The sequence below is a fragment of the Eublepharis macularius genome, chromosome 2 (assembly GCF_028583425.1).
Source record: "Eublepharis macularius isolate TG4126 chromosome 2, MPM_Emac_v1.0, whole genome shotgun sequence".
Taxonomy (NCBI): domain Eukaryota; kingdom Metazoa; phylum Chordata; class Lepidosauria; order Squamata; family Eublepharidae; genus Eublepharis; species Eublepharis macularius.
In genome coordinates, this window is record NC_072791.1 from 62,173,553 (window position 1) to 63,326,985 (window position 1,153,433).

At 42.6% G+C, this 1,153,433-nt stretch overlaps 6 protein-coding genes across 8 annotated transcripts; 2 read left to right on the forward strand and 4 right to left on the reverse strand.

The window, feature by feature from the left end:
* The first annotated feature begins 221,443 nt into the window (after positions 1-221,443).
* On the forward strand, positions 221,444-701,028 carry RYR3 (ryanodine receptor 3). Its single transcript, XM_054969918.1, has 105 exons — positions 221,444-221,488; positions 224,101-224,220; positions 248,707-248,814; positions 271,929-272,003; positions 274,008-274,086; positions 280,454-280,566; positions 281,673-281,772; positions 291,565-291,658; positions 293,713-293,787; positions 297,812-297,968; positions 301,984-301,992; positions 304,000-304,164; positions 304,871-304,992; positions 310,197-310,365; positions 313,419-313,554; positions 315,250-315,345; positions 317,529-317,647; positions 319,459-319,592; positions 328,786-329,027; positions 333,403-333,595; positions 360,510-360,726; positions 360,900-361,004; positions 361,527-361,630; positions 362,886-362,969; positions 372,313-372,472; positions 372,984-373,131; positions 374,544-374,749; positions 376,540-376,714; positions 387,441-387,649; positions 390,159-390,337; positions 392,217-392,253; positions 395,775-395,935; positions 397,702-397,867; positions 405,455-405,541; positions 406,099-406,325; positions 408,419-409,220; positions 410,133-410,333; positions 414,197-414,299; positions 414,795-414,932; positions 434,208-434,481; positions 435,578-435,692; positions 441,482-441,611; positions 444,365-444,468; positions 453,535-453,670; positions 454,261-454,441; positions 456,290-456,395; positions 458,169-458,289; positions 462,817-462,986; positions 466,132-466,352; positions 467,289-467,379; positions 477,491-477,631; positions 487,259-487,422; positions 487,943-488,021; positions 489,109-489,198; positions 490,920-491,063; positions 491,901-491,963; positions 495,191-495,266; positions 495,404-495,527; positions 500,994-501,109; positions 502,489-502,556; positions 516,962-517,083; positions 522,325-522,374; positions 522,914-522,974; positions 523,933-524,171; positions 525,315-525,396; positions 526,311-526,441; positions 527,294-527,614; positions 544,148-544,388; positions 550,646-550,733; positions 555,871-555,963; positions 581,935-581,949; positions 589,588-589,758; positions 602,276-602,335; positions 602,515-602,646; positions 604,120-604,232; positions 620,284-620,380; positions 623,224-623,330; positions 629,071-629,122; positions 631,619-631,678; positions 632,166-632,265; positions 634,235-634,314; positions 634,881-634,957; positions 640,002-640,075; positions 640,320-640,337; positions 640,805-640,885; positions 641,388-641,476; positions 648,306-648,434; positions 649,279-649,383; positions 657,749-657,830; positions 658,764-660,085; positions 660,823-660,881; positions 664,731-664,902; positions 666,298-666,384; positions 668,702-668,899; positions 669,448-669,578; positions 675,374-675,416; positions 684,303-684,430; positions 686,210-686,270; positions 689,018-689,164; positions 693,048-693,182; positions 693,957-694,113; positions 695,972-696,036; positions 696,154-696,254; positions 698,440-698,491; positions 700,059-701,028. The coding sequence occupies exons 1-105, from the start codon at positions 221,444-221,446 to the stop codon at positions 700,152-700,154; spliced, it is 14,598 nt and encodes a 4,865-aa protein (XP_054825893.1). The 3' UTR covers positions 700,155-701,028.
* An 82-nt stretch (positions 701,029-701,110) lies between these two features.
* Positions 701,111-908,915, reverse strand: AVEN (apoptosis and caspase activation inhibitor). The gene is made up of 6 exons (XM_054971874.1): positions 908,672-908,915; positions 867,051-867,222; positions 716,256-716,326; positions 711,919-712,014; positions 709,528-709,888; positions 701,111-701,651 (listed from the first exon to the last, which is right to left on the reverse strand). The coding sequence occupies exons 1-6, from the start codon at positions 908,891-908,893 to the stop codon at positions 701,542-701,544; spliced, it is 1,032 nt and encodes a 343-aa protein (XP_054827849.1). The 5' UTR covers positions 908,894-908,915; the 3' UTR covers positions 701,111-701,541.
* A 3,972-nt stretch (positions 908,916-912,887) lies between these two features.
* Positions 912,888-914,471, forward strand: CHRM5 (cholinergic receptor muscarinic 5). Its single transcript, XM_054971873.1, has one exon. The coding sequence runs from the start codon at positions 912,888-912,890 to the stop codon at positions 914,469-914,471; it is 1,584 nt and encodes a 527-aa protein (XP_054827848.1).
* A 9,943-nt stretch (positions 914,472-924,414) lies between these two features.
* Positions 924,415-931,311, reverse strand: LOC129324737 (fibrinogen-like protein 1-like protein). Of its 2 annotated transcripts, XM_054972120.1 has the most exons (4): positions 931,199-931,311; positions 930,348-930,386; positions 929,834-930,026; positions 924,415-925,260 (listed from the first exon to the last, which is right to left on the reverse strand). In XM_054972120.1, exons 3-4 carry the CDS (start codon positions 929,979-929,981, stop codon positions 924,557-924,559), a joined length of 852 nt encoding a protein of 283 aa, XP_054828095.1. In that variant the 5' UTR covers positions 929,982-930,026; positions 930,348-930,386; positions 931,199-931,311; the 3' UTR covers positions 924,415-924,556. The 2 variants fall into 2 exon arrangements, with proteins under 2 accessions (XP_054828095.1, XP_054828094.1); XM_054972119.1 differs by lacking the exon at positions 930,348-930,386 and having other exon boundaries at positions 931,199-931,289.
* Positions 931,312-946,679: 15,368 nt separating this feature from the next.
* EMC7 (ER membrane protein complex subunit 7) lies at positions 946,680-959,556 on the reverse strand. Its single transcript, XM_054969991.1, has 5 exons — positions 959,239-959,556; positions 952,906-953,025; positions 950,155-950,293; positions 949,234-949,314; positions 946,680-947,236 (listed from the first exon to the last, which is right to left on the reverse strand). The coding sequence occupies exons 1-5, from the start codon at positions 959,463-959,465 to the stop codon at positions 947,084-947,086; spliced, it is 720 nt and encodes a 239-aa protein (XP_054825966.1). The 5' UTR covers positions 959,466-959,556; the 3' UTR covers positions 946,680-947,083.
* An 8,295-nt stretch (positions 959,557-967,851) lies between these two features.
* On the reverse strand, positions 967,852-998,907 carry KATNBL1 (katanin regulatory subunit B1 like 1). 2 transcript variants are annotated; one of them, XM_054972086.1, is made up of 10 exons: positions 998,724-998,907; positions 988,282-988,412; positions 984,273-984,313; positions 983,537-983,816; positions 978,881-978,999; positions 978,270-978,320; positions 978,094-978,183; positions 972,571-972,660; positions 970,783-970,876; positions 967,852-969,304 (listed from the first exon to the last, which is right to left on the reverse strand). In XM_054972086.1, exons 2-10 carry the CDS (start codon positions 988,396-988,398, stop codon positions 969,272-969,274), a joined length of 915 nt encoding a protein of 304 aa, XP_054828061.1. In that variant the 5' UTR covers positions 988,399-988,412; positions 998,724-998,907; the 3' UTR covers positions 967,852-969,271. The 2 variants fall into 2 exon arrangements, with proteins under 2 accessions (XP_054828061.1, XP_054828062.1); XM_054972087.1 differs by lacking the exon at positions 998,724-998,907 and adding an exon at positions 998,305-998,326.
* Positions 998,908-1,153,433: the final 154,526 nt, after the last annotated feature.

The following is a 1,153,433-nucleotide window of genomic DNA, read 5'->3' on the forward strand; positions in this document are numbered from 1 at the left end:
GAAAAAACGGTGGGCAATACATTTTTTTAAAATAATTGAAATGTGTTGAACACTATACGATTTTTTAAAAAAAAACACTGTATTTTTTCTAGTTTATGCCTTTGTAGCTATTCCATTGTTTGTTTAATTAGTCATAGTAAAACCCCATTTTGAGTGTTGAGCCTTTAACTCCTCACAATTGTAACAATATAAAGGAGGTAGTCCAATCTGCCTGTCTTCCCCTCCCCTCATTCCTCTCCTCTCACTTTTTGGCTGCATTGTTAGTGATAACCATGGGCCCCCAGTATATATAAGAATAGACCCTAGTTTATATGTTAACCCTTTTGGTGCCAGTCTATTCTCTAGACGTGCTCTTAAGGGAGAAGGATAGATATGTTTGGCTAGTCGGGTAAAAATACATTTGGTTAGTTAAGCAAAACAGCAATTCTGTCCAGTGAGGGAACTTATAGCAACATGCTGTGGCTTAGTTTTTCTGACTAAACAAGGCAACTGCAGAAACATTGGTTTAATGGGACAAGCAGGGGCTGGATCGCAGTGGAACAGAGTTCCGGAACCTCTTGAAAATGGTCAAATGGCTGGTGGCCCCACCCCTGATATCCAGAGGGGAGTTTAGATTGCCCTCTGCACCGGATCCATTTTCTCCGAGGGCAACCCACTGAGTTCCACCACCTCCTTTCCCAGAAAAAAAGCCCTGGGGACAAGAGTCTCTGTAGACTGGTATGGCCAATCTAATTGCCAAAGGATGAAAGCAGCCCAATGGAAATACAACTCTAGGGTGGTTTGAAGGCCCTCAAAACTGTATTAAATTTATATTGTTAAAGGCGTTCATGGCCAGAGAACATTAGTTGTTGTAGATTTTCTGGGCTGTATGGCCATGGTCTTGGCATTGTAGTTCCTGACGTTTCGCCAGCAGCTGTGACTGGCATCTTCAGAGGTGTGGCACCGAAAGACAAAGATCTCTCAGTGTCAATGTGTGGAGAAGATGTTAGCAAGTAATTTACTATGGAACTGTACAGAATTACTATGATATTTAACAACAAGAATTAAACCCTTTAAAATACATTTTAACCACAATAATATTCGGCTACAATATCATGCTTTCTTCATATTCTGTGGTTGAAACCCTCTGGCCACTGCACTGCTGCAAGCCATTACAGAGCAACTCTATCCAGATCAGCCTGTCATTCAATGAGCACTTTTGAAAGCAGTTTGTCATTCAAAAGAACATCCTGTAAAATATCTACCATAGGGATGCCAGTTTCAGCTTAGGAAATTCCTGGAGATTTGGGGGGAGCTCAGCAAGAATGTAATTCCATAAAGACTGCCATCTGAAGCTGCCATTTTCCCTGGGAAACTGATATCTGTAGATCTGTAATTCACCAGAAGTGACATCATGTGCCAGCATGACATTGAGACACCTGTCCCCACCTCCCAAGTGGCCTGGCATCCCTTCCAGTGAGAGAAAACTCAGTTCCTGTGATGCAGAGCTCTCTCGTAACTACAACAGAAATGTAGGAGAAGTCAAGTGGAAACTGTTATACTGCATCCCTGTGGATGTCTTCCCAGACTTTCATTTTCTGAGCTAAAAGATTTTCCATTGCTTTTGGTTTTGCTATTTCAACAACAATAATAAACTCATAATAGTAAAAAGCAAAACAAGAGATCTTTTTATTACAAATATCTTTAAAAAATCTTATTCCATCTCTCTCTCTCTCTCTTTTGCTAAAGGTACCCAATGATTTTATTCTGGCTGACACTGAGGACTTGTTGCCTGCTTTCACACTTGGCAATCTGTTTCTACCTTCAACACTGCCAATTTGATCATTCTGTAAATAGAAACTAGGGTTCCCAACAGGGTTACCGGTTCCCCGGTGGGAAAACCACACTGGAGGTCCAAGAAACACAATTATAAATATTGATTTATAAAAATACTAAAGTGAAAAGTGACTAGTGCATTCTATATAAATATTAATAAATATTTAAGATCAATAAATTGATGGCAATAAATACACATATTTAGAATACAGTTCTCAATAGAAGGCTGAAATCAAGGTAACATTCATACAAACATAATAATCCAGACATAATATTTTTGTCCTTTCTTGGTTACAAATGTTAATTCCAGAAGAGAATGCTCAGCCGAAGGTAGAAGTGCAACAGGTAAGTCAATAAATAAATGAGGAAAAAAATTCACTTTTCTTTACTTTTAGCAGGTGGAAGTAAATGCTGATTCCAAAGGCAGAAATTCAAGGGCCTGGAGTTCCCCTGGAATTACAACTGATCTCCAGACTACAGAGATCATTTTACCTGAAGAAAATGGCAGCTTTGGAGGGTGGACTCTATGGCATCATATATGCTGAGGTCCCTCTCACTCTTACAGTGTATACAGATAATTTAACCCTTCCTGCCCCAGCTGGATGGGTCTCCCTTTGCCCATTTCTGAGTTTGGTGATGACACCCCACATGGATTACTCAGCACTCTTTTCTCCAATCAACTTAAGAGATCTTTATGGTCCAACTCAGGTCATCCAAAGAACCATGCACCTTGCCTGTGTTGCTAGGTGCCTTGTAGTGAAAGGAAAACTCCTGACAAGTTGCCTCTCTGCCTTCCAATTGTTGGCAATTAGCTTGAGGAGGCAGGCTGCTCAAAGATTGCCTGCCATTGGCCAGCAGCTGTTGATTAGCCAGGTAAACAGAAGAGGAGAGAGATGAATCTACAGTAGCTTTTTGTGTTGTTTATCATGTTTATTCCAGGAAACAGTCACATGGAAAGTGTAAATGGAAACTTTCCACTCTGCCAGGTCATAGGATCAGGTCATCAGGAAATGAACAGGGAGTGCCACAAGGCGGAATGATAAAACAAAGCATTTGAGCACCAAGGTTACCCAGAGATTAGAATGAACCATTTCATTGTTTCATAGTTGCAAGTTTCTTTTTTGCAACTATGTCCCAATAAGAATGTTGTGGGTGCTGGTCTTGTGAGTGGCTGTGTCCTGTGTGCCTGACAAACCTACATTTGAAGTATAACAAATGTCTGATGGAAGAGGAACTCAATACACGTTCACTTAAGAGTGGGGGAGTGAGCTGTCTCAGTCAGCCTGCTCTTCTGATGTTACACCGCTGACTACAACTGTTCATTTGAATAACTACTTATTTGTACAAGTGAGCTCATTCAGATTGGATTGTGGGAAGGGGGTGGTATGAAAATCACATATTAAAGTCAAAATGTGGTGATTTGTCTGTAACAAAAATGGTTACAAGAAGCAGGTTTGAGAATTAGCATATTTGTGTCTTTGTCTGTTTAAAACAACAAAATGGGATTGGAATAAAAGCACTTTTCAGAAACCTGTCCTTATAAAAGCTTGCCAAACCTGCTTTACTAGGTACCAGCTACAGAAGTTCCCTCAGATGTTCCTCACTAGAAACAAAGCTATTAATAAAGAGCCATTAAAACAAACGCGTTGGATGTAATTACTGTGCAAATATACAGGTTAAGTGAAGATACTGTTTAAACTGCACGTAGCCAACCATATATTCTGGCCTACAGTATATCTGCATGTGACCCAAAATCAACAGGATGGTTAGAGTACTCCTTCCTTTACTTTACAACAAAAATCTATCATTCATTTCCCCTAAATGAGGAGTGGTATCCTGTACACAAACAACTAGATCTTAATTATATTTTTATCCTGCTCTTCCTTCAAGAAACACAAGGTGGATTTGGAATGCATAGTTATCCCCTTTTCCATTTTATCCCAACAACCCTGTGATATTGCTTAGGCAGGGAGTGGGGGAGAGAAAAGCCACCCAATTTCAGGGAAGAATGAGGATTTAAACCTGGTCTCTCAAATTTCAGGCTGACACTGTAATCTGTCAACTATAACATGCAGATGAAATTTTCAGTCGATTCTATCACTAGGCTCCTTCCGATTAGTCCATACAATTTTTAAAAATCACACAAGCCATTCATCTTGTTCTAGAAAAAGATTTCACCTGTTCTTTAATGAGGTATTATGAATGTTTGACTAGCTTTATGTTGACTTATTTCAGTGTACAATGCATATTCTTTTATTCCATTTTACATGTTTGCTACTATGTGCTACTGGGCAGAACACTGAAATGGGATAAACAAGACAGAGATTAGCGGTGATATCCTAAGAAGAGTTACACCCTTCTTAGTCCATCAGAATCAGCTTGGATTCACACCAGCATTCCCATTGGCAAGGTATACTTCCCAAAGTAGTATTTTCCTGTCTCCTTCCTCCCAAGACAGTCTGATAAGCTCTCCTGGAGGAGGGGGTAGACATGCAAGAATAAGATTTGGGGAACATATCAGGCTGCTGCAAGACGAGGGGAAGTGGGCAAATCACACTCTGGAGGCACAATGACTTGCTCCAGTGGAAATGCTAGTGCGGATCCAAGCCAATAGACTTAGAAGGGTATAACTCTACTTAGGATCCCATTGCAAGATGCCAGAGTTTCACATACGACGACTGAATATCACACTTAGCAGTTACCTCTACTAGGATTATTTAGCTATAAACACTATCAAATAAGTTATTAGCTGGGTTGAAAAAAATCTAGGTACCTGTATTCCCATACATCTCAATATTTAATTATTTCTAAATGCAGTTTCTGATGCTTCATACCACTGGTATTCACTCTGTGACTCAGACAGAGCTACATTTTCTGTTACCATCACACATAAGAGCCATGTCACTATTGCACACTCTGTGCGCCACTGCACCAAATATACACACACAACAATATATGACAATATTAAATATCTAACAACAACCTTTTTATTAATTGTAAGCAGAGTACAGAGAACTTATCTTTCCCACCACTTCTGAATCATAGCCAGCCTTTGGAAAGGGCTTGCAAATCAGATTCATGATATAAAACAGTGCACAAGCTTTCAAGTTCTCTAGTACTCTTTATTAGGCTAGATGCTAAAAAAATAAATGCTTTACTATATGAAAAGTTCCCTTCAAGTTGAACGCCAACATTGCAAGAGACAGGGAAATTAGGAACTCTCTCTATGCGAAGTTTTCCTACTTGAAATGGCCTTACCTTGCTCACTTTCCTGAAACATGGGGAAGGTGTCATCCTGATGCTCTGAAGAACCACAGGTGGCATGTTAAAAAGCCGCATGTGGCTCCCATGTTATTGAGTACTGCTGTTTAGGCATCTTCTTTCCTACACAGGGTAGCACTGAAATATCTAATACTGGATTTAAAAAAAGTTCTAATGCAGAGAATTTGAACTATTTTAATGAATACTCTACATGTGCTGATCCCGAGGTTTAGGCAACAGGAATTCATTATACTTGGGTTTTAACTATATTCAAGTGATTGGGAGCAGATAGACATAGCAAAATATCACAGAGTTCAGGAGAAAGATTTCCCTTGTAATTAGATTATGAGCAAAAATTGAGAATCCAAGAAAAACATGTCACTCATGTTCATCACATCGTGCCATATGTCTAGTCATCTTCATAATATCCACAGACACGTTTGCATTAAATATTATGAACAGAAGGGGAAGTGAGGGAAGAGTCACTCTCTTTTTATACGGGAATCCAGGGAATCCCATATTGTGTGTGCTATTTAATGCAAAAAAAAGTGTATCTTCCCACTTCAGTGTTTCTCTGGGCACTGAAGAACCTGCACCAAGAAACAGAAAAAGCAAATGGCCTGGATACAAACTTGCCACTTGCACAAGGGGAGGCAATTTTCACTGATTCCTCCTTCCTCATACAAACCTCACCCACCACATCAGGAGTGACATTTGGGAGGGGAGGGTATAAAGGCCTTCAGTAGAGGGAAGCAGGGGAGCCACATTCCATAAGCAAGGTTCTGTTTGTAGATTATTAGATCCAAACCCATTGTTGTTCTCAATGGAACTGATGTTCTTTTACTGGAATGGAGAAGTGTTCTGTAGAAGGGAAAGATATAATCTCTCTCCTTGCAAGTATACAAAATGGAAAGGTTGACAGCTCAGTATTCTGAACAACTAATAATCTCATAGCAACAAGGATTAAAACATTTCAACATTAAAACAATATTTAAAATAAAGAATATATAAAATAATTTAATAAAAACACAAACACGCTTGACAGCAAAATGGCTAATGACACTATTGGTATGCAAAGCAAAAGTCTTCACTCATTGGTGGAAGTCAACAATAGTGGGCTAGCAGTGCAATCCTATGCAGAGTTACTCCAGTTTAAATTCTTTGACTTCAATTGGCTTGGACTGGAATAACTCTGACCTGTAAAAGTCTCAATCCTTATTAAGTTAAAAGGTTCACTAACTAGCTCCTTCAATTATGCTCAGCAAGGGCAGCTTACCTTTTAAAATAGGGTTATCTTTGGGAAATCCAGGATTCTTTATGACACCACAGAAACATATGCCATGTCTTCTCAGACTGGAACGGCTCTTTTTCCATTGCAAACATGTTTTCAGCTGTTCACCTTCCTTTGACAGGGAGCATCTTGGGAAAGAACTCATCTCTCCTCAAGAGCCTTGCATTAACTGGCTTGGTTAAAACTAAATATTATTCAGTCTATCCATACTGACACACTTCCCACTCCATACTCTTCTTGAACTCAATACTGAATCATCATTATGACATACAACCCTTAAATCCCAAACCAAGTCAACGCCCAGTCTTTATAGCTTCTGTTTCCTACACTTTCGTCTCAAATAGCTCTTTATTCCACTATGATGACCTAGGAAAGTTTTAGGAAAGCCAACTATGGTTATGGTGTGCCATTCAAAGACAATTTTAAGACATGCAATGACATTTTTGTATCTCTTACATTCTCAAACTTTGTGTGATTAATAGGTCATGGCATTTACTTCCACATAAAATATACTAGTATAGACTTTATATACCTAGGATCAGTTTTACAAATGTTTCCAACCACAAGGACAGAGCTTATATACAGATATATTGTACACATGTAGACAGCATGCTCACAATCTGGCAATCATGCATAAATTGGGATAAAACAAGGGCGCTCACACTTGCTACCCTTTATGCAAGTTGAAATTGACATACGTAATTTTGTCCGAAAAGGATTTTAAGTGTCTGTGTTGAAAAGCACTGCATTTGAGTGAGTTTTATGTGATATGGAAGTTCTGTCTGTGGTGATTAACCTGTGACATTTGTGGCCAAATTAGATAAGACATTTGGAATTAGATCTCCGATCATGAACTCTTAAACAGAATTACACCCTTCCAAACCCACTGAAGACAAGGCAGTACCTTTGTTTAGGATTCCACTGTAATTCTTTTAAAACTGGACAAGGATAAACTATTGAAAATAAAAAATATTTTAAAAAAGGAGGGTGGAATTGCTCCAGGAGCTCAACACTAGAGAAGGGAGGATTAATCCTTCCCCTGTTCCATTCTCCTAGTATAATTAGGGTTTCCAGCATGAGGCTGGCAACCACTGGGGGAATCACAGTTGTGGAGGGGTCCTGGCCTGTAATGTAACAATGTCACCAGTAATGTGCTGATGTCATTTCTGGCATGCCCAGAAGTGTAATAACATTGCTGGTGACTTGTGATGCTCTAGCATTTGGCCAAAACTCTAACCATCCAGTTTTGAATGGATGCTGGTGTGGTGTAGCACACTGGTGGCGCAATGATGTCACTTCCAGTCGCACCAGAAATGACATCAGCACATCAGCTCCCATTTTCCCCATTCATCTCCCACCATTCAGCTGAACAGCAGCAAGAAAGGCCCACTGGGAGTGAGAGATCTACTGCCAAAGCAGAAACATGGCAATCCGAAGTATGTCACTCCTCACACCTACCCTGAAGTTGCTATACGTTCCCGCACAGGGAAAGCTAACAGGTACCTGTGGGAAGGGTTATCAGGCCCTCTGCGATTAGTTCTAACTGACATGTGCAGTCACAGATCTCCCAATGCCTTATCTAGTTTGTGCCAGTTTCACGATGATGTGAACATTCCTAAAGAAATCATCCCTAATTTTTTTCAGTGTCAGTTGCATGAGTTTCCATTTAGCAACCACAGTTCCAAAACTCATGCATGAGTCCTTGACTGTACTCGAGGCCTATGCAAGGCCCCTTGCTGTGGATCTCAGAATAGTGTGATGAACAGGTAGGAGAAATGCCTATGATGCCTGTTTTGGCCTTCAGGAAACAAATGCACATTCACTCCTTCTAGGAAGCAATGACTGGAATTTTATGCCCTTTTAGGCTGCTTAAAACTCACTAACTAATGGATTTTAAGAATCCTCTGCAGGATTGCAACCAAGAGGACATTCACATTTCTAATCTGCTAGATTATGGCCACTGTGTTTAGGACTGTGTCCTTACCAGGGCTTTTTTTCTGGGAAAAGAGGTGGTGGAACTCAGTGGGTTGCCCTCAGAGAAAATGGTCAAATGGCTGGTGGCCCTGCCCCCTGATCTCCAGACAGAGGGGAGTTGAGATTGCCCTCCGCGCCGCCGAGCAGCACAGAGGGCAATATAAACTCCCCTCTGTCTAGAGATCAGGGGGCAGGGCCACCAGCCATGAGACCATTTTCAAGAGGTTCTGGAACTCCGTTCCCCCGTGTTCCCCCTGAAAAAAAGCCCTGGTCCTTACAATATTCCATGTTCACAGAACACAACTATTAGTTTGTCAACAAAGAAATAACTAACTGCACATGCAATTTATGATTAATAACCTAATATATAATTTTATTATATATATATATATATAATTTATCAAACAAAATAATCTGAATCCCCAATTCTTCTAAATTCACCTATTTGTGACTCCTTTTCAGGTTTGTTTGTTTTACAAAAGGAACATAGGTATTGGCGGGCGGGAGGGGGAATACAACAGACTTCGCTAATTATGAAATGTAAGACTGATCCAGCTTCTGAAAAAACCCATAGGCTAGCCATTACCAAATGGATTAACTGGCAAGGTAACAAGGGCTCCCTGCCAAGAAATCCTTCTCCATCCTCAAGGATGAAGTTCCTGTATACAGTATACATAAAACAATTTGGCTTTGATGTTACTCCCTCTGCAGGAATTACTTGGGAAAACCTTCTGCAAACCCAGTAGACAGTACTGTGGCATTTATGAAATCCAACTACTCCACTGCAAACCAAATCATCATCATAGGCTGAGACAGGAGAATGGAACATGACGTTAGCAACTTAAAACTCACATGATCACATAGTGAGCTCAATTGTCAAATGAAAGCCTGATCTCAAGAATGTGATCATAAGGCAGAACAAAATGCATTTCATGACGAGCACAGGAAACCTACAAAGCATGCTTCTCAGCACAGGGTCCAACTTCCTGATACTCCTGTTTTGCAAGGTAAACCACTCCATCAATATTTTACAAAGTTTTAATTTTTTAATAATGGCAGTATGAAGGGAAAGCATTATTTGTAGTGTAGTGTTGTTATATGTTGCTGTTTTTTTTTCTTTCCTTCCCCTGCCCCCCTTCTTTCCCTCTGTATTGTTAGTTAATGTAGGTAATAAAAAAAAAAGTTTCTTGCCCCTTTTTCAGATGTTCTGACAGAATACAATGAATATGGGGGTGGGGGATTGCACGTGCAAGCTCCAATCCCAACCTAAACACACACACACACACACAACACTTTTAGGTTGGGAGTGGGGTAGGGTCTGCTGCCACAGCTTTGTTTCCCTCCTTTAAGTGTCTTCATTTTCCTCCAGTCTGAATGAATGAAAAGGATGCCTCTCTCTATGAATAATTTGTTTCCTCTTCTCTGTGCAGCAGCGATTTTACTAAACATTTACTGATATTCCCGTATTCACTCATGTATGAAGTCAAAAGTTACTCAATCTTCTGAACCACGTGCTTTCCTTCCATCAAACATGTCTAATTAGTTGCACTTCATCACTTTTTCTGTGAGGATAAAGAGGAAATTGCCCCCAAAGAACAAGGACATTTAAAGTCATTTTCCAGAAAATCCTCACATGGTCTGTTGACTTCTTAAGTTCAAAGTTAACTAGATTAAGTGTCTCTAGCGTACTCATTTAAACTGCTTCTCAGTAACATTCTTGCTTCTTATCATACAAAAGAGACCCAGTTAAAGAAAGATTGCAGGCAATTCATTATGAAGTGCACATATTTTAATACAAACATTAAAAGTTACCAGTTAGGAGCATAATTATTCAGATAGTGCAATTTTTAAGAATTGGATACAATCCTGTACCAGTCACAAGAATGCACTGAATTTAATTAAAAGAACCAATCCATCAACTTTTCATACTAGTGTAGCCCCATTATTGTTCAGTATTGTCACAAAACACAGGGTGTTTTGTTGTGGGGATAATAATAGCATGCTTTGTAAACTGCATTAAGTTGTCCTGAAGGGCGGTATATAAATCTAATGTTGTTGTTGTTGTTGTTGTTGTTGTTGCTCACTACAGGCCCAAGGTCTCCATTGTGGCCAATCTGTAGCTCTGAATGAGGAAGAGACCAAGCAGATAAGGCTTAGGCTAAGGGGTATGTTGCTACTCTCCATCAGCAGCAGTGGTATCTGCTTCCAACAGAGCAGTGCTACTGTCACAGCTGAAAGGATTCATGCAAAACAATCTTTTACTTCCCTTAAAAAAGACTGCTGGAGAACAGTGTATGCTACCTGATGTTTGTGAGCATTCCAAGTCAATCCTATCAGTTTAGTCAGTAGGAGCCAGACTTCATTGCAGCTGCTGTCAAAAAAGTCCCTTAGCACATTACAATATTGAGGTGTTACACAATCATTGTTTAACAGCATTTATTTATTTATTTCCATATTTATACTGCTCTTCAGTTAAGATCTTGAAGCAGCTAACAATTACAACAGTTAAAATACAAACAATACAAAATATAGCATTCAATAAAATCACAATAAAACAGCCTAACGCAATAATTAAAAACCACTCTAGTGCCAACCCCAGCCTATAAAACTGTGCGAATAACATAAAAATTGCAAGTAGATAAAAATGCACAGCAATTTGCTCTGCCTCACAAAAGAATATTAGCAAAGGCACGCTGGAATAGTTCTGCCTTATGGAGTTTCCGAAATATCAACAGGCCTGCTGAGCACGAGTGCATTCTGACAGTGCATTCAAAGGGAGGGTGCTACAACTGTAAAGGCCCTCTTCCTGGCGGAAGAAAGCTGTGCCACTCCAGGGCCAGGAACCGCCAGCCAGCCCTGTGAAGATGAACGAAGCAATCAGGGGGTGGGGGGTTGTCATCATGGTAGAGTCAGACCTGAAGATATGAGGGTCTCAAACTGTGACGGCCTTTAAAGGTCCTTGAATTGGATCTGGAGGCTAAATGGTAACCAGTGCAGCTGTTCATGGTCCTGATGACTAACCATGGTGACTTGGTCAACAACTTAGCAGCTGCATTCTGCACCACCTGATGTCTTCGGAGCATCTTCAAAGGTAAATGTACATAGAGTGCATTGCATAGTCTAAACAAGAGGTGACCATCGAATGGTTCAATGTAGTGTTGGATTGAGATAGATATAAGGAAAGTTGTAGGGCCTGGTGAAGATGGGAAAATGCTGTTCTAGCCACCAGGGACAACTGTTTATTACATTATAAGGTACTGCATTGATTATTTTTATTAAACAAAACATTAATATTTGCTATTTGTAATTACATTTTATTCTTTACCAGTCCTGCATTTCTAGAATAACATGTTTAATTCTGATTCACAATTAATTAAAAGATGGTACAAAATTTTCCCACTTAAATTAGCAGATATATCCAAGTACCCAACATAGAGAATTTTTAAAAATCTATATTATTTACAATGTAAAGTTAGAATTTGTACTTGGTTTTATTATATTCATATCTATACTAGCAAATACATTCTGAATGTACAATGGTAATTTTAGTTTAATAAATCATTTTTTAAAATTTGATTTATATTATATACTTAGGTGCATGAGTGTAATTTTTATATTTTTCTTTTCTTTCTCATACTTCTCTTTTTGAAATTGATGTAGAAAACTGTCAAAGTAAGCTCTCTGAAAATATTTCATGGTACAGGAAACTGCTATGAATGCACACAGCTTTTTTGACCCAGAGAATACAAAGTTGTTAATCTGCAACCAGCATGAAACATTAAGCTGCTTCTATGTTTTCACTGAGCAATTTAACTCACTTTGTTACCCTTCAATTATTGGCTTTTACCAAGCAGACGCATTTGTGTAGCAAGAACAATACAAATTTTGCTTAAGAGCATTTTGTTGGAATAAAAATGGAGTTATCATCACCATATTTTATACAGATCACGTCAACTACTTGCATATCAGCTGTCTTCTTTTCAACAAGCCTGCAAAAAGGACCTTTTTGTTTTATAAAACTGATTTTCCCAAGGCATCACATAAAAGAACAGATCACAAGACTTTGGACTGCGTCCTACCAGCTTTTCTGCTCAATCTCTTCTGATTCCCCTCATCCCTGCAGCCACAATATCACATGGCTTTTGTCCACATGGGTCCCATGATGTCCAGAATAACCTTCCTGTTGAAAGGGAGGACCTCCTCTCTTTTTCACCCATGGAGAAACTGGTAGGGCACACCACTTAGATCAAAGGGGTTGTTTTAAAAGATAAGTTGTTGTCTATCTGATTAATAGTCATAACTAAGTTGATTCTCACAGAACTTGTGTAAGCTTGCGTGCCAAAACTCTAACTGTTGTTTGAAGCGCAGGAAAATGAAGTATAACAGATATTGCCTGATTTGAATGGCCACTTCTGTCAAACTATGTGATGGAGTGCAGACCTGAACTGTATGGATTCTAATAAAGCTACTTCTTATGGAACCAACGTGTGTTCACTACAGATGGGCTTGAGGGATCTACCTGCCAGGGACTGACACGTGCCCACTTCTTGTGTGACCAGAAGCAGTGTCATCACTATCTTTAAAGAGCACAATATCACATTGTCAATTTGATTGGTTCTCGTATGCTAAATTAACATTATAGTCCAATCCAGATTTAAAAATGGGGACTTGTCCGGAGTGGGCCTCACCCACCCCGGACTGGGCCCTTCCCCCCGGGCCGACGGACCCTCAGAGGGCCCGTTGCCAGCCTCCCGGCCCCCACCCAGCACCCCCACTTACCCAGAGGCCCGCGGCCGCGGGCCCGGAGAAGACGGACGCCTCGGGTTTCCCCGGCGCACCAACGCCGAGCCTGCCGCGGCCGCCGGAGCAGCAGGGCCTGCAGCCGCCATTACAGCCGGTGCGGCTGGGCCCGCCGCCGCCGCCGCCGCCGCCGCCGCCGCCGGGCCGGCTGCCACGGGCGCCGCCGCCGAGGCTCGCGGCGGGGAAGAGGCCGAAAGCAGGCCGGCCGGCCGGCGCAGCGACGACGGCGGCGTGGGAGGAGGGAGGCGGCCGCGGGGAGAGACCAGCACAGTCACCGCCACGGCCGCCCCGGGCCACAACCCAGGGACGGGCGCGGCCGAACGCCGGCAGGGGAAGGGCTCTGCCAGATCGGAGGAAGGGAGGAACGCCCAGCGAGCCGTCCCCGCGCTGGGTTGGCTGGACGGGTCCTGGGAGGGCTCCTCAGTATGAAAAGCCACTGGGGATTGGTGAAGGGTGGGAGAGGGGAGAAACGAGCACAGAGGCCACAGCAGGGGCGGAGAGGGTGATGGAAAGGTGTCTAGCCCAACTAGGTGAAGGCAGCCAGGTGTCGGTATCAGGGAGGGGCGATTTGGGGAAGGGGATTGGTGGAGAGGCAGGAGGCAGAACCAGGAGGGGCTATAAGAGGGAAGCTCCCGATGACGCCGAGGAGGAGAAGGCTGGTTGGAAGGTTGGTCAGAGAGAGTGCGAGAGATTTCCAAGGCAGCAGGTAGGAGGCAGAGACTGGTGCCCAAACCACTGCCCCTACCAAGTCTGAGGCAGAGGGAGCTCCCTCAACCACCCCCTGGTGGCAGCTCAGAGGACGGCAGGACGAGGGGAGGACGCGGCCGGCGGGGCGGGGCCTCACAGGACTAAATCTTTTTTATGGAGGGCTTGGACAGATAAGGGAACTTTTACCTTAGATCAACTGATAGGTTATGATGATGAGTTCTTGTCATTTTCTCAACTGAGGTCTAAATATGATTTGTCAACATTTGCTGAATGGCAATATTTACAACTGCAACATTTGCTGGTGTGCAAATATGGCCCAGCTGCTTTGAGCACTTCAGAATCTTCCCCACTTTTGGAAACTTATTGAATCAATACAGAAAACAAAACCTACAGTATCTGTATATAAATATTTGATGTCAGTCAATAAATACAATACACAGAATCTTAGAGATGAATGGAATAATGAACTCAAGCATCCAGGTCTGTCAAAGCAATGGGATAAGGCTTTAAGCCATATACCTGTTGCTCCTATGGATCTTAAATTGCAACTTGTTCAGCAAAAAAAAATGTTTAGGGCATACTGGACACAACAGGGCCTTTTTACTAAAGGATTATGCAACCTGCCTAATTGTTAGTGGTGTAATTCACAAGATGCATTTTATTTATTTTTATTTGGGAATAAGGAAATGCAAGAGGCCTCCTCAGCTCTTGCCCCTCAGCAACTAATGTTGAGAGGTATATTGCCTTTGAACATGCAGGCTCCATTTAGCCAACATGGTCAGATCAATTTCCATGCATTTGCCTACTTCCATTTAAAGCCAACTCAGCTAGCAGAGAATTCCATACATTAATTCTGCATTTGGTAAAGAAGTACTTGTTGATATCTAAGTGTCAAAAGCCAGTGTGCAGAGGCTTTAGATCAGAACGATCAGTATGACAGGTAGACACATCAGGTGACATAGAATCAGATGGTTAACTTAAGAGTCAGGAGACCATGAAGTGAATGACTCAGCTAAACTCATGCATGTATCTGATTGGGTGTCTACATGTATATATAGCTACTATGTACAGTATGGTAGGGGCTTCTTGCAAGTCCAGGTGTAGGCGAAGCACTTTGTCTCTCTGGACTGTAAACTTGTATATATTGCTCTATATCCACCTATAAATAAATTATATTATACACCTTTACTAAACAAACAAGGTGTGGACTCTTTGTAGATCCTCCTTAAGCTGGTGCAGTCACGCTGAATACACACTCTAAAACCATGTGCTAGAGTATCAGACATACTGATGGTCTCAATTCAGGCAACAGACCAGGGCTACAATCATGGTATTGTTGAAAGAGTGTCGAAATGAAGTTGCAACCATCCCAGGAACAGTTCATAATATAGTGATGTTCTTCCTATTCTCTTGTGTCCACCACCTTGTGTAGTTGATGGTTGTTCCCAGGCTGTGCGCCCCGGGCCAAGAGCCCTTCTGTTCTCACCCTTCGGCTTGTGCCAAGAAGCTTGCGCCTCCTGCACGGAGTCCCAGTTAAATAGCCAGAGAGAGAAGGCAGGGTGGGCAATAAGGCCTGCATCACCAAATGGCCCCCAGCTGCAGGTCAAAGGGAAGCGCCATGAGCTCCTTGCGAGCAAGCATCCCTCTAGCCCTCAAAAACAGACTCCTCGTAAGTAGGCACGCCTCCCTCCTGCACGGAGCCCCAGTTAAATAGCCAGTGGTACCTGTGAGAGAGAAGGCAGGGTGGGCAATAAGGCCTTCATCACCAAATGCCCCCCAGATGTCCTTTCCTGCTGTCTTCCCAGCTGTGCAGCATCTATTCTGACAGGGAGCAATGAGAACTGCACACAGTATTCCAAATGTGGATGTTCCATAGATTTATACAAAAATTACAATAGCAGCTGTTTTATTCTCAGTCCCTAAATAGCCTAAGCATGAATTGGCCTTTTTCGCTACTGCTGCACACTGAGTTGATGCTTTCATTTTTGCTATTCAACACAGTTCCATTCTTTTCAAATCACAGAATCCATCCAGCTAATTTAAGACAGCATAAAGGAAGTGATCTGTTTAACTTCATTCCTGGCTGCACCCCAGTAGGTAGTTGTTAGCACTGGACGGTATAAGCAGCCAAATACATGGGGAGTGAATGTAAAGGCTCCAGCAGGGTTTGGGATGTCAAGAGGCGCAAAGGCAGGTGGGGGTGGGGGTGGGGATACAGATAAGACAAGTAAACTCATAGGGAAGCTGGCACTCTGGGAGAGTAATAAGCATGCAAGGAAACTGGGGAACTGCCAGCCAAACAGATGACTCTGGGGCAAGGATAGAAAGCCAAAACAAGGGCAGCCTGGCCCAGGGGAGGACTCAAATCAGACCAGAAGTATTTATAGCCACACATAGCAAAACCAATGCGCTACGTAGGGTTCAGAGCCACGTTGCTTGTTTCTTCCACTTAGCTGTCTACAATAGCTCTACACTAGAGGGCTTTTCAGATGTTGTAAGTCAAACGACATGTAGCAGGAGCCCATCAACCACATGTACTAGAAGCATGCACTATGTGTAATCCTCCTGATATGTACAATCACTATTTTGTGTGAACATGGACAACATGCATATGTTCAATGCACAAGCAGCTTCAATATGCATGAACCGACAGCTGCAGTTAACAGTAAAATCGATTTGCTAACTCACTACTGTTAAAGGCTTCACTAAAAAGAATAGTCTGCAACTTAACAACACCCAAGTTACGAAAAGCCCATACTATAGAACTGCTACTTACATAGTTCCAGCAGGTAACCTCCTATCAATGATCCCCCTTCCCCACGCTTGCTCAGTGGAGAGGTGGAGAGGGAATATGGATGAGAACAGTATCGACTGATGCTGGGACATCCCTTCTGATCTCAGAACAGGAAATTATACCACAATGCTGTTGGAATTTTCAGATCTCCATGGTAAAAACCATAGAGATTTGGATTTTTTTAAAAAGATCTCAGATCTTTTTGCATAGCTGAGACTTTTCTCAGGTTTATAAAAAGATCCATGTTGTCTATTAATGGCTTCAATCTCTGGATTTAAGTATCTACAAATGGGTCCATATAGAAAACTAGATATTGACAAGTGGGAACCTGCAAGGATGTCCAGAGTCAGCCTCGTGGCCTGACCCAAACTTAGTCCAGCCACCTGCTACCCTGTGGCAACCCCTCGCCTGGCAGCCCACCTCCTACCTGGGCCCAGCAACGATAGGCATCCAGCACGCCAGGAGAGGAGGCGAAAGCGGTGGAGGCACCAGGAGCTGCAGTGGCAGGGGCGACATCAGGGACACCGCCTCGAGCGACGGAACCCACCCCAGCAACGATGCCCACAGCGGCCCGCATGCGGGAGTCAGGAGCGGGTGCAGGGTGGCCCAACTCACCAGCCAAGGGCTAGGGGGTGCCCGCTCCAGCCAAGCAACAGCAGCGCTCAAAACAGCCCTGGTGGCCCATGAGACTCACCAGAGGGAGGAAACCAGAAGCCTGAGGCAGGGTACCCCAGGCAGCCAGTTTGGTGTAGTGGCTAAGAGCGCAGGACTCTAATCTGGAGAACCTGGTTTGATTCCTCACTCCTCCACTTGAAGCCAGCTGGGTGACCTTGGGCTAGTCACAGCTCTCTGGAGCTCTCTCAGAGCCAAGCTACAAGTGATGAATTACACTTGCCTGGAAAGTGAACAAACACATGTATTCTTCCCTGTTCACTTGCCATTCACTTGCTCTCCACTTGATCAAGTGAATGGCAAGTGAACAGGGAGGAATACATGTGAGTCTGTTCACTTGCCAGGCAAGTGTAATTCGTCACTTCTAGCTTGGCTTTCAGCCTCACCCACCTCTCAGGGTGTTTTGTTGTGGGGATAATAGTAACATACTTTGTAAACCACTCTGAGTGGGTGTTAAGTCATCCTGAAGGGCGGTATATAAATCAAATGTTATTATTATTATTATTTATTTATTTATTTCATTTCTATACTGCCATTCTCCACAAACAGGACCCAAAGCAGCTTACATCATTCTTATTGCTTCCATATTATCCTCACAACAACTATGAGAGGTAGGTTAGGCTGAGAGTGTGTGACTGGATCAAAATCACCCAGGCAGTTTCCACAGCAGGGTGGTGATTCAACCAACTAGCCTTGCAACAGCATCAAGGGCATCAGATTCTTAAAGCTATAGGTGCCTCTTTTATCATTTGGGGTTTTTTAAATCCACAATGTATTTTTTTTAGATTTCAGATTTTTCTGCAAATCTGCAGCATTTTTCAGGAGTGTAGGCAAACCTGTCTTGCCCATTTATGACTCCAATCTTTGTATTTAAGTATCCATAGATCAGGGCCACTTGGCTATTAGCACGTAAGATTTCGGCATATTATGCATGAATAGGGTTCTGTGGGCTTACCTGGGAAAGTAACCAATATTTATTACACGTATCTCTAAGTGGAAATGTGTTCCGAGTTCCAACCACCCAACTTATAAACAAACTTCTGAAATGCAATTTATTCATAAATTGGGGAGGGGTGTTACTGTAGTAAGAGGTACAAACCTACTCAACCTCTTACAGCCAGACAATGAAATTATTGTCCATGCAACTGCTGTCATCTGATTTTCTAACCAATTCTGATCATAGTACCTAGGAACCACCGGAAATTTTATAGTTTTATTCTATGGTCTGATGGTACTTTTAAAAATTTATCTTCTCCCATCTGCTGCCAGAGTGACAGCAGGCAACTGGAGCCTGGAACAGGAGATTACTGTTATTAATAAAGATGTAAAATTATCCCCAATAAAACATCTCTAAAATAAGTTGCACAGGTCTAAGAATACATATCTTCAATGCAATGCAATCCTAAGTAGAGTTAGACCCATCTAACCCTACTGCTTTCAGTGGACTAAATTAGAGTGCAACTTTGCTTAGGACAGCACTGCCCCTCTCAAACTCATTGCAAATGTTTCATACTTCAGTTTCAAATAGCTACCCCACTGAATTTTTCTCAAGTCTGTAAAGTACTCATTCTTTTTTGTGATTTAGTAGCTATTTTATACGCTTGAATACTAAATCCAATTTATACCAATTTGTTCAAATTCAATTTGCCCTTGCTCTTAGAAGAAGAAACTGAAGAAACAGTTACTTTTTCTCTCACCTGGACATTAGGGATCAGCTTTGAGAAGCCTTGATGACTCATTACTTCATGCTTGTGCTTACCACTCCAGTGAAGCCTTGAATTGGCCATTTTCTTCTCTTTATTCCACAGGCATTTTAAATCGGAAAAGATATCATAAGGTATTCTTCCCATACAATCTACACAATGTCCTCAAATTAAGACATGATAACTAGATATGACCCCATACCATATCCATAAGAAAGGTCACAGGTAAAAATCTGGCTTAAGTGCCACTGGTACTTAGAAAGGTGCTGTGCAGCTTTAACAGAAAATTATAAAACAGTACAAAAGATATAACATAAGAATTGACATGCAATATGCAATAGATATCTCACAATTCAATATGGCACAACAATATTCAAACTCAATAGTGTTTAAAACAGCAATTTTACACAGATGGGGAGCATGCAGATTATATTCAAAATAGATCAACCAAGGCAAGTAAAAATACTTATGTTTCACAAAATCAGCATATATATTATTCAGAAACCAGCAAAATACGTTTAAAATCTCATTAAAAATATAAAACATCCTATCAATATAATATCATATTTGCAATAAATTTGCAATAAAATACTCTTTTAATACTCTAGGATAAAACTCAGGAATGGGGGGAGAATGGATAGATATGTAGCTTTAGAATTTCTCCTTTTAGGACACTGTCATCTAAACATTTGTAAACAATGCCTCCTAAATACAGCCCCTTACTGCTTACAGTTTTCTTTCTGTAAACAGAAAAGCACTTGGGACATAAAACAACTCCTTCAAATCTACTTATTTTGCAGTTCAGGCTCCTTCAATATCTCAGTCAGTGTAACATACTGGGAACTTATCTATGGAAGCACTGGAGTGAAGTACACTGGTGGAAACAATGGGGTTCACCAGAGAACATTTACCTCACCACAGAAAAATACATGCACCACAGAAAAATAGGAAAAATAAGCCCAAAATACCGAAATTATGATGGAGCTTTTACTTTACCATTTATGTTGGTTTTCTAACATTTGGTTTCAAAGTTTAGATATTGTACTGCACTCAGTTCTGGTGCCATGAACATGGATTTGTTGGTTGACAGCTGGGATTTGGAAGTGTGCTTGAGACAGCGAATACACCCCAAGAATGATTTCTGTATGATTTTTCATATGTTTGTCACAGACGGTTATAAGAAACCAAATGCTTTGCAGACTCACAAATCCTATGCCACGTTTGTACCTTCACTCGCATTTTTCTGTGGTCATTCTGGCCCAAAGCCTCCCCTAATACAAACCAGCTTAACGCCTAAGCATAATAATGACTGTTATTTTTTATTTAACCCTTTCATAAAATAATTCAACATATTTTCATTCCAAATATATTTTTCCAATTAAGCATAACTCCTAAGGCACATTTTTATGACTTTACAAGCTTTTCCTGTGCAGGTCCCATTCATTTCAAAGGGACTCAGGAAAACTTGTGCTTCATCCCACCGCTTTTAAATATTTCAGATCTTACTAACCTGAATGTAGTTGACTGCTAGTTTTTTCTGTAGAAAAGCTTTTTCCAAGATAGTCCTCTGCAGCACCTTGATGTAGGCTTGGTTGTCTCATAAATAGTCCGGAATGTTCAGTATCATAAAACTTCAGAGGATGTGCTTCCAAATCTTTATCTAAAAGATTTGTAATATAATATTTGGAACTATGAGGTTCGCCGAACAGAGATTCTTCTGCAGTGTCTGGGGTAGGCAATGGAAGTATTCTGTGGTGGAGCTGTGGGCTAGGCAGCCTCAAGGACAAAGGAGGAGACATCTGTTTGTGTATATTTGATGCTGGATATGAATTATTAAAAACATTACTAACTGCTACTAAAGGAGGAGATGGCTGCCTTTTATTTTCTTGTTTAACATTAGTCCTTGTCTGATAAATATCAGGATTCAAATTTACTGGCAAATGTAAAGACAAATGTTTAGCACTGTCCAGGGCAACTGTAGCTCTTTTTTCAAATCCCAAGCTTGGTGGGCTTCCCTCTGCTCTTGTAATATGCTGTAATCTCTTCCATTCTGCAGAATCATCTAACCTGTCATTCTGTATAACTTTCAGTAGGGTTTTATTGACTGCTCCTGCTAGCTTGCATGATTCATCGATAACATGCTCTTGTTCTCTTTTATATTGTTGTACAGAGCCTTCAAACTCCTTCTCTTTTATCTCAGAGGTAAATACCCTATTAATAGATTCTTTGCTCTTGTACAGTCTTTGGCCAGATTCTGTAGGGGTTTTTAAATTTCTCTGAAACTGTTCTGAATCTTGTACTTTTGGTAACTCTTTGAGATCAGGTTTAATGTTGCCAATCTCTGCAATACGATTATCATTGTACAGTCTTTCTGATGTAGCAGCCATATCAAAGCCCTCTCTTTTGTTGGGTGCTATTTCTTGGAAAGTATGCATTAAAATGCTGGTCGGCATCATTTTAAGGGTATCCTCTACATCATCTAACAGACTATGGCTGGAATGTGCAAAACAATGTCCCAACACATCATTGTCGTATTCAGAAAAAGAAACAGAGAGGTCTGTATCAGAGCCCAAAGCCTGACTGTCCTCAAGCAAATGCCAGTCTCTTCTTGATCTTTCTGATGGTTTATTCATATCTGATGATAAATCATATTTGACTTGTGTCTTTGTCTGATAAGAAATATCAGCTGAATGTCTGGCAGAACTCAGTTTGTCACATCCCAACAGAATGTCTTTGCTTTCCAATGCTGACTGATCCAAAACTGCAGGGACTTTTCTTTTTATTTTTTTGTTTATAAAATCCTCAATGCTCTCTCTCCGTTTGCTAAATTTCCTTGTCTTTTTGTTTTTCTCGGTGGACTTAATTTCCATGGATCCCCCAAAAGCTTTTTGTTGAACCTCAAAATCCAGGTTACCCTTATCTTTAAATGTGAGGCTTGGAGGTACTCCTTCTAGCTTTCCATCCTGATTTCCCATTTTTACTCCTATAATAAGGCTGGAACTAAGCAAAGTGGCTAATAGCTTCTCCTTTTCTGCATTTAGCTTATACAGCTCAGTGAGAATATCCTTAGTAGGAGTTTGCTTGAAGAAGATGTCTCCAATATTTTCATAGGCTTGCCTACTTGATCCTGCCGCCTGTGAGCCTTCCCTCACTTGATAGCAGTTATGAAAACGTCTATTGGATCTGTCTAGAGTAACACAACCCTTGTATGTGAATCCTCTGACTTTTCCCTTTGGGAGATAGAAACTGACGTAGCAAAGCTCCATAATGGGTCTGTGTAATTGGAGTACAGTATGAGTGCCTTCCATTGTGTTTTCCTAATTTTTCATGCATTTAAGTTATGTGGCCAGTATTTTGAGCCTTGCATGTCACACCATGTGATGTAAAGAAAATAGAGCAGACATCTGACTAATCTTCTGTGGTAACATTTCCTGTTAAAAAGGAAAAGAGGAGCTTGTCAAAATCAGTTATGATTGCCCACCACATACACAATAAAAAATAAAACTAATACCCCAATGTTTTTTTCACAATTGTGATGCTATTTTTATTTTACCAAGTATTATTTATTTACAAAAATTATACCCTGTCTTTCTGCCCTTGCTATGGCCACCAAGACAGCTAACAGATCAAGAACATACATATAAAAGTCTTTAAAATCATTAAAACCTAACAAAACCATGCCATTTAAAGAATTAAAACCAAAGCTAATACGCACAAATATTAAAACAACAATTAAAATATAGGGCAGAAAGGGGGGGTCAGAAAGGGGGGATCACTCAAAGAATACCAGACGGTACAAGAAAGTCTTTACACACTGGCAGAAGATGGCAACATACTGGGATAAAGAAATTTCCATAGGGAGAAAATTCAAGAATATTAGTGAAGTTATCACAGAAAACTCCGCTACTTCCCCAGTCTTACACCATTAGCACTGCTTTTGAACTATACAGACATGTCTGCTATTTTGTTGATCATTAACAATCCTGTAAGACTGAAAAAAAGTTCACCCATTTTTGTGGCATAGCTTTCCAACACCTGTTAACATTTCTTAACCTTTCCTAAAGTACGGATTACTACTGAGAATAGACACTACCATGCAAATTCTGAGGTAAATATCAGAATCTATGGTAAAGTACAAAGCCATACAAACAGAATAAGAGAAAGCAATTTGGATTTATATACGTACCAGCTGCCTGCTTTGATTGACTGTAATGAGACTATTATATCAGACGTCCAGCATTAGAGTTCAGCATATAATGAATGCTTAAGAAAATCAACCACACAAGTCACACTGGCTTGTGCCTAATAATCATTGGGGGCAGCTGAATGGCTTGCTAATGGAAATCCAGGGCTGATTGAGGGGGAAGGAAAATTTCCACTCCTATCAGAAATGGTGGGGAGGAGGCAGTGGAGGCAACATAAATCATAGCTCTGTGCCAGTACAAAATCGTTGACTAACTAGCTTCTCTTCCTGACATCAGCCAACCTGCGGGCTGCTAAATGGACAGCAACCATGGACTTAGATAGTGCTAACTGAGGTGCCTCTCATGCACCACTATCTTCCAGCCATTTCTGGCAAGGATGGAAATTCCCCTCCCCAGCCAACTGTCCTGAAGCAGAGACTGATAGGTCCTACCAGTGTTCGCATTCATTGGCCACCACTGAAAATAATAATTTATATAACACTTCCCCAATAAGATTTATGTTATTTTCCTATTAATAGTGCTGTTCCTAAGATCTCAAAATTCTTCACAGGCATTATCTCAGCAATCTTCACAACCCATGAGGTGCTCTGACATTCTTAGCTCCATTTAGAGTTGGGAATATGACGCTCAGAGGGCACTCAATGAATTCATGGCTGGGCTGCAAGGTGAACCATGAATTACTATGCTCTTGCATAGTATATGTTGCATTCATGTTTATAAAAACAGGAGTCTCTGAAGAGCTATGGTTAAAGTCTAGGGAGGTAAAGGATGAACATAGAACTACTATTTTAAAGAGTACAGCTTAAGTAAATCTTTGTCCACATTCATGAAGACCATTTAGACACAGCTAAGACATATAATCTACCTATGTAGTGACAGAGTCCAAAAGCTACCTATGGACTCATGCACCCTCCCCCTCACTCATGCCCTATAAAAGACCTGGATCTATGTGCATAGCCTTCCGTCCCCATTACAGACAGAGAAGCATATGTGAGAGGAGGTGTAGAAACTCACTCGCTCCACATGAATGAATGTAAAAGACTAAATCCACAATTTCAAGATTTTGCCTCTACTGATGTAGGATACATCAACCCAGCCATTTTCATATTCCCAGTTAACTTCTGTTCTGCAAAACTTGAAGTGTAGGAAGTGCCTATGGAAACTATCTTTTCCTGCTGAATCCTGTCTTCCCCCCACCCTCAACTCAACAACATGGTCTGCAATGAAGACTGCATAATCCATGCTGATCTATAGTCAACTTGTCACAAACCAGTGCTTGCTAAAAAAAACAGGTATACAAGGGTTCATGTGAAGACACAGCCTAAAAAAATCCTTCAGGATTGTTATTCCCATTTTTTACTTTTAATGGAAACAATGCTGCTCCCAGGAGTCTGTTTTCTTTGAAAAGTTTTCCATGGAACTATGAAACATGGAATCACCAATATTTTGAACTTAAAAAAAAGTTGTATTATGATATACATTTTTCAATACACCATGCAGAAGTACCACAGAAAAATTAAATAGATTTTTTAAAAGTTTGATTATAACAAATACATTGTTATTGGCACAAATGAAACAATTTTAAAATAGATTTTCTATCATTTGTAAGAAGTTACATTTGGAAATGGAAATTTAAGTTCAAATAAAATAATTGTTCTGTTTTTTCCTATCTGGTTAGACATTTTATTGATAAGGTATGATGTATGAGTGTGTGCTAACAGCACCGTGGAAGCTACAAGAGTAATTACATTATGCCTCTTTCTAATTTCATTTCTCCAAGTGACATGTTCCATTCCAGTTCTACTTTCGTTTAGAGTACACTGTGTTTTTGTTCAAAAAGTACACTGTGCTGCTACCTTTTCACCATTTCAAGTCATTGGAATGAGCTACAGACATTTAACATGGGCTTATGGAAGATGACAAAATAACAAGACTTCCTCAAGTATCATATAAAGATCATGGCTTGTAACTATTTGCCATTTCCTAGAAAACTTCCTCTAATCTGTTCTTGTTCTGAAATTCTCTCACCGTATTTCCTATATGCAAAAACTTCCAGATGCTAACCTAACCTAACAGCTGCACAAGGAATGAAGAGATTTCAGGAATACCTTTAAGCAGCAGCCATTGGTCAATGAATCAAGAAGAGGGCTTGCCTGCACTGATGCAAGAGGACATTTCCACATGCAGCACTACTGGGGCCTGATCACTATCGAAATCCTGTGCTGTACTACGGATTTGTACTATGCTGATGGCACAGAGGCAGCTCAGTGGTTCTTTGCAAGACCCCCTGAAAACTGAGAAGGCCTAAAGAGCAGTATTGTCCCTGTACATGAAGTATATAATAAAACACTTCATTTAGAAAATGGCAGTGCCAAATGGGGTAGACCTGAATGAATATTCTGAGAAAGAGGCCCTAGAGAAGGTAACCAAACAACCAGATAAATTTAATTGTTTTCCCCATTTTCTCTCAACTCCCCACAGCCAATACCTGTAACCTTACCCTAGGATCAACCTATGGAGCCTCAAGAGTTAAAGATTCTTTTGAAAAGAGATTCATTCTGTAGGCTGAAGGGCTAATTTATGTTTGATGAGATGAGTGAGCACGTAACAGTCACTGAAAAATGCCCATTGAAATGAGCACTTATTTTGTAAAAGACTTCAGACCTTCGTATAATATCTCATACGGAATGACATGCTTGGTATGGCATGCTGATAAGACAGCATTCAAATGAAGGGGATCTGTTATTTTAAAAGTGTGAAAATATTTAACTATATTTTCTATCCTGTATCTCAGTATTTAACCACCAAAGGATAATGGCTTGTCATACTTAAGAGGAAAAGCTCTTTAGGGCTATAAAGTATAGTAGGAAGCAAAGTAATATCCGCAATATGTTTTAAAGAGTTCAAGGACTAGTGTATTAACTTTTAAATATAGCTGGAAAAAATTCCTTGTACCTCTCAGAAACAGCCACATTTTGTTGTAACCATAAGTTTTGGCACTTACCAAGAAAAGTTAAAGTATATGAGCAATTTTTCTCACTCATTCTTCTCAAAGTGACTCTCCTTTACTTTTCATTCTGACTTCAAAAAGGATGTAAATTCAATCTATGAAATGTCATAGTGAGATAACACCTGTAATCTCTACCCCCCAACTCCTCTCAGCCCCAACTATACTGTGTGTGCGGGGGAGGGGTAATAATAACACTAACCTTGTTTACCACTCCGAATGGAGCACTGATCTGTCTAGAAAAGTGGTAAGTGCAATTATTATTATCTGTTGTTCTTAATGCAAGGGTCAGAAGAGAGCCTTCATAGATACATCTGCATTTGCATCTAGGCTCTGTTCCAGTCTTTTAATCAAGGCAGAGAGGAAGGGGGGGGGGCATCTCCTGCTATGGTGGGACACTTCCTGGCATTGCTATTACTCCCCCCTCCCCCATTGCTGGCCACTTCACAGGCTAAAAGGGAGAAAATGAAGGGAGTTTGCCAGAGTCACACCATAACATCATGATGTTACTTCCAGTTTTCCAGACAAAGAGACATTGCATGTTGGCAAGCCTGTCCCCAACTCCAAATTTCTCCCAGCAGCTGGCAATCCTACATGGGAAGCCAGAGCATGGACAACAGGAACAAGGCCTCTTCCGTCTCTATGTGTTGAGCCCACCTGCTTTTTTAAAGATGGGGCAGGATGCCCTTACTTCTTCGTACCATTTAGCTTGCTCCATGCTGCCCTTGCCATTTCTTACACAATGTAGTGTAATTCCAGTATAGTATTTTCCTGCCTGGAAGACTTTTGGGATTATTTCTAGAGAGAAATGAAAAATCCATGTTGGTTATTCATGGAAGACCTATGAATAAGTTCCTATGTTTCTACCAATTTATGGATCTTGCCTGAAAATCCAAAATCAATTAAATTATAATGGGCCATTTTCTACATTTATTCATCCATGAGATTAGAGTCAGTGCTAAATTTGTGGGACATAAATTAACTTTGACCCTAATATTATGTAGGGTTACTTAAAAATAAACAAAAGTAAAATGAAAATTCTAGATTGTGTTACATAACAAGAGTTTTAGCTGTCTGGTTGTTAATTTTCTTTAGTTTATCTAAAATAATTTAAAATAGCCCTTTAAATGGAGATATTATATTATATTATATTATATTATATTATATTATATTATATTATATTATATTATATTATATTATATTATATTATATTATATTATATTATATTATATTATATTATATTATATTATATTATATCATATTATATTATATTATATTATATTATATTATATTATATTATATTATATTATAGTTGCAAATTCCATACCACAATAATTAGCTCACAGAACAACTACATGAATATTAATTTTTTAGATCCAGAGGATCTAAACAGAGCCGTGTTAATCTGTAGTAGTAAAATAGTAAAGAGTCCAGTAGCACCTTTAAGACTAACCAACTTTATTGTAGCATAAGCTTTCACGAATGACAGCTCTCTCCTTGATGCATCTGATGAAGAGAGTTGTGGTTCTTGAAAGCTTATGCTACAATAAAGTTGCTTAGTCTTTAAAGGTGCTACTGGACTCTTTACTATACTCAGTTTCTATGCTCTGTGAATATAATCCTTCACAATCCAGACTAGCCCTTTCTTAGGTGCAAGAATTTCCACCTGCAGAGTACAAATATCTTACAGCGGGCAGGATTTTGGGAGGTATTTTGCGCTGCTGTGGGAAAGGTTAGACAAGAAAATCATATCCTCTGCCTTTCTCTTTTCCTAGACCTCCCCCCCCCCCGCCTTTGACACCAAAAAGTTCAAAATACTATACAGGGTCAAAATACTACATAGCACAAGGGGAAGGTGAAACTGACCAAAATTGTTCATCCTCTTCTTGCATGGGCAGCGAGAGCTCCACCAAGCTTCCTCCAATAGCAGAAAAGGGAAGAGAAATTTCAGACAATTCAACATCCTCAACTTCCTTCTCAGATGCCATTTTGTCCAAGATGGTTCCTCTAAATTCAGCATCAAATTCCAGGGTTTACAAGGGTTGCTGGAAAATGGTGGGGAAGATAAACCTTTGTGATTCAAGATGTGTAGATATATTCTCTCATGAATTGTAGATATAAGCCTTAGGGTTGCCAACCCCCAGGCGGGGCTTGGAGGTCTCCCAGAATTACAACTAATCTCCAGATGACAGTGATCAGTTCCACTGGAGAAAATGGCCATTTTGTAGGGTGAACTCTATGGCATCACACCTGACTGAGGTCTCTCCCTTCCCCAAACCTTGTCCTCCAGGTTAAGTAGTTGGGCTGCGAGTCAACACTGCTAGTTTGAATGCCACTACTTCCATGTGCTCAGCCTTGGGTAAGCTACTTCTCTCAATTCCAAGTGGGGATAATAATAACATTGACTTTGTTCACCACTCTGAGAGGGTATTAATCTGTTCAGAAGAGCAGTATATAAACACATTGATATTATTATAATCTTAAAGAATTTCCCAACCTGCAGCTGGCAACCTTAGAGGGGTATGCAATAGGCTTCAAAACTGTTGGGAAAGATGGATTAGTGGTGGGGATGGGGAACATGGATGTTAACTGTAATCTTTAATCACTTTGCCACTAAGACAAAGTAAACAGAAGTGCACAGTTACTGTGCAGTAGTGGAAAGTTACTCTACACATGTTCAGGAAGAATCTGTTCAACTATTTACAGCCTTGGCATTCAGAGCAGGGTTCTTGGCTAGCGTTGCCAGGCCCCCTCAATCTCCCAGCGGGAGACTGGGTCCTAGCTCTTACCTTGGAGGAGCTGGTGCGCGCGCACAAAGCGCGCGCTCGCACTCCTGCAAGTGTGATGACGTCACTTCTGGGAGTGACGTCATCACGCAGCCCCATTTGGGCACTGATCGGGCCCGTTGTGGGCCCCTGTGGAGCGCAGGAACGCTCCCACGCCCCACAGGGGCCCACAACGGGCCCAATCTGTGCCAAAACGGGCCCAATCCGCACCTGTTTTGGCACGGACTGGGTCCGTTTTGACGCGGATTGGGGCCATTTTGGACCCCTGTGGAGTGTGGGAGTGTTCCCGCGCTCCACAGGGGCCCACAGCAGGCCGAATCCGTGCCAAAACGGACCTGATCCGTGCCAAAACGGGCGCAGATTGGGCCCATTTTGTGGTGGATTGGGCCCGTTGTGGGCCCCTGTGGAGCGCAGGAACACTCCTGCGCTCCACAGGGGCCCCGATCCAGGCCAAAACAGGCCTGATCCTGGGGCTTCTGTGTGCGGGGGCGTGCAGCACCGCAGGGGGGTACGCATGGAAGGTGCGCGCCCCCCCGCTGGCCAGGTAAGTGGGGGCAGGGGTGGGAGGGTGGGGGTGGGGGATCCTCCGTCCCCTCTGGGGGTCTGGCAGCCCTACCCTTGGCTCAGATTTATGTAGACTTCCCATCCCCTGAATTTTTTCTGTGGTGAGAAGAAGTAAGGTTGCCTGGATATTATGCCTCATTTGGTCCTATATAAAACTTATTTTAGTTTTTGCTGCAGTGAGAGGTTCCAGGATTTATGCTTGCCTGAGCATTATGCCTTCTTCAGTCCTTTAGCCCCAAGTACTAGTTGTTGTGGGAAGTGAACTTATAAAATGTACTTTGATAAGTAAAAGGCATTCTGTACATGCTCTTGATCTTACTAAATATTATTACTAATATTATTAATATTATCTGTTACATGTTACTTCTAACTTTAAAGGAGATAAAAACATACAAGAAAGGAGAGGGGCAAATGAGCAAACATTAGTGAACAGACATAGAATTTGAGGGTTAACCGACTTAGAATAGGAACTCGTTTAGCAGCTTCTTCTCCCAATCTCCGTGAGGCAATCTGATGAAGAAATGTTTATACATTTCCCCTTATATCTCTACGAGAAAAAGGGTTAGAGACTTTTTTAAAAATGCTGGCAATTTAGAAAGCATACATGGAGCTGGCATCACCACAGGGTTGCCAGCTCCAGATTGGAAAATTCCTGGAGATTTGGGGGGCAGGGTTGACACTTACTTATAATGCATTTATAATTGCCTTTAAGGGTCAGTCAGGGACATCCTACAACAGTGGCTAAGAAGGGAGAAGACACCTGTCTCTTTGCTTGAAAGAAGAGGAAAGCTGAAGAGCTGGCTTAATCTGGCACTGCCAACTTCTGGCTGACTTCTTTCTTTTAATGAGTGGCACTGGAGGGGTGCTGTAGGAATTATAATTGCTCTCCAGATGACAGAGATCAGTTCCACTTGAGAAAATGGCTGCCTTAGAAGGTGGACTCTATAGCATTATACCCTGATGAGGTCCCTCCCCTCCCCAAATCACACCCTCCCCAGGCTCCATCCCCCCCCAAATCTCCAGGAGTTTCCCAGCCCAAAGCTGGCAACCCTAACCACCACCCATAATCGTCTTAATAATTCCAGATCTAAAGACAACTGAAAGATTTCCAAATTAAAATTCAAATGATGAATCTGAATTGGAGTAATAATTCAACAAAGCTAAATACGTGAATGGGACAGAATCATGTTTCCACTAAACATTCTACTGCAGTCACCTGAGTTGCTGAAAACCTAGCCACTTTTCACTCTAAATTTTAAAATTTTGACATTAAAATATGAGTTGTCTTTCCAACAATGAACAGAAACTTCAAAGAAATTTCACTAAGAAATGTGCTAGATTTTTAATCCCACAAAGTAGTCACCTATGCCACAATCTTGTTTGGCAAGAACAAAAAGAAATCAATCAAGTAAAAATACTGCCACATTTTATGATCCAGCATTTTTATAGCTTTCTAATTAACTATAATGAAAATGATGAACCAAAATTATGACTAAAATTAAAGGCTTCTGAAAATGGGCACGCTCAATTATTTGCAGTGTGAGAAATTACTGTGCTAATCTCTAATATTAGATGTTGAAAACTACAAGAATTAAATTTACAATGGCTTCAGTACAACAAAAATCTGCACTTAGGACTGTGCACACAGAATTCTAATTCTGAAAGGTCCTGACCAAGCACCCCTCCCCATTTCCAGACATGCACTGATTGTTAGTGGCAGACCAGCGATATTTCAGGGAAACACCTGCCATTACTGATATTCTCATTGACAGAACATAGACTGAGGGCCAAGTTACAAGTGATGAATGACACTTGGACGGTAAGTGAACAGACTCACGTGTATTCCTCCCTGTTCACTTGTGCTCCACTTGATCACATAGTGAACAGGGAGGAATACACATGAGTCTGTTCACTTGCCATTCAAGAGTCTTTTGTCACTTGTAGCTTGGCCCTGAGAAACAGCAGTGTAGAATAATGGCCATTTAACATGAAGACATATTTCTTTAGATTTGTTTAGATTTAAGTAAAATACCAATGTCATTAGTAGACTGTACATTAACACTACATTGTTCCAAATTTAGTGGCATCATTTTTTTATATGCTGGAATTTACCATGTTACTACTTTTTAACTTCTAGTACACTACTGAAAGCCTCTTAAGAAACTACAGCTGCTGTATCATAGTGGAAGCTCTTTTCATGAGCAGTGTGAATCACTGGGCACTGGAAACAATAGCTACCTCTTGCTTTCCAGGCACAATGTACAGTGCTAGTTACAGTCTCACAAACCTTGTATTTGCATACAGGTATTCTTTGCAGCTATTACATTTGAAATACTACTGCTTCTGTGGAAGGCACCAAGTATGCTAAAAATATGAGCATTCACTGACTGTCTCGTTGATCTAGACAAATCATAGTGACGTGCAAATATTATTAGGAAGAAGCCTAAAGCAGTAGCATCAGGGAATACAAACTGTAGCATCCTGAAGATAAGAACTAAGCAAATTTAACACAGAGATTTAAAATATAACTTCAATGCTGCTGCAGAAAGTATAGTTGCACACAACCTACTCCGCTAGACAGTGTATTTGATTGCAACCACACCTATACACCTGTTTCAAGTTCCTAAATAGGCATATGAAGTTAGTGTATACCTAGCCTTATTTTACACAATAGGCCTGAAATCCTTTTACCCATGAAGCTGAATACAACTCAGCAAACATGTAAGAGGCCAACCAAATGCTTGTTTTTCCTGCTTGCAAAAACTTGGCAGTTGGCCACCTGAAGGAGTCAGAAGGGTGGGGATATGGGGAGGCAGCATCAGCACAAAGGCATTACATCACTGGACACTGGGGAAAACTGGAAGTGATGTCATAGGAATGCTCTAGGAATCCTGGGAAACTTATGTGGTAAGACTATGGAGTTTCTGGCAATTCCTAGAATGACGCTACATCACTTCTGCATTTTCCCTGAAAGTGACATAACACCACCACATTGACAGGGATTTTCAAATTCATTTTTTCCTTCACCTGCTGATGAAGCAGCGGTTGGCACCGGGGTTGCTCATGGAAGGAGCATAGCAGGAGACCTGGCAACCCCAGTTGGCAACCACCTGCCAGGTCACAAAACACATTCGGTGGGCTAAGTTGGGCTTGGTGAATCACAAACTGTGCAGGCCAATTTTATAACATGACTTTAGGAAAATATTAGAAGGAGGTGAGGTTATGGCACAGTGGAAACTAGGCCATATTGCTCTGAAGACTGATGACTATTTGGACATCATAAAAGCATTAAGTGACTTTTATATTTTTTTTAGGTTAACCATAAACCTGTATTTGCATCATAACAAATTTACCATTAGTAATGTTTTTAAATTAAGACATTTTTATCCTGCCCTGTCTTTCAAGTAATTCAATATGGCTAAAAATGAGTCTTTAGCCAAGCCAATGCTGACCTTGATGGAACAGTGATCTGTTTCAGTGTATAGCAGATTCATGTTTATGGTATTGAATGTATCTGTGGAATGGGGAATATTTGTGCTAAATGGGTGTTACTTGGGACAATGGCACTAGAGTTCCTAGGAACCATTTGGATGAGTATGCGGTTGGTTAGAATGTGTAATGCAATTAGTTTGAATGTGTAACAAGACTGAAGGGAAGCAACATGACACAATATTGGCCAAACATCTACCACATTTATGTAGGCACATATATACAATTTATCAAACTAATATTTAGTGGCACAGAGATTCCAAAACTGCTTTAGGCAGACTCTTTGTCATTGCAATAATATAAGTAATGGGTTGTAGAAAGGACTGTAGTAAACAGTTGATTAGTCTACAGGAATCTTAGTCTACCCTACTTGTGTGCCCTATTTGAACATTCAGATATATTATGAAGCAGATAGCAACCTTTAACACACTTGAAAATATGTTCAGCTGAGAACTATTCTCACTACTAAAGAAGGTGTTTTTTGAGGATAAGCAAGAGTTAGATTCCCCTTCCCTTTCTACAAAGGCCAAAGAATGTGTGTGTGTGTGCGCGTGCGTGTGTGCACGTGCGTGTGTGTATACATGTGGGAGAGGACGTGGTAATATCACTTGTACATGCTCAATCTGAGCAACGTTGTACACATGCTCAGTGTGCATGTCAAGGACCACTCAATTCAAACAAGGGAGATAACAAAGCAAAGGAAGGTTCTTGGGCTCACCAAGACTGGAAACCCCTGCTCTATGTCTTTCATAACCAGTTAGATTTGTAAGGGGTGAACAGCATCCTTATGGGAAACATCCATGAACATTAGCAGTACTAGCAACTAATACTAAGACTGCAATGGTAGAAGTTGTGCTACTCCAGATTCAAAAGCAGACTAACTGCATGTTTTGAGAGCAAGGGCACTGAAAGAGTTGTGGGGGGGAGAGAGTTAGAAAGCCATGTTGGGTATTTGGAACTAAGAAACAGTAAGGGGCTACAGTGGAGGTGCCTGACTCTTTCCTTGCCTGCTGCTTCCACCCCGGAATGTTTCCCCACAAAGCACATTGGCCTGTGGTTTGAATCCTGCGAAGAGGAGCCAGCGGTAAGGGTGGTCTGGAATGAAGAAGACTATGCAAGAGGGGGGAAATTTAAGCACTTCCTCCTCCCCTCGTGTTATGTGCTGTCAAGTCTCCTCCAACCTATGGCGATCCTATGAATGAAAGATCTCCAAAATGTCCTATCATTAACAGACTTGCTCAGATCTCACAAACTGGAGGGCATGGCCTCCTTTATTGAGTCAATCATCTTGTTTTAGGACTTCCTCTTTTCCTACTGACTTCCGCTTTTCCCAGCATTACTGACTTCCCCCTAATAGTACTTTATTCCAAATTCCGACATACTTTCCCCATAAAGGTACTGGATTCTATATAATCTTTGCATGGAACATGAAGAAGGGCCCTTGCTTCCTCCAGTAAATGAACATCATACTTTTTAAAACTTCATTTATACCGTACTTTTCTCCCCAATACGAACTCATTCTCCCCTCTTCCACCTTAACCTCACAATAACCCTGTGAGGTAGGTTAGGCTAAGAATGCATGACTGGCTCAAGGCCACCCAGCAAGCTTCCATGGTGGAATGAGGGTTCGATCCTGGGTCTCCCAGATTCTAGGCTGGCATTCTAAATGCTACACCATTCTGGCTCTCACACTAAACTCATACAAACTCCCTAGTTCAATGTTGTTGACTCCTATGGGCAGCAGATTTCTGGCTAGCACTTAGTCCCTGAGATTCTTTGGATGGAGATGCTAGGGACTGAACCCTCTCCATGCAACACATGTGCCCTACCACTGAGCAGGAGCCCCTGCAAAGATGTTTCAGTATAAAGAGGTCCCTTTTGCTGTAGACACAGAATTATGCAATACCACCACCTTTTCACAAAGGATGAAGTGAATGCAGTACAAATGAACATGAGACATTGGCAGAGCAAGACTGCAGTGAGGCAGGATTACAGCTGCAAGCATTCCTGCCTCTGCTCTTTTCACTAGACTTCACTGTCTGCCAACGTCTTTCCTGTGTCTCTGCATTCTAAGCCACTGCTTTGGAGTTTGTGAGAATGCAAGAAAAAAAGAACAATCAAGGCCAATCCTTTAGCAGTTATATTGTATATACAGCACACTCCTAAATTCTTTCATTAGCTTTACAGCAATTCAAAATACTCTTGCATTATACTTAGGAGCGTGCAAAAGCGTTCTTATTCGCGGGAGGGCTAACCTGTTCCCTGCTTTCCAGGTCGGCTGCTCTAGCGCTTTGAGTGTTAATAGATTGCTTGAAGACCGTAAACATTAATCACGTGCTTTCCATTCTGCAACCCACCTATAGCATGAAAAGGTTATTCTGCGGTCTTTTAAAAGTGTTCACAAGGTGTAACTGTGGTCGCCTCCTACCCGAAATATGTTTGGCGCTGTCGCTAGACGACAGTGACAAATTAAGCAGCACCTTGTACGGTTTCAAACAGTGAAGAAAAAAGATGATCCTGACACGTTTTCCCTGCGGATGCGGCCAATAGGAGCTGCGAGACCAAACCGTGCAAGGGGAGGAGGGGGGCGATCCCAGATGTTTGAAAAGAAACAGGAGATGTCCATATAAATCTCTCGTCTCTTCCCTTCAAAGTGAAGTGGCCGGCGTGATTCAAGGGGGGGGGGGGGGGACGAAGGTTGCATCAAGAGGATGTTGGCAAGAGAGGACACTGCAGAGAAGTTGATGGGCAGATTGTCCCAATCAAAGCAATGGTTATTTACCTTGGGAGAAGTGCAGCTCGCTCTGGGCTCAGCTACCGTCGCAACTGCAGGTGCAGAGGAGAGAGGATGCCCAGTCCTGCGGCTGCTCACAGCTAATCGACAGCCCCATTCCCCCTCCCGACGGGAGACGACGATGATGCCGCCTTACGTTTAAACCCCCAGCCCCCGAACCCTCCGGCAGAGGCTCATTCACAAGGCAAGAGCCGGTGCGTGTGCGCGGCGGCGGAGACTTCGGAAAAGCAAACGGACAGGACCGCTGGCCAATCTGCACTCACAGCAGGCTCCAGGCTTGGTTAGGGGACCAATAGGACGGCAGGAGAGGACTCCAGACAAACCAATGAAGGCCGGGTGCGGGGGGCCAGCGACTCCCGAAGAGAGACAGGCGCCCATGAGCGCCCGGGAACTCCGAGGGACGTTTCATTATGCGGGCATGTTAGTGAAGCGCTGAGCCCATCCTCCACTATTCCTGTTTCTCCATCACCTTCCCGAACCCAAGAGTTATGTTTGTACATAAGGGAGTATCTATATATGTAAAAGCTTAAATCCTCTCATATTTCAGTTGTTAGTAAAGGTGAGCAGGAATGAAGATTCCGCTTCACAGCCTCATCTTCAGTTTGGATGATTTTTTTAAAAGTATCTTATTTGTTACGTAGCTCATAACTACTTTACTACGAGTAAAGCAAATGTATTAATATTCAAAGTAAATCCCACTGTCAAATGGACTCCTTTATTATTTTCCAAACCAACACATGGAAATTTGCCACACCAAAAACAGTTCTAAGAAATGTGAAACAACTATATAAATTACTACTTGTTATTCATAATAGCACAATAATTTTTAAAAATACAATTCCCATAGTTTATGCTTTATCATCCTTATTCAATAGTTGATATCTTTAGTATTCCCATTTTATTGCAGAAAATTGTGGTAGTGGTTTTTCCCAAAAAAATTTCCTCTGGTTGGATGTGTAACTGATCAGAAATGAGAACTGGCCACAGCCCAGAAAACTTTGCAATTAATGCCTCATGTTGAATGCCGCTTTGACCTTGCCATTCAATTATTTATTTATTTACTAACTTTATATAGTTATAGTCTACATTTCTTAAATGGTGTAATGTTTGAAATGGGTATGCGTGTGCATGTGTGTGTGTAGTTAGGCTGTGGCCATAGTTCTCAGGTGTAACCAGGGCTTTTTTTCTGGGAAAAGAGGTGGTGGAACTCAGTGGGTTGCCAGCACAGGAGGCAACTCTTGGCGGGAGGTGGTGCCCCTGGTACCTCATACTTACATGCTCCCAGGGCCAATGATGTCACTTTGGGTCAGCTGGAACAAGGGGGGAGTTTTAAAAAGTTTAAATCGCCCTCGGTGACAATGGTCACATGGCTGGTGGCCCCGTCCCCTGATCTCCAGACAGAGGGGAGTTTAGATTGCCCTCTGTGGCACTCGGCGCGGAGGGCAATCTAAACTCCCTTCTGTCTGGAGATCGGGGCGGGGCCACCAGCCATGTGACCATTTTCAAGAGGTTCCGGAACTCCGTTCCAGCACGTTCCAGCTGAAAAAAGCCCTGGGTGTAACTATGCCATACAATCTCAGGCTCTAATACCACTCCCTTTTAGCTATTCATTTATTTATTAAAACATTTTACTCCGTGTTTCCTCATAGTTCTTCATGGCCTGAGCTCAGGTTGATGTCAGATGGGCCACCTTAAGAAATGGGATCACCAGCAGATGGCTGCCTCAAGACTGTAGCTGGAACACAGGGACATAGGGAAGGAGATAGTAATTCAGATATGTGAATCCCAGGTCATGAAGGTCATAATTGTCCTGGTTTTTCAATCAATTCAGAATTGTGCCTACAATGTGGAGGTTAGATTCATCCCAGGAACTGTTCAATAAAACTTTTGAAAGGAAGGTGATGAGGGAAACTCTCTGTTAAAGTGAAATGTACTATACCTGCCTCTACTGCTCTGTACTTACATGGGAAAAGATCAGAGGACTTGAGTAAACAGGGAGCATCAGAGGACTTGAGTAAACAGGGAGCCACTGAAGCATCAGCAGCAACTGACAGGTGCAGCATCCACTGCATAAATAAAGAGTGAGTGAGTGAGTGAGTGAGTGAGTGAGTGAGTGAGTACATATAAGGTGAGATAAAAAACACAGAAATGTGAGTGGTAGGATAAGGGACAATGGATTCACATGAAACAATGAAGGAAGCTTCCTTAAGACAGAAGCCACCAGGATGAGTGAACTGAGGTATAAGGGGTTTACTCTGAACTCCAGGGGTTAGAGGAGGATTGGAGTACTTCTTTTACAGGTTTTGCTGAAGCACCAAAATGACAGACCCTGCTTCAAGATGAAAATAATTCAGTATATTAAACCAGATATATTAGTCAAAGCACTGACATATTATTGGGAAAAATTGATATTCCAGTACAACTTCTAATGATGACTATGAAATGAGTGGGGGTTGGGGGTTAATTCAAGTTTGGCCTTTACTTTAAAAGTGAAAAATATCCACTGGAAAAATACATAGCATTATTTCTGGACTATCAGACAGTATACATTAGTACTACATAAAAAGATGTTTTAATAGAATAATAAATAAATGTCCTGATGACCCTTTTATTTATTTTGTTTTAGATGACTCCAAGTAATTACATAGCTTGGTATTCTGAAATTAGCCCTGCCAGAGACTGGCAGAATATGGATTCTAATATTACAGTGGCATATTGTAACATTCCACCATCAAGTGAACTTTTAAAGCTTATTTTCCAAAGTAATGAACCACAGGCCTTTGCTCCTCAAGAGGAGGAAAAACTATATATAAAGTAGCCACCATGAAATGATTGTTTCAGTCAGCAATGTAGGGCATACTGAGAGCAAAACCTAATCTCTGAGAGGTTTCCCCTTCATCTGCACTCAGCTACATAATCAGCTTTTCATCTCAACATAGGATAAATGCAACCTGCCTGCTGCTTCTTTTACCCTATATAGACAGCTATGGTATATTTGTATGAATTGAACAGCCCCAACTTGAGTAAATCAAAATGTGCTCCAAGGTGCTCTGCTTTTAAAGTTCCACAACGTTAAAAATATGAAGAACATTAACTACGTTTCATATATTAACAGGAAGGCTATGGCTTAACAGCTAAATTCTGTATCTTTATTCAGAGACAAGTTCCACTACGTTCAATGAGGGCTTATTCCACAAAAAGAGCGCATAGGACTGTAGCCTAAATGAAGCCTTTCTTTTTGCTTCTCAGACAACATTGTTGTTCAGTCATATTACTTACTGCCCAGGTACATAGCAAACAGCATACAATTCATGGAGGACAGCAGTTGTTTTGATGAAGGGAGATTCAATGAACAATCTTTTACTCAGAACAGTATAACAGTTTTATTGAATTGGGTCAAATGAGTTCAGTTCCCTATGTGAAGTTCCATACAACTATGAAAACGAACTGTTGGAATAGTTCCACATCTTACAGAAATGTCAACATCCCTAAAAAAAGTAACAAAGCTCAAATTCATGTCTCATAAACATGTGATTTAGTGCAGAATATATTTACTTAGAAGTTAAAGCTCTCTTGAACAAAGTGGGACAATTCCTAAGTAAGCATGCATAGGATTGTAGCCTAAGACAGGATTCTTATTTTCCACAACACATACTCTTTCCCCGCCCAGCCCCCAATCTTTAAAACTGCTTGGTGGTGGTGGTGGTGGTGGTGAATATAGAGAATATAATTGAGACCACAGTACTCCTGAAAGTTTACACTGATAAGTTATGCCAAAGTGTTTGTGAGAGACAAAAAAGAAAGATCACTACATTTTCTAATTTATGGGATTTATAAATGCTAGCTGAATATTCTTCTAATTTTAGAATATATTTTCTACGCAGATAAGTCTCAGTGCTGTAGTCAGCCATGCTAGCGTAATTTTCATCTAATTCAATGAGACTAAGTGTTCATTACTCAGAGCAGGATTTCAACCATTTTTCAACCAAATGCCATTTTTAAACGCATAATATATGCATATACATATTCTATGCAATAATTACATCTAGCTGATACTTATTAAGATATTCCAAACTGGCATCTTGTCTACTCTCATACAGAGTTCCATGGGGGGGATCTACTGAGAAAAGGACTGTGAACACTGGACAAAATGCATCCAATTATATCCTGGGGCCTTTAAAGTTGCTTAATTGGCCCTCATATTTACAATCTCCATTATTAGAAAATCGGGGCAAAGAGCATAGAGTTGTTGTTTAGGGACAATGTCTAAGAAATTTGTTCCTTGATTAAAAAAAAAACATGATTCTGGAATGGCTGCCTGAGGTAATTTGTATTCCTTCTGGATACAAATACTTAGGATTACTAACAGTGGTAAGAAGAAGATACAGAACTGGGGGTAGGGAGGCTGCTTTCAAGGATTAGATTGAAGGAATGAAAAGACCGAATGCTGCTTCAGGATCTGGACTCCACAGTCCAACAGAGGTGGCTGATGATCAATGGCAGGTTGTCAGTATTGGCTTTGGAATGCTGTCTCTACAGCTGATCACCTGGCACTGTTTTAGACACTCGATGAAAAGTTGGCTGTTTACCAGGCATTCTGTGTAAATTCAACAGTCCTAGGATAAATGATTTGGAATTGGAGGTGAGCAGTGACGTGACCAACTTTGTGGATGATCAATTGTTTGGCATAGTGCAAACCAAAGCAGATTGTTAGGAGTAGACCTCCAAGAGGAGCTCTCCAAATTGGGTGTGTTGGCTTCAAACTGCAAATTAGGTTCAGCATAATAAAGTGAGAAATGATACACATTAGAGCTAATCCCATTATACAAAAATGGGGTCTCAGCTGACAGTGGCTGAGCAAAAAGAGGGTTTGGGATCGTGCTGGATAGCTCAATGAACACATCGACTCAGTGTATGGCAGTGGTGAAAAGATCTGTTCTATGCTAGGGACTGAGAACAAAACAGCTAGGATTGTAATATCTTTGTACGGATCCATGGTGCAGCTGCATTTGGATTGTTAGTTACAATTTTGGTCACCACCTCTTAGAAAGGGTATCATACTGTAGGAAAAGTTACAGGAAAGAGTGACCAAAAAATCAAAATGATCATGGTGATGGTGATGGTCAGCAGTAGTGGAAAAGGGGAAGGCAGAGTCAACTCTAGTTTACTTCCCCACATGCTCTTCTGTCCACCCACCCCTACCATGACAGCAGAAGTGAAGAGGTAAGCAGGCAGGAGGGTGCAGTGAGGGTGAATGGGGGAAGGAAAGAGTATTGAAGGAGAAAGTAAGCATGTGATGTATGTGAATCCAGTGTAGAGAAAGAGAGAGGGAAAGGAGGGCCAGCCACAAGGGGGATTTGGATTTTTCCTTTTGTATGTATCCTTGCAAATTCTCCTCCTCTTTAATAGTGAAAAATAAATTGGACCTCTCTGTTTTGGAAGCAGCACACCTCTGCGTGCCAATTGTTAGAGAGCAGCAACTGCGGGGGAGGCTCTGGCCTCTGTGCTGTGGGCATCAGATCATCCAATGTGGAAAACAGGATGCTAAACTCAATAGTCCATTGGTCTGATCCAGTGGGGCTCTTCTTATGTCCAGATCACTCAATGGGTTTTCAAGTGTTTAACTGCATGAAGAATTTCAGTATGGGCAAAAAAAAAAGTGCAAACCAAGCATCTTGTAGATGTACTAATCAGCTGTACTGAATGATAGTCATTCATAATAGCAGAATTACTTACTTTCTCCCTTAGTGTTAGAAGGAACAGACACTATGGTAAACAAGAATACTGCATAAGGAGAAGATATTCAAAAAGTTCTGATAATATAAATAATTCACAGATTTTGGTTTGGTTTTCTAGCCAAAGATTGTGGTCGCCATTTGATACTGCATCCCTTCCCCAAGTTCTCAGCACTTATCAGAAAACTTGGGGGAGGTTTCACATTGCTCTGGATTTTGGAAAAGTAGAACCAACGCGATCTGGGACAGGCTTTTAAGCTTGAACTGTGCACTTAACTATGCATTCAACAGCTGAAACATGATACAAACATTTAATCTTAATTTTGTAAAGCTGTCAACAATTACTTGCATGGCAGTGTTGCATTTAATATCCCCCTGCTTATTCACAAGCAATTTTAAACAGTAGTGCCCATTCAAATGATCTATGATACCATACCATCACTGAACATTGTAAATTATATATAAATTATATATGTACAAGTGGGCGACCCGCAAGGACTTGCAGGGGCATCTCATTTTCCCCTCACCCACCATGTCCTCCTTCCCTTCCTGCCCCCACAGCCTCTCTTCCTCTTCTTGCCTCTTTATCTTCCCTCCACCTTTGTCTGCTCCCCATCTTCACCTTTCCCCTTCCACCCCAGACAGACTCTTCCCTATGGCCCAGTTGCATGGTGCTGACTGAACCGGGCTCAGTTTCATGGTGGGGAACCTGCAAGGACTTCTGTGAGGTACTTCCCATTTCCCTAGATCCCTTTTCCTACACTATTCCTCTTTTCCTCTTCCTGGCAGCCTCCATATCCTCACATTTCCCTATCTCCTTCTCTCTTACCTTTTATCTGCCTCCCATGTTCATCATCTATATTTATTAATTTACTTCATTTATGTACTGCCTTTTCCCACAATTGAGACCCACAGCAGCTTACATCATTCTCCTTGTCTCTATATTCTCCTCACAACGTCCCTGAGAGATAGGTTAGGCTGAGAGTGTGTGACTGGATAAAAGTCACTCAGTGAGCTTACAAAGCCAAGTGGTGATTCATACCTGGGACTTCCACATCCTACTCTGAAACTGTAACTACTCCACTAGCTTTTGCTGGGGAGAGGCTGTTGATCAGTAGAAAGCAACCAGGCCTGTGTGAGTTATACGTGTCATGTTGTAACAAGCCATTTAGTGGTTGCTGGAGGACATGGCCCTTATGAGTCCCCCTCAAAGGCCAAAACAGCCCTGGAAACGGCCTGCCCCCCCCTGCCTTTTCCTGTCAGAAACCAAGCCTAGCAACAGCCACTGAGGGCATCTGGTTAAAGCTACAGGAGCACCTTTATTCATTTGGGGGGTTTTTTGTTGGGGAGGTGTGTAGGAAAATCTGTCTTGTTTGTTCATGGCTCCAGTGTCCAGATTTACGTATCTTCAGATCAGGGCCACTTCACTATTTGTATATAAGATTAGATACATTATATAATACATTATATTATAAACTGAAATAATTGTGCTTTATTTGTTTTATATATGCCATGGATATCAATTTTTGATCTTCAGCCGCAAATTTATCATTTTATGGACTGTGGTAAATCATCTATCAAAGGCATGAAATGGGCTACAAATGCAAAAGAATGCTCAAAAGTTAAACAAATGGACAACGGTGCCTTATTTGGGGCAGTATTCATTGTAGAGATAGTTCTAAGCTTGACTCACATTGCAAGGTTTTTTCTCTGCGTATTCCAAAGCCCAGTATAATATGGCAGCTCCTTTTTACCCTCTCCAGAGCCAGAGGAGAAGAAGAAATGAGTTTCTTGTTGCAGTGAGACGACTCCTGTCTTCTGGATGGGTGACACATGCTGTTGCCAGAGGGTTTGAAGATGTATTAAATGTTTACTTCAAATACATGATTGTGTTTAAATTTCATTATCAATTTTGCATTAGGTAACTTGAGTTTGTGCATTCAAGTATTCAGATTTATCTGGAATTACTAACTAGACAAATCCTTTTAAAGTCAATTGGATTAAATTAAAGGAGAAAATGTATCCTTATACATATATCCTAGCTGTAGCTTGAATTTTACCAAGTTTGAATGGATCTGTGTTTGCAATGGCTCACATAACAAAAAATGGCATATTTTTAAGTTGCAAAAAATCAAATCAAGTAACAAAAAAATCAAAAGTGCCAGACATTTTGTTCATCTTAACTAGGTAAAGGTAGTCCCCTGTGCAAGCACCAAGTCATTATTGACCCATGGGGGGGGGGTTTCTTGGCAGACTTTTTACAGGGTGGTTTGCCATTGCCTTCCCCAATCATCTACACTTTATCCCCAGGAAACTGGGTACTCATTTTACCGACCTCGGAAGAATGGAAGGCTAAGTCAACCTTGAGCCAGCTATCTGAACCCAGCTTCTGCCAGGATCAAACTCACTTCGTAAGAGCAGAGCTTGGGCTGCAGTACTGCTGCTTACCACTCCGCGCCATGGGCTCGGTGTGGTAACTAGTCATTCATTAACTCTTAAAAATGTCAGGAGGACTGTCTCTGAAATAAGTACCCTTAGGATTACAGCCCTAGTAATACACTGTGTTCTTTTCTAGGAAATATGATTACTGAAAATGACAGCTACATTTACAACACATTTTTTCTGTATCAGGTTTTGACCTTGTCAGCACCCAAACTGAATAGGTCCTTGGCCTAATCTACATATGCTTTACCTTTAGGAAAAGCCAAGGCTACTGCCTGGATTCAGGTAAAATCAGAACTTTGCTCCATCACTATGAAGTTCTAGTATTAAGAGATGGGGGGAAACTCTTCACACTATTCATATTTTCATAAATTTTTAATACTGTTTCTCCCTCAATCACTTAGGAGCCCCAAAGCAGATGTGTTTAGTTATGTAATAGTGAGATGGAAAAGTACAATCTACACATGCTTTTGGGGTGTGTGTGTAGAAATGCTCTCTTTTACATTACTACGTTATCCTGTCCTGGGACTGAAACCCTGGCAATGAGATGAGATTCTGGAAATGAGCATGGAACTGCTGTTATTTATTACATTTCTAACATGAAGTTCCTTATAAACCAGAGATCTATGGAATTTAGATATTTCTTCATGCTAGTCTCTAGGTTTTGGAAAGCCCTCTTGCTAGAATTTAAATCCTAGATTTGTATCAGGATATGCCTCAATGGTATACTGGAAAACAAAAACCAAATACAACTGCGAATGACTACAAATCTCATCACAGCATAGGTAGAGGAGTATTTAACCCTTTACTCATGACCCATTTTTCAGCCAAACTACCACCACCAGTTAAGCATCCCATTCACTGCTCTGATCCAATTCTAGAATTGCCAACTGCAGGTTGGAAAAGTCCTGAAGATTTAGGGGTGGACCCTGGGGAAGATGGGGTTTGGGAAGGGGAGGGATCTCAGCTGGGTATAATGCTATAGAGTCCACCTCCAAATCAGCTGTTTTCTCTAGGGGAACTGATCGCTATCATCTGGACATCAGTTGTAATTCCAGGAGATCTCCAGGCTCCACCTGGAGTCTGGCAACCCTAATTTGTAGCACCCCCTTCATCATAACTGCATTCAGTTTTTTTTAAAAAAAAACACTAATATGTTACCCATGTCATCATTAGTTTGGCCCTGAGTTTGAATGCCTTTCTCAACATATGGTGCATTCTGGGGAAGAAAGAAATGTTAAGCAAGAAAGCGTGAAAAAGTGGTTTATTGAGAAGACCAATAGCATGCCTCAGTAGGTTCACTGACCAAGCCAGCATCTTCTGTCCCTCTTTCTCCTAGCATCTTCTCTACTCCATCAAAGGGGATGCTTCATATCCTAGCAAAAACAACAGTACTTGCTTGCACAAATAAAGAAAGTCACAGCAGGATGTGGGACCAATTTGGGACGTGGTGGGTTGACAACAACAGTTGCTTGCTTGTCTGGTGCCTCTTTTCCTTTTCAGCCCATCTCTGTCTCTTCTCCTTCCTCTCAGGCTAACATATGTACTATTTGTGGCAATACTTCAGGGCCACATGTGCAATACAGAGGAAGATTGGAAGCATAAGTATTATGCATCTCCCTTATTCCATTGTTAGAATTATAGAACTTATTTTTCTTTATACAGCTCAACTTGTGTCTCTATTAACATCATCTTTCTTACACACTGTTTCAGACTTTCCTTTTTTAATTTTGGTCCCTGTATTAACAGAGTCATGCAAGCAAATAATCTTATTACTGATAATAATCCATGTGAAGGAAAGAATGCAGCTTGGCCACAGCATCAGAAGGCTGATTTTGCTGAACCAAAAGTTAAACCCATTAAGACAAACAATGATCATAAAGCAGAGTCCTTGAGGGATGGAATGGTGTTTAAAACTCTCTCTTCATGTTAGAAATGGGGGGAAATGGAGAACATAGGGTAAGTCGTTTGCTGTCACTAGCCAAGAAAGTGAACTTAGAATTACAGTTTAGAAGTCTTAAGTTCTGAATATGAAATAATAGCAATCAATTATATTAGCTAGCAAAACCTATAATGATAGACTAAACTGTAATTCACAAAACGAAGTCAACATACTATATTACAAGCCCTTGTATTTGCTAGCTTTTACTAAACAACTCTTACCTTGATGCATCTCACATTTTTCAGAAAAACGAAACGCCAAAAAATTCGAGGTGGCTGGAATGAAGAGCCCTGTGCAATCTAGGCGTATGACGCATCCATTATTGCCCCCCAGTGGAAGTGATCATATGAGTTTATCTTCAAAACTTGCCAAACAAAACACTTACACAATTTAAAAGAGAAGCGGTTTCATGTAGCTACTAAAAACCAGCTGTTTTCAAATCTTATGATACTTGCTTTGAAGCATTAATAAATAGGTCATGCCCTGAAATAAGAGAAGATAAAAACAGATACAAATATGTGTAAACACTCTGATGTTTTAACAGAAGAGTCAGTGACAAGACACTGTGTAATACAAAGTAGGAGAAAAGGAAGAACATGAGATAGTTGTATCTCATGAGAAAGCTTTTTGAAGCTTAATTGCTACTTAGGGGGAAGAATGACCTTGCTGTGGCCAGATTGCCATCCACTGCTTGAAAAAAGACACGCATGCTCCTTATACTTAATCGGAGCATCACTCCAGCAATGTCAGTATTGTGTACTCAGAGAGACAGCAGCTCTCCAGGCAGAAGTATTTCACATCACCTACTTCCTGGTCCTTTTAAATGGAGATGCCAGGAATTGAACATACAGAACTAAACAATAATTAAAAACACTGGGCAGGAAGGTGGGATCACTGAGGTGATGCCAAATAAAACAAAAAAGATTTCATCCTCTGGTAGAAGGAGACAGACAAATCTCCCTGGGAAAAGAGTTCCAGAATCTTGGTGCCTTTGTTGAGAAGGCCCACTCTTAGGTTGCCAGCCACCAAATCTCAGAGGGTGGGGGTGGCTGAAGCAGGGACCCCAAAGATGACCACAGTGGTCTGGTAGGTTCAGAAGGGAGTAGATGGTCCTTCAGGTATGTTGGTCACAAAACATATATGGCTTTAAAGGCCTTGAATTGTGCTCAGAAACAAATTGGATGCTAGTGCAGATGGGCCAAAAGTGGAGTGATGTGATCTTTATGAGCCACTCCAGTCAACATCCTGGCTGCAGCATTCTGCATCAATTCAAGTTTCCAAACACTTCTCAAGGACAGCCCCATGCAAAGTGCATTGCAGTAACCAAATCTAGATGTAACCGGGGTGTGCACCACAGTAAGATCTTTCCTGCCTGGGAAAGGACACAGCTGGTTAACCAGTCAAATCTGATAAAAGACACTCATGGCCCACAGCTTCCACCTCTAGTAGGTCTTGGTCAACAGCAATAGGCCTGGATCTCTGCTTCTACCAGCAGTAGGTCTTTGTCCAAGACCATTCTGAGATCCCATCCAGAACCAATTGTAGCCAGCTACCCCCTTTAAGAACTATGGACTCTGTTACCAGCAATCAGGGATTCTGCCATCTGTGCCAGCCTCCCCATTTTGGACTATGAACTCTGTTGTCAATGCCTGTCTCCTGAACCAGAGGCCCTGCCATTTGTGCCTGTTTCCTGACTGTATGACTTATGGACTCTGCCACCCCTGCCTGCCCTCTGCCTCCCTGGATTAGGGACTTTCTCTCTCTCGCCCTTTCTCTCTCTTGCTCTTTCTCTCTGTTGCTAGACATGAACTTTACCTTAGGCATGGACCTGGCAGCTAGCAATGACACACAAGCAAGGAGGATTCTCTGTGAAACAGACTAGGCACCCCCTGGCCTGCCCTCCACAGGGAAGCCACCGCAGAACAGTCCTGGGTCCGCCATAATGCCCAGAGCAGCCTGCCAGCGAGCCCATGAACACACAGAAGCAAACCAGGGGGCAGCCATGTTCTCAGGCAACAGGCAGTTACTACGGACAGTTCTCCTTGAGTCCACCATTTCCCCACCAGGCTCCTGTCACGTTCTGAGGTCCTGCCTCACCCTGATATGCAGATTGCTGGCCACAGCCCTGGGACGGAAGAGATGTGCTGGCTGAACAAAACAGACAATGGATTCATATTGATGCGCCCATCAAGCACTGACATTCCAAGCTGATCCCATCAGTACAACCCGGCTTTCTGTCAAACCTAATCAACCTGCCCTGCACTCCTTCCCTTCCTTTTGTCCCATCCCAAGGGTGTCACTGTCTCACAATCGGATCCTAAAGTGGCCCATCAGATTCCTGATATGAGCCCATCATATCTCTTGATAGCCCATTATATCTTTTGTTGAAAACATCCTGAGAACCAGTCCCAGGCCGGTCCCGCAGGGCTCTGCCTCAGAACACATTTTGGCTATTTAAGCAGGCTCTGCCTGACACTAGGGGCTTGATGCTCGGTGCTGGGCACCATGCCCAGCACTGTGCACGGCCGGGCGCTGTGCCCCATCTCCAGCCCAGATGGCACTGTACATCGCCCTCAAACCTCACTGCTGGAATGTCTGCTCCTCACCGTGATCCGGTAATGTATTGCCTCTATTCCATCGATCTCAAGTGGGTTCCTGCTAATGCAAATGTCTCTGTAACTCTTTCCAACCTTTATTTCTGGGTTCTTGTATGTCTGCTGTATGTAAGTGCTATGTCAGGCATATGCCACACTTTTAGTAAACATTATTTATTTGAATATTAGCCTCCTCTTTCTTGTATGAGTAATTTGATAGACTGACTCTGGTATAGTTGGTTAAAGATCCGCACTAGCTCAAGCCGAACTGTGTGCTAATTTCCCCATAAAATAGCAGTTCTGGTAACACAGAGACACCTCCAATCTCTGGTGAGACCTTCTTCTGGTCACCAGTAGCACTTCTTTATTGGGATTAAGCTTCAGTTTATTAGCCCATATCCCTTAGAAAAGTACCTCCAGTCACTGATTCAGGAGTAATAACCATATGGGTCAAAAGGCTCAGTACAAGAGGGGAAAGGGGATGAAATCACTGCCTCCTGCTTCTTGTGTGAACAGAGCCCCAGAGGCAAAAGAAAGCGATTTTTCCCTCTTTGCTTTTCCCTCTGCCACCTCCCAACCCACATAGCTATACTCCACATGTGTCCTGCACCCCTGGGGATAAACTCTCCAGTATCAGGAATAGGAATAGGAACAGGGAAGAGTTTGGAAGACTGGCAGATCATTGCACCAGATTCAGCCTACTTAAACAATCCCATAATGGTTATGCTGGCACTTATAACCTGTGGTAATCTAATATAGTAGCCTCTAATTTTGGTGGCATTACTTGACTATTCAACAGATGGCAGAGAAGTGCATGCTACCACACAACAATCAGTGCATTAGCATGGCATTTGTTGTTGGGTGGGAGGTGTAGCATTTTCTTAGGACTAAAATTTACAGTTCCTTTAATTAATTGGATTAAGGACCTTATACATTTATCAACATTTGAAAGTATCGCATATACCTATTGCATATTGCATATGGATTTATTTGTAGATATGTGGAAACCTTTTAAAGAAGCATATGTATAGATTTGTCAACAGCATTTTTGTTTTTGTTGCCAGTATTTTTTTAAAAAAATGTTTCTGTTTGTTTGTTTTGCACTAAAATGTTTTGTTTTCAAAAGGTCTAAAATTTTGTTGTTTGACTGTGCCTTCCACAGCAAATGAGTTACTACAGGTCATTTATTTTGAACACACAAACTATCAGGGAAACATCTGATCATCTAATAAATCATTTTATTGTTTATCATATTAACCCTGGCAGGGGAGGAAGTGGGGAAGGCCCCAGTAGCTGGCTAGTAGCAGATAAGATCTGGCTGAGTTTGCTTCTCCTCTGCTCACAGGTATTTAAGCCCTGCCTGTGCCCAGAGGTGTGAGCTTAATGACTGGGAGGAAGATCTGCTGGGGAGGGCGGAGGAGCTCTGCATTCAGAAGCCTCCCCCGTTATCCTATTCATTTCTGTTGCATTTTTTGATAAACTGTGTTGAATCCCTACTTGCGGGGGGGGGGGAGTTGGATATAATAACTAGCCAGCTGCAGCCCCACTTTGAAATTTTTATCATCAAATATTCTGGTGGCGTAATCTTAACAAATTTATGCCATTTCACATGATTTTTTTTGGTAGAAGTTCTGCATACATGATCTGAAGGAAGGAGACTACATGAAGAGGCTTCAGTTGGAATAGAAACTCACATCGTTTTACATTCTGCAAATATGCAACTACTTTCTTTGGATAAAACCACTAATTTCATGTTCACAAAGTACTTCTTTGAAAGAAAGGCAGGCCCTATCATTATCAATTAGAATTTAGAACCTTTCAATCACACAGGACTCAAGGCTAGAGGATAACAAAAGATGATGCATAATTTGTGATTGTTGGCTCCATCCCCTCAAGCACAGACAAACATAAACCACATAGAAACTTCTTTAGAAGAAATTATTCAACCAACACTCGTGTAAATATTTTTTTTAGCTCTTTAAGAGCTAAGAAAGGCAGGTTCTAGACACAAGTAGAAGAAAACTATAAATCTGATATTGACAGTTTCTTATGATGAACTTATACTATCATTATATGTGAGGGGTTTTCGCAGCTGATTACTTAGTTTGGGTTACAGAATTCTGTTTAAACATGCCAGATTTCATGTGTCCCATTTTCACCCCTGCATCTTTGTAACTGTATTTTAAACATACCGTGGTGTAACATTTGTAATTCTTCCAAATTGCCTTCAGGTGGCAATATAATTCTATATTCATAGCTGCAATATGGGGCCATAGAACGAAGATCTTTCTTGGAAAACAATCTGACATTGCCATATTCTATATTGTCCAGAAACCTCTCCGCTGCTCACAGTCAAAATGAAAGGGGCTAGGAAGGCTGAACAATTTATGTAGGAGAACCTTCAGGTGAAAATTATTGCTCATGTGGGACAGAATGTACTTCCAATCATAATGGAATGAATTTAAATTAGTCATACACATGAGATACAGGTAAAGGAAATATATAATGGTGATCTCAGCTTCTGTAAAGTCATCCTTAGTTACCTTTGAGAGCCAACTTAGTAGAGTGGTTTGAATGTTGGACTAGGCTCTGGGAAATCCAGGTTTGAATCTTCACTCTGCCATGTAAGATTGCTGGATGACCTTGAACCAGGTGTTCTCTCTCAGCCTAACCTACCTCATAGGGCTGTTGTTGTGAGGATAAAATGGAGGAGAGGAGAGCAACGTTGTTAGCAGATTGGGTCCCCATTGGGGAAAGAGGTGATTATAAATAAATAAATGGGCTAAAGTGGAAATATCAACTGATAGCAAAGCACTTCCACACAATGAGTGAAATTAAGCATTGAACAAGTAAAGAAAAACTGGAAAGGCAGCAATTTAATCTCTGGTTTCTTGGCATAGAAAGGTAGGGCAAGAGATGAAGAAATACAAAGCATAAGCAGATACTCATATTTCATTCCAGTCAATGTGACTTACGGACACTTAACAGAGTGAGGCTATATTCTGAATTCCTAAAAACTCTGCTCATAGAATGTTTAATATTAGTATCTCAGTTTGTCTTGTGCTCCTCAGTGAAAGGCTTGGATTAAATACATTTGTCACTTTTAAAAAAAACGTGGGTAGCTGTGCACAACATGGTCCTTCTGTAGGTGACATATTATCTTTTGGCACATGGCTGGAGGTGTGCATTTGAAAGAGGACTTTGTATGCTGGATGCCAAAAATCAATCATGAACATAGAAAAATACAGCATTGGCTTTATTAAGCCACATATGATATTTTATGATGAAAAGTCTTTGCTTCTGAAAGGCCCATCTAAGGAAGAGACCTAAATGGCAGAACACATATAGGTCTCGATTTGTACTTGTTGCTTTGTGCTTGTTGCTTGAACTTGCTGTATGGATTGTATTCCTGATGCATTATCCACCCTGTCAGCAGGCATGCTACCATATTCTGAAAAAAATATTCCTCTGAGGAGAGTACAAAAGCAGCTGCATGCGCAATATATTCAGGTTGTCCAGATCCTGAAAAATACATAGTTTTAAATATATTGGCGCAGTCCTTTGAACTTCTGTAAGCAATTCTTTGGCATAGAGAGGCACTATATTCACATGATACGACTGTCATTTCATGGCCTTTTCTAGCTACTTCCATGTAGTTGTTGCTTTGTATGGCAAGCAGTTTCATTCCTAATGGTTTGCTTAGTAGATTGTCTATCACTATGCGGTTTTGTATTTATAATGCTGGCAATTTTTTTATATTCGGATTGGAGGGTAGAGGCAGCAACACTCCTGGTGGAACTAATCAGTATGGTGAGCCAATACCCAATACATTGTGTGTAGCATCGCACTGAGCAGCTACCATGTGGTGGCAATTTCAAATGTCTTCCACATATTATCATACTTGTACCCATCATTCAATCCCTCACAACAGCCCTTTGATATAAGTTAGGCTGACATTGTGTGTGTATCACGTGCTGTCAAGTCACCTCTGACCTATGAATGAAAGACCTCCAAAACATCCTATCATTAAGACTTGCTCAGATCGTGCAAACTGGTAGGTGCAGCTTCCTTTATCGAGTCAAGCTATTTCGTTTTAGGTGTCACTCTTTTCCTACTGCCTTCCACTTTTCCTTGCATTGACTTTTCCAGCGAGTCTTCTCATGAAGTGACGAAAGTATGAGAGTCTCATTTTTGTCATTTTAGCTTCTAGAGGAGAATTCAGACTTGATTTGATCTAGAACCCACTTACCTGCTTTTTGCTGTCCATGGCATCGGCAAAACTTTCCTCCAGCACCACATTTCAAATGAAGGCTGGCATTACACTGACCTTTTTCTCTCCTTTAACTGTATGAAAGTATCTCTTTGCTACACTATGCAAGACCCTTTCTCTTCACAGTGCACTAGCACATTGCTTTGAAGATTGGCCCATTTGATTATTATACAGAATGAACACTGGTTGCTTAGACAAATGCACAATAAAATGATTGTGACTACTCAGATCTTTTTCCTTGCAGTTCCCCACCAATAGTGCTATCTTCTTGAATGCAGCCAGATCAAATCTCAAGACGACAGCTTTATTCCTCCTCCTCTTACTGTCTTAAATGTACTGATGAATAACCATCTAATTACTTAGGATATGTAGCCAAGAAAAAGACCCAGAAGTGGTGACAAAAGCTAACCACTGATCTCAGCTACAGTCCATATTTTAAAAGCCTTTTCTAAGGCTGAGCAAGGCATTATTAAAAGAAAATGGAATAAGATGAAATTTATCTGAATATATGTGATCTCATACAAATTTCTGGCAAAAATCGTGGATACATTTTAAACAAATTATTGTGCCTCACTCTCTGAAACAAAAAGAACTCTAGTACAAAATAAAACAACCCTAGTGGCAGTATTCTTGTATATTATGCACAAATTACTACTTTCTCCATCCTGCAAGCCTGCATTCTGAACTCTGGCATATCATTCCCATCCTGAATTATACAGAAGTTCCATGAAAGAAAAGAGAGTTGGCCCAAGAAATTGCTTCATCAGCATTCAACATCTCTGCCAAGAGTGGAAAGGAAAAAGCAAAACAGAAACAGGAGAAGAGAGGAGATAAAATGCTGTGAACGGGGGGGGGGGAGTTGCAACTGAAAAATGATTCTAAAGCTGTCTCCTCAGCCAGTTAATCTGTAGTAAACCAATACCATGCAGCAAGCAGGCAGCACCAGAAATCCATCAACTATATCTTTTACACAGAATTCTAATCCGTCTTCCTATTTGCCAAATTCTATTTTAATTAAAGTATTACCACCACTTCTTTCACAGTCAACTCAGCTTGATTTACATGATCTTGAAATGCCATTTAGATACACATTTTTCTGGGAACCTTTTCAACTTCTACCAGTGGAAGGGGAGTAAAGATCAAAACACTCTTACGAATTAAGCTAAGTTTGCATCAGAATAGAACTAACACTTGTCGCAACATTATCATCAGCTATCTACAAGGCTGCTATAGGAAAGGGCAGATTTAAGGATAATAATGAATGATGGTTAATTGAGGGGGAAGCTACTTCTATTTGTTTAGTTTTAAAATCGATCTGACTTCAACAGCTCCTAGAAAGCTACAGTTTTTCATGCACCTTTCATTACAGAAGTATTCTCAGAAGTAATTGAGCATCTACCCAGCAGTTTCCCCCCCCCCCACATTGTCCTTGCCACAGCACTCCATGGCTACCATTTCCGCATTTGCCACTAGAAAGGATTTTTTGGCTTTTAAAAAAAATGGCAATTGACCTATCACAATGATGTTATAACTAGACATGGGCACAGACCAAAAAAATTTAATGAACCAGTGGTTCATGGTTCAGTGCCACCAACGAACCCATACTAACAAAATGAAATGAACATTTCCCACTGATGAACCGGTTCGAGGTTCGTGGTTCATGGGTGTCAGAATGGCCCCCACTGGACTTAGAGAGCCCATATTCCCAGGGAGTGTTTAGCAGGCTCTCCTCCAGCCAGCACCCAAGTTTGGTCAAGATTGCAATAGGGATCATGGAGTTATACCCTCTCCAATCCAAGGCCCCCAGGAAACTCCCATTCGATACAATTAGAGCCACCAGTTGACGTTGGCCCAGTGTACAAGGGGTTGGCTGTCAGAACTGCCTATCAGGGTTTTCAGGGATGAGACTGGAGTGCCCATGGCTACAGAACACCCCCCTTCCCCCTCCCTCCCCCCAGGTGTCTTCTCCCATGTAACCAATTGTAACCAATTTGCAGCTCTATGGTTGGAAGGAAGACCTGACGATCAAGGTAAGCTGGGCTTCCATTCAGGTTTCCAGGGTGACAGAAGGAGTGCAGACAGAGTTCTGGCATTCCCCCAACTCCATTTCCAAGGGAATTGATTGATGGTGCCTGACTGTCTGGCTTCACGAAACGCAGCAAATGCAATGAACCAGGCTTTCCAACAAATGCTGGTTCTTTAGCTATGGACCTTCACGAACCACCAGTTCATGAACAGATGATCAGGCGGTTCGTGGGTTTTTTGGTTCGTAATGCGGTTCGTGCCCATGTCTAGTTATAACAATCTATTTGGTCTTCTGAATTCCCACTTTTCATTTTTGCAGAGATATAAGGGGGAAAGTATATTACCACAACAAAAATAGCCGGTATTACTGTTTTTAAAAAAATGAAACCTGGGAATTCAGAGGAATTAGTAAATAGATCATGACAATAACAATATAGTGCTATGTCACCTGGCCTCTTTTTAAAGTTTAAAAAGGTTCTGTGGTGGTAGTGGAGAGAGTGGCAGCTACACTGAGACAAGGAAAATTATGCCAACATGGGTGGTACCTGCAAAATTATGTGCTAAAACTGTGGCCTAGGAAACAGAAGTACGCATTTCAAATCTCCAGTGACAAACTACACACGCCACTATTAGGTAAGGTAAGGTAGAGGTAGTCCCCTGTGCAAGCACTGAGTCATTACTGACCCATGGGGGGACATCACATCATGACAGACTTTTTACGGGGTGGTTTGCCATTGCCTTCCCCAGTCATCTACACTTTACCCTCAGGAAACTGGGTACTCATTTTACTGACCTCGGAAGGATGGAAGGCTGAGTCAACCTTGAGCCGGCTACCTGAATCCAGCTTCTGCCAGGATCGAACTGAGGTTGTGCAGAGCTTGGGTTGCAGTACTACAGCTTACCACTTTGTGCCATGAGGCATTTTAAGCCACTATTATTTTAATACAAGTCCATCACCACCCATCTGCAGTATGATAAATACTATTAATTTTCCTTAAGGGACTGTTATAAGGATTACTAAGGTAATATATAGAAATGACAGTAGTATTTGTCATGTGCTGATAAATATGAAGTATTCGGGCCAAACTAGATGTTTATCATTTATTTTACTTAAAACATTTATTAGCCACCTTTCTATCTTACAGCACTCAAGGTGGCTTATGACGTACAAATATATTACAACTCAATTTAAAACCACATTCTAAAACTATCAGTCAAAGGCAGTTCTAAATAAAACTGTCTTCAGACATCTCTTTAAGACTGAAAGTGGCGGGGGAGGGGGAGTAGGTGCACCTGCTGAAACTGCCACAGAGGTGGGTGTACTGCGTGGCTCCCATCAACACACCAATAGCTGTAGCCCCAGTTGGATCCCACTCTCTCCCACATCTGGGCAATCTCTACTCAGTGCTCAGAGGAAGGTAAAAAAAAAACCCAGGGCTTGAAAAAATTCCTTCCTGATCCCGCAACAAGGGGCAACCATTTGTAACTTAGGCAAACAGGCATAGACCACCCAGATAACAAGTACGTGGGGAAGCACTTCCCAGTCAAAAAGTGACAGTCCTGGTCTCTGTCTGGCTACACCCACTCGCCTGGCTTCCAGGCCCCAGGTGCGGTGGCTGCAATTAAAATGGAGACGCATTAGAGCCCATCATGGCCCCAGATGCACCTCTTGTAGTCCCCAGGAATCCAGCAGATTGGATTGGATGTGGTCTGGGGGCAACATGTTCAATGCCACAGCAGAAGCAGTCCCAGTCTTTTTTTTTTTATAATATTTTTATTTTTTATTAACTACATTGACTAACAATACAAAGGGAAGAAAGGGAACAAGGGGAGGAAGGAAAAAAAAACACAACAACTACAACATGTAACCACTATGCTACACAAAATGTTTTCCCTTCATACTGCCTTTATTCAAAAGTTAAAACTTTATGTTATATTGATGGAGTGGTTGACCTTACTAAATGCAAATTACAATTTAAATTCAAATTAAATTTTCCTTCCCCTCCTGGGTCCCGGATGCAATTCTCTCTGAGCAACTGCAGCCGCAGTGCTCGTTTCCTCCCCCCCCCCCCAGACGTGCCGCGCACGTCTGCCGGCCTCCGTAGGGACAAACGGGCAATTAACCCCCCGCATTGATTCCAGGGGGCTCTTCCCGCAGCGTCCCGGACCCAGCCTCCCTCACTGGGAGTTTTGGGGGCTAATCTTCGCAGATCAGCCGCCCGGACAGGGTGCTCGGGCGCTTCCTCTCGGACCTGCGAAGAGGAGCGTCCGACATGGCTGAGAAAATGAAACCGAATCCAGAAGCAGTCCCAGTCTTAATGGAATGAGATCTGAAGTCTCTTGGGGAAAGTCCAGTGGTGGCCAGCCCAGCCTGTGTGGCAGCAATGAACTGGAACCTGTTGAGAATGGATCCATCAGCATGTACAAGTAGGAGACCAGGTCATGAGGCCTGGTGGACAGGAACTCCACAACTGCACAGACCAGGCAGGGTGCCCCAGACTGCCACAAAGGTATTGTAGCAGCCCGAAGGGTGTTCAAGGATTGAGACCAACAAGAAATCAGGAAGGAATGCAGATTTATTAGCCAGCTGGGAACTCAGCGTGACTTTGTCACAAAGAACTGAGCCCCCGCCCTTCAATTCAAACTTCCCTTTTATACATAAGTAAAGAAGCTGAAACAGCTTAATCACATGCATACATGCTATGCCTCTCATTGGTTACAAACAGTATTCGGTTACAACAGTATTCAGTTACTCGTTGATTACATACGTTACCTTACTGCAACTATGCCATATTTCTTAAAATCTGTCACAGTATTCCATCATTGCTTATCCTACTGGTCCACCTTGGACTGCTGGACCAAGTGCAGAGCACTGCCCTTTGATGGATATGTAATCTAATCCCCCCGATGCCCTACTGGAGTGGTCCCCAGCAAAAGCTCCCAACAGCTCCCCCCTGACCCCCCCAAAGACTAGGTGAATGCAGTCTGGGATAAGATGGACTCAAAGCAACACAAGCAGACACTGGGAAGCTGGTACAAGAGTTCTTGAAGGACTGGTAACATGATGGGCTGCCTCGTATCCCTACATACCAGAGCTGTGCAGAACCAGCTGGTGGCGGCCCTTCTCATTTCTTTTTGTGCTTTGCTTGTTTATTGTAACCCTAATCCCCTTTAACCTCATCTTGATATGCTGGAACTGGGAGGTGATCATGTTTATCCATACCACAAAATGCACCTCCTGCTAATTTCCATCAGCACAACATCAGGACAGGCGATTTTTATTACCTTGGTTTTGTAATACTTATCTCTATGAATGTGTGTGAGCTGATCAGTAAAATTCCAGTTCTTCACTGAGACAATGATTCAAATTTGAAATAATTTAACTTTTTGATTCTACTTCTGCAATACATAAGGCTGCTGACACTCCGTTCTACCATGCTTAGACTTTCCATACAGATCTCTAGTGCTTTTAGCAAGAGCTTGACATGCAAAGATTAAGCAGCTGGAGCTCTCTCCAACTTATCAATAAATTCTGGGAACAGTTTCATCTAAAAAATGTCTTTGGGATCCTTTGGGACATATATAGAAGCAGACCTAGTTTAAAGGAAAAAATGGATAACTCTAATCATAGAAGTAAAGCAGTAAACAGTTTTAAGAGGGTAAAATTTTCAGTTATTTAACAAGTTGTATACAACGTTTAAAGTTCTGGTACATTAGGAAGTGCCCTGACCTGGATAGCCATGTGAGCTTGATCTGATGAGCAGGGTCAGCCTTGGTTAGTAATTGGATGAGAGACCTCCAACAAAGACCAGGGTTGCAGAGACAGGCAATGGCAAACCACCTCTGTTAGTCTCTTGCCATGAACACCCCACCAGGGGTTGCCATAAGTCAGCTGTGACTTGAGGGCACTCTCCACCACCACATTAGGAAGGAATTCCTTTTCTATATAATTAAAATCACATACTGTACGTGATGGGCAGGTCACACAGTGTATTAAAGCGGATAGATGTTTGTACTTAGAATAGGGATCCTCAACCTTGTTTAATCTGTGGGGTCATTTGGAATTTTGAGAAGAGGTAATAGGCTCCACCACAAAATGTATGCCACAGGGATGGGGTGTGTGAAAAATGTTACAAGTTGTAGATGTTAAGAGGTTCCAAGCCAAACTTCCTCTTATAGAGGTAAGGAAAGAAATACTTCTTTAGTCAATGAGTGATTAAAATGGATAGTCATGGCCACAAGCTCTGACAGCTTTAAAAGGGAATAAGAGACGTTCACGGCAGATTGATCTGTCTGTAGGTACTAGCCGTGGTGACTAAAAGAAACATTCACATTCAGAGGAATTAAACCTCTGAATATCAATAGCTGGAAGCAAAACCAGGGAAAGGCCTCAGCCTCTGTGACCTGTTACTGACCATAGCAACAGGTTGGTCTCTGTGTGCCAGAGGATGCTGGACTAGATAGACCATACTCTGTCCCTTGCTCATTCAGGTACCATCAGCTAGCTATCATGTCTGCTGCCTATTTCTTTTGACTGCCCCTCCTCCTCACTCACAGCAAGGGGGATTCTGGGTGTGACATGCAGCAAGTGGGACTGTAGGGAGCAGTCAAAAAGAATAGAGTAAAAATGAGTGAGAGACACTGTGGCTGCTACATCTTCCACTTAATCAGTAGATTAAAGGGACAGATGTGACCTGGCAACCCAAAATTCTATTGAAACCACTAGGCTTTGCATTCACATAAATGGTGTCCCCTGCCCCCCCCCTCCAAATCACATAGTGCAACCAATAGCAGTTAAGATTTCCACCTTTTTTCCTGTTAGGGCCCATATGCCACCAACAACTACCTGATGTTAAAAATTAAGCAAGTAAAGCTTTCCTCATATTTACCATTTGGAGAAGAGGTTTTTTTGTTCCCATGAATATCTATCATGACTACAGGAAAATGTCCCCAAATAGTTAACTTCTCTAGGCTTCTAAATATTTAACCAAGTGTAATGTTTTGCTATGAACATATTTTTGTGTGTTTTACTTCTGTTAATTATGTGGGGGTTAGAATGTATGTTTACTGTGTTTTAAAATGCAGGCTTCTAAGCGAAGAAAGAGGGGAGTGAAGTATGTTATGATTGGATGGTAGCTGTACCCCAGGGGCAGAGTGAAATGCAGCTTAGTCAGAGTTGTTCTGATGGGAAGAGTTCAGTGTGTTGTTCTAGTGTTGGTCAGAGCTGTTCTAGGGAAAGAGGGAGAAGGAATGAAGTGTTGTAATCTGAGGGAAGTGTGTGTGATCTTTTCTTTGTGGATATTATTAGCCTAAGTGGCAACTGGGGAAAAATAAGTCTTTGTGACTGAATCTATTTAGAAATATTTGAAGATATATACTTATCTTGAAACCATTGCTCCTATGAACTACTCTGAAATCATTTCACATATGAACTTCTCTGAAACCAACACTCATATGAACTTATATATTATAAACTCTATCTCTGTTTAAGTAAAACATCTGTTTTATCTAGAATAAAGGATCCCCTTTTACCTCACAGCCCCCCACCCCCAAGTGCTGGATGTTCTGTTATTCTACCATCTATAACTAAGCCTTCCTATGGAATGTCAGACTAAGAGAGAACTAAGGTGAGAGCCTTTGATGACAATAAAAATCTAAGGGAATACTAAGGAAGTCCGGGAGGCAGTATAATACAAGTCTCATAAAGGGAGCAAAACATCACACCAGGATAAAGGTGGAAACAATGTATCTGGATATCATAAAATATTATTAACCTTCATTACTATGATTCCACAGAATTCTCTAGTCTCAATACCCTGTCTGACCAGAGACAGGATCCTTTGTAGAGGTGGAATTAATTAATTCAGCCTTAGAATTCATACAACATTTATACTGTTTAAAGTGATTGAAATACATTAAATTAAAATCCATATTGCCTGGTGTTCTAGTCTATAGAAGACCAATGGGCAATATTAGGTACATTTAAGTCTATTGATTTCTGTGGGTTAGCACTTGCTTAACTCTATGTGAGTTGTGGCTATTAAGCTAATTTAATTCCTAGTTATTATTGTATTCTGTTCTTTTTCACATCTATTCTGTCAATCCAGTGGACGGGGAGACCATTAGCAAGAGGCTGATTTAGACTCTGACTCTTGCTATCCATTTATTTTAATGGAAAAGATACAAGAAGTGATAAATTAGCTCAACTCTGTAAAGTTACTATGTAATTACCTAATTTGTCAGCAACAGAATGTGTGGTACTTAACCAAACCTTTTTAAAAACATACATTTACTCCTATGAGTTTATAATCTATATCTTAAATCTAATGCCGGATTCCATCTTCAGGCTTATCAAAGCAAGTTCATTTTCAAAGAATCCACAATTTCAAAGAAGTATTGCAACCAACCAAGGCAGTCATTCAGAGAAAATATAATAGAGTAGGGAGGGGAAAGGGCAGTGACAGGGAACAGTAAAAAAATTGGAGCAATAAATCTGAATTGGTTTGTAAGTAATTGGTGGTGGAAAGTTCTGTCAAGTCATAGCTGTCTTATGGCAAACCCTGGTGAAGTTTTCATGGCAAGAGACTAACAGAGGTAGTTTGCCATTGCCCACACCTACATCCTTGGTCTTCTTCACTGGAAATCTCCCATACAATTGCTAAGCAAGACTGGCCCTGCTTAGCTTCCAAGATCTGATGAGATTGGGCTTGCCTGGGCTACCCAGATCAGGGCAAGTAGTCCTTTATAAACCTATTCTATAAATTTATCTGATCTATAGACTCAGGACAGAAATTATGGGTTGAGATCAAGATAAGGATCACAGGAAAGGACAACCACAGTCCACTTAAGGAAAGATGGTGATGGTAATTCTGCTTTCTAGATAAACTGATGTCATAAGGCAATAACAAGGAGGACCTATTTTTGGAATACCAAACTACTTCAAGATTTACTATTTCTGCTGTCAACAAATCATACAAGCCACAAAGAGCCACATAAAAATCTGGAAATATGACAGAAAGGTAGGATCATACTTGAAACTACTGCTTTCTGGAAGAGCCACAGCAACAACCCATCAGCAAACCAAATATTCTGGTCTGGGCTCTGGAGCTCTTCTTGCTAGGAAGCAAATAAATTTGATTTGCTGGTGGTTGCTACCATTCTTAGTAACTCAGAAACAAAGGGTGGGTGGGTTGAAAGCACAGTGAAAATTCCAAATAACGCTGCTGGACTGCTGACTAGCATACAATAGTCAGCACATATCACTTTTATCTTGAAGCAGCTGCACTGGCATCCAGTTGGCATCAGAATCAAATACAAGGTGTTGGTTTTAACATTGAAAGCCTTTAATGGTCTGGGACCCTCATACCTACAAGACTGTTTTCTGGTATTAACCCCTCTGCATGCCATAAAGCCGTTTGACTCTCTTTGACCAGAAGAAGGGCTTTTACAGTTGTGGCTCCCTATCAGACCCTGGCAGTTGGGTCCCCAAGTTCTCCACTGTTAACACACAGGTGTTCCAGTTGAAGTAACTTTATTAGAGATCCATTCAGTACAAGGTGCATCGACAGGTGAAATTGGCAGAAGTGACGTATATGGGGCTAGCAATGTTAGTTATAGGGAATCTTCCCACCAAGGGAAAGCGGACTGTTAAAGAGGGGGGAGTTTGTAGTGAGACATTAATTTAGAGCAGACAGTGAGAAAGATGAACTTATCTTTGGTTCTCAGAAGGAGTGCCCTACGAGCCAGCTTCGGCTGGCTGTCAAGGACACTGGCTCCACAGAGCGAGAAAGAGAAAGTAAACTTTTGTAATGTTTGTAAGATAACCCACGGCCATGGTGCAATAAATGTGATGTCATCATGGGAGCGCACCGCCTGCGGCTCAATCACTGCGGCGGGCAGCCCCCAAGCTCTCCCGCTCGGTTGCCTGCGCCACCGCAGATGCCTGCCCGTGGTGGCTGCGCCCGGCCGGGGGCTTGTGCTGGCAGCGGTGGCAGGGCAGGAGGGATAGGCAGCTGCTGCTTTGTGGCGCGTGCTCCCGCCCACTGCGCCTCCTCCAGCGCTCCCTCTGGCACCCCACGCCTGAGGCCACTGCCTACCTGGCCTCAATGGGCGCGCCGGGCCTGTGCAGGAGGCATAAATGACACTCCCTTCCTCTGGAATGCATTAACACAGAAGCCATGCTCTCCCTGGATTTTGGTGAAATTGTTGATTTTTATGTTTGTATTTTAAATGTATGTTGTAAAGCATCTTGAGCACCAGACATGGTGGAGAGGTGGTATATAAGTTGAATAAATAACTATGACTAAAATCATCCTTAACTGGGCATTTCCCCACAATCTCAAGTATAAAACTGTTTTCTTTCCAAAAAGCAATTAGCAGTGTTTTAAATATTCATTAAAGGTTGCCAGCAAGGAAACATCTTAGATACAGAATCCTTTCCTTCTCAGCTATTAACACAAAGAGCCTTTGAAACAGATGTTCTTATTCTGCAGTTAATGAAACCCTGACTAAGCAAGAGCTGTGTCACAGGTGAAAAAATTAGGAAGGGTCTTGGAGGATATGTTTGCTGTTGGCAAAGCTTATCTGAGAGCATGCTTTCTTTTGGTGTAGATCTGAATCATAAAGTAGTAGTGTGAGTTTAGAAGTAGGATTGGCAGCACCAGGCTGGAAAATTCCTGGAGATTTGGAGGGGGTGGAGCTTGGAGAGGGCAGGGTTTGGGGAGGGAGGGACCTCAGCAGGCTATAATGCCATTGAGTCCACCCTCTAAAGCAGCCATTTTTCCCAGGACAATTGATCTCTATGACCAGGAGGTCAGTTGTAATTCTGGGATATCTCCAGCCACTATCTGGAGGCTAACCTAAACAGGCTCCTCTGGGGAAAATGAACTGCTACAACACCAAAGAATCACCTGGAGGTTAAAAAAAAAATCCTAAGTCTATAATTTTTCTTATTAAGATTTATAGTTTTCCTATTTTATTCTAAATATTTTAAAGTACAAAGTGCTACCAATGTGCAATAAATAATCTATACATACATAAATATATAAATAGGTAAATAACAATAAATTCATATCTCTAATAATCAAGTCAATCCATTATACACTTAACAGTAATAAGTAGTAGTAAGTATAAAGTCCCAAGTCCAACTGGTGAAAAGTCAGCAAACTGGTAATTATCCATTATTTCTCTCCAATATTTTGTAGGTTTTGTTGTCATTGTAAAGTGCAAGTGATTTCCATTGCTCACTGCAAAATAGAAGAGCACTGAAGCCAGATTTTACATCACAAAGCTGACGGGTTTTGCCGACGGGTTTTACCAGCATATTTTTTTGCCAGCATAGAGCATTCCTGTCAGAGGTGCAGTATATGAAAACAATTATAAAATAGTGAATAAACTACCAGACAATAATTATCAGAACTGAGGGGATTTTATTAGGTGCTTCAAAATAGATTTAATTGTGAACCAACATTCCAACAATGGCCCGTTACTTCTTTTTTAGAGATACAGGGAGCAAAAAATTATCTGTTAAAAAGAATGATTTGTTTCCTGCTTCTTGCAGGCACAGCTATTCATTAATTAAAATATTATGCCAAGATGACTCTCTACAGTATGTGAATTAAAATGGCTCATTATCATTTCTGCGGCTGTGCTGATAGTTCAACAGCAATAGCACAGCAGGGTCTCACTATGATAATTGTAAAAAAAATCTTTCAATCATTTTATGCATTCCTGAGCATCATCTCTCAGATATGTGTACCTGCACCTGAGGAGTATTTTGAAGAGTTAATTGCAATTGTTAATCTGTAAGAGTTGGCTTATACTTTCCTTAGAGTTAAAAACGCCAATTGCTATAGAATTTTATTTTTAAAATGCAACTAAATTTCCTGTATTCAACATTAATGGAGATCTGAAGAGGTGGGCTCTAGTCCATGGAAGCTCATGTCAGAATAAAAATATGTTAGTTTTTACAGTAATTCAAGAGTCCTACTTTTTTGTTATTTGTTTGTGCTTCAGATTAGCGAGGGGCTACCCTTTGGATTTAAAAACTGCTAGGGCAGCATACAGTTGCCTAGGATGTAACACAGAAACCTATGCCAGAACTTCCTCAGTTCTGCAGTTGCAATGCAATGCAGTTGCATTGCATCAGCAATGCAGGTATGCGTACCACTGCAAAAGTTTAAATTTGAGAGGGAAGAAGAGCAATAATAAATAAGTAGCCAAAGGTTAACTGTACATTGCACTTCACTAGTGGGTCAACTTTATTATGTGTTCTTGACTAGTCTGTGTGCATTGTGGTTATCACGCATCCCAATTCTGAATTAATTTGTAGAAAGAGATTTGCAATAAATTCAATGTTTTGAATAGCAGCAGCAGAAGGAAAGACCACCAAAGGCAATTTCTTAATAAGATTCACATTAGCCCCTTTTTATTTGTTATTCAGGGATGGAAACTGGAAGGAGCTTTCACTTTGTTTTAATCTTTTATTTTACTCAGTTTGGCTGTTGTATTTATGAATGTTTTTAAAGCTTTGGAGAGGTGTGAAAATGTTGGTAACTCAAGTTGTCCAGTGGCAATAGTACACTGATTTGATTCAAAGCATGTGCCAGGCTAAGTTAAAGCCGTCTCATTCTTTATGTGGCCACTGTATTTGCCACACCTATACCAATGTTTCCTGCAACAAGCATGTGACGTTAGAATGACACGCATATTCTGTTCAGTGCAGGTGTAACCCCTCTGAGGTAATTGGTTTGGCCCAGCAGGGCGGAGTGAGTAGTTAAAGCCAGGCAGCTGAGTAAGAAGCTGGTTGCTGGGGAGCTGAATAATAATTAATATGCTCTTATCACCTTGAATAAGGGCTGTAATTCCTCAAGAAGAGGACAGAAGCCTGGGTTACAGTTGCTTTGAATTGGAAGGATAGTGAAAAAAGGACTCTATCACTTCTCTGATTCCACTAAGTTGAACTGTTTACCTTTTCAAAGACTGTTGGTTTAAAATTTCTGTATGGTTGCAGTTATGAGTTTAGTAAAAGAAAAAATAGTTGTATTGTATTAATTGTTAAAAAGTTTTTTAAAAGACTTTTCTTAACTGTGTGAAAGTTTGATTCCTAAGCCCTGTAGAACCCATACAAAGAGACACAGGCCCTCAGATATGAGATGCTGAGGTCTACAAATTGGTAACTTATGTAGAGATTCCTCTTATATTTGTTACTCTAAAATATCTCATTTTCACTTTTTTTCTTCTGACACAGCCTTCAAATAAGCATCAGTGTAGTGGAATGGAGACTAGGGGTGTGCGATTCGGCATTTAGAATGCCGAATCGCACTTCTTCTTTCGGCTTCTTTCGGCTTCTTTCGGGGTACCCGAAACGTTTCAGGGGAAGCCGAAACGTTTCGGGTACCCGAAAGAAAGAAAGCTGAAACGTTTCGGCTTTTTCGGCTTTCTTTCGGCAATCGAGAGAATCGCCATTTTGATTTTGCTAGGCGTTTGCCTTAGCAAGCGTCTAGCAAAATCCTGCTGGAAGCAAAGGCTTCCTGCAGGCTCAAAGAAGAGGGGAGGGGGGGGAGAAGGAGTGAATCACTCACTCCTTCTGTCACCCCCCACCCCTCTTGCAAAGGAGGGAAGGGAATCTCAATCCTGTGCTTTGCAAATGCAAGGTGCATTGCATTTGCTAGCATTGCACTTTGCATTTGCAAAGCAGTGGAAGCAGAGATTCCCGCCAAAATTAACAGGTAGGGGAGGGGGAGCAGGAGGAGGGTGACTCTTGGAGTGTGGGTGGGGAAAGGCAGGGGAGGGGGGACCTTAGGAGTCACCAATCCTACTGCTGCATTCTCATGCCAGCCAATAGATTTAAATCTTTGGCTGAGGCTGCAGCAGGGGATTTAAATTTGGAGCAAGACTGTCTGGAACACTTCTGTTGCTGCTGCTGCTGCTGACCGAGAGAGGAGAAGAAGAGAGACTGCACCTGGAGCCTGGAGGACATCTACCTGGAGGATCAACTGTGCTGGACATCCTGAGAGGACACCTGGTAGGCCTTTTTTAAATTTTTGTAAGTGTTTTGATGCTGCACTGTGCGGCTGTGGCCTGCCTCTTGGCATGGCCTGGGGGACAGGTTGGGCAGACAATGTTTGGGGGTGGGGGTGGGGTTCAGCATTGGTTGTTGTGCTTGCCTTCTTTAATGTTTAATTTCTCATGCTTGAGTGTGGGGTGGGCTTGATCTACTGTTTCACAGGGATTTAAAAGGAGTGTGCCAGCTTTGGGCCTACACAGGCCAGAAGCTCTCTGCTGGGTGTCTTTTGGTGCCTGTCTTCTGGCTGGCTCTCACAGTTATGCTCCACAGATTGGGTTGGTGTGGGTTTTTTTTTTCTGCCTTTGGTCCCCTGCTTCCAAGGTTTCCCACCAGGCTCTCAAACAAGTGTGCCAGTCTCTGGCCTACACACAGGCCTGATGCTCTGGCTTTGGGCCCTCTCTCTGCTAGCCGGCCTGGCTCTCACAGTTATGCTCCACAGATTGGGTTGGTGTGGGGGATTTTTTCTGCCTTTGGTCCCCTGCTTCCAAGGCTTCCCACCAGGCTCTCAAACAAGTGTGCCAGTCTCTGGCCTACACACAGGCCTGATGCTCTGGCTTTGGGACCTCTCTCTGCTAGCTGGCCTGGCTCTCACAGTTATGCTCCACAAACAGGTTGCTGCTGACCATTCGTGGACCTCTTCTGGACTGGACTGCACTTGGAGGACATCTTCCTGGAGACCTCTGCGTGGGGGGGATCTACTGTGCTCAGCTGCTGGGCATCTGGAGAGGAGGACTGGTAGGGTTGTTAAAAAAATTGTTTTTTGAACTTATTGTTGCCGCTGTGGCAATCTGCTAGCATATGCTTTAGTTTGGTCTTTATGGCTTGGGCTAGGGGGGACATTTTATAGTTGGGCAAGAAGACATTGTTTGGGGGTTGGGAGGGGGGTCAGTATTGATTGCTGTGCTTGCTTTCTTTGATGTTTCCTTTGTTATGCTTGAGTGTGGGGTGGGCTTGATCTACTGTTTCACAGGAATTTAAAATAAGTGTGCCAGCTTTGGGCCTTCACACAGGCCCGCTCTGCAGGGTGGATGTGTTTTGTTTTACCACTGGTTGGCCCTAGCCTTTTGGGGGGGGAGGGGTGCCTTGACTTGACTTGTAGATTGGGGCCTTGACTTTTGGGGGTCGCGTGTGCAGCGTGTGTTATTGACTCTGTTAACATTCCAACTTTCTTGACAGCATCGTGGAGGAGAGGAGGACCAGCTGCAAGACCGCCTGAACATCGCTGGACTGCAGGACTGGTGGTGGTGTGTGAGTCCAGGTTTATATTAGGGTGGGCTTAGGGGTGGGTTCTTGCTAGCTTGGGAGGGGGGGAGGCTCATCTTCAGACCACCACATCCACACCCCACACTGACACACACCACAGAAACATTGTTCCCGCTAAATAGTGTCTTAGGTAGGTAGGCCAGTTGGTAGGTATTCAGTGGCTAATTGCCCTCAACTTAATCGTTAGGGAAACCAAGCCTAGTTTTTTTTTAAAAAACTAAATAGGGACTCAGCAGGAAAAACAGTAGTGAGTGAGTGTTAAGTTTGAATTATATATAATATATATATATATATATATAAATTTGGAATAGCTGTCAATAGGCTTCCCATTAGTGCCCCCATAACTAGGGTTCCACTGCCCACCTCTGGCACCCGTGGTGGTGCCAGGCCGGCCCGGGCATACTAGTGTGTGAGTGTCTAAGGCTGTCTGTCACCTACTGGGGTTTAGGGCCAGCTCAATTCTGGAGGAATTCAGCTGTTTGGCAGGTTCAGGTTCCCCGACATAAATAGGGTCGCTAAAAAGGGCACTTGATTGTTCATCTCCAAGTCACAGAGCCACTAGAAGCACAGATTTAGAGCAGGCAAGTTAGGTCTCGAAAACAAAGTTGACCTTTGTTTTCCCAAGGTTTTTGGATTAGTTAGGGTAGATTTCGGGAGGGGAAAGCATGGCGGAGAGGAAAGAAGAGAGGGGCCCTGGGGGAAAGGCTAAGGAGAAATCTAGATGGGAGGAGGGGAGGGGGACTGCTGCGGCAGCCCCCCCAACTGAGTGGAGTAGGCCCTCCCCTGCGCTGCTGCCATTCACCAGCCTGGCTTCTGGTGACAGGAAGAGGGTCCGCAAGACTCTCTTTCCTGAGGCAGCTGCTGGAGGGCCACCCCCAACCCAGGTGTCTCAGGAAAGGGGCTGGCACTGGGCAGGGGCCTGCTGCTGAGGCTCCTCCTTTTCCAGTGGTTGCGAGCCAGCTGCTGGAGGAGAGGCAGCATGTGGTGTCTCCTGGGATGGATGTGGGGCATGTGACTTTTCCATCCCTCACGATCACCCCAGGAACGCAGAGGATGTTGGAGGAACTGCCCGTGAGACCCCCCCTGGGGCAGTCCACCCCAGTTTCCTCTGAGGCCAGCAGCAGGCCTCTCGCGGCTGTGCAGGAGGGGAGGATGCAGGAGGAAGAGGCAGAGACTGTGGTGGAAGAGCCCACATCTCTGCCCCTTCAGCCTTGTCCATCCCTACCTGCCCGGCCGAGAGTGGGACACGGTGTGTCCGGCCAGAGCACCTCACAGGAGGTGCCTCAGGGTGGTCCTGAAAGCGCTTCTCCTGGGAAGCGTGGGATGCCATTTTCCTCCGAAATCTGGAAGCACTCCCAGAGAACGGAGTATCCCCGAGCAGCCCAGTGCCTGCATTGTAGGCAGCACGTCAGCCGTGGCAGAGATGTGCGGCATTTCTCCACGTCTGGGATGAGGTACCATATGAAGAGGCACCACCAGGTGGTGCTTCTTTGGGAGGAGGGTTCAAGTGGCGCCGCACAGCCGCCAGCTAGCCAGAAGGAGGCAGGCTCCTCTGGTGCTCTCCTCCCAAGGGTACCTGCAGGGAAGGGACGCCAAGCCTCTCTCCCGGAGATGCTTGGTATGCAGGGCACTAGTGTGCCCAGAGAGGGGATCCGGAGGGTGAGCCGGCGCCTCATGCGCCACATCGTCAACATGGTAGCGGTGGATGGGAGACCGTTCTCCATAGTTGAAGACTTCGGCTTCTCAGGACCTCTCGCTTACTGCTCACTGGTGGGAACCTGAGGCGGTTGTGGGTGGGGGCCGGGGGGAGGTGCCTAGCACAGCTAGCCAGGGAAGGATGGGAGACCGCTGGGCCGGCTACTGCAAGGCCTTGCTTCACGCTGAGGTGCTCGACGTGTCCCACACGGCGGAGAACATTGCTGCCACCTTAAGGAGACAGTTGGAAGAGTGGGTAGGCCAGGGACACGCCACCGTGGGATGCATGGTGACGGATGGTGGCAGCAACATGAGGGCGGCAGCGCGTCTAGTGAGCCGAGAGTGCATCTACTGTGCGGCTCACAAGCTTCACCTAGTGGTGAGAGACGCGCTGGGGTTGGGCTCCTCGAAGGAACCCTTTGATACCTGGACCTGTGAACTCCAGTTACTGATCCAGAAATGTCGGAGGCTCACGGGTCACTTCTCGCGCAGCGTGAAGTCCACGCACGAACTGCGCCAGACACAGGTCAGGACAGGTGTGCCAGAGCACGCTCTGATCACTGACGTTAGCACTCGCTGGAACTCCACCTGCGCCATGCTTGAGCGCTTGGTGGAGCAGCAGACCGCACTCCATGCGTGGCTCTCCGAGAACCGTGGTGCGAGTCAGGTGGGTGAGTTCAGCCGGGAGGATTGGCTCACTATCACCCAGACAGTGGAGGTCCTGAAGCAGACCGCGTCACGCCCCGTGCTGACCTTGTTCCAGTGGTGAGCGCATTAGTGAGAAGGCTGCAGCAGGGCATAGCTGCCAGGCTAACTCCTCTCACTAAGGAAGAGTCATACATGTTGGCGACCATGTGTGACTCGCGCATAAAGGGCACTTTCGCCGAGCGGGACGGGAACCTCACCAAAGCCAGAGACGGGCTCTGCTCTTGGGTGAGGCGCAGGCAGACCAAGAGGGGACGCCTGTCAACAGGGGGGACGCAAGAGGGGCCCTGCCGTGCAGGTCCCTCTGACGCCCCCTCTGCGCAGGCCCCCCCCCCCCCGCGGCCACCAACGGAGTACCGATGGAGATGGAGATGCTCCGGTGGGCCCTTGTCCCCTCTGGGGTCGTGAGGACCGTGAGAGAGGATCCGGTGGAGGCAATGGTCAGGGACTACCTCACGGAGCCCTACGAGTCACTCTCCACCAATACGCTCAGCTACTGGGTCAGGAAGGAGTCGGTCTTGCCGGACCTCTCCCTCGAGGTGCAGCGGCTGCTCTCATGCCCTCCGACGAGCGTGGAGAGCGAGCGCGTCTTTTCACATGCGGGCGACATTGTCGGCCCACATCGCACTCGCCTTCTCCCATGGAGAGTCGAGCAGTTGACCTTCCTGAAAGTCAACTCTCGTCTCTTCAATTTCTCAGGACTGGACTTCCAGAGTGACTGAGGTGAGCCCAACTTGTGGCCTGCATCCTCTGCGAGTCCAATCCTTTGAAATCGCGCTCTCCCCTGCATAAAACCCTGTAGACGCAGTTAAAACCGGCCAGTAGAGGGAGGGTGGTTAGGAACCAGTGGCAAAGGGAATCCCCCCCAACAATTTGGAACCCCCCCAAGGGAATTAAAAACCTCTCCCAGCACTGAGACAGACCCTGTGGGACCAAATCTATTCAGAAAAATAATGCCCCAGAAACATGGATTGCCACTGGAGGGAGAAATAGGTTAGATAGGGATTGCTTAGGTGGGGATTAGGGAATGGGAAAACTTCAGATGTTTATCACTGTTTTTCAATGTTGAAATATTTGTAAAAAAAAAAAACCAAAAAAAAAAGGTTGTGGTTATGTTTTTTCAAAGTTGATGAAATGTTTACGTTAAAAAAAAACAAAAAAGAGTTGTTATTATGTTTTTTCAAAGTTGTTCATGTTTTAAAAAAAAAAACCAAAAAAAATAATTGTTAATGTTAATGTTTGGTTTGCTGGGGCGGGGGATGCGGGAAGAGTTGTGGATGGGCACCAGCCAATGATGATCTCTCGCAGATGTTTCCAGGTAAATGCTGAGGCTGGTGTGGGGGTGGGGGGAAACCTCTGCAACACTGCTCCGGAAATACCAGTGTCCAGTGCCTTGGCAGTGCCCAGTCCAGCTTTTTGTGCCTGAACTGAAAGCATAGCCGCAGGAAATGATATAGGTTCTGCTGGAACCTGTTGCAGTGGTTTCCCCCCATCAAGTTGGGTTGTGGAGGGAGGGTTGTTTGAAGCTGGTAGATATGATAATCTTGTCTAGTGTGCGCTTCTTTTTCCATGCCCTGTTGTACCCTCCAACTATGTAACCTGAATATGTTCTAAAATTTAGAGTTTGTCCTATTCAAAAAAATATTTTATTTTTTTAAGATTCTCTGATGTGTAGTTAATTGTGCTGTCCTTTTGTGTGGGAGCAGTTATTGTGATATGTTGTGATTTGTTGACCTATATGGCACTTTGAAAGTGATAAAGTAAAGTTTTTTTAAACTTGAATCATTGTGTCTGTGTTCCCTTCTTTGATGTGAGGTTGGTTCCCATCATTGGGAACAATGGGGCAGGCTAGGCAGCCTTCTCTGTAGGTGGGGTGTGTGTGTGTCAGGGGGTGGTTGTGTGTCAGGTGCTCTTTCCCAGGGATAAGTTGGCACTCAGGAGTGTGCCCACCATTGTGGCACCCCTGGGCTGTGCGGAATTGCCCTGGGAAAGAGAGTTCCCAAAGGGGGAGGGCTGGCCAGCCTGTTCCTGGGGTTATGGTGGGTGTGGGGCAGCTGGGGGTGGATTTGGGTCTGTGAGGGGCTACTGGGGGGATTTGGGTCTTTGTTGGGCAGATGGGGGTGGAATTGGGTTTGTGTGGGGCTGTAAGGAGTGGACTTTGGGGGATGAGAGCACCTACGTGGGGACTTTATTCTCTGGTAGCCCTTTTTTCCCAATTAGGCCCTGGCTAATGTCTTGGTGAGGGATTCCATGCCTCTGTCAGTTACTGGCCCTCCTTTGCCATCATTATCAGAAATTGGCCTAGGGCTGCCAAACTCCAGATAGTGCCTGGAGTTCAGGTTACAGAGAGTGGTTCCCTGGAGAAAGTTGCAGCTTCAAAGGGCAAACTCTTTAGAGGGCAAAAGTTGCCCATGGAATCCAGGGGAAATCCCTACTCAGATTTCCCTTTCAACAAGTCCCACCCCCAAATTGCCAGGAACTTCCAAGGCCAGAGATTGCAACCCTACAGAGATCCCATTTCCACACTCATAGCCTTGGCACGGTAGGTGTAGCCCCCATGGAACATTTTCAGGTTCCTGATTCCAAGTTCATTGACGACAATGTAAGACAATCCAGACCATCATCAAAAATGGATTTTAAACAGCAGAGGCATTGGGCTGTGTTTAACTCATTCACTTGTCCAGTTGTACCCAAACATTTTGCTTGTGTTTTTAAAAGCAAAGAATTTTAAGTGTGGCACTAAAGACATTTTTAAATGGTTTTTTAAATATATTTTTATTTTGTGGTACTTAATGTGGCATTGCTCAAGGCCTTTTGTCCAGATGAGCAGTTTCATTAAAGTGAAAGTTGGACAAAGCTGACAGGAAGAAAATGCATTCAAACTGTGGTGTTGGAAGAAAGTTTTGGTTTACATATAACATGGACTCCCAACAAGACATGCAAGTGTCTTCTAGACCAAATCAAGCCTGAATTCTCCCTTGAAGATATAATGATTTTGCTTTGGACACATCATGAGAAGACAAGACTCACTAGAAAAGACAATAACGCTAGGAAAAATTCGAACGCAGTAGGGAAAAGAAGAAGACCCTAAAGGTGGTGGATTGACTTCAGTTTGCAATACATGAACAAGATTGTTGGAATATTTTGGAGCTCATCAATTCTTAAGTTCACCATAAGTGATTTGAATGCATAAAACATACACACATACACATAAAATATATATCTTAGTGCATATATAACCCCCCACCCATTTATTAGTTTATCTTATGCCCTGGTTTTCTCCCCCCTGGAAACCTATAGTGGTTTACACACTATTGTTCTCCCTTGCTTTGTTTTAACATCATCATAACAAACAGGATAACAATAGACAGCTGCTCCATGCCCCACATTGGGAGTGACTTCAGCCGCCGATGGCCTTCTTAGTAGTTGAAGGGGGTGGAGGGGAGGGGAGGGAGACAACACACTCCAGCCTACTCTATCTGGGGCCTAGGTAAAAAAAGGGAAAATGGTGGCAGCAGGAGCTCCTGCCCACTCCACATAGGGCAAGGGCCACCCATTGCTTGGCCTTGGCAAGGAGCCAGTGGTGGGGCAGCACTGATTCTGGGGCCCCGTCCTGCACATTTGTCCAGGTCCACAGGATCAATAAGACTGCCTCTGAAAAAAACAACCCTATGCGTTACATTGGCTGAGCCAAGAACATCCATCAAGCCTCCAAGGCACAGGATCAGAGTCTCCCAGATTCTAGTCCAACACTCTAGCCATTGCACTATACTGGGTATCTTAAAATTGGTTATACCCCCACACCACCCACTTAACCATTCTTCTCCAAAAGGCACACAACTTGGCTGTGGCTCAAAAATGAGTATGATGCATGGGCCAGTCACCGCAAACTGGTTCTAAGGCTCAGGGCCAGGGGCGGGCATTGTTCCAATGCTACCCTGGCTTTGGAAGGGTACAGCAAAATAGATGAAATAATCTAGGTTCAGTGCCTCCCTCCTTCTCTGTCTCTCTCTCTCTATAATGTGTGTGAAAACATTGTTAACATTACTACACCATCACTAAAGCCTAGAGGATACTTAGGGTCTGTTCACACATGCATGATCATTTCATGGCACTGCACTGGCATGATGATGTCTCTTCTTGGAAGTGATGTCATCATCACACAAGGCTGAGGAGCACACATACTTCACAGCAGGCTGATTTGGGCCACAAATGATCCTGCTTCGGCCTGTTTAGGGCCCAAATCAGCCCGCTACAAAGCACAGGAATACTCTCAGGGCAGCCAGATGACATCAGTGGCATTACTGCAGCAGCCCCAGGAGCGTACCCCAAAGGCTCATTCCCTGACATTCCCCCTTCCAGCCAGGTAAGCAGTGACAGGGGGTGAAAGGTGGGAGTGGGGGATCCCCGACCAGGGGAAATGGATCCCTAATTGTGTCTGAGGATCAGTAGAATTCAAAGTGTGAATGGTTCATTAATTCCATAGTGCTTCAGTCTTTGAGGGACTGACATGCACGTGACAGTGGACTCCAGATTTCTTGATTGTTAAGGAATGCATGAGGTGGGGGGTGGGAGTAGAGGGAGTAGAGGTGGGAGAAGGGCCCCAGAGGATAGGGGTGGCATTTTGCAAGACAAGCCTCCCCAGTAGTAGAGAAAAGAGCACCTACTTGGGGAGGCCATGAAACGCCCCCCCCAAGGGGGAGCAGGCTGTGCCTTGGTGGGGGGTGGGAGAAGGGCCCCAGAGGGTTGGGGGGCATTTTGTTGCAGTGGTTTCCCCCCATCAAGTTGGGTTGTGGAGGGAGGGTTGTTTGAAGCTGGTAGATATGATAATCATGTCTAGTGTGCGCTTCTTTTTCCATGCCCTGTTGTGCCCTTCCAATAATGTAACCTGAATATGTTCAAAAATCTAGAGTTTGTCCTTTTCAATTTTTTTTATTTTTTTAAAATTCTCTGATGTGTAGTTAATTGTGTTGTTCTTTTGTGTGGGTGACAGTTATTGTGATATGTTGTGATTTGTTGACCTATATTGCACTTTGAAAGTCACAAAATAAAGTTTTTTCTAACTTTAAAAAAAAATTTTTTTTAAGATTCTCTGATGTGTACTTAATTGTGTTGTCCTTTTGTGTGGGAGCAGTTATTGTGATATGTTGTGATTTGTTGACCTATATGGCACTTTGAAAGTGACAAAATAAAGTTTTTTCTAACCTGAATCACTGTGTGTCTGTATTCCCTTCTTTGATGTGAGGTTGGTTCCCATCATTGGGAACAATGGGGCAGGCTAGGCAGCCTTCTCTGTAGGTGGGGTGTGTGTGTGTCAGGGGGTGGTTGTGTGTCAGGTGCTCTTTCCCAGCGATAAGTTGGCACTCAGGAGTGTGCCCACTATTGTGGCACCCCTGGGCTGTGCAGAATTACCCTGGGAAAGAGAGTTTAGGAGTTCCCAAAGGGGGAGGGCTGGCCAGCCTGTTCCTGGGGTTATGGTGGGTGTGGGGCAGCTGGGGGTGGATTTGGGTCTGTGAGGGGCTAATGTGGGGATTTGGGTCTCTGTGTGGCAGCTGGGGGGGTGGAATTGGATTTGTATGGGGCTGTAAGGGGTGGACTTTGGGGGCTGAGAGCATCTACTTGGGGAGGCCATGAAATGCCCCCCCGAAGTGGGAGCTGGCTGAGCCTTGGTGGGGGTGGGAGTAGAGGTGGGAGAAAGGCCCCTGAGGGTTGGGGGGCATTTTGCATGCAAAATGCCACCCCTGGCAAGACAAGCCTCCCCCAGCTGTCAGTGGTAGAGGAGATAAGAGCACCACCTACTTGGGGAGGCCATGAAATGCCCCCCCTCAAGTGGGAGCAGGCTGAGCCTTGGTGGGGGGTGGGAGGAAGGGTGGGAGAAGGGCCCCAGAGGGTTGGGGGGCATTTTGCATGCAAAATGCCACCCCTGGCAAAGGAAGCCTGCCTCTTCATTTTTCCCCCATAGGAAATAATGAAGAAGATGAGAGGATAGGGGGACCTGGTTTGGGGGGCCATAACATAGCCCCCCCAAAGTCCAATCTGTCTGAAACTTGGAGGGTTGTTAGAGAGGGGTTAGAGGAAGGTCCCCACCAGTTTTGGCTTGATTCAGTGGGAAAATGCCTCCCCCAGGCGTCCGGAAAGACGCGGAGGCATTTTCCCATTGAAAAAAGCCGAATCCCGAATCCCGAAAGCCGAAACAAAGCCGAAAGCCGAAAGCCGAAATGGCTAGCCGTTTCGGCTTTCGGCTTAGCCGATAGAGATTCACAAGAATGCCGAAAATTTTTCCCTTGCACACCCCTAATGGAGACCTCTGTTCAAAACTAGACATGGGCACGAACAGCAATACGAACACAAAAACCCCACAAACAGCCCAATCTGCTGTTCACAAACAAAGTGTTCATGAGGTCCCATTCTAAATGAACAGGTGGTTGTTGCAAGCTTCGTTTGTTGCTGTTCGTCAAGCCAGACAGTCTGGCACCTGCAATCAATTCCCTTGGCAATTTAGGCATGGATTGTCTGAACTCTGTCTGAACTCCTGTTGTTGCCCTGGAAACCCCAATCTAAGCCCAATGTAGCTTGATAGGCAGGTCGTCCTTTCAAATGTGGATCTCCAAATTTCTTATAACAAAGGAGCAAAGACCAGGGTGGAGGGGGGCTCCCAGCTCTGACTTTGCAGACAGTGGAGAGACAGCTGCTGTGGGCATTTTGATAGAGAGTGCATTGGAGCTTGAATTTTCTTTGTGTGTGATGGGATAGGGATCTACCTCTTCAAGTTCCAGGGCTGCTGCCAGGCTATTATTTATTTTTGGTACCTTTCTTGCTGCCTGCTCAGGCCAGGCTTCTGGGAGTGGTGCGGTAGGGATCTACCCCGTCAAAGTTCTAGGGCTGCTGCCAGGCTCTGGGGCTAAGCTATTATTTTTTATTGGTACCTTTCCTGGGGCCTGCTCAGGTCAGGTTTCTGGGAGTGGTGCAGTAGGGATCTTGACTTGGATGATGGCTGGAGGAGAGCCTGCTGGCCCCCATGAACAGCCAACCACGAACATGTTCATGAACAGGTCCATGTTCGTGGTTGTTCGTGAGTCCCTGTTTGTGGATGGCAATGAACATCATGTTCATTTTTTTTTCTGTTTGTGCCCATCTCTATTCAAAACCCCCACTGTACCATGAAGCTTGCTAGGCATCTTTGCACCAGCCACACACTCTTATTCTCACCTACCTTTTAGGGTTGTTATTAAGATAAAAAAGGAAGGAGAAACCAGGAATCCTTCTCCTGGAAAAAGGGCAGGATTAAAATGAACTACATAGTTTAGGAAATGGCTTTGCACAACTAACATAGTTGTATATTAATGTGTATTTCTTTTGCAATTTCTTATACTGTACTCCCTCCACCCAATTGGATTTTTAGGTTTACCTTTACACATGTAAATTAATCATCTTCAAAAAGTCCATCCATGTCATTTTTTCCACATGTGACACTGTTCAGGGCTTGTCTCTACATTAGACAAAGTCACATTAGACAATTGTGACTCATCTACAGCTACCATAGGCACCTTTCTGTGTTAATGAATAGTTCTTTTGTTTTTCAGTATTGAGAGTGACTGAATGCTGAGTCATTACCCAATGAAGATATAGGCCAGCAGAGGCAAACTGAAAGGAGAAATGGCAGGAACAGTTAATCATGAATAGATGCAGGGCTTTTTTCTGGGAAAAGAGGTGGTGGAACTCAGTGGGTTGGAGAAAATGGTCATGTGGCTGGTGCCCCCGCCCCTTGATCTCCAGACAGAGGGCAATTTAGATTGCCAAGCAGTGTGGAGGGCAATCTAAACTCCCCTCTGTCTGGAGATCAGGGGGTGGGGCCACCAGCCATGTGACCATTTTCAAGAGGTTCCAGAACTCCGTTCCACCGCGTTCCAGCTGAAAAAAAGCTCTGAATAGATATAACTAGTAGCTTCCTTTGCTAGGGTCACAGGATCCTATTGAATTATTCTCTGTTACTACAAACGGGTCTAGCCTAACCTAACCTAGGGAATTGCCTAGGACACCAGAGTGGGAGGGATGCCAAATAGAGGGCTGCAGACAACTACAGGGGTCCCAGGCACAGGGAAGAGATGCAACCAGTGTTCCTCATGTGTTGGCTGTGCTAACTGGCCCATTTCCTGAGCCCCCTGCCATCAGTACCAAGTAATCCAGGCAGCAGTCAGTGCCTGTGAAACAGGCCTGCTTTCCCCCATTGCCAGGATCAGTGGTGGCAGGCCCCAATATCCGGTGCTTGCAGGGCCAGCCCAGCCCTCCTATTAACAGGCATAATTGGAGTCCCTTCTTCTTACTCTTGGAGGGATAGTAGAGATGCCTATCTGCATTACGGAAGATCCTCAGAACTGCCCCTACTTTTCAGGTCATCCTCTTGCTTTTCCTCACTGGAGCCTGATGGTGCCACATAGAACTGCCACTTGCTAGGGTTGCCAGGTGCCCTTACCCTTCCAGCAGGAGGGGGGACCCAGTACTTACCTTGCTGGTGTGATGATGTCACTTCCAGGATGTGACATCATCATGCAAGAATGGGGACCATGCATGCGCTTTGCTGAGGGCTAATTTGGGCCCCAAACAGGCCCAATTCTGCCTGTTTGGGGCCCAAATTGATCTGCTGTGAAGTGTGGGAGCACTCGCAGGGGAGTGCAAAGATGTCAGTGATATCGCACCAGCCCCTTGGAAAGCACCTGGGAGGCTCATTCCCCACCTTTCCCCCCATTGGCCTGGTAGGAGTGGCAGGGGGCAGAAGGTGAGCATGGAGGATTCCCAGCCCCACTGGGGTAATGGGATCCCTTCCGCTCACTGCAGCTGATCCTGATGTCATAGGAGGGCTGGCCTGGCCTTACAGATAGGTTCTAGGCATTAGGACCTGCTGCCACTGATCCTGGTGATGGAGAAAGGCAAACCAGGCAAGCAGGCTCCAGCCACTCCAAATTGCATTGTTGCTGATATGTTAGCTAGAATGCCTGACTCGCCTTGTGGGGACAGCATTTCAAAATCGGTGGTAGGGTTGCCAACCCTACATGCAGCTTCCCTCACTGACTATTATAAGGCTAATAAAATACACAGAGCCCTGTGGTGCAGAGTGGTAAGCTGCAGTACTGCAGTCCAAGCTCTGCTCATGACCTGAGCTCAATCCTGGTGAAAGCCAGGTGAAAGCCAGCTCGAGTTTGACTCAGCCTTCCATCCTTCTGAGGTCAGTAAAATGAGTACTCAGTTTCCTGTGGGTAAAGTGTAGATGACTGGGGAAGGCAATGGCAAACCACCCCATAACAAGAAGTGTGCCAAGAAAACGTTGTGATGTGACATCCCCTCACAGGTCAGTAATGACTCGGTGCTTGTGCAGGGGACTACCTTTACCTTTAATAAAATACCTAGAGGCTTAAGAATCAACAAACCACCAGGGATGTTCAGAGAGGGTGACAATTTTTAATCAAAATGGGTAGCAATACTTAATAACTATTCTATGGACCTAATATGGCTACTTATAGAAACGTCCAAGAGGGAGACAAAGAGAATAGGGGAGGAAATTAGCCATGTCAGCAATAATCTTAAAGAGACAGCAGCAGAAGATGAATATGAGGCTAAGATGAAGGAACTAGAGAAGGAATTGAAAGATTTTGAAAGTAAGCTTGGAAAATAAGATCAAAACATACCACCAAGATTGCTGTGATTACACTTCTGACACTGTATATCAATGGTGGGATAATCAGGGTACTGTAACTAGTAAACATAAGAGAGTCTCGTGGGCCAAGGATATAGAGAGACTATCAGATTTAGACACAACTGAGCCATCAGACTCTGAGCCAGTGGGAGATGAGGGAACTTCAGCTAGAGCCCTGAGAAACTGGACTGTAATGTATGAGAACAGGGATTATTTTTTAGGAAGAGGCTCCTGCCCTTTCAGGAGAGGAAATAGGTAAACTTGGTTTTCAATTTGTCATCTAAGAACTTGAATGAGATGGAGAAATCTGTCCTGAAGAAGGGCTTAGGATTTGTCATGGTATAGCACTCTAAATACACGCATTGATTTATTTAAATTGATTCGGATGTTGAAATTAATGAAATTTTTTGGTTGAGAGGAGCAGCACAGAAAATAACACCCGTCCACCCCTAAGGAGTAGGTCTTCATTTACTCCCAGTACATAAAGGAGGCTTTCCACCCAAAGGGAGACCTATTGTTTCAGGATCAAATTCAGTCTTAGAATCCCTAGCGCAGTTCCTGGATTAATTTATACAACCCCTGGTGAAGAAATCTCCATTTTATATACAAGATACTAGGAACTTCATCAAATTGGTCGAAAATGAAGATTTATCCCTGAATGCTGCTATGGTTACCATGGATGTGACCTCTTTATATACCTCTGTCCCGTACAAAGATGCCCATTGGATCGTGGAAGAGGCACTTATACTCAATAATATTGCCTCTGTCAGCTTGCTAAAGAACCTACTGGACATCATACTGGATAAAAATTATTTTCAGTTTGGAAGAGAATTTTTCTTGCAGAGAAAAGGGATTGCCATAGGCTACGCTGCAGCCCCAAGCATTGCAAACCTCTTTATGACCAGGTTAGCAGTTTGAATAAGGAGATCAAACCCTTTTTTCACAATATCTTTTTCTTTTCTTTTCTTTTTTTAAATAAACTTTTATTAGGAAAATGTTCTACTATCATAACAAGTAAGAAACAACTAGAATAAACAATAACAATAACAATAAATTCACAATATCCTTTTCTTTAAGAGGTATATTGATGATTGGTATTTAATTTATAGGGATGTTGAATCCATAGACTTATTGGGCAATTGGATCAGTTCTTTGGATTGTAATATTCTATACACATGGCAATACAGCCACAACTGTGTGAGTTTCCTTGATGTGGTCACTTACAGAAATAAGAAAAGCAAAATAGGTATAAGACCATTTAAGAAGTGTACAGATAGGAACTCATACCTACACTTCGCTTCTCATCACCCCCAACACCTGTGCAGAAATTTGCCATATGGGCAATATTTACGTTTGTGTTGCAATGTGACATTACAGCAAGATTATATGCAGAGAACTCCATGACAGGGGATATTCCACTCAAGTATTGGAAAATGCTGTAGCCAGAGCATCTAGGGTGCCTAGGGAAGAACTATTCCAGCCTAAGGAACAGGAGTAGAGTGCAAGCTTGTGGAGGGCTATTAACTGTACCAATCTGTCTAGGGGCATAAGCAAAATTATCAAAAGACACTGGCACCTGGTAGATCACATACCAGGGTGCAATACAGCCCCTTCCATAGGATTTAGATGAACTCAATCATTAAAGGACTCAGATGTGGAAGATGCAATGTTTGCAACCTGGCAGCTACGGGCAGGAGTTTAGGTTGAACTTAACTGGGCGCACTATCAAACTGTGTGATTTTTCGATGTGCAGCACTACTGGAGTTATTTATATAACAGAGTGCACATGTCCCCGAGTCTATATTGGTAGTACAACCAAGAGCAGTGAAGACACGTGTGCAGGAAGACATTTCAAAAATAGGAATTAAAACAGTGGAGGCACCTTTAGTTCAGCACTTCATGGACCACCATAGTGAAGCAAGGGAGTTTTGATATTCAGTACTTCAGGTAGTGAAATCCAACAGGTCTAGTGATTTGCAGAGGGATTTATTGAGGTGGGAGTGTTTTTGGATTTTTGAGTTAGATACTGTTGCCTCAAAGAGGTTGAACCTAACCATTGGTTATTCATGCTATCTGTGATATGAACATTGCATTTAAGATTGGTAGTTCTTGCCTGGGGTGATATCCCTTTATGGGTACCACTGTATTCTTGAAAGCATCTGAAGGTATTCATGGATATTATAGAGCTTACCACACCCTGACTGAATATATGCCGTTCACTATGTGAGACACTGCAAGATAAAATACAGACTACAGTGTTGTAAGTAACAGTTTACTATGGAGTTTGCTGATGTTATGTATTAGATACAGGACCAGAGGTTATTGTTTGTGTAATGCAGGATAATGCTTGTGCATCCATGATGTCTTTGAGAAAGATAACCCGAAACAGGACTGGAGCGAGCAGCCTGTGGGACATTATGGACATCTAATCATGGACTTATTCACACAATGATTGGGAACACTGGTTGTAGAGATATGCTTCTTGTGGATCAGTTGGTCAGTCTAGCCAGTGATGAAATACCAGTGAGGAATCTATAAAGCCAAGCATAAATAGAAGGGAAGTAAAGACATTATCACTTACCTCTGAATCTGGAGCAAGATAATATATCAGTATTGGAACAAGTTTCTTGCTGCTTGTTTCTCAGCACCCTGAAGCACTTTGATGTTGAGAGATCAAGAGCTTGAATGGTCCTTAGAAATAGTGAATTAAGAACATAAGAACATAAGCAAAGCCATGTTGGATCAGGCCAGTGGCCCATCCAGTCCAACATTCTGTCACACACAGTGGCTAGAAATCCAGTGCCATCTAAAGGACTGTCAGTGAGGCCAGGATACCAGAAGCCCTCCCACTGCCTTCCTTCCAGCACCAAGACAACAGAGCACCACCTCCCCACAAAGAGAATACCATCTATCTCCTGTGGCTAATAGCCACTGATGGACCTCTGCTCCATATATTTGTCCAGTCTCCTCTTGAAGCTGGCAATGCTTGTAGCTTGAATATTGGGACTTGAATAATCATAGGATTGAACATTTTAATCAATATTTATTACAAATATTTATTGTATGTATTTTGATATTGTTGTATATGTATATTTAATCACTTATGAGCACTGTGCACTTTCATTATTAAATCAGGGAATAGTACATAATTGTTTTCCACGGAAGATCTTGTATCTTATGGTAGGTGTTTAGATTCCGTGGTGTCCTTTAATGGTGCTTTAACCTCTAAGTGGATCCTGGAAATCTCCCAGAATTGCAATTGATCTCCAAGCCATAGAAATCAGTTCCCCTGGAGGAAATGGTAGCTTGGGAAGAGGGTAGACTCTATGGCATTATATTATACTCCACTGAGGTCAGTCCCCTCCCCAGCCTCTCCAGCAATTTCCCTACCCAGAGTTGGCAACCCTAGTTGGTGGCTTGCGCAAGTAGGGTTGATCTCTGCAATTCCCAAAACTACCCATTGTCCCTTACAGGTTGCAACGGGAAGTGATGGGGTGACATTGGTGACATCACATGCCCACCCATGTCTCTGCCCCCTAACTCTGCCAATGGTTGCCAGGCTTGGCCTGGCAGCATATCAAAGGTGTGCACTATGGGCAACTGGAGGTGCTGGATGAGGGGCCTGCAGTTGGAAATACTTACAGATATAAGTTAGCCAGGGAGAGAAACATTTTTCTCTCAAGTATACCAGATATCTCTGTTCAAGATAATATATGTATATTTCTGTGTACTGAGGTTAAACACTGATCAGAATCCCACATGAAAGTAAATAGTGTATACAGAAAGAGACTTCTTACTTTCTCTCTATTGAATTGGAGTGGTGGTGCAGAAATCATATTTTTTCAAGGTACCAAAGACTTGGGGTGATCCTGGCTACTATACTATAATGCTATTTAGGGAGAGTACCCAATAGAGTCACCAACCTCCAAATTGTGGCTGGATCAGCTGATCTCCAGACTACAGATATCAGTTCTTTTGTAGAAAATGGCAGGTTCAGAGGGGCGTCTCTAGGGCATCACATCCCCTCTGAACTCCTTCCCCGCCCCCCAAGCACTGTCTCCTCAGCACCACCAAATCTCTAGGAATTTCCTAACTTGGAGTTGGCAACCCTAGTGACAAAGTCATTACATGCTATTACATCATCGTGGTACAAGTCACTGACAAATCAGGACGACAGCTATGTAGATGTCAAATCCCAATCCCTCCAGAGCTACTACTTTGCAACATCCATTCCTTCAAACTAGTTTCTGACTCTGCTAAAAATGAATGAAGATTCATTTAATCGCAGATTACATCATGATTTTTTAAAGGCCCACATTATTATTCATTTCAAAATGATTTGTAAAAATGGTGCTTAGTATATCATCCTCAGCATAAACTGTTTACTCTCTGGTCATGGAGCTTATCGTAGTTAAATGAACCATTTAGCTGGATGAAAAGTTATAGACAACAGCCCTGTGAAATCCCATTTGGTAATTAATAAACATTTTTACTACTGACAAAGGCTATTATTTATATTCTTTTGTGATTATCCATCTAAACTTTATCTGTCAACAGTCATGGTTTTGAGTCATGCTTGTCAACATTTGTTCAGAATTCTATTACTCTGAATGAGAACATGTTCACTGAAGTACAACAGTCCAATCAGTTTTAATTGACAGCATTTCCCCCTTTCTCGAGCAACATCTAAGATGTTTTTCACTGTTTTAAAAAACCTGATACACTTTTATTATGTTGTCACATGATTTTTGCATCTTTTTCTATGTATCTAAAAACATTTTATAAAAGATAAACTATTGCGGTAATTTCAATCTGTTCAGTAAACAATTGTTACTGGTCATAACTAATCCTTATTATGTTAAAACATGTGAAGTGCTAAGGCCCGTACAGGCACACTTCTTAAAATTCTTGTACAGGAAAATACTTTCCTGCAAAGAAAACATACAGTAAAAATGAAATCTTTTGAAACAAAAGAATAGTCACAGGTGGGAAGATGGGACTGCTTGTGGTATTTTTAAATGATGTTACAGGTGCTATCCAGTTGGTGTCTTTTGAGAGCAATCGTAAGCAGGTCTACTCGAAATCCTATCCAGACCTATTCACTGAGGCTTACTCTGAGGAAAGTGTTCATGGGATTGCGATTTCTGCCACTTATTTATTTTTCAAATCTTTATACCACCTCTCCCTCAAAATGACACCCAAAGCATTTTACAAAGATGAAAACTGCAATAAATAGTGTACATTAAAATTGGGAAGATGCCACCAGAATACAACCAATAAAATAATGTAATCTCAATAACTGAAACAACTAAAAAATTAAGCAGCCAGGTGGTAAAATTTCCAAATCCTGTGTCACAGCTGGTTAAAATTATGCTGGAACAATTCCACCTTGTATGTCCTGAAGAACCTAAAGAGGTCCCACAGTGCATGTGTGTCATTGGAAAGAGCATTCCAGCATGACGGGGCCACCACAGAGAAAGTTCTCAACCTAGTGGAAGAGAGATGAGCCACTCAGGGGGCAGACACCACCAATAAGCCATAAGTCGAAGAATGCAGCTGTTGTGGGGGATCATATTGGGAGAAGTGGTCCTTCAGGTATGATGGTCCCAGACCATTAAAGCTTTAAAAGTTAATACATTCCATTTCAATTCCCCTGTGTATATTTCCCCCCTCCCCTCCCCTTTTTCAATAATGACTATGCAAGCTTCCATTGAGCTTTTATGCAAGCATAAAGCTCAATGTGTGAATAGATCAAATAACGACACAGGAAATGATTGTATTAGTGGTTACTGAAGAAATGATTGAAGAATTTGTACTGACTGTAGTCTTTGAAAAAGAGATTTTTGAAACGGGCATGATAAGGATCTAGACCACCCGTTAAAGGAGTTATTATCACAGAAGAATTGATTTACTGCACAAGGGATAAGCAAGGACTTTTCGTTCTGAATTCTACGGTCAACTGTCATGTTCCGTTGACTTTGTACTACCACATAGTTGGAACATCGGGCGTCTTGGAGATTGAATGGCATTATAAGGACTGGTGTTTGTATGGTGCTAAATGAGCATTTGCACTTTATCTATATGTGCAATTAGAATGATAAGAAGCACTTTGAGCATGCAGCACTTTATTGTTATTAATGTAGAAAAGATATTAGACGCCTGAACAAATGTAATTTCTGACTTGTTGATTTCTTACATGTGGTTTTCTTCCTATGATATTAATTGAATCATAAACGTGTGTAAAGTTAGGAATAAATTTGTAGACATAATTTACAATGTGGGTAATTAATTTCTTTGTATAGTTGGCACTCTTTACCACATTGCTCTCTGTGAATTGTCCATTTTCAGGGAGGCATCCAAGATCTCCCCCAGGCTCTTAACCCTCGGAAATGGCATTAATGGTGCCCCATTGAGGGCCGGGAGCCAGAGTCCCAAACCCAGTCCCCAGTGGCTCAAGTACAGGACCTACATCTTCGTCCGGTTCCATTTCAGCCAACTCTGTCTCAACCAACCAGTCATGGCTGCAAACGCATGTTCCAGGGCATCTGGGGCTGAGTTGGGCTGGCCTTCCATCATCAGATACAACTGGGTGTCATCTGCATATTGATGACACCCAAGTCCAAAACTTCTCACCAACTGGGCAAGAGGGCGCATATAGTTGTTAAACAACAATGGGGAGAGTATTGATCCCTATGGGACCTCGCACACCAAAGGGTGGCGGGATGACAATTTCTCCCCAAGCGCCACCCTCTGTCCCCGACCATGGAGAAAAGAGACAAGCCACTGTAAGGCAGTCCCTCGTATCCCCACATCGATGAGGTGGTGAGTCAGAAGATCATAATCAATTGTATCAAACACTGCCAACAAATCCAATAATATCAGCAGTGCCAAGCCACCTTGATCCAGTTGTCTATGAAGATTGTCTGTGAGGGCGACCAGCAACATCTCCGTCCCATGTCCCGGATGGAACCCAGACTGGAAGGGGTCTAGGGCTGAGACATCCTTCAGGAAGCCCTGCAGCTGTTCCACCACTGCCAGCTCAATCACCCTTCCCAGAAATGGGAGATTCAAAGCCGGGTGGTAATTGACCAGGTCAGTGGGGTCCAGCGATGGTTTCTTTAAAAGAGGCCTCACCACAGCTTTCTTTAATGGCCCAGGGAAAACCCTGGAGCCTAAGGATAGGTTAACAATGGTCTCCAGCAAGGACCACAGCCCCTCGGCTCTGGCCTTTACCAGCCATGATGGGCATGGGTCCAAGGGACATGTGGTGGGCCTAACTGATCACAGGTTCCTATCAATCTCCTCCCCAAAGAGTGGGCTGAAATGATCAAATATTGGTCCCGAAGGCAGCCAAGGGGTCTCTAGCTCATTCACTGAATCAACTGTGGCTGGCAAGTTGCGGTGGAGAGACAAGATTTTATCAGCAAAAAACTCCCAAAAGCCTCACAGCTAATATCCGAATTCGAAATTTGACAGCCTCCCTCTGGCAAGGAGACCAATGACCGAACCACATTAAACAATATTGCCAGGCGTGAGCTAGCTGATGCAATGGAGGCTGCATAAAACTCTTTCTTCACAGCCTTCACTGCCACCTCATAGGCTTTCATAAACATCCTATAAGATGATCTTGCCTCTTCGTCCTGAGATCATCGCCACACTCGCTCAAGCCATTTTAGCTCCCACTTCTTCCATCAGAGCTCCTCTGTATACCAGGAAGCCCATCTTGCATGGGGGCAAAGAGGGTGATGGGGGGCGATTTCGTCGATGGCTTTGAAGAGCTAGCACTGCCAGTCCTCCACCAGCTCATCTAAGAAACCACCGTAGAGCATTGGATCCCGCAAAGCATTCTGGAACCCAATCAGGTCTATAAGTCTCTGTGGGCAAACATAAATCAGCTCACCGCCCTTGCGAGAAGGGGTGGTATCCCCAGCCGAGCCTTCAGGACCAAGTGGTCTGACCATGGCACCAGTTCTACCACTTCCAGATCCACATTTAACCCCATCCCAAAGATCAAATCTACCGTGTGGCCTGCTTGATGTGTAGGGGTCAATACAAATTGGGAGAGTCCAAGTGCTGCCATGGAAGACACCAGGTCCGCAGCCTGCACAGAGGAGGCATCATCGACATGGATGTTGAAGTCCCCCAGCACCATTAGTCTGGAGTACTCCAAGGCCCACCCCGCTCCACCTCTAGCAGGTGCAACAGGGTATCTGCTGGTGCACTAGGTGGTTGGTACACCAGACAGATAGCCAAACTCTCCTTGGCCCCACACCAGGCCTACACATTCAATGCCAGAGATCTCAGGGGTGGGGAACGGCCTGAAGGAGAAAGACTTTGGGGCAAGGATTGCCACCCCTCCCCATTACCTCCTATTCAGGACTGGTGGAGGACCGGGGGGAGGGTTCAGTTCTCCCAGGGCAACTGTTTCACCCTCCCTCACCAAGGTTTCGGTCATGCATACCAGGTCCACATCACTCACTGCAAAGAGATCTTGCAGCATTGTGGTCTTATTGTTTATGGGCCTGGCATTGCATAACATCACTGTTGAAGGAAGTTTCTTTTTCCTAGCTCCATCACCAGCATTTCTCAGGATGGGACACAGGTTATTTTTTTAAATTTTTTATTGGAATTAGAAAGGATGGGACACAGGTTAGAAGTGCACCGAGCCATTCCATATCTCCGTGCCTTTCTCAACTGAGACTAGCTCCCACTGTCATACCTCCCACGCCCCCAGAGCACTAGGATCCCTGACCCCATGCTGGCCCTCCTCCCTATGTCCACCATCATCCAACTTACTCTCCATTCCCCAGAACAACAACAGGTGAGCACAACATTAATTCAAGCAACTGAGGGACTTCAAGATGTTCTTAAAGTACCTCAGGCACAGAGAAGGGTGGGGCTGAGAGGCTGGCTTCACTCTTACAGGCAGACAGCTGTTTGCTCTTCTCCCTCCCTCTCTGGCAGCTCAGGCTCCTGGAGGCAACATTGTTAAAGTACCTCAGGCACAGAGAAGCGTGGAACTGAGAGGCTACCATGTAATCTACCTTTATTGGCATAACAAAAATTTTCAGTAGTCTAACCTGGAGGTTACCGTGGCATGAATCACTGTGGCCAGATTCAACCAAAACAAATAGGTAGCCAACTGGCAAGCCCTTGTGAACACCTGCTTATCCCAGCAAAACACAGCATCCTATCAGATTCCCAGGCTCTTCATGGAGTCCATCAAAGATAACCGGACCCCATCAAGAGTCTGTAGCTGCACCCCCTCCAGAGGCCTGATCTTCCCCAACCATGTAACTTCTGTCTTCAGTAGATTCCTTTTCAGCCAGCTCTGTCTCAACCATCCAACCACGGCTTCCAGACAATGGGCCACATCCTCAGGCTGCTCATTCAGCAGAAGGAAGAGCTAACTTCTGTTGCTGTGCAACCACATAGGCCATCAGTAGCCAACCACAGTGCTAGACAAGAAGATAAATAAGGGCCAAAATGCATGTTATGTTTGATATGTGTTGGGATACAGGCACTTAACCTGACTCAGTCAAATGTTAGAGCATGTACTACCTTATAAAAACATTTTAAAATGTCTTTGTCACCCTGTGAGGCTCCAAATGCTGTGAAGAGGAAGGATGGATGGTTGTTGTGGGTTTTCCTGGCTGTATTGCCGTGGTCTTGGCATTGTAGTTCCTGACGTTTCGCCAGCAGCTGTGGCTGGCATCTTCAGAGGTGTAGCACCAAAAGACAGAGATCTCTCTGTCTCTCTCTGAGAGATCTCTGTCTTTTGGTGCTACACCTCTGAAGATGCCAGCCACAGCTGCTGGCGAAATGTCAGGAACTACAATGCCAAGACCACGGCAATACAGCCCGGAAAACCCACAACAACCATCGTTCTCCGGCCGTGAAAGCCTTCGACAATACAGGAAGGATGGACTTCATGATTCCCTCCTATGTTGTTATTGCCAGTGGAAGTGGCTGTGGGGAGGCCTGTTTGCCCTAGAAATGTACACACGGAGCCTGAGGAAGGGCCTCGCATAGTCATTTCTTCTGGTGAAAACGGCATGAGAGGGGAAGCCCTCCTTCCCCCTCTCAGTGTTTGGAGCCACACAGGGTGACCAAAACATTTTTAAGGTTTAGTCCCCACTCTAATGCTTCAGTACAAATTGGGCTGAGAATCCATATTCCATATTCCAACATGTGTCAAACATAAGGTGTACGTTGGCCCTAAGACACAGCCAATTGAGCCTTAATAGTGCTTTCCCTGTAGAGAGGGGCAACTTGTAGAGGATATTTGCCACAAGCCTACTATCTTTTCTGGAAAAAAATGAAATGTTTGTTTAAGCTCTTACGTAATTTACATGTTTACTATTAATGCAAAGGAAAACCACCCACCTTTAAAAAATTCTGTTTACAAAAATTGTCTTCTAAAAGAGCTTTTAAAACTCAAAACGCCTTGGCTATGACCCCATATGTTCAGTGAACGCCATTTCCATATATAATATTGGATAAACACAGCAATTCATCTGTATTCTTTTGAAAAAGCAACATATTTAAATAACAAATCTGAGGAGGCTGCAGTATGCTTGTAGATATTTAGCAAGCAGGAACAGGCAAAATTCCTCAGATAAATTATTCATTGTGAATTTATTCTGTCATCTCCAGATCTGTAGTTAATCTACTGCCATGCATTTAATGTGGTAATATTTTAAGCTACATAGAAGTGGATTCCTGTGAAAACAATTGTAATTACATGTTAACTCTTATAATACAGTTATGCTCTTTACTGATTATTGTGAACTTAATTTATGCCTCTGCTTAATGTGGAAAAGACAACTTATTTAGTATTGCTACTTTGGCTTTATTTTGGATTCAGCTAGCAGTTTAAATGATTAGACCTGCTTTTATCACCTCAAAAATGAATTAGTGTAATTCCCTATTGGCTAGTTGGATGAATTAAAATTTGCATAAATTACAGGTGGCCCAGCATAGAGTGTCATAGGTGCTAGATGTCTCAGTAATTTAAGCAGCAAATGACTAATTCTTGTAGAAAGAGTCCCTCTGCTTACTGGTACTGGTGCATATTCGTGAATATGATAACTTGTTTCCCCTTCTTTGTCTCCTTAGATAGCTGTCATTCTAATTCCTTCAGTCTACCCTTCTGTTTCCTCCCAATCACTGTGCTGCCTCCTCTCTTCTCTTTCTGTCCTTCTGAATACAGTTATGCTTAACAAATGTGCTCACAGACATTTCTTTAACAATGGAATTTGCAGGAAATCAGCATTTACATTCTGTCAGGAGGGGAGTGTTGTCTAGAGTTTTTTCTTCTTCACTCTATGTATATCAAGGAAGCAAGCAGAGATTGAGTCTTGGACTACATTTTTGGCAGCATTGTCTGCAGGCTGGGAACCGATTTCCACCAAACATCTTTTAAGAGGCAAGATGAAGGGGAGCTCTGCAGTAGAAGATCTCCTTTCTCCCTACAATACCCAGCCCTAGCAGTTTCCCCCCAAGCTATTGCAAGATGGCCAACATATATCCAGAGCCCAGTTTGGGGAAGTAGCAGGTGAGGGAAGAGGCGAGTAGCCCCTTTGTTGCCTACCATTTCCCCAGTACTTCATGGCTGCAGATTTTGGCATCAACCCAGAGTCCAATCCCAGGTTTACTGATCATTCTCATAAGCTTCCTGTCTCATTTTCAGACAAGACTAGACTAGGAACACAATTGGAGAGTAAGATGTCGAAAGCAGATATTTTATTTTGGATTAGCTTCAGTTGGGGTTGCCTATGACCACAGAGAGTGTATTTGGGAATCTGTGAATTGTCCCCTGTGAGTGAGACCTTTGAGCATCTTTCTTGACTGGTAAAAGCAGCTGGGAGAGGCTTGGTCTTTAGGTGATTAATACCTCACAAAGGAAGGCTGGATGCCTCAAATCTGTTGCTGCTTCTGGTATTTAGAAATGTCAAGTTTAGGAAGACTGCCATCTAGAAGGAGGACAAACAAAGATCTCTGGAAAGCCTCTGTGAGGTGTTGCCTAGCAACAGGAGAGAATCAGGCTAGTTCCTGATAACGGAGACTGCAAGTATGGTGGTTAAGCTGCTGACCTGACCTGAGCTTTAACACAGGCCCCCCACCACATCAACAGTTACTCTGCTAGGACATTTTCCACTTGGGTCTGGAAGCACCTTAGGTAGACGAAGCTGAAGTTGGTTCCCAGTTCCCAGTTCCTTATTCGCAGTTCCTTATTCCTTATTCGTTATTCGCAAAGGGGCAAAGCCAAAGAAAAATATTGTGGGAAACTGAAAAGCTACAACTCCAAAATGAAGTTTGCAGGGGCACATATTATACACCTCCATATTAATAAGACTCAGCACTCTAAGGGGACCTATACTGGGTCGTCCTACAAAACCCAGATCTTGAGTAAACAGCTTCAAAATAGGATGTCCCCAGAACAATTCAATAAGAAGAAAGGGGAGGCAGATGCAGCAGAAAAAAACTTTTGATCACCCCAAATCACACAGATCTGAACTCCAGACACTGTCCCCTACAAGAGGACATGTGCTGGTGCTGATCCAGTCTCTGGTTCTGGACCTAAACCCTACTATGTGGCCTGTCTCCAAGCACCCTGTATTAGACATGGCTTTGAATAAGCAAGTGGTGAAAATATGAGCCCTCTGAAACCCAAAACAATCTTTGGATCACCCCAAATCACACACTCCCGAACTCCAGAGACTGTCCCCTACAAGAGGACATGTGCTGGTGCTGATCCAGTCTCTGGTTCTGGACCTAAGTCCTTGAATGTGGCCTCCCTCCAAGCACCCTGTATTAGACAAGGCTTTGAATAAGGAAGTGGTGAAAATATAAGCCCTCTGAAACCCCAAAAAAACTTTGGATCACCCCAAATCACACACCCCTGAATTCCAGAGACTGTCCCCTACAAGAGGACATGTGCTGGTGCTGATCCAGTCTCTGGTTCTGGACCTAAGTCCTCGAATGAGGCCTCTCTCCAAGCACCCAGTATTAGACATGGCTTTGAATACGGAGGTGGTGAAAATATAAGCCTTCTGAAACCCAAAACAATCTTTGGATCACCCCGAATCACACACCCCTGAACTCCAGAGACTGTCCCCTACAAGAGGACATGTGCTGGTGCTGATCCAGTCTCTGGTTCTGGACCTAAGGCCGCGAATGTGGCCCCCCTCCAAGCACCCTGTATTAGATATGGCTTTGAATAAGGAAGTGGTGGTAATATAAGCTCTCTGAAACCCAAAAAAATCTTTGGATCACCCCAAATCACACACCCCTGAACTGCCAAGACTGTCCCCTACAAGAGGACATGTGCTGGTGCTGATCCAGTCTCTGGTTCTGGACCTAAGGCCGCGAATGTGGCCTCTCTCCAAGCACCCTGTATTAGACATGGCTTTGAATACGGAAGTGGTGAAAATATAAGCCTTCTGAAACCCAAAACAATCTTTGGATCACCCCGAATCACACACCCCTAAACTCCAGAGACTGTCCTCTACAAGAGGACATGTGCTGGTGCTGATCCAGTCTCTGGTTCTGGACCTAAGGCCGCGAATGTGGCCTCTCTCCAAGCACCCAATATTAGACATGGCTTTGAATAAGGAAGCGGTGAAAATATAAGCCCTCTGAAACCCCAAAAAATCTTTGGATCACCCCAAATCACACACCCCTGAACTCCAGAGACTGTCCCCTACAAGAGGACATGTGCTGGTGCTGATCCAGTCTCTGATTCTGGACCTAAGTCCTCGAATGTGGCCTCCCTCCAAGCACCCTGTATTAGACATGGCTTTGAATAAGGAAGTGGTGAAAATATAAGCACTCTGAAACCCAAAACAATCTTTGGATCACCCCAAATCATACACCGCTGTACTCCAGAGACTGTCCCCTACAAGAGGACATGTGCTGGTGCTGATCCAGTCTCTGGTTCTGGACCTAAGGCCTCAAATGTGGCCTCTTTCCAAGCACCCTATATTAGACATGGCTTTGAATATGGAAGTGGGGAAAATATAAGCCCTCTGAAACCCAAAACAATCTTTGGATCACTCCAAATCACACACCCCTGAACTCCAGAGACTGTCCCCTACAAGAGGACATGTGCTGATGCTCATCCAGTCTCTGATTCTGGACCTAAGTCCTCGAATGTGGCCTCCCTCCAAGCACCCTGTATTAGACATGGCTTTGAATAAGGAAGTGGTGAAAATATAAGCCCCCTGCAACCCCAAGTTTGCAACTACTGTAAGGAGGTGCTTCAGACACCCCAGTTGCCAATACCCAATACCACCATGTCTCCAATTTAGGTAAAATAGGACATATGAAGTTCAGCTGAAATGGAGGGAGATCTCCAGGTACGGCAATCATAATATGGAGGGTCCTCAGTGGGGTATAATTGCACAGGAGCCACACTCCAAAGCCACCATTCTGTTTGAGGTAATTTAAACTTGTCATTTGAAAGTCATTTGTAACTCTCAGAGTTCTCTAGGTTGGTTGACATCAATTGTCAGGTAGTACCTATGTGGGGTATAATTCCACATAGGCCAGCCTAAGAAGCCTCCATGTCTTGGAGAATGTTAAAATCTGTCATTTGGAGATCAGTTGTAATTTGTGGGGATCTCCAGGAGGGTTGGCAACCACAGTGTCATCAAGACAGGTGGCCTTAGCATGGACCTGCCTGCTGCCAGACCTGCCACTGTCTCCCAAAGAACCCCAGGAGCAGCGAAGGCTGAGGGTAAGGGCAGAGGCATGGACCAAGCACAGGAGCGCATGCCTGGCAGCCCACGGCCTTCCCCCTGCTGAGGAAATGTCAGGAGAGCCAGTACAGGATCTGATCTACTCCTCCTGAGTAGCAGAGATGAGCCAGCTTGGAGAAAGAAGCTTAATGAACCCAGCCTCACCTGTAGGAGAAACTCCCTTTATAAGGCCGCAGCTAGCATGGGATTAGCTAGTCACAAGTGTGGTATTCTGAACTTGGCTGTTGGTGAGCTCTTCGGTTCTGGCTGCCTGAGCCTTGGTGGGTCACAGTCTTTGATTTTGGAATCTGTTACTTGACCATGGAGTTTGACCTGAGAATCTTTGTTGTTGGCCCTGTTGTCGTCAGAACTTGCCTCCAACCTAGTGAGCAGGATATTTTTAATTCTTCTGTTTTATTTGTTGCTCTCCATTATACTCTTAGATTATGTTGCTGCTGTTTCTGTGGGTTTGTCATGAAAATATGGTTTAGAGCACATTATACTAAGTGATACATGTGTATTCTAATGAACTTTGTTTTAGAATTTCATTAGGCTGTCTTGGCTTGGGGCATAAATTTAGCCAAATGTGTAAGTTTGGTTTTCTGTAGTGCCTTTAATAAATATGAATCTGCATTTCGGATCTCTTAGTGTATCTTTACGTTGGAAGGGTAAATATTTTTATTTTGCCCTTCCAACATAAATCTTAAATTTCAGGCATGGGAGAGACGGAGCTCTTTCAATGTGCTATCATTCTCTTCAACACCGACACCACACCCTCCGCTTTTCTCCATTTCTCAGCTTCTTCTGGTGGTAGCTAGGATAATTCACCCCATGAAGTAGGTTCAGGTATTTCTGCTGTTCTTAGTGCAGAGGTAGTCAAGTCAAGTTTATTATTACAGTCTGTGACCAGTACATATAAAACCATTTGCAAATCAGTTTAAAAACAGTCGAGACTGGATACAGGGGAAGAATGATGAATAAATATAAGAGTAAAAAAATAAGATCATCATGTTTAAGATCATCATGTTTAAAAGGTTAAAATACATTCAGTCTGCCTTATGCGATTTATGTTGCTTGTAGACCTGGCCACAGAATCTTGCTACTTGATGTGTTGTCTGGTGATTCCGATCAGACAAAAGATAATTAAGTTTGATTTTATTTGAACTTCCAGGGCATCTTTCTACTAATGGACTGATGGTTTCTGCTCTAATTTTACTATGACTTGGGCAGTTAAAGAAGATGTGCTCCATTGAGTCAATTTCTCTTAGGGGATAGGAGCAAAGCCTAAGAGAGTAATGGACAGCTTTAAACTTTCCTTCCAGAACGGCAGAGGGTAGAGTTGAACTTCTAGCCCTTCTGAAGTTACTGGATTCAAGAAAGTAAAAGTAGGCTGTAGGAGCGGCAATATATTTAGTAGTATCTGAAGAAATAAAACCTGGTGCTCTAAGTAAATCTGTTTGTCTTTCAATGTCTGTCGCTCTCTGCTTAATGAGTGATTTTGCTCGGTCTAACCCCATGACTAGCAAACTTTGAGGGGAAAGACCCAATTTTCCCAGGGATTTCAGAGTCGCCTTTTGCCAATTAGATTGAAATTTGTCTTGGAATAACAGAGGGAGCAGGCCTTGCGGGTTTAGACATCCTGACAGCCATTTGAAAATTGAAAGGATGGTGATTCTGGCCTCTACCCTTAACATTCCTGTTTCCAGTCTAACCCATGAGTTAGGCATGCATTTGGGCACTTGTAATAGAGCTCTAAGGAATTTGGAGTGCACTCTCTCAAGTTGAGAGAAAGAGGAGGATGGCAGCCCCAAGAATGATCCGTATACTAATTGGGCCAATGGTTTGGCTTTAAACAAACTGAGTGCAGCTGGTACATACTGCCCCCCTTGTGATTGATAGAATTTCAGTATACCGTGTGCTGTTTTTCCTCCCACATCAGCAATGAAGCTGCTATGTGTTATTTTGGTACCTGAGGCTTGCAAAACTTACACCCAAATATTTGAAGCTGGTAACTTGTTCTAACTGATGCCTCTGAAGCGCCCATCGTCTGATCTTTGGATTTTTACCGAAAGCCAGGATCTTAGTTTTTTGGTAATTAGTTAGAAGGTGTTCAGTATCAGAGAATTGGGAAAAATTTGTTAGGGCTCGTTTCAGCCCTATGGGGGCCCTAGAAAGTAATACAGCATCATCTGCATAGAGCAGTATGTGAATGTGCCTATTTGATAATTTGGGAGGGTGCAATCCAGGGTCATTCAAAAGGTTTACCAAATTGTTGATGTAGAAGATAAACAGAAAGGGGGCTAGAAGGCACACCTGCCTGTAAGTTTGAATGGGGTCAGTCAAATGCCCAATTCGGCTGCACCTTACTCAGGGCAGTTTGCTTGTGCATAGCCCCAAAAAGGAACAGCAGTCGCCTATCAATAGAGGAGGCCTGCAGTTTCCTCCAAAGTCTATTTCTAGAGACTGTGTCAAAAGCTGCTTTTAAATCAACAAATGCCTGGTAAAGTGATGCTTGGTCTCCTGTAGCATATTTCTCTACAAGGTGTTGCATTACTAGGCAGTGATCTATTGTTGACCTGCCAGCTCTAAACCCAGCTTGCTCATCAGCAATTATATCCTCCTGTTCTAGCCAGTCTGAAAATTTCTTCAGCAGATGTTTTGTAGACAACTTGCTTACAATGCTTAGTAAGCTGATGGGCCTATAATTGGATGGATCCTCCTTCTTTCCCTTCTTATGGAAGGGGACTACTATAGCCATTCCCCAATCATTGGGGATGTAGCCGGTTTCATCAATATAAGTAAATAGGGAGGCTAGGAAAGTTGCCCACCAGTCCTTATTTGTTTTTAGTAATTCTGGAGATATTCCATCAAGCCCAGGGGCTTTTGCATTCTTTAACCAGCTAATATAAGCTTTTACCTCTTCGGCATGAACTGGGGGGCATTTGGCCAGATTTTCTATTGTTAGGGCAGGAGGGGGTTGAATAGGATCATCATACATTTTTTGGAAAAAAGAAGTCCATTTATCTGGGGGGATACAGGAAGCCAAGGAGGAGGTGGCTGTGGAGGCGCGGTTTGACACTAGTTTCCAGAACACCACTGAGTTTTTGCTCGTAGCTGCTTCAATTATATTGGCCCACAGTTTTCTGGTATGTTCTTTCTTACAGCGGGCAACCAGTGATTTATATTTCTTATTTAAAAATGAAAGAGAACGATATGCATCCTGTCTGGTCTTTTCATCAGCTCTCAGTGCTAGCTTATAGGCATAGATTAAAGCATTTTTAGCACAAATACAGCTTTGATCAAACCAAGGTTTAGATGACAAATTGGTCTTGACCAGTTTTCCCTCTCGAGCACCTACCGAAAGTGGCCTTAAGGATTGGACGAGGTCATCATAACTCTTTAAAGGATTTTCAGATTTTGAGGAAACCTTAAAAGCTTGGCTATATAGTTGTAGGTTCAAGAGCAGAGGTATTTTTCCCTGCACTTGTTCCTCTGCAGCAAGTATGCTCTGCGCATTGCTACAGTAGAATTTCCCTACTTTCCTCCCTTTTATTGCAGCCATGAAGCTGACTTTCTGCCCATTTCTTTCCAGACACAGCAGAATAGCTGTGAAGATTTAGTGTTTTCCACTCTGCCGCTTCTCTTGGTGTTGCTGGGATACAGTTTGCTCTATGAAGTGGGGTTTTTTCTTAGCTCTGGAGGCAGTTTCCCACCTTTCCCCTTTTGTTTTCCTTCTCACTTCTTGCTTGGCTTCCTCAAGTTGCTGAAAAGTTTCTTTTTGTAGCATTGGAAACTATTTCCCCACCTTTTTCCTGGCTGGCACAACAGAGTGTCTTCTACTCCCACCCCCTTCTCATGTTTGCTGTGAGACAATGAGAGAGAGAATTATGCTGTACTTGAAAAGGAGATACTTTTGTCTGCAGTTACTTTGTTTGTTTGCTTTCTTCTTTTTAGCTGGCTCTCTGGAGAGCTAAAAAGGAGTAGTTTCAGTAAGGATTGTTCCTCTCAAGTTGAGTGAGACTTCTGAGATAACTTTGAGTCTCCTAGACGATTTTGAGATGCAGCAATGACTGGCAGTATTATCTGAAAGCAGGATGATATAACTCATAAGGTTTGCCTTTTTTGAGAGTTAATGATCTCATATTGCCTATCCAAAGCCATACCATACTGCTGTTATTCAAAGAACAATATACACAAATCGCTAGCATCTTTTTCACCTTAATAATTACTTCAACTGGTCCACTTGGTTGGGGAAAAAGGTTAAAAAATAGCTTTTCTTCAGAGGTGCAATGGATCTTGAATCAATAGAGAGTCAGCACACGAGTTTAGCTTTTAAAATCATTTACTTCTAAAGGAAAAAGGTTAACAGGATTGCCTACAAAATAACAAATGCCTGGAGCTACATTCTCACTACTGGTTACAAACAAAGAGCTGGGATAACTGAATGGAGAATCTTCTTATTCCTCTGTCTTCTTGACCGTGAAAGAAAATCACCTGACCTGTTGACCAATAACAGTTTACAAACACTCTCAAGTTTTCCGGGCTTGCAGATTATTGGCTTTGAGCCAGGTTCCCCTTCCAGGTCAATCTAAACGATAGCATGGTAGGTAAACACATTAACCCCATAATGACTGAATCTCAGACCTTGCAACACACATATATTCCAACACATTTATGGTACAGGTTTCTCATATTTGTTTTACATATTGGGAAATGTCTTGTTGGGGTAGTGGTGCTCATTTGAGAGTCTTTCTCCATCAGGCTGCTCCCCTTGCCAAAGATTGCTGGCATTGATTGTGTGGGCCTGGTGTGGGATGCCGAGTAGAGTATAGCCATCTGTCTGGCGTACCGATCGCCCAGCACACCAGCAGATGCTGTGCCAGGCCTGTTAGAGGCGTTGGCTGGTTGGGCCTTGGAGTACCCCAGGCTTCTGGTCTTAGGGTGTCAGCTTGTGGCTAGATAAGGCTCTTCCTACAGGTTCCCTTTCAAAAGCAAACAAGAGTCCATTGATTGTATAAGGAAACTTTACTGCAGAAAAGGTCCATTATAGTCCACTGTCCTGAATAGGAGACTCAGGATGGTACACAGTCATTGTTACCAATGAAGGGCAAAGCATGAGGTACAGAGTACCAGTTCCCATCTGCATCAGCCTCCCCCCACAGTTCTCAAAACAACATCTTTCAGTCTTGGGAAGCTGCTCTCCGTCAAGGCCAATGCCTGGTGGAACGGTGTTAGACAAAACAGTCTCCTCCGGTGGGAAAGCTGCCTGGGAACTGGTGCACCTGCGGGGAAAGCACTTAGACACTAGAAACATTAGAAAATGGAGTCAGTACAGTTTAAATATACACTGGACCTGACATCCTGCCCCCCTTAAAATAGATCCCCCCCTGGTTTATATGGATAACGAGTATGAAAAGCTTTGGTTAATCTAGGAGCATGAACATGTACAGAGTTCACCCACTCATCGTATCCAGAATCAAAGTCTTTCCACCTAATGAGGTAAAAAAGCTGATTTCGTTTGATCTTAGAGTCCAAAATTTGTTGCACCTCGTAGTGTATTTGGTCGTCTATCAAAGTAGGAATGGGTGGAGCTTTGATGTGCCACTTGTCATCGGTGGGAGCTCTTTTAAGGAGACTGACATGAAATGTATCATGAACATGGCGCAAGTTCTTGGGTAGATTCACAGCACCAGTCACTTTATTAATTACTTTGCGGACAGGGAAAGGCCCAAGGAACTTTAATGCTAGTTTGCGGCTCGTCTGAGCTAATTTCAGGTTCTTGGTGGAAATATAAACATGATCTCCAGGTTGTAAATCCCATTCGGCCACACGATGGCGATCTGCGTACTTTTTGTAATCCAGTTTGGCTTTCTCGAGGTGTTTTTTAATGAGAGTCCATTGCTGCTTGGCCTCCCCCCACCAGGAAGAAACATCGGGCGAATTAGAGGAATGGCGGGGGGGAGTGTCCAACGGGAAGGGATTGAAGTGAGTTCCATATACAATTTTGAAAGGGGCTTCCCCAGTGGAAGCATGCACACTGTTGTTGTATGAGAACTCGGCTAAAGGAAGAAGGTCCACCCAATTATCTTGTTGGAAATTAATGTAGCAACGAAGGAACTGTTCTAAAATTTGATTAGTTTTTTCGGATTGTCCGTCGGTTTGTGGGTGGTGGCTTGAACTGATTCCCTGCTCAATATTCAACATTTGCAAAAGCTCCCGCCAGAAGTTGGCAACGAACTGTCCACCGCGATCCGAAATCACCTTGGACGGAAAAGAATGTAATTTTACGATGTGCTTTAAGAATAAATCTGCCAGTTTTCGAGCAGTGGGTATAGCAGTACATGGAATAAAATGAGCTTGTTTGGAGAACAGATCTACCACGACTAAAATGCAATTATGTCCTTTCGAAAGGGGTAAATCAGTGATAAAGTCCATAGATATTATTTCCCACGGTCTGTCAGGCGTCTCCAATGGTTGTAGGAGGCCTGGAGGTTTCCCTTTCCGGGATTTGGCGCTGAGGCAAATGGGGCAAGAGCTAACGTATTGGGAAATGTCTTTGCGCATGCCCGGCCACCAGAATTGCCGTTGTATTAGATGCAACGTTTTCAGATACCCATAATGACCCGCGGTGGGGGCATCGTGACATCGTTGTAATACCTCCCGTCGGAGGCTGTCTGGGACATAAAATTTGCTTCCAGCTAGCCAGTCCCCCTGTGGGGATTGAGCCAGTTTGCTTTTAGGCGCTTTGCCCCCCTCCTTTTCCACCTCAGCTTTAAGTTTCGACTTCCACTCCTGGTTATGCGGGAGGGGCTGTCTTGCGCGGCTGCGTGTAGTTACCACGCCTCCCAATTGCGTAGGGGAGAAGACCGTGTCTACAGTCTCCTCCCGTTTGCTCTTGTGTTGGGGCATGCGCGATAGGGCGTCTGCAAGAAAGTTAGTTTTGCCCGGGAGGTAATTTAAAGTGAAGTTGAATTTGGAAAAGAATTCTGCCCATCGCAATTGTTTGGCGTTCAGTCTGCGAGGGCTGCGAAGGGCCTCCAAATTTTTATGATCTGTCCAGACCTCAAAGGGATATCGCGCCCCCTCCAGCCAATGTCTCCAGTTAGTGAGGGCCGCTTTCACTGCAAAAGCTTCCTTCTCCCACACATTCCAATTCCTTTCTGCTTCTGAAAATTTCCTTGACAGGAATGCACAAGGCCGTAGTTTCCCATCCTCCCCCTTCTGCAATAATACCCCTCCTATCGCCGTATCGCTGGCGTCGACTTGCACTATGAAAGGGTAATTTTCGTTGGGGTGGCAGAGGATGGGTTCCGTTACAAATTGTTCTTTTAGGCATTCGAAAGCAGTTTGGCAATCGGATGTCCACTGTATTTTGGAGGAGGGTTTTTTAGCCTGGTCCCCTTTATTTTTTGTCCTTAACAATTCGGTTAAGGGGAGCGTGATTTGAGCAAAGTTTGCTATAAAGTCTCTATAGAAGTTGGCAAAGCCCAAGAAGGACTGCACTTCTTTGCGGGTGGTGGGAGTTTGCCATTCTTGGATCGCTTGTACTTTGGCTGGATCCATTTTTAACCCCTCTTGGGAGATACAGTACCCAAGGTAAGTGAGCTCAGTTTTGTGGAATTCACATTTGGACAGCTTAATGGGAAGTTTATTGTTCATCAAAGTGGACAGGACTTTTTGCACCATTTGAACGTGTTCCTCCTCCGAGTCTGAATAAATTAATACATCATCAAGGTACACCACTACACCTTTATAGAGGAATTCGTGTAGAACTTCATTTATCATGGACATGAATACAGACGGGGCTCCCGCCAATCCAAAGGGCATAACTAAATATTCATATTGTCCGAGGGGTGTATTAAATGCGGTTTTCCACTCATCCCCTGCCTTGATACGGACGTGGAAGTAAGCATCTTTTAAGTCTAATTTTGTAAAGATCTTACCTTGGGCCACGACGTTGAGAAGATCTCGGATGAGGGGGATGGGATAGGCGTTGTTGGTAGACACAGCATTAAGTCCTCTAAAGTCCGTGCACAGTCGAAGTCCCCCATCTTTTTTCTTCACGAAGAGTACCGGAGCGGCGTGGGGGCTATTGGCTGGACGGATGAACCCTCTCTGAAGATTGGTGTCGATGAATTTTCGGAGCTCCTCTCGCTCATGGAGACTTATGGGATAGAGTCGTCCTTTGGGCAATGAGGCTCCAGGTACAATTTCCACCGCGCAGTCAGTTCGTCGGTGCGGGGGTAGAGTATCAGCTTCTTCTTCGGAGAAGGCATTCAGAAAGGGCCAGTACGGTTCGGGAATTTGGTTTATTTCTTCTTGGGTGAGAAGAGCCTTCTCGGTGTGCGTTGGATCACTACCCCAGTTTTGGTTCCAGCGATGGTTTTTACAGTTGGAGTGAGTGAAGGTGATGCACCCTTCTGCCCAATTTATGTAGGGGTTGTGATCACATAGCCACTTGCTGCCTAAAATTAACGGGTATTTGGCAGTGGCGCTGATGACAAAAGACCTTTTCTCCCAGTGTTGGCCCATGCCGGTGATTATTGGGATGGTTTCAGTGGTAACAGGGTTCATATTGGTGCCATCCATTTGTTCAAAAATCACTGGGTTTTGCAATTCACGAGTTGGTAGAACTAGTCCGTTGACTAGGGCCGGGGCGATAATGTCTCTCGAGCAACCCGAGTCGATGAGGGCTTGCACTCTGATGTGCATCTTCCTCTCCGGGTTAAGTAAAGTCACTGGCATGAATAAGATGGACCCAGGTGGCCGGTTCCGTGCAGGGACGGGCTTGGGGCGGATCTGTCGTTTGGGCCCTTTTACGACAGATCCATCTCGTTTCCCGACTGGGGGCTTTCTGGATTGACTTCTGCGTTTGGGGAAGCGGGGTCATATTCCATAACTTCTTCCGCTTCCAGTCCTCTCTCTGAGGCGGGCCTTTGGGAAGCGCTGCGGCCTCTGTTCGCGCGTGGCGCGGGAATCGGGCGTTGGAGAGTAGGAAATGGAGCAAGGGTTGGACGCCGTAGTTGAAGCGGAGGTCTTTGCACAGGCCGGTAGGGGCATTGTGCTGCAAAGTGGCCGGCTTGTCCGCATTGCAAACACAGCCCTTGTTGCCATCTAGCATCTCTCGCTCCACGGGTGGCATATCCAGCTCCCCGTCCTCCCTTCTGTAAAGTCAAGGGTCTTCTTTGTCCCGTTTGTTGTTGTTGTTCAACCAAACGGACTTCCATAATGTGATTCTCAACTTCGCATGTAAGTTGGATCCAACCTAACAACGTAGGGGGATTGTCCTGCATAAGGGCTCTGTCCAGAAGTCTCGGGTTTAGCCCTTGCTTGAACAGAATGATTTTGGTGGACTCCTCACACCTAGGGCATTTGGCAGCCAATTGTCGGAATTTCGTGATATAGTCTCTCGCCGACATGCTGCCCTGTTTAATGGCTTGCAACTCTGTTCGGGCCCTGGTTTCCTCTAAGGGGTCTTCATATTGCGCTCGAATAGCATCCACCAACCCCTGGAGAGTATTGAGTTCCGGGGCCCCGATATTGTATAGCCCTACATACCAGTCCGCTGCTTTGCCTTGTAAGCGGGAGCCGAGATGTTCAATTTGACTGGCCTCGCTGCCGAAGAGGTGTCCCCACCGGTTGAAGAATTGCACGACTTGCACTAGGAAAAATCCCAGTTTGGAGGGATCCCCATCAAAAGTAGCTTCCAGTTTCACCCCGCCCATCGGGAGGTCTTGCCTCGGAGCCGGTGCTGGGTAGAAGTCCGTCGGAAGCATCAATGGCACTTGAGGTACGGGGAGACCCGGTTGTGGTAGCGGCGCTGGTTGCGCTGGCGGCGGCATCACCGGCTGGGCCGGGGGTGGCGGTCTCGGCTGGGCTGGCGGTGGCGCCCTCGGCTGAGCTGGCGGTGGTGCCCTCGGCTGGGCCGGTGGCTGCAGCCGTGGTCGGGCAGGCAGCTGCAATCTTGGTCGGGCTGGTGGTGGCAATACCGGAGGTGCTGGCAGTAGCGGTTGAGGTGGAGGTGGCCGGTGCGGCTGAGTAATGACCGGCCGCTGAGGGGCGGGTTGGTGGGGTCGTAGTGGTGTAGGCCCTACCGGTTGGTTCGGAGGTGGAATTACGGGCTGCTCAAGTGGCAAACGTATCGGTTGCTGCAAAGGGGTTAGTTGCGGTCGAAGCGGAAGGGGCCGCAGCGGCGAAGGCCTGATGGGTGGTGGGCCGCGCGGGCTTGCCCCTCCCGGCGTCGTGTCTCTGGGACGCAAAGGCTGGTCCTGTGGCGCCAGTAAACCGTCCCTCGGGGTTTGCTGAATGGGAACCACTTCTAGCGGTCGTTGCGGTAATTCCTCCCCAGAAGGGGCCGGAGGCTCTTCCGTCTGATCCGGCCGAACTGTTGTTGAAGAAGCGGGAGGAGGTATCACCGTTGTCTCGGTTGGACGGGTTGGCTCTTCTTCCCCTTCTCTAGGCTCCTCTGCTGGAGTCTCCTCGGGGGATGGATCCCCGTCCGATTTAGGAGGTTCCGTCGGAGTCTCTCCAGGTACCTCAGCTGGAGTATCCCCGCCCTCCCTTCTGTAGATGGCTGATGCAGATGGGAACTGGTACTCTGTACCTCATGCTTTGCCCTTCATTGGTAACAAAATGTCAGCTTGTGGCTAGATAAGGCTCTTCCTACAGGTTCCCTTTCAAAAGCAAACAAGAGTCCATTGATTGTATAAGGAAACTTTACTGCAGAAAAGGTCCATTATAGTCCACTGTCCTGAATAGGAGACTCAGGATGGTACACAGTCATTGTTACCAATGAAGGGCAAAGCATGAGGTACAGAGTACCAGTTCCCATCTGCATCAGCCTCCCCCCACAGTTCTCAAAACAACATCTTTCAGTCTTGGGAAGCTGCTCTCCGTCAAGGCCAATGCCTGGTGGAACGGTGTTAGACAAAACAGTCTCCTCCGGTGGGAAAGCTGCCTGGGAACTGGTGCACCTGCGGGGAAAGCACTTAGACACTAGAAACATTAGAAAATGGAGTCAGTACAGTTTAAATATACACTGGACCTGACATAGGGGACATCAGTGTCTATGCTGATAATGCTACCTTCTCACAGGCCATGGACATGATAGCCTCCATGGCAGCATTAGGACTCTCCCAGTTTGTATCAATGCCCACACATCGAGCAGGACACACACTGGATTTGATCTTTGGGTTCGGGATACAGGTGGATCTGGATGAAGCTATAGCAGTGCCATGGTCAGACCATCTCATCCTGAGGGCTTGTCTGGGCACCATGACCCCCTCCTGCTTGGGCAACGAGCTGATTTATGTTCGCCCGTGGAGTCAAATGGATCCAATTGAGGGGGCGTCGTGCGAAGATGGCAGACGTCTAAAACCTCGCTCCGCACCCTAACTGCCTACCGCGGCTTTTTGCAAGTGCCTATACAGCAGTAAACTTCTAAAAATTATGGGAAAAACAGGAGGAGGAAAAAACAAGCCCACAGATCAAAGCAGCCCTTCCCTAAAATCCTTTTTAGAGCAGATAGAAGCTAAACAAGCCCCGGTGGGAAATCGACAAGGGCCAGCTAAAATGGAGGCCGCCAAGCCAGCAAAAGACCCTGATGAAGCTCAGGCTCTAGAGGGAGAAATAACTACTGCCCTGGAACGGCTTGAAAATAAAATAGTCACAAGGCTTGAAAATGCAATTAAAAACCAGACTTGTGAACTTAAAGAGTCAATTGATCGGGTTGCACAGACTGCCGAAAATGCTAAGCAACTAGCTATAGACAACCAAAAAGAAATCCATGATCTACATGCAATAAATGAACAGCTTCATGAAAAAATCTTAGATCTTGATAATAAGCTAAGATCTAATAATATAAAAATCAGAGGTTTTGATGAACATGAAGAACGCAATACAGATCTCTCTATATTTATAGCAGAATGGCTTAGAAAAGAACTAAGACTGGAGGATGGTATAACCCCTCTAATATCTCATGCCTACAGAGTGGGGTCACTAATCAATACAAGATCAAGACAACAGCAAAGAGATATAATAATAAACCTCCCTGACCACAGATCAAAAGAAAAGATCATGAAGGAAGCTAGAGTGAGAGGATATTTCTCCTATCAAAATAAAAATATATATATATATTTCAAGATCTCTCTGCAGAAACACTAGCGAAAAGGAGGGAATTAAAGCCGATCATTAACAAACTGAATGAGGCTGAAATGAGATACCGCTGGGCTTCATCAACAAGAATTCTGGTACATTGGCAAGGGAAGACATACCAAGCTCACGACATGGAAACTGGCACCAAACTACTTAAAGATCTACAACTAGACTGGCAAACCACCTCTCCAAGCAAAACTGCTGTTTACAACGCAAGAGCTTCACTGAACAACTGGAGCAAAATACCAGTAAAAAAAGATGATAGAGGTCCACAAAAGGAGTCACCATGAACAAACCAAAGAAGAGTTGCAGAAGGTGGCAAGACTTTCTTTTTTCTGCCGGAATACTACTTTTTCCCACAAAAGAAAAAGAAGCGAGGTTTCCTTATAAACAATCAACCTTTCTTAAATGTCACTCAAAAAATTACTTACTTTCTCTCCTGTTTCGCTGTATGGTGTCTGATTTAGCTTAAAATGCAGCCGGGTAAGGTGGGAGGGGGTGGACGGAAGTGAGGCCTAGTTGGCTCTCTAATTTAGTTTAAACCCCGGTTACTGGGTTGAAAGACCAAAACCCAGTTTCAGTGCACACAATTCTGGATATATTGTTAGCAATCCCTTTCCTACTAGGGAAGGTTTCCGGTGGTTTCCTCCTTGAAAGTACTAAGGAGGTTAGGGTTCTTATACCTTGTTCTTTTTTCCCTTTCTTTTTTCTTTTTTCTTTTTCTTTTTTTTTAAAAAAACTCTCTTCTTTCTATTTCTTTTCTCTTCCTTCTCTCTAAGAATTTTCTCTTCTCAAATCTCTTCACATCTCCCAGCTACTCTCCATTGAGGTTTTCTCCTCATTTTATATTCTTGCAAATTGCAATTAATACGTAATAGTTGACCGGTTCTTGTTATAGTTGGGGTAAAACCTTGAAATTCAAAAGATTGTTTGCACCTTGCAGTCATATAAACCCTGTTTTATTGACTTCTTTTTATTTCGCAGGAAATGGAGTTTAAAGTTCTTTCTCTAAACTGTCGGGGTCTAAATAATGTTATTAAATGCAAAAGGGTCCAGGCTACACTGCTGAAACAGCATCCAGATTTTTTGTTACTCCAAGAAACACATCTTTCAGCAAAGGTGAAACAGGTATTCAAATCTAGCTGGTGGAACCACCAATACCTAGCTCATGGTAACTCCAAATCCAGAGGGGTGGCAATTCTTATTTTGAAGAATGTTAGATCTGAAGATATAGTAGTAGAAAAGGACCAGGAAGGTAGATACCTATTCCTTAAGGGTAATTTTGACACAAAGAAACTGACACTTGCGTCAATATATGCTCCCAATTCTAATCAGATTTCATTTTTAAAAGAGACCTTTTACAAACTTAAAGTGTTTCAGGAGGGGGACATTTTATTAGGGGGGACCTAAACTTAATAGCTGACCCTAAACTAGACCATTCAAAACAAAACAAAAAAAGAAAATCCAAATCTACTTCACTTGGGCTAAATTCATCTAAAAATAGTCATCTTGCTAATATCCTAAAACAATTAGATCAAGTTGATGTGTGGAGAAATCAACATCCTACTGAAAGGGACTATACTTATTTTCCCCCCAGATTTGAAACATATACTAGGATTGATTACCTGCTGGCATCTCCAAATCTACTACAATATATCTCAAATTCAAAGATAGGCCCAATGAGGTGGTCTGACCACTCATGGGTAGAATGCGCATTAAAGCCCTCAGAACAAAAAACCAAAACACTAAATTGGAGTCTTAACAAATTTCTTTTATTTGATGCTGCAGCTCAAAAAGACATATTAGAAGAAATACAAAACTACTTTAAACAAAACTTAAATTGTGGTGTTCCAATTGAAATCATCTGGGATGCAATGAAGGCTGTGGTTCGGGGCAAGTGTATTGCAATTGCTTGCCTACAAGAAAAAGAAAGAAAAAACTAAATTGGACTTAATGGAGAAAATATCTTACTTGGAAAAGGCCCATAAAAAACATGTAATAAGAAAATCTATAAAAAACTTTTAAATGAAAGGAAAAAATTGGAAGCCCTAGAAACCACAACTATTCAGAAAAATCTAATCTTTCTAAAACAAAAATATTGGCAAAATAATCCCAAAAATCTGAAATTACTCTCTTGGAAAGTGGGGAAAAAAGAGCCACAAGACTAATAAATCAAATAAGAGATGAGGATGGTCAAATTCAAGTAAAATCAGAATCTATTCTTGCAGTCTTCCAAAATTTTAATAAAAATCTATATAAGTCAGAAACTCCAAATTTAGAAACTGTCAATAACTACTTGGGAAAAGCAGGGCTGCTTAATAGGATTACAACAGCTCATAAACAAATGGTTGATCAGCAAATCTCAATTACAGAAACTCAAGAGGTGATTAAAAATTTGAAAAATAATAAGTCCCCTGGTAACGATGGATTTCCTGCTGAATATTATAAAAAATTTTCACAACAGTTGGCCCCTCATCTTACTAGTGTTTGTAATGCAATATTAGAATTTGGTGTAATGCCTCCCTCCTGGACTGAATCACAAATGGTGGTTCTCTTAAAACCAGGAAAGGATGCTACTAATCCTGCTTCGTATCGCCCTATAGCTCTATTGAATCAGGATATGAAAATATTCACAGCCATCCTAACAGCCAGATTAAACAAAATAATTTCTAACTATATTAAGGAAGACCAATCTGGCTTTATACCAAACCGCCAACTAACAGATAACATAAGAAAAACACTGAATATCATTAATTTTGGGAAGCAAAATAAACTTAACTCTCTTATTTTGGCATTAGATGTGGAAAAAGCTTTTGATCACGTGGAAATCCTTTACCTTATGGAACTATTACGGAAAATGAATTTTGGAGATAACTTTCTCAGAGCAATTCAGTCATTATATGCTAGCCCCACTACCTCCATCAAAATTAATGGTCATAAGTCGGGGAAAATTAATCTACTTCGAGGCACTAGACAGGGATGTCCGCTATCCCCACTTCTTTTTGCTCTGGCTATTGAACCATTTGCAAACCATATTAGATCATCTCCCAACATAAAAGGCGTTAATATTAATAACAAAGAGTACAAACTTTCTCTGTTTGCCGATGATATGGCACTTTACCTTTCAGACCCTGTGTTTTCAATGTCTGAATTAGAGACAATTATGAAAGAATTCTCAAAAGCCTCAGGCCTAACCATCAATAGCAACAAGAGTGAAATTTTCCCAATATATTTACAGTCAGACTTGCCCAATCTCATCAAAAGCAACTATCAATACAAATGGGTTAAAAAACATTGGAAGTACCTAGGAATTAAAATACCTATAAATTTAAATGATCTCCTGAGCATCAACTTTAGCGAAATCAATCAGTCAATCAACACTATATTAGAGGAATGGGGGAGAAATTACCTAACCTTGCTCGAGAGAATTAACCTAATCAAATCCCAAAATTTCTATTTATGTTCCGGGCAATCCCTATCATAATACCAGACAAAAATTTTGATCAATGGCAATTTAAAATTAGTAAATTCATTTGGAATAATAAAAAACCCAGAATATCATTGGAAACTTTAAAAAGAAAAACCAGCAGAGGTGGACTAAATCTTCCAGATCTGAAAACCTACTATGAGGCTAATCATTTGAAAAATCTGGTGGTAATAGCAAATGATTTAATTGGACTAGATTGGAAAGACATTGAACAGAGTTACCTGCAAGGAAGTCATTTAAGTGAATGCATTTGGAACACGAATTTAGAACGCCCCTCTACACTAAAAAGCAATCCCTTTTTATTAAGCGATATTAAAATCTGGGACAGAATGAAATCTAAATTAGTCCATCCATTCTCTGTAGTCTCATCGTTTGCTGGACAGCACTGGTTCCCACCAGCTCTCAGCACCCACTCATACAGATGGTGGAGGCTGAACAATAAAACTAGAATAATAGATATCCTTGATAAAAAACAATTACAAGAAAAAGCAAAAATAGAACAAGGCAACACGACAAGAGCCCAATGGTTTGAATATCTTCAGATCAAGCATCTCTTTGAGTCGCCAAAACTCAAAGAATCTATAGGCAAGCCACTAACAAGCTTTGAAAGAATCTTAAAAGAAAGACCAGTAAGACAGAAGGGTATCCTGTCTAAAATCAATTCAATTCTATTGGAAGAAAAACAAATATGCAAAATTTTGTCTTATCAAAATATTTGGTTCAAGGAATGCAAAATTGACCCTTCAAATGATACACGGAACATGATTTGGAACTCAAATAATTTCCGTACAAATATAATAAACATCAAGATGCAAACCATAAAACTGATTTCACATTGGTATATGACCCCAATCAAGCTCCATCATGTCAATCAATCTCAGTCAGCCACCTGTTGGAAGCAATGCGGTCAGCTGGGCACATATTTTCATTGCTGGTGGGAATGTAAATACATCAGTTCTTTTTGGGATAAAATAATTAAGGAAATTGAGGTCATAACAAGTTATGTGATACCTAAGTCTCCAGAAGTAATATTATTAAGCTATTGGGAAAATCCTGGGATTCCTACTTCTAGCCTTAATATTATATTCTCACTTCTGGCACTAGTGAAATTATCAATAGCTTCCTTCTGGAAACAAAAATCAATCCCATCCATAAATAACTGGAGAAGTCGCATATGGGATCATTTTGTCATGCAGAAGATTTCTGACCAGCTGGCACAGAGAGAAAACCCGAAACATAAGTCTTGTTTTCTTGAGCAATGGCTACCAGTACTTGATTATTTAACCAAAGATGAACAATGGTCTAACAACAAGGTGAAACAAGACATATACTATTCCTTGGCCTATCTTTAAATATTACACAGTTTTATTTACAAAAGCGTTATCTGACCCTTACACCACTAGGCAATTTATAACCTGGTCACTGCAAATCAGAGATGTGTTTTCAATAATTGTTACATCATTTTATTTGTTTTAATTAATGTTAATGTTCTTGTCTAGACTAGATAGTAGTTTAGACGTTGATAGTTGTTGGCTGTTACTGAAAAGTACACTATTAATTTGTTTAAAATTGAAGTTGAATATTTTCTGTTAATAATTTCCAGATGTTGTATTATAAAAAATTTGAAAAACTTAAATAAAATACAATTTGAAAAAAAAAATGGATCCAATTGAATTGCAGAACGCTCTGCAGGATCTGATGCCCCTTGGTGGCTCATTGGATGAGCTGATAGAGGACTGGAATGCTCGTTTCTCTGAAGCTATTGATGAGATCGCTCCCCGTCGCTCTCTCCGCCCCCGAACTAGAGTAGCTCCTTGGTATACTGATGAGGTACAACAAATCAAATGGGAGCTGAGACGGCTAGAGCGAGTGTGGCGGCGACTTCATGATGAAATGACAAGAACATTTTATAGGACGTTTATGAAGGCCTATGAGATGGCACTGAAAGCTGCAAAGAGAGACTACTATGCAGCTTCCACTGCGTCCACTAGTTCTCGCCTGGCACAACTCTTCAGAGTGATTTGGTCTTTAACGTCCCTCACGCATGGGACAAATAAAAATGTAAATTCGGTAATAAGCTGTGAGGCTTTTGGAGACTATTTTGCGGATAAGATCTTGTCACTCCGCCGGGATCTGTCCACCACAGTTGATGCAGTATATGTACTGGAGGCCCCTTGGTTGTCCTCAGGGTTGATATTAGATCAATTCAGGCCACTCTCCCAGGAGGAGGTGGGCAGGGTCCTGCATGCTGTGAAACCTACCATGTGCCCACTGGACCCATGCCCATCATGGCTGGTGAAAAGTGGTGGTGATGGGATTTGGGCACCATTAGCTGACATCATTAATCTTTCTCTGAGTCCTGGGTTTTTTCCAGACTCACTGAAAGAGGCAGTGGTGTAGTCCTTATTAAAGAACCCATCACTGGATCCTGCTGATCCAGCCAATTATCACCCAGTTTCGAATATTCCGTTCCTGGGTAAGGTAATTGAGAGGGCGGTAGTGGAACAGCTGCAGGTATACCTGGGTGATGCCTCTATCCTGGATCCATTCCAGTCCAGCTTCAGGCCTGGCCATGGTACAGAGACGGCTCTGGTTGCCCTCACAGATGATCTGCGGCGACACCTGGACCGGAGTGGGTCAGCACTGCTGATACTTTTAGATCTTACAGCAGCATTTGACATGGTCAATCATAATCTTCTGACCCACTGCCTTGCCGATGTGGGGATTCGTGGAACAGCCCTGCAATGGCTGAACTCCTTCCTTCACAATCTAGGACAAAGGGTGGCACTCGGGAAACAGATGTCTGCTTACCATTCTTTGGTATGTGGCATCCCTCAGGGGGCGATTCTTTCCCCGATGCTATTTAACATCTATATGTGCCCCCTTACCCGGTTAGCCCGCAGCTTTGGGCTAGGTTGTCACCGGTATGCTGATGACACTCAGCTCTATCTGCTGATGGATGGTGTTATGACTTTTACTTTCTTTAGGGTAGATTTTTCTTTTAATCTATCCCTTAACCCTCTGGGTAGTCTGCTGCCACCAGGAATATTTTATTCCAAGATATTTTATTTAAATTTTCCCTTTGGTAACGTTCCTAAGCGTCAGGCTCCTTCGTGGTTCTATGTGGCCCTGAAGATAGGAATGGGATATAGCAATAACAGCTACACTGGGATATAACAAAACAAAAATAAACTTTTATTTAGTCAAGAAGCGTATCGGTTTCATAAACGTAGTTCTTGGTTCTTAAAGTTACTTCATTTACTCTCATTCACACAGCTAGCCTCTCTTTCCCTGACTGAGTGTCCTTTCACAAACATGCTCAGTTCAGGTTCCACACAGGTTATATTTCTCTCATAAACACTTCAACATATTCAGGCAGCACACAGCTAGCCTGTTTTCTTCTGACTAAAAATTTTCTCTCTACTCTCAGTCTCAAACTGCATTCACTCCGCCCACCCTCTCAGTCCTCAACCAATCATATCATTCACTCATCCATCTCCTTCACCCCCCACTCTTCACCTGTCTCATCAAGCATTTAAAGATACATTTACTTGGAATCATTACAGATGGCCAGTCCGATCTTGCTTTGGATTCCTTGGTCAAGGGTCTTGAGGCTGTGACGGTATGGTTACATCAGAGTCACCTGAAATTGAATCCCCTGAAGACAGAGGTTCTGTGTCTGGATCATGGGGCAATCGAGCTGGGAACCGGCTCCCAGCCCTCGATGGGGTAGAATTGAAACCTTCACTGATGGTGAGGAGTCTGGGTGTGACCTTGGATGCCACACTTTCAATGGAGGACCAGGTCATGACTGTTGACAGGTCTGCCTTTTTTCATCTTTGACAGGGCAGGCAACTGGCGCCCTATGTTTCACCCCAGGACCTGGCCACAGTAATTCATGCAATGGTCACCTCCAGGCTAGACTACTGCAACTCACTCTATCCTGGACCGCCCTTGGGCCTGACCCAGAAGTTACAGCTGATCCAGAATGCAGCGGCACGCGTTCTTACCGGAACGCCCATCCAAGCGCACATTTATCATGTGCTGTGCCAGCTGCACTGGCTTCCAGTGGAGTTCCAGATCCAGTTCAAGGTGTTAACCTTGGTATTTAAAGCCCTTCATGGACTGGGACTTCCATAGCTGCGGGACTGCCTCCTCTATTACGTCCCCTGCAGGGTGTTGCGCTCTGCAGACAAGCAACTCCTGGTGGTCCCTGGCCCAAAGGACATCCATCTGGCCTCAACCAGAGCGAGGGCTTTTTCTGCCCTGGCCCTGGCGTGGTGGAATGCTCTCCCGCTGGAGATCTGGGCCCTGTGGGACCTGTTACAGTTTTGCAGGGCTTGTAAAACAGAGATGTTCTGCTGGGCCTTTGGCTGAGTGCCAGCGAGTGTCCTTCTTCTTCCATCTAAGACCACAATTTCTTCCGGAGGTGCCCTCAGCCATCTGCCATGCCTGTATAAGGACTCCCAATATTTGTTTAAATAGCCTGCTCCTGGACTATTTTAATCATTTTAAAAAAATATTATTGATTTTATGTTTCTGTGATTTTAATGTATTTTTTAATGTTAGTCACCCTTAGGCCATCTGTGGGGAGGGGAGGGTATAAAATAAATAAATAAATAAATAAATAAATAAATAAATAAATAAATAAATAAAAATGTTACCGTGAGCTTTTGAGCTGCTTGATGTCTGTGGACAGGACCATTTAGGGGGTGCTCAATAGGTTTTCTCAGTTGCATTTTTTTCAAGAAAGTAATTTGTATAAAACTATGCCCCTCTTGAGGTCTGTGCCCAAGGCGGCTGCCTAGTTGGTCTAATGGTAGCACCAGCCCTGTCTATAGTTATGGCAAAAAGAAATTGGGAAAGGGGACAGCGATGGTTGTTGTGGGTTTTCCGGGCTGTATTGCCGTGGTCTTGGCATTGTAGTTCCTGATGTTTCGCCAGCAGCTGTGGCTGGGAACTTCAGAGGTGTAGCACCAAAGGATAGAGATCAGTGCCAAGATAGAGATCAATGCCAAGACCACGGCAATACAGCCCGGAAAACCCACAACAACCATCATTCTCCGGCCGTGAAAGCCTTCGACAATACAAAGGGGACAGCCTTGTCTAGTTCCCCTTGCTATATGGATATCTATCAAATGTACATTGCTGGTCCTAACTGTAGCTTTTGTAGAAAGAGAAAGAGCATTAATGGCATTTTAGAATTGGTCGCCAAAACCCATTTTTGAAGTAAAAGTTTTAGATATGGTATTTCCACTTAATTGAATGCCTTCTCTATATCAAAGGCCGGAAGTAATGCAGGGATTTTGTATGCTTCACAGAAATTAATTATAGTTAAAGTGTTACGTGTATTGTCAATAAGATTCCTTATTGGCATAAAGCCAGTCTGGTCAAGGTGAATGTAGTTGGTTATTTAAATTTAGACAATCTTTTGGCAAATATGCTGGTAAAGATCTTTTGGTCTTGATTCAGTAAGGGTATTGGTTGCGAAGATTTAGTATTTGTAATATGGTTGTCCTTTTTTGGAGTAACTACTATTTCAGCCTCTGACCCAGATAGAGGGATGCTACCTCCTAACATAATAGAGTTGCATGTGGCAGTTAGTGGAGTTGAAAGTAGGTGAATGTATTTTTTTGTAAAAATTTGGCAGGGAATCCATCCCTGTCTGAAGCTTTGTTATTTTTTTCAAGGATTTGATAGTGACTGTTACATCTTCTGTTGTGATTGGTTGGTCAAGATATTATTTATGTTCTTGTGAGTTTTTTTGCAAATTTCCTGTGACAATAAATAATTTAAAATATGATTAGTGTCAGGATTGTCTGATGTACAAATGGTTTGGTAGTATTTACAGAATTAGTTTGAGTTTTTCCTGGGTGCCTTTAATAGCTTGTATAGAATGTGAAGAGGTTTTTTCCTTTAATTTTCAAGCAAGTAAGTTTATAGATTGGGTGGCCTTTTTTGTGTTCATCTTCTAGTTTTCTTATTCTAGATATCATTTCATTTCTAATGTTTTCTTTTTGCTCTTCGTGACAGGAGGCTATGGAGATGAATTTCCCTCTAAGTACCACTTCCATAGCATCCTACACGTGGATTTGAGGAATGCCACATAGTTTGTTTCTATTGTTTAATTTCTAAAGAGACTTCAGAAGAAATTTATTTGTTAAATAAAAGTGATTTATTTAGTTTTCAATTTGTTTGATGTCATTTATTCTCAGTGTACATTCTGTCCAAGCATAGTCTGTCCACAACTTGTCACCAATCCTTGATGTAAGAGTTTGACTAATTAATTTAGGAGATAAGAATATGTCATTTAAATATGTAATTTAGAAGATAAGAATATGTAATTAATCCTTGTGTATATATTGTGGATAGAAGAGAAGTATGTATAGTCTGTTACCAGTGGGTTTTGAAGATGTCACTAGATCAATAGATAAAGCCTAAGAGCCATTAATTGATCTTAGCAGCTTAGTAACTGTATTGTTAATTTTAATTGCTTTGACACAATAGGAAGTAAAATTTAAAAGTTCATTCAGAGAGGAGTGATACAAATGTTTACTGCTGCTGACACATTGATTTACCCGTGCTGAACGAAAGCAGAATTGAAAGCCAAGAGAATCGTGCACTCTGTATGAAGACAGCTCGCCAGGTTGTTTTGATCTACAAGCAGCTCTCCACACTGAAAGCAGTGAAAGCAGCTTTCTCAGTAATCATGCTTTGCGGTATTATCCAATAAAATTTTTAAAGTTTGTATATGTACACTCACACATTATGCAATGCATTTATATTTTGTATCACTTTCATATTTATCAAAATACTTAATTTCACAGGTCAAGGGATGGCGTCATGGAAATATAAATAATAATAATAACTGTACTTATATACAACTCTTCTTCACATATTAGTGCCTCACCCAGTGCAGTGAACAAGTTAGTGTTATTCTTATCCCCACAATGGAGCTGGGGCTGAGAGGAGTGGCTGACCCAAGGCCACCTACTGAGCTCATGTCAGTAGTGGGATTCAAACCAGTAGACTGCTGATTATGGTTTAGAACACATACTTAGTGAAACATATGCATTCTAAATAACGCTGTATGAACTTCACTGTAGTTCTTTTTCTAGTACGGTGTATAACTGGTGCTTCTTTATCTTTGACAGCCAATTAAAAATAGTGAACAGTATCAGATACATGTTCTGTAATTGTTAGCAGAGACCAAGGATGACCTGGTCATGTAACTTTTTCTGTCATTTTTACTATCCATATCTCTTACCTTGCAGCTGGGCATAGTGGTACTTTTGGCTAGGTAGAATGTCACATGATTGGAAATAGTAAAAAAGAATTAAATTATGATTGGTTTTATATTTATCTTTGTTATCATATGAAAAGATCTTAGATTTCCGCATAAGATAATATATAAAAATGGTAATCCAAATAGCAGATCAGGCTTTTGGCCAAAAGAAATCTCATGAAGATCTAGGCAGGAAACTTATCCTTGTAATATGTGCTACGGTAACTTGAATGCATTTCATCGTTAATCTGACTGAGTTAGATTTCATTAAAAAATGTTAGGAAACTTAATTCTTGTGTTCATCTGTTCTATTTTTCTATGTTTTATTTAAATAATCATTTGTATTTTGATACCTCACTTAATGAAAAAGACTAGCGTTTGTTAATGAAAGAAGCCATTAAACTCTTAGGAGAAGTCTGTCTCCTGGTTGGGAGAGTGCAACAAAAACATCCATCCTGTTTATTTTGTACTGACAAATAGTTTCTCTAAAACAGAGAAACGTGTTTTCAGTTCTCACTTGAAGGTTTCAAGCTGCTCAAGATTTAAGATAAAGCTACCGAGTATTTAATATGTTTTATTTAATGATTAAAAGTTATGTTTAACATTTATGCCTAATATGATTATAGAAGAAATACTTTTTGAATTATATATATACTTATTTGAGTTGGATTGTTAGTAAAATTACAATTTTATGAAATTTTTACCTTTTTACAACATTGTACCACAAAAGTTTTGCATGAAGAGGTTGCCAAAAATAAACATCCCCATCCCCATCCCCATCCCGGTGGGCGGGAAGACGAAGACGAAGACGAAGACGAAGACGAAGACGAAGACGAAGACGAAGACGAAGACGAAGACGAAGACGAAGACGAAGACGAAGACGAAGACGAAGACGAAGACAGCCGGGCCCCCGGGGGTCGCGGCTGCGCCGCTCCCCCCGACGCCCCCCGCCCCGCCTGCGGCGGGCCGGGGGCCCCCGGGGGTCGCGGCTGCCATGTGTAATAATGGGTGGAGTCTCTGTAGTTCAGATCTCTGTGATTTGGGGTGATCCAAAGATTGTTTTGGGTTTCAGAGGGCTTATATTTCCACCACTTCCTTATTCAAAGCCATGTCTAATACAGGGTGCTTGGAGAGAGGCCACATTCGAGGACTTAGGTCCAGAACCATAGACTCGATCAGCACCAGCACATGTCCTCTTGTGGGGGGCAGTCTCTGGAGTTCGGATCTGTGTGATTTGGGGTGATCCAAAGTTTTTTCCTGCTGCAGCTGCTGCCCCTTTCTTCTTATTGAATTGTTCTGGGGGGATCCTATTTTGAAGCTGTTTACTCAAGATCTGGGTTTTGTAGGATGACCCAGCATAGGTCCACTTAGAATGCTGAGTCTTGTGAATATGAAGGTGTATAATATGTGCCCCTGCAAACTTCATTTTGAAGTGTAGAGCTTTTCAGTTTTCCCACAATATTTTTCTTTGGCTTTGCGAATAACAAATAAGGAATAAGGAAGTGCGAATAAGGAACTGGGAATAAGTAACCAACTTCAGCTTCGTCTTAGGTAGGGCTAAAAGAATATAGAGGCCTATTTTTCATTCATGCTTTGATATTCTTAGGTTAACTTTTGACTATGTGAATCATTGTTAGCAACATCTCCGTTAAAACTCTCACTTATTATCCCCTTTCTCATCTTTAAATAATGTGTTTTAAAAGTTTAGTTTAGGTTTGAGTGAGGCAACAGTAGCTTTATGATTGCTAATAAAACAATATTCAAAACTTTTTTGCTGACATAGGTAAACAGAAGAATTATATTTGGCTTCATTTTTTAAAACATCAAATCTAGTTTCAATTCCCCAGTTTGTTATTGACCTTTCTCCAAACATCACTGCTGTGGCAAACTGAGGTGAAGACTGTTCGGTGCACCAAAGTGTTTTTGGCATTATTTGAAGCTGCTGCTTTTTTTGCCACATTGAAAGGGCTATGTACAGAGAGAATAACAAAAGAAGTAAAGAACAAATAGAAAGTGCTTCATCACTTAACAGTGGTAGAACATATATTTTGCATGCAGAAGGTCCCTGTTCTGCCCCAAGCATCTCCTCTTAAAGGATCTCAGATAGCAAAAGTTAGAAAGTATCATTTTCTTTCTGTATGCTGAAGAGTTGCACCTTGTTAGCATTGATCAAGCTGATCGAAATGGAACGTTTCAATGTGTAATTAATCTGCTGAATGTACTGCCACAAAGTATGGTGAAGGCCTTTTGGGTATATGGCTTTAAAAAGAGGATTAGACAAATTTATGGGAGGTCTGTCAACAATTAGTCCGTGATAGTTAAAGGGAACCTTTGTGTTCACAGGCTGTTTTGACTATAGAAGTTGGGGTGGGGGTGGGGGGTGCAATGGCAGGAAACAATTACTGGCTTCCTGCCTTGCTTCAGGGATTTTCTGAGGGCATCAGATTGACTATCATGGGAAAGGGGGTGGATGCTTGGTCCAATCCAAGAGAACTCTTCTTATGATACCTACATCTATTTTTTAATGCCACCAGATGGCAACCTCACACAAACTTTGAATAGTCTTTTTTTTAAAAAAAAGAAGGTAGGAAGAAAGGAGAAAACCGAGAGTATAACAACCCATATTTTTCACTGAACTGTAGTATCATTATATTTCTCAAGTTTATTTGCTGTATTCCTGTCTATAGTTATTGTGATGCTACTTTTGTGTTTTGGAGCACAAACACAATGTGCAGAAATAAGATATCTGAATTCTACCTTGTTCATCCTGTCTCTAGGAACATATTACAAATGGAATACTCATATCATACAGCTTCTCAGGACCCTCATCATTTTATCTTCATGGTCATGAAGTAAAAACTTAAAAATATATAGGGCTGCCTCCCCCCACCCCCACCTTACATATAATTTTTTTTTCTCAGCCTGAAAAAATCTTCACCATTGTTCTATGTCCTTCTGGATCCAGTTCCCCTCTGTTCCCAATATCTATGTGTTTCTTGCCTTCCCATTATAGGTTTGGTTTCCACTAGGGTAGCCAAGTCCATGTTGGGAAATTCCTGGAGATTTGGGAGTGAAGCCTAGGGAGGGACTTTAGTGAGATACAATACAATAGAATCCAGCCTCCAAAGCAGCCCATTTCTTGGTGGGAACGGATCTCTGTGTCTGGAGATCAGTTGTAATTCCTGGAGGTTTCCAGGCCCCACAAGAAAGTTGGCAGCCCTAGTTCCAGAAATCTGGCAGGGGAAGGCCGGATCTTCCTATAATCTATAAAACACAGGCTGATACTTGGATTTATATTCATCATATTCTTAGTACAATTTCCCAAATTTATATATGTTGCATTCTCTGTTCTCTTTTTCCCAGTGGTGCTTGTGATAGAAGGTACTTTGAAATGAATCTTGTTTCTTTGTATATTCTTGCTAGGGGCTTACAGGTTTTTGTTTTTTGGCCATCAGTTTAATCCAAATATCTTTCTTCACTGTTTCTGGATATACGTGGTCTCTCTGCCAGTTTTTTTGTAGTTCATTTAACTTAGTTTCTGTTAAATCTAGAGTTGCCAACTCTGGTTTGAGAAACTCTTGGAGCTAGGGGAGAAGAAATTGGGTAGGGTGGTAGAGTTGCCACCAGGACACCTCATGCCAGCAGCCCCCAAACTACCTCCCCTCATTTAATCAGCAGGGGGGGGGGAAATGCAGAAATTGCTATTGTGTTGATGGCATGAAGTCATATTTGAGACAAACCTAGAAATGGCAGCATACCACACAACAATTCAGAATTTCTGTTGAATTCTAGAACAGTGTGATGTAGGGGACAGGCCGTGGCTCAAAGGCAGACCATCTGCTTGGCAAGCAGAAGGTTCCAGTTTCAATCCCTAATATATCCAGTTAAAAGAATCAGTTAGTGGTTGATGTGAAAGACCTCTACTAGAGACTCTGTAGAGCTGCTGGCAGTCTGAGTAGACAGTACTAACCTTGATGGACTGACGGTATGATATAGTGTAAAGTAGCTTCAAGTGTTCACATGTGATTTCTGGGTTCATCCTGGAAATGATGTCGTATTGTTGATATGATAGTACCTTCTCATGTCCCTGTATCCAGGGGTAGCCTGGGAAGAAAAAAATTCTTTGGTCATGACTCCCCAGCTTGCCCAGCCTCTGCCCCCCACAAATGAGGGAAGAAAAGAGGGAGATCCAGCCTGCCTTAACATCTTGCATTGCTCAGCTGGGTATCTCCTACAGTTCTGCTGGGCCCAGCTGCAGTCATCTGTATGCTCTACCTGCCTCTGCTGGGCTGGATGCTTCTGCACTGGCTCACTTGGGTCAAGAGCCACCTCCCCAGGCTCCAGGTTCTTTTATTCTGGGCTAACCTGTCCCAAGTGGGGAGTCAGGCCATACGCCCACTGGAAAATTCCCCAGTAGCTATAATGACCAGTCTGACCCTGATTGCCTTCTAGTCTCCTAGATGATGAAAACTTACCCAGCCTTTGCCTGAGTCTCTTCCATTCCCAGCCTAACTTATCTAAAAAGGTTGCTGTGCTACTAGGAGAGGAGCTGGAGGATGATGTTGCCTTTTGTCAGACAGTACTACTCTTGGACTTTCCTCACATTATCCCTTAATTGTTGATGCTCCTCTTGGGATTCACTATAACTGTGCACCACAGTTGTAGTGAAACCCCACAGGTTTTGGTAGCTGAGCTCATGGTAGTAGTGGAATTTGAACCAACAGAGTGCTGATTTGTGGCCCAACCACTTAAACACCATGCTACAGCAGCTCCCATGTTAAAGGGGTTATACCTGTTTTGGGATGTATGACTTTTATTTATTTAGTTACTTATTGACTGCCTTTGTCACTGAGATTCAAAGCAGATTACAGTTTAGGATTAATACAAACAAAGGCTGGGACACTCAATAAACAATACAATAGGGTATCGGCAGTAGAAATCGGAATAGAAGCATGAATCCAAATACAGAGCCAGAAGAGTGCTGAAATAAAACATAAGAAATTTGACATGACATATTAAATGATTCCGAAACTAACCAGAAGGAGCATACCTGTACCAACAGGCAGTGTAGTATAGTCTATAGTCACTTTATCACAAGCATCTCTCTGAACCATTTTATCACAGCCCTGCACTACTACTTGAGTGAAAAAGCTGTCTTGAATAATTCACCTTTGCATAGTTTTGTTTGTGAAATGCCAGGAGAGTGGGAGCTTTCCTGACCTCCTCATGCAGGCCATTCCATAAGGTGGGAGGCTACTACAGAGAAAATGCACATATGAGTAACCATTGATTTCCCCATTTGCAGGGTAATACTTGCAGAAGAGCCTGTTCGAATGAGCAAAGCTGGAGGATTGGGAGAGAGGTGGTCCTGCAGACATGAGGGGCCAAGCCCATGAAGGGCTTTTTATGTGCTAGTCAAAACTTTCAATTGAGCCCAGTAACTGATGGGTAACCAATGGAGTGACTGTAGAATGGGGTAATATGCATACTCTGCCTAGCTCCTGATAATAATTGAGCTGTGGCATTCTGCAACAACTGGAGTCTTTGAAAACTTTGAAAGGAGGCTTATGTAAAGTCCATTATAGTAGTCTAGTCGACTAGACATTACCATGGCATGAATCCAGGTGGCCAGATTGGCTGTGTCAAAGTAGGACCATTTTCCAGGCTAGCCTGAGTTTGGAGAACGCCTTTTTTGCAGCTTCATTAACTTAATTCTCTAGCAGCAGTGCTGGATCTAGTATAACCCCAAGGCTCTTAACCAATTCTGCAAGGGTCAATGAGTCTGCAAGGGTCAACTGAACCCCATCAAAAGTGGGGAGCCTTCCAAAACAGCATCACTTCCATCATGTCTTGGTTCAGTTTCAGCTTGTTTGCTTTCAGCCATTTGACCACAGCTGTCAAGCCGTGTTAGGGTTGCCAGGCCCCCTCAACCTCCTAGTGGGGGATTGGGGCCTGGCACTTACCTGTGTGAGTGGGGGAGGTGCTCGCGTGCAAAGCACATACATGCTCCCGCAAGCGCAATGATGTCACTTCTGGGAAGTGACATCATCATGCAGCCCCTGGGAGAGCGCCCACACTCTGCAGGGGCCCGAATTGGGGACACTGTGGAGTGCGGAAGTGCTCCTGCCCTCCACAGTGGCCCCAAATGCACCCGTTTTGGCCCAGATTGGACCCGCTGCAGAGCACGGAAGCACTCCTGCACTCTGCAGCAGCCCAAAACAGGCCAGATCCAGGCAAAACTGGGCCCATTTCAGTCCGTTGTAGAGCACAGGAGCGCTCCCGCGCTCTGCAGCGGCTCAAAACGGGCCTGATCCGCGTGAAAATGGGCCCGAAACTAGCCTGGTCTAGGTTGAAATGGGAGCTTTTTGGGCTGCTGTGGAGGGCAGGAGCGCAGGAGCGTTTAGTGGTTCCCCAGGCCAGCTCTTCACACTGCTCTGAGTTCAAAATAAAGTTTGAGTGCGAGCTGCAGAAGGGAAAATCATTAAATAAACACAAGAATGTATAGTACTATGCACTATATGAGCTTACTGGAGTACAGGCAAAATATATATGAGCTTACCTGAGTATAAAATCTTCTGAGGGTAAGAGCTTCTGTTATTTTTAAAAAAGAATTTGCTTTACTATTTTCAGCACTGCAGCGATAGACAAAATGTATTATACCAAGCATAGGACACTGGCTTTTGAAAAACAGCATCTGTCAAGTGTCTTTTGATCCTTTTCCCCGAATACAGAAATTAAACCTTTTCAATGCTGACGTAAGCATACAACTTAGATATTTCCTAGCAGCAGCATAGATCTTTATTTCCTGTTGTCAAACTCATCATTCTGTTGTTTCTTCCTGCTATGCTGGTGCCACTGTGAAAATTCTGAATTATTGGCTGGCAGTAGGTGTTGTGAAATCTGCCAAAAGACAAGCTAGAAGCAAGCTCTAATGTGAAGTACCATCCCAGATTTCTTGATGCGATCACAGAGCATCTGTGGCATTTGACTCTGTATGTCTGCCCTTAAAAAAAAAAAATGACAAAAGTTTTTATTGGTTTTGTCAGGTAGCATTTATGGTGTTTTAAAAATAACAATAATTAACATACCTTTGAGATGGAACACTTGGCTTTAATGCCCATCAGTATTACAGAGTGGAGTTCAGCAGAATTGCTCATTGAGATATGATAGAAAAAAGTTCATTTTTTTAAAAAAAATGGCAATATAAAATCCAAATTACAATTTATTATTTGTTACTAAAATCACGTGCCTTTAATCAATGATGGTTCCCTGTTCACAGTTCTGCTTCCATTCAAATTATTTAAAAATGCAATGACTTGATGTGACTAATTTCCAGTTGTTAAGTCACTGTGCAATTCTATGAACAATTACACCAGTCTAAACTAATTGATCTCAGTGGGTTTTGATTGGAGTAAGTCTGCCTAGGATTGTACTGTAAATCTACATCACATGAGATGAATCAGAAATCAAATATCAGAATATGACAAGGGGATTTAGCAAACCTGTTGTAGGAGTTTCATAATTGGGTATGTAAGGGACTTGACTAAGAGCCAGACTTGGTATGCAAGTCTTTCTTTCTTTCTTTTTCTTTCTTTCTTTCTTTCTTTCTTTCTTTCTTTCTTTCTTTCTTTCTTTCTTTCTTTCTTTCTTTCTTTCTTTCTTTCTTTCTTTCTTATACAGCACAAAAGAGAGAACTAAACTTGTAAGACCTACATCCAGAGGGTATTTTGAGCAAGAGTTTGCATTATCTTAGGTGTAAGCTTCAGACACCCAGAGCTTTGAGAGTCCCATTGTTTCAGGGGTTTTCCACTAGAGAGAGAGAGAGAGAGAGAGAGAGAGAGAGAGAGAGAGAGAGAGAGAGAGAGAGAGAGAGAGAGACTCTTCTAGTCCTCTGTTTTTAATAAATGGCATCCTTTGTTGATATTGTGCTATTGATGCCCTGCTTCTACAGTGGCGCTTTGGATTTCAAAGAATCCAGTAGAAAACGCTTATGTAGGCAGTGGCACTCAGTGGGCTTATTCTGAAGGCGGTTGGTTCATCTGTATGAACTCAGGTGTCCTTTAAATATTCTCCCAGCAGTGTGGGCTCAGCAGCTCCTATGTGGTTAAAGAGCAGCTCAGACTTGGAAGACCCAGGGGAATGCCTGGGTGAAGGTCAGGGAATCCCTAAAAGTTCCACAGTGTGAAAAGAGGACATCCTACAGGAACTGAATATCTTTATCTCATTAAACATGAATACATGATATTTCACAGAACAAAGGGATAAAAGTATAGTAAACTGATACTGTAGTTTAATTGCTAGAAATATGAAACCAAATGAAAATACATTGTCTATAAGGGTAGGAAATTGTTTCCCAAAAAATCATGTACAGTACTGTGTAGAACAGAGTATTATGCATATTAAAATAATGAAGGCCTTAAAGAGCAAAAAAGGTTAAATATGCTTGCTGACTTTAAAAAAATATTTATTTTAGATACTTATATCCTGCTTTTCTTGTCAATGGGGACTCAAAGTGGCTTACAGCATCATTTTCCTCTTCTCCATTTTATGCTCATACAACCTGGTGAGGTAAATTAGGCTGAGAGAGACAATGGATGGCAAAAAGTCACCCAAATTTAAACTGGGATTAGTGAGCTTTTCTACCTTTTTAAATTCTTGTTTGTGTTGGACTAACTGAATTGCCAGGTATAGGATTATTATTTTATATTGTTTGCTTCATATAATAACATAATAACATTCATTTTATATACTGCCCTTCAGTTGTCCCTTCAGGACAACTTAATGCCCACCCAGAGCGGTTTACAAAATGTCATTATTATCCGCACAACAAAACACCCTTTGAAGTAGGTGAGGTTGAGAGAGCTCCAGAGAGCCGTGACTAGCCCAAGGTCACCTGGCTGGCTTCAAGTGGAGAAGTGAGGAATCAAACCCAGCTTTCCAGATTAGAGTCCCACGCTCTTAACCACTACACCAAACTGGCTCTGCTCTGTCCCTATTGGGATCCAAAATGACTTACATTGTTCTCTTCTCCATTTTAATCTCACAACAACCCTGTAAAGTAATTTAGGCTGAGTATGTGTGATTGACCCAAGGTCACCCAGCATTATAGGGCTGCCAGGTCCTTCTATCCTTCCAGTGGGAGGGTTGGGATCTAGCATTTACCTTTTGCAGTGCTGGTTTTAATCACCGCTCCAGTGGCACTGTGCTGATGTCACTTCTGTAAGAGATGTCACCACACTGGGTGCATGGCAAAATCACTTCTGTAAGTGATGTCATCACACTGGCCGCAGGAGCGGTCCTGCACTCCACACAGCTCTGAATCGGTGGGTTTGGGCCCTAAATTGGCCCCAAATGGAGTGCAGGGACACTCCCGTGGCCGGCATGACAACATCTCTTATAGAAGTGAAGTTACCGTGCCGGGTAGGAGCGGGCACATGGTGTGCACTCCTAAGGTGACTGCCAATAGCAAGCAAGCTCCAGGAGTTTGCCTCCCCCCCTGCCAATTGCTGGGTGATCAGGGACGAAGGGACAAATCCCCAGGAGTTTGCCTACCACTGGCAGGCAGAGTGGGGATTTGAACTTAGGTCTCACAGATCCAATTGGACTATACCATACTCGTTCTCAGATTGTATGTATGTTCTAAACACAGAGCAGCAAAGTACACATCAGACAAAATAGCAGCACAGGTGAGGAGTATCTTCAGGCACGCCCTCAATTTGTAAGTTTTGAAGACCTTTCACCTCACACTTGTTGTCCATTGCACAACTCTGCTGCATAATTTGCATGCATATTTTAGCCTGTCGCAAGATGATACATTTTTCTGCTAGGCTCTGTAAATCTGTATTTATTCATGGAATATATACATTTATCTTCTCTAATCTTATAGATAGTGATTCTACAAAGTTCAAGATGGACAAGTTTAGCGGATGAACATACAGGGTGGAATCCAGACTGTCTTGGAGGAGAGGTGACCCCCCCCCCCGAAAGATTTCAGGAAGCATTTCATGATGCCACAGGAAATGGGAAATTCTGCGCCCATCCTTGCACCCATGGAAACAGTCTGGATTCAACCTACAGTGTTAAATGGCTGCAATCACCCATGAGCTGAGTCTTGGATAAGTTGATATGTCTGCTATCTGCTTCAAACAGCTGCCAAAAAGCTTTATGACTGTACAATAGTTGAGGAGGTTGAGTTTCATTTCCTTCTGCCTTCTAAGCTGCTTTTGCAATAAGAAAAAATGATAGGGTCAAGTAATTACATGACTCAGAGGAGACTACACTCCCAAGAATGTGTTAAAAATGCATACCTGTAAGATAAGGTCCAAAGTGATTTGCTGCTGAGTAAGGACAATTCGGTGTGGAATGAGGAAATATGGGACACCTATTGAATTGTGTGAGAATGTGCATGTGTGAAATATTGCTGATTGCACTATACTGTTTCAACATGTGCAAAGTAACTCAATGAGCATGGCTGAATGGTACCCAAGTGGCCTTTAAAAAGAACATGTGCCAAATCAGGGGTGTCTGAGGATCCCTACCTGTACAAGCTTTTTAATTTTAAGAATAACTGAAATGTACTAACATCACAAAACTGAACTGTGCTCCAACAATGGGGATTGTTGGTGTTATAAATTTTCCCACAATCCTGTCACCACCCAACATTAACAAAAGAACAGCCATACAGGTCAGTGTCTCTAGCTTTACAGGTGAAGATTAATTGTTGGTATTATTAGTTTAAGTGCTAGGGTGAAGAAGAATAGTTAAGCAGACTGTGAAAAGTGCCCTCAAGGCGTAAATCTGGCCCTGATGGCTACAAAATACATCCCATTAATTCCCATAAAAATTTCAAGCACTGTGTTTTGGACTGGAATGCTAGACATCAAGTAAATTGAATAGTCATATCATGTTTAGAGAGAACTAGATTTTTCACAACATGTTATATGACATTCAATTATAAATTCGATTTATGAGAATGTTTCATAGATATCAATTGCCTGTGTGGACAATTGGGATCTTCATTTTCAGATTTTAAGGTTACATTTCTAACATTCTTGGGAAAAAATCAGTTGGAGATTCCTTTTGTGCTTGCACAGGGTTGAACTGCAGCTTGAAAATAAATTGTTATAGTTTGGTTATACCAAATTATGCTGTTCACAAAGTGCTTCAGAAATCTTGTAATGCGTATGAGTGAGTGCACACAGTTGTGAAGTTTTAACGTAAACATAGCACTTAATCTTTTTTAATAATCAAGTTTAGTTATTTATTAAATAGTTTATACCCTTCTAAATGAAATGGCATTACAGCACCCCACACAACAGCTCCTCACTTCCTCAGGGACTCCAGTACACAAGATGAGAGACACAGTGGAGAAGAACTGGTTTTAGCAGATGCTGAGTGGGTCATCTTAAGTAAGGGAATAAGTAGAAGGTGGCAACTAGAAGACTTTAGTTGCTGCATGGGGACATGAACCTTTGTCAGTTAAAATATGTTTTCCTTCCACTAATATTGGTTTGCTTTTTAAAATATAAAACACAAATAAAAAGAGTGTTGTTTCAGATCTTTTTCATTCTTTTCTTATTACTTAGATCATGATAGATAAAATAAATCTCAGCAAAGAAAAAAAAATCTAGCCTGGTGATAGAAATTGGAATGTGCCAAGCTCCATAATCAGTATAATACCACAGATGGGAGCATGCAATATACCAACCTCTCCACCTGCTGCTATATTTTTTCCTTGAGGAGAATGTATTGGTTTGTGTTCAGATATTTCCTTTGGGCAAAGTTCCTTATTTTTCCTTCAGGTTTTTGCTCACCCGTCTTTAATCCACATACACTTACTTGGTGAGAGCTGTGATGTATGAGATTTATCCTTCCTTCAATGATAGCATTTTCAGTGGTGCTTGGAAAAGAACAGAAGAGGAACAATGGATGAAGAACTTGAATATTTTAGTTGCTACAGGGCAACATCTTTGATGCTAACATTAGTGGATAGTGGGAAAGTGGGTTGGGACCAGCTTTGAAAACTTAGGTCTGTGACTTAGATATTTTTAAACTGCTTTTTAACAGGACGGAATCACTTTCTTAAAAAAAAATAGGGAAATGATAGAGAGAGTGAGTGTTTTGGTTAAGATGTGTTTGTTTCTATCTGCCACTATAATCCTAACAGCAAACTAAAAAGTGTGAATACAGGTGACCAGTTTACTATGTTGTAGACTTTTCTGCTATATGGTTGTTTGGTTGTCTTATTACTACAAATGCAGTGTGATTATTTATTTATTGAAAATATTAATAGGCCCTCGTTTCTCCCAAACAAATAGGGTCAAAGGCCAGTAGCAAAAATAACACAATTTCTTTTTAAAAGTAGGAAACTGATTTTTAAAAAATATTTAACAATTTTAAAAATTAAAGTACTTTTGGAAGTATTAAGGCTTTCCTACATGGTTGGAATGTTGTCTGTATTGTTAAGCTGTAGCTGTTGGCAGTGAATAATGAAAACATCTCCCTGATCCATGCCTAGAACCTTCTTTTAAGAAACAGTCCCCCGTGCTGCTTCTTTTTTCTGATTATATCAGATTTTCCTGTATTGTGAAAGAATAAAATTTCTGCAGTTTTCACCAGTTATTTTTTCCCAAATTTTTATTTATGTGATATTTTATCTCTGTTTTTACTGAGAAGCTATATACTATGATAGCTATTTATTTGTGTTTTGTGTGATAGAGGCTAGGGTGGTGTCAATACACTTAAGTCTTTGGGGGGGGGTCTTTGGCCTCAGTTGTGGGCTTCTTTTATGTGGGGGCTGTTGCTTATGTGTGCACAACATAGCAGCCATTAGGGAACAATTAAGCAAAATCTACTTCAGTAACAATACCTGAAGAGAATGTATGTGGATAATGTATGCACAACAAGGGCATGTTTGAACCTCCTATCTGTTTCCTTCCATAAATAAAGGACAGATAGTAGTAACTAAATGTTGCAAGAATGATTTGAAGAATAGGTAGAAGAAATGTTTTCGTTTCATAGCAACAGAACAAGTTGGTAACTAGGGGTGGAGCAAGAGCAATGATGGAATATTACAAAGGCAACCATGGTTGTCTATATTGCAGCACTTAAGCACACATTTAATAAGCAACCCAATTTTCCCCATGGTAAGATAATCATCTATATTCACCCAAACATTTTACCCTCCAAGAAGAAAGGGAAAGTATACCGGCATTACATGGGGCCAGTAGATCCCACATTCTCAGGTTTGCAATGAAACAAGCTGCTGGCAGCCATTTCTGTGGTGCTTGAACACACTGAAAGATACTAGAATTTACTTTCTGGCCATCAAAGAAAAATAACAAGATCTCTCAATGGATTTCCACTGATGAATTTGTGAATGAAGCTAAGATTCATTCATTCACTCCTTCATTTTATGTTCATACATTTCCTTGCTGATGTGAAATGTTATTTGCCAAGAATGCCTGAATTTATATCAAGAGAAATCCATACTGTGTTAAGTTATACTACTAGAAAAGTTAAAATTTTCTAGTGTTAAAGAACTATGAGAACCACTGAATTTATGGGTGGTAACACCATATACTACACATGCATCCTTTAATACAGGGGCTTTTTATCCCCATCTTTTCCAGCCACATCTTCCTGTATGTCTAGAAATGGTTGAGTACCCTCTAGAGTACTGCTGAATTTCCAGTGGAAGGAATATCTTTCCTGTGGGTGAGTGAAAGCTTTCCTTTCCTACTCTCGTGTGTATGCATTGTGTGTGTGTGAGAGAGAGGGAGAGGGAGTATGTATGTGGCTATGGTTTCCTTGACGCCATTATATCAGAGATTCTCATTGAATTTAATTAATCAGTTTCTGTCACTTTTCTAGGGAGCACATTTCTTGAACTCTCCATAACTCAGTTTTGCAGAAGGTAAAGTGATCTTTAAAGCAGCATGCTGAGAGTTATTTGTTTAGTTTTTTAACTTGTTTCAACCTTGAGGACTGAGACAAATAACAGTTGAAGCACATGTTAAAAAACCAACAATGAAATCAGATGATAGCATGAACATTGATTCTTTTAGCTAATGCTCCATAAATCCAAAAGGAAGCCCCAGTGTAAGTGCCTTGTGTTTCTGAAAGTGTCATATCCCGGAAATCTAGCTGGTCTTTAAGGTGCTACCAGACCTCAATCAGGTTTTTTTTTTGGCAGCTTCTTATTCATTCCATAGGTTTTTCTTCTTCTTCTTCTTTGGGGCACTTTGTGATTGTGCCCTTTTGGTGATTGTTGTAGGGAAGGCTGTATGGGAGCCCATCATGAATGCCTCTGGATGCACCCTTGCTTTACAAACTTGAAAAACTGTAAAAACATTTTTCTGTTAACTTCATAGATTGTGATGGGATCATGGAGTGGAAAGGGTCAAAAAAGTCTGATTCTAATCCTGGTTACTTTTTTATTATTAAATCCTATTGATTTCAATAGAAGTTTCTCCCAAAAAACATACTTGTAGGACTGTCAGATCTTTGCAGGGATTTGTGTAAAATAGCCATATTTGCTTCAATATTGTGGGAGCAAATGAATCTGAAATGGAGTGGTCATATATATTCTGTTTGTATTCTATCACGTTTCAAATCAAAACTTTCTCCAAAACTCAGTATGGCTGAAAAACAACAGCATGATTAGCAATTACACATCCTTCCTTTCCATGATTAAATGGTCTTGCCAGGGAATTATTTCTATTTCTAGAGAAACGCAACTATCAGTTTGTACATGCTTATATAGGCTGTTAAAATTATCATCCTAGAAAAGATATTGATAGTATCTCCCTTTGAAATACTCCTCAGAGTTGCTGATCGTGACACTTTTTACGTGAAAAAAACCCACAACAAATGGAAAGCACTAATTGGGTAAAATGGGAATGAGAGCTTTGCTTTCATTAACATTTCCCCACTATTGTGCTTTCAACAGACATTTAAAAGGGAAAAAACCCTTAGTGATGCTTCCTGCATTGCCTTCAGTGATAGGTTTCTCCCGAGAGAGGGAGGGAGTGGGGGACTAGAGGGGTTAGCTTGCTGTAGATTAGGGAAGGCAGCTCAGTTGGTTCTGGCAATGAGGGGGTTGACTGACAGTCTGCAGTGCAGTGGAGTTAGCTGGGCTCCCTATATGGCTATGGATTAGCTATATGCTAATACCGATAGGGAAAAAGAGCTGTGCTGAGCCCAGCGAGCTGCTACCAGCGGAGGCAATCAGAGCCTGAGCAGAGCTACCTTCTCCAGAGCCATGGCTGAAGGGGGTGAAGGAGGGGAAGATGAAATACAGTTCCTACGAACTGTAAGTATCTCTTTCTTTTATTCTAGGTTAGGAACCAATTTCTTTCTCCCTTTGTTTTCTTGACTGTTCCTCACGATTGCATAACAAAATAACGTTTTCTCCTGTCTCTCTCTTTGTGCTTGGTTACCCAGGAAGGATTGTTTGGGAAGAGGAAAATAATGCAAAGGATTCTGTCTGAAAGAAACAGGCTTTGAGTGTTCTCAGTGCCATCTCCCTTTAATTCTGCTCATTCGCTAGCTCAGTACCAGTTTGTTACTGAAAGAGAGCTGTTTGCTGTGTTCTGCTTCTGTTTTGAAGCATCCTTGTCAACTTTGTACTTGGGCTTCTAAATGCTGCATGCCAGATACCTGACCTCTGAAACTTCTGCTAAGGTTACATGCCACTGACAATTAAGAGTATCTTTGCAGGTGCAAGAAAGTTACAAAAAAATTTCAGTCACTCTGGACGAAGGAGGCTTCAAGACCCTGCAACCCTCCCCTTTAAAGCCAATATACAGGCATTATGAACGTGCTTGTTGTGAACAAGTGTGTTTCTGAAGTAAACTGCCTGTTTTAAATGGTTGCAGAGCTTTCTCTGACCAATTATGCTAATCAGTGTAATAACCTGCAGTTCCCATAATGTTCTATGAAGAGATTTCACGTGATTCTTCTGTAAGGTATAGACAAACCAGAATAATTAGCTCCAGTTTGAGAGAGAGTCTCATCCACACTAACTTTTCTGATGTGAAGTGGGAGACATCCATTCCTTCTGTGTCCCTTGAAAATCCTGTGTATTGAAGCATAAATGACATGAGCAACTGCCTTTCAAATATGCTGTTTACTTCTACTTCCCCCTTACCATTTCTCTTATTCTTGGTGTGAAACATTTGTTAAAAAACTGAGAGTCCCTAAAGTTTATAATGCAACTTTTTAAAAGATGAGTTTCCTAAATAGATATGATCACTTTCCAAAATCAGTATTTGGTATCCATCATTGCGGGTGGCCAAGAAAGGTGATGCAGGAGGAAGGATGTGACGGAATGGGTGGCTGGTGCAGTTTCTGAAAACTGCAAAGTATAAGTGTTTCTGGCACTTGATTTCCCCTGAGAACCTGGTGATGAGAAAAGTAATTTTAATGAAGTACAGTTTCATTCGGTTATGGTTTCCATGGCTCTATTTGACATAGGACCTCATTCATGCAGTGACAGCACAATCCTATGCAGAGTTATTGATGTCAATGGACTTAGACTGGAGTAACTCTGAATAGGATTGTACTCTTGAAACATTTAAGTCATGGGCAGTCCCTGATTCTCCCCAGAAGCATTAGCCTTGCATCTTCCAAAGCATGACTTTTGGCATTATGATGCTGTTCCTTAAAGCTACCAAAGTGCTTCATTTCATATGGTCACTGGATAATAAAGTGGAACGTTTTACCCCTTTCCCAAGGAGTAATTGTATCCCTTCTACGTAAGGTGATATTTGATTAGACTGCAACCTTGGAGTCAGAGAAATTCTTTCCATCTTTCACAGAACCAGTGTTTATCATATGGTGTAAAGGTGAACTTATTTTTGTAAAAGGGTTCTTTTCTCTTGGCATCACGGAATAGTGCTGCATACCAACACAAGTACTGTTCCATGTGCCAACTCTATACTATTTCTTCTTTTCATCCCCAGTTCTCATCATAAAGCAATAAATTAATAATTTTTAAACGCAGCTGTCCTCTCTTCTCTAGTCAACTTCTCAGTCCAAGAAAGGTATCTGCTACTAAATCCTTTCCTGAATTCTACAGACAAAGAGGACTGGTATTATTAGTCCTTTACATACTTCAGTGATAGTAGCCATAAATACTCAAGATTAATTACACTGTTTGGTTAGTTAAGGGTTTATTAAGGTATGTACACAGTATGGATGCATTTTTGCTTCTGGGATATTAGATTTTATGTTAGACTATGACTAACCTAAATCTTTTTCTAAACCATTCTACCTTAAAGCATATTTATCTGTAGCGGACTCTTTCCTGAAAGTACTTATGTGAGATGCAACTCTTATGTGAGATGCAACTCCAGTCTCAGATTGGCAGACATTATTGCTTATACTACAAATATGCTGAGGGCTAGATTTTACAGTGCCAGGCTTACAATATACTAGATGTAGCAGTAGAAAATCATCTGTGTGCATGTGTGCAATTAAGTTGCAACCGGTGACCCCAGCAAGCAAGGGGCTTTCAAGGCAAGTGAGAAGCAGAGATGGTTTGCTAGTGCCTTCCTCTGCAGAGTCTTCCTCAGTGTCCACCCATCCAAATACTGACTCTGCTTAGATTCTGCAGTCTGAAGAGACTGGGCTATACCATGCCGTCTTCCCTCCCAGAAAACCATCTACATGATAGGATTTCCCACAGAATGCACTTCTGTGTGTCAGAGATGTTCTATTTGGACCCATGCTTTTTCATTAATAAGTTTACATCCTCTTGTACTAGCAAAATCCATATAAATACAGAAAGAAAATCTGATTTTGACCCATTCTCACACCTAATTTTTAAATTCTTTTTAAAGCTACTGCCTTCTACTTCAGTTGCATTTTCTATCTGATAAGTTGTGCTTATGTCCAGGCCTTTTTTTTCTGGCAGTACACATCAGTGTACAGTGCCCTCACTTCCTTCTTTAAGAAAAAAAGCACCACTTATATCTAAAGCTTTCCAGTTCCTCATCTATATTAGGTTTGTAATTTCATGGATTTAGGAACTGTTGTAAACTGTTGTTACTGTGAGCGTACGAAACCAGAGCCTAGCTTGGGCTTATTCATGCAATTAAGATTGTTCATTCTGGTTTGCACATATCTTGATGATTACCTTAGACCATTCACTTGTAGTGGTTTATTTCTGAAATAAAAAGTGATAGTCTTCAAGCTAGCCTGGATATATCATTTTCCCTAACATCTTCCCCCAAGATCCAGAAATGCCCTTCAAGATTCCTTGCAATGTGGGTGAAGGGATGCCTCTGTTGAATTGCATATGACTGCATCCTCTATGAAAAATGTTCTGGGATTTGAATAGCATTTTATTACATTATGACAAATGAAATTATTATAACCACTTGTGTTGCTTGCATAGTCAAGTCAACTCTTCCACTGCCTTGGAAGCCTTTACCTAATTTCAGATGTCTGAGAAATGGATGTGGCTATTTGTGATGAAACAAAAACAGTTTATTCACCTGGCATTGTCAATGACAATAATAATCTATATAGCATTTTAGAATGTTCAAAGTGTGTTGTATATATTATGTAAGCAATCATTATAATGACCTTATAAGAAAGGTCACTATTATTTTCCTATTACAGATAGAAGCCAGCATGGTATAGTAGTTAGTGTTGGACTAGGATCTGGGAGAACTAGGTTCAATTCCGTTCTGCCATGGAAGTTTTCTAGGTGATCCTGGGCCAATTACACATTCTCAGCCTAACCTACCTCACAGGGTTGTTGTGAGGATAAAATGCAGGAGATAACAGTGGTGCAATCCACCATGTGTCCCTATTGTGAAGAAAGGTGGGGTATAAATGAAGTAAATAAGTAAATAAATAAAGGTCTTAGAGACAATGGCCTGCTTTGGCTGTCTAGTGAGTTTATGGCAGAGGCGGGGTTTGAATCCAGGACTTCCTTTCCAGACTAGTAACTACTTTAATTTATCAAAGCAGACTGTAGAGATAAAATTGTTTCCACAGTATCTTGCTCTGCCTTGGCTTCCACACTGCAGTGCAGGAGTATTCTCATGACTTTGTCCTCTATTTGTCCTGCTTCCATGTTTTTTCTCTTTGCTGCAATCTTTCCCAAATATGGCTTGCTATGATCTTTTTGGAACAACTGCAGTCAGAGCATGTCCACATGCTTTGTGGATGGGAAGGTTGTATTTTTGCAGATCAGCAGCATTATCCTTGACCGAACTCCTGCCCCACACCACCAGATAGCCGTGTTTGGGCATTTTTTAAAAAGGTAATTGATATGTCATCATTAGTAATGATTAAGTCCCTTTCCTCATCTACCGATCTTTTGAGCATTTTGGAAGGAACATCTGAGTTTGCCATTCAAGGCAAGGCTGAGATCCTATAATCTCTTTATGTTAGAACTAAGGTTCATTAAATTAGTGGGACTTTTTCACCTATTACATAGAATTGTTGTGAGAATATTGCCATTTTGCACTCTGGAGAAAGAAGTGGTACAAATGTAAAGATCCAAGAATAAATGGACCAGGTGCCTGTCTTTTAGCTGACTTCCAGTGTCAGCATTAATATTTCATGTCTTAAAATTTGTTCATGTTTTTCCTTAGGTTTTAAATGTTAAAAGCAAAATCACATCAGTGACATATATAAATAATATGGGCATTCTGTTACTCTTTCAACAATAAACAGCCATCAGTTCAACTATTTCATAACTGTGCTGAAAGACTGGCAAATTGCACAACTCAAAATCCAATTTCTGGCCAATTTGATATTAGTCAGGTATAAACTCTCACTCCTGGATCCTGAGTTTATCTTGTGGATGTTAAATTGATTTTAATAAAATTTGCTTGTATATAGGGGCTGCACAGGACTCCCACTGCTAAGAATGGGACACGCTAAGCATGCCAAAGTGATCTGTCATTGTTGATAATAGTAGAAGCTAGGATGGATTTGCAGAGCTACACCGCTGCATGGTGGCTGTATCTTTAGGATGAAGGTGATAGACAGTCTTGTGTACATTGCTTCTTTTGGCCACAGTGACTTAGGGAAACAATGGGAAATTGTAAAACTTTCATCACCAAGGATGAGAGGCTGCAGAAATAAGCCTGTGTATAATCATGTTATGCTTCCAGATAGTTGAGTTTGGGGTTGTTTATTTGTCAAACTCTTATTGCACTTTTTGTCTTTTTTCTGTTCAAAACCTTTTCTGCCATTTCTTCTAATACGAAATAATTACTTGGATGTTGCACTGCATGTTGCACTGCAATCCCCCCCCCCAAAAGCTTCAGCATAATTATATTGTAAGAAGCTTTGATTTGGGGAAAATAAAGTGAAATATATATATAAAATATATATATAATAATCTGGCAAAATAATTTTCCAATATTACAAATGGACAATGAACCAATTTTATGTAAGAAAAGGTTAAAAAGGTGTAGGGTTAAAATATATTGTTTTTCTGTTCATAGCTTCTGTGCCTGTAACCATCAGGAGAAATTCAGCAGGTGGTCCCCCCACTCGCCACATCACTACATTTGAATGCCAAGAAAAGTTTTATCTGCTTATGTTGGCATGCAGAAGTGGTGATTCTGATCATTATCCAGTTGTTAAAGATATAGGAGTTCTATCCCACTCTTCAGTGTTGGTAACCTTAATGGAAGAATATGATTAAGGTTTATAAGGACATGCATTGTGTGGGATTGATTATTAGTTGGAAAGAAATTATGTACTTCTTTTCAGAATAATCAGGGTTATTTTCTGAAATCAGTGGAAAGAAATTTTAAGATGAAACAGTGGGAAATGCCATTTCACACAATGCTTAAAATCTATGGAATTAATTGTCACTGTATGATGTGGAACCATGATGGACTCTACTGTGAATGTTTTATAAAGGATTAGATTGAAAGCTGATTTGTAAGAATAGTTAGAAGCCCAATTTCTATATTCAGTCAGAGATGGTATATCTTTGATTTTGCAAGGACAAAGAAAAGATATTGTCAGTTTGTCCTATTTATGATCTTCCCTGAGGCATCTCATTGGCCATTCTTGGAGAAAGAATGTACTTGTGGAATTCCAATAATCATTTTAGGAAAGAATAGTGACATTTGGTGCTGTGAAATGTGACTGCCTCAGACAATTGTGCTCATGAAAAGACTGCATGAGCAGAACATAATTTTAAATGATTATGAAACGCAGAATCTTTTTAAAAATTAGGGTCTTTGGGAACAGTCAGGATGCTGAAGAATGCACAGGAAATTTTGTTGCAATTTTGCCCAGAGTCCTCCTTTTAAATTTTAAATATATCTTGTGTTTTAATGGCTTGTTTTTTAATATTGCGATTTTAAATTGTAAGCCACATCAAGAAGGCTTATTCTAAATAGAAATATATTAATAAGTAAATTCAAGACAAGAGAAACATTCAAGTTTTCAGTTTTGCCATTCACAAAAATAGTAAGTTCTTAAACCCAACTCACCCTCCACCTATTACTCCACTCCAAGTTTAATACTCCAACAGTAAGAATTAAAGGAAGATATACAGAGAGAGGGAGGGGAGGGAGAGAAGGACCAATGAAGGCAAGTAAAGCAAATGACATAGCATCTTAGCTTACTGCTACAATGTAAGTTGGAATGATGATTCTAAACATAGTTGAACTATTTTTAAAAATATCCTGCCAAAAAAGTGTTATGATCAGAACATTACCAGAGCATATATAACAATGTTCCTCCTGTAGACCAGCATCTCTAACAAGTGTTTTGCCTTGTCACTTCCAATCTGAAGTATCTGTCTGAAAGCCGATGAATCTTCAGATATTCTCGAGTTGCAGTCTAATGTATAAGGATGATTACATTGTAGTTTCAGAATTTATTCCAATGAGAACTCTGCAACTGCATGTTTATGATTGCATTTAATGGGTAGCCCATCAAGTTCAAGTCTGGGGCTAAGAACAAGATAAAAGCATCAGTACTGATGTGTCTTTCTAAACAATTCTATAGGTCTAAAATAAGGCACTAACTTGGAGATTTGATGCTGCTAAAGAATACAGCCCAAATTTGCCCAAAAGACAAATGTCTGGATTGTCAGTACTGCCAAAAATTAGAAACAAGTAGATCAAATTCTTTTTTAAAATTGTCAAAGGACTTGGGACTCTCTGTATTGTCTGGTAGCTTTGATTAGGGATGCTGTACATTTTGCTGTGAACAAATTCAGTGTTTGAATTTATCATGTTCGAATGTAGCATTCAGATGTGAGTTGATCAATCTGTCTGTTCCATTCATGCTGGGCAGCTGCAAATGCCTGCTGAACTAGTTTGCATTAGGTTTCCCCAAAACTGTGCATGTACAAGGACACTGCTGAGTCAGACTGCTCAGTAGCCATTAGCCATTAGTGATTTAAGGACTACTTAAATGAATACCAAAGGGCAGGATTTTATTGAAGCACAGGATTTATTGATGATTTATTTATGATTTGTGTGTGATCTGGTTGTCTAATTAAACAATTGGCTGCTGAGCGAAGCAGTTATGCAGCAAGAAAAGTGAAATTGTAGCCCTCAGTTAGGTTGTGTGAGAATGTGCATGTGCAAAAAGCTAATTGTGCTGCACTGCATGGTTACTGAGGAATACCATGAAACAACCTGTTGAGTACCCACAAACAGATCAACTAACTATCAAACTGATCATCAAAAAAATCATGCCCATGTTTGCAACTGGTGAACAGGGCATGAGTCCAACTGGTAGGTGTTTGAGTATCCATACCTGAGATCAGCAAAAGCACCTTATTTGGTCCAGAATATAATAGGAGCCCTGTGACACCTTAAAAACTAACCAAGTTTATTCTAGCCTAAGGTTTCATGCATAAGAACTGTTTGGTCCAGTTTTCTAAAGTGACATCCCCCCCCCCCATTTTAATATTAGTTACCCCAAAGTATCAGTTCTCTGTGAGTATAAGAAGTAAAGGCCATGGACTACCCTCATTATTCCACGTCTTTCTGCTAACGGTTATATTGGATGTATAGATTTCTCTCTGAAATGTTGTGAACCTACAGCAGTGTCCCACCCTTGCAAAAGATGAAATTGCTGTCTTTCTAGAATAGCCCATTCAGGGCTGGATAGTGTGTCATGCCAAAAATTAGCTTGGGTTGTAAAGAATACCATATGATCTAATTTAAAACTGGAGGGATCTAAACTGCTTGGTAACAAGGATTTTTTAATTGCAGTGCATTGTCTTTGTATCTTCTTTGGTTTCCTTGCTGAATGAATGAACAAAACAGGTGATCTATGTGTTGAAATGTATTGTTTAGAATTTTTACAAGGAGTCCTCAAACATAGTATATTGATCTGGGTGCAATATTCCTTTTCAAAATCTTCATTTCCCCCCATAATCCTGTCACGACTTCTAGGTGGGATTAATGATACCCAATATTTGAAGTGTTGCAAGTGCGAAGGAAAGGGATTCGTTGAGGTTTAACAAATGGTGTGTTTATGAACTTGCATTAAGTAGAGCTGTGGCTAAGTGTCACATTACTTCCTTCTTTGAAAATACTGGAGCAATGTTAGTGCTGTGTAGCACAGGCTATTGGTACCTCTACATCTGATTTGAGCAGCAGATCCTGGACTGTATTCCAAAGGCTTTCAAATGTCAGTATCTACATGTGGAAGCAGCCTACACACATAGGTGCCATCTCTGTAATAAGGTTCTGCTGTGTGGAGGACTGCTGTGACAGGCAGTGGAGGAATCCCTAGCAACAGTTAATATGAATTAAAATGATTGGGAATCCATCAACCAATAGGAAGTATAGCCTAGGAAACAGAAGCTTGTCTGAGCTTTATATTCAAGCCAGAATTCTATCTCCAGGACATTATTTCTCCCGAGTTCCTTAGTGCAGTGGGAAGGTGACAACTCCTGGGGAGGTGAATGGTAAAGTGAGTTTTTAAAAAGAGAATTGCTCCAGGAAAACATTACAATATTATCATTTGGTGCCACCTTTGCTAATATTTAGAAATTTTGTCTGTGTTATTATTCACAGCACTAATTGCACAAGGTTCAAGGATGCAAAGTTAAGATTTCTATTAATGTGTATGTTACTTTGTTATGTCCATCTGGTTTGTGTATAATTTTATCATTAAGTGATAAAGAAATTGAAAAGAGCTTTCAGTTGAAAACCGGCAATTATTTTAAGATGTATTGTTATTGTTGGGTACTATCTGATTAAAACCCGGTGTGCAGACTTATAAGAAAGTACCTTCATTACTTCCAAGGCCATCAAGTTTTCTTACTCAGGAAAAATTATGCCTATGTAGTATTCCTAGTATTCATGCTGCTTTGATGAAGAGGTGCTGAACAACCTAGCTATCTATATCTGTTTAAAACTTCAGTTCTTCTGCCACATCCAGGGCTTTTTTTTTCAGCCGGAATGCGGTGGAACGGAGTTCCGGAACCTCTTGAAAATGGTCACACGGCTGGTGGCCCCGCCCCCTGATCTCCAGACAGAGGGGAGTTTAGATTGCCCTCCACGCCACTACAGCAGCGCGGAGGGCAATCTAAACTCCCCTCTGTCTGGAGATCAGGGGGCGGGGCCACCAGCCATGTGACTATTTTCTCTGAGAGCAACCCACTGAGTTCCACCACCTCTTTTCCCAGAAAAAAAGCCCTGGCCACATCTTTGATCCAAATACACAGATACTTTATTTAAAGCTATGGTACTCATTTTGTGGCTCATGGAGAACCACATTCAGTTATTGCCATCAGTTGAAAGAGCAACATGTCTACTGTGTGTTGATCCAATCATAAACATACAATAATGTAACATATAACTAGTAATATTAAATATATGACTATAACTTTAAATTTGCAGAGAATCCCAGCCACATAGGCTTGTCCATCCTCGTCACTGCTGAACCACTACTTTCTTCTCTCTCGTTTTGCTATCTCCTGTCAATTGTCTCACAGCTTGGGTAAGAACAAGATGGTCAAGGACTCTCTGCATCATATCAGGGAGGGACTGAGGGCCAAAATACATGATACTGCTAACATGAGTCAATGCTTGTTCGCTCAGTGCTGTGAGCGGGGAGAAGGAGCTGGACATATGGAGCCAGAGAAAGCAGCCTAAAAGCCTTTCCTGCCACCATTCCCATTGGATAAACAGTGTGGGAAGGAAACCACAGCCTCCTTCTGTCCCTTCATGGCTCCAAGCACATTGGTTAAGGTGAGTTCCCCTGATGTACAACTAACTGTGAGTCAGATTGTGCACCTGTGAGTCCTCTCATGTCAGACATATTGTGTATGATGAAAAGACAATGACCATTTTCACACGGTCAAATATAGCACAAATTTTGCAGAATGAATCCACCTCATTGCGCTTCATTGCACCTTGTCACCCTCCCAGCAGTTCACACTTGCTTCAGAAATCGTGCAACAGTGGGTGGTACTTGTTCATGTCACAGTTGACGTCAGGGCTGTACCGTCTGCTTTCTCCGTCTTTTTTTAAAAAAAGTAACCAAGATTTGCGCTATTTTGAAGATTCATTAGGCAAGTTCTGAGTACTTTCATCCTTCTGCACCACAGTGCTTCCTGGAGACCTCCGCCTGCTCCTTTCCCACTCTGATGGCTGCAGTGGGCAAGCTAGCCGGAGGCTGTCCCCTGCCTGGCAACCTTCCCCTTCCCCCACCAGCATAGCCCGCTCTGCTCCGGCTCCATGCTGTACTGTTCGGAGCTCTCTACCCCACAAGATATTTTTCTGGCTTGTAAGTGCTCCTAACCTCCCTCGTTTGCATGGCTAATGCAACTTTTAATAGAGGGTAATCATGGATACAGCTGCACTGCAGAACTTCCTGGAGACCTCCGCCTGCTCCCTTCCTGCCCCCAATGGCTGCAGTGGGCAGGCTGGCCGGAGGTTCTTTCCTGCCTGGCGACCTTCCCCTTCCCCTGTCAGCACAGGCTGCTCTGCTTCGGCTCCATGCTGTCCTGTTTGGAGCTCTTCCAGCAGCCGCCCGCCAGCCCCACAGCCCTGGCTCCCTTGAAACACCACAATAGCACAAATCACTTCTCTTAAAAAAAAAAACAACAACTGGTCAGCTTTGATCATTCAGAGAAACATTGCAATAGCACAATTGGGTTTTCTTTCTTTTTTTTAAAAAAGGGGACATCACTGTGAGCTCGCAAAGGCTCTGGACTTGTGCCAAAAAATCTCTCCCAACGGTTCTAGGCAAGAAAACAAGGGAGGGGCTAAGTGGGAAGTCTCTGATGAAGCATTTCAAATAGTTTTAATCATCTCCAGTCATTCCCACAAACAGCTAAAAAAGCATAACGAAGCAGAATAAATGGAATTCCGTGATTGCGGGACGATACAAGTATTCACGGGTTTTAGCGGAAGAATAGCGAAAGTATGCACGAGTTTTGTGCTACAATAAGGCCATGTGGAAACAGCCCCTGAGGGAAATAAAGGGTCATTAGGCTTTCAGAAGCCTGGTCTGAGCCAGCCATCAGCATTCTGAAACTAGGCAAGAAGCCTGTGTCCTCTCATAAGAAGCCTGTGTCCTCTCTGCCTTTTCTGTTTCTCTCCCCAGCATAAGGCACTGAAACCCAGGAGAGACTAAGGTTCCAGTTACTCAGTGGGATGAGATCTCCTGCTCCCAGCTCCTGCCATAAGAATAATAAAATAAAAATCACTGTTGGCATAACAGCATTAGGTTGCATCCAGGGAAAACCAGAAGTGACATCATGCCATTCCAGAAATCATTGGAAACGTTCTGTTTTTACCATAGAAAACTAGGAGAAACTAGGATTGCCAGTTACCCAAAGAGGAATGGGAGATCTCCTGCTCCCAGCTCATGCCTCCAGAATAATAAAGTTAAAAAAAAATCACAATCTGCACAACAACATTACATCACATCTGTGGAAAACTTGCACGTACCATCATATTGATTTAATTTATTTATTTGCATAATTTATAGTCCACCTTTCTTACTGAGACTCAAGGCGGATTATGCAGTATGAGTTAGTATAGTCCGTTTCAAGGACATTTCAATAAACAATGCAATAAGCTATATAGATGCCAATTTGCAATGATTTAAAATCAACAGAAATCCAATACAGAGTTGAAGAAATGCTAAAACAGAGCATTAGGAATTCTGACATATTAAACAACATAGAACTATGCAGTGGGATCATACTTAAAGCAACTAATAGTAGTAAAATCTATGGTCCCTGTATGTTTACTGATGCAACTCTTTGAGACCGCTACCTTACAGTACAGCCTTCCTATCTGAGTAAAAAGTCATCTTGAATAATTCAGTTTTGCATTGTTTGTGGAAAGCCGGAAGGGAAGGAGCTTTCCTGATCTCTTCAGGTAAGCTGTTTCACAAGGCTGGTGCCATTACAGAGAATGCGCATGTATGGGCAGCTGCTGATTGTGCCCATATGGAAGGCGGCACCTGCAGAAAGCCCTTTCAGATGAGCGAAGCTGCTGTGGTAGAACATAGGGAGAGATACGGTCCCGTAGATATGCCGGACCAAGGCCATGGAGAGTTTTGTATGTGATAGCTAGTACTTTGAATTGAGCCTGGTAACAGATATGTAGCCAATGGAGTGACTGCAGAATGGGAATAAAATTCATGTCTCTGTAGGAATTGCTGGAATCTCTATGGGATTTCCCATAGAGTTTCCTCTGATCCTTAGAGAGGTATGATATTCCTTCCAAGTTTCCCCTGGAAGTCACATAATTCATTCGTGCCAGTAATGCTCCCCATGTTCCCACCTTCCTATATTCCTACTGTTTCAACCTTAGGAGAGACTGAGAATACCAAAATGCACAGCGGAGAGCAAACTAGCCATGAGGAAAGAGAAATAAAACCACCATCAACTTGCTTTTTTCTTTGGTGGCTTCTACGGTGGTAGTTTTACTCTTTGTTCTCTGTGGCCAACTTGCTCTCCTCCTGGCAGCTGTCCTGGTTCTGAGATGTGAGTGCAGAGACCACAGAAAAAGCTGGAGGGTTGTTGGAGACAACAGGCCCTTTACTTCCATGCCTGGCATCACTGGGACCTGTATCATAGGGAGGCTTGCAGCTTATCCATTCTTCAGTCTCTCCAGCAGCTGCTGTTTCAAGGTGGGAACTATAAGCTCCACTGGGCAAATGATCTTGTCCACTTGCTGAAACATGGGATGGATGCCACACTGGGGACAGGTGATCAGAATAACCATAGGTGGTATGTCAGCCACATGTGAGTTTTACTGACTTAAAACATCAGAAGCCCTTTTGGTTGTCCTACTCTGCTGTGGCATCTCTAGTTCCTTATATTGTTTCATGCCTCCTATTAATGAAGTGCACATTGCTGAAGTCGCCTACTTTCTCTTTCTGCTAGTTGTATGCTTTTTGACCCAGCATCGATTGTGTATCCATGGTTAGAATGTATCTTCCTTGATAACAAGCCATAACTGTTTCATAAAAGACCAAGGCACCATTTCAATTTTAAAAGTGCAAAAGGCATTTGGAAACTTTAATTTTTCAGGTTCAGGCATTTATTTGGGGTGCTTTTTGCAAAGATAATATCAAAAGTTTTTTTTGCAGAGGAATTAATCACTTCTGAACAAATTTAAGAGCTAAAGGTCTCTTAGGAAAAGATGTCAAATCTTCATTAGTTTTCTGTTGGAAGATAGATTTTGGGTGAATTTAAATAAACATAATTCTCTAATGTTGAATTTCACAATCATGCTCAGCCACTTTAGCATTTGGTGAGCATGTCACAATTCTTAGCAATTTCTTCCATTCGCTAGAGATAAATAACTTCTAAAATTATGAGAACACATTTAATCATAGATCATCCTTACAAGAGGCAGTAGAACTGCTTGGTGCTAAATTAAGAGAAGTTTCTGTTAAGTGTTGCTATGAAATCATTTTACTGATTCTTTTTTTATCATACTTCATAAAAATAGACTGTGACATTTTATTTTGCAACAGTATCCTAGTTAAATATAATAGACTTGTGAATCATGCTGTGTGAAAAGCAACATTTTTTTCCAAATGCCCCTTTTATAAAACTTTACAGAATCCGCATTCATATATATTTAACACTACTGCATAATAAAATAGGAAGTGATTTTGTGAAGGTGTCAATAGCAATATATGTAGAGATCAGGATTTCAGCATTGGTTCTCACTCCCACAGGGCACCTATAGTGTAGAGGCTTTGTCTGGATATTGTGTTAAGAACTAGCTCCAGCAGTATAGGTAATGAAAAATGCAATGCAAATACTCATTGTCTGTAATACAGAATATCACGCCTTGAGCAATGGTATAACATTGCCTATGGCCAGATAACTTCAACCACCCCAGAAGGGAGCAACCATTTTGAAATTCATTCCGTAGTCCTTGGTCTGTGCTGCAGAATGCATGCAAAAACAAAAGGGCAATACATGGATGACACGTATTCAATTTGTTTCTCCTAGGCATGGAATTCTTAAACCACCTAAGTCTTTGTATTGTTCTTCCATAGATGTATAACCAGTGAATAGATCTGACAAATAAATGTTACATTACAGTAATTCTATCTGCCTCTTCTCCCAGTAACATTCTTAGTCCCAGTACCTTTATAACTACTAGTTAAATAAAAAAGAAGAGCTTTGTCTGGCTGCTAGATATTTTTCAGGTTGCCTCAAAGTTTCTATTAACTCTACTTGACTCCTGTAACTGATATACAATGCAGTGTCTGTTTCTCTTAACCTCTGTTTCCTTTGGTACTACCAGTGGCCGAAACAGTAAAACACTGTTGCTGAGAATGCTGGTACTGATCTCCTAACAAAACTTTTATAATATTTGTGCTAGATTATTGTCACTCATAGAATCATAGAGTTGGAAGGGGCTTTACAGACCATCTAGTCCAACCCCCTGCCCAGTGCAGGATCAGCCTAAAGCATCTCTGACAAGTATTCATCCAGCCTCTTCTTGAAAACTGCCAGTGAAGGGGAGCTCGCCACCACCCTAGGCAGCTGATTCCACTTTTGAACTACTCTGACCGTGAAAAAGTTTTTCCTAATATCCAGCCGGTACCTTTGTGCATGTAGTTTTAGCCCATTGCTTCGCGTCCTACCCTCTGCTGCCAACTGGAACAGCTCTTTGCCCTCCTCCAAATGACAGCCTTTCAAATATTTAAAGAGAGCAATCATGTCCCCCCTCAACCTCCTCTTCTCCAAACTAAACATTCCCAAGGCCCTCAGCCTTTCCTCGTAGGGCTCAGTCTCCAGACCCCTGATCATTCTTGTCGCTCTCCTCTGCACCCTCTTGATTTTGTCCACATCCTTTTTGAAGTGAGGCCTCCAGAACTGCACACAATACTCCAGGTGCGGCCTGACCAAGGCAGTATAGAGAGGGGCTATGACCTCCTACGATTTCGACGCTATGGCCCCTTTGATACAAGATTGAATTAGCCTTTTTTGCCACCGCATCACACTGACTGCTCATATTCAGTTTACAGTCCACTCTTACCCCAAGATCCCTTTCACATATACTACTGCCCAGAAGTGTATTCCCCCATCCAACATTTGTGCTTCTCATTTTTGTGGCCCAGATGTAATACTGTCTTTGTTGAATTGCATCCTATTCACAGCTGCCCACTTCTCCAGAGTATTCAGGTCTTGTTGAATTTTAATTCTATCTTCTTGGGTGTTTGCTACCGCTCCCAATTTGGTATCATCAGCAAATTTAATGAGCAGCCCTTCCACTCCTTCATCCATATCATTGATAAAAATATTGAAAAGTACCGGGCCCAAAACCAAGCCCTGCGGCACCCCACTGGACACCTCCCTCCAATCTGATGAAACGCCATTGACCACCACTCTTTGAGTGCGGTCCTCTAACCAGTTCCCTAACCACCGAACTGTCCTATAGTCTACTCCACAGTCTTCCAGTTTGCCCATCAGAATGTCATGGGGAACCTTATCAAAAGCTTTACTGAAATCCAGATAAATCACGTCAACAGAGTTCCCCCGATCCAGTAAGCTGGTCACTCATAATGGTTCCTTTGCTGTGTGATTATTTTCAATACAAATTAAAAGGATATATATCCTTTTATATACATTATATGATAAACAGATGAAAGCATATTGTCATTTGTGATAACTTTTAGATCTATGTCAATATACTTGAAACAAGGCCTTATATATAAACCTCTACAAAATCAACAAAAACTGAAATCCCACTCTCTGACAATGACTTGGAAAACAGTTTCTAACTTAATTATCTCATTGAGGTAAGAGGATTATATCAAATTCTCAAACTTCAGTGAGATGGACAGAATATAAAAAAGATAAACATCAATTTATACCAGTTTACTATCTAATCCTATTTTATCTAACTATAATTTTATCCAGAGCTTTTTTGGAGACCTGCAGCAAAGGTAGCAGGGCAGCTGATATTCTCTATCATGCCTGTTGATGACATCAGCATTGGGAGTGATGGAGTGTATTATCTACTACCAGCAGAGAAGGTGACAGGGCAGCCAATAAATTATCTCGAACCTTATCTGCAGCCCCTTCTGTCTTGTCTGCTGGCTTCTTCTCAAAGCAGCTGACAGAAAAGGCAGCAGGTGGGACTGCAGAGAAGGCAACAGGGCAGCCAATCTACTTTGTTGTGCTTGTTGATGACATCATAATTGGGAACAATAGAATATGTTGGTTTCCATGCCAATTCTCTGTAGTCTCACTTGCTGTTTTCTCTGCTGGTCTCTTTGCAGAGAAGTTGGCAAAAATGGTGACAAGGCAGACAATATGCTCTGTTGCGCCTGTTTTGCAATCCCACCACTGGAAGAGAAGGCAGCAGGTGTGACAACGGAGAAGGTAACAGATCACCTGATATACTCTGTCACACCCACTGATGATATAATCATTGGATGTGACATACTGCCTCTCCTGCTGCCTTTTGATAGTCTGTTTGTGAAGAGGTGAGCCTGAAAGAGGTGCTAGTATAGTGTACTGGAAGAAAAAGATTATACTGTTATCAATATACCATACTGTCAGTATCTCAAGTGAAAGAAGAGCTGTTATGATGTATCTAGGATAGGTCATAAACTGACCTATCCTAAATATACCACATCTCTTCTTTTACTTGAAATACTGACAATTCCAATATTTAATAAAAGATAACCAGACCTCTGCAAAGGTTTTACTTGACCAAGATTTACAGGACCACATGTATTTCAACATCATAATGTTAGTCATAATTAGACATGGGCACAAACGGAAAAAAATCCTGAACAAGCTGTTTGTTGTTCGTTGCCATCCATGAACAATGAACAATGAACAGTAAGTCAAGTCAAGTCAAGTTAGCCTTTATTGGCATATAGCAGCAATTCAAGTTATCCACTTACAAAAGGAGAGAACAAAGTTAAAAGATTGCTGTATTACAAATACAAAAATACATTTAGAGCTTAACTCCGTGATATCCTTTGACGCAACTTCAAGGCAGAATGGAGAAACTCAGCCACCTTCTCGGTTACATCATGAAGGGAATCGTTCAACAGTCTATAGACTTTGAGCGAGTCAGAACAATCCATCATACTAGTTAAGACAGCTTTTAAGTATGTTTGACGTATACCAGCGTACAAATGACAGTGCAAAAGGACATGAGTAACTGACTCAACACATTTTTGTTCACATAGACAGCATCTAGCTGAATAGTCTATCCTGTTAAATCTGCCATGTAGAATAGCCGAAGGCATAGCATTGCACCTGGCCAAAGAAAAAGCTCTACAAAGTTGGGGCACCTGCAGGGAGGATAAATATGGAGCCATCCTCCCTACAGTGAGGGGAACTTCAAAGCTCAGGGGAGAGCAGGTTTTAGTAGCCAAGCTATATAACTTCTGGCGCTCGATATCTAGCAACCTACTCTTAATTTGATGAAATGCCGCATTTGATGTTAACATAGACAGTGAGTCCACAGATATACCCATGCCTTCCATTTTTTCCATGATATACGCTGAGCAGTTTGACACATTGGACTCTGAAAGCATTTGATATGTAAAGCTCCCAGGGTCAGAATTATAATGTAACCGTAGCCAGTATTTAAATGTCATAAGCCATGCCCTCGTTTCCACTAAAATTAAGCCAGTTTCTAAGCAAATGACTGCATATGGAACACACTTCGGTAGGCCCAGGATTTTTCTCAGAAATTTAGATTGGACATGTTCAATGACCCGGTCAAAGGCCCTAATCCAAATCGGAATGCCATACAATAGTTGTGGAATCACTTTGGACTTAAAAATTTTGGAAGCAGCTGGTACAAATTGATTACCTCTGGTGAAAAAAAAACGTGCTATAGCTGAAGTACTAATGTCAGCTGTCTTCACTGCAGACTTGCGGTGGGTGGACCAAGTTGCATTATATTGAAAATAGATACCTAGGTATTTGTAATATTTAACTTGTGATGAACAGTAATGAACATGACCCTGTTTACAAACATGTTCGTTGTTCGTGGCCCCTTAAAGATCCCTTTAAACTATCAGCTGGCAGATGGCAGGGGGAATTCCCCCCTGCCAGCTGATAGTTTAAAGGGCCCTTTCCTGCCATGTGTAAGGGGAAGGGCCCTTTAAACACCCCACAAACTGACCTTCCCAATGTCTAATACCCACCAAATTTGCAGGGGACATAGTCCTCACTGTCCTCTGAAGACCACCCCAAGTTTCAGAGAGATTGCACCCCAGGAAAGGCATGATGCATGGGTCTCCCCCTTTGTTGTCATTTTCTCTTCACAGTGGCAAAAACGAGACTCTCTGCTGGAAGTACTTTGAAGGGTTAAAGCTAGAAGGAAAGCCAGAAGGAGTTCAGAGTTCAGTCCCTGCTGTTGCCAGCAGAAGGTCACTTCCGGGCCAACGGAAGGCCACTTCTGGGTCAGCAGAAGGTCTGCAGGAAGTCCCTCCCCTGTTGCCTAGGAAATTTATTGATCAGCGCCAGGCTGTCTGCAGTGATGAACCAAAAACAAACCAAATGAACTAGCCTAAAGTCCATGGCGGTTCATCAGAAATGGGCTCTGATGAACCGTCAGTTTGCGAACCATGAACCAGCCTGGTTCATCACAAACTTTGGTTTGTATTTTGGTTTGTGCCTATCTCTACTAACTACTACTTCTGCTCACATTGTGTGGTTCATATGTATCTGATTCCAGAAACCGTTACTATCTTAATATCAAGTCATAGAGTTTACTACGTTACCATGAAAATTAGTGTAGCTTCTTTGTCTGGTTCTCAGTTTCGTAGGCCTCTTCCACATAGGTGATTTACTTCTCTCTTTTTGAGTATTTGCTCCTTAAGAATTGAATTCTTTTGGCTACTTACTTTTCCTAATGCTTCTTTTAATCCTGGTGTACGTTCTTGTGTCATGCTGGCATTTTTTTGTCCTCACCACCATGAAATGTGGTGAGGAGTAGATGTCATCATTGATGTCACTTCACCTTTTTAATTTTTGTGCATGCCCAATTGTGTTATGATGTTATGATGACTAGTATTCGCTAAGGTATTAGCTGTGGCGGGGGGGAAGAGAGAGAGAAACAAAACCAAAAGTAAAACCAACATGGCACATGACATGTGTAGTATTGGTGCAAAGTAACCCCAAACTCGGAACTTTTTTACCCAAAAGGCATAGGTAGCTAATCTTTAAAAATCTAAAAGAGATTCATGTAACCACAACAAAAAGTAATTCTGCTGTTATATTGTTATCACAATTTTTTTAAAAAAAATACATGGCAGCCATGCTCTGAGTAGACATTTTTGTTTATAATTTATGTCCACCACCTCCTCCATGGTCCAAACTGGAGAGATCTGCCCGGGCTGACCAAGAGCTGAGGGACAAAGACAGGCATTGGCGGGCAAACAGACAAAATGCAACATTATAACTAAGTTTTCTTTTTAAAAGTTTTTATTTTTTTTAAAAAAGACTCATCTTGGAAAAGGAGGGGATGAACGGAAGGAGGATGGGAAGCTGAAAGCAGAATGGAGAGACCAATAAGTGAGAAGTGACCTATGAAGGGGCCTGTGAAGGGAGAGAGGAAGCCAGAGTAGAGGGCAGAGGGGGAAAAAGCAAAAGTAAAATTCTTCGCAATTGAAAAAGCCAAGTCAAAACCGCATTGAGAAAATCATCAGGGAGTAAGCACACACACAGAAAATTCAAAGAGAATGCTTGAAAATTCTGCTTAGAAATTTGAAGGGGCAGTGAATCATGTGGAATTCAGAAGAAAACCTTGAGAAGTTTTCTAAAGTAGGAAAAATATATGTTTTCAGACTTCCATCTAGGATTGTAATAATTCACAAGTAGATAATAAAGGCATGCACCAAATTTTGGACAGTCACTGTAATTTTTGATTTTTTTAAAATATTTCTGTTATCACACAATATTTGTGGGTTCCTTATAATAAATACAAAAAGCTGAAATACGAGATTTGGTGGGCATATATTTTTAGAAGTTCATTGCTCAATTTCTGCAAGTTCTACTACCAGAACAAATATCTGAACCGTTAAATGACTCTCTTTTGCAGAATTTGAAAGGGTTTTTGAAGACCTCACAACCTATGAGCAATTGATGCTTTGAATTAATCCTCTTGTTAACTACAAACCATATGTTATTCAGGTTTCTGCTAGTTTATATGGACTGGCTGGATTAACATAGCCAATTGCTTTGAACATTGCAGCATTATTTGAAAACTTTAGAAAGCCAAACACCATTCTAATATCATTTCAATACCATAATTACTTTTTTTTTTAAAGACTATTTAAATTTTATTATGGATATGTGTAGTCTATGGTTTATATCCTAAAGAATCATGTGGTACAGTTCTATCAATTTTAAAAAGAAAAATGTATTTTAAAAACAAAGTTATTTTATTGTGTTACACTATGATGAGTGCTGTCTCTTTTCTGCATAAGTTAAGGCTTATTAGTTCTGTGTCTCAATTTAATTCTGATTTACAGAATCCTCATTCCTGTTATAAAAATAATATTAAATAACAATAGATAGTAATGATAATAGTCTGCAGAATGTGGCGTTCAGTTGTCTTTATAGGGTGTCAGTTGGAGTTATATAGTGTATTGGGCCAATATTTGGAGTCTTGCAGTACAATCTTAAGCAAAGTTACACACTTCTAAACCCATTGACATCAATGGATTTAGAAGGATTAGTTCTACTTAGGATGGTAATATTATTGTGCGTACTTATGTGTAGTTACTTATAAGTAGGAATGCCAACTCTTGGTTGAGAAATTCCTGGAAATTTGGGGGGTGATGCCCAGGGAGGAGAGGAAGCTCAGCAACAGGGATAATCCAAAACAGCCATTCAGGACATTGGTATTGACCTTCAAAGCCCTATATGGCTCGAGACCAACATATCTTAAGGACCACCTTCTCTCTTATGAATAGAGGTGGGAACGAACAGCAATACGAATGAAAAAAAGCCACGAACAGCCCGATTTGCAAGGCTATTTGCAAGCAAGCCATTCGTGAGGCACAATTTTAAACGAACAAGTGGTCATCGCAAGCCTCGTTCATTGCGGTCATGTTATTCATGAAGCCAGACAGTCAGGCGCCTTCAATCAGTTCCCTTGGCAATGGAGGCAGGGACTGCCTGAAGTCTGCCTGCACTCCTTCTGTTGCCCTGGAAACCCTAATCTAAGACCAAATTAGCTTGATGGGCAGGTCTTCCTTCCAAGTGTGGAGCTCCAAATTGGTTACATAGGAGCAAAGACCAGGGTGGAGGGAGGGGGGTGTTCTGTAGCCATGGGCACTCCAATCTCATCTCTGCAAACCCTGTTAGGCAGTTCTGACTGCCAACCACAGAACTCCTGCTTTTCATCATGGGACCTCTGGTTGTAAAAGGAAGCATGCTCCAAGCTCTGGCTTTCAGTCCCAGCAAACAGTGGAGTGGGAGAGAGCTGTTGCTAGCATTTTGGGAGAGATACAGGGAGAGTGCATTGGCGCTTGAATTTTTGTGTGTGTGGTGGGCTCACATTGATTATTATTAGTGCCTGATCTGGTCAGGTTTCTGGGAGTGCTGGGCTAGGGCTCTTGCCCCTCCTTCTGGTTCCAGGGCTTCTGCCAGGCCCTGAGGCCAAGCTCAGTGGGCACCTCGGCTGAGGGCTCACACTGATTATTATCAGTACCTGATCTGGTCAGGTTTCTGGAAGTGCTGGGCTAGGGCTCTACTCCCTCCCTCTGGTTCCAGGGCTGCTGCCAGGCCCTGAGGCCAAGCTCAGTGGGCACCTCGGCTGAGGGCTCACAGTGTTCTCTCCTTTTCTTTCCTCCTTAATTCTTGTTTGCTGGCACAATGAGGCTTCGGGCAGGGGCCAACGGTGGTCATGGGGGGAAGTGCAAAGAGTGTCCTGGTTGTCACATGGGAAGCAGTGCTGGGTGGGGCTCGGGGGCAGCAGAAACTCCTGCTCCCCAAGGTTCACCTGTGGGGGCTGTGGAGGAGGCCCAAGAGCTCTTGCCACTGGGGGAAGAGGATCTCTTTAAATTTTTTCAGGAGGAGGAGGAGGGCCAGGGGTCCATGGAAGAATGGTTGGGGTTTGATTAAACATCCTTCCTCTCCCCATCGCAAACTCTCGGTGCTGTCCCTGCCTTTAGTCCACCCCTCACTCCTTCTTCCGGTGCCATCTCTGCAGTGCAGCCTGTAACCCTTCATCCTCCTTCCCTTAGAACAGTTAGTGGACCACGTTTCAAGCTGTCCATATGGAGGCACTTTGGGGCCCTTGATCTCCGTGTGGTGCAGTGCCATTCCTGCGATGGCCTGGTGTGCAGGGGCAATGACCCAAAGGTCCTGAAGATGCACCACCCAAGCCTGTGGTCTCTGTCCTCACCCAGTGAAACATCCGGCAGGGGAGAAAGAGGGTTACCAGCTCTTCTGACCAGGGATCAGTGGGAGGGTCACCAGAATCCACCCCAAGCAAGAAGTGTTGCCCCGAGGCTTCTGCTGCTGCTGGGAACGGAATGGTCAGGCAGGCCACCCTTGCGGAGGTTGTTCCCTCAGGATCAGAGATAGTGCCTCTGAGAAGGGTGAAGTTGAGGGCTCAGGAAGTGGGCATTTGCATCGTGGCAGAGATGATTGCCCTACAATGATTCCCCCTATGTGTCATAGAGGGCATGGGCTTCCGCAGGCTGCTTCAGCATTTCGCCCCATGGTTCTCCATACCGTCACAGTGCACCATTAGCTGTTGAGTCTTTTAGGGCTTTTAGGGCTTTCTCCCTAAAAGACAATTGAGAAATAATATTAGAGTTGCTTTTAACTTATTATTAACTTATTATTAGAATATTATGAGGCGCACCTGGAAAAACAGATGGTGATGATATTCTTAGACGCTGAAAAAGCATTTGATAATGTTAATTGGCAATTTTTTTATTGAACAGATGAAAGAAATGGACTTTGGAATGAAATTTATAAAAGCAATTGAAGCTATATACAGGAAACAGAAAGCAAAAATAATTTTGAATGATGACTTGACAGAATCAATCTCAATAGAAAAGGGGACAGGAGAAGGTTGTCCACTCTCACCATTAATATTTATTTTAATGCAAGAAATACTGGCAAGAGCTATAGGGAAAGATTCTATAATAAAGGGAACATAGATTAGAGGACATAGATATAAACTACAAGCATTTGCAGATGACCTGCTATTCATACTAGAAGAGCTGCTAGAATCAATAGAACAACTAATAAAACAAATAAAAGACTATGGATCTATGGCAGGAATGAAGACTAACTACAAAAAAACAAAAATGATAACGAAAAATATGACCACACAACAAAAAAATAGAATTGACTAGAATGACAGGATTTCAATTAGAAAAAAAAAGTAAAATAGCTTGGGATACACTTGACATCAAAATGTAGTTCACTAATGAAAGATAATTATGTGAAGATACTACAAGAAATAAAAGGATACCTGGAGAGATGGAAAAGATTACAACTTTCACTGTTGGGAAGGATTGCAACTATTAAAATGAATATACTACCACGTATAATATTTTTGTATCAAACCATCCCAATAAGTATCAGTAAATCTTATTTTGAAGAATTAAATAGAAGTCTAAGCAAGTTGATCTGGAAAGGGAAAAAACCAAGAATTAAACTGAAAACACTTCAAGGCTTGAAAGAGAATGCGGGCTTTGCGCTACCAGACTGGGAAACTTATTGCCAGTCTAGTTTATTGCTGTCTAGTTTGGATGAGAGATTGGATCTTATTGGAAAATCCAAGACTTACCAGGGAAAGGAATGGCTTACCCTCAAAGAGTTAACTATATTAGAAAAGGATGAGTTGAAACTTAAGCGGAATGAGGATTTGCCATTCAAATATGGTTGGTTACAATACAGGCAAATCAAAGACTTATTTGACTCAGAAAAAAGGAAGACAGGTTTTAGAATTAAAAATTTGGAGTTGGGATTCGGTTTCGTTTTCCCGGCCATGTCGGACGCTCCTCTCCGCAGGTCCGGGAGGAAGCGCCCGAGCAGCCTGACTGGGCGGTTGACCTGCGAGGGTTAACCCCCAGGACTCCTGAAGTTGATGCAGGGGGTAAATTGCCCATTTGCTCCTATGGAGGCTGGCAGACTTGCGCAGCACATCGCATGCTGCCAGGCCATGGAGAACGGCAAAAAGCAGATTTAAGGTGAAAACCTGTAAGTAGCGAATCCCTTCTGTCATTTCAAGCGTATGCGAAGGATTGGTGGGAGTTGAAGCTAAGAAGGGTCGGATATCTTCCCCTTCATTGACTCTCGGAACTTAGTTGGCAGATTCCCCCCCCCCCTAAGATGGTGACAAAAAAGCAGAGCCCTGCTATGGGCAAATCTGTTTCGGCTGCCTTGCAGGGGAAAGGAGAGTCTCTTGAAGAGCTGGTTAAGCGGTCGGTCGTCGAAGCTATAAAGCCCTTTGTTGATAAGCTGAATGAAATCGGTCAAAGGGTTGGCTCAATTGAGAGCGAAGTGAAAACCATTAAGGAAGCAGCCTCGGAAACAGAGCAGCCTGCTCGGGAAAATGCAGAACTCATGAAGGCAACAAACAAAGAAGTAAAGCTTTTGGAGAATCAACTGATAGGGCTACAAGTGGATCGTGCTCAGACCGTATTGCGTCTCCAAAATGTGAAGGAGGAGGAAAGTGAAAATTTAAAGGACTTGGTGTCGGAACTTTTGGCAACATCCGCGAAGGCAACTAAAGAAGAGTTAAAAAGCAACATTTTGGAAGTCCGTCGGACATCTTCAAAATATGCAGCGAAGCGTCACCTGCCTCGCGAGATTATTATCGACTTTTCATCTAAGAAGACTCGGGACACCATCTTATATAATTCGTACAATGTGGATTTGGACTTTCTGGGTAGCAAGGTTAAGATATTGAAGGACGTTCCATTTTTAGCTCGGAAAAGAAGATTCAAATACAAAAGGTTTGCAGCTCTTCTGAGGAAGCGTGAAATAAAATATAAATGGTTATTTCCGGAAGGTATCTGGTTTAGTTATAAAGACCAAGCCTACAAGATAATGTTGGAAGCACAGCTAAGGGACTTTGTGTCTAACTATCAAGAGTTCCAACAAGAAGAGGACTTAGAAGCTGAAGGGGGGGGGAGGAGGGAGCGAGCACAGCTACTGTAGCTGTTCAGAGAGAGCTGCGACCGAGACGCGGGGGGGGGGGAAGAAGACCTGATCCTGATTGTAGTTTGTATTTTATAAGATCTTCCGATCTAATAGCATATTATAAAGTTTTAACTTTAAACAACTGTAGTATGAAGGGAAAGCAACACCTGTAGATGTAGTGTGTGTGTTTTTATATGTTGTTTTTTCCCTTTCCCCCTGTTCCCATTTTTCCCTTTTTGTAGTGTTAGTAATTAAAAAATAAAAAAATTATTTAAAAAAAATCGGAGTTGGAAGAGTTATTATTGGGAGATAATACTAAAGCAATATCTAAAGTGTATAAGTTGTTACTGAAGTGGTTTACAGAAGATGAAACAGTAAAGGTTCAAATGGTAAAGTAGGCTATAAATTGTAATAAAGAAATAACCATGGAAGCATGGGAACAACTATGGAAAAATACCTTAAAAATATCAACTTGTATTAGTATTAGAGAGAATGGGTATAAAATGATGTATAGATGGTATTTAACACCGAAAAAATTAGCCATAGCTAACAAACAGTTAACGAACAAATGTTGGAAATGTAAGGAGCATGAAAGTTCTTTGTTTCATATGTGGTGAACTTGCCAAAAGGCTAGAGACTTCTGGTCTAAGATATGTGCGGAAATGTCTTTGATACTACAATACAATGTTGCTAAAAATCTAGAAATGTTATTATTATCTTTACATTTAGAAGAGGTTAATAGAAATGATAAGACATTGCTATATTATATGTTAGTAGCGGCAAGAACTCTATATGCTCAATATTGGAAAAAAGAAGAAATACCAAAAATTGAAGAATGGATAAGGAAGCGGTTGTATATGGCCGAAATGGACAAATTAACTAGAAACCTGAATGACCAAGATCCAGAAATGTTTTTGGAGGAATGGAAGAAGTTTAAGAAATATTTGGAAAAGAAATGCGATGTTAAAGGACAATTGTGGTCTTTGGAGGGATTTTAAATTTTAAATTTTATATAGAAAGAATTTATTGAAAAGAAAATATATTAAGATCTTTACCATGGGAAAAGTGATAGCAATATAAAGTAACAATAATATCTATGGATAAACGGGGTTTGAGTGTTGTTGGAAGTCAACAGAGAAAAGGGGAAGGGAGGGAGGTGGGGTTATATATTTACTCAGAGGGTCAATTTGAACAAGGTTTATGTATTAACCAATGATGTTATATTACCTCATCTAATAATTTTTTTTTTAAAAAAGAGGAAAATCCAAGACAGTTAGCCCTTGAAGGTCATGATCTACAGTTAAGATGGCATGCATTTATGTGGTATGGGAAGACAGCTGGACATAAATATTTTTAAAAACACCTGATAAAGAAATCCCTTATAACAATATGGGAAAGAATTTTAACACAAATATATGTGAAGACTCCTCAATGGGTTTCCCCATTAGAGGCATTCACACAACCAAATGTATGCTCTGCAAATAAGATTATTAGATATAAAAAATTGTTAGATGATAAAGGAATATTAAAAACAAAAGAGGAATTGCAAAAGCAAGATATTAATTTGGACTGGTGGTCAAGAGTACAGATTGAATCCAGATATAACAAAGATTAAAAAATGGGGGGTTTATATCTAGAACAAAAAGACTTTGAAAAACTGATATGTGATTCAGATGAAAAGTTGATTAAGAAAATATATATCTTCTTAATGCAAATGAAAGAAAATGAAAGGGTGGAGAAATGTAAAACTTTATGGGTACGGAATTTAGGTAATAATATTGACCTGGCACAGTGGAATAAGATATGGAAAGTAAATATTAAAATAACTAAATCTGCTACGTTTAACGAGAACTTATATAAGATGTTTCATAGATGGTATCTAACACCAGATAGATTGGCTAAAATGTCATGAGGGATGTTCTTGGGCTAGGGAGCAAGCCAAGGGACAGCTGGGACAAGGGAACTTTGTGGACGCGTAGTCTGCTGGATAGCTGCTGCCGCATCACTTCCCACTTCTCCCGTAGCATCAACTCTTTCTGTGAGCTGCTCTAGAGGCAGGGGGAAGGGGGACCCTGAACACCACCTCTATCAGGACCTGCCCACCTGCTGGAACTCCACCTAGGACATGATAAGTTGTCTGGTGGAGCAGAAGGGCCCATTGCAGGACATCCTGTCATCGCCGGACGTTCTGAGGAAGGGAGAGGAGCTCAGCCCCAGCTCCACGGAATGGAGTGTCCTTGCCCAGATGTCCCGGTTATTGAAACCCTTTAAGGAGGCCGCCGAGCTCTTGTGCTCGTATGAAGCCAGCCTGGGTCAGGTCATCCCCCTGATTCATGGGCTTGACCAATTCCTGGACAAGGAGTTCGAGCATGAGCAAGAGCTGCTCCCCAGGGTCAGAGACTCTGTGAGGAGGATACAGGCATGTGTGGCCAAGTGCTTGCATCCTCTGCACCACAAGGTGCTGTACCAAATGGCCTCCCTCTGTGACCCCCATATCAAGGGCAGCATCGCCATGTGGGGGAGGGAGATGCAGCGCTGGAAAAAGAAGCTCCGCAAATCGGTACTCCATTTCCAGGCAGAGAAGGCAGGATGGAGGGAACCAGGCAGGGGTGAGGTGCAGGCGGCGGAGAAGGAGGAGGAGGGGGAGGAGGTGGGAACAGAGCCACGGCAGGAGAGATCCACCCAAACAGGCCCACTCGATCTCTGGGCCTCATTGAGGGCTGTGTGGTTGGCCGCAGCACAGTCTCTTGTTGTGGAGGACTCGGCGGGGGTCATGATGCGAGAGTACCTTGTGGAGCCCATTGAGCCCCCCAGTCCAACCCATTAGAGTATTGGGCGAGTAAATCTGCTGTATGGCCGGACCTGTCCATTGTGGCAACCAACAACCTGTCCTGCCCTTCCACCAGCGTGCAGAGTGAGCAGGTGTTCTCCCACCTGGGAGACCTCCTCCATCCCTGCCGCACATGTCTGCACCCGGACCTGGTGAACATATTGACCTTCATTAAGGTCAACCTCCACCTGCTGGAATATCCCTCCCTGGACCTACCTGGGCTCTGAACCACCCCAGTCTACTGTGGTTCTAACCTAGGCAAAGCTCCTCTGCAGCGACCTCAAGACCTCTGGCCCGCTGACCAGCTCCGGGGCAAAGCTACTTACTGCTATTACCTGTCCCGTGGCTGCTCAGGTCAGGTTTTTGTGACTGGTGGTGTCATGCTCTAGCCCCCCTCAGTTCCCGGAGCTGCTTCCACGGTCGGGTGCCAAGCTCAGTGGGTATCTCGGATGAGGGCTCACACTGGCTATTATTGGTGCCTGTCCTGCCTGCACAGGAAAGGTGTCTCTGAGTGATGGTATCATGCTCTAGCCCTCCTCAGTTCTCGGGGCTGCTCCAAGGTCTGGATCCAAGCTCAGTGGATCTTTTGGAATATGGCTCACAAATGTTTAGGTCTTCCCAGTCCTGCTCCGCAACGTGGCTGGTAACCCTTTGTCCTCCTCTCCCTGGCAAGTTCTCAGTCCCTTTTTTGACCTCTTCCTCTCTGGATGGGACCACTATAACCCTTCCCAATGACTTGTCCTGCCCATCCCGTCCTTTCCGTGAAGACAGGAAGGTGGGTAATGTCTGCAGTCGCTGCTTTTAAGCATGAGGGACACCTCAGCTGCTGTTGCACATATGGTTGTACAGCACAGTGCACCTTACCCATGGCACTTGTTGTCTCCTCTGAGCAGGGGGGAATGGGTCCTGTGACTCCCGTCCTTTCTGCAAAGGCAGGAAGGTGGGTGCTGTCTGCTGTTGCTGCTTTTGGGCACAAGAGTCAGCTCAGGAGCTGTTGCACATATAGTTATACAGCATGGTGCCCCCTATCCATGACACCTGCTATCCCCTCTGAGCAGGTGGAATAGGTCCCGTGACTCCCGTCCTTTCCGCGAAGGCAGGAAGGTGCGTGATGTCAGCTGCCACTGCTTTTGGGCATGAGGGACAGCTCAGGAGCTGTTGCACATATGGTTATACAGCACAGTGCCCCCTATCCATGGCACCTGCTGTCCCCTCTGAGCAGGAGGGAATAGGTCCCGCGACTCCCATCCTTTCCACAAGGGCAGGAAGGGCTCACGCTGGTTATTATTGGTGCCTGTCCTGCCTGCTCATATAAGGTGGCTCTGAGTGTTGGGGAACCACTGTTGCCCCTTTCAATTCTTGGGGCTGCTTCCATGGCTGATAAACTTTTGTCCTCCCCTCCCTGACAAGTTCGTGGTCCCTCTTTCAACGACTCCCTCTCTGAATGGGACCACTTCAACCCTTGCCAATGATCTCTCCTGTCCTGTCCTGCCCATCCCTTCCTTTCCGTAAAGGCAGGAAGGTGGGTCATGTCACCTGCCACTGGTTTTGGGCATGAGGGACACCTCAGCTGCTGTGGCACATGTAATTGTACAGCACAGTGCCCCCTATCCATGGCACCTGCTGTCCCTTCTGAGCAGGGGGGAAATGGGTCCCACGACTTCCGTCCTTTTCGCTAAGGCAGGAAGGTGGGTGATGTCTGCAGCCACCGCTTTTGGGCATGAGGGACACCTAAGCTGCTGTTGCACATATGGTTGTAGAGCATGGTTCCCCCTATCAACAGCACCGGCTCTCCCCTCTGAGCAGGGGGAAATGGGTCCTGAGACTCCCATCCTTTCCGCTGAGGCAGGAAGGTGGGTGATGTTGGTGCAGCCTCCACTTCGACACAGGAGGGGTGGACACTTGTCTCCAGCAGCAGTCTGCGTATTCCTTCAAGGTGGATCCTGTCACCCAGGATTCTTAGTTTGGGCTGACTGTCCTCCTGACTCCACCGTGTCTGGCTGGAGGGACCCTCAACGGCATCAGCCTTCACTGCAATGCCATCCTCTGCAGGGTGCTGAATAGACTGCCATGTCCATGATGGCAGGCCAGTGGGTGATGCTGGGGGCAGCCCACAGCTCTCTAACCCTAACCCTAACCCCAAACTCACCACCCCCTAGAAGGGAGGCAGCCCACCACCACCTCCCCGAGCCCACCAGGCCTGGTGGCTGCCAACATGACTCATTTCCCTGGTGTCCGGGAAGTAGCCTCTCTGAGGCCTGGTGGGTGGGCATGGGGGGGGGGTTGCCGCCAGCGAGTGGCCAACCCCACCCCCACCCCCAGAGGAGAGGCGGCCCGCCATGAGGTTTCGAGTCCTCTACTTGTAAATGGGGCCAAAGTCCACTGATGGCTCCAGTTGTATCGAATTGGAGTTTCCTGGGGGCGTCAGATTTGGGAATGTATAACTCCAAGATCCGTATTGCAATCTTGACCAAACTTGGGTGATGGCTGGAGGAGAGTCTGCTAAACACTCCCTGTGAATATGGGCTCTCTAAGTCCCAATGGGGCCATTCTGGTCCCCACAAACAACGAACATGTTGGTTAACAAGTCATGTTCGTTACTGTTAGTTTGTCCTTGTTCGTGGATGGCAACAAACAACGAACAGTGTGTTTGTTTTTTCCCTGTTCATGCCCAGTTCTACTTATGAACCTGTCCATCAACTCTGATCATCTTGGCACCTGCCATCTGAGGCTAGGTGGGTGGCAAACCGAGAAAAAAGCCTTCTCAGTCTTGGCACCAAAACTTTTGAACTCTCTCCCCAGAAAGATGTTACCAGAGAGATATTATCTATCACCTTCTGTGATTGTCTTCTGCCTACAGGACAATGAAAATGAAAGAATAGGCTGCATTCAGATAACTTAATAAACTTTCATTTTTAAACCATGGCTGGAAATCACTTGTAATTCTGGAAAATCTCCTGCCCCGCCCCCCGCCCCCCTTGGCGATTACCAACCCTATAAACTGTTTTTTAGATGCAAGTAAATGTTTGACCCTAAAACCTCAATCCTAGTTTGCTGCCATGACTTTTAAAAAATCATTCTGTGTTTCGATATTACTGCAACTAATTAGGATGAGATTAAAACATCTTTTGTAAACTGTGGTTTATCATGATATCTGAATGAAGCCTTAGTCTGTAAAAACTGCAGCTTCAAGGTTTCTGTGAAAGATTAATGGTCTTCCACTACCAGTCCAGCAAAACTTCAGATATGATATTTGGAAGACATACTAAGTCTGTTGGAAAATATATTTGAAATTCAATAAGTATCTATAACATTTCCAATTTAGATGCCTAAACACCAAGTACTCAGAAGACCTGCTGAGAAAGCAGGACTAGTTCAAGCACTCATCACTAGAAATATTACAGAAGATTTTCATGGTAATTACCCAGGAAGATTGGTAATTAAATTGATTTAATTTTCAGTCTGACTCTGGAAGAGTAAATTGGTCCTGCATGGATTAATGGTCTCAACTCTTCTTCACATTGTCAGCCACCACCTCAAATGAAGCAAATAAAGTGAAGCTTGCTAAAGTGGGGAATTACTAGAAGCACAAAATCATCATAATTTCAAGGCAATGAGAGAGAGGACTCTAAGACCTTATAAAATAACTGACCATTCTAGTGAATTTGTAAGGAAGCAGAAACTTAGTACAATCAACTATTGTTACATTAATCATTTTTATTTACAAAAATAAATTATTTACATAAATAAGCCATAAACTCAGACACATTTTCAGCCAGACTCAACCACAATCCTCTAAACTGTACAGTCACTACCTATCTATAAGAACATAAGAACTTATTTTCTAACATCCTCTTCAGGAAGTTTTCTGTTCCAGTATCAAGTGAAGGGTAACCAACACTGTATAAGAGTGTTGGAGAGTCCAGTTAATTGAAATGTTTTTTAAAAAAGCCCACAGCCCCAGACTCAACTGAGGCCCCATTTGTGGTTGGTAGGAGTGTGTGGGCATGGCATGCAGCAGCTACCATCATCTCTGGGGCCTGACGGCTCCTAGGAACTTCTGTGAGGTTGCGAGAACAGCCTAGATTCAAAAATTGCCTGGCCAACCAATCAGCATTAGGTTGGCAGGGGTTATGGGGCAGGTCCCAGCTGGAAGACCTAGAGGGCAAAGTTTTTGTTCTGGTCTGCAGGCTGAGTATAAGTTTGCTAGCCAGGCATGAGCATTTGATTTTTGCTCTGACTTCCCATCCATCCCCTCTGTTTGTCTTATATGATTATTGGGTTGTTTGTCACAGCTCAACAAGTTGGGATTTTGTTTCTGCCTTCATGGTTGTTTTGTTTTTTTCTGGTTCCATAACACTTTGAAGTATTCTACTTCTTTGCTTCACTGTTCTATCTCTCTCACAACTTCGAGAGAGAGTGATTTTGGCATTGTAATTCTGAGAGACCTCCAGGACTTGCCTGAAAGCTAGCAATCCTAGACATATCTCATCTAGAGATGGGCACGAACAGCAATATGAACAAAAAAAACCCACAAACAGCCCAATCAGCTGTTCGCGAACAAGGTGTTCGTGAGGCCCCATTCTAAACGAACAGGTGGTCATTGCAAGCCTCATTCGTTGCTGTTCATTGCTGTTCATCAAGCCAAACAGTCCAGCACCTGCAATCAATTCCCTTGGCAACTGGAGGCAGGGACTGCCTGAACTCCTGCTGTTGCCCTGGAAACCCCAATCTAAGCCCAATTTAGCTTGATAGGCAGGTCTTCCTTTCAAGTGTGGAGCTCCAAATTTGTTACAAGGAAGCAAAGAGCAGGGGAGAGGGGGGCTCCCAGCTCTGGTTTTGCAGACAGCGAGGGAGAGACAGTTGCTGTTGGCATTTTGTGAGAGACAAGGAGAGTTCATTGGAGCTTGAATTTTCTTTGTGTGTGGTGGGATAAGGATCTACCTCTTCAAGTTCCAGTTCTGCTGGCAGGCTCTGGGACAAGCTATTATTTATTACTGGTACCTTTCCTGCTGCCTGCTCAGGTATGGTTTCTGGGAGTGGTGCGGTAGGGATCTACCCCTTCAGGTTCCAGGACTGCTGCCAAGCTCTGGGACAAGTTATTATTTATTACTGGTACCTTTCCTGCTGTCTGCTCAGGTAAGGTTTCTGGGAGTGGTGCAGTAGGGATCTACCCCTTCAGGTTCCAGGGCTGCTGCCAGGCTCTGGGGCCAAGCTATTATTTATTATTGGTACATTTCCTGCTGCCTGCTCAGGTAGGGTTTCTGGGAGTGGTGTGGTAGGGATCTTGATGGCTGGAGGAGAGCCTGCTGGCCCCAATGAACATGTTCATGAACAGATCATGTTCGTCAATGTTCGTTGTTCATTGTTTGTGGATGGCAATGAACAACGAACACCATGTTCATTTTTTTTCTGTTCGTGCCCATGTCTAATCTCATCCCAATGTTTAATTCTCCTATTTTTGTAGAAATCTTTATATCTCCTTCCACAAATGGAAGGCTGACTATGTTAGAACAACTGCTGTCATTCTCATCACTGCCAAAATTAAGGAAGGTAAGGATAAGCTTCCATTTAATGCTCCAGACTTATTTTCTTTGATGTCCACCTCTTCTGTCTTGCATCAGTGGTAATATACTACCTCTCATGCTCTCTTGATTTACAATACCACATTATTCATTCTTGCTCCATCCCACCATTTTTGACAAACATAAAATGTGACAGTACCTGCAGTAACATGGTGTGCCAGCCAGGCACACATGGATAAACCAATTAAACACAGGTATTTCACCTGCATTATGCCAAGATTTTGTCAGACAGAGCCAGTTTGTTGTAGTGGTTAAGAGCTGTGGGATTCTAATCTGGAGAACTGGATTTGAGTCCCTGCTCCTCCACTTGTAGCCAGCTGGGTAATCTTGGGTCAGTCACAGCTCTCCGGAGCTCTCTCAGCCCCACCCACCTCACAGGGTGATTGTTGTGGGGATAATAATAACATACTTTATAAACCACTCTGAGTGGGCATTAAGTTGTCCTGAAGGGTGTTATATAAATCAAATGTTGTTGTTGTTATTTTACATTAGAAAGGTCACAAAAAGGAGGTAAATTGTCTTGCATATGTATAGTTAGCAAAGCTTGCAATATTTCAAGTCTTTTTATTTTTCTGGCAAATAGTGATTTGCAGCTCTCAGTACAGTAGATTATTCTGGAACTCTGGAAATAAGTATTAGAAGAGCAATTCAGAAGGATAAAATGGTGCTAGGATTTGCTGCAAATTACATATTAGAAGAGATGATAAACCATTTTCACAGGTTTCATGACCTCACTTTTCTATCTTTGTCTGCTCAAAGCAAATATTCTTTTAGAAACAGAAGTGGCTCAAGTCAGAAAATATATACAGAGAAACAAGATGTTAACTGTGTTGCTCATGGCAGAAAAGAAAATGAATTCAAGCAGCAATTGATATTAATTTATATTAATAGACATTAAACAGATATTAATGGAGCCACCAATAATTTGGGAATGGGATTTCTCTCCATAGAGTGCAACGTCTTTGCCTTCTCCCCTCCTGAACCCCAAAATAGCCCCCTCTAAGGTATTCTTTAGGGACAAGTGGTCCCAGGAAGAGTATGAGGGGGGATTCAGAGGTCTTTCACAGGAGTTAGGAAATTGGTGGGAATCCTTCATGGGATTTAGCCCATTGTCTGAGCTGTAACATTTGAAATATACTTGATGTTCTATTTAATCCAAGTATCTAGTCAACAGCTTGCTTGAAGGATATTGTTTAAAAGAGAATGGGTTCTAATAGCAAACTTTAAGGTTTTTGTGGACTTCATGAACATACAGTTGATTAAAATATGTATTACAATGTTACAATATAGTTCAATGAACATGAAAATAGATAAAGGTACACAATGTAACTAATTGTAGAAAAAAAGTAGTAGCAAAAGGGACACAATTTTAGGTTATAGTTGTATATTAGCGTCTACAGTGGACTTGATCTTTAAGAATAAGAACTTTAAGTAAAAACAAACCAAAAACCCCAACCTTTATGTTCCTTATGACTTAAATAGAAGAATAAAATGAGGGAGAGGAGAACAATGTAAGCAACTTTTGAGTCTAGAGAGAAGGCAGGGTATAAGTGTAGAAAACAAATAAATGTTGGGTGCTTGGGGATGCTTCTTAGTTCTGTGCTTAACTCAACAAAAGTACTTGATTTTTCCAGTCTTTTCAACTTCGAGATTATTAAAAATCTAGAAAATGTTTCTATGGTAGATTATTTCCCACTGCAAAGATAAGTGGATTTGCTAACTGTAAAATGTAACTTGTATTTTTAACCCTTTCCCAAGTGGTCACTTATATGAATAAGTTAAAATTTACTGTTATTAGATCAGATTTAACTTCAATTTGAGGCACATGTAGCAAAAACAAACTTTTCTTGACAAGAGGCTGATTTGCACATGTGCATTAGGGGCTGGGAGTACACACTTTAGCTGGAATAGATGTGACTCAGCATGCCTGGACACTCGGGAGTGCTGTTTTTCCTTTTACACTAGAAGCAGACTGTGTATTTGTGTAATGCCTCTGTTTGACTAATCTGGAAGCCTCTATCTGGCTCTCTCTTTCTGTACTTTGTTCTCTCTCTCCTGCTGGTCTTGCAAGAAGCAAGACACTTTCAGCAGAACTCTCTTCTTCAAGAGTGCTAAGAGGCACACTCATACTTACACCCACGTGCAGCCTGGTTAGCTGGCTACCTGTAATAGGGAATACTATTATTTAGGTTAGGTTTCTGTTTTTCTTCTGCTACTACAAGAATGCAAGTGAATGTGAATCAGCTTCAATAGAAGTAAATTTAGTCTGTTGCAATATATGGGCTTAGAGAGTGATTCACCACATTCAATTTCACACTTTCCTGATTATGTAACTTTGCCAAAACAACTAACAAATATACCAATTAGTTGGCTGGCCAGCTACAGTACTGTGTGGCCTGTATTAGGGTACTCTGCATCCAGAAGTCAGCCTAAAGCAGATTGCATTGCTGTGCCCAAATATGTGAGAAGCCTCTGCCCCCATGGTGCAACAGTTCTTCTAATTTGCACTGTTTATTGACAAATGCTGTTCAGATAACATGTTGCTGAGAATCATTTGTGTCTTTCTGGTGAATCTTCCTGTACTTATCCACGATTCTCCATCTCCTACAACAACTTTCTAGGGGGGAAAAGTAGGAGTATTGTGCTACCTTGAAGACTAACACACATCCTAGCAGAAACTTCTGTGGACTAAAGCCCTTTTCATATGATGCAGATCTCAGCAAATCTTCTTTCTAGGTTTAATCTAGACACTTCACAGTAAACCCCATCAGTGTTCAATTATATGAAATTTAACTGTGGCTGGAGGGAGTCAGCTACACCCAAGTGGTATTAAAACTCCATCTCAAGAATAAATAAGCTCTTCTCTGTCCATCCATTCAGCTCCAAGTATAAATGTTATACTTTGGCACAGCAATAACAGTGTAAACAAACTGTGACCGTTAAACAAAATACTTTAAACTAATCTCGTTAGGAATATTAGCCCCATCAAAATAATAGCAGAGGCTGGTAGCAGGTGAAGATTCCATGGTAACTTCTGCTTCATGCTTTTTAAGAGCACCTACAGCTTGACATCTTTCTAAAAGTGACTTGTACTATTGCTAAAAAACCATATACAGACAAGGAATCAGTGTGTGTGTGGGGAGGGGTGAGATGAGATCATGCACACTGTCCTTGTCTCTGATCTCTGTATGCTGGTCTTCTGAACAGATCCTATATCCATATAGATATGTGGAATTCTCCCTCTGTGGCTTAGTATACCTGCTGATTGGGAGAGAATACGTTACAAGCTAGGCTTTTCAGCAGAATATATATCCACAGAAAATGCCAGTTCAGCCATCTAACTGCCCTCTCAGTACCAACTCTATTCTACACACTTGATTATAACTGCAGCACCTAGAAATCTGAAGGAGAAATTTTTATCAAAAGAATTCTTCAAGGTTATTCTGTACAAAAGTCATTACTGAAGGGTATGTGCCTCAGTGCAGTGAGTGTCACTCTATATGCCGTGCTAAACAAACCAATTTTAGGACTGTTTATGTGCTGTACCTGTTGCCAAGGACAGATGATAATCTTAGTATAGATAAGGCTTGAATTCCACAAGAAATTTCATTAAACATCAGTGAGCTTATCTTTCCAATCAATGATAAAACAGGGCTTTTGTCTTTGGTTGAACAACCTGCTAAGAGCCTGCAAAAAAAAAAAGCTTTCCTTGTACTACCACTTTGCAGGTAAAAATTTAAGTGACCTAATAAAGCCTGCAATTGGTGCAGTGTCATTTATTTGGCTGCCCAGGACATTCCAACAAGTGCTTGAAAATGCTATAATTTTTCCTGTGGGAGTCTTGCCTACATGGAAATATAATCCATCTTGACTTTAAGAAATTTCATCACTGCAAAAAACCCCTACCTACTTACCTGTTTTTAAATCATATGCTGCCTTTGAAACAAAGATTTTGTTGACTAATGCTTTACTTGGTGCAGAAAATTTGTTTTTATACATATTTCAAACAGAATATTTATCTTTGAAAATCCAGTACAGGACAGGAATATTTAGTGAAGATCAAACAATGAAACTAAATTCATTGCTTTTTAATTGTTATACTATATTGTTAAACAGGAATAATTATGGCATTGCATTTTACAAAGATAAGTGAGAATAACCTTTGTGAGCATGGAAATACAGTTGTAAATACATAAAAGTAGACAATTAAGAGCTGAAGATGTCAGTTGAGTTTTACACAGTAATTTGATCCTGTATAGATATTTTCTTCAAATAACTCACCTGAAAACAATGTGTTAAACTGAGTGCATAAGGGGTTTCTTTTTACAATAAATGTATGAAATGACCCCGAGCCATTTATATAATGTAAGCATGCATGGTAAAATCTGATGCTAGGGTTGCCAGGTCCCCTTACCCTCCTAGCAGGAGGGGAGGGTAAGTTCCTTCTGGGAGTGACATCATTGTGCAGGCCCCAGGAGTAATCCTGGGCTTCACACTGGGTTGATTTGGGCTCCCAAACAGGCCAAATTTGCCAGGTGCAAAACCCAGGAGCACTCCTGGGGGCTGCACAATGATGTCACTCCTGGGAGTGACATCGTCACACTGTGCTGGAAGCACACCCTGGGAAGCCCATTTCTGTACCTTTCCCCCTGCAGGCCAGGTAAATGGTGGCAGGGGAGGCTGGAAGCCAGATAGGGTTGCCAGTCCTCCAGTTGGTTCAGGGAACCCCCGCTTAAATCATATAATGAAACCCAGCCTGGGAGACCATGGCTATTTATAAGCATGGGTCCCATTCAGCAACACAGGAGGTCTGTGTTTGGCCGTCAGAGCTGCCTATCAGGGTTTGCAGGGATGAGATTGGAGTGCCCATGGCTACAGAACACCCCCTTTCCCCTCCCTCCCCTTGGTGTCTTCTCCCAACTTGTAACTGCTTTGCAGCTCCGTGGTTGGAAGGAAGCCCTGCTTATCAAGGAAAGCTGGGCTTCCATTTGGGTTTCCAGGGCGACAGAAGGAGGGCAGACATAGCTCAGGCATTCCCCTGGCTCCGTTGCCAGGGGAATAGATTGCGATGCCTGACTGTCTGGCTTCCCAAACCGTGCCTGAATGCAACGAACCAGGCCTCTCCCGAACGTTGGTTCATTGTCCGTGGACAATCACGAACCGCAGAGTCACGATCGCGCAATCGCCATTTTCGTGGGTTTTTGAGGTTCGTAATGCGGTTCGTGCCCATCTCTAGTTAATACTCCAGTGCAGTCAACAAAGATTATTATTGTTTTGGGAGAGTGAAAAACAGAACATTCAGTTAATACTTTGTGTGTGGATGATACTGCCATAAAAGAGCATTCACTTAATCTTGGAGACCTAGGTGGAAAATGGTGGTAATGTAGATCAATAAAGCATTACATAATTTTCATGAAAGCTGTTGAGAGCTAATGCCAATATGTGAGCTTGTATTCATCATATAATGAATGCCCAGTCAGTAAATACTATGCAATAGGCTACTTGCCAAAACTGTTGGCACCAAGCTGTAAGTTTGTAAGAATAGTATTCTTTAGATGCAATCTCTTCACTGCAACTACTGACTGAAAACAAGAGAGGAAAATCATTTGGGAGTTTCCAGAAGTCACGCATTGGCCTGTTGCCTAGGATCTTTTTGAAACTAACTCCCCCAATGGTTGGTTAAAACAGATCTCTAAAGAAGAAGGTGTTTTGTTTAATCAGATAACTAATTTCCATATAATCACAGATACAAGACAGTCATTACTCTCAGTCCCTTCCTTTCCCCAGAGTTCCTTCCTTTCCGCATACAGCTGTTTGGAAATAATCTGCTGGGGGATGCTTGGGAGGAGGGACAGTGCCCCCTGCACATGAGTAAACAATGAATCCAAAGTACCACTTATAGTTTATTTATTATAAAAAGAAAAGAACTGGAACATAAAATATCCCTATAAATCTACTGAATTTTCTACCCCAGCCAGCATAACATATGGTAAATTATGACCCATGAGTTTTTGCAAAGGATATAGTTAAATACTGAGATGAAGTGTTGGTAGGCCAACAAAATGGATTCAAAGTTTGTTGTGAATATTCTGTTCTACATGTATTTGGTTGATGATGGGCTTGGGGTGATGAATACAGTCCCAACACAATTAGCTGTTTATGTGGGAAGCAGACTTTATCATTTTTTACTGAAAATGATAATGAAATCTTGTTAAATTGGATTTTACTATTGAATCAGTATTTCTCTGACCTCACCTAGCATACATATTGGATCTAAGTCTGATCAATGGAAGTTCTAGTAAGCAGTCCAACTGACCGTGCTTTTGGGGGGGGGGCATTTTTCTTCCATTGTCTGCAAAGACTATGAACAGCAGGAGTCATTTAGGTTCTTTATACTTTTTAAATGATTCTCTAATATGATATATTTATTAAGATAATTTTAATTTGTATCATATTTGTGTAATTGTAATAAGATAATTTTACCTCTTGTAATGCTCTGGTGCTCTACTAACACCAAAGAAGTGTATCAGGAACATTTGTTTTAACATTTGATTTATATACCACCCTTCAGGACAACTTAATGCTCACTCAGAGCAGTTTACAAAGTATGTTATTATCCCCACAACAATCACTCTGTCAGGTGGGTGGGGCTGAGAGAGCTCTGGAGAGCTGTGATTGACCCAAGGTCACTCAGCTGGCTTCAAGTGTAGAAGTGAAGAATCAAACCCAGTTCTCCAGATTAGAGTCCTGCTGCTCTAAACCATTACCAAACTGACGCTCAGGAAAACTTAGGGAAGCATTTTTACTGTTTCCAACATTATATGTTGTGGAGCCAATGTTCCTAAGGTGAACATGTGCATGGATTAACGTAGGGTAATCAGCTCTGAGTAGAGATCATTCTCCCTGATTCTGACTGCTAAGGTAGGGACCTGAATGCCGAAACCTCCACCTCAACAATAAAGCCCCCCCAAGCAATCTTAGGAATGCAGATGGGATAAACTCACTATCTGTCCTTTGATCAAGGCAGATAGCTGGGTGGAAAGCTCTCCCACTATGGAGAGCTTCTTCAATGCCAGGGGTGGGCAAATTGCGGCCCATGGGCCACATGTGGCCTGCTAAAGAGTTTTTTGTGGCCCACCAAGACAGCCTGCTCTTGCACTTCACTCTGGCCTGAAGTCTGGCCTGCCGGCTCTCCCTGGGACACGCGGGCGGCGAGAGGCTTCCCCCGCGGAGCACGTGTGAACGCTGCCGGTGCTCGGACCCAGGCACACAGGCAGGCCAGGCGGGCCGGCGGAGCAGCCAATGGGCACGGGCGGTGAGCAGGGCGGGGCAAGGCGGGGCGGGGCGGGGCGGGATCATGGAGTGGCGTGGGCGGTGGCGGGCGCTGCTGCGGCACTGCTACATAGAGGTGCTGCCCCTGGGCGGCCTCATGCACCGCCTGCAAGGCGGAGTGTGGGGCCGGCAGGAGCCGCTGGTGCAGGACTGGGACCCTCCCCGTGCTACCGCCGCCTGGTCAGCCAGTGCGTGGTGGGGCTGCCGGCCGACTGCAAAGCTGCCCCCGGAGCAGCTCTCTTTCCAGCAGGTAGGGGGCTCGGCAGGGAAGGGCTCTCCGGGCAGTGCCGTGCAATGGTTAGGATGCGGGGCTGCGAAGGAGACGCTAGCTCGGGTGGCCACTCGCCACGAGGGTGAACTGGGCTATCCTAAGCAGAGTTACCCCAGTCTAAGCCCATTGAAATCTTCTTTGGGTTGCCAGCTCTAGGTTGTGAAATTCCTGGAGATTTGGAGTGTGGAGCGTGGAGAGGGCAGGATTTGGGGAGGGGAGGGACCTTAACAGGATGTAGTGCAAAGTGATCACACCCCAAATCAGCCATTTTCTCCAGGGGAACTGATTTCTTTTGCCTGGAGACCAGTTGTAATTCCGGGAGATCTCCAGCCATCACCTGGAGGCTGGCAACCCACCTTGGGCTGGCCAGGAATGAAGAGGAGCCTTGCAGCACCTTAAAGATGACCAAACTTCTTATTACAAGGGAGGAGAGCCCACTTCTTCCCATGCAGTTCTCTTTCAGCCTAGCCTACCTCTCTGGGCTGTTGTGACGACAACAATGAAGTAGGGAAGAGCTGCGTGAAGTGGGGTGGAATCAAAATGAAGTTAATCATTTTTAATGTAAGTTGGTTAACTAATGAATGCAATCATTTTAAAAGGTGCGGCCCTCCGCTAACCTCCACTCCCACAAAGTGCCCCCCGAGCCAAAACAATTGCCCACCCCTGTTCAACACTTCTTAGAGCCCATTAGGGACCATTGCTCATGAGCCACATAGCAACCATTTCCTGCCCAAATGGGCATATGACTTAATGGCGAGCAACAGCCCCTTCCCTCAGTTCTCTTCTTGCTGCTGCTTGGAGAAGGACTTTTGCTTCTGACATTTTTTCTAGTATATTTGGATTTGAACAGGCTTTTGACTTCGATTTTGTGCTCTGATTTTGTCTTCGGCTGTCTTTGGTGTGTTCTGACTTGGTTTGTTGACAATGTGTTTGAAGTATGGACTTATCTGTCCTCAGTATGGCCCCTAAGGTACATTTCAAGTGTTGCTCCAAATGTGGTACAAAGATGACTCACACAGATGAGCATGATCTCTGCCTCATGTGTTTGGGTGAGGGGCTTAATGTTACGGCATGTAAAATCTGTCAAAATTTCACCCCGAAGGCAAGGCATGAGAGGTCTCAGCAGCTGAAAGCAGCTCTGTGGGAGAAAGTGCTTGCTGTAAGATCTGTGGCAAAGGCTCCTTCTGATAAGGAGCACTCATTGGAGTTGACTCTGATAGCAGTTAAGACTTCGGCTACTGCTGAGCGACTTTCGAGAGCTGGATCCATAACAACTGTGAAGTCAACTCTGCATTCAGATCCAACTGGGAAAAAGCCACGCTCTCTGAAGCATTCTTCGGATCCAAGAGCTGCGCTGGAACTGCCAGTCGAAGAAGAAGCATTTGGCTTGGTCAACTTTGACTTTGTCTCATCACCATTGCGCCCCATAACCAGAGGCTTTCTATGACAGTGTTCTGATTACTCCTCGAACCCCATCTCCCCACTTGCATTCACTCAAATGCTCTGTTTTTGAGGGTGAACTACTGGAACCAAGCATGGTTCCATTGGTTGGGCAAGCTTGGGCCACCACACCTGAAACCAAGATGGAGTAGTCTCCATGTGGGGATCCAACTCCTTTGGCTGACCCTGTTCCTCTTCAGATCCAACACGAGTCTTTGAGGGCTTCATTGCAGTTCTATCCCATTGTAGTTGGCATGGATCTGAGTGGAGAAGACCTTCGGAGTCGAGGCAATAGTTGGCTGTACAGCACCATCGTGCTTGTTGTATCCTGGCACCGTATCATAGTCAGTGGCAGGGAATGCCACCAAGTTATGAGATGTCAGATCTGAGGCCTTCCAGTTTGATGGGCTGGGTTGGTTGCCCCCTCCATTTCCATCACAGCTGCAGTCTACCTACAATTCCGATGAGGAAGAGGAAGGGATGGGTCAGTCTGAAGTTGGATCTGAGACAGCTTCAGACCCATCACCTGATGATAATGTTGGCTCAAGTTCTGGGTCACCTTATGAAGATCTGTGCATGTTTTCTGAGCAGATGACACAGATGGCAAAGGCTTTAGACATTGACATGTCTCTTGCTGGTCCCCAAACAAAAGATAAATTGCTCAGTAGAATATATGGTGACTCTCCTGCTACAGTGGGTTTCCCTATTTTGGAAGGCCTGGAGGAGATTGTGCATAAAGTGTGGACGGTGCTTGCAGAGCTTCCAGCAACATCAAAAAGAATTGAGAAAATGTACAAGATTAAACAGGACCCTTGGCAATCTCTGAGTTAGCACCCTCCTCCTTCTTTACTGGTTGCAGAAGAAGTCCAATGGCATAGGTCTAGGTCGCATTTCACTCCACCAGACAAGGAGAGGAAGAAGATTGATAGTATGGGGCGGAGACAGTATTCTGTGTCTGCCTTGAAATTACATATTGCAAACTATCAAATAATTATGGCTGGATACCAGCTATACTTGTGGGAGAAATTGTCCTCATACATACCTGATGTCCCTGAAGACAAAAAAGCATTTGTTTCCGTACTTCAAATTAGGGCTATTGGCTTCTCTAAGCAACAAATAAATGCCCGGAGCCATGCAGTTGACAGGTCTGCTAAGGACACGGCTGGAGCTGTACTTATTAGAAGGCATTTCTGGCTGAGATCAATGGCTCCTCCTCCAGAAACCAGGACCAGGACTGAAGGCTTGCCTTTTGAAGGCAACAACAACAGATGAGGCCCTTAAGAAGAAAAAGTAAAATAGGCAAATGGCCAAGTCTTTAGGGATCACCTCTGCTGAAAGGGCTACTTATGAACCCAGATACTTTCCTTGGCATAGCCCTTACCGGTACTATGACAAGCAGCAACCATGCCAGTACTGCCAACAGCAAACTACACCACACCGTCAGTTTCCTACCTCACAGCAGTCTTGCCAGCGCAGACAGTATAAGCCTTGGCCTTCTCAGCTTTCTACTCATCAGAAGGATTCTCAAGGTGCTGCAAAACAGTTCTGATGGGATCCAATCTTTGACAGATTGACACCTTTTCTTCCTGACTGGGAGTCAATAACATCTGACTCTTGGGTCTTTACAACTGTAAAATTTGGTTATGGGTTAGAGTTTGTGGAGCTGCCTGATTGCATCTGGCCATCAGTGGCTGTCAATAATACTTTGAATTAGAAGCTGAGATTCAAAGTCTCTTGGCTAAGGGTGCTATTCAAGAGGGGGAAACCACAGAGGTGGTACCAGGTTTCTTGTCACGGTTCTGTCTGGTACCCAAGAAAGACTGGGGACTTCATCCTATTTTAGATTTGAGGGGATTGAATGCCTTTCTTAAGGTTTCAAAATTCAAGATGGTCACTTTATCATCTGTACTACCTTTGTTGAAGCATAGTGATTGGTTTGCAGTCCTTGATCTCAAAGATCCATACTTTCATATTGCTATTAGGAAAGAACATTGTAAATACCTGAGCTTTCTTTATCAAAACAGGGTTTTTCATTATAAGATGCTTCCTTTAGGGTTATCTACTGCACCATGGGTGTTCACCAAATGCATGGCACCTGTTGTGGCTTTTCTCAGGGAGCAGGGGTGTGTCGTCTTTCCATATTTGGATGACTGGCTTATAGTGGCAAGTACACGGGAATGATTGGTACAGGATGTGGATTTTGTTGGGTGCACTTGTGCGCGTCTGGGACTTTTGATAAATTTTGATAAGTCCAAACTTGAACCCAGTCAGATTGTTTCCTGTATTGGAGAGGTCTTAGATTCTAATATGGCAAAGGCCTTGTTGCTACAGGAAAGAGCAAGATCAATTAAATCTACGGTCGCTGATTTTTCTAAGAATCTATTTCAAACTGTTCACAAAATACAGTGCCTGTTGGGGCATATGGCAGCCATTACATCTGTGGTTCCATTTGCCAAACTCAACATGAGAACATTGCAGAACTGATTTGTTAGAGAGTTTAAACCTTCAGTACATTCTCCCTCTGTAAAGGTTTCCGTGCCAAGATGTATAGTTAGGTCTTTGGTATGGTGGGCACATTATGAGAATTTATTTAAGGGGGTGCCTTTGGTTATGTGCATAATGATGTTACTGTAACAACTGATGCATCATTGCAAGGTTGGGGCACCCCCTGTAATTCATTGTTTGTTCAGAATGTGTGGTCTGAAAGGGAACAGACGTTACATATCAACTTGTTGGAATTAAGAGCTATCCATTTTGCGGCTGGTTCATTTGCAGCTTTCCTCCACAACCGAAATGTATTGGTTCAAACAGACAACACCACGGTGATGTACTATGTCAGCTGGCAAGGTGGCACTGCATATGGTTATGTCAATTCTTAAATTATGTGATGCTCTTATAGAGTGTTAGTTGTTGAGCATGTTGCTCATTGATGTTCTTTGTATCTTTAATAGTTGATTATACATCTTGACTCTTTGGTGTCCGGAGCGGGACCTTCCCGCCCCGGACTGGGCCCACCCAGGGCCACCCCCGGACTGAGGCCAGGCCCCGCCAACGCCCCCCCCCCGCTCGCCAGACCCCCAGCACTCACCTCAAGACCCGGGGGAAGCCGGCTCGAAGGAGCGCCGACGGGCGTGGCGGCAGAGCAGCGCCCGGGCGCAGCGCAGGCTGGAAGAAGCGGCTGGGCCGGGGAATGCCGGGCCGCCGCCGCCACCGCCGCCACCCCCGCAGATGGGCACCAGACCGGCGCCCCCGACAACGCGGGCGGCGGCGGGCAGGGAAAACCTGGAGAGGCCTCCGCCGAGGAGGTGGCTGGGTGGAGACATGGCGGCCGGGCGGGCCAGGCCCGGGCCGGGAAGGGGGAGGGTGCAGGTGCGAGCAGCGGAAGGGAGCCAGGCACCCGGGGCAGTGCGGAGCCAGATTGGGGAGCAGAAGGTTGGGAGGGCTCCCCAGTATGAAGAGACTGGCATGAGAAGGGGGAAGGAGAGGGGGTCAGCGGAGCGCAGGGAAGGGAGGAAGACGGAGGAGGCAGGTGAGCTGAGAGGAAAGGGGTGGGAACAGACAAGGGAAGGCACCAGTGACAGAACGGACATCAGAGCACGGGGCGGGGAAAGGAGGGAGCACGGTGGCGGATTGGGGGAGAGGGGAGAAGCAGGTTGAGGCGGTGGCACAAAAGGGAAGAGCCCGAGGACGCCGAGGAGGAGAAGTTGGCGGGGAGAGCGCATACGGCCAGAGCGAGGAAGCGAGAGAGAGAGGGGAAATGGCCATAGGCTCTCCAGGCAGCTGGTAGGAGGCAGAAGCCAGTGGCTCAACTGCTGCCCCTGCCCAGTCTGAGGCCGAGGGAACTCCTTTGCCGCCACCCCAACCGGGGTCCAAGGGTACGGCAGAGCAGGGGGGGCCGGCGGTGGGTAGGGCGGGGCCTCACATTGGGTTTCTAACTTATTGAGTTTACTGTTAATGTTGTAGTTTTAAAGTTTGTTTGGTCATTTATGTTGCACTTGTGGTTACAGTGCACATTGTTTGTTACCATAATAAAATTGTGTTGGAGTTTCACCTCACCTCCTTATTGTGTGTAGCTTTGTACTCTCCCACATGGGATTGTACAGAAAAATGATGATGAATACAGGGTTGTACGTACCTGTAACTATTGTTCATTGAGTATTTCTGTGCAGGCCCACATACCATCCCTCCTACCCCTCTGTGAACTCTCTGGTTAAGTCCAGTTCTGATTCGCATCAGTTTAGGAGAACTGAGGGAAGGGGCGATTGCTTGCTGTTAAGTCACATGACCATTTGGCCAGGAAACGGTTGCTATGTAGTTCATGAGCAATGGCCCCTAACAGGCTTTAAGAAGGGTTGAAGAATTCTCCGGTGGCAGGCCTGTGCATATGCAGTCCCATGTGTGTTTGCACAGAAGAACTTGATGAACAATAGTTTACAGGTATGTACAACCTTGGAATCTGTATTGGTTTGGCTCTACTCCTTGAAGTTCATGATCATGAACATTGATGGGAGATTATTAGTTTGAAAACTAAATGAGACGGAGCTGGGGAAATCTGTACTTACCCTATTTGAAATCTGTATGTCTGCCTATAAATTTGTATAAACCAATTTCCCTAGGGAAGCCCACCATGCCTCATTTGCAGATAATGAAAAATACATATATTCTGTAAGCATTTAGTTAACCAATTGTATGTTATGCTGTTAGTTGGGATGTATCAATTATGTTTTGTTCCGAAGAGAAATGAAATCCGAAGAGCAATCAAACCCAGGATGAATCAAACAACCAAGGAAAAACAGTCTCTTACAGGAAAAGTGTTTTTGCCATATATCAAAGGAATTACTGATCAGATGGGAAAGCTTATGAAAATAGCATAACCTTCAAGCAGTATTCAGACCCACCCGAAAAATACAACAGATGCTACGATCAGCAAAAGACAGTAGAGACCCCCTCACCTCTGCAGGAGTATACCGTATACCCTGCAGCTGTGGACAAGTTTACATCGGGACCACAAAGCATAGCATCCAGACAAGAATAAAAGAACATGAAAGACACTGCAGACTTGGACAACCTGAAAAATCAGCAGTGGCTGAACATAGCCTAACTCAAACAGGGCACAGCGTCTTATTCCAGGACACCAAAATACTGGACAACACTTGCAACTACTTTGTCAGACTGCACAGGGAAGCCATTGAAATTCACAAGCATAAGCAAAACTTCAACAGGAAAGAAGAAACTTTAAGAATGAACAGAGCATGGTTTCCAGTTCTGAAAAACACCAGGCTAACAAAACACTCTATACTCGACAATAGCCCTGCAGAGAAGATTAGCACATCAAGCACCAATCCGTATGCAAAAGAACCTCCTCAGGATACAGTGAAGCCTCCCACCATTAGCATTCCACACCCTGGGAAACTCTTACAGGATGACTCAGCTCAACCCCACCCCTCCTGAGAGATATAAATGACCTGCCAACATCTTTTCCACACTGTGACACTGAGAGATCTCTGTCTTTTGGTGCTACACCTCTGAAGATGCCAGCCACAGCTGCTGGCGAAACGTCAGGAACTACAATGCCAAGACCATGGCAATACAGCCTGGAAAACCCACAACAACCATCGTTCTCCGGCCGTGAAAGCCTTCGACAATACATATATTTTGTTTCTTCATCTGTTTTGCTATTTTACTAGCATTACTCCGTTATTTTATTACTTAATAAGTAAAAGTACTGGGGAGGGGCTAAGTACTGCTTAGCACCCACTGCTTGTAATGAAAAATGTTGAGGCCTTGCAGACTTTGACTGTCAGTTAGAGTTGCCAGGCCTCCCCACCCCCCCCACCCCCGAGCAGGAGGCTTGATGCCTGGCACCTTCCTTGTCATTGCTTCTTTGCATGCGCTCATAGCACATGTGTGAGCGCTCCTGGCCTGTGCAATGACATCACTTCCAGGAAGTGACGTCATTGCACAGGACACATGCCACTCTGGGAGCACTCCCACGCTCCACAGGGAATAGAATTGGGCCCAATTTGAGTCCAATTCAGGCCCAATCCAGGCCAATTCAAACTGGATTAGGCCACTATGAAGTGAGGGAGCACTGCTGAGCTCTGCAGCAGCCCAATTTATGCCCAATATGGGCCAATTTGGCCCCAACCTTGGCCAATTCTGCCCCAATTCAGGCCACTATGAAGGATGGGAGCACTGCTGCACTCTGCAGTGGCCTAAATTAGGCTGATTTGGGCCCAATCTGGGTGATTCGTCCCTGATTTGGGCCATTTTGGTCTGGATCAGGCCACTGAGGAGCATGGGAATGCTGCTGTGCTCTGCAACAGCCCAATTTGGCCCTGATTCAGGCTGTTTTAGCCCGCATTGGGCCACTGTGGAATGTGCGAGTGCTGCTATGCTCTGCAGTGGCCCATTTTGGGCCCGATCCAGTCCAATCTGAGCAGTTGCGGTGCACGGGAGCATGCTGCACTCTGCAGTGGCCCAATTCGGGCTGATTCGGGCCTGATCTGGGTGATTCGTCCCTGATTTGGGCCATTTTTGTCTGGATCAGGCCACTACGGAGCGCGGGAATGCTGCTGTGCTCTGCAATAGCCCAATTTGGCCCCGATTCAGGATGTTTTGGCCTGCATTGGGCCACTGTGGAATGTGGGAATGCTGCTGTGCTCTGCAGTGGCCTAGTTTGGGCCCAATCCAGCCCAATCTGAGCAGTTGCAGTACACGGGAACATGCTGCGCCACCTGGGCACATGCCCGGAAGGCCCGTTTCCCAGCCTTCCCCTTGTAAGCCAAGTAAGTGGGGAGTGGAGGGTGGGAGGGGGGATCCCCCACCCCTCAACAGGAGACTAGCAACCCTACTGTCAGTGAATAAAAGAAATTATGATTTGGGGATATCCTTAATAATTCAGAAAACTATCATACAGTTGTTCAGACATAGCTTTTGATTCCTTGGGCAACATTTTGTTTATATTTTTGGAACAGTAGCTAAATATTTAGAACAAAAATAATCTTGGCTTCCATATGCTTTTTATATCCTAACCTATGACAGTACAAGCTCAGTAGAATATAATAATGTCTGTGCCTTCAAGAAGCTATTGCCTTTTCTTAGCTTTTGGTTTTGGTATTAGGCATATTTCTGTCCTGTTATATATTGCAGCTTTGGAATGTACTTGTCATATTCGGCTAGTGTATTTCTAATGCATATTATCTTAGTAATAGCCACTGTATTATTCTTTTTAATACAAACTTCTAATAATGAGAATCTCCTCTCTTCTTTAGAGGTTCATCTGAAAGAATTGTCAATGAAGGAGAGGTGAAATTATTTGGCATTCCAGTTTAATAAAACTTGCATCGAATAGTGTATATCTCAGCAATGCTTGCCATATAAATTTGTTTGTTAGTTTGGATAATTACGATTCATTTTTTTCTCCAATGGGAATCCAAAGTAGTTCATAGTATCATTTTCCTCTCTTCCATTTTATCTTCACAAATACCCTGTGAAGGTTGAACCCCTGTGGGGTAGGTTGGACTAAGAGAGAGTGACCCTGCAAGCTTCAATGGCAGACTAGGGGTTCGAACCCTATCTCCCAGATCTTAATCTGACACTCTAACCACTGCACCACTGAACTAACACCCCACATTTACATTATATGTGGGTGTAGACAATTAAAATATTTGACAAATATATAGTCAAGGATAAAAATCTTACCATTCACAGTGATCTGTTGTATATTAAATTATCAGAAAACTCTCCTTTAATGTTAAGGCATGATATGTTATGATAATCTATAAAGGCTTAATCTATAATCTGCCCAAATGCCAAGTTACAGAAACAGCATTCCTTCATTAAATAAATGGGTGCTGCTATTGCTGCAACTCCACACTTGTACAAAACCTGGTAATCAAATATATTTTAAAATATTTGCTGTAGGATATGTCACTTTTTCATAAATTTACTCTTGAATTCATACAGAATTTTTAATTTAAATGCAGTATCTTGGATTCAAATACGAGATGTGTAGTTTTAAAAAAACTTCAACAGTATTAAATCATTAAAGAATGACTAGAGTAATAGCTTAGCACCATCGGAGTGTCCAGGACCGAGTACAAAAATCTGTATAAGATACTTTATAAAACGTGTATCTGTTTTGCATAAGAATACCTGTTTTGTTGCCTATATATGCTGCATTTTGATTTGGTTGGAGCACTGGATTTGAAGATGCCCTTTCATGAAGGCACTTCTGCTTGGCGTGTGTGTCTGTGTGATTTCTGTGGATCTCATGCTCTTCCTATTGTCCCCTGACTGTCCCCTGAGATTTTTGAGTGATGCAGAGAGCTATAGAAGGTGGGGAAGGGGTGAGTGTATTCCACTTTAAATTAAGATAAAGAAGAAGGTGTCAGTCAGAAAACAAAGTGCCATTTAATGATAGTATGTCATCGAAAGACTTTATTTTCTGGGAAAGGGTAGTACTATGACTTAATGAAAATATAACTTATTAAGATCTTCCATTATATAGTATATGTATTTTGCTTCTCAGTGAAAGAGTTCCCCTTAAGGATTCTCATTCATGGAGATTGGTTCCCTTGTCTACCTAGTGATTGGTTGCAAGTCATCTTTTGTAATTTCTAACTTCTATATCCAAGGGGAGAGGATGATTCATGAAACCTAGAAAAGTCTCTTATATACTTCATATCAATTTTTAAAGGTAATAGTGAATCATCTCTGTGCTGACTGCAGATCCTTCAGTAGCCATCATTGGTTAACAAAAGGTTTCCAAGTTACATCCTGATACATTGCTGGAATCTACAGAACTAAAGGTTAATTTAGTATTTTGGAACTGGACACAAAGGTACATTTCGCACTCGGTTTTTAGAGCGCGTTTGTACCTGTTCCACATCCCATGTTTGCAAGGTTTTCACACTTAAAAGCAGTCATGGGATGCAGTCCCGCTTTTTGTCCGCTGTATCCCCGATTTTTCCCCCTGCGGACATACCCCGATGTTTTTTTAAGTTCGCTGCCAACTGGCAGCTGGCCCGCATTTTGCTAATGTGAACACTTTTGCCCCCTTTTTGCTTCTCTCCCCCCCTCTCCTTTTCCCTGGGAGCTGATTGGTTTGTGCAGAATTAACCACTCCCACCCTCCTCAGCAATCTGAACTCCTTGTCCACCATTTTTTTTAGTAAAGCGAGGTGAGAGTCATAAGGCTGCTTCTTCGTTGGTTTCCTTCCTCCCGGTATGCATGCTGTTTTATTTTTTTTCAAAAGCCAGGAATGATTCCTAAGCTTGCTGCTAATTCCCTGCTAGCTTTAAAATCAAGGAAAGTGTTAAATAGCTGCTTTCTCCTTCCTCCCTTAGGGTATGCACACACATTCTTTTTTTTTAAAGACAAGAATGGGTTGCAACGTTGTAATGTTCCTGCACTTTCTTCCTGGCTTTAAAAGCCAGGAAAGGATTAAATGGCTGCTTTTCCCTCCCTCCCAGGCATGTTTCAGACTTTGCCAAAGAGGGGGAAAAAACCCAAGCATTTTGCACAGCCCTTTGGAAACAAGCCTCTGCTTCCTGGGAGGAGATTAATCGGCAGCATTTTAACCCTTTCCTGGCTTGATTTAAAAAAATGAGAGTGGTACATGTTTTCCCCCAGAACTCTGCCACCAATTGCCTCTCCGGTGGGCAGGGGACAGCCCAATCAGCAAAAAGGGGGGAAGGGTTCCAACATTGCAACGTTACTATGCATGCTGAATTTTTTTTAAAAAAGTGTGACGTGAATTGCAAGGCCCCAAAAGCCCAAAATTGCACCGAGGTTTTGAAATGAAGCACAGACACCAAATCGAAATTGCAGTGGACAGTGTGAAATGAACAGGTGCAATGCCGAAGCCACTGCGATTGGGGCGAATGCTCATAAATGGCGGTTTAAACCGTAAGTGCGAAAAGGGTCAAAGTCACACCCTACTTATGGAGTTAAACTTATCTTCCTCTCCCTCCTGCTACAGCTCTGTTCTCCACCCCCCCAATGCTTCTCCCATGGCTTGGGAAATCATTTCCACTTGGTGCAGTGGTAGGAATACAGTGAGAGGGGGAAATGGCCCCCATTCCCCCTGGTGGAAAATGAATGCTCAGTTGTAAGCATATTTACTCAGACATGTTTCATCTGTTAAGTGTGCGTAAAACTGTAGCCTCAAATCCTCTGAATGATATTCTGTCAGAGTAGCTTATTCTATCAATCTTAAATGCCTCAGTGCTGACTATGAGGAAGTAACTGTCTGCGGTAGGTCCTGAGATAAGATGCTTGGGGAAAAGGTGGGCATATAAATATTTAAAATAAATAAACTGCTTTCCTGGCACTGATCCTCAGCGCTCTCATATTCCAATGTCATAAAGGGCTGACAGATCCATGCATATGGCAACCAGAAATGCCTCCGAGGTTTCATCATTATGTGCATGGTGTTCTTCACTTGTCAAATATAAGTTCTACATTAATATGTTTGTAATGTGATAGGTAGTCAGATACTACTTGTGTGTTTTGTTTGACCCATGTTTTGTGTCTGCTTTTTAAGGCAGCAGAGGACAGAAAAAATACATTGATCCATCAGACATACTACCTCTGTTTATTTTACCTTATCTTTTTACTTTGCTTGCTTCTTCACCCAGGTGATATATTATGAAAGCACATTCTGGAATAAATGTCGTTAGCCTTTAAAGTGCCAGTGGACTTCTGATTAATTATGTCTGTTCTAGAGCCAATGAGAACAGCTCAAAGCACAGTGCTCGTGTAGTATATATTTTGCATAAGCAGTATAAATTACTGAGAGAATAAATTGTATTGTGAATGAAAAACATGACACATTCATATCTGTTTCCTTTATTTTGTAAGTGCCAGATTTTGTTGACAAGACCATTATTTTTCTGTAGTGTTAGAGGCCGTACAATTATGTACTTTTTCACTGAGCTTTAACTGTAGAACATACATTTATTTTTAAATGCTAAAAGGGATAACAAAATCCAGTTCTGTTTTAGCAGTATAGTTTATCTTACCATAATCCTGGCACATTGTTTTTCCCACAACAGAGCTCAGCATAAACTTTAATAAAATTGATTGCTTAACTATCGTTGCATTTTAATATACAATTATCAGCATATTAATATTCCCCATTGTTATACAAAATTTCACATTTTTCACATATTGTTTGTTTGTTTACATATTGTTTGTTTTCAACATTTCATATTATAAAAACAAAGTCCAGAAATATATTAATTTTCTTCTAATATATGATAATGTAATATATGCCACTGCGATGTACGGGTTAGAGCTTCAGACTAGGATTTGAGAGAGCCAGGTTTGAATCTTCCCTCTGCCTGGGTGACCTAGTCACACACACACTCCACATAAGCTACCTCACAGGGTTGTTGTGGGGATAAGGTGTTGGAGAGAAGAACTATGTAAGCCATCCTGGGTCTGAATTGGGGAGAAAGGTGGGGTATAAATGAAATAAATAAATAGATATGCTAATCTGTATGTAATTATATTGGAGAAGGTGCTGTAGCTCAGTGGTAGAGATGGGTACGAACCTAAATACGAACCAAAACAACCCACGAACCAGCCTGGTTCGGGCTTCGCAAACCAGTGTTCGTGGAAGCTGGTTTCCACAAACTTCCACGAACTGGACTACTGGTTCGTATTAAAGGGCCAGTTTAAATGGCCATTTCCCTGGGGGAAATGGCCATTTAAACTTTTCCTGCCACTTGCAAGTGGCAGGTCCCTTTAAACTATCATCTGGCAGGCAGCAGGGGGGATCCCTCCCTTTAAAAGGCCCAACCCCCAGCCCCTCCCCTCCTAGCCCCAGCCCCTCCCCCCTCCCCAGCCCCCCACTTACCTTCCATCTGATGCTGGGGTGGTGGAGGCCTCCTCTGCTGCCCTGCAGGCCTGCGCGGCAGTGGAGGAGGTGGAAAAGGGCCCTCCGGACCCTCAAATGGCAGCCACAGCTACTATTTGAGGGGGGAGAGGGCTCTTTTTTGCCTCCTCCGCTGCCCTGCAGGCACAAAGGATAGCAGAGGAAGCCGAAAATGGCCTTTCCACCCCTCAAATGGCAGCTGTGGCTGCCATTTGACAGGCAGGAGGGCCCTTTTCCTCCTCCCCCACTGCCTTGCAGGCGCACCAGGCAGCAGAGGAAGCTGAAAACAGCCTTTTCGACCCTCAAACGGCAGCCATGGCTGCCATTTGAGGGGCAGAAAGCACGTTTTTGACCTTCTCCTCTACTGTGCAGGCAGTGAAGGAGGCCTCCACCACCCCAGCATCAGAGGGAAGGTAAGTGGGAGGCTGGGGCTGGGGCTTGGCAGGGTGAGGGGCTGGGGCTGGAGGGGTTGGGGCTGGGGGTTGGGATGTTTAAAGGGCCCTGCTGCTTGCAAGCAGCAGGTCCCTTTAAACTATCCGCTGGCAATCAGCAAGCGGGGAGATCCCCCCTGCCACCTTCCAGCTGATAGTTTAAAGGGTCCTGCCCCTTGCAAGTGGCAGGAAAGGGCCCTTTAAATGATTAAATGCCCCTTTCCCTGCTGGAAAGGGACATTTAAACCTCATAAACCACGAACCACGAACTGGTTCGTCACTGGGCCAGTTCCATGCCAGTTCGTGGTTCACGAACTCCACAGTGCAGTTTTTTTCTTGTTCATGCCCATGTCTACTCAGTGGTGACCCACATGCTTTGCAGGCAGAAGATCATAAGCGCAGTCCCTTATATCTCCAGTTAAGAACATAAGAACATAAGCAAAGCCATGTTGGATCAGGCCAGTGGCCCATCCAGTCCAACATTCTGTCACACACAGTGGCTAGAAATCCAGTGCCATCTAAAGGACTGTCAGTGAGGCCAGGACACCAGAAGCCCTCCCACTGCCTTCCTTCCAGCACCAAGACACAGAGCACCACCTCCCCACAAAGAGAATACCATCTATCTCCTGTGGCTAATAGCCACTGATGGACCTCTGCTCCATATATTTGTCCAGTCCCCTCTTGAAGCTGGCAATGCTTGTAGCTGCCACCACCTCCTGTGGCAACGAATTCCATGTGTTTATCACCCTTTGTGTAAAGTAGTATTTTCTACGGTCATGGCTGGAAAATCCTGTCTCCAGCCTTAGACAGTACAGACAATCCTGAGATAGATGGATTAATGGTTTGGTGCGGTATAAGGCACCTTTGTATGTTCATATATATTAAAATTGGGAAAGAAGGTTGAGAATCATGTTTCGCTGGCTGGTATTTCCATCTTTTCCAACAAACACAGTCATCTGTCAGATTTGATGAACCAAATGCTTTTTTTTTTAATTAGAAAAGTCAAAATGGAATGGAGAGCATAGCCTGAAGGTCACTAAACTAAACCAGCTAATGAGAAGATTGTGTCTGTCAGCTGGTGTGAAATTCAGGGCAAACAGTCTGTCTCCCCAGTTTTGTTTCCGTAGTCAAAACTGTCCAGGTTTGGTTCCAGGACTGGTATTTCTGGGGAAATGTTTCCTTAATGGCTCCACTGCCATAGTTGCAAGAACGTTATATGGTGCAGCTTTATTATACCATTAGATGGGTTTCAGCTTTCAGTTTTGATGTGGTACCATGCCACTTGTCGTTAGGTTAATTGCAAATATCTGTTGTGTATTGTTCCAGGACCCTGGTAGCCGGATTCTATTTCACCCTCCACTTCATGTGGGCTAACTGCTGGGTTTATCATCAAAAGAACAGTAATTGGGGGCAGGAGAGGTAAGAAGACATGGATCTGCTATGTTGCCACCTCTGATAGGGTTTCAGTGACAAGAATCTGCATCTTTCCCAGATTCTAATTTGGTATTGTGATTAAAAGCGGCAGGACTTTAAACTGGAAAGCTGGTTTTGATTCCCCGCTCCTCCACATGAAGCCAGCTGGATGACCTTGGGTCAGTCAGAGCTCTTTCAGCCCCACCCACTGCACAGGGTGATTGTTATGAGGATAATAACACACTTTGTAAACCACTCTGAATGGCCATTAAGTTGTCCTAAATGGTGGTATATAAACCAAACATCATCATCATCATCATCATCATCATCATCATCATCATTAATTTGAAGTAGTATAAATAATGAAAAACTCTATGCCAGCCAGCAGCAGTGTGAGTACTACGTTATGGAGATAGATGAAATTTCAAGTGGGTGGGTGGGAATATTGTACAAAAAGAATACTGTAAAATCTAACAGTCTAAAAAGTGAATGTGAAACAATTCAAGGAGAAGCAACTAGAATTTTTTTTCCATTTTGCTACTCCATCTGAGTTTGAAATGACCAAAACTCTGATAACTAGGACCTGGATAATCTGACCTTCCTATGGAGACAACTGTGTGCAACTAGTAAACAAAGATGTTACATGCTAGAGATGCCTACATGATTTCACAAATTTCTTAGTAACCTATTTTGCATGGCTCTGGCTGCTAATCCAAGTGATATAATAACTGGGGAATGCCAAAAGAGTTCTAAAACATTTTTTCCACAGTCTAATTATTTACCATATATATTAAAGATACATGAAACATTAGCAAATATAACATGCTTGCAGTTTTGACCAGAGGAAGCAAAGCCTGCCTTCCTCTTGGAGCTCACATTACAATCTGATTATATAATGAATTCTGACATTTCTAGATACTGTATGGAAAATAGGAAGGGAAATTTCAAAGAAGAATGTCTCTCACCATTTCAGTAAAGGCAAACTTTTTGAACAAAGTATCTACCTAACTAACTCACAATAGGGAACTGGTTATACTACTAAGAGAATAAGTGCTGGCAGGGAAGGGGCATGTTGTGGTTGTCCTCCCCTGAGGACACATCCTCTTTATAATAACTCAAATGAATCCCTGTATCCAAGCTTTATGACTATGACCTAAGCCATGTTCAGATTGGCATCTGAGATTTGTACCTGGAAAAGTAGTATTTTTCAGAATCAGATTTGGGGAGAGCAAAAATACCAGTATTCAGTTCCATAGGGTGTTGCTCCCTAGCACCTCTCTTTGAGGCAGTGTGCCCTTCTTGGCCTGCAAATGCTTCACCTGCCAAGACTGCTCATCCCTCCAGTGAATGAGCTGGTCAGCCTGTTTGGCAAGGCTGTCCTGGATGTACAGGTCAAACATACTTACCAACATATCTGCTTGGTGAGAGGTTCCAGGTGGGACTTGATGCTCTCTTGCAGCCTCTGCATTAGCACCATTTTTTCACTGAAGCATTTAGCTTAAGGAAATGATGGCATAGTCTTGCTTAAGGATCTCTCTCATCTGGGATAAGGTCAGAAACTTCTCATTGCTGAACACTCTCCCTGCACACTGTTGGTATCCAAGATCAAATTGATCAGGGCACTCTTTTGATCCACCAGATGCTCAAGCATGGTGCAGATGGAGTTCCAATGAGAGCTAACATTGCTGATCTAGTGGTGCTCTGGTGTGTCCATCAGCACCTGCTTCTGGCACAGTAGATGGGTAGCCTTCACATTGTGTGAGAAGTGAAGCATGAGTTTCTGACAGTTCTGGAGCAAACATTGGAGATCATGAGTTGCGGTGTCCCATTGGAGATTCTCTGAAAAGCCCAAAGGCAACTTTCATCACCAGGCAAAGGAGATGGTCCATGTAGTACATGTTCTCAGCCCCACAGCCTCTGCTGATGCCCTAATATTTGCACTGCCATCAGTCACCATGTAGCCCATGGAGACATCCTTGCCAATCTGTGCCACTAACTGCTTCTTGATGGTGGCAGAGATGTTAGCAGCCATGTCTACCTTGTCCAGCACTTGGTGTTGAGCAAATCTTGGCAATAGCTGGCTTGATGACCTGTCTCACCCTGCTTAGGGCTGGTTGTCCCACCCCCACCATTGCAGTCAGTGAGCGTTATGCCTGCTATGATTGAGGGCAGGTCCAGATGTCAGATGTAAAGGGTAAAATCTCCCTTAAGCATGGGACAACTATGCCTTCACATGGTTCCTGGCAGCCCCATACAAGGAGGACACTATGGTCTTGTTCAGTGTGATGCAAACAGGAATCACGTACCAGAGCAGCCTGCAAAACCCAACATCCTCAACAATAGAAAAGGGCTGCCCATCTAGAGCAATCATCTTGACAATGAGGTCATTGGCCCTTTTTCTTCCCATTGATGCCTACCCCTTGGCACACTAGTACCAGTCGCACCAAAAATCTTTTCCAGAGATGTTTGGTGTCCCTTCCATACAGGAAACCTGGAGGGCAGATTGTGAAGTACTCCTCTCTTGGCTGGCTGGTGGCTGCATGGCCATCCTACTAGCCTCTCTCCCCCCCTGAAGAAGCACTGTCTGGCAATGCTTCTTCAAATGGTTCCTGAGTCCTGTCATTGAGATATGACCCAGGTCTTTCCCTTGATTGATTGTAACCATATGTAGCTGGCACTGTACAAAACAGGGATTTTCCATCCTCTGGGAGTGCTTCCAGATGATAGAGGTATAGGGGCACTCATCCTGAACGGCAGCTGTGCAGGCACTCCTGGAGTTGCTTCCCAGCAGGGGCTCAGGGCAGATGCTCTGTGTCTGGGGGAGGTGGTGGTCAAAAGCAGATGCCTGATGGAGAACGGGTCAAGATGGCACCACCTCAGATGTACCTCCCTCTTCAGCCACTTCCGGCCTCTCCTTGTAAGGCCTGCTGGACTCTGGAGAAACCAGAGAAGGGGCATCCAGTCTCTCTTCCAGCCCCCTCTGGGACCATGAGGTACTTAGGATTACCAGTAAGGGATTTTTTTTTAGTTATATTTTTGGATCTGATATGTCTAAGTGTATATCCCTGTTCAGATCATCTGCTCTCTGCTATGCTAATTATTATGGCCAAATTATGTGATACGAATGGTGCATCAAATTGCTTTGAATGTGGGTTCCCCCAATCATGTGTGTGACTACAAGTCAGGTTAGGCACCTGTGACCCAACTTGTGTCACATTTCCTGTGTATTTTGTTCCTTAGTTAAAGAAATAGGAGAGTGTGTGCAAGAATATTAATGAAATGAATGAAATTTAAAAACTAAAATAGAATATCCGAATGTCAGCAGAGCATTTAGGAAGCAACTGCTTGTTTGTGCAGTCAGACTGGTCGATGTTTGTTTATGACATATTATTATATTTCTGTCTGCTAAAGGTGGGGCAGGGTCATTCAAAGCAATTTGCACGATTGAGCCTATTCTCTTGGCCACTGCTTTTGTCTTTGTGGTCCAGTATCTAAAATTTCCAAACCTTTCTCTGCCCTTCCTGCTAACAACAGGTACCCATCCTCCAAAACTCTAGAGGAACTTCCATGTCTTTCTCTTTCTCTTTTCCCTGCTTTGCCCACCAATGTTTCTTGCATTTTCCTGTTTGTTAGTTCACAGCCTCTTTTGTCCCCCCTTGCTTCTGCAGGGAGTGGAGAGAGGAGGATTAGAGGGCTGAATGGAGATGAGCAGAGTGTCAGAGAGATACGTGAGGGGGAGGAAGGAAGCTGAACAGCAAGATTAGTGGGAAGTTGGGGGAGGGGATGAATAGGGACTGGTGTGGAAGCAGGTGGCAATGGGGTACACTGGGAGGTACAAGGGGAATCTTCCCCCCTTTTCTTTCTTCCTCTGACAATTCCTTTCAGGTACTAACTTTTTCCATGTGAGTTCTGAGGGGTGGGGGAGGAATTTGGCTAAACACAATTGTGCCATGAATCCTATCAAGTTGTCTCTAGTATTTCCAGATTCCTAAATAATCTCAAAATTCATTTGTAAAACAGAGATGCTTTTTTAAACAAGCCCCATCTACAAAAGCTTGAAAATATCTGATATTGGTTAAAATCCAGATATCAGAGGACTGGACAGCAAAGGAGACAGTAAATCCTATAAACTGCATATATATAGTGGTCTAAAACTCTTTTTCTCCCCATATTTTATACCATCAGCTGTTCCTCCATACCATGAATCATTGGGTAAAAAATATTTTCTTTCTTAAGATTTTTTGGTGGTGTTCTTACAGATTTGTGTGTTCTGTGGATACACTATGTCACAGTGCTGTATGCAAGATGACACCAGTCCTTGCCCTTGTAGAGAAAGACAGCAGCCCTTGCTGGCAGTAACAATTATAATCACCAATTGCCAAGAGCTAGAGGAGGCTAAAAAACTGAAATGTACATAAACTTCACATTTGGCACATTATAAAATCATTCAGGAGATTCCATTAGCTAGTGTGAGAAAAAAAATTACCAGTCTAAAAATCCATCACATACAAAATGCATTAATTGAATGTTCTATTTTTAAATCTCTTTTTTTAAAAAAAGCAATATTAGCTAGGGATATTTGCTTTACATCATATTGAAGAAATTAAATTCTTGTAGGAATAGTATTTAGAGAATAGAAAACCTTTATTTTTAAGATTACTGAGTTCTATAATTCATTAAAGCTGAAAGGCACTAGCTATAAATTTGTTTTGGTTGAAAACAAATGCAAGTAGAAGGAAATTCCCACACTGCAGGGATAGTTGATTCTAAACCAATTCTCATGTTGCACAAGTGAAGAACACCTTTAGATTCAGTTTACTTTCATGTACAAGGTATAAAACAGACCTTCCTCATGTAGAAGATATCCTCTGCAGAAGAACACCTTTGTAGCCAGCCCACTGAAGGCTGAAGATAACAACAACAGCAACATTTGATTTATATACTGCCCCTCTGAACAACTTAAGGTCCAGTCAAAGTGGTTTAGAAAGTGAGTTGTCACTATCCTCAAAACAATCACCCTGTGAGGTGGGTGGGGCTAGAGATGGGCACGAACCTGAATACGAACCAAAAAAACTCACGAACCAGCCTGGTTCGTGGGTCGCGAACCAGTGGTTCATGAAAGCTCGTTTCCACGAACTTCCACGGAACTGGTCTACTGCAAAGCGGCAGGGAAAGGAGCAGTTTAAATGGTGATTTCCCTGGGGAAATCACCATTTAAACTTTTCCTGCCACTTGCAAGTGAGCCCCCCCCCCCGCCACCTGCCAGCTAATAGTTTAAAGGGATCTGATAGTTTAAAGCGATCTCCCCCTCGCCCCCTGCCAGCTGATAGTTTAAAGGGACCTGCTGCTTGCAAGCAATCTTTTAGCTTGCAAGTGGCAGGAAAGGGCCCTTTAAACGATCAAATGCCCTTTTCCCTGCTGCTGCTAAGCAGCCGGAAAGGTGCATTTAAACCCCACAAACCATGAACTGGTTCACAAACTTGCCCCAGTTTGTGGGAGTTCCTGGTTCCTGGTTTGTGGAAACCCCACAAACCACGAACTGCCTAGTTCAGTTTTTTTGTGGTTTGTGCCCATGTCTAGCTGAGAGAGCTCCAAGAAGCTGTAACTGACCAAAGGTTACCTAGCAAGCTTCAAGCAGAGGAATGGAGAATCAAACCCAGACTCCAGATTAGAGTTCGGGTGCTCTTAACTACTACACCAAGCTGGCTCACACAGACACAAATATCTTTTAGCTTCCATTCATGAATATTCCACACTGGCACAGATTTATTTAATTCACCTTTCATACTCTGCATTTCTCCCTAATGGAGATCTAAAGTGGCTTTATTGTTCTCCTCTCCTCCGTTTATCCTCACAACAATCCTGTGAGGTAGATTAAACTGAGTGTGAGTGACTGGCCCAAGGTAACCAAGCAAGTTTCTATAGTAGAGTGGGATTTGAACCTGAATCTCCAAGATCCTACTCTCACACTCTAACCATTACACCAAAGTGGCTGGACAACGTCTGTGAGTAACCTGGAGCTGCTTTCATCCAAGAGAGCATCATTAAGAAGGAGTTATGCTGGGGCAGCCCCACTCCATGATAGCTCATCTTGGAGCTAGATGAAAGTGGCATGTGGGGCTTACTTCTCCCAAGACTCCACATAGACTCCTAAGCAAGATGCAGAGGGTCTGTGTAGCTTATTGGAGCAGGATGGTAGTTTCACCAGTGTGAAATGGAGCATGACATCCGAGGCACATTGCACATTGGCAGACCTTCCTCCTTGTTGCTAATGAAAGGGGACTGACCTCGCTCTCCCATCCACCGCAATCTGAATCACAACTCAGCCACTACCAGGCCCCAGACTTCATCCTCATCCTGCTCTGGCCCAGGGCACTGTGCCGGCATCAGTCCTTGGCTGCAAGGAAGCCTCCCGCCCTCTGTTGGCAGATTGCTTCATCCTCTTTCTCACCGCTATCCTTTTCCTGACTTTATATGGATGATGAGAGCCCCGGCATGGACTTGCAGTGGCTGTCTCCTCCTGTTCTCAGCATGGTGCAGCCTGAGATGATGCCAGTGGTGAGTACCATGGCTTCCTGGCCCGGCCAGTTGGTGCTGTGTGTGTGTGGCGGGGTTCCCGATGAGCTGGGCAAAGGTTATGAAGAAGGTGGGAGGGAGGTGCTCCAGACAGGAGATGTTGTGGCTGGGAGGCTGCAGCTGGGTGAAGGGGCTGGGCAAAGGTGCTCAGAGCCCGATCCTAAAGGAGTGGCAGGGTGTCAAGGGCTGCTTTTGGGAATAGGTGAAAGTGCTGGGGCACTTTCCCTTCCCTTCATATGAGGGCTGTGTCACATTGCTGGGCCTTCCCACCATTGCAGCAGCCTCCTCCGGGCCTCTGGATGGTCCTGCTGTGGCGCTGGTCCTTCCTGCTGAGGCGCTGGTCCTTCGGAGGCTGATGAGATGGAGGGAAGGCAAGCTGTGTTGCCGACGGCTCACTTCTTATCCCCGCGGAGTGCACCTACGTGGGTATAAAAAGTGAGTCATCAGCAACACAGTTTGCCTTTTATATCTTAGGATGAACATGTTATTCTTAACATGTATAATCTTTTGTTGAATCTGGAGACAGAGGAAGGACAGGTGACAGAATTTATGATTAAATAGTTAAAAATCTTTGGATATAATATACAATTTGAACAATGTGAAAATATGTGGTTGAAAGATCTTAATTTTACATTAAGTTCTTGCTTGAAATAAAACTTGTATAAAATGATGTATCGGTGGTATATGTCACTGAATAAATTAGCTAAAATGTATAAAAATGTTTCAAAATGATGTTGGAAATGTGAACAGCGGGAGAGGACATTTTATCAGTTGTGGTGAACATAAGCAAAACCAAAGAAATTTGGGTACAAATATATTTAATTATTCAGAAGATCTTAAAGACTAATAAACAAATGAAACCAAATGCTTTTTTGTTGGGACTAATGAATAAACAGCTAAAAACTAATCATGGTTCATTGTTTCTGTATATAACAATGGCAGCGAGATTGTTATATGCTCAAAAATGGAAAGTTATGACATTATCTACAATAGAGGAATGGCTAGTGAAGATGATGGAGCTTGCAGAGATGGCCAAACTTACTTCCTTGATTAGGGAAAAGACATTATCCAAATTTATTGTTACCTGGAAACCTCTTTTAGATTTATTGCAGGAAACGGAAAGAGATGAAATGATGATTTGTGTTTTTGAAGATTAAGAGGCAAAAAAAATTAGACAGAAAAGAGAAGTATTTGTTTATGGTAATTTTAGAGTGAGTGTATAATATGTAATGACTATATATCTTTCACAGAGAAAACTGGAGATTATTCCTATGTTTTTCTTTGTATCAGTATTTCCTTTTCCTTTTTTGTTTTTTTCTATTTAATTTTCTTTTTTTTAGCTTTTTAATATTATTTATAATAACCAACTGAAGCCTAACCGAAGCAACAGCTATACAAGTATACAGTAACTCCAATACATTGTAATGGAAATTTTGCAGAAAGTTTTTAATTAGCAGAGGTGGCAATGTCCAGAAGAATGCCTCTGAAACAGCTGTGGAAGGAAAAATAATTTACTGGGTTTTGTTTTCTAAAAAAACTGACAGCAAGGGAGAAAGACTAGGTTTTTAGGCTATGCTAAAACCCAAAGCTCTTCAGCTAAAACTCTAATTGAAGTGTAATCATTTTTTTAATATATATATATATTATTTTTAACATCTAAAACAGTAAACTACAAAAAACTACAATAGTACAGGGGGAGGAAAAGAAGGAAAAAAGAGAGGGGGAAGGGGGGTGGAAAAAAGGGGAAGGCAACATACAAACACTAAACTCTACACTTCAATGCTTTCCCTTCATACTGCCATAATTAAAAAATAAAGCTTAATAAAGTAATGATGGAATGGTTAATCTTACAAAATACAAATTACAGTCCAAATTATATCTTCCCCCCGCCTGGGTCTCGGACGCAGTTCTCTCTGAGCAGCTACAGCCGCAGCTCTCGTTGCCTCCCCCCTCCCTTCAGGCTTCGAATCTTCTTCTTTTTGCTTGGTGTTTTGCCCAAATTCTTGGTTTTTGTCCACAAAATCCCTTAGCTGATCTTCCGAATTAATCTTGTGAGCTTGATCTTTATAACTAAACCCGATTCCTTCCGGAAATAGCCATTTGTACTTTATGTCACGTTCCCTCAAAAGAGCTGCCAGCCTTTTATACTTAATTCTTCTCTTCCGAGCTAAAAATGGAACGTCCTTCAGTATCTTGACTTTATTTCCCAGAAAGTCCAAGTCCGCATTATATGAGTTATATAGGATGGTGTCCCTGACCCTCCTAGATGAAAACTCAATAACAATCTTGCGAGGCAACTGCCACTTCATTACATATTTTGAAGATGCCCGACGGGCTCCCAAAATGGCGCTTTTTACTTCTTCTTTAGTTGCCCTCTCGGGTGTCGCTAAAAGTTCCGAGGCAAGATCCCTTAAATCCTCGTTTTCCTCCTCTTTAACATTCTGGAGACGCAAAATGGTCTGTGTTCGCTCCACTTGCAGCCCAATCAGCTGGTTTTCCACCAACTTTAGCTCCTTGTTTGTTGCTCTCATAAGTGACGCATTTTCCCGAGCAGACTTCTCTGCCCCCCCCCGCTACTTCCTTGATGGCTTTCACATCGCTCTCAATTAAGCCCACCCTTTGATCTGTTTCATTCAGCTTGTCAACAAAGGGTTTTATGGCTTCGGTAACCGATCTTTTCACCAATTCCTTGAGCAACTCGCCTCTTCCCTGCAGGGCAGCCGAAACTGACTTGCCCAAAGCAGGACTCTGCTTTTTCGCTGCCATTTTAGAGGGGGGGGGACCGCCAATCTTCCGAGACTCTGCGAGGGGGGAAAAATCCGAATCTTCTAAACTTCAGATCCCACCACTCCTTCACATACGCTTGTAGTGACAGAAGGGATTCGCTTACTTACAGGCTTCCGCCTAGTCCTGTTCTTTGCCGTTTTCCGTGGCCCGGCAGCACACGAGGTGCCGCGCATGTCTGCTAGCCTCCATAGGGACAAACGGGCAATTTACCCCCTGCCTCGATTTGCCAGAGGGCTCTTCCCGCCGCGTCCCAGACCCAGACTCCCTCCCTGGGAGCCCTGGGGGCTAACCTTTGCAGATCAGCCGCCCGGTCAGGCTGCTCGGCCACTTCTTCTCGGACCTGCCAAGCGGAGCGTCCGACATGGCTGCGAAAACGAAAATGAAATCTAATTGAAGTGTAATCATTAACAAAAATAATTGAAGTTAGCCAGCTAAAATTGTATTTATTGCAGATATTTCTGTTCCATGGTTTTCAGCTTGCATGCCTGCTGTACAAAAGAAGCAAGTGTTTATTGCCATTTCAGAGAAACTAATGTTCCATTATAAAAGATTCTGTGTTGTTATGGAAGGATTTCACAAATTAATGATGTGTGTATTCTTCATTAAGTTTTGTATATAGCAATACATAGGCTGGAGTTGGAGCAAGGCTCTAAATAGTAGTGAAAGCCTCAGAAATGTACATAAATGAGGTACATAAATTGAGTCTGCTTCAGGTGTTTACAGAATGTTCTTGTAAAGATACTACCAGTCATTACTAGACATGGGCACGAACAAAAAAAAGAAAACGAACATAGTGTTCATTGTTCATTGCCATCCACAATGAACAACGAACATTGACGAACATGATCTGTTCACGAACATGTTCGTTGTTCATGGGGGCCAGCAGGCTCTCCTCCAGCCATCAAGATCCCTACCGCACAACTCCCAGAAACCTTACCTGACCAGGCAGCAGGAAAAGTACCAGTAATAAATAATAGCTTGGCCCAGAGCCTGGCAGCAGCCCTGGAACTTGAAGAGGTAGATCCTTATCCCACCACACACCACACACAATTCAAGCTCCAATGCACTCTCCCTGTCTCTCTCTCAAAATGCCAACAGCAACTGTCTCTCCCTCACTGTCTGCAAAACCAGAGCTGGGAGCCCCCCTCCTCCCTGCTCTTTGCTTCCTTGTAACAAATTTGGAGCTCCACACTTGAAAGGAAGACCTGCCTATCAAGCTAAATTGGGCTTAGATTGGGGTTTCCAGGGCAACAGCAGGAGTTGAGACAGAGTTCAGGCAGTCCCTGCCTCTGGTTGCCAAGGGAATTGATTGCAGGTGCCAGATTGTTTGGTTTGACGAACAGCAATGACCACCTTGCAACGACCACCTGTTCATTTAGAATGGGGCCTCATGAATAGCTTTTTCGTGAACAGCAGATTGGGATGTTCGTGGGTTTTTTTAGTTCGTATTGCTGTTCGTGCACATCTCTAGTCATTACCCTTGACAGATATCAAAAACACAATTGGTTTATTTTTCATACATTGCTTTGTTGCTGGTTAAGAAGAAGTTATATATCTACATGTTGCTGTTTTTGGTTGGCTATGATTATTATACTGCTATACTTAGACTAGAAAAGTAGCTCAGCTAATGTAACTGTAATAACCAACTGAGGCCTAACGGAAACAACAGCTATACAGTAACTACAATACTAGTTTGGTGTAGTGGTCAAGAGCAGTGTGACTCTAATTTGGAGAATCAAACCAGGTCTGTTAAGGTGTTAAGTTGTCCTGAAGGGCAGTATATAAATTAAATGTTGTTGTTTATACTTTTATACTTACACTTATATATACACAAAGATATATGTATAACTTGTTTACTTGCTTTAGCGTTTAAACAATTCTGTTGTTTTTAGAGTTCTGGTGCTGTTTTTAAATGGTTTCTTATATTTTATGTTAGGCTTTTTTAGCATGCTAAGGATAGTTTTAATATATTTTTAAAATTATATATTGTACTTATATCTTATTGTAAATTGTCTCAAATGCCAATGTCATCTGAGGAGTGCAGGATCAATATATTTAATATAAATAAACCCCATAAATTTGCAATTAAGATCAGTAGTGGTGCAAATATGAAGGTAAGAGCCACCTAACATCAAAGAATCCCAGAGTAAGACTGGATGATCTGTAATAACTAGTTATATGCCTATTTTACTGTTGAGTATTTTTAGCCAGTTACAATTAATTGAACTTTGGGTTTATATTTTGTATTTCCAAGAGTTCATTATCAGATATTTTTCATAGCTGTTTTCATTTCTGACACACTTCTGGAATGCAACATAGCAGGATATTTCTGTGATACAAGCAAAATGTGTGTGTCCATGTCCTCTGTAGTTATAATTAGGGGTGTGCAAGGCCTGCCTGTTTTGGTAAACCTGATTCAGTTTTAACTGAATCAGGAAACCATTTCGGTATTCATGTTTCGGAAATAGATTCGGCTTTTCGGCTTGATTCAGCCATTGTTTTCAATGAGAAAACCTTCTCCCGGCTTTCCGGGAGTCTGGGGGGGGCGGCATTTTCTGTCCGAATCACACCAAACTTGGTGGAGACCTTCTCCTAACTATCCTCTAACTACCCCCATGTTTCAGAAAGATTGGACTTTGGGGGGCCATGTTATGTCCCCCCAACAAGGTGTCCCCATCCTCCTACACTCTCCATGGTTCTCTATGGGGAAAAACAAGTCATTTTTCTAGGTGGCTTGGGGTGGCATTTTGCAAGAAAAATGCACCCAACTTTCAGGGGACCTGCTCCCACCTGTCCTCCCACCCTCCACCAAGTTTCAGGCAGATTCCACTTTGGGGGGCCGTTTTATGGCCTCCCAAAGAAGGTGCCCCTATCCACCTCCACTCCACTATTCCCTATGGGGGAAATAAGAGAGGCTTGTTTGGCTAGGGGGATCAAAGTAGGATCAACTTGAGCCTTGGTGGAGGGTGGGACGACAGGTGGGAGATGGGCCCCTGAAGTTTGGGGGCAGTTTGCATGTAAAATGCCACCCCTGGCCAGACAAGCCTCTCTTATTTCCCCCAGAGGAAATAATGGAGAAAGGGGAGGCTAAGAGCAGCATCTTTGGGAGGCCATAAAATGGCCCCCCAAAGTGAGATCTGCTTGAGCCTTGGTGGAAAGAGGGAGGACAGGTAGAAGGATGTCCCCTGAAGTTTGGGGGCATTTTGCTTGCAAAATGGCTCCCGTAGCCAGACAAGCCTCTCTTATTTCCCCCATAGGAATTAATGGAGAAAGGGGGGGCTAAGAGCAACATCTTTGGGAGGCCATAAAATGGCCCCCTAAAGTGGGATCAGCTTGGGCCTTGGTGGAGGGTGGGAGGACAGGTGGGAGATGGGCCCCTGAAGGTTTGGGGCATTTTGCTTGCAAAATGCCACCCCAAGCCACCTAGAAAGATGACTTGTTTTTCCCCATAGAGAACCATGGAGAGTGTGTAGGAGGATGGGGGCACCTTGTTTGGGGGGCATAACATGGCCCCCCAAAGTCCAATCTTTCTGAAACATGGGGATTAGTTAGAGGAGAGTTAGGAGAAGGTCTCCACCAAGTTTGGTGTGATTCGGACAGAAAATGCCCCCCCCCAGACTCCCAGAAAGCCGGGATAAGGTTTTCTAATTGAAAACAATGGCCAAATCGATTTGGCAATCTCTGATTCGGTATTACTGAATTTTTTTGGTATTCAGAAAAAGTTTCGGTAATACTGAAAAAAACCAAAACGGCCCTGATTCGGTAACTTTAATCTAATCAGAATACCGAATTACACACCCCTAGTTATAATGCAATATTAGGCCTATTTGATTGTTACCATCATGATATTTCCTGCAGGGAACCAGCAGAAAAGTAGTAGAATTAGGTAGGCATAAAATTCTATTATCTTCCAGGCAAAATTCAAGGTTATGCCATTTTATAATACATTTTCCTATTCATAGTTAAGCACTAGTGGGGAATCCTGTGAAAATCTGAGTGCTGTATACGTACGACAAATATTTAATTCCATGCTATCCCTTTAACATTTTCCCCCCAAGGCTTCATTGTCAGAATGACAATAAGTCAAGTGTTAGGTGAAAGCAGAGTAATGGAGCTGAAGTAAATTATTAATATTTTCTTAGAATAGTTAACTTTTAGAATTGGTACAATTGAAACAGCAAAAAATCACAACCTCCTCTTGAATACACTCAGGGCTGTTCAGCTGTTCTCTGTGTGCTTCCTCAGTGGAACCTGAGTTCACAGTGGCTGGCTTGAGTCACATTTGGGCAATTTCCTTCTTTAATGTTGCAAAACCCAAGGATATATGGGTCACAGAATTTTATATGATGTTAGTCTAATGCCGAAGGGTGTGAAATTAGTCTGAAGTCATTTATCTCTTACAGGGAGAAAAATACAATGTCATGTAGAGTGAAGGGCCAGGTGGGGGTGGAATCCTAATTAGTTTGTTTAATTTCAGACCTTTAAGTTTCAATGTAACTTATCTTTTTAATCTCACACTTAGTAACAGTAGAGCTGTGCAATATCAGTTAGTTTGTGGTATATGACTGGAAAAAGGTATGGAAAATTGTTTCTCATCAGTTTACTTGGAATTTACTATTCCATCTCATTGTATACAAACATCAAATTTATGTTAAGTGACCATAACACATGTGGATATATATATTTGTTTTACTTACAGTGCCACTATTGGATTATTATAACAACATATACAATCCCCATAATATATCCCATTAGGGCTTTTTTTTAGGGGGAACAGTCTGGAACACCATTCCAGCAGCTCTAGAATCTTCCCATGTGATTCCTTCTTCCTTTGGCCCTGCGGGCTGTGCAGAGAAGGTTAAGCAACTTTGAGTTCATTCTGCTTTCTTGAGTGAGAGAGCAAGAGCGAGACCGAGCTGGGGCCCGGTATGGGCTCTGCAGAGTAGGTTTAGCTGCTTTGAGTTCATTCTGTTTTTTTCCCATTCCTCTGTGAGTGCGTGTAAGAGAGAGCTGGGGCCCAGCATGGGCTCTGCAGAGGAGGCTTAGCTGCTTTGAGTTGATTCTGCTTTTTTCCCATTCCTCAGAGAGAGAGAGAGAGAGAGAGAGAGAGAGAGAGAGAGAGAGAGAGAGAGAGAGAGAGCAGCATGGGCTCTGCAGAGGAGGTTTCGCTGCTTTGAGTTGATTCTGCTTTTTTTCATTTGTGAGTGAGAGAGAGAGAGAGAGTGCGAGCAGAGCTGCTGGGGCCGGCTCTCCAGAGGAGGTTCAGCTGCTTTGAGTTCATTCTGCTTTCTTTTCATGGGGGGGGGGGGGCTGTGCATGTGTGTGTGTGTTGCTTTCATTCTTTTCTTGACTGAAGTTGACATTGTTAAGGTTCCCACAGCTTTTGAATGCAGATTGGTTCTGTGTTAGTTAAATATATTAATTATGGTTATTTGTATTAGTTAAAATATCAGTTATGGTTATTCCAATTTTATGCTAGGAATGGATAACTGTCTACGTCACAGAAGGTTTCATCAATATATTCATCAGCATATAGGGTGTTCTTATGTCTTAATAGCTGTAACTCAGATGGTTCTCCCCACCCTCAGCTGATTAATATCACTGAAACTGCAGTGAACATATGGGTGTTAAGGAAGTTTTTATGAATATTGTTTGTGTGGGACACTGGAATATTTATGAGCATTTCACAATGTCAGAATAGCTTAGCCATTGGTAAGGTAGAGTTGGCAGGCAACAACAAAAAAGCCATTTTAAACAAAGTATAAATCGAATGCAGCTAACATTAAGTATCTTCTTTTGAATCGCTCCAGTAAAGCAAAACCTCTCTGAAAATTTGAAAATTCAATATTCATTAGATTAGGAATTTCAGACTCTTTGGAATTTTGAGAAAGAATTTTGGATTTTTTTTTCTATGCTGGCAGAGGGAATTGTTAGAATTTAGATTTGTGAGATGGGTTCTGGATTTGTAGAGGCCCCCTCCTTCTTGCATATTTTAAAATATGATTCCAAAGAAATGAAATGTTTGGGAAAGGGAATGGAAGATTTCACTTTTTGTAGAGGATGCAGAAAGGAAAAAAACCCTTTCTCATAATAGTGAAATTTTCCAAGCTTACTAACATTTATCTCATCATATTGCATTGTGCTGGGTTCTGGGAAGTGGCGTCACTTCTGGAAGTGACATCATCACACTTTTCCAGGAGTGCACGCGCTCTTTGCATGCACACATGTCGTAATAGAGAGTTCCACTACCTCTTTTCCCAGAAAAAAGCCCTGTATCCCATATTGATTATGGGTTTAGAATTTTCCTCTGCGGTTAATCAAATGTGTATAATATAAGATACTTATCCACATGTAATGCATATTCTGTATTTCTTTCACAAATTGCTTTATTCTCACCCTGTATTCTCCATGGAAATTCATTGAGTATGGTTGACAGCAGTTATATATGCTAATACTTTAAAAAAATCATGCCCCTATTTAGTTAATTCATTTATACCCTGCCTTTCTCTCTAGTGGGGATCTTTCCTGACCTCCATTTTATCCTCACAGTATTCCTGTGAGGAAAGTTAGGCTGAAACTGTATGACTGGCCCAAGGTTACCCAGCAAGCTTTCATGACAGAGTGGGGATTCAGACCTGGATCTCCCAGATCCTACTCTGACACTGACCACACTGGCTCTCTATTTCCTACTTGCCTTCACCATGGGCAGACAAAGAAAGAGAGATATTGGGCTGTCAAGCTTGAGAGCATAGAGACTTACAACCACTAATGAAAACTATGATCCCCCCCCCCACACACATAAAATACATTAAGCCCAGGCTTTTGCATGTGCATTTGCTGTGACTGTGAAGTGTTGTGAGGCATGTTGGACAAGCGATAGTTGCCAAGAGTCTAGTTACTGTAAATACTGCTGAAAAAGTAGTTTAGTCCACTTGTACCCTGGTGGAGCTGTAGAGAATTCTCCAGTGTTTAGAGTATTAATTTTTTTTTAAAAAAAGGTGCCATACACACCTGAACAAAATGGAACAACAGAAAGGAAGAACTATACCTTAGTTGAAATGGTCAGATGCATGCTTCTGGATGCTGGATTGGTAAATAAGTATTGGGGTGAAGCAATTATGACACAAAATAGATTACATAAAAAGCAATTGACAGCATTCCATACAATTATGGCATGGATCAAAGCCAAGGGTCAAGCACATCAGAGTGTTTGGATGCAATGCCTATGCCTTCATTCCCAGTAAAAAATGCTCAAAGCTGGATAATAGAGCTGCAAAAGGAATACTAGTGGATTATAGTTATCTCTGTAAAGGGAACAGAATTCTGTGCCCAGACAGACAAGATTGCTGTAAGTGGTACAGTATATTTTGATGAGACTCAGGACTAAATCTGATGTGACCTGTAAAACTTGAAGAAAACTCATTAACAAGTGAGCAAGAGACAGCAAAACCAAATAAAGTAGAGGTGGAATTCAGCACAGGCTTGTCAGAGTTTCAAGAGGAAATGGGACCGAGCAGAGTTACAACCCTTAGATTCTCAACCTGAACAACTAAAGGCATACCACCTTGCAGACTATCCTACATTGCCAAAGCTGGGAAAATACCTGAGCCCTTGTCGTGGGAACATATCTCCAAGTTGCCTGAAAGAAAAGCCAGAAAATGGAAAGAGGCAGCAGCAAAAGACATACAATCACTTCACAAGAATAAGACTTGGGCACTCACTAAATTGCCCTTGGGTGCAAAACTATAAGATGCAAATTGACATTCATAATATAATGCAGAGGGGGAAATTGAAAGGTATTAGGCAAGACTTGTTGCAAAATATTCTCAAAAATATGGTAAGGATTACAATGAGACCTTTGCTCCAGAACCTCACTGAGAGTAGCAACTGGAAAGGGAATGCACGTCAAACATTTAGACATAAAACCCGCCTTTCTGTATGGTGATATTACAAAAAGATATTTACATGGACCAGCCACCTGGCTTTGAGGAATGAGAAGACCAAAACCTTGCATGTAAACTCCAAAAGAGTATTTATGGATAAAGCAAGCAGCCAGAGTGTGGAATGAGCAATTAAATAAAATACTCACTAGAGAAGGATTCATGAGAAACAAAGCAGATCCATGTTTGTACACAAGAAAACAAGATAACTGATGGACATACATTCTGATTTACGTGCATGACATAATACTTTGTTTTGAACAAGAAGCGGACTGTGATAGGATAATACACCAGTTGAATCAAAATTTGAAGTGAAACAACTGGGAAACATTACATATTGCTTTGGCATTCAGATAGAAAGAGCAGCTATGGGACATATCTCCATAATCAGAAACAAAAAAATAACTGAGCATTTTGAGCTGGAGCATTTTGAATGAAACAAGCAAAAGAGGTGAAAACACTCACAGAAGTAGGATACTTAAAAAATGACAGCAGTCAAGAAGCATTGTCGAATAATCATGAGGCAATTGGAGAACTATTGTATTTAGCCACAGTGTCTAGGTCAAATATAAATGCTGTTTTAGGATTTCTCAGTAGAAAGGTTTCTGCACCTAGCCAGGCAGCCTAGAACACAGTGAAGAGTGATATAGTATATGAAAGGAACAAGCCAGCTGAAGTTGCAACTACCAGTAACTGCAGATCCAGAACTGAAAACATATGTGGATGCTGATTGGGATAGGAGTGTGTGATTCAGGTTTCTGATTCAGGATAAATACCCAAATTGGACCTGATTTGTAAAGATTTAGGTTTTCAGAATCGGGCCCAGCATGCTGACCCCAATTTGGAAATGCTGAATCAAAGCTTCCCAAAGCTTTCAGCTGGCCTGTGGGGGGAATCCCCCCTGCGGGCCAGCTGAAGCATGGGAAGAGCCCTTTCTGTGCTGCTTGCAAGGGGCATGGAAAAGGCCCTTTAAACTTCGGCTGGCCAACATGGGGAATCCCCCCATGAGCCAACTGAAATACAGGAAGGGCCCTTTCTCTGCCACTTGCAAGGGGCACAGAAAGAGCCCTTCAGCTGGCTGGCGGGAGGAATCCCCCCTGTGGGCCAGCTGAAGCGTGGGAAGGGCCCTTTCTGTGCTGCTTGCAAGGGGCACGGAAAGGTCCCTTTAAACTTCAGCTGGCCAGGGGGGAAATCTCCCTGCGGGCCAGCTGAAGCACAGGAAGCCCCACCCCTGCTTATTTCACCCAATTGGGGGGGAGAGGGAACTCCCTCGTCCCCCTTCCATTGGGTGAAATAAGCAGTGGGGAGGGAAGTTTTAATGCGCTTTGAATCTTCACGGAGCATACTGAAGCAGGGCAATAAGTGGTTTCTAAAGCGGCTTGCCACTCCAGAAATTACTTATTTCTGATCCTTTTTCCTGCTTTGAAAATTCTGAAGTGGGAAAACCAAATCTTTATGTCCTTGCACACCTCTAGGTAGGGACACTGCTGATCGGAAGTTCACCAGTGGATATCTGTTTCAGTATGGAGAAAGGACCATTAGCTGGGCAAGCCAAAAACAGACAATTTTAGCACTTTCTTCAATAGAAGCAAAATATGTTGCTGCTGCACAAGCTTGCCAAGAGGCTATCTGGATCTGCTACTTAATGTTAGACTTGAGACTGGATAGACCTGAACCAATAACAATATTTGAGGACAATCAAGGGTGTATAAAATTGTCTCAGGCTGAAAAGGTCAACCCATGGTCTAAACACATGGATGTTAAATATCATCTTCTGAAGAATATGCAGAATCAAGGACTCATTAATAGTCAGTATTTACCAACCAAAGAAATGACTGCTGATGCTATCACAAAATCATTGCCTGGATACTGCCATTGGACCTTTCTAGCAAAATTGAACAAGGTAGAATAGTACACATTCTGTCAAGAAGGGGTGTTGGAGAAGCAACAGCCTGCTAAGAGTCTTATTACTGTAAGTACTGCTGAAAAAGTAGTTTCATCCGCTTGTATCCTAGAGGGAGCTATGAAGCATTTTCTAGTGTTTAGGGTTTATTGAATGTTTTCTCTTGCAGTTCAACCTACCTCTTGTTGTTTTTCTCTCTCTGCTTTGTATCAATATGTTTTAGTGCTTGTGCTCAGAAGGCCTCTCTGTTGCATTAATTGCCTACAGTCAGTTATTGTCTTTTGCAAAAATCCTGTTGCAGCAAATTCATTGAAAGCATATTCCAAAGTGTGGATTGGATTATTTCCTGTATTCTGCCAACAAGGTATAAGGTTTTACTAGGGTTTATTAGTTTGGTATTGAGTTTATAAATAGTTGTATGATGTCTTAATCATGCCTTGAAAGCTGCCTTGAGCCACAGGAAATGCTTTAATAAATAAAAAATAAATGAGATGAATGATAGCGGAAGAAAAAATGAAATATGTAAAATTAAAGTATTCAGAGTAATTTGTCGGTGAAACAGGAGGAGTGCAAAACACTGCAGAGTGTATAATATACTTCTAGGAATTCAGAAACTATTCAGTATTATATTATATGGGAGTGGACTAAGATTACTTCAGTAGACTCCATTTTTTGTCTGTTTTAACAAAAGGTTGTAAACCACCTTGAGTAGACAATGAAAAGGTGAGATATAAATTTTTAAATAAAAATTCCTGTTGATAATCTCAGTTGCTGCAATGCAGTGTTTTGTTTGCCACCACAGTTGGAATAAAGGGGTAGATGTAATTTGAGAACTGCAGGGCTGCTTTATTAACATAAAAACGTATTATCAAACACAGCAAGGGCCTAAACTAGCAGTACAGGTCGGGCCCTGAGGTCACTTCTGGACCTCCACCCCGGCCTATCTGGGCGAGTCACCCACTGCCCCGGGTGCAAGCCATCCATTGTATGGCTGAGACCCGGCCTAGCCAGGCTAAGTGGTTCACCCCTTTAAAGCTCCCCCACCCAGCTGTAAAGCTGTGGGGGGAGACTGGCTTGTCCAGGGATTCCACACCAGGGCATCTGTTCTCGCAACTGGGCTGTAAAGCAGCCAGCCGCTCCTGACAGACTCGTTTCTCCACCAATAGGGATATGCCAAGGGTGCTCACTGGCCTGCTCCGTTTCCCCTAACTTCTCACATGCCACCACCGAGGCAAAGCCTCAGCTTAGGCTGAAGCACCCCACAAATGGCTTAAGGCCAACTGGAGCCCTTGCCGCAGATCATCTAGAAATATGTTGTTCATCATCATTCTTCTGTGCTTCCACACATGGGATGCGCAGGTGCAACCAGCCGCCGGAGAATTTTCTACAGCTTCTATAGCTCCGAAGGGGCTGTTTGTTGCGTGCCTCAGCGACCATTTTCCCACCCAAACGGTCACATGCTCCTCCAGCGACCAACGGCCCCTTCCCTCAGTTCTCTTCTTGCCGCCGCTAGGAGAGAACGTGAGCTTCGTTGCTCTGTCTTTGTTGTGTGCTTCTTGAACTTCTTGATTGATCTTTTGGCTTGACTTCGGATTTCAGACTCTTGACTACGGACTGTTACTGATTTGGACGTTGTTTGACCTCGGTAATTACAACTCGGACTGTTTGACCCCTCTTTAGCCTGCCCCTGGAGATGGCCTCAAAGGCGCTCTTCAAGCACTGTGTGAAGTGCCACACGAAGATGGCACAAACTGATGGCCATGACCTGTGCCTCTTTTGCCTGGGGGAGACCCATAATGTGACCGCATGTAAGGTCTGCCAGGGGTTCACCCCCAAGGCCCGGCAGGATCGCCAGGCCCGGCTGAACTCCGCCTTGTGGAAGTCCATTATGTCGGAGGCCACCCCGATGCCCTCATCCAAGGCCGGCCCTAGCCCCTCTGCCGAACGGCGATCTAGAGCGGGTTCAGTGGCCTCAGCAAGGTCGGGGTCAAAATCGCGGCCCCCAAGTGCCTCGGCGTCAAGAGCGGCCTCACCAGCACAGGGTTCGGCAAGGCTGCCCCGAAGCGCGTCTTCTACCCGCTCGGATCCGAGAGCTCCCGCTTTGGAACCGAGAATCGTGGTGCCGAGCCCCCGGTCGGAGCCAGTGTCTGGCTCGATTCCGATCAGCTCGATGGGGTCAAAGCCGAGCTCCACTTCGAGGCCTTCGAAGGGCCCATTGGTTCCGAGGTCCTCGTCAGAGCCACCGGCCAAGAAGAAGAAAACTAAGCATCGCCACCGATCGCCGCGTCCGGTTCCGGCAGAGGACATCGTTGTGATCCCTCACACGTCTTCTCCTCACCTGGGTTCTCCGCCCCCGGAGGAGGTGCCGGAACTGGTAGCTTTCGAGGTCGTGCCGTGTGAGCTTTCTCCAGTGGCGGACCTGAGCCCCTCGGTGAGTAGGAGCCGACCGGCCAAGAAGAAGAAAACTAAGCATCGCCACCGATCGCCGCGTCCGGTTCCGGCAGAGGACATCGTTGTGATCCCTCACACGTCTTCTCCTCACCTGGGTTCTCCGCCCCCGGAGGAGGTGCCGGAACTGGTAGCTTTCGAGGTCGTGCCGTGTGAGCTTTCTCCAGTGGCGGACCTGAGCCCCTCGGTGAGTAGGAGCCGACCATCGCCTGCACTTCGTTCCCCACCTGTTCCCAGCCGTGAACGGCGTTGGTCCGCAGGGAGTGTTGGTTCTGAACGCTCCATTGCATCTCGTCATCGGCAGGCTTCCTATCTCCCCCCGACGTACCACTGCCAGTGGGAAGGGGCACCTGCCGGCTTCTCCTACCCGGAACTGAGGCCTTCCACATCAAGGCAAGCGTGGCTCCCTCCGCCGGTCCCGGGAGAGGAATCACAGCACAGTTCCGAAGGGGAAGAAGTTGAGAGCATGGGGGACTACCGTTCCGAGTCCTGGTCCGTGCCGTCACCGGATGACAACGTGGCGCCGAGCACCAGCTCACCATATGAGGATCTGAGAATCTACTCAGACCAGATGGCCCGGATGGCTCAGGCGCTAGAGATGGACATCTCATTGGCAACCCCCCAGACCAAGGACAAGCTCCTGAAAAGAATCTACGGAGACAACCCAGCATCCATCGGCTTCCCCATGTTGGAAGGTATTGAGGAGATTGTGGAGAGGGTCTGGAAGGTGCCCTGTGACCAGCCTGCGACTTCCAAGAGGATCGAGCAGCTTTATAAGATCAAACAGGGCACCTGGCAAGCACTGGCGAAACACCGTCCACCCTCCTCACTGGTCACAGAGGAATTCCATCCTCGACGTTCAGGCCCACCTTCGGCACCACCTGACAAGGAGGGCAGGAGACTTGACGCACTTGGCAGACGCCATTACTCGATTGCTTCTCTGGGCCTCAGGATTGCCAACTACCAGACAATCATGGCTGGTTATCAACTTTATCTCTGGGAAAAGTTGGTATCCTATGTTGGGGACCTCCCACCTGACAAGAAGGCTGTGGTGTCCCTTCTACAAACCGAGGCTGTGTGGCTCTCCAAGCAGCAGATGAACGCGGGGAGCCATGCTGCCGACACTGCTGCGTGGGGAATGGCTTCAGCAGTGGTCCTCAGGCGCCACTCCTGGTTAAGATCGACCGCCCTCTCACAGGAGGTGAGGTCCAGGGTTGAGGGCCTGCCCTTCGAAGGGGACTCGCTATTTTCCACTTCTACCGATGAGGCCCTGAAGAAAAAGAAGGAGGACAGGCAGACGGCGCGGTCCTTGGGGCTGGCCCCAGCAGACAAGCCCACCTCCAAGCCACGGTACGCTCCCCGGTACAGCCCATACCACTACCAGGGCAGGTACCAGCATCAGCGGCCGGGCTTCCAGCAATACACTGCCTACATGCAGCGGCACTACCCTCCCGCACAACAACTGAGGAGGCATAGACCCTTCAAGCCTCGCCTGTCACAGCCACCAGCCCAGCAGAGGGATCAGCAGGGTCCCGGGAGGCAGTACTGAGGGGACACGCCAGCCGTATCCACAAATTTTTCGGACAGACTGAGGCCTTTCCTCTTCGAGTGGGAGTCAATAACATCTGACTCATGGGTCTTAACTATTGTTGATAAGGGATACGGGCTGGAATTCATTGAGCTGCCTAGGTGCAGTTCTCCCCTGACAACTGTAAATAACACTATGCCCGAGCTGGATGCGGAGATCGTGTCACTCTTGGCCAAGGGTGCCGTGGAAGAGGTGGCCTATGAGGAATCTGTGAAAGGGTTCTTCTCTAGGTTCTTCCTGGTACCCAAGAAGGATGGGGGTTTACATCCCATTTTAGATTTGAGGGGCCTTAATGCCTTTCTCAAGGTTACCAAATTCAGGATGGTCACGCTGGCAACTGTGATCACCTTGCTGAAGAAGGGGGATTGGTTTGCAGTCCTTGACTTGAGGGACGCTTATTTCCACGTGGGGATACGGGAGGAGCACAGGAAATACCTGAGCTTCGTTTATCGGCGAAGGGTTTTCCGGTATAAGGTGCTTCCCTTTGGCCTATCCACTGCCCCACGTGTGTTCACAAAATGTGTGGCTCCTATAGTCTCCTTCCTTCGGGAGGAGGGCTGTACCATTTTTCCATACCTCGATGACTGGCTCATCGTGGCTGAGTCGGAGGCTAGGCTGGTGTGGGACATTGGCTTAGTGCTTAGCACTTGTAAACGCTTGGGGCTCTTGGTAAATTTTGAGAAATCCAAGCTGGTGCCCAACCGCACGGTCTCTTACATCGGTGCACTGTTAGACTCCGTGGAGGGTAAGGCCCTACTCCCCCTGGAGAGGGCTAGGTCCCTAAGGGGTCTTGTGTCCATGTTTAAGAGGAACCATTTCCAATCCGTGCGCACTATCCAGTGCTTATTAGGTCATATGGCAGCGGCCACCTCTGTGGTCCCTTTCGCTAGGCTGCATATGCGCCCTCTCCAAAACTGGTTTGTACGGAGGTACAATGCCATGCAGCACCCTCCGTCCCTCAAGCTCTCCATCCCACTGGTCATCCTGTCCTCCTTGGACTGGTGGTTGTCTGATGACAATTTATTTAAAGGGACCCCTTTTGGTTATCAGCATCCTGACGTCACGGTGACCACTGACGCCTCTCTGCTGGGATGGGGGGCTTATTGTGGTGATGTATGTGTGCAAGATGTCTGGTCTGAGAGGGAAAAGACCCTCCATATTAATGTGCTTGAACTAAGAGCCATTCGTTTTGCACTTGTGTCCCTTACAGCTCTGCTGAAAAATTGCCGGGTGTTGGTACAGACGGACAACACGACGGCCATGTACTACATAAATCAGCAAGGGGGCACAGTGTCCCTGGCTCTCTGCCAGGAAGCCACGCTCACTTGGCAATGGGCAGTCAGGAATGGTGTGACGCTTCAAGCTATACACGTGGCAGGTTCAGACAACACTCGGGCAGATGCCCTGAGCAGGGTCCTCTTGTTGGACCACGAGTGGGAACTGAACGTAGAGTACATTGGGCCGATCTTTCAGATGTGGGGCCATCCGGACATAGATGTGTTCGCAACTGCGGGCACCACCAAGGCCCAGAGGTTCTGTTCAAGGGCTGGGAGCGACCCCCTCTCTATTGGGGATGCGTTCCAATTTATGTGGACCCGGGGACTGCATTACATGTTTCCACCGTTCCCCTTGATTCCCAGGGTCCTGTGCAAAATAGAGGAGGACAGGACGGACTGCATCCTGGTGGCCGCTTTTTGGCCAAGGCAGGTTTGGTTTCCGAAGCTCCTGCGGATGTCCCAACGGACATATGTGAGTCTGCCCCCTCGGCAGGACCTTCTCCTGAACGGGAGCTTAGTCCATCACGACCCCGGGAAGCTGCACCTGACAGCTTGGCGGATCGTTCCTCCCCTGTAGGTTTTTCGGATCAGGTGGAAAGGGTCCTCCTGAACGCTCGCAGACCGTCCACTAGGCGCTCCTATGAGGCCAAGTGGCGCAGATTTGAGGTATGGGCACTAGCTAAAGGGGTGGTGCCTGCCAGCAGCCCCCTGGGGGTTATATTCGACTATTTGTGCCACCTGAGGAACCAGGGCTTGAAGGTTACCTCTCTCAAGGTCCACCTTGCATCTATCTCTGCTGCCCATACTCGAGTTGATGGTGGTACAGTATTTTCTCACCCTAAGTCCTGCCAGTTCCTTAAGGGGATGTTCAACCTTTACCCACCAGTGTCGGCACCGGTGCCTCAGTGGTCGCTGTCCCTGGTGCTTTCACGTCTAATGTTGCCTCCGTTCGAGCCTCTGGCAACCTGCCCCTTGGACCTGTTATCGTACAAGGTGGCATTCCTGGTGGCTGTAACTTCTGCCAGGAGGGTCAGTGAGCTGTCTGCATTGAGATCTGACCCCCTGTTCCTCTTATTCCATCCGAATAGGGTGGTCCTGCGTCCCTGCCTAGGCTTCCTGCCTAAGGTGGTGTCCGCTTTCCACCTCTCGCAGGATATATCGCTGCCTGCATTTTTTCCTCTTCCTTCTTCGAAAGGGGAGAAGGCCCTCCATACACTGGACCTAAAAAGAGCCCTGGCCTACTATTTGGATAGGACAAAGGGCTTCCGATCAAGTCCTCACCTGTTTGTGTGCTTTGGGGCCAAGGATAAGGGTAACAGGGCTTCTTCACAGACTCTGTCTAGGTGGATTGTGACGGCCATTAGCAAGGCCTATTCCCTAGCTGGGGTGGCTTGCCCACTTCATGTCAGGGCCCATTCTACGCGGTCCCAAGCATCCTCCTCGGCACTCCTCAGGGGTGTGCCTCTGCTTAACATCTGCAAGGCGGCCACATGGTCCTCTGCAGACACTTTTGTGAGGCATTATGCCGTGGATGTCAATGCAGAGCAGGATGTTTCTGTGGCCAAGGCTGTCCTACACTCCCTTTTTTCCTAAGGGGGTCTTGGGTGGTGTTCTTTATATACCTGTCAAGTACCCTTGGGCAGGATTGTATATATGTTATCTGTATATATGTATATATTGAATATATATATTTATTGCACATGTTGTATAGATGTATATATATATATATATATATATATCTGTGTATATAGTTGTCATTGTGTTTGTTACACATGTCGAGTGTTATTGGTGTTGTATAATAATAAAATTGTGTTGGACTTCACCCCACCTTCCTTATTGTGTGAAGCTTGGTACTCTCCCATGTGTGGAAGCACAGAAGAACGAAGATGAAAACAGGGTTGACATACCTGTAACTTATGTTCATCGAGTTCTTCTGTGCTAACACACAACCCTCCCTCCTACCCCGCTGTGAATTCCAATGCACGATGCTGTGATGACTATAATGACAATTGGTGTCTTTGAAGGTTTATGTCTATGTGTATTGGTTAAGCGGCGGCAAGGGAGAACTGAGGGAAGGGGCCGTTGGTCGCTGGAGGAGCATGTGACCGTTTGGGCGGGAAAACAGTCGCTGAGGCGCGCGACAAACGGCCCCTTCGGAGCTATAGAAGCTGTAGAAAATTCTCCGGCGGCTGGCCTGTGCCTGCGCAGTCCCGTGTGTGTCAGCACAGAAGAACTCGATGAACATAAGTTACAGGTATGTCAACCCTGTTTTACCCTTATAAGAAGGGTGCACACCATCCCCTTGGTTTAGGTCTGCAAATTTGGTCCCAATTAGCAGATGGGGCAAATAAATTCCCAACCCTGCTAACATAGCCTTTAACAGGGCTCTGTTGGCCTTCCACCTAGCCCAGTCTACTGCCTTAGGGTCCAACGTTTCCCATCAAACCCAGCATGGAAGTATCGCCAACCAAAATATCAGGACATGAGGCCAGCACTTGCTTATCTCCAGCAGATCCACTTGTACCTGCAAAGAAAGGGCCTTATGTTTAATCAGCCCCAGGTCATTCCCACCCAAGTGGATGACCAAGATGTGAAGCAGGAGGCAACTCCTCCCCTCAAACAAGAGGGGCAGCAATTGGCTCCTGGCCAATGCAGGCCTCTTCTGCCCTGCCATTCCACAGTGGCCCACTGGCTCAGGCCAAGCTGGAACCCGATTGGCATCCTCTTGGCCTGGTGTGCAGCCCAAAAAACCATGCTGTGGCCACAGATGAGGATCTCCAGCCTCTCCTGTCAACCAACAGCACCTGCAAGAAAAAACAGATTCACAAAGGTTTATTCACCTAAGGGGCGAATATAAGACTGATAGGCGGCTACACACCACCTACCAACCGTCTGAATATCAGGGCCTGAAAAGCCCATTCTGGCTGCAGTAGACGCTGCTCCAATCCAAAAGGAGTGGGTGCCAAATTTAATGTCCAACCAGGCCCAGTCTCCAAAGTTCATGCTCTGTGACCATTCAAAACTGATACCTGGTCAGAGGGGACCCATCAGCCTGTCTGGGGTAATCAGCCAACATGGCCTCAAGTAACCCCAAATGTATTGGGCTGGGGCCCTTTTCCAGCTGCATGCTGCCCCACTGTGCCACCCTCATGCTTGCCAAATGACTTAAACTGCTTGCAGGCCATAAATGAATGCCCCCCCTACATATAGGGCACTTGTGCCCGAACTGGCAGCCTTTCCTGCTACATACCTCCTGGGAGGAAAACTCCCAGCAAAGCAGCCAGGGTTGAACCAGCTGCTCCATGGGGACATGGGTGCCAGACGCTGAGGAGGAAGCAGAAGCAGAGGAAGACCGTTGAACAAGGTGGCTGCTATCCAAGCAGTTACCCACATTAGACTGCGCCAGGGACATCAACTGCAGCCACAGCTGTTGTTGTATTTGGTCCCACAGCAAAGAGGGGTTAAGTGCAGTGCACATCTGGAATTCTTCGTTATATTGCAGCCAGGCTGCACCAACGAAGTCCAAATACCCTCTCTATATAATATCCATATACTGGAACAAGGGGGCAGCCCTCCAGGGTTGAGCGCGGGCAATGACACCTGCATTAATCAGGAATCCTGGCAACCCGTTGGCCCAGAACCCGTCAATCTTTCAGCACTTAAGGCGCTCTTTGTCCCTGTCGTCCAATTCCTCTTTATCCTTCTTCTCCAGCTCTCTGAAGAGAAGGGTAAAGACATTGACGTACTCTCCCTTAAGGATTTTCTCCCATGTAGCCAGGGTAAGGTGATTGCCAAGGGGCATAGCTGTATCTCCAAATAGAAGGGTCCTAAATGGAACCTCTCCGTAATTGGCCCAAGGAGTTCCAAAATAAGAACCTCATGGTGCCACTAAGCCCATGCCAAGCTGTATCTGACCTGCAACAGGTGGCCAAACATCTGGCCTGGCTGCCTGCCCCATGAAGGATGACTGCCCCCACTGAGACCACCTGCCAGCTGCACTGGCAGACTGAGTAGCACCCAGCTGAGTGTATGATGATTAAGGGGCACGGAAGCAGTGGCCTGACCTCAGAGCCCCCAAGCATACCCCTATTGGGGCAAGGTTGTCTTACCTTCCCTTTTGGGGGGCAGAACAGCCAGGGCCACCTGGCCTGAGTTGGCCATCCATCCTCCATCACCTGAGGACGGGTCAGCTTCATCCATAAATTCTGCTTGTGATGCACTTTCTCCCTCACCCTCTGACATACAGGCAGGTCCTCCTGAACCAGAAGAACCCTCAAGGGCAGATAAGCAAGATAAGATGTCGTTAAGAGAAGCAGTCTTTGAAGCAACACTAATGAGCCTCACTCTCTTTGACCCAGTAGCAGCTGCTGGGAGACCCCTAGCCTTCTCCAAAGCAACAATCTACTCCATAATCTGCTGCCTAGTGGGCCCATCCTCTCTTCGTCCAAGGATTTCAAGGCCATAATGGGCCTATTGGGGGTAAGGCGCTTTGCTGGCTCTTTTCCTTTAGAGGTCCCAGCACTTTCTTAGGCGCCATCATCTTAAACAATGCTACCACTGAACATCTAAAACCAATGGGAGGGCCCACCTCAAAATGGCCGTTCAGGACAAAAAATGGCCACTGGGCCTAATAGCCTGGAAAGCCTGTACCAAAATGGCTGACTGAGCCCCAGACAAATGAACACTAGGCCCATGGGACCTAACAAACTGCCCAGAATGCTACCACTTGCCCTGAAGTCCTATAGTGCAGGCTGCACCAAATGCTCCCCAAATAAAAAGGGGGCACAACTGGGACATTGGGGGGCACAGCAGCCCGAAGAGGCCCGCAGGCTCTGCCTCCCAATGCATACCCAGATGCCTGGAAAGCACCTGTCTGCCTCCCTCCATTTGTGGAGGCAAAGTACGGCCTCTGGCCAAGGCGGCTGTTGTCACCTGCTGGGAGTGCCAAATTGTCTACACTTACAGAAGGAATTCGACCATACCTCCGGGCAGCTTCAGCTGCTCAAGGAGGGGGTCGTGCATTGCTCCCCTGGATGGAGGGAAAGCAGTGAACTTTCCTGGGCATCCGGGTTCGTGCTGGGGGGCAGAGCCAGCAGCCTTGTTGGGCGGCTCTGCTTACCCAGCCTCAGTCACCTTCAACACTCTGCCCACCCTCCTCGTCCTGTTTTTGGTGCAGGATTAGCCGGTTGCTGTATTCAGAGCCAGGTAGGAATTTTTTTCCCTTATCTCACTTTGAGCCGGGATGAGGGGTTTTTTGCCTACCTTGCACCAGGACATGTGTGGAGGAAATAGGCTTAGGGTGGTGCCTGTTAGTGGTGTCACTGGCGGGATAGAGTTTGGTGAGAGGCAGCGGGCCGGTGAACACCCTCGGCACTTCCCTATTGGTAGGGAAGAGGGGTCTGCTAGGAGTGGCTGGTACTGCTTGTGATGGCTGCGAGAGTGCGTGGGCAGACTGCCTGGGGGAACCCCATGTGCAAGTCCTTTCCTCACTACTTTATGGCTGAAGCTTAGGAGCTTGAAAGGGAGGAACCAATTTGCGTGGCTGGCCAGGTTGCCTAGCCATACCCTGGGATAGCTCGCACCCGGAGCTTCAGGGCTCACCCAGGCAGGTCAAGGCGGAGGTCCAGGGGTGACCCCATGGCTTGACCTGTACTGCTTTTCCCCTTGCCGCAGTTATGGCTTAATGTTTAATGTTGAGGTTAATTTAATAAAGTGGTCCTTAGATCCAACACCTGTGTCTGTCTTTTCGTTCCAACTAGGGGAGCAATTGGGTTAGTGGTATGACTAACAAAATATTCTTTTAATGGAGCAGATTAACTGTGGGAATTTACTTCAGATCAGAAGACACAGAAGAATCAAACAAAGGTGCCAATGACCTAATAACTTTTAATGAACTTTATTCTAAATACAAATACATTTTTATTTAGACGTGTCATATTTCTCATTTTCTGAGATGAACAGTATTTATCTGTGTTTGAGGGAAAATGACACAAGCATGACATGCTTTCACAAAACTACATAAATGACCTTAATGATGAGAAGAAACGTTGATTGAAGGAAAAGCCTTCTCAGGTGCTTCATTGTTAAAGCCATCTGTTTTGATTTGCTGCTTTGGCCTTCTCCTGGTATATATTGTTACTTAGATTGCAACATTACTTCTCCTTTATTGAATAGATTGAAACAACAATTACTTGCAGCTGCAGAAGAAAATGGGACTTTCTAAATCAATAATGGTCTTTATATAGAAAGAGTGTGTGTCACTTAATTTTGAGCTGACTTGGTTATATTTCAAGATGGGAAAGGGAAGAAAAGCAGTTTTCTTAACACAGATGTACTTTTTTCCTATTGCTAAAATATTATTACCTTGAGTTTGGTTTAAAAAAGAGCATGTAATGAAGGCTACAAAAAAAATTGGATTAGAGAAGAAACTTTTAATATAATCAATGCATATAGAAATATGAGTGGAAAGCTGACTTTCCAAATGTAGATTGAGAAAGGTTAGTGGTATGACTAACAAAATATTCTTCAAACGTGAGTTAGACCAGGTTTTAATGAAATATTCATACTGTCTTTGTCCTTTCAAAGTCCTCCTAGTCTAACTCTGAGGCAGTGACTATGTTTGCTGGATGGTTCATTCCAGGAGAGTCCTATGATCTGCAATGATGCACTATCCAGCAGTAGATTTATGCTGATTTTCATGAAGTCATCTCTCTCTTCTATACGTCAGTGTAGTCCTACCTGCAAGGCTTTACTATAAACATCTCACTTGTCACTGATGAAGAAAAGATTTCAGTTGTTACTGTGTGCTGTCTTCCTTTTTACATTTATCTCTTGCTACACAGTTAGAAGCAGAAAGAGGCAGAATATAATAGGATTATTGCCGCTTACATCAGCCATTTTTTAATCTTTTGTCATTCTGAGTGCCACGCCTAAACCACGCATAGCTGGCATCAAAATATAAATTTGAAGAGAGCCATCTTACTCCAGTAGTGCCTTAACACTGTGGTCCAAATAACATAAACGTATAGGCCAGAGCTTCTCCAGTTAATTCAGTGGAAGGAGCAGGTATGTGAAAGCCTGAACCCGAAACTCTCTTTCAAATTCTTTTATGTCTGTGAGTAATTCTTCTTAACTACTTGCATTTATTAAATAGCAAGTTTACTGAAGACATCTGGACTTAATTGCTTACCCCATGATATTCATCAGCACATTTCTGACCCATCTTTATCTAGAAGAGGTAATATTGCACTTGGTTCTGTGGATTTTGTTTCCTTCTAAAAACAGTTTTGCAGAAGGGTAGCATAAGTTGAGCAAACATTAAGGAGCATGGATCCGACATAGCGCTTTGTCATCTGGAGATCATTGTAATTCTGGGAGATCTCCAGGCTCCACTTGGATGTTGTCGCAGCCTTACAAATCAAATAGAATAGAGCAAAATTAGAACTTTTAGGATATAGTTGTCTTGTCTCTCAAAGGATATAGTCATCCAGGATATAACTCATATTGCTCATATTAGTCTTGATGTTTAAAGCCCTTAACAGACTGGAACCGACATAGCTGCGGGACCGCCTCTCCCTATATGTCACCTGAAGAGTCTTGTGCTCAGCTAATAAGTAGGTCCCAATGGTCCTCAGCTCGAGGGATGTCCATCTGGCCTCAACCAGGGCCAGGGCTTTTTCAGCCTTGGCCCCAGCTTGGTGGAACTCTCTCTGAAGGGAGATTCGGGCCCTGTGGGATTTATTACAGTCCTGCAGGGTCTGGAAGATGGAAATGTTCTGCCAGGCTTATTATGCTTGAGGCCTGATTATGTCCCCCCTCCAACCAATTCTTGGTGCCCCACAGTGCTGCCTTGAGAAAAGGTGTTTTTGTCTTTCTACTACCTGCATTTTATGATTTTAGCACAACCTTGATATGATCATTGACGCCTCATTATGAAATTATGGATTAGTTGCAGTTGTTTTAATGTATATTTAAACTTTGCATCTAACTGTTTGTTGTAAGCCACCCTGAGCCTACATGTGGGGAGGGCAGGATATAAGTCTAATAATAAACATAAACATAAATATAGGGAGTATAGGATTATGCTTGTATTTCATGCCTTAGCATAGGCTAATCAGTCGCATTGGTTTTCACCATATTCATGAAAGAAGTATTTTCTGCCATGTTATCATTAACACTTTCATTTGCTCATTTGTCTTGTACTAGCTTGATGCCCATGCTTCGCTACGATATTTAACTACTTTAAATCCAGTTATAATATTTATGGGTATGTAACATTTTTTGGTCGGGGGTGTGTGTGAGTTGGTTTTGTAGTACAATAGCATAATATCCAAGCTTCACAAAAGTGTTTGAATAAAGCAAAGCATGTTGATGCCTAAAACTGATGAAGTGAATTTTGAAATATAACATTTATTGAAGAGATTTTTGAAAGGAAAAGATTGTAGTGCAAGAAATAAAGTGAAAAATACTGCTTTAAGCCAGGGGCCTTCCTTTGCCACCCTGCAGGAGGAAGAGATGCAGCATGCTCTTTCTTGTACATATGGGGATCTGGAGGGGGTGCAGTGTTGTGAGCCTAAAATCTCCTTCATGAGCTGAAACAATAACTTGCATTAAAGTTGTGAATGCACCTCATTTTAAAAAATAAATATATTTCAATCTACAAACATACAAACAAACTACAAACTAATTTGTATTGTTTCTTACTTAGAAACAACAGTCATTCATACAGGGTTTCTAAATATCAAGCAGGATGAGGCAAGAGCAGTTTTCAAGGTGACTCAAATTCAGAATATTCACATGCTGCCAGAAATGGACAGATACTTTGGTATTCCTAGGTGAAACCCTAGGGTTACCAACTTACCACCCTCAAAGTGTGGCCTGGAGTAGTCATGGAATTACAAATGAGCAATTTGTACAGTCATTTTGAAAAAGAAACTTTATGTGCACTGGACCTTCAAGCATTTTCCCAATCTGCTCAAGACAATCTTGTGAAGAAAATGCATATTTCTGACTTATACAGAAGCCATCTTTCTTAGAACTTTGGTCAAGGGGCCTCCTGTTAAATGGCTAAATATACACCTTAATGGTGTATATTTATGGCTGAGTGGTGTCCAGAAATAACATCACTTTAAGCAGAGGTGGATTACCAGTCAAGTGGCAAAAAAACCCGCTACAGTTTGTTCATGTTGGCTAAGTTCTATAGTTTCCCAAAGCCTCCTCTTTCGAGCAAACATTTTCACAGACAAAGATTCAATGCAGCAACCTTGAAATTATACAAATATTATATGAATATTATTACACGTATTTATTCATGCCTAGATGTTTATTGTCTGATAAGTGCAACCTTATTTAGTAATTTAGTAGGCGGGGTCCAGGGCAACCTTCTGTGTGCTGGGCTTCTTCCACTGTGTGTTAAGTTGTAAAAATTCATGCGTGACAGCACATGAGCACATGTTAATGACAACGGTGCTTGCGTCTGTCTCTTCATTCCTCCTGGGGGGGGGGGGGCAATGACAACATATGTGGGTTTTCATCCAGAAGTGAAATCAATGGGTTATGCAACATCATGTCTGCCCCTTGCTCTGCCTCTGAAGCTCCTGGGGGTCCCAGGAAATGGTCTGGCAACCCTAACGTCATTACATGTGAACTGAGTATTAGTCTAACTGTGTCCTTTATTGGTACAAATATAATATAGAACAGTATATAAATGAAAAATTTTATCTTCTAATTCTTTATGTGGGCATGCACATTACCATTTTTAAACAAATGTGTTATTTGAGATTTGTAGAAGTCTGTCACAGACCTAAACTTCGTAGGTGTTTTCTCACTGATTTTCATGTTTGCTTATAGGATGATGAAGTAGTACTTCAGTGTATTGCTAACATTCACAAAGAACAGCGAAAGTTCTGCCTGGCAGCTGAGGGACTTGGGAATCGCCTGTGCTTTCTGGAACCAACGTCAGAAGCTAAAGTAAGAATCACTTCTGCAAGGATTTTGGTTAGTGTAATTGATGGCAGTTAATCTGAAAAAATTATTATTGATTTTTAATCGTGCTACCTGCAATACATGGTATATAAAATGTAAAATACTGAATGATTTCTTTTCTAAATCACTGAGTTTTCCTGCATTGTATATCCTCAAGTTAAGGCTTTGGCTGCTAACTACTTTGCACTTCAAAATCTGAAACTCCCATTGCATTGGGTTGGGGTAGCAAAAGTGGGTGGTAATATCTTTTAGAGGGAAACAATTCCTTCTACAGTGCCACTATCCTCCTCACAATGGAAGCATACACAATTCTAAATACTTGAGAACTACTGTCCTAATCACATTTCCCTGACAAATAGGTTTATTTTACTAGGAAGGGAAAGTAAACTATGGATGTTTAAGATCCAGAGGCGTTAGCTGTGTTAGTCTATAGTTGCAAAATCCAGTAGCACCTTTAAGACTATCGTAGCAAAGATTTCGAGATGCATCTGACGAAAAGAGCTGTGGTTCTCAAAAGCTTATGCTACGATAAAGTTGGTTAGTCTTAAAGGTGCTACTGAACTCTTTACTATGGATATTTAAGCTCAACTTTATATAAATGCAGGGGGTGTTTTTTGAGGGGGAACGCTCTGGAATGCCGTTCTGGGAGCTCTAGAATCTGCCCATGTGATTCCTTCCTCCTTCGGGCCTGCAGGCTCTGCAGAGGATGTTAAGCTGCTTTGAGTTCATTCTGCTTTTTTTTATTCCTCAGTGAGAGTAAGAGAGTGAGCTGGGGCCTGGCAAGGCTTTGCAGAGGAGGTTTAGCTGCTTTGAGTTCGTTCTGCTTTCCATTTCATTCAGGGGTTTCTGTGTATATGTATGCTGCTATGAGTTCATTCTGTTTTATTTTCATTGGGGGAGTGGGGGGGCTGTATGTGTATGTGTGCTTCTTTGAGCTCATTCTGTGTTCTTTTCATAGGGGTGGTTGATGCTGTGTGTATGTGCTGCTTTCATTCTTTTGTTGACTAAAGTTGACATTGTTATGGTTCCCACAGCTTTTTGAATGCATATTGGTTCTGTGTTAGTTAAATAGATCAGTTATGGTTATTTGTATTAGTTAAAATATCAATTATTATGGTTATTCAAGTTTTATGCTAGGAATGGATAGCTCTGTCCAAGTCACAGAAGGTTTTCATCAATATATTCATCAGCACATAGGGTGTTCTTATGTCTTAATAGCTGTAACTCAAATGGTTCTCCCCACCCTCAGCTGATTAACATTACTGAAATTGCAGTGGACATATGGGTGTTAAGGAAGTTTTTATGAATATTGTTTGTGTGGGACATTGGAATATTTATGAGGATTTCACAATGTCACAACAGCTTAGCCATTGGTAAGGTAGAATTGGCAGGCAACAAAAAAAGCCATTTTAAACTAAGTATTACTCTATTGCAGCTAAAGTTGAGTATCTAATTTTGAATTGTTTAGGAATTTCAGAGTCTGTGGAATTTTGAGAAAGAGTTTTAGAATTTTTTTTTCTATGCTGGCAGAGGGAATCTGAATTTAGTTTTGTGAGGTGGGTTTTGGATTTTTAGAGGTCCACTCCTTCTTGCATATTTTAAAATATGATTCCAAAGAAATGAAATGTTTGGGAAAGAGAATATAGAGGATACAGAAAGGAAAAAAACCTCTTGCTCATAATAGTGTAATTTTCCAAGCTTACTAACATTTATCTTGTTGTAATGCATTGTGCTGGGTTCCAGGAAGTGGCGTCACTTCTGGAAGTGACATCATCATGCATTTCCAGGAGTGCGTGCATGCTTTGCACGTGTACGTGTGATAATAGAGAGTTCCACCACCACTTTTCCCAGGAAAAAAAGCCCTGTATAAATGTATGTTATTGAAAAAGGGCCCTCCATCAGCCTCAGATATTGGTAGAGGAGGGGGTTGAGAGCATCCTCGCTCCTCCTCCTCCCCTGCTGGACTCTGGTCTATGCTCGCTCGCTCTCTGTCCCTTGCACCAGTCGCCTCAGCCATCTCCTTCCCAGCTTCATTGAGAGGGCTCCTTTTATTCCCCTTTCCCCACCACCACAAACAATTCTTCCACCCTCCTTCCTTCGTCATCTCCCCTGCCATTCCTGGAACCTCCCCCATGCTGTCTCTCCCCTCTGTCTGCTAATCCCTTGCCTCCCCTGTGCCTTCCAGCCCTCCCTCTGCCTGTCTCTCCCAGCCTATCCCCTGTCTACACTTGCCTGCCCCTCTACAGCCAGGCGTGGTCGTTCCTGGCCCGGTGTAGCCTGGGCCTCCACTGCCTGGCTTGGTGCATTTCTCATTGTCGGGCTGCATGCTGAGGCCCATGGCCCGGCGGTGAGCATTAGCAGCTGGGCCTCTTCCCCCAGTGTCTCTTGCGGCCGCCACCTCTTCTGCAATGCTGTCCTACAGCTCAGCTGGGTGGCGGCGAGTGGCATCCTTGGTGCCGGTGGCCGCTGGCTCGGTGGCATGGGCAGTGTCCCTGGGGCTAGTCACACCTGGCTCAGCAGCCTCTTTGGGGTTCCCCTTCAGGCCGGCCATTTCCTTCCCTGAGCCTCCTGCAAGGTAAGGGGGCTGGATGGGCAGAGGGCTCTGGGAGGGTGGGACCTGCGGCCCCCAGTGTCTGGCCGTGCTGGACACTACTCCTGCAAATGCACCAAGAAGCAGTGGCCAAGTACTAGCAAGATCACCCCGAGGTGCAAAGAGTGGCAGAGACTCTCTATGAGCAAAGCAATCCTGGAAGACGAGTAGAGAGACGCTCACTTCCATGGAAGGTCAAGGCTCACTCAGGCATGGCATATGATCCTTTACTACCTTCAAGCTACCTCTTAACCTCATCTATGCAGATATACCCATGTTCAGCATCTCAAAACAAAGCAACATGGCCCAAGTGCTGTGGAACTGTAAACTCATTGTTTGGGATGAGATCACCATGGCACACAAGGGGTGTTTTGAAGCACTGAGCATAACGCTAAAAGATGTCAGGGGAAACGTGATTTGGGGAGTCACTGTGATGCTGGCTGGAGACTTCTGGCAGATTCTGCCAGTAGTCCCAAGGGGAAATCGAGCTGACAAGGTTACTGGGTGTGTCAAGGTGTCGTATCTGTGGCCTCTCATCAGGAAACTCTCATTAAGAAAGAACATGAGGGTCCACTTGAAAGGCGAGGTGTCTGTTGGGGAATTCTCTGAACTCCTACTAAAAATAGGGGACAGAGGGTATCCCAAGGGAGAGTTGACCATCCCTGCAGACCTGGGCACAGTAGTGATGGCCCTAGCAGACCTAACAGCCACAATATACCCTGATGTCATCACTATCACAGAGAAGTCCATGGACTGGCTATGCAAGCGTGCCATTCTAACCCCCCAAAATGACAAGGCTGCCATCATTAATGAAACACAACTTAACTCCTTTGAAGGGGCAGAAATGGAGTACAGATCTGTGGACTCAGTGGTGCAAATGGATGATGCAGTCCACTACCCTGTGGAGGTACCCTCAACATGCTCAACCCTCCTGGCTTCCCAGCCCACAAGCTTCTCCTCAAAGTGGGGGCTCCAATGGTGCTGCTTCAGATCTTCAGCCCACCCAAACTCTGCAATGGCACCAGACTACGAGTGAAAGCCCTCCACAGGAACATCATTTAGGCCACATTGTTCACCGGCAGTGTTTAGGGGGAGTTAGTGTTCATACCACGCATACTACTGATACCATCAGATAACCTCTTCGAGTTCAAGAGACTGCAGTTCCCTCTCAAGGTCTGTTTTCCTGTGATGATCAACCAGTCTAGGTGCAGACATTGAAGCTGGCAGGAATTGACTTGAGGGAGGACTGCTTTTCTCATGGGCAGTTCTACGTGGCCTGCTCTAGAATGAGCTCACCCAACAGCCTGGTGATCCTAGCACCTGAGGGGAAAACCACCAATGCCGTCTACAAAGAGGTCCTTCAGTAGAAAAAAAAACAGTTGTACGTATTTTTCACTTTATTTATTTTACTACCATCTTTTCCCTTTAAAATCTCTTCAATAAATGTTACATTTTGAAATTCACTTCATCAGTTTTTGGTATGAACATGCTTCACTTTATTCAAACACCTTTGTGAAGCTTAGGCACTATGCTATTATACTACAAAATCAACTAAAAAAAATCACAAACCAAAAAATGTTACATACCCATAAGTATTATAACTGGATTTAAAGTAGTTAAATACTGTAGTGAAGCATGGCATCAAGCTAGTAATTAAATAAAATAAATGAAATCTTCAATCAAAGATGCCTGAATGTGGGGTCTGTACAACCCATAAGCAAGTGTATTTTTATTGCATGGGCCTGTTGCAATGTAGCAACATTGCAACTCTTTTTAAAAAATGCTTCAGCATTGTAACATTAAAAAAAAAATTAAAAATAAACAGAAACATTGAAAGAAGCTACAATATCCTTAATACCAAAGGATGGAACAGATTTGAAGGAAATCAAAAACTATAGACCAATCTCCCTGCTGAATGTAGATTATAAAATCTTTGCAACTATATTATCAAGGAGAATGAGGAAACTAATGGACCAGATGATCCACCAAGATCAGGCTGGCTTTTTAATGGGATGACAGACTAGCCGTAATATAAGAAAAATACTAAGCATTTTGGAGTATTACAAAGCCCATCCAGAAAAACAAATGGCTCTGATGTTCCTTGATGCAGAGAAGACATTTGACAATCTCAACTGGCAACTTATGTTTAAACAACTAGAAGAGATGCAGTGTGGAGAAAACTTTCTCAGAATAATACGAGGAATTTATGATAAAAAAGGACTAGAATCTCAATTAATGGCCAACTAACAGAACCAATAGAAATTGAAAAAGGAACAAGACAAGGTTGTCCATTATCTCCTCTTTTGTTTATACTGACACTGGAACCACTTATGGACAAGAAGATCTTGCAGGAAATCAAAGATTATGGAGCTTTGGCAGGATTAAAAATAAATATTCAAAAGACAAAGTTGATTACTAAAAATATCCAAAAACGACAGATGGAAGAATTAACTCAAAAATTGCGACTAGTAATTGAAAAGAAGATAAAAAATTTAGGAATTTGGATGACTAACAGATGTAGCTCTTTATATGAAGACAATTATGGGATACTGATAAAAACAATAAAAAAAGACCTGGAAAGATGGAAAGATCTTCAGCTATCATTGATGGGAAGAATAGCAGCGATACAAATGAATGTTCTCCCAAGAGTTCTATTTCTATTTCAAAATATTCCATTAGGAATACCCCAAGTATTCTTTAAAGACTTTAACCGGGCTGTACAGTCTTTTATCTGGCAGAACAAAAAACCACAAATTAAGCTGAAAGCCCTACAAGATACTAAGGAAAAAGCAGGCTTTGCCCTACCAGATTGGCTCCTATATTATAAGGCTTGTGTGCTGACCTGGCTGAGAGAGTGGATTACTTTGGAAAATGAAAGACTTTTAAACTTGGAAGGACATGACCTATTGATGGGCTGGCACGCGTTTTTCGTTGAAAAAAGAGGGGGAAACTCCTATTTATAAGATCTTACTGAAACCAGCTGGGCTATTAAAAAATCCAAAAGAAATGGCAGAGCTAGACATTGAGTTGGGTTGGTGGGGCCAGGCACAACTGGAATCTAGATATAAAAAAGACAAAACAGTGGGTTTTTACGAAAAGGATGAAAATATTGATGTGATACTATGTGGTACTAATGTTAAAATGATAAAGAAAATATATGCTATACTTATAGAGGCAAAATTACAGTGGGAGGAGGTCAAAGATACTATGATAAAATGGGCCGAGAATGTGGGACATACAATAGATTTAGAGCAATGGTCACAAATGTGGAAAAGTAATTTAAAGATGACAAAATCGGCCTCACTGAAGGAAAATGTATATAAAATGTTTTATAGGTGGCATCTAACCCCAATTAGGTTAGCTAAATCTTGCTTAAATATGTCAAACAATTGTTGGAAGTGTGAGAAGATACCGGGATCTTATTATCATATGTGGTGGACATGTGAAAAAGCAGTGGAGTTCTGGAAGATGGCACATACAATGTAACAACAGATACTCATGACTCTACTACCTTTGAAACCACAACTTTTTTTATTAAACCACATATCGGTCCTGGTCAATAAAAAGAAAAAGCATTTGATGTTGAATATAATTACAACAGCTAGGATTGCATATGCGAAACTTTGGGAAATGACAACTATCCCCACACAAGAAAACCTGGTCGAAAAAATACTTGAGACGGCTGAAATGGACAAATTGTCGAGTTTATTGAAAGAATTGGATATTACAACCTATAATGACATTTGGGAGCCTTTTTACAAATGGATACAAGATAAGTTTGGAGAAATTTAATTTTCAACTAAGATGTGGTCCTTTATGGACATTATAGAAGATAAATGGAAAAATTTGCAAATAGAGAGCTGATTAGCAGAATACTAAGACACGTATTAGAGTGAATGGTGCGATGTAATAGATATGTAATTTCTTTTTTCTTGTTCTTTCTTCTCTTTCTATCCCCCCTCCTTTTACTTTCTATTCCCTATTTTCTATCTAAAAAATAAAAATCATATTTAAAAAAGGTTACGTATGTCTGCAAGGAAAAAACTTGGGGGGAAAGCTGGAGAAAATGCATTTCTGCATCTCATGCCGCCCTTACGCTTGCAGAACTCTGGAGATCATGCAAAGGAGAATGTCACATGAACTGCTGCAATATGACTGTGCTGCTGCATTCTAGACCAGTGGTAACTTCCAGAGAAGACCTAAGGGCAGCCCAGCATAGAGCGAGTTGCACTAGTCCATCCTGGAGGTGACTGTTGCAAGGATCACTGTAGCTAGGTCATGAGTTGAGAGGTAAGGAGCAAGTTGCCTAATCTGATGAAGATGGAAGAACACAGATTTGGCAACTGCTATAACTTGGGTCTCCATTGACAAGGAGACATCCAAGACCATGCCCAAACTCCTCGCCACTGGCATAAGTGTCAGTGGCGTTGCATCAGGGAGCTGGATCTCAGAACCTGTCAGCCCATGGCCCAGGTAAAGGACCTCCATCTTCATGGGATTCAGTTTGTCTGCTCAATCAGCCAGTCACAGCTGTGATATTCCAATCCTGAAGGATATGGAGTAGGGCTTTGCCTTCCTCTTATTACAAAATAGTTATATTTTGTTTGGCAGCAGAATTACCCAGTCAGAATAGTCTTTCTCCAATATGCAGTAAACAATCTTCAGGCAATTAAATTGTAGAAAAGTGACATCAAGGCTGGACATGGGTGTGCGTGGATGAGGCTTCATGGTAAGAACTTTGAAAAATAGGTCCTTCCCCTTGGGAAGGTTATGGGGCAAGAAATGGAGAATCTCCCAAAGGAAATAGAAACTGAAGAGTCAGGAGGCATTCCCACCTTAGACAAAGAGAAGCAGCTTACTTATCAAGAGAGTAACACACACACACATACACACAAACTGAAACATGCAGCATCCCCACTATCAAAGACATGCTGGGTCACCTATTCCATCACCTCTCTCTCCCCAATGCCTATCCTACTGTGCCAATGTGTGCCAATTTTCCCTTGCAGTCTGCATCCCCCTGCTTAGTTGCTGTTGTCCAAACCACATCCCCATCCAAGCAAATCTATCTCAAGGTCCTCTGCCTTTTTCTCATGCTACTATTCTTGAAGCTACGTGGCTGCAATGTAGTCTTTGTTATTGTTTGGAACCTTTCCCGGCAATTCTCCCCTAGACTTAAACATGGGTACCTTTCATTGCCTAAAGAAGGGGAAACTCTTTGTCCGTCTGAAATATGGCAGTTTAGGTGCCCTCAGCGAATTCAACAACCCTCCTGAATTTTGCTCATTTGGATGGAAAACCACCACAGTACGGACCAGAGGAAACAGGGAGTGTCTTTGATTGAAACCAATGGGAAATAATAAAATAGAATTATGGAAATGGACAAGTAACAACAAGAACACAAAATGAAACAAAATCACATGAAACAACCCAATAATGAGACAGTCCCTTTTAGAGTTAATAACAAAAAGTAAAGAAAAGAAAGAAATGCCCTTGCAAAAGTCTACTTAAACAGTGGTCTTCCTCTTGAAGAGACTGAAAGTAGAGCTAGATCCCCAAACCATGTAAGAGACCTCTAAACCTTATCCATGTATAATCTCCTATCATGTCTAAACTAATTACTTTGATTTTTGCCATCATCATATTTTTCTTCAATGTTTTGAAGCTGAAATTAATTATATCAATGGACATTATTATTTCGATCTTAGATAGCAGGAATTAAGACCAAGAGATTGCATTTTCACGGAAGTTATCCAGTCAATGTGCCTTTCAAAGAAACTGGGGTTGTCATCCATTCACTGGTGATCCCTGGGAGCATCTCAGGGATGGATCCTGGGAAGGGGGAGCACCACAGACACCATGATGTCACATCTGGGTGTGCACCCAGGAGTGATGTCATGACATCCACACAACACTCTAGGAAGTCCCCAAATTCTTTGGTATTTTCAGGAGAGATTGTGGATATTCCTAGAGCATAGGAGACACTGTGGCATTACTGCTGCATGAACACTCGGATGTGATGTCACAGCATTCACCCTGTTGCCCCCTTTTTTCCTCCCACTGCTCCATTGATGGGGCAAGGAGCATGGGAGTGGGAGACCATCTACTGGGGCATGAAACCAGTTAAGCCTACACAGAATGCAAGCAATTTCCTACTTTTATACATGGGCCCCCTCAATGTTTTCTTTCTTTGCTGAAATATATGGTTTCAGATTCATAAAACTTCTTAAATATGTTATCAATGGAACATTTGGTTTTCTAGCCTGCTGCTTCTGTCAGAAACACTATCCTCTTTTAATCATTGACATAAAATGTAGTTTATGTAAAGGCTGAATCAGCAAATCAGCAATGTAGCAGACTAACTGAAAACTTCTAAAACACTAGAAATTAGGAGAATGTAATAAGAAAAAAATGCATAAAAATGCTGTAGGCCTAAGAATATGAAAAAGGAGGAGTAAGAAAATCAAATCATAAGGGGAAAAACTTGTAGTGCAATCTTATGTAGAATTTCTCTAGTCTAAGGCAATTTATTTCAGTGGGCTAAGAATGTAGTAACTCTGCATGGGATTGCACCATCAGTTGCAGCAGAAAATCTCTTGCCCTTTATGTTTTCATGGTCACATCCTTTATTTTCTTTTTCTTTTTCAACCCATTTAATCCTGAAAATTTAATTTCCCTTATGAAAACTGGTATTCTGTGCACAGTTTTGATGATTAATAGTAGGCTTGCACTCTATATATCTTATTAAAGGTTCAGAAAAGTAGACATAATAACATATAACATTAGCACCATCGATGAAAATTGTTCCTTACAGAAAATTACGGAAAGGCAAGGGTAAAAGGTGATGAACACGATTACATTGCAAAGTGGGATCCTTTTTATGTTTACATTTCTAACAACAATCTTCTATCGCCTAAACACATGGCAACCTATGTTTTTTTAATAAATTTTTTTTTATTGGAATTAGAAATATTTTGTCATTTATAACAATCAAAATACTCTAATATTCCAGTTCTAACCCCCTCCCTTTCCCCCCCGTTTGTTGACTTCCAACAGCTTTCCAACCCTTTGTCTATTCTTCCCCTGCTCATTTCAACTTATTTTGTCAATTAAACATATACTTTCACACTCTTCTAAGCTAATCTATTATAACACAGTGCTAAGTCAGTTTCCCTTCACTTATCAACTAACTAATATATTCCTGGCATATTATTCAATAGTAATAATACTGGTAATATTCTCAATATCCTGTACTCTAACTTATTCATTCTAATGTCATCAATATGGGACAAACAATTTATCCCTCCCTATACATAACTTGAGTACTCATAAGTGATGAATACATTTATAAGTCAACCAATTTAACTTATACTCTATATGTTACTCTTTACTTCCTCTTATATCTCTTATCTTTATAACATAAAGTCAATCAATTTGACTCATATTCTACACATTTCTAAATATAACTATAAACACAATATACATTCAACATAAGTCAATCAATTTGACCCATGTTCTGCACATTTCTAAATATCGCTATAACCAAAAATGCCTTCAGCATAAGTCAATCAATTTAACCTATATTCTATATGCTACTTCTCATTCCCTCCCTTCTTGTATTCATGAATTTTAATTCTGTTAATTCTCAATTACACCCCTATCTGCCAGCAACATAATTAATTAATTAATTTCTATTCTTATATATCACATAATAACTATTACTCAATACTGTATAGAATAATCAAATAGAATAATTGCTTAGTAATTCTTATTTAACTCTCCTCCCCCCGGTATAGTCACTTCTCTCTTCTTTTGTTTTTCTTCAATAATTTTCAAACTGCCACAGTTCTCCTCCCACCTCCCATTTTTTCACCAAATATTGTTTCAGCTTCTCCCAATCTGTGTTAAACTGTCCTGGATCAAGGTCTCTTAGTTTTCTTGTCAGTTTATCCATCTCCGCCATGTACAGCAATTTGTAAATCCAGTCCTCGATAGTTGGCACTTCTTGTACTTTCCACTTTTGCGCATACAAAAGTCTAGCCGCTGCTGTCATGTAAAAAAGCAATGTCCTATGTTGTGCTGACATGGCAACCTATGTTAATAGCCTAGCTATATTTACAAATGTACAATATTAAAATGATAATAGTATATATATCAAGTAGACATGTTGTGTTGTAAACTTACCTGAAGAGAGCTGATAACTGATTCTCTCTGTATCTACCCTCCTGTTATTCTTTGAGATCGTGTTTATTAACATAGCATTGTGTTTTAGTTATACTATGTAGATCTCCTTAGGTTCTTGTTGTAAATAGTTGTTATTGAACCTAATAAAGTTTTAATTTTTTAAAAAAACACACGGTTACATTGCCTTAGATTCCATTTGGAATGAGAAAATCAAAGGAGAAAATTAAAGTAGAAGAGAAATCAGAACCTCTAATTTATGCACTTTGTTTATTACTCATTAAGGATTTTTTTTACCCCACCTATGCCCCAAAGTACTCAGGGTGGCATAGGTAGTTCTCTCTTCTCTCCAGTTTGTCCTCATAACAACTCTGTTAGGTAGGTTAAACTGAGATAAATTTCATGGGGAGTGATGATTTGAACCTGGATCTATTAGGTTCTAGGCCAACACTCTAACTACTATGGAACACTTTTACAAACTTTATCTATCTAACAATAACGTAAACACAGTGTCAGGCTCTGTGCCAGGGCTGTCCATGCCTGGTGGGGGGGCAGGCTTTCCCTTCTCTCTTAGTCTGCACACCACTCCCAGCCTTGAGATGTGCCTCAGAAGTAGGGGGGGAGGGGGGTTTACAGCACCCTCTCACCATCTCTCTGCTGCTGTGACCATCTCTCTGCTTGTTGCTTGATTACTTGTTCACTTGCTTGCTCGTGCTCTCTCTGGCTCTCATATTCTCAGCTCTCTCCTCCACCCTGTCTACGCTGCCAGGCTCAGCTTTATAGGACGGCCCTGGGGTGATTTTCTGCCCTTCCTCCAGGCTTCACCCTGTCTCCAGAGGACCCTCCCTAGCCCTTTGGTGTTTGCCAGAGCTGCTGGCATGTCCAGGGCCATCCTAGGGACCTTCCCACCCCCTGCCCCTCCCAGGTTCATTGGGGCTGGTCTGTAGAGTGGGGCTGGCTGTCCCCCACCAGCCAGCATGGCCTAGCAACTGCTTCAGCATATTTTCTTGCAGCCTCACCCTGGCAGCTTGCCTTTTCCTCACAACAACCATCCAAGTGACCTGATGGGGATGAGGGAGACAGACCAGTACCTGAGTAATGTCACAAAACAAACCAAGATGCATCCTCCCCTAAACAGGTCTACTCAGATGTAAGTCCCATGTTACTCAGTAGCGGTTACTCCCAGGGAAGTGCCTTTTGAATTGCAGCCTATGACTGAAGCCTGCACATTCCCCCTTCCAACATTTCCTAAGCTGATAGGCAGAGAGAGGGGTTCTTCCATTGCAAGGATGGATTGGCAGTAGGGTTGCCTGGGGTGTGGGATCCCCAAATCCCACCCTTTCCCCCCTGTGCCCACTTACCTGGCCGGTGGGGGGGGCATGCTCCCTCCATGGGTGGCGCAGCACGCCCCCGGGTGCCGGGCATGCTCCTGTGCCATGAGAGTGGGCAGTGGCAGTGGTGGTGGTGGCGGCCAAGAGAGCCCAAGCAGCAGTGGCAAGAGCAGGCTGCTCACACCGCCACTGCTGTGGCCGCCGCGGCCCACTCTCTCGCCACTGCTACTGCCCCTGTGCAGCCTGCGCTGGTAGGGACAAGGGGCATGGCAGTGACGGCTGCAGTGGCCATGGCCTGCTCTCTCACCACAGCCGCACTGCCCCTGTGCAGCCCGTGCCAGCAGGGACAAGGGGCGTGGTGGCGGCAAGAGAGAGAGAGAGCTGCCCGCTCTTTCTACCCCTCCCCAACATGCGTGACATCGTCACGCAGGGCGCCCTTTGACCCTGTGTGATGACATTACTCCCGGAAGCTTTGCGCATGCAGTGGAGAGATCCAGAACAGCAACAGGGTAAGAGCTAGTGTCCCAGCTCCCGCTGGGAGACTTGAGGGACCTGGCAACCCTAATTGGCAGGGAGACAATGCCATTGCCCAGCTGGTGATGGGGAAAAAAAATATGCACTCATGTACATTGTGCGCAATTCCCCTTCCCGCTATCTGAGTTAATTAATAACTTAAGGGCTCTCTTCCATTGGGATCCAATTGGTAAATGCTGTTAAGGAAAACATGATGCTGCCGCACAAACACAGTGCCTGCCTGCTGTTGCGAGGTATGAACTGAAATGAAACACAAACTTTTTGGTGGGAGTGTGCATTATAATTTAGATTCCCAGCTTTGGTTCACTATCTTGGAATCTGCTTTAACAAAATGAAACTGACTTTAACTTTCTAGATCTCTAACCTACTGCAGGCTTGTGATTTTCCTGTGTTCCTCCAGCTTGCCCATTATTGCCACTGTTAGTAAAATCTAATTGCTTGACAAAGCTAGGAAATTCCCCCTGGCCCATCGAGCACTGAAATATTTTGGGGTATTCTCCACAATTTTCTTCACAGTGGCCTTGGCTTCCTTTTAGAATATATTATGTTTGTGTGTTCCTTTGCTTAAGCTTGTGCCTACTAGAGTTACTTGTCTCCAGGTGGTGGCAGGGAATCCCCTTTTCCCAGCCTCCTCCTTTCACCACTGCTCACCTGGCCAGCAAACAAAAAGGCAAAGGAATGGGCCTCCTGGGGCACACTCTTCTCACCATTTGGGGGGACCAAATCAGCCCAGCGCAAAGCCTGGGAGCACTCATGGGGCCTATGCAATGACATCACTCCCGGAAGTAATGTCATCATGCCACACTGGGAGTGCACACATGCTTTGTGTACACATGAGAACATCCAAAATATAAGTGCCAGGTCCTCCCACTGGGAGGGTAAGGGAACCTGGCAATCCCAGTGCCTACATTTTGTTGGCTTGTTTTCTACATATTTATTTATAACTTGCTATCCAAGCAGGCTACAAATCACTCAAGATAACGAACATCAGCCTCCAAAATTTGGGACCATGCCCATTCCTACCATCCTTCCTCTAATGCAAGAAAAATGGGGTCCTAGTCATAATAAAGTTCCTTATTAACCTTACCTCTCTTTACTAACACTATTACAAAAAACAATCTTACTAACTCTCTCAAAATTTAATTTATTCATTTAAAATCTATATAATCTTTCTCACAACCAAAGTTCTCAATTTATCTCAGAGTTGTTAAAAATTCAATAAAACAGCATGACTGCACACCCCGGCCAAAATTCTCCATGTTGTCCAACTACTAAAAACACAAGTGTTCTGACTTCTAATTAACTTGGTCACTCTATAAAGAACTGAAACAACTTTTTTCCATGTAGTCTCTTGTGACCTAAATAATATGCAGACAGTACATGCTAGAGACTAAATATGCACACGGTTGTTTAAACCAGCAACCTAAGAAAGCTGGAGGTGTTTTGGACAAGAAGGAACAACCAAAAACAATGTCTTCAGGTTGAAATAATTAAAATCAAACTATGGGAATCAATCATTGGCCTGATAGTGACCAAAGTCTTTACTAATCATATTAAAACCAGATAATAAAGTCGAAATGCCAACAACAGCAAGTATTTTGCCTCATTATGCTGATTGTTCAAATAGTGTTTCAACTGTGAATGCAATAGAAGATGGAAAATATCTTTTTATAAAAAAAATACATGAGTCTTCCATTTTTATATTAAGAAGGCTTTTCTACTTTGAAAATGTTTATTGTTATGTACAGACTACATTTGGATATTAAAATGGGCAAAATGTAAAAAAGAACTATAAGACTAAGCAACATTTACAGTAATGCAGGACTACAGCTCTCAGCTAGCTGGGACATAGAGTGTACCTCTATACACTAAAGCATTGGCCCCTGTGCAGATAATGTACAGTGGACCCAGGCACAAAATAAGGAGATGAGTCTATATATCCAGGAGCACATACAACTATGCAAAAAAAAAAAAAAAAGCAATTTGCCCTCTTAACCTTCATATTTGCTAGGAAGGATTTCCTGCAATTGGTACTTGCAGCTGGGACAGATAGCAGACCGACAAGATTGCAAAGGCAATTGATATAATATCAGAAGCAGATATGGGAACAAACAGCATTACAAACTGAAAAAACCCACAAACAGCCTAATATGCTGTTCTTGAACATGCTGTTCGTGAGGCCCCATCCTAAATGAACAGGTGGCCGTTGCAAGCCTCGTTCATTCGGCAGCCGTTCGTCAAGCCAGACAGTCTGGCACCTGCAATCAATCCCCTTGGCAACTGGAGGCAGGGAGGGACTGAATTCTGTCTGAACTCCTTCTGGCTTTCCTTCTGGCTTTAACCCTTCAAAGTACTTCCAGCAGAGAGTCTTGGTTTTGCCACCATGAAGAGAAAATGACAGCCAACGGGGAGACCCATGGATCATGCCTTTCCTTAGGCGCAATCTCTCTGAAACTTGGGGGGGGGTCTTCAGAGGACAGTGAGGGCTATGTCCCCTGCAAATTTGGTGGGTATTGGACATTGGGAAGGTCACTTTTGTAACCCCTCAAACTAGCTCCCGGCAGACACTGCTGTTGTTGCCAGGACAGGGCCCTTTAAACTATCAGCTGGCAGGCGGCAGGAGGGAATCCCCCCCGCCGCCGCCTGCCAGCTGATAGTTTAAAGGGATCTTTAAAGGGCCAGGTAAGTGGGTTTGAGGGGAGGGGGCTAAGTGGGGGGTTAGGGTGTGGGGGTTCTGGCCCCCATGAACAACGAACATGTCTGGGAACAGTTCATGTTCGTCCATGTTCGTTGTTCGTGGATGGCAACGAACGACGAACAGGGTGTTGTGGATTTTCCGGGCTGTATAGCCGTGGTCTTGGCATTGTAGTTCCTGACATTTTGCCAGCAGCTGTGGCTGGCATCTTCAGAGGTGTAGCACCAAAAGACAGAGATCTCTCAGTGTCACAGTGAGAGATCTCTGTGACACTGAGAGATCTCTGTCTTTTGGTGCTACACCTCTGAAAATGCCAGCCACAGCTGCTGGAAAAACATCAGGAACTACAATGCCAAGACCACGGCTATACAGCCTGGAAAATCCACAACAACCATCGTTCTCCAGCCGTGAAAGCCTTCGACAATATGATGAACAGAGTGTTTGGGGTTTTTTCCCCGTTCATGCCCATGTCTAATCAGAAGTCTTAAGACTTCAGGTGTCATTTAGGGGTTGCCTGAGCCAAAACAGTTCCCATTATGCCATAGAGTATTGCCACACAATGTAGCACCCTTAGCCAAAGATCAGACCCAGATGCTTGGCCAAAGGCACTGCATTCTAAAAAAAAGCTCACTATGGAACAATGGAAGCTTAACTCCTTGATATTTGCCAGATTATTACAACAACTCAAAATGAGATCAAAAATGATATCAAAATTATATCAAAAGTAGTTCAAGGGTTGTTGTTGAATCTCAGTTGGCTGTCTGGAGGGTGAAAGAAGAAGACAAGGGAGAAGGAAAAGGGCAAATGGTTCCATGTACCAGAGTAGTGCCATAGGGAGTAATTATAATTTATATTACCATCTCTATACAGACACCTTGAAACATAATATACACAAAAGCCAGGCCTCTGGGAAGAGAAATTTACAATCTAAATCAAGACTTTCTACTAAGGTTATGGGATCTCATTTCTAGAACATTTCAAAGAAAAAAGTCTATCTTAGATATAAAAACAAGATATTAAATAATCCATCAAATTATATTTCTGCATCCAAGTTTTCAATATATTTGGCCACTGTCAAAGATATCACATCATCCCAGTTTTCTGCATCCATTATTCTGCATCCCAGCTTTCAATATATTTGGCCACTGTCAAAGATATCACATCATACCGCAAAAATGGTTTGAAAGGCCAGTCCCTGTTAGTATGGTAAAGATGACCATCGTCATATTTTTAAAAGTCATGTGCAGCAGTGCGATTGTTAACACAAAATTGCTGTCCTTAGTGAGGCAATGAAGAAAACAGTTTACATTAATCAACTAGTGAAATGTAGAACACTTCCTAATTGTAGTGAAATTGTTCTCTCATTAACAGCATCAGATAGTGAAAGAAACTTGCATTACTTCTGTTGAAGATTGTGTTCTGTTGCTGTAAAGAGTAAATGTATTTCTACTTTCTAAGAATAAAGTGGTTTGCTTTCTACCTTCATTTATTTGTATAAAACAGGTATATTTGACCATGGTTGCAAATGCAAACATCTTTTATGTCCAAAATTGCAGTGCAGTCCTGAGGGCTGCTGTGGTGGTAGCAGTCAGTCACTGATGGAAAAGTGGCATGGACATTCTACTGGGGGAAGTAACACGTGCGCCTCCACAAGGCATAGAGAGCATGCCAGAGTCCATAAGAACCTCAGAAACACCCACCATTCAGACACTCCTGTGAGTGGTATAGGCACTCACTGATCCAGTCACTGCCCTTCAACACCACTCCCTCGGCCTCATGGAGAGCCAGCAGCACATAGGAGAAGTGCTGCATACATGCAACCATCCCTGCTCTGAGCCACACATACCCCTTCCCCTGGAAAGGGAGGAGAGTTAATGATACCATTTTTTCTTGCCAACTATTATTTCTCTCCCTGCAAATTCCAATAACATCTTCTAAAAATATTTCCAAGAACACATTGATCGATTGGGAGCATACAGAGAACATAATGTAATTTTACCATATGGTTGAAAACTAGTGGGATTTTGAAATGCTGAGATCAGGCTAGATTCTGCTCATTAAAATTAGCATGGAGTCCTAAAAAAGAGTAAGAAGTAAATATGTACAAATACTTCTTGATTTAATTGATGCCATTAGAATGCTATACAATTTCAGTTATATGAGTAATTTTTAAAATTTCTACTTATTATCTTAATGAGAATTTAATTTACATGTTCTCTCTCATCCTCAGACTATAACAAAGACAGACAGAAATTTTCTGCAGTATTCAAAGATACAAATTAAGTATTAATATGACTCAGTGTCCTTTCAATTTTTTTTAATTATTCATACTCTGCCATTCCTCCCGATGGGGAACCAAAGTGGCTTATGTTATTCTCCTCTACTCCCTTTTATCCTCACAACAACCCTGTGAGGTAGGTTAGGCTAATAGTGTGTGGCTGGCCCAAGGTCACCCAGCAAGCTTCCATGGCAGAGCAGGGATTCAAACCTTGGTCTCTCAGGTCCAACATTCTAACCATTACATATAAACAGTTTCAGTCAAACACAGAGAAAAGGAGAGACTTCACAATCCAAATGCATATGTTCCAATAACAAAAATGTTGAAGAACTAGTACTAATATATTTATTTATTTATGTCATTTATAGTCCACCTTTCTTGCTGAGACTCAAGGTGGATTACATAGTGTGAGATCAGTACAATCAGTGGCAAGGACAAGGGCAGGCGTTTCCATACAGTGTCAAGGACACTTCCATAAACAACATCATAGGGTAAATAAATACAAGTTTACAAAGACATAGCATTAGCAAGCCTCCAATATGGAGTTGAAGAATTGCTGATACAGAACATAATTCTAGGACTGACATTAGACAACATGAAGCACAGGTAGTATATAGGAGTACATATTTAATACAACAGATATTATATAAGGCAACATAGTGGTGAAGGCTATGGTTCCTAACTCATTATGGTTCCTAACTCTGAAACCCCCTCTCTACAGTACTGCCCTCCTATCTGAGTAAAAAAGCCTTTTTGAATAATTCCGTTTTGCATTGTTTGCAGAAAGCCAGGAGCGTAGGGGCTCTCTGTCCAACTCCTGATCTCCTCAGGCAGGCTGTTCCACAGGATAGGGGCCATCACAGAGAAAGCCGTGTGCAGGCTGCTGTTGATTTCTCCCATGTGCAGGCTGGCACCTGCTAGAGACCCTGTTTGGAGGGGCATAGGGAGGGAGGCGTTCCCATAGGAATGCTGGGCCATGGCCGTAAAGAGCCTTGTATGTAAACCAGTACCTTGAATTGAGCATGGTAACTGATAGGTAGCCAGTGGAGTGACTGTAGGATGGGAATGATGTTCATGCTCCTGCTCACTCCTGCTAACAGTCAAGCTGCAGCCCTTTGCACCAATTGGAGCCTCCTAGTTTACTTAGATGGAAGACCAATATATAGCGCATTACAATAGTCAAGTTTTGATGTACCATAGCATGGATCCAGGGGGCCAGGTTGGCCATGTCGAGGTAAGAAGCCATCTTCCAGGCTAGAGTGAGATTGTAGAAAGCATTTTTTGTGGCTGCCTTAACTTGTTTTTCTAATAGTAGCACTGGATCCAGTATAACCCCTAGGCTCTTAACCAAGTCTGCAAGAGTCAGATGAACTCCATTGAAAGCAGGGAGTACAATGTCTTTCAAGATCTCTGCCTTCCCAACAAGCATCACTTCAGTCTTGTCGGGGTTCAATTTCAATTTGTTTTCAACCATTTCACCATGGCTGTCAGGCAGCGATCTAAGATTTCTACATCATCCTGTGGGGACCTGGATAGCGAGATATAACAACAACCACATAACAACAACATTCAATTTATATACTGCCCATCAGGACAACTTAATGCCCACTCAGAGCAGTTTACAAAGTATGTCATTATTATCCTCACAACAATCACCCTGTGAGATGGGTGGAGCTGAGAGAGCTCCTAGATGCTATGATTGACCCAAGATCACCCAGCTGGCTTCAAGTGGAGGAGTGGAGAATCAAACCCAGTTCTCCAGATTAGAGTCCTGCTGCTGCTAACCACTACACCAAACTGGTATTGTAGTTACTGTATAGCTGTTGCTTCTGTTAGGCCTCAGTTGGTTATTACATTTACATTAGCTGAGCTCCTTTCCTAATCAAACCTGGTTCTCCAGATTAGAGTTCCAAGCTCTTAACCACTACACCAAACTGGCTCTCCAGTTATATAGAGTTGGGTATCATCTGCATATTGATGACATCCAACTCCATAGCTGCGAATGAGTTCTCCTAAAGGTTTTACATAGAGGTTAAATAACATGGGAGATAAGATTGCACCCTGTGGAACCGCACAAGATAGTTCCCTTTCTGGAGATAGCTGATCTCCGATGGCAACCCTTAGAGTCCATGAGAAACGATTTAAACCAGTCCAGGGCACATCCTTTGATGCCCACTTCTGTTTCCAAACATCTCAACAGGATGGCATGGTCTGCTGGGTCAAAGGCTGCAGATAGATCCAGGAGGTTTTTCAAAAGGAAAATATTGGGGGAAACCATTTGTAATTTAGCATTATGTGTAAGTTGGACAAAAAGTTTGTGTTAATTTCCATTTACTTTGTTTAGGAAACCTTTAAAAAATTGTCCAGCACTTTGGGTGAGGCTGACTGAAGTCAATTTAGTAGATCAGATTTTTATGTCATTCAGAATATAAAAAAGAGTGTGTCCTATTCCCAACTAAGGCTGTGTTCAGATGTCACAATGATCCATAATTTATCAACTATTGTGTAATCAAAAGTGATTTTCAATAGGGTTTGTAGATGCCTTATAATCCATTGTCCTAGCTGTGATTTGTTGTGATGTGTGGATTCACAAACCAGTTAACTGAGTAGCATATCATTGTAGCTGCTTGGCCACAGAGACTGTGGTATATACAAAATGTCCTCACCACTAAGAAGCAAGAAGCAGGCAAACCAAGGTCTATGTCCAAACTGCGATTTGTTTACATATGTCTGGTTAGATAACCAGAGTTTCCATGGCAGAGCAGCTTCTGCCATAACTTCTGTTTAAATCAGCAACATATTACATTACATCTGAATGCAGCCTAAGTTTGCATAGGATTGCAGCCTTAACTGATATTGCCTGTTATACATTTCAGATTCACTTCTTTTTAGAATTAAACTCAAGCATTGAAGATGGTTTAGTCTGTTTGCTTAGTTGTCTGGATTACATAGCTAGAAGCATTTAATATCGTGAAAAATCCTCAAGAAATCATAATTATTATGCAATGAGATAATTTATAAATGTAAATGCTGATTATATTAATTCATATTTGAATATCAATGTGTCAGTCTTATATTCTAATAGCCAAATGGCCCTGATCTAAGGATACTTAAATAGAATTCTTCCTCAGGACAGTAACACTACAGTTAAGGCAAAGGAGTCTTCTCCCTTCACTGTAAAAGTGATCCTGTCAGACTTCCTGATTCCAAATCCCATCAGAAAACCAACTGACTGCCTTCAGACTGGTTCTAACTGACCAATCAGAGAAGAGGGAAGCAGCCTGTCACTCACATTCTCTATTCTAACACTTCCCCTCCCAGTTCTTCGATTTTGCTGCACTTCTAAAGCAGTAAGACACATTTCCCATTGGCATCTCAAATGTTATTTGGAACTCAGTTTTGTAGTTGAATCTAATATAGAAGAATAATACAAAGGAGGATTCAAGTAAGTTTTTATTATTAACAGACTAGTGCAGCTGCTCATTGAGACTCTAAATGGGGTTACAGAATTAGAAAACAATGCAATAAAAGGTAGTATAATGCATTCAGATAAGAATAAAAGTGGATTACAAAATTAGAGAATAATGCAGTAACGTACATCCAATAAGCAAAGCAGTATTTAAAAACTGGCTTTTTTCAAAGGATTGCCAATCACCAGGTAGGGCCTGGAGTTCTCCCAGAATTACAACTGATCTCCTGACTACAAAGATCAGTTCCCTGGAGAAAACAGCTGCATTGGAGGGTGGACTCAATGGCATTATACCCCACTGAGGTCCTTTCTCTCTCGAAAGCCCACCCTCCGCAGGACACACTCCTCAAATATCCAAGAATTTCCAAATCTGAAGTTGGCAATCCTGGACATTAAAACTGCAACCCTATTCCCTTTCATAGAAAGTGCCCTTCTTAAAAATGATTTTACACATTCTGCAGAAAGACAAAAGTGTGAGAGTGCTTGATGTTTTGAGCCATAATTAAAGAATTTTAAAAATGAGAGCCATAGACACACTACAATCAAATTAGCCGCAGGGAATTTTTCCTTTCCTATTATGTCACCTAATTAGTCTGGCAAATCCCTTGGTTGTGGATATGAAAAACAGGGACATGTTGCCCAGAGCTTTTGTTCTCTGTTTGTTTCACATTGACAATTAGGAAACATTCACTGGCAGGATCTTTATAATATTATAATCAGAAATCAGTTGTAAGAGCATATCCTTCACAATCTGCCTTCTGCAAAATGAAACTGGAAGTTAAAAAAGGAATTTTTCCAAGTCTTTTGGGAGAGGTTGTTTATGTCAAAGACAGTGACACTATTAATGCAACAAAAGCATGAGACTGTGTGCATGCACATTATATTATGCATATATTTCTGTTGCCCAATTGTGTAACTGAACAGTGACAGGCTATATATTACATGCACAAATCCCCAAGTACTAGCCAGTCTCATTGCATCTCTAACTTTCCGTAAATCATGCTAGTGTTTTTAGCAAACTTTTCAGTGAAGTAGTGATCTAAAATAAACTCTCCGCCCAACCTACCTCACAGGGTTGTTCTGAAGATAAAATGGAGGAGGTGGGGGGAGAACCATTTATATCACCTCAAGTTCCCTAGAAGAATTATGGGATAAGATGATATAGACTTGGGCCGTTTTCACACGTCTTACCGGCTGCTGGAACGTTGTGCAAAACTCCCAGCAGACAGCGTCTTCTTGCGTGAAATTGCGCCAGGAAGACACTGTTATCTGGGAGTTTTGCACAAAATCGTGTCTTCCTGGTGCAATTTTGCACAAGAAGAGGCTGTCTGCCAGGAGTTTTGCACAATATTCCGGTGAGCAGTAAGATGTGTGAAAATGGCTAGATAGTGCTGGGTTGTTATTTGTAACCCAATTCTGAATGTAGGTGCTTGGAAATAAGTCCCACTGAGCTCAATGGGTTTTACTTTTCAGTATATATGTTTAGGGCTGCAGCTAGGGTTGCCAGCTTCCAAATTCCTAGAGATTTGAGAGATGGAGTTTGGGGGAGGTGAGGGAACTCAGCAGGGATGCGATGCTATAGAGTACCTACGAAAGCTGCCGTTTTCTCCAGAGGAACTGATCTCTGTAGTTTGGATATCAGTTTTAATTCCAGGAGAAATCCATGCTCCACTTGGATGTTGGTAACCCTTGCTGCAGTCTAACAAAATTCAGAAGAGCTTAAATTTTAGGAAGAAAAAGATAGCATTGCAGCCTTAGGCCCAACTGATTCTTGAAGTCTTGGACAAGTTGCAATATTTAAAAGAATAAAAAACAAAATGAAATATATCCCATATTTACCACTGAAAATCAATTAAAATGAAAATCTTTCTAAATGATTATTTCTTTTTGTTTAAATTTGTGGAGTGGTTGCCAGCAAAGTCATTTTTCCTACATACCTGTACAAAACAAACCTAACACACTGTTTCTGTAATCAAGCGGATGTTCTTCACAGTTCAGAACTTCAGTGAAATTTCAATGAGTTGAAAGAAAGTACAGATCATGGGATATGGATAGCTTTACAAATCTTCTCTCTCTATATAAAAACAAGAGTCCTGACTGATTCCTCAACGCCCAGCCCCAAACTCTTGGATCTAGAAATGTAAAATTTAGGGAGAACATTCCTTTCATGATGTAAAGACTAAGGGATTTTAAGAACACTCCCTAAGGGAGTAAAAAGGGGTAAAATGTATTTTCCCATAGGGATACAGCTTCCCTATGTGGCTGGCAGGCTGCCCCCTCCTGCCAACTGCCAACTCAGCTACTCTTCCCTGAGGTCATTTGCATATACAACCTGCATATACGGCCATTTGCATATACGGCATATATCACCCCAACATTCTAAACAGTATGCAGTTGCTGTTGGGAGTCATTGAATGTGTCCTGAGGTAAAAATACACCTCCCAGTCTTCCCCTCTAGAGTTGCCAATCTCCCTGTGGAACCTGCCCAAATGCTGTGGAACTGTAAGCTCATTGTTTAGGATGAGAGCACCATGGAGCTTAAGGGGTGTTTTGAGGCACTGACCCCCAAAGATGTCAGGGGTAATGAGAAAGTGATGGGGGGAGTCACCATGCTGCTGACTGGAGACTTCTGGCAGACTCTGCCAGTAATCCCAAGGGGAACTTGAGTTGATGAGGTTTCTGTGTGTGTCAAGGCATCATATCTGTGGCCCCTCATCAGGAAACTCTCACTAAGAAAGAACATGAGGGTCCACTTGAGAGGCGAGGTGTCCGCTGAGGAATTCTCTGAACTCCTACTAAAAATAGGGGTCAGAGAGTTTCCCGAGTCCAAGGGAAAGTTGACCATCCTTAGAGCCCTGGGCACAGTAGTGATGACCTTAGAAGACCTAACAGCCATGATATACCCTGATATTGTCACTATCACAGAGAAGTCCATGGATTGACTTTGCAAGCAAGCCATTCTGACCTCTAAGAATGACAAGGCTGCCATCATTAATGAAACACAACTCCCTCGAAGGGGCAGAAATGGAGTACAGATCTGTGGACTCAGTGGTGCAAATGGATGACATGGTCCACTACCCTGTGGAGTTCCTCAACATGCTCAACCCTCCTGGCTTCCCAGCCCACAAGGTTCTCCTCAAAGTGGGGGCTCCAGTGATGCTGCTCCAGAACCTCAGTCCACCCAAACTCTGCAATGGCACCAGACTGTATGTGAAAGCCTCCACAGTAATGTCTTTTAGAGGGGTAGCTATGTTAAGTCTGTTGCAGCAAAAAAACAATTGAACCTTGTGGCACCTTAGAGACTAGCAGATGTTTTGTAGCATAAACTTTTGTAAGCCAGAGTTCACTTGGTCAAATACAGCACTTATCTTTCCTGCTTGTTTTGTTTTACAGTATGTCCCTCCTGACCTTTGCATCTGTAACTTTGTATTGGAGCAGTCTTTATCTGTCAGAGCTCTTCAGGAAATGCTGGCAAATACAGGAGACAATTCCAGTGAAGGGGTAAGTAAATTATTTTCTTTTTGGCATCATGGAAGTTGTTGAAGAATGAACTGCTTCTCATCCAGGATCTTTCAAAATAGACAATTGTTCAGATTGCAGTCAACAGTATCTTCAACCTTCATCTTTTTTTCTTCTTAAATGAAGATCTTTTCTTCAACATTTTTCTAAACCTCAGCCACATCTTAAGAAATGCATGGTGTATTTAATTTATCTGGCAGCAGCAGTAAAGTTAAACAGACAAAGAGCATCCTCATTTCTTTGGAGACCAATTATTACCCTACCAGAACAAAACTGTCTGCTGAGAGATAAAGAAGTGAATCTTTTGAGAGGCAGCAAGCTTTTGCCAACCCAAGGTGTTTGAGAGTTAAATTGCTTTGAAATTAGGTCATGTGCAGGGTACCATTACTTTTCTATTAGGAATCACTGGAGCAGAATAGGTGAGCAAAATCATTTTGTTCAACGCATTGCACTCAAATGAGAGGAGATCTAGAATAACATTATTCTGTTTATTTGGGGTTTTAAAAAACCACTTAAGCCCAGTTCGCCAATGTTAACTGCTGAGCATTTAAAGATGATATGGCCACAGAAGGACATTCACATGTCTCCTCCAGATGGATTGACCAGGGCTGGGACAGTCAGATGCTGATGCCTCACTGGCCCCTTGTCTGAGCTGCTGTTCACACATGGCAGACAGCTGATAAAACTGGACCATTAAACATGTCCAATTTTTTTTACACTTGCTGGTGGAAAGCTGGAGAAGCTTATACATAACATATTATTGACTAAGAACTTTTAACATTTATTTTAAAAGGACTTGGCAGGAATAACTTCTTTTGAACTGTGTCCTCTATGTTTTATACTTGGTGACAGAAATACTTTTCTATTTGATCACTGAAATGTGATTAAAGAGATGAATTATAGGCACTTTATGGCTTGATTAGTGGTGATGGCAGCATGTTTGAGGTACGATAGGAAATATAGGCATAGGTGGTATCTTGGAATCAATGGGAAGACTATAGTGTTGCCTTCTGTGCTTATACAGGAAGCTGTTAGATGGACATACAATTAGATGCATGTAAGAGGGTTTTTAATCCTTTGGTTTCTGTACACAAAATTAAACATTTCATTTACTTGTATGCATGAATTTTATTTTCAATGAAAATAAATAATCTGTAGTTTAGAATGCCAAGTTTCTATCAGATAGATTTTTTTTTTAAAAAAAACATTACAAATAACATGCAAAATTACTCTGCTGTTTGCCAGAATAAATCAACCCAATTGGTATTATTATACAAAAATCCATTTAGTATCTGGGCCGCTTGGTATGTGAGGGCCTAACTTAATGTAACACTTCTCCCAGGCACCTCCACGGGTCTGATGAACAGATGCAGTCTGAGATTTGCATGCTTCTCGGGTTCACATGGTCCAATTTGGTTTGGAATACAGTATGTGGGGAAAGGGGAACTCCAGCCTTCAACCCTACATTATTTTCCCAACCTGATCCCAGGGAGCCTTTATTTGTCACCTGTAGCATAGTAGTTAAGTGGTTGGGTTGCAAATCATCACTCTGCTGGTTCGAATCCCACTACTGTTATAAGCTCAGTAGGTAACCTTGGGCAAGTAAGTAGGTAAGTCACTCCATAGCTAAATCACTCCTCTCAACCCTAGTCTCCCAGCTGTGGGAGTAATAATAACACTGATCTTGTTCACTACTCTGAGTGGGGCTCTAATCTGTCTAAAAGAGTGCTATATAAGCACAGTTGTTGTTGTTATGCTTAGCCCATCAGTGCTCATTAAGCTTTCTCAACAGGGAAAACTGGAGCTTTTTCAGGTTGGGGAAACAGTGTTGTGGAGAAGACTTAAAAAGCTCCCCCTTTCCACACTATGCAATCCTGATCTGAATCAGGCCTGCATATACCTGAGAAGCATGGAACTCCCAATCTGTTGACCTGATCTGGGAGAAATGTAATGAACGGGTAGACTCTTGAGATGGTGACAAGTTAGATTAGACACTTGAATAATAAGCCAAGAATACAATGGAAAGAGGAAGCGATTCCTGGGACAGGGAGTAGGTAAGGAAGGACAGAAGAGAGACTATAGGATTGAAATAGTGAGAAAGTTTTGTTTTTTTACTTTCACAAAGATTTTCCTATATTCCTTCTGGAGTTTCTCTGTGGTGCTAGAGAGAAGTATACATGGTGCAAAAGTATAGAATCCAAGCTATTACATTTTAAAAGGGATAAGCCTATGTCTTCAGCTCACAAAGGCATGTGTTCTTTTTTTGAATAAATGCATGCACTGTTTTAAATGCAACTCAAAAATATGAACATAGTCTTTCAATAAACTATGGTAAACTATCACCAAACTAAACTATCACGTCTCAGTCACCAGAACAATGTGTAATGGAAATATGCACAACGTATAGAGAGCAAACACATTTACAATGAGTAATGGCCAAGGAGCAAGAGATCCTGGTTCTTGCAGGTTAGGTCTTGTGATATTGCTCAAATGGGGGTGGATCTCCCTGTTGGCAAACAGCTTTCGATACCTACATGTACATAAGAGCACCAGGGTGTCCAAGAAGCCTGTGTGTGCATGGACCCAGAAGTTTACTTTATGTAAGTAATGGCTTAATGTAATTCTCTACAGAAAACAAAGTGTTCTACAGACAGCTGCAGTGTATTTCTAATATAATAAAGAGACAGTTAGTACTGCCCTGGGATAAAATGTTTTGCCTGTATAAACACAAGCACTAAATGTTGGTAAAAAGTGATGGTCTTCAAGCTCTTTGAAATGAAGACCAGAATAAATTAGCTTACACAATCACACTTCTATCTGTTGCCTAACAAGACAACCTATCTGACTAATGAGTCAGTCTATTATTATCCACACATTTGTTTTAATCTGCAGAAGTATTTGGAGCTCCCCTATGTTTGTTTATATATAATAAATACAGTTTTATTCCATATTCCTATAAACAGAGGATAAAGAAACCCTTAACTAATGAAGCTACATTAGAGGAAGCTATAATTATGCAAATGAGCTTTCCTGCAGCAAAATGTCCCTACAGTTTTCCCCTTACGGGGCATCTAGAAGGCACCTGTCAAAATCAATGCTAGGGAAAAGTGAAGTGGTGATGAAGAAAACCTGCCCTGGAACACAAGGGTACTTGGAAGTGGAAAAGAGCCTATGTAAATATAAATACTGGCTATAATGATAAATTATTCCAAATTTGTTCCATGTTTCTTAAAACACCTCTTTTGACTATAAATTTTTGTGCTTCAGTGGGCTTGTTATTATTTAAATATACATTTAGCATTTTTATTTCTTCCAAACAAGTGTATTGATGGGGCAGGAATTGTGCATAAGATAACAGATGGACTACAAGGGTTCCTTTGGGAAGAAATATTCAATTAGGATTTTTTTAAAAGAAAGGGATAATGTTGAATAGACATGGGCACGAATGGAAAAAAAAACCTGAACAAGCTGTTCATTGTTCGTTGCCACCCACGAACAATGAACAGTAACGAATATAATCCTGTTAACAAACATGTTCGTTGTTCATTTTGCAGGGCCCTTTAAACACCCCGCAAACTGACCTTCCCAATGTTCAATACCCACCAAATTTGCAGGGGACATAGTACTCACTGTCCTTCGAAGACCCCCCAAGTTTCAGAGAGATTGCACCCCGGGAAAGGCATGATCCATGGGCACCCCCTTTGCTGTCATTTTGTCTTCACAGTGGCAAAAATGGGACTGCCTGTTGGAATGTAGCTGCTTTGAGGGGTTACAAACTGACCTTCCCAATGTCCAATGCCCACCAATTTTGCAAGGGACATAGTCCTCACTGTCCTCCAAAGCCCCCCAAGGTTCAAAGAGATTGCACCCCAGGAAAGGCATGATGCATGGGTCTCCTCCTTTCTTGTCATTTTCTCTTCACAGTGGCAAAAAAGGGACTCTCTGCTGGAAGTACTTTGAAGGGTTAAAGCCAGAAGGAAAGTCAGAAGGAGTTCAGACAGAGTTCAGTCCCTGCCTCTGGTTGCCAAGGGAATTGATTGCACGTGCCAGACTGTCTGGCTTGATGAACGGCTGACAAAGGCAATGAACAAATGAGGCTTGCAACAACCACTTGTTCATTTAGAATGGGGCCTCACGAACGGCTTGTTCGCGAACAGACGAACGGGCTGTTCGTGGGTTTTTTCCGTTCGTAATGCTGTTCATGCCCATGTCTGATGTTGAATAGTTGTCTATGGGGGTTGTATACTGTTTATGAAATATGGTTTGTTTGAATGGTCTGTGGAACAGTATGATGCAGTATTTGGGGAAAATGTGGGATTTTCTTAAGCATAAACTGGATCTACCAGAAGATTTGTACTCATTTTATTTCTATATCAGCCTTCTTCCAAGGATCTCAGAGCAGCATATGTGGGGCTTCCAGGCAGTCAACTGCAGCTTCTTTAGAACTTATCAAGGTTGCCATTCTTTGTATTCTGCTTAAGGAGTAGGTCCACTTGAACTCAGTGGGAAATACTTTCTAATATGTATGCTTAGGCTCAAGTTGCACAAATCATTATACAAGAACAGTGCATAAGCATATGGTGCATATTGCCTGCTTTAAAAAACATACATAGATGCAGCTACTGTATGGCAAACCACTCTCTGGAATGCCCGGACAAGGGAACATCCATAATATGGGCCTTCTAATTTCCATTTCCAGATTCTCCATTGCACTTTGCCTCATTCTAACCAATTCCAAAACTACCCCCCAAATCCAGATGTTCCTCAAAACAATCTAGGACTTCATTATACTGTGAAACAAGTATTTAAATAAATAAACAATACAAGATAGTACTTACTGGGATTCCTTATCCCAGGATGACCAGAACAAGATGGATACCACCCAAGAGAGGAGGTGATCACCATACTTGGAAACAACCTTAAATCACTGATTCCACTCCACACTCAGAGCCCCTGGATCCCGAGGCCTCAGCTTCAGGTGCTGCTGCCAATGCACCAGACCCCAAGACAGCCAGCCCCCTATTTTGTGAGGCCAAATCCCAGGCTTCTAGTCTCACAGATTCTCTCCTAACCCAGCAGGAGTAGCAGAGATGACAAGCCCATGAGGGGGCAGCTGTGTGACCATAAGTCAGATAACTACCTGAGCATATATACTTCTCCACAGGATCTGATCTGAATCAAATCTTGGCTGGAGGAAGTCCAGGGAAAGGTGGTGCTTCTTCTTCAGGATATTTAAGCCACAATCTAAGCAGAGATCCTTGATGGTTCAGCCAGTTTGAAAGCTAATACTTTTCTGGACTAACTGTGATCATGAACCTAGCTCCGTCCAGGCTGTGACCATGACTTCAGTGCCCTTTGGCTGACCAGACCCAGTTCCAGCTACTGTGATGATGTTTGCTTTTGAGGCGTCTGTAGACTGTTTTGAGCTCTGATGTCAAAGAAAGAACATTTACTTTTCTATAGAAACTGTTGAAAACTTATTCAGTAAAATGATATTAGTTAGTTCTCTTGTCTTTAAGCACAAGTATGTCATGCTTCCTATTCTCTATAATGTCCAAAGTGGATTATATGTGTCTTTCTCCATGCAGAGAGATGTGTAAGTTAGGGAGATCTTGTGTATCTCTTTGTGAATTAAGGTGCTGAACATTTGTCTTCAGAACTACTGACTACTTGTTGGATTGGGGAGGCTGTGCTGCCACCCTCAAATGAAAGTCAGCTACACTCATCATCTGTTTGGCAGAAGTAAATGTATGCAGCAATGGGCATACACTGTTTGTTTTCTGTGAAGACCCTTAGAATAGGTCCAGTGCCTTAAGGATTTGTGAGTGAGGGCACAGTGTATGTATGAATTTCTGTTATGCTTATTAGAAATACTTTTCCTGACCAGCATACTGAATTTATAACATAGTATTTTTTAAAAGTATTTTGATTAATACCAAAAGATACTGTTGGTAAGCAAAATATAATTGCTCTGACCTCCTGAGGAATATCTTTCTGAGGGAAAGATCTTATAAAAACATGGAATGTGCCAGCTAAAGTATCCTGATGGGTTTTCATGGTAAAAGCAAGAGCAGCTTACATATATGCTGACCACTTCCTTTGGTCTCATAAATGTGATTATGTAAAGCTATTGCAGTACTATGAAGTAATTTATTGTTCCCTGAAGCTCAATCTTATATTTTGTATGCTGCTTACTAGCCAGTTTCTTGGGAAATCATTATTGGAAGACAATGAATGTTAACTACAATGGGATCAATTTGCCAGCGCAAGCCCCATTACAATGATACATAGTTCTTGCACAGATCCCTTTAATTTAAGTAGGGCTTTTGCAGGGGAACATTGTCCTACTTGTTTGTGCTTGTATTGATCAAATATGAAAATACCCACATTTAATCATAGAATTATAGGGTTGGAAGAGACATCTAGGGTCATCTAGTCCAACCCCCTGCACAACAACCTCTTTTATATCTTCATTCTATGAGTATTTGCCAAAGTATTGTTTCAGTTTGTGTTTTGTGTCAGAGTTTGTTCATATAACATGCACAAATATCACATGCGAGACTAAATTTCCACTTACCATTTTGTTTTCATCTTGCTAGCCTAGAGATCTCTCCGAATGGGTATGTTCTTCATGCATTCATCTAATCTACAGCCACTGCATGAAACTTGTTTAGTTTTTTCCTCATGCTACATTAGATCTTTCACCTGTCTATGTTCTCAGTAGTTTCATTCTGTGTGCCATTTGTTTCATGTGGTTTTTGTTGTGGCCATAAACCTCAGAACTAATGATCTGCCATAAAATATTGGTCTTTGCTGAACTTTCTCTCATCCTTTACTTAAACTGGTGTCTGAAATTGTTTCTAAAAGATCTTTGACCTTTTTGTCAAACATTTTGGAGCTTTTATAGCTAGCTTGCTGAATCTTTGAAAGAGTGGATTAAAAAACTGGCAGAGAATCTCTGGATAAAATACTACCTTTTGTGACTGAGTTTGCAGGACTGACTCAATTTACTGTAAAATCAAATGCTGTTACAAAGAAATAAAAGGTACACATTGAAATATAATGATGGCTTTGCATATTCTGTTGTTAGTGCCATTTTTCTTTTCATGCAGTAAAAGCAGTCTTGAAAAGGTGCAGTCAATTGCAGGAGCCAGAGGTGAGGATTTAAGCAAATTTTCCAGAGGTAGAAGACCCAGATTTCATCATCTTGCCTTGTTTGCTCTTTTCCCTCCCTAGTAAAAAAAAGTTGGATTATGCAAAATAAGCAAATATATGCAAATCTGCATATGCCAGGCAGATCACAGGTTTTTGCTTTCTTAGTGCTGTTTGAGTTACACATTTTGATTTGATTCTGTTTTTAACACTGTGGCTACAGGATAGGAACAAAGCATAAAAGGATAGTCAAGAAAAAGGTTTTTAGTTAGGTCATGTCTGCCGTTGCTCTCCATTGGGCACCATAGTATGGGTAGGATGTGGCAACCCTATTGGTATGGTTTCCGATATTTATATATTCAAGAACTAGGGCTGTCAGCCCTTGGCTGGCAATCAGGCACATGGGGGGCAGGGAGGCAGTGGTGACTGCCGGGTTGTCATTTTTAGTTCCAGAACAGAAATTGATATTTTTACCATAGCAATCTGAAAATGTCCAGTGCTTTTATGTGACATTTTGGCATCAATCAATGCTATATCCCTCCCCCCTTATGCCTCCCCCATCAGCAAGAAGTTGCCTATTGGAACCAGGTGAGCGGCAACCCTGTCAAGGACACTAGAACACTAGGTGTGATGTATAATCTGATATGGTATGGTATGCTCTAGTGGGGTAATTTATATGAAGAATGTTGCCACAGCTCAGGAGATTTACAGCCCTGTGGTTCTTTCATTACATTGTAATTTTATTATTATCCCCCTGCATGAAAAAATAACAATTTACATTTGCTGAGTTTTCTTTCAATTAACCCTGTATGTAGTTTAAAAAATACCTGCAGGTCAGCAGAACAATCAGCCTCCAGTTTCTCTGCAATGCTAAATTAACACACTGTGTTAATTTCATTTTCCCAGTCCACTGGGAAATTAGTGGCTACTTAAAAATCTAACCCTCCAAGGAGGCAGATGTTATCATAAGATAGAATGAAATTCTACCACCTCTCTCCAAAAAACTCTATAAGTAATTCTCAGTACAGTTTGCAGTGGACTATTTTAATCTGAATTTCTAATTTTCTGTTTAGTTGTTGCTGTTGTTTTGACTTTGTTGTAGCTTCTAGCATAGCTGACTACTATGGTATGGGAAGCTAATATGCCAAAAAAAAGTATCTATCACAGCAAGGAAGTAAGGAAAATAGATTTCGATGCAAATTACTTAAATTCTAAAGCAAAAGGAATGTTACACCCTTATCTATCTATCTATCTATCTATCTATCTATCTATCTATCTATCTATCTATCTATCTATCTATCTATCTATCTATCTATCTATCTATCTATCTATCTATCTATCTATCTATCTATCTATCTATCTATCTATCTATCTATCTATCTATCTATCTAATTAATTGAATTTCTATTCTGCTGTCCCTGCAAACAGGCTCAGGGCAGATTACATCATTTAAAAACACAGTACAGCAATAAATATACAAATTAGCCATAAAAACAATATAAAACATTATAAAATCAGCAGCAGTTATAATAACAAAGTAATAAATAAATACCAGGATAGCAGCAACCATTACATAGTTATTATTCTCTTTGGCAGTTCTTATCCCTAGCCCTAGATACACTGAAAGGGACTATGGTGCCTCCATTGAGGGAAAGACCATTGCATGTGCTCAAAGACATGCTCTTACAACAATTTTACATATTTTAGTACTGAGCCTTGCTAATGAAAACAGGTTCAGTTTGTGGTGAGCTGCTGCTCAAATCAATGTCTTCTGTTACTTAATCTGTGTAATCCTAAACTTATTTACTCAGAATTAAGGCCCACTTTGTTCAATGGGACTTATTGCCAAGTAATCAATAACTAGGATTCCAATTTTAGAACTTCAGAGCAGTATTCAGGGCAAAGGGTTCTTTTGCCTCTGGGATATGAGAGATGTCCACAACTGGAGCTAGACTAGAAGCCCAAGGGTGGGGGGGATGTCTTGGAGAAGTTTGTTGGCTACCCATTTCTTTGCAGTGAAATTCCCATGGAGTACTATAATAGGTTCCAGATTAGCTGAAATGGCTGCTGCTATATGCTGCTGCTATATGTATGCTTCCTTTCATTATACCATATGGCTTGACTCACTTGGTTGAACCATCTCTGGATAATTTTATGATAATTGTATATGGCCCTTTGGCAGCACATTTCACATGTTTAGAAATGTTGCACGCATTGTCTCAGGTAACCTACCAACCAAAAAATGACCAGTAGTATCATCCTTATATTAGAGAAGATGAGGACTGACTCTGAAAAAATAGTGACCTGCCTGAGGCAAAGTAGTTGAGTTTGTTGCAACTGAGGATGTGGCTCACACCTCAGACTGACAGCCATTACACAATGCTAAATGACATCTAGTGTTTGGCATGCCGTGTTTGTGCAAAGAAGCCTTGTTAATTCCTACTTTCAGCACACCGGAATCAGAATGAAGCAGGTTATGATTGTCTAGATCTTAGTAACTATGTTATGAATTATAAATAAGCAATTATGAAGAAAAAATTGTTTTGCATCCAATCTGAGATCCTGCTAATTGTATGCATGAATATCAGTGAGAAGGCATTTCATCATCTCAAACAAAACTAGAACGAAGTTATGAACAGCTTAATGAATAAATAACACAACCAGAAAATTCTCAAACAGAAATTATGACCCATGGTAGGACGACAATTATTGTTCTATCCACTGAATGCCAATATGGAGGATAGACTCATGTTAAACAAACATTTCAAAGCAACACAGATTGCCTAGAGTCTGAGTATTAAAAAATATTGTAGCCTGATCTGTTTGTCATATTTCTTGACATGAGTTTGTTTTATCAGCTGAAAACAAATAAATGCAGCAAGTTTTGCTGAGGGAACACTGATCTATGTGCAAAATTATAAAATATCATAAAATTGTTGCTCTTAAAGTCCATATCACTCTGGACTATATTGGCCATTAGGATGGCTTTGCACATTACAGCAGACACAACAAAGGAAATGCATTCATGATGACTAGTATGACTGATTTCACGGTGAAGGAGGAACCTGTGTATCCCCCACAATGAGCCAGGCAGGGGACATTACAAGGGATGCAAGGCTGTCCCACACATTGGTAGTCCTTTACTCATTACTCTTGTGTAACATCTACAGATTTTCAGTGCATGATGGGTATTATTGCACTGCTAGTTTCCTGCCCCTGCTGTACTGCCTAGTCTATCAGTTGTGGGGCAGGGAAAACTGTCATTACGTGTCTAAGATTTCTGTTTATGTGGTGAGGCAGAGAACAAGACATGCGGCTACATTTTCAGTTGCAACCCTACATCTATTATTTCCTATAGTTTCAGCCTGAGATTATTAAAGAAATAGTCCCCACGTGCAAGTGCTCACTTTTGCATCCACTTTTTACATTCCTTTTATCAGTTTTTTGCATATGATATGAAGAATGTAAAATGTGATATGAAGGATGAAAAAATGCCTCTTTTGCACATGATTCCTATAATTTTCTATACAGCTGCCTTGACCTTCATTTTTCCTTTTGACTGCTATGTGACTGTCAGAGATCCCCGACCTTGCTGCATTTCAATCCTGTTCAGATCTGTAATTTCTGGAGGCAAGAGAGTGGAAATGATTTGTGCTTTCCCAGCAATATGAGGGTATGCCTCTTAAACATTTTTGATATCTCTGCCTGATTCACAGGTGGAATGCAGTGGAATACTTAATGCAGACAGAACAATGCATTACTTGCAGGAAGTATGTATTCACACATGTACTGAATGCTACCTCCACTGTCGCAATTACCCCACCACCTTCCCAAGGGTGTGAGTTTTAAACTAGTACAATCCTAAACAGAATTACACCCATCTAAGGCCATTGAAGTCAATGAGCTTAGAAGGGTGCAGCTATACTTAGGATAATGATACGAGTGACCTATTCTGTGCATACAATCCCACACTTGTTTTCAATAGTTGAGGGCAACATAGAGCAGCCAGGTCCTATTCAATGTCATTGTCCCACATACTCAAAATCTGGGACTCTGTTATATTTGTGTGACCATGGAAATTTACCCTCTACAAGCATGTAATCCTAAAATACATTATTTTATTATTATACATATTGCAATTTTTTATAAATATCTACTGTCTATGGTATTACAGTTTAGATATTTTATTGCTGCTGCTTTTCTTGCTTTTTTTGTATTGAGGTTTGTTTTATTGCTTTTACTGATTGTGTATATAGATAAGGTTGTGAGGTTGGGCTATGAGGTGGTATAAAAGTAATTAGAACAAACAGCAGTGGAGAAATGAACAGAGTTCTGTGGGTTCTGTAGTTGTTTCATTTCCCTCTCCCAGACATCTACATGGATTCTCCTCCACTTTTATTATATCTCCTTCTTCCCTACTTCTATTAAACTGACAGGTCAGAGGACTATAGAGAACAGTGATCTACTTCTAAGTTTAAATGAAGCAAAATTCACGGTGAATAGTTTGAGCATCAAGTAGACAACATCTGAGCTTTTATTATAGACATATCACATCAAGGGGAGACCACTGGGCTGCAATAATTCTGAAAAAAATACTTAAATGGCTATCAGTTTTCATCTATTATTTATATTGCAACTTTCTCTCCTTTTTCTCAGCTCATTACAATCCTTCATACTGGCCCAGGACTTTCTGCTAAAAGTTCCACAATTACACCACTTTAGCCCCTCCCTTTACAATAATACTGTATGAAAATGGCATTGATTTACTATAATCCCTCAATTTCAAAAGCAGGTTTATTTTTGTGGAACCCTCAATCTCATGAGCAGGGCTTTTTTTCTGGGAAAAGAGTTGGTGGAACTCAGTGGTGGAACTCAAGACCACACAATGACATCACTTTGGGTCAGCTGGAACAAGGGGGGAGTTTTTTAAAGTTTAAATTGCCCTCGGCGAAAATGGTCATATGGCTGGTGGCCCCGCCCCTGATCTCCAGACAGAGGAGATCTGTCTGGAGATCAGGAGGTGGGGGCACCGGCCATGTGACCATTTTTAAGAGGTGCCAGAACTCTGTTCCACCGCATTCCAGCTGAAAAAAAGCCCTGCTCCTTAGCATAATTTTGGTCCAAGTATCATCACCTCTTCACAGAGAAAACAAGGAATTAGGGGCTGTTTCCACATACGTTGAATAATGCACTTTCAATGCACTTTAGTTATCCTTTAGAAGTGGATTTTTTGTTCCACACATGGAAAATCAGTTATAAATGTTCACTAAAGCGTATTGAAAGTGGATTATCCAATGTGTGTGGAAGCAGCCAGTTTCTTCTTTTGCAATGCCAGCCTTTTCCTGTACTGCAGCGAAACACGATGAGAGAATTGTAACAATTGTGTTTGTTGCCTGGTTTGTAGGGAAGTTTGTACTAAATGGATGCAATGCTTTCTTGTTAAACCTACTTTTTGAATGGTTTTAATTTCATAATTTTCAGCCCAACACTTCACACAGTACCCCAGTTTATACCTTATACTTAAATCCATTTACTCTGGTGAAGCAGTTTGAATAGCACAACAATTGTAAAGGAAATTTTGCTGTGTATGTCTAGTACCTTGTACTAACTCCAATTGCCAAAGATAGGCAATAGGTGATAAATGTAATCTCTGTTATAAACAGCAGCTTAATAGATACTAATTAGGATAGAAATAAATAGCACAATTCTAAACAGATAACACTATTCTAAGGGTCTCTCTAGAAAATACTTTTCTGCACAGACATGCACTGGTATTAACATGCTCCCTGCAGTCAGATATCAATGGCCTCTTTTTTTAAAAAAAGGAGAACTCAAATAAGCTCAGAATGGCACCTCAACAGGAGGAAAGGTTCCTGACCCCCATCACCCCTGCTATTTTCTTCCTTGAAAATTGTGCGTGAGAGGGGTTATTTCACTGATTTTGCACAGAAGTGGTTCCCATCAGCTGATATTTGACTGCAGGGTGCACATTAAAACCACTGCATGCCTGTGCAAAAACATATTGTCAAGAGAGACCCTAAGTCCATTGGAGTTAATGAGGTTACAAGGATATAATTCTTAGGACTGCACTGGTTAGTTTATTGTTCATAAGAAATCCTTTAAGGTTCTTTCGTGTGTGTAAGTGTGCATATGTTTTCAGTGAAACTCATGTCCAACTAACACATATTGCGTCAATCAGTGAAAAAGCATTTTATCACTTGGGTTGTTAGAGAAGTTGATTGATTAATAATGGCTAAGCTATCATGGTTAAGCAGTCAGAGCTGGACTGTGCGATTGCACATAACCTTTCTCCACCCCATCATATCTCGAGCATGAATTTTCCACCATGGGGCCCATCACTGATTAAATGATATATTTGCAGCTTTGAACTGTGGTTTCAGATCCCAGGTTAAGTTACTGTGATTAATGTTTCTAGGGACAAGGGTCTGATATGCAGAAAATTTGCATTCCAGAAGGGAAGGCACAGAGAGTGGGATTGCCAACTCTTTGGAAATTCCTGGAGATTTGAAACAGTGTCTGGGGAAGGACAGCATAGTTTCAGGACTAAGCTCAGCATGTCATAGAGTTTTCCCTCTACAGCTGTCATGGGGAAACAATTTCTGTAGTCTAAGGATCAGTTGTAGTTCCAGGAGAACATAGGGAAGGACAATATGTGGTCCACTTTTGAGAGCATAATCATGGTAAGTCAGCCACTACTGTTACAATTACACTAGCACAATACAACACTGCTCCAGTTGTATTGTGCTTTGCAAAGTTTAGCCGTACCACTACTATTTGTACTAGAGGTGTGCATGAAAAAAATTCCATTTCAGTTTCACTCCGGGTTTCTGAGCAAACTCTGTCCCATTATTGGCTTGTTCTGGGTGGAGTTGTGCAGGTTCAGATCTCATCTGTTCAGGTTTTCTCATTATCTTGAATTTCAGCCTGTTGCATACACACAAGGCAGATGTTGGCTGTGCATGCGCACTTACGCACATTATTCTTTTCAAGGATGTTTGGGAAAAAGAGGCTCTGGGGCAGCTGTTTTTGTGTATAACAGCATCAGAATCACAAAATATACAGTCCTTCTTCCAAATCATCAACCCAGTGAGTTTGAGCAAACACATAACAATGGGGTTCAGAGTTTATGGACCTTGAAGAATGCTTGAGGAAAGGTGTTAAGGTGAGTGTTGAATGCTGTGTACACACACACTGTTGTTTTCAGGGGCAGGGGGATTAGTACTTAACCAAAAATGACATTGTTACCATCTATTAGTCCCCCCTTCTAGTCCAAAAACACCTCAATCCAAAAAGTTTCTCCTCAAGCACATAACACACACACACGCACACACACACGAGGTAAATAAATAATAAATATAGTCTGGGTGGTGGTGCAGATAAAAAATAGTTGGTACAAGGGGGACTGGGAAAAAGGAAGCAAGGAAACAGGAGGATATTCAGGCTGCCAAAAGGAAAAAAAGAGGAAATAGCACTGGGATGAGAATACAGGAAAAAGTGAGATGCCTCCTGCAAGTCCTTGTGGGTTCCCCTGTGTGCTCTTGGGCCTGGCCTGGTAGCCAGAACTATGTAAAGTTTTCCCAGGGAGAAACTGCCAGGGGAGAGAATGAGGGAGAGCTACAGATGGTGGACAGGTAAGGGTAGGTTGGCTGTTGTGTATGAACAAGCTACAGAAGCAGGAAAAGGAGGAGAGGCTATAGGGGCTTTCGGGGAAGGGAAAGGGGAAATAGTGGAAGGGAGGAAAGTGAGATTCATGCTACAAGTCCTTTTGGTTTCACCACTTGTCTTTTCCTAAATTACAAAAGGAAAGATTAATACATGCAGCCTAACTGTTTTTCTTAGATGTTTAATAATTTGTGAAGCAACCCTGAGAGCTGAATTAGACATACAGCAGAACAGCTGAAAGACAGTCAAAGGAAAGGTATGATTTGCTGAGAGGATCTAGCAGGAGGCAAGAAGTGATACCACCCCACACACTTTTTCTCACCTGCATCCTTCTCTCTGAGCCTTAGTTAATGTGAATCTGATAAATTCTGGCCAATAGGGGAGAAGTGACCCAAGGGGTGAGGGTCAAGCACCCCTCCACTGTATCAATACTGACCCCGCCCCCCCACCACCGCCCCCACTTTCAGCTCTTTGGCAGCAGCCTGAGTTATCTGATCCAGGTGTGTCATTAAATGTCTATCTCAGCTGTGTGTTAATGCATTCAGCGAGGAGCCTCAGTTTCTATAATTTTGTGGAATGTGTGAAGGAGAACTGATCAGGAGGGCATTTTCATAAAGGGAATAAAATGAAATAGTGCAGAAGGGCATTTTCTCCAAAGGATATAGTGTTGGGGGATTTCAATTTCCTCTGAAAACTGTAGGTACCTCTCTTTTTCCTCTTTCCTTTCTCCAGATGATAAATGCGGTAAATAATATAACCATAATAGCTCTTCAGTTATGAGGACCTGGCTGAGAAAAAATGCGGTCATGCGTGTACTTTTTTGATTTGGCTGTGTGTGGACAGAGGAAAGTTTTCTATGATTCTCTCCTTCGCCCTTCTTTTTGCAGTCAGGCTGGCAACTGGATCAATATGGTCTTTGCTTCCTGCCATGTAAATGCTCTCAAAGTAACGTATCAAAAACCTGTCTGTGACCAGACCCACACATTCTTGGGTACTGTACTGTTGTCATGCTATAACTAGGTTGTCCTCTCCACACAGGAAAATCCACGAGTGAATTTACTGCTATAGCACAGCAACAGTATAATATCCAGTTACGTGAGGAAGTAAATAGTATAATGGAACTAAATCACTGTGTGAATTGTTGATTCATTTCTCCTACAATCATCAAGGGCCTCCAGTGGGAATCTCATGACAGTTAGCTGTGCCTGTTACTTTACCCTGATACAGCCAGCTGGATTGGCAGTCTTGCCAGGAAAACCTAGTAATATTTTTAAAAATGTGTTAATGTTTATGCATTTGTGCCCCAAGTATTACTTACCACTAGCCAACATTTCTTACTCATCTGGGAAAAAATGTGCAAAAACTGTCTATCCATTTTACCTTTAGAAATATTGGAGAAGTCTTCCAACTCTTCAACTGATACTTGTTTGTAAGAAGTTATTCAGTCATCTGCTGAGGTGTTTTTCTTACTAGCAAATGCTGGCATTAAAATAATCTCAAACATGTTTTACACACTCTATTAAGAGTAACCACAACCTTCAAGCCAGGGCACACAAGAGCACCAACACACTTCTTATTTGGGGGCAGTGCCTTCATTATAGCACCAATGTTGTTACCATTTCTGTTGCCACCTTCTGTGCCATTCAAGTAACAACTAAACCAAAACTGCTGTGAGGGAGAAGCCAAGATAGCTCTTTACTCCTTTGTGGATGGTACTTGCATGGACAGTAATCACATTATAGCCCCCTTTATATGACCCTGTGGCCCCTGGAGCAGCATGGGAAGCGGCTGAATAGGAAGACCAAGGACATTGCTGCTGTAACATAGGGACTTAAAGGAACATGAACACAGCAAGAATTAAAGATATACTAAATATTTTTCTGTTATGAATATTATACATATAAATACAATTCTTAATTTACTGTGATTTAAAGTGACTCAGTACAGATATTTATCAATATATACAATGTACAAAAATAGATTCTCATACAATATTCAATGGAAAACCCAGGGATTAGCAATAACATTCAAAGGCAACTGGCCCAAAAGCAAAAGACGCTTGTTTCCAATGTGAAACTTCATCAGGGGTCAACACGGCCAACATATGCACATAGCCAATGTGAGGGTGTGTCCTGCTGCCACTTGAAAATTACTGCGCATCAGCGGAAATACATGGTGCCAAGGTCTGTTGACCCCTGATGAAGTTTCACTTTGGAATCAAGTGTCTTTGATGACTGGTTCCTTGTCAAGTCTATGGTCCTTCAGAAGCTTGCCGTCCTTGTTGTGTTCACCAGTATTAAAGAGAAAAAAGAAATAGACATAAGAAATCCTGTTTACATCCTATTGGAGTATAATAGTGGTTGTTATTACTGTTTATGTCCAGCGAGTCCTTTTGGTCTGCTCTGGCATCTTCACACCTGTATTTGAGGAAACCTCTTTTGGAGGAAGAGACATTGATAAGAATTTTGCTTTTTGGCCAGTTGCTTTTGAATGTTATTGCTAATCCCTGTGTTTTCTATCGAATACTGTATGAGAATCTATTTTTGTACATTGTATATTTTGATAAATATCTGCACTGATTCACTTTAAATCATAGTAAATTAAGAATTGTATTTATATTTATAATATTTGTAATAGAAAAATATTTATTATATCTTTAATTCTTGCTGTGTTCATGTTCCTTTAAGTCCCTTAGATGTGGTTTTCCACTGTGGATTTTGGCTGTTGTTACTAAGGGTGCTTCTCTTTTCTTTTTGCTGTAACATGGGGACTGGCTTTTTGCCATTCAGAAATAAATGTATGAACTATTAAAATGTTACATTTAAGATGATAAAAAAGTCCTGACTGTGATCTCTTATGGCTTTATAACAAATAATGTTGTCATCAAATATTCTTACTTTCAGAAACACAATGCTTGCTATTCAGAATTAGACAATGGGAAGTATGCCTTTTGGAAACAGCACTGAGCTGAGAGATTTTTCAGTCAACATTAATTTGATTCTGAGGTTCCGGACTGCCCTATAAGCTTAGAAAGGAAATAGTTTTTACCTCCTTAACAAGGTAGAACAAACACCGATACCCTACTTCTACAATGTAGCAGAAGCTACGTATACAGACAACAGAAGTGACACTGTGGTTATGAGTGCATCCTACCCCTGTCCATGGCAGTAAAAACAGACCCCTCTCCTAATCACTACGTGCAGTGACATTTAAAATTAGTCAGTGCTTGTGTTGACTTTTTTGTTTCTAATAGTATTTTTACTTTCATGACCCCTTCGCCTCCCCTATATTATAGTTCAAATGCTCTTACATGGTGTGTTTCATTTAAAGTGCTGGCGTCATTGTGTCTTAATAAAATGGACTCTAGCAGGGGGGCCCTGCCTGTGGATCAGCTGGGCAGAGGGAAGGCAGGCCGCCCTCTCTCTGCCTAGCTGAAGAGGGCTCCAGCACCGCTTTGCCCGCAGATCAGCAGAGCAGAGGGAAGGCGGGCTCTGGGGATGCCGCTTTGCACACAGATGAGTTGGGCAGAGGGATGGCTAGCTGCCTTCTCTCTGCCCGGCTGAAGCAGGCTTTGGTGGTGCCCCTTTGTCCACAGATCAGCTGGGCAGAGGAAAGACAGGCTGCCTTCTCTCTGCCCAGCTAAAGCAGGCTCCAGCAGCACCCTTTTGCCTGTGGATTAGCTGGGCAGAGGGAAGATGGGCCACCTTCTCTCTGCCCACCTGAAGCAGGCTCTGGTGGCGCCCCCCTTTGCCCACAGATCAGCTGGGCAGAGGGAAGGCGGCATTTTGCCCATCTTCTCTCTGCCCAGCTGAGACAGGCTCCACTCCTCGCCTGCTTCAGGGAGCACTGGGGAGCGCTCCCTGCCCAGCTGAGCGGTGGGCAGGCAGGCTCTGTCAGCCCCCCCATTATTCACGAATCAGCTGGGCAGGGAGAAAGTGGCATTAGCCCACCTTCTTCTTGCCCAGCTGAGAAGCCCCAAGGCAGCAGGAAGGCCCAGTGCCACAGCACTGGGCCTTCCCGCAAGCCCACGATGAGGAGGCAAGTGGTTTTGACTCACTCACTTCTTATCCCAGCATTCTGCATTCTGTGCATGTTTTGGGATAAGAAGTGAGTCAACGCCAGCAACATGGTTTGCCTTTTATATAGTAGGATGTAGGCAGCTGTATACCTAAAGGTTGGTACCAAAAGGCTGGAGCTGAAAAGCTTGGAGTAGAGTTACAGCTGTTTGTGTTAATCAGGCAAAGCTAGTCTTACCAGGTTGACTACAACGTTAAGCAACCACCAACTCCCACTGCCCTAGCCCCTATCCTTGCTCAGTGGAGTGATGGGGCAAAAGAGGAGGGGAATGGCATTGTACAATACACTAGGAATTCTCCAGATTTCTATGTCTTTTACCAGAGAATTTTGGAGAATTCCTAGAGTGTGTCAGACTGTGGCTTGCTAAAAGTTGCAACTCAGCCTGCCTCTTGCAATAAGACAAAAGTCCTTTGATTTCAAAAGGCTTTACTGAAGATAAACAACCAATAGAGTACACATTCAAAGATACATGGATCTTAGCTGAACTTGAAAATTTTTACGAATGCCAAGCAAAAGCTGAGGTACAGAATAGCAGTTCCCTGCAGGCCCCATCCTCCCCCTCAGTTCTCAAAACAATCGGCCCAAGGGTGAGAAAGTGAAAGTTTCTCAAGGGTGTTGGAAAGGCAGATATATGGAGACACAACATTCCTCTTCTCTCTGTAAGCTTTCATCAGAAGGCTTGCCACCTGCAAAAGAAACACTTAACATACTGACAGGATTAAAATGGAGTCTCTTTGGCTTAAACACAATCAGAACCTGACAGAGTGTTGTATCACACCATGACATCACTTCTGTGTACTCACCTGGAAGTGATATCATGGCATTGTATGATGTCATTTCTCTATCTCTGTGTATGTTCCTTCTTTATTTACTTTTACATAACTAACTTTGGAACATATTTATAAAGCAACTTCTATAACGGCTACTGTTGTGGGCTTTCTGATCGTTCTTTATTTCAAGGAATCATTCCTTTTTTTGTTTCAGTAGTGTTAAGAGTTTCCAGGTCCTGGCAACCAGTAGGGGGGACTTAGCAGGTCACAGAGGTGCTCGCCAGTGATATCATTGCAACACCAACAATGCACTGATGTCACTCCCCATGCAACTGGAAATGACATCAGCAGATCACCTGGGGACACCAGGGACTCTCAGAATGTTCCTAGCATCCGCTGGCAATGCAATGATGCCACTTCCAAACACATGGGGAGTAATGTCAGCACGTCAGAATGCAATTGATGTCCCCCCCACGTTCCTCCCCACCTGCCAGCAGAGAGGCAGCAGGAAGTGCTCTTTGATGGTAGGGGATTCCTTGCTGCCAGCAGAGGAATGGTAAATCACATAATGCTTATGGAGAAAAAGAAAGGATGCAACTTTAATACATTACAGGACAATACTAAAATACTGGCAATGTTCTGACAAACATAAGATAACATTTTTATATGTTCCCATAATGTGTTCTTTATTTTGGAGCTTTTCAAGCATTTTACATTTTGCTTTATTAAGTATTTGCAGGACATATGCATGTTTTCTTTACTTTCTCACATATTAGCATCTTGGTGGCTTACCTGAAAATGTACTTTCTACAGTATCTACAATTTGAAGATAAAATTGTTCACATTTGCAGGATTTAGATTCCACATCTGATGCATTTCAATCTCAGGATGCCATTCGCATATAATCTCAGCCTAGTGGTATAGGTGACATTCAGTTGGTGATGCCTGATGAAGGTGATAAGCTTCTCAGAAGTGTGTGGCCCACCATGTCTAGACTTGGCCCATGCCCTTCATGGCTGTTGGTATCAAGCCAGGCTAGGTTGGTCAAATGAATCTGGGAGGTGATAAGAGGATGTAAGTCCAACTGCCTTGAAGAAGGCATCCATTGACCCCACAGATCTCAACAACTACTCCTTGGTTGCCAGCATTCCATTTTGGAGCAAAGTGTGTGAGTGGACGGTTGCCGCACAACTCCAGGCAGTTTTGGAGGAGATGGATTATCTAGATCCATTTCAGTCTGGATTCAGGTTTGGGATGGAAACAACTTTGGTTGCCCTTTGCCAGAACAGTGACAAGTGGAGTGTATCTGTGTCTCCTGGACCTCTCTGCAGTGTTTGATACTATTAACCATGGTATCCTTCTGGAGAGGCTAGTTGAGTTGAGGGTGAGGTGGGGGGTGGTAACCATGCTTCAGTGCTTCTACTCTTACTTGACTGGCTGGTTCCAGAAGGTGGTATTGGCAGAGTGCTGCTTGGCCCCGTGACATTTATGTTATGGGGTCCCTCAGGGTTCCATCTTGTCCCTCATGCTGTTTTTAACATCTACATGAAATCATGGGAAGAGATCATCAGGGAATTAGGAGTAAGGTGCCACCAACATGCAGATGACACCCATCTCTGCTTCTCCTTAACAGGTGAGTCAGGTGGGTCTGTGGAGATCCAGTACAGGTGCCTGGAGACAGTAATGGGATGGTCAAGGGTCAATAAACTGAAGCTCAGTCCAGACAAGAATGAGGTGTTGCTAGTCAATAACAAAGCTGCTTGGTGATTGAGGAGTCAGCCTGTCCTGGAGGGGGTTGCACTCCCTTGAAGGAACGGGTTCACACTTTGGGTATATGAAAGTGTTTAGTAAATGCCAATGTGCATCAGCAGTATATCAGTCTTTCATAATGATAATTTAGAATCATGCTCATAAGTTTTATTTATTTTCATTTTTTTATTTTTAATGCTTCTGGAAAGTTTATAAGAAAGGTAAGAAATAGTTTTATATTTTTAAGTACAGCAGATATCATTGCAGCAACCATTTAGTCTCTCAGGCATCCAAATACAACTCAGGACTGGCAAGAGCTAAGAAAAGAAGGGATGGTGTGATCTATGTAAATCATTGAGTATCTCAAACCATAGGTTTTGGGGAAGGGACTGTGACACTTTACTGTCTGAACTATTGTGGCAGGTTGCAGATGGAAGGAGTTGCTGGCTTGACTTCGGCTGTGCTGCAGATAATGGTACTGCATCTCCCACCATGCCAAAGATTAGCAATGCAATCCTATGCAGAGTCTCCAGGCTAAACCTATTGAAATCAGTGGGCTAAGATTTATTCATTTATTTATTTACTTTCTGTATAGCACACCTTTTTTACTCAGTCCCAAGGTGTATTACACAGTGTAAAACAATGCAGTCAAATAGCATGAGACATCTAATAAGCTATGTAATAGGACTGGGATTACAAAAAATAAAAACAATGCATGATATTTCAAACTATGCAGAAAATGGAATGACAAAAGTAGAAGACAATGCAGTAAGAGCAGAACAATGCATACAGTTAACACATAATACATACTATAAACAATGTCATAGGCTATAGTATTTTTTCCCTTATAAAAGTGCCTTTAAGATTCTTTCCATTATTCTGTAGCCCTATCACTTTTATAAAAATGCCCTTCTGTTTTACACAGTTTATGGCATGACAGAAGTGTGGGATAGTAACTCTGCATAAGATTGCACTGTAAGTGACACAAGGAGTCCTGTTGGGTTCTGTAAAGCTACTGATTGCGCCCTCAATCTGAGTGTTCCATGTTGTATATCTTTTTGCTTGAGTGTTGCCATCAGTGTTGACTGTTCTTTAATCATGGGAACAACAACAACAACAACAACAAAAAGCATTGTATCTGCAACAACCAGTAATGAATCACATTCAGTTTACCCTGAATGCTGTTAGCTTTTGGGGAGACAGGGACCATGTTTGAAATGTCCCTGTACATGGAGGTCTTCTTCATGAATTGCTAGCTTTCATTAGGGAGATTTTTTTTAAAGGGATAATATTCAGTGGTTCAATTCTTTACTGGCATTTTTGAAGTTGTGTTCCCTAAAGGAAACTGTATTGTATACTTTGTCTGAAAATATAGACCTGCTTCCTCATCAGTTTCCATTTTGAAGTATTTTGGCTTAATAGGGTGGTGCAATTTCAGAATATTGATACTAATCTGTGATTGTCATTTTTCACAGAAAAATATACAAATATTAATATAACAATCTGGTGTCATTGTGAATGTGTGTTCCACATGAAAAATCTCAGGCTATTCTAAAAGCCATAGTTTCATTCAAAAATGTATATTATTTCTAATTATTAAAGTAACAAAGTCTCTTAATTTCCATTTTTTTTTGACTAATGAGATTTCCTTACAATATTCTACAGGCAGCCCAAGGAGGTGGTCATAGAACACTGCTGTATGGCCATGCCATTCTACTTCGTCATTCCTTCAGTGGAATGGTAAGTTGGTGCTTATTCCCATTAACCCAGTGCCTGCCTGTCACTATGGTGATGGAAGTATGGAAGCAGATATCTACATGTGGCTTACCAGGTGAGCTAAGTAGGTTGAATGGGATAATAACAAGGGCCTTTCCACAAATACAGACTCTAGCTGCTGCAGGACCAGTTTATCTCTTGCTCTCTCTCTCTGTTCTTAAGCTAGGAAATTCCTCCTTCCACCTCTCAGTCCTTCTTTTAACTCCCTCCTCCATTCTTCACCTACCATCTCTGCCAAAGCCCTAGATGAGGAAGTTTATGCTGGGATTGTAAATAAGGACTGACTCCACCCACTGCTTTTCCTGTCCTGTCCTTCCTTTTGCACTGCGCATTCCGTGCCACCTCTAGAAGTAGCAAATGAGGGGTAGGGATCATCTAAGTGATCCCTGGGTAGATGCTTTGCATTTACCCTCCATATCTCAACCATGTTGCATAATCAGTGTCTCTGCCAGCCTTTAGCTTTGCATTGCATTAAATTGTCTTGAAGTCATGTCAATAGATATTAGTCATATATATATTATTCTCTAAGGGGGAAAGTATCCACAGGCTGGGAGGGGTCATTTTTCAAGCAAACTCCACCAAATTTTCAAAGAACCCACTCTTTCCAATCCACTAAAGACTCCCCCTCCCCCAAGATTCAGGATGATTGGACCCCAGGGTCAAATTCTATAAACCTCTGAACAAGGTGCACTCACCCACTCTCCATTGTTTCCTATGAGAGAAACATTTCCAATGTTTTCCTGGCTAAAGGAAACCTTAAACAAACACTGAAAGCCAGTCCCAAATGCAAGTCCCACTCCCACACATGCTAAACCAATAACATCTAATAGAACCTAAGTGAAGGAGGGGAACCAACAGCCAACCAGACAATGTTGATGTCCAACCAGAGAACCCCAATGTAAAAGTACAGAATTCCAAACTGAAGTGGGTGGTGAGTGAGTAAGGTTTGTTGGAGCTGCAGAGTTTAAAAGGCAGCCAGTGGTGACCTGAAATGCTCTTTTGGAGCTCAGGCAGGGGTGGAGGTGTGGGGTGGGTTTGAAATTCACTGTGCTGCCTGCTGTCCTTGCCTGCCTCATGCTGCTCTCCTGTTGTGATGTGGAAATTGCTTCCACTTCAGTCACTGCCCTCTCACTTTCTCTGCTGGTTGCCCTCTCACTTGCTGCTGTTCCACCTCTGCTGTGGCTACCTGCTGCTGCCTGCAATCAAATAAATATGGTCCCTGGATCCAATCTGGGATTCTCCAATTGGATATGGCATAGCCAGATTATGCTAGATCGGCATAAATCCAGCAATTTAGCTGGATCACACACCCCTATAGCATTGTAATTGTATGTATAAATGGGAAATGTGTTAAAGGTAAAACCTCCTATTATAAGTAATACTAATAAACATGAAGGGGAAAGTATTAGATAACAAAAATATCAACCAATCTGTCAATAGCTTCAATAAAGAGTGGCAATGTTTTTGAGAAGCAACTCAGTGTCTTTCTGGATGTTTACAGGATTATCCTTTGGAAAGAAAGCTTGAGCAATCCACTAGATTGTCATCACACTAGCCCTCTGTTGCACAGCAACCAATGCTGAATGGTCTCCACAGGCATCATTCACTTCTGAAAACCTGTAATCAAGATTTATTTTTAAAAAGTGGAAAGGAAACGTTCAGAGAAGAATCTGTTCTAGAAAAGCCTACTGTTGGTACTAAATTGATCTGTTGATGTAAAGAAAAATATCCCATAATGCTCCTACAATTCTCAGAATAATGGGATTTAAAATATAGACTCTCTTTGAAGTTACTCATCATAATTTGGTGACATGGGAACTTTAATAGAATTCTCTATCCTTAAGGGGCTCTCTGTTTAATTCACTTTAGGGATTTAATCCATATATACAAAGTAATATGGAGAGAAATTAGGGCGCAAAATTTAAAAGAATGTAATTAAATTAGTCGATTTCAATGGATGTTTTTCAGTATCTGACATGCTTGACTACATCAAGATCTCAGACAGATAAGCTTGCATTTGATGTGGGGCTACAAGAGAATGCAGCAGGTATGTATGTCCTGAAAACTTTGACCCTTCCCACCTCAATCTTAGGTATTCAGTGATATGACAGTCAGCCAAGTCTGTCTCTTTTTTCATCTCTGCCAGTCCCCTTTGTACCCTGGTGGTCAGGCAGAGAATGCCAGCAACAGCCAATTAGAGTCCTCAGAATCTTTGGAAGGAGAGGGAGGAGCAGAAGGAGAAAAGAGCCTTGACTGCTGTTTCAGATAGGGTTTAGAGGTTTCTTATTGTGTCTCCAGTCACTTCTGGTGGAAGTGGACTGTTCAGTATGGTGGCCTAGTTGTCATGCAGTGGTTCTCATATGTAGTCTTTAAGGGTTATTTGGAAACTGTGGGACTGGCAGAAGTCTGCAGTCTAAAAGGTTAGGAAACCCTAACCTTAGTCTGACAGTAACTTGTGACCCCTCCATTCTGCCACGATATATATCTATATCTATAAAGAAACTAGTTTCAGGTGGGTAGCCATGTTGGTCTGAAGTAGAACAGCAAGATTCGAATCCCATAGCACCTTAAAGACTAACAAGATTTTCAGGGTATGCACTTTTGAGAGTGAAGGCTCGCTTCATCAGATACAACTAGAAATGGCAATCCTAGAGCCTTTATATCCCAGCCAGAAGGTGCAGGGGGTGTTATAAGGAAGTGTATCAGGATGCAAAAGTACAATGCAGTTAAATTAGGTGGGAGGTACAGTCAAGCTGTACTATACCTTTGCATCCTTCCTTGCAACACCCTTCCTACCTTCTGCCTAGGATATAACAGCTCAGGGATCACCATTCCTACTTGTGTCTGTTGAAAGGAGCTTTGACTATTGAAAGGTCATACTTTGAAAATCGTATTGGTCTTTTAGGTGCTGCTAATCTCAAATCTTGCTATAAAGAAACTGTATCTCCTCAACCTCTCAATAAATTATATTTTCATAAATTTGGTCCTGAACACAGATTACTTTCCCCTCAGTGTAAAATAAGCCCTTTTTTGTTGGGTTAAATCTCTGTTGTTGTTCTTGGTATTAAAGACAGAAAGGGTAATAACTGGGTTTTACCAAGGTGAAGGAAATAGTATGTCAGGAGGCCCATCATTGCGATTTACTTTGGGGGTGGCTAGCTATAAATAGTGCCGAGCACTGGCAGACCAGTAACTAAACATTTCTTTGGCCTCTTTCACAGCTGTGAAGGGGGAGTGTGATGTGAGTGGTAGCCCTCAATTAAATCAAAAATAAATACATGCTACCATTGTGAGGTCAGTAGCACTGGGGGTTTTCCCAACAAAAATATTTTAGTGCCTCCTCCTGCCACCCCAGCTTGTCACAAGTCTGTAAAATGTGCAACATATCAAGCCAAATGCAACCATATAGCTGTGCCAGAAAGGGCTGATCAACTTTCATTTATTATTGTCTACCTAGAACTGTTAAATCATCTGACAGATTGCATTAAATAGGGAACAAGCAACAGTAAGTTACTCAGAAATAAGTCTCATATTATTTAATAGGGCTTATTCTCAGGAAGGTATCCTTCAGGTGGCAGCCATAGTTGGTCAGCTGCATTCTGTACAAAGGGACACAAATTGTGTAGGTTCCCCATTGTGTGAGGAAACGTTCTATACATGTTAAGTCTCTTGCATCTTAAAAGGTGTTCTGTAACATAATACGCTAATTGTTATTTACTTATTTATGTCATTTATAGTCTGCCTTTCTCACTGAGACTCAAGACAGATTACACAGTATGAGATTAGAACAATCAGTATCAAGTATATTTCCATACACTGTCAAAGACAATGCCATTTGGTAAATGGATACAAAATTAAAAAGACATAGCATTAGCAAGAATCAACTAGAGTAGAAGAAATACTGAAACAGAATAGAATCAATTCTAGGACTAACATTAGACAACATAAAGCACAGGTAGTATATAGGAATACATATTTAAAGCAGATAATGTGTAAGGCAACATAGCAGTGAAGTCTATGGTCCCATCTCACTGACGAAACATCTGAAACTCCTCTCTACAATACAACCCTCCCATTTGAGTAAAAAGCCTTTTTGAGTAATTTGGTTTTGTATCATTTGTGGAAAGCCAGGAGAGTGGGGGCTCTCCTGACCTCCTCAGACCCCACAGAGTAGGGGCCACCACAGAAAAAGCCTGTGTACAGGCTGCTGTTGATTTCACCCATGTGCAGGCTGGCACCTGCAAGAGACCCTGTTCAGATGAGCGAAGCTGCCATGGAGGAACAAAGGGAGTGGGGGCGGTCCCATAGGTATGCCGGACCAAGGCCGTGAATAGCTTTGTATGTGTTTAAAATGTTTTTAGATGAGTCATGAAGATTATTAATACTGGCAATACTCTGCCTTTATCCATAAAGAAAAAAAACCTGTTGCATGCAGAGTGAGCATTTTTTTTAAAAAGCCTACATTGCATGAATTTGTAACTGTAACCATTCAAAATAATTTCTGTCACTCCTATATAGCAAAAACATTATATGATGTATAGGGTTACTCCTAAACATACTTGTATGTTTACAAATGGACCTAGTTCACAGAGGAGCAATAAACAGGCCATGCATGTAGTCAGAATCCTCTGTGTGGCTTTAGTAGCCATTGTGTCAACTACCAGGTCAGGACCGGCTCACTGCACAAGCAACTGCTTGGGATACTGCAATCTAAGGAGGACAGTGACAAGGAGAAGGTAATGGGTATGAATTGCACCTATTTATATCTCCCAGACCCACTCGACTGCTGAGCTGCATAGGTTCAATGCTGCTGGGGTTCACCTTTCTCCCAAGGCCTGGCAGCTGGTGGCATGAGATGAAGGATGTCTCCTTGACCCACACCATGGGGGAGAAAGAGTAGCTCCATTAAAATTGCTTTCATTCTGGCTGCTAGTTATTCCAGGCAGAGCCAGTGTCAGATGTATTCCTATGCAAAGTAGAAGAGACCTAAGGAATGTCCAGGCTGGGCAGGTACTGGGGAGTGGCCTCCTCTTCCTCAATGCTTGTTATACTGTGATTACACAGAGACTCAGAGTTGTTCAGTCTGTGTGGCAGATGCTGTACACATGGTTCCTAACTGCAGCATTTTAATTAATTAATTTAGATATTTATACTTATTTTTTCTCCCCTATTGGTACCCAAATCAGTATCCACTGTGAGGCTCCTCAAGAATGAGGGCCTCTACCTGCCCTTCCACCATGGTGCCACTGTGGTCTCCAGTTCCCTAGGTCCACTCCTGTTGCCAACCGCCTACCAACCGCTGCTCCAGAGTACCCTCACCCTGCCAAGGGCTCCCCTATTTGGCCTCAGAAATGATGAGTGAGGTGCTGGGTTATGACACCCCTGGAAAGCCCCTTCCCAACTGAAAGGCTGCCCTTAGCAAGCAGGGTCAGTCCTCCACTCTCCTCTCCAGCCCAGGGTTCTGAGCCCTCCCTTTATCCTCCCACTCTAATGTAGGCTCTGCCCTGCTTGCCAAGTTCCTGTCCTCAGGGTGAGGCCCAGCAACTGGGCTGGGCCTTGCCACAGCCTCACCCCCACACCCTCTCAAAGGCCTTCCCCTGGCCTGGCCCTTTTGCCCTACCTGAGCTCTGATCCCACTTGGGCAGGGTCCATTTTGGGCTGCAAATTACTGCCACTGGCCCACTGCTGTCAGAAGCTGTCCTTCCCCCAACAGTCAGTGTTGATGCTACAGATGGACAGCATACTCCTGGCTGTGCCTCTATCAGTGGTTGGCAGTGTGCTAGGGTCAAGCTCTGCCAGCGTGGGTGGTTGCCTGTGTTGCTGGGAGCCCTGACAATGCTCTCCCTCTAGCTGTGAAGACCCGATGCCCCGCTTGTTTACAGGGCAGCAGCCTGGGTTCCCTGGCTGCTGCTCTCTCCAATGCCACCCTTTCCCTGGCAGCCAGGCCTCTTCACACCACCACCGTTCCTTTCATTGGGCCGCCAATCCTCAGTGTTGTCCCAGCTGCTGGATTACCTTGACACCAGGTGGGTGTTGCCTGGGGGGAGGGTGCCTGTTGAGGCTGCCATCATCCAGGCCATGCCATGGAGCTGGCTCGAGACATACACTATTCTTCTCTCTTCCTCCATTTTACCCTCACAACTCTGGGGATTAGGCTGAGAGAGAGAGACTAAGTGACCCCAGGTCACTTAGTGAGCTTCCATAGTAAAGTGGGGATTCACACTTAGAGCCAAGCTACAAGTGACGCCTGACACAGGTTGGACACTTGTCAGCTTCCCTCAAGTTTTGATGGGAAATATAGGCATCCTGGTCTTGCAGCTGTAATGGACAGCCAAGCTGTAAAACCAGGACGCCTATATTTCCCATCAAAACTTGAGGTAAGCTGACAAGTGTCCAACCTGTGTAAGGCGTCACTTGTAGCTTGGCTCCTAGTCTTTGATCCTAGTGTAGTACTCTGACTACTACATTGTTCTGACTGTCAGTGTGGCCATAATGCCTCAAAAGTATTGTGTGAGAGAGAAGAAGGTGAAAGTTGTACAGGTGCAAAAATCCCTCTTTTGTTCTGTGTATAAAATTTATCTTTCTGGGATTTATTGGAATTTCAGTAAATGAAAAAGACTGGAATTTAAATGTAGTCATTCTCATGGCTAATAGAAAAGGATAAAGTAGCAAAAGTGTCTGAAAGCTAAGGTAAGTATTCACTGGTTCTGATATTGTAATAGATTTTAAGCTATTTTGTTTTAAAATGGAAACACCAAAATTCAAAGCTGTTTCATTTTGCTTAATGAAACATTTGGAGTAAATTTGGCAAGTTCCGCTGAGATGAAACATGATGAAGGTTTTTAAAGAAAGCTAAAGGAATTTTGATAAGACTAGTCAGATTTTTCAGATGCACATCTGTGTACAATTTTTAATATATAGTAAAATACAACATGAAAAGAGTTGTGATGATATATTGTCGAAGGCTTTCACGGCCGGAGAACAATGGTTGTTGTGGGGTTTCCAGGCTGTATTGCCGTGGTCTTGGCATTGTAGTTCCTGACGTTTCGCCAGCAGCTGTGGCTGGCATCTTCAGAGGTGTAGCACCAAAAGACAGAGATCTCTCAGTGTCACAGTGTGGAAAGGATGCTGGCAGGTCATTTATATCTACTCAGAAGGGGTGGGCTTGAGCTGAGATAAAAATGATAAGATAGATATAAATGACCTGCCAACATCCTTTCCACACTGTGACACTGAGAGATCTCTGTCTTTTGGTGCTACACCTCTGAAGATGCCAGCCATAGCTGCTGGCAAAACGTCAGGAACTACAATGCCAAGACCACGGCAATACAGCCTGGAAAACCCACAACAACCATAGTTGTGATGATAAAGAGCAAACGCCCATGAAGGTGGTGAATGCTATCTGCATGTAAAATGAAATTCTATGCCATACAGTTTGTAAATATCTTCTGACTGTCCATACAAAATGATATGAGAAATGAGTATTATTAATGAGTCAGAGCTGAGCCAGTGTGATGTAGTTGTTAGTAGAGATGGGAACGAATCAAAATACGAACCAAAACTAAGCACGAACCAGATCGGTTCGTGGTTTGCAAACCACGGTTCATCAGATCCCATTTCTGACAAACTGCCACGAACTTTTAGTCTGGTTCGCTTGGTTCATTTTTTGGTTCGTCACTGCAGACAGCCTGGTGCCAATCAATTAGTTTCCTAGGCAACAGGGGATGGACTTTCTGTAGACCTTCTGCTGACCCAGAAGTGAACTTCTGCTGGCCCAGAAATGACCTTCTAATGACCCGGAAGTGATGATTTTCTGACCTGGATGTGACGTTTTCATGAACAAATGAACCGGTTCACGAACCAGGGCAAGTTTGTGAAAGTTCATGGTTCATGGTTCATGAAATTTGATGAACCATGAATCACATGGTTCGGTTTTTTCCTGGTTTGTGCTCATCTCTAGTTGTTAGTGTCACATTATAATCTGGAAGACCTGGGTTTGAATCCCTGCTCTGCCATGGAAACTTGCTGGGTTACCTTAGGCCAATCACACATTCTCAACCTAACCTTCCTCACAGGGTTGTTGTGAGGATAAAATGGAGGAGAGGAGAACAATATATGCCACTGTAAGTCTTCACTGGGGTGAAAGGTGGGCTATGAATGAATTAAAGAAATCTATAAAATAATGATAGTCTCCTGTGGCCAGCTTCAATCAACTGTCAGACAATCATAGGAAGAGCAGGAAACAGCCAGATGTCCTTTTGTTGTGCCTGGATCCATCCATGTTACCTGAGAATCCCCTCCTTTTAGAATGTGTATGTTGAATTTTGATGTCATTTGTATTGGGACTCAATTTTATGTGAAAAGCAGCATAAAATATAATCAATAGATAATATTAGTATCTCTGTGCACTGTAGGTGAAGCTTGCTGGTGGACAATACATCCCGCATCTAAACAGAGGTCTGAAGGAGAAAAAGTCCGTATTGGAGATGATCTTATCTTAGTTAGTGTGTCCTCTGAAAGGTATCTGGTAAGGATCAATGAATCTTTGCGACTCTCTTGTATAGGTTCTTCACTACACCATTGTCATTTTTGTCTTTTCCCCTCCCTTTCACATTTTCCAAATTATAAACTACATGCTTCTTATACATACGACTTTCATTTTGACAGAAATGTGATCCCAGCCTGGCAACCGGTTAGAGTCTGGGGGTGGAGACATGGAGGGCACCATCAGCAAAAGCTTGACATCACTTCTGGGGAAAACCTCTAGGAATCTAATATACTTTAGAGAAAAACTATAGAGTTTCCAGTGATTTCTAGAAAGGACTGGCATCAATGCTGGATTTTCCCCAGGAATGACATCACGCCATTGGCCCAACTATGATTTTATTTATTTTTCTTCTGCCACTACTCTGAGTGGTAGCCAGAAGAGATTATTGCTGGTGGGAGGTCTCTTACCCTAGTGGGAGGCCTGGCAAGCATATTTCAGAGTCCTCCTCTAAAATAAAAATAGATTTACACAATTTCTGGTCTGCAGCTTAGTTAATTTGAGGTAGTGTGCTGGAAGAATGAAGACATGGTGTGTGGTTTGAAATCAGATTTTGATTGCTGAAATAGGTGAAGGAAATTAGCAGCTATTGTAAATTTTAGAAAGGAAAAAAAACCATTTCATTTTATGCTAAAGTATTGTGCCTTGTTAAACACATACAAACCTCTCAAGGTTAATTTGACAATTGTTGCTTTGTAGCCATTGTTTCATCCTTTCTCCTTATAAACCATGATCTCCTTGGAGATAGGGCAAAATAAAAATGAATAGATTACATCCAGCTTTTCATTTTTACTTTTTCCATCATTCAAAGAAATCCGGGCAGTATACATTAATTTGTGGTAAATCTATTCTAGAGTTGCCAGATTATGAAATTCTTGGAGATCTGGAGGTGGTAATTTGGGAAGATGGAGTTTGAGGAGGGGAGGGATCTCACCAGGTTCTAATATCTGGAGATCAGTTGTAATGCCAAAAGGTCTCCAGGCACCAGCTGGAGGTTGGCAACCTCTGTCCAGTCTTTGAGAAATTAATACTTTATTCTCAATTTCTTGTTTTATTGTGGTATTTGTAAATTTGTATTTCTTTTTCAGCATCTCTCTGTATCATATGGAAACATACAAGTGGACGCGTCTTTTATGCAGACACTATGGAATGTTCACCCTACTTGTTCAGGGAGTAGCATAGAGGAAGGTTTGTTGATTTATGAAGTTATAAGTTTATGTAATATTCCCCACCCCCTTTCCTTCTCTTAGTATGGGTTATTCTATGTCACAGAGCAAGGAAAAGTGTACACCCAACTTCATTAGGTTGCTGTGTCATATGACTTTTGTAAAAACAGATGTATCTTGTGTAGGGAAAAGCAACACCTTCCTGGATCCCCAGGGGGGCTCTTTTTCCTTAGGGATGCCAAAAACCAGAGCTCAAAAGCTGGAAAGTAAACCTTCACTTTCCAGGGTAGAAGCGCCACCGCCACCACCAGCCTCTTTAACTAACCCACAGCCTAAGACTAAGAGGTAAACCCCAAGCCCTCTGGGTGTTAACAAGAATCAGCCTTGCAAGGTAGGCACTTTATAGGCTGAGTCCAGGAAACAGTTACTTGGGTAATTTATGACAAAATGGCTAAGGTACTGCATTCAGATTGAAGCAGTAACAATTCAATAACTCCACGCAAGTATAATTAACAAAGTTTATTAAAGAAAGTGCAAAATACCAATTACAAAAGTTATAAAAGTGTGCAATCAGGAGAAGCAGAATAACAAGAGGATATTTGGCTAAGCTAACATATACTTGAAAACTTGCAAACCTAAATCAAATGTTACCTTTCCATTAGGTCTCAAAGTCCAAATAGGAGATTCAGAATCTCAGGTCCGGAGAACAAAGCCAAAATGGCAGCGCACAACATTCAGAAGCAGAAGATTGATCCTTCTGACAGAAGTTAGACTAAGAGTACAAGCTTTTAAGGCTAATTACCTGCAGTATAGCCTGACTAGCTTGATGAATCATAAAAGGCTTGACCTGTGTTAAATAGTGAGTTCAGACACAAGGTGATTCAACATCTCTTTATTTAGCAGGAACACAACACACACTGACAGACTGAACAGAAGCCCTCAATATATATACAGCAGTTCCACCCCCAGAATAACTGATAGCCAATGAGAATACATACTTTAGAATACCATCAATTGCATAAACTATATACAATGTTTGAAGTAGACAGGCCACTGATTGGTCTTTATTATAGAGGACTGATTGGCTGCTGTCTTGAGAAAGTAACCAGTGATATTGCAGGGTTTATGGACCAATGAGAATGCAGGCTTTGGGAGCCTTGACTGAACCTCAAGCTCAACACAGTATAGTGCATTACAATCAATACAGTAACTACTTTAGAGGCCTTGCTCGGCCCAGTACACAACACCCCTCCCCCCTTAGTTTGGAACACCCTGTTGTTCGCAGATAGGCTGGGGAAGGTGAGCCAGAATACATTAGAGGCCCTGAGACCAATACATCACACCCCTCCCCCCTTAGTGTGGAACTACCTGTTGCCAACAGAGTCCTGGAGTGGGACTGGGGAAAGGTGAGCCTGCCGGAGCCTGCGCGGTGCAGTCATGCCAGAGTTCTTTGGGGCTGACAGCCCAGTGTCCCTTGCCGGCTTTGCTCTGGAGGTGCAGTCTCTTGTGGGAGTTTGTGAGCCACTTGAGGCTGCGGATTGTGGGGGAAAGTCCCAGTTCTGTTTCTGCTCCCATAGCGGCCAAGGCAGTCGAAGCTGATCTGGTTGAGTGCGGAGTGGACCTGATGCTCCTTCCGACGGCTTGTCTTCACTGCTGGCATGGAGACGGGCGGCCCTTTGCGGCACCCTGATGAAACGTGCCTGGCAGAGAACTTGCTGTGTGCCGCTTTGCTTATGGATGGGCTGCCTTGTTGGACTCCAGTGATGCGGATGCCCAACGCCTTGAACCAATCAAGTCCCAGCAAACTCGTGCAGTGCCCCTTAACAACAACAAAAGGAAGGGGGCCGTGAAAGTCCTTGTAGCTGACCACGACTTGGCCAGCTCCAACCACTGGAACCTGATGACCCTGGAGATCCGTCAGGCGTAGACTGCTGGGCTTGAGTGGCTGGTTCTTGCTCTTGGAGCACAAGCGGTTGTAGGTGTCCCTGGAGACAATTGAGAGCGCTGACCCGGAGTCAACCTCCATGACGCATGGTGTTCCCTCAATACAAACCGTGGTGTAGATCTTGTCTTTGTTACCTGCTTGTGTGTGCATGATGACGGTTGTGGTGTGGCATTCATTCAGCTGGCGCTCTCTCCCTCGTGGCCTTTGGCAGCGCAGAGTGAGGCGAGGAGACTGCTGCAGAGAGCCTCCTTTCCTGACAGTTATGCAGGCCCGAGCGATGTGGCCCTTCTTTCCGCATGCCTGGCAGTTGGCATCACGGAACCGGCATCTCCTTCTTTCGTGGTCTCCCCCACAACTAGAACAAGGGGAACCGTAGTATGGCTGCCTCTCAGAGTGCTGGGCTTGCACTGCATGGAATCTGTGCACACCGTCTTCTTCCTCAGAGCCACTGTCAAAATCCCCATAGTGGACTGGCTCTTCATTCAGGGGCAGCTCTGGACTCCGCCAACGTCGCACCTCCTGGGTGGACTGGTCTGCTGCTTCAGCTGCTAGTGCTTCTTTGAATGCTGTTTGGAAGTCGAGGTTCTTCTGCGTGAACAGCCGGCGCTGTAGCTTCTCATCGCGAAGGCCACACACCAGGCGATCATGTAGTGCCATCTCAAGGTCAGGGAAGTTGCATTGTCTGGCTGCCTGTCGGAGGGCTGCTATCGATTCACCTTGCGCCTGGTCTCGGCTGTAGAACGCATGTCTGCAGGCTATCTCAGATGGCTGTGGTGAGAAGTGCTCCTTGAGTCTGTTTTTTATTGTGTCAAACACTGTAGTTTGAAGCAGGGCTGGCGCCACTAGTGCCCGCGCTATATCAAACGTGGAACACCCACACACGCTGAAGAACGTCGCTCTCGTGAGATCTGTGTCCTCAATCTTGTTTGCTTTGAGGTAAAATGCAAACCGGGTAATGTATGATTCCCAGTCCTCGGCTGTTGAGTCAAACAGCTCCAAGTAGCCCTTAGCGGCCATGTCTGCCCTCTGGATGAAGCAAGAGTATGCCAGATGGGTGAGGCGACAATTCCTCGCTGGCAAGTGATTTGCTCTGTTTCTCAGGGCTGCCTACCCAAGCTTAATATTTCAGCTCAGGTCTCGGGGCTGCATACCCAAGCACCCTGTTAGTGATTTTGCTCTGATATTGGGGCTGCATACCCAATCAGAGATCCCATCCTTGTCGCCAGTGTTAAATAGTGGGTTCAGACACAAGGTGATTCAACAGCTCTTTATTTAGCAGGAACACAACACACACTGACAGACTGAACAGAAGCCCTCAATATATATACAGCAGTTCCACCCCCAGAATAACTGATAGCCAACGAGAATACATACTTTAGAATACCATCAATTGCATAAACTATATACAATGTTTGAAGTAGACAGGCCACTGATTGGTCTTTATTATAGAGGACCAATTGGCTGCTGTCTTGAGAAAGTAACCAGTGATATTGCAGGGTTTATGGAACAATGAGAATGCAGGCTTTGGGAGCCTTGACTGAACCTCAAGCTCAACACAGTATAGTGCATTACAATCAATACAGTAACTACTTTAGAGGCCTTGCTCGGCCCAGTACTCAACAACCTGTGATGAGGGGTGGGGGACTAATCATTTCCATAATGCCATGTGATTGAATGCAAATACTGACCTTTCTAATGTTCTGTCCTTGAGAGCTTCTACGGTCTTGCACCTGTGGCACCACTTCATCCTCTTATCTGGCTGAGAAGTGACAGAGTCACCTCTGCACCAGTCTCCCAGAAAAAGCTTTCTTTTCCCCCAGAGTTAATTGGGAATAAGTCTAATTGCATCTTAGCTAGGCCAAAAGTCTGAACCAAAGTACGAGAAATGACCTAGGTAAGTTTGTTTCTTGACATCTTGTTCCAAGTAACTCCTGCCCATGCACCCCCACACATATTTTACCTTCAGAACAACATCTCCCCCCCCCCCCATGCTTGTCAACATCTATGTAAAGCTACTGGGAGACCTCATCTGGAGATATGGACTGAGCTGCCACCTATGTGCAGATGACACTCAGCTGTCTTGCACTCAGGGAGGCTGTGGAAACTGTGAACTGGTGCTTGAAGTCAGTTTTGGAATGGTTGAGGGCTAACAAACTGAAATTTAATCCTGACAAAATAGAGGTGCTACTGGTGGGGGGAAAGTTTGACCAAGGAATTGGGATATCACCTGTTCTGGATGGGATTGCACTCCTCCCAAAGGAGCAGGTTTGTAGCTTGGGGTGCTGCTGGATCTATGTCTGCTGTTAGATAAACAGCTGGTAGCATTGACAAGGAATACCTTTTACCAGCTTCAGCTGGTAAGCCAGCTGCGGCCCTTTTTAGCCTTGCCCACTAATTGACATGCCTGACAAGACTTGCAAAACACCCTGAAGTCTTTTCCTATATTGAACCAATAAAATCTAGCTTGCAACCTATCTCTAGTCTTGTTGATTCCTAGATGTCCTGCCATAGGTGTATCATGGGCCAGCTTTAAAAATTGCATTCTGTATCTCCTGGGGATCACTAGCTGTTTGTGCTTCTCCCAGATAGCAGCCCATTTACACCTCATAGACACTCTATGCAGTCTCTGTTCTAGTATCTTGAATATACAAGGACTTTCAATTGTCACTTCCTGAGAGATTTCCATCCTCTGCCACAGATCTTGCAGTTTCATCTTGCCTTTGCTCCTCGAGGAATTCTGCAGCATGGATTTCCTGACACAAACTGCTTGTATCTATCCCTCTAGGCACAGTTTGCTAAGTGGCTACAACTGGTTTCCTTAGCAACCTCCTGCTCAAAGTTTGCTGCTCTGAAGCTCGACTTTGGGGCCTACTCCTGGTTACTACTTTATTCACCTTAGTTTGTGAGGCCAGGTCATTCCCTAACAAAATGGGAACATCCAGTTCTCCCCATACTCCCATAATCCATTTCACCTAGAATCCTTTATATCTAATAGGGAGTTCTGCCAAGTTCACCTCAAACTCTGGGCCACTAATTTCCTCAATCCTGTATGTTTTTCCTTGCAAATATTGGAATTCCTTTACTATGTTAGGCCTGTGATTTCTGCCTCTGTCTCTCTCCAGCCTATTACTTCTTTGTATTCCCTGTTTAAATCCTCCTGCACTTTCCAGACTTGTAAGACTAGCTGGTCTTTCTGTCTGGGCTTTTTCTGGAGCAGGGTCTGGGTGACTGCCTCTGTCTTCCTAACTAGTTTGACAATTTTAGATGAAGTTTGCTGCTTGTGGTGGGGGGTGGGGGGTTGTCCAGCTTTAGACTCTGTCTCTCGACTCCTTCACACACCCCAATCTCTCTGCCAGGAGTTAAAACCAACCTTTCTCACCTGAGCTACCCAATCCAATTGTCTAGGAGTGCCACCCAAATTTCTCTGACTCTGAAAGGCAATCACTCTTAACAGTCCTGCAAGGGCTTATCTTAAATGTGCTGACTGTCATACTCCAGTCTTATCTACTCCAGCTCCCAATTTGCTTCTGGGCTTGATTCAAGGGGCTAGTATTGAGTCCTTTAAAGCCCTATTGCTTGAGGCCAGCATATCTTAAGGACTGCCTCTCCTGTATGAACCTGCCTGTTCACTCTGGTCATATTTGGAGGCCATGATTTATGTGCCCCTGCTGTTTGAGGCTAGATGGGTACAACCCAAGAGAGGTCCTTCTTAGTCATGGTGCCAAAACCATGGAAATCTCACCCTAGGGAGTTTAATCTGTCATCTTTCACCACAGGTGAAGACTATTTCATTTGGCGTATCCCAATAACTGTTATTGGCCTCTTTCCTGTTTTTGGTGTTGTGTGTGTGTTAGGGATCCCAGACCCCCAGTGAGGGTGGGGGATCCCCCACCCCCGCTCCCCCACCCCCACTTACCTAACTGGCAGGGGGCACGCACCTTCCCTGTGGCACAGCGCACTCCCATGCGCAGCAGCCATCGGGATCGGGCCCGTTTGTGTGTTTATATGTTCAAATGTTTTAATATTTTTATGTTTATTGCCTTGGAAACTATTTGGGTGGAAAGGCGGCATAAAAGTATTTTTAAAATAAATAATAAAGTATGTTTTGTAATTGTGGGTAGAATGGAAATTAATATAAGCCACCAGTTATTTCTGGTGGTACAGTCCACCATTACCTTTTAATCATAGGCAGGGAAATGCAAACTATAATGGTATAACATGATTCAAGCTTTAATACCTGAAGAAAAACAACATTAGATGAGCTGTTATGTTCGTTGAAGAATACAGTATATGGGTATGCTTAAACTGGTAATGTGGAAACCCTGAACCAACTCTCTGGAACTGCTGAAGTAAAGATAAAGCCAGTGGGAACAAAAGGGAGATGTCAGGAAATGCTGTTGGGGCTGCCAACTTCAGCTCAGGAAATTCCTGGAGATTTTGGAGTTGTGTCTGGAGAGGGTGCAGTTTGGAGAGGGGAGATGGCTCAGTAGGACTCCACATGCCAAAGCTTTCATTTTCATTTCTATAGTCTGGAAATCAAGCCCCACCTAGAGGTTGGTAACATTAGGATCAGAGTGGGGACGAGAGACTGCATTCTCTTATCTCTATAACGTATCTTCATTAAAATAAATGACGCTGGTATGCAAGACAATATTTATTTATTTGATACATTTATACATGGAGACCAGTGGGAGACTGGGGACGGAGTCATGGTGGGTAGCCATCAGCAAAGGCGTGATGTCACTTCTGGGGAAAACCTGTAAATGGATGTCACACCTCTCTAGGATTTGCCAGAAACTCAGTGATAAAACATAGATTTCTGATTACTCTTTTAAAAAATTCCCCCTCTCGCCAATTCGCAGTGGCTGTAGGAAATGGGAGCTGGGGCTGGGGATTCCTCATTGGGTGGCAGCAATCATGCTTTCTGCCATCATATTCAAGGGTGTTTACAGATCATCTAAATGGCTTTTGTATAGTACATAGAATGCAAAAGAAACAGGGAACAAGCACAAAACAAATTTAGGCACTAATTTTTAGATAACTAATACAGTGTGTCAATAATAACCTGATGGAATGGCTGCAGTAGGAGAGCCTGTGAGGGGAGGAGCCAAGGTAGGTGGACCCAGATAAGGCAATGGACCTTGTATCTCACCTCTCCCTCTGTTCTTTTATATTAATAGAAGAAGTGTAAATTTCTTGATATTGTGTGTTTATTCCCTAAAATATCAGTTACCTGCTCTGCAATATGTGCATGTGCATAATTCCTCAAATCTGTGGCTAGGAGCCAGGGAAACAGCTATTGTTAGAAGATAGAGAAAACTGGTGTGAGGAGTAGCCATGGGGAGCCAAGGCAATTTCAAATCCTTTGGCGGTTGATTTCAGTAGCATTGAGATTGAATCCAGAATTATTTGAGTGATTTTCTAATGGCACCATTGTATGTAGGTGCATAATATCCAGATTTTTATTTCCTTTGCAATGCTTAACCTTAAATATACATATTAGTATGACAGTTATTCAACAGGGGAGTTTAAAATTGTTCTCAGTGAGGTGCTGATGAATCATTTTACCCTTATGTCCCCTGAGAAACAAAGTGGCTTCTTTTGTTGTGAACTCTATGTTAAATTGATTGGAAAGTTGCTTTCCATTAAAATGTAAATCTATAGAACAGTCAAATTGCTTACCCTTCTGGGATCACCTGCTACCACTGTGTAGTACTGATTTTTTGTATAAATGATTAATTTTGTGAAATAGGAATGGCTTGTGAAAATTTTATGAAAGGGCATGTTAAACCTCCAGTGACATGTGTAATTTGGATAACTTGCTCTTTAAACATGTTCTGAACTTCCTTTTCACTGCAAATTTTTTTTCTGTGCAGTAACAGTCATTTTAGGTTTCCGCTAGTCTATGCTTGAGTCTCAATTTTGCCTTAGAAAATATATATGAGGTTTAGATCTTCATTTTACTGCCTGGCCCAATTCAAGAGAAGCACAAGGAGAGATCTGAATTGCTCCCCATGCCCAATCAGAGCTGGGTTTTTTTAAAAGTCACTGAAGATCTCTTTCTCATATTTTTATATGGAAAAGTGGTTTCTGCATTGGACATCTTTTGTTGTCAATGAAAACATCATCTTATTAAATTAATAATAATAATATTGTACTGTAGAATGTATTCTTACATAAATTATATCAGTCATTCTTACAATACTTTGAGGTAGGTAAGTATATAAAAGCTGAAAGAGAGAGAGAGAGAGAGAGAGAGAGAGAGAGAGAGAGAGTTGTCTAAAGCGCTTTTATAAGTTCATGGCTGAGGCAGTATTTGAAACCTGATGTTTCTCACTCACTCTTTTTGCCTTATCCTATGACAGACAACTCATGTGAGCTGCCGGCACCTTTGGACTTCTGACTAAGGTTGCCAGGTCCAAGTTGGGAAATTCTTGGAGATTTGAGGGGTGGAGCATGGAGAGGATAGGATTTGGGGAAGGGAGGAACCACAGCAAGGTATAATGCCAAGGAGTCCACCCTCCAAAGCAGCCATTTTCCCCAAGGGAACTGATCTCTATGGCCTGGATAGTTGTAATTCCAGAATATCTCCAGCTACTACTTGGAAGCTGGCAACCCTGCTTCTGACACATGGTGTTGGGTGCAACTACAAAATGACTGCTGCAGACAGTAGAGGCAACTAGACATGGGCACGAATGGAAAAAAAAAACCCGAACACCCTGTTCGTTGTTCATTGCCATCTACGAACAACGAACATGGACAAAATGAACTTTTCCTGAACATGTTCGTTGTTTGTGGGGACCAGAACCACCCCCACCCCAACCACCCCACTTAGCCCCTCCTCCCCTCAAACCCACTTACCTGGCCCTTTAAAGATCCCTTTAAACTATCAGCTGGGATTCCCCCCTGCTGCCTGCCAGCTGATAGTTTAAAGGGCCCTGTCCTGGCAAAAACAGCAGTGTCTGCTGGCAGCTAGTTTGAGGGGTTACCAACTGACCTTCCCAATGTCCAATACTCACCAAATTTGCAGGGGGCATAGTCCTCACTGTCCTCTGAAGACCCCCCAAGTTTCAGAGAGATTGCACCCTAGAAAAGGCATGTTCCACAGGTCTCCCCCTTGGCTGTCATTTTCTCTTCACAGTGGCAAAATGGGACTCTCTGCTGGAAGTACTTTGAAGGGTTAAAGCCAGAAGGAAAGCCAGAAGGAGTTCAGACAGAGTTCAGTCCCTGCCTCCAGTTGCCAAGGGAATTGATTGCAGGTGCCAGACTGTCTGGCTTGAAGAACAGCTGCCAAAGGCAACGAACAAGGTTGCAATGACCACTTGTTCTTTTAGAATGGGGCCTCACAAATGGCTTGTTCGCGAACAGATGAACAGGCTGTTCATGGGTTTTTTCCATTCGTAATGCTGTTCGTGCCCATGTCTAGAGGCAACCACAAAATGTCAGGGAGTGAGGTTATGCATGACTCTAATAGTAACTCTTCAACGTGTCAGGCAGAAGCTCTGTTTAACAAGATGACTTTTTAAATGAACATACTGTTTAAGTAAATTCTTGCTTTCACATAGCTTATCTTAAGTCATGAAATGAAGATAATTGTGCTGTGGTGGCAGCTGCTGCCCAAGCATTTTTTTTTAAAAAAATTACACAATGAGATCTCCAGTGGCCAGTCAGAAGTGCTACAGAGCAAAAGACCCACTTGTCCCCACGCACTTTCTGAAAATACTTTGCAGGCTCCAGAAAAGGTGGCATGCACTGGAGGTACATTGGGAACCCCTGCCATAAAATTTATGCAGCTACTTCTAGACCTTAAGTTTGCCAGGTGATATTGTTACTGTTTTCACAAAGGTAATTAATATTCCTCTTCTCTAGGATATCTTCTTGGGGGACATGTATTGCGCTTATTTCATGGCCATGATGAGTGTTTAACAATCCCATCTACAGAACAGAATGATTCACCACACAAGTGAGTTATACTGTGTATTTTATACTTCCCTACATTTCATTACCCAGTATTACCTGGCTACCGCTATGCATGTTGAGTCAGTGAAGATTTGAACTTAGATCTCCCAAGTCCTAGTCCTGCACTCTATTCATTACAATACACTAACTCCACAATTTAAACAGTAAACAAATGCATCGTATTACTTCTAACAAGACAAAATTCCAAATACTTTCAGGGTAAAAATCTGGATCCTAATTTTCCAAGTGGGCAAACACTGACAAAAAAGAAAAATGCACACTACCACTATAAGAGGGCTGTAGTGTAAGAAAGTGGTCTCAGAGATGCAGCAGTAAAGAGATAGGGACTGTAGACTTTCCTACTATGTACTGTCCATTGCTGTACATATGAACCTACTTGTTATGGCATAGCATGGCTGTACAGAATTCAGATATTTTCATGACTGAAAATACTGACTTACAGCAATGCTTCCTGAGTTCCTACGCACATCTCCCATATTTGAGAGTAACCAATGACATTTTCATAATCTGGATGCATGGGAAAGTCTGGATGAGTCGACAGAACAGGTCCATTTTCTGACCACTAAAGTACAACTACGTGATGCACACATAAGTACTATAATATACTGAAAATCCATCAACCACTCTGCATCTCTACATGCTTCCTCGAATTACCCAGAGCATACCACATAATCTATTGTCTATCATAGAGCAATAAGTTTCAGCTGCATTTGCTCCAACTCCTTAGAGATGGTCACACACATGAAAGACTGACAAAAGGCATTCCTGAGTGAAGAAACAGAGGTGTAAAGCCAGACTGCATCCCATAAGAAAACCTACTCCAAGATGGGCCTAAAATATATAAAAACAGAATGCTATCAGATGTCATCTAGTTGCCAGCTCCAACCAGTCCAATACATTATCAGTGATAATGATAATTATTTGTTTAAATATTATACCCCTCCCATTACCAGGAATTCAAAGTGGTTTACAAAAATAATTATATAAAAACACAGTTAAAATAATACAAGTCTTAGATGGCAGGCTTTCCTTGCTTAAAGATAGCCTAGGGTTGCCAAGAATGTGTTGGTAAATTCCTGGAAATGTGGGGTGGAGCTCAGGGAGGGTGAGGTTTGCAGAGGGGTGGGACCTCAGTGGGATATAATGCCATAGAGTCCACTATCCAAAGCAGCTATTTTCTCCAGGGGAACGTATCTCTATCACCTGGAAATCAGTTGTAATTATAGTAGTTCTCCAGCCCCGACCTGGATGTTTGCAACCATAAGATAGCCCATAACCTAAAGCAGCTTCTTACCAGCAACTGTCCCTATGTAAACAAATAAATGGACAGATCTGCTATTAAAAATCCCAATATGCAGAAGCTGAGGGAGAACTTTTCTGTTCCTGACTTGAAAGTCACAACTTCTCAACAAACTTCAAAAGCAGACTCCAATATGAAGTGGCTGAATTGGGATTTATTCAAAAGTTTCACACTACATTCCCTCCCACACCTTTGAACTCATACTTAGTATTTTGATCTAATTGTAACTGACTATTACAGGATTGTAACCTATTACTGTATGTTAACAAGCTTAGCCTAACTAATGAATGGTCTTTGCTGATTGAATGTTCCATAATCACCAACTCTGTATTTCCTGCATTACATGATCCCCTAACCCTGCTATTTGTTTTTTCAAACTTTCTACATAAATAGATGCAAAATGAGATTCCACTCATAACATCTGGAGAAGTAGGCTCTAGTCTATGAAAGCTTATGCTGGAATAAAATTTTGTTAAGTCTTTAACAGGACACAAGACCACTATTCATGACTGAATTCAAGTGTTCAAGTGGAGGAGGAAGGAAGTAGTGTGCATTCAGATAGTATGCAGCCATAGTTTTATAGATGAAGGATATAGGTGAAGAGTGATTTGTGAGTTGAAGCATTTTGTGAACCTTCAGTGATACGTAAAAAGTTTTAATTGACAGGAATTTAGATATATATAGCTAAACAGCACTGTTTGTAAAATCTGGTTTTCTAAATAAAAATCTATCTACAGGCGAGTGTTTTATGAAGCAGGAGGAGCTGGTGCACATGCAAGGTCATTGTGGAGAGTAGAACCTCTTCGAATAAGGTATTTTGAATTTATCTCTGATAATGATATTTGAATTATTTGAATTAGAGCCTTTCTTCTGTAAATAGTAAATTAAACAAGGTTTTGTAGCATGTTCATACTAATCAGGTCCAGCTCTACCCTTAGAAAAACAGAGGTGTTTTTGAGGGGTCAGCAGTAGAGTGGACACGAATCGTAATACGACTCAAAATTTGGCATGAACCGGGCTGACTCGTGGTTCGTGAAAATGTGGTTCATGGAGCTGCATTTTCCATGAACTCCACGACTTTTTGGCCCGATTCGTCAGAGTCGTGAGCGGTTCATGAAGCCAGACAGGCTGGTGCCGATCAATTGATTCCCTAGGCAACGTAGGCCCGGAATGTCTGCAGACCTTTTGTTGCCACAGAAACCCCAATCTTAGCCCACCTAACCTGGATGTGCAAGTCTCCCTTCCAACTGTGGAGCTCCCATTCTGTTATATGGGAGCCAAGAGCAGGGAGGAGCTGCACCTGCTCATGATGGGATGCACACCATGAAGGCCAGTGGGACTTAGAACAGCCTCCCCCCAGGGATGAGGAGGCAGCCCTGGAACTTGAAGGGGTAGATCCCTACCACACCACTCCCAGAAACCCTACCTGAGCAGGCAGCAGGAAAGGTACCAATAATAAATAATAGCTTGGCCCCAGAGCCTGGCAGCAGCCCTGGAACCTGAAGAGGTAGATCCCTATCCAACCACACAAAGAAAATTCAAGCTCCAATGCACTCACCCTGTCTCTCTAACAGCAGCTGTCTCTCCCTGAAATCCAGAGCTGAGATCCCCTCTCCCCCCTTGTCTTTTCCTCTTGTAACAAATTTGGAGCTCCAGTCCACACTTGGAAGGAAGACCTGCCTATCAAGCTAAATTGGACTTAGATTGGGGTTTCCAGGGCAACAGCAGGAGTTCAGACAGAGTTCAGAAATCCCTGCCTGAGTTGCCATGGGAGTTGATTGCAGGTGCCAGAGTGTCTGGCTTGATGAACAGCAATGAACAAGGCTTTCAATGACCACCTGTTTGTTTAGAATGGGGCCTCATGAACAGCTTGTTTGCGAACAGCAGATTGGGCTTTTCGTGTTTTTTTTTCGTTCGTATTGCTGTTTGTACCCATCTCTAGTCCCTAATGGGACCTGCTGTCTCCTCTGCACGGGGTTCCATCTGTGCCACCTCTGTGCAAGGGGTTCCATCGATGCCACCATGGCTGGCAGGTGGGTGATGTCTGTGGCTGATCCCTGGGACTTAGAATGGCCTCCAAGGTGGGGAAGGCATCCGTGACTGCTGCCTCGTTGTCGAGGTGTCTTTTGCCAGTAGAATCAAATCCATGTACTCTGATAATGTAATAATATGTCATAATGTGAGAATATGCAACAATGTGATATGAAATACTTTGATAACATGAATATATGCAACAATGTGATAAAAATACTGTGATAATAATTGTGTGCTGCAGAGGTTTGGGTGGGTTTTATTTAGTCAGCCGCCACGTCTTCTAGGGCAGAGGGGCCTCACGCTGTTGAGATCATAAGCTGTGGGAACCCCCTGAACCCTGCCAGCGGGACTTAACATAGCCTCCCCCCAAAGAGGGGGAGGCATCCCTTCCGTCCCCACAAGGGGACTTTGAATACCCTCCCCCCAAGGAGGGAGAGGTGTCCGTCAGTACTGCCACGTCCAGGAGGTGAATTTTGTCGGTGGCCAGTCACTCAACACTCCTCAGCACTTGGGATGGGTATCAATCAGTCTTTTTCCAGTCCCGGGGGGTACCCCCACACCATCCATGGGACTCGGGCTCCATCTGGGGGACTTAGTCTTATCCTCCACAACCACAGGGAGGAGGAAGCGGCCACCGAGATCATCCATCACCCGTGCCTGACAGTGACTACCTGTTGGGGTATACGGGCGGGCACAGGGAGGGTGCTGCAAGCTGGTGGCCAAACCCCCACCCTTGAGAAAGGAGGCAGCTGACTGCCTCCCTGAGCCTGTGAGGAGGGGGTGGCTACCAACACCCATCTGCTGTGCCTGATGGTGGCTGCCCGTTGGGGCGGGCAGCCATGGGGGGGGGTGCTGCCAGCTGGCGGCCAAACTGCCCACTTCTGAGAAGGGAGGCGGCCAACCACCTCCCCGAGCCCACAGGGAGGGGGTGGCCACTGACGTTACCCATGTCTGGGTGTCTATCACTTCAAAGGGAGCCATAAGTCAATTGGCAATGATGGCTCCAATTCTATCAAATGGGACTTTCTTGGGGGTGCTGGCTTTGGGGATCTAAAATTCAGAGATCTGTATTGCAATTTTACCAAACTTCACAAAACTCCCTGTGAGTTTGGGCTCTGAGTCTGAAGGGGGCCGTTCTGGGCTCTGATGAACTATGTACCGGGTCACGAACCCGGATCATTTTCATCAAAGTTCAGGATTTGTGAAACGGAACGAACCTCAAACCTCACAATTCTTTTTGTTTGTTTGTTTGTACCTGTTTCAAGTCAGCAGTATTCCTACTCACGTATCTTGACAGCTTTTGCTTCCAGACAGAGGATTTCTTCCTTCTGCCCTCCTCCCACAGGCTGTTTAAAAAAAAAAACAGTGTGCAAACCAAGCATGTCTTATAGGAACCTCCAATACTCTCATAAGATTCTTCTTGTAAGAGAAGAAGCAGGGATAGAGCTAAGCAACTGGTAATTGGCAACATTGACAAAGCATCCAAATTGATAGCTGAACTCTATGTGAGAAGGAATCTTGCAGGAGTCCAGGAATTCTATAGGACATTTTTGGCTTCCTGGACTGGTTTTAGAAGAGTGAGAAGGAATATTAGGTTTTCCAGCTGGAGACGGTGGTGATGGAGGCAGAGGCAGAGGTTCAGTGGCAAAATGTCTTGAACTGACAGTGTTACTAATACATGAGAATAATAATACTAAAAGGCTAAAAAGATAAAAAATAGTAATGTATTTAGATTTCTGAGCAATTTGGGGTCTTTTATTTCAATGGAAGTTGTGAGTGGTTTCAATTCTTTCTCATGGAAATTAATGGAGTCTAAAAGTGAGTTGTTGGGATCAAATCACACCCTAAAGGCAGGGCTAACTCTAGATTTTGGAAAGTCTTGGCAAAATACATTCCAGTGGTTTCCTCACTAAGTGCACCATCCCCACATGTGCTCTCCTGGAAAGAAGTATTACTGTTTTGTACTCCTATAAAAATCATGTCAGTGCCAGAAAGGCTAAACAAAGTGCAAGGAAGTTTTGCTGTGTTGCCTTCATCTTTCCTTCCATAAGGAAATGGTAGATCTCTCCAGAAGTGCCTTGATGTTGCAGGGGAATGCAGGTCAATCTCCTATGTTCTGCTTGGAGAGGATCTAGGATTATTGTTGCCTGTCTTCTAGCATGGGTAGAGGATCCTCTATCCCTGCTTCTTGTTTCATGGTGTCAGGAGAAATTTTTTAGAAAATGGATGTTGGGCCAATGACATAATGTCACCTCCAGGGAAAACCCAGAAGTGGCTCCATACCTTTCTAGAAATAATTTGAAACTTCAGGTTTCCCCTACAATTGATACCAGTCCTTTCTAGACTCTCCAAAATGTCCATGGTTTTACCATAGAGATTTTGGCAATTCCTAGAGAGGCGTGATGCCACTCTGGGTTTTTTTTCTGAAATTGACATTATGCCATCACCATTGGCTGCCTCCCATAGCTCTACACCTTCAGTCTTCTGCTGGTTGCTGGGCCAGGCCTGGCAGCTCTATCTGGGACAGGCAGAGGAATGGAACTCCATCATGTGAAAGCAATGGTCCAATGTCTCTGTGTGCCAACCTAAGCAGAAAGGGAGATCATCTCATGGGCCTCTATGACAACCTTCCATTTTGTGATGGGAGCAAGTAGCTCATGGCTCTCTGGTGGTGAGTTCTACGCTGGACCATGGGATTCTCCAGATGCCTTCATATACCAATCTTTGATGGTACTCTTAGTTAAATGATTTCAGTGTCCTCTATGTAAACAATACGGTTATCATTTTCCCTTTTTTTTAAAGCTGGAGTGGGAGTAATATTCGCTGGGGACAACCTTTTCGCCTGCGACATATTACAACAGGACAATTTTTAGCCCTGACAGAAGACCAAGGCCTTGTCTTGTTAGACAGAGAAAAGGCTGATACTAAATCCACTTCCTTTTGTTTCAGAGCATCAAAGGTAACACAATACTTTCCAGAATGTATTACTCTGTTACGTTTATTTATTTATTTATTTATTTATTTATATCCCGCTCTCCCCACATCAGCAGGCTCAGGGCGGATTACAGCCAAGTTTAAAATCATATTTCACAGTATATACAATTTAAAACCATAAAACACTTTAAATACACAGATTAAAATACATACATGCATACATACATACATACATACATATCTATATCTATGTCTATCTGTGTGTGTGTGTGTGTGTGTGTGCATGTATGTAAACACAGCGGCACATAATCTAGACGATCAACCTTTTTAGCCATCTCCGGAGCATTTTGGCAGGGAAATATGAGAGATGGAGGTGTCACTAGTAGTGAGGGCATATGTTGTACTCCCCCAGCTAGAGGGCTCCTCCTTGCATCAACCATATGCCTGGCTGAACAGCTCTGTCTTACAGGCCTGGAAAACCACGGGCGGTCCTGGAACAGCTATAGCAACGAAAACACACAATGCCAGGAAACCACTATTGCAAATATAGATATATTTCTAATCACATAAAAGTGCAATGTGTTCAAGTATGTAATTCTCAATTATACACAACAAAAATACACAGTACAATCATATATATGTTATACAAACAAATCCTTGTGGTCCGTATAATCTTTCACTTTCCTTTAAATTGCAACATGCAAAAAGTCTTGTATAAGCAGAAGCCCATGGATAGAGAATCGTGGAAGATGTTCTGACATTCCCAGTCCTAAATTTCAAGATAAATCCAACAATGCCGACGGGGGTGTGCAGGCAATTGTCATTAACCCGTTTCGTGAGAAAAAAAACTCACTTCATCTTGGGCATGAAACAATTCAGACTGGATACACTGTAAGCATAGAGATGTAATAAACAATTATACAGCCATTATTAAGCAATTGCAAGTTACAACGTATAAACAATACACTGAGTTTTACTTACAGAGTATTGCAAAATCCAAGCTCATTCTCTAAGGGCTCGAGACAAAGGTGGTGTTAACGGACTGATAATGATTAAACAACAACTGTGTATATAGCTCAATTTGGGGCCGAATCATACAATGTGCCAATTAATTGCAGCTGGAAGATACTGGGTCATGCAACAACTTACAGCCCAAAGTGCCAATTAGGATATTTAATGAGGGCAATAATCCTTTCAAAGATCAGATCCTTTGCTACAGGCAGTACATAGATGACGTCATTATTGTGCTAAGACAAGAAGGGTGTGCTGAGGAGTTAGGTAAATGGGTCAATTCCTGGCATCCAGCAATTCAATTCACTTGGACCGGTAGTACAGACAGTATAGACTATCTAGATGTGACTATCTACAGAGAAAAAAACAACAGATTGGCAGTGCGTCCCTTTAAGAAACACATGGACCGCTGCTCTTATCTCCACTACCGATCCTTTCATCCACGTAACTTACGGGACAATATTCCCTTAGGCCAATTCTTGAGGATAAAACGCAATTCCACTAACCCATATTTTTATGAGATCGGACGTAGGGAACTGGGGGAGAACTTCGCAGCGAGAGGCTACCCTAGACAGATAATTGAAAGGGCGAGTGCCCGTTCAGATGTAATTGAAAGGGGAGGTTTGTTGACCCCCAGAGGAAGGAGTGTGGATGATAGGATCAAATGGGGACTGAACTATACCCCTCTAGCTCCTAGGATCACTTCCATTATAAGGCAGCATTGGCATCTTTTATCTGACGTTCGTGGCTGTACCTCGGGATTGGCGGTCGGCTTCAGGCGGACCAGGTCCATTCGCGATATTGTCATAAGGTCCGAATTTTCTGCTACCCCTCCACGCACCAATATGCCTACAGGCCATTTTGCCTGTGGCAATTGCAACGTGTGTGGGCATATGGTGGGACTGGATTGGATATTAACGACCCGCCCCTTTCCCAGGAGTAAATTTACAAATTGTAAATCAACAAACGTCGTGTACATTATACAATGTCAATGTCCCCTGCTCTACATAGGCAGTACCACCCGCCCCCTCAGGATAAGAATCCAAGAGCATTTATCAAGGATTAGGAATGGAGTGATAGAAGCGCCTCTGGTGGGACACTTTCACCAATGTAAACACCCGTATCATGATTTCAAGGTTTCAGTTATTGAACATTTGGATCACCCGCATGCAGCGGATACAAGTAAAACACTTATGCAGTTAGAATCCAAGTGGATCTTTCAACTTAATACCCTGACACCATATGGGCTCAATATGGAGATTGTTTACTCTTGCTTTTTATGAGAATTGGCACTTTGGGCTGTAAGTTGTTGCATGACCCAGTATCTTCCAGCTGCAATTAATTGGCACATTGTATGATTCGGCCCCAAATTGAGCTATATACACAGTTGTTGTTTAATCATTATCAGTCCGTTAACACCACCTTTGTCTCGAGCCCTTAGAGAATGAGCTTGGATTTTGCAATACTCTGTAAGTAAAACTCAGTGTATTGTTTATACGTTGTAACTTGCAATTGCTTAATAATGGCTGTATAATTGTTTATTACATCTCTATGCTTACAGTGTATCCAGTCTGAATTGTTTCATGCCCAAGATGAAGTGAGTTTTTTTCTCACGAAACGGGTTAATGACAATTGCCTGCACACCCCCGTCGGCATTGTTGGATTTATCTTGAAATTTAGGACTGGGAATGTCAGAACATCTTCCACGATTCTCTATCCATGGGCTTCTGCTTATACAAGACTTTTTGCATGTTGCAATTTAAAGGAAAGTGAAAGATTATACGGACCACAAGGATTTGTTTGTATAACATATATATGATTGTACTGTCTTACAGGCCTGGCAAAAAGCTAACAAATCTCGCAGGGCCCTGGTCTCATTGGACAGAGCATTCCACCAGGCTGGGGCCAGGACTGAAAAAGCCCTGGCCCTGGTCAATGCCAGGTGGCATTACTCTGTTGCTGCATTTAAAAAAAAAAGTGGCTCCTCAAATGTATTTTGGCATATCCTTATTTTTCTGTATCAATTTTTTTTAAAGATAGTGGGTCTATATAAATTCAATCACACAAATACTTAGAAAATATTTATTAGGGGGCTCCCTAAAGGGTAAAAGGGATGTGCTGTTGAAGTCCTTATTTGCATCTGATGCTGGAATTCTCCCTGTAGCTCCTCCCTCCAGGTGCTCTTCTCCTAATACTGGATTACAATTAGTAAAAAATTAATTTGTTTGAGACAGACTATGGTATAGTTGAAGGGAAAGTTCAGTATCCCTCACCTGCACTTCCCTCTTGATAGTGCCCATTGGATAGTGCCCATTACTTTTATAAAGAACTTGTTTTCTTACAAAATATTATACAATAAAAACTGATGAATAAACTGACAGGCAAAAAAAATGAAATATAGGTTCAGATCCAACTGTAATAATGCATAACTCATATGTAACAACTGATAGCTCTGGATAGAAATGTGCACCTATAGAACCACTTCACTGGGACCTAATTATTATGATGTGGATAGATGCACATCCTCATATATGTCAGCAGCCATTTTGGCTGTGCATGCAGAAGCCCACTTCTTGTTCATTCATTATTCAATTATTTAAAATATTTCTGTACTTGCCTGATAAAAAAAAGTTCTTAAGCAATTATAGCATACTTGAAACTATCATAAACTACAATTAAATGTGACATTAAAAACACAGCAATAAAAAGCAGCAATAAACATAATATACGTGTTAAATTACTAGAAGAAATTAGGAAAAATGGGAATAAAATAAAAAATGTTTTTCTAAAAAAATCATAATTGATAAAATAAATTGGGATATAACCACATCTTTGCATGTGTGCAGTAAAAAAAAGCCCCAGATGAATAGCACAGGGAAAACATTCCATGGGTGAGGTACTACCACAGAGAAGACCATCTCTTATGGCCAGCCAGATCACATCTGAGAAAGGAGATACCAATAAGAGGGCCTGCAAAGTTGGTATCAATATTCAGATAAGTATGTAAGGGAGCAGGCAGTCCTTTGGAGGCTTTAAAAGTAAGTACCAGTACTTTGAATTGTGCGTAGCAATATATAACTGTAAGACTTTTATTTTGTTGGGCTTTTTTCTTTACATGACTCTCATGATTTAAATGGAATGAACATGCAGCATTAAGGACCAAACAAATTGTAGTCCCATAAAGAATCATTGAGGGATAAAACAAATTGTAAATTCCCTCTCCCCTCTGTGGAATAACCTCTTGAAATACTTGGAAGTTTATAACATTTGGTGTATTTGGTCCATACACACCACCACATACCACCAATGCCTTTAATTGACTCTTAGCTGCTGTCAACATTCAGTCTCTTGTAGGCCTTTTAGTGTTTTTCTTTTTCTTTTGTTTAGTTTACAAAGTAATATCTTTCTTCATAGTTGGGGGGTCCCCCAAGAACATGGGCACCCTAACTTGGTTGAGAGCCTAGAGGTTATACTGGATCCAGCATTGCTGCTAGAGAAGCAAGTACATATAGCTGCAAAAAAGTCATCTTCCAACTCAACTCAATCTAGCCCAGAAGATGGACCCTTACCTTGACATGGCTGATCTCACTATCTGGATCCACACCACAGTTTAGACTGCTGTAATGCACTCCACATACATCTCCGCTCAGAGTCAACCCAGAAACTCCAGATGGTGCTGAACACTGCAGCTCAGTTATTATTGGGACCTAGGTGGAGCATGCATATTACTCCCATTCTGCAGTCACTCCTTTGGCTGCCAATCAGTTACTGAGCTCAGATCAAGGTGTTCGCTGTCACATACAAAGCCCTTCATGGTCTTGGTCCCTCATATTTGCAGGATCATCTCTCTTCCTATGCTCTGCCACAGCAGCTTCGCTCTTCTGAACAGGGTGTTCTTCAGGTGCCACCCTCCTAATGGGCAAAATCAATGTTTGCCAATGGACACACATTCTCTGTAGTGGCCCCCACCTTATGGAATGGAGTTAGGAGAACCCCCACTCTCCTGGCTTTTTGCAAACTATGCAAAACTGAATTATTCATAAGGGCTTTTTTAAAAAGGTAGGAAGGCTGTACTGTAAGGAAATGTTTCAGAAAAAATGCTTTGGTAAAGGAATAGGAGCTATAAACTATATTACTATGTAGTGTCTGTTCCTGTAGGTATGTTTCTACTATGTAAATTTCTGCATAGTTTAAGTTGTCATGTTTAAGTATGCTTATACTTGGTTTTAGCTAGGTTTTCAGATTTCTGAAATCCAAACCCAATTGTATTATTCATTGGATATCCCAGTCATTGATCATAATTGTCTTTCATTGTGTAATTCACCTTGAGACTCAGTGAGAAACATTATTGATGTTACATTGCAATGTTACAATGAAAACATTCCACATCCACTTAATTTGACCTAGAGTTTTGTAATCTTTGTAAGTATTCTTAATGTTGTTGTCTTTATTGCTAATGTTCATTGAAATACATTTAATTTCATAGAGTGATCATCAGATTGATATGGTATAATTTTCTTGTGGTCTTGACACTGTAACGGCATCCCCAAGGACTATATTGAAATTTTATTTCATGTTGGACTTATGGTGTTATTTAGACTGAAATTGACAATGAAATATTACAGCTGTAATTTACTGAAGTGAAAAAGGGAATTAATATTGTTAACTATACTTCTTGTGTATTTTACTTTTTCAAAAATTTAAATGTTGATTACCTTAGACCAGGGGAAACTAAAGGGCAGAGAAATACTTATATTTCAGTGACTTTAATGGGACTGAGCACAGCAATCTTTTTGTAAATTGCGTCTTTAAAATGCGCAGAATGTTAAGTGTTCCATAAAATTCTGGTTCACATCCTAACAGCTTAATTCCTATATATGTTTACCCAGAAGTATTAGTCTCTAATGACACTGAAACTGCCTTTTGCCTCTTGAGGAGGGGGGGAGATATCTGTTTGTGGATTATTTTTGGTTTCCCATTTTGTGATATATGCTATTGGTATTGAGTTAATATTATTTTCTCTTTTGTAATTCTATGGAATAAAGGAAAAACTGGATTCTGCTCATAAGCGTGATATTGATGGCATGGGCGTTCCTGAAATAAAGTATGGTGATTCCATTTGCTTTGTGCAGCATGTAGCCAGCACTCTGTGGCTGACTTACAAAGCACAGGATGCTAAAACAGTGCGCTTGGGACCACTGAAAAGGAAGGTAAAATAAGGATATGTTGTTTTCTAAGGAAAATTCACTGAGATTAGAGATACAAATAATTGTACTATCACAAGAGTGTCATATGGGTTTGAGAGAGCATTTCTATTTAATATGTGTTGAATACATTCACTGTCTTTGTTTTAGATTTCAATATGGTAGAATGTATCAAAAATTCATTTTGAAGAAATAAATGGTAATATTTAGCAGCCTAAAACTTGAAGTTATGTATGCACAGATACTCTTGGCCACATGACGATGGGTGTGGCATCTCGAATGCAATCTGACTGACCCCTACCACCCTAGCTTGCTGCTCATTGACAGGATACCTCTACTTGTTTTCCTGGCATTTGTCACAACCCAAGTGGTAGGATTACTTGGCTCAATCCATGAAAATCCTCAGAAAATTCTAGCTAATGAGTAGACTACATGCATATGCACCATGCTACTGAATACTTAGCTGAGAGACACAGGGGCAGAAAATTTACAGCTCCCCCAGCCCCCAATTCTTCATCTCTTACAGTTTTCTAAAGTAGGCATTCTAAGTTGTTATGAGATGTTTAGTTTGGATGTATTATCTGATCTGAATAAAATAGCAAAGCACAAATAAATTGCATTGTCTAGAAACTTGACTGTGGCGTAGTGCTTAGTACTTGAAAGGATGAATGACAAATTGTTTCTAAAGTATTATTGTGGCTATTGTTTGTAGGTTATATTGCATCAAGAAGGACATATGGATGATGGTCTCACATTACAAAGATGTCAACATGAAGAATCCCAGGCTGCTCGAATCATTCGCAACACAACAAGATTATTCAGTCAGTTTATAAGGTGCAGTATATTACCCAGCTCTATGATTTTTGGTTATTCTATTCCAGTATAAAAGAAAATTTACAGTCTGATCCTAACAATATTTACAGCTGGAATTAGGTTCCAGTATTGTAGCATTGCAGCCTTACTTGTATTATTTTGAAGAATTCTGTACAATGTTCTTTATAACACACCAGTTAAAATTAACTTTCATATGGGTAACTGTGTTGGTCTGCAGTAGAAGAGCAAGACTCAAGTCTAGTAGAACCTTAAACGCCAATAAGATGAATGGAGCTTTGACTCATGAAAGCATATACCCTGGAATCCTGTCCACATATTCACTCTGACAATCAGTGGACCTAACAACAACAGTTATACCATCTCAGGTTCATTCACTTGTTCATCTTCCGATGTTATATATGCTATCAAGTGTCAGCAATGCCTTTCCACTCTCTATACTGAACAAATAGGTCAGTCTCTATGCAAAAGAATAAACAGATTTAAATCTGAGATTAAGAATCACAACACTCAAAAACCAGTGGAAGAACATTTTAATTTTCCAGGACATTCCATTGCTGACCAAAAAGTGATTGTCCTCAAACAAAGAAACTTCAAAGGCAGATTACAGTGTGAGATTGCTGAATTTCATTGTCATATAAACTTTATTGTGTGATTAGCACCAACAACATTAAAGTTAATTTAAGAATCACAATCACAATAAAAAACTCTAGTATACCTTACGATTTATAGACAATCCTTAGGATCACAACAACAATTTAAGTTAAAACCAACATTAATTTAAGCAATTCAGTCAGATAGTCAACAACATACATAAATTTATCCATCAGCCATAATACCAGTGGATGGTTTGGGTAAGGCTTTTATCAGCCTTGCAACAAACTTTGCATCTTTATCCATTTAAGTTGTCAGCAAGTAATATAATTAGTCTGTCATTATCCCGTCTCCCTGGATGTTGTAATACAATATTCCCAAGATATCTTTCACGTTCTAATGCAAATCTTAGGCAATAAGAAACCACATGACCTAGATCCTTAATAGAATTCAGAATTTCCTATGCTCAAGATTAAGTAAATTGGAAAGAGAGGATGGAAGAGTTAAAGGAGAAGGTGCAAGTTGCTTTTAAGGGGAGCTATTCTCAAAGTACTGAGAAGTAGAGCATCAATTTGAATACTTATATCTAGTAGTCTTTGTTTTTTTAATTGCTTTACCACAAAGAAGCCCTCTTAAATGTTCTTCTGAAAGTCTGAGTTTGGCTACCAAATTCAATATATAACTCCACCACGGATTACTTTTCCCTTCCTTATAGGCCGTGGTTAAGAAACATGAACTTAACCCAAACTGAATCTTCAACCAATAAGACCAGCTAAGGTCAATATGGGCTAAGACAGATATTGGCAATAAAGCCAATTCCAATCTAGTTATGACTGCAGGTGTTGAATTAGGGACTCCTAATAACATACAAGTAAATTTATTCTGAATGGCCTCCAATGGTTGTAAGTTACCAGTCCCCCAAACTGGAGCTCCATAATGTATCTGCTGCAATACCTTCATCCTATACATTTCTAGCAGTGGAGGTACCATACAGACTTCCTGTGTTCTGTAGAATCTAAGGATACTGAGTATAGCCGTTTTGAATTTCCTCTTTGCATGCTCAATATGCACTGGCCAGGAGCCAGAGCTATGAAAAATTACCTCAAGATATCTAAAAGAGGATACTTGTTCTAACAGCTTCCCATCAATCATCCATTTATGTAAATGGGATCTTTTACTAAAAACTATTATCTTAGTTTTATCATAATTGACTTTCAATAAATTATTTTTACAATAGAGGCTAAACTTTTTTAAAAGCTTTCTAAAGCCAACTTGTGAATGGGATGCAAGTATTGTGTCAACGGCATAAAGGAGCAATTAAATGGCTTTCTCTTCAAGCCTAACCAGAAAATGTTGTGTTCCTGACAGGTATTCAGCCATATACAAAGACACCAGGATACAATCCTGGTACACGCCTTTTGAAGTTGGAATTGAATTGGACAATTGACTGGAAATACCTAATCTTACTTTTAAGAGTGGCATTAGTATGGAGAGCTTTAATTTCATCTAATAGCCTGCTGTCAATTTTCTATTTATTTAATTTGTTCCATAGGTGCTGCCTTGGGGGAGAATCAAAAGCAGCTTTCAGGTCAATACAATTGCCTGGATAGCCCTTTCACATATTCGTTGTTAAAATATTGCAATAAAATGCAATAGGTTGAATGGCCTGTCCTGAATCCAATTTGTTCTGGTTCCAATAGGTCATTTTCAGACACCCAATCTTCTAAATTCGATAAAAGGTACCTTGCATAAAGTTTACCTATAACATCCAGTAAACTTATTTGTCAGTAACTAGCTGGGTCTTTTTCATTCCCCAGATAGGTACAATGATGGAGGAGGACCTCTCCTGCAGGAGCTTACTAGTTTTATCTACATGAGTCAATAAGTTGGCTAGAACTGGTGCCCACCAGTCTTGAAAAGCCCTAAGCATGCCAGGGGAGATAAAATTCTCCCTGGGAACTTATTATTCTCAATTGTAGATATTAGAGACTTTATTTAGCAGGGGGCCAGCAGATGATTTAGCAGATGATGAGCCTGTTGGATTGGTTGTAGTAATCTCAGCTGTATCAGTCTTTTGACTTTCAGTCACTGAACAGCTGTGAAAAATAATCTTCCCACTTATCCTTGGATATATAAGAATCCAGGTCCTGGCTAACCCTTCAATCCATTTTTGCTAAAAGTTGCCAAAACTTTGACATTTCTTTTTAGGGCAGAGCCAAGGCAAGTTCTTGCTAGGATTCTTTCTGCAAGACATGCTTTTTCTTCCTAATAAATTGTTTGAAATTGTTATGGAGCTCAAAGAAAAACTTTGGTAAGCAATTATTTGGGGCCTGCTTGTACATTTGAAAATATGTCAGGCAGCCCCATCCAAAGGACCCACCCGGTGCCTTTGCATGGGTGTAGCGGTGGTGCTGCTTTTCTTCTCCCTGTGGTCTTTTGCAGCAGAGCCACACTGGTGCCCAAGCCCAGCAATGCACGGTGCAAATGCTGCTGAGAGCACCACGGCATCTCCCTGACAACCTTACTATCACAAGCCAATGGCAGCGCCGCCCCACTGACAGGCATGTGAAGGGCAAACAATGGTGCAGCCAATGGGTAGGCTGCGATCCCTACTTCCCCCCTGCCAAGGAGCAGGCAATTGGGGACCATGCATCCCAGTGGCCATGGCACCTGCACTGGGGCATGCAGCTGGGGGAGGTTGCCTGACTGAGGAGCAGGCAGGGAGTGTGGCACCCCCCAGGGGACAGAGTGGGAGCTGCAGCTTGCTGGGGGGGGGGCAGCAGGGCACAGCTGGGAAAGAATGCTCCTCAGTTGCCCCAACAATGCTCACAGAACCTGCCCATCAGAGTGCAACTGCAGACAACGGTGCAGTGAGTGGCAGGGGAAGGCATAGCTAGTCCGCAGGCCAGGCTGCATCTCCCATTGCCATCTGTCAATGGCACTCCCCTGCCCTGCAGAGAGTGGGTGGGCAGGGCAGACAGACCCCCACAATTGGGCTTGCTGCTCCCCAACAGAGGCACATGCCTTGAGAGGAGCCCTGCCCTTGGGGGGGGGTTACATGGTGCAGACAGGGCATCCACCCTCTTGCTCGCCCAACCGCCATTTCTGTCAAGAGCCAGACTGGCAACTGAAGTGCTGCCACTTGCAAATTCCTCCCCTGTTGCTGCCACTTTGAGAATCATGCTCCCCCTCCTTGAAAAATGGGACCAAAAGGCAGCAGAACCCGGCACTCAGGAGAGGCTCCCCAAGGTCATGGTGGGGCAGCTCTGTAGAAGCAAGCAGGAGGTGAGTTTTGCAACAACTGATGGGACTGCCCATTGGTAACTAATGGAAAGACTGGAAGGACTACTGGGTGTGATTGGAGCAATGAATGCCCATTGATTTGCAGTGGCTCCATTGAAACATGACACTGCATCAAGAAGATGTGATAAGAACATGGGGCGGACCTCGTGAGCCATGCTCCAGTCCCCGGAAGACAACCCCAGAGTGGAATGATGGCCTGTGGGACCATCACAGAGTGGAATGATGGCCTGTGGGACTGGAGAACCTGCTTCAGGGGCCACCATCCCAATACCCAGGCAAGGTTCCCATGATCCATCCCTGCTTCCACAAAGAGCAAATGGGAGAGTCATCCAGCCTTGCAGGGGAGTATCCTGCAAGGGTTACATCCCAAATTCCACTCTGCTACCTGCCATGAACCTGAGGGGGGAGGAAAGCTAGCCAGGGCCAGAACCTCCATGGTGCCACTGGACACCTGTTCCTTTGGGCAGTAGACCCACACAAAATCATGGAGGCACCTGGTGTCCCTTTGGAGCCACCCCACCCATCCCAGCTCAGAGACCATTCACCTTGAAGTGTAAAATGGCAGTCCATTGGGAAAGTGGAGGGGGGCAACTGTCGTGCAGAGACAGGCAAAAAGACAGGGAGGTTGTTCAACACAGACTTTATTAAACTTTATTAATTTTGGAGTCAATCTGTTATTGCAGACAGCATTTAATTATTTGCAGCATCAGGCAGTAGATGTCCTATCATGAGGGAAAATGGATTTCTTTTCTTAAGTGGCTTTACTTTGCCTTGAGGTGGCTGGAGCCAGGTCTTAAGAGATCATTAACAGGGCTAAAAAGCTCACCTTTATTCTATGTTACAATGTGTTTTGGTTATGCTGGAAAACACTGTGTACATTGAGGTGCTGTACCAATAATAACTCAGAATTAGATTTTCAACAACTCTAACGTTCATATTTTTGAGGAAGAAATGCTTTAGAGAGAGTGAACCATCAGGCAGACTCCATTTGAGGAATCCTCATCATTCCATTGAACTGATATCAGTCATTCTTCCCCTCCTTATTTGTATCCTGTAGTGTTTCTTTCATGGTAACCTGTATCAGGTGTGTGTGAAAACTCCTCCTGAGGACTTGGGTTGTCCAGTCAGCTAATTCTTCATTTTAGATTGTCCAGCTTGACTCTAAGTGATATCAAACATTCCATAGATAACAGGAGCTATATTCAGAACTGAAATAACTTTTTATTTTATTTTTAGTTTTGATTATAATCATCATGATTATTATTCATTTTCTTTAGTGACAGGTTTTTTATCTTTCTATTGATTCTTAGTGGAAATAACAGAACTTCAACTCCCATCACTCTGCCTATTGAAGAGGTACTTCAGACACTGCAAGATCTGATTACATATTTTCTGCCTCCAGAAGATGAGCTAGAACATGAAGATAAACAGAATAAACTTCGTTCTCTCAAGAATAGACAAAATCTATTCAAAGAAGAGGTTAGAAGGAACAAGGGTTGTATTTCTGTGTGACACAGAGGTTTGACAGTTACAGGCAGCTGATATTTCACCTTACAGAAACACTTTGAATATGCAGTTTTAATTAATCCTCTCCATAGACTGTTAAGGGGCTCATTATAGCAAGAAACATACTCTGTTTAGATGATATTTCCATCCACAGAAATATTGAAAGTGGCTTGTGTACTCATTTCCCCCTGCTCTTCTCACTGTTTAGAGCAGTATGTAACCAAACCAGAATACTTTGAATTTATTTGAATGCAGTATTTTTCTAGGCTTTGTGTTCCAATGTTAGGGGTGAACAGGCACAAGCCCGAGGAGTGATTGTCCCATGGCCCTGGCCCCTCTGTACTTTGCAGGATCTTGTCCTTAAAAAGTAGAATGCCCTGCTAGTAATGTCAGCAGTTTCCAAGTAATGTTGATAGATCTCCCATGGCAAACCACATGCTATACTATCTCCGCATTCACCTCATAGGGTTGCCAGGCCAAAACTGGCACTGGCAGAAGGGCTGGGGAGCAGGACAAGGGTGTTTGTGAGAGAGACATTGGTGACATTGCTGATGTCACTATGTCAATTTCAAATACAACCATAGAGTTTCTGCTGATTCCTAGAGTTACCCATTGCCACTTCTGGATTGTACACGGAAGTGATGTAGCAACATTGATGATGCTGTTTTTTTATTTTTTTTCTTCCATCACAACTTCAAGCAGTGGTGGGCAACAAGGCTTGCCAGTGGAAGGCCTGGTAAGCCTACTACATACATACAAAGAAGGATTTTGATGAAGCACTTTGGAGAGTCTCTTATTGGAGAGTCTTGGTTGTAAAATGTCTCTCCTTGTCTTTTTCTAAGTCCAAGTTTTATAGCCTCCCTCTGCTGCATCTTTGGTTAGTTACCACCTATTTCTTGTCATGAGCTTGCCAGGCTTGGCTGGTTGTTCCTGCTCTTCTGAGGCTTCTGGCTACAATAACCTTGTTCATAAGTGGATCACTCTCCCTAATCTTCAGGCAGAAAATTCCCAGAGGGAAGTAGCTTTCTCTTCTTCAGGAAGTAATTCAGAGGTTACTATCACATAACCCACTTAGCTGGCAGGAAATGACTTTCGCTAAAAGGAGCAAATCAGAGCATTCCTCACAAGGTACATCAGAAGTTACCAACACATAACTCATTTGCCTGGGAAAGAAAGGGGACCTCTGAGTTCCTTCTGGTGTTCTGCACATTTTAAGGTTAGGTTCTTCAGCCTGTTTGTCCTTGATGCACATTCATTCCAACATGCACAAAATCTACTAAGCTATGTCTGTGACTCAGTGGTAGAGCATCTGCTTGATATGCAGAAGGCCCCAGGTTCAATCCCCAGCATTTCCAATTAATGGGATCAGGTAGTAGGTGAGACCCAGCCTGAGACCCTGGAGAGCCACTTCCAGTATGAGAAGACAGTATTGACCTTGATGGACCAATAATGGTTTGATTCAGTAGGAGGCAGCTTCATGTGTTCAACAGTGCACAGCTTTTCTGTGAGTTACCCTCCATTTGAATAAATATTTGTTTTGAAGTCCAGCAATGCTTGCAAAGTTCTAATGATTGAAAGAAACACCCAGAATACAAGATAACAATGCATTAATGGGTTACCGTATAGAAGAACAAGGGCTATATCACTCTCTTTTCAAACCAATGTAAAAGAGATCCCATCTTCAGATAAATATGGATCCCACAGTTTGGTCATTCATCTTTGCCTGTAGTGAAAAGTGGAAATGACCAAACTTGAAGCAAACTTTCAGATTTGCACAATTAGAATAGGGTTGCAAATATTCTTTAAGCTAGGCTTCTACCTTCAGTATTGAAATACTTCTTATCTGATATCGTTAGTCATGAATAGAAATAGACTGTATCTGTTCTGAAATGTAGATAATTCAGTTTCCAAACCACAAGGTATTAAACTCTGACATCATGGTACACTGATACTCTCATCTTCAGAGTAATTTGCCAGTACTATAGATTAGTAATACTTTAGGTTTAGATGTTCTACACAGATAATAGTGAGAAAGCTATTCTGTTCTGTAGTGTCTATGTAAATATACTCCTGAGAAATTCCTGCATTGTTTAACGTCATGTTTAATGGCTTATGCTTTGTTTCTTTTCTGTATCAGATTTCTGTTTGTTTTCAGATTTCTACCATCCCAACCCTATTGCATTGTTTATTGAATATGCCAGCTATTGATCACATTGACTTACACTGTATAATCTGCCTTGAGTCTAACAGTGCAATCCTATGGAGAGTTACTCCAGTCTAAACCCATTGAAGTCAATGGGCTTAGACTGGAGTAACTCTCCATAGGATTGCACTGTTAGTGAGAAAAGTAGATTGTAAATAACATTAATACTTTTTCAAGTTTTACTATATTTTGCTAATTATTTTAAATATTTAGAGTTTGAAAATATTTTGGAGACTACTTGAGTTTCCTTCTACAGAGACTATTTACAGTATAATAAATATTGACATGTACAGAAACAATGATATGCTATTATTACCCATCTCCTGCTGGGTGGTTAGCTGTACTTGTGGGAGATAATCTAACACCCTTGTATCAGGTGCTCTTCATTAGAAAGATGCAATATTGAGAATACACATTAACATTACTGGAATGCGGGAGTACTTCTCATTGCCATCCTAAACAAAATTACATCATTTTTAGCTAATTGACTGTAACTGACTTAGAAGCTATAACTCTGCTTAGGATGGCACTGTCAGCTGCCTTCTTTTGTATGTGCAGGCTACTACTAAGCACAAGTAACCCTACAAGACTGAAGTAGTATAAGAAGATGGACATTGTGTAACATCTCCCCATTTTGAGTAGTGATCTGGTGCATTTGGGTTGTGGTGGTGATACTTCATAATCGTACTTCATATTTTTAAGCTCAGTATTGCATTTGAAATTGAATGCATTTTAAATCATTCTTTTACTAATCATTTAAAACTGTGAAGGAATACATTATTGGACATATAAATATATTTTTACTTGTGTGACATCTTTTCAGGGAATGCTGGCACTGGTTTTGAACTGCATCGATCGCTTAAATGTCTACTATAGTACCACTCATTTTACAGGGATTGGCAGAGAGGAAAGTGGTACAGCATGGAAAGAAATTTTGAATCTCCTTTACAAATTGCTAGGTGAGTTATCAGCTGTAAAATTAAACTACAAAACAGGATCATTTCTCCTCTTAAAAAATAACAGTAAAGTGTATTCCATCAAATAAATATAAAATAGTATTAAACAGAATGCTTCCAACTTATTTTATATATGCTTGTATCATAAGGAGTATGAATCACTAAGCAGCAGTTTAATCAAAATACATTCAATGCACTTCATTTATTCAGTACTTGAAAGTGAATTAAAAATAATCAGGATTTTATTTAAGCACAACACACAAACATAAAGCCAATTTAACCTTTTTTGTTTCTGAATCTTTGTAATGAAGATAAAGAATATATCTTTTCAAATTCTTCATTTCAGCCAGAACTAGTATATCCTGCTAATTTTCACATGTAATATAGGCAATTTTATCATGCTATTTAAATGTTTAAGAGAGCCTGGTCAACAAATGGCTTAATGACTACTTTTATTAAGCCGACATAGGCTCACGAAAGCCAAATAATTTTTCCCCCATTTGAAAAAGCAAAGTGTTTTTCTTTCTGAGATCCAGTAATTCATGTGTCTATGGGAAAAGATGAGCAGTGGGAAAGGGAGCATGTTCAGTGAAGAATGTTCCTGTTAACAGATTTAGAAAGAAGGAAATCCTGAACAGATCACAGTCACCTGATTTGGAAGATTACCATTTTACACCCAGTTTCCACATTGATTTTTGTGATCTTTTCCTTGACATTATTATCATTGTCCTTATATTAAAAGTTTTATATCACAAATATGTCATCCTAATAGCTGTTGTAGATAGTAGCTACTGCAAAGCAGCAATTACCATGGATGTTTTTATCTTTAATGAAACGTTCCATTTTTGTGCATTTAGTGAGGCGTGCTGTTGGAGAATAATTATTATCTATTTTATGGTGCCTTTAAATTAGTAGATGACCTAAAGGGCCACTATTCAGCTGTGAGCCTCCTGCAGCTGTGTGGAATCTGCCTACTCAGAAATGTGAGAGACAAATTTATTCTTTCCCTCTCACATATTATCTGCTGGTTTTATTTAAAAATGTTAACTAGTTCAGGTTTTATTTTCTAAACAGTACTCTAGAGGGTCAAGGAGCTAAAGTGGGAGATGAAGCAGCATTTGATCAATACTTTAGTACAGTCTGAATCAGGGCTTTTTTTCAGCTGGAAAGTGGTGGAACCAAGTTCTGGAACCTCTTGAAAATGGTCACATGGCTGGTGGTCACATGTGACCATTTTCTCCGAGGGCAACCCATTGAGTTCCACCACCTCTTTTCCCAGAAAAAAAAGCCCTGGTCTGAATTATGTACCCTTTGATTCTAAGAGGCACATTTTCAAAATTTGCTTGGAAAGGGAAAGACAATTTCAAAAATTCCTGACATTCCTGCTCTACGCTTCTGGGCTAAGGAATCGGCATGAACACTCTATAGTGGAAATTGTTGAAACCGCTTAAAATATATTTATAAATAAGGTTGATTGTTGTCAGAATTCAGAATAATAGCTTAATATATTTTTATATAGTAATCGAATGTCAGTAAATTTTGGTTCCTACTTGGCCTGTATTATTATCCATACTGAATGCTCTAGTCATCCATCATGAGTAAGTAACAACGTGAACATCAGCATGTATTTGGAAGAAATATAACAGAATCTTATATTTCTATCCATAGATGACTAATGATCTGAAATCTTTCTTTCAGCTGCTCTTATATGTGGTAACAGAAATAATTGTGCTCAGTTTTCTAATAACTTAGATTGGCTAATTAGCAAATTGGACAGACTAGAATCATCTTCAGGTGAGATATTTTTACTTTTAAAGAATATTGGTGCTTGTTATCTCATATACAGAGAATTTTGCTTCTTGTTATTTCAGAAGTGAGGCACCTCAAAATTACACAGTGAATTAGGTCCTTTGCCACCACTTGCTAAAGACAATTGGTTTTGTTTTTGATCTTTTTTTTAAAAAAAATCAACCCTTATATAGGTATAGTGATATAAACACCCACCAAAAATCTTTGATAGCTTTAGCAGGTTCTCTGGATTCTCAGCTTTCATTTTTTTTAAAAAAAAGTAAGTCTCTAGCACTTTCCAACTTGAGAGATGCTTTTTTTCATTATATCTCTATGAGGGAAGAGGCTAGAGGCTTGCTTTGTTTTTAAATGAAATTTGGGGATTCAGAGAACTTGCTAAACTTATTACAACAGTATATCAGCATAATGATATTATAATGCTGAATTGTTTTTTTTTAAGATTGCAAAATCCCTGGTAGCCTGTGGGTGGCCACTTCCAGCATCAGGAAAAGCAGCGTGCTTTTATCGTCCCTGTTCCCCAGTTTCCATCCCCACAGAGTTTGGTGTGCCTCACTGGTGCTGGCCTTTGCCTCCTTGCTCTTCACTCTGGATCAGCCAGCTCAGTTGGGGTGCTATAGTTTGGATCGGGATGTTTGTGTTTAGGATTGCACTTTTATTTTGCTTCACCTGTTTCTGTGGCACGATCTGCTCTCTCTCTCTCTCTCTGTATAACTCTAGAAAGAGAACTGTACCAAGAAACTGCCTGTCCTTTGCCTGTTTCTGGGCCAAACTTATATTAAGGCAAATCTACTTGGTTAGGACTCAAAGGAGAATTCTGGGAAACTTGGAGAAACTCAGTGGAAAGCAGTTCCTAGACTGAACATGTTTTGCAAAACTGAGGTGCAATTGAGATCATGGGGGGCCAAGGCCAAGTAGCCAAAGAGAGGTTCATCCTCTGTGTTCCATCTCATTAAGCTGTCAGAGCACAGGTTGGGGGTAATTGCTATGATGGGTGTGCATGACTCAGCTGCAGAGAGCCATGTTCATGTGTCTTAGCAAGGCCCTGATTGGTTCTTAGAGTTATCCATGTTCTTGGCTGATATAGTAAAAAAAATAGAGTTTCTAAGATAGTTCTTTGCTCTTGGACCAGCAGTCAAAGAGGTCACTGGCGCCCTTGGCTATCTCATTCTTGGACTAATCTGGAGAGTTAGCTCTTGGTATTCTACTCTGTTTGGATTTTGTGGCTTGACTCTGCAAGGTAACTGGTTCAGTAGGCAGAGGATCCTGCTAAGTAGCCTAGTGATTTTAGTTTAATTAATCTTTATTGTTTTACTTACCCTGTCTTTGCATATTTTTTACATATGTAATCTTTCTACACCGTTCTTAATAAATATATTAATCTTTATCAGTGTGTGATGTTATTGGGTTTGGAGCTTCATTCTGAATCTAGGACCTTGGCCTATTAGCTCAGTTACCAGTTAACTGTTTTAGTAGAACTCAGCAAGTGATCTACCTTGCAAGGCTGACTTCCTGATTAACACCTGATGTTACAGAAGAGTTTATTTCCTTCGTCACTAAGCTTAAAGTTAGAGGAAATTGGTGGCAATGATTACCATGGGGTGCAAGGGCCTCTTGCCCCCGTAAGCATATTTGTGCTGGAGATGTTGTCAAACTACCTGTTGTTAACCTGTGGATTATTCTGACAATTTTTGATAAAATCAGGTGTAATTCTTTGCATTAAAGGGTATGGCTCAACTCTACTAAACTTTTGTATTTACAATTTTATGAAAAAAGATGATCTATTGTATACTTGAGTTACATATTCTTTACATTTATATCTATTTAGGGGCTCATACCATGATAAAAACTTCTTTTCAAGTGCCCTCTTCTGATGAATGTTATTATCTTTTGATACAGGTACTTAGAGTAAAATAATACTCTTAATTATATTTAGTCATAGATTTTGGAAATCTAAGCCTAAGTTAAATAAATGTCTCATAGACCCTAAATGACTGTTTCAAACAATTTCATTCTTTACAGTTTAAAGCTTTGCTAGACCAAAAGTATGGAAATATTTTCTTCCTTTTCCCTTAGGGTGCTATTTTTCACCCAAGTTTTTGAACTGCATTTGGCATGCTTGATTTTTTCTAAATGTCAGAAGTATCTCTGTGCCTTTGGCATTCATACAGGTATTTTGGAAGTTTTGCACTGCATCTTGATTGAAAGCCCGGAGGCTTTAAATTTGATAGAAGAAAGTCATATCAAATCTATCATTTCATTGCTGGATAAGCATGGGCGCAACTATAAGGTAGGCTTGGGAAATGAAGGATGGGTTATTCGTTTGCAGAAGAATTTATAGATGAAGCAAATTAGTCTTTTTAATTTTACTTACATACTGTTTTTTTAAAAGAATGTAAAATTATTGATGGAAATCAGTTTTGCAAACAATAAAACAATTTTATATCCTAAATTCTCTGTATATGAAATTCAAGATTCTTTCCCAATGTTAACTGCACTTAACAATAGCAGCAACATCTCCTGCCTCCCTACAGCACTCTCACTCCTTCATGGAGCAAATTAGCCCCTCCTACCTTAACAGATGTTAACATTTCATTGATGCCATTAACTATAGCTAATTAAAATTTTAAGTTAGGATCTGAAAATGCAGTTCAAAGTGGATTTAAGGTCCTGGATTGGGGAAAACCCTGGTTAGGCTTAACTGCGGCTTATAGCAAAATGATCTAAAGAGGTCAGGCAGTGTAGGGAGGAGCTCATGTTCCTGAAGCTGGCAAGAGTACAACATTGCATCTACAATGCCTCAGTATTTGATAATTTTAATAATCATAGGAAAATTGAGCTAGGAAGCTTTTGGAAGAGTGTGCACTTGAGCACTATGGAGCCGGGTTTGCTCCATGCTGAAGTGAGAGCCCCTCATACAAACTCACTTAATTTAGAAATAGAAATACTTCTGGAGTATATGATGAGATCAGAATTGAAAGTTTCTATATCATTCTTAGTCACAAGCATTAATTTCTAGGCAAACAGAACTAGTACCTGTTTCCTCCCAGCCCTGCAAATACTTTCAGTGGGTAGGAGAAAAGCTGGGACAAGCAGAAAATTTTATTAACTTCCTCTCTTTGCACCCTCTCTTAGATATCCAATCAAAATGGGCTTTTCAGGGTTTTTTAAAAATGTTCTGCAGTTTTGATGATTTCTTTCATAGCCATTTTGACATCTATTTTACAACTATTTAACTTTTGTTCTATGTCTCCTTTAAAACTATGTAACAGTAAAGTTAATGTGATTCCTCTTTCAATGCCAAACAATATGTGATTTGTCTGTTATTGTTCTTATCCAATTGCTCTTATTGTTCAGGCCTCTGAGCTGTTATGTTGCTCTAAAAAGAACAATTCTTTAAAACTATGGTTTGTCTTTGAGGCTTTAAAGCGTTGGCTTTCTTTAGAAGGCAACTGTAAAATACAACCTGGGGCTGGATCCTTTTGGAGGAGATAGCACTGGAGGCTTTATAGAATATTTCTAGCAGCTACTTTATTTATAAATATAAAAGTGAGCAGGGAAGCAAAAGAGGCATTTGTTAGGCCAGCAGATCCACTAAGTCACATCAGGGCTGTTTCCACACTTACTGGCTCCGGAATGCTGCACAAAACACCTGGAAGATAGCGTCTTCTCATGTGAAATCGCGCCAGGAAGACGCTATCATCTGGGAGTTATGCGCAACATTGCGTTTTCTGGGCACCATTTCGCACGAGAAGACACTATCTTCCGGGTGTTTTGTGCAGGGTTCCGGAGGCCGGTAAGAAGTGTGGAAACAGCTCAGATCTACAGAAAGAGAAAGGTGACACAGGGTGCTTCATCCAATGCACAGCTATGTCTGCCTGTTTCTCTTATGGTATTTCATACTGCCCCTTCCTTGAGGTGAAAGGGGTTACTTTCACCTGATTTTGATGAATACTTGAAGAATGCAGTTTCCTAATAATCAGTCCTATAGAGGAATCAACCAAAGCTGTTAAGAAAGACTCAAGTACCCACCAGCACTGAATGTTGAGCAACTGCATTGTGCATACTGAATACTGTGCAACAAACAGTAATGTCTTCCAGGTTCTTGATGTGCTTTGCTCCCTCTGTCTCTGTAATGGAGTAGCAGTGCGTGCTAATCAGAATTTAATCTGTGACAATCTTCTCCCTCGAAGAGATCTACTTTTACAAACACGGCTGGTGAATGATGTAACAAGGTATCACGGATATGTCATAACTTGTATCTTATGAGATTTTATTGTTTGTTTATTTATTTAAAAATTTATATGCCACCTCTGAGGAGACCTGTATGAAGTTTCTTGATGTAATAAAAGGTTTTTAGCATGCCAAAGGACTAGAAAATCAGTTTACAACATTGTTTTTTGTGGCTTAAAACCATTTCTGCCACATTGCATTTCCACTTTCTTGTTCCCATATTTTGAGAAATTTATATGAGAACTGTTTTGATGTTTTCTTTTGCTTGCAAATCAGGAATAGGGTACTCAGTCAGGTTCCTGATCTTAGGTTCACAGGCATGCAGCAGAGATGGGTATTCAAAGCAACGTCCATTTATCAGCAATGAAATACAGAGAAGGAAGCAACAGGTTTCAGGACAAGTTGATTATGAGTCTACTATTTTTACTAACAGAACTAAGGATCAGGGACTCCACCACATGAGACTAAACCAACACATACAAATATCAGAGAGGGGAACAAACTATCCTATTGTAAAGTATACAATAACACACCACACCTGTGCTTCTTGAATGAATTGAATATATAGCAAACATAAAGTAATCAGCAAGCCCAGAAACTGAACAGCTGAACAAAATTTGAAAATTCACATGGCATGTTGCTGTGTTTTCCCATCCATGGGCCATGACAGGTGAGAACAAATAATCTTGTTTGATATTTAATGTCATCTTAACTATACTGTTAGTGCTAAGTGCTCCCTCAGTGCTGCTAAATGACCTCTCTGTGCCTCTGCTACCATCAAAGTGCAATGCTGTACACTCTACAGTTGCACAGCAGAAACCTCTGAGACAGAGTCCTATGCTATACACCCAATCTACTGAACTATAGACCATCCTTGCTGGGCTTTATATGGCACTTAGGGAGGTTGTGGATGGGTTCAGAGGGAGGAGTTTGGCTGCTGCTGGGGAGGGGGTGATTGGTTGTATCTGTACTTAGCATCCTGTTCTCTGCTATGGCTTTGGGGTGGGACCACATCTTGGGGGGGGGCGGATTTGCATGTCCCTTTGTATGAGGGGGGTATTCCCAAACTGGGGTAGTTTAGGAAGCCGACTAACTCTGGCTCTACCTCTAGGTCTGCTCCATTCTCTGCTGGTGCAGTGACTTGTTCCATTGCTGTTCTACATCATTGCCATGTTGGCCAGAGCTCCACTAATACACCTCACACTGATGGCATGCTTCATTGGCTCCTTATACACTTTCTGCCCCCCTTCTCAGGACTCTGCAGTTAACTGGAAAAATTATTCTGTAACCTGAGTTATTTTTTATCTCATTCCTGTAGTTCAGGGCATATTGCATTGTATTTATTATTTTATTTTATTTGATTTGATTTCTATTCCGCTTTGCCCGCAAGTGGATCACAACATTTTAAAATATACAATAAATAGAATAAAATTTAGCAGCAATATCAACATTAAAACACAACAATTATAAACAGCCACACACATTTTGCTCTACCCCCTCAAACTAAATAACCTGCGGGGTAGGTGGCCAGTCCTAAATGTTTAGAGAGCCTGAGGGGGGCATATACTCCCCCCCCCCATGGCAGGAGGCCAAGATGGTTCGCCCGCCTCAACCACCAAATGCCTGTATCATCTTCACAATAACCATGTTTAAGAAAAATTAAAAAGACAAATTGAGTTACCCAAAGCTATCCAATGAACCTCATGGGTAAGCAGGCATTTGATCCTGAGCCTCCTAAACCAGTATTCTATTAACTGCACAACAGCAACTGACTTGTTTTTGAGTACAACACCAAGCATAATATAGTCTATTTCCACACATAGTTAATGTTGTGCAATATCATGCAACACTCATGGAATGCTAGCATCTTCATGGCGCGATTTCTGATGTCATCGTGCCACAAAAACGGAATCATGATGGGGTGACGTCAGAAATTTCACCATGAAGATGCCAGCATTCCGTGAATGTTGCAAGCTGTTGCGCAACGTTAATGATGTGTGAAAACAGCCACTATTTTATCAACAGAGAACAACCTTAATATTGCCCCACCAAAACTGAAAGGTGAAATCATCAGAGAGAACAATAAAATTTAGAACAAGATTTATAATATGCAAGGACCTAATCTGTAGAATTGTAAAGAATAATAGACATCTGAGGTTCACCTGTAACTTGATAAAAGATTGTGTGGAAATGGGTTCAGTGCCTGAGAAGCCATCAACCATCACCGAGTTAGATATTCGCTGAATTCTGTGGCCTTCCAGATCTGTTTGTTTTTATATGAGTATTTTGTGATTGTGGCTCAGACTGGAATTAGAGTAGCAGTTATCTCAGTGCTTTGGTTGCAGAAGGTAGGGGTTTAGGCCCCTAGCATCTCTAGTTAAACTCTTTGGTGGTAGGAAAAATGTTTGCCCCCTCAGTTGGAAGAATGAGACAGACAGAAATTGTTGGTATAAATGGCTGCTTTATTAAACATAACATCAACTCTAAACTGCGGCAAGGGCAAACTATGCGGTACAGGTCAAGCCACGGGGTCACCGCTGACCTCCGCCTTGCCTGTATGGGCGAGCCCCGCTGCCCCGGGCGCAAAGGGTTCCCCCTCAAGCTCCTAAAGCCTCAGCCATACAGCATGAAGGAAGGACTTGCACCTGGGGTTCCCTGGAGGCAGTCTACACAGGTGGTGGTAGCCATGAAGCATACCATCCTTCCTGAGAGACCCCATTTCCCCACCGATGGGGAATTGCCAAAAGGGGTGCTCACCGGCCCGCTCCCTATTCCCCCACTTTCTCCTGCCAGCAGAAACCTAAAGGGCACCACCCTTTAACCGTTCTCAACCTCTGCTTCAGTACAAGGTAGGCGAAAAACCTGCCCCCACCTAGGCCAATCAGGGGGAGCAGGAGAAAATTCCTACCTGGCTCAAAACAAGCAACCGGCTAATCCTGAACTGAAACAGGGAGAGGAGGGTGGGCCGATCGCTCGGAGCAACTGCGCAGGGGAAGGGGGCGGAGATGCCTAACGGCTCTGTCTCTGCCCGCCCCCAGCAAGACCCGGATGGGCGGGAAACTAGTCCCCTCCTCCATCTGAGGGGGCAAACTTGGCCCCACGGCTAAAGCCACTTGTGGCTGCCGTGATTGGCCGCATTGCCCCCTCAGTTGGAAGAATGAGACAGACACAAATTGTTGGTATAAATGGCCGTTTTATTAAACATAACATCAACTCTAAACTGCGGCAAGGGCAAACTATGCGGTACAGGTCAAGCCACGGGGTCACCGCTGACCTCCGCCTTGCCTGTATGGGCGAGCCCCGCTGCCCCGGGCGTAATCCATCCATAGAATGGCCTCAGCCCGGCCGGCCAGGCAAAGGGTTCCCCCTCAAGCTCCTAAAGCCTCAGCCATACAGCATGAGGGAAGGACTTGCACCTGGGGTTCCCTGGAGGCAGTCTACACAGGTGGTGGTAGCCATGAAGCATACCATCCTTCCTGAGAGACCCCATTTCCCCACCGATGGGGAATTGCCAAAAGGGGTGCTCACCGGCCCGCTCCCTATTCCCCCACTTTCTCCTGCCAACGCGAAAGGCCAAGCCTCGGCTTAGGCCCTCGCGCCCCACAGGTGGCCTAGTGCCAACCTGAGCCCGATCCGTAGGTCATCTAAGAAGATGTCATTGCCAGACGGGGACAAATGAACCCCATCGACCCTGTAAAGGGCGGCATTAGCGGCCTTAATGCGAGGGTGAGTGAGATAGATGCCTAACCCCGTAGCCAAAGCCTTCTGAATGGCCCTATTGGCTCTACGCCGAGCATAAGCCATACCCCTCGGGTCCAGAGATTCCCTCCATTTGCGACAGGGGAGCATCTCTGACCAAAAGACGTAAGTACCAGGCCAACAGCTCTTGATTACCCTCAGATCGGCAATCACTTGCAATGACAGGGCTCTGCCTTTCAAAAGACCCAGGTCATTACCACCTACGTGTAAGACCAGAATATGGGGAGGAGTATATGGGGAGGAGGCCCAACCATTCAATGGAGGCATCTTCGCTCAACCCGAGCTGAGCTCCAATCGGTGTCCCTCTGGCTTGCACTGCAGCCCAGAACACCATACTGTGGCCGGCTATAAGGATCCGCTTCCTCTCGAAGCTGCTCGCCGCACCTGGAAAAAATCAAACTGCGTGAGACTAAAACAATGGGAGAGGACGAATGTAAGACCGGAAGGCAGATGACTTCCACCTGCCACCTTCTGAATGGTCTTGTCAGCATAACCCATGGCTGCCGCAGTAGACGCAGCACCAATTCGAAATGAATGAGTGCCAAATTTGACACCCCCCAATCCCAGCCGGCGTAACGCTCTATCCGTTACCGCCCAAAATTGGTAGCGAGTTAAGGGAGAGTGATCAACATGACAAAACAACACTCCATCCCCTTCACCCCTAACCTTCAAATAAGAACGAAGCGCTCGAACAGGGCACAATGCCTCGTCCTCACAGGGGCCCAAAGTTAACAAGGACCCAGCATGCTTCTGATCGGTCTTAGACCTCTTTAATCCGAATCAAAACTTTATCACCAGAAAACTGAATATCAGAAGCCGATAAAGCCCTCCCAGAAACATCCCGCTGTGACTGAACCACAAGTTCACTCACCCGCAGGGCACCAAAAAATGCTGTGAGGGAGGCAGCGTGAAAGAGCCGGCATTCAAAACTGGAACTACATATCTCCCCCCATAGAGCTCCTAGGCCTCTAAGGATAGCGGGGGAAATCGGCTGCCTTTCGTCCTTAACTACCCCAGACTCCCTGGACCAACCCTCAAGCATCTTGCGGAGTCTAAAACCACCTGTAAAATCCGGCAGGCCACGCGCCTTGCTGGCAAAAGCAAAAGCAGCCAGCTGACCCCTAATAGTCTTAGTTGCCAAACCACGAGCCCGCTGAGCCACACAGAACTGCAAAAGATGCTCAGTGGGAATGGGCCACACCGGACTCAGCCCAACTCCCTCCCGAAAGCCCTGAAGCAGTCCTACCGCACGCTCATACGCTCGACGGGTGCTGGGAGCAATGGCCATCTGAATCGCTCTATTCACTTCCACTTGCCAAGCCGCCACAGCTCCGGTGGCATCCTGGAGGGAAGTCTGTCGGCTCCGGGAGCAAGACGCCGGAAGCGATCCATCTGTCGGCGAGACAAGGCGTCCACCACCCCATTGTCTACACCCGGCACATGCCGAGCCCTAAACAGTATGTTAAGCTGGAGGCACTTCAAAGTGAATGCCCGAACCAATGACATAACCCTGATAGACCTAGATGTAAGGGAATTAACCACTTGGACCACTGCCATTTTGTCGCACCAAAAGTGCACAACATGGTTAGCAAGTTCATATCCCCAAAGAAAAACTGCCACCAGAATGGGAAACAACTCTAAGAAGGTTAAATCTCTGACCATCTCGCTTGCTGCCCAATCCACAGGCCATTGCTCAGCACACCAGTGTCCACGGAAAAATACTCCGAAACCCGTGGACCCAGATGCATCAGAAGCAACCTGCAACTGGGCACCAACCAGTAACTCCTCGCGCCAGAAGGTGACCCCGTTGAAGGAACCTAAAAATTCCTCCCACACATCCATGTCGGCACGCATCCCCTTATCGATGCGAATTTTATGGTGAGGGGCCCGAAGAGTGGACATAGCGTCGCACAGCCTGCGCAAGAACGGCCTGCCTGGGGCGACCGCCTTGCAAGCAAAATTCAGAGAACCCACCAGCTGCTGCTGCAATTCGAGGAGGGACACCTTGCGCTTACCCCTGAACGCCGCCAACAACACCCTGAGCTTGCCTACTTTATCAGCCAGGAGATGGAAAGACTGGTGCACCGAGTCAAGCTCAATGCCCAAAAAGGTCATCACCTGAGATGGACCCTCTGTCTTTTCGTGTGCCAGGGGAACCCCCAGTTCACCCGCTAACGACACAAAGCCATCAAGCAGGTTGGTGTATTGCGCCGTGCCGGCAGGCCCAACGAACATAAAGTCATCGAGGTAATGACAGGTATCCCGGCAATTGAACCTACGCCTCAGCTCCCATTCTAAAAAGGAGCTGAAACACTCGAAGGCAGCACATGATATCGAGCACCCCATTGGTAGGGCTCTGTCAATGTAATATTGCCCCTCAAAAAAGAAACCCAGGAGATCAATATCGCCCGGGTGTACCGGGAGCAGGCGAAAGGCAGATTTAATGTCGCACTTAGCCATTAAGGCCCCCGTTCCACATCTGCGCACGACCCTGACCGCCTGGTCAAAAGAGGTATAGCGCACTGAACAAAGTTCCTCAGGGATGGCATCATTAACCGATGCCCCTCTAGGGAAGGAAAGATGGTGAATCAAACGAAATTCACCAGGGGCCTTCTTAGGAACCACCCCTAAGGGAGAAACACGCAGGCATGGAACAGGAGGAGTGGAAAAGGACCCAGTACCCTGCCCTCTGCACATTCCTTCGTAATCTTGTCCCGCACAACAGCTTCCATGCCAACAACAGAACGTAAATTGGAAGACATGAAAGAAACCCGCGGGCCTTGAAATGGAATCCGAAAACCGTGCCTAAAACCATCCAACAAAAACAACGCGTCACCCTGCTTGGGGTAGTAAGGCAGTAAGCGCTCAAGCGCTCTCAGACTTACCGGGCTGGGGCCCTTTACCAGCAGATTGTTGACCCCCCACCCCTGCCTGAACGCCTACCCCCTCCGCCCGGCTTGGCCCTGGGGCAGGACGTATAGGCATGTGGTCCGGAACACGCGGGACATTCGTGTTTATACTTACAGGCCCTCCTGTTGCAGACACCCTTAGAAGTGAAGTCCCAACAGAGCAGCCAGGGTTGAACCTGCTGCCCCGCCTGGGAGCGGGTGGAAGCAGCTGCCTGCGGGCGATGGATCAAATGCCCGCTATCCGCCCTATCACCAGAGTTGGGTTTTGAGGGGGACATAACCTGCAGCCACAGCTGCTGGTGAATCTGGTCCCACGGAATCTGAGGGTTCAATGCCGCCCTCATCCTAAATTCTTCGTCGTACTGCAACCATGCAGCACCAACGAAGTCAGTATACCCCCTATATATTATATTAAGGTACTGGAATAGAGACACAGCCCGTAAAGGCTGTGCCCTCCCCAAGACACCCGCATATATTAAGAACCCAAGGAGCCAGTTATGCCAGGTACGATCAACCTTGCGCCGTTTAATCTTTTCCTTATCGCGCTCGTCCAAATCCTCTTTGTCCTTCTTTTCCAGCTCACGGAAAAGAAGGGTGAACACATCCACATACTCCCCCCTCACTATCTTATCCCTCGTAGCCTGGGTAAGATGATCACCAAGGGGAAGAGCTGTGTGCCCATACGGGAGCGCCCTATAAGGGACTTGGCCATAAGCACCATAAGGCAAAAAGCCCCAGGGAGGGTAGCTACCATATTGCCAACCCGCTGGAGGTACGCCAGAAGCCTGAGAATCAGCACCCACCCCCGGACCTGTGGAAGATCCCATGGCCGGAAAAGCAGTAGTCGCTCCAGGGGCCATAGCAGCCAATCCCAAATGCCCTGGCAATTGCCACGCTGAATTAAGTGATGTAGGTGGAGTGGTGGGGCCAGAAGACCTGGAGGCAGCGGCCTGACCCCAGGGTCCCCATGGCCACGTGCACGCCTGCTGAGGCAAGGCGAACTTACCATCAGGCCCACTAGGCTCCACAGCCACCACCACTGGACCAGACTCAGCCTGCCCATCTGGTTCAACGTCGCCTGGGATGACGTCATCCTCCTCGGGGGGATTCCATCCAGCCGAACGCCCTGCTTCCGTCGCCCCTGCAGCAGACTCGAGAGCAGAAAGACGTGTCAAAATCTCCTTGCGAAAGGACGCCCGTGACGCAGCCCTAACCGGCCTGCTGCGCTCACTGACCGCGCCGGACAAAGCAGCTTGTCCCCTGCCCTTCTCCAAAGCCTCTAGGCACTTCAAAATTGTCAGATTAAAGCTGCTATCGCCCTCATCTTCAGAGGAGGAGATGGCAGGAGGAGGCCTCTTGGAGGGCTGCTTCTTAGCAGGCTGTTTGCCCTTAGCCTTACCTGAGCCCTTCCTGTATGGCATCGTGCCCAGTAAAATTACTGTAGTGATGGGCCAAAATGTCCAACTCGTGGCTGGGAAAAGAGGGAGGGTATAGAGGAACGTACCCCTCTGTCTGAAGTGGAGCAAAGCCCGGATTCAGACAAGCCCACGACTGGCAGCAGCCACAAAATGGCGTCAGAACAGGCCCCCAATATGGCGGCCAACAGGGGAGTAAAGACTAACGCCCACTTGGCCTTATGCTGTGGCCAAAACTGAGCTCGCCCTCTGCCCCAACCCTCTTCCCAAGAGAAGGAACCGACCCAAAGGCGGTGGAGGAGACGCCAATCGCCGGGGAAGCGCAGGAACTAAATACCCCCGGGGGGGACGCTATTCCCACCCCCCAGCCAGTAACCCCGAAAGCCCCTACGCAAGCGCCCAAACCAGACAAAAGCGGCTCGCCGCCGCAACAGGTAAGCGCCGGCGGGCGCAGCCGCGGCCGCCGCCGCACGCAGAACGTCCCGGAGGCTCCGCTCGCGCTACACCCACCGCTCCGCCCAGGCGCGCTGCTCGTTCCGGCCCTCGTGGCCGAAGAACAGAGGCCCGCCCGATCAGCGCACAAGCCCTGCGCGCTCGAGTAAGGCCTCTGCTGCCCTGCACTCTGAGCGTCGGTAGAGCAGCGACGAACACGTCCTGCTCCGACCGATCGCTTGGAGCAACTGCGCAGGGGAAGGGGGCGGAGATGCCTAACGGCTCTGTCTCCGCCCGCCCCCAGCAAGACCCGGATGGGCGGGAAACTAGTCCCCTCCTCCATCCGAGGGGGCAAACTCGGCCCTACGGCTAAAGCCACTTGTGGCTGCCGTGATTGGCCGCATTCTCTGCCTAAACCCTAGAGAGCCACTGCCAGTCATAGCAGATAGGCCTGAATATACCAGTAAATGGTCTGACTCATGCCACAATTATTCTCAACAATTCTGTGCATCCAGTCCTAGTATATTATAACCATCTGACTGTTCTATTTTTCTATGTTTCTTAAATACTTAATTCCATTTATATATTATAAGGTTTCAGTCAAAATATAGTATTGCAGAGGAACACAAAATGCAATTTCAGTGAATTTAACACACTGCCTGTTCTCTGTTTACTTTTAGTATGAGACCAAACATATTTCTAGGAATTGCCGAGGGCTCAGCCCAATATAAGAAATGGTACTTTGAACTAATAATTGATCAAGTAGATCCATTTTTGACCGTAGAACCCACACATCTGCGGGTTGGCTGGGCTTCAACATCGGGCTATGCTCCTTATCCTGGAGGTGGAGAAGGATGGGGAGGCAATGGTGTTGGCGATGACCTGTACTCATATGGATTTGATGGACTTCATCTGTGGTCTGGTAAGAACTGATTTAATAACCCTCTCTAGCTATATTGTTCCCCTGTTTCCCAGCTTTATGAATACTGATGTACACGTTACCTTCTTAATGATGGAATGAAACGAATTAAGGTTACTGATGCCTTCCATGGTCATTAGAAAAAGGAGCAGTCTCCTTTATCTGACTCGCCAGTATAGCTGATAATGACTGAGGAATGCTGTGAGTCTTTGTGTTCTGTCAGAGAAGAAAGTATGGGGAAATAAAGGGGGTAAATGGGGTAGTAGTAACCCTACAGTAAAGAAAGGCTGACCAAGGAAAATGGATGAGGTTGTGAATTTCTGTGGGGAGCCTGGGGAATGGACCCAAGAGGCAAAATCCTCCTGGGCCGGTACACAATGAGAATGCTCCCACTGGGCACAATGATCACTTCTAGAAGTGACATGATCACACCTGACAGCAGGCATGCTCCCAAATTGGCCTCTGTGAAGCTTGGGAGCATGCTCGCTGCCACGCACAAAGATGTCACTTTCAGAAATGACATCATTGCACGCACGAGGAGTGTATGGGAGCTTCATGCATACATGAGAAAATCACTCAAGGTAAGTGCAACCCCCCCCCCCCAGGAGGGTAAGGCTACCCTAGACCACATATTTGCTTTAAAGGCTTAATTGGGATTTAGCATGCTCTCATTCCCTTGTCATCATCTCATTACTATCTCTGCAGCACCAAAACTTCAAAGCACTTTTAAAATTCCTTCAGGCTTTAAAATTAGTTTGTGATTTGGTGAACCATGAAAAGATGAGATGAAAAGGCCCAACTGATTCTCACAGATGTGAGCTATTCTTTTTTGTATGAATCTTTCTGGATCCACACCTCAATGTAGAAAGCAGTTAATTCTTTGAATGCTGATCATTAGTACATAAATGGGGCTGAACCAAAATGGCAAGGAAGGTTTGTAATAAATTGTACACAGTTATATAAGCTTTGAAAAACTCAATTTTAATGTTTGTCTTCCCACTCAGGAGAGATTGGGAATGGGGTGAAAGTGGTCTCCCATTGGGTCACGCTCATTCTGAATGGGTGGGGGATGGAGCACATCCCTGACACTCCCTGTCTTTTCAGAACGCTCGGCAACAACAGCAGCAAATTTCAACAGTTAAACTACCATAAAAATGTAGCAAGAGAGAAACTGGCTGGTTGCTTCAGCAGCAGGGATTCATCACCTCCACCCTAAGCAGAGTTGCAGAATTTTAAGTCCAGGCTTATAAGGGTGTAACTCTTCTTAGGGCTGCATCATTAGTGAAGACAAATCATAGGTTTTATGTGTACATATGAGCTGCCTTACACTGAATTAGACTATTAGTCCATCAAGGACAGTATTGTCTACTCAGAGTGGCAGGAGCTCTCTAGGGACTCAGGTCAAGATTATCTCATCACCTACTACCTGAACCTTTTAACTGGAGATGCTGGGAACTGAACCTGGCACTTTCTGCATGCTAAGCAGATGCTCCATCACTGAGCCATGGCTCATCCTCTTTCATTTGTCTTCAGTGACATACATTTGTTGGCAAATCTCATAGTCTGTGTGGCATTATGATGTCATTACATTCACCACATGACTTGTGAGTGTCTTACTTTAGGTAGAAAAGGAAGATGTCCTAGTAAATACCCTATGGGGAAAATTGTGCTGCTGATACAGGAGTGAGGCTGCAAACTGCATGAATAATGCAAACATTGTACATGAGAAATATTTGTTTAGTTTTTTCAAGCGACATGTTAAATACATTTTGCCCCCCAAATGTTCAGTGGTAAAAATTTCATTGCAACCTTGTTGTTAGATGAATGCCCATATAAACATTTGTGTTGAGCTTATAACACATACCACATTAGCTTCTTTGCTTTGATTGAGCATTTTCGTTACAAACTAATCAATGCTACTCCTATATGAATACTTTTTAAATTCATGGGCCTTCATAATACAGCTCTTTATTGTGTTAAATCAAATGGAAAATAGAACAGTTTAAAAATGGATAGTATTTGAAATTGAATAACGGGAAAGAAGATAATGACTTTGTATGAGCCTTCCAATCATTTTTTTGCCATGACTATAATTAGTAGCATTTTTGGTTTAACAGAAAAATACATTTGATATATATTAAAATAAATTTTAAAAATCACAGTAGAACGTTGTGGGATACATACAACACAGAATGAAGAGGTATCATAATGAAGGTTTTAACTTTATGTGTGTATCAGTACATGGTTAGGTTTTTTAATATATTAGAGAAATAATTTTTTAAGGTTCCTTTCTTAAATTAGTTGCTAACTATGCAACACTTCGCATCTAATGTTGCATGACAAACTTTTAATGACAAACTTTTCCATGCCGTTGATCCATACAGTGAAGATTAATGTTTTGATGCTTCTACTATATGCATCTATATACATATAGTCAGGGCTTTTTTTTCAGCAGGAACGTGGTGGAACAGAGTTCCAGCACCTCTTAAAAATGGTCACATGACTGGTGGCCCCGCTCCCTGATCTCCAGACAGAGTTTAGATTGCCCTCCGCGCCATCGAGTGGCGTGGAGGACAATCCAAACTCCCCTCTGTCTGGAGATCAGGGGGCAGGGCCACTGGCCATGTGACCATTCTCACTGAGGGCAATTTAAACTTTAAAAAACTGCCCCCTTGTTCCAGCTGACCCAAAGTGACGTCATTGTGCGGTCTTGAGTTCCACCACTGAGTTCCACCACGTCTTTTCCCAGAAAAAAAGCCCTGCATATAGTACTTGCATAATAGTGTGCTACTTTGGGGCTACATGATGCTAAAGTGTAAATGAAGGGACCATGAGCAAGAAGTAACATCTAAATTGGCCTTGAACAGGTGGTAATGTCATTATTTTTTTATTTTACCATCCTAACATTAGCATCATCATAATGCTTTTGGGGAAGTATTCTTGTTCAGACTTTACATCTTCTGCTATTATTTTTAAACAGTGGGCAGTGTTTCATTGAAAATGCTGTTTTTAATAATTTGTGATTTGGGGGAGGGAAGAAAAAAATTGAACCTATGAAATATGCAGATCCTATCAGTTTAGGAAGCTTTGATAATGCAGAGAAAGAGTGTGGAAGTTACTAAGGATAAATCAGTTTGACTTTTTTGAGTTGGATTAATAGTTATCAGATTAAATTCATACTTACATGGAAGGCTATTACTTCAGGGATGGACAAGCATCTTTCTGACTTGTGCAGAGTACGAAAGAAATCTTGGAAGATTGATTCTTAGATAAGTATGGGCTGCCAATATAATGTGGCTGCAAAAGGATAAATGCTATTCTTGGATGAACAACAGACATGGGGGAAAATTGGTTACTGGTGAAGCTGCATCTGATATGCTGTGTTCGGTTTTTCTCATCCATCTTGAAGAACAAACTCAAATGACAAGTAACAAACTGAATACAAACTGGAACTAGTTATAGAGAACTGTTGTTAAAATAATCACATGAATGTAGTATTTATCACCAGAAGGTGAAAGACCCCCAAGCTGAAAGGAATGTAATAGTATTTTGCAGAAGATGGAGAGCTATGTAAGTTAAAGAAGGCTAATGGCAGGCTGTTGGCTATTGCCATGCTAAAATGGCTATTAAAAATTAGGAAATCAGACGAGGACTTTTGAGGCCAATAGAATCATAATTTTAATTACTATGTAAACTCTATAATTGTGTGGGAAGCAAAAAATCTTGCTAGGTTCAAGACAGGTGTAGATACATTTATAGAGGATATCTTGTAATGTCTATATTGGTGACTCAGTACAGACTTGCTGGGATCAAGCATATGTTTCTCCAATACATAACCTAAGATTTCACACACCCTTCCTTTGGACATCAAAGATTGACACAACTTGAATCAGGTTTAAGGGTGCTAAGAGTGATAAAAAAGAAGTCTCCTGGAAGTCACATGTAAGTTGGCTAAATTCTGATTTGTTCTTGTTCCTGCAAACTAGAATTCTACAATAAATCCTTGGAGGAACAGATTCCAAAAGTAATGTGGTTGTCTGTGTGTCTTAATATAGAAAAAAATGCCTCTCTTCCTCTTTATTCACAAGAAAAAAATTATTCACAAGAAAAAAACAATCATCTAAATGGATATAAATGCATCTGCAGAGATCTCAGTTGGCATGCTAAGTTTAGGCACTTTGTCATTTATCTGTTTAGAAAATACATTTGTTTGTCTCTGAGACTAGAAACTACTATAAGAAGATGCAGTGCCATATTTTGTTTGAATGGAAATAATAGATTGGAAATGTCACAATCTCACAATTCTTTGCCAACAAAGTTTCTTCTCCTTGCTAACATTTTTTAAGCTGTAAAAACCTTGTGACTGCTTGTTTATTAGGTCGAATACCCAGAGCTGTCGCATCTGTGAACCAGCATTTGCTAGCATCTGACGATGTGGTCAGCTGTTGCCTGGATTTAGGGGCACCCAGTATTTCTTTCCGCATTAATGGACAACCTGTACAAGGAATGTTTGAAAACTTCAACACTGATGGACTGTTTTTTCCTGTAGTGAGCTTCTCAGCAGGCATCAAGTAAGTCACTCTTTGGTCTACTGAATACCACCAAATGTTATCATAGTTATTGCATGCCACTGCTGAGGTACTTTGCCAATTTCATTCACGAAAAAAAATTGTTTCAAAAACCATGAGTCATATACTGACAGACAGTGAAATACAGAATCTTTGACACCTTTTGTCTCTGCTTGAATCATTCCCAGGTCAGCAATGACTGAAGTCACTATTATTTGATTATTTTTTCCCATGACCTATGTGAAAGGCTTTTGGTCTCTGTCATTTATCAATGGGCAAGTGTCTGCATATAGCACCACATTTGGCTCTAACTGAGATCCTTCCTGGCAGCATCAACAAGAGGTCAAAGCCTCTCACACATAAAAGAATTTAAGGAACAGTGATGAATCAGTGTGGTTAGTGCCTTACTGCTCAGTTGTGTAATAGAGAAGGTATTTGACTGTTAACTTGGCACCTTTCCCCACAGCTAATACAATTTTTTTAAATTCCAGTCCATTTCAAAGTCACTCCATTTAAACAAGAAAGAATTAATTAAGAAATTAATAAATAAAGGCAAAGTTGGTAAATAATTTTAACATGATAATTTTTTACATGTACTTAATTCTCTACCCTGACTTGGATATCCCAGGCAAGCCCAATCTTGTCAGATCTTGGCTGCTAAGCAGAGTCAGCCTTGGTAAGTAACTGGATGGGAGACTTCCAACAAAGACCAGGGTTGCAAAGGAGGCAATGGCAAACTACCTCTCTTGCCTTGAAAACCCCCAGCAGGGGTCTCCATATGTCAGCTATAACTTGACAGCACTTTCCCTCGTTACCACTTAATTCTCCAGTCAAAAATCAGTAACACTTTAAAGTGACAACCTTGGGTAGATCATGCCAATACTCAGATACTTAAGCAATTAAAATGATTTTACAGTTGCTAACGCTTTTGTGGTACCAGTATTACCAGTGCTGAGTTTGTTCGTGACTTTTTCTTTTCTTCAAGTTATATAACTGATTAGAAATTTTATTTATGTGGAAACCTGTAACAGCAATGACATTTCAAGTGTAATAATGCGGTCTACTGCAGTTTATCAAAAGAATAGTCACAGTTTCATGCTTGTATACAATAGCTACTGAATTAAGAAAAATATTTGTGTTCTTGTTTTTGCTGTTGTGCAGTGATTGCTGACCTTCCTACTGTAGTGCTTCTGGCGATGAATTTCTTTAAACCGTTCACATATTCACATTTGGGCTATTTTAGACAAATGGTTCCTCATAGCAGTGAAGCAGATTACAGATCTTAAAAATAAATGCTTAATATTTTTAAGTGGCCATGTGGATAGCTACTTCCTACCACATCACTTGTGAGAACACCTTCTCTGTGAGGCAATAATTGGGAGGCTTTAATTAACTGGCTAGTTTAGAGAGCCACTTTGGTGTAGTGGTTAAGAGCGCAGGACTCTAATCTGGAGAACTGGTTTTGATTCCTCACTCCTCCACTTGAAGCCAGCTGGATGACCTTGGGTCAGTTGTAGCTTCTAGCTCTCTCAGCCCCACCCATCTTACAGGTGTTTTGTTGTGGGGATAATAATAACATACTTTGTAAACTGCTTTGAGTGGGTGTTAAGTCATCCTGAAGGGCAGTATAGAAATTGAATGTTGTTGTTGTTGTTATTAAGAAGCCAGATAATTGTGGGAAGGGGAATAGACAAGTGTATAAAAGTATGCATGGCATAGAGGAAACAGGCAAATAAAACTTCTCCTTTTCCTGTAACATTAGAACTTGGAGCTATGTGATAATATTTTTTTAAAATTTTTATTGGATTAGAATATATAGTTATTCAATACAAACATCCCCCCTTTATATATATCTGCTTCTAACCCCCTCCCTTTCCTCCCCCCTTTTGTTTGACTTCCAACAGTTTTCCAACCCTTTGTCTATCTTATTACTTACTTACTTAATACCTCATATAGTCTATTAAACAAACACTTAAACTCTCTTCTAAGCTTATTGTTTTTTATAACACAGAGTTTCCTTTAACCCCTCCTTAACTAAATCTTACAATCTAAATAACACATTGCTAGCATATATTAATAACCCTAATATTAATAGTATAACATTTTATCCATTTTCTATACATAATCTCTATACTCTCCCCAATATAAGTTAATCAATTTAACCTATATTCTATATATTTCTTTAAACATTTCTTATTCTCAATTTATCCATTTTCTATACATAATCTCTATACTCTCCCCAATATAAGTTAATCAATTTAACTTATATTTTATATATTCCTATAAACATTTCTTATTCTCAATATATTTTGAATATATAAAATATCTGTTATACTAAAAACATAACTACAATAAAAAAGACCTAGCTAGCATGCTCTTATATATTCATAATATATATTCATAATAACACATATGTTGTTTAATACTATGTATAATTTTTATCTTAACTCTAGTAATAGCTTAGAATTTAATAGTTAAATCCCCCTTTCCCGGTAAAGTCACTTCTCTCTTCTTTTATTAAATTTCAATAATTCTCAAACTGCCACAGTTTTCCTTCCACATCCCATTTTTTCTCCAAATATTGCTTCAGTTTCTCCCAATCCATGTTAAACTGTCCTGGATCAAGGTCTCTAAGTTTCCTTGTCATTTTGTCCATCTCAGCCATGTACAGCAATTTAGAAATCCAATCTTCAATAGTTGGTACTTCTTGCACTTTCCATTTCTGCGCGTATAAAAGTCTAGCCGCTGTTGTCATGTAAAATAACAATGTTCTGTGTTGTGCTGGAATATCTTCCATTCCCAAGTTCAGTAGCAGCAATTCTGGGTTTCTATTAACTTGAAATTGTAAAATCTCATTGATCACTTCTATTATTCCTCCCCAGTATTGCTTAGCTACCTCACAGGTCCACCACATATGATACAAAGATCCTTCATGTTTTTTACATTTCCAGCATTTATTTGACATGTTAGTATTCCCTAACGCAATTTTCTTTGGTGTCAAATACCAGCGATATATCATTTTATAAAAGTTCTCTTTAATATTTGTGCAAGTCGTTATCTTCAAAGTCGTTTTCCACAGGTATTCCCACGCCTCCATTGTTATCTCTTTATGAAAGTTTATCGCCCACTTCACCATTTGAACTTTAACTGTCTCATCTTCTGTATACCATTTTAAAAGTACTTTGTAGATCCTCAAAATTTCCTTTTTGCCCTCTTGAAGTATCACCTCTTCAAATTCTGAATTCTCCATTCTCAGTCCTCCTTTCACGCAGTCTGAATTATAAAGATCTCTTATCTGTCTATATTGAAACCATCCATAACTTGAGGACAGTTCCTCTTGCGTCTTTATTCTTAATTTAGAGAATTCCAATAATGTTATCTCCTTATATGTTTAACACTGTTGTTCATTTCCAACAGTTCTTGGATCTATTACTTCGAACGGAACCACCCACAAGGGGATTCTGTCCTTCATATAATTTTTGTATTTCTTCCAAACAGCAAAAAGGCTTCTCCGAATATAGTGGTGCAGAAACATAGAATCAGCTTTAACTTTATCATACCACAGGTATGCATGCCATCCGAATGTTTTTTTATATCCCTCCAAAGCCAGTAGCTTGCAGTCCTTCAACGTCATCCACTCTTTTATCCAAGACAGGCAAATTGCTTCATGATATAATCTTAAATTGGGCAGCTGCATTCCACCTCTTTCTTTAGCGTCCTGTAATACTTTCATTTTCACCCTAGGTTTCTTGCCTGCCCACACAAAGTCCGATAATTTCCTTTGCCATTTTTCAAATTGTTTAGTGTCACGAATGATTGGAATTGTTTGTAGCAGGAACATCACTCTCGGCAATACATTCATCTTAACTGCTGCAATTCTTCCCAACCATGACAGATTCAGCCTATTCCATTTAATCAGATCTTGCTCTATTTGAGTCCACAATTTCTCATAATTATTCTTAAATAGGTCTATATTCTTCGCAGTCAGTTCAACTCCCAAATATTTTACCTTATTCATTACTTCACAGTCTGTTTTCTCCTCTAGTTCCTGCTGTTTCTGTTTAGTCATATTCTTGCATAGTATCTTGGACTTCTTTTTGTTTACATAAAATCCGGCCAAATCTCCAAATTCCTTAATTTTCTCCATCACCTTTGGCATATTCTCAATTGGGTCGTCCACAATTAACATTATATCGTCCGTGAACGCTCTGACCTTGTAGGAATGCTCTCTTATTTTTATTCCTCGGATTGCATCGTCTTCTCGGATTTGAATCATCAATATTTCCAATACTAAGATGAACAACAATGGTGACAACGGGCAACCCTGTCTCGTACCTTTACCTATTGTCAATTTCTTAGTTACGTCTTCATTCACCACAATTGCTGCACTCTGGTCTCTGTAGATTTCTTTCACAGCACGAATGAACTTTTCTCCCATTTGCAGCTTCTCCATAGTGGCAAACATAAAGTCCCAGTTCAAATTATCAAAAGCTTTTTCAGCATCCACGAAGAAAAAACCAACTTCTCTGTCACAACGTTTATCATAATATTCAATAGCATTTATAACTGTCCTTAGGTTATCTTTAATCTGTCTGTCTGGCAAAAATCCAGCTTGCTTCTCTGCAATAAATTCAGACATCCATCCTTTTATTCTCTCCGCCAAAATCTTCGCAAAGATTTTATAGTCATTATTCAGCAACGAAATTGGCCTATAATTTTTTACATTGGTCAAGTCTTGTCCCTCTTTAGGAATCAATGAAATATTGGCTTCACTCCAAGTAACTGGAGTCGTTTGATCTTGCATAACTCCATTGATCACCTCTTTCAGAAAAGGCGCCAGTTCATTTGCCAGTACTTTATAAAATTTAGCTGTAAGTCCATCCGGGCCTGGTGCCTTTCCTAATTTTGTCGACCGTATTGCCTCTTTTATTTCTTCCTCCGTCACTTCTCTATTCAATTTTTCTCTCCATCCCTCAGAGATTGCAGGGAGCCTCATCTTTCCCAGATAATTCGCTATTGAATCTTTATTAACTTCTTTTTTTGGGTACAGCTTTGCATAAAATTTATAAAAGGCTCTACTAATGGCTGACTGCTCCAGATAGGTTTTATTTTCCTCACAAATTTTGTTTATGGTTCTTTTCTCCTTTCTTTTCTTCAATTGCCATGCCAAATATTTCCCAGGTTTATTTGCACCCTCAAACGACTTTTGATTCATTCTCTTAAGATTCCATTCCATTTCTTTATTATTCATTGCCGTCAACTGTTCTTGAAGGATTTTAATATCCTGATATAGCTTCTTTTTCCCTGGTCTCTTCTTTAATTGACTCTCTTTGGCTTTTATTTTCTCCGTAATCTCCAATCTCTTCTCCTCTCTTTTCTTCCTAGCTCTAGCATTTAAGTCCATTAGTATGCCTCTAGTCACCGCCTTGTAAGTGTCCCATACCTTATTTGTTGATACTTCATTGTTCATGTTATGCTGTATAAAGAACTTAGTCTCTCTTCGCAGCAGTTCAATATTTGCCTCTTCTTGCAGTATATCTTCATTTATTCTCCAACCTCTCCTTTTTACTCTTTTCCCAAACCTCCACATAATTGGATTGTGATCCGAGCCTACCATTGGCATTATTTCAACGTCCTTAGTCCAAAGCACTAAATCTTTGGTGGCCCAGATCATGTCAATTCGTGACAAAGTGGAGTGTCTTGCAGAATAAAATGTATATTGTCTACCTTTAGGGTTGTGGCTTCTCCATACATCTTCTAAGGTTTCTTGTTCTTTTATTGCAAAAAAAGACTTTGGTAATAGTCCTCTTTTCTTTTGTGCAGTTACAGATTTTTTATCTTCGTCCAAATTAGTAACTCCATTGAAGTCTCCAGTTAAAATCATCTGATCATAAGATAGTTCATCAAGTTGTTTTCCCAAATCCTCAAAAAAACTCTCTTTTGCTCCATTAGGTGCATATATTCCCATCACCAACAGTTTCTTTAAATTCCACGTAATTTCCACAGCTAAATATCTAGCTTCCACATCACTCACCACTAATTTTGGCTGCAATTCCTCTTTTATATACAACACCACACCTTTTTTCTTTTTTTTTGAAGCAGCCACAAATTCAGTTCCCAATTTTGCAAATTTTAAATATTTAACATCCTGCTTTTTAATATGGGTTTCTTGCAAACAAACAATGTCACATTTTTGTTTTAATAGCCAGTGAAAAATATTTTTTCTCTTATTGGGCGAATTAAGTCCGTTTACATTCCATGATAAAATTTTACACTCCATATTCATGATCTTGCTGTTGGTAAGTCCTTTTCATTGTCCCTAATAAACTTTTCCATCTCCAATTCAGATCTGATGCGTTTTTTAGCGCCACCAAATTCAAAGGATAGTCCTTCAGGCATTTCCCATCTGTATCTTATTTTCATATACTTCAGAATCTGGACTAGATTTTTGTATTTTTTCCAGTCTAGCAGCACCGATCTGGGCAATTCCTTCATAATAATAACAGTCTTGCCGTCAACCTCTAATGGATCCTGAAATTGTTTACTCACAATCATTTCTCTTGTGTTTCTGGTCGTAAACTGCACAATTATATCTCTTGGTAGTGTCCTCTGGGTCGCAAATCTTGAGTTTATTCTGTAAACCACATCTAGGATAGCCGCAACTTCCCCCTCCTCCTTCCCCAGGTACTCAGCCAGCACTTCTGTAATCTGTTCTTGGGCAGTCTTTCCTTCGGTTTCCGGCAAGCCACGAAACCTTAACTGCTTCTCCATGTGTTTACTTTCCGCAACTGCCATTCTACCTCTCATCATCCTCATCTCAGTTCGTTGCGTGTCTGCTAGAGTGTCCACCGCGTTTTCTACCACATTAACTCTGCTGCGTGGCTTGCAAGTCGTTTTGTATCTTTTCCATACCTTTCGTCACTTCCGCCAATTCTTTTCTGAGTGTCTCTTTAAACTCTTTCGCCATCTCTGGTATCATGTCCTTAAGCTCCTTAATTCCTTCTGAAACTTTTTTATCTAAACTTTCAATTGCCGCCTGCCACTCCTTTTTCGACATCGTGGGGCTAGCTTTGCCTCGCTCCCACGTGTCAGCCCTTTTCCTCAGCTCCGTGGCGTTTTACTTTCTATACTTTTACTTTTAAAAGTCCCAAAATCACTTTGTTTCTTAAAAAAAACCAATTACAGAGTCCAAAATGTCGGGCGTCTTTTCTCTATGGTTCCTCTATGATTATTCCCCCTTTATTTGTAATCCAAGATGGCCTACTTCCTGTTCCGCTGAAGCCGCGACCCTTCCCCTTTCCAAAATGGCATTCTTCTACTTCCTGTAACACGGAGATGGTCGCTTCTCTCCAGCTTCTCTATCGTTGTGACGTACTTCCTGTTCCTCAGCCACACACAGCAGATCTCGCGATGTTGAAACTTTCTCACAGCCCACTATCTCTTTGTCACCGCAGGTATGTAAAACAATAATCAAATTTCTTTGATAACTTCGTTATACTTAGTCCTTCTTTAAAAAATTTTCTTGCCGGGATTTCCCCTCCTTATACTCAGTCTGTCGCAGTTTTAAAATTAACTTTAATACTTCGTTTGTTAAGTTAATCTGTCCCGTTTCAAGAGATAGTGATCTTTACCTTCTTAGTCGATTTCTCGGGTTGTAATCACTGTTCCAATCTTCCATTCACATCAGTTCCCTTTGCCCCTGTTTGAAGCTTGGGCATGTAGGTCTTATGCCAACCGAATTGGCTCCGGAGCTACTGCAGAGATCTTGGCAAAACCTGTCTTTGGGTGGGACGGGAGAGAGTCCATTGCACAGGACCCCCCCTCGCCCGAGATCAACGCGCCCTGAGGTTCTTGAGCGTACTAAGCCTGCTCTCCGCCTGAGAGCAGTTGGCTGCGGGCAATTTCGGCCCCTCCAGCCCTCAAAACAGCAGTCCGGACAGCTCAGCTTTAAGAGCTGTGTTAGACCTCCATGGATCCCAAACCGGAAGTCCCGAGCTATGTGATAATATTTTTTTTTAATAAAATTTTATTGGATTAGATATCATATTATTCCACATTACATTCATTTCCCCTATTTCCTATTTCTAACCCCCTCCCTTTCCCCCCTTTTTGTTGACTTCCAACAGTTTTCCAACCCTTTGCCCCTTTTCCCTTACTCATTTTAAATTCATTCTGTCTAACTAACATATACATTCAATTCCTTCTAAGCTTATCTCTATATTCTTTCTATTCTCATATTTACTTACATTAACTACTACATAATAACAGGAATAATAACTAAGTAATATCTTTCTTCTAATTGTAATTCTTTAACTATTTTAGTACTCTATACTCTATCTTTTGGTCCCTTATTAAACAAACAATTTGTCCCATTTTGCATAATTTCAAATATTTCTATAAACAATTCAATATAAGACAACCAATTTAACTTATACTCTATATATTACTTTCCCTACATATCTTAGCTTCATTCTACTTTGGTTATATTATTTTGCTTTAATTATGCAATTATACGGCTATCATCAAGAATCGTCAATCAATTTGACCTAGATAACTTCAGACCAAGTCATTCAGTTTAGTATATTGTACAATTACCAAAAATAGTACTAATCAGTCTATCCTTATACTTAATAAGTATTAATTACTTTCTGTCATTATTCTATATGTATATATATTTATAATAATCTTATAAAATAACTGCTTAGAAATTCCCATTTGCCTCTCCTCCCACTGGTAAAGTCACTCCCCTCTGCATTTTATTATATTTCAATAGTTCTCAAACTGCCACAGTTCTCCTCCAACCTCCCACTTCTTCACTAGATATTGCTTCAGCTTCTCCCAGTCTGTGTTAAACTGTCCTGGGTCAAGGTTTCTCAGTTTCCTTGTCATTTTGTCCATTTCCGCCATATACAGCAATTTGTATATCCAGTCCTCGATTGTTGGTACTTCTTGTACTTTCCATTTTTGCGCATACAGAAGTCTGGCCGCTGCTGTCATGTAAAATAACAATGTCCTGTGTTGAACTGGAATACCCTCCATTCCCAAATTCAGTAGCAGGAGTTCTGGGTTCTTATAAATTTGAAATTGTAAAATCTCACTTATTACTCTTATTATTTCCCCCCAGTACTGCCTTGCTACCTCACACGTCCACCACATGTGGTACAGGGATCCCTCATGTTTTTTACACTTCCAGCATTTATTAGACATATTCAAATTCCCAAGACCTATCTTCTTTGGTGTCATGTACCAACGATAAATCATTTTATAAATGTTCTCTTTGATACTAATACATGTTGTAATCTTCATTGTGTTCTTCCACAAGTATTCCCACGCCTCCATTGTTATTTCTTTATTAAAATTTATGGCCCACTTCACCATTTGCACTTTAACAATTTCTTCTTCAGTATACCATTTCAAGAGTACTTCGCATACCTTAGAAATTTCCTTCTTGTCTTCTTGTAGAAGTATCTGCTCTAGTTCTGAATTCTCCGTTCTTATCCCTCCCTTTACACAGTCCGAATTATAGAGATCTTTGATCTGTCTATACTGGAACCAATCATAGTTTAGAGATAACTCGTCCTGCGTCTTTATTTTAAGTTTAGAAAATTCTATTCGTGTTATCTCCTTATATGTTAAACACTGTTGATCGTTATCAACAGTTCTCGGATCTATTACCTCATATGGAACCACCCACAGGGGGGTTCCTTCTTGTAAATAGTCTCTATACTTCTTCCAGGTTGTATATAGGCTTCTCCGTATATAGTGATGTAAGAACATAGAGTCTGCTTTTAATTTATCATACCATAAATATGCGTGCCATCCGAATGTTTTTTTATATCCTTCTAGGGCCAATAGTTTCCGATTCTTCAACGTCATCCAGTCTTTAATCCACACTAAACAAATTGCATCGTGGTAAAGTCTTAGATTGGGCAGTTGCATTCCGCCTCTTTCTTTTGCATCTTGTAAAACTTTCATTTTCACTCGAGGCTTCTTGCCAGCCCAAACAAAGTCTGAAATTTTCCTTTGCCATTTTTCAAACTGCTTGGAGTCTCGAATAATTGGTATTGTCTGTAGCAAAAACATTACTTTTGGTAACACATTCATCTTAACAACTGCGATCCTCCCCAACCATGACAAATTCAATCTATTCCATTTGATCAAATCTCACTCTGAGTCCATAATTTTTCATAATTGTTCTTAAATAGATCTATATTCTTTGCAGTCAGTTCAATTCCCAAATATTTCACCTTACTTGTTACTTCACAGTCTGTTATTTCCGTTAACAATTGTTGTTTTTGCTTAGTCATATTTTTACATAGTATCTTTGACTTCTTTTTATTGATATAGAACCCTGCCAAATCTCCAAACTCCTTAATCTTCCCTATCACTTTTGGCATGTTCTCCGTTGGATCTTCCACAATTAACATTATATCGTCCGCAAATGCTCTAACCTTATATGAAAAGTCTTTTATTTTTATTCCACGAATTTCTTCATCTTGTCGTATTTGTATCATCAGAATCTCCAACACCAAAATGAACAACAGCGGAGACAACGGGCAACCTTGTCTTGTTCCTTTACCTATAGTCAATTTCTTAGTAACCTCATCATTCACCACAATTGCTGCATTCTGGTCTCTATATATTTCTTTCACGGCTCTTATGAACCTTTCTCCCATTTGTAGCTTTTCCATAGTGGCAAAAATAAAGTCCCAGTTCAAATTGTCGAATGCTTTTTCAGCGTCAACGAAGAAGAAACCAGCCTCTTTATCACAACGCTTATCATAATACTCAATAGCGTTTATCACTGTCCTTAAATTGTCTCTGATCTGTCTATTTGGCAAAAAACCGGCTTGTTCCTCCTCGATGACTTCCGAAAGCCATCCCTTCACTCTTTCCGCCAGTATCTTCGCAAAGATTTTGTAGTCATTATTAAGTAACGATATAGGTCTGTAATTTTTCACGTTAGTCAGGTCTTGTCCCTCTTTGGGGATCAATGATATATTCGCTTCATTCCAAGTATCTGGAATCCGTTGATCCTTTAAAACACCATTGATCACCTCTTTTAGGAATGGTACCAGCTCATTGGCCATTACCTTATAAAATTTAGCTGTAAGTCCATCTGGCCCTGGCACCTTTCCCAGATTTGTTGACTGTATTGCCTTTCTTATTTCCTCGTCCGTTACTTCATTATTCAGTTTATCTCTCCAAGCTTCCGAAATTACTGGTAGCTTCATTTTCTCCAAATATGTCACTATTGCGTCTTTGTTCACCTCTTTCTTATTATACAATTTAGCATAAAATTTGTAAAAGGCTCTACTAATGGCTGTCTATTCCAAATGCGTTTTATTATCTTCACAGATTTTATTTATTGTTTTCTTCTCTTTTCTCTTTTTTAATTGTCATGCCAAATATTTCCCAGGTTTATTAGCACCTTCAAACGCCTTCTGGTTCAATCTTTTAAGATTCCACTCCAATTCTTTGTTGTTCATTGCTGTCAACTGCTCTTGAAGTATTTTAATGTCCTGATAAATTTTCTTTTTCCCTGGTCTTTTCTTTAACTGTACTTCTTTGGCTTTTATTTTCTCCATAATCTCCTGTCTCTTCTCCTCCTTCTTTTTTCTGGCTCTTCCGTTTAAGTCCATTAGTATGCCCCTAATTACTGCCTTGTAAGTGTCCCAAACCTTATTGGTTGGTACTTCTCTGTTCATGTTGTATTGTATGAAGAAGTTTGTCTCTCTTCTCAGCATTTCCATATTTTCTCCCTCTACTAACAAGTCCTCATTTATTCTCTATCCTTTCCTTTTACTCCTTTTCCCCAACTTCCACATAATTGGATTATGATCTGAGCCAACCATCGGCATTATTTCCACCTCTTTAGTCCATATCGCTAAGTCTTTTGAGGCCCAGATCATATCAATTCTCGATAGTGTAGAATGTCTCGCGGAGAAAAACGTAAATTGTCTACTTTTAGGATTTTGTCTTCTCCATACATCTTCTAAGGTTTCTTGTTGTATCAGTTCAAAAAACACCTTTGGTAGTAATCCTCTTTTCTTTTGTGCAGTTGTTGATTTTTTATCTAATTCCAGATCTGTCACTCCATTGAAATCTCCAGCAAGAATTATCTGATCATATGAAAGTTCGTCTAGTTGCTTCCTCAAGTCCTCGAAGAAGCTTTCTTTTGCTCCATTAGGAGCATAAATTCCAATTACCAGCACTCTCTTTAAGTTCCATATACATTCCACTGCTAAAAATCTGGCTTCCACATCTTTCATTACAAGTTTTGGCTGTAGCTCCTCCTTTATATACAACACCACTCCTCTTTTTTTCTTGTTAGAGGCCGCTACAAAATCATCACCCAATTTTCTTGATTTTAAATACTTTACATCCTGTTTTCGAATATGAGTCTCTTGCAAGCATACAATATCACATTTTTGTTTTAATAGCCAGTGGAAAATGCTTTTTCTCTTGTTTGGTGAATTAAGTCCATTTACATTCCAAGATAAAACTTTACACTCCATAGTCATTATCTTATTGCTGGTAAGTCCTTTTCATTGTCCCTTATGAACCGCTCCATCTCTCGTTCAGATCTGATACGCTTTTTTACTCCTCCAAATTCAAAGGACACTCCTTCTGGTAATTCCCATCTGTACCTTATTTTCATGTCCTTCAAGATCTGGATTAAAGCTTTATATTTTTTCCGGTCTAGTAACACCGATCTGGGTATTTCCTTCATGATGATAATCGTCTTGCCATCAATTTCCAATGGATCTTGGAACTGTTTGGTCACAATCTTCTCTTTCATGTTTCGGGTCGTGAACTGCACAATCACGTCTCTTGGTAATTTCCTCTGGGTCGCAATTCTTGAGTTTACACAGTATACCACATCTAGGATAGCCACTACTTCCTCCTCCTCCTTTCCCAGGTAATCAGCTAACACCTCAGTAATCTGTTCTTGTGCTGTCTTTCCTTCCACTTCCGGCAAACCGCGAAATCTCAGCTGCTTCTCCATGTGCTTGCTTTCCGCAACTGCCATCCTTCCCCTCATCAGCCTCATCTCTGTTTGTTGCGTATCAGCTAAATTCTCCACCGCACCTTCCACTGCCTTAACTCTCTGCTGTGTTCCTTGCAGCTCATTTTGCATTGTTTCCATACCTTTTTTCACTTCTGAAAGCTCACTTTTCACAGTCTGTTTAACCTCTTTAATCAGCTCCGGTTTCATGTCCTTAAGTTCTTTTATCACTTCTAAAAGTTTTTTATCCAAGTTCTCGATTGCCGATTGCCACTCTTTTTTCGACATCGTGGGGCTTGCTTTAGCTCGCTCCCACGAGTCCACTCTCTTCCTTAACTCCGTGGCGTTAAATTCAATGTCCTTTTAATTTAAATGTCCCGGTCTTCTCGGACAAAAACTTTTTAGAAATCCAAAATGTCGGGCGTCTTTTCTCTATGGTTCCTCTGTGATTTTGTAATCCAAAATGGCTTACTTCCGCTTCCACTGAAGCCGCGGTTCTCCCCCTTTCAAAGATGGCGATTCCCTTCTTCCTGCCCTCCGGCAGGGACCGCTTCTCTCCAGCGACTCTATTGTTATTACGCACTTCCTGTTTCCCGGCTTCCCACAGCAGCTCTCGCGATGGTAAAGTTTTCTCACAGCTCCGTGACCGCAAGTATTCAAAACAATAGTCCTATTTCTCCAATAACTTCTTTAAACTTAGTCCTTTTTCTAATACAACTCTTGCCGAGTCTTCCCCTCTGTCAGAATATAAACTCACTTGCACATGTGTAAAGGCTGTTGTGCCCTTTAACATAGAGCATAGGGTGAGTCAGCAATTTCTCTGACAGTTCACACCTGATCAATTAAGCTGGGATTGCGGCATGATTGCATCAGCCGTGTGCTGGTTGGCTGACTCCAACTCACCCTATAGGCTAGTGGACACTTAAAAGTCCAGCCAAAGGTTTGTGCATGGCTGATCTGCTCAGCTTGGTGCCTGGTGCAAACCTTTGTCGCTCAGAACAATCTTGGATATCTCTGGTAACTGACCTAAGGACTGGACTCTGGTTTTGCTCTCTCTGTATGTATGCTGAGCACTTTTGCACCTGTAATATATGGACTTGTATAATACACCATCTGCACTTCATCACAACGTCTTGGCTCCAGTGTTTTTGTTGTTGGGCAAAGCGGGTCACTTGGCAGCACTAATTACAGGCGGTTATTCCGTCAGGGTTATGGGCCCAGCACGCTTCCGCTGCGCCAGTGTACCTGCCGCCTGCAACTGAACCTGTTGGTTTGCTGGAGCGTCGTCTGGATCGTTGTGTGGCAGCTCAAGGGTTGGAACAGACGCTGACTGGTTACAAGCCGGTGCCTGGACCCGTTAAGGCAACTGTGAGTGCGGTGAGTGCGTGGGAGTCCTGCAGAGTGCAAGATAACAACCATGGCACAAATGGCTCTCATGCCGGCTGAAAGGCTGGGAGCCGATAGCTATTTTACGTGGGCAGTATGGATGGAACATTATCTAAAAAGGGAAGGGCTGTGGACTGCTGTAAGCAACCCTCCCGCTGCTCCCACACCTGCAGATCAGACTAACTTTGAAAAAGCCCTGGCCACCATCGTTTTGAGTGTGGATAAGACTCAGCTTGTCCATGTGATGGGTGCTGCTTCTGCCAAAGCTGCATGGGACGCTTTGAGAAGGCTACATGTGAGGCAAGGAGCGGACTCACTCATTACTCTGACAAGAAGGCTTTACCGGTGCTATCTACAGCCGGGGGAGTCGATGTCTTTTCACTTGACTCGGATGGAGGGCTTTTTCCAACAGCTGGCTCAGAGAGGAAAAATCCTGCCTGAACAGGACAAAGTCTTCGCCCTGCTCAGCTCTCTGGATGCCAGGTTTGATAGCCTCATTACAGCCTTGGAGGCAAGAGACGTGGACAGTTTAACGATGGGCCTCGTCTCTGGGTTGCTGCTTGAGGAGGAATCAAGGCAGCAAGAAGCGAAAACTGCTACGACCTTCAAGAGCTCTGCAATCAACAAACAATGCGGAGGAGTGTCCCAGCACCTGCCGGAGAAAGCTTCCAGCGAGGAAACTGCACTGCGTGTCCGTCATTGCTTTGCCTGCGGTTCTACACAGCATCTAAAGAATGCCTGCCCATCCAGCCGGAGGAAGAAAAAGCAGCAGAAGTCAGCAGGAGTCGCAAGCAGTGGTGTGACCCAGCGTACTCAAACAGCACTGGTGTCTGCTGGACCCTCTGTGTCTGGTGGGAGTATCTGGCTAGTCGATTCGGGCGCTACACAATCTTTTTGTTGTGAGCGTGACTTGTTGGTCACTGAAACAGAGCCCAGGCTCAGCCATGTCTCCCTTGCAGACGGCAAAGCTGCTTCAACGGTCTGTCAAGGGGAGATTTGTTTTCCTGCATTGAAGCACTCCCTGGAGGGGGTGCTTTGTGTCCCATCCCTGCAAAATAACTTACTCTCTGTGGCTGACCTTGACAAAGCAGGCTTTGCTGTTTGCTTTGCTAACGGAGAGTGTGCAATTTCCAGGGACGGAGTGGAGCTGCTGTCTGGACCACGAACTAACAATGTTTACATGGTTAAGAACTCTCCCACCATTAGCCATGTGAGTAACCGCCCTTACCACGATGGGTGTATACACTTTCTCCATCGCAGGTTTGGGCATGCTTCTTTTGGGGCATTGGAGAAAACTTTGGGACTGCTAGGGGTAAAGGTAAAGCCTTGCAATGCTTTCCTAGACTGCAATATCTGCAAGGAAGTAAAAAGCAAGGCAGCCCCAGTAGCCAAACACAGCCAGAGGCAGTCAGCCAAGCCTCTTCAGCTGGTTCATATGGATGTGGCTGGCCCCTTTCCTCAAAGTGTGTCTAAGAACCAATATGTGCTTGTAATAGTGGATGACTGTACAAGGTTTTGTTGGGTGTATCCCATGAAACATAAGTCAGAGGTTTTTAGTACACTCAAGTACTGGATGAGCAGAGTTCAGAGACAACTGGACACTGCTGTGGTATCTATCCAGTCAGATAGGGGGGGCGAGTTCTGTTCAAACCAATTAAAGGCATGGTTGCAAAAGCAAGGGGTTGAACAGAGGCTTGCCAACACTATGTCTCCTCAGGAGAATGGTGTGGCTGAGAGGTGGATACAGACTCTCAAAACTAAAATGCAAGCCCTTTTGGCTGATAGTGGTCTGAAGAAACACTTTTGGGCTGAAGCTATGAAGGTTGCCAGCTATTTGGCCAACAGGACTTGGACTTCTTCCATACAGGACATTCCATACCATGCCCTGTATAAGAAGTACCCCAACATAAATCACCTCAGGGTCTTTGGGAGTAAAGCCTTTGTAAACGTCCCTTTGGGTAAGAGACGGACCCTGTCCAAGAAAGCCAGGGAGCTGGTTTTTCTTGGCTATCAGTCAGGTTCAAAAGCCTACAGGTTCCTGGGTGATAGAAATGAGGTGATCTTCAGCCGGTCCGCGGGGTTTAAGGAAAATTCTCGCTGGGAGAGACTAGGTGATAGCAACCACTCACAATTGCTATTGCCTCTGGCCCCTCCACAGCAGGAGGAGAACGTCATCACTCCAAAAACTCCCAGCCCGAAGAAACGGCATGCTTCTGTGAAGCAAGAGGAGGGTGAGTCGGCTGTCAGCCGATCTCCCCCTCCTGCAGAAACAAACAGTTCCTCTCCCTCCTCCAGCCCTGCTCAAATACAGGCTGTGCCGAGGAGGTCACAGAGGGAAAACAAAGGTGTGCCGCCAGACTGGCTGGGCTATTCACAGGCCATAAATTATGTTTACACCTCTGAGCCAGAGGATTTTTGGCAGGTTCAACAACTGCCACAAAAAGAGCAAGAGGGCTGGAAGGCTGCTATGCAAGAAGAATACCAGTCCCTCATTACCCATAAGGTTGTGTCACCAATGTGGCTACCCAAGGGTGAAAAGGTAATTGGGTGCCGGTGGATTTTCAAAAAGAAACCACTGGAGGATGGTTCTGTCAAATACAAAGCAAGACTGGTCGCTAGGGGATTCTCACAAGTAAATCAGATACACTATGACCAAGTCTTCTCCCCAACAGTAAAAACCGAGACTTTCAGAACTGCATTGGCTGTAGCAGGTTTCAAAGGGTGGAAAGCTTTCCACTTTGATGTAAAAACTGCCTACCTCAATGCAGATCTTGAAGAAAGTCTATACCTGGATCAAATTCCAGGTTTTCCCATGGGAGAAAAAGGTATGCATTTAAAACTGCACAAGGCTTTGTATGGGCTGAAACAGAGTGCCCGGCAATGGAACCAATGCCTGGATCAGGCACTAAAAGCTCTGGGTTTCAAGCAGAGCAACGCTGACTCATGTCTGTATACCTTACAAAGGGCAGGTAAATGGGTGCATTTACTGGTTTATGTAGATGATCTATGTCTCATAACAGAGCATGAGAAGCACCTAACATGGTTCCAGTGCAAGCTGCAGGAAAGGTTCCAACTAAAGTACCTGGGCCCCTTAAGACACTACCTAGGGGTGGAAGTGACCAGGCACTCAAATGGAACCTATGTTTTGTCCCAAGAGGAAAAAATCCTGCAGCTCCTGGACAAATTTGGCATGGCAGAAGCCAAGCCAGTTAACACTCCCATAATTACAAATAGCTGTGATGAAGAAGGTGAGCTTTTTCCTCACACAACATTATATCAATCACTGGTGGGATCTCTCCTGTATCTGTCCTCCTGGGTTCGGCCTGATATCGCGTACGCTGTACACCGTCTTTGTCAGAAGAATGCCAGTCCTAGGCAATCTGACTGGGTGGCAGCCAAACGAGTCTTGAGGTTTCTCAAGGGCACTAGCAACAGGAAACTAACTCTGGCAGCCAGCCATACAAACCTGTTCGCTTTTTCAGACTCCAGTTGGGGGAACAGGGAGCAAAGGAAATCCACCACTGGTATAGCTATTTATTTGGGTGGTGCCCTGGTTCAGTGGAAGGCAGTAAAACAAACGTTTATATCCCTAAGTTCCGCAGAAGCAGAATTTGGTGCTTTAAGTTCCTGTGTCACAGAAGTGGAGTGGTTTACTTCGCTATGCCATGATTTTGGTATAGCCCAAGACAAGGTCATTATACACTGTGACAACACGGCTGCTATTCAGTTAGCTAGGGAGCAGAACTTTAAAAGTCGCTCCAAGCACATAGGGATCAGGTATCAAAACGTAAAAGCAGCTGTTGACAAAGGGTTGGTGGACCTGCAATACAGCAACACTGAACAAAACATAGCTGACATGTTTACCAAAGGGTTGGATGTGATAAAACATAACATATTCACTGAACGGTTGTTTGATGGTGTAAATATGTAAGGTCAGCTGTGTATAATATATATAAATGATATGTGACATGTGGCAAGGAGTTTAGCAGGAGTGTCAGAATATAAACTCACTTGCACATGTGTAAAGGCTGTTGTGCCCTTTAACATAGAGCATAGGGTGAGTCAGCAATTTCTCTGACAGTTCACACCTGATCAATTAAGCTGGGATTGCGGCATGATTGCATCAGCCGTGTGCTGGTTGGCTGACTCCAACTCACCCTATAGGCTAGTGGACACTTAAAAGTCCAGCCAAAGGTTTGTGCATGGCTGATCTGCTCAGCTTGGTGCCTGGTGCAAACCTTTGTCGCTCAGAACAATCTTGGATATCTCTGGTAACTGACCTAAGGACTGGACTCTGGTTTTGCTCTCTCTGTATGTATGCTGAGCACTTTTGCACCTGTAATATATGGACTTGTATAATACACCATCTGCACTTCATCACAACGTCTTGGCTCCAGTGTTTTTGTTGTTGGGCAAAGCGGGTCACTTGGCAGCACTAATTACAGGCGGTTATTCCGTCACCCTCCTTGTAGTTAATCTGTTGCAGTTTGAAAATCTACTTTTATTCTTCTTTACTTTTAACAATCTGTCCCGTATCAGAAGATAGTGATCTTTACCTTCTCATTCACTTTCCTTGGGTTGTAATCGCTGTTTCAATCTTAGTTTCCCCTCCACTCTTCTCTCCCCTGTTGAAGCTTGGGTACGTAGGTCTTATGCCAACCGCATTGGCCCCGAAACTGCTGCAGAGATCTTTGCCGACCTGTCACAGGGTGGGACCTCAAGGGTCGGGGGGAGATCCGTTGCGCAGGACCCCCCCTCGCCCGAGATCAACGCGCCCTGAGGTCTTGAGCGTACTTTGCCTGCTCTCCGCCTGAGAGCAGTCGGCCGCGCGCTAAATTTCCCCCGCCGGCCGCTTAAAACGGCAGTCCGGTCAGCTCCGCAAATGGAGCTGCGTCAGACCTCCATGAATCCCAAACCGGAAGTCGCTATGTGATAATATTGATGGACAGACAAAAGAAAGGACAGATTGAAGACAGACGAAAGTACTTGTTCACATGATGCATAATTAACTTATGAAACTCATTGGCATAAAATGCAGTGATAGTTTAAATTGCTTTAAAAAGCACTAGATGAATTCATGGAGGGTAGATCTAGCAGCAGCTATTAGCCATGCTAATTAAATGAAACCTCCGTGTTCAGAGACTGTACTTTGTGGACTTCCCACAGATTTTTGGTTGGCTACTATGTGGAATGACAGCCCAGCTCCCCCCAGACTTATGCTGCTGCCCCACTGAAGGTCTTGCTGAGTGGTGGAGAAGCATCATGCAGGCCACCAGAGCAACAATAAGTCTCACCGAGAGACCAGGAAGTGCTGCAGCTGCAGTGAGGCCCATTGAGGGACTAGGAAGTGGCACATCAGCAGTGAGGCCCACCGAGGGGACAAGAAGCACCACAGAGGCTGCTGGAATGGTGGCAGGGCCTACTGAGGGGCCAAAAAGTGCCATAGTGGCTGTGAGGCCTGGGAACTTCTGCAGTGGCAGCAAGGCCCTCAGAGGGGGTGGAGTCCTTCAATGAGGCTGCCAGTGCTGCCTGGGCCCAGGTCACAAGGGTGGAACCAACCAGCCCAGATAGCCCTGCCCTGCAAGGCAGCTCCGAGAGACCAGGAAGGGGCCAAGGGCAGGGGGATACCGCAGGGAGGCCAAAAATGGGCCAGCAGCACTGGCAGTCACCAAGGAGGGGCAGGACAGCTCCAGAGAGGATGGAGCTTGAGAGAGGGGCAACAGGAAGGCCCTATAAAGGCAGGCCCGGCACAAGGAGGCCAGTGAGGATAGTTGGGAGGACAGGAGCAAGAGAGAATGAGCGAGAGCAAGACAAGGCCGAGAGAAGGACGGAGGCTAAACCCAGTGGAGGGAAAGAGGGTGCGAGGGTGCTGTATACCTCCCTCCTTTCCTCATTTCTGAGGCCTACCCTGAGCTGGGCTCGACACCTGGGCCGACCTGTAGGGCAAGCCTGCTCCCCTCCAGCTCTGACAACCCCAGCACGGAGCCTGACAAACAGAATGCTGATCTCAACTAGATAGGTCCTTAGTCTGATCTACTAGGGCTTTTCTTGTGCTCTTAACCAAAGCGCAATATTACAAGTATTTTATATAGCTCCTTTCCTCGAGGCAGTTTAGCCATTTTATCTTCAACATGCAATGTATAATCAAAAATTGCAGAATTCGAGGAATATATGTACTGAATCAGCCTTTAAAACTGTTTTGTAAAAAGCTCCTACTACTGTCCTTTGGCTGGTGCTTCTCAGTGAGCAGGCCAAGTATGTAAACTGGAAGAGTTAGAATTTCTTTCTTTCAGAATGTTTATGTACAGAAAAAATACTTTCAGTATGATATCTTCAGGCAGCCTAATAAAACTTTGAGGGCTAGTAACATTTATAGCTACCTGAAAAACTTAACCAAATGAATTACTGATTTATAAATCTATTTGAAATAGAAACACTGGCTCCAGACTAGAGATGGGCACAAACAAAAAAAACCCTGAACATGATGTTCGTTGTTCGTTGCCATCCACAAACAGGGACTCACAAACAACCACGAACATGGCCCTGTTCACAAACATGTTCGTGGTTGGCTGTTCGTGGGGGCCAGCAGGCTCTCCTCCAGCCATCATCCCAGTCAAGATCCCTACTGCACCACTCCCAGAAACCTGGCCTGAGCAGGCACCAGGAAAGGTACCAATAATAAATAATAGCTTGGCCCAGAGCCTGGCAGCAGCCCTGGAACTTGAAGGGGTAGATCCCTATCTCACCACACACAAAGAAAATTCAAGCTCCAATGTACTCTCTCTATCAAAATGCCGACAGCAATTCTCTCCCTCTCCACTGTCTGCAAACTAAGCCAGAGCTGGGAGCCCCCATCCCCCCTGCTCTTTGCTCCCTTGTATCAAATTTGGAGCTCCACACTTGAAAGGAAGACCTGCTTATCAAGCTAAATTGGGCTTCGATTGGGCTTTCCAGGGTAACAGCAGGAGTTCAGACAGAGTTCAGACAATGCCTGCCTCAGTTGCCAAGGGAATTGATTGCAGGTGCCAGACTGTCTGGCTTGATGAACAGCAATGAACAAGGCTTGCAACAACCACCTGTTCGTTTAAAATGGGGCCTTACGAACACCTTGTTCGTGAACAGCAGATTCGGCTATTCGTGGCTTTTTTTTTGTTTGTATTGCTGTTCGTGTCCATCTCTACTCCAGATTCACGGGGGCCCTGGTTGTGGCCCGCAGGGTAGGGTGAGTGAGGCACATGGCTGCCATCATTTTGCAGCCTGGTGGCTCCCAGCAACCTCACGTGGGGCAGAGCCTACTGCCTCTGATTCAGTTCCTGGCCATCAGAGCAGAACTCACTGCCAGGTTGCTGATTGGGAGGCACAGTCTCCCCTCAGGTCCACTGCCAGGCCATTTATTGGGGAGCTGGCTGTGCTCTGTGCCACTTGGCTCATAATTGGCTTCCCAGCCATCCCTTCCTCTAATCATCATCTTTTGGAGTGCAATTCTATTGTCAGGTGGACATTTGCATGTTCTGTACTTTGCATGAGAGCTTGTTCATTACTTACTTTTGCTTAGCCACAACTTGAGGTGGGTGGTTTTGGACATGGATTCTTTTGGCAGGAAACAGGGCCTGCAAGCCCAGTTTCCCCATTTTGGGGATCCCCTTAAGGGATCTTAGGAATAAGGCATAGCAGATGCATTCCCATCTTGGGGGCTGTTGAATCATCCTCACTCCCAGGTGGCACAGAGGTGTGCACCCACATGGTATCCCACTAACTGTCATCCTATGGTTCCTCCCTCAGCAGACAGTCTGAGGGGGTGTGGGGGCCATCAGCTGGCTGGTGGGTCAGCCAGTGTTTGGATCTGCACCCTGCACAATATAAATGTTCCATAAACTGTGAACCAATAAAGTTGTAGCCTTTTTAACTCCTACAACTTGTTTTCTGTCACCTTGTCCTAACCCCCCTCCCCCCACACACATACCCATTGATGCTGGGCCCATATATAGCAAGTTTTTTTATAGCCCAATATGGTTAAAATTCTGCAAAGCTTCCTTAAAAAGGACTAGAAAGCCTTGGGGAAAGTTTACAAATAAAATTTATTATTTTTGTACAACTGATTAGTTTTAGTTCTATAAATGATATAAAATATATTTCCACTTTACCTCATTAGAAAACATTAAAAACCTTTCTCAGTTGTAAATCTGTTTGGAAATGTTGAACAGCCCCACTGCATTTATTGAATTTGCTGTCATTGCTTCACTTAAGAAAAGAAATTCATTACACTATGGACTGGGTGATGTAAAGTTCAGCTTCTGTTCTAGACTCATGAATGTCTTTTGTTATTAATTACAAAATTACAAAATTGTGCTGTTCCACAATTATAGTAATTAATATGAAAATGAAAAAATGCTCTAGCTACAACTTACAATGACAAAAATTCCCATGCTTTTCTCTCAGTTTGGTCAAGGGCTTACATTTCAGTCTGTCTCCCATCTCTTCTGCTTTTTTCCTAATAAGGGCATAAATCTGTATTCCTTTGATGGAGGGGGGAGAAAGCCTTTTTCTAAGAAGAAGCAGTTGTGCACATTTACCATGTGACTGCAGGTAGCACATTAAAACGGGTGCATGCTCATGCAGAAAAGTATCATGTAGAGGGAGAGAGATTGCAGGTTTTCTTGTGCTACAGTATAGTGTAGTATTTTTACTATATCATTCCTTTCTAACTTTCTTAGCTTTCTTCTTTTATATAATTTCTATATTGTGTGCACTGTGATCTCTAACTCTGTCTGAAGCATAGACCAGAGAGGCTGCTCCATCAAGGGCTGAGCTTCTCCACCTGCTCAGTCCTGTCCCCTGAGTGCTCTGGCCTCAGAGCCAGTGTTAAACCAAACTTGAAGTGTTTTGCAAGCCTGAGGGATATCAGGAAGGTTGAATACTCCTGTGGAGTTGGTTAAATTATCATTTCCTTATTAATTAGGTGACTGTAGTTATTTAATTATACCACCCTGATATTTTGTGGCCTTAGCTAGATTGATAGAGTTAAACAAACAAACAAAAAATCCCTGCCACAAATTGGAATTGTTATTATATGGGACTGAACTAACTGGATTAATCACAGTAAAATGGGGGTGGGTGAAGTGGTATAAGTTAAGTCAACTAATTGGGGATTGAGCCATTGGATTGTGGACAATAAATTATTGGCCCTTAGAATTAATGTAGAGTTGTATGGCTTGTAATTATTTGTGTATGGCTTGAAAATTATTGTGAATGATACATATTGTTGGTATTCTGTGTTCTAGTATTCTGCATTGTACTATATTGAGTTTTAAATATTGTTTTTAGATAATTGTTGATGATTTTAATGTGTTATACTTCCTTGTTGTTAGCCACCCTGAGCCTGTTCATGAGGCAAGTGGGGTATAAATATGATATATAAATAAAATAATAATGTTAAACATAAGCACCTATAATTGCCTCAAAAGGGGGACCTTTTTATTCTAGTTGTCAGTATAGATTTCTAGTGAAGTACTGCAATCGTCCTTAGTTTTGTCCAGTTCAGATAGAAACCCAGGAAGATACAGGCCCAAAAATGAGGGGGGGGGGTGTCTTCAATTGAAGCCAATGGGAAATAATAGCAGAACAGAATTATGAAAACAAAACAACAATAACTTAAGAAACAATAATGGAACAGAACCATACAAGACAACAAAACCGTCCCTTCAAAACTCAATAATAAAATGAAAGAAATGAAAAAAAATCCCATACACAAGTCTGTTCTGTTCTAAATTATACAGACGATCAGTTAAGGCAGTTAAGAAGCACATCTGTCTAGAGAATGCTTTCTTTTTTAGTAAATTCATTTATATTTAATCTGTGTATATAAATGCATGGAGTGGTGAGAAAGAAAGTCAAAGACGAAAATGAAATTAGCTTTCTAACAGATTCATCGGTCTCATTTGCTGAGAGGGTTTGGAAACTCAAAGGTCCAGATGTGTTGATGTGAAAAGTCAACATCTTTGAGATAAATGCCTGGTGCTTTTTTTGTAATTGAACAGGTGGTCTGTTAAGTAGTGATGCTGCAGGGCAGCCTCTCTCTCAGACTCACACTGTGTCACAGAACAATGTTATTTCTGAACTTCATCCTGGGAAAATTATGTAAAATGGCTAGAGATGCCATCATAGCCATTCAGGCAATTGGGAACAAGCCAAACAAAGTATGTTCAGATTAACTCTATGATTGTTTGATCATTTCCAGTAGAGATTGAGAACTGATGCTTCATGTTAGCTAAATATTAGGGGTGTGCCAAGCGAAAACACCTATACAAAGATGTACACAGAAATTGCTGTTTCGAATTATTACCTTGACTCTCTAGAATGGTAACACAAATACATGATGCTTGGAATAACAAGAGCCTCTCCCTGAAAAAAACTGTTGTTTTTTCCCAATTCTGATGCATAAGCACGTTTTTCTTTTATTGTATTTCCTGGACAATGACATCTCTCTGTTCCAATCAGACCATTGCAAGGGAGGAGCAAGAGCACTCCCAGCCAATCCACTAATTTCCTGGAAAATGACATCAGCTCTTTTGAGGCAATTCTCATAGGTCTCTCTGACAAAAAGCTCTTGATGACAAATTGTCATTGATTGTCAGATATGATCAGGGAATTTGGGAAATCAGAGGCCCTTACAGCAGCAGTCAAAAATGCAAACTCCATGTTAGGGATTATAAGAACAGGTGTGAGAATAAAACAGCCAATACTGTAGTCCCCTTCTATAGAGCTATGAAGTGACCTCATATGGAAGAATGTGTACAGTTCTGTCACTGTATCTCAAAAAGGATGTTGTAGAGCTGGAAAAAATACAGCAGATGATTAAGGAGTTGGAGCACTTTTCCTTTGAGGAAAGGTTGAAAAGTCTGGGACTGATCAATTTAGAAAAAAGACAACTAAGATGCAAATGTGACAGAGGTATATAACCTTATTATGGAGTGGAGAAAGTGGTTAGAGTGAACTTTTTCTTCCTTTCACATAATACTAGAACTTGGGGACAACCAATGAAGTTGTTGGGAAATAGGTTCAAGACTAACTAATGGAAATACTGTATTCCATGAGTACATAAATTGGGGAATTCTCTGCCAGTGTCTGTTATGATAGCCATGAGTATAGATGCCTTTAAAAGAGATTTAGACAGTTTTATGGAGGAGAGGTCTCTCAATGGCTGCTAATGATGGTGAGTTAAGGGATCCTTCATATTAAGAACAAAAGAAGAAAAGCCTGCTGGATCAGACCAGTGGTCCATCTTGTTCAGCATACTGTTTCACACAGCGTCACATTGGTTGCCCCAGAGGGCCAAGCAAATAGGGCATAGAGGAAAAGGACTTCCGTCTCTGCCACCTCCCAGTGCTGGTATTCAGAGGATATTCCATTCAATCACTGCAGCTAGTAGTCACTGATGGACCTCTCTACCATGTATCTGTCTAGCTCCCTTTTAAAGCAATCTATGCTTTTGGTATCCTCTGCTAGCAGTGAATTTCACAGTGTAACTACTCATTACGTATAGAAATATTTCCTTCAGTCTGTTCTGAACCTATTTCTCAACAACTTCATTGATTGCCCCTGTGTTCTGGTATTATGGGAAAGGGGGAAAAGTAACCTCTGTCCACTTTCTCCACCTCATGCATAATTTTATAAACATTTGTCTCCCCTTAGCTCTCTTTTTCTAGACTGAAAAGTTCAAGACACTCCAGCCTTTCCTTATTGGAAAGTTGCTCCAACCTCCTAATCATCTTGGTTGTCTTCGTACTTTTTCTAGATCTTTTCAGGATCCTTGGAGGCTAGAAGTCAACCACCTGCTTGTATGTCCCCTCCTCAAACCCCACTCTCCCCAGACTCCACCCCCCAATATTTAGGGATTTTCCCAAGCTAAAGTTGACAACCCTAGGCCGGACTTCTCTTTGCAGAAGCCATGTTGATTTTCCGAAAGCAAATGTTGTTCCTTTGTGTGCTTTTTAATAATTTCTATTAATTTACTTAGGACTGATGTTAGGCTAACTGGTGTGTGATTTCCTGGATCCCCTCTGGACTCCTTATTAAAAACTGTGTGATATTCAAAGGCAGTAGACCTCTGAAAGCTAATGCTAGGAGACAACATCAGGCCGGGCCTTAGCTTCGATGCTCTGTTTATTGGCCCTCCAGAGCAACTGGTACACTGCTGTGTAAAACAGCATGCTAGAATAGATGAAAATGTTTTTAGTCATGGCTGTGATTTATTAAGTAATTTTTCAATGTGTAAAGGTATATTTCAAATGTAATATTAAGGTATATATTTATTAATGTATTTATTAATGGTAGTGATTGATGGTATTGGTACTGTTTCAGTATGAATTTTGGAAGGTTGGAATTTACAAAGTAGTATATCAAAGAATCCACTTATCTTAAGAAATGCAGATGTTAATTTGTCACTGTATTTGTTATTTGAACTGGGTTTTTAAAATGTTGCCCTCCATATATATTTTCAATTTGTCATTTACCATTGTGCAGAATCCGTTTCTTAATGGGTGGGCGCCATGGAGAATTCAAGTTTCTACCTCCTGCTGGCTACGTGCCTTGCTATGAAGCTTTACTTCCAAAAGAGAAAATGAAGCTGGAACCAGTAAAAGAATATAAGAGGGATTCTGATGGAGTTAGAGATTTGCTTGGTACAATGCAGTTTCTCTCCCAAGCTAACTTTATTCCTTGTCCAATTGACACCAGCCAGGTATATTTAACTGAAAAATATGTAAAACACATCTGAATGAAATTTTGATCAATACTCCTTTTCTTAGTAAAAGACTTGCCATGTTTATTTTATAATGTTATCTGATTTTTAATAAAACTCACAAAATCAAAGTATTTTGTAACTTGTTGAGTCTTCATATATTTTTTTCATAGATTCTTTTGCCTTTTCATCTTGAGAAAATCAGGGACAAACTCGCTGAAAATATCCATGAACTATGGGGAATGAATAAAATAGAACTCGGTTGGGCTTACGGCAAGGTACAGTTTGAAAATAATTCTATAAAGGAAAAAAACTGTTTTAAGGAACAAAAAAATTACAAAATCCTCATTGATATGTTACAGTAATAATGTAGAATTATTCTCTTGTGGAAGAGAATTTTGTAACTATATATAAGGGGGCACTGGTGAGCCATGGCAACTAATGCATTCCTAAATGCAGTTGAGAGGCCACGTTGCTGGGCAACTGTGTGGTTTCTAGCAACACTGCTGTTTCTGGTAGGAAAAGTTAGAAAACCCTAGTTAGGAGGCACAAACTAGTGGCAGTTTCAGTTTATGTCCTATTTTATATCTTTTCATCATTTAATTGGTTGTCTCAGACTTTTGTATATATTTATCTTGGGTAGAATTGTTTATATATCAATGATCTATCATTTTCATATAAAATCTATGATGTATGTTCTTAACAATTGAGCCTTTAAGATGTAAGTGTCTTTTTGATGAGTTCTTGGGTTGGAGTTGGTCTAAAATAGTTTTCAGTATTGCTTTAATGTTTCATTACAGATACGAGATGATAATAAAAGACAACACCCTTGTCTAGTAGAATTTTCAAAATTGCCTGAAACAGAGAAGAACTACAACCTACAAATGTCAACAGAAACTCTGAAGTGAGTTATGAATGGAAGAATACAAAGAAAACACTGTCATATATTGCTCAGTTCTACAATGGGGCATTTTATTGCTCAAAGTTTTACACCTCAGAATAGGTATTGTGCACTAGAGAAAGTGGGGGATCATTTCTCTCCTGGCAGGTTCCTTGCCTTTCATATTTGGTACATGTTTTGAAGTAAACAGTGTTGATTCTATACAAGAACAATTAATGGCAAAGCAAACATTTGCTCTTCAGTCCTTATATCTGTTTTCTCCACTGAAAGTCTAATTTCTTTTATAAAGTACTTCTAGTATGTTTATTTGTAGTACTCTGCCTTCCCCTCCCCCACTCTACAGCTATTACACAGGCTAACAGTATACTCCCGGGCACAATACAAAGTGTTAGTTTTGGCCTTTAAAGCTCTACATGGCTTGAGACTGGAGTATCTAAAGGACTGTCTTCTCCCATATCCCAGGATTTAAGATCACAAGGGAGAGGCCCTCCTGACTGTTCCATCAGCTAAAGAAGCTCTCCTGGTGGATACACAACACAGGGCCTTTTTTGAGACAGTCCCACAGTTACACAACAGCATTACCAGGGAGGTGTGCCTGGCCCCCTTGCTGATGATCTTCAGGAGGCGGCTGAAGATGTTTTTATTTAAGACTGCTTTTAATTAACTTTGTTTCTTTATTTCTTTATTTAACTGTGTGTTAAACCTTTGTTTTATTCATTTTATGATTGTTATTTTATTCATATTGTAAGCCATCTTGAGTTCCTGCAATGTAGAAAGGGCTAATAAAAATGTTTTAAATAAATAAAATATGGGCCAATAACTTGACACAGAAAGCTGGCTAACCCCCCCCCCCAAATAAGTCACTTTACTCTGAGTGTGAACAAACCTCATTCCACAGAGTTTTCTGAATGAAATTTTATGGGGCACAATCTCCTACTGTTAGCAGTCAGGCCCCCCTCCCCCACTCTGAAAGGGTGTTCTCTAAGGGAACAATCCTGGTATACATAGGTGGAGATGCCTAGTTACTCCCTCTTGCTGCATCTCCTTTAACATTAATTCCCCCAACCAGTTAAGGAGATCTCCTGTTTGGGTAACAATGCCACTTAAAATTCTTGGTTGTAGCAGTCCCTTGATGGCAAGGAAAAATGAGGCATAAAAATAATATGAGGAGAAGGGATAAAAGTCTATCGGAATGATCCACAGGTTTTCTGTAACATCTGGAGGAAGTTGTAAATGTATCAATTAGCTATCTTTACAGAACTCTTCTGGCCCTTGGATGCCATATTGTTCACGTCAATCCAGGAGCAGAGGAAGATCTTAAGAAAATCAAGCTCCAAAAAAAGTAAGGTCATAACAATAATTACTGTGCACTGATTTCATTTGTTTCATTTGTTTGTTATTTACTCTGAGGAAGACAGAGGGTAACCATTTCCTCATTTCCCATCCTTTTAAAGACTGCAGCTTTTTCATCCTTCAGTGTCTAAAATGGCAAGAATTTGCTGCCTTCAAAAACAGAATAGCATGAGAAAACCAAGTTGGAGGAATATATTAGTGATGTCATAATCATGTGTCAGCTAATAAAGGGCCATTTTCAGTTTCAGTTTAAAGCAAGTTTTTAATGAAAACTGTAAAAGCTACAGTAGTAAATATTGTTCTACTAGCTAATAAATACAGTTATTGAACATTCACTGAGATTTCAAATGGGGGACATGAATTCTGTTATATAATATTATTATACATCATGCTAGTGCTGAAGTGAAAAGGGAAACAATGTTTGATAAAGCTTTTGCAAGCCGTGAAAAGGTGCCCCCCCCCAGTATTTTTCCTATAGGCCCTGAGAAATGAACCAAGATTGTTTGTAATTGGTTTCCTCACTTGTGATGAATGGTGGAGGGGAGTTGCTGAGAAAAATACTGCAATGCAACATAGTAAAACAGGTAGTATACCCCTGGATGCCCTATAAGTGTGATTGTCTTGAGACAGTTAAGTAACTGGAATTGTGCAGTGGGAAGTTTTATGGACCTTTCTTCATGGTTCTGTGCAGTTACATAAGCAAGTGTTTCCAACTGTTTTCTGTACAATTTGCCTTTTGCCAAGTATGCTGAAGAGTCTTTCATGAAACCTATTTTGGTTTCTATACCTTCTGATTGCTGTTTGGTGCACTTATTCATATCAGTAATTGGATAGAAGAGATTGATATTTGTATACTCAAACACTTTCCCATTTAAACCATTGATCTTGAAGTTGTGCTTATGAACCACATCTATGAATTGATCACTCAACATGTACGTCCGAACCTGTCATGGGAGGGTTGCCAGATCCCTATATGCTCCCAGTGGGAGCTGTCGGGGGGAGCGGTATTCATCAGGATGATGATCTTTCCACTTGCAATAAAGTGGGCATGCTCTTGGTGCCAATGCAATGGCGTAACTTCCAGAAGTGATTTCATTGTGCCAGCAACAGGAGTGCTCCCACACTTTGCACAGGGATTATTCAGCATGTTGGGGTCCAAAATTGCCCCCCCACAAAGTGTAGGAGCGCTCCTGTAGCCAGCTCGATGAAGTCACTTCAGGAAGTGACATCATTGGACTTCCGGTTTGGGATCCATGAGACTTCCGGTTTGGGATCCATGAAGGTCTAACGCAGCTCTAAGAGCTGAGCTGTCTGTGCCACTGTTTGGAAGGCTGGAGGGGTGAAAATTGCCCGCAGCCACCTGTTCTCAGGTGGAGAACAGGCGAGAATGCTCGAGTACCTGAGGGCGCGTTGATCTCGGGTGAGGGGGGGTTCTACACAATGAACTCCCACCCACCCTTGAGGTCCCACCCAAAGAAAGGTTGCCAAGATCTCTGCAGTGGTTCTGGAGTCAAATTCTGGCATAAGACCTTCATGCCCAAGCTTCAGCAAAACAGCAAAGGGGCTGGATTCGATTAGATAACAGAAGCAGCGACTACAACCCAAGAAAAACGCTAAAGGAGTTAAAGATCGCTATCTCTCAGTACAGGACAGATTTTAAAAAGAAATAAGAGGCGAAAGTGGATTTAAGAACTGCAACAGACTAGTTATATAAGGGGGAAGATTCCGGCAAGAAAAAATTTGAAAAAGTAAATTTGCAAGGAGAAGTCAGCACGGAAATTGGATTATTGTTTACATACCTGTGGCAGGGAAGAGAGAGTGGACTGTGAGAAAGCTTAAAAATCGCGAGAACTGCTGTGCAGCGTAGAGGTACAGGAAGTACGTCAGAACCATAAAGAGACGGGAGAGAAGGGACCTTTTCTTAAACGCCGGAAGTAGGGTGATGCCATTTTGAAATAGGGCAACTGGCGACTTCAAGGAAAACGGAAGTAGGCCATCTTTAAAGAAGGTAAGGGCGAGCGCTTCAGTGCAAAACCATAGAGAAAAAACGCCCGACATTTTGGACAGTTTAAAATAGTGTTTGAGAAAAATAAACTGCAATTGGACTTTTAAAAATAAAAGAAAGCAATAAATTAGCGTCACAGATTTAAGGAAAAGGGCAGACTCGTGGGAGCGAAGCAGAGCTAGCCCCACGATGTCGAAGAAAGAGTGGCAAACTACAGTGGAAAATTTGGATAAAAAAGTTTCAGAGGGAAATAAAGAGCTTAAGGACATGATGCTAGAGATGGCGAAAGAATTAAAAGACTTTAAAGAGACGCTTAAATCAGAGATGGCAGAACTGACAAAAGGTATGGAAAAAATACAAAATGACCTACAAGCTACACAGCAGAGAGTCAACGCAGTAGAGGAAATGGTGGAAACTTTAACAGACGTGCAAAAGACCGAAATGAGAGGAATGAGAGAGAATGGCCATTGCAGAATGTAAACAGATGGAAAAGCAACTTAGATTTCGTGCGATCCCAGAAGTAGAGGGAAAATCAGCCCAAGACCAGATTACAGAAATTTTGGCAGAATACCTGGGGAAAGAAGAGGAAGAAATTGCAGCTTTCTTGGACGTGGTGTATAGAATCAATTCCAGATTTGCAGCTCAGAGGAAGTTACCAAGGGATATGATTGTTCAATTTACGACTAGAAGCACAAGAGAACTAATTGTGAGCAAACAGTTTCAAGATCCATTAGAAGTCGATGGAAAAGTGGTGAGAATTATGAAAGAGTTGCCCAGATCGGTGCTATTCGAGCGGAAGAAGTATAGAGAACTGGTTCAGATGTTAAAGGAGCTGAAAATCAGATACAGATGAGAAATACCAGAAGGATTGACATTTGAGTTCGGTGGAGTCAGAAAGAGCATCAGATCCGGCCACGAGATGGAGATTTTTATTAGGGAAAATGAAAAGGACTTACCAAAAACTATAAGAAAGTGATCATGGAATGTAAAGTTATATCTTGGAATGTTAATGGACTAAATTCACCTTGTAAACGCAAAGCTGCTTTCCACTGGCTATCAAAACAAAAATGCAATATAGTTTGTCTGCAAGAGACACATATTAGAAAGCAAGATGAAAAATATTTGAAATTTGTTAAATTGGGAAAAGAATACGTTGCGGCCTCTAAAAAGAAAAAGAGGGGAGTTGTATTGTACATAAAAGAGGAATTGCAGCCCAGACTAGTTTTAAAAGATGCAGAAGCAGATATTTAGCAGTGGAAAATATTTGGAATTCTAAGAAAATACTGATGATTGGGATTTACGCACCTAACGGTGCAAAAGAAAATTTTTTAAGGACTTAGAGAAACAACTTGATGAATTGACCTATGATCACATAATTTTGGCGGGTAACTTCAGTGGAGTTACAAACCTGGAAGAGGATAAGCAGTCTAAAGCTGCTCACAAAAAAAGAGGACTATTACCAAAGGCGTTTTTTATGCTTAAGGAACAAGAAAGTTTAGAAGACGTGTGGAGGAGACAATACCCTAAAAATAGACAATATACATTTTACTCTGCAAGACATTTCACATTATCAAGAATAGATATGATCTGGGCCTCTAAAGAACTGACATTATGGACTAGAGAGGTGGAGATAATGCCAAAGGTAGGCTCAGATCATAATCCAATTATGTGGAGATTTGGGAAAAATAATAAAAGAAAAGGATGGAGAATAAATGAGGACTTGTTACAAATAGAAGAAAATATTGCTTTGCTGCGAAGGGAGACCAAATTTTTCATACAACATAACCTGAACAAAGAAGTGCCGACAAACAAAGTATGGGATACATATAAAGCAGTGATAAGAGGCATACTAATAGACTTGAATGCAAGAACTAGGAGGAAAAAAGAGGAAAAGAGATCTGAAATTTTGGATAAAATAAAAGCCAAAGAGATACAACTTAAGAAAAGACCGGGGGGGGGGGGGAGAGATAAACCAGGATATTAAAATCCTGCAGGAACAATTGACAGCAATGGATAACAAAGAATTAGAGTGGAATTTAAAGAGGATGAATCAGAGGTCGTTTGAAGGTGCAAATAAACCCGGGAAATATTTGGCGTGGCAACTAAAAAAAAGGAAGGAGAAGAAAATCATAAGTAAAATTCTAGAAGATGATAAGGTGCTTATGGACCAAGCGGCTATTAGTAGAGCCTTTTTTAAGTTTATGCAAAATTGTACCAAAAAAAAGAAGTGAGCAAAGATTCAATAGCGGAATACCTAGAGAAGATGAAAATTCCGACAATTCCTGAAAAATGGAAAGAGAAATTAAATAAGGAAGTGACGGAAGAAGAAATAAAGGAAGCTATACAATCAACGAAAATAGGAAAGGCGCCAGGAGCAGATGGACTAACGGCAAAGTTTTATAAAGTGATGGCTAACGATCTGGTGCCCTTCCTGAAAGAGGCAATGAATGGAGTGATGCAAGATCAAAGGATTCCTGATTCATGGAATGAAGCCAATATATCGCTGATTCCGAAGGAAGGTCAAGATTTGACCAATGTTAAAAATTACAGACCAATCTCGTTGTTGAATAATGACTATAAAATATTTGCAAAGGTGTTGGCAGAGAGGTTGAAAGGATGGATGTCGGAATTCATTGCCGAAGAACAGGCGGGATTTTTACCTAACAGACAAATTAAAGACAATTTGAGGACAGTAATAAACGCTATTGAATACTATGACAAGCACTGTGACAGAGAGGTTGGTTTTTTCTTCGTAGACGCGGAAAAAGCATTTGACAATCTGAACTGCAAATTGGAGAAAAGTCCATACAAGCGGTCAAGGAAATTTATAGAGACCAGAGTGCAGCAATCATAGTGAATGAGGATTTGACAAAAAAATTGAAAATCAGCAAAGGAACTAGACAGGGATGCCCGTTGTCTCCATTGTTGTTTGCTTTGATTTTGGAAATATTGATGATTCAAATACGTGAAGATGACACAATCCGAGGTATGAAAATAAAAGAGTTTTCTTACAAGGTCAGAGCTTTTGCGGATGACATAATGTTAATAGTAGAGGATCCAATTGAAAATATGCCAAAGGTAATAGAGAAAATAAAAGAGTTTGGAGATTTGGCTGGATTTTACGTGAACAAAAAGAAGTCAAAGATTTTATGTAAGAATATGACTAAACAGAAGCAGCAAGAGCTAACGGAGATAACAGACTGTGAGGTGACTAATAAAGTAAAATATCTTGGCATTGAACTGACTGTGAAAAATATAGATTTGTTCAAAAACAATTATGAGAAACTGTGGATACAAATAGAGAGAGATTTAATAAAATGGAACAAACTGAATTTATCATGGCTGGGGAGAATTGCAGCAGTAAAAATGAACGTCTTACCACGTGTGATGTTCTTGTTGCAAACTATACCAATTATCCGAGACTCCAAACAATTTGATAAATGGCAAAGGAAAATCTCAGATTTTGTGTGGGCAGGCAAGAAACCACGAGTGAAAATGAAGGTGTTACAAGATGCGAAGGAAAGAGGTGGCATGCAACTGCCCAACATAAGACTGTATCACGAGGCAGTATGTCTTGTATGGTTGAAAGACTGGATAACGTTAAAAAACCGTAAGTTGCTGGCCCTGGAGGGACACAAAAAAATATTTGGATGGCATGCATACATGTGGTATGATAAAGTAAAAGCGGACTCTATGTTTTTGCATCACTATATTCGGAGAAGCCTCTTCACGGTCTGGAAGAAATACAAGTTGTATATGGAAGATGGAATTCCTTCATGGGTGGTTCCGTATGAAGTAATAGATCCGAGAACTGTCGATAACGAACAGCAATGTCTAACCTAAAAGGAGATTACACAAATACAACATTCAAAGCTGAGAATAAAGACAGAAGAAGAATTGTCTCCTTGTTATGGATGGTTCCAGTACAGACAGATCAGAGACCTTTATAATGCGGACTGCCAGAGAGGAGGAATAAGATTGGAAAATTCGGAGTTAGAGGAAGTGATACTACAAGAAGGCAAGAAAGAAATATCCCAGATTTACCAATTACTTTTAAAATGGTTTACGGTGGACGAAATAGTAAAAGTCCAGATGGTGAAGTGGGCAATAAACTTTCATAAAGAAATAACAGTGGAGGCATGGGAGTACCTATGGAAAAATACAGTGAAGATTTCAACTTGTACGAACATTAAAGAGAATGTGTACAAAATGATTTACAGATGGTATTTAACACCAAAGAAAATTGCGCTAGGAAATACTAACATGTCAGACAAATGCTGGAAATATAAAAAGCATGAAGGATCATTATATCATATGTGGTGGACATGTGAAGTAAGTAAACAGTTCTGGGGAGAAATAATTGAAGCAATAAATGAGATTTTACAAATACAAATAAATAAGAACCCAGAATTGTTGCTACTGAACTTGGGAATGGAGGCAGTTCCAATGCAGCATAGAACATTGTTATTTTATATGACAGCAGCGGCAAGACTTTTGTATGCGCAGAAATGGAAGACACAAGAAATACCAACTGTAGAAGACTGGATTTACAAATTGCTGTACATGGCAGAAATGGACAAAATGACAAGGAAACTTAAAGATCTTGACCTAGAACAATATATTGTTGATTGGGGGAAATTGAAACAATTTTTGGAAAAAAAGTGGGATGTAAAAGGAGAACTGTGGCAGTTTGAAAATTTTTAAAGAACAATGTTGCAACGAGAAGAGAGAAGGGATCTTACCATTTATGAGATAGTGCGATCCCTGTTATATATTATACTATATTGTTATGTTATATTGATATGAGATATACTATATTGATAGTATGTTTGATAGAGTTTAGGTAAAAGAATAAGAATATGTTTAGAGTAAGAGATATTATGATTCAAAGTCGGTAGGAAAATATAAATGAAATAGATTTAAGTAACAAGAAGGGTTAAGGGTTGGAAAGCTGTTGGAAGTCAATAGGGAGGGGGGAGGAAAAGGGTGGGGGACAGAGTAAGGGGAAAAAATGGGATTATATGTGTTAAATTTGGAAAATTTTCTTTTGTTTTTCCACTCACCAATAAAATTTTATTAAAAAAAAAAGGAAGTGACATCGTTGTGCCCTGCCAAAGCATGCTCTCTGCACACTTGCTGGTGATGAGTAATCACTGGGCAGTAGACATGGGCACAAAAAAAAAAAAAAAAACCCCGAACCACATGATTCATGGTTTGTAGTATTCTGCGGAACCTCAAACCACGAACTTCTGACCTTTTCCCAGTTCGTGGTTCATGATTCCGTGGCATTTCATCTGCCTTGCACCAGCTGCTGAAGCCAGTGAGGGGTGTTTGAAACAGACAGCCCCTTTCTTCTGCTGCCCAGGCAGTAGGAGAATGGGGCTATCAGTTTCACAGACCCCGCACCAGTTTCAGCTGATGGGCTGAACCCAGCATGGGGCCTGTGAAACTGACAGCCTCTTTTCCTGTTGCCTGGGCTATCAGTTTCACAGACCCTGCACTGGAATTGGTGCAGGGTCTGTAAAACTGACAGTCCGGGCAGCAGGAAAAGAGGCTGTCAGTTGTACAGACCCCGCACTGGAACTGGCATGGGGTCTGTGAAACTGACAGCCTCTTTTCCTGCTGCCAGGAAAAGTTTACATCGGGACCACAAGTGGACAAGTTTACATTGGGACCACACAGCGTAGCATCTAGACAAGAATAAAAGAACATGAAAGACACTGCAGACTTGGCCATCCGGAAAAATCAGCAGTGGCTGAACATAGCCTAACTCAAACAGGACACATTATCTTATTCCAGGATACTAAAATACTGGACAACACTTGCAACTACTTTGTCAGATTGCACAGGGAAGCCATTGAAATTCAGAAGCATAAGCACAATTTCAACAGGAAAGAAGAGACTTTAAGAATGATTAGAGCATGGTTTCCAGTCCTGCAAAACACCAGGCTAACAAAATACTCTACATTCTACAATAGCCCTGCAGAGAAGATTAGCATATCAAGCACCAATCCATATGCAAAAGAACCTCCTCAGGATTCAGTGAAGCCTCCCTCCATTAGCATTCCACACCCTGGGAAACTCTTACAGGATGACTCAGCCCAAACCCACCTTCCTGAGTAGATATAAATTACCTGCCAACATCTTCTCCACACTGTGACACTGAGAGATCTCTGTCTTTTGGTGCTACACCTCTGAAGATGCCAGCCACAGCTGCTGGCAAAACATCAGGAACTACAATGCCAAGACCACGGCTATACAGCCCAGAAAATCCACAACAACCATCGTTCTCCGGCCGTGAAAGCCTTCGACAATATAATGGGGTAAATCTCTGAGAGTTTCCCCACCACTAAAAACCCTATGTCAAGAGCTTAAGGAACTTTAGACTGCTCTTGTAATCTTTGTAGGTTTCAAGCTCAGTTTAAAAAGTTAAATAATTGATTTGAGTTAGAATTCTTTAAAGGTGTTGTATTTATCAGTTTTAGAGCCACTTAATAAGGTTGATTTTAGACCATATGTACTTGTTCCTGTTATAGCAGCAGGGGAGGAGGGTCTCTCTCATCCCCTCCTGATCATATTTCCTTTTCTTCCCTGCCATTATCAAATGTATAGGTTCCAGCTTTTATCAGCCATTTGGAAACTGGTGAACCTCTCACTGTGCACAAAGTTCTAGCAAATGGATGAGTGGTAGGTTAGTGGGTGAGGAGGGACACCTTTTGACTCAGCTTTGTTCTTAACCAACAAAAGACATTTATTGCACTACAGTAGAATATAAAAGATAGAGAGCACAAAATATGTAGGAAGATATATACTAAGGCTAGCAGCTAAATATGAAAAGGAAAACAAATTACTAACATCTAGCTACAGCACTTAATTTACCTTAGTATTGGTCAGGGTGGGTGCACATCCTTTAGGAGAGTCAGGGAACAGAGACAAGTCTCCTCTTTCTCCATTGCAGATGAACCATACTACAGACTGCAGATATTTTAAAACCCTTCTCCAGAGAGGTGAATTTCCCCCTCCCTGTTCCTGAGTTAAGCCAACCTCCCAAGACTCCATAGCCAGGCCATAGCCTAGTCATGTTGCTCACAGAGCCCAGGTTTTATGATGGCACTAAAAGGTACGAAAACATCCATTTCTCCATCACAGTATGACACTTTGAACAAATGGTGATGCCCTGGCCTCTTTTATGTCCCTTCTTCCTGAGAAGAGTTCAATTTACCCAGAACCTGAATCAGAAGGTGAATTAAAAGGCGAACTTGTCTAAAGGCCTGCTTGATATCCCTTTAGTGTAACAGTCCCTGTATTATATTTTGCTGGTTTACAGTTACATGATGTCAAATGGTTACAAACCAGCGCCTCTAGATCTTTCTGAAGTGAAATTATCACCTGCACAAGAAGTTTTGGTTGATAAACTTGCAGAAAATGCACATAATGTCTGGGCAAAAGACAGAATAAAACAAGGTTGGACCTATGGGATTCAGCAGGTAAGACATAATTAAAAAAATATTTTAAAGAATGGTTGGTGTTTATATTTGGATTGAGTGAGGCCCAAGATTAGCTGAAGTGCTACTATTGAGGGGTATGTTAGTTTCATGAAAACAGAGCCTGATTGAAGAGTATTCTGTCAAGAAAGCCTGTGCTTTCTAAACTCTGCTAATGTGATGAGGAAACAAATTTATTACATGACAATTGCTTTCTCCTGATGATCTGGATTGTTTGAATTGACCTATTGTTGTTTGCGAATGTATCTTAGGGTCAAACAAATTTGCATAATAATTAATAGTGCAACTTCTTGCCCAAAGATCAATTCTACAGACCTTAAAAACTGATATTATTATTGTATACTGTGTGCTTGTACATTTTGCCTACTGGCTTTTTATTTACTTGAAAGGACAGTATGTGTAAAGTCTTTACATAAAAAAGTATATTTTAATAATATTATTCCATCTGTGCCTTTAGTTTGAGTATTACATTTCTTCCATATATACTTTTCAGGATCTCAAAAACAAACGAAACCCTCGACTGGTACCATATCCATTATTAGACGAGCGTACTAAGAAATCAAACAGAGACAGCCTTCGTGAAGCTGTTCGTACCTTTGTGGGTTATGGATATAATATTGAGCCACCAGATCAAGAATTAGGCAAGTTGTTACTATTTTGTTAATATTGTCTATAATACTATAGTAGTTCTGTCATGCTTTGCTATCACTTTAATCTTCACAGTCTATATGGTGGATCTATATGGTGTCTCCTTTTGTTTCCTTATCCTGCTTGATACAGAAACAATTTTTTTAAAGGTGTGGTAACTATTCATATGAATGGTGTGACAGGCCATCATTTTCCTGTAATAAAACAGAGCATGGCAATACATGGTCACTGTGCCTAAATAATAAACACCCTGTTGTTGCTTCAACAGTTCAGTTTTCTATATGAGATCACAAAATTGCACAAAATTGTGCAATTGGGGCACAATAACAGTGCAAACTTTGGTATAAGCAGCAAGGCAGGATAATTTAGCACCACTATGTTATGGTTTTTGAGATATCTCTGTTTTTACCTGGCCATTTCTTAGGAGAGACCCTTCAGAGATTGGAAATGAAAATGTTTGTCTCTTGTTTTAAATAATTGCAATTCCATAATAATACATAAAAGAGGCATTAAAACATCATACTTTTTAAATCAGGTAATTTTAATAATGATTGAAGAGAACTGTGCCCATTTCCAAATGATATGGGGATTTTGTTGATCTTCTAAAGTGTGAACTAGTTGCCAAATTTCTCTCCTTGTACTGTTGATGTTTTTTTTCTTTAATAAAATTAAAAAAATAAAGTGTGAACTAGCTTCCAATTTGATGAAACATTTGCTGAAAACTTTTCACTTAATTCACTCAGAAATAATTTGGATCTGTAATTTATTTACCTTTTTACACTACATGTTAAACACTGCTTCCATGTATTTTATTTTTACTTCATTTGTATCCTACTTTCTTCTCAATGGGAACCCAAAATGGCCAACATCATTCTAATCATCTACAGTTTTTCCTCACAACAATTCTATGAAGTAGGTTAGGCTGAGAGTATGTGACTTGGCCCAAGGACACCCAGCAAGCTTCCATGGTAGAGGGGAGAAATCAAACAGGGTCACCAAGATCCTAGTCCATCACTCTAGCCACTACAGTACACTGGCTCTCAGCATAACATGCTGTTTATTTAAGAAAATAGATTTTTGACAGTTTATACTATCTAAATTAATAATTCTGCATGTGTGGAGATCGAAGGCCTATCTGAAGAACATTATATAAAATGGTAATTTTTTAAAAATTTTCCAAAACAATTTAAAGTACATAATACTCATACATTTTCAAAAATATCATGTTTTATTTTTCTGATAGTGATGTTATTTCCCAATAAGACAGAAGTAAAATAAGAACTTGGAATTTTCAGTTATAATCATTCTTTCTTTCTTTCTTTCTTTCTTTCTTTCTTTCTTTCTTTCTTTCTTTCTTTCTTTCTTTCTTTCTTTCTTTCTTTCTTTCTTTCTTTCTTTCTGACAGTTGACCAAACTGTGGAAAAAGTGAGCATTGACAAGATACGCTTCTTCAGAGTAGAGCAGTCTTATGCTGTTAAGACTGGAAAGTGGTATTTTGAATTTGAAGCTGTAACGGGAGGAGATATGCGTGTTGGATGGGCAAGACCAGCTTGTCGTCCGGACGTAGAATTGGGAGCTGATGACCAAGCATTTGTGTTTGAAGGCAGCAAAGTTAGTACATGAGATTTCAAAATTAAGTCATTAGTGAAAAACTTACATTTACAGTTGTGCCTGCTGTATTGCTACTGGCCAGAAAAATATTCAGAAAAATATCCTAAGAATCACAAGCAGAAAACAACTGTGGCCATACAGGTTTTCTACCTTCTTGCAGCAGGAGAGTCCCACAAACAAAAAGTGATGGTGCGGGGGAGGCTGTTGTAAAGAGGGAATTGAGTGACGTCATTCTCCTTGCTGGCAATGTTCCCATTGATTCAAAAGGCTTTGTCACTGTGAGAGGGGAAAGTGGGAAAGAATGCCTGATTCTTCGTTGGGCTCTCTGTGCATCACACTGATGGGAACCTGAGCCTGTTGGAGGGTTTCATTTGGAACCTTTGAGAGCTAAGCTAGAAAGATTTTTTCAGTGTTTGCTCTGTCCACTCTGGGGAGAATGGGCTGCCCAGATGATTATGTGGATATCAGTTAAAATTAGTAGTCTGTTCTTCCCCTTCTTCACACAGCTCCCTGTGGTTTTTCTCCATGGGGCTTCCATGACTCTGAGCATCCATTTTTCAGAAGTCACATAACTATTCTAGGAAAAGGGAACAATCCAGATCTACAGGAGTCTTCTGATTAGTCTATAGAATTTATCCCAATTTTGTATGATAAAATAAAGTTGTGACGCTTACAGTATCATTTAGCTTTGTGAAAGATACCTCACTGCAAATTCCAAGGCCTAGAAAACACCTACCTAACCATATCTCTTTGGCTTTTCCTTTGATTCTCACAGAAAAGTTAAAAAACACAAACTTCACTATGGCAGGTCAGGTGGCACAAGAGAAGATGAAAACACCAGTCTTTTCCGTTGCTTTTCCTAGATTCTTAACCTCTGTTTTAGGAAATTGACCAACAGTTCATATGCTGCCCAGCTGAAAAACATACAGGTGGCAACTCTAATAAGAAACTATTTTGCACTCATTTGCCTTAATTATCTTTTTGAAAAACAGTGATATACCTTCATTTGAACTGTTCATATGAGTTGAACAACACCAATTTTTTTTATTTCATTGTGCTTTTGTTGATTATGCCTTTTTGACTCTTTAAAAATTCTAAGACAGTAAACTTTAGGCTTCTAAATCCCCAAGTTATGGGAACCAGGTATGGTTGAAATATGATCTAGAAATACCACATAATATTTTGATTAGTCAATCTATAGTATTTTTCTTAAATAATTGAAGATCTGATGTTTGAATAAATTGATTAAATCATATAAATTACATACAGTTTATTTGGTTGCAGTATTTGCCTGGATGTTTTTTTCAGCAGAATTTGTAACATTGTTCCAGTGTTTGTTTTGAAGAAATAATACTGACAATTCATCACAAATGTAGGCAGAAAGAAAGAAACAGAAAACATTGTGCCCTTCCTTCAGGGTATAAGAAGGTTCCCATATAGGGTTAATTTTCATTGGAGGAAAGGGAACTGGAGATATATGGATCTTTGTAAAATGATTTATAAGCACACTTTTAGGAGTCCAGAAGTTTTAGTTCTAAAGTAATTGCAATTCAGGCTCTAGGTCTAGTTGACCTTTCTTCATGGTTCTAGTTGTACACTCATACAATGTATCAAACAACTTTGTAGACAAGTATGATTTCCAAGACATTTTTTTCATTTATTGCTTACTATTAGATGCAGCAAATTCTGTTACTGTGCGAAGAAGACTAGATTCTTGTTTTTATTGCATTTTAAATCAGCCTGTTACAAATATGTTCTAATATATGTATATTTCTCATATTATTTTTAAGGGTCAACGTTGGCACCAAGGGAGTGGATTTTTTGGACGAAATTGGCAACCAGGAGATGTGGTGGGCTGTATGATAAATCTAGATGACAAATCAATGATCTTTACTCTGAATGGGGAGTTGCTTATAACAAATAAAGGTTCAGAGCTTGCTTTTGCTGATTTTGAAATAGATAATGGTAAGCTCAATCTTTATTTTTCTCAAAAATACCGGTAAAGAAATAGTGATACATTTCTCTTTGGCTAGAGTTTTCAAATTATTTGACTGTTAAACTAGGGCATTCATATCTTTATATCCCCATTGCCTAATAGGCAATGGTCACCATAGGCTGAGCTTATGGTAAAATAATGTAATGGGAAATTTATTTGTTGTTGGCAATCACAGCAAACAAATATTTTGAAAACTCAAATGTAAGACTATCTATGAATTGCTTAGTATTGGACAATTAAAATGTATCTGAAGAATGGTTTTGTCACAGCTTGCGGCAGCCGCTGCTGGGTGGAGCACCGGTATGTCCGGTCCTGACATCAAAGGGGTGTCAGGGATGCTGCAAGACCCTGCTCTGTGGAAGGAGGGGCGGTATACTTCACCCAGACTCCCTCTCAGCCCACTCGCTGGCCTGCTCAACCTGCACCACTCATCCCCTTTGATCTCCGCCATCTCCTCCTCCATCAACTTCCCTCCTTGCCTCCACTCTCGCTCCGCTCCAACTCCACTCCATCGCTCCTACTCAACCCACCCCCAACACTCTCCTGAGCCAGCTTTTTTTTTTTGAAATTTTTTTATTTTTAATATCTAAGACAAAAACCTACAGAAAAAAAACTACAAAAGTACAAGGGAAGGGGAAAAGGGAAAGAAGAAAGAAAAGGGGAAGGAGGGCTGGAAAAGGGGGGGAGGTAACATACAAGCAATAAACACTACACTACAATGTTTTCCCTTCATACTGCCATAGTTAAAAATTTAAACCTTCATAAAGTAATGATGGAGTGGTTGACCTTGCAAAATACAAAATACAACCCATATTAAATCTTCTTCTTCCCCCCCCTAGGCCTCGGACGCAGTTCTCTCTGAGCAGCTGCAGCCATTGCGCTCGTTGCCTCCCCCCTCCCTTCAGGCTTCGAATCTTCTTCATTTTGCATGGTGTCTTGCCCAAATTCTTGATTTTTGTCCACAAAATCCCTTAGCTGATCTTCTGAATTTATCTTGTAAGCTTGATCTTTATAATTAAACCAAATTCCTTCCGGAAATAGCCATTTATACTTTATCCCTCGTTCCCTCAGGAGAGCTGCGAGCTTTTTATACTTAAATCTTCTTTTCCGAACTAGAAATGGAACGTCCTTCAGTATCTTGACTTTATTTCCCAGAAAGTCCATGTCCGCATTATATGAGTTAAATAGGATAGTGTCCCGGACCCTCCTAGATGAAAACTCAATAAAAATCTCGCGAGGCAGCTGCCGCTTCATTGCATATTTTGAAGAAGCCCGACGGACTTCCAAAATGGTGCTTTTTACCTCTTCCTTAGTTGCCCTCGCGGGTGACGCCAATAATTCCGAGGCAAGCTCCCTTAAATCCTCGTTTTCCTCCTCTTTAACATTCTGGAGACGCAAAATAGTCTGTGTTCGTTCCACTTGCAGCCCGATCAGCTGGTTTTCCACCAGCTTTAGCTCCTTGTTCGTTGCTCTCATGAGAGACGCATTTTCCCGAGCAGACTTCTCTGCCCCCCCACTACTTCCTTAATGGCTTTCACATCGCTCTCAATTAAGCCCATCCTTTGATCTGTTTCATTCAGCTTGTCAACAAAGGGTTTTATGGCTTCGATGACCGACCTTTTCACCAAGTTCTCGAGCGACTCCGCTTTTCCCTGCAGGGCAGCCGAGATTGACTTGCCCAAAGCGGGACTCTGATTTTTCGCTGCCATTTTAGGGGGGGGGGACCACCAACCTTCTGAAACTCAGCGAGGGCGAAGAAATCCGAGTCTTCTTAACTTCAGATCCCACCACTCCTTCGCATACGCTTGTAATAACAGAAGAGATTCGCTTACTTACAGGCTTCCACCTAGTCCTGTTCTTTGCCGTTTTCCGTGGCCCGGCAGCACGCAGGGTGCCGCGCACGTCTGCCGGCCTCCATGGGGACAAACGGGCAATTTACCCCCTGCATCGATTTGCCAGAGGGCAAATCTTCCCGCAGCGTCCCGGACCCTGACTCCCTCCCTGGGAGACCTGGGGGCTAATCTTTGCAGATCAGCCGCCCGGTCACACTGCTCGGACACTTCCTTTCGGACCTGCGAAGAGGAGCGTCCGACATGTCCGAGAAAACGAAAACGAATCCCCTCCTGAGCCAGCTTTTATAGAGTTTCCTTTAGCTGCCTCCGCCCTTCCTTCCAAGCTCCTTCCCTCTACTGATGCTGCCCAGCTGTGTCTGCTCTCAGGTGTTCCTTCTCTTTCACTAATTCCTCCTGGCCTCCCTTGCCTCTCTAGGGTGGGGCTGAATGTGAATGTGTCCCAGCTGAGGCTTCCTCCAGGAGTGCCTCCTTTTCTTCTTCCCTCCATCTCCTTCAGTCTGTCCTGCAGGACAGGGCTGGCAGGGCCTTTCCAGGTGAGGTACCTTGGCTGTCTCTGCCTCTGCTCATGAGGTGCTGCCCCAGCCACCATCTGGGCTGCCTGTCCCTTGGTGCTGGGCATGGCTGCCCTTCCCTGGCTGGCTTCCCCCTCTGGCTCTTTCCCCCCACACTCGCTGCCTCTGGGTCCCCTGACTCTGCTGCTGGGGTGCTGTGATGGTTCCACCCCAGACAACTGCCTGTGGAAGCAGTTGGGCAGTTGTCTCCCGGGGGTCTCCTGTCCTTTTCTCCAGGTAGGTCCGGGGGCTGAGTTGCGGACCCCGGACAGGTATCATGTTCATGATGTTCTTCTAGCACTCTTCTAAGACACAGAAGCCACAGAAGTCTTAAAATAAAACATAATATTTTGGATGAGATAAAAAACAAAGAAGAATTAAAGAAATCTCCAGGGACTACAAATATTATACAACAAATTAAGATTTTACAACAACAATTTTTGATGTTAACCTTAAAAGAAATGGAAATAAAATTAAACTATGCCAAACAAAGATCATTTGAACTAGCAAATAAACTGGGTAAATGGTTGGCATATAAAGTGATAAAGGAGAGAGAAAAGAAAATGATATTGAAAACACGTGAGGGGGATGTAGTTTTAACAGATAATCAAGATATACAGAAAGCTTTTCATCATAATTATTCTTCATGATATAAGAGCTGTGATATACCAAAGGAAAAAAATAGATAAATATATTAGAAAACAGAGCCTACCTAGGATTGCAGAACACCAACGACAAATTATGAATAGGCCTATAACAGTAAGAGAAGTGGTGGATGCTATAAAAAATATTAAGCCTAGGAAGGCTCCTGGACCTGATGGATCCTGAGGCACCGTTTTATAAAATGGGTAAAATCAATTTATATATCTCAGACAAAACAAATAATTGTAAATGGAAAGTTGATTAAACCACGTGGAATACAAAGAGGTGCAATGCAAGGATGCCCACTGTCACCATAATTGTTTATTCTTCTTAAAATCTTGAACAGAGATTTTATTTATTTATTTTCTATTTATTTTCAATTTCTATTCTGCCCTCCCAGAACTGGCAGGCTCAGGGCAGATTACATTCTATAAAACAGCACATTAATAACTTACATTTTACAATTTTGAAACAACAATATAAAACAGTACAATATAAATATTTTTAAAGGCACAAGAAACCAGTGCAGGAGTAGTCAGTTTATCGATCAGTCTGCCACCTAATCCACCATATTAAAATTACTTGCGTAGTTGGTTTAAAAGTTTGATGGTGGATGCCTCTGGCAGAAAGGGCATTCACCTCTATTTGGCCAGTAGGGGCCGAGCTCAGCCTCCACCACACACCTTGCGGAACAGCTCTGTCTTACAGGCCTGGCAGAAAGATAACAAATCCTGCCAGGCCCTGGTCTCATGGGATAGTGCATTCCACCAGGTTGGAGCCAGGACCGAGAAGGCCCTGGCCCTGGTCAAGGCTAAGCAGGCCTCTCTGGGGCCAAGGACCAATAGCAGCTGTTTATCACCTGATCAAAGCATCCTCTGGGGCACATATAGGGAGAGGCAGTCCCACAGATACACTGATCCCAGTCCGCTTAGGGCTTTATAGGTAAGTACCAAAAACTTGAATCTGATTCGGTACTCCACTGGCAGCCAATGCAGCTGGCGCAGTACTGGTGTTATATGTGCACTACTAGGCACTCCGGTGATGACACACACCACTGCATTTTGAACCAGTTGCAACTGCCGGATCAGACTCAAAGGAAGCCCCATGTAAAGCATGTTACAGTAGTCTAGCCTAGAGTTGACCATTGCCAGGATCACTGTTGTTAAGTCGCAGGTAGACAGATAAGGGGCAAGCTGCCTGGTCTGTTGAAGATGGAAAAAAGCAGACCCGGCAACCACTTTGACCTGACCCTCCATTTTCAAGGAGGCATCTAGGATCACCTTCAGGCTCCTGACCCTCGGAACTGGTGTGAGCAACACCTCATTAAGAGCCAGGAGCTTGAGCCCCAAATCCACACGCCTATGGCTCAAGTACAGTATCTCCATCTTCATAGGGTTTAATTTCAGCTGACTTTGTTTCATCCATCCAGTCACGGCTTCAAAAGCATGCTCCAGGGCATCCGGGGCTGAGCCAGGCCGTCCATCCATCAGCAGATATAACTGGGTGTTATACCATCAGCATACTGGTGACACCCAAGTCCAAAACTTTGCACCAACTGGGTGAGGGGGCACATATAGATATTAAACAATAACGGGGAGAGTATCGCTCTCTGTAGCACACCACATATCAACGGATGACAACGTCTCCCCAGTGCCACCCTCTGTCCCCGACCGTGGAGAAAAGAGACAAGCCACTGTAGTGCCATCCTCTGTATCCCCACATCGATGAGGCAGTGGGTTAAAAGATCATAATCAACCGTATTGAACGCTGCTGAAAGATCTAATAATATCAGCAGCGCCAATCCGCCTTGATCCAGGTGTCTGTGGAGATCGTCCGTGAGGGTGACCAGCAATGCCTCCATCCCATGTCCCAGGTGGAAACTGGACTGGAAAGGATCCAGGGCTGAGGTATCCTTCAGGAATCTCTGCAGCTGTTCTTCTGCCACTTGCTCAGTCACCTTACCCAGAAACAAGAGGTTCAAGACTGGGTGGTAATTGACCAGTCAGCGGAATCCAATGATGGTTTCTTTAGAAGAGGCCTCACCACAGCCTCCTTTAGCACCCTGGGAAAAACCCTGGAGCCCAAGGACAAGTTGATAATAGCCTCCAGAGAACCCCGTAGTCCATCAACACTGGCTTTCACCAGCCACGACGGACACGGGTCCAGGAAGCATGTGGTAGGCCTCACTACTCACAGGAGCCTGTCAACCTCCTCCCCAGAAAGTGGGCTGAAATGATCAAATAGGAGACAGCCAAGGGGCCTTTAGTTCACATACTGTATCAATCATGGGCAGTAAATCCCGGTGGAGAGACAAGATTTTGCCAGCAAAAAAGCTCGCAAAAGCCTCACAGCTAATATTGGAATTCAAATTTTGACAATCTCCTCCTGATAGGGAGACCAATGATCATACCACATTAAACAATTTTGCTTGGTGTGAGCTAGTTGACGCAATAGAAGCTGCGTAAAATTCCTTCTTCACAGCTTTCACTGCCTCCTCATAGGATTTCATAAGCGCCCTATAAGATGTTCTTGCCTCCTCGTCATGAGATTGCTGTCACACACGCTCAAGCCATCTTAGTTCCTACTTCTTCCGCCAAAGCTCCTCCATATACCCAGGGGCTCGACAGATGTGGGGGTGAAGAGGGCAATGGGTGCGATTTCATCGATGGCTTCAGAGAGCCAGACCTGCCAGTCCTCCACCAGCTCATTCAACAAACCTCCATGGAGCATGGGTTCTCGCAGAGCATTCTGGAAACCAATCGGACCCATAAGTCTCCGCGGGTGAGCATAAATTAGCTTGCCGCCCTTGCAGATATAAAACAAGATGAAGGAATCTGAGGAATAAAAGTTAAGAAGGCGACTTATAAACTAAGAGCCTTTGCTGATGATTTGGTATTAATTTTGGAGAACCCTATTAAGGGAATTGAAAGGTTGATGGTCAAACTGAAAGAATTTGCTACAGTAGCAGGCTTTAAGATTAATAAACGGAAGACTAAAATGTAAACAAAAATATGATGATCCAAGATCAAGTTATAAAATTAAGAAAAAAGTAAAATATTTGGGTGTTGTTTTGACAAATATGAATTGTATGTTGTATCAAAATAATTATATTAAGACCTGGAATGAAATTAAAAGAAAATCCAACTGTCACTTTTGGGAAGAATAGCTATGATTAAAATGATTTTTTTTACCTAGGATATTATTTCTATTCTAGACAATTCCAGTTTTGAGAACGGAGGCACCATTTAAACAATGGCAGAAAGATATATCTAGATCCATATGGCAAGGGGGAAAAAACCAAGGGTTAAATTTAAGGTCCTGAAGGATGCTAAAGAAACAGGGGGATTGGACTTGCCTGATCTGAAATCATATTTTGCTGCAAGTTGTTTTGTTTGGATGAAAGAATGGATCTTGTTGAAAAAACAGAAGACTATTGGATTGAGAAGGGCATGATTTAAGATTTGGATGGCATTATTATTATTAGTATGATAAAGCCAAAGTTAATGCAGATTTTAATAATCATTATGTTAGGCATAATGTGTATAATTGTGTATAAGTATGTGTATAATTGTAGTTTTTAGATTTATTTTTAATTATATAAAGCTCTTTATTTTTTAAAAAAAGAAAACTTCTGATAGAATTTGGTAAATTCCCCTAAAATTTTTGGCTGCCAGAACTCATCAGCAGCTGTATTTGACAAGAGACTTATTGGCTATAACAGTAAACTCTTTCCTAATTACTAGCTTTGAATTTAATGATTTGTGAAGTTTGATTGAAAGCTTATGTCAGGACTGGAACGTTTTGTCTTCAAATGATTAGTGTATATGTACCTGATTATAATAAATAGGATTTAAGATTGCCAACTCCAGTTTGGGAACGTCGAAGATCAAGCGGGTAACTTGTGTGAAACTAATACTTTTGCATTCCTGAGTACTGCTTTTTTATTTATAATTACTGGCTTTTTTAAAAAAACGTATATTTTTAGCAGAATCATATTCTTCAAAATAAAACTGTTCAAGGATATTTAATATGTGATATTTAACTGTCTGTCTTCTCTTAAAAATCTAAAAAAATCTGCCTTTAAAATAGCCATTACATTTGACAAACTAAGAGAGAAAGCATTCTTTTTGAGCATCTACCACATGGCTGAATGATTCAGTGGGCACATTCAGTTTCTTGTTGCTTTATATCATCAGCTGCTAAAGATCCAACTTCCCTTTGGTTCTTTTATTTCCAGTGTGGCAATCTGCCTTTTTCTAATGTTCTTGTCAATAATTTTAATGGCTTTAGGCTAGTCTACATTATCATCTTTCTAAAATATTTTGTAACGATGGCTTTCCTGTAGTGCAGGCTTAGTCAGTTTGATCTTTAAACCTGCAGTATAAATTGATTGAAATTTGAGAAATGCTTGTTTGAGACGGCCTTATACATTTAAATGGTACTTGATTATTGTTTTTATTGATTGTTAATCTCAAAGTATGACTGTAGATGCGGTTAGCTTAGGGATAGAATAACAAGTTCATTTACATGACTCTTGGTCTTTGACAGCTGTGGAGTGTGGATCTACACTATGGTAATTTTGTCGTATTTTTTATATTATATTTGAAATTTAAGGTTTGATCTTATTGGCCTCAGTTTGATATAACAGCTACCACAAACTTGTTAAAAAGGACTTACTAGATAATTAAAGCTGAGGGAGTTGAAGATTGCATCTGTTTGTGAAATCTATTGTATGTTACCAAACTGTGCTTCAAGGTGGAGGTTTATTTTGCTAAGAGAAAGTATCCTGTGGCTTTAGGGACTATTATTGTTCTGACATTATATAGAAGAATTGAGAAATTGGACTGTTTCCTGGGAAACCACAGCATTTGAATGTTCCGAATTATACAATTCGAACTGCGAGGAGAATGGTTTCTCAAATTCTGAACTGTGTTTTAATTTAAAGAAGATATAGTCAATGCAGGAAATGCATGCTTCAGATAATCAGTCAAGATTTGATGGCTATTTCCTATGAGCCCTTGTATGCAATTTTAATGCATAACCTGAAATCTCTTGACTCTTGATATAAGCTGATATAGCAACACAGCAAATGTTTTATTGCTTTCTTCACAATGCATTGCTTTGATTAAAGCTGACTAAGCTTTGTCTGAATCACACTAACAGTGCAATCCTAAACAGAGTTACTCCAGTCTAAGACCATTATTTACATATGTGTCTTTTCATAAACAGGAAGCTGTGTGTTGCTAGACCCTTTTCACACTTATAGTTTAAACTGCCATTTATGAGCATTCACCGTGATTACAATGGCTTTGGCAGAACACCCCCACGTTCCACATTGTCTGAGGCAGTTTCAATTTGGCGTCTTGTTTTTCATTTTAGACAGGCTTTGAAGCCTCGGTGCAGTTTTGGGCTTCCGAAGCTTTGCAATTCACGTCACACTTTTTTAAAAAATACTTTGAGCAGGTGTAGTAACATTGCAATGTTGGAACCCATCCCCCCATATTTGCTGATTGGACTGTCCCCTGCCCACTTGGAGAGGCAGTTAGTGGTACAGTTCTGGGGGGAAACTTTTAGCGCTTGTTCCACTCTCATTTTTTTAAAGCCAAGCCAGGAAAGGGTGAAAATGCTGCTGCTTCATCCTCTCCTGGCAACTTCCCTGCCTCTTTGGTTCCAAAGTGCTGTGCAAAAAGCTCCAGGTTTTTTTTTCTCTTTGGCAAAGCCAGAAACGTGCCTGGGAGTGAGGGAAAAGCAGGCATTTAACCCTTTCTTGGCTTTTAAAGCCAGCAGGGAATAAGTAGCAAAGTGAGGAATCATTCCTAGCTTTGAAAAAATAATAAGAGAGTTCTTGCATTTCCAAGAGGAAGGAAGCCACTGTAGAAGCAGCCTTATGACCCTTACCTCACTTTACTGATAAAAATGGCAGAAAAGGAGTTCAGAGAGCGTTGGGTGGGAGTGGTTAATCCTGCACAGACCAATCAGCTCCAGGAGAAAAGGAGAGGGGGGGAGAAGAGAAGCAGAAGGGGAGTATAGAGTTCACACTGACATTAATTGGGCCAGATGTAACTTGATTTCAGCTTCAAAACAACATAGCTGTATGTCCACAGTGGGAAAAATCAAGGATACAGCTAACAAACATCAGTACTGCATCCCATGACTACCTTGCAAATGTGAAACTCCTGCAAAAATGGGAAGCAGAACAGATACTGAAATGCTTTAAAGTCCCAGTGGGAAAAGAACCCTAGTAAGGCAACCTGAGATTCCTAAACAAGAATGTACCAACTTTCAAACAACATGTTTATTAATATCTTTAATTTTCATATTTTTGGACTTTATTATGGAAAGATCCAGACTATTTAAGAAACAGCTTTTTTAATGCAGACTCATCTTTATATAGTACCCAATTTCATTCTAGTGTGGTAAGTAGACATGGGTACAAAACAGAAAAACCCCGAAACGAGAGTTTTGTGTTTCATCACAATCCTTGAATCGCGAATCACGAAACGTAATGAAATTGCTACCTTTGCCGAAATGATTCATTAGTTTCATGATTCGTCAGAACCTGTGGCATTTCAATGGCCTCCTTCATACCAAGAGATGGCAAACTCACAGGGAGACTTCAGCAGGCTCTCCTCCACCCATCTTCCCAGTTTGCAATACATTGATCAGGAAGAGTGGGAAAGGAAGTGCTGCCAGAGTGCTGGATCAGAGGAGGACGAAGGACTAGCCGTAGTGGAGCTGGGTCAGGAAGACAGAGTGAGGGGGGGGGGTGGGATGGGGTGGAGAAAGAAAGGCACCCTCACCCAAAGACCTTCCCCCCAGCAAGGCCAAGAGCTGGAAATAAGAAGCTTCTTACAGTCTCTTTAAAGCAGCAGCAGCCAAAAGCACAATCCCAAATCCTTCCACATACTCTCCCACTCCAGTCCCAGCAAAACGCTGACATAGATCAGAACAGGAGGTCTGTGGTTGGCTGACAGACCTGCCTAACTGGGTTTGGAGGGGTGAGATTGGTGTGCCCATGGCTACAGAAGGCCCACCTCCTTGATTGCCTAGGGGATTGACCCCCAGCTCCTGGCTGTAAAGGGCAGAATGGAAGCTCTCCAGATGGCTAGGAGAGCTGCCAATCAAGGGTAAGTGGGCTATGATTGAGATATCCAATGGCAACAAAAGGTCTGGGCCTATTGTTGCCTAGGGAATCAATGGATCGACGCCAGTCTGTCTGCAATTATGAATGGTTCATGAAGCTAATGAAACAGGCCAAAAAGTCGTGAATTTTGTGATAATTTCGTGATAACTGTAGTTCCACAAAACATGGTTTTGCAAAGTACGAAACGGCCCATTTCATGACAAAATTTGCTTCATATTTCGATTCATGTCCATGTCTAGTGGTAAGATCAATAAAATGTTTTAGATAAAGAACAGGGCACTGATTTTTCAGAATGAAGATATAGGAATGAAGGTAGAGTTTTGTAAGAACATAGTGCACCCTGGTGATGTGCCTTTTATGAAGAAATCACCGATGTTCATGCTAAATTCCAGTCAGAATTTTTTTTTTAAATCACTTGCTTGAAGTATCTAGGTTACCATGTTCACTTTTGAGGTACTCTATATAATATTTTTCATGATTTGATATTAATTTCTCATTTGTTTAGGTTTTGTCCCTATATGCTCATTGGGTCTGTCTCAGATTGGTCGAATGAATTTTGGAAGGGATGCCAGCACCTTCAAATATTATACAATGTGTGGCCTTCAAGAAGGCTTTGAACCTTTTGCTGTCAACATGAACAGAGATGTTGCTATGTGGTTTAGCAAACGCTTGCCAACATTTGTCAACGTGCCAAAAAACCACCCGCATATTGAGGTAATACTACATACTGAGAAGACACCCTAATGTTGCATAGTGCTTTGGTCATTAAGAGTTATACCACAGAAGCCATTAAATCTATGGTGGCTTATTATACAAAATGCCAGTGATCAATTTGGATCTTATGATTCCCACTGTTGAATCTTATGATTCTCTTTCATCTAGTCTTCATCCAACATAGAAAGATTTCCTTGAAGAGAGACAGACTTTTCTTCATCAGAGGAAGTCTTTCTTCATCAGAAAAAGTCTCTACTGGAAGAAGTCTTTCTTTCTTGAAAGAATTCTTAGCATAAGAGGGTTATAGGATCCAACCCACTGTTTCTATGGTCATTAACACTAATAGCTTCACTATAACACTTCTGTTGTGGATTACTCCTCTTTGGGGACAAATGTGTGCATGTATCTTTAAATGCTTGATGAGATAGGTGAAGAGTGGGGGTGAAGGAGATGGATGAGTGAGTGATATGATTGGTTGATGACTGAGAGGGTGGGTGGAGTGAATGCAGTTTGAGACTGAGAGTAGAGAGAAAAGGGGCAGTCAGAAGAAAGCAGGCTAGCTGTGTGCTGCCTGAATATGTTGAAGTGTTTATGAGAGAAATATAACCTGTGTGGAACCTGAACTGAGCATGTTTGTGAAAGGACACTCAGTCAGGGAAAGGGAGGCCAGCTGTGTGAATGAGAGTAAATGAAGTAATTTTAAGAACCAAGAACTACGTTTATGAAACCAATATGCTTCTGGAAAAATAAACATTTATTTTGTTTTGTTATATCCCAGTGTAGCTGTCATTGCTATATCCCATTCATATCCTCAGGGCCACATAGAACCACGAAGGAGCCTGACGCTTAAACACGTTACCAAAGGGGAAATTTGAATAAAATATTTTGGAATAATATATTCCTGGTGGCAGCAAACTACCCAGACGGTGTAAGGGGAAGATTAAAAGAAAAATCTACCCCAAAGAAAGTACAGGTCATAACAAGTAGGCAGCACACAGCTAGCCTGCTTTCTTCTGACTGCCCCTTTTCTCTCTACTCTCAGTCTCAAACTGCATTCACTCCACCCACCCTCTCAGTCATCAACCAATCATATCACTCACTCATCCATCTCCTTCACCCCCACTCTTCACCTATCTCATCAAGCATTTAAAGATACATGCACACATTTACTTGGAATCATTACAGGTTTATTAATGAATCTCAGTTACTACTGCAGTTTGAGGTTTATTTAGTATCAACAGAACAGAAGATAGAAGTGAAACAGTTGTTAAACTCTTTAGTTATCCTGTCCCATGGGACCCCTTTTTGTCTTTGTTTTTTTAAGTGATTGATATGTCACACAAAAGTTAGTGATATTCTATAGCGGTTGTTGCAAGATTTTAATTGCACACAGAGCATTCAAATGATTAAACTGTACCTTTTAAAAAGGTTAATTGTGTAATAATATGAGAAACTTTTTTAATGCACAGACTGCTTTTTCAAGCAGAGATTATTAAGATGTGTATCTCAAAAACTTGCAATTATAACAAAACTTGGCTCAGCCAATCTGGAAGGGGCAGCAGGGGATGTGGCTGGTTGCCCTATCCCTCAGCCTCCATTTGTCATGGAGATCGACCCGCCCTCCCTCCCTGAATACATCATGGGACTAGCTGCTTGACAATTGGGGCTGATCAGGCATTTGGGGGGTGGGCTTTTGGCAAGAGAGGGGGCCTGTTTTTCACCTGCTCCATAATATATGTGGTGGTAGGAGTTTAAATAGGCCTGGTTAAAAGCTGGTTGGTCCATGATTAATTCACAGGAATAGGGTGGGTTGCTCAAGATAGGTAGGCATCTCAGTGATGGGGAGGTGCTTGTCCAGACTATGCCATTGCATGCTGGGTGGTTGGGTGGTGTTGCGAAGGAGCACCCCGGGTGCTGAATGGCATCTCCTCAATCTGATAGGTGCCTTGCATCCCATCAGGAGAGGCAGATGAAACTGGGCACCTCTCGACGCACGAAGCTGTGCAGGCTATGATAAACAAGGCAAGCAAAAGCTGCCAGCCAAGTTTGGAGCCAAGGTGGACTTGCCAGGTGGGCAGCCAAGAAGGATGCCTTGTGTAGCCTGCCCTCAAAATAATCAGCTTATGGTATAAGTGTAGAGATCGGCAGTTTAAAGTTGAAGGCTAATAAAGAAACCAGTTGAAGCCACATAATTGATGTCTGTCTTTATTGCCTTGGGTCATATTTGGGGGTACTAGGGCATTAGGTTGTTCAAACATGAACACTTTTACACCTAATAGATCTTAATACTTGTTAATAATACATCCCTCAAGCAGCTGGCTTGCAAAAGTACATTGTTATCCTAAAACCTGTTGTTAGCCTAAAACTTGAATCTCACAGATCTATTTCATTTGGATTTTACTTTTCTTTGTGGCTAACATGGCAACTAGTTTCCATACTGTCAAGAACAAGTGGATTTGCTCATGTTTCTCTATTTTCTAAGCAAATTTTGGTCAACTTTCATTTTTAGGTGACAAGAATTGATGGAAATATTGATAGCCCACCACGTTTAAAAGTAACCCATAAGACGTTTGGAACACAGAATAGTAATGCAGAAATGATATATTGTCGCTTGAGTATGCCTATTGAATTCCATTCATCTTTTAACTACTGTACTGGTATAGAACTTATTGATGGTTTCCAAAAAAGGTTAGATTTAAGTTTAATCTTATTCCACATTTACATCTAACTGCTCTGTTTTTTACTTATAGAATGCTTATATAATAAAAATGAAGTACCCACAAAGTACCCAAAGGACTGATGGGGGCATCTCATTTCTCTTCCCCTACTATTTCCTTTCTCTTCCCTGAAAGATTCTCCCCTTTTCCAGTGTCCTTCTGTCCTTTCCATCTGCCAATCTAACTTTATTTGCTTCCCTGTTTTCAGCTTTCTCTCCTTCTCTACTCCTGGAAGTCTCTCTCTGGGAAACTATGGCTAAGTTGTGCAGTGCTGGCCAATGGGCTCAGTTGTGCAGTGGGAAACCCACAAAGACATGGGCATCTTTCTTTCCACTGTATCACCCTCCCCACATTCCCAAACTATTTCTTCTTTCCTTCCTTCTGGCCGCTCCCATATACTTATCTTTTCATTCTTCCTGTTTTTCTTCTCATGCACCAGCCAATCAAACCACCCTTTTATCTGCTCCTCATCTTCAGTTATATAATGCATTTACTTCATTTATACCCCAACTTTATCCTCTATGGGGACCCAAAGCAGTTTATATAATTCCTTCGCTTCCATTTTATCTTCATAACAACCCTGGTTGGTAGGGTAGGCTGAAAAGTGTGACTGGCTTAAGGTCAACCAGCAAGTTTCCATGGCAGAGTGTAAATTCAAACCTGAGTCTTCCAAATCCTAATCTGAAACTCTAACTACTACTGTTGAACAGTACCAAGCAGCCAGTCCTGGATGAGTCATGCAAGTCATGTGGTATGTAGTTGCCTAGTGGTTGCTGGGCCAGGCCCCAAAGAGTCCTCCTGCAGAGACTGAAACAGTCCTGGAAAGGACCCTTCCTCTATGCATTTTATGGACAAAAACCAAGCCTTGAAGGCTAGCAGGACTGTTGTGATTGCCTAGCAATGGCCAATGAGGGCATTCATTTCTTAAAGGTATAGGTGCTGCATCTATAATTGGGGGAGTTACTCCCTCCCCCAATGTTTTTTTTTAAGATTTCAGGTTTTATTGCAGACATGGGGCTTTTCTTAAGTTTTTGAAATATTTGTCTTGTTTGTTCCTGGCTCTACTCTCTGGATTTTAGTATCCACAGATGTTAATGTTGTGAATTAGATATACTGATAGGCAACATACTTAATTTACAGGCAGCAGTTATTGTAATCTTATTATCAGATGCAGTGGTTTAGATTTAAATTTGCATATCTTCAAAGCCCTTTGGGGACTAAAATTCTTGATTTAAAAATAATAATAATAACTGCATTTATATACAGCTCTTCTAGACAGATTGGTGCCTCACCCGGAGTGGTGAACAAGTGAATGTTATTATTATCCCCACAATACAACTGGGGAGCTGGTGCTGAGAGGAATATTATCTATGGCAAACAACTTTGATCTTCAGGATACTGAATGTGAGGGACTTTAGCTAAAACTGAATGTACTGGAAGATTAAAATGTTTAGTGATGCTAAATATCAGAAACTTTACAAAGTCTTGCTTTTTGAATTTATATGCTGCTGGAAATCAGCTTCTTTAGATTATATCTACTTTAAATAGTAAAGTCAAGATACCAAGAATCATTTTGAAGCAGGCCACTTTTATATATTTCTCCTTTCCTTTCATAACACTATCCAAAACAACTTTAATTTCTCACCCTATAAATAAAAGTGTGCGTAATAATGTGTGTTTATGTGCCATCAAGTAACTTCCAGCGTATAGCGCCTCTATAAATTAATGACCTCCAAAATGTCCTGTCATTAATACTCAATTAATAAAAACCATTATCCAAAAACTGTTTTTCAAGTTTATTTTAACATCACTTGTTTTAGATTTGCAAGTTATCTTTATTTTATTTGCAGAAAACAGAACCAAGAGATTCCTGGTCATCCAACAACAGTAAGTATGTAGCTTTGTTTTTACATACATGGCTAGTTAATAGTTATACACACATTGGAAAGGGGTGCAGTATGTCTTCTGATATCCCAGTAGGTCAAATCAGTACATACTTAGAGGTTTAACAATACGTGTAAATAGTGTAACAGAAACTGGACACGTTATGTGATTTTTGTTTGTTTTTAAGCAGCTTCAGGAACAAGGAATTTGGTGTAGAATTAGCAGGGGGAAGGAATATTGAATTCTTCCTTGGCTCCACTCTCAGCCCTTACCTAGCACTCATTTATTTAATATTTTATAGTTCTATTTTTTTTTAAATTGTGCCACCTTTGCACCCAACATAGGTCCCAAGGTGATAGTCAAAACATTAAAACAACTTTAAAATACATACATACATTATAAACAGAAATACCTACGTACATTATAAACTAAAACAATTAAAACACATATATGAGAAGTAGGGTCAGTGAGGAATGCCAAAAGAATAAGAAAAATCTTCACCTGCTTGTGGAAAACAGTGATAGAGAGGGAGAGACAGATCTCCCTATAATCTATAATTTTGTTGTCATGATTGTGAAGGGCTGTCTTCGGTTACCACCCACCTAGCCTCAGACAGTGGGGGCACTTTAAGCAGGGCCCTCAAGAGAACCATAGTGGTTGGGTGAGTTCGTATGAAATCTCACTCCAAGCAGCACAAGGTTTAAAGGTCAACACCAGCAGCTTGAAAGCAGTCCAGAAGCAAACTGGAAGACAGTATATGTGGAACAAGGCTGGAACGATATAGTTTGTACATAGGATAACAACTTGCCAGCTAAAGAGAGCCAGTTTGGTGTAGTGGTTAAGTACGGCAGAACTCTAATCTGGAGAACAGGTTTGATTCCTCACTCCGCTACTTGAAGCCAGCTGGGTGACCTTGGTTCAAACACAGCTTCTTGGAGCTCTCTCAGCCCCACCAACCTCACAGGGTGATTGTTCTGAGGATAATAATAACACATTTTGTAAACTGCTCTGAGTGGAAATTGTCCTGAAGGCTTGTATGTAACTGTTGTTGTTGTTGTTGTTGTTGTTGTTGTTATTATTAGCTGGTAACCTTCTTAAGCATCCAGGAGTGATGCTGTGACATCACTTGCAGAGACAAAAATGATATCACAGCATCACCATGATGCTCTAACAATCCCACAAAAGTACCTGGTCACCCCCACCACCAAAGGTTCAACATCCTGACCACACCATTCTGTAACAATTGTAGCTTCAAATTCTTCAAGGGCAGTCCCATTAGAATTTTAGCAGTTAAAATAGATGTAACCAGGGCATGTACCACAGTGGCAAGATCTTTTTTGCCTAGGAAAGGTCACAGCTAGTAACCAGCTGATAGCCTCCTGCTGGATAAACAGGTTCTGGGAGCAGCCTGGAGTGGCAAAGTTCCAGCAGCACCCCTAAGCTACAAGCCTGTTCCTTTATTTGGAATGTAAGAACAACAAATTTTCAAAGGAATTTACAAAAAAGACAAATAAAAATGTCAATTACTTCAATAATGTCAGTTAATATTACTGTTCTTTATTTTTATTCATATTTTTATTTACATTATTTATAGTCTGCCTGCCAGGCCTGGCTAGGGGGTTCTTTCAGACTCTCCACGTCATCAGACACAGGTGTATGAGTTAAAGGTCTTTATTAGAGATTTGCTCCCTAGAAGTACACTGTACATAGTAATTGCCTGGAATGCCAAAGCAAAGTCCTCCCAGAAAAGTTATACCCTCAGTCTCCTCCCCCCAGTTAAAATGACAGTCAGTTGAAGCTAGCACGAAGCCACAAAGCGCGAGAATCCTGGCAGAGATGCAGAGCTGTTTCTCAAGGTCAGTCAGTTCCCAGATGCTCAGGCCCAGCTGTACTGATAACACCGCTCAGCTCAAACGGCAACAAAGCCTAGAAAAGACACAGTGAAGCAAGAAAGCAACTACACTACTGCCCATCCCCCTCAGTAGATAGACATTCACAGTTATGACAGGCAGGTATGGCAGGCAAGCTGGCTTGCCTGTCTGACACAGCCTTTCTCTCTGAAACTCAAGGTGGAATACACAGTGTCAATCAATGCAATCAACAGGATGATACATCTGATAAGCGATGTGATAGGACTGGCATTGTCAAAATCTGAAACAAGCAAAAACCTGTAATTAAGTGATTAAGCATGACATTCTTTAGCAACCTCAGGCAGCATGATTACCTGTTTAACACTGAGACAGGCCTTATTCTCCTGGCTCCATAGATTAGTCTGTTCAGGGCATTAGGGTGGAAATGCCTGGCTATTAAATAATCAGGAAGGCTGCAATCTCCTGGCTCCTCAAAGATAGCACAACTGAAGTAGAAGATGGTGAAAATTGAATAACATGTACCTAAAATGTGATGTAAACTTATATTTCATTGTTAACATCTGGTGTTGAGTACCCCAGTCCCACCCCAGCTTGCATCAGAAAATTAAAAGTGGCATTGGATAGCTCTTCTACAAAAAATCCTGCTGAGTTCTCCAATGGCTTGTAATTCCTGAATGTTCCTCATGAATACTCCACTAAATTTGAACTACCTCTGTCATAGTATGCCAATCGCACCCAACTCCTCTTATCTTGCAGCTTCTGCTGCTCTGCAGTGACCAGATGGCTAGCTGGCCAGGTGGTGAAGTAGCAAGCAGGCAAATGGTTCCATTGGCTACTTTCCTTGACTCTTTTAAAATACAGTGAGGCAATATGGGAGGAGGGGGAGGGGCAAGGAGAATCAACCAGTGAGCTACTTACCCGTTATTCCATTGGCTGGTCAGCTGCCACTACTATTCTGTCTGTCACAAAATAGGTAGGGATGGGGAGGTTGAAAGAAATACTGCTTTCATTTAGATTGCAGAGTCAAGATGGAAAACAAGTCAGGGCTGAAAGGCTCATCTTTGTAATGAAGGGTAAGCATTTTGAACTGCTGAAGCTCATATTCTGCGTAGGGCCGTATTATTCATAAGGCTGACTAGGCTGAAGCCTAGGTGCACCGCAGGGATGACTCATCAATTTTTTTTTGCTGAGGCACTGTTACCTGCACCCTAGGGCTTCAATGGTTAAAGGCACTTTGCTCTCTGTGCCCTAGCATTCCTTTTTTGTCCATATCTCTATTCCACTATTCAGGTAATAAAAGGCGGGAGCGTGGATATAGGGCTATATACTGTGGTCTAGTACCTACCATACCAGGGTCAGGCTGTCAACTTTAGTGGGGTGCAAAATTGAAGTGCCAAAGAGGTTAATACAGCCCTGATTCTGGGCTGTGGAAATATTAGCTTTGACAGTGATATCTCTCTGCAGTGATAAAAGCAAGAATCGGCTTTTAGTGCTTGTGATGAATTATTTCTCTGTTTTTCTTTATTTATGGCATTGAATGAAATTTTCTTTGAAAAAAAGTGCTGTGTTCATTTCTATTTAAGAATATTTTTAAAATGTTAATTATTTCAATTTGTTATTTCTGATATGCTCATTGTATTTTGCTCATTTCAGTACTATTACTCAGCGCGCATCTTTGCTGGTCAAGACCTATCTTCAGTGTGGATTGGTTGGGTAACTCCTGACTACCACTTTTACAGTGAACATTTTGACTTAAATAAGAACTGCACAGTTACAGTTACTTTGGGAGATGAAAGAGGCAGAGTTCATGAAAGGTCTGGCACTTAGAAATTACCTGTTGAATAAACTATATTTAAATTAAATTTATCTGTAGCTTGGATGCTCTCTGCAATTTCTGCATGCCCAAGATGGGACACTTTTAATCAATTCCCCCTTCCTGCAGCAGACTGAGTCCCCTCCATGTTGTTCCCAGGGAGTTCCCTGCATTGCATACTACAGGGGGAGGCAGGGAAGTCATGTTCCTTGGAGGGAAATCCTGTGAACTATGGGAAATATCCAATGGATCCTGTGTTTGGAAAAGACTTAACATTGTATAGCCCTGTTTATGGTGTCTTTATGTTATCCAAGATGAATTTGTTCTTTCTCAACAACATTCTTACTAAATTATGTGCAATGAATTTCATGTCCACCTTGCTCTAGAAGACAAATTTCTGTTGAGTCTAAATACATAACTAATTCCAAATATATATATATATAGTTTTGTTGTAATAAATATATCCAGGAGTAACATAATGTAAACTGTTCAGTGACAGAAAAATCAGGAACATTTTTTCCTGGTTATATTAAACTTATAGAATAGTTCAAATGAACCTTGCCAGTTGATAGTTGCAATTGGATACTGATTGAAATAAAAGTAATTTATTACAAATGAAGTTGCCAAAAACTTTCCCAATGAGTCATGCTATGGGACCTCCCTTGTAGGCTCTTGCAAGATTTCTTTCTCCCTCCATTCCCTTCCTGCTGGGTTTAGACCACCTAAAGGATTGGAGTTCTTTGTTACCAGTATGCTGATGACTGTTATCTCTTTGTTTCTCATATGACCTGTGCAGGGGGCAAATGGAGATTTTGAAACAACCATAAAGCCAAGCCAAGCAGCCTCTGAGGCACTGACAGCAGCTCTCTATGGGAAGCAGCTCCCTAGCAATTTCCCCAGTATATTAAAGGGCTAATCTACCCCGGACCTGTACCCTGCAGCCTCTTAGTACCAGGCTATGCCTTATGCGCAATGTGGTATATTAAAACCCTTTCTCTAGGGAAATCCAGTTTAGAAGGAGAGGTAGATTTGGAGTGGAGAAAGGAGGGGTGCTTTACTCTTTCTCACACCATCATTTTTCATTGTGAACCCCTCCCCCACTCCCCAGTTGCCCAAGAAATTTCCAGTTTTAGTGCTGTGGTACTTTTACATTGTTACATTTGGGTTCTTGGGTTGCAATTGTGGATCTGATTTTTGCCTGCCTAGCTGATGAGGTAAACATCTGTAATTTTAGAGTATTGCAATCTGAAGGCAGGACTCCTACTGGCAGAAGAAGATCACAGGGAACATACTACATTAAGTTTCAGTTTGTCCACAGTGATCCATCTTCTGGACACAATTTGGAGTGTGGATTTTAACTTCTAAAATCCAAAATCTAAATGGATTGAGTAATGCATTCTTTTGATACTCATTTCACCCCTGCATCTCTTCATACTTCTCCATATTTTGGGAATTATTTCATAGACAGAGGTATTCTCAATGGCTGCCCTAACATCTATGGAATTCCCTTCAGCTGGAATGTTTACAAACACCTAACCTGACTGGACATAACTGACTAAATTATGATATGGGAATGAGTTTTTAGCATACAATTTTATTTAGTTTGATTTTTTAGTGGAGCATTTTATTGTGGTTTTTCCCCCTACTAATTCATAAGATAAGGCAGTCAAAAAATTAAAATAAAAATAAAATACATTTTCAGACGTATGTGTTTTCACTGTGTTTAATCTCTGCTTCTGCTGATTGTTTCTTATTGATTCTTTTTAGTGTAAAACGTAGCAATTGCTACCTGGTCTGGGGAGGAGAAACGTCCGTTACTTCACAGAGATCAGGTCGCAGTAATGTTGATTTAGAAATTGGATGCCTTGTCGAATTGGCTACTGGAATGTTATCATTCACAGTTAATGGAAAGGAGCTGGGAACATTCTACCAGGTATCATCGGTTTTCCAGAAAATCCCACTTTACTTATTCCAAAGCAATTATACATGATTAATTTTACTTTATTGATGTACAATCATCATGAATAATAGCCATTTGTTAAACAAAATTGAATACATTTTTGAACTCAAGTCAATGCTAAATAGAAAAAAAACCTCAAGCCTCTATAAATATCCCAACCATAGCAGGGAGTTTTTACTTCATTTAAAGCGCTAATGCCAGTGAGTCCATTCATAAATTTCAAAAACCATTAGCAAAGCCCTGCTATGTAAGAAATAATTCAAAGTGTCTAAGAGTCACTTGAAGGAGACCTAGGCTTTTTTCACACGCACCACAGGAGATTGCGCAGACTCATGGCATGAAGCGTCTTCCTAGCACAATCTCCCAGCACAATCCCCTTTAATGGCCCGATAACGTCAGAAAAAGCGCTGTTAAACAGGATCATACCGGGAAATTGTGCTAGGAAGATGCTTTTATGCCGTGAGTTTTGTGCGATCTTCCGGGTGCATGGTCATGTAAAAACGGCCCTAGTCCATCTGTGACTACGATGGGAATCCGGCCTCTTTGTCATGCCTCTTTGTCATGACTTAGAAGGAAGGGATTAATCTGAACATGAGATAATCCATTGTCTTGACTACCCTTAAAAAAGCTCTGTGGAAACAGGACTACAGCTGGATTTCCATCATAGTTACAAATGGACTGGGTCTCCTTCAAATGACTCTTGGACCCTCTGCACTGAGGTTTTTTTGCTAGTTAGCATTGACTTGTTGTACCTGTCTATTTTCTATTGTAAATGAGATTTGTGGAATTGAGTATTGTGACTTACGAAATTATTGTACAAAAATCAGACATATTTATTTAAAACATATTTATTCCTCCTTGTACTTTACTAAAATATACACATCACATTAAATATTTCTGACAATTCCTTCATAGTTTGTAGTTAGGTTTTATAATGTTCTGTTAATCATAGTCTTTGGTCCATTATACTCTCTGTTATTATGCAGTTTCTTTACAGAAGCAATTCTCTCTTTTTTATTGCTTTTAATTTTCCAAGAAAAGAGCAATAAAATAGTTGAAATAATTTTTAAAAATTGCTTTAATGTAAGAGCTTCCTTAGAAAGAGAGAGACATTGATGTTGTGGATCTCCGAAATACAGTCACTAAAATACAGTTTGTACTTAGTAAAAATGTTCTAGAAGAAGGGTGATATTTTTTGGATAAGTTTCACACTCATTTAAGGGCAGTATGGAATATATTATCTTGTGTTGAATATATCTGTCTAAGAATTTCCCTTTTGGTTCTTTAAAGTTTTAGTACTAACATTTTATTGATTGTTGTAACATTGTATTGGGCTACAGGCAATATCAGATAGGTTGCTGGGAATTAGGATTATTTCACAGACAGCTTGAACAGGCTTGATATGTATTTAGAATGACTCTGAGGTTTGAAAAGTCTCTCATAAAACTTTTAGTGTGAAACAGAACATACATGATCAGGTTTAGCATATGATATCTGTTCACTTCTTCTGCATTTTAATTTTAAAAAATACTCACAAAATAGCATGGTTGAAAGAGAACCACATTGCTCATTATTACCAGTGACAGACATTATTGTATACAACCACCATCTTCACAGAACTCCTGTAGACATTCTACCTGGAGAATTGGAGGAGTAAATTGCATGTTGCTAAAACTTTTTGCAGGCTATGGGAATATAACCATAGCATAAGAGCTTCCTTAGGGAAAGTATTTTGGAAGTTCCAGGCCCCCAGCTGTAGATGCCAGAGTATATATTTGTATTCACTTTATAGACGGTTCTTTCTGTTGACTGTGGGGAAATCTGCTGACTTTGCCATTGATTTCTTTGAAGTTCTACCTGGAATTCTGGTATCCCCTTCTAGTTACCCATCTTGGGGCTTATAAATTTTAAATAAAATACATGCATAGTGAAGTACACTGGGTGTGAAAATCATTGTGGTAGGTTTTGTCGCTAGGTGTTATTGGAAATCTATGTAATCTTGAGGCGTTCTCAAGGATTAAATAGTAACAACATGCTAGACAAAGTAGACTGCAGTTTTTATCAACCATGTATAGCAGTGTTGGATTAAGCAGTGTTTTCTACAAAAACTGTTATTGCCTAGTGAAATTATGATGATCCTTCCTTTGGAACCTTTTTCTATTTCAGTCAGCCAAAGATGAAACAAATTATATTTAATGCAATGTGTAATATGTGTAAAAGTAACATGGTATAAAATTATTATGGCATGAAAATAGAGATTACTGTATGATCACAATCTTGTAAAGAATGAGGAGATAATATTTGTAAAAATAATATATAATCATTTATTAGATCACATTATGAAAGAGGAAAACTTTAAAACTTGTCTTCATGTTTAAAAAATTTTTTGCCACCATCATCCAGTTTTGCTGATACCATTCTTCCACATTGCTCCTTCTATACAGTGCAATCCTAAGAATACTTTCCTGGGGATTGAGCTCCACTGAATAAATCTAAGTATATGTGTTTAGGATTGCTCTCATGATGTTGCTGTCATTTTTTTCCACATCTGTTTGCAGTGCTCTCTCAATAAGATTTCAATCTTGTATGGTTCAATAAAAAACACTGTGTGTGAGAGAGAGGAAGTATTTCAGAATGAGGATAAGCTAAAGAGGACTGGACAAAAATACGGTTACTTTAAAGTATTCAAGCTTTTTAATGCCTTGTTTTTAAAAACTCTCCCAATTCAAAAAGTGGTGTAAACCCCAAATTCAGAGTGTGATATTTTTGCACAACAAATATCTACAGATGAAAATGATGGAGAGACATTTTAGTTCTCCCTCTGAAGCGGAGGACATCTTGGGTGATTCCCTTTGCCCGGTCAGGGAGGCAGGAAGTCCAACCTTCTGGAAGGGCCCTTCCAGACATCCGCTGGTGACTTATCTGCGACTGGTAATGTACCCAGCAGCACCGAGCTCCCTTTACAGGGTAACCTCCTTTCCGTACTCAGACAGACTTGAGGGAAGAGTTTGCGAGACTGTGCCAACTGCAGCTCGGGGTTGTAAGCGACTCATCCTCTGCCCCCCTCTCCCCCCAGAAAGCAACGCAGAGCAGAGGGGCAGTGGCACACTAAGGCTGCCAGAAAGACTGTCCCAGATAAGGTCAAGGGTAGGGGACTGCTCTGGGAATGGGATACGTCCTCAGACAGCGAGGACAGAGAGGAAGGTGAGTTCCTCTCTGAGGAGGAAGAAGAGGTCATCATTCCTGACCAAGCGGATAGACTATTTAAATCCGAAGATTACCAGTATTTGCTATCCAAACCACAACTGCTTTAGATCTACAAGAGGCCCCAAAAGAGGAGGAAGAGGAAGCTAGGGCAGGCAAAGCCCCCAGGCCCAAAGGGTGTAGAGAATTTTTTCCCAGAGCTGATACCCCAGAGAGAGTCTTTCCATTCCCAGAGTATTTTGAAAGGCAAATGAAGGCCAAATGGGCCATCCCCGTAGCCAGTAAGCCATACTCCAGTACAGTCAAGAAGTTATATGCCTTACCTTCCTTCGCTAATGAGCTTTTGCAGGTCCCTCGGATCGACGCCCTCATGGCAGCACTACAATCTATTGGACTGCTGGCTGAGGACAGTTAAGGAACAGTGAAAGACAATTTGGAAAGAAGGGCTGAATCTGCTCTTAGAAGGACCCATGAAGCTTCTGCTATGGCCATAAGGGCCACTGCTTCTATCATTTCAAGGGCTACGGTGGTGTGGACCCGCAAACTTATTCAGTTACTTCCAGGAAATCACAAGCATCTCTTGGAAGGGGCCAACACAATTCTGAAGGCTAACACCTTCACAGTGGACACCACTCTGGACGCCTTGACCTTTTCTTCCAGGACCATAGCTTCGGTGGCAGTGGCTAGGAGGCTCCTGTGGTTAAGAGCTTGGCAGGCAGATCTTTGCTCCAAGTTCATCCTGATGGCCTATCCTTTCCAAGGAGACACATTATTCAGTGACATGCTGGATAAGGTGCCAGTAGAGACGTGTGACAAGAAGAAGGCTCTTCCAAAGACACTCAAGAGGTTGGACAGATGGTTTTCCAATACCCAGTCCTTTCATACCCACCACTCACTGGCAAGGCCTTGCCAGGAGTCCAGAAATCCATCCTGGAACAGTGGCGTGCAAAACTTCAAGAGATGCTCCTTTGGAAGGTCCAATCAACAGACGCAATCCAGAGGGGACAGACAGGACTTCAAGTCTAAGGCCCCCAAATCCTGACTCTTTTCAACATCTGGTGGGCCGGAGATTACTTCACTTTCAACGTGGTCAGACTCAAAGGCAGATGCCTGGACCCTGGAAGTAGTCTCCAAAGGATACTCCATCAAATTCAAGTCCTACCCACCAGATTGATTCGTCATCTCAGCTCTGCACAAGAATCTTCAAAGGAGGCTAATTACAATAAAGGCTTTCCAACATCTTCTACACATCGAAGCCATAGAAAGCGTTCCCCAGCAAGAAGCGGGTCATGGGGTATACTCCCTATTCTTTACAGTTCCCAAGAAGAATGGGGACTGGTGCACTATTTTGGACTTAAAATTTGTGAACAAGTTCATAAAGTTGAAGCATTTTCAGATGGAAACACTGCAATCAACAGCCAAGGCCCTGCGCTCCAGGGAGTTCCTCACCTCCATAGATCTCACGGAGGCATACCTTCACATCGCCATCCATCCCATGCACCAACGTTTCCTCAGATTTCACATGGATAATCATCACTTCCAATTCAAGGCCCTACCCTTCAGTCTAGCCACGGCTCCCAGGGTATTCTCAAAAGTGCTAATCAACCCCATAGTTCAGCTCAGGGAGAAGGGGATCCACATCCATCCATACATGGACAACATCCTCATCCATGTGGACTCCAGAGAATAATCCATCCTCCACACTCGAGGCACGATCCTCTTTCTTCAACAACACGGCTTCTTGATAAATCTAAACAAATGTTCCCTGCTTCCTTCTCAAAAGCTAATCCACCTGGGCTTACTAATAGACACGAAGGAGGGCTGCCTTTTTCTGCCCCAGGAAAAGATTCAGAGAACCAAGGATCTAGTCAGGTTGGTGCTCTTAAATGATTTTGCGTCACTCACAACTCTCTCCAAGTTGCTGGAGACACTGGCAGCAAACAGCAAAGCAATTTATTGGGGATCCTTCCACACTCAGGACCTCCTCTCCTTTCTACGTCCCTTTCAAGCTCAGATCATATCCAGATCCAACAGACTGGTACGTGTCCCCTGGAAGATCAAAGAAAGCCTCAAGTGGTGGACGCAGGGTGCCAGTCTGCATCAGAGGAGGTCCTTCCTCGAGCCCCACAAATTACAACTGTTTACAGACGCCAGCTTGGCAGGATGGGGAGTGATGTTGGAGGGAATACTTTTTGAGTATTTGTTTGGGTCACTTGAAACCCTAAATACAATTTTGCATAGTATTTTCACTTTCAGGCCAAGTCCGTTGGGATACAGAATGACCCTTTTTAAGGCTGATGAACCTCAAACCTAAAAAAATAAAGGCAATGGTTAAGGAAGAGAGGGACTTTATGGAGAAAGCATAACAGGAGTTTGGTGTCTGCAGAAAGTTTTAAATGGGTAAACCAGTTTTTTCCCATGACTCCTGGGGTCTTAAATACACTCTAATTACTTGAGAGGGTTTAATGTCTTGTTTTGTTTTTATGTTGATAATTTAGGACGTTTTTATGATTTGGGGGGGGGGTTACTTGCAAGCAGTCTTGAGCAGACTCTGGAGAGGCAGCAAATAATTTCCTAAATAAATAACAAAGCCCCCCCCCCCCATTTCAGTGCCAAAGTAGAGAAGAGAGTGCTATTTATATGTATAATCTTCATTCACAAAATCTAATAAAATTATGAAGACATTTTATTTTTTCATAGCAGACTGGAAATTAAACTAATTCAGGGTTCACAGAGGTATTTCTGATTAATATCACAACATGGCTAAGTATAAGTTCTAAGTTTTAGATTTATGAATACTGGTTAGATGTTCACATTTAACAGCAGCAGTACCTTGGCCATCATCCTGTAGCAGGAAATGAAAGGTAATTACTGTAGATTAACAATCTTTTTAATAATCTTTAGGGGAACTGAATATGAAAATTTTGCCATATGTATCTCCACTGTTGTTTGCAATAGGTAGATTGCATTTTTCTCCTAAAGTGTGTCTTCCTCATTTCCACATCCAAATATTGAAAGATTTGCTTCAAAAGTTTTATATGTAAAGACTAGGTAATAAAATGCTCATTTGTTGTATACCAGCCCACACTGAATTTTTCAAAATAGTAAGTTTAGTAAAGTTATATTCATGCAGTATATGGTATATAGAGTACTATATTATTTTAAAGAAAATTAATTGTCAATTTTCTGTAGAATGCAACCAGATCTTTTGGATTTCTTATAGACTTTGCAGCATATAATTTTGTACTCACCCACACACACACATTCATCTATTTAAAATAACACATATTTTGTAGTATAAAAATTGAATCAGCATTGCTTCATTATGGTAGTCTATTCCTTTGTCCTACCATATTATGGTAAGAGAGGGAAGGCAGCATGGTATAGCTGATCTCAGCAGATCTTGGAAAGTAAGGAAGATTGGTATCTGGATGAGAGAGTGCCAAGGAAGGCTCTGCAAAGGAAGGCACTGGCAAACTACCTCTGCTTCTTACTTGCCTTGACAGCCCCTTGCTCGGATCACCATAAGTCAGTTGTGACTTAACGACACTTTACACACACACACGCACACGCACACGCACACGCACACACACACACACGCACACACACACACATATTATGGTGAGATATTGTGGGGAACAAGTGACTTGTCTGTCACTAAAGTGTATTTGAAAAGTGTGATGTGATACAATTCCATTAACATTGTCCTGCTGCTACTTCCCTTTATTGGCTGCCATTTTTAGGGAAGAAAAAGTCCTTATGTGATAACAGCATTTCATGCTTGTATGTTACCAGGGATATTCTGGTTGTTGAGAGTTTGTGCTTTAATCGAAGCTTTTGTGAATGATGGGAGACAGGCTATTTTATATGTGGAGCTTTTAGTTAAAATAAGCCTAGCCAGCAGTTTATTGTATAGGTATAAAACCCTTCCAATGACTGGGAGTTTCATGAGGGTCTTTCCAAGTCGCCTATATCAGTATATGTAAATTTGTATGTACGTGTGCATGTGTTTAATTGCCTGAGTGAATCTCCAGCTAACAATTGAAATATGAGGTGAATACATCTATGCTTCTGTGTATGTTTGTGTGCGTGCATGCATACACATGTGCATGTATGCACATAAATTCACAGGCACTTGGCCTTGAAGTAAACAGTGTAGTTTAAAATGGACAATGTGATCTCAGACTACAGTAATGCTTTTCATGCCAGCTGATTGTCCTATGACTATACTCCTTTATGACAATCTCGGTTTACTGCCTTTTTCTAATATTTAGTAAATGTGCCACAGTGCATCACTGATGTTAAGTTAATAATAGACTCATGCTGTGTTTTAACGATGATAAATGTATTTTTCAGGTTGAACCAAACACAAAATTATTTCCAGCAGTTTTTTTACAGCCCACGAGCACAAACCTGGTGCAGTTTGAACTTGGTAAATTAAAGGTATTTTTTAAAAAAATTACTATGAATAAATGTCACAGGCTTTAAAGTAAATTCAGAAGTATTGCTGTATTCATCAATCCACAGGATGTCCATCAGTAAAACATTTCTGTCTTCTCCTCCTTTTTTCTCAAGCCATTAATAAAATTATATCTAAAACAAATCAAAAAATGAAGTGTTCTAATAAAGACTTGTCTCATGCTGTCAAAAATATACTGCTGTTGCAAAATAAAAATCTGTCAACAGCTATAAGCCATTATATTTAAATGGCCTCTCTGCAGAAGCAATCTAATTCCAGGTACATGTACTGGGGACAAACAAGGAAGAGTGTTACTATGTCCCAGTTATGAATTTCTGCTGAGATCTGGCTGGCCAGTGTTGGAAACATTGGCCTACACAAACCTTGACCTATACAAAGGTTTGTATAAACCAAACCTAACTGATACATTAGTATTATATCGTGGTAAATTAACATAATTCATAATCAACAATACCATGAAATGCTGGCTTTAATTGAAGGCTCCATTTGTACATTTATACATGTATTCTTTTTTTTACAGAACACCATGCCTTTATCAGCAGCAATCTTTAAAAGTGAAGAGAAAAACCCTATTCCCCAGTGCCCTCCTCGACTAGATGTTCAAACACTCACACCGGTTGTGTGGAGCAGAATGCCAAACACTTTCCTGAAGGCAGAGGCTGAGCGAGTCAGTGATCGCCATGGCTGGGTGGTGCAGTGTCTGGAACCTTTGCAGATGATGGCCCTTCATATTCCTGAAGAAAACAGGTACTGAGGTAGCTTCCTGAAGAGGAGCTAAAGTATATGCTTCTCTTTGTCCTTTTACATATTCTTTTTCCAGCATAAACAAACTAAATATTTATGTTTCAACATGTTTGCACTTTCTTTGTGTTTTAAAACTTTCAGTGAAATACTCATTTGTTCCCCCAGTCAAAATGAAGGGGCAGACACAAGTGCTGAGAATTAAAGGGCCATTTTATTAAAATAACAACAACATATTTGTCAACATGACAAGGGCCTAACTAGCGGTACAGGTCAGGCCCTGGGGTCACTCCTGGACCTTCACTCTGATCTGTCCGGGCAATCCGCCAGCTACCCTGCGTGCGAGCCATCCATCATATGGTTGGGACATGGATGGCCTGGATGGCCTGGATAAGTGGTTCACCCCCTTAAAGCTCTCCCACCCAACCGTAAAGCTGCAGGAGGGGACTGGCTTGTCCAGGGGTTCCCCACTAGGGTGTCTGTCCTTGCAACTGGACCGTACATCAGCCAGCCGCTCCTGACAGACCCCAGTTCCCCACCATTGGGGATATGCCAAGGGTGGCCACCGGACTGCTCATTTTCCCAACTCCTAACCTGCCACCGCTAAGGCCAAGCCTCTGCTTAGGCTTTTGTGCCCCATAAAGCCACCCGATGGCATAAATGGCATAGATGGCATAAAGCCACACGAGCCCTTGCCACATCACCTCCAAAATGCTGTTCCTTCCATCTCTTCAGTAGAGGTAAGCAAACATGGCCCTGATTTGCAGATTGGGGGGGGGGGCATTCCCCATACTATAAAGAGGGATCTAGGGCATCCACCCAGCCCTTAAACCATTCCAAGCTCCTTGAGCACCACAAGCGCTCAAGCCTTGGACTAAAATGCAGCCCTGTGTCAGGCTATGGATGACAGGCTATGGCAGATAGATCCCTGTACCATTGCTGCAAGAATCCAGACTCTTGGTTAAATGGTTTTATTCAGAAATCAAATCATTTCCACAGATATGTCCATAGGGTTACTCAGAAGCAAGATAAGCTACTAAGTAATAAGGATCAATTTGACAGGAATGACAATATGTGGGAAAACCCTTCCTCTTAACTCACACATTTACTCCTTCCCCCTCCCATCAGTCAAACAGGACTTTTGGCATGAACGTGTCCTGAGAACATCTCACATATTTCTACTATCAAGTCTAGACTCTGAGAAAGCAGGGGATCAAAATTGTAACATAGCAGTGCGTGGGAGTGAGCGGGATACAAGGTCACCAGCACTGAAAGTATTTACAGTCTGTTAGAAAAGACACTTGTAGCTTCTATAAGCCTGTGAATGCAAAACAGTTATGGCATAGGTAATATGTATGTAGTTTTGGAGAATATATTCAATATTCCCAACCTGAATCACACACTCCTAGTATGAATACTATTTGGAAACTTCTTTATAATGGAAACTTTAGAGCCACTCGCTGTAAGCCCATTAATTTCAATTGATTTTGAAAGATATAGTTCTACTTAGGATTGGCTACTCATATTGTCTACTACCGGGTCCCCCTCTGGCAACTGCTGGGAGATGGGGGATGGTAACTTACCAGGAGTGCATGCAGTCATTGTCCTTACACGATGACATTACTTCCAGTGCAACCCAGAAATGCTGTGGTCAATTCTTCAGCATTCAGCCAAAACCATAGATTTTTGCCTGTGTGCTAAAGAATCAGCCCTGGTGAGAGCCATCACTTCTAGGTCATGCCAGAACTGACATCATTGTGTGGGAGTGATGACTGGCTGCCCCCCTTTGGCTGGCCAGCGTTCACCTGCTGATCCGCTGAGGATTGGCATTCAGAGGCCTGAAAGATTGCCCACCACATGTAGGCATCTGGAAGGCCTATCTACCAGGGAAGTCGATTTTCTGTCTTTTGATGTCTTTACAGAATGTTGGTAAATAATATGAAATCATTATTTGAGGGTTTATAGTCTTATATGTATGCATTTTTAACATCTCAGAACAAGAAATAACTCATGTTTCCAAATGCTTCTGTATATATATGGTTTATTATTGTGTCATCACCAGAAAGCTCACTGATTACATTTTCCCCCCTTCATTTCAGATGTATTGATATTTTGGAGCTATGCGAACAAGAGGATTTGATGAGGTTCCACTACCATACTTTAAAACTTTATAGCTCTGTGTGTGCCCTGGGGAACAACAGAGTAGCTTATGCACTTTGCAGCCATGTTGATCTTTCTCAGTTATTTTATACAATAGATAATCAATATTTACCTGGACTCTTACGATCTGGATTCTATGACTTGCTTATCAGCATTCATTTAGAATATTCCAAGGAAGCTAAGCTCATGATGAACAATGAATTTATAATTCCAATTACAGATGAAACAAGAAAAATTAAATTATTTCCAGAGGAAAAAAAGGGGCATGGTTTACCTGGAGTAGGACTTAGTACCTGTTTGAAACCAGATTTTAAGTTCTCTACTCCTTGTTTTATTTTATCTCATGAGGATCATCAGAAACCTAGTCCAGAGATACCACTTGATATACTAAAGTCTAAAGCTATAAGTATGCTAACAGAAGCAGTCTACTGCAGTGGCACTCACATACGAGACCCTGTTGGAGGGAAAGTTGAGTTCCAGTTTGTTCCTGTTCTTAAACTTATAGGAACTTTGCTCATAATGGGAGTTTTTGATGATCATGATGTTAAACAGATTTTACTACTGATTGATCCATGTGTGTTTGGTGAGCCCATGGACGAAGCAATGGAGAGAACGGAAAAGGAGGATGTTACTCAGATAGAAGAAAAGGCTGTAGAGGCTGGGGAAAAGGCAATGAAGGAAACCAAAACTCCAATAAAAGGCTTGCTGCAAACAAGATTACCTGAATCTGTTAAACTCCAGGTGATAATTTTAAAATTAATGCATAAATGTTGAAATATGTTTGAAAACATTGTATAGCATTTCCAATTAATCTGAATTATCAAAGTTTATGAAAGGTTATAGTTCTCATTGCTCCAATGACCTTAATGTGTTGGCCATGGACAACTGACTGTTGTCTTCCTGTGCTACTATAATAACTTTCTGTGTGGGTTCTAGGGGGGTAATTCTGGAAACATAAGCAAGATAAATTAATTTAACACAAAACAATTCTTTAGCTCAACCTTTCCACCATACCAAACAATGCAACAAAACAGGTAGACAGCCTCTCTGAGTTTAATTAAACAACTGGCTCTTGCTTGGAAAACTTTGCGGTGAGTTAAATCTCATTTCTCAAGTCTACCAAAGTACAGAATTTTTCTCATTCACTTTTTCAAAAGGATGCCATTCTAACAAACTGCAGCCTGAAAGATATAGCCCATGCAATTATGTCAGTTAAACTAAATTTAACCTCCCTTTACTAATTAATTTTTACATACAAAGTTTTCTAAATCTTATCGAGCTCCCCTGCAAGCCACTTAATTTGCTGCTGCCCCTACTGGGCTAAGCCAACTGGTTCCTGGGAGTTTCCCAACTGTTTGAGAAGAAGCAGAATGAGTAAACTGCTACATCACATTTATAATATATAGGGAAATAAATAGTTGTAGAACAGGCGAACACATGAATGTAGAATGCTGTTTTAGTCATATTGCATTGATGTAATTTCCCTCTTTACTGTCACATAGGTTGATTAATAAAGGAAGTTCTTCTTTCATTTGCCTGCAAACCTGAATTACTTTTGATAATGGACCAATTACTGTAGTTCTTTTGTTTATAATTTTGTTGAGCAGATTCATAATTCACCTATTACAGTGCATCTCTACTATTTCATATCAGATGTGTGAGCTGCTAAATTATTTCTGTGACTGTGAGCTGAAACACAGAGTGGAAGCCATTGTATCTTTCGCAGATACTTATGTTTCAAAACTGCAATATAACCAGAAATACAGATATAATGAACTCATGCAGGCCCTGAATATGTCTGCTGCTTTGACTGCCAGAAAAACAAAGGAATTTCGGTCTCCTCCACAAGAACAGGTAAATGCAGATTTCTCCTCTCTTTATTGTCAAGTAGTACATGGAGAGAAAAAGTAAAATGTCAGAAACTTAAAAATAGTCTCATAAAGGCTTTGCCTAATTAAAGAGTTGGAGGGGAGACGCAACGTGAGATGTGAAGTTGGTTAGGATGTACTAAAGTCTCTGAAACTTTAAACTTGTATGATTTACACAGGATTTTGTTATTAATCATGCTAGACTGCAACACCTTTAAAACTCGGTGACTTTTCCCTTTCTCAGGATACGCTGGCCACTTTAAAATTCCATGAGCCCATTCACCAACTTCAGAAGCCCTGTTCACACATTACAGTGATTGCATATGACTCTTGCATGCATTTTTTGTTTATTTATATTATCTATAATCTGTCTTTCTCACTGAGATTCAAGACAATGTACATAATGTAAGTCAATGAAATCTGTAGATGAAAGATCTAATAAGTAATGCAGAAGGACTAGGATTGCAGGAATCTGGAATAAAGCATAAGTATTAAACATAATAAGCTAAACAATGCATAAAATAGTATTATATAAATAGAAAGTTTGAGCAAGAAAATATATACAGCAACAGATACTACATACTATTCCCAGCAGAATAATCCATAGTTCTATTCCCTTTATTAAAGCACCTTCCTGAACCATTCTGTAAGAAAGGCCAATGTATATTGGCTGTACAAATGAAACTGGAGACCAGTACCTGGATAAATATTGAGTTGTACATGTGTTGAAAATAACATGATAATTATACACAATTTGTGTACAAAGAAAAGTCTAGATTGTACTTGCATTCATTGTCACTAGTGAACAAGGCTAAAGCATTGTAAGAGAGAGGCTTCTTTGGGAATCTAGGAGACAATGTGGTGATATACTGCTAGTACTAGTATGGATCTTTGGGAGCCCGTACCTTTTAAGTGGAATTATGTGGTGTGTCCAACCATGCAGTTTCTCTGACAGAACAATGTTTCTGATTGCCCCTGATGGTGTTTCTGAGGGTACTCTGACTAGAGTCGTTTAGAGAAATTCTCTTAATTCCTCTTTACCCAGTTTCTCCCTAAAATCCAACAATCCGTTTCTTTTCCTCTTTTTAGGAATTTGGAGTCAGTTTCTAATCAATTCCACTTAGTTCAAAGAGAAATTGAAGAGAGGAGGGGCAAGCTTTCACTTTGTAGATGCTAAGAGGCAGGCAATGTCTTCCCAAACCTTCCTATACTTCTATAGGAGCACCGTCCTGCAGTGTACAAAATAAAATACCTGCAAAGTCTGATGTTACATAAGGGAGCATTGATTTATCTTCAGAGAGAAATCAGAGAAATCCCTCTTTTAAAAGAGAAAAAAGGTGAATAATAGAAATCAATGGCTATATCTAAAAAAGTGAATTTAATAAAAAGAAATCCCCCTCCCCATAACAACACTAACACTGACCCTCAGGAATCAAGTTTCGGAGACTGCAATGAGCTGCAGCAGCAAGGGGTAGAGGAAAAGTCCAGCTCTGCAAAGTCTGCAAATATTTGGATTCCAGTACCAATGATGTTGTCTGTTTGTTACCTAAAGATACATTTAGTGATATAATTTAAAAATAAAAATGTAACAGACACAGCTCACATGTATACAATCTAAATAAATCCATGAACAGTCAATAAGGGAATACATTGGAGGAAGGATACAGTGCATTAAAATATAATCTGGTTTGCGAATTGGCAGTGACTCTTTTCTCTAACCCTCTTCCCTCCCCAAAGAATCTTTTTGGTCTTGTATGAATTTAAATTTGTCTGAATCATAATTATTAAAATAATCAAATATCATTTCATGTTGGATTGCTGTGCAGAAATTACTCTGTGGTAATTTTTTTTGTATTCTTTATGCTTTGCTAGTAATTTAACATTAATCCAACTGCCTTTGCAGTATGGATTTTGGACTGGGAATTCAACACTGTTATCCATTGGCATGCAAATCAACCTGTTATTTGTTATTTCAATAAGGTTTTTCCAAAAAATAGTTGAACATCATCTATATAATGAACAGGCTCAGAACCATCCGGTAACTTTAACTACTAGAATGACCTGCAGAAAAATACAATAGGTAGAGGTGAGGGACTTGATCAGGAAAAAAGAGAAGGGGATGCCATAGTTAAAGGGAAGCACAGCATCTTTGTTGAAGGCAGAGAAAGAAGACTTGGTTAAGGGACTTCTGATAGCAAGCGGTTTGGAAATAATGAGAAGAAAGTAGACATTGGTATCAAAGAAATATGTTTAAAAGGGGGAGTCTGTATCACAAGAATTGGTATCTACCTCTTTATTTTCATTTTAGAGGGTAAGTTAAAGGCTAGAGATTAAAGGAGGGGATTGTTCCATACTTAAAATGCATAGCTTTTAAATCTGTGTGATTTTGTGGTCTACCTTCACCCATAAATGATTCTCACTTTCAAAGAAATTAAGGGGAGGGTAGAAGGGAAAAAAACAGATATAGAAGTGCCAAGTAGGGGTATGTAATTTTTTTTTGTATTTTTCATATTTGAGTATCTGGAATACCATATATATTCAGTATCCCAATATATAGGTCAGAAAACTCCAGTTCAGTATTCAGATTCAGATTTTATTTGAGACTCCAAATATATTTGGCTCCATTATTCCTTGTGGGAATATATTTGGCTCTTAAGGGGGGGCATTTTCAGTGCAAACTCCATCAAAGTTGCCAGGAACCTAGTCCTACCTGCCTACTAAAGACCCCCAAGTTGTAAGAAATTGGACCAAAGGGTCGAGTTCAACAGGCCCCAGATCAAGGTGCTCCCACTCTCCGTTGTATGCTATGGTGGAAAAAAATGCAAGGCAATCTGTAGGGCACAGAGAATCCTTAACGAAATACACAAGTGCAACCACTGGCCAAAAGCTCTCCTCCCAGTGCAAACAGAACCAACAAAGCCAATGTCAAACTAGAGAATCTCAGCAGAGCCAGTGCTCCCTCCACAGAGTTTTAAAAAAATGTAAAAAACCCAGTAGCATCTTTAAGACTAACCAACTTTATTGAGGCATAAGCTTTCAAGAACCATGGCTCTCTTCATCAGGGGAAAAACTACTTCCTTTCTTCCCTGGAGTTAAATTAATATTTCTGAAGCTGATAGGTAGGAAGGGGTTAGGCAGTGACAGTGCTCCCCCAACTCCCAATTGGCAAGGAGACAATGCTGTTTCCAGGTAGCACCAAAAAAGATATGCAACTTTCCCCCTCCTCTCCAATGGAGTTTCATTGAAGGAACATTTCCAAAGCCAGTGGGGGTAGGGGCCAGTGCTCCTTTCAGTGACCCAATTGCAGGGAGACAATGCCATTGCCCAGGAAGCATCAAACAAAAAATGCACTCATGCACACTGTGCACATTTCCCTTCCTGCCAACAGAGTTAATTGGTATAACACAAAGGACTCAGTCTCTTCCCTTGGAATCTGATTGGTTGGTAGACTTGCCATTAAGGAAAACAAGATACTGCCACTGGCCCAGTGCCTACCTACCTGCCTGCCTGTGCTGCCACTGCACAGTAAGAATGGAAATGAAACATGAACTTTTCAGTGGGGGGGGGGGACTCGTACAACTTCTTTTCCTGAATTGGGTTCACCATTCCATAAGTTGCTTTAATGGAACAACAACAACTGGGATACCTCCCCCCAGGCAATTACCTTTAAAGGTTATTTGCATGTGGTGTATAGTTTGCTTTTCAGGTGCAATCCTTAAAATACTTTGAAGAGTTATCCCATTGTCAAAATCAGTAGAACTACTACAGATCAAGTGGTTTGACACTTCACCACAGTATATTGAATGTATGTTACATCAAGGATTTTTCAGGTTAATTTTATTATTTCAGATTAATATGTTGCTAAATTTTCAACTGGGAGAAGATTGTCCTTGTCCAGAGGAGATTCGAGAAGAGCTATATGAATTTCATGATGATCTCCTAATTCATTGTGGTAAATGATTGACTTCTGCTGGTGCTTGGTATTGAATTGTATTGCTGGGATTTTGTTTGTTTGCGGCTTCTGAAAGACTACTTCCCCTATTTTTGTTGTTTTATTGCATTTATGTGGCAAATGTGATAGTGATGAAATCAAATAGAAAGCTGACAAAATGAAAACATTAGCATTATCATCAGAAATTTTATCTTAAAGTGCAAAACACAAATATTTACAAGCAAAAAATGTTTTGAGACAATGCATCTGAAAGAGTTGCTTTCTAAAATCATCCTTATGATAGTGGGCCTTTTGCTGGTAATGTGTTTTGCCCCATTGTACAGTTGTATCAAAAATCTTTGAAGTAGGTGGGAGCTTCTTGATTTTGACTCCTCTATCCTTGGTTAGTAACGTTCGAGCACACAGACAGCTGGATTTATGGATGAGTCTGTTAGGGAACTAGTTCTGGAAATGCATGGAATCTACTTTGTTCCAAATTAAGTGTATTACTTTTAGGAATTCCATTAGAAGAAGAGGAGGAGGAAGAAGATGATATTTCTTGGACTGGTAAACTACGTTCTTTGATATACAAAATAAAAGGGCTACCAAAGACAGAAAAGAAAGAACCTACAGAGGAGGAAGAAAAATATCCTAGTAAGTGCTTCATCTATATTGATAAATTTATCTTACTTTTGAAGAAAATATAGAAAATTCTCTGGTTCAAATCTAGCCATCAATTGTACAGATAGTATTGGCTGCTACTTAGCTTCCCATCTGGAGATAATAATATGGTATTTGTTTGACTGGGTTATTATTCCAGAGGGGTAGCTGTATTCGTCTGCAGCATCAAAATGAAAAGACTAACAACATTTATTCCAGCATAAGCTTTCATGAGTCTGACCTCACGTCCTCAAATGTGTGGAATGTAAAATGTTTATTTTTACAGACCCCTGAAACCACACTAGTTAGATAGTTACAGACTACCATCCTTCCAACATCCAGATTCCAGAGGGAGTAATAAACCATTTCTTTAGACCTGTTAGCATTTTAAGGAATTTTCTTCCCTAGATGGGAGAGATGTAGAGTGTCAACCCAGTTAAATCTCTATACATTTATTAGACATTAGCATTGAGCCTTGGCAGATGATCACTTTAGCTTTACAATATTACTTGTGCTGGATTCCTTTTGCTCCATGAATCAGAATTTGAGCGATCTGGCAAAAACCAGCCTAGTACACAACTTCTCTAGATCCTATTTAACATGTCCACCTGCTGTCAAAGCAAAGGAGATTTTATTGTTACTGGTAAATCTACTTTCTAATTGTAGACAGCAGAACAGTTTGATCCACCACAAGACTTTGTGTTGTGACAGATTAACATGATGTGCTGAGTTGGGGCACATCTACTGGGTGGAATTATCCCTAGTGTCCCTCCTGGCTACTTTGCTGAGGCCTCAGCTCAGGACAGGTAGGAATTTTAGCACGCATATCCTTCTCTTCCACCACCTGCTGCTTCTGTGCTCATGCTTGGTCTAAGGAGCTGGCAGGTGAGCCCTCACGTGGCAAGGACTTAAATAGTGCCTCAAAGGCTTTCCAAGTCCTGTCCCTGTCTCTATCCTAGTGGGTGGCTGGGACTTCCACATCACCTCCAGTGGTCCTGGCAAATGATCTAACACAACTCCAAGAGAGCTGGTGCTCTTGGTGCTCATCTAAATAGTCTAGTGTTTCTTGCTGTCATCCTGGGAGGAAAGGATGTGGGGGTCACAGGATCTCTGACACACAATTACTGCTCTAAAACTTGCCATTCTGCTTCCACTTCTTGATGATGCTGTGGAAATATTTTCATTTATTTATTTAGAACCTTTTTATGCCACATCTCCAAATAATATTTCAGGGCCTTAAAGGTAGGAAGCAGTATTTTGAATTGTGCCCAGAAATAGATGGAATGTCAAGATGGGAATTTTTCAGGCTTAATAAAATATTAAGTAAGTTTGCATTTACAGTACATTTTCATTAAATGTGGGTTATCTAACCACCATTAATACAAACAATGCTGAATACAATCTCAAGTTATTCCCTTGAGCCCTTACTAAAATTCTTCCAGACAGTTATCAATCACTTAGAGGTAATTAGTAGGGCATTCATTATTCATTGCAATGCTTAATGAACTGAATAATAATGAATGAAAATAAAACTGGAAAAAGAAATGGATGACAATCTCTTTCTGCATGTTCAGCACTGATACTTTAATTTAAAACCTTCAGCTGCCTATCGGAGCAATTCCCCTGGAGCTGATAATATTGGAAACATTCTGGGATTTATTTTTGATGTTTTGGTCTAGTAGGCACATAGCCAATCTTCCTTGTTAGTAGGATTTCCAGGTCCCCTCGGCCACTAGCAGGAGTGTTGGGGGGGGTGCATATTCACCCCTGAGGTCTTCTTCACATGTGCATCACCACACACACACTCCTGAAGCCTGCATAATGATGCCCCTTCTAATTCATTTTCACTATATTTGGGGCTGATTTTTAAAGAGGAGATCACCCACCATCAGCAGGCAGCTCATGTGAATGGCTGAGCATGTGCTCCTGTGTAATGATGACACTTCCAGTGTGCCCAGAAATGTTGGCATTATGCCAGGGTTAATATAATCAGCCCAATCACATGGAGTTTGCCTGCCGCCAGTGGGCACCTGGTGACACTACTTGTTAGGTGGGGCCACTATATTTCCAGAAAAGTAAAAAGTCCAGTAGCACCTTTAAGACTAACCAACTTTAATGTTTTTTTTTAAAAAAATATTTTTTATTAGTTTCCATTGAGGATAGGGGAAAGAGGAGAACAAATTTCAAAAGTAGCATACATTCTGCTTGAAATATCACTCTACTTATCTGTATTTTCCAGCGGTCATCATTGAACTGTGATTATTAATAAAAAGTTACAATATTGCCATCATATAATTACAACATTCGGGTCCTTATATTTATTTCTCATCTAGTTGTAGAATGGGGTCCATGGTGCAGCAAAGTCTTCTTCAATTTATCCTTTCATTAGTAAAGTCAATTTGTCTAGTTCCGCATTTTCTATTATTTTCGCTATTAGCTCCTCCTGCTGGGGTATTACTGGTCTTTTCCAATAAAACGCTAATAATAATAACATTCGATTTATATACCGCCCTTCAGGACAACTTAATGCCCACTCAGAGCGGTTTACAAAGTATGTTATTATCCCCACATCAAATACCCTGTGAGGTGGGTGACTAGCCCAAGGTCACCCAGCTAGTAGAATTCTTGCTGCTGTCACTGCATGTATAATAACACATTTCTGATCTTTATCCAAGTCTTCTGGTACACAATTTAACAAGAATATTTCAGGTTACCATGGTACTGAAATCTGTAAGATTGTTTGTAAGAGTCTATGAACCATTATCTAAAATTTATATACCTCTTTGCGAGACCACCACATATATTAGAATGTTCCCTTATGTTTCTCATATTTGCAACAGTTATTAGATACATTTTTATATATTTTAGCAAGTCTATCTGGTGTTAAATACCATCTATAAAATATGTTATATAAATTTTCTTTAAACGCCACTGATTTAGTTAATTTAACATTCACTTTCCATATCCTATTCCATTGCATTGGATCAGTACTATAACCTAAATTTTGTGACCATTTATTTTTAAATTCTTCTATTCTCTTGTTTTCCTTCTTCATTTGCATTAAGAATACATACATCTTTTTAATCAGTTTTTCATCCGAGTCACATAATAGCTTTTCAAAAGTATTTTGCTCTAATTGGAAACCTCCCAATTTGTTATTTTTGTTATATCTGGATTCTATCTGAGACCTTGACCACCAGTCTAGATTAAAACCTTGTTTCTGAAATTCCTCTTTTGTTTTAATCTTCCATTATCATCTAACAGGTCTTTATATCTAACCATCTTGTCAACTGAAAACACATTTGGTCGTGAAAACGCTTCTAAAGGAGACATCCATTGTGGAGAACCACAGCTCTCTTCGTCAGGTCTGATGAAGAGAACTGTGGTTCTCGAAAGCTTATGCCTCAATAAAATTGGTTAGTCTTAAAGGTGCTACTGGACTTTTTACTTTTTTGCAACTATAGCTTTTTTGCAACATAGCTAACTCCTCTGGACATATTTCCAGAAGCAGCTTCAGGCTAATGAATGCTAAAGCAGTGATTTTCTAATAAGCAACCAAAACAAAAAGGATTCTTCATTAAAGTCTAACAGATTTTATTATAGCATATGTTTTTTGTGTTAGAACTCATCATCCTATGCATGAAATCAGTCTACAGATAAACTATGTATATATACACACAATGACATAGAGGGGAGATTTCTTTTTAGCATTGTGGTTAAAAGGCTGTGAAACACACAATATGTAATCTGTGATATTTCAGTGCAAAGCTGAAAAGTGTGTGAGAAAAGCACAGTGACCATTCACAACAGCTATAATTAGTGATTATTCATTCTACTATTTACTATCTGGTCAGGTTATTATGGATACATTCAGGTTGATTCTTTGGATGGATGCTAATAGGATTCTTAGAACTATGAATTAAGTTAGATCATTTTGATCCCTCCTCCGTGCAGCCGCGGCTGCTACGGAGGAGGTCTGCCATTGCTCCCCTGTGCGGAGGGAGAGCAGTGACTTTCCCGGGCATCCGGGATACTGCTGCGTGGGCGGAGCCAGGAGCCGTTTCGGTGGCTCTGCCTACGCAGCATTCAGTTGCTGCTGAAGCTCGGAGGCTGACGGACGTGTCTCTCTCCGAGCTTCGGGGCTGCGGGGCCTGGCTCTGGGGAGCGGCGACGGTTGCAGCGGAGGGCCGGAGGCGCGGCTGCAGGAAGCACCGGCGGTGCAGGAGGCGGCATTGCGCGGCGGGACGTCGGCCGCGGCTGCTGCAATCTGGGCAGCGTTGCTGGTGCAGGCTGCGCCTTGTGGGCCATCAGCAGCGCGGGAGCGCACTTTTGCCAGGCCACTTTTCTTTTCAGGGTCTGGGTAGTGTTTGGTGGTTTTTGGTGGGGGGGTAGCTAATTGGGGCGGTGGTGTTCCCACCTACCCCTCCCCCCCCCTCCTTTGATTAACTCCTTTAAAAGGGCATTTGATTCCTTCTCCCAGCTTGTCCGGTGGGGGCATTGAGTGCGTGGGCGGCTGGGAGGGAACTGCACGTGGTGGTCTTGGGAGGCAGGTAGGGACAACCCCCATTGTGTTTTTGACTGGCCGTCGGCCATTTTGGGTGTCCGTTGGCCTTTACAGGCGGCCATTTTAGGTGGTCACTGCTTGGTTAAGTGTGCCCAAGGGGATCAAGGTATGCCTCCTAAAAAAGGGGGTGGCCCTTCAAAGGGCAAGAAGGCAGCGGCGAAAGCCCCGGCTAAGAGGCCTGTTCAGGCCGAGTCTTCCTCGGAAGAGGAGGATGGGGGAGCTAGCCAACTGGAGATCTTACGGAGGATTGAAGCCCTGGAGCGAGATAAGGGCGTCCCTACGGGGGCGGTGGCAGACAGGAATAGATCCAGAAATATAAGAGGGGCAGCTAGGGATGCTGTTAATCGAGAAATTCTAAGGCGTCTCTCTGTTCTGGAAGGTGCTACAGGGCTGGCATCTGGAGAGTCTAGCAAAACAAGGATGACGACGGAGCAGACTGATACAACGAAGCAACAAGTGGTGGAGGTGGTGACGGAGGCTGTGGTCGATCCTGCACCGGTTGCTTTGGCTGTGGAACCCTTGGAAGGGCTTGGTAAGGATGTCGCACCACACAACACTTTTCCATGGCCTTGGGGGCCTTGGGGGCAGGCTGATGTGCGTGGGAGTCAATTGGCACCTACGGGTAGTTACCAGCAATTGCCAGGACCGTGGACGGCCGGCAGCCATGGTTCATGGCCAGGTCCTGGGTTAGGAGTTGGAGGTGTTCAGCAGGGCGCGGTGGCGCAGGTAACAGGAGGGGGATTGGATCATAACTGGGGGCAGCCTCAGGCTGGGATGTGGTCAGGGTTCCCAGGGGGTCCTTGGGGTTTCTATCCTTATGCACCATTGGTGTATGGGAATGTCCCTTTCAATGCTCTCCCCTTTGGTGACGCTGCGTTGCCATTGGGGGATCATTTAACTCAAGCCACGCGGGATAAGATCATTAAGGGAGAGTATGTAGACGTCTTTTCCCTTCTTTTCCGAGAGCTAGAAAAGAAGGACAAGGATGACTTAGATGACAGGGACAAAGAGAGGCTCAAGAGGAGGCGTGTCGATAGGAACTGGCACAATTGGCTCCCGGGTTTCTTGATTTATGCTGGGGTGCTAGTTCGGGCTCAGCCTCATAGGGCTGTTGCTCTTTTTCAATACCTGGATATCATATATAAGGGTTATACTGGCTTCTCGGGTGCTGCTTGGATGCAGTACGATGAGGAGTTCAGGATGAGGGCGGCCCTTAACCCCAGCATACCTTGGGACAGAATTCACCAGCAGCTTTGGCTGTCGGTTATGTCGCCATCTAAGCCGAACCTGGGGGATCGATCCGATAGTGGGCACGTCGTACAGCGGTCTGCTGCGCCTTCTGTGTCCAATACCCGCTCTTCAGCGGGGCAGCCGGTTCAACCCCGGCTGTTGTGCTGGGAATTTGCCTTCAAGGGAGCATGTTCGCGTAAGCCCTGCAGGTTTAAACACGAATGTCCTTCATGTGCGGGCTTCCACCCTTATAATTCCTGCCCAAAGGCACGGCCAGGGGGTGGGGGTCGAGGATATGGCGGCGCGGGAGCCGGCAAACAGCAAGCTCCTGGTAAAGGGCCCCAGCCCAATAAGGCTGAAGGTCCTTAAGAGGCTCTTGCCGGCTTATCCACGCAAGCAGGATGCATTATTCCTGTGGCAGGGTTTTTCAGTTGGTTTTAGAATTCCAGTTCAAGGGGGCCGTTCCCCTTATATGTGTTCTAACTTACGTTCGGTGTTTGGGTTGGAGGATGTTGTTCGGAATAAGATAGGTAAGGAGTGTGCTGAGGGCCGGGTGCTCGGCCCCTTTGACTTCCCCCCAGTTCCTAATTTGAGGGTTTCCCCGTTGGGAGTGGTGCCGAAGAAGGCGGTTGGGGAATACCGCCTGATTCATCACCTCTCCTTTCCTAGAGGTGAGTCTGTGAACGACGCTATTCCTGAGGAGTTATGCTCTGTGCGCTATACGTCGTTTGATCAGGCAGTCAGTATGGTGCGCCGGTGTGGCATTGGGGCGGAGTTGGCTAAATGCGACATTAAGTCTGCATTTCGCCTTCTCCCAGTTCACCCTGATGATTTTGAATTATTGGGGTTTTGCTTTGAAGGAAAGTATTATATGGACCGTGCCCTGCCTATGGGCTGCTCCATTTCGTGTGCGACTTTTGAGTGTTTCAGCTCCTTTTTGGAGTGGGAGTTACAGCGTAGGGCTCATAGTCGCAATTCTTGTCATTATTTAGATGATTTTATGTTCGCTGGGGAGGCTGGGACTGGGCAGTGCGCCCGGTTGCTTGGTATTTTTACTCAGTTGGCTGAGGAGTTGGGTGTCCCATTGGCAGGTGAGAAAACGGAGGGCCCATCTTCGGTGCTGACGTTTTTGGGAATTGAGATAGACACTCTACAGCAGTGTTTCCGTCTCCCTCAGGAGAAGGTTGTTGATCTTAAACTTAGGCTTCAGGAATTTAGGGCAAAGCACAAGGTGGCCCTAGTGGAGCTGCAGCAGCTGGTTGGCCACTTGAATTTTGCATGTAAGGCAGTGTCTCCTGGAAGAGCATTTTTGCGGCGGCTCTGCGAGGCCATGTCGGCGCTGAGGGCGCCGCATCATCGCCTTCGGATTTCTAGGGATATGCAGGAGGATTTGGACGTTTGGTCCGACTTCCTGGATGGTTATAATGGGGTTACCTTTTGGAGGGACGACCTGTTGCTGGAGGCGGACCTTCAGGTCACGTCCGATGCATCGGGATCTACAGGCTTTGGTGTCTATTTCCGTAGGCACTGGTGCGCTGAACAGTGGCCTCCTGATTGGCATGCCAGAGGTGTGGTCAAGGACCTGACGTTCCTTGAGTTCTTTCCTATTCTAGTGGCAGTACACCTTTGGTGGGCGGAGTTGGCCAACCATGTTGTCCACTTTTGGTGTGACAACATGGCTGTGGTTCAGGTTGTCAACTCCTTATCTTCGAAATCTGTGCGCGTGATGAGGCTGGTTCGTGCCTTTACGTTGCTTTGTCTCAAGAAGAATATTTTGTTTAAAGCTAGACATGTGCCTGGGGTAAGCAACGGGGTGGCAGACGCTTTGTCTCGCCAACAGATGGGGCGCTTTTGGCAGCTGGCTCCAGAGGCAGACCAGATTCCTGCACAGATGCCCCCGGAACTATGGCTCCTTGGGAAGCCGAAGCTTTCAGGGCCATTAGGCTCGCGGTGGCACCCAGCACACGGCGCAGCTACGACAGAGCAGTAGGGCAGTTTTTGGCTTTTAGGAAGGGGGAGGGCCTGCAGCTGGTTTGGCCAGTCCCCGTTGAGCACCTGATCCGCTTCTGCGTGTATCAGAAGGAGCGTGGACTAGCGGTTAGATCAATTAGGGGCCAGCTTTCTGCGCTAGCGTTTGTTAGTAAGGCTCGGGGGTTCTCAGAGGCCACGGGGGACTTCCGGGTGAGAAAAATGTTAGAGGGTTGGGCTCGCGAGGTGGGGCCTTGTGTCGACCGCAGGGAGCCAATATCACCTTCTGTGTTAAAACGGTTGGTGTCCACTTGGGGTTCAGTTTGTAGTTCTAAGTTTGAGATTAAGCTGTTTCATGCTGCTGCCCTTACGGCCTTTTTTGGGGCTTTGCGGATTAGCGAATTAGTAGCTCGATCCAAGTCTGATAGGTCTGATCGGGCTCTACGGGTGGAGGATTTGGAATTTGTTGATGGTGGGGTTTCCCTGTTGATTAGGAAATCCAAAACAGATCAGAGACAGAAGGGGGTTGTCCTTCACCTGGGGACCTGCGCAGACCTAGATTTGTGTCCGGTTCGGGCATTGCGCAGATATAGGCAGGTGCGACAGGTCGCCCCTGGGGTATTATTTTGTCATGTTGATGGATCCCCCTTGACGCGATTTCAATTTTGGACCGTTACTGAACGTGCGTTGTCCATGATTGGATTGGTAGGGATTAAGTTTGGAACCCATTCCTTCCGGATTGGAGCTGCATCCACTGCGGCAGCAATGGGGTATTCGGCTCAGGATATCCAGGGTGTGGGCAGGTGGAGATCCTCGGCTTACCGTTCCTATGTTCGCCCTTTACAGCAGTTTTGAGTGTTTACTAATTGATGTTTCCTAGGTGCTGTGTCTCGCCGAGAGAAGCGACGGATTTTGATCTGCGGGCACAGCATGGTGTTTTGGGCTGCTCATCAGGCCAGGCGGTCTCCTGTTGGATCCCAGCTAGGTCTGAGTGAATGGGCTTCGGTGGAATGGCAGGGCCGTCGGGGCCTGCGTTGGCCGGGTCTGTTGCCACTGTTATTTGGGCAGCGGCGAGGGCCTGTGCCACACATACTGGTCATTCATTTGGGGGGGAATGACCTGGGGTTTATTCACGGTAGGGCTTTGTCTTTGCAGGCCAGGTGGGACATGCAGGAAATTTTGTTGAGGTGGCCGGGGGTTCTCATAATGTGGTCGGCTATGTTGCCCCGCAAAGTATGGCGTGAGGCGATGGACCGGCAGGCAATAGAAAGGGCCAGGATGAAGGCCAATAGGGCCATTCAGAAGGCCCTGGGTGAGGGGCTAGGGGTTTATCTACCCCACCCCAGGATAAGGGCCGAAATTGCCAGCCTCTATCGCAGTGATGGGGTTCACCTGTCAGAGGCTGGCAATAAAATTTTCCTCAACGACCTGCAGCAAGGGCTTAGGTTGGCCCTAGGCCAATAGTGGGGCGCAGGGGCCTAAGCAGAGGCTTGGCCCTTGCGTTGGCAGGATTGAATTTGGGATTTAGTCAGCGGGCCGGTGAGCACCCTTGGCGCTTCCCTATTGGCAGGGAAGAGGGGTCTGCTAGGAGCGGTTGGTACTGCTTGTGACGGCTGCCAGCGCGCGTGGGCAGGCTGCCTAGGTTAACCCCATGCACAAGTCCGGCCTCACTGCTGTATGGCTGAGGATTAGGAGCTTGGAAGGGGGAACCAAAATGGCCAGGCTGGCCGGGTATCCGTGCCATCTCTAGGGATGGCTCGCACCCGGGGCTTCGGGGCTCGCCCAAGCAGGTCAAGGCGGGGGTCTTGGAATGACCACGTGGCTTGTCCTGTACCGCTTTACCCTTGCTGCAATTTTCTTTAAAGTTAATGTTGAGGTTGAAATAATAAAGTGGCCCTTTAGATCCAACAACGTTGTCTGTCTCTTCATTCCCACTAGGGGAGCAATTTGATCCCTCCTCCGTGCAGCCGCGGCTGCTACGGAGGAGGTCTGCCATTGCTCCCCTGTGCGGAGGGAGAGCAGTGACTTTCCCGGGCATCCGGGATACTGCTGCGTGGGCGGAGCCAGGAGCCGTTTCGGTGGCTCTGCCTACGCAGCATTCAGTTGCTGCTGAAGCTCGGCCCACCCTCCTCACCCTGTTTTTTGGTGTAGGTTTAGCCGGCTGCCGTTCAGGGGCCAGGTAGGAATTTTTTCCTCTTATTCTGATTGGCCTGGGATGAGAGGTTTTTCGCCTACCTTACACCATTGCAGGTGTGCTGGATATTGGATTAGGGTGGTGCTGGTAGGGTGTTCTGGCAGGATTGAATTTGGGATTTAGTCAGCGGGCCGGTGAGCACCCTTGGCGCTTCCCTATTGGCAGGGAAGAGGGGTCTGCTAGGAGCGGTTGGTACTGCTTGTGACGGCTGCCAGCGCGCGTGGGCAGGCTGCCTAGGTTAACCCCATGCACAAGTCCGGCCTCACTGCTGTACGGCTGAGGATTAGGAGCTTGGAAGGGGGAACCAAAATGGCCAGGCTGGCCGGGTATCCGTGCCATCTCTAGGGATGGCTCGCACCCGGGGCTTCGGGGCTCGCCCAAGCAGGTCAAGGCGGGGGTCTTGGAATGACCACGTGGCTTGTCCTGTACCGCTTTACCCTTGCTGCAATTTTCTTTAAAGTTAATGTTGAGGTTGAAATAATAAAGTGGCCCTTTAGATCCAACAACGTTGTCTGTCTCTTCATTCCCACTAGGGGAGCAATGTCCTTGTTTTATCAAATTCTTGCTGAGAGAAAAATTAGGCCCATCTTATGAAAATTGGAAAGGATGCGATCATTGGATCCATATGATGGACCATCTGTCCTAGTATAAACCAATGCAACAGTTATTGTTGCCACTTTTTTGTCTCTCTGTTTCACATCTTACGGAGTCCATTTCAGGGCATTTTCAGTGGCACTTTGAAATGGATTCTGTTGCTTTGAAATCTGGGAGTTCAAATGAATGCTTCTTCACAATGACCTTTCTGATCCCAAGGGCAAGGGTCCTTTGGTCTATGTTTAAACAAACTGAAACCTGGACAATACCTTGGAAAGAGTTTTGTGGTAGCAGACAATAAGGCAGATTGTACCTGGGTTTTAATATTTATTGAACATGTAAAATAAAACAAAGAAAAGCAGGGAAACATAGGTTGATTGAAAAGAGCAATGTAAAATATTAAGTTTGGGGAGCTACTGACCTAGAAATAACTAGATAACATATAAAATCACACCAACATTTCAATAACAAGCAACAGCAAATAAATCTGATGATTCCAAGTGGAAACCATCCTATTTACGCTGGATGTTCCTCCCTTTGGCTAGTCTAAAGTCAGAATCTACTCTCTATGTAGGGTTGCCAGGCAACCATCATGAGGGCTGTGGGCGGGGATATGGGGGAATGCAACACTGGCAGTGACATCACATCACTTCCAGCTAAAAAAACAGCAATGATGTAAGAAGCTCTAGGACTTGCCAGAAACACTATGGTAAAACCAATTCCTAGAGCCTACCATGCATCACTTCCATTTTTTACCGAATGTTATGTGACAATGCATGTGATGCTGTGGGCTTTTTAATTTTCCCCCTGGTTCCTATTGGATTCTGTTTTCTCTTTCTGCAAGATACAGGCCAAAAGAAGGAACCAGAGATGAGGTAATAGAAAGATGAGATGGATCAGAAATGGATGATTGAACTACCTAAGTGATGGGTTGACTAATGACTGTTGACAAAGGTCAAGGAGTGGCTTGATGGCTTAGGCCATAACCTTGACTCAATTTCCAGAGAAGTCTGCATTTAAGGCAGATTCCTGGATGGTTCTTGAAGGTCAATTATTGTCTTGCAACCCTTATTTGTTAAAAATAGCCTAAATTTTGCTGAGTCCTCAGGAAGCCATCAAATAGAATCATTGTCCAGGGCTATCCAAATTCTCTTGGAAACTTGTCTATGATCTTATGTGCTGGCATCTGGATAACATGTAGTCTGGCCTTAATTTCTCAGTTTTTATATCAAACCTTGGCTCTCCTGCAGTATCAGGCATTACAAGTCGAGAAGTCATTGGGGGAGGTTTTCAAAATTTGTGTCCCAACCCAGGGTTCTTTTTGGCTAGCAGGTACCTGTGGAGGCCAGGATGAGCTCTTCTTTATCTATGTCAAAAAGATCCTGTGGTTTTTATCCTGGTTTTGTGACTGAAACTAGCATGACTGATGATCTCTGCTGGGAAACAGGTTGGGAAGTGCAACCATAATGATATTTGATGGCCTCTTGGTGGCTTTTGATACCATGCCTCTAGTATCTTCCTGGACCAGTAAGCCACGATGGTGTTGGGGATGTCATGCTCCAGTGGTTCTATTCCTTTCTATTGGAAGATAGTTGCTTGGTTCTGTTCAGTTGTGCTACAGGCCTCTTCAGGTTACTGTCTTATCTGTTTAACATCTGTGTGAAACTAGAGAGGTTGTCTGAGGATCTGAAGTGCTCTTATCAGTATGCTGGTGATATGGAACAGTATTTTTACTTATGTAATGAGCCAAAGGATGTATGCAATGCTTTCTAGAGGCAGAAATGGACTAGATCTAGGCCAATGCTAAAACTCACTAAGATAATGCTATGCAGGTTGATAATATGGCCAGTGATAACAATTTCAATCCATTCTGGAATGAATTGCATTCCCTTAACAGAGCAGGTTTGCTACTTGAGAGAGAGGTGCATTAAAATTATGCCTATAGACTGGGAAGCAGATCTTGTCTGTAGTTGTTAGCATCCTTGGTCAGTTCTGTGAAGGAGTTCACAGACTCAAAACCTAGAGCCCTCAGGAAGGGGAAAGCCAAAGCCAGGTTCCAGCTGTCCTTGAACCAGTAGGCTGCCACCACCACCCCCGCCCCAGCTAAGTCCTCACACTGAGACTGGAGAAGAAAGTCTCAGGCTAAACCAGACTCTACCTGGGTACAGCCAAATCTAAATACCTGCCAAATAGTTTAACAAAAGCAAGAGGCCAATTGACCAAGGTGCGGTCTTTAGATTGAAGCCACGAACTGAAGAATCACAACATAAAAAAGTCTAATAGCTTTTATTAATCAGTGATCAATATTACAGTTAGAATGTGTGCATGGAGAATAAGGAAAATAAGAAAGCCAAACATTCCTAATCTCTAATATATCTGATGAGTAGGACACAAAATGTCCACCCCCCCCCCCCCCACACACAATTAACAACTAATCTCAATCTCTGGGCAGTATCAAGAACTAGAATTAAGTGATCTGTGAGTTCAGATTCTGAAGTTGCTGCAATAAGCTAATCATCTAAATAGGGATACACAGAGCAACCTTGAGAATGCAAAAAGGCTACTACAGGAGCTATGCATAGGGTTGCCAGCTCCAAGTTGGGAATTTCCTGGAGATTTGGGGGGTGGAGTCTGGGGAGGGTGGGATTTGGGGAAAGGAGGGGGCTCAGTGGGGTATAAAGCCATAGAGTCCACCCTCCAAAGGAGCCATTTTCTCCAGGGTAACTGATGTCCATAGCCTGAAGAACAGTGGTAATTCCAGATCTCCAGCCACCACCTGGAGGCTGGCAACCCTAGCTATGCACTTAGTAAAAAACTTTTGGAGCCATGGCCAAGCACAAAGGCAAAACAGTATACTGGGGAATACTGAAAAACTGAATGCCCACATTTAAAACAAAGATTTTTCCTGTTGCATGGATGGATGGAAGTATGAAAATTTGCATCTTGTAGATCAAGAACAGCAAACCATGTATTTATTTCCAACATTTGAACAACAGCAGATAAAGAAACCATATGAAATTTAATAATGAATCCGTATTAAATTTGGAAATTTGAAATTTATTAAGAAACCATATTAAATGTATTAAGATCATGTAAATTTAGGATAGTCCTGTTTCCACCATCCTTCTCACTGTTTGCCCTCTTTTATCCCTATTTTTTTTACTAGTAAGAGACTGGACAGGTTGCTGACCGCCAGTCTCCCTTTCCGTGTAAAACTATTAACTCAGAGTTGAATGAAAAAAAGGAGGAATCACAGGAGAAACTGAACAGGAGAATGCTACTTTTGAGAATGTGCTCAAAAATAAAAAATCTAACCAGATCAGTCTCTCCCCACAGAATCCCAATCTAGAAATATTTGGGTGTGCATGCATATACAAGTATGCAATGCATACATATGCCTGCTGCCTTCTTGTCATTTAATGCTGGGTTAACAGTTTTAATTAGAGTAGCCCAAAAAGCCTGCTAGAAGGCTTTCTGAGCCAGATAAAATTCCTCCTGGTGCTCCTTGACCCACTACCTTTGGAGGACTCCTTTAAGGCACAGTGAGTGGCCCTGGGGCACCATGGAACCTAAGGAAGGACAACAGCAGCAGAAGGCCACCGAATGGGCATAAACTAACTCCACGTTCCTGGGACCTCCTTAGTGCAACTCTCCTTCAATAATTGCTTTTTCTTTCCAATTTTCACCCTAATCTGCATAACAGGAGCCTTTGAGGCAGCCAGGGGTTTAGAAGATGGAGACCCCTCCCCCTCAAACCTACATGTGTGTGCACACCCATATGTATGTTGCTGGGCTGGCCTTAGTTTGCATTGTACATAAAAGGGGGGGGGCAATTGGTGGTGGTGATGCTGGTGCTGATGGCACCATGTGTCTACTGCTCCCCTCCCTAGTGCAAAGCAAACTGTTGATTCCTATGAACAACTCAATGCCAATTCCATAAACTCATTGCCCAAGAAGCACTAAAAAAATGCACTCATGTGCACCATACACATCTCCTTCCCACCAGCAGAGTTAACACTAAAGGCTCAGTCTCTCCCCTTTGTAGCCAATTGGTTGCATGTGCAGCAGACTTACTGTTAAAGAAAACAAGATACTGCCAGACAACCCCCAACTGTCTGGCCTGCCTGTTCTGTAGAGATGAGCATGAAACGGGAAAAAACAAAATGAGCATTTCGTGTTTCGTTGCATTCCACGAATCATGAACTTTTACGAAATTGTCCCACTTCGCAAAACGATTTGTTAGTTTCATGATTCATCAGAATCAGGGAACTTCAATGGCCCCCTTCATACCCAGAGATGCCAACCTTGCAGGGAGACTTCAGCAGGCTCTCCTCCACCCACCCTCACCCAACAAGCCAGCAAGAATACTCTAAATAATAATATAAACAAAGAAAATTAAAGAAAAAAAGTAGGCCTCAGTCAAGCTAGGCCCCAGAGCCAGGCAATGCCCTGAGACTGGGGTTGGGTGGGGTGGAGGAAAAAAGGCACCCTTACTCAACGACCTTCCCAGCACGGCCAAGAGCTGAAAATAAGAAAGAGACTTTTCAGTCTCTTTTAAAGCAGCAGCAAACCAAGCCAAAAGCTCCCGATTCTACTCTCTCACTCCAAATCCCAGCAACAGATCCTCCCTCTCCCTCAGTCTACTGGAACTGAAAAGCACAAGGCAGAGAGCTGTGCCTTATATAAGAAATGCTCACATAGAGCAGAACAGGAGGTCTCTGATTGGTAGACAGACCTGCCTAACAGGGTTTGGAGGGATGAGATTGGTGTTCCCAAGGCTACAGAAGGTCCATCTCCTCAGTTGCCTAGGGGATTAACCCCCCTGCTCCTTGCTGTATAGGGCAGAATGGAAGCTCTCCAGTTGGCAGGGAGAGCTGCTTATCAAGGTTATCTGCATCTGATGAAGTGAACTGTGGTTCTCAAAACCTTATGCTACAGTAAATTTGGTTAGTCTTAAAGGTGTTACAGACTAACACAGCTAACTCCTCTGTATCAAGGTTATGTGGGCTAAGATTAGGGTTTCCAATGGCAACAAAAGATCTGCAGACATTCCAGGCCTATGTTGTCTAGGCAATCAATGGTTTGGTGCCAGCCTGTCTGCCATCACAAATCATTCACGAATTGAACAAATCGGCCCCCAAAGTTGTGAATTCTGTGAAAACCATGACCCCACGAAACGCGTTTCACGAAACATGAATCGGCCCGATTCATCATGAAATTTGGTTCGTATTTCGATTCATGCCCGTGTCTACTGTTCAGCCTCTGCATGGTAAGCACTGAAATGAAACACACACACTTTTCAGTGGAAGGGAGTCGTTACAACCTCATTTACCAGATTTGGTTCAGTGTTCTGGAAGCTGCTTTAACGAGCCAAACCACCAAGTACTGTGTGTAGTTTTAGCTTGTTTTTTCCATTATGCACACCCCTAACAGTGAGGGGCAAATAGCTCTTTTTGGCAGATAACCAGAATAGTATTTGCAAGTGAGAAACGAAAGGGCTTTTGATTTTGTCTTGCAAACCAAGGTTATTGTATATGAACCAAAAACTGTGAGGGTGTGAGGGACTCAGTTAATTATCAAGAACCCTGTTGATGTCTTCCTGCGGTCTTCAAGGTGTCAAATGGCCTTTCCTGCCAGGTATCCTGGGGAGGTAGTCCAGAACCGGCTTTTGAAGAAAACATTTATCTAATGGAAGGAGGGAAAATGGCTTGTCGAGACACATTTTTAACTGAGCATGGAGGTTTAGCCTATTAGCAGTCCAATATCTCCACACACTGGCTCATACATAAATGTTTTAGCTTTTTTATTTCTTTCTGTGCCCCCCAGTACTTTCATCTGCATCAATGTTACTATTTTTCTTTAATTCAGTGCCCCCTTATAATACAGAAGGATAATTGCTTTGTCTTCATAATAATGCCTGCTTAATGCCATCGCGTTGTAGTATTATTATATTCTTAGCTTTTCCCAGCTTTCATTACATAATAAACGTGTCTTCCTATGAAACAAAACCTAAAGCAAGGAAGATGTCACTGAAACTATGTGGTATCCAGTAACAAAAATAAAAAAAAAACCCCTTTTTATTCCCTGTTGGGTCATATTCATGCTCTTATGTCATCTGCTGCATCATCTGCTTCTTTGAAAAGACAATCAACAAGCTTAGTATATGTACAAACCCCAGGAGGCTCTAATATGTCACTTGTTGCTTCCCTAGTATTAAATTATATGAGCTGCTTGAACAGCCAGTTCTGATTTCACTGTTTATACATGCTTCATCATGACTCTGTTTACCCATTAAATCATCAATACTTATCTAGCTGAAGATCTCTCCTCCCCTAACCTGCATTTAAAAGAAATGTTGGCAAATTTTAGTGTCTGAAAAATTTGCAATGCTTTCTCTGCATAATTTCCAATAAAAGAAAGCAGCTAGGATTCAGAGATTATCTTCTAAAGGATACATGGAATTGGAATTAACTTTCCAGTCAATCATTAAGATATAATACACATTACCCAAGAATGTGTTACGTTATGCTGTCTGAAGCTCCCCAGATTGTGGAAAGCATTATTGTATAGACGTATATCACTAATCCTTTAAAACGTTAACGGCATTTCAAGGTAAGTAGGCCCCATCTATAGCAATCCTTTCTACATTTACAGTTTTGCATTCTGTATTGTATAAAAATAAATCTAAGGAGGCAGAGCTCATACAAAGATGTTCTATTGATTGAAAGCAACAGGAACATACATGCCAGAAACATAAATAAGGGATATGTGTTTTGTTCTATATAATTTAGGAACGTTATAGAGGAGTATCTCTTCACAGGCTCTTACACCAATCAGTATTCTTGTTGACTGAAAAGATGTTAAATCATTTGTTCTTTATGGAGATCATTCCTAAAAATCATCTTCAAAAGCTGCCTTCTAGATTTATAGTTTATTTCAACTACTCGAGACACTCCAAGAAATGTAGCTTTGATAATGTGAATTGGGAATTCAAGTTTAGCTGAAGTCTGTGTTTTTCTTACATTAATCTAAACAGAGTCCTGCAGTTTTGTTATTGACTTTAGAAGAAAGGCAAGCAAAGCCAAACACTTCACCTTTTATATATATATCCTGAAAAATCACTTTTTAAAGGGTGCTTCCTTGACAGTTCTAGAAGGGATGGAGTTTCGGGCGAAGATCTGTAAGCGATCGGCCTGGCCTCCGCCATTTTAATAGCTGTTTTGTATATATGGCTGCTTGTAATATTAAAAATGTTCAAGTCCCTGGAGTTAAAATGGCTTCTGTTTGGCCACCAGAGGACCTCCAGCAGTTGCTAAATTCCATCCGGGAGAACACAGCATGAATGGAATGCTGCACAAGAATGCGGAGTGATTGAGAAGCGATTGGATTTACTATCTCTCCAGCCCCGCTGGTGCCCAGTACAACAAAGGTCTTGCAGAGTCATCCCAACTTAGCACATTCCTTTCCCTTCTTCTGTGATGAGATCTCCTGTCCTTGATTAAGGAACTAATCAAATGACATTCATAAGTATAGACAGTCATTCCTGGAAGAGGACAGTCCCTCCCTAAAAGTACTTAACTTCATCAGCAAACTCTCCTTTTTCTGCAGCGCTAGAACTAGTTTTACATTTGTATTCACACACCCCAGCAGCTGCCAATCAAGGTACTCAAGCCTTTTGTCTAACCCAGGAACTGTTGGAGCCTTTGTTCTAACGGCTAGGTGGGCTCTTCCACCTCAGGGCACATTTTATCTATAAAGGTAGAGCTCTGGCCCCATTCAAATCGTTCACACTTCCAGATCCATAAGCATTGTTCCCTTGAGGTTTGTCCAAGCCTCTTGCTCTCTTAAGCCAAGGACACTGGCATTCGAAGCTACCCTCTTCTCCGCAGACTGGACCTCTCCTTCTCCAGGATAGGTAGATATACTTACTCTCTCTCTCTCTATTCCCAATCTCTGGCTACATTTCCTAGGACTCTGTGTGTGCGCGTAATTATTTTCCCCAGCAATTTGTGTGTATGTGCATGAAGTTCTTGTGTTCAATAAAAGTTATTGTTTGATATTAAGCACCAGACTCGCTTGTTCTATTTTGGAAGGGACCTGGTATACACCGGTGATAGATCCCAGTTACTGCCTCTCATATAGCTGTCTTCCTTGCTTGCTAATTCCCCCCACAAATCATATTTATTCCAAGGAGACCACTCCCGGTAACAGATCGGGGTCCTACTTCACAAGCTCAGTGGGGCTCAAGACAAACTACAGCACCTATAGTCTAAATGGTTAAGACTATTAATTCCAGAATCTAAAATTACCCAGCTGAATCACAGCTTCTTGATATAAGAAAATGGATATTTATGTCCAGAATATCACATGTATACTTAGACTGATTTGTACTTCTCAGTCACTACAGGCATTCATGCTGCCTGAAACGTCACTCCTGAAGTGTAGGTGACCTTCTGGAGTGCAGTTCAATGCAACATGCAGCTGAAAGTGAAAACTACCAAACCCCACCCTCCCTGTGCTCAAATGTGTAAGCCTTTTCCACTCAACATGGGGAGAGAGGTATTGTATCCTGGCTAAAGGTCCTTGATCCTTGAGAATCCATTGTTTTGCCATTGCTAGTTGTATTTTCAAATTATTGAATTAAAACAATCCTTTGAAATACCTTATTTTCTGAAGATTTGTATTTTCTTTTATTTTCCTTTCTAACCTTCCATTGCAGCTACTTTGAAGGAGTTGATATCTCAAACTATGGTTCGCTGGGCTCAAGAAGATCTGATCCAGGATCCAGAATTAGTTCGCATTATGTTTAACCTCCTTCGAAGGCAATATGACAGCATTGGTGAGCTACTGCAAGCTCTGAGGAAATCCTACACTATAAGTGCTGCCTCTGTGCAGGATACAATCAATTTATTAGCAGCACTGGGTCAAATTCGCTCCCTTCTCAGTGTCAGGATGGGAAAAGAAGAGGAATTGCTTATGATTAATGGCCTAGGGTATGAAATAAAAACATCATTTGCCTTTTAAATCTTAAATATAAACTTACTACAAGAATATGAAGACTTTGGTTCTTGAGCCTTGGCTATAGTGGATCCTTAAGTCCAGTATAAAACCAGAACTCTATAATCACACACATTGTTTTGGCTCAGTTATATTTAGAGCAATAGAACCATACTGACGCCCCCCCCCCCCCACACACACTTTTTTTCTGATCCATAGAAATGAGACCATAGAAATGTCTGCTCTGGCCTTGGCTCTAACAGTGGCTCTGCAGAGTCTCAATCCAAAGTCTTTGTTGCTGCTACCTGGAACTGAACCTGGAATTTCATGTATGCAATTATGTATGCTGCTATCCCTCTTAGCTATGGACAAAGCATTTTAATATTTAATGCTAAACAAAGTGGGGACCCAAAAGGAGTTGCAAGGGAGAAAAGTTGGAATCCTATCAAAAACATTTCCATGATTCTCTAAGCTCTCAAGCTGATTTCTCCCACACATGCACGACCCCTCCTTTTTACTAATACTTAGCTGCCCTCCACGTATGGCCATTTTAAAGCCTTTTTCTTGTACTTTTGGTTGTATAACAAGCCCATTTTATTGAAAACCTAGGACAGTCCTTTCCTTCTCTGTGGATAGCCTGATTTTCTGGCTGTTGTCATTCATATGGGAACCAGCCAGTTTATTATTAAATATAGTGATGTTAAAGTCTAATTTGGTTGGTGTAATCTGTAACACAATGAACATTTCACCATGTATGTCTTCCATTCTGTGTGGGTTCTTGATGGACATCCAAGGATATGCTTTGTAATTTGCAGCTAGTCTGCATGCTCATTGCACTGACACTCTGTATGGATGATGAGGTCATTGTAGTGGGGAATGTGAGTGCTGCTGAATCAGGGGATGAATGTAATTAAAACTGTAAATAGCAAAGAGGAAGTACAGAATATACACCTGGCAATAGGTGTCATAATCTTATCTTGTCTTTTTAATGCCTCTTCCATTATGAAAGGAAAAAAACCACAACAGTCCACATTTCTTATAGAACAACATAAAAAGTGTTTTACTGAATTTGTTTCTTCTTATTCCATATAGAGATATAATGAACAACAAAGTATTTTATCAGCATCCTAATTTAATGAGAGTCCTGGGTATGCATGAGACGGTTATGGAAGTAATGGTAAATGTTCTTGGAGGAGACAAATCTCAGGTAATTTTGCCTGTGTGATCATTATGTTTTTGCAAAGAATGCCATCTGGAGATGGAAGAAATTATAAGACAATAAGGAAGATATATTTTGCTTATGCATGAAAGAATTCTCACTGACATTCATGGGTTATGTACAGACAAGGTTTCTAGAATTAGAATTGGGTTATAAAGTGATAACAAAGAAAAAGGTGAAAATTCAGCCAAACCAGTTCTATACAGTTTATCAGTAGTAGTTACTAGGAAAAATAGCTCAATACTAGGAGACCTGGAGACAAAGAAAATCTTATGATACTGAGAATGCCATTTGATAAATACATTATGTGCATATTGATGTAGCTCCAAAGGTTGCAACCCTGCATCCAGTTACAGAACAGGGTAGGAGCCATTGAATGGACGTGCTCATGGACCAAGTGTTCTCCCTTCCTAAAAGCTGCTTCCTAAAAGCTGCTGAAGGCGGACCTTCAGCACAGAGTATTATGGGGATTGTGGCCAGAAGGAGCAATTAGGTTTCCTCCTTCCAGTTCTGTGAACAGAGAAAGAACTTGCTCAAGAGACGTTAATGTCTGCCAGTTCTCCTTTGGGGCTGCAGCTCCCACTGTGTTCTCAGGAGTGTGTTGCAGACAGCTGAATCTAGAAAGATAAACAAACATATCATGGCATACATTTTTATGGGCCAGAGCTACTTCATTAGATATATTAAGTGCTACTTTCAGTTCACAAACATGAAGAAAAACATTTATAAAGTGAATCTAAAAGATGCAGCAATCAGAGAAAGAGCTGTGTTATATGCAGAGTGAAAATGAGAATAGGATCATTCTGACATTACTTTGTGTTGATAAGGACAGTAGCCCAGCCACAATTAGACCTATATAAATAAAGTACAAAGTGTGTGACTGTAGGGTGTAGATACTGCACTATTAACAACAATTTAATAATCCATATAAATAACTTGTAATGAAATAACATACAATGATATACATGTATTTCAAACCATCAAAATACACAGGTTCCCCTCCCCAAGAATAACAACAAGTGTAGAAACTCTACATATTTCTTCTATTGGGAGAGAACATTAAGGCAGTAACAAATCTAGTTCACAACACTTCTTTCAATAGTAACAAATCTAGTTCAGATGGGTTGCCAGCTCCATTCTCATTTTGAGTCAATCTTAATCAGATTTCCTCTTACCTTATAATTTCAAGTGCATCAATAAATATTCAGTTTTTTAAAAAAGTGATAGTGTTATATGCAGGGTGCAAATGAGAACAGGATCATTCTGACATTACTTTGTGCCACAAGATTCTGTTTTGGTTTTGGCTACCCCATGAAATTTATATGTTTTTTTAAAAAAAAGCAGTGTTGATTTAAGATAATGAGTAATGATAAAATTATTTTTATTTTTATTGAGAACATGATGAGACAAAAAGAGATAGCAGACATAGTTCAAACCTTTTAGGACACTTTTGGAAGTGCTTGTGTTAACAGCGTTGAAGTGAGTTTAAAAAAATCTTCATAAAATAATTGGATAGTGCCAGCAGGAGATATTTTAAAGACATTGTCAGTGTTTAAGCCTCAGAATTCTTGTGTTACTTTTTCTGCTGATATTTTAGGAAGCTGAAAAATTCTTGTGGCACTCTATTTGACACTTGAATGGTTATAACTTTTTACTTAGGCAGACAAATTTTGTATAACAAATGTTTTCAGATGACAGGAGAACATTGCTAATGGTTTTGAGTATTGACCCAGACGTGCCCTCTGTGATGCAAGTGGCTGAGACATAACATTTTGATGCTTTTACTTAGATGGAAAATACCTGGTTTTTCTTTTTCTACATGTAGTATATGCATGAGAATGAAGAAATCTTCAAGTTTCTTATGCATAATTATTGTGCATGCAGAACTGGCTGGACTTTACTGGCTGCTACATCGTAGAAGTCCATCAAAACCCTATACATGCTTTCCTTGTAGCACTTAAGGGGCAAGAAGAGAAGAATTTAATGTAGTATACTCAGGCCATAGTGTAGGCCGCTTGCTGTAATAAAGCATGTAACTATTTATTAGACGGGTGCTCCAAGAAAAATTTCATTATAATATTGGATTCAGGATTCAGTGGGAAGGGGAAAATCCAAGATTGATGATTTGGGGGTAGAGCATTTTGGATTCAAATCCATGTAGTTTTTCAGGTTCTGGAGTTTGGGAGCCTTTATTTTCAGTGGGGAATATATTCAAGTGTCTGGGACAGCTATTTATAAAGACAATTGCACCAGATTTGCTCAGCACAAATCTAATCTAAAGATCTCCTAAGTTTCAAATAGATGGAACAAAGGGGTTCAGTTTAACAGATGCCAGCACAGGTGCACGTCTCTCTACTGATTCCCTTGAGGGGTGGGGGGGAGGCAGGAGAGCAGTGGCCTAGCAGGAGAGCACTGGCCAGCCACTGACATTTTTTAAAAAAATCAACTCTGCATTCATTTCATTTTCATATTCTTGAAGTGCTTGACTGACAATAAAATGTTTTACTTTTGCACTGAAAATTCTGTGTTTTCCATCCTTCCTTGCTGAGGTCTGTTTGTTTCCTTTCACAAAGTGAGGAAAGGGCAGGAAGTAGAACTGCAACTCTGCCATGATTCCCTATGGGAAACTCGGGAGTATGTGGAGGCACTGTTTTTCAACCAAATGACAGCAAACTTGCTAGCTATGCCTGTCCACCAAAGAACACCAAAGTTGCAAGCAAATTGGACAAATGGGTCTAATCCTATGGGCCCCTGAACAAGATGCTTCAAGTCATCCTACTTGCAGAGGGGGTTGCATCAACAGAAGTATGAAGTGTTAGTCTTCACTTGGAGTATTGTGTTCAGTTTTGGGCACCACAGTTTAAGAAGGATGTTGACCAAAGGAATGTGTCCAAAGGAGAGCAATAAAGGAGACAAAGTCCTATATGGGGAAATTTAGCCTTAGAGGAGACTACTGAGAAGTAATATGATAGCCATCTTCAAGTATTTGAAGGGCTGTCACACAAAGGATGGAGCAAAGTTGTTTTCTGTTGCACCAAAGGGTCAGACCAGAACCAATGAGTTCAAATTAAATCAAAAGAGTTTTTGGCTAAACATTAGGAAGAAATTCCTGACAAAGCAATTCCTCAGTGGAACAGGTTTCCTTGCGAGGTGGTGGGCTCTCCTTTGAAGGTTTTTAAGAGGAGGCTAGATGGCAATCTGAGAGCAATGATGATTCTATGACTCGATATGAATTTAGGCAGATTGTGAGAGGGGCAAGGAAGGGATACGCTGATGGTAGGCTCTAGTGGCCCTTTCTTATATGCCCAGGGTAATGTAGATCACCTCTTTGGGGTCAGGAAGTAATTTTCCTCCAGGCCAGATTGGCCAGGGATCTTGGAGGGTTTTTGCCTTCCTCTGTGCATAAATCAGCAATCACTGGGGAAGTGGGAATAGGGAGGTAGCTGTTAATTTCCTGCATTATGCAGGGGGTTGGGAGTGGGACTAGATGATCCTTGGAGTCCTTTCCAGCTCTGTGTTTCTAAGACACTTGATGATGATGATGGTAATCACCCAATTACAAAAAACTACGCAGATATTTTTAGGGGGATTGTAATGTCTAAGAATCCTGGATTTTTGTAACCATTCCAGAAAATTATAAAAACCCAAACCAGTGATTTTTGTGTATATTTTCAGATTGGGAGTTCTGAAATACATGTCCCTAGTTTTTTTTTTTAATAAAAATTTTTTATTGGTGAGTACATAATTAATACAAACATTTCCCCTCTTACCTAATTTATATCAACCCCCCACCCTTTCCCTCCCCCCTCCTTATAAACTTCCAACAGCTTTCCAACCCTTAACCTATCTTATTACTTAAGTTATTTTCAACTATATTCTTCTAAATCATATATATATTATAACTCTTACTCTAAGCGTATTCAGATTCTTTTATATATACTATATCAAATCCACATATATCCGTTCTCTACGTCTCTATTTAAACTGTATGTTTTTAATAAAGTCTCCTTAATACTAATACTAGCTTAGGTTAATTAATAGCTAAATTTTCCCATTAATGGTAAAGTTACGTCTCTCTTCTATTTATAAAATCACAAATTAATAGTTCTCAAACTGCCACAGTCCTCCCTTCACATCCCATTTTTTTTCTAAATATTGTTTCAATTTCCCCCAATCTGCAATGAATTCTCCTGGATCAAGATCTTTCAGTTTTCTTGTCATTTTGTCCATTTCTGCCATGTACAGCAATTTGTAAATCCAATCTTCTGTAGTTGGTATTTCTTGCACTTTCCATTTCTGCGCATATAAGAGTCTTGCTGCTGTAATCATGTAAAATAACAATATTCTGTACTGCATTGGAACATCTTCCATTCCCAAGTTCAGTAGCAACAATTCTGGGTACTTATTTATTTGGGTTTGCAAAACCTCATTAATTACTTCAATTATATCTCCCCAGTATTGCTTAGCTACCTCACAAGTCCACCACATGTGATATAATGATCCTTCATGCTTTTTACATTTCCAGCATCTGTCTGACATATTAGCATTTCCTAGCGCAATTTTCTTTGGTGTTAAATACCACCTATACATCATTTTATATACATTCTCTTTAATATTAGCACAAGTTGAAATCTTCAGTGTATTTTTCCACAAATGCTCCCAGGATTCCATTGTTATTTTTTTGTGAAAGTTTATTGCCCATTTCACCATCTGGACTTTAACTGTTTCATCTTCCGTGTGCCATTTTAGAAGTATTTTATAAATTTTCGAGATTTCTTTTTTACCTTCTTGTAAAATCACTTCTTCTAATTCTGAATTTTTCAATCTTATTACATGTCCCTAGTTTTTATAGCAATGCTGCTGGATCCATTCAGAATGCCTTTTGTAATATTCTTTTGGAATCTTATGTTCTTAAAGCATTTGCATTATTGAATGTGGAAAGCTTACCATAATCATAAATTAAACTGTAATTACTTTACTACATTACACCAATTGACTAATTATTCAATTTTTTTTTTTAAAAAAACTATTGAGATGGAGAATAACAGTTATTGCAGTAAATGCTGTTTCACTTTAATCTAGTTTGGTGAATATGCACAGTTTGTACACATTACACATTATTCTTTGAGTTTCCTGTTCAAAAGATGTCATCACAGACCACCTAGAGACTATTATCTGAACTTTCAAAATATAATTATGATGTGGTCTCTAACAGGAATTGATCAATTGAACTAGCATTTAGCATATCTAGCTCCTGCATGATTGAAACTTTCTGAGATTTGTTTCTCAGAGCAATTACCTTAAATGTCCTCTTGCCTCAACCGCCATTAGATCTTTGGCATTTTCTGTCAGAACCCCCATTTTGTAGAATAACTTGCAGAATGTAGGGTGTAAAGCCACTTTTTCTGCTAAGTTTTAGGTGGATATGCAAAACAATCTTGTTCCAGAAAGCAGTTGCTGGATTTACGCATTTTGTTAGTAGTCTTTATTTGTCTCCCCCACCCCAAAAAAGAAAACAAGAATACATTTGTTGAAAATGAAAGCAGCAGAAGATACATTGCCTCCAATCCAAAGCTACTTAAAAAGTGTCCCTATCATTTCAAGGGAACTCTACAGTGGGACTGCCCTCATTTCTGTGGCCTCAATATACATTATTCATTCTGTGGACTGTATGTACATCAGCAGGCAGGATATACATTTTAGTAAATGAATATTAATTCATGAGGAACTTCAGCATAAATTACTAATTATTATTTGTCAATTTTTTCCTCCCACAGATTGCATTTCCTAAAATGGTGGCAAGTTGTTGTCGGTTCCTGTGCTATTTCTGCCGAATCAGTCGCCAAAACCAAAAAGCTATGTTTGAGCATCTAAGCTACTTACTTGAAAACAGCAGTGTGGGACTTGGTAAGCTGTACAATTTTTGCAGCTGACAGTTATTTAATTTGTCTTTTGCAAGTTTGTCATATGGCATGGTTGTGATTTGACATTTTATGTTGTTAACAAGAACAATGTTTAGATTTATGTACGCTGTCTTTCCAGAGACTTGCTCAAGTTGGGCAACAATGAAGAAGTAAAAATAAATTCAAAAACTCAATAGAACAGGTATACTAAACTAGACCACCAGCAATGGAATCCACTCAGACTCTTAATCTTAAAACTACCATCCAGTAAAAGCAGCATAAAGCATGATAAATCTGCATAAAAATAGTATTAAAGCAGCTCTAAACAATCAAGTGGGATATGGGCCATAAAATAAAAACAAGATGAATTAACGTTATGCCATAATTTTAATTAAATGCAACAGTAAACAGGAATGTTTTAACCTGGAAAAGGGACCTTCATGGCATTAATACCATGGAGCATTTTGCCCTGTCCCTCTTTTTCAAAGGAGGCACAAGACAGGATTCCCCAGGGCTGGAAAATTTCCAGTTAGTGGTTAGAGGGCAACATGCAACTTACGAAAATAATTTTAGGTGGGTAGCCGTGTTGGTCTGCAGTCAAAGAGAAAGATTCAGGTCCAATGGCACCTAGATTAGCAGCAGAGGATAAACAAGGCTGGCAGAAGTGCTGGCCAAGTTTGGATCCAGGGTAGACCTCCTCATAAAAGGCAGCTGCAGTTGGTTGCCTAGTACAGCCCACCCTTGGGATAGTTAGCTTATAGTAAAAAGCAATTATGTTGATCAGCCATTTAAATAAATAAAACTTGAACCCATACATCTGTCATCCATGGTGGGGTGTGTGCTGGGGCAAGGATAGGCACCAGGTGAACCTCAAGGGGAGGGGAAGGTGCTACAACTAAGAAGCCTCTGTCTTTAGTCACTCACCACCTGCTTCACCTATATCATGAGTGGGAGGACAGAGAACAGGGCTTAGTGGTTGTCCTTTAGGTACCTTGGCCCCCAAGCAATTTAAGGCTTGTGCCTGGAAACATTGCTCATGAGTATTTTTCAAACTTTTTCAGTAACAGAGTTATAGGGACTGAATTATTCAGTTAAGGAACTTATTCGTTTTATTTAAATATTGTGAAAGAATTAGAACTAACCACTTTCTTTTGATGTTGTTTACATTTGGTATAAATATAGTTGGAAATTAAAGGGAAAGTGAGGCATAAATAAAACAATGTTCTTCACTTGGCAAATAAATAGTCTAGCTCCTCTTTTCTTGCCAGGCCAAGGTGTTTTGTAATGCTTATAGAGCAAAATTTCGAATTCCACATAGTTGGATGGGGCTGAATGGTATCTGATCAGTACTTGTAATGCAACATTGGTATAATAGTACAGAATATTGTCATATGAGGGATTCTTTCCTGACTTTAGTCAACTTGGCAGATTTTAACATTGTCCCAGCTTTGTAGGTTTGGCATCTAAATCCAGGGGCTTCAATGCAGAGATGTTTATTGATAGAACTGAGCTTATCATTGGCATTCAGACTTAGAGAATATTGAAAATAGAGAGCATTTTTTCTGTAAGTCTGCAGTGTTATTCATTTTGTCGGCTAGAGTAAATAGCCCGAGTATTTCAGAAAGTTTGATCATCTACCTATGACATTCTCTCCTCCTCTATCCCTCTTCTTTATCCTTAAACAACAGAAATGGAACCAGAGACAATTTAAAGATTCAAAAATAACTTATTTATTTTAGAGGGGAAAGGTTAGATGAAATCAAGGATTGAACATTTCTGAGGTAATTCAACATAGAAATCTCTGATGTAAAATCAGTACATGCACCTACTTTAGTTCTTATGCTCTTCATAGATACTTAAATTCTTATGTTTAGAGGCTTCTGTTCCCGTGTTTTCCCCAAAAACTCTAGAATACTTTCTTTTAGTATTCCCTTTCTCTTTTGGGTTTAAGAATGCTAGTACTCACTTTCTAGTATCCCAAACCCCTTCTCTTCAAACACTAGTGCTTTCCTTCAGTTTTTTAAATTGAATCCTAAGGTTTCCAAAGGCAGTTTCCAGTCACACCTGACCAGGGATATCTCCACTCTCTAAGGCTACCTCTCTGTTTAACTGGGTAGGGAAAGTCTCCTCTAGGGGTGTACACCCCCAAAAGATTTGGGTTTCCCACTTCAGGTTTACCCAAAATGGGGGGGGGGAGAAATCCAGAATTACTAGAATCCTGCTTCGGGATACTGGTATTTAGCTCGCTTCGGTATGCTCCGTAAAGATTCGGAGCATACTGAAGTGAGGAGGAAGGAACCCCCCCCCCAGGCTTTTAAAAAGTGCAGTCAGTCACACCACCATAGGATGACATTTTGTTTCCAGTATGCTCTCTTATAGTTTAGACATAGAAACTGGAAACAAAAAGGTCTGGATTTAAAAAAACAAAGTTGTTCCCATTGTGAGTGGCATGATGTATTTAAATGTTGATATCTCTCTAAATTAAGTGTAAATATGTTAATTGGCCTATTTCCATTACAGGGAAATCAGACGTGATAATGAATGAAAAAAAGGTTCTGGTTCCCTCTGCAACAATGAGAATAGACCAAGATATTGAACTAAAACTTTAAGACAGGAATATGATTTTCTTCTTCTAAACTAAAATGTAATTGCTGCCCTCTGCTGTATACAGAATGGAACTGCAACATAATCATTTTACTGTAACATTGGGTCCAACAGCACTGTAGTTACTTTGAGTTTTCACTTTTTCCCTTTCAGCCTCTCCTTCAATGAGGGGTTCTACTCCACTAGATGTAGCAGCTGCCTCTGTAATGGACAATAACGAGCTTGCACTGGCATTGGAGGAGCCGGACTTGGAAAAGGTAATTAATTATTGCCTGAGCTTTTTCTCTGCTTTTCTGTTTCCCCCCCAATCAAATATTGCCATAATGAGGCATAATTTTCACTAGCCATGTTAATTTTTCTAAGCTGGCACCATCAATTCACTCTTAAGTAAAATAGTAACAATTTCCCTGATTTTTAAAGCTATTGAGTGGTTACGAATATGCTATAAACTTAAAAAGGAACATATTTTCACTATGCTAAGATGTTACAGCCTTGACCTGGATGGTCCAGGCTAGACCAACCTTGTCTGATCTCAGGGTCAGCGCTGGTTAGTACTTGGATGGGAGACCACCAAGGAAGACCAGGGTTGCTATATAGAGGTAGACAATGGCAAACCATCCCTGAATGTCTCTTGTCTTGAAAACCCCATCAGGGATCACCATAAGTCAACTGTGACTTGACAGCACTTCTCTCTCTTTCTTTCTCAACATATTAGGACGAACTTGGCCTCACAGCCCTACTACTATGTTAGTTCTTGTTCCTTCTGTGTCTAAAAATAACAGCTTCAAAAGTTTTCAGCCATTTATTCTTACCTTGGTTTTCTATTCGAATTGGTCCAATTCAAAATCCCTGACAAAGAACATAAAAAGTCAATGGAAGTATCATGTCTGCAGTATCAGCACTGTCTCTCAACCAGCTATGCATAGAATTTGCCAAACCCAACTGCTTACACTAGCACTTGGGGGAGCGGGGGGGGGGGGAATGCAGTCCGCAAGGCTAAAACTGCATATTAAGCCATCTTCTACCAATCACTATGGCCTATATCTTGAGAAGACTCTTAGATCAATTAGGCCATTATTGTACTAAAGAAGCTCTCCGTGTCAACTACACAAAGACTAAAGTAATGGTTTTCAGGAGAAAGCCAAAAATTTCCCACTGGAGCATTCTTGGCGACCCAATTAAACAATGTAGCTCCTTTAAATATCTTGGAGTAACTTTTAAAGAGACTCTGAACTAGAACATACACCTAGCGATGATTAAATCCTCGGCGCTAAGGATTGTAGGGACGATCCTACACTTTTTTCATACAAAGAGAGGGGGGGGCAACTGATAGATCCAGCACTGAAATTATTTAACAGCAAGGTTGTCCCACATCTCATATATGGAGCCAAAGTGTGGGGTTAGGAGGAGGATATTCCTTTTTTAAAAAAAAAATATTTTTATTGGTTTTAGCTCCAGTTCACTCTGATAACAGAATTAATCGAGATCTTACATTTTTTTTGTTACATGTTATATACCATTCACTTCATTCCATCTCTACAATTCCATCATAGTTATATTACTTTTCACTAAGCTATTGTCACTGTAAGTCTACCTTCTTTTAGTTCTAATACTTCTTTTCTTTTTCCATTCATTTAATTGTGTTTTGCTAACGTGCAGCTAAGTCCCTACTTTATATTTTTGTTCAATCCAACTATAGAGTGGTGTCAATTTTTGTTTCCCATTATGTCTATTTTTTTCTTTTATTAATTCTGTCAGTGTGTCCAGTTCTGCCGTCTCTAAAATTTTCTCTATCAATTCTTCTTTTGTCGGTATATCTGTATTTTTCCAGTATCTGGCATATACTATTCTTGCTGCTGTTATTATATGAATTATCAAATGTCTATTTTCCCTGGTTATCTCATCCGGCATTATATTTAGTAGGAGCATTTCTGGTTTGAAAGTTATATTCATTTCTAGTGCCTCTTGCAACAATTCATGTATCCCTTTCCAATATTTCTTCACTTTTTTGCATAGCCACCATATATGGAAAAAGGTACCTGTTTTCTCTTTACACTTCCAGCATTTATTGGGTACATCAGGATACATCTTTGCTAATTTTTCTGGTGTTGCATACCACCTATAAAACATTTTATATAGGTTTCTTTGAAGGTGGCTGATTTTCTTATTTTGATATTTAATCTCCATATCTGTATCCATTGCTCCAAATCTATTTCATACCCCAGGTTTTGTTCTCACTTTGCCATATAATCTTTTAGTGCCAGGAGGAGGATATTCTAACCACTTCTAAGATAATTCAAATTCAATTTTTGAGATGGATTCTAACTTTACATAAAGGTGCTCCTGCTGCCCCGATGAGAGCTGCAAGGTGGACTCCCCTCCCTTAGGGTGTGGGTACACCTTGCAGTCTTAAAATACTGGAAAAGGGTCAAACTTTCCCATTCTGACTCCCTAAGCCACCAATCAGTAAACTTATTACTATCCAAAGACCCCCCCACACACACACACACACTGGTTTTCTTTGCACCATTCGTCAAAGATATACCATCCCTGACAACCTTTTGGGGGGTTTCAGCCAACAACTCCCTACTTAGGAACTGGATTTACAAGTCAGATGCAGTGATGAATTGGTCATCAATATTAAAATCCAAAGCAGTCCCTTGGTATAAATCAATTAAATTTGATCACTTAAGATCCACTTACCTAGCCACCATTTCTAACTATAATCTCAGAGTGTCTTTTACTGCTCTGTGCTTTCAGATGACGCAATCAGCTCTTTTGGTTGGACGCTATTCTTATACTCCTGTGGAACATTGCGTCTGCATTTGTGGATCTCTTACAGTGTAGAACCTTTCCCATTATCTATTTTATTGACCATTATATCGTATGCCTAGAGCTAAATTTTTGGCTGGAATCCTACTAGCCACAAACACATATTCCAAAATCTAGAAGATTGTGTTTTTGTTATCAGACATTGATAACCTTGTATCCTACAGAGTCTCTCAGTTTGCGCTTAAAACCAAGAAGATTAGATCTAAGGTGGTACTGAATGAGGCAGTTTCATGAATTCAGGGATAGCTGTATTCAGGGATATTGTATTGTTTTATTTAATTCTTATAATCTGTGACACTAGATGTAACAGTTTTTAGCTTATGTGATGTATAGTATGGAAAATTTGTGATGGCCTATGGCTATAGACAATAAATTTTACTACTACTATGGCCTATATTAACTGAAATAAATTGTCTTGTTTTGCTTCTTCACAACCTCTTCTTTCCTAAAGCTAATTTATGCTAAAGATGAATTTAATTATTTCAACATAACTTTATTTCATGTGCTTTTTATTTTCCTAAAATATTGTTTTATTTTTCTATACTTCAGTAGAATAAATTGTCAGGACATGCCTTGCGTGTGCAGATAGCAATGCTGAGCTGCAGGGAACCATTGCTGTAGAGACACAAACACACACACCCAACATTAAAGGTGTATGATATTTATTTACAGTAACTATATATTAATAGTTTGCAATTGTTACAAGACTGACCGGCATAAGGCCCTGCCAGACACACTGTACCAACAGAGGGCAGAATATAATAGCATTACAACCCTTAAGTACATTCTTACTTAGTTACAGGAGGTTACATAAGCCAAGACAATTAACCAATCAAGGAGCAGTTGCTGACTCACTATGACTGTGTCTAATTATCTTTGTGTATCACCTGACATACAATCACGTGACTTTGTACCTGTCAGGCTAGATCATTCTCATTTAGCCTTCTGTCACTGTCAGTAAACAGCTTCAACACTCCTTGTTTACAGAAGTGACACCGAGGTGATTTCTGTAATATTGAAACTTTTTGACACAAACTTTTGGTAAATACATCAGTGATGTTTTCATCTGTGTTACAATGATCTATGGTTACAAACTTGTCACCCACAGCTTGCCGAACCATCTGATACCTAATTAGAATATGTCTACTGCAAGCTCTTATTCCTTGCTCATTTGCAATTTGCATAGCAGCTGAATTGTCACAATACATTTTGATTGGTAAACTACATTTCAGCTTAAGATCCTTTAGTAATTGGTACAACCATTCCAAAGTGAGAATGCAAGAACACATGGCAGCATATTCTGACTCACAACTGCTTGTTGCTACTAGCGTTTGCTTCACAGATTTCCACACAACTAATGCACCATGTACAAATATTACATACCCAGTGGTTGACTTGCCAGAGGTGTTATCATCCCACCAACTGGAGTTGGTATATACACATATTTCAGAATCTTGTTTGACGTTGAGAATCAACTTATAATCAGCAGTGGCTTTTAAATATCTGAGTACCCGCTTGGCAGCCACCCAATCCTTGTTATAAGGGTTAGCACTTTGCTGACACAACCAGTGTACTGCCAGAAACACGTCAGGTCTACTCCAGCATGCTAAGTAAAGTAATGCTCCCACCAAGGATAAATACTTCTTTTTGCATTCTAGTTCTTGGTCTTTAGGTTCTTTAATGTATCCAGTAGTCATAGGTGTGCTTACTGGTTTGGCATCTGTCATGCCATACTGTTCCAACAACGTCATTGTTTTCTGCTGTTGGCATAATTCATAACATCCCTTAGAATTCTTTGTCACATCCAAACCCAAATAATGCTTAATGGGACCCAGGTATTTAATCTTAAAGTGACTACTCAGTTTGTATTTGAACTTATTCAATGGTTTGTCACCCTCACAGAGGTATAATAGGTCATCCACAAAATAAAACTACATATTCTTGTGAATTATCTTCCTGTTTGCTGAACACACACTTATCAGCAATCCCAGCAATAAAACCTATGCTAGGCAGTGTAGTACTGATACATTTGTACCAACATAATGCACTTCGTTTCAAACCATAAATTGACTTGTGTAATTGCAACACTAGTGTTTTGTTTTGTGATTCAAATCCCTCAATCTGGTCCATAAACAATATTTGATCCAGATCTGCATTCAGATAAGCAGTTTGAAAATCAAAATGATATACATTGAGGTTTTGCACACTTGCTTTACACAAAGCTGAACATAAGGACTCTGCCCTCACCGTGGGTGCAAATACTTCATCAAAATCTGAACCCTGGGTTTGCGAAAAACCTTTGGCCACTAATCTGGCCTTTCTTTGATAACTACCATCTGGTAGCTGTTTAACCTTGTGCAGCCAGCGACAACCCACAGTCTTTTTTTCTGGCAGGCAATTTAGTAAATGAAAACACTTTATTTTCTATTAAGGAGTCATATTCAGACTGCATTGCAGCCAACCAAGCCTCTTTCTCAGGGCTATTAAAACTCAGTATCTCCTGAAGTGATTTGGGCTCTGGTATGTAAACATAATTAATAGATGCTGCAACCTTGGCATCATAACCATACCTCACAGGAGGACATCCTTTAGTGCTTCTACTCGACACACGAGTCGGTTGTACATCAGATTGCTGCTGTATACTACTTTGTGCATGTTCAGAGGCTTTTTGATCTGGAGTAACCATCTCTTGTTTTATCTCCTGCCTTACCTCTTGTTGTTGCATATTGTCAGCCTCATTTGTAATAGGTAACACAACTTGACTCTGCTCCTCCCTTCCATGTAATTTGTTCCAGTTGCTGTGCTCGTTAAAGCTAGCCGATCTGCTAAAACTTAGTTGTTGCTGAGTATCTGCAAACCTATAGGCTTTCATGCCCGTTTGGTAGCCCAAAAATGTCAATTGTTTGGACTTGGGACCACCTTTTCTCCTCTGAGATAAAGGAATATTTACCCACGCTTTTGAACCAAACACTCTTAAAAAAACTGTTTTAGGCTTTCTGCCAAATAACATAAAATAAGGGATTTGGTCAATTGAGCTCGACCACACACAGTTACATATAAAACAGGCAGCACAGATAGCTTCAGCCCAGAATCTCTTGCTCAGATTTGAATCTGTCAGCATAGCATTCATTACTTGTTGTACCAAACCATTTCTCCTTTCTGCCACGCCATTCTCAGATGGTGTGGCAACATTTGCAATTCTATGGTGAATGCCATGACTCTCAAGCCATAATTTGAATTCTTTGGACATGAATTCGCCCCCTCTGTCAGTTTGAATAGCTGCCAACTCTTCACCAAGCTGCTTTTCTACCCTGCAACACCAACGTTTAATAGTTTGGTATACCTCAGATTTGTGCTTTAAAGGATAGATCCATCCAAATCTACTGAAATCGTCCACTAGACAGAGCGCAAATTTCATTTTTGTGAAACTCTTAGGATAAGGCCCAGAAATATCCATATGAACCAATTCTAAAGGTCTTGTGGTCACCCTAGTACTGGTTTTTGCTACGGGAAACGCTTTTGCTTTTACACATTTGCACACCTGGCAATCAAGAAAATTGTTACAGCTTTTTACCTTTTCTGTACCCAGACAAGCCAAAATTTTATTAATTACTTTGTATCCCATGTGCCCAAGCCTACGGTGCAGCAAATGAATGCACCCATCATGTGGACTCTTATTCATAACTACTTGGGCACCTGCTGGCATATTGTGAACCACATACACATTATTATTTAACTTCCCAGTCACTAACACTTTGTCCCCTTTTGATATAGTGCATGACTTTTGCGAAAAAGACACAGTAAACCCAGCTTGTGTTAAACAAGCCACACTGAGCAAATTTGATTCTAGTTTGGGTACATACAATACATTATGAAATATATGCCCCAACGCTGCAAAGTCTAGGCTTCCTTCTTCTGAAACTTGCACTTCACTGCCGTCAGCTAGGTTCACATGAGTAAGCTCAGAAGAATGCATGTCCCGGAGCAAGGTCTTATCAAAACAAAACAGCCTTGTTGCACCTGAATCTAACAGCCACTCATTATGGGACACTCTGACACCACTAGCCTGGCACTTCCCTTGGATACGTTGTCAAACTCATTTATAGATTTCTTCTTCCTGCCCTTGGTCTTCAACACCCGGCAAAACTTGCGAGTGTGATTCAATGATCCACAACAAAAGCAATGCCGACGAATGGTTAAAGCAAACTGCTTCTCTTCCTCTTTTGCACTCGGCTTGGAAACACTGATTGAACTGCTACAGCTGTGCTGTGTTTCTCTATCAGCTCTCCTGGAACCGCTCCCAGGCTTGGCACTGTTCCCAGAGTTAGGCAAAGATAAGTCACTGGTTGCAAATCACTCAGCAAACTCAAATATATGCCCTGTAATGTATTGCAAGGACAATGTATTCAGGTCTTGAGACTCAAGGGCCGCATTTAATGGAAGGTACGTGTCAGGGAGCGATGAGACCAAGATTAAGACTTTGTCCTGCTCGGCAACGGTTTTTCCCCCTTAACAGTAGCTCCTGAAAACACTCTGCCATGGAGTTCACATGAGACTTCACGCAACTTCCCCGAGACAGTTGCATACGATAAAGCTTCCTGGTAAGAGTTATGACAGACCCAGCTGACTGCTGTAAATATATCTCTTTCAAAGTATCCCAGGCAGCTTTTGCGCTGGTCTTGTTTGCTACATGTATGAGCTGATTGTCTCCCAGGCACAACACAATTGTAGCAAGAGCCTTTCTGTCTCTCACCTGCTCTGCAGGACTTGGCTGATGAGGAGGTGCATCCACACTTTCCCACAGCGACTCCCTGACAAGGTAGTGCTTCATCTTTAGTGCCCAGATGCTATAATTACTGGAGGTGAGCTTGCCTACTGGTAACCCCATCTGGATCTGCGCCATGCCGTCGTCTGGGACAGGAACCAGGGCTGGACCCTAGATAGGAACCTGGAGCTCTTCCTCCTCCTTCTCAGTCCCACTTTCATGAGTAGACAGGTTTCTTTCTGTCTCCTCCTCGCCTGATGAAGGTAGTCACTCCTGGCCTCTCCAATCTCTCATCTTCCAAAGTAGCTCACAGTTCACTGCACTTGAACCCAGCACCACAGCCGTGTTCTGGGCCCATAACCCTGTCAGGACACGCCTTGCGTGTGCAGATAGCAATGCTGAGCTGCAGGGAACCGTTGCTGTAGAGGCACACACACACACCCAACATTAAAGGTGTATGATATTTATTTACAGTGACTATATATTAATAGTTTGCAATTGTTACAAGACTGACCGGCATAAGGCCCTGCCAGACACACTGTACCAACAGAGGGCAGAATATAATAGCATTACAACCCTTAAGTACATTCTTACTTAGTTACAGGGGGTTACATAAGCCAAGACAATTAACCAATCAAGGAGCAGTTGCTGACTCACTATGACTGTCTAATTATCTTTGTGTATCATCTGACATACAATCACGTGACTTTGTACCTGTCAGGCTAGATCATTCTCAACTAGCCTTCTGTCACTGTCAGTAAACAGCTTCAACATAAATGGCATTATATATTTCTATATCCTATATTGAAAGCAGTGTCTTTTCAAATAAAATAAAATATAGTCTTCAATACTGTTCTTCCTCATGGCTCAGAGAGAGATTTACTAGAAACCTGTCATATTAAAACACCATTAAAACCACCATAGGGCCACCATAGAAAACATTCCTGCCTGGTAGCCATGGATTTCACCTCTTTTGAAAGAGAGCATGTTTGTTGTAAGTATATTAAGGTTTGTTCAGGCACATATGGGAAGAAGCAGCCTTTTAAGTATGGGACCCACTGTATAAAGAGCTTTAAAGATCAAAACAGGCACCTTGAATTGGATCTGCAGGCAAACAAGTAGTGCAGCTGCTGTAATACTGACATATGGACAATTTAACTCCCCCCCCCAATATACAGGTGTCATGAGCTGACTGTGCCAGGAAGGCCTAGCAAGGCCTCAGAAGCCTGTTAGCAGTGAGAGAAGGCCTGCCTACGATTCCCAGGAGCCCCTGGGCCATTTTGGTGCCCTTTTTGGCCAATCAGAACACAGGGGGCTAGTGCTATATAAGTTTGGGAGAGGGGGGAAGCCTGTATTCTTTCTCCCAGGGAGCAGGCCAGAGGAGGTTTCTGCTAGGGAGAGAGGCCCTCATCCAGGTAGGGTGAGAAGACAGGCCTGGCGGACAGAGGGACAGTGAGTTCAGTCGCACTAGGGCCTTTTGTTTATTTTGCTTTCACCCATCTATTGTTGCTAATGTCCCTTGTTTGTTTAATATTAACTGACCTCCTTGTAAATAAATCCTTTTGTTTGTTGTTACTCTGCTGGGTCCTCAGAAGGGTTGGGAGGGTACTCTGGGCCTTCCCAAGGGACCCTAAATCCCAGAGTGGTGGCAGGGTAAGGTGGCTCACCACACCTGAGGCATGACAACAGGGTACTGCATTATGGATCAATTGTCCATATTTTCCAGGTTGTAACCTACTTGGCAGGTTGTGGACTTCAGAGCTGCCCAATGCTCTTGGCAATAGGATATCCTGACATTGGTTGGAATCCAATAGAGGGAGAACGTTACCTATCATTCTTAAGATTTGCTGTTTTTGTTAATGGTAAGTGTAAATTATTAGCTTCTTTATATATGTGGGGAAAGTTTGATAAAGAAATGGAATATTAACTACGAATGGATCTTGAGGTGTTGCTCATGTGATCAAAAATTGTAGCTCCAATTATTTGTAAATCTCTAGCCATCATCTTTGCATTGAAAAGCTTAAATATGTGTGGTAAATTTATAAATCAGTTACAAATGGTGATGAAGTTTATGTACCTTGTGTAGAATCCAGATTTATATCAAAACAAAAGATCTGTATCAGATATATGAAATGATAAAGCTGACTGTGCAGAAATTTGATTATATATGCTAATATTATGGATTGGATTCATCCAGCATTGCCTGGATCCAGTGATTCATCAGCAGAAAATACTGACTATAAAGTATCTTTCTTATGTCCTCCTCTCTGGAGAAGCTGATTCCTGAGGTTGGAGAACCTGCAAGGCCAGCTATGTAGGTCAGGAGGCTGCATGGAGATGGGGAAGAGAGCAAATAGTGACGTCCTAAGATGTTTTCCCATTAACCAGCAGAAACAAAACACAAACCATTGCATAGCAAAACATTACAGTAGGACTTTTTTTTTGTTTCTAGGGGAAAGTGTTGAGGAGAATGCCAGTGTTGTTGTCAAGCTTCTTATTCGACGACCAGAATGTTTTGGCCCAGCTCTTAGAGGAGAAGGAGGAAATGGTTTGTTAGCTGCTATGCAAGGAGCAATTAAGATCTCCGAGAATCCAGCTCTTGACCTTCCCTCTCAGGGATATAAAAGGGAACTGTAAGTGAATGTAAGCAACATCTTCCACTATTTTGGAAGATGGTGTTTAAATTACTGATATTCAACATACTGTCTGTTGGGATACAATCTCATGCTGTAATAAAATACTTTTGCTTTTGTAATTCTAAGCTCTAAAACTGAAAGAGAAATAGTTAAAATGACCAGACAAAGGGGGGATTTTTTTGGGAGGAGATTAACTCTCCATTTTTTTAAAAAAATCACATTTCTCTGTCTTTGTGCAACTGTAGTGCTTATTGTTGTGGTAAACTTTGTTACACATTGGTCATTCTCAGCAGTGTGGAACTGATTTGCCCATGACGTTATTGTGTCTTAACTAGTATTTGTTGACAGGAATGTACACTAGTGTCATATGTCAAGTTACATTTTTGTTCACTGAGATCAGAATCTACTAAGAACAGAATCATGTGACTGTAGAAAGGAGAGGAATTGGGTGAGACTGAGCAAAAAAGCAGGCTGCATCCAATCCCGTGTCTTTGGGAGAGGGGCTGTGACTCAGTGGAATAGCTTCTGCTTTGGATTTAGAAAGTCCCAAGGTTCAGTCCTCAGCACCTCCAGTTAAAAGGACCATGTGATATGAAAGACCTCTTGTTGGGGCCAACTTGAGGGGCAAGGGCAAGGCAACAAAGACATGGAGATAACAAGTGGAGATAAAAGGCCACAACTTTATTGATTACAGCTTACAGGAGCCTTGACTCTGCATGGGGCATGGATCTCATCGTCAGTTGACCTGCCTGCCAGCTGGTGGTCCCCATTCCCCTCGGTCTGCCTGCACTATGGGATGACAGCAAGTGGGATTCCATATGGGTGTAAACCTCTGCGTGGTACCTCTGTCACCTGGGAACAAGCATGCCCCAACAGCCCCCATGCTGGGCTTGTCCTTGCCCTGCATAACTCCCAAGATCCCTTAAGGGGATCCCCAGCTATGAGGAAACAGTGCACACAGGCCATGTTTCCACCCAAGAGGATCTATGCCTCATGCCAAAAACACCCCCCCCCCCCAAAGTTGTGACAAATTTACAGCCCGCAACAAAGAATTCCTCCTGCAGATGAGGTACCTGGGGCATCCGGCTCAAAACGTCATAGTGACCCAGCTTGAGTCAAGGGAGGGATGCTGGTGGCAATAGAATGCACATGGGGCCCAAGCAGCTCTTCCTTTTAAGCCTACCAGGCAGACTTGACTGGAAATTGGTCAGTTCAGGTCTGCCAGACAGGCCTGCCCCTCAGAGACCGGCCAGCCCACCCTGATTGGCTGGCCAGGCAGTTTGGATTTTTTTACTCCCATGCGGTCCCATGGGGGAACTTGGAGCCACCCAGGCCTGGCACTCATGGAGGACACCTTTTTCTGAACCCCATGCCCCATAGCCCACAAGCTGGTGCCCCCGGTAAGTTCTGGGCCCATGGCTTCCTGAAAGAGCCACTGCCAGTCTGAGTAGATAATACTGACCCTGATTGGACCAATGGTCTGATTCAGTAGAAGGCAGCTTTATTTACCCTTTGTGTGTGTTTTTGCCCCTTGTGTGTTCCAGTCTTCAGGCGAGGCTGTGTACACTGCACCAGGGATGGTCAAGGTTCTACTTATTTTAGTGACAATTCTAAATAAATAAAAGGAGTGGGTTCTAGTTTAACATTCTGCCTTTAATTCTGTCTTACCGTGTGATTTGTAATAGTAGCTTGTTCTGAAATGCACAGCCTGACAGCAAGTTGTCCACTTCCATTAATCCTTGCATTGTTGAAGCCTAGGTGTTTCTTTTTTATTATGCTCTTAATTTTCATACACTGTTGACATGTCTGAATGATTTCAAGAACTACTGGTTGATTCCTTTTCAGCAGCCTTGAGGAAGATGAGGAAGAGATTGTGCATATGGGCAATGCAATTATGTCTTTCTACTCAGCTCTTATAGATTTGCTTGGGCGCTGTGCACCAGAAATACACGTAAGCGGCTTTCTTCTTTATACAGAAACATGCGATGAATGCAGGGATTTATCTGAGTTCTATAAGGGAATCTCATTTCTTTGGGAGATTGTTACCTCTGCTTTATCTTCTCTTGTGAACTGCTCCTGTTTACCAGGTGGGACTATACCTGATCAGGTCAACACTTCCTGCTCTTTACTGTGATCTGTGTTGGGGCTAGAAACTTCATAATGATTTTGAGAAATATTTCCTCTGCTCAGAGATGTCTTCAAGGATTGTTGTGTCAAGATCTCATCTGTGGCAGGTTTATCTTTGCTTTAGTGGCTGTTCAGCTGTTTGCAACCTGTTTGTGTGTATTTGCTGCCACTTGCTGCTACTTGCTGCCATCAGCTGTCAAATCCCAGCTGGGAATGGGCCTCTGATCTTCTTCTGGAGAAATTTTGCTCCGTTCCCAGAAAAGGTTTTTAGGGTGTGAGGAATCAGGAGTGACTCCTAGTTGTAAGTCACGTTATTTTGATCTCCCATCTTAGAACCTTTGCTGCTTTCCAGACTTGATAAGATGCAGCAAATTTATTGGGGTGGGAGGGGTGGTAGTCAGAAGCCTTCTCTTCTTCCCACCCCAAGCTTTTGTCTTGGGCTGAAGAGAAACCAAGATAAATGAGTGTTTTCTCCTCTCCCTTCTGCAACAGGGAGCTCAAAAGTGTTGCTTGTTCCCACTCAGCTTGGAGGAAATTTACTTTCTCCCCTCCATTTTTTAGTGCATGCGCAGACTATGGTTGCCAGATGGTCTACGGAAAAATACTGGGCTTTTGGAAGAGTACTCAATTTAGGAATGATTGTGTGTGTGTGTGTGCGCGCTCCTGGCCCCAGTGTGATGGCATCACTTCCAGAAATGATGTCATCACACTAGGCTGCTCAGGGCCCCCACAATTCAGCTGTGAAGGAAAGTGTTCACAACAGCCACCCTTCAGGGTGGTATTCTGCAGGCTGGGCTAGGCTGCTATGATAAAGTAATATATATTTATACTGTAAACTGAGAGCCAGTTTGGTGTAGTGATTAAGAGCGCAAGACTCTAATCTGGAGAGCCGGGTTTGATTCCCCACTCCTCCACTTGAAGCCAGGTAGCAGACCTTGGGCTAGTCATGGTTCTCTGGAGCACTCTCAGCCCCACCCACCTCACAGGGTGATTATTGTTGTGGGGATAATAATACTTTGTAAACCACTCTGAGGGGGCATTAAGTTGTCCTAAAGGGTGGTATATAAATCGAATGTTATTAGAATACTATTATTAAAAAGAAACCTTGGCAAATCATGTGATTTTGTTTTGCAGCAAATCTCTGCAATGGCACCCCCTTTGCCTTTTCTCTAATGATGGATCAATATTCATGTAGTCTCTCAATGCAGCTTTGACTGTTACACCAAAAGGTGCCAGAGGAAGCCTCTTGGTTTTTTTTATTTGCTAAGTACTATGCTAAGTTAGGATTTGTGTACCACTCCCCTGCCATGGTGAAATTGTGTTAAGTGTCAAATGTGTGGATTTAAAACAGTTCACCATGGGGATGATGAATAGTAGTTGACTTTTGACCCACTGTAAAGAGAGCATCAATAAAAGAAGTGGAAGTCATTAGTGTTTCCTCTTCAGCTAAAAAGAAGGGGGTCATAATTTTACAATTATGAAGGGGTCGAATTTTGCAATTAGAAAAACAAAACCAGAAAAAGGGATGGAGAATAGTCTGTTTTCACCTCTACAAATTGAATATTTATTCTATCAAAATGTAAACATGCTTCCTCAGCTCATCCAAACTGGAAAGGGTGAAGCCATTAGAATACGGTCAATCCTGCGCTCCCTGGTGCCAACAGAAGACTTGGTTGGGATTATAAGCATACCACTAAAACTGCCAACAGGAAACAAAGGTAGCTATATCTGTTTGCTATTCTGAAGGCATTTAAAAAGATGGTCACTAAATTTCATCTGTTTCAGTTTCTTTTTCAATTTTAAATAAATCACGGCTAAAATTCTTGTTGAAAATCTTCCTCCCATGTTAAGATCGTCTTTCTACACGCTGCTTTTTGTGCCCCCACCTGCAAAGGTGAGGAAAGTGTCCGTTAGAGACAGGGCTTTCTCTGTGCTGATGCCTTTTTTATGAAATACTCTCTTACTTGAGGTTCATCCGGCACCTACCTTCTGTTATTCACAGTCTTAAACAGTTACACCCTTCTAAGCCCTTTGACTTCAGTGGATTTAGAAGGATGTAATTCTGCATAAGCTTGCACTGTCAGACACTGAGCCAAAACATTTGTCCTTACTCAGGCTTTTAATCAAAAGGTTGCTTTTTACTTTTATTTTTGTAGCCAGCCTCTTACCAGACAGCTGTTTCATGTTAACTGTTAAAATTGTTTTTATTAGTGTTTTATGCTGCTTAATACTATTTTAAACTATCTTATGCTTTTTTTACACCACTAGGGGCTGTTGTTAATTTTATTACTTTTTTTAGTACTGACTATTATTATTTTATTGTTTTACTTTATCAGCTACCTCAAATAGGTCTGTGGAGTTTTCTAAATAAATAACACATTTTCTAAATACACAATACATAATTAAGTAAACAGTTATCATATTTTATGTATCTTTATTCAACAAAATATTTATAACCAGTCTTTCCTTGTGGCAATTTACAAATCACAGATTAAGAACAGAGAGAGTAAAATAAAGCTCCAAATAATACCCATCCCCTCAGTGATTGCTGCATGTTCATGATCTCTTGATCTTGAACTGCACATTTTACTTGCACCTATGAAAGCATGAGGAATTAACTGAGCAGAATGGGAGGATTCAGCTCCATGTCTTTCCCCAGTAAGTGAAAGATCAGATTATGGAGGTTGGTAGTGAGCTGAACACCAACCAGAAAGGGTTAAACAATCTCTGTCTAGTGAAATTTCTTTTGTTCTGCCATGCAGTTAGTTTAAACTGATTTTGACTATTTTTTTAAAAATGGAACACTGTAATGTGTAATTGGAGCCTGAGTAGCCATAGTAATGAAAAGACCAGCTCTGACTTGTGGCAGTGTAAATTGCAGCATCAAGGTCAATGAAGCAAAATTGTATGGGGACATTCAACCAGCACAGTGGACACCAATTTAAGAATGCTCACAGCTGCATTGGTTTAATTTTAATTAAAAATCTAATCTGGAGTTGGAAGGTAATGCAAATAAATAGAACAGTAGACTGGGGATAATGAGACAGTTTCAGTGGGAGTCAACTGTTAGATTTTAATATTACAACTGGAAGTAATACTTTCCCCCAGTAATCCCTAGAAAATAATCCAAGGATGATGCTAACCTGTGGGAGACAAGAGAGGGGCAGACATAGGGGGTGGCCGACAGTTGACAGCATGACATCATTTCTAGGGAAAATCTGAAAGTGACCTAGAGAGGGGGAGACAAGAGATAACATATAAACAAAATAATAAAGACAGATAGCAAATGGCTACATACCCATACAGTATCCAACAGTTTGCCTTACTAATCACTTTCGGCCCATCTAGTTAAAAGGTAAACTCTCTAAAATGCCCTACCTCTTTATTTACATTATTCTGTAATCTAAAGCAGTTTGCGTAGCTACGTTGTCTTTTCTGGAATTGATAGACAATCTTTCCAGAACCAGAACCATCCAAACATTTCAAAAAAGGAAAAATACAGGACCACTTTAAAAGAATGGAATAAGAATGAGGTAGAGTGATAAAGCAGCTAACTAGCAGGAAGAAAAAGAATGCATCAGTGCAGTAAGGCAATACAAGTAACCAGAGGGAAAGAAAGCAAGAACAAGGGGGTGAAGAGAGGGAAAGATAGAATAACAGTTGAGAACTTAGGATATATGCCTCTAACCAGACTTTCTTCTCCTATCTTAGACTAGAGAAAGTTTCACAGGCCAACGGAGCCTTCCATGGCTCTTCCTTTAGAGGAAGAACCCCTTAGGTTAAAGGGAGGTTCCATAGATTGGAGGAAGACTGGCAGAATGCAAACCATTGTGTTCTGGTCTGGTCTTTTATGCCCTTTTCACTGTTCAAAAGCAATCCCTTCTATTTTTAAAAGAGGTGACAAACTTTTCCTGCTTTACTTATCCAAATTTATCCAATTACTATCCAATTATTTTCTTTGGGGGGATTAATGTAACAGGTATCTTCCAAAAAAACTCTCTTCTTTGTGCATCACATTCTCATTTTAAAAATCTTAAATGCCCGCCTTATTTTTTGTTGCCAAGCATAGGAGCATGCAAGGCTGTTTAGATTCATTATAAACCAGCTTTGCACGGTTGCACTGTTCTTCAACTTTATTACAGATACATTGTCAATTATACCAGTGGCATCAATGAGACAGCAATAGTATTCTTCCTCTTCATCAGCCAAACTGCTGATTCAGTGGACTTTGCTGCATGTCTGAGCTCCTGACAAGATCACATGCCCTGATATCTCCACTCATTTAACACTAGGGCTGTTTTCATACTGCTTACTGGCCACAGAATATCGCACCAAGCTCCTGGAACGACAGTGTCTTCCTGGCTCGATTTTCTGTGAGAACTGCAGTTCTTGCGTGAAATCGCACCAGAAGAACGCTGTCATTCCAGGAGCTTGGCACGATGTTCTGTGGCCAGTAAGCAGTGTGGAAATGGCCTAGGTTAACAGTTTTGAACAGAAACTAGAAAAGACAAAGAAATATTTTCTGTGCATGATGAAATCTCCTGGTGTTCCTTGACCCATTATCTTAGGTTGACTTCAACAGTCACTGTTGGCTTATGGTGACACATAAGTGAAGGCTAGCAACAGTGAAGGCCAATGAATGGGGAGCAACCTGGTCCACATGCCTGGGTCCTCGGCAATGCGACTCTCCTGTAATAATTCATTATTTCCAAGTTTCACTCTAATCTGCATAACATGAGCCTTTATGGCAACAGGGGACTTGGAGGCTGGAGGAGACTCTCCCTCCTCAAACCTGTGTGTGCACGCCCACATAAACATTGGTTGCTTGCCAGCATTTCCTTGCATTGTGAGTAACAGTGCACAGAAGGGGATTGTCGAGGTGACTCCCAACGGCATCATGCCATCTACTGCTCCCCTCGCTGCAGCAAAGCAAGCCTTTGGCAAATTGGAGCCTGTCAGTGCTGCCAATACCATTGCCCAGGAAGTGCAATGCACTCAGGAAAAACACACACATTCCCTTTCCCGCCAATGGATTTACGCTACAACTCAGTCTCTCCCCTTGGGATCCAATTGGTTAGTTGCCATTAAGGAAAACAGTTACAGATGCTGCCGCCTGCCACTGCAGGCCCAGTGCCTGCCTGTCTGCCTGTGCTGCTACTATGTGGTAAGAACCAAACCAAAACGCACAAACTTTTCAATGCGGCAGGGGGAGTCATTACAGCCTTTTCCCCCAAATTTGTTTCACCATTCTGGAAGCCATTTTAACAAACTGAACCAGCAATTTCTGGGTGTATCATTTGTTTAATTTCGCACACCTCTAATAAGTAGGATGCCTCTATAAAGCTGGAAGACAGAGGCCAGGTTTGCTATTCCCTTTGTCTCAGCTTTGAAGAGCGCAAGATAGAGGGTTGTAGGGGGATATGGGCAGGTTATTCTCTCCCCTACCCCACCAGAGCACTTGTAGGCTCTCCCCAGCCTTTCAATGCACAGGATGAGGGGATTTGGGCTTTCCAAACCATGGGACCATAGTTAGAAATACTGCTAGAATTTGCCTCCAGTGCTCCTGTGGGGGCAGGAGGGGAGATGAACAAGTTATTCTTCATCTCAGGGCACTGATCAGTAATGTCCCCATAGGATTGAAGAGCTAAGAATTGGGGATCTTTGAAGGTCCAGACCTTCAGCCTCATATTTTGTGAGTCTATGGGGAAACTTGGTTATGGTGCTGTTGTTGGTAAGCAATATTTCCCTCACGTGTCCCTTCAGAGCTTTTCTAGGAACACTATAGCTTAAATGGAAGCAGACTTCCATTCCAATTACTTCCATTCAACCTGTTACTGGGCAGCCTGACAATTTTTCTGTTGGGGTGGGTCCCTCTGCTTCAGGGTATCTTGGGGAAAATAATACGTTTCTGAATAGCTGAAGGTTCCCCTGGTATGAAGAAACCTCCTTCCTCTTTGTATCTGGATCCTTTGTGATGCTTTCATTATCTGCACAGGGATCGGGCACTTTAATTAGAGAACATGATTCTGTTGTATTGTAAAGGCTGTGAAAAATCAGTGTGATCCTTGGGTTTTCATTGAATTTGTATGGGTTCAAAGTTATCAACCAGTTTAATGACGGCTTGACTCAGTTTACATGCAAGCCAAGCTCTCTTTTTTAACTAGTCTTTCAATAATAATCTGATGATGCTTATTTTAAGTACTATAAGATATATTTTGCATGAGGACAATTGGATTATTTTCCAGATGGAACAGTTACTGAGCCTGACATGTCTGCAAGTTTCTGTCCTGACCATAAGGCACCCATGGTGCTATTTCTTGATCGTGTCTATGGTATAAAAGACCAAAGCTTCCTTCTCCATCTCCTTGAGGTTGGATTTTTACCAGATTTGAGAGCATGTGCCTCACTGGATACAGTGAGTATTTTTACTAAATTATTCTAGATCAGTACTCAGGATGGTTTACAAAGATACCTTAGCTGATATAAATGGAAGCTCAGGACAAAGGGGGATATATTTTATTATGTCTGGCACAGAACTCTTGAGTAACTCAAAGCTTGTGATCATGTTAAGCAATAGATTTTGTTCAAGTAAAGGATATAAGAGTGTCGGTATAGCATAGTAACTAAAAAACTGAATTATGAATCAGGAAACCATTCTCTCGGCTTCAGCCCCTACCTACAGACCTTAATATCCTGCTGTTGTATGTCAGGTTGGTGAATGGGAAGATAACAGCAATCTAGAATGTGACTGTGATTGAGCATGTTGACCTGGCTGGATGAACTGGGAAGAGTGGGATTCTCTCAACTGTTCACCAAATTTTTCAGTGAAGCTTCAGGGAAAGCTTGATTGGAGAGTGTAAGGGTTGTATTGTCCATTATATCATGTCCCTGTCCAGCCATCTTCCAGTTTTGTTTATGAGACAAGTTAGAGCTTCTGCTGGGGTGCAGAAGGCAGATCCAGTGAGCATGATTGCTCCCAAGTGCTCTCTAACACTGGAGAGCACTCACTTGGCTCTACTGTTTGAGCTGTTAGTGATGAAACCTAACAGGGGCAATGGTTACAGTAACTGGCGAAAAACACATGCCAAGCTAATTGAACCTACTCTGTGATATGTAGGCAGCAAAGAAATTTTGCTTTTCCATAGGACTGCCAACAGCCACCATAAAGATCTGCTCCTGGGCCCAATTCACACTGTTGTTACTGATTTTTAAAATTCTAACTGAGCTGTTCTAAGCAGAGTCACACACTTTTAACTCCATTGACTTTGCTTAGGATTGTACTATAAATGGCTTAAGACCAGGCTATGTAGGACCCGGTGCATTATCGAAGATCAGCCACTTGGGCGGCCCTCCACACCATACCCTACTCTTGTAGAGGTCCCATGGTTCCAGTAGTCTAAATCTTGCCAGAAAATGATCTTTCTATGACGACAATTATTGTAAATTCTTCCACCTATAGGTCACCACTGTTCTGCTCCACAAGCCAACGCAAACTGAGGGTAAGATGGGTGGGCACATATGATAGCACTTTCTAGGCTGTGGCACTAGAACTTGGAAATCTTCACCAGGATACCTATCAGGCTTCTTGCTCTAGACCTTCTGGAGATGTGTTAAAATTGTTCTATCCCAGATGGCATTTGGTAGCCACCTTAACTGATCTATTTACTCATTAACATATTTTTTCTTCTGCAGTTTTTCATTGGCCCTTACCAATGACAACTAGGTTTTATTGCATATTGTGCTGCTGCTGTAGCAATGTTGTTGTTTTTTTGCGGATCTTTGTGCACTTTTTTTAGGGATCTTTTTGCACTTTTTTTGCACTTTATTTTTAATGTACCTTATGTTATTTTGTAGAAAGACAGGGAGAAACCATAAATAAATAATACAATTAGATACAATAAAATTTACCTTCCTTAGAAAGAAAGGATATAAGGATTGCTAGAATGTAATGTACATGAACACATTGGAAGTATATATTCCATAATATAATTATCCAGGGCTTTTTTTCTGGGAAAAGAGGTAGTGGAACTTAGTGGGTTGCTCTCCGAGAAAATGGTCACATGGCTGGTGGCCCCACCCCCTGATCTCCAGACAGAGGGGAGTTTAGATTGCCCTCTGCGCTGTGGTGCAGAGGGCAATCTAAACTCCCCTCTGTCTGGAGATCAGGGGGTGGGGCCACCAGCCATATGACCATTTTCAAGAGGTTCCGGAACTCCGTTCCACTGTGTTCCAGCTGAAAAAAAGCCCTGTAATTATCACTTATACCACTTACTATTTCTTGCTTCTTTCATATTGTTTTATTTTCCAACAACAATTGTGGGTCCTTAGGTCAGCGGATAGGAAAGCCTACCCTGATCGAAAGGGCACTCTGCTCCCCTTTCCTTGTAAATGCTTAACAATGCAACGTGCAGTTCCAGCCGTCCAGGTCAGTAACTGGTTAACTGGATGCCAGCAAAGATAAACATTATTTCCTTGGTCATCAGTCCTTGTGTATGCATGCTATGTTTAAATAAAGGAGCCACTGCCTGGCTAAGGAAGACTAGCCTTCGCAGACTGATGCTCAGAATCGCAACCCTGTGTCGTGTCATTCCGACAAACAATTCTTAGGTTTGCATAGTGGAGACTGCTAATGATACATAAGCAATTTTTATATATATAATAGTAAGTTATAGGTGATTCTTACTGTATTTAAATAAAACTTAAAAAAAAATAGTAAGTATTTTTTGGGTTGCCGCCAGGCCTCCTGCAATGGCAACCTCTTCCTGCTGACAACCCTTGCTATCCACCAGCACTCCATTGGCCAGCAGGAGGAAAATGAATTTTTAAAAAGCCATTGGTGTGATAGTGTATGGTTTTACCATAGAGTTTCCAGCAATTCCTAGAGCAATGTGATGTCACTTCCAGGTTTTCCCAGTGATATCACACTGCTGTCCCTTGTACCCTGTCCCTTGTCACTGACCCTTGACTTCCGCTGGGTGCCAGCCATCATCTGAAAACCCTGTCTTACGCAATATTGTGTGTATGTTACACATTTTCACTTGCTTATAACAGTAACAGTGAATACCACCGTTCTTTTGAGATTGAGGGGGGAAACACAGCAAGTGCTTTAGCTTGTTATAGGAAGAAAACAATATCTATATGGAACTGAATTTAAAATAATCACTGCTACTAAGGACAGGCTTAATTGTGACCTCAACAAAACTCCAGGTCTCGTAAATTCATTTAAAATACCCTCAAGGTACCAGGAACTCAGACAACTCTAAATGATGGGCTCGACTCATCTCAGCTATAATTGCAATGAGTTTAGTGCTTAAACATTAGAAAGAAAAGCTTTTCCCCTCTTTCCTGGCTGTTCTCAGGCCTTGTAGAAACAAAAAATTATTTTTTATTTCCTGGCAAACTAACAAACCAACACTGTGCATTGTGTCAGGTTAAGAGAGTATTAACAGTTTAAGGGTACAGCACCATACCATTTTTAAAGGATTATAATACAGAATATCTTCACAACATACTTACCTCATAAAGTATAAATATGTTTAATAGCTGCCTTTTTTATGCAGGCTTCTTTGAGTACCACGGAGACAGCTCTTGCTCTAAATAGATATATTTGCACAGCTGTGTTTCCATTACTTACAAGGTGTGCTGCTCTGTTTTCGGGAACTGAGCATTATGTATCTCTGATTGATTCCACACTTCATACAATATATCGACTCTCCAAAGGACGCTCCCTTACAAAAGCACAAAGAGACACTATTGAAGAATGCTTGCTTGCTATCTGCCAGTAAGTATTATGCAAATACATATTCTGTTTTATATAAAATTCACATTTAGCTTTTAGGGGTTTATAGGCTTACTTTCCTGAAGATCTGCACTTTATTTGGAAATGCATCTGTTTCTGAAATCTTTTAAAAAAATATTTGAATTTGGGAAGGTGGCTGTTTTCCAAAGTCCAACATTATTCCTAGCCCAACATGTCTTTTCATACCTTCCTGAAATTGTATCATTTATTGTTGATCTAAGGGTCAAAATGCAAAATTATGCAAAATGTAATGGGCATGTCATGTTTATAATCTGAACGAAAAGGATTGATTTGGGTAGGATTGGAGAACTAGAGTGGTGTAGTGACTAGAGTATCGGACTAGAAACTGGGAGACTCAGGATTGATTCCTTATTCTGCCATGGAAGCTACTGGATAATTTTGGGCCAGTCACAAACTCTAAGCCTAATGTTTGTTGTGAGGAGAAAATGTAGGAGAGGAGAGTGATGTAAGCTGCTTTGGGTTCCCATTGGAGGGAAAGGTGGGGTATGATTGAAGTAAAATGAATAAATAGATTAAATAATGTAATGAAGATAATGAAGAGGATTCATTGGCTCTCTTATGTAGCTCAGTACATGTATCTCTTCTGTTTTGATTAGCGTCTGGGCAAATCAGAGAAGAGTGGAGGAAGCATTATTTTGTTCCTGTTTTATGTCATGCTAAAGACAAGAGGCCAAAGAATCTTCCTATGCTCCAGCATCCTCAAAATAGTGACTTTTTCATAAAATGTTTCCAGTTCTACATGACTGAATAGATCCTAATCACTCTCCTGTTTTCCTTTTAGATAATCTGTTTTTCTTGCACAGAGTGGCTTGCATTCCAATCATTTCAGTAATTGCCTCGCAGCGTCATCAAAATATACGCAGAACACTAATTAAGAATTTCTTTTTCAATTAACAGTCACTTGCGGCCTTCTATGTTACAGCAGCTATTGCGACGGCTAGTTTTTGATGTACCCTTACTTAATGAATACTGTAAAATGCCACTTAAGGTAAATATTTGCATTAGTGCTAATGGTACTATTTTATTTAACACAGAAAATTGCATTAGACAGTAAACAAAATAACAGAAACAGAATACATAAAAGAGTATTAAAGTTACAAAATATTTCTCCTTTCCATCCCCATACTAATTTATAATAAAATTCACTATACTCAACATTTTATATTCAGCATTTTATGTTGTTATTAAGCATTTTGAATTCTATGGTTTAGATTACTGATTTAACAATTGGTCTATTTTACTAATTCTTTTTAGTTCTTCTTAAATTTCAGCTACATAGTAAAAAAAACCCTTTCCATTTTTCCTGAAATTCTGAAATTGGTCTGTTGTGTATATATGAAGTTAATTTGGCCATTGATGCATATACATGCAATTTGTTCATTCATTCAGTCACATCTGGATAAGAGTCTGCCTTTCATTTCATTGCATATACTACTGTCACCATATATTTAAAAAGTTCACTGTATGCTTTTATAATAGTACTTGGCAAAATATTTAGTAACATCTTTACCATGAAGCAGAGCTTTAGTATCTTTTGCATCACTTCATGTATTTTTATTCAGTATCTTCTCACCTTCTTGCATGTCCACCACATGATAAAATGTTGACATTTCCAACACTCTTCACTATAGTCCTTATTATTTTTTGCAATTTCCGTTGGAGTAGAGATGGGCATGGGACGAAAAACAAGAACCGCTTGGTTTGTGGTCTGTTCATTTTCACAGAACACGAACTTAACGAACTCAACCGATTTCTGAATCAGTTCAGGGTTTGGGGGGGCGGGCGGAGGGCCCCCTTCATGCTCAGAGAGCCCAAACTCACAGGGAGTTTTCAGTAGCCTCTCCTCCAGCCACCTTCCAAGTGTCGTGAAGATTGCAATATGGATCTCTGAGTTATAGAGCCCCAAAGCTGGTGCCCCCGGGAAAGTCCAATTCAATAGATTTGGAGCCATCAATGGCAATTGCCTTATGCCTCCATTTGAAGTGATGGACCCCCAGAAGTGGGTCATGTCTGTGGCCACCCCCTCTTTGCGGGTGGGCTCGGGTAGGCATCCAGCTGCCTCCCAACTTGGTGGCCGGGGGGCTGGTCGTCAGCCGGCATCACCCCCCTGTGCCCACATGCACGGCCCTACAGGTGACTGCATGTCTGGCATGTGGGATATGTCTGTGAGCACCCCCTCCTCACGGGTGGGCTTGGGGAGGCATCCAGCCACCTCCCAACTTGGTGGTTGGGGAGTCTTGCTGCCACCCGGCGGCACCCCCCTGTGCCTGCCCGCATGGCCCTACGGGCAACCACATGTCTGATGTGTGACATGGTGGCTGCCCTTCCTCACAAGCAGGCTCGGGGAGGTGTCCAGCCACCTCCCAACTCCAGGGCAGAGGGTCTTGCCACCACTGGGATGCACCCCCCTGTGCTTGTCCGCATTCTCACCAAATTACACAATAGAACACTTTCTGAGTACGAGAATTAGATTCTAAGACACTTCTGAGATGAGGCGGCTGTCACGGATGCCTTCCCCACCTTGGGGGAGGCCATTCTAAGTCCCCGGGATAGGATGTGGCAGCTGCAGACTTTACCAACCAGCCAGCTGTGGTGGCAACGAGGGGACCATGTCCCACCCGCTAGACGTGGTGGCAATGAAAGAACCCCTTCCCCCTGGCGCAGAGGATTGATTGTCTCCAATTTTATATGTCTTCTGTTCAGATTTATAATCCTATGTGATCTGCAAACTATTGCGGCTGCTTGGCAGTACAGTTTAATATTTGGTACCACCAATCCTCCTCAGCTTTATTTTAAATCTTATTCTTGGTTTTCTTCCATTACATACAAAGTTATTTATCCCTTTCTCTTCTATTTAAAGATTGTCTGATTAACTTCTCCAGTGATCAAATATACCTCTTCCTTTGTATTCTTTGTAGTTCAAAAATGAAGGACACCTCAGAAAGCATGATTCAGTATGAATTTTTAATATCACGTTAATAAATAAAAATAACAGAACTCAGAATTTTCTGTTGAAAAGGGAGAGTGCTAGTCCTAGGAATAAAAGAATTAGGTAACTGTGAACGAGGGCCTAATTAAGAGAATATGATAAGGATAAACAATTCCCATTTTGTGGTCTGTTCTCTGAGGTTGTAAAAAGTAAATCATTAGAGGTTTCTTTTTTCAAAGAAGGCACGCTATAGAATAAAACGCATTTAAAACAGCATACTTTTAGTTTGGACATTGGTGTATTCTGCATGATCAAATTATATCAATTCAGTGCTGAAACTGTTTCCCTTACTCTTCCAAATTCTGTATTGTAAAAGGCTTCATTTGCTGCAGAATTGGGGGTTTTTTCCCTGTATTTTAATGGGTTTTCTTCCTACCTCCATTCCTGTTTCTTTTAAAGCAGAGTTAAGACGAGTTTTTTGACATGCAGAATTTTTTCTTTGATGCAAGCCCTAACCCAATCTTCTACCCCCCAACCCCGCCCTTTATTTCTCTGTGCGCTGATCAAATGAATGCCAATGTCCAACCACTCCATCCATCCCCCTTTCTTTCCCCACTCTTCCCCTACAGTTTTTCTTATTGGAAAAAATAGATATTGTTATGTGTAATGTGTGAGAACTAACCTCAGCAGTATGAAATATTTTGCCAAAGTCTGCTTGCCAGCACAAGCTGAGGAAGATGACATTTTGTACAATCATCTTAATTTTTTCTGATTTGTTGTCCATTTTTTTCCCAATGTCCTTTTAAAAAATTCTTTAACAATAACATTATAACATTATTACAGTGCAGTCAATTTCTTCCTATTTATGGCTATTTTCTTCCAAAAAATTGTATCCAAATTAAAATTAACTTCAAAGAAGAGCAGTGCTTTGTACTTTATATGTGCTCTGTCCATTCCTTAACTTTTGTTTCTTGTATGATTCTAAACATGGCGTTTACGGATCGTACATGATTCTCTGGTGTCATGACTCAGTCGTTCCTCATAGGCTCAATATGAACACGATTGGGTTTTTCCAACCACAAAACTGAATTTCTGGACCGTAAACATTTGAAGCACGCACGCACGCACACACACACACACACACACACACAAAAGATGCCTACACTGATGAAAACACTGACACCATTGGTGCCCTCCAGAAATCAAGAACAGGGCATTTTTATCCTTTTATTGTAAAAATCATGTAATTTATATCCTGTATTTTATTATGCCATTAAAGGTCCTGATTGATTGATAGTAAAGAAACTTTGGGACAGGGTAACTAGAAGCAATACCTTTATAAATATACTTCTAACAAATTGTTAATCTCTTATCTTCTAGTTACTTTTCTTGTTGAATACTCAAAACAAAATTACGGGGTACAAGACCTGTTAGAAAGAAATGTACAATCCAATACAGAGCAGGACTGAGAACATCTGATATTCTAATTTCAGACTATTATAGAGATAGTGAAATCATCTCTTGCACAAACCAAAGAGAACATTACTATGCTCTGTTAATCCTAAAGATTACAATTTTAAACTGCAATGCAAAATATTAATTAAATGATTTGTTACATCTAATTAATTACTCTTCCAGTTCTGATTGGTAAAGATATATCATATCTTTATCACATGCCCAGAGGAAAGGGAACAGATAGTACCTAGAAATGATATATATGGTGAAATAAAGAGCATGATCATTATCTTTAACCACTATCTACTTTTAAGTCCTACAGATTTCCATATATCCCACCTTATCTCCTTGGATTCACATTGGCTAGCAAAGCAACAATACACAAGATAAAATAACACAGCCAGACATCCTCCAAATGCCCTTTGAAATCACACCATTTTACATGCCTTCCTGAATGCAGAGAATGAAGGTGCCCTCTGCACTAGAGATGGTCACGGACCGCATAACGGACCTAATTTCGTCACGAACTTACCCAGTTGATAAATGCCAATTGATCCACTAGGGCGGGATCCAGGCGTGAGCGGCGGGGACGGAGGATGTCTCCCAGGTGGGAGAACACCTGCTCACTCTGGACACTGGTGGGAGGGCAGGTGAGGAAATTCATGGCCACAGACGAGAGGTCTGGCCAGATGGCAGATTTATGTGCCCAGAAACTCCAGGGGATTGGATTCAGGGGACTCTGGCGTCTCAGCAAGGTACTCCCGCACCATCACCTCTGCTGAGTCCTCTGCAGGTGCCATCCTGTCCTTCCTCATGCCAGCAACCTCCCAGTTCAGCACTGAGGACCAGTAGTTGGAGTATGGTGGGCTCTCATGGGCTGAAGCGCCAGGCTCATCCTCTGCCACTTCCCCCTCCTCCTCCTCCTCCTCCGGCTCCTCAGCTACCAGCCCCTCTTCCATGCCCTCTTCCCTCTGGCCGTGTCTTTTAGCCTGAAACCTGCGAACCTCTTTGCGAAGCTCCTTCTTCCATCGTTCTAGCTCACACTGGTGCATGGCAATGGTGCCCTTCATGCGTGGATCGCACATGCAGGCCATTCTGTATGGCCACTGTTTGCAGAGAGGATGCAAGCGGGCGGCCACTCCTGCCTGCAACCTCTTCACCAAGTCCCTGACACTTGGAAGGGTTTCCCCTCGCTCCAGTTCTTTGGCCAGTGCCCGGTCCAGCCCACAAATCAGGGGGATGGCTTGCCCCAGGCTGGACTGGTAGGAAGAGAGGAGATCAGTGGTGTCCCGAAATGGCTTGAGGATACGCACCATTTGAGAGAGGACTAGCCAGTCCACAGAGCTGATGCTGAGCACATTTCCTGCATGCATGATGGGCGTTGAGGACATGATGTCTTGCAACACATGTCTTTGCTCCACCAGACGAGCTATCATCACGTAGGTAGAGTTCCAATGGGTTGCCATGTTCTGGAAGAGCTCGTGCTCTGGATCTCCCCCCTCCCCCTGCTTCTTGTGCAGCTGTCGGGCAGACTTAATGCTGCGAGAAAAGTGGGTGCTGAGATGACGAAAGCCGTCCAAGAGGTTGCGCATCTCCAACGTTCCCTGGTCCCAGGTGGGCTTGACTGTGCTACCCAACCCGAGAGCATCCCCCACGACCAGGTGCAGCTTATGGGCCAGACAGACAATGCCCTCCAGGGATGCCTCATTCAGGGCCACTAGCATGTTTCTACCAGCATCCGTGACAATGTAGCCACGGACAGCATCGCCTGGGGACAACCAGTCCCTCAGTGAACCCTTCAGCACAGCGGCAATGTTCTTCCCATTCTGATCCGCATCCATCCCCCGTGCCTGGAGCAGAACCACTCTGTAGGCCGCCGGCAGGGGTGGCTCCTCCTCTCGGGCCCCCAATTTGACCGCGGTGTTCCAGAGGTCCTCCGGTTGCCACCAGTGGGCAGTGATGGCGAAGTAGCCATGATGACGGCTACTCCACAGATCTGCTGTGAAGTGCACAGTCCACCCTCTTGCTCTTGCCAGCTGGTTCCTGACCATCTCATGGTCACTCCCACCCACAGTTCTCTCAGGGGTGTGAGCCTTCTGACTAGGGGTGGACTCCCATTCCACTTGCCCTTCTCCTTGCTCAGCAGCCCTCTTCACCCCACTGCTTGATGTTTTTCTTGAGCCAGCAGGCTTGGATGATGCCTCTGCAGATGCCTGTGGAGGATACTGGACGACAGGTGTTTGGGGGTCCACACCCCTACGCACCATGGCATTGCAGACTTGGCAACGCACCGAACATGGGTTGTTTGGGATGGTCCGGAAGTGCCGCCAAAGCGTGGGGTTAAAACGGACACCAGGAATCTGTGGCTCAGGAGGAGGACAAAGCCTTAATGGTTGAAGTGTGCGGCTGGGCCGGGTGGGTGGAATGCAGGCAGGGGAAGCCACAGGAGATTGGGATGGGAAGGAGTTGGATGTTTCTGCCGGACCCTCCAGTGACCCCTGAGATTGATCCACGGAGAGTGTTGGCAGCTGATCCTCAGTGGGCAACGCTGAGAGCTCTTCTGCCTGCTCCTTGATCCCCAAAAGCAAATCTGTAGAGCGAGGTGCTGCCTCTGAGGTCTCCCTGTCCCTGGTGCCACTTGTACTGGGCACCGATGGGCACCCAGGACAACCTTTGCAATTCTTCCCACCACGACCACTCTTGTTCCTCTTTCCAGCCCTCATGGTGCTATGAGAAAAGATCTCTACAAACAAGTGAGAATTTTAAATGAAGCAAAGAGCCCCAAGAGCTTGGAGAAGGGTAGGGCAGAGCCAAGTGGCACCCACCTGAACCCCAGTTGAGGGAAGAATGCACCACAAAAGACACTCTAGAGAGGCTTAGAAAGAAGTGAAGCAGAGAGAGCCCCCCAGAACTTGGTGCCAGTGATCCTAGGGTGGGTGTTTCACAGAGGCCAGTAGCAGTCTCCCCCTGCACCTCAAAAGCCAGGCTGGAAATATCCCCCCAAGTCACCCACTATTTAGGGAGTGAAAAAGGCTTAGAAAGAAGTGAAGCAGAGAGAGCCCCCCAAAACCTGCTGCCAGTGGTCCTAGGGTGGGTGTTTCACAGAGGCCAGTAGCAGTCTCCTCCTGCACCTCAAAAGCCAGGCTGCAAATATCCCCCCAAGTCACCCACTATTTAAGGAGTGAAAAAGGCTTTGAAAGAAGTGAATCAGACAAAGCCCCCCCAAATGTGCTGCCAGTGGTCCTAGAGTGGGTGTTTCACAGAGGCCAGTAGCAGTCTCCCCCTGCACCTCAAAGGCCAGGCTGGAAATATTCCCCCAAGTCACCCACTATTTAGGGAGTGAAAAAGGCTTAGAAAGAAGTGAAGCAGACAGAGCCCCCCAAAACATGCTGCCAGTGGTTCTAGGGTGGGTGTTTCACAGAGGCCAGTAGCAGTCTCCCCCTGCACCTCAAAAGCTGGGGTGGAAATATCCCCCCAAGTCACCCACTATTTAGGGAGTGAAAAGGCTTTGAAAGAAGTGAAGCAGAGAGCCCCCCCCCAAAGCGAGCTGCCGGTCACCAGAGAGTAGGTGTTTCACAGAGGCCAGTAGCAGTCTCCCCCTGCACCTCAAAAGCCAGGCTGGAAATGTCCCCCCAAGTCACCCATTAAAAAGGCTTTGAAAGGAGTGAAGCAGATAGAGCCCCCCAAAACGTGCTGCCGGTCATCAGAGAGTAGGTGTTTCACAGAGCCTAATAGCAGTCTTCCTCCCCTTGCATCTCATCAGCAGCCAAAAAAAACCGTGGGAGAATGAAGGCAAGAACTCAAGCAGACAATGCCCAAAGCTGCCTTGCACCCACTGTGGGTCTGTGAGTGGGGTGGCGTCACAGCACAATAGAACCCACCGGCAACCCAGAAAAAAGGAAGAGATTTGGGGGGGGAGGGGGGATTAAGTCCGAGAAGAACCCAAGGACTCAAAACGCAGAAAGAAATCAGAGTAACCCAATAGTGCAGTAAAAGGATTTTTTTTAAAGTGCTCTAGAATAGAAACGAGGAGAAAAAAATTAAACAGGAATGGAGAAAAGAGAAAGCTCTCTTGCAGCAGAAGCCCCAAAGCCCCAAGGCACAAGCCGCGCTCTCACAAAAAAAAAAAAACCCTTCCCCACAGCAAGCAGTTGTTAAGCTAACTCAAGTCCCCGTGCCAGCAAAATGGAGCGGCTCTTTGCGCGCTTTGTCTTTTATGCAGAAAGGCTGTGATCTCTGACAATCTCTTGATTGGCTGACAGAGCTGCCAATCAAGGTTTCCTGGGCTAAGATTGGTGTGTTCCAAACGGGGAAGGTGGCTCCACACCGCTGCCGAGGAAATTGTTTGAGCGGGAATCCTGGCATGACGGGCCAACGGACACACGGACAGAAAGCCCCAATGTTCGGCGGTTTCGTGAGAAAAACACGCGCCCTGCTGGGGTATCCTTCCCTGGACCTTGGGAACCTGGAATCTTGGCTCAGTCTCTCTCTGCACCGATGGCAGGTTGCTTCACCTTAAGTCAGGCTCCAGAGCTCCCCCAGTCCATGTTAGGAAGCCCTCCTGAACTCATCCATTCTTCCCAACCACAGCTGCCTTCCCTCTCTGCTCCAGACTTTCTCACCTCTAAGCCTCTCCCTTCATAATCTCTTATGTCCTGCTGCAACCTAACAGCAAATCCAAGATCCATCATTTTAATACCCACTCTCTCAGTAGATCCTCTGTCCTGAAGGAGAGGCTATGAGTCTGGTTTTCTGGACCATCAGTCTGGCCCAGCATCTCCTCTCTCTGTCCTTTCTTGTTGTGGCCTTCTTCAATTTCATTATTTTGTGCAAGTTCAATTTTGCTTTCACATCAATGATTCAGGATACAAACACAAATTAAAAGGAAATCACATAATTTATTTTTTAGAAAATATTTTTATTAATTTTTCACATAACAATTTCATTAACATATTCTGTACTGCCCTCCTGTCTTTTGACTCAACTTAAACTGGGACAAATTGGTAAAAGAACACTGTGCTGAACTTGCTTGTGGCATGGGGCTCTGCACAGGCCCGTTTCAGACAATTAAGTTGAAACTATGGGGTTCCTCTCCCATTTCACTCGTATCAAATCCTTACTTGCTTGTGGTGCAGTGCTCTGATCAGGTCATGCTTAGATCTGTGGTGGTCCCCACATCACAGGGGCAGGGCCTCCCCGAGTGTGGAGGCCAGTTTCAGCAGAATGCAGGGCATGTGCAAGGAGGGGTGAGGCCAGGCCACCATCAAAAGACACCTCTCTGATGTGGTGGCTGCCCTCTCCCCACTCACCCCCAACTGGGGCCAGTGAGGGGGGCCCCCGCAGGGAGGGTGTGGCCACTGTCGATACCCACCTCTCCCACGTGGTGGCTGCCCTCTCGCCAGCCACTCAAATCCCAACCAGCAAATCCTTCCAACGCCGCCACGTTCGGTGAAGTGGGTTTGGTTGGCAACCGTCCTGCTCCCGCGAGCACAAGGGCCCCTCTGAGGGTCAATCCCCAAAGTCCAGTGACAAGGAGGACAGTGGCCCAGGTCAGCTTGCTTGATAGCAAGCAAGCTGACACACCACGTCACTGAGGTGGGACTCGTTGTCCACTTCCCAAAGAGGCCCCTTCTGAACAGGGTAGCATGAGTTTCCTTCCCTCAAGGTGTGGAAGACATCCTTTCCCTCCCTCGCGTGCCTTCCATTCCAGCAAGGGACCTTTGAATTGCTGCATGATCTCCTGTTGCGGAGTTGGCTTTCACTCAAGTCCATCCATTCATTGGCAATCATGGAGAGTTGGTCTCTCCGCCCCCGGGAAGGGCGTCTCTTGTTGATGCAGCCCCATGTAGGTGGGTTTTGTGGGCAGCCACCTCTCCTGGACAGGAGCACTAGTCTCTCTCCTTCCCCCAAGGGCGGGTAAGGATCAGTCAGAATAGGGGAGGGGAAGTTGTTGTCTGTCTCTTTGGAAAAGTGATAATTGAGGAGCGTTACATGAGAACTTTTGGTGGGGAAAGTCGACTGCAGTGAAAATCTGTGGGAAAACCAAGGCCTTTTCTGACTCGAACCGGTTCTCGAACCAGGCCTGGTCCATTAAAAGTTCGTGGACCGTGGTCCGTGGAAGCCCACGAACCCTGAACCGGCGGTCCGTAGGCAAATGCTGGTCCATGCCCATCTCTAATCTGCACCCATTCCAATAAGCCATTCCAAAGACTGGTCCCGCAACAGAAAAAGCTAGCAACCTGATTGTTTCCCAACAGACATTCCTGAGGGAGGGCATCACAAGAAGAAGGCTGTCTGAACAGCTCAGTGGCTCTTATTCTGCATTTTTAAACATATGTTGCACATACGTCATTTAAAATATTTCAATGACATGAATTTTCCTGCTACAAAAACATAGACATCTACCATATGCATAAAATGGTGAATTTTCTTTAACTCTTAGCAATAATGTTGTGACTGTTGTATAGAATGTTATTGACATAGTAATAGTTATTACTAGTAATAAGGATTATGTTGTTTTATAGTGTTTACAAGACTGCTACATATTTTTTTTTCAAATGATAAAATAAGCCAATCACTACACAATGTGGTTTGCAATCTAAACAAACAAACAAAAAGCTACACCAGTGGGGACAGTTTACTATTTTGCTTTTTTTTTCTATAGAAGATTATTATAGTAGTCATTTTTATAATGTATTTTTTCTGCCATTCATAGCTTCTAACAAATCACTATGAGCAATGCTGGAAGTATTACTGCTTGCCTTCCGGATGGGGAAATTATGGAATTGCAGCTGAAGAAGAGTTACATTTAACTGAGAAACTTTTCTGGGGAATATTTGATTCCCTCTCCCATAAGGTAAAGATAGTAATCAAGATTAAGGCTTGCAAGAGACCTACGCTGCTCTAAGCTACACAAATTGCTTGTTTAAGTTATGCTTCCACTTAATATTGTAAAGACTGGCAATAAATGCATCTAGCCGAATCCAAATGTTTTGCTTAACCTCTAAGGACTCTATTCAGACAAGAAGGTCTGCAAGGACCTACTAACTTAGTAGGAAAATTGACATTAGAACTGAGACAAATTTATCAAACTGTCAGATAAACAGTGATGGGATCCAGACTTTGCTGGTTCTTATCAGATTCAGACAACATAAAAATCCAGAGCAGGGAAGCAATTGTGTGTCTGTGTTCTTTGAAAGCATGGACTTGGGATTGCATCACTTTGCTACTTTTGCACTTAAAATCATCATTTCGATGGACTGAGCATTCACTTGATAAAAATTAAAGATCAAATGAATTATTTATGTATTCTGCAAATGAATTCCTGAAATACAATCATTTTCTTTACTAACGTTGGTACATGATATCACAAGTAAGGAATTCATTTGTTATTTATTTATTTTGCTACAAATAAGAGACTATGAAAACATATGTACAACGCTTTAGGTGGATAATCGAGTTGGTATGCAGAATCTGAGTCCAGTGGCACCTTAGAGTCCAAGAAGATTTTCAGGGCATGAACTTTTGAGAGTTGGAGCTCCCTTCTTCAGATACAAATAGGAATGAAAATTCTTGAGCTTTTATATCCCAACCAAAAGGTGGAAGGGGTGCTACAAGGAAGGGCCATCAGGAAGGATGCAAAGGTACAATGCTGCTTGATTAGCTGGGAAGGGTGTAGCAAAGGAAGGTGTCAGGATGCAAAGGTACAATGTAGCTTGATTAGGGAAGAAATTAACATCTATAGTGAGGTAAGAATCCAATATCTCTATTCAAACCGGGGTGGGGTAGGCTCCATTGTTCTGAATTTATGAACTAATTAGGGTTAAGTAGAATTCTCCTAATTCGTCTTTGTTGGATTTCTTCCTGAAATTCAGCAATCTGTTTCTATTCCTCCTTTTAGTAATTTGAGTCAGTTTTGAATCAATTCCTCTTTCATGAAGAGGAAGATTTGAATTAGATCTCTAATAAGTAATGAATTTTATTTATTTATATAGTACCAGAGTAGCTGAAAAGTTAAGAACAAGAATTAAACACAAGCCAGGACTTGTCTGAACATATCCTTGTTGCATCAAACTGCTTTTAATCCTTTGTATCACATTACAGTGATACAGCAACAGGCAGAAATCCACAGGCAAGGAAATCCTAACTATTACATGATTTTAAAAACTCCCCTTTTGAAAGAGGAGAAGAAAATAAGAGGAACCAGTGGCTATATCTAAAGAAGAAAATATACGAAAAAGAAATTCCACTCCTTAGAACAATCCTAGAATGAACTCAGTTTCAGCAGTCTCACGTTGTACTCTCCTCTTAACATTTCTCTGTTTGAGGACAGCCACTTTTAAGTCAGCTGTGTCACCATTGGGAAGTACATTATTCTGAGTTAGAAGTTGTTTTAGATTAGGATGCTGCGTGTGGGCAAGAAAAGGTTTGCCTCCCAAGGCTTGTGAGAGAAGAATATGTCTAGCATAGATTGCAAGTTATTAAGGCTGCATTGATCTGGTTTGAGCTGAGAGCTGTATGTGACCACCAGGGGCATTCTATTGTTGTTTGTTTTGGGACTATCTTGTAGCAAGCTATCCCTTTGAATGGTTGTTGTGGATTTTCTGGGCTGTATAGCCATGGTCTTGGCATTGTAGTTCCTGACGTTTCGCCAGCAGCTGTGACTGGCATCTTCAGAGGTGTATCCCTTTGTATCATTCTGGCTTTATCAATCTGTTTCTTTACATCAGGTGGGTATTGTAATTTCAAAAACAGAGGTGGGCACGATCCAAAAAAAAAATACCGATCAAGCTGATCATGGATCGGCGCCAGCGACGATCCCAAATTAACGATCCACACCGATCATCTCCCGTTTCCGATCTGTGGATCGTAGATTGTGGATCGTGGAGGCAAAAGCGGAGGGGCACCCCGCTGTTCCCAGCGATACAGGAACAGTGGCTGATGCCAGCGGCATCTGTGTTTGTGTTTGGCTGTCTGTGTTTTGCCGTCAGAGCTGCCTATCAGGGTTTGCAGGGATGAGATTGGAGTGCCCATGGCTATAGAACACCCCCTTCCCTCTCCCTCCCTTGGGTGTCTTCTCCCAGCTGGTGACTGCTTTGCTGCTCCGTGGTTGGAAGGAAGCCCTGCTGATCAAGGCAAGCTGGGCTTCCATTCGCGTTTCTAGGGCGACAGAAGGAGGGCAAACACAGCTCAGGCATTCCCCTGGCTCCGTTGCCAGGGCAATAGATTGCTGGCGCCTGAGTGTCTGGCTTCCCGATCCGAGCACGATCGCCCTGATCCAGCCCCCCTCCCGACCGCTGGATCATTGGCCGTGCCCGAGCATGATCCGCCGGGTCCCGATCATGCAATTGCCATTATCGTGGGGGTTTTCCAATCGTAATGCGACTCATGCCCATCTCTATTCAAAAATGTCTGTTGTAGATTCTGCAGGTGAGAAGCTGCATCAGAGGGTTTAGAACAGATACGGCTATAAAGTAGAGCCTGGCTGTAGATAATGTTTTTTTTTTTCTGGCGTGTTTAGGATCATGACTGGAATTGCATAGATATGTTTGCCAATCAATATCTTACCATTATAAGGTGGTTCTTATTATCATGTATTTCTGTCATGTATTTGTACAGTAGTGTCTAGAAAATGTACTTCCTGTACGAATTGATTCATGGTCAGCTTCATGGTGAGGTAGAAGTTGCTGAAGGCCTGGTGAAATTTCTCCAGTGCTTCTTTCCCATGTGTCCAGTTGATGAAATTGTCATTAATAAATCTCAAGTATAGAACAGGTGTTAGCAGGTGGAAACTGAGGAAGCGCTGTTCCAACTCAGCCATGAAAATATTAGCATGTTGTAGTGCCATGTGAGTGCCCATGGCTGTGCCATTGATCTGATGGAATAAAACTTCACCCAATCTGAAATATGTAGAATGTAATAGTTAAACGAGTTCTTACCTGATCCTTTAGGCTGAGGATAGGCACAAACCAGGATGGGCATTAGAGATGGGCACGAACCGGGAAATTCCAAACCATGTGGTTCATGGTTCGTCCCATTTCACGAACCATAAACTTTCATGAACTTGCCCCGATTCACAAACCGGTTCATTCGGTTAGTGAAAATGTCACTTCCAGGTCAGCAGAAGGTCTGCAAAGAGCCCATCCCCCCTGTTCCCTAGGAAACTAATTGATCGGTGCCAAGCTGTATGCAGTGACAAACTGAAATACGAACCAAATGAACTGGGCTAAAATTCATCACAGTTCATGAGAAATGAGCTCCCATGAGCTGCTGGTTCGTGAACCGTGAACCGACCCAGTTTGTGACAAACTTCAATTCGTATTTTGGTTTGTGCCTGCCTCTACGTAGCATTCAAAAACTTCAAATGTCAAACATGTAGCTATCAAGATAAAACTGAAATACCTATCCCTTGCTAGGTCTAGATAGTAGAGGAGTTGTAGCAGGAGATATGTTCAGAGCTGAGGGAGTGAGATGTAGTTCTGTATAGGATTGCACAGTAAAAATACTTTGTTCTTATTTGGCTCATGGAAGGCCTAGTGTTGAAGGTTCTAAAGAGATCACAATGAAAACTTCCATTAGAGCTCCTCAGCTGTATTATGGGAATAATAATAATGCTGACTTAGTTCACTGCTCTTAGTGGAGCACTAATCTGTCTAGAAGAGAGGTACGTAAGTGAAGTTATTGTTATTGTTGTTATTATTAATCATAGTTGTGGATATTTTATTAAACAACAAATTAGAAGAGGTTTTGCCATAGTCTGTATATATAGGCTCATTTTGTCTTGACAGTTTATGTAAGAGTATAGTCTTTTCCACACAGGGCTTTTTTATTGGATCTGGGTCTATAATGCATTGATTTCTATCCAGAGTTGTGCTTGCACAGTCAAAATATCCCATTTCAGTTTCTAAACAGCTTCACAGATTTTTTTTTTTGCATTCTGCATGAAGAAAGGCTGCAACTGCCACAGAACTGATCTTTCTCCAGGTTTTCTGTAACTTTTCTCCCTGTGCACATACCCTGATTCCCCCCCCCCCAGCAAAGTCAAACTGGGGCTCTTTTGAAGTGTAGAATACTTTCTTTGGTGTGAGGCCGGGCCCTGGCCCCACTTTTTGTCCTCCTCTTTATCCCCCTGCATCCTGGTTGATTAAACAGCAAACAAACTAGGGTTTTTTTCTGGATTTAAAAAAAAGTTAAATAGCAACATTGCAATGTTGGTGCAGTAGAGAGCCCTGAATCCTACAAGATATTTTAAAGTTTCCCCACCACATTGGTTTGACTCCCTCAAGTGTGGAATTACAGAGGCCTAAAGTAGATACGATCCTCACAGATCAAATATCCAGAAAACCTACTGTAAGTGTGCATGTGGAAAACACCTATATCAAATAAATTCAGGGTTTTTTATTAGAAGTACTGATTTCAGAGAGCAGAAATATTTCTTTAAAAGCACATTGTGTGAATTTTTACCTTTTGATATTGTTTGCTGCCATTGTTTATCAGGTATGCTGCTCTTTGAGCACCTTTTTTGCTTAATAGTTCTTCTTTCTTGGGAACAGTCATATAGACAACCAACTGGGTATCAGGTAGAGAATGTGATGAGTATGAGATTATTTAACCAGTCAGATTTAAATACATGATGAATTGAATTAAGGCAAATGAAGCCAATTGAGAGGCCATGTGTTCTGTCAATAGTTACATAGTTAGTCCCAATCCCAGTCAATAAAGGATTATGTACCAAAGAGGATATCATCAGAGTACTACAATCAGGTTTAGATGCATGGTGGCAGGCAGTAAATTTACAGTGAGAACATTGATGGCACAGCATCTTTATTGCTAAAATACAAAGATGTATTAATATCAGCCAGTTTGGTGTAGTGGTTAAGAGCACGGGACTCTAATCTGGAGAGCCGGGTTTGATTCCCCACTCCTCCGCTTGAAGCCAGCTGGGTGACCTTGGGCTAGTCACAGTTCTCTGGAGCTCTCTTAGCCCCACCCACCTCACAGGGTGTTTTTTTGTGGGGATAATGATAACATACTTTGTAAACCGCTCTGAGTGGATGTTAAGTCATCCTGAAAGGCGGTTTATAAATCTAATATTATTATTATTATAGCATGGAGTGAGCATTTTATCTCAAGGTAGCTGATACCCCAACAGCAACCATATCTCTTACTAATGTGGGTTAGAGGTACCTAGTACTTGGTGCCACCTCCCCCATGATCTAAGTGCAGCCCTGGTCCACGAACCTAGGCATCGGAACTACAGGGCTGCAGAGAAATTCACTACTCTGGAAGCACAGCCTGGGATGACCCTCTGTGCATGGGAAGATGCCAAGATTAAGAACAATTGGACTCTGCTGGTCTCACTCTTCCTTCTCCTCACAGCTTTATGGCAATTATACTTGCTGTCTGGAGTAGTTAGTCAAATCACTTTTAAGTCAAATCGGTAGAATAGGCTCCCATCACATAGACCAGCAGTCCTCTTAAGTCTGATAAGAATCACAGTTCTTTGCAACTTGTACCAATATATGCTATATTACTCTGATCTATGCTGTATATCAGTGAACAGTAAAGCGCAATCAGGTTTTAGACTTCCTTCTCTTAGTACCCACTCAGGATATCATATTCAGCCATATGTTTAGCAGAGTCCTGTCACTAGCAATTCAGGTTCTACATTAATTTCTGCCAGTGGGCTGAAATTAAATCAAAAGAGTTTTCAGCTAAACATTAGGAAGAACTTCCTGACAGAGCAGTCCCTCAGTGGAACAGGCTTCCTTGGGAGGTGGTGGGCTTTCCTTCGTTGGAGGTTTTTAAGCAGAGACTAGATGACCATCTGAAAGCAATGCTGATTCTATGAACCTAGGCAGATCATGAGGGGAAGGGCAGAATGGGTTACATCAGTTATTAGTTCTTGTGGCCCCTTCTTTCACGCCCAGGGCAACACTGATCGCCATTTTGGAGTCAGGAATCAATTTCCCCCAGGCCAGTTCGGCTAGGTATCCTGATTGTGTTTTGCCATTTTCTGGACATGGAGCGGGGGTGGGGGGTCACTGGGGGGTATTGGGGGGAGGTGTTGTGAATTTCCTGCACTGTGCAGGAGGTTGGACTAGATGTCCCTGGAGATCCCTTGCAACCCTATGATTCTATGATTAAGGGAATCTACCAACCCTAACCACCTGTTACCCAGACTTCTGTCTCTTCTCAGCTCTGGTACCTAATCAATCACCCATCCCTTGTTTTCCCACTACATGCTCAAGGATCCCAATTTCCAATCCAAGTTAGAATTAATTCATTCAACCCAAACTGAATGAAAACACATACCAAGTGCCCATGTTAATTAGCTTCATTTACATCCTGTATAGGTATGTTATATTGTTAAAACAACCTTCCATTAGTGTTTTTTAACTTTTTCTGTCCCATTTTTTTCAGATTTCTGACTTACTTCTTAGTTTTTTTGGCTATTTAGATCTTTGGGGTTTGGGCCTATTTTTCATTTTAGCCTTTATTGTTGGCTTGGTCTTTATGCCTCTATCATCTTTTGTGCATCCATTTTGTTCTTTCAATATTCTCCTACTGAGCACTATTTACTTTGTTGCCCTGACATCAGGCTTTTTTTTTTGGCTTGTGAGTAGACATGGGCACGATCTGAATTACGATTTCAAAAAAAACCCGATTTTGGCATTTGCGCCATCATGACTCAGCTAATCGGTTCCATCCTCGGCAACCAATCCAGCAGTCGGGGGTTTGCTTGTTCGGGACTTGATAGGATATATCGGTTTCTGTTCGGAATTGCAGACACTCTTGCGCCAGTAATTTATTCCCAGGGCAACGGAGCCAGGGGAATGAGCTGTGTTTGCCCTCCTTCTGTCGCCCTCGAAACACGAATGGAAGCCCAGCTTTCCTTGATTAGCAGGCTTCCTTCCAACCATGGAGGGGGAAGGGGGTGTTCTGAAGCCATGGGCACAAAGGAAAGGCAAAAGGCAGCGTGGGAGACTGGGAGGCCGCCCGCGCCATTCGTCTTTCTCCAGGACAAGGGGCGCGCGGGCAAGCCAGCCGCCCCTTGTCCTGGGGAAAGGCAAAAAGACGCGCGGGAGGCTGGGAGGCCGCCTGCACCGTTCGCCTTTCCCCAGGACAAGGGGCGCGCAGGCAAGCCGGCCTCCTCTTGTCTTGCAGGGCAGGTGAACAGCGCAGGCAGCCGCCGAGCCACTCGCACTGCTGTCAGCTCCGCAGCGCACCGGGACAGCTGGCTTACTACGTGGGCAGGGGGGGCGACCCAGGAGCATGCGCACGTGCAAGAGCCTGACTATGGTGACCCTGGGCGCTGGCAACCATAGATCGGGCCCTGGGAATGTCCCCTCCCTGAGGGGAGGCGGCTCGTTGCCGGGTTAAAAACTCCTCCCCCTACTCTAAGTGTGTGTGTGTGTGTGTGTGTGAATGTCCCCTCCCTCCCCCTGCCCACCGGGCCTGGCGGCCGCTGCCACCAACCACCATTCCTATATTGCTGGAAACAGCGGGGCGCCCTCCCGCTTTGGCCTTCCCAATTCCGGATTGGAAATGGGACTTGATCGGTTAGAATCAGTGGCCTGGGTTCGGCAGCGGCCCAGATCCACGAACGGCTTAGTCGGTATTTTGGGGGGGATCGTGCCCATCTCTACTTGTGAGTACAACTAAATGCAGCCCCTCAGGCATATTTTTTCTGGATTTCCTTTGAGTCATATGTTTTACTGTTGCATTCACACCTACACTAGCATATTTAGGAATATCTAAAACATCATTCCAACTTGGAAAGTGGTAGCTTCCTGTTAATTATGGTTGTGTATGAGTTACAACAATGTAAGATATGCAGTGTGTACAAGTGTGAATATCCATTGTTTTGTCATGTATTTTGTTGTATTCTTTCTCATTCTCAGCACCGTATCTGTTCCCCTTACTTTTGAGATACGGTGCTGGTTAGTGCCACCCATGGTGCCTCTTTATATATAGGAGTAGATCCCAGTTTATATGTTAACTCTTGAGATACTGGCGTGTTCTCTAGATGTGTTCAGAGGGACGTCTCTTAGAGTGGGAGGATAGACATCCATTCAGGCAGGGGTCATTTTGTAGAAAAAGAGCGGCAGAAACTCATTAGCATAACTCATTAGCATATACCACACCCCTTTCCATTACCGGAAGTGTGTCATTGGCATAGCTGATTTGTGTATGCCACACCCCCTGACATCACCAGTAGTGTGTCAGAAGGCAACATCCACCCCTCAGGCAGGGGAGGGGGGACATAACAGTAACAAGAACAATGTGTTGCCGTAGTTGTTTCCTAGACAGATCAGAGCTTACCACAGAGGAAAAAGCCAGCAAAACACAGATTTTTAAAAATTAATGTTGCAAGTGCGCACTGTACATCTGGGGAGGGGGGACATAACACAGTGTGTTTCTATAGTGCTTTTCTAGACAGATTAGAGCTCACCACCGAGCTCACCAGCTAGCAAAACACAGATACTCGGGGGGAGATAAATAATAGCAACACTCACCACTGCTTGCAGGCCCAGAGGAAAGAGGTGCAGGCCCAGCTCCGAGGCCTCTGCGTCCTGCGCGGGGCTGGCTCTGAGGCTGCTGCAGCCTGCATGCAGCCTGCCTCCAAGCCGGGAGGACTGGCTGCCGGGCCTGAGTGGCCCGACTGGCCGTGGGGCCAACTCCGGAGGTCACTGAGGGCTGTGGGCCACCTCAACTAGTCTGCAGGCTGGGAAGATGGGCTGCGCAGGCCTGAGTGGCCCGGCTGGCCGCGAGGCTGGCTTCAGAGGCTGCTGCGCGCTGCGGGCCACCTCAACCAGCCTGCAGGATGGGAGGATGAGCCATGCAGGCCACCCCCCCAGGGAACTACCACCCCCGCGGCTGCCGCCATGGCTTCCTACCAGGGAATCCATGTGGTGATGGGGTGGTGGTGGTGGTGGTGCTGCCTCTGCCGCCACCTGCTGCTAAAGACACGGGCAGCGATGAGGAAAAGGAATCACGTGGGTGGGGCCACCACCAACGTGATCTCTTTTCAGAGGTTTCAGAACGGCGTTCTGCCGCGTTACCCCTCAAAATGAGCCCTGCATTCAGGTAATAACACTGCTTTCTGAATTGGCAAATACAGCTGAGTGGTTTTGCAGTAATCATCAATGAAAGTTGCCTTAAAAGGTGGGAATATTTTTTGACTCTTCTGAAAATGTTTGTGAAAAAGAACTCGTCTTTCAGCTCAGTCTTAGCTTTAAAACTTAATTCCAATAACAAATTGTGGGGCTATTGTGAACAGAGCCTTTGAACAATTACTTCATTCACAAAAATGGTGATGTGTGAATATGGTCCTTTATGCTGGCTTGATTTTTCTGCTAGGGGCATGCTTCTTCATTTAACAGCATCTACTAATGCTGCTTCCATATGGCTGTGTTGCCTGAACTAACACTTTGCATGTTTTTCTATTGGACTTTCCAACCAGTTCCTATCTCTCCTGCAGAAGTATGATCCAGAGCTCTTCCGAATGGCCTTACCCTGTTTAAGTGCTATAGCTGGGGCTTTGCCACCAGATTATTTAGACACTCGAATTACCTCAACTTTAGAAAAGCAGACTTCAGTAGATGCTGAAGGAAACTTTGATCCCAAACCTATCAACACAGTGAAGTGAGTCTTAACAACCTTACTCTTAATAACTAATATGGGAGCCTTATTTCAACCTGCTTGGGGCCTTGCTGTCTCCTTAACAGAATGTGGCATTATACAAAACCAGAGCATTCTAAAACATGGATTTTCATAGGATAAACTGTATCCTGTTTTTCTGTTCAGTTCAATGCACTAACTGATAGGTGATGTGGGGAACTGATGATGGCTCCCTTGACAGCCAATGGGTGACTGCTAGTGTCTGAACTGGAGTGTTCACAGCTCACCAGTGTGAACTGGAGTGTCCACCATGACTCACCCCAGTGTGAAGTAGTTTCTGTACCATCTCCTTGTTACAAGTAACACAGGAATGTCATTATAATTATGTGGTTGCTTTGTTTTATTCCTTGTAAACAGAAGTGTAATGAGAAAACTTAATTGTTTATATGTGTGTTACGCTAGTGTGGTTTATGCATCTTCCCACTTGTCTATTCATTCTCAAGCTTAGCTGAAGCTAAAACATACTGCTCTTTTATATTTGTAGCTTTACTCTTCCTGAAAAGCTGGAATATATCATCAACAAGTATGCTGAACATACACATGACAAATGGGCTTGTGAGAAGGTATGGATTATTATACACTTGACGTGACTGTCAGAAAAGGACAACTAAAGAACAATGAGAGTTGAACATAGGAAATCTGTTCAGTTTATCTACATGACAAATTTACCTTTCAGAGTCATACACTATTAAACTGGAGCAGAACATCCTAGTAATGTCTTATCACTTTTTTTTTCTGATGAGGAGTACGTACCTGTATGGATTTTCCAGCAGCTACTGAGTGCAGCAGAAATTACTCTAATTACATTAGAGTATGTAGGTTTTATTAATAGGTATCATTCTTCTTTACAGGAATATTGATGGGCCTGTGCCTGCCAGTATGACAGTTTAGTGAGGTCACCAAAAAACCCACAGAACTTGGTTTTTAGACTGCAGATATAGAGTATTAAGGCAACAATTACTAGAAACTCAGCAGATTAATAAAGTTCTGCTGGGATTATGGAAACTGTGGGAATCATATGTAGTCATGTATACATATACTTCTGGTTTATTTAGGACTCTCTCTACACATAGTCAGAACACAAGAGAGCCAGAGGACACTTTATGTAAATGGAATGGCACTGCTGCATGTAAAAATGGCCCTGATGGTTTCTTCATTCTCTGTATGCTGATAATGATATTGACACGTGAACTGGCCCTCACGGAATAGGACTTTGCCACTTTCCCCTGCAGCCCACTGATTCTTCCAAATTCTTCGATGGAAGGGGGTCAGCTGTGAGGAGAAATTGTCCCCCAAAAATCTCACTTCTCAGAACAGAAACGCCTTCCCATCACTGAAAACAAGCAGTAAAATACAGGCCACTTAAAAAAAAATCTGTATCTCTTATTTAAAAGTATATGTCCTATAGTCTTAAACCAAAGTGTGATGTTGGTAAGTCTTCTTTTATTGTTAATTCCCAATATGTAGAAATCATATATTGCCCAGAACATCTGATATAATCTCAGAATATGAAGTCTTCGTTTCTGGATGCTAATCATCTACAAGCCAGTTAATCTTTTCTTTTTTCTTTTGAAATAAATATCGCAAATATCCTATACAATTAACTCCATAGGCTAATATGTACTGTGTGGATTGTGTGTCTGTTTTCAGAGTAATAGTGGATGGAAGTATGCTGCTTGTCTAGATGAAAATATGAAGACACATCCTTTAATAAGGCCTTTTAAAACATTAATTGAAAAGGTAATGTAGAAAAGCCTGAACTGACTTATTCAACTAATAACAAGTTTCATGTACAGTTTTTCATTAATCCTGTTACAGTGTAATCCTAAACAGAGTTAACTCTTTTAAGCCTATTGACTTCAATGGACTTAGCACAGTGTACCTCTGATCTGAGACTACACTGTTCTTCCTTGTGAAGCTGGACCATGGTAATGTAAATCCAAATTTTATTTTAGCCAAAATATATGTAATCAGTAAAAGAATCTTTATGAGATTCCAGTTTGTATATGAAGTCTTATCTTCCTTAATTCCCAAATATGAACCTAAATGTTTGATGCCATAGTCTTTTACAGTTTGGAAAATTGAAGGCCATTGATTTCAATGTGCTTAAGCATTTCTAAATCTGAGATGAACAAACATCTCTTGGAGCAAATCTGTGCTGCTTTCTGAGTAAGAAAACCACAGATTTCAGAAAGATGTAAGGCATTTGATTTCTGATGTGACATTACGCTAGTTACTTCCCAGTCACCTCTCTTCTGTGCTTCCCTCCTTTCCAATAAGAAATATCATTTTCTCTCTGCTGACAGGTTTTCAGTGGATGGAATATATTTTATAGCATATTTTGATATGTTTGAATGGAAGGCACCTTGGAGCTTTTAACTCTCAGGCTGTAATTCTGTATGTAGTTTGACAAATTTAAAGTGCAATCATATGCAGAGTTATTCCTGTCTCAGCCCAGTTAATTCACTGGGCTTAGACTTAAGGAACCTTTCCTAGGATTGTACTCCTTAGGTCACTAAATTTAGAGTGATTTTACAGCAGCATTTCATTTTTGTTCTTATTAACATAATACTTTACGTGACCCACAAGACACAATGTTCTGTTCTCCAATCATATTGTTGATACATTTGCATTGAAGGGACATGAAAATTGTTACATAATTGAAAGAAGTGTACCTTGGATTGGAAAACAGGACTATGTTTGGTGATCATTCCTTTGTTAAGTGGATAGCAAGCTGAAAGCCATGGGTGATAGCTGGTGCTTAATCAGTAAGAGCTAATACTTAAAAGACAGTCTCCTGGTAACTGGAGGAATCTCTCTTGAGTATATATAAAGAGAGCCATCAGAACTTGAAGAAGGCAAGCTGGGGTTGTGGTGGAGAGAGACAGTCAAAACCAGTAGTTTGAATGGGAAAGAGACTAGGTTTAGATGCTGCTAAGTGAACAAGCCTGGAGGATCCTTCTTGTACATAGCCAGATAATTAGGTATTTTCAGGTTCACCGCATGCCCGACTTTTTCATCTCTGGTACCAAGTCATAACTGCTCGTGCAAGCCAGGTGGTTGAATGTGGTGGGTCTGTGTGGATTGCTGTTCACTGGATCATGATGTACAATGTACAGATATTACATGATTAAAAGTTAAGAACTACAATATAGTGGTCAACTACAAAAATAAATCCCAAGTACCTGTGAAATACACATTTTACTCCAATTGTTTTACAAATACAGTTCTAAGTCCATATGTCTATGGAGATACAGCAAAATCATGTTTAGAAAAAGATGTAAGTTATAAAAATGCAATTAAACTGTGTGCAACAGAATGCTGTTGAGTGCAATCCTTAGTGCATCTTTCTAACACCAGTTGATCTCTAAATTGGCAAGCTGGCCATTTTGAAAAAAATATTTCCCTTTAGCTTTTTTCTAGATGAATCATTACAAGCTTTGAATAAACTCTTTTTTAAGGAAAAGGAAATATATCGATGGCCTGCCAGAGAATCTCTTAAAACTATGTTAGCAATGGGCTGGACTCTAGAAAGGACCAAAGAAGATTCGATAGTACAGCAACGGGAAAATGAAAAGCTCCGCACTATATCACAGTCCAGTCAAGTAAGCACAAAGTTTTTCAAACAAAGAGAGATATTTTTGTCTTCCCATACTTGTTCTATGATTATGTTAAGGATAATTTCCCTGGTTTTTATTATTTGGTTACTTTTTAAGGAATTCTACCATGGTGAACTAGTCTTCCGAATAGTCTGAAAAACATTGCAATCATGGCTCATCACACCCTGGAAATCCTTTAATAAAGTAGGTTGAACCAGGAGGTGAAGAGTTGAAATCTTAGTACATGTTTTATTTATAAGCTGAGGCACTATCAGCCCTCTTGAAGAAGAAGGGCTCTAGGGAAAGTTAGCATGCCTGGAAAGTATGTCAGAGGATTATACTGAATCGCTTGTGGGATTGATTCATCATAACTAAAGACACATGTACTTTACTTCAATAAGAAGGGATAATGAAGGGAGACACTCAACAAAATAGTCAGGTATGAAGGGAAAATATGTCTGCATATACAACACATATATTCCTGAAAAGACTAGAAATACGTCTTTTTTGCACAGAAAAATGTTTCAGCAGTCTTAAGTGTCTTAAATTTTGCCAGAATATCTTGGATCAGGGTAAAGAATCTCAAAGCTGGTACAATAGCAGAGTTGGTGGGATTCTTTAGGCTCTGGAAGAGCTCCCCTATGTTTCAGATAACATATATCTCTGTTCTAGTGGAAGTCCCCATTACCTAGAATCACTAAGATAAGAACAGAAGCTTCTTGTTTAGAAAAAGATGGAGTACAGACACTTTGCATTACTAAAAAATAGCTTGTAAATAGGATTAAATGAAAATATTGTAAATATGGAAAAATACAGCCAATAACTCATCTTTTTTATCAATAGGGAAATGGATACAGCCCAGCTCCACTTGATCTGTCAAATGTTGTACTCTCTAGGGAACTCCAGGTTTGTTTTAAAATATTCAAAGGCATATGGTTTCAAAACACCATTCGTTTTTAAGCAAGATCAACAGTGAACCACATGAGAATGTGATTGAGTTGTCATGTTACTAAGGTCAAGAAAGGAGGAACTGAGGAGAAAATAGAGCCTGGAGCAGAGGAACAACCTCCTATTGAAAAGAAGACAGTTGGCAGGAACATGATGTTTGGAACGTTGGGGACTACTTCATAGGGGAACAATGTTGTGGAGGATATAATGGGAATTCTGCCCCTTGTGGCTGATGCTGTCACTGAAGCACTGTGGCCTGAGAACCCAAGTACCAGAAAGCAATGTGTGTTGGTTTCATATATTGATTCAAACCAGCTCATCATTTTTAGCTACAAGTTTCTAATGAAAATGTAGAAGTGAATTAATAAACATTGGTTTATGGAACAAAATGGGTTAGATCTAGAGATGCTCAAACACCTGCCAGTTTGATTCTCTTCCTGTTTGCTGTTGGTGATCAGGCAGCCAATTACTCAATTGGCTTTGTGGCTGTTCAAAACCTGTTTGTGTCTTTGCAGGAACAGGCTACTTGCAGCTATCAGAAGCTCATACTACCAACTGATGAAAGATCAGTTGGGGGTCAGCTTTTGATAGGCTGCTGGAAAAATTTTCTCTGTATGCAACAAAGTTTTGGAGGGTGTGTGTGTGTGTGTGTGATTGAATCTAGAGCTATTTCCAATTTTTGATCTCCTATCCTGGAAACTTTAATGCCTCCCATTCTTGCTGAGAGGCAGCAAATGTAGCGGGGAGGTAGTGATCAGAAGCTGTCTGCTTGGGTTGTAGAAAAAAAGAGGATATCACTCCTGTTCGCTGCTGCTCGTGCTCTGAGTTTGGAGTGGGGAGAAAGAAACAGATTTCTCTTCTCCCCACCCCAAGATGTCAGTTTGGGGTGCAGAGAACAGGAGAGAAATGGCCCTTCTCTTTTTCAATGGGGCCTTGCAATGAGCCCTTTTTCCTTTCCCTTTTGCAACATCATAGTTATTTTGCAGTTTCTTATGAGCCTCAGAAACTAGATTCTGTGGTTTTCTGGACTAGTGTGGATTAATAATCACATGAGCTGAGGGACTGGAGGAGGGAAGGGGAAAGGACAAAATGCCCTTTCTGTATCTTTCGTCACTATTTCCAGGGTTCAGATGGGACTGCTAAGGTGAGGCAGGGGGTCACTGCAAAGATTCATATTCCTGCCACTGAGAGTAGTTAGAAATGAATCCAACTAGATATGTAAATATTTAATACTAGGCTTTGTACCAGGGGTTTGACAAATCTACTTTCTTTAATATTTGTAGCTTCTAACTAGAGATGGGCATGAACTCAAATACGAACCAAATCCGGCCGTGAAAGCCTTTGACAATATATTGAACCAAGTCAAGTTTATTATTACAGTCTGCGACCAGTACACATAAAACCATTTGCAAATCAGTTTAAAAACAGTTGAGACTGGATACAGGGGAAGAACAATGAATAAATATAAGAGTTAAAAAAACGATCGTCATAAATTAGTTGTTTAAAAGGTTAAAATACATTCAGTCTGCCTTATGTGATTTATGTTGCTTGTAGACCTGGGCACAGAAGCTTGCTACGTGACCTGTTATCTGGTGATTCCGATCAGACAAAAGACAATCAAGTTTGATTTCTAGAAGGGCATTTACTTTAGCTAGAAGTTCGACTCTACCCTCTGCCGTTCTGGAAGGAAAGTTTAAAGCTGTCCCTTACTCTTTTAGGCTTTGCTCCTGTCCCCTAGGAGAAATTGACTCAATGGAGCACATCTTCTAGCTAAAGTTAGGCACGCATTTGGGCACTTGTAATAGGGCTCTAAGGAATTTGGACTAAATACGAACCAAATCCCCCCCCCCCACAAATCAGCCCGGTTCGTGGTTTGCAAACCAGTGGTTCATAGAAGCTCGTTTCCACGAACTTCCATAAACTTGTCTACTGGTTCGTTTGGTTCATATTAAAGGGGCAGTTTAAATGGCCATTTCCTGAGGGAAATGGCCATATAAACTTTTCCTGTCACTTGCAAGCAGCAGGTCTCTTTAAACTATCAGCTGGCAGGCGGCAGGGGGGATCCTACTGCTTGTAAGCAGCAGGGCCCTTTAAACAGCTCAATCCCCAGCCCCAGCCCCACACTTATCTTGCCCAGACGCCCTGTGGGCCCGTGGCCTCCTCCCATTTTCGGCCTCCTCTGCTGTTGCGCGGGCCCACAGGACAGCAGAGAAGGTTGAAAATGGCCTTCCCACACCTAAAATGCTCACAGTGGTGGCCATTTGAGGGGTGGGGAGGCCCTTTTCGGCCTCCACTGCTGCATGGACCCACAGGGCGGAGGAGGAGGCCGAAAATGGCCTTCCTGCCCCTCAAATGGCCACCACGATGGCTGTTTGAAGGGTGGGAAGGCCGTTTTGGGCATCCGCTGCTCTGTGGGTCCGCGCAGCGGCGGAAGAGGCCAAAAACGGCCTTCCTGCCCCTCGCAGGAGGAGGGGGAGGATGCCGCGGGCCTGCAGGGCAGCTGTGCAAGGTAAGTGTGGGGCTGGGGTTTGGGCCGTTTAAAGGGCTCTACTGCTTGCAAGCAGCAGGTCCCTTTAAACTATCAGCTGGCAGGCGGTGAAGGGGTTTCCCTCGCCTGCCAGATGATAGTTTAAAGGGACCTGCCCCTTGCAAGGCAGGAAAGGGCCCTTTAAATTGTCAAATGTCTCTTTCCCTACCGCTGCTAAAAGGCCAGAAAGGGGCATTTAAACCCCACGAACCACGAACTGGTTCGTGAACTTGCCCCAGTTCATGCCAGTTCATGGTTCCTGCTTCGTGAAAACCCACGAACCACATGGTTCGTTTTTTGTGTGGTTCATGCGCATGTCTACTTCTAACTACACAACACTGCAACATCTATCTGTACCGTGAAATTTCAATAAACTGTATTTTAGAAATGCTGTGGGAATGTGTTGTATGAACTGCTGTACCATAATGTTAAGTGGTTGGCCTGCAAATCAGCACTCTGCTGGTTTGACTCCCACTACTACCATGAGCTCAGCAGGTGGCCTTGGGTAAGCCACTCCTCTCAGCCCAAGCTCCTCAGCTGTATTGTAGGGATAATAATTACACTGACCTTGTTCATTGCTTTGAGAGAGGCACTGTCTAGAAGAGCAGTATATAAACACTGTTGTTATTTATCTTTTCTCTGTGTTGTGATGATGCAGGGTATGGTTGAAGTGGTGGCAGAAAACTATCATAACATTTGGGCTAAAAAGAAGAAAATTGAATTGGAAAATAAAGGTAAGATTTAAATGTTTTGTAAAACACCTGAAAATTAGCACACAGAAGGCAAAATCAGAATAGTCTAATTGTCTATTACCATTTTGTAATCAATTGCTATAGAAGAAAATAGCAACAGTTATCTTGCCTCATTACAGGTGGAGGCAGCCATCCTTTGTTGGTACCTTATGACACTTTGACAGCCAAAGAAAAGTCTCGGGACAGGGAGAAAGCACAAGAACTTTTTAAATTTCTTTTAGTGAATGGAATCGTCATATCTAGGTAAGTACAATAATATTCATATCCAATTGTGATATTATGGCTTTCATGTCATATAAGACCGTAAATAATTTTAAAATGCATTATTCTATGCTTTATTTTTTCAGTTGTGTTTCTGAATACATCATACAATTGTGTTTTTGATAATTAAATATATTCACATAGTCAACATAGAATTGCTAATAGAAACACAGAAAAGCATAGGCAGAAACAAATGTTTTAAATTAAATCTATTTGATATCAAGAAAGTCTGTGAGAAAAAGAATTATGTGAACCAGTTGTCATTTTGTTTAATTTAGATTAGTTGTTAGAATCACTCACAAGATTAGCATAATTTTGTAAATTTGTTTAATAATAAGCAGTTCTATGGATTTCACAGACATTTGCTTTCAAGCAAATGTATTTAGGAGTGGACTAAGATAACGACCTCTTCCTGATGTACCTTTGCACAGTTTGATCTTGCAAAATAGGTGATTTAATAAGATATGGTTTGTTTAATACCTTTTTGTCCAAAAGCAGGATAAAGCTTTGAAAATTTCTAGTTTGGGGCAGCAAAATCCTGAGGGCCACTGTGGAGGAGGCAACCAGCTGCCCATGTAACAGCAACACTACTGGTCTGTTCTTAAGAGGAAAGTGCACAATCCAGGTGTATGACCCAGAGACTCTCATCCCCCGTCCCTGATGGTTATCCAAGCCATTCAGGACTCCTAGGAGCTTCTAAGAGCTCTGGTCATTTAATGTGAAGCACCCCGGCTTCCTGGGTTCTTTAGTGTGTATATCTCCTTGGCAAGCAATACTGGACACAGGCAGGTAAAATATTTTTGGAGTTTATTGAAGAAAGAACAGCGGCTTCTGCAAATGGCTTTTAGAAGCATTTAGGTAAAGCATAAAAACAAATAACAGCTTGCTGATCTAGCTGTGTTCTAACTAAAATACTACTGGCTAGCTACCAAACATTCTCTGAGTTGGTTCCAAAGCTGGTTGATCTTACCAAAGTCCATCCATGCCAGCTTCCTCTAGGCATCCTGGAAGTGGCATGGAGCTGAGGAGCTCTTTCTCGCATTGCAGGTGGTTGGCAGTGGCTGGAAGGTGGAAACTGACAAACTGCCTAGAGACTCTGATGCTTCTTGAAATCTAGGGGGCATCTGCCCACTCACAGGAACCAATCAGGGCTCAGTTACTTAATTGGACATTACAGCATGTGAAAGTTTAGGGAGTATAGCTAGAGCTGAGCTCAGCACCAGGCTCTGGCCTTCTCAAGGCCACTTTCTCACAGGAAGAAAGCAGTCCACGGTGCAGTTAATTAACAGAGCAGGGACTTTCCAGTAAACAGGCCTAGTAAGAAATCTTCAGGACATGAGGCCTGGACCAAAGTTTCAAACTTAGCATTCTGTCTTAAGTGGTGCAAGGCCTGGTCCTTACACCAGGAACAAAAAAAAAAAGCCCTTGCAGCAGGACTGCACAGTCCATGACCCCAGCAACCATGCCATCGTGCCCACAAGACATCACAGTGGCACAATGGTATGGCCATGATGGATAGAAAGGAATTGACAAACTGTGGCCCCCCACCCGTTTAAAGACACAGGCCTCCATCAAACAGAACAAAGGCAGCAGTACAAAAAGGGGAAGAGGACTCCAGTGCTCACCCACTGTCACCCACAGCATGCCTGCACATCCAGGCCCACTTGGGCCCAACCCACCGCATATTGTCCCAGGAAAACAAGGCTGACCTTCCTGCTGTAGGAGAATGTTTGTGATGCTGACCCCAGGGGACATCTCTGGCAACTTCAGCCACTACCATCAGTGTCCCAATCCTCAGTGAGCTGCTCCCTCCACACATTTCAAGATGCCATGCTGCTGCACTTCCCCATGGAGGAGGGGGAGCTGTGTTGGATTCGCCATGTTTATGGGTTTCCTGATGTGGCCATGGTCTGCATATACATTGTATCCTGGGACAAGTTGCAGTAACCAACACAACTTCTACAGCTTGAATTTGCAGGCCAGCTGCAACTACCTGGGCATCCTGATAGAACTTATGGCCAAGTTCTCAGTCAGCATATATGATGCACAGATCTTTGCTGCCTACTGAATGCCTGGCCAGAGGGCTGGTTGCAAGGGTCCCTGCTTGGGAGGGGGAGGGGGTTGGTTGCTCGACTGGAGGCGGCGCTGAAAGCTTTCCTTCTCCTTACCACAGGTGACTGGTGTTAACTTGTGCTCTTGTACCAGCTCACACCATATGCCAAGAACGAGTGAGTGAATCATGTCACCTACAACAAGGTCCACTGTCAAACCCACATGGTCACTGGTCAACAGAAGATGCACCTATGTCACCCGTACCACATGAGGCTGGAACGCCATGCCGTCCTTGTCCTTGCCCTTGGGTCATGGACATGGGTGATGAGCTACCAGAGCCTAGGGTTGCCAGTCTCCTGGTGGTAGCTGGAGATCTCTTGGAATCTCAATTGATCTCCAGGCAACAAAGATCAGTTCCCCTGGAAAAAATGGCTGCTATGAAGGGTGAACTCTATGGTATTATACCCCACTCAGGCCCCTCCCCTCCCCAAATCCTGCCCTCTCCATGCTCCACCCCTAAATCTCCAGAAGGTTCCCATCCTGGACCTGGCAACCCTACCTGGAACTGGTAACCCTAATCTGGGTTTGATTCCCCACTCCTCCACTTGAAGCCAGCTGGGTGACCTTGGGTCACTCACAGCTTCTAGGAGTTCTCTCAGCCCCACCCACCTCACAGGGTGTTTTGTTGTGGGGATAATAATAACATACTTTGTCAACTGCTCTGAGAGGCATTAAGTTGTCCTGAAGGGTGGTATATAAATTGAATATTATTGTTGTTGTTATTATCATTATCGTCGTTATCAGCATTAGCATTAGCATTAGCATGGTCGTCGTCATCATCATCATCATTACCAGAGCCACCATGGGGGGGGGGGGGCAAAATGTATGAAGCATCACTAAGAGGGAGTGGGTCTGGAAACACATATAGTAGCAGGAACAGTGACATGGGTTGGTCCTCCTGGAGGCTCTCCAACAGTGCCCTGACACCTCTAGCCTATGCTGTTTACCTATGCTGCAATGTCTGGGGATCAGGTGTCCAAGGTAGTAGCACCATTACACCCCCTCAGATGGCTGCAAGGTCCCCAGGATGATGATGATAACAACAACAACGTTTGATTTATATACCGCCCTTCAGAACAACTTAATGTCACACTCAAGAGTGTTTACAAAGTGTGTTATTATCCTTACGACACTCACCTATGAGGTGGGTGGGGCTGACAGAACTCTGAGAGAGCTGTGACTGACCCAAAGTTATCCAGCTGGCTTCAAGCAGAGGAGATGGGAATCAAACCTGGTTCTCTAGATTAGAGTCCTGCAGCTTTTATTTTTTTATATTATTATTTTTATTAATTTTTCAAATAAAAGAGGAAAAAGTAAAAAAAAAATTAGGAAGAAGAAAGAAGTGAAAAGAAATGAATATATCCATTATGGTCTGCTTACAGCAATACCCAATATATTATTAAACATTCTTAATGAATAACATATACTATTAATAATAAAATATTTGAGTTTTTTTTACATTCTTGGCAAATTCAAATCTTGATGCTAATTTGTAATTCAATTGTAAAACGGTGTCCAAGGACTGGCGAACTCTTCTTCCATTTTCCCTTTTAGTATCATTGTTAATTTATCCATTTCTGCTGTTTCCATAATCTTTCCTACCAGTTCTTCTTGAGTTGGTATTATTTGTTGTTTCCAATAAAATGCTAATAAAATTCTAGCTGCTGTCACTGCATGTATTATAAAATGTTTTTGGTCTTTGTTAACTTCATCTGGGATGCAGTTCAATAGAAACAATTCCGGCTTAAAAGGTATTGGTATCTGTAAAATTGTATGGAGTAATGTATGTATCATTATCCAAAATCTATGAACAGCTTTACAGGTCCACCACATATGATAAAATGTTCCTGTACATTCTCCACACTTCCAGCATCTACTTGGTGTTCTCTTACACATTTTAGCCAGTCTATCTGGGGTTAAATACCATCTATAAAACATTTTATATAAATTCTCTTTGAAGTTAACTGATTTAGTTATTTTCATATTAACTTTATTCCATACTGTATTCCATTGTTCTAAATCAATTTCATATCCCAAATTTTGTGCCCATTTACTCTTACATCTTTTTACCACTTCATTTTCCTTCTTCATTTGCATTAAAAATATATATATCTTTTTAATCAGTTTTTCATCAGAAGCACATAACAATTTTTCAAATTGAGTCCTGCAGCTTTTAACCACTACACTAAACTGGCTGTCAGACAGATCCCATCTGTCTTCTCCTATATAATGCCTCTTGCTTCCGTTGCTCCATGTCAGTAATGGACTGTGCAGGGGCACCATCCATTTTCATGGGTGCACAGAGTGGGTGCCCCACAGCCCAGTGTCCCACTGAGGAGGATGCTCTCTCCAGAGCACAAAGAGGTCTGATGCTGCCACAGACTTGGAGGAGGCCGCAAGGAGCAATGACATGCTGGAGCCAGTGGGGCCCAGTGGGCTGGTGCCAGGGATGGGGGCCATCATCACAATCAGATTCTCCACAGCTGGTACTGGCAGTGGGTCCAAAAGCAGGAGCCCTCTTATGTACTCCACTTTTATTGCATTGTTCATTGTATCTCTTACATTATTTCTATTGCATTTTTAAAAATATTGTAATCTGCCTTGATTCTCACTGAGAAATGTGGTCTATGAGAAAGAGCGAGACAGAGACTTCAGAAAAGACTGAGTAGACAGTTTCAGTGAGCAATACCAATCTTAGTATTAGGGCAACCACTCTCAATACTCACTATCAGCCTTCAAGATATAAAAATAAAGTGTCACAAAAATATCATTTCTGACACATTGGGCTATAATTTTTATACCGCTCTAAGCTGCTCAAGGAAACATTAACTGCTAGAAATCTTATATTTATCTGTAACTCAAAAAAAAAAGCATTCTCTCCATGTCTCCATGTTGGTTACAAAAATACTACAACTGCTTATTTTTGGTTTCCTTTTCATGGAAATGCTAGCTAGGAGAGAGAGAGCTATTTTGAAGGTCGATATTCAAAATATTAGTACAGTTTGTTTTCTGACCATGCTGGGATCAGGTAGCCTTTTCTCTGTATTTTCCCCATCTTCCTGCTGGTAGATTATGATCTCTGTTCAATTTTGTATCACATTTTTTGTGCAACTGTGGCCAAGCACATGAGCACAAATGATAAAGTACATTGTGTAAAAACACACACACACAATCCCTCAAAAAGATCAGTTTTTCCATTTAGCTATAGATACAATTAAAATGGGCATTTTGAAATTGTTTCAAAACAAAAACTAACATTTATGATAAACTAGCCTGGTTTAAATAATGCAATTTAAATCATGATATGCAGCATGTTATTTCAATGTTTTTTACTAGAGGTTTAAATGACTTGGAGTTGGATGCTTCATCTATGGAAAAAAGGTTCGCCTACAAGTTTCTGAGGAAGATTCTAAAATATGTTGACTCTGCTCATGAATTTATTGCACATTTAGGTAAGTTGCTCCAGTGTTTCTATGCTACTAATCAAAAAGACAGATAGCATCATATTCATGTATCTTTGGTTAGTTCCTCTTGCCGAGAGGCCGCAACTCAAAAAGACCACAATTTCCAAGGAAATATTTGACATAAATTTGATTCTACTTAATAAATCTTCAGACAAGTAACAGCAGCTATGTTCTGCAACAATATCTACAGATGGTACTTCTAATTCTGAGGATCACATGGAAATAATATTTGTCCAGAAGCACTGCTGACCACCTTCCCCCCCCCCCCACACCCCAACTGTAGTTGTCCTGGCTTGGCTAAGGCTTGGACATGGAATCCTGATTCCTTACTCATCAGTACCTGTTAAAGGAAAAGCCCTTGCAGACATCTTGCAGTGTTCCCTTGTCTGCCAAAAAAATAAAATCTTGCTTGGAGAGTTTGGCAAGCAGCTTAGAGAAGCCAAAATTGATTCACATACCTAAGCACCTGATTTGCACCATGTGAAGGTAACTTTCTGAGGGAATGTTTTGATTACCATGCTACTTTTCTGTTATTAGAAGCCATCAGTTTTCCAAACTTTTTAATGGATGTGAAAGTCTTGTGCGGTTACATGGCAGGATAGATGGTTTTGCATGGTTATAACTTAGCCTGGAGTATGGTGCAATATGATCTACAAGCTGCTGTGCCACACAGTTTGGTGGACCTGTCTGTCCACCAAACGACAATAAATCTAGGATTACCCACATCCATGTGGGGCCTGTAGATATAGAATTCCAGTTGATCTCCAAACTATAGAGAACAGTTGCAGCCCAACACTGATGGACAGTGGAAGGAGGCAAGAGCATAACAACAAAAACCACAGACACCAATGGTTGGAGTAAAATGAGGCCACAACTATTTTGAATCACAGTTTATGGAGGATTGGTGATGCATGGGGGTCGGATCCCAAGCATCCTCTGACCTGTCTGCCAGCCAATAAACCACCATCCCCCCTCAGACCGTAGCTGGGGTGGGGGCGGACTAAGGAATGGCAGCCAGTGGGGTTCCCTGCCACTCAAAGTTGCCTTTCTGTATTAGCTCTTTTATAAGATTGCCAAGATGATAAACCGATAAAACAGCGTTTTTTGTGGCAGCTAAGATTGCTTCCAAATAATGTTTCCTTAAGATAATCATAATTTTTGGGAGGGGGCAATAATCAGAAACAGAAGTTGGACATTCACAGATAGTCCATTCCATTTGCAAAAGGCAATACACATAGGAGGCATTCTAAACTGGATGATATGGTTGGTGCTCTTGAAATATTAAGAGGCTTCAAAAGCATGTGAATGATATTAATTAATAACCTTACCCAGCATTATTTACCTTTGCATTAATTATCTCTCTGCAGAAGCCATTGTCATCAGTGGAAAAACTGAGAAATCACCACATGACCAAGAAATCAAATTCTTTGCGAAAGTGAGTAACATGTATCTTCAAAGAACATGCTTTCATTTTCACAGTAATACAAGAATGTAGTAGTATACATTAACCTGAAAGTTATACAGGTAATGTAATATCCAGTTCCCATCTCCGGTGGTGGGTAATGAAATCAGTAAAGCAAATTGAACTTTCCAAAATTCTGCTTGGAGGTATTATTGCTGTAAAATTATTTTTCTACCTAGAAAGTGAAAGTAAAAGGCAAAGCAATTAATTTAGGTTGAAGTGATGAAATTAAAAGGCAAAGCAATTAATTTAGGTTGAATAAAATATGTATGTTTTACTGGACAAATGATTACTGTATTTACTTGAAAGGAAGTCAATCCTGAATGTAAGATGGCCTTAAAAATGTAATACACAAAAAATAATTATTACCGGACATAACTGTAACTTTTATGCAAATGTAAAATGACCCTCTTTTTTTTTTAATGGAGTACCTGTGGGAGACCATTTGAGTAAATACTGTAACTTCACCAACTTGCTTTCTTGAAGATTATTGAAATTACACTTTAAATTAGTAACAGCTTGTTTGTATTGATAACTGTTTCTCTGCAAAATGTGTGTGTGGCCCCAGCACTCATATACCAACAGGCACAAATGGAAGTGATGCAGTAGGGGCCATTGTTTCCTGTTGAGCAGAGCTGGTGTTGAGTCCCAGAGTCAGGGTAGAAATCCTCCTCCTAAACCTGTAGGGACTGTTGTACTAATGCCAGAGCTTATCACTTCTAGCAATTTGATGGCCCAAATGCAGAGAATGATGTAGAGTTCACATTCTGCATTTCGTTGCATTTTGATACGGAGTTTAGAAAAGTGGAATTTTGAACTCTGTAAATCACTGCAGTTTTCAAACAACTGATGAAAAAATCTGTATTGTTTTGTGTTTGCTGTGATGAGGTCCCTGGTAATGTTTATCTGCACTGGTAGAATGACAAAAAAGGTTCTTTCTGATTTTTGTTTGTTTGTTTCTCCCAGGACCCCAAATCTGAAGCTGGAAGTACATACTCATAAGATTATTTTAAAAACTGAGAAGTGTTCTCTCTTTGCTCCATGGATTCTGCTCCTCAAAAAGAAGCTGTGTTACAGAATTATTGGCAGGAAACTACAGGAGTAAAGAAAGAATGAATCTCAATTTGGATGGAGATGGTGGAATCCATCATACCAAAAATGAGCGTTGTAAAGAACATTGAATATGGTGTACTTATCAGTGTGCTGTTTATTACAGACCTAGCAATAGGCTCATCATTAGGAAGTACAGAAGTGAAAAAAAGCTTCCTACTACAATGCATGTCCCTGCTCTTTGAATAAAGGGACACATTTGTATTTCCCCACAGGGTTCCTGTCAGTGGAGGCCAGGTTGTCAGAAGCACAGTTGTCTCATTTTGAGTTTTGCATTTGGTTAGAGTTACTATATGTGTTTCTTCTTTTACGAGTTCTCCATAGAGCCAACTTGTGCTCCATGCAGACACATGTCAACTTGGGGATTGGCTTCTATAAAAAAAACAAGAGTAGAAATGGACTCAGAAAGCTGCCACCCAAGGGGGGGAGAGCTCCTGTCTTTCTTCCATGCTATTTTCCCCATGCAAAAACAGTGGGGAGGGAGGGAGTTTTCCCTTTTCTGCTGCCTCACATGTACACAATATCTCCACACTGAGCAGCAGAAATGGGGAAATGTCTCCCCTCCACGCTGTTTTTGCATGAGGGAAAAAGCTTGGGAGAGAGGCAAGAGCTCTCATTCCCCTGGCGGCAGCTTTCCAAACCCAGGAACTTGAAGGAACTCGGGACCCCTTGGCCATCTTTGGAGCTAACATTTGATCAGTTCAGCCCACTCTCTGGGGAGGAGATTGACAGGACCCTGCGATCAGTCAGGCCCACCACGTGCTCCTTGTGTCAGATCTGTGGCTAAATAATAGTTGTAATCCAGACCTGACACCTTGGACCCATGTCCATCGTGGCTGGTAAAAGCCAGCGCGGAGGGGCTACAGTCCTGGTTGGAGGCCATTGTTAGCATATCCTTGAGCACTGGGGGTTTTCCCAGGCCATTAAAGGAAGCCGTGGTGAGACCTCTCTTAAAGAAGCCATCACTGGACCCTACCAACCTGGTCAATTACCGCCCGGTCTCGAACCTCCGGTTTCTGGGGAAGGTGATTGAGCAGGCGGTGGTGGAACAGTTACAGGGTTTCCTGAAGGACGTCTCAGCCCTAGGTCCCTTCCAGTCCAGGTTCCATCCAGGGCATGGGACAGAGATGTTGCTGGTCGCCCTTAGAGATGACCTTCGCAGACACCTGGATCGAGGCAGCTCGGGCGCTGCTGATATTATTGGATCTGTCAGCAGTGTTGGATACAGTTGATTATGATCTTTTGACTCACTGCCTCACCGATATGGGGATACAAGGGCCTGCCTTACAGTGGCTTGTCTCTTTTCTCCACAGTCGGGGACAGAGGGTGGCTCTTGGGGAGAAATTGTCATCTTGCCACCCATTGGTGTGTGGGGTCCCGCAGGGGGCAATACTCTCCCCATTATTATTCAACATTTATATGCGCTCCCTTGCTCAGCTGGTGGGAAGTTTTGGACTTGGGTGTCGTCAGTATGCAGTTGACATCCAGTTATACCTGATGATGGATGGACGGCCCTACTCAGCCCCAGATGCCTTGGAACATGCATTTGCAGCCATGACTGGTTGGTTGAGACAGAGTCGGCTGAAGCTGAACCCGACAAAGACGGAGGTCCTGTACTTGAGCCAGGGAGGACTAGGTTTGGGACTCTGGCTCCCAGCCCTTGATGGGGCACAGCTTGTTCCAGTTCCAAGGGTCAAGAGCCTGGGGATGATCCTGGATGCCTCCTTAAAAATGGAGGCGCAGGTCGCAGCAGTTGTTAGGTCCTCTTTTTTTCATCTGCAGCAGACCAAGCAATTTGTTCCTTACCTGTCAACCTGTAACAACTACAGTGATCCAGGCAACGGTCATCTCAAAGTTGGACTACTGTAACTCGTGGGACTGCCCTTGAGCCTGACCTGGAGATTACAGGTGGTGCAAATTGTAGTGGTGTATATTATTACGAGAATGCCAAGTAGAGCGCATATAACACCGATACTACGTGAGCTGCATTGGTTGCCAGTGGAGTACCGGATCAGATTCAAGGTTCTGGTATTGACCTATAAGGCCCTATGCGGACTGGTGCCGGCGTATCTGCGGGACCGTCTCTCTCCATATATTCCCCAGAGGACTCTCTGATCAGGAGAAAAACAGCTATCAGTGGTCCCTAGTCTCAAGGAGGCCTGCCTTGCCATGACGAGATCTAGTTACAGCGTCCCAAAATATAGAGCAACACGGTAATACTGCTATCAGACAAGAAAAAAATTCCCGTGTACTATAATGCCTCCACAATCAACAATAAAGCGTGTAATATTGTTTCCAGAATTATTTATTCACCAATATATAAGGGGTATATTAAACAACTTGTATTTCAAATTATCTCTCTTAGCACATTCCAGAACTGTACCACATATTGCACTCCCCCTCAACCTCAATCATATAGGCATTTCAGACGTCCTGTAATTATTCTATTAAAGTGTCACGTGCTCCAAGTGCTATAATTATTACAACTAAAGTGCATTTACTGGTCAGGCATCCTATGACACTACTTTTCCTATACAGGGTTTAAATTGCCTTGTTCACAATTATAATATACAGTCACAATATAGGTGCAGTCCAAGAATGATTCCAGACACTGTGGGTGTCACAGCTCATGGGTAGACCTATGTCCTTCCAATATACGTTGTAAACTCTGTGACTGAGTTCTCTAACGGACGGTCCAGATCCTTGTAAGGTCCGTTTCCAAAGTTCTTTTTCAAAGAGCACAGTAGCTGGAAAAACATACATAGTCATAAAGAATCCCTGAGTATCTAATGTTTACACTAATACATTCATGGTACAATATACTCACTCAGAGATTCTTGCAATTAACCTTCCATATCCCCTTCTAGTATTCCAATTACTTCCATCTGCATCTTGTTAGCTAGTAACCGTTTTATCCTCTGAATGTAATCCACGCCCCCATCATATAGTTATTCTCTCTTAAAGAGATATTAGTCCCATAAGTAGTTATAAGAAACACGTATAGTCATTGGCTATATTCAAGCCATTAGGTATGAGAGTATTGAGTTTATATATCCAAAAGGTTTCTTTTTGGTGTAGTTCCCTAGTAGCAGTCATATATTCCCTCTTTCGAGTCTTGAACAGTACTGTAAATAACATCTCCATGTCACTATGTTTTCTCTCCAAATAATGTTGGACCATGGGTGCCTCTAATACGTTATTCTTTATTCTGGACTGATGTTCACCAAGCCTTATTCTAATAGAGCGTGTGGTACTTCCTACATATAATAGACCACATGGGCATTTCAAAACATACACTACCCCCTCAGTGCCGCAGTTAACAAATTCATTTGTAGTCCTTAATCCTGACTGTTCCAAATCTTCTGTAGTCATTATTAGGGAGCATTGTTTACATCTCCCACATTTGTATACACCCCTCGGCAGTCCTATGTTCCTGGTGCCTATATCATAATTTAAATCCGAATGTATAATCTGATCTTTGATGTTCCGGGTCCTCCTGAAGGCTACCAGTGGGGGAGTCTCACAGCCTGGGATATCATTGACAAGCGGCCAGTATTTCAAGATTGCCCTGCGGATGGCATTTGCTTTTTCACTATAGTCGAGAACACCCACGATACGGTCTCTGGTCGTTCGTACCTTCGGTCTGAGTAATTCTTCTCTGGTCGTTTCGTCAGCACGTCGTCTTGCTTGTAATAACACCCTATCTGGGTAACCCCGTTGCTTCAAATGTTCTTGCAATATATTACTCTGGAGAACATAATCAGCAATACTAGTAGAATTTCTTTTAAGTCGCAGGAATTGTCCAAAGGGTAAGTTAGCCCTTAGATGTCCAGGATGAAAGGATCTATAATGGAGTAATGAATTTTTGTCTGTTTGTTTCCTAAAAGGTCTTACCGCCAGGGTCCCATCCTCCCCCTTATACACTGTCACATCCAGATAATTCACAGACTCCCTACTTGTGCACCAAGTGAACTTTATATTGGGATGTATACTGTTCATCCATTCCCCCAATTCTTGGATGTTGACATTTTCATTTGTCACTAGGAAGAGATCGTCAATAAAACGAACAAATATGATGATGTCCTTCCAAAATGGATTAGTTACAGGATTACAAAAATAGTCCCTTTCCAGCCGTCCCATAAATAGATTCGCTATACATGGTGCTGCAGAGCATCCCATCGCGACCCCTCGAAGCTGAATGAAAAATTGGTCTTCTACTCTAAAGTAGTTGTTTTCTAGTATTATTTCCAAAAGTGATGTCAAAAAGAAAGTGGGTGGGCGCAAACACTCTCTTTGATCTAAAGTTTCCATTACCACTAGGCGTGCCTCTTCATGCGGAATATTAGTATACAGTGAGGCAACGTCCAGTGTTGCTAATATCGCCCCTGTTGGTAATTTGAAGCCTTCAAACTTCTTGACAAAGTCCCCCGTGTCCAGTAAAAAAGTCGGTAGTTTTCTTACAAAATCCTGGAGAAAAAAATCCAAGTATTTAGACAACGGTTCCAGGATAGAGTTGCTTCCCGATATAATTGGGCGACCCGGAGGGGGAAAACCTTCTTTATGGATTTTAGGCAATATATACATTACTGGTGTCCTGGGAGACAAATTAATTAAGCCTTTATGTTCCCGATCTGTAATATGTCCCAATGCTAAAGCTTCATCCACGGTTACCTTGATTAAAAAACCGATCTTCTTCACAGGATCATTGGGGATTGGTTTGTAGTCCAATTCATTATTCAATTGTCTCCTCACTTCCATCATATAATCTTTTTTATCCATCACCACTATTGCACCTCCCTTATCAGCCTCTTTTATTATGATGGAACGATCAGATCGCAAATCCTTTAAAGCCATCCTCTCCCCCTTCGGTAGGTTGTTGTATCCAATACCTTCCCGGGCTTCTATATTGTCAATTTCCTTCAATAACATCTTCTCAAAAGTCTGGACACAGTGGTTATTGACAACGGGATTATATGAGGAGCGTGTGAAGATGCCTGTTTCCTTTCTCTTAAATGCTGTACCTCCAAAAACAATTTTCAATTTAATTTGTCTTATTAGTTTAAAGACGTCTATCCTAGTTTGGAAATCATTATACCTGGGAGTTGGCACAAACCCGAGGCCTTTATTTAAGGCCACTTTTTCTAAGGGTTTGTGCCAACTCCCAGGTATAATGATTTCCAAACTAGGATAGACGTCTTTAAACTAATAAGACAAATTAAATTGAAAATTGTTTTTGGAGGTACAGCATTTAAGAGAAAGGAAACAGGCATCTTCACACGCTCCTCATATAATCCCGTTGTCAATAACCACTGTGTCCAGACTTTTGAGAAGATGTTATTGAAGGAAATTGACAATATAGAAGCCCGGGAAGGTATTGGATACAACAACCTACCGAAGGGGGAGAGGATGGCTTTAAAGGATTTGCGATCTGATCGTTCCATCATAATAAAAGAGGCTGATAAGGGAGGTGCAATAGTGGTGATGGATAAAAAAGATTATATGATGGAAGTGAGGAGACAATTGAATAATGAATTGGACTACAAACCAATCCCCAATGATCCTGTGAAGAAGATCGGTTTTTTAATCAAGGTAACCGTGGATGAAGCTTTAGCATTGGGACATATTACAGATCGGGAACATAAAGGCTTAATTAATTTGTCTCCCAGGACACCAGTAATGTATATATTGCCTAAAATCCATAAAGAAGGTTTTCCCCCTCCGGGTCGCCCAATTATATCGGGAAGCAACTCTATCCTGGAACCGTTGTCTAAATACTTGGATTTTTTTCTCCAGGATTTTGTAAGAAAACTACCGACTTTTTTACTGGACACGGGGGACTTTGTCAAGAAGTTTGAAGGCTTCAAATTACCAACAGGGGCGATATTAGCAACACTGGACGTTGCCTCACTGTATACTAATATTCCGCATGAAGAGGCACGCCTAGTGGTAATGGAAACTTTAGATCAAAGAGAGTGTTTGCGCCCACCCACTTTCTTTTTGACATCACTTTTGGAAATAATACTAGAAAACAACTACTTTAGAGTAGAAGACCAATTTTTCATTCAGCTTCGAGGGGTCGCGATGGGATGCTCTGCAGCACCATGTATAGCGAATCTATTTATGGGACGGCTGGAAAGGGACTATTTTTGTAATCCTGTAACTAATCCATTTTGGAAGGACATCATCATATTTGTTCGTTTTATTGACGATCTCTTCCTAGTGACAAATGAAAATGTCAACATCCAAGAATTGGGGGAATGGATGAACAGTATACATCCCAATATAAAGTTCACTTGGTGCACAAGTAGGGAGTCTGTGAATTATCTGGATGTGACAGTGTATAAGGGGGAGGATGGGACCCTGGCGGTAAGACCTTTTAGGAAACAAACAGACAAAAATTCATTACTCCATTATAGATCCTTTCATCCTGGACATCTAAGGGCTAACTTACCCTTTGGACAATTCCTGCGACTTAAAAGAAATTCTACTAGTATTGCTGATTATGTTCTCCAGAGTAATATATTGCAAGAACATTTGAAGCAACGGGGTTACCCAGATAGGGTGTTATTACAAGCAAGACGACGTGCTGACGAAACGACCAGAGAAGAATTACTCAGACCGAAGGTACGAACGACCAGAGACCGTATCGTGGGTGTTCTCGACTATAGTGAAAAAGCAAATGCCATCCGCAGGGCAATCTTGAAATACTGGCCGCTTGTCAATGATATCCCAGGCTGTGAGACTCCCCCACTGGTAGCCTTCAGGAGGACCCGGAACATCAAAGATCAGATTATACATTCGGATTTAAATTATGATATAGGCACCAGGAACATAGGACTGCCGAGGGGTGTATACAAATGTGGGAGATGTAAACAATGCTCCCTAATAATGACTACAGAAGATTTGGAACAGTCAGGATTAAGGACTACAAATGAATTTGTTAACTGCGGCACTGAGGGGGTAGTGTATGTTTTGAAATGCCCATGTGGTCTATTATATGTAGGAAGTACCACACGCTCTATTAGAATAAGGCTTGGTGAACATCAGTCCAGAATAAAGAATAACGTATTAGAGGCACCCATGGTCCAACATTATTTGGAGAGAAAACATAGTGACATGGAGATGTTATTTACAGTACTGTTCAAGACTCGAAAGAGGGAATATATGACTGCTACTAGGGAACTACACCAAAAAGAAACCTTTTGGATATATAAACTCAATACTCTCATACCTAATGGCTTGAATATAGCCAATGACTATACGTGTTTCTTATAACTACTTATGGGACTAATATCTCTTTAAGAGAGAATAACTATATGATGGGGGCGTGGATTACATTCAGAGGATAAAACGGTTACTAGCTAACAAGATGCAGATGGAAGTAATTGGAATACTAGAAGGGGATATGGAAGGTTAATTGCAAGAATCTCTGAGTGAGTATATTGTACCATGAATGTATTAGTGTAAACATTAGATACTCAGGGATTCTTTATGACTATGTATGTTTTTCCAGCTACTGTGCTCTTTGAAAAAGAACTTTGGAAACGGACCTTACAAGGATCTGGACCGTCCGTTAGAGAACTCAGTCACAGAGTTTACAACGTATATTGGAAGGACATAGGTCTACCCATGAGCTGTGACACCCACAGTGTCTGGAATCATTCTTGGACTGCACCTATATTGTGACTGTATATTATAATTGTGAACAAGGCAATTTAAACCCTGTATAGGAAAAGTAGTGTCATAGGATGCCTGACCAGTAAATGCACTTTAGTTGTAATAATTATAGCACTTGGAGCACGTGACACTTTAATAGAATAATTACAGGACGTCTGAAATGCCTATATGATTGAGGTTGAGGGGGAGTGCAATATGTGGTACAGTTCTGGAATGTGCTAAGAGAGATAATTTGAAATACAAGTTGTTTAATATACCCCTTATATATTGGTGAATAAATAATTCTGGAAACAATATTACACGCTTTATTGTTGATTGTGGAGGCATTATAGTACACGGGAATTTTTTTCTTGTCTGATAGCAGTATTACCGTGTTGCTCTATATTTTGGGACGCTGTAACTAGAGCCATGTCTAATTTTGAAGGATTGTTAATGTATACTGAAGAGGATAAGACACGTATTATCTCTGAAATGTCATCCACTCCCTTTTCGTTTGATAAAAATGAGAGTAATGGAGAGAATGATTGGAACAATTTGCAGTTCCTGAAGAAAAAACAGCTTCGTTATCAACTTCATGCGGGCTCCCTGATTGAATATTGCAAGATTAATAGAATACCTAGAGGTCTCCGTATACATAAACCTCCTGGCCTCTTTAGAGACCAGGAAGAATTTAAAAATAGATGGGCTGCCGTATTGAATAAATGTTCCATGGATCTTATGTTATTAGTGGTCGAGACAGCACAGGTGGAGGTGAAGAATCTTGGCAAGGAGATTGAAGTTTTGGAGACTAAGCTCAAAAACAGCTTTGAGGAAGACCAATTTAAAAGTAAGATAAAGGAGCTTGAGAAACTAGTTAAAGACTTTGAAAACAAAATGAAAGAAGTCAAAGTAAGGAAGTACCAGAGGGATAATAGGGATTATACCACGGGGCGGGTATACAGTTGGTGGAATGAAGAAAATATTAAGAGAAAAAAGGTCTCCTGGTCAAACCCCTTAACTCAGTTCTCGGATTTAGAGACTACAGAGGGAGAGGATACCGACACCTCGTTAGAAGAAGGCATGTCTACTAGATCTATGTCAGTACGGCCGGGTAATAAGACACATAATTATGAAGGCAGGGGCCGTTTTTTACGAGGGGGCCGGCACAACAGAGGGAGACGGACCTGACACCAACAAGGGAAACTGACCTAGTGGTTAATCTCTCAAGCAGAACTCTTTCGGACTTAGAAAAAGTGGCCTTATATAAAGGCCTCGGGTTTGTGCCAACTCCCAGGTATAATGATTTCCAAACTAGGATAGACGTCTTTAAACTAATAAGACAAATTAAATTGAAAATTGTTTTTGGAGGTACAGCATTTAAGAGAAAGGAAACAGGCATCTTCACACGCTCCTCATATAATCCCGTTGTCAATAACCACTGTGTCCAGACTTTTGAGAAGATGTTATTGAAGGAAATTGACAATATAGAAGCCCGGGAAGGTATTGGATACAACAACCTACCGAAGGGGGAGAGGATGGCTTTAAAGGATTTGCGATCTGATCGTTCCATCATAATAAAAGAGGCTGATAAGGGAGGTGCAATAGTGGTGATGGATAAAAAAGATTATATGATGGAAGTGAGGAGACAATTGAATAATGAATTGGACTACAAACCAATCCCCAATGATCCTGTGAAGAAGATCGGTTTTTTAATCAAGGTAACCGTGGATGAAGCTTTAGCATTGGGACATATTACAGATCGGGAACATAAAGGCTTAATTAATTTGTCTCCCAGGACACCAGTAATGTATATATTGCCTAAAATCCATAAAGAAGGTTTTCCCCCTCCGGGTCGCCCAATTATATCGGGAAGCAACTCTATCCTGGAACCGTTGTCTAAATACTTGGATTTTTTTCTCCAGGATTTTGTAAGAAAACTACCGACTTTTTTACTGGACACGGGGGACTTTGTCAAGAAGTTTGAAGGCTTCAAATTACCAACAGGGGCGATATTAGCAACACTGGACGTTGCCTCACTGTATACTAATATTCCGCATGAAGAGGCACGCCTAGTGGTAATGGAAACTTTAGATCAAAGAGAGTGTTTGCGCCCACCCACTTTCTTTTTGACATCACTTTTGGAAATAATACTAGAAAACAACTACTTTAGAGTAGAAGACCAATTTTTCATTCAGCTTCGAGGGGTCGCGATGGGATGCTCTGCAGCACCATGTATAGCGAATCTATTTATGGGACGGCTGGAAAGGGACTATTTTTGTAATCCTGTAACTAATCCATTTTGGAAGGACATCATCATATTTGTTCGTTTTATTGACGATCTCTTCCTAGTGACAAATGAAAATGTCAACATCCAAGAATTGGGGGAATGGATGAACAGTATACATCCCAATATAAAGTTCACTTGGTGCACAAGTAGGGAGTCTGTGAATTATCTGGATGTGACAGTGTATAAGGGGGAGGATGGGACCCTGGCGGTAAGACCTTTTAGGAAACAAACAGACAAAAATTCATTACTCCATTATAGATCCTTTCATCCTGGACATCTAAGGGCTAACTTACCCTTTGGACAATTCCTGCGACTTAAAAGAAATTCTACTAGTATTGCTGATTATGTTCTCCAGAGTAATATATTGCAAGAACTTTTGAAGCAACGGGGTTACCCAGATAGGGTGTCATTACAAGCAAGACGACGTGCTGACGAAACGACCAGAGAAGAATTACTCAGACCGAAGGTACGAACGACCAGAGACCGTATCGTGGGTGTTCTCGACTATAGTGAAAAAGCAAATGCCATCCGCAGGGCAATCTTGAAATACTGGCCGCTTGTCAATGATATCCCAGGCTGTGAGACTCCCCCACTGGTAGCCTTCAGGAGGACCCGGAACATCAAAGATCAGATTATACATTCGGATTTAAATTATGATATAGGCACCAGGAACATAGGACTGCCGAGGGGTGTATACAAATGTGGGAGATGTAAACAATGCTCCCTAATAATGACTACAGAAGATTTGGAACAGTCAGGATTAAGGACTACAAATGAATTTGTTAACTGCGGCACTGAGGGGGTAGTGTATGTTTTGAAATGCCCATGTGGTCTATTATATGTAGGAAGTACCACACGCTCTATTAGAATAAGGCTTGGTGAACATCAGTCCAGAATAAAGAATAACGTATTAGAGGCACCCATGGTCCAACATTATTTGGAGAGAAAACATAGTGACATGGAGATGTTATTTACAGTACTGTTCAAGACTCGAAAGAGGGAATATATGACTGCTACTAGGGAACTACACCAAAAAGAAACCTTTTGGATATATAAACTCAATACTCTCATACCTAATGGCTTGAATATAGCCAATGACTATACGTGTTTCTTATAACTACTTATGGGACTAATATCTCTTTAAGAGAGAATAACTATATGATGGGGGCGTGGATTACATTCAGAGGATAAAACGGTTACTAGCTAACAAGATGCAGATGGAAGTAATTGGAATACTAGAAGGGGATATGGAAGGTTAATTGCAAGAATCTCTGAGTGAGTATATTGTACCATGAATGTATTAGTGTAAACATTAGATACTCAGGGATTCTTTATGACTATGTATGTTTTTCCAGCTACTGTGCTCTTTGAAAAAGAACTTTGGAAACGGACCTTACAAGGATCTGGACCGTCCGTTAGAGAACTCAGTCACAGAGTTTACAACGTATATTGGAAGGACATAGGTCTACCCATGAGCTGTGACACCCACAGTGTCTGGAATCATTCTTGGACTGCACCTATATTGTGACTGTATATTATAATTGTGAACAAGGCAATTTAAACCCTGTATAGGAAAAGTAGTGTCATAGGATGCCTGACCAGTAAATGCACTTTAGTTGTAATAATTATAGCACTTGGAGCACGTGACACTTTAATAGAATAATTACAGGACGTCTGAAATGCCTATATGATTGAGGTTGAGGGGGAGTGCAATATGTGGTACAGTTCTGGAATGTGCTAAGAGAGATAATTTGAAATACAAGTTGTTTAATATACCCCTTATATATTGGTGAATAAATAATTCTGGAAACAATATTACACGCTTTATTGTTGATTGTGGAGGCATTATAGTACACGGGAATTTTTTTCTTGTCTGATGACGAGATCTAGGGCTTTCTTGGTCCTGGCTCCTACTTGGTGGAATGCTTTGTCTACTGAAATCAAAAAGAGTCCAGTAGCACCTTTAAGACTAACCAATTTTATTGTAGCATAAGCTTTCGAGAATCACAGTTCTCTTTGTCAGATGCATGGAGGGCAAAAAGAAACTGGTCCAGTTTCTTTTTGCCCTCCATGCATCTGACAAAGAGAACTGTGATTCTCGAAAGCTTATGCTACAATAAAATTGGTTAATCTTAAAGGTGCTACTGGACTCTTTTTGATTTTGTTACTACAGACTAACACGGCTAACTCCTCTGGATCTTTGTCTACTGAGACCAGGGCCTGGCGGGATTTATTGTCTTTCTGCCGGGCCTGCAAGACACAGGTGTTCGACCAGGCTCATGGCTAAAGTTGGGCCTCCGCCAGCCTGCGGGGGGAGGAGAGGAAATTTAACCCCCCTGTGAAAAACTGTCCACCACAGTATGCATGCAAAATATTATGTCTTCCTGATATTGCTGCCTCACAATCCAAAATGTCGCTGTTTTAAATGGTGTTTTAATATTTATACAGATGTAATATTTTAAATTGTTTTTAAATGTTGTTACAATCCAAAATGTCGCTGTTTTAAATGGTGTTTTAATATTTATACAGATGTAATATTTTAAATTGTTTTTAAATGTTGTTAGCTGCCCTGAGCCCGCTTGTGGGGAGGGCGGGATATAAATATGAAATAATAAATAAATAATAACGTTGCACTCTCTTTTTTTATAGAAACCAATCCCTGAACTGACGTAGGTCTGCGTGGAGCACAGGTTGGCTCCATGGAGATCTTGTAAAGGAAGAAACATGTTAGAACAACCCTTAGAGCCAGTTCCACAAACCCAGTGGTTCCCATTGATTTCAATAGGGAATTGTAAGTGAGCATATTTGGGGACTCAGTTGAGGAGGAAACACTTGCCTTCCACACCTCTGTCACTAGATACAGCAGTAATTGAGGAAATGGCCCATTTTGTTTTTTCTTGACTGCTATGTTAAGGAGCCACCACCCCTTTCACCTTTGCTACAGTTTTCAGGGTTGCTTTTCTCTGGAAGTTACTTATTTCAGTACTTTAGATCAGCCATCAAATAGTACCAAAACATGGAAACTCAAACTCTCCTTCCTCCACTAGCAGTAGCAAAACCCCTTAAGCAAAACTGGTGAGAAAGGGGAGCTTGCAAGTGGCTTTGCCAGATCTACCAATGAACCTGGAGAAACTGTTGCCCCTCTCAATGTGCTTAACTTGCCTGTTATTGCCATATGATTATGCTGGATGGTGCATCATCAGCATACCCTGAGGTGGGGCAGCTGCCAGGGCACAACGTTTCTGGCAGGGCCCACTGCTGTTGACCTCCTGTCCTACTTATTTGCTAGCACTCCACCTTGATTATTTTTATTTTTCTTCTGTAGGTTCTACTGCCATTGGTTGACCAGTACTTTACCAACCACTGCCTCTATTTCCTCTCTTCCCCAGCTAAGCCACTCAGCAGTAGTGGATATGCTTCAAATAAAGAAAAAGAAATGGTTGCAAGGTATGTAGCAAGCTTATGTACATTCTATGGCACTGTAAATTTAATGGTATATGATACATTTTTAAAAATCGGTTTCAAATCTTTATGAGTTCATTCAGTGCAATCAAAAGTATGTTCACAGAAATCTATGCATATACTCATAGTGACAAATTAACATAGTTTTGAGAGTTATAATCTTAAAAATGATTTGTCTGCCATGAAATGAATAACTCCGTTATCTAATGGAGAACTCACTGGCACGTATGTAGATAATGAAACCAGGCCACCATCAGCTAAAGTAAAGAATCTCTACATACTCAGGAAATTTTCACAGTTATGCAAAAAATATAACATTGTAAATTAAGAATTAAGTTTTTGTAAATTAAGAAAAACATCCAAAATGGCCTAATGATAAATAAAAATGAAATATTTGGGAGAGGGTGGAGAAATATATTGTAAGGAGGATGGATTTCCAAATTGTCTCCCCACAATTCCGCATAGGTCCCAAGCTTAGTCCAAGCGCAGCTCTAAAGTTAGGTTAATAGGTAATGTATTTGATTGAATAAGATCAAATCATTTGATATAATTTGGAAAGTATTTTGCTACAATCCAGAATTGCATTGCCACCTCTGACTTGGGAAATTCCTGGAGACTTGGAGGTGGAGCTTGGGGAGAGGAGGGAACACAGCAGGCATACAAAGCCATAGAATCCATCCTCTAAAATTGCCATTTTCTCCAGGGAAGCTGATCTCTTATCTGAAAATCAGTTATAATTCTGGGAAAACTCTAGTTCTCCCTTTGAGGTTGGCAAACCTAGCAATCATGCATGCAGCACTACTTATAGGTCCAGTCTCTCTTTATATGCTCCTGGGCTAAGATAAAAAATCATAGCAGGCCTAGTCTGGCCAAGGAACATGCCACACTACATAGTAGAAGCCTCAAGCTTTATAGGCAGGACTCCTAACATATTAAGGCAGGAGCATCTTCCACCTTTCTGTTGGAAAACATGTCTCTTTAGGCACTAGAAAAGAAGATAGTTTCAGGTGGGTAGCCATATTGGTCTGTAGTAGAAGAGCAAGATTCGGGTCCAATAGCACCTTAAATACCAAATAGATTTCCAGGGTATGAGTTTTCGAGAGTCAAAGCTGACTCACAAAAGCTCATACTCTGGAAATCTAGTTGGTCTTTTAAGATGCTACTGGACCCAAATCTTGTTCTTCAGAAAAGGAAAGTAAGAATATCAACTTCCATGCCTCCATTTCTCAAAAACATTGAACAGCATTTTCAGGGCTAGTAGTAGCACTGGTGATTTGTGTGGGCTTGTGTGCATGCTTCACACTGCAAACTGAAGCTGTCTTTACATGCAAATCAACTTGAGATTAAGGGCTGCAGCATACTTTATCAAATCCCTAGATACCTACAGGAAGAATTCCAGCCTACACCTTGGTAAAACTGGCTGCAGCCTTTGTACTTCCACTCATGAGTGAGGAACAAACTTCTTGCAGAAAAAACATCTGAAAAGCTAAATGTAGAACTCAGATTAAGTTCAAGAGATACATTTCTAAGACTAATTGACTTATTAAATGTTAATAAATCATTGGGGGTAGATGGCATATACCCAAGGAATCTTAAAGATCTTAAATGTGAAACTATTGGTCTCCTGATGATATGTGTCACTAAAATTGGCCTCATACAAGGCAATTGGAATGCAGCAAATGTAATGCTAATTTTCCCAAGAGATCCTGCAGCATCTAGGAAGTAATGGGCCAATGAGCCTATCATGTGTTCTGATTAAATGATGGAAACTGTTACTAAAAATAGAACTATTAATGAACATAGAAAGGAACACACCCTACTGAGAAGAATCTGCAAAGGGATGTTCTTTCTCTTCAAATTTTTAAAACTCTTTAAAAGTATTAAGTATGTAGCTAAGAGAGAGCTGGTACTAGGTTATTTGTCTCTCAACATATGCTACTAAGCAGGGTTTTTTTTCTGGGAAAAGAGGTGGTGGAACTCAGTGGGTTGCCCTCGGAGAAAATGGTCACATAGCTGGTGGCCCCGCCCCCTGATCTCCAGACAGAGGGAAGTTTAGATTGCCCTCTGCGCCGCTTGGCGGTGCGGAGGGCAGTCTAAATTCCCCTCTGTCTGGAGATCAGGGGACGGGGCCACCAGCCATGTGACCATTTTCAAGAGGTTCCGGAATTCCGTTTCCCTGCGTTCCTGCTGAAAAAAAGCCCTGCTCCTAAGTAAATATGGCAATTATGGGATGAGATAATGGGGTGGTTCATTGATTAATAACTGGTTAATGAGAAAATAGAGAGTATGAGTAAATGAACATTTTTCATAGTGTAGGAAAGTAAGAAGTGGGGTTCGGCAGGGATCTTTATTGGTGCCATTAAATATGTTTATGAATGATCTGGAGATGGTGATCAGTAGTGAAATGGTATAGTTTGCAGATATTCAAGGTAGTGAAAAACAAACTGGATTCTGAAGCATCCCAGAAGATCTCTCTAAATTGGTGTAGCAGGCAACAATATGTTCAGTGTATGTATGTATAAAGTGATGCACACTGGCATAAATATTTCTGACTTCACAATGAAACCAACTGGGTTTTAAAAAGTAGAAAAAGATCTTATGGTTGGGATGAATAACTCAGTGAATATGTCAGCTCAGTGTGTGGCAACAGTGAAAAGGATCAATTTTGTGCTGAGTTTTATTAGGAAAGGGATTGAACAAAATGACTAGTATTGTAATACCATGTACATATTTATACTGCAACCACATTTGTAATTCTGGTCACCTCATCTCAAAAGATATCATAGAAATTATCTGGAAGTTAGAAGGAGTGAACTTCTGAATATTAATGCTAGGAGTCAACGTTGGGGCAGGCCTTGGCTTTTATCCCCTTTGTTCTGAACAACTGGTTGGCCTCTATGTGAAACAAGATGCTTGGCTAGATGGACCACCAGTCTATTAGCAAGGCTATTCTTAAGTTCTTAGAACTAGAAATTGTAAGCAGTTGGCCTGGCCTCCACCATCTTTAATAGCCATTTTAGATGGCTACCTGTGATATAAAATCACAAGGACCCTGAATTTAAAATGGCAGTTAGGTTTGCAGCCAGGAGAATTCCAACTAACAGTTGTGGAGTAGTGCCCAGGAGACCCAGGCATGAATAGAATGCTGCATGTAAATGTGGAGAGACTAGTGGTGATTAGTTTTGCAATCTCTCCAGCCCCTAAAGGAATACAGAGCAACAAAGGTCTCACAGAGTCACCCCTACTTAACAAATTCCTTTCCCTCCTTCCGTGATGAGATCTGTCCATGATTGAGGAGAGAACCAACTAGCATTCATAAGTGTTTATAATACATTCCTGGGAAGGTACATTCTCCAACTAAATTCATCAACTTAGCTCTGGTGGACTTCATTAACAAACTGCCCTTTTGTGAAGACCCAGGACAAGTTTTGCATTCTCTTTCACAGACTCCCGGTAGCTACCAATCAAAGTAATCAAACCTTTTGTTATTCCCAGGAACTGACCATTGAAGTCTTTGTTCCAACTGCTAGGTGGTATCTCCCACCTCAGGGCACATGTCACAGGCTGGGCCAGCCCAAGGAGGGTGGTTCAAGTCCAAACCTTAAAGCCAAAGTCAAAAGGGAAGTTCCAAGAGCAAAAGCCAAGTCAAACCGGTGGTCAGAGCACAAGATAAAGCCAGGAGTGAGTCCAGAGTCCAAAAGCAAGGTCAGGCACAGTCCAAGGTCAGTCACCGATAGTGTCAGGTCCAAAAGCAGACACAGGCAAGGTTCACAAAACACAGCATGGTTGCAAGCAGTAGACACATTGCTTCCACACCCAGCAGTTCCTCCAGACTGGCTCTTATAGCCAGGCATGGTTTTCAGCCAGCTGCTGGGGCTCTATCCTGTCACTACTCATCATCACTCTCCAGCAGCTGGCGTTGGCTTAAGAGGCGAGCACTGCGCCGTCTCTTCTGCAGTTCCAGTCTCTGGCGCTGCCTGCGGCGTTCCTTGGGCGTGGGTGAACCTGGGGGGGTGGAGGCTCTTGGCTGTGCTGCACCTGTAGAAGTCCCTGGCTGAGCTTCCTCTGTAGTATTGGAGCTAGAGGGTGCTGGTGCCTCAGCTGCTGGCTGTAAGCTCTGATCAGCCAGCAGCTGTTGCTCCTGATTGCTGGCTTCTGCTGAATCAGGGCTAGGGCTGGCTACACAGGGCTCCTTTTCTCCTGAGGAGTCCTGGCTGGCTACACAAGGCTCCTCTGCTCCAGAGGAGACCTCACTCTCAGACTGGGCCATGACAGCACATTTTACCGTATAAGAGTAGTGCCCTGACCCATTCAAATCGTGCACGCTTCCAGGCTGCTCCCTTAGAGTCTCTTCCCTAAGCCTCTCTCTCTCCGTACACACTTACTGGATCCAAAGCACTGTTCTCTTGAGGTTTGCCCTAAGCCTCTTGCTCTCCTGGCCATGAATGCTGGCATTTGAAGCTGCCCTATTCCTCATGGACTGGGCTACTCTTCAGGATAGGTAGACATATTTTGTCCTCCCTCACTCTGTTTCAACTTCTGCCTAGCTTCCTAGCACTCTGTGCGTGTGTAACCATTTTTTCTATTTACCCAGTGTGCATGTGTATGCATTTTCCTCTTTCAATAAAATACTGTTCTTTGAACTTTAAGCACCAGTCTCATTTGCCATAATTGGAAGGGACCCCAGCAAAGATGCCTAGTCTTTCTAATAAGGACAGCTAATGGAACCTACTTCAGGAAGGAATTTTCTCTAGATTGAAAGTCTGGTGCTTTTGCAACAATATTGCAATTAATGGTGTCTTTGATCCTGAGGTTTCTGTTAGGGGATTCTGCCATTAGTGCTTGCTACTTAGAAGGTACTTATTCTTGTATGTGAGAGGATGCCCTTAACTCCAACAATGAGGTCATAGTAAGAAGAGACCCATGCTCCAGACCTCTACACAAAGGAATATGAAACTGCTGAAGTAGTTTTGGTATGCACCTTCATGGTTGTACAGTAACATGCATTTGTTCTTGATTTTTCTAATATATGAACAATAAAGGTGAATGTTTTATTTCTGAATGCAGTTTTATGAAACTCATTTTGTTTTTAATGCAAAAAACATTTGTGTCTTTGTTTAACATCTACCATTCTTACTGTTTTCCTCACTCTTGTGTTGATTTATTATCTAAACAAATTTTAATGGCTGTTTTTTTCTTGCCGTTTTACATTCTTTTCTGCTTTAGCCTTTTCTGCAAACTTGCTGCTCTTGTTAGACATAGGATTTCACTTTTTGGTAAGTTTAAAATGATTTTGATAAAGTGATAAATACAAAGGCATCAGACATTTCAGTATTTTTAATGAAATTGTGGAGATGCTGAGTTTTGAATGATGAAGAATCCTCAAACTTGTCCCACTTTGCTGGCCATTCATCCTCTGATCTTCTTGTGTCTTCTGTATATATTTCTGTTGTTCCCATTGGCTCATATTGCAAAAACTTCTACCAATCCCATTTTCTACTTCTGCAGAAACATTTTTTATGATTCTCAAACTATTACATTAGCCATAATAAAGTAAATCAAACGAGGCAGAGCACAACTTGCTAGGTTCAGAAATGACTGGTTTATGGAGCAGAATCTTCTTGCTGTCCTAATTATCCAATTTACTAGGGGAAAAGAAGAACAGAAAAATTAATAATTCCTGTATCATTGGCAGAATGAGTTGTTCTGTCATTCCAGCATAAATACATTTAATAGATACTTTAACTTTTTAAAAAATCTTATAAATATTGAGGTTTATAATAGCAGCCCATTTCTTTACCCTAATTTTTAACAGGTAGCGATGCTACTACGATGGTTAGTTGCCTACACATTTTAGCTCAGACACTAGATACAAGGTAAGTAGCACGCTAATTTATTCCTGTGTTCCATTAATGTAACAATATGTAGTTCTAATCATTCTATGAGAGCAGGCATATATTGGGTGGTGGTGGGAGGGGGAAGGGAGAAAGTTTCAGTGTTTGGAGGAAAATCATCCCTAAAAACACTCCATTGGATCCAATCAATTGTGTAGATATATATGTCAACAGATAATATTAAAATTAAAGGAAAACACTTCTAGGTGGAGCTACAGGACAATGAGAGATCTGGGAGTGGGGCTGCTGGAAGGAAATTTTGGTTGGGTAGCTCTGTTGGTCTACAGTAAAACAGCAAGACTTGAGTCCAGTGGTGCCTTACAGACCAACAAGATTTTCAGAGTGTAAGCTTTAGAGAGTCAGAGTTCCCTTCTTCAGACAAGAATTTTGTCTTCCTGCGAAAGCTTATTCTAGAATTATTTTTCCACTTCAGATATCACGTGGAGTTTCAAGTGATTGAATTCTCAGTATAAAAACTTTGCTGCACTTAGTAAACCAGATATCAAAGCTATGTTATAACTCTTCACCTTGTGATCTAATTTTCTGTGTTCAGGGGAGTTGGGTTTTTTGCTTGTTTTTGTTTTATGTACAGAGGATCATTCTGTCATTTGAGTTCTCACCTGAAGTCTCAATGGATACAGGTTAAGCACTAAAACTGAAAACTAAGCCACAATCTCCTTCAGATTTTGCTAGATTTATGTGTGCTAGATTTGGCTGAGTAATATATCCAAAGCTGAAAGCCACCATAAAATCTGAGCACTCCATTTATATTTTATTATCCGAATTTAAAATTGCCTATTCCAAATGTCATATATAAATAACATGACAATCTAAATATGTGCCTTAAACGAAGATTACATTAATAGGAATGGATTTATTATACAAGTATAATTCCCATTTGATTTCTAAATGAATTTTTTTAAAAAAACTTACTTTGTAGAACGGTCATGAAATCAGGCTCAGAGCTGGTTAAAGCAGGATTGCGTGCTTTCTTTGAAAATGCAGCTGAAGATCTGGAGAAGACATCAGAAAATCTTAAACTTGGAAAATTTACACATTCCCGAACACAAATTAAAGGAGTCTCACAGAACATCAACTACACTACAGTAGCATTGTTACCTATCTTAACATCAATTTTTGACCATGTTGCTCAGCATCATTTTGGCACTGATTTGCTTTGTAAGTTGTCTTCTTTTTTAATATTGATTTAGGAAGATGATTTCAATTGCAACAACGTATGCCCTTCTGTAATGAACATTTTACTTCATTCTCTCTTATTTCCTCTGGTTTGCAATGAGCTAGAACAAAATCTGATATTAGCTGCATAGGTTGATTCTATGCATGTTATATAATAAATAATGTGTTAGCAAAATCTCGCATAGATTGCTTCCCCATGGAAGTTCTGCTCTGTTTTGGTATCCAAATTGGAGGGGTTGTTTGAAAACTCCACATGATGTCCTCTAATCATCTACTTTCTGGGTTTCCCCTTGGTTTGGTGTGATACAATCGTTTTTGGAAATATTTCGGTCAAAGCACCTTTACATACTGTATGGACAGGAAGATGTGCATTTTAAAAATCCTGCCCACATTGGTGCTATTTCCCTTCCATCAGTCTGAAGACTTTTAAAAAAAATTAAAATTCAAAGAGGCTACTAGATCATGGCTCTGACCTGGATGTCCCAGGCTAGCTTGATCTCATAAGATCTTGGAAGCTAAGCAGGGTTGGATCTGGTTAGTACTTGGATGGGAGTCCACCAAGGAAATCCAGGATCACTACACAGAGGCAGGCAATGCCAAGCCACCTCTGTTGGTCTCTTGCCTTGAAAACTCTTTGGAGTCAACATAAGTTGGCTGCAATTTGACAGCGCTTTACACACACACGGCAATAGACTGGCATAACACTCTTGCATTGTAGTGATTTAGCAGTTGCGAGTTTTTTAAAAAAAGAGCTTGAAAATGCCTTCCAGTAAAGGAGGGGTGGAATAGCAACAGCAGGCAGAAAACTTCTGTGTGGATACTCTGTTTCCACTGCAAATTTCAACAGGCGCAAGGAGCAGGGGTGATTTTTGCTTATCTTCTCTCCCTTGGGAGATCTCAGATTCCTCGCCAAAGCTATTCTTTGTAGTCCCTCATGTCCCTCTTTTCTGGGAGATGTTGGATTGCTGCAGGAGTGGGAGTTGGTGAAAATTACTCCCTTCCCTGAACCCATGGAAATCTAAGTGGGATATCAGTGCCCACTATATAAATTGGCCATAATTTAACAGATAGCAAAAAATATTTTAAAAGATGTATAGGTTGAACAATATTTATTTTCTTTTTCAGTAGGTGACGTTCAAGTTTCATGTTACAGGATTCTTTGTAGCCTATACTCTCTTGGAACTGGAAAGAATATCTATGTTGAAAGGTAATTAATAGGAAAAGGTTGAATATTGCTAACAATGTTAAGACCAATTATGCAGCCAAATTTTATAACTGGGGGATTATTAATATGAACTGCCCCAGTTCAGAATTTATGGACTACTTATTAGTTGAGGCCAAACTACTCACATTTCAGGCTCTGCTCATAATCGATTTGGCCACAGAGACAAGGTGACATCCATGGGTGGCACACATGCTTTGTACAGCATGTTGTTTCATGGTCAGCCCCTCCTGCTGTGGCAAGGACCCACTACCCACCAGATTTTCTGAAATTAGGGTGGGATGTGGTCATTTTGTTTAGGAGCAACAAGCAGCAGGAAGTGGGAAAGGAGGGAGGTAGCAGCAACCAGAAATTATTGAGGAAGACTGAAAAGTAGAATTGAAGTTGTAGAGAGGGAGTAAGAGCCAGAACAGGGATTTTTACCAGGTGCTTGCCTAGAAGAAAAGGAAAGGGTAGGAAGTGCACAGGGCTGTGCTTGGTACAAGTGAAGAACCACAACAGTTCACGGGGTGTCTATATCAGGATCAGGAACCTAATAATAGTATTATAAAATGACTGACCTATAATATATGCAGGTCCTGCAGCAGCTGTGAGGAACAGGAAGTGCCAGTTTTTGGAGAAGCTAGAACTAGTATGGAGGAGGTTCATTCCAAGTGAGAAGCTGTGGCCCATTGAATGTGGGAGTGAGGACAGTCCTCTGATATTGCTGGTGCTCTATCACCCTCAAAACCTAGTTCCAATCCTATAGCAGATAATGGCTGGAAATGTTGCTGTGCATTGTCACAAGGGGAGAGCCAGTAGGGAAGCCTGAGGGAGTGAACCAGTTTCACTGAGCCAGATTGCTTCCTGATATATTGTAACCTTTTAAATTGACGGTATATTAATTATGTCATTTTCAGGCAACGTCCCGCTCTCGGTGAGTGCTTAGCTTCCCTTGCAGCAGCAATTCCAGTAGCCTTCCTTGAACCTTCTCTCAATCTTTTCAATCCACTTTCTGTCTTCAACACAAAATCTTCCAGAGAGAGAGCGCGTAAGTATTCTGCTTCAGAAAAATTGGCTTTCATGTTTGAATAAGAATTTACTCCTTGCTCATCTATTTCTAGACCTCTAAATACATTTCTTGTAAAACTGTGGTGGAATCTAAATTCATCTCTGAGCACCTCTGGCTAACAAAATGCTTTGGAAAGCACATTTTAATTTTTATTTATGTTATTAATACTTAATTCTCCAGAACATGTAATTAGACTTTGTCTTGAATTGATGGCAAATATTACAAGCTGACAGAGTTCATAATCTGAGCCCGATCATTATAAATGCTGTTATATTACATAACCCCTATACAGTTTTGATGGTATCGGTGGGGATGCAACAACCTAGAAGCAAGTAGTCCTGGAATATGTAGTTTCCAGGGCGGCTGATGCCCATGCAAATGACTCAGTCCTTCAAGAACTACCTTATTCCTCCATTCAAAAATACTGTCAGCTCTTTGACTACTGTAATGGCACTGAGGCTAGGTTTAATCGACTTCTGTAACATCTAATTCCAAATTTTGTGGACAGCATAAGTTCATGCAATGTTCCTCCTGAAGTCAGAAATGGTAAAGTCCAGAAAGAGCTTTGTTATCACTCCAGCTGTTGTAATAACTGGCCTAAATGGTATGAACTGAATTAAAAGCTCTGTGTGTGCTATGCAAGGTAAGAATACATTGCTATTGAACAGTAGAGGGAACTAGTGGATCATGTTTGCAGCCACAGTGAATCTACCTTAGCTTGACCAAGGAAGCAAATATGCCTTCAAATATCAGTGTTAAGATAGAAAAAAAAATTAAATTATGTCCTAAGTGTTCATAGAATCAAGCCTATTAAACTGTTATAATAATAAGTTTTAGGTATGCCTGAAACGGTAGAAGAAATGTGTCCAGAAATTCCTCACTTGGATGGCTTAATGAAAGAAATAAACAGCTTGGCAGAGTCTGGAGCCAGATATACTGAAATGCCACATGTGATTGAGGTGATCTTGCCCATGCTGTGCAACTATCTATCATACTGGTGGGGGAAAGGGCCTGAAAACATTCCTGAAAGTAGTGGGCCCTGCTGCACAATGGTAACCTCTGAGCACCTCAGCATAATTCTGGGAAACATTTTGAAAATCATCAACAACAACCTGGGGATAGATGAAGCATCCTGGATGAAGAGAATAGCAGGTATGTATGTGAAAATATTTCTTACCCCTATTGTATTTGTTAGAACTAAGAAAACATTAATTCACCAGCAGAAGTAGGAGAGCTAGATTCTTTGGGATTGCCCCTTCTTCTGGAGCAAGAGGCAGGGCCAGTTTGTGAATGACGACTTCTCCACTGGTGAGGGGCTTCTTTTTCTTTGACCAGCCCTGCCTTTCATCAGGGAAGAAGAATCTAGGCTGAACTCTCTCCAGAGCACAACCTAGTTTAGCTTACATCTAGAGCGATGTGGGTAGGGGGATTTCTTTACTTTATTTCTTTTTTATGTTGCTTGTTATTTTGCCTTCCCTTCCCTCCATCAAAAGTATAATAAAGTGTAATAAATAATAATTGTCTCAGAAGGAATGTAGCCCCCACACAGGCAAGGAGGCAAGCTCCTTGCTTCCCTACATGGGGCTCCAACTCTGCAGCAAGCCACTGCCAGAGGAAGTATGGTAATGTTAGACAGTGTTTGTTTCCTTGTACATGCCTCTTCTTCCAGGCTGGAGTGACTGGGACTGGATACAAGAAGTTGTTCTTCGGGATTAATGCCATATCATGCTCCTTAATGACTTCCCCCAACCAAGCCTTCTCCCTGAGCCAGCAGGGAAGGGGCTGACACATTAGGGTTAACATCACTATGGGCTAACACATCACAGAGGCACAGTGCCAATCAGCTGCATACTGGAGCACCTCTTCTCCAGCAACTCTGCAGCTGTTTTTTCTGTGTCCTAATAATATCTGTACAATTCTCTTCAGGGCTGTGACAGCAGCTGTGACTTTCTCAATGCAGATACCACACAACATTTCCTTGGAGGTGTTTGTTGTGGATCACACCAGGAATCTCATAGAGAAATGCCTCCCTTCAAACACATGTTTTGAAGGACTGGTGGGTGAAGCACTGAATGATGCTTGTATGTTCAGGTTATCAGAGGAGCTTATGGCTCTCCAGTCAGGACTATTCTAGGTATGAGCAAAAGGGACACTAACTCATCTGGAGAGAAGGTGGGATTGACTTTGAGTGATTTGACCCCTGCTCACGTTTAGCTTCCCAAGGAGGAGAAAAAGGCTTAAAGAATCAAGGGATACAGAGCTCTTTCCTCTATACCTAGTGGAGAACAATCCCTCACCAGGTTCATGACACAGGTCCAGTATATAATAGTACAGCAATGCCAGAATACAATGCCTTCATCTTTGACTAAGCAGGCAGAAGTGAAGGATCCTCATGACATGTCTCAGTTCAAGTTAATATGTAGGAAAACTACAAAGGTCACAAAAAACTCAAGAGAAGGTAACATTCCAGAGGTAGATCCATACATATAAAGCATCCCATAGCCCTTATTCTTTGAGCTGTAACTTCAGTAGATACAATATAGCGTCTGATTATTTTAAGTGCACCCACAAAAGTCAAAGTTAGGTGCAAGAAAAACAAATAGGTATCCCACCCAACTCCGGGGCAGGGAGAAGTGCCACCCTTCAATGAAGATAAAATTCAGACAAACGTGAAAGCAGGGCAGAGAGCATTAGCCCTTCTTACTCTGTTTCTGAAAACAGATCAAACATTTCCCTTGGCACAAAAATGGAAGAACAGGGAGAGGTTGGAGATAAACCAAGTTGACTCTTGACACATACAGCTCTTCTGAGGAGGCACAGACCAGCATAAGTAAGAGTCCTAGGTAAAAGAAATTCAATCAATCTTGTTTTAACCTCAGAAGCAGAAGGAAAACCTTTCCATTAAAAGTTTGAGTCCAACACAGACATGTTTAAATTATTTATTTTCAAAACGTGAACACATATGCACAGCTTTTGAGCTTCAGCATCTCTTTTCCTAGTCCACATATGCACCTTCTCTGTCCAGTGCAATCTTTCATATACAATTTTTACCCCAAAAACTTATCTTTCCTAAGGGAAGGGAACACATTCTTCCTTCCTGTCCCCTTTCCTGAATCTTTTAACACAATGGTCAAGGTAGAGTGTGCCCTCTCAGCATGGTCAAACCAGTGAATCAGCAAATTGCCATCTGAATGATGGAGTGTTTCAAGATACCTTCATTAGACACACTGATGGAAGTCCTTTTATCTTCAGCTGTAATTTCCACAGATGAAGCAGGGCCTAGGGTTGCCTGTGAAGCACTAAAGGGTGGGGGGCATGAATGCGCTACTGAAGAAAAATTTTGAGTGAATAGTAATTCCTCTTCCTCTTACATCATGTTTCAAACTCAATGTTTGTTAAGGCAGTTTTTTATGGGAGGAGGAACTGATGTCTTTTGACATACGACTGCCCTAAAGCAGTGCATGATTGGTTGAAAGAAAACTCATTAGTAACTGTTGCTATGGCAGACTCGTCTTTGAACCCCATCCAGTCTTACACCATAGCTATGGGTTCTGACATTATGGCCTGCAGAAACATATGGCTATGATACTGGAGCATGAACCCAGTATTGCAGGCAAGGTTATGGAGCACCATCTTCATGGCCGTTTCCCCACAGTCTAAAAATAATGTGATACTCATGGAAGGCTGCTGGCTTCTTCATGCGATTTTTGACGCCATCCATTTACAAAACGGAAGCAGGCAGCATTGATGGCGCTTTTGTGGCTACCTGCCACAAATGGATGGTGCCAAAAATCATGCAAGGAAGCTGGCCGCTTCCTTGACTATTGCACTATTTTTAGACTGTGGGAAAATGACTAGTGCTTGAAGAGACTCTCAATTTGGTACCAATAGGAACAGAAGAAGGTTCCTCTTAGCTCCATTGAAGAAGCTAACAATGCAAAAGAAAACTAAGAAAGCTGTTTTGTGCCTCCCAACAACTGCAAAGACCTAGAGACTTTAACAGCTTCAGTATTAGTGAGAAGCAGTGTCTTCCTAGAGGTCATAGATCCAGAGGAGTTAGCCATGTTAGTCTGTAGTAGCAAAACAGAAAAGAGTCCAGTAGCACCTTTAAGACTAACCAACTTTACTGTAGCATAAGCTTTCAAGAATCACAGTTCTCTTCGTCAGATGCATGGAGGGTATGGGGAAACTGGCCAGATATATGGGGGGAGAGGGGAGTAGATGCAATCAGTGGCTTCTGATAATGGGATCAATTACTTCTGATAATGAGATAACCATTCATAGTCTCTATTCAATCCAAACCTGACTGAGTCAAATTTACATATGAATTACAATTCAGCAGCTTCCCATTGGATTCTGTTTTTGAAAGGTTTCTGTTGAACTACAGTGACCTTTAAGTCCTTGATGGAATGTCCTGGTAGATTGAAGTGTTCTCCCATTGGTTTCTGAATGTTGCCATTTTTAATGTCAGATGTCCATTTATTCTTTTGCGCAGAGGTTGGCTGGTTTGTCCAATGTACAGAGCAGATGGACATAGTTGGCACATGAGGGCATATATCTTGTTGGAGGATGAGCAGCTGTAAGAGCCAGAGATAGTGTAGTTAACACCATTGGGTCCTGTAATTGTATTTCCTGGGTAGATATGAGGGCAGAGCTGGCATCTGGGTCTGTTGCAGGGCCTGGTACCTGTGCTGGTGACTCTGCTAGCCAATTCATGGTTGTAAGTGAGAAGTTGTTTAAGTCTGGGGGGCTGTCTGTAGGCAAGGAGAGGTCTTCCACCCAGGGCTTTTGAGAGAGAGGCATCATTTTCCAGGATGGGTTGTAGATCACTGATGGGTTGAGCTGGGAACTATAGGTGACAACCAGTGGTGTTCTGTTGTTAGTTCCTTTAGGTTTGTCCTGGAGCAGGCTGTTTCTGGGTACTAGTCTGGCCCTGTTGATTTGTTTCCTCACTTCATTTGGTGGGTACTGTAGCCCCAAAAATGCTTGTTGTAAATCTCTTAAATGGGAGTCCTGAACAAGAGCATTGGAGCAGATACGATTGTCATGTAAGGCTTGGCTGTAGACAATCGACCGAGTGGTATGTTTAGGGTGGTAGCTGGAGGCATGCAGATATGAGTATCGGTCAGTGGGTTTCCGGTATAAGGTGGTATTTATCTGTCCATTATGTAGCTGTACAGTGGAGTACCTGTTGTGTAGAGTGGTCCAGGCTCAGGTTGATAGTAGAGTGAAAATTGTTGAAGTCCTGATGAAATCTCTCAAGGGCTTCCTTCCCATGGGTCCAAATGATGAAGATGTCATCCAAGAATCTTAAGTACAGGAGTGGTTTCAGTCGATGGGAGCTAAGGAAGTGTTGCTCCAAGTCTGCCATGAATATGTTAGCATATTGTGGTGCCATATCATCAGTGATCTACAACCCATCCTGGAAAATGATGCCTCTCTCTCACAAGCCCTGGGTGGAAGACCTCTCCTTGCCTACAGACAGCCCCCCAGCCTTAAACGACTTCTCACTTACAACCATGAATTGGCTAGCAGAGTCACCAACACAGGTACCAGACCCTGCAACAGACCCAGATTCCAGCTCTGCCCTCATATCTACCCAAGAAATACAACTATAGGACCCAATGGTGTTAACTACACTATCTCTGGCTCTTACAGCTGCTCATCCTCCAACGTGATATATGCCCTCATGTGCCAACAATGTCCATCTGCTCTGTACATTGGACAAACCAGCCAACCTCTACGCAAAAGAATAAATGGACACAAATCTGACATTAAAAATGGCAACATTCAGAAACCAATGGGAGAACATTTCAATCTATCAGGACATTCCATCAAGGACTTAAAGGTCACTGTAGTTCAACAGAAACCTTTTAAAAACAGAATCCAACAGGAAGCTGCTGAATTGTAATTCATATGTAAATTTGACTCAGTCAGGTTTGGATTGAATAGAGACTATGAATGGTTATCTCATTATCAGAAGTAATTGATGCCATTATCAGAAGCAGACCGATCCCATTATCAGAAGCTACTGATTGCATCTACTTCTCCCTCCCCTCTCCACCTATATATCTGACCAGTTTCTTCATCCACGGTCTTCCTGTGCAGTCCCACATGGGACTGCGCACGCGCAGGCCTGCCGATACCGGAGATTTTTATAGCTCAAAGCCACCAGGGGGCGCTCTCGCCTTCCACCGCGCATGCGCGGCCATTTTCCCGCCTAAATGGACTATAGAAGGCGGAGCGCCCCACACATACCCTCAGTTTCCTTTTCGCCGCCGATAGATGAGGTTTTTAGCTCTTCTACTCGTTCGCGATGTCGGATACTGCTTTGTTCAAACGATGCGTCTCCTGTAATCGAAAGATGACCAGGTCAGACGGCCATTCTAATTGCCTTTATTGCCTCGGGGAAACCCATAATACCCAGGCCTGTAAACATTGCCGTGCCTTTACTTCGAAGGCCAGGGCGGAGAGGGCGGACCGTTTGCACGCCTCGCTGTGGCAACGTGCCATGTCTGTTGTGGACCCTCCGGCGAAGGCACCTCCATCTGCTGCGCCCGGATCCACTCCTCGGCCGGCCGAAACCGTGAGCTCGAGGACCCCTCGCGCCTTACCTTCCCCGAGTCATTCGGAGTCGAGACCGAGAGATCGCTCGTCCTCCTCGGTTCGGAGCGCGTCGGAACCAGCACCATCGGTTCCGAAGCTCCCTCGGAGCCGACCGCCCTCGACTTCATCTGCTGCACCAGCCTTGGATCGAGCTGCGTCTCGGAGCCGGACGCCTTCGGTGTCACGACCGACGCCTCCACCGTCTCAGGGTGCAGTCGCTTCGGAGACAGCGGGAGAACCATCCGCTCCGTCCGACTCTGACAAGCAGAAGAAGAAGAAGAGAAAACATTCTTCCAAACGGGACAAGGCGGTTCTGGAGCAGTTACTTTCCTCTCCGCTACCGGCCCCTTCGGGTGCGCTCGGTTCCGACCCACCGGAAAAGAGGCGCAAGGATCCCGACCCGGTTCCTGTCTTGACCTCTTCCCAGGAGGACCCGGTTCCGGTAGAGAAACCCCCGACCCCTACGGGACGCCCGCGATCGACCTCCCATGAATCCGGGTCCATCAGATCGGGTCGGAGTTATCGAAGTGGATCGGGCCGTAGATACAGCCCGTACCCGACTCGGAGCCGATCGAGGGAGCGATACAGCAGTGAGGGCCGGGCGGCCTCATACTACAGGGGGGATAGTCCGCTCCGATCGGACCGCTCTTTTCGAGGGGACTCGATGTCTCCTTCCTTTCGGATCCGATCCTATGGCGACTCGCATGGAACACCGCACCTTTCTGAGGTTGATTACCATCGGAACCGACCAAGGGGTTATGAGTCCCCTCCTTCGGATTCGCCTGATGCTGAACTTGGCCCAGCGGAAGAACCTTCGCCGACGGACGACTTCAGAGCCTATAATGAATTGCTTCAGCGAATGGCTAAAGCACTGGATTTGGAAACGACCTCTACGGAGTCGAAATTTACTGATAAGATCTACCAGCATATCTACTCGGGTTCCACTCCTTCCGTAGCCTTTCCGCTGATCGATGGTTTTGTTGAGTTGTGGAAGAAGCTCAATGCTAAGCCTGCTTCTATCCCCGCCACTAACCGAAAAGTGGAAGGCCTTTATCGTACAAAGGACGAAAACCATCCGTTCTTGGCTGTCCATCCACCTCCTTCCTCCTTAGTCACTGAGGAGATGCAGGCAAGGGGCAAACAAGGTTCCATGTCGGCTCCTACTGACAAGGACAGTAGAAAGATTGATACTCTAGGGAGGAAATTGTACACCTCTGCTGCTTTTGCCATCAAAGTGGCTAACTATGCGGCTATGATGTCGGCTTACCAGCTCTTCCTGTGGAAGAAAGTGGCTGCTTTCCTTCCCAAACTCCCTGAAGACCAGCGGACCCTCCTGCGTGTCATCCAGGAGGAGGCCACCCGCCTCTCGAGGCACCAGATTAATACGAGCAGGAGTTTGTCCGATACGTCTGCACGTTCCTTGCTCTCTGCAGTGGTTTTGCGGCGATTTGCGTGGCTCCGCACGACTGCTCTCCCGCCTGAGACGAGGAACAAAGTAGAGGACTTACCTTTTGAAGGGACACTCCTTTTTTCTGAGAAGACAGATGAATACCTGTCGAAAAAGAGAACGGATCGTCTCACAGCACGGTCCTATGGTGTTCTGCACCAGGCTCCTCAGTATCCCGCCAGACCTTACTTCAGATCTTCTCAGCGGGGCAGATCATATCGGTACCAGCCTTATCAGGGGTATTCGTATCAGTCTCAGAGGAGTTACCAGAGCCCTCAACAATCCTTTTCCAGGCGCAGACAAGGTCACCGTCCCAAGCCTGGTTCTCAGCATCAACAGGCTAAGGACGCCCCCCACGCCCAGAAGCAATTCTGACAATTACAGGGACCTGAGCCTATGTTTGGGTTCAGGCTACATGCTTACTGGAGGGAGTGGCTGTCCATCGGTTCCGATGTTTGGGTTTCTGATATTGTTCAGTATGGTTATAAAGTTGAGTTTGTGAGTTTACCTTACCTGAGTCTCCCTGTCTTTTCTTCCGGACCTCCTCATACGGAGATCTTAACTGAATTGGCCACCCTGATTCAGAAGGGTGCAATTGAAGAGGTGCCCTGTGATCCTGCCCCCTTCGGTTTTTACTCTAACCTGTTTCTGGTGGAAAAGAAAGATGGTGGTCTTCGACCCATTTTAGACCTACGGGCCCTTAATAAACTTATAAAAATTCGAAAGTTTAAAATGGTCACTTTGCAAATGGTTCTGACCCTTTTACCTAGACACTCCTGGTTTGCTGTCCTTGATTTGAAGGACGCTTATTTCCATATCTCCATTTTTCCTGAACACAAGAAGTATTTACGTTTTACTTATGATGGTAAAATTTACCAGTACCGGGTTTTACCCTTTGGTCTAGCTACTGCTCCTAGGGTCTTTACGAAGTGTATAGCTGTGGTGGTGGCCCATCTGAGGTTACAGGGCTGTCGAATCTTCCCGTACCTGGATGATTGGCTCCTGGTTGGAAGTTCTGCTGATGACGTGTTTACCCAAGTGTCCCTGACTTTGGATTTATGTCTTAGGTTAGGTCTTTTCGTTAATCAGAAAAAGTCAAAATTGACCCCAGTGCGGTCTGTACAATTTATAGGAGTAGTCTTGGATGGGATCAAGAATGCTGGCTTCCTGCCCTCAGACAGGGCGGCCAGGATTAAGGGCATGGTCCTTCGGCTGCAGCGCTGCCGTTTTCAGTCAGCTCATTTTATCCAGACTCTCTTGGGTTGTTTGGCCTCTACTACGGCTGTGGTTCCGTTTGCCAGGCTGTTCATGCGGCCATTACAAATGTGGTTTAATGCCAGTTTTTCTCCCAACTCTGACTCCCAGAACAAGCGTTTATCAGTCCCTCGACGGGTGGTGGCCTCGTTAGAATGGTGGTTGGCAGATGCGAATCTATTTAAGGGTGTGGAGTTTGGCTATCGTCAAACTCACTTGTCCATAACCACTGATGCTTCCCTGTTGGGTTGGGGAGCTCACTGTGAGGGTGCTTTTGCTCACGGCACATGGTCTCAGGCCGAACGCTCGGAACATATTAATCTCCTTGAGCTTAGGGCTATTTCAAATGCACTGATCTCCTTTTCAGATACCGTGCGCAACAAATCAGTGCAAGTGTTGACGGACAACACGACTGCAATGTTTTATGTCAACAAACAGGGTGGCACGGCATCGGCGACCCTTTGTACCGAGGCGATGAAGCTGTGGACTTGGGCCATACAGAACTCGGTTTGGCTGAGAGCGGTACACATCCCGGGGGTGGAGAATCTCCAAGCAGATCAGCTGAGCAGACTACACCGGGATGTTCACGAATGGTCTCTTCGGGACAAGTACCTCGTTCCGATCTTCTCGATGTGGGGTTTCCCGGAACTGGACCTCTTTGCCACACTGGACAATCGCAAGGCCCATCGCTATTGCTCCAGGGGGGGTCTAGGCCCCGGGTCCGATGGGGATGCATTTCAAGTTGAGTGGTCGGGTCCTCTGTGTTATGCATTTCCCCCATTCCCCCTGTTGGCCAGGGTTCTGAGCAAGATCCAAGGGGAGGGGGCGACGGTCATACTGATAGCCCCTTTTTGGCCGAGACAACCTTGGTTTCACACTCTCCTTCGATTGCAGTCGCAGTCGATCAGATTGCCACTCGTTCCAGACCTTCTGTCCTGGCACGGGGTTTTGCATCACGACATTCAACGACTCAAACTGACGGCGTGGCTGATAATTCACAATCGGGGTTTTCTGAAGCTGTAGCTCATGTTTTGTTGAATGCTAGACGCCTTTCCACGAGACAGTCCTATGCGTTCAAATGGGAACGCTTTTCTGGGTGGTGCCGCAGCCGGAATTTGGACCCTTTCTCTTCCTCTTTGCCTGAGGTTTTGGAATTCCTTTGGGAGATTAAATTAGGGGGTTTAGCCAATAGTTCTGTTAAAGTATATTTGGCAGCAATTTCGGCATTCCATCCTCCTATAGATAGGAAATCAGTCTTCTCACACTACACTTCGAAATTGTTTCTCAGAGGACTGAATAATTTGTACCCCCCTGTTCGGGCTATTGTCCCTCAGTGGTCTTTACCGCTAGTATTGACTAGATTGATGTCTAAACCTTTTGAACCTCTAGCTACCTGTCCTTTACGCTACCTTACTTTGAAGGTGGCTTTCTTGGTGGCGATCACTTCAGCCAGAAGGGTGGGGGAATTGGCTGCGCTTTCGTCAGAACCCCCCTATTTGAAGTTTCATGCGGACAAGGTGGTCTTACGGACTAAAGTTGACTTTTTACCTAAAGTGGTGTCTCAGTTTCATTTGTCTCAGGACATTGCCTTACCTGTTTTTTTCCCGATGCAGTCTTCTGATGCGGAGAGGGCCCTCCATTCGTTGGACGTGCGCAGGGCTCTTCTCTTTTACTTGGATCGTACCAAGCCTTTTCGTTTGGATTCTAATTTGTTTGTCTGTTTTGCAGGACAAAAGAGGGGAAAGAAAGCGACATCTCAGTCTATTGCGAGATGGGTTGTTCAAACAGTTTTAACATGTTATGATTCTGCTCATTTACCTTGTCCTTTGGAGGTGCATGCCCATTCCACTAGGTCCTTGGCGTCATCTGCGGCTCTGCTGAGAGGTGTTCCTCTGCATGACATCTGTAGAGCGGCGACGTGGGCTTCAGCGGATACCTTTATCAAGCATTATGCGCTGGACGTTCTGGACCGGAAGGAGACTGCAGTGGGCACCGCAGTGTTGCATTCTATTTTTGAGTGACTTTACTGTGGCACCTCCACCCAGGTATTAAGCTTTATAATCTCCCATGTGGGACTGCACAGGAAGACCGTGGATGAAAAACAGGTTTCGCTTACCGTAACTGTTGTTCATCTAGGTCTTCCGTGCAGGCACACATGCCCTCCCTCCTTCCCCGCTGTATAGTATAATTGAGAGTAGTACGGCGGCGAAAGGGGAACTGAGGGTATGTGTGGGGCGCTCCGCCTTCTATAGTCCATTTAGGCGGGAAAATGGCCGCGCATGCGCGGTGGAAGGCGAGAGCGCCCCCTGGTGGCTTTGAGCTATAAAAATCTCCGGTATCGGCAGGCCTGCGCGTGCGCAGTCCCATGTGTGCCTGCACGGAAGACCTAGATGAACAACAGTTACGGTAAGCGAAACCTGTTTTTCTTGCCCTCCATGCATCTGATGAAGAGAACTGTGATTCTCAAAAGCTTATGCTATAATAAAGTTGGTTAGTCTTAAAGGTGCTACTGGACTCTTTTCTATTTTCCTAGAGGTGGACACGGAATTCCTTGGGTGGTACCTCTTCATCCAAATGAACTAAACCTATGCACAGCAACTGTTGTCTGATGCCCCGTGTTCCCTTGTGCAGGGTAGCTTACTGCTACTCTTCTCTGATTGAACAAGTTGACAAACAGGGAAATGGTGGCACCAAGGGATATGCCCTGGAGATAATCAGGAATCACAGGGACAGATTCAGTATGTCCCCAAAGTTGAGAAGCAAGGAAAAAAATCTTTCCCAGAAGACTGTTCAGCATCTCTTGGATATAAAGGCCAATGAACATGTCCCAAAGGAAAAGAGGAACTTGGGGGGGGGAGTGCCCAAAGGGAGGGGCATTGAGGCCATTAGTTCAGAGTGGGAATGCTGAAGCCTGTTGTACTAGCCTTACAACTTCGTGGCTTTTGTAGACTTGAAAGAAGCATATCTTCACATACCCATCTCACAGAAGATTCTTAGGGCTGACTGCAGCTGCTATCATTATCCAAACAGGACATTGCCCTTTGGATTCAGCACAGCGTCTAGGGTTTTCATCAAAACCTAATGGCAAATAAAGGCACCAGACTTTTTTTCTATATTTAGGTGACATTCTGGAGAGGTTCAGCTGAAAGGAGAAGAACATTTAGTATGTTCAGACTACACTTGCATGTCTCCAGGAACATGGTTTTGCAGAGAATAGGAAAAGTTCCTCATGGTTGACTCACCTACTGGAACATCTAAGGATGAAAGGGAATACATGCATGTACTGCATGTGTCCAAGGGAAGAAGGAAAAAGATAGTCAAGCTGACAAGTGAGCAACAGGAGGGTTTCATTAATGTGGTGCAATAAGTAGGATTGATAATATAATGCCAGAGGTACTGCGTTGGTCCTGATTCCGTACAAAGTGACTCAAAAACCTTCATTTTCCATTTGAGGAGGAGATTGCTATGCTGTACAATAGGAAGATCACCATCTCAGATGAGATCAAAGAAGTCTCCCAGTATGTGGCAGGAGAAAGGCAGACTGCATGCAGTCTTAGACACATTTCTTAAACAGATGCTAGTCTTAGAGGCTGGGGAGACAGGGAGGAACCCACTTGTTAACCTGTCAGTGGGAAGACTGTCACATCATCAGCTGGGAAAAGAAACACTTGCCCTTAATAAAGCACAGCACCTGGCATGGGTTTTGAATGCTCTAGTAGATTAGTTGAGCAAGGAGGCCATTTAGGAAGTGTAATGGATGTTTTATGGTAAGGTTTTTTAGATGATAGCCAAATACTTTAGCATGTCCTTTATAGACCTATTTGTCAATGTTGAAAACAAACAGGTAAAAATATTGATGTCTTTCTTTCAATACATGAAGCAGAAGCAAGAGATATTATTTGGCCTCAGGATCTCCTGTATGTCTCTTCAGCCCTCAGCCTGATACTCCAGGTGTTGCAACTTATCAGGTGCCAGAAAGGAGAACTGAAAATCATAATACCACATTTGTTCAGAAGGCTCCAGTTTCCGGAGTTAGTAACTGTGTCAGTAGAACCACATTGGTTGGTTGAAAAAATGTATAGGGGGTTGAAAGACAGTATAGAGGTGGTTAAAGGGCTATTGGAAAATCTCCTTCACTAGGAATTTAAGCACATTGCTCTAAGAAAGCAACTGTCTATGTTACCTTTTAGAGAAATGCAGGTACTGATAAAATTCGCATGCAGCTACATGGGCCTCTGTACTAATTTATGAGACATTATGCAACAGATTCTCTGCGGAAGACACAACCTTTAGAAGAAGGGTTTTGCAAAGAGCTCTGATCCCTTAGGGACACTGCTAGAATATGAAGAACCACTCTAGGATAGAGTGCTCTTCCATATCACAAAAGTTCTAGAATACCTTGCCTTTACTGGAGAAATCAGGAATATTCTTAGCTAGAATTCTTGTTTTCAGGAGTGGCATTCAATGCTTTTCGGTTTAGGCAGTATTTTTCTGCTTTTCTGTTTGTAGGCTATATCTGTGAGAGGTATTTTGGGATCATCAGGGATCAGTGCCTTCACCTTCCTTATTTTTTGTGTTAATTGTTTGAATATTGTTACAGTAGCTTTGCAGTTGTGGTTGGGATTGTTCCTGCTGTTTTCAATCTAGCCTGGGAAGGAGTCCCTCACCTGTGGAGGACTCATCATTCAAAAGTTGGCCCTGCCTCCCATTCCAGTAGGAGGAGGTTGCTCCAAAAGATGTAAAGTATACTCCTCTGTCTTCTTAGGAGAGGAATTCACAGTAAGAAAATTCTCACTTTTTCTTCCACACACATTCAGATTTACATTTTAAAATGACAAAATGTATTAAGTTGCTACAAAGCATAGATCTGATAATATGTGGAATTTATTAAAGTATTTATATGCTGCCTTTCCCATTGGTCACAAGAAAGTGATGAATTGGTGACTTTTCTAACAGAACAATTATTTAAATAACAATTTTGAGAATCAATTCGGTGTAGTGATTAGAGAGTCAAACTATGACTAAGGAGATCCAGATTCAAATTCCCATTCATGAAGTTTGCTTGGTTACCTCTGGGTCAGTTACACACTCGTAGCCTGACCTATCTCATGGAGTTGTTATGAGAACAATATGGAGGTTGGTGACAGGATAAAATGGAGTCTTATTGTTGTTGTCCTGGAGTGAGTGGGTCAAAAATGTAATAAAATAATTCAGTCTCCCTAGGCCCTACAAGCAATGTGCTTTGATTAATGCCTAAATATGATGGAAATAAAAGTTTATAATTGCAGAGCTCAGGAGCAAAACATAATTCCCTGATTAGGTACTTTAAGATTGCAATCTTAAAAATATTTTCTTGGGATTAAGCCTTACATCTGAATAGACCTGTTTAGGATTTGCTCCCATAAAGTAAATTTTTTAACAGTTACACTCTTCAAGCCTATTGACTTCAATCAACTTAGAAGGGTGTAACTGTGTTTAGGATTGCACTGTTACTCTCTTAGAGAGTATTATGACACAAATAATGGGTTGAGTCCAGAATATTGAAAGTTAGTTTATGTATTTTACTTCATTTATACCCCACCATTCTTCCTAATGGGGACACAAAAAGGCTTACATGGTTCTGTTCTCCTCCATTTTATCCTCACAACCACTCAGGCTTAGTTGAGAATGTAAGAGTGGCCCAAGGTCACCCAACAAGCCTTTAGAGCACAGTAGAAATTCAAAACTGGGTTTCCAAGATACTAGTCCAACACTCTAACATAACATTACACAACGTAGCTCCTAATTGGAGATCATAAAAGGAATCTTTGCCATTTTCCCATTTTTGCAGCCCCAGTGTTCCATAAAAGCCACTCCTGTTGGGGAACCATCGGGAACTCTTTAGGATGCTGTGTATGCAACTACAGTGAATGGTAAAATAAGCGGAAATGGCACACATACATTCTTGCACAAATGGAAGATGACACAGTGTGGCTTTTCAGGAGGTGCAGGATGGAAAGGAATGAACTTTGCTCCACTTACTATAGTTTGGAAGTACCTCATAGGGTTCATGGTCACATACATTGGTTACAAAATGGTTGGAGACATTTATGAGGCATATTCGTGGCTTCTAACATAGTTATGTCAAACATTCAGGAAAGCCCCCCCCCCCCGTTTCTTTTTTTCTTTCCTTGAGGGCTGTTGTGAGGATAAAATGGAGGAGAGGAAAATGATGCAAATCACTTTGAATCACCATTGGGGAAAACGTGGGTTATAAATGGAATTAAATAAATAGTTAAATTCACTTGCCCTATTCTATACCCACCTCCCAGTGTTCTTCCAAGGAGCTCAAGTATATTCAGAAGTAAGTTTCAAGTTAGTCAGTGAAGTTTACTCCCAAGAAAGTGCCCTCAAGATTGCTGCCTGAGTCATACAACTAGAAAAGGGGCATACGGTACAAAGGCAAAAGCGTTTTATATATGAGACACTTAGCTAAATACATTTTGTACATGCATCGGGATGTATTTTCTATCAGATTTATTAGCTGAAATGGAGAGATATGGTTGAATTTAGCTTGACGTACTTAACTGAAACAATCTTGATAGTTTTAGTATAGGGTTTAGTATATAAAGTCTATAATGAACAGTGCTTACACCAACTCCCGGTCCTGATGCATAGGTGTACATAATACTACTAAAAGAGATAATATACATTATTTGTATATTATTATATGTATACAGGGAATGGTGGCCTTCACATATGACTGACTTTTTTAAAAAACTCAGGAGTACACCAATGATTGTTGATTGTTACCTAAATTTGATTCAAACAGAACAAACAGGGAAGGTAGCAACACAGTCTAAAAGGTATATTGCTCAATCAAAAATGTAATAAATTGACAACAAAGATAAATATATACAATCTATAAGTCAACAATATATGATGCATATGAAAAAATGGGGACCCAATACAGTTTAATACAAATGGGCAAGTTCATTTAAGTAATATGCACTGTAGAAATAAAGGCAATTTATATACAGTATAACACAAATAAGTCGGTTTGTTTAAAGTAATGTATAGTAACATCAATTTCTAGTCACAGTCTGTGTAGGTGATACTTCAGGTATGCCAAAAATAAGGTTCATTAAAGAGCCAACGGGGAAAATGCTTGCATCTTCTGACGTTCCCGTTTCACCATGCAAAAGCTTCCTCAGGGCATTCAACTGGCAAAAATAAATAGAAATAATCATATACTAGCCATACCCACAGGCAGTTACCTGAAAACAAAAATAAGCAGCACCATACATACTCACACGAAAGCACACTGATGTAAAATGTTTGTAGTCAATGCATTCAATGAAGTAATTCAAACCAACAGAACTGGATACCGCTCCACAGTGGAAGTCTCTCGACAGGCAATCACCGCGTCGAGTTGGCCAATTACAGGTAATTTATATTCTGGGACCTTAAAGGCACAGTATATCATGTAGGCAGGAGAAGAGTTAAAGGGCCAGCAGCTATTATAGACAATTTTACAGGAAACAAGAGAAGTCCAACTCATTATTTAGACCACTTGGGGCAGTGCTGCGTAGTTTATATATGAATTCCGTTTCCAACTGTAAAAGCTTCTGTGAGCAATCTGCCTGAAGGGGCAAATGTACCACATGTAGCACAGATACCTTCATATCCCTCAGTTTATGCTTAGCCTCTGTGTAGTGAGCCACCAGTGGAGCTTCCACTGTGCCAGTTCTGATGCGTGATAAGTGTTCCTGGATACGGACTTTAAGAGGTCTACTGGTGCTGCCAATATAACACAAATGACATCTACACTGAATGACATAGACCACATTTTGAGTTTTGCATGCTGAAAAAACAGTAGAGGTCCGTATCGACCGCAAATCAGGATGTATAATACTCGGTAGGTCCACCATCAGGCTGCACACAGAGCAGTCACCACATGGGTGGTGCCCACCTGGCAAGTCCCGATTCTGGATGACACTCCTAAATTCCGGCCTAATTAAGATGTCTTTAAAATTTTTAGATCGTCGGTAGCCAATAGCCGGTGGGGACTCACACCCAGTGCATATTACTTAAATGAACTTGCCCATTTGTGTTAAACTGTATTGGGTCCCCATTTTTTCATATGCATCATATATTGTTGACTTATAGATTGTATATATTTATCTTTGTTGTCAATTTATTACATTTTTGATTGAGCAATATACCTTTTAGACTGTGTTGCTACCTTCCCTGTTCATTCTGTTTGTGTCTTGAGTGGGAAGGGGTGCCCCTTGCTTTCCTTTTCTTGTTACCTAAATTTGATTGCCAAAATTCACATTTACTGGTAAGTGGGAAATATATATATAATGTATATTTACATATGTATATTTTGTATATAGTGTATGCTCAGCCAATCATTAGCAAAGCCAGGCCGGATCTTCTGAAAAGTCACTTCATTCCCACATTGGAAAAACTAAAGAAGAAGGCCATAAAAATAGTGATGGAGGAGGAACAACTGAAAGCAGACAATAAAACTGATACTCAGGAAGCAGAACTCCTCATTCTAGATGAATTTGCTGTTCTTTGTCGAGACCTTTATGCTTTTTATCCCATGTTGATCCGCTATGTAGACAACAACAGGTAGGATAATCTTCTATTGAAGCTGTTTGTGTGAGTTGCCAGCACTGCCTTAACAAATGCCAGGAAATTTTGAGGATGGTGCTTAGGGAGAGTGGAGTTTGGGAAGGTTCTGACATCACTTCCAGGTGACACTCTAGGAATTTCCACTAACCTCTCTGGTAAAGCCCATAGAAACATGGGAAAATTCTTAGAGCATCAATATGAAGGTCATTTTCTAGCCATTCTCCCTCTCCTCAGTTTCTCAAGGAAGGTGGTTGGGGGGCTGTGGGAGGGCAAATGGCAAGCCTATTGTGTAGGCAAATATAATTAGTTAACCTCACTGATTAGTTTATTAGGGTACAATCCAATGCATACTTACTAAGAAAGGAAGCTCCTTGAATCCAAGGGAAACACTTCTAAAAAAACATGTTTGAGTTGCATTGTTCAACTTGTGGACCTGTAGTCTGTTTAGCACATTATCTCTTAGACGTAACCACAATAATAAAATATTTAATAATATATAAAAGAAAATAACCAAACATAAAATTAGGAATACATAATTACTTTGTCATTTGAATACATTCTAAAAATAATCTAAAACTGGATTTTACCCAAGGGGAACAACCATAAACCACTGTCTCAAGGAAGGAACAGGGCTAGCGGTAATTATCACAGATATTAACTAATCAGATCAGTGCTGCTGACATGAATTGGCAACAACCAATAGGGTATGCTTGTTGTTTCAAGATAAAAGATTAAGAAGGTAGAATGAACAGGAAATGCTGTAAGAAACAAAATTATCAGAGAAGTCCAAAACCTGAAGAAGAGTTTGCATGAGACAATGCACTAAAATTTCAGACACCTGTAGTCCTTAACTTAAATTTAGGTAACAAACAATCCCTTTGATGCTGTGGGATGTTAGAATATATACCAAATAAATCAGCAACTGGTCATTCATTGAAATGGGCCAAGAATGATGGAACTGGTAAACAGTATAGGTATCTGTTACTAGCAATAAGAGATGATGGTTTGAACCCCAGTAGAAATAGGGAGCATATATGTTTAGCATCAGACATAAGTTACTGCGAATCCAATATTGCCAACTGGCTTTTCATAAGGGGACAAGCTCTATCAAGTTGTAAAGCAGCAAGGCTTGCAGTTGAAAAGCCAACAGGCTTGCAGCAAGACTTGCAGTTGAAAAGCCAACAGGCCAATCCAGGATCGGGCTGCTGCAGAGTGCAGGAGAGCTCCCATGCTCCACAGCAGCCAATTCCAGGCTGATTTGGGCCCAAATCGGCCTGTAATGGGCTCAAATCAGCCCAGATCAGGCCTCTGCAGAGTGTGGGAGTGCTGCGCACCATGGCAGCCCATTCCAGGCTGATCCAGGCTGATTTGGGCCCGGATCGGCCCAGAGCAGGCTGCTGCGGAGTGCAGGAATGCTCCTGCACTTTGCAGCGGCCCAATCCTGGCCAAATCTGATCTGGCCCGATTTAAGCCTAATTGGGCCCGATTTGGCCCCCCACAGAGCGTGATATCCTGGAAGTGATGTCATTGTGCGGGCCTGGGAGTGTGTGCGTGCAAAGGGCATGCAAGAACACCAGATAAGGTAGGTGCCGGGTCCCCTGCTTCCCATTGGGAGGACAGGGGTATCTGACAACCCTACTCCATGCAACCCTACTCCTACAAAAAAAAATGAAAACACAGTAATTCCAGTAGAGGAGGGAATTTGATGAAAGTAAAAAAGTCTAAATTTTATGGAAGGCCAAACTTGCTGGCTACTTCATGCCCAGTTCTAGATGGAGGGTTGAACAGGCTACACATCGCTGGGTTCTGAACAAAACATGAAGAAATTACGATTGTTTAACTTCAGTTTTAGGGTCAAAAGCCTGAAGCCATAGAGAAATTCCATATAAAAATGGGCTTTAATTTTTGCCCTGTGTTCCTGCAAAGCTGAGGAATATACTTCCCACCATTAGGGGGGAAAGGAATTTCTGAATGGTTACATTGTTAATTTTGGAACTTGTTAAAGTTCAATAGAGCCAGTTTGGTGTAGTGGTTAAGAGCGCGAGACCCTAATCTGGAGAACCGGGTTTGATTCCCCACTCTTGAAGCCAGCTGGGTGACCTTGAGCTAGTCACGGCTCTCTGGAGCTCTCTCAGCCCCACCCACCTCACAGGGTGTTTTGTTGTGGGATAATAATGACATACTTTGTAAACCGCTCTGAGTGGGCATTAAGTTGTCCTGAAGGGCGGTATATAAATCGAATACTGCTATTATATTATTATTATTATTATTATTATTATTATTATTATTATTATTATTATAAGAGAGGGAGAGGAGTCAAATCAAGATAGTTAAATGAGTAGATTTGTTCAAGGTGATTGTTATCAAAGAGCTAAGTTACTGGTTTCTGATGTTTTGATTACAAAATATCATAATTCTATGAGTGTAGAAATTTTGCTTTGCAGTAGGAGGAAAGGATTTTTAAGGCTCCCTGGATGCCCACAGCTGACAGGGAGAGCAAAACAGCATCATCTGTATCTAATAGTATTGGCAGCTAGAACTCCAAAGCAGTAAATGTGGATTTCTGCTCAAAGCACCATTCCCACTGCAGTGTACTACATAACTAGAAAAGCTGTAATTGAAGCTTGGGGATCCTTTGGCAACTGTGTGAAATGTAGCACTCAGGACTGCAGCTAGAAGGAAACCTATATGAAAATGAGTGAGCTCCTTTTTCACATGCCTTAGGCTCGCAGAAGCTTACCTTATTAGTAATGGATCGCAGGGCTCATTTGGAGGCGGAAAACACCAGAACACCATTCCGGTAGATCTGAAAAGAGGTCACCCCCACGTGATTCCTTTTCCTCCTGGCTGTCCTTGTCTTTAGCAGCAGGCAGCGGCAGCTGCAGCACCACCACTACCACTTCCTGGTTTCCCTGGTAGGAACCGGGGCCGGGGGGGGGGGCATGGACCATCCTTGAGGCCTGTAAGCAGTGAGGGCTTTCCAAAGGAATGTAAGCTGCTTTGAATTCATTCTGCTCTGCTGCTTTATTTTCATTTGTGACTCATGAGAGTGAGTGAGTGAGTGCGTGCGTGCGTGCAAGCCGGGTGGGGCTGGACTCAAAAGGAGGGTAAGCTGCTTTGAATTCATTCTGCTGCTTTATTTTCATTTGTGACTTGTGAGAGAGTGCGTGCGTGCGTGTGTGCGTGGGTGCAAGCAGGGCTGGCTCTCCAGAGGAGGGTAAGCTGCTTTGCGTTCATTCTGCTTTAAGGAAACACCTGGAGATTTTTGGGGAAAGGGGCCTGAGGGGTGGATGGTGCCTTCTGACACACTTCCAGTGATGTCAGGGGATGTGGCATATGTTAATGAGATATGCTAATGAGTTATGCTGAAGAGTTCCTGCAGTTCTTTTTCTAGGAAATGACACCTGCTGGATCCAACCAATGAAACAAAGTTTTCATTGTATTGTCGAAGGCTTTCACGGCCGGAGAACGATGGTTGTTGGGGGTTTTCCGGGCTGTCTTGCCGTGGTCTTGGCATTGTAGTTCCTGACGTTTCGCCAGCAGCTGTGGCTGGCATCTTCAGAGGTGTAGCACCAAAAGACAGAGATTTTCTGTCTTTTGGTGCTACACCTCTGAAGATGCCAGCCACAGCTGCTGGCGAAACGTCAGGAACTACAATGCCAAGACCACGGCAAGACAGCCCGGAAAACCCCCAACAACCAAAGTTTTCATTGATTATGTGGTACTGTTACCATATGCTCATAGCATAGAATGGAATCATGAGCTCATAATTTGTTTTTCTCGACTCATGAGTTTGGACACCCTTTTTAATGATGGTTTGAAATACTGCCAACATGATCAGACTCATAGAAGTTAGCACTCCTAAAGGCAATAATGTAACATTCAGTATTCCAGTGCAAGAACTGCAATAAGTATTTTTCTTTGATACAGTCATCTTGAGGTATCATCACAAGAGACAATTCATCCAAAACCCCTCATTGCACAACATACATTGAAAGTAGCATACATAAAGGTGAAGTTGGCAAAAGTGCACTGGTCTCACCATCTTAGTTATTCATGATCTAGTGTTGCCAGGTCCACTTACTCTCCCAGTGGGAGGGGGGAACCTGGCTCTTACCTTCTTTCTCCTGGGCTGCTCCTTGCACATGCACTTCATGCGTGCGCAGTCCCGTGCCACTGCGATGATGTCACTTCCAGGAAGTGACATAATTGCACAAGGCAGGGTGCACATGCTTCGCAGCAGGCTAATTTTGGCTCCAGATGGGCCTGATTGAGCCCATGTGAGACCCAAACCGACCCACTGAGGAGTGCAGGCATGCTCTCAGGGCAGCATAACAATGTCAGTGACATTGTCACGCCAGCACCAGGAGCATGCCCAGGAGGCCCTTTCCTTGGCTTTCCCCCTCACTGGCCAGGTAAGTGGTGGCAGGGGCTGATAGGTGGGAGTGGGGGATGCCTTGCCCCCACTGGGGGAATGGGATCCATATCATGATCACCAGTTCATGTCTATAGGATGTGCATGCATGTAGGCTCCCTCCCTGTGAACTAGAATATTTTGGAAAACAGCATTCCCAATCATAGGATCAGAGCCTACATCTATACTCTTCCAACACCTAAGCTTTCCATGTTTATAAACTTGCAATCATGCCAGGAGTGGGGGTAGCACATTTCTGCAAACCCACCTTCCACCCTCCTCACTACATGCTTTGATTTCAAAGCTTCTATTGTCATGTGTAGAGAATTATAGTCTTTGAGCAAAGGATGGAACTCGTGAATAAACCACTAAAAATCTTCAGGAAAATTCCAGTATAAGAATCAATGCTTATCTCCCTTCATTTTCCTTTTCAAATCATATCAGAGCAAATATTGTGCTGTTTCAAGTACAAAAATGTTATGAAATAATAGCATTGTGACTAAGTTAGTTTTTCCTTCTGTTTTGATTGATTCAAACTTACCAAATACAGGAAATGAAAAAAAAGCTGCATTATGTACCTCACTCTTGAACTGGATGGATATCAGTAGCACACCAAAAAACTGAGTAGCAAAGGAGATATAAAGAAGTCAAATATTTTTTGCAGCCAGACAGAATAATTTTTCTTTCTTTGTTTCTAAATGCAAAGAATAATGCTGCTTTTTTCCTCTTTTAAACCAATTTTACATATAAATTGCATATATGAAAGAGAACAAAAGTAGAAAAGTCAGGTGATATGTAATCACCCTATTTTTGGACCAAAACGCAGGACAAATAATCCCTCTCTAGACTACACAAGTCAAGGTCACTTCATGGATCAGCAAACAATGTTAACTAATGCCAGTAAGCAGAATGCAAGTGGAAAGTTTGAGAGCGTTGACACCTGACACAAGCAAGAATGGAGTGCTTTCTTGAAAAAATCAATAAGGAATGGGATAAAGAGAACATTACTGACCTCAAGCATCACTAAATTTAGGTTAGGCAGGGAAAAGAACATTTGAATGATTGCCTTAACATCAGTTTAAATTTACTATAGTGTATAAACAGAAGAATTCAGACATTAGGGATAAGCAAAGAGTATGGAATATAGAAACCCTCAAAAGCAATTTAATTCAGCAATACAGTAATACAGTAGATACTCAGTTTTGTACTATAGCTTATCTGTTAACCTGTATAACTGTAAAAACTTCTGTGAATATGCAGAATTGCGTAATAGGAAAAATCAACAATGTTTATTAAAGTATAAAACATCAGACTTTGAAAACTTGACTCTGACATCATTGAGCATACCTAGATGTTTCAAATTTAACCATTTCTGAAATCCATTTTGTTTAAGGGAACGTGTGTGATTCAAGAAAAAAAAAATCGTATTACTTGGTCCATCTGACAAAGTGGGCTCTAACCTATGAAAGCTTAATACATGATAGTCTTTAAAATGCCCAGTGATTTTGATGCAAAAAGTATGCAAAAACCTCTTTACAGATTTGCAGAGGCACTGCCACAAAATAACCGTGTTTCAAAAGAGCTGCAAACTTTACAAATACATTTATGATAGGAAATATTTGTATGCTATTATCCTAATGTATCAAATGCTTGCAGCCCTCAATATAAAGACCATCTCTTCAAACACCTTTGCCCAATACTGAACAGTTGCTGCCTAGATAATCACCTTGTTTATAACAAAAGCAAAGTTCAGAAGGAAACAATGGAAGTGGAAAGTAGCAAAAATTGGGTGCTCAGCTTAACAGTATTAATAGTATAATTGTTTTGGTCTTCTGTTCAGATCAAACTGGCTCAAAAAACCAGATGCAGATTCTGATGAACTTTTTCGAATGGTAGCTGAAGTCTTCATCCTCTGGTGTAAATCACATGTAAGTTGTGGGTTTACATTTCATGTTTATACAAACAAGGTATCCACAAAGATTTCCTGATGGCATCTCATTTCCCCCCTGTAAACACCTCCTCCACAATTTTCTCTTTCCTTCCTCGGATACCCCATAGCCTCTCCCATTTTTCTGCTTCCTGCTCTCCTTCTCACCTATCAGGCAACCTATCTTTATCTGCCTACTTCCCAGTCTTCAGCTTTTCTTCCTTCTCTCCTTCTGGCATCTTCTCTTCTGAAATGTTTGAAATGTTATCTAGACCCATTTTAATCTGGATTCAGGCCTGGTATTAGGATGGAATTGTCAATGGTTGCCCTGACTGATGACCTTTGCAGGCAGAGTGACGGGGAGCGCATCCCTGTTGATTCTCCTGGACCTCTCAGTGACCTTTGATATCATCAATCATGATATCCTTCTATAATGGCTGGCTGAGCTTGGAGAATGGGGGCTATGCTTTGCCGGATCTGCTTTTACTTGACCAGCCAATTCCAAAAGGTAGTGCTGGGGGGACTGCTGCTCAGCCCCATGGCATTTATGCTGTGTAGTCCCTTAGGGTTCGATTTTAACCCCCATGCTATTTAACATGTTCTTGAAACTGCTGAGAGAAGGCATCCGGAGATTTGGAGTGAGGTGCGACCAGTATGCAGATGACACCTAGCTCTGTTTCTCTTCAGATGGGTTCTGAATAGGTTCCTAGAGAAGGTAATGGGATTGATGGGGGCCCATAAACTAAACTCAATCCAGACAAGATTGAGATGCTGTTGGTCAGCTGCTTGGGTATTGTGGAGCCAGCTTGTCCTGGAGGGGATTGCACTTCCCCTGAAGAAGTAGGTTCATAGGTTGAGGGTGCTTACTAGATCCTGGCCTACAGTTGGAAGTTCAGGTTCCTTCCATGGCACATAGTGCCTTTTATCAGCTCTAGCTGGTACACCAACTACAGCTGTTCCTCAAAAAATGTGATCTGTCCACAGTGATCTATGCTCTGATCACATCCAAGTTATGTTACTATAACACTCTCTAGGTGCATGCTTCCTTTGATTAAGGTTTAGAAACTTCAGTTGGTCCAAAATATGGTGGCCAGACTACTATCAGGAGTTGGTTACAGGAATTGTATCATCCTTGTGCTGAAAGATCTGTACTGTTTCTGAACATCTGTTTCTGACCATTTGTTTCTGAGCACAATCCAAAGTGCTGGTTCTTACTACAGATGGGCACGAACTGAAAAAAATGAACCACGTGATTCGTCGCATTCCATGAACCAGGAACTTCAAACTTCCATGACCTTTTCCCAGCTAATGAATTGGTTCGTGGTTCATAACATTTCATACGTCCTGTGCCAGCTGCTGAGGTCCATCGGCTTAAACCAGCGCGGGATCTGTGAAACTGACAGCCCCTTTCCCCTACTGCCCAAGCGGCAGAACAGGGCTGTCAGTTTCACATACCCCATGTGGGAATTAATGGATAAGCGGCGCCAGACTGTCTGGATGCTCATGACTCTCATGAACCAGGTAAAAAAAGTCATGGAGTCCATGGAAAATGTGGCCCCATGAACCACAAATCGGTCCAGTTCGTGGGTTTTTTTGTTTCATATTGCAATTCGTTCCCACCTTACTTTTATGACATTAAATGGCTTGGTGGCCAGGGTACCTGAAGATCCACCTCTTCCCAGTTAAGATCTGCATCTTAAGCCATGCTCTCTGTGCCCAAGCCTTTAGAGTTGAAATGGGTAGCAACTAAAGACGGCATTTTCTGTGGTGGCACCTTGCCTTCGGAATGCCCTCTTCCTTGAAGTTCACCTAGCACCTCTTTTACTTTCTTTTAAGTATCCAGCTTACTGGATCGGGGGAACTCTGTTGATGCGATTTATCTGGATTTCAGTAAAGCTTTTGATAAAGTCTCCCATGACATGGGCAAACTGGAAGACTGTGGACTGGACTATAGGACAGTTCAGTGCTTAGGGAACTGGTTAGAGGACCGCACTCAAAGAGTGGTGGTCAACAGCGTTTCATCAGATTGGAGGGAGGTGTCCAGTGGGGTGCCGCAGGGCTCGGTTTTGGGCCTGGTACTTTTCAATATTTTATCAATGATTTGGATGAAGGAGTGGAAGGGCTGCTCATTAAATTTGCTGATGATACCAAAGTGGGAGGAGTAGCAAACACCCAAGAAGATAGAATTAAAATTCAACAAGACCTGAATACTCTGGAGAAGTGGGCAGCTGTGAATAGGATGCAATTCAACAAAGACAAGTGCACAGTATTACATCTGGGCCACAAAAATGGGAAGCACAAATACAGGATGGGGGATACACTTCTGGGCAGTAGTATATGTGAAAGGGATCTTGGGGTAAGAGTGGACTGTAAACTAAATATGAGCAGTCAGTGTGATGCGGAGGCAAAAAAGGCTAATTCAATCTTGGGTTGTATCAAAGGAGCCATAGCATCGAAATCGCAGGAGGTCACGATTCGGTTTCGTTTTCCCGGCCATGTCGGACGCTCCTCTCCGCAGGTCCGGGAGGAAACGTCCGAGCAGCCTGATCGGGTGGTTGACCTGCGAGGGTTAACCCCCAGGACTCCCAGTGAGGGGGTCAGGGTCCAGAGCACGGCGGGAAGAACCCCCTGAAAGCAATGCAGGGGGTAAATTGCCCGTTTGCTCCAACGGAGGCCGGCAGACTTGCGCAGCACATCGCGTGCCGCCGGGCCATGGAGAACGGCAATAAGCAGATTTAAGGTGAAAACCTGTAAGTAAGCTAATCCCTTCTGATTTCTAAGCGTATGCGAAGGATTGGTGGGAGTTGAAGCTAAGAAGGCGCGGATTTCTTCCCCTCCACAGAGTTTCAGAACTTAGCTGGCGCCCCCCCCCCAAGAGGGCGACGAAAAAGCAGAGCCCTGCGATGAGTAAATCGGTGATGGCGATGTTACAGGGGAAGGGGGAAACCCTGGAAGAGATGGTCAGACGAGCGGTCTTTGAAGCTATGCAGCCCTTTGTAGCGAAGTTAAATGAAATGGGGCAAAAGGTTGATTCAGTGGAAAGTGAAGTGAAAACCATTAAAGAAACAGCGTCTGGAGCACAGCAGTCTGCACGCGAAAACGTAGTACTCATGAAAGCAACAAGTAAAGAAGTGAAGCTCTTGGAGAATCAAATAATAAGATTACAAGTGGACCGTGCCCAAACGGTACTGCGTCTTCAGAATGCAAAAGAGGAGCAAAGTGAAAATTTAAAAGATTTGGTGTCGGAACTTTTGGCGTCATTCGCTAAGGCAACTAAAGAAGAGTTAAAAAGCGATATTCTGGAAGTCCGTCAGACATCTTCAAAATATGCAATGAAGCGTCAGCTGCCTCGCGAGATTATTATTGACTTTTCATCTAAGAAAACTCGGGACACCATCTTATATAATTCGTATAATGTGGACTTGGACTATCTGGGCAATAAGGTTAAGATATTGAAGGATGTTCCATTTTTGGCTCGTAAAAGAAGATTTAAATATAAAAGACTTGCAGCTTTCCTGAGGAAATGTGAAGTAAAATACAAATGGTTGTTTCCGGAAGGCATCTGGTTCAGATACAAGGATCAAACCTACAAGATAGCATCGGAAGTACAGCTGAGGGACTTTTTGTTTAACCATCAGGAGTTTCAGCAAGAAGAAAGTCCAAAGTCTGAAGGGGAGAATGGGGGGGAGGAGGGAACGAGCGCAGCTATTGTAGCTGCGCAGAGAGAACTGAGTCCGAGACGCGGGGGGGGGGGGGGAGAAGACCTGATCCTGAATGTAGTCTGTATTTTATAAGATCTACCAATCTGATAGCATATTAGAAAGTTAACTTTAAAGAAAAATTGCAGTATGAAGGGAATACAAGACATGTAGATGTAGTGTGTGTTTTCTGTTTATATGTTGCTCTTCCCTCTTCCCCAGTCCCTTTTTTCCTTTATATTTCTGTAGGTTTTTGTAGTTTTCTATGTTAGAAATTAAAAATAAAAAAAAATTATAAAAAAAAAGAAAAGAAATTGCAGGAGGTCACAGCCCCTCTCTATACTGCCTTGGTCAGGCTGCACCTGGAGTATTGTGTGCAGTTCTGGAGGCCTCACTTCAAAAAGGATGTGGACAAAATCGAGAGGGTGCAGAGGAGAGCGACGAGGATGATCAGGGGTCTGGAGACTGAGCCCTACGAGGAAAGGCTGAGGGCCTTGGGAATGTTTAGTTTGGAGAAGAGGAGGTTGAGGGGCGACATGATTGCTCTTTTTAAATATTTGAAAGGCTGTCATTTGGAGGAGGGCAAGGAGCTGTTCCAGTTGGCAGCAGAGGGTAGGACCCGAAGCAGTGGGCTTAAATTACATGCAGAAAGGTACTAGCTGGATATTAGGAAAAACTTTTTCACGGTCAGAGTAGTTCAAAAGTGGAATCAGCTGCCTAGGGAGGTGGTGAGCTGTCCCTCACTGGCAGTTTTCAAGAAGAGGCTGGATGAATACTTGTCAGAGATGCTTTAGGCTGATCCTGCACTGGGCAGGGGGTTGGACTAGATGGTCTGTATGGCCCCTTCCAACTCTATGATTCTATGATATCCTTTTACCCAGCCTTTAATTACAGGTTTAACTTAGCAGCTTTTAAATGATCTGCTCTGTTTTATGGACAGTTTTTACACTGCTTATGTCTAATGTATTTTATACTATGATTTATAATTGTAAGTCATCACAAGGAGGATTCTGAAGAGGCAGCATAGAAATATTCTAAATAAATCAAGTTGAAAATGTCATGTGGTAGCAGCCTAGGCCTAGTCAAGTCACACAGTGGCTACCTCGTCTGTTGGGCCTGGCCAAGCTATATGGTGGCTGCTTCCAGGGCGAGCTGAGTTGTGTGGGTAGTGAATCACCAGTGGTTGCTTCTGGGAGTAACAGTAGAACTTTTTCCAGTACTTTGGCCTCTCAATCTACCCCTGCTCTCTCCCATAGATTTGCTTTACAGAGGTCAAGTCTTGGATGGCTCAGCAATATTTTTGAGGTAGCCTAGCAACCCCTAACATGGCCACTGAGCTCTCAGAACATAGTCTTGCTGGAGCTTAGTGTGCTGTCTTTTCTTAAAGCTATCCTTTTCTATAAATGCCCAGAAATCAGTTTGGTGTGATATTTCTTTCAGAACTTCAAGAGAGAAGAACAAAATTTTGTGATTCAGAATGAAATCAACAATTTGGCATTTTTGACAGGAGACAGCAAAAGTAAGATATCAAAAGTAAGTCAAAAAGTGCTATCTGTCTAAATTCTATTATGTTTAATGTTTTATACTTTATAGTGGTAGCCTTAAAGGTATTCAGCAGACGAAGAACTAGTGTTGCTTCTTAGTGGAAATCTCCTGTTCCAATTCTGTGATGTGATGTTTGCTGATTAAAGATGGTGCTGCAGCATTTGCAAATAAATATTATGTAAATAAAATAGAAAGGTTGTAGAAACAGCAATATTTTTCTTAATATTTCAGATACAGTATTGTGAGGGAACATATATCTATACAAATTTCTCTTAATTTTTTTTCCATTGATGCAACAGACATTTTATTTTTCACTGTAACCAAGCACGAATGAGCCTAGTACTTGGATAGTCTGATGTTGTACAAATAAAATATGTCCTGGTTGACATGTAATCGCAAACCATAGTTTGGCTGCTTATGTTAACCCTTGTATCCATGTGCTCCCTTATCACCTTGTATATGCCCTATTCCTTCCCCCTTCCTCTTTCTTAGGAAGCCATAGTTTGCTGTTATATCTTTATGGGCAAACTACCATTTGTATGAATTGTAATTTGCCCTCAAACCAAATTGAAAAATACAGTTTGATTATGGTTTCCGTTTCTGATTTGGCAAACTACAGTGTGTACAAAACTATAGTATATTTGATTCTAACATAATGTCAAAATGTAATTAGCCAAACAAAGAGGAAATTCAGAAAAGCATGAGGGAGAAGGGAGTATATGAGCCTGTAGCAGATGCACAATCCTTCAAAGCTTGTTTCAAAATTATCAAAAAGGTAGGATGTTTGATGTACGTGTAAATCAAAATATCCTGATCCTTAGAAATATCTGAAAAGGGAAAATTAGTATAAAGAGAATTTGAGGAGTTAAATTCCTCCTTTTTGTGGTTGGGGATGCATCTGAAAAAGAGCAAAGCACATTTTTGCTGAGATAGTAATGAATATTTATTGGGAAGAAGTTTACATACATAATTCATTAGTAACCTTCAGTAGAAAGGAAAGGATGGAAGGAGTGAAAGGCGGAGAAGGAAAGGGTACGATCTAGGATACAAGAGGCAGAAATTACAGTATATTTCAAATCATTTCCCAGGAGCTACTGATAGAAATGTAACTTTTCCTTCTTAGATGCTGATGAATAAAACTTTTTACAGCTTGTTTGGAACTAGAATGTATCAAGAAGCATGGTCATGTGTCAAGCAAGCTAAGATTCATCTGGGAAGGGAGGAGATAATTTTGTTTTCCAATTGATCTTAAGATCAATTTGATTTAACATTCTAGGAAATCCCAGAATGAACCACTCAGTTCCAAGCTATACTGTACATTCAGTTGAGGGGTGCTATTAATTGTTTCCCTACAATTTATCAGTCACTTGTAATAAGGGAAGTTAAAATTTTACAAATGGTAACGTATTTCAATATCTGGAAAGCTGGTTCAAAACATGACACTGATCCTGATTCATCTAAAGTTACTTTTAACTCATTCCCTTTGGACTTAGTAAGATGACTTAGCTGTATTTAATGAGACTTGCTTCAAATAAAAGATCATAGGCTTCTAGTTGGGTTGCCAACTTTGGGTAGAGATATTCCAGGAGATTTAGGGGTATAGCCTGGGGATGGTGTAGTTTGGGGAAGGGGGACCTCAGTGGGGTATAATGCCTTAGACTGCAACTTCCAAAACAGCCATATTTTCTGGGGGACGATCTCTGTAGTCTGGAGATCAGTTGTAATTCTGGGAGATCTCCAGGCTCCTCCTGGAGGTTGGCAAACCTAGCTTCTAGGCACAGTTGATGAACTTTATTTGGATTGGGACTTGTTTGCCTCATAATTAGGGGCCACCAAAGGAAGCACAGCCACACCGGTGCTGGACCAGGGAAGTTCTATTTTTCCAGTCAAATCAGGCTTAGACTGGGAGATGGATTTTTAGCAGCAATCTGGATCTAGTACTTTAGCTTGCAGAATACAAGTTTCTTTTACATATATTATCTTGCTGATTTCCATTGGCAGAATTCATTCTTAATTTAATAACATGCCCAAAGATTATGATGATGGCAGAAGAATTAATATTATATAATCAGTAAGTCAATGATTCTATAGTGTTTGCTGACACAGTGTGGGGAACTTGCAAAACTCTGTCATGGGAAACATACCAAGAATCATATTGTTAATAAGAATGGGCAAAGAGGACAAAACATACGCTGTTGTTACCTCCCTGCCACCCCAGCAATTGACATGTGGCAGTATACAGCCTCTGAGCATGGAGGCCTCATTTTCTAGTTATGGCTAATAGCCATTGAGGGACCTATCTTCTATAAATGCATCTAATCCCCTTTTAAAGCTGGTAGCCATCATTATATCTCGTGGCAGCGAGTTCCACAAGTTAATCATGCATTCTAGAAGGAAACTGCCCTGCATAATATTGCCCATTAATGTAATTAGATGTCTCTAAGGGCTAATAGTTGGGAAGAAGGGAAAAAGTTATCTCAGTTTTTTTCTCCATACTGTTCTTAATTTTATACACTGCACATATATACCTACACATACGATGGTTTTTCTTATATTTTTCATAGCATAATTAATTTTACTTGATTTTTTAAGAAGTCTACTTTACATAGAAAATAACTGGGTATCTCACATGGTAAGTGTAAAAATTCTAGTATATTTTTCCAGAATTCGTTCTGAATTTTTCCAGAACAAAGAGCTCGATGCCAATGTGTCTTCTGACAACTTATCACTGCTAACTGCTCCAGAACTAAATATCTAGGGAAAGAGATGCAAAATTCATAATTGGTTGCATTTCTGAGTTCATCACTGGCCCACCTATTTTTTATTATTAATTTGTTTTTCTCCCCAGTATGGTCCCAAAGTGGTTAACAATACAGGGGGAAAACACCTGAAACAAAGAGGAAAATGAAGGGAGGCTTCTGTCAACAAACTAGTCTTATTCCTCAACATAAGATGTTTTTCAGTCCACTTCTAGACTACAACCTTCAGGCTAAGAGTGCTCGTGCCTCCTGGCACATCCAGGTCCTCCTAAGTATCTGTGAACAGAGAAGAGAACAAACCCAGGGAGGTGTTATTCAGCTGCTGCTTGCTGACTGTTTAGCTAGGAGAATCTTCCACATTTCCTCCCATCCCATATTTAATGTGAGTTAAAATGCAAAATGAATGTTGTAAAGGTTTGCTTAAGTTTTGATACCACCCTGTAATGATTTGCAGGTTGTTTTTAAAACCTTGGCAGTTTCAAATACAATTACATCTTCTTAAAGAATTCACAGACTCAGTTCCACAACATAATTTTCCACGCGAGTCTTCACTAACAAAATAAACGCTTTTCTCATCCACATAGACATAGATTCACTTAGGTCTTTCCACACAGCTTGCCTGACTCAGATAGATTAATCTCTCATTCAGATATACACAGAGTGCACTAGGCACACACACAGTGTGCCTGATTTAGACAGAATTTCTCAGAACACCACACAGCCAGTTCAGACTCCACACAGCTTGCCTGCTTTGCCAGAATGAATACTTTCTCTCAGCAGAGACTAAAAACTGCAGTTCACTCCACTCTCCTAGGGTGCAACTGCTGTCCAATCAGATTACATTCCACTCACCCATCCCACCTCCCTCCTTCTTCCCTCAGATGCCTACATTTTAACTAACAGCAACAACTTTAAAAAACCTGTACTAGCAAGCAAAAATAACATCTAAATTATTTAAATGCAAAACATTTCAAAAGTGTTTGTGCATAGATGTCTAGAAGTACACATATAACTCCTGGTGTATACTATAAATAGAAATAACAAGCAAGCAGCCTCAACACGCATATAGAACTGAAGATATAGAAGTATAACTGAAGAAGATTCCCTCTCTGCCAGCCTTCAGAAAAGCCTGTGAGGCTATTTAGGAGGCCTTTCCGCAACTGAGGCTAAATATACCTTGTTCATTGCTTCTGGTTGTGGACTTTTAGTGCAACTGGTAATAGTTGTCTTTCAGTCTTTTTCTGGGGAGCAAAGAGGAGTACAAATATTTTAATACATGAACAATCAAATAGATAAATATAAAGATAATGTGTTTTGTATGACATTCATAATATAGGAACATAAATAATAACTGTCTTAATTAGTGAATCGGTTTTATTCTACATCTACAAGGTACTTTTAGCTATTTGGGGCTTCTTGGTCACTGAAACATACATTTTAAACATAATATGTTATGCTCAGCAAGTGGCAAAACCGTTCTAAGTATATTGTCGAAGGTTTTCATGGCTGGAGAACATCAGTTGTTGTGGATTTCCGGGCTGTATGGCCATGGTCTTGGCATTGTAGTTCCTGATGTTTCGCCAGTAGCTGTGACTGGCATCTTCAGAGGTGTAGCACTGAATGACAGAATTCTCTGTGTCAATATGGAAAGGACAGGATCGACAGGAAAGGACGGGATCGACAGGAGAGGTCGCAGGGGGCGGGGTCAGGGCAGTTCCAGAGAAGGTGAGGTCAAAAGGGACCGGGTACTTGTCTGGGAGAGGAGGACAGAGGCTTCCTGGCTGCATTGCGCGGCAGGACCAGGACGGAGGACACCAACATCCACCTTGAAAGAGTGCACAGACTGCTGCTGGAGAGGCTTGTCTTCTCCTCCTGTGTCGAACTGGAGGCTGCCGCCAACATCACTCACCTTCCTGTCTTCGTGGAAAGGAAGTGAATCGCGGGACCAATTCCCCCCATACACAGGGGGAACAGCAGGTGGCCATGGATAGGGGTGCACCGTGCAGCACAACCGTATCAGCAAAAGCTTTTGAGGTGCCCCTCATGCCCAAAAGCAGCAGTAGCTGACAGCACCCACCTTCTGCCTTCGCGGAAAGGACGGGATGGGCAGGACAGGAGAGGTCATTGGAAAGGGTCGTACTGGTTCCATCCAGAGGGAGCAAGGTTGAAAGAGGGACCGGGAACTTGTCTGGGAGAGGACACGATGGGAAGGACAAGTTGTGGGGAAGGTTTGTATCGGCGCCATCCAGAGAGGGAGAGGTTGAAAGAGGGAAGGGGAACTTGTCTGGGAGAGGAGGGCAAAGGGTTACCCTACAGAAGACGGCAGTTCCACAGAATCTGCACCACTCAGAGACAGCTTACCTGTCCAGGCAGTACAGGCAGGCTGCCGCCAGCATCACCCACCTTCCTGCCTTCGTAGAAAGGATGGGTGTTGTGGCCGGGACCCATTCCCCTCTGCTCATAGGGGACAGCAGGTGCCCATGGATAGGGGGCCCCATGCTGTACAACCATATGTGCAACAGCTCTTGAGCTGCCCCTCACATCCAAAAGCAGCAGCAGCAGACAGCACCCACCTTCCTGCCTTCACGGAAAGGGTGGGAGGGACCCATTCCTCCCTGCTCATAGGGGACAGCAGGTGCCATGGAAAGGGGGGCACCGTGCAGCACAACTGTATCAGCAACAGCTTTTGAGCTGCCCCTTGAGCCCAAAAGCAGCAGCAGCAGACAGCACCCACCTTCCTGCCTTCACGGAAAGGGTGGGAGGGACCCATTCCCCCCTGCTCAGAGGGGACAGCAGGTGCCATGAAAAGAGGGGCACTGTGCGGTAGAACCCTATCAGCAACAGCAGCAGAGCTGTCCCTCGTGGGCAAAAGTGGCAGAAGCTGACATCACCCACCTTCCTGCCTTCGCGGAAAGGATGGCAGGACAGGAGGGGCTGTACAGGTTCCATTCAGATGGGGAGAGGTTGAAAGAAGGAACGTACAGGACTTTGTTGGGGAGAGGAGGAGAAAGGGTGGTTTGTCACAGCCGCATTGTGGATCCAGACCGGGAAGGCCCAAAGGCGGTGGCATGGTAGTCCCCCGTGTCCAAAGGCGGAGGCAGCTGACATAACCCACCTTCCTGCCTTCACAGAAAGGATGGGACGGACAGGACAGGAGAGGTCATTCGGAGGGGTCTGAGAGGTTCCAGAGAGGGAGAGATTAAAAGAGGGACGACTAGGGAACTTGTCAGGGAGATGAGGACAAAGGCTTCCTGTCCGCGTTGCACCGCAGGACCGGGAAGCCTCCAACAATTGCGAGCCATGAGCTGAGAAACTCACTGATTTTGTCAGTGGTGACAGCGAACATCACCCACCTTCCTGCCTTCACAGAAAGGATGTGACTGGTCACTGTGGGACCCATTCCCCCCCTGCCCAGAGGGAACAGCTGGTGCCATTGACAGGGGCCACAGTACCACACAATTGCATGTGCAACAGCAGCTGAGCTGTTCTTCGTGCCCGGAAGCCACCGCAGCTGACATCACTCACCTTCCTGCCTTCACAGAAAGGATGGGATGGAGAGGCTGTTAGGAGGGGTCTGAGCGGTTCCAGAGAGGGAGAGGTCCAAAGAGGGACCGGGAGCTTGACAGGGCGAGGAGGACCGAGAGTTAACAGCCGCATTGCAGAGAAGGACCGTGAAGGAAGACCACAACATCCACCGTGAAGGATTACGCGGACTGCTCCGGGAGAGGCTTGTCCCCCCCTCCTATGTCTTAGTGGAGGCTGTTGCCAGCATTACTCAGCTTCCTGCCTTCGCAGAAAGGACAGGATTGGCAGGACAGGAGAGGTCATTGGGAAGGGTCTTATTGGTTCCATCCACAGAGGACGAGGATGAAAGAGGGACCATCCGGGAACTTGTCAGGAAGAGAACGCGATGGGCAGGACAAGTCGTGGGGAATGGTCGTATTGGTGCCATCCAGAGAGGGAGAGGTTGAAAGAGGGAAGGGGAACTTGTCTGGGAGAGGAGGACAAAGGGTTACCAGCCGCAGAAGAAGCCCTGAGAACTGAGGGGGGCTAGAGCCCGCTGCAGAGGAGCTTGGCTTAGAACCACAGTAGACTTGGGGAGGCTCAGAGCCTAGGTAGGCCCAGGTCCACGGAAGGTGAGGTTGACCTTGACGAAGGTCAGCATGTCCACCAGGCCTGGCTGCAGATGTGTGCAGCAGGGATGGATGTCTCCCAGGTGGAAGAACATCTGCTCGCTCTGCACGCAGGTGGGAGGACAGGACAGGATGTTGGTTGCCACAATGGACAGGTCTGGCCATACGGCAGATTTACTCGCCCAATACTCCAAGAGTTTGGAATGGGGGTGCTCAGGGGCTCCACGAGGCAGTCTCGCACCATAGCCCCCACCGAGTCCTCTACTGCGAGAGATGCGCCCATTGTGCTACGGCCAACAACACAGCCCACCAACGAGGACCAGAGATCAAGTGGGGTCATTTGGGTGGGTCTCTCATGGCGTGGCTCTCTTCCCACCTCCTTCCCTCCTCCTTCTCCACCGCCTACCCCTTGCCCCTGCCCGGTTCCCTCCATCCTGCCTTCTCTTTCTGGAAACAGAGCACTGTTGTACGGAGTTTGTTTTCCAGCTCAGCATCTCATCTGCCCGCATGGCAATGCTGCCCTTGATCCGGGGGTCACAAAGGGAGGCCATTTGGTACGGCACCTCATGGCACAGAGGATGCAAGCACTCGGCCATGCATGCCTGCCTCCTCCTCACAAAGCTCTGGACCCTTGGGAGCAGCTTCCTTGTGCTCGAGCTCCTTGGCCAGGAACTAATCGAGCCCATGGATCAGGGGAATGACCTGACCCAGGCTGGCCTCATAAGAACACAATAGCCCTGTGGCCTCCTTAAAGAGTTTCAGCATCCGTGAATCTGGGCAAGGACTCTCCATTCCATGGAGCTGAAGCTGAGCTCCTCCCCTCCTCAGAACGTCCGTAGATGACAGGATGTCTTGCAACAGGCCCTTCTGCTCCACCAGACTACATATCATATCATAGGTGGAGTTCCAGCGGGTAGGCAGGTCCTGAAAGAGTTGGTGCTTGGGGTCCCCCCTCCCACTGCCTCTGGAACAGCTCGCGGGAAGAGTTGATGCTGCAGAAGTGGGAAGCGATGCGGCGGCAACTGTCCAGCAGACTACGCATCCACAATGTTCCCTCATCCCAGCTGTTCCTTGGTTTGCTCCCCAGCCCAAGAGGGATGCCTCTTTCAGGGCTGCCAACATGTTGCTTCCCGTGTCCATCACCATGAAGCCACGGACAAACCCTCCCGGCCATCCACTCCCTCAGTGCTGCCTTTTGGTGGTGGTGAGGGTCTTGCCAGTATGAACATTGTCGATCCCCCAGGCCTGGAGAAGAACTGCCCTGTAGCCCAGTGTCAAGCATGGCAACTTTTTCCGGGTGCCAGTTCTTGGCCTGGGGCAGCGGAGGTCCTCTGGTTGCCACCAGTGGGCGGTGATGTCAAGGTAGCCGTGATGGCAGCCGCTCCAGAGGTCGGCTGTGAAGTGTACTGTATGGCCTTTGGCGGCCGACAACTCCCTGAGCACCATGTCTTGCACAGACTGGTAGAGGGCAGGCGGGACTCGACGCCGAACGGTGTGCCATGACGGCATGGAGAACCATGAGGCAAAGTGCTGAAGCAGCCTTTGGAAGCCCACACTCTCCATGACGGACAGGGGGAATCCTTGCAGGGCAATCTTCTCTGCCATGATACAGATGCCCGCCTCCAGAGCTCTTGACCTCACCCTGAGGGAACTGGGCAGGGACGAGGGGCGGGTGGAGGAGGAGGAGGGGTGGGGGGAGTTGGGAAGAGAGCCGTGCCAGGAGACACCTTCCCAAATGACCTTATTTGATTTCTGGGCCTTGTCGGTGGGCTGCATGGTTGGACGCAGCACAGTGGGCGCATCGCTCACGGTGGAGGACTCAGCAGGGGCTATGTGAGAGCGTACCTGGAGGAGCCCCCTGAGCCCCCCCACTCTAATCCCTTGGAGTATTGGGCGAGAAAATCTTCCATATGGCCGGACCTGTCCATCGTGGCAACCAACATCCTGTCCTGCCCTTCCACCAGCGTGCAGAGCGGGCGGGTGTTCTCCCACCTGGGAGACCTCCTCCGTCCCCACCGCACACATCTACACCCGGACCTGGTGGACATGTTGACCTTCGTGAAGGTCAACCTCAACCACCTATCCGCCTTCTGAGTCTCCTCAAGTCTACTGTGGCTCTCGGCCAAGCTACTGTGCAGCGGGCTCCAGCACTCCTCGGTTCTCGGGGCTGCTTCCACGGCTGGCAACCTGTGATCTTCCTTTCCCAGACAAGTTCTCCGATGGTCCCTCTTTCACCCTCTTACTCTCTAGATGGCAACTATATGACCCCTCCCTAGAACCTGTCCTGCCCATCCTGTCCTCTACCTGACAATTCCCCAGACAGTCCTTCTTTCATCCTCGCTGTCTGCGGTTGGAACTGGAATGACCCTTTGCAGCGACCTCCTGTCATGCCAACCCCATCCTTTCCATGAAGGCAGGATGGTGGGTGATGTCATCTGCTGCCACTTTTGGCCACGAGGGACAGCTCTGTTGCTGCTGCTGATAAGGCAACACAGCCTGGGGCCCCCTATGTATGGGCTTCTGCTGACCCATCTGGTCGTGGGGGGGAGGGGAATGGGTCCCTCCCACCTACCCTTTCTGCAAATGCAGGAAGGTAGGTGCTGTCCGCTGCTGCTGCTCTTGGCCATGAGGGGCAGATCAGGAACTATTGCACATGTAGCTGTGGAGCACGGGCCCCCCCCCATTCATGGACATCTGCTGTCCCCTCCCCTCTGAGCATGGTGGAATGGGTCCTGGCCACAACACCCATCCTTTCCACAAAGGCAGGAGGGTGGGTGATGCTGGCAATGGCCTCCATTTCAAGACTGGAGTGGCGGACAAGCCTCTCCTGGAGCAGTCTGCATAATCCTACATGGTGGGTGTTGGGGTCTTCCGTCTCGGTCCTTCTCTGCAATGCGTCCATGAAGCCTTCGTCCCACTTTTATACTTGACAAATTCTCCATCCCCCTTTCAACCTCCCTGTCTCTGGAACTGCACAGACCCCTCCCAATGACCTCTCCTGTCCTACCTGTCCCATCCTTTCTACTAAGGCAGGAAGGTGCTGTCCGCTACTGCTGGTTTTGGCCACGAGGGACAGCTCAATTGCTGTTGCAGATTAGGTTGTACCGTTCGGTGCCCCCTTTCCATGGGCACCTACTGTCCCATCTGAACAGGGGGGGGATGGGTCCCAGCCACAACCCCCGTCCTTTCCGTGATGGCAGGAAGGTGGGTGATGCTGGCAGCAGCCTTCTTGAACTGCCTTGACAGGTAAACTGTCTCTGATTGGAGCAGATTCTGTAGAACTGCAGTCCTCTGTTAGGGAAAACTTTGACCTCCTCTCCCAGACATGTTTCCCTTCCCTCTCTCAACCTCTCCCTCTCTGGATGGTGCCAATACCACCCCACAACTTGTCCTGCCCATCCCATCCTGTCCGTGAAGGCAGGAGTGTGGGTGATGTCAGCTGTCTCCACCTTTGGGCACGGGGGACTACCATACCATGACACGGCCACCATCTTTGGACCTTTCTGGTCCCGCTCTGCAATGCAGCTGTGACAAGCGACCCGTACCCTCCTCTCCCCAGCAAGGTCCTGGACTTCCCCTCTTTCAACCTCTCCCTCTCTGGAACCCTCCGACCCCTCCCAACCTCTCCAGGCCATGCCGACCTCATCCTTTCCATGAAGACAGGAAGGTGCATGATGTCAGCTGCTGCCGCCACCCCACAACTCAGTGAGTTTTTCAGCTCATGGCTCTCCCAACGAAGGGGTATTCCCAGTCCTGCACCATGATGCAGCTGGCAGCAACCCGTTGTCCTCTCCCCAACAAGGTCTTGGACATTCCCTCTTTCAATCTCTCCTTCTCTGGAACCCTCCGACCCCTCCCAACCTCTCCTGTCCTGCCCATCCCGTTCTTTCCGCAAAGGCAGGAAGGTGGGTGATGCTGGCAACAGCCTCCACTGCGACACAGGAGGGGCGGACAAGCCTCTGCTGGAGCAGTCTGTGCAATCTGACACGGTGGATGTTGGGGTCTTTGTCCTCCTCTCCCCGTCAAGCTCCCCATCCCTCTATGAAACTGACCTTCTCTGGAACCATTCTTCCCCTCCCCAACGACCTCTCCTGACCTGTCCATACCATCCTTTCCATGAAGGATGGAGGGCGGGTGATGGCTGCTTCCACCACTGACAAAATCAGTGGGTTTCAAAGATGAAGGCGCCCAAATCTTTGGGTATTTCCCAGTTCTGCTCCACAAGGCGGCCAGGAAGTGGTAACTCTCTGTCCCTGTCTCCCTGAAAAGTTCACCATCCGTCTTTGAACCTTGCCCGCTCCTGAACCACTCCAACCCCTCCAAATGACATCTCCTCTCCCTCCTGTCGTTTCTGCGAAAGCAGGAAGGTGGGTGATGTTAGCTGCCACCACTGAGCGCCTCAGTGGGTTGCTCGGAGGAGGTCTTGCAACTGTCAGGACCTCCCAGTTCCTGGTCCCTCTTTCGACCTGTCCCTCTCTGGAACAAGTCCAACCCTTCCCAACGTCCTCTCCTCTCCTGTCCTGTCCCTCCTGTCCTTTCCGCGAAAGCAGGAAGGTGGGTGATGCTGGTGGGAGCCTACCCCACTTATTTGAAGTGGCTGTCCTTCCTGCACAGGAAAGATGTCTCTGACTGGTGTGGACTGCTCTATCACCACTCAGTTCTTGGGGCTGGTGGTCCCTATTTAAACTTCTCTCTGTCCTGAACCACTCTGGAAAGAAAGAAAAACCTCTGCCTCAGTCAAGTGTGCCTTAGTAACATCCATATTAGACTATTTCAATGTGCTGTATGTCCTTGAAGACAATTTGACAATTTCAATTAGTGCCAAATATGGCAATAAAATGCTTAATGGAACCTGCCAAACTAACATATCAAACCAGGACTGCACTGGCTTCCATTTTGCTTTCAGGCAAAATTCAAGATGCTGGTATTGACATTTATAGTCCTGCCTGCCTTTGTCCCACAATACCTAAAGCCCCAAATACTGCTTTATCTACTTATCACATCTTCAAGATAAATGAATGAGACCTTCTTACAGGAGCTTACCTTATTGGAGATAAGGTAGACATTTGTGAGTGGGTCTTTTCACCAGCTACCACAAAATTATGGAACTCCCTTCCCCAAGAAATAAGATAGGACTATAGAACTGTCTTTGAAGTCCTCTCGGAGAGAACTGAAAACATTATTGTTCTGAAAGGAATTTGACATCACTGACTGATTACTGATAGTGCTTGTTTTTACTTTTATTCTCTTGTATTGATTTATTGTGTGTTAGTGTTTTAAAGTTTTGACTTGTTTTACGGTTTTATGTCTTATTATTAGCCGCTTTAGACACCCTAATCACAGCAGAAAGATAGCATAGAAATTGCCTAATAAATAAATAAACATTTGAAAGATTAAAAATTTTGTAGGAACTGCGGCCTCCTCTTACTCTGACCACCATGACCTATCTTGCAATGGCTGAGTAAATAGGTAGGTCACACTCTTCAATTCTAATAACAGCCAGAAAAGCGAAGCTATTCAGCTTGTTCATCTCCATGTACATTAAGTTATAAGCTTTCTAAAATTTCTATTTGACTCTGGTTTTAGCCTAAGTCAGAACAGTTATTTTGTTTATACTTTCTCATTAGAGGTGACAAGGCAAAATGAGCTCAGGCCCAGTGCAAATGAACTGAAAGGATGATCAGACCTCTGCCCAAATATACTCTGACCCAGCAGGGCTTTTCTTCATAGGTGAGGATGGGAGACAAAGAGAAAGCCAGGTAGTAAGTTCATGAGTACAGAATTTCACACCGAGGAAATTTAAAAGCACCGTGTTATATTCCAGGGATCACAGGGGCCCAAGTGGGAGTGCAGGGTGCTGAGGGGCGGGGTACAGTATTTATCTCCCGTGCATTCACATAGCGCACACACAGTCTCTCACATTCCCCCTTCAGAAAGAAATATCAATGCATGCTGAAACAGAGCTGAGTGAAAACTGCCCCCCTTCCCGTCCTGGAAGGAGTCACGCTGTGTACGCACTGAAAATGAAAACTGCTTCCCAAAGGGTGGTTTTCACTATGTGATCAAGTGGAGCGCAAGTGAACAGGGAGGAATACATGTGAGTCTGTTCACTTGCCATTCAAGTGTAACTCATCACTTCTAGCTTGGCCTTGAGCTCCATTTCAGCATGCACCGGGATTCCTCTGACAAGGGGAAGCACGTGCACACACTTCTCCCCACCCCGTGCCTCCCCCCCATTGGCCAGGTGAACAGGGCTGGGGGATAGCAGATGGGGGTGAAGATTCCCCTACCGCAGGTGGGGGGATGGCAAGCCTACCATGCCTTTCTACATACCTTGCTAGCTTTAGATGCATGCAGCTGAAAGTGCTGCAAGCTGTCCCAAACAGAAGGTCATTCTCTAGGGGTGCCAGCCTCCACATGGGGTCTGGAGATCTCCTAGAATTACAACAGATCTCCATACAACAGAGATCAACAGAAAACAGATGTAGAAAATGGCTGCTTTGGCAGGTGGATTCTATGGCATTATACTCTGCTGAGGTCCCTCCCCTCCCCTCCCCTGCCCTCACTAGGATCCACCACCAAACCTCCAGGTATTTTCCAACCCAGGGTATTTTCCAACCCAGGGAACCCTAACATTCTTCTGAGAAAGCTGTAGTAACATTCCTTGGATCTAGCTGATTCCTGCCACATTCCTAGAAAGGAGAAGGGTGTAAACCATTATGGGCCTGAGATACAAAAGGGCATAAAACCAGCAATTTGAATGTGAGAATCCCAAAAGGTGCAAATGGAGATTCTGCCCTTCTCTTACCCTTTGCTGTCCTTTGTATCTGAGGACCATGTGGTTTACACCTTCCTCCTATCTAGGAACAGGGTAGGAATTGTAGGAATCAGCCAGATCTAGGTGAGTGATACTAGAGCTTCCTTGGGAGAACAGTCTTCTGCCTAGGACAGCTGGTGGAAACTTCTTCTTTCCCTCTTATCAGAAAGTTTGGATCAGCTGATTCTAGAGGCAGGATCTGATCCAGGGACATCTTCAGTATTTTGGCTATAGGTTGCCAGCACAACAGCCAAGATAGCACTGTGGAAGGGCTGAGGTGGAGGAGGACTTATTGACACAATGTCCCTCTGTGTTCCCTGCAAATAGGAAAAAAGTTTCTTCTGTTTTTCTCATCTGCTTGTTATAGCTTGTCTTTGCATGGCCTTCATGTGGACACAATCACACCAAGTCACAGTCACCCACACATTTATGCCTTCAGTCTAGCATTCCATAAAACAGAAGCTAAATAAAACAAAGATAAATTTAATTACAGAGTGTGAAGGCCCAATCAATCAATCTATTTGGTCAAAAACCAGTACAAATCTGAACAATACAGAATACTGAAAATATAGACCAAAATTCCATTGTACAAAAATACAACTTTTTAAAAGAAACTGGCTAAAATTTAGGTTTCATGTGCATAATTTCATTGCAGATTTTATAGGCTGCCTCAAAACATTTTGCACGGCAAACTGTCATCTGGGGGTTAGCACCCTCCAGAAACAATCTAAAAATATAATCTGAATGGCCACGGCACCTCCTAAGCAAAGGGAAAATAATTTTCGAACATATTTCATAATAAAAACAACTGGGGAGCAAAGCATGTTCAGTTGATTCCACCCATCTGGCTCCACAGGGGCAGAATCTCTCCTGTATGGGAATTTTGTTATATCTCCCCTCTAGCACTGCAGATGGGAGGGCCCTTCATCTTGCCTGTGAAAAAGCCCTCCCCTGGCCTGGAGTCTCCAACAAATTGAGGAAAGGGGTCAGAGTTCGGGAATCAAGAAATTTGGGGCTCTAGTCAAATCTTCCTGTCAGGATATGGTAGACAGGTCTCTGTACCATTGCAACAAGAAGTCCAAGCTCTTGGTTAAATGGTTTTATTAGAAATCCAATGATTTCCACATATATGTCCATAGAATTACTCAGAGGTAAGTAAGCATCTAAGCAGTACACACTTCCTTGATAGGAATAGAAACTTGAAGAAAGTACAGCTCTAAATACTCAGTCATTTCCCCCCTCCCACTTAGACCACAGGTTTGCGCAGGAAAGGGTCTGGGAATTTCCTCTGGGATTTATTCATCAGCCTAGACAAGACAAAAGGCATAAGAGTAAACTGTAACATTTCAGACAGTGCAAGGTCACTTCTGTGAGCTTCAAAGGAAAGAGATAAGACAGCTGTGTTCTCAGGCTGTTTGAGAAACAAAAGTGATGGTTAGAGCATTAGCAAAATGAAATGAAGGTACAGCATTAGCAATGCTTCACCACCTAGAACAATGACATGGATGTAGGGGTACAGATATGACACTTCCTGTAGTTCAATATCGAACAATCTCTTTTTAACCAATACTTTGGCTTGGTCATAGCCCATTTCAAGAATAGCTTGTGGGGACAGAGCTAAAGTCAGCAACTTATGATGCACAGCTTTTGTCCATAAAGATTGAAAATTGTCTCTAAAAATTAGAGAGTGAAGACTAACAGTGCTTGTTGGTTAATATATAGTATAAATTCAAGCATGAATAATTCAAAAAACCATAAAATCAATAAAGAGTTAGTTCAAAAACTTCTACATTTTCACAGAACAAATTGCAGGTTCCGATCCCCACTGTGCCATGGAAGCTTACTGGGTGACTTGCACAAGTCACACTCTCAGCCTAATCAGAGCTGTTGTGAGGCTAAAATGATGGAGAGGAGAATGATGTAAGCTGCTTTGTGGTCATTCATGGAGTAGACATGGGCACGAATCGAAATATGAATCAAATTTAATGACAATTGGGCTGATTTGTGTTTCACGAAACATGTTTCGTGGGGCCGCATGTTTCATGAAATTCACGACTTTTGGGGCCAATTTGTTCAATTCATGAATGATTTGTGATGCCAGACAGGCTGGCACCAATCCATTTATTCCCTAGGCAACATAGGCCTGGAATGTCTGCAGACCTTTTGTTGCCATTGGAAACACATAACTTTGATAGGAAGCTCTCCCTGCCAACTAGAGAGCTTCCATTCTGCCCTATACAGCAAGGAGCAGGGGGGTTAATCCTCTAGGCAACTGAGGAGATGGGCCTTCTGTAGCCATGGGAACACCAATCTCATCCCTCCAAACCCTATTAGGCAGGTCTGTCTGCCAACCAGAGACCTCATGTTCTGCTCTATGTGAACATTTCTTATATAAGGCACAGCATTTTGCCTCGTGCTTTTCAGTTCCAGTAGACAGAGGGAGAGGGAGGACCTGTTGCTGGGATTTGGAGTGAGAGAGTGGAATGGGGAGCTTTTGGCTGGATTTGCTGCTGCTTTAAAAGAGACTGAAAAGCCTCTTTCTTATTTTCCTCACTTGTCCTTGCTGGGAATGTTGTTGGGTGAGGATGCCTTCTTTCATCCACCCCACCCAACCCCAGTCTCAGGGCATTGCCTGGTTCTGGGGCCTAGCTTGACTGAGGCCTATACCTTTTTTTCTTTAATTTTATTTGCTTATATTCTTATTTAGAGCATTTGTTCTTGCTGGCTTATTGGGTGAGGGTGGGTGGAGGAGAGCCTGCTGAAGTCTCCCTGCGAGTTTGGCATCTCTATGAAGGGGTCCATTGAAGTAGTCCTGGGTTCTGACAAAACGTGAAACTAATGAATCGTTTTGCAAAATGGGACAATTTTATGAAAGTTCATGATTCGTGGAATGCAATGAAATACGAAATGCTTGTTTCGTTTTTTCCCATTTCGTGCCCATCTCTATCAGGGAGAAGTGGTGGGGTATAAATGAAGTTAATGAGCAATAAATAAAGCTGAAGATTGGGGGAGACATAAAAGTTGGTTGGTGAGTAGACAGAAAGACGGAGGGAAATGGGAGACAGTATGGTGGCTTCCAGTGTCAGACTGTGGCTAAATAAGGCGCTCACTACAGGGTTCCCTTTAGAAGCAAACACAAGTCCATTGTTTGAAAAAGGAAACTTTACTGCAGAAAAGGTCCATTATAGTCCACTGTCCTGAATAGGAGACTCAGGATGGTACATGATCATTGTTACCAATGAAGAGCAAGCATAAGGTACAGAGTAACAATACCCATTTGGATCAGCCTCCCCCCACAGTTCTCAAAACAACATCTCTCAGTCCTGGGAAGCTGCTCTCCTTCAAGGCCAATGCTTGGTGGAACGGTGTTAGACAAAACAGTCTCCTCCGGTGGGAATGCTGCCTGGGAACTGGTGCACCTGGGAAGAAAACACTCAAACACTAGAGGCATTAGAAAATGGAGTCAAGACAGTTTAGATATACACTGGACCTGACATCCAGAAAGAGAGAGAAAGGAAATCGTGTAGGGAAGGAGATTCTTTCATTGTCTTTGTTTCTTTGTGACTCAGGATGGTCCTGATTGTGTGTCATATTAGTTTAAACCCTCCAAGGCTCACAGGAAGTATTGTTGCCAGTATGGGCTGACTGACCTTGTTTGGTTAAAGGCTCAGAATGGCTAATTGTTATTTTCTCTGTGGGTGCAAATTATTCAGAAATAGCCCCTGATGGTTCCATGGGAGCATGGAGATTATGACCTTTTTCAAGTTAAAGGGGGAAGGTGCGTGTCCCTGTGTGTGAAGATTGGAAAAATGTAACTTGCAATGCAACAGAGTTTTGTTAGCTGGAAAAATTCTTATTTGAGCATATTGTTTTTAAACTTCAGAGATAGTAGTATTTTCTTAGTCCAGTTGCTCAGGGAGAAAAAATAAAATACATATTCTTCACTGAATCCTTAAAATGTCAGTTTGCTTTAAATTCAGCTGATAAGTAATTATCAGTGTCTGATTTATGTCTTGATATCACTTTAAACTTTTTTAAAGATATCAACTTGTTTATAATAAGCACCACAAATTTAAAATCGAAGAACAAGAAATGATTTACTTCATTTTAATCAGTAATGAGAGAATTTGCCATTTCTTCGCACGTGTTCTGATCAATTAACACCTATATGAGAAACATCTGCCATCCATTTGAAGCCATTAAATTAAGGCATGCTCAACCAGTCTTCACAGCAGTACTCTTACAGATCACAATTGGATACTTGGTATTAACTAGTAAGTGAACACACTTAATACAAAGGAGTGCATTTTAGTTGATTTTTTTAAAAGTCATCAGACAACTAAAAAAAGACATTAAATATTATAATAGAGTAAAGGAATCCTCTAAATTCAGATTTGGGTGGGGGGAGAGGAACAAATAAGAGTTCTTTAAACATTAAAAACCTCAAAAGAACTGAACATGTACATGTTAATGCATTTCTACTTTGAGGATAATTTTGTAAGACTCCTGGCAGATTTCCCAAAGTGGCGATTTTAAGATTCTCTACCTTTGCACAGGTGAAGTCAGCATTTTTTGTTCCACACACAATGAACACTGATGTGGCAGAGCTAATTGAGGACAAGTCCCTTCCTGAAGAATGTAAAGTGACCTCTTGGACTATTATAGAAAAACTTACAAGGCTTTAGCTATAACTCTTCTGCTTTTCTTGCATGTATAGTTCTAAATGGTGCACATTTCTAGCCAACTGTTCAGTATAAAATCTCCACTTTTATTATAACAAGCAACACTCTCATTATTTGTTTATACTCCACCTTTCTCTCCAATGGAGACCCAAGGTGGCTAATTTATGGTTGCCTGGTCCCCTTAACCTCCAAGCGGGAGCGAGGGACCTGGCACTTACCTTGTCCATCTTCTTTTGGACTTTGTGAAGCTGGGCACAATGATGTTACTTCCAGAAGTGAAATTCTTGCACCCATGGGGAGTGAGCCTGCTATGCACTGGCCCAAGAGGTTTCTTGCCTCCTGGAACCCATTCCCTGGGGCCTTTCCCTCCTGTTGGTCAAGTGAGTGGCAGCGGCAGGGGGGGTACTGGGGGACCTAGTTGCCCTAGGTAGTTTACATCATTATCCTCTCCTTTATTTTATCTTCACAACAAGCCTGTGACATAAGTTAGGCTCAGCTCTCCTATTTAGTCTTTCATTTTTTCTTGGGTACTTTGGTTTCATCTCCTGTAAGGAGCAAATGCCAACTTATTACAGTAAATACTCTGAACTAGAGAGCACATTTTCCAGACTTAGGTCCAGCTCTGGCTTTCCCACTATCCCACACTGGCTTATTAGTCCAAGGCTGAAAACCAGCAGGAAACTCACCAGGGGTAGGGTCTGTCATCACTTCCAGCAAGACTGAAAATGCCATCAGTATACTGGGAAGCAGACAACCTTCCCCCATTTTTCTCCTGCTGCCCAGCTGACTGGCAGCAGGAAGGACCTGCTGAGGGCAAGAGATCTGCCCCAGTGGGCAAATGGTCCCTAGGCCCAAACTACTCAGCAAGTATGCTTTGGAAAAATCTGACTGGGTCCCAATAAGAAAGGGCAGTCCGTAGCTTAGCTTTTCAAGGTTTTTTTTAAACCAAGCTGCTGCCTTCTCTCTGAAGTATCAGTAGAGGAAAGCTAAAGAGAACTGCATCTTCCAGAGTGCCATAAGCTAAATACATGCACAGCATTTAATTCCAACCCTCAGAACAGTAAGGATTCTCAAAGATTTATCAAACCATTTTCCTCTGCTGCTCAAACTTTTATGTGTATTCATTGACTAAAGATGGAAAAATAAAATTGTACATGTGTATGAAATTTTTAAAAAGTGTGTTTGTATACATATGTGTATATGCATGCATGGGTGTATGTATGTTGGTGTGTGTATAATAGTATGATGTGTCAGCTATGCTATTATATGCAGAGGATAAATAATGTGTCTTACATTAGACGTGTTATTGTAGATGACATTTCATTACAGCTCAAAAGCTGGTAAAGCTGAATACCATTTTAAAATATATAGTACCATTTTATTAACCTTTGTTACACTGAAGATATTTAAAGCTGAGCAAGTCTTTTTTTTAATTTTTCTTTTCTGATAATATGGCAGCAGATTGCTCGGAGGGGAATGGTAAGTTAGTGAACATTTAGTCTGAGAAAGATGGGTTGCTTGGACTGTACTGAAATAACAGTTTTTGTCAACGCTTAAATAGGTTATTGAAAAAACACAACCCGCTCCATTAATCTATTACTTTTAAAACTTTGTGTAGGTGCTTTCATAAAGGAGACATGCAGATGTAATTATATTTTACTGTGGTTCACATCTCATTTGAATTTCACATATATCAACATGATGTGGTATCTATCAAGTGACTGCATATAGTTCGGGTTTTAATTTGAGACAGTGTTTTGTTTCAAAGGATGATTCATTTGTTTCAACTTTAGTCAAAGAAATGCAGGCCAAATCAGCATTTTGTGGAAATAAAGCAGACATTTACATCCTTCTGCATTGATCTTACAATATAAGGTTCAGCCTATATTCCTTTGTCTAAGGTAAAATAGGTGAATCATCTTGTGACCAAGATCTAATCTATATGAACGATACTGATCTAAAGGAAAGAAATGCTATCAGCCACAATGAAAACCAGGAATATGTATCTGTCACAATATCACAGATATGTAATAATAAATGCAGGAAAAGGATCACAGAATTCAATTACATAAGAATCTTGGATTTCATATATTTTTAGAAGCAACCAAGGTCTCTAGTTATCATGGGCAACAACAGCCATTTTCACACATCTCGGCATAGCACTAAATAGGGGTGTGTACCTGAAAAATATTCAGGTTTCCTGCATCGGGTTTACAGCTACAACTGAAGCAAGGAGACTCTCTGCCCATCAAGTGAAGCAAGCAGCACTGGTTTGAAAGGGCCCCTTGCAAGTGGAATGAAAGGGGGCACTTTGACTTTTAAAACCCATACCACTTGCTTCAGCTGACAGGAGGGGAGGAGGCTCCCCTGCCAGTCAGCTGAAGCAAGCGGGGCAGGGTTTGAAAGCGCCCCTTTTCGTTCCGCTTGTGAGCAGCACAAAAAGGATTGCTTTCAAACTTCCTGCCAAATGCAAACAGCCAGAAAAGTGCTGCAGTCTGCTCCTGCTTGACCTGAAGCTTTCCAAATTGATCCAAATTGCTTCAGAAAGCTTTGATTCGATATTTCCAAATTGGGGCCAGCAATGCTGGGCCCAATTCGGAAATCCTGCATCTTTCCCAATGGGGCTCAATTCAGACTATTTTTCTGAATCAGAATCCCGAATTGCACACCCCTAGCTCTAAACTCATCGGTGCAATGACGTCAGAAATCGTGCCATGAAGGGCATCGGTGCAATGACGTCAGAAATCGTGCCATGAAGATGCCCTCATTCCATGAGCTTAGCACTATGCTGAGATATGTGAAAATGGCCAACATCTAGCAGCATGGTTCCAGATAGAGATGTGCATCCCCATTTCAGTCAAAAGATGTATCCTGCTAGTTCAGTTATGCTTTAATGAATATCAGAATGGATGTGAAGATGTGCATATGCACTGGGAACGTGTGTAGAAGGCAGCTTACGTGCAAGGATCTGTTCTAATGGATTGAGGCACAAATTTGTAACTGTTACAGTTATGAAAATATACTTGAAAATTGTAGGCAATGCCTGATGGATTCTTAAAAGTCAGAGTAATTGCAAATAAGATTTTCAGTGGTGAAAATACAGAGTTTGCCACATGACCAGCAGAAGCTGAATATGTAAAACAAAAAATACAGAATACACTTTGAACTCAGTTATGTAATTTAGTCACATCACCAAATCTGACTTTTTTGATGCAAAACTTGGGTTTCATTGGTACAGTGTGTTCAGTATATTTGACTCAATGAATGAATGATGAACTACTTCCTCATATGAATTAGCACCTAGAAATGTTAAAATAGACATGTGCAAGTGTGTGAAATAGGGATTCCAGGTCTCCCAGGGGGTGCGAGGGATCCCCTGCTCTCACCCTCTGTCCCTCCACCACTCACCTGGCTGGGTGCGGGGGAGGCAGGAGACTGGGCCTCCTGGGTGCACTCCTTAGGTGACATGCCAATGTCATTCCCAGGAGTGATGTTATAGTGCCACCATGAGAGCACTCCTACACTTCACAACAGGCCAATTTGGGCCCCAAACAGGCCAAATCAGGCCAATTGCAGGCCCAAATCAGCCCACTTTGAAGTATGTGCACACACGAGAAGTACACAAGGAGCAAAGAAAAAGTGTGAGCTGAGTCTTCTCCCTCCCACTGGGAAAGTAAGGGGACCAGGCAACCCTAGTTTAAAAGTATGTGTGTTCAAGCATCTGCATCCCTCCAGTGTCACAGTTCCACTTTGAATACATGAATTATGTGCACACTTAAATACATACCCTGAATGGCTTGTTAATATAATAAACCAGGTAAAGAAATCCATATTTAAATTCTGAACATTTTAAAATAGGTTCGATAGGTTTAAGCCCAGATTCACATATATTTATATTTTATTAGCTTCCCTCCAGGCTTCCTAGATAGATGATGAATGCTGTCATGACTGGCAGCAATACTGATTTGCATGTTATGCCATATGTGGTCCTAATCCAGAATTGCAGGCACAACTTTACCTGTAAGCATATATTTGCCTGATGACTTGTATAGGATTGAACTGCTAATGTGTGGGGACAGGGATTTGCATTAGGAAATACCACACAGCACTTTTGTTCAGGAAATTAAGAGATCACAGTTACTGAATCAGGTCTAAGTGTTTGGTTTTGTTAACTGGCACAATAATCAAAGCCATACCATATAATTGTGGAAAATTATATGTGTTTTTTGAGTTTATCCCTAAATGATTAGGATTGTATTCTAAGGCTGTTAAGACAGTTTCAGGTTTATCTGGAGTACATCCCACTGAGTTTAGTGTGTAATCAGCATATTTAGGATTGCTGTCATTAAAAATGTGTGTATAAGACATAATAATAAGAATATTAAGAGTAGTTCATGCAGTAGAGTTTTAGGTCATGAATGATTAGCTTGAAAACTATTTGGTTCTCCAAAATTCAACATTTCTGACAGTGAGATCTGCTTCATCTGTTAGATTACCTGTAAAGCAAGAATGTCTAGAGCAAGAATGAGCAAAATATGTAAGGCTAGAAACACTTTTAGACAAATTGACAAGATGGATTGCCTATTGTAGTATATAATAACTCAAACATTTAGCAAAATATATAAGTTATGTATGAAAAGACTTAACCAATGTATGGCAAATCAGTTTTAAAAAACAGTGAATATCTATGTATTGTCGAAGGCTTTCACGGCCGGAGAACAATGGTTGTTGTGGGTTTTCCGGGCTGTATTGCCATGGTCTTGGCATTGTAGTTCCTGACGTTTCGCCAGCAGCTGTGGCTGGCATCTTCAGAGGTGTAGCACCAAAAGACAGAGATCTCTCAGTGTCACAGTGACAGTGTCACACTGTCACTCAGTGTCACTCAGTGTCACAGCGACAGTGTCACACTGTCACTCAGTGTCACTCAGTGTCACAGTGACAGTGTCACACTGTGACACTGAGAGATCTCTGTCTTTTGGTGCTACACCTCTGAAGATGCCAGCCACAGCTGCTGGCGAAACGTCAGGAACTACAATGCCAAGACCACGGCAATACAGCCCAGAAAACCCACAACAACCATCAGTGAATATCTATGTTCTCTAATACTGCTGTTTTAATTTATTATGGTTGTACTCAATGCAAAGTATGGTACTAACAGTTAATTCTACGTAGATCAGTGTATAGCTTTTATATGCTTAATCAATATTGTCCTGAAAAATGGATCTCATACTTTCAGTGCAGTCCTGAGCTCACTACAGCAAAGATGGCTGACTGCCGAAGCACTTGCACTGCTGCTAATTAGCTCCCTAAAGGTTTTTGGCAGAGGCTGGGAGTCAGCCAAAAGACCTGGAAGGGTGGGCTATATGGGCTGTGACAGCATAGGCATCCCTAACAACCATGTCATCATGCCCAGAAGACATCATGGAGATGTGAAAGCATGGCTGTGACAGACAGGGTGGAAAGAACCAATGATAGGCTGGGAGCAATGAAGACATGGCCCTGCATGCACCCCAGTTAAGGGATGGAGAAGAGATTTGGCTATATATCATGTGACCATGCCCACAGCACACACCTCAGGCCCTTAAAGACACAGGGCATTGTCAAACAGTTATGGGACAGCAGAAAGACCGAACATAGTGGATAGGGTCCCAGCATCCTGTACACTGGGGCAACCCCAAACAGGGCCACCCAGGAGCATGCCCCATGTGGAATAAAGGGCAAAACCCCAGGGACATAGCAGGGGAGAGGACAAGGGGTATGCCCTTGGCTGCCCTGAAAGGGGTACAGTATTTTATCTGTTGCTGTTTTTATGATTGATTTTAAGTTGTATTTTAATCAATGTTGTACCTCACCTTGAGCCCACTTGTGGGGAGGGCGGGTTAAAAAATAAAATAAATAGGGAGAGTATGCCCAACCAAGGGTGCCCTGGGCTCATCATGGCTATATGTGCCCCAAGCCACCTCCACTAGCAGCAGAACAGGAGGGGGTGACCGGGATGGGGGCATGTACAAGGGCATCGACTACTGCCAACAAATCCCCTAGCAGCCTCTCAGAGTGTACCTGCGTGTCCCTATCATCTGTAGCAAAAGCTACCAGCTCTTCCAGGCACACAGCAGCTGAAGCCACAGACACCACCAAGGCCTCCATGGACTGGTGACCTTGAAACACGACATCCCTGTTGTCACAGCAGTTCTCCAATTGCTGCCAGTTAGATCACTGCCCACAAGGGTGATACGGTAGGCAGATGTACTCCACTGGCTGTGGGATATGTGCCCGGAGGCCAAGAACGGGCTCCAAGTCCCCCACATTCTAGAGGCCACAGCAGCTGGGACCTGGCCTGGCTGCCATACCACCCCACCAGCCCCTGCCACATACCCCACAATATATATCCCATATCCCTCAGAAGGCAATGCCCAGCATCTGGAAAATGACCGTCTCCGCTGCCATAGCCCATTGTTAAGAGGTCAAGGTGCAAAGATGCTTCATGACATCAGCAGAGAACACAGTGGTATTGTATTTATACTCACTGTATATTTATACTCATTGGTGTAGATCTAGTTGTCCTTACAAACCAGTTGTTTAAAATAACAGTTGCCAAAAATATTGACGTAACAATATAAATAGATCATATTAAACAATGTCATTCTTGTTTTTAGATGACCATCTTTCCATAAATGTTTGAGTTATTATATTAGATATAGTAGCTATGAATATATCTGACTATTTCTTTTGACATTTCTTCTGTTTAAAGTTGAAAAGTACTTGTAGAACAAAGAGATAAAGGGCACCATCGAGTCATAACTAAACACTATTTTCAGTCGAAAAGTTAAGCTAGTGCTTAGCTCTGCTGCATTGAAACAATGGAACAATGGTGCTTAAATTTATAATGTATTGATGGGGAGAAAAGTAGATGTAAGATCTCAGCCCTTAATTTCCAAAGTCTGAATCGCTGTCTTTTATAAAGCTTTAACCAGGACAGAAACAGTTACTCAGAATAACTGCAGAGACGAGTTTCTGTAACCCTGCACAAAGTTTTCTTATAATGCTAATTTCTCATGTCTAAAGCAAAAGCATTTGTGTGTTGCGTTTCTTGTGAATGTTGTTTGTTGACAGATACATGGCTTTTAAAAATTGGTAAGTGTATGCTGTTAAATATGCATTAGTTTTAAGGTCAAGTTATGTTTAACTTTATTAAAATTAATATTAAGAGAAAGTTGTAAAGATGGAAAGTATAATGATGATTTTTATGCTGCGATAGTCTTGGCCTTTTATCCTAAGCCTGATAAAACATTTCTGTGGTTTTGTTGAATGTGGAAAGAATACTGTAAGCATTTTAATGTTTTAAGTTTTCATATACAGCCTCAATAAACTTAATAGATACTTTTTAATAGAAGTAAATCATTCATTTGTTAAGGAAGCATGTCATTATACTTCATGAAATTGGTTCATTATAAATGCAGGCTCTTTTAGTTTATTGACAAGGACAATATTTCTAATGAACTTGTAAAATGTCCATCCTGTCATCAACTTTACTTACTTTTTTCCCTTGTATTTTTTCTTTCATACAGGCCATGCAAGTAAAGGTACAGGTCAAAGTGCATGATGTGTCTTTATGTTTTAGTGTTAGAGATGACCAGGCTCTCAGCATTCTTTCCATTGATCACAGCAGTGGCGTCACAAAGGGAAGGTACATGTCCTGCCCAATATGAATCCTATTGGAAAGCAAAGCAGATTTTAACCAGTCATCTGTCCTTATGCTCCTTCATGCTTCTTCCATTTAGGCCTGGGAACTTAATTTCATTTAGAAAAAAAACAAAATTAGTCCATCCAGGTCTCTGTTCTGCCTCTGTTACCATGTTAACTTCATATGTTAAATTTTTTAAAAAACTATCTTCTTCGTGAGAAATGATTCATTCAACAGACTCCAGGACATCCTGTCATTTTTAACATTTTATACTTGAAAAAAATTGTCATTGTGCTTGCCACTGCTCATTGCCCACAAGGGTAACTAACTCATTTCAAGGAACCACTTCATCTTCATTTCTGCCCTCATTCCCTACAATCAAGATATTAAAGCAAAAAAAAAAGTAGACTAAAGCATATATCTATTCTTTGTACTAATTAAAATTCCCATCCTTTGAATGAAATTAGAGGTTCAATCATCGAAATAATTCAATGGATAAAAAGCAGTTAATGCAAAGGAGTTAAGGGATGAAGCAAAAAGCTTGTAAAACTGTGTCTCCATGGCTATGTCTCCATGGCTGCAAATGTACAGATTATTTTAACATCACACAAGCAAACCATGGCAACTGCATAGCACTTTATAATTGCTGATGCAATCTCTCCTTCAGCATCTGCCGAATTTCAAAAGCACTTCTTCAATTATATCATGCTGTACCCCCTTTCCAATTTTTAAGATGCACTGTAACCCTGTAATCTGCTGCATCAGAGGATAGCAAGAAACAGGTGATCATTAACTGCAAGGAAGCAATTAGAAACATATCCAGTGCTGATGTACACCCTAGTCAATACATTGAAATAAATGGGCTTAGAATGGTATGACTTTTCATAGGATTGTACTGATCACTTGGCAGCTTTCATCTCATAAGATAGTGTCCTATAGCCTGAAGCCACAGACGTAGCCTTGTACTTAGCCTTGTACAACAGCTACTCAAAAGTGTAGGTGCTTGTGTGTGTGAAAGTGATGGGGCAGACAGAAAGACTTGTTTTACATGGGTAGAGGCTATGCCTCTGCATAAAAATCCATTTGGTGTGATTAGCTACCCACTGTTTCCACTAGGGTTGCCAGCCAGTGACTGGCAACTGGCAGGAGTTTGAGGGGCGGGAACATGGGGGGTGCTGTTGGACGATAGCATGACGTGGAAGTGACATTATGCCTCTTTATGAATTGCTATAGAATTTATGGCAATTCCTAGACTAGACTGATGTCACTTCTGGGTTTTCCCCAGAGGTGACATCATACCATCACCTAATGGTGATTTTATATTGGTTTTTCCTCCTGCTGGCCACTGGAGTAGTAGTGGGAAATGGAAACTGGAGACAAGGAATATCTCACCCAGTACAGGAACTTGGTGATCCTAGTTTCTATTCACAGCAGATACACCACAAGTTACATTATCATTACATTTATTTTAGCACTACATAATTCTGCAATTTGGCTTTTGGTTTAGATTTTAAAATATAGATTTCTGTGAACAAAAGTTACAAGTTAATCTTAGCAGTATCCCTGACTTTCACATGAGAAGGTCTTCTAAGAAAGCGCCACAACATGTAACAAAAGTACAAGTGAAAGTACTGTTGTGCAGAGTTCTTGAACATTATTTATGCATATATATCTACATAATAGCTAATTTCTGGCAGCTGAACCAAACATACTCAGTACTGTCCTGACATCATGGGGGAGAAGGCATTGTCTTTCTGCCTGAAGACATCTCCTTCAGGTGCTGTATAGGAAGGGGCAATATGTTTCTGATATTTTCCTAAGCTTTCCCTTCTCCCTACACAAAATTTGGAGCTGGGTTCCAGAGAAAAACAATACATATTCTAGTCTGGGACAGGGTTAGCTTCCTTCACCTTCTTTAGAGAGCCTAAAGGCTATGGTTAGTTCAGAGGAACAAAGGGACAGATGTGGTCAAGCCTCTTGGGTTGATCATGATACTAGCCTCAGTGATAAGTGGGTGGATAGTAGAAGAATTATTCACCCTCACTTCCCCCCTTCCATACTTAATTATGTGGTGAGACCTACTTCTTTATTTAATAACATTGGCTTTTTCACCCCTATGAGGTACTAATCTGTCTAGAAGAACAGTATATAAGCATTATTATTATTAGAGTGATCCGAAACACAATCAACAACAAGCAGCGGTCACATGTTATTATTGATTGGCCTTGCTAAGCTGATACAAGTTTTCACCGGTGACCTAAGTATCAATCAGATATCGGCGTAATACATACACTGTTCCAAGTAGCACCGTCTTTTGCAGTTCTGTAGGTGATTCAGAAAGCTGCAGTTTTTCCATATGAATTGCAAAGTTTTTCGAGATGGTTCCAAGTGCCTTGATGACAATGGGGACTACTGTTGCATTCTTCTTTCATAGTTGGGTGGTTTCTATTGCCAGACCTCTATATTTAATCATTTTTTCTTGTTACTTTTCTTTGACTCTGGCATCCCCAGGAATTGCAATGTCGATTATCCAGACTTTTCGATTTTCCACGACTGTTATGTCTGGTGTATTATGTTCAAGGTGCCGATCAGTTTGAATCCTGAAACCCCACAAGATCTTAACTTGTTCATTTTCTAGCACCTTTTCCATCTGCTGTTCCCATGAATTCTTTGATACTAGCAAGTTATACTTTTTACACAATGACCAATGAATCAGCTTTGCAACCCTGTCATGTCTAGCCTTGTAGTCCGTCTGTGCAATTTTGCTGCATTTAGAGATAAGGTGGGGCACAGTTGCATCTTTTTCCTGGCAAAGTTGACATTTTGGATTTTCACTGATTTTTTGAATTTTGGCTTTCATAACATTCATTTGCAATGCTTGTTCTTGTGCTGCGAAGATCAGACCTTCAGTTTCTTTCTTGATTGTACCCATCTTCAACCATGCCCAAGTTAGGCTGTTGTCACTTTTTCCTTCAATATTTTTTTTAGAAGTTGCCCATGTAAGGGTTTGTTCTTCCAGCCATTTAATCTATTCTCAAACTGTTTTTTCTTGTATTCAGCCTTTGTTTCAGTTGTTTTTAATATGTTCTGTTTTCATAGCCTGAAGTAATTTTTCTGTACTTCTACTGATGTAATCATTCAGGCCTCTCTTTTCTTCTTCCACTACCTGATGTACTTGTAACAGTCCTCTTCCACCAATTTTTCGTGATAAATATAGCCTGTCAACATCACTTTTTGGGTGTACAGAGTTATGCATATTCGTTAGTTTTTGTGTTTTTCAATCCAATTTTTCTATATCGCTTTGTGTCCAATCTATTATTCCAGCTGGATATCTGATCACTGGAATTGCCCATGTATATATGGCCTTGATTGTATTTCTACCATTTAATTTTGACTTCAGAATTTTTCATACTCTCTTGATATATTCTTCCTGAATCAATTCTTTTACTTTCACATGCAGAATGTTATCTAATTCTAATATTTCAAGGTATTTATAATTTTCATTGTTTGATAATGATTTCATAATGTTGCCATTTTCAAGTTCTAGTCCATCAATATTTTTTACTTTTCCCCGCTGCATGGAGAGTACTGCACATTTGTCTAAGCCAAATTTCATTTGAACGTCATCACTGTACATTTTCACTGTATTAAGCAATGATGCAAGTTCAGTGGGCCTCTGCATACAATTTCAAATCATCCATGTACAGGAGATGGTTTATTTTCCCAGCCTGATCAGAAATATAATAACCGATTTTTGTTTTCTCTAGGACCATTGTCAAGGGGATTAATGAGATGTTGAATAATAAAGGCGACAAAGAGTCCCCTTGAAATATACCTCTTTTGATACAAACTTCCCCAATTTCTTCACCATAGGCCATTAATATGGTTTTCCATTTTCGCATATTTTCCTTAAGGAACAGCTTGATGTTTTCACTAATTCCAAAAATTTCCAGGCCAGTATTAATCCAACTGTGTGGCAGTGAATCAAATGCCTTTTTGTAGTCAATCCATGCCGTATTCAAATTCGTCTTTCTTCTTCTTAAATTTTTCAGTACCATTTTGTCTATTAGCAATCAATCTTTAGTGCCTCTTGACTTTTAAAAATTGTCTTTCTGTTCAATGGGATACATACTGTTTTCCATTAAATAATCATCTACTGATGTTGCTAATATCCTTGTGAAAAGTTTGAATGTTGTTGGAAGGCATGTGATTGGGCGGTAATTATCAGGCTCATTGCCTTTTCCTTCATCTTTCACAATCAGAAATCTGTGGAATTTTGTGAGCCATTCTTCACTGGTAGAATTTTGAAGCATTTCATTGAATTGCACTGCCATACGTTGATGAAAACTTGTTAAATACTTCAGTCAAAACCCATGTAATTCATCTGGTCCAGGTGCACTCCAGTTCTTCGCATTCTTCGCTTGTCTAGCAACCATTTCAGTTATTACCACATCATTCATCTGTTTCTCTTTAAATTCTGTACTAATGTCTTTAATCCATGGGGCATTTCTGTTATGCTCTACTGGGCTTCCCCAAATTTCTTGCCAAAATTTCAGGGCATCTTCTTTACATGGGATGATGTTCTTCTGCACTGTATTTTCTCCCAGTGACTTATAGAATTATTGCTGATTGCTTTGAAATTGCAAATTTTCTTTATACTGCTTTATTCGCCCATCATATCTTTCTATTTTCTTTGTTGTTGCTGTTACCTGTTGTTTTAATTCTTCTGTGGTTTCAGCAATTGTTTTCCTTTCCAAATCATACCTTCAGTATAGTCCATCTTTTATCCTCTCATTTTTCATTTTTCCATCTTTCAGGTATTTCAGGTTACTGATATCTCCACATAGTTTATTAATCTTTTCCAGTTGGATTTTCCATTTTGGTATGCCAGGCTTTTTCTTTTTTGGCAGTTTGTAGCCAAGCTCTGCTGTTATTATAGCAGCTGTACTATACATATCGTTTTTTTTAATGTGTTAGTTGGAATTGTATTGATGATGTCATTGGCTACATTCATTAAAGTTTTCACTTGTTTTCTTTGTATTTGGCAAATTATAGGCAGTCTTTGTCGTTCACAGCCTTGGCTGACATGACTCAATTTGTTTTCTTTCAGAAAGAACTCTTTGCTGTTCATTCAAATCATTATTATCAAGCTGATCCATAGCTTGTATTTCAGGTAGAACATGTTCTTCCACTGTGGCTTTAGTCTGTTCAGACGTGATATTTTCCCTTTTTTGGTCATTATTTTTGTTGTTTCTTTTTTTGCCAGTTTCTCCAATTCTTGCAATTCTAGTTCTGTGAAAACTTTATTCTGAGTAATAAACCATCTTTGATCCATTATTCTTTGCTCTGTTATACCACATTGTGGGTGATTTACTTTCCAAATTTGCATCATTCTTTTCTGGAAACCACGGGCAGATGGATTTGCCTCATAATAACATTTCATTATTTCTCAATTTTTGGTGGTTGTCCGTTTTGCACTCACATTTTTCCAGTAGCACTACAACAGTCTGTCCTAGTTCCTCAACAGAATCTGCTGAGCCCCGTAGCCCATTTGCTGACAGGTGTCCAGGAGCCATAGCACCTGCCACGGTCCTTGTTGACCTGGGCGATGACCAATCCGGTATAGATTTCTGTTTATTTTGTTTCAACATGATTTATGATTGTTGGATGCGCTTAGTCTGGCTCCTCAGTCGAGACCTGTCTGGTTTGGGTGTCCCTACTAGCAGCAACGCTACCACCAGCATAGCTCTCAGGCTCATTGGAACACACAAGCCCCACCACCACTGCAAGGTGGCACCCTTGGTTAGGTAGTAGAGATCATAGATAGAAGCTGAGAACCTACACCCCCACTTCTAACAAAAGAAAAGCCTTAATGAGCCTGTTGTCACAATACAAAATACTGATGTTCACACAGTACATTGTTATGCATAGCTCTGCTTTAATACTTACCAAATAAGGTTTCCTGAGTGGTAATTTATAAAGGCTAAAATTTGGTGGCAGAGACAGAATGGAGCATTTCTTCACATTTTAAATGTCCTTTCCTTTATTTATGTTAACATTCTTGTCCAGTCAAACTGAAGCTAATGGGCACAGTTGTCCTCCAAATGACAGAAAAAAGAAAAACGAGATCTGACCTTACCTCCCCTGTTAAATCAGTTACCTCCCTTGATTAAGAGGCTAGTGACGCCACTGGGTCCCCGTGATACATTGTGGCATTTGTTTGTCTGCTATCGAAGTAGTGTACAAATTAATGTCATTACTATAGAGTCATTAACTCATTGCTACTGTAGAAAACTTTTTCTAAGGCATTTCCACAAGCAAAGCTTTGAGGCAAATTACTCTTTTGCAGTTCTTAGTCCCTTAAGAAAACAACCACATCATGTTTTTGTTTACTTCAAATTACAAAACGTGGTAAGATGCTTTGATAGTTTTAATTAAAATGAGAGGTTTGCAACAATTTACCACATGCTTGTGTGCTATTTGTATGTTCTTCTCTTTTCAGAACTGGAATTGTGTGATAATTGTTGGCAAATTTAGTACCCATGCCTCTTACTGTACCAGTGTGCCAAGCTCGTACAATATAAATTCTTGCTCTGGGCCTTAAAATTTCATTTGCAGAGTCAAAAAGAGGCAGAGGGCTATTAGCAAGCATCTGCTGTTTGTAATAGTTACATGCTATGAGCCCCAATCCTGAATTCATGTGTGTGGCACTCTTCTCACAGGGTCAATGTGGGTTTCTCTTTCATACATGCAATTCAGTAATGGGACATTTTTGTGGCTGTTCAGTGGGAAGTTGTTCATGGTATGATTATGTTACTGATGAGAAACATCGTGCTGTTGCCCAGAGCTTTGATTTGCTGCCTTAAATAAAAAGTTTTATTTTGAAATAAAATTGTACATTGTCTATTTTGAGTGGGAAAGGACAGATGTTACGTTGATGTGCAACCTGTGTACTGTCTCTTTCCTAGGGCTCATACTTTGTGTGGCTGAAACTGCTGACAGTATAGTCTGATATGTTTACAAGACTTCTTTATCAACAATGGAGCTAACGCAGACTAGTTTTCTAGTGCACATACTCATAAATGTATGGTTTTGTTGAATTCATACTTTTTAGGTATCAGATTTTTAAAGATGCAGGATTGCAGATGGATTTCATACATGTACATAGTACTCAGACACTGGAAGCACTGATTTATCTTCTAGCAAATGCAAAGTTCAGTGTCGTGACTTTTTATCCATTTCAGATGTTATTTGTATGCGCATATATGTTTACCTAGAAATGAGTAGGTCCTAGAAATCACAAATACATATTTTTGATTGTTTGTGTAAAGGTGACTGATAAAAGTACTTCTAAAATATACTTTCCACAAAAATTCTTTAGTTTGTTTCTGTTTTAACAAGCTTATCCATTCAAACTATTTTTAAAAATCAATACAAAGGTCTAGATTTGATTGAGAAATTAGGAAGAATTAGCTATTTTAGTATGTTTGAATTGAGTAACAAGACAATGTGTTTCGTGTGTTTCTTTCGATTGTAGTCTGGAGGTCATGATCAAGAACGAAAGAAATCAAAGCGAAGAGGGGACTTATACTCAATTCAGACATCTCTGATTGTAGCTGCACTTAAGAAAATGCTTCCAATTGGATTGAATATGTGTACACCTGGAGATCAAGAGCTGATTTCTCTTGCTAAGTCCAGATATAGCTGTGTAAGTCAAAATTTTACTATTTTTAAAAAACACAGAATTTAGTTTTCAAATATTATTAGACATGTAGGGTTGGAGTCTGTTTCTCCCTTCCATTCAAGAACCGTGCACCAGCATTGTTAAGCATCCTCACTTTATGAAATGAAGTTGTAAGATCCAATCCATAGTTTTCTCAGTCCTGCTTCAAGGGTCTTCACAGTATGCATGAAATTGTGCTAGCAGAAAATACTCTCACAATGAGGTGGAGCGGAATATATCCTAACAAATAGGATTTTGGATTATTTATTTACTGTTAAATGTGTTATTCTTCCTGCATCCTGTTAGGTACTCAAGATGGTACATAATTAAAAACCAGACACAATTCAAAACAAACGCTTTTACTATTGATTTAGATTCTACCACTCCACTCAGCAAAGTGAGAGGCATTTATACAGTCTAGAGAACCTTCAGTGGCTCTTCCGCTGGTACCTGATTAATTAGGAGATTTTTTTAATTAGGAAAAGGAGTTTTTAATGAATTCTAGTGGATTAACTGGCTAAATAAAGGAGCCCTACTCAAATAGTTGCATTCTCATCAGTTCCAAGAAGGTAGCAATATCAAAAAGAGTCCAGTAGCACCTTTAAGACTAACCAATTTTATTGTAGCAATGTTAGTCTGTTGCTTCAAGACCAAAAGCAATCTTGTGGCACCTTACCGATTAATAGATTTGTATAAGCAAATCTTGATGTGGTTTTATCCCCTAAGCCTTGTCCAGAATGGGTTGTAGAACACTGATGATAAGCTGGAGTGGTTTTAGTTGGGAACTTATAACTGATAATAAGTGGCATTTTTCCACTTGCTCCTTTGGGCCTATCTGGTAATAGTCTGTTCCTGGATACTAGTCTGGCTTTCTCTTTCTTCATTTCATTGGATGGGTTTTGTAGTATTAAGAATACCTGATGGGTGCATAGTATTAAGAATACCTTCAGGAGTCATCCCTGTCTGAGGTACTAAAACAAATGCAGTTATATTGTGAACATGGTCAGTAGATTTTCAGTATAAAGTAATGCTTATATATCAATGGTCTATAGCTATTCAGTGATCTACAGCCCATTCTGATGCTTCTCTTTAACAGGTCTTGGGCAATAAACTTTTTACTTGCATATAGACAAACCCCTAATTTAAAACTGTTACACTCATCTTTAACTGCAGACTACCTAATATAGACAGTATCCCAGTGACCAGATCCTGCAACAATCCTATATCTCAACTCTGTCACCATTTCCGCATGAGCAAAGCTGTCACAGAAAGTAATAATCTCAGCTATTGTTTGCAATAATTTTCTACTGGCTGCATAGGTTGGGCTGCCAGACTCAGGGTGGCCTGGAGTTCTCTCTGAATTACAACTGATTTCCAGACTACAGAGACAAATTCCCTAGGAGAAAATAGAAGCTTTCAATGGTGTCACATCTCTGCTGAGCTCCCTCCCCTCCACAAACTCTGCCCTTCCCATGTTCTGTCCCCAAATCTCCAGGAATTTCCCAACCCAGAGTTGGCAACCATATATACAGGATAAATAGAACAGTTCCTTATGTGCAAGCCTCTGACCCCCGAACAGTTCCTCAGGAAAATACAGTCCATTGACAACCTACCAGATGACACCATCCTAGCAACCATGGATGTGGAGGCTTTATACACCAATATCCCACATACAGATGGACTGCAAGCCATAAGGAATATTATCCCAGACAAAACCACAGCACACCTTGCCACTGAACTTTGCTACTTCGTGCTCACTCACAGTTACTTCAAATTTGGTGACAGCTTATATATACAGGTTAATGGCACAGCCATGGGCACAAGCATGGCACCACAATATGCTAACATATTCATGGCAGACTTTGAGCAACGCTTCCTCAGCTCCCATCCACTGAAACCACTACTATACTTAAGATTCTTGGATGACATCTTCATCATTTGGACCCATGGGAAGGAAGCCCTTGAAAGATTTCATCAGGACTTCAACACATTTCGCCCTAGTATCAACCTGAGCCTGGACCACTCTACACAACAGGTACACTTCCTGGACACCACTGTACAACTACATAATGGACAGATAAATACCACCTTATACCGGAAACCCACAGACCGATACTCATATCTACATGCCTCCAGCTACCACCCTAAACATACCACTCGGTCAATTGTCTACAGCCAAGCCTTACACTACAATCATATCTGCTCCAATGCTCTTGATCGGGACTCCCACTTAAGAGATTTACAACAAGCATTTTTGGGACTACAGTACCCACCAAATGAAGTGAGGAAACAAATCAACAGGGCCAGACTAGTACCCAGAAACAGCCTGCTCCAGGACAAACCTAAAGGAACTAACAATAGAACACCACTGGTTGTCACCTATAGTTCCCAGCTCAAACCCATCCAACGTATCATCAGTGATCTACAACCCATCCTGGAAAATGATACCTCTCTCTCAGAAGCCCTGGATGGAAGACCTCTCCTTGTCTACAGACAGCCCCCCAACCTTAAATGACTTCTCACTTACAATCATGAATCGGCTAGCAGAGTCACCAGCTCAGGTACCAGGCCCTGCAACAGACCCAGATGCCAGCTCTGCCCTTATATCTACCCAGGGAATACAATTACAGGACCCAATGGCATCAACTACACTGTCTCTGGCTCTTACAACTGCTCATCCTCCAATGTGATATATGCCCTCATGTGCCAACAATGTCCGTCTGCTCTGCACATTGGACAAACCAGCCAACCTCTATGCAAAAGAATAAATGGACACAAATCTGACATTAGAAATGGCAACATCCAGAAACCAGTGGGAGAACACTTCAATCTACCAGGACATTCCATCAAAGACTTAAAGGTCACTGTAGTTCAACAGAAACCTTTCAAAAACAAAATCCAACGGGAAGCTGCTGAATTGGAATTCATATGTAAATTTGACTCAGTTAGGCTGGGACTGAATAGGGACTATGAATGGTTATCTCGTTATCAGAAGTAACTGATCTCCATATCAGAAGCAGCGGTTTGCATCTACTCCTCCCTCCCCTCTCCTCCTCTATATCTGACCAGTTTCTTCTTGCCCTCCATGCATCTGATGAAGAGAACTGTGATTCTCGAAAGCTTATGCTACAATAAAGTTGGTTAGTCTTAAAGGTGCTACTGGACTCTTTGATTTTATGTGCAAAAGAATATATGAGCACAGGAACCACTGCCAGAAACTTTGTTGCTGACGTAAAAGTCAGCATTCTTCAATACAGGAACCCCAAAGGAAGCCCCCAACAAGAAATTGCTAAATTTCAATATGTCACCAGATATAATTGCACTGAACAGAAGCTTTAACGTATCCGTGGGCTTCCTAAGGCTTTACAGGTGTGTGTGGATGTTTATTGTTATTTAAAACATATATTAGCTGCCTTTCTACCTTGCAGGAACTCAAGACAGCTTGCAATATAAATAAAATAATCATAAAATGAATAAAACGAATTTTAAAAGTACAACTTAGCACTACCAATAAACAAAGACGTGAAGGTAATTAAAAGCAGTCCTAAAACATCTTCAGCTGCCTCCTGAAGATCAGCAGTGACGGGGTCAGTCACACCTCCCTGGAGATGCTGTTCCATAATCATAAGACTGTCACTGAAAAGGCCCTCTCTTAAGTACCCACCAGGTGAACTTCTTTAGCTGATGGGACAATCAGAAGGGCCTCTCTCTGTGATCTTAGTTCCCAGGCAGGAACATAAGGGAGCAGACAGTCTTTCAGGTACCCTGCCCGCAAGCCATGCAGAGCTATGAAGGCCAAAACCAACAACCTGAATTGTGCTTTGAAGCGGATTGGTAGCCAATATAATTGCTGTAATGTCAGGGTCACATGCATCCGATAGCTGGCCCCAACCACCAATCTAGCTGTAGCTTCAAGGGTAGTCCCAAACAAAGTGCATAGCAACAATCCATTCTAAATGTAGCTAAGGCATGGATCACTTGATCTGACTGAACAAAGAATTGGTGCAGCTAATGCACTAACCGAAGCTGGAGGAAAGCTCCAACTGAAATCAGCTGGTTTTCTAAGGTGACTGCCGTCAAGCAGCACTCCCAAGCTGTGAGCCTGGCTTTTCACAGGAAAGTATAACCTGGCCCAAGACAAGAGTGATCTGAAGTTCTTCATTTGCCTTGCTACTAACCCAGAGAACCTCTATCTTGTCAGGATTCAGTTTCAGCTTGTTCAGCCATAGCCAACCCATTATTTACTCTAAATACCCATTCGAAACATTAACAGCATCCTTGGAATTAGGTAGAAAAGAAAGGTAGAGCTGGGTACCATCTGCATACTGGTAACACTGTAGCCCAAACCTCCTGATGACTTCTTCCAGTAACTTCATATAGATATTAAATAGCAGCGGGGGCGGGGGGATAAGATAAAACCTTGCAGAACCCCACAGGCCAATGACCATGGAGCAGAGCAGGAATCTCCCAGCACCAGTTTCTGAGACTGACCTCCCAGATAGGACTCAAACCACCATAATGAGGTGGCTGAGCAGGATACTGTGGTCAGTAGTATAGAAGGCCACTGAGAGATCCAGCAGGACTAGCATAGTCACATTACTACTGTTTAGTTCTCAGTGGAAGTCATCAACCAAGATGACCAAAGCAACCTCTGTTCCAAATAGGATTGCCAGCCTCCAGGTGGAAACCATAAACAAAGCAAGGGGTTCCTCCAAATACTAGACTAGATCAGGAAATTGCTGTAGAGTCGGGACTTTACAGCAACTTAATACATCCAGTGGTGTTTGTAAAGATTTTTGATAGGATCTAATTGTATTTACTGTTTGACATTGTATTTATTGGATATTTATTGCATGTATTTATTGCATTTTAAGCACTTTTGCACTTTCTTAAAAAGATTTATAACATTGATAAAAATTTTCTATACAATTTCTATACAGTTAGAGTTGTTTTCTCTGATAGGGAGCTCCCTTTTTCCTGATCTAGCCTCCAGGTGGTGGCTGGAGAGCTCCCGGAATTATAGCTGATCTCCAGGTTATGAAGATCAGTTCCCCTGGAGAAAATGGCTGCTTTGGAGGGTGTACTCATATCCCACTGACCCTCTGCCCCCAAACCCTGTCTTTTCCAGGCTTTACCCATAAAATCTCCAGAAATTTCCTGTCAACCCTAGTTTCAAACCCTAGTCTGAAACCAGATGGGTCTAGAAAATCAGTTTTTCCCGAGAACCCCTAGAGCTGTAAAGCAACCACCTGCTCTAGCATTTTGCCCAAAATGGAAGACTGGAGATTGTCCAGAAGTTCTTCAACATTGTAGGCCTCAGGCAGGGCTGTTTCAAAATAGTTCTAATCACTGCCTACTTAAACATGGGTGGCACAACTCCCATTCTCAAGGAAGCATTTACCAATCCCCTTACTCATTGGCCAATCCCTCTCTATCTGCCAGGAAGGGCAAGAGTTGAGAGCACAGGTGGTAGGTCTCACCTCTGCAAGGATCTTGCCCAGTTCCTCAGGCTCCACAAGGTGAAAGGTATACATGTAAAACTATTGTAATGCACTATACATTGGTCTCCCATCTAAGTTAACTAGGAGGCTCCAATTGGTGCAAAATGCTGCAGCTCAACTGTTAGCAGGAGCGAGCAGGAGCATGAACATCACTCCTATCCTAAAGTCACTCCATTGACTACCTATCAGTTACTGTGCTCAATTCAACGTATTGGTTATTACATACAAAGCTCTTCACGACCTTGGTCCGGCATACTTACGTGATCGTCTCCCTATGTCCCTCAACAGCAGTTTCGCTCATCTGAACAGGGTGTGTTGTGGGTGCCAGTCTGCATATGGGCAAAATCAACAGCAGCCTGTACATGAGCTTTGTCTGTTGTGGCCGCTACCCTATGGAATGGCCTACCTGAGGAGGTCAGGAGAGTTTCCACTCTCCTGGCTTTCCACAAACAATGCAAAACCGAATTATTCAAAAAGGCTTTTTACTCAGATAGGAGGGCGGTATTGTAGAGAGTGGGTCTCAGATGCTTCACTAATGAATTAAGGACCATAGACTTTACCACTACGTATGTTGCCTTACATATTATCCGTTGCTTTAAATGTGTACTCCTATATACTACTTGTGCTTCATGTTGTCTAATGTCAGTCCTAGAATTGATTATGTTCTGTTTCAGCAATTCTTCAACTCTGTATTGGATCCTTGATAATGCTATGTCTTTGTAAACTATATTTATTTATCCTGTAGCATTGTCTATGGAAATGTCCTTGACACTGTATGGAAAAATGTCTTTGTTACTAATTGTACTAATCTCACACAACGTAATCTTCCTTGAGTCTCGGTAAGAAAGGCTATAAATGACAAATAAAATAAATAAATAAAATAACTCAGAGCAAATCTGGGAGATTTTGTCTACAAAGTAAGTAGCAAATTGATCACAGCAGGCTATCATGTCCAGTTTCCTGGGGCTATGATGTAAAAGCCCCCAAACCACATGGAATAGCCCAGCTGGACGATTATGAGCAGATGCAATGGTAGCAAAGAAATATTGCCTTTTTGCCATGGGCACTGCCACAGAATAGGATCTAAAGTGGACTCTATGCTGTGTTCTATCAGTTGTCACAGAAACAAGAGGGGGAGAAAACCCAACTGGATTAACAAGTCAGAAACCAGAAAGGTTTTGAGTGACCAAGAAAAAAATTAAAAATATAATTATTTATTACACAGTGTAAAAGTGATAAAAACCTTGCGACAAAGTTGAAAACTAGAGATCCAGTAACACAATCACACAGTTGTTTGCACATAAAAAAGAACCAAATCACAGAATTGATAATACATGCGCTGAGACCAAACATGTTTTGGCCCGCTGGGCCTTCTTCAGTTGTCTATTTTGTTAATATACACATATTAAAAAATGTGGCTCATAAATATAAAAATATAAATATTGCTGGTTCAGGCCAGGTAGTAAAAGTATGAAACATTTATACCCCCAATATGAGGGACTTGTTATAAATATCTTCTTGGGTGGCCTCACTCTACAGAAGTGGTACTAAAGTAGCATTCTGTCCTGAGCCAGAGTAGTGTTCCAGTTGTGTATAGACATGCTTGTCAAGGAGTTCCAGACCCCTGGGGCCCAGCCCAGCTCAGGGGAAGGGACACAGGCTGCCTGGAAGGTCCTGTTGCAAATAGCAAACCAAGTAAGCTGCCACCAGCTCCCCAGTCTATCCCTAGGCTAAGGAGTTAGGGAGCAAAGCTCCAGAGCCTATTAGGGAATTTAGCCAAAGCAAAGTCTACCTTGCAAGGATAAACTTACAGGCAGAGTTCACAGCAAAAGAATAGTTGTTTGGTAGGTGGATCTCAAGCACACATAGGGTGAGTTCAACAAAGGTTTTATAGCAGTGAGGCTTCAGAGTCTTAATAACCCACACAAGATAAAAATATAAAGGTTTATTAATTCCAGGTGCAGGGTTATCACACACGAGACAAAAAGTGAGTACAAACAAACAAAAACCTACAGCAGTAAGCTCTACATACCACAGTAAATTCTTAGGAGGCAAAGCAAGTTGGTTTCTCAGTTGTAGCAAGCAAAAATCCCACAAAACAGCAAGGCAAAAGATGGAGCTTCAGTCCTTCTCAACAAATAGAGCCAGAAACAAAGCAAAAGGGCATAAGCAGAGGTCTAAGGTAGACACTCAACATAAGCTTCTCCATGTTGGTTAACAGCCGGTTTATATTGGTTCAAGCTGGAACCAAAGTGAGGCAGGCCTAACCACACCCGCTCCCAACCTGACCACATCACCTGACAAGTACGCAAAGGGACGTGTGGAAGGTCTGCAGTTCTTGGCACACGACCCCGAACTACAGGTGTGAAGTTAATTACCAATTAGCTAGTAAGAACAGCTTATCTTGACTCAAGGACAGAGCATACATAACTTACTGCTAGCAAAAGTGAAAAGCCTCTCCAAAAGGGGGGAGGGAATTTCTCCAGCCAAGGAAGCCTCCAACCTAGCTCTCAAAAGGGCTTCCTATACTCTTAAACATTTTTTCTTTACACCTTCCCCCTAGACAAATGAAATTACTGGGTAGAGTCCCAAATTTCATTTAAACAAAAAACAAAAGAAAAAATGTTAGAGGGTGCAATTTACAACAATACCCGTGTCCCTAAGCACATAACAGGACACATATGGGCAAAAAACCCCCCGCAAACAATAAAATATGCATTCAAGAAATTAAAAACAGCCTGTAGGAGATTCAAGAACAATATTAGTTACAGTGAGCAAAACAGGGCAGCAACTGGTACATTAAAGACAATTGCAGAAAGGAAAAAAAATGGTTACAACTTTAAACTGCATTTGGTGGATTGCATTTGATGTACACAGGCAATCCATTGCATGTTCCAGTCACAAGCTGGCAGGTAAGATGAGGAACAAATGTATTACACTCTTTTCTTTCAGGATGGCTAACAAAAGTAGGTTTCTCTAAGACAGCATAAAGTTGATGTTTCAAAGTAGACTCTGACACAAGGCTGTCTTGGCTTTCTGCATCTTTACAGTCAACCCAGGAAGGGTCAGATCCAGTATTCTTTAAGGCAAACATCTCCAGTTGTTTCTTCACAAAGTCGCCATGAGGTAACTTAGATGGTTCAGCATGGCAAGGTGACAAATTAACAGCTGCAACAACACTTTGGCTAGAGCAATTCAAGCCGTTTAGCTCGGACAAATTAGCTGAGTCAGAAGGACAATTTGCTATAACAACAGTTTGTTTAGAAACTGACTCAGTTGCAGGCACATTGGCAATATCTTTCTCTCTGCACTGGCAAGGACAAAAATTAGCTTTTAAGGCTTTACCTGAGTCAAGTTGGCTTAAAGGAACCTCATACAGTCCACAGACTCTAATAGAATTCATACATATTCTAGGCCCACATTCCATTTGAGCCCAATTAGTTGGTTTTGAGTCCATAGCCGCAACATTTCCAGATGGAGCAAAAGCTAAAACTTGAGCAGGTTGAAGCACAGCTGCTTCTCCTTTCCAGTTCTCTGTCTGGAGGTCAGTGTTTGTTGTCTGTAAAGTTCTTACAACAGGTGGACTTATCTTTCTCTGTTCTTTAGCTTTCAACAATTCACACTCAGCAACAGGTCTCGGTTCTTTACTCCGTCTCTCAGCCACAGTGGGGGAGGTCGTCTCTTCAGCCGGGGGAACAAGGTCAGTCCTGGCCGGCTTAGAATTTTCTCCCTGTCTGTGGAGTCTCATTCTTTGGGCAGTCTCTGCTGCATGTTCCAAGGTATCAAGGTCTCGGTCCTGCACTAATGCAGCCAGATCTTCTGGTAGTAGTTCAAAAAACTGCTCTTTCAAAATAAGTTCTTTCAGCTGCACAAAAGTTTTAACTCCTTCTGCAGCAAGCCAGCGATCCAAATTCTGGGCCAGTTTAGCAGCAGTTAGATAATAGTTCTCTTGATTGCACTCCACTCTCCTAAATGCCCTTCTGTAGCTTTCAGAGCAGAGGGCAAATCTCTGCAATGCCAAAGTTTTAAATACCTCATAGTTCCCAACGGCTCTAGGTGGCAAACTTCCCAACAGGTCAGCTAGTGCTCCAGTAACTTGGGAACGAAGAATCAACATATAGTAACGAGGTGGAACACCCAAATCTTGACAAGTCTGCTCATACAAAGAAAAGAAAGCAATAACATCTTGGCCATCTCTGTAAACTGGGAATAAGCGCCTGTCAAATTCCCAAGGCAATAAATCCCGAGGTTTAGTATGCTGGAATGAGGAAGCGTCTCTGCCTGTCCGTCTCCTAGGACTCACAGCTCTTTCCTCTTTTTTGACTCCAACAGAATGCTGCTGTCGGCTCTTCAGCTGCACAGTATCATCAGGCAGAGCAAAGTTCACATTCTTAGCAAAACATGTTCTTGGATGAACAGGTGGAACACGTTGGCTATCTGCTCTTGAAGCTTCCAACATCCTCTGTGACAAAAAGTCAACTTTCTTTTCAAGTGCTTTAATGTCCTTCAAAATACAGTCCACTGTTCTGGCAGTTAGTAATGTACTGTCAGCTAGGATTTCACTAGTTGCCTTTACTTTGGAGGTTTCCAGATCTCTATTTTCTCTAAACAAATCTGTCTGCTCGTCTAGCCACTGTTGCTCCTCAAACTGCATAGACTCTTCAGTAGTTGCAACAGGGATAGACTGAAAGTTTGCTCTCCAATCATCTGGTTCTCCAACACAGTCAACAGTTTGAAAGGTCTCAACTGAGGAAGTGTCTCTGTTAGTCCAACTCCTAGGACTTTCAGCTCTTTGGTCTTCCTCCTTTTCCACTGACCAGAATTCCACATTACGCCGTCTCCTGGGCTGCCAAGTATCATATTCAAGCTCACTTCCACAAACATCACTCTGGTCATTACCTCTGAGGTTTCTGCAACGCACACTCCCAGCGACATGCCATTCACCTCTTGGGCTGATACGGCTCCACATTCGCTCTTTCTCAGAGTTGCACGGAGATACATCCTCAGGGTCAAAGAATCGTGTTCTTGAACGAACAGCAGGCAAATATCTCTTATCTTTCCTCTGGCGCTCTGATCTCAAGGTTCGGTCTGGCACAGGGAAACGAGGTCTGTACTTTTTCCACAAAACTTGGCCTGGCTCTCCAACAACATCTATAGTGAAAAAGCTTTTATCCTCATTCTTAACACAGGGGTTACGGCTTTTTCCTCCTGCAGCCATTTTTCAAATGCCTAACTGCACTAGTCAAAAATAACAAACACTCACATGAGTCTCCTGAATAACCACTGCACATGCAAAGCAGGCAATTGACTCTGGAGTCTCAAAGGTCCAACTCTGACCCGCAAGTCAGTAATTAGACAAAACCCACACCGCTGCCAACCATGTCAAGGAGTTCCAGACCCCTGGGGCCCAGCCCAGCTCAGGGGAAGGGACACAGGCTGCCTGGAAGGTCCTGTTGCAAATAGCAAACCAAGTAAGCTGCCACCAGCTCCCCAGTCTATCCCTAGGCTAAGGAGTTAGGGAGCAAAGCTCCAGAGCCTATTAGGGAATTTAGCCAAAGCAAAGTCTACCTTGCAAGGATAAACTTACAGGCAGAGTTCACAGCAAAAGAATAGTTGTTTGGTAGGTGGATCTCAAGCACACATAGGGTGAGTTCAACAAAGGTTTTATAGCAGTGAGGCTTCAGAGTCTTAATAACCCACACAAGATAAAAATATAAAGGTTTATTAATTCCAGGTGCAGGGTTATCACACACGAGACAAAAAGTGAGTACAAACAAACAAAAACCTACAGCAGTAAGCTCTACATACCACAGTAAATTCTTAGGAGGCAAAGCAAGTTGGTTTCTCAGTTGTAGCAAGCAAAAATCCCACAAAACAGCAAGGCAAAAGATGGAGCTTCAGTCCTTCTCAACAAATAGAGCCAGAAACAAAGCAAAAGGGCATAAGCAGAGGTCTAAGGTAGACACTCAACATAAGCTTCTCCATGTTGGTTAACAGCCGGTTTATATTGGTTCAAGCTGGAACCAAAGTGAGGCAGGCCTAACCACACCCGCTCCCAACCTGACCACATCACCTGACAAGTACGCAAAGGGACGTGTGGAAGGTCTGCAGTTCTTGGCACACGACCCCGAACTACAGGTGTGAAGTTAATTACCAATTAGCTAGTAAGAACAGCTTATCTTGACTCAAGGACAGAGCATACATAACTTACTGCTAGCAAAAGTGAAAAGCCTCTCCAAAAGGGGGGAGGGAATTTCTCCAGCCAAGGAAGCCTCCAACCTAGCTCTCAAAAGGGCTTCCTATACTCTTAAACATTTTTTCTTTACAATGCTGATCACTTTACACACTGATTATTGTATTTTATTTTTTCTTGGTCACTCAACCCACCCTTCTGGTTCCTGTTTCAATCAGTCTCACTCCAGGTTTTCTGTCAGCAGAGCTCTAGCCAGCATAAATGTTGAAGTCACCCAGGAAGAGACACAGCTAGGCAGCAGGGTGGACAGTAGAGCAGTACCCTGTCCTGGTCACCCATCTTCAGGAACACACGCTTAAATTCGGCAGTCAGCAGGATAGATGGATGGAATCACCACCACAATTCCACCTCTGCTTCCCCCTGGTTTAGCCTGCTACTGTACAGACTACTTGGTGTAACTAACTTGTCCAAGTTGTCATCAGTTAGAGCATTTCTCAATGGACATTGTGTTTATCGTATGTAATTGTGAATTTTGCAAAGAAATATCACAAACTCTTGCAGTTCATGGCCTCTTAACCCATTGTTGTTTTTTCTCTCCCACCCTTTCTCTTACATGAATATTTCTGCTGAATGAATGAAACAGGTTCTAGCCCACAAAAGGTTATGCATCAGTAAATCTGTTAATCTTGAAGATGCCACAAGACTCCTTTTTGTGTTCTCACTAAGATATTTATTCGCAAGATGGATATTTTTAGTATATTAATTTGATCTATGGCACAGATTTACTGATACTTATATTTTCCCACAGAAAGACACAGAAGAAGAAATCAAAGAACACTTACGCAGTAACTTGCATTTGCAGGAGAAGGTAATGTTTAAAAAAATCTATCAGCAAAAAAAATCTAGCACCAGTCACCACTTTAACGTATTTGAAAGTTTAGAGAAGAATTTTTCCTTTCTTATGCTCCAGTGTTTTTCAAGTTTAAATTAAGTGTGCTATATTTTTCAGATTTTTATCATTCAAAATCATATATGTTTGACTTGTAGTCAGATGATCCTGCAGTGAAATGGCAATTAAATCTCTATAAAGATGTCTTGAAAACTGAGGAGCCTGCTGATCCTGAGAAAACTGTGGAACGTGTGCAAAGGATCTCTGCAGCTGTCTATCATCTGGAACAGGTGAAGGGTACCACTCTTAAAAGCAGAACATGGGTCCTTTTTTGTTCGTGTATATTGTAACATCATTTTTAGATTGCTTCACCAAACGTTTACTGAACATTTAATGGATTGCTTCCAAAGGCTCATTGGAGGAAGACTTTAACTTAGCAGGATCTAAGTTTTTGGATCCAACCTCTGGTAAATATAACTGATGCTAAAATTATGTACTTGATTGGATCCTATTTCTCTATTGGGGTGTGGTCAAAATGTGGATATTGAAATTTAATGAATACTGCTTGAAATACCACAGTAACAGGGGAGCTCTACAGGATAATATTTTTTCTTTATATCACTTGTATCATGCAGTCATCCCATAAATCACAAAATACATGTATTTAGATGCTGGCAACTTTATAATCTCAAAAGAAAGAAATTAACAGTCTGCAATAATTACAATTTGTGAACATTGAAAGCTACATGTAGCCATAAACACTTACTTTGGGAATCCACATTTTATGGAATTATAATCAGCATTTAGTTTTCTCAACCATGCATTGCCACTTGGGCTTAGGGATTGAGGATACTGTATTGCACTGACACATCTTCTTGGTCTTTGTGCTTTACACAAATCGGATTCATACCTGTGAAGAACCTGAATTCAGAACTTCTTAGAACTAAAGCTTTTTGGTGTTAAATCCTCCTCACTTCTGAGCTTATGTTAATTTGTGCATGCTCAGGGGAGAAGCCACAACTTTGCCCTATTTTGACTGCTTTTGCAGTCAGTTGGAGACCTTGCTTTCAGAATCTCTATGAGCTGTGCTGTCTTTTTGACTTATTGTAATTTTTTAAATTTAGTATCAGTTGAATTTTTTAATCTGTCGATGTATGGCAGACAGTGCTTGAGAGGTCATGGGAGTATGGCAGCAAGCTGCCTTCCACTGACAGACATGATAGATGCCTTTGCTGTTTTGGTTAAAACCATAGTGTGGATTCGTGTTCCCATCTACTGTCAAAAATTCACCAAAAAATCCAACCCAAATAGCTCCTTTGGTCTTAGGGCCACTTTCTGGGATGGGGCTAGATGTACCTCAGATGCTGTAATAGAAGCCTCCTCTTTTTATTTGGCTTGACACTGAAGACACCATCCAAATCAGTACTAAGGCTAGCATTAAGTCCTCAGTCTAACCTTTGAGTTTGGCATTGGCACTTTTGATCTGATGTTGCCGCTGCTAAATTTGAGTTGGATTTTTATTAATGTCAGTCTGCTATTTATATTTATGTATATTAATATAAGATGCTTTAGGCATAGTTTTCATTGTGTTTGATTTTATGTATTTCATAATTTATTGTTCTTTTATAAACTGTGGTGATATTCCATCATGTTAGTACTGGCGGCATGGTATAAAGTGTTAAAAATAAATGAATAAAATACAACTAATCAGTACAGATAAAATAAACTATGGTAGTCTAATTCATAGTGGTGTTTTTCCATAGGTTGAACAACCATTAAGATCAAAGAAAGCTGTGTGGCACAAACTCTTGTCAAAACAACGTAAAAGAGCTGTTGTTGCATGTTTCAGAATGGCACCATTATACAATTTGCCAAGGTACATTTATTTCTGTGTCTTTTTACATGAAACTTTTACAATTGAACTTCACAGCACTGGAAATTCTGAACATGTTTTCTGTGGAACTCTACTGACATTCAGGCTATTACTTAAAGTAGTCCGTTGGCTCAAATCTAACGGTAGAGTTATTGCAGATTCCATTTTTCCATTTCAAGTGGAACTAGATTACATGATTGTCCTCCAAATAAGAAACAAGAATCTTCTAAAATATTCTTGTATTTACACACTGATATCCCAAAGTCACTCTATCCTCTTTATTCACGCTATCCTGTTATATTATACTATTGTATACCCAATGTGGGAGATTCTTCCATAGATAAAGCAAACTGATCCATCCCTTGTCAGACTGTGCATGTGGAAGAGTGAATCATGCCTATCATATTTAGGCCATCAATAATAATGAAAAAGGAAAAAAATCAAGGGGGAAAAGATGTGGTAAATAAATAATGAAGGAAATAGAAATGAGAAGGAAACCTATCATCTGGTCCCACAGCATGGTACATGCCACATCCACCCAGCACCAGATCCTGTGGAGCTGTGGCTCAGTGATGGAGCATCAGCTTTGCATGTGAAAGATGCCAGTTTCAATCCCAGGCAGCTCCAGTTAAAAGGAGTTGGTAGAGGGTGATGTGAAAGATCTACTGAAGCCTGAGACCCAGGAGAGCCACTGCCATACTGAGTGGGATGGAATGAGGGTCTGGTTCAGAATAAGGCACTTCATATGTCCATATTAGATGCTGTGTACATAATATCTTTCCTCTGTTTTGAAGTCTTAATCCTAATGCTAACAGTGTCTAGGCTTGTAGTCTTACATTCCAATGTATTTCAACCTTAGTTTTCGACATTTTCACTTGTATTTGCATAGTTTCTATACAGTTTGGCATGAGCCAATCCCCTCCTACACACTGCCTCCTTTACCCCATCCCTTCTAGCCATCATCTTGACATACATAGTGTTAAGATGTGCAGCAATGCACATGGTCAATTCTTGCAGTATAGGAACCTTGTTCATGACTGCTATAGAAGGATCCAGTAGACCTGTTTGTCCTTAAGGAAGTACATATAGGCTATCAGCTAGTCTATACCTGTGGCCGTAGAGAAGAGTGTCACCACTGGATCCTTCTGTAGGAGATAGATCCCATCTCTCATCGTAGGTAATGGTGATGCATATAACTGAGTGCCTGGCACAGCATATGCCCAACTAAGGGCCAACAGCGAGGGAACAGGAAAAAGGGAAAAGGGCTCTGTAGTGCCCTGTGAGGAGTCCATCTGCGAGCACTGCACACATCATAGAGGGTGGATCATGTCCAATGTCTTTCAGGATGCTTTATTTCAGATTAAGCCTGCCTGTTTACAAGAAGAGCTGTGTGTAGCCATGTTTCCTTATGTGCAGACATCTTTTTTCTGTTTTTGTTTGTTTATTTATATTAGCTTCTACATTGACTTGGGACAACTGGGAATTCCAAATCTGATAATTATTGAAAACTGCTTGATTTTTAATTGTTGATGTTATTGCAGCATTCTGCTCAGTGTTTAAAATCCATTCAAATGTTTTTGCATGCCCTTTTTTCTACTTGAATCTGAATTTGTTCAGCTTCCCCCAGCTCCTAGTTTGAAACTCCCACAGTGTTTATCACAATTTAAAATCTGCTGGGCTATTTAGTTACTCATGACAGGAAATCCCTTAAAGGGATTACAGTGTATTCTTCTTATTTCTTACTGTGCCATTTTGGAGAAATGGATAAACAAACAGGCTGCAGCTCTATATAAATTTACTTATAGCCTGTGATGTTGCACTTAGTGAGGATTACTTCTCAGTAAACATGCCTGAAATTCTGTCTTATAAATACTGAAGATTGTAGTTCTCACTTATAGATGGTATGTTCTTAAGCCCATCAACTTTAAGAATTAAGTGCATGTAGGGCCGACTCAGTGTCTTTTGCTGTCCCAAGCACTCTCCTGTTGTGCTGCCCATTCTGGAGCCAGCTGCAGTGGCATAAGTGTGTGTGAGGGAGGGCACTCCTATTTTAGAACTTAGTGGCAGTGGCCATACTCATTTCTTCTTCCTGTGGCCGAGTGACTGAATCAGATGTGAGTGACTGGAACTTAAGCGAAAGGATTCTTCTGCTCTAAACTGTATCCTTACAACAACCCAGTGAAGCAGAAAAAGATTGACCTAAGATTACTCAGTGAGTTTCATGTCTCAGTGGAATTTGAACCTGGCTCCTCCCAGTCCTGGGCCAACAGCTACACCACACAGGGAGTAATAACAAGGACTGTGAACCACGGTCTTGTGTACAAATTAAATTTCCATTGCTTGTTATGATATTTGGAACTTTGCATAAAGATTCTTGATGGCAACGGGGGATGTATAATTCTGTATATGATAATGCTTTGAACAGTTCCCTATATTTCTCTTGTGACAATATAAGTATACATATATGCTTGAATTTGGCATTTCTAGAATTACTCCTATGCAGAAAAATATTCTTATTCTTGTTGTTTTGTTCATACAGCAATATACATCAGGACAGAATGAGATGGTGATTCTAAAATAGTTTACAAGTTTAGACCTTTTCTTATCTCTTACTGCTTTACTGAAATTAAATCGTGTATTTATTATTAGTTAAACCTATATGCTTTTCTTCAGACACAAAATTAGCAATTTCTTCCTGAGCACCTTTCAACGTGTATGGCTGGAAAAAGTACATGAAAAAACTCAATATGACAGGCTCATACTCACATTAACGGTAATGTAATGGCGAGCCTCTTCCTTATGCACACACTTACTCCTTTCCCAGCCATAATATGATGTCATAAAATGAGTTTGTACAATTTCATAAGGGATTCTGATTGGTCAGTCTTCAATGATATGTGCAAACAGAGTACAAGTGCTGGCAACAACAAATGAGAACAGCATAATTGGTGTGTAATGTTTGCAAAACAATAACCTACACATATAAGTTGTATTTGCTGTAACAGGGCCTTTTTAAAGTACTGTGAAGGTTGTTTACCACATTTAAAATGTTAGACACCTGTATAGTATATATAAATATAAACTTATATTTCTGATCTATAACATCTGGGATAACAACATTGCAAAACAAACTGGCCATTAATTCTTATAAAAATAGGTATGGTATTGTTTGAGTCATACAATACAGCACATTTTTGCCAAAACATGCTTGCACAGAGAATGACAGATTGATCTGGTAACTGGGCAAGTTGGTGGAATTAGGGTTGGAACTTGAAAGAGAAGCTTTAGGTAAGCAGCCCTGGTGATGAAGTTTTGAGCACCACAGTCTGAAGGATAAAAGCCAGCACAGCCAGCAAGGAGGTACTTGGAAACATGGCTGTGAATTAAGCATATTGTCATTTTGGATGTTGAAAGACAGTTATTTTATTTTACAGAATTTATAATCCACCTTTCTGCCTTCATAAGGACCACTAAGGCAGCTAACAAATGAAAAAAACATATCTTAAAAACCATTAAAACCAACAAAAACAAATCATTAAAAAAATTAAAACAAGAGCTAAAAGACACAGGCAAAAACATAAGAAAAATTGGAACACTGGGCAGGATACACAGATCACCAAGGGAGTGCCAAACAAGATAAAAAAGTCTTCAGCCACTGATGGAAGAAGGAGACAGACAAATCTCCTTGAGGAAATAGTACCAGAATTTTGGTGTCACATGACCAAGAAGGTCCTCTCCAGGGTTGCCACCCACCTAATCTCAGAAGGTGGGGCATCCAAAGCTGGTCTCAGAAGATGATAGCAATTTTGGGTAGGTTAATAAGGGAGTGGGGGGTCCTATTCCCAAGCCATATAGTGCTTTAAAGAATTGTGCCTAAGAACATATTGGGAGCCAGTTTAGATAGGCCAAGACTGGATAATATGGTCCCTGTTATCTGTTCCAGTCAACATCCGGGCTCCCGCATTCTGCACCAGTTGAAGTTTCCAAACACTTTTCAAGGGCAACTCCACATAAAATGCATTGCAGTAATTTAATCTTTTCTGCCCAGGAAAGGCTGCATCTGACTAACCAATTGAAGCCAGTAAAAGGCATTCCAGCTGCCACCTGCTTATCTAGTAGTAGGCCTGGATCCAAGAACACCCCCAGACTTGTTCCTTCAAGAAGGGTGCAATCCCATCCAGAACAGCTGACACCTTAAAACCTTCCACTCACCAGTAGTGCTTCCATCTTGTTGGGATTAAGCTTCAATTTATTAGCCTGCATCCACTCCAAAACTGCCTCCAGGCATTTGTTTACGGTTTTTACAGCCTCCCTAGGATTGGCAAAAAACACGAAATAGAGCTGGGGGTCAGGCACATATTGGTGACAACCCAGGCCAAACTTCAGGTTGCTGTCACCCAGCGGTTTCATGTAGATGGCAAAGAGAATAGGGAACAAGATGGAACCTTGCAGCACCCCACAGGCCAAAGATCAAGGGGCTGAGCAACAGTCCCCCAGCACCACCTTCTAAAACCTATCCCTCCACACACAGGACCAGAACCACCACAAAACAGTGCCTCCCAATCTCAGCCCCAAAAGGTGGACAAGAAGAATACAATTATCAATTAATATCAAAAGCCACTGGAGGTCAGGAGAATCAAGAGTCACACTCCCTCTGTCCATCTTCTGGAGCAGGTCATCAACTGGCCACCAAGGTTGTTTCAATCCTATAACCAGGCCTAAACTACATTACAAAGGATTCAAACTATCTGGTTCATCCAAGAAAGTTTGAAGTTGTTCAACCACCACTTATTCAAAGATGGAACATTTGAGACTGGTTGATACGTTCTGAGATCTCCTGAGTCCAGGGTAGGTTTTTTTAGAAGTGGATACACCACAGCTTGTTTCCAGGCTGGAGTGACTGACTACCCCTTCTCTCAAGGAGGAATTAACCACCTCTCAGATGCAGACAATCTGCCCCCCACCCCAGATTTAACTAGCCAGGAAAGGCAAAGGTCATATAAGCAGGTGGTAGGCCTCAAACCTCCAAGGATCCTGTCCACATCCACAAAGAACTGGACAAGTTCCAAACAACTGGACAGTTGGCATCCTGGCATCTGATATTTTCATTGCAAAGTTGGAATGGATACAAAAGATTTTATCTGCAAAGTGCTAAGCAAAATGGTCATAGCAGGGAACCAAGCAGTCCACATCCTCCTGCAGGCCAGATCCTAACAGACCTCTGACCACCCAGAACAACTACACTGGCCTACACTGTGTAGATGAAATGGTGGTGGGAAAGCTATTTCTTTGCCACCATCACCACCACAGAGTAAATTTTAAAATGGCTTTTTGCCCATGTCTTCTCAGATTTATCCTGAGTCTTCCTCAGCTGTTGGAGTAGCTATCTCCCTTGTCTTTTCATCATCTGTAGCCCCTCATTAAACGAAGGGGCTACATGGGCTCTAATACTTGAGAGAGGGTGCCTGGGAGTGATTTTGTCGACCACCTGGGTCATTCCCCAGTCCAGATATCAACCAGTTCATCAACAGAAGCACTAGCTGTATCCACAGGAAGATCTCCTAGAACTGTCCAAAAGCTATTTGAATCCATATGGCTCTGGGGGCAGATCATTTTAACACATCGCCCATTCCAGCAAAATCTTGGTATTCCTATAAGTCTAAACTCAAGCCAATAATGATCTGTCCATGACAAAGGCACCATCATCTATTCCTCCACCCTCAGATTGCAGTCATCTGCCAAGAAGAAAATACCAGATCAAGAGTGTGACCTGCACAATGTGTAGGAGCTGCGTGCAGGACCTGTTATTACCAGCAAAATGCCCATGATTGTCAGAGAAGCCTCACATTGAATGTTGAAGCTGGAAAAATTGTTGGCTAGGACAATCATTTTGGAGGGAGACTAGAATGATAAAAAAGCCTTCTCTATTTTGGTATCTAGCCCTGATAAAGGAACTCTTCTCTTCTTTGAGCATAGTCTACCAAGAAAATCACCCTACTCCTCTCATTTATATGAACGTAAGCTCATTCATATGAATCAGGCTCAAATTCAAACTGATTATATAAATTATGACTGTTTGATGGATAAACAAGGAAAAATAAAAACATAAGAAATTCAAGTTCAAAGAAAAAACATTTCTTGGCTGACATATTATCAAATGGTATCTAAGCTTAAAGATCAACTATCCAAAGAAGGTGGCCAGTTAAGAGAGGAAACAGTGTTTGAACAACTAATCACAGGAGCTTTAAAACACCTATTAGGAAAAGTATATAAAATCTTATTGCAATATGCCACAGAATCAAAACAAGTTAAAGAAGTATGAAAAAATGGATGCAAAACTTCAGAGAAGATATATGTATGAGCCAGTGGGAAGATTCATGGACTAAAGAAATCAAATTTACAGAATGTCAAATATTATAGGAGAATTTGTATAAACTATTCTTCAGATGGTATATTACTCCTAAGGACATCGCAAAAGCTAATAAGGATTATAGCGGAAAGTGCTGGAAATGTCAAAATATGGGTGCAACATTCTTATCACATGTGGTGGACATGCAAGAAAGCAAGGAAATATTGGATAGAAATACACAAAGATGCAAAGAATATTAAAGTTTCACTTTGTGTTGAACACTAAAAATATGTTATTAAATATCTTACCAAGTAATATTGTAAGAATACATAGTGAACTAAATATATAGTGACAGCAGCATGAGTAGTACATGCAACAAAATTGAAGGCAGAATGCTTGACAGAATGGATGAATAAGCTATATAGATATGTGTCAGTGACAAAATTAACATCTTAACTTACATAATAGGTCAATCCTAGAATTTCAGGAAAAATGAAAAGCTTTTTAAATCATTTGATTAAATGATTAAAATGATTTTTTAAATCATGTAACTGAAAATTAAGAATAAGAATATTTATCAGTAAAATAAATTAATTATCAAATTTGTATTTATAAATGTTGGATATAAATGTATCTTAATATAAGTAAGTATTGTATTTCATAGAAAGTGTCTTAAGACATTTAATTAAGGGGAGGGGAGGGAAAAATACTTCATGTTTTATATATTCTATTATATATAACCGTTTCTGATTCCCACAATTATGCTATACAATCCCTTTTTTCTTTCTCTTTTGTTGTTTTTCAAAATAAAAATATATTATATTGGGCAAAAATATTTGCTAGTTCAAACATTATCCCCCTATAAATTAAGCTGCTACTTTGTTTTCTGTAGAGTACATGTGCACACACAAAATCCAGCATTACAAAGATAAAGGCAATGCCTCTTTGTATATGAAAACCCAGAGACTCTTTGCCTCCCCAGCAGCCCATAGTTGTTGCCTCACTCCAACAGACCCTGTTTTCTTCACCCTCTGATCCCTGCAGCCACAATTCAGCAAGCTGAAGCAAGAGAAAGAGCCACTGTAGTACCAGAGCTTTGAGAAGTCATTGCTATAACTGCTGCAGTGTTATGACTAGACATGGGCATGAACGGGGGGGGGGGGGGGAACCGAACACGCTGTTCATTGTTTGTTGCCGTCGATGAACACGAACAGTAATGAACATGTCCCATTAATGAACATGTTCGGTGTTTGTTGTTCGTGGGGGCCAGAACGGCTCCCTTTGGACTTAGATAGCCCTTTTTTACAGGGATTGTTCAGCAGGCTCTCCTCCAGCCATCACTCAAGTTTGATCAAGATTGCAATACGGATCTTGGAGTCATACATTCTCAAATCAGACCCCCCCCCCCAGGAAACTCCCATTCGATACAATTGGAGCCACTAGTTGACTTTGGCCCCATGTACAAGCAGTGGACTTGAAGGTAGGCTGCCTCCCTTCTAGGGAGTGGGGGTTTCGGCTGCTCACCAGCGGCACCCCCCATGGGCTCACCTGCCAGGCCTCCCAGAGGCTACTTTCTGCCAAGGCATTAATGTGGGTCATGTCAGTGGCCGCAGGGCCTGGCAAGCTTGGGGAGGCAGTGGCAGGCCACCTCCCCTCTAGGGGGCGGGGGTTTGGCCACTCACCAGTGGCGCCCCTCATGTGCCTGCCTACCAGGTCTCCCAGAGGCTACTTTCTGCCAAGTTATTAATGTGGGTCATGTTGGTGGCCTCTGGGTGGCCTGGCAGGCTCAGAGAGGCAGTGGCGGGCCACCTTCCCTCCAGGTGAAGGGTGTGTGTGGCCACTCACCAGCGGCACCCACCCATGTGCCTGACCGCCAGGCCTCCCAGAGGCTACTTTCTGCATGGCCGGAAGGTGGGTCATGTTGGTGGCCGCTGCATAACCAAATGACCCAGCAACAGTCTGCAAAGAAAACCCTCCAGCAAGACATGATGGTGTATGCGGAGGCCTTGCACATACAAACACACACCCTGGTGGGTCAGAGAGACCAACATATGTCCAACAGATGGGGACATCATGGCATGGGGGCCAATTCTGTTCACACCTCGCGTGGTGCAGAGGCTGTTGCCACCCAAACACACCAGCTGGACATGGAGCATTGGATGGTTAGGTACATGGGATAGATAGGTTTCTCGATAGACAGGTGCATAGTTGTATGGGATAGGTGTATAGGATAGAGAGATGCATGGATACATTGAATACCTGTATTGGATTGACAGGAGAGATACTGTGTACAAGGATATTGAGGTGACAGGTGGATTGCATAAATATCTTGGTTATCTCATCATTAGAAAGTTGGAAGGAGAGAACCAAGGGTGGGAGGTGGGGCCCACCCCTAACATGTAGAAGCAGAGACTAACGTGCTGGCCATTGAGTCGGTGGAGGATGCCTCCCCCCCCATTGTGGGGGAGGTATCGGTTCCCCTAGGGTAGGGATTGTGGGCAGACAGGTAGGGGCCCACGTGGGGAGCTGTGGGCTGCCCCCCACATCACCCCCAGCCTGCCATCACAGATATGGCAGTCTATTCAGCACCCTATTCAGACAGCTATTCAGACAGCAGTTCCACAGAATCCACACTGCTCAGAGACACCTTACCTGTGCAGGCAGTACAGGCACTACTAATAAGTAGTGTAGGCTGCCACCAGCATCACCCACCTTCCTGCCTTTGCAGAAAGGATGGGAGTTGCAGCTGAGACCCATTCTCCCCTGCTCAGAGGCGACAGCAGGTGCCCTGGATAGGGGGCACCGTGAGGCACAACCATATCTGCAACAGCTTTTGAGCTGTCTCTTGTGCCCAGAAGCAGCGGCTGTAGACATGACCTGCCTTCGTGGAAAGGGTGGGATGGGCAGGACAGGAGAGGTTGGGAAGGGTCGTAGTGGTTCCATCCAGAGAGGGAGAGGTTGAAAGAGGGACCATCCGGGAACTTGTCCGGGAGAGGAGGACAAAGGGTTACTAGCCGCATTGTGGAGCAGGACCGGGAAGACCCCTTCATTTGTGAGCCATGAGCTGAGAAACTCACTAAGTTGTGGGACAGCGGTGGCAGCTGACATGACCCACCTTCCTGCCTTCATGGAAAAGGCGGGATGGGCAGGAGAAGTTGTCGGGAAGGGTTGTTTTGGCACCATCCAGAGAGGGAGAGGTTGAAAGAGGGACCAGGAACTTGTCAGGTAGATGAGGACAAAGGGTTACCGGCCGCATTGTGGAGCAGGATCGGGAAGACCCCTTCATTTGCGAGCCATGAGCGAAGAAACCCACTGAGTTGTGGGACAGCGGTGGCAGGTGACATGACCCACCTTCCTGCCTTCACAGAAAGGGCAGGATGGGCAGGAGAAGTCGAGAAGGGTCGTAGTGGTTCCATCCAGAGAGGGAGAGGTTGAAAGAGGGACCGGGAACTTGTCAGGGAGAGGAGGACAAAGGGTTACCGGCCACATCGAGGAGTAGGACCAGGAAGACCCCTTCATTTGCGAGCCATGAGCTGAGAAACACAGAGCTTGGCACCGGATCTTGGAAGCGGCCCTGAGAACTGAGGGAGGCTAGAGCAGTATCCCACCACTCACAAAAAACAGACCTGAGCTGCTACGGGACAGGTGATATCAGTAAGTACCTTAGGCCCTGGAGCCAGGCAGCGGGCCAGAGATCTCGAGCACGCTGCAAAGGAGCTTGGCCTAGAACCATAGTAGAACGGGGTAGCTCAGAGCCCAGCTAGGTCAAGGTCCACGGAGGGATATCCCAGCAGGTTGAGGTTGAACTTAGTGAAGGTCAACATGTCCACCAGGTCTGGGTGCAGACGAGCGTGGTGGGGACGGAGGAGGTCTCCCAGGTGTGAGAACACCTGCTTGCTCTGCACGCTGGTGGGAGGGGAGGACAGGACAGGACAGGATGTTCATTGCCACGATGGACAGGTCTGGCCATATGGCAGATTTCCTTGCACAATACTCCAAGGGGTTGGAATGGGGGGGCTTGGTGGACTCTCCAAGGTACTCTCACACCATGTCCTGCAACAAATCCTGCACTGCAAGAGACACACCCTCTGTGCTACGGCCAACCACACAGCCCACTGATGAGGCCCAAAGATCGAGTGGGCCCGTTTGGGTGGGTCTCTCCTGCCGTGGCTTAATTCCCACCTCTTCCCCCTCCTCCTCCTCCTCCACCCCTCGCCCCTGCCCGGTTCCCTCCGCCCTGCCTTCTCTGCCTGGAAACGGAGCACCGCTCTGCGGAGCTCTTTTTTCCAGTGCTGTATCTCGCCCCCATACATGGCGATGTTGCCCTTGATATGAGGGTCACAGAGGGAGGCCATTTGATACGGCACCTCATGGTGCAGAGGATGCAAGCACTCGGCCACACATGCCTGCATCCTCCTCACAAAGTCCCTGACCCTGGGGAGCAGCTCTTGCTCGTGCTCAAGTTCCTTGGCTAGGAACTTGTTGAGCCTGTGGATCAGGAGGATGACCTGACTCAGGCTGGCCTCATACGAGCACAAGAGCTCGGTGACCTCCTTAAAGGGTTTCAACAACCGGGACATCTTTTCAAAGACTCTCCATTCCATGGAGCTCAGGCTGAGCTCCTTTCCCTTCCTCAGAACGTCTGTAGATGACATGATGTCCTGCAACGGGCCGTTCTGCTCCACCAGACGACTTATCATTTTAATTTAATTTAATTTAATACATTTATATTCCTCCCTCCCTGCTTTCGTGGGCTCAGGGCCGATAACAAAAATACAAATGTTAATACCATTAAAAACATTAAAAACACTATATCTAATCATTAAAATTACAGCTATGTATATAGATGTCATATATTTACATACAAATAGATAAAAGCAGCACATAATTGAGATTTGATGTTCCATACAGCAGTTTTTCCAGAGCAACTATGTACAGTATCAAGTGTGGACAATAATAATAACATCTGCATCTGTATAGGAGGGCATATGGTTTGATCCTCCCCTCCACAGGGGTGGGGGTGAGCACCGCTTGGCATCAGCCATATGCCTGGTGGAATAGCTCTGTCTTACAGGCCCAGCGAAATGCTAACAAATCTTGCCGGGCCCTGGTCTCAAGACAGAGCATTCCACCAGGCCGGGGCCAGGACCGAAAAGGCCCTGGCCCTGGTCGACGTCAGGCGGGCTTCCCTAGGGCCAGGGACCCTTAAAAGATGCTTCCTGCCTTAAAGATGCTACCAGCTTTAACCACCAGATCAGGCCCATGGGAAGCCCAGCGTAGAGCGTGTTACAGTAGTCCAGCCTAGAGGTGACTACTGGACCACTGTAGCCAAGTCACGGGAAGATAAATAGGGGGCAAGTTGTCTGGCCTGCTGAAGATAATAAAAGGAAGACCTGGCAACTGCAGTGATCCGGTCCTCCATCTTCAAGGAGGAATCCAGAATCACCCCTTTCGGGGCCAGCGTAAGCACTGCCCCATCAAGTGTAGGAAGCCGGGGTCCCACAGCCACCTCCCCCCACGACTCAGGTATAGGATCTCCATCTTCGTGGGATTCAATTTCAGCCGACTTTGCCTCAACCAACCAGCCACAGCTTCAAAAGCACACTTCAGGACATCAGGGGCCGATCCAGGCCGCCAGTCCATCAACAGATAAAGCTGGGTGTCATCTGCATATTGGTGACACCCAAGCCTGAAACTCCGCACCAGCCGGACGAGGGGGCGCATATAGATATTAAATAATAATGGAGAGAGTATCACTCCCTGTGGCACACCACACACGAGTGGCCTACGAGATATTCTCTCTCCAAGTGCCACCCTCTGTCCCCGATCACGGAGAAAGGAGACCAGCAACTGCAGTGCTGTCCCCAGAATCCCCACATCGGCAAGGCGGTGGGTCAAGAGCTCATAATCAACCGTATCAAATGCTGCTGACAGATCCAGTAAAATCAGCAGAGCTGATCCACCCTGATCCAGTTATCTGCGGAGATCGTCTGTAAGGGCAACCAGCAGTGTCTCGACCCCATGTTCTGGGTGGAAACCGTACTGGAAGGGATCTAGGGCTGAGGTCTCGTTCAGGAAATTCTGCAGTTGCTTTTCTGCCACCCGCTCAATCACCTTACCAAAAAATGGGAGGTTAGAAACTGGTCGGTAATTGAGCAGGTCGGCAGGATCTAATGACATAGGTGGAGTTCCAGCAGGTGGGCAGGTCCTAATAGAGGTGGTTCTCGGGGTCCACACCTCCCCCTGCCTCTGGAGCAGCTCACAGGAAGAGTTGATGCTGCAGGAGAAGTGGGAAGAGCTGTGCCGGCAGCTGTCCAGCAGGTTGCACGTCCACAATGTTCTCTCGTCCCAGCTGTCCCTCGGCTTTCTCCCCAGCCCGAGCACGTCCCTCCTCACCAGGTGCAGCTTGTGCGCCATGCACACCAGGCCCGGGAGAGATGCCTCTTTCAGGGCTGCCAACATGTTGCTTCCCGCATCCCTCTCCATGAAGCCACGGACAAACCCTTCCCCCCAGATGTCCACTCCCTCAGAGCCACCTTTATGGTGCTGGAAATGTTCTTCCCAGTATGAACATCATCCATCCCCTGGGCCTGGAGAAGAACTACCCTGTAGCCCGGTGTCAATCATGGCACCTGTTTTGGGGGGCCAGTCCTTGGCCTGGGGCGGTGGAGGTCCTCTGGTTGCACCAGTGGGCAGTGATGCCAAGGTATCTGTGATGGCAGCCGCTCCAGTGCTCTGCCTTGAAGTGTACAGTATAGCCTTTGTCAGCCAACAGCTCCCTGAGCACCATGTCTCAAACAGACTGGTAGAGGGCAGGCAGGACTCGACAGCCAGTGGTGCACCATGACAGCATGGAGAACCATGGGCAAAATGATGAAGCAGCCTGTGGAAACCCACGCCTTCCACGACAGACGGGGGGATCCTTGTAGGGCAATCGTCTCTACCACAACGCAAATGCCCGCCTCCTGAGCCCTTGACCTCATCCTTTTCCACAGCACTGTCCCTGACCCTGAGGGAACAACCTCTGCAAGGGCAGCCTCCCTGAGCATTCCGCTCCCACCAGCAGCAGCCTTGGGCCAAGGCTTCTTGCTTGGGGTGGATTCTGGTGACTCTCCTACTGATCCCTGGTCAGAAGAGCTGGTAATCCTCTTTCTCCCCCTGCCGGATGTTTCACTGGCCGAGGACAGAGACCACAGGCTCGGGTGGTGTGTCTTCAGGTACCTACACAGGACCGTCGATGACTGGTGCTTCGGGTCATTGCCCCTGTGCACTAGGCCATCGCAGGCATGGTACTGCACCACACAGGGTTCATTCAGAAGGGCCTGAAAGTGCCTCCATACTAAGAGCTTGAAATGTGGCCCACTAACTGTTCCAGGGGAAGGAGGATGAAGGGTTACAGGCCATGCTGCAGAGCTGGCACTAGAAGACGGAGTGAGGGGTGGACTGCAAGCAGGGACAGCACCGAGATTTTGGGATGGGGACGGGATGGATGTTTCATCAAACCCCAACCATTCCTCTATGGACCCCTGGCCCTCCTCAAAAAGTTTAAGAAGATACTCTTCCCCCGCTGGCAAGAGCTCTTCGGCCTCCTCCACAGCCCCCACAGCTGAATCATGGGGAGCAGGAGGTTCTGCTTCCCCTGAGCCCTTCCCAATACTGCTTCCTGCATAGCAACTGGGATAATCTGTGCACTTCCCCCCACGACCCTCCTTGGCCCCCACCTGAAGCCTCATTGTGCCAGCATACAAGAACTAAGGACGAATGAGAAGGAAAGAACACTGTGAGCCCTCAACCAAGGTGCCCACTGAGCCTGGCCCCAGGGCCTGGCAGCAGCCCAGGAACCAGACGGAGGAGCTAGAGCCCTAGCCCAGCACTCCCAGAAACCTGACCAGATCAGGCACTGATAGTAATCAGTGTGAGCACTCAGCCGAGGTGCCCACTGAGCTTGGCCCCAGGGCCAGGTAGCAACCCTTGAACCAGAGGAGATAGATCCCTATCCCACCACACACAAAAAAAATTCCAGCTCCAATGCACTCTCCCTGTCTCTCTCCCAAAATGCTAGCAACAGCTCTCTCCCACTCCACTGCTTGCTGGGACTGAAAGCCAGAGCTTGGAGCATGCTTCCTTTTATAACCAGAGGTCCCATAGAGAAAAGCAGGAGGTCCGTAGTTGGCAGTCAGAACTGCCTAACAGAGTTTGCAGGGATGAGATTGGAGTGCCCATGGCTACAGAACACCCCCCTTCCCCCAGTCTCTGCTCTCATGTAACCAGTTGTAACTAATTTGGAGCTCCACACTTGGAAGGAAGGCCTGCCTATCAAGCTAAGTTAGGCTTTGATTGGGGTTTCCAGGGCAACAGAAGGAGTGCAGGCAGAGTTCAGGCAGTCCCTGCCTCCTTTGCCAAGGGAACTGATTGAAGGTGCCTGACTGTCTGGCTTCACGAACATGGACGAATGCAACAAACAAGGCTTGCGATGACCGCTTGTTCATTTGCAATGGCACCTCACGAATGGCTTGTTTGCAAACAGCCGATCGGGCTGTTCGTGATTTTTTTTAGTTCATATTGCAGTTCGTGCCCACCTCTAGTTATGACTCTCTAACTTCTGTTCAGGCTCTCTTACCCTTGTACAAATCATAGGCTTCTGTACAAAGCGCAATCAAGAAAACTTGATATGAGGACAAAGCTTTATTCCTACCAATTTGGTCATTTGTGTTTGATAGGGCCTGATTTTTCTGCTTTCTCAGCTGTGTTCTCCATCCTGGTTATAATCCTTTTCTTCCAGAGAAGTGAATGAAAAAGTTTCTCCACTGTTTTCATGTAGAAGGGCTACTCAGATTACAGAGATGTTTAACTAGAACTGTAGTGTTAACACTGACCTTATAAAACACGAAGCAGAATAATCACTGGAGAGAGAAGTCTGTATGAGTTCAAGCATGCTAACCATTGAAAGAGTTATTTTTATCAAGGAATTGCTAAAAAATCTAAACCATGAAGTTGAAGAATAAGTTCCATTTTCCATTTATTTTTTAAATCAAGCAATGTAAAATGCCAGTCTTCCAACTCCCATTCCAATTATCAAATTTTGCTAAAGCCAGCACAGGGTGCTAGCATCAGTGTCCCACCTCTACATGTCAAGTGTTTTCTTCTTGTGGAAGAGAATAGGGGTGTTCATTTGGGTATGCCTGAGCTGAAATTTCCTGTTTCGGGTGGGGCCAAGAATATGAAAAAGGATCCAAACCATTCCTGAAATTTTGTGAGTAACAAAAATTTTACTTCCATAATTTCAGGAGGGTTTGGGGGAGAGAGAGAAAGAGAGGAAGGAGCTGTTAGTGTTTCCCAGTTTAAAGGAAAGAGAGGCTCCATCATATAGTTTAAAGGAAAGAGAGGCTCCATCACCCAGCGAACTTCCCTGGCAGAGTGGAGTTTCAAACCTGGGTTCCCAGATAGTCCAACAGTCTAACCACTACACTATACTAACTTACAGTGTTGTTGCGCTAAATAGTTAAAATGTACTTCAACTTTTGTGTATATATTTATTGACTTCTGTGAATACTGGGGAACCTGTCTATTTTATTCTGAATATGTACTGACCAATCAGAGGAACAAAATTGTACAAAATCCATATGCTTACTAATCATTAACCACCTAAGCTTTTATACTGCATTCCGTTTATCCCTCTTGATCTCGCTTTCACCCCCCTCTCAGGCACCGCTCTATTAACCTGTTCCTCCATGGTTATCAGAAATATTGGATAGAAACAGAGGAATACTCATTTGAGGAGAAACTAGTTCAGGATTTGGCTGTAAGTACAGATACAACTGGGCTCAGTTTGAAATGCCCTCATTAATACATGCTATTATTAATAATATATTTGTATATTAAGTGTCTATAGATTTTCTGTGCCACATTTAAGAAGTATTTAAATTTATAGAGCACAAGCTGTTTACATGCTGGGATAAGAAAAAAATTATGCCAAGCTGTACAGAATAACACAGCTATCTATACTGCACACAGCCATAGCATGTGCCACCATTTGAAGCATCTTTCTTAGAAATAGGATTGAACTAAAATGGACCATTGTTCTGTTTTGTTCAGTTTGGCAATCCAATGTTTTAACTGAAATTTATTTTAAGGATTAACACAGTCAATGCTTCTTTGTGTTTTTGAATTTTGGTTATTTCATAATCCTCCATTTATTTTAACATTCTGAGCTTTTACTCAAGTTATTTTTGGCTTTCCCTTTATATTCTGATAAAATGATATTCTAATTAAGTGTAAATATGTATGACAGTATTCAGCAGCAGTGTTGCCTTCCATTATATTAGATTTGCTTTCCGTTATATTAGAATACTCTTAAAGTTTGCACCGTGCATTAGGCCCAATTAGGGTTGCCAACTCCAGGCTGGGAAAATCCTGGTTATTTGGGGATGGAGCTTGGGGGAATTGGGATTTGGGAAGGGGAGGTACGTCAGCAGGCAATAGTGTCATAGATTGCACCCTCTTTCTCCAGGGGAAATGATTTCTGTGGTCTGTAGTAGAGATGGGCACAAACAGCAATATGAACAAAAAAACCCCACGAACAGCCCAATCTGCTGTTCATGAACAAGCTGTTCATGAGGCCCTATTCTAAACGAACAGGTGGTCGTTGCAAGCCTCCTTCATTGCTGTTTGTTGCTGTTCGTCAAGCCTGACAGTCTGGCACCTGCAATCAATTCTCTTGGCAACTTAGGCAGGGATTGTCTGAACTCTGTCTGAACTCCTGCTGTTGCCCTGGAAACCCCAATCTAAGCTCAGTTTAGCTTGATAGACAGGTCTTCCTTTCATGTGTGGCACTCCAAATTTGTTACAAGGGAACAAAGAGCAGGGGGGAGGGGGCTCCCATCTCTGGCTTAGTTTGCAGAAAGTGGAGAGGGAGAGACAGCTGCTGTTGGCATTTTGATACAGAGAGTGCATTGGAGCTTGAATTTTCTTTGTGTGTGGTGGGATAGGGATCTACTCCTTCAAGTTCCAGGGCTGCTGCCAGGCTCTGGACCAAGCTATTATTTATTATTGGTATCTTTCCTGCTGCCTGATCAGGTCAGGTTTCTGGGAGTGGTGCAGTAGGGATCTTGACTTGGATGATGGCTGGAGGAGAGCCTGCTGGCCCCCACAAACAGCCAACCATGAACATGTTCGTGAACAGGGCCATGTTTGTGGTTGTTCGTGAGTCCCTGTTCATGGATTTGCAACGAACATCATGTTTGGGGTTTTTTTTCCTGTTCATGCCCATCTCGAGTCTGGAGATCATTTGTAATTCCTGGAGGTTAGCAAATCTAAGGCTAATTCTGATTTGGAAAACTCAATTTGTCTTTAATTGTCAATGGATTTCCTCATCTCCTGCAAGTATTCGTTTAAAGTTATATACTATAGGGTAAGTTAGAGATCATCTAAAAACTCAGAGTGTGTGGTTTCATAGCATGAGTGCCTGTCTGCCACCTTGAACCCTGGAGGCTTCCATGAGGTTGATATAGATAAGGCCACAGCAAGCAAAGATGCATCTAGGTGTAAGGATGCCAGTCAACTCTCAAAAGACTTCACTTCAGGAGTTAAAGTTCTTTATTGATAAGATGCCAGTTTCATGTTCTTACGCCATCCTTGCTAGGACTTGCAGCTACAGACAAGCCTAAAGCAACTAAAGGTTCCTCACAATTCCTCCTATTTCCTCCCCCCCCCCCTTTCTAGCAGTCTTCTACTCTGCAAGCAGGAAAACAGGCTGTGAGACTCATAGACTTCTCGAGGCCAGGCAGGTTCCCAGGCTAGGGAGTTCCTAGGCTAGGGAGAGATTACAGCAGGAATCAATAATCACTTCCTGATCTCAGTTTCCCACCCCAGTGACAGAACCATAGACAGAATCACTACAGCAGCATCAGCTTCAGCTGCAGGGGTATGACAGGTGATCCTGAGCATCTGACACTAGGCATGGCACAGAATGATGACATTATTAGTTCATGGCAGACTGGGCAGAACAAATCAAACCAAAAAAAGTAGCAAATGTCTTGAAAAATAATTTTGTAAATTCAAGCTAATCAGAACCAGAGGTTGTTCATTCCTCATTTTAGGTTTAGATGCAATTCTAAAACATTTTAAGTGTACTGATTTTCACAAAGAGGGAGCTCTTGTAAGTCATACTTGATGTCCTAGGAAAAGTACAGGAAGGTAGGGAAGTATTTGCAACCTTAATAATTTTTTAGAAGAAGTATATGTCAGAATGCCCAGATGAGCCTGATGTTATCAGTTCTCAAAAGCTAAGCAGGGTCGGACTTGGTTAGTAATTGGAAGGGAGACCTCCAACAAAGACCAGGGTTGCAGAGGCAGGCAATGGCAAACCACTTCTGTTAGTCTCTTGCCATGAAAACCTCACCAGGGGGTCACCATAAGTCAGCTATGACTTGAAGGCACTCTACACACATACGTAGCTTAGTAAGCAATAAGTTCATACTAACAGAACTACAAATTAGGCATTATAAGTGCTATGGTGATGTATTCCATGTGCTGCACATTCTCAAGTATATAGAAATTGTTTAAAATGTACTGAATTATATTTTCTTTTCTTTCACTATCTACAATGCTTTATTTATAAAATAGTCCCATTTAATTCTTGCACAGACTCCCTCAAAAAAAAGTGAGGAGGAGGAGGAGGAAGCTGAAAAACATCCCGATCCTCTTCATCAAATTATTCTTCATTTCAGTCGGAATGCTCTCACTGAAAGAAGGTAGCTGGACTGTATTCCAAGTTATGTGGACACAACTGTAATGTTGATCCCCCCCTCAAGGTTCTCCTGCTTTAAAACCATGTTCTCCATAAAACAGATCACTATGATGGGTATTTGTGTCTTTGTTTATAATAATAATAAACATTGAAAAGACCCAAACCAGTGCCCTTCGAATTTCTGGAAACGATATAAAATCGTGCCTTTCATGACCTTCATAGGTGTCTGAATGCTATCATTTCTGTTTGGAAAATGTCTGTTCATAGAGCAGGGTCAATTTTTCCTCAAAAAACACTGGCCATGACCTCCTGTGATCATTGTGTTTTGAGCTGAAGTTGAGCTCTGTTTTGTTGTACCTTTAAGTTAAGCTGATGTTTCTCTTTTCCTCCAGCTAGGCCAAGTTCTTTTGGATAAAGCTTAAGCAAAGGGTTCTCAATCTTGTTGAGCCTGTAGGCACTTTTGGAATTTTAGGATAGAGCAGGTTCCCTTCACAAAATGTTGGTAGGTTTGAGTTGACCACTCAGCTACAACAGACGCAGCTGCTTCTGAATGGACATTGCCTGTAGATAGAGAGGTGATATTTTGGAGGCTCTTCAGAAGTACCTCTTGCACCAAGGAGCCTCGGGAAATTTGAGACTGACTCTTTGATTTGGGGGAGAGATGCTGTTCTATTTCTAAAGAAAGGGGAGGAGTTTTTCCTTCTGTAGCCATCTGGAGAGGTTTTGAAGCCCAGACAGTCTATAGCCAAGTTAAAGGTGCACAAGTAAGTTACACCTGCCCAGGATAAGCTCAGCACTCTGCTACTTAGTCAGCTGATAGGGATCAAGTACTTGTTTGATTTTTTTCCATTCAAAACCTTTCAAGACCTTTTGGATTTTATCCCCAAGATTTAAGAAGCAAGTGAGCACCAGGAAACACATTGGCAAGCATATTGGCACTCTGGACACTGCACCAGGGATCATTGATCCAGACAATCTGTTGGACTGTAAAATGCAATATGTGGGCTCATGCAGTTTCAGTTTGTGTTGGGATCATGAAGGGAAGGGAGGGAGGTTTAGCCTTTCAATTCCACTCTGTTTCACTAGTTGAAATTCACTTCCCTGTTTTGCTATTAGCATTTTATTGGGGGAAAAAGACATACCCTTTAAACCAAAAATTTCTTTTTCTCCTTTTTAAAATACTAATAAAGTATGGGGCGGGGGTTGTTCTTAAGTAGCAAAACAAAACAACGGTTAAAACTCTTTCCTGCCACCACAGACACAAAGCAAATTTAAGACTGGGGTGTCTTCTGTTTGCACTTTATAGATGGCCAGAGATAGCGATCCCTAAAGAAGAGATCCCTTTGTTGAGACTTTTTTTTCTGTAGAAAGAGGTGGGGAAACTCTCACTTGGGGCATCTCCCAGCAGGAAGTGGCACTGGCAGGAAGTGGCACGCCTGTCACGATGCACATGCGTGCGCGCTCCCAGAACCGCATAATCACACATGACTCGGCCACCCCCAGGAGCGCTCCTGCAATTCTGCCCCCCCCCACACACACACACCTTACCTGGCAGCTAGGCCCTCCACTGCGGGCCTTGCCAGCTGTCTCCCCAGGCCAGCCTGGAATGCTGAAGAGCTGAAAAAGCTAAAGGTGAAAAAGCTGGCAGGAAGCTTTGAGCTTTTAAAGCTTTTCTCTCCCCCCTTCCCCATGGGAGGGGGAGGAGGAGGTTCCCTCTTCCCCCTCCCATCGGGTGAAAAAGCCAGCAGGAAGCTTCAAAAGCTCAAAGCTGTGCTTTTGAAAAGTGCAGCTTTGAGATTTCAACATTTCTCTCTCCCCTCCTCCCCTTCCTTCCACTCCCGACAGGAGGAGGGAGGGAATCCCCTCCCCCCTCCCATCGAGTGAAATAAGCTTCCCCAGAGCTTCCCCAGCTTCAGCTGAATTCCCTTCTTCTCAGCTGAAGTTTAAAGCCCGTTTAGGGCTTCCCTGACTTCAGCGGACTGTGCCCTGATTTCAAGTCAGATTCATTTATCATTTGGCACTGTAGTCAGAGATCATGGTTCTAATAGAAACTGTGTGGAGCCCTATTAAACAGACATCTTTAGGCATGAAAACTTCTAACAACATATCACCTGGGTGGGTCAGGAATGCATTTAGACATGAGACACTATATTGTGAGTCAGTAAGAATTTACATTTTCAGGTAGTGGTGACAGCATGAGGTCCTCTCCTCAGTCCCTCCACATGGTCAAACCTGGCATCCACCAGGCCCTGTGAGGTTACAGATACACCTTGAAAAGAGTAGGGATGTAAAGATAAGGGATCCAGTATTATTCAGATTTGGGTTTCGGGAAGGGCATAAATACTATTATTCAAAGCTATTTGGGTCCTCCAGTACCATTTCTGGATTCAGGTTTTGATTTTTCTGGGATTCTGGTAGAGTTACCAGTTCTCTTGTGGGGGCAGGAGATCCCCCACTCCCAGCCTCCACCTCCTGCCACCACTTTCCTGCCCGGCAGAGGGAAAAGTTGTGGGGATGGGCCTCCCAGGGTGCACTCCCAGCATGGTGTGATGACATCGCTCCCAAGATTTGGTTTTGAGAACGGCATAAATACAATTGTTCAAAGGTATTTGAGTCCCCCAGTACCATTTCTGCATTCCGGTTTTTCTGGGATTCCAGTAGAGTTGTTGGTCTCTCAGTGGGTCCAATCCCAATCCCCAAAGGGTCCAATCCTACGGACAGAGCTGCGGACTGGGAGGAAAAAGGGGGCCCTCTCCACAAAGGAGAGAGAGAAGGAGAAGAAACCAGCCAGACCCACAGCCATTATTCTTTGTGGGGGACTTTTTCAACCAAATGGAACCAGCTTTTCAGGGGAGCTAGTGCTGCCTGTCTATTAAAGACCCCCCCCCCCATTTTCAAGCAAATTGGACTACAGGGCCCAGTTCTATGGGCCACTATACATGGTGACCCAGCTATCCTACTGCAGAGCGGAGAAATGGAAAAGACTATAACAATTTGGCAGTTACAGTTTTCCCCTGTTTAGCACAGCTAAGCTTGTAGTATAATCATAGTTGTAGAGAGCCAGTTTGGTGTAGTGGTTAAGAGTGTGGGACTCTAATCTGGAGAGCCAGGTTTGATTCCTCACTCCACTTGAAGCCATCTGGGTGACCTTGGATCTGTCACAGCTTCTAGTTCTCTCAGCCCCACCCACCTCACAGGGTGTTTTGTTGTAGGGATAATAATGGCGTACTTTGTGAACTGCTCTGAGTGGGTGTTAAGTCATCCTGAAGGGCGGTATATAAATCGAATGCTGTTGTTGTTATTATTAGAGGAGCTCTAAATTTGATGTGGAAGCAAACTAGTGTATCTGGCATTAGGGTGATTGTGTGTTGAGTGGTATCAGCTTGTTTTTCTGTAGATAAGACATTTCAAATCAAGGTTGAAATATAGCCATTTTCAAGTATTGTCATAATGCTAGAGCTGGAAAATTTTCTATTTTAAACTGACTTTTGTCAGATCTTGGGATTTAAGTGGACACCTCCACAAATCATATAATTGTGCTACTTCTGAAACTTCTGAATTTCACAAGTGGCTGGAAAGATACCATATAAAGTCCTGGTGTGTGGGGGGGGGAGGGGTTCACTTTGTCTAGAGGCTTGGGCCATTTCTGTGAATTCCAGCCATAATATGGAAGCTTCATTGCTTTTGATAGAACTTTGCTTTCACTTCCTTTTTGATCCTCATAACTTCCCACATTATCATGGGTGTGTGCATACATACTTGTTTAGAAATACTTGCTTTTTCTCATTCCTGCATCTATTGCAAATTTGGTTTTTGCTGCCAGTTGTGGATGTAGAGAAATGAATGGGGTTGGGTGGATTCAGTCCTTTCATCCATCAATAGGTGACTAATAGCATTAGACCTTGATCTTGCAGTCAGTCATTCTATTAAGGGTTGAACACACAGACCCAGTTCACTAGTGGTCACTACTCACACAGCCCAAATTTCTGAAAGTGGGGTTAGTTTTTCACTGTAAAGCACCACTCTTTTGCATATGGATTTCTTTCAGTGCTTTGTGGTAAAAAATTTGGATTGGGGTACTGGAAGATTCTACCTTGAATCAAAGAAAGAGGCTAATAATTTCATAATCACAATATAAATGCTTACTTCTCGAAAAGAAAGGAAGAATCACTAGAGAGAAGTGATGGGTAGTTTGGCTACATTCCTACTCCAAATCTCCTCTCTTTCTTATCTGCTTTCCCCCCAAATGAGGTTCCTAATTCAGGTTTGCCTGTGCAATCCTCATGGAGTGAAAAGCTGGGGTAGTGGCAGCTTGGATTGAAAAAGTAGTGTACAGGAGTAGGGTTAAACATAAAGGGTCATTAGAAGTCTGTTACATGCATTTGCACCTACTATGTCGGGAGCCCCTTAGTAGTTCCTGTAGTGCTAGAGATGACAGTGGAGATCTGTGTCTTAAATTCCAAATTGTTATAGTCTTTCCTCCAAAAATTGTGAGTTGAAAAATTTTGTTGGTTAGCATAGATGTTTTCATTTAATTTAAATATGGTATTAATCTAAAAAAAAGTAAAGAATAAAAAGAAAGTTTAAAACTTTAAGACTTGTATCTGATTTACACAGGTTCTATCCTTCTCAAAAAGGAAATCCTCTTAACAGAACAAAGAAGGGGACGTTATAGTTAATTATTCAGTTATTGTTTAAAATCGATTTAGTGCCTAGAATCATAGATAATCAGCAAAGCTATAGAAAAGCCATGGCTGGAATCTCTGGTAGCTTGTAAGAACTTCTGGGCACAATAGAGGAAAAATAATTTTTTTTCTTACAATTCAACAGAAACATTATTCAATTGTAAATGTATGCTTTTACAATGATATAGTTCCGGGACTTAGGCTTGTAAGATGGTATCATGGTTTACAGGAATTGAAAGTCCCTCTGCTTTATTAAGTGGAACTGCAGTCCACTGATATTGTAACAATTGTTGACTTCTGAGCTCACTTCAGAAACAGGTTATTTTATTTTATTTTATTAAAACAAAAAGGGAATACAGAAAAGAAGGGGAGAAAAGGGGGCAAGCAAGGCAAATATAAAACTGTGTGCTACAAGGATTGTTAAAATATAGGATACAAAAATCATAACCTTTATAGATATTAGAATAGTGATTAGAATATCAATTAAGCCTATTTAGTATATATTTTTCCTAATAAACAACACATGCAAAATTCAAACCTATTTCTACTTATTTTAATAATAATAATTAAGAAAAAGGCAATTATTAACAATAATAATGCTTATTACTTAATGTAACTGATTGTCATAGCCTTTAAGAGTGTTAAGATAAAGTACTATTGACGATTCTGACCTGTTTCTACTCCTTATCTTAAAAAATGAAAAAAAAATCTTATTCCCCCTGTATTTATCATTACCTTTTACTTATACTTTACTTAACAATAACAATGTTGACTTTTTGCCAATATTTCTATATTATACAGTCTATTCTACCAATTATCTTAATATAACTAATTATCTTACAGTCAAATTATAAAATATATCAATATGCAATAATTTTCAAATTTACTGGATTGAGACGTCTTATAAATTTTGTCAATTGTAAGCGAAATATTTTCCTCATTTCTCTTCAAATTCCTAAATTGGTCTTCTACTTATGTAATTCATCAATTTTGCCATCTGCGCATATTCTGATATTTTATACTTCAGAAAGTTTTAATAATACTTCTACTTTCTTACAGCAAACTGGATAATGACCCTTTGTATACCGCATATTCAGCAATGATGGCAAAGGTATGTATCTAATTTCAAAATTCAACAATTATTTTCAGATCTACGTTTTTGTCATGTTTCTTGAAATAATTTTTAATCCTTTTGAAATTGGGCTGCTTGAGCTGTCAGATCTCCTTGGATGTTTTAAAATGGTAAATAGCTACAGAATGAATGGGTGCAGTTTGGACCATAAAATGGAAAGAGAGGTCTTTAATCATTTTTCTCTGCACAGTTTCCTGACTTCAGTTGACCCTCTAAAGCTGCCTTTTGTCTATTTGATTACCTATCTGTCTTCTCCTACATGTCAAGTTAGAACTCTGGAGATGGTTGATTGAGGTTAGAGAAAGTGTTACTCAAACAAGCAGACTCCTAAATGTTTGGGGGAATTAGTTTAAAGGAGACAAGCGAAAGAAGGCAACTGGGATTCTCTATGTTTACGGGGATTATTCCTGTAGACTACTCTTGAAATAAAGCAGGCAGATGTTCAACCCAAAAGAGTTTTTTTATTAAAAGAGAAATTAAAAGGGAAAACGTATAGAAAATCATACACGGCACACATTCAAGGCTAACGAAGAGTCTCTCTATACAAGATGAATTATGCGAGGATGCTCAAGTGAAGAGAGACTCAGTGTTAGCCAGGAAGACAAGTTTTAAAAGACAGATTGGAAGGCTTTGTCAACTTCCCCTCTCTTCAGAGCCTGCAAAGTTCACTTCTCAAAGGGTTTGTTTATTTCCTCTTCGCCTCCATGAAGTCTCTTTCCCCCTCCCCTCCAAACCACGAGCTGATGCAAGGAGGCAGAAAACAGCCCCCAAGGAAAGTCACCATGATGTCAGCCTCATATGGGGTGGGAGAGTCACTCTGCCTGGGAACGGTGGTTTTAGAGAGCCTTGTCCCCCTCCCTCTCCCCCTCCCCCTCTCTTTCACCACCCCTGGTAGTATTATTCACTAGCGTTGTCCACTCCAGTGAAATGTTCATTCAAAGGAGTGGGGGGGAATCTCTTTCATGTGAATGAAAGACAATCTGCCTTGGCTCAGTTCACTGCTGGTCGGTTAAGTAAGGACGTGCTTTTGTAAAGAGAGGAAATATGTCTTCCTTTTGCATATGCTGTGCCCAAAGTGGGCTAGACTGAACATCTGCTATCATTATTACTTTAGCCAATACAATGTGTGTCCTCACCAATCACAAAGGCAGCAAAATCAAACCATATATGGGTAAACAAGTAACTTATACATACTTGGTAGACTCCTTGGGGATACAGAAAAATGTTACTTTATACATTGAAAAACAGCCCCCCCCCCAACAGTATGATGTACACTGAGCATGCTGTATGAAAAAGGGAAATAGAATGGGGAGGGAAGTCAGTTTGTTCAGGCCCCTAAGGGATTATAGTAACCTGGAGTGGGAGATCAGGTGGAGATTTCCCAAATTCCTAGCAAACTCCATCTTGGCATATATTTATTGAAAGCCTACTGTAACAATGTTTGTTTGTTTATTTATTTATTTAAAACAATTTATATATCCTTCCGTTCTGCCCTCAGAAGTGTCCCCAAAGTGACTAACAAATTAAAATATACATAATATAATCACATTTAAAAATGATGAAAACTAACCAAAACAACAATAACAACATCATTAAACCAGTTAATCATTAACATAATGATCTGATTAAGATCTTCCTCTGGGTGAATGTAGTTGATGCAGTCTTTGGTGTAAAGCTCAAATTTAGGGGGATTCTTCTTTAAAAAGATTAAAATTCCTGCTTGTTAGCATTGTGGTACCAGGTATACCCAGATGGAATGAACCACATAAATGGTATTCCCCTGGGAATCAGAACTCTGAAGAAAGGCCAGCTGAACAAAACCCAGTATAAGGGTTGGTTGGAAGATGCACTTTGAACTCTTGCCTCAACAATTTATCTGAGTTGCCAGAATTCTCAGCTTTCTCATCTGCTATGAAGAGAAAAATGAGGGTTTTTTTCTCTTAGTTAGAGAAGGGTGAAAAGTTGCTGATCTACTTGTCTCTTACTTTCTCATACTCCTTCTGTTCCCATTCTCTTCCCAGAGAGAGATGCTGGAACAGGAGAAATAGATTGTTCATATTTCTTCATATTTCCAGAAGAGTTGGAGGAATAAGAATGAACTGGAGGATTTATTCCTCTTCCGGGCGCTACGTGGAAGGAAAGGGATCTATGTGTGTCCATTTATTAGAAATTCCAACAATTTGTTTTCTTTCATATAAGTGAGACAAAGATTACTTGCATTGCTAGTGAAGATGGGAGAAGAAAATGGATGTATGTTTGTGCACGCGCGCGCGTGTGTGTGTGTGTGAGAGAGAGAGAGAGAGACAAAGAATGAGCATTAAAGGCTTGATGATATACTTGATGATATATGTGAATTCACCACAGTTCTGGGTGTATAAAAGGTTTTGTTTTGTTTTTTAAAGAAAAAAGTATACATCTTTGCTTGTCAGTATTTCCTTATAAATGTCGCTGAATTATTTTCCACATGAAAAACAGAGCTGTCAAAGCGGAGAAGATGATGAAGATGATGATGAAGAAAAGGAGAAGACATTTGAGGTGAGGCTTTTATCTCACAGTTTTAAAAAGTATAGTAACAACAGAGACAATGAATTGAATAGCTCTTTTAAGGGAGAAGTTATATGCTCTATCTAAACTTTTTCTGAAAAGATATCCAAGATCAAGAACTACTTAGATATATCCGTTTTCGATAATCAATGGCACCTTTTTTACAAAAGTTTTATGGAGGTCTGTTTATGAAAATCAAAGCTTACCAGATGTTGTCACAGTAGGGTAGTTTATTATTAGGCTGATAATCCAATGCACATCTAATTTACAATACTGTCCTATACACATTTCCTCAGATCTAAGCATATTAAAATAAATGAGCTTAGACTGGAGTAACTCTTCATAGAATTACACTGTTAAATCTTACTGAATTTACTTAACAGGACTCTGTTTCTTTTTTGTTAGTTTTTGGCTACTAACTTCCATTACATATTAAGGGAAAAGAACTACAAAATTCTCTCTGTATTCTTATGCACAGGAAAAAGAAATGGAAAAACAAAAAACTCTTTATCAGCAGTCTCGACTCCATGAACGTGGAGCTGCTGAGATGGTATTACAGATGATTAGTGCCAGTAAAGGTAATGTTTCTGTAAATAAAGGATTGTTAGGTATTGATGCATTTGTGGTTTGGGTTGTATAGATGTCCTTCTATCCCTGAGGCATGAAGTGGATGACAGCTTATTATAAACATACTAAAATATAAAATAGGAAGTAAAAAAAATCCTATAGTAGCTTAAACCTCATTATTAAATGGTGGTGCAAAAATGTACTTTAATTTAGCAATGACTGTACTGACATTTACTTTTCCTGGGTCCAATAGCACCTTAAAGACCAACTAGATTTCCAAGGATTGAGCTTTTGAGAGTCAAAGCTTCTTTCATCAGATACGAGTAGTAAAAGGAAGGAGTTTTTATAATTCAGACAGAGGGTGGGAGGGGTATTGTAAATTAGAGTGTCAGGAAGCTAGCTGTAAACAGATCAACAAAGCCAGAATGATATGGAGGGATGACCTGCTACAAGATAAGCTGAAACAAAACAACAACAAAACACAACACAACAAAACAAATGTCACATACAGTTTCCAGTTCAAACCAATCCAATGCATCATTAATGACCTGCAGCCCATGCTGGACAATGATACTGCTCTCTCACAGGAGGCATACTTTTTGTTACCCACAGACATCCCCCCAACCTTAAATAACAACAATGCACTTCCCAACTTGGACAAAAACTCTGGGACCAGGGCCTGCAATAAACAAAAGATGCCAACTCTGTCCCCATATTCACTCAGACAGCACAACCAACAGACCTAAGAACATCAGCTATACCATCCAGGCTTGTTCACTTGCTCATCTTCTAACATGATATATGTCATCAAATGTCAGCAATGCCCTTCAACTCTCTGTACTGGACAAACAGGTCAGTCCCTTCACAAAAGAATGAATGGACATAAATTTGATTAAAAAAAATCACAACATTCAAAAAACAATGCAAGAACATTTTAATCTCCCAGGACATTCCATTACTAACTTAAGAGTAGCAGTTCTTAAGCAAAGAAACGTCAAAGAAAATTAGAATGTGAGATTGCTGAAATTGAGGTTAGTTGCACATTTGGATCCTCCAGGGTTGAATCAGGACACAGAATTTCTCTTGCATTACAGATGCTAATTTTCTGCACTTCACGCCTTTGCTCTATCAAGCTAATTACAACATATAGCTTCCTGACACTAATTTAGAATACCCCTCACACCCCCTGCCTGGATCTAAAAAAAAAATCCTTTCCCCCCTCCTCGTATCTGATGAAGGGAGCTTTGACTCTCAAAAGCTCATACTGTCAGGCTATGGATGACAGGCTATGGCAGACAGATCCAACAACAAATCCAGGCTCTTGGTTAAATGGCTTTCTTCAGAAATCAGATCATTTCCAAATATATGTCCATAGGATTACTCAAAAGCAAGGTAAGCATCTAAGTAGTAAGAACAGGTTGACAGGAATAGTCCTTCCTCTTAACAGGAAAATCCTTCCTCTTAACACACACGTTTGCTCCTTCCCCCTCCCAACAGTAAAACAGGACTTTTGGCGTGAACTCATCCTGAGACCGTCTCACATATTTGTACTATCAAGACACTGAGAAAGCAAGAGATCAAAGTTGAGACATAGCAGTGCATGGGAGTGAGCAGTATACAAGGTCAGCAGCACTGAAAGTTTCTACAGATAAGGCACCGTTAGATAAGGCACCTGCAGCTTTAGTAAGCCTGTGAAAGGAAACAGTTATGGCATTGGCAATATGACATCAAGTTATAGCATGAAACGTTGGTTCAGAACAACAGGTCCGCATTAAGTATGGCATGGATGAGGCACAGACATGACACATACTTTGGAAATCTAGCTGGTCTTTATGGTGTTATTGGATAAGGATCTTACTCTTTGACTGCAGACAAAAGCAGCATTTTTTTTTACAAATATGTCAGGTGATATCGCTTGAAAAGATTTTAAAACATGAATTACTTTGATTCTAGCTTAATTATTGTGTTCTTGATTAACAGGGGAAATGGGGCCCATGGTAGTTGAAACCTTGAAACTTGGTATTGCTGTTCTAAATGGAGGTAACTCTGTCGTTCAGCAGGTAACCATATTTAACAATTACATATTCTGTCTGTGTATGCATATGTTGAGAATGTTACTGTTTTAAGATTGGATTAGAATCAGCCCTCTGACTTTACCTACTGTAAATAAACCTTCAGTTATGTTTTGAACTGCAAAAGAACCCCAAAAAGAATCAGCCAGTTTGGTGTAGTGGTTAAGAGTGCGGGACTCTAATTGGGAGAACTGGGTTTGATTCCTCACTCCTCCACTTGAAGCCAGCTGGGTGACCTTGGGTCAGTCACAGCCACCTCACAGGGTGTTTTGTTGTGGGACATACTTTGTAAACTGCTCTGAGTGGGTGTTAAGTCATCTTGAAGGGTATATATAAATTAAATGTTGTTGTTATTATTCATTGAGAAGTTAATGATTACTGTTATGAGCAATTGAATGAGGAAACGTGTGAGCAACTCTGGTTCTTTCAGCATTTGTCAAGTAAAATGGCAAAAACTTGGTAAATATATGATGAAATTTGTTCTTGGTAAAACTGCCATTAAAATAAAACTGTCCATTTTAAATACATATTTTCCTCAATTTTTTTATTTTCAGAAAATGTTGGACTATCTGAAAGAGAAAAAAGATGCGGGTTTTTTCCAGAGCCTTTCAGGCTTAATGCAGTCTTGCAGGTAAAAGACATTTGAGTTTTCTAGTAACACTGCTGAATCCCCAAGCAGACAGAACTATTTCATAGAATGCCAGGCTGCTGCCTAATTTCCATAAACTCAGCAAGCAGTGAAGGGATTATGACTAGACATGGGCCCGATCCAAAAAAAAATTCCGATTCAGCCGTTCGTGGATCTGGGCTGCTGCCAAACGCAGGCCACTGATTCTAAACGATCAACTCTCGTTTCTGGTCTGCAATCGGGAATCAGGGAGGCCAGCGCCCAGGGCAACCGTAGTCAGGCTCTTGCGAGCGCATGCACGCGCTCCAGAGTCGCCCCCGCCCCCGCAGCAAGCCGGCTGTCCCTGTGCACTGCGGAGCTGGCAGCAGCGCAAGTGGCTCAGAGGCTGCCCGCGCCGTTCACCTGCCCTGCAAGACAAGGGGCAGCCGGCTTGCCTACGCGCCCCTTGTCCTGGGGAAAGGCGAACGGCGCAGGTGGTCTCCCAGCCACCCGCACTGCCTTTTACCTTTCCCCAGGACAAGGGGCTGCCGGCTTGCCCACGTGCCCCTTGTCCTGGGGAAAGGTGAATGGCGCAGGCGGTCTCCCAGCCACCCGCACTGCCTTTTGCCTTTCCCCAGGACAAGGGGCAGCCGGCTTGCCCACACACCCCTTGTCCTGGGGAAAAGCAAACGGCGCAGACGGCCTCCCAGCCTCCCGTGCAGCCTTTTGCCTTTCCTTTGTGCCCACTCCCTTCCCCCTCCCTCCCCTGGGTTGCTGCTCCGTGGTTGGAAGGAAGCCTGCTAATCAAGGAAAGCTGGGCTTCCATTTGTGTTTCGAGGATGACAGAAGGAGGGCAAACACAGCTCATTTCCCTGACTCTATTGCCCCGGGAATAAATTACTAGCGCCAGAGTGTCTGCAATTCCGAACAGAAACTGATATATCCGATCAAGTCCCGAACAAGCAAACTCCCGACCGCTGGATCGGTTGCCATGGACAGAACCGATTAGCTGAGTCACGATGGCGAAAACGTCAAAATCGGGGGGGGGGGGTTTGAAATCGTAATTCAGATCGTGCCCATCTCTAATTATGACTGGTGCATGCATACTTTTTTCTTTCTGACTTCTTCTTTGAAATGTTCTCATAATAAAATCCAAAGTAGCTTTTCCAAAAGTGTGATCTGAGATTCTTCTGCATTCACCAACTTTTTGTCACTAGTTCACTCTACAGAAAATTAGGTATTTAGTTGCCAAGAAATCAGTGTAATAAATGTCAGTGTAATAGATCCCTTCATGGTCTAGAAAATGAATCAAATAATGTTTAATATTATTTTATATGTTCACAACAGTTCATATTCTTGTGTTATATGGATTGTGAGCCAAACGATAGAATAAGTGTAAATGTATATTTTCAGAAAATAAAAACATTTACTTGAGACACACTTAGTTCTCCTAGGTCCAAGAAATTAAGCCTCAAAATAGAAGATAAATGTTTGAAATTATTTTCAAAATATTATGTTTTGACCAAATAATATAGGTCAACTTTGACAGCACAATCCTGAGGATGGGGGGCTGAAAGTGCCCTGAAAACCAACTGGAAGTTACACTGGCATGTCCTGTATTTATGCCCATGTAACCTCCCCAACGTTGGCTCAGCAGCCTGGTGCCACTCCGCCTGGGTTCTTCACTGGCACTTGGGGTGGAAATCCCTCCACTGGTGGCCACGGGGTGGGCTGGGGGGCAAGGCCCAAGCTAGTCTGCTTCCTAAGCCATTTGGGGCAAGAGAATGCCCCCTGCAGTGGCTGAAAGTTATGACATGAAAAGTGATGGCATAGCCCATAGGCACCCATTGTAGGGAAAAACTCACCTCCCTCCTGTGCCCAGCCCCACCCAAGTAGCCTGGCAGAACATAGGATGCCAACTACTGTGGCAAACAATCTGCTTGCACCACCACAGTGGCCGAGCCCCCGTCCCCTTGCCAAATCAGCTCCTCAGTTCCCCTACATAACCTCCAGCCAGGGCACTGATGTTCCCAAGTAAGCAGGGAGGTGGCCAAAGGCTCTTCCCGAGAGCCCCCTGCCATGGGGACTTAGAGTGTGAGGTGGGAGAAGGTGCTCCTAGTGGCAGGGCAAGTGTGTGCAGGGGGAACTTTACAAAATCCGAGGTTTGCCTTGCACTCACATATGGAAGGAGAGTAACGTCCAGAATGTCTGATTAACAGCTACCACCCAAGTTTGCTTGCAGGTTACTGACTCCCAAGTCTTGGCACACTAACAGTAAGAAGGAGCTGAGGGGGTGGGGGTGGCTGCCCTGGCTTTCTTGTTCACACCAGGACCCCTCCTCTCATCCACAGTCCCCTAAATACTGGCCTCTGTGGTTAAGATTTACTGGTGGGTGGGCGGCCTGGCATAGCCCATTCCTGCCACAGAGGCAGTCACCCAGGGAGCCATGCTCAACACAGCTATTTCAGGGGGGAGGGCTCCTGGCAGCCTATGCCAAGGCTCCATTCCCTCTGCCAGTTTGCCTTCCTTCGGGCAGAGGAGAGAACATAGGTGCAGCTCAGGGTGATTGGGTACTTGCTCTCACAAGTCTCCTGCAATGGTAGGTGCATGACCCATTGACTGTCTCCCTCTCAGGATCAGAACACCAAGCAGCCAAGGGAGCAGAACAGCCAAATGCAGACAAAGAGCACTTTCCCTCTGGAGGGGCATCCATCATCTGGTTGCTGGCACCACTTGTGACAGTGGAGCAGCTGCTTCTGCCCTCAGCTCTGGACATACTCCCCTGACATGGTAGACCTGGCCGTGGACTGCACAAGGCCTGGCCCCTCACCAAACATGTGTCTGTTAGCCTTTCAGGCAGTTATGATCCATCAGGGAGACCAAGGAGCATCATAATTCCAGCCTCTGGTGATCCTTCTTGGCTGCCATCTGAGCCCTACCTATGGAGCTGTTCCCCAGGCAACCCACAACTCAGCTCTGGTCCTGAGGAGGCAGTATGAGGAATGGCTTTCATGGTTCCAACCATGGTACAAACAAGCACAGCTCCTGTCCCGGCTGAGGGAAGTTGGCAACACATGGCCAGACATCCTCTTCACTGTTGGCAGTTAAATGAAGTCTGTGTCGAACAACCTCTCCCTGCCTGCTTCTTTGCTCGCCTGCAGCTGACAGTAGCTCTCCCCAGTCCCCACTCCCTCCTGGGGCAGCCCCACTGCACATCCTAGGGATGGTTCCTAGCCCTGGGCCACCAAGGAAGCAGTAGCCCTGAGGATCCACCAGGCGCCTCTGCCCCGTTAGGTAGCTTGGCCCCCAGAGGGAATGGGGGTCCGTCTATCCTGTGGGAGCTGCTGCTGCACATTACCTCCATCCTGCCCGCCCCCCCCCATATGGCAGCAAAGTAAACAGGGTGGGATGTGGGATCCCACCTGTGGGCTAGATGGAGGGCTATCAGTCCCCTTCACAGCTGCTCGGGTCTGAAACACCATGCAGATGGCCATGGTGGCCAAGAGGACCAGGATGATCTGTGGAAGGGGGGCAGGCCAGTCCACATGCCACATGCACATCCCTGCAGAGGGGAAGCACTCCATCCCTGTGGCGTTCTTCTTTTCACCAGTGAAAGTAGGGCTCTGGAAAGGTGGCTGCTTACCATTCCCCTATTCCAACTGTGATCATTAACCCAGAGATTACCAACAAAAAGGAAAAGATGAATGGAGGATTGTGGCTCCTCCTGGATTGGTGCTTCCACATGGAATACCAGTCCAGGGAATTGGGGCACACATGTGGTGCAAGCATGCAGCAACTCTCTTGCAATACTTGCTGGGTTAATAGTCCCAATCAAACCAGCCCAGGTAGCCCGAGGGCTACCCAAGCTGGATGAGCTTCCCACTCCAGTCTCCCCACCCACCATCTCTAGAAGGTCCTTTGGGTTGCGGTGAGTGGGCCTATCACCCTGGCATGGGGAAGCCAGCCAGCAGTTGTGGAAGGATACGAGGTGGCAACTGCCTGAGTGGGATACCCGTGGGCACTTCCCCAGCAGGGCACAACTGAGAGTAGTTATCACCCAGACTCCCTCCTCATCTGCATAAAGAGACCCACCCCTCCTTAAACCCACATATGCGCAGCCAGGTGAGGGAGACTGACTCTGTCCAGAGGTCCATGTGATGCCAGCATGGGAAGGTGTTGTAGGGCTGTAGGCACCATGGCCAGGGCATGCTCCCCCTGCGGTGAAGGTCCAGCTACCTGGGCCACGTGGGGCAGCTAGGTACCCCCAGCAGGGCCAGGGGGCTGTGGGCACATGACCAGCCCAATCAGTGGTCTAACCCAGATGGCTTCCCCCCGGCTGGCTACCCTGATACAGGTGCCATGCCCACAGGGGTATGTGGTCCCCAGATGCCTACTCTCTGGCAAGGGGGGAGTGGAAGTGTTGATGGGCAGTGGAGTTTTCGGCCCAAGCATGGGCTGCACCTTTGCTTGCCACTTGCATGCCAGTCATGGGGGCGGCACAGCCATTGGGAGGGGTTGGCAGGGTTGTTAGGAATGGCAGGGCATGCACCTCCTGCTGCAGCCTCACCACTCCTTGCCAGGCTCAACCCCTAGTGTCATTCTCCCATGAAGGTTTTTAGGAAGCAGATGAGCAGCACCTCAGGCAGCAGAGGCACAGCGGGCCTCAGGATTGTGCTGTGATAGAATTTGGGTGAGAAACTAGGAAAAGTTAGATATTCTTCAAGTGTTTTAGGATCATTTTTATCTCCCCATATAGCTTCCTCTGACAGCAGTAGAAGGGTTATTATGAAACATACTTTGCAGAGCAATCCTAAACAGAATTACTCCAGTCTAAACCAATTAATTTCTTAGGATTGCACTGTTGGTTTAGGAAGACACCTTGATCCTTTAGAGACCTTTGGTAGAGCTAAACTTCAATGTTCAAATTTTTTAAAAGATCTTTGCAATGTTGTTGATTGGATTTTTTATTTATTGGCAAAGGCAAGCCAGGGTTAGTTCAGGGTCTCTATTGCTATTAGATGCAACAATCTTTTCTGAATTGGTTTTTTTTCTGGTTGTTTGTTAAAAGTGTTCTTGACTTGAATGCCTTTGAAAGACAAAATAAAGCAGAAGGCCTTGGAATGGTTACTGAAGAAGGAACACGTAAGTATAATAAATACAATACTTCTAATTCAACATAATGACTACATTTCCTTCTTTTCTCTTTTAACATCGAAATTGTCAGGGCTTATAAATCACATGGATAGTTTCTTTGATAGTCTCTTTAAATAATCTTGTATTCAACTATTATGCTTTTTAGTTTCCAAGAGAAACATTTAAACCGAAAAACTCATGTATTTTATAACTTTCTTATCTTGTATTCTTATTATTTTTCTTTGATCCACAGTCATCGTACGTGAGCGTGGTACGTTTGGGTTTACAGCTTTTGATGCTATTGTGTGTTGCAAATTCCGAAAGAAATCTTCTTTAATTGCATCTTTCCAGACATCCTTTAGGTTTAGTTTCATGGTCTGCAGCCGGTTGCGTGTTGAGCTTGAAGAAACAATTTGATGCTTAATTAAAGAAGTGTCTTTCATATTTAAGGCATGGTTTTATTAATGACTAACCATTTACCTATTAGACCTTTAGTCCTGTAGTTTTGATCATGAATGCGAGTGCAAAATATTTTGGTTTTGCTCTTTCTGTTTCATAGTTTGTTTTTTATCATTCTCTCCAATACATTCTTTTAAAAATTACTGTAAATCAGCTTACAGTATTTGCTTTTTATTAAAATCACTTAGTTTGAAAGATGCTGTTGGACAACAATATATGTTCTGCATGTTTTGAAAATGACTGATGATTGCATAATTCATTGTACTGTATATTTTCAAGGTGAGAAAGTACTACAGAATGATGAGTTTACTAAAGATCTGTTTAGATTTTTACAACTGCTGTGTGAAGGTCATAACAATGGTAAGTGGGCTGAAAAATTACTTTGTCAGTAATTTGCCGTATTAAAATCATATCTTGGAGAGAAAAGCTATCCAATGTTTTACCCATCTAAACTTATTTTCATTTTTTCCAGAAAAGGAATTAATTCAACCATCTATGATTAAATGATATCTTAGACTTCTGAGGAAAATCCATTTCTAACATAAAGTAGTTTTTTCTAACCAGAAACCAGATTGCCAATTCATAATTTAAGCACATAATAAATGATAAAATAAAATGTGAGAAAATTTGCACATACTATTTCTGATAGCTTTTGTTTATGAAATGTTTAAATTTTGTCCTATTTTTTAAAACATGATACTGTAGTGGTATGTATGAAATACAATTGATAAAGATAACATTCCCTTCAGGATGATAATGCAATTCACGTTTTTTTCATTATCAGTATAGACAGAAATATGAAAATGTTTATGATTTGTATGTATTTTTTCATTTATTTACTCAAATTATTTTACCATTTCAGATTTTCAGAATTATCTGCGCACTCAGATGGGCAATACCACAACAGTGAATATTATTATTAGCACAGTTGATTATCTCTTGCGTCTTCAGGTAAGATGCAGAGCAATTTTTATTGTTTCCACTGTATTAACTCTTGCTTTAGAAACACTAGCACTGTGTCTATTTTTTATAGTTTTCACTGCTGTTGGTAGTTTCCTTCCACTGTCCTTTCTTTTCTTTTAGCTTCTATGATATTATCCACTCTTGCATCTCCTCCTGTTGTTCCTGGTTATCTTATACTGCTTGTTATTTAATTTTAGTCATTTTATTGTAAGCTGCTTTGATGGAATATGTGGACAGAAACAGACCCTTTGTGAGAAAAGTGGACTATGAATGAAGTAATAAATAAAACTTACATACTTGTGAGGACAGACTTGTAAAAGCTGAAAACTTACAACCTGTAGGACTCTGTCTAGGTGAATAAACAGGTACAGCTTTAATAACCAAACTTCTAATTGATTTGGTGTAGACTGTTATGGACATAGGCCTTAAACTATCTGTTCATCATCATGATACCTGAGCAGTCCAACATGGGTTCTATGCATGCACAGGCCAACCGCAGAGAGGTTTCTAGAAGCTTCAAGATGCAGAGGTTAGTCCCTTCTCCCTTCCTCACACTGAATGCCAACCTTTTCAGAATGAAAAGAAGGATGAAGGGGTGCCCCTCCTTCAGTTTTGCTGAGAGAGGCTGTCTTTCATCAAAGCTCCTTTTAGGCAAAATGTAAGACTTATTTTTTTCTCCTTCATCTGAGGAAAACAGGGCACAGTTTGTTTTCTCTTTGCTTGATATTTTTGAAAGTTACTACATTTTTTTAAAAGAGCAAATGGCCTTCAAAATGGCCTCAAAAGATCTATTTAAAATGTACATTCTGTGGGGCAAAAGTCCCTTACCCTGATGACCATACATTTTTCCTCCTCTGACTGGGTAAGGAACACAGTATCTCCAGAAGCTCCATCTGTAAACCATTCACATCAATAGCAAGGCATGACCAGTCTTCCTAGCCAAAGGCAGCATTATGGGAGAAAGCTCTCTCTGGTTCTGTTTCTGAGAATCATCCAAGTCCAGCACCTCTCCAGACTCCAGAAAGACATGTTCACTCTTCCTCACTGTTGACCAGTCCTCATATCCACCACAGGCCTCAAGGTTCATGCTGTAGGTCATTAAGGTGCCATTGAGATACAGCTCAAATGTGAATGATACCCACCTCTACCGTTCTTTTCCACATAGTTCCAAGAATGCTATTGATGTTCTGAATTGGTGCTTGGAATCAGAAATGGGCTGGATGAGAGAGAACAGGCTGAAACTTAATCCTGGCAAGGCAGAGGTTCTTTGGGGTAGTAGAAAGGCTGACTGGCAATGTGAGATCTTCCCTGTCTTGGATGGGTTACACTCCTCTTGAAAAGTCAGGTTCACAGTTGAGAAGTACTGCTTGAAACAGCAATCACCTTAGAAAGCCAGGTGACTTCAGTAGTCGGGAGTGCTTTTACCTATCTTCAGGTCTAAAATAAGGCTTTGAGCTGGTGGAACATCAGCTGCAGTGACAGCACTCACCTTAGTAAAAACCCTGGGAGCTATTGCTAGCCCAAAAGAAAGAACTGTGTATTGCAGGTCTAGTGTTTTGCATTGGAAGCAGAGATATTTTTGAGGGTTTGGTCTGACCTTGATGTAAAAATATGGATCAAACAGATTGAGAGTCACAAACTGACTGTCTGGGCAATGCAGAGGAAGAATATTTGAAATGGATGCCATTCTGAACTTCTTTTAACAGGAATTAAAAAAAATTTCTTAAACTCATGATTGTTCTTACCCCGCCCCACTCTGTTTATTGTCCACAAGGAAATACCTAGAGTAGAACCCAAGGTGCTGTTCCTTCACAGGCACCTCCATTGTTGCTTGTTTTGCAGAAGAACACTGATTTCTGCCAACATTTGTTGGGAGGGTAGGCTGGTCGAAGGTGGTAGACCACCAGGGATTGCCTTGAATTCTATGGCATATACTCTGGAAACTATAGAGAGGACCCATTGATCCTTACAAATATCTTGCCAACTGAGAAGAGAATTGAGTGACTTTCTAAGATTTGACATCCTAAGCCTGGGCTGTCATTGTCAAAGCTCTATTTTGATTGAAGGGATGGTTTGGGTGACTGAGCTTGTGATTTTCCCCTTTGAGAAGGAAACCTTCATCTTGATGGAGGGGGAGGCTGTTCATAAATAGGGAAAGGAGGCCTGTATTAGGAAAGAGGGCAAGGAGGCTGATAGTCCCTGCGCCTCTGTATTTAGGGTGGTAGGGCCTAAAATAAGGCTTTGAGCTGGTGGAACAGAAGGAATGACTCCAAATGTTTTAGCTGTAGATTTGTTCTAGAATGTGTTTCATTAGGCAAGGCTGTGGAGCACACCCAAGAGTAGCATCTCAAGGAGATGGCTGTGTGGCAATGTTGTGGATGAACAATCAGCGCACATTCTTGGCAAGTGTGATCTGCTGCTTAGAAAGTTTAGATGCTTCAAGATGCTAAAGTTTGGCTAACTTCCGTTTATCTTCAGAAAGGAATTCTAAATAGGGAGCAATGCCATCCCAAAGGAATAATTGATAATAGGCCATAATACATTGGTAGTTAGCAAGTTTAAATCCTAAGGCCAGGAAGGCATAAATTTTGCATTCCGCTACATCTTATTTTTTACTCTCCTCATCATTTGAGGCTGAATGCTCATTGCCTCTACTCAGACCTTGGATGGAGTCACCAGGGAACTAGCCATAGAATGCTGGGAAAGGAAAGGGCACCCTTCCTGTTGAGTCCTACATAAATTCTCAGTGGTGAAGGGGGGATAAAATTGGGTCTTAAGGCCCAGTTATCACCTCTGACTGGCCATCATTATAGGAAAAGCAATGGGCACAGTGGAGCCTGGATGCATTACCTTAAAGACAAGATCAGTTGCTTGTGGGGAGAGGAGGCAGAAGAAATTGTTTCTTACCTTTTGATTAGTTTTGTTTCCTCTTCCATTTAGTTCTGGTGGTGGTGGAGAGTGCCCTCAAGGCACAGCTGACTTATGGCAAACCCTGGTGGGGTTTTCATGGCAAGAGACTAACAGAGGTCATGCCATTGCCTGCCTCTGCAATCCTGGTCTTCATTGGAAGTCTCCCATCCAATAATTAACCAAGGCTGACCCTGCTTAGCTTCTGAGATCAAGCTCACTTGGACTGTCCAGGTCAGGGTGCATTTAGTTCTAGGAGGACTTTTATCCACCTTCATCAAGGCCATATGGCTATGGCTATGTGGCCATAGCCTTCTTCCAGAACCATATACAGGGAAGGTCAGTTTTCACCGCAAAAGTGTCAGTTTCCTAAGGGGCCTCCTCAATCAATATCCTCCTGTACACCTTTGTCAGTCCTTGGCAGGTAGAATTCCCAGTCCTCCACAACAATCACGCAGGTGTATTGGTTGAAGTAACTTTATTAGAGATTCAGCAAGTTCAGGGCACTCAGACAAGCGCATTGGCAGAAGTGATGTAACTGGGGTTGGTGATGTTAGTTATAGGGAACGTTCCCGCCATCAGGATAAGGGCCGTTAGCGGTTTGGGGCGCAGACTAGCCAGGGGGGTTGCCAGGGAAGAGCTAGGTTTAGACTAGACAGAACAAAGAATGAAATCATCACAGTTCCCAAGAGAGATACATTTCGAGCTGGCCGTAAGCAGCCTTTAAGCACACTTCTGGAAGCAGCAGGGAAAGAGAAAGTAAATACTTGAGAGAGAACCTACTGCCTTAATATCAATGAGAAACTTCTCATGCCCTCAGAGGGCCAGTACAGAACACAGAATACATTCATGGCAGATATGCATACAGGCATATCTGCCATGAATGAGCTAACTATCCTGCAGTTAGCTCAAACTGACTTCCTCTTTCTACTCCATGGTCATTTGATTAGAACTCAATCTGTGAAGCAGCAACCTGGTACTCCTTCAGTATCTTTGTGAAGCAGTATTCAATGGATTTGGATACATTGAAGGATGAAGAGCGGTGCTCTAATCTTTATTAAACTGGAGCTCACACCCACCTTCCTTGTTCTAGTAAGTCAGCTTGCTATTCTTCCATGTAGAACTGCACAGGTACCATGGCAATGAAAACGGGGTCGCCCTTAACTATAGCTTACCTATAAATATTGTTCATTGAGTGGTTACCTGTACAGTGACATATCCCTTTCTTCTGCACTGTTTTGAGCTCTTTTTTTCCTCCACTACTGTTGCTGCAGCAGCAGCGTTTGGGAACTGAAGGAGGGGTGCCCCTTCCTCCTTTCTATGCTGAAAAAGGTAGGAAATTGGTAGGAGGAAGAAGAAAGGATGTACTCTCTCTTTCTTGGAGTTTCTAGAAACCTCTCTACAGTTGGCCTGCGCACAAACAGAATCTGTGTGTGACTGCACAAGTGACTGCTCAATGAACAACAGTTACAGATAGGTGCAACCCTATTTTCTAACTTCTGGATTGCAATTTGTACATTGGTCCAGTGCAAATTCTTGGAAAATTTGGTGAAAGAACGCTTCACACTTCTACTACCTGTCAAATTAAATGCTCAACTACAGGGGAATTAACATCCCAAATCCCCTTCAGCAAAGGAGTTAAACAGGGATGTATACTTGCCCCTTTTTTATTTAACTTATTTCTCAATGATTTTGCCCCCTTTTTAGTAGAAGAAGATTATCATTTTCCTAAATTGGGTTCTACCCACGTACCCATTCTACTTTATGCGGGTGATGCAGTGCTACTTTCTTGTACAAGGGTGGGGCTCAGATGTCTGCTGAATAGATGCCTTAGCTTCTTCTCTACAAACAAATTACAGCTGAATTATGAGAAATCCAAAATATTAGTATTTGCCAAGTCCTGTAAAATCCAAAAATGGATATTTGATGGAAAAGAAATATAGCAGGTAAAGCAGTTCAAATCAGTGGTGGATTGAAGTCCTATGCAGGATGATTCCCGTGTTCTTGACACTCCTCTTGTAGGTATAACAGAACCCTGTTCCAGGTACTGAAATGGTTTCCAGTGCCATCATAAGCAGAGCTACATCCTTCTAAAGCCATTGATTTCAGTGGACTTAAAAGGGTGTGACTCTACTTTGGATGGCAGTATTAGTGTACCCAAAGCACACATGCCTCTTAGGAAGATTTCTCAAAACTTACTGCAGGATGTTCAAACTTATAAACTCTAAAAACTGAGCCTCTTCCTGAAGGAAAAACATACAGGTGAAAAACTAAAGAGTTTGTTCAGTTTTGCTAGCAAACCAAAGCCTATCTTTTCAAGGAAACTGAGCCACAAGTCATTAATGAAAATGTTGTTGCCTGTCTCTAACAAGTGTGTGTCATCTGAATGACTGAGTTTAGGATAGGAATGCACAATACCAGGCTGTCATGTGACACCATCATCTTAATACCATCAGGAACTGACATGCCCACTGTCTTGTTAAAGTTCCATCAGCCAATCTCTACCTTTTGTAGGCGAGTGCTGAGAGCAGGAGGAAAGCTAGGAGGCAAGGCAACAAAATACACAAGAGAACCATGATGGAGTTAAAAGAGGCCACAACTTTATTGATTTACAGCTTGCGGAACATTGGCGCCACATAGGGCACTGATCTGAACATAGGCTGACCCGCCTGCCATCTGATGATCACCACACCCTCTCAGACCCCATATGGGGAGAACCATGGGATGACAATTAGGGGGGTACCACCTGGGTGTGCACCCCTGTGTGTATCCCCTACCATCTGGAAGTGAGACGGACCTGACAGCCTCTGAGCTGGGCATGTTCCTGCCATGCCCCGCTCTCCAGACCCCTTAAGGGGATCCCCATAATAAGGAAACTGAGCTCACGGGCCCTGTTTCCCCCCCAAACAGATCGGTGCCCAATGCCCACACTGCCTGATCTCTCCAAAGTTGTGACAAAAGGGAGGGCTGGATGGGATGCTGGTCAAGAGCCAAGTGTCGAGGGGCAAGAGCCGCCTCCCTTTAAAAGAAGCGCCTCTCAGTTCCTCAGTCGTCTTCCTGCCCCTCGCCGCCTGAGCTAACCTGCTTTGATTGGCTGGCCCTGGCATTTGAATCTGGGCTGTGCGGGCTCTGCTTCCACCAAAGCCGCTGGAAGCCCATGCTGCTCTCAAATGTGGTGGCCGCCCAGCATCCTGCCCTCCTCCTGTGTGGCCTGCAACAGATCCCGCCAGTTAAGTCTGAGGGTCTGCATTTCTGGTGTTCTTTCATCTTTAGACTTGACCTTCTCCAAGAGCTCCCGGAGGACCAAAAGCTGAATTATTACTGCCTCCCTCTCCCCCCTGTAGCCTCCCTAAAAAGTTTCTCCTATGGCTTAGAGAACACTCCAAAAGAGTTTGGGGGTAAAAATGAGTGTCTGCAATAGGAAAGAAAGTCAGTGAAAATTCTTTTCCCATGCACAAGCTGAGTGCTCCTATATTCATAGAAAGAGAACTTTGGGTTGGACCCATCATTTTTTGCTGCTTGTTTTAATTCCTTTGCTATTGTACTTCTAAAACTGAGAATGCAGCCCTCCCCCAATGGATGTTTAAAACTGCCTGTATGTGAAATGGCGTTTAGTTGATCCCTATGGAAATGATGGTACTTTTGAGTAGATTGTTTTCATTGTGATTTCCAGTATAGTAGTTTTTATAGCAATTCTATAATATAGGTGAAATAATAAAATATTCTTTATGCTCATTTATATTTTTAGAAAATCTGAGCATATATCCTCCAGCTAATGCCTGCTGGTAATCAAATTATAGGACTATATAAAAATAACATAAAAATGCAATGCACAGTCTACAATTTCCTAATGTTTTGAGTAGGAGCTCACAAAAATACAGAAGAAAAAGTACCTAATATTTATTCTTAGGAATCAATTAGTGACTTCTATTGGTACTACTCTGGAAAGGATGTGATTGACGAATCTGGGCAACGTAACTTCTCTAAAGCATTGGCTGTAACCAAACAGATTTTTAATTCACTTACTGAATATATACAGGTAAGCAGAATTTTTTATCTGTGTTGTGAAGAGTATATAAATGAATGTGGATATGGGAGAAATGCAAAGCTTCTGAAGAGAAAAGGAGGTTAGCATTGTCTCTGCTTTCGGTAGAATGTCATGATCAATATTAGGTGTAGAAATGTCTCTGTATATACAAAAGGGAAGTTGCTATTTGTAAACAAAATAATATGGTTTATTATTGTTAACTGCTGTTCTTCCCTTCTATTCTGCACATTCCCCTCTATTTAACTAGTAGTGATGGAAAAGAAACACGCACAAACACCCCAAATTCCTTTCCTTTCATTCCCTTGCTGGACCCTTGGTGGAACATCAAATCACTTCTGACCAGTAGTTTAGATGCAAGGCGTATGAAGAATCTATCCTTGTCACCCAAGAGCAAAAATGATTTTGTAGTAAATAACAGCCACTTCCAGAGTGATCAAACAACTATAATCAATATTCACCTGATATTCAGGAAGATTAAATAATATCTTCCTGCTAGTGCAGCCCCTCCAGCCTTTTTCCTCCAGCCTTTTTCCTCTTCTTGGCTTCTTTGTTCTGCCCTTCTACAATTTCCCACGCTTACGTTCCCCCTTCCTGTTGTCCAACATTCACAGTGCGATCCTAAGCAGAGTTACTCCAATTTCAATAGGCTGAGACTGTGGTAAGTGCTTAGGATTGTACTATCAATTTATTTATTTATTTGAATAAACACTTGAATGCAAATTCAGCTCTATTTCTTATGGTTTAGAATGAACAAAAACATCTGAACAGTTTGTATATTTCTCTTGGAAACAGATGCCTTGGGTTGAGGTTTAAAGCATTTCCCCCTTAATTTTAGGGTCCTTGCATTGGAAACCAGCAGAGCCTGGCGCACAGTAGATTGTGGGATGCAGTTGTTGGCTTCCTTCATGTTTTTGCTAACATGCAAATGAAACTTTCACAGGTAAATTTCATTATACAACTTTGCAATGTGTGTATAAAATAAACATAAAATGCAGTAAAATTGATACCAACAGCATAAAATAAAGACATGCTGTGTAATTCCTGATATCTTGTTAATAGACATGCTTAATTGCGTTACTCTATATAGGCATTCCATTTCTAAAATTTCACTGGAATGATGTTTCCTGTAATGCATGAAGTTAAATTTGCATTAAAACTAGGGGAAAAAGAAAACATGTTAATCGTATATTTTATAATGCTTGTTTAGCTTACTGCAATTTCCTTTGATAATATAAATATAAAAAAACAATTGTGTTCAAACCATCTGTATATTAATTTTCCCCAGATCAATCAACATCTGGGAATTCTATAACCCTCTGTATAGCTTCTAAGTACCCACATGCTGTTAATCTGTTCAAGGACATTACAATAATAATTATTTCATTCAGTTGTGTTTTAGGAAGCAACCAACTCCCTAGCTGGTTTCCTGTATTTATGGGGAATCGTACATTTTAATGTTTTTAGCAGTTTGCTCTTCAGATTCTTATTTCTTGCTTCACTGTCAACTTACACCTGTTTGGACAGACCATTTGTGTTCCTTTTTCTTTTCGTTTGGGCAGAACTTCCATTTTTAAAGAAAGCCTTCTTGTTTTTTATGGTTTCATTTTCTTTGTTCATTAACCACTCTGGCATCCTCTTAGTTTTGATGGTACCTTTCCCAGTGTGTGATATACCAGCCGTAACTAAGGTTAGGTGGGACAGGATCTTTTTCAACTGCAGCCCTAAAACTGTAGAATTCCATTCATTTTAAAGCAGAAAATGACATTACAGGTTTTCTCCATTTGCAAATGGAGGTCAACAAACAGATTGTAAAATGGGACAAGGCCAAATGAGTCATTCAGGAAACCCAGGAATTGCTCTGCTACCACATACCCAAACACTTTGACCCAAAGGAGTAAATTTAATATGGACACATCATTGGCCAGCATTTATTTGTTTAGGGAAGGCTTTTCAGTTGTCCATTTCAGCACTTTTAAAAAATTTCTAAGGCTGATGCATTTATGGTATTCACCAAATGAACCCTTACTTTTACCCTGACAAAACTTAACTAGCAAGTTGTGACAGAGTACAACTTACAAACTGTGTGCTTTCCAGTCTCCCCAGATTTTTTAAAACTTTGGTTGAAGAAACTTCCAAATCTATCCATGTAAAACTGACCAGATCAAGCTTCTGCTGCATGATCTGCATTTCAACTGTCTAGTGAGAGCAGAGCTGAGATATTTTAGCAACAAAAATGCACACGAAATTTGATTGCCAGATCACTCTCATTTGGGGATTCTAAATAATTTCACTTCAGCTGAAAAGAAAAGTTCTTACCACTGTCCCTTCAAATGGGCTCTGTGGCATGCTCTGTCTGATTCAGCATGAGTCTTCCACTACTGAGGCTCAAGTGTTCCACTCACTGTGTTGTTCTTCTAACAAATCACCTCCCTTTTGAGAAGTTTCCTCGTCTGAAATCAAATGTGAATGAGTTGAACTTTGGAAGCAACTTGCCACTGACATACATGTTGAACTGTGGTCACTGTTCCCAAGTGGTTCATCAACATTTTCATCTTGCACCAGGTCTGAGTAATGATAAAACAGGGTTGACATACCTGTAACTTTTGTTCATCGAGTTCTTCTGTGCTGACACACATGGGACTGTGCAGGCGCAGGCCAGCCGCCGGAAGATTCTTTACTGCTTTTTTGCTCCGAAGGGGCCGTTGGTCGCGAGTGCACAGTGACCGTTTCCCGCCCAAACGGTCACGTTCCCAACGGCGAGCAACGGTCCCTTCCCTCAGTTCTCCCTTGCCGCTGCTACCCAGTACATGAAGGTAGTATTTCTGGAATTCACAGCGGGGCAGGAGGGAGGGATGTGTGTCAGCACAGAAGGACTCAATGAACAAAAGTTACAGGTATGTCAACCCTGTTTTCATCGTTGTTCTTCTGTGCCTCCACACATGGGAGAGTACCAAGCTTCAGACAATAAGGAGGCAGGGTGAAGTCCAACTCTATTATGTACAATAACCATCTGTAACAGGAACAACAAAATAAGTAACCGTGTTCAATAAACATATTCTCACAAATGCAATTCTCCATCATTGGAGTAAAACATTCTGTCTTCTTATGAGAACAAGGAGTGAAGAATAGCCCTTGCTACTGCAACATCTTGCTCTGCATTGACATCCATATCATAATGTTTTACAAAAGTTTCAGCAGATGACCACGTAGCCGCTTTACAAAAGTTAGTCAACGGCACACCCCTGATAAGGGCTGATGAAGATGCTTGAGATCGTGTGGAATGGGCCTTGATCACCAATGGACAATCTACCTTGGCCAGAGCATAAGCCTTACTAATGGCCGACACTATCCATCGTGACACTGTCTGTGACGATGCTTTGTGCCCTTTGTCTTTACTCCCAAAACAGACAAAAAGATGGGGACTATTACGGAAATCTTTTGTCCTGTCTAAATAAAAGGCTAAAGCCCTCCTCAAATCTAATGTGTGAAGGGCCTTTTCTCCTTTAGTAGATGCCTGTGGAAAGAACACAGGCAACGTGATTTCTTTTGACAGGTGGAAAGCAGACACCACCTTGGGCAGGAACTTAAAGCATGGTCGCAGAACCACCCTATTAGTATGAAAGCGTAGAAGTGGAGGGTCAGCCCTAAGCGCTGTGAACTCGCTGACCCTCCTAGCAGACGTAACAGCCACCAGAAATGCCACTTTATAAGACAATAAGTCCAAGGGGCACATAGCTAGCGGTTCAAAGGGCGGTAGCATCAACCTTGAGAGCACCAGGGATAGAGACCATTGAGGCACTGGTGGTGACACAGGTGGGTATAGATTAAACATTCCTTTTAGAAACTGACTAAACTTGTAATGCGAGAACACTGTATGGCCGTCAACCTGATCATGAAATGCAGAAACAGCCGCAAGGTGCACTTTTAGGGAGGTAACCCTAATCCCTTGGTCCTTCAGATGACATAAGTAGTCAAAAATCAAGCCTAAAGGGCAACTAAAAGGCACTATATTCTTTGAGACTGCCCAAGTCTCAAATCTAAGCCACTTGGCCTCGTAAGACCGCCTCGTGGAGGGTTTCCTTGCATTTAATAAAACTTCCTCCACTCGCTTAGAATAGTCTACAGGCGGGGTCATATCCGCCAGACAGTCAGGTGCAATTTCTTGGGCTCGTGGTGAAACAAACTCCCGTTCACCAGGATATCCTGCCGGGCAGGCAGACTCACATATATCTGTTTGGACAGCTGCAACAGCTTTGGAAACCACACCTGCCTGGGCCAGAAGGGTGCCACCAGAATGCAATCTGTATTGTCGTTCTCTGTTTTGCATAACACCCTTGGTTTCAGTGGGAATGGTGGAAACATATAGTGCAACTTGTGGGTCCACATAAATTGGAAGGCATCCCCAATAGAAAGGGGGTTGCTCCCTGCCCTTGAACAAAATATCTGGGCCTTGGTGTTTGCTGACATCGCAAACACATCTATGCTTGGTTGGCCCCACATCTGGAAGATTGGCCCAATGTACTTTACATTTAGTTCCCACTCGTGGTCCAACATGAGTACTCTGCTGAGGGCATCCGCCCGAGCATTGTCTGATCCCGCTACATGTATAGCCTGAAGCATCACACCATTCTGAATCACCCATTGCCAAATGAGAGTGGCCTCCCTGCAGAGAATCATAGATGCTGTGCCCCCTTGCTGGTTTAGGTAATACATGGCAGTCATGTTGTCCGTCTGTACCAACACCTGACGATTCTGCAAAAGTGCTGCAAGGGACACAAGTGCAAAACGTATAGCTCTTAATTCAAGGACATTAATATGTAGGTTCCTTTCTCTCTCTGACCACACATCTTGTACACATACCGAACCACAATAGGCCCCCCATCCCTGCAAGGATGCATCTGTGGTCACTGTAACCTCAGGATGCAGAAAGCCAAACAGGGCTCCTTTAAACAAATTGTCATCCGACAGCCACCAGTCAAGGGAGGACAGGACGACCCTAGGTATCAAGAACTTGAGAGATGGAGGGTGCTGCAGAGCAATGTACCTTCGCACAAACTAATTTTGAAGCGGACGCATATGCAGTCTCGCAAAAGGTACGACTGATGTAGCAGCTGCCATATGACCCAGTAAACATTGAATTGTGTGCACAGATTGGAAACGATTTCTTTTAAACATGGAAATTAATCCCCTCAGAGACTTAGCTCTGTCTTGAGGTAATAGTGCTTTACCCTTTACTGAGTCCAATACGGCACCAATGTAAGACACTTTACGGCTTGGTACCAGTTTTGATTTTTCAAAATTTACAAGCAGACCTAAACGTTTGCAAGTCCCGACTACTAAGTCCACATCTTGCAACAGCTTAGTCTCTGAGTCTGCCACAATAAGCCAATCATCAAGATATGGAAAGATGGTACAGCCATTCTCCCGAAGGAAAGACACCACAGGCGCCACACACTTAGTAAATACTCGTAGTGCCGTAGATAGGCCGAAGGGAAGCACCCTGTAACGGAACACCCTTCGCTTGTAAACGAACCCCAGAAATTTTCTGTGTTCCTCTAGTATTCCAACATGGAAATAGGCGTCCTTCAGGTCAAGGACAGCAAACCAAGCCCCTTTCTTTAACAAGGAAATTACTGCAGACAATATGACCATCTTAAACTTCATAACTTTAAGAAAAGCATTAAGTCCCCTTAAATCTAGAATGGGACGTAAACCCCCATCTTTTTTGGGAACCAGAAAGAAGCGAGAAAAGAAGCCCTTCTCAGACTCCTCATATGCCACTTCCTCCACAGCACCCTTGGCCAACAGAGACATGATCTCATCCTCTAGTTCCACCAAGGTATTATTCACAGCCCTTGATGGTGGAATACACACAGGCAGTTCACTGAATTCCAACCCATAGCCTTTGTTAACAATTGTTAAGCCCCATGAGTCAGATGTTATTGACTCCCATTCAAACAGGAAAGGCTTCAGCCTGTCCGAGAAATTCAGGGCTGCGGTTGCTTTGTTCTGTCAGAACTGCCTCCCTGCTCCCTGCGGATCTTTTTGCTGGGCCGGAGCTTGAGATGGACGGGGCTTGAATGGCCTACGCCTCCTTGGTTGCTGTGCAGCAGTGAACTGGCGTTGGGACGCGGGGTTGTGTTGGAAGTAGGGACGGTGCTGGTATCTTCCATGATACTGGTATGGATTGTATCTGGTCGAGTACTGTGGCTTAAATGCAGACCTCTCAGCTGAGGTCACTCCCAACGACCGAGCCGTCTGCCTATTCTCCTTCTTTTTCAGAGTCTCGTCCATCGTGCTGCAAAACAGGGAATCTCCCTCAAATGGCAAATTCTCAATCTTGGTTCTCACCTCCATGGGGAGAGCCGTTGACCGCAGCCAAGAGTGCCTTCTCAAGAGCACTGCAGCTGACATACCCCGGGCAGCAGTATCTGCAGCATGGCTCCCTGCGTTCATTTGCTGTTTTGAAAGGCGAACTGCTTCATTTTGCAGCAGGGACACCACAGCCTTCTTGTCTGCAGGCAAGTCAGCGACATAAGAGGATAGCTTCTCCCACAAGTATAATTGATAGCCAGCCATGATAGTTTGGTAGTTGGCTATACGGAGGCCCAACACCGAGATGGAGTATTGGCGTCTGCCCAGGGCATCAATCTTCCTTCCCTCCTTATCAGGTGGGGCAGAGGAGGAACCAGATCTCCTGTGCTGGATTTCATCAGCTATCAGGGATGATGGTGGAAGATGCTTGACAAGTGATTGCCACGTGCCTTGCTTGATCTTGTACATTTGCTCAATACGCTTCGATGTTGCTGGTAGATCTGAGGGCACTTTCCACACTTTCTCCACTCTCTCTTCCAGGCCTTCCAGCATTGGGAAGCCCACTGTTACTGGGTTCTCACCGTAGATGCGGCACAGCAGCTTGTCCTTTGTCCTAGGCACTGAGGAGGATATGTCAATCTCCAATGCCTTCGCCATGCGGGCCATCTGGTCAGCGTAGATACAGAGGTCCTCAAAAGGAGAACTCGTACTCGGACCCACGTTGTCATCTGGGGACGGTTCTGACACTGATTCGGGTCCATACTCGGAGCACTCGACATCAACCTCCTCCACATGAGAAACAGGGGCAGATGGAACGTCCATTGGGAATGGTGGAGGTAGCCAACCACGCTGCCTGGAAGTTGATGGTCTCAGATACAAGGAGTCATACCCCATCGGCGCACCTTTCCACTGGCAATGAAATGGGGCCGGGATATAACAGGCCTGATGGTGTTGCGAAGCCAGGGAACGCTCCGAGCCTGCACTCTCTTCCTCTGACAATCGGTGTTGGCTCCGAGTGGACGATTCTGGAGATGCGGGAGATGGCTTTCTGGCCGAGTGTCGCCAGATCCGACGATGGGTAGTCGGGCTCGGTTCCGATGACGGGGAACAATGTTCACTGGAGACCACAACAAATGCACCCGGATCCGGCACCTCCTCATCAAGGCCAGAACGGTCCAGGGAATTCAAGTGAGGTGAGGGTGTGCGTGGAGAAACCAACACCACATCATCAGCTGATCGGCACCGTGGGGACCGAGGATGTCGATGTTTAGACTTCTTCGGCTTCTTTGACGGAGGTTCCAAACTGGCTCTCGGATCCGAAGCCCTCTTGGCCGTCGACTTCTTCCCATCCTCCAGTCTCGGAGTAGCAATACTCTTCGGATCCGCTGTCGGAGCCGATACACTAGTCAGATCCGCCATCGGAGTCAACACGCCAGTCGGATCCGGTGCGGAATCTGGCTTGCTCTTCGGATCTGATGCTGAAACTGCGCTGCCATCTGACCCTGGCTTCGACACCGACTTTCCCGTCGGAGTCGATTTTGGAGGCGCTGTCTCCCTGGGAGTTTTTGGGGACTTTGCCATCTCTGATCCTGCCCTCGAAGCTGTCTTACTCGTCGGTCTAGATGTTGTCACTGACTTGGAAGACACAACTAAGCCCGCTCTCGAATCCCTCCCGGCTGGAGCAGGGCTTTGAGTGGCCTTTGGGGAGGACAGTGGAGTTTTCCCTGCTACTGAAGGGGGTCTCGAAGTTTCCTCACCATCCAACACTTTCTGCCACAGCAATGCTTTCAATCCCAGAGACCTCTCCTGTCTTGCTTTATGAGTGAATTTCTGGCAGATCTTGCATGCTGGTACATTATGACCCTCCCCAAGGCAAAACAGACACAGATCGTGTCCATCGGTCTGGGTCATTTTCATTTGGCACTGGGCACAGCGCTTGAATAAGGCCTTAGAAGCCATAAGGGGTCGAGATTTCGCGTCGTCAAAACAAGCCAGGTCAATACACACCGAGTCCAGAATTAGTCCAAATCAGTCAGAAGATGCGTTGTCCAAGTCCAAAATCCAAGTCAGTACCGAAATATCCAATAAGAAAAAAACACTCGATCACGGAGCTGTGAAGCTGGCGTTCACTTCTAGCGGCGGCAAAAAGAGAACTGAGGGAAGGGGCCGTTGCTCGCCGTTGGGAACGTGACCGTTTGGGCGGGAAATGGTTGCTGTGCGCTCGCGACCAACGGCCCCTTCAGAGCAAAAAAGCGGTAAAGAATCTTCCGGCGGCTGGCCTGCGCCTGCGCAGTCCCATGTGTGGAGGCACAGAAGAACCACAATGAAGTTGAAATTTGCAAACAGCATGACTAACTGACCAATGCATAGTAATTTATGGTATCTAAAACTTCCCCTTGTCATGACCAGAATATACATTTAGTTGATCAATATGAAGTTAGTTGAAGTTGGCCATTATTTTCTGTTTTGGTAACCTCCCTTAATTTCTTTTTCCATCTGAGAATCAGCCTCAGAATTCTGGTCAGGTGGACGGTAACAGTTCTGTAGAGGAGTTAATTCCTCTCATGTGTTCTGATGTAGTATTCTCTATGCCTCCTTTGATAAACAGCAATACCACCCTCAATACATGCTTCCCTGTCCTTTCTGTAGGGTTTATATCCAGGGATAACTGTATCATATCAATTTTGATGATCCCACCTGATTTCTGAAATGCTACTTACATTTGTATATAAAAACCTGTACCTTGTTTTCCTATTCAACTATCTTTGGACTGCACATTTCTCCCTATACTTCTTTGGTCTCCTTAAATGGCTGTCATTTTCTGCCATACATTAGAGCCAAATTCTAGCTTGTCTCCATTTAGATGACCTGGAACATTTGACATTAACAGAGATGAGTAGTTCGGACAGAATGCTCCTGAGTCCCTGGTCATTGTCTATGTAAAAAAATATTTTTTTAAAAAATAAAACTTTATTCTGTTTGAACTCTAGGATTCCAGCCAGATTGAACTGCTGAAGGAGCTACTGGATCTTCTGAAGGATATGGTGGTGATGCTCTTGTCCCTACTTGAAGGTTGAATCTGTTTAAAATGTTCCTGTTTCCATTGCTATGAATTTCTGAAAACCCTAAGTGTAAAATACCTATTTAATCTAATGTTTGTTAAACCAACTAAAATAATTATAATCATACATCTAATTCTGAACCTGGGCCACATATGGATAGAAAAAATCCAGAGAATGGGACCAGGTACATACATTGGACACTTTCCTACAGAACTGAAGGAACACCTAAAACTGCAGAAAAATCCCCAAAAGAAAAGAAAAATGAAAGATTTTGGTTAAAAGATTGAGATCTTGGCCATCCTTTTACAGAAGGAAGGAATAGCTGCTGTTTAAGCCAGATGGTCAGGGGAAGAGAACTAGGAGCTAATGATGGAGGAGCCCTCCTCCATCATCACAGCAAACTAGGCAGGCAGGCTGGTGGGAGAGGAGTGGGAGCTGCCACTGCACCCCTTTCCATCACTGGTGCTTCAGGTGGATAGAAGGGGAGGAGTGCAGGGCACTGCCCCCTGCTGCCGCCATATTATTCAGTTAGGTTGAGATGACACTGCTGCAAATGGGCAGGGGAGGGGGAGTTGTTGCAGCTTCACCTCACTGCAGCAGTGCAAACCAAGCAGGCAGAGGCAGAAGTGCTACAGGCAAGTGGGCTGGCCAACAAGTAGCTGGTTCAGTGAGCAAGCAAGTTGAGGAGGGTGGGATTTACCCCTCTGTAAGTCTTGTGTTCCAGCCCCCCCCCCACACACTTGTTTTGTATAACTTTAAATAAAAGGTGAGGATAATTACTAATTTATAATGTTTGAATGAGAATACTAAACCAAAAAGCATTTTAAAGCAAAAATATGTCTGAACATAACTTCTAATTATTTCTAAAGATAGGTATAGAATAAATTTGCTGTCAGAGCATTTATAAATAGACCCAAGTAATACTTTTCTACTTATTATATAGGTAATGTTGTAAACGGCACAATTGGAAAACAGATGGTGGACACTCTGGTTGAATCATCTAGCAATGTAGAAATGATCTTAAAGTTCTTTGACATGTTTCTCAAGCTGAAAGATCTGACTAGCTCAGAAGCCTTCAAAGAGTATGATCCAGAAAGTAAAGGCATAATCTCAAAGAAAGAATTCCAGAAAGCCATGGAAGGTCAGAAGAAATATACTCAGTCAGAGATTGAGTTCCTGCTGTCCTGTGCAGAGGCTGATGAAAATGACATGTTTAACTATGTGGATTTTGTTGAAAGATTTCATGAGCCAGCTAAAGACATTGGATTTAATGTGGCAGTGCTGTTAACAAACCTTTCAGAGCATATGCCAAATGATTCACGACTTCAAACTTTATTAGACCCAGCAGAAAGTGTCCTTAACTATTTTGAACCGTATCTGGGGCGAATTGAGATAATGGGTGGTGCCAAGAAAATAGAACGTGTTTATTTTGAGATTAGTGAATCTAGCAGGACACAATGGGAGAAACCTCAAGTGAAAGAATCAAAAAGGCAGTTTATTTTCGATGTTGTAAATGAAGGTGGAGAACAAGAGAAAATGGAGCTGTTTGTCAACTTCTGTGAGGACACAATTTTTGAAATGCAGTTGGCATCTCAGATCTCTGAATCAGACTCTGTCGACAGACTTGAGGAAGAGGAAGAAGATGAGCCATGCTACATAAGGGAAGTTGGAGAAGAGAAAGAAGAAAAGTCCCTTGAATCCATTTCAGCTTTTGCAATGGCATGTATTGCAGTAAAGACAAATGCTGCTGCATTTTTAAAAATGGTTAGATTAAAAAACTTAAGGAAACAATATAGAAAAGTGAAGAAGATGACAGTAAAAGAATTAGTAAAAGTGTCTTTTTCCTTTTTCTGGATGCTTTTCGTAGGGTTCTTTCAGATGCTCTTCACTATAGTGTGGGGCATTTTTCAAATTCTTTGGAACACTGTGTTTGGGGGTGGCTTAGTGGAAGGAGCCAAAAATATCAGAGTGACCAAAATACTAGGAGACATGCCTGATCCAACACAGTTTGGAATCCATGATGATATCCTTGAAGCAGAAAAAGCTGAAGCTACAGACCATGGGATCACAGCTGAAATTGTGCAGTTTGTAAAAAACGAAAAGGGAGAAACAGACATACTGTCAGATATTTTTGGCATTCATACAAAGAAAGAAAGTGGATCGAAACATGGTCATGATGTTGGCCTAGGGGATATTGCCGATATTATTGGATCAGAAACCCCTCCTTCTTTGGAAAGCACAACTCACAAGAAGAAAAAGGCACAGGTAGATTTAAAAATTTCTTGGAAAAAACTGGGGGAGATCTGCTTGTATTGTGGAAGTGCTCACATGGCAGAAGAAAAACCATGCTCCTAGGCTTGCCACCTGTTCCTTATTTCAAGGAACCCATCCTTATTTAGTATCAATAGAAAAACCTATAAAACCTTTTAAAATACACCAAAATGAAAAAGCCAACTATAATACCTTACAAAGACAACACATTCTAATAAAATACTGGTAATGTTCTGACTAAGATTTTATTTTCTTACATTCTCATAATGTGTTACATATTTTGGAACTGTTCAGGTGGCAACCTCTCTTCTCAGATCTTTTACAGAGAATTGCATCCCAGTCTAGCTGGGAACACATGAGTTCTGCATGCATATCCTTAGCTGGATGAGTTACCAACATGCAAACTGAGAATGCATGTGCAGTTTCTATTCTGATTCTTCCGCTGGGGCTAGATGCACATAGCCTCAATCAGAAAATCAGCTTTAACATTGATCAGTGGCTGTGCAGGAAGGCTGCATACATATTCAGGGTAAATCAGTGTCAGACGCTGCTCCGGTTTGTGAACACAGCTTTTGATTGATTGCAATTCATTACTAGAATAATTGGTGCATATCCTAAACCCTGTAAATGTTTAGTAAATGCTGGTATTTATTTGTTTTTTGTGGGTTTGAAAATAGATATATTTAGTTCTCAATTAAATTCACTTTGCATCCAAATTTGACATTTTTTAGGCAGTTGAAGTGGTAAAGGACGATGAATCAGAAACAAGAACAGAATCTGAGAAAGCTGAGTAAGTTGCATTTATGATTGTTTTAATGCATAAATGTTACCTGGGTGAATAATCTGCAGGCATGTCTCAAAAACAATCTTGAACTTTTGTCTTCAACCATCCTAAAACATCAGCTTTTCTTATTTAGTTCTAAATGTCCTAAATGCTTTCTTCAGACTCCTAACCTATTACAGATTCCTTTTAAAAATGGATAAAGCGTGAGAATAAAGAGATTATTAAAGCTCCTCCTAACACTAATTATTGTAATATGTTCCCAAAGCAAGAAGAGCACCAGGTTTGTACCCAAATTTAAGAACTGCTAGTCTCTACAGATATGTTTTTATAGCTGTTGCTCATCTTCACATTCTTACGGCTTATAAAATTCTTGTGACTGCAACATTCATTCTCGTTCTGCACTTAAAAACATTACTTTCTAACTTACATTTTAATGTCATAGCCTTTGGAACTACAGAGCCTGGAGCAGAGCAGAGCAATGCTTAGAGAGCACAACACTTCAAAGAGCTCATGCATTCATTTAATGCTATCATGGCTTCTGACAGGAAGAAAACTGGCAATCATTGCCCAATATTTCTCACTCCCAGCCTTCTGGCTAAGCTAAACTTCTAGGGTAAAAGCTCTACCTATAAATACAAGGAAAGAACTTGCTGGGCTAAGGCTTGGAATTTTGATCTATTATTTAAACTGGACCTTAAGCTTATTTGTTCCTGGTGCATATGTGCACTGAGATCTCAAAGAGAAGAACAACAGCAAGGAATCCTGGTGTCTCAAGTGTTGTTTAAACATTCAAAAGAATTTGGTGTGAATAAAGTGACAGAATGGACATGATAAACATCAGACACGATGAAGTTCCCTAAGGTGTAAAACTCCCTGCAATAGAAAACCAGCAAAGGAGAGGGTATAGAAGCTTTCTCTGCTGTGCTAGCTTTAGATTTGCATGGAGGGTTTTTTTTCTCCTCACATTCAGAACTTGAAGCAACCCCCTGGACTCTGCCATGTTGCTATTTATTCTACCACCTCATATTCTTGTATGTATAAACCAGGCCCTCTGAGGGAGGGAGTTATGCAAATTTAATCTAGAATGCTGACTTATTATAATGAAACATACACACCCGACAGATGTAGCATGTTAGAGAAGAAAAGTGATTTTGGTAGACTTACAAAATTCAGAATGTTGAGTAAAACTGTTTCAGATTTTATACTACCACAGCAGTAGTTAGCAGATGAAAGTGGTATGTGTGCATGTTAACTGCTGCCTGTCACACTCTCCAGCTTCTACTTTATATTTCTTTATTATACTGCTTGTAGAATTTGAATCCAGTGGCGCCTTAGACACCAACAAGATTTTCAGGGTATAAGCTTTTGAGAGTCAGAGCTCTGAAGAAGGGAGCTCTGACTCGAAAGCTTACACCCTGAAAATCTTGTTGGTCTCTGAGGTGTCACTGGACTAAAATCCTGCTGTTCTACTGGACTCAAATCCTGCTGACCAACATGGCTATTTACCTAAAACTATTTGTAGATAATTTTAGTGATAATGCATAGTGAATTAAACTACTTAATTCTTTGTTGCTTTGTGGGAGGATTTAACCTGATGTGGGACATCACATCCAATTGAGGCATTTTCAAATTGCTCCATGTGGCAGCTTCCAGTATAGTTTCTGTGAAATGCCTGTATGGTGATTATCGTTTTCACTCAATTTGGAGAGCATTGATATTGTTCTGATATCCCAGCACAACGTTCTGCTATGATATTCCCAATATTGAATAAAAATGGTGATCATGTCCTTCCTGACATTCTGATACAGAATTAAAATGATAATTTTTGAAAAGCACACTCTTAATATTGACATTTGTTTGTGGGTGCATGCATGAACACACAAGCCTGATCACTTGTGACATTCAATGTCTGTGTGGTAGGGGAACATATATTGAACACAGACTGAATACCAGAAGGACTGTGTGGTCCACCAGCTTGGTATTTGATATTTCCAACACAAATTCTACTTGTTCCTAAATGATATAGCATAAGATAGGAAACTTACAAAACAGAACTTTCAGAAAATAGTGATGTCCAAGTTTATATACCTAGCATTTCGGAAGGTAAAATATGCATTTTTATTTAAATTTTAGCCGAGTTCAACCATCTGTACATAACCCAAATGCTTTTTCACAGTGTAAAAGAACTACTTTCATAGTTCTCTTTTCCTATCTTATTTAAGTTCACCAAATTTGTTATGATAGCATCCATTAGTGTGGCTGCTTCATACAAGTCAAATTTTAGATCACTTTCATTGGTTGTTGTGGGTTTTCCGGGCTGTATAGCCGTGGTCTTGGCATTGTAGTTCCTGACGTTTCGCCAGCAGCTGTGGCTGGCATCTTCAGAGGTGTAGCACCAAAAGACAGAGATCTTTCAGTGTCACAGTGTGGAAAAGCTGTTGGCAGGTCATTTATATCTACTCAGGAAGGGTGGGGTTGAGCTGAGTCATCCTGTAAGAGTTTCCCAGGGTGTGGAATGCTAATGGCGGGAGGCTTCACTGTATCCTGAGGAGGTTCTTTTGCATATGGATTGGTGCTTGATGTGCTAATCTTCTCTGCAGGGCTATTGTTGGGTGTAGAGTGTTTTGTTAGCCTGGTGTTTATCAGAACTGGAAACCATGCTCTGTTCATTCTTAAGGTTTCTTCTTTCCTGTTGAAGTTTTGCTTATGCTTGTGAATTTCAATGGCTTCCCTGTGCAGTCTGACAAAGTAGTTGGAAGTGTTGTCCAGTATTTTGGTGTCCTGGAATAAGATACTGTGCCCTGTTTGAGTTAGGCTATGTTCAGCCACTGCTGATTTTTCAGGTTGTCCAAGTCTGCAGTGTCTTTCATGTTCTTTTATTCTTGTCTGGATGCTATGCTTTGTGGTCCCAATGTACACTTGTCCACAGCTGCAGGGTATACGGTATACTCCTGCAGAGGTGAGGGGGTCTCTACTGTCTTTTGCTGATCGTAGCATCTGTTGTATTTTTCGGGTGGGTCTGAATACTGCTTGAAGGTTATGCTTTTTCATAAGCTTTCCCATCTGATCAGTAATTCCTTTGATATATGGCAAAAACACTTTTCCTGTAGGAGACTGTTTTTCTTTGGTTGTTTGATTCATCCTGGGTTTGATTGCTCTTCGGATTTCATTTCTGGAGTAGCCATTTGCCTGAAGTGCGTTTTTTAGATGATTAATTTCCTCATTGAGAAATTGTGGATTGAGTTTCAGAGAACTGATTTTGTTGATGAAATCTGCTGAATCTTTGATGTAAGACGAGGTTTTCCCGATGTGGTCCTGCAGAAGATCGGCCAGATGTCTAGCTAATTCATACGTCGGTGAACCAATGGCACTCACAATGGGTCAGAGTGGGACTGAATCCTTATGTATTTTAGAGACGGATATGTGAGCCGCACCTCCTCAGGATACAGTGAAGCCTCCCACCATTAGCATTCCACACCCTGGGAAACTCTTACAGGATGACTCAGCTCAACCCCACCCTTCCTGAGTAGATATAAATGACCTGCCAACATCTTTTCCACACTGTGACACTGAGAGATCTCTGTCTTTTGGTGCTACACCTCTGAAGATGCCAACCACAGCTGCTGGCGAAACGTCAGGAACTACAATGCCAAGACCACGGCAATACAGCCCGGAAAACCCACAACAACCATCGTTCTCCGGCCGTGAAAGCCTTCGACAATACATCACTTTCATTGTTTAACTGTTAGAAGTAGCATAATTTACTATGAGCCAGACTATCTTCATGTTAATGTAGGTATGTAGGAATGTAGAAATTAGACTCAGCTGTTTAATAGATGGTATAATTTCCTATAGCATGGAGGATGGTGAGAAACAAGATAGAGTAAAGGATGATGTATATTCCGAACATTTGGAAGCTGAAGAACCCCGGAAAAGGAAACGAAGACATGGGCAAAAAATAGAAAAACCTGATGCAGTTATGGCAAACTTCTTTAAAGTACTGGAAGTTTATCAGACAAAAATGCTGGTATGTTGGCTCTCTCTCTCACTAACTTAGTTATAGTTATAACAAAATGATGCAGGTAGTGTTTTTTCAAACCTTGGTATGATAAGTAATATCTACTGGAGCTTTTGCGTATAAGAATTGAATAAAGAGGGAACATCTACAGGGGAAAGAAAGTTTGAAATGAAAAGTAGTTGACATTATAATACCTGATGTTATAATACCTGATTTGGCTGAGAAGCCAGTGGGGAAAACCTACCATCTATCAGTTTATGAGAACTCCTCTGCCAGATTCCCCCCTAAACAGCACAGCACCATGGAGTCTCAATCCAACTTGAGTAGTTGGACCATGTGGTCCAGTGCAGAGAGGTTTCTGCCTTAGGAGTAAAGTGCCACTGAAAGCTTCTTGTTGGAAGTGTGCTAAACAAGAAGGGACATTTTATCATATGTGGTGGACAAGTAAGAAAGCAAAGAGTTTCTGGTAGCAGATATAACCATCAATTCAGAAGATTTTGAAGATTAAAATCCAGTTGAAACCAGAGACTTTTTCATTGGGAATAATGGACAGTCAGTTGGAAATAAAGCTTTGGAACTTTATTTTTATATTTGATTATGGCAGCAACAGTACTCTGTGCACAAAAGTGGAAAACTCCAACATTGCCTACAGTGGAGGAATGGTGGATAAAAGTGTTGGAATTTGCATCAATGGCAAAACTTACTTCATTGATTAGGGAAAAGACATTAGTTACATTTTTGACTGAATGGAAACCGTTTATAGACTTTTTACATGAAATGGATAATAAGGACTCGATGACATCTGGATTTATGGATTAAGAATCATGAACAATGGACAAAAGAGGGCCCTTGTGTTTTACTCAGAATAAATGAGACTCTGAAAACGATCTGTATTTGTGGCGGAGAAAATTGGAACTCAATCTGTAGTTTAGTTTAAGGGTTTCTGTTTCTGTTTTTTCTTTTTTCACTTGTTTATGTATTCTTAGTATGTCTTCTTTTTAGAATGCTGTTTTTTTATCTTCTATGTTTGTTATCTGTAGCTTTTATGTTATTGTTTATAGTTTAAATAAAGAGAAATTCCAGCAGAGAGAGAGAGAAAGAAAGAAAGAAAAAGAAAGAAAGAAAGCCTCTTGCTGCTAGAGCACCATAGAGCTGAGGGGAGCCTGATGCTAAATCATTCACAGATGACATGATTTTGGCTCAGGATTGTGTATATAGCAGAGCAGCTCCCTCCCAGTGCTCTTTTGAAAGTCAGTTGGCTCTATAAGCATTTGCTGAGTCAAGGGGGCAAATGACTTCTAGAGGAATTCCTGTGGTAACATAGTATAATTTGGATTTCCTTTGCTTTTTTTCTTCTGTTCTGAAATCTGTCTCAGAAGCTGATAATATCCTTTGTATTTTCAGCATTATTTGGCTAGAAATTTTTACAATTTAAGATTTCTAGCACTTTTTGTTGCCTTCGCCATCAACTTTATCCTGCTCTTCTACAAGGTAAGCTAATTGAATTACTTCTAGGCAAGATGCCTTGATCTTCAGCGCAACGTTTGCTGTGGTACAAATCTAGAAAGTTGTTACAGTAAGCACTATAAATTAAAATGAATATGGCCAGTGTACAAATAATGAGTCCTTAAACCAATTAAACTTGTAAAGAGGGAAACATTTGTATGCATTTAGAAGTCAGAACAATGAATTAATTCAAGCCTGTTTCTTCAACTTACGTAATGGAGGTGTCCACCATTTCCATTGATTTCCGCTAGAGCTACATCCTCCTGTCCTGTACCTTGTTCCCAAGAATCCCGTGACCCCAAGAGTCTCTCTACATGAGATGCCTCGGTGCATGTTCGTCAGGTATAGGGACATACAATGTTAGCTGGGAAGCGTAGTTTTAAAAGACAGCCAGCAGAGATCACTCCTCAGAGGGTTTGTTAATTTCATCTCGCCTCCCCAAAGGCTCTGTCAATTTCACCTAACTGCGTGAGATCTCAACCAGAGGGCAGCAAGGAATGGAAATGTGCTGGAGCTGCCTTCCAGAGCCGGGCTTAGACCTGGAGAGATAATGGGCTCAAGTTTCCCTTCTGGCTTTTCACAGCCCCTTCACACAGCTTCAGTGTATAGCAAAGCCCTTGCCCTGCTGCCGGCTCTGTGGAGCTCTATTTAAAGAATTTAGGATTAACCCATTGCTTTAAGACCAATTGTTCATCTTCTGGTTCTTATGTAATTTACAATACAATTCTAAGTACACCTTCCTTGGAATAAACTTAGTTGAATAGATCTGAGTAGACCTGTTCAGGATTGCTGTCTGAGGGCCAAGCTACACATGACGAATGACACTTGAACGGCAAGTGGATTGAGTGGAGGGCAAGTGAACAGGGAGAAATACACTTGCCATTCAAGTGTCATTCGTCATGTGTAGCTTGGCCCTTAGTGAGTTCAGGAAGTGGCAACATGCATACCAGAGGTTCTTCTTGGACACTTTCATGGAGCAGCCATCAGCTTAAATTATCTGCTCCAGGAGTCAGCTATCACAGCACCACCCTTTCAAATTAGGAGTGGGAATTGCAGTGCTTTTTAAAAAATGACATAATAAATTAAATGTCACAATCATTTTTAACTTTCTTATGGTTGTTGGAGCAAGACCCCTGTTTTAGTTGTCTCAGGACGTAGAGTCCTTTCCAGTAGCTTTGAAGAGACACTCGAGATAACCATAAAGCTATCCAGGAAGTACAGGGGCTTTCTCCTGAGGGTTCTGAGCTTGTTTCAGGTGGTAAAGAGTCTGATGAGTGTAGTGAATTACCCCCTCTTTAAGGTGCTCGAGTTTTAATTGCCTCTATAGACTTCAAAAAGCAACTGCAGGGGACGTTTCATTTCCCCCTTTCCCTTTACTGAAATCCCCAATGTAGCTTCTCTCCTTGCTGCTTCCTTCCTTCCCACCAGTCAACCTACCTTTATCTCTCCCCACTCCCACCCTGCACCTGGCTTCAGTTTCACCTCCTATGTCAGCCTATACCTGAAAACTATGGCTGAGTTGTGCACTGTTGGCCAGTTTTGTGTTGCCAGCCACTGAGTTCAGTTGCACACTGAGGAATATACAAGGACTTACAGGGGCACCTCACTTTCCACTGTATCCCTTCCCCACACTATTTACTCTTTCTCTCCTTCTGGCAGACCTCATATCCTCTCTTTTCCATACTTCTTTCTCTCCTTCCCATCCACCACCCAGAAAAAAAGCTACCTTTTATCCACCCCCCCCCCCATCTTCAACGGTATTTATTATTTACTTCAATTATAAGTAATGCTTTGGAACTCAATTCCTGCATTTTATCCTCACAACAGCCCTATCAGGTAGGTTAGGCTAAGAATGTATGATTTGCCCAAGATCTCCCAGTGAGCTTCTACAGCAGAGTACTGATTCAAACCTGGGCCTTCCATATCCCATTCTGAAACTCTAAACACTTCATTACCCTGGGTTTTGTGGAATGACTGCTCTTGAACAGTAGCAGGCAGCCAGTTCTGAGTGAGTCTTGCAAACTACATGATATCAAGTCACTGTGGGTGCTGCCAGTCCTGGCTATGATAAACCCTCCCTCAAAGGCCCAAACAGCCCTGGAAAGTGCCTTGCCCCATCCTCCCACCTTTTACTGAAAGAAACCAAAGCTGGAAGGCTGGCAATGCTATTGTGGTTGCCTAGCTATGTGGTTGCATGTATATATCTTATCTGTCCACGACCCCAATCTCCAGATTTACATATCCACAGATTTTACCATGTTGTGAGTTAGATATATTGATTATGTGTGTGTATCAATTACAGGTGACTGAAGAGCCATTTGAGGAAATAGAGGAAGAATCTGACCTATGGCATTCTTTGGATGAAGATGAGGATGAAGAGGGTGTGGTTTTCTTTGTTTTGCAAGAAAGTACAGGCTATATGGCTCCCACACTAAGGGCTCTAGCTGTTGTTCATACAATCATCTCCTTTGTATGTGTTGTTGGATACTGTTGCCTGAAGGTTAGTCATATAAATTTCAACCCAAATTACCCTAATGAAAAAGGCTTTTCCCTGTAGTGCTGTACTTACAGTCAAGGTACTGAGCGGCAGAATACCTTGTAAGCTCAGGGTATCGATGAAGCAGGATCTGCAGCAAACCTAAGGCTTGTGCTCATTCCTCCACCCTTCACTGTGACTTGGATCCCAAGTTCATAAATGCCAATGGACACATAAAGGCCTACTTTCATAGGCCTTTATGTATGTAGTATCTAGTTAACATTCAACATTTAGTGTGTGGTGTAAGCCCGCATGCAAGCCCAAGCACTTCAGCATTTACATAACCTTTATAGCAGGAGCTTTTATCAAAATATAGACGTGAAATGTCTACTCATGACCCAGTGTAATTCAACTCATGCATTTATTCTAAGCAAAGAGTTCTTCCATTATTTTGAGGTTCAGTAGTACTGTACAATTATATATTAAAAATTATTTTCAAGGAATTTGAAAATATTTTCTTTCTTCAGATTTTTGAAATCACTAAAATCTTCTTCTTCTTCTTCTTCTAAAAGGTTCCCCTGGTTGTATTCAAACGGGAAAAGGATATTGCAAGGAAACTGGAATTTGATGGTCTGTACATTACTGAACAGCCCTCTGAAGATGATATTAAAGGACAGTGGGATCGCCTAGTCATAAACACTCCGTAAGTTAACACATTTCAAACTGAAATAATGCAGTACAACTTTGCTAATTTGCTTCTTTCATAGGGTTGCCAACTCTGGATTGGGAAATGCCTGGAGATTTGGGGGTGGAGCATCAGGAGGGTAGGATTTGGGGAGAGGGAGGAACCTCAACAGAATATAACATGACAGAGTTGATCCTTCAGAGCTGCTAATTTCTCCCACGGACATTGTCTTTGTATCATGCAAACCCGTTGTAATTCCAGGCCCTACCCGGAGTTTGGCAATGCCTCATCTTGAAGGACCTGTGCAAAATAATGTATTGGTAACTTTCCTCATCACATCACAAATATATAATGCAAGCAAGGGATCCACAAGAATTTGAAGGGGGGATTTCATTCTCCCCTTCCCCACATTTCTTTCCCTTCTCTGAAAGCCACCGTAACTTCTCCCATTTAGCAAGTCCATCAAAAGGTAGAATAGAAATACAGGCTGGGGATGCTGAATCCTGGGGGTGAGGGTCCTCCCATGTTATTTGACAGAAAAAATTGACTTCCTCTAGTACTGCACAGTCATTCAGTTGTGAGTACAAGCTGTAGCTATGTTAGTAGCTAACTCCATATATCCATTTTAATCCTTGACCATTTGATCCCATGTTTGTCACATTGCCAAAAGAAGTGGCAAAATGGGCTGGCTGGCTTGCTGGATACTGGAACATTCAGCTTGTTCAGAATGTGGCAGCTAAATTACTGACAAGAATTTGCTTTGAGGTTCACATTTTCCCAGTTTTACAACAGATGTGCTGGCTACCAATTTATTTCCATGCCAGATTCAAAGTCCTAGTGTTAAGCTTTAAAACCCTAAATGAATTCGGGCCCCCACGTTTACTCACATGTATGAACCTGCTCATAGCTGGCACTGACCTCTGAGTGTTGGCCTTGACTATAATTAAATTGGTGGGCCCACAGGCAAGCATCTTCTTAACTGTGGTTCCCTGCTTTGGGAAGCCCAGTTAGCTCTCTCATTGTTGGTCTTCTGGAAATTGATTTAAGACTGCTTTTGCAGAGGGGACCTTTAAAAGGGGGCAGACCCCATTTTTTAAATCACCTGGCCCTTTTGTTATGTGGGCTTTTATTGCTGTCTTGTATTTGCTAGTTTTATTTGGTTACTTGTACATTTTATATCTTTTAGACTGTGGCCATTTGTATGATTTTATATTATGATTTTAACTTGTACTCTCTGAGTACTTTGTAGAAGGCCACAGAATAAAAAGTAAATGAATCAGTCCTTTCAGTTGGGGTTCAGTTCTAGATATGGCACAAAAACCAACTTGTTTGCCCTGATAGATGATCTACACTTGTCAGTCAACAGGGGGAGTATGTACCTGCTGGTTCTCATGAACCTCTTCACTGCCAATCAACCTGGTATCCTTCTGCACAGCCTAGCAGGGATAACCTATGAAGCATTTTTCTGTGGCCCCTTCTGGAGAGTACATTGCAGTAGGTGGTGTGAGGGAACTTCTGCTGTGTCTGTTGGTCTGTGAAGTACTACAAGGATTCATGTTGGTACACTGTATGGGGGGAACCTGCTGAGAGAGATCATTCAGAGAACTGGAGTTAAATGGTCTAGGAATAATTTTGATCAACTTAGGATAGTTTGCAAGTTGTATCTATTCCTTGAGAGCTTTGACCTGGCCACTGACATGCTGACATACGTGCTTTAATAACATCCAGATTACATTATTATAACATGCTTAACTGTTAACTGAGGGCTACTGTAATAGGCAAATGTGCTGCATTCGTTGCATTAGTTCCACTTTGTTTTTAGGCCCAGTTCAAAGGTACTGGTTTTGACCTTTATATCTTGGGTCCAAAGTGTTGGAACATAGGCTGCAAGGTCTGACCTTCAGTCATTATGGGGTTAATGTGTTTACCCAGTGTACTACCTGTTAATATTGACCTGGAAGGAAACCTGGCACAGAGCCAATAGCCTTAGCTACTATATCTCAAAGCTCAGGAAAAGAAGATGTGTCTTAAGAGATTACTTCCTCTCTAAGGGTCAAGAAGAAGCAGAATCTTCAGTTTTGCTTGTGTGGTCTTTGTAGAGTCAAGATGTAGGAAACAGAGTTCTTTGTTTTTTGTAGGAATCCCTTGTACCTTTTTCCTTTAGAGTAAATGTTTTCTTAAAAGCAAACAAGTGTCTTGACTCTCTATTATTCAAGATCCATTGCAACTCTGAGTTTAAAACTATTTTTAACCCACTTTTTCCCAACACAAAGTACTTGAAGGAGTACTTCTATCATATGCCTTGTTTCTGCCTTGTTTCTGAAAATATCTGAGGGGAAGCCTTAATGTAGGAACCCACACATTTAAAAATTCACTTGTTTGGGAGGCGGCTCTCACCCCTAAGCATTGGAGTTCCTCCTCCAGAAGGAGAATTGACATCGTCATTTGAGGCCTTCTCTCACCATCTAAAAACTTACTTATTCCACAAGACTTTTGAGAAAACTTGGTTTGTATATTCCAGGATGTGGAGATGTTTTTTAATTAATAATTTTTAATTGTTAGTTGTATTTTATTTTATTTGTAAACCACCTTGGGCATTTTAAACAGAAAGCATAGGAATTTGCTATAATAAATCATTGTCTGGTCTACAGCTACATATACATGTACATATACAGATGAACAGATAAGTTAAGAACTTGGAATGTAGGTGTCATGCTTCTGCCTAGCATATGCCACCTAATAAATAATATCAGATATGCTTTCACAATATATGTTCTCCTCTAAATAACATCAGTGCTGTAGATCTGCACTTAGACCCCAGCCAATGTGGGTAACTAGCTGGCTGGCAATTTGGTTGCTATGCGATCTTTTGAATAAGCAGCATGAAATACACAGCCCTGCCTCCTAATTTTAGCAAGACATTTATAGTAGTAGAAGAGGAAACTATTGTACTGACTGCTGCTGTCACAAATATAGAGAATCTTGCAATACACAGACAAGCTAGTTGTGATTTCCCCCAATGAAGTGGGGAGTCGGGGACTTTTTTCTATCCAATATAATATATTATCCAAACATGGCCTTTCCCTCTGAACTTCCATTGGTATTGCTCTATATAGGCAGCAATGTGATTTAGAAAAAGATGTGCAGACAGAACTTTAACCAAAACTTATGAACATTGAACATTGTATAGGGATGTAGCATTTCATATTTCTTTCCCTTCATACAGTTCCATTCTGTTGTATGATGCCTTAACTGCAAGTTGTGGGAGTCACATAGATGCTGCCAGTCCACCTCTATCCCCATGTCTCTTTTATAACATGTAGTTGAAAAAAAGTATGACAAAAATCGTGTTAGCATTTCCCTAATAAAGGGCAGCCCTGTAGCTTTAAGAAGTGAATGAATGCCCTCAATGGCTGTTGCTAGACAACTAACACTGTATTGCCAGCCTTCAAGCCTTGGTTTCTGTCAGTAAAAGGTAGGGGAGTCCTTTCCTGATCCCCCCCCCCTGTCCTGGAGGGCAGAATTATTGAGGTAGGCTCAGCAGTAGCCACTGGCCAACTTGCTACCATGCACATTGTGTGACTCAGCCATGTCCAGCAGTGACCACCTGGTAACTCACTACTATCCAACAGGAGCCACCCCACAAAAGCCAGTGTAGTGTAGTGGTATGAGTGCCAGAATAGGATCTGGGAGACCCAGGTTCAAATCCCCACTTTCCCATTAAAGGGTGACCTTGAGCCAGTCATTCACCCTCAGCTTAATCTACCCCCCGGGTTGTAGTGAGGATAAAATGGAGAAAAGGAGACTGATATAAGCTGATTTGAGTCTCCCATTGTGGAGAAAGGCAAAGTATAACTAGATTAAATAAATAATAAGTAAAGCTGAAGATAAGGGGAACAGGGAAAGTTGGAGGAAGAGAAAGAAATGGGGCTGCCAGGAGGAGAGAACGAAGAAATAATGCGGAGAAGGGGATACAGAGAGGCAAGTCTTTGTGGTTCCCCCATTTGTTTTTGTATACTTTTAAGTGGTCTCAAGAGATCCACCAGTAAAGGGATAAGCAGGGACCACAGACTTTGTTACTGTAAACAATGAGAGACCATAGACTTTACTACTATTGCTATAAGTATGATCCTACTGAGTAGTTCCTATGTTGTTTAATGTATCAGTCATGACATATTTCTCTTTAAATCTTGCAAATGGCATGTATATAACCATATACGTATATTGAAATTTCATAATATTGATAGTACTGACTCAAACTATATAATCCATCTTGAATCTCAGTGAGAAAGGAGGACTATAAATGATGTAAATAAATTAAGGGTTGTCACTTAAAAATAGTATATACTGCTATAAGGGAGCATGTTTACAGATCTACTCAAAAGTAAATCCCAATTTATTCAACGGGACTTAGATGTTGTCACAGCAACATGTCTACTAACTGTTTTTGAAGCAACAGAATTTATAAATCAAGCAGGCTAACATCACCTACTGCAGTTTTCACCATAAAGCCCCATTCCTACATTTACTTTTGTTTCTCATGCTTCCTGATAACATATGCAATTGGAAGATCACATCACAATGACATGATTACACATCATGGCAACGCTGCTGGCTCCACTGATGTTGGTGAAAGATGTATTGTAATTGCATCATAGGTCCTTCCTAGTCTACATATTGCCAATTTACCAACCTTCCGCAGTCATGGGAAAACAGGCTTAGGACTCAAACAGGATTCAGCTACACAAGACGCAAGAAGTCCCATGAGGAGCTCCAAGCATTTTTTTTTCTCCTCTGATAATCAGATGTGTGGAGGAGAGCATAACTCAGATTGGGATTGCGGTGCAAGGGCAGGGGGGTTCCTGTCCTGATACTGTATTAGAGATCTGTTATTTGCCGCAGACATATATGCCTGTGTGCTTGCCCCAGTGGGGCAAATAACAGCTCCTTGGGATCAACTCAAGTCAGAATAATGGCATGTGAAGAGATTTAACCGTCTTTCCTCTCACACTGGGGTCTCAATTAAAATCAAGTCTCTATGTGTATGATTTTAGAGGGGGAGAACTTTTGGGAGGACCATTCATTGAGCAGGTAATGCAGGCTCTTTGTACACTTTATTACTGTCATGTTTTCTACTACTCTTTGAACTGCTTCTGTTTGTATCACTGATGCCATTTTCTTCCTCCACTAGTACCATCAGATGGGCTGTACTGGCAATATGGATATAGTGGTTTTTAACAAACTCAAAATCTTATAAAATTTTGTGGTGAAGAGAGACTGAGAGGGAAAAAACTTAACTGAAATGCTATAATGCAGTTTTGGTGCCATCTTTGTTGTAACATTTCCTTTCAACATTTCCGCTGTGTAAAGAATATGTGGTAAGGTAAAATCTGGACTCAAGAGTAGTAAAATTAATGTTTTGAAAGGTTAATGACTATGTTGCAGAAGGAGCTACTTTATTTTCCCTCAAATCTGTTGGGAGTCATAGAGACTGTGTAAACTGAATTAATCCTAAAGAGAATAATTTTAGAGTCCACGTTATGAAATATAATGATGGATAAAAAGCCAGTATGACTTTGACTAAATAGCAATTTACATCTTATGGGGTAACCATATCAGGAAAAACACACCTAATTATTACAAGTGAATTATGGTTTCTTAAAAGCCTCAGAAATCTACTCTATTTACATGACAGTAAATTCTGCTCATAGATCAAACAACATCCGCTTAATGCAAAGCAGAATAAGTTATCAATGTAATAAAAGATTTTTCCCCAGATTTTGCCTAATAATATGCTTTTCTTATGTATGCAGATCTTTTCCTAATAATTATTGGGACAAGTTTGTGAAACGAAAGGTAGGATCTTTAAATTATTTTTAAAGTTTATATTAAAAAGTGAATATATTTTTTAAAAGACAGAAACATTAAAATGATTATACTTGTTGCAATATATGAAAAGGGGAACTGGAATTAAAACTGGGATTAAAAGGTCACCAGGGTTCATAAACTGAAAAATCATTGTGAGAAATGTTCTCTAAAAGTAAAAAGTTAACTCCTGGACCCAGCTAAGAAAACTTATATTGAGGAAAGCCAAGCTGACAGTTGCCCACCCTACCCGTGCTGGTCTGAGGAGGTGGCAAGGAATCTGCCTAGGCTTATGGCCATACTTAATAACCTTCTTTTACATACTTCTCATGCATTCTGATGCTGGACGTCCTTAGGAAAGTGGGCCGCAGAACTATAAGCAAGACACGTGCAGCTGGAAGGAATCTCCGAGGGTCATCTAGTCCTGTCCCCTGCAATATGGAGGGAGCCTGCAGCTACCTCCTGCTACTCTCCCAGTGATCCCTGCTTTGGGCCCAGAGGAAGGCAAAAAAACCTCTAGGATCTCTGCGCTAATCTGGCCTAGAGGAAAATTTGTTCCTGATCCCAAAGTGGCAATTGGAATTATCCTGGGCACAAAAGGAGGAGCCACGTGAGCCAGGCACAGCACACCCTTCCTGCCTGTTCACTGGTAGACATGGGCATGAACAGCATTACGAACGGAAAAAACCCACAAACAGCCCGTTCGTCTGTTTGTGAACAAGCCGTTCATGAGGCTCCATTCCAAACAAACAAGTATTTATTATTTATTTATTTGATTTGATTTATACCCCGCCCTCCCCACAAATGGGCTCAGGGTGGCTAACAACATTAAAAATACATTAAAGTCACAAAAACATAAAAATAACAATATTTTTTAAAAAATCATTAAAATAGTCCAGGAGCAGGCTATTTAGACAAATATTGGGAGTTCATATACATGAATAGCAGATGGCCGAGGGCAGCCCCAGAAGAAGTGGTGGACTTAGATGGAAGAAGGAGGACACCTGCTGGCACTCAGCCGAAGGCCCAGTGGAACATCTCCATTTTACAGGCCCTGTGAAACTGTAACAGGTCCCGCAGGGCCCAGATCTCCAGCGGGAGAGAGTTTCACCAGGCCGGGGCCAGGGCAGAAAATGCCCTGGACCCGGTTGAGGCCAGACAGATGTCCTTCGGGTCGGGGACCACCAGAAGTTGCTTGTCTGCAGAGCGCAACACCATGCAGGGGACGTAATGGAAGAGCGGTCGTTGCAAGCCTCGTTCGTTGCCTTTGTCAGCCGTTCGTCAAGCCAGACAGTCTGGGGCCTTTCAATCAATCAACGGCAGGGACTGAACTCTGTCTGAACTCCTTCTGGCTTTCCTTCTGGCTTTAACCCTTCAAAGTACTTCCAGCAGAGAGTCTCATTTTTGCCAGTGTGAAGAGAAAATGACAACAAAGGGGGAGACCCATGCATCATTCCTTTCTTGGGGTGCAATCTCTCTGAAACTTGGGGGGGGGGTCTTCAGAGGACAGTGAGGACTATGTCCCCTGCAAATTTGGTGGGTATTGGACATTGGGAAGGTCAGTTTGTGGGGTGTTTAAAGGGCCCTGCCTCTTGCACGTGGCAAGAAAGGGCCCTTTAAACTATCAGCTGGCAGCTGATAGTTTAAAGGGATCTTTAAGGGGCCACGAACAACGAACATGTTTGTGAACAGGGTCATGTTTGTTACTGTTCATTGTTCGTGGATGGCAATGAACAACTGTTCATGGTTTTTTTTCCGTTCGTGCCCATGTCTATTCACTGGTGGAAAGTCCATGGTAGCAGGCCAGCCCAGTAATGGAAATGAATCAAACCTAGCTGGTGGGGAGTTGACTGTAGGAAGAGGGGAGAATCCAGACAATGAGTGTAGATAGAAAAGGCCAAGGTGGCCTGAACTGGGCACCAGAGAGCCCCTGCAGTTGACCTTGGTGTAATGCATTCCCCCTGCTCCCATTATTCAGTCTATGCTCTGAGACCTGACAGGCTTTGAAGCCCCATACCACATCATCATTGCCCCTAGGACTGTGCCCAGGAGTGAATCACTCTTGCCATTAGGGAACCAGTGCCACATGACACCTCTTGGTGTTAGGGACAAAGCCCCATTTCCCCAGGAAGACCAGCTCATTCATGACCATGGCTTTAGACGTTCCCTGTGAGTCCATGGTGCTGGGTCTCATAGGGACCCCCCCCAATTAGGAGGAATGGAGCTGGAGGGCCTTTACTATTAAGGGGAGATGCCTATCTGTTCCACACCCTGCAGCAGCTCCTAAGAGAAGCAAGCTTCACACCCTGCTCCCTGGCAGCTCTGAGGAAAAAACAGCTGGCACTGCTCTAGGTAGTGAAATGAAACTGAAGCAGCACAGACTGTATCCTTGCGCCCTGCCATATGCTTGCCTAATTCACCTATGGAGGACTGGCTTAGCTCAGCTTCGTTCCTTGGTGTGTGGGCTCCTCATCCTGGCCTCCACCCTATGAACGCAACTGAAAGGGTCTTGTTCATCTTCGTTCTTCTGTGCCTCCACACATGGGTACTGCGCACGCGCAGGCCAGCCGCCGGAAGATTCTTCAACGCTTACCCAGCTCCGAAGGGGCCGTTTGCCGTGCGCCTCAGCGACCGTTTCCCGCCCAAACGGTCACATGCTCCTCCAGCGGCCAACGGCCCCTTCCCTCAGTTCTCTTCTTGCCGCCGCTTGAGGAGAACGTTCCGCTTGTAGCTCCGTGCTTTGTTTGTGTCTTTGGATTGCCTTTTCGTGCTTGACTTGGATTCTGGATTTGACCTTTCTTCTGCTTCGTGATTTGGACGGACTGATCTTGGTAGTGTATTTGATCCGGACTGTGTTTGACGTCGCGTTTTGGCTTGCCCCTCAGAATGGCTTCTACGGCCCTATTTAAGCAGTGCGCCCAGTGCCGTGCTAAGATGGCCCAAGCGGATGGGCATAGCCTTTGCCTGCTCTGCCTTGGGGAGGAACATGTAGTCCCCACTTGCAGGATCTGCCAGGGGTTTACACATAAGGCCAGGCAGGAGCGTTCCGCCCGCCTCAAGGCTTCTCTGTGGCAGCGGGTCTTGGACGCCCCGGGGCCCTCCGAGGCGGAGAAGCCGGGGGCCGCGAAGAAGGCTAGCCAAGTCCCCACCCATGCCGGGGAACAAACTAGAGTGGGCTCTGTGGCGTCTTCCAAGTCTGTGCCTGCCTCCCGCCCGGCAAGTAAGTCGGCGTCAAGGGCAAGCTCGGTGGCGAGGTCATCGAAATCGCCGCGAAAATCGGCGTCGGTGAGGTCGGAACCGGAGGGGTCGCCTCCGAGGCTGGAACCGAGCGGATCGGATCCAATAAGGTCAGCCCCGGCGTCGGTCGAAGGGCCTGCTGCAGTCCCGGGACCGGAGGCTGCGCGGAAGGCGTCGAGCAAGAGGGCGTCGGTTCCGAGGGCTTCTTCCAAGCCAGTTCCGAAGAAGACTAAGAAGAAGGCCAAGCATCGCTCTCAGTCCCCTCGGCGCCGGTTGGCGGAAGAGGTGGTCCTGTTGTCCCCACTTACACCATCACCTCTCCTGGACTCCCCAGACCATCCCCTCCTTGAGGAAGAGGTGCCGGATCCAGGGGCCTATGTGGTCCTGTCGAGCGGGCGGCGTTCGCCTACGCCAGAATCGAGCCCGGCTCCACGTCGTCGAATCCGAGAGGCTACTAGGGGACCGTCGCCTGCATGTTCTGCCCGTAGCCAACGGTATTGGTCCGAGGGGAGTGTCGGATCCGAGTGAGTCGGATCCGAGCGGTCCGCGGCTGCCCGTCACCACCAGGCTTCAGGTATGCCGGATGCCTATCGGTGCCAGTGGAAGAGGGCTCCACGTGGTTTCAGACCATCGGATCCGGGGCCGTCGTCGTCTGGCCATCGTGAGTGGCTGCCGCCACCCTTCCCAGAGGGGGAACTGTCAGCTCCGGCCTCGGATGAGGATGACGAGGACGTAGGGTCCGGCTACCGTTCCGAGTCATTCTTCGAACCAACCCCGGACGACAATGTGGGCCCTTCCACCAGCTCACCCTTCGAGGACCTGCGGATTTACGTGGATCAAATGGCCTGCATGTCCAAGGCCCTGGAGATTGATGTGTCTTCTGTGGTCCTGAAGACAAAGGACAAGTTGTTGTGCAGAATCTATGGGGAGAACCCGGCTACAGTGGGTTTTCCTATGCTGGAGGGCTTGGAGGAGATCATCGACAAGGTCTGGAAGTCACCATCTGACCTGCCTGCCACGTCCAAACGCATCGAACAGATGTATAAAATTAAACAAGGGACGTGGCAGTCCCTCATCAAGCATCCTCCACCGTCATCCTTGATAGCCGAGGAGATTCAGCACAAGAGGTCGGGGTCCTCCTCCGTCCCACCAGATAAGGAGGGAAGGAAGATGGACGCACTGGGTAGGCATCAGTACTCGGTTGCTGCTTTAGCCCTCAGGATAGCCAACTATCAAACGATTATGGCGGGCTATCAACTCTACCTCTGGGAGAAGCTGGCTAACTATGTCACTGACCTCCCTGCTGAAAAGAAGGCGGTAGTGTTGTTGCTGCAGACGGAGGCAGTACGATTGTCAAAGCAGCAGATGAACGTCGGGAGTCATGCGGCGGACACGGCTGCTTGGGGCATGGCATCGGCGGTGCTCCTGAGGAGGCACTCGTGGTTGCGGTCGACTGCCCTCCCGCAGGAGGTGAAGGCCAAGATTGAACGTCTGCCCTTCGAGGGTGACTCCCTCTTCTCTACCACCACCGACAAGGCACTTAAAAAGAAGGAGGAGGACCGGCAAACGGCACGCTCCCTGGGGGTCACCCCAGCGGACAGGTCCACGTTCAAGCCTCGGTACTCTTCGAGGTATAATCCCTACCAGTACCGTAGCAGATATCAGCCCCGTCCGTACTATCAACAGTACCCTTCCTCGCAGCGCCAGTACACCCCAGCGCAGCACCAGGGCAGGAGGCGTAGGCCGTTCAAGCCCCGCTCGTCTCAGCCTCCGCCCCAGCAAAAAGATCCGCAAGGGGCTGGAAGACAGTTCTGAAGGCCCGGCCCTGCGGCAGCTCTGAACTTTTCGGACAGACTCAGACCCTTCTTGTCTGAATGGGAGTCAATAACATCTGACTCATGGGTCTTAACAATTGTTGATAAGGGGTACGGGCTGGAATTCACTGAACTGCCGATGTGTACTTCACCGCTTAGTGCGGTGAATAATACTTTAGTTGAGCTGGAGGATGAGATTAAGTCCCTCTTGGCTAAAGGGGCTGTGGAAGAGGTGGCATATGGGGAATCCGAAAGGGGTTTCTTTTCCCGCTTCTTCCTGGTCCCCAAAAAGGACGGGGGCCTACGTCCCATCTTGGATTTGAGGGGGCTAAACGCCTTTTTAAGGGTGACCAAGTTTAGGATGGTCACATTGCCTGCTGTAATTGCCCTTTTGAAGAGGGGGGATTGGTTCGCTGTCCTGGATTTAAGGGACGCTTATTTCCACGTGGGGATCTTAGAGGAGCACAGGAGATTTCTGTGTTTCATTTATAAGCAGCGAGTATTCCGTTACAAGGTTCTCCCCTTCGGCCTTTCCACAGCTCCGCGTGTGTTTACAAAGTGCGTGGCTCCTGTGGTTTCCTTTCTTGGAGAGCAGGGCTGTACCATCTACCCCTATCTCGTGATTGGCTTATAACAGCAGGCTCGGAGGCTAAGCTGCTGCAAGATGTGGAATTGGTTCTGGACACTTGCAAACGGCTGGGCCTCCTGGTGAACCTTGAAAAATCTAGGCCTTATATTGGGGCGGTGTTGGACTCAGTGGAGGCCAAAGCTCTGTTGCCCCCGGGAAGGGCATGTTCCCTGAAGGGCCTGGTGTCCTTGTTTAAAAGGAATCGTTTTCAGCCTGTGCGCATGGTTCAATGCTTCCTGGGTCATATGGCTGCTGCCACCTCGGTGGTCCCCTTTGCGAGGCTATGGATGCGCCCGCTCCAAAATTGGTTTGTGAGGAGGTATAATGCCTTACAGCATCCTCCGACGACAAAATTCTCTGTCCCTAGGGCCATTATCTCCTCCCTTGACTGGTGGTTGTCGGATGTTAATTTGTTTAAAGGGACCCCCTTTGGTTACCATCATCCCGAGTTCTCGGTGACCACGGATGCCTCCCTGCAAGGGTGGGGGGCCTTCTGTGGGGAGCTTTGTGTGCAGGATGTGTGGTCAGAAAGAGAGAGGGGTCTCCATATTAATGTGCTTGAACTGAGGGCTGTTCGTTTTGCACTTGTGTCATTCACAGCGCTCTTGCAGAACCATCAGGTGCTGGTGCAGACGGACAACACTACCGCCATGTATTACCTGAACCAGCAAGGCGGCACGGTGTCCATGATCCTCTGCAGGGAGGCCACGCTCATTTGGGAATGGGCGATCAGGAATGGGGTGACGCTTCGCGCCATTCATGTGGCTGGGTCAGACAATGTGCAGGCGGACACCCTCAGCAGGGTGCACATGCTGGATCACGAGTGGGGGCTCAACGCAGAGTACGTTGGGCCGATCTTTCGGAAGTGGGGTCGCCCGAGCATAGACGTGTTTGCGACATCGGCGAACACCAAGGCCAAGGTTTTTTGTTCTCGGGCAGGGAGCGATCCCCTCTCTATTGGGGATGCCTTCCAATTTACTTGGGCCCAGGGACTACATTACATGTTTCCACCTTTCCCTCTAATACCCAGGGTATTATGCAAGGTGGAGAGGGACAACACGGACTGCATCTTAGTGGCTCCGTTCTGGCCACGGCAGCTCTGGTTCCCGAAGCTGCTGGAGATGTCCACCCATACTTACGTGGCCCTTCCGCCCCGGCAGGATCTCCTCCTGCACGGGAGGCTCTTCCACCACGAGCCCAGGAAACTACATCTGACCGCTTGGCGGATTCGACCCCGTCCCTAGGGTTCTCTGAGCCGGTCGAGAGGGTCCTGTTAAACGCTAGGAAGCCCTCCACACAGCGTACCTACAAGGCGAAGTGGAGTAGGTTTGAGGCTTGGGCCGCCTCTAGGAAGGTGGCGCCTCGGTGCAGCCCCTTGGGGATGGTCTTGTGAGCTGAAGGACCGGGGCCTTAGTGTGGCGTCTCTGAAGGTGCACCTTGCGGCCATCTCCGCATTAAGGTGGTGTCAACCTTCCACCTTTCACAGGAGATTTCTCTACCTGTGTTTTTCCCTGAGGCTTCTACTAAAGGGGAAAAAGCCCTCCACACTTTGGATCTGCGGAGGGCATTGGCCTTTTATTTGGAAAGGACGAAGGTGTTCAGGAACAGCCCCCACCTTTTTGTATGTTTTGGGGCGAAAGACAAGGGCCACAGGGCGTCAGCACAGACGGTGTCCCGTTGGATTGTGACAGCCATTGTAAGGGCCTACGCTTCAGCCAAGGTGGACTGTCCTTTGGGTATCAGGGCCCACTCCACACGGTCCCAGGCAGCGTCTTCAGCTCTGCTCAGGGGTGTACCTTTAGCTACTATTTGTCGGGCTGCAACATGGTCGTCCGCTGATACTTTTGTAAGACATTACGCTGTTGATGTAAATGCTAATGAGGATGTGGCTGTAGCTAGGGCCGTCCTCCACTCCTTGTTCCCCTAGGAGTTTGTTGATTTAATCTGCTCTGATGGGGGAGACGAAGGCACTGTATATAGTTGTAGATGTGTACTTTATTGAATATTGTGGGGTTAGTATGTTTATCCATGTGTGCGTATGTATATATGTTGTTCCTATTGTACATAATAAAATTGAGTTGGATTTCACCCCACCTTCCTTATTGTGCGAAGCTTGGTACTCTCCCATGTGTGGAGGCACAGAAGAACGAAGATGAAGACAGGGTTAACATACCTGTAACTTATGTTCATCGAGTTCTTCTGTGCCGATACACAACCCTCCCTCCTGCCCCGCTGTGAACTCCAATGCTGATTTGTTATACATATATAGGCTGTAGCATGAGTTGCCTAGTTGGAGTTAGGGCTATGTGTCTTGAATGAGCGGCGGCAAGGGAGAACTGAGGGAAGGGGCCGTTGGCCGCTGGAGGAGCATGTGACCGTTTGGGCGGGAAACGGTCGCTGAGGCGCGCGGCAAACGGCCCCTTCGGAGCTGGGTAAGCGTTGAAGAATCTTCCGGCGGCTGGCCTGCGCGTGCACAGTACCCATGTGTGTCGGCACAGAAGAACTCGATGAACATAAGTTACAGGTATGTTAACCCTGTCTTTGCAGCCAAGCAGGAAATGTCCTGCATTGGCTGTCGAAGCAAGTTGAGAAACATAGTGCCAGGTACTCAGCCGGCTTTGCTATTTAACCCCAGTGTGCTGATCAGAGGGAAGACTTAGCCCTCAAGCTTTGCCAGCCAGGAGCTGAGCTGAATTCCTGCTTTGGCATCAGGACTCCCCTGAGAAGATGGCACCACAGTGTATCCCCCCACCCCCCGCCGCAGACCAGAAAGGCAGCCTTGAGTAAGTCCTTGGCTGGGTGCTGCTTGTTAAACTGCATTGTAACAAGTTATATTGGAAACTGCTGTCTGTGATCTACATTGAGGGGAAAACAAAACGCTTGGGTGTTATTGCTGAGCAGTTACAGGGGGTTTTTTTTAGCTGTCTATCATACATAGTTCTTATTTGCAGCCTTTGTCTTTTCTGAAATGCACATCCTTGTAAAAGAAAAAAAATGCCAACTTAAATTACTTCAAATTATAGACACACTTTCAGATAATGGCTTTTTATGTTTCTTCAACTTTTGAATGCCTTTTTTCCCCCTTGTCTGAGCTGTCATTGTTATTGAAGTATCAACTCTGGAATGTTAAGATTTTAAGAACTCTGACAAATACTGGTTAAATTAAAGTAATGGTATCTTGTATCTGACCTATTGTAGGTGATAAACAAGTACGGTGATTTATATGGAGCAGAACGCATTGCAGAACTCTTAGGTCTGGACAAAAATGCTCTTGACTTTAGTCCAGTGGAACATACGGAACTAGAGGAGGCATCTCTTCTTTCATGGTATGGGTTGGCCTTTAATGTGTAACCATAATTGATACGTTGCTTTTCCATCTCTAAAGTGATACACAGTTAGACAATTCCCAAAACAATCATTTGAAAAAAAAATTCAAAATCATCAAAACAGCAGCTGTTCAAGGTGCCTAGATATTTCTGTCATTATAGGAAATCCTCATGGCACTGTTGCTTTTACAACAATAGAAGAAAGCATACCCAGCTCCCATTTATCCATGCTATTACAATAGTGCAGCACATTTGAGAACCGGTGTGATGTACTGGTTAGAGTGTTGAACCTGGGGTGACTTCTTTTCTTCCATGAGGCTCCCTGGGAGATCTTGGGCCAACCGTTCTCTCTCGTCTAGCCTATCTCACAAGACTGTTGTGGTAATAAAATGGATGGTGAAGCAGGGAACTTGTATGGTGCCCTTAGCTCCATGAAGGGCAGAATCAGTGATTTTTCTTTTTAAAAAGTTGTAAGTACTCATGAAGTACTCATGACTCATCATCTTGGGGGCCCAAGTCTACTAGCTGAAAGAGGTGCCAATACTGTGTACTGATGGCTACCCCCAGGAAAAAAATAAATAATAGTCTGTACTGACACAATTTGCAAGTATGGCAAGTCCACCTGGATGCATTTCTGAAATAGAGTATTAATTTCATGAATATATCTGCAAGGTATATGAAAAAGAACTTCATGCAAAACATATAATTCTAGATACAATATTTATTTTTAATATATTTACTTTATTCCATAGTGACAGGTTTCAAATTGCCTTTCTGTCCAAATCCAAAGACATCTGCAGTCAGCTTTTAAAAATTCAGTATATTCATATACTTAATATTTCTAGGAATTGGTATTCCAAGATAAGTGATGACATCTGGGCACCACTGAAAAATGTCCACTAGCAAATACACACTGTTATATATTGTCTCCCAATGGTATCAGTTCAGATTTTATCTAATTAATTAAACAGACAGATGACCCACCAAAAGTATTAATAATGTTAATTAATACTGGAATGAAGGCTGAGGTTGTGAAATAAACAATGAAAGTTCATTAAAGTGTGTGTATAAAAATCCACCTGGATGTCAGTAGCATCTCCATTATGAAAAATATGTTGCTGACAGACAGTATGTGTGTAGAATTGGCTCTCTGATGGTCAAAATGCCTTTAGGATGTTGCACAGGTGAGTCATTCCTAGTCCCATGCCTATCATGCCTCCTCAGGCAAATGTTGTGCACTGCCACTGGTTCTCATCCAGTCCAGAGACTATTTGCCTGCTAGCAATACTGAGTTACATTGCAATGTTCCAGGGTGGTTCACCACAGCAGCGTTATTTCATGATGTTGAATTGTCAAATAGTATTGTTCCCTGCTCTAAAAATATTTCAGTTTATAATATTGGACCATATTTTTTTAAAATAAGACTTAAAGTAGCTTATAATGTTGAGCCATAACATTTCTTGAAAAAAAAAACAGTATAGGACTCCAGTGCATAATGATCCTTTATGATTATTTGGCACAAGCCATCAGTTTGGGAAAAGGCATAAAGCAGTACACACCATACACAATACTGCTCAAGCATCCAATGCTAACATTTATTGAAGTTCATCCTAAGAGCTGTAAAATGTACTCTCTCCATTTCTTCAAAATATAGTCAATACACCTCCACAAAAGTTTTAAAAATATCGTTGGTGTTGGGGAAAAAATAGTCAGTACAAAATGTGATAAAATGAGCTTACATTTTAATTAAATAATAAATACTTATGTTATTTTTATTAGGTTAGGTTCTATTGATGCCAAGTACCATATCTGGAAGCTCGGTGTAGTTTTCACTGATAATGTAAGTATGCACAATTTTCCTACAAAAATCACTCAGCATTCTTATTATCTTGGCTGGGGAACACAGGGTCTGGTATGAATAGGGAATGAGCCTCATGCTCACACATCCTCTTTTATCACAAGTATAATTTTTAGGGAGAACTCGAGCCAATATACATACATTCCTGAATGAGGTAGACCTTTCCCTAGGTCCTGCCTCAGGTCTTTGGTGCAAGCAGCACCCCCCCCCCCCACATTAAAAGTCTGAAAACCCTTTGAGGATTGGATGAGGAACAAATGAACCTGAAACTAGATTGCAGGTATAAAAGGCCCAATATAACAGGTATAAAAGGCCCAATCAAGAGATTATTTTTGAGGAAGACTTGCATATGCAGCAGATCAACTCTTATGAAGCACAGCACAAGTGGTGCTTAAAATCTCCCCAAAGTTTTAAAATCTACTTGTGATCTTGCATGTGGAGGAAAGCTGTAGCAGACATAGAAGAATTTATTATATATGGCCACAGGCCTTCACAGTCCAAAACCTTTCATAATAAATCATACATACAGACACAATGGTAGTAAAATGCATTTTACCTTATATATATATAAAATATTATATAAAAATATAAAATATAAATATTTTAAGTAAAACAGCGTTAAAATCAGACTGTTTCTAACAGACTAAAAGGCAACAATCTGTACCAGTTGTTTACTTTTCCTAGTTGTCACATTTGTTCTTATTTTCCTGGCATCCAGGGCATAAAGTGCCATCCTATTAGAAATAAAAAGATCTGTATCTGAGAGTATAAAATTTAATTTATCAAAGCCAGGCAGAAGATGAAGACCAGATAAAATACTGGTTAGAATTTTTCCCCTTGGCAAGTTCTGGTATAAGGGACAATTTAAAACATAGTGTGGTAAATTCTCAATTGATGTTCCACAGATACATATATACACTGATTGATGGGTTTTTTTCACAAAAAAAATTGTCTGAGTAGCATCTTGTTTGGTATGGACTGGAGAAGTAATGATGTGAATGCTACCCTGAGCTGATAAGTTGTAATTTCAGTCAAATAATGCACACGAATGTGATCTTTTTTAATGGTTTGTACCATGGAGTAAATTTTGATTTGCTGATTGAAAATTTGTCAGTTAGGGCATTTTCTTTATAAATCCATTCCTCTAAGTCGACATTGCTTCCCAGAGGTTGAAGTAATTCGTCTGGGATGGTATATCGAGATGCAGTCTCATGAAGGAAGTCTCGCTGTGTTTTGTTCTTACTTTGCAACAACTGGTAACTCAAATTACTGAAGGAACCAGGATTTGTTAGTTGCTATTTTCCACAATTTAAGAATCGCCAAATGGGCATGTGAACTGACCCAAAGGGAGACCAAATTCTGCCCGTAACAAGGCTGCTGGTGTCCCTTTTGGCAGAGCTAAAACATGTCTCATGAAAAGTTTTTGGATTATTTCCAAATTGCTAAGTATTGGTTTTTTCCATCCCCAGATGTCAGTTCCGTACAGTAAATGGGTGATGACTTTAGGAAAGCTGTAGTATGGGAATAATACTACATGAGTGCATGCACTCAGATAAGCACAAAGATAGTGTTCTCTGTTTGCATACTTCTTTACTGAATTTCATAGCCAGAAATAGGCCCTGCTTCCAGTGAATTTATAATGTTTATTTACTAGTGTGTAAGATGCAGGTATTCTCTCAAAATGTTCAGGGATCTCTGTAACTACTATCTCCTATGTGGAATCTGATCCAGTAATGGTTTTTGTGATCACCCAGCATGTTTCATTGTAATATATTCATGTACATATGATGTTTTGTGCTGCCAAATTTCTGAAAAATGCAACAACAAAAATCCCCTCCATTCACACCCCTCCTTAAAATCAGAACACGTGTTAAAGTCTGTAATGTTCAAAATTAACTTGTTTGGTAGTTTTGTTTAGCAACTCCAAGAAAAATCATATTGAAAATCCAATCCATTATATTTTTTAAAAAAACTAAACTTTTAATATATGACACCATTAGGTATGCTCTACATTTTAGGCAAAGAACAAGCCAGGTCCTGTGTAAGTTTTCAGTGACCCGCAAACTCCATTATAGATTACCAAAGGATGTAAAATCCCAGATGGCCAGAGATGGAGTGGGAAAATCAGGATACAGATATCACACCTGGCTATCTATCCCAATAACATGACAACTATCAAAGCAGGGGGACCAGTGGATAATTTTTTCTAGTCTGATACCCATTAATTCTTCTATGCAGCCCACCTGCTTATTTTGCATAGTGCACCATAGGGGCTGTGTACACAAATGAAATAATTTACATTTCATTCACTATGCTAATCATTTTCTTATATTACATTGATAAAAGTAAATCTGCATGAATGTCCATCTTGTTGGGATAAAAATGCTTAGTAATTTGGAAAATTTGTTTTTGAAGGCATATCAGTGAACAAGAGGATGTTTGCACTCTTCATTTTTGAAAGAGATTTTGAGCTTCAAAAGGATGCCTTACTGACTACTGTAGGTAGAACACCACTTATGCTATGATAACCAGAGTGAGCATAAGTTTTACAGGAAATGTGACCTTGAACAAATTTCATTATATATAATGGCAACAAAACCCTTGACTGTGATGCACCTCCCATTTGTTCATTTGACCTGGAATGCCCCATATATATTAATAGTAGGGCTGTAGCAGTTGGCAATCTCTCTCTCTCTTTCTTTCTCTCTGATATGTAACATTTTCTTCAGTCCTTCTTATACTTAGCTTGGTATACAACCATGTCGATCCTTGGACACTACAACAACTTCTTCTTTGCTGCTCACTTGCTCGATATTGCTATGGGGTTTAAGACACTGCGTACCATTCTGTCTTCTGTAACTCACAATGGCAAACAGGTGAGTTTCCAGTGACATAAAGCATGTCTGCCAAACTAACCATGCCATCATAAGCAGAATTAATCCCTTTTAAACCCACTGACTTCAGCGGATTTAGAAGGATGTAACTTTGCTTAGGATGGCACTATATCAGTGCAAGATTAGTAGTTAGCTCTACTCAGAACCTTACTCCAGTCTATTCAGTGGGGCTTACTCCCAGGAAAGTGTTATAAGGATAGCACTGTAAATCAGCTACTGAAAGAAATAGTACTAATGTCAATAACCTGAAATGCCAAAGAAATGCTGTGCTGATTATGTAAGAGTATAAAAGGCCAAGTTTTAAAGATGCTGTATATAGTGGTACCAGCTTAAGGGGTGAGGGCAAGAGTGGAGAACAGAAAACACAGAGACCATGATTGGAGATGAAAGGCCACAACTATTGCTTACAGCTTACCATAGCCTTGATGCGACATAAGGCATGGATCCCAGATTGGCTGATCCGCCTGCCAGCCGATGATCCCCTCACTGCCTCGGCCTGTCAGCTGAGGGGGCACCATAGGATGACAGTAAGTGGAAATCTACCTGGGCATATGCCTCTGCATGATTTCCCTGTCACCTGGGAGTGAGCATGCCCAGACACTCCCTGAGCTGGGCTTGTCACTACCTTGAATTGTTCCCAAGATCCCATAAGGCTATCTCCTGCTATGGAGAAACAAAGCACACAGGCCGTGTTTCCCCCCAAATGGATCTGTACCCAACGCCAAACCACCCCCAAAGTTATGACGAGCAGTTGGCACACCACGAAATACAGAAGAAAGCCACGGCAAATCACGTGGGGGCCTGGGTGGCTCTGCCTCTTGAGCGCATTGGGCAGACCTGAGAAAGAACTAGGCCACCCAGGCCTGCCCACCCAGGCATCCTCCCTCACCAGGCCAGTTGGGCCTGATTGCTCAGGTGGGACTTTCTATGTAATTGGCTCCTGTGTAGTCATGACGGGCCAGAGGGAGTTGCCTTGGACAAGCCTCCATTGCAGGAGCCTCTGCCACTCGCCTACACCCCGCGGCCCTGCCTCCTTGGTGGGTCGGAGGACATAGCTTATCAACAACCTTATGGAATGTACCAGTCACTGGACTGTACCACTTCAGATTACAGCTGATGGAAACAAAAGCTCCTTCATTTAAAAAACAAAGATTCCCTCGAACAAAATTTTGGAATGGAGATCATTGTTTTTTACCCAAGAATGCAATAGTAGTACACTTTTATCACACAAGGCTACAGGTTGCATGTTTGGAGCTGGAGTCCTATACAAATTTCTTGGAAGATAGTGGGTACTTTTGAGTAAATATACACAGGATTCATTGAAAGGAACACTGGCATGTTATCATGGATTTTTGTGTGTGTAACTCTTCTTTACATTACTTATGTGAATATATGTATCTCATACACAAAATGATTTAAAAGATTGTTAGTAAATTCATAAGTTGTTCCAAGGAGAGCTAGTAGTTTTCTTTCTTCAGTGTGTAAACTACTCATTTTTATTGTTGATGATCATATTTAAAAAAATTAGTTTTCCAGTTTGAAAAAAAAATATATTAAAATGTCCACATTTTTACCTGGCTGTTGAAAATTGTCTTTTACTGTAATATCTCTGCTCCATTATCAAGCCTGCTTTCTGCATTTAAAACCAGATACCTGCCATCCATTGTTAAATTCCTATAGAATTTCCTGCATCAGAACAGAATACATCCTCTTCCATACCATTCCTGGCCTTTCCATTTCCCTGAAGCACAAGTGCACCGTATTGTTGTTACTAAAAGAGAAACCGTTTTTATACTGTCTAAAAAATTGAAGTTTGATGCTGCTCCTGCCCTACAATCACATCAGTATTGTATTTTTTCTCTCTCTCAAAGTCTGTGCAAAGAACTCAGGGTCAATGTCAGCAGTTGCAAGGGAAATGGTATTTTCCTTTTGTTCCTTCCTGGCAGAGCTGGCATTGCCAACTCATGTGGTTCTGGCTGCCCTCCCATTCTAGTTAGTTTGTCAAAATAACAGTATTTTATCAATTCTTTCTCATATCAATCAAACTTATTTCATCCAAGGCCCATAGATTTCCATAAAAATAAAACGAGCCATTATGTGTAATGACTAGCAATGCTGTTTTATTCAGCTCATCTCAGCACACACAGGAACTACAACGTTTATTTTTGAGCAAAAGTTTGTGCCCCCCCCCCCCAGCGAAACCATGCTGCTAGAATAGATAATTCTGCTGTTGCTCCCCTCTCTTCTTAGAGGCTTCCATTAGTGGACTTGCAGAGGTGTTGAAACTGACCAGTCTCAGGCAAAAGCATAGAAAATGCTAACCTTTGCCAAATAGTAAAGAGTTCAGTAGCACCTTTAAGATTAACCAACTTTATTGTAGCATAAGCTTTCGCGAACACAGCTCTCTTCGTCAGACGCATCTATAACCTTTGCCAGTTTCTCCTCTAAGTAAGAGTAGCAGAAAGTTCAAGGGAGAGACTGGCTCACCACTGAGGGGGGGAATCTTTGCTACTGCATTAGTCCCCTATTTGTAGTGCTTGTTGCATAATAAGACCCATGAGGGAGGGGTGGCAGCAAGGGGGCATTTAACTCGGCATTCATGGTGAGGCAGGTACTTGCACAACCATATTTCCAATATTCATCCAAGTTCCATTGTTTGTGGAAAGAATAGCATTTTGCAACAACCAACTAATGTGCTTGAAGTACTGGAAGATAATGAGAGAATTCCTAGTGCATCTTGAGCAGTAAGTTCACATGATAACTTTGACCAGATTTTGTCTGGAAAGGCATCAAAGCCCTCTATTGGTCTAAGAGCCACTGAATTGAAAAGGAGCCTGAGCACAGACTGAAGCCATATCTTTCCAAACACTGATGTGCATATTTAGTGGTATTGCACTATTTATTGACTGTCTCAGCCATTGATTATATTGACTCACACTGTGTAATCCGCTTTGAGTCTCAGTGAGAAAGGTGGACTATAAATAATGTAAATAAAGAAATAAAAGTTATACTGTTAGAAGTATATATGATTTGTCTACAACGTATGACAAAATTGTCTGCTGTTGTATCCATGTACACTGTCAGCTTCTGATCAACATGAGATACAATTTTGTTTGTTTACATGAAACATTTAACAATTATAAACTGATTATTTGTCCAATGTAGATTTAAGTATACTTAAGCCTATTTATTTTGTATTATTTGCCCGTCTGTGGCCTTTTAAAATCTAGTATCAAATCTGATAACTGCAATAGCAGCTGCCCTGCTGTTGGATTACCAAGCAGTTGAGCTGAGCTTATTTCAGTGTATTGAACAGAGCATATTTTGCACTGCTTTAGTCATTTTGCTCATGAGATCATACTGCAGTGACATTTTCTATTTGTTAAAAGATGGCATCAAGCCAATTTAGTAAGTCTATAAAATAACAATGTTTTACAGTTTAGAGTTCCTTATATTGGTGTGCATTTTTTCACTCTCATGTTAGAATTGGCAATGTTGAAAAGGGCATTTCGGAGGAAAACCTAAGAACCATTCAGAGAAATTTGCCCCTTGTGGTGAGCTGCTCCACATGAACAACTTATCAATTGATAAAAACTAGCTCCTGGAGCAATTTAAAGTCTGCAGACGGGCTCTCATGTACAGTTTGTTCTAAGCAGCAGGGAGAACCGTGTTTTGTAAACCCTGTTTGGAATATTATAAATGGTATACCATTCAATATATATTAAGATAGTGTCACTAAGTTAGGAAATCATGATATTTCAGATTTATTGTATAGAGAATCTAGGTAGTTAATACTTCTTGAGAGAGATTTCAATCATTAATTGCCTTTTCCTTCTACGTAATGCTTTCTTTTGGCCATGCATAGCTCGTGTTGACTGTTGGACTTCTGGCTGTAGTAGTATACCTTTACACAGTAGTGGCATTCAACTTCTTCCGTAAATTCTATAACAAAAGTGAAGATGAGGATGAACCAGACATGAAGTGTGATGACATGATGACTGTAAGTTACAGGACAGCACTAAAAAAGTTCAACCAGTACTATCACCATGTTCTCAATTATCTAGCAGCTGTAAAATACCATTGTTGTATAGATGAAAGTTTAAAACCATATACATATTGTCTTGGATGTAAACCACTGTAGATGGAATAAAGGTTGTTGAAGGGATCATTATTCATCCCCTTTTGCCCCTCCTGTGCCTGTCAAATAGCTACTTTTGAGGTTTGGGAGATCCCTTTGGTAGAACAGCTTCAGATAAAGTACAGAGGACTGCAATAGGAATTGGTGTGTATTATCTCTGTCTTTCACAAGCAGAACAGTAACTCATATAAGGGAGGTATTTCTGCCAGTTCCCTCTGACCTTTTCAGCTCCCTGATCACTCCCCCAGCAAATGTACTTCTGAGGCATGGGATTGGGGATGGGTGGGATTATGGGCATTGGGACTGCATAGTGTATGTACCTGATACTATTTTTCTTTGAAATCCTGACAGATTCTTTCCCTGATCAGGCTGAAAGCCAAATAATCTGGAAAACCCTTTCTTTAAATTTAGTGACAGCACCCTTGTAACTTAAGACTTGTGTGTGGCTGCTGTAATACAGAGGCAAAATCCTGAACATCCGAGGCTAGCTTCATTTCTGTTAGTTTTCTTAATACCAGGTGTGTGGCCTGTGCCTTTAGTGTTTATGCAACATTCTGTAGAATGCATTGTAAGATGTGGTACTTTTTATGCTCTAGATTTAAAGTAGTTGAATTATTTGTTTTAATTTCTTCCTAGTGTTACTTGTTCCACATGTATGTGGGTGTAAGAGCAGGGGGTGGTATTGGAGATGAAATTGAAGACCCTGCTGGAGATCCTTATGAAATGTATCGCATCGTTTTTGACATCACATTTTTCTTCTTTGTCATTGTCATCTTGCTGGCCATCATTCAAGGTATGTTGACTTAACAGTTAAGTAATATGGATTTTATTCCTGTTTCCTAACTATCATGCTTATAATCAGTGGCATAAAGCCAAGTACTGTCAAGGAGTAAGATTAGAGCACTGGTCTTCAGCCTATGGCTTGGGAGCCTTAGGTGGGTTGAATCTTCACCAGCTAGGTCATGAGCCCTTCGTAGCCTCCATTTTTGATGCTTTTTTGAAGAGTCTCCTGCCAATACACTTGCAGAGAACAAAGGCACCGTGTCTCCTGCCTCTTTTCCATCACATGCAGAAAGGCCAGCAGGATGGCATGGTCCCTCAGCAGTGGGATCCCTTTAAGCATCAGCAGCTTCACAAAATCATACTCCATCTCTTTAAAATCCTTACTGGGCCGTCTTTTTCTTCCTGCAGCTTAGTTTGGCTATCAACCCGCACCAGTTAGCCAATCCATGCTTCATGCACATGCTTGCAGTGTGAACCCCCCCTCCCCAATAAAGGTGCTCTCATGCCTTTTCTCTCTGTCATATCTTAGTCTACCACCCGCCCCACCAGGCCTACCTCCAGCATTTCTTTCACAAGTTTACAAGTGAAGCCCTTCCCACTGAAACAGCTGATATTTTGCTGATAAGGGATAGCTCCACTCCAAAAGCAGACACTAGGAAAACAGGATGGGGGATGGCTGGGCCAGGCTATGCTGTGTGAGGAGAGGCAGAAGGTGAAAGAGTGAGTGTTTCAGTGGAAGGAGCTTTGAAGCTGTCTGTGCTGGCTTCTCTCTGTGCTAAAAATCCCAGTTTTTACCTTGAATTTCCTGTCCCTTTCTGGGACTGCTGTCCATAGTCCTGCCCCAACTTCAGTGGGTTCATAATTCTAACTCTTCTTCCTGTCCTGTGCATAGTGTTGATGATGATGATGCCTTGCAGTTAAAGGCAGGTGCCAGATCTGAAAAGGCTGGACTACTGCATTAGAGAAAAAAGTGTCAAGATCATCTTTAGAGATTAAACTAACAAACAAATAACAGGACATTCCTGTCCTTATTGGCCAACATAGTAATCCTACAATGGCGTTGCAGACAGTGGAAGACTCAGAAAATATTTTAATCCAGCCATATGTTTCATATTAGTACACTTCTAAGTAAAATTGTTATTTTAAAAGTATTGCTTGTTTTCTGTTTCTGCCTCCCTAAAATTTATTAACAGTGGTATAACTACATGGTTTCAAACAGCTGTTCAATGTTACAACATAATATGCTTCATAATGTAGTGCTCAGCAGCACCCTCAATGCTGGCCACTGAGGGTAGAAATTGCTGCAACATCTAGGTGATATATCCTGATAAGGGCAACTTTAGATATGATGGTACTGTGGAGTGAACAAGCAATGGAAGTGTCTTGTATTTGCTCTCCTTTTGCATCTGTCCAATATACCATCATGTCCAAAGAAGTGGTGGTAGCCTGCTGTTGAACATACTGTTAGGTGAGACATATTTTCCCATCCATCCATATTCCACAATCACATTCTTTTTTGCCACTGTCACTCCTTTCTGTTGCCTCACATGCATCTCCCATCGTAGTTCTCCTTTCTATTATAGATCACTTTTAAGATACAAAGTCCATAAATATTGCACATGTATGGATCCATACCCACCTCACATTATAGTGCTTTATGTATTCCAGCATTGCTGTGCTCACAACTAATACTTTCCTCCACCACAACCCATGTTAAGTCAGGCTTTGTTTCCTTTACTGACCTTCAAGAAATACATTTTTTCTACGTTACAATACTTTAATAATATCTAAGGGGTACAAAAGTGTTACTGAATGGTTGTTTTTCAAAGTCAGCTCTATAGTGCTATTTCTTTTTACTTAAATAATAGGTCTCATTATTGATGCCTTTGGTGAATTAAGAGATCAGCAAGAACAAGTCAAAGAAGATATGGAGGTACTAATAAGAATATGAGATTCTAATTTGTTTCAGTATTGTGACCATTTACTTATAAGAACTTAAATTAATCCATGGTGCCTGGCAAATTTAACTAAATGTTATTTTTATTTCTAGACAAAATGTTTCATTTGTGGAATTGGAAATGACTACTTTGACACAACTCCCCATGGGTTTGAAATGCACACTTTGCAAGAGCATAACTTAGCCAACTACCTGTAAGTATGTGCATTCTCTCAGCTCTGTAACTGCCCTGTACTCAGAGATGTAGCATGGGGATAGTCCATCCTTCATTTTTGAGACACAAACTGAAACTTCTTAGGAGACAGACCCATGTACTGGAAGGAATTATGGAAGCTAATGAAGGCCTGCTGAAAAGTTAGCATTCAGTTGACCAATAACCATGTGTAATGATTTCAAGAAATGGGTGCATGTGTCTTTAAATGTTTGGTAAGATAGGTGAAGAGTGGGGGTGAAAGAGAGAGATGAGTGATATGATTGGTTGATGACAGAGAGTGGGCGGAGTCAAGGCAGTTTTCAGTTATTGAGGGAGAGAAAAAAAAAGATTCAGTTAGGGCAAGAGAGGCGAGCTGTGTGCAGCCTGAGTGTGTTCATGTATTTGTGAGGGAAAGGCAACCTGAGTGGAAGCCTGAACTGAGTGTGTCTGTGAGACTATATATTCATTCTATTTGAAGCAGGCAAACTATGTGTGCACCTGAGAGAGAAAGAATTGAGAGTGAAAAGAAAACAGGCTAGCTGTGTGCTGTCTGAGGAGATCTCTGTGAGAGAAATATAGAGCCTAGAGAAAGAGGCTAACTGTGTGTGAAGCCTTACAAGAGATCTGTGTGAATGAGTTTGGATGAAGCAACTAGAAGAACTAAGAACTACTTTTATGTAACCAATACGCTTCTAAAAAAATAAACTTTTATTTTGTTTTGTTATATCCCAGAGTAGCAGTCATTGTTATCTCCCATTCCTATCCTCAGGGCCACATAGAACCACGAAGGAGCCTGACGCATAAACACGTTACCAAAGGGAAAACTTAAATAAAATATATTGGAATTTAATATTCCTGGTGGCAGCTAACTACCCAGAGGGTGTGAAGGGAAAGATTAAAGCACAATCCACCCTAAAGAAAGTACAGATCATAACACCATGGCTTATTTTAACTGATTTGTCTTTATTTATGAATTTTAAAAGTATAAAAATGAAAGTCTAAGATAGTCACATATCCAGAAATACAGCAGCATAAGTAATCAAGCAGGAAGTTGCAGAAGTAGCTTATTTTTTGGCAGTGAAAGCTGATGAGATCAAAAAAACCTTAAAAGAGAGCTTTGATTGAATGCCCCCTCCTCCATTAGATAGCAGCCCATGTCATTTTCCAAAATAGAACATGCATGCATGTGGATATAGTTACAAAAATTAGAGCTGTTCAGTAATTCACAATTGAGAGAGAGATAATAGCTGTTGTGGGGGGGGGGAGAGTTCTAAAAGCCAGTTACCACAAATAACAATCTTCATTCATTTATGTACTTCGGCACATAACTGTATGAACAAAGGTGAACAGTGCAGTACATATGGAAAGCCAGCAACTATCTTCATATTTAACACTCAAATTAAAATAACCTGTCTCCATATAATCATGTACTGGTATTCTAGACTGGGGAAAAGAAGGAGCAAAAATGAGGTGGTAGAAGAAGAAGAGATAGAGTACAGCCCAAGGTGCTGCCATTTCAACCCCTTCTCCCTCAGGCATCTCCTTCTTCCCCTGCCCTGATCCCCTCACAGGAGGCAGCTGTGGTGCCCGCACCTGCGAGTCTGCAGTGTGCCACAAGTGCCACTTTCAGCTTTAAGGACATTCATTAAGCAGTAAATTTGAACCAACTGGCAGACCTCAGTGGGTAGAAATAAAGGTCTAAGATCAATGATGTTGCCCCCTTCCTGTCCTAGCTAACTAATATGCATGGGTTTGAGAAGGAAAGTTGGGCATTGATTAAGAAAAACAAGAACTATGATGAAGCCTTGTTGCTCCACATCAGTTAGGGCCTGAGCAGAGAAGGGTCACAGAAAAGGACAGAATGAACGCCTATTAGCTTAGTTACCTGCTAGAATGGGAGGAAGAAGTAACCCACAGGGGCATCCTACATTATTCTTATTCATTGCTCAAGATTAACACAAGCTCTCAAAAGTAAAGAAAAGGATATCCTATTCAATAGAGGAAGGTAAAAGAGGTAACTTTTTAAAGTAAAACTTTGTTTCATTTATTTTCCTTGCTTCTTGGTGAATATGGCCACATGAGCTGGCACTCAGAGACGATAACCGTATGGATTTTTTTTTACACAAAATCAATTTTGTCATGAAATAGGATTCTACCATTGAAACGTATGCATCTAATTTTTTCAGGTTTTTTCTGATGTATCTCATTAATAAGGATGAAACAGAACACACTGGACAGGTAAAGCAATCTCTCTGTTTCTCTCTATTTGTTTGTATAAACTCTTTTAGCCTTTCTGATATACAAATAGCACACAAGGAGGCTCACAGCACGAAATTATAAACTGACTTCAGATATCTAAAAGGTCTTAAACAGTAGCCAATGGAAGAATAAAAACAGTAATAAAACCGCAAATCAAACTTGAAAATACCAGAGCGAAAGGTGCCAACAACATAATCTGCAGAATAAAACAGCTTCAGAGAATAAAAGCACCAAATGCTTTCTACAATAAAATATTTTCACAAGTTTCTAGAAAGCCAAGAGAAAGGAGTTTCACAGGTGGGAGTGAAGGCTATGGTTAAAGAAACTGATCTGTTTCATCTCCACTGAGTCGAAACACAGAGCAGGGCACCGGCAGTCAATTGTAGACTACAGGCAGGCTCATGTGGGCAGAGGCAGAGCCTTTTGTATTTTGATCCTACATTTTTCAGGACATTAAAACTTCAAACCAGCATTTAGAATTGAACCCCTAAACTAAACCGCAGCCCATGCAGTTGACATCACTGGACACAGTGGTCTCTGATTTTTCCAGTTAGAGCAGCTGCAGACATTTTCTGGTTCTGTTGAAGTTTCCAGGTTTATTAAAGGCACATAGAACATGTTGCAGTAGTGTAATCTGAGTGTTACCAAGGCATGTGTACAGATCAGCTCTTTCCAGGAACAACTACTGCTGGCAAACCAGCACGTGCTAGTAAAAAGCATTCCTGGACATTTCCATAATCTGCCTTTAAAGCAGCAGGGCTGAGTCTAGAAGTACACCAAGACTGTGAACCTGATTGTGCAGAGGTAATGCAATCGCACCCAAAAGTAAGTCCTGGATCAACATTGTCTCCAACCAACTGTTCATCTGCATTGTTTGTTAGTTTGCTCACATCTAATTGTTTACTGCTTCCAAACATTATTCTGACCACCTCCTTAAAATTAATTGGAAGGAAGAGAAAATTGCATTGTCAGCATTGTAATGCTGTTCTCTAAATCTCTAATTAACACCTATGTGAAACTACTAGGAGATGTTAAATAGTTCAGAAGATGAGATAGATCAGTATAGAATGCTATAGACTAATGGCTGTGGGGTAGAACAGTGTTCTGGCAGCACCACCTTCGGTATCCTGTCTAGCATGAATGAGCAGAGCCATTGCAAATCAGTGTTCTCCTGCACAGCCCTAGATGGTTTAGAAAGCTATCGTGGTTGATGACATCAAGAGCTACAGAGATCCAAGAGAATTTATAGAGATATTCTCCCCCAATAAGCTGTCTGGTGAAAGTGTTTCCGGAAGGGTGATCAAAGCAACTACTGCACCTGAACCAGGTTCGAAAGATTCAGATACCACCACTCAGTCAAGAAGTATTCTCTGCCCCCAACGCACCCACCTACTTCCCCCACCCCCAGCAAAGGGACAAGGTGAATGTTGTTTAGATCTGATGAGTACAACAAGGCTTTAAAAAGGAAGGATTCCTTATTGCTTCTTTCAGAACTTTTAGAATGGGCAATTTTTTTAAAAAACACACATCTCTCTTTCAATTTTAGGAATCATATGTATGGAAAATGTATCAAGAAAGATGCTGGGATTTCTTTCCAGCTGGAGATTGCTTTCGTAAACAGTACGAAGATCAACTTGGATAAACATTTCAGCAACAAAGCTTCTATACTCAAACTAAAAATGAAACAAAATCAAGCAATTACTATTCAGTGGTACAATGCAAATATTATATGTTTAATCTCTCTATACAGTAAATTAATTTGCTTCATTATAGGATGATCAGCTGGGTTTTTTGCACCTGGCAGAAAACTGGCCCTTACGTTGTCTGCTTTTCAATTTTTGTATTGGAAAAGGACAAAGAAATATGCTTATCTTAAACTTTTCAGTTCATTACTAGTTCAGAAATAATTTGTATTACTATTAAACCCAATAGGAAATACTGAGATAAAACCCACGGAGCTCTGGGTTACACATCTGGACTGGTCGCCATCTTTCCTTCTCCCTATTAAACCCAATAAGGTATAATTTATGAATAAAGAATATGTTAGTAGATCCAGTCATGAAGTATGAGATAGTGTTGCTTGAAAGGGCTAATAAATTATGTTACATGCACAACATCTTAAGAAATTGAACATCGAGTAACAATGCCTCACTTATTCACTCATGTTGTGATATTAAACGGTATTTCAACCAGCCCTGGTATTCCCCATATCATTTCCTAATTAATATGGGAAGAGAGAATGTTTTGCTTAAACACTTTATTGCCCCTGAAATCCTAATGAAGTGCCTTAAATCTTTGCAAAGAGAGCTATGCAAAAGTGTTAGCATTTTAGATCGACATTTTTGTTAAATCAGTTGTGTTGCTTTCCTGTCTAATTGTATTAAATACTTGAAAGGTAGTCACATACTTGTTCCAATAACAGCTTATTAGATGCTGCTGGTAAAACAAATATATTGTCTCACATTCTTACAGAAGTAAATTTTAGGTCAAATAAAATAATGCTGTATGGTCAACTAGTGGTAAGGTTGCTATGTTTATGCATTTTTTTTCATTTGAATAAGAAGTGCCCACTGCAATAAAGAATTTACAAACCAAATCTCAATGTTGTCATGCTTTATTATGGTTTGTTAGAAACTACCCTGAAAGCTGTCTCACAAACTGCAGAATTAACACACAACTACACTTAACAGCTCAACTTTACAGTTGCACAACAAAAGCTAAAAAAGTTTTCCTATTATCTATTAGGTTGCAGCCTAAGCTACTTATAAAGCACTGGATTTTTCTACAAGAATTTCAAATTAATGTAATTACATTTCTTTAGACGTTCTGATACAAATAATTCTCTGCTGATAACACACATCTTTCCTGGAAGTTGTCCACATATGCCACTTCAAAATGTCATGCAATATAATTAGAAATCAGGATGAAACAGCTACTTAATTTGAATGCTTGTAAATGAATATTTTTATATAGCCACTGTTATCTTAATTTGTTTTTCAGTTACTTGTATGACAGCCAAAATGCAGGCGTTAGGAAATCATGCTGTCCAGCCAGTCTTCAAGCTCTTCCTCAGTAATACATTTGGATAAAACTTGCTGCTGTTGAGATATTGAGCTTTTTTCTTCAGTCCTATTCAGATCTAAAAAGATTGGAAACAAATAACAAAATGCTATTGAAACCCCTCTTCTGCAGATGGGAAAGCAGGTTTTTAACAGTGATTGACCTCCAAGGGAGGGCTGGTGGCCGGACTGAGTTCTGGACACCATCTGCTACCAGCTATAATTCAAGAACTGCAAGAAGATATAATGAAACAGCCCAGGGTCTCTTGATGGGACAAGGGAGAGAGGTTACCCTAATAAAATTGAAAAGACTACCTCTCATTTGTAATTTGCACCACATAAATTCTTGATATTGTAGAAAGTTACAGATGAAACTATGATATTCTCAAGGGTGCAGATCCCATAAGCAATCCAGCTTTGCGTGGGAGAAGGAGAATCCCAAACAGGATTTCAATGGGGCCTCTTTTCAACTTTGCATGCTACATTTCTGTTCTTACAGGAGGAAAAATGATCATGCTCAATATGTCCTTTAAGAATAATTAAAAACAGAAGATAACATTACTCTGACAGAAATTATGAGAGGAATCACATTATGTAGACAAGTAATGTGATGTTTTAACTCACACATACAGCACACAAAACTACTTCCTCTAGTGAAAGTTTGGTCACTATGTCAGTTGCTCTGCCAACAGACAACCACAAGTTCTGGTCAAGCTCTCACAAGAAGAAATCTCACAAGTGTTCAGGCACTGGAATGCACAGCTTTCTGTACAGATTCTAAAGAGGCAGGAAGATTATCGTCTTTGGTTAATTAGAAACAGTAGTCTGGAGCAGGAGAGATGGGAAGCTGTTGCTGCCCAGAATTTGCTGCCTGAGGTAATTACCTCAGGTAGCCTCATAAACTTGGCCCTGCACACATGTTAAATCCCTTCAAGCATGAATCAGCGTTTGCCTTCCATTTAAACAGGTGCTCCAGAAGAGAGATGGGCAAGAACAGCAATATGAACAAAAAAAAGCCACGAACAGCCCAATCTGCTGTTTGAGAACAAGCTGTTTGTGAGGTCCCATTCTAAACGAACAGGTGGTCGTTGCAAGCCTCCTTGCTGTTCATTAAGCCAGACAGTCTGGCACCAGTAATCAATTCCCTTGGCAACTTAGGCAGGGATTGTCTGAACTCCGAACTCCTGCTGTTGCTCTGGAAACCCCAATCTAAGCCCAATTTATCTTGACAGGCAGGTCTTCCTTTCAAGTGTGGAGCTCCAATTTGTTAAAAGGGAACAAAGAGCAGGGGGGAGAGGGACTCCCAGCTCTGGCTTTGGAGAGGGAGAGACAGCTGCTGTTCGCATTTTGATAGAGAGAGTGCATTGGAGCTTGAATTTCTTGTGTGTGGTGGGATAGGGATCTACCCCTTCAAGTTCCAGGGCTGCTGCCAGGCTCTGGGGCCAAGCTATTATTTATTATTGGTACCTTTCCTGGTGCCTGCTCAAGTCAGGTTTCTGGGAGTGGTGCAGTAGGGATCTTGACTTGGATGATGGCTGGAGGAGAGCCTGCTGGCCCCCACGAACAGCCAACCACAAACATGTTCGTGAACAGGGCCATGTTCATGGTTGTTCATGAGTCCCTGTTCGTGGATGGCAACGAACAACGAACATCATGTTCGGGTTTTTTTTCTGTTCGTGCCCATCTCCAGAATCTGCAGGAACCACCAATGAAACATTTTTTTAGTTGGATAGCCATGCTGGTCTGCAGAAGAGCAACACTCAAGTCCAGCAGCACCTTAAAGAACAACAAGATTTGCAGGGTAACAACTGTCAAGCATCAAAGCTCTCTTAATCAGACATCTGTATCTAAATTTACTGGTATCAATAATCTACTTTCAAATTTTATGCTTTCTCCAGACAAGCATATTTTTTTACCCAAGTGGAAAGCAGCAGTTGTACCTTTAGCATAAAATGGTGCTTCCCACTATTGGTGACATATTTATTTACTTCATTTATACCTTGCCTATCTCCCCCATGAGGACCCAAAGCAGCTTACATCATTCTCCTCTACTCCATTTTATCCTCACAACAACTCTGTGAAGAGGTTAGGCTCAGAGTGTGTGACTGGCCCAAGGTCAACCAGCGAGCGTCCATGGCCAAGGATTTTGAGGTCTCCCAGATCCTAGTCTGACATTCTACACTACAGATTGAATGTTTAAAAATGCACAAGAGAAAAATTCTTACTTCCCTGAAGGCATCTGTAGGAAGTACTTATTTTGTCAGAGCTCTTTTTTTCTTTGGTATCTTGACCTTAAAGCTCAGCTTCAGGAGAACAAAAAGGTCAGGCCAATCATCAAGAAAATCTCTTTGACTGCCACTTACATGGTAGATGCTGGCCTGAATTCAGCTGGATGGTCTGTCAGGCACTATCTGCAGGCGTCCTAGCCAGGAGGTGTCAGGCTCAGTTTTGGAGCACTAACCTCTATCTAGGGCACATGTCCCTGCTCTGTCTTATTTAATGGACCCTTCATATTACCTGTTATGGGATGCAATAACATATACTGAAAAAGCTTCACTGTTGACTCTTCCAACCCTTCCTTTTAATTCTCTGACAACTTTATAACTACCAAACTTTTCATTACTTCAGTGACCAATACTGCAACTAAACTAAATTCTAGCCTCATGGCAGCAGATGTGACAAGAAGGTACAAAGTAAACATCCTCCAGCTCCATCAGCCCAATGATAAAAAAAAAGCTGGTTTGTGCGCAGCCTCCTCTCCACAGGCCCAGTTAATCAGTCAGGGGCAGCAACAAACTTTACATTAGAATGGGACTGATCTCTGAGCTAGAGAGGTCCTATATACTCTTGGAAATGGGAGTCAACAAAGCATTCCCTGAGTACCGCTACAATGTTAGATTGAACAGAAGTTGCTGATACAATCTTAGGCTAAGGAAAAGTTACTATATGACCAGCTGAATATCTATCTAATAGGGTTTTTTTCTGTTCATCAAAATAGGGATGTTGTCTGTGTGATGAAAAAACAAGCACACTAGACAATGAAGTCATATGGAAGAAAATCCTCCTTCCATATTTTTCTCATATTGAAGGAGTCCTTAGGTTCTATACCTGGTTTAAACAACATCCCTAATCTTGCAGTGGTTCACACAATGGCTAAAAGGAATCTTTGTCAAAGTGGACAGGAGCCTTTACAAGCTTAGAAGAAATACTGAGAACGGGATAGAGTAAAAATTTTATATTGTCGAAGGCTTTCACGGCCAGACAACGTTAGTTGTAGATTTTCTGGGCTGTATGGCTGTAGTCTTAGCATTGTAGTTCCTGACGTTTCGCCAGCAGCTGTGACTGGCATCTTCAGAGGTGTAGCAATTCTGTCTTTTGGTGCTACACCTCTGAAGATACCAATCACAGCTGCTGGCAAAACGTCAGGAACTACAATGCCAAGACCACGGCAATACAGCCCGAAAAATCTATAACAACTAAAAATTTTATGATAGGAATAATACAAATATCTGAGCTGAAGAATTAGACAGTCAGTCAAAATAATGTCAATCATTGCAATACTCAATACCAACAGGCTCACTAAAAGAGCCAGTAGAAAAGAGCAAAAGTCTAGGAGCACCTATAAGACTAACAACATTTGTGGTAGGGTATGAGCTTTCATGAGTCACAGCTCACTTCTTCAGATACCATGATACCAGAATCACAAAAGCTCATACTCTACCATAAATTTTGTTAGTATTAAAGGTGCTACTGAATTCTTGCTCTTTTCTGTCACTACAGACAGACTAACATGGCTACCCGTATTCAACTAAAAGAGCTAGTCACTGTAAGCATCTAAACAGTGAACAAGTTGTGTGTGTGTGTGTGTGTGTGTAAGCTACTGATCCATGCAAGTCCAGGCAAAGGTCCAAATCTAAAACAAGGATCCCAGCACTTGGACATTAAATAATCCAAACTAATCCAAAGGGAAAGAGAACAGAAACATGTAACATACATCAATGAGATGCTTCTGTAGCCATTCACTTCTGAAACATGAAGCCAGCAGACAGATTATAGAATAGGTAGCCTTGATTCTTTGCTTTAGTAAGAAAAGTGGGGGCAAGGGAGGACTTCATGTGTATAATCTGTCTATCTGAAAGGGTTTCAGAATCCTGGGGAAACTTCCAAAAATATAAAAGAGTAGAGGTCTCCAAGCAGACATTGGATGTGTGCAGGGGCAATCTTGGTCTAAACAGAAGAGTGCAGCTTTGACATGTATTTCTATAAATCAGATCAATCTGAGAAAAGCAAACCTCACTGAGAAATGCTAACATGATAAGTCTCTTTTATGGCTAAAGGAAACACAGATTAATTACTGGTAGGCCCTGTTTAATAATCTGATGGCCAGATGCCATCCTATACACATTTCCTTTGTCTTGAAAATGGCTGAAACTCATTTACCGGCCTACTCTGACACACAGAGAGGAGGCAGTCTTGACATCAATATGGAATTGACAGAAACAAAAATCAAGATGAATGATTATCGGTAACAGCTTCTGATCCCTTCATATAAGGCCATGGAGACAGTCTACATGGCTCTATAAGACCTCAAGGATGCATGTTTGCAAATTCCAATGAGTTCAATACTCAACTCTTTACCTTTCCCAGACTCATAGAATCATAGGGTTGGAAGGTACCCTAGGGTCATCTAGTCCAACCCTAGTACAGAATGTTCATCAGGAAAATGGTTCTGCCTTATTTTAAGGATGGGGGTTCCATGTTAAGATCTCCCAAATGTTTTTACTTTGTAAATACTGGAGAGAGACTGTGGCACAGACAAAGGATGTTTAAGATTCCCACATATTTTCCTGACTGCAAACAACCTTGCAGAATTCCTATTAGGCTTCCTGGGACAAAAGTATGAGCCATATGTGTATTACCTGTAGGCTTGCCCAACACAGCAAATAGCAGTTTTGTGGGTGCAGATGGAAAAGGATAACCCTGCCTCCTTACGGAAGTCCTACCCTATACTGGATCTCTGTGCAACTCTTGTTCACAGAACACCAAACCAATGTCTGCCGTGGGAACACAACGCTACTTTAAAGCTTGGTTTTTAACTTTTCAAAACACTGTGGGGGCCTGATCCAGCTCTTGAAAATGGAACAAGAGGGAACCCCCTCACCTCCTTTTCCATAATCCCAAGCAGAATTGGGCCTTGGACCCTGTGGTATTTGAAAAGTTCAAAGGCACTGTCTAAAATTGCTCCATGTCCCTGTGGCTGACTTGGAATGCATATTGTATAGTTTGGGCCATGGTACTGGGGTTCGAAGTGTTGAACATGGAATTCCCAGCATTCTATCTAGCTTGACTCACAGATAATTGGGTACACACATAAACACAACCGTACCTAAAAGACTCTCTCATCAGGGTGCACACTCTGGAAAAGCTCAAACTGATGAGACTCTGACTAGACAAGTGTGCTTGGATATATCTGAGCTAAATACATATCTGGAAAACACCTTTTTCGTGATCAAAGAAGGCTGCAATCTTATTTCATAGGGTTAGCTAGTATTCCCCCATTATGGCGGCATAGTTGGCAATTTTAATGTTCAAAGCCACCGACAAATCAATCTTGCGTCCCAAAACGTCCAGCTTTTTGCCCTCCTTGTCAGAAGGGGTGGCAAATGGGCCCTGGAGTTGCCTGGACTGCAACTCCTCAGTCACCAGGGAAGATGGTGGTGGGTGTGTGGCCAGATAGGTACAAGAATCATCTTTGGTCTTGTACAGACCTTCCGCCTTTTCCATCGTGGCAGTAAGGGAAGAGCCGTGATCATCTCCATGAACCCTTCAATGACAGGGCATCGTGGCATGTTCACAGTCGAGCCGGAGTAAATGTGGAGGATCTTGTCCTTCGACTTTGGCTTGGCAGAGGAAATGTTAACCTCCAGCACCTTGACCATCCAGATCAGCTGCTCAGTGTACAAGCAGAAGTCATCCATTGGGGACACCGGACCCGATTCTCCCAGCATTTCATCTGGTGTCTCAGACGGTAGGGACGAACTATGATGCTCCCTATACGGTTCTGGTTCTGGTTCTGAACCCGATAACTGGTAGGCCATGCGAGAGCTGGAGAAAGAGTGGTGTCTCCTAGATGGCAAAGGCAATGGCTCCCTGAAGAATACTCCAGTGCGGTAAGAGTATCCTAGGTCAACCTTAACGTAAGGATTGGAGAGGTACCACTCCTCCTTCTCAACATATTGTCCCCTTGCAGGTGAGTGTTTGGAGGGGTGCTTCCTCTGGGGCAACTCCCCCTCCTCTTCAGAGGAAAGAACAGACCATGATCTGGACCGAGGCGATGGGGACCCTGATCGAAGGGAGGGCATGTGAGGCCGATCCAATACCACTACGTCTTCCTCTAGTGAAGTGTCCTCCAAGGTCCTGCCAGAGTGACCCTTAGAGGAGTGTTTGAATTTCTTTGTGCGTTTCCTAGGGGGTTCCTCCCCTGAGGATATTACACCTTTCAGTTCTGATCGGGTCTTCTGCGGAACCGAGGAAGCTATCGACTCTCTCGACTTCTAGCAGCAGGTCCCTGTCAGATCCAGAGCTGGCAATTGCAGATCCAGTGTGTGATGGTCTCAGCTCGGGCCCGCTAGAATTTCTTCAGGTGAAGCAGAAGGCACTTGGCTCTGAGGCATTTTTGACCCCAACGAGGTGGCTCTCAGAACTGAGGATGGTCTCGGAGTTGAGGACAGTCCCGATTCAGATGGCATGGCGTCTCTCGTGGCTGTTGGTTCTTTCGCCACAGGTGTGGGTACCTCCATGGCCTTAGCCCATAACGCCACCTTTAGTTGGCTAGATCTCTCAGAACAGGCCTTTGGGGTGAATTTTTGGCAGTGCTTGCAACTCTGTGGCTGGTGACCTTCGCCAAGGCACATCAGGCAGAGGGAGTGACCATCAGTCTTGGTTATTTTTGCTTTGCATTTAACGCAACACTTAAAAGAGTGCTTTTTCAGACATTTTCTCTCTAACGAACGAGCCACGAATAATAATAATAAATAGAAAGTACTTATCTCCAATGACGAGCTAGAACCTCTCAGCATGGAGGTGAAAGCGGAACTGAGGGTAACAGGGGACGCCCTGCCTTTCCTAGGGCTATTTCAGTGAGAAAGTAGCTGCACAGGTGCTCTGGAAGGCAGGAGCACCCCCTGCTGGAAGTTTTAGCTGAAAACCTCCAGAATTGGCAGGCCTGCACATGAGCAGTCCCATGTGGGACTGCACAGAAGACCGAAGATGAATGTCCATCCCCTCCATTGCCTAGGGAATTAATTCTTGCTCGTTGCTTGCATAGAGAAGAATCGGAGTTCTCTGGTTGGCTGCCAGAGCTGCCTATCAAGGTTTTAAGGGCTAGGATTGGTGTGTTCCAAGGACTGCAGAAGGTCTGCGGCTGTCCCCTCCATTGCCTAGGAAACTGATAGATCGGCACCAAGACGTCTGGACTCACGGACCACGGACCAACGGACTGGTCCAAATGGACCAAAGTTCATGGAAAAACGTGGTCCCACAAACCATGTGTTTACAAATCACAAACCGGGCTGTTCCATGTCAAATTTAGTTCTGTTTTCCGGTCCGTTCCAACCTATAATGCTAAGTAAGATGACTAAGGGATCTGATGAAGGGAGCTTTGACTCTCGAAAGCTTATACCTTGGAAATTTTGTTGGTCTTTAAGGTGCTACTGGATCTGAATTTTGCCCTTCTACTGCAGACCAACATGGCTACCCACTTGAAACTAAGTAAGACGATTTCACAGGGATAAAGATATCAGAATTTGCTGAAGTGTCGGTGGACAATGCAGATTAATATCATGAAATTCAAAAGATAAGTATGAATGAAGAGAGTTGGATGAGTTGTGCTTAACTGTAAACTAAAGTACCACTGCAAAATTTAAACAAGAATTCAAATTAAAGGAGGGAGCTCACCAGTTTCTCCATGAGGCATTTTCAGATCTTCCTCAGATGTTTCAGTGAGAGAGACTGTTTCCAATATGGAGCTGGTTTCATAATTAACAGGAGCATCCAGCTTCAGGAGTAAATCAAGGTCTTCATCTAACTGATCGGTTTCTTGTTGTGAAACTAAAGGGTTTTTCTGGAGGGCCTCTGAAGAAATAATTTCACATCCATCTCTATTAGGTAGGATCAAGTGGGCAGCTGCATCTGTAGAAGAGATACTGCTTGGTACAACTCTACTTTGCACCACAGGCTGCTGTAACTGAGCACCACTCCTCTTGGAGATATCATTACTTTTTGATTTAATTGAGGGGAGTATGACAGGCGTTGCATCCTAGGAATGTGAGAAAAGCAAGTTAATCAATGGAAACTGCTCTTGAAATGTCTGTTTAAACATAAAAAGCAACAATTTCTCAAAAACTGAATACATCATTTGTGCATTACTAGAAGTGTATAGTGCTTAAAAGATAAAAGCCATAAAGAAAAACCAGTAAGAAAGTCATCCAGTGTACCCATTCAGTTAGAACTGACTTGAAATATTTCCAATTAATGATTATTTAAACATTGTAAGAAGTTCCCATTTCATTTTCTTATCTCATCTTCTTTTGTGATACATTTATTTACACTACATTATATTTCTTTTTATGTTCATTGGGCGAAGGGCTTGGATAGGCTGCATTATGGTCATGAGGTTTTTCTCCTCCTAAGAAAAAGATCAAAAACTTGAATAAACTTGAAGCAAGGAAAGATGAATCAGCAAAGTTATAGCTTGGCAGGCTTTTCTCCAGTGAAGGGCTTAATTGGTCAGATATTGATGATATTCTTCTTCCCAGGTTGGTCCACAATTTAATTCTATTCCATAACAATAATATGAAAAGTTTTCAATTTACTAAATAACAAGGCTGGTATCAGGGGCTGGCATGGTTAGCAGGAATATATGAGGGCACCAGAAGAAACAGAACACGAGAGTTATGGCATGTGGACTGCTCCAGGTACCACTTCTGAGAAAAAGGAGATTGCCCAGAGGCCACTGTGATGTCAGAGGGGCCTCTGGGGCAATTTCTCAGTAGGAGGTGTACAACTTTTCTCATACTCCCTTTAGCTCCATTAGTTGCACTATGTGGTTTCAACATGTTGTAGGAGCCTTACAGACTATCTCCCATTTTCCAAAAGAAAAGGGAGAAGGTAGCTCTTTGCTCTTTTTAGCATTATTAGTGCTGGCAAGGCTAAAAGAAACACCAGAGGGTTGTGATGTGTTGTTCCCTGGTGCCTATTATCATTGCAGGGAGATAGGATGGGGTGCCCTTGGACAGCCCATAAATATTTGCAGCCATCCCTGCTGAACAACGGAGACCTTATGTTCACTGATTACCAAGACTCTATCACTATACAACAACCCAGGCCAGGCAGGTCAGCACACTGCTCAATTAAAAGGAAAAAAGGAGGTAAATCTATGCACTATTGTCTGGATTTCATTGACCTACTACCTTTAATCATGCACTGCATGAATCTTTTACTTTGTTACAGAACTGAATGTCCCAGAAGGTGTTTAAGAAATCCAACCAATGCCTTTGCTCAATTAGCAGTAGGAAAAGAATGATAGCCAGTCTTGGCATGTTGCCTGTAAAAAAGCATTTCACTTGTGAAACAAACACACATTTCTCTACTACACTAATAGAAAAGAGTATGAGCTACTGGAAGAAAAAAGTGAGCAATGTCAGTATCTCAATCACTTTAGGAGTTCCCACACAACAGCAAAATGGCTCTTAGTTGTTATCCAGTCTTCTCTTTCTAGTTTGGATTGATTTTTCTAGCTTTTGATGAACTATAATCTTAGGTGACAGCTATGCTTATCTCCTAGATCTCTTCCCTCTACCTGAATATTCTGTTTCTTCAGCATTTGCAAAAACATTTTGTTGTCATGTTGCTGCCTAATATTCTAAATTGACTGGCAGCTGACCAGAGCCCACTGTATAGTATTGATACAAGGAATCCTATACAGGTCAGCAAAAGCTAAAGCAGAGAATTGGACCCAACACGCATTTCATTTTGACACACTTCTTTGCTTTCAATGCTGTGCTCCTAAGAAACAGGAAAGGGTGGGGGAAGAAACAACCGAATTAGAACAAGCAACTCTTTGGGGATGCTAGCTTTGACCGAGATGCACCTGGCTTGCAAAAACACTTTGTTTAAAAGACGCAGCAAAGCGTAAGAAGTGCTGATGCCAAGTCCTCCATTTCACTAGCCTCCTCCCTTTTAGACCCAATGCAGCATGTGTATACTGCAACACACACCAATTATATTACAAGAACATGTGGCTACTTCTGCACATTTCACAGTATTTATGAGCAGCAAGGGCATTACCTGCACCAGATCAGCAGCCACGTTTAGTTTGAGATGCAGAGGAAGCTTTTCAAATGCTTGGACCAAGGACTCGCAGTCAGCATAGAACCCAGGTAACTGAAATAAAATAAACACACAGAAAATTAGATTAAATCTGAATGAAATTTTATCTCAAAAACAACTTGCTTACCCCCAAGTAACCCCTGTTCACTACCACAGAGGCAGTAGAGCCATGTATGATCTCTCTCAGTAAAATGAATCTGGTAGCCAGATTGGAGGATAAGCAAAGCTCTGAAATGCAACGCCACACGGGAAGTGAGGTCAGGTGAGGCCACTATTCTGCAGCTTTCTTTGCAAAAGGTACAAGAATTAGAAATCTTGGAATTATCAGAAAGAATTCAAGAATTAGACAGCTGCCACAAAATTGGCAGTTGCATGAATGCTTCACTCCCAACCACAAGTTCCGAGGAAATGTATATTTCCTCTAATAAACTAACTACAGCAGGGATGTCATAGAGCTTAAAGTCTGTGAAGCTTAATACCTAGTCTTTGCCATCTGTACTAACTTGAAGTTTTCAATACCCTTAAGTAGAAATGTAATGTAAGGCTACTTATCTCATTGAAATTATATTTTAATATGAGAAATCAGCTTTTCAAATGAATAAATTAGACGGTCTACTTCTCATCAAATGACATGTCAAAAGTCTGTGACAAAAGGTATTTGATTGATACGCAGGTGTGTGATAACCACAAAATATTAATCATTTGACTTAGAATGTGGCTGAAGATCATCCATGACTTGATAAATTAATTTTCAAAATGTCTGAGACATGCACAGACTGAAACAGATTTTATGAAAACATAGGAAATTCCCCAGATGTGTGCTGCACCTAAAATCCCCAAGAGTAAATTGCAAGGTCTTGTTGAAATTAAGACAGGAAGTAAATATCAGATAGGGTTGCAGTAAAATAAGCATTCTTGTAATTTATTATAATAGTTATACCCTACTTCTCCCAACATACAATAAAAGTTCCTTAGCCCTGCCCCTCAAGAAAATGATTGACGCTAAAATCCCATTATAAGTCCTCACAAATAAAGTGGCCTGATAGTGCCTGTTCTGCTGGAGGCAGATGTTCTTCTGAGGATTCGGGAGATCAAGGAAATTCATCTGAGGCAAGGAAGATGGGCCAAGGCCACTGTGGGGCAAAACAGGCAGTGAAGGGTCAGAACAGAGTTGGATACCTGCATGGTCTACTATGTCAGCATGAGGTCTGGTGGCCCAGCTATTGAACTGGGGGCCCTGCCCCCCATGGATTGGGAGTCTGAGCTAGTACGGGATGATGGTCCAACCTCAGTGGCAGTAAGGCACCGTCTGATGGAGCTGGGGTGGAAAATGGGGAGCAAAAGGGCATATGGGGGATTTGTTGGGTCCTCCTGATGGCACTCCAGGAGACATGGGACTACTGGCAGACTACCCAGGTAAAAGTGCAAAAGTTGCAGGATAAAATTGCAGAGTTAGTTGCAATAAGCACTCTTGCTGGAGGCACTAGAGGGATCCCAAGCCTGAGGAGAGGAAGCTGAAGATAAGGCAGTGACTCTAGCTGTATGGTTTTCTCACCTGTAGCACAGAAAACAACTAAAATTTGACTTCTGTGAAGATCCCTTGAAAGTTCAGACTTTAGTAAAATCCTCTAAGTGGGACCAAGAGACATGGGATGGAGACATCTGGGAGTCTTCAGAGGAGGAAGAACGGATTGAAGGGGGAAGATGAGAGTGAGATTACCTGGCAGGCATGTTCCTTAGTGACAAATAAGTTGAAACAGGTGCCAAATGCGCCACCTCAGCATACCCAGATGGAGTTGTGATATTGCTAAGGGACATCAGCAATATCCCTAAGAACCACTGGGAGAGTAGCTTACCCGGCTGCGGGATGAAGGGGCCCATGGTTTGTGGGTAAGTGAAGGGGAATTGCAGAAATTGGGAACCCTGGCAAATGATCCCATGATAAATCAAGCCCTGAGATGGGCACAGCCTGAGGTGCATACATTGTTTGAGTGGTTGACTGTGGAAGTGTGTTGGACTATCCAGAACCCATGGACTAATTTGATACCAAATTGGGAGGAGTAGCAAACATCCAAGAAGATAGAATTAAAATTCAGCAAGACCTGAATACTCTGGAGAAGTGGGCAGCTGTGAATAGGATGCAATTCAACAAAGACAAGTGCACAGTATTACATCTGGGCCACAAAAATGGGAAGCACAAATACTGGATGGGGGATACACTTCTGGGCAGTAGTATATGTGAAAGGGATCTTGGGGTAAGAGTGGACTGTAAACTAAATATGAGCAGTCAGTGTGATGCGGTGGCAAAAAAGGCTAATTCAATCTTGGGTTGTATCAAAGGAGCCATAGCGTCGAAATCGCAGGAAGTCATAGCCCCTCTCTGTACTACCTTGGTCAGGCCGCACCTGGAGTATTGTGTGCAGTTCTGGAGGCCCCACTCCAAAAAGGATGTGGAAAAAATTGAAAAGGTGCAGAGGAGAGCGGCAAGGATGATCAGGGGTCAGAAGATTGAGCCCTACGAGGAAAGGCTGAGGGCCTTGGGAATGTTTAGTTTGGAGAAGAGGAGACTGAGGGGGGACATGATTGCTCTCTTTAAATATTTGAAAGGCCATCATTTGGAGGAGGGCAAGGAGCTGTTCCAGTTGGCAGCAGAGGGTAAGACCCGAAGCAATGGGCTTAAATTACATGCACAAAGGTACCGGCTAGATATTAGGAAAAACTTTTTCACGGTCAGAGTAGTTCAAAGGTGGGATCAGCTGCCTAGGGAGGTGGTGAGCTTCCCCTCATGGGCAGTTTGCAAGAAGAGGCTGGATGAATACTTGTCAGAGATGCTTTAGGCTGATCCTGCACTGGGCAGGGGGTTGGACTAGATGGTCTATATGGCCCCTTCCAACTCTATGATTCTATGACTAAGATGACGCAACTGACCACTGGAAAACAGTAAAAGAAGGAGGGTAATGGTTGCACCACATGACTAGCAGTCAGGCATTTACAACCCACAATTCTAGGGTACAGACAGTGAACCTTTCACTGTGGGCATACGTACCTGGCTGATGCACTAGAGCTACTCAGAGATATGCTGGGTGCTGTATGTTAAGGGTTTGTTGTTTAGTTTCCCCTGTGGCAAGAAAGCACTGTGTTCCTGTTTTTTCCCCTCAGTTAAAGGCCTATTATGCCACTTGTGTGGCATGATAACAACAACAACAACAACATTTGATTTATATACTGCCCTTCAGGATGACTTAATACCCACGCAGAGCGGTTTACAAATGGCCAAGGAAGGACCAAGGAATGGCCAAGGAAGGACTATTAAACACTTCTGTCTGTCATAAGCACAAATCTCTCTTTTGCTAGCTCCTGTTAGACCATAACTGAAAATGCATTTAGAATTCTATCATCAGTTCATGAGGTCCATCTGTCCAATGACTTAGCAAGGATAGGGGCATCTACAAAATATGTGATTCTTGAAGATTCATGGCATGGAATGTTGCTGAATATTGCTATACCTAGAAATTCCTCTTGTTACCTTCATAGGGAAGGAAAGACCTAGTAATTTGCCATCTATGCTAGTTTATTACTACTAGTTTACTACAACGTGCTCTACATCGGTTGTCATTTCCTGACTGCCTGGAAATTTCACTTGCAGCAAGAGACTGCAGAAACTAATCTCCTGACAAGAAGGTCTTGGTATAATACCAGTGCTCCAATATCTTTGGTAGTATTCCATTACATCACAGCATCAGTTTAGGGAAATTATAAATCCTAAACTTGTATTCCACTATCACAATTAGTATCAAGGTGTCTTCACAACTCACTAATATACTGTTTTAATTGCAACATTAAAGATGAATCTGTCTAAAACTTTTAAAGTAACATATGAACCCAATAAGAAACAGTTTTGTTCCATACCCCAGTAGATAATAGCTACTTTATTCTCCTTACTTTAACATTACTTAGCACTTTTTTAGTGCACTTAAAATACCCAATTCATTTCACATTCTTTACCTCTATATCATTCTGTTACAATATGTAACTTGCATAATCTTCATATTGCTAACTGGGTAGAAGGGGAGAAGAACGAGGCTAAGAGAGAAATGACTTGCCTAAGGCATTCACTGAGGTCATGCTGAGGTAAGATTTGAATGACTTCCTAACTCACACCATACAATTTTAGCCACTATATTAAGCCAGGATTAGGCTGTGTGTTTAAATTATTACCCAAACTGAGCCCTGGAAGCTGAACCATCTAGAAAGTGAAATAAATATACACTTTATCTCTAATAATTAATCATTACCTGTTTAGGGCAAAGGTTTTCTGTGATCCACTCTTTTTCTTCTGCAAATCTGAACTGCGTAAAGGAATCGCCTATAAAACAAAGTAAAAACATACACATGTAGCACACGTTTGTTAAAAGTGTGGTGATTAAAAGCAAAAAAGACCCACATACTTATACTGGAATACTTTTAACATCGTAAAACGTTTAAGCTGAGTGCTTCTCCTGGCAGCTACTGTTATTTTATTCACTCAGTCTATGCCCCAGTTTAGTATTGGTTTATTAACACTGGCCAATTTAACACCCAGTAAGCAGCACAGAACTATTGTTCACAAATAACAAGATATTCTAGATATTCAAGTAATATTCTGGACTCTAGAGAGCTTCCCAATAGCACGTTGATGTAGCAATATAAATTTATCACACAAACCTTCGCACAAATCGTAGAAGTCAAATATGATCAATTAAATCAACTATTGCAGTTCCAAACTCTAAAAATAACTGGTTGCTATTAGCCTTCTAAAGATGCAACACAAGGGTTTTTCTCGTTAACACTCACACTGGGGAAATCAGTTGAATACATATTCTCTGCATCTTAGAGTTGTCAACTCTGGGCAGGCAAATTTCTAGAGATCAGGAGGTACAGTCTGGGGTTTGGGGAGAGGAGGGACGTCAGAGTGTTATAATGCCACACAGCTCACCTCCAAAGCAATCATTTTCTACAGGGAAACTGATCTCTGTAGTCTGAAGATAGGTTGTAATTCTGGAGGGTTTCCAGACTCCACCTGGAGGTTGTCAACCTACTTTATATACAAATACTATATTTCATGAAGGTTGCTTCAGAAGTGTTCACTGAACACAAAAAAGGTCTGATATCTCTTCCAATGAACTACTGACAGTTTGGTCCTTGAAGCAGTCAGGAACAGATTGAAACAAACTATAAATGAAACCAGACTTTATGATAAATTGTATCTTTTAAAATACATAAAGATTGCAATCTCCAAACTGCTCAATCTACAGTGCTACCAGTGAAATCAGCGGGAGTTTCCTCAACTGAATTGCTTGAGGAAGGCACTTAAAGTCACAGAATAAGTTTCTCAAATACAGAAGCAATAACTACAATTCACAAAATCACACTGAATGCAAATTAGGTTAATAAGAATGTTGGTCTAACCAATTATCTTTTTAAAAAGTCTCTTAGCCTGAAAATAATTTCCTTTTACACCATGAATACTAATAAACCATCGGACAATGCCTGTGAATTCTTTCATATTTTAAAAACTGGCAGATCATAATTCAAATCAAAAGAAAATAGAACTGAAAACAACAAGGCTTAAATGGGCTTGAATTAAATGTTTGTAAACAGAACATTTTCTTTTATTTTCTCCGAGTCAAATGTAATCACTATTCAAAATGTAAGGATAATATTAAAAGAGAAAAGAGTAAATATGTTCCATTTCAGATATGACTGATAATAATTAAAACAATAAACATTTGTATTCAACTAGGGTCGCCCGTCCCCTGCTGGGGGCGAGAAACACTCTGCCCCCACTTACCTGGCTGGCAGGGGAAAAGGTGAGGGAATGTGCCTCTCGAGATAGTAGGCCAATTTGGGTCTGAAACGGGCTGAGTTCGGCCCATCTGGGGCCTAAATTGGCCCACTGTGAAGCACAGGAGCTCTCTGGGGCTGTCCTGGCAGCACTCCGCAGTGGGCCAAATTGGGCAGGATTCCTGGAGTCAGGCAGGTACATGGCCTTGGGGAAAAGCTTCTCAGTCTTGCATCCCATGCATCTGTTGAATTATATCTCCAGGTGTCTCCCCTCAGAGCTGACACAGCCAAGGGAGTGGAGGGGCCTATTCAGGCAGATGGCCAAAGCATTTAGGGGAAAAGAACTCTCAGCCCCCAAATTGAGAGATTTGTTATGCTACACCTCCAGGTGTCTCCCCTCAGAGCTGACACAGGCATGGAGGGGAGGGGCCTTTATCCAGACAGGCATGCAGACAAAACCTTTGGGATAGAGTCTTAGAACCAAGGGCTCCGTTGAGCCAATTTCCAGGCTTCTCTCTTCAGAACCGAGGGGGCAGGTGCCTTTAATCAGGCTGGCACACTGCTACAGCCTTGAAGGAAGCACTGTTTTGAGAAGGCTCTGATGGGCCACAACTCTGGATTTACCTTTAATCAGGCTAGCACAAAGCCACAACTTTGAGAAGGAGCTGTTGTGAGGAGGCTCTAATGGGCAACACCTCTAGACTTAGCTCTCAGTATTCAAGGTTCCAGGAAGGGGGAGGTACCTTTAATCAGGCTGGCATGAAGCCACATCCTTGGAAAAGAGCTGTTTTAAGTAGGCTCTGATGGGCCACACATCTGGACTTAGCCTTTGATAATCAAGGGTGCTGGGGGGCAATCAGGCTGGCATGAAGCCATAGCCTTGGAGAAGAAGTTGTTGTGAGGAGGCTCTGATAAACCATACCTCTGGACTTAGCTCTCAGTACTCAAGGGTGCCAGGGAGGGGGCAGGTACCTTTAATCAGGCTGGCATGAAGTCACAGCCTTGGAGAAAAGCCATTGTGGGGAGACTCTGACAGGCCACACCTCTGGACAGCCCTTGGTAATCAAGAGTTCCAGGGAGGGAACAGGTGCCTTTAATCAGGCTCGTGTTTTCCAGCATCTTGAACAAGTCTCTCTTGATCCATAATGACAAAGGGAAAGACAGAAACTTTCCTTCTTTAGTTGTATTCACTACAATGTCTACTGAGGGGTAAAAACTTTTTAAAGAAATAATTCCCCTGAGCCTCAAGGATGAGGTGAGGGAAAAGCAGAGAGTAGCAATGGAGATCTTCTCACAGAGGTGGCAAAAAGAGAACAGTAGGAATAGCACCTCTCCTCCTGGTCATGTGATGCTTTTGGCAGGAACATGCCAAAGGGAAGAGGGGTGCTCTTAGTCTTCTAGAAAGCTCTGGAAATCTCGTTTGTGGCTGGCCTGCATATGCACAGGCCCAATGTGGGACTGCACAGAAGCCACAAAGATGAACCATAAGATTACCTAAATATTTAGATTAAAAACTAAATTGGAGAATTTAGCAAACAATGTCATTTATGTAAAAAAAGGTTGCTAACATTGAGAAAAGGTTTCCTGTAAACAATTTTAGTTTTATTTTAACTGTCTGAACGTTGAAATTTTACCTAACACATTACATACTAACACTTCCCCAAATAAATATCAATCCTGTGTAGCATTAGATTTTTCAAAAACCTAGCTATCAGGATATTTATTTGTTTATAAACTTGCCTTATTTATTTATAATCCTGCCTTTCTCTCAGGCAACTGGAACCATATAAATATAAAACCATATAAATCACAAAGTTTAAAACATCCAGTGGTTAAAACTGCTGATAGAAACATTATCTGCCAAAACTATTAAGATTTTTTACAAGATCCTATTAAGATTTTTTACAAGATTACAACTAGGGATGTGCAGTTCAGGTTAATGAAACCCGAATAAAACCCGAATCAACCCTGATTCGGCTTGATTTGGGTTTCCCAAATCGATTCAGGTTTCCCCGAATCGATTTGGGTAATCCGAATCAGCATTATGTGAATCGATTCGGGTCGATTTGGAGGTTCGGATAAGCTTTTCAATGGGGAAAAGCCTCCCCCAGGCTTCTCTGAAGCCTGGGGGAGGCATTTTCCCACCGAATCAAGCCAAAATTGGTGGGGACTTTCCTCTAACTCCTCTCTAACAACTCCCCAAGTTTCAGACCGATTGGACGTTGGGGGCCATGTTATGGCCCCCCAAACCAGGTCCCCCTATCCTCGCCTAAAAAAGAGCAGAGCTTTAGCTTGCTGCTGCTGACCTCCTAGCTCCTAAGTTGTGCTTGCTGCTGCTGCTCTTCATTATTTCCTATGGGGAAAAAATGAAGATGCAGCCATGCAGGCTTGTCTTGCTAGGGGTGGCATTTTGCATGCAAAATGCCCCCCAAACCCTCAGGGGCCCTTCTCCCACCTCTACTCCCACCCCCCACCAAGGCTCAGCGTGCTCCCACTTGGGGGGGCCATTTCATGGCCTCCCCAAGTAGGTGATCTTTTCTCTACTACTGACAGCTGGGGGAGGCTTGTCTTGCCAGGACTGGCATTTTGCATGCAAAATGCCCCCCAAACCTCAGGGGCCCTTCTCTCACCTCTACTCCCACTCCCCACCAAGGCTCAGCCTGCTCCCACTTTGGGGGGCATTTCATGGCCTCCCCAAGTAGGTGCTCTCAGCCTCCAAAGTCCACCCCCTACTGCCCCACACAAACCCAATCCCCCCCAGCTGTCACACACAGACCCTAATCCCCACATTAGCCCCTCACAGACCCAAATCCACCCCCTGCACCCCACACCCGCCATAACCCCAGGAACAGGCTGGCCAGCCCTCCCCCTTTGGGAACTTCTAAACTCTCTTTCCCAGGGCAATTCCGCACAGCCCAGGGGTGCCACAATGGTGGGCAAACTTCTGAGTGCCAGCTTGTCCCTGGGAAAGAGCACCTGACCTGACACACAGACAACCTACCCCCTGACACCCCCACCACCTAAAGAGAAGCCTGGCCAGCCTGCCCCATTGTTCCCAATGCTGAGCTGAACCAACCTCACATGAAAGAAGGAAGGACACACACAATGACTCAAGTTTAAAAAAACTTTATTTTCTCACTTTTAAAGTACAACAGGTCAACAAATCACATCAAATCACACTAATTGTCCCACACACAAAAAGACTACACAATTCACTACACATCAAAGAATCTGGCCAGCCTTCTCTGTAGGTGAGAACACCTCTGATAAGGGAAGTATTCAACAGTATGTACTGTTACCTCCCTAATTATTGCTGCATAACTGGGTGCATCCTTGGAACAGGCCAGCTTCCAGCCTCATACAAGGAAATGCTCTGTTGTCATTTATCTCACTTGGAATCATTTTTCAGTCTGCCAATTATCTCAGGACCTAGAGAATAGTGAGTTTTTATCATTGCAACACACACACTGTGTAACTTTTGCATATGGATTATTCTCATGGCATCTCTTCCTATAGTGAACACAATCTCTGATTCACAACAAGAAATTTGTGAACATCCAAAACACTGGCACTTAACACACAGTGAGTTAGGCATATAAGGTTAAACAGGGCCTACTAGCCCTTGATCCAGACCTGATCATCGCTGGCTGCCTCCTTTTCCCAGCATGGAGAAGGAGAAGGGCAGGTGAGTCAGCCCACCACTTCCCTACCACAAGCAGAGGAAGGTAGGTGAGTGCGCTAGCCACTTCCTTTCCCCGGTTCTGGGTAAGCCAGTTGGCTGCTTCCTTTCCCTGGTGTGGAGGAGGGTGGGAAGGCAACTAACTGTTTGTCTACTTCCCTTCCCCAGGGCAGAGGAGGGCAGGTGGATGAGCTGGCTGCTTCCCTTCCCTGGCATGAAGAAGGATGGGCAAGCCAGCTGCTTTCCTTCCCTGGCGCGGAGGATGGTGGGTGGGAATCCAGTTGCTTCCCTTCCGTGGTGTGGAGGAGGAAGGCGTGCATGGGTAGGCTGACCAAACTAGAACTTACTTTTTTGGCAAGTTCCTCCCCAACCCCCAATTCCAGGTGCAAAAGGGACAGCATGCAGGACTCAGGGGGAGGGGAAAGGGGAGGAGACGGAGGCAGCATAGGAAGGCCTACTCTGCCTCTAGCTCCAGCATGCTAGTGGCCAGCCACTCCTTCTCCCCTATAAAACTACTGTACATTTATATGTCCAGTATTTTAACTCGAGATCCCCTGACAGTCTCAGAAAAAATGGGCTGTCTGGGGGGGATAACCTGGCAACCCTATCTGTGGACAGAGGAGTTAGAAAATCAGTTCCTTTTCTAGCACATCCTTGAAGTTATACTAAGCAACATGCAATAACTTCCAAGCTAAAATAAAGGGAAGTGTGGAGGGTGTAACAACTAGAACACCTCCAGTAGCTTCCAAGTGAAACAGGGCCTTGAAATGCTTGTTTCATGAGATTTCCATAAGCAAATTACTAATGCATAGTTTCTTGACTGTTTTAGACCAGAAGACAAATCTTCAATAGACTTTTGAATGAAAAATTTTCTAAAACCCTGTCAGTAGTCGAATAAATTAGATATCATGGTTGTGAAGCTATATCTTCTTGATATCATACTTTTTTGTTGCGGTAATGAATCATGGGTTAAGGACCATTTGCAAACCCTGACCCAAGTTTAGGTATGTTATCCCATGTCTAAATTTAGAAACAATTTGCTGTCCAACCCCCCTACTAGGCGTGTGCAATTCGGGTATATGATACCCGAAAAAAACCCCAAACAACCTGTTTCGGGTTGTTTCGGGTTTTCCCGAAACGTTTCAGAAAACCTGAAACGTTTCGGGTAATCCGAAACAGTGATTTCCGAAACGTTTCGGTATTTCAGTTTGTTTTAGTAATGCATTTCAATGGGAAAAAGCCTCCGGAAGCCTGGGGGAGGCATTTTCCCACCAAATGAAGCCAAACTTGGTGGGGACCTTCCTCTAACTCCCTCTAACAACCCCCCAGGTTTCAGAAAGATTGGACATTGGGGGGCCAAGTTATGGCCCCCCAAAACAGGTCCCCCTATCCTTGCCTAAAAGGGAAAGGTTTTTGCTTGCTGCTGCTGATCTCTTACGTTGTGGATGCTGCTGCTGATCTCCATGTTTCCTATGGGAGAAAAATGAAGAGGCAGGCTTGTCTTTCTAGGGGGGGCATTTTGCATGCAAAATGCCCCCAACCCTCAGGGGCCCTTCTCCTACCTTTCCTCCCATCTCCCACCAAAGCTCAGCCTGCTCCCACTTGGGGGGGGGCATTTCATGGCCTCCCAAAGTAGGTGCTCTCCCCCCCCCTTTCTGCACTATTTCCAGCTGGGAAATAACAGAGGCTTGTCTTGCTAGGGGTGGCATTTTGCATGCAAAATGCCCCCAACCCTCAGGGGCCCTTCTCTTACCTTTCCTCCCACCCCCACCAAGGCTCAGCCTGCTCCCACTTGGGGGGGCATGTCATAGCCTCCCAAAGTAGGTGCTCTCAGCCCCCAAAGTCCACCCCCTACAGCCCCACACATACCCAATTCTCCCCCAGCTGCCACACACAGATCCAAATCCCCACAGTAGCTCCTCACAGGCCCAAATCCAGCCCCAGCAGCCCCACACAATCCCAGGAACAGGCTGGCCAGCCTTCTCCCTTTGTTTCCTATTCTGTGAACTATAACACTCTGTTTTCCAGAGCAAATGTGCACAGCCCAGGGATACCACAATGGTGGACACACTTCTGAGTGCCTGCTGGTCCCTGTGAAAGAGCACCTGAACCACAGACACCCTCCCTCAAATTCCCCCACCACCTACAGAGATGGCTGGCCAGCCAGCCCCATTGTTCTCTATGATGGGAACCAAGTGGACAACAAAGAATAAAACACGAACAACACAAAGTTTTTTAAAAAAAACATTTCTCACTTTCAAAGTACAAGTAGGCAAAGCATTATGACACATTACACCAGCAGTCCCCCACACAGAAAAATAACACGACTCACTTAAGATCAGAGAATCACAAAAACACAATTCCTGTCAAAAACACTTTATTTCTTGAACAGCTTTACGTTACACAGCAGGGGGGCTCACCAAAGGGCATTCCAGCATTCCACCTCACAAAAATAACACAACTCACTTAACATCAGAGAATCACAAAAACACAATTCCTGTCAAAAACACTTTATTTCTTGAACAGCTTTAGGTTACACAGCAGGGGGGCACACCAAAGGGCATGGCAGCAGTATCTTACACAAAAATAACACAACTCACTTCACATTAAAGAATCACCCCAAAAAATTGCTGTCAAAAGCACTTTATTTCTTTAACTGCTTTAGGTTACACAGTAGGAAGGCATAACAGGGCGTAAAATCAGTCTACTACACAAAAATAACACAACTCACTTCACATCAGAGAATCACTCAAACACAATTGCTGTCAAAAAATGTGAAGTGGGATGTATTATTTTGTGTAGTACGCTGCTTTCATGCCCTGTTGTGCCCTCCTACTGTGTAACCTAAAACAGTTAAAGAAATAAAGTGTTTTCGAAAGCAATTGTGTTTTCGGGTGATTCTTTAATGTGAAGTGAGTTGTGTTATTTTTGTGTAAGATACTTCTGGCATACCCTTTGGTGTGCCCCCCCTGCTGTGTAACCTACAGCTGTTCAAGAAATAAAGTGTTTTTGACAGGAATTGTGTTTTTGTGATTCTCTGATGTTAAGTGAGTCGTGTTATTTTTCTGTGTGGGGGACTGCTGGTGTAATGTGTCATAATGCTTTGCCTACTTGTACTTTGAAAGTGAGAAAATAATTTTTTAAAAAAATTATTTTGTGTTGTTCGTGTTTTATTCTTTGATGTGCAGTTGGTTCCCATCATAGGAAACAGTACGGCAGGCTGGCCAGGCTTCTCTGTAGGTAGTGGGGGTGTCAGGGGGTGGTTGTCTGTGTGTCAGGTCAGGTGCTCGTTCCCAGGGACAAATTGGCACTCAGAAGTTTGCCCACCATTGTGGCACCCCTGGACTGTGCGGAATTGCCCTAGGAAAGAGTTTAGAAGTTCCCAGCATAGGGAACAAAGGGGGAGGGCTGGCCTTTGCCAGCCTGTTCCTGGGGTTATGGGTGTGGGGCTGCTGGGGGTGGATTTGGGTCTGTGAGGGGCTAATGTGGGGAATCGGGATTTGAGTCTGTGTGTGGCTGCTGGGGGGGATTGGGTTTGTGTGGGGCTGTGGGGGGTGGACTTTGGGGGCTGAGAGCACCTACTTGGAGAGGCCATGAAATGCCCCCCCAAGTGGCAGCAGGCTGAGCCTTGGTGGGGAGTGGGAGTAGAGGTGGGAGAAGGGCCCCTGAGGGTTGGGGGGCATTTTGCATGCAAAATGCCACCCCTGGCAAGACAAGCCCCCCCAGGTGGAATTGGTGGAGAAAAGAGCGCCTACTTGGGGAGGCCATGAAATGCCCCCCCAAGTGGGAGCAGGCTGAGCCTTGGTGGAGGGTGGAAGGAAAGGTGGGAGAAGGGCCCCTGAGGGTTGGGGGGCATTTTGCATGCAAAATGCCACCCCTGGCAAGACAAGCCTGCCTCTTCATTTTTTCCCCATAGGAAATAACGAAGAAGAATAGCAGCAGCAAGCTAAAAATATGTTCACGTTTCCCTTTTTTAGGCGAGGATAGGGGGACCTGGTTTGGGGGGCCATAACATGGCCCCCCAAAGTCCAATCGATCTGAAACTTGGGGGGGTGTTAGAGAGGAGTTAGAGGAAGGTCCCCACCAATTTTGGCTTGATTCGGTGGGAAAATGCCTCCCCCAGGCGTCCGGGAAGACAGAGGTATTTTCCCATCGAAAAGAAACCCGAAACAACCCGAAACGATACCCGAACCACTAAACCCGAAACGGCTTGCCATTTCAGATTTAGCTGTTGCCGAAACAGATTCTTGTTTTGGGTATACCCGAAACAAGAATCCCGAAACAGTGTGCCTTTGCACACCCCTACTCCCTACCAAAGCCTAAGAAGAAACATTAATGCAACAGATGAGAATAAAATAAACTGTGGCCCTCGAGGACCACAGTTCTCTTTGTCAGATGCATCTGGCGGGGAGGACTGTGGTTATCGAAGGCTTGTGCTGCAGTGGAATTGGATAGTCTAGGTGGTGCTGCTGAAATCTTTTTGATTTTGCTACTACAGACTAACACGGCAAACTCCTTTGAACCTTTACACAAGCAAACTGATCCCCACACCAAAAGGAGCTGACTGCATCTCCATATCAAAGGAGTTGTTTACATCCCCCCTCCCCTCCCCTCCTCTATATTTGACCAGTTTCCTTCTGCCCTCTATGCATCTGACAAAGAGAATGTGATTCTCGAAAGCTTATGCTACAATAAAATTGGTTAGTCTTAAAGGTGCTACTGGACTCTTTTTTATATTGTTATATGAGTTTTTACAAATTATTACTGAAATGAACACATAATACTCTTTGAAGAGACAGTATGGAACCCACCTATTCTCCACAAGTGAATGTTTAGATACTGATTGTGAGAGTAAATACACCATCATCCTTGCATATATCTCACATGCTTCTTTGTCAATTACTAGCACGCTTCAGCCAACCAGCCTCTCTCTTACTAGCACCTTTTAGAACAAGACCTAAAAATATACATTTCACTTGTATGCTAGAGTGCAACATAAGCCATATAATTTTCAGTTACTTTCCTCTGATCTCTTCACAGTGTATGTTCGATGTGTATGGGGGTGAGGAGTAGACACAATGAACAAGCAGGCCTTTGGAATTCTGCAATACAATTTAAACATGACTGTAACCCATGGCATCAAAATACAACACAGAGTGTAAACAGCATGATCGAACACCAGCTAAGGAAGATGAGCAGTAAAAAACATGACTGAACTAACCCATGAGGGAACTAATAAGGCTGAGTTCATAATAAACAAAGCTTTATTTGTGCATGTGACTTCACATGTAGTAACAGTAGGTGTGGTCTGTCAACCGGGTCTCTCAGCTAATTCAGTCCTGTCTAAAGTCCTTTTATATTGATGGTATCAGCAGTGCTCTAAGTCCTATATATAAATCCTTTGTGAATAATTAATAGGGGTGCAGGCCTAAAATATCTGAGTAGTTTGATGCTGTGGATCTGATGTTTCATATCCATGCTCCATTGCTCTGCATTTGCAAGGCACGCCACTACACCAAACATCCTGTGCTGCACTGTGCTGGAAACCTGAGACATACAGCAGCATTACACCTGAGGAGTTGATAAATAATATAAAGCATTAGCTGTGAAATCCTAAGCAGAGTTACTCCAGTCTAAGCCCACTGAAATCAATGGGCTTAGAGTGGTTTGACACTGTTTAGGATTTCATTGTTAGACTAGTAAAATACAAATCTTCTCCACTGTCCAGTGAAATACTGATAATCACACAAAATGTATTGTCGAAGGCTTTCACGGCCGGAGAACGATGGTTGTTGGGGGTTTTCCGGGCTGTATTGCCGTGGTCTTGGCATTGTAGTTCCTGACGTTTCGCCAGCAGCTGTGGCTGGCATCTTCAGAGGTGTAGCACCAAAAGACAGAGATCTCTCAGTGTCACAGTGTGGAAAAGATGTAGGTCATTTGTATCTACTCAGGAGGGGTGGGGTTGAGCTGAGTCATTCTGTAAGAGTTTCCCAGGGTGTGGAATGCTAATGGCGGGAGGCTTCACTGTAACCTGAGGAGGTTCTTTTGCATATGGATTGGTGCTTGATGTGCTAATCTTCTCTGCAGGGCTATTGTCGGGTGTGGAGTGTTTTGTTGGCCTGGTGTTTTTCAGAACTGGAGCCCATGCTCCAGAATGAACAGAGCATGGGCTCCAGTTCTGAAAAACACCAGGCCAACAAAACACTCCACACCCGACAATAGCCCTGCAGAGAAGATTAGCACATCAAGCACCAATCCATATGCAAAAGAACCTCCTCAGGTTACAGTGAAGCCTCCCGCCATTAGCATTCCACACCCTGGGAAACTCTTACAGAATGACTCAGCTCAACCCCACCCCTCCTGAGTAGATACAAATGACCTACATCTTTTCCACACTGTGACACTGAGAGATCTCTGTCTTTTGGTGCTACACCTCTGAAGATGCCAGCCACAGCTGCTGGCGAAACGTCAGGAACTACAATGCCAAGACCACGGCAATACAGCCCGGAAAACCCCCAACAACCAATCACACAAAAGTTTATAAGTTTATGATCAAGAAATGTTTATATGTGTAAACATATAGAATTATCACCATTAAATTTTACCAGCTACTTTCTTGCGGGGGGGGGGGGGTTATGTAACAGTCTTTGTTTATTTTTAAAAATACTACCTTTCCTTGTGGCTCAAGGCAACTAATTTATCACTATTAACACATTACAATTTAAAAACAATAGATTAACTAATTCAGGTCCCCACCAAAAGTCTGCAGTTTAGACCCCATTAAAAGGTCTGGTGACTAAAATGATCTTGCAGTACTTCCTAAAAAATTCTAATGACAAAGCTCTCTTCACCTCCTCAGGGAACCTGTTCCACAGAATGGAAACTGCAATGGAAAAATGTCAGGCTCTGGTTGATGCCAGGCAGGCCACTTTAAATGGGAGTATGTGGCAACCTGAAAACCTTAGTTGGCACATGGGAACATATGAGAGGAGACAGTCCTTGAAATATGTGGGTACCAGATTGTGAATTTTAGAGGCCATAATCAGCACACTGAAGTGTTCTCAGAAACCAGTAGCCAATGCAGCTGTTTTAAGATGGGCAAGTTATGTACCAATTGGGTAAGCCCTGACAAAAACCAGGCTGATGCATTCTAAACCAGCTGCAGTCTTCAAGTGGTCTTCATGGGCCACCCAGTGTGGAGTGCATTACAATAATCCAACTACAAGGTTATGAACACGTGAATTAGTATGGTCAGGCTGGCTGAGTCTAAGAAAGGAGAGAGTTGGCAAACAATGTATAGATGATAAAAGGCACTCCTGGCCAACTGCCAACCTGCTTTCAAACAGCATGGCTGCATCCATGAGCACTTCCAAGCTCTTAACCTGTTCTGCAAAAGGTGATTCAACCACTTCCAATCAAGTAGCTCATAGAAGGGGGGCGTGGTGTCGGAGCCTTCGGGTATGGACGCACATTGAGAGAGCTCTGTCTCCTCCCTCCCTAGAAACCCCACAAAACAACTGATGTTGCTTATCTTTTATCTTAATATGAGAAAACAGGGCCAGGAAAAAAAGAGAAACTACCCGAAGTCATCAAAAAACCTGCAAAGCTTTTTTCAAGCCGCAACTCAAACTTTGTTGCAGGAAGACAGTGAGACTGAGCCACTCAAAATGGCCGACGGTTCTGTCACAGCAACAAATGCCGCTGATCCCTCTCTTGAGGCACAATTTGCAAAACTGGAACAAAATTAACTTAAGCAAATGACGCTTCTTATTTAGCCACAAACTATGCAACTGGCAGAAATCAAGTTGGAGCTTCAAAAAACAAATCAAACAGCTGAAAATGCACTGGAATTCAGCATTATGTCTCAAAGAGATGTGAGAGAAATACGAAGCACAATTGAAAACCAGGAAGAAAGAATCCTTAACTTAGAAGTGACAATTCGATAAAAGAATCTCAGACTTCGTTGGATTGAAGAATCGTTTATTAAAAATGAGGACATAGCTAAAACAATAACAACTTGGCTAACGAAACAACTGAGCTTAGACGAGGAACCGACCTCTTTCATAACTAAAGCCTATTGTGTCGGCTCGGGAAACCAGAAAAAAAAAAGAAATATGCCAAGAGACATCATTATTGAAATACTGGATTACACCATTAGGAAAAAAATAATTAATGAGGCAAGAATCAAAGGCTTTATACCATTTAATGATACTCCAATCCATATATATGACCTACCTAACGAAGTTCTCCTAAAGAGAAAAGAATTAAAATCGACAGCTGAAGCTTTAAGGAGAGCCAAAGTCCAATATAAATGGCTAAACTACACTAAATTAATGGTATATCACAAAGGCCAACGCCTCATCACCTCAGATCAAGATACTGCAACATCGATGTGTGTGATTATAACACTCCATTATAACTTTAATTTGATTCAGTATACTTTGATTTAAGGAAGAGAGAGAAAGGGAAGTGTTAATAATAAGGTAAATTGTTAACATATTTACAAGTGATTTCATTGTTTAGTGTAATAATAGAAATAATTAATAGAATAGGCATTTGAACGGTTAATGTTTGTTAAAATTAATAAGCAGTTTTATATATATTTAAATTTCTTAGTAATAATCATTGTTTGTTGAAATATTAGTCTTTGGTGATTGAGTTAATTGGTGTGTAACTAAAACACACCAATTTTAAAGAAAGCAAACTGAAACAGGCTTAAAAAGAAAAGGTGAGATACACAAACAAACAAGAGGATCTTTAAGTGATAATCGCCAATAATATATTACCACTAACATCAGGCTGTTGTTCACTTCTGTTTAAACTGAAAGCACTAGTGACAACTACTACTAATTACAGCTACATTTTATAATTATCTCTAATCCATTCTTTGATAGCATAACATATCATACTATATGCAATTACTTCATTAAAATCTTTTATACACGACCAATTGGTTTATTGCATAGAATTACTACCAACTAATTTATAGACAAATCTATTTGACTATTTGATTACTTTAGACCTATTAGGAAATCAGCCAATCAAATCAAATTAGATTAGTTAAACTTATTGTCTTAATTAATATTGAATATCCCAAACCCTTTCTATTAAAATGGGGTTAAACATCAAAATTACCACCTATAATGTAAGTGGTTTGGGAAACCCTATTAAAAGAAAATGTATACTTGCAAGTTTGGCTAAAACAAGATCAGACATTATATTTCTACAAGAAACACATCTCCATCCTCTAAATAGCCAAGATCTGAAATCAAGTTGGATTCAATCACAATTCCACACAAAGGGAACTTCAAAAGCGAGGGGAGTTGCTATCTTACTTTCTAAAACTTTACCATTCCGACACCAAACCACACGGGCAGCCCAATCCTAAGAAGGGCGGGGAAAGTGAATAGGAACCGAACTAAGGCTTGCGACGGCGCATCTGGCCCTTACGCCCGCATAAGTGGCCCTCCGCCCGCGCTGGGACGCGGCGCTGGCCGGCCGGCGGGCCAGCACCGGTGCAAGCCACAGGCGCCCAGGCGGCGGCGCAGGAGTGGCGTAGAGCCCTACGCCGACGCAGGGGGGGGCGGGGAACAAGGCGGGGTCAGAGTTAGTCCGCTCCCTAAGCTCCTCCAGAAGCGGGAACGCCCACAGCGGCGCAAAAAAGCTACGCCACGGAAAAAGAAGGCATAGCCCATAGGCGTCCATGGAACGGCGAAAAATCAGCCCCCTCTCTGAGCGCCCGCCCCGCCCCTATGGCCCGAAGGAGCATAGGATGAGAACTATCCCGGGGACCAATCAGCGTGCGCGCCCGGCGTGGACGAGCCCCCCTCTCTGCACCCAATCATCTGAGAACCCGCCCTACAAAACATCCGGCCAGCGCCGCCCAAACCCCCAGGTAAGTGAGCACTCTGCCGGAGGCTCTGCCCGTGTGCTGAGTGCCATTGCCCCTTTGAAAACCGAAACGGGCTGAGGGCATTCACGTTGGCAGGCGCAGAATGCACTCGGGGGACTTTGCGAAAAAGTGGGGAACTTCTCGTAAAGGGGAAGAGGTGCAAATGTCTGCCTAACTCCCTTTCTACCGTGATAGAAAGGATGACTCAACATCTAACTGGACTCATGCACGCTAGTTGCTTCTAACTAAGCACAAACAAACTAACCCTTCCGTGACAGAAGGGAATGACACTTTGCAAATTAACCGCATGCTCTCCCGTTTCCTTGCAGGTGCCCTGACTCTGGCGCTCCCACCTGGTGATGACCGACGGAGCGCTGACAGGTGAGGAGGAGGTGGGGGGGGCGTTCCGCAGATTAGTGCAAACCGCCCATTCACCTGAACCCACCCGCTCACTTGCCGCTTTGGGTGAGGCCCAGCAGGGGTGGGGGGCAACCATGGCCGCCCCTGGCTGCCTCAGAGGCAGGCGCCTCGAAAACCACATGTGACCAGGTGTTTGTTGTGACCAGCTCATTCCCTCCCATAAAGGTAAAGGCTTCCCAAGGCCGAGTGCATCCTCGCCAGACTGTCAGGCATCAGCTGCTGCCCTCGACCATGTGCAACCCCCCCGGATGGCGGAGTGTGGGGCTTGCCTCAGCAGTAGAATGAGGTAAAGCCCACATGCGTCTTTTTCTCCCGCAGGCATGTCCAGGGCATGGCTGCTCCCCCGCGCCCCGCCCTCCCCAAACATCTCTGACGGACGGTTGGCTGCAGCCCAGGAAGCACCGTCGCGCCGCGGCCTGCATCCCAGCCCCGCCCCTCCGAGCGGGAAGGAGGGCTGTGTGGAATGCTCCGGCTCCCTCGCCAGCCTAAACGCAAGCCCGCTCTTTCCAGTGAAATAAAACGAGATGTACAACAACTGTCTTCTGTGTCTGCGAGTCTGACTTCGTCCTCCGCCCCTCCCCCAACACTCCCGTCACATATCTCCACCGGCACATTGCCACAAATGTATCCGACACACCCCGTCTTGCCTCCCCGCCCCCTCCCTTCCCTCACAGTAACGCCCCCTCCCTCCCTCCTCCTCCCCCCTCCTCCTCTGTATTTGACCAGTGTCTGTACCACCCATCTGCCGAAGAGAACTTGATTCTCAGAAGCCTATGCTACAATAAAATTGGTTAGTTTTAAAGGTGCTACGGGACCCTTTTTGAATTCGCTACCACAGGCTAACACGGCTAACCCCCCTGCATCTATGGCCAGGTAGAGGGTTGGGGCGGGGCATGTGAGCGGGGAGGGGGATCAATCCCTGGTGGGGAGAGTAGCTGGCACCCGATAAGCCAGGGAGAGGGTGGTGCAAGGGGGCGGGAGATGGCAGGGGAAACGGTCCGCTCGCTGGAACCCTAGCCCCACCAGTGGAGAATCCATGGTGGTGGCAGGCGGATGCCATATCCCGGGCAGGAGGTCTCGTGTGCCTGGGGAGGGTCGCCCCCATCGCAGCCGCAGCCCCAGCAACACAGTCCCGTGAGCGGCTGCCTCCCAGAGTGGGTCCAGCCCCTCGGGCGTCTGCAGCAGCCCCATTGGTCATTCCAACACCTTCCACCCCAGGGCGTCCTGCCTCGCATCCAATCCCGTGGGGCAGTTGCGAGGCCCCCGCACCAACACCGCGTGGTTGTTGGGAGGGAAGGGGTGCATCCGAGGCTGCCTGTGGCTCCGCGGCTTTCCCCGACACTAGCCGCAATGTGGGCGGCGATCAAGAGGGAGCGGCTAGAGGTGCACGCTGCATGGGAGGAGGCGAACAACCGCGGCCGGGAGTTCATGGCTGCGGTACTGGAAGTGGGGGAAGGGCTCCGTGCCTCTCAAGCCCGTGCCGAAGCCCTGCTCGGGCGGCTCGTCGCCATCCTCGACCCTCCGGCCCCACCCGCTGCAGCAGCTCCACCTGCCCCAGAGGCACCCCTCCCTCGGGCCCAGTTGCGTGCGAGAGGCCGGGCCCGTGGACGGCCAAGGGGGTCCGGCCGCCGGCCTCGCCGGTGACCGCCACTGCCGCCTTGGGGGTGGGGTGGGGTGTTTTGCTGCACAGGCGGCTCTCCTACACGCCTCCCCTTCCTCACATCTGCTGGGGGAGGTGGGATGATATAATAGTAAAGGCTGATTTCTGTGCAATGGGTGTCTGTGTCTGTGTTCTTTGCCTTGGGATGGGGACGAGGGGGCAGGCCCGCTGTGTCTGCCTCTTGGTGGCGGCCTCAGGCCAGCCCTCCCCTTCAGCGCCACTTGGGGGCTGTCCCCTGCTGCCAGAGACTGGCTGCTGCCCTGGATTCCTCATGGCAGGGCGCCTGCCAGTCCCATGCCAACCTCTCTGGACGTGGCTGCCACGGACTTGGTGCTACATTGGGCAAACAGGGGAGAGGCTCCTCAGACCACGCCCACCCCTCTCCTTCCCAATTGCGAGCCCTGCCCAACGCATGAGCCGAGGCAGTCTGCCGGCATGGGCGCGGTTTACCTGCTGCTCTGGGGCCTGGCCGGGATCGCGTGCTGCCCATAGGCTGCGCCTTTCCTGGCCCCTCCCCCTGCCGCTTGTCAGGAACAGCGCCCTTTGGCTGCGCCTGGCAGCGGCCGTGCATCAGACCCGCCCACAACACTTTCTGGTTCTCCAAATTTGCATCTCTGCGCCGCTGCGGGCGCCGCTGCGGCCACACTTTGCTGGCACAGGATCTGGCCCGGCAGCGCCGCCACACCACCAGTGCAGCCGCGCCGGCATTGGGGCCGGCCATAGGATTGCGCTGTAAGAGACCCAAAAGGGAGATTTATATTTGTAAAAGGCAAAATAGGAAACCAAATATACACACTGGGCTCAATATATGCACCAACATATGCTTTAAAACAGAATCTATTAGATAATATTACGACCCTAGAGCTAAAACATAAAAAACCTGGCAGCAAAAATATATATATAAAAATTTACTAAACCAACGTAAATTACTTGAATCTTTAGATACAAGCAAAATACAGACAGATCTCCAATATGTAAAACAAAATTTTTGGTTTAACACTCCAAAATCACTACACTTATTGTCTTATAGAATCAAAGAAAAAAATCATCAAATCTTATTAAACAAATTTATAACAAAAACGTAAATTATACACAAAGACAAAAGATATCCTCAACATCTTTGAAGAATATTGTAAGTATCTTTATGCATCCAAATCACCTGATCAAAGAAAAAGTATATAATTTTTACAGTCACTTTCGAATTTAAAAAAATTAGAGGACAAACATCGTTTAATAATTGATAGTCCTATCACACAACAAGAAACACTAGATGCAATTAAATCACTCAAAAATAATAAGACACCAGGGCCTGACAGTTATCCTTCAAAGTTTTATAAAAAAAATTGCAGCATTAATTAGTAAACCCTTAACGGATGCCTTTAATGCAGTTTTAGAAACTGGACAAATGCCCCCATTGTGGGCAAAAGCATCAATGATAGTTGTCCCTCAACAAGGCAAGGATCTATCCAAAACTGCCTCTTATCACTTTTAAACCAGGATTACAAAATTTTCACAACTATTTTAACAAAAAGATTAAATTTGTTTATATCTCATTACATACATCATGACCAATCCGGTTTTATCCCCAACAGAGACTTAACGAATAACATCTATAAGATACTCAATTTAATTACACATTGTCAAAGGAACCAACTGGAATCAATTTTTCTCTCTCCTGACATCGAAAAAGCCTTTGACTCTATTGAAATTCCATATCTAAAAAAAGCTCTACAATTCATGGGCTTTGGAGATGTATTTCTTAAAACCATAAATGCTGAATACTCTCAAGGCTCTGCTCAAATCATAATTAATAAAAATATATGATAAAATACTTATCCAAAGAGGAACGAGGCAAGGGTGTCCGCTCTCACCTATTTTATTTGCTTTAGCATTAGAGCCTTTGGCAACAGCGATTAGGGAAGATAAACATATAAAAGGTATCAGTCTAGAAAATAAACAATTTAAATTAAGTCTTTGCAGATGATATGCTCATTTATATTACAGATCCTATAAACTCCTTACATTTACTCCAAAATAAACTTTTAGACTTTGACTCAATTTCAGGGTTAACAATTAACCAGACGAAATCACAAATCCTCCCAGTATATGTTCAACCATATACTATAAATCAAATTAAACAGATCAATAATTTTTACTGGGCCCCTAACCAAACTGCATATTTAGGGATAATTATTCCCACAGCTCTTAGGTGACTAGTAGAACTAAATCACATAAAAGCCATAAAACAAATTAAATCAGTACTAACTAAATGGGACAAAAACACTCCTTCATGGTACAAAATCATTTGCCCTTCCAAAATTTCTCTTTTATATGAGAGCAATACCACTAGAAATCCCACAAAATAAAATAAAGCTTTGGCAAAGTATATTAAATCAATTTTTGTGGAAAAAGAAGCAACCGAGAATCGCTTTCAGAATACTTAGACTAAAAAAATCGCAAGTAGGCTTCAATTATCCCGATTTAGAACTCTATCAAGTTGCTACTAGATTGCTTAACACTCTTCAAATTTTAATCCCATCAGACACTACAGACTGGGTGAACATTCTGCAATCAGAAGTCAAACATAATAACAGACAAAATCTACTTTGGAACGACAAAAAGGAATGTTTGCAAAAAACAAATAATCCTTTCCTTGAAGCAATACTTAAAACTTGGGATCAATTTAGATATAAAATCATGCCAAAGATTTCTAGATTCTCCTCATTTCTTGATCAGCAGTAGTTTCCACCAGGACAAACTAAGGCCTTTAAAGAAGCATGGTTGCAATCGAATATGACCCGCATAATAGACATAACATCAAAGAAAGGAATCATAAGTAAAATGGAATTGGAACAAAAAATACAACAAAAATACACTGGTTCGCTTATCTACAACTCTTAAACATGTTAAACCATCTTGATATTCGGAAAATACTCAAAACATCTCTATCAGAATTCGAACTTCTTTTAGACGCCAAAATTCTTAAACGGAAAGGTTTAATCTCAAAATTATATAACATTTTAATAGCTTCAATACAGACTAAGACTCTGAAATGTCAAACAAACTGGCATTTAGATTGCAAATCAGAATTTACAGCAGAGATCACTACAGCAAATTCACCACTTTGTTGGAAAGGTTGCGGCAACGTAGGAATGTTTGCGCATTGTTGGTGGGAATGCCCTCAGATTGAAATCTTTTGGAAAGATGTTTTGGGATACATAAAAGAAATAACAGGCTACAAAATCCCTCTTGATCCAGAAATTTTATTTCTAGACAAATGGAACACAATTGAGATCCCTCAAATTAGAAGAGAACTGATTAACATCCTTTTTGTGGTTGCCAAAAGCCTAATAGCCTCAAACTGGAAAACACTTAAAACACCTTCAATAGATGATTGGCTGGAAAAAATATGTGACTACTATATACAAGATAAAATATATGATAGAATATATTAAGCAAAACACTACCCAAAAGAAACTGATTTTACAGCAAAATTGTTATCATTTCTTGAATATATGACAAAAAAAATAGGCAACAGCCTAAAAACTTATTTTTCATAACTTTAGATCAATGAAATAAAAACAATTTGGTAATAAGAGATAGAGTTAATTACGTCGGTTTATTTGACTTTTGTACAGTTATATACAAAACATGTACAGAATTTATAAGAATTTACAAGCAGTTATATACAGTTAATGTATACTTATTGTTATCTGCTAGTTATGTACAATGATTTTGCATTAATAAAAACTTTTTTTAAAAAAAGTAGCTCACAGAAACATAGAGCTGGAAGGGATCCCAAGTGTCATCTAGCACAGCCCTTTGCATAATGCAGGACATTCTCAGTTACCATCCCTCCACGCCCCCAATGATTCCTGTTTTATGTCCAGAAGGCAAAAAACTCAGGATCCCTGGGCTAATCTGGCCTAGAGGAAAATTCCTTCCTAACCCTCAAGTGGTGATTGGCATTACCCTGTGCACACAAGAAAGGGCCACGAGAGTCAAGCACTGCCTCATCCCTTCCTGTCCTCCCTCTCAGAATCTGCTGATTCTGTGAGCCTGGGCATATCGTGAGGGGGAGGGCAGAAGGGGTTGCATCAATGCTTGGTTTTCGTGGCCCTTCTTACATGCCGAGGGTGATGCCGATCGCCGCCTTGGGGTTGGGTGGTGGTTTTCCTCAGGCTTGTTTGGCTAGTGACCCTGGAGGTGTTTTGCATGGAGCAGGGGTCACTGGGGCAATCGGGGGTGGTATTTATGAATTTCCTGCATTGTCAACAACCCCCTTCCAACCCTATGATTCTATTATTCTAAATCCCACCAGCTGTTTTTAGAAAGTGGGGGGAGCTTTTGCCCAGCAGGACTTCTGATTGGCCACTGCATATATTATTGACTATGCCACTGCATATATGACTGACTATGCAGATTTCTAAAAACATTGTTTTAGCAGCAGTTGCCACCACAGAACAAATATCTTCACTGCATGACTGATGGTAAGCTATGTATAGGCAAAAAAATATTTTAGACAAAATGTTGATTTTAAAAGGTATCCTGCTAAATGGAGCTACTGCCTGAAATGCTGAAGAGTTACTATTTGAGTTATGCATTATTAACCTCATTTCCTGACATTTTGTAGTTGGCTCCACCCCCAGCGGCAGCCTTTTTCTGGTTGGCTCTGCCTCTGGCGGCAGCCTTTTAATGGTTGTATCTACCGCCCTGTGTCAAAATTCCAAAGGTCTCCACTGGCTAAAAGAGCTTGGGGACCCTTGCTCTAAAACATCCATCTCGACCCAAATCTCCTCTGTCTCATCTGGATTCAAATGATTTTTCCTTAGCCACCTGACCATAGCCTCAAAACACTAGTTCAGAGCCAAGATGGATGAATCTGGAGTCTTGGATAGTGAAATACAGAGTGGGGTGTCATCCACAGATAGATGACACCCAACCCCAAAGTTCTGGATGATCTAATTCACATGCATCATATAGATATTGAAGAGTGTGGGTACGGGAATAGAACCTCAAGGCACTTCACAGGACAAATTCCACCCAGCTGATTCTGTTCCTCCGATGGAAATTCTTTGTGTTACATCAGACAAGAAAAGACCAAAATCACTAAAGGGCTACTTCCTTAATGCCAGCTGCATATTCCAACCAATGGATAAGAATGGCATCACCAACTGTATCAAAGGCTACTGATAGATCTAGCAGTATCAACAAGGCTGATATTCCAGCTTTAAACAAAGATCATCCAAGAGAACATTTAAGCAATCTATGTTCCAGTCCCAGACAGACTGAAATGGTTTGGGGGAGATGTGTCACCCAAGCAACCTTGGAGGTGCTCTGCCAAACATTAAATCATCTCCCCCAGAAAAGTTAAATTAGAGACTAGCCTATAAATGGCCACTCTATCCTTAGTCAATGTTTTTTAAAGCAAAGATCTAATAACTGCCTCTTTCAAATGTCTAGATAGTCCCTCCAGTAAGTGAGGCATTAACAATTTTAACAATTTCAACCAATGGGTCCAGTATATTTGCCTGGCATGATTTTAGAGGTCCAGATGTGCACAGGTCAAGCACACAAGTGGTGGCCTCTCACATTCCTAAGGACTCTGTCAGCATCCATGGGCAGAACCAATATGAATCAGTTCATAACAAAAGGACAAACAGATATTTCTCACACCTCAGGTACCATGTCTACTCTCAGCTTAGCCTTGAACTTGAATAAAACCTTGCAAAAACATCTCAGCTAGGGCCAAATTACATCACTGATGAGGTTGGACTTAGGTGTTATCACTAACAACTTTAAACAATTGCGCTGAATAAGATTCAGCTGATTTTTAAAATTTTGCTTCATTTATATCAAAGCAGCTTACATAGTTCTCCTTTCTTCCAGTTAATCCTAACAACAACCTTGTGAGAAAAGTTATGCTGAGAATGTGTCACTGGTTCAAGGGCATGCAACAAACTTCCACAGTACAGTGAGGATTTGAACCTGGGTCTCTGAAGGCCAAGTCTGACACTGCATATTCAAGGTACTGGCTATCACATACAAAGCCCTTCATGGTCTTGGCCCCTCCCCGCCTATTCTTCATAGGATTGTCAGGTCCCTATACCTTCCTGATTGGGGGGGGGGGAAGGACTTGGTACTCAGTTTGAGGAGAGCTACACATGCAAGATCCGGACAGCGATGTGATGACATCCCTTCTGGGAGTGACATTATCATGCAGGCCTTGGAAGCACTCCTGCACTTCACACTGGGCCCATTCTCAAAGAATCGGCCAGTTTGGGTCCCAAAATGGCCCGGTGTGAAGAGCAGGGGCAATCCTGGAGCCTGTGTGACGTGCTGCACTGGGAGCACGCCCCAGGAGGCTCATTCCCCCATCTTTTCCCTCTGCCGATCAGATGAGTGGTGGCAGGAGACAGAGGGTGTGAGTGGGGGATCCCCCATCCTCACCGGGGGACCAGCAACCCTACATCTTCAGAACCCCTTATGCTCCACCATGGTAGCTTCACTCATCTGAACAGTGCCTTCTGCAGATACCACCCAGCACATGTACAAAATCAACAGGTGCCTGTACACATACCTTCTCTGTGGTGGCCCTCAACTTACCGGATGGTATATCTGAAGAAGTCTAGAAAGCTCTCACTCTCTTGGCTTTCTACAACCTATGCAAAGCTAAATTAATTAGGAGGGCTTTTTACACATGCAATAGAACTGCATTGTAAGGACAGGGACTCTAGATTATACTACTGTGTACTCTGCTGTTGTAGATATGCACTTATTGGGTAGTTTTGCCGTTGTTTAATATGTCATGTTTAAGGTACTTGTTCGTTTTCAGCAATGTTTCATCTCTATGCCTGTATTCAAATTTACAATTCTGTATTTGAATTTATGCTTCTTTTCAAATATCTGTAATGCATACCCTATTGTATTATTTATCGAACATTCTAGTTGGTTATCATATTGACTTACACTGTGTAATCCACCTTGAGTCTCAGTGAGAAAGGAGGAATATAAATAAAGAAAATAAAAAATAAATACACCAGGCTGACTGATGCAATGGTGGAGAAGAAAGCCTTCTTCCATCACCATCACCACCACCTCGTAGGCCTACAAATGGGCTCTACGGCATACTCCATCTCATTAATCCAAGTCTTCCATCAGTATCACTGTAGTCATCTCCCAGTCTGCTTCACTTCCCTGAACTCTCTGGTAAATCACAGAGCTTGGAGGGGGAGGCTACTAGAACATGGGAGAGTGTGTCAAGGAGCATCCCTGTTTATGGCCTCAGCCAACCTGTCATTCCAGGCAGCTACAAGAGGCCTCCACAGAGTGATCAGGGAAGCTTTCAAAATCCCCCAGAGCCACCTGGAAACCAACAGGATCTATTAATCTCCAAGGGCAGACTATTTGAATCAGCCCACTACCCCTGGAGAGAGTAGGCGGCAGGCTCAACCACACCGTCAGAAACTAACAAATGAACAGGCAGAGGGAAGAAATGAAGGACACCTTTTATTTAACATGGTTTCCTTTGCAGTGTGTGGGGGGGTAACCTTTCATTTCCTGTGTGCTTGTTTGTTTAAAGGACTTTTCTATTCAGCCCTTCCTGCATTCACAGAGAAGCTTACAAATATACGAAATCCAATAAATAAAAGTTAAAACCACATAAATAACACGATAAAATTAGAACACTCCAACAATTAATACAATAGTACAGCTCGGAATTAAAGCGTCAGCTATAACAGTGACTCACCCTATGTCCTTGTAATGTTTCTTGTGTGCAGAGAAACTCCTTTTGGTTTGCCCTGATAGAAACAGAAGAGCCTCGACTTGCAGTTTGCTTTTATTAAGCTCCAAGGATAACAATCATGAGCCACTTATTTTTCAAACTTTAGGTACATTTGTCCAAAATGTTTTCTACCCAAAGTTATGTATCTGATTGCCATATTATGAGTAGAATATTCAAGACAAAAAGCTCATGGAAATAGCATAGTGATAATATTGCGCTATAAGGCCAGAGATACATTTTTCAGGAAGAATTCAGTGGATACAACTCTCATTTGGTTACTATATTCTTCAGGAGAATACTGTCTTCTATGGAGGCTTATGCTGATGGAAAGTTGTGTCTGTCAGTCTACCTGTCATTCAGGTAACGAATATCTCTGCTTCTACTCTAGAATGAAAAAGGTGGCTCACAACAATTAGAGATATAAAACCTAAATCTAATAAAAGAATAACACTTATACAGACCAAAGCAGATAATGATCATATTGATGCATTTACTATGAAAACAAGGATGATCTTATTTTACCCAGAGGTTTTCTCTGTAATCAAATGGCATCATGTCGGTTGATTAAGAAAGACCAGAGTCAAAGATCCAAAGTCAAAGATCTCAGAAAAGAATATATTTGCCCTCTTGGGACTTCAGAAAGGCAGCTGCCTTGATGATATACTCAAGTTTCACTTTTTTCCAGCACTAGTTATTTTTGACATCCTGGGAGACAAGAAAGTAGGAATCAACTTTCATTCCATTGATGATTTTGGAATGGCTGTTTTCAGATTGCTCTAAATTGGAATTAAACTTACTTCATTAATTAGTTAATCATGTTACTAGGCTTGGTAACTAAATGGAGTTCTCCAGGGTCAGGAGGTAGTGAATACCAAATCCTGGGAGATGGATACAGCACAGAGAAGATTCATGTCCTTCCCACAAATATGAGCTTCACCAAGTTGAGAAAGTTAAAGTCCCCCTTTGACTATCATGCCTAGTCAAGGTTCCAAGAACCAAATCCTGCATTTTAAATAGCACTACTGAACTAATTCAGAAATAATAGTTATAACACACAGTTATAGAATGGGAAATACCTGCTTTAGCAGCAGGAAGTTTGTAAAGGAAATCAAGATAGTAGTTGATCGCAGCCTGAAAACTTCCTCTCAAGTTGTTTTCCCAACCCCAAAACACCTCTGGGGATATTATTTGCCCCACTGGGACTCTGTGTATGCACTGAATGCTTGCACCTGCAGCCTACTAATGGGACAAATAATGCCCAAAGGGGGCTGAAGCCCTTCCTTACCATGATCACAGTCCAAATTAGCAAAAGGCTAATGCATAATTTTGGGATGCATTAATAAAAGCACTGTATGTTACTTATAAGAAGAAACAGTGGCTGGCATTCTATTTCATGCTAGCCATGAAATAACCTCATCTACAACATTGTGTCCAGTTCATGACTAGACATGGGCACGAACCAAAAAAAATTAACGAATCTGCGGTTCGTGGTTCAGTGCTTCTGACGATCCCGAGGCCGCGAACAGCAACGAACATTATCTGTTGCCGAACAGGTTTGCGGTTCGTGGGGCTCAGAATGGCCTCTGTTGCACTTAGAGAGCCCATCTTCCAGGGGAGTATTTTGCAGGCTCTCCTACAGCCATCACCCAAGTTTGGACAAGATTGCAAAAAGGATCTGTGAAGTATACCGTTGATTGCTCTGCATTCCAAAGTATGGCTTTAAAAATACATGAATCCTTAGCTTTTTTTACTGCATAGAATAGTGGTACCAATTCACAGTTAGTAGTTTCCATATTTCTCTTGTATTCTGATGTTTAGAAAGAAGTGTGTTGTATTATTAGCAGAGTTTAGTATCTTAAAATGTTCCCCTTCTCTTCTAAGGATATTTTATGCAAAGTTCTGAGTCATTTACCAGGTCTGGACTTGCACTGGATTTAGCTTCTGCTCTGAGTCATGAGGAATCAGATGTAGTTGAGGAAAGTATTGCTGACAATCTTTGGCTTTAAAAAAATCACATAGCAATCAAGTCTGAGTAAGTTTAGGCAGTTCAACAATATCACAATTTGCCTTTCAGCAACTCAGTGTTAGAACTAGAGACTCGGAAGGAGCCTCACAGACCACCTAATCCCACCTCCTACTCCAAGCAAGAAATCCAGAAGTAGATTATTCCAGGCAAATGTCTCTTCAATATCTGTTAAGGCAGAGCCCCTCCCCCATAGTTTCAATGTCAAACTAATCGTATCCTTAGGAAGTTCTTTTGTAACTTTAAACAATAGATCTAGACTTTCCTTTTGGGCAGAAGAGTACAAATCTTTGGCCTTTTGTATGTGACAGCCCACCAAGAGTGCTACAGCACCCCCTGCAGTTGTCTCTTTTCCGAGATATATGCAGCTCTATCAATCTTTCTTCCTAGATCTTTAACCAGACCACTGAACATCTTTGTTGCTTCTCTCTGACCCAGTGTTCAAATTATCAAGGAAAAGATAAGGGACACCTAAATGAATCTATATGCCCCACTTCCTGACTGACTGCAGTTTAGTCCCTCCTGCTGCTCATAAATCACACCCTCGGCTCTGTTCCTACACAGTGCTGTTAAAATTAGTCATATAGCACACAGAGAGCAATTTACCTGCAACAATAAGCCTTTGTTCTCACTATGCTTCAGAGAGGTGTGGTACTCTAAAGGGAAATATGTGATAGTGCTGGGCTCACCAAACAGAGATTCCCTCAGGGAAGGTGAATCAACTTCAATATAGGGTAGATGGAACAAGTCTTTGAGATGACTACCTTGCAAATTGGTAAGATTGACAACGGCCTGTATATGTACATTTTCTGTCGAACAGGGGCCCCAGGTCGCTATCCACTCTTGGTGGAGGTGGGGGACCAGAACTTACCCTCTAAGGCCTCCTTGCGTGCATGCACTCCTGGAGAGGTGTGATGACACCATTTGGAGCCAAAATTGGCCTCAACAAAGTGCGGGAACATGCCTGCAGCCAGCATGACATCACTAATGCTCCTCAGGATCATGCCTGGCGCACACTTTCCCAAGTTGCCTACCAGTGACTGGAAATTGCCAGGGCTTGTCACCTTCCCTGATCAGCGGGCAACCCAGCAAACCCTCAGGAGACTGTCCACCATCAGTGGGCTAATGGTAAGCCTACTCCCAACTTGTGAAAGGAGATCCAGAAGACCCTCAAAATTTTACAGAATGTGCAATAGAAATGGTCAAGACAGCATTTTTTGTAAAAGGATTAGAACTGTAGTATTACAGAACAGCTCAGGATGGAAGACACTTCTATAATGCAATAGGACTGCAGTCCATTGCAATGTTTATTGTATGTATCACCTTATTTATTTATTTATTGCATTGCCTTCTGTCTTTGTAATCCACTTTCTGCATTATGTGCAAACCATTGTTATTTTATTCTTTCAAATGTGTTAATTTCTAAATGCATTAATGAGACAGCAGACTCTTTCATTTATCCTTCTCATAAGCTGAAGGCTATATGACAAGATGCAGCAAATAAAGAGTGCTCATTTCCAAAGGATCAAAGAGCATAATGCCTATGAACATAAGAAATGTCTTACTGCATGCTATAGGAGGGTCCATCTAGTCCAGCTGAAAATCTATATTGGCTCAACCTATTCCTTTGAGAATCTCAACAAGCAGGACAAGATGGAAATAGGAATCCCCCAACTTCTGGTATTCAGGCTTCTGAGCATAAAGCTGTATTCATAGGTATTGTAGTTAATAACTATGAATATGCAGATGATCATTTGTTTAATCACTTTGTGAAGTTCTCTACACTAGTAGCTTTAATATCCAATGTAATAAGATTTTGTAAGTTACTTTGAGATCTTGTTAGTAAACAAATTTTGATTTTTAATGAAATTATCTATGCCATAAGAAATGATCATACAAATGTAATCCTGTTACAACTCAAAGCAGTCTATTTCAGAAGCAAACATGTCATAACTAGAGACTTAGAGGGCACAAGACATTAAATAGGGCTTTAGCCTCAAATTCATGGTACTTCTTGAATGTGAATTGGAATTAAAAATACACAGAATCCCCAATGCAATAGCTTAAGAAGCAAGATTCTAAGTCATATTTCCTGCACTGCAAAATATAAACTCAATACAAAATACTAGTACAATTTAACATTATTTGATTTGTGATGAAAAGGAAAAGGAACTATTTTTTATTTTTAGTGTTCTTGTCTTTTCCTATGCATGAACAAATCTTTGTGTTCGTTTCAATAATATAATTAAGGTTTATTTAGGAAAGTAAGAGGAAAGGGGATATGTCTATTTTAATAGAAAATGTTGTGTTTTAAAAGCCTTTTATTGTTTTTAAATGGCTAACCTTATGTGTGTGATCAGCTCTCAGATATACCTGCAGAATAAACATGCCAAAATAAATATCTCAAAAATGTAAATTGCCAACCATCTATCTAAACATAAAGGGAAACATTTTTAAAATAAAAAGAGTTGTGGCTCAGATATTTTAATCAATAGAAACATTTTCTCAGTCCATAAGGAAAAGCAGTTGCACAATCTGCAAGATGCCAAAGCTAAACATGCAAAAAGATTATTTTTTAATAAGTATGCAATTAGCTTCTCCTTGTTGGTGAAAGATTTGGAAAATTTCTCTTACCAAGCTTGATGGCCTGTTATGAAGTGTCTGTAAAAGTTCTGCTATAAATCTTATTTTATGTCATTTAAAGATTTTAAAAATATTATCTCTATACATGTATATAAGCAGACACAATTTTAATATTCACTTATGTATGAACATAGCAAAATTTGCAGGATATGACCAGAAAACAGAACTGTGGTACAAATATTGTCTGAGATACATCAATTTGTAGAAAATGGCACATTCTCACAACCCTCTCACAAAATATGAACATTAAATGTAACTAGAAGGCCTCACCTCCCACTATAGAGGGATACCTCCTGGACAGCCCTCCCCTCCTCAATTCTCCAGCAGGGGAACAACTGAAGGGTGCTCCTCAGTGTCACAGTGATATGTGACATCACTTTGGGCAAAACCCAAGAAATTATGTCATTGTTCTGGGGTGACACTATAGGTTTCACCCCAAACTCTATGGTTTGGAAAATTAACCACAGAGTTTGGGGTGAATAACAAGAACAACATTCGATTTATATACCGCCCTTCAGGACAACTTAATGCCCACTCCGAGTGGTTTACAAAGTATGTCATAATTATCCCCACAACAAAACACCCTGTCAGGTGGGTGGGGCTGAGAGAGCTCCAGAGAGCTGTGACTAGCCCAAGGTCACTCAGCTGGCTTCAAGTGGAGGAGTGGGGAATCAAACCCAGCTCTCCAGATTAGAGTCCCACACTTCTAACCACTACACCAAACTGGCTCTCATAGAGTGACACCCCAGTGCGATGACATCATTTCCAGTTTTTCAACACATCGTCGAGAAGATTGTTCCTGCCTTGCTCTCAAGCTACCATGGGAGATTAGGGTTGCCAGTGTTAGCTGGCAACCCTAAACATGCCCCCCCAATCACCCAAACAACTGAATTTTGGTACAAAAAGCATCCTGGTCACTGCAGTAGTCTGGGACTTTTTACCTTCTGCACTCAGAACTCAGAGCATGACATCATCTTTGTAAATGCAGCATTCCTATTTTAGGTAAGTGCAGCCATGTATGAAAAGTACTATGGCAAATTCCATTTCCCCTTCAAACATCTGAATCAACAGTGTGCATGGGGGGGGGGAGTTCCAGTAGCAGCCAAAAATAAACATCTATGCTTGCAGAATGTAATCTTCATTTACTAGATTTGAATAAGCATCAAACATCATGTACACACAAGATGATAAAAAAAAATCCATAAGGCTTCAGTATATATGAAGGAAGCGGCATTAGAAATCTATTATCAAACAGATGCCTCTGAATGTATGAAGTCTCTCCACAACAGTGCCAGAGAAGCATAATGTGAAATTTTGTTGTCATAAGATTTCCCTCTTGTATCTTAATAGTACAATCCAAAGCAGAAATCAATGCACTTAGACTGGAATAACTCTGTTTAGGATTGCACTGTAAGTCCACTACTCAGCAGGTAACCTGCTTAGTATTAAAAGCTACAATGGAATCATAACAAGAGCTAATGAGCTGCTGTTAATACCACTTATTAATACAGATTCCATTTAATATACTTAAATTATTAATTCAGAAGATTTATATGTTGCCTTTCCAGAGACCAGTTTGATGTTCATGAAACAGGTCTAGTGATTGGTGGTAGACAGGTTGTCCTCATCTTACAATAAACATTTATAATTCATTTATAGACAACAAGCATCTTGAACATTTAAAAAAAGGTACTATTTCGCTTCCTTACTCATATATTACATCAACAGATTTTTTAAAAGGTGTATTTCAGAGGCAAATGGGCAAATAATGCTGACGCAAAAATCTTCAGATTTCTAGCAACAATTTTGAAGAATTATAAAAGTACCACATGCAATCTGTTGCCCATAATTATTACACACAGTCTATGTGTGATTTTTTTAAAAACTTTTTTGCATCTTTCATCTTTGTAGTTATAGTTACAACTTATCACGAGTTATTTAATTCACAAATAAACTTCTCCAGTAATCCCAGAACAGTTAACAAAAACTATGTTGGCAGTTCTTTTAAATCTGCCACATTTTGATGAAAACATGAGGTATTTGAAACAAGAAGCATTTTTACCTTCAGATGCAATTGAGCACGTTATGTGCCTATGTTTGACACATGAACTCTTTATATGAGTTTTCCAGTTATTTGCTAGTTTTATTTTTTTATAATTATAACTCCTTTCAAGACCTTTGGTTGGAAAGAGTGGTAGAAATGAAAAAATAAATCCATACCACCTCAGTGCATACTTACCGCTTTACAATGTAGTAAATAGGCTTTTATTTATGAATTATTTTATTGTATGGTTCATTATAAATATGTATTTGTGCAGCTGTTATGGGTTTTCTTCATACCTTTTCAGGATCAAGGATTCATGTCAATTATTTATGCTTTTTTCTTTTCTCCATACACTACCATCCAACTCATAGCTTCTTGAAAATGAGAAAAAGAAAGGAAAAATAGGGGATTCTGTTCAAACCCATTGCATTGAGAATACCCCCGTCTCTCCCCATTATAAACAGGTTGTCTGAAACAAATATATTGCAGTTCCACTTCCCCTAACATTTTATAGATTTAACACTAAAATTCCCTTCACATTGGTAGGGTAATTAGTTAATGTCCTGTTTTAAATTATTATTTCTAGATTACAGCCTAATCCCTCCAGAGAGTGTTTCACATTACTTTCTTGTAAGGACTTTCTTTTAAGGTAAATTTTCATTATTAATGCATGTGCTTATCTTCAGTGTCATCTGTTTAGGAGCAAACATTTGTGAATTCAATTTTAAGCAATGCATTTTTTATATATATATGAAGTTTTTTTAGCTGTCATTGGGAGCTGCTACTGAGCATTTCCATTACATGCATATAGTACAAAACGAAAAACAACATGAACAAAAATTCATGAAAATTTTGATAGTATAAATGAACACTTACATTGTGTCCTCAGTGGTGGAGAGGGGAAAAAAACGGTAGAAGAAAAACAAATAGGGGCAAATTCATATTATTATTATTATTATTATTATTATTATTATTATTATTATTATTATGCTTGGCACCTATTATTTTTTGCTTGAAAATGTCACATAAATTTTAGTGCTTAATTATAACATTTGAATTATACTGCAAATGCTTTATTTGCAATAGAGAGTCAGTATCAGACTCAGACCTGGGAGTTCCCAGGTTCAAATTCCCACTATCATCTGCCTTAAAGTTTGTTTGGTAACTTTTGTCTCAAGACCCAGTAAATTATTTTGAAACAGATTTTTAGTCTGCCTTCTTGTAAACATAAATAATGAGTCAGCATAACCATAGTAGCATTGTCCAATATCTTTAACAGTAAGTTTATCACCAATATTTCAATGTCTTACAATCATAATTCATTAAATGATCATTCGATTTAGCACCATCTTGATGTCATCATTTTGTAAGTTGCCTTGAATTATATGGAAAAGCAGGGAATAAATGTTTTAATAAATAAAGAGAGATGAAACACTACAGGACAGTGTACTTTAATGGATGTGGTGCTGGACTTGAACTAGAGAGATCTGAGACCACATCCTTGTATAACCATTAAGGTCATTGTGACAATGGATTGGACTACTGCACAGTTTTATGAACACACGTCCATATGTATGTCACCCTAACATGAGATGCAACTGTTATTAATCAAAAAGTAATTAATAAAAAAGTAACAATAAATATGTTTTGATATGTAACACCCTAATATTTCCATTAATTTAACAAACCTTACAATAGAATGAGATCCTGCTCCTGTTCCATATTGCCATGTAATACCAGTGAAATGCATATTTCATTACAAAAGAAAGATGAAGGGAACTATCATCTGTAGATCAGGTGATCTACAGCTGGCACACAGCTGCTCATCTCTTACAAATTTCCAAGCTGATTGAGCAGAGAATTAACATCCCGATCATTTGTTTTCATCTCCCTTAGCTCTAAAACCTACCTGAATATAGCATCATCGTCTTGCCTAACATCTTTAGTAAACTGGTATTCATTTAGGATATGTTTTACTGTTTTTCCTTTTAAAAAAACTCATAAACACTTCTTTTACTTGTAACAGTATGATTATTTTTATTCTTTTATGCCCTTTAACATGCAGTTAATACAACCTGACTTAATTCAAATGATATATTCAGAAAAGCAGGGTTCTTTGTGTGCATTCCCTGAAGAACCCAATGCCACACAAATATTTTTCTTAAGACTGGATCTCTACAACACTATTTGGAAGTTCCTCAGCTGCTCACGCAATTCCTAGCACAAGACTGGGAACCTCACATGTTGATCCAACAGAGGTCAGCAGTATATCAACACTAATTACCAGTTTGGCAGTTTGAACTGAGATTCACCACCACTCAACTATCTGGTGGAAAGCAAGTAATGTGCAGCAAATACGAATATTCTGCATCACTCTGTCATAAATCAATACAGTGTCAATTTCTCTGAATTAGAGCACTGCATATTTTTTTAGCACTGTAGTATCTAACTGGAAAATACTCAAAATGAGAATTCCCCCCACCCTTCCATTATTTCATTAAGTCCTTGTATGATGTTACATCATAAATAATAGTTAAATCTCTTAAACGCTTTTGTGTCTATCAAAGAATTTACCAGTGCTTCTAGATTATTTATTTATTTATTTATTTATTTATTTGTTTATAGTTCGTCTTTTTCACTGGGACTCAAGGTAGATTTCACAGTGTAAGTCAATATGATCCTTGGCTGGGACATTGAATAAATGGTACAACAGGAAATGGGTTGCAGAAATTTGAAAACAAGCAGAAATCCAATACACAACTGAAACAATGCTGAAACAAAACAAGCAATTTGTCATGATATTAAACAATGTGGAAACGTGGTAGGAGCAAACTTACACCCATAAGCAGTACACAGTACAGTCTTTATTCCTTTAACCAAAGCATCTCTCTGTACCATATCCTTACAGTACATCATTATATAATTTCCGGAGTAACAAACCTCTGTCTCATTTTCCCCTTTATTTATATGTTTCAGCAGAATAGTTGCAGAATTCTAGTCCAGCTCACAACTGCATATTCAAAACTAATCTAAAACTCTTTATAAAGAGATAAATCTAAGATAATTTAATAAACTGGTTTCAAATACAGATAATGATATGCCCTCTTCTTGATTAGCAGATAAGCAATAAACAGATTCATATTGTTATTAAAGTGTCCGTTTCCAAATATACACAGAACAAAATGTGGGAAACTTAAATGAGGCTTTTCCTCATGTACCAACAATTGATTTAACACAATTTAACACAATCTCTCTCACACACAAAAATCCTCCTGTTTGTATAGTCCCTCTTGCCTTCAGATGGTTCTTCACTATGTTGAACATTCATTACAGACACAGCAATCTCCACCAGTCACTCATGAAAGCCACTGGAGACATCCCTTTGAGACCTCTCAAAGCTTCCAAGTAGGAAAGAGAGCAGCTTTTGAATGAAGTTTTAATTACTGTTTAAAACATACTACAATCTTGAATTTCTCTCTTCCTGATTTTCTTACCAAATCCCATTTAATTCAATATATCTATAGTTTTTACACAGTCCTCTTGAGAACATGCTACTTGAAATAACAAGAACATACTTCCAACTGAAATGGGGATAGGTCAACTGTACCTACCACAAAGTACCTTAACAATCCTGCTTCTAGCCTGATTAAAACATGAGTGCCGAAGTACAGTGTTGCATCACAGCTTTTCAATACACATGTCCAGCTGTCAGTTATTGTGTATAGTAGCCTGGCAGAAAAATCAACAATGTACTTGAATGTGTGTGTTTGGGGGTGGGGTGGGGCTCTTACAATACCAAGTTCAGGTATTCTGAATGCAATCATAAAGTAGTAGTACACAATATTGTGTAAATATTTTAGGGCCCATCTGCTGGCGACTCCAAAATTTTACAGTGAATGGTATCCTTATTCTACCTCCTGCCTGCTTCTCTACACCTGATACCTCAAAACTACTTTGCCTCTGTTCTACTTTCTCTGCCTTTCTTACCTGCCACACACATAGACATTCCTTCATACATCTCCACGCCATTTATAATTATATACCGTTAACGCCTCCATGTGAGATGCTTTTAAGCTGAAACTCGGTTCTATCCTCTTTTTACTTCCCCATATGGCTGACACATTCCTCGTTCATATATCTCTTTCATATCCCAGGCAGCAGACTCCTGGTTTGAGGGCTGCTGTACGCAGGTCCTGAAGAGGAGCAGGTAATTGTGTGCAGCAGTAAAATGCTTAGGGAACATCATTATCAGTGTAATCCTATGGTGAGTTACTCCAGTCTAAACCTACTGAAGTCAATGGACTTAGACTGGAGTAACTCTCTATAAGATTGAACTGTATGCGCATTATAGAAGTATCAGCATTCCATATATATCTGCTATATAAAACATCATCTCAGCTGAGGTGGGCAGCCCTATGAACAAGCTAAATCTGTATAAAAAGGAAATACATGTAATGCCTTGTTACTGATTAAATATATAAATAAATAGGAATTAATATGTTGTTACCAGATGGCAGTATGTTTCATTTCTTCTGGTGTGTTCATTTCCGAGAGAGTTTACTAAAGAGCACAGCTTGGAATACTGCACTCTCTCCAAGGAAAGGACCAGCACTGTTAACACTAATGAAAGTTAAAAGAAAGGACACTGGAAGCCAGTGAGTCACAGAATTGCACTAAAAATATATATACCATGGAAATGTCCCAATTTTATTTTTAATTTTGTGCAAGCTTAAAAAGCAGCATGTAATTATTAACTGTTATGCAAAGCTGGCCAAGACTGGGGGAAGGGAGGGATATAATACCTCTGTCCGTTCCAAAGAACCCCATGCACAAACAGAAAGAACTTCTACATGTGGGTGGGAATGTCTGCCAATCCCTCACCATCTTTTTTTGTAGCACTGCATAATGTTCCAGAGGGTCCTCGTGACCTTCGGGAATGGCTGTTTGAAGGTTGTGTGGGGCTGCAAAAGGAAGGGAGGGCAGACTATTCTGGTTCAAGTATACAATGTTGTGCACCGCCATTTGGTTCCCTGCCACTATTTTTAATCACTGCTCCAAATAAAAAATTGACTATTGTGCTAATAGTCAAATTAGAAGCTAGAAGTCAAATTAGTAAGTGGTTCCTCATTATTTCATAATTGAACCTTGTTCTTATTTCAGACACTGAATATATATTCACACTCTATTATACTTCTCATGCAAGTAACTTATGCATATTTATCTGTAAAGTCATTTTAATCCATTTGACTATTGATAAGCATAGATATATTCAGTCTTCAGATGTTCCACCAGTTTTCATGCTTAAAAACACAAAGCAAAGAAGCAATATAAAAGTAGTTGAAATGTCTTGCATGTATGCAAAGTCATGGTTGCTAAGCAACGAACAGATAACAAGCCTGAGAGAAAGAGAGAGAGAGAGAGAGAGAGAGAGAGAGAGAGAGAGAGAGAGAGAGAGAGAGAGAGAGAGAGAGAGAGAGAGAGGGGTATGTTTGCAGTTCGAATTGACTTTCACTTATAAATGGAAAATCTTAGATGAAAGCTCAGGAAGGGCTCACAGAGGTTATATGTCGCCATTTATTTTGCTGTGGTCACTTCAAGGCAAATCAATATACAATTATTTTCTGCTAACATTTTATTGAAATTTAACCATTTTCTTAACTGGCTTTGCATAAGAATTTTGCACCAGTCAAAAGTTCCTCTTAGCAACCCAAGTTCCTCTTAGCAATCCATTTTTTAAAAAGGATATATTGCGACCAGAAAGGGTCAAGGGAAATTTTACTATCATTTTTGTATTTTCACACTGCTGGTCTAAAAGATCATTCCTTGTATAAAACTTGTTATTGATGCTTATTAATCATTCCTATTGTAAAAGGTAGTTGCAATTCCAAAAATGCTTTAATAATTTATTTATATCATTTATAGTCCACCTTTCTCACTGAGACTCAAGGTGGATTACATAGTGTGAGATTAGTACAATCAGTATCAAGGACATTTCTATACAGTATCAAGGACATTTCCATACAGTGTCAAGGAACGTTTCCATAGACAATGCCATAGGATAAATAAATACAGTTTACAAAAACGTAGCATTAGCAAGGATCCAATACAGAGTTGAAGAACTGCTGAAACAGAACATAATCAGTTCTAGGACTGACATTAGATAACATGAAGAACAGGTAGTATATACGAGTACATATTCAAAGCAACAGATAATATGCAAGGAAAAATAGTGGTGAAGTCTATGGTCCCTAACTCATTAGTGAAGCATCTGAGACCCCCTCCCTACAATACTTCCCTCCTATCTGAGTAAAAAAGCCTTTTTGAATAATTCAGTTTTGCATCATTTGTGGAAAGCCAGGAGAATAGGGGCTCTCCTGATCTCCTCAGACAGGCCATTCCACAGGGTAGGGGCCACCACAGAGAAAGCCCGTGTACAGGCTGCTGTTGATTTCGCCCGTGTGTGGCCTGGCACTTGCTGGAGGCCCTGTTCAGATGAGCAAAGCTGCCATGTTGGGACATAGGAATGGAGGCCAAGGCTGTGAACAGCTGTGTATGTAATAACCAATACCTTGAGTTGAGCACAGTAACTGATAGGTAGACAATGGAGTGACTGTAGGATAGGAGTGATGTTCATGCTCCTGATCACTCCTGTTAACAGTTGAGCTGCAGCATTTTGCGCCAATTGGAACCTGTCAGTTCTATGGATGGCAGAGCATGGCAGATAGACCACCAAACTCCTCACAGCAAGCACTCCAGTGCATTGATTGAAAAACTTTTATTTAGTGATCCATTAAGTTCATGGGTACATCCATAGATGGGAAAGTTGGCAGGAATTATTTCACAGGCAAAGATACCATTGATATAAGTAGCATCATCCCCCCCCTCCCCTGGGGTAGATTGCATTTAGGCGCGAAAATCTAAGAAGTTACATGAGAACACAATAGCTTAGTCTAGCAAAAGGCAGAAGATTACAAAGAAATCAAAGTCTTTCTCTCCCCTGTGAAACTGTTACATTTCTGGTTGCAGCTACAAGGCCAATGAAGCATATTTCCAGAGATAACAGGTTGGTTACTTGTTCTGTGAAAACAGCATTAGCAAGCAAGACACTTTCCACTTGAAAGCCAGCTGGGTGACCTTGGGCTAGTCACAGTTCTCTGGAGCTCTCTCAGCCCCACCCACCTCAAAGGGTGTTTTGTTGTGGGGATAACAATGACATACTTTGTAAACCACTCTGAGTGGGCATTAAATTGTCCTGAAGGGTGGAATATAAATCAAATATTATTATATATTATTTTGGTTTTAAGCAGGCAATATTGGTATGACTATATTCCAAAGTACAATTACAAGAGCATGACGTAAGATCAATACATTAGATCAGAGAGCATATAAATGGCATGGATGTGTGCATACATGACATTACTGCTCCCCCCAAGTGCCCCCCCTTCTTTACAGGGGCCCAGGTTTGTTAGGGTAAAGTCTGTGGAATTTGGCAATGAGTCTTGGGGCTTTTATATGTGAGCTCTCCACCCATTCTTTATAATTCAGGAAAATATTTCCAACGCACAAGATAATATAGTTTATTGTTTTTTATCTTAGCATCCAAGGTATCTTCTACTTCAGGATGTGTACTTGTCCATCTACTATTTTTGGATGAGGCTATTCAGAGAAAGAACACACATTCTGTATGCAGGAGGTCTGAGGTTAAGTTTCTGGTATCTCCAGATAAAGTCTTTGAGGCAGCAAGCACTGGGAAACCACCATTTTCTGCCCCAAAACCTAGAGATCTGTTGCCAGCCACAATAGACAATAGATAGACCAATGGTATAAGGCAGCCATGCATAGTTTTCTAATTTTCTCTTTTTAAAATGTATTGTGAACTGCTTTGTGAAGTAAAGATGGGGGAAAGCACTTTTAAAAAGCACTTTCTAAATAAATGCATTCATATGATGTTCAATACCCTGACCAGACTTGTTCAGCCAAGGAAGAATCCATCATATCTGTAACAAAGTCACTGACGGCAAACACCACTTACTCAGAGGCTTGAAGAATAACAGTTTTAAAGCCAATATAAAAACAAAAAGTTGGCACCTAAGCTATACTTGCATCGACTCCTAAGCACACCTCACTTCAATCTTTGATATTTTGAATGATAAGAAAAAAATGAGAAATTTAGAACTATTCTTGTAAATGCACTCATGTCCACTACATGTAAGAGATATTGTTACCAGAATGGGTCTCCTTGCGAGTAGGGGAAATTAGTGGCAAGGAGGAAGGCTATACAAGAGAGGTAACAAGGGGATACTCCACCAATATTTACAGGGTCCCCCCCCCCACACAGAGTCCTTGGAAATTAGCCAGAGGTTGAAATAGAGTGTGGGGGGGGGAGGAGAGGTATATTTACCTACCCAGAAGAGTAGAGCAGTCCACAGAGGAAGAGAGCTTTAAATGTCCTGTGTTCTTGCCCAGGAGCCAGACTTAGGGAAAGTAGCCTCAAGGGAGCAGCACTTGGATCCAGAAAGTGAGCACAGTTTGAATGGGGCAAATTCCTGGTTTTTATAGGGCAAATATGTCCTGAGGCTGGGGAGCCCCCTTAGCCATTGGAACAAAGACCTTAACGGTCATCACCTGAGAACGACAAAGGTTTGATTACCTTTGATTGATACTGCTGGGGTGTGATAAAGGAAATGCAGTTTTCTCCTGGTGCTTCACAAAGAAGTAGTTTGCTAATGAATGTTCCCGGAGTTAAGTTGATTAATTTTGATCTTGATTACATGTTCCCAGAGAAAATTTAGAAACTTAATGCAGATTAACGACTCTCAATTTTGGGGTGGGGATTTAATCACAGAAGGAGGATATCAGAATGTGTTAAGTGGGGTGACTCAGCAAGACCCTTTCTTGTCACGTCTACACCCGCAGCTAAAGGGGCAGTAAATCAAATTACCTCGATTCTCAGCATCTTGCATGAACATTCCATTCATGGCTTAATTTCCTGGGCGGGACTCAGTAAGGCTGGCTGGAATTCCCCTGCTGTAGATCAGGCTGCATTAATCCAGGGGCCCTGTGATTTTTATATCACAGACAGCAATCAAACAGCTATTAAATATGGTGGAGGCCAGGGCTGACTGTTTACAATATATCAACTGGGAATGCAGTTCAACTGAAGGAAAGGCAGACTAGTGACCCTAACATATTTTCCCTCTCAGAAGTGATCAGTTTTTAACAGCAACAGATCTCAATAGAACAACCCAGGAGCCATGGTTGCCATCCCTTCCACACATCTTCCACTCCCCTCTTCAAAACAGTTTTGTGTGGCAGTTCACAAGAGCAGCATATCCTGCAGCAAAAATTATATGATGAGTACATGCTTGAATATTCGTCACTTGATGACTGCAGAATTAAACAAAGACTTCATAGATAAAAGAACACCATAAACCAAGTATCAGCAAAAGAACTTTCAATTCACAATGCACTTCTGTTCATATTTCAAGCTGCAAACCATGAAGTGCGGAGCAATCTAATAGTTAGAAACTGAAGCATATCATCAGCTCAAAATCTTGCACAACTGCAACACAAAATTGTTCAGTACTAGATTTCCCCATAAATATCAGTCAACCCTGCTTTTACATAGTGATGACAGTAGAGTTTTGTGCATTACAAAGAAAGTTGCTTATGAGTTTATGTACAGAATAAAGTGAAATATACATCACATATGTTAGAACTATTAGGAAGTCTATGACAATTAATAATTAACTAATACCTAAAAATAGCTCTGTTTATTTGTAACTGAAAAATCTTTACTGTTCTATAATAGAAATAAAAAACAGACTGTAATTATATAATCATCTACAAGCCTAGTAACTAATTTAATTTTATTTGATCATTATCATACTTGAACTCTTCATTATAATCTTGGGTACAATTTAAATCATGTTCACTACATTACAGGTTACTAACAAGAAGAAACATTTAATAAAAGGATAGCAACACAGAAAAACTGCTCTAAAATTAAAGACTGAATACTGAATACTGTATAGTAACATTATTATAGATAATTTATTTTTAAGTAGAAATCTTGTGTGTAAAGAATTCCTAAAGAAAAGGGATGGGAAGAGTGCAAATAGTAAAAAGAACACCAGACAGTTCATGTAAAGAGACATCCTTAATATGATTAAGCAAGTAAGAAAACAGGGTTGCAGTTACCTAAAACTGTTGTTTGTCTAGTGTCTTCTATGAAGGCACACATTGGGGACTGTGCAGGCCAGCCACAGAGAAAAATTCTCAAGCTCTCAAAGAATAGGTGACACTCCCCCTGTTCAATGTGCGCACACAGGCTTTTCCCACCCCAAATCCATGTTGCCTGGCAGAGCAACCCCTGTCCCTCAGCTCCTCTAAGTCACCAGGGTCAAACCTGCGACTCCCACAGTGAGATATCAGAGAGGAAATGTGTGCCTGCACAGAAGACAGAAGACAAACAATAGTTACAGGTAAGTGCAACTCCATTTTCATCATCGGTGTTCTGTGCAGTCCCATACTGGGAGTACAGCAAGCTGCTCATCGATGGAGAAGGGTGTAAGAGGTCTAGCTGAACAGCAAATTGAGGACAGTTGTCCCAACTGCAGTATTCCTTTTTGCATGAGCAGTGTTAGATAAAGGTGACTGCTGAGGATCAGGTGGCAGTTGACAGATGTCTCGCAGTGGGGTTCCAAGGAGAAAAGCAGCCAATGATGATTGTGCTCTGGTAGAATGAGCCCAAGATAATGGACAATGTATCTTGGCCTGGGTGTAGCACATTCTAATAGCTGCTACTATCCACCTGGAAGGAGATTGGTTAGCAGTGGGAAGGCTCATTGGTGGGCTTCCATAGCAGATAAACAGAGCCTTGGACTTTCTGAAAGACTTTGTTCTGTGTAGATGATATAACAAAGTCCTCTTTATGTCCAATTTGTGAAGGGAATGTTCTGATTCAGAGGTTGGGTTGGGGAAACATATGGGCAGAATGACCTTTCGCTGTAGGTGGAACCTTGAAACTATCTTAGGAAGGTATTCCAGTCTCGGATCATCTTTTCAGGGAAAAACTGTGTAAAAGGAAGGCTCTACATGGGAGTCAGTTTGGTGTAGTGGTTAAGAGCAGCAGGACTCTAATATGGAGAACTGGGTTTGATTCCCCACTCCTCCACCTGAAGCCAGCTGGGTGACCTTGGGTCAATCACAGCTTTTCAGAGCTCTCTAAGCCCCACCCACCTCACAGGGTGATTGTTATAAGGACAATAATATCCTACTTTGTAAACTGCTCTGAGTGGGTGTTAAGTTGTCCTGAAGGATGGTATATAAATCGAATGTTATTATTATTGTAAGTGTCTGATGAATTCTGTAAGGGTCTCATATGGAGATGAGTGAAAAGGACAACACTTGGTAGTAGCTGCCATAAGCCCCAACAATCTCTGAATGTACAAGGCTGACTGAAAGCAGTTAAACTGGAAACTAAGAGCAAGGGATAGGAGTGATTCTGCCTTGTTCAATGGTAAGAAGGCCCTCCCTACCGTAGCATCAAATCTAGCTCCTATAAACTGGATGGCTTGGGTGGGTGAAATGGAGGACTTTCTCCAGTTAATGATAAGGCCCCAAAATGACATTGTTCGTTATGGTAACGTCAACGTGCTCTAGGAGTAGACCTCTTGAGCGGGTAACAAGGAGCACCCTCTAGATCTAAGGAAGGCAACTACAGCAGCCTCACACAATCCCCTGCCCTCTGGCAGGCCTAGGCTTGGCCTGTCACAGCAGGGCTGAGCTAGGCTCCCCCCCCCCTTCTTCCTATGATAAGTACTACCTGGAACTGCCTGTCAGCCCCTGATTGACTGACCCTGAAGGCCTTACTGGGGTGGAAATTCTCCCAGCTGGCCCATGCCTGCTTCCCATAGGAGTGCCATTTCCAGTAACTGCTTATGCTGCTGGTTCTCCATCCTTTCCACACGCTGCATGCAGGCAATACAGTGCCACCATGCCTGCTTCTGTCACCTCTGCTGCTGGGCCAGTACTCTGGGGCCCCTGCTGAGCCCCTGCCAGCTGTGGTGAGTTTGAGGCTGCCACACTAGCAGCTCCATTAGTTGCCTTTCTGTCAGATGGAGTTCCAGAGGCTGGGGGTGGGCTAATGTCAAGTTCAGGGCTGTGCCTGTCCCCAGACACAATGGAACTGATGGCAGAGCTGGAATCAATGCAGGGATTGATGCTGCAGGGACTGACAAAATCCTAGCCAATCTTTCAGAGTTTTTACCCTGGAGCACACCAGAGCCTGTTGCATTCCCTTTGAGGTGTTTTCTCACAAAGCAGCTTGTAGGTGTGAAGTCTTTCGGGCGAAATGCTTACATCTTGAAGTGTGATGGCTTTCTCCAAGGCATAGCAGGCATGAGTCATGGTTGTCCATCAGCACCATCTTGGTTCTGCACCAGGAACACTTTTTGCAGACAGCCTTCAGTTCAAAGTTGCAGACTGAGCAAATAGAACTCTTCTTTTCTTATCATCTAAAGGAGATAGAGACAGATGTCCTTCTTCAGCAGCAACAAAGAAAAAAACTGAGAGAAGGACGTGCCCTCCCACCCTTTATACAGGTGCTGTTGGCAGAAACAGTGCTAAAGGGTGGGAAAATGCCTCATGATGTCAGGAACTTTTCAAATGTTCGTGGCCTGTTCAGTTCCCATGTGGGGTTGCACCGGAAGATATGACAATGAATTAATGAATTCTATCAAAATTCTTTCCATTTGACAAGCTTCTTGGGTATAGGGCATCATTTCTCAGATCCCAGGAGACCAAAGGGACACAAGTGGAATGTCAAGTGGAATAACAGTCCAACCTACTTGGCCTCATTTTTCGCATGTCCTACTTCCTCAAACAGCAAGGAGTCCTTGGAAAGAGTCAGAACATAATAGACTAACGATGGCTTCATTTATTTATGCAGAACATAGTGGAAGCAAACAGATACTGTTACAGCAGCAGCAAATCCAGTAATTGTAGAAACAATTCACAGAGCGAGACTCTAAATCCCTAAGTGCTGCACTTGTGGCCAACTCACAGCTCCGAACTCTCCCTTTGTATCTCTGATCATCTCTCAACTCAAACTACAATGCTTACTCAGAACTGTTCATTTTAATTCTAAAGAGCAGCACATTCTAAACACAAGGGGAGAGAGATTACCAGGACTTGAGGAAAGCATCCCTATTTTTAATTATTATTAAGCTTCTTTTGTTGGTACAGAAAGGATATTCATAGGTACCATCTTCTTTTACCAAATAGGATGAAGTTGATTTTTAAAAGAAGCTAAGCCACACAGAGCTGAATAATTGTAATAAGAAGCATCATAGAATCCTGTATGATGCAATGTGCAATAAAAGAAACCATAACTTGAAAATTCTACGGTATATGCACATAAGGACATGCATTTCCCCTTCTTCCAGTAGCCTACAGTTAATTCTGGAGGTTATGAAATGCCCATGGAGAGAAAAGGCCATGTGGTGGTAGTGGTGGCAGTAGGGGAGTTTGCACCAAATAAATAGAGCCAGGTTGGCACAGCTTCTGCACCAACGGAATTTTCACTGGTAGGAGAGGAAGGGGAATTTCAACCAGTTCCTTTGCTACAGTCCCCTTCTGTCCACCAACTTCCATCTTCAGTATTTTGGAGGTCTCAACAGGCTGCTGGGGAAAAGGAGAGGCTGGGATAGAACTGTATCCTTCTGCACACATTATATGGGATTCAAGCCATTCCAGAGATACAGTACAACTTTATCAATTTTGTAGATATCTCTAGAATTACTTCAAGTTGTTGAAAAGGGAAAAATAAATTATTTATTTTATTTATACCCTGCCCTCCCCACAGATGGGCTCAGGGTGGCTAACAACATTCAAAAAATACATTAAAAGTCACAAAAACATAAAATCAATAATAATTTTTAAAAAGTCATTAAAATAATACAGGATCAGGCTATTTAAACAAATATTGGGAGTCCGTATACAGGCATAGCAGATAGCCGAGGGCAGCCCCAGAAGTGGTCTTAGATGGTCTTATCCAATTACTTTTTTTTATTTTTTTATTTTTTTATTAACTACATTAACTAACAATACAAAGGAAAGGAAGGGGAACAAGGGAAGGGAAGAAAAAAAACCCAACAACAACATATAACAACTACACTACACAGAATGTTTTCCCTTCATACTGCCATTATTAAAAAAAAATTAAAGCTTTGTATAATATTGATGGAGTGGTTGACCTTACAAAATGCAAATTACAATTCAAATTCAAATTAAGTTTCCCTCCCCCTCCTGGGTCCCGGACGCAATTCTCTCTGAGCAACTGCAGCCGCAGTGCTCGTTCCCCCCGCCCCTCAGACTTCTCCTTTTCTTCTTGCTTGGTGTCTCGCTGAAATTCCGGGTTTTTGTCCTCAAAATCCCTTAGTTGATCTTCTGATAATATCTTGTAAGCTTGATCTTTGTAACTGAACCAGATTCCTTCCGGAAATAGCCATTTGTACTTTATTCCACGTTCCCTCAGAAGAGCTGCGAGCTTTTTATACTTAAATCGTCTTTTCCGAACTAAAAATGGGACGTCTTTCAGTATCTTGACTTTGTTACCCAAAAAGTCCAGATCCACGTTGTATGAGTTGTATAGGATAGTGTCTCGGATCCTTTTAGATGAAAAATCGATGATGATCTCGCAAGGCAGCTGACGCTTCGTTGCATATTTTGAAGAAGCCCGGCGGACTTCCAAAATGGCGCTTTTAACCTCTTCTCTAGTTGCCTTCGCGGGTGTCGCCAATAGTTCCGAGACCAGACCCCATAAATCCTCATTTTCCTTCTCTTTCACGTTCTGGAGGCGCAAAATTGTCTGTGTTCGTTCCACTTGTAGCCCGATCAGCTGGTTCTCCACCAGCTTTAACTCTTTATTCGTAGCCTTCACGAGTGACGCACTTTCCCGAGCAGACTTCTCTGCCCCCCCCGCTGTTTCCTTAATGGTTTTCACTTCGCTCTCAATTAAGCCCACCCTTTGATCTGTTTCGTTCAGCTTGTCAACAAAGGGTTTTATGGCTTCGATAACCGCCCTCCGCACCAATTCCTCGAGCGACTCTCCTTTCCCCTGCAGGGCAGCCAAAATTGACTTCCCCAGAGCGGGACTTTGTTTTTTCGCTGCCATTTTAGGGGGGGGGGGGACCGCCAGCCAGATTCTGAAACTCAGCGAGGGGGAAGAACTAGCCTTCTTAGCTTCAGATCCCACCACTCCTTCACGTGTGCTTGTAATAACAGAAGGGATTCGCTTACTTACAGGCTTCCGCCTAGTTCTGCTCTTTGCCGTTTTCCATGGCCCTGCAGCACTTGAGGCGCCGTGCACGTCTGCCGGCCTCCATAGGGACAAACGGGCAATTTACCCCCCGCATTGATTTTCGGGAGGCTCTTCCCGCAGCGCCCCGGACCCTGCCTCCCTCACTGGGAGTCCTGGGGGCTAATCTTCGCAGATCAGCCGCCCGGTCAGGGTGCTCGGGCGCTTCCTCCCGGACCTGCGGAGAGGAGCGTCCGACATGGTCAAGAAAACGAAACCGAATCCAGTCTTATCCAATTACAAGGGCTTGTTAACCAGAATAAATGTGTCATTTAAGGTTCCCTTTATTCACAAAATGGAACAATATCATCTACTGTAAACATCCCCTAATCACTTATCCAACTATTAATTTAAAATGTTAGTTTAAATCAACTTTAATACATACTTTATCTCAAATATCAGCGAATCAATTAAAAATTTCAAGTGAATACTCACAGTTAATTTTCATCATTCCTACTCTTGTATTTGTTATTTATGTATAATGCTAGCAGAGGACAGATAATTAAGAATCTTATATATTAAAAAGAGCATGTTTCTTCCTTCATTTTTTAAATACATTGCACTGTATTTAAGAATTTGTACTCATTCAGAAGGTCTCTGGTCCAATGTTTGTTAGTTTGATTTTAGCTGTGTTATGCCTACTTTATCCAAGTAGAAAAACCCTGTTAAGTCACAGTGAATACAACTCATTAACCTCGTAAGTGCTACAGGCACTTACAAATGATGCAAACCACTTCAACAGCTCTTAGAATCTGTTGCTACTACAGTCATTATTTCTTCTTCATATTTGGTTTAGTCTGATATTTTCTATAGTGAATGCTATTTTTTGTTAGTATACAACTTGAAACCCTCCCCCGCAAATTCTATACGTTTAAGACTGTACATCTCAGCAGTATTGCATATAGATTTTCTGCAAAGTATTGTTCAGAAGTTACCAAAGCTGATATGAAATAAGAATGTTTTCTAATATAGAAGTGTTTTCAAATATTTGCATCACTATAAAGTGCCTAGAAATATATTTTTTTTCTTTACTGTCAGTCTAGTGTGCCTTTTGGGTTGCCAGCTCCAGGTTGGCAAATTCCTGGAAATTTGGGAGGTGAAGCCTGGAGAGGGTAGGATTTGAGGAGGGACCTTAGCAGAGTATAATGCACTGGAGTCCATCCTTCAAAGCAACTGTTTTCTCCAGAGGGACTGATCTCTGTGGCCTGAAGATCAGCTGTAATTCCGGGAGATCTCCAGCCACCTGTTGCCTTCCTGTATAAGGCCTGACCTTGCCGAAGCCATTTTGAGATGTTGCCTTCCTGTACAAGGCCTGACCATGCCGAAGCCATTTTGGTCTACACACGCCATGGAATAAAGAGCTGAGCCTCAATCTGTTTTGTTATTTTCCATCGATCCAGAATGCTGTGCCCTTTGGTCAAAAAACAGACAGCATACTGTTTGCTTATAGTTTATGGACAGTAGTAAGCAAATAATTTGAGAGGTTAAGTGTCCTGACAAGAGTTCAAACGTTCGGACATAATTATAACAGCCAGAGGAAGGAGGGGCTGAGAGAAATCAAGTTGCAGTTTAAAAAGAAAGTTTTTCTATTAAACTCTTCAGATTCAAACCATTAAAACCAGTAATGACTGTACCAAAACCACCTGTTTCTTATAAAGAAAGACTTGCACACACACTTGCAGTTAAGAGGAAACAGTTAAGAAGAAATGAACATAAGCTAAAACTCCCCCCCCCTGAGAAAAAAACCATCTGTCTCTCTCTGAAAACAACACTGAAGTTTGTCCCTCTAGAAACAACTAGGCCTGTCATACACCATCATTTTACTGACAATACACTATATGATCATTTCTGCTAAACAATACATAATACATATATGCATATATTCACATAGACTACCAGGAACAATTCATACAAGATAACTTAGCAATCACACAATATATATATATATAACATTACATATATAGTTATAAGTAGAGATGGGCACGATCAGAATCACGATGTGAGAAAAAACCCGATAATGGCGTTTGCCGGCCGCCCCTTGTCCTGGGGAAAGGCAAAAGGCAGCGCAGGTGACTGGGAGGCCGCCCGCGCCATTAGTCTTTCCCCAGGACAAGGGGCGCGCGGGCAAGCCGGCCGCCCCTTGTCCTGGGGAAAGGCAAAAGGCAGCGCGGGTGGCTGGGAGGCCGCCCACGCCGTTCATCTTTCCCCAGGACAAGGGGTGCGCGGGCAAGCCGGCCGCCCCTTGTCCTGGGGAAAGGCAAAAGGCAGCGCGGGTGGCTGGGAGGCTGCCCGTGCCGTTCGTCTTTCCCCAGGACAAGGAGTGCGCGGGCAAGCTGGCCGCCCCTTGTCCTGGGGAAAGGCAAAAGGCAGCACGGGTGACTGGGAGGCCGCCCGTGCCATTCGTCTTTCCCCAGGACAAGGGGCGCGCGGGCAAGCCGGCCGCCCCTTGTCCTGGGGAAAGGCAAAAGGCAGCGCGGGAGGCTGGGAGGCCACCTGCACTGTTCGCTTTTCCCCAGGACAAGGGGCATGCGGGCAAGCCGGCCGCCCCTTGTCTTGTGAGGCAGGTGAATGGTGCGGGCAGCCTCCGAGCCACTCATGCTGCTGCCAGCTCCGCAGCACACCGAGACAGCCGGCTTGCTGCGTGGGTGGGGGGGGGCGACCCAGGAGCGCGTGTGCGCAAGAGCCTGACTACGGTTGCCCTGGGCGCTGGCAACCGTAGATCCAGCCCTGGTGTGAATGTCCCCTCCCTGAGGGGAGGCTGCTCGTTGTCGGGTTAAAAACTTCCCCCCCCTCTGCTCTAAGTGTGTGTGTGTGTGTGTGTGTGTGTGTGAACGTCCCCTCCCTCCCTGAGGGGAGACAGCTCATCACTGCCTCCCCATGCCCGCCGGGCCTGGCGGCCGCTGCCATCAACCACTGTTCCTATATCGCTGGAAACAGCGGGGCGCCTCCTGCTTTGGCCTCCCCGATTCCCAATTCCGGATCTGAAATGAGACTTGATCGGTTGGAATCGGTGACCTGGGTTCGGCGGCGGCCCAGATCCACGAACGGCTTGATTGGTATATTTTTTTTTGGAGCGTGCCCACCTCTAGTTATAAGGAACTTAGGATATACTGAACCAAACAAAATGGAGTCTAAATGAACCTTTGAACAATTACGTGCTATAATGAGTATGGTTGGAATGGGTCAGAATAACCCAGGGGATTTTTGTTGATACCTGTTGTCGTAATTTGAGCAATGATGGTAAATATTGGGGAGTCAAAATGACCCAGCTGTTTTGCAGACTTTATGATTTTTAGGTGGTTAGATCTTATTGGTGGAAGAGAGGGGAGAAACTACTCAAAGAAACATATAAAAATGAGCTTTGAAAATGGCAGAATCAATGAAAAGAGAGAAGGAAGGAATACACTTTCCTTCCTGTCTCTCTCTTTCCTTTTCAGGACCCAGAAGCAAGGTGAAGCTCTGTCCCTCCTCACCAATACAGACCTCTTGAGGCATCTTCAGGATTGATAAGATAACTCATCATGCTTCATTGTATTTTTATGTTGCCTTTGTTTCTATACTATGTTACAATTTGGCTTGCTAGAATCTTGCAACATGATTGCTGAAAGCTTTCTCTGTAACCTATGCAAGTTGATCTGAATAAATCTACCAAATTTATGACCTGGCTTGTGTTGCATCTTTTACTCTCTTCATTTGGGGAAATTCTTTCAGTGCAAAATACGCAAGATCCCTCTCTCGCATATTAATGCTGGTTTAGCCGAAAAGGCTGTAGCCAACACCCCCCCCCTAAATACTAGCAAACCAACATATCTTTCAGCAACTTATCCTGAGCCGTTTCATTCCAGTGCATGATTATAGGGTTACCAGCCTCCAGGTAGTGGCTGCAGATCTCCCGGAATTATACCTGGTCTCCAGGCCACAGAGATCAATTCACCTGGAGAAAATGGCTACTTTGGGGGGTAGATTCTATGGAATTATGGCATGCCAAGGTCTTTTCCCTCCCCAAACCTCACTTTATCCAGGTTTCTCCAGGTTTCACCCCCCAGATCTCCAGGAATTTCCCAACTTGGAGCTGGCAACCCTACATGATTATGTTTTGGAAAACTGTCCCAAGTGAAAACTCATCATACTCAAACTGTTTTACCAAGGAGCTGGATAAAATTATTACTAAAAGTTTTATTCAAAAATTTTAAAAAATGAATTAATGACTATTTAATGGCATACTAGTTCATAATGCATTCTTCAATAAAATGCCATGCTAAATCTATTTTAAAAAATGGAATATTATATTAGAAATGCCTGTGGAATTATCAAAAGTACACATATCTAAAATCAAGCTTTTTGCCAACATTAGCTGGCAAACAGCTTTCCAATAAATTCAATCCTAATCATATATCTAAGCCAATGTTTTACCATTGTGGAACGAAATCAGCAGCAAACTTTGTTCTAATTCTCTGCCTCATTTGGACCAGCTTCAAAAAAGGGTTATTTTGCACATATAAAACTTTCCCTAAATGGTAAAAGATCAATGTCACTTTTAATGAGCAAAACAAAGTGCTCTCTGATTCTTTTGAGCAGAAAAGATTCAAATAATATAATGAGTTTTCACTGCTGGGGGGTTTATTTATTTACTTATTTATTTATTTAAAAATGCCATTTCCTTCCAAATGGAAGCCGAAAGTAGATCACACCACAGACATTCAACATCACAAAGTATTATATAAACAGTTCATTCCAATAAAAACAGAAAACCAGATAAAAACAAATCAAAGCACATTACAAAAAAACGTTCAAACTATAAAAGCTTGTCTATATTAAAAAAGGGTTTTAGCCTATGAATACATTCATCAAAATGTGTATGTTGAATTAGCCACGTGTTACCTTATTTTGTTGCTACTTTGGCAGTACTAGAGTTTCTATTTCCCTGGTGGGGGCGGGGAATTGCCCACTTCCAGCCTCCCCACCTCCCCACCTGGCCAGCAAAGGGGGCGAGAAGGCATGGGAATGATGTCATTACTGGCACAATATGGAAGTGCGGAATTGTGCCAGGGGCCGATTTGGTAAAAATTTGTTTTTATCCAGTTTTCTGTTTTTATCCAGTTTTCTGTTTTTATTGTTTATGTTTATATTTACGTTTATATAATACTTTGTGGTGTTGAATGTCTATGGTGTGATCCACTTTGAGCTGCCCTTCAGAAGGAAATGGCATTTATAAATTTTAAATAAATAAATAAATAAATAAATAATCTCCTTGCCAGTGCAAACATCGTATTATTCTGAATCTTTTCTGCTCAAGAGAAGCAGCGAGCACTTTGTCCAAGGTGTCACTAGACTCAAATCCTGATGTTCTTCTCTAGACCAACATGGCTACCTAACTTGAAAAAGAAAGGGGAGGCTCTCAGAGAAGATTTTCAGAAAGCAGGAAGACATTTCATTATTTTTGGACCCAATACAAGAGCCTCCATCCTTCCTCTGGATCTGGAGAAGAAGCAGGGCTTCTACCAGATCAAAAACCCAAATATCAAATTTTATTTTCCAAAGCAAGATTAAATGTGCTACTGTTAGAATGATCAGGGATTCCGTTCTCTGAGTGGCTATGCGATTGTAAATTGGGAAAATTAGATACCATTTGCCATTTTTTCATTGATTGTAATAAAGATAGCACTGTGTGTGATAACATTCAAAAATGGATTCCAGCTTCAGAGCTTGAGAAATCCTGTTGAGTGCACTGGAATGTACACAAGTCTCAGGGCAGAAGGAGCAAATGAAAAAAATAGTTCTTAGCAATTGGAAAGCACATGCTGTTCTACAGGGAAACTAATAATATTTAAAATCTGCATGGTCACCCTTTGATATTTAAAAAAAAATAGGGGTGGGCTATGTCTTATTTATACTCCTGCTATAAGATCGGATGCTTTAGGCTGTTCCTACATTAAGCAGGTGGTTGAACTAGATGGTCTGGAAGATCCCTTCCAAATCTATGATTCTGTGATTTCTGGGTCTTTTTCCTGCACTATTTTGGGTTATGACCATATTGTCCAGGATTGCCAACCTTCAGGTGGGGGCTGGATATCTCCCAGAATTATAACTGATCACCAGATTACAGAGCAGACATGTTTCCATTCATATCAAGCTATCCATGAATGTCAGTAAGAGGTGTATTATATGAACTACAGTTCCCCAATGGTCTTCAGGGGCAATCTCACATAAAGTGCACTCACATAATGATCTTCACTTGATACAGTGTTCTGAGGCTTGGTTTCCAATGTCTCTGGGTATGTTTCATCAATCTGCAGTTATAGTGGAGTGCAGTCTACAGCCTGTTAACCATTTGAATTATACCACACAATACAAGATACAAGAGCATTAGGTGCATTATTATATTTGTTTCTAAATGTGTGTGTGTTTGTTTAACATAAATATTGTACAACTGACCACTGAAAAAGGCTTGAGGGCTGAAACATGTCTGGTCTGTCTTTGTGTCAGTCATTGGACTGTAGCATTATCTGTATATGGAGAATGTTTTAGATACTTTTAATAGATGCATGTAGCCTGTAGTTTAGGCCCTATGTTTTTAACTATAACCATGTAAGCACTCATAATAAATACTTATTTGGAATATTTGTATTTTAGTTTGTAACCTGACCCTGTATTTTCCCCATATCTGATATAAGAGTCTGACGTCAGTCTGACTTGAAGACAAAGATTTCAGATTTGCTTGCTGAAAGACTTATAGGATGTTGGAATTTCCCACTACACATATAAGATCTATTATATGTGATAATCAAAGCTTGTTTAAATTGGAAACATGGTTAAAAGAATCTATGACTTCCACAAACACTTCCATTCTGCCTGTGATGACACTATTTCCTAGGAAACTGAATTCAGTATTTCCTATTTAGTGCATTAACTAGGAAAGATGTTTCTGTGGCTAAATATAAAGATGGTTTGGTCAACACAAGATATTATGCATCTTACTTAAAAGAATATTAAATATAATTATTGAGCTCATTGTTTCCTGCAAACTCACATACGAAATTTAAGAACAACAACAGTGTGCTTACATACCACCCTTCTGGGCAGATTAGTGTCACACTCAGAGTGGTGAATAAAGTCAGTGTTATTATTATTCCCACAATATAACTGGGGCTGAGAGGAATTGTTTACCCTAGGCCACCTGCTAAGCCCATGGCAGTCATGGGAGTCAAACCAGCAGAGTGCTGATTCACAGACCAGCCACTTAACCACTATGCTACAGCATAGTATGTAACCTAAAAGCTGATTTGTGTGCACTGAACTAGGATGTAAGCTTGTACTACAAACATGAAAAGGTATGTTTTGCCTTTGCCCGCAATGTAATCATCTGCATCAGGGTAACTGACCTTTTTGTTGGTGAGATCTACTTCCCAATGACAGTACAAGCCCTTCTTGAGGGGACGGCAGTGGTAACAGGTTCCCACTCCTCTATTAATGCTCAACAGCTGATGGGGCCAGGTTATGTCTGGACTCAACAGGCAACTACGCACATCCTGGCTCCATCAACTGTTTGGTGTTTTGATGGAAACTTCCCCCATCAGTGTTGCGCTGCTGATAAGCAGGAAGCTACTTCCTCATGAGCTATTTTTTGAGAGCTGGCAAGCTACTGGAAGCTTATGATTAAGTGATTCAAAACTCCTGTTTTACAAAAGCTCTATCTCTAATCTATAGTCCCTGTCTGCCCATAGGTTTGGTCTTGCATAAGGAGATAAACATATAGTGTAAGTCTAGGACCTTAGAACTATACCTATATGTCTTTTCTCAACATATGTAACAATAGCTAGACCTGGGCACGAACGGGGGAAAAAAACAAACACGCTGTTCATTGTTCATTGCCATCCATGAACAAGGACAAACAAACAGTAATGAACATGACCTGTTAATGAACATATTCGTTGTTCCTGGGGGCCAGAATGGCCCCCTTGGGACTTAGAGAGCCCATATTCACAGATGCAGAGAAGTTAGCCGTGTTAGTCTGTGGTAGCAAAATCAAAAAGAGTCCAGTAGCACCTTTAAGACTAACCAATTTTATTTTAGCATAAGCTTTCGAGAATCAAGTTCTCTTCGTCTGACGAAGAGAACTTGATTCTCGAAAGCTTATGCTAAAATAAAATTGGTTAGTCTTAAAGGTGCTACTGGACTCTTTTTGATCATATTCACAGAGAGTGTTCAGCAGGCTCTCCTCCAGCCATCAACCAAGTTTGGTCAAGATTGCAATATAGATCTTGGAGTTATACATTCCCAAATCCAACACCCCCAGGAAACTCCCATTCGATAAAATTGGAGATATCAGTTGACTTTGGCTCCGTTTACAAGTGGAGGAATCCTATGGCAGGCCACCTCCCTTTCTCAGGGGTGGGGGATGTGGCTGCTCGCTGGCAGCACCCCCCATGTGCCCGCCCACCAGGCCTCACAGAGACTACTTTCCGCTTGGCTGGAATGTGAGTTTTGTCAGTGGCCGCCAGGCCTGGTGGGCTCAGGGAGGCGGTGGTGGGCTGCCTCCCTTTCTCAGGGGTGGGGGGTTTGGCCGCTTGCCAGTGGCACCACCCAGGGCTGGCAACATGTTGCTTCCCACGTCCCTCTCCATGAACCCATGGACAACCCCCCCCCCCCCGGCTGTCCACTCCCTCAGAGCCGCTTTTATTGTGGTGGCAATGTTCTTCCCAGTATGAACATCATCCATCCCCCGGAGTTGGAGAAGAACTACCCTGAAGCCTGTTGTCAATCATGGCACCTGTTTTCGGGGCCCAGCTCTTGGCCTGGGACAGCGGTAGTCCTCTGGTTGCTACCAGTGGGCGGAAACGCCAACGTAGCCATGATGGCAACCGCTACAGAGGTCTGTTGTGAAGTGTACGGTACGGCCCTGAGCACCATGTCTCGCACAGACTGGTAGAGGGCAGGCAGGACTCGATGCCCAACGGTGTGCCATGATGGCATGGAGAACCATGGGACAAAATGCTGAAGCAGCCTGAGGAAGCCCACGACCTCCACAATGGATAGGGGGAATCCTTGCAGGGCAATCGTCTCTGCCACGATACGAATGCATGCCTCCTGAGCCCTCAACCTCACCCTTTTCAGTGGCACTATCCCTGATCCCAAGGGAACAACCTCCTCAAGGGTGGCCTGCCTGACCATTCCACTCCCACCAGCAGCAGCCTCAGGCCAAGGCTTCTTGCTTGGGGTGGATTCCGGTGACCTTCCCACTGATCCCTGGTCAGAAGAGCTAGTAGCCCTCTTTCTCCCCCGCCGGATGTTTCATTGGGCAAGGACGGAGACCACAGGCTTGGGTGGTGCATCTTCAGGTGCCTACTCAGGACCATCGATGACAAGTGCTGGGTCATTGCCCCTGTGCACCAGGCCATCGCAGCCACGGCACCACCCCACATGGGAGTCATTCGGAAGGATCCGAAAGTGCCTCCACACAGAGAGTTGAAACATGGGCCACTAACTGTTCCAGGGGAAGGAGGAGAAAGGGTTACAGGCTGCACTGCAGAGCTGGCACTGGAAGACGGAGTGAGAGGTGGACTGCAGACAGTGACAGCTCTGTGAGTTTGGGATGGGGACAGGATGGATGTTTCATCAAACCCCAACCATTCCTCCACGGATCCCTCGCCCTCCTCCTCTTCCTCAAAAAGTTTAAAGAGATTCTCTTCCCCCGGTGGCAAGAGGTCTTTGGCCTCCTCCACAGCCCCCACAGGTAAATCTTGGGTAGCAAGAGTTTCTGCTGCCCCTGAGCCCTGCCCAGTACTGCTTCCCGCAGGGAAACCAGGAACCCTGGAACCAGAGGGAGCCCTGGAACCAGAGGGAGGGGCTAGAGCCCTAGCCCAATACTCCCAGATACCTGACCAGATCAGGCACTAATAATAATCAATGTGAGCCCTCAGCAGAGGTGCCCACTGAGCTTGGCCCCAGGGCCTGGCAGCAGCTCTGGAACCAGAGGGAGGGGCTAGAGCTCTAGCCCAGTACTCCCAGATACCTGACCAGATCAGGCACTAATAATAATCAATGTGAGCCCTCAGTAGAGGTGCCCACTGAGCTTGGCCCCAGGGCCTGGCAGCAGCTCTGGAACCAGAGGAGATAGATCCCTATCCCACCCACACAAAAAATTCAATCTCCAATGTACTCTCCCTGTTTCTCTCCCCAAATGCTAACAACAGCTCTCTCCCACTCCACTACCTGCTGAAACTGAAAGCCCAAGCTTGGAGCACACTTCCTTTTATAACCAGAGGTCCCATAGATCAACACAGGAGGTCTGTAGTTGGCAGTCAGAACTGCCTAACAGGGTTTGCAGGGAAGAGATTGGAGTTCCCATGGCTACAGAACACCCCCCATCCCCCTTGGTCTTTGCTCCCATGTAACCAATTTGGAGCTCCACACTTGGAAGGAAGACCTACCCATCAAGCTAAGTTGGTCTTAGATCGGAGTTTCCAGGGCAACAGGAGTACAGACAGAGTTCAGGCAGTCCCTGCCTCCGTTGCCAAGGGAATTGATTGAAGGCGCCTGACTGTTTGGCTTCACGAACAGTGGACGAACGCATGAACGAAGCTTGCGACAACCACTTGTTCATTTAAAATTGTGCCTCTCGAACAGCTTGCTCATGAACAGCCGATCGGGTTGTTTGTGACTTTTTTCGTTCATATTGCTTTTTGTGTCCACTTCTAACAATAACTCCACTGCCTGAGTAGTAATTAAATAGAAATTACTCCAAATAGAAACGAAGTAGCCACATAAGGCTAGCAAACAGGTTAGCTGTATCAGTAACTCTGTAAAACATTTGAGCATACATACTTCACAATAAAATAGATGAATGCATTCAAAAGATCATTATTCTATATCATTCTGTTATAAATCTTCTCATTCTAAAGGTAGGAATTATATTAATGATGAGTATAATTCTTTCACTAATTAAAACTCATTCATTCTTTATAGAATAATAGAAGCTCAAAATTATTTTTCCTTTGTTCACAATGGGAATTCTTATCTAGCCTTTTGGGTTTATGATTGGATATTAAATTGCTAGTACATCAATAGTTTTAAAACCTACAAAATTATAATGTTTTAAATTTATATCATCACTTCCACAGTAACACATAATCACAATTTAAGCTATACAGACTAATTTTTTGAATTTGAGAAAATTGTACTCATCTTGAAAGATAATATGGATAAAACTCTGCAGTAGGCTCTACAATTTTCCCATTATTTTTGGTGTCCAAGTCATTACATAAAATATCTTACTGATTTAAAATTGTTCCAGGATTAAAATATTAAACTTTTTGGCCTCCTTGGTTTTGATGCCATCTAGAATTCCCACAGATGTGGGTTGGTGGGGGGAGTGATTTTCACAAATTCTTCTATCCCGCGGCAGGCCAAAACTCATTCCCAAATGCTACTCCTGAGGAATAGGGAAATCAGGGCTTTTTTTCTGTGAAGAGATCGTGGAACTCTGTGCTGGCACCATGCGCGCACACGAACCACGCATGTGCTCTTGGGACTGCATGATGATGTCACTTCCAGGAAATGACATCATCATGCAGGGCACAGCTGCGCTTGAAAGAGTCTCTTTAACGTTTAAACCCCCAGGGCTTCAGCTAGCCAGCAGGGACTTCCTTCCAGCTGAAGTAAGCCGTGCAGGGTAAACTTCAGCCAGTCAACTTTAGTTTAAAGCGCCCCCTTCCGTGTCGCTTGCTTGAGCAGCACAGAAGGGGGCTCTCTCCGTGGCACACTGCTTCAGCTGACTAGCAGGGAAGCCCCGCTCCTGTTTCAAACAGAGGCTCAGTGTTGTTGCTGCTAAAGAGCCTGGTGTCTTGGCCTGTGCACTGGAGAAAAGGGAATCAGGTGGGTGGGGTGACCAGACATGTGATCTCTTTAGAGTGGTGCCGGAACGTCATTCCACTATGTTCTGGTAGAAACAAAGCCCTGGGGGCGATTAATCAGAGATCTCCCAGGGAATAAAAAAAAAATTCCCCCTCTTTGTATCAAAGCTCTCATTGCAGTAATGAAAATTTAATGATATCAAGATGTATTGTCGAAGGCTTTCACGGCTGGAGAACGATGGTTGTTGTGGGTTTTCCGGGCTGTATTGCCGTGGTCTTGGCATTGTAGTTCCTGACGTTTCGCCAGCAGCTGTGGCTGGCATCTTCAGAGGTGTAGCACCAAAAGACAGAGATCTCTCAGCATCAAGATGTTTTCTATGTGGTAGGTGGATGGATGGGAAGGTGAGAAGGAAGCAAGAAAAGAGGAGAGACTATAGGACCTGCTACGGGGCCCATAGGGCGTACCTGAGAGCCAGTTTGGTGTAGTAGTTAATCAGTATAAAAATGTCAGGATTGCCAAACGTTGCATCCAGCAAGAGGCAGGTAAAGGATTGAAACAGTAGCAGGAAGGGAGGTTGATTGACAGGTCCCTTCCCCCTTCTGTGGCTATCCAGAGAGAGTTGATATTAGAATGATGAGCTGACACAGTTGGTGCTAACAGAATGAGGGGTTGACAGTTGGAGTTAACTGAAGAATTAAGGAGTCAGAATCTGACATCTGACCAGAGAGGGTAAGCCAGAGAGTCCTCTGTGTGAGTAAGAAAGCGAAAAGTATACTCTTATAATAAAACCTAAAGTTTAAGAAGCACTTTTAGTCCTTATACTCAAGTGGGACAGGCAGCACTATAATTTACTGAGACACAAGAGATCTGGTAATGTGCAGTGGGCCATGGAAGTGGATAGAAAGGAGTCTCCCCTTTGGCCAAAGGAAGAGGGTTATAGATTTAGTATAACTATAACTCCTGCCCAGTATCTGAAGAGGGTTTTAACTCAGTGGAGTACCCTAAGGTCTGCAGAAAAGGGGAAGATGTGCTGTGTGTGTGCACATAAATTGGAGCACCTAATCTGTGAAGAGGTGAAAAAGGAGGACCAGTATTTCAAACAGATCAAGTATGACAACACCAACCTCTCTCATCTAAGTCAGGAACCTAAGAAACTAAATCATACCAAGTGTTTTGTGCCTCATGCCAATGAACTAATCTGTGTAACGACATCTTACCTATTTCAGCTTTTAAGTACCTGCCTACATTCCTACCCATCCAACCTACCCATAAATAATCTTCTATGCCCCCCCATCCTGTTCCAGATTAGGACTTTTTTTCTGAGAAAAGAGGTGGTGAAACTCAGTGGTGCCATATGCATCACGTGGGACCTCGTGATGACATCACTTCCGGGAAATGACATCATCATGCAGGGTGTGGCAGCCCCTGGAAGAACTCCCACGATTTGAATCTGCTCGCCTCCCCACCCCAGGCCAATTCAGGCCCGATCCTGGCCATTTCAGGCCCAATCCTGGCCGTTTCAAGCCTGTTTTGGCCATTTTGGGCCCATTTCGGCCCAATTCAGGCCCAAAACAGCCAAGATCAGGCTGCCGCCGGGCAGAGAAGTGTACCCCACCTGGCAGTGGTCTGTTCCAGGCCAATTCGGGCCTGATCCTGACAGTTTCGGGCCCATTTTGAGCCCAAAATGGCCAGGAGTGGGGGGGGCAGTTTTGAGAGCTACCAGAATGCCGTTCTGGAGCGTTCCGGCAGAAAAAAAGCCCTACTTATGAACAAATTAAATAGCACTGGCCTCAATACCAATCTCTGTAGAACCCTACTGCTTCCTTCCCTACATTAAAAAAAATGTCCATTAATTCCTGCTGTCTGCCTCCGGATGCTTAGCCAAATGGAGAGCCAGTTTGGTGTGAGAGCCAGTTTGGTGTAGTGGTTAAGAGCGTGGGACTCTAATCTGGAGAGCCGGGTTTGATTCCCCAGTCCTCCACTTGAAGCCAGCTGAGTGACCTTGGGCTAGTCACAGTTCTCTGGAGCTTTCTCAGACCCACCTACCTCACAGGGTGTTTTGTTGTGGGGATAATAATGACATACTTTGTAAACTGCTCTGAGTGGGCATTAAGTTGTCCTGAAGGGTGGTATATAAATCAAATGTTGTTGTTGTTGTTATTAATCCATAGAAACACCCATCCTGTTATGCCATGACTGCTAAAGCTTATTCAGGAGTCTTTGGTGAGGTATCATGTCAAAAGCCTTTTGAAGATCCAAGTATATAATGTCACCATTATCTATATGTTTGTTCATCTTCTCAAATGAAGGGAGCTTTGATTCTCAAAAACATATATCCTAAAAAAACTTTTTGGTCTTTAAGGTGCTGCTGGACTCTAATCTTGCTGTTCTACTGTTGACCAAGATAGTTAACCACCTGAAACCACCTTCTCAAATAACTCCAAAAAATTGATGAGGCAGGTCTTCCTGTTATAGAAGCCATGCTGATTTTCCTTCAGCAGGCCAGCGCGATGATGTTACTTCTGTGGATGACGCTATTGCACCATTCTGGGAGCGCACCCCAGGAGATCCATTCTCGTATCTTTCCCCCCACTGGCCAGGTTAGTGGTGATGGGGGGCAGAGGCTGGGAGCAGAGGATCTCTGCCCCCACTGGAGGACCAGTAACCCTAGTAACAACTGATCACAGTTTCTACTAATATGCTTGCGATGGCCATTAGCCTAATTGGCTAGTAATTTTCCAGTTCCCCTCAGGACCCTTTTTAAAAAACCAGCCTGTATTGAAGCTAAAATAAGTTCCTTGAACTTGTCTATAGAATCTTTATCCCTGCTGAGTCTGAGGCCTTCTCAAAAATAAAATCCAGTCTTTTGGGATTAGAGTTACTAACTCTCTATAGTTCTGCTAATAGAACTTGTTCTCCCCTAAACTTGGGGATTGTCCCTAATGTAAGTCTCCCAGCAGTATACCTTTACCAACTCCTGGCTCCCAATTTATGTAGAGCCTTTTCTCTGGCCAGATTTAATGTTCTTCCTTCAGCCATTTTATCTGGTAGATTTCATGGGATTCCTTATTATAGCAGGTGTTGTCCTTGTTTGATGGGCTGTGTTGAAACTGTTTCCCATGTTCTTTTCCAGTGCTCTTTTTATCTGGTGCCACGCCAGGATCTTGTACATCCTATATTAGCCCAACTTTCAGAGTTTTCTGATGATTTTAAGGTTCAGTTTCTGCTTGACAACCCAGATGGGGAAATAACTGAAATAGTAGCAAAGTTTCTCTACAGTGCCATGGCTATACACTCTGTCAAGTAATATTCTTTACTGTTTTTGCTGTACTGCTGCCCTGTTCCTATCTGTAATTTTAATCTCATTCTGTATGGACTCATTCTGAATTTAAAATCTTATATTTTTATATATGCCAATAAAGGCTTGCTTGTGTGTGTGAAAAATCAGTCTGACTTTTGCTACTTTCCAGCCTTCTGGTAGAGTGGCTGAGTTTAGTGGAAAGTTATATACACAGGTTAGTAGATCAACAGTAGATCTCACATTTGAGTTCCCCAAGAACTCTCAGCTGTATGTCAACAGGACCTGGAGACTTTCTGGTCTAGAGCATCATTTCTTGTCACCTCAATTTGACTAAGTTCTTCAGATTCCTTTCCTGAAAATAGTGGCTGTGGTATGAATAAACACCTAACACTTTCCACAGTCAACACAGATGCAAAAACTTCAATGAACTTAGCTGCCATCTCTCCATTTTCCATTAGCAGTCCTTTTTTGCCTTATCCATACAAAGGCTCAGCAGCTTCTCCAGCTGGTTTCCAGCTCTGGATATATTTAAAGACATGCATAATGTTTGTCTGGATTCTTTTAGCAATCCACTCCCTCAAAATTCCCTTTTTGCATGCCTAATTATTAACTCACATTTCTTTGGAAGACCCTGTGCTCCCTTCTGCTCATTTCAGTGGGGGGCAGACCTTCCAGTTTTTAAAAGAAATCTTTTTGGCTTTCTAGGAATTCCTTAGCTTGGGCCATTAACCATGAAGGGATTCTTTTAGACTTGGCAGTACCTTTTCTAACCTGGAGGATACATTCTCTCTTGTCTTCAAGTAGTGTGATTTTAAGTACCTTCCAAGCATCCTCTAGGGATCTAACTCTCTTGTGTTTCTCTTTTAGCTTCCTTCTAACTAGTCCCCTCATTTTTATAAATAGATCCAGAGGAGTTAGCCATGTTAGACTGTAGTCGCAAAATTGTAAAGAGTCCAGTAGCACCTTTAAGACTAACCAACTTTTTTGTAGCATAAGCTTTTAAGAACCACAGTTCTCTTCATCAGATGCATCTGACGAAGAGAACTGTGGTTCTCAAAAGCTTATGCTACAATGAAGTTGGTTAGTCTTAAAGGTGCTACTGGACTCTTTACATTTTTGTAAAGTTCTCTTTTTTGAAATCAAATGTTACTGTTTTGGATTTTAGAAGTTACTTTCGATTGACATGAATGATGACTTTAAAAGCACTGTGGTCATTGCCCTGAAAACAAGGTTCTTCTCCCTTGGGTACTGGGTCAAAAAGGAGCTATTTCCTTTCACCTAAATGGCCAATGAATACAATAAGGGCTTTGCACACTAAGGGCAGACCAGTCCCTTGCAAGTCCTGCTCATGCTATCATAGCAGCATGAGGGCAGCATGCAAATTTTGTTTTCCTGGGGAGGGCTGCATATCTGGGATGTCCCCCAAATATGCAAAAACTGTTCTCTTCTGCCTAGATGGCCCTATTGAGCTTTAGCTGGAACAAGGCCAGCCACATTGCCATTTGGAGGGTATAAACTGTTAATTCCTGAGCAAATGCATTTCATAACAGTAGTGCTGAAAGAACCTTAACCAAGCAGGAAATGCTATGGTACAATAAAGTTGTTATGGCAACTAGAACAGTCAGACAGAGAAAAAGACAAAGAACATCCATAGCTGTAAACCTGCCAACATTATAATCCTTTTATTAAAATTCATTAAAAATCTGATATGTTTATCACAAATCGTTTTCAAAATTCTTTAAGTGGTTATTTTACCAGTAGTATCCCTTCAGTAAGCATTCCTGGCCTCAGCTACTATAAGATTTTTTTTTTTTTTTAAAAAAAGGAAAACCGCTCATTTTTCACCCCCACACCCCAGTTTGAAGTTCAGATCCTGTTCCACTCTCGGCATCAGAACTAGGGGGACTTGCCCACAACTCCTTGGCCTAGAGATGATAATTTCCAGAAATTCTGAAACCATGAAGAAGCATCCCTCATCCTGAAAAAACCCAGACATTTCAAGCTTAATCTTTCTGCTTTAGCATAAAACACATCATATATATAACTTCGTTAGTAGATACAACTCAATCTCGAATTATGCTATTAGTGTTACTGTATGAGAGACATCATCTTCTGTACAAAATGCAAAAGTACGTGTTCTGTTTTCCTCTCCCCCCATTCCACCTGGCAAAAACTAAGCTACATGTGATAACATTGCACAGAGTACAGCAGTTGCTTGTACAAAACTAAGACGTTTATTCTTTTAAATTTAATAAATATTCCAGTTAATACAAATGTGTCTACTAACTACTAGCATCACCTCTAGCAGGGCAATATGTTGCTTGTTACCCAGTCTGTGAGTGCCTGTGTCAGAACCATTTGAAGAGAGAGTTTAAAAAATTGAGCACTGGGGGCAAGGTCAAGAGGGCATCAGATTCAAGGTACTAATTGCTTCTACTATCATCACCAAGCTAGATCAAAGTAGGTATCCCATTCCCCAGGTTGGGGCGGGGGATCCCCCACTCCCAGCCTTCACTCCCCACCCCAACCATTCACCTGACTGGTGAAGAAAAAAAACGCAGGGATTGGGCCAGGAGCCCCACAGCACACTCCTGCATGCTGTGGAGTACTTTTGCTGGGAATGTCATCATTCCTGGTACGACAAGGAAGTGAAGCCTCCTGCTTGGGCTGAGTTTATAAAAATTGGCCCCGGATCTAGTATTCTTATCAACTTATCCCCGTGCGAGAGCCTTCAATTCTTTTTTGTGCTGGGAATAACATCATTCCCAGCATGACAAGGAAATGCCCACGAGCGTTCACGCACTTTGCGCACGCGCATGAGGTATGCATATTGGTATGCAGATGCATATTGGCCCCAACACCCCCCTAGTTCTCCGGTTTAGGCTCCTGGGGACTTGGCAACCCTAAATCAAAGCCACCAGATGTCAAGCATACACAAGCAGAGAAGGTACTGCCTGTCTCCTCTAAGATGCCAGCACCCTCTTTGGTGCAGAAATGTATCTTGGATTCTGGTACAGTTACAATTATTCTCTTATGTTGTAGATTGTCCTACATAAGAATCTTCATAATTTTTACTCAGAATGAATAATGTTTGCTTTTAGAAAGAATGACACTAATTTCAAAATATAAAATATTTAAATAGAAAATAGAAAATCCCCCAAATTTTTGATTGAATTTTTAAAGTCCACATGGAAACATACATCAAAACATGTTTTTACCTAAACATTCTCTTTTTTCTGGTCCCTCACATCTCTAGCCCTACCACACCACTCCTATAATCTCCCCCCAAACACTTTGCTTGAAAGTAATAACAAAAAGGCTTCAGAGCAAGTTCAAGGTGCCCTGTCTAGTGGCATTATTTGAGATGCCCAATATCTCAACTAAGTTTTCAGGTGCTCTGGAAAACAATATATTGCAAGGATCCTGGCACATGATGCATTTCTATTCCAGCTTTTCATAGTCCAAGGTAGTGTTTCCTAACCAGGGTTCTGTAGAACCATGGGGTTCTGCAAGACATCAACAGGAGTTCTGTGAGAAATCATGGAACAAATAAACATAATTAAAATACTGCCAAAAATTCCAAATATCCCTTGAAATATTGTGGTTATATTTAGCCATATTATGTCTGTGTTTGTTTCTCCTGCAGAGGTGAGGGGGTCTCTACTGTCTTTTGCTGATCGTAGCATCTGTTGTATTTTTCGGGTGGGTTTGAATACTGCTTGAAGGTTATGCTTTTTCATAAGCTTTCCCATCTGATCAGTAATTCCTTTGATATATGGCAAAAACACTTTTCCTGTAGGAGACTGTTTTTCCTTGGTTGTTTGATTCATCCTGGGTTTGATTGCTCTTCGGATTTCATTTCTGGAGTAGCCATTTGCCTGAAGTGGATGGTTTAGATGATTAATTTCCTCATTGAGAAAGTGAGGCTCACATATCCGTCTTGCACGATCCACTAATGTTTTCATTATGCCTCTTTTCTGTCAGGGGTGGTGATTGGAGTTTTTGTGTAAGTACCGATCAGTGTGGAAACCAACTCACAATAGCCCTGCAGAGAAGATTAGCACATCAAGCACCAATCCATATGCAAAAGAACCTCCTCAGGATACAGTGAAGCCTCCCGCCATTAGCATTCCACACCCTGGGAAACTCTTACAGGATGACTCAGCTCAGCCCCACCCCTCCTGAGTAGATACAAATGACCTGCCAACATCTTTTCCACACTGTGACACTGAGAGATCTCTGTCTTTTGGTGCTACACCTCTGAAGATGCCAGCCACAGCTGCTGGCGAAACGTCAAGAACTACAGTGCCAAGACCATGGCAATACAGCCCGGAAAACCCACAACAACCATTTTTCATTATCACCAATAGGTAAGTTTAGGGAGAAGGGAAGCAATGCTATGGTCTTTGAGATAGAGACCACTGGTCATTTTTAGTCCACTATTGTTTGTTTTAGGTGGAAAAGGCTCTCCAGTCACAGAAAGAAAACAGCTACCTGAAAATCTTTTTTAACTGCTAATGTCAGATGCTGGAACTTTTCAAGTAAATGAGCCCCAGCCAATTCTGAGGAATTGCTATAAAAGGGTTCGAGCCAGTAGCACAGTGCTAGAGAGCAGGGCCGGCTCTTCAACTGAGGCCAAGCCACCTCCCCCACCTTGGGTGCTGAACTCTGAAGGAGGCACCGTGCTGGCCCCCCAATGACTGGAGTTCCCTGCAGTGTGTGCGCTCCCGTGCACTCGTGCAGGAATTCTCCTCTCTTGGCAAAAGGCATTTCTTCTGGAGTGCAGAAGGGTAGCCCTGTCTTCCTAGTCAGCCAGTGCCTGAGGAGCTTTGAGTTCAGCCCCATCAGCGGGGACATTTCTCTTTCTGTCTCCCCCCCTTCCCCACCCTCCTCCCTCTCTCTCTCTCAATTTAAGCTTTGGGTGAAGCTTCCGGGAGCAAGAGACACTCTAGCTGGCTGGGGAGCAGTGAGCTCCCGTCTGACCTTATTTTAAATTCTATTGCTTTCCTCCCCCCTTCTCCCTTTCGTTCTCCCTCCCCCTTGCTATTCTCTGATCTCAATGCTGCTCCCCCTTCACTCCCGCAGAGCAGCGCCCCACACTGGGGCCCCTCTTCATCACCTTCCTTCTCTCACTCCCTAGTTTACGTATATCACCCCCCACCTTCCCCACTTCAATGCAAGTTGCTGTTTCTGCTCACAAATAGATTTTTGGCTCACAATAAGAAAAACAAAGATTGTTGTTATTCTCACGCTTATTTAAAAAAATAAAATTTAAATTAAGAAGTAAAAATTAAATTTAAAATGTAAAAAAAATCAAGTTTTGTGCTTTTCATTTTTCCTGCATTTCTTCCGTTATTTAAAATTGGTTAGCTGGGGGGAGGGGGGAGTAGGTATCTTGCCTCAGGTGCCAGAAACCCTGGCACCGGCCCTGCTAGAGAGCATAAAGAAATTGCCATAGCTGGGATATAGCAGCTGGGATAATAGCAGCTATTATCATCATCATTGGAACTGTGGTTACTACTAGAACTGGGAAGTGAGAAGCAATGGAAGCTGAAGTAACATGGCAGCCACGTGCAGATGAGGCCTGAAGTTCTCTCTCTATTTCTGCGGCTGTATCATTCTTTTATTGTTGTGAGCTGCCCTGAGCCTGTTCATGGAGAGGGCGAGATATAAATATAATTAATAAATAAGCTATTCACACTAACAAAGATATGTGCTGGTCCTCAGACACAGCACCATATTTTGGGTACAGTCCTTTTTGTGTAGCCAGCTCAGCTAGAATATGCATAGTGAGATCAGCTGGAAGGGCCCCAGAGGAATGAGGTAGAATTGCAACATCTTTTTTGAGAATTGCAGCATAGGCTGGAGGACACTCCAAGCTGCACCACTAGTGGGTGATGAGGGGAGCCATGCTAGGCTGACTCTCCTCCATGGCCAAACTCAGAACTGTAGAGCAAAGAACACTATCAGGATAAACTTCTGTCCTAAGGCTTGCTCCGTACAGCTGACATGGCAGAGAGTAGCCTGCTCTCAAACCATGGGGACTCCAGGCACACTTAACATGGCTGCTATCCAGGAATGCATTTATCACTCTCACCTGCAGAACAGTAGAGACCAGGTACGGGAAATTACGTTTGGGTTCCATTTGGCTGTACTGCTACACTCAAAAACCTTTAGGGCTGTTTGTCTTATAGTCTCTGGAGGAAGCCTCCTTTCTGCAAAGTTCAGTAGAGGCCCAATAATTTGATTGAGTTATGCTGCTGTTGGTTAATAAAGCTGTTAACTTCAAGCTTGTGTGCCAGGTGATTCTTCTGAGGTGTGAGGGCAAGAAGCAGCTGCCTGCACACCTGATACAATACTGAATTACAATGAGGATACCCATGAGCAGCTTCTGATCTTCCTAAGGCTGCCTAAGAATTCTTCTGAAAGTCTAGATTATGGAAGGCCCTAGTACCATTGTATTTAGGAAGGAGACAAACAAAAGACTGTACCTGCTCTGTAGCATTATGGGCATGATTTACTATACAGAGCAATAGCTTCTTGGCATTTTAGGATTCCAAGTCTCCTCCCGCCACAAAGAACAAAATCTAGCTAAGGAAATGTTATGAAACTTTCTAGATTCTTAAACTATTGGGTAGGGAATAGGCAGCTAACTGGGGAAAATGGTAGGAATGTTATTCTGAGCCAGAGGGAAGCTGAGAGAGAAAGAAGAATTATGATCCTCTTCAAAAAATATTTATTCCTTTTTTAAGATAAAAGAAAAGGAAGAAAGCTGTTAAAGCAGAACATTTATCTGGTCAGATGGCCCTCTTCTATCTAGGGGTGCTGAACTTGTTCACATACCATGTGTTGGAGACTGATACACCTGGAAAAGCACAGGAATGGAAAACTGCTAATGAATGTTGGGAACCTTGTTTTTATACCGACCACTGGTACACACAACTCCGTACTGTGTACTTATTACTCTCACCACCACCATGGTTTCAGGCAGAAGACTTATTTAATTCATCTCCCTGATACTCTTTAAAAGTGGAATTGCCAAAAGCTGGATTGGTACTTCATATCATCATCTATTTTTATTATTAATACTACAGGTGTTGGTCTGCAAGGAAACAATTCAGAAATCACTCTTCACTCCCCAGAATCTCCTCCTCCATGAATCTCTAAATGCTTAGGGGCATGAATAGGCTGATTCCGCCCCGCACCCATTCCTTTAACTAACTCACAGTTACCCTTGATATTCTGTTCCTTGTAGAGCATTTCCCCACATAAGTGTCAACCAGATTACTATTAGATACAGTTATTATTAACAATCACCTTGTATTTTATACCACTAAAAAACATTCAAACGATTTGAGACTGGCTTCAGCTTGATTTTAATGGCTTGGTTTTATTTTACCTCTACTACGGCAGAAAGTCTCACTGTACCCCATGTACCCCATTTCCCCGAATGTCCCACTTTGAAGGGAGAGCAGGTGAACATTGATAGTGTGATAGCTAGCTACATCAAGATTTCACAGGAACTCTTATCCCTCTTCATTTAAAACTACCTACAGCTAAATTTTCAGAGCACAGTTCTAGTTATACTTTGCTACAATGGTAATAACAACAACTCAGAAAATGGTTGGTACTATTTTACCAGGCATGAGGAAGATCACATTATACAAACTTTGTTCTTTCCTTTGTAAGTTGATTTGTTTTTTTTTACCTAACATCTGCTACTAAACCTGCTTCTCTTTCAATGTGATTTGCTTTTCTACATGTCTATCTCCTTTTCATCAAGGATTAATCTTTCAGTTTTAGAAAGATGGATCAAATACTCCTATCCAATATTATGTTCTAAAAATAATGTTAAGAATGGTTATTTTACCACAAAACAACAGAGCTAAAATAATCTTATCTTGCTATCTAATAACTAACCACTTGACCTCTTTGTTTTTACAAACATTTACTGATTTCCCTTAATACAAATAATATAATCTACAGAAGAATAAACTGACTGCTAAAATTACAGCTGTAAAGATGGATTTAATTTAGTTGAGCAATAATCACATATTCAGCTCACAGAGTAGAACCATTTCAACTGAAATAGTAAGTAATTACTGCACAGAAGCAATGCAGCCCACCACCACCACCATCGCCCCCAAAAAACACATACCACAGTACAAGAACAGGAAGCACTGAAAAATAAAATGTAAGATTTATTCTATTCATTTTGCCACGTCTACTCACAAATACAAAAGAACTGAAACAATAACTATATTTTCTTCAGGAAGCAATCAGCCTCATCAAAATTTATATCACAAACGTGCCACCTGCCCCTCCCCGCCTCCCTTCACATCACAAAAATTTTAAAAATACACCATCTGTTAGAAACACTGTAAAATGCAATGTTTTTATTGGTTGCATGTAACTAGGGCTATATTTTTGGAAAATGCTAGAAAAAGAAGAAAACGGGAGTACTTTTTATTTTCATTTTCTAAACTCTCACTCATTCAACGGACACCAATCATCTTGAAGTCTCCACAATTGCCTCGAGAGCAGCTTTTTGTAAAAGTATGTGTAAAGTTGTAAAATGGCAATAATATACCACCGATTATTTAGAAACTTTTCTTAATTATGGGCTTTCTTGAGTTGTTGTTGCAGACTCTACTAAAATTAATATTTGGATGTATGAATAATAAAAAAGCTTTCCCCCTCTTTCACCTAACTTTTCTAAATAAGCTGATGAATGAAGGTTAGGTGGTTTTCTTGGTGATTTTTTTAAATGGTGTGAATAATATGGCTGACAAGTGTTTAACAGTCAAATAAAGAGTATCAAGTTTACAGCAAAAGGGTTTATCCTGTATAGATATATGACATTACATTGGATTATTATATATTCAGTAGGTGGTGCTCTTGAAGAAGATGTTGGTCAAAACCAGGGTTGCCAAGTTGCTTGGAGTTAAAAGCAGGGGATGGTGTGTGTGTTGTGGTGGGGGGCATGCACTGGGAGGATCTACCTCATGCATGCACACCTTGGAGCATTTCCTTGTCATGCCAAGAATGACATCATTCACAGAGCGGCAAAGAAGTGACAGCCCCTTCATGGGGCTGATTTGATAAAAATCAGCTCCCAACACTAGATTGGGAGGGCCAATTTTTAACAAATCAGCCCTGTATGGGGGCATTCACTTCTTTGTTGTGTGATAAGGAAATGCTCTGGAGTGAGTGGGAGTGTGCTGTGGGGAAGGTGCAGAGAATGGGCTCCCATGCCCATTCCTCGCACCTTCCCCCCGTTGGCCAAGTTAGAGGTAGTGGGGGGTAGAGGCTGAGAGCAGGGGACCCACCACAAGGTGAATGGGATCCCTAGTCAAAACAAACAGCTCTAACTTACTATATGTTTGCAATTTTGAATTGCTATGTACTGAGCACTTGTTTGATATTTACTATTACTTGTATTTTATGTAATCCGAGTGGGGGACCCACAAGGACTTCTGGGGGACATCTTGTTTCCCTCTCCCTGACCATGTCCTCTTTCCCTTCCCTGGCCATCCCCTTGGCCTTTCCCTTTTTTGACTTCTTTCTCTCCTTGCTACCCACCATTGTCTTCCCCTATGTATTTAGCTTTTCGTCGCAACCTAAAACCTCTCCCCTATGGTCCAGTTACATGGTGGGGAACTAGCAACGACTTGCTAGGAGTGCTTCACTTTCCCCCTATTCCCTTCCTCACACGATTTCCTCTTTCCCTCCACCTAGAAGCCCCCATATACCTTTCTTTCCCTACTTCCTTTTCTCTTTCAAACCCATGAAATAACTTACCTTTTATCTGCCTCCCGTCTTCATCTAAAATTACTATTTTCTTCATTTATGTACAGCTATTTTACGAAAAGGGGACCCACAGCAGCTTACACCATTGTCCTCACCTCTCTATTATTCCTCACAAAAACTCTTGAGAGGTAGACTGGATCTAAGTCACCCAGTGAGTTTCCACAGCAGAGTGGTGATCTCATATCTTATCTGAAACTCAAACCACTATACTACACTGGCTTGGGGGTGGGGGCTGCTATTGAACAATAGCAAGCAGCCAGGCCTGGGTGAGACATGCAAGTTATGTGGCATCAAGTTGCCTGGTGGTTGCTTCTGGGCCTACTTCTAATGAGACCTCCCTCAAAGGTCATAACAGACCCAGAACAGGCCCTGCCTTTTCCTGACAGAAACTAAGACTGGAACATTGGCTGAACTGTTATGATTGTCTAGCAATAGCAACTAAAGACATCTGGTTACAATTACAGGCACTCCTTTTATCACTTTTGGTTTTATTAACCCCCCGCCCCAATGTTTTTTAAATATATATTTCAAATTTTCTGGCAAACCTGGGGCATTTTTCAGGAGTGTAGGAAGAGCTGGCTTGTCTGTTCATGGCTCCAGTCTCCAGACTTATGTATCCTCAGATCAGGGCCACTGGGCTATTAGTACAAGTGAGGGACTTGTAAGGACTTAAGGAAGGCATTTCATTTCCCCCTCCCCAACCACGTCTTCTATCCCTTTCCTGCCCCCCACAGCCTCTCCCCTTTTCCTGCTTCCTTCTCTCCTTCCCACCCATTTTTGTCTGCCCCATCTTCTCACTCACACACACCTTGCTGCCTCTCCCCTATGGCCCAGTTGTGTGGTGCTGGCTGAATCAGGCTCAGTTGCATGGTGGAGAATCTGCAAGAACAGGGGTACTTCACTTTTCTCGGTATCTTCCTCCCCACACTATTTCTTCTTTCCCTTCTCCTGGCAGCCTCCATATGCTCACCTTTCCCTACATCCTTCTCTCCTTCAAACCCACTAAACAGCTAATATTTTACCAGTCCCCCATCTTCATTTATATGTATTAATTTGCTTTATTTACATACTGCCTTTCTCCATAATGGCAAAAGCAGATTACATCAGTCTGATCTTCATATTATCCTCACAACAAACCTGAGAGGTAGAGTTAGACTGAGAGTGTGTGACTGAACCAAAGCCACCCTGTGAGCTTCCACAGCAGTGTGGGGATTTGAACCTGGGTCTCCCTGAGTGAAACTCTAATCACTACACTAATTTGACTGGGGGGCTGCTATTGAACAGTAGCAAGCAGCCAGTCCTGGGTGAGTCGTGCAAGTCAAGTGGCATCAAGTCATCTGGTGGTTGCCCCAGATGGCCTGGTCCCAAGGAGTTCTCCCTCAAGGGCTCAAACAGCTCTGGAAAGGGCCCTGCCCCCTCCCCTTGCCTTTTACTGACAGAAACCAAATCTGGCATACTGTTATGACTCCACAGACAAAGTAGGGACTGGTCTCAAACAGCAATATACCAAACAGGGACCATATGGTCCACAGAGATCTGATAACAATGACAAATGGGAATTTTTTAAAAAGTGCAAGTGCAATTTGTGCAAGTATTTCGAAAATAAGTATTCAATATATGTCTACTCCACAAAATTCTGGAACAGTTATCTACAATCATATAGAACCAATGCCTGAAATTTCTGGTTCTAGTCCATACAGTCCATTCAACACATATAGTATAACTTCAAGGTAAATGCAATGTTCATATTCCAAAGTGCACGATTCCAACATATTGTTTTTTCTTCCTTGCAGGCAAGACTGCCAATAAAAGAGGATGAAGAGAGCACAACGGGAGCCAGAAAATGAACCGAGGATATTCTGGGCTGTTGGCAATGGGTACACTAGCAGTTATGTCAGCCCGTTTTGCATTGTATTGCTTTGTCAAGTCTTTCCTCTATTGCATCATCTTCACCAAACAATATTTAAACCAGCATTGGTAAGTTTTTTCCTGATGGCCAACAGGAAGTTGGCAGTCTTGCCTGCAAGGAAGAAAAAACAATATGTTGGAATCGTGCACTTTGGAATATGAAAATTGTATTTACCTTCAAGTTATACTAAACGTGTTGAATAGACTGTATGGACTAGAACCAGAAATTTCAGCCATTGGTTCTATATGATTGTAGATAACTGTTTCAGAATTTTGTGTAGACATATATTGAGTACTTATTTTTGAAATTCCTGCACAAATTGCACTTGCACTTTTATTAAAATTCATATTTGTCATTGTTATCAAGTCTCTGTGGACCGTATGGTCCCTGTTTGGTATATACTGTTATGACTGCCTAGCAACAACCACTAAGGGCATCTGATTTTTAAAGCTACAGGGGTTCCTTTTATCATTTTGAGGTTTTTTAACACTCTTTCATGGCAGGAGTAACAACAACAGGGAGCTTCATGGCAGTTTAGGGCCAAAGTAGACAAAAAACCTGTGAATATATTTCCTAAGCATTTTGAGTGGGAAGCCAGCAGTCATACTTTCTGCCCACCTCCAATTTGGATCTGAACAATAACAGGGGTTAGTGACATTTAATGCTTCCCCCCATGCCATTTCCTCAACCTCAAATCCCCCCACTAGTTGTTATTTCCCACATCAGGGAAAGTATAAAACCATCACAAGAGTAAACTACATGTTTACTCCAGTCAGACAAATACCAGCTCCAATTAGGTATTTGAGGCCAGGAAATAGGATAGTGGTTGAAACAATGTTACGTTCCCCACTCCGAAATCTCTGTTATCATGGTCCCAATCTGAATTATGCCTCTCTTCAGCATTTACTGAATTAAAACCACTGGTTGTTTTAGAGGGACATGGTGAGTTCCATTTGATGGCTGGTCTGGTCTTACATTACACAGTCACCCACATTTCCTCTTTTCCCACCTTCTATAACATATGAAACAACAGAGAGAGGCTGAGGTTCAAGTCAAACTATGTAGTGGATTCCTTGCACAAAAAATCAACGTTTAGAGAATAGAGAAACTGGACTAACTCACAATTATCCTATTTTCATATTTGTATTAAGAATTCTCAGAATTTCATATTTCATTCTCATATACAATCTACAGAAAGAAATGTTTTTTCTAGGATCACTGACCTATGCAGACAGACTTGAGCCACCACAAATAACAACAACAACAACAACAACAACATTCAATGTATATACCAACCTTCAGGACAACTTAACATGCACTCAGAGCAGTTCACAAAATATGTTATTATTATGCCCACAACAATCACCCTGTGAGGTGGGTGGGGCTGAAAGAGCTCTGGAAGAGCTGTGACTGACCCAGGATCACCTAACTGGCCTCAAGTGGAGGAGTGGGGAATCAAACTCAGTTCTCCAGATTAGAGTCCTGCCACTCTTAACCACTACATCAAACTGGCTCAGCACTGGCCATCAACAATTTGCATTATTATAGAACATAATAATAATACATTAACAGCCATATCCTCTGTTGGCCAGATCATGTGGCCTTCAGAAACATGTATACAGGTAAGCTGTTATTCATGTGGTGGGATGAAGGGGATCAGCTGCCCAAACAAAATTTGTTTTGCCTACTCTGGATCAAAGGATTTTATCTCTGAGGCTACAGTTCTTGAAATAAGTCAGATGTATGAAGAGCAGGGTTACGTTAAACAGCCACTGTTAACTACATGGAAGAACTAAGCAAACAAAGGGATGATAAACTGGTAGTGAACAGAAGTAGAAAGACTAGGACAAAATTATGATGAATTGCTCAGAATACCAGGTTATAGTCATAGAACTAGTATTGATTTTGTTGTTTTCTCACATCTCTTCCTGTGCAATGATTTCCCCCCTATTTTTTTCCAGTCAGATGTCATGCCTTGGCTACTACCATTCCCAATGCACAGGGGAAAAGGTTATAAAATTGTGTAATCTTTTACATTCTACTTTCAGAAGAAAATAAATCAAATATTTTATATTATGTAATGCTTTATTATATTTTAATGTAAATAATATAGCCAAAGCTTTGCAGTTATCCTACATGCATATACACTACTTCCTTTCTGCATAAACAGGAACATATCATTTGTCCACAGGTGGCAGAATAAGAATGCTAATCTAAAAATTAAAACCAACAAGGACTCAGAAGCCAGAAATCTTATTTTAATGAAAATAACAATGAGGTTTGAAATGCCATCTTTCACACTACTGACCTTTTAAGGCTGTAATCCTAAACATAACTTGAAGTAAATCCCATTGAAATTAGTAGGATTTACTTCCAAGTAACCATGCTTCAGATTGGGCTATTACAGTTATTTTGTTAAAAGCTAGAAAATAAGATTTTTATTTGACACATATAATTGATTATTCTAACAGATTTTTAAAACATCAACTTAAATGCCATGATTCAATGACTACTCTTGTTTTTTGAAGGCAGTATCCACAAAGAAGAACTAATCTGGGGTGGAACCCACCACCTCCCTTCAATACTTACTGCTCCAAAATCATTGTTTATCCATTCTAATTATAATAGAAGGTTTTCTGGGGTGACATACTATTTTGGACAGAACCCCTACGAAAGCTTGCAGCATCATTTGAGTTTTCTTCCAATAGATACTGCTGCCCATCAGAAGAAATAATTAGTGGATTATGTATGAAAAACGTCATCCTATCAGTTCAGTGCCTGACTTGAATAGCTCATATAAAGCAACTCATTGATGCCATGCGTACTCCCTATCTTGAGATATGACACAACACTACACCCTTTGGGAGTTTCTCCCCTGTTCGTAAACAGCATTTCACATCTGTGTTTGACAGACGCAGAGAAGAGCAGACTGTTCAACATGCATTACAAAAAGGAGGCTATGTAGGTGAAAAGTTAAGGCAGAACCTGGAGTCCAGTTATCGTGCCCTTCCTGCTTTTCAGGGCAACATACTGTCTCAACATATTGGATTTTCTGGAACAGAAAGAAGTTTTCAGTATTGGAATTTGTATAACAAAAACAGATGGGATTTATTGAGCACAGAAGCTTTTAAATTAATATTTGATAAATACAGAACATTTGAATTAACTTGAATGGATGCATCTGTCTCTATTGTCTAAAGATGCAAAGTTTACTGCTATTTTTTAAAATAACCTCACAAGAGAAGAAAAATCTAAAGTACCATTTGGAGAGCCACACCAAGGATTTGGAATAACTGGGGGCAAACTGGAAGCAAGCATCAACAAATGAAGCACTACCAGCAAATGAGACACAGTAGAGAAAGAGAAATCACAAAGCAAGCATGCAGAATGCATTTCTAATACAGAAAGCTTCCTACCTGGGGACTGTGTCTCCGTATTTGAAGGCACAGCATCCAGAAATGGTCTTCAGTTCTGTCATCTGCTAGGTAAGTTTTCATTTTAAATAAAAATAATTTTAGCTTTGCTCCTAAGAATCATATTCCTCTCATTTTGTGGCAACACTATTATTGAATTTCAATTGCATCCTCATTCACACTGGGGCTGATTTTCAAACCTTGAAGGTAAATATTCTTGCTCCATTTCCTGCACTGTACAAATAATTGATTTTGTGTCTTTTGTTACTAGTTACCTTATTAAACTCCTCCCAGTAGGTTTCTACTACAACTGTTCACAAAAATTTAAATTGTTCGATTACTGTTTATTTAAAGCTGTTAGGATATAAATACTACCCACATATATAAAGCTCCACTTCATTTACAATCTGTAAAGTAATATTTGCTGTAATTGAGTATCAAATGCAAGCTGTTAAAGCAAAGAATTTAATACAATGGCAGCATCACACATTTTAAAGGCGCATTTTATTAAAGTAAAACCCATGTTTAAAATACACTAGCTAAAGCAACCCAAAGTGTCAATTACAGTTTGGCTGTGAAACTATAGTAACTGAAGTAAAAGCACAGTGTTAAACAATGAAGGCTTAACATGCGTTTTCAACAGAATCTGAGAGTTTAACAGTATTGCAAATGAGATCTGAATATACACATTTTTCTGCAAGACCACTGATAGCAGTTGTATGTGCCTCAAAATAAACAGAGCATAACATTGCATAGATCAAATCTATTACATAGCAAAGCTTGGACAAGAAACCAGTATCTGTCCATTCAAAAACCAGAACTGGTAGACCACAGAGCATCTTGTTAAAAGGTATTTGGGACTAGCCTGAAAAAACAACAACACTCAGTTAAGTAAAACGTTTGGCCACCATTTAATATTTTCTTATATTGAGAGCCTATCTCTTCTTTTTCTCCCTCATGTTTCCTTACAATATTTCTGTTGAAGTTTGTTCGAATGATCTCCATGTTCTCATATTTCTCAACTGTTTTGTCTTCTTTCATATCAATCATATCCACACAGAGACTGTGGAATTCTTAGTAGTCCCTGAAACAAAACTTAAAAGCCAACACTGAGGAGCCGTGCCCAAGTGAGGAAAAATAGCCCTTAGGTGCTGGGGATCCTACCAGAATGCTGAGACCGAATCATCATCTGCAGACGCATCTCCCCTTATACGCTAGATAGCACTTCACCTATAGACGTAAAATCCTTCCAATCAACCACTCATGCTGTTGCCATAAGTAGCAAAGCAGGAAGTATTCCGGATTTCAAACTACTTTTGTCCACCTCTTCAACATCACTAATTTGCCATGTGGAAGGGAGGATTTCTCTTTAATTAATCTCTCAGATAGCTGGTATCCAAAAAGACTTGGAAAAGCAACCCGTCTTTCACTTTTCTACGGTTATTACAAACTGTTTCAGATTCCCTTCAGCAAATAACATTCTCTGTTGCTCAGGGCACACAGTTTGCTGCAGAAATGTAACTAATGTGGACACAAAACTAACAATATACTTCTTTCAGACTTTGATCCCAACTGTGAAAATGGCAAAGTTTTCTGGGTCTTACTCTGTTGAGTTTAGCAACTTGCCGAGGAAATACTTTTCAGGATACATGGGAAATAACAGCATGCTACATCTGCACACCAACATCCACCCTGTCAACCATAACGCTTACAAAGAGATAAGCAAAACTTGTCTCGTCCAAAACATTTCTATTTACTATGGGTGAAAAAGCCTTGAGTTTGCCTGCGGATAGTATCAAATATTAAAACACTAAAGCGGTAAGAAGACTGACAACTCAGCAACTAAGTTCACTTTGTATAACATAAGAACATGTTTGGCGGGGGGGGGGGATCAATCTACAGATTCGGTGTAACATTAAAATCCTACTAAAAAGTATAACTTAAGAAATCCCATTCGGTTTGGAGCTTCTGTGCTCCAAACAAAAACAAAGACCAAGTAAAAATGGGTTTAAAATATGAACTTACTAACCTTATGATTACTAATGCCATAAAGGTCATTGAATGGCAAGGGTCTTTTAATTATATGGCATTATTTCTTAAATTTGAATTAAAGCATTCAAACTGATGAAGGTTATCACACTTCAGAACCCATAAATAAAATGTGCACGCACACCGCAGATGGCTTCTCAACAATAGAGTTTAACGCAGCATAAACCTGACACCCTTTTTTCCAGATACAATGAAATAGCAGTGGGAAGTAGACATATAAGGGAAAGAAAAATACAGGTAAAGAAACACACAATCACTTACAGAGAACACATTAAGAGAGAGATATTTTAGTGGGTATTTTTAAAAGCAGTACAAATTGCACTGGGAAAATTCAACTTCTAATCATTAGCTACACCAAGTGCCTTTTTAAAAGTCAATTTCAATGTAGCACCAACCTCTGGCAAAGTCACAGTATACATAAGTCCTTTAATAATGCTATCATCATAGCACAAAACAATGTGATTTAAATAGCCAATTTCCAAGGTAATATTGTTTCCTGAGAACAAGAGAGATGCTTTGTAACACGGTGACTGAATACAAGTATCTAAACTGAAAAACATTCAAGAATGCCTTCTGCTCAATGGTGTTTATTGTCTACAGGTAAGACTCTAATAAACAATATACTTCCTGAGATAATCTAGCACAAGGCAAGCTTTCCTGGAACACAGAAAAGTTCTGATCATTAGTTCAAGATTACGAATTCAGCAACTGACAAAATCAGGAATACCATCCTCAAGTTTTCGCTATTAGTTCTTTATTCTGAAAATGCAAACAAGGAACATACATTCATTTAAAATGCCTAACTAAAATGCATAAAAGAATGAACTTTTAAAAGGGGAGCAAACAGAGACTGCCATTTGTTCTTATTGTTGGGAGGCCAGGTGCATCTGCTACCTCTTCTTGCCAGGAGGTGGCAGCAACACAGCTGCTTCAGCACAAGTGAGCTGCTTCTAGAACACCTGTATGCCTGGGCTGTCTCCTGCTGTCAGAAGGCAGCAGTGCTGCTATCGCAGTGGTTGTTCAGTGGTAGGATGACTAGCAGTAACTGCTGAACACCAGCTGCCAAAACAGCCTGCTTTTCCAGCCAGCTCCTCCAGTCTGTCAATTATATGTTTACCCCACTTTTCCTCCAAGGAGCTCAGGGCAGGATACATGGTTCTTCCCACCTCCATTTGATCCTCATAGGAACAAAGTAGGTTATGGTGAACAGAAGAATCAGGTGTGCAGACCAACATAAGGTCTCAAAACTCTACAAAACTATTACAGGGCCAACAGTCACCAGCTATTTCTCTCTGCCAGGATTTGGACTTTTTATACCAGGAAGCCCTCAGCTGCTGCATGACTTAGCTGTGTTTGCTGAGCTGCATGGCTAAAGGCACCTGACAGGATAAGGAGGCATCAGGGCTGCTATTACAGTGGAACTTGCCTCTGACACCTTTGACAGGTGCAGGGGCCATGGCTCAATGGAAAAGAGTCTGCTCCACAGAAGGTCCCAGCTTTAGACTCTGGCATCTCCAGGTTACAACAGGATCAGGTAGCAGGTGATGAGAAAGACTTTGAGAGCCTGGAGACAATACTGACTTTGAGGGACCAATGGTCTGACTCAGTATAAGGCAATTTCAATTGTGTTTGCCTCCTCCTGTGAGGAGGCGGCAGCAGAAGCTGACGAGTTTCTTTTCCACTGAAACCAATGAAACAGAAATAATGAAAATGAATCAGTGTAATAATAGACATAATGTAAATGAATGAAGCTTTAGAAACTTAAAAAATCCTGCACTTCCTTACAAAGGAATCCACATTTGTGATGTATAATCAGAAATAAGATTTTTCTTGATTTATCCAAACTTTTGCTCTTTTATTTATTCTTTTTTGAAGCACTGTGGTTCTGGTATAAGCACTCTACAGTATTATCTGCCACTTAATAGTGTTGAAAGATGTGTGTATATTAACTGCTGTCCCAAAAGAACACAAGGGGTTTGTCATTACATATAAATCAAAATTTATCCACAACTATACAAGCCATGGTTCAATTTTTTTAACATGTACAATGCTCACGGCTGTACTGAAATAAAACAATGATCTCAGCAAAGCTAAATCAGGAGAAACTTTAAAAGACTGGAAACTGGTGAAGACATCCTAGAATTAAATTTGTCCACACACTACCTATCACGCTTATGGACTGAGGTGGCTTGTTTCCAGAGCCTCCCACATATGGAAAGAGTTTATGTTCTGCACTTTGGGGGCTTGAAGGAAAAAGAGTGTAAAGTCTTCATCAAGAAGAAAATTGTTTTCCTCAAAACTGAAGGAGTAATAAGGCAGCCCAAATGGGCTTCTGAACTCCCAAATTACTGACAGCAAAGTAGTTCCTTGCTGTGTGTGTACTTAGACAGAAGAATATCAGTAAATAAAGGAGGGGTGTATGTTTTTCACTCATTCAAAGACGGAAATAGTTTTTCAAGCAAAACAATAATATAGTGTAAGAGAAAGAAATAGAATTGGTTTCAATTACCTCAAAGAGAGCCCACAGGATAGGACTGTCTTGCTTCTCTCCCTTCCCAAATACTGAGGTAAAAGTGGAATCTGCAGTGGGACAGGAGAATTCGAAAGTCGCTCCTCACCCTTCATCAGCTTAAGTGCCATTCTACTATCATCAGTGCTTTTACGCTGGTACACTACCACCCCACTTTTGGATCCAACCCATAGTATTTTTCCCTCTAGAAGAGGGTCTGCTATTTTGATTGTAGATACACCTAGCTAGTAGCCCACCAAAAATAAAGTCATTTCATTCTTCCCCTCAGTGTGACTAGTTACACAACAGATACCTCTTTCTTGCAGATTTGGCCAACTATACCAGATTACTTAGGGGAGGAGTTGCACCTCTGAGAAGCATCCTTATTAGACGTTATATATAATTACAGAAATTCTGTCTTCTGTTGCTTATTACAGCCAAGGCTTGGGTACTAGGACATTGTGTTCCCCTCAGGCTTCTCTCCAGCTTCTGCAGAGGCCTTCCTGTGCTGTAGGGCTCATTTCCTCTGCCACTAGCACTCCTGCAAGCACAAGATCAATGTCCTTCAAGGAGCCCGCACACACACAAAGTGCTAATGGCAAAGGGAGCAAGCACCACAGCAGAACAAAGCCTCTGCAGTGGCCAAAGAGAACTGCAAGGGGAAGAATGCCATAGGATTCACACCCAGAAGACTATCGATACGTTGCAAGTTAAACCTTGTCTGAAAACAAGCTCACGTGTGTTCATTTTAAATCCTGCCTGGAAAGTATGTCAAGGATTCTAATCAGAGGTCAATTACAGGAAACTAAAAGGAAAGATCAGTTCTGCTTTTTAAAAAAATTATTTGCCGAGTCCTTTTGGTGTTTGTCATTTGTCAACAGTGTTGCAGATTTTCAAATTTAAATTAAAGCACATCAGGATTTTAGTCCAGTAGCACTTTAGAGATCCACAAGATATTCAGAGTGTAAGCTTTCAACAGTCAGAGCTCCCTTCTCCAGACATGACAAATTTAAGCACATATCATCAAAAGATGTTTCATTTAAAAGTGTTATGAAAATTTCACATAGAACTTACGTTTGCATTAAAATCAGTAAATACATCTGCTAATATTATTGAATAGAACTGCAAGTTACATTTGTATTAAAATATTTCTAGATGAAAACTTCTTGTGAGAATGTCATGGCAGTCTATCAATAAAAAAATGCAGAAAACTAACTAGTTTCTTAAACAATGGCTTTCTGTTAGTAAGGCCTTTAACAACCAATATACCACAGACAACTGTTCTCTTCTTAACCAGAAAGTCTGTGTATCAAACCCGGTATCAGCCTTGTACCAGAACTCTGAGCAGAAGCCACATTCAACTGGCTGATTCCACTTACGCAAGCATTTTTAAATGTATCCCTGGAAGAGGATTCTCCTTTCTTTCTATAAATTGGTTCTTATCAGGCAACTCAGATTATATATTGTTGACAAACCAGGTTTGTCTTAAATTTTCACAGCTTCCAAGACCTAACAACAACAACATTTGATTTATATACCACCCTTCAGGACAACGCCCACTCAGAGCAGTTTACAAATTATGCTATTATTATCCCCACAACAATAATCATCCTGTGAGGTGGGTGGGGCTGAGAGAGCTGCTAGAAATTGTGACTGACCCAAGATCACCCAGCTGGCTTCAAGTAGAGGAGTAGGGAATCAAACCCAGTTCTCCAGATTAGAGTCCCGCGCTCTTAACCACTACTTCAAACACCAAACAGAACAACAGTCTAGACTTGCAAAGAGCTACAACTAAGTCCAAAATAAGCATCCTTGACAATTTACAAGCGGCATAAGAAATAACATGTCTCCATGTCAGAACAGACACTGACTGGCTATCAGTGAAAGAACATTTTCTTCTGCATTATGTTACAAGGCTATACTACAAAACATGATGTGAGTGTGCAAATATCCCTATTTCTTACTACAACTGTACAGAAATGTTTTCACAATAAAACACTGATTGATAGCATCAGCCATGATTTCTGAAAGCATGTACTGATTGTTTATCCAATGCTATTTGTTCTGCCAGTGGTAAACATCCAAAGAAGAGTTAATGAAATTAACATTTTTGCTGTCATAAACACCAACCAGAGGTAAACTATTTGAATGAATGATATATTTTCAGAGATATGGAAATGCTGTTGTCTTCCCATAATATAGGGTACCCATCTTTGGTCTCCCTTGGGCCCCAGAAGTGGCAAGTATCACACAAATAGATTGTGTGTCAAATAAATTCTAAGATTGTCCTTAATTAATCCTGCAGTGTTACTGACAACAAGTAAATGTCCTCAGGACAAAGATTCCCTCAGGTCATCTTCTCAACACCAGACACAAACCAACCTAAACAACAGCTCCAGGAGTTCCTGGAAGACACATCTGTCCTTGACCCATTTCAGTTTGGTTTCAGGCCTGGGAGTGGAACAGAGAGCGCTTTGCATACAGTATGATCTTTGTTTAAAAGTTGGACAGGGGACAGACTTTCCTGTTGATATTCTAAGATCTATCAGCAGCCTTTGATACATTTGATTGCTTCATCCATAGTCATCAGTTGGAATACAGAATTGTATTAAAAGGAGAAGCAATTCAGACTTTTCTGTTGGATCAAACACAAAGAGTTTACACCATAAGAGCAAATTGAGAAGGTTTGATTTTGTCACCAGCTTTTTTCCATATTTATACAAAGCTGAATGAGATTTCCAGAGCTTTAGTGTTGGATTTCATCAATTTACAGATGATACCCAGCTCTATATATCATTACCTAAGCCTCCAGATGTGTTCCTTTTGGGTCTGAAACAATGCTTTGAAGCCATGGTCCAGTGGCTAAGTCAGAACAAGCTGAAGTTGAATCCCAACAAGATAGAGGTAATGCTGGCCGAAAAGGCTGAAGCTTCAGAGGGAACAGATCCACTTGTTTTGGATGGAGCGGCATTGGCAATGTAGGTTAAAAGCTTGGGGGTGCTCATGCATACAGGGGCACTATTTGAAAAGCAAGCTGGCGTGGTAGCCAGAAGTACTTACTATCACCTTCATTTGGCTAGCCAACTGTTTCCATTTTTTTTAGACTCAGCCAAACTGGCTATGCTAATCTATGCTTTTGTAACCTATTGGTTGGATTAGTGTAATGTAATGTGGGGCTGACCAGAAACTACAACTAGGTTAGAATGTGACAGCCTGATTATTATGCAGAGTTAATCAACAGGAACATATCTTGCCTATTTTAAAACAGCTACATTGGCTGGCTCCTAGTTTATTTCCAAGTTCAATTGAAGGTGCCGGTTATAAATTTGAATGCCCTTCTCAGCCTAAGGCCCACATTTCTGAAGCATTATCTTTTTCATATGTTCCCATGTGCCCATTGCAGTCTTCTGATTGCCACATTCTGGCTGTTTTTCCACTTAAAGTTGCCCGTTCTGCATCTAATAGAGCTCTGGCCTTTTCAATAGTCGTTCCCACCTTGTGAAACAGGCTACCTGAGGATGTGAAGGGGGAGTGTTCAGAACATATAGTGAGGCTGTTTTATTTGCTGGGGTTTAATTCTGCTGGCATTTCCTTGGGGAAAGGGTTAACGGTTTTTACTTACTGTGTAAGGTTTTAATTTAGAATTTTAGGCCTTCTTGAGTTACAGGGGAAAGGTGGAGTATAATTATTTGAATCAATTAATCACATCAAAACTAATCACATGAATTGCCTAGTTCCATAGTCCTGGGGAACCAGAATTCTGAAAATTCCATCCCCTTAGCTCCTCATTAACAGCATTCTCTGTCCACTGCTGCTATTTCCATTATAGTTTGGGTTTTTTTGAGTTTCTTCATGGCAGTCTCTGGTTACCCCTCCTATCTGCAGTTCATAAATACAGTAGTCAGTTCTTGAAGGAAGATAAATGGGAAGGAGGAGATGCACAGGGACTTTTGAACAAAAACAAGGAAGTGGGTAACCACAACAAAAAAAATTACTTGCCTGCGGGGAGGGCACCTGTAAGAAATATGCACATAAATTTAAACAACCAAAATAAAGAATGCTAAACAGTGAAGGAAGACTGTGGGAAAATGTAGCCTTATGGGTTTACACAGGGAACTGTGAGATTAAGCAGCTCTTACATTACAAACTTCTTGTTCAAAAACAAGTGCAGAGCACTATTCAGAACAGAGCATAAAGTGAGAAAAGAACCACAAATCAGCAGCCGGACACATATTCAAAATAATACAGAGCATAATAATTATAATACTTTATCATTTTAGTAGTATCATTTACTTAACAGGATGCTTATCATTAAAAGGATCATAATTCCAAACTCCGTGTTTTTCTATAAAGCCTATTATTCGAATTTTAAATTAGGGAAGAGTTTTCAAAAATGCTTTAAATTCATACTTCCTAGTAGGGTCAACAGTTTCTAAGCGCTGTTCTTATTGCATTTTTCTACCCCTGGGGGAAATTTACATTTGCTGTCTACAACTTCTACAATCACTGCAGCAGAAGCAAAGTGAAGTGGCACTCTAAAAGACTTTGAGTGAACAGTTTTGCAAAGAAACCCATCAATGCCTAGTAAATAGTCCCTGTTATATTAAAAATAATGAAAAACAATTGAGAAAACTCAAACAAAGTTAAAACCATGATGACCTATATGCCAATGAACAGGGAGTAACACAGATTAATCTATGTAAATTAAAATTCTATAGAAATACTGACATTTTATTTAGAAGTTTCATTAAGACCACCAACCAGTTTGGTGCCAGTTTGGTGTAGTGGTTAAGACAGAGCACGGGACTCTAATCTGGAGAACTGGGTGTGATTCCAATTGAAGCCTGATGGGTGACCTTCGGTCAGAATCAGCTCTCTGGAGCTCTCTCAGCCCCACCCACCTCACAGGGTGTTTTGTTGTGGGGATAATAATGGCATACTTTGTAAACCACTCTGAGTGGGCATTAAGTTGTCCTGAAGGGCGGTATATAAGTCGAATATTATTATTATTATTAACATATGACAGAGTATCTTCCTGCTCTTTACCAGAGCATAAAACCTGGTGTTTAAATGGAAATGTAAAGAGGTCTGTCAGTCATCTCATCCACAGCAGCCCATAATGTCAACTGCACCAAGGAACATGAGCAAAGCTCTTTGTTAGAATGGGTAGGTCTGTGTCAGCACTTCGATTTATGCCTTTTCTTGTTATAATAGCAATTACAATTATGCAGTAAAGTAGTAAAGCGTCATCCTACATTTCTGCCACTACCATAGTGCTAATTTACACTCGCCAGCCCAGAGAGGGCACAGCTCAATGTTACGGCAATTGCACTAATTCCTTTCTAGTGTTAAAGGGCAGTAGTTCCAACAGTTACCATAGCTTCTAGTCAAGGCAGCACAGTACTCCATTACAGCAGCGGTATCTCTCCTGATTCTTCTCCCTACTTAACACTAAAAAGGAAAGAGGGTGACAGTTGACAGTCACAGCACTACATTTTCTGGTTAGCTGCTCTAAGGAAGAGGGGAGCAATTTTGATGGTGTGGGAGGGGCACATGGAACACCTACCTGTAAGGCTCTCTCAGGTCAAAATGTATACTGTCCAACCAGCACAATGGTATGAAACAGGCAGTCTAAGCTGCCTACAGCTAACCATACTTTACTAGATATGACAAACAGCGTAAACCTTTTGCAAAGTATATTCAAACACTGACAAAAAGGCTAATATAGACTGTCCTATATATAATGTTCAATGGTCTCTTTTCTGTGCATAGCCTGAAATTCTTGGGTAGGAACCCACCTCTTTGGTTCAGGATGTTGGTTCATATCAGAAGCTCTAAGATAAAAAATGATTTAAGCAGATTACACTTTGAAAGATGAATGTTATCAAGTTATATTTAGACCAGCTAATTTTAACCATCATATTGATGTCTAAATTTTCAATGTAGATTGCTAGATTGTTCTCTCATCTGAAGTCTGTGCTTCTCTTAACTTTCACCTTCCTTTTTTATGCCACTTTCAACACAAAACAATGAAGGAACAGGGTGGTGTTCAAGCGTTATAAAGCTGAAGAGGAGGCTGGCAAAATGAAATAAATAGTGAGGAGGAAAAGAACAGATAATTAATGTGGGGTCTGGTGTGAATGAGAGGAGAACGTGGGTGGGAAAGGGATTAGGCAAAGTACATGAAAAGACAATAGAGAAGTCTTACAGAAAGCCATGGTTTAGTACTTACTCACAGTCCCCTTACTCTGACAACTATAAGTCACAGCAAACTGTTTGGCACAATTTAAGAATCACTGCTGAACAGCCTGTCAGATCTGTGCTGCTTTCAGTTGTATGAAGAACAAGTTCTGCTGCACAGCATTTATTACATTCAGGAAATAATAATAAATTTTATTCTTGATGTTCACAAGGCTATGCCATTTAAATTCAGCCCCAGAAAACTCAATTGGCACACACAGAGAGGGGGATGCTAAAAACAAAACTACCTGAAACTAATAACAAATAATATGGCTCTGAGCAAACAGACAGAAATTGTAGATACTGCCCCAACGGGTAATACTGAACCTGCCCACACAGTGAAAGATTGTGAAAATACTTAATATATTGCTCATAATTTTCACACATAAAGATCAGACAGTGCAGACAGCACAGTTTAAGGACCTTAAATCCAGTGACAGAATCTGCTGCCCAGTGATGCAAATAGAGACTTCTATCTTTTGAGCACCAAATATCCTCTGCATGGTAAGCACAGCTGAACAGGGCACCTTCATTACTGTAACTCATAGCCTGTGGAAACTATAAAGTGCCATGCAGGAGATCCTGCTTCGTCTGGGAGCCTTCCGAGTCCTTCCACTGCTTTATTAACAGCTGCTCCAGTTCCAAGCACTACTGCAACAGCCCCAGCTGTGCCCTCCTATCAATACTGAGGCCACAGGGATCTCCTGCTGTGCTTACACAGAGACTCGGAGGGCTACACTATTAAGCAATCAGAAATCATTTTCCTGTTTACTGTGAAAAGAAGTGTAGCTTATCCTATTCTTATGGAATAAAATACCATGGAATGGTACTTTAAAAGGCAGTGACTGGGAAGTAATTCTGTCAAGTCTACACAGTACAGTTAACTTTTGAATATTACTCTGTACTACAAGTGCTGTTCTAGATATCCCAGTTCTCTTTGGTGAAGTCTGTCAATCTTGTAAAAGTAATCATTATTACCAGTTCCAGCAATGTAAAGAAAAAAAAGGGTAAAAATAATACATTGCTCATGCCAGGGCACCCTGAATTGGATGGCCCAGGATAGCCCAATCTCATCAGATCCCAAAAGCTAAGAAGGGTCAGCCCTGTTAGTACTTGGATAGGAGGCCACCAAAGAATCCAGTGTTGCTACACAGTGGAAGGCATATGGCAAACCACCTCTCAAAGTCTCTTGCCTTGAAAACCCTTAGGGGTTGCCATAAGTTGGCTACAACTTGATGTCACTTTCCACCACCATGCAAAGGCTGATTACAATTTATTTATGAAAAAAATACCACCTCTCCAGAGACCTGCAAAAGGTGGCTAGTAAATTCAAAAATAAAATAAAATTAACAGAGCAAGTCAATAAAACATCTCCATTAAACTAACCCCACTTCACCACTTGAAGCCAGCTGGGTGACCTTGGGTCAGTCACAGCTTCTAGGAGCTCTCTCAGCCCCACCCACCTCACAGGGTGTTTGTTGTGGGGATAATAATAACATACTTTGTAAACTGCTCTGAGTGGGCATTAAGTTGTCCTGAAGGGCGGTATATAAATCAAATGTTGTTGTTGTTGTTAGCAATATCCATCTTTAAAAAATCATTAAACCAACATCCCCCCCAAATAGTGCATCAGCAGCATAACACAACAAAATAGCATGTCAAAATAGTGCAATAAGATTATAAAAAGATTAAAACAAAACTAAAAGGTAGGATAAAACTTATATTAAAAGGTCTGGGCAAATACAATTTTTTAGGGGATACCTAAACACCAGTAGAGTAGGCACCAAGCAGGCCTCAAGGGAGAGGGCATTCCAAAGATGGTTTGCCACCACCAAGAATGCCTGGTCTGGAGTTACCCCCACCTCACCTCCATGAGTAAGGGCAAAAAGAACAGGGCTTAATATGTGGACCCTAACTGGCAAGCTGACTGTACAGGAGGAATGACCCTTCAGATCCCAGGGTACACCATGAAGGGCTTTATAGTGAGAGACTGCCCCTCCGCCCTCAAGTGGAGAGGAGAGGGGTTGGGGGTAACCACAGCCACTCAAAATATGTACCCCTCTCCCCCGGAGCAAAAGCGTAATGATTATGTTACGGTTTGGGGATACTGCATTAGATCAATAAGGAGATTTTTAAAACATGCTATAATGTGAGGGAAGTACACTTGTACGTGTCCTGCAGTAAAGCTGTCCTTGGAGTGTTTCAAAATACTACAGGAAAGGCTCCTCCTCCAGTAAATGGAAGCATGAATACAGCCTAAAAGTGGCATTAATACCACCTTGCAGAGCATTTAAAAGGTGGTAAGACTCATTCATGTGGTTTTACACAAGGAGGAAAAATTCTTTAAAAGATTCAAAGATGTCTTTTTCCAAACTACAGGCAATCAGTCACAGACATACAGCCATGCATACTGATCTATCAAGGCTGGAGCAGATATTAAACACCCCAATGACAAGTCAGGATTGTGCATGTGCTTCTCCCAAAAACACTTACAGAAAGATACAGCGAACATATACACGCAGATCATCGATTCTGATTTTTCTTTTACCCTCTTTTTTGAGGGGCCAGTTTTGTGTGTCTGAGGGAAAGCACACTTATTATGGTGCTTTTTTGGCCATCAAAAAACAGCTGACTTATGGTGACCCCATAGGGTTTTCAAGGCAAGAGACTTTCAGAGGTGGTTTACCATTGCTCGAGTCTGTGTACCAATGCTAGATTTCCTTGGTGCTCTCCCATCCAAGTACTAACCAGGACAGACCCTGTTTAGCTTCCAAGACCTAACCATATCAAGCTAGCCTGGGCTATCCAGGTCAGAGCATTTATGGTACATAAGTATTTCCAAATCACACAATATTTTCTTTCAGCATAGTCCTGAGACCCAGACCTACATTCTATCACATGTAGATTATGTCAAAATCTTCAAAGCCTAAAGCTTTAGAAGTATATATAATTATAAGCACATAAGAAGAGCCCTGTTGAAGCAGATCAGTGGTACATCTCATTCAGCATCCTACTTCACACAGTAGCCAACCAGGTGCCTTGGAGGGTCAAAAACAGGACATAGAGGCCAAGGCCACCAACGTGCATGGTTATACATCACTGGTCCTACTGGCTACTTAAACATCTCCAAAAGTGGTCTTGGAGCCATACTACTCAAATGTGCAAACAATCATCTTTGCCAGCAGTGCTCTTCTGAAGTGCAAGAGAAGTCAACAATGCTAAGCTTGTCTATGTTGAGGGTTTTTACTCCAATTCCTGGATTACAAGGAAAGGTTCAATATGGCAGCAGCCATCACTCCCTCAACTTTATTCGGTACGTGGGAGAACTAAGAATGCAATACTCGCATTATTTGCCAAGAGCAAACAATGGAACTTTGATTAGAATGTTTTTTTCCCTGCTTTTCTGAAGCTCAAGTAGACAAACTTAACAAAGTTCAAATCTGACATTTATTTGGACAGAAGTCATTCTGAAATCTCTAGGCTTCAAGGTCTACCTTACTTGTTATTTAAAGTAAAACTATTTAGGATTTCCACAATGGAAGAAAGGAATGAGAAACTGAAAGAATAAAAAACTATGTGCATACATACAACTACAATGCCAAGACCACGGCAATACAGCCCGGAAAACCCACAACAACCAACTATGTGCATGCTTAGCAAGAACTCTGGTTTCTGTGTGTGACACATGCTGAACAGGTGGAAAATGCTGTAACTGAAAGCATTTTGAGTGTTTTACTAAGGTTTCACTTCTGTCAAGTTAGGCAAGCTCTAGTTTGATGTGGCATTATTGTTGACACTGGATCCCATGAGGTGTCCTTTTTTAAAAAAATGCTTATAAATATGTATTGTTGAAGGCTTTCACGGCCGGAGAACGATGGTTGTTGAGGGTTTTCGGGGCTGTATTGCCGTGGTCTTGGCATTATAGTTCCTGACGTTTCTCCAGCAGCTGTGGCTGGCATCTTCAGAGGTGTAGCACCAAAAGACAGAGATCTCTCAGTGTCACACTATTTTATGGCTGGTGTTGATATGCAAGCAAAATAGCTCCTTGTCTGTGGCAGCAAGTTCTCTGCGGGTAGTGTGGATTCTCTCACGTAAGAGGGCCTGTTCTAGACGGTCATAAATGCGGTTCGCCTGTGTGGTTTTGAAGATTCTTTTTGTTGTGAGAAAAGATGGAATGGTTCTTGTGTCCCTGCAGCGCAGGAGAAAGGTTGAAGAACAGAGTAGATGTGCTTTCTTGTTCTGAAGTGTTTCCAATCTCCGGGTCTGTTGGAATGTTTCCTCCCCGTAGAGGTGTTCGATGTATTGTCGAAGGCTTTCACGGCCAGAGAACGATGGTTGTTGTGGGTTTTCCGGGCTGTATTGCCGTGGTCGTGGCATTGTGGTTCCTGACGTTTCGCCAGCAGCTGTGGCTGGCATCTTCAGAGGTGTAGCACCAAAAGACAGAGATCTCTCAGTGTCACACAATGCCAATGCCAAGACCACGGCAATAAAATATGGTTCTGGCCCAAATAAAGTCTGTGTGCTTGAGTCTCACTGAAATCAATGGACTCAAGTTAATCATGTGAAGCACAAATACAGGATAGGGGATATACTTCTGGGTAGTAGTGTATGCGAAAGAGATCCTTGGAGTAAGAGTGGACTGTAAGCTAAATATGAGCAGTCAGTGTGATGTGGTGGCAAAAAAGGCAAACTCAGTTTTGGGCTGTATCAAAAGGGTCATCACATCGAAATCGCAGGAGGTCATAGGAGAGGGTGCAGAAGAGAGCAACAAGAATGATCAGGGGTCTGGAGACTGAGCCCTAAGAGGAAAGGCTGAGGGCCTTGGGAATGTTTAGTTTGGAGAAGAGGAGATTGAGGGGGGACATGATTGCTCTCTTTAAATATTTGAAAGGCTGTCATTTGGAGGAGGGCAAGGAGCTGTTCCAGTTGGCAGCAGAGGAACTCAAAGCAACAGGCTTAAATTACATGCAGAAAGGTACCGGCTGGATATTAGGAAAAACTTTTTCACAGTCAGAGTAGTTCAAAGGTGAAATCAGCTGCCTAGGGAGGTGGAGAGTGCCCCTTCACTGGCAGTTTGCAAGAAGAGGCTGGATGAATATTTGTCAGGGATGCTTTAGGCTCATCCTGCATTGGGCAGGGGGTTGAAGGTCTGCATGGCCCCTTCCAACTCTGTGATTCTGTGATAACTAACTTGTCCCACTGACTTCAATAGCACTGAATCGTCGTGACTGGCACCAGCTAGATTAAGGCTTTTTGCTGACTGCAGTGAACAGCACAGAAAGCTTAAAGGAAAATATTGTTAGCATTTAAGTATTGTCTCTCTCAGGAAAGGGTGGAACTTTTTTAAAATATAAAAACCTTTATCTTGGAATTCTGCCACAAAATGGAAAAGCGATGAGACAAAGGATGCTGTTTCTCTGGCAATAAGATTTGTTACACTTGCCTAACTGCTAGGAATTCTAATGGTGAATGGAGCCGCGCACACAACATTCATCCCAAAAGGCAAGCAGAGCTTGAATAATAAACATGTTCCAAAATATATGGAAAGCCCAGAAAATTCTGGGGAAGATTTGCAGTTTAGTCAGTATTATTCACCTTGAACCCAGCACATCCTAAAACTTATTAGTTTCTGGGGAAAAACCATGCACATCTATGATCATTACAGCACTGCATTCTAGGCCCATAAGGTTACAGCACTGCATGCTAGGCCCACAAAGGCGTCTCTTGACCTCACCTTTAGGCACAAATGTAATGACTTTAAGGCAGAAGACAGAGAAAGGCCCATGAATCCTTTAATGTTGAAACACAGCACAGCACAATAGTAGCTCCAGTTTCAGCTAAGGGTAAATGGCAGTAGATGACAGGCGAACAAGAGTTCAGAGACAACAAATAAAGAAAAGGATAGCTACCCCTAGCTAATTATTCACCAGCCTGTTTTTTAAAAAAATCACTATGCCATTTTACTACCTTCTCACTTCAGATAGGCTTTTACTACCTTCTACTCTCAATCTGCCTCCCTTTTGGGGAAACACCATGTGTTTCAGCCTGGTTGGCTGTTCAAAAGAGGCATGCCCAACAGATTCTCCAATGGTTGTTGTGGGTTTTCCGGGCTGTATTGCCGTGGTCTTGGCATTGTAGTTCCTGACGTTTCGCCAGCAGCTGTGGCTGGCATCTTCAGAGGTGTAGCACCAAAAGACTGAGAGATCTCTGTCTTTTCGTGCTACACCTCTGAAGATGCCAGCCACAGCTGCTGGCGAAACGTCAGGAACTACAATGCCAAGACCACGGCAATACAGCCCGGAAAACCCACAACAACCATCGTTCTCCGGCCGTGAAAGCCTTCGACAATACATCAGATTCTCCAATGTTGGACTTCCTGTTTGGGATCCATGGAGGTCTAACGCAGCTCCACTTGCGGAGCTGACCGGACTGCCGTTTTAACCGGCCGGCGGGGTGAAAATAGCCCGCGGCCGACTGCTCTCAGGCGGGGAGCAGGCAAAGAACGCTCAAGACCCTAGGGTGAGCTAGATCTCGGACGAGGGGGGGCTCTACACAACGAGTCTCCCCCCGATCCTTGAGGTCCCACCTTGCGACGGGTCGGCTATAATCTCTGCGGCAGTTTTGGGGCCAATTCGGCTGGCATAAGACCTACATACCCAAGCATCGATTGGGGGAAGAAGCTGAGAGGAGAACTTAAAATCGAAACAGCGATTACAACCCGAGAAAAGTGAAGAGAAGGTAAAGATCATTATCTTCTGAGACGGGACAGATTGATAAAAACAGAGAGGAAAAAAAGTAGATTTTTAAACTGCAACAGACTAGTGAAAAGGAGGGGAAGACTCGGCAGGAATCGAATTTAAAAAGAGACTAAGTTTAAAGAAGTTATTAAAGAAATGGGACTATTGTTTTGAATACCTGTGGCTTTGGAGCTGTGAGAAAAAGACACCATCGCGAGATCTGCTGTGGGAAGACGGGAGACAGGAAGTGCGTAATAACAATAGAGTGGCTGGAGAGAAGCGGCCCTTGCTGGAGGGCAGGAAGTAGGGAATCACCATTTTTGAAAGGGGAAGGGTCGCGGCTTCAGCGGAAGAGGAAGTAGGCCATCTTGGATTACAAAATCATAGAGAAACCATAGAGAAAAGACGCCCGACATTTTGGACTCTTTAAAATTTAATTTCTATAAGAAGACCGGGGCATTTAAAATAGAAAAACGTTAAATTTTACGCCACGGAGTTAAGGAAGAGAGCGGATTCGTGGGAGCGAGCTAAAGCAAGCCCCACGATGTCAAAAAAAGAGTGGCAATCGGCAATAGAAAACCTGGATAAAAACCTGGACAAAAAACTTTTAGATATGATTAAAGAACTTAAGGACACGAAATTGGAGCTGATAAAAGAGGTTAAAGAGGTTACACAGACAGTAAAATCGGAGCTGTCAGAAGTGAAAAAAGGTATGGAAACAATACGAAGTGAATTACAAGGAACGCAGCAGAGAGTTAAAACAGTAGAAGACGCGATGGAGAATTTAGCAGACACGCAACAAACAGAGATGAGATTGGTGAAGGGGAGAATGTCAGTTGCAGAAACTAAACATATGGAGAAGCAGCTACGTTTTCGTGGCTTGCCAGAAGTGGAAGGAAAGTCAGCGCAAGAACAGATGACTGAGGTGTTGGCTGAGTACCTGGGGAAGGAGGAGGAGGAAGTTGTGGCTATCCTAGATGTGGCATACCGTGTGAATTCGAGAATAGCAACCCAGAGGAAACTACCAAGAGATGTGATTGTGCAGTTTACAACACGAAATATGAAAGAGAGGATTGTGACAAAACAGTTTCAAGATCCATTGGAGATTGATGGCAAGACGATTATTATAATGAAGGAACTGCCCAGATCAGTGTTACTGGACCGGAAAAAATATAAAGTGCTAATTCAGATTTTGAAGGACATGAAAATCAGGTACAGATGGGAGTTACCGGAAGGAGTGTCCTTTGAGTTTGGAGGGGCCAAAAAACGCATCAAATCTGAGCGAGAGATGGAGCGATTTATTAAGGACAATGAAAAAGACTTACCAACAAGATCATGAGTATGGAGTGTAAAGTATTATCTTGGAATGTAAATGGACTAAACTCACCGAATAAGAGGAAAAATACTTTTCACTGGCTACTAAAACAAAAATGTGACATTGTTTGTTTGCAAGAGACCCATATCAGAAAGCAGGATGTAAAATATTTAAAATCTGGAAAATTGGGCAAAGAATATGTAGCGGCCTCCAACAAGAAAAAAAGAGGAGTGGTGTTGTACATAAAAGAGGAGCTACAGCCAAAATTTGTTATGAGAGATGTGGAAGCTAGATTTGTAGCAGTGGAATGTATTTGGAATTTAAAGAGAGTGTTGGTAGTCGGACTTTATGCACCTAACGGTGCAAAAGAAAGCTTCTTTGAGGATTTAAGGAAGCATTTAGACGATCTTGCATACGACCAGATAATTCTTGCTGGAGACTTCAATGGAGTGACAGACTTGGAACTAGACAAAAAGACTACAACGGCACAAAAGAAAAGAGGACTATTACCAAAGCTTTTTTTTGAGTTGATTCAACAAGAGACTCTTGAAGATGTATGGAGGAGAGAATATCCTAAAAGCAGACAGTTTACTTTTTATTCTGCAAGGCATTCTACATTATCAAGAATTGATATGATCTGGGCCTCAAAAGACTTAGCATTACGGACTAAGGAGGTAGAAATAATGCCTATGGTAGGCTCAGATCACAACCCAATTATGTGGAAATTTGGAAAAAAGAGAAAAAGGAAAGCATGGAGAATAAATGAGGACTTGTTACAGGAAAGAGAGAATATGGAAATACTGAGAAGAGAGACAAAGTTTTTTATACAATACAACGTGAATAAAGAAGTACCAACCAATAAAGTTTGGGATGCTTACAAGGCGGTTGTAAGGGGCATACTAATGGACTTAAATGGTAGAGCAAGAAAGAAGAAAGAGGAGAAAAGACAAGAGATTGAGGAGAAAATAAAAGCCAAAGAAATACAGCTAAAAAAGAGACCAGGGAAAAAGAAGGTATACCAGGAAATTAAAATACTTCAAGAACAGCTAACAGCAATGAGCAATAAAGAATTGGAGTGGAATCTCAAAAGACTGAATCAAAAAGCGTTTGAGGGTGCTAATAAACCTGGGAAGTACCTGGCATGGCAATTGAAGAAGAAAAGGGAAAAGAAGATAATAAATAAAATTTGCGAAGATAACAAAACGTATTTGGAGCAGGCTACCATTAGTAGAGCCTTTTATAAATTTTACGCTAAGCTGTATAATAAAAAAGAAGTAAACAAAGAATCAATAGCGTCATATTTGGAGAAAACCAAACTTCCAGAAATCTCGGAAGCTTGGAGAAATAAGTTGAATAGTGAAGTAACTGACGAGGAAATAAGTAAGGCAATACAATCTGCAAATCTAGGAAAGGCGCCAGGGCCAGATGGACTTACGGCTAAATTCTATAAGACAATGGCTAATGAACTGGCACCATTCCTAAAAGAGGTGATGAATGGGGTTTTAAGGGATCAAAGGATTCCAGAAACTTGGAGTGAAGCGAATATATCATTGATCCCAAAAGAGGGCCAAGACCTGACTAATGTGAAAAATTATAGACCTATATCGCTACTCAACAATGACTATAAAATTTTTGCGAAGATATTGGCGGAGAGATTGAAGGGGTGGCTCTCGGAAGTCATAGAGGAGGAACAAGCAGGCTTTTTGCCAGACAGACAAATAAGAGACAACTTAAGGACAGTGATCAATGCTATTGAATATTATGACAAGCGTTGTGACAAAGAGGTTGGTTTCTTCTTTGTTGACGCTGAAAAAGCGTTTGACAATTTAAACTGGGACTTTATGTTTGCCACTATGGAAAAGCTACAATTGGGAGAAAGATTCATCAGAGCAATTAAGGAAATTTATAGAGACCAGACTGCAGCAATTGTGGTGAATGATGAACTGACCAAGAAATTGACGATAAGTAAAGGAACAAGACAAGGTTGCCCGTTATCTCCATTGTTGTTCATTTTAGTATTGGAGATTCTGATGATACAAATACGTCAAGATGATGAAATTCGTGGAATAAAAATAAAGGACTATTCATACAAGGTCAGAGCATTTGCGGATGACATAATGTTAATTGTAGAGGACCCATTGGAGAACATGCCAAGAGTGATAGATAAGATCAAGGAGTTTGGAGACTTGGCAGGTTTCTTCATTAACAAAAAGAAGTCAAAGATATTATGCAAAAATATGACTAAGCAGAAACAACAATTGTTAATGGAAACAACGGATTGTGAAGTAACAAGTAAAGTGAAATATTTGGGAGTCGAATTAACTGCAAAGAACATAGATCTATTCAAAAACAATTATGAAAAACTATGGACTCAGATAGAGAGAGACTTGATTAAATGGAATAGATTGAATTTGTCATGGTTGGGCAGGATTGCAGCAGTTAAGATGAATGTGTTACCAAGAGTAATGTTTTTGCTACAGACAATACCAATCATCAGAGACTCCAAACAATTTGAAAAATGGCAGAGGAAAATATCAGATTTTGTTTGGGCAGGCAAGAAGCCTCGAGTGAAAGTGAAAGTTTTACAAGATGCAAAGGAAAGAGGCGGAATGCAACTGCCCAATCTGAGACTTTATCATTATGCAATCTGCCTAGTTTGGTTGAAAGAATGGATGACATTAAAGAACAAGAAACTATTAGCCCTAGAGGGATATAAAAAAATATTTGGATGGCACGCATATTTATGGCATGACAAAGTAAAGGTCAACTCGATGTTCCTGCATCACTTTGTTCGGAGAAGTCTATACATAATCTGGAAGAAGTACAGAATTTATCTACAAGAAGGAACCCCTTTGTGGGTGGTTCCATATGAGGTGATAGACCCGAGAGCTGTTGATAATGAACAACAATGTTTAACGTATAAAGAAATAACTAAAACTGAAGCATCCAAACTTAGAATAAAGACACAAGAGGAACTATCACCTAACTACGATTGGTTCCAGTATAGACAGATCAGAGACTTATATAATTCGGACTCTGTAAAGCGAGGTATACGAATAGAGAATTCGGAACTAGAGCAGACCCTTCTTAAAGAAGATAAGAAAAGAATATCCAAGGTATACCAAGTACTGTTGAAGTGGTATACCGAGGATGAGATAGTTAAAACACAAATGGTGAAATGGGCTATAAACTTTAATAAAGAAATAACAATGGAGGCATGGGAATACTTGTGGAAAACTACAATGAAGACAACGACATGTATTAATATCAAAGAGAACATTTATAAAATGATCTATCGTTGGTACATGACACCAAAGAAGATTGCGCTAGGGAATTTGAATACTTCTAATAAATGCTGGAAATGTAAGAAGCATGAGGGCTCCCTCTATCATATGTGGTGGTCGTGTGAGGTAGCCAGGCAGTACTGGGGGGAAATAATAAGAGAAATGAGTGAAATTTTACAATTTCAAATTAATAAGAACCCAGAACTCCTGCTACTGAACTTGGGAATGGAGGGAATTCCAGCCCAACACAGGACGTTGATATTTTATATGACAGCAGCAGCTAGACTTTTGTATGCGCAAAAATGGAAAGTACAAGAAGTGCCAACTATTGAAGATTGGACTTACAAATTGCTGTATATGGCTGAAATGGACAAGATGACAAGAAAATTGAGAGATCTGGACTCAGGGCAGTTCAACACAGACTGGGAGAAGCTGAAACAATACCTGGAGAAGAAATGGGAGGTGGGAGGAAAACTGTGGCAGTTTGAGAACTACTGAAGTATTGAAGTAGAGGGGGGAGACTTTACCGGGGGGAGAAGAGATAAATGTGAATTAATAAGCAGTCAGATTAATAGATTGACATATATATAGATATATATAGGTTAACAAACAGAACATAGAGAAAATAATTAATTATAAGGACTAAATATAAGGAGCGATTAACTAACAATATTTTCTTTTTTTTTCTGACAAGTTTTGTACCAAACTGAATGTCTGAAGATATAGATGGGTCAAATTGATTGACTACGTGAGGAGAGATATATAGAACTATTATAAAAAGATAGAATGAGTAATATATATAGAGAATAAGTCAAATTGTTTGATATAAACGAATGTATGATCTATATGGTTTATGATATATAGAAATACCTGAAATTGAAAAATTGGGATAAATTGTTTATCTAAGATGGAAACAAAGGCTTACAGTTTGGGCATATAATGTTAAAAATAGTTAAGGATGTACTGCTTAGAATAATGGAGAATATATATTTGTTTTAGATAGAGGAAGCTAATAAAAGTAAGGGAAAGGGGACAAAGGGTTGGAAAGCTGCTGGAAGTCAACAAAAAGGAGGGGGAAAGGGAGGGGGTTAGAGATGAAAAAATTGGGGAAAATTGAATGTAAATGTGGAAATAATGGATTGGAACAGAGAGCGCTTTGCGTACAGTATGATCTTTGTTTAAAAGTTGGACAGGGGACAGACTTTCCTGTTGATATTCTAAGATCTATCAGCAGCCTTTGATACATTTGATTGCTTCATCCATAGTCATCAGTTGGAATACAGAATTGTATTAAAAGGAGAAGCAATTCAGACTTTTCTGTTGGATCAAACACAAAGAGTTTACACCATAAGAGCAAATTGAGAAGGTTTGATTTTGTCACCAGCTTTTTTCCATATTTATACAAAGCTGAATGAGATTTCCAGAGCTTTAGTGTTGGATTTCATCAATTTACAGATGATACCCAGCTCTATATATCATTACCTAAGCCTCCAGATGTGTTCCTTTTGGGTCTGAAACAATGCTTTGAAGCCATGGTCCAGTGGCTAAGTCAGAACAAGCTGAAGTTGAATCCCAACAAGATAGAGGTAATGCTGGCCGAAAAGGCTGAAGCTTCAGAGGGAACAGATCCACTTGTTTTGGATGGAGCGGCATTGGCAATGTAGGTTAAAAGCTTGGGGGTGCTCATGCATACAGGGGCACTATTTGAAAAGCAAGCTGGCGTGGTAGCCAGAAGTACTTACTATCACCTTCATTTGGCTAGCCAACTGTTTCCATTTTTTTTAGACTCAGCCAAACTGGCTATGCTAATCTATGCTTTTGTAACCTATTGGTTGGATTAGTGTAATGTAATGTGGGGCTGACCAGAAACTACAACTAGGTTAGAATGTGACAGCCTGATTATTATGCAGAGTTAATCAACAGGAACATATCTTGCCTATTTTAAAACAGCTACATTGGCTGGCTCCTAGTTTATTTCCAAGTTCAATTGAAGGTGCCGGTTATAAATTTGAATGCCCTTCTCAGCCTAAGGCCCACATTTCTGAAGCATTATCTTTTTCATATGTTCCCATGTGCCCATTGCAGTCTTCTGATTGCCACATTCTGGCTGTTTTTCCACTTAAAGTTGCCCGTTCTGCATCTAATAGAGCTCTGGCCTTTTCAATAGTCGTTCCCACCTTGTGAAACAGGCTACCTGAGGATGTGAAGGGGGAGTGTTCAGAACATATAGTGAGGCTGTTTTATTTGCTGGGGTTTAATTCTGCTGGCATTTCCTTGGGGAAAGGGTTAACGGTTTTTACTTACTGTGTAAGGTTTTAATTTAGAATTTTAGGCCTTCTTGAGTTACAGGGGAAAGGTGGAGTATAATTATTTGAATCAATTAATCACATCAAAACTAATCACATGAATTGCCTTGTTCCATAGTCCTGGGGAACCAGAATTCTGAAATACATCAGATTCTCCAATGTTAGGCATGCTGCTTCTTAACAGCCAATCTGTATACAGGTTTATTGATTCTCTAGAATTAGCTTTAATTGGATTCTTTATCAGAGTCCCTGATACCATAAGACTTGCAGATGGTAACTAAGGGCACTCACCAAAACTTATTTCATCTAGGTAAGTACTAGAAAACTCGGGCAATTAAACTATTACCTGAAAGATTTTTGTCCTTCTATACAAACTGAAATCTTCCATTTTTTCCTCTTGAATGTTTGATTTAATTAAAGCTCTATTTTAAGAATATGCATGGGGAAAGATAGGCTTACCCACCAGGCAGCTATTTTGCGTTGGCACTCACTACTATACATGGGCACAGAACGGGAAAAAACTGAACCATGTGGGTCATGGGTCGTTCATTTTCATGGAACACGAACCACGAATTAGCCAAACTTGAGCCAGTTCCGAACCGGTTAGACATTCGAGGGAGCCCAGAATGGGCACCTTCACGCTCACAGCCAAACTAAACAAGACTTTTCCAATGTCCAATACCCACCACATTTGCAGGTGACATAGTCCTCACTGTCCTCTAAAGACTCCCCAAGTTTCAGAGAGATTGAACCCTGGGAAGGGCATGATCTATGGGTCCCTCCCTTTCCTGTCATTTTCTCTTCATAGTGGCAAAAACTGGAGTGTCTGCTGGAAGCTACTTTGAGGGGTTACAAACTGAGCTTCCCAATGTCCAATACCCACCAAATTTGAAGGGGACATAGTCTTCTCTGTCCTCTAATGACCCCCCAAGTTTCAGAGAGACTGAACCCCAGGAAAGGCATGATCCATGGTTCCCCCCTTGCCTGTCATTTTCTCTTCACAGTGGCAAAAACTGGAGTTTCTGCTGGCAGCTACTTTGAGGGGCTGGCCCTTTTCCTGGCTGGATGGGCCAGAGTGGGAGCTCTCTAGTTTGCAGGGACAGCTGCCAATCAAGCGTGGAGGCCTCAGATTGGGGGAAACCAAAAGACTGCCACCGTTGCCTGGGCGATGGATTGAATGGCGCAAAGTGTCCGGCTTCCTGAACCAGCAACGGAACGGAACGGAATGGTAGGAAAAGTCATTTGTTCCATAAAAATGCGGACTCACAGAACACATTTCTTTGAAAACAAACCAACAGTTCCATTCAGAATTTTGTTCCGTGGTTCGTTTCATGCCCATCTGTACTCACTATCCTTAGTCAAAATTCCTAAAGTGCCCACAGACTCGATAAGGTTGTAGACAATCTAATGGATCCAAAAAAGGAGTTTTCTGGGGTGGGCACATGATTGCTTCAAGGAGATCCTTCAAAGTGGCCAGTTCCATGCCATCTCTCAAAGGTAAATTCACGTTTTCCTGGATCCAGTTTGTCAATCCTCTTCTAATCACATCTAAGACATCAAAAAGGGAAAACTCTAGCAGGCTAATTGCAGGTTGGACTTCTCCAGATACTATGCTCATATCCTTAAGAAGCAAGAACTGAAGCTGACCTCAAGACAACTGTCAGTACAGAATTCTGTTAACATCAGTTACTAATAGTGGTGTTACTAATAGTGGTGCGAACAAACTTATCTATGAAAAGCAGATAATATCATATTAAAGTAGTCTGTCAGGGGTTCTCTAGTACTGTTAGCTTGCACAACATGAAAGCAGATTTCTTACCACCTGGAACAATTCTGCTAAATGGATGCAGCGGTTACAGAGAAATAATGCTTCAACTCCATTGCCCCTACAGCGTAGGCTCTATGATATTCTCTACCCTTTGTTCAGTCATGGTCATCCAAAAATTTCCTCCAAATATGCACTTGTTACTGTATGAGATCTATACATGTGTCAGTTAAGACATGTGTCCTAAGTGAATAAATTCTCTTTCCAAACTGTACACGGTAATACAAAATAGCCATACCTAGGAAAGAAACTTTGGCCATTGACCCTCATTCCTGAACCAGCAAGAGCTGCTGTCTTAACGCACAGTTCTAATGCAGAGTTGGAATCAAGATAGACAGGGATTTATTAAATGGGGGGCCCAGACTTACCTGCGCCTCCTGTTGCCGCCGGCGGGCGGAGGAGCGGGAACCACGTCGGCCACTTGCTCGCTAGCTCGCCCGGCATGCTCCGGGCGAGCCAGCGACCAAACGGTTCAAACTCCGGGCCAGCCAATCGCGGCGGCCCGGAGTCGAGCTGGCGGTGGGCGGGGCCAGCCACGCGGCCTCGGTGGCGGTTCCCTCCAAGGTCCGGCGGCCGGGAATTTAGCCGGCTGCCGGACCCGCCCCCGCCCACTTCGGCGGCGGCGAGCGAGCAGAGCGGTCGGCTCCGCGCGCTGAAGAGGACGAAGAGCGGCGGAGGAAGAAGAGCCGAAGAGGTGTCGGAAGCCCGGGCGAGGCGCGGCGGGTCAGGTTGCCCAGAGGGGTCTAGCTGAGCCCCTCGTGGTTCCCAAACCCGGTCCCGCGGCCCGGCGGAAGAAGAGGCACCAGGGAAGAGGTGCGGGCGGTCGAGCCGCGTCCGGGTGGGGGGCGCCGAGCACTCGCGAGGCGGCCAGCTGGGCGGGCGACAAGCGGCGGCACTTGCACCTTCCGCTCCTTCCCCTTGCCCAGCTTCCCAAATCCTCCCGGGCCTGCGGGTTGGTGGCCCGACAGGGGAGGAGGCACCGGGGAGGAGTCCGGGTGGAGGAGAGCACGAGCGAGGTGGCCAGCGGGGCAGGCGCCAAGCGGCGGCACTCGCACCTTCCGCTCCTTCCACTCTCCCAGCTTCCCAAATCCTCCTGGGCTGTGCTAGTTGGTGGGGGGGAGGCATGGCACCAAGCAAGAGGAGGGCCCCAGCAGGGGCTAGGGCCGGCCACAAAAGCTCCCGCGGGACCGCAAAAAACGGCCGCACGTGGGAGCAGGGGCAAGACAGGCAGCAGGCCCAGGTCAGCGGGGGGGGGCAGCGGTCCGCAACAGGCCAGCACCCGCTGCCCCACCCTCGTCTGGGAGGTGGGCAGCAGCCCTCGGGGGGGGACACCTCACAGCCAAGGGGCAGGGGAGGCTGCTTCAGGGGGCAGGCAGGCAAGCAGCCAAAAAAGGGCCACTGCTGGAGGACCCAGAGCCCAGACCACAGGGAGGGCAAAAGTTCGGGGGGCGGTGGGGGAGGCCAGCCCCAGTTTCAATAAGTTTATTGAAAGAGATACTGTAGCACAGTGGTTAAGTAGTTCAACTATGAATCAGCACTCTACTGGTTCAAATCCTACTACTGCCATGAGCTCAGTAGGTGGCCTTGGGTAAGCCGCTCCTCTCAGCCCCAGCTCCCCAGTTGTATTGTGGGGATAAAAAAACCACCACTCTGGGTGAGGCACTAATCTGTCTAGAAGACCAGTATATAAGCACAGTTATTATTATTATAAGTTATCATTGAAAGTTTACTGATAGGAATCAAAGTACAAACAAGCAGTCCAAGTAACATTTAAGAATGTTACAGCATCAAAATACATAGAAGCCCACAAATACCTCTACTCAATCCCAATGCTAACATAATATTTATCTACACTGTGCAGTGTGTATCTTAGAAAATGTAGAAGGAAGGAAGAAAGGGGAAGGGCAGAAAGCGGATGATGGGAGATATTACCTATCCTTTTCTGTGTGAACATGCTGTCTTGAGGTTGCTTAACAAAGTACAAGCATCTGATGATCCAAGTTTACTGAGCTGGAGATTAGGAATTCCAGGAAGGGTCATTTGGCAAGAATGCCAAGCAGAAAATCAGGCAGCAATTCAGATAATATATCCAATGGAAGTCCAGAAGGCAGAATGTGTGAGGGGAGGAACTGAAGAGGGAGCAAGTGATCTTAGGCCCTCAGGGAAGTGGTGGCGGAGAGTGCCCTCAAGTCATAGCTGACTTATGATGACCCCTGGTGGGGTTTTCATGGCAAGATACTAACAGAGACGGTTTGCCATTGCCTGCCTGTGCAACCCTGGTATTCACTGGAGGTCTCCCATCCAATTACTAACCAAGGCCAACCCAGCTTAGCTTCTGAGATCTGACGAGATCAGGCTCACCTAGGCTATCCAGGTTAAGGTACACAGACACAATCTAGGAGCCAGTTTGGTGTAGTGATTATGAGTGGCAGGACTCTAATCAGGAGAGCTGAGTTGGATTCCCCACTCCTCTGCTTGAAGCCAACTGGGTGACCTTGGGTCAGTCACAGCTCTTCAGAGTTCTCTCAGCCCCACCCATCTCACAGGGTGATTGTTTTGGGGATAATAAAATACTTTATAAACCATTCTGAGTGTGGCATTAAGTTGTCCTGAAGGGTGGTATATAAATCAAATATTGTTACGTTAAGTGAAGTACAGGTGAAAGCTAAGAGGCAGCTTTTGTTACAGAGATCAGGGAATATCAGAAACAAGTTTGATTTTTATGGGGTTGGAAGGTGATAAAGCAGCCAATTTTATAACACCCTTGTATAGATTATTGTGTGTCCTCCTTTGGAACACTGTGTGTGCAGTTCCGGTTATTGTATCTCAAAAAAGACATTGCAAAGCTGGAAAAAGTACCGAAGAGGGGTTTGGATTAGGAGTTTGGAGCACTTTTCCTATGAGGAAAGGCTGACAAGTCTGGGACTTTTCAGTTTAGAAAAGAGATTCCTAAGGTGGAATATAATAGAGGTTTTTAAAATTACACATCGGGTAGAAAGAATAGACGCAGAGAACTCAAGATTATCCAGTGACATTGATGGGCAGTAGACTCAGGACAGACAAAAAATTTACTTTACACAACAAGTGATTAAGACGTAGAATTCCCTTCCAGAGGATGTAGTGAAAGTCACAGGCATAGACAGTTTTCAAAGAGGATTATACAAATTCATGGAAGATAGGTCTATCAGTGGCTATGAGCCGTGGTGACACCACATTCTGAAGCAACAAACCTCTGAATTCCAGAGCCAGAAGGCAACTTCAGAATAAGATGTCATCCTTCATGCCTTGTTAGTGGCCCTCCGTAGTAATTGGCTGGCCACTGTGTGAGGATGCTGGATTAGATGGACCACTGGTCTGATCCAGCAGGGCTTTCATTATGTTCTTACTTTCATTGGAAACAAGCTCCTGGATTGGGTGGGAGGGAAAGGAAGAGACTTGAGGAAGAGGGAAAGTATGTTCAGGTGTGGTAAATCTGCAGCCAGCTTTCCACAGTCATCAAATATTTCCCTGGATCCTCTTCCTTCTACCGGAGGTCTGAAAGGACTATTTTTCTAAGGAACTATTATACAGTTCTGGTGTCACATCTGGGCATTAGGCAGGTATGTATGTATGTAACATATGTAACATAGGTGCTATCTGACTGTAAATCCAACCTGGCTGTCAAGTTCAGATTCCAAGTGATGTTTTGATATCCTGGGCCCACTGAGATCATAGCTTTGCTATCAGATTAACCTGGAACCATTGGGTATCCCAATGCTGGACTCTGTTGTTGGTTGCTCAATGGAATTGTCCCAAAATACATATGGGGGAAGGAAGGTTCCCAGCTTGTCACATCAGTCACAAGATGTTAAGCCAATTTCATTATGCTATTTATTGTTTTGATGTACCTCACATGGAGACTGGATATTTATAGGCCTATTTTTCTTATCACTATAGGGCAGGGGAGTAAAATCCACTGTATTCTCTTAAGATGACTCTGTTGTCTAGATTCTCAAGCAGAAAAGATGATGTCAATAGATTATCATGACCATAAAATATCAAAAGAGGTGTAAACAAATCTTTACAAAAGAATCCAAACACATTTCAAATCTCAGCTTTTCCTCTTGGGAACAAATTTTATATAAAGACAGACAGACAGACAGACAGACAGACAGACAGACAGACAGACAGACAGACAGACAGACAGACAGACAGACAGACAGACAGACAGACCAGCTCCATCTTTCTCTGTACAAAAAACTGTTCCCCTAAGGATAGAACTAAGGCTTGAAACAGAGGCAAAAATGGCATCAAGGGATTTTTATAAAGAGTTGTTTGCATCATTTTGGATTTTTCCCCATTTTGTCACTGTATCCAAGGCCGAGGTAGGTACATTTTCCCCAAGGACATCTCTTAGACAACAGCAGGAAGTCTGCTGTACATGCTGCCTAGACTCCCTATAACCTACAGTTGTGAACATCCAGCACATGTACTGGTAAACACAGATTTGAAGCTGCATGATACGTTGACTATGAAGAGTGAATGCACTCCGTTCAGGAATATAATGTGCTCATGCACATGAATGTGCTCTTAAATTCAGCATAAATCAAGGTCAGTCTATATACCAAATCACTGATGTCAATGGAGCTATTAGTAGACATAATGTCGTGCCTCATCAGAGATAGAAGAAAATTGATCTACTTTTGAATAACTTCAGTTTTCGCCTTCATCTACGTTCTTTTAGAAGAAGAACATTAAGCCAAGCACATCACTGGGATGTTATTCTATTAAACAGCGAATACCTGTGAAACAGATAGGGAAATTTAATAGGAACCTAACATAGCATTTTCAAATAAGTTTGTCCTTCACAGAGACGCTTTGTTACTATGTAAACTGCAGTGTAACTTGATTTAAAGGTGTGCAACCGTATTTCAAGGATTGTGAAGCACACGCAGTTTCTGATTTCAGGTCTAAATAACCATAGGAAGTCTGTTTAATTTGTCCTGCAGCTTCTTTCAGAAAGAGAAAGGCAGAAGAGAGAGGGGGTGGGTTTGTTTAACTGACTCATTTTCAGCCTTTACTGGGAGGTGAATCAGATGACCTTCCTTTAGCAATGTACACTCAACACTGTAGCTCATGAAAAGTGTGATATTTCGAGAACTAATGTAGACAATTCAGATTGGGAAACTGATAAGGCGTATTATTTATTTTCAAGGTCCTCCTGACTGAAAGCAGAATGACTAAAAGTGAAGTACAGATGCTTTTTATTGATTAATATGGTGCCCTTCAGATGCAGAAGCAGCTGCATTGGAGCTGATTTTCTGTGAATAGATCCCATGAAACTGGGAGCTGCATCTGAATGATGCAACCATAAGAGTGACTCTGATAGTATGGTGTTCCTCCATAGGATTGGCACCCTGGAAATGTGGCTCCCATGTGGATAAGTGTTAATGTTTCCTGGAAGTAAAACAGCCACAGCAAGCAGAAATGAAAGTAGAACCAAACAACCAAAACAAGCAGGGATTATGTGAAACAGAGCCAATAACTGATTATCAGTCACAAAAATAGAGGCCTTAAGTAATCCTACAGGGTGTTACTGATAAAATGTAATAAACAGAATGTTGAATACAGCTGAAAGTTTCAAAGGGTCATTCATTACAAAACAGGAGACACTGGAGGCGACTTAGGAGTGTATTAATCTTAAAGAACAGAGTGACAGCCCTCAAAGCAAATAAGCTCTAGCTCAAGAAAAAAGCTAGCTTTTCATGATCTTATCTTCCAGAGAGCACTGAACTAACCCTAGTTGTGCTAATTCTGAGAGCTCAAAATCAGAAGCCAGTCCTTAAATTCAAGCAATACATTAATAACATGTTTTGATCTAGTTTGTCTTTTAATAAACAAAGGTGTTACTTTAAGATAAATAATAAAAACTTGTTTTTAAATAATTATAAACAGAGACAAACTACACAACACATTTAGTCATGAGTTGCATTACGTTTCTCTCAACCCAACTTTCTTATCCCACAGCCACACAGCAGCTGCAGATTGGGACTAGAGATGGGCACGAACAGAAAAAAAATGAACATGATGATTGTTGCTCGCTGCCATCCACAAACAGGGACTCATGAACAACCACGAACATTGCCCTGTTCACGAACATGTTCGTAGTTAGCTGTTCATGGGAGCCAGCAGGCTCTCCTCTAGCCATCATCCAAGTCAAGATCCCTACTGCACCACTCCCAGAAACCTTACCTGAGCGGACAGCAGGAAAGGTACCAATAATAGATAATAGCTTGGCCAAGAGCCTGGCAGCAACCCTGGAACTTGAAGGGATAGATCCCTATCCTACCAAACACAAAGAAAATTCAAGCTCCAATGCCCTCTCTCTATCAAAATGCCAACAGCAACTGACTCTCTCCCTCTCCACTGTCTGCAAACTAAGCCAGAGCTGGGAGTCCCCTTCCACCTGCTCTTTGCTCCCTTGTAACAAATGTGGAGCGCCACACTTGAAAGGAAGACCTGCCTATCAAGCTAAATTGGGCTTAGATTGGGGTTTCCAGGGCAACAGCAGGAGTTCAGACAGAGTTTGGACAATCTCTGCTTAAATTGCCAAGGGAATTGATTACAGGTACCAGACTGTCTGGCTTGACGAACAGCAACGAATGAGGCTTGCAACGACCACCTGTTCGTTTAGAATGGGGTCTCACAAACAGCTTGTTCACAAACAGCAGATTGGGCTGTTCGTGGCTTTTTTTTTGTTCGTATTGCTGTTTGTGTCCATCCTTAATTGGGACCAGAACATCAGGTGAGATGGGACTGCAGAATCCTCACCCATGTTTCATTTTCCCAAGCCAAAATGGTCTTGGGAGTTTATTATTTGCCCTGTTATGGGGCAGTGTGTGCACTGAATACTTCATGTACAGCTGTAACAATAGGTCAACCCCCCCATTGTTTCATCTTGGGAAAATGGAAGGGAATGGAAGGTTGCAGCTGTCAGGGCCTGCCGCCGCTGCCGCTGGGCGTGGCACTGGGCGGTCTGCTCCTGACGTCATAGGGGGGCCAGGGATTCTGCAGGACCCTGCTCTATGGAAGGAGGGGCGGTATACCTCACCCAGACTCCCTCTCAGTCCACTCGCTGGCCTGCTCAACCTGGCCTGCTTACCCTCTGCGTCCTCCATCTCCTCCTTCCAGAACTCTCCTCCAAGCCTCCACCCTTGCATCTTACTGCTCTCACTCCACATCATCACTCCTCACTCACACCCACCACCCCAGGGCTCTTCCCAGCCAGCTTTTATAGGGCTTCCTTCTACTGTCCCACCCCTCTTCCAGCCTGGTCTTGGGCTGCACCAAGCAGTTGCAGCTGGGGTAGCTGATCTGGCCCCACTGACCAGCACCAGCTGTCACAAACAGCTTGTTCACAAACAGCAGATTGGGCTGTTCGTGGCTTTTTTTTTGTTCGTATTGCTGTTTGTGTCCATCCTTAATTGGGACCAGAACATCAGGTGAGATGGGACTGCAGAATCCTCACCCATGTTTCATTTTCCCAAGCCAAAATGGTCTTGGGAGTTTATTATTTGCCCTGTTATGGGGCAGTGTGTGCACTGAATACTTCATGTACAGCTGTAACAACAGGTCAACCCCCCCATTGTTTCATCTTGGGAAAATGGAAGGGAATGGAAGGTTGCAGCTGTCAGGGCCTGCCGCCGCTGCCGCTGGGCGTGGCACTGGGCGGTCTGCTCCTGACGTCATAGGGGGGCCAGGGATTCTGCAGGACCCTGCTCTATGGAAGGAGGGGCGGTATACCTCACCCAGACTCCCTCTCAGTCCACTCGCTGGCCTGCTCAACCTGGCCTGCTTACCCTCTGCGTCCTCCATCTCCTCCTTCCAGAACTCTCCTCCAAGCCTCCACCCTTGCATCTTACTGCTCTCACTCCACATCATCACTCCTCACTCACACCCACCACCCCAGGGCTCTTCCCAGCCAGCTTTTATAGGGCTTCCTTCTACTGTCCCACCCCTCTTCCAGCCTGGTCTTGGGCTGCACCAAGCAGTTGCAGCTGGGGTAGCTGATCTGGCCCCACTGACCAGCACCAGCTGTGCCTTGTTCCCTGGCTGCCCAGCCTCCCTGCCTTGGCTGATTGCTGAAGGCCTGTCCAGCTGCAGTCCCCTGGCTAGTAGCCCGGCCTCCCTGGCTGAGCTGATGGCTGAAGGTGGGTCCAGCTGCGGCTCCTTGGCTGGTTGCCCAGGGCTTCCTGCAGAGTGCCTCCAGTAGCCGCACCTGGAGTGGCTTGGCTTTTGGCAACTCCTGGGCCAGGCTACTATTTTCTAGCTGGGGCGTGGCTTTGGGTTGTTGGGGCTGCTGCTGCTTCTCCTCCTCAGGTAAGGTCTTTGGGTGGGTGACTGCTGGGCCCCCAATCCCTCTGCCCTTGCCCCCTTCTGCCTTGCTTAGTCCCCCTTCCCTCCTCAGGGGAGTGGAACTCACTGGCTTCTCTCTATCTCCCCCTGCCTCCTGAGGCCCTGGGCCTTTGCCCCTTGCCCCTGGCACCGGCAGGTTCTGGCTCCCCTTGCCCATGGGAAGGGTTGACCTGCTGTCCTCCGGCTGCCCCCTCTGCCTGCCAGTCAGACCGGTTGACCTGCTGTCAGCTGGCTGACCAGTTGACCTGCTGTCTGCTGGCTGACCAGTTGACCTGCTGGCTGCTGGCTGCCCCCTCTGTCTGTCCATCAGCCCGGGTGACCTGCTGTTCCCTCCTACCAAGTCTGGGGGCTGAGACACAGACCCCGGACACACACACCCCACTTAGCTTTGAGTTGTGGGGGTCAGGGTCCGACTCGAACATGCGGGACATGAAGTCCGCATCCACATGCTGCGCCCCCTTGCGGTACTTGATGGTGAACCGGAAGGGGAGGAGGGAGAGGTACCACCGCAGCACACGGGGGTTGTGTTCCTTCATGCGGTGGAGCCACTGCAGGGGTGCATGGTCCGTTAGTAGGACAAAGGGATTATTGGCCAGATAGTATTGCAGGGCCCCCACTGCCCATTTGACTGCTAGGGCCTCCCGCTCCACCGTTGCATAGCGCCTCTCCGCGGGCTGCAGCTTCCGACTCAGGAAGAGGATGGGGACGTCGGTTCCGTCACGTTCCTGAGTCAGGACAGCCCCAAGGCCGGTGTGAGAAGCATCTGTGGCCAGCGTAAAGGGTCGGTAAAAGTCCGGGTTCCACAGGGCTGTGGTATTAGAGAGGGCCGACCGCAGGTCCTTGAAAGCTGCTTCTAGCACTGGGGTCCACCGGACTTGGTTGGGCAGCCCCTTCTTTAAGCAGTCTGTCAGGGGGGCGGCTCGGGAGGCAAAGTGGGGGATGAACCGCCCGTAATACCCCAGTAGTCCCAGGAAACGTCGGACCTGCTTCTTGGTCCGGGGCTGTGGGGCATCAGCTATCGAGGCCACCTTGTCTGGTGGTGGGCGAACTTGGCCTCCCCCGACCACAAAGCCCAGGTACTGGAGTTCCTGGAAACCCAGGTGGCTCTTCTTCGGGTTAGCCCGTAGTTCAGCTCGCTGGAGGGCCTTCAAGACAGCTTCCAAGTGTTGGAGGTGGGTGGGCCAGTCCGGGCTGAAGATGATGATGTCATCTATTTACGCCATTGCGTACGCCCGGCACTCTCCCAGCACTTGGTCCACCAGCCGCTGAAATGTGGCAGCTGCCCCGTGTAGACCAAATGGCATCTTCTTGAACTGGAAGAGGCCTCGTGGGGTGGCAAAGGCTGTCTTCTCCCGGTCCTCTGGCCGCACGGGCACTTGCCAGTAGCCCTTTGTCAAATCCAGGGCCGACAGGTAGCGGGCGGACCCTAGGTGGTCTACCAACACATCTGCTCGGGGCATGGGGTATGCATCGAACTGGGCCACCTTATTCAGTTCACGATAGTCGATGCAGAATCGGGTGGTCCCATCCGGCTTGGGCACCAAGACTATCGGGCTCCTCCATGCGCTTCGCGAGGGTTCTATTACCCCAAGCTTGAGCATCTCGTCAGTCTCCTTTTCCACTGCCTCCCACCGCTTCCTGGGGATGGGGCGCCAGGTAGCCCGGGCTGTCTGCCCCGGGTCCGTTGGGATGGCATGTTGGATCAGGCTTGTGCTGCCCGGCCTGCGGGAGAAGACCCCGGGAATCCGGGCCCAGAGGTCTTGTAGCTGGGCCCTCTGAGCTGGGTCGAGCTGAGGGTCCACCTTGGGCTCCTCGAACTCCGGGGCATCAGTGGTCCAAGGCAGCACACTGTCAGGGAGCTCTAGTGGGTCCTCCGCCACGCCGCACTCCTCTTTTGGGCGCTCGTGCCACTGCTTTAGGAGGTTCACATGCAGGGTCTTCCGCCGACGCCGGCCGACCCCACACTGGACTTCATAGGTGGTGGGGCCCAGCACCCTTCGAATCTGGTAGGGACCCCTCCATGGGTCCCCTTCCTCTCTTGGGAACACCGAGCGGTGCACGAGGACTTTCTCTCCGGCCTGGAAAGTCCTCATCCGCGCACCCCGGTCATAGGCGGCCTTTTGCTTTGACTGGGTGCGAGTCAGTCTGCGATTTGCCTCCGCTTGGGACTGTTGCACCCGGTCACGGAGCTGGCTCACGTACTCCTGTATGGGGGGCGCGGGGCTGCTGGCCTGGGGCCCCCAGCGTTCCGTCAGCCGGGAGAGCATCCCCCTTGGCTTGCGCCCATATAGCAGCTCGAATGGGCTGAAGCCGGTGGAGGCCTGCGTGGTCTCCCGCAGGGCGAACATAAGCGGGTCGATGTACAAGTCCCACTGGTGAGGCTTGTCCCGCGTCATCTTCTGCAGGGCCTCCTTGACGGTCTGGTTCGGCCGCTCTGCCAAACCGTCTGTTTGAGGGTGGTAAGCCGAGGTGAACACCTGCCGGATCCCCAAATTCCGGCAGAGCTGGCGCATGGCTGTGGCACGGAACAGCCCCCCCCCCAATCCGTCAAAATTTCGTCTGGCAGCCCCACCATCGCGAAAAACTTGGACAGGGCCCGTACCATCCCCGGGGTCTGCATGGTCCTCAGCGGGATGACCTCGGGGAACCGTGTTGCATAATCCACAATCACCAGGGCAAAGCGATGGCCCCGGGGTGTGCGTGGCAGCGGTCCGATGAAGTCCATTGCGATGCGTTGGAAGGGCGTCTCCATGACGGGCAGCGGGGAGAGGGGGGCCTTTGGCGGGCGGCGGGCTGCCACCCGCTGACAGGTGGGACACGAGCAGCAGTGGGCCTTCACGTCGGCATTCACGGAGGGCCAGAAGAACTGCTCAAGAACCTTCCTCAGGGTCTTGTGGTGCCCCAGGTGCCCGGCCCAAGCGTGCTCATGGGCCGTGCGGAGGACTTCCGCCCGATAGGCTGCTGGCACAAGTAGTTGGCGGACCTCTCCCTGGCCATTTGGGGCACGGGCAAGGCGGACCCACACACCCCCTTGCCTCTCGATGCGAGGAAGCCGATGAGACCTCCGCTCATCCCGCACCAGCTCCTCCTCACGGGCGGCTGTCTCTCGCAAGCGCTGCAAGGACTCATCTGACCCTTGGGCCTCGCGGAATGGGCGGTCTGCCGGGGGTCCAGCTGGGTCTTCAGTCCGTGGTTCTGCCCCTGGTCTGGTGGAGGGACCCTCTCCCGGGTCGTCGGCCTCCTCCACTTGCAGAGCGGTGACAACTTGTGGGTCTGTCAATTCCCCTGCCGTCTCCAGCTGGGGCCTGGCGATCCCTGGGGCGTCTCTTCCCAATTTTGCCGCTGCCTGCTGGAGGAGCCTGAAGAACCCAGGGGCATCCCTTCCCAGCAGCATGGGCACGGGTAGGTGAGCTACCTGGGCAACTTCCATTTGGTGGCAGACCCCTAGGTACTCTACCGTGATTAGGACCGTAGGGTACGGCTGGGTGCGGCCCATCACATCCGTCACCGGGATCCAGCGGTGCACTGGGGTGGCAGCTGGGAGGAGTTGGGGCCGAATCGCTGAGACTGCACTCCCAGAGTCCAACAGGGCTTGTAGGATCAGCCGGCCTATCCTCACGGTGGCGCATAGATCCAGCTCCTGCTTGCCGGGCGGTGGGTTACTTTCCCAAACGAGGGCGCAAACCCTTGGCGAGGGCTCTAGGAGGGCGCCATCTTGCATCCGCGGCTCCACTGCCTGTGCTAGTTCCGCCGGAGCGGCTTTGTAAGCTGTCTCCAACTTTCCCCACATCCCATCCAGGGGTTCCTCCAGCCGCGGTCCGAGCTCCGCTGGGGCGGCGGCCTTGGGAGGCCGCCCCTTGACTGGCGTCTGCGTTGGAACGTCTCTCCCCGTACGGGCCACCAACTTGTCAGGGCCTGCCGCCGCTGCCGCTGGGCGTGGCACTGGGCGGTCTGCTCCTGACGTCATAGGGGGGCCAGGGATTCTGCAGGACCCTGCTCTGTGGAAGGAGGGGCGGTATACCTCACCCAGACTCCCTCTCAGTCCACTCGCTGGCCTGCTCAACCTGGCCTGCTTACCCTCTGCGTCCTCCATCTCCTCCTTCCAGAACTCTCCTCCAAGCCTCCACCCTTGCATCTTACTGCTCTCACTCCACATCATCACTCCTCACTCACACCCACCACCCCAGGGCTCTTCCCAGCCAGCTTTTATAGGGCTTCCTTCTACTGTCCCACCCCTCTTCCAGCCTGGTCTTGGGCTGCACCAAGCAGTTGCAGCTGGGGTAGCTGATCTGGCCCCACTGACCAGCACCAGCTGTGCCTTGTTCCCTGGCTGCCCAGCCTCCCTGCCTTGGCTGATTGCTGAAGGCCTGTCCAGCTGCAGTCCCCTGGCTAGTAGCCCGGCCTCCCTGGCTGAGCTGATGGCTGAAGGTGGGTCCAGCTGCGGCTCCTTGGCTGGTTGCCCAGGGCTTCCTGCAGAGTGCCTCCAGTAGCCGCACCTGGAGTGGCTTGGCTTTTGGCAACTCCTGGGCCAGGCTACTATTTTCTAGCTGGGGCGTGGCTTTGGGTTGTTGGGGCTGCTGCTGCTTCTCCTCCTCAGGTAAGGTCTTTGGGTGGGTGACTGCTGGGCCCCCAATCCCTCTGCCCTTGCCCCCTTCTGCCTTGCTTAGTCCCCCTTCCCTCCTCAGGGGAGTGGAACTCACTGGCTTCTCTCTGTCTCCCCCTGCCTCCTGAGGCCCTGGGCCTTTGCCCCTTGCCCCTGGCACCGGCAGGTTCTGGCTCCCCTTGCCCATGGGAAGGGTTGACCTGCTGTCCTCCAGCTGCCCCCTCTGCCTGCCAGTCAGACCGGTTGACCTGCTGTCAGCTGGCTGACCAGTTGACCTGCTGTCTGCTGGCTGACCAGTTGACCTGCTGGCTGCTGGCTGCCCCCTCTGTCTGTCCATCAGCCCGGGTGACCTGCTGTTCCCTCCTACCAAGTCTGGGGGCTGGGACACAGACCCCGGACAGCAGCCCTTTCTCTCCTGGTGCCATGATCCCGATGTGAAATGGTGTGTGCACTGCTTGAGAAAGTAAGTTCCTGACAGCTGCTGTGTCCCTGTGGAGAAAATATGTCAAGAAAACCCTGAACATATTTGTACCCAAAGGTATTGTGTAATTTGGTCCTATTATTTTAGAGTTCAACATCTATCTCATTTTATCTTCTCCCATATCATGTTCAGAAAACTAAAATATATTTATGGTAGACATGAATTGTCTAAAAACAATACATCAAATTAAGAGAACACTCTTTTAACATGCACTGTAAGCATTTACACAGGCACAGAAATATTGTTTGAATTCCATTTACCATTTTATTTCCTAGCATTTTTATCTAACTACCTTTATTACTCAGAAATGCCCTGGTCATCTTTTTTAAAGACTAGTCAAGGTATGGAAGCTTTGAAATTAAGTAACTTTATGTGATCTACAAGAAATGAATAAAGACTGTAGCTTAAATTCTGACTTTTCCTGTTTTTAGCACTTCAGAATATATTGAAAACGGACAGCTTGTTCAATAAGGAAAAAAAATTATGTAATGTTAGAAACTTTTAGAAAGGAAATGTTGAACAGATGGAAATCCAACCTACAATGATGCCAATTTCTGCTTTAAAAAAAAAGACTTTGATATATTGGTGTATATTTAAAGGGGCCTGATCAATTTCTATTTTCTTTCATCTAACTGGAAAATTTTAATTTGTTTATAATATTTATATCCCACCTTTCAACTACAGTTTTCATCCGGCTTTGGAGGACAGCTTTTTTTATGGTACATTGGGATGTAGGAGGGAAGGATTTTTTCTGCAAGTGATTTTTTAGAGTCTTTATACTAGCTAGCATACTATCTAACGCAGAGGTCCCCAGCCTTTTTGGGCCTGTCAGCACACCTTTTGAATTCTAACACGGTGATGTGCATGATAACAAAATGGCTTCAGAAGCTCTGCATAACAGGATGACTTTTAAAATTAACATACTGGTTGAAAATATTTTCTTGCATATACCTTCAGTCATTCATTGATAATCCTTGTCTGTAGTGGCAGCTGCTTCCAAAACAACTTCTTAAAAAATCCGCACAGCTTATCAGATATCCGACAGCCAATGAGACGCCCTGCTGGGCAAAAGCCCAGCCTAGCCTCACCCACTTTCTAAAAGCGTTTGGCATGAGACAAGAAAGGTGTCAGCAGGTGTCATGGCTTTACAGGCCACTGGAGATCTGATTGGACGCAGAGATTTTAAAAAAATATTACCCATGTCTGTATTTGTTTGCAAATGTAAACCAGATAGATGGTTTACATTTACATTTAGGAGTGAATTCATATTATATTATATATCTGTTGATGTTCATCTTCAAAAGCGTATGGCTAATTTTTCCTTTATTTATTAACAAAAGCTCTGTTATAGGCCCGTGATTTGTAACCTAGGTGAAAGTCAAGCAAACAAATCTGTGCACAAGGCCAACAACAGAGAACACAGTGTGTACCAAGCAGAAATACAGACAGGCAGCCACCACAATGAGCAGGTGTTTGCTCTTTCAAGCTGTGACTGTCTAAGGCAGACAACAGCCAACTGTATGAAGGCAATCTGAAATGCAAGGAATGTAGCACAGTCACTTGAGGGAAATAATAGAAGCAATACAAGCCTCAAGATTGTCCCAAAAAGATGGTCAAGAAATATGAGACTGACCCTTCTTCACTGTTGCACATATTACTACTGTGGACTCTGAAAAGAAATGATGAGAATTTTTGCAACCTTCTGAATCTCCTACACTGGGAATACAAGAAGTTCTGTGTGCTAAGGGGTATGCAGGGGTGAGGAGTGTGTCACAAGGGAACAAACTCTCCAGAACTGGAAAAAAACTTGAGGAGAACGATAATTTCAATCCCAAATAATGTTGAGTTTGTGCTTCCGTGACATACTAAAGTTGATGAGACTGTTTCAGAAGTTGTCAGACATTGCCTGGAAAACTAGCTACGATAGGGTTGCAACTCTGGTTTGGTGAATTCCTGAAGATTTGGGGGGGAAGCTGGGGAAGGGGGCCTCAGTGGGGTATAATACCATAAAGTCCATCCTCCAAAGCATCAATTTTTCCCCCAGGGAAACCGAGCTCTATCATCTGGAGATCGGTTGTAATTCCAGGAGATCTCCACACTCCACCTGGGGGTCGGCTACACTAAAGTAAGAACAGCACAGGAGAGAAGAATGACTACAGCAGAGCAGTCCATTCCTGATATCCAACACATCACTAGTCTCTCCTACGTCTCCTCTCCTCACACCAACACAGAATCCTCCCAATAATGACGTATTTCAATTTACCTCTGAAGGTTACATAATACCCAAAACACAGTATCTTAACCTTCAACAACGTAGCTTAATTTTGTTCAACGTAAGTGTTCCCACTGAACTCTGGTTTGGACGTATATATCTTCTGAAACACTAAAAAATGAATGTTCTTTTCAAGATCTCCTAATGAGATAATTGTATTGTTAAAAGTAAATACAATATAAGCCTAAACAGATTTTTATGCTTTGTCTACTTTGACATTTTATGAAAACTAAACTAAAATCTGAAATTTATTGTCTTCATTTTAGTAAAAGGTTTTTTTGCTATTTGTGCTATGCAAGACTGATTATATAATTCACTAAGGATGCCAAAAAAAGGGAACATAGAGAAGATTCTGTGCACGTTATTTTTGGTGCACCAAAAGAAATCATTGCAAGCTGCCAAATACATTACACATAGTTAAATGAATTTGTTGCCATAAGATGTTATGTCCACTAGTTTAGATGGCTTAAAAAAAGTATTAGATAAATTTATGAAGGAGACATCCATCTTCAGAGAAAGGATGCCTTCATGAGCATGGTGCTAGAATAGGGTTCTCAGGTGCCCGCCAGTGGCAGGTAAACGCTTGGGGATTTGCCTCCTTGCCTATCAATCACTCAGCAATGGGCGGGAGGTAGCAAGCCCCCTGGAGGTTACCCGCCACCAGCAGGGACCCAGGGAACACACATTGTGTGCGCACTCCCCAGGGGCGCAGCAATGTCACTTCCAGAAGTGACATCACTGCGCGTGCTGCAGAAGCATCCTCGCACTTTGTTTTGGGACTGAAGTGACATCATCACATCAGCACACATGAAGAATACCCACATGCCCAACATGAGGTAAGTGCCAGGTACTCTACCCTCCTGGTGGGAGAGGAGAGGGACCTGGCAACCCTATGCTAAAAGTAGATGGCTAATACATATATTTATTTATTTATTTATTTATTTAATCAAGTTTGTGCCCCGCCTTCCCCACAAAGAAGCTCAGGGCAGCTAACAACATATATTATACAATTAAAATCATATACGTATCTAAAAAACATAAAAACAATATAAAACAACTAACACCATGATCAACTCAGGCTATAATTAGTACCTTTAAAACCATGTACATAGCTGCAGCACAGCCCAGGGCGGCTGCCAGCGGAGCACAGGATGTGGCAAACTGGAAGGGGACAATTTGCTGGCTCCCAACCAAAGGCCCAGTGGAACATCTCCATTTTGCAGAACTGTAACAGGACCTACAGGGCCCATATCTCAATTGGGAGCATGTTCCACCAGGCCAGAGCATGGGCCGGGGACCACCATGATTTTAAGATGACCTTGATCCATTTCAATCAGGTGTAAAACCAATTTTTAAATAGTTTGATTTGGTTTGATTGATGATCTTCATCAAAAAAAGTGCGATCCTGCTAAGTCTCCCAGACAGATGATTTCTAACTACATTGTCCTTCTTTGATATCTAGCAGGACTTAGTCTCTAGCAGGAGTTGGTTCTTTGAGAAATGCCAGAAGGGAATATTGGGAACCTACCATTCTTTTCTAAAGGACATTAAATGGAATTGTTTAGGGTTCTGCCTTGTCTTTCATACTGGTTTAACATCAATGTGAAACCAATGAGAGAAGTACTTCAGAAGATTTGGAATATGGTGTCATGCTGCAGTGTTGAACAGGGTGCCTGGAAATGGTACCTTTTCCCAGTTCAGATTTTATAGCCAGATTGATGCAAATTTGGCAAAATCCAGCTATGCTGGATCAGGTCAGAGAAGCATGGATCAGACAGGGGAAGCTGGACCAAGATATCTTGGTTAATCCAAGATAATCCAACTAATGCAACTTCAGCCTATTGGCTGGCTCCTTCCTGGGCTTTCTGAGGAGAGCCACCAGGCTTCACCTAATTTTTCAGTCCCCTAAGACTCCTTTTACCTGTTTTGAGGGGGATGGGCGGGTTGGCTGGCCTTGTGTTGGGTTGGGGTTAGGTAAAGGAGGGAAGGGGACAGTTTTCTAAACTTCATGCTTAGTTATTAATTACTTTTAATGAAATGATGTTGGGGTTGCTTTGCTTTAACTGTGTCAACTTGTTCAGAGTTGGTTGTTTGCTGTTTGTTCTTGCCTGTAATATTAACTTCCATTATTGCAGGGCTGGGAGGGAATAGGATGGGCAGCAATGAAGGGCTGCTGCAGCCTGCAGTTCTGTCTCGGGGCTCCTCTGAGCCAGTGCGAGTGGCAATGTAGACTGTAGAGCAGCAGTCTGCAGAGACTAGAGAGAGGAGGATTTGGATTTCTCAAAATTACCCCCTCCCCTCTCGGTTTCTGAGGCCAAGAGGGATCCACCTTGCACTAAGTTACAACTGTTGTTGCTTGTCATTGCCTTGTGCTTGGTGGTTCTGATGCTGTGGATACTTGCTTGGTTCTGTTTTGTGGTGTTCCCCCATTGGCCCTAGGTTCTGCTTAGTTTCTGTGAGTGACACATTGGGCTTCCAATGGTGTCCCTTGCTTCAATTTGGGTGGATTTTGCTGGTTTTACATAGTTCTCTGGTTTGGTGTTAGTCCCCTTGCTCCACTGTTTTGTTGGGCTTTTTCTGGGTTGTACTTGCATTTGAGGAGCCCTTTGGTGCTGCCCAAGCTCTGTTCATGACCTGAGTTCAATCTCAGCAGAAGCCAGGTTCAGATAGCCAGCTCAAGGTTGACTCAGCCTTCCATCCTTCTGAGGTTGATAAAATGAGTACCCAGTTTCCTGGGGATAAAGTGTAGATGACTGGGGAAGGCAATGGCAAACCACCCTGTAAAAAAAAGTCCAACAACTAAATGTTGTGATGTGATGTGATGTCTCCCCATGGGTCAGTAATTACTCGGTGCTTGCACAGACTACCTTTACCTACTTGCATTTGGAACTCTGTCTTTGGCCAGTAGCTGCCTTGCCCCTGTGAGTTTCTGCCTGAGTGCCAGTTTAGAAATTTTCCCTCCATAGGAAACAATGGTCACTGCCTGGGGGCACCAGGGGCCCATAGAATTCAAGGTCCAGTCTTTCAGAAACTTGGGGGACAGTCAGGAGTAGCCTCCCTGCAATTTTGGTGGAGTTTGCTTGAAAAATTCCCCCAGCCCTTGGATGTTCCCCCCCACAGGGAATAATGGCTGAATAAATTCGTGAGTCTCTAATCTTGTGGAACCAGATCAGAGAATCTTACCTGGATTTCAGGCATACTGGATTTTTCGTTTGTTTCTCTGAAACCCAGATATGGATCAACAGATTTTGTGCACACCCTTAGAGCCTGCTAGACATTTGACAAGGAGCATGAAACTGGTTATTGATATATGACATTAAATAGGTTCTAGAATTCTGAATTTTAAACAAATATATGAAGGTATGAGACCCAAATTCTATGACTAGAATTATGCAAAGAAGTAGAAAGGCATGTTGGATTATAAACTTTTAGAGGGGAGAAAAGAAATGGAGGATTGCTTATGAAATTTTATGAAGTTCCTTATACACTGAAAACACTATTTTTCAACGAAATACCTGCTGCAAAAGATGTATATTCATCTGTCAAGATCTGTACATCCTTTTTCCTACTTCAACATGCTGTAGGAAAAATAGTCATATGTAAAGCAGTCTAAAAATTTAGCAGAAAGTGATAATACTTCTAACACTTCTAGCATTCGCTCCACAAACTAGAGCAAAATTTTCACATTTAAATAATGGCAAATGTTCTCAGGACTCTGCTTAAGCTGTGGATTCTGCATCTGTTAGCATATGACTTATGCCACAAAATTATCACAACTAAGCATATTTCTAGAGAATGTAAAAGATGCTCCTTCCTTTTCTCGCCCTTGTGGAATCTGGATGTTCTTATCTCTTCCATTTTTCTTTTTTATTATGGAAAAAAAATTGTCTTCTTTTATTTCCATCTGAGACACCAAAATGAAATTGTGTGGGGATTTTGTAATTCTCTCCTTTGTTTCTTACACAGAATGTTTACTAGCATTTACAGCAGCATTACTGAACACCATGACGACTGGGCTGGTTCTCCCAGATATCATGATTATTGGTCTAAGCTCTACAGATTTACTTATAAAACCACTAAACAGATACATTTTGATCCCATTCGCTACTTTTACTTTATGTACAGTCAAATAGGTAGATGGTTGCATTAAAAAAGCCGCCTTTTCTGTTTCCAAGCAATGCTAGGCATTCTACAATTTGATGCTTCAGTAAAATTAGCACACTGAAAATTGCACAAATGTACTAAAAACAAAAATAAAAAAAAATTACTGAAAACAAGAGCCCCGTGGCACAGAGTGGTAAGCTGTAGTACTGCAGTCCAAGCTCTGCTTACAACCTGAGTTCGATCTTGGCAGAAGCCGGGTTCAGGTAGCTGGGCTCAAAGTTGACTCAGCCTTCCATCCTTACGAGGTCAGTAAAATGAGTACCCAGTTTCCGGGGGGTAAAGTGTAAATGACTGGGAAAGGCAATGGCAAACCACCCCGTAAAAAGTCTGCCAAGAAAACGTGATGTGATGTCCTCCCATGGGTCAGTAATGACTTGGTGCTTGCACAGGGCTACCTTTACCTTTACTTACTGAAAACAAAAAGGTTATTTATAAAATAGTAACACATTTTAAACGGTGGTAATGCATTCAAATTTTCTTCATCCACTTCACAATTCATGAAGTACAAAATAAAAGTGTAAAGATATACTCTTGAAGTTAAAGAAGCTTCCAATATCCTTTCATCTTCTGTTTGTATAAATTAACTCAACAACATTGCCTAGGTCACCACAAGATTGTCTTTTTTTTGTTGTTATTAACAGAGAATGTTTTTTTTTTAATAAATTTTTTTATTTTTCATAACTACAAAACACTACACCAGACTATCACAAGGAAAGGGGAGAGGGAAGGGACAAAGGGAGGTGGAAAAAGAAAAAGGGGGGGGGAATGAACTACAAACACTAAACACTACACTTCAATGTTTCCCTTCATACTGTCATAATACAAAAATAGCTCCATAGAATAATGATGGAGTGGTTAATCATACAGAGAATAAACATTTCAAATTCTGATTAAACTTTCCTCCCCTTTCTAGGTCCCGGACGCAATTCTCTCTGTGCAACTGCTGTTGCGATGCTCTCCTCCTCCTCCCCCCCCTCCGGCTCCTCCTTTTCTTCGTTCTTGGTGCAGCAGAGTTCTGGGTTTTTATTCTCAAAATCCTTTAGTTGATCTTCTGATAATATCTTATAGGCCTGATCTTTATATCTGAACCATATTCCTTCCAGGAATAACCATTTGTACTTTATTCCATGGTCCCTCAGAAGAGCTGCAAACTTTTTATATTTAAAACGCCGTTTCCGGACTAGAAATGGAACGTCCTTCAAAATCTTGACTTTCAAACCCATAAAGTCCAAATCCGCATTGTATGAGTTATATAGGATGGTGTCCCGAATCTTTTTAGATGAAAAGTCAATAATGATCTCACGAGGCAACTGTCGCTTTGTTGCATATTTTGAAGAAGCCCGACGGACCTCCAAAATGGCGCTTTTAACCTCTTCTTTAGTCGTCCTCGCGGGTGTCGCCAGTAGTTCCGAGACCAAATCCCACAGATCCTCATTTTCCTCCTCTTTCACGTTTTGGAGACGCAAAATTGTCTGCGTTCGTTCCACCTGTAGCCCGATCAGCTGGTTCTCCACCAACTTCAGCTCCTTTTTTGTAGCCTTCACAAGTGACGCACTTTCCAGAGCAGACTTTTCTGCCCCCCCCCCGCTGCTGCCTTAATGGTTTTCACCTCGCTTTCAATTAAGCCCACCCTTTGATCAGTTTCGTTCAGTTTGTCAACAAAGGATTTTATAGCTTCCACCACCGCCCTGCGCACCAACTCTTCGAGCGACTCCCCCTTCTGCAAGGTAGCCGAGATTGACTTACCGAGAGCGGGACTTTGCTTCTTTGCTGCCATTTGGGGGGGGGGGGGCGCCAACAAAATTCTGGAACTCAACGAAGGGGAAGAGCGAGTCTTCTTCAGATCAACCTCTCCTTCACAAACGCTTGTAGAACAGAAGGGATTCGCTTGTTTACAGGCTTCCGCCTGTTTCTTTTACTTGCCGTTTCTCGTTGCCCGGCGGCACTCAAGGCGCCGCGCACATCTGCCGGCCTCCATAGGGACAAACGGGCAATTCCCCCCCCGCATTGATTTCGGGGAGTTCTTCCCGCCGCGTCCCGGACCCTGGCTCCCTCCCTGGGAGTCCTGGGGGCTAATCCTTGCGGATCAGCCGCCCGATCAGGGTGCCCGGTCGTTTCCTCCCGGACCAGCCGAGAGGAGCGTCCGGCATGGCTGAGAAAACGAAACCGAATCATTAACAGAGAATGTTGTTGAGCAAAAAAGAAGTAAAATTCTGACAGAAATACCAATATATGTAATTTAGTATTGAGCACTGAATATCTGAATTCATTAAAAACGGAAAGAAATTAAGGGCTGTAGCTAGCCTTCCTTGCCAAATGACATATTTCCAACTGTGGTGCTTCAAACAAATGACTGGAAAACCATTAATTTCATCAAAACTTACAGAATCTTTCTAAAACTGTAGCTAAGTCCAAAGGTCTCTCTCTCTCTCTCTCTCTCTGAGTCCATGTCTGAATTGTTAATGCTGAAACGTACGCTAGATGACATTTTTAAGTTCAGAATGTTTTTATCCACTTGTAATTATTTCTGGTCCACCTAGATGGCCTAGACCACCTTATCTCATCAAATCTTGGAGGCAAAGCAAGGTGGGCTCTGGTTAGTACTTCAATGAGAGACCACCACGGAAGCCCAGGGTCATTATGCTTCTTGCCTTGAAAACCTCAGCAGGGGTCACCATAAGTCAGCTATGACTTCACGGCACTTCTTACAAATACATATGATTATTTCTTCTTCTTTTTTTTAAAAAAAGCAAGCAATGTGGAAATAAAGAGAAGGGGGGCCATGTGCGTTCTGAGATTTGTGCCTGTGTGTTTGCCTTTTACATTCTTAAAACCCTTCTGCCACAAAATCTTTGGGTATTTCAGGGAACAGGATAAGGAGCAATTTAAAGATTACGATTCCCCACCCCAATTACCATGTTATTTTTTATCCTTTTTAAGCACTCTAAAATAATCATAGGAAGAGAATGTCTTTTAAGTGCGAAAACAGTAATAGGATAATAACTAACAATCATATTTGAGTAAGCTGTGAGTTTGGTATGGTGCTCGAAGAGAACAGGAGCAAGCAGTAAGTGAATTCATTTTTTAAAAAATCAACAATTTACCACTAACACACAAAACCCTCCAATACTTTGTCATGATCATAGTTGCTAAATGGGATCTTTTAAAGGATAAGCATATGGATGATGGTAATCTTGAAAATCCATCCTAAGACAGGAGGACACTTATACTGACAAAACTAGGCTAATCAGGTGGGTAGAGTTCAGAACACTGCCACTTTCGAAAGACCCCAGTCACTACTGCCAAGTAGTTTTGTTTACTGGAATGTTTTTCAAGAAGCACTCTCATATTCATTCAGTCTTCACAGCTATTATAAAAGAAAGAATTCTTTGCTTTCCTATTGCCATGAGCTGTTTCTTCTAAGACTGAGACTGCAGAAACAATTGGTAGCACCATCAAGTGTTTTTTTGCTTCTTCAGCTTTAATTGACTTCTAAAATTCTGAACCTACCTGACCACTGCAGAAATCTTCCAAAGTTTTAGGTGCCCCATCTTCTGAGATACGGTAGGTTGCAACCTGGGAGAGGGCCTTCTTGGCTGTGGCATCAAACCCCCTGAGATACTCATCTGTCCCCTTCTGTTGCTATTTTCTGCCAATGGGTGCAGACTTTTTCGTTTCATTTGGAGTTTCCTTAGTGATCCCTCCTTCCTGCCCAATATTTTAATTGTTGTTCTTATGTTTTTGTAGGTGAAGTTTAGCTCTGGTTTAAATTATTCTAATGATGTGTTTTTGTTGGTTTAATGGTTTTTAATATGTGATTTTATTATTTTTTTTGTTAGCCAGCTTGGTGACCCTTATGAGGGAGAAATGCAGGTTGTGAATTTTGTAACTAAAGAAAAAGACAGTAATTTTAAGGAAAAGTATTGTTTGCCTCCTTAACTGCTAAACTTAGGTGAGTAATCAAAACTGAGTCTCTGTGTAAAAATATAAAAGGTCACCATTTATCAATCTCTTCCCCAGCTCCCTTAAGGTTGAAAGCAGCAAAAAAAAAATTACTTCTGTATTTTAAAAAACAGAAAATAACTTTAGATGGTACACTAACAAGTCAAAAGAAGCCAAATTGGGTGGCATTACCTAGTGCATGGAGAACATATGATTAGTTCAGTCTTTTAGGAGGATACAAGCAGGGAACCCACAAAGACTTGTGGGAGTCACTTCATTTTCTCATGGGTCCCTTTCCCCACACTATTTCTTTTTTTCCCCTTCTCCTGGCAGCCCCCTTATTCTCACTCCTTTCCCTGCTTTCTTGTCTCCTTCTCACACCAACCAACCTTTCTTTATCTCCCCCCTCATTTTCAGTTTTATTTATAAACTATTTATATGCCACTATTCTTGCCAGTGGGATCTAAAACAGTTTATGCCATTCTCCTCTCCTCCATTTTCTCCCCCCAACATCCCTGTGAGGTACATTAGACTGAAATTGAGTGTAACTGGTCCAAGGTCATCCAGTCAGCTTCTAGAGCAGAGGGGAATTTGAACCTCGGTCTCCCAGAACCTAATCCAACATTCTACCCTCTCTACCCCAATGGCTTGCCTTTCTTCCTTCTTTTGACAAAATCTCAAAAGTCATACAGTAGCAAGAGCAAGATTCAGGTCCAGTAGCACCTTAAAGACCAACTACATATCTAGGATATGAGCTTTTGAGAGTCAAAGAGGGCTCTGACTCTTATAAGTTCATATCCTGGAAATCTAGTTGGTCTTTTTACTGGACCAAATCTTGCTCTTCTACTACAGACCCCGCCTGATACTGTAGCAAGTAGCTCAAGTGAATTATGTGGTGGCCACTGTTGGGCCTGGTCAACCAAGTTGTAAAGTTGGCTGCTGGGTCCAGATGAGTTGTTTAGCCTCAAGTTGTCTGGCAGCTTCTACTATAGCTGGGTAAATTGTGCAAATTGTATGATAGCAAGTTGCCCGGTGGCTCTACTGTTCTTGGTTTGGTTGAGTCCTCCTCCCCACAAGGCTATGAAGGAGGGGTACAAATGTGGACTGGGAAGCCAAAATAACCCTGGAAAGGTTCCTGCCCCCTGCCTTTTACTGACATAAAGCAAGGATTGAAGGCTGGCAATACTATAGTGGTTGCTTAGCAACCCTCACAATGACAACTGAGATCTCACAGGGCATTTGTTTCTTAAAATTTCAGGGGTTGTTTCTATTATTTTATGATCCCCTCCCCTTTTAGACTTCAGATTTTCTTTCCTGCAAAGTGGGCCTTTCCTCGCGTTTGTAGAAAGATCTGCTCTGTCAGTTCATTGCTCCAATCTCTGATTTTAAAAATCCACAGATAACGTCATGCTGAAAATAAGGTATGCTGATTTTCATTTTTGCACTTTTGAGTATTAAATGTTTTTAAATGTTTATTAAATTTATTAAATGTTTTTAAAATCAAGATGAGTAGTATTTTGGCATGAGTCTCAACATCGGTACTTTCTATGTAAAATGTGCCATGGCTCAAGCATACTAAAAGCTCAATCCCTAATCCCATATTTGCAAGGGCAACACATATTTAAAAATTCATTTCATTTTAATTAATGTACATGTTGCAAGTCTGATTTTTCTCTGTGGGAGCTGCAGAGACTGGAGAGAATTCAGCTTATTGAAAATATCTAAATAAAAGTGACTGATTTGTAATTATTTTGTTTTTACATAGGCTGGTTTTGTATTCCTGGGGGAGGGGTAGGATTCAGTAACACTGGACACAAAAATATTGACGTCCAGACATTCTGCTCAGTAGGACTCTTCTAGCTATATTTAAATAGTAAGAATATTTATGATGGACAGGACTGGCTCCAGCTCCACCTCTCCTGAGGAACAGCCAATAGGAGTGGGTGGAATGCTGGGCCAATCAGAGTTAGAGTCTGTTGGAGGGATAAGAGAGACTTTTGGGACACAGAGGAAGAAGGTTTGAAACTTACATTGCCTCAGAATGTTTTCCTCAGGAGGGCAACCCCTTTTGCCAAACCTGTCTGTTCTGTTACACTACTTTTGGTTTCTGTTAAAGCTCCTCCTTACTTTTTTACTGCAAGTTTTTACCTGAGGAAGGTAATCTCTTTTTCCAAACCTGTCTGTTATTTTAAATTGCTTGGGGTTTCTCTCACAGCTCCTCCTTATGTTTTATCATAACCTGTTACTTCAGAAGTGCAACTCTTACAATTATCTTCTTACAGTTATCTTTAACTTTTACCTCAAAAGGGCTTTTTGGTCACATTCAATTTCTACACACATACACACAGGCCAAGGTGTTCTCTACCTTTACTGAGGCATTTACTTCAAGAACACCTTTGTTTGGGGGAGGGGGTTGAATCCCACAACTGCCACCACTTTATGGGTGGGTATAGGTTGGTAGACTTCACACCTCACAGACACACACAAGCCTTTCACACCACTTGCCACCCACCCCAAACTTCCCTTCACAGGTTTGAGACTTCCCAGTCAAGTAAAAGCCGGGAGTCCACTGCCACACACTACCTGTCTAGCCTCCACTACAGCAGGCAGAGAGCCCTGACCCAAATCCTCACAGGGTCCCTTCTCTCCTCTTCCAGAGGGCCCACCAGACAGGCAGCCAGTTCCTCTATGTACCTCTCCTCACCCAGCTACAACCCATTATCAAAACTAGGCCCATTTAACGTGACCCAAACGTGTGTGGGGGTGGGTGGGTATCCTTTTCCCCTCAGCCAACAATGTCAGGCCACCCAGGGTTAACCAAAGCAAAAAAAACCCTTTTATTTACAAGAAGGAACACCTGAGTGAATGGATTTTTAAACTAACAAACATACCGGGTTTAAACAGGAAAGGGTTCAAAGTAATAGAACAGAGTAACAGCCAGTAAACTTTCTGCTGCCTTTCTGAGAGCTTCTTCCTCTCAGTCTTCCAAAAGCTTCTCTTTTCCCTCCAATGGAGTTTAATTGGCCCAGCATTCCACCCACTCCCATTGACTGTCCCTCAGGAGAGGTGGAGCTGGAGCAGTCACAACATTATCCATATTACTGAATGATTTCCAGCATAAGTTTAATTATGTAATCCAATAAAAGCAAACTGAGGGTCTGCAAACTTGGGAGTAAGGATAGATCAGCAGTACAGTCAGCAATTGGCAGCTGTAACAGCTCTTCTAGTTTAGTTAAGCGCTGAGCTTATGGATTAATATATTAATTTTGCATTTTCAAGTCAATTTCTTAGTGGTTTGCGCATAAAAAGTCTTTGACTCATTTGACAGCAAGACTATGTACATTGTATGGATGAATGAATAGCCCTTACTTCCAAGTAAATGGAAGATTTTATTCACTTACCATGAAGCTTCCTTTCTCAGTGGTCCGGGAGTGGGGCAGTCTGTCCTGACAGTTGGGTAGCTCCTCCTCCTCCTCTTGCGCAGGGTCGGATGAAACTTGCGACCCTGGAGGGGGGACGGGCTGCCCAGACTCGGCAGTTCTTTTCTAAGCCCCTTAATCCGCCCCCCCCCCGGAAGTTCTGTCCAATTTTGTCATGCCCTGTTCTACATCACTAGAAAAAACTGAGATATGAACTGTGAAAATGCAAAAACACACACTAGAACAGGGTGAGTTCTTGGACTGCCCCACTTCCGGACCACCAAGAAAGGAAGCTTCATGGTAAGCGAAGAAAACATGTTTGTTTCTTTTAGGAAGAGCTCCACAGGGGGGAAAGTGACATCATCTACTAGAAGCCGGTGGATCAGGGAATGTATTAGCCTAGCATACAAGTCCAGGAAGGTGATCTCGCCTACAGGAATCACGACACACTCATTAAGAGAAACAGCCACCTCAGCAGCATCTAGATCCTTTCCTTCCCTAGAGAAAATATGTAGAGCTGCGACTTGGAAATCTGTTCATACCTTCACAGAACATTACAGAATAGATCAAATGGCATCTGCGGAAGCATCCTTCAGAAGAAGGCTCTTACAGCAAGTCCTGGACACACAGGTTCTAAGATACCCACCCAAAGGTACACTGCTAGACATATATCTCGAGTGTCAGGATGGACTGTCCTACTCCAGGACTACAGGAGAACAGAAGATTCTCCACTTTACGTATCTATTTAGTCCTCTCTATGTAATAACTCAGAGCCCTCCTCACGTCTAATTTGTGCCACTCTTTCTCCTCATGTTTAGGATTAGTGAGGAAGGAAGGTAGGACTTCCCTATGGAAGAGGGAATTAACTTTAGGAATAAATGCTGGGTCTACCCTCAGCACTACCCTGTCATTATGAAAAATGCATAAATCTCTGTTTACTGACAAGGCCCCAATCTCCGACACCTTTTTCGCTGACGTCAAGCCCACCAAAAACACCGTTTAAGTGTTAGTTCTTTCAGGGGGCAAGTTGCCATGGGTTCGAACAGTTCCCTTGTAAGCTATTTTAGTACCAAGTTCAAATTCCAAGTAGGGAACCTATGCTCTTGTGGGGGATTGATGAACAAAGTACCCCACAGAAACCTGTGAGGATGCTTGGTAAGGGACAAGCCTCTCTTTGATCCTCTGATTGCTGAAATTGCCGCCACGTCTTCTCAGAGTGCTGGTACTAAGTTCCGCATCGAGCCCGTCTTGTAGAAACAGTAGAATCTATTTTATAGACACATTTAATGGATTCGTTCCTTTCTTCTCACACCATGAGCCAAACACCTGCCATGTCTTACTGATATTTCTTATTGACAGTTGAAAATGGAGGCACAGATCAGAGGTTGTCAGGTCTTCTTTTTTCCACCTGCAGCAGACCAGGCAACTTGTCCCCTACCTGTCTACCTGTGACTTAACTACAGTGATCCAGGCAACAGTCATCTCTAGGTTAGATTACTGTAACTCGCTCTACGCGGGCCTACCCTTGAGCCTGACCCGGAGATTGCAGCTGGTGCAAAATGCAGCGGCACACATCATTATAAAAGCACCAAATAGGGTGCATATTACACCAATACTGCACAAGCTGCATTGGTTGCCAGTGGAGTACCAGATCAGGTTCATAGTTCTGGTATTGGCCCATAAGGCCTTGTGCGGACTGGGGCCAGCATACTTGAGGGACTGTCTCTCCCCATATATTTCCTAGAGGACCCTCCGATCAGGAGAAAAACAATTGGTATTGGTCCTTGGCCCCAAGGAGGCCCGCCTCGCCTCGACTAGAGCCAGGGCTTTCTCAGTCCTGGCTCCTACCTGGTGGAATGCTCTGTCTACTGAGACCAGGGCCCGGCAGGATTTACTATCTTTCTGCCGGGCCTGTAAGATGGAGTTGTTCCACCAGGCTCATGGCTGAGGTTGGGCCTCCACTGGCCGGAGGATGCAACATCTACCCCCCTCCCTGAGAAAGCTGCCCACCACTGTTTGTTTTTCAGCAGCTGTTACTGTGCTGCTATATCTAGTTGTACTGCTGTATTGCTTGTTAACAGTTGTATTGCTGCCGCCAGACAAAGAGTGCTGCTATTTTTATATGATGTTTTAATGTTTTAATATGGAACGTTTTAAAATGATTTTAAGGTCGTTATCCGCCCTGAGCCCACTTGCAGGGAGGGCAGAATACAAATATGATATAAATAAATAATACTGTAACTTTTATTAGTGGACTCTTTTCTAGATGCTAGCATCATCGAGATGACCCGCTCTGAATATCCTAATTCCCTAAGCTGGTTGTGCTCAACCTCCAGGCTGTCAGTCTTAGGGATTTCGGATTTGGATGTAGCATCTTCCCTTGTGTCGATAAGTCCTCCTTGAATGGAAGCGTCCACGGGTCTGCACTTGACAGCCTCTTCAGGTCTTGAAACCACAGTCTCCGTAGCCCAAAGGGCCATTATTACCTCCGCCTTCTGCTCCACCACCTGTGTATTATCTTCAGTGGTGGAAAGGTATACATTAGCCCTCGAGGCCAGTCTTTGTTCAGTGCATCTATGATTATTGCCTGCTGTTCCTTTTGTCTTGAAAAGAATCTGGGTACTTGATTGTTTTGTGCAAAGAGATCTACTTCTGGATATCCGAATCTCTGGAATATCAGGGAGAATACCTGTGTGTTCAACTTCCATTCTGACTGGTCCACTCTGTGTCTGCTCAACCAGTCCGCCATAACATTCTGTTGACCTGCTACGTGAATTGCCTTTATCGATTTCAAGTTTATCTTCGCCCAGAGGAAGAACTCCACCTCTCTGTTCAGTGACTTGAACTTGCTGCCTCCCTGTCTGTTTATATATGCTTTTGCTGTCACGTTGTCTGTCTGCACCAAGATGTGCTTTCCTCTCAGGCTGTCCTTTGGTTCCCAGAGGCCATATTTTATCACCCTTAACTCTAGAAGATTTATGCGGTATTCTTTTTTTGGGGGGCTCCACTCTCCCTGGGCTATTTTGTTTTTTGTATGGGCTCCCCATCTTGTTAGGCGTGCATCCATAGTCATCATTATCCTCTTCAGTTCACGGAGGGGTGACCCCGGCAAATCTTTCCGGGTCTGTCCACCAACTGAGCGCCCTGGATAGTGTCTGTGGAAGTTCCACTAATTTGTCCCATCTGTGCATTATAATTAGACATGGGCACGATCTGAATTACAATTTAAAAAAAAACCCGATTTTGGCGTTTGCACCATCGTGACTCAGCTAATCGGTTCCGTCCACAGCAACCGATCCAGCAGTCGGGGGTTTGCCAGTAATTCTGGCGCCACTCTGGTGCCAGTAATTTATTCCTGGGGCAACAGAGCCAGGGGAATGAGCTGTGTTTGCCCTCCTTCTGTCGCCCTCGAAACACGAATGGAAGCCCAGCTTTCCTTGATTAGCAGGCTTCCTTCCAACCACGGAGCAGCAACCCAGGGGAGGGAGGGGGAAGGGGGTGTTCTGAAGCCATGGGCACAAAGGAAAGGCAAAAGGCAGCGCAGGAGGCTGGGAGGCTGCCCGCACCGTTCGTCTTTCCCCAGGACAAGGGGTGTGTGGGCAAGCCAGCCGCCCCTTGTCCTGGGGAAAGGCAAAAGGCAGCGCAGGTGGCTGGGAGGCCGCCCGCGCCGTTCGTCTTTCCCCAGGACAAGGGGCGCGCGGGCAAGCCAGCCGCCCCTTGTCCTGGGGAAAGGCAAAAGGCAGTGCAGGTGGCTGGGAGGCTGCCCACGCCGTTCGCCTTTCCCAAGGACAAGGGGCACGTGGGCAAGCCAGCCGCCCCTTGTCCTGGGGAAAGGCAAAAGGCAGTGCAGGTGGCTGGGAGGCTGCCCACGCCATTCACCTTTCCCCAGGACAAGGTGCGAGCGGGCAAGCCGGCCGCCCCTTGTCTTGCGGGGCAGGTGAATGGCATGGGCAGCCGCCGAGCCACTCACGCTTCCACCAGCTCCGCAGAGCACCGGGACAGCCAGCTTGCTGCGTGGGCGGGGGGCGACCCAGGAGTGCGCACGCATGCGCGAGCACAAGAGCCTGACTACGGTTGCCCTGGGCGCTAACAACCACAGATCCGGCCCTGGGAATGTCCCCTCTCTGAGGGGAGGTGGCTCGTTGCCGGTTTAAAAACTTCCCCCCCTACTCTAAGTGTGTGTGTGTGTGTGTGTGTGTGTGTGTGTGTGTGTGTGTGTGTGTGTGTGTGTGTGTGTGTGTGTGTGAATGTCCCCTCCCTCCCCCTGACCGTTGGGCCTGGCGGCCGCTGCCACCAGCCACCATTCCTATATCGCTGGAAACAGCGGGGCACCCTCCCGCTTTGGCCTTCCTGATTCCGGATTGGAAATGGGACTTGATCGTTTAGAATCGGTGGCCTGGGTTTGGCAGCGGCCCGGATCCATGAACGGCTTAATCGGTATTTTTTTTGAGATCGTGCCCATCTCTAATTACAATTCTATGTATGGTCAAAGGTATCGTTGCAATGGGCGAGTGTGGAATCTGGACCACTGGAGTGTTTTTTGGCACGACACCACCATCCCCTGCCTTGAGGATAGGAATATCCTAGCTTCTCTTTTCCTGTGGTACACTTTGGGGGGGGGGGGAGTCTGGTTTGAATTTGGCCCATTTCTTCCTCTTCTTCTTCTGAGAGTTCCCCCTCCTCACTTTCTGAGGACTAACGTGATGAACCTGAGCCCCATTGGGACTCCTCTGAGTCACTAGGGACCCCGTCTGTCCACTTCTCCACCCTTCTCTTTTTAGGTCTAGTGTGGGTGGTAGGTTTTGCAGGTCTTTTCCTTTTAGAGGAGCCTGCTAACTGTTTATCAGCCTCTTGAGCATTTGTCTGCTCTCTCATAGCACTATCAAGCCCTTTTTTAATTTCAGCCTTCAGCCATATTAAAATGATAGCTTTAGCTTCTTGGCCAGACAGGTTTGGGTCATTGTCAACCCCCAAGGCAGAAGGAGTGGACACTGGTGAACTCAGAAACTCCATGCCACTAATTACTGTCTCAGTCATCTTGGACTCTGATGGGCCCGCCTTCGCCGCCATTCCCACCAAAATGACATTGATTGAGGGAGACATTACTATATAGTCAGGCATATAGCCCAAATAAGTCCCCCTTTGCTAAATGGCACCTCTTGCAACGCTATTTCACCGTGGCAGGATTCCGCCCCCCCCCCCATTTTTCCCATGGGAGAATGTTTTCCCTACTCACTACTTTCAGCGCTTTCAGAGAGGCCATCGCCGCTTTTGGGGCCTTGCGGTCAAACCCTGCTTCTACGGCTGCTGCAAGTTTCATCCAATCCTGCGCAAGAGTAGGAGGAGGAGCTACCCGAGTGTCAGGACGGACTGCCCCACTCCAGGACCACAGGAGAATGAATAGGGCTTACTTCCAAATAAGTTTACGAGTAGGACTTACTTCTAAGTAAGTTATGAGCAGACGTTACTTCTTTTACAGCAAGTATCATGGACTACAGCTCAAATCTTCCTTCATCTGACTAGTAATCTGCCCCAAGCACCCTCCTTCCATGACAACCTTCCACAGGATCCTAAGAAATCTGTAGAAACAGCATATCTGTCCACAGCCCACCACAGAGGGATCTGGGACACCAGCCACACAATGTGTACACCTCTACTTGTGTGGCTGCTGCCACAACAAGATTGAAGTCTGGCTGCTGAAGGAGCACACCTCCTCCTTTGCTGCCCCAGTAAGATCTGTACTGGTTGTACAGAAAAGACTTCTGAAGCCTGCCTTGGACCCATATAGCAGCAGCACAGGGAACGGTACATGAAACCTGCCTATTGCTTCCTCCCATGTCACCATCTTCCACCATTTTGAAACCCCAAGCACATGCTTAGGTGGTAAAAGCAATCCTGACTATGAAGAAGACTTCTATCAAATGCTACGAGTCAAAGTGTATTTTTAGTATTTAACTATCAAGAGTTCAAAAACTTCGGAGAACAACAAACCAGAACAAGAACCTCCCACACAGGAACTTCCACTTGCATATTAATGGAACAGATGCAGCTATGTACTGCTGGAGCAATGAAATCAGAGACCATAGGGCACAGTGCCTTGCTCCATCTGCCTCTCTCCCAGGCAGCTTTCTGGTTTTCTCTGCAAAGTGCTTGAGCAAATCCTATCATGAGCAAAAGGTCGGATAAATAGAAATTTTCTAGGATCCTTACCCAATTTTTTTGCATTAGTTAACAGGATGAAATGGAAAGCAACTGGCAGATAGCACAAGAGTCCTGATATGCATGATTTATAAACAATTTGTATCATATGGGGATCTTGAATAGGGCAACATAATTTTGGCATACTATATCACTTCAAAACTATGATCAAACCACAACCTGCAAATCTCTAATTTCCCTTTTCCTTTTTTTAAAAAAATTCAAATAGAAAACTTTTTAAAAGGGGATTTTCGAGTCAGCCAAAACTAGTTTTTCCAGAGGAATTTGCTAGCCTTGATGCTTTTATTTTTCTCCCATCTTTTTTTTTAAAAAGGGAAGTGGCTTCCCATAACTGAAGTCTTTCATATATTATGCACAGCTACAACACAGCTATTATGAGCAGTCACCTCAGATCCCCAAAACAACAGTCATATAATACCTTTTATTAAGACCTTCCAAAATATAACACTGTATACTCCAAGGCTGCATATTTATTTTTAAAGGAGGAGGAGGAGGAGGAGAGGAGAACTCTTAGGGCATGGTTTTCACACCGGACATTAAAAATTATAACACTCAAAAAACAGTGGGAGAACATTTTAATCTTCTAGGGTGTTTCACTTCTGACCGAACAGTGGCAGACTTCAAAAAGAAAAGTTTCAAGGAAAGATTACAACATGAGATTGCCACGACTGAGTTCATTCATAAATTCAGAACAGCGGACACCCCTCTTCACCCAGGGCTGAACAGGGACATAGGCATCTTCTCTCAAAACAGATGCTAATTTTTTACAATTCCTCCCTACCTCTAATCAAACTACTTTTCACACTGTACCTCTGCTTCCTGTCTTTCTACTTTGCAACACCCCTCTCACCTTGTGGGAGAAAAAGAATCTCAATTCTATTTGTATCTCAAAAGCTGATACTAGCCTGCAAGGGCACTGAGCTTATTTAAGCTCCCCTGCGGAGACTCATGGATCCTATTGGTTTCCAAAATGCTCTGCGGGATCCAATACTCCCTGGCGGTTTGTTAGATGAGCTGATAGAAGACTGGCAAGTCCGTCTCTCCGAAGCCATCGATGAAATCGCCCCCTGTTGCCCACTTCGCCCCCGCACCAGACTGGCTCCTTGGTACACTGAGGAGCTACGACGGATGAACCGGGAACTAAGATGGCTTGAGCGAGTGTGGTGACGATCTCGCGATGAAGAAGCAAGAACATCTTATAGGACGTTTATGAGAGCCTATGAGATGGCGGTGAAAGCTACGAAGAAGGATTTCTACGCAGCTTCCATTGCATCAGCTAGCTCATGCCCAGCAAAATTATTTAATGTGGTTCGGTCTTTGGTCTCCCTGTCAGGGGGAGACTCTCAAATTTAAAATTTGAATATTAGCTGTGAGGCTTTTGCGAGCTTTTTTGCTGACAAAATCTTGTCTCTCCTCTGTGACTTGCTAGCCACAATTGATACAGTATGTGAACTAGAGGGCCCTTGGCCGTCTACCGGGCCAATATTAGATCAATTCAACCCACTGTCTGGAGATGAGATTGACAGGACCCAGCAAGTGGTGAGACCTACCACATGTTCCTTGGACCCATGCCTGTCATGGCTGGTGAAGGCCAGTGTGGATGGACTACGGACTGCCTTGGAGGCTGTCAACATGTCCTTGAACTCTGGGGTCTTTCCTGGAGCACTGAAGGAAGCTATGATTAGGCATCTACTGAAGAAACCATCTTTGGACCCCACTGACTCGGTCAACTACTGCCCTGTTTTGAATCTTCCGTTTCTGGGTAAGGTGATTGAGTTCATAGTGGTGGAGCAGCTACAGGGTTTCCTGAATGATTCCTCATCCCTAGATCCCTTCCAGTCCGGCTTCCGCCCAGGTCACGGGACGGAGACGTTGCTAGTGGCCCTCACTGATGATCTCCGCAGGCAACTGAATCGTGGCAGATCGGCGCTGCTGATATTGTTGGATTTGTCAGCAACATTCAACACGGTAGATCATGATCTATTGACCCACCGCCTCACCGATGTGGGGATATGAGGGGCTGCCTTGCAGTGGTTCGTCTCTTCTCCATGGTCGGGACAGAGGGTGGCACTTGGGGAGAAATTGTCATCCCGCCACCCATTGCTGTGAGGTGTCCCTCAGGGGGCGATAGTCTCTTCACTATTGTTTAATGTTTATATGTGCCCCCTCGCCCAGTTAGTACAAAGTTTCGGACTTGGGTGTCATCAATATGCCGATGACACCGAATTATATCTGATGATGGCTGGCTCAACTCTGCCCCAGATGTCTTGGAGCATGCCTTCGAAGATGTGACTGGGTGGTTGAAACAGAGTCAGTTGAAACTAAATCCCACAAAGACGGAGGTCCTGCATGTGGGTCTGGGATCCATGAGTATGGGACTCCGGCTCCCCGCTCTTGATGGAGTGCTGCTTGCGAGAGTGAGGAGTCTGGGGGTGATCTTGAATGCCTCCTTGACTATGGAGGCACAGATCGCAGCAGTTGTCCGGTCTTCATTTTTCCATCTGAGACAAGCCTGGCAGCTTGTCCCCTACCTGTCGACCCACGACCTAACAGCAGTGATCCAAGAAACAGTTACCTCTAGATTAGACTACTGAAACTTTCTCTAGGCAGGGCTTTCCTTGGGTTTGATCTGGAGATTACAGCTGATTCAAAATGCAGCTGCATGGGTGATTGGAAGAGTCCTGATAGGGGAACATATAAAACCTATATTACGGCAGCAGCATTGGCTACCAGTTGAGTACCGGGTCCAGTTCAAGGTTTTGGTGCTGACCTATAAAGCCCTATGCGGACTGGGTCCAGCATATCTGCGGGACCGCCTCTCCCTATATATGCCCCAGAGGACACTTTGTTCTACACACAAAAAACTTTTGGTGGTCCCCGGTCCTAGGGAGGCTCGCCTGGCCACGATCAGAGTCAGGGCCTTTTCAGTCCTGGCACCAGCCTGGTAGAATTCTCTGTCTGATGAAACCAGGCCCAGCAGGATTTATTATCATTCCACCGGGCCTGTAAGACAGAGATGTTCCACCAGGCATATGGCGGAGGCTAGGCTGGGCCCCCGCCGGCCATACTTGACTTGACTTGAAAAGATCTGTCCACCACCCTCTCTCTCTCTATATATATATAGATATGGATATATGGGCCATGTCTGAAATGAAGGAACTCTTCCATCACCATCTGAGGAGTTTTTATTGTATGTAGTGTTTTAAATTTTATTGTAATGTTTTATCTGCTTTTATGTGTTTTTATGTAAATTAAAATGTTGTGCTCCACCCTGAGCCCCTCGGTGGGGAGGGCGGACTAAAAATCTAATATAATCAATAAATAAAATAATAAATTTTGTTGTTCTTTAAGGTGTTACTGGACTGAAACCATGCTTATCTACTGCAGACCAAAATGACTAGCTACCCAGTTTGTTGACTTCATTGAGTACAGGGTGTAGGTAGTATTAAGTTGCAGCTCTGCTGGGAAGAAGCAGCCATCCCACTGAAAACATAACACACAAAGCAAAGGAAAAAACAAAGGATTGTTTTCAGTTGGAAGGTGCAACATTATACTGGCCACACATTATGCTGTCTGAGGTCAGCAAACATTCTACACAGCATGCTGAAGAAGAGATTCTGTGATCACAGCCTGAAACATTTTAACCCCCCCCCCTTTTTTTTTAAATCCAGCTCAATGAGTTCTGGAGAACCTGAAACTTTGCACACTGTGTTTTGTTATTTTGGTATGTTTTGTATGGCTTTGGTATTTGGAGTTTGCTATTGACCAACATGACCTTACTTGGCTGGCCCAGACTAATCTGTCAGACACTAAGCAGGGTCGACCCTGGTTAATACTTGGATAGGAGAACACCAGGCAAGTCCAGGTTGCTACACAGAAGCAAGAAATGACAAACCACCTCTGAACATCTCTTGCCTAGAAATTCTTACAAGGTCTCAATAAGTCAGCTGTGACTTGATCGCATTTTCTACCACCATTGACCAACCTACCTATATACTACGTTTCCCCTGATTCCCAGTCACCTACAAAAGTATGAAACCAAAGACTTTTACATTTGTATGATACATAACAGCACATTATTCAACAATATGCCATTTATCAGTTACTCACCAAAAAGTTGTAATAATTAAAAACACATAAGGAAAAAAATTGATCCACAAATCATGTTAAAATGAAGTAAAATCAGATGTGTTACATTGATTACTGCTAGCCTATGCAGGCTTAAATAAGATGTAGACTGAGGCAACAAATCTATTTTTGGACACTTAAAGTTAGACAGATCAATAAGTAACCGAGAGCAACTTTTCAAACAGTGAAAATCTTCAGACACAGTCAAGTTATTCCATTATTTCCACTTCTTTTGTTTCTTCCGCTTGAATAGAGATTTTACTAGTCCGAGATTTATTCCCAGAAGGCTCTATAAGAGACCTGAAATTCACCTCATCTACGTCAATACTATTTCAGAAAAAGAAAGAGAAGGGCTTCAGACTGCTGTTTTAAAATCCAGCTTTTAAAACATGAAACTAAAACTCAAATAAAAAAAATCTACATTTCTCTACTCTAAACAATGAATCGGAAATTAAAATTCAGAAATTCATTCATAATTTTGCTTAATCGGTTAGATTAATTAAAGTTCAGCCAAGCCAAATATGAAATATTTCTAGCAGTTCAATAGAAACAGCTTGCAAAGACTGCACAGAACTTCAACATGCTGCTCAAAAACAAAGAAACACACGGTGCACTTAGTAAAAATATATCCAGAGGAATACAAGAATAAACTACGAATTCAGTCAATCCATCTTAATTCTAACACTATAATGAGATATCCTGCCAGCTCCAACATACAAATTTGTACTTTGAGTACAAGATTCTAAGCAAGTCTCTGTACATTCTGTCCTCTCTCAAAATACTGCCAAGTGATTATGTTCCTGGGTGTCATAGTCTTGGAGAAATAAATGGACAAGTCTTCAGTCATGGGCATTTACTTTGAATAATGACTGTGTCTTGATTTTAACTTCTTTTGTATGAGTAAATGGATTCAAGACCTGAGTTCCCTCAACATCAGTGTTTTGCTTTGGCTTAGGTCTTTTAATCCAGAATAATTAAATTAGTTCACAGTATCACAAAACACATTGTGAAGTGAGGGTGGGGAAAACTGGATAAAACAAGAATTGCTTAGGACCAATCCCATCTACTGCCTGTACTGTATCCCACTTTCAGAAGCTATCAGTTCCTTGACACGACTGCCAGTCGGTCCAGATGGAAAACTCCCCAGAGCAGACAAAAAAACAGTTGGATCTATCTTTAATTGATTCCCCACACCTGCAGGGGCCATGTAAAGCTGTAAGTCAAAACACTACCAGGGAATGATTTGTCCATGACCACAGAATGACATTCAACTCTTTCACACCTAGATCAGTCTCACAGCTGACCAGTCGACAAGAGAGGTGTGCCAGCCGTGGAGTCCTCCCCTAGATAAAAAGGTGGAACCGGTCCACCATGAGAGCATTAAGAGCAATTCAGGGGATGATGACGAGGTTCACAGGACTCAAGCGGTACCGTCCAAGCGATCTGAACTGCAATGTACCAACGGGTTGCCCTGGGGCAGCTGTGGAGGAAGCCATGACTGGAAGTCCTGCCAATTCCACAATGCTGAATGCCAGACTTGTCGAAAGAAAGGGCACATTGCAAGGGCATGCAGGGCACCCAAGGGCAGAGGCTCCCTGCTGCAGATGACGTGACAACAATGGCCAGAACAAAGGGGCTCTTTCCGGCTCAAAGAGTGCCACTCTGTAACCAAGTGCACCAGCCATACCACAGTCCTGAACACCCGAATACCTACCCGAGAAAAGATCAGGGTAACGGTGCACGTCAAAGGAATGTCGTGTAAGATGGAGGTTGACACTGGATCGGTGCTCTCAATCATCTCAACGGGCACCTACCGCCGAGTGTGTCCCAAGAAAAGAGACCAGCAGCTTGAGCCATGCGACGTACACTTGATGGACTTCCAGGGTGATCGGGTTCTGGTGGCAGGCGTCAGCAAGTTTGAAGTTAGTTTTAAAGACTTTCGTGGCTCCCTCCACCTGGTCGTCATCGAGGGGCACAGCACAAGTTTGCTGGGGTCGATTGGTTTGAAGCATTGGGAATTCACATCACCGGTGTCCAACAAATCATCCAATCAAACATTGAGGCCATCTGTTCAGAATTTTCATCCATATTCAACGGCTCCTTGGGACGTTACACCGGACCACCTGTATCCTTCGACCTACAGTACTGCCAATCTGTTTGAAAGCTCAACATGTTCCCTTCGCTCTCAAGCCACGAATTGACGAGGAGCTAGACTGGCTGGTTGCACAAGGGGTCCTTGAACCAGTGTTACACACCCGTTGGGAGACTTCCATTGTCACGCCCATCAAGGCCAACAAGACAGTATGTATCTGCGTGGACTATAAGTGCACCCTTAATAAGGCACTGCAACAGCATGCTTATCCTGTGCCAGAAGTGAGTCACCTCCTGGCATCGCTAGCAGGGGGCAAGATCTTTGCGAATATCGACCTGGCACAAGCATACCAGCAGCTTCTAGTAGATGACGCTGCTGCAGAAGCACAGACCATCATGACTCATCGAGGCACATTCAAGGTGAAGCGGCTCCAGTTCAGGGTCAGTGTGGCACTTGGAATTTTTCAAGAACTTACGGAGGGACTGCTCAAGGGCATCCCTGGTGTCATTCCATACTTTGATGACGTCCAGATCGCGGGAACATCCGCTACAGAACTCACCAGCCATCTGCGACAGGTACTCTGTTGCCTTCAGGACACCGGACTCAAGGTTAAGAAGGAAAAGTGTCAGTTTGGCATGGCACATGTAGAATTCCTGGGATTCATGATTGACGCCGATGGCATCCACCCTGTAGCCAGCAAGGTGCAGGCCATTCACAGTGCACCAACACCTCGTTCTAAGAAAGAACTCCAAGCATTTCTTGGGCTCCTGAATTTCTACCACTTTTTCCTGCTGCACAAAGCATCACTAGCCGAGCCACTGCATAGACTACTTGAGAAGAAAGCGCCCTGGGTCTGGGATCGTAAGCATGACCAGACATTCTCCAGAGTTAAGGACCTCCTTTTGTCAGACAGCATACTCACCCATTATGATAAGCTGCCTGACTCAAGCTGCTTGTGCTCGCCTGTGATGCCTCACCTTACGGAATTAACAGTCCTGAGCCGTTGAACACCTGATGGGCGGGAGGCCCCTATCGCATACTTTTCCAGGACTTTATCACGGGCACAATGGACCTATGCTCAGATCAATACAGAGGCTCTTGCTCTGATTGCTGGTGTTAAAAAGTTCCACGGCTATATCTACAGACGGAACTTCGAGACCACCACAGAACACAAGCTGCTACTTGGCCTTCTCGCGCCCAACCAACAGACCCCGCAGGTCATGTCTCCGAGAATGCTGTGTTGGTCGTTTTCCTGTCTGCTTACAATGACAAATTTTTCTATCATCCAGGCAAAGCCTTGGGACACGCCTATGCCCTTTATCACCTGCCACTGCAGGGCCCAACTGCAGACTCTGCTCCTGCTCATGAGGTAATGCAGCTGGTAGACCTGTCCCAACCACCTCTCCATGCAGCGGACATCACAGCCCACTCGACCAAAGACCCCCATGCTCTCTCGAGTTCTCAACTGGATATGGGGGGGGGTGGCCTAGTGGCCGGCTGGACGCCGAGTTCCAACCTTTCAGCTCCCACCAGCATGAGTTATCAGACCACAAGGGATGCTTGCTCTGGGGGAACAGAGTCGTTGTTCTGCCCAGACTGTGTCAGCGTGTGCTGGAGGCACTTCATGTGGGACACCTGGGGATTGTCAAAATGAAGGCTCTGGCCTGCAGCTATGTATGGTGGCCAGGGATGGACCAAGCTGTGGACAGATGGGTACAGACCTGTCTGCCCTGCCAGGAGTCTCAGCCCGAAATGCCACAGGCCCCTGTGCACCCATAGGAGACAATGTGCACACCGTGGTTGCGGATCCTCATTGATTTCGCCAGGCCTTTCCAGGAGCATGTTTTTCTCATTGTAGTGGACTCCTTTTCAAAGTGGCTGGAAGTAATCCCTGTATTGACCATGGCTCAGTGCTCTGGGTTCTAGCTTCAGTGCTCAGGGTAACGGGGCCAATCTCCTACGAGGTGGCCAATGCCACTGGCAGAATACTTCAGAGACACACCGAATAGTTATGGCAGCGCTGGCCAGAGTGGGTGCTGGGATTGGACAGAGACTATTCACCCTGTACCGCTGACATAGCAGCAGCAACCGAACAGAGTGGAGATGGTACAACGGCACAAAGCTGTTCAGCAACTCAATCAAGTCCGGAGAACTCCTCCACTTCCCCTAATGGGGCAGAGGCCATTGTCAATGCTGAGCTACCTGTCCAAGGACTGTCTATAGCAGAAGGGTAGAATGGGTCTCAACAAGCTCCCCATTCCCCAGCTTATCTTAATGACTTTGTCTGCAATGGGGTGGCTCAAACTTAGCGGGGAGGGGTGTTATGTATTGCTTGAGTAGAACGAAGGCTCCTGAGGCCTACAAAGCTATTTGTGTTTGGGTGCCGGCACGGCCAATCAGAACTGTTGCCTTGTAGCCAATTGCTGTGCTGAAAAATAGATACTTGTATACAGTTCATGCAAACGAAGGATTCTAGCTGCTTACATTGTATTGGTTGTTGTACAAGTGGGTGTGGTTTCTACAAGTATAAATTGGTTATTGTTGAACCTGAGGCTTCAGTCTGTCTGTTTCCAGTTTTCAATAAAGATGTTTATCATAATAAAGAGCTGTTAATCTCAATATACAATAACCAGGAAATTGTGTTTCTCCCCATACTCTTTTGAGTGCTAAAACAACTCCCTGTGACTGTTTTTGGACTTGAAGAGGCATAGGGAGAGAAAAAGATCACATAGTCCCATTGTGCTGCCTTGCAGCATTTTTAAATGGCTTATAGCTCTAAAATGGCATCAGCATCAATGGGTCAGACCAAAAGACACCATAGTGTCTAGTTTGGCTCTGAGGCCAACTCAGTCAGTTAAAGCATGCTTCTTCATGGCTAGGCAGCAGAGCAGGAAGTACATCACAGAATCCTTATTCTGTTTCAACAGCACAACACCTAGAACAAATACTGAAAAGTCAGTGATTGTTCAACAGGATATCTGGTCAGGGTGTTAGTATCATGATGTACTCTGTGTAAATGCCACCCTCCTGCTCTTGTACCAAAAAACCTGGCAGTTCTGACAATCCTACCACCGCCACCACCGCCCGTCACTTATTCAGGCACGTCTTGGTATTGTGCCCTAAGTCAGCTCTGTCACATCGAAGAATGCAAACAAAAATGCTATAAAAAATTAACTCATAACAAACAAAAGCACAATGTCTCTTCTGATTCAATTTCCTGAATGGAAAAGCTACATGTACTCAAAAGTAATTATATAAGCAGAGATTTTAATAAACATTAACACCTCTGTAAATCTCCAGGGAATTCTAATATCATACCCTCATTTAATTAAGCAGTAAACATTGACATTTCAAATTTTCATTAAGTTAAATTGCATCTCCAGAAGCAGGATAAGTTAGACATGAAATAAATCATGGTATCATACCCCTCTCTCTCTCTCTCTCTCAAACACACACACAAAGTGGGTTGAGGTTCCAATTTAGACAGAAATCCCCAACTGTTAAAGTTTTGGCAGATATGCATGCCAAAATATGAAAGCTGCCCTCACATGTAGAATCTTGTAATTTGCTTACAACTGCATAAAGAATGACCAGGAGACGAATGCATAGCATTTTTAGAATTCCTCCTTATTGTCTGGTCCCCAGAGGGTGCATCTGCTCATCCAGGGATGGAAGGAAAGGTAGCCATTTACAAGCAAAAGAGAGCCTTCCCTATATGCTTATTATTTCATCATAGTCAGAGATAAGCGAAAAGGAGTGCTGTCTGGAGGTGGTTTCCCAGTATCAACATAAAACTAAGGACTGTAATCAGCAAATATTTTTTAATAGAGACAGCCATCAACATTGGTTCTACTAACTCACTAGTTCTTGTTCCAACAGAGATGCAGACAAAAGTCTCATTTACCACCTTTTTCTCAGCAATGGATGTTTAGGCAGAGACTTCTCTCCATACACTTTAGCTGCTCACTCCACCATGTAAGCCAAGAATAGGGGAGAACTTTGCTACTGGAGACAGAAAGCAATTTAAAGAGGCCTTTGCATGCAACATCTTACTTCAGGAGAGAAAGCAGCAGAGGTGCATAACAAGGGAGCATTTGGAAAGCCCCGTAGAGGCCACAGTGAGCATACGGGCTATCAGTTGCCTATTTCTAACCTCACATATCTCCATAGTAGTTTATGTGGAGTATGCTGGAACACTTTATGGGTCATTAAACTTCCAACAATTTCAATAAAATGCCCATTATTTCCATTTTCATACTGATGCCATAAAGATGTCCATCTCCTAAATTTGAATGTGCTTATGTTTAAAATTTGTAGAATGTCTTTCTAAGCAAGAACACACTCAAGGAGATTTACAATATAAAATTCATTTATATAAACATATCATCAGTCATATACATCGTATCTTTTATAGAGATCTTATTTGATTCCCTAAAGTTCTATGTGTACATGCATAACATGTACCACCAGTGAAAACAATCTGAGCACAACTGTAAAAGCATCGTTAAAGGATGATTTACTCATACACTTGTTATGTGCCTGTGATCACTAGGTCAAAAGGAAATAGGAGAACCAAACCAATTTGAATCACCAAGTATGCCTTTTAGGTTCTTAGTGGAGGGATCTCAAAGTAGCAAAAAACTTTTTTAAAAAAAGAAGTTGGGTTGCTGGCCATTTGTAGAGAGAAAGAGCACTCACCAGTACTCATGAAAACAACACATAACCCCCTACACTGGGATGACTGGATGACATAAGCATAAATGGCTTTACTCTCTCATAACTGAATATGCTGCATATTTAGGGTTGCCAATTGCCTGGAGAAAAAGTGTTTTGTCCTTTTAATAGATGCTTAATGGTATGTTATTTACCAGGTGATGATATATGTCTAGAGTTGCTAGGGACCAAAGCAGGGTGCAGGAGGATGGATTGTGGAGGGGTACTTACCTCCCACACATGCACAAAATGTGCATGTGCTCTCACACTCCCTCACCGAGCTGGAAAATAACATTATTTTCCAGTGAGACAGAGAAGCTGCGAGGCATTCTGAATCAGTTCAGTAAAAATCACCTATTTGGAGAGTATCTATCTTCTACCAGTGGGTGAAGACCTTCTTGTTGTGTTTAGCATTCCTTCATTAGCCCTCCTTATTGTTAACATTCTCATTGTCACACACACACACACACACACACACACACACACACACACTTTTAATATTTTTAACTGTATGCTTCCGTGAGGGCTCAAATTAGGTGGAAATGCAGCACAAAAATGTTTGAAATAAATATTAAAGAGACAAGACATTATTTCCCAGACCTGGTGGAAACTATACATATGATGAAGAGCTCATATCTTCACGTCTCATTAAAGAAGGTCTCCTACAGAAGTACCGGAAAACTGCAGATCTTCAAAATAGTCAGTTTGCCACCACTGAGCTACTTCCTAAATTACATAAATTAAAATCTAAAATGTAAAAAGATAACATTAACCAGGACTCTATATCACTCTTAATTCTTTTTCAAACAGTCTCTATATCATTCTTAATTCTTCAGACGGGCTAAAGTCATTTTATTACGTGTGTATACAAATTTCAGCATTGATCTTCATTAATGTTACATATTTTGTGCATCATTTTGTAACACCATAATAGTGTCTGTCACATTTCTACTCTGCTTTCTTAGCCAAACAGGACTCCTAAAATGGCAAGTACGAAAAACTTGTATAATTCATCTCAAATATATTCAAGTCCTCCACTAAATCCTATCACTCACATTCCTTTAATCATACTTAAAAGATCAGGAGCAACAGATCACGAGCATTATGTCCGCAAAGGCCCAATACAGCAATGCAACAATTAAGTAAAGGTAATGTAAGCACATTTTTAACATCCAAAGATAGAGTGAATATAAACACATGCGAAGAACAAGAACAGTAGAAAGCTGTAACAATGGATAGTAATGGGAAGAGATAAGGCAGGGCTGGCACGAAATTATCTCTGAACTATTTCAAAATTATTTCTAGAGCTATACATATCTATGCAAATACATGTATCTGATATATACTATTAAGTTTTTTTGTTTGTTTTTTTATAATACTACACTTGACAAGATCATGTAGCAGAATGTATTTGTTCCAGTTGCCCTCCTCAGGAAACACTCTAGATAGGCATTATGCACACGCACGCACGCGCACACACCTCTGCACACTGTTACTGCTGTATATATCGTTATGACTTAGTTTTCTGAAGTTCTTCAATTTAAGACCGAGAGTCGACTTGCCTTTAAATTTCAATCATCCCTACAAGTAGATGTTTATTCCATCTCCGACACGCCAATCTCCAGTCACCACCCAAGAACCTGGGCAGTAAACCTTCAGCAGAGTTGTCAAATGAAGCACAAGTGGTTAAACTCACAATCCCTCCTTATCCAGAGTGATTTATCAGCTGGAAAAGGGGCTCCAGTCATTAATCAAAGCTATGTTGCCTTGTCTCTCCCAAAATGGAAAGCTTCAGGCAGCCATGCCCTCAAATCACGTGTCCCCACTTCTTCATGAGCTGTGGCTCACAAAAGCTCATACCCTACCACAAATTGTGTTAGTCTTATAGGTGCTACTGGACTCTTGCTCTTTTCTACTGCTACAGACAGACTAATGCAGCTACTCATCTTGATCTCCTTAAAGATTTAGTAAATTCTTTTAAAATGTACAAAAATTTAAGTCTGGACTCAGAGAAGGGTGAACAGAACATTGCTTGTGGAGCATCACTTCGCTGCTTCCTCCTTTTGCTGCAAGTAATGTGCTGCCCCAAAAAAACAACTCATGGGATCAGGGAGAAAGCAAAGGAGGCAGAATGGGAGGCTGCAGTGAAAAAGAGGAAATCAGCAGAAAGGCCCTCTCCCCTAGCCTTACTGAACATTTAAAACATAGCTTCACTTAGTGAGAAAAGAACACTTATTCATGAAAGTTCCGTTGAAAGGAGAAGGAGAGGTAGTAATACCCACCTCTGTCTTATAATTTCATTATGAAATGTACAACCCAGAAAAAAATTGTCCTGTGCAGCAATCTTTCATAATGGAAAAAATGTACCTCAAGGTAAAAATACAGCCCAAAGGCGCTCTTGTCTTTGACTTACAAGCTGGATTGGATCGAGCATGAAGAAAACGTCTGACAAAACTGCAGTGAAATTAAAGAGGCACACATGACTCAAGAATATCCTTCATGGATTTTTATAGCACGTACAATTGTTGAGATTATGCTACTATCCAATTTTTTTAAAAAACTATGGCAGTCCATGAAGACTATTCTGTCATAAAACACCTTCTGCTATAAAACCCCACCCAACTAGCCTGTGAAATTTTATACTTTTAAGTAGTAAGACACTCATGCAACCCTCCAAGAACTGTTTCATTACTAGTAGTGAGTGTAAGAAGTTCCAAATATCATTACTATGAAATCTGCAGCATATAAAGTGCGCTAGTATTTGTAATTCCTATTGCTTACCTGCAGAGCTAAGCAGAACACTAAAGTCTGTCCCACGCTGAGATTCACCACTGTCACTTTGTGCTTCCTTTTCAGTATCTTCGTAACGATGCCAGTTAGAAACCACCTTTCTTTTTGAATAACTTCCCTGTTCTTCCTTTTCCTCTTCTTGCAATTCTAGATCAGCTGCAGCCTATAATGTATATCAGAAAGATGAATTAAAGTTTTAAATAATTAGTTTTTTCCCTTCACTTTAGGTTTCCTGAAGGATTAAACAGCTGCTGTGAATCAATGTCCCCATTCATTGACGTGCACTAATTACATTACTCAAAAGACTTGCATCATTATGTCCATTAAATCACAGCAACGCTTGTTTAGTATTACAAAGTGCTAATCTTTGTGAGGATTCCTTCAGACTCAAACTACAGTTGTGGTGGGTTTTTTAAAATGTTAAATACAGGTTATTTAAATCTCTTCGATGTCAGTAATCTGCCATCAGCTTTTATGTTCTTTTATCTAAAAGGAAACTACAGCCAGGATTGAAACAAGACAGATATTTTGGGTTGAGGGGTATAGATCTAATTGTTTTGGTACCACGATAGCTACAATGTCAGGTATTATAGATATATAACTGGGATAACCACGGCATATTAACAAGAAGAAAGAAGCCTTATCTACTTTCAAACAGAGATCATCATCTGTTATTGTTATTATTATTTATTACATTTATAGTCCACTCTCCCCGCAAGCAGGCTCAGAGTGCATATCATGTCATATAATCACAATAAAATTATATTAAAAGATAAAATTCAGTAGACATAAAATTCAAGGCAGCAGTCCATATTGCTTAACACAAACCAAAATATCCTGTGAGGTGGGAACTGGTAGCCAATATTAAGTGTGTCAGTGGAAGCCAGGGTAAAGTGGTTCTGTCCCCCCTCAACAACAGGAGACTAGCAAGGGAACCCGCCCACACCCCTATCTCAACCATATGCCTGACAGAACATCTCTGTCTTACACACCCAGCGGAAAGATAGCAAATCTCGCTGGGCCCTTTCAACAGAGTTCCACCAGGTTGGTGCCAGGACTGAAAAGGCCCTGGCCCTCATTGAGGCCAAGCAAGAATCCTTGGAGCCAGGGACCACCAGCAGCTGCTTTTCAGCTGAACAAAGTGAGCTCCAGGGAACATATGGTAAGAGGCGGTCCTACAGATATGCTGAAGCAATCAACACTGTCTCTATCCAAAAGCCTGAAACCTGACTGAAAGTGGTCTAGAGCCAATGAGTCATCCAGCAAGACCTACAGTTTCTTCGCCATCACTTTCTCATGTATCTGGATGCTCAGACTGAACAATAATTGGCCACACCATTCTTATCCAGCAATAGTTAATGGAGGAATAACTGCCTCCTTTAGTAGCTGAGGTAGAATGTCTTCAGTCAATGACTGATTTACAAGACACATCAGGGGCTTGCTAGTCTGCTCCTTGCAAGATTTCATTAAGGATAAGCAGACAGGGATAGAGTACAAGTGGCAGCTTTCAAAGTCCCAAGACCCAGTGAATCAACAAATCCATCAATGGACTAGACAGTGCAATATATACTAGTTGTTTGGAGAAATTTTGTTAGCAAAAAACTTTGCAAAAGTTTTTGAAATAAAAGCAGGTTGGTAAGTGCTTCTCATCTATATATCAGCAACATCAAACTCTTAGTTTAGTTATAGGCAACTTTTTTCTCACTCAATAAAATATTAAATGGTTTAAACTAAAATCTGATAGTTTTTCACTCTGTTGCATAACTGGACAATTCAGAATATCACACCCTTCAACACTGCAAAAAAAAATGTTCCTCAGGTACCTGTATTTTTGTACCAAAGATTATTCAAGAACCCCACATTTGACGGCTCTTCACCATCTATTTATGCTGCAACAACTGATCCACCATTGCTTTAAAAGGTCAAGGCAATGATGGTTCTTTAGGTTAAAGGAGAACATAATTATTCTACAATATGTTATCAACATTTCAAAATATACCACAACAGCTGCAATGTGTAAAATGTGCACTGCCTACTGCTTCATTGTTCATAGATCTGCATTTATCCTCATGTGCACTAGAAGTAAGAATGAGGCATCCAATCCCCACTCCAAGACTTAACTTTTAGAAAATAGGGGAAAGGAGCTGAACCTTGAAAAATGACAAATCCTAGCAATTTACACTAACAAAATGCATTTCCAGAAAGCAAAAAGAGAAACAGTGATTTACAGTGACAAGCAACAGTAACAGAGATAGTTGTATACAAAATACAGCTGTTACCTGCATGCTGCAGCAGAGACAAATCTTATATTTTATTATTTTAAAAGCTATGCCTTTATTACTCCTGGCTGCTGGTAAATCTCACTCAACCGCTTACATTTTAATAGAGCTAGACTTATAGAGATAGCCACTTTAAATGTTCAGCATAGGTGTTCAGTCATTCATGTGCTCTTCACTATGGATAATGTAGTTTCATCCCTAGCATTTGGGATTAGACATGGGCACGAACACCATTACGAACGGAAAAAAATCAACAAACAGGCCACTCAGCTGCACACGAATGGGCCGTTCGTGATGCGCCATTCCAGCCAAACAGGTGGTCGGCACAAGCCTTGTTCGTTGTGCTCAGCCGCCGTTTGGGAAGCTAGACACTCAGGCGCCTTCAATCAATTGCCTCAGCAACAGAGGGGGGGAGTGCCTGAACACTGTCTGCACTCCCTCTGTCGCCCCGGACACCCCAATCAAAGCCCAACTTAGCTTGATGGGCAGGGTCTTCCTTCCAAGTGTGGAACTGCAAAATCAGTTACTATTGGTAACGTGGGAGCAGACACCAGGGAGGAGGGAGGGAGGAGGGGGGTGTTCTGTGGCCATGGGAACTCCAATCTCATCCCTGCAAACCCTGTTAGGCAGTTCTGACTGCCAACCACAGGCTTCCTACATTTCTCCATGAGTCCTCTGCTTAAAAAGGGGAACTGCGCGCCCAGTTCTGGTTTCACTTTCAGCAAGCATTGGAGTGGGACAGAGTGGGACAGAGCTCTTAATAGCAGGGAGAGTGCATTAGAGCTGGGATTTTTTCTGTGTGGTTAGATAGGGATCTATCTCTCCACTGGTTCCAGGGCTGCTGCCAGGCTCTGGGGCCAAGCTCAGTGGGCACCTCGGCTGAGGGCTCACCCTGATTATTATTAGTAGTAGTATCAGTGCCGGATCTGGTGGTCAGGCTTGTGGGTGTGCTGGGCTAGGGCTCTACCCTCAGCCGCCGGTTCCAGGGCTGCTGCCAGGCCCTGGGGCCAACCTCAGTGGGCACCTCGGCTGAGGGGTCACCCTGATTATTAGTGCCTGATCTGGTCAGGTCTCTGGGAGTGCTGGGCTAGGGCACTACCCTCGCCCTCTGGTTCCAGGGCTGCTGCCAGGCCTTGGGGCCAAGCTCAGTGGACTCCTCGGCTGAAGGCTCACAGTGTTCTCTCCTTTTCGGTCCTCCTTAATTCTAGTTTGGTGGCACAATGAGTCTTCCTGTTGTGGCGGCCACCACGGGTGGTAGTAGGGTGAAGTGCAAAGGAAGTCCTCCTGGTTTACTTGTGGGAAGCAGTAGTGGGTGTGGCTCAGGGGCAGCAGAGAGTACTCCCACTCCCCCAGATTCACCTGTGCGTGCTGTGGAGGAGGCCAAAGTGGTCTTTCCGCTGGGGGGAGAGGATCTCTCTCAACATTTTGAGGAGCAGGTGGGTGACGGATCCCTGGAGGAACGGTTTGTGTTTTATGAAACATCCCTCCTGTCCCCATCCCAAACTCTTGGTGGTGTCCCCGCCTGCAGTCTACCCCTCTCTCCGTCGTCCATGGCCACCTCCGCAGCGCAGCCTGTAACCATTCGTCCTCCTTCCCCTGGGACAGATGGCGGTCCACGTTTCAACGCCTCCATATGGAGGCACTTTCGGGCCCTTCCTAATGATCCCCATGTGGTGCAGTGCTGTGCCTGTGATGTCCTGGTGCGCAGGGGCGAAAACCCGAAGCACCTGTCGTCGACGGCCCTGACTTGGCATCTGACCACACCTTGACCACACCACCCGAGCCTGTGGTCTCTGTCCTCGCCCCGCGAACCATCCGTTGGGGGGAGAAAGGGGGCAACCAGCTCTTCTGAGCAGGGATCAGTGGGAGGGTCACCAGAATCCACCACAAGCAAGAATCCTTGCCCTGAGGGTGACGCTGATGGGAGCGGAGCGCTCAGGCAGGCTGCACTCGCGGAGGTTGTCCCCTCGGGGTCTGGGACAGCGCCGCTTAGAACAGCAAGGTTGAGAGCTCAGGAGGCAGGCCTTCACATCTTGGCAGAGATGATTGCCCTACATGGCTTGCCCATATCCATCGTGGAGTGAGTGGGCTTCTGCAGGCTACTAAAACGTCTTGCCCCTTGGTTCTCCATGCCATAGCTACGCACCCTTGCCCATCGAGTCCAGCAGGTATCTCAAATGAGGGCTGGCACATTTGGGACAGGTTTAGCCAGGCCTACTCCCACTGCTAACAGGCTTCTGAGGCCTTGCTAGGCCTTCCTGGCACAGCCAGATCATCATGACACCTCCTTTCTGCGAAGGCAGGAAAGTGGGTGATGCTGGTGGCAGCCTCCTTTGGGTTCTTGCGCAATAGCTCAGGAGCTGTTGCACATGTAGTTGAGCTGCATGGTCCTCTATCAATTGCAAATGCTGTGCCCTCTGAGCAGGGGGGAATGGGTCCCTCGATTCCTGTCCTTTCCACAAAGGCAAGAAGGTGGCCGATGTCAGCTGCTGCTGCTGCTGCCCCGTTTCTTCCTCTCTCTCTCTGGAACCACTTTGACCCGTCCGTGCAATATCTCCTGTCTCGTCCATCCTTTCTGCGAAGGCAGTAAGGCAGTTGGTGTCTGGTGGTTCCGCCCAAACTGTTATGAGTAGTGCCCGTACTGCCTGCACAGGTGAGGTGTCTTGGAGTGGTGTGGAACTGCTCTGCCCCCCACCTCATTTCTCGGGGCTGCTGGTCCCTCTTTCTACCTCTCCCTCAGTGGAACCACTCCGACCCTTATGAATGATCTCTTCTGTTCTGCCCATCCCCTTCTTCCTGCGAAGGAAGGACGGCGGGTCATGTCAGCCACTGCTTCATGATGGACTATCCTGTTACTGCTCCCTCCTTGGTCATGAGGGACAGCTCGGCTGCGATTGCACAGCCAATTGTACCATATAGGGATACAGGTGGTTTCACTGCATAGTGGCTTCCCCTGTCAATGGGACTGACTGGACCCCTTTGAGCCGGGTAGGAATGTGTCCCGTGACTCCTTTCCTTTCTGCAAAGGCAGGAAGGTGGCGATGGCAGCTGCTGCTGCTGCCCTATTTCTTCCTCTCCCTCTCTGTTACCACTCCAACCCCTCCCAACCACCTCTCGCTTGGGAGCTTTCCAGTTACCAGTCCATACCTCTCCCTCTCAGGTACTGCCACGAGTCCCTTCCCCACCACTTGCACCGCCCCATCCCCTCCTTTCCATGAAGGCAGGGAGGTGGTTGATGCCAGCAGTGCTGATTCAGGGTCTTCCAGGCCCTGTCGCAGGATCTTCCAGGTGCGGCTCATCGCCATGCTCGGAACACCTTGGTCCCCCTCTCCCACCGTGACCACTTCGTGTTCCTTCTTTCCTCCTTTCCCTCTCAGGTACTGCCATGAGTCCCTTCCCCACCACTTGCACCACCCCTTCCCCTCTTTTCCGTGATAGCAGGGAGATGGTTGATGCCAGCAGCCACCGATTCGGGGTGTTCCAGGCCCCCTTGCAGGATCTTCCAGGTGTGGCTCATCGCTGTGCCCAGAACCCCTTGGTCTCCCTCCACCTTACCACCTGGCGGCCGCAGTCATCAACCGCCTTGCTGTGTAAGTGGATAACCGGTCCACCTCTGACCTGGAGGCCTGGTGGGCGGGCACATGAGGGGTGCGGCCAGCAAGCAGCCAGACCCTCCACCCCCTGAGGGGAGGCGGCACGCCAATGCCTCCCTGCGCCCACCAGGCCCAGCGGCCGCAGTCAACAACCACCTTGCTACGTAAGCAGGTAAGTTTCCGCCCGCATGTAGGTCTGCGGGCGGGCACATGGGGGGTGCCACCAGCCAGCAGCCACACCCTCTGCCCCCAAGAGGGGAAGAGGCCCACCTTCAGGTCCACCGCACAGGGCCAAAGTGAACTGGACTGGAGAGGGTGGCTCCATTTGTATTAAATGGGAGTTTCCTGGGTGGACGTCGATTTTGGGAACGTATAACTCCGAGATCCATACTGCAATCTTGACCAAACTTGGGTGATGGCTGGAGAAGAGCCTGCTGCACATTCCTTGTAAATATGGGCTCTCTAAGTGCTAAGGGGGCCACTCTGATGCCAATGAACACTGAACACGTTCTTTAACGGGATATCTTCGGTTCCATTCATCTGTTCATGTTCATCGCTGGGAACGAACACCGAACAGCCTGTTCAGGGTTTTTTTCCCCATTCATGCCCATGTCTATTTGAGATACTGTATTTTACTTTAACTGTGCTTGCTAACACATTGAAGGGTACCAATTACAACAGACTGAAACCCATTTATATAGCCATACTGCCTGTAAGACAAAAAATGTTAACATACACACCCCTGAACAGTTCAAGTGCATAACACCGTTTTAAAACGCTACCAGCATTTATATAGTACTGTTTGTTGTTCAGAGCACCACAGCAGTGATCACAACCTCCGTGCTAATATTAGCCCCTCATGTGAGACTGAGAGATGGCTTCTTGTCTAAGGTCAGTTATTAAATTCATAGACCAGATGAACTAGCTCACACCTTACACTGCTGACTACAATAGAAGAGCTATAAAAATTAAAGTTCATGCCAAACGTTTAGAAGTGTAATTTAATGTCATTTGTTTTCCTTCTTCACTGAAGGAAAGTTAATACATGAACATGTTACTACAGGACAGAAACTCCACGGCAGCAGCAGAATTACCAGGGTTGAAGGGATCAGTGACTGAGCTGCTGAAAACCCATGGTCAAATATAAAGCGTATTCACTCTGACACTAAAAAATCAGTGATTTATTGCAGGAGTAACATTCTCTGCTTTGCACTGGCAGCTCAGGAATAAACATGGGCATGAACCAAAAAAAAACAACAAACCATGAGATTCGTGGTTCGTGGATTTTAACGGACCAAAAACCATGAACTGGCACTGAACTGGGGCCAGTTACAACCCAGTTCGTAGTTCGTGGGGTTTAAATGCCCCTTTCCGTCCACTTAGCAGCGGAAGGGAAAGGGCATTTAACAGTTTAAAGGGCCCTTTCCTGCTTTGCAAGCAGCAGGTCCCTTTAAACTATCAGCTGGCAGGCAGCAGGGGAGGATCCTCACCCCTGCCGACTGCCAGCTGATAGTTTAAAGGGACCTGCTGGTGGCAGGGCCCTGTAAACTGCCCTAACCCCAGCCCCCCCAGCCCCAGCCACAACCCCTGCCCCAGCAACACACCTTCCCCTGTGGCGCAGGGTCCTCCCTCTCTTCCCACAAGGGGCAGCAAGGCTGTTTTCGGCCTCCTCCGCCCCTGTGCAGGCCCTCAGAGGGACAGAGGAGGCCGAAAACAGCCTTGCTGCCTCTCAAATGGCTGTGCATGGCCATTTGAGAGGCAGCAAGGCCGTTTTCTGCCTCCTCCGTCCCTCTGCGGGCCTGTGTAGGGGCGGAGGAGGCCGAAAACAGCCTCCTCCATCCCTCTGTGGGCCTGTGCAGGGGCAGAAGCCAAAAACAGCCTTGCCGCCCTTCACAGGAGGAGGGGGACGCCACAGGCCACAGGAGTCCTCAAGGTAAGTGGCTGAGGGGTGAGGGGGTAGGGGGGTTGGGGTTTGGGCAGTTTAAAGGGACCTGCCCTTGCAAGTCCCTTAAAGGGGAAGTTTAAATGGCCATTTCCCCAACGAACCAGTATAAAGTTCATGGAAGTTCCGGGAAAGGAGCTTCCATGAACCCTGGTTCGGGAACCCTAAACCAGCCTGTTTCGTGGAGTTTTTTGGGTCGTATTTCGGTTCGTGCCCAACTCTACTCAGGAACAGTAATGCACACTGGCAATATGGACGACACAGAACTGAAAAATACTACTTAACCTATTATTGTTTCAGACTATAAATGCATATATAATCATAAAGTTATTCAATCACAAGCTGACTATGGCTTGTTCATGTATTATTTACTACCTATAGTAAATTTTATAGAAACTGCTCACAGCTTTGTATTAACCACAGCAGCATTAGTGTTTACTTTAAGAAAACCAGCTGTACAGTAAATAATTTCTTTGTAAATATGTTCACCACTAATGAATCATTATTAGAATTGCCATCTGAATGTGTTTTAGCCTCTGGACCACAGAGGAAGCAGGAGAGAATGTGGCCTCTGCTAGTATAGTGTGGTAGTGGGCAGGCAGCCCAGGCACAGGCAAGTTGCATCAGTGCCCACTGTGCTTCATCAGGGCTCTGCAGACTGATAGGGCAGCAGCCTAGCAGAGTGAGATTAGAAAATCTGTATGTTGTCTCTCCAGATCTGCTCAAGGTACCTGACTTAACCACATATTTTCCAAGGTGTTTTATTTCAGTGGTCTACAGGCCACTGGGAGGAAAGGCAGCATGATATTGCCTAATCTTGTCAGATCTTGGAAGCTAAGCAGAGTCAGCACTTGGATGAGAGACCACCAAGGAAGACTCTGCAGAGGAAAGCAACGGCAAACAAGCTCTGCTTCTCAGTTGTCTTGAAAGCACCTTGCTGGGGTCGCCATAAGTCAGTTGTGACTTGACTGCACTTTAGATACAGGCACACATAGATCATTAGGGCTAGAAGAGAGTTTCAGCCTGCTTCCCCCAATGAACTTGCTTTATGCACCAAGTAAAACACAAAGGAAGAGGAATAAAAAGAACATGGCAGTGTAGACGAGAAATTCCTATGGCTTTCTTCGTGGGAGGGCAAATAAGCCACCCAAGATAGGAAGAAGAATATGATAAGAAAAGAGTGTGGGAGACCATTTCTACATGAGTTATTTTTCCAGATTTGATGCGTTGAGAAGCAGTTTTTCCCCTGCATCATGGTGCATTTACGCACCTCCCAGGGCTTTTCTCTGATCTCTCTCATACCTGTTTTGCTGCAAAGCTTTGGGAAAAAATCCAGCAAAGCCTGAACAGCTGCCATGTGGGTGAAAAAGTTCAGATTTTCCTGTTCCAACCTATGTGGCAGCCATTTCCCCTGCCCCTGTACCCACCATTTCTCCCCCTACTACCAAGTTGCTTTTCTGTTTATTTTTATACATCCAGTATTGTTATATCATTATGACTTTATAACAATTTGTATATTGTATATTGGGTTCTCTGAATTTGTAGCTTTCGTTTAAAAAAAATCTCTAGCCATAATCTGGATATAAGGGCAAAGAAATGTCTCTACAAGAGGGCCTTTTTTTCTTTCTTTAAAAAAGAAAATGAAAGCTCAGAATTTAGATAATACAGAGCATTATAATGATATTCAGTTACCAATTAAAAAAAAAAACTGGAAAAGCCCTGGCTGCCTGGGACTGACTGAGGCAGAAAAACTATGAGGAAATCTGCAATACGAAACCCCTGTTGCCCTTGTGCTGCTGTATCAGCAGCTGCAGAAGCAAAGGGAAGCCATACAAGTCTATGGAAAACATCCGTGTGGATAATCATGGCATGTTGACTCACTCAGAGCCAAGCTACAAGAGACGAATTACACAAAGAGGAGCATGTGAAGGGAGTCGCAATGTTAGCCAGGAAGTGGAGTTTTAAAAGAGATCGGAAGGCTTTGTCAATTTTCCCTCTCTATAGAGCCAGGGAGATAGTTGCTCAGAGGGTTTGTTAATTTCCTCTTTGCCTCCAGAAAGCTCTGTCAGTTTCACCTCTCCTTCCAAGAGGCTAAGAGGAAATAAACAAACCTTCTGAATAGAGATCTGTAGAGAGGGACAATTGACAAAGCCTTCTGATCTCTTTTAAAACTCAGCTTCCCAGCTAACATTGCGACTCCCTTCACGTGCTCCTTGTGTAATTCGTCTCTTGTAGCTTAGCTCTGAGTGTTCCACTTTACATGTATTTGTTGATTGTCTTTTAGATTAGAACACCCTGGCTCAGAGGTTCCCATCCGTAAAATGGATAAATTGCTTTCCAGCATGTTCTCAATGCTTAATTCATTAACAATAAACTGTATATGTATTACACATGTACTGAATTCCATAATAATTTGCTATGGGTGTGTGTTATACATAAGTGTATATAAACTAATTACCTATTTGACTAATTACATATTTGAGTTATGCACTTCTGGCTTTTGCTTTCTGCTTGCAACAGAGACAGTGTGTTATGCTGGCCTGGTATTATGTATGGATGCATTGTTTAGTGGTAGGGCTGCCAAGTCCCCCAGTGGGGTCGGGGGATCCCCTACTCCCAGTCTCTGCCCACTGCCACAACTCACCTGGGCAGCGTGGGGAAAAGTTCCTGAGGAACAGATTTGGGAGGCAAAAAACCTCCCAGGCTAGTATGCTGCAGCATGCTCCCCTCAGGCACAATGATGTCACTTCTGGCAGTGACATCATACTTGGCAGCAGGCATGCCCCTACCCTTTACAGGTGCCAAAATTTGCCCCTGTGAAGAGTTACAACATGCCCGCCACCAGGCATAGTGACATCACTGCTGGAAGTGATATCATGCCTGCTGAGAGTGCGTGCACAATCAGCAAAGTAAGTGCCAGGAGATTAAGAGGACCTGGCAACCTTATTTGGTGGCAAGAAACTAATAAACACGTGGATTAACATATTAATCCCCATCATATTAACAGAGCTTTTTCTGTTGGCTCTCCCCCTCTGTCTATGAGCTTTGCCTTCTGCTATTGCACTTCACTCCTTTACAGGGAAGCTCCACCTTTACAGGGAAGCACATGGGCTCTGTGATTTGATGTGCTTGAATCTGCACCTTGGCTCCTCCCAGGCTCCATATTTTGTTCATTCAAAAGCTGGCAGTCCATCTCCAGGGAACATTATCCTCTCCCTGATTCCCGTTCAGAATTTTTAGCCCAAACATTTAATTATCCTCCACTTCCTGGATGGTCACTGCAAAGCACCATAACCACTATTTTTAGGTACAGAAATAGAAGTTCAGCTTCCTTTGTAAGTGAATACCATATGGAAGATACTTAAGATTCATCTAGTGTGAAAATCTGTACACATCTCATTTTAAGTAAAAAAAGTAACTATTTTAAAGTTGAAATCAACAACTAAGTCACTTACCATTTTAACAGAGGTTTCTCTCTAAAATGATATCAGAGTTGATACCAGTATTGCGCTCTCACACTATCACCAAGATTATGTTTTGTCCCCAATGAGCCAATTGAAACTGACAAGTTCTACTGGTTTTACGCCCACACCAAACTGCTAGCTTTTGAATGAGCACTCCAGGGTTGTCCTAGCAACCAGATGGTTCTACCCACAACCCCATACTTACAGTAAGATTAAATCAAAACACCATTTTTTGCATGTGGAGATAAAAGTGGTAAAACTACTAATGCTGTAAAATAAGCAATATACTGGTCCACTTTTTTTTTTTCATTTCAGCACGAAATAAATTCTCATAACTGTTAAGGTGCATAGTGCAGGCTAATTGTAGCATTATATTGTTATCTATATTTGAGTGGACATATATAAACTAAGCAGTTGCACTTCCATTGCACACTTCAGAAACTGATTAGGGAATACAGAACTTAGAGTTGCAAAATATCCCAAATGTTTTCAAATTCAGTGTTTATATTTGTTTTCAAAATGCAGTGATGCTTCAGAAAACAGTTTACCTTCATTTGGGCAACAGTCAAATGCGTGAAGTAGTAAAACAACCTGTGTGTTCCAACTGTTCTTGTTTTGTCAGTAAAGGTTTTATAAAGATAAAATAAAAACTGGTTTTTATGAGCCTGATTGACAAGCCACCTTCAAACCATCTTCTGTTTACAGACTGGAGATTTCCCCATTTTGGCAAAGTATTTAGAAAAGGTCAATCATAAATATTTACACAAACTCCTTTTTACTACAAACATCTGAGTAAAAGTAGATTGAAATTGCAGTCAGAAATTTATTGCAGTTTGACAGTGGAGCAGAGAAGGCATATACTACTACACAACACAGGAGCAGACAGATATAACCTTACACCAGTTAAGAGTTGCCAACTGCAGCTTTGGAAATTTTTTGAGATTTGGGAGGTGGTGCCTGGGGAAGGCAGAGTTTGGGGAATGGAAGGAACTCAGTAAGGATAAAGGGGTTTTCCATTCAGGTTTCTTCTGTTGGTTCTGGCCCCATACTGCTTCAATGTAAGCCCCAAGTACCACATGCATTTTTTTTTGCCTTTCGTTTTTGATTCAAATTCTTTTGGCTTACCCAGGGTTTTTTCCAGTTCTTTTGAGACCACTTGTATTCCAATCTTGATCTGGAAGCCAGTTTTGAGTCAATCTTTTCCCTCATGCATAATGTTTTTCAGTTTTGTTTTTCTTGCCTGTTCCCACCCACCTCCAGCCCACGTTTGATGATCAGATAATAATAACATTTGATTTATAAACCACCCTTCAGGACAACTTAATGCCCACTCAGAGCGGTTTACAAAGTATGTTATTATTATCCCCACAACAAAACACCCTGTGAAGTGGGTGGGTGGGGCTGAGAGAGCTCCTAGAAGCTGTAATTGACCCAAGATCACCCAGCTGGCTTCAAGAGGAGGAGTAGGGAATCAAACCCGGTTCTCCAGATTAGAGTCCCATGTTCTTAACCACTACACCAAACTGGCTCTCAGATGTTCGGCATCAAACCACTCCTGCCCCCGCCTTCCTTTCCCCCCTTCCTGGTGGCCACTTCTGGCACCAGAAAAAGCAGTGTCGTTTGAAAAGCACATAAGCTGCTGCTGCTATGGAGTTCATCCCAACAGAGGTCAGTTTGCTCCACCAATGCTGGCCTCTGTCTCCTGGCTCTGGGTCAGCCCAGGCAGGGCTCCCCAGTTTAGAGCGGAGGGAACTTAAGTATGGGTGGCTCCTCTTTTAGGTTTCCCCATGCAAAGCCTTCTCCATGTGTTCATTTTCAATCTTTTTTTTAATTCAGCCCTTATATTAATATAAGCCTGTGCAAAAAAGGAGTGTGTTGTGACGCTGATGACAACAGCACTATGACTTTAAAATTCTGAATATTTATGGCAGAACAAAGTGAACCAATTCCACAACCATAAACATACAAATAGAGGGCAGATGTGCAGAATAACTGTATCCAAATAAATTCCATTGTTTGAGGATTAACTGCTAAGAAAGTCAAGAATAAATCAAGTATGCAGAAAAGCCCATAATATGAGTCTAGGACTTCAATTTCTTCTAGACTCTGTGGTATTCCATACAGCCCACTCTTTGAAGCTGATTATTTTTTTCAGCGGATTTAGTTTTTATAGTCTGGAGATCAGTTGTAATTCCAGGAGAACTTCCGGCCACACCCTGGCAGTGGTAATCCTAGTGCCAGTACAACAGTCAAATATGCCAGCAAAAAGACAAGAGTCATGAGCTAGTTTGATAAAGTGGACAGTGATAAAGCAAGTTTGATAAAGAATCATAAACAAACTGTATTAGACCCTGGGAGCCATAACTGGAGCTCTCAACATTTTTTAAATGCAAGTATCAGATACATCGGGGCCCAATTCTGACATGGACTATGTTGCAAAGCACCGGAGGTTTAACCTTTTATCCACACCCTTTTCTCAACCCAATACAGTCCAAGAAGTGGCAGTGCCCCAGTGGGGCTGTCTGAGGTTGAGAAAACATTGGTTTAAACCCTCGCCCTGCTCACGCCACAGCCCTGATCAGAATCAGGCCCCAATATGTTCAATAATTGAATTTTATAAACTGCAGGAGTTCACAGAACTCCTAGGGTGATCTAGCCTGTAGACCAGGGAGAGCTATGTTTAACTCATGGCTCAGTGATAAATCTTACTGAGTGAATTTAGACCAGATACTGTCTCTCAGACTAATTTACTTTACACAGTTGTTCTGAAGATACTAAACAGGTAAACACCCATATACGACTAATGTTGTGCACGCCCCACATGGTGAGAAGTTCCAGTGGTAGTACTACTAGGTTTGTTTCCTTTGGATGAGAAAACACAGGAGAGTGATGGTTTCTATGTTCTATTGGTTTTGTGTACCGTTCTACAAGTAGAGCATAGCAGACGCAAACAGCTATCTGAATAGCAGGCAGCAAATCTTCTAACCCTTGCATCAGATACCCAGAGCTAGCTCACTCTCTTCATTTAATTCCCTCTGCCTCCTTTTCTCTCACACACGTATCTTGAAGAACAACAGTTTCAGACTCCACCTCTTGCATGTGACTTGCCCACAAAGAATCCACAAGAATTCAGAAACATTTAAGTCCAGTCTAGCCATAAGACAAGCCTTTAGGCAAAATGTAGACCCATCCACAAATACTAAAACATCACATTCAGATGAAATCACAAATGAGTAAACCAGAAAGAGTATGCAACTTTGTTATGAGAGATCTGTGTGAATATTTCTACAACCAGAAACAGCTTGTGTGAAAGTCAAAATGCTAGTCCTACATTGTATATATTAAAGATTCGAAAGGTGCATCATTTCTATGCGTTTTTAAAAAGTATGGCATGTTAAATGATATGACTTGCTCTTTTAGCAACCTAGCAATTGATGCAACAGACAGCATGAAGAGAAATCAAACAAATCTAGGTTGTCTCATAGAAATTAATTAAATCATCCAATATTATATTTCCTGCTTTCCTTGTTTCATGTGGCAAAGATAAACCCATTCTTTTTCCAATTAATCATTAACTATTCATTAGAAAGTGACCATTTGTAAAAAAAAGTCAGCTGCAGTTTTATCAGACACTGCTGGCAAATTAAAGTAGTTGTTAGCACCCCTTTACTCCTTTGAGTTTTGTTCTCTTTAGATCTTGCCTGAAGATGACTATTATGCAAAGGCAAAGCACCATGACTTTTTTCTAGAATGTTTTTTTCTGCCTTTCTGCTTATAACATATAGGAGCTTCAAACAAGAAAATAGCATTATACAAATTATTCATAGAGATTGTGAGAATTGTAAGGGTGGACAGCAGAAAAGAAAACAAGTATGAGAAAGCTATAATGCATTGGTTAGCTTGTTTACATGCATGTCACACTGCATTAATAATGGCATCCAAAGATTCAGATATCTATAGGTGGATGTACGTTTTCTTTGTGCTCTCTGATAATCAGAATAATGTATTATTACTTCTCAATCACCCTCTTAGTCTCAATCAGAGCTCATTTCGAGGAGGAATGCAACAGAACGGTGTTCCGGCAGTTCCCCCGTCAGGTGGCCCCACCCACCTTAGGGCCGTTTAGGCCTCGATTGGGACCAAAATGGCCTGAATCCGGGCCAAAACGGCCTGGATCGGGTCAGTGCCAGGCGGGGGAACCTTCCCCTGCCCGGCACCGACCCGATCCCAGCCATTTCATCCCCGATCCGGGCCAAAATAGGCCAAAAATGGCCATTTTGGCCAATTTGGGCCCGTTTCAGCCTGGATAATAGCCTAAATGGCCTAGATTGGGTCGGTGCCAGGTGGAGGAACCCTCCCCTGCCCAGCACTGACCTCGTCCTTGCTGTTTCGGCCCTTATCTGGGCTCAAACGGGGCTCAAATGGCCATTTTTGGCCATTTGGGGCCCATTTCAGCCGGGATCAGGACCAAAACAGCCAGGATTGGGTCAGTGCCTGGTGGCGGACCCCTCCCCTGCCCAGCACTGACCCAATCTGGGCCATTTTGGGCCCAATCCAAGCCAAAACATGCCCAAAATGGCCATTTTGTGTCTGTTTTGGCCTGGATTGGGGCCAAAAGGGTCCTGATCAGGCCACTGCCAGGTGGGGGAACACTCTCCTGTCTGGCAGCAGCCAAATCCCCGCCATTTCGGCCTGATCAAGGAGTGTGGCATATGCTAATGAGTTATGCTAATGAGTTCCTGCAGCTCTTTTTCTACAAAATGACCTCTGGTCTCAATAATATTACACTTTTCATCTAGCACAAACAACTGGTAGAAAAAATATTCATTCATAATTCTCTACACTTGCCTGTTCCTCCTGTAACCTTTAGAGAGATCTTCTAAAGGCAAAAAGAGTTTTAATTGGGGGGAAAAGGTCAGGGAGAAGGATGGGCACTGGGCACACAGCTTTTTAATCTAGGTCATGTACATTTCTGGAAAAACATTAAGGTACAAAAAACACTTCATCAATGTGAAATATCAGACTATTCGCTTTGACCTCACATGGAAAATAATACAGAAAAAGATGGCCTTTTGTCCTCTAAGGACACCAGTTAACTCATAGAATTATGGAAGATCAGACTGATTGAAAAGTTCTGTTACAGAATGACAGCTGCCATCAGCCAGAGCTCTCTGGGGAGGCAGATAAGGGTGCTGCAAGTTCAAATTAAACTGTGCAAATTAACATTTTATCTGGATGTTTTATTTAAGGATATTTTTCCTGGCAGCAACAGTTTAAAAGAGCATTAGGAACAAGAGGGACAGAGGAAGTCAAAGAACAGACACTGGACGGTGCATGTCACAGGCGCACCATTTAGCCCTTTTATGAACTAATTCATACAGATACTTTGCTATATCATTTTTAGATTTATGTGGTACAGGCTCCATCGAAAAAGTGAAATGTAATCCATGCTAGAAAAAAAACATCTCTCACAACACTCCTCCCAAATTCAAGAAGACAGTAAGAAAAATTATTTCTGAGACTTTACCATCTCAGAAATAATCAACACACATATTCAGTTTAGATCAATCCTAGTTTTGCACATCGAGAAAATCAGATTATAGGATGCCTCAACCAACTGCAGTTATTTTTTAAGCAATAGGAACAGGTCCTTCCATGTGTTATAAAAGGACCTGACAAGTAAGTTCTTCATTATCCTCTTTTAATACAAAGTTAACATTAGGCTCAGCATAAATGTGACAAAAATCAGATTTCTGTTTATCTTTCAAAGGCTAATTACACTACAGCCATGCATGTCCCCACTAGCAGTAATGCAGGGACTAAGAGGTTTCGGTTATAAAAACTCTTTGTAGTTTACTGCCTTTTAAGGTAGAAGAATCTGCTGTTCCTTTATGACCTCTGCAACAGCCAAATATTATTTTTGTTTTCTGCCAAGCTTTTTTGTGCCTGAAAAGCAGCTTCTCTCAACACTGCAGGTAACAGCTGTCTTTGCTCTTTCTCTTTCCATCCTGATATCTTCTCACCAAGAAAGAAAGAGAGAGTCGGGAGAGACAAAGAAGGAAAGAATGCACAGTATCACTATAAAAAGCACTCCATTTTATGATATCTAGAATGTTAGAACACAGAGCTGCTGATTTTTGAAGACTGAAATAAAATCTGCTACTGCTTTCTACTTAAATGTTTTCTTCAAAGCCAGTGATGTGCTGTCTGATAATATGCATATTCACTCAGAAGTAAGCCCCACTAGGTTTAATTCCAAATAGTTGTGCTGATAGGACTGCAGCCTCAAACATAAGAATCTCTGATATACTGATGCAGGCCACTGGTCCGTCTAACCCAGCACTGTATACTCTGATTGGCATAGAATTTCAGGGTCTCAATTAGATATCATTCCCAGGCTTGCTACCAGAGAAATATTTATCTGGAGATGACAAGGTCTTATCTTGACAATTTTCTGTCTGCAAAGCATGTTCTATCACTAAATTATCCCCCACCCCCCCAAACCTGGATGAACTGTAGCTGAAAAGTAGAGTTTATTCTAGGAATTCTTGCCACCAAAAATTAGTTTGTCTTTAAGGTGCCACTGTACTCCTTGTTTCAGGAAATGAGTCAGTCGTTTTCACTTCGAAATTTCTTTTGGAAAAGAATTTCCATCTACAGAAAGGTATATAACTTAAGTAGATGAGCACCAGGGGTTTTTTTGAGCCGGAACACCCCAGAACGTCACCCCAGAACGTCACTCTTTAAAATACCCACGTGACTGGTGTCACGTGGGTATTTTTAAAAGGGCCTATTTTGGCTATTTTGGGCCCTAATTAGGCCCAAAACAGCCTGGATAGGACTGCTGCCAGACGGGGCACCACCCCGATCCTGGCTGTTTCGGCCCTGATCTGGGCCGTTTTGGGCTCTAAATAGGCCTGAAATGGCCAAAATGGCACAGAAACGGCCTGGATTGGGGGTGAAATGGCCAGGATTGGCTGGTGCCAGGTGGGGGAGGGTTCCCCTGCCCAGCAGCAGCCCATTCCAGGATGGATTGGCTGCGATCCAGACCGTTTCGGTGCCAAAATGGCCAGGATCAGGGCCAAAATGGCCAAGATCAGGCCAGTACTGGGCAGGGGATTGGGCCTAAAATGGCCAGGATTGGGTCTCTGCTGAGTGTGGGAACACTTCCCCACCCGGCAGTGGCTCAATCTTGGCCATTTTGAGCCCCTTTGGGCCATTTTGGGCCCAATTTGAGCCCAAAATGGCAGGGATTGGACCCAAAATGGCCAGGATTGGGCCTCTGCCAGGTGGGGAGAACATTCCCCCCACCCAGCAGCTGCCCCCTGGCCATTTTGGGCCCCTTTTGGCCATCTGAGGCCCAATTCAGGCCCAAATGGCTAGGATTGGGCCAGAAACAGCCAGGATTGGGCCGCACCCAGCAAGGGGGTGCTCTCCCATGTGGCAGCAGCCCGTTCCAGGCCAATCCAGGCCATTTCTGGCCCATTTTGGCCCAATTGGGGCCCAGAACAGCCCAGATTGGGCCCTAAACGGCTCGGTTCGGGCTGCTGCCCTGCAGGAGAGTGCTCTCCCATGTGGCAACAGCCTGTTCCAGGCTGATCCTGGCTGTTTGGGGCCTGTTTTGGCCCAATTTGGTCCCCAAATGGCCCACATCCAGCCACTGGATAGCAGAGTGCTTCCCCGTGGCAAAGCAGCCCATTCCAGGTCGAATCGGACCTCCTTATGGAGCACAGGAGAGCTCCCGGGGCTGCCACACCTGCATGATGACACTTCCCAGAAGTGACGTCATCGTGCAGTCCCAGGAGTGTGCACACTTCGTGCACATGCTGCGCGCACACGCGCAACAAATATAGCTGGAAAGCAAAAATACAATTATTGTCATCTATATATTTTTCTAACAAGAATGGAATTTGAAGTTATTGTGTACTGGCAATGCAGTTACACACAGTTGGAGAGATAAACTATTCTTTCTCAATACATTTGGGATAAGCATCTCTATGACCACTGCAACACACCAATGCAGAGGAACACAAGAACAGCAGGAAGGCTATGATCCCTCTGAAGTATTTATGGGTACTCCCAAGAAATCTGACAAGTATGGACTCTGACAGGGTAATGCAAGGTTCAGCATGCATTACCCCATCACTTGATGCAGGCTTTTATTTGGTATGCAGAATCATACTGTTCAGGTACTGTTAACAAATCCACAGAGCAAGAACATATTTCAAAAATATTTTCTCCTTATCATTACTGATCACCTAGTTTACTCATGTATAACAAGAAGCAAAAATATTGTATGAAGTAAATATTATGAAGTTATAGCCCAACCTTATATAGGTTTACATGTTATGATATCTCCTTCAGTTCAATGGGACTTACTTCCAAGTAAGTATGCACAGGCTTACATCCTAAAACAGAACAAAAGAGGTCAAGCTAAGATTCCCACCAGCCATTATAGCAATAATAGTAGTACATTACTTTGTTTTTTCAGAAAGCAAAAGAAGGGGAAAAATTGAACAGCAAGATGGCTTTCTGGTTTTGAAGTTCTGACGTACACTTGGCAGTTGCCAAGCAACCTCTTTCACTCTTCTTAACCATAATAGAGACAAGCCTATCCAGCTGTATGGCATAAAGAAAATCAAAGGAGTGAGACGGACTGTGAGGGTCAAAAGGGATTTTAATTATTTCTATTTAACCCCAAATTTCCTAAAATTACCTTATAAAAAGTGGGAAATTAACAATGGAGCTTTAACAACTGTTCTACTCCCCTATTGACTCTACTTTTATTATTAATAATTATATACAACATGTTTTAGGAAGGAAATTGGCTCTTCCACTTTAAAAGCCAATGAAAACCTGGGTCTCATTGCCAGGAACTCTTTAAAAACATGTCCTAGACATACACCTGGGATTACCCACCAATGCTGGTTTATGTATTACTTTGGTTTTCCATTCCTAAAGAAATCCTGAAAAACTATACCACTGTTACCAGAATTATTGGCCAGAAACAGTTAGGCAATCATATTAATGTTCTAATTCAAATGCAGAAATATTTAAGTTTTAAATTATTATTATTAAGATCCAAACAACAATTTCTAAGAGGTTACAGAAAGAATACTTTCATTATTTTTACAAGTCCACATTATGCTCAGGGTTCAGTCTTGCTTATGTACTTCCCACTGTGCTAGTTGATACATTACTTTGGTTTTAAGTATTTCAGCATTAGAAAAGAAAATTGTTTCAACAAAAAGCCACCAGTACTAAAACCTATGATTTCCTTCACACGTAACAAAATATTTGTTTAACAGAGTTTCTTTTTTCCCCCTCCCAGTAAAGCATACAAATACATTTTAACACAATAGTAGAGGAAGGTTCACACCAAAAATGACTTAGATAAAGGACCAATGGGGCATCTGCCGAAGGAGGCATTACTGGTCCATGCCCTAACAAAGAAGAAGAAGATGATGGTGATAAAAATAATTAACATTGTAAATAACTATAATTTTGTTAATTAAGCAAAAGACTTGCAGTGCAACCAAAATCTTGTTTACTCAGAATTTTATCCCTTTTTGTTCAGTGTGGCTTATGCCCACATAAATGAGCATAGGACTGCAGACGTATTAAGATACCTCAAATTTTGAGGTAGCTACTTGATAGCTACTTGATAGCTACTTGATAGGATGGCTACTTGATAGCCATCCTAACTAGACATGGGCACGAACCAAAAAAATTTACAGAACCAGAGGATCGTGGTTCGGTGCTGATCACGATCCCGAATTCCCGAACAGCAATGAACATATCCCATTCCCGAACCCGGATCGTGGAGGCCGCAGCAGAGGGGCACCCTGCTGTTCCCAGCGATACAGGAACGGTGGGTGATGCCGGCGGACGCCGGGCCTGGTGGGCACGGGGAGGAGGCAGGGGGTCTGGCCGTCTGTGGTCTGTGTTTGGCCATCAGAGCTGCCTATCAGGGTTTGCAGGGATGAGATTGCCCATGGCTACAGAACACCCCCTTCCCCCTCCCTCCCCTGGGTGTCTTCTCCCAACTTGTGACTGCTTTGCTGTTCCGTGGTTGGAAGGAAGCCCTGCTGATCAAGGAAAGCTGGGCTTCCATTCAGGTTTCCAGGGCGACAGAAGGAGGGCAAACAGAGCTCAGGCATTCCCCTGGCTCCGTTGCCAGGGGAATAGATTGCTGGCGCCTGAGTGTCTAGATCCCCGAATTGAGCCCGAACGCCACAATCCAGGCCTCTCCCGACACTGGATCGTTGGCCGTGGACAATCATGATCCGCCGGGTCACAATCGCGTGATCGTTATTTTCATGGGTTTTTTTACATTCGTAATGCAGATAGTGCCCATCTCTAATCCTAACCCTTCTAATGTTTCTAATTCTTCATTAGCCCATCCTGCCTCAGTGTTATCAACAGAAGGGGAGCAGGGGAACAGAAAAGAAGGTAGGAGCTTAGGAAAGATGTGTGTCTAATGAGGACCACAGTTCAAGGTTATTATGCAGTTGCTTTGGCCTCTTCTTGAATAAATTTTCTTCCAAGTATAATTATATTTACCTGGCCTTTACATCTATTATACCTATTGTTTTATTTTATTGCTAGACCCAGTATATCCTCAGTCCAACATTCTATTCAATAGCATTGTGAAGCTACTAGAGACACTTTCAACATTCCCACCCCCCCTGTTTTGGAAGGATCCAAACTGCAGGAACATAACCTAAAATGCAATGACTGAAAACTTACACAGGATGACAGAATCGGGTTAATCTATCTTTCCACGTCACGCCAGAATGTTGTGATTAGAGGGCAAAGTCAAAACAGATGTTCTAGGTTTGTTTGTGGTGTATTACATCTCCAGCACTGATCAGTCAAAAGTTCCAAGTTTGAAGGATTTGACTATATGTCAATGTAATGTAAGTATTATTTTTTGCTGAATTAATCTTAGTTGAAAATCTGCCTTTGAACTTTTGACGGATTTCAGGGCTGATGACCATTGCTTAGGTTATACTACCATGGCAACTTCTATATTCCGTGCTTACTTCAGACCTATCTAGGGCTAGCTGGGGTTGATTTTTGAATGTGGCTGCAGACAGTTATTGTAGCAGAAAGGAAGCAATGTATGAAATGTAATGAATACTACAATTTGGGTTGTCGATGGCAGATACTAATTTATGCTGATTGGGTGTCTTATGCAAATTAAACTATCCAATAAGAATTACAAAAGAATGAGAACGCATGTCCATGTGGAGCTTGTTTCTCCACCACTCAAAAGTGAACAAAATTGGAGCCACCATTGATAGCACTTTGCCCTGGCACCCCAAATACGACACAAGACAGAAAGGGCACCAGACACCATGCACTAGTTCAACTAATTTTTTAATTTTATTTAAATGGCTGATCTATGTCAGTGCTTGTTCAAATAAGCTGCCCCTTTTGAAGATGGGCTGAACTAGGCAATCACTCTGGGCGGCCACCTGGCAAGTTCACCACGGCTCCAAACTCAGCTGGCAATTATCACGGGCTTTGTTTAACTCAGTCTGCATAGCTCTTCTGTGCTGAGGGCTGCCCAGCTTCATCCACCTCCTCTGATGGACCACTAGGCACCTACCTGGTTTGAGAGATGCCACTCAGCACCTGAGGTGCTTCTTCACAGTGCCACCCAGCCACCTGGAAGGTGATGGCCTGTTCCAAAGACACCCTCCATCACCTTTATGCCTCTGCGTGTTTGTCACTTAAGCAAGCTGCCCTATTCCTCCCAACTGGCCTAACCAGTCTTTCAACCCGGCCTATCTTAAGTGACTCCTAAGCCATAGCCAGTATGGAGCAGGAGGAAAAAGAGTTACATCATAAACAAACAGGTGAAGCCACCACCACCACCACCACCCCACACAAAAAATTCCTCTGAGCCCCACAATAGCTAGTTCCATGCCTCGCTCTGGGAAGTAGAGTGGGTCAGTTGCCACAGCAAAATGCCTGCCAAGGTGAGGGCACAGTAGGCAAATAGCTTCCTGCCACCCTCCCCTTAGCCTACTACCATGTCTCATGTCCTATTTACATTACTGTGGGCTGAGACAAAATGAATCCACAGCAGTAATATCATGAATCTCCCATTTTAAAAAAGGAACTACTTCCCTGGAGGAAGAGTGCTCACAAGCATTCCTGATATATCCATTCAGTGCTGAAAAACCAGTAGGCAAGATACACGCATGCTAAGTGCAGTAAACAACAAAAAGTGGAATTTAGAAGGCACATCCTGGAATAATATCCTGCTAAGATAAGTGTTTTAAAAGGTATATCTACACCACCCTTGTGGATTGTTTTTAACACTTGTCTTTGGCATGAGGCCAAACAGGCAAGTAAAAAGGATCATAAGTAGTGCTGCAATTATATTGTGTTTCTGCAGCCTTAAGAGCCCTGTAGTAGTAAATGTAACTTTAAACATTAACAGCCTTATGAAGTTGCAAGCTGGAGATTCGTTCACCTTTAAGTCTGCCAATGAATAAGACCATGTAGCAAGCTATGGTGTTTCCCCCAAATCCTTTCATCACATCCCTTACCTGCAGCAGGATTCCCGGGATGTCATGAAGAATGTGTGGAAGATGGACAAAAGGATTGCCCATTTCCTTCCCCTTCGTTATTTGCTATGCAACACACATGGAGTCCTGCTCACTATAGCAAAGGAAGGAGCAGAATGGGTTAAAGGATGAGAGAGGAAAATAAACAGGTGAGAGAAGCTACAGCTGTTTCCTATCACATTAAGTGGAGAATCTCCAGGTTGGTAATCCTATTGGCAGAAACAAGAAATACCCTTCCACGACCAGGGCTATTTCATCCCTTAATTCTTGTCAAAGGATCCCTATTTCCAATGGCTTTACCATCCCAATTACCCAACATTCAGGTGCTCATCTTGATGCACTATACTGGGTTTGCAGTGGAATCAACAGGATTCTAAATACAATTAAAGGCTTCATTCCCTTTAAAATTAGTGCCTTTGATCATGCAACTGTTCTGGTCACTACAGCAGAAGAGGGAGGACAAATAAACGGACTGGAAGATGAGGAAAATGAGCGGGGTGGGGTGCCTGGTCGGTCACTCTCACCCTAGCAGCATATCTCCTCCTAGAAAATGGACCATTGACCCTATGAGAGAAGTCAAAATCCTAATCATATGTTTGCTAGGGAAATGACTGCTCAGTAGGTACATGTACTTTTCTGGCTATCCATTCAGTAGAAATCTGGTGATACTAAAGGCCACTGGGCTTGGACCTGATGTGTTGAAGCTGTTTACTCTGATCTGCTTCCTCAGACTGAAGAACTTGACACTCAGCAGCACAGATGATGGCATCAGATCCATTATTTATGTTAGTATGCTGGTGAGAGTACTTGAACCCTGCCTCTGCCTGACAGGTCACCCAAGCATTTTTCTCCCCACCTGAGCTAACTTCCAATATCAGAGCTCAGGCTGGAGAACAGTGCATAGGTATCAGGTTATGGGCAGGTGATCCCTAAGGAAGGGAGAAGAATTCAGCATTCCCCACCAGTACTCCTATGTTTCTCTAGAACTCAGGTCACTCGCTTCAATCTTGTATAGTACAGAGGCAAACACAAATACATCTGCCACTGCTACATGTAACACTGCTTGTTTCCTGTGTTACCTCCGGACCATCAACTCTAACAGATGCTCAGTAGGAAGATGGTAGGCACAGCAACATGCTTGCCCCATTTTTGCAGCATAGCTGAGGGACTCAAGCCTCTGCTCAAAGAAATCACATCCAAGACATGCACTGTCCTGATACATGATGCTCAAAAAGGGAAAAGAATGCCTAGGCATAAAATAAACTTGGTTCAAAATCTAATTTGTCTATCTGGTACACAGCATCCTTCCAAGAACTGAAATACAAAGGCACATGTAAAAAACAGCAACCTGTCCTAGTATTTCCTAATTCTTGAAGTACGCTTGTGTGGGACCAAACAGACAGGTGCCTAATATATACTTTTGAATGCCTTTACTACAAGATGCAAACTTTTACATTTCTTACAGTGCCAGAACCTATTTCCTATTAAAAATATTAAGACTACACACTGCACAGTGCACACACAGAACATACTTATCATGGCATTAAAAAAAGATATCTAGGCTTCAATCAGATGAGAGCAAAACACCCATTGTTGTGTAAACAAAGCCCTTTTTAAGAAGCCAAAATCAAAATAAATTTTGCTAGAGAAATGACTAATCAACAGCTGGTAGATTTGTGCTGATAGATCAAGCTACAGAACTGTTTTGCACACAATTCCCACTGAAACTAAAGATACACATCTGGAAGCTACTTCCACACTCCACAGCCCGGAAAACCCACAACAACCATACTTCCACACTCTCATAACTCCCAATAAGAAAGAGACTGTGATCTCCTACTACTGAAGAATAAGAAAATGAAGTCTTTCCACAGGATGTCTGGGTACTGATGATGATTTCAAATTATAACTCCACTTCTCCTTGTTTGGTGGGAAATGTTAGCTACATTTTCTTATAATACCCCATTCCGCACACGTTGGATAATGCACTTCCAATCCTCTTTATAGATCATTTGGAACGGATTTTTTTGTGTGCGGAACAAAAAATCCACCTCAAACGATTGATAAAGTGCATTGAAAACGCATTATCCAACATGTGCGGAATCAGCCATAGTCACATACATATGCAGATACCACTTTACTGTTGGGCAAAATCAACAGCTGCCCATACATGTGCTTTCTCTGTGGTAGCCCCCACCTCATGGAATGGCCTTCCTGCGGAGGTCAGGAAACTATCCACTCTCCTGGCTTTCGGCAAACTATGCAAAACTGAATTATTCAGGAGGAGTTTCTACTCAGGTTGTAGGGCTATGCCATAAGAAATGGCTCAGAGGGATGCCTTGGTAAGAGGCAGGGGCTATAGACTATACTACTGGATACTGTCTGCTGATGTAGATATGCTCCTACTGGGTAGTTTCCATGTTGTTAAATATGTCATGTTAATTAGTTATTCTTTGTTTCAGAAAGGTTTCATCTCTCTGTATTCAAATTTATGCTTGTTTTTCAAATTTTCTACAACCATAACCTATTGAATTTGTTCACTGGCTGCCCTACATGTTGATGATATTGTATTTTGCTCAGTGAATGTCCTAACTGTTGATTATATTGTATTGATCTGCACTGTGTAATCTGTCTTGGGTCTCAGTGAAAAAGGACGGACTATAAATACATAAAAATTCACTAGTCAGCACTGTAGGGCTGCCCACCTCCAATTACAGCCTGACAGAGGAGCTAGCTCTCATGCTATAGCTCAGTGGAAAGTAGACTCCACAGAAAATCTAGCCCATACTATAAAGCAGGTGTGGGCAATTGTTTTGGCTCGGGGGCCACTTTGTGGGAGCGGAGATTAGTGGAGGGCCGCACCTTTTAAAATGATTGCATTCATTAGTTAACTTTGCATTTCAGAAAAGGTATAAATTGTATCATAAAAATCAATAAATATAAATTAAATAAAATAGTGGTAGTTTTATTCAATTTATTTATTGTGCTAATTTCATATCATCTATAGCTGCAAGCACATTTAATTTTAGAATCAGTTTAATGAGACAAATGTAGGAATGAAGGAAATGAAGGAAATCTCGGTTCAAGGCAGATTTTTATGACTGTCTTGGCGGGCCACAAAAAACTCTGTAGCGGGCCGCATGTGGCCCATGGGCCGCAATTTGCCCACCTCTGCTATAAAGGTCTATCAGTAAGGATTATCAGTAACATATACATTAAGACATGGTGCTCTGTTTTTAATGTAATGAAAACTATTCCTAAAGATTAGTTTAGGTGGGTAGCTGTGTTGGTCTGCAGTAGAGTACAGGGGCACCTTAGAGACCAACCAGATTTTCAGAGTATAAGCTTTTGAGAGTCAAAGCTCCTGACTCAAATCCAGCTATTCCTATAGATTGTTAGTAGGATCTTATAACCAGCCCCGGCACCAGGGTTACTGGCGCCTGAGGCCATGCTCGTGCGCGCGCCCCCAGACTGTGTGATGACATCATCACGTGATGACATCATCACGAAGTGACATCGAGGGCATTGGCCGGCGGGTGGGTGGGGCGGCGCGAGGAGGCCGCCCACGCTCCGCACGCCACCCTGGCTGCCTGCCATCCCTGGCCTGTGGCTGCTGCGCCCGCCCAGGGGCATGTGGCGGTGGCGGCATGGAGTTCACCAGCAGCGGCACGGCATGCACCTCCATCCCCAGCACCCCATCCAACCCCATGGTGCCCACCAGCCCCCGCCTCACTGCTTCAACGGTGGCGCCAGCCCTGCTTATAACAAATACGTGAATAGTTTTTTCTGATGTATGTCCTAATAAACTACATACAAATGTAACATTTTCCTTTAATTTGGTCTGTTGATATTCTGACATACAGTACAGATCATTGTAATAGCTACATGCATAAAGAACATTTTCTTTTTCTTATCCCCTTTGTGGCCATGGTACCATCCCAAGGCTTTTTACCCCATAGTAGCTTTATTTATACCTCCAGATTCCCCCCACCCACCCCCCGCCCATCCCAATCCTAGGGACCAGGAGTCAATAATAACAATTTCAAGAAAAGCAAACCAAGGATATTTTCAATTGTCATTTTAAAAGCAGAAAGACTAAAGCCATCCTAAACAGGAAGTCCATACAGGATTTCTAAAAGATGATAAAAACTTGGGATACATTACTGTTTACAAGAAGGTAGGTTGGACAGTTATAAGGGAAATGGGACACAGAAGTCTGTGCCACGTTCCATCTATTTACTCAATTGTATGATGTATAACCAGTATTTGAACATGCTTCACCCTCCACAGAAGATGCGAAACGTTAAAATCAACACTAAAATAGCAGAAACTACTAAGCAGTTAATAAGCTGTACATTCATGTTGTTGTACTGATGGGCTCCACACACACAGAAGCTGGTGGCTTTTTTCAAGACGGAAGCACTTCAGGAAACTAGCTCTTCTTCCCCTCTTCGCCATTACACCATATAGTGTCCCAATTGTTCAGAAAACTGTAACTGAAGATCATTTCTTTAACTCACTGACTTTCACTCAGCTGAAATACTTAATTCTGTGATTTAGCAACTGGTACTTCATCGCAATCTAATTGGTTAAGAAAGCAAATATATATTCCTGTCAAGCAAATTTGTTCATAAAAGAGCATGTCAAAATAAGTTAGATGAAAATACTTCTGTTTTCTGATAATTACATTCATATTCAAATCCTTTCTCCACATGACAATTATATTTACTCTTTCATCTGCATGGCAATGAGGCCAGCCAATGAGAATGACAGAAATACGGTATTAATTTAATCTGACACCATCTTTATATATTTAACCTAGCTTTCTCATAATTACAGGCATAATATTAAAGACAGAAATGCCAACATGGACCAGATATTAAAATATCGAGCATATTATCTTCAATAGCTTTCTACATAAAAAGGTCCTGTTCAAATTTTGCAGTATACAATTAAAGGTGTTTACTCAAGTGCATGAAATTAGCTCTTTAAAAACAAACACCAAGAAGTTCATTAGCATAATTTCAAAGTGATCCTAAGTAGAAAATAATGTATTACCCTAAATGTTGGTGACATGTATAGGAGAAGTACAGGTCTCAGCTCCTGAAAACCTGTAGAAACCCTTCATGAACAAGGAGTAAATCTTTAAGGGCACGTATAGGATCAGTAAACACAGCCAGCTTACAATCATGGCAGAGACAATAGGAATTTCTATAGCCCTTTCAGTACAAACTTATGGGTAAAGCAGGGGAGAGGGAATGCTAATCCACATCAATGTATATGAGCCCCAAACCTGAGAATGTCCAGCATTGCAAGAAAACGCCAAACACACTGGTGTAGTCTTTGGTGCACAGCCAGGAAACTAGAGTTCTCAGCCAATGACTCCTATACACATGAATGGATAAGCATGAATATTATACAGGTTACTACTACTACACCCACCCTATACTAGGCAGCTATAAATTGCTAGAACAGCACAAATAATAGCTTCTTTCTCAGTGTGATTACATGGGTGTCTTTAAGTTAAAACAAAAACAGTTTGTGGTTACCAATCATTCACATACATAAGGGGTAATAATACAGAACTAAGGAGCTAGCTAACATGATATCTTGAAAACTTATAAAAGTTATATTTAAAAGAAATGATATTTAAGAAATATGCCTCCAGTTACATTTTCAATGTGATGCTGCTGAAGTCAAAACATATGGTAACATCAAACATTGCTGAAGGCCTGCAACCTGCCTGTTCATGAAACAAAAATCATCAGTTGCTACATGACCACATTGGCCCACACAGTTACAGCCAATATCCCAAGGAAGAAGTTCATTCCGTTGAATGAACAAAAAATACTTGGTACTGCATGGACACCTCCCGTTGAGCACATTATATAGAACTGAGCCGCCAAGTGGACACAGACTGCTATTACAAAGGCTACTTCACAAAAATTGCTATTGTTTTGTTTTCTATACAGATAACATTTTTGTGTAGGACAAAGAATGAAAGAATGAACTCTGAATAAATATCAAGTGTGACAAAACTGACAGAACCATATGCCAGTTCTTTACAACACATGCAGTGCATTGTTAAGAGATTTTTTAGAAATGATGTTGCAGCTATTAGTTTACAGTGCTAAAGCATATACAAAAATTACCACATGTAAAAGGAGTTGTGTTAAAGCAACTTCTTAAGCTCCCCTCAGAGATGTGAACACACCTCTCAGAACTTTCATACAAAACTAAGCAGGCATCTGGAGGATATTTTGGCACGAGATATTGCAAACCTCTTGTCTGGAGCGGCTACCACCTACCCTAGACTCAAGGTGGATGTAACACCCACAGCCCAAGGAGAGCTGGTAACTGCCCACCCTGGGAAGCCTGCCAACCCAGGCTAACATGGAGACATCCTGGTCCCCTCAGGCCTACTTACATGACCCGGGGACATCCCAGGCGGCATTCCAGGCAGGATGAGTGGCCGTTGGAGGAGGAGGCTGGATATGAGCCACGGCTTCTCGCAGTGCTGAAGGAGCTGCTGCAGGTATGGGCTGGAGAGGCAGTGCCCTGCGCTGGGAGCAAAGCCGCACCGTGGCAGCCAAGGATGGAGCACTTGCTCACCAGGAGTGAGGTGCAAGAGGCAAGGTTCACGAGGCTAATGGAGCGCAGCCTCCAAGGAGGAGTGGACCCGCACCCACCAACCAAGAGAAGCTGCACTAGCTCCCTGCTGATGTTGCAGTGGCCAAAGCACAGCCACACTGAACACAGACAGGTTGAGTATGCCTGGCCAGAGGGCAGTCCCCTGGGGTGGAAGGAAAGAGGAGCCCAGCATTTCCTGACAAGGGCCCAGTGGGCACCGGGCTTGAAGAAGGGCCCAGCAAAAGTTGAGTGACTGTTATGGGCCAGTCTGAGCTCAGTAAAAGTGAGGACTCCTCAGGAGGAGAGGAGCCTCGTGTAGCCAGCTCTGACTCCTCAGGAGGAGAGGAACTCCATGTGGCCAGCCCTGACTCAACAGAAGCCAGTGATCAGGAAGAACAGCTTCTGGCTAATCAGAGTCCACAGGCAACAGCTAAGGCAGAGCCACCAGCACCCTCCAGATCCAACACCACAGAGGAAGCTCAGCCAGGGACTTCCAACAGCACAGGTGAAGCCCAGCCAAGGGCTTCCATCACCACCCCAGGTTCATCCACAGCCACAGAGCGCCGCAGACGAGGCAGAGAACTGCAGGAGAGATGGCGCAGTGCTCACCTCCTGGGCTGACGCCGCCTGCTTGTGGATAGTGACAATGAGTAGCATCAGGATAGAGCTCAAGCAGCTGGCTGCAAACCACACCTGGCTATAAAAGCCAGTCTAGAGGAACTGCCAGGTGTGGAAGCAACATGTTGCATTCTTGCTACTGCTGTGATCACTCCCTTGAACTTTGCCCTGCTCCTGTAGCTTTGGACCATGCCCTGTCTCTGCCTGCACCTAGACCTGATCTTACTGGTAACTGACCTATGGACCTCCTGACTTGGCTTTTGGATTTTGGACTCACCTGTGCCTTGGGACTCATATGCCAACTTTGGACTGACAACTCTGCTTGGGCTGCCCCGACCCACAACAGCGACAGTCTTTCCAGCCTGTCATGTTCCCCATTCCCCAGGTGGCTGGACAGGGAGAGTCTAGGTACCTCAGGGAATTGGCTGCCCCTGGAAGGTAAAGGGAAGAGGTTGCTTTATAAGGGGAACCTCTCCATGAGGCAACCCCCTTCCCAATTCTGATGCCTAGGGAGAATCTCCATGCACACCCAGCAGGACAGCAGAGGAGCAACCCAGTGAGGTGGTCAGAGTGGCGGTGAATGCAGGTAGTGGTCCTGTGGTGAAGCACCTTCTCCTGCACCTTCCCCCATCCCTGGGGTGGACCGACAGCAGGACCTTGCTTTGTCCCCCAGTACTGCATGCCCCTGGCACCCAGACCACTGAACAGCCCATCAAGGAGATCTCAGGCGAGCGCTTGCCTGAGAAGAACCTCACTCAGTTTGGTCAATGGTTAGTGGAACACTAGAGCAGCTGCTCCGCAAGGTGGCCCAGCAGCAGCACAATGCCCAGATGACCCTTGTCTGGGACCTATGTCAAGTGTTGTAGACCAGCTGAGTGGGCAGAGTGGCTGGTGGACAGAGGCCTGGTGGAGGTCCCCTAGGAGCCAGTTGGACTCCATTCTTTCATCTCGCCAAGGATGACATGGACGTGTATTTAGAGGCCTTCAAAACAAACCACAGAGGCAGCCCAATAGCCGAAGGAGCATTGGGCCTTTATACTAGGGCCATATTTGACTCACTGGCTGATCCTGCACTAGGCAGGGGGTTGGACTAGATGGTCTGTATGGCCCCTTCCAACTCTATGATTCTATGATGGGAGAAACCCAAGTAGCCCTGAAAGACCAGTAATTGAAACCCATGACCAAGAAAGGCAACGTATAGCTGACCAGATGGTGTTGGAACAGCTTCTGCAGGTGATACCAGTTTAGGCACCTGGGGTCCTAGCTTACGCTCATGACCACGCTTGTGCTGGGCACCAGGAGGCCAAGAACACATTCGCGCAGATTACAGCCCACTTCTACTTAGCCCACAATAAGCCCAGCCAATAGGACCTCTTCACAGAGCCTTTCCTGATCGCTGTCCAGGAGACACCCCAAGCCTCCACAGGTGTTGTCTTCTTTCAACTGCTATACAGGTGCAAACTCCATGGAATATTAGACCTAATGGAGGAGCGGTAGGATCCCAGAGGGAGGGGAGAGACCCAGCTGGTTTCCAAGTATGTTTAGGACTTGCCAGCGAGGCTATAAACAGTATGAGAGGAAGCCTAACAACATCTGGAGGCAGCAAAGAAAGCCCAAAAGGTGTAGTACAACAAAGGAATGAAGGCATGCACCCTGCAAGTTGGCAATAGGGTCCTAGTGAACCAGCAGGTAAAGGCTATAAGCCATGGGGACCCCTTGGCAGGGCCCCTATACAATCACAGAAGTCCTCAGGCCACTGTCATATGAACTGCAGTGTGGCCCACAGAGGCGGTCTAGGAAATGGTTATACATCAATGGCCTCAAGGCCTGGCTGGAACATGAGGCCCTCCTCTGTCAACTGGCCAAGGACCTGTTGGACCTCCTCAAGGAGGAGTTACCCGGGACTCCAAGCCAGAAGCACCAGAGGATCCAATGATAGACGAAGGGCTAACTGCTGAGCAGTGAACTCATGACCAAGATATACTGCAGGAAGCCCCTGGAATTTTCTCCCAGAAACCCAGCCACACTTTCATTATAGCTCACACCATCAACACATCCCCAGAGCAGGTGGCGCAGACTCACTGGTGACCCCTGCTGCAGGGGTCAAAGAAATAGACATGCTTCGACTCGATGTAATTAAACTGTCACGTTCAGGGAGTATGGTCAGCCACTGAAGGGCGGTGCAGAGCCAGAGTCCAAGGTGCACCCGAGGTGGGGGTGCCCGGTGGGGGTGAGGCAAGTGGTGGCTGGTGGTTAAGCAAGAGCAGGTCTGTAAGCCAGTCCAGGGTTGGCATGCACAAAGGGAAAATCTAGCATAGGTTAGTCCAAGCAGCAGTCTGAGGTCGAAAGCCAGGGAAATCCATCTGTAGGGCGCAAGGCAGGGGTCTGAAGCTGAGATCAAGAGAGCCTTGGACTGGGCGAGCCAGACACAGAGAGTGGTGAACAAAGTCGCTTCTACTTTTATTCCCTGAGCCAGTTAATCAGGCTGAGATGCAGCCTCTTCTCCTGATTCCAGCTCCCCGACACCAGGGACCAGCGCACATCGATGCTGCATCAATAGTTGGACACTCCTTTGGCATTCCCAGGTCTCATCTTCCCTTGCTCCTGGACGGGCCCTTGGCTCCTGAAGATTCCTTGACAGATCCTAGTGCCAGTCCTAGCCGCTCTGACGGGCCTTTCACCAAAGCAGAGGTCTCTTCTAAAGGCTCCCTGGATGCAAGGGTCAGCTCAGGTTCTTCCAAGCCCTCGGATGCAAAGTCTGGCTCGGGCTCTTCCAAATCCTTGACCTCTGAGGATGACATCTCAGCCAGCAGCGTAACAGGAAGGCTCATGACACAAACCTTCTCTCAGTGCCTGGTGGAGCCCCATCATATTAGTGCCAAAGCTGGATGGAAGCATGTGGTTCTGTGTCAACTTTCCCCAGGTCAATGCCCAGGGTACATGTTCTCATAGACCAACTGGGCACCACCCAATACTTATCAGCCTTGGACCTCATAAAGGGGTACTAGCAGGTGCCTATGGTCCCAGCTGACAGAGAAAAGACTGCTTTTTCCACCCCACAAGGATTATTTCAGCTCATGGAGATGCCGTTCGGCCTTCACCGGGCTGCAGTCATCTCCCAGCATCTAGTCGACTACTTACTTGCACACTATCAGGATTTCTGTCGAGCCTACATAGACAAAATAATCATATTTAGTCTAGACTGGACATCCCACCACCAGCATCTGACAACAGTGTCCCAGGCCCTGAAGGCTGCTGGACTAGGAGCCAACCCACAGAAGAGCAGGGTAGGCTTCTGAGAACTGATGTAGCTGGGCTACTTGGTTGGTCGGGGCCAGCTACGGCCATTGCCAGAGAAAGTGATAACATTAGAAAAGATCCCCCAGCCACAAAGCAAGCAGCAGGAGCTGCTTCTTGGGCCTGGTCAGCTACTACAGTAAATTCATCCCTCACTTTACCAGCCAGGCTAATTCTCTCTCAGATTGCTTAAGAAAGGACCAGCCCACCACCATACAATGGACCCTCTGGCACCAGCAAGACTTCAAGGCCCTCTGGATGGTATTACCCCATTTACTCCTGTTAAGTAAACTGGATTTCAAGAAACCCTTCCTGGTCCACAAAGACACCTCCTCTATAGGACTGAGGGTCGTCCTGTCCCAGGTCACAGAAGGGCAAGAACACCCCATGCTGGTCATAAGTATGAAGCTACAACCAGCAAAGACCAAATATGCCACAATGGAGAAGGAGGCTCTAGTAGTGAAGTGGACCATAGGGGCCCTCCAGTTCTACCTGTACCACAACCACTTTATCCTAGTTACAGAGCACGGTCCCGTGGACGGACAGAATAAAGGAGCACAATCCGTGTATCTTACGTTGGTCTCTCTCTCTCTTCTCCCTTTCAGCTTCAACCTCCAGCACTGCCCAGGGCAGTGCCATGTGAATACAGACTGATGTCACAAATCTATGAAGTCTCGCCACTCGTCAACATGCCGGATCCCAGGGGAGTATGCCGGAAACAGCTACCGCCTGCCTTGGACTCAGGGTGGATAGCTCCCCCACAAGTCTGAGGAGAGCCGTGACCTCCCACCCCCAATCTTGAGAGCCCACCAAATCCGGAGACACCACAGCCCCCTCAGGCCTACTTACCTGGCCTGGGGATGTCAAGCTGAAGGGGGTTCTCCACGTCAAGAGTAGAACCGTGCTGTGGTGGCCGAGGCTGGAGTACTTGCCCACCATGCAGCTGATGGAGCGCCACCTCCAGAGGGGTGGGCCCATGCCCACTGACCAGGAGAAGCCATCCTAGCCCTCTGCCAGCATTGCGGTGGCCAAAGCACAGCCACATTGAATGCAGCCAGGCCAAGCATGGCCGAACCAGACGGTGGTCCCCTGGGGGTGGAAGGAGAGTGGAGCCCAGTGGGCTCAGGGCTGGGAGGAGGGCCCGGTGAAGGTTGAGTGACAGGCTTACAACCTCTCGTCTCCCCCATTCTCTGGGTGGCTGGACAGAGAGGGGCTAGGTCGCTTGGGGGATTGGCTGCCCCCTGGGAGGCAACAGAGTGAGGAAACAGGGTGATAGTACTATTCTGGGGTGATAGTATCTTATTTACACCTTCAGTTGGGTTCCTCCAACACAATGCACAGAGATCTGTCTCATTATAGACTCCAGGTTCAATTCTGTTTGAAATACAAAGGAGACATGTATAAATAGAGTTGGATCCTACAGAGCATTTTCACTAATGGAAGGGGGAGGCTCCCGCTGCAGACCTCCAAATCTCCCACCATGCAATTCTAAGGGAGGCCCAGTTCCCACGATCAGCACTGCAGGGGAGGGATTCTGGGGAGCAGCAGAAGGTGGGGAAGTGGTGGTCTGATGACAGAAACCCTTCCGTTTGCAGAATACATTGGCAGGATCCAAAGTATTGGCTCTGCCTTTTTAACCACTATTTTTACACAGATTTCCAACAAGAAAACCAGACTATAAGGCTGGCATCCTCGATTTAGCTTGCACAGTTCTATGCATAGTCAAGCATAGAACCTGTTTCTTTAGACTATGAAGCCATTCTACAGAATCATGACAGAGACTGTGCAGAGTGCCTTCTCCCACCCCTAAGTAACTACAGCATATTCCCACATGTTTAAAAGAAATAAGTGGGACTTCCAAAGCAGATAATAGGCTTCCGGAGAAGCTTAAATCCCAGAATCACTTCTTTTTCACAAATCAAAATATGATTTTGGTTTAATGAGTAACTAACTGTAACTTAATTTCTTACTTGGAGGTTTGTCAGTTCAAACTGTCATGTCTAAAAAAAGGATATCTGTGCTATTTTAAATAAGGGATGGTCCTTAAAGTAAGTTACATGTGGCAAGCTTCCTTAATTTAGACAGAACATTTAAAGCAGTGTTCCAAACAATGGTAGTGTTAATCAAGGACCACTAGTATCATCCTTAAATACCTTCTAATCATCAGCTGTGTTGAGATACGCTAATATCTGTCAAATATCAGTGGAATATAATCTCCTAGTTTTTAATTTAAATGAACGTAATCACAGTGGCCTGTGGCAAGTCTCTCACTGCATTTGCTGATTTTAATCTTACTGTAACATCTCTCCAAGGGGATGAAGTAGGCTGTACCTTTATTATGCTATTTTCGATTAACTAAATTCATGCAGAACAGGTCTGTCAGCAGAACGGTACCTCAGCTGATGCTCAGAGAGTGAATATACCAGTGAATACAAGATTCTGAGGACAGGTATCAGGCAAGGGCCTTCATCCTCTGCTTGTGAGCTCCCTGAAGCATCTGGCTAACTACTACTGAAATGCTGGAACTGATAGACTTGCTCCTCTAGCACGGCAAAGTCAATATATACATAAATCACATAGTAGTGAGCAGTGTGATCCATGTAGTGCTGAAAGATTAAAACCTTTCATTTGCCTGGAAAATTAAAACACCTAAAAAAGCCCTACAGACTTGCTATTGTCCCCACTAGCACAAACATATAAAGTACCCATATCAGTGGCCGTATGATTTCCTACCAAAGCAAAAAGCAGCCCTGTTGAGCTGTTTCAAGTGAGGACAAATGTTATGGGTGGGAGACGGCTTAGCCCCACTCCCTTCCCTCATTCCACAGCCCCAATCTAAACCGTGGGCCTCATGCCCTTGCTATTTAAAAGGGGGACAAAAATGCTGGGAGCTCCATTTATAGTCAGTGTCACATATGGATTGGTCCATATATTATCATTCGGATTTGTTATCCTTCTGCTGGGCCTGCAAGACAGAAATGTTCTGCCAGGCATATATGGTGGTTGAGGCAGGTGGGCCACCTAAGGTATTTGTATTGGCTTCCTGCCATGGGGGGAGTGTATGCCCCACCCTGGTTTCTGTAACCATCTATAACTGGCCACCCTGCCCCATAGGCAATCTAGGCTGAGCGGGCGGGCAATATGTGTGTCACTGTTTTCAGAAATGTATGTTGTTATTGATGTTTATATTGCTGCTAAATTTTATTCTATTTTATTGTACATTTTAAATTGCTGTGATCTGCTCTGAGCCTGCTTGTGGGGAGAGCGGAATAAAAATTAAATTAAATTATAAAAAATATATATGAATCAGGGGACCTGTGAGGTCTTGTAGGGGATATCTCATCCCCCCCCCGTGTCCCCTTCAAACACTATTTCCTCTTTCCCTCCCATAGCAGCCTCCAAGCCTTTCCCTGCTTCCTTCTCTCCCTTCAGACCAAACTCCTCTATCTACCTTCGTCTCCCCCTGCCAGCTTCCCCTCCTTCCCTTGCCTAGCCGTTTCTGCCCTTTTCTTCTCTCCCACTCACCTTCCTATATTTTTATGTTCTTCTCCTTCTTTTTACTTTTTCAGCCTCCTTGACTGACAGAAACCAAGGCTTGGAAGGCTTAGCAATATTGTTGATGTTGCCTAGCAACTTCCCAAATAGCTACCAAGATCTTAGAACACTGATCTTAGTCAGTATTCATTCTTAAAGCTATAGATATAGTTTCTATTATCTGAAAGGAAACCTACCAATGTATTTATTTCAGATTTCAGGGAGTGGTGGTGATGCTGAAAATCTGCCTGTCCATGGTCCCATTGTATTTTGATCCACACTGTAGGGCCCAGTTCAGAATTAGATACAATGACTAGAATTTAAAATGTATACTAGTTAGACACATAAAAGGTTGCTATTTATTTAGAATTTTACTGCCCTATCCAGTTATCAGAACTGAAAGTTACAAAGTAAAAAAATGCTGTTAGTGAGTATTTGTGCACATATGGATATTTTATAACACATCCTACACAGCAAATGGCTGCATCTGTAGTGTAATGCACATGCTGTGAAGACTGTCTCCTATCAGTGCAAATCCATGCTCACTATTCTATCACACTGATACCATCTTACAGGGTACATGTTGTAAACCTTCATATATCTTTCATCTGCCAATCACATAAGTCAGCAAACCCAAATTAGAGTACAGTAGCAGCTTGGCATGACATCCTAAGCCATTTCTCTGGCAGTAAACTGCCTGCATCACCTCAAACAGGTTGAGGCACAGGATAAATTTCCAGCGTGTTCCTACACAGTTTCCAAACAAGAAAAGAAATCTCCCTTTCACAAAGGAAAAACACTCTATACATGATGAGAGCACTCTGCCTATATAAACGTTTCAAAATAAGGGTATTTTCTCTGAAGCTAGAGGCCCAATTAAAAAGCAATGCTTCTTGCACAAAAGAAACTTTTTTTACATGGGGATTCATGCTGCAGGTGTCACATTTAACTAGTTCTTATGCCTTAGGAATCCATGGCCTGTGTTATGACAAGCTCAGAACCAACATTGCTCATGCAAGAGCAGAAACATGATTTACAGTGCAGTCTAGTCTAAACCCATTGAAACCACTGGAATCACTGTGGTAGACTGGAGCAGTTCTTCATAGGACTGCACTACTAGCACTACATTGGCCACATGTAATCCCACACAAGTTTTTCACAACCAAGCCTAAACTACCAGAATTTTTTGCTACCAAAGAGTGGCAAAACTATATAGCTACCATATAGTTAGAGTGTCAAAGAGACGTGAGACCCAGCTTCAAAACACCATTCCGCCATGGAAGTTCTGCCAGGCTAATTACTCACCCTCAATGTAACCTACCTCACAGAGTTGTTATGAGGATATAAGGAGGAGGGGAAGACAATATTATAAACCACTTTGGGACTCCACCTGAGAAGCAAGGTATAAATATCTATAGAAGTTATCACAAACTTGGGCCACTTCCAGTGTAGTTATCTGTATTTGTGCATGAAGTAAAAGAAGAAATAGATGGAGACCATTGCCTACTCCAGAAATAAGAGATGTGATATTAGTCATCATCATACAGCAACAGAGACAGAAGTCAGGTGCCAAACAAAAATGTAAGACTTACTGCATTTCATGACCTTTTGGCTCTACAACTTACAAAACACACACACACACACATCCCAAAACCCACCTCTGTACTTAATAGTATGGGGAGATAACATTTTTTAATGGGACTAAAGTGATTTTCTTAGTGATTTTAGTGATTACTAAGTGATTTTCTACATAAAGGGAAATGACAGGAGCGAACTGTTGCCAGTAATCCAAGTACAAACCATACACAGATTCATGCCTGTGAACTAAAACAAGCAGGCAGACTTTTAAGTTTTTTTGGGAGGGGGGAGGATTAAAATATTAAGGGGAGTAAAAAATAGAAGAGTAGAGAGACAGTTTAGAAAAGAGGGCATTTGTTTATTGTGTGACTGAAAACACTATATATACTATTTTATTTTGAATTTCTCAATTCTACAAGTTTATATTTAGTGAATATTATAGCATAATTAGTATATTACAATAGGAAGTTGTTAGAGTTTAGCAAAGGAATATTTAGAGTAAGGATTAGGAAGCATTGAATACAAACAGGAATAGTAATAAAAGAGGGAAAACATAAGAAATAGGTTTTTTAGGTTTGAGTTGATAAAGCACCTATTAATAGCTGTTGTGGTAATTAAAATTGTTATCTTGGTTTATTGAATTCACAAACAGTTGAAAATTAAGAAACAATACTAATTACATTGTAAAATTTCATATATTATAGTTAAATAGCTGATTTGATACTTAACTTAGATATGGTTGTAGTAGTTAATAATTAGTAGCCAGTACATGCACATTTAATATTATCAGTATTGTGATTGTTATTGCTAACATTTTGAACTATCAAAAAGAGTCCAGTAGCACCTTTAAGACTAACCAATTTTATTGTAGCATAAGCTTTCGAGAATCAAGTTCTCTTCATCAGATGCCCTCTTCTGTATCTGCCCAGTTTTGATCAGGCATCTGATGAAGAGAACTTGATTCTCGAAAGCTTATGCTACATTAAAATTGGTTAGTCTTAAAGGTGCTACTGGACTCTTTTTGACTTTGCTACTACAGACTAACACGGCTAACTCCTCTGGATTTTGAACTATTGTTTTCATATTGATATATTTAAATGTCAATAGCAATTTCAGCTTTATATTAGTTGATAACTTAATAGTGTTTATCTATTACAGTTACTCTTTTTTTTGAAAAATAGATATTTGTTCTATTGCACTTTGATGAGATATTGCTATTAATAATGTCTTCAAGTTTTAATATTAAGATATCATATAACGTATGTGGCTTGGGGAACCCAATAAAGAGAAAACGTATACTTACTAACTTAAAAAAAAGAGAGACAGCTGCTCAGCTGTAGATTTATGATGAGATCTAGCGTGTGCTACTTTTTAATAAACAACCAGTATTTAGGCTGCAGAAACTTTATGGGTTTATCAGTATGTTAATTTCCCCCAATGCCAAGTGTTATTGTCTATTGTGCAAAAGGCCATTCTCATAGTGGCTTTGTTGATCTTTTGCTCTGAGCTTTGCTTTATTTTGCTACCTTACTTTGGTGCTTTAACCATAAACGTTTTCAGACACTTTTGTTAGCCCTGGGTGCCACAAAGCCTTTTGTCTTTGTTGATCAGACTAATTTAGCGATATCTTTGGAAAGTATAAAAATACGTATTCCAGCGACTCCGTAGTTGCTCCGATACTTTCTAAGGAACGATTCCTGTATTGATAGATCAAGATGGGTAGCTGTGCTAGTCGGTCTGCAGCTGCAGAAAAAAACAAGAACCCAGAAGCACCTATAAAACTAACAAAATTTGTGGAAGGGTGAGCCACAGCTCACTTTTTCATATACTAGAATTCCTATGTTAACTTTGTGAGACTGCCTCCCAAGAACAAACGTATTAGGATTCAGAGAAGTACGGCGGGGAAAGGAACAGTCTAGACTCAGAAAACTTAAAAGCACGGACTCCCAAGAAAAATGATTCAGAGTCACGTCGAACGTTCATCTTAACGCAGCTTACGAAGAAGCACAAAACAGCACGACGCGCTCTCAGGGGTGCACGATAAAGAGACGCGGTGTAGCTCCGCCTCAGAAGGGGAAGGCACTCCTCTCTCTTACCGGCTCGATATCGTGAGGAGCGGAAGAAGGCTCAGCGGCTCCTCTGCCACGAGAGTCTCGCCTGCCATGTCCTGCGCTTCTTCCTCGGCTCCCGCCGCCCCGGTTGTGGCCGTCTTCCCCGCAGCTCCCAGCACTTTCTGCTTGCCTTTCCCGACCGCTTGGCCGCCGCCGGTTTTGCCTGCCGCCGCCTCTTCGAGGCCTGCTGTTGCGTTCCTGCTGCATTACAGCCAGTCTGCCCACCAGGCTTCCCTCAGCCGGCCTGCGCTAGTTCGGGGTCCCCGCCTCCTCCGGGAAACTGGTAGCGCCTTCGCTGAAAGAGCGCCAGGCTTGGGCCTAGCGAGCAAGGCACAGGAAACAGCACCAACACTTTCCGCGACATAGACCTACCGTATACTTGCAACGGTGGCAAAGGCAGAATAAAACGAAACGTTCAGCAGTAGCTAATTAAAATGCTTGAGGAACTAGTAAATAGTACGCACAATAACACCACACACGAAGCATGTAGCAACACAAGCACATAAAAGCCTGTGTTTAATATCGGGCAGCAAGCGCACACGAATCCCAATAATACACGATTGCCTTACATCCTAGGCTGTGATCCAGCACTTTCCTGGGAGTGTTAACTACAATGGGGCTTACTTCTGAGTAAAGATGCATAGGATATGCTGCAAGTTTCTTACAGCTTAATCGATGGAGGTAACCCCTTAGAACTCAGTTAAAAATAACTCGGGATCATAAGAGAACACCATTAACAACCGCTTAAAACAGTTTTCCAGCAGCGTATCAAAGCTTCCATGCCTAAGATCACTCAACATACTTTAAAGTAGTATTCTTAAATATTTTAGGGTGGTTAAGAATATTAGGAAGAGGAATTGCATCCATCCCAGATCGGTAAAGGTTTCTGGTGGGGAGCTTTTTTTTTAAGGCAACAACTTTCATCAGAAATACCTAAAGACTCTAGAAAAGTAGCCTTGGGGCTGAGCTGAGTCACAGGACTTTAAAGGGCTTTTTTTCAGTGTGGTACACTGAATATAGCCATGATGAATAATGTATTATTTCATCAGAGATCCATCTTTACAAGTACCAAAGACTGAAAGAAAGAGCCTACAGCCAAGCCTACAGCTGGAAGCCCTTGACACAACTGCCTGCTTCACAACCGCTACTAGGCTTACCATCCTCCAGGAAAGGCCTGGAAATCTCTTGAAATTACAATAGATCTCTAGACAACATTTCCCCTGGAGAAAATGGCTGATTTCAAGGCTGGACTTTAGGCATTATACTTCTCTGAGGTCCCTCCCCTCCCCAAATCCCACCCTCCCAAGGCTCTACTGCCAAATCTCCAGGAGCTTCCTAACCCAGAGTTAACAACCCTAGCCTCTACCTGGCAGATCACAGGATCAGGGTCTTAGCCACTGTTGATTAATTTGTTGTCATTATAATTGTATTTTGGAACATTATTAATAGATTTTACTGAATTTTGTTACTACTTTATTAACACATTTCTCTCCCTCATGTTTGCATTCCTTTCCACCGTTTCTCAATTATACATTTTTTTCATTTTATTGTAAAGTAAAATTAGTATTTTCTTTTTTCTACTCCGTTAAATTCATGCAATATCAATAAATGCCGACTAAAGGGATGAACTCGATAATATTTCCAAGGGCAGTTTTACACATCACACAAACACACTCACAAAATCTTTTCAGTCTCTGTTGTACTATTTGTACTTTGTAAAAAATAGGGGAAGAAAATCATTCTGAAATGGAGCCTTTTTATAGCCAATGAGTTTTTCGCATTTACAATCCAGTTAAGTGAAAACTTATCTAAATTTCACATTTGAAAGTGCAGTAGCATTTATAAACTATCCTGTGGGAAATTAATCCTTAATAAAAGTGTTCTGGAAAGGATAGAATAGGTAAAAATCTATACACTTAATTGCCTCAAGTAGGTAGCAGTTGAACACAACTGCACCATGAAGTCAATACTAATTCTTTTGCAAATCCCAATTTCACACAGTTTAAGTTTTCCCTTTCCCAATGTATTTTGCATCAAGTAACAGAATGAATTTCATAAGACACAAGAACTGACAGTGCAGTTAAAATGTTTCTGCCCATAAACATGTAGTGAGTGCTAATCCTCAGCACAGATGATAAATATCCAAACTACTGGTAATTTCCATCCACAAACTGTAACTTCCTCCCCTTCCTATTCTATCTCTAAATGCCCGTGTGTGTGTGTGTGTGTGTGTGTGTGTGTGTGTGTGTGTGAGAGATAGAGAGAGAGAGAGAAATTTGCTAAAATCACCCCCAACCCCTCCATGGAAATCCTCCTTAAGAGCCAGCCCACAGGATAAATTAAGATTTCCAAACTAAACTGTCAAAACCTATGATAAAAAACTAATTCCTGCAGCCCATTGAACTCGTTGCTATTACTTTCCTCTCCTGTTAACCTAGGTCTACTAGCATTTATTTTCTCCTGGAAGGAATAAAGATAAAAAAATGTTTGAGGAGCCTTTTTTAATGGTAGAAGATGGCCAGAGCTGGCCTTACCATTGAGAAACTGTAGTCAACAATGTGCATTTGAGAGATTTTCTGAAGCAGGAAATGAAAGGAACCTTACTGTTCTACTTTGGTACATAGAAGCATAGACAGTGAATATTAATGGAGAGCTTTATAAAATAGGGAGATAAGAAAGCCAGGCAACAAGCAAAGAATTACAGTTGCAGTGAGCAGAAAAAGGGACGAAGTTTGAACAAAATATGTAACAAAGTGGAACAATAAGGTTCCTTGAGATTTATTAAGTATGTATTATGAAAGAAGAAAAATAGAAGAACACACCAGCTTTTTAGTATAACATACCAAGATGCCACACGCTGTGTGGTTAGAGGAATGCTCAGCAGTGCATTCTTAGTGCATCGCAAAAGCTGTTTTTCAGTAACTGCCACCTAACTCACCATAGTGGTTCCTAAAAAACAAATGTGTTTGCAATATTGTCCTAGGGCAATTTTTAATGATGCCAGTGAAATGAGGTACAGTGCAGTGAAATGAAGAAGAGACAATTGAGTCATTCCTTTCATGGGTTGCAAAACGTTACATATTTTAGTATCTTATACTAGTGTACCTTGTAAAGTATTCTTGAGCTATTGTTTTTACTCAGCTTCAAATTTCTAGATATATACACACTACAAGTACAATCACAAATGTCCTTACAAGGTTCATTTACTCCACCTCTGAGCAATGTGTTTAAGACCAATAAAAGAAGTGGGTTCAAGTACATCTAGCTCCCTGTTGGTTATTGCCTTTACATACAATGACAGAAAAACAAATTATATGAAACAGATGTGATAACTCCCAAATCAGTTTTTAAAGAAATCATTTTACATCAATTCTACCCCATGGAGATAGTTTTATCACATTGGCTTGAAAGAATAATTCAAAATAAACCTAATTATTCCTCGTACTAGTTGAATTAATAGTTCAAACTGTTTATCAGAGTTTTGTCAGGTAAAAAGTTGTGTATCAGTAAGCATGCTAACAGTATTAAAATGAACTAATTCAGTTTCTAAGATCTGCATTGAAAGCTTTCTCTGAGTCCCAGTCCCCTTTCCATTTGAGATCAAGCAGACAGCAATGAGAGAGCATTTTCAATATCGGCATCTCTTGATTATGAAATACCCTGCCCAGGTAGCTTCAGAAGCTACCTACTTTAATTTGTTTTAGGTACTAAGGCCTTCTTTATTTTTCATATGTTTGAAATGCTTTTTCTATTTTATCAGAGTGTTATTAAAATTTTGATTTTTATCTATCCTCCTCAGCTCCCATGATTATGTTTGTATTTTTTGCCTTTGGTAATTTTTATTTATTTATTTTGTAATTTAGTTTTCCTATAAATTGCATTGTGGATTTTTAAAGTGAAAAAGTAATTCATAATATTTTTAAGTCAATACAAAATAAACATATCTGATAAAAGGTGACTATTTTGTATGTAAAAATTGATCACAGAATATTAAAATATGTTTGAAATTCAATTTAATTAAAACTGAAGTTATACCATAGTTTAACAATATTCTTATGCAAATAAATTTGACAGCATCAGATTATTGTTTCATGAGCTTTCTCTCTCTCTCTTTCTTTCTTATAGAAAAAGTATCTTCAAAATAAGATGAAAAATCTAGAGTAACCTTTAAAAGCCTGATGTTAACACACCAAGGAAAACGATGGAAGAAAAAATATATAACAATTCAACCAATGGTACAGCTGCTAACCACAAACATTTAGAAGGACATAGTCTTTGGGAAGTAATTACCATTGCTACTGTAACAGCCATTTTAAGTTTAATAACCATCGTGGGGAATGTTCTTGTGATGATATCCTTCAAAGTCAACAGCCAACTCAAGACAGTAAACAATTACTATTTACTCAGTCTTGCTTGTGCAGACCTTATCATTGGAGTATTTTCTATGAATCTTTATACATCCTACATATTAATAGGTTACTGGTCTCTTGGAAGTCTGGCATGTGACTTGTGGCTAGCTCTGGATTATGTAGCTAGCAATGCCTCAGTAATGAATTTACTAGTTATCAGCTTTGACCGTTATTTTTCTATTACAAGACCATTGACCTACAGGGCTAAACGCACACCCAGAAGGGCTGGCATTATGATTGGTCTAGCTTGGTTAATTTCCTTTGTCCTGTGGGCACCAGTAATCTTATGCTGGCAGTACTTTGTAGGGGAACGAACAGTTCCACCCGGAGAATGCCAGATACAATTTTTGTATGAACCCATTGTTACCTTTGGTACTGCAATTGCTGCATTCTATATCCCAGTTTCAGTGATGACAATTTTGTATTGCCGTATTTATAAGGAGACTGAAAAACGCACCAAGGACCTAGCTGAACTTCAAGGCTCCAATTCAGTAGCCGAATTTGAAATGATCAAGCCTCAGAAAGCTCTGCTAAAGTCCTGCTTCAGTTGCAAGCAACAAAATTTGGTCAAAAGGGAAAGATGCCAGGCTTCATGGTCATCATCTAGCCGAAGTACTTCTGCAACAGCAAAAGTGTCTCAGATCCAAAATACTTGTAATGACTGGTCTAAGGTGGACCAGCTAACCACCTGCAGCAGCTATGCATCTTCAGAAGAGGAGGATAAACACACCTCTGATTCTGTCTTTCAAGTAGCTTATAAGACCCCAGTAAATGGCAACAATGATGAGCATAAAGAGGAGAAAAGAGAAGCTTTTATCAATGACCAGCCTAGGGAAACAGACTATGAAACCCAGAAATACTTTCTAACGCCAACCAAAGGCCATGTTCAAAAGAGTAACAAATGTATAGCTTATAAGTTCCGCTTGGTGGTTAAAGCTGATGGTACCCCAGAAACCAACAATGGCTGCCGAAAAGTAAAAATCTCTCCTTGTTCTGCTTCTTTATCCAAGGATCCTTCCATCAAAAGCATGGATCCCAATATAAACAATCAACTTACTAAAAGAAAAAGAATGGTTCTTATAAAGGAACGTAAAGCAGCCCAGACTTTAAGTGCCATTCTTCTAGCTTTCATAATCACTTGGACGCCCTACAATATAATGGTTTTGGTCTCCACATTCTGCTCAGATTGTATTCCTCCAACATTGTGGCACCTTGGCTATTGGTTATGCTATGTGAATAGTACCGTTAATCCAATCTGTTATGCGCTCTGTAACAAAACTTTCAGAAAAACCTTTAAACTGTTGCTCTTTTGTCAGTGGAAGAAAAAGAAAATGGAAGAAAAATTATACTGGCAGGGTAATACAAAGCTGCCTTAAATTTAAATTAAATGAGTTTGATAAATCATTGACCTTGGCCAAGCACTGTAAATTGGCTGCAAGTCTTTCTTTATAAAGTTGTTGCTTTGCATGTCTGGAGACACAAGAAGCACAATTTGTGTGATGATGATAGATAGATCCTTGTGGCTATGAAGAGCAGTCACAATAATGAACATTTTTATACTAAATGAAACAGTATTAATGTTGATATAGAAAAGTCTCCTGTCCACATTTCAGCCAGATATAGAATAGTGGATCTTAATGAGTCGTTTAGTGATGAAATAGACCCATCAAGTCATCAGGTCCATTTACCTGGAAAGTAACATTGTACTTTCCTTTTAAAATGTCTAAAGCTTTGTCTGCTTTAATTATAGCTATCAATGAAACAACTCTTGCATTATTTCCTCTGCAAAACTGTGTCCTAATTGAGTAGAAGCAAAAGGAAGTAAAATCCGAAGGTTCAACAATAAAATGATGAGACCTTAAAGATTTCAGTAAACATTTTTTTTTCTTGGAGTTAATTGCAATGCTACTATGTTTGGGTCATTCTTTTTTCTGTAGAGGCAGAGAGAAAGCTTGTAGGGAATAAACAGTATGATGTCTTTTGAAAATGGAGAAGCCAATTACAATACAAACATTTGTCAGAGAAGTTAATGCCAGCTGTAAAGAAAATTAGAAGTTGATTGCCATTTGAATTTTGTTCATCCATATTTGGATGGTTCTGAAGGAGATTTTTTTTAATCCAACATATTAGTTTGAACTTTTGATTATAGAACTGACTCTATGTACTACACCTCTCATGACTGTAATCCGGTGTATGGCTTCTAAGAAAAAGATAAAATGTCTTATTAACTTCTTTATCACCATCCCAAATGCTGTCTCGGCCTATGGGCCTAAATACATATACAAATAAGGCGCTTCACATCTCTACATGCAGTTGGCACATTATTTTCTATACTGACTCGACTTTTGAACAGCATCCCCTCAATTTCTATGGGACATCCAAACGTGTATTGAGTATTGCAGCCTTAGGTTATGATCTGATCTTCATTTACTTATAAATGAGGTTCATTCCAAGGTATTGATTGCCATTAGATTTGTTGATTGGTAATTGTTTTGAGACTAGAATTTTATTCTCTAGCCTTTAAAGTAAATGTAAGAAATCAATTAATTGGATTGTCAGTCTGTTTAAAAATAACGTATTAAAACAGTTTGAGAGGTTTGTTAGTCTATTGCAGCAAAAATAAACAGGAATCTTGTAGCCCTTTATAGTCTAACAATATTTTATCTTGGCATAAGCTTTCATGGACTGGCACCAACAACCTAAAGAAGTGGGTTCTGCTTCATGAAAGCATATGCTGGAATAAAATCTTGTTAGTCTCTAAATTGTAATGAGACTCCAGTTCATATTTTAAAAGATTGGTTTTGCTTAAAGATGAAACAGTATCTCTAAAGATGAAACAGGTCAGGGTTGTAAAATGTGTATTTTTAAATTGTAAGGATAGAACTTAACACTGCACCTTTATATCGAGAGTTTTATAGATGTTTTATGTTGGGTTTGTGTTGGTTTTCTCCATGGATCATCATGACATCATCTGGTTCTGTCAAACAAAATGACTACAACAGTCAGAGAACATTCAAAATACCTACTTCTCTATCCTTAGGACTGTTCGTGTCATTAGTTGAATGACTTAATCCCCAGCAATAGTCCACAAAGCATCAGCTACAAGTCGCTGTAGCTATGTCCCTTCTGCTATAATATGAGAAAGAAAAATGTTTATTGGATGGGTATTTCAGTGCCTCTGTACATAAATAAAAGAATTTATGACACATAGCTGTTGTATTACAGCAGTGATAAGGATGTAATGAGTTAAAGGCAGTAAGCAATGGGAGAATTAAAGTCAAAATCAGCTATCAAAATATACCAATATTGGCACAAATCACAATAGTATTGTAATGTACAAAACTGTATGAAAATTGTTATGTATACAAGGGTACAGAGAGTTCAAGTTTTTAAATGTTAAAAGCCTAGAAATTCTATTCTAGCTCCCTGATCCATTCATTTCCCAGGCAGACCTGGGAGACTGAATGCCCACAGAGAGCTCTCTATTGGCAAGAATTTCCCTATTCAATTCAGTGAAGAGGACAGTTCTGTGCATGCCGTGGGATGCTGCTTATATGGAAATGGCCCTTCCATTGAAGCAAAAAGAGAAGACCATTCCTGCAGGAGTTCCACTGACAGACAGGCTCTGAGTTGGGAGTTAAGGCTGCAATCCCACACTAACATGAAATCCAGTACTAAGCACAACTAGCAGGTCTTGAAAAAAAATTCCAGGATTTACACTTTCATGGGATACATTCAATTTTGCCGCTCTTTAGCTGATTTGCAATCCTCAGGCAATCATAATTTGATGGACTGCAGCTAAAAGATCACAAAATATGTATCTTGATCTAATTTCAAGAATGTACAATTGCACAGTTTGGGTGTAGGGTTCATCCCCATGTTGCATCATCCACATATAGCTTAGTATGGTAATTATAACAGAGTTGTGAAACGTCATGTTGCACAGTTCAGAGACAGCACAGTAAATCTCATGAATATAATTATATATTTATCATTGCTTCCTATGAACTCATTAAGTACTTTCAGTAATAGCTGATATAGTGGAAAAGGAAAGGTTTCTCCATAGATAAGGAATTAAACAGCACTGTAAGTAACTGGAATGAGTTATTTACAAAAGATTCCCCATCTTATGAAGAAGGATTAGATATTGTTTAAACTATCTGTACAGTAATGTGAAAAATGTATATTTTGGGTTCAATATAATTGATTCTATTTTGTATTGTGACAATTGTTTCTGGTGCTTTTGCATATAACTGTTAAAGGAAAGTGCAGGTTATAATAGAAAACTGATTATTCTCTTTAAGCACCATCAGAGCATCTTGTGTGTATAGTGTATGCTTTCTTCCTGGCTTGTTCGGAATTTGATCAAGCATACATATATGTATGATATGTGTGCTTGGTTTTAATAATGTGCACTACTGTGGCACAAGCTATGTAATAATGGCAAAATATGTAAGACTGTAAAAGTTTTCTGCTAGCTGCAATGAAAAAGCTTTGCCTTCTACTACTGAAGTTAAGTGGGAAGTAATTCTTATCACTAGTTTCTCTTGAACAGGAATGTTTTCTAAATGTTTATGGTCTGTTTGTTGAGTAGATGTATAAGATTTCACAGTGATGGATGCCAAAGTACCAGTCAAGTGTAACTGTTAAGTATGTGCTCAACCTATTGCTGCTAAAAATTGAGATATTACACTGCCAAACTCTGGGATACTTTGTAAATATCTGGAATTGTATTAAAAATGAACTGTGTTTATTGCTTTCCTGTTTACTATAATTAAATAATGAGGGGAAGGGGGAATCTGTTTTAGTTTTGAAGGAACAGGAAGAGCACGATAAAACCTTTCTAAATTATGCCCATTTAAAATATTAATATGCTTCCTTGGAGAACTGAAATGGCTAGGAATTGTACACTATTGCTATAGAGCTAAATTTTAAAAACATTATACAACTCTGATAATGTTTTTAAAATTTAGCTCTATAGCAATAGTGTACAATTCCTAGCCATACAAAGAAGAGCAACTTCTTTGTAGCTAGATCCCATACTACTCTGATGATGTCTGTAGGAAAGAACCAAGCCCACCCATATGTGATTTATGTGGTTCCTTCCCATGCCAGCTTCATCCATCCCTGAAGCAGGAGTGAGAGATTCCTTGCAGAAGATGCCAAGGAAGATGCTTCCATATACATACTCAGGTGGTCAGTAAAAGCACATAAGAATTCCAGAATAGTGCAGAATCACATATTGCATAACACCCTGTGAAACCTCCCCAGCATTGCCCAGGGTTTACAATATCTCAGTTGCACTATGTAATCCACCTTGGATCTCAGTGAGAAAGGCGGACTACAAATGAATACATCATCATCATCATCATCATCATCATCATCATCATCATCATCATGCACGGGTGGTGACTGAGTGAGGGCTAAATCCTTAAAAGGTGAGGAATATATAATAGGTGCTATCAGGCTAAATGCTGCTTACATGGATACAATAGCCACTTACTTAGATGCAAGAGGCAAAGTGCAGCAGAGCAAGCTGAGACTGCAAGTTTATTAGGACAATCACATAAGTTCCAATCAAAGAAGGACTTCACATACACCACAAATTAGTTGTCTGATGTAATGTCTTCCTTTACTAAAGAGAGTCCTGATCAAAGTGAAACTCTGTTGCTTCAAGTCTTCATAGCTGAGCCTCAACAGTAGCCCTATATAGTAGACCTAGAAGTAATTTTCTGATGTAGGTCCCCAGGAGAGTTTCTTCTTAGAATTGATTATAATTATTTATTAAGGAGTGCTAAAATGGAAGTTTTATGAAGTGCCAGTCCTTTCTGCTTCCCCAGCTTTGGTCCCATGCAGAAGATCAAGAGGTGGCTCCAGATGGTAGCCAGGATTCTACTGCAGTTGGTTGGGGGACATGACACTTAGTATTCTCACTCCTGTTCCTTCCCAGTGTTCTAGTTTGCATTGTTTAATCCAGAGGTAGTTTCCTTCTTATATTGATGACACAAGTCAGTAACTGTTAAAATCTGGTCAAGATGGTCCAGAGATATGTATTTGACTTGAATTCTGTGCCCATTCAAATCCCCAACTAAGTTATGGGAAATGGTAGATTTTATATCATGCCTGGATGTCATGACTGAAGCCAATCAAAATATGCAGCACGAAAAACTACTTGGCACTGCCTTGTAGCACTGTAGAATGTCAGAGGCCAGATGAGGGTAAAAATGTCCAAAGAAAAATCCCATCCGTAGAAGTTCAGAAAGGGTCTAGGCTAACCATCTCCCTGACTATGCATATGGAATTTTTACATGAAGGAACACTCAAAGACATGGTTTCTTCACTTGCCTTCTGAAGCAGTACAGACCTCCCCCCTCCCTCAAGTGCTTTGACTGACTGAACGGACCCTTTATCATATATAACTTTCTTCCTCTGACACCAGTGAGGTTTTAAATATGCAAATTTTATCTGGATTGTGCCTTGTGTAAACACGTACATACAAACAGAGATGTGCACAACAGGACTTAATTCCAAACCTCCCACAAAACATCAGGTGTGACTCCATATGCTTCAGGGGGATTTAAAAGATCAATGTTAACAATATGATCGAATGAATCCTCTGAGGTTTTGGATTAAATGAAATTTGACCATTCTAGACGAACATTTTACACATTGTTAGAAAAGAATGGAGGAGAAAGGACAAAACAGAACTGTTGTGCACAAGGGGCTACGTCCTCCCACATTATCATTATTTACCTAAAGCTGCAATCAGTCTTGTTGAATTCAGTGGGGCACACCTCAAGGTAAAATGCATAGGAATGCTAAACAATTATTCTAGATTACATTACATTATATTAAATGGGCTTGTTCATAATTTCAAATATATTTGATCATTTTGAATCTTTTTTTTTAAATAACAGATTCCTAGGGGCTGAACATTCTTAAAAGAAAAGGCAAAGAACTACAGCAGACATTTCATTAATCAGTGCCCAGAGATTAGTCACTGGGTCCACCTCCTAATATTCTGTCATTCTGTGAAATGAATGGGGCTTATCTTTGAGCAAACATAGAACTAGACCATACTGAATGATATTCTTGTGTATAAAATGTCACTGAAATGGAGCCAAAGTTCTGACTGGAAGGGGAAAAGCTCTTAGTCCTAACATTGTTTAAAAACATTTGTGGAAGCACCAAGTGCTATAAGTTCTATATCAATTCTTACATTTCTGCTAGAGGTTGTGCATGCTCTTGTACAAGCAGAACAGCGTTGTTAGATTTAGTTTATTGTGCAATGCTGTAGCACAGCTTTTCTGTGTTACCTTCTGAGTGTGAAAGGGCACCTTCAGACCCAACCCACTGTATTTTTAAGTAATAAAAACACAAACCACTTTGCTTAAATACCACCAGTGTTGAGGAACTTAGCAAAGAACTGAGAGGCAAGCCTAGTCGGGGAACATTTAACAGGAGTAATCTGCAGTCAGATAACTTGCAATGCAATTCTAAATAGGCCTACACCTTTGTAAGCTCATTGAAGCCAACTGTTAAAGTATAGCTTTGCTAAGGATTGAACTGTTGGAGGCAGGAATGATAAGTGCATTTGCCAGTGAGCAGGAATTTTAAAATCATCATTGTGCTTACATACTTCTCCAATCCTGTACAGTTTTCCAAATACAGGAAAAAATGAATAATGATATAAGGAAAATTAATTTGATCTGAAATAATCAGAATTTGGGACAAGGAAAGAAAATGGAGAAAATAAAGATGATGAGAAAATAACAGCAGGTTTTGAATCCAGTGATACCTTAGAGGCAACAAGATTTTCAGGGTGAAAGCTTTCAAGATTCAAAGCTCCTTTCTTCAAATACAGGGAGGAGTGGAGATTATTGAGCTTTTATATCCAGTCAGGACAGGGGTGAGTGAGGTGAAGCAAAGAAGGAAGTCGTGACATAAAGTACAACGCAGCTTGATCATAAATTAGCATCTGTAGTGAGATAATAATACTATGTCTCTATTCAGCCCTGGGAGTTCCATTGTTCTGAACTATGAACTCAAGTCCCGCTTCTTTGAGGACTGCCAGTTTAGGTCAGCAGTGGAATGTCCTTTAAGATTAAAATGTTCTCCCACTGGTTTTTGAGCAAGGTGATTTTTAATGTCAGATTTATGCCCATTTATTCTTTTGTCCAAAGTATAGACTATAAGGGCTTTGATGACGATAGAATATATAAAATTGAAAGATGAACAAGTGAATGAAGCTGAGATGGTATCTGACCACCAGCATTCTGTTGTTTCATCTGTGCCTATCTTGTAGCAGGTTATCCTTTGGTATTTTGGTTTTGTCAAGCTGTTTTCTTGCTACATCAGGTAGGTATTGCAGTTCCAAAAATGTCTATTGTAGATCCTGCCAGGAGAAACCTCTGTCAGATTGTTTGGTGAGTTTAAGGTGATTGGAGATGTGTAGGTATGTTTGCCAATTAGTAAGTTTCCTGTATAAGGTGGTTCTTAACTTCCACTATGTATTTGTACAGTACTGTCTAGAAAATGCCCTTCCTATGTGGATTAATTTGTGGTTGGGTTGATGGTGGGGTGGCAGTTGCTGAAGGCCTGGTGCAATTCCTTCACTGCTTCTTTCCTATGCATCTAGAAGATAAAAATGTCATCAATAAATCTCAAGTACAGCAGGGGTTTTAGAAGATGGGAGCTGAGAAAGCGCTGTTCCAAGTCAGCCATGAAAATGTTGCATATTGTGGTGCCATGTGAGTGCCTGTGGCTGTGCTGTTGATATGAGGAAATAAATATTCACCACATCTGAATAGTTGCAGGTAAGAACAAACTGTCAGAGCTTGGTAGCAAGGTCTGCTGTGGTGTTGTCAGAGATGGTGTTCCTAATGACTTGCAGTTCATCTTTGTGGGAGATGATAGTGTATAGTTTCTACATCCATAGTGGCCGTAATAGTGGTACCTGGTAGCTTGTAAACTGATTGTACTTTTCTCAGGAAATCTGTGGCATCTCACACATAACTGGGAGCATTGATGGCATAGGGTCTGAGAATGTAGCTAGACACCCCAACAACAATGGTGCCTATGCCCAAAACAATAGGACATTTTGAGTTGCCAGGCTTGTGTATTTGGGGCAGAAGACAGAAAGTGCATGGCCGTGTTCCTGTGGTGAGTCCATATAGAATTGTTCCTGTATGTGTGCGGGTAAAATTTTATTTAGTTCTCTTTGGTCTTCCCGAATGGAGTCTGTGGTTAGTTGTAGCATTGGAGAGTTGCCTTTCAGCCTCCTGAATGGTTTATCTATGATGACAACTGCTCCTCCTTTGTCAGCTTCTTTAATCATGATGTCTGGATTGTTTCTGAAGCTTTTTTGTTGCAATTCTTTCAGTGTAGGCGACGTCATGTTGTGAGAGATGATTTTCTTAATCATGCAGTTTGGGCTTGTCAGTGAATTTATGAAGACCTCTAATGTGGCACTGCGACCATTGGCAGTGACAACCATTGGGTGGGTGGCAATTAGTGGCCAATGTGATGCCTGTCAAAAGGTTGGAGCTTTACATCATGAATCCCTTCTTTGCTTTACCCCACCCACCTCCTGAGTAGGATATAAGGCTCAGGGATCTCCACTCTTCCCTGTATCTTAAGCAGGGAGCTTTAACTCTTGAAAGCGTATACCCTGAAAATCTTGTTGGTCTCTACGGTGCAGCTGGATTCAAATCCTGCTATTCTGAGGCAGATCAACATAGCTACCTACCTGATACTAAGAAAAGAACTAATAGTAAATATTATTCTGTATCTTTAAAAATGCAGCTATAGCACGTTTTCTGTACGTGCACACACGTGTGAGTATTTTGGAAATATGAGCTAAATTTGCAACAGTCTCTGATCAAACAATGCAATCTATGGCCACCTTAAAACAATAGTTTCATTGACATTCATACTGGATCAACAAGTAGAGTTGTTCTTGGAAGTTATGTGTATTGGGTACCATTTCTCCTTATTTGATGATGAATCACTGAATGTGCACATCCAGTCTGGCAGTATCTCAAGGCAGCAACATTAGGTTTCTTCAAAACTACAGCCATGTTACTCTGAAGCACCCAAGAGATGGTCAAACCTGACAAATGTTTTGTAATTGGTAAATAACATCAAAATACATGAAATTTGGACAGGGACACGGGCAAGTGCAGGGAGGTTAACTTTTCTCTCCCATCCTCCCCCCGCCCCCAGCATCCACACAGCTCCCCGTTGCAGTTATCTCCCCCATTAGGGAAGCATACAAGCAACATATAGGTCCAGTAGCACCTTTAAGACTAACCAATTTTATTTTCTTGTAGCATAAGCTTTCGAGAATCAAGTTCTCTTCATCAGATGTCCATGTTTCCTCCAATAGCCAAGTTACAACTCTAGAGGGTAATTTGCAGTCACAAGTAATAGTGCAGGTCGAAATGCTTAGGCTCCATCCCACAGTCCTAATGTGAAATGGAAGTCATAGATGCTATTTAATAATTTTTTAAAAAATGCTTCACAGGACCACTTACAAGTCTTCTAGCATCTCATTTAAGTTTAAGGGATATACAGAGCTTTGTATCTCCCAGTGAATTGCTTCCCTTCTTTCTTAGACAACAGCTGCAGCTGAAAAACTCACTGTTAGCATGGATTGCTGAGGCTGAAAGAAAACTAGGAAATGAGAAATATTTTATCACAGAAAACAGTGGGAATTACTAAAGTAAATAGCTGAAGCTTTCATTTCATTTTACTAGTTTTCAAGTTTTCCATCCTACTTCATTTAAGTTACATGTAACTGCTATGTTTTATTTTCTCCCTGATTAATATGCATTTCTTAAGTATCTAATCTTGGTGTTTTCCTCCCATTGCTGACTGTATATGTTCTTTCTTTATGCTTGTAGGCCCAAGTAACCTTCCAAGTATACTATTGTTTGTCAAACCAATTAATATGCTTTCTAATTACCTCAACTAGTACATTAATAATATGTCAGTCTTTTTCTTGGTTAGATGATCACTCAGGAGTTACTGTAGAAAAGAGCAAGAGTCTAGTAGCACCTAAGGGCTAACAAAATTTGTGGTAGGGTATGAGCTTCATGAGTATTTCTAAAGAAGTGAGCTATATGACTCACAAAAGTTCATACCCTACCACAAATTTTGTTAGTCTTATAGGTGTTACTGGACTCTTGCTCTTTTCTATTGCTACAGACAGACTAACATGGCTGCCTATATTGATCTGTCTCCTCAGGAGTCACTGTTAGAGTGCAAATAGTAAAAATTTGTGCTGCTCATTACTCATATTTTGTTTCTGGTTTTTTTCAGTACCAGGTATAAGATATTTATTTATACATCCAAAAACAAACCACTCAGTAAAACATTTTGTTTCTTACATGCAAGTTAGAGAGAAAATTCCATCCACAGATTAGAACTTGAAGAGCTGGATTTAATTTTGCAGTGTCTTTTACAGCTCATTTTTCTGAGCAGGACAAGCCATAGAATGGTCCTGGCTGTAATCTGCTGGCCTGACCATCATCCAGGCATATTTACACATTTGCTCTTTGTTGCAGTCCTTCTGCCAATATATAACGTTCCTGCGGTTTAGATTTGCTCCAGCACACGCATCGTACCACCAGCCTCCACCAGGAATACCATTGTGCTCCAGTTTGGCACAGTTTTGAAAGTAGTTGTCATTGTCTTTGTCTTTTGTAGTGAACTTCTGGTTGTCATGAAGATAGGCTTCTGTATCCTGAGTCAGAGCATCAGCAGCGCTGCCTTTATACAAGCCAAGCCTGATCCTGTATTGAGATGCTTCATCCTCAATGAGAAATGGCTCATACTCCCCCAATTTGATTTCAGCATTTAGGTCTACAAGTTTAACCCTAAGTATATATGGTCTCGGAGAATTGGTTAACTGGTGCATATATTCATTCCCTAACCAGTAGTTGTCATTAAGTGAGCCAAATCCATATTTGTAGTCTTGCCAGGTCCTATCAAAATCCACACTACTATTAGCAGTAATGTGCTGAATCACTGTCCAACCACCATCTTGCATATCACAGAACACACCTATGGGCTCTTTTGCTGGCTGAATGATGTAAATGCCATCTTTGGAACTCTGTTCAGACCACTTAAAAATTTCACTGCAGTCCCGAGGATACTTGGTGCCTAATGGGAAAGAATAGAACACTTGACATTATTTTCAGTTTGAGAATGACTCCTTGCACTTAAATAAAGGGGGAAACTATTATTCCATCAGAATTTGCAAAGTATATATTATGCATTTCAAAACTACATAGTATTCTTCAGTCATATTTAAATTAATGGAAACATTTATTTGGGACAGAAAGTAGCCTTGAAGAAGCAAATAAGGAATATAAGGTGTGCAAAAAAAAGAGGAAAAAAAGACTAGATCAGACCAAAGATTCACATCACTGAGCATTCTGTCTTCAAGTGCTTCTCAAAGCTCACAAGAAGAGAATGATGAAGATAACCATCTTCTCTTGGGTCTTGTCCCACCCCCTCCCCAGCATGTGGTAATCAAATTGATATTGCCTCTAAACTTCATAAGTATTCCTGGTTTGGAGAGCTTATCTTTTTAAAAAAATAATCCAGAGAAATGATTATAACAACATAAATTCCTGAGCCTTATCATATGTCACCTAAATAAGCAGTTTGTTTATCCTGAATCTCCTGACAATAAACACTATGGCTGCATTCTAGTGTTTTCACAGTATGCACATCATTAATCTTTCTCCCTATAGGCAAAACTGACAAAAGCTGAGATGTATTAAAGGATTTGTGACCCCCTGCCAGACATTATTGTGAGATGCCTTTTGAGTGTTACACATACATTCTCCTCTGGCATATATAAAGAAAGGCCCACTTCCCCAAATTGGCTATTCTGCAAAGCATACAAAACCATTCACAGACACATCACTTTTACTGAGTTAGAATGTTTGTAAGAAAATCAATTGGACTGAGAAAATTAATTTGAATGTGAATAATGCAGTACCCTTTGAATTTTGTTAAAGAGTAAACATGTCCTTGTTACTTGTTTTGGAGGTAAATAAAGAAGTCGAATAAAGGTGAATAAAGCCGTAACTTACAATGCTGTGTGTGATCATTTGGGTAAGCTGATCATCTGTATTATCCTACCACACGATTAAGAGAATCTTCCAACTCCCTTGATTCTCCAGACTTCTGTTATTGTGCAGAAGTCCTCTCAGGTTGCTAGGGTAGTACAGATGAATGCTTACCAAGTAATGAGCTACAATGGTAAGTGTTAAGTTTATACTTGGTAAGTTATCATTTGGTAAATGATGGGCAGAATAATCGGGGGGGGGGGAGAATGAAAGCCCCCTGGAAGCCAACTAAGAGTAGGTGCAACCCCCCCCCCCATGACAGTGCAGCGGCCCGGCGCCTCTCCACCAGGGTCCCCCACTGGTGCTTGGCCACGGTGACTGGGTATGGACATAACTGAGACACAAATCCTTGCACAGAGGGTGTGTGTGTGAATTAGTCTGCTCCCTAAGCTGTCCCAGAAACGAGAATGCCCCCTGCAGCAGGAGAAAGTTATACCACAAAAAATGATTGCGTAGCCCATAGCGACCCATTGTGGGGGAAAAGTCACCTCCCTCCCATCCCCATCCCTGCCCAGGGGGCCCAGACAAGTATAGAATGCCATCTACCATGGTGACCAATCCACTTATGCCCCCATGGTAGCCATGCCCCCTCCCAAGTCATCTATCAGTCCCCTGCCCATGCTACATAACCTCCAGTTGGGGCACCCAAAAACTCAGGTAAGTAGTGATGCAGCTAGAGGCTCTGCCCAAGAGCCTCTAACATAGGAACTTGGAGCGTGAGGCAGGAGAGAGTGCATACAGTGGTGGAGCAGGAGTGTGCAGGGGGAACTTTGTGAAAACCAGGGTGTACCTTGCACTCACACATGGGAGGAGAGCTATGTCCAGAATGTCTGACAACCAACCATCAACCAAGTTGCCTTACAGGTCTCCAGAGTCCCAGCTTGGGGAGGGGCGAGGGTGCACCAACAGATAAGAGGGGGCCGAGATGCCAGCTGCTCCAGCTTGCTTGTTCACACCAGCTTGCTCTCTGTCCCCTCTGGTGCCCCCCCCAACACTGGTCTCTGCAGTTGAGGCTTGCTGGTGGCTGAGCATCGCCCATGCCTGACAAAGAGGCAGTCAATCAGGGAGCCATAATCGACACAGCTGTTTCGGGGGGCAGGGCTCCTAGCAGCCCATGCCAGGACTCCATTCAGACTCCCTCAGTCAAGCTCCCCTGCTCAGGCAGAAAAATGAGAGTGTGGCTGTGGATCGGGGTGACTTGCTACTCACTCTCATAACTTCCCTGCGATGGTGGGCGCACAACCCCTTGACTGTTTCCTGATCACAGCTCCAAGAAGCCGCTGAGACAGAACATCCCTGTGTAGATGAGGAGCACTTTCTTACTGGAGTGGCATTCATCATTCTTGCTAGAGTGGCATTCATCATCTGACTGCTGGCAGTACCTGTGATGATGGAACTGCTGCCCCCAGCTATGGACACCCTCCCAGGCAGAGCTGGCTGTGGCTTGCTCAAGGCCAGGCCCCTTGCCACACGTGTCTGTTTCCCCTTCATGCAGGTCACAGCCTGTCAGGGAGGCCAAGGAGCATGGCTGTTCCAGCCCCTGGTGATCCTTCTCTGTTGCCATCCGAGCCCATTCCAGGTAACTGTTCCTGTGTAGCCTGCAACTCAACCCTGAGATAGCAACACGAGGAATGGATCTTTTGGCTCTGACTGAGGCACAAACAGGTGCAGCTCCTGTTCCAGGCAAGGAAAGTTGACAACATACAGCCAGACGTCCTCTTCACTTTTGGCAGTTCAATAAAGTCTGTGTCGAACAAATACTCCCTCCTTGCCTGTTTGCTCACCTGTAGCTGACAGTAGCTCCATCCCACCCCCACTCCCCCCTGGGACAGCTGCATGGCACATCCCTGGGGATGGTCCCTGGTCCTGGGCTGCCAGGGAAGCAGCAGCTCCAAAGATCCACCAGTCACCTCTGCCCCATTGGGTGGCTTGGCCTCTCGAGCAGGGGTCCATCAATCCCATGAGGGCTGCTGCTGCACGCTCCCTCCATCCCACCCAGCCCCTCCTCACACAGTGTTCCAGCAAATGGGGTAGCATGTGAAGTTTGCTCATGTGTATGGAGAGGGCTGTCAACCCCTCTCTGTGCCTCTGGGGCCTGAGACTCCAGGCAGATGGTTGTTGTGTCCTGGGGTGGGGATGATCTCGATAGGGTGGCCGGTCCCCATGCCACATACAAACGCACATTGAGGGGGAACCCCTGTCCCTGGGGGACCCTCAGAGGAGAACAGCCCCTGTGGAGTTCTTCTTTTCACCAGTGAAAGTGGAGGTCTGGACAGGTGGCTGCCTGCCATTCCCCCATTCCAACTGGGACCGTTAATTCAGAGTCTACCTAAGAAAAAGGGGTAGTGGAGGGAGGGCCATGTTCCCCCTGGATTGGTGCTTCCACATGGAATACTTGTCTGGGGAGATTGGAGCATGTGTATGGTGGTGTGAGCATGGACCAACTCTCTTGCAGTACTTGCTGGGTTAACAGGCCCAACCAGGTAGCCCAAGAATTTCCCAAGCTGGCTAAACCTCCCACACCTGGTCTCCCCACTGACCATCTCTGAAGGATCTTTTTGGTCTTGGTGAACAGCCCTTTCGCCCTGACATGGGGAGGCTGGCCAGCAGCTGTGGGAGGACATGGGGCAGCCGCAGCAACTGCTGGAATGAGAACCCTGTGAGTGTGTCAGCAGAGCATGCTCAAGAGTAGTTTTCAACAGAACGCCCCCCTCATCTGCATAGAGAGGTCCTTTGTGGCAACAGGGGTGATTGGTCTAGGGAGTGGGCCACCTCCTTTGCACCCATGTGTGTGAGGCTGGTTGGGGAAGGCTGGCCCTGTCCAGTGAGACATGCAATGCCAGCACGGGAGGGTGTTGCAAGGCTTTGGGTGATACAGCCAGGAAAATGGCACCCTCAGCAGTGTCCAGGAGTACCAGACCTGCCTGATCAGTGACAAGGGCCTTCCCTGCTTCTCCCGGGCTCCCCCCAGATGGCTTCTTCTCAGCCAAGCACCTCAATGCAGGTGCTGTAACTACAGGGACATGTGGTCTCCGGCTGCCTGCTCTCTGGCGGGGTGGGGGTGACAATGGGCAGAGGGGATCACGGCCTGCACATTGGCTGCACCTTTGCTTGCAACTTGCATGCCTGTCATGGGGGCAGCGTGGCCATTGGGGGATACTGGTGGGGTTGTCAGGAGAACGGCAGGGCGTGCGTTCCCTGCTGTGGCCTCTCTGTGCCTTGCTGGATTTGGCCGCCAGTATAGCTCTCCCACAAAGGTCCTTAGGGTGAGAATGATCAGCACCGCAGCTACATGGGCATGCTGGCACCGGTGGCACAGTGGGCCTCAGGCTTGTGCTGTCAATGTACTTACCTTTAGAGCTCTATTAAGTCATAACAATCAGAAAACATGATCCATGGAACAGACATGGTGAAAACCTTCACAATAACAAGAAACAATCCATAAGCATAGCATTTAGTTATTAGTATTCATTAGCAGTTTTTATATTTGACTTCCAAAATATTTTTCAGGAATCACCCTACTATGAGCATATTTATATGATAAAGCCAGTTAAATAAATTATTCTCTCTCAAACACACATTTGTCCTTTTATTACCTTTTGTATTAATGTTAATCAGCTTCATATAGTCCCCTGGTGAAAGCATGTGAGAATTGGCAAGTTCAAGGACCTCTTCTGCACGTGTCTGTAGTCTGCACTGAACAAACAGCAGTAGAATACACCCCACTGAATGTTTCAAATTCATTTTTTTCTTCTGTCTACGCCCGTAACTCAGATGGATGCTGGAAACCTAACAGAGACTGGCATTTAGCATTAAAAGATTGATTGCCTGCAGAGAACATTTCTTGAAAAGAAACTGAAACACCTGGTTTCACAGTCAAGATCTACCAAAACACAAATCTTTTTTCTCTTTTGAAGCTCATTTTTTTTTAATGTGTCACACAGCGTTTGTGACAGGCCACTTCTTTGACATGTAAAACTTTCCTGTCACACAGAAGATATTAAATCTTGTTATGGTATCAGTCAGTGTGATATGACACAATTGTGTGCATGATATCATCTGATAGAAAATAGTAGCATAGCAAAGTTTCAATTTAAAAGCACATTTCACCTTTATCAGATCTGATGTGCCATGTTTCCTGGATCACATCTGAAATGAAAAATGTGGCATAGAACTAAAGCATTCCAAAATAATAGCTGCTTGCAAGGAAGCTATTAGTGGCGAAAGCAGTTACCCCACAAGATAATTAGCAGGACTTGAAGCCTTGGATTTCAATCCTGTAAGTTTAACTAGTATCTCTAGTGACTGGTATTCTATTGCTCATTATGTAAAAATCTTCCTGTGAAGAAATTAAGAAAACCAGTTGGGCACAAAAATAGATCCCTTTAAAAACAGACTTCTCTTGGAGCTGCAAACATTAGCATTCTTTAAGTACATCAAAACCCATAGTATTAACTTTGTTTCATATACCAGAACTACCTTACAAGCAAAATGCTTGTTGCTTCTCATCCACTTCAAACTATTACATTCCAAGTAATTATGATATAAAATTTGCCATCACATTAGAGAAGGATTTGTGTGTGCCATACAATTGCTCTTAAATATTTCCTGAAGTGAAATCCCTACCCAAGATGGTGATTTTCCTTTCCAAATTTTCTCAAAATGAGCTAATGAATTTATTACTACTATGAAAAATGTGATTTTGACCCAAGATCTAAACCCATGTTAATTTTGGAAAATCTAAATTGAACTAAACATTCACAATGGGATTTAAAGAAGTCTGAAAGGGGATCAAATGTTTTATCTCCACACAATACTTAAATTAAATCTACATGCTGGCTTTAAAGTTCCTTGTTAAATGTATAATGTAGAAAGAAAGTTTAAATTAGGACCAGAGAAAAGGGAAGGAATTGATAATAGATAAGGAAAGGAATAGATAACAGAATGAGGGGAACACTTACCTTTCTTGTTCTAAATAAAAAATGGGAAGGAGAGAGCTTTTCAGAAGCTGACTGCTGAGCTGACTACTGAAGTCCAGGTGAACAGCTCAGCCAAGATCTCTGTCTCCAGCATGGAAAGTCAGCTATCTTCACAAGACTTTGCGTTTTCAGTGTGATTATCTGGACTTTACTCTGACACGTTGTATCCATAAATAAGCATCTTAAAAGGCCAAAGTTCTCTTCATCTTAAGAAAGATATTACAGTGGATACACTGAATTTTTCTGCTTAATGATCATATTGAGCAAAAAGACTTGTAGCCTATAGTTTGTACTCGCAGGATAAATCTTGCCATGATCACCAGATCCAAAAAAGTTAATAGGATTAGCTTGAGAGGAAGAGCTGCTGTAACAGTGAGACTAAAAAGAGACAGTAAAACAACTAAAGTCCAATCATTTAGGTCTCATTGAGTACAATGGGACATTCCCACCTAACAATGTACTCCTAAATAGAGTCACACCCTTCTAAATGCACTGGGATTAGAAGGGTGTAACTCTGTTCAGGATTGTACTATAAAGCTGCACTTGTAACTAAATCCCATGAATAAAGTGGGACTTATTTCTGAGCAAGCAGACTTAAAGGTTTATCTGTTAGGATAAGCTTAATTTACCAAACATGCGGCTAAGGCTCATTTGACTGTGACACTGAGAGATCTCTGTCTTTTGGTGCTACACCTCTGAAGATGCCAGCCACAGCTGCTGGCGAAACGTCAGGAACTACAATGCCAAGACCACGGCAATACAGCCCGGAAAACCCACAACAACTAAGGCTCATTTTCTTCAGCTTAAGAGCAAGTGATCTCTGGGTTCAATCCCCCTCTACATTCTATGTTTCCATTAAAATTACCAACTTCCAGGTGGGAGCTAGAGTTCTCCCGAAATTACAACTGATAACCAGACTGCAGAAATTGGTTTCCCTGAAGTAAATGATTGCTTTGGAGGATGGACTCTATGCAATATACTTCAATGAGATCACTCCCCTCTCCAAGCCACACGCTCCCAGGTGCCACCTTCCAAATCTCCAGGAATTTCCCTACCCAAAGTTGGTAACTCTAATTCCCACTCTCTTGTATCTTCATATAGGATTTCTCCCTGCTGACCACCTTATCCAGCTGTCTCTGGCCCATGCGCTCAGAGCTGTATGTCCCTTTTACAGAGGCATAATTTGTGGAAATGGGCAGCTGAAGCTTTCATGGAACATCCCATTACGCTTCTAGTAAAGGGACAGGTCATTTCCCTTCAGACCTTTTGGCAACCCTAGTCAAGATACATAGCAGAGTGGGGATTTGAACCTGGGTCTCCCAGATCTTAACCCAACACTTTAACCACTTCACCAAGCTTGCTGAATCTTCTTTTCAAGAAGAGCTATGTTGTATTAAGATTTCGTCAAGTATTTTTATATAAACATACAAAGGATCAAGCAGTATGTCAGATTGCACCATTTTTTTCTAAAATAGAAATAGAGTTTTAAAAATAATCACTACGATTCACCTCATTTCATAAATGCAGCTATTAAATATAAGTTGGCCCCATATGCAAAAAGGAGAGAATGCTCAGGATTGAAAATATTAATCAAATACTTGTTCATAAAAGTTTCTTGTTTATACAGTTTATACAATGGAAAATTATTTTTCTCAGTCGGGTTATATGAAAGCATTCTAAGCGTTAGTTCAAGTTGGTCTTCTTGTACCACATGCTTTCTATGACTTATAGTAGATATGAAGGCAGGCAACACCAATTATTTTCAACACATTTTTGTGCTTTCCTCTTTCTCAATTTATATTTGTTTTTACAGGAATCCTTCTTTTAACCTCACAGTTCCTTCCCCCATATTTCACCTTCTCATTTCCTTCAAGCTGGAAAACCAGAAGTTAAGTAGGAGGTTTAAGAACAAGCTAGAAGAGGCAGCTGTAGTTCTTTCTTGATTTTCTCAGAGAAAGAGCCATTTTACTCATGAGAGCCTTCATATCCTTCTCTTGCTTGATTAGAGGCTCAGTAAGATCCAGTCTCAATCCCTTACCTTCAAATGATTTGGCCAAGTTTCAGGATAAGTACCTACCATGTAATCCATCTCAGTTTGAGCACACCATAAAGGCTCATTCTAATCTGAGACAGTTTTCAAAATCATCTTCAACAACCCATGACACAATCATATAAAAGAGAACTATTTTCAGTGGAAAGGACTGACCTGGCTATATTCTTTTCTGAGTTGCTTCAGTCTCATTAATCACTACTGGCTCATATAACCTGCACCTCCCCAAGGCCTTTGTTAGGTAATGAGGTTGCCAAAGGTCCCTCATACACTATTGAAACAATCATATCAGGCAGGGATGGTGGTAGATATTAATTACCTGAACCAGGCCTTTAATTTTTCTTGTTCTTTTTACTGTTACCCAAGACGTCATAAACAGATATCCCCCTCCACCACACATACTAGGGCTGCTAGGTCCCTTGGTGGGATGGGGGATTCCCCACTCCCTCCTACTGCCTCCTACCATCACTTACCTGGCTGGCAGGGGGAAAAGGCAGGGGAACAGGCCTCCCAGGCGCACTTCCAGTGTGGCACAACAACATCACTCCGCAGGCCCTAGGAGTGCTCCTGAGCTTCGCATCAGGCCAATTTGGGTCCCAAATCAGCCTGGTGTGAAGCGCGGCGGCACTCTTGGGGCATGCACAATGACATCTGGGAGTGATATCATCACGCCACACTGGGAGTGCGCATACACTTTGTGAGTGCACAAGAAGACAAAAAAGTGCCAGGGCCCCCCTCCCATTGGGAAGGTAAGACGTAGGGTTGCCAGGGCCCAATATGCTCCCAATGGAAGGGGGGATCTGACAGTTACCTTGTGCCAGCAGTGAGGTCCTCTTCATGTGCACGCATTCTGGCGCTTGCGTGATGACTTCCAGGGGTGATGTCATTGTGTGGCATGTGTTCCTGTGGTGCCTGCCAGTGGTTGACAACCTCCGGAAGCTTGACACCTCCTGCTGACTACTGGCAGGTCAGCAGGCATGGAGGCAAACCCCTGGGAGTTTGCCCGCCACCGGAGGGCACCTGGGAACTCTGAGGACCTGGCAACCCTAACATACACACTGCTAGAGTTGACACAATCATGGAGGCACAAAGTGGCCTGTAATCAGTAACCTGCACTTTTTTTTGGACCCACCTATACAATCAGCCTGCAACACTGGACCAATCTTTTATTATTATTATTTATTATTATTGTATATTAACTCTCTTTCTCTGATTTTCTCTTTCCCTCCCTAGCATGCTTTGAGTATATCAGTGTGTTAACAAGCCTGGGGAATATTTGAGATAGTTCACTCCTTCTCCTCATTAATAGCCTGAAAATTCCACTTTTGTGGAATTTACATTTTTTGTGGTTTATATTTTTTCAAAAAAACTATTTAGAACATTTATATGCTGGCCCTCCAGAGACCTACTGTGTAGTAGATCAGTAATAGAGACTTGCCAACTCTAGATTGGGAAATTTGGGGGTGGAGATTATGGTGGGGTTTGGAGAGGAAAGGGACCTCAGTGGAGTATAAGACCATCAAGTTCATGCTCCAAATGAGCCATTTTTCCCCAGGAAACATCTCTGTAGTCTGGAAATCAGTTGTAATTCTGGGATATCTACAGATCCCAGCTGGAGGTCAGCAACCCTAACACAAATATGGAATTAACCTGTCCCACTCAAGGGGAGAAGGGAAAGGGAGGAAGCGTGGGAGCCCATGGGTCCCCCAGGCTCATTCACAGAATCATGCTTCTGTCTGTTTTACTTTCCCTTTTTATTTTTTTCACATACTGTTCTCTCCATTCCCATTCTCCCTTCTTTATTAAAAAAGTCTACACATTTAACACAATGAGATGAAAGAATCTTGAGACAAGTTAAGAGTCCTGTATCACTTTAGATTTCAGATGTGGAATGCCATTTTGAATGATTTTGTCTGTAAAAACTGGCAAGTGAAAAACTATCCCAATGCGAAGCAGGGCTCTCTTTCCTATACTACCTTTTATGGATTTTTTGTGCTTTTACTTAAGGAATCATATTAGAAAATATAGCCCCCACAACCTGTAACCATATAGAGTTACCAGTCCTCCGATGGGAGTGAGGGATCCCCTGCTCCCACACCTCACCCTCCACCAACACTCACTGGCTGGCTAGGGGAAAGACATGGGAATGGGCCTCCCAGGCATACTCCCAGGGCAGCGCAAAAATGTAACTTCCTGGATGTGACATCACTGTGCCTCCCTGAGAACTCCCACACTTTGCAGCAGGCTGATTTGAACCCCAGTTTGAACCCGTTTGTGGCCCAAATCGACCCGCTTTGAAGTGCGTGCACTCCAGTGCCTGTGCGATGACATTGCCCCCAAGTGCCATCACTGGAAGTGACATCATCGTGCAGGAACAAACAGAAGGTAAGGGCTTGGTCCCCCCCTCCTGCTGGGGGTGGTGGCGGTGGTAACCCTAAGTCTGTGCTATGGTCCATTCCATCACTGCTTCAGGGCTCAAACAACTCATTCCCACCTCATTCTGTTTCATGTATTTAGACCTAACACACATCCGAAAAAGGTAGTATGAATGTAATACTTCTAGTCTGATACAAACCAGTTGAGAGTTATAATAACTAGAGATGGGCATAAACAGGAAAAAAAACGAATATGATGTTAGTTGTTCGTTGCCATCCACGAACAGGGACTCACGAACAACCACGGACATGGCCCTGTTCACGAACATGTTCGTGGTTGGCTGTTCGTGGGGGCCAGCAGGCTCTCCTCCAGCCATCATCCAAGTCAAGATCCCTACTGCACCACTCCCAGAAACCTGACCTGAGCAGGCAGCAGGAAAGGTACCAATAATAAATAATAGCTTGGCCCAGAGCCTGGCAGCAGCCCTGGAACTTGAATGGGTAGATCCCTATCCCACCACACACAAAGAAAATTCAAGCTCCAATGCACTCTCTCTATCAAAATGCCAACAGCAGCTGGGAGCCCCCTCCCCCCTGGTCTTTGTTCCCTCGTAACAAATTTGGAGCTCCACACTTGAAAGGAAGACCTGCCTATCAAGCTAAATTGGGCTTAGATTGGGGTTTCCAGGGCAACAGCAGGAGTTCAGACAGAGTTCGGACAATCCCTGCCTAAATTGCCAAGGAAATTGATTGCGGGTGCCAGACTGTCTGGCTTGACGAACAGCAACGAATAGCAACAAATGAGGCTTGTAACGACCACCTGTTCGTTTAGAATGGGGCCTCACGAACAGCTTGTTTGTGAACAGCAGATTGGGCTGTTCGTGGTTTTTTTGTTGTTGTTCGTATTGCTGTTCATGCCCATCTCTAATAATAACCCACCACTTGAAGACCAGTGCTGTAGCCGGTCTCTTGCATGAGGTAGCCAGATGCACATTATCACCACAGGCTTTCCCTGTAAATAGTCCGATACAACTAACAGGTTTTGCAAGAATTTTTCAATTCCAAATATAATCTCCTAATGATAAGAAGCTCAAGGTACACATAGGAAAAAGGAACAGTGTATTGTTTCTAATCCTAGTTTCATTGGAATAAGAGAATGAATAGGTTATATTTATAAGAATGTAGGCTGTAGTAGAAAAAAGGAATAATTTTTTACTTCCATTTTGGATAAACTGCTTTAATATCCTGAGTAAAATGTCCCATAATTGTAGAAATACACCTGTTATTTTAAAGTCCTGTCTTGGAAATAATATAAAAATCTGACTCTAAAAATGGGAACAATGCAAACTACAGAAAAACCATTAAATAATGTACAAGAGGAGATAAGCAGCAGGAGCCTATTTAAAGAAAAGCCAGTGCCTTAAATCCTGCAAGCCTTTGTCTCACTATTGTTTTGTCCTATCAGGGAAGCAGCAGGAAAAGGACAAAGTTTAGCTGAAAAGACAACAAATGTCTACAGTCTGGCTTATTAACAATTTATTGCCATAGGTGTAATAATGAGGCCACCAAGTGAGCACCAAAGTGAATGATATGAATGGCGCATCACAGAAACTAAATGTTTGTCAGAAGTGACTCAGTAGGAAAGTTAGTGTGTAGACTTCCTACAGAATTGTGCTTTCTGGCAGCAGTCCTTAAAGACCTTTCATTTTTAATGAGGGCAACAGGAGAGGAAAGTGCTACATTTACCCACAAAAGAAAGTCTAAGGACATAGTCTTAACTCCACTGAAGCCAATAGCTTTTCTCTGCCATGTTATTAGCAAAAATGCCAAGTCATTGCACAAGTCAATAGGAGGTCACCTGACATTCCTGAATGTACTGCCAAATACATTAATGTACTTTCTATGCTTTTTAAAAAATTGAAATTCAAAATATCAGTGATTATGTTTGAAAGAGGGTGAAGACAGAGTACCATTTTAGTATGTGATAGGGTAATCTATATTATAGGTTGGATCCAACCAGCTTTTCCACTGATGAAAAAGGAAACGGGTCCCATTTGATCACCCAAAAGGCATGTTGGGGAGCAAAAGTCATGTGGGATGGGTAGGACTGCCAAGTTCTCCGGTGGGGGCAGGAGATTCCTCACTCCCAGCTTCTACCCCCTCTCGCCACTCACCTGGCCGGCAGAGGGGAAAAGGCCCTGGGGAATGGGCCCTGGAGGCAAGTATGCAGCGTGCATGCTCCCCATGGGCACAGTGACGTCACTTTTGGAAGTCACCGTGCCTGGCAGTGGGGATGCTCCTGCCCTTCACAGGCAGGAGTATGCTTGCCACCGGGTGTAATGATGTCCCTTCCGGAAGTGATGTCATCATACCGGCCAGGAGAAGATTGACAAAGTGCTAGGAACCCCCTCTCTCACACACACACACCGGGAAGTTAAGGGGGCCTGGCTACCATAGGGATGCGGGCTGAGGTAAGGAGGGGAATTAGGTGAGACTAAAAAGAACAGCTGGCTGGATTCAATCTTGTATTTTTCCACCACACATTCTTAGCTTTTATCATATCTTCCACATGATTGGGTGGTCCTAGGTATTAGTAAAAAGGATACACTACAGGCTTCAACTTCTCGTTTAATATGATTATAGACTTCAAAATGTTTCCTTCAACAGATTAAGCACAAATACTAGAATCACATACAGGTGAAACCATGACAACACCAAACCACACACCAGCTAAGAGCTGTTGCTTGGATTTAAAACAAGATAGTCCCATTTCAATCAATGCACACTATTTGTAAGCAAACAATTTAACAAATAAGGTCTCAAGACAGGTGTTAATTATTTTCTGGTGGTGCAGTGCTGCTGACAGAAGATAACTTGGTGCAACAGAATAAGGAGCAAGCAGCTCCTTATGCGAATAGTATGTTTTATTTGTTGGTTTACATTATTTATAGTCCACCTTCTCACTGAAACTCAAAGTAAGGAACAGCCACCTTTTTGTAAATGAAAAGCAGACTTGGCAAGCTGAGCACAGGGACGTTAGGATGGAAAGGGCACTTAAAATCTTTTCCATACCAAATGATTTCCCACAAAATTCTTTTGTTCCCCAGCTGCTCTCTCAAATGTCCAGATGTGTAATTGTGGAAACATGAATCTGGAAAATCTACTCGGGGGCAAGTATGCATGTGAATAAAGGGCTGGTAAGGGTTAAGCACCCTTCCTCTTACTATTCCTCCACTCAAAATTGCAGTATTTCAAGACTACTTGTAATTTTAAAGATGCCAGGACTTTGTTACACACATTTATCTATTACAAATACCAATCATTTTTTTTTGCCAGTTCCAGTACAGTTGTGTTGCACAGAACTCTTTGGGTAACAGCCTGATGAGCAGAGTTTGGAGTGTCCACAAAAAAGAGTCAGTGCAATCAAGCTTGTGTGACATCCTAGGGTCAAACTGTGGCCTTGACCTGCGGTGATGTGCTTTCTAGCCATATCACCCAGGAGGTGCCGGATATGGGAGGCAAAGCCAGAACAGTAATTCATGCAGACTCTCAAGGAGTTTGCCTCCTGTGTCATTGGGTACTTTTGGACCACAAGAACCATTAATTACTGAATAATTTATTTCTCAGAACACACTCATAGATTTCTAGGGGCACACAGTTTCAGTACTGGTTTAGCAATGCGTTTTCACACTGATAAACTGCCATGCTGGAGGCAATATGAGAATTTGGGGGCTCATGTTACTTCTAGCTTGGATGGTGCCTTGCATAAACTCAGAATTGCTCCCCAAGTGCAAATAATTCCGAGCACTTTCTGTGTGCGCAAGGAAAGCTACGCTGTAAGCAGTGCAAGAGAGGCCTGTGTAAAGCCAGTTCCAGAGATGCCACATCTGATGCTATTCTAATAGTCCCAGCTGCTCAACCCTTTTCCTGGATGACCAGAAGCAGCAGTAGTAATTGACAAGGCCAGGCTCTGTCATTGCTATCACCCATGAATGAAAAAAATTGTGCAGTAGATTCTACCCAATGAAACTCATCATTAAAAGAATCATATACAAAATCTCACATCTTATGCCAAGCTGTAATAATACTGTAATCAATTCAATAGTCCTTTTTCTCTCCAGGAGACACACAGGAAAGTCAAATGCAGTGTGTCCTTCCTCCACATATTCTCAGCCACTGCTTTTGCAGACATCAACAAGGTGTATGGGAGCCTCTGCAGGGAAACATGGTAAATCCAGCAGCTTCAGACTCTGGGTTCTGTATTTTAACTGGGCCCATAAAAGTGGGGCTGGGTAGGCCAAAGTGCACAGTAGAGCCAAAATTACTAGGAGCTGTAAGAGCAAGACAAGGAGCTGATTGGGTGGGAAATTCTTCACCTTTGCTTTTTCTGTTGGTGGGAAGTGCCTTTGTTGCCAGAGACATTCAGAGGTGGTTTGCCATTGCCTGCCTCCATGTAGCAATACTGAATTTCCTTAGTGGTCTTTCATCCAGGTAGAAACCAGGGCCCACTCTGTTTAGTTTCCAAGATCTGACGAGATCGGGCTAGCCTGGGCCATCCATATCATTGCTTTTTCAAGTTACTGTATACTGAACTGATAGTGAGGGTTAGTTTTATATGTCGTTTTATAGGGAAAACCTAGTAATTCTTCATTAGAAAGAACTATGTAAAATCTATACACTGGAAACTAACACTATGGGTGCATCTCCATTGAATTCAAAAGGTGAAATACCCAGAGAAGATTTATTTATTTACATTATCTGTCTATAGACTGATTTTCTCACTGAGACTTAAGGTGGATTACACAGTGTAGGTCAATATAATCAAACACTCAAAAACAGGGTACACATTGCAGAAATTTGATTACAAGCAGAATCTGATACAGAACTGAAAAACAATGCGGAAACAAAGCACAAGCAATTTAACATTACTTTGTAGTGATGTTTTTCAGAAACACTTCCTTAAATTGTCCTCCTTATACAAGTGCATTGGGATAAATTATTCTACTGGAGAGCTTCAGTCTTTGACCCATATATTTGAACTGAATAAATAAACAATATAGTAAGTTACAATGGTAGGGATCCAGAGGGGCCAGCGCACGCGTACAGTGTGGTGCAGTATTTAGAGTGCAGTATTTAGAGAGGATGGGAGAGACCCAGTTGTGAATTCCCAAACTGCCACTGAAGCATGATGGGTGATGTTGGGCCAGTCACACATTCTCAGCTTACCCTAGTTCACAGAGTTGTTTTGAGGATAAAATGGGAAACAGTATTATTTAAATAGTGCACCTTTCTCACTAAGATCCAAGGCAGATTAAATAAACATAGTAAATAAATGTTACACATGCAAAGAATGGTGGTAGCCAATTCCCTCCACCCAGCAGCATCCTTTTGTGCTTTGTGTGTCCTAGTCCAGAATGTCCTGTGACTTTGATGGGTCTGTTTGGGGGAGGTAGGGGGAATCTGTCATCAAACTGGGGTCCGAAAAGCCCCTTAACGTGTGCAAGAGACTCTGCAGAACACTTTGGATCCTGCCTACTGTTACAACGTATTAAATTACGTTAGAACTTATACTATGGTCAGTATCCCCCACTGGCCCAAATACTTTATACTGACTTCCTACCGAGAAGTAAATGATCAGGTATATATAAAGTAATGATTGTTTGTACGAATAAATGGCATCTAGGAGATGCAAACAAAGCCTCTAATATAATAGAGTAGGTTATACAGGGTTGGGAATAAGCCCTCTATTCATTTTGCAGTGGTAATTGCTTCTGCCCTGTTCATGGTTTACAGACTTGAGAGAGGAATCCTAAGAATCCTACTCAGTTCATTGAGACTTACTTTCAGGAAGGTGTTTGTAGGATGGCACTGTGTGTGGTTAAGACGGCAATATCTACCATGTTTGAAATAAACTCAGGGGAATCCTGGGGGAAAGGGGAGATGGGAAAGATCACAATTTGTAGATTCCAATCCTGTGTCCTGAACACAACCTATGCAAGTGATAGATCAAGATGGGTACCATGTTAGTCTGTCTGTAGCAGTAAAAAAGAGCAAGAGTCCAATAGCACCTATAAGACTAACAAAATTTGTGGTAGGGCAGTCTTATATGTGCTACTGGACTCTTGTTCTTTTACATGTAAGTGGTAACACCTATACACCAGCTCAGACTACCTTCTCTTTTCACTGAAGGTTTCCATAATTGCTGAATTGTTCTACATTACAAAATGTCATTTGAAAGTCTGATATATGATATCGGAGCAGAGTAAGTTGCATTCCTTGAGCTCATTATTTTTTTTTAAACTTTGTTTTTAAATAAACAAAACAAGCCATTACAACCAGATTTCAATCAATAAAAATACAAAATAGCAGTACACACAAAAGTAAAATGGGGTTTAAAAACCCTATGGAATCTGGGAAAGGCTGAAAAAAAAGTGAAAAAGATCAGACAGATGTAATGGGTACTAACAAATCTTCATTTCTAAATGCTTATTTTATTTCTATACGGATACATGAACAAGTCAAGGCACTTGGTGCTTCAGTCCCATCTGTTTAATCTAGTATCATTTAAGATATTTGAGGGGGTGAAATCTTAATCTCAACATTCTGTGAACAACCTACATGAATGTGTATGAGTTGTCACACATACAGACACACAGAAAAATTGATCCTCAGCATTCAAAAATTTCTAGGGATCATATCACCAGTCAAGGCCTTCTCAAGCAATGGTTGCCAAGGGTATGGCAAGAAGACCTACCCAGACCAACCATAAAAATGACTTCTACTGCCCTAAATTTATCAGAAATTTTCTAGCTTTTTAAACCAAATTCATGTAGCTTTAACTTAAATGCTACTGATTTCAACAAGGCTTACTTCCAAGTGTGTAGGAGTCTGTAGCCTTAGTATGATGACACAAGATGGACCTTTGTGATAGAATTGTTAAATGGGTTACCAGGACAGCGCAACAATGATCTTCAAGGCAGTCACTGGATGATATACGATTGCCATTTTCTTGGCCTAGGGATTACAACTATTTTACTACCTTTCTCTGTATAAGGCACAATTCCCTATCTAGCACATAACTGAGTACACTGGCTAAAAGTACGAGGGGGAGGTTCTTGGAATTTTTTAAAACAAAATTCTGCTATCCCTTCATGGTTATGTTTAGTGTTTTTAAGATATGCGATAATCTCATCTATTTCATTTATCTCAGTACAAAACTTAGCCAACAATAAAAAAGAACAGCCCAGTCAGCCTGTGGTTCAGTGGCAAAAATGTGTAGAAATCAGAATTTGGGTTTGGTTGCCAGAATTAAAAGCCTATTATATGCATAATTTGCATATTGCTACTGCGTAACTTATGCAGCCAAGCTGTTAAAGCTCAGCTCCAGTTCACTATTTCACTTCCTGCTGCATGAGACTGCAGAGTGCACACATAGCCCTTCCATAAGCGCTCCCTACAGGAAATAGCAGGGGCAGCTGCAGGGATCATTTTCATACCTACTTATCTACGCAGCTTTTTCACTGTGCACTGTACAAAAAAAGGTTCGCCCATTGAAATCTGCCAACACCAGCCCATAGGAGCAAACACACAGCTTTTTCAGTTAGCTCTGCTTCTACTGGTGTCTTCCAAGCTCTGCCTTCTGGCTCTGCTGCAGCAGAGAATGTTTGAAATCAGACGCTGGTAACCCTAGAAACGCTTTGCACATTGGATAGTCTGTGGATGTGTGTGTGTGTGTGTGTGTGGAGGGTTATTGGTACATAGAAAGTTGTAGGCCTTATTCTGGAGTAGTATAATACTTCCTAGTTTTACTGAAGGCTGTACATCATCCACCTAATTCTCTCAAGGATTATGTTTAAGGGGTTATTTGTTCTGTACTGTTTCTAAATTGACCTCCAGCCCCTCCTCTCAGCCCCAGCTCCACAGCTGTATTGTGGGGATAATAACAACACTGAATTTGTAAAAACAAAGTGTTCCCCCTTCTTTTCATAATATCATTGTTATGCATGTCAGAACTTTGTTTTCTCAAGCTCAGGGATCAAACATCTCTGCTGATTAATGGTTAAGCTTTTCCCCGCATCTTATTTTCTTATGAGAACTCACCAGTTGATACAGTTCTTCAATTAATCCCATCCTTCCTTGTTATAAGCAAACTCACTAATTGGATGGTCCTAACAACCCATTTGAAAGAATTTCAAGCAAATAAACCGTAACAGATTTAATCGCCAAACAACCATAATCTCCTCATTTGCATTCTATTGTTATGCCCAATTGCTGTAGGCCTTTAAGATCATCTGGGGATCAGGCCATGGGACCAGCCTTGCGTTTGGGCTGGAGAGGCTCAGACCTAAGGATCAAGCCATTGCCCATCCCTGTTGCCCCAGACTCCCAGCCTTAACATGCTGCCAATATCTCTACATGTGATCCTGGCAATGATCTAAGTTTACATACAGAAAAGGGATAAAACAGCTTTAGGAACTTAGTTCTGGGACTTGTAGGAAAAATCATAGTCAGTCAGGACACAGTTTGTATCCAGGGATTTCTCAGAAACATTTGCTCCAGAGGCAGTATGATTACCATCTCTATGAGATTGTTCTTATACCTTCGCATTGGAATTAACTGGCACAAGTGGGCTGGGGATGGCAGCTATGCCTTTACTCCACCCTGATCCATCAGCTTCATGCAGGACATGGCGACCTCTGGAGATGAGGTGGAGGTTAGCAGAGATCAGTTTATTTCAGATAAAACTGAAATTATATCACAGGAATCTGAGATAACTGCTAATCAGGAGTAAAATTGGACCAACAACAACAACATAGCAGCTACTAGAATCACATTAGTGTAGTGCTCAAGAGTTCACATAGACTTCCAAGCCCAATTCAACAGCTTTTGATACAGTCTTAAACTGCTGGACCTGCTATATCACCCCCATCCATCATGATCTTCTGAGTGGCCTTTCCAAGTGCAATTCAAATGTCAAAAACATTAATCTTGATTAGTTTTAAGTGTCCTATTCCTCAAAACAATATGAACTAAGATGACAGCATTACACCAACCCAGTCCCATTCCATCTTACCACCACACTGAAAGTGAATGGACCAAACATAAAATGTCTAAAACTGCTAGGAAGTGTTCACATTTTTGAAAAACGGTCTCACTTTAGTAGTTTTAATATTCTCTCCCAATTCAACTAATTCAGGCCTGGCCCTCCTACCCTGTCATTTTAGTTGGCAGAAGTGGTGGCAAATACAAGTATTTTCTCTCCTCCAGTTAGACTGGGAACTCATGTCTCCTAGGTAGACGCTAGCTGCAAAGCGGTTGCACATTTCAAAATGGGCAGTTGCAACCAACCCAGTTTTGGAAGCAAATCTGCCTGATTTATGTTCAATGGCAATGTTTTTAGACAGGCACATTTTGGCATTATTTGCAGTACTAAGGACACGCCAAAAGACCGCTGCTGCAATCCAAAGCTTTATTCACAAGTGCCAAGGGTCAAATCAAGAAGACAGGGGAGCGCCCACACTCTCCGGCTGCTCCCGGCGGGAGATTGGCAACGGGTTTGCCTGGCTAAATTGTCCCGTTTTGCAAGGCTCACAGCTTCATCAAAAGCCACAAATAAGTTCTTAGTGTAAAGCGTATTTCTTTTACTGAAAAATAACCTGCTAGACAAGAATCAAGTTTCTTCTTAGTTTTAGTTGAACAGAATTTCCTCTCTTGTCCTTGGCTGTTCGTGGGGGCCAGCACGAACAAGAGAGGAAATTCTGTTCAACTAAAACTAAGAAGAAACTTGATTCTTGTCTAGCAGGTTATTTTTCAGTAAAAGAAATACGCTTTACACTAAGAATTTATTTGTGGCTTTTGATGAAGCTGTGAGCCTTGCGAAACGGGACAATTTAGCCAGGTAAACCCGTTGCCAATCTCCCGCCGGGAGCAGCCGGAGAGTGTAGGCGCTCCCGTCTTCTTGATTTGACCCTCGGCACTTGTGAATAAAGCTTTGGATTGCAGCAGCGGTCTTTTGGCGTGTCCTTAGTGTGCCTTTTGTCTTGGAGTTTGGGACCGTTCCCCCTGTCCTTTTGCATTATTTGCAGTACAACAAGAGATTCTCATCAAAATGGGGCAAAGTGAGAGATGGCACTGGTTATGTGCATTTGAACACAACCACTGGACTAGCCACAAACTGAAAGCAATTCCTTATTAGACACAGTTCTGCCACTCACACTAAATCTTTATCAGGGCAGAGGGATGGTGGTCCACTTTGCTTTTGCAGCCACTGACTCCGCATATGTGCACCTAAGGATTGTGTCTATAGAAGGGTGGCTTCCTCACTACCTATTTGCTGTGCATTGTATTGACGTTACAGGCTTTATTAGTCAATGATGGAATTGAACCTCACTGACTGAGAAAAAGCTGGCATTTTTGTCCCCTATTTCCACATGCAAGGAAAAAACTGAAGCTGCCTATGAGCCTCCTCTGCTACTGAGTATGCGATAAGAGAGGGAATAAGGTAAACAAATCAGCTCTGCATTTATGGTACTGCTGTCTATTAATTGGTGTGTATTTGCTAAAGTCCTGATTTGTGAATTATGTGATTGTTGAATGCCTTTGAAATCTGGAAATGGGAATGTTTTTTAAAATTATCATGCACCCAAGCTTCTAATGAGAACACATAGGATACTGACTAGTCTTGCACTAGTAAAAGTGGCTGTTTTGTTTCAGCCACAGAACTGGTTAATAACAGCTAAAAATAACTTGCAGTAACGGTGGTTATCTTTCTAGACCAATATTTATAAAACAAGAGATTCAATATTTTTTAAACAGAAGATATCTGAGATAGATACAGGAACCTGAGCCACTACCAGGAAGACAAACCTTCCATAAAGAAGCCTCAGCATTGAAAAGAATCCCCTCTTTACTCCACATAAATTGCCTCGGTACAGTCAAACAACCTATATATACTGGCGTCCGTAGTACATCCAAACTACTGACAAAGCTCATTTCTTACTAAGCTGAGGTGATATACATTTAAAAGAAAACAAAGACGTGAATTTAGACACTTTATAGAAGAAAAACACATAACATTAAGCCTGTTCAAAAACAAAGAATATTTTGTCTCGATCCCAAATATTTTACAGTTATGTTTTAAGAACCATTAATATATTGCACATCATAATTTAAACTTTTTAATGTCATTTTCTTTAAAGGAGTTCATTCATTATCAGCACTGACCATATGGAGAAACAGAACTGAAGCTACATCCTCACGGGTTAAAGAACAAGATACATAAATAGGTTAAAAAGCTACACCACACACAATAGTTGTACTGTGTCCAATTTGATATTGGATTACGGTTACAGTAGTGGCTTTTTGTTCTTCCACAGAATGTACAGATGATACCACATAACAGAGCTGTGCAAATTGTGGTTCGGGGCAGAGAGGAAGAAACAACTACCTCCTTTTTCCTGCCCCACTTTTCCCTGTTTTACTGCTACCACTGCTAGACTTGCTAGAAGATTTTGAAGAGAAAAGTCTTGTCATGAACTCTGATACATCAGGCAGCTCATGGTTAGAATTCAGCATATTCATCGATTGCTCCATTTCCTAAATGTACACATAAAAAGGAAGAATGTGTAAGTGAAATTCCAGGACACTGTTTCCAAATCATATGTTAAGATAGTTTCAGTAGGTTCATTGTTCTTTCAGTGGTTGTCACTTTGCAACTGCTCTCTACCATATACCCCCAACTACAGACTCCTTTAGACAGCCACAGCCCAAACTACAACTTAAAAATTAAAGCGTGATAATATAAAGATTAAAAAAAGATCTAAAAGCAGTAAGCAAGATAACCATGTCTAGAGTAGCTGTACAGGGCAAATCCATGCTACCTAAAACTTTACACTTCTAAAAGCCCACTTACTGTTGAAGTACTTCCCAATTTCAAATACAAAAACTTTTCTTCTATTTAAAATGTTCAATGGAAGTTTCAGAACTTCTGCTTTAAAAATCCCAGATTCTCATACTTTTTCCTCATATAACTTTCTCAAGAATAAATTTTTTTTAAAAAAATAATTTCCTACTATGTCTTTTTATTTAAATACCTGGCAACTATCTTAAAACAGTCTAAGCTCTATGTGCACAATCTGACCATCTGATTGTGTTTAATGCCACAATCTGGCAAAACCTTTGATTTGGAAAGTTTTGAGAAAGTTACTAACAGAAAATGTTCCTTCCATTAGCCAACTTCCTCTACAGAGAATGCACAATCAATATTCTTTCAATTTGGAGTTTTCTAATGGACAACTTATTTACTAACCCTCGTGTGCTACTTCACTTGACCATACGGATTCAGCCCACTTCAGTGTATCCTAGGGAAGCTATCATTTCCTAGCTTTTACTGAGCATTTAGTTAAACAAGCTTTAGCCATCTCAGGATTTACACTGTAATTGGTATGATCTGAAAATAACCTGGCCACCTGTAGACAACTACTAAAGACAGTGGTCATTCAGAGGAAAGGGAAATCAATACCAACTGAACTCCCAAAGCAGCAGCCAAAGACAGACAGTAACACTGCTAAATAGAGAAGATTTAGTAAACACCTTGAATCTCCATTTTGTTCTAGCCCTCCGCTATTCGGCATAACGCATGGTGAAAGGACAATAAGTTAGGATAATATAGTAAATATCATAACTTTAATTTCATGTTACAATGGCTCTGCTACAGCAGAATGTGGCTAGAATATTTTACTGAGGTGGAAAGGATAAAAAAGCAGAAAGGTTTTATTTTACATCTGAATAAAAGCATTCATATAATATCGGAAGACAGCTCCTATGTCCAGCTGCTCTGCAATCAGCACAGAATTCTTAGGCAACTATTTTTCTCAATTAGCAGACAAGACTGGATCCTCTGGGCAGTCATCCCAATAAATTTGGCAGAAGCATGGTACTTTGTGTTTCCAGCATCCAGATGGAAAACCAAGCTCAAGAAGACTTCCAAGTACAGCTCCCTATCATTTCTCAATAATAGGACAAAGGGGCTGTGGGTATGCTCCCGTATGATATCTATGTAGATGGGACTGTAAGGCTTACAGTTGACCACGATTTCTTTATCAGATGGGAACAGAAAGTTGTTGAAGGCCTTGGTGAAAGGAAGGAGACTACTGAAATACACTCAGAACCTCAAGCACAGTGATTCTGTCCTATCATGCTTGGTTTGTGTCCTCCTGACCTTAATATATTTATCATTTTCACATCTGTTTCATGCCTGTCTTTTCTGTTCTTTCAAGAGAACATTCTCCAACTGATCTACAACTAAACACAAAGCACCATTTTCTGAATATTATACAAAAATACACACTTTATACAAATTTATTCCACTAAGCATCTCTCAAAATTTGAATTTCCTGCAGCAGGCTTGGTATTGCTATGGCTCACCAAGCACTCACCTTTCTGACTCACACTTGTATTTCTACCTCAGTAGTCACTAACTCATTATGGTTTTGCAGGCACTTTTTGGCCTGCATTTTAGATGGTTGTGGTCACTTTTTACATTTTTGCTGTTCAGAGATATTTTCAATATTAACTATGCAAAGTTTACTCACCCGCCGCATATCAGGATCACTTGTGTTGACAACCTTAGGCAACAGTACAAAGATCAGCAATGGAAGGATCATCATCATAACCTGAAACAGTACATATTAACAGAATATTAATTTCTCTCATAAATATTACTAATTTTTTTGTCAGGAATACAGCACCCTCCATCATATCTAGGGTTGAGATCTTACTACGAACTGTTTCTCTGAGAATTTGTGTGTTAAATGGTACTTTAATCTGTAAACTGATCTGTGAGGCAATTTTATGCTGAAATGAGGGGATAAACAATACAATCTTTTCTTTCTGGTGCAAGAGGAAGGACTGTGAGACCCACGAAAAATGGGAATGCAGTGTGGGAGGGAACTGGGTGAGATTGCCCTTCCTCCCTGTTGTGCCAACATAAAAGCTGGTAGTAATTAAACCAATAAAGACAAAATACCTGCATGCCTAACTATTTCCATGATGTCATTCTACCTCTCTTCCCGTCAGACACCCTCCTTCCCCATGCCAACTGTGCAGTTGGGGCAGGCTAGAAATTTTGGTACATGAGTATTATACATATTTCAAAATGCTGTGTTCAGTAGTAATGTTTTCATGCAAACATAAGAAACTATAACTGGCAGAGAGGATACCTTTTACAGGTTACACTGCTTCATAATTAATATGGCTTTTCCTAGGTGCTTGTAAGAAAAGATGATGTAACCATCTTTCTCTCTCTAGAGATGCCTCTTGTACGTCCCACAGATAATACTTGTCTGAAAACAAACCTTGTTTAATGATATCTACTTGCTGTATTACCACCCTCTTGAAAAGACATAATTAGCATGTACCCTGCTCAGTTTTCTCCAAACACAACTTTTGAAACTTTGAAATTCAATAGTTAATGAGTGACAAATAAATGCCTGCCGGCCTGCTTCCATACTTACCATGGGATTCATTAAGAAATCAGTCCATCCCCAAGACTCTCTCTTTATAAAGTAAGAAGGGGGTCCAGAAGATTTCATTTGAAGTGGGTATGGCAGCCTGACAACTTCTGATGTTTTGATGTAATTCACGTATCTTGCTCTGCAGAGGATTTAAAAACATTTTTTCTAAACAATTTCATCAGCAAATTGTAACAAGTGATGCTGGTTTTATATTCCCTCTAACCAGTGCATTAGTACTTAAGTTGCCATTCTGTGCACAATTAAGCCACTTAAATTTGATTTCCAAAGGATATGGGCATCTTAAATGTGTGCAAGACTAAAGGCCTAGTTCTACTTTTATTTTGGCATTTCTGTATTAGAGTTGTACTCTGTATGTTCGTACATTCTGAGTTTTTTGGTGCAGCTTTTCTCTCTCAAGAGGCCTAAGCACAATTTATCGTTTTGTGTTTTCTCCCTCAAGATTTCTGACTTGGAGAACAATGCCATGTCTATAAATGTTTCAGAATATAGTGACCAGAGATGTAAAATTCCTGGAAATTTTGAAGCGGGGTGGGGGGTGGGGGAGACGGGGACAGGACGGGCATATGCTACCCTGAGCCTCTTGAAGGACAGGTGGAACAAAAGTGCACTAAATAATGCAAGGCAATCTAGCTCTGCTAAGTATTATAGATGTAGCAAATTGACATCAAACTATTACAAATATTAAAGCACAAATATGCCCAATATCAGAGAATCGATAATCTGAGTGTCATGGAAATACTGCTCAGCTTCTCTCAGCATGTATTATATTATATTTCCACTGGAGAACAATGGAGGAGGGAATCCTCTTTGGCGACCAAAAAGGCTACATTGGAGTTCATGGGACCTACATTGACAAAAGTCATGTAGTATGGGGCTATCATGAGGAGGAAAATTGGGTGCAATCAGGCCAAAAGGTTAGGTGGGTTCATTTTAAAACCAATCTAAATTCCATTAGCACTAAAAGAAATTTAGCCAAGACACTAGGCTTTTACATAAAACTGTTTAAACCTGTGAAGATAAAAATAAGTCTCTTCCTTTTTTTTTTCCATCTGCAAATTTGTGACAAAATGCATAGTATCATAGCTTTGTTCATTACCTTAAAAACGTAATTCCAATATTTCATTCCCCCCCCTAATTCTAAAAGTAACTTTCCATTAAATCTCACATCTGGAATTTTTGCTGTCAGATATATTGATTAAGAACATTTAACGTACTATATGGCAACTACTTTATTTTTATTTGCAAAAATATTTTATATTTTTATCAAGATGTCTGAACTGTGAAGAAGTTTAAATATTGCATTTCAAATACAAACACTCTGAGAACAGAAAAAACAGTATCAGGGCCAATATTATATAATGTATACCTGCTAAACAAGCAGTTACATTTTTATAGTCATGTAAAAAGTTGATGGGCTACAGTGATAGAATATGATTAATTCCTAAATTTCAGGTAGTGAGAAAGGGCTTTCCCACACATTCTACTTATCCTTGATTTTCTTAGCAGTCAATTCCCAAGCACTGGAATTGGTTTGGGTACAGTTCTTCCATAAATCTGCCCTTCCTTTACATGTTTACAGTTGTAGAGTCAATTTATTTTGTTCTGTGTGCGCTTTAAATAATCACACTTTTCAACTGAGGGTGCTGTCATTATCAGCGGTATCAGCAGTGATGTCACAGTCCCCCCTTTTTGTGCACACACATAACATTATATGAATATGACAGTTGAATTTAAAAAAAAACATCAAAAATGAACACGAGGAAGTCTTTGCATGGGGAAGCCTAAAAGGGGAGCAGCTCAGCCACCTTTACCTAAGCCCCCCCAGTAAAATAAACAGAGATCCTCCCTGGGTTGACCCAGAGCTAGAGGTAGAGATCAGCATGGGTGGGGCAAATCAACCTCTGTTGGGACAGAACCCAGAGCAGCAGCAGCGATGTAATTTTCAAACCCAAGGCTTTTGCAAATATCGCCACAATGGACTGTGCTAGAGACTAACCTTTTTTTAAAAATGAAAGCTGGGAATGCAGAGAATCTGCTGCATGTATTATTACAACAGAAGGTCAATATAACATTCTATATAACACTCTGAAAAAGACAATTAAAAAGACAGGCAACAAAACCAGGATTGGGGGGCGGGGGGAGGAAGGTAGGCAGGAGTGGTTTGATGATGAACTAGTTGGTTGGAGGTGGGTGGAACTAGATAGGAAAATCAAAACTGAAAGAAACATTATACACAAAGAAAAAGTTGAATCAAAATTGTCTTCCAGAAAAAGATTAGGGCAAATGTGGTCCCAAAAGAACCAGGGAAAGGGGGAGGGGGACCCCAAAGCAAAAACTCAGGGCAGAAAAATGTGTGCTGAAGCCAAGGGATAAATCAAAGCAGTATGGGGCCAGAACCAACAAAAAACCCATGTGGAAAAAAACCATTCCATCCTTCTGGAGACATCTAAATAAAGGAAGAGCAATGAATAGAATTTTCATTGAACAGAAGTGTTTATTGAATAGCAATTCCTTAGCCTAAATCTTTGTTATGTTAAGTCATGCATATGCAAATGTTAACTTAAAATAATTTTTCCTGAACTGCATGGAATATCATTGCAAACGAATTCCTTTGATTAAAAATAAATGTTTATGAAGGACTTTTTGACACAAAATGACTGTTTTTCTTGCACCTTCATCCTACATAAAAAGTAGTTTGTTTCAACAGATTAAGTGAAATAAACTTCATACCTCATTTTTCCTTTTGAAGTGATGTCCACTCGTACTGGTTCAAATTTATAAGCTGGAGATATAACTTCAACTACATATGATCCAGAAGGGATATCATGAACCACAAAGCTCCCATCTGTCCTGTTAAAATAAAAATTACCATATATTTAACTCCATCACAGAAAAGATGCAACATTTTAAATATACCATGGTAATTTAGATGACCTACTACTAGTATTCATTTGTCAAGACTGGGATTGCAACTCTTATTTTCCAATTCATTATATAATTCTATACACCACTGACTGCAGATGTGGGAGCTTATGGGTATCATAATGTCCACTAATGTGTTTCCTGCTGTCTACCTCTTCTCCAAAACAAAAAGTCTACCCTGGCTTTCTGCCACCTCATTGGAGCAGGAGGTGGCTCATTCAGAAAATCTAGGAAGCATTAACTTTGGATCTACAGCACTTATTCAGAAATAGCTGTCCCCAGCATAGGATGACACTTGGTTTAGCACTTCATGATTGCCCCCCATAGTGGCCATTTTGTGACTGGTTCTAAAACCCACTGCAGTAATTTTGGCAGCCTCTCTCAAAATTGCAAAAGTGCCAAAAGACTCAACAAGGTTGAAACTCTTTGCTTTATACTACTGACCTACAACATTTAGTTGGTGCAGCAGAGTCATTGTGAGCCAGGAGTTTAAATTTCAATTTAAGAATCATTAGATGGCCTTAAAACAAGTCATACTCACTATCTCAGATTCCAGATTTGTAATGTGGGGATAAGAAAATGTCTGCCTTAAATAATATGTTTTAAATACATGACATCATGTATGAAGTGCTTTGGATTTAAACAACAAAAAAAATTCTGGAAATGCCGAGCAGAAAGCCAGCTCTCAAATCCAAAATGTTACCTCACCAGGGGAAGAATTACCACCACATCACAAATGACAGCTATTTTTTACTTTATTAAAAAATGTATATGCCACCTTTCCGACCAAGGCAGCAAACATCAAGGCATTAAGCATTTAAATGTATATGTATTGAGCAATACAGTAAAGGCATATAGATATATAAAAACACAACCAGGGAGGATAGTCAATACTGGTGGTATGCCAAATGAAAAAGAAAAGTCTTCACCCACTGGCAGAAGATGATGATAGAGGGAGACAAGCAAATCTCCCTGGGGACAGCGTTCCAAAGTTTCGACGCCATGACCATTTCTTGGGTTGCCACCCATCTAGCCTCAGATGGGGGGGGGAGGGTCCTAAAGCAAGGTCGCCAAAGATGACCAGAACTGACGGATATCTTCATATGGGAGAATATGGTCCTTCAGATATGGTGGTCTCAACTCATATATCCATATATCATCCTGTCCACTTCTGAATCATTTTGACCCAGTTACAGTGAATCCTAGCATCTGTGAAGGCTACTACTCGTGCTCTGGATCCTTGCCCATCCTGACTACTAAAAGACCATATAAAGGAGTTCTTTATGTCTATCATAAATCAGTCACTAACTCAAGGCACCTTCCCTCATCCTCTCAAAGAGGCGGTCATCCGCCCACTACTTAAAAAAACATCCTTAGACAAAAATGACATGGCTATTTATTGCCCAGTCTTCTAATCCGTCCTTTCTGGACAAAGTCGTTGAGAGAGCAATAGCTAACCAATTCAGGGTCTTCTTGGACAACTCTGGGGGTTTGGATCCTTTTCAGTCTGGTTTTAGGCCAGGCTATGGGACAGAGACGGCTCTTTTGGCTCTAGATGATGATGTCTGCCTAACTGCCTAACCATGCTTCATTGTTGCTCCTCCTGAATCTATCTGCAGCATTTGAGACAGTAAACCATGCCATCCTGTTGAGGTGTTTGGAGGCAGAAGTAGATATCAGAGGATGTGACCTGGACTGGTTTAAATTGTTCCTCATGGAATCGACTCAAAGGGCTGCTATCGGAGACCAGCTATCATCAGTGTACGAATTATCTTGTGAGTTTCTACAAGGTGCATGCTTATCCTCCGTGTCATTCAACCTTTACGTAATGCATTTAGGATAAGTTATTCCTAGCTACAGAATTGGTGCCATCAATATGCAGATGATATCCAGCTCTACATCTTGTTATCCAAATTCCCAGGTGATGCAGTAGAGGTACTGAGTTGATGCTTGACAGCTGTTGTAGACTGGCTAAAAGCAAATAAACAGAAACTGGATCCAGACAAGATGGAACTGATGCTGGCTGGAGAAGCAGAGACTGTGAAGGACATTGTACATCTGACCTTTGGTGGGGGTTCAGTTCTCTAGCTGACTCAGTTAAGAGTCTAGCGGTTATACTAGACCCTGCACTGCTGCTAGAGAAGCAAGTAAATGCAGCTGCAAAAAAGGCCTTCTCACAACTCAGGATAGCCTGGAAGATGGCCCCCTATCCTGACATGACCTATCTGGCCACCTGGATTCATGACACAGTAACATCGAGACTAGACTAGTGTAATGCACACTACATAGGTCTCTCCTCAAAGTCAACTTGGAGACTCCAGCTGGTGCAGAATGCTGAAGCTCATTTAATCTCAGAAGCTAGACAGGGCCTCATATTTGCGTAACTGACTCTCCCCCTATGTTCCACCTAGGCAGCTTCACTCATCTGGTCATGGCCTTCTGCAGTTACCATCCTACAGTTAGGCAAAATCAACACCTGTCCCCATACATGCTCTCTCTGTGGCAGTCTGCACTTTATGGAATGGCCTGCTTGAGGTGGTCAGGAAAGCTCCCACTCCTAGCTTTTTGCAAAACTGAATTATTCAGGAGCGCTTTCTACTGTGATTACAGGAATGTGTCATAAGAAATGGCTTTAAAAGATAGTGCTAAACTACTGGGTATTGACTGCTGATGAAGATATGCACCTACTAGGGAGTTTCCACACTGTTAAACATGCCATGGAAATTAGTTAAGTTTTGTTTCCGATACATTTCATCTTTATGCTTGTTTAAAAATTTCTTGTGACCATTCCCGATTGTATTTGTTTCCCTGAATGTCTTGTTTGTTATTATACTTCATTCAGTGAATGTCCTAGGTGTTGATTATATTGCATTTTCACTCGCACTATGTAATCTGCCTTGGATCTCAGTGAGAAAGGCAGACTACAAACAAACAAACAAACAAACACTAATACTAATATAGGGGGGGAAAGGTCAATACCAGCACCTTGAATTGGGTCTGGAAGCAAACTGGGAGCCAGTGTACATAGAGAACGTCTAGACTGATATGGTCCCTGCAACCCATTCCAGCCAACATTCTAGCAGCAGCATTCTGTACCAACTGCAATTTCCAGACAGATGTTACCAGGGCATGCACCACAGTGGCAAGACCTTTCCCACCCAGGAAGGGCTACAGCTGGCTCATCGGCCACAGCTGCTGACAGGCACTCCTGGCCACCACTACTGTTTATCCAACAGGTGGACCTGATCTAGTTGCACCCTCAAGCTCAAACCTGCCCCTTTAGGAGGAAGGCAACCCCATCCAGAACAAGTGATCCCAATTCCTGGGTCAAACCTTCATCTATCAGTAGCATCTCTCTTTTTTTGTTGAGATTACATTTCAGCTTGTTAGCCCTCCTCCACCCTAGAACTACCTCCTGGCATCTGTTTATGGTTTCTACAGCCTCCCAAAGATCTGCTGGAACTGTGAGAATGAGCTGAGCGTCATCTGCATATTGGCAACAATTCAGCCCAAATGTCTGGATGACCTCTCCCAGTGGCTTTACATAGATGTTGAAAAGCATGAGAGACATAATAGAAACTTAAGGAATCCCATTGGCCAGAGGCCAAAGGGCAGAGCAGCAGTTCCCCAGCACCAGACTCTGAAACCTACCTTTGAGGTATGACCAAGCCCACTGCAAAACAGTGCCTCCCAGTCCCAACCCTATGTTGATGGTATCAAAATCTACCAAAAGGTCTGGGAGAATTAACAGGGTTGCACTTTCCCTACCCATCTCCTACTGCATGTAATCCACGAAGGCAACTAAGGCCATTTCAGATTCATTACCAGGCCTGAAACCAGATTGGAAAGGATCTAAACAATCTGCTTCATTCAGGAATCCCTGGAGCTGGCCAGCCACCACTTGTTCTATCATCTTGCCCAAGAATGGTATATTTGAGACTAGACAGTAGTCATTCAACTCTCTTGGGTTCCAAGTAGGTTTCTTTAAGAATAGGCACATGAGGGCAACTGTAATTTCAAGTGATTAGAGAATACAAGAGACTATTCTGCGAAGAAGCTAGGTCTAATGTTGAAAGGCAATACAACTGCAGGCACAGGGTTACTCACATGTAAGTTGTGCCACCCCATACTGCACAGAGGATATATGTTATGCAACATCATCATTTGCCCTCATCACTTATACAGCTATGGATTAGTAACATCTCAATTTACTCAGATTGCCATTTCCAAGTGTGCCTTATCTCATTTTAGCCTTAGTTTAAGATCCAGTGTAAAGATTATAGGAAGTTTTACACTCTAAGCATAGGCAGGAAGGGCAGCTTTGCTGTAGGGTGGATAGCCAGCCGCCCACTTTTTTACCTTATTCCCCCTCCCTCCCCCAATTAGAAGGCTGAATGAATGGGGAGCTCTTAGTCTGTAAAAAATAAGACGTGATACTGACTTGTCTCAAAGTAAAAGCTGGTGCATTTGAGTATGAAAGAGAAAAGAAAGGAAGATTCTTCAGACTTCACCTGCAGACTAACATGTACTCAAAAGGGACACTCTTTCTTTATTAAGTGATGTTTGATTACTACATAGGGCGGTACAGGAAACAGATGTGACAGTGATAATTGGTGATGAAACAAATATCATTATGGTATTGTTGCAATTACTACAGAAAACACTTAAATACCACATTCTGGAAAACACTCAAATACCAATGGCTCTGCTTTTAAGGGAAGGAATTACATTTACCCAGGAATGATATGCTGCAGTAATCTAGCAGATCTAATGTTTGATGAGGTATTATAGTTCTGATGTGGGTAATCATTTTGAACCACATTCTGTTTGATTCTGATTTACTTGCATAAAAGCTTAAGCGCAGCTCTGCTGGATCAGAGGAATGGTCCATCTAGTCTAGCACCCAGCTTCCTAAAGCAGTTTACAGGCCCATAGCAGGGACACACAGGTCAAAGTTACCCTCTGCTGCTGCCCCAGTAATGATATTCAGAGCTATACTGCCTCCAAACATTTAGTTACTTTGGTTAATAGGTAATGATCTAACCTCCATGAATCTGCCAAATCCTCTTTAAAGTCACCTAAGCTAGCACCCAATAGCATATCTTGTGTGAGCACATTTCACGTGTAATTACAGATTACATGAAGCACTTTCATTTTTCTCTCATGAATCTATCAATCATGAACCTATCAATATTACTGGGTACCCTTAAATTCTAGTATCTTGGGAGATAAAGTGTTTTCTACTCTCCTTCTCTACACTATACATAATTTTAGAGAACTATCATGCCCCCATTGTTCCTCTTTTTAAAAAAAAAGAGTTCCAAACCTTTTAGCCTTTCCTCATAAGGAAAATGATCCAACTACACGATTGTTTCAGTTGTCCATCTCTGCACCCTTGGGGTGGGGGCCCAAACTAGCTGGGGGATTAAGAAGAGGGATGGACATGCAATTTTTTTACTGAAAGTAATGGACAGCACTCACATTTGGAATACTGCATCAGACTAATACCTACGGTTCTTAAAAAGCAGTGGTTCCCAAGACAATTTTTCAACACATTTCAGTGCCCAAACTATATTAGAGAAGAATTTTGCAACAGAGATGGGGCAGGTTTTATCCATCCCATAGAGGTGCAAAAAACAAATCAGGGCTACAGAGACACCTCTGAGACTATGATTTGTGAGAGTCTAGAGATCAGTGTCCAAGGAGCCACTGCTGTTTTATTTTGCTGCTTCGTACTACCTTAAAGGAGCTTCTCCTCTGGGCAAGACGTCTGAAACCAGCACAAATAGCAAGCGACAACTATTTATCTGCTCACCTCTAACAACTTCAAGTACAGCATCAAACATCTCCCAGACTGTGGCATGAAGGTTTCGCCTAGACTACTCTCAACTCTCGGGACTAAGATTTTGAAGGTAGAGAAGATGGTCCACCTCCAAAACTGCCTCCGCTGTTCCCAGAAGCGCGAGTTCACAGGGCCACCGGAGAGGCCGGCCCCTTCCTGCCCCCTCTGCGAGAAGTCTGCGTGGCCAGCCAGAACTTTAACGCAGGGCTGCCGAGTGCGACTGCGGCCGGGAGCACCACTGGCTGGGCCAGAGTCGAGAGGTGCCATTTCTTTCCCGGGGAAGGAAGGCCGCTACTCACTTGAGGAAGCCGACGTGCTCCTCCCCGTCCACAAGCACTCGACCCCCCGCAATCCAGTCTTGGGGCTTCACTCCCGGCACCACTGCGCGGCCCTCGATCTTAAACCGCTCCCCGGAGCCCGGAGCCTCCCCGCCGCCGGCCGCATCCGAAGCCCAAGAACTCGTAGGCAGCAGGGACGCCAGCAAGAGCAGCAGCGCCAGAGGGAGGCTGCAGGGCCCGGCAGCCATTATAGCTGCTCTGTGAGGCGCCCAGAGGGAGAACGGGGCACGGGGCAGAGCAGCACAGGAAGAGACAGGGAGCAATTCTTGGAGCGCATGCGCAAAACTTATCACTCACGCGCCAACGGAAGGCGCTCAGGCGTATGACGAATAAGGAAGAGAAGGCCTGACCTCTTTAGGGCGTTAGTGGGAACGGCTCTTCCACATGACTTCCGGTTAGAATCCTCTCGTTTCAGCTGCTTAGACCTTCTAGATAAGAATTATTTTCCCACCATCCTCAGAAAGTTCAACAGATGGTAGATGCAGCGAGGGCGGGGGGGACTGAATGGAATGATTAGAAGGAATAGTCTCGTTTTCGTGTGACAGTGCTGAGAAAGCAATATGTCTTATTACCTTCTCCCATGTGTGGCATGGAGGGAGAGCAGGCCGTTTTGCCTTTGTTCTCAGTAAAGTAGGATGCCTAACATGAAAATTTAACAGGCAGCGCCATCCCCTTATGCAGAAAATGAAAACAGAATTCTAAGAAAGACAACCGTTGTTGCTCTTTTGCTTTTCATGTAAATTTTTAAAGGCCGGGGAGTCCGAGATGTTTCTCAGTTGAAATCTGTTCTAGAGTGTAGCTCTGACAGGTGAGATCACGGTATGAATTATATGCATTGATCTCAAAGGTCTTTCTCATTTTTCTGAGCAAGAATGCATTCACTTTTTGCCTCATTTCGGTACATAATCTCTTTTCTGTCTTTCTGACACATCTTGTAAACTGATCAGGCTCTGAAAGTACAAATTCTGACAGTTGAAGAACATTATATAGGAATAGTAAGTATTAGAAATGCTTTTTCTTTATCACTTGCATTTATAAACAAAGGTCGTTTATTGCTAGCTTAGATTTCTTTCCTTACGCCCAACAACCAATCGCCTTGACTTTAAAAAAAAATCCAGAGTATTCTGTCATAAGCAAAGAGAGTAGGCTTCTCTAGTGAGCGCAAAACCCTGCAACCGAGGAGAGATCCCAACCCTGGCTTTTGTTTTTAATGTTCACATCAGTTCTAATGAGAACCAGCAGTTAAGGAAAGGGTAATGAAATCAAAACTCAGGCATCTAGGATGGACAACTTTAATAATATTCGATTTATATACCACCCTTCAGGACAACTTAACACTCACTCAGAGCGGTTTACAATGTTATTATCCCCACAACAATCATCCTGTGAGGTGGGTGGGGCTAAGAGAGCTCTGGAGAGCTGTGACTGACCCAAGGCCACCCAGTTGGCTTCAAGCAGAGAAGTGGGGAATCAAACCCGGTTCTCCAGATTAGAGTGCCGCCGCTCTTAACCACTACACCAAACTGGCTCTCAAAAGTCCTTTCCAAAAGGACTTTTACTACGAAATCTTGTAGCACCTAGATTTGCATATATTTGGGCCTTCCGTAAAAATGTTACAGGCAGTAATGTACCTTCTGCATTTCCTGGGATTTGGACCAATATATATTTATAGTTCTCTCTTGAAGTGGTGTTTCATGCTGTTTACAAAGCAGGCTACTCCACAAAGGTCCACAAAACGTATTATTTTTTACAGTGCCACAAGACTCTGTGCTTGGGCTATAAGAGGATGAAATTATATGACTGAGTATGGAAATGACAGGAAAATATAAATTCCTGATAGATAGCCATCAGGAATTAGCTGATATCAGCCTTCATGATTCTACATGTATCTCATTCCTCTTCCCTCCCCAGTTGCCTTTGGGCCTTCCATCTGGCTTAAAAAGTAACTGCGTATCAGACCAAACTTTTCTCAAGGTATACAGCCATTTCTTGTTTTTCCTTTTGTGCCATGCTTGCACCAATCTTCAAAACAAGGCAGTTTGTTTCAGGCTATAGCTTGAGGGTTGTTACTGGATCCTAGTCTATAGGAAGCTCAGGACTTCTCCATGACACATAGATCTGTTGTCAAGCTTTGGCCAATATGCCAGCTACAGCCATTCCATGAAAAGTGTGATCTGGCCACAGTCATCCATGCTCTGATTATATCCAAGTTAGATTATCATAATACTTTCTATATAGGACTACTTTTGAAAACTGTCCAGAAACTTCAATTGGTCCAAAACACAGAAGCCAGGCTACTATTAAGAGCCTGATACAGAGATCACATCATTCTTGTGCTGACAGATTTTGCACTGGCTGCCCATCTGTTTCTAAGCATAAATCAAAGTACCAGTTCTTACCTTTCAGGCCCTGAACAACTTGGCAAAGGATATCCAAAGAACGACCTCCTCCTGTACTGCCCAACCTGCCATTTCTGCCTGCCAAGCCCTGCCCTCTAATCTCCTGCCTGTAGAGTTGACTAGACAGGGATTTTTTTTAGTGATGGCACCTCCTTTTTGGAATGCTCTTCCACTGGAGACCCACTGTCTTTTAGACATCAGGCCAAAATACTTTTTTAATATTGATAATTTATGTTTTGATTATTTGAAGAAATTATTTTTGTGAACCACTTTGAGCAAACCCCTGGCCTGGTGGCACATACCTTCAGTAAATAGTTGCGCTGAGACAACGCAGTTGCTCCTTTCCTAGTAGAATTAAAGACATTTAGAATGTTATCTATGAAGGAGGAAGAAAATCAAAACTTTCTCAAAAGGCCAGCCTTTTAGTGTAATCCTAAACAGAGTTACACTTGTGTAAATCCATTGATTTCAGTGGACTTATGATGTAATTCTGCTTAGAACTTTCCAGTTAAGCACAAAAGACCCCACTGATGTTAACATGTAGTATGTGTTTACAATTCAGCAGCAGATAAAATAGATAAAAATTAAAAAGTGCCTAGGATTAGACAAATGTGCATCTAATCTAGCATTCCTTGGTCTTATTGGAACACTCCAGTAAACTTCTGCAGCATAGTTTTGATCCCGGTAAATTTCATTGCTGGAAAATGATATAATAAATGTGGTTTTCCTCATTTCTTTAATTAATTAATTTGAATGCATACTTTGCCTATCATTTAGTGTCTTACAGTATTATAATTCCTTCTCACATGCTAACCCAGCCCTGCTTTCTGCAGATCAATTATTTTATACAATGAAACAAATTTGCCACAAAATATCCCTCCTTCATTCTTTACAACTCAAATATATGGTACTTAACGCTATTTCATGCTTTCTTTGTAGTGAACTTAACACTCTTCAGTATTAAAACAAAGTGCAAGAAAGATAAATAGTAAAAAATGTAAGCAGACAGCACCACTTAGTCTGTGTTTTTTTGTACATTCTATTCTTTTGAAATTAAGAAATCTCATAGAATACTTTGAACTTCTATTAAAACTCTAGCATGCACTTATGCAATTAAAGTCATCTTCTCAGTCTTTGGAAATGATTTTCACGTAGTTGCCAAATTAAATATCAATACATTAAGTTCAAGGAGGTTACAGCATAGGTTAATTTTGGACATTATTAATAAAAGTGGATGAAGATATTGGAGAAGTGCACTTAGTAACCTAATGTTAAATAAATATCACGTAAACATGCACAACTGGAACTACAACCACATGTACAATTTGAAAGCTATTGTAGTTTAATTTGTGCTTGAGGTGTACTAATCTTTTTAACGTCCATAGTGGTATGACACTTGTGCAAAATGTATGCCCTACCTATGGTTAACCACCAGGGGGCTTGGCATGATAGTCTATAGCCACTACAGACCAAAGCTTACTGGACTAGAGATGTGCCTGTCAAACTGCCAGTTGGAGAACTGTCTCTCAAGCTTCTCCCTCGTGTGATGTTTTGTCAAATTTTCCGAGGCTCAGTGACAGCCTCAGAGCCTTCTGAATGGAACAACATCCCTTGCTTGAGCTTCCAGCATATCTGCTGTGGCAAGGGATTCGCCTTTTGTGCTTTCCATATTCTTGCTATACACTGTTCAAATGTGATTATGACTCTAGAGGTTTAGGGAAAGCCTGCTGTAATCAAGGATCTGTAGGGTCTCCACTAAGCCTCTAGAACTGACAGGGAAGCACACGAGAAGTGACATGTTAATACAATCTTTGTATGTTAACTTGTAAAATAAAAGAACAACCAAAGTAATTAACGCAGGTTATGTGAGCAGGTAGTTATTGCTCCTTCAACAATAACCCTTATTTCTTGCTTTTACATGTATTAAAAATTAGGCCACATAACCAGCAAATTAGGCAGCCAGGCTTCCTGCCATGCTCACACATGCTGTTTCAGTGGTAAATCCTGTTCTCCAGGAGCTTTACATACAATGAAGAGATGCAACAATAGCAATCAAAAGCTTGAATCCCAACATTAGCCGTTTAAACTTAGTAGTTAGACATCAATATAATTTTGAAATATTAAGTCAGTATTTACCCTGAGAAACATCTTGCTCTCTTTAGAGACAGTGACCACAAACACTGCTGTATGATATCTGGACTCTTATCACTGTGACTCCTGTCAGATTGCTTGGGGATATAAAATAACCTTCAGTCTCAAAACAGCACCTTCAAAGACAACAGGAAAATTTAAATGCTGCAAGCAGGGATATGATCAAATCCTTTCTCCGCCCCTACAAGTAGTTCTTAGTTCCATCTGAATAATTTTGTTTGGCTACTAAGATAAATCTCTAGTGCTACTTCTGCATCTGTTGGGTTGGCATTTGGGGGTACTGAATATCTCATTTAGACTACAGTGTGGCAGCTGATAGCTTAGGAGGCTGTAAGCTATTTTGTATATCTATTCTTAACAATTACAATAGAAGAAACCATTTAGCATTTTTATTGATAGCATTTATTGTGTTACAGGCCCCAGGCATACTGTTCTTGGCAGCTACATCACAATTAATTGTCTTTGGCTCAAGAAGTATGTTCCAATTTGGTCCTGCTTTTTTAATCTCTCTGTCCATAAGTTTCTGAAATGCAAGTCCTAATAAAGGCTGAACAGATGTGTTCCTTCTGACAATGCTGTTGACCACCAGGGTTCTTATAAATCAAACTTGTATCAAATCTGTGTTGATCTCTTAATATCTTTGTGAGGAGTAAGGTTGTGTGGTGGTCTGCTGCTTCACTAATAATTTAAATTGCAGCTTGCTATTGAATTTAAATCTACAGTCTCATTATGATTAAATATGGCATATTATTTTGTGCCGCTGGAAATCAAGCATGGTTACCTAATGGCTTGGTTCCTGCATTTTTTAAAAAACCACCCATCCAATTACCCACCATTCATTAAGATATTTTTTTCCGTAAGAACCGGTAGATTGCAGGGCAAGGATCCTATGGCATTCTCTTCACAGAGGCCACTTCAAGTCTGTATGCCTTTAGAAGACCCTAAGGCTTCCTATCCGTTGCAAAAGTGGCAGCATTCTTTGCCTTATTTAAACAGTTATTTTTCATAGATATTTAAAAATTAACTAGTAAAATATTTTAATAATTTTGAGACGGTTTAACTGAATTCTTGAGAAAGGCAGCACAGAAATTAGCTTAACGTGAAGGTGAAAATAGTGAAGGCAGAAAATCTTCCTGGGATTTCAAGGGAGTGCCATAATCACAGGTATTCCTTATGCAATCTATTTTGCTTGGGAATTGGTTATTAGAGCAGAGCCGCTGTACATTCCAGGAACCAGATTTGGGTCGGATGCTCTGTTGCCGATAGTTGTGTCCAGATCTCAAGGTCATAAATACTGGTATTTACGTCCTCCCAGTCTGTTCTGGCTTTACGTTTTTCTAAATTTCCAGAATTATTCAGATCCCATTATTTGTGTGTGGGGGGGGGGAGGTTCTGAGGAGGGGGAAGGCTGGAGTAACTGTTTTTCAACCAAGTAACACCAAAATGTAACACCATATGTACCTCGGAGAGCTCTTAGATTTGCAAGTAAACATCTACTGGTGGCCCCTGGCCCCAGGGAGGCTCAGCTGGCCTTGACCAGGGCCAGGGCATTTTCTGTCCTGGCCCCAACCTGGTGGAACTGTGTTGGAAGACACTCGGGCCCACCAAGATCTTGTATCTTTTCAGCGGGCCTGTAAGACAGAGATGTTCCACCAGGCATATGGTTGAGGCCAGCACTGGATCAATCTAATTAGCCTCCCTGCCGGTCTCCTGTCAGTGGGGGGGTGGGGGTGGGGGAGCATATGGTCCACCTGCCTCCCCATGCTTGAGGAGTTAGAGGTTCACCAACTCCACTCTTTTCTTCCCTTGTGTATGGTGGGCAGGGAAAGGGGGAATGGTGCCCCATCTGGAATGTGGATATCCATGTTTGCACTGAGATGCTATTTTTATTGGTTTTACCTATTGTACTTTATGATTGTAACCCGCCCTGAGCCTGCTTGCGGGGAGGGCGGGCTAAAAATCCAATAAATAAATAAATTTAAAAAATTGCAGGTAGCTAGTGCTGCCTGTCCACTAAAGATCCCCTAAATTTCAAGAAAATTAGACAAAGGGAGAGGGGGTCCAATTCTGCAAGCCCCTAGAACAAAGCGTCCCCAGCTATCCTACTTGCAGGCATGCAGATTTGGAGGAAAAAAGTCCTGGAAAAGGGCCTGGCCCCTACAAAGGAGGAAGAGAATTAGGTGCCAACCAGACCTAGCTCTGTCAGGCCCTGTGCCTGGCTCATGCCAGCTGTGAGCCACCTTCCCTGGGCCAGATGAGATTTACACTGGTGAGGAGCTGCCTTCCCCATTACCCAAGAAACTTGTTACAGAGGGAAAAAACAGGCCTGGGATTCTTAAAATGTTGGTCACGGATATTCCTGTTTCCAGAAAAATAGGCAACCTGGATTCTGTTATTCCTTAGAATCTCAAATATTGCATTGGCTACCTGACTATACCCAAAATTACTGGTATTTTCTAGTTATATCTCAGCACACATCCCTAGTTGTGACCATATTAACAAAAGCATACTTTGCCCGACCAGCTTTAGAAAATATCTTGATGTTTTAAAATGACTCCATTGTCCAATACCAATGTAATGGATCAGAATATGAAAGAATTTGAGAAAATAGTGAAGTGCTACATACATACAGGTGTTTACAGATTATGAAATAGTGCAAGGCTGTTATCACCCTCCTATTGCAGATGAGACAGACAGACAGAACGGAGTGCCTAAGACCACCGAGTGAGTTCATGGCAAAGGTAGGATTGCCTGAGGACAATCCAATTCACAGCTCAGTACTTTGTCATTATACTTCAGCAGCTGTTTAAGCAAAGCAAAACATCATTGCTGGCAGATATTTGTGTTACTTACTCATGCCGCATTTACTCATCTCCATGCTTTCCTCAGCTATTCATTTTGCTAAGTACTGGCGGCAGATGCGGGGGGGGGGGGGAAGAGACACAAAATATAAAACAACAAACAGTGCAATTGTAAGCCTAGCAGTGTAATCTTAACTCTTTTTAGGATTACACTGTTAGGCTACTACCAGAGTCTGGAATTAGCCAGGTTTTAGAAAAGCTCAGTAGCAGAATTTACTGTTCAGGCTTCTTAGACTTTCTGACTTCAGGAGAAAAGCTCTCTGGGAAGAGTCCATAATATGTTTTAAGAGCCTCCTATCCAGCCAGCATTTAACCCCTCCCAACAACTGTGAGCCCATTGACAAGTCAGACATCAACCCATCAGGGATTTGATTGTGGCCCAGAAACAGAGTTCAACTATTTCTACTGACAGCTCACTCTGAATAATAGCTGTAACAGTAAACAAGTCCTTGGACTGGGGAGAACAGCCACGCTTGAAAGTAACCTTCATTGAACACAGCAAAATTGACTTCCACAATCTAGTTGGGTGTATGCAAGACACTGCACAAGCACTGTGGGAAGACACAGTGACACACAGATTTTAGAATATCAGACTTCTTCAGAATATCAGACTTCTTCTGGAATGAAATAAGAGTTTGTGTTTTACTTTTCTGCCTTTTCACAGGTAATCTTTAGTGGAACATCCAGTAGTATTGGAATACATAATACAAACAATTCAAATTGGTTCTTTATGAGTGTTACAGCAAGACTGCCTGGGAGTTTCCACATTCATACTTCAAAGAACAAAGTCCTCCTTAATATATGCCTGAATGCCTTTAGCCTCAAACAGTTCCAATTGCTGTATTACTGAGGAAACATTCTTGAGCACAACATACTGTATCTTTGTAGGTAAAAATCAAAGATAATGTTGAGGGCTGCATTGAATACAAGTTTTCATCATCAAATAAAGTTGTGTTGCCTGAAACCTGAGGATATGTAATCTATCAAAGTCTGCATGCATGGGGGACAATTTTTACAGGAAACTGGTATAGATACAATAACAAATCCACACATGTACTTTTACTCCCATTTTTGAAATGTCAGAAAATTTTTTCAGTGAGGGCTTTTTTCCCGACAGGCTTCTGTATAACATGCTGCAGTTGCATACACAGAGGCAGCTGAAGTATAAGTCTCAAGCCATCTTTAATAAAAATTAACCCAACAATGAATTTAGTTGCACTGTAAAAATACATCAGTTTTAGTGCTCACCTGCACGTCATATAATTTTATTTGGACAAGCATATTTACTAGTTACATAAAACAGGTGTCATCAAGCCCATCAAAACTTTTTAATCTAGCTGGTCAGCAGCAGCAGACTGGAACTAAATTACAAGTCAGTAGGACAAAATACAGCTATAAACATTTGTGTTTAAGTACTGCATTGCTTTTCTGCTTAAGAGTAATCGTTAAGAAAAATAGCCATTGGGCAAGTACACCTGCAAAATCTCCAGCACCACTTGTTGAGGAGGTAGCATATGCATTTTTGAATCTGAAAAGCACAGGCTTACCTTGGCTGTAAACATTTCTGGAGCAGGAGATAAAATATCTGGAGTACAGCAGCTGAGGTGCCTGGTAAGGTGGGGGGCCCAGGTAAAATTATTTTAACATAATTTTTAAAACGAACATAGTAATAAAATTGAGAATGCATGTAATGTGAAGTGATAGAGTAGAGCGCTAGAAAATTTAAGTATTTTAAAAAAACGCTAGGAGTACAGATTCACACCATTCTGTTGATATTTCCAAGTGGGTTTTCCTCTGTGCCTATATTTTTAGAATGTCAGACAGTGGAAATATCCATCTAAATATTTAAGAATATAAACTGTTTCAAAATGATTTATACACAGTATATAAACACCACCTTGATGAACTTTTAATAAAGAGCTTTCATCTCTCTATGCTATATCTTAATATATTGGCTATTTGCAATGCTTAGTAGTTAAGGCCTCTTGCTATATATAGTCTCTCAGGAGTGCAACAAAAATAGTCTTTAATGTCTTGATTAATATAGCAGACATTTCAGAGTTTTAATACAGCAGATCAATGTTTTAAACGTTAACATATGTTCAATATATACATATATACAAACATTTTACAGTTCATACACAAAAAAGTTTAAAAATATTTATGGCGACTGGTCTCTTGTGGTTCCTAGTAACTGGTTCTGTAATCCCATCTTCATGATTAAGTGTTGTTGTTTTATACAATGATGTAGAAGAAACACAGTAGTAGTTTCATTACTTCACCAACTGAATAAATCCCCAGATGCAGCAAGGCATTACATACAGTTTTCATAGTGCACTTTCACCTCACTGAAGTAAAAGTTGCTCCTATTAGAAATTTTTCCACTTCAATGTGAAGCAGATGGATTTTAGTGGTTATATTAAACAGTACTGAAAGTCTAGTCTCTTCTGTCAAGACAGTTCGTAAATGATGTCGCTTTCGAAGCAGTATGCTGTCCAGAGCTATCTGAAGGGCTTTTTTAGCCAACACAGTTACATGCACACACACACATATATATACACACTCTTATGTCCTCCAAGAATGTCAGTGCAGCTGTAATAAATAAGTATCCACATCCTGGAAAGTAGAAGGGGAAAGATTTACATTAATTCAAAGGTATTCATGGCAGGCTAGGGTTTAGATTCCAAGGGTAGGCTATCCTTATCCTTTGTACCACCAAAGACTTTTGCCAAGTGGTGTTTGCCTCCGGACATGAAGCATATTTTAGAATTGTTTAGAATCATTTAGTTAATTTACAGGAATGTCTAATCTTGCTCAGATAACATTTCCTTCTAAAAACCTACATTGATGACAGATACTGTCCCTGCCCTAACACTGATGTCTTGGGAAGTGGCGGCAGCGGCGGCAATTAGACCTAAGCATTCTCATGGAGGCAAGTGTTGCTTGACTGGCAGAACTGCCTCATATGACTTACAAGCCTCTTTACAGTGGACTGTTGAGTTACTATAAAATTTTAAGTAGTTTTCCTGCATACACCCTGCTCTTCCTTCTTCTAGTAATAGATGCTCTTGCAAGAAAGAGAGAGAACTGCACATATTGTAGGAAATCTCCCCGTCTCCTGCATATGCCCTCCTGTATTGCTTTTGCTAGAATAGCACCATGGTCAGAGCTATCAACAAAATGGAGAAAGATGACTCCTTGTTCTTGTGTGCCCTTCCTCCGCCAATCCCCAAAAGTAACAGAAAGCAGAAGAGACAGCAGAGGCACTCATTTGTGTGTGTGGACCAAGACAGGATTTTCCCCTCTTCTCCCATGCCTGCCTCTCCATGAGTTGGTGCAGCATACTCACTAAAGTAAGCCATGAGTCAGGAAAACGCAAATTAAAATCTTGCTTCTGCCATGAGCTCACTCGGAGATCTTAAATAAGCCTCTCTCTGGTTCAGTCTCCTATTCTTATAGCGACTATATAACTGACCTATTTCCCAGGATTGTTTTAAAGTTAAGATAAGCCATTCAGAATCACTCTGAATATTGCTACTCTTTCCCCGTTGCTAATAATCCAGAGAACAAGAGATAAGTTTCACCTCTCTCATTTTAATTTTTCCTGTTACTAAGAACACATTTTTCCAAAAGGGGATCCAAGCATACAAAGGCAACAATATTGAGAAGAAGGGAGGGAGTAGCACTGCATCCTGGGCCAACATCACAGGAAAGTCACAGGAAAGAAAGTACAAAACAGACTGATGATTAGGCAAAGAACCAAGAGGCAAAAAAATGACCTAAAGCAAAAATGAACCAATGCACACAAAAACAAACTATGTGTATGTAGGTATTTTGAATGGGTCACTAGGAGAGGTGACAACAGGTAAGTCTGATAAGGTGATAAAAAGGAGAGCTAACACATCATCTGCTGCTCCATCTCCAGATCAAAAATTAGGGCAATATGTTAACATTACCTGATATCGAATAAGTCTATTTGGGTTTCCACCTGATTCATTCACTGAATATATTTTAAAGAAATAAAGTAACTTGCTATCACATCTGTATAACGCATAAAATTATTTTGGTTAACAAATATCACTTAAATATGTTACCTTTGCTATGTTACCCGTATATCCTGGAACCAAAGTAAGATGATTTTCTTGTTTCCATAATCCACTTAATTGTTCTTTTAAAATCTGAATATTTCTAGGCAGGAAAGGAAGTAAGACACAGAATGATACAGACGTCAGAGATGTACTATGGTAACTCTCTCAGGACAGGTTTTCAGCTGTCAACGTATCTTGATAGTAGGTAATGGATGCCTTAATACTAGATTATATACATTTTCAGAACAAATATATTACTCACACAATACTGTAATTTGAACACCACGTTGAATACTTTACAGTACCATTCTTTTTCAGCTCATATATATTGTTTTATCTTTCCCAGTTTAAAAAAAGATTAAAGATTCTAAACTTCTCAATGAAATTTTAAGAAAGTTGGACAAGGCAGTTTAATGTTTATCTGTACAAACTCTGTGAATGTGACCCTTAAACTGGTGGGGTGGCATATTTGGATTTCTGGTAAATAGTAAGTTTGTATTTAGTAAAAGTTCACAAGTCTGAGGCAGAAGTTTAGTTCCAAAGGTGCCCTTTCCTTACTTCTGATGCTGCCAACACTTCCATGTACATAAAGGCTCTTGCAAACATAGAAATGCTAGCAATGGAAGAAAACCTCTGAAGAGGCTGGGGAGAAACAGGAGGGGAACAATGTCACAGGTCTAACGATTTTATGTTAAACAGAAACATATTTTGGTAACATGGTCATTTTTTGATTGCAGGTGTGCATTTGGATATATCAGAGCCTAAAATATATCTGAAATTAGCCATTTTGGCTTGGTTTGGATATATATATTTGAAACACTTCCAGAATGCTAGGAGTAATGTAAACACTTCTAAGATTCCAGAAGATAACTTTTTAGTATGTATGGAATTTCAGGAATTATTTTGGATTTCAGGGAAGAAATAAGATGGGCAGGTCTCTCCTCGCTCCCATAACATTTAACTCCCCCCCCTTTTTTAAAAAGGAGACCTTTTGGCACCACACATTGAACATTACCTACCCGAAAAAAGGGAAGGCAGGCATGACTTACTGGACCAGAATTCATTAGCCCACTGGTGGCTCTCAAGGGACGCACTGCAGCCACCTGCTGGCTCTTCATTCCATCAGTAAGAGTCAATGGAATCCACCTGGGCCCTGACAGCCAGAAAACAGCTTGCGGGGGCGGGGGTTCCCCCACTGGGCCTGTGCACAGTGTCCTGGCTCTGATCCTGGCTGGCTAGGCTTTGGAAGCTTCTGAAGTGCCTGGCTGTTGGGGCCTGGGCAGGCTCCACTGACTCCTGCTAACTGAATGATGGAGCAAGTGGTCAGCTGCAATACAGCGCCAGAAAGCTGCCATTGGGCCAGTGAAGGCCAGACTCCTAAGTCATGCCTTCCTTTCCTTCTTTATGTTTTTAAAACATTAAAAGGCTATTGTGAGGCGGGCGCAGAGGGGGATTTTCCTTTTAATTTCAGGATAGCTTTTCAGAGCATGCATTTTGGATGTGGGAATTCTGGAATACAAAAAAATGACTAAATTGGGACACCCACCCCCAAAAGTTCTGGTATTCTGAAAAGCACACCACATAATATCAGAACCCCAAATAAATGTTTGCAGTGCACACCTCTAATTTTGACTACATTTATTCTTCCAAGCAATAATAAACTTATGAAAGCAATACAATACATTCATGCTCAACATCTGTAATTCCAACCTCCCACTTGAGAGTCAAGGTAAGTTAAAAGTATTACATTAAAATTAACACATTGTAGCAATAAGTTTAAGAGATGCAACTTACCCATCTTCTATCTTTTCTGTATGAGCAGAGAGTTCTGACCACCATCTTTTAATCACAGCCTGCAGCCAATTTAAGCCAACTATCACATATCTGGAACAGAACATTTTAGTGTTGTAACAAAATATCCACTGCTCCCAAGCAACTGGGCACTTTCTACTATTTACTTCATTCTCCCCAATTGGAACTCAAAGCAGTTTACATTGCTCTACTCTCTTCTATTTTATCTTCACAACAACTCTGCAAAGTAGGTTAGGCTAAGAGTGTGTAACTGGCCCAAAGTCACCCAGCAGGCTTTCTTTCGTCGAATGAGGATTCAAACCCGGGTCTCCTAGATACTACTCTTACACTCTAACCTTGACAATTCCAGGTGGCAGGTCACTTTTATGATCTGAAACTTGCTCATAGCACCTAAAGCACCAGTGGACCTCAACCTGTGGACTCTATTAGAGTTTAAAAAGAGGCGCAGGAAAAGGAGTCAGCCCTTAAAAGAAATGCTGTGCAAAACGTCTAGCACAAAACTGAATTCTTGTTAGGATACAAGTTCTGCTGCAAACAGAGCTCAGTCACAAGCGCTCCTTAGCCTTTGTTTTGAACTTCTGCTGTCTTCTGCTACAACCAGGAGAAAGCTGAAGGCAATCATGGGGCTGTGCCTGGTGCACAAAGGTGGGAGGGAGGACAGAAAAACCAGGCTGGGGAGAGGAAGCAACAAGTCTTTCAGTCTTCAAGCCAACCGTTGGGGCACTGTAATCATTTAGAGTACAAATAGTGTAAACTGTGAGTAGTTTTATATTCAGGCTTTGTGTACTAATTATATGTGCAGGATTATGTATGATCTAGGTTTATTGAATCATTGAAGTGCAATCCACTCACACATGCACTCACACACCCAGGACTCCATGCTTGAGTTGAAAAGAAAAATAATTGTCAATTTTTCTTCCTTTATTCTCAGTCTAGTTACATAGCAGTCTACTGGTAGCAGCTGGCCTGTCTTACATCTCCTAAAACAAAAAAGTCTTGAGTATGCAAAAGCTTATGCTGCAATACATGCCTTTTAGGCACCACAGGGTTCTTGTTTTTGTTTACACATACTTAATGTGGCTATTCCACTGGGTCCTATTAGTTTAGGCCCAATTTACAGTTCCAATCCAATCCTAGCCATTTAATCGTGTCCGATCCTTGGCTACTCTGTAGATCGTATCCCTCCAGGCCTTTCTGTCTCTGACTGCTTCTTTCAATTCCTTCATGTTCAGTCCAGTGTCTTTCATGATGGTATCCAGCCAGCGGGTTTTTGATCTTCCTCTCTTCCTCATTCCACTCCCCATTCCTAGCATCATTGATGTTTCTAGTGAGTTGGCCCGCATTACATGCCCGAAATAGCTGAGCTTCTGCTTTGTAATCTTCCCCTGCAGAGACATGTCAGGTTTTATGCGTTCCAAGACAGCTTGGTTTGTTACTTTTGCTGTCCAAGGGATCCTCAGGAGTCGTCTCCAACACCACAGTTCGAATGAGTCAATTTTTCTCCTGTCCATTTTTGTTAAGGTCCATGTTTCACATCCGTAGGTTGTTATAGGAAACACAATGGCTGTGACCAGTCGGCGCTTGGTGCTTATTGTGACATCTTTGCATTTCCAGATCGAATCCATGCTGACCGTTGCTGAGCGTCCAAATGTGATTTGCCGCTTTACTTCAGGTGTCCAGTCACCCGTGTTATTGATTTGTGAACCTAGGAAGACAAAGTTGTCAACCACGTCGATTTCATCATTGTTTATCTTGATATGGACTCGTTTGTTAGTGTTGGTCATGATCTTTGTTTTTTTGATGTTCAGCTGAAACCCCATTACTTGTTGTCTTTAGTTTCATGATCAGAGTCTTCAGATCTTTAGCCTTCTCTGCTAGCAGTGTAATGTCATCTGCATATCGCAGGTTGCTGATTGTTCTGCCACCGACCTTTACCCCAATGTTCATCTCATCCAGGTTGAGCTTCCTCATGATTACTTCTGCATATAAGTTGAAGAGGAATGGGGAGAGAACACAGCCTTGTCTGGTGCCTTTTCTGATCTTAAACCAATCTGTATCTCCATATCTAGTTCGTACTGTCGCTTCTTGGTCAGTGTACAGTGATCTGATCAGTCTGATTATATGGGCTGGTACTCCAATCTGCTTCAATGCAAGCCAGAGCTTGCTATGGTCGACACAATCGAAGGCTTTGGCATAGTCAATAAAGCAAATATAGAGGTCTTTGTGATATTCTTTTGATTTCTCCATAATCCACCTGAGGTTGGCGATATGATCCCTGGTTCCTCTGCCTCTGCGAAAGCCGGCTTGGACATCAGGGAGTTCATTTACAGCCAATTTACAGTTGGCTGAGTCAAATGGTAGATATTTTATTACATAGAGCAGTCAATGTCCTTGACGCCTTACAGAGCACAACAAGGCAAGTCTCTGCCCTAAGGAGCCCACAATCTAAAACCTGAGACAAGGAAGGTGACAAAGAAATGATAGCCTTAGTTTTGGTCAATAAATGACTGGGGGAGCACAGCCCTGTTTTGACCTTTAAGAAAGGACTCATTGGAGCCAGGCCCAGCTGCTTGCTAATGTTCAATAGCAGCCATTCCATGAAAGACAGTGTGGGGTAGTGGTTAGCATTTTCAGACTAGAAGCTGGGATATCAAGTTTGAATCACCAGCAAAGAAGGCTGCCAGGAGAGGGAAGAAAGGGAAGGTGAACAAAGGGAGGCAGATAAAGATAGGTTGGCTGGTGGGTGGGAAGGAGAGAAGGAAACAGGAAAAGGGGACAGGCTATGAGGGCTTTCGGGGAAGGGAAAATGAGATACCCTTTGAAAGTCTTTGTGGGTCTCCCACTTGTTATTATATCTAATAGTAAACATGGCCCCATTTGTGGATAATTAAATTTGTAAACCAGAGCCATGTAGACAGAAAGAAGCAAGATTTTTTAGCAAATGTGGGGGTCCTCCCAGGTTTGCAGAAAAATGTAAAGTTAAAAAATTGAGGGGGGGGGCAAACACTCCCCCACCCCAATGGGCAAGAGTTGGTTGCACAAGCACAGATAATGTGTCTTCACTGGCCAGCCAAAAGAACTGGATGAGGCAGCGCTGCGTGTAAGCAGAAGCCACTGCCTCTGCCCCCCTCCACAACTGAGCAGTCAGAAAGACAGGGAAGGGAGATGGACAGGAGATCAGTGCAGCAGGGTAGCAGGTGAACAGGAGGCAGAGTGTTGGGGAGGCAGATGGCCAAGAGGCCAGAACAGAGAGGGGGTGACAGGCTGAGCAGCATGGAAATAGGCAGACCAATGGGAAGAAGGAAAAGCAGGAAGTCAGTAGTGAGAAGGGGACAAAAAAGGAGACTGTGGGTGTGCAATATTCCTAGCTGGGGAGGGGCGGGGGGAGTGGGAGACCAGGCCAAATAGTTTAAAACAAGCAGGGTTGTGGCAATCCCTGCTTGTTTTAAACTATTTAGAAGTAGGCACAGATGCTAATTTCACAGAAATCTATTGTAAGTTTCTTATAAAGAAAAATAAATAATTTGCTCCTTGATCATCAAAGTCTACCCTTGTGCTGCAAATACTGTAGGGGACTCCATAGTTGAAGAGAAACCTGTACAAACAATGTAACTGTGCTACAAAGGGATCCTCCAATTACACTTGCTATCATATCATGAGTGTTTTTCACAGGATGACAGGCTTATGTTGTTTCCCTGTCACTGCTACTGTTGATGATGCAGTGGATCAGTACTGGGATTTCACACTGCATATTTTCCCAGTTTCCCTGCTCTAGGCCTGTAATAGTGGCCACTGGCCATCCCCTTCTCTTGGCCACTAGGGCTTTTTCATTTTTTTCCTCCAAACAATCAGCTACTGAATATCTTATTGTTATAACCATCTGCATATCAAGTTCTTTGAAATCACAACTTTCATTTTTAAAAATGCATTGCAGAGATATGTTTTTCCTCTTATATCTGCAACTAAATGGATTAGAGACTTTTAAAAAAGCAACAGCTGGGATTTCAGAAGTCCTAATACATGCATTGATAAACAGTATAAACGCTGTAATGATTTCCAATTTCCTATTTTAAAAAGCTCCCTGGTGGCAGGTGGGAAATAGCTACCATGCAGATGGGGCAGGGAAAATCCAAACGTTACTATCCACAGAACAGCCATCAAGATAAGGCTGAGGGCCTTGGGAATGTTTAGTTTGGAGAAGAGAAAGTTGAGGGGGGACATGATTGCTCTCTTTAAATATTTGAAAGGCTGTCATTTGGAAGAGGGCAAGGAGCTGTTCCAGTTGGCAGCAGAGGGTAGGACCCGAAGCAATGGGCTTAAATTACATGCACAAAGGTACCGGCTGGATATTAGGAAAAACTTTTTCACGGTCAGAGTAGTTCAAAAGTGGAATCAGCTGCCTAAGGAGGTGGTGAGCTCCCCACTGGCAGTTTTCAAGAAGAGGCTGGATGAATACTTGTCAGAGATGCTTTAGGCTGATCCTGCACTGGGCAGGGGGTTGGACTAGATGGTCTGTATGGCCCCTTCCAACTCTATGATTCTAAGGTAGCTATGAGAGCCAATTTGGTGTAGTGGATAAGAGTGCTGGGACTCTAATCTGGAGAGCCGGGTCTGATTCCTCACTCCTCCACTTGAAGCCAGCTGGGTGACCTTGGGTCAGTCACAGCTTCTAGGAGCTTTCTCAGCCCCACCCACCTCACAGGGTGTTTTGTTGTGAGGATAATAATGGCATACTTTGTAAACTGCTCTGAGTGGACTTTAAGTTGTCCTGAAGGGCGGTATATAAATCAAATGTTGTTTTTATAATTTCAAAACAAAATTTCACAACAAAACAGCTTTGAGACAGACTGGAGAAAAGACAGGGAAAACTCTGGAGGTGTACAGAACAGCACTGAACTCAGGGCAAATAAGTGGTGTGGAAACAGTCATGGACCTATTCTCTTTGGAGGTAAAGTGGAAGGGTTTACACTTTAGATCTGATAATCACATTTGTTGGTAGGAAGAAATTTTCTTCCAGAACATTCAGTACAGAATTCCAGGGTTTTATTTCTCTGTGCTTTTTTAAAAAATGGAATCTGGATTAAACGCCATTTAGCCTGGTTAAATTATATTTTGTGTGGGAGGGGGCATGTCTAAAATTAACACCTATTTAAAGCATATTACAAGTAGAAAGATCAAGATGGGTAGCTGTGTTTGTAGCAGCAGAAAAGAGCGACAGTCCAGTAGCACCCATAAGACTAACAAAATTTGTGACAGGGTATGAGCTTTCAGCTATTACTGGACTCTTGCTCTTTTCTACTGCTACAAGTAAAAAGTTAGCAGTTAAAGTGATGATGATGTATCTGTGTGTTATTGTTCATAAACAAGGAAGCCAGACTAAATTTTTTCTGGGCCCCATCTAGCCATTCAATTCTATGAATGGTTTGAGATTAATAAACTGCCGAAGATAACCAATGTTGTTAGTATCCAAATGTCCACAACAAAGGATAATGTTTTTCAACTTACTCTTCAAATTTACTTTTAAGCAGTAATTTTACTAATGGCAGAAGATCTACACAGCAGCCAACAGAAATATATGGTTTTTCTTCCTGTAAACTGAAATAAGAAAGTGTTACTATGCAAGAACTTGTCATTTTTAAACTGCAAATACCATTCAATTTCTCCCTCAGATTTTTACCTACCTGCTGGTAAGCACAGGAAGACAGTCTACCACTACACCAAGATCTTGTATCCTGAAAACATTAGTTAAAATAAATAATAATCATTAGATGATGATGATAATAATTAGATGGTATAGAAATACCATCTGTATTTCAAGAGCAGGAACCAATACTTCTCAAGTTAAGGCAAGTATAGCAGCCTGTTAAAGACACAAACACACATAAAACTGTTAAGGCATGACCCAGTCCAATGCAGGCATAGTACCCACTGAGAATTCCCATAGGCTCAATAAAGCCTTGTTTTCCCCTACCAAGTGGCATGTGTAAAAGGCAGCAGTAGAGACCATTACAGGAAATGGGAGTTCTGTGCAAGACAGCCTTCATTTCTCAGACTTCATAAAAAGCAGGAGGGTGGCTCTGTGAAGCAGTACTCAAGTCCAATAGCCCTTTAAAGACCGACAAGATTTCCAGGGTATAAGAGTTTGAGAGTCAAGCTCCCTTCATCAGATATGTGGCTCCCCACCTGAAAACTATCTTCACGCATCAGCTCTATGAAGTTTAGGGAATCCTTCTCATCTAGGTACTGCCCAATAACAAGACTGGATCATGCTCTTAATCTTTTCCATATTTACCTTACTAAATAGGCTACAAGCTCACTTATACTTCTCCTCCTCCAGAAGGTTAGAGCTACATTCAGTCGCAGATTTCTGCTGAAGAGGACTTGTGCCATCGTGTCATGGTCTTCAGAAACCTAAATGCACAGAAAAGATTTAACTGTTACAAACTAACCCAACCCTGTTTAGGCTCATTAGTGCTGATAAATAAGCCAAAGTAGGGCTCCTTCTCAATCATATGCTAAAAGAATTTAAAAAATGGTAAAAAGCAGGAGAGGAATAAGTTATACTGTGGTAACTCTTACTGTGAAAGTTAGACCAGAACAACTGTTTATTTTCTTTTGAGTAGCTGCAGAAACCTTGGTGAAAACTCTATTTTGCCTTACTAGTGTGCTCTCTCTTTTTTGCTGTAGTTAAATAAAGACCTTTCTTGGTTAAGATAAAGTTATATCAGTTCTCACTCACATGCCTGCTGCCTGGTGATCTACCAGAACCTTTGTGTAAGGTCAGAGGCTAACCAGCTCTCCGCAAAGGCTGGTAAAGTAAAAGCCTCATTCCCAGCTAGGGTGGTGGCACTTTACTGGTGACCAAAGGACCAGAGGGAGGGAGGGAGGGAGGAAGCCCCCACCTCCCCGATCCATAACATGTAAAAAATTCTACCTTGAGTCTCAGTGAGCGGGCGGACTATAAATGATGTAAATAAATAAATAGAAATTCTGGAGAGCTCTAACCATTATTAACAGTAATAATTTCCATAGTATGTGTTCTAGATCTAATTCCGCCACTCAATCCCAAACTTAACTCTGTAAACAATACTTAGGAGTGATGGCCCAACTCCACTCAACTCACTTCCTCCTTTCGACAAAGAGAGCAATCATGACACACCACTATATTTCGCCACTGAAGAACAGGGTAGCCTAAATATTCTTTTGTCGTTCTAAACACTGCAAACAGTGGCAGTGTATTAATGCTCCTCTCCTGTGGCAGAAGCATGATGGAATACAGTGCGTTCTGGGTCTGAACTCTGATTTCCCCATCCGTTGGTAGGTTCAGTAACAGTTGGTACTGTCACTGCTTTGGATGCTCTGCAGAAACAAGCACCTCCCAGCTTCCCTCCCCGCTGTCATGTCTGCCCCATATATGCCATTATCTGATGTATTACTCAAATTACTCATTATTACCTGTATTACTCAACCAGTGCTTCATGCTATAACCTGATGTCATATTGCCATGCCATAACTGCTTTGCTTTCACAGGCTTGCTTTGCGTTCACAGACTTTCACAGCAGCTGCAGGTGTTTTATCAAAGGACAAGGCATCTGACGCTCACTCTCATGAATACTGTGGCTGCTTCCACACACATTGGATAATGCACTTTCAGTGCTCTTCAGTGATCATTTGGAACTGGATTTTTGTGTGTGAAACAAAAGATCCACTTCTAAAGGATCACTAAAGTGCATTGAAAGTGCATTATCCAGCGTGCGTGGAGACGGCCTGTGTCTCAACTTTGATCTCCTGCTTTCTCATTGTCTAGACTTGATAACTGAAATATGCGAGAAGTTCTTAGGAATGGTTCCTGCCAAAAGTATAATGGCTGGTGGGAGGAGGGGAGAGGAGTGATTGTATTTAAGTAGAATGATTTTCTCTTGTATTGTTATTCCTGTCAACCTGATCTTTAATGCTTAGGAGCCTACCTTGCTTCTGAGTAATCCTATGGACGTACCTATGGAAATAATTTGATTCCTGAATAAAACCTTCTAACCAAGAGCCTGGATTCTTGCTGTGATGGTACAGGGGTCTATCTGCCATAGCCTGTCATCCATAGCCTGACACCCCCTTCCCCCCACAAATTCACTGCAAGCAGTGGGGTGGGGCTTGGCACAATGCCCATGTGTGTCTGGCAGGGGGAAGGGGTGCCATGGAGGGCTGTCATTGTCCGACAGGACTGCTAGGGTCTAATAAGCCAGGCACAGGGACAGCTGCATGGGGAGGCGAGATTGATGCGGGGGGGGGGGGGATGCAGAGTGAAATCCTGGGAACTCTAGGACCCCTCCCCGCAAGGCCAGGCCACTCTCCCCCCTTTGCTGTTTGTGGAGGCAGGGATGGACTTCAGAAATCTGGGGATGACGACCCACAGAGCCATTTCTCTGGACCTGCAGGCTATCATTCCACTCTGGGGGCATTCATCCTGGGACTGGAGCCTGGCTCTCAAGATCCACCCCATGTTCTCCTTACATCTTTTTGATGCAGTGATGTGTTTTACTGGAGCTGCTACAAGACGATGGGTATTTGTGGCTTCCATCACATCCAATAGGCCTTCCAGCCTCTCCCATCCTTTTCAATGGTCATTCCTTTCACAACCTGCCCCTGCTCATCTCTATGGAACTGCCTCTCAGAGACTTGGGGGTCTGATCCTGAATGCCAGGGGTAGCAGGTGTGACCCTCACAGCATCCCACTGCCTCTCTGGTCTTACTTTTCATGGAGATAGTGCATGTTTCTTGGAGTGGCAGCAGCGGGCAGCTTGCAAGTAAGTGGTGCTTCAGCCTGGCTCTTGTCAGAGATGGAAACTGGACGTGCAAAGTGCAAATAAATAACATGCAATGAATACAATAAATATAGTTAATACAATTCAGTTGTCCAAGTCATATGCAGACCATATGCACATTACAAACAGATTATGCATCACCTTCAACTGGTCGCATCCTGCAGAGCACAATAACCTTGTGAAGAAAAATGAGGGGGGGGGGAACCCAGATGGGCCACTGGCTAACCCAAAAAACAGGAGAAATCAATTTCATTATTAAGTCCCCCTGGTGCAAGGCTCCGAAGCCTTCGGTTGAAGGTGATGCACAATCTGTTTGTAATGTGCATATGGTATGTAGCCCTTTAAGATCAGCCTAATGTTATAATGTTTATTGTGTTAAACCATGTGGGATTCCCCCCCCTCCTAATTTCTGTATAGGTACGCTGCTATGTATGAGGTGAATAGCTGGATGTGACGCTGTAATAGAATAAATGTTTATTGTAATTTGCAATGTTTGCACTGTACATATAGGGTCTGAGCCCTTTAAGATCAGCTGGATGTAATTACGTGGACTATGCCAAATTAGGCCCATTAACCTAGTTGTAATGATGTATTTAGAGTCCCTTATCTGCTGTATGAGTCTTGTCCATTCACCCATGTCCGTCATTCATTTGGAAATGTAATAGGTCTTGAGCAGTCACGTTGGAGTGGATTGGCAACCTGTGAGTACATGATGCCTACGAATGTTCGTTGGCACTTCAATGGATTAATTAAGGTTTGACTTATATATTAATTTTTTTCAGTCCAGTTGTACTTGTGCCCAAGAAGTATGTTTCATACGAAACGGGAATTGTATAAGATGCCTGCATAATCCCGTCGGCACCTGCGGATTTTACATCACATTGGACTTGAGCCACCACCATAAGACTGCCTTGTGACTTCCTCTTTAGTATATCCCCATTGTGGGTCTGTTTCGGACATTTATATTATGACTTGGACAACTGAATTGTATTAACTATATTTATTGTATTCATTGCATGTTATTTATTTGCACTTTGCACGTTTGCACTATTGAAACATCTATATAAAAGTCAGCATTAATTGCATATTTCCGGACTTGTTGCTTTTACTCCTCACTATCCAGTTTTCACCCCTTGTTTGGCTTAGAGATGGAAACTGGGCAAGTGGGTGGGCAGGCACCCTGTCTGCACCTTCAGTATGACTCCCCCCCACCTCCACGGGGCAGGACTCCTCTCAAGGCAGGCACCTCTGTTGAGGTGTGATGAGCCTGATTGCAGGGGTCTTTCTGCCCTGTGCATCTACTTTCTGCAGGGCGGGGGAGTAGCACTGGCAGCTGGCGACGGGAAACACAGCCCGGCCACGCCATTCTCTGCCACTTATGGCCGCCCTACAATTAGTAGTTTTGGCTGGCATTGCCAGGATGACTCTGGAGATTTCCCACCATGCTGGGCTTGGCTGCCAGCACAGCTCTCCCACCAGAGTCCTTAGGGAGTGGACTGGTGGTGTAACAGTTATGGTGGCATGCAGACACCAGTGGTCTGGTGGGCCTCAGGATTGCATTGCCCATGTGAAATGGCCACTAGAAACCAGGTCCAAGGGAGACAGGAATTGGCTTGTACTAAACTGTACTAGCTCTTGTGTCATTATTTGCTAGCACCTAAGTCTGAAGTACCCTATTCTACTCTTTCCAACATTAGGCATTCAAAGGATAAAGAATTTCAAGAAGCTAGGGGTTGATTTTAAATATAAATACATGTGAAGAAATATCTTTGAATGAATAGCTACCTAAAACAGAGGTGTCTGCCCCACAAAGCTAAACATCTGAGACACTAACAAGAGTGCTGTTAAGGCAACAAGAAGCAAGGCCTGATGCTGCATACATCCACCCAAATGCAGCTGTTTGAGGATGCCTACTCCAAGGTCTCTGATGGAATGACCAGAGAAGTTAAAAAGTTTACTCACAGGCTTTTTCAAATGTTTGTACCTTATGCCAAGTGCCCTTGTACCTTATGTCCTTTTAATTTTGTCTTCAAACACAGCCCTGTTCGCCCAACACAGACTACTAACGGACACTTGCAGCATTTTTCTTTAAGAAAAAAACAAGCATCACATAATAAAGTTTAACATACCTCTGAAAAAAATCCACTATACTTTGACGAAGGACTTTCTGCCTGAGAGCGTCCAGACTCACTAGAGTTCAGTAAGAATGTACGGCCATCAGCAGGCAGTTTTGCTGGCAGATTACCTGCACATGCCAGTTCATTTTCCTTATTTGCCATGTCACGGCCCTTGACTTTAGGGAGCTGTTTCTTTTTGAAACAAGGCTTTGGAGAATAATAGAGAACTTTTCTTTTGCAGTAGACTGCTCTGAAGAGAGGGTGGGGGCTGGTCACAGTTTGTCCAACTGTTCTGCAACAACAAGACATTTAAGTTATTAATAGGGCAAAATATCATGTATACCACATGCATATGCAACGTTTTATAGCTTCTGGCTCTTTGCAGTAATATTTCCTTGAAATATTTCTTAGTTTATTTGTTGTATATTGATTTTAACTTTTAGTTCTATTGCTATCTACAGCTTTAATTATCTTTGAAATCAGTCTTGTTTTGTTTGGCAGACTATAAATGCTGTAAATGATTAAATAACATTTTATTTTCCAAAACATCATGTTGTCATGCTTCTAGAACTTCTTTAATAGAAGGAAGACTGGACCAACAATTCAATTATACAAAAAAAATGCCCATCAATTATACTGGTAGAAGAGCCAGGACTTGGGCCTGTTTTCCCCCCAACCCTTTCTAAATTTGAACCTTGGAGGTTTACAGTAGAATTTTTTCCCCAGGATTTACAAAAGCAGTTCTTACCTGCTTGTGCAAGAAGCCAAATGTTTTGCAGATTTCTTACCCTAGAAATAAAACATATGTTACAGAGACTGAAGGAAAAAAGCTGCTACAAACTCCTTAGTTTACAGTAAGTACACAGTGTCTTTTCATCTTGTTTCAAGTGTTGTACAATTGGTACTGGGGGGAAATCCTTTTTTGTTGTTTTGAAGGAACAAAACCACCAATGGCAGCCCTGACATTTAGCTGAAGGGCAGGATATTGTGACATCCTTGCCGAGAGGTGTGATTATGACATCAACGGCATGAGATAACTGACACTATAGTAGTATATTCTTCTTGACTATAAAAAAAGAAACTTACCTGGTTCTCACAGCACCCACATTGCCATGCCTCAGACAACCATGTGCTGATCGCTTAGAAAAAGGTAACATGTTTAGTTTCTCCTTGAAAATCATCTCTTTAGGACACTGTAATGTTTCTTTAGTTTTCTGCCCTTTTGATATTAATATAATTCTAGTGAAACAGCTGAGAACTTAAAATGTTCACTTTATATCCCAACTCATCATCTAGATTCCTTACACCGCAATTAAAGGCATCCATGAACTGAAGCTCCTACTTCACCAGTCATCATAAAATAAATAATGAACGATGAAAATTTAGGGATACAGTGGGGGGGAAGAAATACTGTTATTCCACAAAAACATCAATTCTATTTTACCATGAAGTTTAGTTATTAGATGACTGGTGAAAATGCAGACATATTATACAAATCAATTAAAACAAGTGGGGGACCAAAAAGACTTGCAAGGGGAATCTCATTTCCCCTCCTCCACAATTTCTTTCCCCTTACTCTCCACTTTTCCTGCGTCATCCTCTCCTTCCCACCCACCAACCAACAAACCTACCTTTATCTGTCCCCGTCTTCAATTTTACCTCTCTCAGCCAGCAGCCTCTACTTGAGAAAACTATGGCCCATTTGTGCACTGTCAGCTGCCATGCTGTACCCAATGGGCACACTGGGGAACTTACAAAGACTTTCCCCCTCTGTACCTTTATCCCAGACTTCTTCTGCTTTTCCTGCTCCTGGCAAATCCCATATCCTCATTTTTCTTTTTCCTTCTCCCCACCTACCAACCTACCTTTTATCTGCCCCTCATCTTCATCCATATTTATTAGTTAACTTACAACCACACCTTTCTCCACAATAGGTCAAATAGCCCAGTTTGGTCTGAGCTCATAAGGACTTGGAAGCTAAGCAGGACTGGCCATGATCAGTACTTGGAGGGGAGACCAGCAAGGAGGAAGGGGTCGCTACACAAAGGAAGGCAACGGCAACCACCTTTATTCATCTCCTGCCTATAACACCCCATGATTGGAGTCACCATGAGTTAGTTGTGACTCAATGGAAGATTCTTTTTCTTTTCTTCTCCACAATGGGGATCCAAAGCAGTTTAAAACTACTCCATTTTATCCTCAAAACAATCCTGTGAAGTAGATTAGATTGAGAAGGTCACCCAGCAAGATTCTACAGGAGAGTGGATTCAAACCTGGGTCTTCCAGATCCTAGCCTGAAACCTCAACAACTACACCAAAATGGCTTTCATGGGTGGGGGGTGGGCTGCTGTTGAACAATAGCAAGCTGCCAGGTCTGGGTGAGTCAAGCAAATCAGGTAATAGGCCTGGCACCAATCAGTCTCTATCAAAGGGCTAAACAGCCCTGGTAAGGGCCCTGCCCGCTTCCTGTGAGAAGCTCAGGGTAGCATATGTGGTTCTTTCCTCATAAAGAGCCTGTGAGATAGGGCAGGTTGACAGAGACTATGGAAGGCCCAAAACTGCCCTAGAGCCTTATTGTTGAATGGTCCCCTCATTCATAGTGGATTCTTTTAACCATTATGGCTACACTGATTCAGCAGTCATTTTAATACGTTATTAAAATCAGTGTGAGCTTTATGTGCCCAGTACCTGTTTTTTATTTACAGCTTTTGCTAAATATAGCAATATTGCTTAAAAGTTTTGTATGTAATTATAGCTGGATATATTTTAGTCTTCAGTCTGAGTAGAACTATTTGCCATGAGGGTTGGTAGGGAATTAGTATGTGCAATTTTGAAACCTTTGGGCCTCATTACATAGAAGCCACTGTATCACAAAGAACACAACCACTGCCTCTAATTATGGAGGCAGTTATATGGATGATTTCACCTTTATGTAAACTCTTGCCTTGTCTGAGGATATCCTAGATCTGCTGCTTTTGTTGTTGGCACATGAGCCAGCCACTGTATTATTATTTATAGTGATGATGACAGATCAGTGAAGAATATACTTGGGTTGTCTATTAGTTACAGAAAATGACAGCTAAATCTGTCTTGGAATTTTTCTAGAAACAGTAATCCTATATACTATGGTACTGGACAACAGGATATCTGGGATTATTGCTAGTCTCAGAGTTGTAAACATTCACTTTTTGTTCTGACCTAACATGAAGGAATAGAAACCTGAGACCATTTTTTAAAACCATCTACTGTGTAGGTTGGTGTGATAGGCCGTATGGCACCATCAACTGCTCCATCATAAAACCTCTCATCTTCCTATTCAAACAGTGACAGAAATATCAATATATTAAATTCTCAATGTGGCCAAATCTGTGGATGTATAAAACCAGAGACTGGAGCTATGAACAGATTATTCAGATCTTTCTACATACCTGAAAAAGTGCCAGGCTTGTAGAAAAACCTGAAATAAAAAACGAACCGTTGGGGTTAAAACTCTTGAAAATAACAGAAGCAGCACCTGTAGCCCTCAGTAGCTTTTGCTAGTCAACCACAACAGTATTGTTAGCAGCGAGACCCCTCCTTCCACTGAGGGGCAGATATAAAACCATAAACACCCTTCCTCAAATACACTGCCTGGCCTAAAATGAAATAAAATGAATGCCAGCCAGGTAAGAGCCTGAAAAAATATTTTAGAAAGAGTCAGAGTGGTATAATTTACAACAATGGGTCTTCCAAGAAGCTCTTGACTAATCTCATCCATCACTTCCCCTCACCCATTTATCCTAATTAAGCAACACCTAACACTATTCACCAGGCCTGGTAGCTTTTCCCATTCGGCACTCAAAGGATCATCAAGCATTACCTCCAGAAAAGCCATCAAGTTATTGTTTTGGGGGCAAAAACATCAGCTTGCACCAGGGAGCATCTTGCCCTATATCTGGAATCCCTAGCCACCAGCGAGTGAGTGATCTGGGACCTGAACATGCACCCCCAAGTCCATCTGGGCCTTCTTGTCTTCTCTCCATGAAATGCTGGTCATTTCACTGCTGCTTCCATGGACCTCCAACTTTAAGACTAGTAATTACAGCCTTCTCCAAAACTGCTTTCTCCCCTCTCCGCCCTGATTTCCTTTTAGTTAGTCTCGTATGTGTTCTGTGTGTGATTGTATGTTTGTTCTTTTATTTCATTTAAATAAAAACCTTTCCGGCTGAATATTTGGCTGGTTTATTTTTAGAGTTCTCTTTAGGGAAAAATCCCTGTAAACACTGGTGAAGAATCCCAGTTACCCCCTCTCATTTTGTCTCCTATAAGCTAATTTCCCCCAACTAATCAGAAGACTACCTATTTGGGTAACAGTATCATACTGGATACTGCGTACTTTTTTGCAAGTCCAGGTGGTAAGTCACAAATACTTTGAATCAACAGCAGAACAAGATTGATGTCTTTGATATTCAGATTGATGTACAACCTAAAATACAAATTATACATTCTAGATCAAAGTCTGGACTGTATAATAAAACATGGTGTAATGGTTACAGTGTTGGGCTAGGATTTGGGGGACCAAGGTCCGAATTCCTGCTCTGTCATGGAAGTTTGCTGGGTGACCTAGCCATACACTCTCAAGCGTAACATACTTCATAGGGTTGCTGTGAGGATAAAACATAGGAGAGAAGAACAATGTAAGTTGCTTTGGATCCCCGTTGGGGAGTAAGTTAGCATATAAATGAAGTAAATAAATAAAAGCACCTAAATAAACTTACCTCCTTCATGTTCTCATTAATGAAACGAGAGCTCCTTTTTCTAGGGAGATCAACAGGATGATGGTCTTCAAGACACAATAGGTTTTGTTTTCTAACATTTTGGGCTTCAGATGCCATAATCTTCAAAATCCCTGTTTCCAAGACAAATAAAAGTTAACACATACTTTTAAACATTGACATTTTTGAAAGTCTTTAAGATTTGCCATTATCTACTAAAACCATGATTTATCATTAGCATATTGGCAGAAATCCAGAGAAGCACCATAACTAGAAGTGTACAAAAATGCACACCCATTATTTGTTGGCAATTCAATGCCCTTGGGATACTTCGCCCAATATGAAAATGAGTTTCCCTACCAGTGATTCAGTCCCATGTAAAAATCTCAAGTTTCTCCATTTTCTAGATTTCAGTAGAAATTTTTATTTGAAAATTTCTATCATACATTTCTACTCAACAAGGATACTCTGGATAGTTTACAAAGCAAATAGAAAACTAAAAAACAAATATTAACATGCTCTCTACTTTCTAACATAAAATCCATAGATAAGTTTTGCCAGCAATTAATAGTCTGAGGCTTCTTGGCAATTAAAGTTAGTTGTGTCATTAGCATCACATTTAAACAGACGAGTTAAGCCATGTCAAATATGAGCTTGATTGCTTTCAATGAATTAGCAATGACTATACTTTAGGTAAAACTTACTAATTTTATGCAACAATGTAATTATAAAAATTCCCCCAACAAAAATGTAACAGGAAATTTGCGGTTATATTATTCATGGAATGCTTTTCTACCCTCTGTCATTGGTTTCTACAAAATAACTTTAAGCTCCCCTCACTTCCATTCAGAAAATGGGAAGGCAGGAATCCAGGCCAAATCAACAATATCATTGTCCAACCACAATACCGACAAAAGTACAAACTAATCTAGAATGCAGGCTCTGCAGTCTCACTATATATGTTCAACAATAACAGCGACCTATGTGCTGACTATATCCAGGTCAGATTATTGTAACATGCTTTATGTGGGACTGCCTTTAAAAATGGTCTGGTACTTCAGCTCATCCAAAATGCAGGGGCCAGGCTATTATCAGGGGCAGGATACAGGGATCAAATCACCCCAGTACTGAAAGGTCTGCATTGGTTGCCCATTTCTTTCCAAGCACAATTCAAATGGCCAGTTCTTTCCTAGCGATGGCTTGGGGGTAAGGATTCCTGAAGGACTGCCTCCTGCCATATTGTCCAGCTCACCAGTTAAGGTCTGCCTAACAAGCCCTGTTGCTTTCTGTGCCTATGCCTTTAGAGGTGAGGTGGGTGGCAACCACAGGCAGAGCTTCTTTAGTAATGGCACTTGGGTTATGGAATGCCCTTTTTCACTTGAGGCTTGCCCAGTGCCCATGTTGCTTTTTTTTAGGTGCCTGGCCCAAACGTTTCTGTTCACTCATGCTTTTCATTAACCATTTGATCTTTTAATATTTTAGTCTTGAAAATTTATTTTAAGCTGTCAGTGATCTGTTTTTATGGTCTATGTTTGTAATGCTGGATTTTAATAACTTGTTTTAATTATTTTTCTTTGTATGCTGCCTTGGAGAGGTGATACAAAAAATTTCTAAACAAACATCACAATGCTATATAGCCTATCATTTTGGAATGGCATATTAAGTGTGTACTTAACTTCCCAATTATATTCAGTTAAAAGAACCAACTGAATATTTTATTACCCTTCCATTTTTAAACAATACCACATTCATGGAATTATTTACAAGTTCATCTATTTTAGTGAAGACAACTGCATCTTGAGCCTTAAGTACTTCCAAGATGTTTCACCAATTTTGCTGTCTCTTACATCTTCAATGTATATTAAGGGTGCACTTAGCAATCGTCAATAGTTAGGCATCCTAAGAGTGTACAATGAATGAAATCTCATTATTCCAGTGTAATGGCTGTGCATTTTATATTCTAAAGCAAGTAAAATTATAAACCCTTGATCCTTTGTTTATAAAACTATTGCTGCAATTTGCTCCCCTATCAAGGAAATGTAACTATAACTATTTTATAGGTTGGATACAGCTACTTTTTCTGCTGTTGGAAAAAGTGAAGAGGGGTTCTCTTATGACCCCAAGAGGGCTATACAGAGAATCATGAGACCTGCATGAACAAAGTCATGTAGGACAGGGACTGCAGTAAGGAGGGGAAATATGGTTGGATTCAGCGATCTCTCCCCCTCAATCTCACCTATGCTTCAAGGCTGATTTCAAGTTTGCATCTGATATTAGAGTCTCCCTGCATTCATTTTTAAATATTAACATGTTTTGCCACAAATTTCTGATAAAATTTCACATTCTATTGTTAACAGTGATTGTCAGGATATAGCAAGCTTCATATGATACCATTATACAAGGGGTAACCAAAAATGATATAAAACTGCTCAATCTGCCACTACTAGGACAAAAGTACTAGGCATCTTATTTAACAAATTAAAAGTTGTCTAGTCAAGCTATTTAGCTCAGCTGAAATCATCAGGTATTACATGACTGAAGAGCCTCATGACCATCTTAAATTAGCTCTCTGGGATACAACCCTAAAACCACTTACTTGTTTACAGTTGGCACAAGTAGCAAACACAATGTAGAAAAAAAGCATTTTTAAAGTCCCATGGAGCCTGACTGGGCGAGGGACAACGGCACAGGGGAATGGGATCCTCCCTGTGTTGTCTTCTCAAGCAAAAATGGCGGGGGGGGGGGGAGTAATTTGCCTATCCTTGGGAGCTGTAGCTGCTCAGTGATTGCAAGGGAAGCAAGCCAGGTATAGGTTCCCTGGACCCAACTCATCAAAAAATGTAATGTGTCATTTGGCCCTTACATAAATTGCATATACACATCACAAATGATAAAGAACAAGTTACCAAATTCTCACATGACCCTTCTCTTGTGTACCAAGACAAAGGACTTCCTAGTTTGCATCAAACATGTTATTAAAGGGCTAGAGTTAGATGTCACAACATTGCAGTTTGTACCAACCAGAAAGTTTACAAACTTGTGACACAAGGATAGGAGGAAGGGAGAGTGAGGATTTATTCTTATCGAAGAAAGTCAAAATACATGATGTATTAATATAGCCATAGTGAAAATCACATTTGCCTTAATAACTTTTAAAAAGCACCAGTGTGGTGTAGTCATTAGTGTTGGTCTGAGAAACCCAGGTTCAAATTGCCACTTTGCTATGGTAACTCAATGGGTGATCTTGGGCCAGTCAAACACACTCAGTCTAGCTTACCTCACCGGGTTGTTGTGATGATAAAATAGAGCATAAAATAAGGTAAGCCACTTTTGGTCCCCACTGGGTGAAAAGATGAGGTATAAACCAAGCAACTAACTAACTAAAAAGTGATATGCAATTCTTCCACAACAGCATGGTACAGCCACCATAACGCCATCCAATTGCCTTGCCAGTGTCCACCTCTGACACTTCAATCTGGCTGCAGGCCTATCTATGGGGTGAAGATGGCTTTAAATGCTCTGGTGGATGATCTGCTACAAATGGATGAAGGGAAAGCATCACTCCTGATCTTGCTTGATTTATCTGAGACTTTTGATACCGCTGAACATGTGATCTCATTAAGATGCTTACAGCTGAAGATGGGCGTATGAAGATTGGTTTCTGAATGATTTCAGACTCTAACATAGCATAAACAGAGGACAATTATGAATGATACTGAATAAGATGAGTGGAATTTGTCATGTGGGATCCCACAAGGATCAGGATTACCCCTAATGCTCTTCAATATTTTTGTCTAGCTGCTTAATAGGATCAAGAGATTTAGAAATGTGGTCCCTATGTTGATGACACGCAACTCTGAATTTCTTTAGAAAAGCCACCAGAAGATGTTGTCCCCCTCCTGGGTTGTTGTTTTGAGATGCCGATTAGGTGGCTGAGAAGCAACAGGCTAAGACTGAACTGAGATAAGATGGATGTTATGCTGGATGGCAAAGGGTATGCTCTAGGACTGTGCATCCCACTTGGGATGGACTTGGATTGGTTCAGGCAATCCTCAGTAAAGGGTGCAGGGACATTCCTTGATCCAGCTATGCTGACTGAAAAAATTAGTACAGTGGCAAAGAATGCCTTTTCCATCTGTATCTAGCACAGTCTGGACTCAACTGACCTGACCACACTGATCCATTGTAACTTCAGGGTTATACTACTGTATCGTGCTCTGCGTAGGCTGCCCTTGAAAGTCAACTAATGCAAACTGCAGAGACTGGCCAATTTGATCAACTTTGTTCTGGAGCATCCAGTTTGTTTCCAGGCCTGATTCAATGTGGTAGTGTTTACCTTTAAAGCCCTCAACATCCTGAGACCAAGATACTTGCAAGACCTCCTTTCCCTAAATCAACCCTGGCATCAACTGTACTCTACTTAGCAGTTCTTACTAAATATACCTTCATATAGGTCCTTAGAAACAGCTACAGCTTGGGCACGATAAGCTATTTCAAGGATGGCTACATCACAGTAGAAAAATGCACTGAAGGAGGTCATGATCTTCTTCTTTACAAGAACTAAGAAGTTAATGCAAGACAGAACATTTTAAATGCATATCTGGTATGACTCTCTGCCCATATTCCTTCATAGGAAAGTTTATTTTTATCTCTTGTTAAGAAACAGTGAACCTCCTCGAGTCCTTAACAGGAACCAGTATGATGGGCCTTTAAAAATAAATAATATACATGACAACTGGGTTTATTAATAGGGAAGAACCACAAGTGGTGGCTATGCATCTTTATGATACTTCAGAGGAAACTGATTATCTTAGGTCTTGACAAATTTTCTTCAGCTGTATGAGCCATCCCAAAAATTTTTATTTTTCCACCTTTAAGGTTTTATATTTTAATGACCATACTTTCTCATTACTGCTACCACAAAACTTAATCCTAAACTCTTCAAAGTTTCTTCTCATTTCTTTTAAAACGATAACAAATATGTTACAGCATATAGGGTAACCTTGGTTGTCTTTAAAACAAAAAGCTAACTTCTAGCCATCACCTTAAAAAGCTTTGCACTTCTGAGTGTCACCAAGGGGCACTTACAATAAATGACTGGTGAAAATACTAGGTGCCACAACAAAAATTCTAGGTGCCATGGTGCCCAGGATGTGTCAAGTCTGGATTATCTGCATCCGTTTTAATCTGGTTTCAAGGTTTCTTATCAGACAGGAGCTGCCTTGATCATCTTAGCTGATGCTCTTCATCAGAAAAAATAAAGTGAATACAAGTCTGGTTGATTATCCTGGACATCCCAGTAGCTTTGGATACTACTGATCAAAGTATCCTTCTGGATTGATTGGTGGGGATGGGTATTAGGGGAACTATGGTTCAATAACATTGGCTGAAATGTTAACAGCTATGGAAGTGAAATTCACAGCAGAATAAAGCTTCTGCAGTGGTCAGAGAACAGTGGAGAGGAAACAATGCCATAGAATCCAAGCCTACGTATTTACAAGCTGGCTTTACTTTCTTGCGAACACAAGGCCAACATATTACAGTTAAGTTTTTTTATAGAGAATATGTTAATTTTTACCCCATTATAGAGACTTGACCGAGAGGCAGACTTTTTTTTAAAGAAATGGATCCAACAAGATCAATTCTTACACACTTTCAGAAGTAATCTATCTTGAGAGAAAAGACTTCAGCAAACTATTCTGAAAACACTCCCTATAGAGCAGCTTGTTCCCTTAGACACTTTTTGTGTTCCGGCAGCTTCCTCTTTTCCTGTCATCAGGGATCTAAGGCCCTGTTTACTATTTTCTTTCCTGACTGGTAGAAGTATGCAGGTCCCCTGTGCTAACACCACACAGGAGGGAAGTTCAGGAGAATGACGGCAACTTTTGGAAAGTAGGTAAAAATAGTGGATCTTGCATAATGAAGCTTTATACATTCTAGTTTTTTTCCCCCCACCCAGACTACAAAGTGGGTGTATGTGTGTTTAAACATGTAACCTCCACCTGCAGTCTGAAGATATGTCGTCCAAAACCATGTGAAGCTACGGATCACATGAAGACAGTATTTCTCAACCTTATCAGCAGCTTCCAGTATGGACAATGTCTCAAGTTTGACTATTTAGCAAGCTGCCTTAGAGGGTAAAACAGAAGTGCTATCTGGAAACGGCTTTGCAGAAGACATTTATAGACTAAAAACTAGTCCTGAAATAAGAAGGGAAAACAGTAAAAATTTAAAGGACTGGAAGCAGATGGAAACAGTAATATTCTATGTGCATTTCCGATTCGTCCAACCAAATATAAGATCTATGTGACGGAGAAATTATGGCTATATTGATATTTTCAACAGAGGTTTTTATTCTGTGGTAAGTACTTTCTAAAAAACCTTCATCAACAAGCTCAGTGTGCCATCATGGATCAAAAGACCTTCAACAGACTAATAAAGAAAGGAATGATGAAATTTTATTACCCTCTTACCATAAAAACAACAAATCCTCTGTGCTGTGATACACTGAGAATTAGTTCTAGTAATTGAATTTAAACTATTAAATTGAACAATCTCTGCACACTCCAAGTAGAGAACCCAAGAATGTTGTGAAAAATAATTTAAAGTGAGTGATGTTCCTACCGTGTCTGAAGAAAACTGGAATGCACTGCTTCTCTCAGACCAGTGCTGTTGCGAGGATAAAGTGATGAAACCTAGGCCCGACCCCCCCACCCCTCCCCCATGTACACTGCCCAGAGCTCCTTGGAGATGTGAGGAAGTACCAGCATAAAACAGAGTATTAGGATTAACACATAACAGTAGGACAATACCTTTATTAAGACCAATTAAGAGTTCACTCCCTATGGTTGCTTCTGGATTTTTAAAAGCAGATCACCATACCTACCTGTACTTTCTTTATAAATTAGGGTTAAAATAATCCTGGATCCATACACTCCTGGAGAGAATGCAATATTGCAAACTGTAATTTTTAGTTTGGGTAACTGGTAAGACTCAGAAGACATAGCTGTACTACAGCAATGTGAAACAGATTCAACCAAGCCAGCTGTAAAATAAACTGGTTATAATTTGTCCCTCAATCTTTTAAAACTATGTTAGAATATTTTAGCACCTGACATTCAGTCAGCCTTGCAAATAAAGTGCTAGAGGGCAACTACTTAACCTCTGCTCCACTCACTTACCTTATTACATACATACAACCCACCCACCCACCCCCAATACTCCGCGTGCATTTTCAGGTCCTCTTCTTCCTTTTGTTCCAAATTCCCACTTTTCCAGAAATCATCCACTATTAACCTTTTTTTTTGTACAGTGCCACTATTTAGCTTGCACACAACCTCCATTATCTAGTTTTAAAAGGTAAAGGTAGTCCCCTGCGCAAGCACCGAGTCATTACTGACCCATGGGGGACATTGCATCACGGCGTTTTCTTGGCAGACTTTTCAAGGGGTGGTTTGCCATTTAAGGATGCAATATTAAGCACACTTCTCAGGGATTTAATTTTACCCTACCTGTCCTCCAAGTAGTTCAGGGCGGCATATATGAGTCCATTCTTCCTCAATTTTAGCATCACAACAACCTGTGAACTAGGTTAGGCTGACAGACTGTGACTGATCCAAGATCATATAGGGAGGTTCACTAGTGAAGCTTAAACTGCTATACTGCATTGGATACATAAAATTAGGCTATACGACCACAAAGGTGGAAGAATGCAGAACCTTCCAGAAAATATTTCCCAACAAAACAGGGTCTTGGAATCAATGAGTAAGGCTTTCCCTTTCTCCCCAGTTAGAGTTCACAGGCAGTTCAAGTAAAACTTGTTCCAAGAATACCATTTGCTTGGATGACTTATTTATTGCAGCCTTAGGAATCAATAGAGAGCTTGGAGAGATACGGCCAACCATACATGATACCTCAATCTGCACCTTACCAGTTGATAATACCTTACCTGAGTGGGGATGGGCCCTAGAGGAGATAAACGGCTAATTACATGAGGGAGCACTTTTGGCCACTTTGTAGGAGACTACTGTGAGACATCTCCTTCAATAACCTTTCTTGGAGTCAGATGGCTGTGATAACTATTATCAGCTCCGTTTTGGACAAGGTACTTAAAGCTTATGGTGGCTGCTCTGTTTAGGTCCTGTTGGAAGACTCTAATCATCTAGATGTATTTAAACCTGGCTTGTGGCTCAGTTGGCCATGAAACAGACTCGGTAGCCCCAAAGGGGCTTGAACGACTGGGGGAATGTCCTAGATCTCTCAGAAGCTTTCAGTAGTATCAACCATGATATTCTTCTGGTTTATTTGTCTGGATCAGGGCACATGTTTCCAAACCTACAAAACAAATAGCTCCCAGAAGGTGGTTCTGAAAGACTACTGTGCGATGCCACGGTTCTTTTGCAAGTGTTCTACTTAGAGACAATATTTTTAGTATCTAAGTGAACCCACAAGGTAAAGTGTCATAAATACAGTGATGCCAAGATACTCTCATTTTCTCTCATTTTCTGTCCAGGTCAGGAGAATAAAGCTGATGAGGTGAATAGGTATTTGTAGCTGCCAATCAATTAGAAAAGGAATTCACTGTAGATAAGATGGCAATTTTGCTGCTCAACGGTTCAATTCAAGGGGACTGTATTTGCCATACACTGGATAACATTGCCCTGCTTCTTATTAATAGTAAGTTGCATTCTAGGAACACAGCCAACACTGTCCCTTATTCTGAACACTCAGGTAGCCTATTTTGCATGAAAGGTCTTTCATTGGCTTATACCAGTATAGCAGTTATAGTCTTTGCCCAGCTACATTTGAACTATAGGGCTGCCCTTGAAAATTGTTCAGAAACTTCAGCAGATTCAGAATATAATATTATTATTAAATTGATCAAGCTGTTTCCACCATATTACTCCAGTACTAAATGATCTCCAGTGGCTAACAGAGTATCTCAGGCACAAGTCAAGGGGTTCGTTTTGACTTATAGTCAGAAGCTGTCTTTGGGAGTTGGATTATCTCCTCTCTTTAGAAGGCCAAACCAGGATTCGTCCAACTGCCCACCTGGCAACTGTTACTCTCCGCAGACCAGCTGGGGTTACTGACAAACCTACAGTCAAGCATAACTAGACCACAAGGGAATCCCACAGAACTCAGAACCCCAAACACTTAAAATTAGGATGTGATGGAATACTCCAACTGACCAGCTTCATTCACACCCTCTAACATGATGTATGGGATGGTGGACCTCAATGAACAAGGTAGCTCTCATAAGGCTTCCCGTTTGTCAAGAACCTATGCCTACATATCAGAACTTGCATAAGTCTCTTATAGCTCTATTTTGGTTGCATTTAAGTAAAATAATGAAAAATCCTAAATTTTAAAAGATGAATAGAATTTCAAAGATGAACAGAATTTCAAAGATGAACAGAACATCAAATGCTACTTCTAAACATACCATTACTTCATAGGTTATGCTTTAATTATTAATACCAATCTTTTCCTGTGCTTTAAATGGCTCCACCTCATTTAACATTTACTGAACTAACAGGAACTTGGAATCTACTGAAGATGCCCAGTTTAGCTATTATTCGGTTTTACAGACCCACCTCCTCTTAAAAATTATCTAGTCATTTCTTCAAAAAAAAACCCCAAGTAAGCAAGCATTTTGCTTTTTGTATTTGTAACAGCACCCAATAAATATAAGTCAGTAAACAACCTGTTAAACATTTAACTTTCCTTACAGAGATGAGGCATTCAGAAACACCACAAACCACAAAGAGGGGAGGTCCCCCTCTACACATACTACTACCGATGTTTTCATTCCCTGTTAAGATAGGAGGGGGGAGGGGGAGAGAGACTCACCCCAAACAAGACAACGACTACCAGGCTTTTTCTGTATGATCCCATAATTCTGAGCAACACTGTTTAAGTAGAAACTTTTCTAAGATAATTCCTTATTAAAACATTTCGTGTTAATGCGTTTTTTCCAGACGCACAGAAAAAGAGCTTATTAAGAAAAAGTACCGTCCAACATACTTCAGCATCTCAAGAGTGTTTTAATCCTTGGGGTGGTGCGTTTGATTTAAAGTTGTACTATTTTCACAGAGAGTACTCGCTGGGGATACCATCCTGTTCCGACACAGGTGCAGCCTTCCCAGCAAGTACTAGACAGGTAGAGACTAGCCAACTCCATCCCCGCCCATGAGAACTCCTCCCAACAGGAACAGCAAGCAGTGCGGGCCCCCACACCCAGGGACGCCTCAGGAAAGAGAAGGAACCGCAGGGCAAGGAAGAGCCCCCCCCTTTCCTTTCCCTCCCCAACTAGCGACTCAAGCAGAATCTGACTCCAGTTTGTACAGGCGAAGAGTTTGGGGGAAAACAACACCACGGGAATGGGGAGGCCTAGCCACCAGACAACAAGTGGAAAAAAGCCCCGCGGCCCGGCGCTCGCTCACCTGCTGCCGCTCATGGTCCAGCGCCGCTACCGTGCCTGCTGCTGGCCCGGCCTCAAATGCAAGCGGCCGGATTGGGCGGCGGTGGAGTCCTAGCGCCGGGGCCCACTCAGCATAGCCAGCGCCATTCAAACTCCGCCGCGCTGCATGCCGGGACTGGAGAGCCCGGCGAGCGGGTGCGGCACGGGGGCGCGCTCTCGTTCTTCCCGCCCTCGCCTCCTCCTCTCCAAGCGCCCGCGCGTGCACCCGATGGCCCCAGTCTCCGCCCCTGAGGCTCGCCCGCCGCCGGCAAGAAAGCGCGGCGTGTGTGAGCGGGGGTCTTCGTCAGGTCCACCTTCCTGCCGAACTCGCAGCGGCGAAGGGGGAATCACCCTTTCCTAGCAAGCCGGTGTCTCGCTCTCCGGGACTGCGGGAAGTTCTGGAGGGAGCGAGGAACAGAGTCGGAAACGGGAGGGTGCGAGTGTTTGGCAATCCTGAAGCCAGACTAGCTCGTAATTACCTCGGTCAGCCAGTCCGCCTCATTCTCCTCTCAGCCTGCTCCTCAGCCATGTCTCCATTCTCGTAATACCTCAGGTCTTCCTGTAATACTATGTCCTCTTTTGTAGTTTATCTCACGGGCAAACGATCGTCATGTAAATTTTCGCATCCAGTTGCTTTAAGTACTCAAGTATTCATAGGAACTGAGTCCATTTCAACCATCGCAGGCGTATTAAACTGAATATCTCGGAAACAGCTGCTTCGGTTTCCTTTAAATCCTTTTCCTGTGAACTTACTACCACGCGGTCACCTCAGGTGCACGACCTCTTTGTCTATGCAAAGGGCCCGTCCCTGTTTCCACTCTATTGGCTTTAATAAAAACTGGCTGCCAAATGTCACATCACTTCATCCCCCCCCCTCCTAATTAGTCATCCTAATGCTGTTGCACGAACTCGGAATGTGCACTTTAGGTAAATGGGTACGGGATTACAGCATTCTACTCTTAAGATTTTATAGACATTTTTGGAAGCAGGCTAATCATTCATGAAATGAGATGATTTATTGAAGTGAGGTACTGTGTTCTAAAACGTGACAATCTTGTGTTGTTGCAAAAGCACTTGACCTGTAAGGTAATATATATTATCATATTTCTAAGCAGTGTCATAAGATGATTAAGAAGCTGTGTCAAGTAATTTGCAAACTGTAAACATCCTGAATGATAGGTTAAATTCAAAGTATTTCTACTTCCTTGTTAAGCATGCCAAGGTACAAAAATTTGCTACCTTAAGGGTGCTTTTGTCAAAATGATCAACAAGGAGAAAAGTATAAAAATTGTCAGATCTTCCTGAATACTTGGATATGATTGGGGCAATATATATTATCAATTTCCTTTTAAAATGAACGGTACAAAAGGGCACGTTTGATTGTTTCAGCTAGGACTGCTGCCAGTTCCCTGGTGGGAGTCCCAGCCTCCACTTTCTGCCACCACGCTCCCAGCATGGTGTGATGATGTCACTTCTGGGAGTGATGTCATTGTGCAGGCCACAGGAGTGCTCTCACGCTTTGCACTGAGAGGATTTCGCCCCAAACAACACTCCCATGGCCTGCACAATGATGTTACTTGCAGAAGTAAAATAGAAAAGTGTCCAGTAGCACCTTTAAGACTAACTAACTTTATTGTAGCATAAGCTTTTGAGAGCCACCATTCTCTTTGTCAGATGCATCTGATGAAGAGAGCTGTGGCTCTCGAAAGCTTATGCTACAATAAAGTTGGTTAGTCTTAAAGGTGCTACTGGACTGTTTGCTATTTTGCTACTGCAGACTAACATGGCTAACTCCTCTGGATCTACTTGCAGAAGTGACATTATCATGTTGGCACTGATAGCTTGCTTACTAAAGGTGACTGCCGGTTCCCCCCTCTCATCGGGAAGGTAAAGAGAACTGGCAATCCTTGCCTGATTGACAACGACAGATTTCCTGGGAGTATGTAGTATATGAATATCTCCCTTCAAGAAGGGCTGATGGTAATACATTAGTGGACCAAGGTAAAAGGCTCTGTGGTATTTAGGGAATTCTAATGAATTGAAGTAGTCTGCCAGGGCAAAAATTTTGCCACAATTCCCAACTGCGTGAACAGATTGGACCTGTGCTCTCAACTTGAAGGGCTGTATTCCATGTTTATTTGATTATTCCTCTATCTCCTAAGAACCTAAGATACTGTAGGGATGCAAGGATAAAACCATAAAGTTGTAATTTCTCCTTAACAGCTCTCACCCACCCTGAGCAATAATTATCTAGGAGGATTAATGAGATTAATCCAGGGGGGTGAAGGTTATTCTGAGCCACAGACATATTGCTTGAAACCAGCCTTATACTTCAGATGGAAGGAAACCCAACTCTACTCTGAGAAAGGTGTTGGGCACACAGCATGAAACCCCAAATATTAAGTGTTAAATATAGAAGTGAGACAAAAAGTTACCTCCCAATCAAAACTGCAGAACTGAGCAGTTCATATCCTCTGGTCAGAATAACAGCCATGACTGTACTGTTTCTTCATTTTGTGGAGGTCTTGAATCCTGTTACTACCTTATGTTGCAGTGCAGTTAAAGACTATAGTCCCTATCAGCCTATCCCATTTATTTCTGAATAAATGTGCTTAAAATTATGCATCACATACCATCATGCCGGAACTGTCATCCCTGTATAAGTATATGTGTCAAATCTGATAATGATGCCTATGATACTTTAATGGAGGGATAGCCAAATTTTCTGTTCTAGGAGGAAAGTTATTGCATACCCTAGGCATTGTCCCAGGGACTAGAGGTGTAACTTTATCACACAATATAACTTCTCTCTATGTATTCAGGGTTAATAGCAATGTGAGCATCACTTAGCAGAAGGAACTTCATCATTATGGAGAGTATGGATAGTTCATTACATATAAAGCACAAAGGGAAATGCATTATTAAAATGTCAATCAAACAACTTTTTAAGCAATCATAAAACAGTTTTACTCAAAATTAAGTCCCATTTTATTCACTGGTGCTTACTCCCAGGAATGTTCTTAGGATTGCACTGTTTGGAAATCAACTTTAGTTTACTGATATGTGAAGTTTTAGACAGAGCTTTATGTCTAATATTTGTAGTAATTTCAAAAGAGTAGGTGTGTTAGTCTGTAGTAGCAAAGTAAAACAAATCAAGCAGCATCTTTAAGAGAAACAAAGTTTATTTCTGCACATGCTTTCATACTTGGAATCTGGGTAAATATCAATAATATGAAATTCATTTAAGGGTCAGACTTTTACAAGGGAAAGAAGGACCAAACACACACGTATCACACAGTACTTTCAAAGTCCCCTCCATTTCAAATTGGTTTGCCATGTAGCATGGGAGAGATTCTCTTTGACAAAGAGCCCAAAGCCTCGTTGATCATACAGAACTAGTGGCACAGTTATCAGGATTCCAGCCCTTGTGTTTAAATTGCAAGATGGTACTTTTAAACTAGAAAGGGCAGTTCAATAACAGAACAAGTTAAAAAGGCTGTAGAATCTTCCTTGGAGATTTCTAAATGACTTGAACTATATGACCCACAATGGCCCCTTCACCTATATTTTTTTCATTCTGTCTCAGTGCTGATAAAACCCACATGCTTTGCTGGAAGGTATCTCATATCACTATTATATATTCCCTTTTGTCACTAGTTGCTTTCAGCTACAAACGTAAACTAAGAAATAACATCAAGTACTCTGTGTTTCTGATATATCATGAGTAATTTTATTTGAAATGCAATTTACTGTTTATAATAGACGATGGTTCTTCTACAGTAGGAATAACACGTGCATCAGAAATTTGCAAGCATTCATTTTAGCAGAAAAGAGCACATGACCTTGCATTTGGTTCTCAGGATAGTAGAACTGGTTTGTTTAGTCAAGGCTGACTCTATAATTAATACATTTTTGCTAATTTGAAAATCAGATGCTTCAGGTACTTCAAGAAAGTGTTGAGAAGCTTTTTAAGATTTCAGTTGGGAACAGTTTTGTAATTTCTGCTTTACTCTTGATTAAATATCTCTCTTATCTCAGTTGGTTAAACATTAAACTGCAATATTTCCATGTAATATTTACAAATATACACATACTCTGCTAAACGTGAAACTTGCTTGGCTCCCATTGGTTCTTTAAGTGTGACCAACTCCAGCAGCCTGTGCAGGTGCAAGATTGAACTGTGAATTAGATGTTGACAGATTTAGGGATAAACTAGGTTAATTACCATTTAGGGCCTCATAATATGAGAAGTTTCTAAGAAAAAAATGTATGTCTTGGCCTTGATAGATACCCCAAATGGAGGATTTCATATTTATGTTTTCAGCATCATTTTAATGGAAATAATAATAAATTTCATTTTGTGGCTCAGTGGTAGATAGGGTTGCCAGGCTGCAGCCAACAACATGTGGGAAGATTTAAGGGACGGGGATTGGTGTGTTGGTTTTCACTGTAAGTGATGTCACGGGATGCTCTATTTTAACATAGAGTTTTTGCAAATCCTAGATTATCCTGTGACATCAATTCTGGTTTTCACAGGAGGTGATGCCAATGCACCACTGCGATGCCAGCATACACCCTGGTTTTCCACGTACCATGAGTAAAATACCAGGTTGGTGGGAGACCTGTATCAGGAGACCTGGCAACCTTAGTGGTAGAGCATCCTCTTTGCATGAAGAAGATTCCAGTTTCAATCTTCAGCATCTCCACTAAAAACAATAATAATAGGTGAAGAATCTCTACTTAAAACCCTGGAGTGCTACTGCCAGTCAGACTAAACAGTACTGACTTTTATGGACCAATGGTCTGATAAAGCCCTACTCTTAGTCTGGCCTTGGTTGTAGTTGAAATTCTTCTGAGTTTGTTTTGATTAACTGTATCATTGTGTGAGTGGAGCTTTTCCTTGTTAGGTACAAAATGAAAATGTTCAAATACTAAACCATTACCAAAAAAATCTATTTTTCCTTATCTCATTGCCCTTTTTGTCATACAACTATAAATGATATAGATAATTCTTGCTGTGATGCTTTAACTGATCGTAAAAAATGTAAAACATAACACAGGAAATAGAATACCTTTTCCTAGAGCAGTTTGTGCTAGACTACAAAAACTCCTTTGTCCAGTCAAATTACAGCTAGTCCAACTGCATAAATCACCCACTTTTAATGTCCTGGCATGTATTTGTAACCCCAGTTTCTTCCACCAGTCACAGTCGAGGGAAGAAAGTACATGACCTACCTGGTTATAGGAAGTTGGGGTGAAAAGGAGGAAGTGGTGCCTCTACTCCATTGGCCTCTGTTGCTCCTAAACAAAGGGAGGATTACAAGTAAGCAAAATAAAAGAAAATACAATTTCAAAGCTACTGCCCAGATCCTATAATCACCATTTACCATTCACAAATACAAATCAAAACACTGTAGCTGATCCATCTAGTACAGCATCCTTTCCCACACAATGGCCAACCAGCTATGCAGCAACCTACTCATGTTGCCCCTCCCCAATTGGTCAGAAGTAGAAATGGGCACAAACCAGAAAAAAAGGAACCATGTGGTTTGTGGTTCATCAAATTTCACGAACCACGAACTTTCACGAACCTGCCCCCGGTTCACGAACTGGTTTGTTTGGTTCGTGAAAATGTCACATCCAGGACAGAAAATCATCACTTCTGGGTCAGCAGAAAGTTACCGGGTCTGCAGGAAGTCCATCACCTGTTGCCTAGGAAACTGATTGATCGGCACCAGGCTGTCTGCAGTGACAAACCAAAAAACAAACCAAATGAACCAGCCTAAAGTTCGAGGCGGTTCATCAGAAATGGGATCTGATGAACCTCTAGTTTATGAACCATGAACCGGCCTGGTTCATCATGAATTTTGGTTCGTATTTTGGTTCATGCCCATCTCTAGTCAGAAGTACACAGCCTCTCTGTGTATGGAGGTTCCATTAAGCCATCCTGCTGACTGCCATTGATGGACCCATCATCCATGAATATGAGCCAAGCTACAAGTGACGCCTTACACAGGTTGGACACTTGTCCGCTTCCCTCAAGTTTTGATGAGAAATGTAGGTGTCCTGGTTTTACAGCTTGGCTCTCCATTACAGCTGCAAGACCAGATCGCCTACATTTCCCATCAAAACTTGAGGGAAGCTGACAAGTGTCCAACCTGTGTAAAGCATCACTTGTAGCTTGGCTCTATATTTAATCTTCTTGTAAAAGCAGCTAAGCAAGTACACTTTGTTACAATTTGTGGGGCAGTGAGTCCCATAATTTTGTGATGGAATACTTTTTGACTATCCTGAATCTTTTAACTTTACTGAGTATCGAAGTGTTTGGGGAGGAAAAGCTCTCTATTAATAACAACAACAAAAACAACATTCAATGTATATATCGCCCTTTGGGACAACTTAACACACACTCAGAGCAGTTTACAAAGTGTGCTATTATCCCCACAACAACAAACACCCTGTGAGGTGGGTGGGGCTGAGAGAGCTCCGGAGAGCTGTGACTGACCAAAGTCACCCAGCTGGCTTCAAGCAGGGACTCCAGATTAGAGTCCCACTGCTCTTAATCACTACACCAAGTACATTTGTATCCTGCCCTTCCTCCAGGGAGTTCAGGGTGGTGTGCATTGTTCTTCTCTTATTCATGGTATCCTCACAACAACCCAATGGCAGGCTGAGAGAGAATGACTGGCTCAAAGACGCCCAGTAAGCTTCATGACTGAGCTGGGATTTGCCCAGATCCTATTCTGACACTCGAACCACTACACCACACTGGCTCTCTCTTCATCTACTTTTGCCACACTACATGTAATTTTATAACTTTCTAATGCCCCCTCTGAATTCTCTTTATCTCTTTATTATTACAGCACTTAGCCAGTACGTTAACCATAAAATTTAAGTGCACATTTTACAACCATTTGAAACATGAAGCATATAAGTATATACAATTTAAAAACATAATTTCCTAATATCTATCCCCCCTCTGAATTATTTTTCTTCCATAATGAAAAGTGCCAAATACATTAGTTTTTCCTTTTAGGGAATGTGCTCTAACTCCTTGATTACTTGGGTTGATCTGGGAACTTACCCTGTATACAGGGCACATGCTCTACCACTGAACTCTCTCCCCTCTATTTTAAATCACATCTGCAATCCAGCCCCAAATGGTGATCCTGACCCTCTCCTCTTCTTCATGGAAGAGACTAAGTCTATACTGTCTCTCTTTGCTTCTGCTAGTACTCATTCCTTGTTCCTCTCAATTTGAAGCTTACAAAAAAAACACGCTTACGAACAGGGGCTTGTCTTTTTTTTTAAAAAAAAACTTACTTTGCTCTATAAAGTGCCACTGCTTCATTATTAATAACCATCAATTGATAATAAAATGTATCCTTTCCTCACTCTTTTGTCTCAGCCATCTGCCTAGTCTCCATTCTAGGTAAGGTTCATGTAATTTCAATGTTCTGTACAGCATTTAGCTGGGAAAGCTGGGAAATTAGAGCACCTGCTTTGGATGCAGAACATCCCAGCTTCAGTCGCTGGCTTCTCCAGTTACAAGGATCAGAGACTAAGTGATATGAAAGACCTCTAAGCAGAGATTGTGGTGATTCGCTACCAATCAGAGTAGATAGTACTGATTTTGGCAGACCATTATCATTATAAAGTGTTTATGTGATCTCGCTTCAGTGTCCAGTACGGTGTCCAGCACATACCTTGCTGTTGGAGTCACAATTTCAAGGATATTCTGCCCCCCTAAATAGTTGGAGGACTTCAGATCTTGCACAGATTTCTCACCTCCCTCCTCCCATCCTTCAAAAGCAGCCTGTCTCCCAGCTTGTCTGTATCTTCTAACTTGGGCACTTCAATTGCGTATGAAGAAAAAAAGCCTGCACACCCATGCTCTACAGTGTCTTGACTGTTTGGAAGAAAGGAGTATAAAAACCAGGCTCAGGGTGGAGGGGTGCGGGGGCGGGGAATTAATATTAATAAGGTAGGGAATTAAAATGCAGGGACACAGCAAAATGGAGGCAGACTGTTTTCTGAGCACTTGAGGGGGAGCTTTCTAAGCAAGGTTTTGATTTCTTCTCTGATGAAAAGAAGAAAACAGCCTTCACCTTTTCTTCCTTCCCACTTCTACCCATTATTTTACTGATCTTTACTTGCCTGCTATCCTGAAACCCTAATGCACTAGCTCTATCCATAACTCAACAATAATTAATCCCACAATTCAGGGGCCATTTGCAGCTTCATGCCAGACATTTCAGATGGAAACTTAGTTTGGTCATGGTAGTGGTGGCAGTAGCAACTGCACATCCCCATCCCATGCTTGCTTGCTCTCCCACTACTCCTTCTCTCACTACCTTCTCCTCTCCAGAGAACCAGGGGATGCTTCACAAGGACATTCAGTTTTTTTGTAAAGCAATGCACGTCCCCTTTCCCCCTTTGGTCCTTGCTTCCCTCTTTTGCTTGCTAGCTTTCTCTTCTCTGCACTCCACATGCCAGCCATTAAGGCTGTATGCTGCCAGCAGCACTTTAGATGGCCTCTCCTACCGTAGAGTGTCTGTAGCACAGAAACTAAGAGAGCTATTTATTTATTTGTGTCATTTCTCATTGAGACATCAAGGCATATTACACAATATAAGTCAATATGATAGACTGGGTCCTTCAGTAAACAATACAATAGGGTGAGGATGACAGAAATTTGGAATCAAACAGAAATCCAATGTAGAGCTGAAAAAAATGCTGAAACAAAGCATAAACAAATTTGATATGATATAGACTGATTTTTATGAGTAGACATGGGCACGAATTGAAATATGAATCAAATTTCGTGACGAATCAGGCCAATTCATGTTTTGTGAAATGCATTTTGTGGGGGTGCAGTTTTCATGAAATTCACGACTTTTTGGCCCAATTTGTTTAATTCATGAACAATTCGTGATGCCAGACAGGCTGGTGCTGATCCATTGATTTCCTAAGCAACATAGGCTTGGAATGTCTGTAGAACTTTTGTTGCCATTGGAAACCCCAATCTTAGCCCATATAACCTTGATAGGCAGCTCTCCTTGCCAACTGGAGAGCTTCCATTCTGCCCTATACAGCGAGGAGCAGGAGGGTTAATCCCCTAGGAAACTGAGGAGATGGGCCTTCTGTAGCCATGGGAACACCAATCTCATCCCTCCAAACCCTATTAGGCAGGTCTGTCTGCCAGCCACAGACCTCCTGTTCTGCTCTATGTAAGCATTTGATATATAAGGCACCTCTCTCTGCCTCGTGCTTTTAGTTCCAGTAGAGAGAGGGGGGGAGGGGGGGAGGATCTGTTGCTGGGATTTGGAGTGAGAGCTTTTGGCTGGATTTACTGCTGCTTCAAAAGAGACTGAAAAGCCTCTTTCCTATTTTCCTCACCTGTCCTTCCTGGGAAGGTCTTTGGGTGAGGGTGCCTTTTTTCCTCCACCCCACCCCACCCTAGTCTCAGGCCTTTGCCTGGCGCTGGGGCCTAGCTTGACTAAGGCCTCTCTTATTTTTCTTTGCTTGTCTTTGTTTCTTCTTAATTCTTTCTATGCTCCTTTGAGGGCTCACACTCTTGTTGTTTCCTTTGGTTTTATTTTGTGCACCTCTCCCACCTGGGCAGGTGTCTGTGTGGTGGTTTTGGGGCCTTCCCCCTAGGCCCAGTCTCAGGGCCACTGCTTGGCTCTGGGGCCCAGCTTTATGGGTTCCAGTCAACATTTTGCAATCTTGGCCAAACTGGGAGGGTAGGTGGAAGAAAGCCTGCTGAAGTCTCCCTACGAGTTTGGCATATTTGGGTATGAAGGGGGCTGTTGAAGTGCCCTGGGTTCTAACAAATCACAAAACTAATGAATTGTATCATGAAATGGGGCAATTTCATGAAAGTTTGTGATTCATGGAATGTGATGAAACACAAAACTCTCATTTCAGTTTTTCCCCCATTTTGTGCCCATATCTAGGTATGAGCCCCTTTCTTTCTCAGTTAGATTTTTCCTTTAAACCTCTTCTTACACCCACTGGGTAGATTGCTGCTACCAGGAATTATATTCCAAAATAAGTAGTTTAAATTTCCCTTTTAATAACATGCCCAAGTATCAGGCTCCTTCATGGGTCTGTGTGGCCCTTAGGGTAGGAATGGGATATAGGAATAACAGATAATCTGTGATTAAAAAAACCAAAATAAACTTTTATATTTACAAGAAGTGTATCAGTTTCATACTGTTAATTAAGCTTGATGGTTTCATAGATAGTTATCAGTTCTTAAAGTTTCCTCATATAGGCTGAGGCACACAGATATATATAAACTTTTTCTCACAAGCACACACACAGTTTGCCTGCTTCAGATAGATCACTCACTCACCCAAATGAATATAGACTTTCTCTCAGGCACACACACAGTTTGCCTGCTTTAGACAGAATGAATATTCGCTCACAGACATACAAACAACAACAACAACAATAAACAACAACAACATTCGATTTATATACTGCCCTTCAGGACAACTTAATGCCCACTCAGAGTGGTTTACAAAGTATGTTATTATTATTCTCACAACAAACACCCTGTGAGGTGGTGGAAAGTTCAGGCTTCCACACAGCTTGCCTAACTGAATCCCCTCAGGCTTCCACACAGGTTGCCTACTTTGCCCAGAAAGATTTTTTTCTCTCCACTCAGTAACTAAAAACAGCAGTTCACTCCACCCACACTGCCAGTCATCAACCAATCATCTCACTCCCTCATCCCTCTCTTTCACCCCCACTCTTTATCTGTACTACACCAAGCATTTAAACACACACACACACACTTAAAATCATTACACTAATATATTAAACAATGTGGAACTATCCAGTAGGAGGATACTTGCAGCAACAGGCAGTATACAATAATAGTGTGTGTCATGTAGGCTGTACACACTATATTGAACCATATCCTTAGAGCACAGCCATATTGCCTGTGTAAGAAGGCCCTCCAGAACTGGTTTTGCACAGGTAATGGAAAGCCAGGAAAGTGGGAATGTTCCTGACCTCTTCAGTCAGGCCATTCCACAAAGTGGCGGCCACTATAGATAATATATGTGTACAGGCAGCTGTTGATTTTGCCTGACTGAAGGAAGGCACTTAAAGAAGGCCTGTTAAGATGAGTGAAGCTGCCATGGTGGAACATAGGGAGAGAGACAGTCCCATAGATCTGAGAGATCAAGGCCATAAAGGAATTTATGATAGCCAAAAACTTAAACTGAGCCCGTTGGGTAGCCAATAGAGTGACTGCCGAATGGGAATAAAATGCATGCCCCATCTAGTTTCTAATAATAACTGAGTTGTGGCATTCTGCACCAACTGGAGTCTCTGAGTTCACTTCAAAAGGGGACCCATGTAGACTGCATTACAGTAGTCGTCTTGATGTTACCATGCCATGGATCCAGGTGGCCAGATTGGCCATGAGGTCAAACATTTGTCTCCTGATCTTCTTGAGGTCAGGAGTTTAGGACTGACCAAAAGAGGTGCTAGTACCTGTGCATGCTAGCATTTTTTAAAAAGCTCTTACGTTATCCATTCTTTTATCTATATACGGGTTTTTTTGGTTCTGCTCTCAGGTTGTGAAAGAGTTACAATTAGAATTACACAAAGAATTCCCAATCCAACAGTTACAATAGATTCACAAACTGCAAATTCAGATTTGAGTGTTTGTCAAAGGAATTAAGGACTTGAATTGTGAGTTCTTGGAGAAAATTCTACATTTGTTTCAGCTCTCTGCATCATACGACAAAAGAAGTACGAGCTTCATTAACTATTTATATTATGATGTTACAATAAAAATTAAACTGCATTTATAAAACGTATTCCTCCCTGTTTTAGAAGTCTTCAGTGGTGCTTACAAGTACAACAGATAATAATGAAAACAATATATTTATTTAAACAATGAAAATCAGCAACACAGTATTAAGCAGCAACCAAAACAGCTAAGGTCTCCAAAACTTTCTTTAGAAATCTTTAGAAATTTAACAAGCCATCTGATCCAAAGGCTGAATCAATGGATTTAACAGCACAATCTGTGTGTGTGTAGGAGAGAGAGAGAGAGAGAGAGAGAGAGAGAGAGAGAGAGAGAGAGCGTGCACAGGAAGCCAACCAGCAGTTATGCCAGTGTATTTTGGACTTATGCCAGCACATCATGGGGTTACAACAGTGTAGGCACTGGAAGTGACGCTGCAGCAGCTGGGTCTGATAGTGTGGCTACACCAAGGTCCACTGCCAAGGCCCACTGGTGCACCCACCACACTAGAATGGGAATGGGTGTGGCTCTGGCTACATGACTCTCTACGCTGCCTTGGTGGTACAGTTTACACCAGTACCACCAAGATACTACATCAAGGAAAGTTGTGGCATAACCCATAGACACCCATTGTGGCACGAAGAAATACCACCCCCCCATACCAGCAGCCTTACCAACAAGGCCATGAAGACTGCAGAAAGCCAGTGAGCGGCACAGCCTGCAACCATTCACCCCCAATCAAAGGTCCGTTGTCAGTCTATGGAGAACAGGATACGTTGAAGTTGACTCCCACCCCTTGCAACAAGAAATCCAAGCTCTCTTGAGTTAAGGTTCTTTAATGAGATATCATAGCTTCAGCATATATATGTCCATAGGTTACACAGAGGCAAGTAAAAGCATCTGGCTGTACACAGGTCTCTTGTTGAGAATGACGTATGGAGTGCTTGCTACAAAGCTTCAGTCCCTCCCTTGGTGCGCAACCAGCTGGGTACAGTCAGTGGGAGAGTAGGATGGAACTGTCCCAAGGCCGCTGTGGTGAGCCATCTCAGATAAGAGCACAGCCTTCCCAGGAGCTGGACAGTTTGTGTGAGAAATAGACACACACACAGGAGATGATTGCAATAATTCAGAAAGATGGAGGGACTGTGGGCAACAGACCTGACACCCATTCTCCACACCAAAGCCAATGCCAGCCACCATTGGCCCACATTAACCCTGACTTGTTCATAGGCATCCCAGATGTGTTTGTGGGGAAAAGGAGGGAAGCTGTCAGTGCATGGACTTGGGCAGGGATGGTGGGCCCCAGTCCCCCAGCAGCAAGTTCTGATGGGTTGCCCAATTGCTGCATTGCTTCTGCCAAACGACCTGGCGTCTGTGAGCTGGGCCAGAGATGCCTGTATCTTCCTGTGCATTCTCACTACTCTCACAGCATAGACTTACCATTGACAGGCATGACTGCCAAGGAAGGGGGACATCTTTGTGTCTGGTTCTGATGTTGTGACTACCTCCATGGACCCCTCCAAGCCACTGCCCATTCCAGTTGATGAGGAGCTCAGGATCATGATGTCCTCCTATAGCAGTAGGCCATTCATTCATGGATTCCCTAGTCAGTTGACTTCCCTGACAGATCCCTCCAACTCAGCAGCAGGCTCGGTGCTCACTGGTGAACTGTGGTTCCCCCCAGATGAGGGCATTGGACTTTATGGGCTTTTCTCCAGTGTCCCAGCTTTTCAGGAGGGAACCATATTGTGAACTGCATGAAGGTAATTTTGATAAAATCTCATGACTTCATTCACAGATACATACAAAAATTGTCTAAGTTACATCTTTTAGAAAATTCAGATCTTTTTTTTAAATAAACAGTTTTATTGAAATCAAATACAGAAGATAAAGATTGTAGCTTGTCATTTACAGAAAATTCTAGATTAAAATACTGTACAATAACATGTAATAAATTATAGCAATTGCTTGTGAGTGTCAGAAGGCAAATGAGTTCTATGATACAAAACAACATGCATAAAACACTTAACATTAGTAAAGAAACATAAAATTAATTTACACATATGTATATAAATAAAACTTTTTTAGACCTGAATGGGGTCTGTTAATTTCAAGATAATCAAGGAAGGGAAGCCACTTTTCTAAAAAAATGGTGGTTCTTGGGAAGTGCTCCATCTGAAGGATTTTATCATGTAATTTCTCTGAAATGAAGTGATCCCAGATTTTCATATACCAACTGTTGATTTGAAGGGTTGGTGTTTGACTTCCAGAGTCCGGCAATTGTACTCTTAGCAGCCACTAGCAGAGTTTCAATGAGATCTTTCCTTATTGCGGGTATACTAACTTGACAATTGTCCCAAAGATCTAAAAAAATGAGTTCTGGCAACAATGGAATATGAAAGTTTGTGATTTGGTGTATTTCATTAAGAACCTCCTTCCAGAATTTTTCTGTGTATTTACATTTCCACTAACAGTGATCAAAACTGCCTATTTCGCCACAATTTTTCCAGCAGTTTGGGGACTGTGCAGTTGAGAACTGAGAAAGTTTTTTGGGGGTTAAATACCATCTATCAATTATCTTGTAAGTTTGTATCTTAGTGACAATTGTTTTGGAATTATATATATTGGAGGACCAAATTCGCTTCCAAATATCAGTATTAAGATCTATTTGGCAGTCTTGGGCCCATTGGGCTTGAATTTTCAATTCTTTAGATTTAAAAGTAGTTAAAATTACATTATACTATTTTGAAATCTGGCCTTTATTATTGAAAGAAGAGGGCTCTAAGATACGTTCAAATTCTGTAGTAGGAGTAAGTAATAGTTTCTTCAGATCATTCTGATCAGCAAGACCAGATAGTTGCAGGTACATACTCCAAGGTATTTTATTCTTTGAGATATCTTCAAGTTTAGATTTCTCAAACAGCCCTCTCTTGGAGGTCACATCTATAATTCTCGTCAGATTTAACGGGGTCCAAAATTCAGAGAAGGAATTGCTTTGACCTGGTGGAAACCAGTGTTGGTGTATAAAAGGAGAGGAGTATAGCAAGAAATAGTTGGAACTAAATTTTTCCTGTTATAATCCCAAGCCTTTAGTAGTGAGTGTCCGGGGTCTGGGTCCCAGCCCCCAGACTTGGTAGGAGGGAACAGCGGGTCAGCCGGGCTGACGGGCAAACAGAGGGGGCAGCCAGCAGACAGCAGGTCAACTGGTCAGCCAGCTGACAGCAGGTCAACCAGTCTGACTGGCAGGCAGAGGGGGCAGCTGGGGTACAGCAGGTCAACCCCTCCCACAGGCAAATGGAGCCAGAACCTGCCAGTGCCAGGGGTAAGGGGCAAAAGCCCAGGGCCTCAGGAGGCAGAGGGAGACAGAGAGAGGCCAGCAAGTCCCACTCCCCTAGGAAGGGAAAGGGGGCTAGGCAAGGTGGAAGGGGGCAAGGGCAGAGGGACTGGGAGCCCAGCAGTCACCCACCCAAAGACCTTACCTGAGGAGGAGAAGCAGCAGCAGCCCCAACAACCCAAAGCCATGCCCCAGCTAGGAAATAGTAGCCTGGCCCAGGAGTTGCCAGAAGCCAAGCCACTCCAGGTGGGGCTATTGGAGGCACTCTGCAGGAAGCCCTGGGCAACCAGCCAAGGAGCCGCAGCTGGACCCACCTTCAGCCATCAGCTCTGCCAGGGAGGCTGGGCTGCTAGCCGGGGGACTGCAGCTGGACATGCCTTCAGCAATCAGCCAAGGCAGGGAGGCTGGGCAGCCAGAGAACAAGGCACAGCTGGTGCTGGTCAGTGGGGCCAGATCAGCTACCCCAGCTGCAACTGCTTGGTGCAGCCCAAGGCCAGGCTGGAAGAGGGGTGGGGCAGTAGAAGGAAGCCCTATAAAAGCTGGCTGGGAAGAGCCCTGTGGTGGTGGGTGTGAGTGAGGAGTGATGATGTGGAGTGAGAGCAGTAAGATGCAAGGGTGGAGGCTTGGAGGAGAGTTCTGGAAGGAGGAGATGAAGGAGGACGCAGAGGGTAATCAGGCCAGGTTGAGCAGGCCAGCGAGTGGACTGAGAGGGAGTCTGGGTGAGGTATACCGCCCCTCCTTCCACAGAGCAGGGTCCTGCAGAATCCCTGGCCCCCCTGTGATGTCAGGAGCAGACTGCCCAGTGCCACGCCCAGCGGCAGCGGCGGCAAGCCCTGACAGTGAGTCTAAAAATATATTGCTATGGATAGCTTTGGGGTGATCTATGGGGTGTTTCCAGATGATATCCCTTATAGAGTAGTGTCTAAGCAGAGGTTGGAATATGATAGCCCAACTTGGAGGATCTGAGTGATGCAAGAGTTGTGTTATATTACCCAATCTTACTGCAATTTGGTATAAGTATAGGTCTGGGTAATTAAACCCACCATTGGATCTTTTCTGACGTAATGTCTCAAAAGCAGTTCTAGGTTTTTTATTGTGCCAGAGGAATTTATTCAATATTCCTTGCGAGGTTTTTATTTGTTTCCATGGGATAACAATTAGGATAGCTCTAAAAAGATAGAGCAGTTTAGGGAAGATAAAGGATTTTATTAAGTGTAATCTATCATACCAAGAGAGTTGTTGATCTTTCCAATCTTTGATAAGTGTTTTGACCTGTTTCATTACTTTCATATGATTCATATTTATGAGGGAGTTAATGTTGGCTGGAATAGTTATCCCCAAGTAATTGATTTGTTTGTAAGCAATCTGAAATTTGTAGTTCTTGCTCATTTGTTTGCACGTTTTTGGTCAAATTAAGTGGGAGAATATGAGATTTTGACAAATTGACTCTTAGGCCTACGATTGTACTGAATTCTGTTAATAGTAATTGTAGATGGTTCAGTGACGTAAGTGGGTCAGTTAGATAAATTAACATGTCGTCAGCAAACAAACTGACTTTAAATGTCTGAGTTCCAACTAGAATGCCTTTTATTAATTGGTGGTACCTAATTGCAATGGCCAGGGGTTCAATAGTGATTGCAAATAGAGCTGGGGATAAAGGGCAGCCTTGCCTGGTCCCCTTTTTTATGGAGAAAATAATAAATTGCTAAGCTGACTACATCTTGCTAGGTAAGTGACTTAGAGTAGAGACAAGAAGAAGTGAAGAAGTGGAAGTGGTGGAAGAAGAAGAAGTGAACAAAGAGGAATAAAACTTCAGTATATAGCATCAATTAATTGCCCCCAATAAACAAACTGCCCAATAGAAAATCCTAATCTTATTTCATTATGCTTAGTGACTCCCCTTTCTATGGCGGGAATCTTATTCAAAACTCTAATGGTTACATTCAAAGTATGTTTACTAATTACGTAGGTAACACAAACAGTTTAACTCTTTCATGACTGAAATGAAAACGCTAAATTCCTACAATCCCCTTCTCAGGTGTTGGAGTGGAAGTCATGAAGATTCATCTTCTTGCGTAGGTGTTCAAGCTTTGCTTTGTTGAGCGGCTTGGTCAGTATGTTAGCAACCATCTCATCAGAAGGACAGTATTTAATGTCTATTAGTCCTTGCTGTTGCAGCTGTCTTACTTTAAGATGTTTCACTACTACGTGTTTGGTTTTTCCTTTGATGTTTTCACTCTTGGTTAATGCAATGCAAGCTAAGTTGTCTTCAAATGGAGTGATGGGTCTTGGTTCTTCTATCCCAAAGTCTTTCAGTAGGTTGATAATCCATCCAAGCTCATCACAGGCTTGTGCAGCAGACACATATTCAGCTTCAGTGGTTGACGTGGCGATGAGAGTTTGTTTCTGGCTTGTCCAGCTGATCAAGTTGTTTCCATAAGAAGAAAAGGTATCCACTGGTTGACTTGTAGTCATCTATCTCCTCAGCAAAGCTGGCATTCATGTATCCCACTAGGATTGGATGATCACATGGTGAAAATTCTAGTTTCAGGTTTGCTGATCCAATCAAGTATCTGATTACCCTTTTGACTGCTTCCCAGTCAGCTTCATTGGGTGCACTTGTTTTTCTGCTCAGGATCCCAACCACTGCACATATATCTGGTCTTGACACTTTACTCAGGTAGGGAAGCTTTCCAATTATTTCTCTGTATTTGACATTGTCTCTTAGTGGCACTCCATCATGGTATTTGATGTAATTTTGATCCAGTGGTATTCCCTTTGGTCTGGCATCTTGCATCCCTAGTGATTCCACGAGTTCCATGATCTTGTGTCTCTGGCTTAGAAGAAAACTTCCATTCTGTCACAACATAGTATCAAATCATCCACAAAAGAAAGCAAATATTGATACTGTCCATTTATAATCCTTGTAAATAGGCAAGGTTCAGCTTCACCTTGTTTAAAATTCAGTTGTGATAGTAGCTTTCTTAATTTCTCATTCCAAGCTCTGGCAGATTGACGTAGTCCATAGATGCTTTTGTTGAGTTTGCAAACTAAAGTCTCTTTGCCTTTTTCTTTAAATCCTTCTGGTTGAATCATGTAGATTTCTTCATCTAGCTCTTCATTGAGAAAGGCTGTTTTAACATCAAGGTGTTCACTATGTAGACCTCTGGAAGCTGCTACGCTTAGTAGGATTCTTACTGTTGAATGCTTTGTAACTGGTGCAAAAGTTTCAGAAAAGTTGATTCCAGGTTTCTGTGTATATCCTTTGGCAACGAGGCGTGCTTTGTACTTGTCAATGCTTCCATCTGCATTGTGTTTCACTTTGAATACCCATTTGCACCCAATGGGTTTTCTTCCAGGTGGCAATTTTGTAAGAGTCCAGGTTTGATTCCTGTGAAGTGAGTTGAACTCTTCCTTCGCAGCATTAATCCATTTGCCTTTTTCATGTTCAGGCAGTTCAAGCATCTCAGCCCAGTCTGCTGGTTCATCAGCAGTTTGCACTTTAGCACAAGATTCGTATCTCACTGGTGGCACACCTTTGTTTTCTCTTGCTGAGCGCCTCACCTCGGTCTCTGTCTCTGTGTCATCTGGCCAGGTTTCACCTGTCTCCCCTTCTGGTGGCAGGATCCCTGCCTCTGCCCCTTCTGAAGGTGAGGCTTCTTTGGGTCCTTCCTGGAGATTGGAATCAGCATCAGCAACAGGCAACCTCGAAACCAGATCACTGAAGAATGGACCTTCTATTTCACGGCTTGGTGGCGCTGCTGAGTCAGGTTCTTTGTTCCCTGTGAACACATGCTTCTCATTAAAGAATATAGTGTTAGCAACTTTTATTTCAAAGGTTTTGGGGTTTAGGATTCTGTACCCTCTTGGTGCATATCCCACAAGGATTCCCAGTTCTGCTCTGGGTTCCAACTTGCCCCTTCTTTCCCTAGGGATGAATGAATAAGCTTTAGCACCAAATGATTTAATATGCTTTAATCCTGGATTTTTCCCATACCAGCGAAAAAATGGAGTTTGTCCAGTTATTCTGTGTAGTGTTCTGTTATACAAGTAAGTTGCAGTCATTACTGCTTCTGACCAGCACAAGTCAGGGAGCTTTGATTGAAATAAAAGACTTCTGGCCATGTTTTGCAGAGACCTATTGAATCTCTCTATTGCCCTGTTTTGGTATGGGCTAAATGGAACAGTTCTCTCATGTTTTATTCCTTCTTGCTCTGAAAATTTCTGGAATTCAGTGTTACAGTATTCACTTCCATTATCAGTATGCAAGATTGCTGGAGCTTTCCCAAATTGATTTCTCATAGTAGACATTAAGTTCTTTAGCTATTGTTTGATCTTTAGTCTTTAACAGGTAAACACTTGCAAAACGACTGTGGTCATCCAAAAAGGTTAAACTATATCTGTGTCCATCTATTTTTTTTTCCAAAAGGAAAGACTGTATTTATTTATTTATTTTTTTGCCAATGAAATAAAGTTTTTTATTTTAATTACTAACAATACAAAAGGAAAGAAGGGGGGCAAAGGGAAGGAGAGGAAAAAAAAACAGCACATAACACAGACACTACATCTACAAATAATGCTTTCCCTTCATACTGCCATTGTTTAAAATCAAAACTTTGTAAAATACTGTTAGATTGGTAGACCTTGCAAAATACAGATTATAATCAAGATTAGGTCTTCCTCCCCCCCCCGGGCCTCGGACGCAGTTCTCTCTGAACAGCTACAGTCGCCATGCTCATTCCCTCCTCCCCTCCCCCTTCAAACTTGGAATCCTTTTCCTCTTGTTTAGCATTTTGCTGGAACTCTTGATGCTGACCCTCAAAGTCCCTTAGCTGATCTTCTGATGTTATCTTGTAAGCTTGGTCTTTGTAACTAAACCAGATACCTTCCGGAAATAACCATTTGAACTTTATTCCACGTTTCCTCAGAAGAGCTGCAAACCCTTTGTATTTAAATCTTCTTTTCCGAGCTAAGAATGCAATGTCCTTCAATATCTTAACCTTATTACCCAGAAAGTCCAGATCCGCATTATATGAATTATATAAGATAGTGTCCCGAATCCTCTTAGATGAGAAGTCAATGATGATCTTGTGAGGCAGCTGACGCTTCGTTGCATATTTTGAAGAAGCCCGATGGACTTCCAAAATGGTGCTTTTTAACTCTTCTTTAGTTGCCATCGTGGGTGTCGCCAAAAGTTCCGAGACCAGATCCTTTAAATTCTCATTTTCCTCCTCTTTCATGTTCTGGAGACGCAAAATTGTTTGTACTCGTTCCACTTGTAGCCCGATCATCTGGTTCTCCACCAGCTTTAGTTCTTTGTTTGTTGCCCTCACGAGTGACGCATTTTCCCGAGCAGACTTCTCTGCCCCCCCCCCCGCTGTTTCCTTAATGGTTTTCACTTCGCTCTCAATTAAGCCAACCCTTTGATCTGTTTCATTTAGCTTGTCAACAAAGGGCTTTATGGCTTCAATCACCGACCGCTTCACCAGATCCTCAAGAGACTCTCCTTTTCCCTGCAGGGCAGCCGAGATTGACTTGCCCAAAGCGGGACTCTGCTTTTTCGTTGCCATTTTAGGGGGGGGGGAGACCGCCGACCAAGTTCTGAAACTCAGTGAGGGGGGAGAAACCCGAGCCTTCTTAGCTTCAGATCCCACCAATCCTTCACGTACGCTTATAGTAACAGAAGGGATTCGCTTATTTACAGGCTTTCGCCTAGTTCTGCTCTTTGCCGTTCTCCGTGGCCCGGCTGCACGCGATGTGCTGCGCAAGTCTGCCGGCCTCCGTTGGAGCAAACGGGCAATTTACCCCCTGCATTGCTTTCAGGGGGTTCTTCCCGCGGCGCCCCGGACCCTGGCTCCCTCACTGGGAGTCCTGGGGGTTAACCCTCGCGGGTCAACCGCCCGGTCAGGCTGCTCGGACGTTTCCTCCCGGGCCTGCGGAGAGGAGCGTCCGACATGGCCGGGAAAACGAAACCGAATCCATCTGTGTCCATCTATTGAACTCTTAAATGGACCACTTAAGTCTGAATCAACTCTCTGGAGGAGTCTGGTAGCCTCAACTTTCTGATGTGGCTTGCCCTTGGTCTTGGTAGTCTTTGTTTGTAGGCAAATCTCACAGGTTTCCTCAATAGCCTTGCAATCATCATATACAATTCCATTGTTCTCTAATAGCCTTTGAATAGAGTTAACATTCTTATGGGCGAAATGATGATGCCAACTAAAAATGCAGTTTTTATGCTGACAATCTTTCTCTTTCAGGCTTGCAACTTTATCAACTTCTGTTCTCAAGTACAAACAATTTTTCAATTTCACAATAGGAATCTCAGCATCATGTCCCTTTAAAATAACCTTTGAGGTTCCAGTACTGTTCGTTTGTATCCGGATCCCGGCATTGAGCATCTTGCCAAGGGAAATTATTCGCTCAGTAGCCTGGGGCACATATAGGCAGTCTTTGAGAGTTAGGAAATTAACATGCCCATTAAGATCAATTAGCCTTAAATTCACAGTACCAGTGGCTTCCACCTTGAGCGCACTTCCATCAACTTGGTAGAGACTAACTTTAGGTTGATCATTAAAATTAATAAAGCAGTCAAGGTCTGGACATAAGTGATGGCCAGATCCACTGTCGAGTAACCAAAGATGATTCAAATCTGCATCATATTCATCACTAATCATACAAACATTGTGTCTAGAATTAGAATTCTACCTTTCTTTGCTCATAGAAAAGCTTTCTCTGCTTGTTCCTCTGCCAGCATTGCAACTTCTAGCTCTCAACGACCCTCAACCACGTGGTTCTCTGTAGTGATAATGGCTGCCTCTTTGTTCTCTGGGCGCATCTTGGCCTCTAGGCAAATTGTCTCTCATCCTGCATTCTTTTGCAAAATGCCCTTTTCTCTTGCAGATATTACAAATTACATCACCTCTGTTTCCTCTCTCTGACAGTCTGAAAGCACGAAAACTTTCACTTAAGCTGCTAGCTTCCTTTTTTCTTGCAGCATCCATCAGACTCTTAGGGGTTTTTTTTAATATAAATTTTATTTCATAACAAATAACAACAACAGCAACAGCATTTTGAAACATAAACCAACATGGTAAGTACAACAACAAGGTACTTGAGAGATAATTTACAATCATAATATGAGACTAATGCTCAAACATGGTTTAGAACTTCAAATTTTTACCAAGTGATACATAATATGATGATAGGTTTAAATTTGAGAAGCAGAATCATAACATTGACTATTCTTCCGTAGTATTGGTCCCTTCTGTACCAATATATTTTGATACAAAGAACTCGAAGGCTGCATGTCAATCTTTTCAATAAAATCAAAAAAAGGCATCCATTTTTCATAAAATTTAGTTTTTGCATTTATTGCGTTGGCAGATTGAATCCTGTCAGTAATTTTTTCAATTATAAACTGGTCCCAGACTCTAGAGTACCACTGAGACACTGACAGGGGGTGATGATTCTTCCAATTAAGAGCTATTAATGACTTAGCTGCATTCAGTAAGCTTGTATTGAGTTGTCTGTATATGATTGGGATTTGGGTTTCATGCCAGAGGTCTAGGAATATTAGTGTGGGATCCAGTGGAATTTTGTAAGATGTTATGTTTTGTATTTGATCTATAATATCACCCCAAAATTCGGTTATAACGTCACATTTCCACCAACAATGTGCGTAGGTGCCAATCTCACCGCATTTCCTCCAGCAATACGGGGAGTAAGATGGCATAATTTTGGAAAGTTTTTCAGGAGTGGTGTACCATCTTGTGAGAATCTTAAAAGTCTGGAGTTGTACATTAATTTCATGGGACTTTAATAGAGGGGAGGACCAGATTTGTGACCATTGTTCCTGTAAAATTGCTGTATCACAGTCCTGTTGCCATTTATCTTGGTAAATATACTTGTTTGGTTTGGTGTTGTGTAATAACATATTGTACATCTTAGAAATTAGGCCCTTTTCTGTTTTGAAGCTTGGATCTAGTATTTTTTCAAAGTCAGTTTTGGGTTTATGAAGTATTTCTTTGAGTTTTATTCGTGTAGCCATATAGGAGATTTGGAAATAAATGAACCATGGAATTGAAACCTTAGTTATGTTTTCGATTTCAGCTTTAGTTTTAAGGCCCTGTTTTGTTGTTAAATCTGAGAGCTTTAATAAATCCAAGTTTGTCCAATAGTTCCTTATGGTTTGGAGTTTGCCTGGTGGGTACCAGTCTTACGACAAAAAGGAAGAGTAGCACGATATTTTGGGGAGTAATTTTCTTTTGTATGTGTCCCATACTTTGAGTAAATGAGTTATAAAAATATTGTTTTGAGGTTGTTTTGGACGGTAAGAATGTTTACACCAAAGAGTTTCATGGAAGGATAAAGGTGAAATAAAGGAACTTAATGTTTGAATCCACTCAGTGTTACAATTTTTTTCAGGGATTGTACTATTTTGGTAAGATGTATTGCATCGGCATAGGTGAGGATGTCTGGATATTTGACACCGCCGTTACTATTAAGTTGTCTCAAAATTTGGAAAGAAATTCTAGGTTTCTTATAATTCCATAAGAACCTATTCAAAATGGTTTGCCATTGATGTAGAATGGATTTCGGTGGGAGAGTAGGGATTGTGCAAAAGAGAAAAGTAAGTTTGGGAAGAATAAAAGCTTTAATTAAATTTAGTCTATCTTGCCAAGCCAATTGCTGTTTATTCCAATCATGAATGTTTAATTTTATTTCCTTAATTTTCTTTGTGTGGTTGTATTTTATAATGTGATTTACATTATTGGGGATATTAATTCCTAAGTAAGGAAGATATTTATCAACCCATTGATAATTATATAGTTCACAAAGCATAGTTTTGGTTCTAGGTGTTATATTGATTGGTAAAATTGTGGATTTGGATGTTAGTTTTAAGACCTGAAATTTGGGCAAATAAAAATAGTGTTTTTTCCAATTGCTGTAATGAATTAATGGGCTTCCTAGTGTATAAAAGAATATCGTCTGCAAACATACTTAATTTGAAGTTTTTGCTCTGAACTAATATACCATGAATGTTACTATCTTTCCGGATTTGAATTGCTAGGGGTTCTATGGCTAAGGCAAACAAAAGCGGTGAAAGGGGACAACCCTGTCTTGTACCCCTAGTTATATTTATTGGTTGTGAGGAGATGTTGTTTATTATGATTTTGGCCTTGGCTTGTGAATATATTGTGTTGATGGATTGTACGAATTTGTTTCCAAAATTCATAAGATGTAGTAAGGATAAGAGGTAGGGAATTTCCAAAGAATTGAACGCTTTTTCCATGTCGAGTGAAAGAAATAGTGTTTCAGGTGATGTTTTTTGTTTACAGGAAGTAAGTAACATTAGTGTTTTATGGATGTTATCAGCAATGTCTCTACCAGGAATAAATCCAGTTTGATTTAAATGGATGTAGTTGCCTATGAAGGAGTTCAGTCTTTTGGTCATTACTGCAGTAAAAATTTTATAATCACTATTTAATAAGGAAATGGGACGATATGAGGCTGGGTTCATGATGTTTCTACCTGGTTTTGGAATGACAGTTATTGAGGCGTTGCTCCATGTGGGCGGAAGAAGGCCATGGTCAAATAGAGTGTTACAAGTTTCTGTAAATAGCGAAATTATATTAGTATTGAATTTTTTATAAAATTCTATCGGAAAGCCATCAGGGCCTGCAGTTTTATTGTTCTTTTGGTTTTTGATCACCTCCAATATTTCTTTCGGTGAGATGGGTTCATTTAGAAATTGTCTGTGTTTGCCTTCTAATTTTTTGATATTATTGATATTGTTTAGAAATTGTGTTACATTGTCTTTAGTGGGGTTTTTTGAGGTGTATAATTTTCTATAAAATTCTTCCATTATTTGAGTTATTTCCTTTGGTTTGGTTTGTACATTGCCTTTGGAGTCTATTAGGGCTGATATTGTTTTGGATGCTCTCATCTCTTTTATTCTCCATGAGAGTATTTTCAGTTGTTTTGGTGAGTAGTGCCAATGCATTTGTTTCAGATATAGAATATTTTTTTGTATTTGGGTAATTTCTAATGAGTCTAAAATTTTATGTTCATTTAGTAATTTATTGTATACTTTCTTGCTTCCTGATTCTTTGTGTTTTTGTTCTAGCATTTTGATGTTGTTCATAATTAGTAATTTTTGTTCTTTTTTCAATTTATTTTTGTGTGCTGAAATTGATATTAAGTGACCCCTCGGGACAGCCTTAAAGGCATCCCATTTCATATGTGGACTGACTTCAGGAGTATCATTATCTTTCAAATAATTATTGATATGTTGTTCAATTAATTTGACTGTTGACTCTTTGTATAACAGAGATTTATCTAAGGTCCAATGTTTTTCTGTAGTTGTTTGTGGTTCTATGTTGTATGAACAGGAGGTCCAAGCGTGGTCTGACCATGTTATATTTCCAATTTGTGCATTTGTTACTGTTTTTTTTAATTTTTCCGTGATTAATATATAATCGATTCTAGTGTAAATGTTGTGGCGTGGGGAGAAGTAAGTGTAGTCTTTTTCTTGTGTGTGCATTAAACGCCAAATGTCTATCAGTTGAAATCTTTTCAGTAATGGGGCCAGGCCCGTGTTGCTCTTTTTGCTGTGAGTGTTATAATGTGATTTATCTAGTTTATAATTACAAATATAGTTGAGATCTGCCCCTATTATTAATTCTCCATCCTGAAAGTTTTTTAGTTTGTTAAGTACATCTTCTATAAAATTTAGTTGATTCAAATTGGGAGCATATATTGAAGCTATGGTAATTTTTGGTTGTTTAGTAGGCCTTTAATAAATAGATATCTGCCTTGGGGGTCCTTGTGGGATGATATATATTGGAAATCTAGGGTTTTGGCAATGATGATTGAAACACCCCTCGATTTGGAAGATCCCTGTGCATGGAATTGTTGTTTAATCCATCTGGCTTTTAGATCAGATTTGCTATTTGGTTTAAAATGTGTTTCTTGTAAAATTGCTATGTCAGCCTTCAAGTTTTGCAAATTTGATAAAATTCTCCGTCTCTTAATTGCATTGTTAAGTCCTTTAACATTGTAAGAGATTATATTGATTTTTGAGCAAGACATGTTGCACTGTTCAGTAGGTTATTTACTATAGGAACAATATAAATTGTGTTCACCACTTATAAATGAAATATGTGAAAAGGGATGGTGTACTTAGAAAATCTGTTCTTTCTTTTCTTTTTTTGTTTTTTTGCTATTTCAAATACAATTGGTTTCTATGTATCTTGAATGAATCTTAGTGGGTTAACTAAAATATGATTTACCACTTTTAGCTCAGTAGCATAAAATTCATATTCAGGTACAAACCTATAACACCTTCTCAAGTTTTAGTCAAAATAAATCCAATCTAGTATTAGGCTTTTGTGTTCAAGCCTTTCTTAACAACACTACTATATATCTAGTTTTTAGTATAACAATTTTAATGAGTAATGAGTTGTGTATGAAAATAGACGATTTATAAGTATTAATGAATTCCAAGTACCTAAATCTATATTTAAGCAATCAACTCTCCCCTTTAACTTATTCCCCTTCCCCTTAAATTCTCTCACTTGATTATCTATTGATTCAAGAAGTTGTAAGTATTACTTTGTGCTGGAGTTTAAGCTTCTAATTTCAGCTTTAAGCTCCTTCCCCCACCCCAATTCCCACCCCCAAAAAAGAAAAAAAACCTTGTTTATAGTTACCAAAGACTGAGAGCGAGTTGACTATATTAGCTAGCTTATCCCCCCACCCTTAACCCCTTCTATTTACAAAATCCCCTCCCACTTCCTTAAATTCTCCTTAGAAAAGTTTTATGCAAAATAAATTATTACAGCTTCCTGTAGCTAAGAGGTTGCTTTGCCCTCTTCAGCCGTCAGTCTCTAACTTATGTTAGCAAGCTGTAAAAAAAAAAAAAATCCGAAATCAGAGGCTACTCTTGAGTATCCAACCTCTCCCTCGCCATAACCCCCCATTCAAGCGTAGTTATTATAGTATAATTTTAACTACCCCCTTATTACATGTTACATAGGAGTCTCTCTTGCAAATTCATGTTGGACGAACAGGGATCTTGCTTCCTTTTAGGGGGGAAAGCGCTTGATCCATTTTTCTTTTTTGTGAGATCTTATCCAGGTCCATTGGTGTTTCTGCGCTGATTTTTTGTAGAAGCATTTACCAGTGAGTTCATCTGAAGCGGTTAGGCGTTTTCCTTGAAAGCTAATTGATAGAGTGGTCAAATTCATCTATCTGTATGGAATCGCGGCTTGATTTAAGGCTTCTGTGATTGATCTCATTTGTTTTCTTTTATTCAGAACCTCTCCGGGCAGGTCTGTGAAGACCAGAATTGGATTGGTTCCGTAAAAAAGTGAACCCACTTTCCTGGCCTCGGTTAAAATTTTCTTTCGGGTTCTGTTGTCTTGAAATTCAACTAAAATGTCTCGTGGGGTGTCCTGTTGTCTTTTGGGACCCACCCTGTATGCTTTGTTGATCATTGGCGCTATTCCCTCCTCTAGTTGTAGGGACGATGCCAGCCAATTTGCCATGAATGCAATAAGATCTATGTTCTGCGTGGCTTCCTCATCCAGTCCTCTAAATCGGAGGTTCCGCTGACAGGATGCGGCTTCTAGTTGCATGATCCTTTCTTGCAAATTATTTTGGCCATCTTTTAAAGCATGCACTTCTCTTTGTGTTTCTACAGTTGATTCCATCGCTTTCTCAGCTTTTTGATTTGTTTTGTATAGCTCAGTTTTTATTTCCATTAATTTTGAGTTTATTGGCTTAAGCAGCAAAGATATCTGGGTGAGTATGCTGCGTTCTAGGGTGGCTAGATGAGGAGGTAGCTTGGACTCGGGTAGTTTGGAAACAGGAGCTGCGTCATTCCTCCGTTCGCCCACCATTTCTATTTGCTCACCTTGCTCCTTCTCCGGCAACGCTGCTTGGTTTGAAGCAGGATAAAAGTCTAACAGCTTTTTCACCATTTTGTTTTGATGTTTCTTTTTGTCATTATCTTGTTTGCCCATAGTAGGATGGCAAGGGTAGTTATTATGTTGATTTTTCTAGGGGTATCGGCAAGGGAGAGATGGAGCTCAGCTAACACGCATCCATACTTGCTGGCTCGCTCGCCACGCCCCCCATCAGACTCTTAGTAAGAGATGGAATGGTCAAATTTGGAATATTTTTCAAGACTGTAATATGGCTCTCATATGACTCAGGGAGACTTCCCATTATAGCTGCAAAAATTTCAGATTTAGGCACAGTACTGCCTGCAGATTGGAGTTGACTAACAATGTGGAGTATTCTATTAATATGTGACTCCAGGTCTTCTCCATGTTTATATCTGATCATGTACAAAGTTAATCTCAGGTCTCTAATGTGATCATCAGTTTTGCCAAGATTTTTCTCTCGGATTGCTTCATGCAGCTCCTTTGCAGTTTCACACTGATCAACCAATGGACTGTAAGTGTCAGACTATGGAATCCCAGTTATCTAGAGTTCGTCTCCCTCCTTCTGCAAGAAGCACAAAGTTTCTTGATTCCAAAAGGTTTATTGAAAGACAATGCTCAGGATACAAGTAGCCATATTCCAAGGACTGGGAAAGCCTTGGCTGAACGAAAGCTTTGTTGAGAATGACACACAAAATGAAAGTAACAACACTTCAAACACCCATTCCCAGCCTCCCCCCTTAGTCCTGTCTAGAAGGCCTGGGAAGGTGAGGACGTCAAAGTCGGCCGGAATGGATTGATAAGAATTCTTCGCTCCCATGGATATATGCGGCCTGGACAGCACCTGGGCCTGGAGGGAGAGAACTAAACAACTACAGATTATAACATGAGAACATGGCGTAGCTATGGCTTGAGAACTGACAAGCAAACTGACACTCTGACATTCTGCCCCGCTTAAGACCTCTCCCCTCACCTTTCTGCCCCTGCTTTCTCTGGGTACTTTCTATGGAATTTAGCAATCAGTCTAGGAGCATTTACATGAGAAGCTTCTACCCGCTCACGAAACCCCTCCTCAAAGTCCTTCCACCTAACCAGGTAAAAAAGCTTATTGTGTCTGCGTTTGGAATCCAAGACTTCTTCAATTTCATAGTGAACTTGATCTTCTATCATGGTTGGGTGTGGCACCAATCTGCTGGGATGCCACTCATCGGGGGGGTGCCTTCTTGAGCAGGCTGATGTGGAAAGTTGGGTGGACCTGGCGTAGATTCTTTGGTAATTCTAGTTCTACAGTCACATCATTGATTACTTTCTTTATTGGGAAGGGTCCCAGGTATTTCAGGCCCAACTTTTTACTAGGTTGTTCCATTCTGAAGTTTTTGGTGGAGACATACACTTTATCTCCGGGATGTAATTTCCATTGTGCCACACGATGGTGATCTGCATACTTCTTGTAGTCAGCTTTGGCATTATTCAAAGTTTTTTGGATTTCCGCCCACTGCTTTGCCAGGGTGGTCCACCATTAGCCCAAGTCCTCCGAGCGAGTGCTGGGTGGTTGCACTTCAAAGGGGAACGCTACCCCCTCGAAGCCATGGACAATTTTAAAGAGAGTCTCTCCTGTGGAGCTGTGTACCGCGTTGTTGTAAGCGTACTTGGCAAGATGCAAGAGCTGGGTCCAATTATCTTGTTGGAAATTAATATAGCATCGGAGGAATTGCTCTAACACTTGATTAGTTCTTTCGGACTGTCCATCGCTCTGGGGATGGTGGGTGGAGCTTATTCCTTGTTCAATGCCCGCCACTTGTAAAAGCTCCCGCCAGAAGTTGGCAACAAACTGAACTCCCCGATCCGATATTACTTTGGAAGGAAAAGAATGCAATCTTACAATATGTTTCATGAACATACTGGCCAACTTTTTCGCTGAAGGAATACTGGAGCATGGGATAAAGTGGTCTTGTTTGGAGAACAGATCCACCACTACTAGAATACAGGTGCAAGCCTTAGATGGGGGAAGATCAGTAATAAAATCCATGGAAACCACTTCCCAGGGCCTGTTGGGAGTTTCTAAGGGTTGTAGTAGTCCTGGGGGCTTCCCCCTCCTGGGTTTCGCCATAACACATGTGGGGCAGGAAGCTACATATTGAGACACTTCCCTTCGGATACTGGGCCACCAAAACTGTCTTTGTATCAAATGTAAAGTTTTCAGGTATCCGAAATGGCCGGCAGTCCGGGCATCATGACATTGTTGAAGCACCACCCGTCTCAAAGTAGCAGGGATGTACAGTCAGTTTCCCTTAAACCATTCTCCAGCCGCCGTTTGTGTCATTTTTCCTGTGGGAGCTTGCTCCCCCTCTTTCTCCACTTCACTTTTCACTTTAGCTCTCCACCCCTTTTTGCTATCTGGCTGCTTGGTTGCCTGGCTACGAGTAGTAACCACTCACCACAACTGAGTGGGGGAAAACACTGTGTCAATAGTCTCCTCCCTCCTGCTCTGATGTTGGGGCATGCGTGAAAGGGCATCCGCCAGGAAATTAGATTTGCCCGGTAAAAAATTCAGAGTGAAATCAAATTTAGAAAAGAATTCCGCCCAACGGAGTTATTTAGCATTAAGGTGCCGGGGCATTCTGAGTGCTTCTAAGTTTTTGTGATCAGTCCAAACCTGAAATGGATGATGCGCTCCCTCCAACCAGTGGTGCCAGGAGTCAAGAGCAATTTTTACAGCAAACACTTCCTTTTCCCACACACTCCAGTTCCGTTCCGCTTCTGTAAATTTTCTGGACAAATATGCACATGGCCGCACCTGCCCATCTTCCCCTTTCTGCATGAGGACCCCCCCCCCACCAATGGCTGAGTCACTGGCATCCACTTGTACTATGAAGGCTTTGTTCTCATCGGGGTGTTGTAGGACCAGTTCGGTAGTAAACCTATCCTTCAGCGTTTCGAACGCTAGCTGACAGCTTGAGCTCCACCGGAGTTGGGCTGTAGGTTTGGCGGCTTGCTCTCCTTTCCCTTTTGTCTTAAGCAATTCTGTTAGGGGGAGGGCTATCTGGGCAAAGCCTTCAATGAACTGTCTGTAAAAATTAGCAAAGCCCAGGAACGACTGTAAGTGTTTGCGTGTGGTGGGCGCCTGCCACTCTTGCACTGCTTTGATCTTGGCCGGGTCCATTTTTAGTCCTTGCCCTGAAATACAGTAGCCTAAATAGTCCAACTCCTCATTGTGAAACTCACATTTGGATAGCTTGATTGGAAGTTTGTGGTGCATCAGGGTGGCCAGGACTTTCTGGACTAATTTTACATGTGCCTCTTTATTTTCTGAATAAATAAGCACGTCATCAAGGTAAACAACAACCCCTTTGTACAAAAATTCATGTAGGACCTCATTTATCATTGACATGTAAACCGAAGGGGCCCCAGATAAGCCAAATGGCATGACCAAGTATTCAAATTGGCCGAGGGGGGTATTGAATGCGGTTTTCCATTCATCCCCCTCCCTTATTCTAACATGAAAATATGCATCTTTGAGATCCAACATCTTACCCTGCGCCACTACACTTAGCAGGTTTCGGATTAACGGAATTGGATAGGCGTTGATCATAGACACAGCATTGATGCCTCGAAAGTCTGTACAAAGTCTGAGTCCCCCATCCTTCTTCTTCACGAACAACACAGGGGCGGCATGTGGGGAGCTAGCCGGGCGAATGAATCCTCTCTCCAGATTCTTGTCTATGAATTTCCTGAGTTCGTGCCTCTCCGCTGGACTCATGGAATATAATTTTCCTTTGGGGAGCTTTTCTTCTGGGATTAATTCAATAGCACAGTCCATGTTCCGGTGCGTCGGCAGGCTATCCGCCTCCTCCTCACTAAAGGCTTGAGCCATGTCTTGATATTCTGGAGGGATTAGACTTAGCTCCTCAGCGGTTAACAGGGTGACTTCTGAATTCGTGGGGGCTACTGCACCCCATTCTGCCTTCCAACTATGTTTTTGGCAATATTCCTGATCAAACACTATCATCCCTTTGGCCCAGTTGATGTAGGGGTTATGATCCCATAACCATCTACTGCCTAAGATGAGCGGGTATTTGGCAGCTTGGCTTACAATAAACGGATGCATTTCCCAATGCTTGCCCATGCCTGTGGGCACTTGCTCTGTTTCTAGGACTGCTGGGTTCATATTAGAGCCGTCCATTTGTTCAAAGATAATCGGGATTTTTAGTTCATGCGTTTCTAGTCCCAGTCCGTTTACTAGCGCTGGTGCTATAATATCTCAGGAGCATCCTGAGTCAATTAATGCTTGGACTTGAATGTGGGTCCCCCTCTTAGGGTTTACTAGCATAACGGGAATGAATAATATGGCCCCTCTTTGTTTCACCTCCTCCGGGGTGGTCTTCTCCTCGATCTGCCGTTGGGGCCTCCTCACGACAGATCCATCTCATTTCCCGATGGCGGGCTGAGCTCATCGGCCTCAGAGACCAGGGCTTCGAACTCCATGCACACTTCCTCTGCTTCCAAGCTTGTCTTGGAGGGCCCTTTTTTAGTTATACCCCGGCCCCTGCTGGACTGTGGGGCTGGAGTGGGATGCACCGGAGGCGCCGGTGCCTACACCCGGAGAGGGCATTGGGCTGCAAAATGCCCACTGTTTCCACATTGGAGGCATAGTCCTTGTCTCCACCTCGTCTCATGGGCTCCTCTCGCAGTGGGAGCACCCCGTCCTCCCCGCTGACTTGGCGGGGTTCGTCGGGTCCCCATGGCCTGTTGTTGCTCAACCATTCGGACAACTTGAGTGCGATTCTCCACTTCGCAAGCCAGTTGTATCCACCCCAGAAGCGTTGGTGGATCATCTTGCATTAGCGCCCTGTCCAGTAACTTGGGGTTCATCCCATTCCGAAATAGTACAATTTTGGTTCCTTCCTCTTGATGTGGGCACTTGGCTGCCAGCTGATGGAACTTGGCTGCATAATCTCTCACTGACTGGGATCCTTGCCGCAAGGTTTGCAGTTCCATGTGGGCCCGTTCCCCTTCTAGAGGGTCTTCATATTGGGCTCTGAGCGTGGCAATAAAGGCTTGCAGACTTTTCAGCTCTGGGGCCCCCGTATAGTAGAGGGTTACATACCACTCAGCTGCTATGCCTTCCAGGCGGGCCGCAAGATGCATCTCTCGGCTCTCCTCATTAGGGAACAGGTAACCCCATTGATTGAAGAACTGCAGGGCTTGTACGACAAAGAACCCTAACTTATGGGGGTCACCATCAAAGGTAGCTTCCAGCTTAATCCATCCCATCGGTAGTTTGCCCTCACCGGCTCCTCCCACATCAACAGATTGGATAGGTGGCCGTCGCGGTGCAGGAGGTATGCCTTGGGGATGTGGCTGAATCAGTGCAGGTCTCAGTAGCCTAGGTCTTGGTAGTGCTCCCGGAGCAACCGGACACGGCTGAGGTGGAGGTAGAACTGGGAGTCACCCTGGTGGCCAAACTCCCCCTGGTCCCGGTTGCGGCCTCGGCTGCGGCGGTGGCACCGGCCCCTTAGGTTGAGGCACAGCTGCCGGAGGGATAGCAGGCCCTGGACCCGCAGGGGCTGCTCCTCCGACAATAGGTGCTGGGGGCCCCCCCACTGGAGGGACTCCTGTCGCTGGTCCTTGGAGCGCTACCCCCCCTCGCGCACCATTTCCAGCAGGTGCGACTTCTCCCGACCTGGCGGGGTCAGCTGTTCCTGGTGGTGGTGGCAACAGGAGTGGTGGGCCTTGCGTGGGTGGGACGGCCAGTCTTGTGCTGCCCCTGGCCGCCGCCAACTCAAGCAACTGATGTAGTCCCACTGGGGCCTGGGCCCCGGCGTGCCCCACACCTTCCTCTCCCTGGACCAGCAACGCAATCAAATAGGCGGCTTGTGCTAAATCTGCTCGCATCGCCTCCATTTGAGCTTCCAGGGCTTGGCAGCGGTTCTCCTCTTCTACGTTGAGGTTGGGCTCTGTCTCGTCCTCTCCGGGCGGCTGGAGTAAGCTCTCCTCCCAAGCTCCCTGTTGGCGGTTGGCTCTCTCCACTGCCTCCTCCGTGGCTTGGGCTCCTTGAACTTGGGCTTGGAGACCAGACACAGCAGCTGCCCCTGAAGGGACTTGGTCCAACATCTCAGTCGCGCTAGCCACCCAATCCTTGGCAATTCCAGTCACAGCTAGAACTCCGTACTGTAGCACTTGGGCCTGCCCCTGCAGGGCAGCCAAACGTCCCTGTCTTTCAGGAACCTCCACCTCACTCTCCCAAGTTCTGACCGAACCAACATCCACATAGTCCCAGCTCATGGGCTCCGTGCACGGTGTAGTCCAATCTGGGAGACTGCCTGTCTCTTCTGGCGGATTCACTTCCACCAGGCACTGTGCCGCCTCATCCCAATGATACCACTGCTGAGTGCTGACCCGGGCTTTTCTGGCAGAGAGAGTGGACCTCCTGCCGGTTTCCCAAACCGGGCCTCCTGTTGCTCCCAGGTCCTCCAACACTGGAGCTAAGTCCATCATAGAGTGGGAAAACATAGTGCCGGCATGTCTTTCCCTGGTATCCTGGGGCTGCGGGCCCCACTGCCGGGGTGTAGGCATGGACGTCAGAGGGATAAATCCTCGTCCCACGCTGGTCCGGGGCCTGGCACCTTCCCTGCTCGCTCGCGCCTGATCAGTACCACCATCAGGCTGTGAAAACTGCCCCTCACCTTCCTTGCCTGGTTCAGACGGGTCTGTTGAACGTGATCCGGTATCCATCTCTCCCAGTTGAGGGGTCGGGGAGTTAAAAGGGATTCTCAACAAAATGTCAGACTATGGAATCCCAGTTATCTAGAGTTCGTCTCCCCCCTTCTGCAGGAAGCACAAAATTTCTTGATTCCAAAAGGTTTATTGAAAGACAATGCTCAGGATACAAGTAGCCATATTCCAAGGACTAGGAAAGCCTTGGCTGAACGAAAGCTTTGTTGAGAATGACACACAAAATGAAAGTAACAACACTTCAAACACCCATTCCCAGCCTCCCCCCTTAGTCCTGTCTAGAAGGCCTGGGAAGGTGAGGATGTCAAGGTCGGCCGGAACGGATTGATAAGAATTCTTCGCTCCCATGGATATATGCGGCCTGAGCAGCACCTGGGCCTGGAGGGAGAGAACTAAACAGCTACAGATTATAACATGAGAACATGGCGTAGCTATGGCTTGAGAACTGACTAGCAAACTGACACTCTGACAGTAAGTCTCATTTAGGGAGGTAACAATCATAAACATCACTTTTGCATTTTTCATTGAGTATTCCTCAAATTGAGGATCATCGCTGGGAGGCGGATCTTTAGTTAAAAGATCAAGCATTTTGTTTGCCTTGAGGGCTAGCTTTAGACTATTGTTCCAAATTGTAAAGTTGGTTTGATTCAAATTAGGTATTTTAAAGGAATTCATCTCACCAGTTTTCAAAGTGGTGGATGCGGTGGCTGCGGCAGCTCCGGTACTCATCTTTCCTTTGATGTGGATGACTTAGATGTCCCTTCTTTTCAGATGCACTTTTCTTTCTTTCCTTGGGGCTGAAGTTGTCAGGGTGATTCCTCAAGTTGGCTCCAAAGGCTCCACAGCAAGAGGGAGTGAGCGCAAAAGAGAGGAGACCTTCAAACTTACAAAAGCCAATAGAATATTTCTTTCTTTAGCTAACACATGAAGTTATTCTCATTATTATATCTGGAGGCCATAACCTTGTAGGAAAATATAGCAGAGATTGTGCAAAGATTGTGCATTGGAAGTAATGAGAATAGATTCACAAACACAGACTCCAGTGTAGCTCTGTAAGAATACTTTACTAAAGGATAAAAAATGAGGGTTACATTTGGAGAAAATAATAAATTGCTAAGCTACATCTTGCTAGATAAGTGACTTAGAGTAGAGACAAGAAGAAGTGAAGAAGTGGAAGTGGTGGAAGAAGTGAACAAAGAGCAATAAAACTTCAGTATATAGCATCAATTAATTGCCCCCAATAAACAAACTGCCCAATAGAAAATCCTAATCTTATTTCATTATGCTTAGTGACTCCCCTTTCTATGGCGGGAATCTTATTCGAAACTCTAATGGTTACATTCAAAGTATGTTTACTAATTACGTAGGTAACACAAACAGTTTAACTCTTTTGTGACTGAAATGAAAACACTTGCTAAATTCCCACAAATGTCCCCGCTGATTCTCTAGGTCCTTCCCGCTTTCTCCTTTCCCTTCCCCTTTGCTTTCTTCTGTCATTATTCCATCTCATCCTCCCCCAGTCCCCCCAAAGAAACTTATCACCTTTCCTCCGCTCCTTTCCAGTTTGTGAGGTGACAGGAGGAGATGGGGGGAATGCTTGGTATGTCCTCCCAGCCCTCCCACTCAGTTGCTCCGCAGCACACGTCCCAGTGCCCCCTCCAACACCTCTGCGCCGGAGGCAGTTGCCGGACTTGCCTCCATTGACACGCCACCCCTGCCCTCATGCACTCAGTCTGATCTGAACTCTTTTAGTATATCACATAACCTTGCAATTATTCACTAGATTAGGCAAATTAACTCTTTCCATGTGAATGAATAGGTGGCCTGATGTGCTGTTTAACAGAGCCATCCTAAGCAGAATCACGTCATTCTAAGCCCACTGATTTACAAGGGTGTAACTCCACTTAGGCTGGCACTGTCCTTTTTAGTGCTGATAATGTTTTTGTGGTGGGGGAGGGACTGGTAATTTTTTAAGTTACATTGGCAGTCTTTTCATATAATATAGTAAATGGCAGCATTTACGAACTGAAGGACTGCATGATCTGATAGCTGCCTGAACTGTGCTCAAGAGTCACTTTAAAAGCAATACAATAGCGTTTATTGTGGGGAAAAACATGGAAACAAAAGACTTTGGTAATGATTTTAGAGCCTTAGAAACCTGTGAATCTTCAATACAATTTGTAATCAGGTAAACCTGACTCATTATTAAGGAAAGCTTTAAGAAGGAAATAATTTTTTTACCAAGAAGTAAAATGCTCTTCTGTAACAATATGAAATAGTGAAACTATTTTGATCTCTTGTTTGGGTGCAGGACGATGCAAGCATTATTACATTAAAAAATCTTGTAGAATATTCATAACAAACTATGTTTCTTATCAGTCTTTCTCTTTGTCCAGATGGCTTTTTAATGAAACCATAGTTTGTTGCATTTTCCACTTCCCCTGGTATTTTAACTTTTGCCAATTCACATTTGTTAGTTATCTGCATAAGCAATATTAGGCCAACTAGTTCTCTTAGTTTTCCAGTATGACTTCCTTTTCTTTTTTTGAGGTGTGTCTGATCCTGTAAATAAAATGTCTTCACATTTATACAATGGAACTCTTGTTAAGATCAAACTGTACTCTTAAATCTGACATAAATTAGTTATCTGAGGGGATTGTAACAGCCGCCATGCTTATCTGATAATCTTTAGCTTGCCAGTTGGAGACAAGATGGCTCAAGAGACTACTAATAGGATAGAGTCATTCACCTCCAAATTGCCAATTGAACTCTAGCCCAGATTAATAGAGACAGAAGTTAACCATCTGTTACGTGCACAATGACCTATGTGGAATAAATTGCAGTCTCCTTCCAGTTCCCAGTCGGTAGGTGTCTAGTGCATTTTGACAGTTTACAGATGGAACAAATACTGAGAATAAATAAGCAAATACTGAGAATAAATAAATAAGGCCCTAGTTTTTGTGGCCTTCATAGAATTCTATAAAATTCATTCAGTCATATTTTTAAGTTTATTTCATTAAATGGCTACTGCTTAAGAAGTAAGCTACATTAATGTTCTGTAGCTTTTTTTTTTTTAAAGATACTTTCCTGGTTGTGGAAATAGCTCTCTTTTAGTACAGAAGTCTTAGGGAATTATTGACAGGGCTGGGGGCAAGGCTCTACTGTGCCTATCTGATATTTTGTACATATTTCACAAATGACAAATTTGGCATATGAAATAAAAAAAAAACATTTGAAATTCATACTATTAAATCAAAACAGGAAGAAACCTTGACACACTTGTTTGGAAGCAAGCGGAGTAAAAAAAAAAAGGGATGCTTCCAGATTGTATGTTATTATGAATAAGAATATACTCAAAAAACAATTTAGATTCTATGATTGTTTATATTTAGTAGTAATCAAGCATTCTCACATGAACTGTCTTTCAAAATATTTAATCTACCACCGTTTAAAGAATATAACTATCTAGATGAAATGGCACCTGTGACCAGGGGAGGAGGGTAGGCAGAGTTTCAGATAAAAACATAATTCACCAATAGAGGTCATGCTGGGAATTGTTTTCATAATGTCTACCTTGTTCCTGCATGCACTGTTTAATTCAGCACAGGTTAAAAATGAATGGAATAATTACAGTTTTTCTTGATAACATCTTTTGTGTGGGATAGAGTCATCTGTGACTGCATCAGTCATTGAAGATATATCAACAGATATGATGGCAGCAGGTGTGATATAAAGACTCTACTAAGAAAAAGAAAGTGCAAACTCCATCAGTTGGAATATCCAGAGGAAAGGAGATGGGTTTATAACTTTTGATTATATGAAGATGCCAGGGATTGAACCTGGGAACATCTGCATGCAAAGCCAATGCTTTACCACTGAGCCCTGATTCTTCCCTGTCGTTAGCAGTCAGATCTGCCCTCATGATATCAAGAAGGCTTAGGAATATGGCAATATCATAAGCCCCTCTTTGTATGTGTTTTAAGCACAGAAATGCTGCTGAACCAGGCAGGAAATGGATGCCAGATCCCGGCCAGGTGTTAGAAAATTACTAGCATGTGAGGCATCAGGAAAGACCAACTTTCAGCCTCCTACACCCAGGAGAGGTGCAAAAGATCCTAAGACAATAAGGTCTTCTCAGAGTTCCTGAATTAATCTCAACGCACCGTACCGATTTTTCCTTATCTGCTTTCCCATTTCAGGCTATTCAGGGCTCAATAGCCCCACTCATCCCGCCATCACAGATCGTCAGTCATTATTGATAACTTTAGTTTTGCCTAAGAAGGCTTTATCAAACCTTCCCAGTTTCATTGTTTCACTCTGGAGACAGCTTTCTAGTTTATTGTCTCTCCCCAGAAACAGCCTCCCAATCCTTTGTCCTTCCTTGGAGACAGCTCTCCAGTTCGTTGTCTCACCCTGGAGATGACCATTAAGTTATTTGGGAGGGGGGCAGAAGATGTAATCCTGACCCAGGGTATGCTCCACAGTATAATTGGACTGCTCCTCTGCCATAGTTGTGTGCATGCCCTTGGATCCAGCATTTATTTATGTATTTATATATTTATGTATTTATGTATTTATTTAACTTATAGTCCACTCTCCTCGCAAGCAGGCTCAGAGCAGATAATAACATAGTTTGAATCTACATTAAAATTACCATTTAAAACCATAAAAAATTACAATTCGGCAGCCCATTTTACCCATTTCTAAAACATTTCTATGGTTCATCCACCCTCAGACTTCAGTCTGAGCTCTTCCTGCATTGATGCCCTGGTGGCTCAATGCACTTTCTCATGGATGCCCTCTTCAGGACTGGTAACAATCTCCCAATCCCTGAACTCGCTCCAGTTTTCCTCACTGTTTTCTAGTTAGTTCTGTATGTGTGCTGTGTATTTTGTGTACAATTGATTATTATTTTAAATAAAAACTGCTTTTGATCGAACATCAGATTCTTTATTAAAAGAATTCTCTAGTAGGGACAATCCTCATATACACAGGTGAAGATCTTGCTAAATTACCCGCTGCTCGCTGCCTCTTCTTGAATGCTAATTCCCCCAACTCACAAGGAGACCCCCCCATTTGGGTAACACTGTATAATGTTTCCAAACATGAACACCCTATTTAGCCATCACAGCTGCTAGTCATTGATGGACCTATCCTTCATGAATTCACCAAATTCTTTTCTAAGTTAAAGGCTATTGCCACGTCCCATGGCACTAAGTTCCATGCAGTGTTTTTTAAAAATTAAACACTTTACCTGAGACATAGTATGCTATTTAAGTAATAGTGAGAATTCTCTCTGGACCTCTAACAAAGAATTCTAAGGCACTGCAGTGGTCTGGAAGGAAGCCATAGGTGGTATACAGATTGACCTTTCTATGCTGCCTTTGGTATAGTTGGCCACAAGGTGGTGCTAATGTATGCTGATACAGTAGATCTGCATTGCTCAATCCTCTGCTTTTATTCTGTCCGGCTCAGCTCAGTGAAGGTTGGTCCCAATTAACTATTCATAGGATTGTGGCTTGAATGTATCACTTGTTTGCTACATAGTTGGTTACGTCTCCCTTTGTTCTCCATATTTCATTCTGTAGGTCAGTGAGGAAATATATGAGAAAATTAGACATGATGGCAATCTGACCAACTGTGGGGCATTTTAACATGTAGCATTGATGATTGGGGTGAGGAGATGAACCCTCCCCCCCCACACACACACATTCCCCTCCACAAATTTCCTTTTTATCCATTTTTTTTCTTGTAGCGAAGGTTTGAGAGTCAGTGTGGTGTAGTGATTAGAGTGTCCAAGTAGGGCCTGGGAATTTCCACTCTGCCATTTAAGCACATCGGGGGACCTTGGGTCAGTCACACATGCTCAGCCTAGCCTACCTCACAGGGTTGTTGTGTGGATTAAATGCAGAGGAGAGGAGAAATATGTAAGCCGCCTTGGGTTCTCATTGTGAAGAAAGGTGGAAATAAAGTTAAAATAAAATAAAATGTCTGGCCATGGAGCTCCACCAGCAGATAAAAGGGTGAGAAAAGTGGTTTCATGGGTAAAAACATGAATTATTAGTCACAGTGACTAAATAGATCCTCCATGTCCAGAGCTAGTAACCTCTTCTAGGGACAATAACAAGAGGAGGATTACTTGGAAAAAATCAAACCTTTAGAGGGAGATTGAAGTGATAATTGTCATGAGAGGAGAGGGTGGCCTCACTGATTTTGACCATTTTGCTGATGTGTTTTCCAGGATGGTGTTCCCTGCTTTAATGCTAAAAAATGCTAAACGTTTATTTGTTTAATTTACAAAATTTACACTCTACCTTTCTGACCTCATAAGGGTCATCAAGGTGGCTAATAGACTGAAAACATACATAATAAAAGCATCTCTTAGAAACCATTAAAAGCCAAACAAAAACATATGATTCAAACAAAGCCAAGTTAAAATACTCATATAATACACATACCTAAAAACAGCAATTTAAAACAGGGCCAGAAAACAGGAACACCTGATTAATTGTTGTTTAATTGAACTCAGAGAGACTAACAAGTTTCTTGTTAGTTGTTCTACCTGTTTGTTTGCTAGGGTTATCATGTCCCCTGACCCTCCTGGTGGGAGGAGTGAGGAACTCAGCACTCACCTTTCCTTATTGCTTCTGGAGTGGCAGGATGATGTCACTTCCAGGAGTGACATCATCACGCAGGCTGTGGGAATGCTCCTGCACTTCACGCTGGGTCAGTTCTTAAAGAATTGGCCTTTGGGGGCCCAAAACAGCCTGGTGTAAAGCATGAGAGCGCTCCCATGGCCTGTGCAAGGATGAAACAAAAAAGTCTTCATCCTCTGCAGGATGACGGCAAGTGTCTCTAGGGAGAGAGTTTCATAGTTTCAGTGCCACAACTGAAAAGCCCTCTCTTAGGTTGCCACCTCACCTAACCTCACGAGGCAGGAGCAAGCAGAGCAGGGCCTTGGAAGACAACCATAGCTATCAGGTAGGTTCGTAAGGGAATAGGTGGTCATTCTGATATGCTGGGTCCAAGCTATAGTATGAGGAAAGAGCTCAGCCTGCAAAATAATGTTTATAAAAGTGCAAGATAATTTTTAAAAGGTGTGTAACAGGGAGGGATTCATGCTGTTTCTTCACGCATTATTCTTATTCTTTCGTGAAAAAATCGCACGTGCATTTTAGACCTTTTCCCTATCACAATGCCTTCCTGTAGAAGCCCCAGTGTTGCTGCAGCTATTGATGTACCAGTGCTTACATATGGTCCATTTCCCTCTATTTTTCCCTGTGGTCACCACCTCCTTATTTCACCAGGGGTGGTGTTTTGAGGTTTTCTTTTAAATCTGTAATTGACATAGCGATATTGGTATATTGCTATGTTAACTACTGATTTTTTAAAAAGAACCCTCAAAAAATCTTCCTGGTGTTGTGTATGTGTGCACATGCATGTGTGCAGGAAATAGCTACCATGGGGAGCTGGGAAGGGAAAGTGGAACTGTTACAGGGACAGGAAAATCCACACATTCTTGCCCATACAGTCATTGGGACTTTGCTGTGATCTTTCCCAAAACATTGCAAAAAAGTAGATTTGAAAAAGATCACAGAAAATATGAGGAAAACTTAGGTGATGCACAAAAATACCATGATGCTCTGGAAAAGTGGGAAAAATTGTGCTCCCCAATGGAATCCAAGCTGGACCAAATACATTTTAAATGACCTTTGTTTGCTTGTTTACTATGCTATTCTGTTTTCTTCCACAAGATGGCCACATTCACTATAAAATCACCCCAAGAAAGCAGTCTTTGCTTACACTTTTCTGGTCCCCCCCCCACATATTCATATATTGACTGTTAAACAGAAGTGCCCTTCTTAGAATATGAAGCTGTTTTACTTTGAAAATGTGATTGAAAAAAGAAGAAGAAAAAGAAGAAAAATGACATTGAAATAATATACTTTGCTAACTGGAAGTTCATTCAGTGAAAGAGACTTCATATTTTATTACTGGCTATTCATTAGGGATTTATATTTACTTTTCAAGCAGGTATTTACATTTGTTCAAAATGGCATTCAATAATCGAAGCACAGCCAATTTGGAAAGTGAAGAATTCCTTCTAATAGTGGTATTATTAATGGTAATTTATACTACGTGGCGCAGGACCAGTGAGAATTGCGGGGTGATTCCATCCATTCCCCCATCTACATCCACTAGTGCACCATGAGGGGGCTACCCCCCCCCCCCAAGCAGGCCAAACCCCAGCTTTGCTACCATGATGGTGGAAGCTCCCTCCGTCCCTGACAGTCTGCCTGCTCATCTCTCTTCCATCTCATGGGAGAGTGGGCCAGCCTCCATACCAGTCTCTTCAGCAAGACAGAGAGCCTTGCTGGGCCCAGCCAAGAGGCAGGCAGCTGGGCCAGACCTGGCAGCAACTTCCCGGGTCACTGGCAGCTTTGTCAATGGAGGAGGTACGGATAGGAGGTAGGGAACCTGGCCACGACACTGAGGGAAGGGAGTCTGGCTATGATGTTGGGGGGAGGGGAGTAGGGAGCCCAGCCATTGGCACTGGGTGTCTATGTGTGAGGCTGTGTTTCTCACACATGTGCAAAGAATGGCCATGTTGTGTGTATGGGTGTCAGGTCCAGTGTATATCTAAACTGTACTGACTCCATTTTCTAATGCTTCTAGTGTTTGAGTGTTTTCTTCCCAGGTGCACCAGTTCCCAGGCAGCATTCCCACCGGAGGAGACTGTTTTGTCTAACACCGTTCCACCAAGCATTGGCCTTGAAGGAGAGCAGCTTCCCAGGACTGAGAGATGTTGTTTTGAGAACTGTGGGGGGAGGCTGATCCAGATGGGTATTGTTACTCTGTATCTTATGCTTGCTCTTCATTGGTAACAATGATCATGTACCATCCTGATTCTCCTATTCAGGACAGTGGACTATAATGGACCTTTTCTGCAGTAAAGTTTCCTTTTCCAAACAATGGACTTGTGTTTGCTTCTAAAGGGAACCCTGTAGTGAGTGCCTTATTTAGCCACAGTCTGACATTTTGTTACCAATCATGTCTGAGTCGGGCCCAGCGGAATCCAAGGTTGTCCCGGACAGGGATCCTTTGTTTGATCCGTATGCGTCTCCCGACAATCAACCTGTGCAACCCGTGCAAGCCCAAGACTCCCAGGAGCTGGGAGCAGCCGGGAACGGAACCGGAGCCTCCACTTCCACCCCGCCTCTCATCGAACTCAGTACTCGGGACGAGACCGAAGCCGACCTCGGGGCAAGGCCGAAAGCGACCGCTCTCCCCTTGATTTCGGTACCCACCCCGTCGGAGTGGGGAGCCAGACCCCGAGAAACCAGAGAGCGTCGGGCAGGTGGACTCCATCCACGAGTTTCGATGGAAGGGCGCCGAAGCCTAGGAACCGTCCCGGAGCTAGACAGCAGCCAACCATGGCGATATTGGAACAGGACGTTCGAGCAGACGGAGGGGGACACGTCTCGCTGCGGCGCCCTGAGTTGGGATTACTCCGAACTTGCTCCGTGGAAAGAGCCAACGGAGGTCCCTGAACAAAGTTGGGAGCAGATACAAGGTCGCACCTATGCGGTGGATACCAGCATCTCGGCCGTGACGGGTATGGCCAAGGGAATTCTAGCCGCGAGATCGAGAGTCGTCCAAGGGGACCCTCCTCCTTGGGGCCCCTTTTCCCTGGTGAGTGCAACGAATGAAGGTTCCATAAGCGAGCAACCGGGGCCAAGTCGAATGCAACAGTTAGAAGCTAAACTGATGGATATGGAAGAAAGTTTGGCTCATGCCATCCATTTAATTTCGGCAATGGGAGCCGGGGAAAGACTGTCTCCTGAAGAGATGGCGATACAGATAGCTACCCTCCAAAGTGTCATCTCCTATCCGGTGGAGGATGTCCAGCAGCGGCCGTCACCTACCGGCGAGGGGGGCACCTATCCTGGCGAATCGGGAGAGCAACCCAAGGAACTTCCCGCACAGCAGGAAATTCCACCGAGAAGGGATGACCCGGTTGAGCCACCCGGAGAGACCCCCACCGAACCTCCTAACCAGGGAGGGGATGCGCCGCCAGACGAGACTCCCGTTGAGAGGCCTACGGAAGGGGAAGAAAAGCCAAGTGATACACCGGTGATACCCCCTCTTACTTCTCCTATAACGGTCCGGCCGGACCAAGCGGGAGCACACGCGGCTCCATCCGAGGAGGGAGCCCCTCGTCAACCGCGAGTCACTGTCCCCGTCGGGCAACCTACGGGAGACGGTCTAACAGCGCCAAGAGGCCAGCCGTTGCTTCCCAGATTAACAACGCCCGGAGGGGCAAGCCCGCGCGGCCTTCCACCTGTTCAACCCTCGCCGCTGCGGCCCCTCTCACCTCGACCGCAGCTCATACCGTTGCAGCAGCCCCAGGACCAGCCCGTCTTACCACCCCCGAACCAACCGGGACGGCCTGCACCACTACGACACCTCCAACCCCCTCCTCAGCGGCCGATCTCCATTCAACCACACCAACCTCCTCCACCTCGACAGCTACCGCCAACGCCTCCCGTGTTACCAGCCAGACCGAGACTGCCGCCTCCTGCTCGCCCGCCACTGCAGCCTCCGGCCCAACCAAGACCAACCCCGACAGCGCAACCACGGCAACCTCCGCCAGCACCGCCGGTCCAACCTCCGCCCGCACAGCCAGCCCAACCCCAGCCGGCACCGCCGGTTCAACCACCGCCAGTACAGCCGGCACCGTTGCCCCGACCGAGACTCCAGTTACCTCCTCCTGTGCCTCAGGCGCAACTAAGACTGCCGATGGACTTCTACCCAGCGCCTGCTCCGAGACAAGAACTCCCGATGGGCTGGGTGAAGCTGGAAGCCACCTTCGATGGGGATCCCTCCAAACTGGGATTTTTCTTAGTACAAGTGGTACAGTTTTTCAACCGATGGGGGCACCTTTTCGGCAGTGAGGCCAGTCAAATCGAACATCTTGGATCTCGTTTACAGGGCAAAGCAGCAGATTGGTATGTAGGACTATACAATGTCGGGGCCCCAGAACTCGATACTCTCCAGGGGTTAGTGGATGCTATCCGAGCGCAATATGAAGACCCCTTAGAAGAAACCAGGGCCCGAACAGAATTGCAAGCCATCAAACAAGGCAGCATGTCAGCAAGAGACTATGTCACAAAATTCCGGCAATTAGCAGCCAAGTGCCCTAGGTGTGAGGAGTCCACCAAGATTATTCTGTTCAAACAAGGCCTTAACCCGAGACTTTTGGACAGAGCCCTCATGCAAGACAATCCCCCCACGCTGTTAGGGTGGATCCAACTTGTTTGCGAAGTAGAGAATCGCATTTTGGAAGTCCGTTTGGTTGAACAACAACAACAAACGGGACAAAGAAGACCATTGACCTTACAGAGGGGAACACGAGGAGCTAGCTACGCCACCCGTGGAGCGAGAGATGCTAGATGGCAACAAGGGCTGTGTTTGCAATGCGGACAGGCTGGTCACTTTGCAGCACAATGCCCTTACCGGCCTGTGCAAAGACCTCCGCTCCAATTATGGCGTCCAACCCTTGCTCCGTTTCCTACGCTCCAACGCCCGACTCCAGCACCACGAGCAAATAGAGGCCGCGGCGCTTCCCAAAGGCCAGCCTCGGAGAGAGGGCTGGAAGCGGAAGAAGTCATGGAATACGATCCCGCTTCCCCAACCGCAGAAGCCAATCCAGAAAGTCCCCAGTCGGGAAACGAAATGGATCTGTCGTGAAAGGACCCAAACGACAGATCCGCCCTAAGCCCGTCCCTGCACGGAACCGGCCGCCTGGGTCCATCTTATTCATGCCAGTGACTCTAATTAACCCAGAGAGGAAGATGCACATTCGGGTGCAAGCTCTTATTGACTCGGGCTGCTCAAGAGACATCATCGCCCCTGCTCTAGTCAATGGACTAGTCCTACCAACTCGGGATCTACAAAATCCAGTAATCTTTGAGCAAATGGATGGTACCAACATGAATCCTGTAACAACTGAAACCATCCCAGTGATCACAGGCATGGGACAACATTGGGAAAAGAGGTCCTTTGTCATCAGCTCTACTGCCAAGTACCCGTTAATTCTAGGCAGCAAATGGCTATGTGATCACAATCCCTCCATAGACTGGGCACAAGGATGTATTACCTTCAGTCATACCAACTGCAAAAATCACCGTTGGAATCAAAACTGGGGCGAAGATCCAACTCATAAAGAAAAGGCCCTTCTCACCCAAGAAGAAGTCAACCAAATACCCGAACCGTACTGGCCTTTTCTAAATGCTTTCTCTGAAGAGGAAGCAGATACTCTACCCCCGCACCGACGAACGGACTGTGCGGTAGAAATTTTACCCGGAGCCTCACTGCCCAAAGGACGACTGTATCCCATGAATCTCCATGAACGCGAAGAGCTCCGGAAATTCATTGACACCAACCTCCAACGAGGGTTCATCCGCCCAGCCGCTAGCCCCCACGCCGCTCCAGTCCTCTTCGTGAAAAAGAAGGATGGGGGACTTCGACTGTGCACAGATTTCCGAGGCTTGAATGCAGTGTCCACCAACAACGCCTATCCTATACCGCTCATCCGAGACCTTCTCAACGTCGTGGCCCAAGGTAAGATCTTTACGAAATTAGATCTAAAAGATGCTTACTTCCACGTTCGTATCAAGGCAGGGGATGAGTGGAAAACCGCTTTCAATACGCCCCTCGGACAATATGAATACTTAGTTATGCCTTTTGGTTTGACGGGAGCCCCGTCTGTATTCATGTCCATGATAAACGAAGTTCTACACGAATTTCTGTACAAAGGGGTGGTGGTGTACCTTGATGATGTGTTAATTTACTCGGACACCGAGGAAGAACATATTCAAACGGTACGAAAAGTCTTAGCCACCCTGATGAAGAATAAGCTGCCCATCAGACTGTCCAAATGTGAATTCCATAAAACCGAACTCACTTACCTCGGGTATTGTATCTCCCAAGAAGGTCTGAAAATGGATCCAGCCAAAATACAGGCGATCCAGGACTGGCAGACACCCACCACCCGTAAAGAACTACAATCCTTCCTGGGTTTTGCCAACTTCTATAGAGACTTCATAGCAAATTTCGCCCAAATCACGCTCCCTTTAACAGACTTGCTGAAAACCAAAGATAAAGGGGACCAAGCTAAAAAACCCTCTGCCAAACTGCAATGGACCCCCGATTGCCAAACGGCCTTCGATTGTCTAAAAAAGCAATTTGTAACAGAACCCATCCTCTCCCACCCCAACGAACAATCCCCTTTCATAGTACAGGTCGACGCCAGCGATACGGCGATAGGGGGGGTTTTACTACAGAAGGGGGAGGATGGTAGGCTGCGGCCTTGTGCTTTCTTGTCTAGAAAATTTTCGGAGGCGGAAAGGAATTGGAATGTGTGGGAGAAGGAGGCCTTTGCAGTAAAAGCGGCCCTTACTAACTGGAGACATTGGCTGGAGGGGGCGCGATACCCTTTCGAGGTCTGGACGGATCATAAAAATCTGGAGGCCCTCCGAAGCCCACGCAGACTGAATGCCAAGCAATTGCGATGGGCGGAATTCTTTTCCAAATTCAACTTCACTCTAAATTATCTCCCGGGCAAAACTAACTTTCTGGCAGACGCCCTATCGCGCATGCCCCAACATAAGAGCAAACGGGAGGAGACTGTCGACACGGTCTTCTCGCCTACGCAACTTGGGGGCGTGGTGACTACTCGCAGCCGTGCCAAGCAGCCCCTCCCGGCCAACCAAGAGTGGAAATCGAAACTTAAAACTGAAGTGGAGAAGGAGGGGGATAGAGCTCCGCGAAGCAAACTGACCCAATCCCCACAAGGGGATTGGTTAGCCGGGAGCAAGTTTTATGTCCCAGACAGCCTCAGACTGGAAGTTTTGCAGCGCTGTCATGATGCTCCCACTGCTGGACATTATGGGTATCTGAAAACTTTGCACCTAATCCAAAGACAATTCTGGTGGCCGGGCATGCGCAAAGACATTTCCCAATACGTTAGTTCCTGTCCTGTTTGCCTCAGCGCCAAAACCAGGAAAGGGAAGCCTCCGGGTCTCCTGCAACCATTGGAAACGCCAAACAGACCCTGGGAAATAATATCCATGGACTTTATCACTGATCTACCTATCTCAAAAGGACATAATTGCATTTTAGTTGTGGTAGATCTGTTCTCCAAACAAGCTCATTTTATCCCCTGTACTGCTATACCCTCCGCTCGAAAACTAGCAGATTTGTTTCTAAAACACATCGTAAAATTACATTCTTTTCCATCCAAGGTGATTTCGGATCGCGGCGGACAGTTCGTTGCCAACTTCTGGCGGGAGCTTTTGAAAATGTTGAATATTGAACAAGGCATCAGTTCAAGCCACCACCCACAAACCGACGGGCAATCCGAAAAAACAAACCAAATATTAGAACAGTTTCTTCGTTGCTACATCAATTTTCAACAAGATAATTGGGTGGACCTTCTCCCTCTGGCCGAGTTCTCATATAACAACAGTGTACACGCTTCAACGGGGGAGGCCCCCTTCAAAATTGTCTACGGAACTCACTTCAATCCCTTCCCGTTGGATGCACCCCCTCTCCATTCCTCTAAATTGCCAGATGTATCTTCGTGGTGGGGGGAGGCGGCGCAGCAATGGACTCTTATTAAGAAACACCTTGAAAAAGCCAAACTGGATTACAAAAAATACGCAGACCGCCATCGTGTGGCCGAATGGGAATTGCAACCCGGAGATCATGTGTATATTTCCACAAAAAATCTAAAACTCGCTCAGACAAGCCGCAAACTCGCTCTGAAATTCCTAGGACCTTTTCCTGTGCGCAAGATAATAAATAAAGTAACTGTTGCTGTAACTTTGCCCAAGAACCTGCGCCATGTGCATGATACATTCCATGTCAGTCTTCTAAAGAGAGCTCCCACCGACAACAAATGGCACGTCAAAGCTCCACCCATTCCAACTTTGATTGACGACCAAATACACTATGAGGTACAACAAATCTTGGACTCTAAACTCAAACGAAATCAGCTTTTTTACCTCATTAGATGGAAGGACTTTGATTCTGGTTACGATGAATGGGTGAACTCTGCACATGTTCATGCTCCTAGATTAACCAAAGCTTTTCATACTCGCTACCCATATAAGCCAGGGGGGGATCTGTTTTAAGGGGGGCAGAATGTCAGGTCCAGTGTATATCTAAACTGTACTGACTCCATTTTCTAATGCTTCTAGTGTTTGAGTGTTTTCTTCCCAGGTGCACCAGTTCCCAGGCAGCATTCCCACCGGAGGAGACTGTTTTGTCTAACACCGTTCCACCAAGCATTGGCCTTGAAGGAGAGCAGCTTCCCAGGACTGAGAGATGTTGTTTTGAGAACTGTGGGGGGAGGCTGATCCAGATGGGTATTGTTACTCTGTATCTTATGCTTGCTCTTCATTGGTAACAATGATCATGTACCATCCTGATTCTCCTATTCAGGACAGTGGACTATAATGGACCTTTTCTGCAGTAAAGTTTCCTTTTCCAAACAATGGACTTGTGTTTGCTTCTAAAGGGAACCCTGTAGTGAGTGCCTTATTTAGCCACAGTCTGACAATGGGGAGATTTAAAACTCCCTCCATTTCCCAACTTTTCAGGGTTTTCTGTGGGCTCCCAGGTTTGCAGAAAAGTCTTCCTTCTGTCAGTGTGGTCCCAATCCATGCATTTAAGTATCTGTAAATGGGACCACACTTGACTATTAGAATGTATGATATGTTAGCAGAAATGGGGATAGAACATTATGCCATCTGTACAATATTTTATAGTTGTCAAATAAAATACAAGAGACTCTTCTGCAATATGTGTATTATACTATGTAAAACAGCAACATTTGATGGATAATAGGGTTCATATATACAGAGCCAGAATCTAAGGATCTGTATCAGAAAACAAACCTAGAGTATGCAGTTTCCAGTCTATGGTTATCCAAATCATTGATTATAGCCAGAATTGAGCCCTAAGTATATGCACAGCAGTCAGTACATTCTGCTATGTTGCCCTGGCAACAGTGAAGCCATGGCTGCTGTTTTTTACATCTGGCAGAATGGATCCAGATTGGAAGCTACCATTTAGCCTTCCAGCTGGAATTCTGGAGTATAGGCAGGTTCAGTTTCTAATGAACATTGGGAAGCTTGCATTGGAATTCCTCAACAGATCAGGTGGCTGTTTCAATCTGGGGGTGGGGATGTATTATAATTGGTGCCTTTTCTCCTCTGCTGTAACAAAGCAGAGCATGGGGCAGCATGGAAGCAAGAGAGACAATAGCTGAAACTAAGTTATGGGTAGGAGGAAGTTCCCTAACAAGCAGTTTCCCCCCCCCTTCATGTAGTTTTTTTTGGGGGGGGGAGTCCAACTGGGATCTGCCCCCACTTTCTGACTATTCAAATGCAAAAACGGTTTTTCTACCTTTGAGTAGCTTGAGCATGGATGGACCAGTCTGAATCAGAGCCTGTCCATAGGCTAGGGGTGCCAGGCTCCAGGTGGTGGCTGGAGATTTGGGATTCAACTGATTTTCAGGTGACAGAGATCAGTTCCCCCGGAGAAAATGGCTGCTTTGGAGGGTGGACTCTATGGCATTATATCATTCTGAGGCCCCTCCCCTCCCAAACCCCACCCTCTCCAGGCTCCACCCCCCAAATCTCCAGGAATTTCCCAGCCTGGACCTGGCAACCCTAGGCTATTCAAAGGAATTAAAGCCTTCCTCCCTTTCAATAGCCTGCATATGTACTGATTCGGATTGGGCATATCTGCAGGCATTTTATAAGGAGGAGAGTCTTCATGTGGTGAATGTATGTGATATGGCCACTTTGGCGTGAATTATTTTTCTACCCTTTCCTGACAGTGGACATTTTTTTTTCATTTTGTGGGTCCTATATCCCACATTACTGATTTTTGGTATTTCTACAAAGGCTTCTAAATTGTCTTTGTCCTTGATTGTTTACTATTTAGTCTACCTCATTTTTCTTATTCTGTCCTGTATGTATAACCTGCTACTATGCATTTTTATAGCTTAAGCCTATTTTACATGCTATTTTCCCGCCAAAAAGGACACATCTTGTGCATCCTATGAACAGCACTGGTGTCTTTCTATAACCCTTGGATAAATCTGTGGGTGAAGGAAAATTCTGCAGTTTCTTGCAATGGTAACAAAGCCAACAGATGCAGAAACCTGCTACTTATCCCTAGGTATATGCTGTAAAGAAGATGTCCAAAAGACTAGTTTAGTGTTTTTCTCTGTGTTTTACTGAATGCTTTCCCTGTACAACCTTGCTCTTTAGACTCCTAAAATGAATGCCTGGAGGTTATTAAAGTTACAAAAGATTTCTGAAATGCAAATAATATGAAGCCACTGTGAAGTGTCAGCCTTTTAGATATGCTGGATATTCTCTCACCTCCCCAATTAACACACTGGGGAAAAAAACAAGATGTGGGCTTGGGGGGAGAGCCCCTAAACGCAAAATAAAACTACTCAAAATAAAAGGTGCTTTGGGTGCACAAAACAAAAGGAGTGAGCTACGCCAAGCAGGTGTGCAGGGCAAGCAAGAGAGAGAAAGCACAGTGAGCAGAAGAGAGATGGGACTTCAGAGAGGAACCGACACAAAGCTTGGAGATGCCCTAAACCAAAACCAAAGGAAGTAAGGAAAGAGCAAGAGTGATCCACCAAAAGAGCAGAGAAAGAATTTAGAAGACACAAAGACAAGCACGTAAAAAAAAGGGAAGGCCTAGGCCCAGAGCCAGGCTAAGGCCTGAGACTAGGCTGGGGTGGGAGTGGGGGTGGGGGAAAGGCACCCTCACCAAACCTTCCCACAGCAAGGCCAGGAGCTTGAAAAAAGGCTTCTTTCAGTCTCTTTTAAAGCAGCAGCAGCCAAAAAGCACAATCCAAAATCCACATACTCTGCCAACCAAGGGTAAGTGGGCTATGATTGGGATTTCCAACGGCAATAAAAGGTCTGGGCCCATTGTTGCCTAGGGAATCAATGGATCGGTGCCAATCTGTCTGCAATCATGAAACATTCACAAAGTGAATGAAACAGACAAAAAAAGTCGTGAATTTCATGAAAACCACAGCACCATGAAATGCTCTTTTGCGATACATGAAATGGCCCATTTCGTGACTAAATTTGCGTCGTATTTTTTGTGCCCATGTCTAATAAACAGTTCATTTATTTATTACCTTATGCAAATAAGTTAGCCTTTTCCTAAGGTATATTTGTGCATAGTCTAACCATGCTACTTTCAGTTAGATTTAACTCGCAATTATAGAAAAAAATATTAAAGCACAACATGCTAAGGCCTGTATTAAACACCTTTCTTCTAGATCTAAGGAAAAATGGGTCCTTTTCAGTTATGATGTTTTTAAAAACTAAATTATAAATGAAAAGAGTTGAAGGCACTAGTCTAGTCCCCCGTGTCCATTTGCTCATATTACAGGAAAACTTTTTTTTTACAGCTGGCTTTTTAGATTAAATTTTAATTGATGATTTATTTTTAGCTAGATATGCCAAAATTAAATTTATACTTACAAATTGGCTAATTTGGTTGCTAGGCTAGAAATAAAGCCATTCATAGAGTTTTGTTATGGCCAACTGTATTACAAGTTTGGCATGATCCAAAAGATAAACAAACATCGGAGCTTACTAACGAGAACAATTGCTTCCTCGTATCTTGAAATAGTATTTCATTCTTCATTTCTTTTTGGTTCATTTTTAATGACATCAAATAGAATTTCATGACATTTGCATTTGCAACTTTTGGTATTAAAAAATTTAAATAATGGATTCAGAAAAAAGATTTTTGCTCACAGAATTATCTTGTTTACAGATCCGTGAGTAACCTCAGTCAAATAATAAGGGCAAGAAAATCCAGAGTCACACCTCAAACATAGCATTTAGTGTATTGCAAATCTATTAAATTACCTTTAGTGTAACTGCATTTATGGTGGTAAAGCTCTGAGATGAGCAGGCTGAGGTAGTGTGTTGGCACATAATATTCAAGAACATTCCAGCACTGCAGGAACAGCAGAATGAACTATAGTCTGGTCTCAAAAAGAAGGGAAGTTGTTGGTTTGCTGGACATAAAATTTCAAATAGGTCTTCGGGTCAGAATAGGGCTGCCCACTCCAGCTTGGGAAATTCATGGAAATTTGGAGGCAGTACCTTGGGAGAACAGTTTGGAAAGCAGAGGACCTGGTGGGGGGGAACCAACCTCCATAGCCAATCCTAATTCCAGGAGAACTCCAGGCCCCACATAGAGGTTGGCAATTCTAACTCAGAAAAAGCTATGAAGGTAGGCCAATGACTGCAAAGATGAATGAGGAGTGTCCACAGAGGTAGGAAACTCAAAAGCAGGGAGGGCGATACAGGCAGGAGAGTGGCATGGAGTTAGCATAGAATAAGGTTGCCAGCCAGTGGGTGAGATACTGTCAGGTGATGATGTAACATCACTTCTGAGGAAAATTCAGAAATAACACCATGCCTTTCTAGGAATCACCAGAAACTCTGTTTCCCAGTGGACTGAAATCACTTTTGATTTCACTGGAAGTGATATCATGCCATTTCCGACTGATTTTTTTTTACATTAGTTTTCTTCTGACCAGCAGTGGTGGGAAACAGGAGCTGAGGGATTCCCCAACCCCCAGCAGGAAAGTGGCAAGCCTGGCATATAAACATGAACCTAAGGGAACATATGGTTGAGAAGACAGAAGACTGGGGGGGGCAGGTTTGGGCAGTAAAGGCAAGGAATTAAGGTGGAAAGGAAAGCTGTTGGGGAAATCTCATATAGGCCTGAGTACATATGTGGATTGAAAAGGGCATGTGGCTGAGAGACTGGGTCACTAAAGAAAGAAAGATAGAACAGGTGGTGATCTGCAAAACAGAAACTTGAGTAAGTAATAACTGGTTAGTGTATGGAGTCGAGGAAAAGAGGCAGTAAGTTTCCAAAGGTGGCAGTGAGGTTTGAGCAGAACTTCGAGCAGCACCTAAAAAACCGCAAGGAAATGGCTAGTCAAGGAAGATTTGGAGGTTCAGGAAGGGGATCAAGGAGTAGAGATGGGCATGAACAGAAAAAAACCTGAACATGATGTTCGTTGTTCATTGCCATCCACAAACAGGGACTCACAAACATGGCCCTATTCACGAACATGTTCGTGGTTGGCTTTTTATGGGGGCCAGCTGGCTCTCCTCCAGCCATCATCCAAGTCAAGATCCCTACTGCACGACTCCCAGAAACCTGACCTGAGCAGGCAGCAGGAAAGGTACCAATAATAAATAATAGCTTGGCCCAGAGCCTGGCAGCAGCCATGGAACTTGAAGGGGTAGATCCTTATCCCACCACACACAAAGAAAATTCAAGCTCCAATGCACTCTCTCTATCAAAATGCCAACAGCAACTGTCTCTCTCCCTCTCCACTGTCTGCAAAGTCAGAGCTAGGAGCCCCCCTGCCCCTGCTCTTTGCTCACTTGTAACAAATTTGGAGCTCCACACTTGAAAGGAAGACCTGTCTATCAAACTAAATTGGGCTAAGATTGAGGTTTCCAGGGCAACAGCAGAAGTTCAGACAGAGTTCAGACAATCCCTGCCTAAGTTGCCAAGGGAATTGATTGCAGGCACTGGACTGTCTGGCTTGACGAACAGCAAGGAACAGCAATGAACGAGGCTTGCAACAATCACCTGTTCGTTTAGAATGGGGCCTCATGAACAGCTTGTTCTCGAACAGCAGATTGGGCTGTTTGTGGCTTTTTTTTGTTCGTATTGCTGTTTGTGCCCATCTCTATCAAGAAGGCATAGGAATGCTGAGTTCAAGTTCTGCAAGGGCTCCTGTTCTTTAAGGAGTCACAAAAAAGGAACTTGTTAGTTTAAACAAAAAAAATCATGGTTGTTTTACATTTATCTTTGACTAAACACAAAATAGTGATGTCCTCTGGAAACCACTGACTGAAATTAGAATTTCAAACAGATTAGGAAAACATATCATGAAAACAGAACTCTCTATTTGGAGTTCTCTTGGAATTACAATTGATCTCCAGATTACAAAGATCAGATTCAGAAGGTGGACTCGATGGAATTGCATCTCTGCTGAGTCCCGCCTTCCCCCACAATTCATGAAAACAGTTTGGTACTTTTTACGTGAAAAAACTGTGGGCAGGCCAGAATTTGCCAAGCAGGAATTGCCAACCCATGGCTTATTAGAATCCATGGTCATCAAGGGTCCTAAGTGGCCTCATTTTACTTTAATTGTGTGTGTGTTATGTGCTGTCAAGTTGTCTACAACCTATTACTCCATAATTACTTGAATTATGGAGTTGGAAACAGGTCACTAAAGTATAGTGGTCATTCTAGATATTATCCTCCATGATAATTTCAGTTTTCAGGGTGAGTATGACAGGCAGAATAATAGCATGATATATTATATTATCCAGTAATTCAAAATTAATTATTATCATTGCCCTTCCATTGCCTTTTTCCTTTTTATAGGAGGCAGCATTTTGCAATTTGTCCGGCCATAAATCTGTTTTCAAAGTGAATGGAGGATTGGCATGAATGGGAGAGGGAAATGGGGGTGTTTAACCTTGTCCTCCCCAGGATTTTGACTAATCGTATTTGCCTTCCCAAGCTTTTGTACACAAAAGATAGGGAACTTTTCAGTATGTATGAGTCCTTATATCTGTTATCTTTCAGGCAGTAAAGTAGCTGGGGCAAAGGCAATTTTTCAGTGGACTGGAAAGTTCCTTCTCTCTCACCATTAAACCTCCCTCCATTAAATCTAAAACCACCAGCAGCTGCCTTGCCATGAAAAAGAAAGACGAAATAACATAGAAAGTGTAGTTCTAATATTCTACAACACGCTGCTGTTCAAATATTCCCTTCTACATTATGTATCTAATAATAAACATATAATGGCATATAAATCCCTATATAACATGTTGTGGCATAACAAAAGATTTCTCTACAAAATTCAGAAAAAACTATGAAAAAACTAATCAACATTACTGTCTTCAATTTTTTTTACTTTGTATTATATGTATGCAGTATTCCTACCTATTAAAAAACTCTCGGTATAATTATTGCCTATTCTTGATTAATAAAATCAAATTATCCTGAGGCCACAGGTATGCGATCAGTTTTGAACTAAAAGAATGATACAACTGTATTGATTACATGTTTAGCCCACCCTTTGTCTAAGAGTTCAGAGTGACATATGTGCTTCTCTCTATTCCTTGTCTTCACAACAACCCTGTAAAGTAGGTTAGGCTGAAGGAGTGACAGGCCTAAAGTCATCCAGTGAGCTTCATCTTAACATGAGGATTTCACCCTCTGGCAATCTAACCATACACTATATTGGCTGATGAGCAACAAGGAAAGCAAATGTCATTTAGTGCCTTCCTTATTCCAGATTCAGGGTGTTATTACAGCAGGGGAGTAATATTTGAAAGTGGATAGTTGATCCCCTTGCCTTAAAAAACTTCTAACAAGATGCCCTATATCAGGCAAATACTCTGTTTTGGAAATATCTGTGGGAGACAGATTATAATGTCCTCCATCTAGGATATCAATAGCTGTCATCTAAAAACTCTGAAATAAAACAGATCCTGTATCTTAGTATTTCAGTTTTTGTTTTCAGTACATATTATATAACAAATTATATAGTTGGTGACAGCAGGAAGTAAAATTTTTCAGCTTTTGTTCATAAGAGGCTATCATTTTATTATTCTAATTTCTTGGAAGCATCTTTGATTTTTTTTATCAAAACACACTCCCTATTTTTCGGAGCGCTCTTCGTTGGCTGAAGAATGCTTGAATCATGCTAGACTACTGAACTTGTAAACAAGAGACATTCTTTTAAAATATGTTTTCCTGGTCTTTAACATTAGGCAATCCTGGGTGGAGCAGTCAGTGGATTTTTACTATAAAATCTTCACAATTGCTTTATTTCATCTTTTGTATTTTCCCCCAGCCAGCAAGAAACATGCATCATGCAGTCCTTAATCTGATTTACCATTATGGCTTTCTCCTGATCTTCCGTTGCTTTGGTGACAGTTTTTTTTCCTGCATGGTTCCTTCAAACTCCCCCCCCCCCCCCGGTGATTTTACAGTCAGGGATTATACAATGACATTAGGTACTGTGTACTTGATCAGATTTGGCTGCATGGCCACATCACTGAAGGCAATAAAAATTGCATGGCCCTCACTCTGAAAGGGTGTTACAGGGACATGGGGATGTGTCCCTGTTGTTGACGTAACTGGACTGGCACTCCCTCTCTTGAGTCCAGCCCAATACCCCAAACCACCCCCACTGAAAGTTGTTTCTAGAACATGTAAAAAGTAAACCAAACAACAAACACCTGCATCCATGTGATATACCAGATGAAGGGAGGGTGAGTGGAGAAACAGAGTGGTTTGACTCTGAGCTCCAGAGCAGGCCCAGCTATGAAAAACTTCTACTCTCTGATCTACGCGGGTAGCTCCACCCCTTGGCTTGACAGTATTGCCCATGCTTGGGTGCCCTGTTGTAGCCATGGGAGCCAGCCTGGAAGTTTTAGGTGTGCCACCACAGTGGCAGGAGATGCAGGTAGAGAAGTCCGCCCTAGAGGTTCACCCTTCAAAGCAGCCATTTTCTCCAGGGGAACTGATTTCTGTTGCCTAGAGATCAGTTGTAATTCAGGGAGATCTCCAGCCATCACCTGGAGGATGGCAAGCCAACTCTCTGCACACCTTCCACTCCCCATGTCCCACTTCTGGCCTGAGCTGCAAACTGCCCCTCTGAGTAAGTCCAAGAGCCCTGCTTATATAAACTTCCTTTTATCTTTGTTAGAAAATTAACAACATTATTTTTTTTGGCAAATACATGTGTATAGTGTATACGACAACACCTTTGCATCTCTCCAATAATTGTGCCATAAAATGGTATTTACATAATGACCCTCAGTGCAGAAAGAAGGTACAGATCTGAAAATGAAATACTGTTAAACAGTATGATCAAATTAACAGTATTCTTATAGGTAGCATTGCCAACTTATGCAGGACTTTGTTAAATTAATAGTTTTCCAAAAACAAAAAATCCAACAGTATGAAAATTGTCAGTATGAAGAGAGAGTGATTTGGTTTAACCTCATGTTGGCTTTCTGCTTGTAAGTCAACTAATTGAGAGCCAAACTACAAGTGATGCCTGACACTAGTTGGATACTTGTCAGCTTCCCTCAAGTTTTGATGGGAAATGTAGGCAGCTTGGCGGAATGTTGGACAAGTGACAGTTGAAAAGTCCATTGGACAGAAGTCGGAGAGCCAAGCTGCAAGACCAGGATGCCTACATTTCCCATCAAAACTTGAGGGAAGCTGACAAGTGTCCAACTAGTGTCAGGCGTCACTTGTAGTTTGGCTCATAGTCAAGAGTCATGCCATAAAAAAATGCTGGTAACCCTAGTTCTACCTCTTATTTTTCCTGTGTTTAATCTTTTTTTGAAATGCCTAAGCAGGTAAATGTTTCTCGGTTTTGTTGTATCTCTGAGCTGTAGTAATTCAAATGATACATTTGAGTTTGAAGACTGAGCACTGTAGTTCATTCCCTGTTGTTGGAAAGGTGTTGGAAGAGCTTAATGTGAATGACATATGGATTCTACGTCCAAGTAAACACAGATTTTCATGATTCAGAAATTGCAACAAAACCATTGGGATGTGTGTGCAGGACCAAAATTCTTATCTATCATGCCAGCAGAATTCATGTTTTTCATTTGACTTGCTTGTTTCCAGAGTGAAAAGGTAATTTTAAGGTAAAGTAATCATAAATAGCTACACTGTTCCTGAATCTGAGATCAAGTCAATTGAAAAGAAAGGTACTAGCAAACAAACTAACAAGTTTATTCACTTCTCTTTCAACAGCTTTTAGTTAGTTTTATGATACCTTAATTAGACAGCCAGTCTATTTTTCATAGGCTTGTGACAAACTCCTTTCCATATAATAGATGTAAATCTTTTCTCAAGTGAAAAGCTTAAAAGATGCTTTGCTTCCTGCTGAACTGGGATAAAACATTGATAGGTAATGATGAGATTGACATTAACTGTCCATTGAGGAAAGGACACTTGCTGTGCAATTGTAAGAACATTTTTCTGAGAGAAAGCCCCATTGAATAGATCTGAGGAGGGTTCTAAGTAGACCTGCTAAGGGTGATACTTCCAGACAGCTTTTTAGTCAGTTTAGAATAGAAAGAAATTAACGATTTCCTGGCGAGAATGTGAGTTGGTGTGGGGGCGTGGCAGGGATGGCAAGGCTTAATTTAAGGTAGTCTGTACCTGGGCTGAGGCATGTAACTTATTTTCCATATTAGGATTGTGCGCTGTTACTGGATTGTGCTATAAATCTGTCTGGATACTGAATGCTCCTCATAGAATTTGTATTTTTTCTATTATATGCAAATATTATTTGTATTTCTTCTTTAAAATCTTATAGAAAATGGCTGTTGTTCCAGAAAGCATTAACTTGATCTAGTCATCTTCTTTAGTAATTTCCTTGGGCAAAGGTGCCAAACAATAACATTTACATCTCTGTAATTTTTGCCTTTTTAAATTAGAAAGTATACACAGTAGAAATAAATTTCCATTCCATCCTCCACAAATGCTTCATACAGGTATTTTATCATGTTACTTTTATTCTGTAGAAGCCATATACCTGACTTTAATTTTTAGCAAGTAAATTGCATAAACAAATTAGATTCACAGTTGGTAAGTGTTTGGAAAAGCAGCCCAGTTATATAACTTTCCTTCCCCCAGCTGTTGCCAAGTACAGTCTGTATGTGCCACAACTCATTTGAAGGATTAGAAGAGACTGAAACAGCTGATTCTAGTTATTACTAGAAGGAATGCTTGGGACAATGTGAATTAATACTTTTTACATTTTTAACTGTACACAGTGACAAAAATGAATGCACTAGTTTTACTTTGGGAATAAAATCAGAACATTCCACTGTGCTATGCACTGCTGATGGATGACAGATTGACCACTGATTCCAATAGTAGTCAATAACTAAGGGCTCAGTTCAAGTGCTTCACAAAGCATTTACTTATGATACTTCCCACATAGTGTGTTTGTTCATTCCTATTTTAGAAAATTTGTACATGTTCTAATTTAAAGAAGGCAAAAATGACAGATGTAAATTTTATTGTTTGCTAATTTCACCCAAGGAAATTACTGTTGTCAGATGACTGAAAGCAAACAAATTGAAATTGAATCCAGACAAGACAGAAGTCATGCTGGTTGGAAAAGCAGATATCTTGAAGGACATTGTACTTTTGACCCTCGATGGGGTTTTGTTGACTCTTGCTGACTCAGTGAAGAGTATAGGGATTATGTTGGATCCAGCACTGCCGCCAGGGGAGCAAATAAATACAGCAGCAAAACAGGACTTCTCCCAACTCAGAGTCTGGAAGATGGCTCCTTACCTTGACATGGCTGATCTGGCTACCTGGATTTGTGCCATGGTAACATCGAGAGACTAGACTACTTCAATGTACTCTACATAGGTCTCCCCTCAAAGTCAATTGAGAGACTCCAGCTGGTGCAAAACTCTACAGCTTGATTATTATCAGAAGCTAGACAGGGCATGCATATCACTTCCATTCGGCAGTCACTCCATTGGCTACCCATCAATCACCAGGCTTAGTTCAAGGTCATAACTATCACATTCACAGCTCTTCTTGGTCTAGGCCCCCCATATCTGTGCAACCACCTCTTCCCTATGATCTTCCACAGAAGCTTTGCTCATATGAACAGGGTTTTCTGCATATACCATGCTGCAGTTGGGCAAAATTGATAGCTGTCCATACACATGCTATCTCTGAGATAGCCTTATGGAATGGCCTACCTGAGGAGGTCAGGAATGCTCCCACTCTCTTGCCTCAAACTATGCAAAACTGAATTATTTAGGAGGGCTTTCTACTCAGATTATAGGGTGGTGTCATAAGAAATAGCTTAAAGAGATATCTCGGTAAGGGGGACAGGGATTATAGACTATGATATTGGGTACTGTCTGCTGATGTAGATATGTCCCAACTGTTGATCATATTGTATTTTGCTCAGTGAATGTCCTCGCTATTGATTATATAGCTTTCAGTGTGTAATTCACTTTGGATCTCAGTGAGAAAGGTCTACTACTACTACTACTACTACTACTACTACTACTTCTTGGTAAAGGGATGATGCAATCAGTGATGCGCCATCCAACTTTCACTAGTTCCATCCACAGTGTTTTGCAATCATATATGGAGGATCATTCTGTGGATGAGCCTTCACTCAGTACATGCTGGTATAATGACTGTGTGCACTGGTGAATGTGAGGACAGAGCCAGGTGACAATCAGAATCAAAGATACTAGTCTTGTGGATGGAGTTTAAGGTCTCAGCTGATCAAATTTACCATTTATATCAGGAAAAAAGTTTTGCAACATCTCATACAGGTGAAATACAGCACTGTATCTGTTTTTCATATTTCTTTTTACCTTTAAAGGTCTCACTGACAGAGAATCTAGTTCTGATTTACAAATAAACAAAACAAACAAACTAACTAACAAACAAACAAGGAAATGGATCTCGGACTGGAACTTGACACGCTTGAATATGAAGATTTAAGGTCTTTTGGCCCCCTTCCAGTTCAATAAATATTCCTAACCAGCGAACACTATGCTTCTCCCAAATTGTTTTTACCAGCCAAGGTGGGTGGAGAGATTCAACTTGGATTTCACTGCTTTCATAACCTCAGACAGTCCCTTCAAACTGTAAATGGCAGGGATCAAAACAGATCCAAATAAACAGGATGATGGGGCCCTGTTGCCTTAGATTCTGATTCAAATAACTTCCTTCTCAGGTGCAGCTAAAGAAAAGACATTTTGATGGCAAAGTAGGTGGCAGACTTTTAACAAAGAGAAGATGATTCCACTTGTGGCCAGTAGAAGCTTAGACTTACCTGATTGTTTCAGACCTTGAGAGTTCTGTTGGAGAGAATTTTGGTAGATGCCTAGTACAGCAGAGGATAAAGATTAGGGAAAGCCTTATTGTCCTCTAACATCAGCCATTTTTATATGTTCTAGATGAGCTTAATGAACATGTACTTGGGGGAAGGGAGCAGAATAGTAGTGACAAATTTCACTCCTGTCATATGCACACATTCATAGAACAATATGTGTACAAGTATCTGCATGAACTTGCTTAGACTGAACATCCTTGATTATATGAAAAAGAAGCTCCTGATTGGATCATTCAATTTTTTTAGCTAGCATTTATCTTGCATACCATGCCAAGAAGGTCCCCCCCCCCGCCCCGGTATGCCAAGAAGTTTTGTGCCTGCCCAATAACAGCATATACTATGGGGCCAAATGGCACCTTGTAATATTGCTGCTTTTGTGCTTGCACAGTCCATGAACAAAATGAACTAGCAGACAGACTCTTTGACCTGGTTCTAAGATATGTACTAAACATCTGAGTTTTGGACTAGTGAATGTAAAGGATACCAACTTTATCTGAGGGTGTTAAAGCTACAGCTAAAAAGTAAGTACTGAATTAATGACACTTTTCACCTCTTCAATAGGGTAAATATTAGTCTGAAGACTGAAATCCCTCCCAGGTCACCACAGCCATAATTAAAGCCGTTTGTACATTTTAGTTCTCCAACTATTGTTCTCAAACGTGAATATTTTAGGTGAAATGAGAGACCCACAGTGCAATCTTGCAGAGTTACACATACCTCTGGTTTAGGATTGCACTGCCACGGGACTATGTTATCCTGTTTCTGTGTTGGCTCTAAGAGAATAAATGGCACTCCTACAAAATGGCAAAAGGGGCTGAAAATGGCCGAAAAGGGGCCCAAAATGGTCAGGATTGGGCCGCTGCTGAGTGGGAGAGTGATCCACCACCCGTCAGAGGCCTGATTTGGGCCATTTCGGCCCCAATCCAGGCTGAAACGGGCCCAAAATGGCTGAGAGTCAGGTGGGCGGGGCCACCTGACATGTGACCTCTTTGGGGAACTGCCAGAACTGCGTTCCAGCGTGTTCCCCCTCAAAATGAGCCCTGACTATTACTTTCCCAAATATATGCTCCCTAGTAATACCCACTCTAATATGCAGCTTGTGAGATTTCTGTCATATTAAAGATGTATTTTCTTACAAAGAATTGCAAGTTGTTGGTTGCCAAGAAGAAGATATGCAGTTCTTATTAACACAAAATGCTCATTACAATATGTTGCACTAAAACTGATGCCTTTAAGTACAATATTTACAATGGAATTTACAGACTATTAAAGATTATGTATGAAACATTTTGAATTGTTGCACCAAACATTTCAAACTTGTTTTGTCCTGTTCAGCTGCTGTTAGAAATAACTATCTTAATAAGTTCTGTAAACTGTCTCATTGATAAATCTATATTAATGAAAAATTAGGTATGTAGAAATTGCATATGATAGGTTAAATTATAACAAGTTCGCTGTGACTTAAAAAGACCACATTAATTTAGTTAGGAGGCCTCTTCAGTAGGACTGGCAACTCCAGTTGAGAAATATCTAGAGATTTTGGGGCGGAGCCTGGGAGGAAGGGACCTCAGCAGGGTATAATGCCTCCAAAGCAGTAATTCTCTTCAGGGTAATTGGTCTCTAGTCTGGAGATCAGTTCCAGATGATCTCGAGGCCTTATCTGGAGGTTGGCAACCCTACTCTTCAGAAACCTATCTTGTCTTGGTAAAAACCAATTTTTTTTCTCTGTATGGGTACCACAGACACCTTTTTCAAATATATACCAATACAGACCATCTGTGATAAGTTTTCTAGCAATTGTAGGATATTGTTCAGATAGATATATGGCTTCTACAGAAGCCACGAGAACTCATGAGCTGCTGTTATGACAAAGAATACAAGAAAAATCTAGGAATTTGCAGCCAGTACATGGAATTATCTATTACTGTTATGATCAAGCAGCTTAGTTATTTTAATTGCAAAAGTTACTCCTCTGGTCACAGTATTTTCTTTAAAATGTTCCCAAAAAAGTGATAATGTCTAAAATATACAAATTACTACAAGAAACTGAAAATATTAGATACTATTTTTTTAAAAGTTGGGAAATAGATTTGAAAAAAGAATTGACACTCAAAATTTGGACAAACGTTTTTTAAAATGTAACTTGGTTTGTACTGTTCCAGCAGCAAGCTGACTATATTAATCAATATGTACCAGACTAGAATGTATGCCTATAGTTTTAAGAGAAGTGCATCTTGGGAGTTGTAGTGCCTTACCCCATAGGTTCAGTTCCTGGGGCATTCAAAGCCCGTCAAAACTTGTTAAGGCCATTTCCTCTTTTGTTCATTCACACCTCAGCAGGGAGAGGAGCAAGTCATCTCTCTTTTTTCACCACATTCATTGGGTCTACAAAGCTCCATCAAGTGCCTTTATGCATGAAAGATGCACTCTCTCCTTTCGTTATTTAGAAGAATTGTGAGTAGAGATTCCTTATGTGTATGAAGAAGTTAAATAAAACCATTTAAGTTTGTAACCCGTGCGTGTGCGTTGACACTTGATGACAAAGGGTTGGGATTCCCTCCTCGCGTCGGAATATGGTTATTGAAGAATGTAGAAATCAGAGAAAATTGACAGAAGTGATCTATAGGTGGTATTAAATGTTGAACAGACTAGCAAATATGTTTCCCAACACCATACTGGATCTTAACTCCATGTGTGGTTGGATTGTAATATTTTAAAAAGTTTGGAAGATGGTTCAGAAAGGAATACATTACCAAAAAACCCCTCTCTTACTCCATTAATGTGTCTCTTGGTTTACAACATGATGGAACAGCTAACCAAGAAACTATGGTACTTAATCTTGCATCTTTTGGTGGTGGCCAAATTGCTAATAGCCAGTGTACTTTACCATGTTTGGAAACTTGGTTTTGGAAAGTATGGTTTATCATGATCATGGATAAAATTTCCATGTTGAAACAGGATTATTGCAAGAAGAACTATGTCCAGAAACTTTTTGTGGAGCGATGGATCAAGTTCATTGATTTTTGGAACAAGATGTTTCCTAGGGAAACCGGGAGAAGGAAATTATTGAATTTGATGAGATATTTTTATGCATGGAAATGTAATAGTCTAATGTGTTTATATTTTAATAGGTTTTATACTGAGGCAGGATTAAACATAAATGGTAACTGAAAAAAGCAGAAAGAAAAACAAAATTAACAATTTTCTTAAGGTACAGCTGTATAAATTTCAGTGATGTTTTAATTATATTTACTGACTGTATTTTTTTCTTACCTATATTGTAGCTCAGGGTGTGCATAATAGAAACACAGCGCTGAAAAGGTACTAAAGGTCATCTAGTCCAACTCCCTGCACAAAGCAGGAAATTCACAGCTACTTAAAAACATGAGCCATAAAAATCACAAAAATAACTGTTTCCAGGTCTTATTTGTGACTCTTTGGAATGGAAATGCTAGTCCTGGCTGCTTGGTAGTCATGACTCACGAAACCCCTCCCTGAAAAAAATCTGTGTTTTTTCCCGAGTTCCGGTGTTTACCAGCAATGCAGTATTTGAATCTGTACTGATTTCTTGGACAATTTCTCCCTTCTGATAAGATGGTTGCAAAGAGCCCTTCTACTCAATCCAAGTGGCAGATAGCTGCTATTTTCCTTCCCACTCTTTCTCCCTTCTCCTCTCCTTGTGGGGTGGAGATATTTTTTCTTGTGAAAGTAGAAAAGCCATGGCTTGCTCAGGGGCCTGTAGAATTCAAACACTTTGCCCAATTTGCTTGAAAGTTGGGGTTTCTTTGAAGGACAGGCAGAAGACATTCCACTATAATTTTGGTGACATTTGGTTGAAAAACAGCAACTCTACCCCCACCCCTTGTGGAAGTACACCATAGAGAAAAATGAAAGTGCAAAGATGGCCAGAAGCTAAAGGGGGAGGGTTGCAACTGAAGCCCTCCTGAAAGGAAACAAACAACAAACTACAAGAATGGAAGGCAAATGCAGAGTTTTCAGTGGACAGGTAAAAAAATTATTGTCAGTCACTGGAAGAGTAGAGAAATGAAATAAATGCAGATAAGGCTTTGTTTTAAATGCTGATGACCATCTGAAACTCTCCTGCTGGTTGGCTGCTGCTTGACAGCCATTTTAGAAATTGGAGAATTTACTGCAGCTGCGCAGTGAATTTTGGGGGTCTGTGAAATCACCTTCTTTTGTTCAATCTGCTTTAAACTTGGAGGTTCTTTAGATTAGGAGGATTGTGTTCTGTGAAGTTTTGGTGACTTTAAGTACAGCTGTGCTAGAGCTTCCTTTTTTTAAATAAAATTTTTTATTAGGTGAGTACAAATTACAAATATAATTTTCAATTAAAAACCTAAATATCACTTTCCCCCCACCCTTTCCCTCCCCGCTTTTTCATAGACTTCCAACAGCTTTCCAACCCATATCTTATTCTATAACTTACTTATCTCTTCCCTCTATATATTATTATCTCCTATTTTGTTAGTAAACTAAATGATATCCATTAAAATCAAATCTATTCAAAATTTAAACTAAACAATAATTAAAACTTCACTTTGAATGGTAAAGATCCCTATCCCTAGCAATTTCCCCATTTAATAACTTTCAAATTGCCATAATTTCCCCTTCACGTCCCACTTTTTCTCCAAATACTCCTTCAGTCTCCCCCAGTCAGTTAAAAATTCTTCAGAATTCTGGTCTCTCAGCCTTCTTGTCATTTTGTCCATTTCCGCCATGTACAGCAACTTTTGAATCCACTCTCCAATAGATGGTATTTCTTGCACTTTCCATTTCTGCGCATATAATATTCTTGCCACTGTTGTCATATAAAATAACAATGTTCTGTATTGCGTAGGAACATCTTCCATATTTAAGTTCAGTAGCAGGAGTTCTGGGTTCTTTATTATTGAAATCTGCAAAATCTCATTTATCGCTTCTAAAATATCTCCCCAGTACTGCCTAGGGACCTCAAGTCCACCACATGTGATACAATGATCCTTCATGACTTTTACATTTCAAACACTTATCAGACATCTTGGCATTTCCATAAGCTATTTTTTTTGGCGTCAAATACCACCTATATATCATCTTGAACACATTTTCCTTGATACTGGTACAAGTTGAAATCTTCAATATATTTTTCCACAAATATTCCCATGCCTCCATTGTTATGTCTCTTTGACAATTTATAGCCCACTTCACCATCTGGACTTTAACAGCTTCATCCTCTGTATACCACTTCAAGAGTATTTTATAGATTTTTGAAATTTTCTTCTTACTTTCTTGTAGTATAACTTCTTCCAATTCTGAATCTTTCCATTTAATTCCATCTTTTGAACGATCCGAGTTATATAAATCCTTTATTTGCCTATATTGAAACCATCCATAGCAAAAAGCTAACTCTTCTTCTGTTTTAATTCTTGTCATCTTCTGCTCCTGGATAAGAATCTTTTTATAGGACAGGCATTGGTCTCTATTATAAATAGCCCTCGGGTCGATAGTTTCAAATGGTACCACCCATGAGGGGATACCCTCACCCAGATAACTTTTGTATTTTTTCCAGATTGTGAAGAGACTTCTTCTAACATAATGGTGTAGAAACATAGACTCAGCTTTCAGTTTATCATGCCACAAGTAGGCATGCCATCCAAACAGTTTTTTATAGCCTTCCAAAGTTAGTAGCTTGCAGTTCTCCAGTGACATCCAATCTTTGAGCCAAACCAAACAAACTGCTTCGTAGTATAATCTGATATTTGGCAATTGCAGTCCACCTCTCTCTTTGGCATCGCGCAACACTTTCATTTTTACTCGAGGTTTCTTGCCTGCTCATACAAAATCGGATATCTTCCTCTGCCACTTTTCAAATTGCTTACTGTCTCTGATAATTGGAATTGTTTGTAATAAAAACATGATCTGTGGTAACACATTCATCTTGACTGCTGCTATTCTTCCCAGCCATGACAGATTTAGTTTGTTCCATTTAATCAAGTCTCTATCAATCTGCTGCCATAGCTTTTCATAGTTATTCTTGGACAAGTCAATATTGTTGGCTGTAAGTTCAATTCCTAAATATTTTACTTTATGCGTTACTTCGCAGTTTGTAATTTCCATCAATTCTTGTTGCTTTTGTTTAATCATATTCTTACATAATATCTTTGATTTTCTCTTGTTAACATAAAATCCAGCCAGATCTCCGAATTCCTTTATTTTATCTAACAACTTTGGCATATTTTGTATTGGGTCCTCAACAATAACCATCACATCATCCGCAAACGCTCTAACTTTGTAGGTGAAATCTTTAATCTTTATGCCTCTTATAGCATCATCGTCTCAAATCTGAATCAGTAACATTTCCAAAATCAAAATAAACAACAATGGAGATAATGGGCAACCTTGCCTTGTACCCTTTCTGATTTCCAATTTTTTAGTTAAGTCATTGTTAACTACAATAGCTGCACATTGGTCTTTGTAAATCGCTCTTACCGCTTGGATAAAGTCTTTTCCCATTTGCAATTTTTCCATTGGGGCGAACATAAAACTCCAATTTAGATTATCAAAGGCTTTCTCTGCGTCCACAAAAAAGAAACCAACCTCTTTCTCACAATGTTTGTCATAATATTCTATCGCATTTAAAACAGTTCTCAAATTGTCTTTAATTTGTCTATTTGGAAGGAAACCTGCTTGTTTTTCTGCAATAAATTCCATAAGCCCCTCCTTTAATCTCTCCACCAAAATTTTGCAAAAATTTTATAGTCATTATTCAGCAACGAAATAGGTCGATAGTTTTTAACATTGCATAAATCCTGGTCTTCCTTTGGTATCAGTGATATAATGGCCTAATTCCAAGATTCTGGGAACTTTTGTCCTCTTAAAATTTCATTCATTACCACCTTCAAAAAAGGTATAAATTCATTTGCCATTGATTTATAGAATTTGGCCATAATTCCATCTGGACCTGGTGCCTTGCCTAATTTAGTCGACTGAATAGCTTCTTTTATCTCTGTCTCTGTAATTTCTGCATTCAGCTTTTCCTTCCATTTTTCTGATATCAATGGCAATTTAATTTTATCCAAATATTGTTCAATAACTCCAAATTTACTTTTTTCCTTTGATACAGTTTTGCATAAAACTTAAAAAATGCTCTACTAATCGCTGGTTGATCCATCAATGTCATTCCATTTTCTTGAATCTTAGTTATCACCTTTTTTTCTTTTTTCTTTTTCAACTGCCACGCTAAATATTTCCCGGGTTTATTTGCCCCTTCGAATGACTTTTGATTTAATTTCTTCAATTCCCATTCCAACTCTTTATTCTCCATTGCTTTCAATTGTTCTTGCAAGATTTTAATTTCTTGATATAATTTCTTTTTCCCTGATCTTTTCTTCAGTTGTATCTCCTTAGTTCTTATATTCTTTTTTTCCTCTTTTCTCTTTTTATCCCTTGCATTTAAGTCCACTAATACTCCTCTAATAACTGCTTTATAAGTGTCCCAAACTTTATAGGTTGGAACGGTGTTATTCAAATTATACTGTATAAAAAATTTGGTGTCCTTTTGTAACAGTTCTAAATTGCCCTTTTGCTGCAGCAAATCCTCATTTATTCTCCATCCTCGTCTTTTGGTGCATTTTCCAAACTTCCACATAATTGGATTATGGTCTGAGCCTACTTTTGGCATTATCTCCACATCTTTTGTCCATACAACCAAGTCCTTAGAGGCCCAAATCATATCGATTCTTGATAATGTCAAATGTCTTGGTGAAAAATACGTATACTGCTTTACCTTAAGATTATTCCTTCTCCAAACATCCTCCAAATTCTCCTGATCCTTAATTTCAAAGAAGGATTTTGGCAAAAGTCCTCTTTTCTTTTGTGCACCCTTTGTTTTTTTATCAACGTCTAAAGCTGTAACTCCATTAAAGTCACCTGCCCAAATTATTTGTGAGTAAGTTAGTCCGTCCAATTGTTTCTGTAGATCCTTAAAAAAATTGTCCTTAGCACCATTAGGTGCATAAATCCCAATCAGCAAAATCTTTTCCATATTCCAAATAATTTCCACGGCTATATATCTGCCTTCCACATCTTTAAATATCATTTTAGGTTGCAATTCATCTTTAATATATAAAACGACTCCTCTTTTTTTTTGCTTCGATGTAGCTGCAAATTCCCTTCCCAATTTAACATTCTTTAAATATTTCACATCTTGTTTCTTAATATGGGTCTTCTGTAAGCAAATTATATTGCAATTCTGTTTAGATAGCCAATGGAAGATAGTTTTGCGTTTAGAAGGTGAGTTCAGTTCATTTACATTCCAAGATATGATTCTGCATTCCATAATCAAATTCTGGATCTTTTAGGTAAGTCTTTTTCATTGTCCGTAAAAAACCTCTCCATCTCATGACTGGACCTGATCGTTTTCTTGACTGTTTGGAATTCAAAACTCAAACCCTCTGGTATCTCCCATCTATATCTAATATTCAAATCCTTCAACATTTGAACCAATTCTCTATATTTCTTCCTTTCCAACAAGACTCCCCTAGGTAGCTCTTTCATTATTCATACTCTTTTTCCAGCAATTTCCAAAGGGTTTTGAAACTGCTTACTCACAATATCTTCTCTTGTTCTTTTTGTTGTAAATTGCACTAGCATATCTCTTGGTAGGTTTTTTTGAGCTGCATATTTTGAATTAATTCTGTACGCCACATCCAGAAGAGCCGCAACTTCTTCCATTTCCTTGTCCAAAAATTCTGCAAGTATTTTTGATATCTGCTCTTGGGCTAATTTCCCATCTACTTCTGGGACTCTGCGAAATCTGAGTTGTCTTTCCATGTGTTTACATTCCATCACGGCCATTCTTCCTTGCAAACCCTTGGTTTCTATCTTAAAAGAAGCAGACAATTTATCAACTTCGTCTTCCATTACTTTAACTTTCAACTGCGTCGTTTGTAATTCCTTCTTGACCTCATCAATACGCAATATGATTGCGCATGCAAGCCAGATGCTTGCATGTGTCTGGGGGTAGGAGGGGTAATGGCAAGAGGAGGGGTTGGAGATTTGTGGGAGGGCTCTTCTGAAGTGAAAAAAGCCTCCAAATGCATTGATATGGTAGATAATCGCTTAGGGATTAGGATGGGCCAAGCTGCTTCTGAGCAATCAGCTTAGGCCCTGGCAGATTCTGGCCTCAGAAGAGAAACTGTGGAGGGGAGACGTTTTGAGTGGGTGATGGACTAGGGGAAGGAAGGAACCTACTGAAAGCTGTAAGAGTAAAGATGGGGTAGGGAGGAGACCCTGACAGCTGGGGAGCATGGTTGGATGCATCAGCAGGGGAGAAATGGCCAAACTGGAGAATTTCATGGCTGCTAGTTCCTGAGAGCAGTGGCAGCTAGTCATATGTGATTTCCATAGAATGAGAAATATAATACAGACAGTCAGGAAGCGATCATCAGAGGGCATTGTGCCTGTTGGGGTGAGGATACAGCAGGTGAAAGAAGCACAACTTGAACTACTTGCAAGGAGCCAGTGCGGTATAGTGATTAAGAGCAGCCGGACTCTAATCTGGAGAACCGGGTTTGATTCCTCACTCCTCCACTTGAAACCAGCTGGGTGACCTTGGGTCAGTCACAGCTTCCTAGAGCCCTCTCAGCCCCAACCACATCACAGGGTGATTGTCTTGAGAATAATAACACACTTTGTAAACCTCTCCAAGTGGCGTTAAGTTGTCCTGAAGGGTGGTTTATAAATCGAATGTTGTTGTTGTTACCATGACCAATTTGTCATGGACACTGCATCTGAGTCCATTTGAGGTTAAGTGTGCCCCCAGAAGAAAACAAGTTACCTAATTCCTCATATGATGTAGCTGCATTATGTTGAAAATAATTCAGTCAGAAATATTTACATTCCATTACCTACAGAAGGCTTTTTTTAGCATTGCCAGTTTCATGGTATTTTGTGTATTCTGGCTATAATTGAACTAGAACTTCTAGGTGTTGTCAGTCAACATTAGAGGGTAGTAGAATGAGAGTCATTGGCACCCACAATGGTGTACACCAGGAAGGATTAGGGACTGCCAGTTTTATTTCACTCTTGACAAATAACTTCCTGAATAAAAAGGTTAAGGCTAATTTGCACTGGGCAAAAATGTGCGTTCTAGAATGTAGGTTTCACAAATGTCTATAGTTAAGTGCTTCTTTTTACTACTAAAGATTAAGTGTACGCATCCACATTTTATTTATACTTGTTTTCAGTGTTTCTCAATAACAATTTCCTTTGGTTTTGTAATGACCTGTGTTCATTTTTAAAATTCTATAATTTTTCCCATTGATTTCAGTGGAAAGCTAATTTCTGACAAGGTTTTTTAAATTTATTTATAGTTTGCCTTTCTTGCTGATATCTAAGGTGGATTGCAACAGTGCAAGTGACAATACAATATAACTGACAGCTAGGACATTCACTGAACAAAGTATAATAGTGAAGAACAGTCTGGGTAAAAAAGTGAAGGACCTGAGAGAACAGGTTGTGATTTTTTCGTCAGTTCTTCCTGTTGAGGGCTGTGGCTTAGGAAGAGAGAGAAGAATACTGGAAATAAACAACTGGCCATGCAGATGGTGTTATTAAGAAAGATTTCGTTTCCTTGATCTTGAACTATACTTACAGGATGAAGCACTTCTGACAGGAGATGGTTTGCACTTCACCAGGGTAGGAAAAAATACGTTTGGCAGAAGCCTTGCAAATCTGATAAAGATGGCTTTAAACTAAATCCTGTGGGAGAGGGAGACAAAAAACCCAAAATTAGCATTATACCACTTACTGGTGATAAGATCACTGATGAGTAGGGATTAGCATATGTAGAGGGACTTATTAATTTGCAGGTAAGGACAAATACAAAGTACTCAGGGACATGGATTCCGATGTTTCTACACTAACTCTCAGAGTATGGGAAACAAATAATAGGAACTTGAAGTCAATACAGGAAGGGGACTATGACCTACTAGGCATTACTGAAACTTGGTGGGATAAGGCACACGTTTGGAATATTAGGATTGAGGGGTGCAACTTGTTTAATAAGGAAAGGGGGAGGAGTAGCATTATATGTCAAGGATGTATATACTTGTGAGGAAATACCTGAATCTGAGCATGGAAGTTCAGTTGACTCCCTCTGGGTAAAAATAAATGGAGAAAGAAATAATAGTGATATTATGGTGAGGATCTGCTATAGACCACCAGGCCAGGCAGAGACCTTGGACTAGATTACATTTTCAAAGAGATGGAACATAGGCATTACATTTTCATAGAGATGGAACATAGGCATCATGGGAGATTTCGATTACTCTGGTATCTGTTGCAAGTCAAACTCTGCTAAAAACAAAGTTCTTAAAAGCAAGATATTGAAGGCACAATCACACATGATTCCAGTGAGAAGGAAAAACAGCTTTCTAAGGCTCTGAAAATGTAAGAAGACTTATTTAAGAAATGGAGGAGAATGAATATAATCAGATTGCCATTGCTTGTAGAGATAATGTTAGGCTAAAGCTCAATATGAGAGATACATAAACACAATAAAAAAGGTTTCTTTGGTTATGTTCAGAGCAAGAATAAGAATGTGTTCTTTTTTCTCGCTGTGGGGAGAGGAAAATGAAATTTTAAGAGGTGATAAAGAGAGGGCAGAACTGCTCAGTACCTACTTTGTCTTGGTGTTCTCTTACCAGGGAAACTGCTCAACCTGGCAGAAAGAGAACACATGATGAAGCAAGGGAATTGCTGCCTAGGATAGGCATAGGGGTAGCATGTAAGCACCTTGTTTCTTTAAATGAAATCAAGTCATCAGGGCCAGAATTGCATCCAAGTGTACTAAAGGAACTTGCTGATGTAATTTTGGAGCCTCTGTCTATCATCTTTGAGAATTTTTGGAGAGCAGGTAAGGTGCCAGAAGACTGCAAGTGGGCAAATGTGTTCATACATTAATACTTGGTTTTAGAACAAGTGTATTTAGAAAAGAAGGCTGTGATTACTAATAGCCAGCATGGATTCTTCAAGAACAAGTCATGTCAGACAAACCTTATCTCCTTTTTTGAGAGTTACTACTTCGTTAGATCAGGGGAATGCTGTGGACATGGTTTATCTTGATTTTAATAAGGCTTTTGATTAAGTTCCACATGATATTCTTGTTGACAAGTTGGTAAAATGTGGCTTGGATCCTACTAATGTTAGGTGGATTTGTAACTGGTTGACAGATCACACCCAAAGAGTGCTTGTAAATGGTTCCTCGGCCTATTGGAGAGGAGCCTCAGGGTCTGGGGATCTGATCTAAGCCCTGTGTTGTTTAACATCTTTATAAATGACTTGGATGAAGGAATTGAGGGGGTACTCATTTGCAGACGATACTAAATTGGGAGGGATTTCAAATACAATAGAAGACAGAACCAAGATTCAGGATTCAGGATGATCTTGACAGACTAGAAAATTAGGCTAAAAACTACAAAAAGAATTTGTTAAATAGTGGGTTCAGACATTAGGTGATTCAACAGCTCTTTATTTAGCACGAACACAACACACTCTGACAGACTGAACAGAAGCCCTCAATATATATACAGCAGCTCCACCCCCAGAATAACTGATAGCCAATGAGAATAATACTTTAGAATACCATCATTTGCATAAACTATATACAATGTTTGAAGTAAACAGGCCACTGATTGGTCTTTATTATAGAGGACCGATTGGCTGCTGTCTTGAGAAAGTAACCAGTGATATTGCAGGGATTATGGACCAATGAGAATGCAGGCTTTGGGAGCCTTGACTGAACCTCAAGCTCAACACAGTATAGTGTATTACAATCAATACAGTAACTACTTTAGAGGCCTTGCTCGGCCCAGTACACAACAGAATTTCAACAGAGATAAATGTAAAGTTCTGCATTTAGGTAGGAAACTTGAACGGGATGGGATGGTAGAGGACTTGTCTGGTACATGCAAAAAAGATCTAGGAGTTTTAGTATCTCATACACTGAACATGAGTCAGCAGTGTGATGCAGTGGCTTAAAAAGAAATGCAATTTTAGGCTGTATCAACAGAAATACAGTGTCTAGATCATGCAAAGTGATAGTATCACTTTGCTCTGCTCTGGTTTGACCTCACTTGGAGTAAGTACTGTGTTCAGTTATGGGCACCACAGTTTAAGAAGGGTGCTGTGAAGCTGGAACATGTCCGAAGGGGGGCAACAAAGATGGCAAGGGGTCTGGAGTAGAGATGGGCACGAACAGCAATACGAACAAAAAAAAGCCATGAACAGCCCCATCTGCTGTTCATGAGGCCCCATTCTAAACGAACAGGTGGTCGTTGCAAGCCTCGTTCATTGCTGTTCGTTGCTGTTCGTCAAGCCAGACAGTCTGGCACCTGCAATCAATTCCCTTGGCAACTTAGGCAGGAATTGTCTGAACTCTGAACTCCTGCTGTTGCCCTGGAAACCCCAATCTAAGCCCAATTTATCTTGATAGACAGGTCTTCCTTTCAAGTGTGGAGCTCCAAATTTGTTACAACAAGGGAGCAAAGACCAGGGGGGAGGGGGGCTCCCAGCTCCGACTTTGCAGACAGTGGAGAGGGAGAGAGACAGTTGTTCTTGGCATTTTGATAGAGTGCATTGGAGCTTGAATTTTCTTTGTGTGTGGTGGGATAGGGATCTACCCCTTCAAGTTCCAGGGCTGCTGCCAGGCTCTGGGGCCAAGCTATTATTTATTATTGGTACCTTTCCTGGTGCCTGCTCAGGTCAGGTTTCTGGGAGTGGTGCAGTAGAGATCTTGACTTGGATGATGGCTGGAGGAGAGCCTGCTGGCCCCCACAAACAGCCAACCATGAACATGTTTGTGATCAGGGCCATGTTTGTGAACAGAGCCATGTTCATGGTTGTTCGTGAGTCCCTGTTCGTGGATGGCAACGAACAATGAACATCATGTTCTTTTTTTTCTGTTCGTGCCCATCTCTAGTCTGGAGACCAAGTCCTATGAGAAAAAGTTTGAGAGAGTTGGATATGTTTAGCCTGGAGAGATGACTGACAATTGATATAATAATCCTCTCCAAGTATTTGAAGGGCTGTCAACAGAGGATGGAGAGGAGTTGTTTTCTGTTGCCCCAGATGGTTGGACCAGAACCAATGGGTTAAAATTAAGAGTTTTCGACTAAACATTAGGAAGAACTTCCTGACAGAGGTGTTCCTCAGTGGAATAGGCATCCTCAGGAGGTGGTGGGTTCTCTTTTTGTGGAGGGTTTAAAGCAGAAATTAGATGGCCATCCACCAGCAATGCTCATTCTATGACTCAATATGAATTTAGGCAGATTGTGAGAGGGAGGGGATGAAGGGATGAGCTGGTGCTAGACTCTTGTGGCCATTTCTTACAAGCCCAGGGTAATGCTGATTACCACTTTGGGGTCAGGGAGGAATTTTCCTCCAAGTCAGATTGACTGGGGATCCTGGAGGTTTTTTGCCTTCCTCTGGGCATAAAGCAAGTGCCACTGGTGGAGGTGGAGTGATTTTTCTGTGTTTGTGCAGGGGGTTGGAACTAGATGACCCTAGGGGTCCTTTCCAGCTCTATGTTTCTGTTTCCTCAGGCAGATAGATGAAAATATCCTCAATTTTATATGCAATTAAAGGCACAAGATATTTCTATTTCTAACTTTTAATTCCCTCATCCAAATGGAATGAAATTCTCCAGGATTGCAACTGAAGAAATGAAAACCTCGAAGGGAAACAATAAGTAAGTTTGGCCTTGTATATATTGGACTGGATCCAGTGAACCATGACGGGTCAGATCCCCCCAATTTCCCTTCAGCCCTTTCAGCTTCCAGAAATGCAACTCCTGATTGGGATGGAATAGGATGCAGGGTAAAAATCACTTCTTTCTTTCTTCTTCTTTTTTTGAGAAAAGGGGCAAGAGCTTGCACAAGGTGTGTGTGTGTGTGTGTATGTGTGTGTGATTTCTTCCCATTTGTATCTCTGCAGCACCTCTACAATAAAGGTAGAGAAGGAGAATTCCCTCCAGAGAAAATATTGAATAAGAAGTTCAATGGGCAGGAGGGAAACCAAGTGAGAACAGCATAACATAAACTGGTGGCATAGAGGAGAGGCTAGTCAACTTTGTTGCAACTTGTGAAATTCTCCCTATCTGTTTTTATTGAAAGCATCTTTTTCCAAACAGACAAACTATTTTTGGTTGCTCAATATGACATCAAAGTGTATTCTTTGCTTCTAGTGGTCAGTGTGGTTTTTCCTTGGCCATGCCACTAGAACAGCAACAGCAAACAAATGTTAAGATATTATTTCTATGAGGGCTAGAATTCCACTATTTTTTTAAAAAAATCAGTGTAATGTTTAGTTGAAACTACTTTTAATACAATGGAAGCTGTGTATGAACAGTCTTACATAGTGGAAAGTTCAATGAAAATGTTGATTCGGTGTGTGGCAGCAGTGAAAAAGGCATACTCCATTCTTGGAATTATTAGGAAAGGAATTGAAAATAAAACAGCCAATATTGCAATAGTTTTGTATAAAGCTATGGTGTAGCACTCAGAACTGTGCACAATTCTAATTGTCATCGTTCAAAAAGGATGTTGTAGAACTGGAAAAAGTATAAAAGATGGCAACCTTTCCTATGTGGAAAGTCTGAAAAGTCTGGGACTTTCAGTTTAGAAGAGAGGTGACTCAGGAGGGACGGGATAGAGGCTTATAAAATTATGCATGGGGAATACTAAATTCAGGGGCACCCAGTGAAGTTGTCGGATAATAGGTTCAGGATAGGCAAAAGGAAATACTTCTTTACTCAGTGAGTAACTAAATTTTAGTATTCACTGTCTAGAGGTTGCGATGGCCACACGCATGCAGGCTTTAAAAGGAGGTTAGACTGATTAATAGCCTGTCAATGGCTACTAGCCATTGTCAGTGAAAGGACCTTCCATATACAGCAGTACAGACCTCTGAATACCAGTGCTACAAGGTGGCAGAAGCAGGGGAGAGCTTCGGCTAGGGTTTCCAGGTCCCTTCATTCTTCTGGCGGGAGATTGGGATGCTGGCTCTTACCTTCCCTCCTTCCCCTTGTCTTCTTCTCGCGTGCATGCGCAGTGCCCACGCATTCCTGGCTGGTGTGATGGCATCACGTCTGGGAAGTGACATCATCACATGGATCAAAGGGTGGCCCAGGAGTGCTCCCGTGCTTGCCAAAGGGTTGAATACCCCCTCCATGGGACCTGAATCGCCCCCTCTGTGCTGTGCCGCCTGGGGGTGTGCCGCGCCACCAGAGGCGGTGCCACAGGGGGCATCTCCCCACTGGCCAAGTAAGTGGGAGTGGGGGGAGGGGGAGCAGAGGATCCCCTGCCCCAGGTGGGGGAATGGCAAGCCTAGCTTCAGCCTCTATGCCCTGTTAGTTTAGCCCTCCAGGGCAATTGATTGGCCATTGTGTGAAATGGTTTGGTTCAGTTCAGTTTATTCAAGCTTAACAGCCCATAGGCCCTACACTATAAACAAAACTAAATAATTAAAAATTATAGTAAAACAAAAGTTTGCCACATCCACAATGCAGCTTTTGCAAAGGCTACTCAGAAGCAATCCTAATCTTAAAATGTCAGGAATAGTTGAGTACTTGTGTGGAATGGTATGCTGGACTAGATGGTCTGAACCAGCAGGCTGTTCTTATATTTTTATATAACAGGTATAAAGAAAACAAGCCTGCTGGTCTGTGGGGAGTCAGGAGAATTGGGGGTTAAAGCCCCAGTCCTAACAGAACACCCCTGAACACAGCATTGGTACTACTGCCCCCATTTCCTCCAACTTGCCCTAACTCAGAGACCAGGGAAAGTAAGCATCTAACTTTATCGGGAATTAACTGAGAGTCAGCCCTGCAAGGGAGGAATCTTTAACCCCTCTGAGTCTCCACAAATGTTGCAAAGGTAACTGGACCAACTGTTCTGGTCACTGGTTTAAGTTGAAGCCAGGAATTAAAGAAGCACCACGCACATAATAAACACATATCATTTATTATAAATGTGTATAAAAAGTTTATATATTAGAAAATGTGTAAAAGGGTAGATAAAACAATAAAGATCTAACCGAAACCTACACTATATACACTGGCAGGGTCTTTTACCATTCTAAGCCAGGATGATAACTTGTAGGTATAACACAGCATTCTCAGATCAAGATGGGTAGTCATCTTCTACTGTCTGTAGCAGTAGAAAAGAGCAAGAGTCCAGTAGCACCTATAAGACTAACACAATTTGTGGGAGGGTATGAGCTTTTGTGAACCGCAGCTCATTTCTTCAGACAACATTCTTAGTCAGCATCATAGGCTACTTCCAAGGCATTGTCAAAGAGGTGGTCCAAGGGGGAGAAGGCACCCATAACTAAGAAACATTATAAGGGCCCCAAAGTGATTCCAAAAAGAGAGAGGCCAAGAGTGATATAGGCAAGAAGTGACTTCCCCAATTTATTTCCAATTGCCTAGCAACCCGGGGAAACCTTATTAACCAATCAGTGCCCTGCAATTGCATGTGAGGTTGGTGTTCTGCTTTATGTCGGCTCCATAGAACATTACTATGAGCATGTACGATGTTCTCTTGGGAACTGCAGTTAGGTCAGATAAGCTTAATTAGTTGGAACACTTGGCCTTGCCTCAGCTGCAGCACTTGTGCTGTAAACATGCTCACAATGGTACCAGTTACCCACAACTCCTACAAACTCTGGCCAAGCAGGCCTATTTCTTCAGAACAGGTAAATGCAAGCGGCTTCTTTTGCTTCTCTGATTGGAAATAGGGAAAAGTGGCATAATGCAATACAGATGTACATAAGCTCACAATGGATAATAAGATGAAATGTTGTAAGACATTCTGACACTGGGATTGGGGATTTAGGGAGATGCAGATCATAACATTAGTATTTCCAGTTTGTTTTGTTGCAATGTCTGAAATAAATCTTTGTCATTTCATGCAGATGTGCCACTTCCCAATTCTCAGGTAACATGATGGTAAAATGATGATCATCTAGTAGAAATATGTACCCTGAACCAGTTAGAAGAAACATGCGATAGGGGAGTTATGTGTGTATATTCCTAGGCTAAAAGTCCAGTCTAGGTGTTCTTATAGATTTGTTCTCCATACTGATTATATGTTTAAAAGGAAAACAGAGAAGAAATGACTAAATTCAGCCTCTTCTCCATTTGAACAAAATAACTTGCACTTATATCAAGCTTCAACTTGGGTAAGTGCATACACAACTCCATTTTCTATACATTTTCTGTTGGCATATGCTTTGTGGCTGACTTGTAGAGAACCCCTTTGGGAATGTACAATAGCTTGTGCATGTGCATAAAGGCTTCTCAGTTTCCCCCCTAATCCCCCTTCCCCATGGGGCAAAGAAATCACTTTGGCATTTCAAAAGCAATGCGCTGTGTGGTATGATAGGAAAAAACAGTCTCAGAAGCTCTGCCATGAATACCATGCTCACTGCATGGTCTTCTGGAGTGCAGCCCACGTTTGAAAACACTTTTGTGGAAGGAATTTTCATGGCTTAGCACAAGTAAGATAGCTGTATATTTCATAAAGAGGTCCTCGTGCCCCATCTTCAGCTGTGAAAAATGCAGCAAAACATCTTTTTGAACTTCCATTTCTTATTGTTTTGATATAATGAAACTGTTTATAAAGCTAACTTTAAATTATTCTTCATTTCATATTGAAATTATTAAAATAATGCCAACTAAGGAGAAAATTACATATATGTGTATGAAATTAAACCTTTGCTCATTGACAGTATTTGAAAACTCTTGGATTTCCCTGGTAAGATCTTTCTAAAAAAGGTTTTTGTAGTCATTGTAAATGAAGCACCAGGTAAGCGAAATATGACAAACTATGCTCCTGATCTGACTTAAAGCTGTAATGGAAACACATACGAATTAGTTTCACTCAAAATTCTATATATTATATATATATTTGGAAAAGCCTATGATTTGCCGGATACTTTTTTCCCTGGGTGGTCTTTAAAGAATGCAGTTTCATTCAGTGGCATGAGTGAAGGTTCAAGTTACAGTCTTAACTTTAATTTCCTAGCTTCTGTGGATTGATTTCAGTACTTCAGCATAACAGTACCAAATGGTTCTTCCTGTTGGTTATATGAACCCTAAGGTAGTGCACTTGCCCTTTTGTTTTAGCTGCCTTCTTATTTCTTCTCCATGTTTGTATTTTCATTTCCTGGGTATTTCATTTCTGATATTAAAACATCAAGCCAAACGTATGAAGAGAAAATGCAATTTAGTTCGGCAAAATTCACTGGACTTTGAATATGCTTGGTATGTTATGGGGGCTCTAGTGTTGTCATTCTGCCACAGATAACTTGTGAAATGACTTTTGATTTAGTGATTGCTATACTTTCCCATGGTTTTTTTGTGTATTTGATGCATTTAGCAACTGTAATGCAATTTACAAAGTTTATTGATTTATTTACAGAAGTTGTACCTTGCCTTTCTGGCCTCATAATGGCCGTCAGTATGGCTAACAAATTAAAAACATACATAATGTTACATCTTAAAAATCATAATGCCAACGAAAACACATCATTAAAACAACTAAAACCAGAGCTAAAATGCACATTCTAAAACATTAAAACAACAAAGCATTGGGTTGAAAAGAGGTATCACTGAGAGAATGTCAAATGAAACAAAGAAATCTTCACCTGTTGGCAGAAGATGGCAACAGACTGGGAAAGATGAATTTCACTGGGGAGAAAGCTGCAAAGTTTTGGTGCCACTACTGAGAAGAGCCTCTTCCAGGTTGCCTCCTGCCTAATCTCAGAAGGCGGGAGCATCTGAAGCAGGGCCTCCAAAGATGACCATAGTTTCATAAGTGAGTAGGTAGTCCTTCAGGTATGTTGGTCCCAAACCCTATATGGCATTAAAGGTCAGCACCTTGAATTGTGTCCAGAAACAAACTGGGTGCCGGAGTAGATGGGCCAAGACTGAATTTTCAGTCAACATCCTGGAGGCAGCATTCTGTACCAACTGAAGTTTCCAAACACTTCTCAAGGGCAGCCCTAGGTAGGGTGGATTGCAGTAATCTAGATGTAGCCAGGGAATGCGCTGTAGTGGCCACCTGCTTATCCAGCGGTAGATCTAAGAACACTCCCCAGACAATAGGTTTGTTCCTTCAAGGGGAGTGCAACCCCGTCCAGAATGGGAGACACCTTAAATCCCATGTCAGACCTTCAGCTTACCCGTAGCACTTGCACCTTGTCAGAATTAAGCTTCAGTTTATTAGCTCACATCCACTTCAAAACTGCCTCCAGGAACAAGTTCAGGGTTTCTACAGCCTCCCTGGGATCAGCTGGAAGCATGACCAGAACCAGTAGGCAGATGCAACCAAGAAATTCTCCTGTGCAAGTCCCAATGAAATGAACTGGGAGCTGCCATAGGGCATTGTGTATTCTGCCCAGTATTTTACTTCTGATGATCAATATATTGCATCTTATAATCATTTCTTATAACTTTCTTGAAGCTGAGGAGCCTCAGATTGGGATACCTGGAAACTAGGATCACAAGCCAACCCTGTGTATGTAAAGAGCCATGGAGAAGCTTTCCCATAGGGCTTCATGTTTGCACACCCAATGGGTGCTTGCTGCCTTGAAGTGACAAGAAAGACCTCTAGATCTTTTCCTTAGGACTGTTCTTGAAGCTTCAGACAATTCTCAGCAGAAGCAAGAGTGGAGCCAAGAGAGGGATGTTCATCATATGGACTGCTGGTTGTTCTAAGATAAAGTGTGTGTATGTGTTACGTGCTGTAAAGCTGTTTCTGACTTATTGTGACCCTATGAATTAATGATGTTCAAAATGTCGTATCATTTGACAGTTTTGCTGCCCAAAACTCAAAGAAGTGCTTCTAAAAGGCTGCAGGGACATGAAATGGCACCTAGAAGCAGCTTCCTTCTGTTATGTTACCCATGGTTGATTAGCTGCTGCTCACATTTACAATTTACCTTAATGTGACCACAGAGAGCAAGTCTGTTCATTTTTCTGACCCATTTCACTCACAGGGTGTGGAATTTAATTTTTCCAAGTATGAGTAGCTCAGTAGAGCAAGGTGCTGAAAGATGCAGCAGAACCTCTTCGTTCTTCATTCTCTTCCCTTGCCTCCATTTTCTTGAATACAAGACCTTCTGAAATGGGTGCTTGTCAACCTTTGGTTTTTTTAACTCTTTATTTTTGAATTTTTTTGTTTTTGTAACAAAATTAAACACAACAATCCACAGTGTTGTTTTTAGTTTGGCAAGTGATACCCTAAAGAAGGGGCAGGTGCGTCCCAGGGAAGAGGATGGTCAGATAATTTGTTTCAGTATATCAAAAGAGGAAGGAGCTGCCCTTTGGGCATGTGAGACATGGGTCGAATCCACATTACTCATTCTAAGTCGCATGTTCCCCCCATTCCCCACGCAATCCCGAGTGCCGGTCACATTACCTCATTAAACAGACGCATTTCATTCGCATTTCTCCCGAATACGTGGTCACAGGTTTTCAACAGGAGTTTCACGGTGGCCGTGAACGGGCCAATGCGCAATTTACGTGGTTTTTTTAAAAACCACCCCCCTTCCTGTCTCTCCGGCCGTTCCGAGAGTTCCTATTGGCTGATTCAACTTGCAAGCGCTCCGTAGTCTGCAAAAGACTGTTTTTGACTTCATAGCATTGGATTTATTGATTATGCTGTTTCTGAATCAAATCTGGTAGTTTGAAAAATCATTTTGGGGTGAATCCATCCTCAGAACGGACTCGCGAAACTTCCTTTTTAACTGTTTTTTTTAATTTTATATTACTGTAATATCGAAATTACGAAATATCGAAATAATGACACTCCAAGGAAGTGAAACTTCAGTAAAATTCAGGCACTGAACTGTCCTGCATAGGAAATGCCCACGAAAGCTTCCCACATGCTTCCAAATTTCCAAAAAAGAAACGGGAGAGAGCCATCAGTGCTGTCAGTGGGGGAAAGAGAGGCATCATTATCTTCAATGATGTTTCTTTATAAGGCAAGATTGAAATTGTCAGGTCCAGTGTATATCTAAACTGTACTGACTCCATTTTCTAATGCTTCTAGTGTTTAAGTGCTTTCTTCCCAGGTGCACCAGTTCCCAGGCAGCATTCCCACCGGAGGCGACTGTTTTGTCTACCACCGTTCCACCAAGCATTGGCCTTGAAGGAGAGCAGCTTCCCAGGACTGAGAGATGTTGTTTTGAGAACTGTGGGGGGAGGCAAATCCAGATGGGTATTGTTACTCTGTACCTCATGCTTTGCCCTTCATTGGTAACAATGATCATGTACCATCCTGAGTCTCCCATTCAGGACAGTGGACTATAATGGACCTTTTCTGCAGTAAAGTTTCCTTATTCAAACAATGGACTTGTGTTTGCTTCTAAAGGGAACCCTGTAGTGAGAGCCTTATCTAGCCACAGTCTGACATTTTGTTACCAATCATGCCTGAGTCGGGCCCAGCGGAATCCAAGGTAGTCCCGGACAGGGATCCTTTGTTTGATCCGTATGCGTCCCCCGACAGTCAAACAGCGCAACCCCAAGAATCTCAGGTGCCAGCCGGGGCTGGTGCTTCGACGTCTACACCGCCTCTCATCGACCTCAGCAGTGAGGGGACAAGGCCGAGGGCTACGGCTCTTCCCTTGCTCTCGCTACCCACCCCGTCGGAGTGGGGAGCCCGACCCCGAGAAACACGGGAGCGCCGGGCCGGAGGGCTACATCCAAGAGTTTCGATGGACGGGCGCCGAAGCCTAGAGACGGTCCCTGAGCTGGACAGCAGCCAACCGTGGCTGTTTTGGAACCGGACGACCGAACGGACGGACGGGAACACATCTCACCGCGGCGCCCTGAGTTGGGATTATTCGGAACTTGCCCCGTGGAAAGAGCCAACGGAAGTTCCTGAGCAAAGTTGGGTGCAAATACAAAGTCGTACCCATGCTGTAGACTCCGGCATCTCGGCCGTGACGGGCCTAGCCAAGGGAATTCTAACAGCGAGATCGCGAGTCGATCAAGGCGATCCTCCGCCTTGGGGGCCGTTTTCCCCGGTGAGTACAACTGAGGGAGGTTCCGTGATGGGGCAACCGGGTCCTAGCCGAATGCAACAGTTGGAAGCTAGGCTGATCGATATGGAGGAAAGTTTGGCTCACGCCATTCACCTAATCTCATCAATGGGGGCAGGAGAGAGAATCTCGCCTGAAGAAATGGCGATACAAATTGCCACCCTTCAAAGTGTCATGTCCTATCCAGTGGAGGTCGACCCGCAGCAGCCGCTACCTTCGGGAGAGGAGGAATCCTACCCTGAAGAACCGGGAGAATCGCCCGCGGAACACCCTGGACTAGGCGAAACTCCGCCGAGCGGGGATACTCCAGCTGAGGTGCCCGGAGAGACTCCAACGGAACCCCCTAAATTGGACGGGGATCCGTCTCCCGAGGAGACTCCAGCGGAGGAGCCAAGAGAAGGGGGAGAGGGACCAACCCGTCCAACAGAGACGACAGCGATACACCCTCCCGCTTCTCCAACAACAGTTCGGCCGGGTCAGACGGAAGAACTCCTGGCCCCTTCTGGGGAGGAATTACCGCAACGACCGCTAGAAGTGGTTCCTATTCAGCAAACCCCGGGGGAAGATCTACCGGCGCCACAAGACCAGCCTGTGCGTCCCAGAGACACGACGCCGGGAGGGGCAAGCCCGCGCGGCCCACCACCCATTAAGCCTTCGCCGCTGCGGCCCCTTCCGCTTCGTCCGCAACTAACCCCGCCGCAGCAGCCGATACGTTTGCCACTGGAGCAGCCCGTAAGGCCCCCTCCGAACCAACCGATGGGGCCCACACCACTACGACCCCACCAACCCACCCCTCAGCGGCCGATCATTACTCCACCGCACCGACCACCTCCACCTCAACCGCTACGGCCAGCACCGCCTGTATTGCCACCAGCCAGACCGAGATTGCCGCCGCCTGCCCGACCCCGACTGCAGCCACCAGCCCAGCCGAGAGCACCACCGCCAGCCCAGCCGAGGCCGCTACCCCCGGCTCAACCGGTGATGCCGCCACCAGCGCAACCAGCACCGCTACCACAACCGGGTCCCCCCATACCTCAAGTGCCGTTGATGCTTCCGACGGACTTCTACCCAGCACCGGCTCCGAGGCAAGACCTCCCGATGGGTTGGGTGAAACTGGAAGCCACTTTTGATGGGGATCCCTCCAAACTGGGCTTTTTCCTAGTGCAAGTCGTGCAATTCTTCAACCGGTGGGGACACCTCTTCGGCAGCGAGGCCAGCCAAATTGAACATCTCGGCTCCCGCTTACAAGGCAAAGCAGCGGACTGGTACGTAGGACTGTATAATATCGGGGCCCCAGAACTCGATACTCTCCAGGGGTTGGTAGATGCTATTCGGGCACAATATGAAGACCCCTTAGAGGAAACCAGGGCCCGAACAGAATTGCAAGCCATTAAACAGGGCAGCATGTCAGCGAGAGACTATATCACGAAATTCCGACAATTGGCTGCCAAATGCCCTAGGTGTGAGGAGTCCACCAAAATCATTCTGTTCAAGCAAGGACTAAACCCGAGACTTTTGGACAGAGCCCTCATGCAGGACAATCCCCCTACTTTGTTAGGTTGGATCCAACTTGCATGCGAAGTTGAGAATCGCATTTTGGAAGTCCGTTTGGTTGAACAACAACAACAAACGGGACAAAGAAGACCCTTGACTTTACAGAAGGGAGGACGGGGAGCTGGATACGCCACCCGTGGAGCGAGAGATGCTAGATGGCAACAAGGGCTGTGTTTGCAATGCGGACAAGCCGGTCACTTTGCAGCACAATGCCCCCACCGGCCTGTGCAAAGACCTCCGCTTCAACTACGGCGCCCAACCCTTGCTCCATTTCCTACTCTCCAACGCCCGATTCCCGCACCCCGAGCGAACAGAGGCCGCGGCGCTTCCCAAAGGCCCGCCTCAGAGAGAGGACTAGAAGCGGAAGAAGTTATGGAATACGACCCCGCTTCCCCAAACGCAGAAGTCAATCCAGAGAGCCCCCAGTCGGGAAACGAGATGGATCTGTCGTAAAAGGGCCCAAACGACAGATCCGCCCCAAGCCCGTTCCTGCACGGAACCGGCCGCCCGGGTCCATCTTATTCATGCCAGTGACTCTAATCAACCCAGAAAGAAAAATGCACATCCGAGTGCAAGCCCTTATCGACTCGGGCTGTTCGAGAGACATCATCGCCCCAGCTCTAGTCAATGGACTAGTTTTACCAACTCGGGAATTACAAAATCCAGTAATCTTTGAACAAATGGATGGCACCAACATGAACCCTGTTACCACTGAGACCATTCCAGTGATCACAGGCATGGGACAACATTGGGAAAAGAGGTCGTTTGTCATCAGCTCCACGGCCAAATACCCATTAATTCTAGGCAGCAAATGGCTGTGTGATCACAATCCCCACATAGACTGGGCCCAAGGATGCATCACCTTCAGTCATGCCAAATGCAAAGATCACCGTTGGAACCAAAAGTGGGGCAATGATCCAACTCACACTGACAACGCCCTTCTTACTCAAGAAGAAATCAACCAAATACCCGAACCGTATTGGCCTTTTCTAAACGCTTTTTCCGAGGAGGAAGCTGATACTCTACCCCCGCACCGACGAACGGACTGTGCGGTGGAAATTTTACCCGGAGCCTCATTACCCAAAGGACGACTCTATCCCATGAGTCTCCATGAACGAGAAGAGCTCCGGAAATTCATCGACACCAACCTCCAACGAGGGTTCATCCGCCCAGCCAACAGCCCCCACGCCGCTCCGGTTCTCTTCGTGAAAAAGAAGGATGGGGGACTACGACTATGCACGGACTTTCGAGGACTCAATGCAGTATCCACCAACAACGCCTATCCTATACCACTCATCCGAGACCTTCTCAACGTCGTGGCTCAAGGTAAGATCTTTACAAAATTAGACTTAAAAGATGCTTACTTCCACGTCCGTATCAAAGCAGGGGATGAGTGGAAAACCGCGTTTAATACGCCCCTCGGACAATATGAATACCTAGTTATGCCTTTTGGATTGACGGGAGCCCCGTCTGTATTTATGTCCATGATAAACGAAGTTCTGCACGAATTTTTGTACAAAGGGGTGGTGGTGTACCTTGATGATGTCTTAATTTACTCGGACACAGAGGAAGAACATATCCAAATGGTACAAAAGGTCCTGGCCACCTTGATGAATAATAAACTGCCCATCAAGTTGTCCAAATGTGAATTCCATAAAACCGAACTCACTTACCTTGGGTATTGCATCTCCCAAGAGGGTTTAAAAATGGATCCAACCAAAATACAAGCGATTCAAGAATGGCAAACACCCACCACCCGTAAAGAATTACAATCCTTCCTGGGTTTTGCCAACTTCTATAGAGACTTTATAGCAAATTTCGCCCAAATCACGCTCCCCTTAACAGAATTGTTAAAAACAAAAGATAAAGGGGACCAAGCTAAAAAACCCTCCTCCAAACTACAATGGACCTCCGATTGCCAAACTGCTTTCGAATGCCTGAAACAGCAATTTGTAACGGAACCCATCCTCTCCCACCCCAACGAACAGTCCCCTTTCGTAGTGCAAGTTGACGCCAGCGATACAGCGATAGGGGGAGTTTTACTGCAAAAGGGGGAGGATGGAAAATTGCGGCCTTGTGCATTCTTGTCTAGAAAATTTTCGGAGGCGGAAAGGAATTGGAATGTGTGGGAGAAGGAGGCTTTTGCAGTAAAAGCAGCTCTTACTAATTGGAGACATTGGTTGGAGGGGGCGCGATACCCCTTCGAGGTCTGGACAGATCATAAAAATCTGGAGGCCCTCCGAAGCCCACGCAGACTGAATGCCAAGCAATTGCGATGGGCGGAATTTTTTTCCAAATTCAACTTCACTCTGAATTATCTCCCGGGCAAAACTAACTTTTTGGCGGACGCCCTATCGCGCATGCCCCAACACAGAAGCAAACGGGAGGAGACTGTCGACACAGTCTTCTCGCCTACGCAACTTGGGGGCGTGGTGACTACTCGCAGTCGAGCCAAACAGCCCCTCCCGGCCAACCAGGAGTGGAAATCGAAACTTAAAACTGAGGTGGAAAAGGAGGGGGATAAAGCTCCGCGAAACAAACTGGTCCAATCCCCACAGGGGGATTGGCTAGCTGGGAGCAAGTTTTATGTCCCAGACAGCTTCAGGCTGGAAGTCTTGCAGCGCTGTCATGATGCTCCCACTGCTGGTCATTATGGGTATCTGAAAACATTGCATCTAATCCAAAGGCAATTCTGGTGGCCGGGCATGCGCAAAGACATTTCCCAATATGTTAGTTCCTGCCCCGTTTGCCTCAGCGCCAAAACCAGAAAAGGAAAACCCCCGGGTCTCCTGCAACCCTTAGAAACACCCAACAGACCTTGGGAAATAATATCTATGGACTTTATCACTGATCTACCTGTTTCAAAAGGACATAATTGCATTTTAGTCGTGGTAGATCTGTTCTCCAAACAAGCTCATTTTATTCCCTGTACTACGATACCCACCGCTCGAAAACTAGCAGATTTATTTTTAAAGCACATCGTAAAATTACATTCTTTTCCGTCCAAGGTGATTTCCGATCGCGGCGGACAGTTCGTTGCCAACTTCTGGCGGGAGCTTTTGAGAATGTTGAATATTGAGCAAGGCATCAGCTCAAGCCACCACCCGCAAACCGACGGACAATCCGAAAAAACAAACCAGATACTAGAACAATTTCTTCGTTGCTACATTAATTTCCAACAAGATAATTGGGTGGACCTTCTCCCTCTAGCCGAATTCTCATATAACAACAGTGTACACGCTTCAACTGGAGAGGCCCCTTTCAAAATTGTCTATGGAGCTCACTTCAATCCCTTCCCGTTGGACGCTCCTCCCCTCCATCCCTCTAATTTGCCAGATGTATCTTCGTGGTGGGGGGAGGCGGCGCAACAATGGACTCTTATTAAGAAACATCTTGAAAAAGCCAAACTGGATTACAAAAAATACGCAGATCGCCATCGTGTGGCCGAATGGGATTTACAACCTGGAGATCATGTGTATATTTCCACAAAGAACCTGAAACTAGCTCAGACAAGCCGCAAACTCGCTCTGAAATTCCTAGGACCTTTCCCTGTGCGCAAAATAATAAATAAAGTGACTGTTGCTGTAACTTTGCCCAAGAACTTACGCCACATACATGATACGTTCCACGTCAGTCTTTTGAAAAGAGCTCCTACCGATGACAAGTGGCACATCAAAGCCCCACCCATTCCAACTTTAATTGACGACCAAATACACTATGAGGTACAACAAATTTTGGACTCTAAACTCAAACGAAATCAGCTTTTTTACCTCATTAGATGGAAGGACTTTGATTCTGGGTATGATGAGTGGGTGAACTCTGTACATGTTCACGCTCCTAGATTGACCAAAGCTTTTCATACTCGCTACCCATATAAACCAGGGGGGGATCTGTTTTAAGGGGGGCAGAATGTCAGGTCCAGTGTATATCTAAACTGTACTGACTCCATTTTCTAATGCTTCTAGTGTTTAAGTGCTTTCTTCCCAGGTGCACCAGTTCCCAGGCAGCATTCCCACCGGAGGCGACTGTTTTGTCTACCACCGTTCCACCAAGCATTGGCCTTGAAGGAGAGCAGCTTCCCAGGACTGAGAGATGTTGTTTTGAGAACTGTGGGGGGAGGCAAATCCAGATGGGTATTGTTACTCTGTACCTCATGCTTTGCCCTTCATTGGTAACAATGATCATGTACCATCCTGAGTCTCCCATTCAGGACAGTGGACTATAATGGACCTTTTCTGCAGTAAAGTTTCCTTATTCAAACAATGGACTTGTGTTTGCTTCTAAAGGGAACCCTGTAGTGAGAGCCTTATCTAGCCACAGTCTGACAGAAATAATGGAAAAGTGCGCTAAAAAAAATTTAAAAATGGGTGGGAAAGAAAGGTCCAGCCCAAAAAAGCGGTTTTCGAGCGGCCGCGTGACTGGAGGGACGCGTGAGAAAGATGGATTGGAAGCAGGAATGTGAACGAAGAGGAAAAAATCGCGGATTGGAGGCAAACGGAAGATATCCGATAAACATGCAGATAATGGGTGAATGTGGATTCGACCATAAGAAAACTGTAAAGTATAAAACAATATCACTGTAGCATGTTCAGGGAAAGCACAACCAAATTAGATCAATTGCTTGTTGAAGACTGAGTAGAAGTGTATTTTGATCACTTTCCCCCCTATCAACTGTTTTCCATTTGTGATGTTTGTTTTTACATCGCTTCATTCTCTTTATTTCTTTTGTGACATGGGATGTCATTATTGTGCTTAGTGTTTTCCCTCAGGGTGCTCATATCAAATTTCCATTGTTATGACCATGTCTTTGTTGACTATATCTTTGTTGGCTTAATGGCTCAGAATGATTCACTGATGTTTTCTCAATGGGTTTTAGAGCCAAACTACAAGTGACGCCTGACACAGGTGGGAAATGTAGGCAGCTTGGCGGAATGTTGGACAAGTGACAGTTGAAAAGTCCGTTGGACAGCAGTCGGAGAGCCAAGCTGCAAGACCAGGATGCCTACATTTCCCATCAAAACTTGAGGGAAGCTGACAAGTGTCCAACCTGTGTCAGGCGTCACTTGTAGCTTGGCTCTTAGTTGCTCTTGATACCCCTTGGAGAAGATGACACCTTCCAGCTTTGTAACTGCTGATTAAACAAAGAATCAGGTCACTTGATCAAATTCAGGCCTTTGGTGCTTAAAAATAAATGGATTAATTTTTTAAAAAAGAAAAAAGAGAAGAATGGTATGCAAACATTCATTCTTGGTGGGGACACAGTCTGCATTAATATCTACTGGCACCTAGAGTAGAGGAAAGGAAAGATTCTTTTAGGCTCTATTGATTTTCAAAAGAAAGATTAACATTCCTTCTTTTTGCCATAGGGAGGGAAATCAAAACAGTACAGGATAATGGCAACCAATTCACAACTCTTAGAAGCAGAAGCGATTTTTTTTAAATAATTCACATAAAAGAACACATTTGAATTGATTTAAAAAGCAGACATCTCAAACCATCCAGATGAAAAAAATAGGCAGAAAAACAAGCAATGTCATGCTAGCAGAAATTATCATCTGAACTTGAATTTTTGAAAAAGAGATCCGTGATGGATGAAACAGGATGCCTTGAACATCAAAGAACATCAAAGCAACCAAACACGTAGAAGTTTGTGCACCCCTAGGTACAATTTAAAATAAATAAACTGCTTAGGGACTGTAGTCAGCTTGTCTGGAGGGGATTTATCCCTTTTTCATTGCTGGTATTCTCAGTGAATGTATTTGTTTCAAGACATTTTTATATAATTTTATACCATTATATGCCAGTTATGCACTATATATGATTTATTATCATGTTTATATTTTTTAAAAAATAACATTACAATTGTATCAAGTTAGAAGGGGAAAACTGCAAATGAACAGATGACAAAAAGAAAAACTCAACACTTTCAATCCTCACACAAAAGAAGTACATGAACAAAATGGCAGATTATTAAACTGAGAAACTGAGATTATGAAATTTAGTAGCATCCCTAGTTTAAATCTGTTCTGTATATGAACTTCAGTTTACAAGAATGATAAAAAATGCAATAAGAAAACATCAAGAGTTACAATGATTTGATCTTTCATGTGCTACAATAAGTACAATGGAGATTCCAAAGTAATAACATCAGGAGGCTCCTACCAGTGAAATTCTTCCAATACATTTTTAGTTCTAATGTAAAACAAAATAGCTACAGGGCTCTCGTTTTTTAAAGTCATAGATTGTTCTCTATAGAACTTAGGGAAACACCAATTCTTGTTACTTTTTTTTATACCGCCTATCCTAATTCATTTTCTCTTGCTGAGCTGAAAGCAATGTTTGTTTTAATGCTCCTAGGGCTTTCTTTTAGCATTTTGTTCAAAGATATCTGCATTAAGTGTTCATTTTAAGTGTTTGCTAAGATTAAATAAATATTTGAAAAATAACAAACATTGAAACAAACAAAATAGTACTAAGGATTAATATTAGGGCCAAGTTACACGTGACAGTTTATTCTTGACTGTTTTTGTTTTTTAACCAAATTGAATCGTGGCAGGAAATTTATGCCTTTTTGCTTGCAACACAAGATGCAAAAGGACAGTCTCTGAGCAAAAGCCATGCCAAAAAGAGGAGAACACCAGAGACTAAATACTATTTGCCCCACTAGACGGAATAAGAGACAGAGACAGTATTTTGGGTTCTAAAATGGGCCGCTTTATTTAAATAAACAACAAGCAAACATCAACTACGGCAAGGGCCTAACTAGAGGTACAGGTCAGGCCCTGGGGTCACTTTGTACCCCACCCTGACCTGTCTGGGAGAGACACCCGCTGCCCCGGGTGCGAGCCATCATCCAATGTCTGGGACCTGGCCTGGCCAGGCGAAGTGGTTCACCCCTGTAAAGCTCCCCCACCCAGCCATACGGCAGCGAGGGAGACTGGCTTGTCCAGGGGTTCTCCACCCAGGGCATCTAACCACGCAACTGGGTCGTACGGCAGCCAGCCACTCCTGGCAGATCCAAATTCCCCACAAATGGGGAGGTGCCAAGGGTGCTCACCGGCCTGCTACAGATTGTTCTCTAACTAACATCCTGCCACCGCAGAGGCCAAGCCTCTTCTGAGGCCTCCGCGCCCCACAAATGGCTTAAGGCTGCAGGTCAAAATATTGTTGCCTCTGAAAGAGAGGTGCGCACTGTCCCCTCTGTAGAGGTCTGCAGACTCGGCCCGGATCTGCAGATGGGGCAAATAGATCCCCAACCCCCCTGTCATTATTTTAAAGAGGGCTCTATTGGCCATCCACCTAGCCCTTTCAATAGCACTATGGTCCAATGCTTCCTGTCACACCCGGAGCGGAAGCATCGCCGACCAAAAAATCAGAACGCTGGGTCACCTTCTCTGAATCTCCAGGAAGTCGTCCCGAGCCTGCCAAGAAAGGGCCACGCCCTTCATAAGACCCAGATCGTTGCCACCTAAGTGGACAACCATGATGTGTGGGGGAGGGGAACTCCTTCCCTCAAACAACAACGGCAGCAAACCAGCCCATCGCAGTCCTCTTCTGCCCTGCCACTCCACCATGGCACATCGACTGAGTCCAAGCTGGGACCCCATCTGCGTCCTCTTCGCTTGGTGCACCACCCAAAAGACCATGCTATGGCCACATATGAGGATGCATATACTCTCCCGCAGCACCACAGCACCTGAAAGAAAGACAATGTCAGCACTATTGGTCTCCGGTCAGAGGCCTAACATAAGACTTATAAGCGGCAGAACGCCATCGTCCCACCCTCTGGATCTCAGCTCCTGAATACCCCATCGCAGCAGCTGTGGAAGCTGCACCTATGCGAAAAGAGTGGGTCCCAAATTTGACCCCTCCCAGACCGAACTTCAAGAGTGCCCTGCCCGTGACTGTCCAAAACTATTACTTTGTCAGCGGGGAACCATTATCATGGCAAAACAATGCCCTGGTGCTGTGCCCCGAGCCTTCAAGTATTTCCTCAAGGCATCCACTGGGCACAAATCTCTGATGGCACATTGGCCAATTGTCAAATCCACCCCTTTTTGCCGCTGGTCTGTCTTAGAACGCCTAATTCGAATAACCACACAATCCCCGTGAAACTTAACATCAGCTGCCGAAATGGCCTGACTAGATTTGTCCTTAAGGGACTGGGGGACCAACTCACTGACTCTAAGAGCTCCAAAAAACATGATCAAGGAAGCGGCATGGAATAACGACTCCTCAAAAGGTGAACTGCAGACCAAGGGCCACATGGCCTTCAAACCCTGCAGGATACTGGGGGAAATGGGCTGCCTAACGTCTCTTGGGGCAACCGTCTCCCTAGACCAACCTTCTAACATCTTCCTTATGCAGAAGTCCCCGGTGGGGTCAACAAGGCCGCGAGCCTTTGAGGCGAAACCCAAAGCCGCCAGTTGACTGCTAATATATTTAACCCTGTGCCCCTTACCTTTCTGAGCGACACAAAAACGTGCTGCGTGCCCAACCGGGATTGGCCACAGTTGAGGGAGACCCACCTCTTGCCTGAACCCCACAAATTGCCTTACCGCCCTGTCATAGGCTCTCCTGGTACTAGGGGCCAGAGCTAACTGAATAGCTCTGAAGGCCTCGGATTCCCAATCCTCCAAAGCTCCTGAGGAACCTGTGTAGGCAGCAAATCTGCCTGGGGCAAGCTGTTGTAACCGATCCATCTGCAGACGAGACAGGGCATCTGCCACCTCATTGTTTACCCCAGGTATATGCCTGGCTAAAAACAAAGTATTGAGGTGCAAGCACCTCAAAGTGAAAGCTCGGACCATTCTCATTACCCTGGGAGATCTAGAAGAGAGGGCATTCACTACGTGCACCACTGTCACACCAAAAGTGCACGGAGTGGTTTGCCAGTTCCTCTCCCCATAGGTAAACCGCCCCCAAGATTGGGAAGAATTCAAGAAATGTTAGGTCTCTACACAAGCCGGCTTTTACCCACTCAGCAGGCCATTCTGCAGCACACCAGTGCCCCCTAAAATAAATTCCAAACCCTATAGAGCCAGCTGCGTCGGAAGACACTTGGAGGTCACCCTCCAACAACATCTCCTGTCTCCAAAAAGAAACACCATTGAAGCAGCTCAAAAACCGACACCAAACTTCCAGGTCTTGCTTCATACCTGGAGAAATACGCATCCTATGATGTGGAAGCCTAAGCGTCCCCATTGCCTCACAGAGGCGCCTCAAAAAGGCTCTTGCGGGTGCCACCACCTTGCACGCAAAGTTAAGGTGGCCTACAACCTGTTGGAGCTCCAGTAATGAAACCTTCTGCTTACCCAAGAGGGTCCGTAATCGTGCCCTCAAATCCTGGAGCTTTGCAGCTGGCAACCTAGAAGTTTGATGCTCCATATCTAACTCAATACCGAGGAAGGTCAGAACTGTCGTGGGACCTTCCGTCTTCTCATGTGCCAGGGGGACACCTAACTCTTCAGCTGAACATATAAAATCCTTCAAGAGTCGAGCACGCTGACCGGAACGGGCGGGCCCAACCAGGATAAAGTCATCCAAATAGTGGGCAGTGTCACGGCAGCACTGCCTGTGACGTAGAGCCCATTCCAAGAACGTACTGAAATGCTCAAATACTGCACATGAAACAGAGCAACCCATCGGGAGGGCTCTGTCCATGTAAAATTTGCCCTCAAAGGCAAACCCCAGGAGTTCAAAGTCCTCCGGGTGTACAGGAAGAAGGCGAAAGGCAGACTTGATGTCGCATTTCGCCATCTCAGCACCCCTCCCACAACGCTTAATGACTTTGACCGCTTGGTCAAAGGACGTATAACGCACCAAGCATAAATGCTTGGGTATTGCGTCATTGACGGAGCCGCCTCTGGGATAAGATAGATGGTGAATCAACCGAAATTCACCGGCTGCCTTCTTAGGTACTACCCCAAGGGGGGAGACCTACAGGCGAGGGACAGGAGGGAAGGGGAAAGGGCCTAAAACCCTGCCCTCTGCACATTCCTTTCTTATTTTTTCCCTTACAACTTCCTCCATGCCAACCATGGAACGTAGATTGGATGACATGAAGGCCGTCCTGGGACCTTGAAATGGTATCCTAAAACCTAACAAAAAACCCTGTAACAAAAACTGGGCATCGGCCCTATTAGGGTAATCGGCAAGCATGGCCTCAAGTACCCTCACTTTTATTGGGCTGGGGCCCTTTACCAGGCCCCTGTTGCCCGGCGGGGCCACCCCCTTTCCTTCCAAATGGCCGCTGTTTTTTGCAGGCATTGAGGGGATGTGGACCTCTACAGGTAGGGCACTCGTGGCCAAAGCGGCAGTTTTTATGGCTGCATACCCCTTTTGAGGTGAACTCAAAACAAAGTAGTCGGGGCTGAACCGACTGCCCCGCAGAGGTGCGGGAACCGTAATTGCCCTGGGGAGACCCCCAAGAAGCCTGTGATGAATGCTGTACAATGTGACAGCTATCTGATCTATCCCCAACTGAAGATTTAGCCGGGGTCATCAGCTGTAACCACAAATGCTGATGGACTTGATCCCAAGGTAAAGACGGATTAAGGGCACCCCGCATCCAGAATTCTTCATCATATTGCAGCCAGGCTGCACCAGCAAATTCCGTATGGGCCCTATAAATAATATCCGTATATTGGAAGAGCGGGGCAGCCCTCCAGGGCTGCGCCCGCACTATAACTCCCGCATATATCAGAAAACCGGGGAGCCAATTAGCCCAGGTTCTATCAATCTTACGCCGCTTAAGGCGCTCCTTGTCCCGGTCCTCCAAGTCCTCTTTATCCTTCTTCTCCAGTTCCCTGAAGAGAAGGGTAAAGACATCCACATAATCCCCGTGCAAAATCTTCTCCCTGGTAGCCAGGGTAAGATGATCGCCTAATGCCATAGCCGTGTCACCGACTGGAAGAGCCCTGTAGGGCACGGTTCCATAATTGGACCACGGAACTCCGAAATAAGACCCCCACAGTGGAACAAGGCCCATCCCCTGAGCCTGGGCCGAGGGAGCGGCCCAACCAGCCGCACCCGGCCCATGACCAGTAACAGGTGGCTGACCCCAATGGACCCAATCAGAAACCAACCCCACCCCCGTTAAACATACAGGGGCTGTAGAGTGTGTACATGTAGTGTGTTGTGCTGTTTGATTCACCTGGCCCCAGGGCCAGGCGCCCGACTGCTGGGGCCAGGGACACTTACCCTCAATCTCGGGAGGTTGCACCACCAGTGCCACTTGGCCCGCTTCCTAGGCCCAATTCCCTTCCATCTCAGCTGCTGCAGGCTCCACCACCTCCTCTTCGATGACATGACTGGCCACAGCAATAGACGGAGCCGAGGTACCTTCAGAAGACGTCCCCTCCAAAGCTGCCAAACGAGAGAGAATGTCATTTAGTGAAGCAGCCTTTGATGCAACCCTCACAGGTCTCTTACTTGCCGGCTCCGCTGACTGGGCAGCAGATGACCTTGCCTGCTCTAGAGCAGCAATCCTAGCTAAAATATCCTGCCTTAAGGAACTCCCTTCCTCCTCATCAGATGATAAAGCAACTGCAGCGCGCTTGGGAGGGCGCCTAGCGGGCTGCTTGCCCTTGGATGTGCCCACTCCTTTTTTGGGACCCATCCTGTATAACTCTCACCAGATGAGAAGTATATAGCTTAATGTGGGGGCAACCTGCAAGTAACCCAATCATAGGCAGAGGGCAACCCAAGCCACCTGACTAGGTCAGGGCAATGGTCAAATAACAGAACAAATAGTAAACTTGCTATGCAGGCACTGGACCTCTTAAACAATATACACTAGGGAAAGCGAATATGATACTGAGTGTATGTAGACACAAAGAGCCCCGCCGTGTTTAAGCACGGCAAAACCCTGTTATCCAGCACCACCACTAACCAGCACCTATACCCCTAAAGGAGCAGGAGAGCTTAACTTGACAGAACTCCCTGCTAAAAGACCAGGGGCAATAACCGGCTCCAACGCCCCACGATTAAGTGTCCAACAATCCCCACACAGCACACAAATAGCTCCAGGAGAACCACCCCAGAAAATGCAGAGCCCAAGATGGCTGCCTGAACGGCCTCCAAAATGGCCGCCGCGCAAGCGGGGGGGGGGGGATGCCAACTGGCTGCAGGGAAAAAACCCGCACCGATCAAGGCAGAATCCCCAAAGCCAGCCGTAAAAGCCCGTTGCGGGCAAAACGGCAACTTAGCCTAGACCCCACGTAAACAGCGTGCACAAGCCTGGGAAAACCACATTGGATGGCGCGCGGCAATACTACCTAGAGCAGCGTCACAGCTGCGGCCAGAACCAGAGCCCAGAGTAAAGCCGCCCGCCGAACACACCCTCGCCCCTGCCGCACACACACCCACGCTCAGCCTGTCCCGAAGGGAAACAGTGGCAAGGGGAGGGCAGCCAGACTCCGACTGGGGGCAGTGCGGGCAATGCTGCCACCAAACACCCGATCCCGCCCTGCCAACCCAGGAAGAAGGTAGGGGTGGTGTAAGGCTGAAACAGGCCTGCAGGGTGTCAGGTTCTGATTGTGTTCTGATTGTGTTTAAGCCAAAGAGACTCCATTTTAATCCTGTCAGTATATTAAGTGTTTCTTTTGCAGGTGGCAAGCCTTCCCATGAAAGCTTACAGAGAGAACAGGAATGTTATGTCTACATGTATCTGCCTTTCTGACACCCTTGAGAAACTTTCACTTTCTCACCCTCGGGCCAATTGTTTTGAGAACTGAGGGGGAGGATGGGGCCTGCAGGGAACTGCTATTCTGTACCTCAGCTTTTGCCTGGCATTCGTAACAATTTTCAAGTTCAGCTAAGATCCGTGTATCTTGGAATGTGTACTCTAATGGTTGTTTATCTCCAGTAAAGCCTTTTGAAACCAAAGGACTTTTGTCTTATTGCAAGAGGCAGGCTGAGTTGCAACTTTTAGCAAGCCACAGTCTGACACAGGGCTGGTGCAGCAGCGGCAAAACACCCGCAGCCCCTGAAAGCCGTGGTGGACGGCACACGGCAAAGACTGCCTATAGCAGTGTCACCGCTGCACGCAGCAAAAAACCCGACCGCTCCAACACTGCCTCTCCTCGATCCTGGCCTCGCAAGTCTCATGCCAGGGAGCAAACACAGAGGTGTTGCCTCCACCGAGCATGAGGCAAGACTGAAGCCATGGGGGCGGAGGAGCCAGCAAATGCTGTGAGACTCCGCCCCCGAGGCTGAGCCCCGGATGTAGGGCTAGGACTCTGCCTCTATCCTGCCAGTGAGGCAAAGGACTGACACCCACCTAAAATGGCAAGCCATTGGCAGGTTGACAGCAATCTCAAAGATTTTGTTCTAATTTTTAAATTTTTAAGTTTTATAGTGCAAGTGCTTAAGTGCATATCTCAAAACCAGTGCAAGTTACAAAATGTGTAAACATAAGCATTGATATCCATTCTTTGAACATATATCCTCAAGATACAATACACTCAAAATTAATTTTTTCTGTTAATAAACAAAGATTAATCACAATTTTTGCAGGGTATACTTTAATTTCTGTCAGACCAGTAAATAACAAAGTAAGTTTCAAGGTAAGTTTCCTATAATTACATAGTCCAAATGTTTAATAGCTTTTTCTGTTTGTCTTTCAGATGCAGCATGTAAATTGTGGTTCATGGAATAAAGTTGGCCAACAGGCTTTGCTAGCTATTTAATCCACCGTCAGACCGTCAGCCTACAATCAGCCTTCAATCTTTCAGGATGTATGCATGCTTTTATGAACAATATTGACATTATATTGGATAAATAAATGGCCCATGAAGAAGAACCCCCGAAACAGGGGCATGGTTTTTGCTTGCAAGGCAAAAAGCCACTTGTGGGGATTTTAGCAGAAATAAGAGAGATTTTTTATCTAAAGAATTTTCATGGTGTTAGTTGAATAGCACATGCATGACTGAAGTCCATCTAAAAAAAGAAGTCTCTCAACAGCCAAACTCAAGCCATGTTTACTTCCTTTTAAAAAGTTCTGTGAATACTTCATGGAATATTGTAAAGAAAGTTTTGGTTTTTGACATCTATTGGAAGATGATGTTCTCTTATAAAGTAGTACTTCCTGCAGTAAGCAAATGGTAGGCATATAAAGGAAAAATAGACCTCCCAAGACACTGATGAGATTTTTTCTTTTGCTTATATCTAATTCTAATCATAACCCGAGTGTGAATCAAAAATGCTGCACTGAGGGGCCAGGGATGGAGAGGAGAGATATTTCCCTAATCTGAGGGATTCTCTCCAAGGTTGGCTGAAAAATCTCAAAATAAAAAAGGAGGTTTTAAACTCCACCCCCCCCCCCCCGGCAATGCCATCCTAGATCTTGTAAGATCTCACAAGATTATGTTTGGCATTTGTAGGGTTACAAAAAAAACCCCTAAGGATCATGAGGAGAGGAGATATGTGCCAAAGGAAGACAAGGCGGGGAACAGAGGGTAAGCGACAATAGGTGGAGAAAGTCCCGCAGGGGTGGGATGTAAAGAAAGTGATCACGTGGGGCAAAATTGTTGATGGGAGAGGTATCAAAGAATGGAGAAAGCAGTGACAAGGGAAGTAGTAACTAGAGTTGCCAACCTCCAGGTAAGGCCTGTTGATCTCCTGGAATTAGAACTGACCTCCAGATTGGTTCCCTGGAGAAAATAGACACGTTGGAGGATGGACTCTATGGTATTATGTCCAGCTGAGGTGCCTCTCCAAACCCCATCCTCTCCAGGCTCCACACCCAAATCACCAGGAATTTCCCAGGGTGAGGGATGAAATTCTCTCTCTCTCTCTCTCTCTCTCTCTCTCTCTCACACACACACACACACACACACACACACGTTTCTCTGAAACTTGACATATGTTTCCGCTTGTAATTGAAATGTTAGTGATTGTAGAGACTCAGAGTATTTTGGGACCAGTATACTGGAATATCATTTAAACTGTTTTTCTTAAAGGGATTATATATTCAGTGAAATCTTGTGAGAAGTATTCCAGAACTGTTTTGAGCTCTGCATCTTTCCTGACAGGTACTCTGTGGCTTGAACTTGGATCCTGATTACCTGAGAAAGAACATTGGGAAAAGGCCTTAGAATTCTCTTCAGGCATAGAAGAGGAGTTCCAACAATGATGCCTGCTATGGAATGATTGGGCCTGGTATCAATTCTAAAAGCCTAGCCTGCTGTCCTTGTCTGGACAACAAGTTACTGTCTTGCATGCAGGAGGGAATGGGGATGTCATAGCTGAATAGCCAGCCCCCAGGCTGAAGAAATTGGTTATTCCTGATGTGAGTTCCTTCCTTAAGAATCTTGCCATGCTCATAGTTGTAAAGAGAGATTTTAAAAACCAGACATTCTTTAAATGGAAAGTGCCAGATCACAAATTAAAAGCTATTTGTAAGAAGTCTTAGGTGGTCAAGAGTGTAATGCAAAGGATATTTTCCTAGGAATAAGCTCCAACACTGAATAACATTGGACTTACTTCTGATTAGACTTGCTTAGGACAGCTTCCCAAAACAATGCTCCAGCTGAGGCAGAGCATTCGCTGGTTGGGAGACCTCCTGGCCTCTCCTCTGCTTGCTGCCACTTACGATGACAATGAGGAAAAATGCAATAGTGCAACATCATTTCTGACAAATACCAGGAAATGACATCACTGTATTTACCTTGATGCTCTAAGAATTGCCAGAAACCCTACGGTTTTGGGCAAATCCTAGAGCATCACTTTTGGTGTGGTGATATCACTTCCACATATTTGCTGGAAGGGACATTGCATCAATGACCCACCGTCATTCCGTCCCATCCTCCCTTCCTGTCCTGCTGGCAATCTCTCCATCAGCTGGCAACTCTCCCTCTGCTGGCCTTTTCCTAGCTAGAGTCCTGCCCTCTCTCACATACCCGTTTGACTCTTAAAATCGGCCCCCATTCCTTACTTTAAAACAGCTATAGTAGTCCTAAATTTAAACTACTGGTCCTGTCACCATCAAACTTAGCTTGAGCCTTAGCATGGAGAGAAGGTAAAGCAGGATCTAGTTCAGGTTTGGGTGCCATTGCTTAAAAATGACCACAACCCTGATCATGCTCTTCTTTAAGTTGAAAGAAATGAAATCTGTCTGTTATTGGACTGCAAAAAGCCAGCTGAATCTCAAAAGTGGTCCAGATGGATATATTAGGAGAGCTGATCAGTAAGGTAGAGGGACAAGATGAGAAAAAGGGAGAAAATCAGGCATAAGAGAAAGTTGTCTGAGGAGACAAAGAGGGAGATGCAGGCCAGGCTGAAGGCAGGAGAAAAAGAGCAAGCCTCAGTGTAGAACAAGCCTGTCTAGAACAAGTTTCCCAAATGCTGTCAAAAAAGAAGGGAAGAGATTATATAGTATGTAGAACCAGTCACCTGAATTTTTCAGATGCAAGAATTGATCAAATAAATAATGGCAAAGCTGACTTAAACTCCACCCCCTTTTCACTAGTTCTAGGCTACTTGGTTCAGAGGACCAGTTTGGTATAGTGGTTAAGAGTGACAGGACTCCAATCTGGAGAACTGGGTTTGATTCCCCACTACTCTGTTTGAAACCAGCTGGGTGACGTTGGGTCAGCCACAGCTTCTTGGAGCTCTCCCAGTCCCACCCACTTCACAGGGTGATTGTTTTGAGAATAATAATAACACACTTTGTAAACTGCTTTGAGTAGGCATTAAATTGTCCTGAAGGGTGGCATATACATAGAATATTGCTATTGTCATCATCATCATCATCATCATCATCTAAATCTAAATCTAAATCTAAATCTGCCATGTGGAGTGGATGGAAAGCACTCCAGGCCACGGCTTCAGCATAAATCCTGGGATGAATTTAGTGGACTTCAGAAGATCCTTTGACCACAGATCTTCATTCCTATGTATTGATCAGGCATGCATTTTATATCATTTTTAAACAAGATTTTGAAGAGGAAGATGAAATTGTACAGATATATTTTTAGAACTGTATTAGCAAGATATGTGACCTAGTAAGCTAAACACAGCAATGATTTAAAAATAAAGCTAAAATTAGCACTGGTGATGTGATTGTTACAGGCAGAAAGCCTTTCTAACACACCTAATGGAAGGAACGAGAAGACTAATGCTTTTGCAGCATGTGTCCTTGGGGAAAACTACAAAGTGGTCAAGAATTTCCTTCAAGGGAGTTACTGGACCATTTGGCATCTTTTGTCTAGTGCAGCCAATGTTTTATTTAACCTGTCCTGCCCTTATTTGGGAGTTAAAATTTTTGAACTTAAAAACAACCCTTTTCAATGACTCGTCTGCAGCTTGATCATTTTAGCAGAAGTTGTTTTGTGAGGCTGGCAGCATTCAAAGGCTTCTTCTGGTCCCTGGTCAGTAGCAATTTAGCAGCTTGTTAAAAATCTGAAGTGGCTGTTTATAGAGTATATGCAATCACCTTTTTCTCAGGTGGTTGAAAGACTTGTAATTAATCTTGCCATCTGTCTTCTGCCACAGCTTTAGGCTTAAATCACATTGCTTTGGGGTTTTCCAATGGTATGTTTGCATTTCCTCACTCTATACCTGTTAGGCAGTATATATCCTCTTAAGCCAAATGATCACATGTCTACTTCACCATTTGGCAACCTCAGAAAAGCTTTGCGGATGTTGACTTCCAGTTGACTGGCAAAGTGATCATGAGCATCAACAACCAAACACATTGTGTCAGATAGGTAGCCGAGTTAGTCTCCATTTGAAGAGCATGAGCTGGGTCCAATAGCACCTTAAAGATCTTTAAGGTGCTATTGGGCATGGATCTTCCTTATACACATTGTACATGAGCTGTGGATCAATGACAGAACACATGTTCTACGAGCAAAAGCTCTCATGTTCAACCTCCAGTTGAAAAGATCAAAAGTAACAAGTACTGGGAAAAACCTTCCTGTGCTTGAGGCCCTGGAGAATTGCTGCCAGTTACAGCAGACAGCACTGAACCGCCCAGTAGTCTGACTTGATATAAGACAGCTTCACACGTTTACAGAATTCAGCTTCTGACTTCCCACCTGCTGGGTAAACCACCCACCTGGTCCTGCCTGTGCACTAATAGGAGTCATGGAGAAATAGGTCTCAAATGAAAGAAAAAGTCTACGGCATCTTTGCTCTCTGATATCCATGTTCTGTCAGGACTTGAGGGTGGCGGCGGCTTCAATTTCCAGTAGCCTTCCTGCATTTACACCTGTCATTTCTCAGAAACTGGCCAAGATAAAGGGAGCGCTTTCAGTGGGCAGGGACCTGGAGCTTCAGTACCATGTTGTTCCACCAACTATCTTCAAGGAAAAATCTGAAATTAAAATAAATAATAAAAATTGGGGGGTTAAAATACAAAATGATAAAAGGAGCACCTTCATGACATTTTGATATAATTTTATACCATTATATGCCAGTTATACACTATATCACACACTGAGAGTCACATACCCTCAGCCTAACTTACCACTCAGGGTTGTTGTGAGGATCGTATGGAGGCAAAGAAAATGATGTAAGCTTCTGTGGGTCCTCTTTGTGAAGCAAGGCAGTACATAAATGAAGCAAATAAAGATGAGGGACGGATACAGAATATGAGGGGCAGATAAAAAGTAAGTTGTTTAGTGGGTTTGAAGGAAATAGGGAAAGGTGGGCATGTGGAAGCTACCAGCAGGAGGGAAAGAGGAAATAATGTGAGGAAGGGAATGGGGGAAAGTGAAGCACCCCCAGCAAGTTGTTGCTGGTTCCCCACCATGCAACTGGGCCTGGTTCAGCTAGCCCCATGCAACTAGGCCAAGAGGAGAGGCTGCGGAGTGCGGCGGAGAAGGGAAAGCAGTCATGGTGAGGGAGGGGGAAATGAGATGCCCCCCACCAGTCCTTCTGGGTCCCGCACTTGATTCTTATATTTGCTGCAGAATGTACCCAGTCCAAAGCATGCTGCTTTCAAATGTCATTTTCAGGATGACCTTTCCCCTCTTATATACACACATTTTATAAAATCCGTGTACACTAAAGATACTATATATCAATAAGCAAACTGCTAAATAAATAGCATGCAAGCTTTTGCTGGAATTTCCCCCACTAAAACCCCTAATGGTTCTCCTAGGTTGGCATTCTATGTAAAAATTGTCTCCAGGCTAGCACATTATGATGGCTGGAAGGAGCATAGCTGGTCATAGCCACCCACAGGAAAAAATATCCTTGCTCTCCTCCCTCCAGATGCAGACAGCATTGTTATGAAAAGGTTTGAGAAGAACTGGTAATGGAAAAGTTAATACAAGCCAGACAGCAGAGGCTACAGAATTCATATGAAACATAGCTTCTGTTCATTCACTTCTCAGAAAAGGAAAACTCCCAAGTGCTGAAATTGCCATTTGGAAGAGAACCATGTTTAATAGCTCTTTAGAAGCCAAAAAACCCACAAGGTATGTGTGTAGCTTTTTATACAGCAGCTGCATGTGCAAGATTGCTTTGTCCCCCAGGAAATGCAACCAACCGATGATAATGTAGCAAATGTAAAATACCATTGAAGCCAGGCAGATCTCCACTTCTGGTACCCAAGCAATATGTCATACTGTGGATCTTAAAAACTGGCTCAAGGTTTCTCTGAGGGTGGTAGCCACACACTGGGGACTTCCGGAATCTGGAAGACATCATGGATCCAGTGACAGCTTTGGTTTGGTAAGATTTATAGAAAACAAAGTTGGAATGATCAAGCCTAAGTTAAACACTTTGAAATTTCACTGGATTTAGTGAAAGAAAGTTAAGCATATTTTAAACTTTCCTATTAAAATAAAGCCCTGTCCTGGATAGCCCAGGTGAGCCTGGTCTTGTCAGATCCTAGGGTTGGTGTTGGTTAGTAATTGGATGGGAGACCTCTAATAAAGACCAGAGATGCAGAGGCAGGAAATGGCAAACCACCTCTGTTAGTATCTTGCCACGAAAACCTCCCCAGGTGTCGCCATAAGTCAGCCATGACTTGAGGGCACTCACCACCACCACTGTTAAAATAAATAGAACTGAAAAGATATTAGCTTTATTTATTGATTAAAATATTTATATCCCACCTTTCTCTGTGGATTCAAGGTGGCTATCAAAATATCAACAGGCACAAAATACAATAAAAATACAAACTAGCCTGCAATGCAACAAAAAGCCCTATTCCATTATTCTACTCAGCTCTGCAAAATCACAATTGTCAGACAATTGTCTTCTTTAAAGGTACATCTTTACAAACCCTCCTTTAAAAAAATGACTGGATCAAGGCAATTGAATGATCATAAAATCCAAACATAACATATGATGCTGCTTAAGAAACTTGCACCAACACTGTGAAATATATTGCTGGTGAAAGCTTAACCTTTTCTAAATTGAATTGGTCTTTTTTATACTATACCACCTTTGACTTTTTATCTGGCAAGCGGGATGGGTGAGTTGCAGAGGTATGGTGAAAAGGGGGAGGAAGGCAGGGAAACCTTTTGCCAGCTGAGTGAGGTCTGAGCTGCACTTTTGTTACCTCTTCTGTTACAAAGATCGAGGCCTGGTATGGGCAGAAGCACGAGCCTGTGGCCCTTAGCCTGTAGCCCTGAGGGAGGGAGAACACTGTCCCCCAGGACTGGCTCTGGATGTTGATGTATTATACCATTATCTTTTTATTTATTTTTTTAAGTGTGTTTATTTTGAAAACGGCTTTAAATCCCTACAGAGGAAAAAACCCAGGGTAGAAATATTTCAGTAAATAAAACAACAAAGCAAACTACTTCACGTATATAGCTTGTGTCATGGAACAATCTCAGCCTGGTTTCTTTTCAAGTACTTACCACCTCAAACTTGTGATGAAAGGTGGAAAGAAAAGTATTTAAGTTCCAAATATGCATATAGATCTAATATAATTACTAGTAGTGACAATATGAGTCCCCCCCCCCGTAAACTAAAGACTTTTGTTAGGTGGTGTGGGGGAAGAGATGAAAAGGATGAAATTAATTCCATTAGTTTTTCCTCTGCCCTGGACTGTTCCTAATCTAGATATTTTCTGGAGAAAAAAAATTGAGCAAAATGTACATATTTGGTTGCATAATCTGTGTGATCATGAAAGACTGATCTCCTAGTTAGTGGTTTATTTTAGAAACAATCTTTGTGGTAACAGAGTTGAGAATTCCAGTCTTGCTGCAGGGAGAGAACGACATTATAGCAGAGTGAGAGAGAAGCAATTATGAATCCAGAGGAATACCACACCAGTGAAGTAAAAGCTTTGACAAGATGTCCAACTCCATGGCCTTAAGGAAATATTTTGCTAATGAAAATAGCACTTTTTCATGTCATTTCATCCAAGAACTTACTGTAATACCGTATTGCCGTGAATTTTATTAACTTGCCAAATGTTTTTAGACACAAACTCTGACATTTATGTCTGGTCCACTAGTTTTTATGGCCCTTATTGGTCAGAATCACAACATTGCCATCTGGCATGTCTAATGCGGGAGGGATGCAAGAGATGAAGCTGAGGAAGATCGAAGAAAACAATAAGGATGACAAAAAGTACAGTGAGTTTTTGAGGCAAGAACAGAACAACCTGTGATGTGCATTTGTGAAGCTTTCATCCTGTTTGTGCTGCAAACAGTAAGAGAGTGATGAGTATCCTTTTAACATTATGTAATTCAATCAACAGGGCTGGTGATGTAGACTAGTTAGTATGATTATTAAGTCAAGAAAAAGGAATATTCAGGCCTTTTTTTCTGGGAAAAGAGGTGGTAGAACTTTCTATTACCAAATGTGCGTGCGCACAAAGCATGTGTGTGCTCCTGGAAATGCATGATGATGTCACTTCTGGAAGTGACGTTGCTCCCAGAAGTAAAATAGAAAAGAGATGCAGGATGCATCTGATGAAGAGAACTGTGATTCTCGAAAGCTTATGCTACAGTAAAGTTGGTTAGTCTTAAAGGTGTTACTGGACTCTTTTCTATTTTGCTACCACAGACTAACACAGCTAACTCCTCTGGATCTGCTCCCAGAAGGAATGTCACTTCCAGAAGTGATGCCACTTCCCAGAACCCAGCACAATGCATTACAACGAAATAAATGTTAGTAAGCTTGGGAAATTACACTATTATGAGAAAGGTTTTTTTTCCTTTCTGTATCCTCTACAAAAAGTGAAATCTTCCATTCCCTTTCCCAAACATTTCATTTCTTTGGAATCATATTTTAAAATATGCAAGAAGGAGGGGGCCTCTAAAAATCCAAAACCCATCTCACAAATCTAAATTCTAAAAGATTCCCTCTACCAGAATAGAAAAAAATACAAAATTCTTTCTCAAAATTCCACAGTCTAAATTCCTAATCTAATTAATATTGAATTTTCAAAATTTCAGGGAGGGTTTTGCTTTACTGGAGCAATTCAAAAGAAGATATTCAACTTTAGCTGCATTAGATTTATACTTAGTTTAAAATGGCTTTTTTTGGCTGCCTGGCAACTCTACTTTACCAATGGCTAAGCTGTTGTAACATTGTGAAATGCTCATAAATATTCCAATGTCCCAGACAAACAATATTCATAAAAACTTCCTTAATACCACTGCAATTTCAGTGATGTTAATCATTGAGGGTGGGGAGAACCATTTGAGTTACAGCTATTAAGACATAAGAACACCTATATGCTGATGAATATATTGATGAAAGCCTTCTGTGACTTGGACACAGCTATCTATTCCTAGCATAAAACTGGAATAACCATAACTGATATATTTAACTAACACAGAACCAATCTGCATTCAAAAGCTGTGGGAGCCATAACAATATCAACTTCAGTCAACAAAAGAATGAAAGCCACACACACACACACACACACGCATACATGCACAGCCCCACCAACCCCCATGAAAAGCAGAATGAACTCAAAGCAGCACACACGCACACAGCCTCCACACCTCCATGAAAAGAAAGCAGAATGAACTCAAAACAGCACACATGTACACACACACACAGCCCTACCCCCATGAAAAGAAAGTAGAATGAACTCAAAGCAGTACACATACAAACACAGCCCCACCCCCACCCCATGCCCCAAATGAAAATAAAACAGAATGAACTCAAAGCAGCACACACATACACAAAAACCCCTGAATGAAATGAAAGCAGAATGAACTCAAAGCAGCACACATACACACACAGTCCCACCCTCATGCCCCAAATGAAAATAAAACAGAATGAACTCAAAGCAGCACACACATACACAGAAACCCCTGAATGAAATGAAAGCAGAATTAGCCTCAAAGCAGCTTAACCTCCTCTGCAGAGCCCATGTTGGGCCTCAGCTTGCTCTTGCTCTCTCTCTCTCTCTCTCTCTCTCTCTCTCTCTCTCTCTCACACACACACACACACACACACACACACACAGAGGAATGGAAAGAAAGCTGAATGAACTCAAAGCAGCTTAGCCTCCTCTGCAGAGCTCATGCCACGCCTGAGCAGCATCTGCTCTCTCTCTATCTCTTTCACATACACACACACACACACTCACTCTCACTCACCTACAGAGAGAGAGAGAGAGATGAAAAGAAAGCAGAATTAACTCAAAGTAGCTTAAACTCTGCAGAGCCCATGGGGCTGAAGGAGGTTGGAATCACGTGGGCAAATTCCAGAGCTGCCGGAACGCCATTCCAAGGTGTTTCCCCTCAAAAAAAGCCCTGTGGAACACTCTTTTCTAGGCTGCATCACTTCAGAATACAGGTGGGGGAATCTCAAATTTCCTCCCACATGTAAAATATCTCCTAAATATGGAAGCTGAAGCTAGAATTCAATTTTATTTATTTTCTCAATTTATTACCCCACGTTTCTTCCTGATGAAAACCCAAAGTGGCTTACAATAATAATGTAAACAATTAAAACAAAACTCAGTTCAGATAAATAAGAAATAAAACCCACAAACCACTTCCTAGGCAGGCTCTGGATCTGGCCCCTACAATCAATTCCCTTGGCAGCTTAGGCAGGGATTGTCTGAACTCTATCTGAATTCCTGCTGTTGCCCTGGAAACCCCAATCTAAGCCCAATTTAGCTTGATAGGCAGGTCTTCCTTTCAAGTGTGGAGCTCCAAATTTGTTACAAGGGAACAAAGACCAGGGGAGAGGGGGGCTTCCAGCTTTGGCTTTGGAGAGGGAGAAACAGCTGCTGTTGGCATTTTGATAGAGAGAGTGCATTGGAGCTTGAATTTTCTTTTGTGTGGTAGGATAGGGATCTACCCCTTCAAGTTCCAGGGCTGCTGCCAGGCTCTGGGCCAAGCTATTATTTATTATTGGTACCTTTCCTGCTGCCTGCTCAGGTCAGGTTTCTGGGAGTGGTGCGGTAGGGATCTACCCCTTTAAGTTCCAGGGCTGCTGCCAGGCTCTGGGGCCAAGCTATTATTTATTATTGGTACCTTTCTTGCTGCCTGCTCAGGTCAGGTTTCTGGGAGTGGTGCAGTAGGGATCTTGACTTGGATGATGGCTGGAGGAGAGCCTGCTGGCCCCCGCGAACAGCCAACCATGAACATGTTCGTGAACAGGGCCATGTTTGTGGTTGTTCGTGAGTCCCTGTTCGTGAATGGCAATGAACAACGGACATCATGCTCGTTTTTTTTCTGTTCGTGCTCATCTGTAGTCATGGGGTATGAACCATGGACCATGAACCCTTCAGCTCTTACCAAAGTCTCATACTCATGGCAATATTCAATTTTTATACTTGCAAAGTATAAAAGAAAAACAGCCTTGACGTTATACAGCTGGCAGTCTTGTTCCCAGTGAATTTGATCTGACATTTCAGTAGGTACTATGGCTATAGAGGATTCAGAAGGACATAAAACATCTTGGTCAATCAGACTGAGGTTTGTTTCCAACAATATGTGCCAGACGTGATCTGTAGGCAACTGGGAACCAGGGTATGGAACTAGGGAATAACTGTTGCCCAGCTTGAATGAGTAGACTTTCTAGATATTATTTATTTATTACTTCATTTATACCTCATCTTTCTCCCCAATGAGGACAGAGTAGTTTATATTGTTCTCCTCTATTTTATCTTTACAACAACCCTGTGAGGTATGTTAGGTAGAAAGCAGCTCAATGTCACCCAGCAATCACTGTTGCACACTGTCTCTTGGTGAATGAGGCAGTGATCAGTCTGGAGCACAGAAACCTTTCAGCGCTCAGGAAATACTCCAATTTGTTGCCCTGGTGGCCCACCGCAGCAGGAAATTGTACATAAATCTATACAGTAGCCCTGACAATGCCTGACTCTTAAGCTATCTTTTTATGCATCCACAAACTGTTTTGAACAATTGTTTGGCAACTCTCCATTACATTCATAACGCTTTATATTAACTGCCTTGTTCCCCAGTGGGTACCCTCCCTGAGTTTTTTTTTTAAATTGCATTAAATTTAGATCTTTATTTCTCACTGAGACTCCAAGCAGTAAGTTAATACAATCACTGGCCAGGACATTCAATAAACAAAGGAATGTGAAAATAAGTAGACAACCACCCCAATCATTTAAAGTATCTAAACATCTTATGACTCATAAATCTGAACCTTTACTGGCTCAGGAACAGACAATTAGCTGTTGACACCTTTGCAAAGTCTTTTGCTGACAAAATAGCATGATCCACTCTGATCTGAATGCCAGCTGCAATATAGGCGAGGTAGAAGAAATGCTTAATACACGGTCTGGTCCACTTATTGACCATTTTGACCCACAATGAGACAAGTGCCTCATTATGCTGGGCAAGCCTAGGTCCAGCCCAGTGAAAGATGGGCTAAGCCCATCCTTCACTATTATGGGTAGGCAACTCCAGGTGCCTCCTTCCCCATGCCTTCAGCTTACAGCAGCAGATTGCACCTGCCTCTCTTCCGAGGTGGGATGGCATTGGCAAAGTGGTGGCCTGCCAGGGGGCAGCTCCATTCACCCACTGAGACATTTCCTGGTGCCCTTAATAGCCAATCCACTGCCGAATATGGCACAATTCAACAACAGTTATGCACTTTTAATTCTCACTGATTTCAGTGGGAGAATTAAGCCAATGGTACTGAAAAGTGCTTAACTTGGTTTGAATTGTGCCTGCCATATCTGCAGATATATGACTGGGCTTCTGAATGGTGTTGGACAGACAACTGAATCTGAATTGGACAATATAACTGAATCTCTGTGAGAAAGGCAGGTTATAAATGAAGAAGTAATTCAAGATTTTTTCTCCATCTTTTTATTATCTTTATAATCAATCTCCATGTTCAAGTTTTCCAAGTGTTTATATTATTAGAAATAGGAGATGGGAATGAGATATAGTCATCTATTATTTTTGTACTTACAGCAATATATTGTTGGGTAAATTATCCTCTACTTTCATATGCACAAGGAAAACTTTGTAAAAGTTGGTTTCTAAAATGAGGGTTGCGGCAATCAGTGCAGGAACTACACAGCTCTTTACTCTTTGCTTTTCTATTGTGCATAAAGATTCTTACAATCCAGGAATATCTTTCCATTAATTCTGATAGCCTAATTTAAATCTAGATTGAGTTAGGATAGGAGACCACCCCTGATTGGTATTGATATTGCAAGATTAAAGATTTCTCTTGTACATCAAGTGCAATTTCTGAGAAAGGTGTGAATGTTTCTGGAATAAATAATAGCTAAGGTCTTAAAGTTCCCATATGCATGGAGCACCACTTGCTGTACTGCAAATTTCAATGTCAGATATTGTCCAAATGTTCTCCAAACGTTCAAGCATTTGCCAAATATTCTCTGAATATTTTATATCTATGCTTTATGTTCAGTGACATTTGATTCCAATATTAAGTTATTTAGATATTTATACCACACTTTCCTTACCAAGGGGGAATTAAAATGGCCTGTAATATCATTCTGTGATGGTGACCCACCACCAAGGAGTGTCCTTCAGTTTCCTCCTACAGTGGACTGTTTTGTTTGTTTATTTATACAATGCCTTTTTCCCAGTGAGGGCCCAAAGGGTTCTTATGTAGTTCTTTCCTCATCTGTGAGATAGATTAGACTAAGAGTGTGTGATTCATCCAAGGTCACCCAGAGAGCTTCTGTGGCAGAATAAGGATTTGAACCTGGGTCTCTCAGATCCTAGTCAGATTCTCTAACCACTATGACTGTTATTAAGCATGATAAGTAGGCCAGTTGCTGTATGATTTTGGTCATTTCCCCATGGTCTAAAAATAGCATGATACTCACGGGAGGAAGGCTTCCTCCCGTGATTTTTGATGCCATCTGTTTACAAAACGTCACAAACGTGATTTGTGGCGTTTTGTAAAATGGATGGCGTCAAAAATCACGCGAGGAAGCCAGCAGCCTTCTGTGAGTATCATGCTATTTTTAGATTGTGAGGAAATGGACAGACTTTGATACTATCAGTATTTGATGTTTGTCATACAATAGTGTTTATTTGACAGTATTGACAGCATATATGCATCAATGTATTGCACTGATGTCAATTTTTCTTATTTCCACATCAGAACCTGCTAGTTGCAGAAGATTCTGGGGCATCTTGCATGCTGCAAATCCAGTTCCAGGGGACTGTTTTGTCTGACCATCACCTACCATAAATTCAGTGTATATCTTAAAACATACTCAGCATTTCCACATGGCTGATCGTTACAGAGGAAGATCGTAATTTGTTTTGGAAAGCTTGTCTACCATTACTAATCCTTATTTCAGGAAGTCCTGATAAGGTTCTAAAAAATCAAGTCTTCCAAGAAGAGAATCTGAAAACCACTGGTTGTCATATATGACAGCATAATGATTGTTGATGTATAATGACATTTTTAAACACTATTTGAAAGATAAAATTCAATGGTATTTAGAATCTGGGAGCATTTGATAGATAACATACAATGATAATTAATATTTTATAGTTGACAGCTTTTGGCAAATCTAAAGCCTGCTAAAATCAAAACAATCCCAAGTATCCAAACAAACCTAAAACATTTGGTGAATGTTAGGTAAGGACTTTGCATTCAAAATACACATCTGAATTTTGAATTAGGAGTTGATCAATGAAAATATAAATAGCAAAACTGGAAAATTTGGTGAATTTGGAATATTTACAAACATTTATTGCAACTCTTCTTGAAACAGGGACTTTCCTGGTTAAGAGATCTGAGCCCTATAAAAGGCCACTGCAAATCTAACAGCAGCAAAGGGCTCAGTTTTATGTGGAGTTTTGGAGTTCTTGCTAGAAGTCCTACTCTACCCATAAAATGGAGGAGAGATGAACAATGCAAGCTACTTTGGGTCCCCACTGGGGAGAAAGGTGAGGTATAACTGCAGAGAATAAATAATAAATATAGCTGAAAATGGGGGGGGGGGTCAGATAAAAGAGATAGGTGGGTAGGTGGGAAGGAGAGAAGAAGGAGGGAAAGGTGATGATATGGGGGCTGTCAAGGGGAGGGAAACAGGAAATAGTGTAAGGAAAGGGAGATGAGGGAAAGTGAGGTGCCCCCTCCAAATCCTTGCAGATTCCCTAAGGTGTAAATAGGCTTGGTGTTATAGTAATACAAATTAAAGCACATTATACTAAAGTAATATACATGTATTCTAGTGAACTTCTGAACTCTGCATGAACTCTATTGTAATTTTTTTCTCACTTGTATAACCAGCACAGGTGCACTTTCATCTTTGACAGCTAATTAAAAACAGTGGACAGTACCTAGATTAATGTTCTCCGAGCATAGAATGGATCAGTGCTGATCTGCTCACTTAACTCTTTTTGTTATTTTTTCACAGGTTTATAGTTTTATTTTGCAAGTTGGATATAATGTCACTTTTTGACTCATTAGAATGTTATACAATAGAAAATATGAATATTTAATTAAGCATTAAATCAATCATCATTTAGCTATGCTATCACTTGAAAATGACTTTGGTTTTTGCTTAAGATAACCTATAAAAATACCAACTTAGATAGTATGTCAGTTTTGACTGGAAGAAATTTCAGATGAGAATTTTACCATTGCTATGGGAATCTTAATGCATTTCATAGAAACTTTGATTGTTTTAAATTTAGAGTTAATTATGAAATGTTAGCAAACCTAATTCTTATTGCTTTTTTGTGTCCCATCTTTGTAGGATTTATATTCATAATCATATATGTTTTGATATCTTGCTTCTTTAAAAGACTAGAGCGTATTTCAGTAAAAAGAAATAAACTCTCGAAGGACTCTGTGTGTCTTGAGGGGGAAAACTTTTGCAGGAAGAACCCTATAAAATGATTTTGTACTGATAAGCAGCACTGTTTAGAAAGCAAGTTCTGTTTTGTGGATCTTAACTGAGTGCTGAAAGCTGTCTAAGAGTAAAGATAAATCTTTAATCTGAGACAGTGGAAACCTTGGTAAAATGCAGATAAAAATCCATTATGCTGGTACTGCACCACTCTGCCAAACTTTTCTCAGGGAGACACTGTCAGGGAGAGAGAAGAAGGGAAAGCTGAAGGCGGGGGCAGATAAAGGTTGGTTGGCTGATGGATGGGAAGGAGAGAAGGAAGTAGGAAAGGGGGAGAAGCTATGGGGGCATTCATGGAAGGAAAGAGAAAACAGTGAGGCTGAGAAAAATAAGAAGCCTCCCTCAAGTTCTTACGGGTCTTCCTGCTTGTCTATTCCAATCTGGCAATGTTTTAAGTCAGTTCTAGTGATTAATTCTAAATGGGAAAATATGCAACTTTATTAGTTTCGCACAGAGCCAACAGATAGCCAACAGACGCTTCTAGTGGTGACTCATCCACCCTGGAAAGTTCTTAAGAGCAGGAATGAAGTCTAAGAAGTCGGAGTCAAAAGATCACAAGATAACATGAAAGAGTTCAATAAACTACATCTTACTAGATACAAAAAAGCCAGGAAAAGTTATACAATGATTTCAATAGGCTTAGATTGGAGTAACTCTTCTTAGGATTGCAATGATAATGCAGCCAATAAATGTAAGCTATATTGTAATAGTGATAATTAATCAGTACTATACTATGTGTTTGCATTTATTGGCTTCTTTATCACTTTTCCCACATAAATCAATGTGAAAATAAATATGTAAGATATGATACCTCTAAGTGTGTTCAAGAATTGCTTAGGTTTATAGTAGCTAGAATTAAGAACTATTTTATACCTCTCTTTCTGTTGATTGCATTAGACTTCTTTTTTTATAGAATACTATCAATAATACATTGGGAACCAAGACCATACTTGGTCCTTGGTAGAGGAAAGTGCCTTCGAGTCATAGCAGGCTTATGTCGACTAGAGATGGGCACAAACCACAAAAAAACGAACCATGAAGTTTGTGTATTGTCGAAGGTTTTCACGGCCGGAGAACGATGGTTGTTGTGGGTTTTCCGGGCTGTATTGCCGTGGTCTTGGCATTGTAGTTCCTGACGTTTCGCCAGCAGCTGTGGCTGGCATCTTCAGAGGTGTAGCACCAAAAGACAGAGATCTCTCAGTGTCACAGTGTGACACAGTGTGACACTGAGAGATCTCTGTCTTTTGGTGCTACACCTCTGAAGATGCCAGCCACAGCTGCTGGCGAAACGTCAGGAACTACAATGCCAAGACCACGGCAATACAGCCCGGAAAACCCACAGCAACCATGAGGTTCGTGGTTTGTGGATTTTCACAAACCACGAACTGGCATTAACTGGGGCCAGTTTACGAACCAGTTTGTGGTTCATGGTGGTTTGTGGGGTTTAAATGCCCCTTTCTGGCCGCTTAGCAGCAGCAGGGAAAGGGGCATTTGACAGTTTAAAGGGCCCTTTAAATGGCCTCCCTGCACTTCAATTGGCTGCCATTTGGGCAGTTTGGCAGTTTGGAGTTTGGGCAGTTTAAAGGGCCCTGCCACTTGCAAGTGGCAGGACCATTTAAACGATCAGCTGGGAGGCAGCAAGGAGGGGATCCCCCCCTGCTGCCTGCCAGCTGATAGTTTAAAGGGACATGCCACTTGCAAGCCACAGGAAAAGTTTATATGGCCATTTCCCTGGGGAAGTGGCCATTTAAACTGCCTCTTTATGACCCAAACAAACCACTAGACCAGTTCATTGAAGTTCATGGAAACGAGCTTCCATGAACCACTGGTTCGTGAACCACGAACCGGCCTGGTTAGTGTGGTTTTTTGGGTCGTAATTTGATTCGTGCCCATCTTTAATGGTGACCATTGCTGGAGTTTTCAAGGCAATAGCCTAAGAGAGGTGATTTGCCATTGCCTGCCTCCGTATCGTGAACCTGGTCTTCCTTGGAGGTCTTCCATCTGAGTACTAACCAAGACAGATGCTGCTTAGCTTTCAAGACCTGACAAGATCAGTCTAGCCTGGGCTACTGAGGTTAGGGCCTTGAGTTCTTACCAAAGTAATTTTTATTCTATGTGACTTCTTCAATGAATATAATTGAGAAGGAAAATTAGGAAATTTACATTCATAGAATAGGAGCAAAATATTCTCTTGAATAAGGGTTACACACTCCTGCTTGGGAATTTCCTGGAGATTTGGGAGCAGAACCTGGGGAGGGAGCTCAACAGAGATGTGATGCCATAGAGTCTGCTCTCCAAAGCTGCCATTCCCTCTGGGGGGACTGATCTCTGTAGTTTGAAGACCCGTTTAAATTCTGGAAGAACTGCAGGCCCCATCTGGAGGTTGGCAACCTTACCAAATTAGCATTACAGGCATAGCAACGCACTCTTTCTACGAAATGTATTTGTATACTGTGTAACAAATCCTTTTCTTGTGGTGAAGCAACTGAAGACTGAAGAAGCTAGGGATCTCTGTCTTTAAAAACTTTAAAATATTTTTAAAATGGTATCAGAAGGATGGAAGGACCTGTTGGGTCCATGCTATATGCTGAGGATAAGGCAGAAAGAAGACTACCTAAGTGCTATTTAAATCAATATGATCTCATCTTTAATTCACAATAATTTTAAGGGACTTTGGGTCAAGCAACATGTTATGCAGGAAAACCTCAAGTGACTCACCTGATGTTTTTATTTTTGCTCTAAAGAAGTAAAATGAATTCGGAATGTGATTGGAGTAGTAGTAATAGAGGAGAGGTTGTTTAACCCTTTCCCCTCTGTTTGCAATCAAAATGGTCCCATCAAAGCTGTTCTTAATGCCAGTGCATTTAAAAAATCCCAGTAGTGTTGTTCTGATCGAATTCAGAGTCTCCCAACCCACTCACAGATGCTTTAAAGTACAATTAAAAACATCCTTAAATCCAAGCATGGAATGTCTGTATAACAGGTAGTTTGGCCCTGTAGCACATTTTCCTTTGCCCAAGAAGCCTTTCCAGATTGTTTTATAGCACAGCTCATATGCAGCTGTTGCTCATTTGTCGCATTGGGTGTTTTTACTTAAGGAAGTGGTTCTGTTTCAGAGAGATTACATTTTTTCAATATACAACCCACATGCATTGTTGCTGGGAAAACAGAATCATTTCCCCAGCTAGTGATATCATTGCAGTATGGAATGCTGTCTGGAAAGTTCATGGATTGCATGAGTATTTTGGACGCTAGTTGGATAGTACATATGACAACTGTAAAGATAAAATATATAATTTCCCCTCCCCATTGCTCTGAGATGATTCCATTTAAACTTTCATCAGTTCTGAACAGGAGGTTGGGGGGGGAGGGGTGGCGATCCTTGAAAGAGAGTTTTCTTCCTTCAGGCCACTCCCCATCCCTGAAATCTCTGGCATTGTTTGTGCAGGCCTAGTGTGGGATGCCGAGGAGAGTTTGGCTATCTGTCTGGTGTACTGACTGCCTAGTGCACCAGCAGATACCTTGTCATGCCTGCTCGAGGTGGTGGCGGGGTGGGCCTTGGAACCCCAGACTGCTGGTATTGGGGGATTTCAATGTCCACCTTGATGATGCCACCTCTATTCACGCTGCAGACCTAGTGTCATCCATGGCAGCACTGGGACTGTTTCAAGTCGTATCAGCTCCTACACACAAAGTGGGCAACACGCTAGATCTGATTTTCGGGATGGGGATACATGTGGTTCTGGAAGAGGTAGAAGCCGTGCCATGGTCAGACCACTTGGTCCTGAAGTCTTGGCTGGATCTACCGCCTCCCCTTGCAAGGGCAGTGAGCTGATTTATGCTCACCCATGGAGACTCATGAATCCGATTGGTTTCCAGAATGCTCTGCGGGATCCCATGCTCTACGGCGGTTCATTGGATGAGCTGGTGGAAGACTGGCAAGGCTGGCTCTCCAAAGCCATTGATGAGATCACTCCCTGTTGCCCTCTTTGCTCTCATGTCCAACAGGCTCTGTGGTATACAGAGGAGCTACAGTGGAAGAAGCGGGAGCTAAGACGGCTTGAGCAAGTATGGCGGTGATCTCGTGATGAAGAAGTAAGATCATCTTATAGGACACTTATGAAATCTTATGAGGTGGTGGTAAAGACTGTGAAGAAGGAATTCTATGCAGCCTCCTTCATGTTTGCTAGCTCATGTCCAGCAAAATTGTTTAATGGGGCTTGTTCGTTAATCTCCTTGACAGATGGAGACTGTCAGATTTTGAATTCGGACACTAGCTGTGAAGCCTTTGGGAGCTTTTTTGTTGATAAAACCTTGTCTCTCCATCGTGATTTTCCAGCCACGGTTGATATGGTACATGAACTACAGACCCCTTGGCTGTCTTCTGGGCCAACACTTGACCATTGCAGTCCACTCTGAGGGGATGAAATTGACAGGACCCTGTGAGCAGTGAGACCTGCCATGTGCCTCCTGGACCCATGTCCATCGTGGCTGGTAAAGGCCAGTGTCAATGGAGTACGGAGTCACTTGGAGGCCATTGTCAACCTGTCCCTGAGCTCCAGAGTTTTCCCTGGGATGCTAAAGAAAACCATGGTGAGGCCTCTCTTAAAGAAGCCATCTTTGAACCCCGCCAACCCGGTCAATTACTGCCCAGTTTTGAACCTCCTGTTCCTGGGTAAGGTGATTAAGCGGGCGGTGGCGGAACAGCTGCAGGGGTTCCTGAATGAAATCTCAGCTCTAGATCCCTTCCAGTCTGGCTTATGCCTGGGGCATGGGATGGAGACATTGTTGGTCGTCCTCATGGATGTTCTCCACAGAGGTGGATCAGCACTGCTGATTCTATTGGATTGTTGGCAGTGTTCAATACGGTCGATTATGAACTTTTGACCCATTGCCTCACTGACGGGATATGAGGGGTTGTCGTGCAGTGGCCGGTCTCCTTTCTCCACAGCCGGGGACAAAGGGTGGTGCTTGGGAAGAGACTGTCATCTCGCCAACGTAAGGTGTGTGGTGTCCCACAAGGTTCTCCCTATTGTTGTTTAACATCTATATGTGCCCCCTTGCCCTGTTGGTGCGGAGTTTCGGCCTTGGGTGTTATCAATATGCAGATGACACCCAGTTACATCTGATGATGAACGGCCGGCCTGGCTCAGCCCCGGATGTCTTGGAGCATGGAGCATGTTTTTGGTTTGACTGGTTGGTTGAAACAGAGTTGACTGAAATTAAACCTTATGAAGACAGAGGTTCTGTATTTGAGTCGTGAGGGGTTAGGTGCCGGACTCTGACTCCTGACCCTTGATGGGGCGCCACTTACGCCAGTGTCGTTGGTTAGGAGTCTGGGGGTGATTCTGGATGCCTCCTTGAAAATGGAGGCACATGTCGCAGCGGTTGCCAGGTCCTCTTTTTTCCATCTATGATGGACCAGGCAGCTTGTCCTATACCTTTCAGCCAGTGACTTAACTACAGTGATCCAGGCAACGGTCATCTCTAAGTTGGACTACTGTAACTTGCTCTACATGGGGCTTCCCTTGAGCCTGACCTGGAGACTGCAACTGGTTCAAAATGCAGCAGTGCTGGGTCGTAGTAAGACTGAGGTCTAGAGAGTATTGTTCTCACTTTTGATGGGGTTAAAATTGTTTATATCTGAATTTATGAACAGTTTAGGAGATGCTGTCCTCTACTCTTTTCATAAAGAGAGAAGTCAATGTGTTGGTAAAATGTGGTTTCTAATTAGCTTGGAAATTGGTCCTCTACTTGGACTCAGCCAATCTGACCATGCTGATCCATTCCAGTTATCTTGAGGCTAAACTATTGTAATTCACAACACATGGGGCAGCCCTTGAAGACAATTTAGGAATTTCAACTGGTATGGACTGCAGTTACTTATTTACTATCTCGAGACAGCCATAATTTCTATGATGCTCTGCTATTGAGAATATTGCATTGGCTACCTACTTGTTTCTGAGTTCAGTTCTGTAGGCTCTGGTATATCTTAGGAATGATCTTGAGTCTGATAAAGAGTGAATGGAGATAGTTTATTCAGTAACTACAATTTTGACAGATAAGAGAGAAACAAGATACCAACTACCTCAGTAAAAAGGGAGGAGGGACTTCCAGGAAGAATCAGGAAGTATCCTAAGAATACCAATCTGGATAGACATGCAAGAAGGACAGAAGAAAGGAGAAAAGAAGGATCCCACTCTGCCATCTATCTAACTGTCAGACCAGCTGCCCCTTGCAGGTATTCTGTGTCTTCTGCCTTCTCTGTACACAAGACATTGTATTTCCAACAAGTTTAAGGTTCTGATGATTAACTGTAATGCTATTTATGGGTTAGGACTCACATATCACAAGAATGCTTCTCCAAGAACACTCATGTGCGGCAACTTTGTAGAGCTGTCATGTAGACAGATAAGGCAGCTTCTGCATATGTCATACCTTTTCTTTAGCAGTGGCTCCCAGTTTATGGAAAGGACTCCTGAATATGTCAGGAAGATCTCTCTGTGTTGTCATTTTGGAAGCAATGCAAGGCTGAATTGTTTAGATAAGCTTTCCAAATGGACAGTTAACCATTTTGAGTACTAATACTAATAATACCATGCACTGTTGGATATGGCGCTATCATTGCACTATAGCAATCATTCACAACTGCTTGTCTACACAGGAAAATCCAGCTGTGATGATGATAGATTCTGAACAGTCAGTGGTTATATCTACTTTTTGTGGATTTTTACTATCACGTTGTTATTGTTTATATTTATTTTATTGTTAGTTGTATCTTTAATTAGCATTGTAATCTGCCTTGAGTCCTTTTTTGGAGAGGAAGGAGCATGCCTAAAATGCTGTAAATAAATAGATATCACCAAAGAACACCAAAGAACACAGTAGTATCAATACTACCCTTGGATCAAGAGGGTTAAAAGACTAGCAGGTATTTAGAAAACTGCTGGTATTATTCTAGTATGTATGTAGTTGAGGGACAAACATTGGTCAACAACGGCCGTGAAAGCCTTCGACAATACATTGGTCAACAACCTTTCTCAGGAAGACAAAGTTGAGAAATCTAGTAAATCTGGGATAGTTTATTTTGAACATTTCTCTGGAACCATGCCATCCCTGAATAAAGCATTATTAATAGAAGCTGGCAAAAGACCCATCCTCTTCCAAGTGCCTTGTGTCATCATGCCAATTATTCCCTCTGTATCAGTGGGTGAGAAATGTGAAATTACTTGAGCATACTGGAGAAGCAGTGAAATAAACAAAGGCAGTGGCCACATAAGACCACATACAAGAGCGGGTTAAGTTTCTGATTCCAACATTCTGCCTCATCTAGTCCATTTGTCTCACATGCAGTTAATACGTTATTAGAAATAAATCATAATAGCAAGAACAACCTTTCTAAGATTATTCATCTACGTAGCTTAGTAATATCATCTTGCAGTGCCATCCTAAGCAGAATTACACCCGTCTAAATCCACAGAAGTCAGCAGGCTTAGAAGGGAGTAACACTGCTTAGGATGGCACTGTTAGAGCACCTTTTCATGCTATTTGACATTATGTATCACAGAAGCACGTGAAGCTTAAACAATCAATTAAAAAATCAGTGGGGGAATTGCACACTATTTAATCTTACTGCTTTGCTATCCTACTATGTCCCTATTAATTAACAAATGTACATTTCATTTTTTAAAATCTGGTGCTATATCATCACTTTAATTCTCTAATCTCTATGAATCCAGCTAATATCTTTTCTGTCAAACACATAATAAAATGCCTTCCTTAAAAGGACTAAACTTATTCAAAGGTAATCTACATACAAACATAAAAAATAGCTTGCATTTGGATCACCCGTGAATTTTTTTAATTTAGCACATTGGCTACTATTTGAGGCCAATGGTTTCCATGCTACAATTTGTGGCATATTTAAAACAGATGGAGGTATCTCCAGGCCTGCTTTGTACGAGGCCAAGAACATTTTTTTCAGCCAGGACTCTGAACTTATTGCCACATAAACAAAACGAGTGATTTAAGTTTACTGTCTACATATTTTGGATAAGCTAAGTGCTGCAGTCAACACCATGGCCAAAGGAAAGGCATTGCAAAAATGGGAACAAAAAGAAATAAATAAAGAAAATATGTGTCAGCAGCAGACCCCTACAACAGCTTGTGTGATAAAGCTCTGAACAAGCCCTGATACATAACAAACAGGCAAACAAACAATAGCACTATGATATTTACGATATAAGTACTCAAGACAGAAATTGCATCCTGTAGATAAGATTTGAACCATTTCTATGACAGTCAATATATGCCAGAATACAAATGCATGGTATTCACCACTAGTTGGTTCCTCTCAAAGATTTTGTTCTGGTTTGACATCCAAACTGATGTGGTTATTTTGGAGCAACTACATGACATTGCCCCCTAATTGTCTATTTTCCAGGTTTCCCCCTGCTCTGCTGTTAGCATTCCAAAGCCTGTTCTGATGCAATCCTTTGAGAAAGGTCTCAGGCAAAAGATGTTTACATGCCATGTGAATAGTAAGGTGTGTATTTGGCAGGTCTCACCCATCACCCATATTGGCCTCATTTTCCTTGCCTCAGTCCACCATTCTCCCTCCCACTGGAAGGCTTTAAAAAATATTTGCTGTTTTATATACCATTAAACTACCATTTTAAAAAGCACCCCCCCCAAAGGCCTTCAGTGGCATGAGGAGGGGAGTGGTGGCCACAGGGGGCTGAGAGAAGGATGGAGAAAACCTTTGTGTGGAAGCTCTGTTGCCTCTTTGAATGTCTGCTTCAAATATTGTGAGCAGCTGCCAAGCAAAGATGTCAGGCATGAGTAAACATGCTTTTTTTTCTTTTTTGCAATTAGTTTGAGACACTGTTTTTAATTTATTCGTTTCTGCATGCTTCCAAGGCTTGTCAGTGATATTTTTATTTAAAGATTTGTAATAGTTTCTTAATTAGGAACTCTGGAATAATTGTAGATGAATAGAAAAGGGAAAAGATGAGATAATAAACAGGGTCATAAGTTACAGTACAATAAAAGAGGCTATATATTAGTATAGTACTGAACTCTGATGCAAATGGTATTTCCATTGGACTTGGTCCTTGTGGCATCTTGCAGGCCAATCTTAAACATTCACTGTGATGGCCACAGCAGATAGTATGGATTTTGGAATCTTGCATTTGGCAAGTAGCTTAGAACATTCCAGTTTTTCTCAACTTGCCAAGAGAACCTTCACCCCCCTCCCTCAAAAAAGTATAGGTACAAATATGGGCCGATGGCCCAGCTCCTGGGTCACATCAACAAAATAGTGTGAAGGATGCTGAGTTAGCAGTCCAACCTGCCCTCTCGTTAATAGGAAGCTTATGAATATGGCAATATCATGTGCTTTAAACACAGAAAGGCTGCCTGGCAAGGCAGGAAACGACTGTCAACTCCTGGCCAGGGGCTGGAAAACTAATTGCATGTGAGTCACCAGGCAAGACTAGCTTTCAGCCACACACACACACACACACCCTGGAGATGTGCAAAGATCCTAAGACAATAAGGTCTTCTAGGAGTTCCTAAATTAATCACCTCCACACCCTGCCGATCTTTTCCTTATCCTCCCTCTCATTCTGAGCTATTCAGGGCTCTGATAGCCACTCCCATCCAGCAATCGTGGGTCATCAGTCATCACTGATAACTTCAGTTTCACCCAGGAAAGCTTAATCAAAGCTTTCCTAGTTCTTTGTCTCATCCCAGAGACAGACATTAAGTTATTGTTTTTAGGCAGAAGACTCCATCCTGCCCCAGGGTACATTCCACAGTATAATTGGGCTATCCTTCCACCATAGCCGTGTGTGTTCTGGATTTACCCACACACCCTCAGACTGCATGACTAAGCCCCCCTCTCTCTTTTTGCTGCCAGGTGCTAGATGCCCAAGCTGCTCCCCCTCTGGACTGGTAACTATAACTCCAACCCCCCCCCCCAAACTCTATCCAACCTCCTTTCTGCTTCTCCTCGGCAACTCTATATGTGTGTGGTGTACGTTCTTGTATGATTGCTTTTGATAGCCCTTTAATAAAAATCATTTTTGTTATACACCTGCGTGGTCATTTCAAGAGTTCTCTGAGGGAAGGGACCTAATATAAATTGGTGAAAGATCTCACAGTTACACCCTCTCATTAAACTCATTTCCTTGCATGCTAATTCTCCCAACTTGCAAGGAAACCCTATTTGGATAACACCTGCTTCCCCCCATTGGAGGTGCGCCATATGTATGCAAAGGAAGCAATTGTGATGTTATTTTTTATTGTTATTATCGACTGCTGATTTTTTATAGGTTTTGTTTTGCTGATTTTTATTAGTTGTTTTTATGAGCTGTTCCTGTTTGGCTGCTTTAATTATTCATTTTTATTGCTGTTAACTGTTAGGTGTTCTAGTGTTTTTATACTATTAGTGTAAGTTGCTTTGAATGTTATAGAGAAGTAGGATGTATATGACCATACCTCAATATGCCCTGGTCAGAATTGGGATGGAAGACCACCAAGAAAGGCCGGGGTTGCTTTGCAAAGGTGGGCAATGGCAAACCACCTCTGTTAGTCTCTTGCCTTGAAAACCCCAGTAGGGGTTACCATTAGACATGGGCATGAACAGAAAAAACCCCTAAACATGGTGTTCGTTGTTCATTGCCATCCATGAACAATGAACAATGAACACTGATGAACATGACCTGTTCACGAGCATGTTCATTGTTCATGGGGGCCAGCAGGCTCTCCTCCAGCCATCAAGATCCCTACACCACTCTCAGAAACCCTACCTGAACAGGCAGCAGGAAATGTACCAATAATAAATAATAGCTTGGTCCCAGAGCCTGGCAGCAGCCCTGGAACTTGAAGAGGTAGATCCCTATCCTACCACACAAAAGAAAATTCAAGCTCCAATGCACTCTCCCTGTCCCTCTCTCAAAATGCCAACAACTGTCTCTCCCTCTCCACTGTCTGTAAAACCAGAGCTGGGAGCCCCCCTCCCCCCTGCTCTTTGCTTCCTTGTAACAAATTTGGAGTGCCACACTTGAAAGGAAGACCTGCCTATCAAGCTAAATTGGGCTTAGATTGGGGTTTCCAGGGCAACAGCAGGAGTTCAAACAGAGTTCAGGCAGTCCCTGCCTCCGGTTGCCAAGAGAATTGATTGCAGGTGCCAGACTGTCTGGCTTGACAAACAGCAACGAACGAGGCTTGCAACGACCACCTGTTCGTTTAGAATGGAGCCTCACAACAGCTTGTTTGCGAACAGCTGATTGGGCCGTTTGTGGCTTTTAAAAGTTCATATTGCTGTTCGTGCCCATCTCTAGTTACCATTAGTCAGCAGTAACTTGACAGCACACACAAAAATTAATATACATGTTTTAAAATAAATAGATTGTATAAGTCCTGATGTTCCTGTAGCCTTCTTATAGCAGCCTTTCCCTTCCACATCTTGCCTCATTTTTCACTTCCCTCCTTCAAGTAACTCCATGATTGGATAATTGGTTTTCTGCCTCTGAGTTTGTAGGAGTTAGTTGGGTTGGATCTCCAGAGGATTCCTCTTGTTAGTGGGCCCATTAGGTGACTGAGAGCCAAGGTACAAGTGATGCCTTACACAGGTTGGACACTTGTTAGGTTCCCTCAAGTTTTGATGGGAAATGTAGGTGTCCTGGTTTTATAGCTTGGCTCTCCATTACAGCTGCAAGACCAGGATGCCTACATTTCCCATCAAAACTTGAGGGAAGCTGACAAGTGTCCAACCTGTGTCAGGCGTCACTTGTAGCTTGACTCTCAGAAACATCTCTGGTTGGTTGGCTTCTCTGGAGGGACCTCTATTCTTGGCTGTACATTTCATGCCCCAAAAGTCAAATCATACCAATGCACAAAATAGCTGTGGGTAGGACCTTTTGAAGTATAGATGGAAGGCAAATGCACTTCAACTGTGCTCCAGGAGAAAACTTTGAAACAAAGGTAGTTTGAGAAAATACGGAATGCAAGGGGAAACCACAGAAAGAAAATGGATGAGCAATGAAGTTGTCTTGAAGCTCAGAAATAACCTGCTCCATTTGGCAGCCCAAACCAGAGCAAAAAGCCAATGTGGAAGTCACCTTAGTCAGTATTTCTGTGGCCCTGTAGGACACTTTTTAAAACTCACTGCCATTTTTCTTCACTTTTCTTTATGTGGCAAGATAAATACTTCTTTTTCTTGTGAAGTTTTACTTTCACGTGCCCCTCTTTATAATGCATAATATTAAGATCCAAAGAGATAAAGAATTTGAACGTACAAATTTAGGACATGACCTATGTTTTATTATGCAGCTTTATGCTCAGCATATGTTTCAACATGATGTTAAAAAAAAATCTCATGGGAATTTAATTTGTTGGATTTTTGTGGTTAGAGGAACTTGTTTAGGAACCCTCTCTCTGCATCTGTACATGAGAGAGAAAACGTTTCATATAAGGAATTGCTTTACTGATTCCTAATTCTACCATAAATTAGCTTGCAGATACTCTCGTGCTATGTAAAACTAAGGGGAGTGTCTCACGTGGCTTTTGAATAGATGGTTTCAGCCTGCTCTAAAGCTCAGTACCATAGGAAACATCATTCCCCAAGCCTTGTATAAATGTGAAGGATTTCTCATGTTGTGCTAAACAGAACAAATGTACTTATGGAGGTCTTATAAAAATATTGACTGTCAAAAAGTGGTTGGAAAGTGTTCCCTAGCTGTTGACAAAGAGGTGGCCGGCAGCAGGTTTAAGGGTAAGGCAGAGAAATTCCACTTGTAATTGGATATATTCCTAATGATCACCACAGAAAATAACAAAATCCAGAACTCTCAATATAATTCCAGTGGTTATGTTTCATAAATACAAAGTATTTGCATACTTTGCCAGCCCAATCTCATCAAATCTCTGAAGTTAAGTAGGTTCAGCCCTGGTTAGTACTTGGATGGGAGATGACCAAGGTTCACTATACAGATGCAGGCAATGGCAAGCCACCTCTATCAATCTCTTGCCTTGAAAATCATATGGGGTTGCCATAAGTTGAATGCGACTTGACGGCACATTATACATACACATACATTTGCAAATATCGAGTTAGAGGATAGATCTTGTATTACAAGTTTGCTATCTGCATGGGAAGTGCTTGAGACTTCCTTCCCAAGGCATCCTGGTCCACTTGTTTACAACTTTCTCCTTTGGAACCTGAATTTCTCCACTTAGTTCTACTAATTGAAATATATAAGAAGACAAATTGTCTTAACAGTCTTTTTTTACTTGCTTGTGGGGATGCTCGAACATTCACCAATTAGCTTCAAGCTCTGTATGGCAATTGCAGGGAGGGGACTAGTTTTTTGATGGATTGTTCATCAACCTGGTTGTGACTTTTAGGAAGATTGCTTTCTTGTATTTCTACATAATAATACAGATTGGTTTGTCTTGCACAGCCTTGTTGAGTTCTTCTCCTCCATCCTTGAAGTGCCACTTGCGAGGCAGCTGTTTAAACAGACAAATCAGTCACTAATACTAGGATTAAAAAGTCCTAGCATTCAGTGTTTTACTAAATAGCTCTTAGCCACATTAATGGTTGTCTATCTGTCTGAATCAGTAGCATTTTCACATATGCATTAAAAAAAAACCTGACACAAACTTGTTGGGCACGTGTTCATGTAGTTTGGTGCTCACTTCTGATTGTGACAGTTATGGGGGGGGAATCTCCTGGCCTGTGTTCCTCATTCCTTACTTCCATTCAGCAGGCCAGTGGGGGGGAGATGACAGGGGCAAATAATTGGTGTTGTACCAACACATGATGTCACTTCTGGTACAAAACAGGAAGTGATGTCATCACATAGTTGTGACACACTAGGATTTATCTGAGGATGGGAGCTTTGACTCTCAAAAGCTCATGCCCTGGAAAATCTAGTTGGTCTTTAAGGTACTATCGGACTTGAATCTTGCTCATCCAAAACCCTGTGGCTTAACCATAGAGTTTTGTATGAACACTAGAATGTCATCCTAGTCTGATGACATCACTTTCAGTTTAACACCAGAAGTGACAAACATTGGCGCAATGCTGAAGGTTGTGCCCCACCTCCCAAATTCTTCTGCTGAGGTTCCACCCTAGCTGGCTGGCAACCCTAATCACAGTTAAATATAGAATGTGAAATTCATGATATCCCTACTTATTTGCTCTGGAGCTATCACCAGTTTCTATCTAGCCATCAGAATACATGGGTTTATGCCTGTAAGGGATTTTTAAATTTACATCAGTTATTTCCAGTTGCTTATATATGAGGATTTGGTGAAAGAAACTCTCCCCTGCAGGTGTATATAGATTTTTTAAATCAGCTTTCGTGGAGGAGATACGGCTCAATAGTAGAACACGTGGTTTGCTTTACACATTCAGTTCCTAGTATCTTCAATAGGATCTTAGACCACAAGTAATGTGGCAAACACCTTTCTCTGCTTAAGGCCCTGGAAGATGGCTCAGTCACAGTAGACATAATCAGTCATAGTAGACAATACTGAGCTAGATGGACCAATAGTCTGACATGCAGTTCTGTAGTGTACCATTTGCCCCTCTTTATGTTTGATTTGCCTCCATCTCTCATCTTAGCAGGTTGTTGAAAAAATTGGAAACTGAAGCTATATATCAATTTATACTTTGCTGTGAAGCTGTTTAAAGCTCAAAATAAGTTGGACTTTTATGCAAAGAAAAGAGCTAAAGCAAATTTTTGCAAATATTCAGAATTGCTCAAAAATTCAATTTCCCCCATGCTATTTTCAGTGTGCAAATTCAGTTTTGAAAGCAGAAGTCTTGTTCCTCTACCTCCTTGAAATGTGACTTTTTTTTTTACAATGAAATATTCTTCGTAAAAAAATCATTCAAATGAAGAAAATGTGAAATATTTATTTGTGAGAATTCTTTTTTCCAAGCAGGGCTCACAACATAAAATTAGCTCCACAGCCATGCATTTTGTTTGTGTTAAAGTATTCTGGTAGTTTTGGTGTCATTCTCAATTTTTAATCAGTCACTTCCTCACAAATAACATCCCTGAATTTACAAATGGGCAAGTTGGCAACATTCAAACATTCTTGTCATAAAACTGGATGAATAAGTATTTTAAAAGATGGGAATCTCAGTTTTATAAAAGATGACTTTTTAAAAAGTCTAGATCTTCAGTATCAGAAGAGTGTTATGTTTATCTGTGAACTTCAGCAGGGTTTTGTTATATGGAGTGCTTTTGAATAGTTCATTTGTTCCATGGCATCACTAGTTGCTGTATTTAGGCAGATAAGTATTTCCAAACAGGTTGACGCTTTTAATAAATGCTGTAAGAGGAAAATGTAGAACTTCATGCCTGCCATTACGTACATAGTACAACTGAAAAAGCAAGTATTAAATCTTCTGGGAAAAAAGCAGTCACTGAAGTTTTAGTAGCGAGTACAGGGTGATTCAACTTCCATTGCTACCTTGAAAGGCTTTTGGCTCGGAATTTGGCCCAACACAAATGTCTCTTCCTTTGATCTATGTTTACAGTGTTGATGAAGAAATGATTTAACAGAGCTGGACTATTGCAATGAAAGTTCCTGGTGGGATGCCACTCAGGGTCACTCACAGTGACCATTGGTCTTGGATCTTATTGGAGGCAGCATCTCCTTCCATGCTACTGTCAGCTGGTACCAGGGCCATTTGGCTTAGACCTGCCCAATGATGGTGCTTCTTCCTACACCATCATTGTCCAGGTCCCAGAGACGCTTGATATGGGCCCAGCTAGAGTGGTGCCAGATGATGCAGTCATTGACCGTAAACCTAACAGCATCTTCTGGGACTGAGTGGGCCACTAGACACAGATCTGGCTGATGGTGGTGCCTTCTCTAATGCCGCAACCATCAACTGTGTCTAGGGCAACTTGATTTGGACTTGGGAGATGATAGGTAAGCCCTACTTCTACAATGAGAAACTCTTCCCAGGGCACATATATATGGAAAAAATCCTTTATGCAAGCTGAAGGATGAACTTAAATGACAACATCTGATAATTAATAAAACATAGACATTACTTTCAAGTTTGAAAAAATATATATGAGGTGAAAACTGCATAGCAATTTGTATTCTGAAAACTGATAAATTGATTAATAATACAGAAAATCAAAAGAACTTTTTCAGGAAGAAGTTAATTTTAACATCATCAATCTTATACAAAATGTAATCTTTAAGTAAAAGTTGTTTCCTTCAAGACGTCCTCAAATAGTCCTCGTGGGCTACAAGGACAGCATGAATCTAATTATATTTTGGCCATACAATTTCTTTTATTATGGTATTTAATTTCCTATTAAATATCTTCATTTTGCAATGTTTTCTTCTGATTAAAATTTCTTTTTTAAAAGAAACACAAGTGTTTCCTCATTCCTTGTATTGGTAAATAAATCTAAGTGTGCATTATATAAGTAATAATGGCTCATGCTTAAAGGATTTTTTTTTCGTTCTTAGAACCATCAGAACTATCTGTCAAAGATAAGATCCCAAAGCAGCCAAGATATGACTTTGCTATAGCTGGAGGCAATATAAAACTCAAAAAACATGGTCTCCCCCCTCCAATTTTTATTCTAAACACGCAACCCTCTTACTTCAATTGATTTTCTCTGCTGTCCTAGGTGATATTTGATAGAAAATTAGACAATGGATTATCATTCTCCACAGTTTTATGTAAACCATCTTGGATGAAGAACAGTAGTATAAATGTATTCTAATAACTTAACGAACCAGTATTTTTATTTCAGTCCATAAACATATAATATCTTTTCGTTTATGGTGTACAATATCACCTGTGCTCCAGAAGTTGTCATTAATACCCTTTTATTTACCTCTGATGTTTTAATCATATTTTCATCTTACTCCTCCTCCAAGGAGTGCAGGTGACAAACATGGCTGTCCACTCATTCTTTTAATGCTCATAAAACAAGTCTGTGAGGTAGGTTTGGCAAAGAAAGAGTGACTATCCCAAGGTCACCCAATAAGTTTCAGTTTGATGTAGTGGTTAAGAGTGCGGGATTCTAATCTGGAGAGCTGGGTTTGATTCCCCACTCCTCCACTTGAAGCCAGCTGGGTGACCTTGGATCAGTCACACAGCTTCTATGAGCTCTCTCAGCCCCACCCACCTCACAGGGTGATTATTGTTGTGGGGATAATAATGACATACTTTGTAAACCGCTCTGAGTGGACATTAAGTTGTCCTGAAGGGCGGTATATGAATAGAATGTTATTATATTATTATTATTCATGGCTGAATGGAGATTTGAACCCAAGTTTCTCCAGTCTTGATCCATCACTCTAATTAATATACTGCTCAAACTCATACTTTGCATTTAACGAATGTGTGCACTTGCTTACAAATCAGAGGTATTTGTTGACTACATCAATACAATAAACTTTGAAGACTCCTTTTTAGTTAAATTTGCAGCTCACTTTGGTCTTTTTGTTGTTCCATATGATGTCAACCTCCTTTCCTGCACAAATCATGAATAGGCTGTTTTTTGCTCTAAAAATTCTGCTGTTTTAAAAACGTTAAAAAAATTCCTAGCATGGCATTGTGAGCCAGTGTGGTATAGTAGTTAGAGTGTCAGACTAGGATCTGAGAGACCCAGATTCGAATCCCCACTTAGCCATGGAAGCTCGCTAGTTGACCTGGGACCAGTCATACACTGTCAGCCTAACCTGCACAATTGAGTTGTAGTGAGGATAAAATGGAGGGGAGGAGAATGATGTAAACTCCTTTGGGTCCCCATTGGGGAGAAAGGTGGGCTATAGTGAAGTAAATAAATAAAATGCCGTTGTTGGGACGATCTTTTTCATGTGTTTGGAACGGAAGGTGCACCTTGTGTTTGAAGAAAGGAAACATCCCCTTTGCCTCATTCCTCTGTATTGCCCTGTTGTCACTGCTGATACCAACAAAAACTGAGGGTTTTTTAAAAATGGGGGTGGTCAAGAGACTATTTCTAGATCATGATAATAGAAATGGCACTGGCAAGTTTTTTTCCTGCTCTTTTGATTAGCATTTGAAAAGTTCCTGAAATACTATCTCCTCTTCCCCCAAGTAGTAGGAGGCTAATTGGTCTTTTCAATGTGGATTATCATAACGGGGCACCCAGTACCTTCCAGAAATTTAGGACTGCCAAAGGATTTAAGTATCGTGTTATTTTGTGCAAATGTAAGGTTGTTTTTTTTTAAAAAAAAAAGAACAACAATCTGGCAATCCAGTATATAAATAGTGATGAAAAGTCATAAATACAGGTAGAGAGAGTGTTAATAAATAAAGATACAATTTGTACAGCTAAAAGTTAATAATGTATGGCATGAGAAAAGTCCAAAAAGACATTAAAGTGACTCAAGTGCTTGTTTTCTCTTGTTACTTGCAGCTTTCTAGCATTGATATATGTGCTATTATTCATCTTTAATGAATTGTTGATATGAGTTTTTCCGGTTAATTGATTGGTGCTTATTTTGTTTATTGGCTTTATTTGTATTAGCTGATTATGGAGTTGGTTCTTTGTTCTTAAAGTCATTTCCATAATTCTCTCTTTGGCTTGTCACCTCATTGGAAGGTTGGCAACCTTAAGGTGCAGCTGAACCCTATTCAAATGGCTATACTGATATATTATACCACAAAGCCCCTCTGCAGGATAATCCAAACCAAATCCATCCACTGGTGATGTGTAGTTCCAGCCCAAAGCAAAGGTCCCAGTGGTAAGAGCAACAAACAGTAACATCTCCAAATCAGAACATGGAAAATAAGGATCCATGATGGAGAAGGCAAAACAAGATTGGGTCTCTGATATCGGTATGGAGAGCTAATATGATTCCTTCCCAGGACTGAATCCAATATAAAAGTGAAACCCTATATGGCCATTCTGAAGTGTAATATTCTAATGATTTTTTCCTTTTAATCTACTTCTTCATATCAAGTGAATAACACTGTAATCCAAATCCCCCAAGCAAAAACAAATTAGAACATAAAAAAGCACTTCAGACAAGGGCTGACTCTGCCAGATAATTTCTGCGGACCAAAGGAATTCCTGTTTGTGGAGCATGACTTGCTTGCCTTCCCTTTCCACTACAGACCAAATTGCCCTCCAAAATGCTGCTCCTGGGGCAGGGAAGGAGGGCAGAGGACCAGGGGATGGGTTGGAAGTTTATAGCTGGAAGAGGAAAATGATAAAATTCCCTCCCTTTCCACCAACTGAAATCCTCCACTGGATCCAAGTTACTGCTACTATACATAGCAAAATAAACAAACAATACTCACAGAAATTTTATAGTAGTTTAAATTGACCTTTTTTGAACAGTATAAAGTTTTGTGGGACTACAGTCCACGTCTTCAGATGCAATGAGTAGATACACCATTCTTTGCAGGGGTATGAAAAAGTAAATGACAGGGTCAAGAACCCATAAAATTCAGTAAGTACAGGGAGAAATGCAACAGACTGATATGACTACTCCCCTGGTATTATTTATATAGATATATTTATGATCTATACCTCCCATGAACACATCTCAGGTGTACATGATTAATGTTAGGTTTGGTTGTTGTGGGTTTTCCGGGCTGTATTGCCGTGGTCTTGGCATTGTAGTTCCTGACGTTTCGCCAGCAGCTGTGGCTGGCATCTTCAGAGGTGTAGCACCAAAAGACAGAGATCTCTCAGTGTCACAGTGTGGAAAAGATGTAGGTCATTTGTATCTACTCAGGAGGGGTGGGGTTGAGTTGAGTCATCCTGTAAGAGTTTCCCAGGGTGTGGAATGCTAATGGCGGGAGGCTTCACTGTATCCTGAGGAGGTTCTTTTGCATATGGATTGGTACTTGATGTGCTAATCTTCTCTGCAGGGCTATTGTCGGGGATAGAATGTTTTGTTAGCCTGGTGTTTTTCAGAACTGGAAACCATGCTCTGTTCATTCTTAAGGTTTCTTCTTTCCTGTTGAAGTTTTGCTTATGCTTGTGAATTTCAATGGCTTCCCTGTGCAGTCTGACAAAGTAGTTGGAAGTGTTGTCCAGTATTTTGGTGTCCTGGAATAAGATACTGTGCCCTGTTTTAGTTAGGCTATGTTCAGCCACTGCTGATTTTTCAGGTTGTCCAAGTCTGCAGTGTCTTTCATGTTCTTTTATTCTTGTCTGGATGCTACGCTTTGTGGTCCCGATGTAAACTTGTCCACAGCTGCAGGGTATACGGTATACTCCTGCAGAGGTGAAGGGGTCTCTACTGTCTTTTGCTGATCGTAGCATCTGTTGTATTTTTCGGGTGGGTCTGAATACTGCTTGAAGGTTATGCTTTTTCATAAGCTTTCCCATCTGATCAGTAATTCCTTTGATATATGGCAAAAACACTTTTCCTGTAGGAGACTGTTTTTCCTTGGTTGTTTGATTCATCCTGGGTTTGATTGCTCTTCGGTTTTCATTTCTGGAGTAGCCATTTGCCTGAAGTGCGTGGTTTAGATGATTAATTTCCTCATTGAGAAAGTGCGGCTCACATATCCGTCTTGCACGATCCACTAATGTTTTCATTATGCCTCTTTTCTGTCGGGGGTGGTGATTGGAGTTTTTGTGTAAGTACCGATCAGTGTGAGTTGGTTTCCTGTAGACCTTGTGACCTAACTGAAAGTTTGCTTTGCGGATGACCAGGGTATCCAGGAATGGGAGTTTCCCCTCAATTTCTTTCTCCATTGTGAATTGTATGTTCAGGTGGATGTTGTTGAGATGATTCAAAAACCCCATCAATTCTTCCTCCCCATGGCTCCAAATGATAAATGTATCATCCACAAACCGGAACCATACACTAGGTTTGTGGGGTGCTGATTCTAGAGCTGTTTTTTCAAAATGTTCCATGTAGAAATTTGCTATAACTGGGCTGAGTGGGCTCCCCATGGCCACCCCATCCATCTGTTCATAGAATTCGTTGTCCCATTGGAAGTAACTGGTTGTCAGACAATGGTGGAATAAGGCTGTTACATCCTCTGGGAAAATCTGATTAATAAGTGCAATAGTGTCTTTTACTGGAACCTTGGTAAACAGGGATACAACATCAAAACTGACAAGTATGTCTTGTGGATTGAGTTTCAGAGAACTGATTTTGTTGATGAAATCTGCTGAATCTTTGATGTAAGACGAGGTTTTCCCGATGTGGTCCTGCAGGAGATCTGCCAGATGTTTAGCTAATTCATATGTCGGTGAACCAATGGCACTCACAATGGGTCGGAGTGGGACTGAATCCTTATGTATTTTGGGGAGTCCATATAGTCTAGGTGGCTGTGCTTCAGTCTTGCATAGTTTTCTGTGCGTGTCGGGATATAGTGCGGAATTCTTGATCAGCGCATTTGTTAGCCTGGTGATTTTGCAAGTGGGATCTCGTTTTAGTTTTTTGTAGGTGGAGGGGTCCACCTACATGTACTATATGGACTCCCCAAAATACATAAGGATTCAATCTAAACTCCCCTCTGTCTGGAGATCAGGGGGCGGGGCCACCAGCCATGTGACCATTTTCACCAAGGGTGATTTAAACTTTAAAAAACTCCCCCCTTGTTCCAGCTGACCCAAAGTTACATCATTGTGTGGTCCTGTGCTGGCAACCCACTGAGTTCCACCACCTCTTTTCCCAGGAAAAAAGCCCTGATGATCAGGGTGGTGAACAGTACAAACCAACTTCCATTTGTTCCTTATAGTTCTGAATGCCATCCAGATGTGTACATCACCTTTGTTAAAGATCACATGTATTCTTTTGCATTGTCACATTGAAACAGTTCAGAGATACTGGGAGTGCAGATTTTCATTCCTTTCCTTACAGTGAAATCCTAAGCAGAGTTACTCCAGTGTAAGCCCGTTGAAATTAATGGGCTTAGATTTGGGTAACTCTGTTTAGGATTTCACTGTTAATCTCTTCTTTCCAAGTTGAAAACCATTTTTAATGTTAGGCATGGCCAATGTTAATATTTTATGGATGGAAAGTAAATATTTCTTAGAAGTAGATAATACTTGGATTCCCCCAACTGACGGATGTCATCATATCACACTCTCTTGAGCAATATTTCACTTCTCAAGAAATACTGTTTATGAATTAAGATATACTATAATGGCAGGAAATACATTATTATATTCCATGTGTGGCCAAGGCATGAAGCCCTGAAGAGTCCTGTTACTTACAACAAATGAAGAAGGAGCAAGGGAGGTTGAGTGTATTTGTGGAGGAACAATATAGAAGGTGTTACAGATACATTATTCCCTATTTCCCAGAAACTGAAAAAGAGAAAGAACCACTTGTGATTTAAGGATCCCACAGCTTCCTTGCATTCAACCTGCAATCTATTGTTGTTAGGAAAATGACTTTTCCACCCAGCAGGACCATTGCTTTTTGGGACACTTCCTGAAATGTGGCTGCACAAATGTTGTGGGCATCTGTTGGACAGTGTCTGTGATGCTACTCATGGTAGACACAACTCTATCTTCTATGCACATGCTACGCTGTGGCTCTAACAAAATTCTGAACAGGAAACTTCCCTGGGAGTATGAATCATGAAAATGAAAACCTTCCATTCAAAATGTAAAAAAGCCCCTTGTCGATATCATGGAAACACACAGACCTTGTTTGCTGGTGTGAGTTTTCAGACTTTGCCATCAGGCTACTCACAGGCCAAGGCATTCTCAGACTAGAGTATCGAGTGTGGTCAGCTTCAGCTCCCATTAAACTCCATCACAGGGGACAGAAGGATGGCCATCCTCCCACCCCATTACAGCTAGAGATTGATTCTCATTACACATGCACAGGATATTGCGCTCAAATTAACATACAAAGTTGTCTTTTGTTATTTCCTGTTTCCAGAGGCCATCAAGAGTGCAGTCTTGATGCAGAGTTACTCCAGTCTAAGCCCATTGACTTCAATGGAAGTAACTGTGCATAGGATACCAGTGCACATCTGACTTCCTATATTGTCACATGTCCCAGCCGGTGCTGTTTTCCTTGCTGTCACAGGCATGTGCCTCTGTGGCAATTCAGTAAGAAGAACAGCTGAATAAATATTTTTTGTAAGTGAATAACATGCTATTAGAGGCATGAAATATATCTCCAATGTAATCTTCATGAAATAATAATTTTTTCCTCAGTAATAAAAAATTCATTCTAAACTATTTTTACTTGCCAATCAAAGCAAGAGAAAAATAAAATAAGGAATCTTGAGGGAAAAACATTAGGCTCTCCAGTTCCCTTTTGGGAGCTTGTGGAAGGATGTGACTTAAGACAACAGTCCTGGTACCTCACTTATCACATCCATTTCTATAATGCCTTCCCTTTGGTCAGAAGCCATTATAATCTGAAGATTAATCTTCATTTAATATTTATACAAGAAATTCTATGTGAGCAAAAACATGTATCTCTGGTATTTGCGGATGTCTTCTTGTGTTTGGTTTGGTCCGCATTGCTTTGAAAATAAAGTAACAGTAAAGGTAGAACTTATAAATGGTAACAGACTGAAAATGAAAATCCTTGTCTCTAAGGGAAATTGCAGCTCTCCCTTGTATGGTATTTCCCCATTTTTTCTTTTAAAGATCTCCTGCCTCAGACTTCCAAACTGGTTTTTAAAGGACTGATTTGGTCTCATGCTTTCAGATATCTCATTCAGCTTCATCATATCCAGTGGTGAAAGTGGGGATGAATAGACAAGGAGAGAGGAAAAGAGATATCTTAAGGAGCTAATCTGTACATTACATGTTAAATCTGTGACTGTGAGAACAATCCTAAGGTTAATTTTATTCAGACTTACTCCAGGAAAGTGTTTTTAGGAATGCAGTCTGTATCTCCCAATTCATTTCTTTTAAAAATATTTAATTAGCATTAAAAAGAAACTGTGATGACTTGGATTAGGGTCATGGTAATCAGGGAGGATTTTGAATCACTTCACCCCTGTGATGTCCCCTATAGAAACTGGTCTCCAGAACTGCTATTAGTTGCAGTAGGGAAACAGATAGTTACCATGTCCCTGCCCACTGCTGTGGCTAATACTATGGTGGGACAGTTTCTACTAGCCAAATAGCATGCAAGGAGAGGAAAGATTAGCTGTTCCAACATGCCACAGGGGAATGTGAGGGTTGGGTGAAGCACAGTGGAAAACTCCAAATTGTGGAATGCATTCCCACTTCTCACTGGCCACAGGATGGATACAGGGCAGCAACAGGTGCCACTAGGGCACATACCTCACTTCCCAGGGACAGCTCTAGACAAGTGTTCTGGGCTGAGGTACAACTGTGGGGGAACATGGGGCAGCCATGAGTGCTCAGCACCTGGGATAATGCACAATGGGCTGGGCCAGGGCAGCCCAGAGGGGTGCACCCCCTTTCTGCTCCCGGTGTTGCTGCGTCTGTTCTGTTGGACAGAGGCCTGTGCCTTTAAGGAGATGGGCATGGCCTGATCCTGCATGGGTCTGTCCCTCCCCACACCTCTTCTCATGTGTCTTCTTGGGTCACATCCCATGGCTACTGCCCTGTAGTTGGTTGGTTCTCCCTTATTCATTATAGCCCATCTATGACCACTATGACGTCTTTTGGGCACACAACTGCGCAGCTGCTGAGGAGACTGGTGCAGTCGTTGCTGCCCACCTGCAGGGGCATTTGCCCAGTGCCCAGCCTGTGCAGCATCCTCTTAGGGAATGGCTCAGAGTCACTGCATTTGCACTGGCAGCCAGGTGCCTCCACCGCAGTGGCCCTCAGGACTGGGCTGTTCAAGGTTCAAATGCTGGTAAGTATGCAACTCAAATTAGTGATGTGGAGGAATTTTGCAATGGTAACCTAGTGATAGGTTGCTTATAACACCATCAATTTACCAAGCAAACAAATTATTAATACTAATAAAAAGATGTCTAATGTGATAGTGTTATTATTTCTCTATGAATGATGCACTTTTAAAAATCTCTTTAATTTGGGTGCATTGTCCTAGTCTGAGGGAGGGAAAAATATTCATAGATCTTATTTATAGTTGCCTTAGTCTGGCCTGAAAGAAAAATAACTTTTTATTTCTTATAGCATAATTATAACTCCTTTCCCAAGTATTTTTGAGGCTGCATCATTGATACAAAAATTTCTCTTCCTTTATTTGCAAAGAGACAGCTTCAATTGGAACTAGATGCAAGAATGCTTCCCCATATGAACCAGGAGATGGCATCAGCATACAATTTAAATGAAAATATTCAACAATTCTTTATTTATTTAATGCAAGTTGTTTTGAAGATATATTTTCCACAGAGAGTCTTTTGTAAGAATGCAGTGAGGATCAGTGGAGACCAGAGAGATGAGAAGGAATACAAAACTGGTCATTGTTGCTGACAGGTGAACAAGAGGGAGAAATCCCATATGTCTGGTGACTATTCGGTTCACATAGATCCATGCAGATGCTCTTCTTGAAATGCTTCATGCTCGTATTGGTCACTGACATTGCCCCAGCAGCTGGCACATGTGGGGATGTTCCATTAGTCAAGAGCAATGGGCAGGCATGCTACAGAAAGCAAAACATTTACAGTTCTGGAAGTGTTGCCTAAAGTTCTTGACTATGTTGTGGATCCTAACTTTCCCCCCAGAAAGCTGTTCAATATATCATGTCTTCTATGTAATGTTCCATAGAGGCACTGGGAAGAACGGTATGCTACGTATGACCAATTTTAAAAAACCTTTGGGTTTTTATTCCATGAAAACATGAATGGAATAAGAAAAAAAAATCTTTTCAGTAAAACTTTCCAAGGAAATTCCACTAAGCAGGATATTTTAAATGGTAGAATAAATATTAACTGAATAACACTCCTAAAATGTTCTGTTTTCACAACTTCCCAAAATAACCAACTACAAACAAGTGAAATTAAGTAACTGAACGGTCAGTTTACTATATTAGCAACAGCTCTCCAGCAATACTCTCAGTTGGGCATTTGTCTCAGTACTGTGCAGAATTGTTCAGCTAAGGCCATTTCTCTTTTGACATCCTAAGTGTTACTGTATTCGAGGAAGAAATATTTCATTGCTTAATAGGAATAATTTACAGATTCAACCATGTATTTATATGACAGAAGGTGGAGAAGAAGAGGGGCCATGTGTCAGTGGCAGAATATCTGATCTGCAGAATGTCTCAAGTTCAGTCCCTGGCATCTCCAGTGAAAAGAGGCAGGTAGTGACTGATGTGACAGAGCTCTGCCTGAGATTTTAGAGATACACTGCCAGTCAGAGTGGGCAATACTGACCCTGACAGATAAGCACAAAGCAATTCCGTATATTGGAGAACCAGTTTGGTGTAGTGGTTAAGAGTGGCAGGACTCTAATCTGGAGAGCCGGGTCTGATTCCTCACTCCTCCACTTGAAGCCAGCTGGGTAACCTTAGGTCAGTCACAGCTCTTCCAGAGCTTTCTCAGCCCTACCAACCTCACAGGGTGATTGTTGTGAGGATAATCCTTAAACATAAAAAGTGAGCCATATTCCTGATGACTCACTTCTTATCCTGGCACAGGCAAACTGAGGACCCTGTGGTGCATGTGCACCAGGATAAAAGGAGAGTTGTCAGTGGCAAGCCTCTGAGGAGCAGTGGAGCCAGTCCCACAGCCCCCACGGTGGCTGTGGGACCATGCTGTGCCTTTCTGCCAGCTCCACGGCCCCTCAGAAACCTGCCTGCAGAGCTGGTGGGGAGGTGCAGCACAGGGGAGCCCCCCCATGGCCTTCCCACCGCCTCCATGGCAGCAGCGGGGCCACGCTGTGCTCCACGCTGCCTCTGCATCCCTCAGAGGTCTGCCTGCAGAGCAGGCGGGGAGGCGCAGCACGGGGGAGCACTTCCCAGCGGCTCTGTGGCGTGCTAGAGCCTAATGTATTTATTTTTATAATGGGTTCTATTGCTCTATGCTGTTATTACTCATTTCATGAAAAATTTGGAATGGCCATGGAAAAATAATTACACGTTTGTAATAAAGTAAGTTAACTGGTAGATCATCTTTCAACAGCTTCTTCTTGAGAACCTCTTTTGGTGATCTGCTTTGAAAAGTATTTACTTTCTCAGAAAAAAGCAAAAGCAGTGCAGGCTTCAAAAAATGCCATGCAAGTGGTTGTGGTTTTTTACAATTACCAGGTACATGGTGTATTAAAAAAATCTAATGTTAACTTATAGAATAAATAACAGATTTCATACTAAGGAGCTATATATACACACATGTATACATACAGAAGCACACACTGAGAATTTTTAATGACATCATAATAAGCCACAAGAGTAAAAGAGTTAGATGTTTTTGTTTTCCTTAGAACTTCAGATAATCATAGCCTTTCATAAGATTTCCTGTTCTTGTTTTATAATGCATGGATACAGTTAGCAATTTGAGTGAGGAAACGTTTTTAGCAGACATCTGTCTGTTTTAACTTTATCAACTTACATTTCCGCAAAGGCATGTGTCCCAGCTAGGGCTGAGCTGAATTGACTTCCCTCAGTTTGTATTTGTTTTTGTGACTGCTGAAAAGTTACTCCCCTTTCTGGCATTCTTCAGTACTTATTATAAACACAAACACGTTGCTTTTATGCTTCTTCTTTGCCCTCACTGCACTCATCCTCACTTGATTTAGTCAGTGCTGCATCTGATACGATGGTGTCTTAGATACTTGTAAACATAGCACTTGGCTTACCACTGATATATGAAATGTTTTAGACGAACCCCTCCCACACGCACGCACCAAAACCAAAAGCAAAAAAGTGAACATCCCCAAGAAGAGGATGCTAAAGAACAAAGTATTGTACTTTGCTGAACTTGAGTACACTCAGAAATTCAGAATGATGGACCTCCTCCCCACCCCCTGGGCTGAATAGGGACATAGGATTCTTATCTCACTAAAGACACTAATTTTTTTGCATTTCTTCCCCTGCTGTATCACACTGATTACATTTTATATTGTACCTTTGCATTCTCACTCCCTTCTTTACAGCACTCCTCCCGCTTTCTAGCCAAGAAAGGGGTCAGGAATCTCCATTCCTATTTATATCAGACGATGGGAGCTTTAACTCTTGAAAGCTTGTGCCCTGGAAATTTGGTTGGTCTTTCAGCTGCAGGTAGAGGTAAAGGTGGTCCCCTGTGCAAGCACCAAGTCATTACTGACCCATGGGGGGAGCGTCGCATCACGACGTTTTCTTGGCAGACTTTTTTTTACTGGGTGGTTTGCCATTGCCTTCCCCAGTCATCTACACTTTACCCCCAGGAAACTGGGTACTCATTTTACCAACCTCGGAAGGATGTAAAGATGAGTCAACCTTGAGCTGGCTACCTGAACTAGGCTTCCGCTAGGATCAAACTCAGGGCATGAGCAGAGCTTGGGCTGCAGTACTGCAGCTTACCACTCTGTGCCACGGGGCTCTTACTTTAAGCTGCAACTGGACTCAAATCATATTATTTGCCAGAAGACATTTATCTGAGAAGCTGAGACTCCACCAAACATCTAAAAAGTGCAAAGGGAGGATGATTTGAAGGCAGACTGGAAGAATGTGGTGCAGAACCAGCCGCTGCTTATCTCCTATGCCCAAATTTCCCTCCCTAGAATTTGTAGGTCTGTATTTGCAGTAGTTTGAAGGAAAGTGGTCGAGAGAGAGGAGTGTATGAAAGAGACAGGCAACACAAGGGTTTAGTACCTTCTGTTCCTCACTTTCCCAGTACTTTTCCTAATTGTTAATTTGTTAATATTTTTGCTGGCTGCTTTTCTATCTCATGGGACCCAAACCTGCGTACAACAAATAACAATACAATCAGAAAGAAAGAAATACAATTAAATATAAAAAAGAGATGTGCAAAATACATCCCTCCCCCAAATTTAGAGTTTTTAGATGCTTGAGGGAGAACTTGATCTCTGCCAAATGTCTAGTTTGTCCTGGAAATGCAACAGCAAAAAAAATACCAAATGCTCAAAGGGGAGGATTAACAACATTCTGGGGAACATGACAGCTCATGGGATCCATGAGAACAGCTTTATGTCAGATTGATACCAGCTGTATACTGGACGTATTCTATGGGCATCCATAGAATTGGGAAATTTTATATGATGACATTTTCTATGAAAGAGCTGTGTCAAAAACTAAATTTATTTTTGCTGCATACCTTTACCTACTTTCCTCAATTTGGACAATACTCCTAAATATACCCATTTCCCCAATGTTTAGGTTTGCTTATTGGGTGTTATATTGTGGCAAGTTGTGAATTTGGTGATGTTCCCATATTGAACTGTTTTCCCTTATTGAACTGTTTAGTATTTCCCCCTGATCTCTTATGGCCGAAAAGCCTGTGTAGTAGTTTGGCTTCATTTTCCCTTCATGTTGTGGGCTGTTTGTTCTCTACTAAGCAGAGGCCATGAAGGCCCTGCTTTTGTTCAAATAAAACTTTCAAAACTTTAAACATGGTGTGCTGATGGAATTATCACACTGACGACAAGGATATAGCTACAGTGACCATGGCAATGTATGGTGTGATGCCGGAGTTTGATGGAGTGACTGGTCTGAGTATGTGGGGCTGGAACACTATTTTCTGGCAAATAAGGTTGAAGATTCAGTCCAGCAGCAATCTATTTTTTTGACTGTTCATGGGCAAAAGACCTATTCCCTACTTAGGAAGTTGCTGGCACCACAAAAGCCAGGTGAGAAAACTTTAAAAGAATTATGCGTTCGGTACAGCAGCATGTAAGCCCACAGCCTTCACCAGTGGTACAGTCCCTTCGGTTCCATAGTTGGCAACAAAATCCTGGTCAAACAATTGCTGACTTTGTGGCAGAACTGTGTCTTCTGGCAGAATTCTGTGAGTTTGGAGATGCCCATGATCGCATGCTACGTGATCGTCTTGTGGCAGGAGTACGTGATCGGACCATACAACTACGCCTCTTAGAGAAAAAAACCCTTGATTTTAAGGCAGCAGTGGACATTGCTTTGGCCACGGAAATGGCAGCCCACTGAGCCCAGGAGTTACAGAAGAATGGGAAAGAGGATACAGCCAGCCTGCATCAAGTGGCTGCAAGCGGCTCCAGGATTTTGCCAAAATCATGGCTAGAGGCCGGCAACAAGAAGTCTCTACCCCAAACACTACAGAGCACTGTTTCCATTGTAGTGCCCTACATAAGCCTGACCACTGTCAGTTTCAGGACATAATTTGCTGGCACTGCCATTGCAGAGGGCATTTCGCATGTTGCTACACCACTCAGCTGCAGCCCCATAACCTACCAGGGCAGCAGAAGTTTCAACAGAGGACTGCCAACCTTGTAGAGCTACGCCAGGAGGAAGGTGAGGAAGACAACGATGGGATTTATGCTGTGTATACCTTGAGGGCTGGTCGCTCACCACCAATACAGGTCCAAATAACCATTGCAGGTCATACTCTGGACATGGAAGTGGACACTGAGGCAGCATTCTCTATAATCAGGCAGGATGCCTTTGCTAGCTTATGGGTGCCAGCCACCTTTACAGCCAGCCAGGGTGAGGCTCCAAACATATATAGGAGAGGCTATTCCACTGGCTGGCAAGGTGCTTCTGGCAGTGATGTACAAGGGGCAGCATAAGAATTTGTTTTTGTGGGTAGTGCAAGGTAGAGGCCCAACTTTGATGGGATGGAATTGGCTTCAGGAACTAAAACTGGATTGGCAGAATATTTTTTTGCTTCGGTCACGTTCATTGGAGGACGTGCTGGAGCATGCTAAAGAGATTTTTACTCCAGAACTGGGAACCCTGACTGGGATGACAGCAAAGATTCATGTGGACCCAGATGCACAGCCTCATTTTTTCAGGCCCCACTCTGTGCCATATGCTTTGCGTAGTAAGGTGGACATAGAACTCCAGCTTCTGCAGAAGGAAGGTATCCTGGAACCTGTCCAATTTTCTCACTGGGCCACCCCAATTGTGCCAGTGGTTAAGGCAGATGGATCTGTGAGAATTTGTGGGGATTATAAAGTCACTGTCAACAAGGTTGCTAGGCTGGAACCCTATCCCCTACCTCACATTGAAGATTTATTTGCATCCTTGGCTGGGGGGACTGTGTTTTCCAAGCTTAATCTCAGTCATGCTTATCAGCAGCTACTTCTTGATGATGAGTCCAAAGAACTACTAATGATCAACACTCATAGAGGGTTATTTAGGTACACTCGCCTCCTGTTCGGTGTGTCCTCTGCTCCTAGGATTTTTCAAAGGGCCATGGAAGGAGTGTTACAGGGGATTCCCAATGTTTTGGTTTATTTGGATGATATTCTGATCTCTGGGGTAAATCAGGAAGCCCATTTAGATACGCTGCACGTGGTATTGCAAAGAATCAGAAAAGTGGAACTTAAACTGCATAGAAGTAAGTGTTCTTTTATGGTCTCTGTACAGTACTTGGGACATATTATTGATGCAGAAGGCCTCCATGCAGTCAATGATAAGATGCAGGCCATTGCAGAGGCCCCCAAACCAACATCTGTTTCAGAGCTGAAAGCATTTTTGGGCCTTTTAAACTATTATAGATTTTTGCCCAACTTGTCCACAGTATTGGCCCCTTTGCACGAGTTGTTAAAGAAGAATGTTCCATGGACGTGGGTGAGGGCTCAAGACATAGCGTTTCAAACTTCAAAGACTTTGCTACAATCCTTCGGAGTTCTAACACATTTTGACCCTAGGTTACCCATCGTGTTGGCTTGTGATGCCTCCCAGTATGGAGTGGGGGCAGTTTTGTCACATGTATACCCAGATGGCACAGAGAGACCAATTGGATTTGCATCCCGTACCATGTCTCCAGCAGAAAAAATTATTCTCACATTGGGTGTGTCTAAGGGTGAAAATACACGTTACTAAGGACCTAGGGATGCTTAAGTGCAGGATTGTATCTGTAGCCCTCAATTCATATGTAGGCTATTCTTGCTCAGTGCATGTGAATGCCACTTTCATGGGAGCTCCCTTTGTTGATCCCATTTGCAAGTGATTCTGGAGGGCAAAGCACCAATTCAGCTGTTTTTGCTATGAGAACAAGTACTGTAGGATTTACTTTGACTTGTCAATTTGCATTTCTTTAAGGTATGAGAAAGTATCAAAATTTGCATTTAAGTGAGTGGATGTGGGGGAAACTGGAATACTTTTAGCAGTTGAGGAGTAGTAGCTGATATGAACATGTGAATGTATTCAAGTGGAGCAAACTGAAGTGTGACTGTGCGAGTGCATAGAAAATTGGAGGAGGGACATGTGAAATGAGGTTCACTTGAGCGTCCCTAGGTAAGATGTCTTGTGTAGAAAGACCCATAAACTCCAATATTTATTAAGTTAAGTTAGCAAACCAAACTTAACTAGCTCTTTGTTTGGTCTTCAAGTTGAAGCTACCTCCCTTCCCTGTATCGGAAATATGGTATGAATATGGAACTCCTTCGTCTACTATTTCAGCATAGTCCATACATTCTTCCCTCATTTAAATGCTGTTGTAACCCCTATGAAGTAATTGGTTTAGCCCAGGAGGGCGGAGTCAGTAGCTAGAGCCAGGCACCTGAGGAAGAAGCTGTTTGCTGAGGAGCTTAATAATAATTAATATACTCTTATCACCTTGAATAAGGTAATCAGAAATATTGTATGTGAACAATATGACTAAAAGTGGTGTTTGTATATTGTGTTTGGTTGGTATTACTGGGATTGGATTATTTTTTCAGGGCTGCAATTCCCCAAGAGGACAGAAGCCTGGGTTCCTGTTGCTTCAGATTGGAAAGAGTGTGAAAAAAGGACTCTGTCACTTGGTGGAGTCTGACACATTGAACTGTTTACCTTTTCAAAGACATTGTTGGCTGAAAGTTTCTGTATGGTTGAATTCATGAGTTTAGTAAAAGAAAAAAATAGTTGTATTTATTGTTAAAAGGTTTTAATTTTTTTTCCTTAACTTACAATTGTGTGAAAGTTTGTTTCCTAAGCCCCATAGAACCCATACAAAGAGAAGTTACAAAAGTGGCACCCAACTAGTATGGGGCTTGTTAGTGAACTTGCAAACAGAGATTGCTGTAATGGATGTGTGCAACGAGATAGGGTTTGATGTGCATAGGACTATTCTGTTAAGTGATATAGATTCTACTGATGTAAATGCAGAGATTAAAAATGCTGTGGAAATGATTGGTGCAATTGCTAAAATGCAAAGGCTAAAGGGGCAAGACAAAGAAATGTTGCTGTGTGAATTCCAGACCCCCAGTGCTGTTTGGAGAATAGGGAGGGAATGTTGGAAGCACAGATTGCAAGGAAAGTGAGAGGTAATCCCTGCAGATGCAGAAGTTTCTGCATTGCTTAGGGAAGAAGCAAATGATATGATACAGGAAAGGAATGTTAAATGGAAGTTATGGCAAGGAAAGAACTCCAATTGCACCCCTACTCCTATTGTAAATTTCCTCCCTGAATTGCAACAACAATTGCTAATCAAGCTGTTGCAAGCAGAAGGTGAAACTAAGATTGCACCGGCAGACCTAAGAGTGCAGGAGAAGACTTTTTCAGGAGTTATACTTAAACCTACTGAGAAATAGATTATGCTGTTTGGAGAGTACATGCAACAGTGTTATTAGAAGATGAAAATATTCCTGCAAATATAAAAAGGAGAAAAATATAGACAGTTTGCTTTCACCAGCATTGCATGTAGCTTTAGGAGCAGGGGGGAAAGCTACTGCAGAAGAATGTTTTCCAATATTAGAAATTGTATATGGTGATATTGCCTCTGTTTCTGAAATGAAAGCAAAGTTTTACGAGACTTATCAACATACTAAAGAAGCCCCTTCAGAGTATCTAAATCATTTGCATGTTCTGGCCATGAAAATTTTAGAAGAAAAGGGTATAAGGGAGGAAGAGTTTAACTTGTATGTACAGCAGCAGTTCTTCAAAGGATGCTGGCATGAAGCACTGTAAACTAGGGGTATGCTCCCGAATAAGATTTGGGTGTCCTGCTTCGGAATAATCTAAATCTCGAAGTGGCAGGCCACTTTGCAAGCAGCAAGAAAAGGGTTGCTTTAAACTTCCTGCCCTGCTGCTTGCTTCCCCCAATGGGAGGAGGAGGAGGCTCCTCCTCCCATCAAGGGAAGCAAGCGGTGTGGCGTTTGAAAGCGCCCCTTTACGTGCCACTTGCAAGTGGCAAGAAAAGGGGCACTTTCAAACATCGTGCCACTTGCTTCACCAGATGCCCCCTACCATCAGGTGAAGCAGGTTCCCTCCTCCCCCTCCCATGGGGGGAAAAAGCGGTGGGGTAGGGAGTTTGAAAGCAAGTAGCATTTTGCTCAAAGCCTCCTGAAGTGATACAAATTTCTTCAGAAAGCTTTGCTTCAGGATTCCCGAATTGGTTCAGCAATGCTGGAGCTGATTTGAGAATCCAGAATCTTTATAAATCAGGACCTATTCAGGTTAAAAACCTGCATCGGAAACCTGAAGCGCACATCCCTACTGTTAACTGCTCTTAGTATAAAAGGAATAGGTGCTTGTAGTAAGCCAAGGGTGGTCAGTATGAAGAGATTCTTTATGCTGTGAGATCTTTGCAGAGTGAAATTCTTGATAAACTGGAAAGACAACTTAAACAAGAGTTACAGAAAAGATCTATAAGTAAAAACAAGGGGCTAACTGAAAAAATGCCAGAGAAGGCTCCAAAGAGTTACAATCAAAAAGAGTCCAGTAGCACCTTTAAGATTAACCAACTTTATTGTAGAATAAGCTTTCGAGAATCACAGTTCTCTTCGTCAGATGCATCTGACGAAGAGAACTTGCATCTGACTAAGAGAACTGTGATTCTCGAAAGCTTATGCTACAATAAAGTTGGTTAGTCTTAAAGGTGCTACTGGACTCTTTTTGATTTTGCTAATACAGACTAACACGGCTAACTCCTCTGCATCTAAAGAGTTACAATGACAGAAATAAACTGGAAAGCCAAATACTTTGAATCTGAAAGAGAAATGGTTAAGCTAAAGTTAACCATTCAGCAAGCAGATGAACTTAAGTCTTCAAAAACACCTTTCTCCCAAATGTATAGGGAAGAATAATCATTAGCACCTCAGAGGAATAACCAAACATTATGGTGCTTTAATTGTGGATTGAAAGGACATTTTAAACATGACGGTGTAAATTAGCCTAATCCAACATTAGCTCATAAAATGTAATTGAGAACCACAGAGAACCAAGAGCAAACTGGTTCAAAGGAAACAACTAAGAGCCACACAGTTAGTCAGTGGGCATCCAAAAAGGAGATACTGGCCCTGGGTGAAAAAGAAATATTTCAAGAATTGGTGGGCCCTGTGTATAATGATTATGTGTGTCTGGACAGAGTAAAATGCACATGTTTAACAGACACAGGTTTACAAGTAACCTGCATTTGTGAAACTTTTTATAGAACCCAATTATCTCATCGAAAGTTTCAGCCTATTGAAAATATATTGGAAATAGAGGGAGCTGGATGACAGACAGTGCCTTATTTGGGATTCATAGTCTTGAAATTGCAGATCACACATGATGTGGAAGGGATGGAGGATGGATATGAAATTCTAGCTCTTGTATGTCCATATCAGAGCATGAATCAAGAAGTCTCAGCTATTATTGGAACAAATGTATTTAAATGCATCACAGATGCCAGTACTAATCAAGATGGATCTAGTTCTTTGAATAGGATGGGATGGCTGCACCACTGGAAGGAAGCTTGCAGATATCACCTGAGGAAGAAGGCTGAAGCTGAAGAAGGTAGTGAAGTACAAGTGCAGCAGGGAAGACCTGTCAATGTTCCAGCTGGAGGATCTTGCACAGTAATGGGTATGTTGCAGATATCAGGACAGAGATGGGGGACTACAGTTCTTTTGGAAGATCCAGAAGTTGTTGCTGGGCCAGGAGGGTTGACTATCTGCCCACAAATAGTGAAGTTCATTGTAACTAACATGAGAACAGGGATATGCATTAAGAACTTTTTTTTTAAATATCTAACATAAAAAACTACAAAAGACTACAAAAATATAAAAGGGAAGAGAGGGAAGAGAAAAAAAAAAGGAAGGGGGGACTGGGAAAAGGGGGAGGGCAGCACATAAACAACAAACGCTACACTGCATGTCTTGTATTCCCTTCATGCTGTAATTTTTCTTAAAAGTTAACTTTCTAATATGCTATCAGATTGGTAGATATTATACAATACAAACTATATTCAGGATCAGGCTTTCTTTCCCCCCCCCCCTGCGTCTCGGTCTCAATTCTCTCTGCGCGGCTGGAGCAGCTGCGCCCGCTCTCTCCCCCCCCCACTGATATGCATTAAGAACTTGACACAAAAGGATATTGTGTTGAATCCCCACACTGTAATTGCAAAGGCTTGTGAGGTAGAATGGGTGAAAGCCTTGTCCATGCCTGTTTTGCCCACTGCAAATACAAAAGAAAATCAATTACCATTTCTAAATGTTGACGCTTCACCATTGAGTGCATTAGAACAAAGAAGGATTTCTCAACTTATAGCAAGTTAAGTACCAGAAGTTTTTGCAGCACATGATTTAGACCTTGGCGGATTCTTGGGTGTGACTCACAGGATTGATCTAACCAGTGATGTGCCTTTTAGAGAAAGAACTAGGTGAGTTTCACCTGCAGCTTTTGAGGATTTATGGCAACATTTGTGGGAACTAGCTGCTTTAGGTGTAATTGAAGAAACTAGTACCCCATATGCCTCTCCCATAGTATTTGTGAGATAAAAGACTGGTGCTCTTAGGATGGTGGTGGATTACAGGAAGCTAAATAATTTGACAAAGAAGGATACCTATCGTTTACCTAGAATAGAAGAAACTTTTGTGCTGCTTGTAGATTCTAAATGGTTTTCTGTTTTGGATCTAAAGTAAAAAGCGGCTATTATCAAGTGCCAGTGGACCAGAAGCCAGCTTTTACCACTCCATTTGGAAACTGGAAATTTAAAATGATGCCCCAAGAATTGACAAATGCCCCAGTGACTTTTCAATGAATGATGGAGCGTGTGATGCATGGTTTAAATTTAACAGAAACGGTTGCCTTCCTTGATGATTTAATCATATTCTCAGCTACTAAAGAAGAACATTAAGAACATCTTCTAAAAGTACTGAAAAGACTTCAGAAATATGGATTAAACTTGGCTCCTTCTAAATGCAAGTTATTCCAGCTCTCTGTGAAATACCTTGGCCATATAATATCTGCATCAAGTATAGAGTCAGATAAAGAAAAAAGATCCCATTACCACCTGCCCAGTGCCATTAGAGAGCTTTGGAGGTTTCCTGGGTTTGCTGGATATTATAGGAGGTTTGTACAAGAATATTCAGTTATAGCGAAGCCATTAAACTCACTTTTAGTGGGTAGTTCTAAAGGGAGTAGGAATAGCAGAAATCAGTCTCTCAAACATGAATGAGATGCTTGTTGTCAAGAGGCTTTTGAGACATTGAAGCTGAAGCTGACCACAGCACCAGTATAGGGTTTTGCTGTCTGGAAACTACTGTATATATTGTACACAAATGCTAGTAATACCGATATAGGAGCAGCCTTGTACCAAATTTAGAATGGCAGTCTCGGTGTCATTGCTTATGCAAGCAGAAGCTTGATTTGCAGTGAGTGTAATTATCCAGTACACAAACTGGAGTTCCTGGCATTGAAATGGGCAGTCTGTGATAAATTTCATGATTTCCTGTATGGAACAGAATTTAAAGTGATGACAGATAACAATCCACTAACCTAGTTATTAACTTAAGCTAAACTAGATGCCACAGGGCGGAGGTGAGTGTCGGCATTATCCTTGTACAATTTTGAAATTGTTTATAGATCTGGAAAAGCTAAAGTGGATGCTGATTTCCTCTCTAGGACGCAGGATGATGCTTCTACAGAAGATGAAGAAGGGGCCAGGCAAATTGAAAGAATTGCT

Excerpts from the sequence above, each read along its gene's own strand:
- CHRM5 (XM_054971873.1), top strand. The coding sequence starts at position 912,888 with ATGGAAGAAAAAATATATAACAATTCAACCAATGGTACAGCTGCTAAC.
- AVEN (XM_054971874.1), bottom strand. The coding sequence starts at position 908,893 with ATGCAGCAGGAACGCAACAGCAGGCCTCGAAGAGGCGGCGGCAGGCAA. Across the intron at positions 716,327-867,050 it reads TGTTCTGCTTAGCTCTGCAG|GCGATTCCTTTACGCAGTTC; the intron begins GTAAGCAATAGG and ends TTTGTTTTATAG. Across the intron at positions 709,889-711,918 it reads TGGCTGCTGATCTGGTGCAG|GATGCAACGCCTGTCATACT; the intron begins GTAATGCCCTTG and ends TCACATTCCTAG.
- EMC7 (XM_054969991.1), bottom strand. The coding sequence starts at position 959,465 with ATGGCTGCCGGGCCCTGCAGCCTCCCTCTGGCGCTGCTGCTCTTGCTG. Across the intron at positions 950,294-952,905 it reads ACTTCAAAAGGAAAAATGAG|AGCAAGATACGTGAATTACA; the intron begins GTATGAAGTTTA and ends AATCCTCTGCAG. Across the intron at positions 949,315-950,154 it reads ATTTCTTAATGAATCCCATG|GTTATGATGATGATCCTTCC; the intron begins GTAAGTATGGAA and ends GTACTGTTTCAG.
- KATNBL1 (XM_054972086.1), bottom strand. The coding sequence starts at position 988,398 with ATGGCATCTGAAGCCCAAAATGTTAGAAAACAAAACCTATTGTGTCTT. Across the intron at positions 978,184-978,269 it reads CTTCCTGTGCTTACCAGCAG|TTTACAGGAAGAAAAACCAT; the intron begins GTAGGTAAAAAT and ends TTCTTATTTCAG. Across the intron at positions 972,661-978,093 it reads CTTAAAAGTAAATTTGAAGA|ATATGTGATAGTTGGCTTAA; the intron begins GTAAGTTGAAAA and ends GTTCTGTTCCAG.
- LOC129324737 (XM_054972120.1), bottom strand. The coding sequence starts at position 929,981 with ATGAATTTGAAACATTCAGTGGGGTGTATTCTACTGCTGTTTGTTCAG. Across the intron at positions 925,261-929,833 it reads GATTAACATTAATACAAAAG|GCACCAAGTATCCTCGGGAC; the intron begins GTAATAAAAGGA and ends CTTTCCCATTAG.
- RYR3 (XM_054969918.1), top strand. The coding sequence starts at position 221,444 with ATGATATTCATCAGCACATTTCTGACCCATCTTTATCTAGAAGAG. Across the intron at positions 491,964-495,190 it reads TACTCTCTAGGGAACTCCAG|GGTATGGTTGAAGTGGTGGC; the intron begins GTTTGTTTTAAA and ends GTGATGATGCAG. Across the intron at positions 524,172-525,314 it reads TTTTGGCACTGATTTGCTTT|TAGGTGACGTTCAAGTTTCA; the intron begins GTAAGTTGTCTT and ends TTTCTTTTTCAG.